At 41.8% G+C, this 1,003,434-nt stretch overlaps 2 protein-coding genes, 1 non-coding gene and 1 pseudogene across 4 annotated transcripts in view; 1 reads left to right on the top strand and 3 right to left on the bottom strand.

Annotated features, from left to right (window-relative positions):
• Positions 1 to 28,465: 28,465 nt before the first annotated feature.
• LOC126272910 (GTP-binding protein REM 1-like) lies at positions 28,466 to 778,666 on the top strand. Its single transcript, XM_049976175.1, has 5 exons — positions 28,466 to 28,649; positions 124,320 to 124,522; positions 523,048 to 523,139; positions 581,163 to 581,355; positions 772,875 to 778,666. The coding sequence occupies exons 2-5, from the start codon at positions 124,435 to 124,437 to the stop codon at positions 773,111 to 773,113; spliced, it is 612 nt and encodes a 203-aa protein (XP_049832132.1). The 5' UTR covers positions 28,466 to 28,649; positions 124,320 to 124,434; the 3' UTR covers positions 773,114 to 778,666.
• LOC126274407 (5S ribosomal RNA) lies at positions 380,922 to 381,039 on the bottom strand (annotated as a pseudogene).
• Positions 778,667 to 823,467: 44,801 nt separating the features above from the next.
• Positions 823,468 to 1,003,434, bottom strand: part of LOC126272588 (meckelin) — a 221,861-nt gene continuing 41,894 nt past the window's right edge. Inside the window, exons 6-16 of one of the 2 annotated variants that reach the window (XM_049975513.1) lie at positions 982,222 to 982,367; positions 952,015 to 952,177; positions 947,312 to 947,596; positions 912,447 to 912,689; positions 902,446 to 902,586; positions 898,209 to 898,342; positions 887,533 to 887,713; positions 856,098 to 856,226; positions 855,847 to 855,949; positions 823,854 to 823,996; positions 823,493 to 823,717 (exon numbers count right to left, since the gene is read on the bottom strand). In XM_049975513.1, the coding sequence (XP_049831470.1) occupies positions 823,637 to 823,717; positions 823,854 to 823,996; positions 855,847 to 855,949; positions 856,098 to 856,226; positions 887,533 to 887,713; positions 898,209 to 898,342; positions 902,446 to 902,586; positions 912,447 to 912,689; positions 947,312 to 947,596; positions 952,015 to 952,177; positions 982,222 to 982,367 (1,749 nt within the window). In that variant the 3' untranslated portion in view covers positions 823,493 to 823,636. Of the gene's footprint in view, positions 823,718 to 823,853; positions 823,997 to 855,846; positions 855,950 to 856,097; positions 856,227 to 887,532; positions 887,714 to 898,208; positions 898,343 to 902,445; positions 902,587 to 912,446; positions 912,690 to 947,311; positions 947,597 to 952,014; positions 952,178 to 982,221; positions 982,368 to 1,003,434 lie in introns of both variants that reach the window. The other variant, XM_049975514.1, reaches the window with a different exon arrangement.
• On the bottom strand, positions 826,662 to 826,736 carry Trnas-uga (transfer RNA serine (anticodon UGA)). Its single transcript has one exon. It is a non-coding gene; the product is annotated as a tRNA-Ser (tRNA).

Here is a 1,003,434-nt window from a genome sequence, read left to right as displayed (position 1 = left end):
CTTCCTTTCCCTCGACCTCGAACGCGCATATGACCGTGTGTGGCATTCCGGTCTCCTTTTCAAGCTCCAAACCTTTGCTCTTCCTCTCAACTATGTCCGTCTGGTCGCTTCCTTCCTTTCCCACCGTCCTTCCTATGTCACCATCCACAACACTGATTCCTACACCTTCTACCCCTCCGCCGGTGTGCCCCAAGGTTCCGTCCTTTCCCCTCTTCTCTACCTCCTTTACACGGCAGACATGCCTCCACCTGCACCTCCCCTACACCTTCTCCAGTACGCCGATGACACTGCCTTCCTTGCCCTCGCTCCCACCCTGCAACGCTCCCAGCACCTTCTCCAATCCTATCTTGACCGGTTCACCACTTGGTGTAACCAGTGGTTGCTCAAGGTCAATCCTTCCAAGACCCAGGCGATCATTGTAGGCAAAACCACTCGTTCCTTCCGTCTCCTTGATTTCTATCTTACTATTTATGGCCGTCCCATCACCCTCACACCTACTCTCAAGTACCTTGGTGTCACCCTCGACCGTCGCCTCTCCTGGAACCCACATCTCCGGACGATCCAAGCCAAGGCACGCTCCCGCCTCCGCCTCCTTAAGCTCCTTTCTGGCCGTACATGGGGTCTGGACCCTTCCACCATCCTCTACACCTACAAGTCCCTCATCCGTCCTATCCTTTGCTATGCTCATCCCGCCTGGATCTCTGCCCCTCCTACCTTCTACAAGTCCATTCAGATCCTAGAACGCCATGCGCTCCGCCTCGCCTATCGCATCCGTCTCCCTTCCCCCACGCGGATCCTCTATGACCTGATTCCCTTCCCGCACCTCCTCCTTTTCCTCGAACGGTTACGGATCCTCTACACCTCCCGCAAGCTTGATCCTCCACACCCTCTTGTCTCTCCCATCCTCTCCCACCCCAACCCGCTGCCGCGCCTGCATTCCTATATCCCACCTGCTCTCCATCTTTACACCCTCCACACCCTCTCCCTCGGTGGCTTCCGTCAACTCCCCCTCCCTGATGATGCCCTCCTCCCCTCCATCTACCCCTCCTACCAACTTTGAGCCTTACCTTCCCTCTCCTCTCCTTTTCCTGTGGGCACCCTCTCTCCCTTCTCTCCCTCCCTCCCCTCCCCTTTCTCCTTGGGCTTCCACTCCCCCTACCCTCCCCCTTCTCCTCCATCCCTCTCCTCCACTGGCATCTTCCCCTCCCCCTCTCTCTCCTCTTCCCCACACCTTTTCCCCTTGGCAGGCCACGACTCTGCTGTCTTCCATCAGTTACTTTCATCGTCCTACGCCGAAGACCATCGCATGTGTTTGTGCCTCGACTCTCCTGCAGTGTGTTTGTGTTTCGTCGTTTGTGCTCCGCTGGTTCACGTGTGGCCATCTGCCATCTGCGTTTGTGCACCGTGTTTCTCCGCTTTTATCCATTGTGCTACGCACGTGACCGACTCCGTTTTAACTCTGTTTTGTCTACTGTTTGTACCCCGCCGTCTTGATTGTTTTTATATCTCACTCATCTCTGTTCTGTGTATACTCTGAGGCCGAAGAGCGGCATACCTGGTCCGCTGCCGGCCTACCTGTTTGTCACAGGTATTAAAATCACAATAAAGGAAAAAAAAAAAAAAAAAAAAAATCTGAAACAGTGTTGTAATCTACTTATTAAGACGTATACTCTTACGATAAAGGAATAGCACAATAAGTCAGCATTAAAAACTGCAAATGTCTTGAGCCCGCTTAACTCGTGCCGCAAATCAGACGTTTGTAGCAGTCTCACATGTATACATTGTAGATTCTTTGTGGTGGAGGGGTTACTGATATTACTTATCCGAACATTCCTCAAAAGCTGATTCATAATTTCAGTCTCCTACACCCTCTTACTTTCCTAACTTCACACTGGAGTATAGAGCGAAGGACTGATTATAAATCACTTCGTACTCATTACACAGAACTCTCTTGGAGGTAACGACTCAATGCACTTAAAACGCACAATCGTCTGTGATGTTTACAACCTAGCTATCTGAATATTGCCCAACTAATTTTTATGGTATGGAAGTAGCTCCCATTATGCAGTGTATGCAACATGCTGCTTATATACGACCTCAACAGCGGGAAACTGTAAGAAATGAAATACCTATACCGATTCACGTGTAGTACGATTTGTTGATAGCAAATGTTCCTTTTCACGTACATACTAGCACGCTTCCCCGGGTTTATAGCTCCGGTGGGGATTTTCAAATGGCTCTAAGCACTATGGGACTTAACATCTCACGTCATCTGAACTACTTAAACCTAACTAACATAAGGACATCACACAAATCCATGCCCGGGGCAGGATTCGAACCTGCGACAGTAGCAGCAGCGCGGCACCAGACTGAAGCGCCTAGAACAGCTTGGCAACAAAGGATGGCGGTGACGACTTTAAATAAAATGTCTATATCCGAAAGAAATACTTTTAAAAATCTAGCATACCTGCCTTCAAAACTGATAGTGATGGTCTTCGCGTAAAGCGTTAGAAAACTAAGGCAGGAAACCGAATTAATTATGGAATTGAAGAAAATGTTCTTCTTGTCTTGTGAAGCATGTCACTATAATGAATTTTTGTGAAGAGATAAAATATAGTTTTGACCACTACCCCTTTCGCTACAGACTTCTTGTATTCTCATGTAATCCCTTATACTATGCGCAAAATTTGGATAAAATTACGAAATTTTCGACATTTATCCTCATTGCATTCGTCAGATGCTTTTGAAATCTCTCACATTTATTGGAGTTTGATGCATAAGTAATTCAAAATATATTATTCACAGTATTGTTTGTCTCAGATTTCCCTGAGGTATTTAAATCGATAGAATTTGTATGCTATAAAGATAGGAATGAAAGACCAAGAAAGAACTGCTCGGAAAGATGTAAGTAGGGATGCTGTCTTTCACCCCTAACGTTCCGTCTATACATTGAAGAAACAATGACACAGATTAAGGAAAGGTTCAGTAGTAGGATTCAGATTCAGGGGGGAAGTATACAATAATAAGATTCTCTGATGACACTTCTGTCCTCGGTGAAAGTGAAGACCAATAGCAGAACCTGCTGAATTGAGTGAGCACAAAGAAATAGACTGAAAGTAAACCCAAGAAACACGAAAGTCGCAGCGAATAGCGCAAATGTGATTAGTGAGAAATTTACCATCAGTACTGGGAAAAATGAAGTAGACGAAGTGAATGAATTCTGCTACCATCATCATCAACAGTAGCAGCAGCAGCAGCAGCATAGTTTCCAAGAATTAGGCCTTTTGGCCGCCTCAGAATCGTTCCTGCCATCTCTGTATGGGACGTCCAACGTTTGTCTTTTGTTTTGAGTTATATAGTACGGCAGATTTAGTTATCCAATTATTAGACATTTGTTGGACTAGGACTTTCAGTTTGTATTTTTCAATTATAGTTGTAATGGCTTCAACATTTAATTCCTATCTAATATCAATGTTTCCTTTAAAAAAAAAAAGCTGTGGAGAATCGTCGCTGACGATTCGATTCGTCACCATCAGTTATTGGAGTCTAACATTCACTACCACACACCAGCAAAGGCAACGTATTGACTTTTGCTGAGTTTAATTAACGTTTCTTTCCGTACTTCATATTTTAATTTACGTTGTGTAGTTCCATAGAATTGTCTCAATATGATCAGGTTTTGAACGACATTTTTCCACCAGACTGCGTATAAAACTTTTCTATTTCTTATTCACACTACCGGTTTCAGGCATTACCCTTTCTTAAATGTGTCTCTAGTAGCATACGTGGCTACATCGCTTTACTAGAGACGCACCTGAAAGTGGCCAGTGCCCGGAAATGGTGGTGTAAAAAAAAAAAAAAAAGAAATTATACCCAGTCTAGTAGAAAAATGTAGTTCTTCGAATTTATTGAGACTATATTGGCCCACGCATAAGAAAATGATGGCCAATTTTAGCGCTACATCATCTGACTTGAGGCTTTTGAAATTGCATCCTATATATTTAAACTCTCTTATTTTTTCAATTATTTATCTATCTATTACAATTTTTGCTCTTATCACTTTTTTTTATCTGTCGATGTTCTCATTCTGTATTTAGTAGAGTACGCAATTTGACAAAACTTATACACTGCAATTTGAACCTTTTCTTCAGATTATTCTGTTATAAGTTGATCTTCAGTAAATAACAACGTCATAAAATTAAACTTGTGGTTTAGCACATTCATCATTTGTGAATCACATCGTCGATATAAACATTGAAAATGGTGCGTGATAGTGAGCAGCCTTGTGTAACTCCGTCATTATTGTGAAGCCAGACACCATCTATGATTAATATCAGTAGCTTTTGTCTTATTACTTACAGTACGAATCCTTATTTTACTATTTTGGAATAATGGCTAAATTGTCGTAATCAGATATTTGGAAATCCCATTTTCTTTAGTGACTCTCATAGCACTTTCAGATTAACCCGTTCGAATGCCTTTTCACAATCGATAAACACATATCTTCGTTATTACTAAACTTTTCTTTCGCTGTTTCGACTGGTATGATGCTGTCTTTCATTTCTATCCTATCTTGTGCTGATCTTTTCATCTTCAAGTAACGAAAGCCTACATCTTTCGCACACTGTTTTGCAAATTCTAATGTTTGCCTGCCCCCTACAATTTTTCGCTTCCACTGTTCCTTCTAGCAACAAGTTAACTATATCGTGACTTTAAAACTGTGATTCATCTATTGTGCTGGCATGAGTAGCAACACTTGATTCTGAAGATTGATTCTGAGTAGCCTCAAGTTACGTATTGGAAACAAAAGAAACTCACAGTAGAAATAACCATGTCATTTTTCAAATCTATTGTGGGCAGACTATTTGTGAAGTCCACTGCTGTGGTAACACATACCGCTTGCTTACTGAGACCTACTTAATAGTTTGTGCGTACATTATAGAAGTTCATTAACGCAGATTAACCTCACTCTCTCCGCCTGAGTTCGCCAAAGACTAACAGAACAGTGCTCAGGCTAATATCACAAACAACGGTTTGCCCTGGCAACAAGACTGCTTTCCTCGCGAATCAAAGTGTTCCAAATACACGTCAGTGATGATTAACAATCTGAGGTGCTCAGTAGGTTTGTCTCTGTTCTTTCCGAACACACAAGCTGCACAGAAGAACGATATTTTACATTTATGGGTTATGAGTAACATTTTCTGAACTACATCCTCAAAACTATGACGTTGTTAGCGGTTTTTTTTATGAAACATTGCGTCGGTAGAGACAAAGCCCCACAATTTTCAGTTTTTCTAATATTATTTTAAATAAGAGGTAGATTTTCCCGCGATTTCAAATTGAACTCATATGATGCGTTTTTACCTGTAACCCATCCAAATTCTAGCTCTGTCTGAATGTTAATTACAGATAAATGTATAATTTAGCTAAAACAAAAATTTCGAGGTTTTTTTCCCCCATAAAATGGGGTTAAGCCCAGCAGTGTGAGTCTTTGTCCCATTTCAGACAAACATGGATAAAAATGGATGACTGCATAATGAAAACACATGAAATAACCCTTTGTAACATTGTTACCCAGTACAAAATTGAACTGAAATGTTTCGTAAATTGGAACATGCTTAAAAATACTTCTAATAAACAATACGTTCTTCTCCGCGAAAGGAGGATTAGTAAACCTAAGAGAGTTCAGTTACTGAGACATGTTATCTAGGTACCTAGTAAATAATGTGCTTTGTTAGATCCCTGACCCTTCTTTGAAGTCTCGGGTTCTTCTTCTCCTTCTTCGGATACTTCTTCGCCAAATAGTAAGTTCATATCTATGTCTCTGCTACTGTCATGATGTGTCTCTGAAGAATAATCAAGTGGGTGTTTTCTTCCTTTTTTGCACTGATGAAGTGAAGTCTACCTTATATCGTTTTGTTTCTACAGCATGTTCTTTTCTTTGTTTGGCATGTCTTTCTTAGTAGCAAGCTTTCATTTTCTGATGAATTCTCCTCCTATTCGTTCTTCATTTAGTGTCGACGTTAGAAGTTGAGATTTCAATGCTTTGCCAGAAAGTTCCCTCAAATATTTTAGAGAGCTTAATTATATAGTCAGTTGAGATATTTTTATGGAGTATGTGATGAATGTCATCTTCTGCGTGTATTGTCTTTGGAGAACTGTCATAAGATAGTTGGAGCTTCGGCGATGGTTTTCTGGTATGCGAAAGGGATTCTGCTGATAGATTAACTTCCACCAGTTAAAGAATTACGAGACAATACCATGTCAACCTTCTAAAACAACTACAGCAAAAGATAACCAAAAAAGGCTAGTTTTGGCACATAAGAACGTCTTCTTCCATCAATACAACGTGCTCTCATACATGTCGCTGCCATAGCAAAAATACATGACCTAACACACGAATTGTTGCCACACCCGCCCTACTCCCTGAGCTGGTTCCATTAGACGTCCATCTCTAGCCGGAACTCAAAATTTTCCTCAGTGGATAGAGAATCTCTTCGCACGAAGAACTGACAGACGAAGTTGACGAATATTTTCTAGGTCTGGAGGAACCTAATTTTCGAGACTGGATCAAAGGATTTGAACACTGCTGGACCAATTGCATTGATGTATATGGAGGCCACGGCGAAAACTAAAAATATTTCGCACAGGAGGGTCTTTTCTTTCTATTTCGTTCCGAGAACTTTTCAAAATACCCTCGTAAACAATATATATCATTTGATTGTAGTATCTCTGTAAGCTATCAGTAAGTGTAGAATACATGAAGATAATATGAAATGAGATTGTTCAATGTGCAACTACTAATGGTGACTAGCCTTTTACTCTGTGACCTCGAGAGTTTCTTTGATACGTTTATCACCATAATTTTGCGTGTGGCGCGGAAAACCGTTAAAATGCAAGCCTTCAAAGGAGTCACAACGTCTTCTCTGTAAGTCTTGTGCTATACAGCTGTTATGCCATTTCCAACTTTATTCTGTCTTCATTACTTTTGCGAATATTTAGCACTTAAAATATCTTCACTATAGGATACCATGATATGCAGGAGACCCACCGCCTGATTAACAGTTCAACCGGTTATAAATCCAGCTGATGATGAAGAAAAGTTCGAAAAAGGAGAACGGAAGGAGAAATAAAATGAGTGAAACAGAAACGTCTTTGTATCAGTGCTTGGTAGCCATTTATGTAACACATCTTGTTATTCTTCGTCTGCACTCGTCTGCACTGCTTATGCAGTATGCCTGTTTCGACTTCGCATTATTATCTGTCGCTTTCTTTTCCGTACTACGTCTCTTCGACCTGAGGACTTGCACTCGTTTACAACGACTGGCGTTCTCTCTTCTTCCATCCACTTGAGATGTTGTCACCATTCTTCCCTGTATTCTTCAATCTTTTCATTTAAATTATAAAATCCCAATTCTACACGGATGTCACTTTTATATGGTGAGCAGCCTTTCACAGATGCTAACTGTATGTTAATTTTACCTCTTTTTACGTCAGTCCAGGAATTCCTGCCATAATGTAGCACAGGAATCATCATTGTTTTACTTTATTTTTTTGGCTTTTATAATTTTTTAATAAAGTTTTGTTTATATTTTCCATGTAGATATTGACTTTTGTGGCATAATGTGAAGTGTTAAGAAGAGTCGGTATGAGATGAAGTGTCCCTGTCTGATACCTTGACGTATTATTATGTTGTATGTTTTAAGTGCTAGTTTATGGTTATTTTTGCGCCTTCATGTACGCTTCTGACAAGATGGGGAATTCCATATCGAGCATATATAGGAACACTGCTTGTGAAAGGTCTAGGGATACCGGAGTGGAACAAAATACGAGGGTTGGAACTCTAATAGCTCTTAGAAAACAGATATGTGTTTCAAAGTCTTACTGACCATCAAAGTAGTTACCAACATTGTGTATAGGCCATTGCCAGTAATGTAGAAGTCTTTGCAGTGCCAGTTGTGTTGACAGTTCGAAGGGCGCGGTCTATTGCCTGAGGAGTTCATAGCAGTTCTGAGGCTAATGCCGTGAAGTCTTTCCTTCAGTTTAGAAATCGAGTTGAACTCATGAGGGCTTAAGTCAGGGGAGTGCAGAAGGTGATATAGCACTTAGCAGCCCCATCAGTCAAACACATTAGTAACAGTTTGCACTGCACGTGCTTGAGCATTGTCCTGCAAAATTATGGTCTGGTCCTGCAGAATGTGTCATCACATCTAAGGCGGTCGTACGTTGTGTTCCAAAAACTAACAGCATAGAGGCAGGAGAAATGTGTTACGACCCGTGGCTCTACCCTTCATTCGATCCCTGCGAAACCCTATATTTTAGCAGGAAAATGCACGACCGCATGTTGCAGGTTCTGCACGGGCCTTTCTGGATATAGAAAATGTTCGACTGCTGCCCTGGCCAGCACATTCTCCAGATCTCTCACCAATTGGAAACGTCTGGTCAATGGTGGCCGAGCAACTGGATCGTCACAATACGCCAGTCAGTACTCCTGATGAACTGTGGTATCGTGTTGAAGCTGCACGGGCAGCTGTACCTGTACAACACCATCCAAGCTCTGTTTGACTCAATGCCCAGCCGTATCAAGGCCGTTATTACGGCCAGAGGTGGTTGTTGTGGGTACTGATTTCTCAGGATCCACCCAAATTGCGTGAAAATGTAATCACACGTCACTTCTAGTATAATATATTTGTCCGATGAATACCCGTTTATCATCTGCATTTCTTCTTGGTGTAGCAATTTTAATGGGCAGTAGTGTATAATCACCAATATCGTATGCCCTGCAACCAACAGCACTTCTGTGCCTGACGCTTTGCACGCATGTCAAGGGACTGTGACGAAATACGCGGCTCTCCTTCGCAGCTGGCCTGGGCTCTCCGCAGCAGTCGGGTTATCTGCGGCCGGCACTGCTTGGATTACGGCGGTGAGCGGGGGTGAGTGGGACGGGACGGAGCTGAACGGCCGGACGGCCACTTTGGGCCGCCGGGGGCTGCCGGGCGGACCGCGATAAGCGCAACAGCTGCAGAACAGCCGCCTCCTCCACTAGGACCGCTCTGTAGTGGCACAGCGCTGGGAATTAACCCTTCTCACTCCCTTGCGGTTTTCTTCTACAGAGGGTGGACAACAAAAATGTGGAAACATCAGAGACACACCACAATACTGTGCCTAACGCGGCCTAGGGAAACCATTGGAATTCTAAACAACTTCCAGTCGCCTCGAAACGGGTAAATACACGTCCGGTATGGTTTTCGAGGGTACACCGTGCTTCTAGTAAAATCGTGAGATGTGATGGTATGGATGATGGAGGTGGATAACGATCACACATCCTTGTACCTAAACTAGACCACAAACGCTAAATAATATACTACTGGCCATTAAAATTGCTACACCAAGAACAAACGCAGATGATAAACGGGTATTAATTGGACAAATATACTAGAACTGACATGTGACTACATTTCACGCAATTTGGGTGCATAGATCCTGAGAAATCAGTACCGAGAACAACCACCTCTGGCCGTAATAACGGCTTGGATGGTGTGTACAGGTACAGCTGCTTATGCAGCTTCAACACGATTCCAGAGTTCATCATGAGTACTGACTGGCGTATTGTGACGAGCCAGTTGTAAACAGAACCTGGATTCATCCGAAAATATGACGTTTTGCCCTTCGTGCACCCAGGTTCGTTGTTGAGTATACAATCGCAGGCGCTCCTGTCTGTGATGCAGCCTCAAGGGTAACCGCAGCCATGGTCTCCGAACTGATATTCCATGCTGCTGCAAACGTCGTCGAACTGTTGGTCCAGATGGTTGTTGTCTTACAAACCTCCTCATCTGTTGACTCAAGGATCGAGACCTTGCGGCACGATCCGTTATAGCCATACAGATAAATGCCTGTCATCTCGACTGCTAGTGATACGAGACCGTTGGGATCCAGCACGGCGTTCCGTATTACCCTCCTGAACCCACCGATTCCATGTTCTGCTAACAGTCATTGGATCTCGACCAACGCGAGTAGCAATGTCGCGTGTAGCGATACGATAAACCGCAATCGCGATAGGCTATAATCCGACCTTTAACAAAGTCGGAAATGTGACGGTACGTATTTCTCCTTCTTACACGAGGCATCACAACAACGTTTCACCAGGCAACGCCGGTCAACTGCTGTTTATGTATAAGAAATTGGTTGGAAACTTTGCTCATGTCAGCACGTTGAATGTGTCGCCACCGGCGCCAACCTTGTGTGAATGCTCTGAAAAGCTAATCATTTGCATATCACAGCATCTTCTTCCTGTCGGTTAAATTTCGCCTCTGTAGCACGTCATCTTAGTGGTGTAGCAATTTTGATGGCCAGTAGTGTATTAAGATCTGGTGAATATGATACCCAGGGGAGATGCAACAATTCAGGCTTGCGCTCCCGAAAATAGCCCTGGACGATGCAAGCTGTCTGAACAGGTGTCCTGTCGCCATGGAGCACAGTGTCACCGTTAGGCAGTAAAGATTTTACTATGGGATGGACCTGATCAGCCAAAATGGTCACTTAAGTCTCGGCGGTGGATATGACCTTAGATCGAACTGAAAACCATGGAATATCATGATATGTTTGCCTCTGCTATCGCTGAACCCTCACCGTGGTTCACTTTTGGACCTAAACTCGCCCACAAGTTGGAAACAGTGTGCAACAAGACTCATCCGACCAAACGAGTGTCTTCCATTGTTCAACAGTCCAGGTTTTATATGCTTCGGTACCACATCTTCCTATTACCGCCATTTGCATCACTAATATGTGGTTTTGGGATCCAGCTCACCCTGCAATTCCCAGCTTGCAGAGCTCCCTTGCTTTGATACTGACAGACATTGCGAGTGCGGCACTCAGTTCTGCGGAACGTCTGCAGCTGTTGTACTTTTATTCTTCGTGACAATCTTCTTCAACGAGCTTCTATCACGATCACTGAATAACCACTTTCGTCCTCAGTGTGACTTAGCGGATAATGTTTTTCCGCTTTCTCTGTATGCGATATACATATAAGCTATGGTTCCACTTGAAACACTGAACACTTCGTCTACAGGCTCTCACATATGACCAGCAACAATTTACCCACGTTCTAACTCAGTTATCTCCAGCATAATGCTGCCACAAACACACAGAACACTGATCTGATTACCACTCGCATTACCAGCGTACTGAGATGCCTTTCGTGGTCAAATATAACAGCGCAGCCAGCAGGCTTGGCCAGTATCTGCAGTTATGTTCAAGCATACGTTTCTCGCGGTGTCTCCATATTTTTGTCCAAACCCCGTATGTTCTAGGGATGACAACTACACCTACACTACTAGCCATTAAAATTGCTACACCACGAAGATGACGCACTACAGACGCGAAATTTAACCGACAGGAAGAAGATGCTGTGACATGCAAATGATTAGCTTTTCAGAGCATTCACACAAGATTGGCGCCGGTGGCGACACATACAACGTGCTGACATGAGGAAAGTTTCCAAACTGATTTCTCGTACGCAAACAGCAGTTGACTAGTGTCGGTTGACTGGTGTTGCCTGGTGAAACCTTGTTGTGATGCCTCGTGTGAGGAAGAGAAATGCGTACCATCACGCTTCAGACTTTGATAAAGGTAAGATTGTTGTCTATCGTGATTGCGGTTTATCGTATCGCGACATAGCTGCTCGCGTTGGTTGAGATCCAATGACTGTTAGCAGAATGTGGAATCGGTTGGTTCAGGAGTCTAATACGGAACGCCGTGCTGGATACCAACGGCCTCGTATCACTAGCAGTCGGGATGACAGGCATCCTATCCGCATGACTGTAACGGATCGTGTAGCCACTTCTCGGTCCCTGAGTCAACAGATGGGGACGTTTGCAAGACAACAACCATCTGGACCAACAGTTAGACGACGTTTGCAGCAGCATGGACTATCAGCTCGGAGACCATAGCTGCGGTTACCCTTGATCCTGCATCACAGACAGGAGTACCTGCGATGGTATACTCGACGACGAACCTGGATGCACGAATGGCAAAATGTTATTTTTTCGGATGAATCCAGGTTCTGTTTACAGCATCATATTGATCGCATCCGTGTTTGGCGACATCACAGTGAACACACATTTGAAGCGTGTATTCGTCATCGCCATACTCGCGTATCATCCGGCGTGATGGTATGGGGTACCATTGGTTACACGTCTCGGTCACCTCTTGTGCGCATTGACGGCACTTTGAACAGTGGACGTTACATTTGAGATATGTTACGACCCGTGGCTCTACCCTATTCGAGCCCTGCGGAACCCTACATTTCAGCAGGATAATGCACGACCGCATGTTGAAGGTCCTGTACGGGCCTTTCTGGATATAGAAAATGTTCGACTGCTGCCATGGCCAGCACATTCGCATTCTCCAGATCTCTCACTAATTGAAAACGTCTGATCAATGGTGGCGTAGTAACTGGCTCGTCACATTACGCCAGTCACTACTCTTGATGAACTGTGGTATCATGTTGAAGGTGAATGGGCAGCTTTACCTGTACACGCCATACGAGCTATGTTTGACTCAATGCCCATGCGTATCAAGGCCGTTATTACGGCCACAGGTGGTTGTTCTGGGTACTGATTTCTCAGGATCCATGCACCCAAATTGCGTGAAAATGTAATCACAAGTCAGTTCTGGTATAATATATTTGTCCAATGAATACCCGTTTATCATCTGCATTTCTTCTTGGTGTAGCAATTTTAATGGCCATTAGTATGTATTTAAATGTCTCAGAAGTGTTACATTAAACAATGTACAGTAAACCTACCTTCTCCCATAATTGTTAAAATGCACTATCTAAGTTGAAAGCGTCCTGATTCTGTTCAGCTAAACAGAATATGTAAGACGTGTAGCTTCCATGAAATGCCCTGTAAATATTCTCCAGCTTATGCAATATTTTGACCCAAGAATGAAAAATAACGCTGAATAACATCGTTTAAATTGATACATTTATAGTACAACTGAGAATATAAGGTGAGAGAGAAAAAAAATGCAACATTGCGATCACACCCTCTAATTGCCTCGCACGACCTACTAGTGTAATTGTGACGTCTCTTGTAGGCAGATCATGTGCAGTGAGAATGCAGGAACTTCGTATGTGATCCTAACGCTTGTTCACATATGAATATGAAATACAGTAGTCACGATGAATACATTCAGTACCAGCAAGCGTAGCAGTCGAGAACCGGCGTACCTAACGTCTACGCACTGTTTTAGGAATTTATAACTCGTGTGAAAGTAAATTATTCGAAAAACTATTTTTAAAGAACGGCTTTCTATCTACAAAATGGCTCAAATGGCTCCCAGCACTACGGGACTTAACATCTGAGGCCATCAGTCCCTAAGTAACCCAAGGACATCACAAACATCCATGCCCGAGGCAGGATTCGAACCTGCGAACGTAGCGGTCGCATGTGCCTATATTACATCATGTTTATAATTATTGCACCAAAATTAGAGCCTACGATATACACGTTTACTAGATAACAACAGTGAAGGCACAACAGGTAACTAGATATATACTGTCTAATAGTGTAAGAACCTTATAGGATTACATAAACCATAGGACGAAGGCAGTAGTTCACTTGCGTTAGTAACATAAAACAGTTCAGATGGTGTGGTACGTAACATTTCACTTACATGAGGTGCTACCCTAGTGCAGTATAAAACAGAATTATTAAATATAATTATTTAACATTAAAATCCATTAGTGCACGGCAGAATTCGTTGTGTTTTGTATAGCTTTGATTAAGGAATGTTTACTGCGATCGGGGATCTAAATATAGTGGAATGTACCACCGAAATCGATTCAAAACAAAATAGGACTAGTAACTAAGCCCTACAACTGAAAGTATAATTTAAATCCAAAAAGAACACCATAGGTGATATTTGGGATAGCAAAGTGTAATTCACCCAGAAGATAAATATTCTTTTCTTAAATATGCTGTGTGAACTTGAAACAATTACGGGAAATGAAAGTAACCTTCAAAGTTTATTAAATGAGCAAATAGTTCAATTTTAACTGCTTTTACGCTTCTTTGGTGAGCCATTGTGCTAGTATGTGGTTTGCTCACATCGATATCTCTTATTTTCCCATTCAAAGGGATCGCTTCTACAATAAACTGTGCCTAGTTCATATACCAAACCGATGACCCTATAGTAAACATTCAACGAAAACTTCTGTTCGGAACGCTACTTTAACCTTGCCACCACGAGAATGACTGTAAGTTACTACGCAATAAACTGACTTTTAGTAATTAACCGTAATTAACTGATATTATTGCCAAATATCTTAATTTTTACCTATCTACTGCTGCTCGCATACGTTGGTGTAACCGGCTATAAAATCAAGTTGTGTGCGACTTGTGGCTGAGTAATGTCATAATCGTTATGTCGCACAGAGAGCAATGAATGAGAAGTACTGGAAGAGTCATTGAACTTCAATTGCAGGAATTACAACTGAGGGGCGTTCAGGAACGCTATTCATTGATTCAGTTCCTGTTGAGCTGCAAAACTTGCCAGAATTAACACTCCTTTTCTACACACGTACCACCTACAAACACACACTTCTCCTGTCTCTTTATGCACCTGTAGAAGTCGGCAGGTTGCTTCAAAACGCTGAGGCATCGGAAATCAGAGCCCAGATAATTGCTGGAATGAGATAGAAATCTAATGGGGACTCGTTGGATGAATAATGGGGGCGGCGGGAGGATATGGTACAATTTCAAAACCACAGTAATAAGTATCCTTTATGGAAACAACTGGGCTTCTTGTGTGAACAAGTAGTATCTGTTACTTTTGGCGGCCTGCCACAATTTGCGATGCACTCAAGCTGACTATGCTCTAGGAATTGTGATAATCTTCTGAAGTCAAAGCTGAGCTCACATTAGGGTATCTGACAGTTCGTGCCAAAGGAGTGTCCATAGCTACGAAACGCAAGACCTCCATCGACACAATACGAAATTCGGTGGTCATTAAGTCGTTTTCATCATGAGGATGTCGAAACCTCTCAAATATTTAATGACTGTATGATCTGTCCGTGCTGAGTATCGCAGGCCAGGTAGCTCTTCTAGTCGGGTGCAAGCAATATTTCCAAGATGTGTTAAAGGAAATGGCTACATACGATGGCTTAAGGATAAGCAAAACACCTGACAACTTCTTCAGAACGACTTACTGAGTTCCGTTTGATAGAAAGTTTCACTCCAGTCCAAAAGCGGGTGCAACCTTTTGTAAGCCCTTATTTCGCCATTAGGTTATTATGGGTTGGTCTGTGAGCCACACAAAGCGACGTGAACATGGTAACTTTGCTTTCTTGATTGCACGGACCAAATAAAATGAGCTTAGTTTTATCCCACTGCTGCCTGCAGTATTCATACCACTGCGATAATCATCCTCTGACGTATTCACTTAACAATAAAGCAGTGACCCTTAACACCTGTGACTCATCAATGTTTTATGAATAGGCTTTCGAGCTTTTTTCACGCGACAGAAGTGCGACCGGAACTAAAATTCTAATGGAACCTTTGCCTTTCGCGGCCAGTGATCTTACCAGCTGAACATGCCTCATCGTCGTACTGCATCTTCATGCAACACATGTTTCCCACTCGTCTAAACTCCAGAAATACTTTCCTGCAAAAGTTTGAGGCCAAACATTCTGGGAGTATGATGACAGGAAGACGTCCTTACCGACGGCCAAAATTGTGATCCTAATCTTTCAAGCTGCAAAGGCTTCTACTTCGATAACGTACTAGTAGACATTTTTACTTACAAGGGACACCTTTGACCTCGAACGCTCGGAACCGCACGAAACCATGCTTAGACTAACACTTAATCATAAAAGTCCATGAAAAACTCCACACTTGTCTACTGAAACCATCAGACGGTGATAAGTTGTAGCTGCACTAACCAGTGTTCGATTTGTGTGAATGGTATAGCTGCATTACAATGTCTCTTGGAGTGTTCGCATGCGGGTACTATCTAAATTATGTACAGTGATATCATGAAGAGAATTAATCCTACGAATGTAGTACAAAACTGCGACGTGTTGAAAGTGGAAGTGAAATCGGGGTCGAAGATAGAGTATTCTCGAACATATTCAGAAATATAACTGGGATTGCAGAGAAATACATGTCTTAATGGACTGAGATCCGCCTCGATTGCGAAAAAACGAAAAAGAAAATTTCGTTTTCAGTAAAAACTATTCCGTTAAAAATTCCATTGAGCTAGCTACTAGTTTACGCGAGGTATCTTGTTCTGAAGAGTCTAAACTAGTATCATTTGACGTAACAAGTTTGTACACTAATGTACCGGTAGACCAGACACTGCAAATATTAGAGTGCAATTTACGTCACCATAAAAAACTGTTGGATAATGAGATCGATGAGTTGATGATGCTGCTACGGATCGTTTTGAAACACAACTACTTCACATTTAATGGGAGATTTTACTTACAACCAGCAGGTTTGGCAATGGGAAGCCCCCTAGCTGGGATTTTATCAGAAATTTTTATGAACTACTTAGAGTCCAGTTTTTTTGCCAGCGACAGAGAGATTCTTAGGAGAATAAAATTTTACAAGAGATATGTTGATGACATTTTGCTAATCATTGATGGTTCTCGAAGTGACGTAGATCGTATTTTTTCGATTTTTAATGAGCTTCACCCTAATGTCAGTTTTACAATTGAGCGAGAATCCGATACTAGGTCCTTAAATTTTCTGGACCTCACATTAACAGTAGTTGACAACCACATTGAATTTAGTATTTTTCGGAAAAACACGTTTTCCGACAATATTATACCTGCAGACTCGGCCGATCCGTACGCCCATAAGATGGCCTTTTTTCATTCTAGTGTTCATAGAGTTACAGCTATCCCTCTTGCACCAGATGCGGTAGAAACTGAACTTGTCACACTTGAGAATATTGCTATAAATAATGGCTATAGACCTCAGTTGGTAAGACAGATGTATAATAAGAAAGTAAGGGGAAAAAACATTACGTCTTCCACCCTAGGGGATGCGCTAGATGACAAACAGGTGGCAACAATATCTATCCCTTACATAGGCAATATAAGTTACAAATTGGGGCGTTTACTCAGAGCCAATAATTTCAGAATCGCCTATTCTACTAACAACAGTCTACATAGGAATTTAATTCACTCCTTGCAGAGTAAGTGCGATAAACTTTCCAAATCAGGAGTATATAAAATTACATGCGGGGATTGTCCAAAATTTTACATCGGGCAAACAGGGCGAGCTCTGGGTCTCAGATATAAAGAGCATATTCCTACGCGAAGCGGTGACGGTACTAAAGGCTCTACTTATGCGGAACATCTTGTGCAAGCGGCTCATGCGCCGAGCCCTCCAGTTAACATTGAGCTACTTCATGCTGAGGTCAAGGGCTTAAAATTAGATATCTTATAAGAAATGCAGATCTTTAAGCATCTGCAACATGATAGAGACAATATCCTCAATGACCAACTCCTACTAAGAAATAAATTTTTTTTTGATGGTTTTGCGCCGTTACTTCGTTCTTTTCACTCGTTGTTTTGATGATATGGCGAGCGCGGTTGGTCAAGCTGTTCATCTACTTTTTATCTTTTTGTTCTTTTTACGATGTAGGTGGTTTTAGCCCGGTGAACATCTCACGTTTTATCCCTATATCCTTATCTCCACGACGTCTTAGACTACGTCCCCTCAACCCCCCCCCCCTCATTTGACTAACTACTGACTTTTCATACAGCTTCTAAAAATAAAAAATAAAAATAAAAAAAATGAAAAAAAAATAATTTGTCATAATCAACAATCATGTATGTTACTCTTCCGAGATACAGTAACCCTGTGTGCTGATCTTTAGGTTTTATCTTGTATTTAGCTCGTCTCGGGTTATGTCCATTTTAATTTTGGTATACGTTGATCCACGTTTGGGAATATACGGGCTTTCTCGTATTTTTATGCGCATGCGCATTAAGTAACTTCCTATTTCTTGCGCATGTGCATAGATAGCGTGTCTAGCTGGTAAGCGAGCTACCGTTTGGTTGCCGCAGTTTGCGACGGGACACGGCCCATCGAACACATGCTGATGTGAGGTGGAGTGTACACCATTAAGTTAAGTTATTCTTTTGACTTTGTTCACATGTACTTTTATGTGTCATCTTTTTCTTTTATAAATATATAGCTATGCTGAGCTTTTAATTATTGACAAAGGTCTTTATAGACACTTTTGAGTTTATTGTTCTGAAGAAGGTGTAGTTATCTACACCGAAACCTAGGTAAACACTAGGTGTTTTTTCGCAATCGAGGCGGATCTCAGTCCATTAATATATTAAGAAACGATTGCTGACGCGCTGCAATGATGAAGGTTCTGAAATACATGTCGTTTCGATGGATAGGTATACTGATTTTGAAGGGCAGGGAAAACGTGGACATGAAAGTTGCTCTTCAAGCAGTACACGACGTTCATCTCCAGAGCATCAGGAATAGTCTAGTCAAAATAGTTGAGGCCCGGTGTATTAGAAGATACTGACGACAGCGTATTGGAGAACATTTATTAAGACTATTACAATCGTTGCTTCAATTCCTATAGCAAAGTAGTTAGGTGCTACAGTGCATTAAAAGCAAATCAAATAGCAGAAAAATTCTAAATTGTATATCTAGCAAAAGGCGAGCAGGAGGAAACAGACTGTGGCAAATCCGAACTATAAGAGAGCATGTAATATCGCAATTTCATAGAGGAAGGTCGTATGGATCTACAATTCACTATTGGCATCTGCAAATGTGAGACACTAGAAGTGTCTGAAATGGCTAGCTTGGACAATTTCAAAGGTTCGATTTCTTTTATTGGCAGGCATATTACCACATTTGTCATACGTAAGGACGTAGAATATGATAACAGCATATGTAAGAAGGTACTACAGTTTGTGGAGGATGTGGACATGTTTATGACAGAGCAGGGTGTGGAGAAACCAAAGTTATGGAACAGTGACCAGAGTCAATTCCAGTACGAAATCTCTTAATCATCAACACTCTCTCACAGAGGAGACACAACTACATCTAGTGTCTTGCAGTCTACACACAGTTCTGCCCACAGCTACACAATTGATGTGGCTTGATCAATGACAGGCAGATAAACAAAGAGGCATAAGGCACATTCGGCCCGTATTTTCAAAGAAACTTGAAACAAACCTGCCCGAAATATTCATGCGAAGGCAAGCAAAAGTGTAAAAGTACTTAAGAACACAGTCCTTGACGAACACGTAACAAGTGAAAAGAGTCTATTGCTGTGTGAGCCTTGGTCAGGTCGTACCCTTCTAGAAGCAAGCTGTTCAAACAAAAATGTCATACTGAAGATGTTGCCTCCGAAAACAACAAAATGTTGCCGACCTCTTCATGTTTACTTGGTTCGACAATATAAGCTCTATATCAGAAGGATTGCTTATTTTGTAAGACTACAATGTGGCAAACCACAAGTGAAGATACATGAGCGTTTCTGCATCATCAAAACTCACCCTGCGATTTAAAATCAGTTTTCTTCATCATGGCATACGTCTATGTTACAATGTGCTTGGCGGAAGATAGGTTATGACATTGAAATACTAATATTTGACATACCCATATCATCATTTGAAAATGTAACTAGAGTGGCTTTGATACGCTTGAATGCGAAAGTGGTTTTGGATGTGAAAACATGGCTTTGGTGAAGCGCGCACAGTATTCTCTTCCATTTTTTTCAACAATTCATCTAAATCCCGCATCTGCACTGCGATGACTATCAGGTGTGTAGGATACGTGTATTCTACCCTATTATAAATATTTTAAACAGAGAGTTTCCGGCTCTGTTAAACTAAACTCTGATGACACTTTTATTGAATTACGTATAATTTCCCTGCTGTGGTACTGGTATGGTAGAATGTAACGTAACACACACCACTTCTCCTTTATGATCGGGCGTTACTCTAAGCAGAATTTCGTGCGGTTCAGAGCGGTCAAAGGCGTCCCTTGTCAGTAACGGATGTTTTATTACATCATACTCCCTGCTGCAGAATGGAAAGTCTTAGATTTTCAACACATGAAATCTTCGCCAACTATCAAGAGACATGAAGTTTTAAGTAAAGCACAGCACGTGCTCGAGAGGAACGGGGAGAACGTTTTCATTGAATGGCTCCTGCCCGTTTTCCTCTATGTCCTATTGTTTCTTACGTCCTTCATCTAACACGGGTGTGCAATGGGGGTAGAAGTTAGGTTGAACCGCACGTTGTGGCTGTAACTGTGCGAGCCACACGCTATCGGAAGCCAATAGTTTAACCAGGAATGCACGTCACGGGAACGCTTGACGGTCCTTGCATACTTCCGTCTCGACTTTTCAGAGGACAATGTCGTTGCAATTCGGCCAGGTTGATTGAATGTGGGACTAAAAACCGATAGTCCATATCCACTTATCATGATGAAACGCTTCACTATAACGAAATCCATTCATCACAAGCATTCTTTGAGATATTCGTGCCATAGTAGCGTATGAGTTGAAGGGAAAGAAACGAACGCAACGTATCTCACATTTGCGTCACCTCTTACTTGAAGTTTGTGACTTTATAAATTTTTTGACCTGGGTTGACAGTTGACGCCCTGTTTAGGCGCCTCAACTGTCAACTCAGCGCAGGTTTTGTTGATGCTAAAATTAATATTGTTTTACAAATTCTAGGCTTTAGTGATTGAACATCTTAAAATTTTTTAGCTGTTTGCATTTTCATCTTTTGTAGCCTGATAATGTGTAACAGGCACCCCTCATTTCTGTACGTATTTGATTTTAATCACAGATCTGATGATGACAGTAGCCGAAATGACTATAAAGGAACGTATTAACTCATCCAGACGTACACACACACACACACACACACATATATATATATAATATATATGGGGGAGGGGGGGTGTATGTGTGGTGGGTGTGTTTAGTCGTCCACGAGCTTTGATAATTAGTTCTGAAACATAAAGGTTTAAGTAACACGTGAAACTGGTCCTAAAATTCAGTCAGTGGAAAAATACATGTATCTGTGATTTGAGAGTTCAAAAGGCCATCGCAATGTCCCGAGTCAGTTGACTGTACCAGACGAGGCTAAGCCTTCTCGTGTTGGCGACGCATTGGCAATAATGTGTATGCCATGTTCATATCTGTAACGTGCAGCGGCAATTGCGGTGTGGCTCTGACCACGTTTACCTTAAGGACAGAAATGCGTAGATTATCCAAATTTCCTAGTTTCTTGATGGTAACATTGGCTACAGTTCTCGTTAATAAACTGTAGCGCTTGGCACGGATTGTGTATATCACACGTCCAACCTTCATTAAGCATGAAACACTTCATAAAAGAACTGCTTTGATGCAGTGGCACTCTGAAAAATACTGCGCAATTAAATTATCACCTGATACACTCATACGATTAAACGTGCGTACTCCAGTGGGTGTGCATCGAACCCAATGCAAGAGGCAGCTAGCACGCACACGCACCGGTAGCCACTAACCATCCGACAACGGTCACTCTCTCTTTGTTCCCGAATCTAATTGTTCCACCATTCTCATTTATCGATTTATTTATTTATTTATCGTTTGGCATAGCTACCTCCTGTGCATGTATGATACATTGGACATTTAAGTCACTCCAGTTGAGGAAGTAAGACAACAAGTACATGAAGTCTTACATATATCTGTTATAAAATAGATATAAAATATACAGTAAAGGGAACAGCATAATGTGTGGTGCATTAGACTGTAAAACCACCAGTAAAAATAGACTGTGAGAGGAACAAGTAAGAACAATAAATTGTACATTAAGATGAGTAGTTGAATGAACATTAAAATCTGCAATTATCAATGGAATCTCGTTTCAGTATATCTTGCAAATTAATTATGCTTTTAGTGATTCATTAAAATTATTGTGGAAACTAGCAAATGATACATGCGTATTGTTGTTTCAGTCCGAAGACTGGTTTCATGCAACTCTTGACCCTAGCCATTCTCGTGCAAGCCTCTTCGTCTCTGTAGTCAATATCCATTTGTACCTGCTTACTACTGTCAAACCTATATTACAGTTTCCTCTCCCTACCCCCTAACTCCTCACTTACCACCGTTACCAAACTGAGAGCCTTTGATGACACTGAATGTGTCCTAATATGTTTTATCCCTGATTAGATTCAGAACATTTTCTTTAATTATCCTATCTATCCATCTGATCTTCATTTTCCTGTACCAGTACATTTTAAGGCTATTGTCTTCTTCTCTGTACTGTAAAGCGAAATATACATTGTGGTGTAGCCATCGATGGGAGTCTAAGGTGGGTTCGGGTTTTGTGGGGATAAGTTCTTAAAATACTGTAAGTAGAATTGTAAGTAGAATTTTTTAAACAGTATAATATGTCAGAGCTTCCTTTTGTAAATTTCAGACCCAAGAATGGGCTCGTTGTGTTCCGTAAATGTAAGCTATTGTGACTCAAGCAGTCCAGCACTGATCAGCTGTTTACGTGACCCTCTAGCAGTAGCCACCACAAAACACTCTCTTCTAACTGTCGTATCAGAACCCAATCCACAAGAAGCACTTCCTGCTTCCAGATTCGCTGTCTTACCTGGATGCTCGAACCCAATACTAGCGTGAGTCAATAAATAATTTTATTCTTGAGGCAGCGGCATGAGCACAGCGTGTGCGAATCTGAAATTTATTTTCCTATTCAATATACACCCCCTCTAATCTATTCGACAAGTCCATGAAAGCCGATAGCATTGAATTCCTGTGGCAGCGTTCGCATCTAACAGGTGACCTGTGGGGCTGCAAGAAGTTTATTACTTCCTTAAATTGCTGCAACCCATAGCAGCGTTGTGTCCTCTGGGGTAGCGAAACACACCTAGACTGGAAACAATATCATTGGATAAACAGGGCATCCAGGAAGCTACTTGTTTCTGATTTTTTTCTCATTTTTTGCTGAATTCCTGTGGAACACAACAGTGTATGAAATACATTCATTGTTCAAACAAGACGATTTTCACTACAACCTTCTCTACGGACAGTCCGTTGGCTCATGAAAATCATGCTGCTCTATTCGGTACACACTTACAGCACGCTACCATCTTAATCTGACCGTACAACTGCAGATGATTAAGCGTTCGCCTCAGAAGATTGTGTATCGGCAAAATACCACGTGACATGCTTCCACCTTTTAGATACGTAGGGCGCGCAATATAAAACTGTGCAGAGTGATAGAAAAAAGGAGAAAAGAGATTACACATTGACATTGCACATCGGACATACAACAAGGATCAGTAATAACATAGGAAGCGGGCGTCGCAAAGGCCATGTGGGGCTACTAAATGGCGTTGCAGTTATTTAGCCACGTGCTGCAAATGGACGCCCACGTCAGGAGATGATCAAAGTTTTGTCCAAATGCATCGATACGCGCCTAATAGCGATGCTGCATTGAACGGCGCACCCTCTCCAAGGTATCTTGTGTATCTCGAAGAGGCTCTCTGAGCACTATAGGACTTAACTTATGAGGTCATCAGTCCCCTAGAACTTAGAACTACTTAACCCTAACTAACCTAAGGACATCACACACATCTATGCTCGAGGCAGGATTCGAACCTGCGACCGTAGCGGTCGCGCGGTTCCCGACTGTAGCGCCTAGAACCGCTCGGCCACTACGGCCGGCACTATCTCGAAGACATCCTACTAACGAAACAGCCCTATTCACTAGATCCTCCTCCGCTGTAACAGTTGTTTCGTACACGAGGCTCTTCAGATACGCCCGCAGGAAAAAATCGATTGCGGACAGACTGGATGATCATGGTGACCATACGACTAGCCCACCGTGACCAATCCATCGACCGGGAAATGTTACCCTCACCTGTCTCATGAAATGCGCAAAGGCCACGTCGTACTGAAATCGAATACGATGACGAGTAGGCATGAGAATATCACGTAGCATGTCCGACAGAACCTCTCGCAGAAGTAAGAGATATGTGCGACCATCAAGTCAATCCGGAAGGATGCACGTCCCAATCACACAGTCTCAGACGATCCCAGCCCACATCCAACCGTAGTGCCCTTTCATGGCGTTTGCGATCCCCGGTTCGTACATGATTACTAATCCTTGCTGTATGCCCGATGTGCATGTCAGTTTCTAAATGGTTTTTGAATCACCCTGTAGACGATACGTGCAGTACTAAAGCAGCGACTGCACACAGACCAGAATAGCACCACGAAACGGCATCAAGAATGCGCTGATCCGCGTGGCAATGCAAAGAGCGGGCAGTGCCACATTTCCAGAGTTCAGCGCCACCTATCAACACCGATTTGACCAACCGCCCATCCCTTGTCGGCCAGATTCGGTGGTCCTCGAGAGCATCGGTACTGAGTTATAGCATGACGTTACTTAGCTTGGGTTCTGTGAATGATAATATACAGTAAATTGCTTGTATGTAGGAGGCACAAGAATCAAGAGAATTTGATATATATGTAGGCTTCTTCACCCATTGTCACAGTCAATAAAATTTTCTGGCTTTGTAACCGCATTGTCAATATGTAAAACTACCGACGTTTCGGTCACTATTGCAAGTGACCATCTTCAGGGTGTTCAGCAAACAAAACACCGTGAAGAAGGTGACTTGCAACAGTGACCGAAACGTCGGTAGTTTTACATATTGACAATGCGGTCTCAAACCTACAAAAATTTTATTGACTGACAGAATTTAAGTTTCTTTTCCTTTTAGAAATAAAGACCTCTGTTGATTAGAAAGGGATCTGTGTAGATGATTTTGTATTCCTGCCTCCTGCCATCGAACTTCTCTCCTTCCTTGTTTCTTTCAGTGCTGACTCGCACAGTAGCTGACAACAACAGGATATTCTGACATCTGCGACTTATTTATTGAGTCATCCTCGTACAATCCGATGCTACAACCAGAATGGCGTCCTCTGTTGACGACGAGCCACAGCCAGCCTCTGACGTCGTGGTGCCTCTCCACCCTCTGCAGCCCACTCACCTGCCCAAAGTCGTAAAGCGAACAACCCTTAGTGTCTCCCTGGCAGCTCCAGTTCCACAGTAACTCCGTACGCCCCACACAGTGCTGTACTCCATACCATTTTCTATCTCAGCTCCAATACTTAATGTCTTCCTACATATGCAAAAGCATTGAGAAAGCAGTAAGTCCTTCACCATCTTACAGAAAGTATGTTACATAAGGCACTGTACTGCGAGGCACTGTGGTCCAAGAACTTCAATAAATATTTTGTTAGTGCAATCCTCATAATTCTCTAAATTCCTAATCCGGCAACAATTTTTTTTTAAAAATGTATCCAAACTGCCTGACACGTTTCGCCTTTTCCCTGGAAATCAGACATATTTACAAAAGATGTTTCAAGTTAAAAAATCAGTTATTTTCAAATAATCTTAAGTATGCAAAGCTTCATTCGTGGATGTATCTATACACAAGAATCTTCGATAGGACTTTGTTAATTACTATGTTAGGAACGTAAGCTCATCCAACAAATTATTAGTCACCACCTTGAAGCAACACCTTGGTCACTGTAGATACCAGCCAGTCATGGACCCCCCGTCGCAAACTTAAGCTAACGAATTTAGATGTGCCCAAGACCATACCCTGAATGGCCGGCCGAAGTGGCCGAGCGGTTCTAGGCGCTACAGTCTGGAACCGCGCGACCGCTACGGTCGCAGGTTCGAATGCTGCCTCTGGCATGGAAGTGTGTGATGTCCTTAGGCTAGTTAGGTTTAAGTAGTTCTAAGTTCTAGGGGACTGATGACCTCAGCAGTTAAGTCCCATAGTGCTCAGAGCCATTTGAACCATACGCTGAATGAAGTTGCCCAATTTGTCCTTGTATCATTGTGCTCTGTCCAATGTGTCTGCGAGCGATGGAATATCGATTTGCAGCCACGTAACACGGTGTTGGAACATTACATGTAAGAAGATTCTAAGTAACAAGGACTAGAGACGAGAATCACGCCTTGTCAATGACAGTCGACTCCAAACCGACAGGAATTGCATCTGTCAGTGAATGTTGATCCCCGTCAAGAAGTTTCACATCGAACAACGGAAGATGAAATGTTTGCAGTAGACGTTTCGAATCGGGTACCACGCAAATGCCATTGCTCAGAGTGTCACATGAAAGGGGCAAGGACCACAGAAACTGGACAGTGAAGGACAGAAGACGTGTAAGTGGTCTGATCAGTCGTAATTTTACCGATTTTCAAATGTGGCAATAGCACGCCTTCATAATTGAGTAGTCAGCTCGACAGAGTACTATGTGAGCGGCCCGTGTTCAATTCCCTGCCGGGTCAGAGACTGGGACTGATTGTTGTATTGTCTAATTATCATTTCATCCTCATCGACACGTAAGTCACCTTAGTGGCGTCAAATAGACTTTGCACCAAACGTCCGTGCTCCCTGCAAGGTGGGGCTCCTGTCCTAGCCACATACATTATTATTATTACATATCGTGCAACGGGCGTTTATCCTGCCGTATGTATAGGGCTAAGTTCAGGCCATCTGTGTTGTTTTGCAAGTGGTCTTCTTACCACGACTTTGGCCCAATTAGTCAGATTAACGTAAACATGAACGAAGATATTTATTTGAACACTTTCATTGACCAAGTGTTGTCCTTCGCTCTACATTTTCATGGAGTAGTGCCCTGTGGACACACTAGTCATCCCTGATGACAAGAGCCTTGGAATGCAACCCATATACGTTCCTGCTCTGTTGAACATCAAGCGCCGTATCTTAACCCTAGGGATACCAACGAATTTTTCATAATCTGCGTTGTCAAGGGGGCTTCTTAATGCCCACATAAAAAAGCGTGTCCACAATTTAGAGCGATGGGCAACACTTGGTCAACGCAAGTGTTCAAATAAATATCTTGGTTCATGTTTACGTTAATCTGACTAATTGGGCCAAAATCCTGGTATGAAGACCACTTGAAAAACAACATATTTTTTGAGATGTGCTAATATGGTCCATAACATGAACTCTTACCAACATCAACAATTTTCAGTAATGTGTACCACCAAGGGAAGGGTACTTTAAGCCCACACTAAAAAAAAGTTTAAAGACGCAAATCTCGTTAATCGTGATTGACATTTTCTCACGACATAAACAGTAATTGATGTCTCAGTAAGGTCCAGAACCCGAAAATATACAATACTGATTATGTTATTCATGACTTAAATTTTCGGTTTAAGTTCGACTGAAAAATTTAAAACGTTCATGTAATCAGGTAGCAGAATGTATTGGAATCAACAAATACTTTTTCAAAATTTCAAAATTTAAGGTAACTGATTACAATATTTTTAAAAAGTAAACACAAATACGCCCGCCCCTTGGTATTGCGAGGGATAAACCACGGAAGATATCTGGGACTGCTTTGAATGGCGGATATTACTTTCTAATCAATATAGTAATATGGTAGTTCTGCTGGGAATGGCTTCAGGTGCATGTAGCATACCCGTAAAAAATTCACTGATTTTAGGCCCTTGTATGTCTAAATGTCTAAGTAGCTGGAAGGTGTACCAAACCGTTTCAGCTAAAACATTCTTGATTTTCACTCAGGTTTCCATCTCACGACTCATAGGAGCTCCCTTTCTAAATAGCCCTCGTACATTCGGGAAAAGCCGGTCGTTCTGGCCGAGCGGTTCTAGGCACTACAGTCTGGAACCGCGTGACCGCTACGGTCGCAAGTTCGAATCCTGCCTCGGGCATGGATGTGTGTGATGTCCTTAGGTTAGTTAGGTGTAGGTAGTTCTAGGTTCTAGGGGACTGATTACCACAGATGTTAAGTCCCATAGTGCTCAGAGCCATTTGAACCATTTTTTGTAGACTACATAGTAGGAAATAAGGAAAAGTGTGATCTGTTTCTCCAGTCGCACTCGGAGAAGAGACCACAACAAATGGTTCAAATGGCTCTGAGCACTATGGGACTCAACTTCTGAGGTCATTAGTCCCCTAGAACTTAGAACTAGTTAAACCTAACTAACCTAAGGACATCTCACATATCCATGCCCGAGGCAGGATTCGAACCTGCGACCGTAGCGATCTCGCGGTTCAAGACTGCAGCTCCTAGAACCGCACGGGCGGCTGACCACAATAAATTACAAAATAGTGACTACAGCAACGAGAAACTAATACTTCGTAGCGGGTATGTGCCTCCACAGTAGCGAATATGTGGACAAAATTTGACGGTTTTATTATTGTCCTCCGGTTGTCTTCCTCCTTCACCTTTTTTTCCCTATTTTCCTTATTCCGCCCTGAGAAGAAGTGAATTCTAAAAGCAGTGGCCACGTGTTCCACTGTGCAGCCGATGCTGGGGCAGCTGCGGCGGGGCGCGGCTTCCGGCAGCGGGGGCGGCGGAAGCGGCAGCGGGGGCGGGGGCGGCGGCGGCGGCGGCGGCGCGGCCGGCGAGGAGGTGGTGTACTACCGCGTGCGCAGTTTCTCCATCACGCCCAACGGCATCTTCAACCTGGGCGACTCGTTCCGGTCGCGGCGCTCGCCGTCCGTCAACTCGGTCAGCTCGACGGGCTCCAGCCAGCACAGCCCCACCGACAGCCCGGGACCCCGAGAGCGCCTGCCCAGGTCAGTATGCCCGCGTCTGCTCAGCTGCCGCTCCAACCTCGACGACGGAGTGATATCGATAGCACGAGTGTGGGATTATGGTCGTAAACTATCACTTTTTTCTTTGCATTGACCTGTGAGCTCATAATAGGTTGTGGCAACGGTTCTTGTACACTGTAACGTTAATCTTCTACTCGTACATAAAAAAAAATCCGGATAAGTGCGAGTAGAACACGCGCACCGAGGGTTCCGTACAAACTAATTTAACGGTGTTCAAATAATTTACGGGTGTGCTGCCGGGTGACGTCGTCGACCACCGCCGATATTTCGGCAGGAGCACACTCTGACATTATCAAGCCACAAATGCAAGAAGGAAGAAATGTGCAAGCGAATTTAATACCTCGGTTCACAGAGGAGAAACAAGGAAGATACCACACACAGAACAAGTAACCGCAAAGTCAACACACAACCAAAGAAAACTAAAATCAGAAATATCGATACTGACTATTAATCAACAGGTGAGGTAGCCCTAATTCTGTCCCTCTGTTTTTTGATGAGAGACAGAGACAGATTCCAAGCAGTATTTAGACAAAATCCACCATCTCTGTTTATAAGGTTACTTGATGGTTTGATTTCAACAGCTTCCTTAATGACACTATCCCAATAGCTGGACGTGCAAGCCAGAATGTCTTTGTTGTTGTATTCCATAGGATGACCGGTGTCAAGGCAATGCTCTGCAATAGCGGATTTGCTCGGCTGTTGTAAGCGTGTGTGACGCTTATGTTCAATACACCGGCCTTCCATAGTCCTGATTGTCTGACCAATATATGACAGGCCACAACTGCAAGGAATACGATAGACACCAGCCTTACGCAAACCAAGATCATCTTTCACGGACGCCAACAGGGCCTTAATCTTAGAAGGTGGTCGAAAAACACATTTCACATCATATTTCGACAAAATACGGCCAATCCTGTTGGAAATGCTTCCTGCGTAAGACAAAAAGGCCGTAGACTTAGGTGCCACTTCGTTGCTATCGTCACTCACCCGTTGAACAGTAGGCTGATAGCGCAACGCACGTTTGATCTGCCTCTCACTATAACCATTCTGACGAAAGGTGACTTCGAGATGTGATAGCTCAGCTGCCAAACTTTCAAGGTCTGAGATAACTTGGGCCCTGTGAACCAAGGTACGAAGTACACCTTTACGCTGAGCTGGATGGTGACAGCTACAGCTCGCAGATACAAGTATGTGTGAGTAGGCTTCCTGTAAACAGAATGTCCCAACGTACCATCAGTCTTCCATCTGACCAACGCATCAAGGAAGGGAAGGCATCCATTCTTTTCCACCTCCATAGTGAACTGAATATTCGTGTGGATTGAATTCAGGTGTTCCAAAAACCGGTTTAAATTCTCTCTACCATGAAGCCAAACAACAAAAGGGAAATGCCACCGTTTTGTTGAACAAGCACGATTACATTCAAAAGATGAGAGAGTTTCTGTTGCTTATGTATGGACTGCAAAAATCTACCTAGACCGGCGAGATAGCCAGATCTCTCCCAAACTAAGAAAGTTGAGCATTATGGGCAGGGCCCTTCATCCAGCTCGTGGTCTCGTGTTCGCGTTCTCGCTTCCCGAGCATAGGGTCTCGGGTTAGATTCCCGGCGGGATCAGGGATTTTCACCTGCCTCGAGATGACTGCGTCTTTGTGTTTTCCTCATCATTTCATCATCATTCATGAATGTGGCGAGTTTGGACTGAGCAAAGATTGGGAATTTATACAGGAGCTGATAATTGCGCAGTTGAGCGCCCTACAAGCCAAACATCATCATCATCCTTCCAGCTGGTTATTATGACAATCTAACGCGCCATTTGGCCAGAATATGGCACGATATCCTTCAGGAGGACATCCGAAAACTCTATCAGACAGTGCCAAGACGTATAACTGTTTGCATAAGGGTCGCAGATGGACCAGGGCGTTAAAAGCTTTCACAATTTGTGAAGCACTTTCTCTTGAACAAATGATCCATTTTTTCTGAAATTGTAATCATTTGCTTGTCTGTACATGTATATCACATCCACAGATTTCCGTAATGTTTGGAAGTTCCTTCATGTTGTGGAGTGGTTTTTTACTTACAGCATACGACTGGATATTCGTCCACCTGTTCTGAAAAGCTGGATGTGCTAGCAAGTCCTTACGTTTGCCACGATGAACTCGACAGCCAAATGTATTGCCGAAACAAATACAACGCTCTATAATCTGCGAAATTAAATAATGTATAACCAAGTAATTGTAGCACAAGCGTGCGTGATATCCAGCAACCATCTCACCATAATTCATAATGATGTCTGTTACATATGCCCAATTCACTATCGCAGGACAAAGCGTCTATGCTACGAGGTGTAATCAGCATTAGGCGTCACGACAGCATGCGAAAGGCAAGAGAACATCTCTATTTGGAAGTCACTGAGCATTGCGAACCATTTCTTCTGCAAAGTTTCTCTACTGACTGAATTCGGCCATAGATCCTAGAAATTGCTGAAGCCGTTGGCACACGGACTGCGCTTTCGAATGTCTATGCTGAGCGTGCCGAGTTCAACGTGCTGCTGTACGCTCAGAATCCATGCGACTTGTGCGTACGTTACGTGTGCCTTAATGTGGTATAAGCTATAGCAACACGCTCGAGCGACAGTTATAGACTGTATTTGGGTCGCAAATCACATTTTTCACGAAATGTACGAGCGTAAAATTCCTACGTAAGCTCTACTAAAACGCACAGTCCCTTCTTTGTCCATAGGCAATATTTGTCTGTCTGTAGTATAAATAAATAGCAAATTTCAGTATCAATGAATATGTTACGAGGTGCTATCCAAAATTTTTGGGACTGGTGCTGCCATCTGTTGAAAAACTTACCTTTGGACTAGTTGTCACCATCACCCTCGAAGTAGTCCCCATCCGTACGTACACACCGGTCCCAGCGCTTCTGCCACCGGTCAAACGTTCTCTGGAAACCCTGTTCTTTCAGGGTATTTATAACCGCCAGAGATGCCTCTTGAATCCTCTCTAGAGTGTCGAACCGGCGGCCTTTCAAGTTCAGTTTCAGTTTTGGGAATAGCGTGAAGTTGCAAGGTGCCAAATCTGGCGCTTACGTTGGGTGGGGTACATCGCCAAGTTGTGTTTTGCCAAAAAGGTCCTGGTGAGCAAGGACGTGTGACAAGGCGCGTTGTCATGATGCAGCAGCCAGTTCCCTTGACGCCAAAATTCGGGCGGTCGTCGCCACACCTTTTCACCGAGCCGTCGCAAAACGTCACAGTAGTTCGTGGAATTCACTGTTTGGTTGGGTGGGACAAATTCTTTGTGCACAATTCCCTAGGTATCAAAGAAAACGATTATCATACTCTTCACTTTGCTCTTCACCTGAGTCGCTTTTTTGGGTCATAACAGCAAGTCCAGCTTTCGTCGCCGGTGATATATAGGGCTAATATTCGTTGCTTGAGAATACGGGACGTTAAAGATGTCTAACAGCAACCGTCTTTCACCAATCATCCAGGACTGATGCAGGACTTTGTGAAGGACTTGGACTGGAACCCAGAAACTTGCCTTCCGCACTTGATGCTCACTTACAGCTATTCAGACCTGCCTCCGTACTCTCGATTGCAGTAGACACATATGACGGTGGGCCGTGAGTCGTACCTATGTAGCTCACTCTATAAAAGCTTTACCCGTAGAGGCAAGGTTATCGCTTCGACTGCCGAGCCTGCACGTAGTTTTAGTCTGTCAGGAAGCTCCCAACCTATTAGTTATTTATGGTAAGTATTACATGTACTATGCCTCGAATGAAGGTGTGCCAATAGCTCATTCGTCAAAATGTGTTTCCACAGTGAAGTCAATTCCGCGTATAAGTTCGTCATCACATATAAGCTAGAAGATCGCTCGTGATATTGACTGTATTAAAACGTTCATTTTCACAGAGACTACACATTCTAACGAAAATACGTGCTCTCTGTATGACGTAAATGTATTCTAAGTCCTTGTCAATAAATCACTGCTCACTTCGATGCAATCTCTTAAGCAGCCTTCAGAGTAATTGTACTGCTTCACAGGCAAAACACACATGCACACACTCACTCAAATCTCTTTCACAATTACCAGACAGATATGACATAATAAGTTAGAGTATCGTTTAAATATTTGTGTTTTGCATGTGACTTGTTTCTTAAATTCCAGAAAAGCAACTCGATGTCGACGTTACGATGTAACCCTTTTCAAGTAAACCAAAATCTTACGTACACACTTTAAAAACGGACACAGAATTGTTTAACTATTTGTGTTTTGCATACGACTCGTTTCTTACGTTCCAGAAAGGCAACCGGTCGTCGACGGAACATTTTTCCAATACACTGATTGCATACACTTGCATCTCCGCATGCGATTCGTTTCATAAGTTCCAGAACAGCAACAGGACGTATAGCATAAATCTGCTTGTATACACTTGCATTTCCATATTAATAAAATTCTGGCAATCAGTGTGTAAGTATCAAACATTTTTTATTCTAAAACTTTATGGCTCCTAACTGCGAGAAACTCCCTTTTGCTATTACGGTCAGTTGCTTATAAGGAGTTCCTCTATAGCGTTTTGAACATGCAACAAAGTTGGATTTTATTATTTAGTTTCGGAATATTTAACACTGTCCTAGTCTGGTTTGAACCATAAACTGCACTGAGATGCTGGAAGTTCCATATTGTCATGTTTTCGTATACACGATCTGGTGTAAATATTATGAATGTGGCTCTTCCAGAGACGTGTAATTTCTCTTTCTTACTATGATTGCCTTAACTGCTGGAAGATGTCCTTACTAGATCAGGAAGCTGACAATATAGCGATGTGTGGTTTCGTAAACTGAATAAATTAGTAAAATTTCACACACATATCCAACAATGACGCCACGATCAATTCCGGGTAACAGCATCTTTGCCTTCGTTGTTAATCTTCAAACAAGTGAACCACTTCTGTACGTCGTTTCTCTTTCTGCTTCCGTTCCACCTCGCTTAAAAACGGAAGGACTTCACACATTTACCGACAATGCACTTCCGTAAACACGTCACCATCAAAAAGCCGTCCTCCTCTTCTCCATGCAACTGTTCTGTCTTGGCCCCGCCCCTCCCCCATGTTAATTACAGAGATGATTTTTATCCTACTGGGCTATAACACTTCTTTTACATCAGTATTACGTAAGATTTACATTTAATTTACATAAAATGCAACCAAACATATTCTTTAATTATAAACCTCGTTCTACTATCCGTAAAAACAGTGAAACATGTACTACATTCAGTCAACACTAATGTCATAAGTCATAAAAGGAAAGATACTGTTCCAATTTACAAGTGGAAAACATCCCCGTCACAGTACTACTTCAGACGGGCGGAGTGGCCGAGCGGTTCTAGGCGCTTCAGTCTTCTGTAAATAACACAGTTGGACCTATCTTTGATGATGGAATACTATAATACGTAGAATGAAATTGGGGGGAGGGTGGGGGGGAGCATCAGTTTGACATCTTTGAAGCAATCATAAAATGGTGTCCGGATATTTTTTGCCACGTAGTGCAGTACGGCAGGACAGGAAAATGTGTCTGAACGAACTGTTTAGTTTTTCTTAATGTGGCAGAGCGCATCTGGAAGTATGTTTCCTTAATCTGCTGATTATATTGTGCTAACCCACGAGAGTTTACACGAATATTTTGTGTAATCAACTACCTCGTCATCTGAAGCAGTTGCTATAAATGTTTGCTGTGCAGCAGTTTGTAACTATGTAAATTTCCGCTACCGCTTTGATTTGTCACGCAGTTTATTACGCCATTTTGTGCATCGCTCCAGTAGTTCAACTTCCTCTCGCATATTGTCCCACCAGTTAAATTCATACGTTATTTTCTGGTATGCTCACGGTGTCATTTCGACGTACGCCCTTACGTTAATAGTTACTAATCCAAGGCCTGATAGCTTTTACGGTCTCCCATAGCTTTGAAAGGGAGAACAGCTGTCATTGGGACTGTAGTTCATAAACCCTTTAACATCCAATTAAACCTAAAACACTGCTTAAAAAAACAGCGAACTGATTACTAATATTCGAAAGTACTTTACAGCTTTGCGCTAACTAAGGCTCTCAATACGAATTTTGTGGAATAAATTTTCTACGTTTATCTGCCAAGTAGCAACATCGATCCGATGGAACATGTCTACTTCAGCCATGACGAAATCTTGTAAAAACTGTGAAGAATAATGACATTATATATCAGAATATCTCACCGAAATTATTCACCTAAACATGCTATAAACTAAAATCCCCCGGTCCTTTTCCCTTTCTGTATGTTCAGATTTGTCTCATGATATAACAGGGATTTAATACAGTTTTCAGTCCGTATGTTCAGATTCGTCTCAGGGTGTTACAGGGATTTAATACGGTTTACAGTAACAGACTGATTCACGAGGGAGGATTGGGTATGCAATTTATTTTTTATGGTTACGATGAACGTGTAATATGTGTTATGTTATCTGGTTCATGTCCGCAACTCAAGGTGTTGCGGTAGCGTTCTCGCTTCCCGAGCGCGGGGTCCCGGGTTCGATTCCCGTCGGGGTTAGGGATTTTCACTTGCCTTGACATTCCTTGTTGTTGTTGTATCTTCATCAGCGTCATTCATCTCTTGCCAGTAGATAGGCGGGTTCACAAGGAATATTTGTGTGGTTTAATACATATTACGAGCATGTCGTAAAGCTATAGATATTTAGAGGTATCTCTGCGAAACCAGACATTTATGAAACATCGATTAAAGACTCACGTGGATCATATGTCTGATAAACTCCAAAATACTTAATTCACAGATAGCTTGGATATTTTACTGCTTCACAATGTCCACAACGACACAGGGAATAGCATTACATCATCTGATTAAATATTGCCCACCTTAAAGCACCAGAAAAAAGTCCTAATTTTCTGATCCCCACTCTCTCTCTTCGTTATAGTACCGCTCAGATCATCAGTCTCTCGATCCAAGAGTAGTGCGCGCGGTAGCAGAGATGTCCAAATACAACGTTTTCTAATTTAGTCGGGAGATACAGAACAGTATAAGTAAGAACGCTAATAACATGAAAGACATATTTTATACAATTAATAATAAAAGAAAGAAAAAGGAGATAGGAAAGTTAGCAAGCGAGTGTCCCTGGGGGTCTACATGCGACAGTAAACGTCCAGCGCACAGTTGTTCCATCCCTGATCCATTACAGCCAAGAGCGCCCACTGTACAACAAAGTGCGACACTCAGAGCAGAATTTGGCGCTACAGAAAGGAGGAAAACCAAAGGTATTAAAACAGTGTAAAAGAGCATTTGAGATGTGGTGCTATAGACGAATGTTGAAAATTAGGTGGACTGATTAGGTAAGGAATGAGGAGGTTCTACGCAGAATCGGAGAGGAAAGGAATACGTGGAAAACACAGATAAGAAGAAGGGACAGGATGGTAGGACATCTGCTAAGACATGAGGGAATGACTTCCATGGTACTAGAGGGAGCTGTAGAGGACAAAAACTGTAGAGGAAGACAGAGATTTGAATACGTCAAGCAAATAATTGAGGACGTAGGTTGCAAGTGCTACTCTGACATGAAGAGGTTAGCACAGGAAAGGAATTCGTGGCGGGCCGCATCAAACCAGTCAGTAGACTGATGACAAAAAAAAAGTGATTATGGAGCAGCATGAACAAGTAGGTAGAGTTGGGGATCCCCCATAGCAAGCATGCAGTGGGAGATACCACATCTCAATCATCATGGCCCTGCTTCGGAGGTATCTTTTTTTGAGTCATCGGTCTTCTGAATGGTTTGGTGCTGCCCGCCACCAATTCGACTCCTGTGCCAAACTATTCATCTCAGAGTAGCACTTCCTGCCTACGTCATCAATTATTTGCTGGATGTACTCCAGTCTCTGTCTTCCTCTACGCTTTCTGCCGTCTACAGGCCCCTCTAGTACACTGGAAGTCATTTTCTGAGGTATTAATAGATATACTATTATCCTGTCCCTTTTTATCAGTTTTTCCACGTATTCCTTTTATCTCCCATTATATTCAGAGCCTTCTCATTCTTTACCTTATCAGTCCACCTAATTCTGGACTAATTCGTTTGTAACACCACGTCTCAAATGCTTCATTTGTTTTCTATTCCTTTCTTCACACAGTCTATGTTTCTCTACCATACAATGCTGTGCTCCAAACGTATATTCTCAGAAATTTCTTTCTTGAGGTCTATGCTTGAAACCAGTAGACTTATCTTGGCCACAAATGCCCTTTTCCCCAGTACTAGTCTGCTTTTTATGTCCTTCTTACTTAGTCAGTCATACGTTATTTTGTTGCCTACGTAGCAGAATTCCTTCACTTCGTCTACGTCTTGACCATCAAATCTGACGTTAAGTTTCTCGCTGTTCTCATTTCTGCTACTTCTGATTAGTTATATCTTTCTTACATTTACTCTTAATCCATATTCTGTACTCATTAGATCGTTCACTCCATTCAGCATATCATGTAATTCCGCTTCACTTTCACTTAAGATAGCAGTGTCATCAGCGAATCGTACCATTTCACATTGAATTTCAATTTCACTCCTGAACCTTTCTTTTATTTCCATCGCTGCTTCTTCGATGTACAATTTGAACAGTACGGACGAAGGGCTACATTCCTTTCTTACACCCTTTTTAATCCGAGCGCTTCGTTCTTGGTTGTCCACTCTTATTATTCCCTCTTGGCTCTTGTACAAATTACTCGTATATATTACCCGTCTCTCCCTACAGCTTGTTCCTATTTTTCTCGGACTTTCGATATCTTGCACCATTGCAAATTGTCGAACGCTCTTTCCAGGTGGACAACTTCTATGAACGTGTTTCGATTTTTCTTTAGTCTTGCTTCCATTATCTAATGCAACGTCAGAATTGGCTCTCTGGTACCCTTACCTTTCCTAAAGCCACAATAATCATCATCCAACACATTCTCAATTTTTTTTTCGATTCTTGTGTACATCATTCTTGCCAGCAACTTGGATGCATGAGCTGTGAAGCTGATTTTGCGATAATTCTCGCACCTGTCAGCTCTTGCAGTCTTCGGAATTTGTGGATGACGCTTTTCGGAACGTCAGATAGTGTGTCGCCAGACTCAAACTTTCTACACACCAACGTTGCTTCTTTCCCCAATTATTCTAGAAATTTTGTTGGAATGTTATCTGTCCTTTCTGCCTTATTTTATCTTACGGTCCCCAAAACTCTCTTAATCTCTGATTCTAGTACTGGTCCGCCCATCTCTTTTAAATCAACTCCTCCTCTCACACTACACAAATCTTCCCCCTCATAGAAGCCTTCAATATACTCTTTCCACCTGTCCGCTCGCTTCTCTACATTTAACAGTGGAGTTTCCATTGCACTCTCAATGTTACCATCCTCGCTTTTAATTTCATAGAAGGATATTTTAACTTTCCTATATGCTGAGTCAGTCCGTCCAACAATCATTTCTTTTTCGATTTCTTCAAATTTTTCATTTTGTAATTTCGTCTTAGCCTCCCTGCAGATGCTATTTATTTAATTCCTCAGTGGCTTTTACTACCGTATTCCGGAACTTTCCTGGTCATTTTTGTACTTCCTTCTTTCATAGAGGAACTGAAGTATTTCTTCTGTTACTTATTGCTTCTTTCGCAGTTACCTTCTTTGTACTTACGTTTTTCTTCCCAATATGCGTGACTGCCTTTTCAGAGATACCTCTTCAACTATACGGTCCACTGAGCTATTCCTTATTGCTGTATCTACAGCCTCATAGAACTGCAAGCGAATCTCCTGATTCCTTAGTAGCTACGTATCCGACTTCTATGCGTATTGATTCTTTCTGACTAATCTCTTAACTTGCAGTCTATTCTTCATCACTACTACATTGTGATCTGAGTCTATTTCTACTCCTGAATACGCCTTAGAGTTCCGTATCTCATTTCTTAATCTCTGTCTGACCATTATGTGTTCTAACTGAAAGTTACGTGCTCTAACTTAAATCTTCATGTATTACACGGCCTATTCCAAGTATACCTCCTCCTTTTGTGATTCTTGAACAAAGTATTCGCTGTTACCAGCTGAAATTTATTACAGAACTCAATTAGTCTTTCTCCTTTCTCATTCCTTGTTCCAAGCCTATATTCTCCTCTAACCTTACCTTCTACTCCTTCCCTACCGTTGCATTCCAGTCCCCTGTGACTTAGATTTTCATCTCCCTTTACGAATCCTACTCCCGATATACCACTTCCAGCTGCTGTTGATATTACCCAACACTCATCTGCCAGAAATCCTTGTCTTCTTTCCATTTCAATTCTCTGACCCCTACTACATTTAGATTCTGCCTTTGCATTTCCCTTTTCAGATTTCCGCGTTCAAACTTCTGACATTCCGCGCCCTGGATCGTAGAAAGTTATCCTTTCATTGGTCATTTAATCTATTTCTTATGGTCACCTCCCCCTTGGCAGTCTCCTCCCAGAGATCCGAATGTGTGCCTAATCCGGAATCTTTTGTCAATAGAGAGATAATCATGAGAATTTTCCAATTAAAGTCCAAATTTCCTGTGTATATAAGTTATGTGTCTTTAATGCAGTGATTTCCATTACCTTCTGTATCCTCTTGCCATTGATCATTGTTGATTCTTCCGCCTTTAGGGGGAGTTTCTCTCCCCAAGGACAAGAGAATGCACTGAACCTCTGCCCTCCCATCCGTCTTCTTTAACAAAGCCGTTGGCAGAATGAAGGTGACTTCTTATGGCGGTAGTCTTCGGTCGCCAGTGCTGATTATTAATCAAACTTTAAGCGGCGGGGGTTTTGAACCCGGGACTGAGGACGTTTCGATTACTAATAATAGCGCTATATACAGACAACGGTACATTAAAGCCTTATAATTAAGAGTTAGAAACAACTTTCACATAGAAAATTAAGAACCAATGCTACTATTCGTGAATCGTCCGCAAACATTAGGGGCAATGAATCCGAAGTTCACACTTAGCACAGAGGGTCAAAAGAAGGGAGCATTCCACCAAGACATGACATGAGCTCCGGTCTGTAAGGCTTTGCAACCATAGTCTGGGAATGGCTCGTTACACAAAAGAAAACAAAGGATTAACCTGGTATGACCGATGTGGAGAAGGCATAAGACTGTGGATTCATTCCGGGAGAAGCTGTAGGAAGAGCTCCATGCTGTAGTGGTCTACTCGATTGTGCGTAGTTTGTTGGATGGGGCAGATTCCGCTCCATTTCCGAGAGAGAATGTATCTCGTGTGCGCCGACAAACCCGCACCTGTGGTCTGCAAAGCGAACTGAGAGCGATGAAGTGCTCCTCTAGCCAAACGGTCGGCCATCTCATTCCCCGAGGTACCCACATGACTTGCGAGCCAGACTGTGCAGCCTGCAAGAAGGAGGCCAGCGAGGAGGTCATAAATAGCCGAGACCAAAGGGTAGCTAGGACAGTATCGGACAGTAGACTGGACACTGCTCATTCAGTCAAACAAGGCCTAGGTCAAGGGACACCGGTTTAATAAAATGCTCTGCTAACGGCTGTCATCTCTGCCGTGAACTCACTGCATGCTACGTACAGCGACTGGCTTTCCATATCAGCAGGAGATGTAAAAGCATATCGCACCTGCGCCATCCGTGTAAAAGATGATAGCAGCCTGGACCTCTCGAAAAAACTGGGCGTGAGACTTCAGAAAGTCATGACGACGACTGAGACTGGGATAAGATCGGTCCTCATTCTTCGACTGGGCGCCATCCAAGGGGAGAGTGCGCGAGAAAACATGGGGAGAGGAGTCCTGGCTGGGGAAATAGAGATCTTAGCAGAGAAAAGTGAGGCGCATTCCTACTGGTAGCCCTGTTTCCTTCACAGACAGAAAACCGCATTTCCATTTAGCGACTTAGGAAACCCACGTAAAATCTTCATTTGAATGGCAACACTGGTATTTGAATCCTGGTCCTCCCGAATGCAAATACAGTGTTTTCACAACTGCGCAGTCGCACTCGGTTTCTAAAACGTGTGTGTTAGCAAACAAATACTGTGTTGGTGCACAAGTTCGTAGAGTTTTTGTTTCCATGTTGGTATTCCGGTTGCAAACGGTTTATTTATCGATTGCCAGACTGCCATTTTTATTTTTTTTGTCGTTCGCTATTGCTGTCTGAGTTACATGTTGTCATTTTGTTATTTGAAGACAGTGAGTAGACCTGTGGAAGCTACAAAATGGAGTGCTAACTCTTCTGTTTGAGTTCAGTACAGAAGTGACAGCAGCATAAGCAGCAGAAACATTTTCGCTTTGCTTGGGGATAATGTCATTAGACAGACCACGGCAAGAAAAGGTTCTCTCGTTTTAAGAAGCATAGATTCGACATTTGTGACTCTCCACGTTGGGGAAGAACTTCGGGGTTTGACGAAAATCGTTTAAACGCACTAATTCACAACGGTCCACATCAGTGTACTCGAGAACTGCCACATACGGTGAACTGTGATCACTTCACCAACATGCGATATTTGTATGCAACGGGAAAGGTTCAATAATCAACTGTATGCATAAGATATGCTCTAAGCCAAAATCACAAAAATCAGCGGATGGCCATTTCTGCTTGCTCGTCATCAGCTGACTCGTGAACAACACCGATCATTCCTATCTTGTATCGTTACTATTGACGGTAAAAGGTGTCTTTACGATAACATAAGGAACAAAAAAGGATGGTTGAGTCCAAACAAGGCAGCAATTCCACGCACAAAGACATGCTCTGCGAGCATCCGTAAAAGATTATGTTATGCATCTGGTGGGCAGCAACGGTGTACTGTAATACGAATTGCTTCATTGAGGTGTAGCCATCACTGCTGACACTTACTGCCAACACCCGAGACGTCTTACAGATGCAATGCAAGAATGACGACTAGAAAGACAGCGTGAATTGCATCTCGTAAATAACGGGCTACGCATTCTGCTATACTGACAAAAATCACTTCATTCCGCATACACCTTATTCACCTGGTCTAGTGCCCTCAGATTTTTCATCTTTTCCACTCTCTACTCTTTCCTTCCTGGTCGAAAATGAGCAACAAACATAACTCGACGAGTTTTTTGTTTCAAACCTACGCCGGCCGCGGTGGTCTCGATGTTCTAGGCGCGCAGTCCGGATCCGTGCGACTGCTACGGTCGCAGGTTCGAATCCTGCCTTGGGCATGGATGTGTGTGATGTCCTTAGGTTAGTTAGGTTTAATTAGTTCTAAGTTCTAGGCGACTGATGACATCAGCAGTTAAGTCGCATAGTGCTCAGAGCCATTTGAACCATTTTCAAACCTACGTGATTTTTACAGTCGCAGAATCAGAAAATACCCCGGTGTTGGCAGATTGTTATAAATAGTAGAGGAGAATATTTTACTGATGACTTAAGTCTCTGTTATGAGTGTCTGTTGTGTTTATTTAACTTACAAAAACTCTTTATGAACTTGTACACCAGCCCAATACATTAGCGGTAATCTCTACAGCGCTGTTTCGGCAGTCAACTCATTTAGCTGAAAAATGTTGTCGATGATTTTTCAAATTAAATTTCCTAACGTGTTCTTCTTTTGGATAAGTGTATAAGGAATACAACCTCTTGCAAGACGAAAGTGTGCCTCATTGGCAGAGACGAACTAGCTGGTGCAGTGCTCAAGGCATTTTCAAGAGGTGCGTTGTTTTCCCCTGTTTACTTTACGCAAATATCTTGATGGTTTATACAGCGTGTCACACATAACTCTGCCACCTCATGTATTTCTGAAATGAAATAAAATGTGATGAATTCAACTGTCTGGGGATGCACTTACGACAGGAGCTCACACAATGGGATAGAGAGCACACTTCATAAAGATCGACGAATACCACTTTTAACACCCAGTGTATTTTCCTACAGAAATGAAAGCTAGAAGTATTATTTAGTGATAAGACTTGGTTCTTGTGTCCTAAATACAATTGTTAATCGCAAACTTCAAGTCTGTGCATGATATCACCACCGAAAATGCGCTCACAAATAAACATTAACGTCACGTCCGATGAACAAAAGATGTTCAAAGTGCCCACCGTTTATAGTCCATTTGTAGCGATGGTGAACAAGTGAGCGTCGTAGAGATTGTAGTGTTTCGACACATATAGCCACACATACCGAGGTAATAGGTCGTTGCATATCCTCTGGTGTCGTTAGGGATTCGCGGCACACACACTCTATCCACTGAGACCCAGAGATGTGTGACGACGTCACATTGGGGCACCGGGATGACCAACTCACAGGACTTACCTCTCCTGTCCACCAATTTGGAAACATTGCATCGATAACAACCCTATAAACACGGGTGTAGTTTGCGGGACATCCGTGCTACTGGAATTACACTGATAGAAAGGTTTCCAACCCAACGTCCTCCATTATAAAGTGTAGAGTGTCTTGGAGAAATGATGCATTTCGTCGTCCAATTAATGTTCCCTGGTAAAAATTGGGTACCAATGTTTCCGCACCAAACATTGACACTCCACTGTCACTGGAGGGCAACAGCACGAAGCCAGTGAGAATTTTGAATGGACCAGCAGAGTATGTTCAGCAGATTCGTATGACCATCATTTGTGAAAGAAACTTCGTCCGTAAATAACGTATCTGACAGGAAATCAGGACAACCCTCCAATCACTGAAATGCAAAACGACAGGCTTCAATTAGGGAGTCGAAGTCATTCCCGTACGGTTCTTAGTAAAGTAACATATGATATGTACGAGACATCGTTAGTTGCTGTGTTTGTACGTTGACACATTCTGGGTACCCAGCTGCCTGTTTCCCCGAGACATGTGCGGATGTTGGAAATGGTACGACGTGAAGGACGCCGTTGATATGGGTAGCGTTCAGCGTATATTGCTACAGCTGTGGTTGCATCTTTGTGACATTCACCGTAAATTAACATTATATCTTGCTTTCCTTATTTCTGAAGGCTGTCACATAGACGAGAGGGGCGCAGATATCACAAGCCACACCAAAACAGGGAAATTACTGTCCGAAACCTACTTGAAATACTTATTTGATACCGACATTACAGCTCTAGTAGACAGAAGGGTGCAGGTGTAAGTCGACCAAAATACCATTGCACTTGGGGGCTAGGAAGCTTCGCTTTCAGGCGGTAATTGGGGGCGATAGTATATGCACAACTGAACCGAAAGCATTGGCAGTTCCATGCATTTTTCATATTCACCATTGTACTTGTTTATTGCAACGTCACCACGTGTTTCCGATACCGGCTGTGTGCAATAATATAGTGGTTGATTAGTAGAACGTGCGTAGCACATTAGTAGTCTGTTTACAGCAGACTGCAGACTAGTGCAGGCAACCCTCGTCCTGCATATTACGGCAGACACCGCGGTGTCGTTGCCATCCTTTAAAGTCTATTACTTCAGAATGTATGAGTTGCAATCACTAATTTTACCTCTAGTTTTCCTTTCTGCAGAAAAAAGCATACATCTACCATTTAAAAAAAACTAATTTTTATTGAAAAAGGTGTTCCTTCACTTTTAGTGATCATGCAATCCTGCTCATAGCAAGAGACCCTCATACAGGTACATCCCTGGCCACTTGCATTTTATTCACATTTTGTTTCTTTTCGGAAACATATAAGGTGGCGCAATTGGATGGGACAACACCCTGTATGTAAAGAGCGTAGCGTGGGAGCGATAAATTTTCAAGCATGATCTGCTATTCAGTATTTTAAACGATCTTTACTAAAAGCTTTCAAAGCGTGTAGCGCGGACTTAACAACAGTCTGCATGAAACACTCGTACGAGCGCAATTCGGAATAGAAAACAGATGTATTGAACATCGGCTTTAATTTGGGGAAGAAATTTCTGAGAACGTAGGTATGGAAATGAATCGCGGACTGTGGGGAAACCGAAAAGCACTGAATCGAAGGGTTTGCGGTCTGGTACTATAGAAGTATGTTGAAACCTAAGTAGACTGCTAAACAAATGGGGAAGTTCTCCTCAGCATCGGCGATGACCGGAACATGCGGAGGGCATTCACGATAAGGAAGAACAGGATCGTAGGACAAGTGTTAAGATATCAAGGAATGATTTCCATGGTAGTCGATTGAGCTTTGGGTGGTAAAGACTAGAAGGGAAGGCAGAGATTGGAAGATACCCAAGAAATAGTTGAAGAAATTAAGTGTAAGTAGTACTCGAAGGTGAATATGTTGATAAATGAAAGGAATTCTTGGTGCGCCGAATCAAACCAGACAGAACACTTCTGAACCATCCCAAAAAAGTTTCATAATAATTAAGCGCAAAATTTGTGTTTACTTTTTGTGGGCTCTGAAATAAATCAACAGTATCACCAAAGTCCTACGTTGTGTGTTAAAACCGGTGGTAATGTGAAGACACAGACAGCTGCTTAGATTTCAAAATCGATTTGATCTCCAACAGTGGAGTTCATATTTGTATAGCTAGGCTTTAAACTGTTTCTGACTGAAACCAAAAAAAGTGCATTAAAGAGAGCATAGCGATTAAGTTATTACTGTAACAATCAGGCAAGCTGTAGTATAACAGGACACCTACAAGAGCTGGTTCATTCTAAGTACATTCCACACATAGAGAAAATCTGTGAAATCTGTGGCACTTCTCAACATCATTTACGAAATGTGAAGTCGTACTAGCTAACAACACCTAACATTCGATCACCAGTTCTTCAATGTTTTTTGTAATATTCAGAAACGAAGAATGTACATACTTATCTTTGCTTGACCTATTTTGTCTCATTTTTGTTAAGAGAGATCGGTCTGCCAAAATTTTCTAAATACTGATGATGTATTCTGTACGTCAGTTCGATTTACTTGTATCTCAGAGTTAGGATATCGCATCTTTAGCAGAAAGCCTCACCCAAACAATATCACAGCAGTCTCTTCGCGCAATGTTTTGCTGTTTCCCTTTGGTTAATATGTAAATAAACCACAGTTCTATATTTCTAGTTTGCGATGGCATAATGTGCGAGAAAATTATCTCAGAATGCCGTCATGTGATCATTTGTTATCAAACCATACGGCAAATATATTTTGTCAGTGAACTGTCCTGTCTCAATATAATTTGTTCCATGATTTATCGTATTACGCCTCAAAACATCGCTCACAGTCAACATCAGAATAATAAAATTTCGTATATTACTGTAAACAACTAACAGCAGCATGAATACGAAATTAAGCGTTAGTGTATTAGTTAAAATGTGTTATTCTATATCTTTCTGCGTTGATCATTAAGAATTCATTATTCGCCTATTATTCCATCGTGTTACTCTATGCTTGTTTTCGGGTGATAATTACTACATGTTTTTAATTCTTAAGTTTAGATTTCCACTCAAACCGAAAATAATTCTATTTTTCGCATCATTTAGGGTTTTTTAATATTTAGAGCAGAAACCTCGTTAGAGCATTAAATAATTGTTATATGCAGGGAACCATAGCCACATGATGGTTGCGGTTAGCATCAATGTTGACAAAGTATTTCTCTTTTGCCGCAACTTGTTTTACAGTGTACCACACCACACAAGTGTCTACGCTATGTACACAGCATACTTTGGTATTTATAGCACTGAAAACTCTAATTCCTACCTTCCACAGTAGCCACACCAAAAATATCTTTTACAGCCTTGTAGTGGAGAATAATGAGTTCCTCGACATCAGATTAGGGGATGGTGCATTAGGAGAACAAATGAAATCTTTATTATTATTTTGAGCTTTTCCTCATTACAGAGGCCTATCTCCAACATAATAATTTATTTGGAAATTACAATAGAAACAATCAACGTTCTTAAAATATATTCTCAAAATATTCCTCCACATGATTCGATCTTGTGTGTCTTCTTCCTCTGCGCCCATTCTCCTCAGTATGTGCTGTACATTTTGGAGCCAGGTTGTCATAGGTCGTCCTCTTCTTCTTCTCCTCTCCAGTTCCCACTCCAGTATCAATTTTGGTATTCTGGTTTTCTCCATTCGTCGTACATGCCCGTACCACTGTAATTTCTTCCTCTCAATTACGTCATATATTCTTTCTTTTATTTCCATTCTCCTTATTACTTCGGTGTTCTTATCTTTTCTTTTCTGGATATTCTTGCCGATTTTCTCCAAAAGTCCATCTCTAGAGCTTGTAATTTTTTAATGTGCTTCATGTTAATTGTCCAGGTCTCCGTCCCATACAGGACCACACTCTCTAATATGGATTTGTATATTATTTTTTTAGTTCTGGTCATTACATTCCTGCTCCATAAGACTGAGTTAAGCATCCCAATGACCCTCCGTCCGCTACTAATTCTTTTATTGATTTCTGACTCTCATTTTCCCTTGATTTCTAAAATGGATCCCAAATAACAGAAAGTGTTTATCTTTTTGATTTTCTTTCCTTCAATGTATAGCTCATCTGAGTCATTAGTCAAGTATTCTGTTTTTTGGTAATTATTCTTCAAACCCCAAGTTTTTTATGGTACTGCTAGTTGATTGCACATATAGTTAGCATCCTCCCCATCTTGTGCTACGACTACTTGGTCATCAGCAAATAATAAATGATGCAGGTAAACTCCATCTCTTATTTCTAATCCCATACTATTACATTTACGAGACCATGTTCTAAGGCTAATATCTATATAGATTTTAAATAATGATGGTGACATGGGACAGCCCTGGAAAAGGCCTTTGCTTGTTCTACACTTCTGAGAAAGTTTATTACCAACTTTCACTTGGCAAATGTTATCTTTATACATCTGTTGTATTATTTTAATCAAGGAAGAGTTTATGTTTGACAAATGTAGCGCTCTCCCAAGTAATTTTCTTGGAACAGTATCCTACGCTTTTTCTAGATCTATGAAAATTAATCCTATATTTTTTGATTTTTCCCTATGTTTCTCCAAAATCTGTCATAATGTGAAAATATGGTCTACACATTATCTCCCAGCCGTGAATTCACATTCTTCTTCTTCGGTTCTAAATTTTTTTTCCAGTTTGTTTTTAGTTACTTTCGCAAAAATTCTCATTAATGTGTTTGTAACACAAATTTCTCGATAGTTTGAACAAATTTTGCGATCCCCTTCCTTAAATATTGTATTAATGTAACCTAGCTTCATCTCGTTGGGTATTGAATCTCCATGTATCATTTTGGTGAAGGGCTGTGTTATCAGTTTCAAAATTTTGTCGCCACCATATTTCAGACACTCCAGATTGATATTGCCTGGCCCTGGTGATTTACCATTCTTTCCTGTTCTCAACGCCTGAAGTACTTCACTTTCTAAAATCTGGATCTCATCATCTTCATGTCCCTTATCTTACCCTGTTCCTTCTTCTAGATATTCTTCTCTGTCCTCATTTAATAATTTTTGGAAATACTCTACCCATTCCTTTTGTGTTATCAGTTGGAGACTAGTTTTGCTTTTTGTATCCTGTCGAAGCCCTTTCAATGCTGACCATGCTTCTTTCGCTCTCCCAAATCCTAATTTGCTATTCACCTGGCACATATTCTTTCCCATGCTTCATTTTTTCCATCCTTATTTTTTTCATCACTTCATTTCCTTGTATATTGATCTTGTTTTTTCTGATTTATCATTCAACCACTGAAAGAATTCATTTCGTTTTTCTCTAACGAGGACCTCTAGTTCCTCTGACCACCACTCTGCTGCACAGTCGTGGTTGCTATCTTTTTTACCAAACACCTCTGTTGCTATGATTTTCATATTAGCTTTTATATAGTCATGTGTTTCCTCTGCACTTCCTTCAAATGATTCAACCAGTTTCCTTTCCATCCTGGCCGCAAAGAGTGTTCTGATACTTTCGTCTTGTAGGCTGTCAATATTAAAAGGTAAATTTTCATCTTTCTCAGTCTGGTTCGTTTTATTTATGTTACTTGTATCACTCCTTGCATTCTTCCATGGCCAGAAAGACTTCATTTTAACTAGATAGTGGTCTGATCCACACTGGGCTCCTCTATAAGATCTGACGTCTACTGCTTTGAAACTACTTGTTTGCCTAACGATAATAATAAGAACGAAGTTCTTTGGTGTTTTGTTGCCAAGTATATTTATGAATATCCAAATGTTTGAAAAATGTGTTGGTAATTTTTAGATCAAATTGTTCACAAATTGCAATCAATCGTTCCCCATTGTCATTATATTCGTCCTCTTCATGTTTTCCTACTATTCTACAAGATTCTCTAATTCCTACCCTTCCATTCATATCTCCCGTGATAATCATTTCCTTTCTTCTTGGGATTTTTTCAATAGTCTTCCTGAGGGTGGACCAGAATGTCTCTTTTTCCTTATCTTTTGTGTCGTTCGTGGGTACATATACGTCAATAATCACAACTTCCCTAGCAAATAATGTCATTTCAACAGTTATAATACGTTGATTGATGAATGTCCAATTTGTGATTCTTTCTTTCCATGATTTCTTTATCATAATGGAGACTCCTGCTTTGGCTCTTACTGCTTTTGATACCCCATTCCAGATATGTACATAATTATCCAGTTCTTCTTCTCCTTGGCCTTTCTTCTTTGTTTCAGAGAGTACGACAACATCCATGTTGAACATGTCAAGTTCTGCAGGTAGTAAATTTATTTCAGTGGAAATACCTTGCGCATTCCAGCATCCAAACATAATTTTCCGTTTCTCATCGCCAGTTCGTCGTCCAAAGTTCCAATTTTTCTAAGGCATATTATTAGTTTTTTTACCATTTTTTTGTTTTTGTTTTTATGTGAGTGACGAGCTGGCCCACTGCACAGCCCCCAACCTGGAGGACCAGGTAATTTTTACTCAAGGTTTTCTTCCTTTAGCCTTTGATAAGCCAATATCATACTACATGGCAGCAGTTGCTAGTTTTGGTCCACCCCAGGTATTTTATTTCTCCGGTACCCACCATATCTGGTGAGCATTCCCCTATCCACCATCTGGAGAGGGCCCGATGGGAGACCAGCAGACTCCACACGGGACAAATGAAATCGCTCTTCTAAAAAGTAAATAAGATCACGTCGCGATGGCCAGATTAAGCAAAATTTTAGGCGTAGTTTGTGCTGCAGATTGCATGGGAGAAACTTTTTCTTTTAATTGAGATTTTCTTTTACACAAAGGTTTTTCTCCAACATAACAAATATCCGGAAATTATGACATCCCTCACAATAGGTCTTAATTTATCTCCGCAGCATGTTCCTCCAGATGTTTCGATCATGTATATCGTCACCTTCTTCTGCGCCAAGTCTTCTCAATATTAATCGCATATTTTGGAGCCAGATGGTCATGGGGTGTCCTATTCTCTATTCCCCTACAATTCTTATTCCAGTATCATTTTCGGGATTCTGGCTTCCTCTATTCTTCTTACATGTCCATACCATTGTAATTTCCTTCAATTCAATACGCCATATATTCTTTCTCTTACTTCAATTCTCTTTACGATTTCGTCGTTTCTTACTTTCTTTTCTAGAACCGTCCGCCCCCAGTAGCTGAGTTGTCAGCGAGACAGAATGTCAATCCTAACGGGCCGGGTTCGATCGCCGGATGGGTCGGAGATTTTCTCCGCTCAGGAACTGGGTGTTGTGTTGTCCTTATCATCATTTCATCCCCATCGACGCGCAAGTCGCCGAAGTGGCGTCAAATGGAAAGACTTGCACCCAGCGAACGGTCTACCCGACGGGAGGCCCTAGTCACACGACATTTATTTATTTATTTTTTAGAAATTCTTGATGATTTTCTCCATAAGTCCATTTCTACTGCTTGCAGTTTTTTATCTGTCATAGAGTAGTAGTCCAAGTCTCCACTCCATATACACCTATTTCGGACTTTTGTGGTCGGTTTATTACTCTACCTATGATTTTCCTCCATTTCTAAAATGGAAGGAGAAACATTTATCAGACCAAATTTTTCTTTTGGTTGGTACTACAGTCTCTAAACCTTTTGTAACGGAAAACATGGTCGACAGTAGGCTGTAATATTCTTTATTAATTGTGCAAGTTGTCGGTTTCGACGTTTATGTCATATTGAAGTAAATGTTGAGAAACATCACATGATGTCTAATGTGAACGTCTAAATCGGTCACATAAATACTTCATATAAAGTTATCAGGTACACCTTTCATATTCGGACCTCCAGTCATGTTTTGCAGCGGAACAAACAGGTATGTCGCAGTTTTTAATCTATCACCCATAAAACGCAAGTCTGGTAGCTCCCTGTCTCGATACAGAATTTTAGGTTGTTATAGCACTTTAATGACTTCCTAGATTGATGGAGAAAAATGTTTCCCCAGATAAAATATAGCGCTTAAACGTAATACCCATGTCGTGTGGGTTAGCAACCTTTCCTATATATTTAATGCTATATTAGATACAGAATTACCTCAACAGACATTTCGCATGCGGAATGATTTCACTACCGCCAATGCACAATTTACGAAGACGGGACAGAAAGTATGACTAGCACAGGAGGGTTAAGACAACCGTTTTGTTCCTCATTCCACTAGCGAGTGCAGCAAAAAAGCGAATAAGTAACAGTAAATATTACCGTAATTTACGTGCACTTTGACAATGTTGTATGCTACTGAATTACTGTAAAATAAAGACGTCATGACTTTTTTTGTAAGCATACCCAACGCCGATCGCCATTTCCTATAAGTTTCACTGATTTGTTTCTCGAAATACTGTAGGGAAGCAGCCTAATTACGCCATATAAAATTCACAGCAGTCTTTCCATTGTGTGCCAGCCAGTCCGCTGTAACTAGCTCTGACGTCATAAATGTTGCGCAATACTTTAAAAATCAAGTAAATAACCTGAAACGTTGCTAGCATGTTAGGAGTAATACTAAATCAGTATATATTGAATATCAGTGCAATAACTTTAACCATTTTCGAAATTTGGACGTTTTTCTGTAAAAATCATTGGCGTAACAGAAAAGAGCTAGAAACTTAAAAATTTATATTTAGATTCCTTTTGCATAATAATTTAGTAGAAACAGTTTCTGGATCTCATAAATTAAAATTTTAGTTGAAATTCATAATTTTCTGTTTTTGTCTTAAAAATTAAGGAAGCAAGATAGATTAAGTAGGTGAATAAATAAAGCTAGGGTGTTTAAATTTAAGTAGAACGGAGATCCGCTATAATCATAAAGATGTGAGAAGTTTCAACTAAATAACTATAAAACTATAGCGATAGCGTATCTCCAAAGGGCAAGTTCAGAGCTCGTCTACTGCGTGTATTGCAATGAAATTAATTCTCTCGCCCAAGTTATTGGACTTAGCCACGTCAGACTTTTATTATGATTACTTACCTGTGTGCTGATTGCACATTTATATTGAGAGCTTTATTGGCCATCAGCAAAGGAAGCAATGATTTATTTGATAATTTAAAGTGGTGCATTACTAGCCCAGCGGGTAGTCGGGACAGCGAATTTAATCAGGCGTTCCCTTAGCCGTCCGCAACGCAGCTTTATATATCAGAACGCTGCACGGGAAAAAGCCCCAGTTCTCTCCAGACGCTGATCAGCGCACCACCTGTGCCGGGAGTCGCGTCGCGTCGGTATCATTGCTATAAACAGCCTCAGATGCCGTAATAAGTTACTCGGGACACGCGTAACCATGAAATCGTTTTCGAGTGAAGTGTTAATTCTGGGATGACTTCGATGATCTATTTCAGTTCGCGTATGTCGTATTTTCACGTGCCGCCGTGGGACAGACATTCTACCATTATTTAGCGTGGCGTTTGATGAACATTATGATCAAATTATAGCGAGCATTCACTTAAACATTTAATTTCAACAGTTATAGTTGCATTAGCGCATTATACTCTTAACTACTCTCGTAGTTCAATTGTGTGGATTCTTTTTGGTCTGTGACTTTCAGAATATAAACATATTAAGCAGTTAATCGTTTTTGATTATGAATCTCAGACAATCTCCTAATTCCTCAGAGCTATAAGCTGTAACTATAACAGTATTTCTCAGATGAGTTGGGCATTAGGAATTCTAACTACAGGCTTCACGTTTTGCTAATCACTTTCTGGTTGCCAATATTGTAGTTAGAGAGCCAGTGTTGAGAACAGCAAAACGCAGCATTAAATAAATCATAGGAACATTTCATTAACAATTATTTCCACTCGCCGCCCCACATATGGTGCGTCGTCGGGAAAGACATAACATTCATTTATTTCTAACAATAAATTCCACCCGCCGCCCCACAATACCCCCACGTCTCCATTCTAAGAATATACAAACATATGATTTTAAATGTTAATCAAGTAGCACAGTGTGCCATTTTAACAAATCAAACGAAGAACACATCTAAAACAAGTAGCACTGCACGATAATTTAGCTAAGCATAAAACTATAATACGCACATAAACGCTCGCTGGCTGGTAGTAATACACTCGTATACAACAATATGATGCTTATGTACAGTACATGTATCGTGTAAAATAACATTTGTTTACACTAAGCTCCTACAACAGCTAGATTCTTCTCGGAAAAGTGTTCCTGGATGTTGAACGGTAGCGTTCCTTTAATGGTAGTTAATAAGGCAATACCTCAACCTGACGTGCTGGTACATGTTGAGATTCCTGATGACAGGGCTCTGACACCATATATATTAATATCTTCGTTCTTAGATTTACTTTCATGGTGACAGTTAGGCAGTTACATTTCATCTAAATTATGTGGAACGAGTTAGTTTACAGGATATGTGTCAGATTAGTGCTAATATTAATGGAAACAGTATTCTTTCAGCACTTTTCATGCAGCTACACTTAAAAAAGTTTTTTTTTTCAAAAAAGGAAAAAAAGAAGTTTCCAGGCACAAGTGGTTTTAATTTAGATTTAAAACTTGCTTTGCTGCCTCTCAAGACATTTATGTTATTGAGCGAAAACGATCAAAAGTTTTTGTTGCTGCATATTGAACTCCTTTCTGTGCAACTGTTAACTTTAATAAGGTAGTAAAGGTCATTTTTCCCTCTAGTGTTGTAGGTACGCATGTCCCTGTACTTTTTAAATTGTTATTAATAATTTATGAATAATTTCATTAGCATGTCTCGTGATGGAGCAGTTAAAATAGCCATCTCGATAAAGAGATACAAAAATGACACCTGTGAATGAACACCATATCTTTTATTCTTATTGATCGCTTTTTTGCAGTCAGTCCCTTCTTTCTAAGTGTTGAGTTACCCAAAAAATTATGCCACAAGACACCCAAAAATTCGTTTTTCTGAGAACCACTTTATAATTCTTTGGCAATTTTGATATACTATCTCTTCTGTTGCTTTCTTTCTAATGGCTTATGTATAATACTAGTGCATCTGCAAAAATTATCGCTTCTGTTTTTCGAATATTAAGTGTAAGTTTAGTCACATATCTTGGGAATATGGGTGCAGCCAAAATTTAACCCTAGGGACTCGCTTTGTGATTTCTCTCTGGCCACTAAAATTTTCTCATCTTACGATATTGATTGAATTTTTCAGCACAACCTCTTGCATTCTGTTTGTTGCGTACGATTTAAACCAGCTGTGCATAAAGCCATCATTTTTATAAAACTTTAATTTTTCTGAGAGTAACATGACCTACACAATCAAACACCTTAGAAAGATCACAAAAACACAAATTGGCGACACTTTATTATTTAAGGCTTGTGCTATTTGAAGAGTTAATAGGAATCCAATCTGTAATATAGTCAGTAAATTGTTTCCATTTAAGTGTGAGACTACTATTGAATACTTGGCTTTTTCGAATATTTTGGAAAAACATATCACTAAGGAAAATAGACAATAAGTGAATCTGTTTGTCTTATCACTTTTCATTTGAAGAGGTTTAGCGATTGCATATTTTAACCTGCTTGGAAATATTCCCTGTGACAGTAACTTGTTGGATATATCTTTAAGGACATTACTTATTGAACTGGAACAACTTTCCAGAATTCTGTTTGAATCCTATCAACATATGAGCTTTTTTTATAAAAAAGTTTTGTAATTCCATTAATTTCCTACTTCTAGTTAGTTAAAGTTTTGTGGAGTGACATTTTAATACATTCTCTTGCCTCTTCAAGTGGACCATTTAATACCATTCTTGCTGCTATCTTTAGAAAGTTATAGTTAAAAGTACTCACAACTTGTGAATTATTGGTCACAACAGTTTTATCTAGTTTAATTGTTGAGGTATCTTCTACATTGCTTGAGTGCCCTGTTTCTGTTTGACGTTATCCTCTACGGTTTCAATCTTATTATCTGAATTATTTATTTCTGTTCGGACATGTGTACTTAAAGACATCTAATGACTTTCCTTGAAATATTTCGGTATTTTAAGGAGGTAACAGCAAGTAGTTTGTGCTGTTTTATAGAATATTTTTTCACAACTATAAAGTAATTGTGTTTTAAAGTAGCAACTTATGTGATAAATACTTGAACAAATACGCAGCAGATACCAAATGGCGAATATAAACGGTATTCATGAATTATACCAATAATGTTGGTTCCTGTGTAGACTATTACGTTTTCACTGCCTCCATATACTGCATCAAATCCTTATGTATTCTCCCTTTCCTCACCAGCTTGTGACGTATCCGTTCTGTAAAAAGGTGGTTGGGATTTCCATTTGATTTGTTTCAGTTCTCGGAAGAATAATTCGTTCACTGTGTTGCTCATGACAAGTCACACTGTTATCTATCTGTCAATTTATAATAATGACAGTAAAGTTCACTTTATTCTGTTGATATAACCACCTAATCCTCTGATGAGATGTCTCCCTGCTACTGCTCTTCACCAGTCAAGTTTAATATCAGTCCGCCCATTTTTCTCTTCAGAGTTTCAGTTACAAGTTGAGGCTGAACCTTGGAACGTACCACACTCTTACTTGTCGATCGTTGACCTCACCTCACCTGATTGTGATATCTCTTGGGCATTTTACACGTTATACGCTGACGATATTGGCGTAGCAAAAGTACTCTGTTTGCAACTCCTCTCGAATGTTTGCCATTTGTATAACATATTATTTACCAAACTTTTAATATTTTTTTTATAAAAATGGAATATACCCCTAAATATTATTAGCAGCTTGAATAAACTCGTTTAGACACTTGCAAGGAAACTATTGCGTAATCTGTGGGAATAATCGGCATCTAAGCAACTGCTTGCTGATGATTTCAACGAACAGAAATATAATTGCTGAAGAGGGATAAAATGCTACACGATGGAACTGTAATAAGTGTCCATCAACTGCGGCTTGTTTCTCGAAGTTGTCATAACGAAATACTTGTAATCTGCTACAGAAAAGTACTCAGTTATTTGCTTTCGTTTCTGTTATGCTGCATGACAGGCTACTTATTAGACGGGAATGAATTTTAAATGCATAAGCGTACCATCGACTGGATGCTGGAGTCAGCACCTGCATCGCCACCCGTTGATACTACACCACGTGCTATTTGTGTTGCAGCCTGGTACATCAGGATCGCTTGTGTTATTGATTTGTAAATGTAATCATGTGATGTGCTCCATATTAAATGTTGCAACAATAAATTTGGAGTTAATTGAAAACCTCTATCAGTGTGTACTACTTTTTTCCGGCAGTATGTATAAGGGTCGATAAAAAGTTTCAGATTGAGGACCTTGCTGCAGCGTATATGCAACACAGCACCTCTACGATGCGCATATATAGGCACTAACGTGTTGGCAAGCGATTACTGTCGTCTTCGAACCAAACTTTTTGATCAGCCCTTATGTAAGTCATTTTGTGAATACTGCTGTTTGTGGTTTATTTCTTCTACCACTTAAGCACAAAAAGACTGGTTTACCTAGCACTGAAGCAGAATGCGTAAACTACTTACACTCTTAGCAATGCGATACCTTTAAGTTACTTTATTACAAAACCCTCATAAGTAGAACCGTCCACTGTTGCCGGGTGGTTCTAAGCGCTTCTGTCCGGAACCGCGCTGCTGCTACGGTCGCAGGTTAGAATCCTGCCCGGGCATTGATGTGTGATGTCCATAGGTTAGTTAGTTTAAGTATTTCTAAGTCTAGGGGACTGATGATCTCAGATGTTACGTCTCATAGTGCTTAGAGCCATTTGAACCTTATGAGCAGAGCTTAATGTTTCACATTCATTTCATTGGCAGCAAATTATCAAGATAGTACCAAGTGCAATAACCAAAAAAGATCAGTATAAAGCGGTAGCATTTTTGCTGTTTACTGTTGTTTGAACTGCTACGTAACAGAAAAACTCCATTTAGTGTCCTTTTTGTTAGTGCTAGGTTTTCTATTTCATTACAGTCTTATCCTGCCAATTCATTTCTGCAATTTTAAAAAATGGTTCAAATGGCTCTGAGCACTATGGGACTTAACATCTGAGGTCATCAGTCCCCTAGACTTAGAACTACTTAAACCTAACTAACCTAAGGACACGACACACATCCATGCCCGAGGCAGGATTCGAACCTACGACCGTCGCAGTCGTGTGGATCCGGACTGAAGTGCCTAGAATCGCTCGGCCAAAGCGACCGGCTGCAATTTTAACAAATATTACTGGCGAAGCAGCTGTAGGAAGAGAGATAATACCACTTATTATCACAAAGCTCTTGTATTGGCTACGTCATCAGTGTATTAGCGTTTGCCATTTTCCAGTTCAAGATCTTTTTACATTTTACACTACAACCACATCGGGTGAAGAGTGTCGTCATCTTTAACTCGCACAGCAGTTGTATTTCATTAGAAGATAGTGCTAGTATCATAAAAGGAACTTCTGTGGTCTCCTTAATCGTATTTATTAATTTCAGCTACAAGGACAGTTATGAAATATTACACACATTAACTTACTTCGAGCTTAAAACGAATTTTAATGATGCGGATACATGTCCCAGGCTAATAATATTGCTGTCAGCCTCTTTCAGCATGTTTCATTTCGATTTTCAACGGAAGCACGATGTTTATAAAATTATGCGGTAGACTCTGTTACCTGGACCTATCTCTACATCACTACTGCGCAGTCCACGTTACAGCGTAGCGCGTCGCAGAGAATATTGTAGCACTGCTAGTCATGTCCTTTCCTATTCCACTCGAAAACAGAACGAGAGTAAAACGACTGCCTGTTCGCTTCGATACGAGCCCTGCCTTCTCGTATCCTTCATGGTCCTTATGCGCAGTGTACGTTGTAGAGAACAGAGTCGTTCTGCAGGCAGCCTCAAATGCCGGTTCTATAATTTTTCTCAATAGTGGCCTTCGAAAAAAACGTCCCCCTCTCTCCACGAATTCCCATTTGAGTTCCCCAAGCACCTGCGTAATACTTGCGTGTTGTTCGAAACACCAGAAACGAATCTAACAACTCAACCCTGAATTGTTTTAATGTCTTCCTTTTATCCGACCTGGTACGGATGCCGAACACTCGAGCAGTCCTCAATAATAGGCCACACTGGCGTTCTATATGCGGTCTCCTTTCCAAATGAGCCACACGTTCCTAGAATTCTCCCAATAAACCGAAGTCGACCGCTCGTCTTTCCTACCGCACTCCTCACCTGCTCGTCACTTTTCATATTGCTACACTCAGATATTCAATTGGCATGAATGAGTCAAGCAGCACACATCTAATGCTATATCTCTGTGATAGGGGTTTGTTTTTCCTACCCGTCCGCATTAACTTCCATTTTTCTACATTTAGAGCTAGCTACCACTCATCAGACGAACTAGTAATTTTGTCTAAGTCACCCTGTATCCACCTGCAGGCACCATGTTCAATATAAATATCGTTACCAAATTCCCTATTAAGGGCAAATATGTCTCGTATTTGTATTTTTACAACAAAGATCACATGTTTCAAAAAAAGTGTGTCTTAAACTCATCGTATCATCCACAAACGTAACCAAGTTTATTCACCATCCATTATTTTCCTTTTCTTTTGTTGTTTTTCCATGATCTCTATAGCAGTTTATGTTAACAGCTTGCTTGAAAAATGGAAATAGGCCGTAGGATGTCAGTGAATTTAAAGGGTGCTAAAATTAAATCGCACCGATAAGAACATATTTTATAAAACCTTATGCAATTTCTTGTTCATAAAATCCCAAAGGTACACTATGTGATCAAAAGTATCCGGACTCCTGACTGAAAATGACTTACGAGTTCGTGACGCCCTCCATCGGCAATGCTGGAATTCAATATGGTGTTGGCCCATCCTTAACCTTGATGACAGCTTCCATTCTCGCAGCCATACGATCAATCAGGGGCTGGAAGGCTTCTTGGGGAACGGCAGCCCATTCTTCACGAAGTGCTGCACTGAGGAGAGGTATCGATGTCGGACAGTGAGGCCTGGCATGAAGTCAGCGTTCTAAAACATCCCAAAGTTGTTGTATAGGATTCAGGTCAGGACTCTGTGCAGGGATGTTATTGTCGTGTAACCACTCCTCCAAAGGACATGTACTATGAATAGGTGCTAGATCGTGTTGAAAGATGCAATCGCCGTCCCCGAATTGCTCTTCGACAGTGGGAAGTAAGAAGGTGCTTAAAACATCAATGTAGACTTGTACTGTGATAGTGCCACGCAAAACAACAAGCAGTGGAAGGCCCCTCAATGAAAAACACGACCACACCGCAACACCACCGCCTCCGAATTTTACTGTTGGCACTACACACGCTGGCAGATGACGTTCACCGGGCATCGCCATACTCACATCCTGCCATCGCATCGCCACATTGTGTACCGTGATTCGTCACTCCACACAACGTTTTTCCATTGTTCAATCGTCGCTCCTTACACCACGCGAGGCGTCGTTTTGCATTTACCGGCGTGATGTGTGGCTTACGAACAGCCGCTCGACCATGAAATCCACGTTTTCTCACCTCCCGCCTAACTATCATAGTACTTGCAGAGGATCCTGATGCAGTTTGAAATTCCTGTGTGGTGGTCTGGATAGATGTCTGCTTATTACACATTACGACCCTCTTCAACTGTCGGCGGTCTGTGTCAGTCAACAGACGAGATCGGCCTGTACGCTTTTGTGTTCTACGTGTCCCTTCACGTTTGCACTTCACTATCACATCGGAAACAGTGGACCTATGGATGTTTAGGAGTGTGGAAATTCGCGTACAGATGTATGACACAAGGGACACCCAACCACCTTACCACATTCGAAGTCCGTGAGTTCCGTGGAGCGCCCCATTCTGATTTCTCACGATATCTAACGACTACTGAGGTCGCTGAGATGGTGTACCGGGCAGTAGGGGGCATCACAATGCACGTGATGTGGAAAATGTATGTTTTGGGGGGTGTTCGGATACTTCATATGCAGCAGGTTGTGCAGGTGTTGCAACTAACGAGCTACCACAATGTTATGGACCCGTAATACCGATACGTTTTCTGACTTCAAACCGAATTGCAGTCCGCGTTAGGAACACGAAGCCGTTTCGCCTGGGCAGTTCATTCCACCTGTGCACACCGCGAGTTCCTATCCGGCCAGTAATGCGATGCGGTGTGGGCGGCGACTGCACAAAGCCCGTAATCCGGTTATCGGCCGTGATAGTCATTATCCTAACTTTTAGGTCAATTCCAGCGTCGGCATTTCGTCACGCAAACTCAATTACGAAAGCTATTAATTGACCGCCCGGGACAGACGTCATTTCATTTTGGAATATCAGCACGTTAATTTCAAATTTCGGTCCGAGCGATGTACTTAAGCGCGTGTTAACTATTTAAGCGCGTGTTAACTGTTTACGTGCCTTTTCGAGCCTCACGGTTGCATAGGTGATATTTTAATTCGAGATCGCATCTGCAAACTCTTACATTGCAAAGTTTTCTCCTACAGATAATCGGATTCTCTGTTTGATTCAGTCAACTAAAATATTATTTGCATTTCCCTGTGCACCAGTAAATTGGAAAATCCTGCTCACTTCTCAGCTATCGTTTGTAGGTCATGCAACAGAACTATACTTACTTCGCTACGTAAGTTGACCGGATCCAGCGGCATTCATTTATCAAGCCCACTGAATAGTTTTACTTCTTAGACATTTATTATTATTATTTAATTGTTTGTAATTTTTGCAGCAATGAAAAGAGGAATAGTGTTGCTATTTTCTTCGGTGAAGCAGTTTTGGAAGAACGTATGTTTTCAAACAATAGATAGTTATTTTTCCATATTTTCACGAGAAAACACCCTCTATGTTGATTTTAAAATCTTTAGTAGTTTTCTTGACAAATACAATAGTTATTCTACATATATCAATGACTATTTGGAGAAATGAAGTATTTTATTCGATAGGAAAAATGGTTCAAATGGCTCTGAGCACTATCGGACTTAACATCTATGGTCATCATTCCCATAGAACTTAGAACTACTTAAACCTAACTAACCTAAGGACATCACACAACACCCCAACGAGGCAGACAAAAATCGCTGACCCTGCCGGGAATCGAACCCGGGAACCCGGGCGTGGGAAGCGAGAACGCTACCGAATAGATTGGAAACACCAAAGAAATTAATAGTTTGACCTTAACTTCTAGTCAACGACGAATTCATTAAAAGACGAAGCATAAGCACAGATATGATAAGGACTTGGAAGAAATATGATTGTATCCTTTTCATAGGAACCACACATATGTAAAGTTTTAGTAATTTACAGAACCCTCGAGCAACCTATACATGGATTTTCGAACTGTCAGTGCTGGTAGCGATTTATACTAAATTTCGCACTCTGTATTTATGCACAATACGTAAAATTTCATCAATTGATAATTTTCCTGGTGTCACAATTTTAATGTCCAATAATGAAGAAAGTTAACTGCTTAAAGAAATGTAGATACAAACATAAGCAAAAACCTACAGAGCTAAAATCACACAGATGACAGATTATCCTACAAAGGGTGTAGGCAAGAAACTAATGATGCGAAATGAATCTCACCCACTCACAAAATAGTTTAACAGCTTTCACAGTTTACAGCTTTCAACAGTATCTTTAGCTCATAGCAGTTGTTTAAAGGGACAACTGCCAGGAGAAACGCATGTACAAAATATATTCGTACTCAGCGAAACGGGTTAACGCAACACGCTGACGCTTAAGCTAGCCCAACTGAGCCTATATCCTGTTCGCAATCCCATTCATCCCACATCTCCCCAGTCGTTCATCTGATAAACTTTGGATGCGCTATTCAACTCCCTTGTCATACAGTCCCGGTGTGGATGGAATTCGGTACTGCCTGTCGCCCCGACCCACCTGAAACTGTAGGCAATTCCTGACTCTTCGGATCAGAATACGTCCTCCTAATACTCAGTTGCAGTAAGCGCAACGTCTTTTGTACGAGGGTGATCGCAAAAGTTAGGTCCAGATTTTTTTGGAGTATAAAGAAACATTTATTTACAATGAACTGTGAATTGTTTGAAGATTGATAATTATTATATTTTTGCTATTTCGATCGAAGAGTTTTTGTGAACACTGTAGCAGTTTTCGTATGTCCATCTCATACCAGCCCGTCTCCACAAGAAGCGTCACATCTCGTCTTTTACCTCGTCGTCGTCGTCTTCCAACCAAGTGTTCTTTGAACTTGGGAGACAAGAAGTAATCTCTAGGCGCTAAGTCCGGACTATAGGGTGGATGGGTGATGTCCCATCCGAACTGTTGCAGAAGATACACTGTTTGACAGTGAATGTAGAGGTGGGCATTTTAGTGGAGAAGGCTTATTGCCTTGCTCAACATTCCTCTTCTACGGTTCTCACTGGCCCATCTCGGTTTTTAATGTCTGACAATCCTGTCCCGATTTAGTTTGTCCCAGGATCCTTGAAATCGGTCAACATCCCTGTTCGATTCCATAACACAGTTGCCAGGATTTTACGAAAAGAATGTATTCTTTTGAATTTTTGCGGCTTGGGTGAATCGGAATGCCACCACTCACGTGATTCTTGCTTGATCTCAGACGTGAAGCGTAAAGCCCAGGTTTCATGATCCGTGACTACTGAATCCAAACGATTGTCCTTTTCATCTGCATATCGTCGAAGAGATTGGTGGGAAGTTTCAGCGCGTTAACGTTTGTGCTCTTTCGTCAGAATTTTTGGGACCGTATTGCGCACTTTTTGGAAATTTGTGGTACGTTCTATGGGACCAAACTGCTAAGGTCATCGGTCCCCAGGCTTACATACAACTTAATACAACTTAAACAAACTTACGCTAAGGACAAGACACACAACCATGCCCGAGGGAGGACACGAACCTTCGACGGGGGTTGCGCACTTTAGTCAAAGTGAATGGTGCTTCCAGAAACCTCAGGAACTATATTACAGATCTCATCGAGGGTGATCCGCATCTCTTGAAGCATGATTTCGTCAGACTTTGCGATTGTCTCTTCGGGAATGGACGGTCTCCCGCTTATTTTCCCGTCATGCATTTCAGTACGACCACCTACAAACTCTCTGCACCACTTACCGACATTTTCGACATCCATGCAAGATCCTCCATGCACTTCCGTCGGCGGTCGATGAATGTCATTTGGTTTAAAGCCTTCTGCAGTCAAAAACCGAATAACTGCTAGAACTTCGCATCTGATGGTAGTGACTGACGGGAGCTCCATCACAACTGCTTGCCAAGCCAAGAGTGAAATCTCCAGTGGATGTGTGATGGTTTCTGTAGAGAGTGGATGGTGCAAGGAAAAAAATGCCCTTTAGCCACGCAGTTTACCTGCGACCCCAGCGCTTTGGAGGCCTTACTTTTGGGATTACCCTCGTACAATGAGGTAAGCAAATATTACCTTGCCTATAAAATTCTCTCTTGTTTCTACTGAGCCTTTAAGCACCAAACCTTTCTTGCAACTAAACGAGAAGAAATTCATAAGTCTGATCTCTGGCAGTCGCGCTCTATCCATGAAACACGACCACCTCAACCAACATAGAACGTAATTGCTGTTTAGACGCTCACGTATATACTTATCAAAGTAGGATGCTGCACATATGACTATGAACTTGCTGTGTATATACAGCGCAATTCATAAGTATCTCCGGGATTCCAGTAAAGAAAGCAAATTACAGGGCATACAGAGAAATGATGCACGGTAGAACATCTCCCCACGTTTCGAATAGTAGTACGCGCCTTGATGTAGTTGCAGTGTATACCACTAGGGAGCAGCCATGTCAGAACATATAAAAATCGTGCATTCCGTACTGCCGTAACAAATTCCTTCGCACTCACAGATAAGCAACCGAACGAACATATTTCAAAAGCAGAGTGCTGACCTTGCACACACACACACACACACACACACACACAAACACACACACACACACACACTAACGCGAGGCGTACAAATTTGTTACATACAAATGTGTGCACATATTGAGAGCCTGTTAGTTAAAGCTTGGAGATACGTTCTACCCATTGATATCTGTCTAGTAGCCGTCTCAAACAGAGCTAGGTGGCGAAGTGGTTAGCACAATGGACTCGCATTCTGGAGGACGCCGGTTCAAACCCGCGTCCGGTCATCCTGATTTAGGTTTTCCGTGATTTCCCTAAATTGCTTCAGGCAAATGCCGAGGTGGTTCCTTTGAAAGAGCTCGACCGACTTCCTTCTCCATTCTTCCTTAATCCGATGGGACCGATGACCTCGTTGTTTGGTCCCTTCCCCCAACCAACCAACGAGCCACTTCAGAAAGTCCAGATTGAATTACTCTGCACACAGCAATGAAGTTGACATGTTAAGCACTGTTTAGAACAAGCTGTAGAGCACAGGCTACCAAAGTCACATATTCTGGCCTGTTTAAATATCACAGTACGAATCTTGAACAGAAACCCTTATCAAAATCTGAAACCTTGCCAATGCCCGTACTGATTGAGCTATGTAGGTACGACACAAAGTCCACCTCAACCCATTAACTCTGCCAAAATTTGGGAGGTTGACAGATGACAATCCTATACTTGGTTAGTCACACTGAACAAAATTGGTAAACAGCTACTTTAATGTTCAACTATATTTGTCTATCATGAAGAATTAGGCTCGTTGCACAACCAAACTAACATTTTTAATACACTGCTCTACAAAACTTAAGGATGCTCTAGGTGAAGTAACATAACATATTAGGTAGTCGGTAAAAATGATTGATAATGCGGGAGCATGTTGCCAAAGGTTTCCCTTTCGTGCACAGAAAACTGGACGTCATATGGCGTGAAGTGGGTGCCTATGGCGCCAAATTGGGTTGGCCCTGCGACATGAGGCAGTTCAACGAATGGAAAAGGAGTGTGTGTCAATCAGCGAGTAGTTACGGTGCACTGAGTTCATTACAACGTGACACAGAGACGTCATTTAGATGACTTCACATACAGAAGAATAATCGGCAACCGAGAGTAAAGGTGAAGTGTGACAGGTGTAGCCCAGGAGTTTGACATTCTTTACACGATTGTTTCATCTGTAAGAGGAGCGTTCCGAACCGCAGGAGTTGGTCGGCAACGAATAGCTATAGCAGCAGATGAACACTGCATTGTACAACAGGGAATAAGGGACCCATGTCGAAAAGAGTGTGCCATTTCAACCGCATTTAAAAAGATTGCAAAGCACTCAATCTCTCACTGCACAGCGGCATGTTCTCTTTGTCAGACGACCAGTCCGTTGAGTTTTTGTACGTCTATCCTCATTATCGGAGGTCTACGGGACAGCAACCGTTGTTTTAGAAAATGAAACACCAACAGCCGTCCTTAAGATGTCATTTATTGCATGGCTACCAGTTTCGGTGCTTCAGTCCACCATCTATAGGCTTTAGCTGATTCCAAGACTATTAACACCATCCTTATACAAGATATATCAGAGGCCAACATCTATAACTGGTTTTTGCAGGTTACCTGTTACCGCAATGTTGGAGAGAAATATTGCGCTTTCAGGTAAACTGCGAAAAGCACTGTATACGGATGGTACTAACCCTCTCGGCATCCGTTAAGGCCTGGTGATAGCGCACTGAAGTACCGAAACTGGTAGCCATACAATAAATGACATCATAAGGGTGGCTGTAGGTGTTTCATTTTCTCACATCAGTACGTTGTCTTCCGTTTGTACGTGCAGATCGGCAGCAACATTTGCGACGTTGCCAAAAGCATAGGGACTGCATCGGCGAGGAGTAAGGTCGCGTGCCCTTCTCGGATGAGAGCAGATTCCGTCTGAGCAGTGGCTCTGGACGTACCCGAGAAACATTATCGAGTATGACCTCGTTAGTGGTCCAGGTGTTAGGTGTGCGGAGGCATAATGTGGCATGGGCGTACTGACCGCGAGATCACTGAATGCAGTACATTCACCGGCTAAAGTTATTGCCACGTTGTACTCCTTTCCCAAGTGCATTTTCTCAACGGTACATTTGGCCCTAACTTGGTTTTTATAGATGAAAAAGTGCGACTGCAATAAACAGCGCAATTGGAGGAGCTCTTGTAATGAGAGAATTTAAGGAAAATGGACTGGCCTGCCTTTTCCTCTGTCTTCAATTCCGTTGTGAACGTGTGCCATGCATTGGGGAGAGGTAATGTAGCTCGTCCACAAGCACCAATTGTCATGCGCGCTGGTGGAGGAATGTAAAACCTCTCGACATGCTGTGACCTGTTGTGACCGCGACCGGAACGGTAGCGCGGCGGGGCCAAACAGAGAGCGGCCGGCGAACAAACAAACGAACGGAAAAGACGTACACAAAACAACGACAGACGATAGAGGGAGACCTTACGACGACAACAAGCAACAAGCAACGGAGTGACAGAGACAACCAAACGAATCCAAGGCGTCCACTAGTAATGAAAACAAAGAACGATAAACAAGCTGTCTGTTGTCGGGGCGATGTGTCGAGACTCATGCAACGATTAGACTCGCTGGCTGATTTTTTTTTTTCTTTATTGAGTTTCGATTCCCCCCGGAAGCAGCTTAGTACGCCGCTCTTCAGCCTACAGACTTTGTTTTAAAATGATGAAAAGAATAAATAATAAAAACAGGCGTTAAAATCGGAGACTGAAATAGTAACAAGGCGAAAAAATCGAAGAACTTAAAACATAGAACAAAGGGATGATGATGCTAATAAAATACATACAAAGCAGACAGGTAAAATAACAGACAGACAATTAAAAAACACGACGACAGCATTGTTTCTGTTCGCAGCACTAGAAAGACGAACATTACTGAACATGCACTGGAACACAGCACTAAAAAGTTGGCAGATTTGATGCACCACAGCCGAGAGCAGGTGGGGGGAAACTGCACAGATGATGGGAAAATAAAAAAGGGGTGGAAGGAGAGGAAAAGCGAAGAGGGGGGGGGGGGGGGTGAAATGAGCCGATGGAGGATGAGGACCCACGAGAGGGTTGGGGGGTGCTGGGCAGACGTGACATGGAGTGGGGAAGGCAGAGGAGGGGAATACAAAAGGACTCAGGGAGGGGGGGAGGAGAAAGGCGGTAGGGAGAGGTATGGCGGGGAGAAAACAGGATGGAAGGGGGGGGGGGGCAGAGGGAGCCCAGGGAAAGGACAGAGGAAAGGAGAGGGGGTGAGGATCAGAGTTGATAGAAGGTATAGGTGGAGGGAGTGAGGGCATCACCTGGGAGAGGGGAGTTGATGGAAGCCACCTTGGGAAAGGACATGAAGGGTGTAGAGATGGAGGGTAGGGGGGGGGGGGGGGACCCAATAGTGAAGGCATGTCAGGGCAATGGGGACGGGAGAGGAGATGAGCAAGCAGGGGGTGAGGGGGATCAAGATGGCGGAAGGTGTAGAGTATTCGGATATGTTCGAGGAATAGGAGCAGATGGGGGAAAGGAATGAGGTCATAGAGGACGGGGGGCGTATACAGAAGGCGGAGCGGAGTGCTGGCTGAGCGAGAGGCCGGCTCTTAAATACTCTATCGGGGGCGCCGCTACATGTTCCACTGTGGCACCCTCACACTAAATGCGAGCCAGGACGCACGCACCGCCACAGCTTACGGCGCGATGGTGTAGAGACCTCTAGGGGACTTCAACGTCCATGACGTCTGGCAGGGATTCGAATTCCGCGGCGCGCGGTAGCTGAGCAGAGGAACTGCTTTGCAACCTTGTGGCTAGCATGGAAGCACGTTGCAGATCGGGAACTGCCGCCCGCGGTGATACGAACCCTATTAAGAACCACGGACCGCATTTTGTAAAGTCCAGAGGACCATCGTAAATAGCGGCGATTTTAGGGTAATTACTGTCTTTGAATAAAAGTCATTTCTGTTCGTTTCATTGTCTTATAGTTACCTTCTATAATATGCCATGGGAGTTCTTTCCATATATGGGCTAGGTTTCATCAAGCTATGTTACCTGGCAGTGTACAACATGCGAAAAATAGTTTCGTCCTAGGGTTGGGCACACCAGTGTACGGCTACAAACACAATAAAGTTCACACAATGGCTTAAACAACTTCCCTCCCATTCGTTAATTGACGGTAGTGGTGAAAGGAAGGGCATCGGACCACAAAATTTAAAATATAATAAAATAAAATAAATTTGCCGGATCATGAAATCATTGACAACCTTAGGACGGGATACACTATAGGAAGAAGAGTGTTACAAAGTTAAATGAAAAAAAGTGCTTTCATTAACCAGGAAACTAAAAGTCGCGTGACAAGCTCCTTGGGATAAGTCTGAGGCGGATCTTTGTGTTCGTTAGTAGTCGCTTCGTACGCCTCTGTGATCAGTGTATATTCCACATCCTGAATACTTTGCCTGACTGTGCCCCCAAGGACCGTAAATGACAAAGCAAGGTCAGTGAATAATTAGATATTGGTTTTACTTTCTTTACGTCAAGAAAGGATTTTTACGTGGTGTGGGTGTTTTTGCTGTGTGTGTGTGTGTGTGTGTGTGTGTGTGTGTGTGTGTGTGTGTGTGTGAAGCCTGTGTTCGGCGACTATACAGTCCTAGATTTAGGTCGTACCGCTTACAATGGTACGCACCTGTGGCACCATATCCAGTAAATTGAGAGATGCTGTGCACCGTAATTTCCTCACAATTTATCTCCTCGATCTACCGTTACCAGACTCCGTTGCAGGTACTGGGGCATCGCGGCATTCTCATTTCGCAAGAGACTTCTTTGGCGTGCAGCGCCGTCGTATATCACGCTTTCCCGATACCGCCATATTTCTGCTGTCCTCCCTCATTGCGCGCTAACGCCAACAAATGGCTCTCCTACTGGAAGACCGAGCTCCTGTGCGATGTATGGCGCCGCAAGTAGGGTTGCTGTCATATCGAGTTTTTATTAAAAGATAAAACATCTGGAACCGGTCTTTACCTGCCGGAAAACTGTTGCCTGATACTGTATTTCTACAGCATTTTCACGTTGCCTGCATAAGCGAATAAAAGAAAATGAAGAAACAAAAATGGAAGATACGTTTGTTATTTACAGAACAATACAATCCTGATTATGTAGAATACGTACAAGTGAGCCTATTTAAACAGAGGTAACAGTATTTAGAATTAAGAAAAAATTTCGAAATGTTGCTCAACTTCATTCAGTAATTCGTAAGAGCAATCTGTCGAAGTTTTCAAGAACTATGGAAGCTACAGGTTTCAAAATCCTGCCTGAAAAAAAAGGGGGAGGGAATGCACCAGAAGACATGGTTGGATGTCAGGAATGAAGAAAAATCACAACATCAAACAATAATTAATATGGACTAATGAAATTTTTGGAATACATTTGTCTAGATAACATATTTAACTGATTAACATTGCAAGATCACAGGTTAATGAAAGCGTGAGATAAGTCGTTGCAAATGTGAAATGCTGGTTCTCTAATAACCGGTGTAACTGCAAGAATGTTGAAGCATGCAAATGGGCATGCATTGCACTGTACAGGTGTCGTATGTCAGTCTCTGGGATGGAGCTCCCTACCTGTTGCGCTTAATCCGTCAAAAGAAACGGTTGTGGATGACGCTGCAGTTGTCTTCAAATGATATATCACGTGTGCTCGATTGGAGAGAGATCTGGTGATCGAGCAGACCAAGACAGCATGTCGACAGTCTCTACAGTATGTTGGGTTTCAATAGTGGAGTGTGGGAAAGCGTTATCCTGTTGGAAAACACGTCCTGAAATATGACAGCACAACAGGTTGAATCACCCGATTGACATACAAATTTGCAGCCAGGTTGCGTGGGTTAACCACGACAGTGCTTCTGCTGTCATACGAAACCGCATGCAAGACGATATCTCTAGGCGTAGCTCCAGTGTGTCTAGCACACAGCCATCACTGGCACCAATACAGGGCGTGGTACCTCACATCGCTCCTGTATATCGGGAGAATCACTCATGCGTGCACAGTGACAGATGGTCTGAAGCGGGTTCAGTAGAGTATGAAGTTCTAATTTTCATCTGCTAGAAGACAGTAGTAGATAGGACTAAGCAGAAAGAACTACAATGTAGTTAAGAATTTTGACCCTCAGAGTCCAGTAGTGCACAGCGAACTTCAAGAATTGTGAATTGTTGTGTGAAGGCTTTTTTCTTTATCTATCTTTGTACACTTTTGTGTATGCTTGTAGTAATGTGAATGATGCGTGAATTTGGTCTAAAGTTAATATGTAGATCATTGTTCAACTCATGAACGCTGTACGAACTAGTGTGGGAAAGTTTTAAGACAATGTGAATGCAGACAACGGGGAATGTTGTGTCATATGTTAAGTAAGTTGATGATAAAAGAAAAGCTAATTCGACTGTGAATGAAAATAGTTAAGAACGGAAAGTATAAACAAAATATCAGAATGTTAAATATTGTGGCCGTGTGGTTCTAGGCGCTGCAGTGTGGAACCGCGCGACCACTACGGTCACAGGTTCGAATCCTGCCTCGGGCATGGATGTGTGTGATGTCCTTAGGTTAGTTTGGTTTAACTAGTTCTAAGTTCTAGGGGACTAATGACCTCAGAAGTTGAGTCCTATAGTGCTCAGAGCCATTTGAACCATTTGTTAAATATTTATTTCGGGAAAAAATACAGTTCGAAAGTGTGTTATTTGTCGATTGGCTAGCGCGGACTAACGCAGGAGGATAATGTTTTTCTATGGGCCTTAAAGAAAACTGGCCAATCAGAACGGAGTATTCGTCGCGCGTAGTTTCTCTTGGAGGTATAGAATGCTTTCAGCAGTCTAAGTGGTCGGAGACCAGCCATCCTATGTTACGGTCGTTTGCAGGATGAGCTCCAAAGGAAGTATAATTTGACGCTTTTAGTTGTGCTACATGTTTCAAAAGAGTTTTAAAGTGAAGTCATATTTATTCCTGTGTGTATTTTAGGAAGTATGGATTTTTCAAGCAATTTTGTGTATGAGAAAGACAATCATTCCGCGTGGCATATTGAGCAGATCGGTGACTAAAAACTTGAGTACATTAGACACCGATAAACTTAATACTAAGGTGTGAATTTTCATTTAAGAACAATCCGTGCTTCATAGCTGTTCAGATTTCGGGAAATAAGTTACCATAAACTTGCTAACGTGAATGAAAGGGTTTGTGCATTACTGTGTTAAGATGTGCTAATCTTAACACAGTCATGCACAAACCCTTTCATTCACGTTAGCAAGTTTATGGTAACTTATTTCCCGTGAACGTATACATCTCAAGGTTCAGAATATACCGAAGTTTTCCCAGTATTTCCAACTTTCATTCAAAATTAAGACCTTTTCTCGATTCTTAGAACAGTTACGTTGCATACAGCCTGGTGCGAGTTGCAGTATGATACTTTTCTGTTCGGCTTTCCTACCGGCGATCTGCTGCAACGAGTTAACAGGTAGGTGCAGGTAATGATGGACAAGCATAACTGCGCCGCCGCAGGCTTTCATAAAAAAAACACAGCAGACCTCCAATCGTCCCTCCAATGAGCTCTCATTTGACGTCACTGAAGTCGCAAATGGTGGTGGTTTAGGGTCAGTGGAATGTACACTACAGGGCTGTCCCTAAAGTAACCGATTTGTAAAAGTTCGTTGTGTCACTGTGGGGTCATTTTCCGCTCAACTCGCTGCAGCAGATGCAGTAGCATAAGCCGAACACGATGGTCTTCTCTTTATACAGTGGCATGTGGCTGTCCAGAGTGCGGTCTTCCTGTGCCGTACATTCTCGTGTCCATCGCTGCCAGCAATGATGTACAGTGGCTACATCCCTGCCAAGTCTTTCTGCGGTATCGCAGACGGAGCATCTAGCTTCTCGTGACCCTATTACATGACTTATTACAAGTTTTTTGAGGTGTTGGTGATGGCGTCTTTGCCTTTAGGTATTCTTGACAAACACCAACTCACCACGTACAATCTCAGAGGTCACTTACCCTCACGACCGTTACAGCGTGAAGATAAAGCGAACCGGATTTACACCCTCCCATTACTCCACTGGCGTGAAATTTGAATAGATATCATCTTTCATATGTAGAAACACGCCTACCACCTTCCGCTGACATCGCGATTTCTATTTCGTCAGCGTATACACACCATCGGTTGGTATGCAAATGTTTAGCGTTTCGGAGCTGTGTGACAGAACGGCGTAATAGTGCATTAGTGATGTTTGTGCTTAATATTGTTACCAGGTGTGGTAGGGTAATAAGGGGCATGTACAGAGACAGATATTGACTGAACACTGTGAAGAATCCGTATATGCCATATACTCTTGTGAGACAACAATATCAGGATCCTCACTGTCGATCCATATATGCCCAGCTGATCGAATCGTGCAGTACCCAGATTTATTGCGCATTTGGATGTGATAGTGGCCTGGTGTTGGACAACCTGCGAATGTGATGACAGGTATATGGTCATCAAGGTTCTTGTCGACCACATTTGACGACCACATGGGATAAACGCCGTATTGTGCACCAAACATCGTAACCCCGACGCATCTACCATCCGAAAACAAGTCATGTAGTCCTAGCAACATTCTGTGTTATACTGGACCATAGATCGGAGAATAGAAGCAGCTGGACAATGGAATTATCGCCCAGTCCGTAGGCTGCCATTAAAACTACAGCCCACGTGACTGCATTTTGGAGCAGCGCTGTTGAATGGCGTCCCACTGCATTCAGCGATGCATCATTGTCCTGCTCTAGCCAAGATTACCATTGTCGGCGACTATGGCGGAGGACTCGCGAAAGGTATTCTTTTAATGTTTCGTTGAGGCGCAGCCTGGTGCAAAGTTGTGTGGAGCCATCGGCTATGACCTCAGGTCTCGGCTGACAGTGAGGGCTCATCGGTAAGTCACCGACATCCTGCACCCTCATAAGACACTTGCGTGGTGCCATTTTTAAATAGGACAGTTCTGCACCTCGCGCTTGTCTCCAAGAGCTGTCTCCTGTGGCCATCAACATCAGATCTGCCCAAGTTCAACATTTGTGGGTCATCTCGCGACAGGAGAGAATTGAATGGCCAGAAAATTGAATGGCCCTTTACAGGCTTCTCTAGCCAACTAGTGCATTCACCCAGACAACACCACACTGATAAATGGTTTCATACAGCCAGATCTGTACATATAGGAAGCAATGATGGAAATAAAAGAAAGGTTCGGGAGTGAAATTAAAATTCAAGGTGAATGGTTGTCAATGATACCATTCTCTGATAACATTGCTGTCCTGAGTGAATGTGAAGAAGAATTAAATGATCTGTTGAATGGAATGAAAAGTCTAATCAGTACACAGTATGAGAGTAAAACCCAGAAAGACGAAGGTAATGAGAAGTGGTAGAACGAGAACAGCGAGAAACTTAACATGGTCACAAAGTAGGCGAAGTTAAGGAATTCTGCTACGTATGCAGTGATGGAGAGAGCAAGAAGGGCATCAAAAGCAGGCTAGAAATGGCAGAAAGGGCATTCCTGGCCAAAGGAAGCCTACTAATATCAAATATCGGCTTTAATTGGAGGAAGAAATTTCTGAGAGTGCAGCATTGTACGGTAGTGAAACATGGATTGCGGGAAAACCGGAACAGAAGAAAATCGAAGCATTTGAGATGTGTTATTACAGACGAATGTAGAAAATTAGATGGACTGAAAGGTAAGGAATGAGGAGGTTCTGCTCAGAATCAGCGAGGAAAGGAATATGTGGGAAACACTGATAAAGAGAAGGGACAGGATGAAATGACATTTGTTAAGACATGAGGGAATGTCTTTCATGGTACTAGAGGGAGCTGTAGAGGACAAAAACTATAGAGCAAGACAGAGACTGGAATACATCCAACAAATAATTGAGGACGTAGGTTGGAAGCGCTACTCTGAGATGAAGAGGTTAGCTCAGGAGAGGAATTCTTGGCGGGCTGCATCAAACCGGTCAGAAGGCTGATGACAAAACAAAAAAATTATCAGATTTCCTTTAACTCTTAAGGCATATTCTATGCTCATTAGACTGTTCATTCCACTCAACAAATCCTGTAATTCTTCTTCGCATTTGCTGAGGATAGCAATGTGGCCTACATATTGCATTAAAACTTAATTCGCTTTGTTCATCTACGAGATTCGTACCGTCGTATGCAACGGCGCTCAGGGTAGTGTCGTGTGCCTTGACTTCAGTAGAGACAGATCCGCTCTGTCCTTTCGTCAACAGTGTACTACCTTACTGAGTGCTGGACCAAGTTTGTGACTGGATTCATGTGTTCCTAGCAAACAAAACTCAACTTGTTCGCAGCGGGGCGAAATCGACAAATGCAAAAGCAGATTCATGAGTATAGGATGTCACGTGTGAATGACGTGATGGATGACGTCTGAAGCTCCATGAAGCTGTTCGCGGACGGTGCTGTTCTCTGTAGGAAGGCTGTACCGCCAAACTACTATAGCGAAGTGCAGGATGATCTATCGCCGCGAGGTATTAGCCGAGGGGTCTACGGCGCTGCAGTCATGGACTGTGTTGATAGTCCCGGCTGAGGTTCGAGTCCTCCATCGGGCAAGGGTGTGTGTGTGTGTGTGTGTGTTTGTTTGTCCTTAGTATAATTTAGGTTAAGTAGTGTGTAAGCTTAGGGACTGATCACCTTAGCAGTTAAGTCCCATAAGATCTCACACACATTTGAACATTTTTTGGATGATCTGTAGATAACGACAGTTTGAGGATATCGTTAAAGTAAATAAATGTAACTTATTGCTCATAAATGGAAAAGAGGTCCATAACTTCTCGATTACACTATTGGTGACAAATCACGGGAAACAGTAACAACTGTCAAAGACCTAAGGATAGATGTCCGGAGCGATCCAAAGCAGAGTTACCTCATAGAGATGGTTGCAGGAAAAGCGCATTAAGGAAATGCAGCTCATTCAGTAACGAATTGATATACAACATATTCTTATCTGTTATTAGTCAGGAAGCTTTACCACGTAAGATTAATGAGAGAGACGGAGTAAATGCAGCTAAGAGCTGCAAGTTTCTTCCCGCGTTCGTTTCGTAAGTTTGTGACCGTTACGTAGATGCTCAACAAACGGACGTTAAAGAGGAGGCGTCACCAATCACGGAGATGTTAACCATTAATGTTCTCAGAACGTTCGTTCCAAGAAGAGTCCCACATGCTTCTCTAGAGCAGAAAATCGGAGAAATTAGAGTTCATATGGAGATTGAAGATAATGGTCCTCTTCCACCGCTAAAGATCTCTGACCGTTGAACGTGCCACTACACAAGTTGCCAAATGGTCGCCAAAAAACAGAGCGTGTGTAACCTCCAAACGTATAAAGTCAATGACTCGGAACTCATTAAATATCTGTTCCATAACGAGATAGACAAAATCATTGTGCACCGAATATGCAGCACGGCAAAATTGATGGCTGTATCAAACTGTGTGGAAAACAGCCAGCATACTGGAATACCACATACGTGCTCTCGTTTTTGGTTTGGTGGTAAGTTCCTGCGGGACCAAATTGCTGAGGACATCGACCCCTAGGCTTACACACTACTTAAACTGACTTACGCTAAGGACAACACAGACATCCATGCCCGAGGGAGGACTCAAACCTCCTATGGCGGGAGCCGAGCGAACCGTGGCAGGCCGCCTATGACAGTGCGGCTACCCCGCGCGGCGTTCTCTTGATCCAGTCAGTTGCCCACTTGTTCATCTTGGTGGTAATCGTCATCACCATTGTACAACCGTTCAAGAAAAATCAATTGCTGTAGATGTTCTGATTATATGGTTTTATGCGTTCGTTTAGGCTGAATAGACTGGTGGCTAATTGCCTACTATAGAGTGCACACCGTATCACAAAAATATCTAATTGAAGTTTTTTCACCCTCTTATTCTCACACATAGAAAACATTCCGAAAACTATTTAAATTAAGCGTGCACATCATTCGACATCGTCTTTTCATTTTCTTATACATTATGCCTTCGAAAATATTATTTCTTGCACTAATTATACGTAATCGGCACTATTATCTTAATGTAAAAATTTTCTTAGCTGTATCTAACCAGTGTAAGAGATGTAAGCTGCTGTTTCACAGGATGAATATTCTTGAGGATTATTAGATGATGCTGTGTTCTTACGTGCATCCAATTACTTCTAAAGTAATTAATTGATATGATTACGTGTTTTATGCTTCTTAGGATAGGATCTTACAATTACGTCCTTCATATGGTATCATTCCTATATATATATATACATACTATATGGTACTTTGTTACTAACGCTCCTTCCATTATACAGTATTACTAAAATTGCAGAATTTTTTAAATTAAGTCTTTGATCTCCAATAACTTTTACTTCAACTATCACACAAACCAGATGAGTAAGGCAAATTATTCGTGTGCGTTCCAAACTCCCTTTAAAATGATTTATACGCTTTTTCAATAGCTGAAGTGGACAGTTGAGTTTCTATGTTATTGTCAGTTACCCTAACGTCGTTTTGTCAAGCCTTTCCCGCCACATCTAGCTGGCACACACATTATGGAATAGTAGTTTCCGTTATGACGATATTCCCGATTTGTTGCTCTAATTACTGCCTTAACTCTCAAAGCATAATTTCAAAGGTCGACTTAGAAATTTTCCATAGTACTTTTCACATCAAGCTTCTCAAAAACGTGCCTAAACGAACGACATACTTTCGCTAGGTTTTATTGTCTACTTCAGAACATTGAACAGTAGAATGGAGGACATACTTTTCAATTCAGTAAAAACACATGTTTTAACCACGGGAACTAATACCACTTAACGCATTTGGCCTATGAGTTACAAGAAATGTTCAAACATGCTCGCCTTCCGCGCAAGAGGAAGAAAATTTTCTTAAACTGGAAAGTATTTTAAACCTAAATTCACAATAATAAAGTATTTTTGTTCGGGAGGTGACAAGCTGTTCTTTTCGTTCGAATCAAGGCTAGAAAATTATTTTAATAAGCACAAGAGCCAAAAGAGGAAAAGATATAACAAACCAGTATCTATGTTAGAATCTTAGAATCCTTCTTGAGAAAATATTCTTCCCAGGATTCCTTAAGATCTTCAAGCCTATGAGAGATGACAACAATAGTACCGAAGAGTAACCATTAACTCACTGCAATGCAAGGACGGGAAACAGAATAACATTATTAAAATACGGTTGTTGATCTTCAACGATGAAAGCCTTAAGCGTAGATAAGAATAAAAAGGATAAATCAATGGTGCAAAATTTTTTACCTTCGACGTGACATAAATGATTATGTCTCGTGATTATACACCTCAATCCAAACGTAAAGGATTAATTGTACGCGTGAAGGTGAAAAATTATTTCTTGAAACATGCCTCAATTAATAGTATAAAGACAAAGTGGCTATTAGGAGTTTCTACACATTGATAATCCTCAAATTACTATGGAAAAACATTGGCGTTAATCCCACAAACTGACTTATTACTTATCGTTTTTTTATGTAATTTATGAAGTTACGGAATCTCTGTTAGTCATATGTTTGATAAAACTAATTTTGGGCTGTCATAGGATACGTAAAGTGGTAAATGTTTTCGTAATACTTGTAATGAAAGCGCCAAAACTGTGTTCTTCTTCCGTAAAGCATTCGCTGTCGATTACACAGTAGCGATCCAACCCCGCTACCGTAAAAAAAAGAGATGAAGCCAATGTTGGTGACAGGTGCGACGTGCACGTTTTATCGTTACATGTTACGCAGAGGCAGTCGGTACTCCATCTACTTAGTCTGACAGAGGCGCGTGCGGTACGTGTTTCGCTTATCACGTGTTTGATGTTGCGTGCGCAGCGCTCCGAAATTCTACCATGTCGGCGTGTTTTAAATGCAAATGGAACATGCCTGTCTGTAGGATACCCATCTCGTTCCACGACACGTTGTCGCGTGCAGAGACAGATTTTCTTCCTCTTTTTTGCTTCTGCGGCGCGCTGACGTGAATATTACAGGCACAGCGAGTGCCCACGTGCCTCCTGCGCTGTGCTGTCTACATCCACAGAGGTACTCGGTTGAAGGTAGCGACCCTGAAAAAGGAGCTTACACTGGCGGAGAACGCGTGCGTCTAGCGCTGCGCCGGACATTTACTTAGAACCACTAATTGTTGGTCTCTTGCGTACAGCTTTTGATACTGAGAATACCGTGCGACAATATGTATGATATGCTAATTAGTTTATGGGGCTTCATTATCCGAAATAAGAGTACAAAAAGAGAGAAGGGATATTATGATTTAGCGTTCCGCCGATGACGAGGACGGTAGAGATGGCGGAATGGATAAGGATACGGCAAGAAATCGGTCATTGCAATTGTAAGAAAGTAATTTCACATCTCCTTTAAACAGCGTAGAGAAACAACGCAAAAACTAGGTCTTAAAGTCCAGATAGGACGTGCAAACTTGTTTAATCTGAAGAACTAGTAGGTCGCTGTTTTCTCTCGGTGTATGTAGATGGAACTACAATGAAAAACCCAGGATAGGATGAAGCAATATTATGAGAAGGAAAGTTCCTACTCACCATATAGCGGAGATGCTGAGTCACAGATAGGCACAACAAAAAGAGTTTCACAATTGAAGCTTTCGGCCATTGGCCTTCGTCAACAATAGGAACACACACACACACACACACACACACACACACACACACACACACACACACACACACAAACGCAAGTCACACACACGGCTGCAGTCTCAGGCAACTGAAACCACACATTGTGTGTGTGCAGTCGTGTGTATGAGTTGCTTTTGAGTGAGTGTGTGTGTGTGTGCGCGCGCGCGTATGTGTGTCTATTCTTGACGAAGGCCAAGGCTCAAAAATGGCTCTGAGTACTATGCGACTTAACTTCCGAGGTCATCAGTCACCTAGAACCTAGAACTAATTAAACCTAACTAACCTAAGGAGATCACACAAATCCATGCCCGCGGCAGGATTCGAATCTGGGAGCGTAGCGCCTAGAACCGCACAGCCACTCCGGCCAGCGAAGGCCACGGGCCGAAAGCTTTAATTGTGAAAGTCTTTTTGTTGTGCCCAACTGCGACTCGTCATCTCCGCTATATGGTGAGCAGCAACTTTCCTTCTCGTAATATCGCAAAATTGAGCCACAGATTTATCTAGCATAATATCATAAAACAACTCCAGAAAGAAAACATTGAGCCTTTCAGTAGTAAAAATCATCTTCCAATTACAATTTCCTTGACATCTGTCGAGGTTACGATAAGAACTCGATAAACAATGCGTGCGATGTTGAAATTCCAGGGAACTTTATTGGCTCCGTAAACATTTTGCATGTAAGCATTGACTGTCTTGTCGCACACAGAGAATAATGATGTTGAGGCCCCATACTCCGAGGAGCGTAGGGGACGATTCAGCAGACCCTCACCGCCGACTAGACAAGGTCCTAGCGGAGCTGTTTTGCCATTGCCTTCCTCCGACCGTAATTGGGATGAATAATGATGATGAAGACGACATAACAACACCCAGTCATCTCGAGGCAGGAAAATATCCCTGACCACGCTGAGAATCGAACCCGAGACCCCGTGCGCAGGAAGCGAGAACGCTACCGCAAGACCACAAGCTGCGGACACAGGGAGCAACGTCTTAAATATTATGACGAATACTTTTGAAATACACTCTAAGGGAACAAATACACGCGCCACGAAGGACGTATCCGAATGGGACGGAAATCGGTAGGCGTGCTGTAAGTGCATAGACAAACAAATGATTACTATTTCAGAAAAATTGTATGATTTGTTCAAGAGAAAGAGCCTCACAAGCGTTGATCCACCCCTGACCCTTAGGCAAGCGGTTAAGCAGCTTGGCACTGATTGACATAATTGCTTCTGCGGAATATCGTGCCAAATTCTGTCCGACTGGTGTGTTAGTTCATCAAAATCCCGAGCTGTTTGAAGGGCTCTATCCATAATGCTGCAAACTTTCTCGATAGAGGAGAGATCCGGCGATCCTGCTGGCCTAGATACTGTTTGCAAAGGACGAAGACAAATAGTAGATACTTTCGGCGTTTGCGGGCGAGCATTATCTCCCTGAAACTTAAGCCCGAGAAGGGTTGGCATGGAGGGCAACAAAACGTGGCGTAGCACATCCTTGACATACTGCTGTGCAGTGAAGGCACCGCCAGTGACAAATCAGAGGGGTCTTGTTATGAAATGAAGTGGCACGCAGACCCTCACTCTCGGTTTTCAGGCTGTACTGCGGTGAATATCAGGTTGGTATGCTGAGCACCGGTGACCACGAAGACGTGTCTAGGAGACACACCGACCAGCGCTGGGACATCAACCAGATTGTTGTCTGCCTGCCATACGGCCCGACAACCTGGAGTGATGGTGTGGGGTGTCATTTCAGTTTACAGCAGGAACCCTCTGATTGTCATCCGCTGCTTCCACAAAGCACAGTGACACTTCGACGATATTCTACGCCCCATTTCGTTGCCCTTCATGGCTATATATTGGGCTTATAGTTTCAACAGCATAATGCGCGCCTGCACACGGTGAGTGTTTCTACCACTTGGCTTCATGCTTGCCGAACATTACCTTGGCTACCAAATCGCCGGATCACTTCCCAATTGAGAACGTCTGGACCATTATGGGCAGGGCCATCCAACTACACTCATGCTCGTAAATTAAAGATAATTGCAGGATGTGGTGGCACACAACGTGGCACTATACAAAACTGGCGCAAATAGCATAAGCACAGAGCAAACACACACTACACAGATCTGTAAGTCCACGGTATTGATGATAAGTTGAGAAAACCGTCCCGAAACACATGTGCTACTAAACGCCACTGTTTCCTGCGCATGTACCCCGACATTAATATGGGATATGATTACCATGCACACGTACACAGGCCGCACAACGGGTTAGCATACTCTGGATCAGGTGCTCGAGCAGCTGCCGGGGTATAGCCTCCCATTCTTGCCCCAGTGCCTGTCGGAGCCCCTGAAGTGTCGTAGGGGTTTGAAGACGTGCAGCGATACGTCGACCGAGAACTGCCCAAACGTGCTCGATAGGGTTTAGGTCTGGAGAACAGGTTCGAATCCTGCCTCGGGCATGGATGTGTGTGATGTCCTTACGTTATTTAGGTTTAAGTAGTTCTAAGTTCTAGGGGACTGATAACCTCATAAGTTAAGTCCCATAGTGCTCAGAGCCATTTGAAAAATCTGGAGAACAGCAGGCCACTCCATCCACCTGATATCTTCTGTTTCAAGGTACTACCCAACAATGGCAGCTCGGTGGGGCCGTGCGTTATCATCCATCAGTAGGAAGGTGGGACCCACTGCACCCCTGAAGAGGTGGACATAGTGGTGTACGTGCACCAATCATAATCCCACCCCACACCATCAAACCACTACCTCCATACAGATCCCTTTCAAGGACATTGAGGGGTTGGTATCTGGTTCACGCCAGAGGAAAACCCGGTGAGAATCACTGTTCAGTCTATACCTCGACTCGTCCGTGAACATAACCTGGGACCACTGTTCCAATGACCACGTACTGTGTTCTTGACACCAGGCTTTACGGGCTCTCCTATGACCAGGGGTCAGTGGAATGCATCTTGCAGGTCTCCGAGCAAATAAATTATCTCTGTTCAGTCCTCTGTAGACTGTGTGTCTGGAGACAACTGTTCCAGTGGCTGTGGTAAGGTTCAGAGCAAGGCTACCTGCAGTACTCCGTGGCCGTCTGCGGGCATTGATGCCGAGATATCGGTCGTCTTGTGGTGTTGTACACTGTGGACGTCCCGTACTGTACGCCTGGACACGTTTTCTGTCTACTGGAATCGTTGCCATAATCTTGAGATCATACTTTGTGGCACCCAGAGGGCCCGTGCTACGACCAGCTATGTTTGACCAGCCTCCAGTCGCCCTAGTATTCTACCCCTCATAACGTCATCAATATGTGTTCTTTAAGCCATTTTCAACACACAGTCACCATTAGCACGTCTGAAAACGTCTGCACACTTACTCGCTGCACCGTACTCTGACATGCACTAACACACATCTGTGCATGTGGACTGCTGCCAGCGCCACCTCGCGACGACCGCAGATCAAATGCACCGCATTGTCATATCGCCATGTAATTTAAACCCGCAAACCGCCCACCAGAGCGTTGTTTCACTATGTATCAGCATTATCCTTAATTTATGAGCAGGAGTGTATTATGCAGTTCAGGATTTTTAGAATCTAAGGCACCAATTGGACATAATTTGGCACGAAATCCCTCAGGGGGACGTTCAAGAAATCCATCAACCAATGCTAAGCCGAATAACTGCTTGCATAAGGGCAAGAGGTGGACCAAACCGTCGTTATTGACGTGTTAAATTTGTGTTGTTTCTTCTACTGAATAAATCAGTCAGTTTTTTCTGAAATTGTGATCATCTGTTTGTCTGTACATGTACATCACATTTATCGGTTTGCATCCCATTAGGATTATTCCTTCGCCATGTATTAGTGTAATAAAAAGTTACTTACTTCTTTTCATCTGACTCGTTTTCATTTGACTGCCCCTTACATATGGCGCACTTCATATTTTACAAAAACATTAAACGTTTTTTTTCCAGTGAGTAAAAGAAAAATGGTTCATGGGCTACTTTCGTCCATCTTCTATTAGTGTGACGTTCTATAATTAGGTCCAGACAGTGACAAACCTAACCAACCCTCTGGGTATTTACCAACGCAACAGTGTATAGCCGCATTAACTATTCCTACACTGATTGTCAGGTGTATCAGTGTTAAGACTTTTTCATAGTCACAATCCCAAACATTTATTTCCAAACATAACATTTCTATACCAACGACTTCCACGAGGTACCCGGCTCCTATATTTTAAAATACGAAAGGGCTTCAACAGGTAAGCTACACAGTATTATGGCAGACCAAGTAACGCTTACTGAATGCGGTACTACGTGTCAAAGTAACACGGATACATCACTATTTTTACCTATAGTCATCAACGCTCCGCAAATAACGGTCGGAATTTTTAGTATTTTATCCATTCTCAGCAATTGTAGTCGTATAAAACGAAATAATAAGCAACCAGTTAAATAAAAGGAATTTAATTTCTTTGCCGGATCCGGACACTTATTGACCTTCTTCAGAATTACACCTATCGTATCGTTTGCGAGTGTCAAGAGTACGATGCCTACAGCAAAATGCCATGGTGATAGTGGAAATTTGTGGTAAGTTCCTATGGGACCAAACTACTGAGGTCCTCGGTCCCTAGGCTTACTCACTTCTTAATCTAACTTAAGCTAACTTACGCTAAGGACAACTCTGACACCCATGCTAATGGCGGACCCGAACTTCCGAAGAGGGGAGCTACACGAACAGTGGAAAGGGGCCTTAGACCGCACAGCTACCCCGCGGGGCTAAAATGCCATGTGATATGGTTCATAGCGTCAGTACAGAATTTGTAGAAAGAAGCGAAACAACAAGTGCAGACATCATCCCATTTGGCATGATGGTATTTTGCTGTATGCATCTTGTTGCTGACATTCCCAAATAATACGACAGGAGTAACCTTCTGAAGAAGGACACTAAGTGCCCGAAACCGGCAAAGAAATTCAGTTTCTTTTATGCTTTCTGGTTGCTTATTATTTCGTTATATAACGGTTGGAGTGTTCTATTAATCGTTAATGATTCGACGATAGATACCTGCACTGACACTATTTCACTGCACCCTGGCAGGCAAGAAAGGGATAATCTTCCTCAGGTGCGACTGCTTCACTAAGGCGCACGGAAAATGTCAAGTGAAACTCGGAAACTCTGATGATAGAGTTTTCACTTCGAAATACGCACAGGATACATAAACTGTAATACAAACAGGTGACGCATTTTCTTTTATAATGTTACTCTCTTTGTTATTGACTATCTGCATTTAAAATTTGTCCCCTGAACTATATGAACATTTAAAAAAACTTCAAACCCTTGTGCATATCTCTCTCCCTGTTGTCAATTACTTTATGATCTGTTTCCTTAATGGAGAAAATGTAATGTCTGCCCAATATTTATTTTCAATAATTCCTATTCTCCGACTTTCGTTTTTCCTTCTCCCGAATTGTAGAAAGACATTTCAGGATAGTTTTGTTTACTTCGACATTTTCTATGATGTTCCTTTACTCGTTTGCAAGAAACTCTCGCGTTCTCTGTAATAGTTTCCTTGTTCCACTTTAATCATCTACTCTGTTGCCTTCTTCACAACTTTTACATCTCTTTTCTTTGCCTAAGTATTTTTATTAAACATTTACCTCTTTTGTCTACGAATAATATTTATTCGTCTACGATGCTGAGCATGCTATATGCATCGCTTCCTATTATGCCTAAACTCTAGCTAAAATACACTCCTGGAAATGGAAAAAAGAACACATTGACACCGGTGTGTCAGACCCACCATATTTGCTCCGGACACTGCGAGAGGGCTGTACAAGCAATGATCACAAGCACGGCCCAGCGGACACACCAGGAACCGCGGTGTTGGCCGTCGAATGGCGCTAGCTGCGCAGCATTTGTGCACCGCCGCCGTCAGTGTCAGCCAGTTTGCCGTGGCATACGGAGCTCCATCGCAGTCTTTAACACTGGTAGCATGCCACGACAGCGTGGACGTGAACCGTATGTGCAGTTGACGGACTTTGAGCGAGGGCGTATAATGGGCATGCGGGAGGCCGGGTGGACGTACCGCCGAATTGCTCAACACGTGGGGCGTGAGGTCACCACAGTACAAGAATGTTGTCGCCAGTGGTCGGCGGAAGGTGCACGTGCCCGTCGACCTGGGTCCGGACCGCAGCGACGCACGGATGCACGTCAAGACCGTAGGATCCTACGCAGTGCCGTAGGGGACCGCACCGCCACTTCCCAGCAAATTAGGGACACTGTTGCTCCTGGGGTATCGGCGAGGACCATTCGCAACCGTCTCCATGAAGCTGGGCTACGGTCCCGCACACCGTTAGGCCGTCTTCCGCTCACGCCCCAACATCGTGCAGCCCGCCTCCAGAGGTGTCGTGACAGGCGTGAATGGAGGGACGAATGGAGACCTGTCGTCTTCAGCGATGAGAGTCGCTTCTGCCTTGGTGCCAATGATGGTCGTATGCGTGTTTGGCGCCGTGCAGGTGAGCGCCACAATCAGGACTACATACGACCGAGGCACACAGGGCCAACACCCAGCATCATGGTGTGGGGAGCGATCTCCTACACTGGCCGTGCACCTCTGGTGATCGTCGAGGGGACACTGAATAGTGCACGGTATATCCAAACCGTCATCGAACCCATCGTTCTACCATTCCTAGACCGGCAAGGGAACTTGCTGTTCCAACAGGAAAATGCACGTCCGCATGTATCCCGTGCCACCCAACGTGCTCTAGATGGTGTAAGTCAACTACCCTGGCCAGCAAGATCTCCGGATCTGTCCCCCATTGAGCATGTTTCGGACTGGATGAAGCGTCGTCTCACGCGATCTGCACGTCCAGCACGAACGCTGGTCCAACTGAGACGACAGGTGGAAATGGCATGGCAAGCCGTTCCACAGGACTACATCTAGCATCTCTACGATCGTCTCCATGGGAGAATAGCAGCCTGCATTGCTGCGAAAGGTGGATATACACTGTACTAGTGCCGACATTGTGCATGCTCTGTTGCCTGTGTCTATGTGCCTGTGGTTCTGTCAGTGTGATCATGTGATGTATCTGACCCCAGGAATGTGTCAATAAAGTTTCCCCTTCCTGGGACAATGAATTCACGGTGTTCTTATTTCAATTTCCAGGAGTGTATATATAATCGCCGGCCGGTGTGGGCGAGCGGTTCTAGGCGCTTCAGTCTAGAACCGCGCTTCCACCACAGTCGCATATTCGAATCCTGCCTCGTTCATAGATGTGTGTGATGTCCTAATGTTAATTAGGTTTAAGTAGTTCTAAGTTCTAGGGGTCTGATGACCTCAGATGTTAAGCCCCATAGTGGTCAGAGCCATTTGAACCATATATAATCGTAATTTTCAGCATCAGAACCTTGCATTTACGATGAAAGTGAAATATTAAATAGATATCAAGGAAATCTCTACAGAATCGCAGCAGCTCCTCAGTTGACGTAGTAAAAAACTACTAATTGTTGTGAGGATATAGACGTCCGCCTGTAGCTGTCACAGGAAACAGCCCAAAGAAACCTGAGCGCCGTACCCACTTATTCCCACGTTTCATAAACTAAAAGAACACTTGGTGACATTTACATATGATTATTTTTAGCCGCTTCTTCAGAAAAGTTTTGGACATATTCTTCTCTGTGGGAAATATAGTTTAATATCATGTCTAAAGCATTGGTGTTGCAATATAAGCACTAACTCAAACGCATGACAACGTAGAAACGATTTCCCTTCCCCTGTTGAAAGAATGATTGCAATGTTTATGTGGACGAATAACTGCATCAGTATGATCGAACAGCATTTCGAGCTCTACCGCACGCAAGAAAGAGGCCAGCTGTGAAGCAATTACGCTTCTTTCTCAGTAGAAACATGGTTTCACACCTTTCGATGTACAGTAACGCCAATGTCAAGAAATCTAATGTTTCATGTGAAAGATTCAACGTAAGGGAGAAACGTATACCAGTTTTAAATCGTGTGGGAAATACGAGACACAAATAGTTAAACACAGAACGGAGATTTACTTGAAAAGGCGTGAGAAATCGCCTAAAATCCTCACCCGGGTTTCTTAGTCTACCACATCAACGATTAGGTGACAAATAAAATTCCTCGGGCTGTAATTAGATGAGCATCATTTGACTATACCATTATCGTTTTCGTGACTTCTAGCCTCGTCATAGGTAACTGAGGTTAGAAGCGTAGAAATCTAGCATGGTATAATAAAATACGTAGCATTTAATTGTAGCACCAGTCACTTTACTTTTTTCCCAATTAATCATACGGCTACGTTCCCCGTAGTCCGATCAACAACGGAAAGTTTAAATACAGTATAACGATCATGAATTCGGCACCTGGATTCGGCCTTGGTAATATTCACCACTCTGCTTCGCAAATTAGCATGTTGCGCATTAAGCCATGGACAGATGCTTTTCATTCACCTATGGCTCATCTGTTATGATTGAATCAATGGACCATCAACAGAGGCTTCCTACAGCTTTTTGTGTATTCGTTTTATCGTGCTGAATCTGAACGTATTGTCGTCACAAATTCAAATGTTTTCTATATTTGAAGAGCAGGCGCTAAACCAGAGGGATGCATAGTTATTAAGGATTTAGTAACATTGCTCTTGGATGATAACAGTGCAGTGTAATTTTGGCATTCACGGTATGAAATGTGAACTCATGTTAATGTTACATTCCTTTTTAGACTCATGTTCTGAAATTCTCTCGTCTATGCTTTGAAACATTTTAGAGAGGTGTTTCAGAGAGAGAGAGAGAGAGAGAGAGAGAGAGCAGACTTTTAACTGAAAGTTTCTTCACTACACATTCCACTGTTATCCTCTCGTTAACGAGGCGTTCAGTTAGTTGAATAATATTAATTCTTAGCAGTGGTAGTGGCTTCCTATTTTTGAGTTACTGAATAAACCTACGCACCAGTTTTGGACTTGAACGCGGTTCGCCCTTCTAACGTGACAGTTTTTGCAATGTCCCAGAATGCATTTGGCTTTGCTGGCCCGCTAATGTTCCAGACGCTTTTAGCCGCCCACGTCATTCCGAATGGAGTTCGCTGCCGCAGAAATCCGACGTGAGTAGCCTGCTTATTCCCCCACGGAAATCTAAGGGGTAGGTTTTATACGCAGTCGCGTCTTCAGTCGAAATATGTTCTGGCGAAATCTCAGTTGGCGAATTTGCTGGCATGGAACCTTTCAACTGCAGTTTAGCAGTATTACGAACTTGCTTGATTGCATTGACAACCAATGCTTGATGTAATGCGCAGCCCCTGGTTCAATAGTGTTCTTTTTGGATTTCCGTACCTCATTCAAAGAAATAAGTAGGAAGTACAGGGAAGCTAAGATGAAATGCTTGCAGGAAAAGTGTGAAGAAATCGAGAATGTAATGATTGTCGGGAGGACTGACTCGGCATACAGGAAAGTCAAAACAACCTTCGGTAACATTAAAAGCAAAGTGATAACATTCAGAGTTGCAGCTTGCTCTTGAGGGGCAAAAAGAAAAAGAATTGTTATAATTTTTTTATGTCGAAAAAGTGAATATTTTGGTGAGCTACGTGGCAACAGAATCAGGGATTGATTACACTATTATAATAACATACGTTGAGCATTAAATACCTGAATAAGAGAAACATTATCATTTCTGTGCATTTTTATACTTGCGATGTAGTCATACCCGGAACAACACTAAGGGACCAGAAGATTTATAGACTTTAAAAGCAATGCAACACTACACAATTAAAAGAAAGTGGTTCAGAAATAATATAGGGAAACGATTATGTTCCTTCTGCCTCATGCTGCTTTCGGCCCATCAGCGTGATCGTAATTTCTGGTGATGAACTAACACAAAATAATTATCAATTAAGTAAATGAGAAGATGGAAATCATCAAGGTTAATTTACTAAAATAAGCACACTTATCTTTAACACACTTTTTTTAATGCTACGTACCTTTTCATATTAAATTACAATAGATGACCATTGTGGTTAAATACTTTATGTATAAAGTATAACAGTCAAAATGTCCTCTTGATGCTGTCTGTTCGTAATCAGTTACAAGAAACCACATGTTTTCTGATTGGAAAAATAATAATTAGCATATCCACTCAATATTTTCACATGAAATATAAGATACCGTTGTGGAACGTAGCAAGTCCGCGTCCGCCTTTCATGGAATACAAAAAGTAAAATGTGATTCGCCAATTGCCTCATTTGTCCTGAAACAACAGAATTCTTTTATATATCATTAATCGACAAATGTACATAGAGATTTACAGGCACCGCGCAAGAACGCCAAAGATAAAGAATAATAGATTCTATCGCTGCTATGCGATGGTTCATTTCTTTTAGTTTACAATTGTTCGATACCTTTAGGCCATCAGGCGTGTACTATTGAGCGTATATTAATGTTTGCTGGGCGAAAATCCACTGAGAGAGCGGGTAGGTGAAAAGAGTACAATGAAGGCCTCAATGATGGGGAGGAGACGGATTTGTCTAACGTGATAGAAGATGAAACACGAGTCGATTTAAAAGAGATAGGAGATCCAGTATTAGAGTCAGAATTTAAGAGAGTTTTGGAGGACTTAAGATTCAACAAGGCAGCAGGGATAGATATCATCCCATCAGAATTTCTAAAATCATTAGGGGAAGTGGCAACAAAACGACTATTCACGTTGGTGTGTACAATGTATGAGTCTGGCGACATACTATCTGACTTTCGAAAACATATCATCCACACAATTCCGAATACTGCAAGATCCGGCATTTGCGAGAATTTTCGTACAACCACCTCAACAGCTCATGCATCCAAGTTGATGACGAGAATTATATACAGAACAATGGAACAAGAAAATTGAGGATGTGTTAGATGACGATAGCCTTGGCTTTAGAAAAGGTAAAGGTACCAGAGAGGCAATTCTGACCTTGCGGCTGATGATGGAAGCAACTCTAAAGAAAAATCAAGACACGTTCTTAGGATTTGTCTACCTGGAAAAAGCATTCGACAGTGTGAAATGGTACAAGATTTTCGAAATTCTGAGAAAAATAGGAGTGAGCTATAGGGAGAGATGGGCCATATATAATTTGTACAAGAACCAAAATGGAGTAATAAGAGTGGATGAACAAGAACGATGTGCTCGGATAAAAAGGAGTTAAGACAGGGATATCGTCTTCCATTCCTACTGTTCAGTCTGTACATCGAAGAAGCGTTGATGTAAATAAAAGAAAGGTTCAGGAGTGGAATATAATTCAAGGTGAAAGGTTATCAGCGATAATAATCGCTGATGACATTGCTATCCTGAGAGAAATTGAAGAAGAATTACGTGATCTGCTGAATGGAATGAACAATGTAATGAGTACAGAATAAGGACTGTGAGTAAATCGAGGAAACGCGAAAGTAATGTGGAATGGTGCAAATGAGCACACAGAGAGACTTAAAATCAGGATTGACGGACACGAAGTAGACAAAGTTAAGGCATTCTCATCAGGTTATCTTCCATTGGGAAAGTTTGTGCACTCGGCGACTGTGACATATAAATATTAAGGAATTCTGCTATCTAGGCAGCAAAATAACCAGAGACGGACAGAGCAAGCAGGACATCAAAGGAGACTAGCACTGGCAAAAAGGGCATTCCTGGCCAAGAGAAGACTGCTAGTATCAAACATAGGTCTTGTTTTGAAAAAGAGATTTCTGACTATGTACGTTTGGAACACACCATTGTATGGCAGTGAAAGATGAAATGTGAGAAAACCGGAACAGAGGGTACTATAGACGAATGTTGAAAATTAGGTGAACTTATAAGGTGAGGAGTGAGGAGGTTCTGTGTATAAGCCTAGAGGAAAGGAATATGTAGAAAGTACTGACAAGGAGATGGGACAGGGTGATAGGACATCTGTTAAGACTTCAGGGAATAACCTGCATAGTACTAGAGAGAGCTATAGAGAGTAAAAACTGTAGAGGAAGGTAGAGATTGGAATACATCCAGCAAATAATTGAGGACGTAAGTTGCAAGTGCTACTCTGGGATGAATAGGTTGGCATTGGAGAGGAATTCGTGGCGGACCACATCAAACTACTCAGAACAATGAGGACTCATACAAAAAAAAGGCATTCTGTAAAAACAGAATCTCTATAGAATTACATTGTTGTCCATCACTCTGTGTATTTGTCTGTCCGATTGTTAAAACACTTTTTCTCAGGAACGGGTAGACACATCATGTTGATATGTATCTCCTATACTGAGATCTACGGTCCTATTGCAGTGTAAGAAATTGAAGTTTCTATGTCTACACAACTAAAAGATACGTCCGTTTATGATCTAAGCCTGTAGGGTACTTCCCTTGACCTAGTATACAGAAATTTGGCCAGAAGCAAAATTTCACAGTATAAGTAAAGGAAAACATCCGATAAATCGTTAATTCATATGATGCGAAAAATATTTCTTTTGTCCCTTTTTATCTGTCATCAAGCTTGAAATTAAAACTATAAGATTTTCACGCAAATGGATAATCCATCTGAACTGTCTTCTGAAGCCCAGAGTGTTCATAGGATGTTCTATAGAAATTTGAATCTGGCCCTGTATAGCAGATAATATTAGGTGCAGATCATAACAAATTAATTATAAATGCTGCTGTCACGTAACTAGATTGCGTGAACTAATAAAAGTGAAAGTTTGGGATCTATTGTATAAAGACAAAACAGCAGTTCCCTTTTTCATTCTAAATATAATTTAATCACGGTGCTTTCAGGAGTCAAGTGATAAACAGCAATCATGTTCAGTTACTTTCAGCACTCAATAACAAAATATTTATCTCTTAGACACATTGAATTGGCAATTATTAAGTTGTTATCTCTTCTAATGAAAATGTTATCCTAGGCAAGAATGATCAAAAATCTACATCGATTAAATTTACTTCTGCGATATCGTAACTGGTCAATGCACTAAGTTGGTGGAGAATGAATTAATCTTTTAAACCAATGGAAAAACTCTCATGTACTCAATGTGAGGGTAGGTTAGTAGCCTAGCTTTTGATATTTAAATGGTTAGAGTGTACACAGGTTGGAGTGAGCAAAATCTCGACTCAACATTTACTGTGGCCTAATGTGCGATGGTACTTTACCAACCAGGATTTGCAACGGAGTTGTCTCTGTGCTGGATCTGAAACGCTAAATCCCTACTCTGGCATTGACTGAATTCACTCAGTCTCAACTTTCTTTCGTTCTGTAGAACATTAATGTTTCCCTAGTCGAAATAACGGCTGTTGCACACTCGCTAAGGATTGGAGTGATGTGCACAATTTTATTGCCCACAAAATTCCCCAACGACTAATTAACTACCTCTTTGCTATCTGTTGCCACGATATGTCAAGCATATCATCCACACTTCGCAAATGCAAAACTCTCAACGCCGTCGCTGTTTTCCACACACTTGTGCAGTCCGCCACAATACAAGAGAGATCTAGAAGTTTTTCGTTCTCAAAATGATTTTATACAATGGAGATCTCCCCACCATGTCGCGTTTGTGTCACCCAGTATGGCTTCGGCCAACTGCCCTCTCTTTAGAGGTGAATTTTTATTTTTCTTGCCGGGTCATTGCTAGCCCTGTTAAAGATGTACAGCCACTTACCCTTGGTCCCAGCCATATTTACATTAAAAGTAATAGTGTATTGTTCCAGCCTTATCCCCTTCTGTTCTGAAGCTCGCTGTTCTTTTGTTAAGTGGCGTTTTCCAATGCCATTAACCACCTGCTGGGTTCGTTTCCAAAATGCGTTTCACTTTAACTTATTTATGCATGCCCCTTTCCTTTACTTGGTAAATATTGTTTTGTTAGTTTTCGGTACATGGTATTACTGAAATTGCTTTTTGTTGATGATATAGTTTTCTGAGGATCTCATACTGTATCGTACTGTTGTTATTGACTGAGCTTATGTAAGATCCGTAAAATCCGGATGTCTCACAAAACAATCAGTAGTTCTGCATTTGGGCTGATTGGTAAAAGTCAAACACCAGGCAAGGAATGACTTTATTGCTCATATGATATGTCATTTATCAATGACTAAATATTCAGAGGCGGTTGCTCAATGTAGATATGGCGTTTCAAGTATGTGAAACAGCACTATGGCTTCTGCTTTTTTTCTGTTTCCTGTTTTCCAGAGTTCACGCTTCACAAGCATAGTTTCAATAGGTCTTCTTGCTTCTGTATGAGAATGCTAGTTCTTAAATAAATTACACTTTTTTCTAAAAGGTTGTTGAGTCACTGTAATTCTTTTAACATTCAATATACTTATAATGCCATAGCTATACTTATGTATGCTCCTATACTGTATGATCTAAAGTATCCGGACACCTCACTGAAAGTGACTTACAAGTTCATGGAAGCCTCCATCGGTAATGCTGGAATTCAATATGGTGTTGGCCCAGCCTTATCCTTGACTGCATCTTTCACTCTTGCAGGCATACGTTCAGTCAGGTGCTGGAAGGTTTCTTGGGGAATGGAACCCCTCTATTCATGGAGTGCTGCACTGAGGAGAGGTATCGATGTCAGTGAGGCATGACATGAAGTCAGTGTCCCAAAACAAACCAAAGGTGTGCTATAGGATTTAGGTCAGGACTCTGCGCAGGAATGTTATTGTCGTGTAACCACTCCGCCAAAGGACATGTATTATGAACAGGTGCTAGATCGTGTTGAAAGTTTCATCCGCCGTCCCCGAATTGCTCTTCAATAATGGGAAGCAAGAAGGTGCTTAAAACATGATCGTAGGCCCATGCTGTGATAGTGCCACACAAAACAAGGGGTGCAATCCCCTCCATGAAAAACACGAACATACCATTACCCCACCACCTCCGAATTTTGCTATTGGCACTACAGCCGCTGGCAGATGACATTCACCAGGCATTTGCTACACCCACAACCTGCCTTCGGATCGCCACTTTGTGTACCATGATTTGTCACTCCACACAACGTTTTTCCACTATTCAATAGTCCAATGTTTACGCTCCTTACACCAAGCGAGGCATCGTTTGGCATTTACCGGCGTGATTTGTGGCTTACGAGCAGCCACTTGACCATGAAATCCCAGTTTTCCCTCCTCCTCCCTAACTGTCATAGTACTTGCAGTGGATCCTGACACATTTTGGAATTCCTGTGTGATGGTCTGGATAGATGTCTGCCTATTACACATTACAATTCTTCAACTGTCGGCAGTGTCTCTGTCAACAGACGAGGTTGGCCTGTACGCTTTTGTGCTTTACGTGTCCCTTCACGTTTCCACTTAATTATTACATCGGAAACAGTGGACCTAGGGATGTTTAGCAGGTGGAAATCTTGCCTACAGACGTATGACACAAGTGACACCCAATCACCTGACCACGATCGAAGTCTGTGAGTTCTGTGGAGCGCCCCATTCTGCTCTCTCATGATGTCTAATGACTTTGATACGGAGTACCTGGCAGAAGGTGGCAGCACAATGCACCTAATATGAAAAACGTATATTTTTGGGGTTTGTCTGGATACTTTTAATCACTTTGTGTGTATGGAATATTTTGAGGACAGCGACTGCATTGTATATTTAGGTAATAATTTGTACTGATTCACTCACTTCTTTAGTAATATTTAAATACCACAACACTCTTCCGGCATTATCAGGTGAATTCCAGCTACATGTACATTTCCTTAACCTGAAGTGAGATTAATTTCAATCGCTGTGTGTGTCAGTGAGATTAAGTCTCGAATAAATTCAGTTTCGTTGGCAATTTAGTTGTGTGGCACTCTGAAGACTCTTTGTAATGGCGTAAACACCTGCATGTGAAAGTTCTAAGCTGTAATGTGTTTGCCTCGGTGTTGTGTTTTCCACAAAACTAAATTTTCCCAAGCGGAGGAGTCCGGGTTCCATTCCCAGCTGAGTGTTAGATTTTGTCTGCTCAGGGACTGACGTCTGTTGTCCTAACGTTGGTAATATCGTAATTGACGCTATATTATTGAGATTCCTGAATGGACACGACCTGAAAAGAAACGATTGAAAAAAAAAAGGAAAAAAGATTTTGTTGGGACACACAACCTCTCTGGCACACACATCATAAGAAACAAATCATCCTACACATAAATGTAATATACATGCAATTGGGATGCATCTGATGACGGCAGCATACTGCATAAAACGTGTTATACTGACTAAATATTAGAGAAAGGTGAAAAAATTGACTGAAGCACTTTAAATATTTCACAAAGTCACTGTTATTATACTTCTCAGGAAGCGAAATTTACTTACTTGCATTTGCACTGCATTTTCATTACTGATACTTGTCCTTACTTCTCTGTTTGATTTATGTGTCAGCATTATTTTGGTCTTATTTTGTTTCCTTTCAGTTTGTGATTGGCCAAGGCATCATCCACAAACAGTAATTCACTAATTTGAAATTGCTTAAGCACTTAAAAGAAAGTTTTAGAGAAATAGCGTAAGACGCGATTCCTTAACTGTAATGTAGAATAGTTAGAATTTGATGTAGCTTATTTTCATTGTCATATTTCTCCTTTTTCCTTTGAAGGAGGAATATAGATCCTGGTAGGAATGAAAGAGCAATAGTAGAAAATTTTTCTTTTACACAATTGTTCAATAAATACAATTTAGGGAATTTGTGTGGAGGGTCGTTTTGGTCTTTTTGGACATTAAAAGCTTTTAAAAATTTAGCTTCATACAACTACCGATGTCCCAAATTAAACAGAACAGGAGGTCCTAATCTGGGTGCATTGATATAATGGACTAACTGTGAGAAACGAATACTTAGTTTTTTATTGACATAAATAGATTACACCTTTTACAGAAATAATTTTCACTCTGCAGGAGTCTATACTGAATTGAAACATCCTGACAGACTTAAACTATGTGCCACAGTGCGACTCGAACCTAGGCACTTTACCTTTTGTCTGGAAGCGTACCCCGAGTGAGTTATTGAAGAACGATTTACGACGTTTCCTCACAGCTATACTTATACCGTCCACTGTTCACAGAAGCTGAAGTAGTATTTGCAGTGTCTGTGTTATTCGGAGTACTATCCATGTACTGTTGCATACTAAACTTACAACACAGGCACTGTAAATACTATTTAATGCCAGACAAGACCGTTACAATAGTAATGAAAACCTGTTCTTGTAAGGGAATCAGGGCAAATCTGCGTGCGCAGGACATAGACAAACAGTGATACATGGAAGTTAGCATCGGTCCTGGAGGGTGATCGGATAGCCGAAGAGGCAAGGAGCCAGGCCTCGGAATTCGACCACTGCACACTCTAGCCATCCCCCCCCCCCCCCCCCCCCCTCGCCCTCCTGTCCATTCCAAACAAACAGGCGGTCAAGGCATTAGACTACCAGACTGCTGAAGCTGTGTTTGATTCTTGGCGTTCGTGATTTTTTTTTTTTTCGTACGATTTTTTTATCGGTGTACTGAAAAAATGTGGCAAGTTCGCTTTCGAGTGCAGATTCGGTACAAATTTTCATTGCCACCGATGAAGCGTAATTGTACTCGCAACTGTGAATACCCGTTTTTCATTTTACAGTTCTCTTTCATACCTCGAGTGATCATCGGTAGCGGAGGAACCAACCAACGTATGACAGACATTGCCGGAGTGACTAAGAGACGATTTTCGAAGTGGTACATTCGACGAACAGCCAAATCATAGCTGTACAGGGTGACAGAATAACGGGAATGTTTGAAATGAGTAGTGGCAGCCGTGGGCGGGTGGCGGCATTGCGGGTTCAGTAACAGTGTAGAGTACAGTACCGCCGTTGCTATCGATCGTTGTATCGACCCTAATTTCGTACAGACTTTTGTTTGTTTGATTAGAACGGCTCAGTGTCGGTCAGACCGTCAGCGACATCGCACCGATAGTTCCTGCTACTAATAAGACGAGTACACCGATCGCTTATTACATATCTTTACGAGCTAACAGGAGCGAGTTATTTTCAGTTATCTGTGTAGTTACTAGTTTATTTTTGTGATTTTTTGCGTGTCCGAGTGCTTACTATGCACAACCTTTTCTTGCATAACAGTGTAGTGTACAGTACCGCCGATAGTATCGACCGTTGTATCAACCCTCATATCGTACAGGCTTTTGCTTGTTTGGTTAGAACGGCCCAGTGTCAGTTAGACTGTCCGCGACAGAGGCCTTCGATTTCCCACTACTAATGAGGCAAGTACACCGTTCGCTTGTTGCATATTTTTACAAGCTTAAAACAGGAGCAACTGCAGTAATGGATAGGAACTGTGATTGTTGTGTACAGATGCGAGCTGAGTTGGCGACCCCTCGCTCACAGCTCCAGGCTGCGTTGGCTTCTGTCACACAGCGTGAGCCTGCTGCCAAGGGGCGTCACTGTGGGGGATTGAATGTGGGGATGTGAGGGACATCCAGCACGCCCCTAGTTTCCTCTGATCGGTCCACTGCTGTTACTGCCCCATGTACCACCTGCACTGAGCTCACCTATGGACAAGTGGGAGATCATTGCAAAGTCTGGCAGCCAGTGAAATACTTTCTGAGGGGCTGATCGTAGGCCTCCCCAGTTCATTTCACGAACAGGTTTCGGTCGTTATCTGTGAGTGACGATGTCTCTGAGCCGGATGCAGTAGTCCACCCTGTTGCAGAGGAAACCTCTCGGCTTGCAAGGTCTGGGCATTGACAGAGGTGGGTTCGCTGATAGTTTGGAGCTCCAAAGGTAGGCTCATAATGGGGCCCCTTAGAGACATGACTGCCAAGGAGGGTAAGGAAGCCAATGTGCAATCCGTGTGCATTCCAGGGGGATTCATTCCGGATGTGGAAAGGGTGCTTCCAGGTGCCATTAAAAGTACAGAGTGCAGCCAACTGCAGGTGGTGGCTCATGTCGGTACCAATGATGTGTGTCACTTTGGATTGGAGCAGATTCTGTCTGGTTTCGGGCGGCTTGCGGAAATGGTAAGGACTGCCAGTCTTGCTTCCGAGATTAAGGCAGAGCTCACCATCTGCAGCATCGTCGATAAAATCGACTGTGGTCCTTAGGTGCAGAGTGGAGGGTCTGAATCAGAGGCTCAGGCGGTTCTGTGACCGTGTAGTCTGTAGGTTCCTTGACTTGCGCTATCGCGTGGTGAATTTCCGGGTTCTGCTTAATAGGTCAGGAGTCCACTATACACAGGAGGCGGCTACACGGGTAGCGGAGGCTGTGCAGAAGGGACTGGGTGGTTATTTCGGTTAGAGGGTCACAGAGAACCTCGCAAGGGACGTCCGTCTAAAAGTGGGCAGGTAAAACACAGTAAGGTGTGGGGAAACTATTGGTATTGTAGTTGTAAATTATTGTAGCTGTGTTGGGAAAGAACCAGAGCTCCAAGCCCTAATAGAAAGCGCTGAAGCTCAAATAGTTGTAGGTACAGAGAGCTGGCTAAAGCCGGAAATAAGTTCAGCCGAAATTTTTTCAAATGCTTTAACAGTGTTCAGAAAGGATAGATTAAACACAGTTGGTGGTGGAGTATTTATTGCTGTCAGAGGTAGTTTGCTTTGTAGCGAAATTGAAGTAGATAGTTCGTGTGAAATAGTATGGGTAAAGGTTATACCTGACAATCGGACTAAACTATTAAATGGGTCGTTTTACCGAACCCCCCAACTCAGAAGATGTAGTTGCTGAACAGTTCAAAGGAAGCTTGTGTCTCATTTCATATAATTACCTCGCGCATATAATTACAGTCGGTGGTGACTTCAATCTAACCTCGATATGCTGGAAAAACTATGCATTTAAAGCCAGCGGCAGGCATAAAACGTCATCTGAAATTGTACTAAATGCTTTCTCAGAAAATTATTTTGAGCAATTACTTCATGAGCCTAGTCGAAGCGTAAATGGTTGCGAAAGCATACTTGACCTCTTAGCAACAAATAATCCTGGACAAAGAGTGAGTATTGTGACGAATACAGGGATTAGCGTCCACAAAGCAGTTGCTGCTAGGCTGAATACCGTAACACTTAAAACCATCAAAAAGAAACGAAAAGTATATCCATTTAAAAAAAGCTGATAAGAATGCTCTTAACGCCTTTTTAAGAGACGGTCTTCACTCCTTCCCATCTGATCATGTAAGTGTAGAAAAGTTGAGGAATATTTTCAAAGAAATCGTATCGACAGCAATTGAGAGGTATATACCACATAAATCTATAAGTCATGGTACTGATCCCCCATGGTACACGAAACGGGTCAGATAGTTGCAGAAGCAACGAAAAATTCATGTCAAATTTAAAAGAACGCAAAATCCCCAAGATTGGTAAAGTTTTACAAAAGTTCTAAATATAGTTCGCACTTCAATGCGAGATGCTTTTAATAACTTCAACGAAATTCTGTCTAGAAATCTGGCAGAAAACCCAAAGAGATTCTGGTCATACATAAAGCACAGCAGTTTCAAGACGCAACAATACCTTCACTGCGCGATAACAACGGTGAAGTCACTGATGACAGTGTCACTAAAGCAGAGTTATTAAACACGGGTTTCCGAAACTCCTTCATCACAGAAGACGAAGTAAATATTCGGAATTCCAGTCAATAACAACTGCCAAGAAGAAAAACACAGAAGTACATATCCTCGGTGTAACGAAGCAGTTTAAATCACTTTTATTTATGTATTTATTTATTTATTTATTGTTCCGTGGGACCACATTAAGGAGAAGTCTCCATGGTCATGGAACGACTCAATACATGAAATTATAACACGATTGTAGAAACAGATAAAATGAAATATAAGAAACATATTCAGTCGTAGATTGTACAAAAAGATAAAATGAAATATAAGAAACATATTCAAGTTAGTTTAAATAAAGAAAATCAAGAATGTAACACTGGAATGTGCTTAATTTTTTAGCTCTTCCAGGAGCTCCTCGACAGAATAGAAGGAGTGAGCCATGAGGAAACTCTTTAGTTTAGACTTAAAAGTGTTTGGGCTACTGCTAAGATTTTTGAGTTCTTGTGGTAGCTTATTAAAATGGATGCAGCAGAATACTGCACTCCTTTCTGTACAAGAGTCAAGGAAGTGCATTCCACATGCAGATTTGATTTCTGCCTAGTATTAACTGAGTGAAAGCTGCTAACTCTTGGGAATAAGCTAATATTACTAACAACAAACGACATTAAAAAATATATATACTGTGAGGGCAATGTCAAAATTCCCAGACTATTGAATAGGGGTCGACAAGAGGTTTTCGAACTTACACCACACATAGCTCGAACAGCCCGTTTATGAGCCAAAAATACCCTTTATGAATCAGAAGAATTACCCCAAAAAAGAATACTATATGACATAAGCGTATGAAAATATGCAATGTAGACTACTTTTCGTGTTGAAATGTCACTTATTTGAGATACTGTTCTAATGGTAAATAAAGCGGCATTTAGTTTCTGAACAAGATCCTGAACATGGGGTTTCCACAACAGCTTACCATCTATCCGAACGCCTAGGAACTTGAACTGTTCCGTCTCGCTTATAATATGCCTATTCTGTCTGCTTAAAATATCAGTTCTTGTTGAATTGTGAGTTAGAAACTGTAAAAACTGAGTCTTACTGTGATTTAGCATCAAATTATTTTCCACAAGCCATGAACTTATTTCATGAACTACATTATTTGATAATGTTTCAATATTACATGCAAGATCCTTCACTACCAAGCTGGTGTCATCAGCAAACAGAAATATTTTTGAATCGCCTGTAATACTGGAAGGCATATCATTTATATAAATAAGAAACAGCAGTGGCCCCAGCACCGACCCTTTGGGAACACCCAACTTAACAGTGCCCCATTGTGACTGAACAACACTATCACTCTCAATATTGCGGAGAATAACCTTCTGCTTTCTGTTCTTAAAGTAAGAGGCGAACCAATTGTAAGCTACTCCCCTTACTCCATAATGGTCCAACTTCTGCAGTAATATTTTGTGGTCAACACAGTCAAAAGCCTTCGTTAGATCAAAGAAAACACCTAACGTTCGCAACCTTTTATTTAATCCATCCAAAACCTCACAGAGAAAAGAGAATATAGCATTTTCAGTTGTTAAGTCATTTCTAAAACCAAACTGTACATTTGAGAGCAAATTATGTGAATTTAAATGCTCCAGTAACCTTGTACATACAACCTTCTCGATAACTTTAGCAAACACCGATGGCATAGAAATAGGTCTATAATTGTCAGTATTATCCATGTCTCCCTTTTTATAAAGTGGCTTCACTACCGAGTACTTTAATCGGTCAGGAAACCGACCACTCCTAAAGGAAAAGTTACAGATATGGCTAAGTACTGGGCTAACATACATAGAACGATATTTCAGTATTCTGCTAGATACCCCGTCATATCCATGTGAGTTCGTGGTCCTTAGTGATTTAATTATTAACTCCCCCTTGTCAGTATCATGGAGGAGCATTTCAGGTAACAGTCTCGGAACACTTTCCTCTACGAGCGCTATATGATTCCCTGTTGGGACTAGGTTTCTATTTAGTTCACCTGTTGTATTCAGAAAGTGATTATTAAATACTGTATATATATGCGACTTATCAGTAACACTGACATTCCCACTACGCACTGATTCTATATCCTCTACCTGTCTCTGCAGACCAGCCACTTCCTTTACGACTGACCTTATGGTTTTAATTTTATCCTGAGACTTAGCTATTGTGTCTGCATACCACATACTTTTTGCCTTCCTAATAACTTTTTTAAGCACCTTACAATACCGTTTGTAATGGGCTGCTGCATTTAGATTGTGACTGTTTCTAACGTTTTGATATAATTGCCACTTTGTTCTACAAGATATTCTTATCCCTTTAGTCAGCCACCCAGGCTGCCTGTTTGTGCTAGTATCCTGTTTTGAACGTTCTAACGGAAAGCAACTTTCAAAGAGCATGAGAAAAGCCTTGAGAAAAGCATTATATTTATCGTCTACTGTATCAGCGCTATAAACATCTTGCCTCATCCTTGATGAGGTTTACAAATAATGCGGTTTACAAACTTAATAAAGGCAAGGCCTCCGGTCCAGATTGTATACCAGTCAGGTTCCTCTCAGAGTCCTGATAAAATAGCTCCATAGTCAGCAGTTATATACAACCACTAGCTCACAGAAAGATACCTCCCTAAAATCTGGAAAATTGCTCATGTCACACCAATACCCAAAAAGGGAAGCAGGAGTAATCCGCTGTATTACAGGCCTATATCACTAACGTCCGTTTTGGAACATATACTGTATTCGGCATTATGAAGTACCTCGAAGAAAACGATTTATTGACACATAGCACGGATTCAGAAAATATCATTATTGTGAAGCACAACTAACTCTTTATACTCATTAATTAATTGTGATATCGACAGGGGATGTCAAATTGATTCCATATTTTTTGATTTCCAGGAGGCTTTCGACACCGTTCCTGACAAGCGTCTTCTAACCAAACTGCTTGCCTACGGAGTATCGCCTCAGTTGTGCGACTGGATTCGTGATTCCCTGTCAGAAAAGTCACAGTTCGTAGTAACAGACGGAGAGTCATCGAATAAACAGAAGTAATATCCGGCATTCCCCAAGGAAGTGTTATAGGCTCTTTATTGTTCCTGATCTATGTTAACGACATAGCAGACAATCTGAATAGCCGTCTTAGATTGTTTGCAGATGGTGCTGTCATTTACCGTCTTGTAAAGTCATCAGATGATCAAAACGACTTGCAAAATGATTTAGGTAAGATATCTGTGTGGTGCGAAAAGTGGTAACTGACCCTGAATAAAGAAAAGTGTGACGTTATTCACATGAGTACTAAAAGAAATCGGCTAAATTATTACTCGATGAGTCACACAAATCTGAAGGATCTAAATTCAGCTAAATACTTAGGGTTTACAATTACATATAACATAAATTGGAACGATCATATAGATAATATTGTGGGTAGAGCAATCCAAAGACTGCGATTCATTTGCAGAACACTTAGAAGGTGCAACAGGTCTACTAAAGAGACTGCTTACACTACACTTGTCCGCCCTATTCTGGAGTATTGCTGTGCGTTGTGGGATCTCCATCAGGTGGGACTGACGGATGACATCGAAAAAGTACAAAGAAGGGCAGCTCATTTTGTATTATCGCGAAATAGGGAAGATAGTGTCACAGACATGACACGTGCATTGGAGTGGTAATCATTAAAACAAAGGAGTTTTTCGTTGTGACGGGATCTTCTCATGAAATTCCAATCACCAGTTTTCTCCTCCGTTTGCGAAACCATTCTGTTGCCACCCACGTACAAAGGGGGGAAAGGATCATCCCGATAAAATAAGAGAAATCACGGACCGCACAGAAAAATTTAATTGCTCGTTTTTCCCGCGTGCCGTTAGAGAGTGGAACGGTACAGAGACAGCTTGAAGGTGGTTCATTGAACCCTCTGTCAGGCACTTTATTGTGAATAGCAGAGTAATCACGTAAATGTAGATGATTATAATTTAGGACGTCATGATGCCATTCCGTCGAAATACGTGATAAAATGTTGGATTCACAACATTGAAGAGACTGGATCTGCCCTCAGGAAGAAACCAACAGGACGACCAAGAGCGTGCGTTCTCCAGCGAACATTGATGTTGTACGCGAGTCTGTCTTACGGAACCCACGTCGTTCAGTTCGTAAGCAAGCAGCAGTGGTTGGAATGTCCTGGGAGGGTGTTCGCAGAATTCTTCATCTTGATTTTAAATTTCATCCGTACAAACTACAGATGGTGCAAGAATTGAAGAACAACGATTACTGGTTTCGAATAGGATTCTATCAACGAATGATAACGAAAATAAACAATGGCGATGAATTTCTAAACAAGTTGTGGATGTCAGATTAGGCACATTTTCATCTCAGAGGTTATGTGAATAAACAGAACTACCGTTAGGGGGCAAACACAAATCCTAATAACGTTCATGAGCGCCCTTTACACGCTAGTAAAGTGACAGTATGGTGTGGTGTTACATCACATCGGGCCGTATTTTTTTTGCAACTGAACAGAGAAACACAATAAATGTCAATCCCGATCGTTACCTGGAGATGCTACGAACATTCGTTACACCTGCATTGAACAACTTTCCAAACGTTCAAGGAGCCTGATTTCAACAGGACAGGGTGACATCACACACTGCACAGCAATCAATGGTATATGTGCGAGACTGTTTGGCAATCGTGTGATCTCACGATTCGGTAACATTCCATGGCCCCCTAGATCGCCAGATTTATCCGTTTGTGATTTCTACTTGTGGGCTGTCTCGAGAGCAAAGTCTACAAGTGTCAACCAAGAACCCAGGATGAGCCGGCCTGGGTGACCGAACGGTTCTAGGCGCTTCAGTCTGGAACCGCGTGACCGCTAAGGTTGCAGGTTCGAATGGTGCCTCGGGCGTGGATGTGTGTGATATCCTTAGGTTAGTTAGGTTTAAGTAGTTCTAAGTTCTAGGGGGCTGATGATCTCAGTTGTTCAGTCCCACAGTGCTCAGACCCATTTGAACCCTGGATGAGTTAAAACAGAGAATTCAATTCATAGTATCCCAGTTGAGATGTTGCAGCGGTCAATGAGGAATGTCAACAGCACGTTTCACGGATGTATTCGTACAGGAGGACGCCATCGAAAGGAAGTAATTTTTTAAAAAAATGATAAATGCCATCAATGTTTCGTAAATGGCTTAGGTGTGAGATTTCTATTACTACGAATGCTATTTCTTTCCTGTATCACTTCTAGTTTTATTGGATTGTGGAAATGTTCCCGTTTTTCTGTGTCTCCTTGTACAACGAAATACCATGTTGTTGTGTACATAGTTCCGCGTAGTCAGCACGTACACAACGTTCCCACTAGAGCGCACCCCGCTAAGCACAACAGTGCAGGCGCAGCACTCGTCTGTCTCCGAACTACGAGATGGCGCTGCCATAGAGACGGACCAAATTCTGCTTCCGCCAATCCGCGAATTAATATGTGACGCAACCAATGAGATTGCTGCTAACGTAAATCCTTTTCTCCTCGCGGATCACATGATACATCAACGCGCGAGGTATTATAACGAGTCTACAGACCTCCAATTAGTCAGTCCGCATTTGTCTGCACCAGTCTGTACCATTCTGCCTTAGTCTGTACCAGTCTGTAGGAGTTCTACATTTGTCTGTACCAGTCTATAGTCAAGTTTCAGTCTGCGCCTAATGAGATTACCATATTCCTGTACATAGCTATGAAGATAAATGTATAGACACTTTTGTCAAGTATCAGAGATATATATGTGAGAATAAGATTAACTTACCAAGACCAAAGGAACTTCAGATTGTCAATTGTAAATAGCATTCAGAACCAAGTTAAGTCATTTTTATGCTTGTTATTATTTTAATAAATGTGTGTGAAAATTAATGAAGTTCTGTTTCAAGTTGGTCACCGTCAATCTGCTACTCTAAGCGTGCAAGTGGCATTTCTATCGTCTGACCTAACGGCAGAATATAAACATGGCACGATAAGACCACGAGACATATTGCTGACACTCGCCTAATTCATTAGAGCGACAAGTCAAACAATCTGATGGTGTGTGTACCGAAGGTCTTACAGTACGCACATCACACGTCATGTCATGGACCTGTTACTGCGAAAAATGTGTCACAGGGGAGGGGAGTATGTACAGAAGGAGGAACACCAAGAATTGTGCTCGCAGCTTGGCTTTTTCGCGGTGGTAATGACAAGTTTGTGGCTCCCCTTCGAAGTTCATGGGCCTTGACCCTCCGTATAATTTTGACGCCACGTCAGCTGCCGCTATATATAAGATATCCTTACCAAAGTGCACTACACACCGATGAGTTGGCAGAGCAGAGAGCAGGAGCGCGGCGGGTAGACTCGGGAAGCCCTCGAAGTTTATTTTAGAGCCGTGTGTTTGCAGCGGCGGCCACTGCCCCTCCAAACGGCTGCGCATCTCTTCTCGGCCGCGCCGGACTCTCCTTCGAGTAAACAGAGCGCGGTGGCGGTAGTGGCTCGGCAGTCGCTGCGGCTGCGGCTGGCACTCGATGGAAAGCAGCTGACCCCGCGATGGACCGGCCACAGGTCTCCCCCCCACTTTGTTTGCTGCCGCGTCCGGGAATAGAAGCAGCGGGTGGCGGTTTGCCACACTGCGTTCGGCGGTACGAAGCAACTTCGTAGACGGGGTTACGTACTCGTGTTGTTCGTGACATCGGGTGGCGGATCACGTATGGCGCAGAGCCGCCTCTAAACGTAACCTTGTCCCTTTTCTTCACTCGCCGACCGGTGTGGTCGAGCAGTTCTAGGCGCTTCAGTCTGAAACCACGCGACCGCTACGGTCGCAGGTTCGAATCCTGACTCAGTTATGGATGTGTGTGATGTCATTAGATTAGTTAGGTTTAAATAGTTCTAAGTTTTAGGGGACTGATGACCTCCGATGTTAAGTCCCATAGTGCTCAGACGCATTTGAACCATTTTTTCTCTTCATTGCAGTTCTCTTCATGGACGTTAGAAAATATATCGGCTCAACCACTTGTTTATAGTGTAAAATACAAATATTGATGCGTTTCGGAAGTCAGGCTTCCATCATCAGAGTAATAAAAAGTAAAAGAACCTGTTAAAACTCGCTAAAATGGAACATGCATCAGGCACAATAAAATTTATAATAAAATTAAAACATCGTGGCTACTTTCCTTGTTGCAGCTATGTTTTCCAAGGTGCATCTCCACATAGTCGTCAAAATATAAAAAACTCTAAAATCGTGTCGCCTATGGTCTTCAACATCTAACAACATGGCTCTCTCCTCTATCGTCTTAGACCGCCCGTGTGTCTTCGTTGATACCACACACCACGTAGCCAAACACGACACTGAAACGCAAGTGAGCTCACGCGCAAGTAAACAAGGAAGTCACAGAGATGTCCATACAAACAGATAACGTATACATGTTCCTAGGACCTCATGAAATGATGGTATCCTGCCTATTGATAGAAATATAGTTACTAAAAGAAACCAGTGAAATGTTTGAAAAAGTTATTTGTATCACCAGTTAGCTGTTCAATCAGTGTGTTCTGATTATCCACGCTATGTATCGTAATTTCCAGCTGTTCTAGTAGATCCAGTTTTTTGCCTTTGTCCTGTCTATGTAAAATAACGAGATCCTGATCTATTCCCAACAAAGGGTGTCCCTTTTCCGAAATATGCGTGGCTACAGCTGACTTTTCGAAATTATGAAGCCGAAAAGCATCGCTATGTTCTTTGTAACGTACTTTAAAGGACCTACCAGTTTGGCCCACATAGCTTGCCTTGCACGTGTTACACTGAATTTTATATTTATCGCTTTCCTGCTGTAAATTATTTCTTAGTTTAAACCGCACCGTATTATTGGTCTGAAACGCGGTACCAACTCTAAAAGGTTTGAAAATGTTAGCCACTATTTTGCGAAATTTCACTGAAGCACCCAGAATCGGAGCCACAATTAAAATTGGGTGATTATGACCGGCCCCTCAATTTTGTGTCAGAATGGAGGAAGCACTTGGGGATGAATATTTCGCCTCCAAGTTGATATTCAGCAACGAACCAACCTTCCATTTATCTGGAGAGATTAATCGTCAAAGCGAGTGTGGGGCACTGAACATCCACATGAAATTGTTACGCGTGAACGAAATTCACCGGAGTTAAGTTTTTCCTATGCAGTGTCACCGACAAAGACGTATGTGCCGTTTCGGAGGAGGAAGCGGATGAAGACATTAGTGTTTCACGTCCCGTCGACAACGAGATCATCAGAGACTGAGCACAAGCTCAGGTTATGGAAGGGTGGAGAAGGAATACGAACGTGCCCTTTAGAAGGAACCATCCCGGCATTTAACTTAAGCGAGTAAGGGAAATCACGGGAAACATAAATATGGCCGGACGCGGGTTTGAACCGTCGCCCTCGCGAATTCGAGTTCAGTGTGCTACGCACTAGGTATACAGCTTCATGTAGTTCCGATAGGTGTTGCAACTATAAGTAGCTATCAAATTGACGTCTGTAATGGAGGTTCGTTGCAAACAGAGAGCTGTCATTGAGTTTCTTTTGGGGAAAACTGGAGCAGAATGTCTATCGAGACCTGGCAGTGAACAAAAGCGTGGTGAGTAGCTGTGCGAGACGAAATTAGAGGTCATTAGGTTCATTACAGACATTCGTTCTTCTCACGCGTCATTTGTGAATGGAACATGGAAGGGGGCAAAACTGTGTTACTAAAAAAAAAATACCCCCAACCATAGACGGGACCGTGGCTTGTAGGGTGTAGATGTAGAGATGTTGGTCGGTCTCGGCTCGAGACTTTGATCGGCCCGCTACCTCACGACTTCTGTCCGTAATAGCTCTACAGGTCTTAGCATTGCAATTTGTTCTCGCCATTGCAAATTAAGAGGAGTAGTCATATATTTATAACTGTCGCATCGGAAAAATAAAGTTATGTTATTAACGTTTTGTATGTTCTAAAGTACATTCCTGCAGACCTCTTACACATTAGAATCCTGTCTCCAGAGTACCGCCGCACTCCGCTAGAGGAGAACAAAGGAAGGGAGATAAAAGGCGCAGCTGGTTAATAAAGTGGAGGTGGTATGCGCCATTTTGTTACCCAGACTTTCCGATGGCTGTAATTTATTTTCACTGTGGGAATTAGAATTCACTCGTAAGTATTTCATTTCGTTCAATAATTAGTTAGTTCCATAACTGAAGATGTAGCGTCTCAGCGAAACGTGGCCACTTGTAATTATCACCAAGAAAGTCTCCGCCTTGATTACTTCTGCTGAGAATATTGTTTGCCCATCCCTGATTACAAAAGCTTTCTTATACAGATGTTTATTTTAAATCATATTCAGTTAGCATATGGCAGTGAATACAACATTCTCCGTTATCTTTTAGTTCAGTGAAGTTACCATAATCCAAGACCTTCTTTGTGGGCAGTGTTCAAACGCAATGGCGTATTCTCTAATTCGCTCACTGGGCGGGTTCTTTTGTCACATAATCTGTCTGAACAATTTCAGATCACTCTCTGTCTAAAACAAAGCACCAACGCTATTTTATCTAAATTCTGCTTCGTTTACGTGAAATGCCAGCAGATAATAAGATACAGGTTCGATGGAGCACTTTTTAAACTCACCAGGTTAAATATAAGACATCAGACTCTCGTAAGATTAACGGAATCATGACGCTGCATCACCTAGTCTCATACCAAAAGTTCTTTCAATGGTATATTTTTGCATATGATCACCAGTAATAAACAAAAAACAGAAGACGTTGTATATCTTCCAACAAGAACAGGCAACAACATACTCATTTAACATACAGCATGTGGTGCGGCGGGTGGAAATATTTGTTATTAAAATGTTCCTATGATTGATTTAATGCTGTTGTTTGCCGTTCTCAACACTGGCTCTCTAACTACAATATTGGCAACCAGAAAGTGATTAGCGGAACGTGAAGTCTGTAATTAGAATTACTAGTGCCCACTTCAACTGAGAAATACACTTATAGCTACAGTTTATAGCTCTGAGGAATTAGGAGATTGTCTGGGATTCATAATCAAAAACGATTCTTTCAAAAATGTTCACTATATTCTGAAAGTCACAGACCAAAAAGAATCCACACAACCCAACTACCAGAGAAGTTCAGAGTCTAATGCGCTGATGCAACTATAACTGTACAAATTAAATGTTTAAGTGATTGCTCGCCATAATTTGATGATAATGTTCATCAAACGCCACGCTAAATAATGGTAGAATGTCTGTCCCGCGGCGGCACGTGAAAATACGACATACGCGAACTGAAGATAGATCATTAAAGTCATCCCAGAATTAACACTTCACTCGAAAATGATTTCATGGCTACGCGTATCCCGAGTAACTTATTACGGCGTCCGAGGCTGTTAATAGCAATGATACCGACGCGACGCGACTCCCGCCACAGGTGATGCGCTGAGCAGCGTCTGGAGAGAACGCGCAGCGTTCTTATATACACTCCTGGAAATGGAAAAAAGAACACATTGACACCGGTGTGTCAGACCCACCATACTTGCTCCAGACACTGCGAGAGGGCTGTACAAGCAATGATCACACGCACGGCACAGCGGACACTCCAGGAACCGCGGTGTTGGCCGTCGAATGGCGCTAGCTGCGCAGCATTTGTGCACCGCCGCCGTCAGTGTCAGCCAGTTTGCCGTGGCATACGGAGCTCCATCGCAGTCTTTAACACTGGTAGCATGCCGCGACAGCGTGGACGTGAACCGTATGTGCAGTTGACGGACTTTGAGCGAGGGCGTATAGTGGGCATGCGGGAGGCCGGGTGGACGTACCGCCGAATTGCTCAACACGTGGGGCGTGAGGTCACCACAGTACAAGAATGTTGTCGCCAGTGGTCGGCGGAAGGTGCACGTGCCCGTCGACCTGGGACCGGACCGCAGCGACGCACGGATGCACGCCAAGACCGTAGGATCCTACGCAGTGCCGTAGGGGACCGCACCGCCACTTCCCAGCAAATTAGGGACACTGTTGCTCCTGGGGTATCGGCGAGGACCATTCGCAACCGTCTCCATGAAGCTGGGCTACGGTCCCGCACACCGTTAGGCCGTCTTCCGCTCACGCCCCAACATCGTGCAGCCCGCCTCCTGTGGTGTCGCGACAGGCGTGAATGGAGGGACGAATGGAGACGTGTCGTCTTCAGCGATCAGAGTCGCTTTTGCCTTGGTGCCAATGATGGTCGTATGCGTGTTTGGCGCCGTGCAGATGAGATGAGCGCCACAATCAGGACTGCATACGACTGAGGCACACAGGGCCAACACCCGGTATCATGGTGTGGGGAGCGATCTCCTACACTGGCCGTACACCTCTGGTGATCGTCGAGGGGACACTGAATAGTGCATGGTACATCCAAACCGTCATCGAACCCATCGTTCTACCATTCCTAGACGGGCAAGGGAACTTGCTGTTCCAACAGGACAATGCACGTCCGCATGTATCCCGTGCCACCCAACGTGCTCTAGAAGGTGTAAGTCAACTACCCTGGCCAGCAAGATCTCCGGATCTGTCCCCCATTGCGCATGTTTGGGACTGGATGAAGCGTCGTCTCACGCGGTCTGCACGTCCAGCACGAACGCTGGTCCAACTGAGGTGCCAGGTGGAAATGGCATGGCAAGCCGTTCCACAGGACTACATCCAGCATCTCTACGATAGTCTCCATGGGAGAATAGCAGCCTGCATTGCTGCGAAAGGTGGACATACACTGTACTAGTGCCGACATTGTGCATGCTCTGTTGCCTGTGTCTATGTGCCTGTTGTTCTGTCAGTGTGATCATGTGATGTATCTGACACCAGGAATGTGTCAATAAAGTTTCCCCTTCCTGGGACAATGAATTCACGGTGTTCTTATTTCAATTTTCAGGAGTGTATAAAGCCGCGGTGCGGACGGCTAAGGGAACGCCTGATCAATTCGGCTCTGCCGACTAGCCGCTGGGTTAATAATGGACCACTTTAAGTTATTGAATAAATCATTACTTCCTTTCCTTATGGCCAATGAAGCTCTCGATTTAAATGTGCAATCAGCACACAGGTAAGCAACCATAATAAAAGTCTGACGTGGCTAAGTCCAATAATTTGGGCGATAGTATTAATTTAATTACACTACACGCAGTAAACGAGCTCTGAACTTGCCCTTTGGAGATACGCTATCACTATAGTTTTATAGTTATTCAGTTGAAACTTCTCACATCTTTATGAATATAGCGGATCTCCCTTCCACTTAAATTTAAACTTCCTAGCCTTATTTATTCGCCTACTTAATCTATCTTGCTTCCTTAATTTTTAAGACAAAAACCAGAAAATCATGAATTTCAACTAAAATTTTAATTTATGAGATCCAGAATACTGTTTCTACTAAATTATTATGCAAAAGGAATCTAAATATAAATTTTTAAGTTTCTAGCTCTTTTCTGTTGCGCCAATGATTTTTACAGAAAAACGTCCAAATCTCGAAAATGGTTAAAGCTATTGAACTGATATTCAACACATACTGATTTTGTATTACTCCTGACATGCTAGAAACGTTTTGGGTTATTTACTTGATTTTTAAAGTATTGCGCAACATTTATGACGTCAGAGCTTGTTACAGTGGACTGGCTGGCACACAATGGAAAGACTGCTGTGAATTTTATACGGCGTGAGTAGGCTGCTTACCTACAAGCACTTCAACAAGTACAACATTCTCCTATCCATGGAGTATCTTATTTAAGAACAGTACCTTCTCCTATCTCGATAAATATGAAGTTTGGGATGTAATGAATAAATATTACGTTAAATTGAAAGTCAGTTTAAAGCTATCATGTTAAAATTACTATATACGAGAACAGTTTACTTTCGTTCCTGTCCGGCAATTTATTCTGCGAACATTTACCTCTTCTTTAATTTTCTTTAGAGCACTGTAGATTGTCGAGCGTCAACATGCACTCATATTGCTGCTTTTACATGCTAAATACATTAGAAGCCGCAGTAATAATTACTCACATTACATTTCCACAAAATAACAGCTGAGCTGAAGGAGTGTCAATCTGCTACGAATAATAACTATAATTAATCTCTGATAATGTCCGCGCCTTCGTGGAGAAGAAGCCTATTGCTTGATTAGAGAGTTAAGTAATGTACATCGCCAACTTGCTTAGAGTCGCAGACGGATGTCGTAATGAAATTATTTTTCATACATTTGAGTTTTTAAAATACCAGATGTTGTGACTTACAAAAATTATATAAAAAACAGGTCGTTCATCTCATACAGTCTTTGGAAGACTGTTTGTGAGAAAAATAACCTCATTGTAGAAAAAACTAATGTACTAAGCACACATTCTAAGGGCTCTCAAGTCAGTTGTTTGCCGTGTGTTCAGAGATTTTCCAACTCGCCGGCTGCTGCTGGCACCAATGTAACCAGCTGCCTGTAGCCCACTCTCTTCCAGGTCTGGTGTTCTGGAAAACGTCATGCCGCCAGATCAGCATTAGTAGACTCCTGTTTATGTAGTATCCTGGTTGACACAGTCACGTTGTTTAAATATCTGGGCGTAACGTTGCGAAGCGATATGAAATGGAACGAGCATATGAGGATTGTGGTAGGGAAGGCGAATGGCCACTTCGATTTATTGAGAAAATTTTAGAAAAGTGTGATTCATCTGTTAAGGAGACATCACATAGGACGCTTGTGCTCGAATGCCTGGGATCCGAAACAGATCGGGTTAAAGGAAGACATCGAAGCAATTTTACGGGGGTTCGATCAGAATGCAAATGTCACCGATACGCTTCGGGACCTCCGGTGGGAATCCCTGCAGGGAAGAAGAAATTCGTTTCGAATAATGCTACTGAAAAAGTTTAGAGAACCTGTATTTGAAGCTGACTGCAGAACTATTCTACCATGGAAGTATAAGGGTTTTTGCAGGTGATTATATAAAAATGCGAATGTACTGTGATGCGGGTGCCGACACGGCGATTTAAACATTCATAATTTAACTCTCAGATTATAAATAACTGCTTAAATGAATAATATTCACCTGCTGGCACGAACTATGCCGATGCTAAATCAGTTGCTAACGCCAAGATCACTTGATAATTACATCAAATTATTGCAAAAAAAAACTTTTAGTTTGGGAAAACCTGCATATAAAACACATAAAAAATGAATAAATAAGCAAAGAAAATTTTTTTAAGTAAAATTAATAGAATACATTTAAAGAAAAATAATTAACCATTTTACAAAAAATAAAAATTTTAAGAAAACATAGAAAAAATAATGAAGGAGAAGTAAAGAAGAGTAACACAGGCCTACCACGAACACAAGTTCTATATCTTTTATGTGTAAAGATACATACGGAACTTGTCTTCAAGCAAATCGGCCAACTCTTCATCAGTAAACCTATCCTCACTGCTGTGTACCTTTGTTAACATAGAATTAACACTGCTGGAAATGCGAACTCGAGACAGATCCGAGTAGTGCTGAACATAAGCTGACGAAACTAACGGGGATTGTCAACAGGCCAATAGTGCATGTTCCTGTGGTTTACCTGGCCATGACTGGTTCAAAATGGTTCAAATTGCTCTGAGCATTATGGGACCTAATTTCTGAGGTCATCAGTCCCCTAGAACCTAGAAATACTTAAACCTAACTAACCTAAGGACATCACACACATCCATGCCCAAGGCAGAATTCGAACCCGCGATACCCTTTGATGAATTTTTGTGAAGGCGTACACGGCGACCAATTTTGCGAGCTTAAGCGGAAGCTATGCCCAGTGCCACTGCAATAGAATCACCTATTGTTGTTCTCATTTCCAAGCACATTTACAAGGCGTCTTCGCGTCCTCCCATCCGAAAGAATACCAAGCGACTTCAGCATATAGTTTAGAATCAGACTTTTGTGGTGGTGGTAGTTGTTGGGATGTTTAAGGGGGACTAAATCAGAATTTTGTATTAGGACAATTATAACAGAACACAGACGGTTTTAAATAATATAACTTTATTCATTCAAAGTTGTCACAAATGAGTAGAATGGCGGATGATAGCTTTGCGTACGCGAAAGGATGTAAAAGTCAGTCTGATTTGCAATATTTTGCTTGATATACGGCAGTAACTAAGTCTTATTGGGGTGTACACCTTGGCCGCTTTTTCCAACGAATGGCGTGGCCACTTTTCCAAATCTGACGTCATGTCGGCATTAGCGATCCACAGAAGGAAGTATCAAACAGAAATAAATAGCAAGGAACTACTTTTGCATGCCAGAAGACTTGGTTTAAACATTGATAGTGCATAAATTATTACAATTATTAGTCTTCGTAGAAGTTAGATAACAAGAATAACATAAGTGCCTTACTTCAGACCACTAAAAAATATTTTACTAAACAATAACAGTACAAGCTCCCTTTGTCAATCCAACTAACGACAATGGTGATTTATATTAGAACTCATCTGACCACTCCTCGACAAGCAGCAGCACAGTTCAGATAGAAATGATATCGAGTGGCCACTTTTCCCGTCTTAACCACTTTACCACACCTTCGGCTACTATCAGACTATTAATTGGTAAACTACATAAATTAGTGCGTTATATTAATTAATGACAGTAACTGCAATATAAGACTCGATCTCAGATGTTTCATAAATGCTTTGAATGTCATTTTTCTTTTATTCATTGCATTGTACTATAATAACCTTAATTTGATTTCATATCACTTGCTTCAAACATGTACCACATTTTAGAGACGACCGTCTGTAAAACAAGCGTTCACGAATTCATGTTACTTCCGTTTGACATTTATACCATACCATCGGTACGAAATAACTCCCATATAGAGTGTAAAAATGCAGAGATTGGAATATCCAATATGTAAGTGAGAAGGTTGGCTGCAAGAGCTGTTCTGAGATAAAGACTTTGGCACAGGAGAGGAGTTCGTGATGGATCATATCAAACCAGGCAGAAGACAGATAACCAAAGAAAGTTTTGTCAGTTACTTTTTTCACCTCAGTTTAAATTATTTATCCATTCGATTAACCCGAAAACATGCGTACATAAACTGCTAAAAAAACGATATGTGACATCTTCAACAATCTGAGTCGTTTAAGTAATACTACATCCGCATTCTCAGTGCAGTTCAGTAGAACTCGCTATAGCCTGTACCGAACTGATCTACGCGGCATAAGAACACTGTTTATTCTGGCAACATACCTCTAAGTGTCACTTTATGATTGGAAAGTGTACGCATTGTGACCGGATTGCAAGAAGGGCTCTCAGTTGTCCGTCGAATCGGCGTAGACAACAGTGACATTAATCTAACACTAGGCAGCTATCTTGAGACTAAAAAAAGAGATTTTCCTTTTAGTAGTCTCCGCCGTAAACTACGCTAAACGATTATCACTTCCTATAAATTGTGGCTTGTTTAACAACAGCGAAGACAATGTTACACAACTGCGCACTGCCTTTCTGGAGATCACTGGGAAAGCTTTGTCCACACAATCGGTTCACAATCGTCTCCGCAGTCCAGGCATCCAGTATGGACAACAGGACTTGGGTCAATGGCATCTGACTCTTTTCGCCGATGAGTACAGGACTTGCCTGGTGATTTATGGACGGAGAGTGGAGGCGGCCACGTGAGAAGAATGCGCCTCACAGACAAGCCGTTCGACTGGTTAAGAAGCACGTGGATCGGTCATGTTTTGTGCCGTTTTTATATACGTATGACTGACGGCTCACATCGCTATACAGAGGAATTTAATCGATGTGCTGTACTGAACCAGAATCCTCCATCCTGTTGTCTAGTCGTACAGTCAGCATTTTGGCGATAAGTTCGCCTTTCGAGACAAGAATGCACGACCCCACAGTGGTTACATTTCGAACACCTTCCTTCGGCAAGGAGGAATCAACCGAACTCAATGGCTTACGGTATCTGCTAACACGCACGGACCAGATGAAACTTGCAGTTCATCATTGCAGCAACTCTTCACACACACTGAATAATCTCGAGGGAGCCGCCTTAAAAATCTTGAGCATCAGCACATCGACCACCTTGTAATACAGCATACCAAGGGTAATTCTATCACGTTACACTGTACGGCTTGGGTGAAAACGGTACGGCAACGGTACTGCAACAGCAGAATGTAATGATATCCACATTCGATCAGGCTACATTTTAGCTATTCTTTTCTTTGTATTGCGGAGTAAAGATTCTTCTTATTATACATTTCACTATCTTAACCGTAGAAGCTTGGGTGAAGAATAATAAAACTTACGAACTTCACCATGAGTTGATTTATTCCTCGCACTACACATTTCTAAATGTATCTTTCATCATGGGAATAATTCAAATATTTTATATAAACACACTTGAAGATGGAATGCAGATTCTGAAATGTATTGTGAGACGAATAAATCAAATCGATGACAAAGGCCAAACATTTTACTGCGGTTCAATTTTTTTAGCTTTGTAAGTTTATTCTTTCATATTTTATTCTCCTCGAATCCAAGCTCAGTGCGTTCTCAGATGTGCAACTGGCGCAAAAGTATTGCCATACTGCGATGCATAGCCACTACCGTACCATTAACTAGAGGACAGAACGGAATTTAGATTATCATCTACACTGATTTCCGAGCTTTGTTGTCGTTACTTACACTACTATGCAATGATAGATAGCGCAGAAAACTGTATGTCCATAAGTCCTCATGGTATATTTAGCAATGAGCCCCCGTTCGAGGGTGCCTACGCTCTAAATTCTCAAGCTAGTTTATTTGTGATATTGCTAAGCTTATATTAATATGCTGCCTACAATATTAACGCTCGACTACTATACAGTACTATATGAACCAGAATAATATTTACGGAAATAACGTAGCCATCATTAACGTCTGTACTATTCAACAACTCACATTTCAGTACAAAAAGAAAAATTAAAAGACAGTGAACAAAGAAAAGAAAGGACATATGGACCCCTAGCGAACCTACTGGGCTTCACTTGCGCTGTGAGAACATACGAGACAGGAAGATGAACCACACTTAAATCGAATACGAGTGTCGAATTAACGATTTATTTATTTTGTATTTTTTCCTTCTCAGTGGCAATTTTTTTACGGCAATGCTAGTTTCGATCACGCCCCTGTCCTTTTATAAGCAATGAATCATCTGCATTTTTCGCTTCTGTGCAAGTGCGATGTGCTGAAAGCATCACTTGTGTACGCTACTATATACTTTCACACATATTAGCAGTACTCGCCACTGCTCCACCCATCACCATTTTGTGCGCTAATAGATCCTCTACGGAGCGTGTTTTATGTTGTACCAGTTAAACTGTGTCTTAAATCCTGCAGTGGGGATTCTCAGTAACTGCCCAGCATTAGTTTGATGTTACAGGTAGCTGAAAGCTTATCAGAAGGTTGTTACTGACGTTGTTTCAGTCTTCAGTGCAAATACTTTTTAAATGAATCTCTCCACTCCAGTATGCCCTGTTCCTGCCTCTCCATCTTTGACTATTCTGCAGCCTGAACCCACTTGAACCTGATTATTGCAGTCAAACGTATACCAATTTCTTCGTCACACCCCGTATCTCCACATTTCCCTCTATTACTGTTGTCTACTCCTTTACACCTTAGGATAGCTCCTTGGAACCGATCTCAACTTTTAGTAAAGTGTCATCATAAACTGCATCTCTATCTCTCCCCATCCCCATTTCGTATCTCTTCATCAGTTACTCGAATTAGTCATCTTCAGCACACTCCCGTAGAACCACTTCTCGAAAGCATCTGTTCCCTTCTTATATGTAGCGTCTAACGTCTACGTTTCACTTCCTTACAGTGACATATTCCACATTTTCTAATATTTAAATTTATATTCGATGGTAACAGTTTCCTCTTTTCCAGAAACGCTTTTTTAGCTATTGCCAGTCTGTAATTTGTAGCCTGTCTGTTTCTACCATCGTCAGTTAGTTAGTTGCCCAAACAGAAAATGCCCAAACAGAAAACTTCAGATATCTACTTGGTTTGCTATACTGTTTCCTGACAGTGCAGGTTAAATAACATTTGGGATACGTTACAAATCTGTCTTATTCCCTGCTCAACTACTGCTTCCTTTTCGTGTTCTTCAACACTTCTAACTGCAGTATGATTTCTGTACAAACTGTAGATAAACGTTCGGTTTTTTATTTTATCGCTGCTGCCTTCAGTTTCTCAAACGCATTCTCTAAATCTGAAAATTCCGTTTATGTAGGGTTGCCATGCTAAAACATTTCTTTAAAAAATATATGAGGAAGGGAAAACAGATAATGGAGTGACATGACTTTCTTTGTCCCATGAAGACAAAACTACGGCCAACATCATTTCCTCATTTCCTTTTGCACAAAATAATTACCAGCCTTACGCCTGTTATATTCAACTATACTGACGGAAAAAACTGCAACACCAAGAAGGAGCTGTGCGGCATAGACGAAAGTTGGTAGGCGTGTTCCGCGCCAGTCGCATAAGAGTGGTTTGCTTTAAATACAAGCTGTAATGGACGTGAGCGTTAGTAACTATTGAAAATGGATGTAGTGAGTTGATGTTAATCAAGAAAGCCTCTAAGAGAACAAGGATGACATTATCAACACCTCACATAGTTGGAATGAGGCAGTATAAAAGAGCTACGAGAAGCTGAATGTTTCTTCTGCGATATAACAGAAAGATTTGGCAGAAATGTAAGCACTGTACATTTGTTGGCAGCTGTGGCCACGGGAATGAACGGTCTCAAGAACACCCAACTCCGGATGGCCACGGGGCACTACCAAGAGGGAAGACCATCGTGTCCGAAGTATGGCTGCAACGTATCGTATTGCATCTGCAGAAGCGGTTCGAGCAGCAATTGGTACGACACTGACACAACGAACTGTTACAAATCGGTTATTTCAAAGACAGCTCCGAACCAAAAGTCTTGTAGCGTGCATTCCACTGACCCGAAATCACCTCCCTTCGCAACTTCAGTGATGTCAAGCGAGGGCTCCTTGAAGGGCAGCGTGAAGGTCTGTTGTGCTTCCTGATGAAAGCGGTTCTGCGTCGGTGACAGTGATGGCCGTGTTGAGGGCGTGCAACAAGCCTGTCTGCATGCTAGACGCACTGGACCTACACCTGGAGTTGTGGTCTCGGCTGCGATTTTGTATGACAGCACGAGCACTCTCGTGATTATCCCACGCACTCTGGCTGCAAATGTGTATGTCGATCTGTGGCTATACCTGTTGTACTGGCATTCCTGAAAAGCATGGGGTGTTTTCTAGAGGATAAAGCTCGTCCACATATGGCAGTTGTAACCCAACGTGCTCTACAGAGTGTCGTTACTTTGTTCTGCTCAATCTCCAGATCTCTCTCAAATCAAGCACGTATTAGATATCATTCAACAATAGCTCCAGCGTCATCCACAACCAGCATTAACCGTCCCTGTACTTCTGTCAGTGTAAACTAAAAAGCGCAAACATTATGACGACTGACCACTACGACGCTGGATGCATCGTGGTGACGTTACGGCTACGTGACCGGTGTAAAAGTATGGTTCAAATGGCTCTGAGCACTATGGGACTTAACATCTGAGGTCATCAGTCCCCTAGAACTTAGAACTATTTAAACCTAACTAACCTAAGGACATCACACACATCCATGCCCGAGGCAGGATTCGAACCTGCGACCGTAGCGGTCGCACGGTTACAGACTGTAGCACCTAGAACTGCTCGGCTACTCCTGCCGGCTATAAAAGTATGTAAGCAGAGCAGTCACTTAGGGGTAATCACCCTAGCGAAAACATGGGCTGCAAATGGGGAATTACATTGACACAAGAGACCTTGACTAACGGCATATTATTATTATGCAGAGCCTGTGAACGAGTATCTCGAATCTGCTACTATTGTCAGCATCTAGGGAAAATGGTAAAAGGACAGTGAAACTACCACTAGGTGCTGAATGGCTGGACGTCCACGGGTCTTCACAGAACGTGGGTTTCGGAGGCATGTCTGCTCTATAAAGTAGGGTAAATGGTGAGATGTGGCATCTCTGTCGAAAAAGCAGAATCCTGGTGCACGGAGAAGTGTTTCGGAGCACACCGTTTACATTGTTACACGTGAAGCTTCGCAGCAGTCCAGCCCTACGTGTTCACATGTTGACAAAACGACATCGTCAATTACGATTTCAGTGGGCACGGGAGCATCGGGGTTCGGCCGTCGATCATTGGAAGCGTGTCGGTTCTTCGGGTGAATCACATTTTTGCTATACTAAGTCGATGGTCGTCTCCACAAACGCCCTCATCGAGGTGAACGGCGGTTCGAAACTTGTAGCGCGCCACGGACACAAGCTGCTGAGAGCAGTATTATGCTATGGGAGACATTCTCCTGCGCTTTCTATGGTTGTAGTTGAAGACACGCTGACACCGGCGATCCACCTGCATCCCCTTATGATTGATGTCTTCACCGACAGCAATGCCGTCTTTCAGCAATATAATTGTCCGTGCCTCGGAGCCCGAACCGTGTTACAATGGTTTGAGGAGCATCATACTGAACTCGTGTTGATGTCCCGCTCACTAAAATCTCCTGATGTGAACCCTATGGGACACATAGGGGTCACTATCGGCGCCATTACCGCGTACACAAATCAGCGTTCCGTTATTTAAGCAAATTACATGATCTGTGCGTAGATATATAACACAATACACCCCCACAAACCTATTTAGAAACTGTCGCATCTCTGATACCCAGGATCAGTGATGTATTTCGTTTCAAAGACGGACAAACAAGCTGTTAAGCAGACTTCATTTTGGCTCAACAATGTATATATGAATGCTAGATCAGAAAATTCAAGTTTTAAAAAAGAAACTGTGTTCGTTGTATGAAAGTATTTGATGGGAAGTGTACAATAATCATTTTCAGATTTGAATGTTCTCCATTGATGATTGGTAAAAAAAAATTACTAACATTCATGATAAACGGGCTAGTCTCTCTTTCATGTTGTACTCGGGTAATGTTAACTACCGCAAATTTTTCTTTTCAATGTACACGAAAAACGACTTGTCACATGTAATTACCACCTTTACTCCTGCTATCTTTAACTCTATCTGTATGCCAGACCAAAAAATCTATGTTTACAATCCATCTTTCACAACATAAATGATTTATCGTTAGTTTCGATGATATACAGGGTGTAACAAACGGGTATGGTCAAACTTTCACGAGACATTCCATAACCGTGGAGGAAGAAAATATGTTAAATCGACATGGGTTCGGAAACACTTTCGTCCCATACTGGAGCTCATTTTCTACAACTCTTCAATACATTAAACGTAGGAAACACACAGGGAAAGAACATATTATCACGGAATGATACACTTTCCTAAATGAAATTTCCAAAATGCCCTCCGTTAGCAAGTGTACATGCATCAACCCACCGTCACAATGAATCTCTGCTGCTCTGAAGTATACCTGGAGAATTTTGTATAGTTTCACAGCCTACCACAACACGGGGATGAGAATTCTCTGTTTCTTATACCGGCATTTTGTATGCAATTGCTTTCAAATTTCTCCACAAATAAAAATCTATTGCGTTTAGTCCCACAAGTCGAGGAGCCTAAGGACTGGTCTGCCTCTACCTATACATTTGCCACGGAAACTATCATTTAGAAACCTACGAACATTAGCACTGAAATGAGGAGGAGGTCCATCGTAAACGAACGGCATTTTTGACGCACTCGTGGAGAGACATCATCTAGCAGGACAAATAGAATATCCTATAGGAAAGCACAGCAAGTTTCTTCGTTGTACCTCCATGGGAGAATATAAGGCTTTAAGAAACACCAACAATTCCCGTCCAAATGTTGAGAGAAAGCCTTTGTTGATGACTGCAGAAGTTCTTGAGGTTTCCCGACAGTTCATAATAAAGCAGAGGAATGGAACAAAAATTAAACGTTGTGGGACTCAACTAGCGATTTCTCCCTTATCACCAAAATTTTTTCTCATTCCGACATTCTTCGAATTATTCAGGACAATTATTTTATCCTGTTTGTTGAGTATGATTCAAACCTGTTGTGTTTCCCGTGATTCATTGATTATAAAGAGAAGTAGAAAATGAGCTCTAACATGAAAATACAGCCTCATTGGAGTCACGTCCATAAAATACATTTTTCTCCTTTAGGTGAATCTGTGTGTTAATCATTAGTCATCGGTCAAAACCCAATGGTAAAAGTCGTGATAAGCAACTTCAGTTCTTCCTTTATGTACTGCCTTTGCTAACGCTAAATATAGGAAATTGTTCTTCGCAAGTCGCATGAAGAAAGGGCAGCAAACGTCAAATTCCGGAGTTAAGATTCTAAGTAGCATTCGAGAACCCGTTTGAGTCATATCTTAGTACCACTAGCAGTATACGAGGAAGGGAATGTCTGGAAGATAACATAGTGACATAACATTCTGTGCCCAGTACGGATAGTTTCTTCTGTACTCTGGCAGTGTACACTACTGGCCATTAAAATTGCTACACCAAGAAGAAATGCAGATGATAAACAGATATTCATTGGACAAACATATTATACTAGAACTGACATGGGATTACATTTTCACGCAATTTAGGTGCATAGATCCTGAGAAATCATTCCCCAGAACAACAACCTCTGGCCGTAATAACGGCCTTGATACGCCTGGGCATTGAGTCAAACATAGCTTGGATGGCGTGTACAGGTACAGCTGCCCATGCAACTTCAACACGATACAACAGTTCATCAAAAGTAGTGACTGGCGTATTGTGACGAGCCAGTTGCTCGGCCACCATTGACAAGACGTTTTCAGTAGGTGAGAGATCAGGAGAATGTCTTGGCCAGGAGAGCAGTCGGACATTTTCTGTATCCAGAAAGGCCCGTCCAGGACATGCAACATGCGGTCGTGCGTTATCCTGCTAAAATGTAGGGTTTCGCAGGGATCGAATGAATGGTAGAGCCACGGGTCGTAACACATCTGAAATGTGGTGTCCACTGTTCAAAGTGCCCTCAATGCGAACAAGAGGTGGTTTAAATGGCTCTGAGCACTATGGGACTTAACATCTATGGTCATCAGTCCCCTAGAACTTAGAACTACTTAAACCTAACTAACCTAAGGACATCACACAACACCCAGTCATCACGAGGCAGAGAAAACCCCTACCCCGCCAGGAATCGAACCCAGGAGCCTGGGCGCGGGAAGCGAGAACGCTGCCGCACGACCACGAGCTGCGGACGAACAAGATGTGACCGAGACGTGTAAGCAATGGCATCCCATACCATCACGCCGGGTGATACGCCAGTATGGCGATGACGAATACACACTTCCAATGTGCGTTCACCGCGATGTCGCCAAACACGGATGCAACCAGCATGGTGCTGTAAACAGAACCTGGATTCATCTGAGAAAATGACATTTTGCCATTCGTGCACCCAGGTTCGTCATTGAGTATACCATCGCAGGCGCTCCTGTCTGTGACGCATCGTCAAGGGTAACCGCAGCCATGGTCTCCGAGCTGATAGTCCATGCTGATGCAAACGTCGTCGAACTGTTAGTGCAGATGGTGGTTGTCTTGCAAACGTCCCCATGTGTTGACTCAGGGATCGAGACGTGGATGAACGATCCGTTACAGTCATGCGGACAAGATGTCTGTCGTCTCGACTGCTAGTGATACGAGGCCGTTGGGATCCAGGACAGCGTTCCATATTACCCTCCTGAACCTACCGATTCAATATTCTGCTAACAGTCATTGGATCTCGAACAACGTGAGGAGCAATGTCGCAATACGATAAAACGCAATCGCGATAGGCTACAATCCGACCTTTATCAAAGTCGGAAACGTGGTGGTACGCATTTCTCCTCCATGCGCGAAGCATCACAACAACGTTGCACCAGGCAACGCCGATTAACTGCTGTTTGTGTATGAGAAATCGGTTGGAAACTTACCTCATGTCAGCACGTTGTAGGCGTCGCCACCGTCGCCAGCCTTGTGTGAATGCTGTGTAGAGCTAGTCATTTGCACATCATAGCATCTTCTTCCCGTCGGTTAAATTTCGCGTCTGTAGCATGTCAACTTCGTGGTGTAGCAATTTCAATGGCCAGTAGTGTAATTACCGTAGACTGGCCACAAAGCCGGTAATCACGTCGGATGCAGCGCTTAGCCCGCGCTGACCTTTGCGGGCCTTCCGTGTCCGCAGCTCGGCGTCGCAGGGCCAGCCGCAGCAGGCGTCGTCTGCGGGGGCGTCGGGCCTGTCGCTGGCGCAGGGCGGCGCCGGAGACGCGGCCGCCGACATCCCGCGCTTCAAGGTCGCCATGCTGGGCGCGTCCGGAGTCGGCAAAACGGCGCTCACCTGCCAGTTCACCACCTCGGAGTACATCTGCGCCTACGACACCTCGCTCGGTGAGTACCCCACTAACGAAACTTACGTGCCGGCGATTACGTACCGTCACGAACGGTGAAGCGGAGAACGAGTAACGCTTCCAACAACCCTACCACAACAAAGGTCAAATTTTAATAATGATTGTGGTGTTGCTCACGCTGCTAGTACTGCTTTTTCGGACAACAACAAAGTTATTATGTGGCTGGTGTCATTAGAGCACAGTTAATAAAGTCATTTCATGTATAATGAATAAACTAGGCACTCATCTTTTCGAGTTTCCCAGGCCGGTCTTGTTGTAAAATCATGGCTCAATCGTCAAAAATCTAGGTGGTGATGATTCCAAGCTCGGATGCAAAGAGGCATAGATTTTATTCTGCTATTTTCAAAAGTTTTGTAGATGCGCTTCACAAACCATTCTTGAAGATTAAATCTCTCAAAGCTAACACAATGGTGATGTAAAAAAATAATCAGTACTCCGAATTTAAGTTACACTACTTTTTTATTACTTTTGCTGCAATATCACGTAACACACAAAACATCACTTCACAATAAAAAACATACTTGAACATATCTCCCTCACTGTTAAAGTTCACATTTTATAAGCTGACTACAATATGCGTCTTTCCAACATGACGTCCAAGACTTGACGTTCTCAAGATCCGACTCTCTAACTACTAATCGCTCGCGCACAAAAATCAGAGTTTCAAGTACGTCAAAGAGCATAGTTACAAAAGAAAGAAAACACACAAGAATAATATCATTGCAATATAAACATATCGATGAATCAAAGTACCTCTACATTAATGAAATCAAATCTGAATGTTGTCTCAGAAATATGTTAACTACTTTACAGAAGCACAGTAGAATATTGCTGGTATCGAGAGGTTGAGTTGAGGTGCCGTAATGGTTACGTAATTCAAGTACCATTACACGTTGCAACGGGATTCATCAAGAGGAGAAGAAATGGTTTCACGTCGTAGTTTGCAACCAAACTTAGCGCACTCCACAGGGGTCCTCTTTTAAGAGTAGGCTCACAACTTCTACGATCCCGCACCACAAAAATATTTTTAAAAAAGTAACTGAATTTTCCGTTTCTTCTTGACAGAACCCGGTAATGAAATAGGGATTTTCAAGAAGAATATACGTATTCCATAGTATCATATTGTTAAAACTATCGATCGCTGCGCCACGGCCCGGTAATTGGAGGAACTAATACATTGCCTCGGTTATATTCAATGCCGCCAGATGTCGGTTGTCTTCTGTTTGATTATTTATCGTCGTGTGTTTCAAAATGACTAATACGCAGCAGAAATCATTTTTTCTTCTCGGATTTGCGAAGTATACTTCCGTGATTACAGGGAAAAGACGTTTCAAGTTGAGATATCAAACTTATTCTTAGATGGTATCGACAATTTGTAGACACAGGAAGGGAAAGAGCCTCGATCGCCCACGTGTTTACGACTAAAATGTCGAACGAATTCAAGTTGGTCGGTTATCAAGTCTTTGATGTTACAGCGGTTACAGACTCTACGCCATGACGACAAACGCAAACGTCTGGCGTTTTCTGGCGAGCTACAGAATGCTATTGACATTGATAAAACTTTCGTACAATGCATCATATATAATGTGAATCTAAACAGACACAATGTTCGAATTTGGGGCCTAAATAACTCACGTGCACACACTAAAAGTTTAAGAGATTCATCCAAAATCAATTTGTCTTACACTTTATCCCACTCATCTCCTTACGGCCTATTCTTCTTTGACAGAAACACGGTTAAAGATGAGCATTACTTTTCTATGTAACAAAACTGGTTGTTTCCGAGGCTGAACGAGGACATGTTTCAGAAAGACGGGCACCTCCTCTCTATGGTCGCCAAGTGCCTAATATCTTAACGAAACTATCTAGCCGTTGGATTGGTCGTCAAGCTTCCACTGTCTTAACACTTCTCATCTGGCCTTCACGTTCTCCACGTTTGATGCCGTGTGACTTCTTCCTGTGGAGTTTAATCAAGGAAAATGTTTATGCACTACCTCAGAACATAGAAGAAGTGAATAACTGGGTCCGCACTGCTTTAACACCATTGACGATGGACATGCTTACCGGAGTATGGGAGGACTTCGCGTACCGATGTGATATTGTTCGTGTAGCTGATGGAAGACACAATAAACATCTGTAATCTAACATTCGTAAATGTGTCCCTGTTACATAGATGTATACCCTACAGTTTAATAAATATATGTGTTCAAAATACGTGTATTCTTTCTGAAACATCCTATATTAAATAGGAAACACATAGTAATAATCTGTAAAATTGTTTTTATTTCTTCACGAACAGATTTTTGGCTTCTTAGGCCATCTTAAGGTGACAACTGAATGCTGCAAACAGAGATAAAATGACATGCTACTTACACAGACATTATTTATACAGAATATAACAAAAATGATAATATGAAGAGTGTCTAAACAGGAAAGCACTTGTTTTATTCTTCTTTTTTCATACAGAAATACTTACATTAACCAAAAAAAATGCGGTAAGTGTGAGTAGGACTCGCGCATCCTGTGTTCCTCACCAACTTTTGATGAGCGAATTTGGGAGTATCAAAATATGCAACATAAGTGGCAGTACGTTTTGAATGCAGTCACTTAGAAGGTTCAATGTTTTACAGCATCAAGGGACCATAGACCTTAGTAGTTGACATAAATTCAACTCGATACGACTACCCGTTACTGAGGAAAAGCAATCTTAACAGACGGACAGACAGAGAGACAAAAAGACAGACACACGGAAGAACGGGCAAGAAAGTGATCCTCTAAGGGTTATGTTTTTACGAACTGACGTACGGAAACCTGAAAGAAAATAAACTTTCCTATGTGGAGAAACGTTTAACAACTGATGAAAACAATAAAGTTGAATTTTCAATTTCAATCTAGTCTTTCTAACAAATTTAATTTAACAGAGGGAAAACTCGAAACTGAGTTTAATCACTTATCACTAAGCTGGCATACAGTAATATATATTTGTTGATTTTCAGTATATGCAAAAGGGATATATTTCTGCTTCATATTCGACACATGTAACTGTTTTTCTGCTAAAAGATGATCGGCAAAAGTTGAATTTAGCTTCCTTAATCTATAATTTCCCTCGCGTTCAGATAATCTAATTACGACAGCTCTGCCTGACTGCTTTCTCACAGCACTTCAGTGTGATTTTATACAGTCCACTCGGTGTCAGGGTTTTCATTTAGTTTTTATTGTTGAATAAAAACATGCAGGTCTGTAGTTGCTACACTTCAACTTTTCTGCGAGGTTGTCTGGAATTTTTCCCGTGTTTGGGATAAAGCAGAAGTGTCTGGACACTACTGATTGCTTTCTGTTGACCACGCATTTTCATGCTCGTTGTGTATTACCAGTCACGGCACAGCTGTAATGGAAGCGATATATCTGAATTATTTTCCTCATCAGCTGTTAACTGTATCCTCACATAAATATTTTGTTTCTCTTTTAGTTAATGCAGTTATTTCTGAATAAAATGAAGAAAAATGTAATGCTTTCTACGTAAACACACTACATATCGTAACGTTTGTTATCTTCTGTGTAAATAACGTCGGTGTAAGTCACATGTCATTTTATCTGGGTTTATGAAGTTGAGTTGTTACCTGAAGACGGCTGAAGAATCCGAAAGCTAGTCCATCACGCAATAAATACAATTTGGCACAACTTTAACAAGTGTTTCCTATTTGATATTAATAAAAATGTGTTGGTTTCAGTACTGGAGTGCCAGCCTTTCTCTAATTGCATTTGTGCCTTGAAAATGACAGATTGTGGATCAGTCGAAACATTGGCAATTGCCGAAGACGTCATCTGGCTGTATGCCCACAAGGTGTTTCAATGTTTTACGTGCCGTGGGGAGCTCTAGCTAAACACTGTTTATCTCTGCTGGGAGGTAATATATCGTTGCTTGCAGAAGATGGATACCCTTCACAGTACTGGACTGAGACTGCAATGTGCACTTTCGTTTTATTGTGCAATCGAGACCACGATGTTATTCCAATATTTGCGGAAGTCGTACGTCATATTAATGCTCCCGCAACGTGCCGGTATAGCTCTTGTTGATGAGAGGAGCCATTATATTCACCAACGTTGATTTTGTTCCAAAGGGATTATGTCTGCATCATTTAATGACTACTTTGAAAATTTCTGAATTTTCTTGGGACTGGCTGGAATACGCGTCTTGATGGCGGTCTGACGTTCTGTGATCAGTCCCACGGAGAAAGCTTTATCCGTGCTACGAGAAGGTTTAAACATCGCACTGATGTCAAAGCATTTACCAGTTGTTTATTTTATAGGTTCAGCAGGTTGTTTTTAAATTATCTCCTGATAATCCGAAGATGTAAGGAGAGATGCACGTCGTGTGTTGATGGGGCACGTTCACCCTAGATTAATATACCAGCAGCTGAGAGAGCTGCTTTCCGTTCACTGAGGGTATATCCTGATATAGTTACCTTATCCGGAGACAAGTGCAATGCTACAGTTGTATTGGACAAAAAAGATTATATTCAAGAGATGCACTGTACGCTATCTGATCCAGCGTATCGCAGGTTCAGTGCTGATACGACAAAATGAAGGAAAGCCACTGAAGAAAAGTTTCTCGTCGCCAAAGACCATCAAGAATCTTTTATTGTGCAGTCTCTCCTAGATTATATGGTCTTCCAAAGTTCCAGAAGGAACACTGGTGCTCCAATACGTAGGGTAGCAAAACACCAAACAAATCTGTTGAGCGCACTTGTAGGTGCATCACATTAAGAACTCAGAGGTCCTCTTGCGCCGATTATCGGGATTACATCTGAATGACTCATACAGTTAAGCCACTATGATATAGTATATCTCTTCATTCGTGTTCCTCTGAGTCTTTATGGTTAGTTGAAGTTGCGTCTGGTGTCGAATCATCGATCCTATTTCGACATTTTTTTTCACTGGCTAGTAATATTAACAGACAGATGGAATATCTATGGTGATAGCTTTGACATTGTTTCCCATGTTAATGAATGATTTCGAGGAACTACCCTGCAGTCATCGGTACTGAAACGTAGTTGTATTTTTTTTCCAGACATGTAGCCGATATTTTTGTCAGGCTTCTTGGACGTGAGAATTAGAACGACTCCTTAGAACATGTGAATTCAGCCCACCTGAATCTTCGCTTTACAATGATGGAAAAGAATAGCTGCCTCCCTTTCCTTGATATGTTGATCAAAAGAAAGGTCGATAGTGTATTGGAACAAGCCATTTAAAGGAAGCCAACTCACACTGATTTGTACCTCAGGCTGTTAGTTGTCACCATCTGGCTGAACGTGAAAAGGTACCTCCTACTTTGGTTCAAAGGGTCCACGTGACCTCAGACCCTGAAAGTTTCTCTGCTGCATTACCCCACTCACTTCGAAGTCGCCATTCTCCGTAATGGTTACAGCGAAAGGCATATCAGATCGGCGTTGCGAAATCGGCCAACAGTCAAGCGTGTGGGTGACGAAAACAATGAGGTAGCTTACGAAAGTAGCTTTCCAAGAGAATTGGTTGTATTCTTCGGAAACATGATGCGAAATGTGTTTCCGATCACCATCAAAGAGTAGAGCTAAAGCGGGTGTCTTACGTATCCCTTGCTGCTGTTCCATGTCGTACATTGCTCAGACCATCAGTACTGTGGACTGGTTTATTCATCTTAAGAGTCGCACACGCTTACGGCAGCCGAGCGAATCTGCTATTACAGAACACAGCGCGCTTGTTTGTATGTGTGTGTGTGTGTGTGTGTGTGTGTGTGTGTGTGTGTGTGTGTGTGTGTGTGCATGCGTGCGTAAGTGCTTGCGCGCAAGCGGGCGTGTTGTTGGTGGGTGTGTTTGTGGGTTAGAGTGCCTCAAAGCGGGGTTATCAGCACCCATACAAAAATTAGTCGAAACATTTGCGGTTACACGTAGAAAATGTAAGAATCAATCTGATACAAATTACACTCTCTCTCTCAGAATCTCATGCATTGCCACCATTTTCACACTAGCTCACATCCTGGAAGATATAGTTAAAAATTGACATATGCTGTAAAACTGTAATTAAAACACAAGTAAGACAAGAGGAAAACTAAAATAGATTCTCGGCAATGTGTGGTTGGCTGTTCATTTACAAAAAATGTTGATGAGCCAGCCACCCCAATAGCACATTAAAAACGTTCGCCCTAAAATTTTAGGGAACAAGCCAGACATTTCGCAAAATCTTAAAATACTAACAAATTCGCGTCATTTTCAGTTAAAATAGAAGGCAAATCGGTCGGAATGTGAGCTGCTGCCCTCTTGTCAGAATAAAAGAAATACTACTAAATGTGACGCACCGTGATCTGATCTGTATGCCGCAAGCACAACACACTCAAGCGTCCTCTCATTGGAGAAAGAAGTCATTAGTTAGAAGGCTGCGTCCTTTGCGACGACGAGTGAGGACGTCCTTCTGTGGCAGCGAGGAGGTACCACATGGAGGAGTTGTGGACTTTACCAGACGGAGTTTTTATTGTCTGTTACTTGCAGGCACTCCGCTTGCCATTTACGCATTGCTATGTAGCTCAGCAACGGGGTGATAGCATGCAGGGGGGTGGCACACTGAACGAATTGATGATCATGACATGCCTCCTTTGCTACTACATCCGCTGTAGCGTTGGCACCGGTCACCTTTTGGATGGCGATGGCGTGCTGAAAAGTGATGCATCAGAATTTTATATTCAGTCCTGAGCTGACATAGATCGTGGGATAACGGTATCCAAAAATACAGATGGAGGTAGCGTAGCGTACACAAGGTATAAAAGGGCAGTGGATTGATGGAGCTGTCATTTGTAGTGAGGTGATTCACATTTCCAGCGTGGTTATGGCCACAGGAAGAGAATTAACAGACTTTGAATGCGGAGTGTTAGTTGTAGCTAGCTGCATTGGACATTTCATTTTGAGAATCGTTCCTCATTTCAGTATTCCAAGATCCCAACTGCCAAGAGTTTGCTGAGAGTACCAGATCTCAGGGATTACCTGTCACCACGGACAACACAGTGGCCGGCAGCCTTCCTCCTTAACGATCCAGAGCAGCGGCGTTTGCGTAGAGTTATTTTTGCTAACTGACAAGCACAACGCGAAATAACCGCAGAAATTAATGTGGGACGTACTTCAAACTTATCTGATAGAACAGTGCTACGAAATTTGGTGTTAACGGGCTGTGGTAGCAGACGACCAAGCAGCACGACATCGCCTGCAGCGTCTCTCCTGCTCTCTTGGGCTCGTGACCATATAGGTTAGATCCTGGACAACTAGAAAACCGTGCGCTGGTCAGATGAGTACCTTTTCAGTTGGTAAGAGCTGATGGTAAGTTTCGAGTGTGGCGTAGATCACACGTGGATCATGTATGGGACATAAGTGAGAAGTCCGTTTGCCTACAAAATCTTGCACTGGCAACCATTTCTCATTTATGGAAGGCTATAGAGGCAGCATGTTCAAAGTTTATAGCTCGTGGCCGTTTGTTCTTTTGCATTTTGTTACAATTGAGTGGTGTCTTATTTTTCACTGAGTTACTACCCGCCGGTCGGGGTGGCCGAGCGGTTCTAGGCGCTACAGTCTGGAACCGCACGACCGCTACGGTCGCAGGTTCGAATCCTGCCTCGGGCATGGATGTGTGTGTCCTTAGGTTGGTTAGGTTTAAGTAGTTCTAAGTTCTAGGGGACTGACGACCTCAGAAGTTAAGTCCCATAGTGCTGAGAGCCATTTGAACCACTTTTGTGTTACTACCCTAACGAGTTGCTGACTTGCCTCCGTCAGTGGCAGCAGCAGCGGTTATTGGTACTAGTATTTCTGTACCATCTTTGGTGTGACCGCTCTGTTTCCGTGTGGTGGTGTGTGTGGCAGTAGGTCGGCTGGGACAGAGCAACGAGGAAGTGTCCGTGGCGCGATGTCAGGCCGGGACTACTAGCAGCGTGCACGTGCAGTCGAATTGTGAGGTGTTAGCTGCGAGAGCCACAAAGTTCGTTGCTCACTGAACCTGGACACTGAAGTTGAGTTGTCAGTTAACCTGTTACGAAACCTCGACTTCTGTGACATCTCTTCGTTCATTGCCAGTTATTACTTCCTGGGTCGTTCCGACTAGCAGCAAAGTATGGTGTTTTGCAGTCGGCGAAATTTTGCAGCTATCTTCCTATATTGTCTTTAACTATTAAATGGGTTGTTACTTAGCCGGCCGGGGTGGCCTTGCGGTTCTAGGCGCTACAGTCTGAACCGCGCGATCGCTACGGTCGCAGGTTCGAATGCTGCCTCGGGCATGGATGTTTGTGATGTCCTTAGGTTAGTTAGATTTAATTAGTCCTGAGTGCTAGGGGACTGATTACCCCAGAAGTTAAGTCCCATAGTGCTCAGAGCCATTTGAACCATATGGTTGTTACTTACCAGTGAAGTGTACCATCGGTATTTTCTGCCTTGTGGCCGTTAACATCCCAGTTACCTGCCCTGGTCGTTAGCGTAGTTTTCTGGCAGTGTGTTTTTCCTCACCATGTTGATGCTGTCCGACACGGCGTGTAGTTCGACAGCCTTTCAGTTGTTTGTTCATATTTTCTTCGGAGTGGTTATTGTGCCTTGGTTGTTTTTAGACGCCATCTTTGAAAATATAGTGCTGCTGGTATCTTTGTCCTCAGCTGATACTTCTCGTTGTCGTGCCATTGGTCGGGTGGAAGGGAATTGATTAGGTTGTTGGTTGGTACTGCAGCCTTCCCTGGGTCGGGTTGCCATCCGATTATTTAACTTTACTCTTTGCTGCCTGTGTCACCTCACCTTACATTAGAGCAACCTCCTCAGGCCGACTCTTTGAACAGTTCTGAGCATCACTGTTGTGTTGGTTTTAGATTGTGATTTTCATTTTAGTCTGAAGTACTGTTCAAGGCCTTCAGCCGTCTATTTATTTAGTTTCTTTTTTAATTTTAAAATAAGGCCTTCAGACGACTTAACTTAAAATTTAAAGTGTGATTTGTTTAAAAACTAAATTTTTAAAGTTTGTCCCATCAGAAATTCTTCGTCGTCCAGGCCTAAACCCTGAGTTGTTGAGTGTGTAGCTTTCAGCCGGGCTTTTATGTGAAATACTTTTTAAGTAAGGCCTTCAACCAGGTGTATTCTTTAAAGCAATTTTTCATAACTTGTGTTCAGACCTTCAGCCTTTCTTGTTCTTCGTGTGGGTTTGGGCCTTCAGTCCAGGAGGTATCGTAAGTTTTCTTAACTAAGCCTTCAGCCATATGGTTTTATGTAGGTCCTTTTAAGGCCATGTGCAATTAAGTGATGCTTAGGAAAATAAAAGTTTGTGTGTTTTGTGCAACTGACAGTAACTGATTATGGCCCCCTCCACAACTATAACCTGATCCACTCTATCCTGCGAAACCAGATTTCAGTAAAATTCGCCACGACTTACTGAGTCCATGCCATGTCGAACCGCTGTACCACGCCGAGTAAAAGGACATCCGACACGGTATTAGGAGGTATCGCAGGACCTTTTTTCACCTCATTGTATCAATCGATCGACTACCCTGCTTCCCTGACGCAGATTGAAACCCCCTGCCACTAGAGGGCTCCGGACTGTAGTTTCTAAAATAGTGGTGTGTAGCGCAACTATGTCGATATATCGATGCATGAGAAACAGCGTACTGTAATCGAGTTTCTAACAACAGAAAAGGCGCAGAAAGTTGAATTCTAAGTAGAAATAAATATGTGTCCAGTGATGTTTGTATCGACATTAGTAATGTGCGGCGTTGAATTGTTGATCCTCGTAATGAAGGGAACGGTAGTGATAACCTCATCGTGTGTGACAGCGCTCAGAGTTGACGACCACAAACAGCAACTTTCGAGACTCATCGGAATCGAGTTGGTGAACTCATTAAAGAATATCATCGGATAATACATACACAGCTCTGAGGTAAGTGTGTCATATCACGAGAGCATGTACATGCCAGTGTTGTAGCACTGCGGTACGGAAAACTGTGTTCACGGTGGGTGCATCGAATACTCATTCCTGATATTAAACAGGCAAGACTGGAAATCTGTCAACTGTTCTTTCTGTTGTGGTTTGAGCGTAAGGGTGATGGGTTCCTTAAAATCATTGCGACAGTTGATGAAGTTGGGTTCGGAATTATTACTGTTATTATTTTCTGTCATAGTGGTGAGTTACTTATTAGTTTCAATTAACAAAATACATGTATGTGAAACAGTAAACCGAAAAACAAAATAAGACGTAAAACAAATATAAGTAAAATAAATAACTAGAATAGTAACGACTGTTTAGGTATTTTAATTAGGTATGTCGAAAATACACAATGTGTACAGCTTATTTTCCAAAAACTGTTTTTCAGAAACCAGCTGGGTACTGCACTGGGATGTATTTAACGAAAGTGGCTTGGAAGCTTCTTTAATTTATGTTGTAACAAAATTTTTAATTTTTAAATAATTAATGGTGATGGGGTATTTTTAGAAATTTCAAATTATTACAAAGTTGATTATACAGCTTTCAGAAATGTTAATTACATAATTACTTTTACATGAAAAAATCATTTGTATATCATTGTTTCAATGATATTCCCTCCAAATCTAACACGGCAAATGGCAGATTACCTTTTCGAATGTGTCTTGCCATTAAAAGAGAAATTGGGCACAAATAAAGAAATACAAATAACACATCTCCACACACTGGCAAATTTCATAAATGTCGTTTATTGGCAGTTTGGAATGTTCCCTTGTAAGCGACAGGATGAACATTTTATACAGATTACCTCCATTGTAGGAACCGTTTTTCTTAGCACATACACATATACACACCTTTCTGTCACAGTTCAAATGAGTAACACATTTGCTAAATTGTAAGACAACAATAAAAAAATGAAATAACAGCACCTCATGTAATGCTTTTTCTTCTTCCATATGTAAATTGCTTATTAACTGTTTACTGTATTATTCTTATTATATCTGCTTTATATTTCACTTAGATGAGTAATTTACAGTTTATCATTGATCATATCTCCTGATATCTTAGAGAGAGTAGTCCATTAGGGATGACTTGTCGACAGAACCCAACTTTAGGTAGTCCTGAAATTTGAATTGTCCTTTGTACAGCGTTTGACACTTCTTATTCCTTTTATGCAGAAGATATGATTAAGGATGATTCCTAATTAGCACCTCACATACATATCTGTTTCTATGATTAGCTTTATTAACCAGGGATATCAGTGCCAGTCTTTTTTTTTTTAACATCAGTCTTTTAACTGGTTTGATGCAGCCCGCCACGAATTACACTCCTGTGCCCACCTCTTCATCTCAGAGCATCACTTGCAACCTACATCCTTAATTATTTGCTGGATGTATTCCAGTCTCTGTCTTCCTCTACAGTTTTTGCCCCCTACAGCTCCCTCTAGTTCCACGGAAATTATTCCCTAATGTCTTGACATGTCGCATCATCCTTTAGCTTCCCCTTCTCCGTGTTTCTCACATATTCCTTTCTTCTCAGCTTAAGCGCAGTACCTCCTCACACCTCATCTTATAAGCCCACCTAATTTTCAACATTCGTCTGTAGCACCGCATCTTAAATGTTTCGATTCTCTTGTGTTTCACGACCATTCAGTGCTGTGCTTCAAACGTACATTCTCAGAAATTTCTTTCTCAAATTAAAGCCTGTTTGATACTAGTAGACTTCTGACGACCAACATTCCCATTCTTCAAGTTAAAATTTTCTGTAACACCTTTTGGTTCCTGAATGTATGAATAAGGAACAATGGGCAGAGAGCAAAACATATCATTTGGAATAAATGCACCAAAAAACAACTAATACCGGTTTGTTTGTGACTAATCAGTTATTCTAAAATCTAGTCAGTTATACTAATAGTGAACGTCACACACTTGTAACTGGCAGTTTCAGACCGACATACGTAATTTTCTATAGTCTCATGCTCTCTGAATACTAACCATTTCTCCTAGACAAAATTTTGTATTAAATTTGATGTAATTCAATTTTGTGCTGGGAGTTGTTATCCTAGAGGCTACGGTTTTCACATTATTCAAGAAACCCTAAGAAAGTGGTCTTCAAATGATCCCCCACCCCCACACCTTGTCAGGATGTTTAGTACGTTGTTCATGGCAGCCTCTCCTACGACATTGTTGTTGTTGTTGTTGTGGTCTTCAGTCCAGAGACTGGTTTGATGCAGCTCTCCATGCTAGTCTATCCTGTGCAAGTTTCTTCATCTCAACCTACTGCAACCTACATCCTTCTGAATCTGCTTTGTGTATTCATCTCTTGGTCTCCCTCTACGATTTATACCCTCCACGCTGCCCTCCAATGCTAAATTTGTGATCCCTCAGAACAAGTCCTACCAACCGGTCCCTTCTTCTCGTCAAGTTGTGCCACAAACTCCTCCCCAGTTCTATTCAATACCTCCTCATTAGTTATGTGACCTACCTATCCAATCTTCAGCATTCTTCTGTAGCACCACATTTCGAAAGCTTCTATTCTCTTCCTGTCAAAAACTATCGTCCACATTTCACTTCCATACATGGCTACACTCCATACAAATACTTTCAGAAACGACTTCTTGACATTTAATCCTATACTCGATGTTAACAAATTTCTCTTCTTCAGAAACGCTTTCCTTGCCATTGCCAGTCTACATTTTATATCTTCTCTACTTCGACCATTATCAGTTATTTTGCTCCCTAAATAGCAAAACTCCTTTACTACTTTAACTGTCTAAATTCCTAATCTAATTCCCTCAGCATCGCCCGACTTAATTCGACTACATTCAAGTATCCTCGTTTTGCTTTTGTTGATGTTCATCTTAAACCTCCTTTCAAGACACTGTCCATTTCGTTCAACTGCTCTTCCAAGATTTTTGTTGTCTCTGACAGAATTACAATGTCAGCGGCGAACCTCAAAGTTTTTATTTCTTCTCCATGGGTTTTAATACCTACTCCGAATTTTTCTTTTGTTTCCTTTACTGCTTGCTCAATACACAGATTGAATAACATTGGGGAGAGGCTACAACCCTGTTTCACTCCCTTCCCAACCACTGCTTCCCTTTCATGCCCCTCGACTCTTACAACTGCCATCTGGTTTCTGTACAAATTGTAAATAGCTTTTCGCTCTCTGTATTTTACCCCTGCCACCTTCAGAATTTGAAACAGAGTATTCCAGTCAACATTGTCAAAAGCTTCCTCTAAGTCTACAAATGCCAGAAATGTAGGTTTGCCTTTCCTTAATCTTACTTCTAAGATAAGTCGTAAGATGAGTATTGCCTCACTTGTTCCAATATTTCTACGGAATCCAAACTGATCTTCCACGAGGTCGGCTTCTATCAGTTTTTTCATACGTCTGTAAAGAATTCGCGTTAGTATTTTGCAGCTGTGACTTATTAAACCGATAATTCGGTAATTTTCACATCTGTCAACACCTGCTTTCTTTGGGATTGGAATTGTTATATTCTTATTGAAGTCTGAAGGTACTTCGCCTGTCTCATACATCTTGCTCACCATATGGTAGAGTTTTGCCAGGACTGGCTCTCCCAAGGCTGTCAGTAGTTATAATGAAATGTTGTCTACTCCCGGGGCCGTGTTTCGGCTCAGGTTTTCAGTGCTCTGTCAAAATCTTCACGCAATATCGTATCTCCCATTTCATCTTCATCTACATTCTCTTCCATTTCTATAATATTGTCCTCAAGGACATCGGCCTTGTATAGATCCTCTATATACTCCTTCCACCATTCTGCTTTCCCTTCTTTGGTTAGGACTGGGTTTCCATCTGAGCTCTTGATATTCATACAAGTGGATCTCTTTCCTCCAAAGTCTATTTAATTTTCCTGTAGGCAGTATCTATCTTACCCCTAGTGAGATAAGCCTCTGCATCCTTACATTTGTCTCCCTGCTTAGCCATTTTGTACTTCCTGCCGATCTCATTTTTGAGACGTTTGTATTCCCTTTTGCCTGCTTCATTTACTGCGTTTTTATGTTTCCTCCTTTCATCAATGGAATTCAATATTTCTTCTGTTACCCAAGGATTTCTACTAGCCCTCGTCTTTTTACCTACTAGATCCTCTGAGGCCTTCACTACTTCATCCATTATAGCTACCCATTCTTCTTCTACTGTACTTCTTTCCCCCACTGCTGTCAATTGTTCACTTATGCTCTCCCTGAAACTCTGCACAACCTCTGGTGTAGTCAGTTTATCCAAGTCCCATCTCCTTAAATTCTCACCTTTTTGCAGTTTCTTCAGTTTTAATCTGCAGTTCATAACCAATAGATTGTGGTCAGAGTCCACATTTGGCCCTGGAAATGTCTTACAATTTAAAACCTAGTTCCAAAATCTCTGTCTTACCATTATATAATCTGATACCTTTTAGTATCTCCGGGATTCTTCCATCTATACAACCTTCTTTTATGATTCTTGAACCAAGTGTTATCTATGATTAAGTTATGCTCTGTGCAAAATTCTAACAGACGGCTTCCTCTTTCATTACTTACCCCCAATGCATATTCACCTACTATGTTTCCTTCTCTCCCTTTTCCTACACTCGAATTCCAGTCACCCATGACTGAAATTTTTGTCTGCCTTCACTATCTGAATAATTTCTTTTATCTCATCATACATTTCTTCAATTTTTTCTTAGCCACAATAATGCGTTCACTATGCTCTTTGTAGTAGCTTACCCGCACTGCAATTTTTTTTATTCATTATCAAACCTACTCCTGCATTACCCCTATTTGATTTTGTATTTATAACCCTGTATTCACTGGACCAAAGGTCTTGTTCCTCCTGCCACCAAACTTCACTAATTCCAACTATATCTAACTTTGACTTATCCATTTCCCTTTTTAAATTTGCTAACCTACCTGCTCGATTAAGGGATCTGACATTCCACGCTCCGATCCGTAGAACGCCAGTTTTCTTTCTCCTGATAACAACGTCCTCTTGAGTAGCCACTGCCCGCAGATCCGAATGGGGGTCTATTTTACCTTCGGAATATTTTACCCAAGAGGACGCCATCATCATTTAACCACACAGTAAAGCTGCATTACACGAATAAAATTAGCGACTACACCAATTATTTACCATATTTGACAACTTCCGTTCTTCAACGATTGGGCTATTACATCACCAGCCTGTTAATATATTTCTTAAAATATTTTCACAAACTTCCTTGCCTAGTACAACATGGTTCGGGGTTAAAATCTTCCTTTTGTTGTCACTTCCGTACAGCTGAGGACCAATACTTGGCAAAAAATTATCTTTCAAATTTGTCATATGAATACCCATACTAGCAGCTTCAGTCATCCACAGGACCGCATCTCCATGGAGGTATTCATGCACTAAACCAATTTTTTCACAACTTACCATGAGAATGGTAGTTTACCACAAAAAGACGTTATGACTACATCTGAATGAATAGTTTTTTCTAGGCGTGCCGAGGCAAAATTCACCATAGCCCATATGTTATACATTCCTACACTTGGTATACGATAATGTTATTAATCTGAGAGTGGTTCTGAATGTTCGACAGTGGTTCAGGATTCAATACAGATACCGAACTGTGTGTTGCTGACAGATGTACTCTAGCTTATTCTTTGTTTTCGGCTATTTTTCTTTCAATTGTTCGAATTTCCTCACTGACATAAATTCACCGCAGCGAAAACCCTTTTCAAATTTATTTTTAAGCTGTTGGAGTTCTTCTCAATTTGATTCACAGAGTTTCCATGTCCAGTGAAAAATTCATTAAGAAGTATAGTAAGTCTGCCTGGAACCTACTCCCTATTGTATCTGTTATATGCATGTCTTTTCTAGATGACCAGATTCCGAATTTCTCTGAAATACTTTTGCCCTGACTATCAAATTGTTCATAAATGATTTTTTCCTGTTTTTCAGTGATGTTATTAACTGGCTCAGATAGCTGTCGAATTGTTTCTGACAATTTAACTAGCACTTCGTTCATTCCTAACATTTTATCCTTCAATTTCTTTACGGCATCAGGAAACTTGTGTTAGCTGATTTAATTTCATTGATTTCAGATAATATGACTACTAGAATGGGCGCTAATGTGTCTGACTTTTCGCAATTTTTTTACTGTTAGGTCTTTCTTGCAGCACAATGGCTCTTGCTTATTTGTAATTTCTTTCATCATTTCAGTTTCAATTGCTCGCCCGAGTAATCTAGTCATGTGGATGTTTCCTGGGATAATACTGGAATAGCTCTGTTCAATTATCTACCTACGTGGTAAATTGACCTGCTTTAGGAGTAGATACAACGTCACTGTTATCAAAATGTTCCATCTTGGTCGGGTTAGCAATCGTCTCCATAACACAATTAATTTGAGAAAAAGTGAAAAAGGAAGTTCTAAATCCCTATTGTCACTATTAAATTAATCATTTCAATCACTTTTCTATAATTTAATCCTTTGATAATACTGTCAGTATTACGGTAATAATCTGTGCAAGGAAAACAATCCAGCAGAACCTATCCATCTTGTTCACATCGCGCATATAAATGCCCACGTTGAATCTACAAAATTGTCTAATTATTTTTATAAACTAAGAAAGAAATTTTAGCATAATTTACAAGTTGAATTTCGAATTATTTTTGAAACAGTAACTTGAAATAAAGCAGAAAACAAGGGAATAAATAAGATTAATTTTTTCCAACTTGCGTGAAACCCCAATGGCGTGAACCGTTACCTCTCAGCGCAAACGTTGCAGTTTACAATTATAATGCAAGGATATACTTTGTAATCTATATTATTTTCCACAATTAACATCTCCACACAACGAGTATTTAGCATGAAGCAGGAAAACCAACAATTAAAATTACAACAATGGCTGTTAATAAAAATTATTACCTTATTTGCTTTACAGTTCTGTCACATTTGAACCAGTCTGATACAGTCACAGACACTCAAAATAACGACTGAGAATAAAAATAATATAATTTTTATTTCTGATTAGTTAACCTATGCTTCGTTGTTGGACTTGGATCTTTGTATATAGATTCTATTTAAATAAGAAGGTATCATTTAAAAAAGAAATAGACTTCGAAATACGTATTAATTTCTAGGTTGAATAGAATTATAGCACGAAAGTAGTATTGGGTTAAGTCTTCAGAATTATTTACTAAATTAAGACATACGACATACGTACATTACTTACCTTCGGCCGTCTAGTATATCCAAGACGATACTGAGTGCAAAAATTATGCCGAATAATAGTTTAATTTTTTCGCTAAAGCCGCGAGAAAGAAGAAGGTTAACCTCGATTTTATAATCCGAGCACATAACTCTCTGGAATCCACCCACCTCTGAGATTTTTGTTGCACAAAATACCAATAAACATTTGCGAGCTCCCGCACTGGATAAATGAGGTTTACAAGAATCCCTTTGATTGAATTAATGTCCTTAATTGGTTCGTTCCCTTTCGATACTTTTCCCTACCAAAATGCTCTGCCATTTTTTCTGTGTTCCAATTCCACTGTACGCGATGTTCGTTATTTGAAAGGGACACACCACGCCTACAAAGAGGTACTTTAATTATCGGGGCTGTCATTTATTATTTATGCAAATTGTTTCAAAGTGTCACACTAAATTAGCTATGAATAAAGAAGGTAATGAAACTTTAAACGTCGTTAATGAGGCGAAAAAGCCAATAACAAATTCGGTAACGGCCCATTACTGGAATGCTAATAGCATGGCAGGGGACTCTGCAGGCGGGGGTTCATTTTCTGACACATCTCCCATGTTGACATACATTAGCAAAGATATTCACCGAAAAGTTGTTAGGCGAATTTCCTATATTCATAACAAAGTTTTCGTGGTTCTCTTCTTCCTTAATCCTCCAGTTACGTCCAGTAATCAAAAGTGATAGCATTTTTTGGTGTCAGTCCTCAGACTGTAAAGTGTATGCCTAAGAGGTACTTAAATGGTCTAAACAGGGATCCTGCTCACGTATTCCGTAACCATATCACATGGAAATAGTAAAAGACCTCGTGTACACACACAGAAGAGCTGTGTATAGTGGTCACAAACTTATCTGGCTGACTTGCTGGGGAGGGGGATATGTTACTCGATATTTATTATTCGACAGTAATTTGGGGAAAGCCAATACGTAAACCCTTTTTGTTATTTTCAGCGGGTACGAAAGTGAATGTGAATGCTAACTGAATGGATCTACCAGAAATTTTGATTAAGCGCGTGTAGATCTAACGAAAATGTTTCTACATATTCCCATATAAATATAACCACATCTTCTGTAGAATTTTTAATTGTATTTTATTCAACAAATCTGCTATGTGTATGGGTAGACACATGTCGTAGCTTTCTTTGTATATTCAACGGCCTGTTTCGTTTATTAATAAACTACCTCTTTTCATCAAGGTTGACGAAGATTAATTCTATGAACTTACAGGATCTCGTGACATCGTTATTCTGATATGAATAATCTTAATAGTGGGTAGCAATGACCCAACACATGTAAACGGAGCACAAGAATTAGTTTGCCAGGAAAAAAATCTGACGACCACCTAATGTAGCCCGCGCAGTGAAGAAGAGCTAAATTTTATGTGGGGAACTGTTTTTCAGACCACAAAATTAACAGAATGTTCGATGACTGAAGCCAAGAGTTATTCACGCTTCAGGCTTATAAAAAGGTGTAAAAGTAAGAGGTGAAAAGTAAATCATTCTTAAAATCCTGAAAATAAATTAAAACAATACGAAGTAACAGTAAAGGTAGTTTTAATAACATTTATCACCTGTTATATTAACATTGGTTCTCATCCGTCACAACCGGTTTGAAACGGTAACAGATCAGCGTCAAATACTTTCTACAGTCGTTTTATCATCTGTAAAGGTGAAAATCTGCACTTTCTTGTTGACGTGAGGCTTACATCTGATCGTAATTTTAGGTAATGGAAAAGCAGATTGTGGAATGGAGCTAAACTGTTTTTTACCAAAGGCAAAATAAAGTATGTCTGAAATAGTAACGAAATTCTTTCCATTCTGACAGGAAACCATGTGAAGACGACACAGCTTTCAGTTGTTGTTGTTGTTGTGGTCTTCAATCCTGAGACTGGTTTGTTGCAGCTCTCCACGCTACCCTATCCTGTGCAAGCTTCTTCATATCCCAGTAACTATTGCAGCCTACATCCTTCTGAATCTGCTACGTGTATTCATCTATTGGTCTCCCTCTACGATTTTGACCCTCCACGCTGCCCTTCAATACTAAATTGGTGATCCCTTGATGCCTCAGAACATGTCCTACCAACCGATCCCTTCTTCTAGTCAAGTTGTGCCACAAATTTCTCTTCTCCCCAATCCTATTCAATACCTCCTCATTAGTTATGTGATCTACCCATCTAATCTTCAGCATTCTTCTGTAGCACCACATTTCGAAAGGTTCTATTCTCTTCTTGCCCTAAACTATTTATCGTCCATGTTTCACTTCCATACATGGCTACACTCCATACAAATACTTTCAGAAACGACTTCCTGACACTTAAATGTATACTCTATGTCAACAAATTTATCTTCTTCAGAAACGCTTTCCTTCCCATTGCCAGTCTACATTTTATATCTTCTCTACTTCGACCATTATCAGTTATTTTGCTCCCCAAATAGCAAAACTCCTTTACTACTTTAACTGTCTCATTTCCTAATCTAATTCCCTCAGCATCACCCGACTTAATTCGACTACATTCCATGATCCTCGTTTTGCTTTTTTTGATGTTCATCTTATATCCTCCTTTCAAGACACTATCCATTCCGTTCAACTGCTCTTCCAAATCCTTCGGTGTCTCTGACAGAATTACAATGTCATCCGTGAACCTCAAAGTTTTTGTTTCTTCTCCATGGATTTTAATACCTACTTCAAATTTTTCTTTTGTTTCCTTCACTGCTTGCTCAATATCCAGATTGAATAACATGGGGGAGAAGCTACAACTCTGTCTCACTCCCTTCCCAAGCGCTGCTTCCCTTTCATGTCCCTCGACTCTTATAACTGCCATCTGGTTTCTGTACAAATTGTAAGTAGCCTTTGGCTCCCCGTATTTTACCCCTGCTACTTTGAGAATTTGAAAGAGAGTATTCCAGTCAACACTGTCAAAAGCTTTCTCTATGTCTACAAATGCTAGAAACGAAGGTTTGCCTTTCCTTAATCTAGCTTCCAAGATAAGTCGTAGGGTCAGTATTGCCTCACGTGTTCCAATATTTCTACGGAAATAATTTCACTAAAGACTCAAATAATACACTGTCGATCTTGAAAAATTAGCAATGTGGATAGACAAGCACCGGGGCAGCTTAACAGCGTTTCGAGGAAATAACAGGGCTCCCGGCGTTCCACTGTTCTGTGACGAGCAACGCAAAGAGCGGGGTACTGTTTGACAAAGAGCTTCTTCAAAAGGAGCTGCGATATTTTCCCCTAACCCGCGCGGGAGAAGCAGCTGGCGCGGAATAACGTCTGGCCGTATTTTCGGTGCCTCACGGTATCGGATTATTATAGGATCTTCAAAATAAAAACTGACATCAAACCCTGGCGCTCCTAAAGACCCCTTATCGGCTTTCAAAAGCAATATAAGTGAAAAAAGAAGCTACTTCCTTTCTCTGTGTCCTGCATAAAAGCAGCAGTGAAGCTGTTTACTACAGCCATTGCCGGCTACCCATCTTGACGCCGCACGGTCAGCACTACGTTTATACGTCAGGACAACGCGCCTGGTGAAGTGGTAATAAATTATATACAGATACCTTTATCCTGAATCAGTCTATCTATTACTGAAAACCGTATCAAAACCCTACAACATTTCTTGAGATTAGCCTTCACAGACAAAAACATGGTAGCAAACTGTAAGCTACACGGTCCAGTCACATTAATGTCACTACCGCCCATGTTCGACGTCAATGTCCAATAACCACTAACAGGTGGCAGGTGGTAGTAGTGGCAATGGAGTATATATAAAGCGTGTCTGGGGGATGCGGGATACAGTGCAGTCTTTTTCCTAATGCAGAAACATAGCGACCTATCCAACGTCCAAGTGGTCCAAGAGAGCATGGTCATTGGCTTTCGGGAGAAACGTGGAAGAATTTACGAAACCGCTAAGTTTGTAAACCTGTCGCGTGACGCCATGATTAAAATATATCGAGCATGGCAAAATAGCACTATCTAAAACCTACGCCGTAGACGACAGGGGTGAATTTCGGCTGCGGAGATGTATGTGGACAAACTGAAGTGCAACTGCCAAGTAACGGACCGCCCATATGAAATAAAGGGGCTACCAACAGTGTCTCCTCAAGACTGTTCATCGAACGTTGATGCGTACGGGGCTCCGCAGCATCCTTGCTGACCGCTGTTCATTGGCGCCGCGGGCTGGAATGTGCACGCCAATAGCGCAAGTAGACTTCCACTTAGTGGAGACAGGTGGGCTTTTCATATTAATCGCATTTCATGCTCCATCGGTCGTATAACGTCCGAAATCAAACACTCTTCAACAATGTTCAGAAGGGTTCCGGCCGGAGGATGGAGCGTCATGGTCTGGAGAATGTTTTCAAGACATTCCATAGCTGAATTAGTCATTCTGGAAGGCACAGTGTACCAATACAAGTGTGTTTCTATCCTTCGGGACAATGCCCGCCTCTACAAACAGTTTTTTTTTTCTCGGAATCCAACAGCAGGACAATGCAACATGGCACATAGCTCACAGTGTACGTGGGTGGTTCGAAGAGCACCACGTTGAGTTCACCATACTCCCCACGCCACCGAACTCCCCAATCAAGAATCTGTGGGACCACCTCGAACGGGCTCATCGTAACATGGATACTGAACGGACGACGTTAGCGCAAATAACCACCACATTGTCGTCGATATGACTCCATGTCCCTGACAGTACCTTCCAGAACATCATTAACTCACTTCCTGCACCTCGGTCAGCGGTCAATGTATCAAAAGGTTATTATTCAGGCTTTTTACTGCTTTTCAGATTAATCTGATTAAACAGCGTATAGCATGTAGAGTACTGAAGATATTTATAATGGTTAACTTTCACTGTTCTCTCAAGCGGCAATGATTGGTTAGATTATTCCAGCGCATATACTCAATGGTTTTTCGTCAACATTCATTTGAAAATTATTTATGATTGTGTATTTACGTGAAGATAAACGTGTGTGTCTGCATTATATAGTACATGTCATCTTATTTTTTTCTGAGTATGTATTATCCAAATTTTTTTATTACCCGGATGAGATAAGGTCCCATCTGACTTGGATAAACAAGTTTCCACTGTATCCATAGTAGAAGCAGTGAAAGCATGTTAAAAAAGCGGCAAAGAAGTCCAATAAGAAAAGGCTTTATGACAAGTTCCTGGGCAAAAAGTAGACGAACGTACCAACAGGCGGCCGACCGCTAGTGTTAACAACAAAGGATTAAAAGTATCCGGACACTTGCCTGAAAATGACGTACAAGCTCGTAGCGCCCTCCATCGGTAATGCTGGAATTCAATATGGTGTTGGCCCACCCTTAGCCTTGATGACAGCTTCCACTCTCGCAGGAAATTTTCTTGGGGAATGACAACCCATTCTTCACGGAGTGCTGCACTGAGGGGAGATATCGATGTCGGTCAGTGAGGCCTGACACGAAGTCGGCGTCCCAAAATATCCCCAAGGTGTGCTATAGGATTCACGTCAGGACTCTGTGCAGGCCAGTCCATTACAGGAATGTTATCGTCGTGTAATCATGCCGCCAAACGCCGGGCATTATGAACAGGCGCTCGATTGCGTTGAAAGATGCAATTGGCATCCCCGAATTCCTCTTCAACAGTGGGAAGCGAGAAGGTGCTTAAAACCTCAAAACAACAAGGGGTGTAAGCCCCTCCATGAAACACTCGACCACACTATAATACCACCGCCTCTGAATTTTACTGTTGGCACTACACATGCTGCCAGATGACGTTCATCCGGCATTCGCGATACCCACAACCTGCCATCGGATCGCCACATTGTGTACCGCGATTCGTCACTCCACACAACGTTTTTCCACAGTTGAATCGTCCAATGTTTACGCCCCTTATACCAGGCGAGGTGTCGATTGGTATTTACAGGCGTGATGTGTGGCTTATGAGCAGCCGCTCGACCATGAAATCCCAGTTTTCTCTCATCCCGCCTAACTGTCATAGCAATTGTAGTGGATCCTGACGCGGCTTAGAATTCCTGTGTGATGGTCTGGATAGATGACTGCCTATTACACATTACGACCCTCTTCAGCTGTCGGCGGTCTGTTCTAAAATGTTCAAATGTGTATGAAATCTTATGGGACTCAACTGCTAAGGTCATCAGTCCCTAGCTTACACACTACTTAACCTAAATTATCCTAAGGACAAACACACACACCCATGACCGCGGGAGGACTCGAACCTCCGCCGGGACCAGCCGCACAGTCCATGACTGCAGCGCCCTAGACCGCTCGGCTAATCCTGCGCGGCTGTCGGCGTTCTCTGTCAGTCAACAGACGAGGTTGGCCTGTACGCTTTTGTGCTGTACGTGTCCCTTCACGTTTCTACTTCACTATCACATCGGAAATAGTGGAACTAGGGATGTTTAACAGTGTGGAAATCTTGCGTAAAGACGTATGACACAAGTGACATCCAATCACCTGACCACATTCGAAGTCTGTGAGTTCTGCGGAGCGCCACATTCTGCTCTCTCATAATGTCTAATGACTACTGAGGTTGCTGATACGGAGTATCTGGCAGTAGGTGGCAGCACCATGCACCTAATATGAAAAACGAATGTTTTTGGGGGGTCCGGATACTTTTGATCACATAGTGATAGTATAAATATTCAACAACGTGTAAGTTGTGATTCCCCTGCAGTGCGTGCGGCGCCTATCTGGCGTGCCTGATACCTCAATTGGTACGCCCAACCGGCACTGTATGTATACAGAATGCTTGCTGTTCTAGAGATGTTATGAAGCCAATGGAAAATATGTAGCTTTCTGTCAGTTCTACATCTCAACAATAAAGCCAGATGGGGAAGTACTCGAGGACTGTTTTGGTATAGGTTTCGATATTGGTGGATGTATGAAAGCACAAAATGTGTGCATTTGGACTTCGGAAATCCAGATTAGTTGCTGGAATCCCCTTTGCACGCAAAAGAATTGATGATTCTGTGTAATGTTACATAAACGTTTCGTTGTCACACTGTTTCGTGGCACAGTGAACAATGAACGCCACATGCATGTGATACAATAATTTGTGCACCCTATATCTTATATACTAGCAACAGCAGACAAACTTTTAATAACACAATGCGACGGTTCATGTGCGTAAAAATGACCTAATGTTCTTGAATATGTGTTCTCAAGTACAAATCACTTAATTTATTCTCACCTGGCTAGTTTTGGGAATACTTTGAGGACACTGCTTACATAAGCCAGCCTGTCGAACTGCAGAAAGGTCTTTAACCATACGTTGTTGCAGTTGCTCAACAAACGTTACAACATGCATCCGAAAACTCTGGATGGGGGTAGTTCAGTTTTAGTGAATCTTCTTATGCTTATAACCCCACTCTGCACAATGGGAAAAGACATTTCCCGATCTTTACCTCCTTTACTGCTCATATCTCCACAGCTACGCTGAGGAATATCTTACGTGCTGCTACTAACATTAAATACAACACGTGGGAAATGGCAAGCGAAGTATCAGCGAGAATTTCCTGAGGCGAAGGAAATGGATATCATAAGCATCCTAATGAAACTCAATAAGTAAAAACTGAACCTTTGTAGAATCACTTTGTTGTCCGTCTGTCTGTCCTACTGTTAAAACCCCTTTTCCTCAGGAATAGGTAGAAGTATAAAGTTGAAATTTATCATTCTCATGATGGTGTAAAGAATTTGAGTTTCTAAGTCAATGTAATCAAAGGATACGGCCATTTACGGGACATATTTTGCGTATTGAGAACTCTCTCATCGAAACCCACATATGAACTACCTATTATTCTTTTTTTAGTTTAACTAACACATTTAACAGAATTTTTGTTTTATGTGGAGAATGGGAGCTCAATCTGAAGGTGGTAATGTGTAAATTAGGACTTCTTAGTGGAGAAAAGTAATACTGTAATGGTTGAATGTGCTATTAACGTTGCGCTGCTTAATACAGTCACATCGAAGAAATACTGAGGCGTATCATTCCAATGCGATTTGAAAGGGAGTGCGCACGTATGTTTTCTTTGAGGTTGTTGACGTTGGTTTAGTGGGGACTTATAGTGTAGGTCAGCTTTAAAGGAGACCACAAAGACCCATTCTTGGGTATTGGTTGAGTATTTGGGTGTCCCCACCTGGTCGGATCAAAGGAGAATATCAAAGCAGTTCAAAGGAGCGTTGCTACGACTCAAATGGGAATTCCTGGTGGGAAGAACACTTCTTTTTGTTGTTCTGACCAGATGAACTCACAGTCATTCGGTCACAAGTGTAGTTTTCTTGAGTGCTCTGGGAGGTGGTTCATTTTTAACGACTACATTTGAAATATTAGTTTACTTTATTACTTGAATGAATAAAAAGATTTACTTAATATGAGACAGTTCTTTGCCACAGGAGATCGTTGAATATTTACAACTGTCAATGACTATAAAAGCATTATTTGCTGCATGCAGACACAAACTGTTCTCTTGAGCTACAGCGATCGGCATTTACAACAGCACAAGTTCACCTGAAACTTTATCTACTCGTTGGTCCTGGTTGATGATGCTGATTGCTGTAGCTGAGGTTCCGAAATGGTGTGAGTTCTTGCATGCTCGACTCCATATTGACATCAGAATGGGGGCGCAGACTCCATATAGACCTCAGAATGGGGAAGCAGCTATGCTAAGAGCGGAGGCCTGGTCTTCAGGAGCACCTCCGATTCGTCGTTGCGGTTTACAGCGAGCCCTCGCTAATGTCTGATGTGGCGCCGCAATATCTGGACGATACCGTACTTTCCATGAAACATTATTGTGACAGTTTAGAGAACCGGTTTTTGCGACGGGCTACAGAACGATTCTGCTGGCACCAAAGTACATCTCAGATAGGGACCACAAATGCAAAAGAAATCAAGGTTCGTATGGCAGCGTATAAACAGTCATTTTTCCACGTTCCATTTCCGTGTTGAATAGGAAAGGCAATTACTATAGTGTACAAGGTACCCTCCGACATGCACCGTATGTTGGCTTGCGTAGTGTTTGTGTTGTGTGTGTGTGTGTGTGTGTGTGTGTGTGTGTGTGTGTGTAAATGCAGGTATACACAATCACATCTAATCGGACCTCAGAAATCATGTTAGAATGCGGATAGGAAGCACGAAAGATGGAGAGAGACTAGCACCATCAAATATACCAAACTATAGGACACACTGGTCCCAAGCACATTTAATTATAAACCTGGGCCGGCCGGAGTAGCCGAGCGGTTCTAGGCGCTACAGTCTGGAACCGCGCGACCGCTACAGTCGCTGGATCGAATCCTGACTCGGGCGTGGATGTGTGTGACGTCCTTAGGTTAGTTAGGTTTAAGTAGTTCTACGTTCTAGGGGACTGATGACCTTAGAAATTACGTTCCATAGTACTCAGAGCCGTTTGAACCATTTTATAAACCTGAAAACAAGTGGAAATTACACAACCACCATGAAATGCAAATTGTTACAAGTGTAATTCAACAAAATCTATGTGAAGTTATATGTTGAAGAGGAAAAGTAGAGTATATCTGTTCACATTACCCAACTACTCAGCGACCAGCCGCAAATACTGTACGGAATTAGACGGGCACTGGTCTGCCCATCGCTCAGCGTTGTCGCAAGTTAACTGCACAACAATTAAAAGCCTAGAAGCCACAGCGACTCGGAAACGATTCTCTTACAATAACGTGGGCCCTGTTCTGTTTCGCTGAAAATTATGACGTCACATCGCTTTATAATCCAGACAAAGAGAATCCTTTCCCAAAGCACGCACCGCTGGTGTCAGCCAGTAACATCATTATCAATACTGCCGCTAGTGACTGTTCTAAGCAAAAGCCAGAGGGAGCGAACTATCATAAGTAAGCGACAGAGTCTTGGAAAGACTGAAGGTAACGAATTGTAAATCCCCGTTGTCGTCTGACTGAACATGCACGAAGCACATTTATTACAGACAAAATGTTCGCTGACATTCACAGCGACACTAGGTTTTCTTTTGTATGGGTTATGCCCCTCAGAGGCACCAGGGAGTAGACATACTGCGGAATACTTATGCCTTGTGTGTCGCCTATCATCGAGTCATCTGCTGTGTGTGAAAGCTGTAGACATCCATTCCTAGGGTTTCCATGTTGAAAATTTCTCTATCAATGTACTTGGGCTGTTGTATGCAGCACCTCTGGCTAGTAGACACTGCTAGATCGGTTAAATCTCTTCTTGCCATGGAGTAATAAAGGACGCCGAGTGTCTCCAGGATGCGCCAGCTAACATTTTGTCTCCAGCAAAAGTAATTATATATTTTGTGTTCATGTGTACGTGTGTCATAATCAGTTGACTGTCTCACAACACACGCTCCAATTGCTCTGATTCCTCGCAACTGATAGTACTGCTTCAGTACGCTTTGTATGCTGACACTGTTTCGGTTCCCACTCTTTGAATAATTTGTATACGCGGCAAGATATTATACTAGAGAGGAGCGAAACCTTCGGGGGACCAATCTTTGTTCTTCTCTTCGCATGTAACTGCCAATGAGAAGTCTCTGGGCTAGCCCGATTTAGCGTGTCAAACAACACGCACGGGGTTGCCACCATGTCATTTTTTATGGTGCTGTCCAGATAACATCGTAATAAGCAAAAACTGCCAGACACTAACACTGTCGAAAGGGCAACAATTCATTGACTCAGCCGCCAAGACAAAGTTGTGAGGCTGCATTCTTACGCTCGGGAATACAACCCGATAGAAAATTTATGTCGCTAGTATAACGTAACATCCAGCGTTCCGAAAGGCAGTGTCATAGGCCCTCTGTTGTTCCTGATTTACGTAAATGATCTAGGTGATAATCTGAGCAGCCGCCTTAAATTGTTTGCAGATGACGCTGTAAAGTACCGTCTAGTAAAATCATCAGACGATCAATTCCAGTTACAAAATGATCTATAGAGAATTTCTGTATGGTGCGAATAGTGGCAACTGGCAGTAAACAAAGTGCGAGGTCATCCAAATGGGTACTAAAAGAAACCCAATAAATTTTGGGTATACCATAAATTGCAAAAATCTAAGGGCTGTCAATTCGACTAAATACCTAGGAATTACGATTACGAGCACCTGAAATTGGGAAGACCAAATACATAATATGTGGGGAAGGCGAAACAAAGTCTGCGCTTTGTTGGCAGAACACTTAGAAGGTGCGACAAACCCACTAAAGATACAGCCTACATTTCACTTGTCCGTCCTATGCTGGAATATTGCTGCGCGGTGTGGGGTCTTTACTAGGTACGATTGACGGAGGACATCGTAGAAGTGTAAAGAAGGGCAGCTCGTTTCGTGTTATTGCGCAATAGGAGTGAGAGTGTCACTGATATGATACGAGAGTTGGGGTGGCAGTCACTGAAACAGAGGCGGTTTTCTTTGCGGCGAGATCTATTTACGAAATTTGAATCACAAACTTTCTCTTCCGAAAGCGAAAATACTTTGTTGACAGCCACCTACGTAGGGAGAAATGATCATAATAATAAAATAAGAGAAATCACAGCTCGAATGAAAAGATTTAGGTATTCCTTTCTGCCATGCGCCGTTCGGGAGTGGAATGGTATTGAAATAGTATGAAAATGGTTCGATGAATCCTATGCCAGGCACTTAAGTGTGAATTGCAGAATAACCATGTATATGTAGAAACTGCACATTCAGAATGAGACACGTGGAGAATTTCGTTGAGGAAGCCAATAATTATGCCGCGCGAGGTAGCCGCGTGGTCTAGAGCGCCTTGTCACAGTACGCTCCCCCCCCCCCCCCCCCCCCCCCCCCCACCCGGAGGAGTTTCGAGTGCTCCCTCGGGCATGGGTGTCTGTGTGTGTTGTCCTTAGTTTAAGTTAGATTAAGTAGTGTGTAACTCTAGGGATCGATGACTTCAGCAGTTTGGACCCATGAGACCTTACTACAAATTTCCAGTTTTTCACTAATTACTGTGTAATAATGGGTCAAGTACGTACACCACACTGAAAGTAACTAATTGACTTTCTGAAACTGGCATCCGAGAAAATTTCGTTGAAAGCATTTCCATTGCTTTAAATGGGAGCGTTGCTTACCATTGGTGTAAGTCACAATAATTACAAGATACGCTGTGTTGTGCAACCTAGTTCGATAGTTTACTCACATTGACGAGGTCACCGCGGCAAATGTGCCGCGCTTGAGGCGCCATGTCAGTTTGAGGCGCCGTGTCCCGTGGCCTCTCCCGCCGGAGGGTCTAATCCTCTCTCGGGCATGGGTGTGTGTGTGTGTTGTTCTTAGCGTAAGTTAGTTCAAGTTAGTTTAAGTGGTGTGTAAGTCTAGGGAACGATGTCCTCAGCAGTTTGATCCCTTAGGAATTCACATACACAACGCGGCAAGTGTCTTAACCAAATTTTCAAGAAACTTGGAACAGCAGAAGAAGGGTAAAAATGAACGAATAGGTCTTTGGGCTTATCAGCCGATACTCGATCGTTTCTGAGAAAACGACGGTCAAAGTCTTCGAGGTACTTAACGCTTTTCAGCGGGGACTTCTTTCATTCGAAATGGTGGCGGAGTGGCAAGCGTCGCGGCTGCACACTTTCGCGCCCCGTCTTCGAGACCCGTTTTTCATTCATCTACGCATGTCCCAAGAAGATTATTCCACGAATGTCTCACAATGCACGTTGAAATAACGTTGTCCGCATTTGTCCACTTATTATGTCTGGCAAATCAATTAAAAGCAACAATAACCGAATTAGACAAACGTTTTACGCTTCGGTGATATTCTTGTAAGATACACTCCTGGAAATTGAAATAAGAACACCTTGAATTCGTTGTCCCAGGAAGGGGATACTTTATTGACACATTCCTGGGGTCAGATACATCACATGATCACACTGACAGAACCACAGGTACATAGACACAGGCAACAGAGCATGCACAATGTCGGCACTAGTACAGTGTATATCCACCTTTCGCAGCAATGCAGGCTGCTATTCTCCCATGGAGACGATCGTACAGATGCTGGATGTAGTCCTGTGGAACGGCTTGCCATGCCACTTCCACCTGGCGCCTCAGCTGGACCAGCGTTCGTGCTGGACGTGCAGACCGCGTGAGACGACGCTTCATCCAGTCCCAAACATGCTCAATGGGGGACAGATCCGGAGATCTTGCTGGCCAGGGTAGTTGACTTACACCTTCTAGAGCACGTTGGGTGGCACGGGATACATGCGGACGTGCATTGTCCTGTTGGAACAGCAAGTTCCCTTGCCGGTCTAGGAATGGTAGAACGATGGGTTCGATGACGGTTTGGATGTACCGTGCACTATTCAGTGTCCCCTCGACGATCACCAGAGGTGTACGGCCAGTGTAGGAGATCGCTCCCCACACCATGATGCCGGGTGTTGGCCCTGTGTGCCTCGGTCGTATGCAGTCCTGATTGTGGCGCTCACCTGCACGGCGCCAAACACGCATACGACCATCATTGGCACCAAGGCAGAAGCGACTCTCATCGCTGAAGACGACACGTCTCCATTCGTCCCTCCATTCACGCCTGTGGCGACACCACTGGAGGCGGGCTGCACGATGTTGGGGCGTGGGCGGAAGACGGCCTAACGGTGTGCGGGACCGTAGCCCAGCTTCATGGAGATGGTTGCGAATGGTCCACGCCTCTACCCCAGGAGCAACAGTGTCCCTAATTTGCTGGGAAGTGGCGGTGCGGTCCCTTACGGCACTGCGTAGGATCCTACGGTCTTGGCGTGCATCCGTGCGTCGCTGCGGTCCGGTCCCAGGTCGACGGGCACGTGCACCTTCCGCCGACCACTGGCGACAACATCGATGTACTGTGGAGACCTCACGCCCCACGTGTTGAGCAATTCGGCGGTACGTCCACCCGGCCTCCCGCATGCCCATTATACGCCCTCGCTCAAAGTCCGTCAGCTGCACATACGGTTCACGTCCACGCTGTCGCGGCATGCTACCAGTGTTAAAGACTGCGATGGAGCCACGGCAAACTGGCTGACACTGACGGCGGCGGTGCACAAATGCTGCGCAGCTAGCGCCATTCGACGGCCAACACCGCGTTTCCTGGTGTGTCCGCTGTGCCGTGCGTGTGATCATTGCTTGTACAGCCCTCTCGCAGTGTCCGGAGCAAGTATGATGGGTCTGACACACCGGTGTCAATGCGTTCTTTTTTCCATTTCCAGGAGTGTATAATCAACTGCAAGCGCCAGTTTTTGGAGAAATTGTTCCTTATTCGTTGTTTGCCATACGTGAAATCTTCAGCAAAGTTAACGACGTTTCTTTTCTAAGTAGGATCCGTACGAAGAATAGTCACGATGGCAAACATGCCTTCGCGCGATGCTCATGGCGTTCGGAATTTCTATGTTTAAAATGTTTCTACCGTCGGTATCATCGAAAGGAATGCATCAAATCTTCCTAAAGAATAAATATAGGAATAAAATATAAGAATTGATATGAGGATGAAATACAATAATGTGAGAATTTAAGAAGATTGTAAACCTGAAAACTTCACACACAAGTTGTAAGTTTTCAGTCAGTTAACGTCCTTATATCTTCTAGGGTAGAAATATGAGAATCATAAATAAATAAAAACAATGATCGGGATTCGAACACGGGGCGCGAATGTGAGAGGCCGCGACGCTATCCACCGTGCCGCGTTTCGGAGGAATCTAAATTGCGTTGTTTTCTTAGAAACGGTTGAGAATCAACGAATAAAGCGAGAAAAATGTTCGCTTATTTTGACTTCTCTTCCAATGAGCGAAGCTTCTGGGAAATCAGGTTATGGTATTTGCGTGTTCTTCTCGTCAACGAAACTGCTGAACGAGTTGAGAATCGAGTGGTGTACGACCAAATGCTCACGACAGTCAGATATGCTGCAAGCGCATACAAAGAATAAATTTGTGGTACATGAAATACAGCGTTCAGATTTTCTAACAAAGACCATCAAGAGTGTGTCCCGAAAAGAGGAAAAATGTTGCTGGAAATGAAAGCGGCTGCCTGAAAATCGTCATATCAAACAGCATAAAGCGTTGGGGCCTATAGAATAACTGCTTTTATAAATAAACCGTGAATGTCGAAGTTGAATTCCAGGAGCTTGATTTGAGACCTGCTTGCTTCAGGAAACACGGCTCGGCGCCTGTCAATGGGTCTTGCTAGCCGTCAATTTCAAACAGCTTCCCCTGATGGAAAATTCGTCACAGAAGCAAAGAAAAACATGCGACCGACCTATTGAATTTTATATGTCATTGTCAGCATCACTTCGTTTTGCTTATATAATGTGGTAGTGATAACGTTTCAGTCTGTGATGAACAATTTGATGAAACTATGGCTACTAATGACATTGCCTGAATTTTCATTTTGTGTTTTTCGTTTTTCCTTTCGCTTAATATTTCTGGACAATAAATGGTAGTTCTTCTTTTCGATTAGGTTGTCATCTTTTATTTAACCTCATTTCCCTCCCAAAATCATATTGTTAAGACAGTTTTGATAGATTTATTTTAAAAGCATTCAACAATATATTTACTGGCGTGTCCTAATTTACTCACAACATTTGTACTTATAAGCTGCAAACTTAAAAAATTGCTCTCCTTAGAAAGTTGAATTTTTGATAGAACACTTACCAGCCAACCCGCCCAAATTGCGACACGGATAGTAAGTTTATGGATGCAGTTTGTACTTTAGACAAGAACAATTAAACCACGATAAATTGCATAAAATGTTATTTTTCTTGTTCTTTGTTCCCCCAAAGTTGTAAACACTGTTCTCCGATCACTTTCTTGTCTCCTTCCCTGTCCTCTCTTCAGACAAAAAATTATGATTAGCTTTTCAGAGCATTCACACAAGGTTGCCGCCGGTGGCGACAACTACAACGTGGCGACATGAGGATAGTTTCCAACCAATTTCTCATACACAAACAGTAGTTGACCGGCGTTGCCTGGTGAAACGCTGTTGTGATGCCTCGTGTAAGAAGGAGAATTGCGTACCATCACGTTTCCGACTTTGATAAAGGTCGGATTGTAGCCTATCGCGATTGCGGTTTATTGTATCGAGACATTGCTGCTCGCGTTGGTCGAGATCCAATGACTGTTAGCAGAATATTGAATCAGTGGGTTAGAGAGGGTAATATGGAACGCCGTGCTGGATTGCAACGGCCTCGTATCACTGGCAATCGATATGAAGACATCTTATCCGCATGGGTCTAAAGGATCGTGTAGCCACGTCTCGATCCCTGTGTCAACAGATGGGGACGTTTGCAAGGTAACAACCATCTGCATGAACAGTTCGACGATGTTTGTAGCAGCATGGACTATCAGCTCTGAGACCATGGCTGCGGTTACCCATGACGCTGCAACACAGGCAGGAGCGCCTGCGATGGTGTACTCAACCACGAACCTGGGTGCACGAATGGCAAAACGTCATTTTTTAGGATGAATCCAGGTTCTGTTTACAGCACCATGATGGTCTTATTCGTGTTTGGCGACATCGCGGTGGACACACATTGAAAGTGTGTATTCGTCATCGCCATACTGGCATATCACCCGGCGTGATGGTATGGGGTGCCATTGGTTACACCTCTCGGTCACCTCTTGTTCGCATTGTCGGCACTTTGAACAGTGGACGTTACATTTTAGATGTGGTGCGACCCGTGGCTCTACCCTTCATTCGATCCTTGCGAAACCCTAAATTTCAGCAGGATAATGCACGACCGCATGTTGCAGGTCAAGTACGGGTCTTTCTGGATACAGAAAATGTTCGACTGCTGCCCTGGCCAGCACATTCTCCAGTCTCTCACCAATTGAAGACGTCTGCTCAATTCTGGCCGAGCAACTGGCTCGTCACAATACGCCAGTCACTACTCTTGATGAACTGTGGTATCGTGTTGAAGCTGTATGGGCAGCTATACCTGTACACGCCATCCAAGCTCTGTGCGAATCAATGCCCAGGGTTATCAATGCCGTTATTACGGCCAGAGGTGGTTGTTCTGGGTACTGATTTCTGAGGATCTATGCACCCAAATTACGTGAAAATTTAATCACATGTCAGTTCTAGTACAATATATTTTCCAATGAATACCCATTTATCATCTGCATTTCTTCTTGGTGTAGCAATTTTAATGGCCAGTAGTGTAGTTTCGTAATGTAGGAAATTAGTGTATTTTGCAATATCCTACTCAATTGTGGTGCTATTGCTGCTACTTCGCTACACTACTTTCAAACAATGTCTTGACTTAGGCCCCTGATTTCGCTGTTATTATCCGTTTCTGGCTATAATACCTTACTGTAATGTGATATCTGCCGATTTCAGTTATCATGTCAATTTCAAGTAAGCGTGTTATAGTGCGTTGTGTACACATGCCCCACAGAGCACTGTTCGATGCCCCAGTTCGTCGGACTCGGCTCAACACACGTGGGGCAACGGACCACATGCTCACGGCTTCTGACGACTGAAGAGAGCAGGGAGAACATGAATAGCGAAAGGGAGCGGAAGAGGTGGATGGGTTATCTATTATACTTACCTCGCCAGACACCAGTTTCCTTGCTCCGGATTCTGTTCTCGACCATAATTAACACTACAATGGCAAAATAGTCGTACCCATTCTGGCACCAATCCGAAAATCGTTAAATTTTAGCCCATATCCTGATGCTCACGCTAAAGATAAACAGTACTGAATGTTGCGTGACATGATCTATTGTGACCACAGATGCCCCACCCATCGCCTTGTTACCTGCACGCTACTCGAGCCGCCACATACCTGAGCACCGTAGTATTATCGATACACGGCACGACTCACTGACAACATTGCAAAGACCAAGCTAAGGATGGGCCTGTTGAGCTTAGAGTGCAGCGCACAGCGCTAGTGAAAAGCCTGGTACAACAAATTGGAGGTGACATAAAGGCTTGATACTTGAGAGAGCAAAACAAGTAACCAAGGATCTTAAGATTTAAGAGAAAGCACGTCCAACGACTTTCTGTCTGTGGGATCTACCCTGTGTGATCCAATCGCCAAATAAGAAACGAAGAGAAATTATAAATTCGAGAAAAATACTGTTTCTGTTGTTTCTGTTCCTATACTGACTTCCTACCAGAATTACTTTGATTCTAAAGCGACACATTCAGTCAGAACTTTGTGTATAAGCCGTCTTTGGCATGTGAGGGGTTGAGCTGAAACGTTACCTTCGTGTGGGGCATTACATTAACCCAGCAGCAGAGGATGGCTGTAACTTGCGAGCAACATCTAGAGGTAGAGGGTGTCCCATATATCATGATCACCCCAAATAACATTTTTTCCAAAAAAATATATATAAAAATTAATCAAGGAAATGTTGTTTAGCTTCTAGGGTGAGACTGACCAGCATGATTGCACACATCAGTTTGTTAACTGTTTTTTCTCTACTTCGAAAATTCTTCCAAAAACACATAATTTACTAACTGTTGTTTCCCGCAAGGTCCACTAAGTGGACGACGCCTGTCAGTATAGACTATTTTGCGTCCATGTGTCCGCAAATGTACACCTGATCTGCTGCGCTGGGAAAAATAACCATTAATTGCTTGCACTTGCCACATTTACATGGAGGTACTAGCCGACCTGAAAATGCACTACACCTAATAGCTTCAACTATGTCTCCAAATGAATACAAATGAGATGTTCAGTACACTGATCTCAGTTACCAATAAAAATATTTGCACAGCCTGTATTACAGAGTCTGCAACGGACGTATAAAATTTAAACTGTAATGAACAGTCTTAACAGACTGTGGCGTAAGAATGTGTTCCTTGTGGGGTAAATCTACGCATTATCATCGAATCGCGGAAAACATATATGCTGTTAGTTTCTTCCCCTTTGTATCATTTCAGTGCTTGCCATTCATTGTAGATGTCTGTGAGCTGTAGATATGGAGAGTTCTAGGTTTAACAGTGGATTACACAATACATACTTTTACCCACATACAACATGTAACATTGCACTGTACTACGCGAGTACAGCTTTTATTTCCAAATGGGAGCGCTGTGTGAGAATTTGAAAGCGTCAACGTATCACAAAATTGGAATTACATCGTAGTACAAGCTCATCATTGCCTGCACTACTGCTTATCTCTGAACTACGTTCATCTGTTCCTACAAAATTGTGAAGCAGTTAGTTCCAAGACGACAGTCGAACTACGGCGACAAAGGAAGAGGCACAGAAGATGTTTCGCGTCCTGCACAGAAGTCAGCTGCGTCATTATTAGAGCTGAGATAAAGGCGTTGCGAAGTCTTACCAAACACACCACGTCCTTGCACAACCAGATTACATCCTGAGTTTCTCTGTGTGTTCTCCTCCTTGGTCTTTAATTAGAAGACGTACACGGTGGGAATGAGAGTTGACTCCGCGTGCCCAGCAGAATGGCAGAGTGGCCACAGGGCACGCTGTCGAGAGCTTTGGCGGCTTCTCGAAGGCCTCTTCGTTCCGCAATATCTGCGGACTGGCCGGCCGTTCCAGCAAGTCTGAGTGGCGAGCGCGAACCCGTCAAAGAAGTTGGCCGCCCGGCGAGGCTCGAGTGCCCGATACGCCACCCTCCCCCCCCCCCCTCCCCTCGCACCACACCCTTCGCTATACTCCTACGTCCAACTTCCTCCAAAGCCATCACCCATCCCCTGCGGCACACGGCAGTTCCCGATACAAGGGCTGCACCAAATTACATCCCAATCTCCCCGTACCGTCTGTGCTGGAAGTCCGAATGACTTTGCACTTGTCTTACGTTCTGAAACTTAGAAAACGTAACATGACGCTCTAAGGTCACGATCGCTCTGTACCCATACTTGTTAGAATTCAAAATTAGCTAAGATTTAGAAAGGTGTCTTGGTAGTCGCCTTCTATCAGAGTACGAATGTGGCTCCCAGAGGCTGGAAAAAAATACCTTAACGACCTAAGAAACTTCGAGCGTAGTTACGGTCATCGGTGTAGTAGTTAGAACATCAGCTGTGTTTAGGCATGGCGAAATCAATACAGGAGTTGGAAAAAAAATATGGAAACACAGCCAGAAATTCTTACTTGAATATAAAGCCAGATGCTAGCCAAACCTGCAGGTTGCGGCGTTGAATTCGACCACGAACGGCACATGTGCAGTGCCATCAATAAGTTCGCAAGCATTAGTTGTGATCAGAGCAGCGTTCTGTTTAGTTGTGGGTGCATTATGTCGAAGCTAAGTGAATTGGAACGTGGGTAAATTTCTGGTGCTTGTATGGTTGGTGCTCCGAAACCAAGATAGCCGAAGTGTTTGGTGTTTCAAGAGGCTCCGTATCGATGATTTATACCGCATACAGGGTAAGCGGAATTAGAGCATCAACCAATAATGCCATACGTGGACAAAAATGTGTGATCGGCCATTGCGGCCGAGCGGTTCTAGGCGCTTCAGTCTGGAACCACGCGGCTCCTACGGTCGCAAGTTCGAAACCTGGTTCGGGCAGGGATGTGTGTGATGTCCTTAGGTTAGTTAGGTTTACGTAGTTCTACGTCTAGGGGACTGATTACCTCAGATGTTAAGTCCCACAGTGCTTAGAGCCATTTGAACCATTTGAAAATGTGTGTTGAGTAATCGCAACAGGCGGTCATTGAAGAGGATTGTGACGAAAAATAAGAGGACGACAACTGAAAAGGTTACTGCCGAACTGAATATCGCACTCGCGAACCCTGTCAGCATAAAACAACACGAAGGGAGCGCCATAAGTAGCAAATTGTAAAGCTAGCTGGAATTCCAAAACCACTCATCAATGATTCATTCGTTCGTAACAAGAAAACGTGGTGCCGAAGCAATAAAACCCTGGACTATGGAGCAATGAAAGAAAGGGGGGGGGGGGTATTCGGAGGCAGCCAGTGCTATTTCAATTAACAGAGATGCTGCTGTGTTATTAGGTGAATTTCGCTGTTTTTGCGTCAGTATTATATTAATCGAAAGGTAAGATAGATGGTCAGCTAACAATTCATATAACTTTCGCTCAAAAGTACGTACGAGTGAAGAACGCTTATGTGTCGGAATATCATAACTACCCGTGTTGTGTGTATAAATATAACTATTGCTTCTTGTATTATAAGACTGTAAATTTTCTCTCTGTTTTGATTTTATCTTTTTCTTTGAGTAAATAAACACGGCAAGAATATGGTTTTAACACTGCCACAGTTTGGCAAAGTAGGATTGCTAGATTTTTATGTACATAAAGTAATTAGTCTAATAGCTTTTTCTCCAGCTACATAATATGGCGAAAACACGCTACAACACATATTCTACAAAATAATGCCCCATGGTACATAAAATAGTCTAAATATCTTATCATTTCTATTTTTATTCATTTTATAATTATCACAAAATGTTATGCCTAACAACATAACACGACTACGGTTGTCAAAGCGAAATTTACCATTTAAACTAGACAATCTTTCATACATTTTATTCTCTTTACATAAAATTTTTTGTGCATAAAATGTTACACATGATTAATATTGATCATCATCATAATATTCGGAAAACATGTCTATTTGCAACGGATTTCTGTGCTTGGAGAATTTCTCGTCCCTCGAATGCCAAGCTTTTAAAATATGAATCCAAATTAATTTTACACACATCAAAAAAAGTTTGTGTCACCTCGGCTCCGAGAGTTCCGGAACCTGTACAGAATATTGAAATAGAGATCAACATAAACATCATTTCCGTCCTTTCTATTGCTCATGAAAATCACACATTGCATGTGTGATCTTCAGAGATGGTGGTCCATATTGTTGTACACACCGGTACCGCTAGTAATCAGTAGCACGTTCTATTGCCTTGATGCATGCCTGTATTCGTCGTGGCACACTGTCCACAAGTGCATCACGCCACTGTTGGTCCAGATTGTCCTACTCCTCAACGGCGATTCGGCGTAGATGCCTCAGAGTGGTTGGTGGGTCACGTCGTCCATAAACAGACCTTTTCAATCAATTCCAGGTATGTTCGATAGGGTTCATGTCTGGAGAACATGCTGCCCACACTAGTCGAGCGATGTCGTTATCCTGAAGGAGGTCGTTCACAAGATATGCAAGACAGGGGCGCGAATAGTCGTCCATGAAGACGAATGCCAATATGCCAATATCCTGCCGATTGCACTATCGGTCGGACGATGGCATTCACATATCGTATAACCGTTACGGCGCCTTCCATGACCACCAGCGGTGTACGTCGGCCCCACATAATGCCACCCCAAAACAGCAGGGAAGCTCCACCTTGCTGCACTCGCTGGATAGTGTGTCTACGTCGTACAGACTGACTGGGTTGCCTCCAAACACGTCTCCGACGATTGTCTGGTTGAAGGCATATGCGACACATATCGTTGAAGAGAACGCGATGCCAATCCTGAGCGGTCCATTCGGCGTGTTGTTGGGTCCATCTGTACCGCTCTGTATGGTGTCGTGATTGCAAAAATGGACCTCGCATTGGACGTCGGGAGTGAAGTTGCGTATCATGCAGTATGAGTCGTAACACAACGTCCAGTGGCTGCACAAAAAGCATTATTCAACATGGTGGCGTTGCTGTCAGGGTTCCTCCGAACCATACTCCGTAGGTAGCGGTCATCCACTGCAGTAGAAGCTCTTGGGTGGCCTGAGCGAGGCATGTCATCAGCAGTTCCTGTCGCTCTGTATCTCCTCCATGTCCGAACAACATCGCTTCGGTTCATTCCGAGACGCCTGGATACTTCCCTTGTTGAGAGGCCTTCCAGGCACAAAGTAACAATGCGGATGCGATCGAACGGCGGTATTGACCGTCTAGGCAACTACAGACAACACGGGCTGTGAACATCCTTCCTGGTGGAAAGACTGGAACTGATAGTCTGTTGGACCCCTTCCGTCGAATACTTGCTGCCCATGCATGGTTGTTTACATCTTTGGGCGTGTTTAGTGACATCTCATTGTAAGGTAAACAAGCTTCGTGACCTATAGAAAGAGGAAACTACCAATTTGGAACAGTTAAGAACTCCACCGGGAGGTTCAAAATTCAAGTCTTCACACAAAAAAGAAAACATAAGTAATCTGCTGACTTGGTAATTTACTAAAATTCTCACATAATTTGTCGCACTGCACTTAAATGTAATTATTACAAAACTATTAAATTATAGTTATAAAATTTAACAAATATAAATTGAGTCTCATATTACTACTAAATACAGAAAAGACATGAAAATTTTCTTAAAATACATGCTATCTGTTGTAATAGATTACTGTAATTTTCATGACGCGAAGATTCACTCTTGCAGCAGAACATGTAATAAATCAATAAAATATAAGCAACCTGAGAAAAACTTTGTTTTTAACCTTCGCCGACGTTTAAGGCGGATTGTATGGTCTAATGTATTGTCTACTGCTACATGAAATATCTTTAACGTATGTGGATACACAGATTCGCCGACTTTTATTGCTCAGAAAACGAAAATGTAGAACACTTTACCAGTACAGTTAATCAACTTTGCTAAATCCAAGAATTCAGGTATCATAAATCGAAAACACTGGCTGTGAAAACTTACAGCGTTCTCAGTAAACACTTTTATGAGGAGACAATGTCGAGAAAAGGCAAACATTATTATTTTGTTCTTCCACATGCCTGTGATGTACCTCAACAACACCGGAACTTCTTAGGGTGTAGAAACTTCATTTCGGCTGCTGTTCGGTGGATCTACGATAATACAGAATTCTGTTCAGCTCTAGGGATACACAGATCGTACGTGACGTGATTTGCCTCCTATGATGAACTATTAGCGTAACTGCACAATTATCGGGACAATACACGTTGTTGTGGTAGTCGACAAGAGATCGACGGTTATCGTATTCTGTGATAATCACTAACACAACCTGAAGTTCAAGAGGCTACAAAGTTATAAGATAACATTACAGTTTTCAGAAAGAGATCATATAGATATTAAAAGGTTAAGAGCATTTTATCTGTTGCATAGATACGTGACAAAAATAACTTCTGATGTGACGTGAGAGCAGCGTAGGTCGCATTAACTACGTCCGTTTATGGCGTCTCCGGTATACAGTGGTCCCGAGAATAAAAAATTACATGCCTACGACATCTATGAGCCAGAATTTGAAATGGCTCAAAAATAATATGAAACTTTGAATTGTAAATGAAAAATAGCGTGAATGTCAGTAACTAAAACGATCGGATGCGAGCTGAAGTAATTGAAATATTTAATAGTAGGGGGTGGCTTGCACTTTCAAACCTTTCCCAGACTCTTTCCCCTAGCCAATCCAGTTCCAGAAGTGTAACATATTTTCTTATTCCGTTTTCACATTTTGCACTCTTTTTTCTAGAATTACGAAAATTACTCTGGATGATTGTGATTTTTCCGACTGTGAAAACATGTTCAAAGGTATAATATGGTAGCGTACCTAAGGAAAAAAATTATATTGACTTTTAAAAGTGTTGAAAACGAGAAAATCTGTCCAAGCCTATATTCAGTCGTCGATTTGTTACATTATTACTCTCCTAGACACCAATAACCCGTAAGTGAAACCAAATTAAGAGAAAGTGTTATCTAGAATGAGCTACAAGTTAAATGCATTTTTAAAGTGAAGCTATTGGAAACTAACACAAAAATGCGTTTAGAAGACAGGTAAAATTGTTAAGAATCAATAAAACTCAGTTAATTTGTAAATATCATACGCCCTATGGTAAAATACCTTCTATATCAAGGTACAGGACGGTGCGGGATTTGACAAAGCGTGGCTTAACCCTCAATACTTTATGTAGGTGTTGTGTACATAGTTCAGGTAGTCAGCGCGTACACAACTTTCCCATTAGAGCGCGCCCCGCTAAGCACAACAGCGCAGGCGCAGCGCTCGTCTGTCGCCCCACTATGAGATGGTGCTGCCATAGAGACCGACCAAATTCTGCTTCCGTGTATTAATATGTAACGCAGCCAATGAGATTGCTGCTAACGTAGAACCTTTTCCCCTCACGGATCACACTTGCGCAGTGATACATGAACGCGCGAGGTATTATAACGAGTGTAGAGACCTCCGATTAATCAGTCTGCATTTGTCTGCACCAGTCTGTACCAGTCTGCATTAGTCTGTACCAGTCTGTACGAGTTGTACATTTATCTGTACCAGTCTATAGTCAAGTTTCAGTCTGCGCCTAATAAGATTACCATATTCCTGTACATAGCATGAAGATAAATGTATAGACACTTTTGTCAAGTATCAGAGATACATGTGAGAATAATATTAACATACCAATACTAAATGAACTTCAGATTGTCAATTGTAAATAGAATCCAGAACCAAGTTAAGTAATTTTATATGCTTGTTATTATTTTAATAACTGTGTGTGAAAATTAATCAAGTTCTGTTTAAAGTTGGTCACCGTCAATCTGCTACTCTAAGTGTGCAAGTGGCATTTCTATCGTCTGACGTAACGGCACAAGATAAACACGCCACGATAAGAGCACGAGACATATTGATGACACTCGCCTACTTCGTTAGAGCGACAGGTCAAATAATCTGATGGTGTGTGTCCTGAATTTCTTACAGTACGCACACCACAGCAGCTTACCTGAAAATTCTCGTTACAAACTTCTAGGAGGTGTTGAGGGAACTGAGTAGACAATATTTTGAATCGGAACCCTTCTCCGGAAACGTACCATTTCCGTGCTAGGTCGGTATACACTGGGTAATCACTGTGGGAAAGGTTTGCGTTGGATCGGCTGATGTCATTTCGCATCTATCCTGCCTCTGAACTGTTTCGAACCTCATTCACGTGTTTCGGTGTTAGAGCAACATCGTTGAGTACACGTTTGTAGCATACACTGACGTGATTCTTCTGTATAATGAAGCTCACGATAATGGAAGAGCTGTTCCTCTCTTTTATCAAGATCGTTATCCATAACGTCCGACTCCCTGCATACACTTTCCTCCACAATTACGCTACATCTTCTAGAAAGGGGTATATTCGTGATCAGCAGGAGTGACCATGGTGTCCTAAGGAGAGGCCGCACACCCGAAATGGAAGAGGTCGTACTGCATCACGTTGAGGGGAACCCGTCTACGAGTAGACGAGCAACTGCTCATGCAATGGAATTCCTTCCAGCTTGGTAGTCGAACCTTACCTGTAGTGGATCAGAATGCTAGCCTTCCTTTGATAAGGATAAAAACGGTTTAAGTTTAAACAACTAACTGGTAAAGTTTCATTTTGTTTCCTGTGTTATTAATGAGGGTAATTCTAAAACAAGTAATGTAATGAGTCACGCCTAATAAATTGCTTGTGAAAGCGGTCGCGTTACCAACATTTCTTTAGATGGCTGTAGCACGGAAACGGTATGTTTCAAGACATTGATTCCAATTCAATATATTATCTACCCAGGCCCCCCTCCAAATCGTAGACGTTTATAAGGCACATTGTATAGTGTAATCTAGCTGGCATAAAAATCTATAACTCAAGTACTATATTCAAAAGAGCTTAAACAAATTGTACAACGCCCAAATGCGTAGAACTCGAAATAATTAGGAACTAACGATATAAAGTGGTGTAAGTGCTTCTGGGGGCGTCTGGTGGGTATACCTTCATGTGATTTTAAAATCAGTCACTATACTGAAGTACCAACCAGTAAGCGTCATTTCTTTCGAGGCACACTATCCTCTAGGTACAACACAGTCCCATAAGTTAATTTATTTAAGGTCTTTTATCTGTAAGTATTCTTGTTTGTAGACCTTGATTATACGTAAATATCTTTTACTTTGATGTTAGTATATAGACACTGTATAAATTGGTTAACAATACGGCACTTCTTAAGGCTGGTAGCCACCTGATTTTAGATTTTTGTTGCTGAAGTGACAATGTGTATGTCGATTTACGGAGGAGTGATAAGTCGTAAAGTGTGTTCGCGAAGTAACGAACAATTCAGATAAATTTGCGCGAAAATTCACGAGTGATGTTAAACTATTCAGATAAGTTTGCGCGAAAATTCACGAGTGATGTTAAACTATGTAGACGATTAAAATGTTGTTTGCATCTGGAATCCTGTCGCAGAAAAATGATTGGTCTGTGCCGACTATTTTTAATCGCTTACGGTGTGCATAAGGTGCCTGGTTCTGTGTTACATGATGAGACATGCGAACAGTTCGTTGGAAGAAAGTTCTTATTTACTGTAAATTGCGAACAGCGGCCAGGAGCATATAAAGGAATAGGCAGTCTATGTCCTTCCAGGCCTAAAAGTTCTTTAATTGTGTAAACAATGGTGAACGTTTTAGGATTCACGGAGAACAATGTTGATTGTACTTCTCGGAAAAACAAAATTCCAAACTGTAGACCTGTGAGCTCACATAGATATGATAAAATCATTTCTCTAGAAAGCACTTTTCAGTTCCACTAAAGCCACTTAAAGTAGAGAAAACATCGTTCTGCTCGGAGAAAATGAAATGTTTTGCGGCGGGCTTCGATATATACTGGCAGATATTTCATTGACTGCAAGTGAACAGAGTATTTTGATAACCTGCCATTATAGCAGCAGTAACCGACCTAACAACTGCACCAGACACTTGTAATCTTACATAGGCGTTGCCGACCGTAGCACCGTATTCTGCCTGTTTACATATCTCCGTATTTAGATACTTATGCCTCAACCAGTTTCTTCGTCGCATCAGTGTATAACGTTGGCACAATGTTCTGGCACCTGGATAGATAGAGGTTTGGTGGAAATGTAATTATCCATTAAAGGTATGTGAGTAGTAGTGTGTAGCAACGTTGTAGAGTGACTTAAGTCATGTAAATAATTTGTATACCAGTCAAAATACACCTTTTCATTAGACATTGCCGTGATATCTTATGACTTCGGTCGAAATAAACGTTTTTGACTTAATTCCGTAAGTAATTCATTAGTGTCGGGAAAATTCAGTTTCCTCATTGGAAACATTATTTTCTAAGTTGTTGCGAAGGACATCTGCAACGAAGACGAAAATACGAGAGACTACCACCCATGGCAAACTCTCTGTTTAGTGGAGGTCTTCTCAATTAAAAGTAAAATAATTATAGCGAAATATAAGCCTTAACATTTTGACGATCTCAGAATGTATCTTAAACTTTATGATTAAGATGGCCTTTTATTGGCACAAGAAATTTTCTTCCAAAAGGTTATCAAGGTATTAGAGTCTATAATGTCTATACATCTGATTAGGTGACCCGTTCCACCCGTTAGGTGGCTTCGACTTTTAACTAGAAGCATCTGGTCTCGTCTGCAGAGCTCTGTGTTCTGTTTCCGGAGTGATGGGAACGTGCAAACTGATCGCAGAACAGCCCTCTGGTGGATTGCCCGGAAATTGGTAGCGCCTCGCATTACTAATTTCAGACGTAGCTTCAGTGCTGCTCCTCAATCTCCAGGGGACTCCAATATAACGGCATCGACAGCTTCCGTTTCTGCTGTGGGCGCAGCTAGCCATTCAAATGTACCGACTGCAAGTTAGATGAAGCTCCGGTTTTTCACTGTGGCGTCTAACACAGCTGATGGCAGAAAATCTCAAACTCTGAAATAAATTTAACTCTGTCAACTGCATAGTTTTAGCTCTCTGCCTCTGTCCAACAGTTGCTGCTCTCAGCTAAATTGTTTACTCAAACATTTGGTACTCATTTAGCTACATTTTCTTCATAATTCATTCACACTACTTAGCCTATTGATTGGAATGAGTCACATTGACAGGAAATAAAGTAATATTTACCCAAGGCTGCATGCTGCCAATTATCAGGCGGATATGGTTTATTTAAAATTCGAGCTGGATAAAACATATTTCTCAGCCCATTCATAAAATGGTGCTTTTATAAACATCGATTTCGTTCAAGTTTTCTGTTTTCTTAACTGCTGCTAGGAAAATGTTGGACGTTGATACTGAATTCGTACTACGTACCAACAACTTTCTTGACAGAAGATGACATTGACTGGCCTCTTCATACTTATTTGTATTACTTTACCATTTAAAATCCTGAAGTCTACCGTATTTTCTCCTGCTTCCATCAGCTTCAGTACAATTAGAGGTCCATAACTCCAATCGTCTATAATAGTTTGCCTAAAATTTACGTTACCTGCAACATTTCAAATGTCTCTCTTTCATTGACACGGTTGATATGAGATGCCTGTACAGCAGAATGTTTTACTAATTGTATGATGTATCGTCTCCATTTATGTTCTCCAGCAAGCTGTTCTTTCATTTTTAGTATCTTTCTCGTTTTCATTAAACTAATTTAGATGTACAACAAACTAAAGCAATTGTGTTAGAAGTTTGCTTATTTGCGAATAGAAGGGCTATGTCTTTTCTTAATTTCAGAACTGATATTGATCTCTCTTAAAATGTGGTTTCTGGCACCTATTATTAAAAAGCAGATAGCGGAGCAATTAAGTAGTGATCCACTCTTCTTAACTTGAACTTTCTTCCTATTTAAGATTATTTTTATAGATACGAAAATTATTCATATGTCTCTGTACTTCGCTTACAAAGTTTCTTGAAAAGTACAAACTTCTTATTCCACTTAACTCTGTTTTCACCAGAATCTTATGTGAGGTTTCGGTTTTGGAGCATGTCTTAGGACGTAAAAAACCAAATTCTGGTTCCCAACAGAATGAGGAACCACACCAAATGATAATGAAAGTTAATTAAAACCAAGGATACTGTCGTGCAACAGAACACGTCTTATTTAAACGAATATTACTCCTAATAGGGGTGGTCCATATAACCATGAAACAAATGGGTGCCACACCAGTCACATATACATATTAACGAGAGGAGGGAACTTCTAGCTATGAATGGAAACAAAACGAATAAATTTACGAATTTTGAAAATGAAAGTTACCCACTGATATGCAACATAAATATCGTGCCAGAACGACGCGAACATCCGGCTGGATTCCTGAATATCCAAGATGTCAACATAAATACAGCCTTGCACAGGGGGCAGGGAGGATAAAACACAGTTACGTTAATAACTCTCAAACCGACAAGTGATTGCGTAAATTGTTGATTAAGTGTAGAAAGTACACGGAAAGGTAGGAGCGAACACAATTAAACTGCCAAAAAATGTGCGTTGAGAGCAACAAGCTGGATGCTTATCTAAGGTCGCGTACTCGCCTCCTGACAGGAGCCAGTTAAATTCTTCTCTAAACTGCTTCAGTGGATGCGACGATATGTCATGTAATAAATTGGACAATGCGTACATAAACAGGATAGCGGCAGCAGCGACTAGAAGATGTGATTTCAGTCCTCCTGTAGTACTTAGTGCTTAAATACAGACATCTTTTGAGCGGCATGAAGTGTCCTACAACATGACATGATTTTTAGAAGAGCAAATGAAAGCCTTCGCACGCAAACACAGTGCAAAAGCGTGGGCTCTGCCGAAAAAGACAGCGTGAGCCAATCAGGAAGCTGTACTCTGATGCTTAAACTGGACGTTACTCCAAGGCCTCGTAACGAACATTCATACGCTCCGAGAGAATCACACCTACCTAGATATTTCTCATCTGAGTAAAAAGGCCCCTGCGAAGAATTCGATGTTTCCTTTGATAGAGGAATGTGTTCTCCGCATCCCTTCTGTAGAGCAGGAAGATGAGAACTCCAGACTTGCTACCTGACGACGGACATCTGCCTAAAGTGCTACAGTTTTATAGCAGCAGCTACCACTTAACATAGACTCTTGCCTCTCACATCCATCTTGTCAGTTTTCCAATTTCGGAGCCACCACTAACTACATAACAAAGGCAGTAGTGAAACGAGAAACGTTCACTTGAAAGGTAATCTAGATTTGGAACACAGAGCAGTGTACTGGACGACTACTTGGTCAAGGGAATTTGCATATAAACCTCCGAAATATGTTGGTGGTCAGTTTCAGCGGAAAATGGCCAAATTATATCACTCCTCGTAGATACTAGGAACCATGAAATTATGGCCAGCTGCTTAATATATGTTGGTCCACATTTAGAAGGTAATACAAGAGCGATTCGTCAGGTCAGATTGACTAGTTGTTGACATGTTTCTGGAAGTTTTTCCTGTATCTGCTGTAGCGAAGACAAAACGCGAACGATGTTCCTCTATCTGTTTATATTGGGAAAAACCATGAAACACAAACATCGCCGATGCCGACAAAGTAGTCGAAAAATGGTTCAAATGGCTCTAAGCACTATGGGACTTAACATCTGAGGTCATCAGTCCCCTAGACTTAGAACCACTTAAACCTAACTAACCTAATGACATCACACACATCCATTCCCGAGGCAGGATTCGAACCTGCGACCGTAGCAACAGCACGGTTCGAGACTGAAGCCAGACTGAAGACTGAGTAAACCAGAAGTGATTTCTGGCGTTCCCCAAGGTAGTGTTATGGGCCCTTTGCTGTTCCTTATCTATATAAACGATTTGGGAGGCAATTTGAAAAGCCGTCTTCGGTTGTTTGCTGTCGTTTATCGATAATAAAGTAATCAGAAGATCAAAATAAACTGCAAAACGATTTAGAAAAGATATCTCAATGGTGCGAAAAGTGGCAGTTGACCTTAAATAAAGAAAAGTGTGAGGTCATCCACATGAGTGCTAAAGGAACGCGCCTTAAACTTCGATTACACGATAAATCAGTCTAATCTAAAAGCCGTAAATTCAACTAAATACCTAGGTATTACAATTACGAACAATTTAAATTCGAAGGAACACATAGAAAATGTTTTGGGGAAGGCTAACCAAAGACTGCATTTCATTGGCAGGACACTTAGAAAAGTAACAGACCTACTAATGAGACTGCCTACACTACGCTTGTCCGTCCTCTTTTAGAATACTGTTGCGCGGTGTGGGATCCTTACCAAATAGGGCTAACTGAGTACATCGAAAAAGTTCAAAGAAAGGCAACCGTTTTGTATTATCGCGAAATATGGGAGAGAGTGTCACAGAAATAATACAGGATTTGGACATCATTAAAAGAAAGGCGTTTTTCGTTGCGATGGAATCTTCTCACGAAATTCCAATCACCAGCTATCTCCCCCGATTGCGAAAATATTTTGTTGACCCCGTCTTACATAGGGAGGAACGATCACAAAGACAAAATGCAAATTAGAACTCGTACGGCAAGATACAGGTGTTCATTCTTTCCGCGCGTTATACGACGTTGGAATAATAGAGTATTGTGAAGGTGGTTCGATGAACCTTCAGCCAGGCACTTAAATGTGATTTGCAGAGTATCCTAGTAGATGTAGATGCAGAAGCGCCTAGAACGGTTCGGTCATGGTGACCGGCAAAAGTAGTCGAAACAGAACAATTTAAGTAAGAAACAAAGTGTGGGTTCCACTTCCCGTCTTATAACGGACGATTAACGAAATAAAATGTTTTCCTCACAATTCTCTCGCTCGAGAATGTCCACCACAGAAAAGACTGGAACAAAACTACTAAAGAATGGTCGGCGCAGCATTACCACAAAGCTGTCCAGGGAGACCAGACCACTGTTGCATGACACTCTTAAGTCACAGTACGAAGCTACCAATCCTGGCGATACAGGATTATCATCAGACAAAGCGCTTGGATGTTGCGGCGGCAGAGCCCTACAAGTCCGCAAGGCGGGTCGAACTGCCTTCTGGATGGCGGTGCACCGCCTTATAAAGCTGGTTGGCGGATGGATCTTCTGGGACTATTATCGATCGCGTGAATGGCGTAGAAAAATAATCCGCAACTTCTGACGCTGCTGTGCTCGGATAGCGGGCCTTGGCGGCAGTTGGATGAGACACGAGACTGTGGTTTCGTTTGCGGCGGCGGTCGGTCGTATCGTAAACATCTATTTTGGTTTCAGTCACTTCGATGAAGACATCCCGCAACTCTGTTCTGTGATGCGGGTTGCTGGCGATGCAGGGGACGGGGTGGACTTTGCAGTGTGTGGGCCCGTGTGGTCCTTAGATGTCATGCTGCCCATCCTCAGTTATTGCCACAGTGTCCCAAGGGATGAAGGTAGACCTCAGTAACGTCCCCGTCGTCCATAACTGTCACGGTGCCCTCAATTAATGCTACAGTGTCCCACAGAAGCCCAAGTGAATGTCAATCTTAGCATTATACTGGCCCCAGCAGCCTACGACCGTGGTGCTGTAAACATTTCGAGGAGCCGTTCGCCTGGATGACGGCGTATCTGTATACGAACAGCAACCTACTGTAACAAGAAACGTGAATCATCCTACTATGTGACGATGTTCACGATTCATTCAAACAGCCGATATCGTGTTAACATGTGGGTATCGTATGTAGCGGAGCCCCATTCGAAACAATGTACACTGAAGTGTTCTCCGGAATATTCGTACCTACAACAGTATCTGCCACACATTGCCACCTGTCCTGCTTTAGAGCGCGAGAACCCTCCGATCGCAACTTTCCGTCACGACGCGTGGACGTCTATCTGTCGCCTACTCGTGGTTGGATCGTCTTTCAGGCACTTGCCATAGATGCTCACAACAGTATCACACGAAACTCCGACCATCTTCGCCGTTTCCGTGATGCTTGTTCCCAGGCATGAAGTCATAATACTCTACCATTTGCCAAAGACATCAATAGATTTCTCCATTTTTGTATGTTTTTCTTACTGTAGCCGCAACGCCATCAGGTGTATTCATTCTCGCCGTAATCAGTGGCCATAGTGCCTTGGTTCATCTGTATTAGTAGCATTCTCTGGTAAATGCCTAGAATGTATGATAGTTTCTTTCTATAAATAATTCTCAATTACAATTTCTCCGGAGCTAATACGATCACATACCAGTTCGTCTCCCTCTCCATTTGACATACGTTAGGCAGCAATTTTAGAGCATTAGATGTCGGAGACAATGACTGACTGTGTTTTGTGAATGATCCTCTTCTGGAAGTGTGATAACATGTCAAATGTCTTGTTACCTACAATTTAAAAGTCACCATATAATATTAATCATTATGCCGTCTTCCCCTGATTTTACTAACTGTAAAGGACCTTCTTCGACTCCTGTGAGTTCAGTGCTTTTTCAGACTTCAACAGTAGTACTCCATCATCTAATCGACATCAAAACCATCTTCTTTTAATATTCTCCATGACAGCGATTCCAACCACACAGACGTTTCATACGTAATAAAATGGAACGCATACAGCAGTCCTTACGATGATATATATACTGCAGGGCCGCCAGTTTCCGTGGTTCAGTTCACCGTCTTCAGGCCTGTATGCATAAACAGTAATGGTAGCATCATTATCTTACCAACCGTACGAGTCAAAGACACACTGAAAACAGAAAAAGAATCGAAGTCAGTACTGTATAAGTGAATGTACAGTAATCATTTGATATAACCAACTGATACATCCTTTGCCACATACCTAAATAATACCATGACGAATTTCCTCTCTATATATTGTTCATACACCCATTAAAAAAAGTTTTGCATCATCTCAGTTCCCAGAAATCCTGAAGATAGACGTGACTGTGGATATTGTATCACAGACACAGTATCGTTGACTGTTCAGAGATGTCTTTAAACCCGCCAAAAGATGTAAACAACCGTGCATGGGCAGCGCCTGTTAGACAGAAGGGGTCCGACAGCTGATGAGTTCCAGTCATTCCACCAGGATGTTGTAAGTAGGCTCATCCCACGTAGGTTTTCACGGCCGGCGTCTTCATCAGTAAACACTTCCGGGCTAAATTGCCGTGGTCGATCTGTAGAACTTCTTCTCCCTGACGTTTCGTTCTCAACTACGGAGAACATCTTCCGAGGTGAGTTCTCCGTAGTTGAGAACGAAACGTCAGGGAGAAGAAGTTCTACAGATCGACCACGGCAATTTAGCCCGGAAGTGTTTTCTGATGTAAGTAGGCTGTTTAGGTTTTTTTATTGGTGACGCCACGTAGCGCTCTGTAGGAAAATCACTGGCTGTGCTGTGTGCAGTCTATGGCTGGTTTGCATTGTTGTCTGCCATTGTAGTGTTGGGCAGCGGCAGATGGATGTGAACAGCGCGTAGCGTTGCGCAGTTGGAGGTGAGCCGCCAGCAGTGGTGTATGTGGGGAGGGAGATGGCGGAGTTTTGAAATTTGTAAGAATGGAAGTCATGAACTGCTATATATATATTATGACTATTAAGGTAAATGCATTGTTTGTTCTCTATTAAAATCTATCATTTGCTAACTGTGCCTATCAGTAGTTAGTGCCTTCCGTAGTTTGAATCTTTATTTAGCTGGCAGTAGTGGCGCTCGCTGTATTGCAGTAGTTCGAGTAACGAAGATTTTTGGTGAGGTAAGTGATTTGTGAAAGGTATAGGTTAATGTTAGTAAGGGCCATTCTTTTGTAGGGATTTTTGAAAGTCAGATTGCGTTGCGCTAAACATATTGTGTGTCAGTTTAAGCACAGTCTTGTATAATTTTTCTAAGGGGACGTTTCATATGTCAACCCTTAGCATAGGATATCTCACTGGAATCTTCTGATTTTTTCTTGTAGTTTGTGTAATTAGTGTAGCTTTTGTTTATTGCTAGCGCGTAATCATAGAGAGAATTTCCTTTGTAGTTGCAGTCTTTCATTGTTGTATAGTAAAACAGTTGTGGCATGCATGTAGTTTTGCACGAAGTATTTCGCAGCTGCGAATGCAATTAACTAGATATTATTTTCAGTGCTATGTTAATGTGTTGTCTTATTTTTTGCTCTTAAAATTGTGTTTTTCTGTGTTGTCGTGTGAAGTACTGTGACAATAATGACCTGTGAAAAACGTAACACTAGGCTCCAAAGTAAACTGAGAAATAATAGTGACGACGAGCGTAGCTTACCAGCACCACTATGTAATGAATTAATAGAAATTCAAAGTAGTAATTTGGTAACTATGCATAGGGAAATGGAGCGGGCGTCAAATAATGGTGTAGACAGTGAAACAGGTAGTGAACAGGGAAGCTTTATCGATCGATCGGTCGGCAACAGCACGCCTCAGGAATCGGGAATGACAAAGCACAATCTTGCAAATACTGCAGATTCAGGTTTTGCGTCCTCACCGTTTTCTCAAATAAGTCAAGACACATTTTCTGTTTTTCAAACTGTGAATATTGCCGGTTCAAATGCATTGCCGAATAGCACTGAGGAACATGTTTCAGACACCAGTGCATTGTTATTAAAGTTAATGCAACAAATGGGACAAAAGCTTCAAAAGTTAGACACAATGGAACAAAATCTTCAAAAGTTAGACACAATGGAACAAAAGCTTCAAAAGTTAGACTCAGTGGAACATACGCTTGAACAAACACATGAAGGTTTAACTACTGAGTTGCATAAAATCGAATCGAAACGTCAAAAAGTCTGTAATGACGTAAAAACACAAATTTGTGAGCATTTCCAACCTATTTTTCGCGCCATGAAAATGCGTTACAGAATCACGAAGCAGCCAAGAAAGAACTGCAAACTATTGTTCATGAAAATCATGAGACCTTGCAAGCTATAATTGACTCAGTTGCATCTACCGATTCGGTTACGCAACTTGCAAAAACTCAAGAAAACTTAAAGGACACAGTAGATACTCTGAAAATTGTTTCAGAAAGACACATGGAGGAAATTAGTTCATTATCAGAGAAAGTAGTTGAACTTTCCGATCGCCTAAATAATTTATCTACGAAGGTAGGTGATAATCTAAATGACACAAAACCGGTAGTCTTTAATGACATAGAAGAGTGCGAACAAATTAGGAAATTCAAACAAAATCTGAATCAAATTAATACGCAACCCCAAAGAGAAATCAGGGAAGTACAAGATCAGCTGACACAGGTAATACAAGAATTACGTATTTCAGAGGACACTCGCGATCCAATACGGGAAGAGGGACATAGAAATACGGAACAGCCACAAAATAATAACACAGGGCACTTCGGAGATTATGAAATAAATTGACAAGGTACACCGAATTTTGAGATGGAACCACCGAAACGACGTAACAATGACCGACATGCGACTCGCCGAGTTGATGATTTTGACTATAAGCTGTTCATTACTACACGTAAATTCAAAATATTTAAGAATTCTGGCAACGACATTCATCCACAAGCGTGGCTTCATCAATTCTCTCATTGTTTGCCCCCCAACTGGTCATTAGAGCACCGATTATAATTTATGTGTGGCTACTTGGAGAACGAACCAGCTGTAAGAATGCAATCGGTCATTCACGATTGTCACAGTGAAGGAGAATTTTATCATGCCTTCCTCTCAGCGTATTGATCTCAAGCTACACAAGACCGAGTAAAACATAGCATCATAATGATGAAACATTGCGAACAATCTGAATTTTCCAGTCCTATGAAATATTTTGAAGACATGTTGCACAAGAATCAGTATCTTTCAAACTCATACAGCCCCTCAGAACTCATCCGCATGTGCTTAATCAAATTGCCTGAACATTTACGACACATTATTTTGGTAGGACGTTGCAAAGACGACACTGAAGCTTTTCAGCGACTGTTACAAGAACTGGAAATTGACACTGACAATCGCGGAACGCGAAAACAGAAGCACAACAATTACAGGTCATATCCATCACAATTCCGTGATGAAAGAAATAATAACTGGACACGAAAAGGCTATTCTCACAACACAAATCGTAACCAAAACAGACACCACCCGTATGACACCCGTTGGCAGAATAATAGTTACAGAGAAAGATCGCATTTCCGTAGTAATGAATATAACAGAGACAAACATAGAAACAGACAATATAGCAACCAGAACTATTATTATCAAGGGAGACAGAATAACGTCAGACGCAACGGTCCACCATACAGTTACGATTCAGGGAGAAATTCTCCACCGCGTGACCGACAAGAAAGAAACTATGGAATCTACCAACATGACGACAGATATGATCGTAACGACAGACCAGAATTGCATCAGAACTGGCGGGATTCAAACGGGGCAGGGCCCTCTCGGCTATGTGAATTTGTAGAAGTTAGGTCTCCTAATCCCAATAACGACGCACGCCAACAAAGAGGCAGACAATGACTCGCACCGCAGGCAGCCACGCGCGCCGGCTGACTCAGAGAAAAATAACATAGACGCTAACCTTGAGAAAAATTTTAGCATTCTTTACCAACGTATACGATATGATAATTCCGTTGAAGCTCGAGCTTTGCATAGTAGGAAGAGTAAAGGTTTACACCACATTTCACATGTAAAACGGTTTCTTGAATGATAATCTGCTTTTTAACTTAGTCTTTCCTATAAAATTTTTCACTTCACGTTACTAGTATGCTTTGCCAGACTAAGAAATTGTTAACATGCAACAATGTTTGAAGTTACACATCCAGTCAAGAACCAAGAGAACTTATTTAAACAGAAATTACATATGCATTGCTATAGTGAACAGAGGACACAGTATTACTGTGTGTGTACATTCTTGCTTGATAGTTGCACGAGTACTAACGACTATAAGGCTTACATACTTAGGACATATACTTGTACTGTTAATGAGATTTTAATGCAACATTTTGGTTTTAAAGTACTTTCTGTGAGATACCAGATGACACAATGGTTAGTTTATGTGACAACCACACGATTTTATCACGACGCTAATAATGAGTGACGATTTACAATGTTGCTTTTACGGTATATCTCTTTTATATCTGCACAGTCTCTCTGAATAATTCTGGAATGTAAAACACGTTTTAGTAGTAACTTTTGTGGTATAGCTACAATGAGACAGCCTTTTCCGTAGCACAACAATACGTTACATTACAGTACTTTCTTGATCACGGTAAGGTACATAATAACTACGATATCTATACGCAAAGCATTTCACTTTCGTTTATGATGAGGTAAGTACATTGACTTCAGCAGAACTTTGCTTACAGAGGACGATAACTACGACACTTCCACAGAGTTATCTTGCAGTAAGACGCACATTTAGCGCTACAGGACACGCATTTGAGTGATTAATTTTGTACTTAAACTATTTATTTTTCAAGATTTCTGAATTACAAAGGTTTTCCGTGATACATTTCATTCCATTGCTGTAATCTGTAACACCTGAGGGTATAATTACATGAATCCTCAGGGCGGTACACGCTTACTTTGTGTATCACGTGTTTGGCAAGCACAAGGAGCCTCACCTAATATGGTAATTGCTTATACAATTTTACACATCGGTCCCATATTTCTCTAACACAGAATTACACAGCTATCTGATTATTTAACAGGGAAACAATTTTTTTTTTGCTACGTCAGTGACAGATGTTTGCGCAATAACACAGTTGGATAACGTCACACTTATGAAATTGTGTTTTGTCTGTACTTTGTGAAATGTTCACATTTTTTTCGGAACCATTGTGATGCTATGAGAGCTTTGAATGATGTATTTGGTATGGGATCATGATTGTTAAAGTACGTTTGAGGTAGATGACACTATTGAAATGAGCAGGGAATTTTTTTTTAGGTTTTTAAATTACTGCATAAAGCTACTACGTTTTTGAGATTTGACTGATGTGTTATGATGTTATTTTTACGACGACGATGTGTATTATGCAGCTGAGGTATGTTTATGATCAATAAGCTGATGCTATATGAGGAATTTGATTATGCTACTTATTTGTTATGATGAAATATTGAAGAAGTGTCGACGAATAAGGTAAGGAATAATGAGTAGTGGTTAGGGACTCTGATTTGTGAAAAAGGTTGTTGGAAACCAAGAATCGTACTTTAAGAGTTATGAAATGTATGTAAATGCGTGAATGTGTTACAATGCCGACGAAAATTTTTGGACACTGTTATATCAATAGGATTTTGTTTCTACAGATATGTAACGCAAATTCTTGACCTGTGAAATTTTTATATGAGACTGTCGCTGTAGCGGAAACTGCTGTCGTAAATATTTCGGTAAGACAGTTAAGTGACCACCTGCACGTAATGCATCGTGGGCACCCAGCTGCACGACAGCCACCTGACAAAAGAAAGCCATTAGGTGAAAAAAGAGAGGCCATTATCCTCGCTATTGACATTCCTTTGTAGAAAGCATCGCAAAAACGACACTCTCATTACTTGGAAAGATATTTTCTTACATCTGCACACCTGATAATGACAAGCGTCTTTCTACCGAGTTGGGAGAATTTGTACTAACTTATGAAATGTCACATGACTATTGAATGATATTTTTAAGCTTTGCCTTTCATAGTTGCTTATTTCATTTGATATCTGGATTACAGCTGTGTTGCAGCATTGGTTTCATTAAATAAAATTAAATGCATTTGCTAATGTGAACACTTTCCGTTAACAGATCTATTAAATAATCATTTTATGATCAACGTTCTTCGAAAAAGGAGCACTTGGAAAGGAAAGAACAATAAGAAGGGATTAATAACAGTTACTGCATACTTTATTTTCTTTTCAACTACTTGGTAATATCTTTTGTAGAATTAGTTTTGTGATGCACCACTTTAATGACATAGATATTAATATGTGAATAGACATTTCCCTTTTCCGCATTGTTGTCTTTACTGTAATATTTTTTCTGCTTGACCTATGTTATGTTTAGATATAAGTTATTGCATTTCCTGCTGCTGTTTGCCAGGCATAGTGTTACTGAATTTGACTTTGTATTACTCTGTTAAGCTAGTTTTACTACTAATTTATTTTTCTTGTTGCTGCACATTGGCTCATATTAATTGTAATGTTGCATTGCTTGGTAATTTAGATTTACTGTAGCTTGCTTTGACAATTTCCATTTTTTCATTGCTGATGTACGAGGGTCGGTCAAAAAGTAATGCCTCCCATTTTTTTTCTACTTAAAAAAATTAAGTTAAGTGAAAAATTTGAATTTGGCGCCATTCCTCAAACCTTCTTCTGCAATCCACTGCAGTTATAACTTTCTGTGTCAACAGGTGGCAGCACAGCAGAAGTTTGTAAGATGGCCGACATCGATGTTCGTTTGAGACAGCGTTGTGTGATTGAATTCTTGAATGCAGAAGGTGAAACGCCCATACGCATTCATGAAAGACTGAAGAAGGTGTATGGTGTTGTGACAGTGGATGTCAGCACTGTTAGACGATGGGTTCGTCGTTGTAAGGAAGCTGAAGGGCAAACACCGTTGACTGACGAAAAGCGGAGCGGCAGGCCGGTGAGTGCAGTGACTCCACACAACATTCAGCAAGTTGATGAAATCATTCGTGGTGACCGTCGGGTGACTGCAGATGAAGTGTGTCGCATTATTTCTCTTAGTAAAGGCAGTGTGATCACGATTATTAAACAATTGGGGTACTCAAAAGTTTGTGCATGGTGGGTTCCAAGAATGTTAACCGATCAGAATAAAGAGGCAAGGAAAACAATAGCCTCCCAACACTTGCAGCGCTTCCGTTTGGAGGGAGATGAGTTTCTGAAAAAAATTGTGACCGGGGACGAAACATGGGTGCATTTTTTTGAACCCGAATCAAAGAGGCAGTCAATGGAGTGGCGTCACACAAGCTCGCCGAGGAAGAAAAAATTCAAAATTGTGCGATCGGCAGGGAAAGTTATGGCAACAGTTTTCTGTGATACAGAGGGTGTGATTCTGGTCGATTTTTTGGAGCAGGGATGCACAATAAATTCTGTTCAATACGTCACAACCCTCAAAAAACTTAAAGCACGTCTTCAGCGAGTTCGCCCAACAAAATCAATGGCAGATGTTCTTCTTTTGCATGACAATGCAAGACCACACACCAGTCGTCACACCTCTGACGAGATTGTCAAAATTGGATGGAAAGTCTTGCCTCATCCCCCATACAGCCCTGACCTGGCACCATCAGACTTCCATCTGTTTGGGCCACTAAAAGAAGCTCATCGTGGGATTCATTTTGAAGATGAGGAGGCCGTCAAAACATCCGTGCGTCAATGGCTTAGGAAGCAGAGCTGTGATTTTTACCGTGCTGGGATACATGCCCTTGTTCAAAGATGGACCAAAACTGTAGAGATGGGCGGAGATTACATTGAAAAATGACAAAATGATCCTCAATGTTGTGGTTTTCAACCTATGTATTTGCATTTAAATTTCCTGACAATTAAACGTAGAAAAAAAAATAGGAGGCATTTTGACTGACCCTCGTATTAATTGTTTTGTGCTGCTGCATTGCCTCGTCCCTTAGTCTAGCATCTGAGCTCAGTAGATTTAAGTTAGCTTAAGAAGGGGTAAACTATATGAGAGAACGAGTTGTGATGAATTGGAAGAAATGCATTGAGAAGTTATACGAATAATGTACAGAAAGCAGGTATAGGTAGGATTTTCTTGGAAATAAATGATGAGGTAAGATACTGGAAAATAAATAATGAGGTAAGAAATATGTGAACATATAAATACAGAAAGCATGCTTGGATATGATTTTTTATGGCTGGAGCAGATGTTGAAATAAGAGGGACGATCTATGGAATGAAGTTTTGGTTTGGACTGCAGTACCAAATGTTACCCTGAAAACAAACCCTGTCCTTTCCTTTTGTGTTATCCCACTATGTGCTTGTGTACCATTGTGTATTTATTTTCTTCCTGTCTCTGTGTACTGTTTCATAGAATTTTTTCTCTCGTAATACTAAGCTACATTCACTATGATGAGGAATACTGTTATCCTCAAATATAATTTGCATTAATAACATGTTATTTACTTTATAAAGATGTTTACACATTATTTATTCTGTTTTGTTCTAATGCTCATGTTTGAAGTTGATGTTTCAAAAATTATTCTGATCTTTATGTATGTACTTATGTCATAATTTTTGTAACACTGATATGCATTTTTATTTCTATTCTTTTGTACAGCCTGTTTTACTACAAATGTTATCTGTACTATTATGTTCATTCATGATATATTTTTGTACCTTTGTTATTGTATTCTCATGTTATAAAATTGTTATTGACACAAGTTCATCAAATTAAGTAACTTGTAAGTTACATTTCACTGCACACGTTTCTGTTGGTGATAGTATTGGACAATATGTGAGAAGTAGGGACTGTTAGTGTTTGGACGTTTGTTAATAAGTCAGCAAGGGACTGGATGACAGCATTGCTGGTCCTAAGGACGTTTAAAAAATTCTTATGTGAGTGCACAAGTGGTGGTTATGGACTTGCTATATTCTCTGCAAGACCCTACAATGGTGCTTGTGCACCTGCACAGTCGCAACAGATGGCTGCTGGCCATCTCTACAAGGACTGCAGTGGGTCTGCAACTCTAGTGGCCCACCAATACCATAATCTCTACTAGGACTACAGTGGGTCTGCTCTGTGATGACCAACCTTCCAATATTCTTCAAAACTTCGACTGACTCTGCTGTGGGTTTGCTCTGTTGTGGCCCATTACCTGTCAGCATGTCTTTCCATTAGAAGGACAACACTACTTCTTCAAGACTGCATGGATATCAACTACTTCCGTGTGCATTTTCTTTTACTGCTCAGACATTGAGCAAATACACTGCTATTTTACTGTGATGAACGATCAGGACTGTCTTTATGGACTGTGAGAAAATTTTAGCTTTTGACCAACATTGTATCGATAAGTGTGTGCATTTCATTTCTTTGTTATTGTAATTATGAAAAAAATTTTCATATCTCTATTAGCCACTGCCCAAAACAATTTGTAAAACTTTTTGTGGGGAGCATGGGGGCTATGTAAGTAGGCTGTTTAGGTTTTTTTATTGGTAACGCCACGTAGCGCTCTGTAGGAAAATCACTGGCTGTGCTGTGTGCAGTCTGTGGCTGGTTTGCATTGTTGTCTGCCATTGAAGAGTTGGACAGCGGCAGATGGATGTGAACAGCGCGTAGCGTTGCGCAGTTGGAGGTGAGCCGCCAGCAGTGGTGGATGTGGGGAGAGAGATGGCGGAGTTTTGAAATTTGTAAGAATGGATGTCATGAACTGCTATATATATTATGACTATTAAGGTAAATGCATTGTTTGTTCTCTATTAAAATCTTTCAATTGCTAACTGTGCCTATCAGTAGTTAGTGCCTTCCGTAGTTTGAATCTTTTATTTAGCTGTCAGTAGTGGCGCTCGCTGTATTGCAGTAGTTCGAGTAACGAAGATTTTTGGTGAGGTAAGTGATTTGTGAAAGGTATAGGTTAATGTTAGTCAGGGCCATTCTTTCATAGGGATTTTTGAAAGTCAGATTGCGTTGCGCTAAACATATTGTGTGTCAGTTTAAGCACAGTCTTGTATAATTTTTCTAAGGGGACGTTTCAAAGTATCTGGTGTCCCATATCACTCCAACGGGACAGGCCCCACACCTTTACAGAGCCTCCACCAGCTTGAACAATCTCCTGCTGACATTCATGGCCCATGGATTCATAAGGTTGTCTCCATAGCCGTAGACGTCCACCCGCTAGATATAATTTGAAACGAGATTCGTCAGAGCAGGCAACAAGTTTCCAATCATCAACAGTCCAACGTCGGTGTTGATGGGCTCAGTCCAGGTGTAAAACTTTGTGTCATGTGGTCATCAAGGGTACACGAGAGGGCCTACGGCTCCGAAAGCCCATGTCGATGATGTTTCGTTGAATGGTTCGAACGCTGACACTTGTTGATGGCCTAGCACTGAAATCTGCAGCAAGTTGCAGAAGGGTTCCACTTCTGTCACGTTGAACAATTCTCTTCAGTCGTCGTTGGTCCCATTATTGCAAGATCTGTTTCCAGCTGCAGCGATGTCGAAGATTTGAAGTTGTAGGGCATGCTGACATTCACGGTACACTTGTAAAATTATTGTACAGGAAACTGCCCAAGTCTACCTCGGAGATGCTGTGTCCCATCTCTCGTGCGACGAATATAACACCATGTTTAAACTCACTTAAATCTTGGTAACAGCAATAACCGATCTAACAAATGCTCCATATACTTGTTGTCTTATATAGGCGTTACCGACTACAGCGCCGTATTCTGCCTGTTTACCTATCTCTGTTTTTGAATACTCACACCTATACCAGTTTCTCTGGCGCTTCGCGCGCATCTCGTGGTCGTGCGGTAGCGTTCTCGCTTCCCGCGCCCGGGTTCCCGAGTTCGATTCCCGGCGGGGTCAGGGATTTTCTCTGCCTCGTGATGGCTGGGTGTTGTGTGTTGTCCTTAGGTTAGTTAGGTTTAACTAGTTCTAAGTTCTAGCTGACTGATGACCATAGATGTTAAGTCACATAGTACTCAGAGCCATTTGAATCATCTGGCGCTTCAGTGTAGCTCGTGTAGTCAATGTGAAGATAATTTCAGTCAACCAATGAAAACGAGATCTTACAGTTTACTTCTAGTGCTAAAACTGATTTTTTTGTTTTGTTTTGAGTGTGCTTGTAGAGGTTAACTTAATTGCCATGAACAAAGCGAGGGTGGTTAATAGTTCTGCAACTGGTTGTTGACTGCATTTTTCTCTGTTACATTGCACATCACAAAGATATTTTTAGGTTAGGACATTAGTTTAAATTCAGGGCTACAAAACCCGACGTCTGCGGCTGTCCAGTCATTGATCAGTTAACATCATGGCGACAGAGCATCTCGGGTTCCCGTTGTACATCACAGCGGCCGCTGCGAAGTAACAGCATTTGTGAAGTGATCTTCCGTCTTTGTGTCTCGCCTACAAATGAGCTCTATGGCCGCAGGTTCAAATCCTGCCTCGGGCATGGATGTGTGTGATGTCATTAAGTTGGTTAGGTTTAAGTAGTTCTGAGTCTAGGGGACTGATGACTTCAGATGTTAAGTCCCCTGAACCAGCTGCAGCTGCAACCGATGTACCAACACTACAGTGTACCGATGAACCAGATAGCATGGCTGGCCCCGACGGAAGTTCGAGTCCTCCCTCGGGCATGGGTGTGTGGATTTGTCCTTAGGATAATTTAGGTTAAGTTGTGTGTAATTTTAGGGACTGATGACCTTAGCAGTTAGTCCCATAAGATTTCACACACATTTGAACATTTTTTGAACAGATAGCAACCATGCATGGAAAGGAGACAAAGATTTACAATCCCGTAAGAGCTGCATCACGAAGAGCATCCAACTATCCACTATCACAAACATTACCAAACGCGGAAAATAGATAGGTTAACCCCATGAAACACAATAAAAGATTAGGAAGAAGAAAATGTTGATCATCGAACATTCCTATTCTGAATGGCACAGCTGTTCCTGCCGTACCTCAAGGGCAGAAAAGACCAGCTTGCTCCCTTCAATACATATCGATCACTTTGCTTGACTTATGCGTGGATCAGAGTAACAGTCAGTTCTCCTATCAGGGTCTGCCACCACAGAAATTAACAATATATTCGGTGGTAATTACCACTCATGCCAGTCACTCTTTTCAATAGTCTTACTACCTTAAAAGAGTGCGCTGTTCGCTTTGGAGTGGTGATAACTGGTTTCAGGTGCTGGGATGACCATCCACCGCTGACGGAAGTCACCACGGAAGTGGTGTCTATGTACCAGTCGATTGTGTGGAATTTGTGCAGTAGGGTAGACCGATATGGACACGTGACAGAATGGCAGGAAGGAGTTATCGTGAAAGTTCCTGGATAGAGCTGTAAAATTACTGCAAGCTACCGTAGATTACCATAAGTAAGCGTAGACCACGATAGTTTTCCTAGTAACTTTGGGCAGTTAAGCTCATACCTATGCTACCTGCACGTCGGATGTGTTGCATACCTATCAGCCCTTATAACGATCCCTTTCTTTACGTGTGCAATCAGTGTCCTACTAGATTCCCCTAAAAACCGGAAGCGGGGAACTGTTTCGAAAGTGACTCCTCCTACCTGACACTTAAGAATAAACAGTATTTATAACGAAATTTAAATTGTCAATGTTTAGTTCCCGTTATATTCGAATACTTGATTATTGAATCCTAATATACTACCAATTCTATCTTTTATATCTATGTGTAATTTTATATCATTTTCAATAACAACTCTATTTAAAATTTCATTTTCTTTAACGTGAGTATTTGGATTTTTTTACAGTCAATTTTTGAATTTCTGTTGTTTCTCCATCAACATAAAGTTTATTATTATTCAGAGTAATATTTCAAGTTTCTGAAGATGTTCCTGAAATTACCCCATTTGAATTAATTGACATAAATTTTAATTTGACTGAAAATGATCAGAATGTTTAACAAAATTTCCATCAAAGAGCAACTAATATTTTTGCTTCATTTAAACTAAATGCTGTATTTGGAAGACCACATTACCATGTAGATATTCTTATTTTCGATCTTATTCAAGATTTAGAAATTACTATAACTGATGAAAATGATAATTGTATTTACTTTATGGTGCTTATGTGACAGTAATTTTAGTCACGAACTAAATCACAGACTAATGTGAGCTATTTGCTGATGCAAAAGTCTGCTTTTGCTGATGCTAATAAATTTTTTTCTGTAATAAATCATGGACAATATCGAGAGTTATCAGTTTTACTCATTCTCTGCCAATTAGAAAACAAAAAATAATTTAAATGCACCCAACAAGGCTATAGAAATTGAGATAAATATTGGAGATGGATGGCTTCATCCAAATCATGCAGAATTATACATGAACTTTAGAATTCTGATAGGTAATCCAGTTGGATCAGAATGAGATAATCCAAGATATGATGGAAAATCCAATAAAAAATTTAGTGATGATTATGTGGCAAAACTAATTTTGTAAGTATTAACAAAAGATATACTATTTTATCTAGAATCGAACATCCTTTCATTTCATCAATAGCTGTGTCATTTTTGACTTGATCTGTTACTGATAAAACAGGATTGGAAGGACACATTCTTAATAATGCAAAAACAAATATTAAGAAAATGAATTACTTTATCTGTTACCAATACTTGATGCACTTTTTGAAGATTAAAAAGAAATAATGTGGGAACGAGATTCAACAATAATTTTTACTAGGTCTTCGTGTTGTGCAGATACAATTCTTACATAGTCTGAGTATAATGATGCTGGAAATAAAATTAAAGATACACTTTCTAACGAAGGTAAAATTGTCATAGAATCGATGAAAATTCGTGTATAAATTGTTAAATATGAACCTAATTGCAAGTTAGAACAATGAAAAATATTCTGAAAAATCCAGAAATTTCATTATCTTTTTATGACTACAAGCAGTAGGAGCTGCAGAATTGAGTGACAAGAAAAATTTCGAACTAGAAATCACAAATTATTATAACCATATTTCGTATTCGTTACATTTCAGACAAATCGTAAAAATAATCAGTTATTTGATGCTGTATTATTCGACCACATTAATCTACAGAATTTTTACTTGAAAAAAGAAAGAAACAAAATTTCCCCACAGTAATATTAATCCTCCAAATAATTTTCTCAAAGAACATGATGCATTTCTAAATTTTAAACGAGTTACACTACTTAAATCAGACACTGGTATAACGCCATATAATTTCATAGCGAACTATCCTCCCTTTGATATTAACATGACTCATAGAAAGAATGTTGTAACTTCATAGAAAACGAATATGAAACTCTGTGCAACTAATAATGTCTTGCAGTCATTGTAGCATATGTAGTTGTGTATGGAAAGAAAAATTTAATTTATGATGCACAGCACATGGAAAAATGTTAGCTACATCATTGAATAAAAAATTAGAAAAAGTTAAAGAAATCTTTACAGCTTGTTTACATTTGCATGATATTTAAATGGACAATACCAAACAGACAAAGCAGAGTGCTAACTGTCTAGAGAAAAAGAATGTTAATGAATTATGCAGAGATGAATATTGCAAAGAAGGATTTTGTTGGATTTCTGTAGAATGTTTATTGAGATATCAGAAAATTAAAATTACATGTGATGTGGTCAAACTGTAAATAGGTCTTACCTTAAAAACATATACAGTCGGTCAACAGTTTGTAAAAATCTTATGACTGCTCAAGAAGAAAGAATTAGAAAGGAATAGATTTCCTACAGTCACCTTAAGACATTTTATTTCTTTTCTTACAGTCACCTTTTGTAAGAATAAAGAATTATTTTTGGAAATTAGTGAACATGAAATGAAAAAATATTCATTATTATTAATGTTTTTAAGTGAGTTAGACCTGAAGAGTAGAGAATAGTAGATGGCTTCAGCACCTTCCAGGTAAGTTTTCATTTTCCCCTGAAAAGAACAAGTGAAACGAATGATTTATAGTATAAAATGAAAAGTGAGCTAGAAGCTACTGAATCCATCTACTGAGAGCGGGGCACACATCACGAGCTATGCTTATCCGAACCGGCAGACATGGGAAAGCAAATGATGATACTACACATACAGTAACTCAATTAGTCACCATTACTCATCTTAACAAAATAACTGATATGCTGACACAGCCGCAGATGACACCAAGTATTTTTATATCGTAAAACAGAATGATTTTCAGAATGTGAAAATCCTTTTTGAACTGATACTTACAAACTGCGAGTAGAGTGATTTTCCTATGCGACATGTAACACAGTGGCTAATAGAGAACTTATTACTGAGGGATCTTGTGGACGCATTCTCTCTCTAAGTGGCTACGAGTGTTACTCGCTGTATTATTGAATTTATATGTTTGGCTCTGTTTAATATATACTAACATATTTTATGTGTTTAGTTAATAAATGTTTTGTTTTGACATTCTGCACTTTAATAACCAATATTATTGAATTTATATGTTTGGCTCTGTTTAATATTTACTAACATATTTTATGTGTTTAGTTAATGAATGTTTTGTTTTGTCATTCTGCACTTTAATAACCAAGACTCACCCTGCTTTAACCTGAGCAACAACTTGGTTTTTCGAATGTTTTTGCCACTGCTTATATGCAGTCCAAGGACAACATTATATTAATACATCACATAGCCATTGTAATATTCATTATTCCACATCGTTAATGTGTTACAACACACACACACTTGTTTTAACTATATACGAAGGACAATCATGCAATACCACTACCAACGTCACTTATCATGGCAGTTACTTGCTTTTTAAAACAGAACACTTGGTTTGTTGTGTACATATGACTGGATACAACTTATCTCAAGAAATACAGGTAAAGATGGTATATTGTACTGCTTCTTCTGTGAATAGTACCCGATAAACCCAGAAGTATCTCTGGGACAAGTGACATTGCACTCACACACAACTGATAGAAGACGTTATCAGGTAATCGTGTTTCCATGTATTTTGAAGACATGTTTGTGATCGTTTATATGTATTACAAAGAGTTGGTTACCCTCAATCCATTAATCTTTTACAATTTTATAATATGTGCACTACGGTCCATGTACTGCAAAATCGACAGCATTTATGGTATAATCATCATAAACGTTTTACCACAGACATATCGTTTAATGTTGAAGTAGGAGCCTACATTCATAATGGACCGTGTACTCGAGTACCATTCTGGGCGATAAATATTTTTGAAGTTCAGCTCATGGTGTAGAACATGATGTCAATCATCGATGTGCTTTTATAAAGAATTTCAGCTTTATTTGCAATTTCCGTGGCAGCACGTCCATGCCCAACCGAGGGCGCTCTGGACGCGGTCAGTTTGTCTGTACGTGTTCTTTGAACATTGAATTTCTCTGTCGAATAACCATTTCTGCTCTCATTATGAATAACGTTCTGTTACTTACATTAATGCCAACGTATATGAAGAATTTATAGCCTGTACTTTCGCCGATGGAAAATTGCTTTGTCTAACGAGAAACTCATTAACTTTTCCAACCGACCTGCACGAATCCCCTAACTTTTTTTTTCTTGCACAATTACTTTTTTCCGTTAGTCCTCGTTTCCACTCGGTAATTATTTTTTACGTCACTCTTTTGTCCCGTGATTAGAATGATTGACCCTATCCCCTCCGCATTTCCTTTTTTTCGCAATTGAAGCTGTGTAATCGACCATTCGCAATGCGCCTGCGCCCGCGCCGTTTTGTACGACCTTAGCGAGCTCTACCATTTTGCGGCGGTAATTTGATCCAGCCGGCAAATTGAACACCACCCCGTCCCTTCCTCCCGGCTCGCAGGCTAACTGAAAGCTACGCTCGAGCTGCGCCGCCGCTACAGATAACAAGCCCGGCGCTGGTGAGGGGCGCAGGGAAGTCTGGGCGACGTGGGCACTTGTTGCCAACTTGGTAATTAACTGCCGCAATCTGCGCGCTGCGCGGACTCTGTGCGCCGCCATCCCTCCACGGCGTGGCTGCTCCTCCTGGGTGCTCGAGTCCCAGACGAGCGCGTGCGGAGAAAGGACGCTTTCAGCAGCACGTTTCGCTCCGTTCGTTAAGCCTCATCTCAGAATAGCTGCTTCGGGGATGATCTGCGAACATCTCGTCCTGCGCTTGCTGGCAGAGCAGCAAAAACTGCCAGCAGGGGTAGAGTCAACTTCAGCGCTGTGTCTGACAATCCACTGGTAGCAAAGGAACCCTGCGATTTTCTTCATACAGCTTCTATTCTGCCCAAGTTATGCCTATATATAAAGAAGGTGTGAAAATGGTAAGGGAATAAGTGGTATGAATAAAGGATGTGACGGTACGTCACATAAATATTGACATATTTATCGGTTGTAAACCGCTGTTGAAGTATTTTGTGAATATAATTAGTGTAAAAGAACTAACAGTGGCACAACTGTTGACTGCCAAACTTGTGGGCTCATGCAGATGGGCAGTACGGATGGTGTAAAATGCAACACAAACCGTAGCCATCGTGTTGAGCTCCATCTCTTATTTGTAGTCGATTCCATTTACGTTAAAGCACCTACATTGCCATCTAATGGTACAAAGTTTCGTTAACTCTTTTTTGTTCTAGGACGTTTTCCCCTGCGTCGATAATATACTCTTCAAATCAGGCATAATTGTGAGCAGTGGTTCTATTTCTACAGCTTTTGAAACTGGAACTTTATTTATGGACACACTATACATTCCAGTGCTGTAATTAGGTTACTTGGGTATCCTCTTTGTGTCATAATTTCCTATAAAGCTTTTTCGTAGTCAATAAAAGCTATATGAGTTTTAGTTACATTCTCTTCCTTTTTCTGTTACCTACTCAGCTGTGGAAGTGGCATCTGTTCGGATGGTTCTTCTCTAGAACCGTTTTGTTCTTGTAGTAATAAAACGCCTGCGACAGCTCATGTCCTTTGTTTCTTGCAAAGATTTAATCTCCATGTGACGGTACGCCACATAAATATTGACATTTTTATCGGTTGTAAACCGCAGTATAAGTATTTTATGAACATAATTAGTGTAAAAGATATAGTTAGTGTTCTTGAAACAACTGATATGCAGCGATAATTTAAGAGTAGCATCTTCATTTAATGTCAATGAAAATAAAAAAGGATCGAAAGAGACGTGACTGTACGGCCGAGGAGGAAGGACGTATTTTATGGGACACACACTGTTTTGTGTCGCTATACGGAAGGCAGCCATTGAGCGGCTACACATATTTTATGTAAGTTATTCGTATTTATTGGTAAATAAAATTGTTATTATTATCACAAAATGAAATTCTTTGTAATAGTTGTCACCTCAAATGCTCGCAGTAGCTAATTATTTGAAAAAGCATTTTTTAGTAATTTGCGCTGCGAGAAGATCATCTTCCGATGCAGCCTCTGGTCGGCCATTACGAGCCGAAGTATTAATTTATTTTTCAGAGTGTTAACAGTAAATGTAAATGCGAGAGATTTCGTTGTAAGAACCTTTACAAATTGCAACAGATAATTAATGTACGTTAAAGTTCCTTTTTCTAAATTACACAGATTCCATGAGTTCAGTAAGTTTCATCTTGGCCGCTCTACGGCAACAATCGAAATTCTCTCGAGGCTTGCTTTGAAATAAAGAAACAGAAATTAACAAAATTACATTCAATTCAGTTTACGGCAACTATATTTTAGTCACCAAGTTCAAAATCTTAAGTTGATTCATGAATAACAGCTGCACTTCAAGAACCCGTTTCATATTTCAAATGGTTCTGAGCGCTATGGGACTCAACTGCTGTGGTTATCAGTTCCCTAGAACTTAGAACTACTTAAACCTAACTAACCTAAGGACATCACACATATCCATGCCCGAGGCAGGATTCGAACCTGCGACCGTAGCAGTCGCACGGTTCCGGACTGCGCGCCTAGAACCGCGAGACCACCGCGGCCGGCGTTTCATATTTACTTATGCACCTAAGTAAAAGTGATTAGTAAGGATAATATCCCTGAGAGAAAGAGTCATCTTCAAACAAAGGAAAAATTCATGCTTATAAATTAAAAACATAAATATATAAAATATATATGTAATTTTTTTGTATATGACGTAACAAGTGGCACAGACGTCACAAATGGCGCCCAACGTGGGGCCCGAAATTTTATGTACCAATATTAAGTAGACAGAAATTGACTGAGATATTGTTGTCCTTCTAGAAAACTATATTTAAAAGAAATTTTTTTATGTATATAATTATATGAATGTGAAATTAATGCCATATATGTAATCTATTTCCATGTACCACAAAATACAAAACAGTGTGTGTCCCATAAAATACGTCCTTCCTCCTCGGCCGTACAATCGCGTCTCTTTCGATCCTTTTTTATTTTCATAGACATTAAATAAAGATGCTACTCTTAATTTATCGCAGCATATTAGTTGTTTCAAGAACACTGACTATATCTTTTACACTAATTATGTTCATAAAATACTTATACTGCGGTTTACAACCGATAAAAATGTCCATATTTATGTGGCGTACCGTCAAATGGAGATTAAATCGTTGCAAGAAACAAAGGATATTAGCCGTCACAGGCGTTTTATTACTACAAGAACAAAACGGTTTTAGGGAGGAACCATCCGAACAGATGCCACTTCCACAGCCGAGTAGGTAACAGAAAAAGGAAGAGAATGTAACTAAAACTCATATAGCTTTTATTGACTACGAAAAAGCTTTATAGGAAATTATGACACAAAGAGGATACCCAAGTAACCTAATTAAAGCACTGGAATGTATAGAGTGTCCATAAAAAAGTTCCAGTTTCAAAGACTGTAGAAATTGAACCAGTGCTACAATGATGCCTGATTTGAAGAGTATATTATCGACGCAGGGGAAAACGTCCTGGAACAAAAAAGAAGTTAACGAAACTTTGTACCATTAGATGGCAATGTAGGTGCTTTAACGTAAATTGAATCAGCTACAAATAAGAGATGGACCTCAGTACGATGGCTACGGTTTGTGTTGCATTTTACACCATCCGTACTGCCCATCTGCATGAGCCCACAAGTTTGGCAGTCAACAGTTGTGCCACTGTTAGTTCGGCAAGCCCATCCACTATGACAACATTGTACCACATCGGATGGGAAAAGAGGGCTTTTAATTGTCCTGAGGTCAAAACCCGCATAAAAAGCAAAATAACACCCTTTTTAATTTACTGGAGCCAAAAAATCATAAAGAGCAAAATTACAACGTTTTTTAATTGTCCAGGAACCAAACTCAGCATAAAAAGAAAATTTACATCAGTTTTTAATTTTTCTCGTGCCAAAAAACACATAAAATCAAAATGTGCAGCGGTTTTTAACTGTCCTGTTCGATATGCTGACCACTGTTTTCTCCCACAATTTGAACTCGAGAAGCAGATTTCTCCACAAGAAATCTTTCTTGGCGCTCGCGTTCAAAATGTGTTGCGGGATGCGTGGCTTCAGTTTAGATCTGACGAGGACTGTCGGCGGGCGGGGTGCACTCGGTCCAGTTGAGGAGCTACTGGACTGAAAAGTAGCGGCTATCGTCACGAAAACTGACAACGGCCGGGAGAGCGGTCTGCTGAACACACGCTGCTGCGTTTCCGCATCCAGTGACTCCTATCCGCTGAATCAGCTTAGGATGACACGGCTGTTGGTCAGTACCTTTGAGCCATCCGAGGCCTCTTCAGACAGAATGATTACATAATTTCCATTCTTGTGTACTGATGTAATCTGTGCAACTTTCCGTGTACAGAGCGTGCCTAGTCAGAATAGCCAACGCGTGGGCGTCTTTAATTTTGGTTCAAAGAGAAGATTAACATTCTCTTGAATCATAAGAATTTTTTCAGTCTGTGTGACTACTAAGTCAAGCACCCGTCTTCAGTTCCTGGTGCAATCACGGATCAGCCTCATGATGCTAACTAGTTAATGGATCGGTCAGAATAGCTCAGTAACTTCGAAGGTGGACTTTCATTGGATGTCCCGCATTAAAGATCCCTTAGGTCGGCTGCTGGTGATGTGACTGTGAAGTGGAAATGCGAAGGAACTGTGGTCGCTCCTTCGCTTCCACAACTAAACCAAGACAGGGACCAACGATCATTGCGGGGAGTGGTGATAAAATTCTCATGGAATCAGCAGAATGAATCACTCGTGAGTTGCAAGTGCTACCAGCAGTCCAGCTAGCACAATAACTGATCATAGGGAGTTAAAAAGAATGGAGGGCAACGGTTGAGCAGTTCCTCACACATCACACATTTCTGCAGTCAATGCAAAGCGACGCTTGAGGCGGCGAAGAGTGACTTCAGTGGACAGGGGTTGAGTGAACGCCATATCCCGAGACAACCCAAAGAAAGTGTTTGAGTTTTGCGAATGCATGGACAACGCGACGAGTACGTGCTATCATGTGTAGGGCGGACAGTGAAGTACAGAGGAGGTGGTACCTTGATGTGGGGGTGTTTCCTTGACTAGAATGTGGTCCTCTTATTGCGCTCAAGAGAGAGGGAGAAAATACGGATAGAGAGAAGGGGTAGGAAGAGATGGACGGTAGAGGTGGGAATAGGAGAAACAGGAAGAGGGTAGGAGGAAATGGATGGAGATGGGAAATTGATAGAGAGAGAGGAAAAGGAGGCAACAGAGAGTAAATGTGGGGAGAAGATATGTACAGAGAGGGACGGGGGGGCAAGAGGAGATGAATTATACGAGGGTCGTTCAATAAGTAACGCCCCACATTTTTTTCCTCCGAACTTATTTATTGTTAAGAGTCAGAATTTGGTGACAATATACATCAACATACCTCGCCCATGTCCTATTTTTCTGCGTAGTGTCCATCACGTTCTACGGCTGTACGCCAACGTTGTGGAAGAGCGTGTATTCCTTGCTGGTTACAGACCATCTGCTGTAGGCGTAGCCACGTTTTCACTGCATAACTGACACTCTCGTCATCTTCAAAGTGTTTATCCGTAGATAAGTTTTAAGTGGCCCAAAGAGATGGAAGTTCGAGGGTGTCAGTTCCGGACTGTATGGTGGACGAGGTACTGATGTCAAACCCATTTTGGCGATGTGTTCCCAGGTTCTCAGACTTGTATATGGGCGTGCATTATCATATTGGCGCAAGATTTCTGCTGGATTCTTGTCGATCGACCACGTTGGAAACGATTCTTGGGTTTATTCAGAATCTTCACGTATGCCACTGGATTGACGGTTGACCCTCTTGTCATCACATCCACGAGAATGGCTCTTTCACAATCCCAGAAGACTGTCACCATGACTTTTCCGCAATCAAGGTTTGTCTTGAATTTCGTCTTTTGTGGTGAATGAGGATGATGCCACTCCATGGACTGCCGTTTTGTTTCCAGCACAAAGTGGTGAACCCAGCTTTCGCCCCAGTAACGATCCGTGGCAGAAATGCCCTGCTCTCAAAACGTTGCAACAATTCAGATCAAATGGCCTTGCTTTGAATCTTATGGTCCGTTATGAGCATTCGTGAAACCCACTGTGAGCACCTCTTTGGATATCCGAGAGCCTCGATGACTGCAGACGCACTTATGCTGCAGGGCCAATAGTCGTGTTGAGATGCGCCGGGGCGCACGGTTAATGGCATCCGCATGATTCTGCACGTCTGGCGCAGTGGCTGTGACAGGACGTCCCGAGCGTGGCTGATCATGGAGCTCTGTTTCTGCGTTTCCTGAGGCTGCAACTTTCTATACCCATCGCCCAACTGTACTCCTATCAACCGCAGCAACGCCATACGCTGCACACAAACGTTTATTTATGTTCACCACGGTTTCTTTTTCTGTACGCAAGGATTCAATAATAACATGTTTGTAACGTGAGTCGTATGAAGACGCCATTTTGACGCTGTACTATGTCTCTGCCATCCGCCAGAGCGGTTCGAAACCTCACCGGCACACAGAACGAACATCAAATTTGACAAGTAACAAGGGGCGTTACTTATTGAACGACCCTCGTACAAGGCTAGAATAACACAATACCCAAATAACACCTGTTTTCTCAGCTAGTTAATGATAAACAAATAATACAATACCAGCACCGAGTGCTTTCTACTGCGAATGTCAGAGAAATGTGCTCATGTAGTGCTAATTTTCGGAATACGAATACTGTGTACGTGTGTGTGCGTGCGCATGCGCGAGGGCGCGCATACGCACGTTATGTGTGTCTGCGTGTGTGGGTCTGTGTGTGTGTGTGTGTGTGTGTGTGTGTGTGTGTGTGTGTGTGTGTGTGTGTTGAACTATAGTGTTTAACAGTGTCATTATTAACGACCATCCTGAAAAGCCGGAGACGAGAGTGCATAATTTAGCGTGAAATAGTAATTCCCTTATGTTTATAATCACTCTCTACCTTGTTCATACACATTACCTACTCACTCAAACCCAATACCAATACCACCAAATGTTCAACTTTATCAATGATAAAAAGTGATATTAAATTTCTGAAAGAATAAAGCTGAAAAATCAGTAAAAGTTTGCTGTCTCATCAGATGATGACGAAAACATGCATCAAAACCTTTTCCCTAATTGTCTTTGGAGAAAAGATGTTACAAAAATTTTATCGTGTGAATAGAGGGCATATCAAAACTGGTAATCTAGCCCTTGCTCTCTTATCTGAACATAAAATGCATTCACTAAATTCTGACTTATTGGAATCTTTATGATACAATGTACACACATTGTAGGGTCCTTGAGCCAGAGCAGAAAGTCATGTGTCATCGGACTGTGCCTGATCCGATGGGGAGTTAGTAGTACTTCTTTACCCCTCAGAGCCAGACGGAATTACATTACGACCGAGTACTACAGCTTACTATCGTTCTTCGTCCAACTGCCGCATGAGCACGCACCTAAACATCGGCAAAGTACTTTTTACATGTCTGGGTGAGATAACACACCATTGCAGTAAAGCAAGTACCCAGTCTAGCAGATTACTGTTGTGTCAGAACCAAATTGCAGGTCTATGTCTCCTTCTTCATCCTGTTGCTTTGCATTTCATGCTGAGGGGAATGTGCCTGAGATCGGCTGCAATTGCGGAAGTCCTCAATGAGTTGGCTGGCAGTGCGTCCCGCGTTGCAGCTTATGCTACGGGAATGTGTCGGCCTCAAAGCTGCCGGACGCAGTGAAACGGGCGGCCGCAGCAGATAACGTCCAATCCGCAGCGCTGTTTTATTGGTCAGCGCTCACTCGCGCCCTCGCTTTGGTGCTGCGCTCGCCGAATGTCGCCCGTTTGGACGCCCATAGCATAGTAGCCTCTCTGGCGCATGCCACAAAGAGAGGCTTATCAGGCGTACTGCGAAACAGAAGCACTCTGCGTTCCCACCATGGCAATGGAGATGGAAGACAAATATTTTTCACTGACGGGATTTACAAACGAAGCTATGACGGGCATTGTTCCAATGATTGTCATCAACATACTGACAGAGTGTTTTCATTCAATGAAGGGACACCATTAGAGATGACTTTCCTTTAGTCCTCAAGCAGGCACATTTGCAAAATCACATCTACAGCTTTTAAAAAAGCCCTTGTCCCCTTTACGTCTGTGGTGAGGACAATAAACAACTCATTGAAGAACATCGTGGGCTTACTTCACTAATTGTGTTTGACTGGAGGGACATGGCAAGAGAAGTAGTTTTTTGTCTTAATTTATCTGTAAACACGATTCATCACCATTTGTCCAAAAACAAGTCATTTGAGATAAATTGGGAATATGTATTTATGAGTCATATATGCTATATGCTATCTACGCTCTCTCATCTAACTAACCTTTACGAAAAGATTAATATGAATACAATACTGCTGAATGAGGCACGTTTCTGTCGTTAAAGGAAGAACTCACGCACGCAGCTATTTTAAAAATAAATTACTGCCGAGTCAAAGCCGGCATTCGAGTTCTAACAAATGATTGTGATTAGAAATTAAAGTCTTACTAATACCCACAAATAAATTCTTGAATCAACAGAGGACTGAATCTAATGCCATAGGTTTGTAAACTTCACGCTCAAATTGTGGAAGTACAAGGTCAGACTTCACTCCAACTATATGCTCATAAAAAGTTTTAAATGTCAATTATCTGAACAATAACTCTCTACAGAATGAGGTCTAAAGTGAAATGTGGGTAGGTCCAAGTTCTAAATAATCACGTTTATATTTCACTCCTACACACACCAGCAAAAAACAAGCGCTCAAAGTATGCTAAGTGTCCAGTGTTATAAACAGAGAGGTTTTCAGTCAATATATTTTGACACAGCCTGACCAAAACATTTTCCTTAGGACAATATTGATAATATTCAGCCTCTATTAAAGCAGTGGAAACTGGAGACTAAAGATGCTGATGCAATGCTCCCAAATAATGAAGCTCTTTCATACAATATGCAGGTCATACACGTTACATGAATATAATCATAGTATCATATACCAACAAGGGAGTTCCCTTTGGAGGAACTTCTTATAAGTATTAAGAATATTGTTTTATGTAGTACACTAAAGTTATGCCCAAGCCTGAAATTGTTCATACTCTTGATTGTAGAGTAGAAGGAAGAATGATAATAGTTTAATCTCTGAACTTTGAGAGATCCTCCACTTGTTGTTACACATGATAAAAAAACATTACTTGTAATGCAGCCTAGAACTGAAATTGTGGCGAAAATGAAACAGACCTAAAATGTACTAAGCGGAAATAGCTCAAAGTAAACAATGTTCGAAAGGACGTTTGTAATGTATAAAAAGTTTTTTCTACAGTTACGAACCTGACGTACATAATTTTCGATGAAAGAGGAAACCAACTACTACAGAAAGGTTTAAAATAAAACATAGACTTCCCTTAAATCAAACAATATTAAGAAGGTAGTCCTTGAGGTTCGGTTCGCAACTAAAACCGTTAAGTTACAATAAGAAATAGTATGACACAGTTTAGAAATAATAAAATACTGAAAAATGTAAGCGTTAATATGACACAGAAATGAAATAATTATTAAATAGATTGATTATAGAGATTGACAAGGCAGTAATTATATTTTAGTGGTTATCTGTGAAGGTGACTAGGTATCTGACAGCTTAGTACTTTGACGAAAATGAATTTTCCGAAATGATTGCAAAAATTCATTCTATTACTGTACAGTCAGTAATATTAATTGTCCATCTCATAAACTAAAAGGTTAATATTTGTGTACAATTTTTTGAATTAAAACAAATTATGAGACCAATATGTAATATTACCACTCAATATTGTTATGTGACTGCTTATTCCCAAACTGTCCCGTAACCTGCTGACACGTCCGCGAAACCCACTGGTCAGAACAGGTGATTAGGATTGTGGAAAACGGCCAAATAAGGTTGGATTCAGTTTCACCTTAAAATTGAAATTTATTGTAATTTACGAGGGTCGGTCAAAAAGTAATGCCTCCCATTTTTTTTTCTACTTAAAAAAATTAAGTTAAGTGAAAAATTTGAATTTGGCGCCATTCCTCAAACCTTCTTCTGCAATCCACTGCAGTAGTAACTTTCTGTGTCAACAGGTGGCAGCACAGCAGAAGTTTGTAAGATGGCCGACATCGATGTTCGTTTGAGACAGCGTTGTGTGATTGAATTCTTGAATGCAGAAGGTGAAACGCCCATACGCATTCATGAAAGACTGAAGAAGGTGTATGGTGTTGTGACAGTGGATGTCAGCACTGTTAGACAATGGGTTCGTCGTTGTAAGGAAGCTGAAGGGCAAACACCGTTGACTAACGAAAAGCGGAGCGGCAGGCCGGTGAGTGCAGTGACTCCACACAACATTCAACAAGTTGATGACATCATTCGTGGTGACCGTCGGGTGACTGCAGATGAAGTGTGTCGCATTATTTCTCTTAGTAAAGGCAGTGTGATCACGATTATTAAACAATTGGGGTACTCAAAAGTTTGTGCACGGTGGGTTCCAAGAATGTTAACCGATCAGAATAAAGAGGCAAGGAAAACAATAGCCTCCCAACACTTGCAGCGCTTCCGTTAGGAGGGAGATGAGTTTCTGAAAAAAATTGTGACCGGGGACGAAACATGGGTGCATTTTTTTGAACCCGAATCAAAGAGGCAGTCAATGGAGTGGCGTCACACAAGCTCGCCGAGGAAGAAAAAATTCAAAACTGTGCGATCGGCAGGGAAAGTTATGGCAACAGTTTTCTGGGATACAGAGGGTGTGATTCTGGTTGATTTTTTGGAGCAGGGATGCACAATAAATTCTGTTCAATACGTCACAACCCTCAAAAAACTTAAAGCACGTCTTCAGCGAGTTCGCCCAACAAAATCAATGGCAGATGTTCTTCTTTTGCATGACAATGCAAGACCACACACCAGTCGTCACACCTCTGACGAGATTGTCAAAATTGGATGGGAAGTTTTGCCTCATATTGGCAACATCAGACTTCCATCTGTTCGGGCCACTAAAAGAAGCTCATCGTGGGATTCATTTTGAAGATGAGGAGGCCGTCAAAACATACGTACGTCAATGGCTTAGGAAGCAGAGCTGTGATTTTTACCGTGCTGGGATACATGCCCTTGTTCAAAGATGGACCAAAACTGTAGAGATGGGCGGAGATTACATTGAAAAATGACAAAGTGATCCTCAATGTTGTGGTTTTCAACCTATGTAATTGCATTTAAATTTCCTGACAGTTAAACGCAGAAAAAAAAATAGGAGGCATTACTTTTTGACTGACCCTCGTAATAACACATGAAACTCCAAATCCTTCACGGACGGAGGCCTCCAAACAAGAAATCATTAAAAAGTCAACAAGGTAATTTCAAGTGACTACAGACGCGCAATTAGACTTACAAATAAAATAATTAGTATATAAACGAGACGCAATACCAACAGCTGAAGGCCCACAATAAATGCTTAAAGGGTAACCTTAAGCATAAGGCTTTAAGTGGCTGAAAGCCCACGGTTGATTTTCCAAAATTCAAAAATACCATAAACCTTTAAGGGAGAAGGCCGCAGTATTTAAGCTTGAAAGGTAATTTTAAGAATAAGGGTACAAGCGGCTGAAGACCCACAATTAATTTTTCAAAATTAGAAAGAAAATTATAACCATAAGTCTTAAGTTTTAGGTGGCTGAAACACACTCAAAGAAAAGGCAGAACAATGACAATACCCATTCCGCAAATATCCACTTGCCGGAATTCAAACTTACTTATACGATGCTGAAGGCCTTTAATTTACATAAAATGCAGTAAAACCAAGAATTTTTTAAATCATTTACTGTGATAGATTATAAACAGATAATTAAACACCGGTGAGAAAGACAATATAGACAATGGCACTCAGAAACCTCCAGGGGTCGGTCTGCCCTCGTTCACTTAGCTGAGACAGGTAGTGAGCCCAACTACACTTGATCCGTCGGTAACCCAACCAAGGGACAACCACGGACCGACCGACAAAACGACTTGCATGGCACCAATCGGTACATGAGAACTCAAACACAAAATGTTACGAACGTGATTGTTGTTGTTGTTGTGGTCTTCAGTCCTGAGACTGGTTTTATGCAGCTCCCCATGCTACCCTCTCCTGTGCAACCTCCTTCATCTCCCAGAACTTACTGCAACCTACATCCTTCTGAATCTTCTTTGTGTACTCATCTCTTGGTCTCCATCTACGATTTTTACCCTCCACGCTGCCCTGCAATGCTAAATTTGTGATCCCTTGATGCCTCAGAAGATGTCCTACTAACCGGTCCCTTCTTTTTGTCAAGTTGTGCCACACTCTCCTCTTCTCACCAATTCTATTCAATACTTCATCATTAGTTATGTGACCTACCCATCTAATCTTCAGCACTCTTCTGTATCACCACATTTCGAAAGCTTCTATTCTCTACTTGTCCAAACTATGTATCGTCCATGTTTCACTTCCGTATATGGCAACACTCCATACAAACACTTTCAGAAACGACTTCACGACACTTAAATGTATAGTAGATGTTAACAAATTTCTCTTTTTCAGAAACGCTTTCCTTGCCATTGCCAGTCTATATTTTATATCCTCTCTACTTCGACCAACATAATTTATTTTGCTCCCCAAATAGCAAAACTCCGTTACTACTTTAAATGTCTCTTTTCCTAATCTAATTCCCTCAGCATCACTCGACTTAATTCGACTACATTCCAGTATCCTCGTTTCGATTTTGTTGATGTTCATCTTATATCCTCCTTTCAAGACACTGTCCATTCCCTTCAACTGCTCTTCCAAGTCCTTTGCTGTCTCCTGGTAGAATTACAATGTCATCGGCGAACATCAAAATTTTCATTTCTTCTCCATGGATTTTAATACCTACTCCGAATTTTTCTTTTGTTTCCTTTACTGCTTGCTCAATATACAGATTGAATAACATCGGGGAGAGGCTACAACCGTGTCTCACTCCCTTCTTAACCACTGTTTCCCTTTTATGCCCCTCGAATCTTATAACTGCCATGTGGTTTCTGTACAAATTGTAAATAGCCTTTCGCTCCCTGTATTTTACTCCTGCCACCTTTAGAATTTGAAAGAGAGTATTTCAGTCAACATTGTCAAAAGCTTTCTCTAAGTCTACAAATGCTAGAAACGTAGGTTTGCTTTCCTTAATCTTTCTTCTAAGATAAGTGGTAAGGTCAGCATTGCCTCACGTGTTCCAATATTTCTACGGAATCCAAACTGATCTTCCCCGAGGTCAGCTTCTACCAGTTTTTCCATTCGTCTGTAAAGAATTCGCGTTAGTATTTGCAGCTGTGACTTATTGTTCCGATAGTTCGGTAATTTTCACATCTGTCAACACCTGCTTTCATTGCGATTGGAATTATTATATTCTTCTTGAAGCCTGAGGATATTTCGCCTGTCTCATACATCTTTCTCACCAGATGGTAGAGTTTTGTCAGGACTGGCTCTCCCAGGGCCGTCAGTAGTTCCAATGGAATGTTGTCTACTCCGGGGGCCTTGTTTCGACTCAGGTCTTTCAGTTCTCTGTTAGACTCTTCACGCAGTATCGTATCTCCCATTTCATCTTCATCCTCTTCCATTTCCATAATATTGTCCTCAAGTACATCGCCCTTGTATAGACTCTCTATATACTCCTTCCACCTTTCTGCTTTCCCTTCTTTGTTTAGAACTGGGTTTCCAGTGATTATCCCCAATGAAATATGTATTAAGCTTTCAAAACTACAGAACATGTTGGACAGTGACGACAGCTGAGGAAAGGACGTTGCCTGAAATTACGTTAATGGCCAGGGCAGGTAACCGAAACACAAACCCTCCAAGGCAGAAAATACTGCTGGTGCACTTGAATTGTAGTCAACAAATATAGTTAGTTCGACCGCATGACGGCTAAAATTAAGGAATACGAACACTCGGTGTTGCTCACAGGAAAACCTCTCCAACAGCGAACCACCGAAGCGAACCACACAACATAAATGGTCGTGGCTTGGGTACTTAAAACACCGCTCAACTTTGACGTCCTGGATCGGTGAGCCACGAAACTCGTGGCGATCGGACAGCTCCACACACACTCTCCGACACTGCGCAGGGACCACCAGCGGGCCCAGCCGACTGCACCGCGTGGAGATAACTTCCCTCGTCCGCAGCAATCGACCGACTCCTCTCAGAATACCGACAACAGTGGAAATAACGCCAACTACACATACAACCTGACAAACACTTGAACGAAAATCTAAACGATACCCAGCAGTAACTAAGCATGCACGAAGACAAATAGGGAGTCTATGCACACATACAGAGTCGACTCACGAACGATGGGCGAGCCAAAACGTGTCGTCCGGTTGGACAACCGACCGACAATCCACCAAGATCATGACTCGGCTCAAGTGATTCGTGGCGGCAGTGGTCGGGCGATGCATGTCGACGCAGACCTCAGTGCTCCTCCAACCCGACTGCACTAGTGCCGCGCTTCAACTCCCGACTGGCAGGTCCGGACTGCGCTCCAGACGCGTTGCAACTGACTGCAGACCCGAACTCGCGCCCCGAACTGGCTTATGACAGACAATGACGGGGAAGCAGTCAAGCAAAGACACTACGAGAGGTGATATATCGACACGAGCTGCTAACGCCGCTCATGGTCAGGCAAAGCAGCAACTCAGTGACCGTAGTAATTTAAATTAACGTTAAAAACAGGGTGTAGAATAGATGGTGGGAACACGAGCCACGCACGGCTCACATGCTTTATAGTTAATTTAGTACGCAGATACTACTCTCATGTTCAAAATCAGATCACCTTGAAAGACTAGAGACTGGACGTTCATTTTCACGGGACATGTTCATTAGTATGATTTGCAGAAATAATTAGCATTTCAGTCACGCAGTTCTACATGTGCCCCGTTGCCTAATAGACACAGGGTACACCATGCACCCTGATAACTTGTTCCATGCATGATGACACTGAGGCGTATTAGGTGCTAAAGACATCCTGTGGTATAGCGATCCATGCTGCATTCACATGGTTTCAAAGTTCATCTGTGATGGTTGGCATTGGTTCAGAGTGCTGCACTTGTCTTTTCACAATATCCCACAAATTTTCTATTTGAGACAAGTTTGGTGATATAGCGGGGCAGGGCAAAAGACTGACATGCCGTGACACCTAGAAGGTATGTGACTGTGCAGCAACATGTGATCATACATTGTCTTGCTGAAAAATGACATCTGAGGTGTTGCGCAGAAAGGGTATGGCAAAGGGTTGCAGGACGTCATTCAGGTAGGTCACAGTGTCCTGGACATGCGCCAGCTGTGGTTTATGGTTATACCCCGTAGCACCCCACACTATAATTCCTTGAGCTGGCGATGTATATCTTGTGTGAATGCACTCTCTATGAAGTCACCCCCACTGTATGCTCCGAACCAAAACGCAGCCATCATTTTCAAACAAACGGTATCTTGATTCGCCCGAAAACATTACCTGATGCCATTCCTGCCTCAGTGACATCTTTCCATACACCACTGCCATCTGGCACGTTTCCACACATACGTTAAACGTAATTGGAGAAGTAGACGACGCGAACGTCTGCATGTATGTTCAAGTCATACTAATCCTTTATCTTCGTTTTACGACGACAACAATAACTTGAGGCACATTTTACCGGTAGGTTGTGTTGCACCACGATGTCGATCGATGTTGACCTTGAACCCAATATGGTTCAAATTCCATAATAAACGGCGACGGACTGTCACCCATGATAGTGTACGATGCGTTACACTGTTCCTCTGTTGCTCCAGGGTCAAGGAAGACGCAGTGTGTCCTGCAATGATATATGGATTAGGTATCCTTGGGGGGAAAGGGGGAGGGGGTTGTTTGTGTGGTGCGACCTGACCAATCTCGCCATATACTACGGCCTTTCATGAATCATTCTGCACACACCCGTTGCACCGCCGAAACAGTTTATCCCACACGAGTAGCAGTTTTCCATATGGATCACATACTCTTACGCCAAAAAAGCGCCATCTTTCAAACATTCTGGATGGACGATACGGTTCACGCATACGAAACGAAGCATCCTGCCCGTCTGCTCAAGTCACACTGATCCATTGTCTTCGGTTTACGACGACAACGAGAACCTAAGGCATATTTTACCGGTAGGTTGTGTTGCACCACAATGTCGATGTTTACCTTGAACCCACGGGCCGATATGGTTCAAATGCTAATCATTTCTGCGGAACATAACAATATGAATTCCAACATTCAAGGCCTCAGGCCACGATTGGCCTACCGGGACCATCCGACCGCCGTGTCATCCTCAGTGGACGATGCGGATAGGAAGGGCGTGGGGTCAGCACACCGCTCTCCCAGTCATTATGATGATATTCTTTATCGAAGCTGCTACTATTCGGCCGAGTAGCACATGGTGGCCTGGATAGTCACCCGTCCAAGTGCCGACCACGCCTAATAGCACTTAACTTCGGTGATCTTACGGGAACCGGTGTATCCACTGCGGCAAAGCCGTTGCCCTAGTCATTCAAGGCTTTCTGTTTTTTCTTAACATGAGTGTAATAGTCGGTCAAGTCAAATCTGTAACACTGCATGAGATCTGCAAGGAATATTCACTATTGCCAAGGTCTGCATTATAATTGTATATACCTCCTTTCCTCTCAATACAGTGTGGGGGTCTTGTAATAACAACAGCCTCGGGGTTCTAGCTGGCTTGCAAAAGAGAAGTTTCACTTAGGAGAACGAATAGTCATAAAATTATCTCCTGAAAGTCATTCTACATACAGCTGCAGAGCAGAGGAGAACCGTCTGCCACCGCAGTCCTGCAGCAGCTTAGAATGAGGATGGGCGTTGTGCCATAAAATTGGATTGTGCAAGTACCGAAAGGAATCCTTTTGAGCAGAGATAAGAACCTGAAAGACAGAGGACATGAAGCCACATACTGTGGGAGCAGGCATTAAGCCTAGTGGGGGCAGCTGCTCTATTTCTTCAGATTTTGTAAGGAGTTGTCTGGTTGGTTCATAATAACTATTTTGTCACCAGAGAAATTCCTCATGCATGTGAACAAGAACGTCTTTAGGTTCTTTGATCATGACTGAAAATCTGTCATGTAACGGGAGAGATCTTCTGCCTTCTTCCCCGTGTCAGGTGAAGAACTTACCTTATTAGTTATCCACGAGAAAATCCGAAAGAGTAAGAAATTGTTAAGTTTGTGTATTAAATTATCGTTGACCAGAACTCACAAGGTATGCTGCAGTTAGCTGACGAGATTACAGTGCTGGCGCAATCAGCTACATTTAATAGAAAAAAGTTAAAATATGTTTGCTTCAGGTAGACTGAAGAGAACACATTTCTCCTTAGACAGCTACAGAAGATAAGTGCTTTAGGACGATGCAGAGAGATGCTAGATGCTGTGAGAGGCCTCCAACTTAGAGCAGAAAAAGATGAGGCTGAGCTGAACTTCGGATTTTAAGCCACTGTTGCAGACACCTGTTCTCGTATAGCTTATGAGGGTTAAGTTTGGATCGTCATTACAGCCGCTGAGACAAGGCAAATGTAAAGTTAGTTATTTTTATTATGATTTTGTTTGTCAGATTTAATTTTCACAGCCAGCTAGTTGCACCCATCATGTGCTTAGGGGAGAGTATTGGTGGTCTTCATGCTTTTAAATCACTAACCATTTTCGCAATCATTGGTTGCATTTACAACTCAATTTTTCTTGTTTTTTTTATGTATTCACCCACCTATGTCAGCTTGTTAAATATTTGCATTCTTGATTCAGTGGATAAATCTTTTTAGATGCCTTTCGCAGAAAACGTGGCTGTACAGTGACCAGTCGCTTCCTTTTGTAGTTTGATGGCTGCCCATGTGACGTACGATACCAATACTCTCATGCGTAGTTGAGCCACTGCTATAAATTTTCATTTAATAAACCATTATCCTTTGGACAACCTTGTTTCCTTTAAATTCTCATGATCTTATGGGGAGCTTCCCATCTTTGTAGATCACAGGAGATAGTAACTGTAGCATGTTAAAGGAATGCTAAACAGCTCGCCGGCAACCCCAGAGTTTGTTGCCACTATATGAAAAATACCTTTACCCATATAAGCCAGTGAGAGCGACTATGAATACTAATGAAAGCCAACCTACTTATTCGTTTGATAACAATATATAGCAACAGAAATTGATTGCCATGGAATTTACCTAATATTAACAATACATTATATTTTATTAAACTGCAGTATATGTAACGTGAAGTTCTGTATATGTCTAGAAAATATTATACAGGGTGGTCCATTGATCTTGAGCAGGCGAAATATCTCACGAAATAAGAGTCAAACGAAAAAACTACAAAGAACGAAACTTGTCTAGCTTGAAGGGGGAAACCAGAGGACGCCATGGTTGGGCCGCTAGATGGTGCTGCCATAGGTCAAACGGATATCAACTGCGTGTTTTTTAGATAGGAGGCCCCATTATTTTATTTCATATTCGTTTAGTACGTAAAGAAATATGAATGTTTTAGTTGGACTACTTTTTTCGCTTTGTGATAGATGCCACTGTAATAGTCACAAACATATGGTTCACGATTTTAGACGAACAGTTGGAAACAGGTAGATTTTTTAAATTAAAATACAGATCGGAGGTGCGTCTGAACATTTTATTTCGGTTGTTCCAACGTGATACATGTACCTTTGTGAACTTATCATTTCTGAGAACGCATGCTGAAAACACCACATTAATGCAAAAAATGCTCAAAATGATGTCCATCGACCTCAATGCATTTGGCAATATGTGGAACGACATTCCTCTGAACAGCGAGTAGTTCGCCTTCCGTAATGTTCGCACATGCATTGACAATACGCTGATGCATGTTGTCAGGCGTTGTCGGTGGTTCACGATAGCAAATATCCTTCAACTTTCCCCACAGAAAGAAATCCGGGGACGTCAGATCCGGTGAACGCGCGGGCCATGATATGGTGCTTCGACGACCAATCCACCTGTCATGAAATATGTTATTCAATACCGCTTCATCCGCACGCGCGGTATGTGCCGGACATCCATCATGTTGGAAGTACATCGCCAGTCTGTCATGCAGTGAAACATCTTGCAGTAACATCGGTAGAACATTACGTAGGAAATCAGCATACACTGCACCATTTACATTGCCATCGATGAAATGTGGGCTAATTATCCTTCCTCCCATAATGCCGCACCGTACATTTACCCCTCCAAGGTCGCTGATGTTCCACTTGTCGCAGCCATCGTGGATTTTCCGTTGCCCAATAGTGCATATTACGTCGGTTTACGTTACCGCTGTTGGTGAATGACGCTTCGTCGCTAAATATAAGGCGTGGAAAAAATCTGTCATCGTCCCGAAATTTCTCTTGTTCCCCGCAGCAGAAATGTACACGACGTTAAAAGTCGTCGCCATGCAATTCCTGGTACATAGAAATATGGTACGGGTGCAATCGATGTTGATGTAGCATTCTCAGCACCGACGTTTTTGAGATTCCCGATTCTCACGCTATTTGTCTGCTACTGATGTGCGGATTAGCCACAACAGAAGCTAAAACACCTACTTGGGCGTCATCATTTGTTGCAGGTCGTGGTTCACGTTTCACATGTGGCTGAACACTTTCTGTTTCCTTAAATAACGTAACTATCCGGCGAACGGTCCGGACACTTGTATGATGTCGTCCAGGATACCGAGCAGCATACATAGCACACGCCCGTTGGGAATTTTGATTACAATAGCCGTACATCAACACAATATCGACCTTTTCCGCAATTGGTAAACAGTTGCATGGGCAACAGTCTGGATGATTGACTGACCTGACCTTGTAACAAGAACCAAAACGGCCTTGCTGTGCTGGTACTGCGAACGGCTGAAACCAAGGGGAAACTACGGCCGTAATCTTTCCCGAGGGCATGCAGCTTTACTGTATGGTTAAATGATGATGGCGTACTCTTGGGTAAAATATTCCGGAGGTAACATAGTCCCCCATTCGGATCTCCGGGCGGGGACTACTCAAGAGGATGTCGTTGTCAGGAGAAAGAAAACTGGCGTTCTACGGATCGGAGCGTGGAATGTCAGATCCCTTAATCGGAAAGGTAGGTTAGAAAATTTAAAAAGGGAAATGGATAGGTTAAAGTTAGATATAGTGGGAATTAGTGAAGTTCGGTGGCAGGAGGAACAAGACTTCTGGTCAGGTGACTACAGGGTTCTAAACACAAAATCAAATAGGGGTAATGCAGGAGTAGCTTTAATAATGAATAGGAAAATAGGAATGCGGGTAAGCTACTACAAACAGCGTAGTGAACGCATTATTGTGGCAAAGATAGATACGAAGCCCACACGTACTACAGTAGTACAAGTTTATATGCCAACTAGCTCTGCAGATAACGAAGAAATTAAAGAAATGTATGATCAAATAAAAGAAATTATTCAGATAGTGAAGGGAGATGAGAATTTAATAGTCATGGGTGACTGGAATTCGGTGGTAGGGAAAGGGAGAGAAGGAAACGTAGTAGGCGAATATGGACTGGGGCAAAGAAATGAAAGAGGAAGCCGCCTGGAAGAATTTTGCACAAAGCACAACTTAATCATAGGCCACACTTGGTTCAAGAATCATGAAAGAAGGCTGTATACATGGAAGTAACCTGGAGATACTAAAAGGTATCAGATAGATTATATAATGGTAAGACAGATATTTTGGAACCAGGTTTTAAATTGTAAGACATTTCCAGGGGCAGATGTGGACTCTGACCACAATCTATTGGTTATGACCTGTAGATTAAAACTGAAGAAACTGCAAAAAGGTGGGAATTTAAGGAGATGGGACCTGGATAAACTGACTAAACCAGAGGTTGTACAGAGTTTCAGGGAGAGCATAAGGGAGCAATTGACAGGAATGGGGGAAAGAAATACAGTAGAAGAAGAATGGGTAGCTTTGAAGGATGAAGTAGTGAAGGCAGCAGAGGATCTAGTAGGTAAAAAGATTAGGGCTAGTAGAACTCCTTGGGTAACAGTAGAAATATTGAATTCCATTGATGAAAGGAAAAAAACATAGAAACGCAGTAAATGAAGCAGGCAAAAGGGAATACAAACGTCTCAAAAATGAGATAGATAGGCAGTACAAAATGGCTAAGCAGGGAGACAAATGGAAGGATGTAGAGGCTTATCTCACTAGGAGTAAGATAGATAGGAAAATTAAAGAGACTTTTGGAGATAAGAGAACTATTTGTATGGACATCAAGAGCTCAGATGGAAACCCAGTTCTAAGCAAAGAAGATAAAGCAGAAAGGTGGAAGGAGTATATAGAGGGTCTATACAAGGGCGATGTACTTGAGGACAATATTATGGAATTGGAAGAGGATGTAGATGAAGATGAAATGGGAGATACGATACTGCGTGTAGAGTTTGACTGAGCACTGAAAAACCTGAGTCGAAACAAGGCCCCGGGAGTAGACAACATTCCATTGGAACTACTGACGGCCTCGGGAGAGCCAGTCCTTACAAAACTCTACCATCTGGTGAGCAAGATGTATGAGACAGGCGAAATACCCTCAGGCTTCAAGAAGAATATAATAATTCCAATGCCAAAGCAAGCAGGTGTTGACAGATGTGAAAATTAACGAACTATCAGTTTAATAAGTCACAGCTGCAAAATACTAACACGAATTCTTTACAGACGAATGGAAAAACTAGTAGAAGCCGACCTCGGGGAAGATCAGTTTGGATTGCGTAGAAATGTTGGAACACGTGAGGCAATACTGACCCTACGACTTATCTTAGAAGAAAGATTAAGGAAAGGCAAACCTACGTTTCTAGCATTTGTAGACTTAGAGAAAGCTTTTGACAATGTTGACTGGAATATTCTCCTTCAAATTCTGAAGGTGGCAGGGGTAAAATACAGGGAGCGAAAGGCTATTTACAATTTGTACAGAAACCAGATGGCAGTTATGGGAGTCGAGGGGCATGAAAGGGAAGCAGTGGTTGGGTAGGGAGTGAGACAGGGTTGTAGCCTCTCCCCGATGTTATTCAATCTGTATATTGAGCAAGCAGTAAAGGAAACAAAAGAAAAACTTGGAATAGGTATTAAAATCCATGGAGAAGAAATAAAAACTTTGAGGTTCGCCAAAGACATCGTAATTCTGTCAGAGACAGCAAAGGACTTGGAAGAGCACTTGAACGGAATGGATAGCGTCTTGAAAGGAGGATATAAAATGAACATCAACAAAATCAAAACGAGGATAATGGAATGTAGTCGAATTAAGTCGGGTGATGCTGAAGGAATTAGATTAGGAACTGAGACACTTAAAGTAGTAAAGGAGTTTTGCTATTTGGGGAGCAAAATAACTGATGATGGTCGAAGTAGAGAGGATATAAAATATAGACTGGCAATGGCAAGGAAAGCGTTTCTGAAAAAGAGAAATTTGTTAACATCTACTATAGATTTAAGTGTCGTGAAGTCGTTTCTGAAAGTGCTTGTATGGAGTGTTGTCATATACGGAAGTGAAACATGGACGACAAATAGTTTGGACAAGCAGAGAGTAGAAGCTTTCGAAATGTGGTGATACAGAAGAGTGCTGAAGATTAGATGGGTAGGTCACATAACTAATGATGAAGTATTGAATAGGATTGGGGAGAAGAGAAGTTTGTGGCACAACTTGACCAGAAGAAGGGATCGGTTGGTAGGACATGTTCTGAGGCATCAAGGGATCACCAATTTAGTATTGGAGGGCACCGTGGAGGGTAAAAATCGTAGAGGGAGACCAAGAGATGAATACAGTAAGCAGATTCAGAAGGACGTAGGTTGCAGTAGGTACTGGGAGATGAAGAAGCTTGCACAGGATAGAGTAGCATGGGGAGCTGCATCAAACCAGTCTCAGGACTGAAAACCACAACAACAACAACAACAACTATCAATGTATATTAAAGAACATATTATGTCATCATCATCGTCATCATTATCATCATTTAAGACGGATTATGCCTTTCAGCGTTCAGTCTGGAACATAGTCCCCCTTATAAAATTCCTCCATGATCCCCTATTCAGTGCTAACATTGGTGCCTCTTCTGATTTTAAGCCTATTACTTCAAAATCATTCTTAACCGAATCCAGATACCTTCTCCTTGTTCTGCCCCGACTCCTCCTACCCTCTAATGCTGAACCCATGAGTCTCTTGGATAATCTTGCTTCTCCGATGCGTGTAACATGACCCCACCATCTAAGCCTGTTCGCCATGACTGCTACATCTATAGGGTTCATTCCCAGTTTAGTCTTTGATTTCCTCATTGTGGACACCCTCTTGCCATTGTTCCCATCTACCAGTACCTGCAATCATCCCTAGCTACTTTCATATCCGTAACCTCAACCTTGTTGATAAGGTAACCTGAATCCACACAGCTTTCGCTTTCATACAACAAAGTTGGTCGAAAGATTGAACGTTGCACAGATAATTTAGTCTTGGTACTGACTTCCTTCTTGCAGAAGAGAGTAGATCGTAGCTGAGCGATCACTGCATTAGCTTTGCTACACCTCGCTTCCAGTTCTTTCACGATGTTGCCATCCTGTGAGAATATGCATCCTAAGTACTTGAAAGCGTCCTCCTGTTCTAACTTTGTTCCTCCTATTTGGCACTCAATCCGTTTATATCTCTTTCCCACTGACATTACTTTCGTTTTGGAGATGCTAAACTTCATACCATAGTCCTTACATTTCTGATCTAGCTCTGAAATATTACTTTGCAAACCTTCAATCGAATCTGCCATCAAAACTAAGTCATCCACATATGCAAAACTGCTTATTTTGTGTTGACATATCTTAATCTCACCCAGCCAGTCTATTGTTTTCAGCATATGATCCATAAACAATATGAACAACAGTGGAGACAGGCTGCAGCCTTGTCTTACCCCTGAAACTACTCTGAACCATGAACTCAATTTACCGTCAACTGTAACTGCTGCCTGACTATCCATGTAAAGACCTTCAATTGCTTGCAAAAGTTTGCCTCCTATTCCATAATCTCGTAGAACAGACAATAACTTCCTCCTATGAACCCGGTCATACGCCTTTTCTAGACCTATAAAGCATAGATACAATTCCCCGTTATTTGCCGTAAGCTAAATATGTGATCCTGATCTTGTCTGTTTCCATGTTTAAAGGTTGGTGTGATTACTGCTTTCTTCCACTCTGATGGAACCTGTCCCGACTCCCAGGCCATTTCAATTATCCTGTGTAGCCATTTAAGTCCTGACATTCCACTGTATTTCATGAGTTCCGACTTAATTTCATCCACCCCAGCTGCTTTATTGCACTACAATCTACTGACCATTTTCTCCACTTCCTCAAATGTGATCCTATTTCCATCATCATTCCTATCCCATTGTACCTCGAAATCTGAAACATTACTGGTCGTATTTTCACCTACATTGAGCAACTCTTCAAAATATTCCCTCCATCTGCCCAAGGAATCCACAGGATTCACCAGCAGTTTTCCTGACCTGTCCAAAATACTTGTCATTTCCTTCTTACCTCCCTTTCGAAGATTGCTTATTACACTCCAGAATGGTTTTCCAGCAGCTTGACCCAAAGCCTCCAACCTGTTTCCAAAGTCTTCCCAAGACTTCTACTTGGATGCTGCAATTATCTGCTTGGCTTTGTTTCTTGCTTCAACATAACTTTCTCTGTCTACCTGGGTTCTAGTATGTAGCCATTTTTGATACGCCTTCTTTTTCCTTTTACAGGCTGCCTTGACTGTGTCATTCCACCAAGTTGTTTGCTTCATCCTACCTTTACACACTACTGCTCCAAGACATTTTTTAGCCTCTTCTAGTACTGTGTCCCTGTACCATACCCATTCCTTTTCCAATGACTGTAATTGACTACATTCAACTACCTGGTACATTTCTGAGATCATTATTATGTACTTGTGCCTGATTTCATCATCCTGAAGTTTCTCCACTCTTATCCTCCTACATATGGACCCGACCTCCTGGACTTTCGGCCACACAATCCCAATTTCACTGCATATTAAATAATTATCAATGTCATCAAAGAATCCCCTTAATACACTTGTGTCCCTCACAGCCTTCCTGAATTCCTGATCTGTAATTATATAGTCAACGACAGATCTGGTTCCCCTGTCTTCCCAATTATACCGGTGAATGTTCTTATGTTTAAAAAAGGAGACATTTTCAAATCTATCCACATCAGTCGTTCGTTAACATACCTTATTGCAACTACGCTGGGTTCCATTTCTTTCCTGATATAAAGCCCTACACCCCATTGTGTTATTCCTGCTTAGACTCCTGACATGTAGACCTTGTATTCTCCCACTTCCTCTTCTTTCTCACCCCTTACCCGCATGTCACTAACAGCTAAAACGTCCAGCCCCATCTTACTTGCAGCCTCTGCCAGCTCTACCTTCTTCCCAGAGTATCCCCAGTTGATATTAATAGTTCCCCATCTCATTACCATTTGTTTGCCAAGTCGAATCTTAGGAGTCCCTGGTTTGCCAGTTAGAGGTGGGACTCTGTCACCTCCAAAGGTCCGAGGCATTTTGCTCTGATTGTTGCCAGCATCATATTTAAAGTACCAGGGAAACAGGCTGCTAGCCTTACTTGCCCCGAGTCCCATTGAGTTTTACCCCTAACGGTTGAGTGACTAACTGGTGGATTTGGTAGTTCAGCAAAAAGGTGACCACGACTCAGAATATGTCCGAGATGCCCAGCCTTATTCCAAAGTAACTGGTATCCCGACTGTAGGGACCACTTACTTGGCCACTCATACATTGCCCTTGGTTCATGAACTAGGACATGACTACAGGAACCCACACGATGAACCACACGTATTATGTAGATAACATTATTTTACTTTACAAGGGGAATCAGACAAAAAGATAATCTCCATCAGACATTGAAATTCGCTGTTCAACTTAAGATAATAACTGCTTTAATTTCAGTTAAAAATGTCTAAAATGAAGGCAGGCACACATCGTGTCCAGCTCATGAGTTTAGAGGGCGGGTCTGGGAAGTTGACAATGATTACGTAGAGATTACGTAGAGACATTAACACATGCACATGTATTGTCCCTCTGGAACAGATCATCTCCTTAACGCTAAACATGTGCATGAGTATTGTCCCTTGCAGACAGATCATTACTTTATCGTTGAAGGAGTGGCTACAAGGACTGGATAATGCTCAGCCGACTGGTGTGGCCAAGCGGTTCTAGGTGCTACAGTTTGGAATCGCGTGACCGCTACGGTCGCAGGTTCGAATCCTGCCTCCGGCAAGGATGTGTGTTATGTCCTTAGGTTAGTTAGGTTTAAGTATTTCTAAGTTATAAGGGACAGATGACCACAGCAGTTAAGTCCCATAGTGCTCAGAGCCATTTGAACCATTTGATAATGCTCAAACGTATCATGCACTGTTCAGGATTCCGTCAAGAAACACGCTAAATGTAAATATTACTGTAGTTCGATGAACCCTCTTCGAGGCACTTAAATGTGATTTGCAGAGTATCCATGTCGTGAGTCCTGGAATCAGCCCGGTCTATTACTGTTCAGATCACTGAGAGTAGCTACATTAATACCTTTCCATTGTTTTTACCACAATGGAAACTAATAACTTGATCATACTACTGATGTTACTGAATACTGTGTGGTTTCCCATAACACTTTTATGTCAATGAACAATTGTTTTTTTATTTATTTTAGGGATGACAACCCCTTGAGGTCAAGACTGCACTTGATAGCTTCTCTATAGGGGGATTACTAGTACGACTAACAATCTAGTCATCTTCAAATCATAACACATTAGTGTTGGTGCCATTACGAATTCAGACTTCGTTGAAGTCTTCCTTAAAATGACAACATCCACACATGACATTGTCAAAAACTGTTTTGAATCCTTTCTCACCATTGTAATTAAACGATAGTCATAAAACAAAGCAGTTGTGCCGTTAAGAGTTAATAACTAGCACAATCAGTATTTACATAATCTAATAATAGTGAATTAAAAGTAAATAAAAAGTTTCCAACCGCGTCAAGTAATTAAAATTGCACTCCTTGGCCACTGCCGAGTGGTAAGAGTGCCAATGGGCTGCTGCTGCGCCCCTTACACACACCAGCTGCCGGCTGTGACGTCACTGGTTTCCGCGGCATCGCCGTATACGGGCAATGTTGACTCGGCGTGAGATGCGCTCGCTTCAACCGCACTGTCGCTGGTTCAGGTGGTTCAAATGGCTCTGAGCACTATGGGACCTAATGTCTGAGGTCATCAGTCCCCTACAACTTAGAACTACCTAAACCTAACTAATCTAAGGACATCACACACATCCATTCCCGAGGCAGGATTCGAACCTGCGACGGTAGAAGTCGCGCTGTTCCAGACTGAAGCACCTAGAACTCCTCGGCCACGGCGACTGTCGCTGAATCCCATGCCGTGCTGAGCTGCAGGTCACAGTCTTTCATTGGTGATTTTTATTTTAATGCCGTCTTTAATTACACAGTACCAAAAGGCGTCTGTCCGAGTAACGACGGATATTTAGTAAAATTTTATCCGTTATCCGTTTTCTAAAGCATGCTCAACTGTAACAGATTTCTCGGAGTACCATAGGCGATAAAACCCCTCATGCACCTTCCTGCGTTGTTCCACAGTGCGTACTGTTTGTCCGACATAAGACATTCGCAGCCCGCATCCCGTGGTCGTGAGGTAGCGTTCTCGCTTCCCACCCCCGGGTTACCGGGTTCGATTCCAGGCGGGGTCAAGGATTTTCTCTGCCTCGTGATGTCCTTAGGTTAGTTAGGTTTAAGTAGTTCTAAGTTCTAGGGGACTGATGACCATAGATGTTAAGTCCCATAGTGCTCAGAGCCATTTGAACCATTTGAACCACATTCGCAAGGCAACTTGTAGACACTATATGTTCTGAAACCTGCTGAGTCTCTAAGGCCAGATTCTCAATCAAATGAGTAAAAAATAGGCAAATTTTGGAAACTTTTTTAGACAGTGAAAATACTTATAAAGGACCTGTTTGTAGATAATGATTGATCGTACTTTCAACTTTATTTTCTATTTTTGATACAAAAATGCTAAATGACGCCCGTAATTATCTATTGATAAAGGGCTTGCGTCTTTGAAGTAAGTGGTCTATGTGCAGAGTAACTCCTCAGGCGTTATATGAATTAAAAAATATATGAATATGAAAATGGTATACCTTCTTTCGGACATGTCTTGCAGCTCTTGAAACATGAAATCAGACCTTTAGCTGCTTACAGGCGTTAATAAACATGACCGACAACAGTCGAAAATGTGCGAAACGACCGGGACTTGAGCCCGGGATCTCCTGCTTACATGGAAGACGCTCTATCGTTCTTTTTTTGTTTGATCTCCTTTCGTTCTATGTTGTTAGTTGAATTTGTTCGGGGGCGACGTCCGATAACACCCGCTCAGGTTCTTCGTTGACCCATTCATTCAGGTTTTTTTTTTTTTAATTACAGAAGTAGCTAATCATCTGTCCGAACACGCTGAGCTAGCGTGCCGGCATCCTTCTGAGCCACCGAGGACACAGAGGATACCTGCCGAGCCCCATAAGAGTTCGGGCAATGTGAGTACATCTACACTGAAGAAGATCATTGGCCGGTAAACCTTACCTATATGAAGATGGTATCTGTTCTTTCGGACATGTCCGAAAAACAGAAAGGTAGAGCGTCTGCCATGTAAGCAGGAGATCCCAGGTTCGAGTCCCGGTCGGGTACACACATTTTCAACCGTCTTCGTTGATACGCCTGTAATCAGTTACCGGTCTGATTTCATTGTAATTTCATTCTTCGAGAGGTATAAGATCACCAATGATATCTTTTCGACTCGGTAGATTGACTGCCGCGAGTAATGAGCATAGTGGGCAGCGACGCTAAAATGCAGTTTGTGTTCAGTAAGTTGGGAATCTGAGTCTTACGGGGAGCCTGCCAGAGATGTTGTTGTTGTGGTCTTCAGTTGTGAGACTGGTTTGATGCAGCTTTCCCTGCTACTCTATCCTGTGCAAGCTTCTTCATCTCCCAGTACCTACTGCAACCTAAATCCTTCTGTATCCGTTTAGTGTATTCATCTCTTGGTCTCCCTCTACGATTTTAACCCTCCACACTGCCCTCAAATACTAAATTGGTGATCCCTTGATGCCTCAGAACATGTCCTACCAACCGATCCCTTCTTCTAATCAAATTGTGACACAAACTTCTTTTCCCAGATCCTATTCAATACCTCACCTCCTATTTATTTATGTGATTTACCCATCTAATCTTCAGCATTCTTCTGTAGCACCACACTTCGAAAGCTTTTATTCTCTTCTTGTCCGAACTATTTATCGTCCACGTTTAACTTCCATACATGGCTACACTCCGCACAAATACTTTCAGACACGACTTCCTGAGACTTAAATCTATACTTAATGTTAACATATTTCTATTCTACAAAATCGCTTTCCTTCCCATTGCCAGTCTACATTTTATATCCTCTCTACTTCGACCATCATCAGCTATTTTGCTCCCCAAATAGCAAAATTACTTTACTACTTTAAGTGTCTCATTTCCTAATCTAATTCCCTCAGCATCACCCGACTTAATTCTACTACAGAGAGAAGCCCTGCAGTCTCACTATCCTCTGTGTCCTCGGTGGCTCAGAAGTGTAGAGCGTCTGCTATTTAAGCAGGGGATCTTGGGTTCGCGTCCCGGTCGGGTCACAGATTTTCAACTGTCTCCATTGATATGTATCAACGCCTGTAAGCAGCTAAAGGTCTGAATAAAAAATGGCTAACGTTATTCAATACTACGTTAAATTAATGGGACCTATGGCTGACCACTATGAAATAACCTTAAATTTTACCATATGGTGCTAACTCGCACTCTGAGTTCGATTTTTGAGGGTTTATTTATCTCTTTAAGCCTTACACAAAATAGGTAATATTAACAAGTTTCATATCTTACGGGTGTAAGCTCCCAAGAAAAGAGTTTACTTTTCGCGGGTCAAACGTAGAACTTGTACCGCTTTTATTTTATGCTGCACGCAGTTTTGACAAATCGTTTCTCGAGGAAAACCTATACAAAGTTTAGGGAAAACTTTTGTATGTATTATTAGTTGAATTGGCATACGAACTACACGTTGTTATCTATTGTTTATGTCGCTGAATACAAATCTGAAGTTAGATTTTCATAATTCAAAATGGCTAATCCAATATGGGGGACAAAAAATTATTTTTCACAAATTTTGAACAAAATTTGACCAAAAAAAGTGTTTTCGTTTACTCTACAATTCCAGCACCGTATATCAATCGTTCCACTAACTCTTATTGTTACTAGAGAGAAATTCCCTCGTTCTTTATGGCGAGGAAAGCCGACCGGGCTGAGCTGGATGTGCTGCGTTCAGCAGCCTGCACATGTCGTGTGTCAGCTTTTTCAGCTAATATGTTCGCATACAGACTGCAATACAAATCATTTTGTAAATGTGTGTCACGGCTCGACACGTTTTCTACCTGAGGCTGGAATCTCCGGTTGAGAGTGTTCCATGGCGGCCGTGACACTGCTTCGAACAATGGGCTGTAGAAACTTTTGTAGGGCACGGATTAAAAACCCTTTTCGTCCCAACATTCTAGACACATATACCTTTCAAACAATCCAATAAATATCGAATTGTCCACCATTTCGAATGAGAACTTGGCCTGGTTGTCCAATAGTTGACGGATTTTCGTCGGAGGTGTGAAAATAGATTTCATCTTGTGTACTTTCAGCTGGAAGTTTATCTTTCCCGACACGGAGCCACACGGCAAGAAGGCAAGTTTCTTTTCCTGCTCGTCGTCGGTGAATGCTACCTGAAATCTCTTGACTTATTTGATGGGCGCTATGGCGGTTGTCCCTGAAGACCTTGCAAGGGTGGCTCGGCTCATGGGGAATGTTATCAGCCTCGGATATCATTCTTGCACGATGCGCCAATTTTTGTAAAACAGTGCGCTTCTGTGCCGGATGATGATGGCAGTTGGCGTAAAAGTACAGATCGGTGTTGGTGGGTTTTGTATACACGCTGTGGCCAAGGTATCCACTTCGTTTGCGGCGGACGAGAGCGCCGAGGAAGGGCGATGCGTCGTCAGGTGGCTTGCGGAGTATGGATGTAGATGTAGATCCATGGTAAACTGGATGTTACTATTAATGCCGTCGAAGTGCTTCAAAAACTTATCAAGTTCGTCACGTCCGTGGGACCAAATGACTGACGTGTCCTCAACATAGACTTTAATAGCGCCGTGTCCAGTGCAATATCCCAAAATTCTCCATAAACAGGTTTCCAACAGCTGGAGTTACCGGACTACCCATTGCAAGGCCGTTCGTCTGGTCGTAATACTGGCCGTTGTACGGAAAATAAGACGACGTGACATTGTGCCTAAATAGCTCTCCACTTCACTTACAAAGAATTGGGCTACTAGCTCCAAACATTCTTTGACATGCACATTCGCAAATAGCCCCAATGTCACCCTCACTAAGCCAAAGACGGTTACGTCGGTTAACAAAATCTGCTGAATTTTCAATATGATGTTCGCAACGTCATACTTGCGGAGCGAGAGATTGCCCAAGTACTTCGCCAGCTTGTATACCGGTGAACCAGTGGTGGATACGATGAGGCGTAATGCCGTCATGTCCTTGTGGGTCTTCGGTAGAGCATAAGCAGCAGGTGGTCTTGGTTCCTGTGGGGAAAGACTTGCACACATTGCCTTCAGAAGTGCTTCAGAAGGACAGATGTCTTTCTTATAATACCCGATATTGGATCGCATGGGAAATTCCGATAAATATCTTCTTCCAGTAGAGAGCAGATCTCCGTATTCCATTATTACCGCTGCACTCTCCTCGTCAGCAGGAAGGAACACAATGCTCTCATCACTGTGTAGTGCTCGCAGGCCATTGTTCTCAGACCCGGTCGTCATAGATGGTGATAACTTGGTTTTGCAACAATACGGATCGTTTCACGCCATATTTGACCATCTGTTTCACTTGGGAGCTTTCGGAATGCCTGTTTGACTCCACTTATTGTATCTGCGATGGTAATGTCCCGCGGAGAATGTGCTTACTTAAGTCCTTTCTTAAGCGTCGACATTGCACCCGTGTCTCTATCTCGCGCCGTCAGGTTGATGACGCTGCGACCTGAGAATCTGTTTTCCGCAACCTGCTGTTGCGAAAGGCGCCTGAACTTTCCTTTCTGCCTCCCTGTAGTTCATTTCTGTGATGAAGTTTGTTGGAAAACCGAAGCCGCATCGACCCATTCCCAGTCCAAGGTTGTGCGTGTCCTTGATAGTTCAAGATGTAAAGCTATAAAATCACGTCCATTCGAATACACCCTTAATAGAAACGGTGGCCTGCATCTCGGCATGGTGTGGCTTCCAGCGACTGCGGGGTTGAAGTGGGCGCATCGAACGCCGAGTCAACATTTGCCCATAAACGGCGATGCTGCAGGTACTAGTGACGTCACAGCCGGCACCTAGTGTATATAAGGGGCGTACGAGCAGCCCACTGGCAGACATACCACTTGACAATGGCGAAGGTGTGCTTGGCCGAAAGCTCGTGTCATTTTAACTACTTGACGCAGTTGGAAACCCGGGAACTTTTTAATTAATGTTACCGCCGCGATACTCTGCAGTCTTACATCTAATCACTATATATATGTTGCTGTAAACTGGTTACATATACATTACTAACTAAAACTAACGTTTGGGATAAAGGATAGAGGCAAGTCTGACTGAGACAAGAAAACCAAAATTTAATGATATCAAATTAGAAAAGCGTAAGAGGCAGTCTAATGAATACGAGAGAGATGGGAAAAAGTAAGTAAACTGTCTATTATTTCAAAACAAGTCGCCATAGTTGTAAACACCTTCATCCCATTGTGGTCAAGGCCTTTGTGAAAAAATATCTGCTTTTGCCTACGGAATCGTGATTGTATTCTGGCATGCACCTGTCTGAAGCAAAGTAACGGTCACTAATGTCTTTCTTCAGGACTCCAAAAATATGGATATAGCTTGTGGAGTGATTAGGACTGTACTGAGGACGTATAAGGTGTTCTCAGAGAAACTTACGCAGCAGGTAATCTAAACTGCATCATTCTGCTGAATGTTGTTTCGAATGTACTGCAGAAGTTTCGCTGGACAGCCCTTACACATCCTCCGCGCAATCCCGATCTCTCTCCATGCGATTTCTATGTTTTTGAAACCCTGAAGAAACACATTCCTGGCCGTCGATTTGCCTCCGGCGAAGAACTGCACGCCTGGGCACAATCATGCTTCCATAGACAACCGATAATGTTTTTCCTGAACTTACTGACTCTTGTCTCACAGTACGATAAATGTATTAACAGTTATGGCGATTGCTGTTGAAACAGTAAACAGTTTACATACTTTTTCCTAACTGTCTCGTTTTCCATTAACTGTCCATTATGTACACCTGCATCTAGATGATTTCTCTGAAATTCGTAATTAAATGCCTGGCAGAGGATTCACAGAACCACATTCAAGCTATTTGATTACAACAGAAAAGTATACGAGGGAGGGGGTGGGGTGGGGGTTGGGGTTGGCCCCCTGTGGTTTTCCGGCGCTCCTCGAGAAACGTGTAAAACGTGTCAGCTGCCTAGGGTTCTCTAAGTTCCCATGGAGACATGGTAAAGTTCACTGCTCGCGAAGACTTTGTGGCTTTCACTTCTCATGCAGGTTTGCTGGACTGAAGAAGCAGTGTAGTGCATCGACTAGGTAACTGGCAGCGGTTTTCAAATTCGTTTCTGTCTCTTAAATGTGAGACAGATTTATGTTTGACAATAGTGAGAGTTTTGTGAACAGAGTTACTATGAGACATGTGTCAAAGACAGCAGCGTACTGCACCTAGTGACATTTGCAGTGCTATACAGATGTCTTCCTAAAGATGTTAGTAACGTGAATCTAATAAACTTTGTAACGATGTGTTTTAGCGGAGTCCTCGCATTTCTGGCAATCCCACCTAAACGCATATTTTAACGGAACTTCCATACTTTTAGTTGATTTCCTCTCTTTGACAGTTCAGTACAGTTAGCAACCTGGATTTGAGATGTACTTAGGCTTTTCTCATAGTGCCGATTCAGAGGCAGCCGATTCATATCCCGATGCTGGAATAATGGAAGACATTTTCAACATGCTTTACCCCATCGTGCACGACGAACATGGCATCGCACTACACTACACACACACAAACACACACACACACACACACACACACACACACACACACACACACACACACATTCCAGGGTCCTGTTCAATCCAAATCATAACATTTTGAAAAGTTGTCTTTCCAGCTCTCTTCCAAGCGCTTCGTACAAATGTGGTATTTCCCAATCGTCCAGCTTCACCATTGGTTCGCTCCCTTCATTTACATTGCCACAATAGAGACTCGTCAGTCCGCTGCAAGTGTCTTTTCTTTGCTCCGACGGAGACTGGAAGCGGGTTAGCTCACAGTACGTGGCACACCTACAGTTGAATCAGACACAGCGTTACAGCACGGCTAACGGCAGCAGTGTGCGGCCAGCAGCGTGTGAGGGATGGGCTCACAAATCAGCCGCCCTGATGTACTGCCTCCTACACAAGACGAATTAACCCACTCGCACTTCGTTTGCGGCAGGAACACCAGATCGCTCTCTCCTAGACGATGTTCCCCTGTTACCTAATCCATATCTACAGGCAGTATACATAGAAGTAAAAAACACCTGTAGTGTTCCCTAAAAATATTCAGATAAACATCGTCTCACTGAGATGAAACAACAATGAAATGTCAGAGGAGACAAAAAATGGCTCAAATGGCTCTGACCATTATGGGACTCAACATCTGAGGTCATCAGTCCCCTAGAACTTAGAACTACTTAAACCTAACTAACCTAAGGGCATCACACACATCCATGCCAAAGGCAGGATTCGAACCTGCTACCGTAGCGGTCACGCGGTTCCAGACTGAAGGGCCTAGAACCGCTCGGCCACATCGGCCGGCTATCAGAGGAGACAGTCAACATTGATTACAGATAAGCAGTACAGAAGAACGATGTTAAGTAAAGGGTTTCCGACGTAACTCTGTTATTAGCTTTTCATTCTTAATCTCTCTCTAACTCTCTCCCTCTCTCTCTCTCTCTCTCTCTACCTATCTATCTCGCTGGCTCGCTCGCTGTTTTTCTCTCTGTCTATAATCGCACACACACACACACACACACACACACACACTCAAAGCATGCTCGAGCTCACGCACAACTAACGCACGCATAGGTCACGGATGCAGCCTGGTTAAAACATTAGTTCATAACTGGTATAGTAAAATAAATAAGTAATAGCAGCAACAGTTGGTCACTGTCGTCTAAGCTTAGCGTCTTTGGCTATTTATTAAAAGTGTCCTGGGTCTCAGGCTCAGACCAAGTCAGAGATTCGAAGCACCGTCTTCCATTGCGGTGGAAAACTGCTCGAAAAGGAGAATGGATTAGCAACGATCTACTGCACAAGGGTGCCGATGACAGTTAAAACTGTTGCACTGAAGGCACATAATTCGCGTCGACAGTGCATTTCGCCTGTACTTGAAAAAATGTCGCTATGATCTCTTCATTGGCCAAAGATTCTCGATTGGTCACCCATTCTGATCTCCAGGAGGGTCTGCTGAGGGGCAGCTGACAGCTTATCGTGAGGATAAGACTAAATACGCAACGAACGCGTGGTATATGACGCAGTGTCTTGACAAGTAATAATAAATCGCGCGTCCCGGGTTCGAACCTATTTTCAGTTTTGAATAAAAATCATCAGCACTGGCAGCGGAAGACTTCCGGCATAAGGAGTCATCCTTTCTCTTGAAACGTCCTTCTTTGAGATGGCCGAGGCGAAGACAGACACTCAGAGATATCACCTCCCCTTGGGATGACAACCTGCCTGTAAAAGGCGGAAGAGCCGGAAATGGTCAACGACATGAGAATGCAGAAAACAATGGATATTACTGCATTAAAGAAACAGTGTGTATCCACACGGCTTGTGGCCCGTAATTGAAAATTATCATGATCACTACTCCTCCATTCGGATCATACTATAAAAGAAGATTAACCTATATGTTAACAGAGAGAGCTGTAGTGGACAAAGAGTGTAGGGAAGAAATTGAAATCCATCCAGCAAATAACTGAATCTGTAGGGTGCAAGTGCTACGCAAGAGGTTAGTGCATCACATGAATTCGTGACGCGCCATATCAAACCAGTCAGAAGATAGATGACTCAAAAAAAGCCAACGGAATGGAAACATTCTACTAATTGCAGCACGGAATGTCAGAAATACTGGAAAGCAAGAACATCTGAAAAGGGAAATGCATACGCTCAGTCTACAGTAGATTTATTACGGATCACTGAACTGAAATGGAAATGGTTCAAATGGCTCTGAGCGCTATGGGAATTAACATCTGAGGTCATCAGTCCCCTAGAACTTAGAACTAATTAAACTTAACTAACCTAAGGACACCACACACAACTACTTAAACATAACTAACCTAACGACATCACACACATCCATGCCCGGGCAGGATTCGAACCTGCGACCGTAGCGGTCGCTCGATTCCAGACTGAAGCCCCTAGAACCACTCGGCCACACCGGCCGGCAACTGAGATGAAGAGAAGAATCTATGTTCAGATGTATATAGGGCAATATCAACAGTAACAGAAAATGGTGTAACAAGAGTAGGACACATCCTGAATAAGACAGTAGAGAAGATAGTGAATCACTGTGAACAGTTCGTTAGTACGATTATTCTCAGCAGAATCGGCAGTAAATCAACAGCAGCTACAATAGTTAAGATATATTTCGCCACGTCACAACGAGAAGGTGACAAAGTAAAGTGTATGAGGACACTACATGGGAAACAGCGTGGAAGGGGAGGTGAAGATCTAATATTTGTGAGGAACTAAGACGTTATGGTAATGAAGGAAACACAAGGCATTCAGAATTATGATTAAAATTGAGGATAAATAGATGGTAATTTAAAGATTTGCTAATGACATTGTTGTCTTCTGTGAAGGTGAAGATGAATTACAAGATCTGTCGAACGAAATGATCAGCCTAATGAGTACTGAATATGGACTGAGAGTAGACGGTAAAGAGACCAATGTAATGAGAAGTAGCACAAAGGAGAATAGCGATAAACTGAAAGTCTCCTGCCTCGGAAGCAATATAACCAATGATGGACGAAACAAGGAGGACATAAAAAGCTGACCAGCCTGGCAAGAACGACACTGCTGGCCAGAGGATCTCTACGGCTATCAAACTTAGCCCTTCATTTGAGGAAGAACTTCCTGAGGATGTAAGTTTCGAAGTGAAACATGGACTGTAGGATAACCAGAACAAAAGAGAAGCGAAGCATTTGAGATTCTGTAAATATACTTAGAAGGAGGCAACACGTTTCCACTGTCAACATTGTAGGGCCTGTACATCACAAATTCGACAATTATGGTATGAAAACCATTTCACAATAAGTAGCTTGATATTTTAATATTTTGAGAATTAAAAGCAAACTTTATCCAGTTGTCTTCGTTAATTCTGTTTGCTTCATACTCTATGTGTTAGATTAAAATTGCATAATAATCCTTATGCAAATAACCAATCAGAAAGTACTAAATTTTTCCGTGTTTGGTGTTTCACGGTGACATTTGCTTACTTGCGACTGTACTATTTCGTCAGATTTCTGATATTCTGTCGAACAGAGAAACCTACGACAGTTGAAGTCAGTGCCGCACTTATTTTACCCTGAGAACTGATCTGAGTCAAGAACGGAACGTCTTCGGATCGCAGCGGCAACAGAGCAACCAGTCATTTTCTGGTACTGTGTACAACATACTTCAGTCATTTTGAGTGACGTTGTGAGCGGCACCTGACTGTCTGTTCTTTATACACTATGATGCCCAGCATATGAATGAAACCACATATCAGCGTAAAAGAAAGTGCAGCGTTAGACTGCAGCGAAAGACACTTCCTTTATATTCATTTGCCAATAAGGAGTGTACACTTTCCGTCTGTTCGTGTTTCGTACATTCAGGTCCGATAGACCAATTTTACGGTCTCTTAGTCTTACGATCACACAGTTGGAATCATACAGCCATTTTTTGTGGAAATAGATTGTGCCTTTCGAAGCAAGACCTATTTAAGAACCACCAAGGGCTACTTACGAAATAACCCTGTATTCACTACTAATTTGGATAAAATGCTCATCGTCAAGTAACATAAAATTATTCACATGCGGCTGCAATGTAATATATATTTCTTAGTGTTGCGTCCAAAAATAAATGAAATAAGCATTTTGTGCCGCTGAAACTCCCGTCAGCAGTAAAATTCATCAACACAGTCAACAGTAAAAATGCGTTAGTGTAGCTACACAATTTTAGTACACTGTCTATAATCAGGTTGCACTTTGCACAGACTTGTACACAATTACACCGCTGTTTGTTCTCTCTCAACGACGACAGTCATTTGTTTTGATAAATAACGGCATTTATAGACATAATACTATTGATTCATATCGGCTCTGTGTCTAATTACGTACTTGCACTTTAACGGAAATCTACTGGGTCGGTGACAATTATATCTGATGTTCGGTTTGGTCAGTTTTCATTAGATATAAGTGGCCTCTATCTGTTGTCTCAAGTGTCCCAGACATCCCAGGCTATTCCACATCACAAAGCCTTTCGACACATTACTGGCTTGATAGATTTCAAAACCGCTGATACATCTCGATCAGACCCTCAATTGTCTTCACAGACTTATTCTGACAGAAAATAAGCCTTGTTTCTCTACTTACGTCACACAGAACTCGTCGTGGTTCTAATACCGCAACAGTTACATAGGGCGAACCTGTTCTCCATCGACAAAGTTAAGAAGGTTTTTGATATTTCGTAGTGTCTGGTAGTTCGGTATAGAATAGCAGTAAAATTACGATTTCTTCGGTTTGTTACACAAATTACCTACATTTCTGTGAACAAGACTGTAATATGCAAAGACCAAAACATACAATACAGAATACATTGCATTCACTATACTCATACACAAGATGTATATCGGCCAATTCTTCATCTCTAAACATGTCCATATCCCTGTTAAAAACACCTAACATAGAAAGAAGCAAACCAGAGACAGAACTGCGCAGTGTGAACGTTGCTTTGCAAACGAAACGCACAGCCCCTAACGTCGAAATATGCTGTTTTGTGCATACATGTTCCGTGCAACACAGATACGAAAATAAATCGGGATAACGATCCAAACAAAGTGAAATACTCTGTAACGAGCCATCGGAGAGCACGGGTCCCTAAAACAAAATACAATATGTGCTGTGAACAGCTTCAGGAATTTTATCGGTGGAAGTTCGTGTTCATCCTGTGTACACACACACACATTTCCAACATTGAACAATGTTACTTATATGTATAACAAATTTCATATAAACTTCGGTGATATAAGCTAAGCAGAAATTCTCGTAGCAATTGCAATTTCTCATTAGGGAGTCACAAATCCTGTCTGAAGTGCTCATATGGGGAACCACGACATTACTGATTCCTCCTCCGAAACCGCAAAAAAATACATCAGGGCATACCCAATAACGTGACTCTGTTTCTGCTAAGCTGTATCGACAGCCCACTGCTCCTCATGGATTGTCTGTCTTAGCCCTTTCTTCCGTGTTCGACAGTTGCCTTAATTTGTGATACCTCTCTGCAAAGCCTCATTTTAGATTTGAATGTCTGACACCCTAGTCCTTCACAGCTAGAGTAAACCGACCTGATAAGTGACGTGATTTACACATGCTCCATGTTTTCGTCGCTTTGGTTCAAATGTCTCTAAACACTATGGGACTTAACATCTGAGGTCATCACTCCCCTAGACTTAGAACTGCTTGAACCTAACTAACCTAAGGACATCACACACATCCAGACCCGAGACAGGATTCGAACCTGCGACCGTAGCAGCACCGCGGTTCCGGACTGAAGCTCCTAGAACCGCTCGGCCACACCGTTTGGCTTTCGTCACTTTCTTAATCTTTGAGACCTTTTCAAGCATCTGTCATCATTCTACAACTGCAGTGCAAGGTTGGTAGTAAAACGATTATTAATATTATTATTACTTTTTTACGCCATAACTCGCCTTCTATCACAATACCCTGTAAACAGTAAATAATCAGTAAGGATGTTTGTTACATACAGGATGAGACTGAGGTAGGATAGTCCATCTCATATACGGAGTATGTCCAGAACGAATACATGTGTCGAGACACGTTTTCCGCTTAGCTAAAGAGGACAATTTTACAAATGTTTCAAGGTACGCAAGTAATTTTTAACGTTTTTAGCTGCCGAATTTTATACCATCTCTCTTAATGGAATTATACACTTTTTATGGTTTCGTAAAGAGACAGAACAACAAAACACGCGTCGAACTTCATCTTGTAACAAGTTACAGTCGCCAACCGCCATCCCGCCGTCTCCAGAATCTCGACTTCAGAATGTGTCACTGCATCATTTACTAAGTGTTGCGATTAAAATGATCAACATCCACAACCTTTTATTTATTGAGTGCCATTATTTAATTGTTGATGGAGTAACTTTCAGTGTTTAGACCTAATTCGTGAATTCTTCTTGCTTCCTCTCTCCCCACAAAATTTTGCTTTGATAAGAGAATCTTCATTTCTTCTACGTTTCTATATAGATGTTATTCTTGTTGCTTCTCATTACTTCGATTTTTTTATCATTAATACGAACTCTGCCCTTATTAACACACGCCTTACATTCAGTAGATTTCCTACGTCTTTATCATTTTGAGGAGACAAGAAGAAAACAAGCATGAACCACAAGGTTGCTGTCTTCCCTCTTTGTAATTTTATCCATTGTCAAATTTCATTTTACTCCTCCATCGTCTCCGCATAACATAGTACGAATGAAACATGTGACAGAAACTGGTGCACCGTGAATCCAGCGTACAACATACCTCAAATGCCGCGAAATCCACTACATGCTTGCAAATACAAATAATTAGCACTTCAGTTCCAACATACAAAGTAACGCCATCTATTTTCTGCATATAAAGAAAAAAATGGTTCAAATGGCTCTGCGCACTATGGGACTTAACTGTTGTGGTCATCAGTCCCCTAGAACTTAGAACTACTTAAACCTAACTAATCTAAGGACATCACACACATCCATGCCCGAGGCAGGATTCGAACATGCGACCGTAGCGGTCGCGCTGTTCCAGACTGTAGCGCCTAGAATCGCTCGGCCACTCTGGCCGGCTATAAAGAAAGATTGCACAACACGCTTCTCAGTTAGAAATCGCATTTGATTGTTGGTTGTGCGTAAGAAGATCGTGGTGTGCTTCATGTAAGAATAAGGAAAGTCTGCCAATACGTCTCGTAACTAGACAGTGACCGAAGTGTGGCCTATCGAAAGTGCAGTTTGTCGTTCCACGATATTTCTGTCAATGTAGATCGGAATACCACATCTGTCACACGAATATGAAATACTAGCTGGGTATTTATTTATTCTAACCTCCTATTAATCCATCCCCTGCTTTCCCCTCTCTCTATCTATCTCACATCCCCTGTTTTCCCCTCTCTCTATCTATCTCCACCTTCACCTACACTCTGTCTGTCTCCCCCATTCCCTCTCCCTGCTCATCTCTATCACCACCCCTCCCCATCTGTTCATCTCCTCCTCACCCCACTATCTAGCAATCCGTTCCTCTCCCCTTTGTCCATCTGCTCCTTTTCCCTTCTGTCCATCTCACCATCTCCCATGTAATTCCATCTCCTCCTCCTATTCCTTCTCCTCTCTCTGTCCATCTGCTAATCTTTCTTTTCTTTGTCCACTTCTCCCTCTCCCCTCTCTGTCCATTTTCTCCTTCCCAAATTCCGTCTACGTCTTCCCCCTATCAGTGCTTCTTTCCTCCTTCCCCCTCATTGTCCATCTCCTCGTCCCCCATTTCTCTCAACGTTATCACACTGGTGGTTATTAGCCATACAGTATTTTTTTCCAGTTTGTAACAACAGCAGACACAGGAGCGGCACCAAGCAGCCTATTCGTACGAATCTAAGTTCTGCCTACAGCATCACGTTGGACAGGTTTGGCGACACCAACGAGGACAAAAGCCATCAGACTGTATTTGCCCATCGTCACACGGGCAAAGCACCTGGTACGATGGTAAGAGGTACCTTTGGAACACAATCACCTCTAGTTGGCATAGCCAGATATTTGGATGACAGGCATTAAATTTTGAGGTGTTAAGGCCGTCGCCTTGGAACAAGATAAACGCAAGACTGCATGTTGCTCCCTGTAATGAAATGAAATGTGCCACTGTTGGCCGGCAGACCCCCGTCTTGAGGAGTTCGGCCGCCGGGTGAAAGGCTTATTGCAGGTGACGCCACACTGGGTGACTTGCACTCTGGAGATGACAACACAACACTCAGTCCACGGGCAGAGAAAATCTCCAACCCGACCGGGAATGGAATTCGGGACCGCTGCATGGTAGGCAAACAGGTAACCACTCAGCCAAGCAGGCGCACATCCTCTTTAATAAAACGATATCTAACGGGACATTTTTCCCAGCTAGTGAAATATGCGATGCCACCTAAGGTCTGGCCATATTTGGCCCTTTTTTTCGTTTCTGAAGTACATTATCCATTACTGTGGATGTTCACAAACATTTCTAACAATCTTACCGTAAATTTTTCCTTAAATACATATATTTTATTTACATATTATCACTTTATGCTGAGATGCACTTTCTAGACTGGTTTATAGAAATTCAACAGCAAATTATATTTAAACAAAACTTTATTATTTACGAATACTCTTAGGGGACTATTTCAAATCCAGATTAAACTGATATCCCCATTTGTAATTTTATGTTTCTTATATCGATATGCAGTCGATGTAGTAATATAACCGGAAGTTTCCAGTTGCATTATCTGCAAATGTTTCAACTTTTAATAATTTTACTTATGCCTTGGCCATCCCTTTTTTTTCTACTACCTTACGCGTATCGACTTCCCTCGTTTTCAGTCAGTATTATGTCAGTCATATAAAATGATTAGACACATTGTAGCACGTCAATGTTGTCGATCACGAGTGCATTTGTCTCATGATCGAGAATGTTAACGTGACATAATGTATCTAATGATTTTATATGACTGACATTACACTGACTTTGAAAATGACGGAAGTAGAAATGCATAAGGTTGTTGAAAAATAAACGTATGGTCAAGGCATAAGTTATTAAAAGTACATCCAAATGGTCACGTCGTCTCAATGCATTTTTATGCAGACTGCAAATGTTTTGACCTTTGTTGTAGCTCTTATTGCTAAAAATTATTGCATAAATACACGTCTTCAAGAAACGTTCAATAAACTAAATTTGATTGGTAATCCAACACGAAATTAACACTGACATAGTGTTCAGTTATCAGTAGTTCTAGAAGCTTTAGGAAAAAACAGCTTGTCTTATTTTTTGCAGACACTAACTGTGTCAGACTATTTTTGATGTGGATTAAGTCAACACCTATAAATCTCTCTGCAATATCTTCGGCATATACACAATTAAAATAGTTCTATGTTTCATGTGTTGAGATTTTCATGTGGACAGTGTGAAACTTGGTGGAATGATAAATAAACCACATTTTCTTGCAGAATAACTATAAACTCTATGCCGTGTCATTTAATATCATGGACCTCAAATATTGCGCAACATTTTATCGCCTCTGCACACTGACGCCGGCTTAAAAAGCTGAGTGTAATTTTTACAGTTGTTTGATGTCACCTTTCTTGCACCTGAATATACATTGCTTGGTAACCAGTGGACGTTTTCATGCAATGTCAACATCAACTACAAACACAAGGGAGGTACGTAATACCTCTGGCTTCACTCATTTCTATATCGAAGTGTCGACTGTTGCCGTGGACTCAATGGTCTTGGGATCCCTCCCATTGGAAACGTTTGATGTTAGCATGCAAAAATCTAGTGTTATTTACGAACTGTGTCAATATAAAATAAAATGCACGTATCTGCCAATCAAGCTCATTCCGACGCAATGCTGGGCCATGTTAGAGTCGTTGTTTCTGCCGTAAATAGCAGCTCTGTGTGCACGGTGCCAGCTATGAACCTACATGTGTATTGTCGAATTAATGTCCGATGCGAGGTGGACTTTCTGTCAGTCGGACAGTTCCTCATTTATTCAGCTACGTAATTTAAAGTTCGCGCAATGGATGTAGGGAAATGAGTCCTCGTAAATGAATAAACGGGTGCCTGTCTTGCAAAATCACCAAGTCACAAGGGGCAGCGATTATCTACCTGCAGAATAGTAAAGAAAGAGAGCCTAGTAATGCCCCGTTATTTATTTACACCATACAGTCACTCACATGAGGTACTTTCCGGAGCACCCCAAGGCAGTGTGTTAGAACCGTCAGCGTTTATAGTACACACTGGTGAGCCAAAACATTATAACCACCCACTTAAAACTTGTTTGTCCGTCATTGGAACGAAATACATCACTTGTTCTACGTATCACCGGATCCGACATTTTGTTGGTAGGTTTTGGAGTTATGTGGTTTAGATGTCTACACGCAGATCATTTAATCCTCGTAAATAATAGGCCACTGATTTGCGTACGCATTGATGGCACCCGATAGGGACCCAGATGGGTTCCACAGGATTTAAATCAGGCGAACGTGGTCACCGAGACTTCAACGTGAGTTCACTATTTTTCTGGCTCCGAGACACGGACATATCGTTGAAAGACGACATCGACGTCGTGGAAGACATCAAGCAAGAAAGTGCAACAGAGGTCTACTAAAGAGACTGCTTACACCACACCTGTCCGCCCTTTCCTGGAGTATTGCTGAGCAATATGGGATCCGCATCAGGTGGGACTAACGGATGACATCAAAAAAGATCGAAGAACGGCTGCTCGTTTTGTATTATCGTGAAATAGGGGAGATAGTACCACAGACATGATACGTGAATTGAAGCGGCAATCATTAAAACAAAGGCGCCGTTCGAGAGTGGAAGGTAGAGAGACAGCTTGAAGGTGTTTCACTGAACCCTCTGCCAGTGACTTTATTGTGAATAGCATCACGTAGACGTAAATTTTCGCAGCTGTTAGCGTGTCTTGATTACTACCACAGGTCCCATGCAAACGCAGCAGAATGCCTCCCATAGGATAATACTGCTCGCATCAACCTGTGTCTGTGGCGCGTTGCGAATTTCGAGTCGCCGTTCACCTCGATGAAGGCGAATAACTTACATAAAATATGTGTAGCCGCTCAATGGCTGTCTTCCGTATAGCGACACAAAACAGTGTGCGTCCCATAAAATACGTCCTTCCTCCTCGGCCATACAGTCACGTCTCTTTCGATCATTTTTTATTTTCATTGATATTAAATAAAGATGCTACTCTTAAATTATCGCTGCATATCAGTTGTTTCAAGAACACTAACTATATCTTTTACACTAATTATGTTCATAAAATACTTATACTGCGGTTTACAACCGATAAAAATGTCAATATTTATGTGGCGTACCGTCACATGGAGATTAAATCTTTGCAAGAAACAAAGGATATGAGCTGTCGCAGGCGTTTTATTACTACAAGAACAAAACGGTTTAGGGAGGAACCATCCGAACAGATGCCACTTCCACAGCCGAGTAGGTAACAGAAAAAGGTAGAGAATGTAACGTTAAAACTCATATAGCTTTTATTGACTACGAAAAAGCTTTATAGGAAATTATGACACAAAGAGGATACCTAAGTAACCTAATTAAAGCACTGGAATGTATAGAGTGTCCATAAAACAGTTCCAGTTTCAAAGGCTGTAGAAATAGATCCAGTGCTACAACGATGCCTGATTTGAAGAGTATATTATCGACGCAGGGGAAAACGTCCTGGAACAAAAAAGAAGTTAACGAAACTTTGTACCATTAGATGGCAATGTAGGTGCTTTAACGTAAATGGAATCAGCTACAAATAATAGATGGACCTCAATACGATGGCTACGGTTTGTGTTGCATTTTACACCATCCGTACTGCCCATCTGCATGAGCCCACAAGTTTGGCAGTCAATAGTTGTGCCACTGTTAGTTCGGTAAGCGCATCCACTATGACAACATCGTACCACATCGGATGGGAAAAGACGGCTTTTAATTGTCCTGAGGTCAAAACCCGCATAAAAAGCAAAATAACACCTTTTTTAATTTACTGGACCAAAAAAATCATAAAGAGCAAAATTACAACGTTTTTTAATTGTCCAGGAACCAAACTCAGCATAAAAAGAAAATTTACATCAGTTTTTAATTGTTCTCGTGCCAAAAAACACATAAAATCAAAATGTGCAGCGGTTTTTAACTGTCCTGTTCGATATGCTGTCCACTGTTTTCTCCCACAATTTGAACTCGACAAACAGATTTCTCCACAAGAAATCATTCTTGGCGCTCGCGTTCAAAATGTGTTGCGGGATGCGTGGCTTCAGTTTAGATCTGACGAGGACTGTCGGCGGGCGGGATGCACTCGGACCAGTTGAGGAGCTACTGGACTGAAAAGTAGCGGCTATCGTCACGAAAACTGACAACGGCCGGGAGAGCGGTCTGGTGACCACACGCTCCTGCGTTTCCGCATCCAGTGACTCCTATCCGCTGAATCAGCTTAGGATGACACGGCTGTTAGTCAGTACCTTTTAGCCATCCGAGGCCTCTTCAGACAGAATGATTACATAATTTCCATTCTTGTGTACTGATGTAATCTGTGCAACTTTCCGTGTACAGAGTGTGCCTAGTCAGAATAGCCAACGCGTGGGCGTCTTTAATTTTGGTTCAAAGAGAAGATTAACATTCTCTTGAATCATAAGAATTTTTTCAGTCTGTGTGACTACTAAGTCAAGCACCCGTCTTCAGTTCCTGGTGCAATCACGGATCAGCCTCATGATGCTAACTAGCTAATGGATCGGTCAGAATAGCTCAGTAACTTCGAAGGTGGACTTTTATTGGATGTCCCGCATTAAAGATCCCTTAGGTCGGCTGCTGGTGATGTGACTGTGAAGTGGAAATGCGAAGGAACTGTGGTCGCTCCTTCGCTTCCACAACTAAACCAAGATAGGGACCAACGATCATTGCGGGGAGTGGTTATAAAATTCTCATGGAATCAGCAGAATGAATCACTCGTGAGTTGCAAGTGCTACCAGCAGTCCAGCTAGCACAATAACTGATCATAGGGAGTTAAAAAGAATGGAGGGCAACGGTTGAGCAGTTCCTCACACATCACACATTTCTGCAGTCAATGCAAAGCGACGCTTGAGGCGGCGAAGAGTGACTTCAGTGGACAGGGGTTGAGTGAACGCCATATCCCGAGACAACCCAAAGAAAGTGTTTGAGTTTTGCGAATGCATGGACAACGCGACGAGTACTTGCTATCATGTGTAGGGCGGACAGTGAAGTACAGAGGAGGTGGTACCTTGATGTGGGGGTGTTTCCTTGACTAGAATGTGGTCCTCTTATTGCGCTCAAGAGAGAGGGAGAAAATACGGATAGAGAGAAGGGGTAGGAAGAGATGGACGGTAGAGGTGGAAGTAGGAGAAACAGGAAGAGCGTAGGAGGAAATGGATGGAGATGGGAAATTGATAGAGAGAGAGGAAAAGGAGGCAACAGAGAGTAAATGTGAGGAGAGGATATGTACAGAGAGGGGGGGGGGGGGGGCAAGAGGAGATGAATAATACGAGGGTCGTTCAATAAGTAACACCTCACATTTTTTTCCTCCGAACTTATTTATTGTTAAGAGTCAGAATTTGGTGACAATATACATCAACATACCTCGCCCATGTCCTATTTTTCTATGTAGTGTCCATCACGTTCTACGGCTGTACGCCAACGTTGTAGAAGAGCGTGTATTCCTTGCTGGTTACAGACCATCTGCTGTAGGCGTAGCCACGTTTTCACTGCATAACTGACACTCTCGTCATCTTCAAAGTGTTTATCCGTAGATAATTTTTAAGTGGCCCAAAGAGATGGAAGTCCGAGGGTGTCAGTTCCGGACTGTATGGTGGACGAGGTACTGATGTCAAACCCATTTTGGCGATGTGTTCCCAGGTTCTCAGACTTGTATATGGGCGTGCATTATCATATTGGCGCAAGATTTCTGCTGGATTCTTGTCGATCGACCACGTTGGAAACGATTCTTGGGTTTATTCAGAATCTTCACGTATGCCACTGGATTGACGGTTGACCCTCTTGGCATCACATCCACGAGAATGGCGCTTTCACAATCCCAGAAGACTGTCACCATGACTTTTCCGCAATCAAGGGTTGTCTCGAATTTCGTCTTTTGTGATGAATGAGGATGATGCCACTCCATGGACTGCCGTTTTGTTTCCAGCACAAAGTGGTGAACCCAGCTTTCGCCCCAGTAACGATCCGTGGCAGAAAGGCCCTGGTCTCAAAACGTTCCAACAATTCAGATCAAATGGCCTTTCTTTGAATCTTATGGTCCGTTATGAGCATTCGTGAAACCCACTGTGAGCACCTCTTTGGGTATCCGAGAGCCTCGATGACTGCAGACGCACTTATGCTGACCGCCAACTGCAGGGCCAATAGTCGCGCTGAGATGCGACGGGGGGCACGGTTAATGGCATCCGCATGATTCTGCACGTCTGGCGCAGTGGCTGTGGCACTACGTCCCGAGCGTGGCTGAGCATGGAGCTCTGTTTCTGCATTTCCTGAGGCTGCAACTTTCTATACCCGTCGCCCAACTGTACTCCTATCAACCGCAGCAACGCCATACGCTGCACACAAACGTTTATTTATGTTCACCACTGTTTCTTTTTCTGCACACAAGAATTCAATAATAACATGTTTGTAACGTGAGTCGTATGTAGACGCCATTTTGACGCTGTACTATGTCTCTGCCATCCGCCACAGTGGTTCGAAACTTCACCGGCACACAGAACGAACATCAAATTTGACAAGGACATTTGTCTATGTATATTAATGGTCTTTGAAAAAAAAACTGAGTAGCTCGTCTGGTTGCACTTGCTGTGATAGAAGCAGTGAAATCTGAACTTGATAATTTGCAGGACCTAGGAGTAATCACTCCAGTCACGTCAAGCAAAGACCAATGGTAGTTATGACTGTTTGCAATATGTGGTGATTTTAAGGCCACCAAAAATGCTTGATGGCATTGATAGAAAAAAAAAAAGATGTGGGGCATTACTTATTGAACGACCCTCGTACAAGGCTAGAATAACACAACACCCAACTAACACCTGTTTTCTCAGCTAGTTAATGATAAACAAATAAGAAATACAATACCAGCACCGAGTGCTTTCTACTGCGAATGTCAGAGGAATGTGCTCATGTAGTGCTAAGTTTCGGAATACGAATACTGTGTACGTGTGTGTGCGTGCGCATGCGCGAGGGCGCGCATACGCACGTTATGTGTGTCTGCGTGTGTGTGTCTGCGTGTGTGAGTGTGTGTGTGTGTGTGTGTGTGTGTGTGTGTGTGTATGTGTGTGTGTGTGCATCGATCTAGAGTGTTTAACAGTGTCATTATTAACGACCATCCTGAAAAGCCTGAGACGAGAGTGCATAGTTTAGCGTGAAATAGTAATTCCCTTATGTTTATGATCACTCTCTACCTTGTTCATACACATTACCTACTCACTCAAACCCAAAACCAATACCACCAAATGTTCAACTTTATCAATGATAAAAAGTGATATTAAATTTCTGAAAGAATAAAGCTGAAAAATCAGTAAAAGTTTGCTGTCTCATCAGATGATGACGAAAACATGCATCAAAACCTTTTCCCTAACTGTCTTTGGAGAAAAGATGTTACAAAAATTTTATCGTGTGAATAGAGGGCATATCAAAACTGGTAATCTAGCCCTTGCCCTCTAATCTGAACATAAAATGCATTCACTAAATTCTGACTTATTGGAATCTCTATGATACAATGTACACACATTGTAGGGTCCTTGAGCCAGAGCAGAAAGTCATGTGTCATCGGACTGTGCCTGATCCGATGGGGAGTTAGTAGTACTTCTTTACCCCTCAGAGCCAGACGGAATTACATTGCGACCGAGTACTACAGCTTACTGACTATCGTTCTTCGTCCAACTGCCGCATGAGCACGCACCTAAACATCGGCAAAGTACTTTTCACATGTCTGGGTGAGATAACACACCATTGCAGCAAAGCAAGTACCCAGTCTAGCAGATTACTGTTGTGTCAGAACCAAATTGCAGGTCTATGTCTCCTTCTTCATCCTGTTGCTTTGCATTTCATGCTGAGGGGAATGTGCCTGAGATCGGCTGCAATTGCGGGAGTCCTCAATGAGTTGACTGGCAGTGCGTCCCGCGTTGCAGCTTATGCTACGGGAATGTGTCGGCCTCAAAGCTGCCGGACGCAGTGAAACGGGCGGCCGCAGCAGATAACGTCCAATCCGCAGCGCTGTTTTATTGGTCAGCGCTCACTCGCGCCCTCGCATTGGTGCTGCGCTCGCCGAATGTCGCCCGTTTGGACGCCCATAGCGTAGTAGCCTCTCTGGCGGATGCCACAAAGAGAGGCTTATCAGGCGTACTGCGAAACAGAAGCACTCTGCGTTCGCACCATGGCAATGGAGATGGAAGACAAATATTTTTCACTGACGGGATTTACAAACGAAGCTATGACGGAAATTGTTCCAACGATTGTCATCAACATACTGACAGAGTGTTTTCATTCAATGAAAGGACGTCATTAGAGATGACTTTCCTATAGTCCTCACACAGGCACATTTGCAAAATCACATCTACAGCTTTTAAAAAAGCCCTTGTCCCCTTTACGTCAGTGGTGAGGACAATAAACAACTCATTGAAGAACATCGTGGGCTTACTTCACTAATTGTGTCTGACTGGAGGGACATGGCAAGAGAAGTAGTTTTTTGTCTTAATTTATCTGTAAACACGATTCATCACCATTTGTCCAAAAACAAATCATTTGAGATAAATTTGGAATATGTATTTATGAGTCATATATGCTATATGCTATCTACGCTCTTTCATCTAACTAACCTTTACGAAAAGATTAATATGAATACAATACTGCTGAATGAGGCACATTTCTGCCGTTAAAGGAAGAACTCACGCACGCAGCTATTTTAAAAATAAATTACTGCCGAGTCAAAGCCGGCATTCGAGTTATAACAAATGATTGTGGTTAGAAATTAAAGTCTTACTAATACCCACAAATAAATTCTTGAATCAACAGAGGACTGAATCTAATGCCATAGGTTTGTAAACTTCACGCTCAAATTGTGGAAGTACAAGGTCAGACTTCACTCCAACTATATGCTCATAAAAAGTTTTAAATTTCGATTATCTGAACAATAACTCTCTACAGAATGAGGTCTAAAGTGCAATGTGGGTAGGTCCAAGTTCTAAATAATCACGTTTATATTTCACTCCTACACACTCCAGCAAAAAATAAGCGCTCAAAGTATGCTAAGTGTCCAGTGCTATAAACAAAGAGGTTTTCAGTCAATATATTTTGATACAGCCTGACCAAAACATTTTCCTTAGGACAACATTGATAATATTCAGCCTGTATTAAAGCAGTGGAAACTGGAGACTAAAGATGCTGATGCAATGCTCCCACATAATGAAGCTCTTTCATACAATATGCAGGTCATACACGTTACATGAATATAATCATAGTATCATATACCAACAAGGGAGTTCCCTTTGGAGGAAGTTCTTATAAGTATTAAGAATATTGTTTTATGTATTACACTAAAGTTATGCAAGCCTGAAATCGTTCATATTCTTGATTGTAGAGTAGAAGGAAGAATGATAATAGTTTAATCTCTGAACTTTGAGAGATCCTCCACTTGTTGTTACACATGATAAAAAAACATTACTTGTAATGCAGCCTAGAACTGAAATTGTGGCAAAAATGAAACATACCTAAAATGTACTAAGCGGAAATAGCTCAAAGTAAACAATGTTCGAAAGGACGTTTATAATGTATAAAAAGTTTTTTCTACGGTTACGAACCTGACGTACATAATTTTCGATGAAAGAGAAAACCAACTACTACAGAAAGGTTTAAATTAAAACAAAGACTTCCCTTAAATCAAACAGTATTAAGAAGGTAGTCTTTGAGGTTCGGTTTGCAACTAAAGCCGTTAAGTTACAATAATTACTATGACACAGTTTAGAAATAATAAAATACTGAAAAATGTAAGCGTTAATGTGACACAGAAATGAAATAATTATTAAATAGATTGATTATAGAGATTGACAAGGCAGAAATTATATTTTAGTGGTTATTTGTGAAGGTGACTAGGTTTCTGACAGCTTAGTACTTTGACGAAAATGAATTTTCCGAAATGATTGCAAAAATTCATTCTATTACTGTACAGTCAGTAATATTAATTGTTCCATCTCATAAACTAAAAGGTTAATATTTGTGTACAATTTTTTGAATTAAAACAAATTATGAGACCAATATGTAATATTACCACTCAATATTGTTATGTGACTGCTTATTCCCAAACTGTCCCGTAACCTGCTGACACGTCCGCGAAACCCACTGGTCAGAACAGGTGATTAGGATTGTGGAAAACGGCCAAATAAGGTTGGATTCAGTTTCACCTGAAAATTGGAATTTATTGTAATTTAATAACACATGAAACTCCAAATCCTTCACGGACGGAGGCCTCCAAACAAGAAATCATTAAAAAGTCAACAAGGTAATTTCAAGTGACTACAGACGCGCAATTAGACTTACAAATAAAATAATGAGTATATAAACGAGACGCAATACCAACAGCTGAAGGCCCACAATAAATGTTTGAGATTTTAAAATAAATTACCATAACCTTTCAAAGGCAGAAGGCCCCAATGTTTTTGCTTAAAGGGTAACCTTAAGCATAAGGCTTTAAGTGGCTGAAAGCCCACGGTTGATTTTCCAAAATTCAAAAATACCATAAAACTTTAAGAGAGAAGGCCGCAGTATTTAAGCTTGAAAGGTAATTTTAAGAATAAGAGTACAAGCGGCTGAAGACCCACAATTAATTTTTCAAAATTAAAAAAAAAATTATAACCATAAGTCTTAAGTTTTAGGTGGCTGAAACACACTCAAAGAAAAGGCAGAACAATGACAATACCCATTCAGCAAATATCCACTTGCCGGAATTCAAACTTACTTATACGATGCTGAAGGCCTTTAATTTACATAAAATGCAGTAAAACCAAGAATTTTTTAAATCATTTACTGTGATAGATTATAAACAGACAATTACACACCGGTGAGAAAGACAATAAAGACAATGGCACTCAGAAACCTCCAGGGGTCGGTCTGCCCTCGTTCACTTAGCTGAGACAGGTAGTGAGCCCAACTACACTTGATCCGTCGGTAACCCAACCAAGGGACAACCACGGACCGACCGACAAAACGACTTGCATGGCACCAATCGGTACATGAGAACTCAAACACAAAATGTTACGAACGTGATTGTTGTTGTTGTTGTGGTCTTCAGTCCTGAGACTGGTTTTATGCAGCTCCCCATGCTACCCTCTCCTGTGCAAGCTTCTTCATCTCCCAGAACTTACTGCAACCTACATCCTTCTGAATCTTCTTTGTGTATTCATCTCTTGGTCTCCCTCTACGATTTTTACCCTCCACGCTGCCCTCCAATGCTAAATTTGTGATCCCTTGATGACTCAGAAGATGTCCTACTAACCGGTCCCTTCTTTTTGTCAAGTTGTGCCACACTCTCCTCTTCTCACCAATTCTATTCAATACTTCATCATTAGTTATGTGACCTACCCATCTAATCTTCAGCACTCTTCTGTATCACCACATTTCGAAAGCTTCTATTCTCTGCTTGTCCAAACTATTTATCGTCCATGTTTCACTTCCGTATATGGCAACACTCCATACAAACACTTTCAGAAACGACTTCACGACACTTAAATCTATAGTAGATGTTAACAAATTTCTCTTTTTCAGAAACGCTTTCCTTGCCATTGCCAGTCTAAATTTTATATCCTCTCTACTTCGACCAACATAATTTATTTTGCTCCCCAAATAGCAAAACTCCGTTACTACTTTAAATGTCTCATTTCCTAATCTAATTCCTTCAGCATCACTCGAATTAATTCGACTACATTCCATTATCCTCGTTTTGATTTTGTTGATGTTCATCTTATATCCTCCTTTCAAGACACTGTCCATTCCCTTCAACTGCTCATCCAAGTCCTTTGCTGTCTCCTGGTAGAATTACAATGTCATCGGCGAACATCAAAATTTTCATTTCTTCTCCATGGATTTTAATACCTACTCCGAATTTTTCTTTTGTTTCCTTTACTGCTTGCTCAATATACAGATTGAATAACATCGGGGAGAGGCCACAACCGTGTCTCACTCCCTTCCCAACCACTGTTTCCCTTTTATGCCCCTCGAATCTTATAACTGCCATGTGGTTTCTGTACAAATTGTAAATAGCCTTTCGCTCCCTGTATTTTACTCCTGCCACCTTTAGAATTTGAAAGAGAGTATTCCAGTCAACATTGTCAAAAGCTTTCTCTAAGTCTACAAATGCTAGAAACATAGGTTTGCTTTCGTTAATCTTTCTTCTAAGATAAATCGTAAGGTCAGCATTGCCTCACGTGTTCCAATATTTCTACGGAATCCAAACTGATCTTCCCCGAGGTCAGCTTCTACCAGTTTTTCCATTCGTCTGTAAAGAATTCGCGTTAGTATTTTGCAGCTGTGACTTATTGTTCTGATAGTTCGGTAATTTTCACATCTGTGAAGACCTGCTTTCATTGGGATTGGAATTATTATATTCTTCTTGAAGCCTGAGGGTATTTCGCCTGTCTCATACATCTTTCTCACCAGATGGTAGAGTTTTGTCAGGACTGGCTCTCCCAGGGCCGTCAGTAGTTCCAATGGAATGTTGTCTACTCCCGGGGCCTTGTTTCGACTCAGGTTTTTCAGTGCTCTGTTAGACTCTTCACGCAGTATCGTATCTCCCATTTCATCTTCATCCTCTTCCATTTCCATAATATTGTCCTCAAGTACATCGCCCTTGTATAGACTCTATATACTCCTTCCACCTTTCTGCTTTCCCTTCTTTGTTTAGAACTGGGTTTCCAGTGATTATCCCCAATGAAATATGTATTAAGCTGTCAAAACTACAGAACATGTTGGACAGTGACGACAGGTGAGGAAAGGACGTTGCCTGAAATTACGTTAATGGCCAGAGCAGGTATCCGAAACACAAACCCTCCAAGGCAGAAAATACTGCTGGTGCACTTGAATTGTAGTCAACAAATATAGTTAGTTCCACCGCATGGCGGCTAAAATTAAGCAATACAAACACTCGGTGTTGCTCACAGGAAAACCTCCCCAACAGTGAACCACCGAAGCGAACCACACAACATAAATGGTCGTGGCTTGGGTACTTAAAACACCGCTCAACTTTGACGTCCTGGATCGGTGAGCCACGAAACTCGTGGCGATCGGACAGCTCCACACACACTCTCCGACACTGCGCAGGGACCACCAGCGGGCCCAGCCGACTGCACCGCGTGGAGATAACTTCCCTCGTCCGCAGCAATCGACCGACTCCTCTCAGAATACCGACAACAGTGGAAATAACGCCAACTACACATACAACCTGACAAACACTTGAACGAAAATCTAAACGATACCCAGCAGTAACTAAGCATGCACGAAGACAAATAGGGAGTCTATGCACACATACACAGTCGACTCACGAACGATGGGCGAGCCAAAACGTGTCGTCCGGTTGGACAACCGACCGACAATCCACCAAGACCATGACTCGGCTCAAGTGATTCGTGGCGGCAATGGTCGGGCGATGCATGTCGACGCAGACCTCAGTGCTCCTCCAACCCGACTGCACTAGTGCCGCGCTTCAACTCCCGACTGGCAGGTCCGGACTGCGTTCCAGACGCGTTCCAACTGACTGCAGACCCGAACTCGCGCCCCGAACTGGCTTATGACAGACAATGACGGGGAAGCAGTCAAGCAAAGACACTACGAGAGGTGATATATCGATACGCGCTGCTAACACAGCTCATTCCTGCCTCAGTGACATCGTTCCATACACCACTGCCAGATGGCACGTTTCCACACATACGTTAAACGTTATTGGAGAAGTAGACGACGCGAACGTCTGCATGTCTGCTCAAGTCACACTGATCCATTATCTTCGGTTTACGACGACAAAAATAACCCGAGGCACATTTTACTGGTAGGTTGTGTTGCACCACGATGTCGATCGATGTTGACCTTGAACCCAATATGGTTCAAATTCCATAATAAACGGCGACGGACTGTCACCCATGATAGTGTACGATGCTTTACACTGTTCCTCTGTTGCTCCAGGGTCAAGGAAGACGCAGTGTGTCCTGCAATGATATATGGATTAGGTATCGATATCCTTGGGGGGAAAGGGGAAGGGGGTTGTATGTGTGGTGCGACCTGACCAATCTCGCCATGTACTACGGCCTTTCATGAATCATTCTGCACACACCCATTGCACTGCCGAAACACTTCATCCCACACGAGTAGCAGTTTTCCAAATGGATGACATACTCTTACGCCAAAAAAGCGCCATCTTTCAAACATTCTGGTTGGACGATACGGTTCACGCATACGAAACGAAGCATCCTGCCTGTCTGCTCAAGTCACACTGATCCATTGTCTTCGGTTTACGACGACAACGAGAACCTAAGGCACATTTTACCGGTAGGTTGTGTTGCACCAGAATGTCGATGTTGACCTTGAACCCGCGGGCCGATATGGTTCAAATGCTAATCATTTCTGCAGAACATAACAATATGAATTCCAACATCTATTCATTCAAGACCTCAGGCCACGATTGGCCTACCGGGTCCATCCGACCGCCGTGTCATCCTCAGTGGACGATGCGGATAGGAAGGGCGTGGGGTCAGCACACCGCTCTCCCAGTCATTATGATGATATTCTTTATCGAAACTGCTACTATTCGGCCGAGTAGCACATGGTGGCCTGGATAGTCACCCGTCCAAGTGCCGACCACGCCTAATAGCACTTAACTTCGGTGATCTCACGGGAACCGGTGTATCCACTGCGGCAAAGCCGTAGCCCTAGTCATTCAAGGCTTTCTGTTTTTTCTTAACATGGGTGTAATAGTCGGTCAAGTCAAACCTGTAACACTGCATGAGATCTGCAACGAGTATTCACTATTGCCAAGGTCTGCATTATAATTATATATACCTCCTTTCCTCTTGATACAGTGTGGGGGTCTTGTAATAACAACAGCCTCGGGGTTTTAGCTGGCTTGCAAAAGCGAAGTTTCATTTAAGAGAACGAATAGTCATAAAATTATCTCCTGAAAGTCATTCTACATAAAGCTACAGAGCAGAGGAGAACCGTCTGCCACCCCAGTCCCGCAGCAGCTTAGAGTGAGGATGGGCGTTGTGCCATAAAATTGGATTGTGCAAGTACCGAAAGGAATCCTTTTCAGCAGAGATAAGAACCTGACAGACAGAGGACATGAAGCCACATACTTTGGGAGCAGGCATGAAGTCCAGTGGGGGCAGCTGCTGTGTTTCTTCAGATTTTGTACGGAGTTGTCTGGTTGGTTCATAATAACTAGTTTGTCACCAGAGCAATTCCTCATGCATGTGAAGAAGAACGTCTTTAGGTTGTTTGATCATGACTGAAAATCTGTCATGTAATGGGAGAGATCTTCTGCCTTCTTCCCCGTGTCAGGTGAAGAACTTACCTTATTAGTTAACCACGAGAAAATCCGAAAGAGTAGGAAATTGTTAAGCTTGTATATTAAATTATCGTTGACCAGAACTCACAAAGTATGCTGCAGTTAGCTGACGAGATTCCAGTGCTGGCGCAATCAGCTACATTTAATACAGAAAAGTTAGAATATATTTGCTTCTGGGATACTGAAGAGAACACATTTCTCCTTAGACAGCTACAGAAGGTAAGTGCTTTAGGACGATGCAGAGAGATGTTAGATGCTGTGAGAGGTCTCCAACTTAGAGCAGAAAAGGATGAGGCTGAGCTGAACTTCGGATTTTAAGCCACTGTGGCAGACACCTGTTCTCATATAGCTTATGAGGGTTAAGTATGGGTCGTCATTACAGACGCTGAGACAAGGCAAATGCAAAGTCAGTTATTTTTATTATGATTTAGTTTGACAGAATTAATTTTCACAGCCAGCTAGCTGCACCAATCATGTGCTTAGGGGAGAGTATTGGTGGTCTTCATGCTTTTAAATCACTAACCATTTTCGCAATCATTGGTTGCATTTGCAGCTCAGTTTTTATTGTTTTTTATGTATTCACCCACCTATGTCAGCTTGTTAAATATTTGCATTCTTGATTCAGTGGATAAATCTTTTTAGATGCCTTTCGCAGAAAACGTGGCTGTACAGTGACCAGTCGCTTCCTTTTGTAGTTTGATAGATGCCCATGTGACGTACGATACCCATACTCTCATGCGTAATTGAGCCACTGCTAGAAATTTTCATTTAATAAATCATTATCCATTATTTTCTTTAAATTCTCATGATCTTATGGGGAGCTTCCCATCTTTGTAGATCACCGGAGATAGTATCTGTAGCATGTTAAGGGTATGCTAAGCAACTCAGCCGGCAACCCCAGAGTTTGTTGCCACTATGGCGTCCTTATATGAAAAATACCTTTACCCATATAAGCCAGTGAGAGCTACTATGAATAATAATGAAATCCAACCTACTTATTCGTTTGATAACAATATATAGCAACAGAAATTGATTGCCACGGAATTTACCTAATGTTAACCGTACATTATATTTTATTAAACTACAGTATATGTAACGTGAAGTTCTGCTATATGTCTAGAAAATAATATACAGGGTGGTCCATTGATCTCACGAAATAAGAGTCAAACGAAAAAACTACAAAGAACGAAACTTGTCTAGCTTGAAGGGGGAAACCAGAGGACGCCATGGCTGGCCCGCTAGATGGTGCTGCCATAGATCAAACGGATATCAACTGCGTGTTTTTTAAATATGAAACTCCACTATTTTATTACATATTCGTTTAGTAAGTAAAGAAATATGAATGTTTTAGTTGGACTACTTTTTTCTCTTTGTGATAGATGCCGCTATAATAGTCACAAACATATGGCTCACGATTTTAGACGAACAGTTGGTAACAGGTATGTTTTTTTTAAATTAAAATACAGAACGGAGGTACGTATGAACATTTTATTTCGGTTGTTCCATCGTGATACATGTACCTTTGTGAACTTATCATTTCTGAGAACGCATGCTGTAAACACCACATTAATGCAATAAATGCTCAAAATGATGTCTGTCGACCTCAATGCATTTGGCTATATGTGGAACGACATTCCTCTCAACAGCGAGTAGTTCGCCTTCCGTAATGTTCGCACATACATTGACAATACGCTAACGCATGTTGTCAGGGGTTGTCGGTGGATCACGATAGCAAATATCCTTCAACTTTCCCCACAGAAAGAAATCCGGGGACGTCAGATCCGGTGAACGTGCGGGCCATGGTATGGTGCTTCGACGACCAATCCACCTGTCATGAAGTATGTTATTCAATACCGCTTGAACCGCACGCGAGCTATGTGCCGGACATCCATCATGTTGGAAGTTCATCGCCATTCTGTCATGCAGTGAAACATCTTGCAGTAACATCGGTAGAACATTACGTAGGAAATAAGCATACATTGCACCATTTACATTGTCATCGACGAAATGGGGGCCAATTATCCTTCCTCCCATAGTGCCGCACTGTATATTAACCCGCCAAGGTCGCTGATGTTCCACTTGTGGCAGCCATCGTGGATTTTCCGTTGCCCAATAGTGCATATTATTCCGGTTTACGTTACCGCTGTTGGTGAATGACGCTTCGTCGCTAAATAGAAGGCGTGGAAAAAAATCTGTCATCGTCCCGAAATCTCTCTTGTGCCCCGCAGCAGAAATGTACACGACGTTAAAAGTCGTCGCGATGCAATTCCTGGTACATAGAAATATGGTACGGGTGCAGTCGATGTTGATGTGGCATTCTCAGCACCGACGTTTTTTAGATTCCCGATTCTCGTGCTATTTGTCTGCTACTTATGTGCGGATTAGCCGCAACAGCAGCTAAAACACCTTCTTGGGTGTTGCAGGTCGTGGTTGACGTTTCACATATGTCTGAACACTTCCTGTTTCCTTAAATAACATAACTACCCGGCGTACGGTCAGGACACTTGTATGATGTCGTCCAGGATACCGAGCAGCATATATAGCACACGCCCTTTGGGCATATTGATCACAAAAGCCATACATCAACACGATATCTACCTTTTCCGCAATTGGTAAACGGTCCATTTTAACACGGGTAATGTATCACGAAGCAAATACCGTCCGCACTGACGGAATGTTACCTGATACCACGTAGTTATACGTTTGTGATTATTGCAGCGCCATCTATCACAAAGTGAAAAAAGTGGTGCAACTAAAACATTCACATTTCTTTACGTACTACACAAATACGTTATAAAAATGGGGGTTCCTATTTTTTTAAAACGCAGTTGATATCCATTTGACCTATGGCAGCTCCATCTAGCGGGCCAACCATAGTGCCATCTGGTTTCTCCCTTCAAGCTAGACGAGTTTCGACCCTTGTAGTTTTCTCGTTTGATGCTTATTTGGACCGGTCACTATCAATGGACCACTCTGTATATTACTGAACATATTATGTCATCATCATCATCATCATTTAAGACTATGCCTTTCAGCGTTCAGTCTGAAGCATAGTCCCCCTTATAAAATTCCTCCATGATCCCCTATTCATTGCAAACATTGGTGCCTCTCCTGATGTTAAGCCTATTACTTCAAAATCATTCTTAACCGAATCCAGATACCTTCTCCTTGTTCTGCCCCGACTTCTCCTACCCTCTACTGCTGAACCCATGAGTCTCTTGGGTAACCTTGCTTCTCCCATGACCCCACCATCTAAGTCTGTTCGCCCCGACTGCTACATCTATAGAGTTCATTCCCAGTTTTTCTTTGATTTCCTCATTGTGGGCACCCTCCTGCCATTGTTCCCATCGACTAGTACCTGCAATCATCCTAGCTACTTTCATATCGGTAACCTCAACCTTGTTCATAAGGTAACCTGAATCCACCCAGCTTTCCCTCCCATACAACAAAGATTGGTCCAAAGATTGAACGGTGCACAGATAACTTAGTCTTGGTACTGACTTCCTTCTTGCAGCAGAGAGCAGATTGTAGCTGAGCGCTCACTGCATTACCTTTGCTACACCTCGCTTCCAGTTCTTTTACTATGTTGCCATCCTGTGAGAATATGCATCCTAAGTACTTGAAACCGCCCACCTGTTCTAACTTTGTTCCTCCTATTTGGCACTCAAACCGTTTATATTTCTTTCCCACTGACATTACTTTCGTTTTGGAGATGCTAACCTTCGCACCATAGTCCTTACATTTCTGATCTAGCTCTGAAATATTACTTTGCAAACTTTCAATCGAATCTGCCATCACAACTGAGTCATCTGCATATGCAAGACTGCTTAGTGTTCACATATCTTAATCTCACCAGCCAGTCTATTGTTTTCAACATATGATCCATAAATAATATGAACAACAGTGGAGACAGGTTGAGCCTTGTCTTACCCCTGAAACTACTCTGAACCATGAACTCAATTTACCGTCAACTCTAACTGCTGCCTGACTATCCATGTAAATACCTTTAATTGCTTGCAAAAGTTTGCCTCCTATTCCATAATTTCGTAAAACAGACAATAACTTCCTCCTAGGAACCCGGTCATATGCCTTTTCTAGATCTATAAAGCATAGATACAATTCCCTGTTACACTCATAACACTTCTCCGTTATTTGCCATAAGCTTAAGATCTGGTCCTGACAACCTCTAAGAGGCCTAAACCCACACTGATTTTCATCCAATTGGTCTTCAACTAATACTCGCACTTTCCTTTCAACAATACCTGAGAAGATTTTACCCACAACGCTGATTAAAGAGATACCTCTGTAATTGTTACAATCTTTTCTGTTTCCATGTTTAACGGTTGGTGTGATTACTGCTTTCTTCCAGTCTAAGGGAACCTGTACCGACTCCCAGGCCATTTCGATTACCCTGTAAAGCCATTTAAGACCTGACATTCCACTGTATTTGATGAGTTCCGATTTAATTTCATCCACCCCCCTGCTTTATTTCACTGCAATCTACTGGCCAATTTCTCCATTTCCTCAAATGTGATCCTATTTCCATCATCATTCCTATCCCATTCTACCTCGAAATCTGAAACATCACTAATCGTATTTTCACCTACATTGAACAACTCTTCAAAATATTCCCTCCATCTGCCCAAGGAATCCACAGGATTTACCAGCAGTTTTCCTGACCTGTCCAAAATACTTGTCATTTCCTTCTTACCTCCCTTTCGAAGATTGCTAAATACACTCCAGAATGGTTTTCCAGCAGCTTGACCCTAAGTCTCCAACCTGTTTCCAAAGTCTTCCCTAGACTTCTTCTTGGATGCTGCAATTATCTGTTTGGCTTTGTTTCTTTCTTCAACATAACTTTCTCTACCTGAGTTCTAGTATGTAGCCATTTTTGATACGCCTTCTTTTTTTCCTTTTACAGGCTGCCTTGACTGTGTCATTCCACCAAGCTGTTTGCTTCATCCTACCTTTACAGACTACTGTTCCAAGACATTCTTTAGACACTTCTAGTACTGTGTCCCTGTACCTTGTCCATTCCTTTTCCAATGACTGTAATTGACTACATTCAACTACCTTTCTGAGATCATTGTTACGTACTTGTGCCTGATTTCCTTATCCTGAAGTTTCTCCACCCTTATCCTCCTACATATGGACCCGACCTCCTGCACTTTCGGCCTCACAATCTCAATTTCACTGCAGCTTAAATAATGATCAGTGTCATCAAAGAATCCCCTGAATACACGTGTGTCCCTCACAGCTTTCCCGATTCCTGATCTATTATTATATAGTCAATGACAGATCTTGTTCCCCTGCCTTCCCAAGTATACCGGTGAATGTTCTTATGTTTACAAAATGAGTTTGTGATTACTAAGCCCATACTGGCACAGAAATCCAAGAGTTGTTTCCCGTTCCTGTTGGCCTCCATATCCTCTCCAAATTTACCCATAACCTTTTCATACTCTTCTGTTCGATTTCCAATCCTGGCATTAAAATCACCCATGGGCAGAACACTGTCCATGTATTTACTATAATAACTACATCACAGAGTGCCTCATGAAAACTATCCATCTTTTCTTGATCTGTCCCTTCACAATGCGAATATACTGACACAATCCTAATTTTGTTGTTAGACACTGCCAAATCTATCCACATCAGTCGTTCGTTAACATACCTGATTGCAACTACGCTGGGTTCCATTTCTTTCCTGATGTAAAGCCCTACACGCCATTGTGTTATTCCTGCTTTTACTATTAACAGGTAGACCTTGTATTCTCCCAGTTCCTCTTCTTTCTCACCCCTAACCCAAATGTCACTAACAGCTAAAACGTCCAGCCCCATCTTACTTGCAGCCTCTGCCAGCTCTACCTTCTTCCCAGAGTAGCCCCCATTGATATTAATAGCTCCCCATCTCATTACCATTTGTTTGCTAAGTCGTATTTTAGGAGTCCCTGGTTTGTCAGTTAGAGGTGGGACTCTGTCACCTCCAAAGGTCCGAGGCATCTTGCTCTGATTGTTGCCAGCATCATATTTAAAGTACCAGGGAATCAGGTTGCTAGCCTTACTTGCCCCGAGTCCCATTGAGTTTCACCCCTAACGGTTGTGTGACTAACCGGTGTATTTGGTAGTCTTTGCCGTTTCAGCAAAAAGGTGACCACAACTTAGAATATGTCCGAGATGCCCAGCCTTATTCCAAAGTAACTGGTATCCCGACTGTCGGACCACTTACTTGGCCACTCATACGTTGCCCTTGGTTCATGAACTAGGACATGACTACAGGAACCCACACCATGAACCACACGTATTATGTAGATAACATTATTTTACTTTACAAGGGGAATCAGACAAAAGGATAATCTCCATCAGACATTGAAATTCGCTGTTCAACTTAAGATAATAACTGCTTTAATTTCAGTTAAAAATGTCTAAAATGAAGGCAGGCACACATCGTGTCCAGCTCATGCGTTTAGAGGGCGGGTCTGGGAAGTTGACAATGATTACGTAGAGATTACGTAGAGACATTAACACATGCACATGTATTGTCCCTCTGGAACAGATCATCTCCTTAACGCTAAACATGTGCATGAGTATTGTCCCTCGCAGACAATCATTACTTTATCGTTGAAGGAGTGGCGACAAGGACTGGATAATGCTGAGCCGGCCGGAGTGGCCAAGCGGTTCTAGGCGCTACAGTTTGGAATCGCGTGACCGCTACGGTCGCAGGTTCGAATCCTGCCTCCGGCAAAGATGTGTGTTATGTCCTTAGGTTAGTTAGGTTTAAGTATTTCTAAGTTCTAGGGGGCAGATGACCACAGCAGTTAAGTCCCATAGTGCTCAGAGCCATTTGAACCATTTGATAATGCTCAAACGTATCATGCACTGTTCAGGATTCCGTCAAGAAACACGCTAAATGTAAATATTACTGTAGTTCGATGAACCCTCTTCGAGGCACTTAAATGTGATTTGCAGAGTATCCATGTCGTGAGTCCTGGAATCAGCCCGGTCTATTACTGTTCAGATCACTGAGAGTAGCTACATTAATACCTTTCCATTGTATTTACCACAACGGAAACTCATAACTTGATCATACTCCTGATGTTACTGAATAATGTGTGGTTTCCCGTAACACTTTTATGTCAATGAACAATCGTTTTCTTTATTTATTTCAGGGATTAAAACCCCTTGAGGTCAAGACTGCACTTGATAGCTTCTGTATAGGGGGATTACAAGTACGACTAACAATCTAGTCATCTTCAAATCATAAAACATAGATCATTAGTGTTGGTGCCATTACGACTTCAGACTTCGTTGAAGTCTTCCTTAAAATGACAACATCCACACATGACATTGTCAAAAACTGTTTTGGATCGTTCGTGACCATTGTAATTAAACTATAGTCATAAAACAAAGCCGTTGTGCCGTTAAGAGTTAATAACTAGCACAATCAGTATTTACATAATCTAATAACAGTGAATTAAAAGTGAATAAAAAGTTTCCAACCGCGTCAAGTAATTAAAATTACACGCCTTGGCCATTGCCGGGTGGTAAGAGTGCCAGTGGGCTGCTGCTACGCCCCTTACACACACAAGCTGCCGGCTGTGACGCCACTGGTTTCCGCGGCATCGCCGTATACGGGCAATGTTGACTCGGCGTTAGATGCGCTCGCTTCAACCGCACTGTCGCTGGTTCAGATGGTTCAAATGGCTCTGAGCACTATGGGACTTAATGTCTGAGGTCATCAGTCCCCTACAACTTAGAACTACCTAAACCTAACTAATCTAAGGACATCACACACATCCATGCCCGAGGCAGGATTCGAACCTGCGACCGTAGCAGTCGCGCTGTTCCAGACTGAAGCGTCTAGAACTCCTCGGCCACGGCGACTGTCGCGGGATCCCATGCCGTGCTGAGCTGCAGGTCACAGTCTTTTATTGGTGATTTTTATTTTAATGCCGTCTTTAATTACACAATACCAGAACGCGTCTGTCCGAGTAACGACAGATATTTAGTAAAATTTTATCCGTTATCCGTTTTCTAAAGCATGCTCAACTGTAACAGATTTCTTGGAGTAGCATAGGCGATAAAACCCCTCATGCACCTTCCTGCGTTGTTCCACAGTGCGTACTGTTTGTCCGACATAAGCCTGGCCACATTCGCAGCCCGCATCTCGTGGTCGTGAGGTAGCGTTCTCGCTTCCCACGCCCGGGTTCCCGGGTTCGATTCCAGGCGGGGTCAAGGATTTTCTCTGCCTCGTGATGGCTGGGTGTTGTGTGATGTCCTTAGGTTAGTTAGGTTTAAGTAGTTCTAAGTTCTAGGGGACTGATGACCATAGATGTTAAGTCCCATAGTGCTCAGAGCCATTTGAACCATTTGAACCACATTCGCAAGGCAACTTGTAGACACTATATGTTCTGAAACCTGCTGAGTCTCTAAGGCCAGATTCTCAATCAAATGAGTAAAAAATAGGCAAATTTTGGAAACTTTTTTAGACAGTGAAAATACTTATAAAGGACCTGTTTGTAGATGATGATTGATCGTACTTTCAACTTTATTTTCTATTTCTGATACAAAAATGCTAAATGACGCCCGTAATTATCTATTGATAAAGGGCTTGCGTCTTTGAAGTAAGTGGTCTGTGTGCAGAGTAACTCCTCAGGCGTTATATGAATTAAAAAATATATGAATATGAAAATGGTATACCTTCTTTCGGACATGTCTTGCAGCTCTTGAAACATGAAATCAGACCTTTAGCTGCTTACAGGCGTTAATAAACATGACCGGCAACAGTCGAAAATGTGCGAAACGACCGGAACTTGAGCCCGGGATCTCCTGCTTACATGGAAGACGCTCTATCGTTCTTTTTTTGTTTGATCTCCTTTCGTTCTATGTTGTTAGTTGAATTTGTTCGGGGGCGACGTCCGATAACACCCGCTCAGGTTCTTCGTTGACCCATTCATTCAGGTTTTTTTTTTAATTACAGAAAGCAGCTAATCATCTGTCCGAACACGCTGAGCTAGCGTGCCGGCATCCTTCTGAGCCACCGAGGACACAGAGGATACCTGCCGAGCCCCATAAGAGTTCGGGCAATGTGAGTACATCTACACTGAAGAAGATCATTGGCCGGTAAACCTTACCTATATGAAGATTGTATCTGTTCTTTCGGACATGTCCGAAAAACAGAAAGGTAGAGCGTCTGCCATGTAAGCAGGAGATCCCAGGTTCGAGTCCCGGTCGGGTACACACATTTTCAACCGTCTTCGTTGATACGTATCAACGCCTGTAATCAGTTACCGGTCTGATTTCATTGTAATTTCATTCTTCGAGAGGTATAAGATCACCAATGATATCTGTTCTTTTCGACTCGGTAGATTGACTGCCGCGAGTAATGAGCATAGTGGGCAGCGACGCTAAAATGCAGTTTGTGTTCAGTAAGTTGGGAATCTGAGTCTTACGGGGAGCCTGCCAGAGATGTTGTTGTTGTGGTCTTCAGTTGTGAGACTGGTTTGATGCAGCTTTCCCTGCTACTCTATCCTGTGCAAGCTTCTTCATCTCCCAGTACCTACTGCAACCTAACTCTTTCTGTATCCGTTTAGTGTATTCATCTCTTGGTCTCCCTCTACGATTTTAACCCTCCACACTGCCCTCAAATACTAAATTGGTGATCCCTTGATGCCTCAGAACATGTCCTACCAACCGATCCCTTCTTCTAATCAAATTGTGACACAAACTTCTTTTCCCAGATCCTATTCAATACCTCACCTCCTATTTATTTATGTGATTTACCCATCTAATCTTCAGCATTCTTCTGTAGCACCACACTTCGAAAGCTTTTATTCTCTTCTTGTCCGAACTATTTATCGTCCACGTTTAACTTCCATACATGGCTACACTCCGCACAAATACTTTCAGAAACGACTTCCTGAGACTTAAATCTATACTTAATGTTAACATATTTCTATTCTACAAAATCGCTTTCCTTCCCATTGCCAGTCTACATTTTATATCCTCTCTACTTCGACCATCATCAGCTATTTTGCTCCCCAAATAGCAAAATTCCTTTACTACTTTAAGTGTCTCATTTCCTAATCTAATTCCCTCAGCATCACCCGACTTAATTCTACTACAGAGAGAAGCCCTGCAGTCTCACTATCCTCTGTGTCCTCGGTGGCTCAGAAGTGTAGAGCGTCTGCTATTTAAGCAGGGGATCTTGGGTTCGCGTCCCGGTCGGGTCACAGATTTTCAACTGTCTCCATTGATATGTATCAACGCCTGTAAGCAGCTAAAGGTCTGAATAAAAAATGGCTAACGTTATTCAATACTACGTTAAATTAATGGGACCTATGGCTGACCACTATGAAATAACCTTAAATTTTACCATATGGTGCTAACTCGCACTCTGAGTTCGATTTTTGAGGGTTTATTTATCTCTTTAAGCCTTACACAAAATAGGTAATATTAACAAGTTTCATATCTTACGGGTGTAAGCTCCCAAGAAAAGAGTTTACTTTTCGCGGGTCAAACGTAGAACTTGTACCGCTTTTATTTTATGCTGCACGCAGTTTTGACAAATCGTTTCTCGAGGAAAACCTATACAAAGTTTAGGGAAAACTTTTGTATGTATTATTAGTTGAATTGGCATACGAACTACACGTTGTTATCTATTGTTTATGTCGCTGAATACAAATCTGAAGTTAGATTTTCATAATTCAAAATGGCTAATCCAATATGGGGGACAAAAAATTATTTTTCACAAATTTTGAACAAAATTTGACCAAAAAAAGTGTTTTCGTTTACTCTACAATTCCAGCACCGTATATCAATCGTTCCACTAACTCTTATTGTTACTAGAGAGAAATTCCCTCGTTCTTTATGGCGAGGAAAGCCGACCGGGCTGAGCTGGATGTGCTGCGTTCAGCAGCCTGCACATGTCGTGTGTCAGCTTTTTTAGCTAATATGTTCGCATACAGACTGCAATACAAATCATTTTGTAAATGTCTGTCACGGCTCGACACGTTTTCTACCTGAGGCTGGAATCTCCGGTTGAGAGTGTTCCATGGCGGCCGTGACACTGCTTCTAACAATGGGCTGTAGAAACTTTTGTAGGGCACGGATTAAAAACCCTTTTCGTCCCAACATTCTAGACACATATACCTTTCAAACAATCCAATAAATATCGAATTGTCCACCATTTCGAATGAGAACTTGGCCTGGTTGTCCAATAGTTGACGGATTTTCGTCGGAGGTGTGAAAATAGATTTCATCTTGTGTACTTTCAGCTGGAAGTTTATCTTTCCCAACACGGAGCCACACGGCAAGAAGGCAAGTTTCTTTTCCTGCTCGTCGTCGGGGAATGCTACCTGAAATCTCTTGACTTATTTGATGGGCGCTATGGCGGTTGTCCCTGAAGACCTTGCAAGGGTGGCTCGGCTCATGGGGAATGTTATCAGCCTCGGATATCATTCTTGCACGATGCGCCAATTTTTGTAAAACAGTGCGCTTCTGTGCCGGATGATGATGGCAGTTGGCGTAAAAGTACAGATCGGTGTTGGTGGGTTTTGTATAGACGCTGTGGCCAAGGTATCCACTTCGTTTGCGGCGGACGAGAGCGCCGAGGAAGGGCGATGCGTCGTCAGGTGGCTTGCGGAGTATGGATGTAGATGTAGATCCATGGTAAACTGGATGTTACTATTAATGCCGTCGAAGTGCTTCAAAAACTTATCAAGTTCGTCACGTCCGTGGGACCAAATGACTGACGTTTCCTCAACGTAGACTTTAATAGCGCCGTGTCCAGTGCAATATCCCAAAATTCTCCATAAACAGGTTTCCAACAGCTGGAGTTACCTGACTACCCATTGCAAGGCCGTTCGTCTGGTCGTAATACTGGCCGTTGTACGGAAAATAAGACGACGTGACATTGTGCCTAAATAGCTCTCCACTTCACTTACAAAGAATTGGGCTACTAGCTCCAAACATTCTTTGACATGCACATTCGCAAATAGCCCCAATGTCACCCTCACTAAGCCAAAGACGGTTACATCGGTTAACAAAATCTGCTGAATTTTCAATATGATGTTCGCAACGTCATACTTGCGGAGCGAGAGATTGCCCAAGTACTTCGCCAGCTTGTATACCGGTGAACCAGTGGTGGATACGATGAGGCGTAATGCCGTCATGTCCTTGTGGGTCTTCGGTAGAGCATAAGCAGCAGGTGGTCTTGGTTCCTGTGGGGAAAGACTTGCACACATTGCCTTCAGAAGTGCTTCAGAAGGACAGATGTCTTTCTTATAATACCCGATATTGGATCGCATGGGAAATTCCGATAAATATCTTCTTCCAGTAGAGAGCAGATCTCCGTATTCCATTATTACCGCTGCACTCTCCTCGTCAGCAGGAAGGAACACAATGCTCTCATCACTGTGTAGTGCTCGCAGGCCATTGTTCTCAGACCCGGTCGTCATAGATGGTGATAACTTGGTTTTGCAACAATACGGATCGTTTCACGCCATATTTGACCATCTGTTTCACTTGGGAGCTTTCGGAATGCCTGTTTGACTCCACTTATTGTATCTGAGATGGTAATGTCCCGCGGAGAATGTGCTTACTTAAGTCCTTACTTAAGCGTCGACATTGCACCCGTGTCTCTATCTCGCGCCGTCAGGTTGATGACGCTGCGACCTGAGAATCTGTTTTCCGCAACCTGCTGTTGCGAAAGGCGCCTGAACTTTCCTTTCTGCCTCCCTGTAGTTCATTTCTGTGATGAAGTTTGTTGGAAAACCGAAGCCGCATCGACCCATTCCCAGTCCAAGGTTGTGCGTGTCCTTGATAGTTCAAGATGTAAGGCTATAAAATCACGTCCATTCGAATACACCCTTAATAGAAACGGTGGCCTGCATCTCGGCGTGGTGTGGCTTCCAGCGACTGCGGGGTTGAAGTGGGCGCATCGAACGCCGAGTCAACATTTGCCCATAAACGGCGATGCTGCAGGTACTAGTGACGTCACAGCCGGCACCTAGTGTTATAAGGGGCGTACGAGCAGCCCACTGGCAGACATACCACTTGACAATGGCGAAGGTGTGCTTGGCCGAAAGCTCGTGTCATTTTAACTACTTGACGCAGTTGGAAACCCGGGAACTTTTTAATTAATGTTACCGCCGCGATACTCTGCATTCTTACATCTAATCACTATATATATGTTGCTGTAAACTGGTTACATATACATTACTAACTAAAACTAACGTTTGGGATAAAGGATAGAGGCAAGTCTGACTGAGACAAGAAAACCAAAATTTAATGATATCAAATTAGAAAAGCGTAAGAGGCAGTCTAATGAATACGAGAGAGATGGGAAAAAGTAAGTAAACTGTCTATTATTTCAAAACAAGTCGCCATAGTTGTAAACACCTTCATCCCATTGTGGTCAAGGCCTTTGTGAAAAAATATCTGCTTTTGCCTACGGAATCGTGATTGTATTCTGGCATGCACCTGTCTGAAGCAAAGCAACGGTCACTAATGTCTTTCTTCAGGACTCCAAAAATATGGATATAGCTTGTGGAGTGATTAGGACTGTACTGAGGACGTATAAGGTCTTCTCAGAGAAACTTACGCAGCAGGTAATCTAAACTGCATCATTCTGCTGAATGTTGTTTCGAATGTACTGCAGAAGTTTCGCTGGACAGCCCTTACACATCCTCCGCGCAATCCCGATCTCTCTCCATGCGATTTCTATGTTTTTGAAACCCTGAAGAAACACATTCCTGGCCGTCAATTTGCCTCCGGCGAAGAACTGCACGCCTGGGCACAATCATGCTTCCATAGACAACCGATAATGTTTTCCTGAAGGTACTGACTCTTGTCTCACAGTGCGATAAATGTATTAACAGTTATGGCGATTGCTGTTGAAATAATAAACAGTTTACATACTTTTTCCTAACTGTCTCGTTTTCCATTAACTGTCCATTATGTACACCTGCATCTAGATGATTTCTCTGAAATTCACAATTAAATGCCTGGCAGAGGATTCACAGAACCACATTCAAGCTATTTGATTACAACAGAAAAGTATACGAGGGAGGTGGGTGGGGTGGGGGTTGGGATTGACCCCCTGTGGTTTTCCGGCGCTCATCGAGAAACGTGTAAAACGTGTCAGCTGCCTAGGGTTCTCTAAGTTCCCATGGGGACATGGTAAAGTCCACTGCTCGCGAAGACTTTGTGGCTTTCACTTCTCATGCAGGTTTGCTGGACTGAAGAAGCAGTGTAGTGCATCGACTAGGTAACTGGCAGCGGTTTTCAAATTCGGTTCTGTCTCTTAAATGTGAGACAGATTTATGTTTGACAATAGTGAGAGTTTTGTGAACAGAGTTACTATGAGACATGTGTCAAAGACAGCAGCGTACTGCACCTAGTGACATTTGCAGTGCTATACAGATGTCTTCCTAAAGATGTTAGTAACGTGAATCTAATAAACTTTGTAACGATGTGTTTTAGCGGAGTCCTCGCATTTCTGGCAATCCCACCTAAACGCATATTTTAACGGAACTTCCATACTTTTAGTTGATTTCCTCTCTTTGACAGTTCAGTACAGTTAGCAACCTGGATTTGAGATGTACTTAGGCTTTTCTCATAGTGCCGATTCAGAGGCAGCCGATTCATATCCCGATGCTGGAATAATGGAAGACATTTTCAACATGCTTTACCCCATCGTGCACGACGAACATGGCATCGCACTACACTACACACACACAAACACACAAACACACACACACACACACACACACACACACACACACACACACACACATTCCAGGGTCCTGTTCAATCCAAATCATAACATTTTGAAAAGTTGTCTTTCCAGCTCTCTTCCAAGCGCTTCGTACAAATGTGGTATTTCCCAATCGTCCAGCTTCAACATTGGTTCGCTCCCTTCATTTACATTGCCACAATAGAGACTCGTCAGTCCGCTGCAAGTGTCTTTTCTTTGCTCCGACGGAGACTGGAAGCGGGTTAGCTCACAGTACGTGGCACACCTACAGTTGAATCAGACACAGCGTTACAGCACGGCTAACGGCAGCAGTGTGCGGCCAGCAGCGTGTGAGGGATGGGCTCACAAATCAGCCGCCCTGATGTACTGCCTCCTGCCCACTCGCACTTCGTTTGCGGCAGGAACACCAGATCGCTCTCTCCTAGACGATGTTCCCCTGTTACCTAATCCATATCTACAGGCAGTATACATAGAAGTAAAAAACACCTGTAGTGTTCCCTAAAAATATTCAGATAAACATCGTCTCACTGAGATGAAACAACAATGAAATGTCAGAGGAGACAAAAAATGGCTCAAATGGCTCTGACCATTATGGGACTCAACATCTGAGGTCATCAGTCCCCTAGAACTTAGAACTACTTAAACCTAACTAACCTAAGGGCATCACACACATCCATGCCAAAGGCAGGATTCGAACCTGCTACCGTAGCGGTCACGCGGTTCCAGACTGAAGGGCCTAGAACCGCTCGGCCACATCGGCCGGCTATCAGAGGAGACAGTCAACATTGATTACAGATAAGCAGTACAGAAGAACGATGTTAAGTAAAGGGTTTCCGACGTAACTCTGTTATTAGATTTTCATTCTTAATCTCTCTCTAACTCTCTCCCTCTCTCTCTCTCTCTCTCTCTACCTATCTATCTCGCTGGCTCGCTCGCTGTTTTTCTCTCTGTCTATAATCGCGCACACACACACACACACACACACTCAAAGCATGCTCGAGCTCACGCACAACTAACGCACGCATAGGTCACGGATGCAGCCTGGTTAAAACATTAGTTCATAACTGGTATAGTAAAATAAATAAGTAATAGCAGCAACAGTTGGTCACTGTCGTCTTAGCTTAGCGTCTTTGGCTATTTATTAAAAGTGTCCTGGGTCTCAGGCTCAGACCAAGTCAGAGATTCGAAGCACCGTCTTCCATTGCGGTGGAAAACTGCTCGAAAAGGAGAATGGATTAGCAACGATCTACTGCACAAGGGTGCCGATGACAGTTAAAACTGTTGCACTGAAGGCACATAATTCGCGTCGACAGTGCATTTCGCCCTGTACTTGAAAAAATGTCGCTATGATCTCTTCATTGGCCAAAGATTCTCGATTGGTCACCCATTCTGATCTCCAGGAGGGTCTGCTGAGGGGCAGCTGACAGCTTATCGTGAGGATAAGACTAAATACGCAACGAACGCGTGGTATAGGACGCAGCGTCTTGACAAGTAATAATAAATCGCGGGTCCCGGGTTCGAACCTATTTTCAGTTTTGAATAAAAATCATCAGCACTGGCAGCGGAAGACTTCCGGCATAAGGAATCATCCTTTCTCTTGAAACGTCCTTCTTTGAGATGGCCGAGGAGAAGACAGACACTCAGAGATATCACCTCCCCTTGGGATGACAACCTGCCTGTAAAAGGCGGAAGAGCCGGAAATGGTCAACGACATGAGAATGCAGAAAACAATGGATATTACTGCATTAAAGAAACAGTGTGTATCCACACGGCTTGTGGCCCGTAATTGAAAATTATCATGATGACTACTCCTCCATTCGGATCATACTATAAAAGAAGATTAACCTATATGTTAACAGAGAGAGCTGTAGTGGACAAAGAGTGTAGGGAAGAAATTGAAATCCATCCAGCAGATAACTGAATCTGTGGGGTGCAAGTGCTACGCAAGAGGTTAGTGCATCACATGAATTCGTGACGCGCCATATCAAACCAGTCAGAAGATTGATGACTCAAAAAAAGCCAACGGAATGGAAACATTCTACTAATTGCAGCACGGAATGTCAGAAATACTGGAAAGCAAGAACATCTGAAAAGGGAAATGCAAACGCTCAGTCTACAGTAGATTTATTACGGATCACTGAACTGAAATGGAAATGGTTCAAATGGCGCTGAGCGCTATGGGACTTAACATCTGAGGTCATCAGTCCCCTAGAACTTAGAACTAATTAAACTTAACTAACCTAAGGACATCACACACAACTACTTAAACATAACTAACCTAACGACATCACACACATCCATGCCCGGGCAGGATTCGAACCTGCGACCGTAGCGGTCTCTCTATTTCAGACTGAAGCCCCTAGAACCGCTCGGCCACACTGGCCGGCAACTGAGATGAAGAGAAGAATCTATGTTCAGATGTATATAGGGCAATATCAACAGTAACAGAAAATGGTGTAACAAGAGTAGGACACATCCTGAATAAGACAGTAGAGAAGATAATGAATCACTGTGAACAGTTCGTTAGTACGATTATTCTCAGCAGAATCGGCAGTAAATCAACAGCAGCTACATTAGTTAAGATATATTTCGCCACGTCACAACGAGAAGGTGACAAAGTAAAGTGTATGAGGACACTACATGGGAAACAGCGTGGAAGGGGAGGTGAAGATCTAATATTTGTGAGGAACTAAGACGTTATGGTAATGAAGGAAACACAAGGCATTCAGAAGTATGATTAAAATTGAGGATAAATAGATGGTAATTTAAAGATTTGCTAATGACATTGTTGTCTTCTGTGAAGGTGAAGATGAATTACAAGATCTGTCGAACGAAATGATCACCCTAATGAGTACTGAATATGGACTGAGAGTAGACGGTAAAGAGACCAATGTAATGAGAAGTATCACAAAGGAGAATAGCGATAAACTGAAAGTCTCCTGCCTCGGAAGCAATATAACCAATGATGGACGAAACAAGGAGGACATAAAAAGCTGACCAGCCTGGCAAGAACGACACTGCTGACCAGAGGATCTCTACGGCTATCAAACATAGCCCTTCATTTGAGGAAGAACTTCCTGAGGATGTAAGTTTCGAAGTGAAACATGGACTGTAGGATAACCAGAACAAAAGAGAATCGAAGCATTTGAGATTCTGTAAATACACTCCTGGAAATTGAAATAAGAACACCGTGAATTCATTGTCCCAGGAAGGGGAAACTTTATTGACACATTCCTGGGGTCAGATACATCACATGATCACACTGACAGAACCACAGGCACATAGACACAGGCAACAGAGCATGCACAATGTCGGCACTAGTACAGTGTATATCCACCTTTCGCAGCAATGCAGGCTGCTATTCTCCCATGGAGACGATCGTAGAGATGCTGGATGTAGTCCTGTGGAACGGCTTGCCATGTCATTTCCACCTGGCGCCTCAGTTGGACCAGCGTTTGTACTGGACGTGCAGACCCCGTGAGACGACGCTTCATCCAGTCCCAAACATGCTCAATGGGGGACAGATCCGGAGATCTTGCTGGCCAGGGTAGTTGACTTACACCTTCTAGAGCACGTTGGGTGGCACGGGATACATGCGGACGTGCATTGTCCTGTTGAAACAGCAAGTTCCCTTGCCGGTCTAGGAATGGTAGAACGATGGGTTCGATGACGGTTTGGATGTACCGTGCACTGTTCAGTGTCCCCTCGACGATCACCAGAGGTGTATGGCCAGTGTAGGAGATCGCTCCCCACACCATGATGCCGGGTGTTGGCTCTGTGTGCCTCGGTCGTATGCAGTCTGATTGTGGCGCTCACCTGCACGGCGCCAATCACGCATACGACCATCATTGGCACCAAGGCAGAAGCGACTCTCATCGCTGAAGGCGACACGTCTCCATTCGTCCCTCCATTCACGCCTGTCGCGACACCACTGGCGGCGGGCCGCACGATGTTGGGGCGTGAGCGGAAGACGGCCTAACGGTGTGCGGGACCGTAGCCCAGCTTCATGCAGACGGTTGCGAATGGTCCTCGCCGATACCCCAGGAGCAACAGTGTCCCTAATTTGCTGGGAAGTGGCGGTGCGGTCCCCTACGGCACTGCGTAGGATCCTACGGTCTTGGCGTGCATCCGTGCGTCGCTGCAGCCTGGTCCCAGGTCGACGGGCACGTGCACCTTCCGCCGACCACTGGCGACAACATCGATGTACTGTGGAGACCTCACGCCCCACGTGTTGAGCAATTCGGCGGTACGTCCACCCAGCCTCCCGCATGCCCACTATACGCCCTCGCTTAAAGTCCGTCACCTGCGTATACGGTTCACGTCCACGCTGTCGCGGCATGCTACCAGTGTTAAAGACTGCGATGGAGCTCCGTATGCCACGGCAAACTGGCTGACACTGACGGCGGCGGTGCACAAATGCTGCGCAGCTAGCGCCATTCGACGGCCAACACCGCGGTTCCTGGTGTGTCCGCTGTGCCGTGCGTGTGATCATTGCTTGTACAGCCCTCTCGCAGTGTCCGGAGCAAGTATGATGGGTCTGACACACCGGTGTCAATGTTTTCTTTTTTCCATTTCCAGGAGTGTATACTTAGAAGGAGGCAACACGTTTCCACTGTCAACATTGTAGGGCCTGTACATCACAAATTCGACAATTATGGTATGAAAACCATTTCACAATAAGTAGCTTGATATTTTAATATTTTGAGAATTAAAAGCAAACTTTATCCAGTTGTCTTCGTTAATTCTGTTTGCTTCATACTCTATGTGTTAGATTAAAATTGCATAATAATCCTTATGCAAATAACCAATCAGAAAGTACTACATTTTTCCGTGTTTGGTGTTTCACGGTGACATTTGCTTACTTGCGACTGTACTATTTCGTCAAATTTCTGATATTCTGTCGAACAGAGAAACCTACGACAGTTGAAGTCAGTGCCGCACTTATTTTACCCTGAGAACTGATCTGAGTCAAGAACGGAACGTCTTCGGATCGCAGCGGCAACAGAGCAACCAGTCATTTTCTGGTACTGTGTACAGCATACTTCAGTCATTTTGAGTGACGTTGTGAGCGGCACCTAACTGTCCGTTCTTTATACACTATGATGCCCAGCATATGAATGAAACCACATATCAGCGTAAAAGAAAGTGCAGCGATAGACTGCAGCGAAAGACACTTCCTTTTTATTCATTTGCCAATAAGGAGTGTACACTTTCCGTCTGTTCGTGTTTCGTACATTCAGGTCCGATAGACCTATTTTACGGTCTCTTAGTCTTACGATCACACAGTTGGAATCATACAGCCATTTTTTGTGGAAATAGATTGTGCCTTTCGAAGCAAGACCTATTTAAGAACCACCAAGGGCTACTTACGAAATAACCCTGTATTCACTACTAATTTGGATAAAATGCTCATCGTCAAGTAACATAAAATTATTCACATGCGGCTGCAATGTAATATATATTTCTTAGTGTTGCGTCCAAAAATAAATGAAATAAGCATTTTGTGCCGCTGAAACTCCCGTCAGCAGTAAAATTCATCAACACAGTCAACAGTAAAAATGCGTTAGTGTAGCTACACAATTTCAGTACACTGTCTATAATCAGGTTGCACTTTGCACAGACTTGTACACAATTACACCGCTGTTTGTTCTCTCTCAACGACGACAGTCATTTGTTTTGATAAATAACGGCATTTATAGACATAATACTATTGATTCATATCGGCTCTGTGTCTAATTACGTACTTGCACTTTAACGGAAATCTACTGGGTCGGTGACAATTATATCTGATGTTCGGTTTGGTCAGTTTTCATTAGATATAAGTGGCCTCTATCTGTTGTCTCAAGTGTCCCAGACATCCCAGGCTGTTCCACATCACAAAGCCTTTCGACACATTACTGGCTTGATAGATTTCAAAACCGCTGATACATCTCGATCAGACCCTCAATTGTCTTCACAGACTTATTCTGACAGAAAATAAGCCTTGTTTCTCTACTTACGTCACACAGAACTCGTCGTGGTTCTAATACCGCAACAGTTACATAGGGCGAACCTGTTCTCCATCGACAAAGTTAAGAAGGTTTTTGATATTTCGTAGTGACTGGTAGTTCGGTATAGAATAGCAGTAAAATTACGATTTCTTCGGTTTGTTACACAAATTACCTACATTTCTGTGAACAAGACTGTAATATGCAAAGACCAAAACATACAATACAGAATAGATTGCATTCACTATACTCATACACAAGATGTATATCGGCCAATTCTTCATCTGTAAACATGTCCATATCCATGTTAAAAACACCTAACATAGAAAGAAGCAAACCAGAGACAGAACTGCGCAGTGTGAACGTTGCTTTGCAAACGAAACGCACAGCCCCTAACGTCGAAATATGCTGTCTTGTGCATACATGTTCCGTGCAACACAGATACGAAAATAAATGGGGATAACGATCCAAACGCAGTGAAATACTCTGTAACGAGCCATAGGAGAGCACGGGTCCCAAAAACAAAATACTCACAATATGTGCTGTAAACAGATTCAGGAATTTTATCGGTGGAAGTTCGTGTTCATCCTGTGTACACACACACACATTTCCAACATTGAACAATGTTACTTATATGTATAACAAATTTCATATAAACTTTGGTGATATAAGCTAAGCAGAGATTCTCGTAGCAATTGCAATTTCTCCTTAGGGAGTCACAAATCCTGTCTGAAGCGCTCATATGGGGAACCACGACATTACTGATTCCTCCTCCGAAACCGCAAAAAAATACATCAGGGCATACCCAATAACGTGACCCTGTTTCTGCTAAGCTGTATCGACAGCCCACTGCTCCTCATGGATTGTCTGTCTTAGCCCTTTCTTCCGTGTTCGACAGTTGCCTTAATTTGTGATACCTCTCTGCAAAGCCTCATTTCAGATTTGAATGTCTGACACCCTAGTCCTTCACAGCTAGAGTAAACCGACCTGATAAGTGACGTGATTTACACATGCTCCATGTTTTCGTCGCTTTGGTTCAAATGTCGCTAAACACTATGGGACTTAACATCTGAGGTCATCACTCCCCTAGACTTAGAACTGCTTGAACCTAACTAACCTAAGGACATCACACACATCCAGACCCGAGGCAGGATTCGAACCTGCGACCGTAGCAGCACCGCGGTTCCGGACTGAAGCTCCTAGAACCGCTCGGCCACAGCGGTTGGCTTTCGTCACTTTCTTAATCTTTGAGACCTTTTCAAGCATCTGTCATCATTCTACAACTGCAGTGCAAGGTTAGTAGTAAAACGATTATTAATATTATTATTACTTTTTTACGCCATAACTCGCCTTCTATCACAATACCCTGTAAACAGTAAATAATCAGTAAGGATGTTTGTTACATACAGGATGAGACTGAGGTAGGATAGTCCATCTCATATACGGAGTATGTCCAGAACGAATACATGTGTCGAGACACGTTTTCCGCTTAGCTAAAGAGGACAATTTTACAAATGTTTCAAGGTACGCAAGTAATTTTTAACGTTTTTGCTGCCGAATTTTATACCACCTCTCTTAATGGAATTATACACTTTTTATGGTTTCGTAAAGAGACAGAACAACAAAACACGCGTCGAACTTCATCTTGTAACAAGTTACAGTCGCCAACCGCCATCCCGCCGTCTCCAGAATCTCGACTTCAGAATGTGTCACTGCATCATTTACTAAGTGTTGCGATTAAAATGATCCACATCCACAAGCTTTTATTTATTGAGTGCCATTATTTAATTGTTGATGGAGTAACTTTCAGTGTTTAGACCTAATTCTTGAATTCTTCTTGCTTCCTCTCTCCCCACAAAATTTTGCTTTGTAAGAGAATCTTCATTTCTTCTACGTTTCTATATAGATGTTATTCTTGTTGCTTCTCATTACTTCGATTTTTTTTTATCATTAATACGAACTCTGCCCTTATTAACACACGCCTTACTTTCAGTAGATTTCCTACGTCTTTATCATTTTGAGGAGACAAGAAGAAAACAAGCATGAACCACAAGGTTGCTGTCTTCCCTCTTTGTAATTTTATCCATTGTCAAATTTCATTTTACTCCTCCATCGTCTCCGCATAACATAGTACGAATGAAACATGTGACAGAAACTGGTGCACCGTGAATCCAGCGTACAACATACCTCTAATGCCGCGAAATGCACTACATGCTTGCAAATACAAATAATTAGCACTTCAGTTCCAACACACAAAGTAGAAGTAACGCCATCTATTTTCTGCATATAAAGAAAAAAATGGTTCAAATGGCTCTGCGCACTATGGGACTTAACTGTTGTGGTCATCAGTCCCCTAGAACTTAGAACTACTTAAACCTAACTAATCTAAGGACATCACACACATCCATGCCCGAGGCAGGATTCGAACATGCGACCGTAGCGGTCGCGCTGTTCCAGACTGTAGCGCCTAGAATCGCTCGCCCACTCTGGCCGGCTATAAAGAAAGATTACACAACACGCTTCTCAGTTACAAATCGCATTTGATTGTTGGTTGTGCGTGAGAAGATCGTGGTGTGCTTCATGTAAGAATAAGGAAAGTCTGCCAATACGTCTCGTAACTAGACAGTGACCGAAGTGTGGCCTATCGAAAGTGCGGTTTGTCGTTCCACGATATTTCTGTCAATGTAGATCGGAATACCACATCTGTCACACGAATATGAAATACTAGCTGGGTATTTATTTATTCTAACCTCCTATTAATCCATCCCCTGCTTTCCCCTCTCTCTATCTCACATCCCCTGTTTTCCCCTCTCTCTATCTATCTCCACCTTCACCTACACTCTGTCTGTCTCCCCCATTCCCTCTCCCTGCTCATCTCTATCACCACCCCTCCCCATCTGTTCATCTCCTCCTCACCCCACTATCTAGCAATCCGTTCCTCTCCCCTTTGTCCATCTGCTCCTTTTCCCTTCTGTCCATCTCACCATCTCCCATGTAATTCCATCTCCTCCTCCTATTCCTTCTCCTCTCTCTGTCCATCTGCTAATCTTTCTTTTCTTTGTCCACTTCTCCCTCTCCCCTCTCTGTCCATTTTCTCCTTCCCAAATTCCGTCTACGTCTTCCCCCTATCAGTGCTTCTTTCCTCCTTTCCCCTCATTGTCCATCTCCTCGTCCTCCATTTCTCTCAACGTTATCACACTGGTGGTTATTAGCCATACAGTATTTTTTTTCCAGTTTGTAACAACAGCAGACACAGGAGCGGCACCAAGCAGCCTATTCGTACGAATCTAAGTTCTGCCTACAGCATCACGTTGGACAGGTTTGGCGACACCAACGAGGACAAAAGCCATCAGACTGTATTTGCCCATCGTCACACGGGCAAAGCACCTGGTACGATGGTAAGAGGTACCTTTGGAACACAATCACCTCTAGTTGGCATAGCCAGATATTTGGATGACAGGCATTAAATTTTGAGGTGTTAAGGCCGTCGCCTTGGAACAAGATAAACTCAAGACTGCATGTTGCTCCCTGTAATGAAATGAAATGTGGCATTGTTGGCCGGCAGACCCCCGTCTTGAGGAGTTCGGCCGCCGGGTGAAAGGCTTATTGCAGGTGACGCCACACTGGGTGACTTGCACTCTGGAGATGACAACACAACACTCAGGCCACGGGCAGAGAAAATCTCCAACCCGACCGGGAATGGAATTCGGGACCGCTGCATGGTAGGCAAACAGGTAACCACTCAGCCAAGCAGGCGGACATCCTCTTTAATAAAACGATATCTAACGGGACATTTTTCCCAGCTAGTGAAATATGCGATGCCACCTAAGGTCTGGCCATATTTGGCCCTTTTTTCGTTTCTCAAGTACATTATCCATTACTGTGGATGTTCACAAACATTTCTAACAATCTTACCGTAAATTTTTCCTTAAATACATATATTTTATTTACATATTATCACTTTATGCTGAGATGTACTTTCTAGACTCTTTTATAGAAATTCAACAGCAAATTATATTTAAACAAAACTTTATTATTTACGAATACTCTTAGCAGACTATTTCAAATCCAGATAAAACTGATATCCCCATTTGTAATTTTATGTTTCTTATATCGATATGCAGTCGATATAGTAATATAACCGGAAGTTTCCAGTTGCATTATCTGCAAATTTTTTAACTTTTAATAATTTTGCTTATGCCTTGGCCATCCCTTTTTTTTTTCTACGACCTTACGCGTACCGACTTCCCTCGTTTTCAGTCAGTATTATGTCAGTCATATAAAATGATTAGACACATTGTAGCACGTCAATGTTGTCGATCACGAGTGTATTTGTCTCATGATCGAGAATGTTAACGTGACATAATGTATCTAATGATTTTATATGACTGACATAACACTGACTTTGAAAATGACGGAAGTAGAAATGCATAAGGTTGCTGAAAAATAAAAGTATGGTCAAGGCATAAGTTATTAAAAGTACATCCAAATGGTCACGTCGTCTCAATGCATTTTTATGCAGACTGCAAATGTTTTGACCTTTGTTGTAGCTCTTATTGCTAAAAATTATTGCATAAATACACGTCTTCAAGAAACGTTCAATAAACTAAATTTGATTGGTAATCCAACACGAAATTAACACTGACATAGTGTTGAGTTATCAGTAGTTCTAGAAGCTTTAGGAAAAAACAGCTTGTCTTATTTTTTGCAGACACTAACTGTGTCAGACTATTTTTGATGTGGATTAAGTCAACACCTATAAATCTCTCTGCAATATCTTCGGCATATACACAATTAAAATAGTTCTATGTTTCATGTGTTGAGATTTTCATGTGGGCAGTGTGAAACTTGGTGGAATGATAAATAAACCACATTTTCTTGCAGAATAACTATAAACTCTATGCCGTGTCATTTAATATCATGGACCTCAAATATTGCGCAACATTTCATCGCCTCTGCACACTGACGCCGGCTTAAAAAGCTGAGTGTCATTTTTACAGTTGTTTGATTTCACCTTTCTTGCACCTGAATATACGTTGCTTGGTAACCAGTGGACGTTTTCATGCAATGTCAACATCAACTACAAACACAAGGGAGGTACGTAATACCATGCTGGCTTCACTCATTTCTATATCGAAGTGTCGACTGTTGCCGTGGACTCAATGGTCTTGGGATCCCTCCCATTGGAAACGTTTGATGTTAGCATGCAAAAATCTAGTGTTATTTACGAACTGTGTCAATATAAAATGCACGTATCTGCCAATCAAGCTCATTCCGACGCAATGCTGGGCCATGTTAGAGTCGTTGTTTCTGCCGTAAATAGCTGCTTTGTGTGCACGGTGCCAGCCATGAACCTACATGTGTATTGTCGAATTAATGTCCGATGCGAGGTGGACTTTCTGTCAGTCGGACAGTTCCTCATTTATTCAGCTACGTAATTTAAAGTTCGCGCAATGGATGTAGGGACATGAGTCCTCGTAAATGAATAAACGGGTGCCTGTCTTGCAAAATCACCAAGTCACAAGGGGCAGCGATAATCTACCTGCAGAATAGTAAAGAAAGAGAGCCCAGTAATGACCCGTTATTTATTTACACCCTACAGTCACTCACATGAGGTACTTTCCGGAGCACCCCAAGGCAGTGTGTTAAAACCGTCAGCGTTTATAGTACACACTGGTGAGCCAAAACATTATAACCACCCACTTAAAACTTGTTTGTCCGTCATTGGAACGAAAGACATCACTGATTCTACGTATCACCGGATCTGACATTTTGTTGGTAGGTTTTGGAGTTATGTGGTGTTAGATGTCTACACGCAGATCATTTAATCCTCGTAAATAATAGGCCACTGATTTGCGTACGCATTGATGGCACCCGATAGGGACCCAGATGGGTTCCACAGGATTTAAATCAGGCGAACGTGGTCACCGAGACTTCAACGTGAGTTCACTATAATGCTCTTCAAACCACTGCAGCACGGTTCTGGCTCCGAGACACGGACATATCGTTGAAAGACGACATCGACGTCGTGGAAGACATCAAGCAAGAAAGTGCAACAGAGGTCTACTAAAGAGACTGCTTACACCACACCTGTCCGCCATTTCCTGGAGTATTGCTGAGCAATATGGGATCCGCATCAGGTGGGACTAACGGATGACATCGAAAAAGATCGAAGAACGGCTGCTCGTTTTGTATTATCGTGAAATAGGGGAGATAGTACCACAGACATGATACGTGAATTGAAGCGGCAATCATTAAAACAAAGGCGCCGTTCGAGAGTGGAAGGTAGAGAGACAGCTTGAAGGTGTTTCACTGAACCCTCTGCCAGTGACTTTATTGTGAATAGCATCACGTAGACGTAAATTCTCGCAGCTGTTAGCGTGTCTTGATTACTACCACAGGTCCCATGCAAGCGCAGCAGAATGCCTCCCATAGGATAATACTGCTCACATCAACCTGTGTCCGTGGCGCGTTGCGAATTTCGAGTCGCCGTTCACCTCGATGAAGGCGTTCTTAAAGAAGAAAAAAGGAAAAATGTGATTCACCCAAAGAGCCGACACGTTTCTATCACTCTATGGTCGAATCCCGATGTTTCAGTGCCCACTGATGACGTCATTGTGTCGAGGTGGCCTGGTGCGGAGCTCGATGCTCAACAGCGTACGATGAACGGTGCGCTCCGGAACACTTGTGTGTGCATCAGCGTTGTGGTCATTCGGCAGAGATGCCACAGAGCACGACCTCTCATACTTTACAGAGCGGACAAGCTTTCAAAACCCTCTTTCTGTGAAGAGTCGTGGACGTCCAGCCATTTATCGGCCAGTGATAATTTCACTGTCCTTCTACCTCTCATGACAGTAGCACGTGAACGTTCGACAAGCTTCGCCGTTTTCGAGACGTTCGCGGGCTCTACGTAATAATAATTTGCCCTTAGTCAGAGTCGCTTGTCTGTCTGTATATCGCCATTTTCAGCCCATATCTTCGCTAGGGTGATCCTCCGTCCGTGTCTGCTCAGTTTACACACTTCTGTTTCCACGTCACGTGCCCGCAAAGCCGCCAGATGGCGTCCAAAATTGCGGTGGACAGTGGTCGTAATGGTTGATCCAGTACAAAGCTTCGTAAGTTCTTTATGACTGTTGTTGTATGATGCAGCTGTCTGTAGTAAAGTAGCAACCACAGAACGCAGTATCCTTTCAGAGAATGACCTACGGAGCACTGATGACTGGTGGAAGCTCTGGCTGCTGACCCTGAACGTCAATAAATGTAACCTGTTTCACATAGGTGTGGAACAAAATTCACTGCTGTACTAGCACTCTACTGATGACCGTAAGATATTTAGGAGTAACTATTGAGAACAACCTTAAGCAGAAGACCACATCAAATAGGAGGAAAATCAGATGTTACACTGCGATTCATAGGAAGAACCTGTGTAAGTAACCCACGAAAGGAGTGGCTTACAAGGAGGTTGTTCAACCTCGTAACAATACTCAACCGATTCTTGTGTATTGTTCATCAATCACGGACTCTTACGAGGTAGTACTGATAGATGAAATAGAAAAGGTTCAAGGAAGAGCGGCACGATTCGCCACTGGATCTCTTGGTCGGAACGAGAGCGTTATTGAGATGTTCAACAAATTCTAAACGCAGGCGCTACAGATAGCCGTTGTGAATTACGGAGAGTGCTTTCCGTGAAGAGCCGAGCAACATATTACTTCCTCCCACATATATCTCGTGAAATGACTATGACGAGAAAATTCTGGAAGCTGGAGCTAATACAGAGAATTACCTACAATCTTATTTCCCATGCACCTTTCGAGAGGACATGAAAATGTAGATGAGATTTATATTTAGATGAGAAACTTTACATGGGGTAAATACGTATCCGAAAGCCATCAGTATACATGGAGGCATTACGTTACGCTGATTATACATTAGCGGGACGTGGGCCAGAATCGAAAGGAGACAAAAAATATTATCTCCAGGAATTGCGTTTGAATCTGCGTTAACTGACTACTTAAATGGTTGCATGGGACATCCTGTGATAGGGGTTACTAAGCAGGCATAATGTTAGCCATTTGACACTGCAATGAGCAATTTCGCACAAACATTCAAACAACCAAAAACATTACGAAAATCTTTCAAACGGCACTAAGCAAATCAAACGGCGATGCGCGATCGAACTAAATCGTCCCCACTTTCATTTGAAACCAAATATCGAAGCTAATCTGCGCTTACTGATTATCTGAGCTGCGTACAGCGTCCGAGTTGAAGCGTCTGGCTCTCCATTGTTCGGTGGTGCAGCATCTACGTCTCTCCCGTTCGAGCGTAGACTGGCGTGCCCGAATTTCTGCCAGGCCCGCCGTAGTGTGCCGAAGAACTTTGCATAGCCAGCTGGCGTCCCCGTGAAAGAAAATGCGTGCCTAACTCCAACATCCGCACATCTAATAATGTGTCTAGTTGTCTGTCTATCGAACCAGACCAAATTCTCCTTCCGAAATCCCTCCTCGTCGCCTATGTCCCAGAGAAATACCTGCCAAAAATACCTTCTGCCAATGAAGGCGCATAATTCATTGTCCCCAATGAGACCAGAGAAAATCCCGACCGCGTTTTCCCTCCTTAAGACAATTGCCAAACAGGCGGCGTGACATGACACAGCGGGCAAAAATCACGCATTCCGTAACAAACACGTACAGCGTCATCATGTAGCCTGAGTGATTGCGTGTGCGGGGCACTGTCCTTCCCAAAGTCGCTCTGTTGAGAAATTCTCGAGCGTGACTGACACAAGCGGGTGTCAGCCATTTATCGGCCAAGTACGGGGCCTCTCAGTCACCACCTAATCAATAAGTGTGGAGATTTCCTCTTTCTAAAGTCACTTTTGTCTCCAAACTCTTGCCTGTACAAAGGCCAGACTCTGCGTCACCGTGTCCCCATAGCGTGGATGGCGACGGCAACTCGTGGCCTCCGAGGGACTTCGAAATTAACATACTAAATATCACCTCGTTATATTGTGCAAGCTTTTACTACTTAACTGAGATTAATGTTTCCCCTGCATTGGATTGTACAGAAGAGAGTGGAATGCGAATGCTAGATAGATAGTAAGCTGTCGTGGAAAGCCCACGTTCAGGATCTTGTTCAAAGGCTTAATACTGCTGGTCCTGGCGGAGGTTCGAGTCCTCCCTTGAGCATGTGTGTGTGTTTGTCCTTAAGATAATGTAGATTAAGTAGTGTGTAAGCTTAGGGACTGATGACCTTAGCAGCTAAGTCCCATAAGATTTCACACACATTTGAACTTTTTTTTTCATTTTACTTAATCTGCCATTTTCACTATTCGAACGGTATCAAAAGTGAGTGATAATTCGAGACATAAATTAGTCTACTTTGCTTCTTTTCATTCACTTATGTCGAATGGTATTATGTTTTGGGGTAACTCTTCCCATTCTAGAAGGATATTTTTGGCTCAGAAACGGGCGGTTCTGTTCACGAGTCTGGGTGTTTTAACATTGGCCTCTCAATATGTATATTCCTTATTGTCGTTTTTTGTTACCAATATTTATTTCCAAGAATAAGCAGCTTTCAGTCGGTTAATACTCGCGAGAAATCAAACCTCCATTTGGATCGGACTTCCTTAACTCTTGTGCAAAAAGGTGTGCCGTATACTGCTGCATCCATTTTCAATAAGCTGCCATTCGAAATTTAAAATCTTAGCAGTAATCCACGCGCTTCTAAATCGAAACTGAGGAGTTTCCTTTTGGGTCACTGCTTCTATTCTGTCGAGGAGTTCCTTGAAAAATTAAGCTGATTCTTATTGTATTGCTGATAGCGTTTACCTAAACTTATGGACTGACTTTTTTTTCAGGTTCATGAACATTTATTTTTATCTGTGATTACTTTTATGTTGTAAGTTCATGTACTGACACGTTCCATGACCATGGAGATTTGCTCCTCAATTTTGTCCTACGGAACTTGACGTGTAAATAAATAAATAAATAAACTTGCTTGCTATTACTTATTTCTGTGATAACTGGTATAAAGTCGTTCACCCACGCGCATCAGTAGCTGCAGGGTCAGCGCAACAGATTACTCACCGAAGGGGCCTGGGTTCAATTCCCGGTTCGGTTGGATATTTTTTTTCCGCTCAGGGACTGTGTGTTGTGTTGTCCTTAACATATTATCGTCGTAAATGACTAAACAAATCGTCTCCAAGACAATGCCGAATCATTTTTCCAGCAGTCGATGGTTGAACGGACACGGTCCGAAACCAGTAAACTGAAATAAAAGCTTGGCCTCCGACTGCATTACTGGTGGAATTAATCTTAAGTGATGGCCAAACCTGAACGACATGATACGAGTCAGTCAGAAGACGACGAAATAATGTCATGTGCACTAAATGCCATGCCCTATACGCATCTTAAATCACCAAATTTAATGAAATATTCTTCGTACCATACTCTACAAATAAAATAAGGGAAATTTTGTTACTTTCTATAATTATTGGTGTTACATTTCTGTTAAGCATGTTATGTCTCTCTCGGTTTCCATGTTTCTTATTTCTCAAGCAGAAGTAAGTGAGGAAGATAGAGTGCTATAGTGGCATGTATCCTGTACTACCTCATTATGTGTGGCCACAAAGAGATTTTGTAACGATGAATCTCCCTACAAGCTCTCATAGGGAGCTCTACACTGTGTACGAAGCGCGAGCATACATGGCTGGCGCCCAGGTAGTTTCGTACCGAACGTATCCGCACACATGCCGCATCTGCCTGCAAACTTTTCCTGTATTAACGCCTCCTCCCCCTCCCTCCCCCTTTTCAGCCAGACAACAGGAACAATCACAACCACTTGTTGTTGTAGTTGTGGCCTTCAGTCCTGAGACTGGTTTGATGCAGCTCTCCATGCTACTCTATCCTGTGAAAGCTCCTTCATCTCCCAGTACCTACTGCAACCTACATCCGTCTGAATCTGTTTAATGTATTCATCTCTTGGTCTCCCTCTACGATTTTTACCCTCCACGCTGCCCTCCAGTACTAAATTGGTGATCCATTGATGCCTCAGAACATGTCCTACCAACCGATCCCTTCTTCTTGTCAAGTTGTGCCACAAACGTCTCTTCTCCCCAATCCTATTCAATACCTCCTCATTAGTTATATGATCTACCCATCTAATCTTCAGCATTCTTCGGTAGCACCTCATTTCGAAAGCTTCTATTCTCTTCTTGTCCAAACTATTTATCGTCCATGTTTCACTTCCATACATGGCTACACTCCATACAAATACTTTCAGATACGACTTCCTGACACTTAAATCAATACTCGATGTTAACAAATTTCTCTTCTTCAGAAATGCTTTCCTTGCCATTGGCAGCCTACATTTTATATCCTCTTTACTTCGACCATGATCAGTTATTTTGCTCGCCAAATAGCAAAACTCGTTTACTACTTTAAATGTCTTATTTCCTAATCTAATTCCCTCAGCATCACCCGACTTAATTCGACTACATTCCATTATCCTCCTTTCCTTTTGTTGATGTTCATCTTATATTCTCCTTTCAATACTCTTGACATTTTCGTAATTTTAATAGAATCATGAATTACAGAAATATGAACCAAACACAGGTAAATGTTGTACTGCATCTGTGAGAGTTTCGCAAAACAAATAGAGATAATAAATCTACTTCTTCATATAAATTCCAGAATCCACCGTATGTGCTTGGTGGAGGTTACCTTATACCACTTCTAATCATTACCTATCGTGTTCCACTCGTAAATACTTCCATACGAGTGCTGATTTATCATGCCTTAGCGCACCTAATGCAAGGTAAACGTTGCTGGCAGTAAGATCGTTCTGCAACCTGTCACAGAAGCCAGTTTCCAAATCTTTTTCGACATTTTTTCGCGAACAGAGCGTCTCCTCTTCTCTACGGACCATTTCCATAACATTCGGATGTTGACTGAACTGACCAGTAACAAATCTCGCCACACGCCTCTCAATTGCTTCGATGTCTTCCTATAATCTGACCTGATACGGACACCAAACATTCAAAAACTGGTAATAAAAATGTTCTGTACGCTGTCTCTTTTATAGATCAATGAAGTACAGCACTTAGAACTGATAGCACGTTTACCATAAGATCAACGTACAGTCCGAAGAGAACTGACATCCTGATCAGAACGTGCAGCTATTTACACAACCATCGAATATTCCAGTATGGTGATATTTATGCTAGCAACAAATATCCAGAACACACGAGCATTAAAAGCATATGTCAATAACCCTCCAGAATTGATAAATACGAAATACGCACTATTTTTTGGTTGAAGAGTTGTAGAACACTGTGGAAGTTTATTCTATAACCTTCCTGAATTTGTACTAGAACTATCCATATCCCAAAATCTCTAACGTCGAAATTCCGTCTCAGCATTCTCGTCATACAATGCCTGATCTTGAGAAGATGTTAGCGCCTCCTTAATAAGACTGAAACGTCTTTCTTGCTCTTCATTACAGGAATGTTAGAGACCTATCTAAGTAAAGACCTATCTAAGTACAGAAGACGTTTATGAATCGCCGATAGTACGACAACATTCTAAGAAAACTTTTTACATAACTAATGTCGCGCGGAGTCGGAAAATCTGTGACCGCTCTGTTTCCTCTGGATTTGAACGGACTCCATCATCATTCACTAGTTGTCCCACAATTTTTATTTCTTAGCCGATGAAGAGGCACTTTTTAGGATTCAGGCAGAAACCTGCAGCTTGAAAATACTTCAATACGGCTGTGAGGCAGCTTAGTTGTTCTTAAAGCCTTTGAAAAAATGATAAATCCATCTAGCCAGCAAACATACCATTTAAGATGTCAAAGCCGGTTCTCCATCATACGATTGAAGGTTATATAGTCCAAATGGTACACTGTTGAACTCACAGAGGCTAACAGGATTAAAGAAGACTGTCTTTCTACATGTCGATAATGTCTCTTCTTTCACGGAATCTTGTGTGTAATCAGTGTGAGGCAATAGATAGACATCTTCCTTCGTGATTTAGTTCAGTCATTGTACTCGATACAGGAAAGCCATGTGCCATCCCTCTTCGCAAGGACCACAAGAGAATCCCATGGACTCTCTAAAGGTACAATGATGTGCAATATTGGAGCATCTTTTCCAGTTCTTACAGGATTATCCGTCGTTCAGCCAAGCACTGGCTGTTGGATAAACCCCAGTGTTGATAATTTGTTTTAACTTGGGTCTCTTGGTCTTTCTTCTCTCCAGTCAGGATCTGAAAGCATCCAAAAATTGTTGTATAATGGCTATCCCTTCCAAATGTTTGTTACTCAGTCAGGCCAGATCCTATAGGCAGTCCAGTAGTAGCTACGTCCCCTGAAAAGTCTGCAGTGGTTGCGGAGAAAAATTCTTTCTTGACGCACTAAACTGTCTTTCCTGGACTGCCTCTACACACGGATCTTTAGTGTTCACTATTAATGATCTAAAATTCCCCGACAATCTTTATAATCGTCACTATAGATTTCTTATACGAGCCTGAATAGCAGTTGAAAAAAAATTCACAGTTTAACTGGACATCTCGACTAATGACTGGAACTCTCCTTATTTATGATGATTTTATAGCAACTCCTTCAATGTCAAACAAATGACGACTGCAGTCTTTGCACTTGGAAGACCTTCGTCAATCTGGAGTTCTGATTTTCAACAATATTTCACTGCTTGTGATGCTTGTAAAACGTCCCATACGAGAATAATATTAGGACTATTGTGTAGTGTGTTGAAATGTAGGGTGCTGCATTCTGTCATTGATAGAAATTCTTGAAATACATGTCCATTTCGGCTGGACGTATTATCCATTTGCGAACTTCAGTACAAGTACTTTCGTATCATGGTACTTAGTCTTCTTAACCTGACGATGGTAATCAAACAACGTCGTAGAAAAGGAGGCTCGTAAGTCAGCTGCACACAGACAGGCGTGCTACCTATGATGAAATCAATGTGATTTCCTGAAATTTTGGTGATGTTCTTGGAGAATTTTCATCTGTAGTGGCTTCACCTTCATAAATGGTCGCCTCGCTAAGTTTTCTTTAATACAGTGGCTAGGCGATTGGCTGGTACTTCTGTACGGCGATGGAGAATGGCTAAGGCGTGTTGGGGAACAATTTCACCACGGGTTTCGTCCCGTAGGCCGACTATAATTGTCTGGAGCCGACTGGTGTGACTGTTGTAATGGTTGTGGTCTTGCGACATAGTTGTTATTGAACACTCGTTTTCTCTCTCTGCATTGCAGGGCCCCTACAGTGAAAATACACCAGAGTATCGGTCTCTGTCCACGAAATGCATGTTGTTCTTGGGGAGTTATATTTAACTAATGAGCAGTACTATGTCGAGGCCTTGTGTCTATTCAGTCAGCAACCAACAGCACAGATGGGCTATGTGGACATAGGCCTCGCAGGGGACCTCTTCATACGACAAATCCGGGGTGACCGTGCTCTACTGGGGCCACTAAGTGGCAACCGAAACGCCCCAGGGGTCGCTTTCCCCTTTCCCCACAGACTTTTTCTACTCAATAGGTAAAGTGACCAAAAGTAATATCTGCAGTTTCCTGGCACCTGTGCAGTATGTAGGCCCGTGCGTGGTCTGTGATCGAGCAGTTTGTTCCTGGCCAGACACTGATTGTGAAAGCATTCCTAAAATCAGGTTTTCACTTTGAAGCCGTCGCTATGACGACGACGCCATCCATATCCACCTTCGCCTCCAGGACCTGCCAGCTATGGACCTACACTATCCATCGACTGTACACCAAAGAGACGTGCCCTCTGATGCTGAGAACAGCAACTAGACTTCGTAACACCTGCAGTTTGTTTTTCATCAGCTACATGCCAGATTTAAACTTCATGTAGATCTTTGGGACTTTTGCTCGTCCTCTCAAACATTCAATTTTTGCGCGTCCCTTCCAGAGTTTGATTGTGGCACACTTAGTGTATTGACATTGAATTTGGGGACTTTCAGTTTACTCCGACGTTTTCAGGCCTTCGCCTTCAGATATTAGTGTTGCTCTTTCAGTATTCAAGAACTGACTTGTTTTCAGTTTTTGTGTTACAAATTAACTCTCGTCGAAGAAGATTATACGTGTTACAATAAACTTCATGTTAATTATATATCTGTGTATTTTACCTGTCCCACTTTGAGCGGACATACTAAGTTGGTTGCACCAACGTTGATCAGATACTGGGTTGCTGTTTTATAGTTTCGGGTTGGCTTAGTGCATTCTTCATGGCGCGATCGGCTACTGCCAGAAATTGGTGCCAAAGCTCGATATACTTCTTCGAGGCTCCCTATTACCTAGAGACATTCATGGCTGATACCTTTTGTTTACTCAGTCCGACATCTAGGGTTGTCATACACTATTGTATCTCTTCCCTTACTATCTGATATATGAGACAGGAAAGCTCTTTGTGGTCTTCAACAGCTGCCATGGGAACTACTTTCGTCAGTTGGTCGTACCTCTTTCGTCCAGCTCTTTTTTTTCTGAAATTCCTCAATTCACTGGCACCGCTTGATGAATTCTTTGCTGCGCGGGATTATCCGAGCGGTCTAATTCGCTGCAGTCATGGACTGTGCGGCTGGTCCCGGCGGAGGTCCGAGTCCTCCCTCGGGCATGGGTGTCTGTGTTTCTCCTTAGGATAATTTAGGTTAAGTAGTGTGTAAGATTAGGGACTGATGACCTTAGCAGTTAAGTCCCGTAAGATTTCACACACATTTGAACATTTGATGAATTCCTTTGTCATTGTGACTCTCTTTACCGGAAGTGCGTGGAGCATATATTTAGCGACTGTGATATTTTTTCAGCTTCTCTAAAATTCGGATTTATAATGTGGCATAGAGTGAAAACATTCTCTATACATGACTGTGTCGTTTCCACTTGAGGTTGTGTCCTGTTCTTCAATAGTTCTTCCACTAGGCTTGCTTGCTACTGATTAGTGCCTAATTTCTTCTTAAATTTAATTGTTCTTGTACCACTTTGGGCTGCGTCATCCAAGTAAAACTATACATTAGCTAAACAGACCGTGTCATACCACGTGTTGTATCTGACGATTTGGTACAATCCTTTATCCAGATCCCGACCAGCGTCTCCGGAAAACACTGACGGATGCATCTGACTTACTACTTTTTCGGAGTTCATCTGTCTCCTGAACATACGGATCTTAGGAACGATGAACCGCATGTATCCAGTCACGGTGATGTAGATGTTTAGAAGTACCTGGCATCTACACCAAAGAATGTCATGTTGAAGCCACAGTCCAGTCCAAACCCGAAGGATGAACTACAGCACTTACAGCTGAAACAAAGCCAGAATAGAAGAGACATTCTGATCAAAGAGTGCAACTATTCGTACAAAAGTGAAATATTCCATAATGCTGGTATTTCTACCAATATCGAAAATTAGAGAATACACAAACATAATATGTCTCAAGATCATTCCAGGATTGTTAACCACTCAATAACAAAAATTACTGGTCGGCGGGTTTGAACAGGCGACCCACAGCATGGGCGCCAGTAACGCTAACCTCTACACTACTTTCAATGCACTCCCAGTCGTAACTTCATAAAAAATTTACAATACATTGTACCATCTGGGGCATGATTTATAGTGGACTTACAAGTTAGCAAATATCACGCAATCAAGTCTCTTGGCGACCCATATTTACGGCTTGTATATTCATATACTTTTACATGTGACAGTTTCCGCTATTAATAATGATACACGCTGTGTAATACGTCACAATTTACGTCAAAGCACTTATCATTATCATTCTAACAATTTTCATTATCACGGTCTCTTGGTTTCTCTCTCTCTCTCTCTCTCTCTCTCTCTCTCTCTCTTTCTCTCTCTCATTGTCTCTCTGCCTTTCTAAATTATCTTTAATTTTATTCCTTAAATATACAGTGTACTCTTTGGCACATTTCTAAATGTATCTCTGGAAGTTAAGGGAAAATATAATGAAATCTTAAGAAATTCTGGCCTCGTTATTACTGGTGTAGGGAAGTAAGCTGCCGCCGCATTCACGCCTGAGGAAAAATGCGGGAGAGGAAGGAATTGCCAAGATTTATAGCCGGGGCCTGTTGTGCCCAGCGCGGGAACGTCAGCTCCACAGCCTCCGCCGTACTCGTAACGGCACTTTGGAAACAATTAAAGTTCCCTTGCCACGGTGCGTACAAACTTGTGTAGGAATGACGGGGATGTAAAGACGGCGGAGCCGTTTTTCTTTTCTTTTTTTTTTATTAAAGGTGAAAACAGCGCAAGAGCAGAACATTTTATGGCACTAGCCAAGGCGGGCTTCGCATAACACTGCACATGTTTTGCATTTTATGCCCATTTTATGATCGTGGATGGAAAATTGTACACGCTTGGCTAACCCCTTTGTCCGTTTCGACGCCGCCGCCTCTGCCAGCTGTACTAGGCAACAACGCATAGGCCGTGTTCCACAACTGATGACGGGTAAGCGGCTGCCTATTTCTGTAATTTAATGTGAAAGACGACACACTGGTTGCGTTTAACGTGCACAGCAGACAACACACGTGGCCTCGTTTCACTCCTGCCATATCACGCTCTGAACAATTTTGACACAGAGAAACTTATTTCCGAATTGGAAAATAGTCCAGCCGTCTGGACTATAAAGGTGAACGAACACAGTGACAGAATTTTGAAATATAAGTAGTAGACATATATGGGGGAAAAGAACTGTCACAAGAGGGAGAAAAGCCGGGTAAGGTGACTGGCCTTTTTTTTTTATATCATCATAACATTTTTGACATGGACTGGAACGTGGTGTAAAAAATGTTAAGTGAATCGATCTTGCCATTTACAAAGTAATCTACTAATACATTTTTGCTGTGAATAACTGATAAGTCTCCTCTCTGAGCTTTTCCTTTTTCTATATCGTCCAAGTCTTCTATTGGAGTGTGTAAAATATGCTCAAAATTAACACCTCGTCTTTCACGTGTAAAATTGTGAATTAGACAACAAGCTGTTTTTTACCGAATTTATGTTAACATTTAGAGGTCGATGCAATATCCACCAATTATTATCCAAAATACCAAAAGGGGATTCACTGTATCTAAGTGCTCTGCCTAACAAAAACTTAAATAGTCTTTTGTTTTTAATTAAATTTTCTGTAAGTTCTGATAAGCTTAATGCCTCGCCAGCAATAAAACACGAAATTTTGCCTCGAATACCTTTTATTTCCTCAACGTCAGGAATTCCTAAATTTGCTTCCTCCAGTTGTTTTGTATCAGAACGAATCTTCGAAAACCGACTACTAACTATATTTTCAATATGCCAAAACATTAACATTTATGAATTTATAATTGCTAAATAGTCTCATCTTGATCTACACACATCAACAAAAGGTTTCGCATCACCTCGGTTCCGAGAGTTCCGGAACCTGTATAGAAAATTGGAATACAGATCAACATAAACATCATTTCCGCCCTTTTTATAGCTCATGAAAACCAGACATTTCATGTTGTACTACCACACAGAGAGACCGTCAGAGGTGGTGGTCCAGATTGCTGTACACGCAGGTACGTCTGGCACGTCCTCTTCCATTGACGCAAGCCTGTGTTCGTCGTGGCACTGTTGTTCCTGATTGTCCCACTCCTCAACAGCGATTTGGCGTAGATTCCTCAGAGTGGTTGGTGGGTCACGTCGTCCATACACAGCCCTATTCAATCTATCCCAAACACGTTCGATAGGCTTCATTTCTGGAGAACACGTTGGCAAATCTAGTCGAGCAATGTCTGCATCCTGAAGGAAGTCATTCACAAGATGTGCACGATGGGCATGAAGACGCATGCCTCGCCAATATGCTGCCGATGTGGTTGAGCTATCGGTCGGAGGATCGTGCAGCCGTTACGGCCCCCTCCCTGACCAACGCCGGCGTACGACGGCCCCACATATTGCCACCCCAAAACAGTAGGGAACCTCCACCTTGCTGCACTCGCTGGATAGTGTGTCTAAGTCGTTCAGGCTGTCGGAGTGCGTTCAAACACGTCACCGACGATTGTCTGGTTGAAGAATTATGTGACACTCATCGGTGAAGAGAATATGATGCAAATCCTGAGCGATCCATTCGGCATGTTGTTGTGCCAATGTGTACCGCGCTGCATGGTGTCGTGGTTGCAATGATGGACCTCGCCATGGACGTCGGGAGTGAAGTTGCGCATCATGCAGTGCAGGTGCCTCGAAAAAATATTCTACTTACATTTATGTGACACTCGTTGTGAACATGCTGTCAGAAGTTTAAAAAAAAAGCTGAAAGACACACGAATTAACTCTGAAGAATAAAAGTTGTCCAACACTCCGAGACTTAGTTTTACAATTTTTGCGTAATGATGCTATTATTTTGTTTGCACCATTTTATGAAAACCTTAACACTAATACTAAATGACAAGTATCAACGTGAGATAGATTTTAAGAAGGGAGGTAGAACTTCTACAGGACTAGTCATAAGTGCGTCTGCGGTTTCAGAAGACAGCTGCGTCAAAACTACAAGAAAAATTGCACCTTAAAATGTATAGATCACCTCTCTAAGTTTCGCTTCATAGCAAGCGCCGAGGAGTAGCTGTACAATGAGACAATCGTGTCAGCACACTTAGATAAATCGTCTGCTGTGTATTGTCCCATCGAATTAGTTCGCAGCTGTACATAGGCAACCCAATGAGCAGATTTCCAAAACGTGCTTGTGCCGCGCTTTCGCAGGTAATTCGTGTCATCGACTCGAATAATGACATTTACTGCGTCACAAATGGTGCCCGTACTGAGCACCTGTCACGCGAGGTGAAAACGTGGAGACACGCTCTGTCCACTGATGTGTGTTTAATTTCAGGAAGTCTTTTACAGTTTTAAAGCAGCTGTCTTCTGAAACTCCTGAGTGACTAACGAATAACCCTGTAGATGGCCGTGCAGGACGGCATTATTGCCTATGGACTAGGTGCACCATTTTAATAACTCTGGGAAAGCAGGCACAGAGTCTCCGAAATACGGAAAGCTCAGTTCTCTGCAACTACCACACAATTAATATAGATTTACATGTTCTTTTGGTATAAAGCAACAGGTCACGATCTTATTCTAACAGTTCTGATGTAGACATTTTACGCTTCCTTTGCATGCACACTACCCAGACACAGGATTTGTTCAAATGGTTAAAATGGCTCTGAGCACTATGGGACTTAACATCTGAGGTCATCAAGCCCCTAGAACTTAGAACTACGTAAACCTAACTAACGTTAAGACATCACACTCTTCCATGCCCGACGCAGGATTCGAACCTACGACCGTAGCGGTCGCACAAGATTTGTTTATAACTTTACTTTGTATATACTCTAAGTGTACTGTTGCCTGTATGAATATGCTTAACTTTGCATTTGTGTCTTGTTTATGTGTACTCGTGTAGTCATGGTAGTTTATGTAAGTCGTGTTGTCCGTTTTTGTTCATTGTTGATCAGTTGTTCTAACAACTGGTCGTTTTCGTCTTCTGTGTCAGCAGTGTTCTCTCTTGTTGCGTCTTCACTAGTTCGCTCTGGAATTGCTGGATGTTGACATGTCTGCATTATCTTCCAGGTATGTGTTCTTTGTATAGGGTTCTGGGCAGTATTTATTTCCTTATGTTTTCTAGTTTCCCATAGGAACTGTCCTATGTCTGTTTGTGTCACATGCTGCTACCTTGCGTGGTCCAGGATGTGACAAAGAAAGAGTGTGTCTTCTGGAGACCCATTTTCTGGGCATAAGCATCCAGTTCCCGGCCCAGTTTCGTAGGGCGCAGATGCGATTGTGTATAGCATTACTCTCAATATTTCAAGATACCACGTCTCCGTGTGAGTCAAGAAAGATATTATTTCTTTCAGCTTATAACTAGCGGAACTGCCGTGAGGGCAAAATTAGAGAAATTCGGGTGGACACCGAACAGTACAGACATTATTTTCACTCACACATTAGCCACGAGTGGAGTAGGAAATAAGGAATATGAGTAGTACGCCACCTTTCAGCGTCCACCACTGAGCAGAGTCCTGAGTTCACATGTCACTACAAATGTCAGTGAAGCAAATTAAACTCTTATGATTGCGGCATTCATGTCTCTCGAATGTGAAAACATACTGAAGTAAATTCAGTATTATTAGCCATAAGCAACTGAAAAACGAGCAGGATAAGAAACACAATGCCATGAACTTTACGGTAGGTAGATCTTTACTTTTCTTCAGAAATTTGTCTCGAAAATTTTGGGCGCTCATATGACAAATAACAGTACCTTAGAAGCATTTCATTCATTTCTTCCAGCCTTATTCGTGTTTCATTTTAATTGGTAACTCAATCTGAAATGATTTGGTGGAGCAGTTGAGGTAGCAGACTTACGTTCTGGAAGAGCGAGGTTGAAATACTCATCCGGAGGTGTGGACTTACTTTCCCTGTGGTTTCCCCAAAACACTTGATGTGAATGCTGTGATGCAGCCTACGAAAAAACCTCAAGCGCTTATCTATTACACAGTGGTCTAATCCAAGATTGTATATGTCTCCTAAAGACCTTAGTTCAGGAGAATAATCCTCCACTTAAAATAAATTTTAAAAAATTGAAATTATTTGCCTAAAAGCAATAAACAAAATAAATAAGAGAAGCAGCCGACACATCTTTGAACACCTAGGCCTTGAAATGAACATTTGACACTTAATTTACTTAGCTAACAATAGCTGCTCGTGGAATACTTCAATTTTCCCTCAAATAACCAGTCAAGTTTTTCTCAATTATCCTGACTGCTTTCAAGCATTTCAACCTTTTTTCCTCCGAAACTAGACCGCAGCTGGTGATTTGATGTCCCCATTTCTCCATTTCCCACTCTTCTCTTGGCTATGAAAATTCGAATAAAAATCCGCTCTGTAATTTCTAGATAGTCTTGTTTCCGTTACTCTCAAACATTTGACTAAAAAAAAGCCAAAAAGGAACTTTGGCGTGGGATAATTTCGTTGTTCAGAATATTGTTAAAATGTCGATATTATGTACTGTAAAGACATAAACTCAGTTCACAGACACTGTGTTATGGAAAAAACAAGAAAGGTGGCTCCGTTGTAAGACACTGGGCTCGCATCCCGGAGGTCGGCACTTCAGACCGCCATCTGACCGCCAATATCTCGGTTTTCCGCAGTTTCCTTAAAATGCTTAGGTGAAATACCGGGACGGTATTTCCTTCGCTATACTTCTCCATTAAGAGATTTTCGTTGAACTCTAAAGACAGCGACGGGACATTGAACCGTATTATTCCTTCATTTTCCTCAAATTAGGTAAAATCACTTAGCGTAAAACTCCCCAACCATGTGACAGGCTTCCAGCTATGTGGCACTCACAATTTTTGACATGCAGAGCTCTCTGGTGGCTGTGATGGCCAAGATAAACTTTCGGGAAAAAATGCAGAAGGTTCCGGCAGCTGTCTGGAAGAGTTAGAACGGATTCCGCATGGTGTAGACGTTTCAATATCGAGTGCGAGTCGTTCGTATGTTAACGTGATTAATGTAATCTCTTCTGACTTCACTGTATCCATTGTGGTCTCAGTAATATCAGATACTATATGCGACCTTTGGCAATTTGAAATGTTTTTTTCATTCGGGTTTTTCTGCCCGTTTATATGCAAAATTAAAAATTAAGTACCCAAAAATGTGACATTAGTTTTTTTTTTTAAGTCTACGACATTTAAGTGACGTATTTTCAAGTTCATTGTTACAGAAATGGCCTCTGGTGTGGTAGAAGAGAAGTTGGTATTCGGTCGTATAAAAATTATTGCCCCTAATTCCTGGAAGAGATTAGATGAAGTGAATAACCAAAGGATCATAGCTCTTCATGCTAATAAAAGATATGTAATATACAGAAGTGTGATTTATAACAGGATGAAAAAGAAAAATGAAAATTTGAGCTTAGACGCCGTGGTAGACAAACAGTACTATTAGAGCTAGAAGAGAATGCAATGTATGCCCAACAACAGAGGTCGTTCCAGATGCCTTCATTCCGCACCTGCATTAGCGCATTTTCTTGTGCAATTCCCTTTCTTTTGTGTGTGTTTTCTCCTATTCTCACAAGAACCATTTAATTTATTTTTGAGATTTCTATCCAAAACTTTGTTACTTGAAGTGTTGTGGGCTAAAGCTGACAATTTGTAGATGGTACAATGTGTAGATTCCAATAAAGGCACTGCTACAACAAAGTGACACGTTCACTATAGATGAGTTTTCTGTGTAAAATGAGGAGTGTCACACAGTTGGGCAACTTGCGCTGCTAACATTGTGACTCACAAAATAAATTCCCAATCCTTTCCTATAAGAGATTTATTTTGAAAAGACGGAATTCGAAAGAAGAGATGTGTAGCTATGTTGATTAGAATACTCAACCTTGCACGTGAAATATTAAGAAAGTTATGTTTTAAAAACTGAAAAAATGTCACAAAGTTAACGGATTGCTACACGTAAAAATTACAGGTAACAACTTGCACAAACAATATAACTAAACGCTATCCCTCGTGAATTAAGTATAGTAAATGGTATACAACCATTATTATTACGAATAGGCTACACATTAACATGTCCGAGATTCATGGCAAATTAATCGTATCTTGATAGCCGAGTACGCAATACCAGTGATGAAAATAATGAATAACGTGTAATATCACCTCGCGTTTCTAATACTTCCGAGTATTAACTAATTAACTCGCTAACTCAGTGTAAGCCAACACAATCAATATTTTCCGTGTGTGTGAAGTGTAACTACACTGAATGGTCTCTAGAATAATGTGTTCGGGTTGTGAACTGTGTCACTAACGCGATCGGAAGTAAGGAGAGAGGATTAGGTTCCCATTAATGGCGTGGTCAGAACGGTTCGTTCACAAGTTCTGATCAGCCAAAGATGAGGCATAAAAAGTTATTAATTAGCAGCCACGAACACAGACTGACTTCCATCAGAGAAAAATCTCCCAAATGGACAGCTATAAATTATAAAGTAAGGCAGTGGAAATCAGTTCAAAGGCATGACTAATTTGAAGGAAGATTACCATTGCCGATTCGAATGATTGTGCACAGTATATATGCAGTAGTATCACATCCAGTACAAGAACAAATGCACTCAAATGTCAGTGGTACGGTATATAACACAATATCAACTACTCAAATGACAGAGGATGAAACTCGGTATAAAGGCATTCGGCTCTGTGCGGTGTTAATCTGTACATACGTGCCTTTTGCAGATAGGAAAGTCATGATTAGTGACAGTGCGTGTTATGTACATAAACCACAATTGTAATAACGGCGCATGGAAAAGTTATGTTGTGACGGAAAAGCAAAAATCGGTGCGAATTACGAAACAGTACTCTTAATCTTCAGATTGCCAAGAAGTTGAACTGTTCAAATAGACTGACATAATTTCATTAAACTGGTCCCACGACATGAACAGACCCGAATATGGACAGAGTAAAAAATAATTTGAAGCTTTTAAAATGTTACTTTTTCGCAAAGAAAAACCCACAAACAGTTATTCTTCTCAATTTGTTGCCGATTTACAGTTGTCAAAAGTGTACTTGCAAAGGGTGTTTATCGCATTGGAAGGCAAGTTGAGGTCGTATGTGAGATGAAAAGAGGAATACCAGAAGAGTGGTCGACAATTTCATTGCAAGAACTACAGACCCTAACAAAATCAATTTCGAAGAGAGATTTGCTGTAATTAAGAACAGACTTGGGACAAAGTACTGGCAATGCAAGAACACAATAGGACAGTGATGCCTTTATACCAACTTCCGTCCAGGAAATGCAGATGCTTTATTTTGTTACTTGTGTTACGCAACAAACAATGTGATTCCGTCATGACTGTTCATATGTTAAGTAATTACTACTTCCTCAAAAGATTCGGTACGTGTATGATTCAGACATGGTACAATTAGTTTCGTGGGAACCGTGCCTATATACTGATTTCCGCTACTGTGTAAACGGAACTGAGGTAGCAAGATTTGTTATAAGCCAAAACCCTTCTAATTTGGAAAATACAGCGCGTAATCTATAGATTAGTTCCGTTAGCATCATTGTTATGGGAGTAGGTCATCTGATTTCTACCATTCCACTGCCAGTCTCAACTCCTTCACTCTTTCTAAAACCTTGTTATTCTTCATCATTTTCATAAGCTTTCCTCTGGTTGTTTCAGATTCATACGAGAAACAGAATACTTTAAAGTTGATTCCACCCTAAGTACACTGCAGTTCATGGTAAGACATCTAAGAAACTTTGAAAGCAACATCTTGCTCTCATGCGTTTTGACTGTTTACTGTTTACCCTGAGAATACGCTGCCAGTAGATTAGTGGCCGCAGTGAGACGTGAAACACGGAAAATGGTCGTTTTCCCCACCGTTGAAACATTTTGTGGAATGGCTGCAGGTTATTACTAAAGTCGTCTTGTGTCAGGCGCTTACCAGAACGCTTTTGAAAGAAAGTTGTTGAGCATGTATTCTAAGTCGAAATTTTTCCTAGAGATATTGCCTCTTACTTTTTTATACCTATCATCGACAGCGATGACACTAGAGAGAGACCACAAGGTAAGACTTGGTGTTTAAAGTCAGTTTGCAGTTCGTTTTGGGAACAATAAACTAATTTCGTACAGCACTCCTGGTAAAGGTGGTATGCCGTCATGTTTTGAAGTGGCAAATGCGTACACGTGCGAGGCTTGCTGCGTAGTGTGATGTTAACAGACTTTACACCAACATCTCTCATCTCTTGCCCACTAAAATAAAGGAGATGTCAATTTTCTTCCACAACCTGCATTGCAACTGAACATCTCCTGACCGAAGGCAACAGCACTCGGTATAAACAACTAAAACGCTCACCATCATGAATTCTCTGTTGCAGGTTATCTGTCTAACGGCTTCCAGGGGCAAAAAATTTGATTTTCAGTGTATCATCTAATTATCGATCTAATTTAACAATAAATACTTCCACGATCTGTTCATTAAGAGGTAAAAATCTTACATTAAAAGTTCAACACAAGCCATGTACGAAAATTACAAACTGTGAATATGTCTTGAGGAAGCGTAACTCAAGGCGCGCAAATTACCCAGAGTATACAGAATGAGATTTTCACTCTGCAGCGGAGTGTGCGCTGATATGAAACTTCCTGGCAGATTAAAACTGTGTGCCGGGCCGAGACTCTAACTCTGGCCTTTGCCTTTCACGGGCAAGTGCTCTAACAACTGAGCTACCCAAGTACGTCTCACGCCCCGTCCTCACAGCTTTACTCCTGCCAGTACCTCGTCTCCTACCTTCTAAACTTTACAGAAGCTTTCCTGCGAACCTTGCAGAGCTAGCACTCCTCAAAGAAAGGATATTGCGGAGACATGGCTTAACATGGCTTAGCCACAGCCTGGGGGATGTTTCCAGAATGAGATTTTCACTCTGCAGCGGAGTGTGCGCTGATATGAAACTTCGCGGGCAAGGCAAAGGTCCCGAGTTCGAGTCTCGGCCCGGCATACAGTTTTAATCTGCCAGGAAGTTTCATACCCAGAGTATAGTATATTTATCCAGTAACTGAGAATGAGAACACTTAGTTTGGTTTTGTCTTTTTCGTTAATTTAAGGGTGGATAACCCAAGACTAATAAAACCAATATAATTATGGCATTTCATCCTCAGTCATAAATGTTTTACAAGCTTAACGTGAAATATTTAAAATAGTAATCGACTTTTGAAGCTGTTTCATAGGTAGTTCGAATCTTGACAGGAGTTATTGGTAACTTATTAACGTCGTTCATGGTCAGTCATTTGGCTCTATTGTACGTTTCAACTTAGAGATTTGCATCAAAAATGCTATGGACAGGCAAATTTAATAAACGAACAATAAATAAATTTAGTTTGTTATCTAGACGGAGAGTATATTTTAATACCGATTAATAGTTTGGAGTACCGATATAAACCAGGAGTTCCCAAATGGTGTTATGTGTACCACTGTTGGTATGAGTACCAATAATGGTACGCAAGAACATTTCAAGGAGTATGCGTCCAAGTGAATAAAACACCAACATAAGTACAGTTACTCTCTTACTTTATTTTATTTTTAAAGTAAAATGATAGGGAGGAAACTGACTGATAAAATTAGCATATGTAAAATGCTAAAGGAAATGGATATACCGCAGAATATTTGTTTCGGACTTCAAGCAGGACACGGGATGGTCGGATTGTACCCTGCCGACCTCTCCCTTCACTAGTCGTCGTTGCCTTGGCCGGGAATGATATTGTTTTTAATGTTTCTCAAGGACAAAAAAAATGCTATGAAGAATTTTTTTCCCTGATGATCAGTGTTCATCGACATTGGCCTATTTAGCTAACATCTTTGAGAGGTTTCACAATTTGGAAACGAGCTTGTAAGGACTAGACGCAGCAACGTTCTTAGCAGATAATAAAATATCCTCTTTGAAAAGAAAGCTGATTTTTTAGATAATTAGATTGAACATTAATTTTTTGGAATTCCATACTCCACTTTTGTTCCATATTCTACATCATTTTTGGAGGACAGTGAACTAGCCCCATGGAAGATCTACTTTCAGATGTTATAAAATATTTAGAGGCCCTTCAAAAAAAGTTTTGAAAAGCACTTTCCCAAATATTCCACAAAATATGACTCGAAAAGAAATCCAATTTCAGGATCAGTATCGGGAGAAGTACTCACGAAAGAAACTTCCACCGACATGGCTAGCGACTCTTCAGTGGGAAATATTTTCAAAATGAAAACTCTGCTGTATTTTTTTAAGGGAGAAAAATAATAAAATTCTCTTTTCAAACAAGCATTCCGATTTTTGGTGACGTTTGTTACTACTTACATACGTGAAAGTGGGTTTTCTGAGATGTTGCATGTTAAAAATAAATTTAGAAACAGATTTAGTGTTGAAGAGCGCATGAGAGTTACGTTGGGCTCAATCAAGTCAGATTTTCAAGCTCTGATTAAAGATAAACAGCGGCATGCTCCCAACGGTAACATGGAGATGTTCTTTCATCAGAATCTAAATTTGAAAACTGACTAGATACTGATTTTGAAGACCGACTTCCTCTAAATTTTTTTGCTTTTTTGGACTCCAGTTTACTATACTTCCTGTTCAGTTTATATCTCTCTTGCTCAACTGCTTTATATTTTTTGTGATGTAAAAATTTAATAAATATTTTAAATATCATTCCTCTGTTACTCATTGAAGTTTTGTATGACAGCCGTCTTCATGCAATTTCATATTATTTGCTAAAATAAGTACCGAATATGAACATGAGCGACACTTTAAAAAAGTGCTTCCACGAAACATTATTACTTGTGTGTCTCACATTTTTACCACAAACAGTAGTTGATCAACACAATATGCTCAATATGCATTGAGCAAGATGGCGAAAATTATTCCGCCTGCACCGTCCTCTCCATTGTGGCAGTCGTTACTCAGCTCCCGCAAACCTGTTCCCCACCTCAGAGCCCGTTAAAAGATATAAAGCTACAGCGGTAGGCCAAAGTTTCTAAAAATGTGGAGCCGTAAGCAGTTACAAAAATGCGTGGAATCACTCGCATAGATTGTAGTTTAGAACGAAGAGTCAGCACTTACTAGCACGGAAGGAGTCGGCGTTGGCTATTCTAGCAGGCTACTTGAGAAATTATTCATGGAAGTGGGAAGTGGCTTCAGATCTTGTGAACCGCTTCCATTTTTGAATGCCAGTCAATCCACTCAGCGTTGTTTATGTGGAAAAATTTATTGCAGCTCCTCGTTCTCTAACACCCCTCTCATCCCCCTCCCCCCCAATCCCAACGCTTCTCTTTGATTCGAAGTGAAATCTTCTTCAAAGCAATCCACTATGAAATCTCGCTTTAGCAACATGCTACCATCTCATAAACAGTATTCAGCACTTCATCTTTAACGGAAAAACAAATCTGCGTATCAGCAACCCTTTTTTCTTCAGAGCCGAGAATAACTAATATCCAGGTCACTTTGTGTACACTGGGAACTTCTGTGTCGATGTTACTCTTCTGAGTCCTACAATAAGAAGCATCACATCAAGAACGCCTATTTGAAAACATGGTTGAAATTAGCACGAACTAAGTGCGACGTAGAAATCACGACAAAACTCCAAATTTTATACAATATCCTTTCGTGTGCTCCACGTCTGTATACCACTTCTCGTTCCAAGTGCAGGGCGTTTGGCAACTGATTCCACCTGCAACTCTCTCATAGTTGTATGAAATGATCGCCACTCTTCAAAAAACAGAAGAAAGGCAGAAAGAAAACAACAGAAAAAAGTGGCGTCCTCGATTCATGCTTGAGTTTACAATTAGACCACTCGTTATTATTAACAATGTTCTCAATTTTTTATAATGGACAACTAACGTATATCTACAAATGTCACAGAATAATAGAAGCAATGCACCGAAAACTTTTCATGGAATAATGGCTCTAAAGGCTTTCGTAATATTATAAGATAATTTCAAACGGCTGCACCACAATGGCATTGAAGAAAATGATCGGTCCTTAATCCAAGATAGTAAATATTTATTAAGTATAGGAGAAAAAGTTACAGAGTTTGTAAAAGAGTGTTGATATGATGCTTACGTGCTGCTCAATACTGCAATTTTCTCCCACTCACAAGAAAATCTTCAGATTTTCTTCTGCTGTTTTGCATGGCACATATGTTGACGCCAAAATTACGACCACTTCAACGAAGCTACCTTACGAGCAATTGAAGACCAAGCAGTAGACACTAAGTACGTATCACACACAAAAATACTTAGGCTACTGTGGCAGCGCCAGCTTCATTAAAAATCCTTCGGCGCCATCATAAAATATTAAAATCCTAAAATACTCACGTATCCGACGTTTTGGCCGTGTTGCACCGGTCAAAATGTTGTATATTTTACTATCTAACAAGATGATGCGGTACTACTCGTAAAGGATTTTAGCGAGCGTGTGTCGGTTTTAATAGGAACATTTAAAATACTATATCACATATTCCGACGCTTGCTATAAAATAAGGTCAGAAATTTGCTGTGACTGTTAGTTTTTACATTTATTTATTTATGTTTACATTCATAAACATCAGTGTAAAAGGGCAAACGGAACGCAAACTGCAAACACTTCTCCGGTATGAATTCTGTTCCGCTACCACAACAACGTTGATAGTGGTCGTTCTTACCATGCTAATTATTTGGTTCCAGATGTAGCAATTTCCAGAGTAACAATAAATTACTATCGTACACTCATCTAGCAGACACGGGAGACGAGAATACATTATTACACATATATGTTGCCTTAGGACATGATTTCCTATTCAAAAATATACCAACTCGTTCCCTGCTGCAAGTCGGAATAGGATTTTCCAAACAAGATTAAAGCTTCTAGTTGCATGTACTGTACATAGACTGACAGTAGTTTGACGGCATCGGCATCTCATGTAACGAGTCTGAAAAAGAGCCCTGTCAGTAACCCTCTGCTGGCGTCAACTGCTCGGGATATATCGACCGAGGACAACTAAGGCTAAACTTGTGCTTACACGTCTCCGCTTACGTTCTTTTGCAACAGACTCTGTTTTTACTACCACCCGTTCCGCGCTCAGAGCGACTTACATGTTTATATCACAACGAACTTAAATTTCAGTAGCCATGCGTGTTAGTGGACATGTTGGAGCTATAAAAATGGAAATTGCCACACTCTAATAGGAATTTAGCTAAAATATGTAGGTTTTTGTGGAGTTTCATTGTTCAACATTTACTGCAAATGGTGCGCCAGTACGAACTAGAGTTCAGAAACTAGAGTTCAGAGTTGTAACCGAAAATATATTATTCGAGATTGACTATCCAGTGACATGGAAACGTACATGCTTGGATCAAAAAGCCTATATATGAAGCATATAGCATAGATTATTCATCTTCGAAGTTTGTAAAAGTAATCATGTGTTACCTGATATGCTTTTGTCCAAACAGGACAATACTAAAGGAACTGAATAAATTTAGTTTCAATAAAGCTACTTGTTAGTTCTATGTTCCGAAGACAATGTAAACAAATGAATACCGAAGAGGCGTTAAGGGAATACTTGCGAATATTTGAGATTCATGAACAATACAATTCTGTAGTTCATTGTCGATAAATTTATAATTTGACTTTTATCTCACTTTAAAATAACTTGCCTTACGCTGACTGCCAACAGTTGAAATAGTCATTATCTTGGGGAGGCCATGGTGTACAGCTTGTAAAAGTTATAGAGAAATCATACTAGCACACAGCTGTAGTACTCAATTATACAACCAGTTCAAGTCATAAACAATTTGCAGGCGTACCGTGAATCGCATACAGATATGTGATAACTCATAACCATTATCAAGCATTATGCTATAATACATCTCCATTCAGTTCTATAACTGTCGAACATACAGTGCCTCTGTGGCAGAGCATAAGCCAACACTTGAGTATTCGTAAAATCACAATACATATAGCAGAAATTTAAATAAAAAGTAACATCAGGAAAAAGCTGTTCTTCAAACATAAAAGACTCCACAAAGCATATCAGTTAACTCTTACTAACTCGGACCTAACTAATTCGAAATTCGCAGCAAACTGAACTTTAAAAAATGGCGCAATGAAACGCTGCCATGTTGTAGCGGATAGCATTCACACTAAGTCATTTAGTGTAAAGTACAAAACGCACCCAAACCATCCCACCTGTAATCAATAATGAATAATATACGTCCGACAGTTGACCATAGTCACGTAAGTCAAAGCCTGCTCGATCCGCTTGCTGAAGCCTAGGTGACGAGTTGCCTTAAATCCCACTTTGTGATCACTTAAAAGTGCATTAAAGTATGATAGAGTACTATACAGTAATCAAGTGTTAGGACTAAATATGTACTGCTACGTTTAGAAGATAGAGTGAAGTTGCTTGATAAAATCAAACCTGGTTCTTCTACCAAGAGTGTTATGGCGAAGTTTGGCATTGCTAAGACGACTTTTTATCAGGCTAAGAAAAATCGCAGAAACAAAACGCACTATCCAGAAAATGAAAACGGGGAACTGGACCAAAATAGAGGCCGCTGATGATGTGTACACCTACTTTAAGCCATTATCAGCATATGTAAGGGATGAACATATTGTCATGGCACAACCAAAATTGCTTGTGTTGTTAAGAGTATCGATGCGATATTGCACCTTTCTAGTGAACAACACAGGCACTGCAATATTGTGTTTATCCATCAATACCAGGCAGCTACTTTCAAATAAAATGTCCTCCCCTACATGGCAGTTACATAATGTTTGTGCGAGAACAGGTTGTGACTCAGGAATCTCAACAAATAGAAGTTTTGGTCTAACCGTGAGTCGCGCACGGACAACCAAAGTGATTAAGGCGAGCGCTCACGTAAAGCGAGAAATCCGCGTTTGAGATCCTGTCGGATACAAATTTTCACTGTCGACATTCCTTTATACAGCTGATGGTAGTTCTTATTTCCAACTGCGAATGCAGTTCATGTAAAATATGAAGTAGAAGTGCCTGTTTGGTTGCTGTAGACAATATTACTGTAGATGCAGATGGTAGCAGCAAGTAACTGGTAGATAACATACCATTCTCCAACTGAAGCGTTGAGATCAAAAAGGGGATACATCTCTCAACTGATGTTCTGAGATATACTGAAAAAATTGTGTAACTCTGAATAGCGTTATTCTCAAATCTTATAGTTAGTCCCACAGACTCGTGAGGAAGAATGCAATGTTATACCAACAATCTGTAATCATAGGATGAACGCAACTAATAGAAAATGGTAATAGAAAATGACTGACATATCCCCTTTTTGATTTAAACAACAGTCATTGCACTGAAATGTTGTATAAAGAAACAAAATACCACATCTACAAACAAAATATTATTTTTAATCATTTCCAAATGGTCATACAGATGTAACATGGGAAAGTTAATTCCACAAGTTTTACTTATTAAGCAACCCTTTTTACATTGAGAGAGATGTATGTTCATAAATTTGTCACTCTTGGTCACTGTCCCAAACTTTACTTCCAGAGTCATTGGCGTCCTCTCCACCAGTCACTTTATTAATGTTGCATTGCTTTATAAGACTATCAAAATACTCACGAAACTGCAAAGGGATCACATCAATCATGCATGCAATATCCTTTAGTTTCTCAGATTTCAGTGGAATGACGTCCATGTATGCTTTCGGCACATTATGGAAATGAGGGACTGTCCCAGCCTTAACCAGACGAAAATCATATTTCACCATTCCACTGCTGCTGGGTGAATCAGAGGCGCATTTTGACTGGTCAGTGTACTCAAATTGTTCGTAACGTGTAACAGCCCATTTTTCTGCTTTCACAGTCACAGACTTCTTAAAAAATGAATCTAGATGTTTCTGATAGTCAAGAAATGCTTCTTGTGTGCATAGTGCAAATGCATGCGTTTCCTTGCTTTTTGTGGTACTGTGAACCACTGGTGGGGAGTATACACTGTGTCCTGTTTCCTTTTCCCTAATTCCAGACTTAAGCCCCTGCCACAGGCATTGTAGGAATGCCCACGATTTGGGAACATATGGAAAACGTTGGAAAATCTAACACTATGAACTAAAGTGCACCAAAATTGAACCATTGTGCGATTCCTATTCTGTCCTGTACAGCCATCTGCCACACTAGAGGCCACATGTTTAGTTATGAAATCCATAAGGAGAGAAACCACTCCATTAGGACCCTTCTTAGCAGTTATTTCATCAAACATATAAATGAAAGCTTTGTTATCAGAAAATCTATGAATACCAAATATAAATACCCATGGCTGCTGCAAATAGAACATATCAGTTATGGGTATGTGTTGAACAGGCACGTTCTGCATGAAATCTAATGTGATCATTCCTGATTTTCCCACCTCTTCTCCTTGTACAAGTTTTTCACAACGTGACCTTGACCTTCTTTTGTTTAATCACATTCCTCTTCCACAATTCTGGGCGTCTTTTCTTCCTTCTTTGGACTCGTCTGACGGTTCCATCACCGAAGCCGTTTTGAAATCTCACAGTTGATTACTGCAAACCGTTACTGGGCTGCCCCCAGGCCTCACGTTCTTTCGTGCAATTAGAGACTTGTCTCTGTCACAAGTTCTCTTTCTGCACGAAACGTATTTTGAATACTGGGTTGGACAGGGAAAAAATACTGAGCAAGTCTCATTTTAGAATCGTGTGAAAATACCAACTACAGTAATAACTCATATACCCCAAAACTGATGACAAGTAAGTCCCGTTTCTGATCTCAACGCCTCAATTAATGTAGCCTACAAATTCCCATTTCAGTGTAGACTTCAGTTTTGAATGCATACACTAATGTTTACGTGCAGAAGCGTATAAATACAGCCAATCTGATGTAGCCTTTGAATATTTATTGCAACTGTAATTGGTTTACTCACATTGTACAGTACTGTAATATACTTACCTTACTTTCTTTTAAAATAAGTATACTGTGCAGTGATTTACGAAATATCAGTTTTTATTTAACCACTACATACAAAGTGTACAATAATACGTAATTATTGTTTCATATACTGTATCGTAACTATTGTAGGAAACATTTCTGTAACTAACACTTTCAGTAATTCACTATTAAGCATTCGTGTGCCATTAGTTGGAAGCAAAGTCCTGAAGCTGGTGGCATAAATCAGTTTCACAACTATCAATAGTAACAGGTAAATACCGCCCTGGCGACGCAGTAACCATCTCGCCGCCATTGCAGTTAAGCGCAGGACTCCATCGCAGGCGGGTGGAAGTTACCGTTATTAAATCACAACCCAGCAATTGTCACTGTGAAACTTCGGGTACTACATTTCAAGTCAGTCCTTGAATGTGTTGTTGTCCCTTCGAGGCTAAATGGGTTACTTACTTGCTTGCGCCAGACTCCGTCTAACTATTACGTAGTTCCCGTTGCCTAACATAATTTTAGCTGCTAAGCAAGCCCGATGCAGACGCGCAAAGCCATTAAACTCTTCAACGAGCATGTAAATGAAGTTGGGGCACTTCTGCGAACCGCCGCCAGCAGAGCGCTGCATGCAATAGGAAGGCATATCGACGACATGCAGTCTTGGCTACGGCGCATCCAATTCCGAGGTCCCATTTAATGGCGATGTTCGGCGATATCGAGGTTGCATGGCGGCACTTTCGTTCAAGATACTGCCTCTTGTAGGAACTTGAAGGGTCTCACAGTCTTCTAAAACGAGCGTCATTTCTACTACAATACTCTTCTGGGAAGTTCGAAACATTCTCACTGGTGGGAAGAACACTACAGTCGCCACGAAAAATACAAGTTCTGTACCCAGAATTTACTAATTATAATACATTCCACTTTTACTGCACTCTGATACTCCATGCATACTTTATGGAGACTAGGGCTTCAAGTCACACCTGCAATGATTTCCTCTTCTTCAGTGCTGGTAATTGCTGTGACTGTTGAACAGTGAAATGTCTCACAGAAAGTATAAAAAGAATTAAAACCAAAGTGAATACGAACTATGTTAATGACCTAGTGAACAGAATCGTTCCGCGATATATCACAAAGCTAACCTCATAATCGACATATCTCCCTCACAGAATTTTTAAACATTTTTTTTATTGTTACTTCATTCCTCTCGTCACTTGCGGAAATGGGCTATCGGCATTGACGATTACATCGCTCATCAAAGGAACAATTTTAATACAAAAATATTTAAAAAAGTTGAAAAACACTTGATTATTTTTATCAAATCAAAACAGACATGAAGTAGAATGCTTTTTTTTCCAGGGGAGGAACCTTTGGTAGGAAGCCGTTCGGAGACACCGTTCTTTCCAGCACCTTCAGGTGGCATTTACAGCCAAATCAGTCGCCACTGTGTAGTGGAGTGGAAGTGTAATGTTGCAGCTGGACTATTACATTACTGTGAACTTCACTGGGCAGGAGATTAAGCAATGAACATTTCGTTCACTAACAGTATCTTCGAATACAATTTCAATTTCTTTACTACGATGGCGTACTGAAAAATAATGTCTCCTAATTTCTTATTTTGTTCTCAATATCAGTTACGGTATTACACATCATGCCTGTAATTCAGTCGATTTTCCCATTTCGCTGACGCTAGTCCCTGCCCAGTTCGAGTTCGATAGCGATGAAGCGATGCACAAGAAGAGATGAGGTTGTGGTTCCGTCAACAAACATTCTACACAGTGGTGGTATCAACAAATTGGTTTGCCATGGGGAGAAATGTATTCATCGCCAGGGTGACTATGTTGAGAAATAAATACGAAGACATGAAGAATAAAGACGAAGAAAATAAAGGTTGCTTTATTTAAAAAAATTTCAGAGTTTTCACATAGAAAATTCGAAGGCATTACTTTTCAGCACAGCCTTGTACATTTTCATGTCACGGCCAAATCAGTTCCCCGCAGTGTTGTACAATTTTTGTTGAAAGACGTTTTATGTACATTACGAACTGATTATGTCTACACACTGCCTGACAAAAAGAAGCGCAGCACCCGAAGACATGATCATGTCATAGTAACTTGGTGCATGCGCACACCATCAGTGGTTATGTAAATGATTAGAGTTGCAATTCTTTGCAACAGGTAGAAAGGCCAACAGAGTTTATTAGTGTTGTTGTGTTTAGTGTCGTCACCAGACCTAGTAGGCTATACAAGGGGCGTTAACAGCGTCAGGTAATGAGTCATCACTGCGAAAGACAGGGCCTTGTCATATACTTGTGCGAGATACCCTTATCAGTACCAGACAGAGTTTGAAAACGGCCTCTTTGAAGGTCTCCATTTTCTCAGTGATAGAATCGTCCAACATGCACCGTTTGTAGCATTCAGACATGACGGTTGTGATATCGTCCAGAGGTCGCTGTGACACACTAAAATCGGCAACACATATTGATCAGGGATGTTAGCGAGGGCTCACTGCAATCCGCATCGATGTGTGAGAAGCGCTTCTGAAGACCGTGCCACGCCCCCAGCACTGCCGCGCCCATGTACTGACGTGAACATACAACTGAGCTTGAGAGAGCTCTGTCCCCCACCCCAAACCCAGTTCTAGATCTCAGCTACGGCAGTCAACATCATTGAGTAGGACAGTGACAGAGTTTCTGATGAAATGTCATTTTATAAATGTTGCATTTTGTACTGCAAGACAACAGTGTGTTAACCTGCGCATCAAATGATGCTTTCTTAGTCAATGAAGAAATCCTGTGACAAAGGAATGTGTCAAAGTTAACTAATAAGTGAACTAATAATCCATTGGTTCTAATTTGATGAATCTTCTCCCAGAGCGATCAAAGAGCCCACAGTTATGTGTAAACAAAATAAGTTTCACCTGTTCACACCAACAGTTGTTCAATGCTGGATTGCATGTGAACTTAAGGGTAAGCATAATCTTCCTCAAGGTTCCAGCTGACCATGCCTGAGCAAACACACCATAATCCCCAGGCATCTTTGCCTGGCACTGGAGAACAAGTATTGGAATCACTGAAACGTTCTGAGTCGATCCACTACAGTAATACTGGACTAGCATCAACTGGGCAAAGGAACTACCATCCAACAGGCAATGCTCGTTCATGCATGACACGTGTGTCTATGAAATGTCTATGCGATGTTGAGGTACCCCTGTGGCCAGCTGAATCCTCAGATCTGTATCTGATAGACAGGTGTGGGATCAGCTCAGACAACTGCAGTAAGCAGGATATCAAGGACCAGTCACAACAGTTATAAGACTAGCTTATCTTGAGACTGGTTACAATGGCTTTATACAACGCTGTATCAAACCCAGAGGTGGAACGTCATAGTTCTAAATGGGCTCATACTGACACGTGCTTTTAAACGTTTGATTCAAAATTCTGATCACTGAAATAACATCATATATCCTCTCAACCACTGAGATATTACTTCATTGTCTCAAACATTTCTGGGTGCTTCAATTTCTTTGTTAGACAAATAGATTCTAAGGCTAAAGAAAAGCTACGAAGCAAGAAGCAGTTGCCTGAATGGGACGGAAATAGCTGGGTGTGATGTACATGTACAGACACAGAAATGATTGCAATTTCAGAAAATTTTGATGATTTGTTCATGAGAAACAGCTTCACAAATTGAGCAAGTCAATGACTTTTTGCTCCATCTTTCGCCCTTATACAAGCACTTATTTGGCTAGGCATCGATTGATACTCGTTGCATCTCCTCCTGAAGAATATCGTGCCAAATTATGTGCGATTGGGGGCATTAGATCGCCAAAATCACCAGCTGACTTGAGAGCCCTGCCCATATTGCTTCAAACTTTCTCAAGTGGCGAGAAATCTGTCGACATTTCTGGTGAAGGTAGGGCTTGGCAACTATGAATAGAGCAGTAGAAACGTTTTCGCTGATCAGTGGGGCTTAGCTCGAGGCAGGACTCGTCAGTGAAGACAGCAGAGTCAGTGCTGTAGTCTTGGCTGGAGACGCCCCATAACACAGGCGAGAGGTTGTGGGCGCTACAGTCTGGAATCGCGTGACCGCTACGGTCGCAGGTTCGAATCCTACCTCGGGCATGGATGTTTGTGATGTCCTTAGGTTAGTTAGGTTTAAATAGTTCTAAGTTCTAGGGGCTGATGACCCCGGAAGTTAAGTCCCATAGTGCTCAGAGCCATTTGAACCATTTGCACCCACACAAGAGTGAGATAGCAAGCTGAACGTGCTTGCAATTCAGCCCGATAAACAGGAGTGACGGTCTGGCATGCAATTTCTATTCGTAGCAGGGCTCCTTTGTTTGTCTTCCGCAGTGCCCGTTCAGCACAGAAGTAGTCGACGATATTATACGCCCCATTTTGTTTTCCTCCACAAAAAGTAATCATGGACTTACAATCCAGTAAAATAATGCTCGCCCGCAGACGAGGAAAGTTTCTACTGCTTCTTCGTGCTTGCCACATCCTACTCTGAAAACATGGTCGCAAGATCTCTCCCCAGTTGAGATCATACGTAGCATTATGAACCGGGCTCTCCAGCCAGATCCCGATTTTAACGATCTAATGCACGAGTTGGACAGAATTTGGCACGATATCCCTTAGGAAGACATCCTACGATTCTATTAATCAATGCCAAACAGAATAACTGTTTGTACACTACTGGCCATTAAAATTGCTATACCGCGAAGATGACGTGCTACAGACGCGAAATTTAACCGACAGGAAGAAGATGCCGTGATAAGCAAATGACTAGCTTTTCAGAGCATTCACGCAAGGGTGGCGCCGGTGGCGACACCTACAACGTGCTGACATGACGAAAGTTTCCAACCGCTTTCTTATGCACAAACAGTTGGCCGGTGTTACGTGGTGAAACGTTGTCGTGATGCTTCGTGTAAGGAGGAGAAATGCGTACCATCACGTTTCCAACTTTGATAAAAGACGGATTGTAGCTTATCGCGATTGCGGTTTAGCGTATCGCGACATTACTGCTCGCGTTGGTCGAGATCCAATGACTGTTAGCAGAATATGGAATCGGTGGGTTCAGGAGGGTAATACGGAACGCCGTGCTGGATCCCAACGACCTCGTATCACAGGCAGTCGAGATGATAGGTATCTTATCCGCATGGCTGTAACGGACCGTGCAGCCACTTCTCGACTCCTGAGATAACAGAAGGGGACGTTTGCAAGACAACAACCATCTGCACGAACAGTTTGACAACGTCTGCAGCAGCATGGACTATCATCTCGGAGACCATGTCTGCGGTTACCCTTGACGCTGCATTACAAACAGGAGCGCCTGCGATGGTGTACTCAACGACGAACGTGGGTGCACGAATGGCAAAACGTCATTTTTTTGGATGAAACCAGGTTCTGTTTCCAGCAACATGATGGTCGCATCCGTGTTTGGCGACATCTCGGTGAACGCACGTTGGAGACGTGTATTCGTCATCGCCATACTGGCGTATCAACCGGCGTGATGGTATGAGGTGCCATTGCTTACACGTCTCGGTCACCTCTTGTTCACCTTGACGGCACTTTGAACAGTGGACGTTACATTTCAGATGTGTTGCGACCTTTGGCTCTACCTTTCATTCGATCCCCGCGAAACCCTACATTTCAGCAGGATAATGCACGACCGCATGTTGCAGGTATTGAAAGGGCCTTTCTGGAGACAGAAAATGTTCGACTGCTGCCCTGGCCAGCACATTCTCCAGATCTCTCACCAACTGAAAAGGTCTGATCAATGGTGGCCGAGCAGCTGGCTCGTCACAATACGCCAGTCACTACTCTTGTGAAGTGTTGAAGTTGCATGGGCAGCTGTACCTGTACACGCCATGCAAGCTGTGTTTGACTCAATGCCGCTATTACGGCCAGAGGTGGTTGTTCTGGGTACTGATTTCTCAGGATCTTTGCACCCAAATTGCGTGAAAATGTAATCACATGTTAGTGCTAGTATAACATATTTGTCCAATGAATACACTTTTATCGTCTGCGTTTCTTCTTGGTGTAGCAATTTTAATGGCCAGTAGTGTATAAGGACCAGAAGTGTGGCTTGTTGCTGCACTGTGAGGTAGTAGAGCATACGCTCGTGTGAAGAATCGTGTAATGACGGAAGAAGCCTTCGTCCTTGTGATCCGGGCGCTGCGTCACCTGCGGCCTTGAGAAGCCGGCGCGCGGCCCTATCTTGGCTGTCCCGCCACGCCACGCCCGTTACGCCACGGATCCGTCGGTCACGCCGCCGCCTGTGTCTTCCATCCGCACGGCGCGGATGCGTCGCGTAAAACGCAGCAGCCCCCGTCCTGCCCAGGGGCTTTTACGAGCGCGTCCCTCCCGCCGTTAAATACGGCGACACTAAAACCTCACACCCGCTCCCGGGATTTCATTTACTGAATACTACGCTCCGGGACGGACGGCGATTTACATCCCACTGTGACATTAACAACCGGATGCGCGCCACTGCCGATTGACGGCGGCTGGATCGCCATAGCCTGGCACCCCGTTATCTGCAGCGAAATGTGTACACAGGATAGTAAAAGAACGAAATCGATACGGCAAGTTCTAACAATACCACCACTTGCAAAGTAGGTTAGAAATCAGATTAATAATGTTGCTCACGCTTTATCGAGCAACAACAAAGTTATTGACTGTGGATGGTATCGTCAGAATGGAAATAATGAAGTCGCTGTAAAAAAGTCATTAATTTTGGCACTTATCTTGTATGGATTCCCACGTAGATTTCGTCGATGTTGTTATGGCTCATCTTGTTGAATCAAGGGTGATTCCACTTTGAGTGCTAGAAGATCCAGATCTGTATTTTAGCAATATTTGAAGGCCTAACAAATGCGTTTTTCAGGAAATTCTTAATTATCAGACAATCCCAGATCAGAACAATGGTATGGTAAAAATAATTTTTGACTTGGTGCTCACGTTATATATACGAAGATGGTATCTGTTCTTTCGGACATGTCCGAAAGAACAAATACCATCTTAGAATATACACTCCTGGAAATGGAAAAAAGAACACATTGACACCGGTGTGTCAGACCCACCATACTTGCTCCGGACACTGCGAGAGGGCTGTACAAGCAATGATCACACGCACGGCACAGCGGACACACCAGGAAACGCGGTGTTGGCCGTCGAATGGCGCTAGCTGCGCAGCATTTGTGCACCGCCGCCGTCAGTGTCAGCCAGTTTGCCGTGGCATACGGAGCTCCATCGCAGTCTTTAACAGTGGTAGCATGCCGCGACAGCGTGGACGTGAACCGTATGTGCAGTTGAGGGACTTTGAGCAAGGGCGTATACTGGGCATGCGGGAGGCCGGGTGGACGTACCGCCGAATTGCTCAACACGTGGGGCGTGAGGTCTCCACAGTACATCGATGTTGTCGCCAGTGGTCGGCGGAAGGTGCACGTGCCCGTCGACCTGGGACCGGACCGCAGCGACGCACGGATGCACGCCAAGACCGTAGGATCCTACGCAGTGCCGTAGGGGACCGCACGGCCACTTCCCAGCAAATTAGGGACACTGTTGCTCCTGGGGTATCGGCGAGGACCATTCGCAACCGTCTCCATGAAGCTGGGCTACGGTCCCGCACACCGTTAGGCCGTCTTCTGCTCACGCCCCAACATCGTGCAGCCCGCCTCCAGTGGTGTCGCGACAGGCGTGAATGGAGCGACGAATGGAGACATGTCGTCTTCAGCGATGAGAGTCGCTTCTGCCTTGGTGCCAATGATGGTCGTATGCGTGTTTGGCGCCGTGCAGGTGAGCGCCACAATCAGGACTGCATACGACCGAGGCACACAGGGCCAACATCCGGCATCATGGTGTGGGGAGCGATCTCCTACACTGGCCGTACACCTCTGGTGATCGTCGAGGGGACACTGAATAGTGCACGGTACATCCAAACCGTCATCGAACCCATCGTTCTACCATTCCTAGACCGGCAAGGGAACTTGCTGTTCCAACAGGACAATGCACGTCCGCATGTATCCCGTGCCACCCAACGTGCTCTGGAAGGTGTAAGTTAACTACCCTGGCCAGCAAGATCTCCGGATCTGTCCCCCATTGAGCATGTTTGGGACTGGATGAAGCGTCGTCTCACGCGGTCTGCACGTCCAGCACGAACGCTGGTCCAACTGAGGCGCCAGGTGGAAATGGCATGGCAAGCCGTTCCACAGGACTACATCCAGCATCTCTACGATCGTCTCCATGGGAGAATAGCAGCCTGCATTGCTGCGAAAGGTGGATATACACTGTACTAGTGCCGACATTGTGCATGCCCTGTTGCCTGTGTCTATGTGCCTGTGGTTCTGTCAGTGTGATCATGTGATGTATTTGACCCCAGGAATGTGTCAATAAAGTTTCCCCTTTCTGGGACAATGAATTCACGGTGTTCTTATTTCAATTTCCAGGAGTGTATATAGTTAAGGCTCACCGGCCACTTCACCATCTTCTACTGTGCGAATGCACAAACAGTGCCCAATCTCTTACGGGAATCGGCAACTCGCCGCGAGTAATGAGTATAATGGGCGGGGGCACTACGAATGTAGTGCGGGACAATACGTTCAGAATGTGGGTTTCGGGGGGGGGGGGGGGGGGGGGGAAGCGTGCCAAGGATAAATCCCTGCAGTCACGCTATCCTCTGTGTTCTTGGTGGCGCAGATGGATATAGCGTGTGCCATGTAAACAGGAGATCCCGGGTTCGATTCCCGGTGGAGGCATATATTTTCATCTGTCCCCGTTGAAGTATGTCAACGCCTGTAAGCAGCTGAGGGCGTTCATTTCATTGTAATTGATGTTCACGGTAACCATATTTATTAAACGTCTTGTAAATTCAAATATACTTCTTCTTAATTGTCACATAATCAAGAAACTATTTTGTATCAATCTTCATATATTTAATTCCCACTTTAACCAAACACAAGACTAAACTGTTCTTTTACAAAGCGAAATAACAACTTCACTTTTGCAAAGTGAAACACAGACTGCTCTCGCGCCAAAACGGTTACAAGTAAGTTAAAGATTATGACAGTCTCACAGAAATGAATACACACAAAAACCATATTACTGTAATACATCGATACATCGGAGTACCTATACATTAACAAAACCAAATGTGAATATTGTCACAAAAATATGTCTGCTACTTCGCAGAAAAGTAGTACGATATTACTGGTATCGAGAACTGGGGGTGGAGTGCCGTAATGGTCACGTAAATAAAGAACCATTACAAGGTCTCGAACAGACACACAACAAACACGATTATAGGATCCGCGGTGTGACACAAACTCAGACACACACGGAGAGACTTATGTAGAAACAGTTGTGACCAGGCGAAACTACTTTCGCACGGCTACGACTTTACGTTTCTTGATTACTCGGCGCTATATTGACCTCGGCCTGAGGGCGCTGCCTTACTGAGAGGGGAGGTGTGGTGTTCAGGAGCGCCTCCCATGTGTCGTTGCGGATTGTTGTGAGCCTGCATCGTAGTATCGATTCATGCTGAAACTTCGCTGAGGCAATGTGATCTCTGTGCTATACCACATAAGCAGAAAATGACACCTACTTAACAACAACACAGATACATAGACTCAAAATATTAACAAAATAACGCCTAAAATACGTAAATAAGATAATTGTAAGAAAAGTAGACGCAGCAAGTGATAGGTAAGCTACACTTTAAATGTGATAACTACATCTAGATCTGCATGGATACTCTGCAATTCACATTTAAGTGAATGGCAGAGGATTCATCGAACTACCTTCACAATTCTCTATTATTCCAGTCTCGCATAGCGAGCGGGAAGAATGAACACCTATATCTTTCCGTACTAGCTCTGATTTCCCTTATTTTATCTTTGTGATCGTTCCTCCCTATGTAAGTCGGTGTCAACAAAATATTTTCGCATCCGGAGGAGAGAGTTGGTGATTGGAACTTCGTGAGAAGATTCCGTCGCAACGAAAAACGCCTTTCTTTTAATGATGTCCATCCCAAATCCTGTATCATTTCTGTGACACTCTCTGCCAAATTTCGCGATAATACAAAACGTGCTGCCTTTCTTTGCGCGTTTTCTTTGTACTCAGACAGTCCTATCTGGTAAGGATCCCACACCGATCAACAGTATTCTAAAAGAGGACGGACAAGCGTAGTGTAGGCAGTCTCCTTAGTAGGTCTGGTACATTTTCTAAGTGTCCTGCTCATGAAACGCAGTCTTTGGTTAGCCTTCCCCCTTACATTTTCTGTGTGTTCCTTCCAATTTAAACTGTTCGTAATTGTGATTTCTCGGTATTTAGTTGAATTTACGGCTCTTAGATTAGACTGATTTGTAGTATAACCGAACACAGTATAAAAGATAATGACTAAGGTAACAATGAGCGAATCATTACATCTAATGGAATATGCCATTCAGCGAGGCAAAGCTCCAATTTCCCTCCTATGGCTCTGGTTCAGGGAAACAGCATCATGTACACATACATCAACATAAAGAAACACATACAAGATGTACAACTAAGTCTAGACATAGAAACGCAAAAAGTGCAACTGGTGTGCCCTACACATGCACTTAACACATGTAACAAGTACTGGCAGTTCTTAGGCAGTATAAACACACACACACACACACACACACACACACACACACACACACACACACACATACACGCAAGCACACAAACACAATCACTCATTATGTACACACATCAAAAAAAAAAGTTTTGCTTCACCCTGGTTCCCAGAATTATTTTAAAGATAGTCGTTGACTGTGGATATTGTATCACAGACACAGTCCCTTTGAATGTTGGGAGATGTAACTAAACCCGTTTTTTTTTTTTTTGTCATCAGTCTACTGACTGGTTTGATGCGGCCCGCCACGAATTCCTCCCCTGTACTAACCTCTTCATCTCGGAGTAGCACTTGCAACCTACGTCCTCAATTATTTGCTTGACGTATTCCAATCTCTGTCTTACTCTACAGTTTTCGACCTCTACAGCTCCCTCTAGTACCCTGGAAGTCATTCCCTCATGTCTTAGCAGATGTCCTATCAACCTGTCCCTTCTCCTTATCAGTGTTTTCCACATATTCCTTTCCTCTCCGATTCTGCTTAGAACTTCCTCATTCCTTACCTTATCAGTCCACCTAATTTTCAACATTCGTCTATAGCACCACATCTCAAATGCTTCGATTCTCTTCTGTTCCGGTTTTCCCACAGTCCATGTTTCACTACCATACAATGCTGTACTCCAGACGTACATCCTCAGAAATTTCTTCCTCAAATTAAGGCCGGTATTTGATATTAGTAGACTTCTCTTGGCCAGAAATGCCTTTTTTTGCCATAGCGAGTCTGCTTTTGATGTCCTCCTTGCTCCGTCCGTCATTGGTTATTTTACTGCCTAGGTAGCAGAATTCCTTAACGTCATTGACTTCGTGACCATCAATCCTGATATTAAGTTTCTCATTGTTCTCATTTCTACTACTTCTCATTACCTTCGTCTTTCTCCGATTTGCTCTCAAACCATACTGTGTACTCTTTAGACTGTTCATTCCGTTCAGCAGATTATTTAATTCTTCTTCACTTTCACTCAGGATAGCACTGTCATCAGCGAATCGTATCATTGATATTCTTTCACCTTGTATTTTAATTCCACTCATGAACCTTTCTTTTATTTCCATCATTGCTTCCTCGATGTACAGATTGAAGAGTAGGGGCGAAAGGCTACAGCCTTGTCTTACTCCCTTCTTAATACGAGCACTTCGTTCTTGATCGTCCACTCTTATTATTCGCTCCTAGTTGTTGTACACATTGTATATGACCCGTCTTTCCCTATAGCTTACCCCTACTTTTTTCAGAAGATTGAAGAGCTTGCACCATTTTATATTGTCGAACGCTTTTTCCAGGTCGACAAATCCTATGAACGTGTCTTGATTTTTCTTTAGCCTTGCTTCCACTATTAGCCGTAATGTCAGAATTGCCTCTCTCGTGCCTTTACTCTTCCTAAAGCCAAACTGATCGTCACCTAGCGCATTCTCAATTTTCTTTTCCATTCTTCTGTTTATTATTCTTGTAAGCAGCTTCGATGCATGAGCTGTTAAGCTGATTGTGCGATAATTCTCGCACTTGTCAGCTCTTGCCGTCTATGGAATTGTGTGGATGATGCTTTTCCGAAAGTCAGATGGTATGTCGCCAGACTCATATATTCTACACACCAACGTGAATAGTCGTTCTGTTGCCACTTCCCTAATGATTTTAGAAATTCTGATGGCATGTTATCTATCCCTTCTGCCTTATTTGACCGTTAAGTCCTCCAAAGCTCTTTTAAATTCCCATTCTAATACTGGATCCCCTATCTCTTCTAAATCGACTCCTGTTTCTTCTTCTATCACATCAGACAAATCTTCACCCTCATAGAGGCTTTCAATGAATTCTCCCCACCTATCTGCTCTCTCCTCTGCATTTAACAGTGGAATTCCCGTTGCACTCTTAATGTTACCACCGTTGCTTTTAATATCACCAAAGGTTGTTTTGACTTCCCTGTATGCTGAATCTGTCCTTCCGACAATCATATCTTTTTCGATGTCTTCACATTTTTCCTGCAGTCATTTCGTCTTAGCTTCCCTGCACTTCCTATTTATTTCATTCCTCAGCGACTTGTATTTCTGTATTCCTGATTTTCCCAGAACATGTTTCTACTTCCTCCTTTCGTCAATCAACTGAAGTATTTCTTCTGGTACCCATGGTTTCTTCGCAGCTACCTTCTTTGTACCTATGTTTTCCTTCCCAACTTCCGTGATGGCCCTTTTTAGAGACGTCCATTCCTCTTCAACTGTGTTGCCTACTGCGCTATTCCTTACTGCTATATCTATAGCGTTAGAGAACTTCAAACGTATCTCGTCATTCCTTAGAACTTCCGTATCCCACTTCTCTGCGTATTGATTCTTCCTGGCTAATGTCTTGAACTTCAGCCTACACTTCATCACTACTATGTTGTGATCTGAGTCTATATCTGCTCCTGGGTACGCCTTACACTCCAGTATCTAATTTCGGAATCTCTGTCTGACCATGATCTAATCTAATTGAAATCTTCCCGTATCTCCCGGCCTTTTCCAAATATACCTCCTCCTCTTGTGATTCTTGAACAGGGTATTCGCTATTACTAGCTGAAACTTGTTACTGAACTCAATTAGTCTTTCTCCTCTTTCATTCCTTGTCCCAAGCCCATATTCTCCTGTAACATTTTCTTCTACTCCTTCCCCTACAACTACATTCCAGTCACCCATGACTATTAGATTTTCGTCCCCCTTTACATACTGCATTACCCTTTCAATATCCTCATACACTTTCTCTATCTGTTCATCTTCAGCTTGCGACGTCGGCATGTATACCTGAACTATCGTTGTCGGTGTTGGTCTGCTGTCGATTCTGATTAGAACAACCCGGTCACTGAACTGTTCACAGTAACACACCCTCTGCGCTACCTTCCTATTCATAACGAATCCTACACCTGTTATACCATTTTCTGCTGCTGTTGATATTACCCGATACTCATCTGGCCACAAATCCTTGTCTTCCTTCCACTTCACTTCACTGACCCCTGCTATATCTAGATTGAGCCTTTGCATTTCCCTTTTCAGATTTTCTAGTTTCCCTACCACGTTCAAGCTTATGACATTCCACTCCCCGATTCGTAGAACATTATCCTTTCGTTGGTTATTCAATCTTTTTCTCATGGTAACCTCCCCCTTGGCAGTCCCCTCCCGGAGATCCGAATGGGGGACTATTCCGGAATCTTTTGCCAATCGAGAGATCATCATGACACTTCTTCGACTACAGGCCATATGTCCTGTGGATACACGTTACGTGTCTTTAATGCAGTGGTTTCCATTGCCTTCTGCATCCTCATGTCGTTGATCATTGCCGATTCTTCCGCCTTTAGGGGCAATTTCCCACCTCTAGGACAAGAGAGTGCCCTGAACCTCTATCCGCTCCTCCGCCCTCTTTGACAATGACAAGGCCGTTGGCAGAATGAGGCTGACCTCTTATGCCGGAAGTCTAGACATAGATGTAAACAACCATTCATGAGCAGTGCCTATTAGACGGAGGGGTTCCGAAAGCCTATGAGGAAGGAGGTACACGACTCGTGTTGTCTGTAGTTCAGCCATGCTTAGACGGTCAGTACCGCCGTTCGTTCGCCTTCGCATTGTTACTTTGTGCCAGGAACTGCTCTCAACAAGGCGTCTCGGAGTGAACCAAAGCCATGTTGCTCGGACATGGAGGATATACAGAGAGATAGGAACTGTTGATGACATGCTCAGTCCACCCACGGGCTACCACTGCAGTGGATGACCACTAACTACGGATTATGGCTCGGCAGAACCCTGACAGCGACGCCAGATGTTGAATAATGCTTTTCGTGCAGCCACAGGACGTCTTGTTATGACTTAAACTGTGCGCAATAGGCTGTGTGAAGCGCAGCTTCACTGCCGACGTCCATGGCGAGGTCCGTCTTTGCAACCACGACACTATGCAGCGCGGTACAGATGGGCCCAACAACATGCCGAATGGACCACTCAGGATTGGCATCACGTTCTCTTCTCCGATGGGTGTCGCATATGCCTTCAACCAGACAGTCCTCAGAAACGTGTTTGGAGGCAACCCGGTCAGGCTGAACGCCTTGGACACACTGTCAAGCGAGTGCAGCAAGGTGGACGTTCCCTGCTGTTTTGGGGTGACATTATGTGGGGCCGACGTACGCCGCTATTAGTCAAGGAAGGTGCCGAGACAGCTGTACGATGCGTGAATGCCATCCTCCGACCGATAGTATAACCATATCTGCAGCATATTGGCGACGCATCCGTCTTCATGGTCGACAATTCGCGCCCCCATCGTGCACATCTTGTGACTGACTTCCTTTAGGATAACGACATAGCTCGACTAGAGTGGCCAGCATGTTCTCGAGACATGAACCCTATCGAACAGGCCTGGGATACATTGAAAAGGGCTGTTTATGGACGACGTGACCCACCAATCACTCTGAGGGATCTACGCCGAATCGCCGTTGAGTGGTGGGACAATCTGGACTAACAGTGCCTTGATGAACTTGTGGATAATATGCCACAACGAATACAGGCATGCATCAATGCAAGAGGACGTGATACTTGCTATTAGAGGTACCGGTGTGTACAGCAATCTGGACCACCACCTCTGAAGCTCTCGCTGTGTGGTGGTACAACATCAATGTATGGTTTTCATGAGCAATAAAAAGGGCCGAAATGATGTTTATGTTGATGTCTATTCCAATTTTCTGTACAGGTTTTTTTCACGTATCTATTTCATTTAGTAATATAACAAGACATAATTTCGCAAGTACGAATACGCTTCACATAATATATATAATTTGTTTTAACAATAAGATAAAATCTGCAAACTGTTCCGTTACTGTCTTTCTATTCCTTGCTTCTGAGTTACTAACATTTATTATTTTACACCCACCGTTTCTTTCAACTAATCTGATTTTCCTTGAACTGATAGTTATTACTATGACTTTCTGTGCTCGAAATAACTTTGCAAGTAATGTGGAAAAATGTATTAATAGACGTAAAACTTTTAAACGTATAAATATGAACAGCAAGCCTTTAAACGCACAACAAATACACCGCAGTAACAAAAATGTAGTGACGTAACTTGGAGGGACTGCAGAAGAGGTTTTCCCCTGCAGCTTTGACGCACTATAGTTAACGTGATAACGTTAATGGATAACTGCTTCACAGTTGCAATGAATACAAATAAGTGCTTCACAGTTGCAATGAACACAACCCCTCGATATACGTCAATTCTACGAGACTAATTTTTCGTTTTCTCTTATTCCGATTTATTATATCTTCGGCAAGGTGTTTATGGTTCTTTATAAATAACGAGCACTTCCCGGATTTTAGTGACCTACAAAAAGCCAAAAGTGGAAGCATTTATGACCAAAAAATATATAAATATGACTTTAAAAATAAAATATGGCTTTGCATAAGTTTGTTCAAACACAGTCTTGTTAATTTTTTTTTATACCGCGCAATACAAAATTCACTTCTGAACAAATTGTGATTAAAGTACATGCATTGGTGTCCAAAATTAAAGCAGCAAAATGAAATTTTGCGAGGTTGCGTATATTTTGCCACAAAACAGTGAAAAAGGAGATAGTAAAGTAGAAACAATGTAAATAAAACAAAGTAAACAACTGCAACTCGCATCACGTTAGAGAAAAACGTTCTTCGTTTCTTTCCAACTTAACGAATTTGCACCTACATTCCCGCAGTTGGTCAATGTGATCAGTATGGGGTGTGACCACCTCTGGCTGCAATACAGGCCTGACAACGACTGGGATTGCTGTGAATGATGTCATCAGTCTCATGTTGGGGCAGTAACGCCCATTTCTCCTGCAGAGCTGCTCGTAAGTCTTCGACACTGGTTGCTAGATGCAGACGTGATATAACCTGTCTCTCTAGTGCATCACAGACAGGCTCTATGCGATTAAAATTCGGAGAGCGAGCAGGCCACCCCCTTGTACAGGATATCTTCCACTTCCAAGAAAACACTAGCCACTCGGGCTCTACGAGGTCGAGCACTATCGTCCCTCAGTACTAAGTCTGGGACCACATCAACTCGCAACAACCGCGCATGAAGTCCAAAGATCTCGTCGTGATGCCTGACAGCAGTTAAACCTTGTCGATTCACCATGAAGAGATGTTCGAGTGCTCAACATAAACCCACCCACACCATTACGGATGTCCGCCCCCGGTAGTTGAGTGGCAGTTGGCACGGTAACTCAGTGTCTTCAGTCAGAGGGATAGCTGCCCTCTGTAATTAAAAAAACTGAGTTAATGGATCAACGACGAACTGAAACGGGTGTCTTGCGACGTCCGCCACGAGCAGATGCAACGAACGAAAACGAACAAAATGACATAAAAAAGTGGTCAGCGTGGCACACTGTCAATCCTAAGGACCCGGGTTCGATACCCGGCCGGGTAGCATATTTTCTCCGCTCGGCGACTGAGTGTTGCGCTGTCCTAATCATCATCATTTCATCCCCATCGACGCGCATGTCGCCGAAGTGGCGTCAAATCAAATGGTCTACCCGACGGGAGGCCCTAGTCGCACGACATTTACATTTATTATTAAGGATGCTCCTCGATATCGTTCTCTTTCTACAGTGTTTTTTATTCAGAAATCGTGTTCCGCCTTCCCTCCAGATGCGATTGCATCGAGAATCACTTCCAGACCAAGTTGGGAGTCATCTGTGAAAAAATTGGCCCCCACTGTTGGGTCGTCTAGCTGGCGTGTTGACGTCTCCACTCTAGACGTCCCCTACTGTGAAGACGCATCAGAGGTAAATTTACAGAAGATCTCCAACAATAAAGGCACTGCCGAAGCCCTCTGTACACAATTTGTGCCGATGCAACACTTCGAGTGGATGCTGCGAGGTGAGATGCCAGTTGCACTGCAGTACTATGGCGGTACCGTCGTGCCCTCCGGCCAAATAGCGGCCCTCTCTTTTTGATATCATACTTGGTAGGCCCTGCACTGTTTCGGTCTCAATAAACTGTCGTCATATCCGAGAAACAACAGAACGATTCACATTAAGCCTTCGGGCCACATTGCTTTGCGACTGTCCTGCTTCCATTCTTCTTATGACCATCCAACGCGGAGAGTGCTGTAGGCGTCTTCTTTGTGCCGTACTGTACCGTCTGTGACTCTATACAGCGATTGTGGAAGTGTAACTACCGGTAAACACTACCCCGTTTGATAGATGCCTGACGTCATCGTTGACGCTGTAGTCCGTTAACTGGAATATCATTTTTCTTACAGAACACCATTGTACGGACATCTGTTGACATTTTGTATGATTATATAGTGAATAAGACACAAGACGGGGAAACAGCGGTTTGTTGCTTTAATTTTGGACACCAGTGTACTTACTTTTTGCAGTGTTTGAAACGAATTTATGTTTCAAATGACTGCAAGCGTCTGAAAAAAAAAGAAAAAAAATACAGTGATAACAATAACGCCTATCCAAACAACAAAACCATGTTTTTACTACTGCTTACCACTTAATGTATTCCAAATTAGTTAACATGTCCTATCAATCTTCAGTTTCTGCAGAGTTGCTCTAGATCACGAAGTGCAGTTTCAGGTTTCTCATTCTCAAAGATCTACGTTTGTCACTCAGGATAGATTTATGCCTGGAAAGGCTCCTCTCCAAAAAAAAAATGGCTTTGAGCACTATGGGACTTAACTTCTGAGGTCATCAGTCCCCAGAACTTAGAACTACTTAAACCTAACTAACCTAACGACATCAGACACATCCATGCCCGAGAATGGATTCGAACCTGCAGCCGTAGTGGTCGCGCGGTTTCAGACTGTAGCCCCTGAACCGCTCGGCCATCCCGGCCGGCCACAACAAGTCTTACGTCAGTGAACCGAATAGTGTGTTACGGTGCTTGTCTGCCACAGTCGTCATAAATAAAACTTTGCAATGATTGTTGGTTTCTTTGTGACACTATCGCGTGAAGCATTGTCATGTGAGCAAGATTTTCATGGTTTTGTTCTTGTGTCAAAGATACGACAAATAGATGATTTTTTTTTGGTAGAAGTTCGTCGAAATAAGACCTATTATGGCAAAAGTTGGCCGGAATATGACCTATCACTAGAAAGGTGTAAATATTACTTTGCGTGCACAATTAAAATACATTTTTTTCTACATTAGAATGACTTGGTTCGTGTGTTCATTGTTGTAAGATTCATCTTAAAGTTCAGGAAAGAAATATGACTTGCCTTTAAAATCGTGCGTTCTGTACTGTACTCCATTGTTAGCAGACAGAAATGCCACGCTTCCCGACCAACAGATCGGTAGTCAATGTCGTTACTTTCCTCCTTCCCCGTGAAACTTTTGCTGACGCCTTTGCCTTTATGCTGTCGAAAGCAATGATGGACAGCATCGGTGGAAGTGCACTTCTATGTTCCAGCCCACTGTTCTGCTCAGCGTATCCGTAGTCGGCATCCACTCCCGCTCCCACCCTCTGTCTCAATCCATCACTTTATTAGCACAACTGCGTCACACCTCACACAATTCGATATCCGACCCAGTATCTACCGTGCTAAATGACGGTCACTTATCTCTCATCCAAGCAGGCAAACAAAACAGCGTATGGCCGTATTTTTGCATTAAGGAAAATCCTATTCACTGAACCGTGACGCCAGTTGCTATGTTGCTAGCAGGTCTCAAAACGGCGGCCAGTAAAAGGACCAAGTCCATAGAGGATTCCCAACAACAAACGTTATTTACCAGACATAGAAGCAACCAACACCAATAGTAGCACAGACACACAATGATATTACAACTTACTACTTGTTCAAATAATACATAAAGTCGAAAATTCAGAAAACTCTTGCAAAGTATCAAGCGTAACAGGATAAATGTTTTACCTTCAGCCAAATGGAAGTGATTTTCTTCAACTTGAAAATTATGCTTCTGTTTGCGACAAAACTTAGTTGCTAAATATAGCTTCCTTTTAAGAAAATGAAGATACTTTAGACGAGATTTTTTGACACGGGAAAAACAAGCCTGGCGGCTCTGACAGGTTCAAAAAAAAAAATTGTCCTGAGCACTGTGGGACTTAACATGAGGTCATCAGTTTCCTAGAACTTAGAACTACTTAAACCTAACTGACCTAAGGACATCACACACACCCATGCCCGAGGCAGGATTCGAACCTGCGACCGTAGCGGTCGCGCGGTTCCGGAGTTAAGCGCCTAGAAACGCTCGGCCACTCCGGCAGGCCTGACAGGGTTGGAAATCTTCTCAAAAGTTTAAAACAAAAGAAACATTATTTACAAGCAACAGTTTTAAATCAAAAAAAAATTCTTAATGGTAAAATGTATACATCAATTACAGTACTGCTCAAACATAGCAGGCTTCCGTGGTAATAGAGCCACTTGGCTATGCTGGCCACGCAGCAACGAATGAGGCTTAGGAAACATGGCCCTTTTTATACGAACTGTGAAGTTAGCCAAACCTTTCGCATGGAAGATGTTATATCAGAAATTAACGTACAGCCTTGCAAATAGTCAATAAGTGCGAAGTTTTTAAAGCACATAGCAATATTTTATAGTACCTGACACCTTTTCATTGCAACTTTAACTATCAAATGATTTAAGTAGGAGGCTTATTGAAATACTCTAGCAGTGCGCAAAGCAGTAGAGGCATAGCTTATTATAGGGTTAAGATAAAATTACTCTTTGAAAATTACAATTAAAATAGCATTGCATTGAGCTGCTTGTGCTCACAGTTGAGCAGAAGTAACCAGTGCATAATCAAGTACTGCAAGAGCGACCGTAACCAGTAATTTGACTGACTCTCAATAAAAGCTACACAAGCTGCCGTTCAATACAACATACTTCAAACAACACAGAGATTTTATCAGAGTCGCGGTTATCGAACTTGCCAGGCACTGGGCTTTAGATAAGCAGATATTACTCCAGCAAAATCTCCAGTTTACGGTACACAGGTTGAACAATTTGTCCAGCTTTCGTAAGTTGGAAGCAGTAAATTACGCATAGGTAGTACTTGTAAGCAAAATGACACCTACAGAGCGAGGACTTTCCACACACAAAACCCGACAGCACATTTGAGGTACCATAGCTCAGCGCGAAAATCCTAAAGGGCCACCCAACAGTTCATCGTACAAGAACGATTCAGGACGAGAAAAAAGCACCACAATTAACACAGCTGAAGGTGGCAGCGGCAGACTTGGCACGGTGATAGGATGTAGAGCGTTGTATTCAGGCCTCTATATGGCTACACTGTCCTCCAGACATCGCAAGGCCCCAGTTCAGCTATTAGCGTGAAGTATCGCGCCACGTCGTCCACTAATGGGCGTTGCTTCAGTATTCTGCCAAAACCAACTCTAAATCTACATCTACATCTACATGGATACTCTGCAAATCACTTTCAAGCACCTGGCGAGGGTTCATCGAACCGTCCTCACAATACTCTATTATTCCAATCTCGTATAGCGCGCGGAAAGAATGAACTCCTATATCTTTCCCTTATTTTATCGTGGTGATCGTTCCGCCCTATGTAGGTCGGTGTCAACAAAATATTTTCTCATTCGGAGGAGAAAGTTGGTAATTGGAATTTCGTGACAAGATTTCGTAGCAACGAAGAACGCCTTTCTTTTAATGATTTCCAGCCCAAATCCTGCATCATTTCTGTGACACTCTCTGCCATATTTCGCGATAATACAAAACGTGCTGCCTTTCTTTGAACTTTTTCGATGTACTCCGTCAGTCCTACCTGGTAAGGATCCCACACCGCGCAGCAGTATTCTAAAAGAGGACGGACAAGCGTAGTGGTCTGTTACATTTTCTAAGTGACCTGCCAATAAAACGCGGCCGCGGTGGTCTAGCGGTTCTAGGCCCTCAGTCCGGAACCGCGGGACTGCTAAGGTCGCAGGTTCGAATCCTGCCTCGGGCATGGATGTGTGTGATGTCCTTAGGTTAGTTAGGTTTAAGTAGTTCTAAGTTCTAGGGGACTGATGACCACAGATGTTAAGTCCCACAGTGCTCAGAGCCATTTGAACCAATAAAACGCAGCCTTTGGTTAGCCTTCGCCACAACATTTTCTATGTGTCCTTTCCAATTTAAGTTGTTCGTAATTGTAATACCTAGGTATTTAGTTGAATTTACGTCTTTTAGATTAGACTGATTTATCGTGTAACCGAAGGTTAACGAGTTCCTTTTAGCACTCATGTAGATGACATCACACTTTTCGTTTTTAAGGGTCAACTGCCACTTTTTACACCATTCAGATATTTTTGCTAAATCGTTTTGCAGTTTGTTTTGATCTTCTGATGACTTTATTAGTCGATAAACCTCAACGTCATCTGCAAACAACCGATGACGGCAGCTCAGATTGTCTCCCAAATCGTTTATATGGATATATAGACGGCCCACCGCCCACCACGGCACGACCGAACTGCAGCAGCGATGACCGACGGGGTGACTGCCCTCTCTCCACAACCAGCGTAACTTCCACCGCGTCTCGCTGCTACGCCGACCCTCTTCGAGCGCCTAAATAGGCAATCGCGGCCAATGGTCCCGCCGTAAAAGGAGGGCACAGAAATGAGCTGACACAGTAACCGCTCCAGATATAGGTTACCGTTCAGAGTGGTTATAACTCAAGTGCAGCTGATCACAGAGGTCCAATGTGGGCTGTAGTTACCGTATGTCAGGAAGACTTGGTAGATGATGTAATGCGTTAACGCGGAACCGATTTACGCTGTAAAAAATTTAGTTCTAATTTTGGCCACTAGGTGTAAATCTGAGTCTGCGAATGCAAGGAAGACGTATAGGAATTTTTCCATGTTTTATGGATTGGGAGCGGAACATGGGCAGAAAAGGTCAAATCAGTGAGAAAGGCATAATGTTGATTTAATTACTAACCGCCGCTTACACTATTTGTTCAACATGAGTACCGGAGACGTCGACGCCAGATTTGCACCTGGTGGCCAATATTTGAACTAACTTTTCCCAGCGTAAATCGATTTCGCATTAAACATTATCTATTCAGTTTCCCTGACATACCATAACTGCCGGAGGACGACGGTTCAATCCCGTCTCCGGCCATCCTGATTTAGGTTTTCCGTGATTTTTCTAAATCGTTTCAGGCAAATGCCGGGATGGTTCCTTTGAAAGGGCACGGCCGATTTCCTTCCCAATCCTTCCCTAACCCGAGCTTGCGCTCCGTCTCTAATGACCTCGTTGTCGCCACCACCACCACCACCACCATAACTGCCCACAGTGCACCTCCGTGAATACTTGCACTTTTATTATAATCATCCAGTTCGAACAGCTTTAGCGCCATGAACCGCTGTTTACACATCGATGATTGTAACTGGAATTACTTTTCCCACGTACAAAATTAAGTTGCCGCAAGGTGTTTTATTTGCACTTGGTAAAAATATCATTTGACAGCGGCGTACATGCAAACGTTAGCCTTTTGCGTGGAATTATAAGCAGAGCAATTTATGAAAAAAACAAAGATTACTGAATCCCAGTTCAGTATGAAGTTTCAATTGCTTAGCACTCGCTATCCGGTGTAAAATTTATTTCAGACTGAATGGTTCTTCCTGGGAAAAGCATTTTATTTGGAAACATAGATGAAGCAAGTACTAGAAACGGATTAAAAGCTGTAAAATGGTTCAAATGGCTCTGTGCACTATGGGATTTAACATCTGAGGTCATCAGTCCCCTAGAACTTAGAACTGCTTAAACCTAACTAACCTAAGGACATCACACACCTCCATGCCCGAGCCAGGATTTGAACCTACGACCGTAGCGGTCGCGCGGTTCCAGACTGAAGCGCCTAGAACCGCTCGGCCAGAACGGCGGGCAAAAGCTGTAAAATAATAACATCATTTGATGCATTATGTTCTCAGTTTATCGATTGCCAGTATGCTCTTAGTGCAATGTTAAAACTGTCACGTGACTGAAACATTTCATTTCCCAGGTTTCTATCTTTTTAAAAGAGCGTAAAGCAGTAATAGTGTTCGTACATTTGTTTCTTTCCCAGGCTTACCTGGAAACATCATTTTGGTTTTGCATGTCTTGTGCAGTACCGTTCTCACTGCTAAATGTGGCCTGTAACTTCCCCTTTGGCACAAGTCTCCGTCAGCATTTCTGAACGTGCTGGAGAATTATGCCTTCATTCGAAAAAGCAGTAACAGAAACGTGCAGTGCGTAAGGCAGTAGGTAGAAAAGTGCGATCCTTACTTCTTTAATCTGTGTGTCTGACCGACGCTCTGATTTCTTTTCGGCATCGTTCCCGCGGCTGTTGGTCGATAAAAGCTCCTTTGTTCAAAATGCTGCTTGCTAAGCGGAAAGCGGCAGATTGTTTTTTTCTTTCTTTGATCCACTTATTGGCAGAAACTAAACGAAACTAAATGAAATAAACTTTGTTTTCGTCTGTTAGGAAGGCTCCGTATAAAAGGAAAATATTGTCGTTTTACTGCCTTTGCGTCACAACCGATAATACCGCTGTGTGTACCTTTTTTTCCGACAGCAACCTCGGAGTGTCTCACTTGTCGTACGCCAACGCATACGCTATAAAGTATATTGTTCTATAGCTGTACATCCTTCTTGACTTAGCTGTGCCTAAAAGAACATGATCTTCAAATAGTTTTCGCAATCATTAGGACAGTACATGGACAATACGTCGATTACATCTCAGCTTCCATTTTTAAAGTCAGTACGCTACTTCATTCTCATGAGTCACTGGAAAATTTACATTTTATAGTGCGCGCTCTTCGAGGAGGCTCTATGGAAGTAATATCCTTCTTCCTGTTTCCATCATAGCCATCATCATAAGTAACATTAACACCCACATTCCACACCCACTCATCAGTCACCCATACAGAACAGTCATATCGAAGACACAATATTCACATTTTACATTGGAAGTATATCAAAGTATGTGAAAGAAGGCTGCTAAACTTTTGTTTCTTCTCTAACGATAGTGTTATAGGACTTTATTTTACTTTTTCAACATGACTAACTAAAACAAGGACAAAATGTTCTTTTAAAAATTTGTAAAGTTGTGGTAAGATCTTAAGGAACCAAACTGCTCAGGTCATCGGTCCCTAAGCTTACACACTACTTAATCTGACTTAAACTAACTTACGCTATGGACAACACACATACCTATGCCCGACGGAGGAGTCGAACCCTCGAGGGGGGGGGGGGGGGGTTCATTTAAAAGGAATGCGGAGTTTGATGGAGTAACACGGGAATAATGAACATACAGCCATGACCAACAACATCCTGATTTTGCATTATAGTGTTCTAGCATATTCAGTACGTATTATTCCCCAGTTTCTCGGCAAGAGAAATACAAAGACTGGTCCTAAGCTCCCTAATTACTTCCTTCCAAATTCTCGTTGTTCAAAGCCATCTTCATAGCCGCCGTTTCGGAAAGCAGCTTCGCTGCAGCATTTGAAAGCCCTGTAAAAGGCGTCCTTGAAGGCACTCGCCAGTGAACACAGTCCCGACAATAGCGAACAAATTCCACAACATTTTAGAACAAAATTCAACAAAAGTATTATTGAACTCGGATTTCATAAACCCTTCTTCACAGTACAAAGTACTTTTTTTTTTCTCCTATACTCCTAGACATTTCTCGCCAAACGTGCAGCATCCTGTAAAATTTATTTCATAATACATGTATTAGAGTTTTGATTTATTTGGAATATTTTAAAGATGTGTGCATCTATTCCTGTATACATGCTATGTACTTGTTGGTATAGTCAAGTATTTTCTTTCAACAGCAACAAATTTATGAAAGTTTTGTAAGTGAATCGCTAGGTTCAGTTCCATAATGATATTCTACAGACAAAATGTTTTTCTCTGACGTATTGGTGCCCTTCTTTTGCGGCTTTGTTTGTTGCATCTGTCTCCACGTGATGTGTCCTCTATATCGTCTGTTTATTTAAACAAACAATCGAAAACGACGCAACAAAATCAAAGATAGTTTACTTTCCCTTAATCATTACAGACCACCGCAATGCCTTACCTTGCAAGTTCGTTCGTTGATGAGATATTTGAGGACAAGAGCAAAAACATTTCAACGCATGTATAGGCCTAAAAAATATTGTGTAAGTAAAAAATGTGTATTGTGTATAGAGTATATGAGTATATGACAAAGACTAGAACGAACTTTGTGGACACGTTTCTTACAGCAAAAAGGATGAAAATACGTCACAAACACCTGAAACTCCTTCAAATAATATTTTACTTGATGCTGTACCAAAGAGACAACCACCTGATGAATCATCTACAAATTCTACAGAATAAGGTTCCAGTACATTTCAGTCACTGCGTTGAAAACACTGTATACTCATACCTAGACAGTTGCATAGGTGGGAGGGACTATTATCATGACTTGGGAGTTCACCATGGGCTGAGCCTTAACACATTCATCTGTAGGGGTACTTAAGAGATAATTTATGCAACAGGCATTGCGTATGTGGAGATATCATATTAGTAGTAGCTTTATTCATCCATAGATCTCTTTTTACAAGGATATAGGAAATGTCAAAATATTTACAAGCTTAGGCCAATTCAAAATAAGCTAATTCGTATACAAATGTATTTACAGACTTCTAGTTAGAGACAATCATTAGATTTGCTCCTGGTATACAATACTTTTTGTTACAGATAACTTATTAAATAATGTAATGTCACACTGTTCACTCATATCTCACTATCAGTCACTGCACATTATATACACACATTGTTTCATAACACTTCACTCACCACACACATGCACACACACACACACACACACACACAAACTGGTGATCTCTGGGCCATTTTCTGTACCACAACTACCCATTTGACATCCTGAGAAACTGAGTCAACATCCTTCCATAATGACTGAGATGTTGAGCTCAGAAACTGAAAGAGGTGTTAGGATTGTGCTATGCATAGCTTGGGGGTAAGTATTTCTAGAAAAGAAAAAAGAAGGAAAAAACGTAAAGTGAAGGTGTTATGAGGAATGATGGATGTTTTATAATCATTATTATTATTATTATTTATTTGTATAACAATTTTTCTTCACGGACAGACCTGTTTGAACATTAATTACCAACGTTATTTTTGATGTGTACAACTGACTGGTAAATGTATTCACATGGAACAGTTAAAATCTTCAGTGTTTTGAACAGTTTTCTACAATGCGCTCGAGTAGTATTTTTGGTAATTATTCTTATGGCTCTTTTCTGGAGTTTTAAAACTGTGTTCATATCTTGTGCATTTCTTCCCCCCAAATGAATGCCATAGATAAGACCTGAATGTACATATCAATAATATGTAACTAAAAGAAACTGCATGTTACAACTCATCATAGGATTCTATGTTGTTGTGGTGGTGGTCTTCAGTCCTGAGCTGGTTTGATGCAGCTCTCCATGCTACTCTATCCTGTGCAAGCTTCTTCATCTCCCAGTGTTTACTGCAACTTACATCCTTCTGAATCTGATTAGTGTATTCATCTCTTGGTCTCCCTATACGATTTTTAACCTCCACGCTGCCCTCCAATACTAAATTGGTGATCCCTTGATGCCTCAGAACATGTCCTACCAACCAATCCCTTCTTCTTCTCAAGTTGTGCCACAAACTTCTCTTCTCCCCAATTCTATTCAATACCTCCTGATTAGTTATGTGATCTACCCATCTAATCTTCAGCACTCCTCTGTAACACCACATTTCGAGAGCTTCTATTCTCTTCTTGTCCAAGCTATTTATCGTCCATGTTTCACTTCCATACAAGGTACACTCCATACAAATACTTTCAGAAACGACTTCCTGACACTTAAATCTATACTCGATGATAACAAACTTCTCTTCTTCAGAAACGCTTTGCTTGCCATTGCCAGTCTACATTTCATATCCTCTCTGCTTCAACCATCATCAGTTAGTTTGCTCCCCAAATAGCAAAACTCCTTTACTACTTTAAGTGTCTCATTCCCTAATCTAATTCCCTCAGCATCACCCGACTTGATTCGACTACATTCCATTATTCTTGTTTTCCTTTTCTTGATGTTCATCTTATATCCTCCTTTCAAGACACTGTCCATTCCATTCAACTGCTCTTCCAAGTCCTTTGCTGTCTCTGATAGAATTACAATGTCATCGGCGAACCTCAAAGTTTTTATTTCGTCTCAGTGGATTTTAATACCAACTCCGAATTTTTCTTTTGTTTCCTTTACTGCTAGCTCGATATACAGATTGAGTAACATCGGGGAGAGGCTTCAACCCTGTCTCACTCCCTTCCCAACTGCTGCTTCCCTTTCATGTCCCTCGACTCTTATAGCTGGTTTCTGTAAAAATTGTAAATAGCATTTCGCTCCCTGTATTTTACCTCTGCCACCTTTAGAATTTGAAAGAGAGTATTCCAGTCAACATTGTCAAAAACTTTCTACAAATGATATAAATGTAGGTTTGCCTTTCCTTAATCTTTCTTCTAAGATAAGTTGTAAGGTCAGTATTGCCTCACGTGTCCCAATATTTCCACGGAATCTGAACTGATCTTCCCCGAGGTCGGTTTCTACTAGTTTTTCCATTTGTCTGTAAAGAATTCGCGTTAGTGTTTTGCAGCTGTGGCTTATTAAACTGATTGTTCGGTAATTTTCACATCTGTCAACATCTGCTTTCTTTGGGATGGAATTATTATATTCTTCTTGAAGTCTGAGGGTATTTCGCCTGTCTCATACATCTTGCTCACCAGATGGTAGAGTTTTGTCAGGACTGGCTCTCCCAAGGCCGTCAGTAGTTCTAATGGAATGTTGTCTACTCCCAGGGCCTTGTTTCGACCCAGGTCTTTCAGTGCTCTGTCACACTCTTCACGCAGTATCCTATCTCCCATTTCGTCTTCATCTACATTCTCTTCTATTTCCACAATATTGTCCTCAAGTACGTCAGCCTTGTATAGACCCTCTATATACTCCTTCCACCTTTCTGCTTTCCCTTCTTTGTTTAGAACTGGGTTTCCTTCTGAGCTCTTGATATTCATACAAGTGGTTCTCTTTTCTCCAAAGGTCTATTTAATTTTCCTGTAGGCAGTATCTATCTTGCCCCTAGTGAGATAAACCTCTACATCCTTACATTTGCCCTCTGCTTAGCCATTTTGCACTTCTTGTCAATCTCATTTTTGAGACATTTATATTCCTTTTTGCCTGCTTCATTTACTGAATTTTTATAGTTTCTCCTTTCATCAATTAAATTCAATATTTCTTCTGTTACCGAAGGATTTCTACTAGCCCTCGTCTTTTTACCTACTTGATCCTCTGCTGCCTTCATTACTTCATCCCTTAGAGTTTGTCCAGGTCCCATCTCCTTAAATTCCCGCCTTTTTGCAGTTTCTTAAGTTTTAATATAAAGTTCATAACTAACAGATTGTGGTCAGAGTCCACATCTGCCCCTGGAAATGTCTTACTATTTAATACATGATTCCTAAATCTCTATCTTACCATTATATAATCTATCTGGTACCTTCTACTATTTCCAGGATTCTTCCATGTGTACAACCTTCTTTTATGATTCTTGAACCAAGTGTTAGCTATGATTAAGTTATTCTCTGTGAAAAATTCTACCAGACGGCTTCCTCTTTCGTTTCTGTCCCCCAGTCCATATTCACCCACTATGTTTCCTTCTCTCCCTTTTCCTACTCTCGAATTCCAGTCACACATGACTACTAAATTTTCGCCTCTCTTCACTACCTGAATAATTTCTTTTATCTCATCATACATTTCCTCAATTTCTTCATCATCTGCAGAGCTAGTAGGCATATAAACTTGTACTACTGTAGTAGGCGTGGGCTCCATATCTATCCTGGCCACAATAATTCGTTCACTATGCAGTTTGTTGTAGCTTACCCGCACTCCTATATTTTTATTCATTATTAAACCTACTCCTGCATTACCCCTATTTGATTTTGTATTTACAACCCTGTATTCACCTGACCATAAGCCTTGTTCCTCCTGCCACCGAACTTTACTAATTCCCACTATATCTAACTTTAACCTATCCATTTCCCTTTTTAAGTTTTCTAACCTATACCCGATTAAGGGATCTGACATTCCACGCTCCGATCCGCAGAATGCCAGTTTTCTTTCTCCTAATAACGATGTCCTCTTGAGTAGTCCCCGCCCGGAGTTCCGAATGGGGGACTATTTTACCTCCTGAATATTTTTCCCCGAGAGGAAGCCATCATCATTTAACCATACAGTAAAGCTACATGCCCTCGGGAAAAATTATGGTTGTAGTTTTCCATTGCTTTCAGCCATTCGTAGTACCAGCACAGCAAGGCTGTTTTGGTTAGTGTTACAAGGCCAGATCAATCAATCATCCAGACTGTTGCCCCTCCAACTACTGAAAAGACTGCTGCCCCTCTTCAGGAACCACACGTTTGTCTGGCCTCTCAACAGATACCCCTCCGTTGCGGTTGCACCTGCGGTACGGCCATCTGTATCGCTGAGGCACGCAAGCCTCCCCTCAACGGCAAGGTCCATGCTTCATGGGACGGTACTAAAAAATATTTTACTAAACAATAACAGTACAAGCTCCATTTTTCAACCCCACTAACGACAATGGTGATTTATATTAGAACTCATCTGACCACTTCTCGACAAGCAGCAGCACCTTGCAGAACCCTATATTAATGTATTTTGGTTCTAGTAAGTGTTTTACTAAATGTTTAGATCTGTTTGAAGTATTTCTTATCTCTATTCTTTTTTTCCTTGCTGCCTGGTATGATCGAAACCAGCAATTAGCTACCCCTCTTATTCCTAATGCTTTTAATTTATTTAATAGAATCTTCTGGTCAACTGTATGAAAGGCCTTAGAAAGATCCAAAAATATTTCTGTGACACACTCATCTTTATCAAGAGCATCAAGTAAAACTTTTGTGAATTCCATTATGGCTGATTCCATATTTTTGCCACTTTGAAAACCAAACTGTGATTTGCCTAAAAGATTGTATTTATTCAGTTAATTCATTAATTTGTCTTTCATAATTGCTTCTATTATTTTTGAGAATCGTGACAGTAGAGAAATGGGCTGGTAATTTTCTATGTCTTCTGCGTTACCTTTCTTAAGCCAAGGTACAACTCTTGCCTGTTTCAACTGCTCTGGAAATGTCCCTGATGTGAAGGATTCATTTATCATATTTGTTAAGGAGCCTTGTATAATCACTATGGATTGTTTCAGTACACACATTGGTACTTCACCTTTTCCATAACATCCCAGACTGCTTTACTTTTATTCTCTTCATTATATGTTATTTAGTCACTAAATGACTTTTTTTGCAGCAATCATCACCTTTGTATAGATCTCTTTGTTTCTGTGATAGTAATTTAAGAATTCTGGATCGCTGCAAAACTTTTTATGGAACTGAGATGTTTAAGTGTTTGGGAGGACTTCTTAATACCTGCTGTTATCCATCTGTTTTAATGAGATGATGATACAGACATGCATACTTTTGGAAATGCATTTTTAAAGTTCAGTTTAAACAGTATGGAGAATTTAGAGAATTTCATATTCACATTGGTTTCCTTATACACTTCATCCCAGTTCTGTTTTTCTAGTTCTTTTGAAAAATCTTTTATTTTCGTTCTATGCCTGATTTTACTGTTGTTATTTGACAGAGATGGTCTGAGAGTCTGGGATCTTTTACAGCTACATCAAAGTTTTCCCTGTCCATACGTGTGGCCACAAGATCAATTACTGATGCAGTCATTTATTACCTACATAAAGTTACAATACAAGACGTTAAAAACTAAATATCTGAGTGAAAGGTGGTTTAAAATGAGCCTACACTAAAATCACACACTTTGAATAGAAACTTCTAAAGATTGTTTATGTGCAGTGTGTTACACTTAAAAAAGAACGTTATTTGAAATGTCATTTATGAAAACAATGGTTTGGAGTGAAGAACATACACAAGTGATTGAATTTTGTAGGCATCATATGTTGAATTCATTCTCATTCGTAAAAAATAAACGAAAGCTTATTTTATTTTAATATTGAGCTACATGTGTAAGCTATTAGAATGAAACTGCTGTTTATGTGAATTTGATATGGACCCAGATTGACATTCTGCTATTAACTGCACTACACTGAATGATTTCCAGAAACTGACATATTACAGCAACTCATCGTTTATTTACAAACCAGCAATGATTTTAAGAAGGAATCTCGTGATATTAAAAACGAAGAGTCGCCATATTGTATAAAACGGCGCGGAAGCAGAGATGGCGGGACTAGAAATCGCAGCAGTCCTTGACATTTACATTCGTCATCAGGAGAAGCTTCCTTGTCTAGTTCTTTGGTCACTGAAAACTTGGAAAGTGTCAGAAATGAACAAAATAAACTGTAAATTCTGAGTTTATCAAGAAACTTTGGAAATTTGCGGTAAAGTCTTATGGGATCAAACTGCTGAGGTCATCGATCCATAAGTTTACACACTACTAAATCTAACTTACCCTAAGGACAACACACACGCCCATACCCGAGGGAGGACTCGAACCTCCGACGTGGAGAAGCGCGCGGACTGTGACAAGGTGCCACAGATCTCTCGGCTATCCCGCGCGGCAGCACAGCAAGAATTTATATTTGAACTATCATACAGTTTAAAGACTTGTTTACCATCTGTAGTGCAACAACATGTTTGTTAAGAAGCGTTATTGCAGGTGAAATTTTTATTAAACAGCAATTTTTCTAGCACAAACTGTTATGTAAATTATCTTGTGTCAGTGTTGTGCACGGGGAAAAATTTTATTACTGAGGGATGTGGGACTTCGATACATGTATAAATTCGTCAAACCATGTAGTATTGTGCCTTCTAAAAAGTCCCGTACAGTATCAGCAGTTGTTGCACCTTTTCATTGCGAATTTATATAAGTTTTGACATGTCCATATTGGTCAATAGTGCAACATTTACTCAAATCCAAAATTTACATGTTCATGTTATATAAATATGTGGAAGGGTGTCCGTTTGTTTGTTTGTAATTCATACAAATCTAGAGGTTTACTCCGATCTTGACAAAATTTTGCACATCTTACGCTAAAGGCAAGAGGAAGATCACTGTCTACATAAGATTATTACATATGACATATACCCTACAAGACATTTTGGTCCATATTTCACAGTTATCCGTATTATTAAAATCCCCAGTACCATACAAATGGTAAAGCTGGTCGTGAATTATTATTATCATTAGTAGTCATCATTCTTCCCACTAATTTAATGCGACCCACCAAGAATCCTCTCCTGTGCCAACCTATTCATCTCAGAGTAGCACTTGCAACCTACATCCTCAATTATTTGCTGGATGCATTCCAATCTCTGTCTTCTTGTGCAGTTTTTACCATCTACGCTCTACAGCTTTGTTTAGTACAAAAGAAGTTATTCCCTGATGCCTTAACAGTTGTCCTATCTTCCTGTCCCTTCTTCTTGTCGGTGTTTCTCATATATTCCTTTCCTTTCCGATTTTCCGCAGAACCTCCGCATTCCTGACCTTATTAGTCCATCTGATTTTCAGCATTCACATGTAGCACCACATCTCAAAAGTTTCGATTCTCTCCTGTTCCGGTTTTCCTCAGTCCATATTTTACTACCTTACCACTGCACGTTCTCAGAAAATTCTTCCTCCAATAAAGGTCAATGTGTGATACTGGTACACTTCTCTTGGATAGGAATTCCTGTTTTAATGGCGCTGGTCTGCTTTTTATGTACTCCTTGCTCGGTCTGTCGTGGGTTATTGTGGTGCCAAAACAGATAGCAGAATTCCACTAACATCATCTATGTGATCACTAATCTTGATGTTATGTTTCTCACTGTTCTCATTTCTGCTACTTGTCATCACTTACGTCTTTCTTCGATTTACTCTCAGTCAACAACCTGTACTCATTAAACTGTTCACTCCATTCATCAGGTCCTGTAATTCCTCTTCGCTTTTACTGAAGATAGCAATGTCACAGCGAATCTAACCATTGACATTCTTTCACCTCGAATTTTATTTCCGCTCTTGAAGGTTTCCTTTATTTCCATTATTCTTTCTTCGATATACAGATTGAAAAGCAGGGACAAAAGACTGCATCCCTGTCTTACAGCCTTTATAATCCGAGAATGTCGTTCGATATCTTGCACACTTATTAATTCCCTCTTGGCTCTTGTACATCTTATACAATCCACTATTTGATATCGGATTCTCTCCCTTTCCATGATGTAATCTAACCGAAATCTTCCAGTTTCTCCTGGCCATTTCGAAGTATACCTGCTCCTCTTGTGGTTCATGAACAGAGTATTCGCTGAAATTTATTGCAGAGATCAATTAGTCCTTCTTCTCTCATTCCTAGTACCAACGCCTTATTGTACCGTAATCCTTTTTTCTACTTCTTCCCCCCACAACCACATTCCAGTCCCATGTATTTATTAGGTTTTCATCAACCTTTAAGTACTGAGTTTCTCTGTTCTACCTTTCTTTTCAATACGAATTCTACTCCCGTTATACCATTTTCTGTTGCTGTTGATGTTACCCTTTACTCAACTAATCAGGAATCCTTGTCTTCTTTTCATTTTACTTCACTGGCCCCTACTGTATCTACAGTGAGCCTTATCATTTCACTTTCCAGATTTTATAGGTGCCCTACAAAGTTCAAACTTTTGATATTCCACGCCCCGACTCGTAGAACGTTATCCTTTCGTTGGTTATTCAATCTTTCTCTCGTGGCCACCTCACCTTGGCAGTCGCCTACTGGACATCCGAATGACGGACTATTCTGGAATCTTTTCTCAGTGGAGATGTTAACGTGACTGTTTTTCACATTTGTCTTGTGTATACACATTATGTGTCTTGAATCCAGTGGTTTCTATTGCCTTCTGCATCCTCAAGCCGTTGATCATCGCTGACTCTTCCACCTTTATGGGCAGGTCGTTGATATAATACCATTAAAAACCATTAGAACGCAGGCCGATCAAAATAAGGGACAGAACCCAAAATTCTCGAACTGTAATGTAAACTGTTCGAACAGTTCGAATCTTGCTGAAACACAGCCCTACTTGAAACACTGATAAATAGAAGACAACTTCTCCAGAAACACAATGAGATGCTAATCGCAACATGTAACTACAGACGTATTCATTGGTCGCATTCCGTTGACACCCAGTGACTCAAATATGTCCTATTTACAGTGACTGCAGTTTCTGATGTCGCGTGGGGTAGCTTTGCGGTCGAAGGGGGGATTTGCCACGGTTCGCGCGGCTCCCCCCGTCGGCCATTCTAGTCCTCCCTCGGGAATGAGTGTGTGTGCGTGTTGTCCTTAGCGTAAGTTAATTTAACTTAGATTAAATAGTGTGTAAGGGTAGGGACCGAAGCCTATGGACCGATGACCTCAGCAGTTTGGTCCCACAGCAATTTATTTCCACCAGCACCAGTTTCTCATACGGCTTGGATTCACAATGTGTTTCAACAAGGCACAGGGCCAATCAATTTGTGTATCAGATATTAAATATCCTGAGTAGCGCTGAGCAGTGCAGCTAGTGCATAATATTTATTAAATAAGAAATAAATGAATCAATAAACACCCAATGGAAATATCCCGTCTCAGTGGAACAATATGTTAGAAACAAGTTTTTGGTAGCAAATGTCAAGAAAAATTTTTGGGATTTGAGGTCCGCCAATTACGCAAAACTCGGTTTTTCTCAGTACCCAAACATGTTTAGGCACCACTGTGCCATCACCAGTGGGTTTTCGTTTTTATTTATTCTGCAATGTGAACATTTTTGTTACATGATTATAAAATTATGTGTATTTTTAGTTCAAACAACAGATCGTTTCTTTTTGTAAATACCTTTATTATAAGGTGTTCCTGTATTTGTTGTAGAGCTAGCTGGGGAATGCTTGGCTGGGCAACGAAATATCCATTATTGGGTACTGAGAAAAACGGTGCTTTGCATAACTGGCGGACCTCAAATCCCTAAAATTTTAACTGCAAACACGGCCAATACAAGGAGCTGCTAATCAAAAGATGGATATGTCAAGAAAAATGTTTTCTGATTTACTGAATGTCAACTTGTTTAAAAAACGTGTTTTATTTTGCAAATACGAAAAATAAGGACTGTGTCGTTCGTGAAGATGATGCTGTTAGTAATGAAGTTGCTTTTTTAGCTTTCCCCGTAGCGAAAATAGTTCTTGCCAAGTTATGACGAATCGGCATTCTTCTCTGCGATATCCGTAGATGCCCCTGGGATGGAGAATGTGGCACTTGAAAGACGGTCCTGGCGGGATCGTTCGGCGGGCAAGTAGACGTAACAGGGGCAGGTGGGGCCGCGGTCGATATGAACGCGCACGGGCTCAGGTTGGGCCTGAGACGTCCGGGCGCTGGGCTGACTGATGCGCTGTCACACTGCGGGCATCCGTCTTCGTCTCCGGCGGCTGGGCTACACCCCCAGCATTCGCCGCTGGCCGCGGGCCCGCCCACTTCCTGCCGCAGAAGCGGTGATGCCAGCCTTAACCGGCATTCAAACCGTACCCTGTCTATCATGGCATCTACCGCTGGAAAGCAAATTATTTTCATTTTTAGGTTTACTAGCAGTTTCTCAGGCGTAATCAGTGCGCTGCCGGACTCAAGATTTGATTTCTGCACCGTAACTCATCCATCTATGCCCTCGTAATTCATAATTGACATCACCACTTACGAGACCCATGCATATTTTGCTGAGGTCAATTTAGCTGCCACTGGTTTTTGTAAACCGAGTCTCGTGTTAATAGAGTGGTTGGCTGATATGTTTATAATACACATTAGTTTAGAAATAAGTCCGGAAAATGCGCTGAATTGAAAGTGATTTCTCATGAACAATGTTTAGTCCCATGAATTAACTAGTAAAATGATGCAACTGCAAAATTTATAGAAAATTGGCTAGGCAGAGAACACTTACCTTGAGCAACGATTTATAAAGTTCATAGCCAAATTAGTTGAATTTACATGAACCTGGGTAGCCCTAAAAAACTGAGGTGAAAAATTGACGGAATAGCGATACGCACAATTACAGATGGTTGTAGTATCGCGTACACGAGGTATAAAACCGTAGTACATTGGCAGAGGTATCGTTTCTACTTAGATGATTCATGTTAAAAGCTTTCCTACATTATTATGGACACACGACTGGAATTAACACACTCTTAGCACGGAATGTTAGTTGGAGCCAGAAACATGGGAATTCAATATATGGAGATCCGCAGTGTCAAGAGTGTGCCGAGAATACCAAGTTTCAGGTATTACCTCTCACCACGGAAAACGTAGTGGCCGACGGCCAAGGACAGCGGTGGGTTCGTAGAAGTGTCGAGGCTGACAGACAAGCAACACTGCTTGGAATAACCGCATAAACCAATGTGGGACGTACGACGAACGTTTCCGTTGGCACAGTGAGGCGAAATTATGCGTTAATGAGCTACGGCAGCAGACGACCGACGACATTGCCTCTGCTAACAGCATGACATATGAGTCCCGATTTCGGATGGTAAGAGCTGATGGTAGGGTTCGATTGTGGCGCAGACCCCACGAAGCCATGGACCCAAATTGTCAACTAGGCGCTATGCAAGCTGGTGGTGTCTCCGTAATGGTATGGGCTGTGTTTACATGGAAGTTTTCATTTACTGGGAATGGCTATATTCGGCTACTTGGAGAACATTTGCAGCCATTCATGTATTTCGTGTTCGCACACAACTATGGTATTTTTATGGATGACAAAGCGGAATGTCACCGAGCCACAGTTGTTCGCGATTGATTTGAAGAACATTCTGGACAGTGCGAGAAAACGATTTGCCCACTCAGATAGCCCGACATAAATCCCATCGAACATTTCTTAGATATAAGCGAGAGGTCAGTTCGTGCACGAAATCCTGCACTGGCATCACTTTTACAGTTATGGACAACTATAGAGCCTGCGTGGCTCCGTATTTCTGTAGGGGACCTCCAGCAAATTGAGTCCATGACACGCCGAGCATAAAAGGGTCCGAGGAGATATTAGGAGGTGCCTCAACACTGTTTTGGCCTCAGTATTAACATCTCACTTTTCATGAGAAGGTATAAGCAACGTGGGTTGTAGCTGCGTGATGTGAGATGGTCGTGTGGACCCAGTCTGCTAAGACAGCACACATATGCAGAAAATCAAATACACTCCTGGAAATTGAAATAAGAACACCGTGAATTCATTGTCCCAGGAAGGGGAAACTTTATTGACACATTCCTGGGGTCAGATACATCACATGATCACACTGACAGAACCACAGGCACATAGACACAGGCAACAGAGCATGCACAATGTCGGCACTAGTACAGTGTATATCCACCTTTCGCAGCAATGCAGGCTGCTATTCTCCCATGGAGACGATCGTAGAGATGCTGGATGTAGTCCTGTGGAACGGCTTGCCATGCCATTTCCACCTGGCGCCTCAGATGGACCAGCGTTCGTGCTGGACGTGCAGACCGCGTGAGACGACGCTTCATCCAGTCCCAAACATGCTCAATGGGGGACAGATCCGGAGATCTTGCTGGCCAGGGTAGTTGACTTACACCTTCTAGAGCACGTTGGGTGGCACGGGATACATGCGGACGTGCATTGTCCTGTTGGAACAGCAAGTTCCCTTGCTGGTCTAGGAATGGTAGAACGATGCGTTCGATGACGGTTTGGATGTACCGTGCACTATTCAGTGTCCTCTCGACGATCACCAGAGGTGTACGGCCAGTGTAGGAGATCGCTCCCCACACCATGATGCCGGGTGTTGGCCCTGTGTGCCTCGGTCGTATGCAGTCCTGATTGTGGCGCTCACCTGCACGGCGCCAAACACGCATACGACTATCATTGGCACCAAGGCAGAAGCGACTCTCATCGCTGAAGAAGGACACGTCTCCATTCGTCCCTCCATTCACGCCTGTCGCGACACCACTGGAGGCGGACTACACGATGTTGGGGCGTGAGCGGAAGACGGCCTAACGGTGTGCGGGACCGTAGCCCAGCTTCATGGAGACGGTTGCGAATGGTCCTCGCCGATACCCCAGGAGCAACAGTGTCCCTAATTTGCTGGGAAGTGGCGGTGCGGTCCCCTACGGCACTGCGTAGGATCCTACGGTCTTGGCGTGCATCCATGCGTCGCTGCGGTCCGGTCCCAGGTCGACGGGCACGTGCACCTTCCGCCGACCACTGGCGACAACATCGATATACTGTGGAGACCTCACGCCCCACGTGTTGAGCAATTCTGCGGTACGTCCACCCGGCGTCCCGCATGCCCACTATACGCCCTTGCTCAAAGTCCGTCAACTGCACATACGGTTCACGTCCACGCTGTCGCGGCATGCTACCAGTGTTAAAGACTGCGATGGAGCTCCGTATGCCACGGCAAACTGGCTGACACTGACGGCGGCGGTGCACAAATGCTGCGCAGCTAGCGCCATTCGACGGCCAACACTGCGGTTCCTGGTGTGTCAGCTGTGCCGTGCGTGTGATCATTGCTTATACAGCACTCTCGCAGTATGTGGAGCAAGTATGGTGGGTCTGACACACCGGTGTCAATGTGTTCTTTTTTCCATTTCCAGGAGTGTAATAGCACTCTATAAAAAATGGAGAAACTGTGACTCTGCTGTCTGGTTCAGACTCCGACACTTACTTTTTACGATGAGAGATTAGGCGTAAGAATTCGACGTATAATTTTCCTAGTGATGTACTAGAGTTCTGATATTAACGAAATATTAATTCTATAATAATTTTACATGTCTGAAGGCAACTAGTATCTCTGCATCGTAACTGCAAGTGTGTACCAACTCCTCTAAACCGAAAAGTTCTGACAAGGGAAATAGATTTAAAAATATGTATGAATGTACATCCATATAATTATCTCTAAAAGTAATTAAAGCATGGTAACACATCGAACGTCACTATTCTGAAAAGACGTGGTACACATAACATTCAATGTGTGTAAGAAAATGAAACGAAGTAAATTTTGTACAAGTCATAAAAATGAAAGAAAAACACATGTGAGGAGTGTGACAAAACCGAACGTTCTGCGCTTTGGATAGATTATTAACAAAGAGATTTACTACGCTGTACCGTAATTTACTCGCCTCAGAAACGCCTAAAGACAACGTCTCTTGGAAGACAAGCTATACAGTCATGGGATAGTCAATGCAATTCTTCTCCTTAAGCCTTCACAGACGAATCAAGAACTTCATTACGCGTGAACTACACAATCTCTGTAAACGTTTAAGAAACAAATGCCGCAAATTTGTTCATCTTGTACACAGATAATTACAAGAAATGATGAATAAGAGAAGGTTCATATGAAGCAGCCAACTGTCATTAGTCAAATTTTATTTTTTTCGCCGGCCGGTGTGGCCATGAGGTTCTAGACGCTTCAGCCTGGAACCGCGTAACCGCTACGGTCGCAGGTTCGAATCCTGCCTTGGGCATGGATGTGTGTGATGTTCTTAGGTTACTTAGGTTTAAGTAGTTCTAAGTTCTAGAGGACTGATGACCTACAAATGTTAAGTCCCATAGTGCTCAGAGCCATTTGAACCATTTTCTCGTTGTAGCGAAATGGTTGTTGTGATTCGTTAGCGCAGCCAGACGTGTAGTTATAAAGCAATATTATGTACTTTTAACCGAATGAATTGAGCGGGGCATACAAGAAGAACGTCCTCCCGGCACTTGTAAGGGATCCACGATCCCTTACAAGCGGAAGTGCCTACTCGTCTTCATCGAATTCGTCCAAATTTAGATGTGCAGGACTTGGCCAGAAATGAAAGTGACGGAAGTGGGAACTACAGAAAGCCAAGGGTTTGCAGAAAGTAGCACTTTTGCCATTTATTTAGGGTAGCTTTAGGCAGTGGTAGGCGCAGCGAAAAGAGTGCAGAACGTTAATCCGATGGTCCTTAGGTCGAGTCCGTATGTGGAAATTTGTTTTTATTTTCAATTTTCACGTTACCTACACTGCAAATAAACTGAAATATAAACAGAGTAACCCAGTGGCATGCAGAGTCAATAGTCTACGTATGCACACAAGGGACTACTGGATTTTTGAACCGAAGATGCAAAAGATGATGAGTTCAAGGCGTATAGGAACGTCATCACTAATTTGATGGATATGATGAATCCCTAAGTGAAGGAGAACAAATTTCTACTCTAAATTGAAATCGTGAGAAGCACGCAAAAATCAACAATTATTCCACGAGATTTTTCAAGATACAGTATTGCCATCATCGAGTATTTAATGTGATCCCGCCCCCCAATCGCACTGCGCTAGTGCAAGCCTGAGATGCACATTTTTATCGTCGGATAAAGAATTTGATAAAAAAAGCTTCAAAGCTGCTCTGATCTCATAGAGAGAGAAAAAGAAATCGTTCCGAAAACACTGCATCAAAATTATGCGTTACGCGTGTTTTGCTGCCAAACTCTGTAATGAAAGTCAGCCTTTTATGAATATAAAGCAAGCCTCTTTTTACCACATAAACCATGTAATTGTAAAAATGTGGCGTTTATAACATATTCAAGATGCTAAAATACATACTCCTCTTTTTAACCTTGCGTAATAAAATCCTGTCACAATTGCTCTGCTGGTTCCTTTCACTCTCAACGACATTTTAAGCGTTGTTATCAATAAAACTTGACCATTGGAGGTTATTGAGAATGTGTACAGTATTTGTCAGGATTCTCGTGTTCATAAATTATTTTGCATGTCCAGCCCATCTAATCGATTTTGCATTCACCCATCGTGAAGATCTAGCATCGATTCACGAACACAGTATTTTTTCCAACTTTGCAAATAGGATCGAAGCGATGTGCTTGCTACAGAGTATTTCTTTGAATACTGTCTCCACAAATGTGAGTGGTCACTCTTTCAGAGAAATATCGAGAAACATTAATCTGGAGACCTCTTTTCCTCATTTATTTCAATTAGCGATAAGGGTACAGTCCGGTGAAGTAATAGATGGATGGCCCAGGGGTAAAGAAACGGTCAGGTACTACCAAGTCTTCAAGGCACTGATGTTGTTTATTGTAAATACTCTTAATACAGTTATAAATTTCATATTAGCGACCCTGATAATTATTACAGACTACTACTGTTTTCAACGTAACTTGCCCTCGGTCGGACAGAACGTTTGAAATAACGAGGATTATTTACATCACCTCCCAAGGACATTCAAGCTATCCAGGCCAGGTACAGCTAAGAAAAAGCAAAGGTCCAAGAACAAGAAAAATTTGGAATTGGTTACATGTATGACAGTTACAAAAATAACAGAATGTAATACAAGCGAGTGTAAGAAACGTTGTTTCACAGACACATATTGTATTCGAAGTCAGAGTGAGAAACAGACGTAACGTAAAGACACAAACAGCGGTCACAGGCCCTGCAGACCATGCGCTGCCTCCGTTCCTTTCTATTTATATTAGATTCCTCCAGATGTCTTCAATACCCAAGGCTGCCGGATCCAACGTCAGGTCAGCCATCCAGCGTTGCCTTGGTCGTCTCATGGCGTCTGGTGTTTGGTTTCCCCTCAAGTGCTTTCTTCAACTGTCTTTCTTCTGGCATACGGCCTACATGACCCGTCCACTGACTTCTTTAGTCTACAACTCCCGTAGTATTTGGTAAGGTATAGGATTGGCAAACAGGGCAAGTGGGCTGCTGGAGTGGAATGCTGACCACATTTGAGGATACAAAAATTTTGTTTTCACCACGTTAGTTAAAACAGAGCACTGCTAACAACACAATGATTAATTAGCATTTGCAAACTGTGGTGATCTACACTGATCATTTAATTGTATAAAAGCAATGAGAACAATTCAAAAATATTTTAAAAAGAAAAACAGCCTTATGGCCCCAACCTTAAATTAATAAAAAGTACTTTCCACTAATATAACCTTAACATAACTGCTGATCTGAGCTCACTAGTTGTGAAATTAAGTCAATTATCGGGCCTTGTGAATATGAAAAGTGACAATTTGTAAAAGTTATTAGGTTTCAAAAGTACTCAAATAGCAAGATCTTATAAATGCGTGAAGTAACTATTATGGAGAACACTGGCCAATATGGTGTTATGATAGCCTGAAAGATCTATACAGCAGTCAGCACGTCTCGACGTTTGGCGTTCACATCGGCCGCGCATCTGAATTCCGTGCTCGAGAGCTCAAGTGACAACAACAGGCAGGAGGGCCTTGCCACAGCAAAAACTGCTTCTAGAACACACAAACCCAGTATTAATACACAGTTCACTAAAATACTAAAACCAACAGCGAAGCACTGGGTAGCGCCAAATGCAGAAAGAGATGTTAAACGTTATAGAGCGACAATCGCACTTACTATTAAAGCAATAGTTCATTAAACAATCTCCAATGACGTCAAATTTCACTTGAAAAATTTATAAACCACAAGGTGATAATGACCACACAATCCGCACACTATCGTAAATACCAAAGCACCGTTTGACGGCGCAAAATTGTTAGTTGTCAACAAGGAAGAAGTTGGCAATTCCAGTTTACATTATCGGCTGAAGATTTATACAGATAATGAACTTTGGCTCATAAAATTGACTACTTAACATATTAACAATAAAAAAAGGAATCGCAGAATATCGGCAACACTTGTAATTCAAGATAAATGCAACGGAACCAGGGTACAGCGCAGTTACATGGAATTGCAATACCAAGTACCCTGGACCCACGTCCAAGTGGTTTAAGAAATGACCAGCGATAATCAAAGTGGCCACACGGAGCAATCACATCCGAAAGTTCCACCACAAAATGGCTCATAATTTAAAGTTACTCCAGGAGTACGCTGTTAACATGCACGCCAGGGTAAACTACCGCGCTCTCCTCAGGATTCGAGACAGACACGACTCTTAAAGAGAGACTATGTTAACCGGTGACTGCATGGGAGAGGGTAAGGAGGGTGGAGAGATGAAGACCGGGTGGGACGTGGGAATACAGGCGCTGCAGAGGGCGGGGGTGGGAGAGGATGGGCGAGACAAGCGGGTGGGGAGGGTCGAGTTTGTGGGAGGTTCCCTCCTTGGGAGCCGTGGCCGTCCTAAATAGAGGCCGCTAGCCAACCAGGACGCCGCAAAGCGAGTAACATCGACAGAAACTATCCTGCCAAGAGCATCGCAGGAAGTCACGTCTCATTAATGTCGGTTGTTGAAGCAAAGGTAGATTCTTCTCATTCTTCCTCCTACTCCATTCTCCTTTATCAAAAGTCTTTCTCCATGTCTTCCTCACTTCTTTCTAATTTTAATAATTATCTCTTTTCTCTTTTAGCCTGCTCCAGGCTTCTCAACCGTATATGACTCCTGTTCCTATGACTGTGCTGTATATTCTCACTTTAGTATTCACTGATAGCGATTCTGAGCTGAGCGTTTCCCTGACGAATTACATGCATTGCGTATCCACTGCTATTCTTTTCTGACCATTTCTATGGTGTTATTGCTGAGAAACCAAGATTGAAAATATTGGAAGTGGCGAACTATCTTGAATCTCATGCCATCTGTCTCTAGAAATTCTTGTTACTCTTGTCGTCTTCCTAACTGCATGAACTCCTTTTTGTCTTGATTCACCCTTATCCCAAGTTTATGAGCATAGTTGTTCATTTTGTGGAACATTCCTTTCAGCTGATCGTAAATTACCATCCATCTGTATTCCACCCTATTCCTGTTGCTTATATTCCCTTATTAACTAAGATGAAACTGAACAGAACACTCGAGAGGGCATCCCCACGTCTGAGAAAGATGTAAAGGAACTAGTTTAATAAATTTTCGTCTTACCTGATATGTGCATGTTACCCATTTCTAATATAAAATACACTTAAATGATTATATACCTGTAGGAATGAAAAATTGCTCACTCAAAGTGAAAAAAATAAAGCTACTAACTGTGGTGCAAAAAGTATAAGACAGTCAGTTATTAGCATTTCAAATGGGAGAGCTTAATAGTGAACATATGTACTCTGATTGCAATGCAATGATTATGCACGTTACATTGAAACAATTTGTTTTTTGCGGGTGTTTTACGATTCATTTCGAAAATGCTTTGTTTAACATCGGATGTGTTTGCATGCAGAAAACATGTTTTAGAACAGTAAACGCTGCTTAATTAATGTTAAATTATGGAGTATAAACTTCATCCACTGCGTTAATTGAGAGAGAGAGGGAGAGGCAGAGGGGAAGAGAGAGGCAGTGGCAGAGGAAGAGAAAGAGAGAGGGATGGAGAGAGAGAGAGGGGGGGGGAGAGGGGAAGACAGAGAGACGGATAGAGGAAGAGGGAGAGGGAGAGGGAGAGAAAATAACACCCAATGCTGCCAGCTGTTATTGTTGTTACTATTACTGTTAGGACAAAAAACGATGTATCTCGGAGCGTGTGGAGGTGCAGAAAGTAACAACAGCTGAAACCAATGAACATTATTTTCTTTTCCACTCCAGCCACCTCCCACCCTAAAAAAACCAGATCGTAACAGAACAGTGGACACAGTTTATACGTCGTAATTTACAGTAGCTCATACTTTTTGATATATTACGTGTCTCTTCATGCAAACCATACTCAAAATGCATGGTAATGTATTAAATTAAAACTACAAATAACGTGACCTCTGCAGAGCAATAAACGTGACGTTTTCAGCTTGGTTTGTAAACGTGAAGCTACACATTGATTTTCTGTAGATGTCCGTAGGCTGTGTGCTTGAATATTTGAACGCACCCTTTGGACAGATGAAAATTTCGAAATTCTTGTGGCCACTTTGTAGTTCCTGTGTGTAGTGGCTAAATTAAACATGTACCATCAGCTTACTTTGTTCCGTAAGTAAACAAAAGATAAATTGGCTCTACATCTTCCAGCACTAGAAATGTAGTAGAAATACAAAAGGGTTCAGCTGTTAAGACCAGATAGCGGTGTTAGCTAGTACAAAGGAACGGGAGGGCCCATTGCCTGTGGTCCCTAAATGCTAATGAGACTGGTGTGAGAATGCTTTTCGTAATTTTCTCTATCATCGTGGGGCTTAGCAACGCTGCAGGCTTCAAGGATTGCGTCAGGCATGTAACCAGGTGCTCCTCAGCCACAGACTTTGGTGACATGGGTCCACACCTTCAACACGACTCTGGACCAGAAATCAGGCAGCCATAATATCTGCTGCACTCTGGGACTGGTGGTGGCAGTGCTGTACGTATCTGTACTCCTTGGAGAGCAGTAGAACATGGTTCAGAAACGGTGGCCTTTGAAGTGTGTTTCATCATCTAAAACAAAGAAATTAACGGGAAATATAAAAAAATGGAATCCTGGTAGCAACAACTTTCTGTTATATAACACAATGAAAAGATTATTATCTGTACAATAGGTCCAACATCTTCCTGTATGTGCATCTTCAGGTTTTGGCGGCGCAAAGACTGTTCCATTAAGTTTCGGGTGTGCAGCCGCAAGAAATCTCCTTCTTCTTCTAATATTTCGGCTGTGTAACGTTCAGCCACCTTCAGAGTGAGCCGCAAGACTGCCGCTCCAGTGCTCGCTTCGTCCCTTTATACTCGTGTACCGCGGGACTGCGCGAGTATAAAGGGCCGAAGCGAGCACTGGAGCGGCAGTCTTGCGGCTCACTCTGAAGATGGCTGAACGTTATACAGCCGAAATATTAGAAGAAGAAGGAGATTTCTTGCGCTGCACACCCGAAACTTAATGGAACATCTTCCTGTATGCTTTACCGATTATTCTTCAACATTTTGACAATGTGTTTCACATCTCCAGAGAGAAATGGCAATCAACATTATTCTGCCATGTGTAATCACATAAAACGATATCGGTAGGGACAGTTGAGTCGCCTCACTTATATTTCTATTTTCATTAGATTACATGCCAGAAAGCTGTTACTCCCATGCTTCCCATGTTGATACCTCCTTTTAATTTCGTTCATTCCAATGGTGAAACTCGGTTTATAATGATTCTAAACCATCTATGAAAGATTAAGCACTAAAAACGGAATATACATGCAGTGGCATCCAAAACACGAATGACTGTGCAGCTGATAAGACAAAGAAAGACTGGAGAAGATAGGATAAGTATGACAAAAGTAAGATATATATTGGTCCAAAACAACGATGTATCTCATGGCCGGTTCCCACTTGCATTTTTTACAGTATGATTATATTTGCTAACGAACGCCCAAAGGTCTGAGAAGGAACTTACTAGATGACATGACTGTATTCTATCTGGATACCGCTCCTGATACAGACGTAGTGTAGGTTGCATAAAACCGACTGGTAGGGGCAGTTTCATTCCGTCATTCACTGCTTGATACTTACTTCATATGAGAGTTGTTGTCCATCTCTTTTCCAGCAGTCTTTGTTCTCCACAGCCAGAACATTTCGCCCGAGGGATTAAATCGTTATCTTTGGGTGTCACGCTAGGGTAACCTCAAATAGGCATGACACATTAAATTAGCATTTTTATTGGGAACCGGAACAAATAAAGTAGAAAATGAGACTGTTATTTTTACAAAAGTTTTAGTTTGCCGTATGGTGTGTAGATCAATCTGGCATTTCACATACGTAGCGTAAAGGTTGTTTAATAATAACTGTCCCCAGCCTGTCACCCATACAACCATTATCCGGTCCTAGGATGCTTAACTTCGAGGTCGGGCGAAAATGCCGTGTCCAATGTGGCAAAACCATTGGCCTGTTTAAGATTAACCATGATTAGAAACCTGAAATACCTGACAGAGGCTTTACACGGTACTGTGAACACTCTGTTGTGAGATGATCACCGTCGTTCTGGCCACAGACGGGCCAGCCGCGTCTGACCGACCGCCATGTCATCCGTCAGCCAATGGCGTCATGTGGATGCCTTATGGAGGGGCGTGCAGTCAGTACACCACTCTCAGCTCCCGTCCTCTTACCGAGCGAGGTGGCGCAGTGGTTAGACACTGGACTCGCATTCGGGAGGACGACGGTTTAATCCCGCGTCCGGCCATCCTGATTTAGGTTTTCCGTGATTTCCCTAAATCACTCCAGGCAAATACCGGGATGATTCCTCTGAAAGGGCACGGCCGACTTCCTTCCCAATCCTTCCCTAATCATGAGACCGATGCCCACGCTGTCTGGTCTCAATCCCCAAACAACCAACCAACCATCCCGTCCTCTTATAGATGCAGCACCGGGAATCGAACCATGGTCCTCCGCACTGCACTCATCCACGCTAACCACTCATTTACAGAGCTGGATGAACATTCAGTTTAAACATCTGAAAATCAGATTTTCTTCCTTGACATACAGGTACGAACTCACGGTATCCTTCATCCACGTCTGCTAGAGTTAAGAAAGTAATAATAACAATAATAATAATGATAATAATAACAATACGTCTGCCCCATGATTTTTTTCCTTTAATACCGCTAGTCCGTTGTAGTTTGTTTTGGAATAAACAAAGCCTTCCTCAAGGCCTTGTATTCGACACTCAGTGGTTCACACAATTAGTTGGTCGTAATCAGTGTGTTATCACGGATTAATTGATCAAGACGCCTCTGAACATGACCAGAGTCATCTGGAACGTGGCTTCTCGTGTATTCACCAATACAATAACGCAGTGCCCATCACCTCAGATTACCCACTTCAACCTGTGTCGCCTCCATACATCTTTAGCAAGTGTCGGATTTCAATTGGCGTAATTTGTTCAGCAGAGAGGAACTCGATGACACATTATTTTGTACGCACATGTTCCATATATATATATATAGGGTGAGTTACCTAACGTTACCGCTGGATATATTTCGTAAACCACATCAAATATTGACGAACCGATTCCACAGACCGAACGTGAGGAGAGGGGCTAGTGTAATTGGTAAATACAAACCATAAAAAAATGCATGGAAGTATGTTTTTTAACACAAACCTACGTTTTTTAAATGGAACCACGTTAGTTTTGTTAGCACATCTGAACTTATAAACAAATACGTAATCAGTGCCGTTTATTGCATTGTAAAACGTTAATTACATCCGGAGATATTGTAGCCTAAAGTTGACGCTTGAGTACCACTCCTCCGCTGTTCGATCGCGTTTATCGGAGAACATCGAATTACGTAGGGATCCAAAGGGAACGGTGATCGACCTTAGGTACAGAAGAGACTGGAACAGAACATTACGTCCACATGCTAACACCTTTTTATTGATCTTTTTCACTGACGCACATGTACATTACCATGACGTGGAGGACGCATAAATTGGCCAGCCCGTTCTCCTGATCTTACACCTCTGGACTTCTTTCTGTGCGGTACGTTAAAGGAGAAGATGTACCGTGATGTGCCTACAACCTCAGAGGATATGAAACAACGTGTTGTGGCAGCCTGCGACGACATTACACCAGATGTACTGCGGCGTGTACGACATTCATTTCTCCAGAGATTGCAATTGCATGCAGCAAATGATGACCACCACATTGAACATCTATTGGCCTAACATGTCGGGACACACTCTATTCCACTCCCTAATTGAAAACGGAAACCACGTGTGTACGTGTACCTCACCCCTCATGGTAATGTACATGTGCATCAGCGAAAAAGACCAATAAAAAGGCGTTAGCATGTGGGCGTAATGTGCTGATCCAGTCTCTTCTGTACCTAAGGTCCATCACCGTTCCCTTTGGATCCCTACGTAATTCGGTGCTCTCCGATACACACGATCGAACAGTGGAGGAGTGGTACTCAAGCGTCAACTTTAGGTTACAATATCTCCGGATGTAATTAACATTTTACAATGCAACAAACGGCATTGATTACGTATTTGCTTATATGTTCAGATGTGTTAACAAAATTAACGGTGTTCCATTTTAAAAAACGTAGGTTTGTGTTAAAAAACATACTTCTGTGCATTTTTTTGTGGTTTGTATTTACCAATTACACTAGCCCCTCTCCTCACGTTCGGTCTGTGGTATCGGTTCGTCAGTATTTGATATGGTTTACGAAATATATCCAGCGGTTATGTTAGGTGACTCACCCTATATATATATATATCATCAGCAGTGGTCCGCTTACAAATAAATATGGCGCTCTGAAACTTACCAATGCATTAACTCTTCATACAGATCTCGAACTTGGTGTGTGTTCCATTTTCACAGCCCAGGATACTATTTCTATGACCGAAAAGTCTATGAGTGTTTCAAAGCTGCTAAATAAACAAACGTATCAATTAATATACACTTTACCTTAAATTCGCACATACATACGCGTGACAACCGTTTTAGCTCGGGCTTTCAGTATTTGGTAACGTCCTAGTAAACAGAGGGCCAATAGAGATCTTATTTAATTACGGATGACGGAAGAACAATGTGTTAAGGGACAATTTCAGTGGAATAACGAGATTTTCACATTCGCCACTGTGTTATAGCTCTGTAGCTGAATCTAGTTATTGACAGAGAGCATTAACAGCAATATGTCGCTACAGTTACAAGCATTTGCTTTGTCAGCAGCTTATCAGGGATACTCAGTCATACCAAGACTCGTAAGCCCAGGTGATTTTAGACACCGCAAAATAATCACTCTGTGAGTGATAAAAAGAGATCCAGGTTTTAACCTTATACCCTCTAAGACAAAACTAAACGAACCATCACGAAGGAATTACCCAAATGGGACGGATATTGGTCGATGTGTTGTACATGTACAAGCAAACAAATGATTATAATTTTATAAAAAGTCGATGATCTATTCAATAGAAGCAAAGTACTTACGGGCATTCAGCCAGGTTGAATTTTCGACAACTGCCGATATTTCGGCGGATGCACACTCCGCCATTTTCAAGGCTTAACTGCAACGACCAGACGAAGTGCAGAAAACACGAGAGCTCGGTTCTGCGAGTCTAACAGAAAAGATAACACACACCTAAACAAAAGCCACCAAAGATGAACGAAGTCAGAGCTATCGATAGTAAGAAACTATGGACTAGTAGTTGAGGAAACGTTAACTCTGTCCCTATGTTTTTTAACAAGTGAAAGAGCAGGATTCCAGGCCGAGTTTAAACAAAAGCCTCCATCCCTATTCACAAGGTTGCTAGCCAATTTAATTTCAACAGACTCCTTAATCACACTATCCCAATAGCCGGACGTGCATGCTAATATCTCGGTATTATTATACCACATGGGGTGACCAGTGTCCAAACAATGTTCGGCAATAGCAGATTTGCTAGGCTGCTATAGTCGCGTGTGCCGTTTATGTTCAATACACCGGTCCTCCACGGTCCTGATGGTCTGACCAATGTATGCCATGCCACAGCTACAAGGAATGCGATAAACACCTGCCTTACGTAAACCAAGATCATCCTTAACAGACCCCAAAAGCGCTTTAATCTTAGATGGAGGTCGGAAAACACATTTCACATTGTATTTCCGTAAAATACGACCTATCTTGTTTGAAGTGCTTCCTATGTAGGGCAAAATGGCAATAGATTTAGGAGTCAACTGAGAATTATCATCAGTCACCTGGCGCACAGTTGGTTGATATCGCAACGCCCGTTCAATCTGTCTTTCACTATACCCATTCTGGCGGAAGGTAGCCTCAAGATGGGCCAGCTCCGCAGGCAAAGTCTCAACGTCGGAGATGACATGTGCCCTGTGTACCAGGGTACGAAGTACCCCTTCACGTTGGGCCGGATGATGACAACTGTCCGCCTGCAGATACAAGTCAGTGTGAGTACGCTTCCTATAAACCGCATGTCCCAACGATCCATCCACCTTCCTCCTAACCAAAACGTCAAGAAAGGGAAGGCAACCATCCTCTTCCACCTCCATGGTAAAACGAATGTTGGGGTGTATCGAGTTTAGATGTTCTAAAAAGGCATTCAAATTCTCCCTGCCATGCGGCCAAACAACAAAAGTATCGTCAACGTATCTGAAAAAACAGGCAGGTTTCAATGGCGCCGACTCCAATGCACGCTCCTCGAAGTCTTCCATGAACAGATTTGCAATCACAGGAGATAACGGGCTACCCATCGCAACTCCATCTGTCTGCTCGTAATACTGGTCATTGAATAAGAAATACGTGGACGTCAACACATGTCGGAACAAATTAGTTAGTTCCAGTCCAAACTTCACTTCAATTAACCGCAACGAATCAGACAAAGGAACACGAGTAAAGAGCGAGACCACATCAAAACTTACTAACATATCAGAGTCATTCAACTGCATTCCCTCCAAACGCCGTAAGAAGTCAGCTGAGTTCTTAATATGATGTTCACAACGTCCAACTTGTGGGCTTAACATTGAAGCAAGGTGCTTAGCCACACGATATGTTGGAGTACCGATATTGCTGACTATGGGGCGGAGAGGGACCCCCTCCTTATGCAGTTTCGGAAGGCCATATAACCTGGGGGGAACAGCACTATAGGTGTTAAGACTCTTGATAGTGTCCTGTGGCAAACCACTTTTCTTCAGGAGGTTGTTGGTCTTCCTCTCAACGCTTTTCGTGGGGTCAGCATCGATCCTGCGATACGCTGAGTCAGATAATAAACAATTCATCTTTTGTACATAGTCATGTTTGTTCAAAACAACGGTGGCATTGCCCTTGTCTGCAGGTAAAATGACAATGTCCGGATCAGCTCTGAGAGAGCGTAAAGCAGCCCTCTCCGCTGATGTCACATTGCTCTTGGGTGGACGAGCCCTAGTCAAAATACGACATGTCTCCCTCCTGACATCCTCTGCATCAACAGGAGGTAGTTTGTAAACTGCCTGTTCAATCGAACTGATAAAATCCACTACCGGCAAACTCTTCGGTGTTGGTGCAAAATTTAAACCCTTCCCTAGCACGGATAACGTTGCGTCGTCAAGGGATTTCTCTGTGAGATTTATCACAGAACGTCGGGAGATAGGATCAGCCTCCGAGCCACGAAAACGTTCAAACTTAGCCAGATGCCGAGTAGTGACAGAACGATATTCACAATCAGCCTGAGTCCATGAGGCACCGTCCAACCAATCCCATGTAAATTCAGACAGTTTACTAGCCATCAATAAATGGAAACGAAACAATTCTTTGGAAACAGAGTCCAACCGTCGACGAGTAAAACGAGTCCTTTCACGGACAAGCGCCAAGCCAGCACGTTGTTTAATGCGACTGGCGGCGGGAGAATTAATATGATGTACAATTTTAGCAAAAGTTGGGACACGATTCTCAGCACGACACCTCAATAAGAACGACAAGGCACATTGCAGTCTGACACGACAGCTACGAAGTTTATCCAACTTACGTAAACACCGATACATTTCCTCCCCGTAGAGGTAAACAATGTGATACCTGAGCTTCTCCTGGCGTAAACTATGTTCAAAGTACTTACGGGCATTCAGCCAGGTTGAATTTTCGACAACGGCCGATATTTCGGCGGATGCACACTCCGCCATTTTCAAGGCTTAACTGCAACGACCAGACGAAGTGCAGAAAACACGAGAGCTCGGTTCTGCGAGTCTAACAGAAAAGATAACACACACCTAAACAAAAGCCACCAAAGATGAACGAAGTCAGAGCTATCGATAGCAAGAAACTATGGACTGGTAGTTGAGGAAACGTTAACTCTGTCCCTATGTTTTTTAACAAGTGAAAGAGCAGGGACAGAGTTAACGTTTCCTCAACTACCAGTCCATAGTTTCTTACTATCGATAGCTCTGACTTCGTTCATCTTTGGTGGCTTTTGTTTAGGTGTGTGTTATCTTTTCTGTTAGACTCGCAGAACCGAGCTCTCGTGTTTTCTGCACTTCGTCTGGTCGTTGCAGTTAAGCCTTGAAAATGGCGGAGTGTGCATCCGCCGAAATATCAGCAGTTGTCGAAAATTCAACCTGGCTGAATGCCCGTAAGTACTTTGAACATAGTTTACGCCAGGAGAAGCTCAGGTATCTCAATAGAAGCAGTTTCACAAACTGAGCAAGACAATAACATTTTGACTTATGTAAACGTCGGCGTACCGCTTTGCTGTAAGAGTGCCACAGACGGCAACCGAAGGGGTCCTTCTGTGAAAAGAAAAGGCATCTCAGACCATCACTCTCGGCTATAGGGCCGTATGGCGGGCGACAGTCAGGTATCTCACCGCTGTTTGGGGCATCTCCAGACACGTCTTCGTCCTTGAATCTGATTCACTGGAGTGGAATTGTCGTCAGTGATGAGGTCCGCTTTGAATTTAGCCCCCATGAGCGAGGCCAACATGCAGGAGTGATGATCTGGAGTGCTATTTCATTTCGTAACAGGACCCTTAGGGTTGTCATCACATTCTAACAGCACAGCGCGACGTGGACGATATTTCACGCCATCTTTAATTGGCCTTTATGGCAAGCCGTCCTGGGCTTACTTTTCATGAAGATGATATCTGCCCCCACGCGGCGACAGTTTCTGCTTCTTGTCTTCATGTTTGCAGACCCAACGATGACCATCAAGATCGCTGGACCTCAACACAATTGGGTACGTTTGGAGCATTATGGTCACGGCCCTCCAACCAGCTAGCGCTTTGATGATCTGACGCGCCAGTTGGGCAGAATTTGGCACGATATCCGTCAGAAGGACTTCAAACAAGTGTATCGATCAATGCCAAGATGAATAACTGCGTGTGTCAGTGCTGGAGATGGACCGAAGCGTTATTGACTTGCTCAATTTGTGAAGCTCTTTCTTCTAAATAATTCTAATCACTTTTCTGTCTGTACGTGCACATCACACCTATCGTTTTCCCTCTCATTCGTATAATTCCTTCGTGGTGCGCTGTGTTTTTTTTTCCCAGGGTTACAAACGTGATTCTGTGTAACAGGTAATTTATTAGTTATATATTGCTAAAATTAGAACAAAGTATTTCTATTTCTTCCGAAACGAGAGAAGATCCGAAATTAAATAATATTGTTCGTGAGATACGGAAGTATTTTCGGAATAATTTACTTAAACTCCTCCCAACTGATAATCATTAATTTTCACGAAGATACTGATGACAGATTCCATTGTATGAAGGATGACATGAGGGCTCTAAGCACTATGGGACTTAACATCTGAGGTCATCAGTCCCCTAGACTTACAACTACTTAAGCCTAACTAACCTAAGGACATCACACACATCCATGCCCGAGGCAGGATTCGAACCAGCGACCGTAGCAGCAGCGCGGTTTCGGGCTGAAGCACCTAGAACCGCTCGGTCACAGCGGCCGGCAAGGCTATCTTTCATGTGGAGATAGTTGGCAATCAAGATAAGCCAAAAAATGGCAACCTGTCTCACAACTCGCTTGTAAAAGAGTCTTTTTTTTTCAGTAACATCTCGACCATTTATCGCACAAAAGACTTTTCAGATGATCCAAAAGAAGAAATGAAAAGGTCCGGAACATCTGAAGACATTCTGTCCACCTTTGTGAGTCACGTAGCGGCTTCAGAAGTTAGTTGTTGCCGGGAAAAGTACGAATATTGAAAGGGCCGCTCTAATTGAAATGCAAAATATGCTTTATGCCAGCCGTCGTAAAGACATGAATGCACAGCCACGTTCATATCGACCTGGTTAGCTATGCCGTGCCTGGAAGGTATGAGTCAAACAGGGGTCCGTCGAAACCACAGCACTACGCGCCATGGGCAGCTGCTTCTCGGAAGCCGTAGGCGGAGGCGGCGGCTATGCCATTCTCTACGGGCAGACACGGTTCTTCTCAAGAAAGAGGGAGGCCAGATAAATATTTCAGAGACGGTCGTGAACTTTGCTGCAGTGCTTTGCCCTCTGCCAGAAGGAAGTCTCCTTCCTTTCACTCCGAGTGCTTCATTTCTTCGTTTCTTTTAGATTAGACCTATTCACAGCACCTACCGCCGAGTAAAGTCATGAGAAGATCAAAACCAATTACAAAATAATTTCAACAAGGTATCTGCATAGTTTGAAAAGTGGTAACTGATCCTGAACAACGGAAAGTTTCATGTCAGCCAAATGAATACTTCTGTTAAATTTTAGCTCTACGAAAAATCACACATATTTAAAGGTTGTCGATTCAACTAAATAGCTATGGATTACAGTTGTGGCCGGCCGCGGTGGTCTCGCGGTTCTAGGCGCTCAGTCCGGAACCGTGGGACTGCTACGGTCGCAGGTTCGAATCCTGCCTCGGGCATGGATGTGTGTGATGTCCTTAGGTTAGTTAGGTTTAAGTAGTTGTAAGTTATAGGGGACTGATGACCACAGCAGTTAAGTCCCATAGTGCTCAGAGCCACTTGAACCATTTTTGACTACAGTTACGAACAACCTGAAGTGTAACCAGCACAAAAAAATGTTGTGGGAGAAGTCCAAGCAAATACTGCGTTTTATTTACAGAATAATTAGCAGGTGCAACAAATTTACTAAGGAGAGCGCATACACTGCACTAGTATTGCTGTGTGATATCGGATCTTTACCAGATAGAACTGACGGAGGATATCGAAAAACTTCAAAGGGCAGTTCGCTTCTTATTATCACGATACAGGGAAGAGAGTGTCATGGATCGAATAAACGAGTTCGGGTAGTAATCGGAAAAACAATTATCTGCTAATGACAAACTATTTTATTGACTCCGTTCTACATAGGGGACACGATCATCATAGTAAATTAAGAGAATTAAGGTATCACACAGAAATATTTAGGTGTTCATTTCTACCACGCGCTGTTCAAGGACAAATCAATAAATAAATAATCTGAAAGTGGTTCTGTGGAATCTCTGCAAAACATTTTACAGTGAGCTGGAGGGCAGTCATGTAGACTAGTGATATAGTCAATAGCTCGTATGTATAGAATCGATTATACCACTGAAAAGCCAGTTTATTTTCGGACCCCCAGGGGCCTAAAAATGACAGATGATGCCGTGCAGAATAAGGCAGATAAATCTGTGTCTACCACGGCGTAACACTAAGTATAAGGACAGACTCTCAGCAGCTAAACAGAGAACGTCTGTCTGTTTCTCTTTTTGTATTCGAAGATTTCGAGGTTAGTATGAGTCCTATTGATAAATTGCCTGATAGTTTTTGAATGTTTCTTCGCAAATATGAAAAATAATATAAATCACGAGTATCCTATTGCAATGCGCAATGCGCAATACCATAATTTGTCTTTGACTAAGAGAAGACTGTTAAAATCGGATCGGGAGGATAATCTGGTCGATTTCACGAACTTCCTCTTGAGTGTCTCATACGAATTGTAAAGAACTGCTGCATCGCCGTGGCTGTTGGAACTCAATGTGTAAGATAGTTTGCCAATAGCTGCGGTGAAGTTTGTGCCGGAGTGCAGTGTTTTTGTCAAGTTCTGAAATTATTCTACTTCATAAAAAAGAACTGGATTCAAGTTAATACGTCTCTGATAATTCGTTTATTACTTTATTAAGTATTCGTCACACAGGAAGTTTATATACCGGAGAAGAAGAGATTACGGCGTTACCGACACGTTCGTACGCTCGGGCACGACTACCAACTTAATGACACAATTATTTTGTATTTCCTTTTAACAGTGTTAGTATAATGCGGGTGAAAAAGGTAAATATTTTTTAGTTCAGTTTGTTACAATTATTAATTTGTGTACGTTTTGTACTGCAGATGGAAAAATGTAAAAGAGAAACTTCTTTGGGGGAGGGGGGAGGGCGGGAATGGTATACAAAATACAATTAAAGTTTACCGTGAGGACAGAAGTCTGCGCCACGCAGCGAAATTATCTTGGGTGCCGCATTTCTGCCAACAAACGAAAATACAGAGTGGAAAAGATTCTCCAGGAAAGGTCAAACAACGTTTACTAAGGAGAAAGATAAAACTCTTCATTTGAAGGATCCTGAAGTTATACGCATTTAATATTTTTTTATATGCTATTCTGCAGCTACAAACTGTATAAAGTAGATTGTAACACGAGATCACCTTTTTTGTATCTATTTTATTTAATGCTAGCGGTTTCGAGCATGCCTCTTTTTCAGGCAGTAGGCAGTAGTATTGTACATACTATTTTTTAGATATGTAAAAATAGAATTTCCGATACTACTGCGTGACGCTTGAGAATGAGCCATGCTCGAAACCGGTAGAATTAAAAACAAAAGATATAAAAAAGCAGCTGTGGAGGACTATCATTACAATGATTTTTATAAGCATAATGTAAGAAGTCCTACCTTCGAGTTCACAGAATTCAACAAAACAAAGCTTCCTTTACAGGCACCTACAAAATGGCACATAAAGAATGGTTATAACGAAAACAAATTTGTCTTCGAGAAAATTAGAAAGACTTTCCCTAGCGAGATGTAGTAGTCTTAATGAAGCGTATGTGGCTGAATTCTTATCCTTGTCGAGTCTTCGAGAAAATTAGAAAGGCTTTGCCTAGCGAGATGTAGTAGTCTTAATGAAGCGTATGTGGCTGAATTCTTATCCTTGTCGAGGAATACTACGGAGGACGTTGATTCATTGAAAAAACCTAAGCTGATTTATATTCTGATGAGTCAGGTTTTCAAATGACAACAAGCACACAAGAAAAGTTTTACTGGAACAAGAATCAAACCTGTTTACGATCATATTTGTGTAGAGACAGGAATATGTCACTATCTTAACTTATGCTAGTGCTACAACAACTTTTATCCCCCTCTAGTTATACTTAAAGACAAAAAATGATTACCTGAACTTCGTGATGGTTTACAAATGGGTCCTTGGTAACAATGACAAATCTAGGTGAATTAATTGCGCATTCCTAAAAAGGCTGAAACATTTTCAATCTCTCCAGTTTCCTGAGCACAGCATCTGACTTGTGGATGGTCTTGCGTCTCTCAAAACTTTACAAGCACTCCATATTATCGGGGAAAATATTGATGACAACCAAGCAGCGTAACTCGCTGCCAGCAGCCATTAGACAGATCCTTTTGAGCCACTAAAACATACTACGACGATGTACACTCTTCACTAGTAACCCAAAAGGGGCGACGAAGATCAACAAACTACCACTTAAATTTATAGAAGCTATACGTAAATGGTTGAGGTTTGAGATGGCATTGTAAATTTATGAAACAATTTATACTGTTTGTAGTGTGTGTACTGTAAGACCTTCAGTACACACACGATCTGATTATTTGACTTGTCGCTCTAACGAAGTAGGCAAGTGTCAGCAATATGCCTCGTGGTCTTATCGTGGCGTGTTTATCTTCTGCCGTTAGGTCAGACGATAGAAATGCCACTTGCATGCTTAGAGTAGCAGATTGCCGGTGACCAACTTTAAACAGAACTTCATTAATTTTCACACACATTTATTAAAATAATAACAAGCACACAAATTACTTAACTTGGTTCTGGATGCTATTTACAATTGACAATCTGAAGTTCCTTTGGTATTGGTACGTTAATCTCATTCTCGCATAAATCTCTGATACTTGACAAAAGTGTCTATACATTTATCTTCATGGGTATGTACAGGAATATGGTAATCGTATTAGGCGCAGACTGTAACTTGACTATAGACTGGTACAGACTGCTGCAGACTAATGCAGACTGCTGCAGACTCACTAATCGGAGGTCTGTACAATCGTTATAATACCTTGCGCGTTCATGTATCACTGCGCGAGTGTGATCTGTGAGGATAAAGGTTCTACGTTAGCAGCAATCTCATTGGCTGCGTTACATGTTAATACGCAGATCGGCGGAAGCAGAATTTGGTCCGTCTCTATGGCAGCGCCATCGCGTAGTGCGGAGACAGATGAGTGCTGTACCTGCACTGTTGTGCTTAGCGGGGCGCACTCTAGTGGGAAAGTTGGGTACGCGCTGACTACGTATAACTATGTACACAACACTGTTGTAGTCACTTTTTTGTAACATTTAACTGTGCGTGTCAACCAGGCATTGACATGATAGTGTGTAGTATGTGCAAAAGTCCTTTATGTAGCCAAAGTCGAAGAACCTTACAAAAAAAGGACAAGAAACATACCTCACAGAAAATTATTCTAAATCAGCAATGACCACCCGCACAAAGGCACTGACCATCCATTCCATGAAAGCGTGAATGATCAATGAACTTCATATATTATATAAAATGCACAAAAAACACTAAATGGATTTGTATGTAGAATCAGATTTTTTCTTCATGGCACAGTACGTGGTAACAGATGGCCAAATGATAATTCAGAGGTTAAATTATAAATTTATTCAATGTCTAACGTTTATTGTGTTAAAACGTTCTCTTAATCAAATGATGACATCATTTAATATGAGACGCACACACACACACACACACACATATATATATATATATATATATATATATATATATATATATATATATATATATATATATATATATACTGGGTGGTCCATTGATCCTGACTGAGCCAAATATCTCACGAAATAAGCGTCCAACGAAAAAACTACAAACAACGAAGCTTGTCTAGCTTGAAGGGGGAAACCAGATGGCGCTATGGTTGATCCGCTAGATGGCACTGCCATAGGTCAAACGGATATGAAGTGCGTTTTTTTTTACATAGGTACCCCTATTTTTATTACATATTCGTGTAGCACGTAAAGAAAAATGAATGTTTTAGTTGCACCATTTTTTTCTTTTTATGATAGATGGCGCTGTGATAGTTACAAACATATGGCTCACAATTTCAGACGAACAGTTGGTAACAGGTAGGTTTTTTAAATTAAAATACAGGACGTAGGTACGTTTGAACTTTTTATTTCGGTTGTTCCAATGTGATACATGTACCTTTGTGAACTTATCATTTCTGAGAATGCATGATGTTACAGCGTGATTACCTGTAAATACCACATTAATGCAATAAATGCTCAAAATGATGTACGTCAACCTCAGTGCATTTGGCAATACGTGTAACGACATTCCTCTCAACAGCGAGCAGTTCACCTCTCGCCTTTCGCAATGTTCGCACATGCATTGACGATGCGCTGACGCATGTTGTCAGGCGTTGTCGGTGGATCAAGATAGCAAATATCCTTCAACTTTCTCCACAGAAAGAAATCCGGGGACGTCAGATCCGGTGAACGTGCGGCCCATGGTATGGTGCTTCGACGACCAATCCACCTGTCATGAAATATGCTATTCAGTACCGCTTCAACCGCACGCGAGCTATGTGCCGGACATCCATCATGTTGGAAGTACATCGCCATTATGTCACGCAGTGAAACATCTTGTAGTAACATTGGTAGAACATTACATAGGAAATCAGCACACATTGCGCCATTTAGATTGCCATCGATAAAATGGGGGCCAATTATTCTTCCTCCCATAATGATGCACCATACATTAACCCGTCAAGGTCGCTGATGTTCCATTTGTCGCAGCCATCGTGGATTTTCCGTTGCCCAATAGTGCATATTATGCCGGTTTACGTTACCGCTGTTAGTGAATGACACTTCGTCGCTAAATAGAACGCGTGCAAAAAATCTGTCATCGTCCCGTAATTTCTCTTGTGCCCAGTGGCAGAACTGTACACGACGTTCAAAGCCGTCGCCATGCAATTTCTGGTGCATAGAAGTATGGTACGAGTAAATTCGATGTTGATGTAGCATTCTCGACACCGACGTTTTTGAGATTCCCGATTCTCGCGTAATTTGTCTACTACTGATGTACGGATTAGCCGCGACAGCAGCTAAAACACCTACTTGGGCATCATCATTTGTTGCAGGTCGTGGTTGACGCTTCACACGTGGATGAACGGTTACTGTTTCCTTAAATAACGTAACTATCCGGCGAACGGTCCGGACACTTGGATGATGTCGTCCAGGATACCGAGCAGCATACATGGCACACGCCCGTGGGACATTTTGATCACAATAGCCATACATCAACACGATATCGACCTTTTCCGCAATTGGTAAATTGTCCATTTTAACATGGGTAATGTATCACGAAGCACTGGCGGAATGTTACGTGATACCACGTATTTACACGTTTGTGACTATTACAGCGCCGTCTATCACAAAGCGAAAAAAGTGTTCCAACTAAAACATTGATATTTCTTTACGTACTACACGAATATGTAATAAACAAAATGGGGGTATAGCGCAGTCTGGTTTCCCCCTTCAAGCTAGACGAGTTTCGTTGTATGTAGTTTTTTCGTTTGATGCTTATTTCGTGAGACATTTGGCCCGGTCACTATAAATGGACCACCCTGAAAACGGTACACCACGAAAGAATTATCTGAAGGCGACGGAAATTGATAGATGTGATGTAGATGTTGTAACATTACAGGACATATCGGGACATATTGAAGTATTCGATACTGTAGACTTTTAGGGGATGTCGATACAGATATGCAAAATGTAAAGGGAAATTTTGGTGATGTTTAAATATTGTACTGTGTCAATATTAGGACATTTTGCACAGAAAGAACAAAAATAGAATTAATGTAAATATATATTAGTGTTAGTAACCTATTTTCATTCATTTTTGTAATTATATTTCATTTTGTAAAAGAAAGACTCACTGTTTGCTGTAGCTCTGATTAATTGTATAAATTATCAGTTTTGAGCTAAATTATTTCGTATAATGTGGACGGGATACTTTTGAAAACTCACCAGCTAAAGAGGGGGTATGTGAGTGAACGTTTAATGCACACTTCTGGAACTTTCTATGGAGAGGTTCTGTATGGTGATCGCAAAAATACGAAAACTTGTGAAAACTGTTTCATAATCTAATTTCGAAAGACGATTTGTATCAAGAAATATTGCTAAAAAGATTTGTTTGCGTTTTGAAACACGATTTAAATCATTTTACATATAGATAGTTGTTCTAAATCACTCAAGAAATATCCAGAATCAAATGTCAAGATATTTCTGGAAACATCGGTACAAATCTGGTGAAGGTTATCCAGAAGCTGGTAGAAAAATGTTATAAAATCTATTTGGAAATTATGCTTGTAAGAATTTATATGTACTGATCCTTTTACTTACTTTAATCTGTACTAAAATTCTGTAATGTCTAATTTAGTTTTAAGTCGTGGTTTGCTATCGTATTGTAAACAAAACATTGTCAAAGACTCTCATTGTTTGGAAAGATATTAATACACCTAGGAGTTGTCAGTTGCCAGTTCAGTTCAGATATGCAGTGCGGTTAGCTCGGAGAGTCAGTTGTTGAGTCTGTGAAGTCTGTCAGTTCTGTTTTGTAAATAAACGTCTGTAATGATGAATTACTTGTTGTCGTCAATATGAACTCAAGACCTTTTGCACGAAGCAGACACCTCCTAATGCAACGTTTTAATTTGGTGTTGAGGAGCTGAAATGTTATAATTTGGTGCAGAAAGTCCTGGAACGTTATAATTTGGTTGAGGAAGCTGGGATGTTATAATGTAGAGACAAAGAAATGGTTATAATTTCAGAAACATTGGATGATTGATTAAAGTGAAAGAGCTGCACAAAGAATTGAACAAGTCAGTAACGCGTTGGTACTCCCCTGATCGTTATTCAAGCAGTTATTCGGCTTGGCATTGATTGACAGACTTGTTAGATGTCGTACCAAATTCTGTCGAAAGGGAGCGTTAGATCGTCAAAATCCTGACGGTGCGTGGCGGTCCCTCCCCCAATACTCCGAACGTTCTCTTCTAAGGAGAGATCCGGAGACGTTGCTGTCAAGATGGGGTTTGGTATGCACGAAGACAAGCAGTAGAAACTCTCACCGTTTGCGGAAGGGTATTAAGTCACTGAAATTACAGCCCAGGATGGCTTGCCATTCAGGGCAACAAAACGAGGCGTAGAATATCGTCGACGCATCGCAGTGCTGTAAAGAAACAGCAGATGCCAACAAAAGGGGCTCTGCTATAAAATAAAATGTTTCCCTACAGCATTGTTCTTGGTTGTCGGGTAGTGTGGAGGGTGACAATCAGGTTGGTATCCCACCACTAACCGGGACCTTTCCAGGCACGTCGTCACTGGTCAATTAATCTCAGTTCGAAGCGGAACTCGTCACTGAAGACAATTCTACTCCAGACAGTGAGATTAAAGGCTGAATTTGCCCGACACCACGGCAAACGGGCTTGTTGGTGTGCAGTAGTCAACGACAGTTGGCGCAAGGGGAATTGTGAGCTCGGCCCCCTTTCTGTGAGCCGTCTATTAATGGTCCTTGTGGCCACTGAAGCACCAGCTTAATAATGATGAATCCGGGGCTCTGAGTGCCTCTCTGACGACTGCTCGGTCCTCATGTTCTGTCGTCTCCCTATGTCGCCAGCTTCTTTCTTACCGTGTTCGCCATGGTTCACCCATTCCTGTCAACCTGTCAACATCGTCGAATAGTGGAATTGCTCCTATTCAAATGTGAAGAGGTTCGCCAGTTACTCCGACCGCCTTCTTTGAGCCCAGGCCAATTACATGTCTTCTCTGAAATCCTGACATCTGCGTATATTGTTCACGCACCTATGTGCAAGGTATAGTTACTGTCCAACTAAATGGGCGAATGAAGTTCGCGAATACTGTATGCTCTAGTATCGACATATCCCCTTTTTATTATCCTTGCCAATAGCGTTTTGAAATTGTGCTGAGCGTCACATTCATCTTATCGATCGACCGCCAAAGTTTAGACTTTTGCATTTTTGTTGATGCCTGTATGAACATTGATTTGTAACCAATTTGAATAGCTCCTCTCTCGTGAGTCTTTTTTTCTTTTTTTCTTTTTTCTTTTTTTCCTTTTTTCCTTTCCATATAGTGTATCCCTTAACACTTGAACTCACTCCATCTTCACAGTTAAGAGTCTTTGGAATGATGCATAAATCTCAATATGCAAGTGTTGTAACGTATGGCTCGTAACCCCAGCTAAAGAAATTTATTCCATAAATTCAGATTTGGAGAAGTTTTAAAGTTTGTGTGCACGAAAGCGACAACATCAGCAATTGCACCAAATGAATTTCATCCAACAGGCTTTCTTCCACTGAATAAAAATGCAGTGACTCAACATGAACTGTCGCTGACTAGTGTATGATCGAGCCAAAAGAAATACACCAAAGGAAATTGAACTTAAGCCTTTGTCACATCACGATGGTACTATAGATGACAATAATGGCTCGCCATAATCTTCCAAATCATTACACGACATTTTTTGTCTCCAAGAACGTCTACACTATAATCTTTAGGCAGAAAACTCTACCGTATTAGTTTTTACAGCCCAAGGAAACATAAACTAAATCCACAAAAGAGTGGGAAAAGGAAGGAAAATGTCTCCTCAGCCACACAGTGAGAAGAAATACCGCGTTAAGAAGAGACTACCTACAAGACAAATCATCAGAGTCAGGTTCATTAGAACCCTCCAAAGAAAGAAGTGAAGATAGTGATACTTCTTGTGAACTCTGCAATATTGAATAAGTTGTTCCAATATCAGCGAAATTTGGTGACAAGATTCAGTGTGAAAGCAAAGGCGAGGTATGGTGTAATGAAAAATGTGTTGGTGCATCTGTGTCCACGTCTACAATTCTATTCGGCAATTCACAATTAAGTACCTTGCGGAGGGTTCGTCGAACCACTTTCACACCATTTTTCTACCTTTCTACTACCGAGCAGTGCGTAGGAAAAACGAGCACTTAAACCTTTCCGAACGAGCTCCGATTTCTCTTATTTTATTAGGATGATTATTTTCACCTGTGTAGGTGGGTAGCAAAAGAACAGAATATTTTCGCATTCGGAGGGGAAAGTTGCTGTCTGAAATTTCATGAAATATCTTGCCGCAATTAAAACTACCTTTCTTGCAATGACTACCTCCCAAACTCCCGCATCATATCCCTGACGCTGCCTCCACTACTTCGTGATAATACAAAACGAGCTGCCCTTCTTTGAACTTTTTCGATGTCCTCTTTCAATCCTACCCGATAAGGATCCCATACAGCACAGCAATACTGTAGCAGAAGACAGACAATATTATTGTGGGCACTCTCTTTGAATGTATTAGTTGCAATCTTCAAATGAAACAGTCTTTGGTTCGCCTCCCCCACAACATTAGCTATGTGATCGTTCCAGTTCGCGTTGTTCGTAATTGTAATCCCTATGTATTTAGTTGAACTGACTGTCTTAAGATTTGAATGATCTGTCGTGCATCCGAAATGTAATGAACAAGATGACTGTTCATGCAAATTGTGTTGTTATTTTAATCTGGTATATACATCGTTGCACGGATCACATTTGCTGAACTAATAAATAAGTTCGTCTTACTTGAAGACGGCGAAAAGTATCATGTAGCTCATCTTCAGATTCAATTTGTAAAACCATGAACAACGTTTATGTAGTGTTATATATTAGAAATTGAAGACATAAGGACAGTTCTGCAGCATTCACAATGAAAATCTGTTGTGAAATTATGTCTTCTCTTTAGACTTTAACAAGTTTTGACCCAATTCAAATGAGGCCGTCTGATACACGACCATTTCAAAATGAGATAATATACCGAAACAGGTTGTGCAGTTAAAAATAAATATATAATACTGTTGTGAAGGGTTTTATTAAAATAGTGAGGCCTCCCATCAAAAACATATAACTGAATTTCTTAAGCAGCACTTTTCGAAACTGCTCTAGTAGCTTTATCGAAATTAACCATTCTAAGTTTAAACATCTTATTCTGGACCTCGTCTCAGTTTATACGCATTTGATGGTGTCGGATAATGTAACAGTAACGGAACAAGATAGAAACCGAAAATTCGAAAATAATTGATGCATCTATATACAGGTCCTGAGAAAAACATTGTACATTTACCATGATAACGAATTTTAATTAAATAATTCTAACCAACAGATTGTTCCTCTCTGATCACATTTTCATCAAATAAATGTAAATAGAAGTGAATATAAACTATACTACACTTCAATTAGGGTTGTTGTAATTGGAATCGACTCAAGAAAACAATGTTCGTTTCTTTAAAAATCTCATTTAAAAAACCTCCAAAAGCCAAAAAAGTAAACTATATTTAATTACGTAAATGTCATTAACATTCAGAACTTAACATAGTTAGCCTTACACAAAGTGTAAAGAGCCATCTTATTTAGTGAAGGTAACTATTTAGTGTCAGAACAATATGTGTCTATGATATTGTACTTCAAATTTTCTTACAATATAAGAAACATACCTAAATAACATTTGCATTTTTAGAAAAAACTTTATGTAGAATCGTATAGACTGTAGAGCACAATTTACTACTCTTTGGAAGCATGCAAAAATTATAGATATTCGCTAACTTCTCGGATCTTTTCTCTCCTAAATTATTTCTTAATTTTGACCAAACAAGCCTATAGGTAGAGAAGATTCCTCCAATGAAGGCAGTGTTGGCAGCGGAAGAAATTAGGCGAAAATGAAGTATTTGTAAGAATGCGTCAGCGCTTTGAATAAATTCACCATACAAATTTAACTGAACTATTTAACCGTCATTTCGAGAAAAATAAAAAATCGACAAAATCCATAAAAACACAATTTTACCCACTGGGTTGGTTTCTTTTAAAAATACCTGCGTTTTTATTAGTCCTGGCTGCAATAGAATCTTTTGACCCTCTTAAGTTTCACTTATATGTGAAAAATTGAGCTTTCCTAACTGAATGTGTGTCGTTACAAGAACAAAAATCTATATATTTCTTTTGTTAAACTCTAGTCAGTTCTCCGTTCTTTTTATCGTTATAAGATTGGGTGTAACTACTCGATCCACATTTTACCGATTTCTTTACACTGAAGACTCTTTGTACTTCGTAACCTAAATTTTCACGTAATAAAACTTGATTCTGATGTTGCATAAAACACTTTTGACTACAGCGTTAAACTGCTTGTAATAATCGGTATATATTTCCATATGAGTCGTGTTTCTTATATTTACTCTAATAGCTGTGATTGAGTGATTTAGGTTTTTTCTTTCAGTTTCTTTTCTTGAAATTTTACCTAACATTCATTGAAAGTCACGCCCATCCAGTGACGTAATAGGATTCGTGAGGGACATTTCCAAAGACTAATCCCACCAAACTTGATAGAAGAGCACTGCTGAACTTATTTTTTGTCACTTACTTCAACAAACATTTTGAAGCAAATATATACGGTACCAGTCGAAATATGAAGTCAACAGACCACGATTCAGAAGAATAGTTAAAAAAAAAGACAAAGTTCTAATCGATATTACGGAATTAAAACATCGATAAAAATGTGTCGATACGTGTCAAAATACTTTGTCTGGGCAAAATTCGATTCCAGATTTTTACTCTCCTAATGAAACACAATCATTTGATTAAATGTATGGTCTGTCTTTTTCGTACCAATTTGTGTTTTGTCATGTTTTAGCCATTGTATTCTTATGTCTACATACTTTGTTCAATATATTATTAACACGATTTTTATGTCAGCTGAACTGGCAATATTTGAGGGACTAAATATTTATTATGGTTCTAGAAAATTGTACTTCTGTTTACTAAGGAATTACATGGAAGATAATTTGAATTGGAAGATTTTTTGTAATTATTATGTATAGCTCGGTTGATACTAATAGAATAACGTCAGAAAGCGCTGTTACAAAAGAAATAGCAGGTGTCTCACGTCAGATGGCGCTGCACTTTCATTTTGAGTAATGTATGATGTCAAAATCGATGCTAGCAATTCTGCAGTGGTCAGAAACATGGTGCTGAACGTTGATAATAAACAAACGGTAGAAACTGTGTACTTACACCCCTATTGATAAGTATATCCACAGCTGTTGTGGATTTCGGTTTCTATTAATGGTGGCTCAGTTAAATGCCACAAAATAAACAGAGGTAGGGCTCATTGTATGTTGGTGTGAAAAGTGTATCGCTGAAAATTAAAATCGTAGACTTTCGCACTTTATCTGCTAATTTTTGATACCTTTATTATATTCTATATGATGTAGTTAATAATTGCGAAGTAGTATTGGTACCAACAAGAAATGCTTTTAAACATATTCCATCTGCTACTCCGCTATAGCGTAGCAGACTTAGAAAGCCACGAAAATTTGTAGTGTAACACTGCGCAAATATAGTGAGGAGCCAGAGAAACTGTACGGCCCCGTTGGGCACGCTTAAGTGTGCCGCAACGCGACGTGACATGGGCTCGACTAACGTCTGCAGTACTGCTGGAGGGAACAGACTCCATGAATCCTGCAGGAATGTTCATAAATCCGTAAGAACACCACGGGGTGCAGATCTCTTCTGAACAGCACGTTGAAAGGCATCCCAGATATCCTCAATAACGTTCATGTCTGGCTCTGGAGAGTTTGTTAGCCAGGGGAAGTGTTTAAATTCAGAAGAGTGTTCCTGGAGCCACTATGCAGCTATACTGGACTTGTGAGGTGTCGCACTGTGCTGCAGGAAATGCCCAAGTCCATCGGAATGCACAATGGACATAAATGGACTCAGGTGATCAGACAGGATGCTTACGTACGTGTCACCTGTCAGAGTCGTGTCTAGATGTCTCAGGAGATTATATCACTCAAACTGCCCACGCCCCACACCATTACAGAGCCTCCACCAGCTTAAACAGTCCCCTGCTGATATGCAGGATCCGTGGATTCAAGAGGTTGTCTCCATACCCGTACACGCCCATCCGCTCGATACAATTGGAAACGAGACTCGTCCGACTAGGCCACATCTTTCCAGTCATCAACCGTCTAATGTCAATGTTGACGGACCAAGGCGAGGCGTAAAACTTTGTGTCGTTCAGTCATCAAGGGTACACGTAAGCTCATATCGACGATGTTTCGTTGAATGGTTTGCACGCTGTCACTTATTGATGATCCAGCATTGATATCTGCAGCAATTTTCAGAAGGGTTGCACTTCTATCACGTTGAGTGATTCTCTACAGTCGCCGTTGTTCCCGTTCTTGCAGGATATTTTTCCGCCAGCAACGCTGTCGAAGATTTAATGTTTTACTAGATTCCTGATATTCACGGTAAACTCGTGAAATGGTCGTACAGGAACATACACGTTTAAACTCACTTAAATCTTGATAACCTGCCATTATAGCAGCAGTAACAACTCTAACAACTGCGCCAGACATTTGTTGTCTCATACAGGCGTTGCCGTCCACAGTGTGTATTCTGCCTGTTTACATATCTCTGTATTTGAATGGTATGCCTGTACCAGTTTTTTGGCGCTTCAGTGTATGAACCCGTTGGTCATGGCCCACGTTGAATCAGAAACGACAGCGTGACACTTCAGACTTTTAAAACTCGCTGTCCAACAATTTTTCTGAAAAAGGAAATTACCCTTATTTGAAAAGAGTAGAAACAATATTGAAATTTTCTTCCTGATAAAAAAAGGTAATTTGATTTAATTAAAGTTATCCTTCTCATTTTATTAGAACAACAATGTTTTATATATATACACTTCCACGGACAATGTCGGTGTGGAAGCAGCAATCATACTGATAGCAATGCAAGGCTTTCAGAACTAGTGCACTACCCTCCGGCTGAGTCTGCATCATCCACTGCGTTGTTCCAGATCAGAAGCGCAGTTCGCCTTTACTGGCTCGACTGCAATATACCGCTACGTTTTGTGTTCGCATGCAACAGCGCTGCGCCGTTGTGTAATCACATAACGTAACATGTAATTAATACTAAAACGCAATACAGTGTATCCTGCCCACTGCCAAATTACATTTCGTTATTCGCACGACTCAATAAGCGACTGCGGAAGTGGTCATTGATTAAAACAGAATTTTGCTGTTAGCTACGCTAAAGTCACTACTCAACTCTGTAAAACATTCGTTTGCTGACTTCACTCCATCCTTTATCTACTGCTGACAAGACTACATGACTGACGGCTTCTTTTTAGTTTCCTTGTTTACTGTTTATTGTTTTTGTAGTGCTGTCGCTCATAGAATCATTTAGACACGACTTAGATATTCACAGCTGTGACACAAAAATCCAGAGATGGAATTCCGTTTAATGACGCATTGGCTTTTACAAATCATTCCGAAAGAGGCTGGAGGGTAAAAAAAATGTCGCTGTTGTGGTCTTCAGTCTTCAGTCTCAAGACTAGTTTGATACAGCTCTCCATGCTGCTCTATCCTTTGCGAGCCTCCTCATCTCCGATAACTAGTGCAACGTATATCCTTCTGTATCTGCTTGTTGTACTCATCTCTTGGTCTCCCTCTCAATTTTTACCCCCTACACTTCCCTCCAATATTAAACTGGTGATCCCTTCACGTCTCAGAATGTGTCCTACCAACAGATCCCTACTTTTGGTCAAGTTGTGCCACAAATTTCTTGTCTCCCCAGTTCTATTCAGTAATTCCTCATTAGTTACGTGATCGACCCATCTCATCTTCAACATTCTTCTGTAGCAGCTAATTTGGAAAGCTTCTTTTCTCGTCTTGTCTAAACTGTTTATCGTCCATGTTTCATTTCCATACGGTGTTACAGTCGAGACAAATATTTCCAGAAAACAATTCCCAACACTTAAATCTGTATTAAATGATAATAAATTTCTCTTCTTCAGTTCTTGCCATTGCCGCTCTACATTTGATATCCTCTCTACATCGGAAATCATGCGGTATTTTGCTTCCCAAATAGCAAAACTCATCTACCACTTTAAGTGTCTCGCTTCCTAATCTACGTTTCCCGCCATTACCTGATTTAATTCGACTACGTTCCATTGTTCTGGATTTGCTTTTGTTGATGTTAATCTTATGTTCTCCTTCCAAGACATTCTCATTCAACAGCTTTAGTCCTTTGCTGTCTCTGACAGAATTACAATGTCGTCGACACACCTCAAAGTTTTTATTTCTTCTTCCTGGGCTTTAATTCCTACTCCAAATTTTTCTTTTATTTCGTTTACTAGCCATTCATTGTACAGATTGAAAAATATCGGGGATAGGTTACTCTAACCTAATCTAATCTGACCTAAATTAACCTAATCTAAGCCGCGCGGGATTAGTCGAGCTGTGTAAAGCGCAGCAGTCATGCACTGTGCGGCTGGTCCCGGCAGAGGTTCGAGTCTTCCCTCGGGCAGAGGTGTGTGTGTTTGTCCTTAGCATAATTTAGGATAATGCCCTTAGCAGTTAAGTCCCATAAGATTTCACACACATTTGAACATTTTAATCTAATCTAACCTTCTCAAACACTACCTCCCTTTCATGCCCCGCGACTCTTATGACTGCAATATGTTTTCTGTACAAGTTATAAATGGGCTTTTGCTCCCTGTATTTTGCCCCTGATATCTTCAGAATTTCAAAGAGAGTATTTCAGTCAGCATTGCCAAAAGCTATCTCTAACTCTACAAATGCTATAAATGAGATTTGTCTTTCCTTAACTTATCTTCTAAGATAAGCCGTAGGGTCAGTATTGCCTCTCGTGTTCCATTTCCCCAGAATCCAAACTGATCTGCTCAGAGGTTGCCTTATACCACAATTTTCCATTCTTCTTTAAGGAATTCGTGATAATATTTTGCAACCGTGATTTATTAAACGGATAATTCTGTAATTTTTAGGCGTCTCAGTAACTGCTTCCCTTGAAATTGGAATTATTACTTTCCTAGTGAAGTCGGAGGGTATTTCACCTGTCTCGTACATCTTGCACACCAGAGGTAAGAGCTTTGTCTTGGCTGGCTCTCCCAAGGTTTTCAGCAGTTCTAAAGTAATATCGTCTACTCCCGGGACTTTGTTTCAACTTTGATCTTTCAGAGCTTTGTAAAACGCTTCTCGCATGATCTCCTATCTCATCTACGCCCATTTACCTATATATTATATACAGTTTATACCCACTGGAAACGACGATATCATTTCCGTTACTGTAATTTGATCCAGATACCAGTCTTAGTCCATACAACGCTTTTTCGTGTTTCATCTGCGGCGAGAATTCACAGATGAACAGTTTCAACACAAAGAAGACTGTTTTTTATCATTAATGTTGTGCCTCCGGATATTCAGGGTGTATGGGTATATTGATGGTGTGACCATGGGTAGCTCATTATCACCTGTTGTGGCGGATCTAAAACTTTGAAGCAAATGTACTAGAATCTGCCAAGTTCAACTCGAGGTCTTCCTGTCGATACGTGAACGAAACGTTTGTGGTGTGACCACACGGAATGAAAAATTGATTCCATATGTTTTCAGACTTCCAGGAGGCTTTCCACGCCGTTCCTCACAAGCGTCTTCTAAACCAAACTTCGTGCCTATGGAATATTGCATCAGTCGTGCGACTTGATTCGTGATTTCCTGTCGGAAAGGTCACAGTTCGTAGTAATGGACGGAAAGTCATAGAGTAAAAAATATGTAATATCCAGCGTTCCCCAAGAAAGTGTTATAGGTGCTATATTTCTCCTGATCTATATTATGCCTCGGGCATGTATGTGTGTGATGTCCTTAGGTTAGTTAGGTTTAAGTAGTTCTACGTTCTAGGGGACTGATGACCACAGCTGTTAAGTCCCATAGTGCTCAGAGCCATTTGAACCATTTGATCTATATTAACGACAGAGGAGACAATCTGAGTAGCTCTCTTAGATTGTTTGCAGAGGGTGCTGTCCTTTGCCGTGTTGTAAAGTCATCAGATGACCAAAACAAATGGCAAAATGATTTAGATAAGGTATCTGTGTGGTGCGAAAAGTGGCTATTGACACTGAATACAGAAACGCTAAATTTAGATTCCGTAATAAGTCGCACAAACCTGACGGCTGCAAATTAAACTAAATACTTAGGGATTACAATTACAAATAACCTAAATTGGATCGGTGACATAGGTAATGTAGTGGGTAGAACAGACCAAAGACTTACATTCATTGGCGGAATACTTAGAAGGTGCAACACGTCTACTTACACCACGCTTGTCCGTCCTATTCTGGAGTACTGCTGTGTGCTGTCGGATCCGCATCAGGTAGGACTGACGGATGAACCGAAAAAGCTCAAAGAAGGGTAGCTCGTTTTGTATTATAGCGAAATGAGGGAGATAGTGCCACAGACATGAAAAGTGAATTGGAGTTGCGATCATTAAAACAAGGCGTTTTTCGTTGCGACGGGGTCCTCTCATGAAATTTCAATCACCAGTTTTCTCCTGCAATTGCGAAAACTTTCTGTTGGCACCCGCCTAAGTAGGGAGAAATGATCACCACGATAAAGTAAGAGAAATCAGGGCTCGCACAGAAAAAATTAGTTGCTCGTTTCCCCTGCGCGCCGTTCGAGAGTGGATTGGTAGAGAGACAGCTTGAAAGTCGTTCATTGAACACTATGCCAGGCACTTTATTGTGATTAGCAGATTAATCACGTAGATGTGCATGTAGTCGTAGAGGTAGATGTAAGTGTAACCGTCAGTCGTGTTCTGTGTTGCTGCGAGTGCATTGTTTCGGAACTAAGCGAGTTCGAACGTGGGCAAATTATTATTCGTGTGATGGGTGTCTCCGTAACCAAAGGAGCTGAAATTTTTGGTTTTTCAGGAAATGTTTATGCCGCTTACAGGGAAAGCGGTAAAACATCATCCCCTAAGTTACAACGTGGACGGAAGTGTTTGCAAAATGACGGACGGTCATTGAAGAGGACTGTGACGAAAAGTAAGAGGACGGCATCTGTAAGAGTCACTGCAGAACGGAATAACGCGCTCGCGAACTCTGTCAGCACCAAAACAACACGATGGAAGCTCCATAAGCAGGGAATTGCAGGACGAGGCGGAAATCCAAAACTGTTCATCAGTGATACAAGCGCTCTTAACAGGACAAACAATGGACCGTAGTCATAAAACCTGTACTGTGGAACAGTGGAAAAGGCCATCTGGTCGGATGTGTCTTATTTCACAGAGGTGTCAACTTCCTGCGGAGTTTATGTCCCAAGTATAAAACATGGCCGGGACTCGGAAATTATTTGGGAAGCCATATCAAGGTATTCCATGGGCCCTATAGGTACTCTGCAATGCGCAAATTTGCGAAGGTTTGTTTATCCAACCTGTCTGATCAGGCCCAACAAGTAGTATAATTTTTGTTTCGTAACGGTGACTCTGTTTCAAGACGACAGAGCCCTTGGTCACACAATTCGCGCAGCACAGATTTTGTGAGCACAAGGCTGAATTGTCGCATCCCTCCTGGCCACCAAAGTCACCGGATGTCAGTATTATTGAGCTCAATATTACTGAGCCTTTATGGTGTACTTTGGAGAGTAGGGCACATGGTCGTTATCCACCTCCATGGTTCTTACCTGAACTTCCTACTGTTTTGTAGGGAAACAATACAGGACCAGTGTTGATCCATTCCAAGACGACCTCAAGCAATTCTGAATGCCTACAAGTTTCCTATTCCGTGCCAGGCATGGTAATGTGTTGCGTTTTTAGTGTTTCCGTATTTTTATCCAACCTCTGTACGTCTCCGAAAGGCGAGTGAGTATCGCATTCGAAGCCAGTAAGGGTAGGAATATGAGCGACATACTAGGCTAAAAAACCAAGCAAATCAACTGTCTCTGAGCTCCGTCCCGCATATAATCATATATGATCGTTCAATGAAGTACGACGAGGCCAGTTTCGCAACACAAACACCATGTTTTTAGGACAGGATCATTAAGATGTTATAAAGTCTAATAAACAATTTTAAGAAGCTTGGGGTTCAGCACTCAGTTTATTAAGACCCCGCTAGCCTTTCCATCCAGCAGAGCTCGGAAATGGTAAGACAATGTGGTTTTAAAGAATATCAAAACGGTTTCTCATAAACAGAAGAGCGTCAAATGGTATAGTATACGTCGAGAGCGGTATTCACAATCAGCTACTGTGAGTAACGTTAATATTAGTACACTATGGAGTTTTTATTTTGTACAATCATAACTTCGTTCTGAACAAAACAAAAAAGTAAAAAGCACTCCGTCTTCAGGCGATGAGTGGCCTACCGGCACCATCCGACCGCCGTGTCATCCTCAGTGGAGGATGCGGATAGGAGGGGCATGGGGTCAGTACTCCGCTCTCCCGGTCGTTATGATGGTATTCTTGACCGAAGCCGCTACTATTCGGTCGAGTAGCTCCGCAATTGCCATCACGAGGCTGAGTGTACCGCGAAATATGGCAACAGCGCATAGCGGCCTGGATGGTCACCCATCCAAGTGCCGACCACGCCCGACAGAGCTTAACTTCGGTGATCTCACGGGAACCGGTGTATCCACTGCGGCATGGCCGTTGCCAAAACAAACAAGAAACCTAACCACATATTATATTAATTTACGTGTCTTGTAAGTAAAAGCACAAACTTTATTAGCATGACTCACAAAAGTTCTTTAGTACTAGGATTTAAATAAAACGCAGTCCTATTTTCACGTTACTTTAATATTCGGACACTTGCCGGAGTTAATTATTTCAAGACCAATTTATGTGGAAAATATACATTTCATTACGTTGTCGGATAGCCGTTCTGTTGTGTGTTACTTCTTCCAAACGCTGCAGCATACTGCTAACGTTTTTTTTTTTTTTTAATACTCATTACATACACCGTCCCATTCTTTTTTTAACTGATGCTTCAAAGCTTCTTTGGAAGATATTGGGGTTTTTCTAATACTTCTCTCTAGTTATCTTCACACGTTCTCAATAGGACTGAGGCCTGGTGATTGAGGTAGTGGTTGTAAGACTTTCGGGAAATTTTAGAACAAATATTCCTGCACAGTGTGAACCCTTTTATTTTGCGTCATTGTTCTGGTAAAAACTGAAGTTCTTGATATCTCCATTTTCAGCACTTTTGCGTGAACCGTTTTTAATTAAATCATATAGAAATTTTTGTCCGTAATACTATTGATGAACACTAATTCGCCCGGTCCAAATGTCAAATGTGGATACGTAGCCCCAGACAAGAACACTGTCACCTCCATGCTTTGCAGTCGGCTTAACATTTGTGGCTAAATTCTTCATTCTTCTTTAGCCGAACCATCCTTCGTCCATGCACCTCAAAAATATTAAACTTAATTTTGTCATTAAAAGTGACGTCGTCCCATCATGTTCTCCCCTTCGTAATGAACTCTTTAGCGAAGTCCAATCTCGTGTTCATTGACCTATGGTTTCGTCCTAGCCACTCTTCTACACTAGCTACTATCTTTCTATGTTCTGCGGATCGTTCTAAAATATAATTTCCTGCCAGGCCCGTTTAAAAGTTCACTTGCTAATTCTATTCACTACTAAATTCCTCTTGTCAGTCCATCCACCTTCATAGGTTGATCCTTTTGAAGTATAGAGTCTACACGGTCCTCGTTTTTGAATTGTCTGACGATATCTGCCACAGTACTCTTATTGATGTTGACGGTTCAAATGCCTCTGATCACTATGTGACTTAAAATCTGAGGTCATCAGTCTCCTAGAACTTTGAATTACGTAAAGCTAACTAACCTAAGGACAACACATATCCATGTCCGAGGCAGGATTCGAACCTGCGACCGTAGCAGTCGCGCGGTTCCGGACTGAAGCGACTAGAACCGCTTTGACATCGCGGCCTGCTTACTGATGTTGAGCAGGACATCATTTTGTCTATACGATTTCACATTATGGAAGATCAAAAGTTTTCGTATCTCAAGACTAGTAGTAGTTTTGTGCTGCGTTATACCGTCTGAACAGTCGACCACACCACAAACAGACAGTGACTACTAAGTCGAAGTATATAACTTCGCGTGAACGAGCAAAGCAAGTACGATACTGCCAGTTGTCCGAACACCAAAGTAACATGAAAATCGAAAAGAGTTCTATTTAAATCGCATTATTTAACAACTATTATAAGTTGTGTAAAAATAGTTCATGTTAATATTTACTGAACACATACCTTAATATAATACTTGATTATATTTTGTATTTTTGTTTTGTCAAGAATACAGTTGTGATGCTAAAAAATAAAACTCTTTTAGTGTCCGAATGTTAACGTTACTCACTGTATAAACAGCAGTGAGGGACCAATAGTAGTTCATATTCTGGTTGAAGTCCAGGCAGCGAGTGCTCATAACAGCAAAACTCACAGTACCTGAAGAGAAGGATTGGGTCGTTCGTCGAGATATTCTGCAAAAAATTGAAACACCAACTTGGCTGTACATCTTGATATACGCCGTTAATCAGACAATATATATTTTATAATTCACTATCAAAGATAAAAATACCCAAAAACTATTCTACCTCCTGAGCTCCAGTTTTCACAGAATACTTTACAGTTAAACTACTTTCATAATGGATATTGTGTCCATTATTAATCAAATCCCGCAATTCTTGGAGACGTTAATGGCTGTTCGTTGTATGCCGGGTTAACAACCGTTGCGTCTCCAAGTTGGAAAATTGTTAACAACAACTTGGTTATATAACCGGAACCACAACATTAATCAGTCACACCGAGAAAATCTGATCAATATTTTGTGGACCTGTGCATCGCCGCCCTACATTCCGTTTGAAATTTTGATTGCAGGAACGCGAAGCTAGTATCCACTGCGGGCAATGGACTCCTATATCAATAGAGTAAAACAAACTTAGCACCGAATACAAGGTAATGATATGCAACTTAAAGTAGAAAATGATCAAGAAGGTTAGGGAGGAGTTTAACCTCCTGCGTGAGATAAAACTGCGAAAGACACAGTAGTACCAGAAAAAAAGGGAGAGTACTGCTATCTATGATGCAAATAAGAAATGATGGCCAGACCAAGGAAGTTGACTGGCACGGGCGAAGAAATCTGTCGAGGAAAAAAGTTTAATAAGACTTTGACATGAAGAAACGTATCCAGGAGCATCTGGAACAACAGTGTACTGGAGTAAGTTCGTTAAAATCCCAAAGAAGGACTCAATGGGAATATTCTAAATCATATTTATAGAAAAATTTTAAAAATTAAGAGAGCAGTTAAAGTACGAAGTGAAGATCTGGGAAAAAATAGGCTAGGAAAGACAATTTTTTGGTTAAACACTTGTTTCTGCATCCAAGAATAGGAATACTAGAAGGAAAGTGTAGGGATGGACAAACACTGGTATATGCAACATGCTATCGAGAAAGCTGGATGTATTAGGTGATAAGATAATAAAACATTAGAATATCAGTGCAAGAATGAAAGACGACGTAGTTGAGTGTAATGCATTTAAAAAAATGTTAAAACTTTATACATGTGCGTATTATACTTGAACAGACAATTTTTTACTACAAATAACTCGAACAAGAATAAAGTGTAAAAATTCGATAACAGCTTTGTTTCATAACATTAAAACAATACAAATGTATCGTGAATTAGAGCAAATAACAACGGGATGAAAGTTTCTGATAAACCCATGAAAGACAAAACACGAATGTCGGAGTTCAATGAATCGTTGACACCGAGGTCATTAAACACTGACAATGGTCATTCGCCAGGCTGGACAACGATGGGTGCTGGAATGCAGAAGTACTTATAAAATTGCCAGATAAAACCGATACACAGTTTCACTGGAAAGGCTGGTAGGGATACGACATAACAGATTTGAACGTGATGAACGAAAAATCTGCTGACCCCTTCAAGTATATAAAAGTGTGACAAATTTAGATATATACAGAGTGAACCCGAACAAATTTTCTTACGTTGTTCAGAGATTTCTTCTATTTTAGTATAAGGTACCCGTGGTCTATGATTGCTCTTTATCTAGTAGGTGCATTTCATTTCATTTATTCACACAATTATTTTGTACTGCAACAAAAACATTTGTACAACAGGCCAAATGTCAACAGCATGTCTTATTTCGAAACAAGCATGTTCCAATTACTGACAGTACTTGATATTTACAACAGCAAAGCTCATGTTACTCTTGGCGCTCAAGTTTGCATTCAGTACCGCTCGGTTCTGTATAGGGTGTGATTTTCGAGCAGTGTTAGTGGTGTGATAAAAGTGATACGGCGCAATATGGATAGCTTTACTGATAAAGAGCAGGTCGATATGCAGCTCGTGCGTGGCTCACTATATGTACCTGGCGCGCCAAACTCCAAAGGCTTCTCCGCGGTCACTTCCGATGCGGTTCTCCTCTTGCTACCTGCAACGGCTGTTCGCTGCAGCACGGGAAGCCAAGATCTGTTTACCTTGAGGCTTTCTTCTTTCTTGTTGAAGCTGTTCTCCTCTATGTGTATTTCTGTACCTCCTCTGAACAAGCGGGTATGGTAGCTCTTCTCTACTGCAAGAACTTCCGTGTCGGTGAATTTTACTATGTGGTCGGTCTTACACAGCGTGTGCTCTTCCATGGCCGATTTCTCCTCCTGCCCCAACCTGCAATGTCGTTTATGTTCCGTGATCCTGGTGTTGATTGATCGTCGAGTCATTCCAACACAAAGTTTACCGTATGCACATGGTACGTGATACATTCCAGATATTCCAAGCGGGTCTCTTTCCTCCTTTTGCCTTCATGCCTATAATAAAATTTACCATGAAAGTAGAAAATGACAAAAACTAGCATTTCTACATGTGAAAACCTGGGACACCCTTCTATTTTTTACTTGTGTGAGCTGCTTATCGTCCACGTTCCGCCTCCGCGATAGCCTACACTTCTAATGCCTTCAGGGAAGGATTCCTAACATTTAAGTCTGTACACGGTACATAATTTTTAACCTTCAGAAATGCTTTTCTTACCACTTCCCGTCAGCGCTTTAAATCCTCTCTACTATGGCCATCATCAGTTACTTAGCTGCCCAAATAGAAATCTGTACTACTAATTTTAGTGTCTCATCTCCTTAAATAATTCACTTAGCATCACCTGATTTAATTCGATACATTCCATTACCCACGTTTTCTTTTGTTGGTGTTCGTATTATATCCTCCTTTCAAGACACTGTCCAATCCGTTCAACTTCCATTCCAGGCCCTTTGCTGTATCTGAAAAAATTAAATTGCCATCGCCAAACATCAGAGCTTTTACTTCTGCTCCCTGAATTTTAATTTCTTTTCAAAATAATCTATGGTTTTCTTTACCGCTTTTTCAGTATACAGATTGAATATTATTGGCGATAGGCTAGAACCCTGTGTCACTCCCTTCTCAACCAGTACTTCCTTTTCATGTCTTTATACTATTATCACTACCGTTTCCGTACGAATTCTAAATAACATTTCGCTTCCTGTAATTTACCTCTGCAGTCTTCAGAATTTCAAAGACACTATTCCAGCCAACATTTTCAAATGCTTTCTCAAAGCCTACAGATGCTATAAACGTCTATTTGCCTTTCTCTAACCTATCTTCTAAGATGTATGGTCAATATTTTTCGCGTTTTCCAACATTTCTCCGGGACACAAATTTATATTCTGTGAAGTCGCCTTCTACAAGCTTTCCCATTCATCTGTAAATGATTCGTGTAAGTATTTTGCAACGGTGTCTTAATATACTGATAGTTCCATAACATTAAGATCTCTCAGCACCTGCTTTCTTTGGAATTGGGATTATGATATTCTTCTTTGGGGGTATTTCGCCTGTCTCATACATCTTGTGCACTAGATGGAATATTGTTGTCATCGCTACTAAAGCTTTCAACATTTCTAGAGGAGTGTCTGTAGTCCGCTTCAGGGGTTTTGTTTTTTCTTAGTTTTTCTAGTGCTCTGTCACATTCTTCTCACAGTATCATATGTCCCATCTCATCTTCATCTACTGCCTCTTTCCTTTCTGTAATATTGCTTCATTTCCCTTGTATATATTCCTTTCACCTTTCAGTTTTCCCCTCTTTACTTACATTAGTACCGGTTTTCCATGTGTTGATATTCATGCAGCTGGTTCTCTTTGCTCCAAAGGTCTTTTTAATTTTTCTATAACTGGCATCTATATTTCTACTATTTATAGGAACTTCTTTAGTACTTTCAGGCAATCTCCTCTTTTAGACGTCTGTATTCCCTTTCACCTGCTTCATTTTAAGCATTTTTATAGTTTCTACTTTCATCAGTTAAACATCTTCTGTGATGTTCAGAGATTTCTACTAGGCATTGTGCTTTTACGTATACGATCCTCTGCTGCTTCATTATTTCATGTGTGAAAGCTACTCATTCGTCTTCTACTGTATTCCTTTTCGCTGTTACAGTCAGTCGTTGCTTGAAGCTCTCAGAATCCTCTGGTTCTTTCAACTTATCCAGGTACAACCACCTCTTTAATCTCCCACCTTTTAGCAATTTCTACAGTTTTAACGTGCAATTCATAACCAAGAAATTATGCTCAAAATCCACATCTGCCCCTAAAAATGCCGTACAGTTTTAAATCTGGTTCTGAAATCTCTGCTTCACATCACATTATATAATCAATCTGAAGGCTTCCAGCATCTCGAGGCCTGGTTATGTAATCCTTGTTTTTCCATTATATTATCAGTCTGAAACCTCGCAGTGTCTCCAGGTCTATTCCGTGTAAATAACCTTCTTTCGTGGTTCTTAAACCAGTTGTTATTGATGACTAAATTACGTTCTGTGTAAAATTCTACCAGATGAGTCGCAGACCTCATTTTCCTAATACTCTTCCAGCTCTTCCGTTTCCTACTATCGAATTTTACTTCCTCACCGCAACTTAATTTTCCTCCCTCTTATCTGAGTAATTTTCTTTATCTCTTCATCATTTGAGGAGCTAGCTGGCATATAAACGTGTACTACTGTGCCAGGATCTAGCTTCGTGTTTATCTTGGCTACGATAATACGTTAATAGCGCTATTCATAGCAGCTTACTCGCAATCCTAGTTTCTTATTCATTATTACACTTACCTGATTTTTTATTTATTGTTCTGTACTCACCTGACCGAAAGTCCTGTTCATCCTGCCGTCAAGCTTCATTAATTCTCGCTATAGCTAACTTATCCATTTCCCTTTTTTAGTTCTCTAACTTATCTTCCCGATTGCCGGCCGTGGTGGTCTCGCGGTTAAGGCGCTCAGTCCGGAACCGCGTGACTGCTGCGGTCGCAAGTTCGAATCCTGCCTCGGGCATGGATGTGTGTGATGTCCTTAGGTTAGTTAGGTTTAAGTAGTTCTAAGTTCTAGGGGACTGATGACCACAGATGTTAAGTCCCATAGTGCTCAGAGCCATTTGAACCATTTTTTTGAACCCGATTACGGGAACAAACATTCCGCGCTGCAACTCGTAGAATGCCTGTTTTGCTATTCCTGACGATGACATCCTCTAGAGTAGGCCCTGCACGGAGCTCCAAATGGAGAACTGTTTTACCTTTTTAATATTTTACCCAATCGCTCCACAAATCTTAAGTATTGTAACAGACTACACATATCTGTACAGTTGGCTGTACTAAAAACTGAGTGAGGCCTAACGCAGTAGTTAAAACATTTCATTCGTTTCGTAAATGGGTGGAGTTAAAATATTCTTGTCCACCCAGACTCATCTAGGTTTCCCATGAGTTCCTTAAAAAGCTACAGCTATATACCAGGATGTATTCTTTTAAAGTATCAGAGCTCATAAGCAAACGTTTCCAGTTCAACTGAGCTACGGCTGTGTGGTGTCTTTGACGACGTGTATGTCGACGGTAAAGCTTTTCGGTTTTTCTTTCCTGCAGATAAACCAACGCTCCATTTGAAGTGGTGTCGTTCTCAACGAAGTGTTGTGTTGCAAAACAAAAAAGAAAATGAACAGATCATTAATTATAAAACAACGGTGCATTGTGCAGAAGTAACTATTGGTTGAAAAAAAAAACATGATGTTTTTGTTCAATATAGTAATGTTTGCACCAATCTTGATGCTTCCTCCTTGTTCACTGGACAAAGTTTTGTTCGTTCATCCCGTATTTGCATAATATAATCGAAAATGTGCATACAGGTAAGCAAACTGTTGGTTTCACATCTTTCTCCTCAAATGAGAGGCACTACAAAATTACATGTGTAGTCATTTAATAAATTACATCAGTAATTCCAGCAACACGATTGCCGCTGTTCATAAACGCATGCATGAATAGCACAGTCGATTACTATTTAGTCAACGTTAAGGCAAAACAATTGTATCAGAATTTTGCTAAATATTCGTAAGTATAGGTGGCCACATAAAATAATATAAGTTAACGTAAGTTATAAAACAAATTATGGGCGTTGTATGTTTAATTGTTAAATATCAGGCGAGATATCAGATTTATTTGTTCACGACGTAACACCTATGCCTCATTCCATACGGCAAAAAATAGTGCATTATGCCACAATCTTCAGTTATGTAGAAAGTTTTAAATGCTATATATCAGACATGAAAACTTATTTTTACATAATTTAAATTTACGGACTGCTGAATCAGAAAGAGCGCCATAAAGAAATCCATGATATGGACTTCAGATATCTAAGAATAATGTGAAAACGTGCAATGCGTTTTATTTATTGATGTTTCACTCTGCGACGGAATGTGCGCTGCTTTAAAGCTTCCTGAAAGATTAAAACTGCGTACCCGAGCGGTGCTGCAAACCGGAACCTTGGGTTTTTCGGGCAACGTTCATGTCGAGCTTATTTTTTCCTTCTTTGTAAATTTTTAACCAGTAGGTCCGTTTTTAGTAAATTTCTTTAAGCCTGAAAACAAAAATGGTAAGTTAAATTGTATTTAAATTAATGCTCTTTAAGAAACTAAACTATTTTCCTCTTTGAAACTTAAAAATGCTTTATCATAACTCGAAAATTTTCTTCTTTCTATGTAAAATTCTTCCAGCTTTTTCTTTATTTTCTATGACTTCAAACCTTCCCTCTTTAAACTGAAATTCTTCCTTCTTAAAACCTGGAATTTCTTCATTCCTCGTATTCTTCTTTATTTTTATTAAGTTTGCTTACATTTTATCTTAACTGATGAGTCTTGAAAATGTTAAATTAGGTTAAAAAGGAAGCTACTCTTTGGCTTTCCTGTCTCCAACATATCGAAGACTGCCGACGGAATTTATTAAACGTCACTTTCTCTTATTGCCATAACATATATCACAGAATGAGTAAAACAAATCATCACCTACTCGACCGGGTACTTAAAACTTTTTGCATTGTAAAAGGACATCTTGACATTATCGTCAAGTACATCTTGAACATCTATTTCGTATTTAGGTGTTGTTAAGAAATTTAATTATTTACATAAAGGAATAGATCTTGTGCCAAAATTGATGAAATCACCCTTACGTAGTTTTCAAATGTTTCATCATACTTGTGCTGAAAGTTATTGCTCGTTGGGCAGAGTTGGATCGTCAGGTACAAAAAAAAAAGTTTGCTTGTCTGGGTTCGTCGTAATGAGTGAGTAGTTAACAAAGTGTCTCAGTAGCGACAACTATTAAGCTTGAGATCTAGGAATAATCGTCAACTTTATCTTAAAATGTAGGTCATTTCAGTCGAGTGTGGTGCCATTCATGACTGGAAGTTCTTTTTTCTTGTTTATTTACAGCACGTAATTCATTTCATCAGTTGATATCGATCAAGTCTTCTAAACAGGAAACAATATCTACGTCGGTACCTTCCAGAAACTCATTCACTCTCCTCTTGCAGTTCTCGTGCGGTCTGAACTGCAAAATGTGCTTACTCAGGTCTTTCACCGGTGGTCACATTAATGTCAGTGAACAGGGTAGTCCACAATGTGGGCACGCAACGGTTCCCTGAGCAGGTTTTCTTCCTTCAACGGTCGAGTAGCTGACAGTTAAACTGCAGCCGGCGTGATACCACCAATAACACCCCACAACCCAAGTGCCGCCTCCAGCTGTGTTCAATCCAACAGAGCGCTCACACGTCTTCAGTAAACCCCGTCTTTCGACTGTTCACACCGCCGCCAGCAAGTTACTCCCAAACTGCTACCTCAGCACTCCCCTATATCCCCGTCTACAGCTGCTTACGCATCCTCTTGTGGGCTGATGTCCTCTGGTAGCCAAGCGACGGATCAGAGACAGCCACAGGAAAGATGAAGTCGATACTTTGGTGCCAAGGATGTCGCGCATGCATGGCATAGTGATGCTACAGAAAAATGCAACACGTTAGGTGGGTAGATCAGAGAATTAATAAAAAGGTACTAAACTGAAATCGGGAGAAAAGAAATGAATGGCCTTATTTGACTAAAAGAAAGGATCAGATGAGATACACAGTCTCAGGCTTCACGCAGTCATCAATTCAGTAATGGAGGGAAGTGTAGGGTGGCAAAATAATTGAGGAAGACATGAGCCTGAGTACAGAAAGCATGTTGAAGTAAATTTAGGTTCCCGTAGTTATGCAAAGATGAAGAAGCTCGCACGGGGTGGACTACCGTGAAGAGCTGCATCAAATAAATCTTCGGATTTAAGAACACAAAAACTATAAACGTCTTGATTTATCACTTATATTGAGGCAAAAATTAAAAATAAAATTACTGGAGTTAAACTACAAAGGCTTCCTAAGGATGGTATATATCACAGGTTGTACCTTGCTGGCGTTCTTGTAATCTAGCAATATACCTCGTCACGGTTGTAAAAGAGTGTGTTATTGACAACTGAAGTACATAAGCACTGTGACAAAATAGATTTCATAGTCATGGTTAGCTCAGAAATTGTCATTGTTTCAGACTGGCCATGTAAGGAGTCGACATGTTGGTTTATGAATGTTATACGTTCACAGTGCTGACCTCAATTTAATTGCCACAGAAAGCATTCATTTTTCAAAGTATGCTGATGGGTAGGTAATGTGAATTGCTTTCGAAGCTGTTTCATTCATTTATTTTTCGTTATCTGTGCGTCACTTGGCCTTCCAGAAATGTAGGTCGTTTCACCTTCAGCCCTGAGGCAAAAGATTGATGTAATTAATTCCAGTGATTTCTCAGCGGCAGTTCAATAAAACAATGTAGATTCTTTCCATGTATGTTGTGATGATGATCATGTACCAAGACTTGTACGGCGCATTGATCGTAGGCAGATGTTCTGAAGACTGCTCCCAAAAGATTCTTTCTCTTGCAACAAGAACTGTTTTCATTCTTGTCTAGCACCCACCAATAACTACGCACTTTTCGCTCAAGGTTGTATCTGAAATAAGAACAAAACAAGAAAGAATAACAAATCCGTTTGAGTAATCAGTTTACTTACGGATATGTAAATTTAAAAAAAAGAACCTTGGGTTAGTAAGACACACTAGTGCACTCAGTCGGCCGGCCGGTGTGGCCGAGCGGTTCTAGGCACTTCAGTCTGGAACCGCGCAACCGTTATGGTCGCAGGTTCGAATCCTGTGTGTGATAGCCTTAACTTACTTAGGTTGAAGTAGTTCTAAGTTCTAGGGGACTGATGACCTCAGATGTCAAGTCCCATAGTACTCAGATCCATTTGAACCATTAGAAGCAATCAGTCCTCAATTAAGTGTTCAGTTTACACTAATACTTTTAAAGGTTTACTACTGTCCAGTTTCGTTGCACAAGTTGCTTATTTTGGATACGATAGTGTCTACAAAATACAGTAGCATTTTTGGCAAAATTTTCAGCAAATGAAATAAAATTTATGTAAGTTGCTTCTGACGACACTTGCATGTCAAAAATGACATCTATCACTTACATTATTAAACTAATTTTTGTATAGGAGAAACTGAAAAATCGTTGTGCATGCTATCTTTTGTACTTTGGAAAGAGCAGCTAAATACTGACAACGCCAATAATTATTAAAAGCTACAAAACTAAAAGAAATTTTCATTTTAAAATAATGGTTTTTGCGTAGGATGTAAATGTGTAGAATTAACTGTGCTCTTGTCAAAAATGAAAATCGAGCAGCATCATCTTCACCATGAAAGTCAGCATTTACACTTTAACTGAAGGTGCAGTCTGTCTTATTTTATTTGGAGAATAATTTTGGTTTAGAATACCCCATTTGTTTCCAGTTAAATTGATGTCCTGCAGAGTCACACAAAATGTTGGTGGTTCTCCAGCTGAGGAAGTATAATTGAATTTTCACCATGTGATAAAATTATGTGAGCTGTAACCGACTGAGTAACATTAGCGGAGTTGTGTACCCTGAGTCAACAATTACCATGAGATGTCGCCACCACACAGGCATAGCCACGCGATTGGGATATGTCAGCTCTGAGCAGTAGCCTCCAGATGGCGTTCCCAAACAATGGCGTCTTTCTCCTTCTGCATCACTTCCTCTGGCGCATCACGTACATACGCCGACAGTGTGGATAGACAACAGGGAATGCCGTCAACTTCGGACTACTTTGCTTCCAACTTGTACTGCGGTCATTGAAATTCATCCATCGGGGAACACCACAACACGCCGCGACTGAGGCACTCACTCAGTTCCATACCAGCATTTAGACAAAACCGATCAGTGCTTGAGTTAGATCAGACAGTACTCTGAATACTACCTAACGTCGTAGCAGGCTCCAATGCAGATAACTGCAAGCAGTAACAGCGGATCTGCAAACATTACTATAAGCGAGACTTAACAATATCATGTACTGCCAAGAGATAGCAAAGTTAGTCAGATATTGTTGTGTTAGGTTTCGGATATCAAGGTCCATGCACCTAGTTGTACCAAAGTTAAGTACCATTTTGTAACATACTTCTAATAAATATTATTTCTCATTTCTTGTTACGTTGCAACTTCTTTGTTATAGCACGCTCCATCACGGCAAGTGTAATCATAGTGTGCAATGACCACCGTTAAGGAATGGTAGCAGCGAAACAGTTTTCTGTTGCCGTGGATATTTGAAATGAATTAATACTAGCATTCAGTTACTACGTTCGCAACAAGCGGAGATGGTTACGCTGTCACTCGTTTCACAAACCGAGTATTAAAATGTTTTAACATAGCGGGAAGGAAAAAAAAAACTCTGCGTTTGAGAGCTGTTCGTCCGGCTAGCGCATAACAAATTTATTTTGTGCTGTCTGTGGTTTTGCGTTTTTGTACAAAAGAGAAACACAGCCCGCACAGCAAAAAATAAAACTAGTTTGCGATAGCAAGAGAGATAATACTGTATCATAAACGTCGAATGATTAAGCTAGTAACACAGTACGATGTGGAGCACAAGTAATTTTTTAAAAAAGGAAAGGAAAATTAATTGTTTAGCAGGCAACAACAGTGCTTCCGACTTTTTTACACGAATATTGGACTTTACTGACTGACACGTAATGTGTGATCGTTTGAAAATTTGGAATGAGTGCTTAATGAGTACCCTGTACATTCATGCAAAACGCACCATAAATTTTCACAGTGACTGAGCAGATAACTGCATAACATACTAATATTACTGACGTGGTCAAATCGTAAAGTTTCTTCCAAACTTAATATCGAGAATTACCATCATGAAAGTAATGCCGCTATTGTCTATTGAATATGGGATTCACTGTAAGATTTTCTGAAAGTTCTCCACAATAGCATTGCAATCTTTGTCAGCCGTCGGTGCATGCACTTCAACTACACTGACATGAAAAACTGTTACGTGGTTATTTTCATCGTTAAATCCGCATTGGGCAATATATATACGTTATTTTTATGTTAAGATATAACAGTTTCTGTACTGCCTCACATTTATACACTAGTTTATTACAAATAATGCACTTATGTATCCCAAAATGCAGTTAAATTGACTGATTAAAGTAAAGTACTTGAGTGTAGTTATTGCAATCAATAAAAATAAAAAGCTTTGCTCGTCTGCTGTAGGAACGAAATTACGTTTAGACATTTGGATGTGACCGGTGACCTCAAAATCTAAATAAACTGCAAAACTCCCAATCTCGGTCTCATGTTAATTTATTTGAACAGACTGTCAGATAACGACTTCATGTCCTCTGCGTCATTCCTTTGTAAAAACTGAAAAATGCTTTACAGATGAATGTGGTTCTTTATTCAAATAAATTACAAAATGATGGAGACTGCGAATTTAAACCTTTAGGAAGGTACTTTATAATTGCTTCATTTGCATAAGGATATTCTCTATTTTTAATTCTTCATTGGTCTATTTTACTGTGTTTAAGTTTTTCTTCTAAACGAAAACATTTATTGGTGGTTTTGTTGAGATTAGTTTGATTTGTGGCTAAACCAATGATAGCTAACCTTCACAAAGGTAATTAGTAACGTACATTGAAGGGTGTATCCATACAACTCACAAATTTCCTTCAAGAACCCAGATTTAGAAACATAATATGTCCATTTTTTTACTAGCGATCTTAATGTCATCTCTGTGAGTGTTCGCTGTTAATGACTTTGAGACAAATGGAACAGTGGAAGCCGAACTTTGTGTAGTTCACTTTAGTGCATCTCACCGCTAGGTGCGATCAGAGAGTAGATTTAATTTGGTGAAGGACGGCTTTTCATAGAGGAGCATTCACCCGAAAGTTTAGTCCTCTACCGGGTGAGTATTAGAAATGAGTGTAGACTATGTTTTTGTTCGCTACTCAAGTCCTGAGTGAAATACATGAAGTCAAACTGTATGTCGTTACATTATTGAATACAGATTTTAAATTTCTCACTGGGCCTATAAACAGCAGACTGAACTTTATTTTATTATACGTATATTTCACCCCGCGAAATGTTTAAAATTTTAGTCGTTTCTAAAATGCTTCACCCTTGACCCGAAAGCCAATGATCACGCCATTTGGATGTCAGATAAATAGCTCGCTTCCCGTTTTATGACAACGACTGCACTGTTTTCCGCGTCCACCCGACATGCTTTGTATACCATCCACTGCTGGTGCTGCTACCTGTCTGGAGGCTATTGCACTATCACGTCGAACAGAGGCAGTGGTCACATTAATGTAACTGTACACGATTAGGCTATTTGTCACGATGAGCAATTTTCTTCTTAACCCCGTAACGGTAAGGTTTGGGTTGGATGCGACCCCAGCGAGTCTGTTTTGTTTATAACTCCCCACTCCCTTTTCTGAGAGCGCCGTGTTTCCAGCTACCCTACCAGCCAGTCGTCCCGAGAACGCCGAAGAGGCCACGTCAGTCTGGTGAGTGGCCTGCAGCTACCCTCTCTATCCGAAACCTACATTACCCGCGATCGGGTTGGATCCGACACCACCTTACTGTTTACGTCACACTTGTTAGTTTCTTTTGTGGGGAGGATTCAACCCCACATTGATGTTTATATTACATCTAAGTTTTGTATTCTCTTCTAGTACTTACTAAAAAATGGCGCATCAACTCCTTCGAACTCCTGAAGAGATGTACAACGAGCTTCTCCGACTGGAGTCCGAGGATGGCGACAATGTCGATGCAGAAGACTGTTCAGACGCCGAGGATGATGTATTATCTAATACTGATGACGAGGATGATGTATTACCTAATACTGATGACGAGGATGATGTATTTCATTGTGCGGCAGGAGCAGTCGAGTTTGATAATTCTCAGTCAGATGTAGATGATGAGAGAAATTTTGAGCTACGTTAAGACTTAGAGACAATATGGACCAACAAACCCATCCATTCAAAATTTTCTAGGACACCAGCGTCATCCCCCTGGTTCACGTGCGGAAGCAAGGGGGGTCACTAGTGAATTGGGAATATTTTTATTATTTGTAGATTCGAAAATTATAGAATAAATTGTTTTGTACACAAGTGATGAAACAGAGAAATCTAGGCAAAAGAACAATACGGTCCACTGGTTTCATTCACCAACAGAGAGAGTTGAAATAAAAGGGTTGATGGGTTTCTCTTCATGAGTAGGGTCCTAAAAAATTCTATGCTCAGTGTAGATGAGATGTTCTCAGCAACCTATGGACCTCCGGTATTCCGTTGCACTATGTGCAAGAAAAGGTTTGCATTTCTTTTAGAAAACCTCCGCTTCGATGATAAAGCCATCAGAGAGGCCAGAAAAATCAACGACAAATTTGCGGCTTTCAGAGCAGTGTGGGACATGTTTGAATCTATCACTGAAAAAAATTATAGTCCGTCTGAATATGTCACAGCAGATGAGTACTGAGTTTTCGGGGTGCCTGTCCATTCAAAACGTATATCCCATCGAAACCCGACAAATATGGGTTGAAAATAATTTCACTATGCGACGCGAGGACATTCTATTTTTTGCGTGGCATTCCATACACTGGCAAGGATAATAGAATAAAGAGGAGACCTGGAGATTTGCCTTTACCTGCCCAGTATGTTTTGCGCCTGACGGAATCTATCAGAGGTTCTAATAGAAACATTACAGCGGACAATTGGTTCTTGTCGCTGGAGGTGACCGACGCCCTCCTCAAAAAGAAACTCGCATTTGTAGGTACATTGAGGAGGAACAAACCGTAAATACCGCCATCAATGCTGCTTTCCGCTACACTAGGCTCTTCAAAATTTATGTATCAGGACGACAAAGCTTTGGTGTCATTTACCCCAAAGAAAAAGAAAAAAGTTTTATTGATTTCGTTTATGCACTTCTCTGGAGAGAGAAATGAAAAATCAAATAAGCCTGAAACTGTGGAGTTCTACAATCTAACTAAAGGAGAGGTCCATGTATTAGATATGCTTTGCCACAGCAGAACCACAAAAAGAAAATCGAGAAGATGGCCCATGCGTAAGCTGTTTTAGACATCGGTGCTATAAATAGTTTTATCATTTACAACAGCAATAGCAAAATGGACAGCTTTTCAAATGACGCGAGAATATCATTTCTCAAAAATCTTGCGCTCTCTTTGACAAAACCTCTTTTTGGAAAAGAGTTTGAATAACACACATCTTCCCCGTGAGCTCCGTTCGTCTATCGGAAAACTTTTAGAAAAAGAACCAATCGAATTAGACAAGCCTATTCAAGCACAGTCACTAAAGAAAGTTCAAAAGATAGGAAGGGGAATGCTTTTTGTAGTAAGTGGAATCGTTCTATATGTGGGAAGCATAAAGTTATTATATGCCCAGGCTGTAAAGAAACTGAGATGTGATAAATTGTGCCAAACATGTTTTTTCAGGGCTGTATGTGATCGTTACCAGGATAACATTATACATTTATTATTTGTTCCTATTACATTATGTGCACAAAGACATTTATTATTGAGAACTTTATATTCTGAAACTGCTGACACTACAATTATTTTCTACAGTTAGTAAGAGATGTTTCTCATTTAGTTCCTATCTTTAGAATTTCTGAATCACTCAAGTTCCTAGTTGGTGACTGAAACCCTTGATTTTTACTATGTTTTCAATAATTTTATAGAGAATATTTCTATTAAGGTATTTTTTTGTAATCAAGTACTTTATATTCTTACTTATTGACTATAAAAATAAAAAACTTGTGGTTATAACACAAATTACGTGTGTTTAATTGATAATAAAACTTTTTCCCATTATTCATTTTTTATTTTTCCCCGAGATATCGATATTTTGAGGGTGGGGTCTGATCCAACCCCACCTTACCGTTTATGTCAGGAAACGTCACCTTACCGTTAGTGGGTTAACAGTGCGATCAACAGCATCCTGGTTCCTTTCGGATCTGGCTGGTATTTGTGAACATTCTTGTAGTGAGTCAAAGGCGCTCGTTGATATTTTGCTACTGGGCTGCATGGACATGGTCTGTGGCGAACGTGCATTGTAAACTGATTTTGACTCGCCACGTTACTCGCTAGCGTGTCTGGGTTGTTTCTGTACGCAAGCCCGTGGTTTCTGTGAAATCATTCTTTAAGGTACCCGTCTCACGCAAACTTCTTCATTGCTCGCCATATCCTGGCATATTATCTATTCAAAACTCGCCTGCCTTCCGTAATTCATTGGTAGCTTGGTGTTTAACGGTATCAGTGCTTGCCAAATTGGTTTAATTCATTGGCATTTTGTATTTTTTTAGGGTACTGTTTAACTCTTTCGTGGCTTGCCAAACATTTTTATGGATTACATTTAATTAGAATAGTGTTTAATTGTGATTATATGTGTTTGTTACAGGACAGTTTAGCCACTATTTAATAACTGTAATCAGACAATGGCCTTGCCGCAGCGGGAACACTGGTTCCCGTCAGGTCACGAAAGCTAAGCGCTGTCAGGCTAAGTTAGCACTTCGGTAAGTCACCGTCTGTATCTGCCGAGTGCTGTTGGCAAGGGATTGCACTCGGCGCTTGTGAGGTCAGTTGAGGAGCCACTTAACTGAGAAGTGGCGGCTCCGGCCACTAAAACTTACAACGGCCGGGAGAGCGGCGTGCTGACCACATGCTCCACCGCACCCACAGCTGGTGATGCCTAAAGCGGAGGATGACACGGCGGCCTGACAGTACCATTGGGCCTTCAAAGCCTGTTTGGACGGTGTTAGTTTTTCATTTATCGAATCAAGAGGCGTAGTTTGTTTTGCTTGGTATTGTGGCATTCACAAAATCATTTTGTAAATTTCCCATACGTCTGTGGAAAAGGTACCTATTTATGGCGAGACAGCTGGCAGGTTGATTACTTGTCTCCAACTCTTTTCCGAAATAGCAGCCTGTGTTATTTTGATTCCACCTGCATATTCTGTGGGCTATTGCAACTGTTTACCATAACCTCTGAGACTGAGCGTTTGCCTTGATTTGACTCTTTATAATTCAATGTACGTGATTTAATGCAGCTGTTTTTTCTAAACATAATCAACACAGTCTAGAGGCGGATTTAGTATGAGTTTAACCTGAAGCTCTGGTCGGTCATTGCGCTGCTAAAACTCCCTGTGTTCGTAAGCCTGATAATCTTCCTGGCCAAGAGGAGTCTATTGGTATCAAACGTGGGCCTTAATTTAAGGGACAAATATCTGAGAATGTATGTTTGGAGCACAGCATTGTATGGTAGTGAAACATGGACTGTCGAAAAACCAGAACAGAATTCAATCAAAGCATTTGAGAAGTGGTGCTACAAAAGGATATTGAAAATTAGGTGATCTGATGAGGGTCTCTTCAGAATCTAAAAGGGACAGGATGGTAGGACGGCTGTTAAGACGTCTTCTGTCCGCTCCTTCACCCTCTTTTACGAGGCCGTTGGCTAAATGAGGATGACTTCTTATCCTGGAAGCCTTCAGCCACCATTGCCGTCGATTTTCATTCAAAATTTAAACAGTGGTGGGTTTAGAACCTGGAAATGAGGATGTTTTAATTACTAATCAAAGAGTGAGTGTATTGAATGCGTGTATAGTGTAGTGTTATGCTTTTGCTGGGTGATGATGATGATGAGACAAGGGCTAGGGTGAAACTGGGTGCCGGCACACAGCCCGTTCCTCTCGTGTAGCACCAATGGGCCCTCCGAGCTTATCGCTCCCATCCGACTGAAGGATCACCATCAACAGTGTCACATGGCCTCACTTCATGGGGCTCTGCAGAAAGAGTTGGAATTTAATCCACAACATTGGCACAAAGACTAGTGACTTGCAACGGGCGGGACTCGAACCGACATACCTCTGAGCCGAGCACCACAGCACAGATGTGCCTTAGCGACCTCGGCCGAGGAGGTGGGTTATAGGACATGATAACTATACCATCAGGTTTCAATGTTTGTGTGCAAAATAACGGATCCCACTAGATAGAAAACAACTTGTACAAAACATAGCGAAAAATCTACTTTGAGAACAGCTGTTTCCACCTATTAATGTATAACATCCACAATGTCCATATTAGTTAGATCGTCAAAGTCACTGTGGCTCTTTCATCCAGAGGGCCTGAGAAAGGAAAACAGTTTATTACACTAGCTTCTCTGATTAGCGCAAAAGTGGCATGACATCCGTTACGAAGAGAAGCATACGTTTTCCTCTTGAGAGATTAGCTAGGCCAATCCAATAAAACATGAAAACAAAACTGAATAATTTATGTGAGTCAGACAGCATGTAAAATAAAAAACATGACGTGAGAGGGAGTGTACGGCAGAGAGAGACATCATTATTAATAGGAAAATGATAAATGAAATCGTAGCATTCTGAGTGCGGACGAACAGAGAAACGTGTAACCACCAGCTGTTCGCCAGCTCTGTAACAAATTGAAGACGTAACAGGTTGGTACAATATAGAAGAGTAACTTGAAATGAATTACACCTATTGTAGTCTATAGCACAAATAATACATTTTTAAAAAACAACGCTACTAATAAAACGAAGAACTCTCCCTCAGCAACTGTTACTACGTCATCATTTCAACAACATTACAATCCACTCATCATCGGTGGGATATTTAATAATAAAATTCATCCAGTAAACAGCTCTTATACTATGTCAGTATCCATTTGGAAGTCACAGCTTCGTCATCAAAGCCACGCCAAAACGTCGCTCTGTTGGCGTTAAAAGTGCATTCGTAATTTCAACTTTCAAAATTTTGGTGGACTATACACAAAAGAATATATGTCAGTTTTCCTGAAAACTTAGACCTTAGAGGATACTTCCGAATTTGTTGTTTTTCTTCGTATATTAGTTCAGAATGAACTCCCACATGTTCAGCACACACTTTTCTAAGATGACACTACGAATTTCTAAGAAACTGTCAAATTTCTACTAAATTTCAGTACTTCAAAGATACTAAAAAACCTACATATTATAGAACATAAATTAATGTTTTAAAATATTATCTACATACTCATAGAAAAATAATGCTATAGAATATTCTGGTCAGTGGTCAAAATTAAACACCAACATTAGTACCCCACCACAATTTCGCACATCGGAATTAAGAATACTTTAAACCCCTTTAAGATCCGTGCATTTGGCATCTTGATACTGTCCTTAATTGACAAAGATGTACGGTGTTTGTCCTTTCATATTCTGTCTTTTGCTTTAAAAACATATGCACGTTTGTCCCAATGTTGGTGTATAGTGCTGTTTGTAGTTCTGCTTCAGTCTCATTGTTATCACCGCCGTCGACTGTCTGGTGTTTGTGCAGACAACCTCGTAGCTGTCGCAACCACAGCTATGAGTCGTCATCTTGGGTATTAATAACAGCTTCATCTGTATTTAGTCCTTTATTACTGGATCACTACCGGTTTCGTCGCACTTAAAGCCACATCTTCATGTGAACGTAGAATTAAAACATTAGAGTGGAAAAGCTCGGAATCTTTTTACCCAACATTCGTTGCCCGTCAAAACAAAAGAAAACACCGCTAAAACACGGTATTTCATAAATTAAAAACTGACAGTATGACAGAGCACGCGTCAGCGTCCCCTGTACGCGATTCCGTATAGATCGGAGAAGCGATCACTATGGAATGATTTGTTTTGGACTCAGCCAGTATATGCCGAATTTGGCAGTTTTTAATCTATGACCTACCGTCTTTTAGCAGTGTTTTGTTTTGATTTGCTTAGTTTTGACGGACGACGAATGATGGGTAAAAATATTCCGAGCTTTTTGGCTCTAATGTTTTAATCATATGTTCACGTGAAGATTTGGCTTTTAGTGCCACGAAACCGGTATTCTCCAGTAATAAAGGAATAAATATAGCTGAAGAAGTTATTAATACCCAAGATTTCTGGAGTTTAAGTTCGCCTTTATTTCACTTTAAGAGTGTGTTTGCAAGCCAACTTCGTAATTTTGTTCTGTTGCGCTTTTTGGAAGTTACGTTTCTTTGGCACTTCATAACCATCATTAGCTATATAGTCCTTGTAATCCAAAACCAAATTAAGAAAAAGAGTAAAAAATAAATAAATTACAACAAAATTTCTCATGATAAAGCTGAAACTTCGATATATACACTGAAATAGTAAAAATGGCATAAAATTCCATTTTTTTTTACTTACTCTTGAAACGTCCCCTTACAAAAATTTATGAATTACTGTGCTAGTAAAGCCGTTACGTTATTTTATTTTCAAACAGCTGAGCAAAACTGAATGTACTCAGACATTTCTCTCTTTACTTGTTCTGATCATCACTAAACTGACACACAATATCTTTACCGCAACGCAATCTGACTTTCAATAATCCCTACAAAAGAATGGCCCTGACTAACAATAACCTATACCTTTCATGAATCACTTACTTCACAAAAATCTTCGTTACTCGAACTACTGCAATACAGCGAGTGCCAATACTGCCAGCTAAATAAAAGAGTCTAATTACTGAAGTCACTAACTACTGATAGGCATAGTTAGCAAATGAGAGATTTTGATAGAGAACAAACAATATACACTCCTGGAAATTGAAATAAGAACACCGTGAATTCATTGTCCCAGGAAGGGGAAACTTTATTGACACATTCCTGGGGTCAGATACATCACATGATCACACTGACAGAACCACAGGCACATAGACACAGGCAACAGAGCATGCACAATGTCGGCACTAGTACAGTGTATATCCACCTTTCGCAGCAATGCAGGCTGCTATTCTCCCATGGAGACGATCGTAGAGATGCTGGATGTAGTCCTGTGGAACGGCTTGCCATGCCATTTCCACCTGCCGCCTCAGTTGGACCAGCGTTCGTGCTGGACGTGCAGACCGCGTGAGACGACGCTTCATCCAGTCCCAAACATGCTCAATGGGGGACAGATCCGGAGATCTTGCTGGCCAGGGTAGTTAACTTACACCTTGTAAAGCACGTTGGGTGGCACGGGATACATGCGGACGTGCATTGTCCTGTTGGAACAGCAAGTTCCTTGCCGGTCTAGGAATGGTAGAACGATGGGTTCGATGACGGTTTGGATGTACCGTGCACTATTCAGTGTCCCCTCGACGATCACCAGAGGTGTACGGCCAGTGTAGGAGATCGCTCCCCACACCATGATGCCGGGTGTTGGCCCTGTGTGCCTCGGTCGTATGCAGTCCTGATTGTGGCGCTCACCTGCACGACGCCAAACACGCATACGACCATCATTGGCACCAAGGCAGAAGCGACTCTCATCGCTGAAGACGACACGTCTCCATTCGTCCCTCCATTCACGCCTGTCGCGACACCACTGGAGGCGGGCTGCAAGATGTTGGGGCGTGAGCTGAAGTCGGCCTAACGGTGTGCGGGACCGTAGCCCAGCTTCATGGAGACGGTTGCGAATGATCCTCGCCGATACCCCAAGAGCAACAGTGTCCCTAATTTGCTGGGAAGTGGCGGTGTGGTCCCCTACGGCACTGCGTAGGATCCTACGGTCTTGGCGTGCATCCGTGCGTCGCTGCGGTCCGGTCCCAGGTCGACGGGCACGTGCACCTTCCGCCGACCACTGGCGACAACATCGATGTACTGTGGAGACCTCACGCCCCACGTGTTGAGCAATTCGGCGGTACGTCCACCCGGCCTCCCGCATGCCCACTATACGCCCTCGCTCAAAGTCCGTCAACTGCACATACGGTTCACGTCCACGCTGTCGCGGCATGCTACCAGTGTTAAAGACTGCAATGGAGCTCCGTATACCACGGCAAACTGGCTGACACTGACGGCGGCGGTGCACAAATGCTGCGCAGCTAGCGCCATTCGGCGGCCAACACCGCGGTTCCCGGTGTGTCCGCTGTGCCGTGCGTGTGATCATTGCTTGTACAGCCCTCTCGCAGTGTCCGGAGCAAGTATGGTGGGTCTGACACACCGGTGTCAATGTGTTCTTTTTTCCATTTCCAGGAATGTATTTACCTTAATAGTGTTAAAAAGTCATTATATATGACATCGAGTCTTACAAATTTACTCTCTCTGATGGACACAGGTCCAGATCATCCGCTCTCAAAACTCCGCCATCTCTCTCCCCACATTCACCACTGTTGGCGGCTTACCTCCAACTTCGCAACGCTACGCGCTGTTTGCATCCAACTGCCCGACACTACAATAGCGAATATTACAACAATGCCAACCAGCCTCAGACTGCACACAGCACAGCCAGTGATTTTCATACAGAGCGCTACATGGCGTTACCAATACAAAAACCTACACAGCCTACTTACACACTTAATTTTTCCAATGCTAAGAAGCACGTGGGACAAAAAGTTTCCTCCAGCTATTCTCGATCAGCTGTCATATTTTCAGTTTCCTTCCACTTCATGTCCGTACATTGAATATCCGTTGGTAAAGTTCTTTACCAGGTATTACGACGTCTTCTGTATCGAACCGGGTTGCCACAATAGCACTAATATGTGGATTCTACCATCTTTCATACGTAGAACATGCCGTGCAACCCTAAGTCTTCTTTTGGCAGGCTGCGAAGTCCACTTCTTCAGCACTTCATCAGTTGAAATGTGATTGCGACAACTGATTTCATAATTCGCCTCAAACATTGTTGGTGACAAACAATAAAGCTGTGTGCTGATGTTACCAACATTGGACGGATGTTGTTATTAAGTCTTGGTATGCCAAGAACAGCCACCTTAGCTTCCGTGAAATCCCTATTTGTTTTCACGCTCAGTAGTTCATTCCACAAAAACATGAAGGCGACGCCGAAGCATCGATCACAGTGGGCCCCTTGTGACGTCAGCGTGGCTGGCTCAAGCCCTCGTCCTCCTATGTTGGCAACCACCTGCCTACAAGGTAGGACGACCGCCGCTGCCCGACACGCCGCTATGAGCGGTCCAGCTTTGCAATGCTGATGCGGCTCCCCATTGTTCCTCGTGACTTTGCTTTGGCTGCAGAACTGAATCAATCGGAACGGCAAGAACACTCTTTATTCACTGCCTTATACCAGTAAGATTCGTTGATTGACGCAAAACCTAGTCAATAAAGCTCAACAGATAAAATGTTCCCGGCGCTCCCAATTGTAGCATTACAGGCTCTCTGCTGTTCCTTACCAACACAAGCGATTTAGGAGACAATCTGAGAAGCCGTCTTAGATTGTTTGCAGATGATGTTGTCTTCAGAAGCTCAAAACAAACTGCAAAATGATTTAGAAAGAATATCTCTATAGTGCGAAAACTGGCAATTGACCCTAAATAACTAAAAGTGTGAGGTCATCCACACGAGTGCTAAAAGAAATCCGTTAAATTTCGGCCACACGAAAAATCCTTCAAATCTAAAGGTCGTAAATTCGACTAAATACCTAGGAATTACAATTACGAACAACGTATGATGGAAAGAAAACAGAAATGTTGTGGGAAAGGCGAACCAAAGACTGCGATTTATTATCAGAACACTTAAAACGTGCAACAGATCTACAAAAGGGGCTGCCTACACCACGCTTGTCCGTCCTCTTTTAGAATACTGCTGCGCGGTGTGGAATCCTTGCCAGATAGGATTAACAGAGTACGTCGAGAAAATTCAAAGAAAAGCAGCACATTTTGGATTATCGAAAAATTGGGGAGAGAGTGTCACTGATATGATACAGGATTTGGGGTGCACATCATTAAAGCAAAGATAGCTCCTTACGGCTGAATCTTCTGAAGAAATTTCATTCACCAACTTTCTCCTCCGAATGTGAAAATATTTTATTGACGCCTAACTATATAGGGGGAAATGATCATCACAATAAAATAATGGAAATCAGTGCTCGCATGGAAAGATATAGATGCTAGTTTTTCCGTGCATTGTTCGAGAATGGAATAAAAGAGGATTATTGTGAAGGTGGTTCGATGAACCCTTTGCTAGGAACTTAAGTGTGGTTGTGCTTTTCAGAGTATCCACTTATATGTAGATGTAGTATTCCTCCATAAAAGGGACTCTGGCATGGACTCATTCTGTCTGACAAGACTCCAAAATAAATCTTGTTCCAACACGACAATGCAGACCCACACAGGTCCCAGAACTCAGGAAAACATCACTAAAATACCCTTTGGCCCACTCCTGGCAGCCTCAAACTTGCATCTTTTTGTTTCACTTAGATTCCTTGCGCCATACACACTTTCAAAACTATGAGAGCATAATGCTTGTAATGAAAACATGACTTCGAGTACAGAAACAGAGGTTATACCAATAGGGAATATGCAGCGCTAGCGAATGGTGATTTGAGACTGTTTAGATAAATTGTACGTCTAAAAGAAATGTTGGCTAACACCCTTACCAAATCCGAACTGCAAATAACAAGTATTTTTTGAGAAAACGCATTGCGGAACATTATTTATTTAACAACCTCTTAGGGTAGTGTCTAAATAAAATTACATATAGATAATTTAAGCACTAACCCTGTATCACTACATCTACATTTATACTCAGCAAGCCACCCAATGGTGTGTGGCGGAGCGCAATTTACGTGCCACTGTCATTACCTCCCTTTTCTGTTCCAGTCGCGTATGGTTCGCGGGAAGAACGACTGTCTGAAAGCCTACGTGCGCGCTCGAATCTCTCTAATTTTACATTCGTGATCTCCTCGGGGTGTATAAGTAGGAGGAAGCAATATATTCGATACCTCGTCCAGAAACGCACCCTCTCGAAACCTGGCGAGCAAGCTACACCACGATGCATTGCGCCTCTCTTGCAGAGTCTGCCACTTGCGCTTGCTAAACATCTTCGTAACGCTACCACGGTTACCAAATAACCCTGTGACGAAACGCGCCGCTCTTCTTTGAATCTTCTCTATCTCCTCCGAAAACCTGATCTGGTACGGATCCCACATTGATGAGCAATAATCAAGTCTAGGTCGAACGAGTGTTTTGTAAGCCACCTCCTTTGTTGATGGACTACATTTTCTAAGGACTATCCCAATAATTCTCAATCTGTTACCCGCCTTACCAACAATTAATTTTATATGATCATTCCACTTCAAATCGTTCCGCACGCATAATCCCAGATATTTTACAGAAGTAACTGCTACCAGTGTTTGTTCCGCTATCACATAATCATACAATAAAGGATCCTTCTTTCTATGTATTCGCAATATATTACATTTGTCTATGTTAAGGGTCAGTTGCCACTCCCTGCACCAAGTGCCTATCCGCTGCAGATCTTCCTGCATTTCGCTACAATTTTCTAATGCTGCAACTTCTCTGTATACTACACCATCATCCGCGAAAAGCTACGTGGAACTTCCGACACTATCTACTAGCTCATATATATATATATATATATATATATATATATATATATATATATATATATATATATATATATATTGTGAAAAGCAGTGGTCCCATAACACTCCCCTGTGACACGTCAAAGGTTACTTTAACGCCGTCTCTCCATTGATAACAACATGCTGTGTTCTGTTTGCTAAAAACTCTTCAATCCAGCCATACAGCTGGTCTGATATTCCGTAGGCTCTTACTTTGTTTGTCAGGCGACAGTGCGGAACTGTATCGAACGTCTTCCGGAAGTCAAGGAAAATAGCATCTACCTGGGAGCCTGTATCTAATAATTTTCTGGGTCTCATGAACAAATAAAGCGAGTTGGGTCTCACACGATCGCTGTTTCCGGAATCCAAGTTGATTCCTACAGAGTAGATTCTGCGTTTCCAAAAACGACATGATACTCGAGCAAAAAACATGTTCTAAAATTTTACAACAGATCGACGTCAGAGATATAGGTCTATAGTTTTCCGCATCTGCTCGACGACCCTTCATGAAGACTGGGACTACCTGTGCTCTTTTCCAATCATTTGGAACCTTCCGTTGCTCTAGAGACTTGCGGTACTTGGCTGATATAAGGGGGACACGTTCTTTCGCGTACTCGAATTGGTATCCCGTCAGGTCCAGTGGACTTTCCTCTGTTGAGTGATTCCAGTTGCTTTTCTATTCCTTGGACACTTATTTCGATGTGACCCATTTTTTCGTTTGTGCGAGGGTTTAGAGAAGGAACTGCAGTGCGGTCTTCCTCTGTGAAACAGAGCTTAGTATTTCAGCGTTACGAGTGTCATCCTCTGTTACAATGCCATCATCATCCCGGAGTGTCTGGATATGCTGTTTCGAGCCACTTACTGATGTAACGTAAGGCCAGAACTTCCTAGGATTTTCTTTCAAGTCGGTACATAGAATTTTACTTCACGCATAGCCCTCCTTACGCTAACTTTGACATCGTTTAGGTTCTGTTTGTCTGAGAGGTTTTGGCTGCGTTTAAACTTGGAGTGAAGCTCTCTTTGCTTTCGCAGTAGTTTTCTAACTTTGTTGTTGAACCACGGGTGGTTTTTCCCGTCCCTCACAGTTTTACTCGGCACGTACCTGGTTAAAACGCATTTTACAATTGCCTTAAACTTTTTCCATAGACACTCAACATTGTCAGTGTCGGAACAGAAATATTCGTTTTGATCTGTTAGGTAGCCTGAAATCTTCCTTCTATTACTCTTGCTATACACATAAACCTTCCTCCCCTTTTTTATATTCCTATTAACTTCCATATTCATGGATGCTGCAACGGCCTTATGATCACTGTTTCCCTGTTCTGCACTTACAGAGTCGAAAAGTTCGGGTCTGTTTGTTATCAGTAGGTCCAAGATGTTATCTCCGTGAGTCGGTTCTCTGTTTAATTGCTCGAGGTAATTTTCGGATAGTGCACTCAGTATAATGTCACTCGATGCTCTGTCCCTACCACCTATCCTAAACATCTGAGTGTCCCAGTCTATATATGGTAAATTGAAATCTCCACCGAAGACTATAATATGCTGAGAAAATTTATGTGAAATGTATTCCAAATTTTCTGTCAGTTGTTCTGCCACTAATGTTGCTGAGTCGGGAGGTCGGTAAAAGGAGCCAATTACCAACCTAGCTTGGTTGTTGAGTGTAGCCTCCACCCATAATATTTCACAGGAACTATCCACTTCCACTTCACTACAGGATAAACTACTACTAACAGCGACAAACACGCCACCACCGATTGTATGCAATCTATCCTTTCTAAACGGTCTGTGCCTTTGTAAAAATTTCAGCTGAATTTATATCTGGCTTCAGCCAGCTTTCTGTACCTATAACGATTTCGGCTTCTGTGCTTTCTATCAGCGCTTGAAGTTCCGGTACTTTACCAATGCAGCTTCGACAGTTTACAATTACAATACCAATTGCTGCTTGGTCCCCGCATGTCCTGGTTTTGCCCCGCATCCGTTGAGGCTGTTTCCCTTTCTGTACTTGCCCGAGACCATATAACCTAAAAAAACCGCCCAGTCCACGCCACATAACCCCTGCTACCCGTGTAGCCTCTTGCTGCGTGTAGTGCTATCCAGCGGAACCAGAAACCCCACCACCCTATGGCGCAAGTCGAGGAATCTGCAGCCCACAAAGTCGCAAAACCGTCTCAGCCTCTGATTCAGACCCTCCACTCGGCTCTGTACCAAAGGTCCACAGTCAGTCCTGTCGACGATGCTGCAGATGGTGAGCTCTGCTTTCATCCCGCTAGCGAGACTTCACCAAATCAGATAGCCGCCGGAAGCCAGAGAGGATTTCCTCCGATCCATAGCGACATTCATCATTAGTGCCGACACGAGCGATCACTTGCAGATGGGTGCAACCTGTACCCTTCTTGCCATCCGGAAGGACATTTTACACATCTGGAATGACTACCCCCGGTATGCACACGTAGTGCACATTGGTTTTCTTCCCCTCTCTTGCTGCCATATCCCTAAGGGGCCCCATTACACGCCTGACGTTGGAGCTCCCAACTACCAGTAAGCCCACCCTCTGCGACTGCCTGGATCTTGCAGACTGAGGGGCAACCTCTGGAACAGGACCGAAGATCAGTATCAGCCGGAGACAGAACCTGAAACCGGTTCGTCAGACAAACTGGTGAGGCCTTCCGTTCATTCCTCCGGAATGTCTTTCGCCCCCTGCCACACCTAGAGACGTCCTCCCACTCTACCACAGGTGAGGGGTCAGCCTCAATGCGGGCAGTATCCCGGGCAGCCACAGTCGTAGTCCGATCGGGAGATGCGTGGGACGAGCTGGCCGTCCCCGACAAACCCCCATCCGGACCCCCACAGTGATGCCCATTGGCAACAGCCTCAAGCTGTGTGACCGAAGCCAACACTGCCTGAAGCTGGGAGCGAAGGGATTCCAACTCAGCCTGCATCCGAACACAGCAGTTGCAGTCCCTATCCATGGTAAAAACTGTTGTGCAAAGAACGTCTGATTTAAGCTACAGAGATCACAAACAAATCGACACAAAATTTAAACTGTTATTAAAATACAAGATTGCCCAGTAAATGCAGTAATGCTGGTACTTGCGCACTGCTGACACACTGCTTGACGGCGTAAGGAGACTAATCGATTTTACACTCTTCAGGTACTAAAACGCGATGCTACAACTCTCAAATACTATAATACGCCAGAAATTTATGAATTAAACAATGCAAGTACCAAAAACACGCAAAGAAATTAAGAATTAAACTATGTAACAAATGAGTGAGCTAGGAGTATACGACTTTCTGCTGGCAGCTGCTTATCCAACTGTAACATTTACTTTAATTTCTTAACCATTATCCCAACCACACAGTAAACAGTCGCATTTGGCTTTTGACAACGCCTTTCTCACATTAAGAAAAACAAAAAATAGTTTCAGAAGAGTATGTATTTAAATGACGTTCCGTGTTTTCTGGCCTTTCCGAACAACAAAATTGTTAACAAGCTAGGCACTAACGCGTCACAGGTGATTCTCCAATGTAAAATGCCTTTAAAAAGTACAGAGTACAGTGCTTTGCTTTATAAGAGTCAGCTACCTACATCTTAATTGTCTCTGGGGATGACGCACACAGTACGAAAGGCACAACAGTATGCTTTAACCCAAGGCCTACTTCGCAAAATCTGATGTCAGTCTGGATGCCAGCCATCATCTTGTCGAAAACATGCATCGAAAAATCAAAATGATTCAAATGGCTCTAAGCACTATGTTACTTAATAAATGGTTCAAATGGCTCTAAGCACTATGGGACTTAAAATCTGAGGTCATCAGTCCCCTAGACTTAGAACTACTGAAACCCAACTAACCTTAGAACGTCACACACATCTATGCCCGAGCAGGATTCGAACCTGCGACCGGAGCAGCAGCACGGTTCACGACTGAAGCTCCTAGAACCGCTCGGTCATAACGGCTGGTCCGAAAAAGCAGTATGACAAAAACTTCCCATGGTTAAAATAGTTTGTTATCTTTTCATTAATGTGAAGTAGTTTCCTGAAATTTATGAACTGCACTACAATGTTTTATCCAGGATTAGATATTCGCACAGCTTTTTTTTTTTTTTTGTTAACTTCGAAATAGCAGACCAGAGGGAACGGTTGATAGTATAGGTCTTAACGTTGAATAACTTCCCCATTTGGGTCGACATGTGCTATAGTATAATCTGCTAAACGCAGAACGGCGAAGAACATTACATGTGGCATATGACTATTATTTTCAATACGTGTTAAGACAAGAACACGATAAACGCTAATTCTGTGAAATTAATTGTGAAAACATTGTAATTATTTAGATAAAGAATAAACAATGTGCCGTAATGTCTGTGAACAGTAAATTGTGCAATAATTCTAGAGGTCTTCTTAGTAAAATGTTGAACAAGAGCGGGCATTAGATTTCTACTTCTTCTCTTGATGTAACTGAGATATACGCTTAATTAATATCAGTGCTGTTGTATACCGGTCTGTATAGTAATGGTGGTTCCAATGGCTCTGAGCACTATGGGACTCAACTGCTGTGGTCATTAGTCCCCTAGAACTTAGAACTACTTAAACCTAACTAACCTAAGGACATCACACACATCCATGCCCGAGGCAGGATTCGAACCTGCGACCGTAGCAGTCGCACGGTTCCGGACTGCGCGCCTAAAACCGCGAGACCACCGCGGCCGGCGTCTGTATAGTAAGGGGGGTGAATAATATATGTGTTAAGCATTAGTTTTGTGATTGTTTGTGTAATAACAGCACTCTCCGTGTCAAATATTTTAGTATTTGCAGATTTTACGACAGCAGCTTCGAGAAATAGCATCGCTGGGGTGCAACAATACCCCACAATTACGGGACAAATTTAATTTTCTTTAAATTGTGAGAAGGGCGAGCAGTTCTGCGGAAACTAAATTATACATTCTAACTTTCGGCATATTAATGAATGAGAGTAATATACAGTAAGTTAAAGTCAGTTTTCAGTTGCTTGATGAGTATTCCCGCAACAGGCTCTGGCCTGTACTTACGTACAAATAGAAATAAGAATTATATTCATTAACTTTATTCGAAGCTCTAAATCATTAAGAAAGCAAAAATTCCAAATTCAAAGATTTTGAACACAATTAACAGAAAGAACAATTTTTTTCATTCCTGCTGTTGCCTATACGACTCTCTACCACATACGTGCATTCACGATAACATCTAAAAGGTCATATGAAAACGTAAAATAAAAGGATAATAGTAGAGGGATGGTATGGTTACCACATCGTACTATCCCGTCTGTACAAAAAGTTTCAAGACTGAAACTTTCTGGCAGATTAAAACTGTGTGCCCGACCGAGACTCGAACTCGGGACCTTTGCCTTTCGCGGGCAAGTGCTCTACCAACTGAGCTACCGAAGCACGACTCACGTCCGGTACTCACAGCTTTACTTCTGCCAGTATCCGTCTCCTACCTTCCAAACTTTACAGAAGCTCTTCTGCGAAACTTGCAGAACTAGCACTCCTGAAAGAAAGGATACTGCGGAGACATGGCTTATATCAGCGCACACTCCGCTGCAGAGTGAAAATCTCATTCTGGAAACATCCCCCAGGCTGTGGCTAAGCCATGTCTCCGCAGTATCCTTTCTTTCAGGAGTGCTAGTTCTGCAAGTTTCGCAGAAGAGCTTCTGTAAAGTTTGGAAGGTAGGAGACGGATACTGGCAGAAGTAAAGCTGTGAGTACCGGACGTGAGTCGTGCTTCGGTAGCTCAGTTGGTAGAGCACTTGCCCGCGAAAGGCAAAGGTCCCGAGTTCGAGTCTCGGTCGGGCACACAGTTTTAATCTGCCAGGAAGTTTCATATCAGCGCACACTCCGCTGCAGAGTGAAAATCTCATTCTGGAAACATCCCCCAGGCTGTGGCTAAGCCATGTCTCCGCAGTATCCTTTCTTTCAGGAGTGCTAGTTCTGCAAGTTTCGCAGAAGAGCTTCTGTAAAGTTTGGAAGGTAGGAGACGGATACTGGCAGAAGTAAAGCTGTGAGTACCGGACGTGAGTCGTGCTTCGGTAGCTCAGTTGGTAGAGCACTTGCCCGCGAAAGGCAAAGGTCCCGAGTTCGAGTCTCGGTCGGGCACACAGTTTTAATCTGCCAGGAAGTTTCATATCAGCGCACACTCCGCTGCAGAGTGAAAATCTCATTCTGGGTTTCAAGACTGAATTAATAAGAAGAAAACTTAAGATTGAGGTTTAAACGCTTCATGTGTTCTACACAGTCTCACCCTCACTTGACTACAATGCACAGAACGTTCATACAGCCATATGAAACTGACACAGGACGGGCCTCAGAGAGATGCCACAGATGGCGACCAATTCGGGCGCGGACGTCCGAGGGATCACCGGCAAGAGAGAACACATTACAAGCAGCGCCAGGCGGGCGCGGACGGCAAAGAGAGCGCCCAGCACCCTCTGGGCATAAATACTGCACAAGATCTTCCAATACGGCAGTCTCAGGTAGCACCTGAAGAAGGCAACGAGTTACGTGGCCGAAATATTGTGCTGGAGCGACACAAACATCCTGCACAGACCCGATTATTCCACATGTCACGATCACGGCGGGAAAGCCTGAAGAGTTTTATCAGTATTACCGTTTTCACTTTGAAACTGGTAACTTTTAAATTTTCTTCCAAAAAACTGAGCAGCGAGGTGAGGGACTACTTGTTCAGTATGAATAATCCGCCTCAGGTTGGTTCAGAAGTATTCACGAGCTATTCTCTTACCCTTTGTAAGGTGATTCACAGTCGTATCCATCCTATAACTGACTAAGTCAATTCAAAGGTAGGCAGAAATCTTGAGCTGTAGCCTTTTCTAGGACGAGGCCTAGTAAAATATTTCATGTTCAAACCAACATTCGTGTCGATGACAGCTTTATTTAAGACAATCAATAAGAAAAACTCTCAGCAAAATTCATTTCAGTGATTTTAGCAGATCGAATGTGATATTCAAAATTAACATGCATGAAACACACAGTCCAATCTGGGACACTTGAATGTATGATCTCCCAATTCTAGAGTAGAGATGTAAAACAGTGTTACTATTTCCTTGAGCATATCAAAATATTAGATAATCGAACAAAGGAAACGAGTTTCTACATAGTCGTAGTAATGTTTTCCAGTGATCAAGAAATTATTTATTTTATTATAGATCGAGTCACTGTGCGAGATGCTGGGGCTAGAAGTGTATTTAACACTAAATTCTTCTAGAATCTTCATATGGAACTGTTGCTCTAAGCCCCCCTTTTCTAACTCCTACTTTTGCTGTTGCACATGGATTAAGAAGAAACGCGAACTGACTGTAATCGACCCTGCAAGTGGAGTAGAAAAGAGTTTGGCACCTGCAATAATTTAATTTGATAGACATTAATTAAATAATTAAAGTTTCAGTAATGTAGTAAGAAATGAAAGGGTTGCTCTACCGATTAACAGAATGAAAGTTCTGTCCAAAATAACAATTTGATTTATTATGACTAAACTCAAAATCATAAACAAAACACATGAAACATTTACAATACATCAAATTGGATCAAGTTGGATACTCAAATAAATGCTGTGGAGCTGAAGTTGTCCATAAACTAGATTGTAACATTTATGACGAAGTGGTATGTGGAGCCAATTCCTTGCAACTCAAAACTTAAGAGAAACACCCAGCCAACTCAACATTAATTGCAGCTACTGTAGTAAGAACTCAGACAATGAATCCCCAAGACAGAACAAAGAAAAAGAGGAACAGGCGCGCTCTGCTGAGCTTTGATTATCACCTAGGATCATCCCTAATCTGCCGGTGCTGCGGACATACCTTACCAAGCTGTCTTCTTAACTGCGAGGACACCATCTGGCGTACCGGAGGCGATGACTGGTTTCTTTGACATCCCGCCGTGGTGATGATAATGTTGCGAGTATAGCCCGAAACAAATTGTCCTGGTCTGGTTGTTCCAGACTAAAGATTTCCTATCAACACAAATTCGCCTCTGAGGGAGACGAAAAAGGCTCGCCACACAATCACTGATGGTACAGTGATTGATTTTAACAAGCAAAGTCACACAGTACCTCTGACACAGTCAAGTTTAGCCAAAACTGCCCAAGACAGACAACATAGCCCGCTTGAACACAGAACGCTCAATTGCCAACTGTACTCGGAAAGTTACATTGAAGTCGAAACTTCAGCAACTCCGCTAAACAGTTACAATCAAATAAAAATATATTAGACAGCCAACGGAAGGCAGGCTGACCAGAACAGCGAGAGCTCAGTTTTGTAACCTACTCCAACCGAAAGGCGTGAACCGACTCCCACCAGAGCACCCGTATAAAACCAAACACAGAACATTCCCGCCCCCACGACAGTGGCCATGGTTAAACGTTCCAACCAGCAACTCGAAAACCGGCGGAAAATTCCACTCTATTGCCGAAGCACTACCATTCCACCAATGGAGATTCTTGGCGCCAATTTCTGCACCGATTTTGCTACGTCACGGAACTATGTTCTGAGCAAGCCAATCGCAGTTACGATTATGCAGATAACGCGGGAATTTGCCCACCAAGACTGCCTGGGGACACAAGTCATTCCCACGCCTTGCTGGTAGCCCGCCAGAAAGTGTTTTCGCTAAGTTTCTGCGAAATAACTGAATCTCTAGCCCAGCCGCTCCTTCAGGCCCTTGCGGGCGTGTCTCCACCGCTCTTATGACAATGTCGGCGTCTGGAAAGCATTCACTCGACTCCCTCACACCCGTCGGCTTAACCCTTTCAAGATCAGCAGAGCCCACCTGTCACTGGACCACCCGGGTGACGAGAGACGCTGCGTGGGAAGTCCGCTTGTGAAGGAATAGCAGCTTTTCACTGCATGCAATTAGAGAGGAAAATCGAATTACTCAGAGTGAAATAGAAATATGAGAGGGGGCCATTTTAGATTGTAATTGGTGAGCGGTTGGCTCACTTATGAGCAAGGTAGTGAGTCAATCGCCCAAGAACAATCTTGAAAACTGACTCCACATGACACACACTATAAAAAAAAACACTGCAACTGAAAAATGTACCTCATAGAGGGAGGATTATTTATGATGTAGTCAACTTCACCTTCTTAATATGGAAATCTAACACTCACATCACACATCCATACCCAGGGAGCCCCTTCCAAACACCGATTCACACAGACATTCACGCTCTAAATATGGCCCAGGTACGTGAGCCAAATATGAAGCAGTTTATTCTTTACAATCCGAGTTGGAGTGATCCGCAATTAAATGACCAAGATGTTACAACAGTTTCCATCATTAAACTAACCTGAACTCAATCACATATGATAATATTTAAGTTAACAACCTCTTTGTGAGCTTTCAGAATCTAATTACAACCTCCAATTCATTCTGTCCCCTTGAGCAAGAATAACCTTTACAAAATGTTCCCTGAACTGATGGTCCATTCACAATAACAGTGGTGGTATCTGCTTCAGTTTATGGGGACTTCAGGCACACTGTTTGCATACACACAACAAACAAATTCAGAATACAAAAAAAAACATGGCGTAGAGAACAATACAGTAATTTGTAATTTGTGTGCCCTACTCTATCACTTACATAAGAATTACAGTGCAAATTCACAAACATATACAAGGTATAACATACATTACAAAAACAACACTAGAGAAAGAAATTTAAGAAAAAAAAAAACAAGGTTCATGGGATGTCAAGTTGTGCTTGCACATTGCATAATGTTCACGACTGTGCTGAGAATGAGGCACTAAATCACATTGTTGGAAATATTCGAAGCACTTCACAAATTCGTTAGTTTCTCTGCGGGGGTTGGTATGTTGAGTCATATGCATTGATGCACGTGGTTCCATGTCTTGAGCATCGGAGGGGGGCTTTTGGGCTGGGGCCACAGTACTGACATCACATAGGGCTAAACGTCGGCCGTTGTTGCTACGTTGTTGCAACAGCAATAGGGTGTGCTGGAGTATCTGCAGTATGCTGTTGAGATTGCAGCAAGACCCACGCATATGATCACGGCAATACGGTAGGAAGACAAAGTGATAGGCTCTTCTCACGTCGATTAATTGTCTTTGACGTCTACTAGTTGGGATACATCACTAGTCCAGGTCTCTTCCCTTCCTGGACAGTACTTTACGTTTCCCAATTTTGCAGTTCGACGAGGGATGATGGCACGTGGAGTGACTCCACAAGTGTGTGCGGTCATCCAGACAGGATCGAACTAGGAGCGACGATTGCTACAACTGCTCTCTAAGTGAGAGGAGAAGCTAGAAATGAGACAATTCATTTGTCGGAGTTTGTTGCACGATACTGCTTTGTGTATGCAGATCGGCCAATGCTAGTGAGTTGTAAAAACTCAAATAGGTGATTATATAGCGTCCCTTTCTGTCCTGAGGCACATGAGGAGCAGGTTCTGGCACCTTATGTGATCTTCGCGTACTCACGACAACGTGGTCTGCCGCAGGGAATCCCTCCAAATGGCTGCCGGAGAGCTAGCTGGGCTGTTGGGTCCTGGTCGCGTGTCAGTGTCAACGGCCAGCCACACTTTCGCTTGTGGCCCGGAGAGGGCTGTCTGTCGCCTAATCCCTCAGGTATACGGCCCGGTGACTGTCAGCTGCAGGACCGGACGCTGCCGCACCCTTCTCGTCAGGTGCCGCGCTGACGCTCCCCTTCTTGCAGATAGCCGATGACCTCTTGTTTTTTGCTCCGGCCGGCCTCTCCATTTCCACGATTCCCATCATCTGCAAAAATGTTATGCCTAACTTTTTTCCATGACCTATGTTATAATAAATTTACATAACTATACATTGATGGTCTGTCATTTCGGACACTCTTATTTTAATTTCATAGTTATCAACCTATAGCTATCATTATAACAAAATCTTTGTATATCTAATCTAGACATGGAAATAATCTATCTTGATATTTGTGTAGAGACCGATCTCACTACTGTACTTGGTGTGTGAAGCTATATTGGATGAACAACTAAATGTGCGGGCCCGCACTAATATTAATATTACTTATATAGATCGACAGTAGACATGCTCAAGACTACCATTTGCCAACGATCTACATTCTATGCAGGTTGAAGTTTTACTCTGCTATAAAGAACATGCAAATATTCTACTTTCGCTCGCCAGTCGTCCCTTCATCTCGGGTCTGTGGTTTGGTGACCTGAAAAATAGCATCCCAACAGGCGCGCGCCACAATATTGAGGATCTAGTTATTGTTACATCCTAAAGTTTAACTTATCCTAGTATATGGTACTCTCGCTCTCTCTCTTTCTCTCTTTTTACCTTATACAACACTCTTACATAATTCCTGTTACGCTGAGATGTCTCGCTGCTCGCCGCTATTGACGACAGTGATGTGAGCGCCGTACGACATGGCCTCCGAGTTCTCACTACGCCTCACTGAAACTCCAGAGACTGGGTTAGCCATGGTTATACAAGACAATAAATTTATAGTTGCAACTTCTTTTTTTCTATGTGATGCGGTTTTCGTGATCAAAGCACACTTTTCCAGAGACAATGTAATATGACCAAGCCAGGACTGGTTCCTGTTGAGGATTCCGTCGACCACCAAACACCAGCTACAAAGTATGTCACGAATCTCCAAGTATAATTCCTTGGTTATTCATCTGTGACAGTTACTAGCAGCACGCTAAATCCCCAACCAGCACATTGGCATGATAGGCTTTATGCCCGCATTTCTACCGTCTAGGGCACATTCGAGTCAAACGCTCACAGGTTCACCCCGACTTGCAAGACAACGATGCTGGCGCATCTCTGCAAAAACTATACTGCTCATATTCATCCTCGAATCACGCAATATACCACAATCTTGCAATGCACTGACGCGTGCCTGCAAGCATTGGTATGAACGTCTCAAGAACTGGTTGTGTCCGCTATGGAGAGTATCACGACATCCCAGAACGCTTCTAGGAGCGCGTTCTTGTATGCGCCCGTTTGTGCGACATCTCCTCACTCATCATTATCCCTCAACATGGGCACCAGACAGGAAAGGACAAAAAACATTGCTCATGGAAAGGTAGTGTCTCCTACTCCATCGACATTGGAAGTCACGAAGATAAACAAATGCTACGGTCGCAGGTTCGAATCCTGCCTCGGGCATGGATGTGTGTGATGTCCTTAGGTTAGTTAGGTTTAAGAAGTTCCAAGTTCTAGGGGACTAATGACCACAGCAGTTGAGTCCCATAGTGCTCAGAGCCATTTGAACCATCTTTGAACATAAACAAAACAAAAAGTTAGCAGCAGTAAATTCTTATGCGAGAAAACGCAGCGTGTTAATACTTTAACAATCTTAATCTATTAATGCAACAATTATTGTTCCCCGAAGAAAGGTTCATATGTTTGCCTATTCTACTATGTACAATATTTAAACTACTATTATTCCACGAACTTCTCTGTGTGAGAGACGTGGTGGAGTCCTAGGGACTAGCGCCAATTCCTTGTCAGACTCCCCTTCCTCTGACGTGCATTAGGATTTGCAGGTCTAATTGCAATCTCCTGGTTCTCCTGTTGTCCTTGGTTTCGCTCTCTCCAATTACGGTCGCTTTGCCGTTCGTTATTCCTCCTGTCCCAGATTCCTTGTCTAGATTGACCCTGTTCCCTGACGTTTTGGTTTCCGTGTCTCTGGTTTCCATAACCTTGAATAGCGTAACCTTGATTTCCGTAGCCCTGGTTTCCTAACTGACCAGTGCGATTATGCGATCTGTTGTCGTCTTCCCTTGCTGGCCCGTATAATTTGTTATTTTGTGCCTTCTTCCTGTCGTTTGCGTCTTGTTTGTCAAAGACTACTTCGAGTTCGCGCAATAGACTCTTGAATGCTTCTATGTCAGATCCACAGATCCACACTTCCCGACAAGTGTCTGTTGATACCTAACTGGCAATTTGGAAAAGCAAAATTTAATGATTTCTCCGTTGTTATATGGAGTATCTAAAAACTGATTCTTCTTGAGTAAATCATCAAAAAATTTGGTTGAGCTCCTATGCCCGGACACTTCCAGTTCAGGACAAAATATTATCTCCTCTTTAATCCTGTCTAGCGTTTCCTTTGGCCAGTAGGTCCGCAGGAATTCACCAACAAATTCCTGATCAGTCCGACACGGCGCTGCCACACCCCGCATCTTTTCCGCGGCTTGTCCTTCGATGTGTCCACACATGAATTCTAATTTTGCCTGGGTTGGCCTTGATGATGGTAATGAATTTGTAAACTGCATCACCCAGCTCTTCGGATGCATCGACCCTCCATTATCTTTGAAATTCTGGAATTTTAGTATCGACAGGAAGTGATTCTGATCAAAATCCTGTCCGATCCTCGAACGGGTGTTGTCACTCGTTTCCGATACTTGCACGTCTGCTGAGTGTCCTGTTCTATCATGCTGATAACTGTGATGTGCTACCTCTGTATCACTGTGGAAGTGGCACTCCGAATTCACTCTCCTAAGTGGGCTACAATTATTGGAGCTATTACTCGCTGTTTCTGCGTGTGCATTGTTAGTTCCGCACTCTGTCACTGGGCTAGAGCACGGCGGGTTCTTCCTCGGAGAAACAATTCTGTGTACTCCATAATTGGTATCCGAACGCTCAGTGTTCGTGTGCCCGTTTCGCTCTAGTTTTGCTATCCGAATCTCTACTTCTTTCATTCGTTTCGTGATGTTCGTAACCGCAATATTACTGTTGTGGTTGGCTGGAGAGCCAACCCTGTTATTAAAGGAGGCCGAAATGCACGCGCTTCAGCTCACGCAGGCTGGCGTGACGTCTGGAACATGACAAGGGAATTAGAATTGAGAAAAACGGACGTAGCTGGTAGAATACTTAACTTTAATCCATTAATGTAGAACGTCGCTCTTTATGGTACATGATTCACAATATCAATAGTACGGATACTGGCGCCTTGCTAGGTCGTAGCAAATAACGTAGCTGAAGGCTATGCTAACTATCGTCTCGGCAAATGAGAGCGTAGAAGTCAGTGAACCATCGCTAGCAAAGTCGGCTGTACAACTGGGGCGAGTGCTAGGAAATCTCTCTAGACCTGCCGTGTGGCGGCACTCGGTCTGCAATCACTGATAGTGGCGACACGCGGGTCCGACGTATACTACCGGACCGCGGCCGATTTAAAGGCTACCACCTAGCAAGTGTGGTGTCTGGCGGTGACACCACAATTACCTTGAGTTTTTAAGACCGCTAGAGATTTTGGGTGCGCTTGTGTCGCACGTCGCAAGCGCCCTGCGAGTTGAGAAGTTGCTTTTGGGATTTTTATTGCCCCTGTTGCTGCCGTTTTGGCTAGGCCTGCTGCTTTTTGTGCTACCATTGACATTTGTTTTGCTTCTCCACATTCTTTCTTTATTTCTAGTAATTCCCCACGAATTTCCCCTATATGCGACATTATTGCCTCAGTGTCCTTCTTACGCTTTTTGTCAGTTTCTTCCTTCTCCTTCTTACGCTGTTCCTCATCTTCTTCCTTCTCCTTCTTACGCTGTTTCTCATCTTTTTCCTTCTCCTTCTTACGTCGTTTCTCATCTTCTTCCTTCTCCTTCTTACGCATTTTCTCATCTTCTTCCTTCTCCTTCTTGCGTTTTTCGTCAGTTTCTTCTTTCATTGTTCGTAGGAAGCTCAGTATTGGGTTTGTGTCATCTTTTTGATCCTCGTCACACATGGGCGATGTATCTCTGGACACCTGGGCGCTAGAGCTTTACATGACCGAGCTGGCCCCTGTCTGCTCTCGTTCGTTTGATTATAAACTTCTGCTACCGTCCCGACCTGTGTGCCTGTCTCTGTTTCATCCTCTACCTCACTATCATAATCACGACCGCGACGTTGCTCTAAGATCGCGTCCAAATCACCTTCCTCATCAATGACCCTGTCGTCCTGTCCTACTAAAAATGTGCCCATCTTATCTCCGAACCTATCCCCGTCAGTAACCTGCCCCTTATCCATTATCCTATCCTCTTTTGTTTTAGCTTCGCTAGATAATAGTCATGCCTTACTTCTTGTGATCATTCATGAAAAACAATTTTAGCTAAAATGCACAATAAAAATAATTTACTCCATATATTTTTCCACATAGACAAAAAATTTCAACAACGCCTTCCAACGCTGTAATTACAGGCACGATTTGTTGTGGTACAGAAACTGCACACAAACCCGGCAAAGTGTGATGTGGTACGGACACCACATCAAAGAAACACATAAAACAATGAACAAACAAAAAAATATATACGCTGAAAACGAAAACAGTAATCATGCGCCGCTACTTAAAACTAATCAAGGAACTAAAAGAAAAAGAACTTAGGTATTAATCATTACAAAAAGTAGAGAAAAAATAATTGAATGTTCCTTCTACGAATACTGTTTGCTTATCAGTGATTCACAGGAAAGATCCGAGGCTAAGGGTCGCCATTTTATGCGAGGTGCCGGGTCTAGCAGTATATTTAACACTAAATTCTTCTCGAATTCCATCGGGTTATCCCTTTCTAGATCAGCAGAGCCCGCCTGTCACCGGACCACCACGGTGACGAGAGACGCTGCGTGGGAAGTCAGCTTGTGAAGGAATAGCAACTTTTCACCGCATGCATTTAGAGAGGAAAATCGAATTACTCAGAGAGAGATAGAAACATGAGAGGGGGATTCTGCCACCTCTCAACGGACCATGAATATTTAGTAACCAGATTATTAACTTCAGTCAACAATGACCATCTTCAGACCTGAGAAAACATAGTATCCGACACAGTTCACACAGTGACACGAATCATGTAATATACTAAGTGTACTCAGATCTCAAGGTGGTCCATGACTGGATTTATAATAAAGTGCAAAAGGAAACGTCGGCACACAGCGTAACCTGTTGGCCAGTCTAATAACAGTTTAACAACAATGCTTTTGTCTTATAGTGATGTGAGGTTGAAATCCACTACCACCTGTTATAATTTAGCCTGAGTGAATAGCAAACTATGATTCCAGTGTTAGTGCACTGAAATTATCCCCGTTTGTACGAAAATTCACCCATGAATGAACAACAACGCGAACTGACTGCAGTTAATGAAATATGAGGTAGTAAACAAACATTCACAGCGCAACGGGCTGCAAAGTAAATGGAAGATAAACTGCAAGCAAGGTTTTCAGCCAACCTGATACAGCCTCTCAGTATAAATGCCTCTCTCTTGCACAAGAGAAGCGTGATGTACAGACGTAACTGCACATAATAGACGCGCAGTCTAGGGCGCCTTGCTATGCTTCGCGAGGCTCCCTGCGGCGGAGGTTCGAGTCCCCTCTCGGAAATGGGTGTGTGTTTTGCCCTTAGCGTGAGCTTATGTTAGATCAAGTTGTGTGTAAGCCTAGGGACCGATGACCTCAGCAGTTTGGTCCAGTGGAACTTACCACAAATTTCCAGAAAATTGCACACAATGTCTTCTAAATGCTAACGATAAGAAAATGGTTCGTAGAAATATAAAGTCTCGTACCAATCATTGCTGAAGCACGTGTCTTGAAGTTCTCCGCAACTCATACTTACATTGTTTCGCTGAAGGCATTTCAAAGTATTATTAATTCTACTGAAGGCAATTCGTTTCAAATATGTAGCACTCGTCCATGGCATTATCATGAACAAAGGTAAATGGACAAATGTGTATATGAGCATAAAAGATCGTGGGATTGATAAAGACTTCGAAGGGGAAATAGTGCGTCAGAGATTTTAAATTTACTTCCGTTATTAGTCACAAAGTACACACGCAAATTCATGAACACCATACACAAGTATTTTTATATACGTAGTGTATGGTTTTACTTTACTGATGAGGTTGCGAAAAAAGTTATAGATTTTTGCATTTCTGTAAAAAGCATAGAGATAAACAAAGAAAAATTGAAAATAACGTTGGACAAGCTGCTGGCGCAAATCGCTTACCGTACTTACGTAACAATTTCATAGTTCCAAATGCGTTATTTTTTCTTGACACTTCCGCATCATCTACAGAGATTCGACAATATGAATAAGTGCAATAGAAAACGGAAAAAATATTGTTGGCTGTCATGTCTTATCGCATTACCGAAAAAACGTAAAGAAAGTGGAACTGAACTATGATACAGTGGCGAAAAAGCACAATAGAATTGTTTTTCATGTCTTTAAGACAACTTCAGTTCCTGATATCAAATTGTTAAGATATCTGTAAGTTGTGTATACAAAGTTTCACCGTGCTTCTGAAGGTGATCTACCTGCAACAGCGAAGTATTAACATTCAAAGTACGCAAACTACGCAAAGCGCTAAGCGGGCTAAAAAGCGCCTTCCTAAAATCACGGAAGCTCAGCTACAGGTGACGTTGCGGCCAGAATTTTCGTTCTATGCATCCGAACGCCCACTCCATAGTTATTTATACTCAATGGGCCAGACTGCTCTACCGAGCTTCCAAACCTTGCGCGAAGCAACCTCATTGGCTGACAAAGTTCTTCCCTCATAGTACTGCATCAAGAAATGCTTCTCTTTGCTCAGCCATAGACTTCTCTAGTAAACGAAAGCACAGACTGTTAAGGGACTTCAGTCATTAGAGCGGTTCGTAACTCGCACACTGATACACAACGTGAAAAACATTTAAAAGGGATGGTTTTCAGGATAACAGTGCTTGGAAACAAGGTGCCCAAACACAAAAGATGCTTACTAGAAAAGTACGGATGTTCTGTCACTCTTGTATATAGTACACCTCTCCCAACGTGCATCTGTTTACCTTAACCTCTGAAACAGTAATCAAATATTCAGCGCCAAAAATGCAGAGTTGTCATTATCAATACTGTAATAGTTTGCTACGTCGCTCCCTTTGTATGGGAAAACATGCGAGTACTGTACTTCTTAAAACAAAAATGCTGTTGCATGGCTGTGAGGTGGCACACCTCTGCAACAGTGGTGACTCTTGCGTCTCAGTGTTGGCAGTTGTAGGATGGCGCCTGAAGCAGTACAAGGCCGGCGGTTACGAGCCATTTGGGGGAGTTCTTCTGGAAGGCAGGACCTCGTGGTCGATAGCCGCTACGTGCCTAAATTGCCGACGCCGCCGCGTTGGAAGGGAAAATCGACTTTCTAAGGTACTCTGCCCATCTAGCGAAGTGAGCAGCCACCATAAACGCTAAACGTCCCAGATACCAATGTTGGAGTGGGAATGTACTCGTATGTACACACTTTGTACGAACACATATATGAAACGTACTCAGCGGAGCCAAATGCTACACAGAAACTACACAGAAAAACAAGGATTGTGCATTCACTCGAGGAAATGGAAATATAGACGCATGCTTGAACAGAGTGAGACAAAATGCTGAATGAGCAGACAAAATTACGCATAAGCTTTTGCCAGGATTTTAGCCTAGTATTTGATGACAGAACGGTATAAACGTAAGTAAGTGTCCAGACAGTCTGGAGTTACATCTGTGTAATTATAGGACAACTTGCAACCTTGATGAATTTGTGAAAGTTTTAAATATCAATGCTTGTTAATGTTTGTTTTAAAGTAATGAATTCTGTTTGTAAAATGACTTACCATGTAGTATAACGTAAGGATTAACACATTTGTTTGTATGAGGTGAAATACATATACGTGGGTTGGAAATCTAATAGTGGAAACTATTTATTTACAGCCTGTACAAAATAGATACGTGTTTCAAAGTCTTACTGACCTTCAAAGTAGTCACCAAAATTGTGTATAGCCCGTTGCCAGCGATGTGGAAGTCATAGGATACTCTTAGCAGCGCCAGTTGTGTTGACAGTTCAAGTGGCGCGGTCTATTGCCTGACGAATTTGTAACAGTTCTGTAGCGAATGCCGTGAAGTGTTTCCTTCACTTTAGAAATCGAGTTGAACTTACGAGGGTTTAGTTCAACGGAGCGCAGCAGGTGGTATAGCCCTTAGCTGCCCCATCACTCAAACAGCTTGCACTACACGTGCTTGAGCATTGTCCTGCAAAATGATGGTCAGGTCCTGCAGAAAGTGTCATCACTTCTGCCTCTAAGCTGGTCGTAGGTTGTGTTCCAAAAATAAACAGCATTGAGACAGAAGTGATGACACTTTCTGCAGGACCTCACCATCATTTTGCATCACAATGCTCAAGCATGTACAGTGCAAGCTGATACTGATTTGTTTGAGTGATGGAGCAGCTAAGTGCTATACGACCTATTGCACTCCGTTGACCTAAACCCTAGTGCGTTCAACTCAATTTGTAAATTAAAAGTAAGAGAGTATCCTTAGTAAGAGCTAAGAGTATCCTATGACTTCCATATCGCTGGCAACTGGTTATACACTATGCTGATGACTACTCTGAAGGTCAGTAAAACTTTGAAACACGAATCTATTTTGCACGAGCTGTAAATAAATAGTTGCCACTATTGAAGTTCCAACCCTTGTATAACACACCGAGTGAGGTGATGCAGTGGTTAGCGCAGTCGACTTGCATCCGAGAGGATGACGGTTCAAACCCGCGTCCAACCATCCTGTTTTAGGTTTTCCGTGTTTTCCCAAAAACAACTTCAGGCAAATGTCGGGATGGTTCCTTTGAAAGGGCATGGCCGAATTCTTTCCGCATCCTTCCCTAGTCCGATGAGACAGATGCCTTCACTTCCTCCAAATCAAGCAACCCACCGACCAACTTCCATAAAAACAATTTTAAGCACACAAACAACAGATATACCGGATGATCAAAAAGTCAGTATAAATTTGAAAACTGAATACATCACGGAATAATGTAGATAAAAAAGGCACAAATTGACACACATTCTTGGAATGACATGGGGTTTTATAAGTACCAAAAAAATACAAAAGCTCAAAAAATGTCCGACAGATGACGCTTCATGTCATCAGAATAGCTATAATTAGCTACAATTAGAATAACAAAGTAAGACAAAGCAAAGATGATGTTCTTTACAGGAAATGCTCAATATGTTCACATTCATTCCTCAACAATAGCTGTAGTCGAGGAATAATGTTGTGAACAGCACTGTAAAGGATGTCTGGAGTTATGGTGAGGCATTGGCGTTGGATGTTGTCTTTCAGCATCCCTAGAGATGTCAGTCGATCACGATACACTTGCAACTTCAGATAACCCCAAAGACAATAATCGCACGGACTGAGGTCTGGGGACCTGGGAGGCCGAGCATGACGAAAGTGGCGGCTGAGCACACGATCATCACCAAACGACGAGCACCTTTGGACGTTTTGTGACCTTTGTTTTTTTTTTGTTCTAATAAAACCCCATGTCATTCCAAGCATGTGTGACAATTTTTACCTCAGTATCTACATTATTCCGTGGTTTATTAAGTTTTCAAATTTATACTCACTTTTTGATCACCCGGTATAATAGTGCGGCTCCATATCTCTGGCACATACCAATATGTACGATCAACTGGGCAGTAGTTACACTTAGTAGCTATACCTTTGAAGACGTGTTGTTTGTTGTTTGATCAACCCGGGAATGACAAAGATCTGTCCGAATAATGACAACAGTTTTTGTTTATATAAGTATGCCACTCTTCAGTAGTTATTTTAAAGTGGTGACGAGTATACCCCAGCCCCATGAACCATGGACCTTGCCGTTGGTGGGGACGCTTGCGTGCTTCCACGATACAGATAGCCGTACCGTATGTGCAACCACAACGGAGGGGTATCTGTTGAGAGGCCAGACAAACGTATGGTTCCTCAAGAGGGGCAGCAGCCTCTTCAGTAGTTGCAGGGGCAACAGTCTGGATGATTGACTGATCTGCCCTTGTAACACTAACCAAAATGGCCTTGTTGTTCTGGTACTGCAAACGGCTGGAAGCAAGAGGAAACTACAGCCGTAATTTTTCCTGGGGGCATGATGCTTTACTGTATGATTAAATTATGATGGCGTCCTCTTGTGTAAAATATTCCGGAGGTAAAATAGTCTCCCATTCGGATCACCGGGCGGGGACTATTCAGGAGGACGTCGTTATCAGGAAAAAAGAAAACTGGCGTTCTACAGAGCGGAGCGTGGAATGTCAGATCCCTTAGTTAGATATAGTGGGAATTAGTGAACTTCGGTGGCAGGAGGAACAAGACTTCTGGTCATGTGAATACAGGGTTATAAATACAAAATCATATAGGGGTATTGCACGAGTAGGTTTAATAATGATTAAAAAAAATACGAGTGCTGGTAAACTATTACAAACAGCATACTGAACGTATTATTGTGGCCAAGATAAACACTAAGCCAACGAGTACTACAGTAGTACTAGTTTATATGCCAATTACCTCTTCAGATAACGAAGAAATGAAGAGTAAGATGAAATAAAGGAAATTATTCAGATAGTGAAGGCAGACGAAAATTTTATGGTCATGGGTGACTGGAATTCGGTATTAGGAAAAGGGAGAGAAGGAAACGTAGTAGATACATATGGCCTGGGGATAAGAAATGAAAGAGAAAGCCGCCTGGTTGAATCTTGATCAGAGCATAACGGAATCATAGCTAACACTTGGGTCAAGAAACATGAAAGACGGTTGTATACATGGAAGAGGCCTGGAGATTCTAGAAGATATCAGATAGATTATATAATGGTAAGACAGATATTTAGGAACCAGGTTTTAAATTGTAAGACATTTTCAGGGGAAGAAGTGGACTCTGACCACAATCTATCGGTTATGAACTGTAAATTAAAACTGAAGAAACTGCAAAAAGGTGGGAAATTAAGGAGATGGGACCTGGATAAACTGACTAAACCAGAGGTTGTACAGAGTTTCCGGTGGCTCATAAGGGAACAGTTGAGAGGAATGGGGGAAATAAATACAATAGAAGAAGAATGGATAGCTTTGAGAGATGAAGCAGTGAGGTCAGCAGAGGATTAAGCAGGTAAAACGACGAGGATTAGTAGAAATCCTCGGGTAACAGAAGAAATATTGAATTTAATTGATGAAAGGAGAAAATATAAAAATGCTGTCAATCAAGGACCCAAAAAGGAATACAAAAGTCTCAAAAATGAGATCGACAGAAAATGCAAAATGGCTAAGCAGGGATGGCTAGACGCTAAATGTAAGGATGTAGAGGCTTATCTCACTAGGGGTAAGATAGATTCTGCCTACAGGAAAATTAAAGAGACCTTTGGAGATAAGAGAACCACTTGTATGAACATCAAGAGCTTAGATAGAAGCCCAGTTCTAAGAAAAGAATGGAAAGCAGAAATGTGGAAGGAGTATAGAGAGGGTCTATACAAGGGCGATGAACTTGAGGACAATATTATGGAAATGGAAGAGGATATAGATGAAGATGAAATGGATGATATTGCGTGAAGAGTTTGACAGAGCACTGAAAGACCTGAGTCGAAACAAGGCCCCGGAGTAAACAACATTCCATTAGAATTACTGACAGCCTTGGGGGAGCCAGTCCTGACAAAACTCTACAGTCTGGTGAGTAAGATGTATGAGACAAGCAATATTCCCTCAGACTTCAAGAATATAATAATTGCAATCCCAAAGAAAGCAGTTGTTCACAGTTGTGAAAATTACCAAACTATCAGTTTTAATAAGTCACAGCTGCAAAATACTAACTCGAATTCTTTACAGACGAATGGAAAAACTGGTAGAAGCCGACCTCGGGGATAGATCAGTTTGGATTCCGTAGAAAGCTGGAACACATGAGGCAATACTGACCCCTACGACTTATCTTAGAAAATAGTTTAAGGGAAGGCAAACATACGTTTCTACAATTTGTAGACTTAGAGAAAGTTTTTGACAATGTTGAGTGGAATACTCTCTTTCAAATTCTGAAGGCGGCAGGGGTAAAATACAGGGAGTGAAAGGCTTTTTACAATTTGTACAGAAACCAGATGGCAGTTATAAGAGTCGAGTGGTATAAAAGGGAAGCACTGGCTGGGAAGAGAGTGAGACTGGGTTGTAGCCTATCCCGATGTTATTCAATTTTTATATTGAGCAAGCAGTAAAGGAAACAAAAGAAAAGTTCGTAGTAGGTATTAAAATCCATGGAGAAGAAATAAAAACTTTTAGGTTCGCCGATGACATTGTAATTCTGTCAGTGACAGCAAAGGACTTGTAAGAGCACTTGAACGGCATGGACAGTGTCTTGGAAGGAGGGTATAAGATGAATATCAACAAAAGCAAAACGAGGATAATGGAATGTTGTCGAATTACATCGGGTGATGCTGAGAGAATGAGATTAGGAAATGAGACACTTAGAGTAGTAAAGGAGTTTTGCTATTTGGGGAGAAAAATTACTGATGATGGTCGAAGTAGAGAGGATATAAAATGTAGACAGACAATGGGAAGGAAAGCGTTTCTGAAGAAGAAAAATTTGTTAACATCGAGTATTGTTTTAAATGTCAGGAAGTCGTTTCTGAAAGTATTTGTATGTAGTGTAGCCATGTATGGAAGTGAAACGTGGACGATAAATAGCTTATACAAGAAGAGAATAGACGCTTTCGAAATGTGGTGCTACAGAAGAATGCTGAAGATTACATGGATAGATCACATAACTAATGAGGAGGTGTTGAATAAACTTGGGGAGAAGAGGAGCTTGTGGCACAAGTTGACTAGAAGAAGGGATCGGTTAGTAGGACATGTTCTGAGACATCGAGGGATCACCAATTTAGTATTGGAGGGCAGCGTGGAGGGTAACAATCGTAGAGGGAGACCAAGAGATGAATACACCTAGCAGATTCAGAAGGATGTAGGTTGCAGTAGGTACTAGGAGATGAAGAAGCTTGCACATGATAGAGTAGCATGGAGAGCTGCATCAAACCAGTCTCAGGACTGAAGACCACAACAACAACGACGACGAGTATAGGACGGTTTTCTTGGCGGTGTTTCTAAGAATTTAGGAGTACACACTTCGAAATATCTAACAGCCGAAATCAGTTAATCGTCGTGTAAATAACGTTGGTTGGGCGATCGCGTCTCCATGCATATGTAGAGGTGTGTGTTCGTTTGGGAGGTGTGGGGCGGGGGTAGGGGGGGGGGGGGAGGAGTGAAATGGTTAAGATACGTCGTAGAGTCGTAGCTGTTAATTTTGTGTTCTTACGTTATGTCAACTGTTCAAATATTTATGGTGATAGTCGTATGAGTCCCTATTGCTACCACATATATGACAAATTTATTAATCAATACATAAACATTTACGATCATGAAGAATAATTTCATCACGTCCTTGGTAATACGTAGCACTGAGCTTCGCTCTAATGATAGTACCGATCCGGGAAAGACTCCAAGAGACAACAAAAGTGATGTGGACCCATCCTGATCTGCGGCAGCTTGTCCACCTCCCACAATTCACCCGACATATAGGTGCACTTCAGCTGGCAATTAATCTGTATTACGGTTGACCAGTGAGAGACGATAGCGAACTATAGAGGGTCCTATTCCAGCCCAAATAACTTCCTCGATACTTTAATGACTACACCACTTGCCAGAATTGTGACTGTTGGCTAGTGGGACGCGATTTTCGACGTAATCGTACCATGCATCAGCGTGTACATACCTGCACGGCGGTTGTCAGTCGAGTCGAATTTTTGACAGCTTCAAGCGCCAAGCTGCAGTGGTTCTGAGGCCATGCTACTTGTGCTCCCTGTTACGTGCGGGCAGCAGAGGTACAAATGTCAGGTGTTGGCGAGGAGCTAGTGCTGGATAGTGTGACTGTTCATCGGTTGTTATTGACAAACTTTGTATTGGCGGGGACCAGTCTATTCGTTGTTGCAGTTCCTGATAGTCGACGGCGACCACTGTGATCAACATTTTGTTATCCGTGACAGTTGGTTCTCACGTAGGCGATTGTACCCGGATCGATTCAGTCTTCAAGCATGGTGCTTCAGGTAATAATAACAATGGCGTGTGACGAGGGCCTCCCGTCGGGTAGACCCAGTCCCTGAGCGGAGAAAATCTCCGACCCAACCGGGAATCAAACCAGGTGTCGAACAACCACGACATGGTCGCGATCAATTCCAGAGGTACCACACGTCTTGCTAGTGGTGCAATTTCACTGATCCACATTTTATGGTCCGATACCTCCTATGCTTACAGATTACTTTTAAACTGCTGGTAGTCATTTCTTTTTTTGCAATGTAGAATCCGTTTTAGAACATTTGTAATTTTTAGAGGTTTCCAGATTCCCAAAACCAACCTATAATTACGCCTGCAACCAAGTATATTCTAATATATAGCAAAACGTAAGGTTACATGTACTGTTGAATCGCGATACCCATAAACTTATGCTTTATGCCCATAGCCAATTTAAGCAAGAGCAGTGCGTTGAGCCAGAATTTTCTTTGCAACCATGAAAACATTTCGAACGCGTTGGTTATAACTGAGGAAGGGAACTATTCTTTCTTTAATTCTGGGACAGTATTTCCATGACTAGAAATTTCGGGCGCTGATGACAGCGCAGTTGAGCGCCCCACAAACAAACCGTCATCTTCATCGGAAACGTCCCATTTGAACAATTATACATGACCATCGTTCTACCATTCCTAGACCGGCAAGGGAACTTGCTGTTCCAACAGGACAATGCACGTCCGCATGTATCCCGTGCCACCCAACGTGCTCTAGAAGGTGTAAGTCAACTACCCTGGACAGCAAGATCTCCGGATCTGTCCCCCATTGAGCATGTTTGGGACTGGATGAAGCGTCGTCTCAAGAGGTCTGCACGTCCAGCACGAATGCTGGTCCAACTGAGGCGCCAGGTGGAAATGGCATGGCAAGCCGTTCCACAGGACTACATCCAGCATCGTCTCCATGGGAGAATAGCAGCCTGCATTGCTGCGAAAGGTGGATAAACACTGTACTAGTGCCGACATTGTGCATGCTCTGTTGCCTGTGTCTATGTGCCTGTGGTTCTGCCAGTGTGATCATGTGATGTATCTGACCCCAGGAATGTGTCAATAAAGTTTCCCCTTCCTGGGACAATGAATTCACGGTGTTCTTATTTCAATTTCCAGGAGTGTATAAAATAATGAGAATAGTTTTCGAGACATTAATTTCACACACAAGCATTAAAACAGAACAGAATTAATAATGTCTATAAACATCTTTACAAAGAAAATAACATATTATTAATGCAAATTATATTTGAGGATGACAGTATACCTCATCATAGTGAATGTAGCTTAGTATTAGAAGAGAAAAAATTCTATGAAACAGTACACAGAGACAGGAAGAAAACAAATACACAAGGGTACACAAACACATAGTGGGATAACACAAAAGAAAAGGACAGGGTTTGTTTTCGGGGTAACATTTGGTACTGCGATCCAACCCAAAACTTCATTCCATAGATCGTGCCTCTTATTTCAACATTTTCTCCAGCCAAAATATCCTATCCAAGCATGCTTCCTGTATTCTGTTTACATCCTCTTTCAAAAATAGTTTCTCTCCACTGTACACTACTTTTTTGGCCAAACCATTTTCTTATAGCTTCTCAATGCTTTTCTTCCAATTCATCATAGTTAGTTTCTTATATAGTCTACCCCCTCTTAAGCTAACTTAAACCTACTGAGAACAGATGCTAAACTAAGGGACGACGCAATGCAGCAGCACAAAACAATTAACACAAACAGCAATGACAAAAAAATGCAAATTGGCAGAAAAAGGCAGCAATATAGGACTTAGCAAAGCATATGCAACATTACAACTGATATGAAGCAATGAACAGGAACAAGAAAAATAAATCAGTAGTAAAACTGGCTTAACAGAGTAATACAAAGTGAAATTCAGTAACACTATGCCTGGCAAACAGCAGCAGCACATGCAATAACTTATGTCTAAACATGACAAAGCTCAAGCAGAAAAATTATTACAGTAAAGACAACAATGCAGAAAAGGGAAATGTCTATTCACATATTAATATCTATGTCATTAAAGTGGTACACCACAAAAGCTAGTTCTACAAAAAATTACCAAGTAGTTGAAAAGAAAATTAAGTATGCAGTGACTGTTATTAATCCCTTCTTATTGTTCTATCCTTGCGAAGTGCTGCTTTTTCGAAGAACGTGGATCATAAAATGATTAATTAATAGATCTGTTGACAGAAAGTGTTCACATTAGCAAATGCATTTAATTTTATTTTATAAAACCAATGCTGCAACACAGCTGGAAACCAGATATCAAATGAAATAAGCAACTATGAAAGGCAAAGCATAAAAATACCATTCAATAGTCATGTGACATTTCATAAGTTAGTACAAATTCTCTCAACTCTCGTAGAAAGACGCTTGTCATTATCAGGTGTGCAGATGTAAGAAAGTATCTATACAAGTAATGAGCGTGTGGTTTTTGAGATGCTTTCTACAAAGGAATGTCGATAGCGAGGATAATGGCCGCTCCTTTTTTTTTTTTTTACCTAATGGCTTTCTTTTCTCAGGTGGCTGTCGTGCAGCTGGGTGCCCACGACGCATTACCGAAATATTTATGACACCAGTTTCCGCTACAGTGGCAGTCTCATATAAAAATTTCACAGGTCAAGAATTTGCATTATTCATCTGTAGAAACAAAATCCTATTGATATAACAGTGTCCAAAAAATTTTCGTCGGCATTGTAATACATTCACGCATTTACATACATTTCATAACTCTTAAAGTACGATTCTAGGTTTACAGCAACCTTTTTCACATACCAGAGTCCCTAACCACTACTCATTATTCCTTGCTTTATTACACATATACATATTCGTAGACACTTCTTCAATATTTCATCATAATAAATATGTAGCATAATCAAATTCCTCACATAGCATCAGCCTATTTATCATAAACATACTGCAACAGCGTAACACACAGTCATCGTAATAACAACATCATAACACCTCAGTCAAATTCTCAAAATCGTCGTAGCTTCCTCCAATAATTTCAAAACCTAAAAAAAATTCTCTGCTCATGTCAAAAGTGTCATCTGCCTCAAACGTACTAAAAAATCATGATCCCATACCTCATACATCATTCAAAGCTCTCATAGTATCACAATGGTTCTGAAAAAATATGAACAGTTCACACAGTACAGACAAAATACAGTTTCATAAGTGTCATGTTATCCAACTGTGTAATTGTGTAAACATGTGTCACCGATGTAGAAAAAAAATGCTTGTCTCTCAGTTAAATGATCACACAGCTGTGTAATTCTGTGTTGGAGAAATATGGTACCAATGTGTAAAGTTGTATAAGCAAATACCATATTAGCTAGGGCTCCTTGTGCTTGCCACACACATGGTACACAAAGTAAGAGTGTACCCTCCTGAGGATTAATGTAATTATACCCTCAGGTGTTACAGATTACAGCAATGGAATGAAATGTATCACAGAAAACCTTTGTATCATTGTACTTCAAATATCTTTAAAAATAAATGTTTTAAGTACAAAATTAATCATTCAAATACGTGTACTGTAGCGCTAAACTGTGCGTCTTGTTGTAAGATAATCTCTGTGGAAGTGTCGTAGTTATTGTCATCTGTAAGCAAAGTTCTGCTGAAGTCAATGTACTTCCCTTGTAATAAACGAAGTGAATTGCTTTGCGTGTAGATATCTTAGTTATTACGCTTATTGCCGTGGTGAAGAAAGTACTGTGCTGTAACTTATTATTGTGCTACATAAAAGGCTGTCTCATTGTAGCTATACCACAAAAGTTACTACTAAAACATGTTTTACTTTCCAGAATAATTCAGAAAAACTGTGCAGATATAAAACAGATAAACCGCAAAAGCAACATTGTAAATTGTCATTTATTAGTAGCGTCGTGATATAATCGTGTAGCTGTCACATATACTAACCACTGTGTCATCTGGTATCTCACAGAAAGTACTTTAAATCCAGAATGTATCTTCAAGTAAACAAAAATGTTGCATTAAAATCTCATTAGCAGTACCAGTATATGTCCTAAGTATGTAAGCCTGATAGTCGGTACGTGATCGTGCAACTAAAAAGCAAGAATGTACACACACAATAACACTGTGTCGTCTGTTCACAATAACAATGCATTCGTAATTTCTGTTTAAATAAGTTCTCTTGGTTCTTGACTGGATATTTAACTTCAAACATTGTTGCATGTTAACAGATTCTAAGTCTGGCTAAGCATACTAGAAATGTGAAGTGAAATGTTTTATGGCAAAGACAAAGTTAAAAAGCAGATTATCTTTCAATAAACGGTTTTACATGTGAAATGTGGTACAATCCTTTACTCTTCCTAGTGCTCAGAGTTAACTTGAACGCAATTATCATGCGGATGCGTCGGTAAAGAATACTGGAATTTTTCTCAAGGTTAGCATCTATGTTATTTTTCTCTGAGCCAGCCCGCGCATGCGGCTGCCTGCGATGCGAGTCATTGTCTGTCTCTTTGTTGGCGCGCGTCGTTATTGGGATTAGGAGACCTAACTTCTACAAATTCACCTTGCCGAGAGGGCCCAGCTCTGTTTGAATCCCGCCAGTTCTGATGAAATTCCGGTCGGTCGTTATGATTATATCGTCTGTCGTCATGTCGGTAGTTCCTGTAGTTTCTTTCTTGTCGGTTAAGTGGTGGAGAATTTCTCCCTGAATTATCACGGCGCGGTGGACCCTTGCGTCTGAAATTATTCCGTCTCCCTTGATAATAATTATTTTGGTTTCCATATTGGCTGTTTCTATCATTGTCTGTGTAATATTCATTACCACGGAAATGTGATCTGTAACTATTACTACTCCGCCAACGGTTGTCATACGGTTGGTGTCTGTTTTGGTCACGATTTGTGTTGTGAGAATAGCCTTGTTGTGTCCAGTTATTGTTTCTTTCATCGCGGAATTGCGACGAATGTGACCTGTAGTGATTGTTTTCCTGTTTTCGCATCCCGCGACTGTCTGTGTCAATTTCTAATTCTTGTAAGAGTCCCTGAAAAGCTTCAATGTCGTCTTTGCAACGTCCTGCCAAAATAATATGTCGTAAATGTTCAGGTAATTTGACTAAGCAAATGCGGATTACTTCTGAGGGGCTGTATGGGTTTGACAGGTACTGATTCTTGTGCAACATGTCTTCAAAATATTTCATAAGACTGGAAAATTCAGATTGTTCGAAACGTTTCATCATTATGATGCTATGTTTTACTCGGTCTTGTGTGGCTTGAGACCAATATGCTGACAGGAAGGCATGATAAAATTCTCCTTCACTGTGGCAATCGTGAATGACCGATCGCATTCTTACAGCTGGTTCATTCTCTAAGTAGCCACACATAAATTCTAATCTGTGTTCTAATGACCTGTTGGGAGGAAAAACAAGCCACGCTTGTGGATGAATGTCGTTGCCCGAATTTTTAAATGTTTTGAATTTATGTGTAGTAATGAACAGCTTATAGTCAAAATCATCATGTCGGCGAGTCACATGTCGGTCATTGTTACGTCGTTTCGGCGGTTCCATCCCAAAATTCGGTGTACCTTGCCAATTTCTTTCATAATTTCCGAAGTGCCCTGTGTTATTATTTTGTGGCTGTTCCGTATTTCTATGTCCCTCTTCCCGTATTGGAGCGCGAGTGTCCTCTGAAATACGTAATTCTCGTATTACCTGTGTCAGCTGATCTTGTACTTCCCGGATTTCTCTTGGGTGTTGCATATTAATTTGATTCTGATTTTATTTGAATTTCCTAATTTGTTCGCACTCTTCTGTGTCATTAAAGACTACCGGTTTTGTGTCATTCAGATTATCATCTACCTTCGTAGATAAATTATTTAGCTGATCCGAAAGTTCAACTACTTTCTCTGATAATGAACTAACTTCCTCCATGTGTCTTTCTGAACCAATTTTCGGAGTATCTACTGTGTTCTTTAAGTTTTCTTGAGCTTTTGCAAGTTGCGTAACCGAATTGGTAGATGCAACTGAGTCAATTTTGGCTTGCAAGGTCTCATGATTTTCATGAACAATAGTTTGCAGTTCTTTTATGGCCGATTCGTGATTCTGTAATGCATTTTCATGCTGCGAAAAAATAGATTGAAAATGCTCACAAATTTGTGTTTTTACGTCTTTACAGACTTTTTGACATTTCGATTCGATTTTATGCAACTCAGTAGTTTGTTCAAGCGTATGTTCCACTGAGTCTAACATTTGAAGCTTTTGTTCCATTAAGTCTAACTTTTGCTGTGTTTCTCTCTGATTTTGTTCCATTGTGTCTAACTTTTGAAGCTTTTGCTGTGTTTGTCTCTGATTTTTTTCCATTGTGTCTAACTTTTGAAGATTTTGTCCCATTTGTTTCTGATACTGTTCCATTTGTTGCATTAATTGCAATAATAATGTATTAGTGTCTGGAATCTGTTTCTCTATGCTTTTTGGCAGTGCATTTTCACCGGCAACATTCACATTTTGACAGGCAGAAAATGTGTCTTGACTCATTTGAGAAAACGGTGAGGACCCAAAACCTAAGTCTACAGTATTTGCAATATTGTGTTCTGTCATTTCGGATTCCTGAGGCGAGCTGTTGCCGACCGATCGATCGATAATGCTTCCCTGTTCACTACCTGTTTCATTGTCTACACCATTATTTGATGCCCGCTCCATTTCCCTATGCATAGTTACCAAATTACTACTTTGAATGTCTGTTAATTCATTACACAGTGGTGCTGGTAAGCTACGCTCGTCGTCACTCTTATTTCTCAGTTTACTTTGGAGCCTAGTGTTACGTTTTTCACAGGCCATTATTGTCACAATATTTCACACGATAACACAGAAAACCACAATTTGAAGAGCAAAAATAAGAGAACACATTAACATAGCACTAAAAATAATATCTAGTTAATTGCAAGCGCAGCTGCGAAATACTTCATGCAAAACTACAACTACATACATGCCACAACTCTTTTACTGTACAACAATGGAAGACTTCAACTACAAAGGAAATTCTCTCTACAATTACGCGCTAGCAATAAACGATAGCTACAGTAATTACACAAACCACAAGAAAAAAATCAGAAGATTCCAGTGAGGTATCCTCGGCTAAGGGTCGACATATGAAACGTCCCCTTTGAACAATTATACATGACTGTGCTTAAACTGACACACAATAATTTTAGGGCAACGCAATCTGACTTTGAAAAATCCCTACAAAGAATGGCCCTGACTAACATTAACCTTTACGTTTCACAAATCACCAACCTCACAAAAATCTTGGTTACTCCAACTACTGCAATACAGCTAGCGCCACTACTGCCAACTAAATAAAAGATTCAAAGTACTGAAGGCACTAACTATTGATAGGCATAGTTAGCAAATGAAAGATTTTGATAGAGAACAAACAATGTATTTACCTCAATAGTGTTCAAAAGTCATGATGTATATAGCAGTTCATGACATCCAGTCTTACAAATTTCAAAACTCCTCTATCTCTCTCCCCACATCCACCACTGCTGGCGGCTCACCTCCAACTGCGCAACGCTATGCGCTGTTAACATCCAGCCGCCCAACACTACAATGGCGAGTATTACAACAATGCCAACCAGCCACTGACTGCACACAGCAAACCAGTGATTTTTCATACAGAGCGCTATGTGGCGTTACCAATAAAAAACCTAAACAGCCTACTTACACATCATCATCACTATCATTATGGCCAGAAATTTCACAGCTTAGTATATAATCCTATTTTTTGTGGTAAGTGCCTATGGGACCAAACTGTTGAGGTCATCGGTCCGGAGGCTTTAACACTACTTAATCTAACTTAAACAAACTTACACTAAGCACAACATACACACCCATGCCTGAGGGAGGACTCGAACCTCCGACGGGGAGAACAGCGCGGATCGTAACAGACCGCCATAGACCAAGCGGCTACCCCGCGCGGCATATAATCCGAATTGAAAATTCTTGGGTCCCACTATAAACATTATTATCTGTGGATAAGACCATTAGGACTATGCAAAGTACTCAGAGACAAACACACTGCTTCTTTTGTTGTCATATTTCTTTCACTCTATGGCTGTGGGCTACCTTCCTCTCCTCAGACCGTGTTGTCCCGAGTTGCTTCTTCGTTTTTCCTCTTGGTCAAGTAGTCAACGTAAATTTTGGACCCGAAAATTTCGCGGTTTTCGACATCTTCTGGTGCAGTTACTGCAAATTTCAGATCAGTTTTGACCTCACCAATCCATTTAATCGCGTCCGCTTCGGCTTCACTCTTGTTGACAAAGAATTTGACTACCTGTTTTGTTAAGTCTTCCTGGGTTTATTCTTTTAATGTGTCGCGACGTGCGATTTTTGTCACTATATGTCTACTGTTTGGTTTCCTGTTTGACTCTGAGTCGTTATTGTTCGTCTACAACTTTTGCTCCTCTTTTTTTTTCAGTGTCTGTTTTCGTGTTTCGTGTTCAAAATTAGAGCTTCTGACACATGGAGACATTTTGGTTTAATTACTGTTAAGTCGATAAGCAGATTCCAACCTTCGACTTCTCGTTTTAAAATCATTTGCTTTTGTTTTCGTTCCACTTTCCTGAGTGGTCTCATCTAGAAATTTAAACTAGGACATTCTTTTTAGTTTTAACATGTTTTATCTCTCTGAATTTTGGTGCTTGTTTGTTGCACGTCACGTATTCTATATTTTCAAAAGATAGCTGGAGAACGATTTGTTCTGCAGTTTCTTTCAAAATTTCAGTCTGATTTTCGTCTGATAAAATGTCACATGTTACAGTTGTTAAATTGTCTGCATCCGCTCGCCAGACTATTGATAACTTGCCTCTACATAAAGTGACTGACTGATCAATTTTGAGGTTTGATTTCTGTTTCTGCCTTCTTGTATCACTTTCTCAAGGACCCGGCAGAAAATCATTGGAGGCACCCCATCTCCTTGTCTTTTCCCTGTTTTGATTTCGAAAGGATCTGAGATGTCCCCCATAAGATATATGTAATAAAAGTCAAAGGCTAATTTTTCAAATTTATAATATTTTCATCGCTCACTCATGACAGCTGAGCACGCTGTTGTAGAAATTTGTCCTTTTCTGCCAATGTCCCAGTAAGCTTGAATTACAAATTGAGATTATTTGGGAAAGGAATTCCAGATTCTGCAAGCGTCTAATAACAAATCAAAATCTCCCAAAAGCCTCGATCGGGACCGGGCGAATGTACACTCCTGGAAATGGAAAAAAGAACACATTGACACCGGTGTGTCAGACCCACCATACTTGCTCCGGACACTGCGAGAGGGCTGTACAAGCAATGATCACACGCACGGCACAGCGGACACACCAGGAACCGCGGTGTTGGCCGTCGAATGGCGCTAGCTGCGCAGCATTTGTGCACCGCCGCCGTCAGTGTCAGCCAGTTTGCCGTGGCATACGGAGCTCCATCGCAGTCTTTAACACTGGTAGCATGCCGCGACAGCGTGGACGTGAACCGTATGTGCAGTTGACGGACTTTGAGCGAGGGCGTATAGTGGGCATGCGGGAGGCCGGGTGGACGTACCGACGAATTGCTCAACACGTGGGGCGTGAGGTCTCCACAGTACATCAATGTTGTCGCCAGTGGTCGGCGGAAGGTGCACGTGCCCGTCGACCTGGGACCGGACCGCAGCGACGCACGGATGCACGCCAAGACCGTAGGATCCTACGCAGTGCCGTAGGGGACCGCACCGCCAGTTCCCAGCAAATTAGGGACACTGTTGCTCCTGGGGTATCGGCGAGGACCATTCGCAACCGTCTCCATGAAGCTGGGCTACGGTCCCGCACACCGTTAGGCCGTCTTCCGCTCACGCCCCAACATCGTGCAGCCCGCCTCCAGTGGTGTCGCGACAGGCGTGAATGGAGGGACGAATGGAGACGTGTCGTCTTCAGCGATGAGAGTCGCTTCTGCCTTGGTGCCAATGATAGTCGTATGCGTGTTTGGCGCCGTGCAGGTGAGCGCCACAATCAGAACTGCATACGACCGAGGCACACAGGGCCAACACCCGGCATCATGGTGTGGGGAGCGATCTCCTACACTGGCCGTACACCTCTGGTGATCGTCGAGAGGACACTGAATAGTGCACGGTACATCCAAACCGTCATCGAACCCATCGTTCTACCATTCCTAGACCGGCAAGGGAACTTGCTGTTCCAACAGGACAATGCACGTCCGCATGTATCCCGTGCCACCCAACGTGCTCTAGAAGGTGTAAGTCAACTACCCTGGCCAGCAAGATCTCCGGATCTGTCCCCCATTGAGCATGTTTGGGACTGGATGAAGCGTCGTCTCACGCAGTCTGCACGTCCACCAAGTACGCTGGTCCAACTGAGGCACCAGGTGGAAATGGCACGGCAAGCCGTTCCACAGGACTACATCCAGCATCTCTACGATCGTCTCCATGGGAGAATAGCAGCCTGCATTGCTGCGAAAGGTGGATATACACTGTACTAGTGCCGACATTGTGCATGCTCTGTTGCCTGTGTCTATGTGCGTGTGGTTCTGTCAGTGTGATCATGTGATGTATCTGACCCCAGGAATATGTCAATAAAGTTTCCCCTTCCTGGGACAATGAATTCACGGTGTTCTTATTTCAATTTCCAGGAGTGTATTTTAGTTCTCTAACGGTGCCCATTGTCCCATCCCGAAAGTCATGCGCTTACGGACAGTAGTAGTTATTGTAACTACGCCTTTCAAAGCTTCGGCGATAGCCCTTCGTAGCAGGAAAACTGTACATATACCTTCTTCCTCACTTAAATAGATTCACGAACACACACTAAGTCATCGTATTTTTGTGTGAGGTGTATTGTCCCATGAACTAAATAAAAATAGCTCCACTTGCCAGATTCCGACAAAGCTTTTGGGAGGCAATTTACAGAAGTGACAGTTCAGTCTCAAATATTTCCAGTTACGGTTTGGCCCGCTTTCAACTTCCTGGGATTTGGTTAGAAGTAAGCCAGCTCCGCAATGTACGCCTCAAACAGCCTTCCCTACTTTCGTAAGTAACCTTATTCAAACGAGTAAAGACAATAGCTGAAAATCCCTTTGCTCCACTTCTACTTGAAATGCTTCAGCCAGTCGTCCTACTCACGTACTTTCAAAATGAAACATTCTAAAGATAAACACATAAATAAGAAGAAAATTATAAAATTAAAATAATATCGAGGTGTACACGTTAAATTCGAGGTTTAGTATGACAATCCGAACGGAAGCATTATAGCCGTAGGAATAATAATAGCTTTTTCAAGGTAAATTTCCATTGCCTTTGTCGTGAGCTGACATAATTTCCGTACATGTACAGATAGGGCGATATTTCAAAACAGTTACTGCTTCGCTGGTTAATGTGAACGCAGATAGAGAGCGCGTCAAACAGCAAGCTTTACGACGACCGTAAAGATAACATCGTACTCATTGCAGAGGCCTCGTTTGCTGCTGCCGGAACAATGGAAGCCTTGGTGGCTGTACTGAGTAATGTTCTGTGATCATACTTTGCCTGCGAATATCGGCAGCCTTTATCTACCAACTAATATGCAGATTGCTGCACTAAAGCTGTGCAACGCCGCTCTCAGGCAGTTCACGAAAAGTAAATTTTATTGAAGCTTAAACTCCGTACAGTGGCTATGCTACCTCCAGATGAGTACACGGAAAAACTGTTCTTACTTCTTAATATAAAGTACCCACCAAGGTAGCCGAGAGCACCAATGCGTCGCTTCCTGGACTCGGGTAGGTGCGCCAGCCCTGATCGAATCAGCATGGCGGATTAACGAAGAGGGCGGGTATGCCGGCCAGCCTGGATGTTGCTTTTAGGCGGTTTTCCACATCCCACTAGGCAAATTCTGGGCTGGCCCCCACGCTCTGCCTCAGTTACACGACTCGCAAACATTTGAAAATGTTCGCGCTATTCCATGGGTTACACTAGATGCAGACAGCTGGGGTACACTAATTCGGTCCCGGCGTCAGGAAAGGGATCTGGCCACCGTCTCTACTAACGCTGCCAAATCAATAGTAACGCGGCCGACCCCGCGTTGAAGCGGGACAAAGGCCCCAAGAAAGAAAGAAACTCGCTACCAATATGTTTTTACTTGGTACTTTTCAATTGATACTTTCAATCATACCAATACTTAGTAGCAGGCTTCATATGGAATGGTCCTAATAATGATTTATTATATTTTTATTATTTAGCCAAAATTTCGAATACATTTCTCAGTTCCAGCTCTTTCAATAACTGAACATGCGAGAGCCAGCAGTCCAACAACGGGATAATTGAATAGAGTGTGGACGACATACTGAGTGCACGAAAACACTTGTGACACTTCTCCAACCTTGGAAACATTTCGTTCGCAGTTCATTCAATTGGAATCGCATGACCTTCCCGTTTCGTCTTATTTTTTGGTGCTGTTGTTTAAAACAGTTTCAGTCTTTAGAAAATCAGCAGACAGAATGGTGCCTACCAGAAGTGAATTATGGCATTATTTTGATAAACTATAAAATAAGGAAGTGAGCTTCAAAACATGTTTCAAGTCTTCAGGTATTGTTCTGTTAATCTGTCTCGTAATTTCATGATTCAAGTTGTAAATTTTAAAAAGTTTTAATCTGTAATGAAAATAAGAACTTTGCTTAATTTAATGCCTGTATTAATCTATTTAAAACTTACAAAATCTGCTGTCTTCTGTTAAGAACAGGAATGGAGACATTGAAACTGACAGAGGGAATCTAATCAGTTTCATAAAGATAAACATCGATGCCTCAAGGGACCAATACTTTGATGAATGTGGAACTACTGATGAGTGAAGTATCAATACATTTTGTTCAATAGCGGGTTCTTGCTTCAGGCACCTCCTTAGGCGATGAGTGTTTCGGTTACTACCAAGTAAATCATAACCGAGGTGTAACAGAATTGCCGAAATGGATACTTCGTTGCTTACTGGTGAATATTACTTAGAAAACAGTTCACTTCATTTTGTCAGTTTCACCAACACAATCAATTTCAAGTACCTAAATTCAAATTATGCATTCTGCACCTGTTGCGCAGACTACTCTGTTGCTGGTATCCATATCTTCAGATCTTATAGTAATATCTACTCATGCCTTTTATTCCTAGGTCCACTGCTAATATGTCCTAAATACATATCCATACAATCTTTTCCTATTTACCGATCTTACTAGCGGTAGCTCACCAACACGGCTGACACAATTTGCCTTTAGAAACTTATCCGTTTACGCAATTTTAAAAATCCTTCCATCGCTCCGAATTTCATGTTTTTCAGGATCTTACACCTCGGCATGCTCAAGGCCCACTATTCACTTGATCACAACTTTGTGTTCCAGATTTATTGTTTATGAAGCTCTACCTCAATTTTACATCAGTATTTTATATGAGTAGAGTTACTTTTGGCAATAAAACTTTCTTCCCTTGCGTCGGTCTGCTTCTGATGCTTCGGCAATCATGTGTAACCTTCCATACTTGGAAGCTAAATACTTTCGCTTTTCCTGTTGCGTCATTCTGTATTTTTGTGTTCTGGAGGTATTAGCCACTTACTTTCCACTGTTCATCATTTCCATCATTTATTATTCATAATCCACATTCGATGCAAATTACACTGTCCATTACGTTTAATAACTGCTTCTGTTCGCTACTTCCCACCAGAATGCTTATATCGTTTGCAAATCTCTGGCATTAGTTCCTCTCATAAACGTATTCCCATTCGAAAGTTTCCCCTTTTTGCTCATTAAGGTCGCAAGTTATACAAATCAGAGGCGATAAATTCAACCTGTGCCACACAATATTCAAACTTAATTTTTTTTATTTTCCGTTATTATTACAGCCACTTTTATTGACTAATCTCCTTTCTCGTATTATGCCATGTCATAATAGGGTCTACATATTAATTCGAGTTTTGCAGCATTAATGGTAGTGGTCAACTGAATGTTCTTCTTGATGCCATCACTTCTTCCTGGTATGGAACGTGTGTAGCCCATTTCATGCGTCCAGTTTTATCTCATATTCCTGGGTGAGGACATGTCCGACATGATTACGAATCATGTAGCTGAGTCGAGTCATGGGTACCAGCCCAGCATTCACTTGGTTGGATGTGGAAAGGTGCCTATAAAACAACGTCGTCTGACCAGCACAGGGGCCTTTGTCGTTAATACGCCGGGCGGATTCAAACGAGAGTCGGCGTCACCTCTTTTCCATGGAAGGGGCGCATTATCGTCTTTTTTTTCCTTCATTTTGTTCGTTATTGTTCTCGGCATGTGGTCTGGACGGTGGACGTTTCGTGTCACCACTTACGCTGCACTAAGCTAACGTGCTGGCTTCTTTGTTCAACTCTCCAGGTGAGTCACTTTCATCATACTGACTAAATTTCCGTAAATAAAAAGGCCACCAGGCCGGTAAATACATACCTAATAAACCTTGGCATGTCATAAATTGACATATGAGAAATACGAAGAGAACTAAGAACGGCTTACTGCATCTTGCTACCATAATGTACCTCTTTCCTCCTCTTTAAATAGACGGTTTTCCAAATACTGCACCACTCTTCATAGAGGAATCTGCTTGGCGCTGCTTTCTTTCTACAGAAGAGCTTTCTAGCAAGTTGTCGTTAGGAAGTTCCATTGAAAGCGACTCGCCTTGACGGAGTACGCTCTCTCTCAGAATTTAATTAGAGATTCGCTTCTGTTGGAAGTCAGGAGAGAAAGACCTTACGCTCGTTGTCCAACTGTAAGAGAACTCATTAGTCAACAAGAAACATCTCAAAACCGATGTAATGCTTCAATGTTGAAGGTAATCCTTAATTTAATGTGCCCGATGTTTTTATTAACTCCATGAGAATTTCTTAAAGGCCGTCGGTGTCGTGTAAATTGTCAGTACACCACGGTGAACATTAAGCTCGTAATTGCAATTAAAGAACATTCTGGAAGAAAAGAGTTACTGCTGTTACTGAGTAGTGGAAATTGTAGCTCTGGGAGAAAACTTTTTTCCTTCATTTCATACACCTGTAGGAACAGCAATCATTCTTCTGATATTGTTTTCCATATTACCGACAGTAACCTCTCAACATTTCATATGTGCTTTTTTTATGGATTCTGGTTTTCTCTCTAAGGAAAAACCGTACACTCGAAAGCAGAGAAATAGTCGTCGAAAGCTTTACACTGAATTTCTGCCAATAGCGAAACCAAGACAGCCTAGGAACAAAGAACTGTCTTTGTAGTCTATCAATATGATGATAAACTGAGTGAGGAGGGCCTCATAGTTAAAAGCTCTGAGACCGATCCAGCCAAAAACATTCAGAGTAACTACAACTCCACCAACAAACTCTCCGAGGTCGTTCGGGGACACCTGATAGGTATATCGGTGTAAGAGATCAGCGGTCTCCGGCTGCTCGTTACAGAGTACTAATGTAGTTATGATTCATTCAGTCTGTTACCGGAATCACCCTTGTTTCCGTGGAAATATCTCCATAGCAGTGGAGAGCCCTGTAATATGCAATAGCGGAAACGTACAACACAGAGTATGCAACAATCCGTCAGGCGAAATACGTACACTTTTATCACAGTGTGTTCAAATGGTTCTGTCAGTGTACAGTACAGCATGCAACAAACGCAGAACTGTTCCACTGCAGATATTGTTCAACATTTCGACCACAGTGATCACGGCAGAGTGTACAGTAACACAAGGTAGGCTGTCTTACACATTCAAGAATTCCAGGAGTGTGGCGGACTATTTCCTCGGCTGCTGTTTTCGTAGCAGCCAGGTCCATGTGGGTATCAATCAGACTCTCATGAGTAACCGAACGGAACAAGTTTGTTTCGAAAAAAGACACATAGCACATACCATTGACACGTGCACTGTTGTGCACTATTTTCAGTGCAAGAAAGATAAAAAGTTAACTAGGGCAAGAAATCAAATGAAATACAAGAACCCTGTAACGAGACGCTGGACACCGTGTCTGCTTGTGCCAAAATACTTAGCATATATTCCTGAACAACCTCTGAAAATATGTCTGTGGAGTTCTGATTCACACTGTAGATTAAATATATGTTTCAGCAAAGTGAAACGTTTTCCAACTCACAGTGGGGATGGTACAGGAATCAGTAAGGTACGATGGAGAACCAAACAGTTTTGGCTGCAGTACTGAGATTATTAAATAAATAAAAATGACGCGTTTTGGTTGATTTAGGCATCTTCAGACTGCCTGATATTAAATGATGTTAGTCACATAGAATACCGAACATACAAAACGTCCCGGTAAATAATTGCCTCCGTCAAAAGTCGCATAGCCCGATGGTGAGCAACTACACCATCAACATTTTTAAATGATGACGTATCTATTGAAATGAGCTTTCCTGTTACTTTAAATTACATGAAAGGAAAAAATGCTCCAGTTGTTGTTGTTGTGGTCTTCAGTTCTGAGACTCGTTTGATGCAGCTCTGCATGCTAATCTATCCTGTGCAAGCTTCTCTATCTCCCAGTACCTACTGCAGCCTACATCCTTCTGAATCTGCTTAGCGTATTCATCTCTTGCTCTCCCTCTACGATTTTTACCCTCCACGCTACCCTCCAGTTCTAAATTGGTGATTCCTTGATGTCTCAGAACATGTCCTACCAACCGATCCCTTCTTCTAGACAAGTTGTGCCACAAACTCCTCTTCTCTCCAATTGTATTCAATACCTCCTCATTAGTTATGTGATCTACCCATTTAATCTTCAGCATTCTTCTGTAGCAATACATATCGAAAGCTTCTATTCTCTTCTTGTCTAAACTATTTATCGTCCATGTTTCACTTCCATACATGGCCACACTCCATACAAATACTTTCAGAAACGACTTCCTGACACTTAAATGAATACTCTATGTTAACAAATTTCCCTTCTTCAGAAACGCTTTCCATGCCATTGCCAGTCTACATTTTATATCCTCTCTACTTCGACCATCATCAGTAATTTTTCTCCCCAAATAGCAAAACTTCTTTACTACTTTAAGAGTCTCATTTCCTAATCTAATTCCCGCAGCATCACCCGACTTAATTCGACTACATTCCATTATGCTCGTTCAACTGCTCTTCCAAATCCTTTGCTGTCTCTGACAGAATTACAATGTCATCGGCGAACCCAAAATTTTTATTTCTTCTCCATGGATTTTAATGCCTACACCGAACTTTTCTTTTATTTCCTTTACTGCTTGCTCAATATACAGATTGAATAGCATCGGGGAGAGGCTTCCCTTTCATGTCCCTCGACTCTTATAACTCTCATCTGGTTTCTGTACAAATTGTAAACAGCCTTTCGTTCCCTGTATTTTACCCCTGCCACCTTCAGAATTTGAAAGAGAGTATTCCAGTCAACATTGTCAAAAGCTTTCTCTAATTCTACAAATGCTAGAAACGTAGGTTTGCCTTTCCTTAATCTTTTTTCTGAGATAAGTCGTAGGGTCAGTATTCCCTCACGTGTTCCAACATTTCTACGGAATCCAAACTGATCTTCCCCGGCTTCTACCAGTTTTTCCATTCGTCTGTAAGGAATTCGCTTTAGTATTTTGCAGCTGTGACTTATTAAACTCATAGTTCGGTAATTTTCACATCTGTGAAGACCTGCGTTCTTTGGGATTGGAATTACTATATTCTTCTTGAAGTCTGAGGGAATTTCGCCTGTCTCATACATCTTGCTCACCAGACGGTAGAGTTTTGTTAGGCCTGGCTCTCCCAAGGCTGTCAGTAGTTCTAATGGAATGTTGTCTACTCCCGGGGCCTTGTTTCGATTCAGGTCTTTCAGTGCTCTGTCAAACTCTTCACGCAGTTTCATATCTCCCATTTCATCTTCATCTACAACCACTTCCATTTCCATACTCTTGTCCTCAAGTACAACGCCCTTGTGTAGACCCTCTGTATACTTCTTAAACCTTTCTGCTTTCCCTTTCCATCTGAGCTCTTGATATTCATACAAGTGGTTCTCTTTTCTCCAAAGGCCTGTTTTATTTTCCTGTGGGCAGTATTTATCTTACCCCTCGTGAGATAAGTCTCTACATCCTTTCATTTGTCCTCTAGCCATCCCTGCTTAGCTATTTTGTACTTCCTGTTGATCTCATTTTTGAAACGTTTGTATTCCTTTTTGCCTGCTTCACTTACTGCATTTTTGTACTTTCTCCTTTCCTAAATTAAATTCAGTATTTCTTCGGTTACCGAAGGATTTCTAGTAGCCCTCGTCTTTTAACCTACTTGATCTTCTGCTGCCCTCACTATTTCATCCCTAAAGCTACCCGTTCTTCTTCTACTGTATTTCTTTGCACCATTCTTGTCAATTGTTCCCTTATGCTCACCCTGAACCTCTGTACAACCTCTGGTTCTTTCAGGTTATCCAGGTCCCAATTCCTTAAATTTCCACCTTTTTGAAGTTTCTTCAGTTTTAATCTACAGATTGTGGTCCAAGTCCACATCTGCCCTGGAAATGTCTTACAATTTAAAACCTGGTTCCTAAATCTCTGTCCTACCATTATATAATCTGTCTGAAACATTCTAGCATCTCCAGGATTCTTCCATGTATAAAACCTACTTTCATGATTCTTGAACCAAGTGTTGGCTATGATTAAGTTATGCTCTGTGCAAAATTCTACCAGGCGGCTTCCTCTTTCATCTCTTAGCCCTAATCCATATTCATCTACAACGTTTCCTTCTCTTCCTTTTCCTACTGTTGAATTCCAGTCACCCATGACTATTAAATTTTCGTCTCCCTTCACTACCTGAATAATTTCTATTACTTCATCATATATTTCTTCAATTTCTTCGTCATCTGCAAAGCTAGTTGGCATATAAATTTGTACTAGTGTAGTAGGCGTAGGCTTCGTGTCTATCATGGCCACAATAATGCGTACACTATGCAGTTTGTAGTAGCTTACGCTCACGCCTATTTTTTTATTCATTATTAAACCTAATCCTTCTTTACCCCTATTTGATTTTGTATTTATAGCCCTGTATTCACAGGACCAAAAGTCTTGTTCCTCCTGCCACCGAACTTCACTAATTCCCACTATATCTAACTTTAACCTATCCATTTCCCTTTTTAAATTTTCTAACCTACCTGCCCGATTAAGGGATCTGACATTCCACGATCCGATCCGTAGAACATCAGTTTTCTTTCTCCTGATAACGACCTCCTCCTGATTAGTCCCCACCCGGAGATCCGAATGGGGGACTATTTTACCTCCGGGATATTTTACCCAAGAGGACGCCATCATCATTTAATCATACAGTAAAGCTGCATGCTCTCGGGAAAAATTACGGCTGTAGTTTCCCCTTGCCTTCAGCCGTTCGCTGTACCAGCACAGCAAGGCCGTTTTGGTTAGCGTTACAAGGCCAGATCAGTCAATCATCCAGACTGTTACCCCTGCAACTACTGAAAAGGCTGCTGCCCCTCTTCAGGAACCACACGTTTTTGTCTGGCCTCTCAACAGATACCCCTCCGTTGTGGTTGCACCTACGGTACAGCTATCTGTATCGTCGAGGCACGTAAGCCTCCCCACCAACGGCAAGGTCCATGGTTCATTGGGGAGGGGGGGGGGGGCGATGGTCCAGTTATGCGACGTTTGAAGTGCGAGAAATTCTGAAGATTCGCTTACACATTTTGTATAGTCCAACAGTGATGGGACTGATTCTCATTATAATCTGAATTGGAAGAATTCCAGGTACTGGAAGAATGTAAGTAATATCATTATTGATGTCTTTTTGGTGCACAGCGCAAGGCAGTCTCAAATTACATATTTCCAGACCTTAAATTTCCAAGATCATTGTCAAGTATTACAAATATGCATGTCGGTAGTTTCTTTTCAGTAATTCTTCATCTCGGCAAGCACCACTTTAGGCCGCAAGAAGATAATTCATCATATTCTACACTAGAAAAATGTAACCTATTATACTGATTGACAGTTACTGCTTTTATTACAAATGATTCAGACTTACTTGACATTATGCAGAATGACATCTTTAGGAGGAAGGTTACAATATTTACCAATGGGAACTATGGTACCAAGGCTCTCTAAAACTGTACTTCCTGTAATCAGATACTAAGTAACACCAAAATGTAATCAAAATATTCAACGTGAAAGCAAATACGCTCAGAAAAAACAGACCCAAAAGATTATCGAACTGGAAACACACACTTTTTGGAAGGAAGCTATTTTGACGGAATTTTATTTTTTGTGGAGTATCACTTAAACTGCTTATTTTCTTAATACATAATGACCGAAGGCGGTGCTGGAAGAAGATAGAAATGAAACAACACAGACGACGATGCAACTAAATGGTTCAAATGGATCTGAGCACTATGGGACTTAACATCTGAGGTCATCAGTCCCCTAGAACTGAGAACTACTTAAACCTAACCAAACTAAGGACATCACACACGTCCTTGCCCGCGGCAGGATTCGAACCTGCGACCGCAGCAGTCGCGCGGTTACGGACTGAAGCGCCTAGAACCGCTCGGTCACAACCGCCGGCGACAATGTAACTAGATGCAAATGGAAGGTTGATACCTCGACGGTAAAATTCAAATTTTACAGCAAAATGAAATTGTATTATTTCTCAAATACATAAGATTTCGGCCACTAAATATTCTTTTCATGCGTAATTGATATTAAAATCAAATATTTCCAAATCCAAATTGTCTGTGTTACTCATCAAATACACACAGCTTATTATTAGCTTTGCTTAAGTAAATGAAGTATATATGAGCACTACTGTTGATGTAACTTACAAATTAAAGTGTACTTCTTAACGAGAATTAACAAAGACAACAATGTTATTCCTTCATCAGAAAGTCATCTGATACCAAATTCGGTCAAATATTATAACAACCCGATGTTAAGGTACAAATTTAATCTTGCTGTTCAAAACGTTGTCATCATCTGCTGTCACACCGTAGATACTAAATGACACTTCAATGTAATAGAATAATGAACAGTAATAATACACATTTGTATAGGTGAGAATCAAGGGTTTAAATGCTTTCAGAGCCACCCAGATATTACAGAAACTCCATAGTAAATGTCAGAAAGTCTCAGAATAAGTTAACATTAAGACCAGTAGATATCAAATTAACTGTGCTAAAAGATAAATTTAATACCCCAGCAAGATGTCACTACTAATACTGAAGAAGCATATGTATTTTAGTCGACTTTCCTGTATAAAAATAAGAAACTCATAATAATTGTAAGTCAACGACGACCCGACGTTATGAATCATGAATGTCTACCGCTTTATTATGGTTTTACTCTTCGTGACGATGCCATTTATAGCCATATATTTTATTTTCCTGCTATGTTAACTTCATGAAGACACATAAATCTCAAGATAATCATAATGAGTATAACCGGTAATTGAATAAACAGATATTTGCGATCAGAGACTGGCGTGGTATTTCCAAATTTCGTAATAATTAACGTTGTTTATTACTTTCATCACAAATCTCTTTTACAAACTGTACAGTTCAGTTTAATAGAAAGTGAACCGTAAATCTGACACCTCACGTTTGTCTCGTAATGCCCATAACAGTATCGATATTGAGAGTTAAAATCATCAGTCTGAAACACTAAAAACAGCCTGTCAAAGATGTCAGAAATATCATAAAAGTATAGTAAAAATTGTGCTCGAAACAGATAGTACTCAATCACATCAAATTAAGACATTTTCTCCAACCTTCTTGTAAGTTGTAAAAAGTAATTTACATATATTTTTAATTTAATTTACTCGAACACAGAATATGCAGCATTAGAATCTTCAGCAACTTCCTCCTTTTCATTAGCACCGTTGAATCAGTAATCTTCCAGCTGCGGTATTTTGACAACCTCAGGGATAATTTGTTTCAGAATGTTGATGGCATCTTGGCAAAATTACTTTCACTAACTACCATCGTTTTACAGTCGACGTTCTCTTTAAACAATAGTTTAATAGAACAGTTTAAGGCTTCAGAAGAAGCTTCTGATTTGTAATATACATACATTTCCCTGACTTGAGTTAGCAATTACTGCTCTCACTGGATGTTGGTAAACTGGTATAAATTATTATAATTTTGTTCATTTTTGTCGCAAAAGACAGCAAGAACGTCAGTAGCTTCCTCTCGCTTTAAAAGATGTCTTCCCACTAGTTACATTTTTATCTGCAAAAATAAGCAGAAGATTCTCTGAACCCTCTAGGGTAAAAAATGAGGCTATTGGTAATAAGATCCTTAATACGCTTTGGAGCTGAAGATGATTGTGTATGTGTATGCAACAAATCTCTGATGATGCATGCGTGGGTTAGCAACAACGACATCACTAACTAGCTAGAAGTATCAGACTCGCTTTTAACCACTGTCTTTCCGTTTAACCAGCTAGTGGTGTTGTCTGCACATGAGCACTGATACAATATCCAAGCGTGTCATGTTTCACCGAGTCAACATAAATGCACATGGGCTTTTTCTCAGACAGGTCGAGAATTCTTGATACAGCAAAAGCCAGCTACTGCGTCTTCAAACTGGGAATGGAACGGATTTGAATTGTATTGCTGCTTCATTAAATAAGCATTACCATGTTCCATCTCCTGCTGATAATGGCAAACATAATACTACTATAATAATACTCATTTGAATATGTAATAAATGAGGGTTTCTTTGCTTTCAGCTATCAACTTTCAAAGTCATTCAAACATTACAGTGACCCCGTTCTAGGGTACCAACTTTATCTTGCAGTACAAAATTTCTCTTCTTCTGTTAATAACGCTAAATCATACTGTCATACTGTGGGACCTACTGTCTGTGAACTGGATATTTTCCATAAACTTTACACATCAGAATTATTTTATGAATTCTGGACAGTTTACTAGCACTTGCTGTGGTCTATCAGCTACTGCAGTGTCAATTACTGGGGAGGAGGGTGTCAGTTATTGGAGGTATCAACTACTGGGGTATGTCTTCTACTGGGAGATGTTTTCTACTGGGAATGTCCTCTACTGGGGGGAGGGGCTGTATTGATACATAGATATAAAATTTTATTTAATAACAGCATTTAGTAGGTAGCATCTAAGTCAAGCGTTAACTGTAGCTTATACGTTTAGCATAAAAACAGGGGAGCACAATCAACTATAGTTTCCAGGCAGTGCATCAACATAAATCACACAAAATTGAAATAAAAATAAAACCTTTTCCTTTAGCTGGAAAGCAATAGTGATAAATTTGCGACATTAGGCTAGATGTTTGTGGCAGCTACGAGGGCCGAAGACTGAATTCGTTGTCGTAGTTACCCACCTTTTTAGTGACTAAGCTCCTCGGAATTATATGGCATTGCCTTACTCTCAACCATAAACTTGATGTGTTGTGGAGTTCGTTCACTGCTAAATGCGTACTGTCTCATTACTGTAGACTAATCCTTATCTGTATTAGATTGGTAATCTCCATGTATGTTCAACACATCGACAGCACGTTCTGGAGAGCACAAGACTCTCTGATTTTGCTCCTCATAAGACGAGTCATCTTGAGGCCGACTCGCTAGTGGACTTTTCTCACTGGTTATCTGATTCCCTGCTGGTATGGAAAGAGCACTGTGTGCCCTTTCTCGTTGTTGACCTGCCTCTAAGGAAATATCCGTTACTGTGACCATATGTCAGCAGCTAACCTGACTCCAGCATAAAAGTTTGCGTAGTACATCTTTTGAATTTGTTACGTCGTGTTCTGCAATTGCCTGTTGCGTCCTAGCGTGCACAGATGTGTACTCGCTGCGGCACAGTGAGAGCCTGCAGCTGTACAATTTCCCCAGGGAGGTCATTTAATTAGCTTTGGCGTTCAGGGGAGGTTTTCGTTTACGAAAGGGCCAATCAGCGAACAGCTTCAGGTAGCACCGGAGCCGCTGGTCAGAAACAAGATACTCGTGCAAATTGCCCTCCTCCGCTGTCTGCAGAGAAGGCAGTCGTCAGCACTTAATGTCAGAATTTGATGTCCAGTTAACCGTTGCTATTACCGTAGGGATCAGGATGGTGTTAACACGCATTTACGAGGGCTGTAGTATTTTCGTGTGATATGACAACTAAATGGATAAATATCAGATTAGAAATCCAAAGGTCCAGTGTTAAGCTGCTACGATCTTTTTCTCCCATTTATTACAGGGTGATAGATGTGTAAAGTCATCAAGGAATAATCTCCGTTGTCATTGATGGAGCTGTAGAGCGAATACAAAGATTGGTATACCAACAAATAATTGAGGACTGAGATAAAAAATGGAAGAATATGTTGGCAAGCAACGTCAAACTGGTCATATGATCGATGATCATAAAAAGTTTCTTGTTTTAGGTCTGGCTTTGAGCTGTTGGTTGGTTGATTGATTTGGTGAGGAGACCAAACCGCGAGGTCATCGATCTCACCGGATTAGGGAAGGATGGGGAAGGAAGTCGGCCGTGCCCTTTCAAAGGAGCCATCCCGGCATTTTCCTGGAGCAATTTAGGGAAATCACGGAAAATCTAAATCAAAATTGCCGGACGCGGGACTCAACCGTCGTCCTCCCGAATGCGAGTCCAGTGTGCTACTGTGAGACGTATAGGGAAACTCAGGACAGAGCGGGTTAACGGGGTACAACAGGATTGTGCTGTTTCCTAGGCAGGAGAATGCCGCTAGTTATTGTAGTGACATGTCGGAATGAGACTCAATGGAAAGGAATGTGCAACAGCCGGTTTTACATGGTCTGAAGTTGACTTGTGTAGTGACCCGTTCTGCCCCTTCTTTTTTCTCCAAATAAATTTCAGACTATACATTTCTTTTTTCTCTCACTTTTCCACGTGGTGCGAATTTAGTTTAGAAAGACTGACAGACAGCAGTTGACTATTGAATCAATGGAAATGGCAGCAGCTTCAGCTGTTTTATCTACCGTAATGAGAGTCTTAGCAGCATCTAAGGAGTTTGGCGTTCCCAAATCACCGTTCTAAAGATACATCCGTAAAGATAAGAACAACCCCAACTGTAGAGTTAACAAATCAGATGGGAAATTTAAAAACGTATTCACTGCAGAGCAAAACTACGAACTTGTAGCACATCTAGGGCCATGGAGAGCAGAGTTTTCAGTCCAACTGTGAAATGCCTCATTCTCATATCATTAGCCTATCGACTAGCAAAAGTAGATGACTACAACACAGATTTGACAAAGAAACTTATCTAGCTGGGCAGGATTGTATTGTAAGATTTATTAATAGGCATCCTATGTTATCTACTCACAAGCCAGAAAATGTAACTTGTGCGTGAGCGATGGGATTCAATAAAGTAACAAAAATAGTAACTTGGTATTAAGCACTAAAAGTAATTTTACATTTTTCAAAATGAGATTACGATATCTTCTTACTGTTAATGATTTTTTAAATTCCATCTTTCTTTGTCTAAATTGTTCATCAAACAACTATGTATCTTACAAGGGGAGTGCCACGGTTGGTAAATGAAGTTCGGAGTGGGACAGCTCGTGTTGGCAGCACTACCCCGTAGAGTTACAATTCCCCAGCCATGCGGCCAGATGGCCAGCGGTTCACGAGAAAAACCCTCCGAAACTTTCAGTCCTACAGTATATAATACCCATGCGTCCGCTCGCTGATCCGAATGGCGCGGTGGCCAATGCAATATTGGTAAAAATTCGTCCTTCGTATTTTCAAAGTATCTATTTGCTTTTCCATATTTGAAAAAATAATACAATGACGTTAAAATTGAAAACTTTTGTTCCTTCAACATTTTCAACCAACGTATTTCCTTCAAATATTCGTTCGTATTGTATTAAGAAAATTGTGTGCATGGGAGAATAATATTCATATTGTGAAGACTATGAATAACGATATGTTTATTCGCTGGATTCCGAAAATACACAAGAACCAGAATGATATTTCTCTTAAAAACACTCGAAACAAAAGATGTTTGAACAATTTGCGCAACGAATAAATGGAGATTTTTTTTACACGTGCAGCGAGTTTTGAGGATATCTGTCGAAAAGCAGACCTCGTTAACATTTCTAAAGATGTGTCTTTCTGCGGTTAGTTTCGACGCGAACCATACGTATTGGATCATATTGTGAAAAACAGATGATAACTGATGGTGAAAGATCGAGTGAATTTTAATACAATCTTCTCGTGAATTAATCTCTCGTTTCCGTTCGACTGACGTGGTACAGTTTTGCAGGCATTTAATGAAATTTTTCACCTGTCTGTAAAACTAAACATTACAGGGCTGCACTAGTGGTGTACACTTCGGTGGAATAACTTTGAGGATACAGGTGGGTCGTCCTGGAAAACCTCGTCATACTGTTGTGGTTGTGTTTGACCTCCCCAAGAGTCGACTATGAGGAGAAACCTTTTGTTTCCAACATAGGGCTTCAAAGATGTTTTAAGAAACTCGTACGTGTTTTAGTCAGCTTTCCAGATTCTGATGACGTCATAATGACGTTCTTGTATGTTTTGGCGTATTCAACGATCGTCTTCTGGACTCGGGGTCCAAATGCACCTGTTGTCTCCTGCAGGCATACGAAAACACTCGGCAGGACACGTCCAGAAAAAGTAATAGCATATTGTGCTGTATATGAATGCGTAACTTTCTTCATATCCACTCTCTTCGCAAGTACGTTCTTCTTTCCTTCGCGGGTGAGAGTCCGGTTGAAAGTAGACTGGTACTGACATCCTGGAACCAAATGAAACAGCACGATATTTAATGTTCGAAACGATTGTAAAATTACGTGATTATATAAGAGAATTATTCAAATGGATAGTCGTTGTTTGAAATACCACTTATAGAATGTGATTTCATTTTGTGTCACATACCTGTTTGATAAGTGTTGATAGTATAGTCCTTGCCAAAGTGGGTATTAAATCTCGAGTTTGTAGCTGAAAACTTTCTGCAACAGCCAAGGTTTCTTCCAATGTCACTGTTTCCTTTCGTGATACGAATTTTCTTACTTTCCGCTGACGAATTCTGTGTCGTTGTTTAAACCTCACCACCCATCGACTAGAAGCTTTAAATTCGAAGTTTTGATATTGTGCGGCCGCTGCTAAAGCCCATTGTTGCAGATTTCGAGTGGTAACTTGCTGGTTTAAATTAGATTAGATTAATACTAGTTCCATAGATCACGAATACGATATTTTGAGTCAAATTTTACAATACATGACATAATTAAGTTAATTTAACAACATAATTTAGTCAATATGACAACTTTTTTATTTGTTTGTCTTTTTTTAATTTTTTTCATATTTTTTGTTTGTTTTTGTTCTTTTTTTCCTGAATTTATATCTAAAAATTCCTCTATGGAGTAGAAGGAGTTGTCATTCAGAAATTCTTTTAATTTCTTCTTAAATAGTTGGTTACCTGTCAGACTTTTGGTAATTGTGCCTAGCTTCGACAAAACGATCGTAAGTCCACAAATCTATCGCTCTGTATTTGTCAAATACTGGTCCAACTTTTTAATTTCGTCTTCTCATCGTGATAAATATTCCTTTGTTTTTAACGATGAGATCGTTTACTTTTCAGCGCCTGCAGATTCCACGGAGGATGTGCTTTCGCAATGCTGATGCATTGTATTTTGTATTCTAGCGGAATATACGTAGGCTCTTTGGATTTTTTTCCCTGAGGGTTCCGAAGAATCGTATATTGTAACGTCTTCGAATTCTACATCTTCACCACCTTCATTCTCGTGAAGTAACTCTTCATCAACCACGATGGTGTTTTCACTCAAGACTTCTGTGCCATCAGCATAGCTTCGTGTGGAATTGACGGCGAACCTTCTGACGCTAGTAAATCGTTTTCAACCAGCAGTGCATTGAAATGGGTAACTGCATCTTTAATCAGCAACTTCGATTTCTCGCTGTGTAGAGAATCGTCGGTAATATCTTCTACAAGTCCCTCAGAACTCGCAATGTGTTCACTTCGAAGCATTGTAACCACAAAACGTTAGCAACAGGAAAAACTTTCACACACGTGTACTCGTTCCAAGGGCGACAAAACAACTGCTAGGTTCTTCATCCTTGTTTGTAGTGCAGGGAGCGTGGATGCGCGGGTATTCCTTCGCTCTCCAAGTTTGTCGGGGGCCCTCGTTTATAGCAGTCTCATGACATTGAAGTCGATCGTGTACCTGAACTAGTCGGATAGAAGCCTTACGCTCCTGCTCGACGGATGTTATGTATAATATACATGATACAAATGAAATATTGTCAGTATACAATACGGACGAGTATTTGAAGGAAATAATTTGGTTGGAAAAGTTGAAAATGTTGAAAGAACTAATGTTTTGAATTTGAACGTCATTGTACTTTTCTTCAATAAGGAAAAGCAAATAGATACTTTGAAAATACGAAGCACTAATTGTTACCAATATTGTATCGGCCGCCGTGCTATTCGGTTCAGTGAGCGGACACATGGTTAATATATACTGTAGGACTGAAAGTTTCGGAGCGTCTTTCTCGTGAATGGCTGGCCAACTGGCCTGTTATTTTTAAGCCGATATTCCTAGTAATTTCAGTGGGCATCTCGAGTGCAATAGTATGAGAGTGTGATAGGTGACGCAGAGAATGGGTATCCATCCTCAGGACTCGCCGCTACGAGCCACATATTGTAGGCAGAGAACATCAGGCTCTCATCAAGCGGGGAACGGGACTGGGTGATCGTGGGAGTCACTGATATCGCTACAATAAAATAATACAAGCGTTTGTATTTACACATATGAAAGTTTCTAAATTTCAAAGCAACTTTTGGGAGAATTAAATAACAAGTAAAGTAAGAAATTGGAAAGAAGTATTATAGAACTACGTTTGTCACAGGATGGAATCCTGTTAACTTGGAAGGGCCTGCGGCCTGGCCAGTTACATTCCAACCAGTAAAGGCGTAATTCCAGAGGCCGATCTATCGGCTACCCACAATAAGTCTGACACGGTCCGTAATCCATAGCTATAACCGGCCAACCATAAATAATTGAGTAAGGGAAGACAAGTAGAGAAAGACGCTCCACTAAAACAAAAGAAAAAATTAACAGAGAAACTGATATATCGAACATAGACGGGTACTACTGAAAGAAACAGTATTCCCTTAAGCTAGCTGTCGTTGCGATATAGTTTCCAGACCAATGTTGAGAATCGTAGTGTTCCGTGAGATACTGATAACTGTAAGTGCACGCTCCGATTTCATACTTTTTAAAATATGGCATTAGTAGGATGTAGAGGCTTATCTCACGAGGGGTAAGATAGATACTGCTTACAGGAAAATTAAAGAGACCTTTGGAGAAAAGAGAACCACTTGTAGGAATATCAAGAGCTCAGATGGAAACCCAGTTCTAACCAAAGAAGGGAAAGCAGAAAGGTGGAAGGAGTATATAGAGGGTCTATACAAGGGCGATGTACTTGAGCAAAATATTATGGAAACGGAAGAGGTTGTAGATGAAGATGAAATGGGAGATATGATACTGCGTGAAGAGTTTGACAGAGCACTGAAAGACCTGAGTCGAAACAAGGCCCCGGGAGTAGACAACATTCCATTAGAACTACTGACAGCCTTGGGAGAGCCAGTCCTGACAAAACTCTACCATCTGGTGAGCAAGATGTATGAGACAGGCGAAATACCCTCAGACTTCAAGAAGAATATAATAATTCCAATCCCAAAGAAAGCAGGTGTTGACAGATGTGAAAAATTACCGAACTATCAGTTTAATAAGCCACGGCTGCAAATTACTAACGCGTATTCTTTACAGACGAACGGAAAAACTGGTAGAAGCCGACCTCGGCGAAGATCAGTTTGGATTCCGCAGGAATGTTGGAACACGTGAGGCAATACTGACCCTACGACTTATCTTAGAAAATAGATTAAGGAAAGGCAAACCTACATTTCTAGCATTTGTAGATTTAGAGAAAGCTTTTGACAATGTTGACTGGAATACTCTCTTTCAAATTCTAAAGGTGGCAGGCGTAAAATACAGGGAGCGAAAGGCTATTTACAGTTTGTACAGAAACCAGATGGCAGTTACAAGAGTCGAGGGGCATGAAAGGGAAGCAGCGGTTGGGAAGGGAGTGAGACAGGGTTGGATGTTATTCAGTCTCTATATTGAGCAAGTAGTAAAGGAAACAAAAGAAAAGTTCGGAGTAGGTATTAAAGACCATGGAGAAGAAATAAAAACATTCAGGTTCGCCGATGACATTGTATTCTGTCAGAGACAGCAAAGGAAGTGGAAGAGCAGTTGAACGGAATGGACAGTGTCTTGAAAGGTGGATATAAGATGAACATCAACAGGACCAAAACGAGGATAATGGAATGTAGTCGAATTAAGGCGGGTGATGCTGAGGGAATTAGATTAGGAAATAAGACGCTTAAAGTAGTAAAGGAGTTTTGCTATTTGGGGAGCAAAATAACTGATGATGGTCGAAGTAGAGAGGATATAAAATGTAGATTGGCAATGACAAGGAAAGCGTTTCTGAAGAAGAGGAATTTGTTAACATGGAGTATAGATTTAAGTGTCAGGAAGTCGTTTCTGAAAGTATTTGTATGGAGTGTAGCCATGTATGGAAGTGAAACATGGACGATAAATAGTTTGAACAAGAAGAAAATTGAAGCTTTCGAAACGTGGTGCTACAGGATAATGCTGACGATTGGATGGGTGGATCATATAACTAATGAGGAGGTATTGAATAGAGCTGGGGAGAAGAGGAGTTGGTGGCACAACTTGACAAGAAGAAGGGACCGGTTGATAGGACATGTTTTGAAGCATCGAGGGATCACAAATTCAGCATTGGAGGGCAGCGTGGAGGGTAAAAATCTTAGAGGGAGACCAAGAGATGAATACACTAAGCAGATTCAGAAGGATGTAGGTTGCAATAGGTACTGGAAGATGAAGAAACTTGCACAGGATAGGGTAGCATGGAGAGCTGCATCAAACCAGTCTCAGGACTGAAGACCACAACAACAACAACAATGTCGTAGGAGAGGCTGCCATGAACAACGTACTAAAAATCCTGACAAGGTGGAGGGGTCACTGTTGGGGTGGGGGATCGTATGAAGACCACTTTTTTAGGGTTTCTTGAATAACGTGAAAACCGTGGCATCAAACCAGTCTCAGGACTGAAGACAACAACAAAAGTTGCGATAACTTTTTGCTACGAGGTTGTGCTAAAAAGTAATGCTTCCGAAATGTTTATGCGATAACTCTTGAAGCTTATCAAATAAAACAGATGTTATTAACATTCTACATCTTCCTTCTTCACGCATTCATATTTAGTTCCCTCTGCCACCACAGGGCTCCGAATTGTAGCGTGTATCATGACGGCGTGTAACATAAGTTCTTTGGTGAGTGTGGAACAGTTCAGAAAACTAAAAGCTCATCCAGACATGGAGCACCCTCTACTTCAGCATGTCAATGCTAAACCACACACGAACGCTGCGACATCTGCAACGATCAGCTACGTTAGGTTCCCTGTCATCTTCCATTCAGTTCCAACTTGGTTCCCATCCGATTTTCATCTGCTTCCAAAACTTAAAGAACACCTTCGAAGACTTTGATATTGATGCAGAGGCGCAAGCAAAAGTGAGGTTGTGACTGAATCTGAAGTGACCGGAATTAATAAACCAGTCTCTAGTTGGGAGAAATGTATCTTTCACCAAGGCAACTACATTGACAAATAAATACGAGGACGTGAACAATAAAGGTGTAGAATTCTAAGGTATTTTATTTTATTTAAAAATCCTTAAGATTTTTTACATAAAAAACTTTCAGCACACCTACATATCATAGTTCTTAATTGTGCGACCGCCGGCCGGAGTGGCCGTGCGGTTCTGGGCGCTACAGTCTGGAGCCGAGCGACCGCTACGGTCGCAGGTTCGAATCCTGCCTCGAGCATGGATGTGTGTGATGTTCTTAGATTAGTTAGGTTTAATTAGTTCTAAGTTCTAGGCGAATGATGACCTCAGAAGTTAAGTCGCATAGTGCTCAGAGCCTTTTGAATTGTGCGTCCCATGTACTTCAGTAATTTTCGGATGCTTATCAGAGGCTATTATTTTCTGAGTTGCCTTTTCTTGAATGTTATGCTAAAGCTGTGTACTACCCAAGTTGTAAGTAAATTAGTGTTACTAAATTACTTAATAAATTACAAAGTAATTAAACAATCTGTTGTAATATTATAACTATTTAAATATTTGATTATTATTGCATTTAAAATGGTATACATTCTTGGGACGTTATGTTTTTGTCAGGGGTCGAGTGAGAGCAAGGAACTGTTTTCCTCCAGCACGGGATCTTGCAGCCGCACCTGGAGAAAGCTGCTGACTGTTGCTATAAAAGATCACATCCCACAGGATTCCTGCTTTGGCCAAGCGTTTTGGGATGTTTGCCCTGAATGTAAGGTGCCCCATAATCAAATCGAAAAAATTCTTAGTTTAAAAAATGATTATCTCGCCTTCGAAATCCGACGAAAAAAAAAATCAATGTCCCAGGACATTCTAAGTAAGCTAAATCACCACAGAACATTTGGCTTTCCGTGTGCTCCTTAGCAGAAAAAAGGAAGACCATACCTTACCTGAAGATTATGAGCAAGATACCGTTTGTATAGTTCATGCCCGACATCACTGACAATCCGTGATAATCCGAGAACATTTCTGCATAGAAATCTGTCGAGAAACATTACGTCTCATAACGAAATGAATAGATGACAAATTGTAAGTATGTGATCAAAACATCTATTAAGGACTGTTTAATCATTAACTATGGTTCAAATGGCTCTGAGCACTATGGGACTTACCGTCTGAGGTCATCAGTCCCCTAGGACTTAGAACTAATTAAACCTAACTAACCTAAGGACATCACACACATCCATGTCCGAGGCATGATTCGAACCTGCGACCGTAGCGGTCGCGCGGATCCAGACTGTAGCGCCTAGAACCGCTCGGCCACCCCGGCCGGCCATTAACTATGATGCACAAACTGGAGGTGTCGCAGAATCTTTTGTGCATTCCGAGAACGGCGTTCCCTCTGCCGTGAGCGCTTATTGGGTATGCTGCTGTGCTGCCTCTACACAGTTCGACAGAAAGTTGCTCAGGTACTTCCTCACCCCGTACCTCCATGAGACCGTGAAGACAGTACATACTGGCAACCACATTGGTGCCACGTTCCTCGACTTCCGGAAGGCATTTAATAGAGTCCAACAGATCTGTCATTTTGCCGTATAGCGGTTGATATCCAACCGACTGCGCCACTTTGCAGACTGAGGCACACCTTCCCCTTCTAAGGTCGATGCAGTGCAGTCACGTAGAACTGGACCAGGGCTATAAATTCCCGGAAAGAAGAAATCTACCAATGCGCAGTAGCACTTGATCCACAAGTTTTTGACATGTATTTACATCTAGCGCCAAAACTACGTTCTTAGCATTGCTTAGACGACAGCTCACCATCACCGAGCGAGGTGGCGCAGTGGTAGCACACTGGACTCGCATTCGGGAGGACGACGGTTCAATCCCGCGTCCGGCCATCCCGATTTAGGTTTTCTGTGATTTCCCTAAATCGCTCCAGGCAACTGTCGAGATGGTTCCTTTGAAAGGGCACGGCCGACTTCCTTCCCCATCCTTCCCTAATCCGATGAGACCGATGACCTCGCTGTTTGGTCTCTTCCCCCAAACAATACAATACAGCTCACCATCCTAGGTATCCGTTCTATTCCCTATTGTATCTCAGAATATGGGACCTTGGTGTCCATGTCAAAATATTGTTCCCTGTTGCCAAGTCCACTGGCGACAGTGTTTCCCACTTGGGTGGATGCAGTGAGGGAGAGTAGGATCCTCGATCCGACCAAGCGTCGATACATTTCTTGCTTCCAGGAATTATAGCACTGATTAAGTGCAGTTGATGGTAACGCAACTGCACTGGAAGGGCAAGGGGGGAGCCACAGTACCCCAGCAGCTTACTAGTGCCGATGCCCTGCCACCATCTGAGCTGAAAGACGAAGAGCAGCGAGATGACACCGAGGACGGGGTACAAGTGTATTTCTTCCACCAACCCAGCTTTGCCCCTTTGAGGAAGGGGGACAGGCGGTTTCCTACACTGCAATCCTTGCCACGTAGTCCACCCTTCTGTCATGGTGGCTTTTCACAACCAGGTGAGGCCCAGTGTGTCAAACACTTTCGCGGTTGTCCACAGAACTCTCCAGCGTCACGAGAACGATTGATCAGCCCGCTTGAGCAGCCAACGAGCTCGACGTGCGATATCGTCAGTGGCCTCAGACAATTATGCGAGTCAAATTTATCGATCTACACGACTTCGTAACTCGCAGCCAAGGGAGTGAGCGCAGTCTTCGTCTTCAGCAGCACTTCAGTTCTTCGCTGGCAGCAGCAGAGTTTCGTCAAGAGTGCATCAGCCCTGCTGCCCCGAGTTCGTTCTTGGCGGCAGCCTGAAGAGAGCAGCCGCCAGTGTGGAATCGGTCACTTACAGGAAACACCCGACGAGCATAGAAACTGCCGCATCACTTAGCACTGCAACGTTGGTAATGGATTTAGACACTGGACAGGTGCTTACGTTTGGAAGTGACAGTTTTAATTCCCAGCCTGGCCAGATTCGTGTGTGCCTAACCTTAACTCAGTGTCATAGTTTACCTGTGCGCTGTAATAAATAAGTGTTCGATTGCATCATATTAATTTGTATAGCAGTGTCCGAGAAACCGATTACCGCTGAGGAGACTGCCCGCACACAACGGCAATATCAAACCGCTGTACAACACATGGAGATAAGTCTTTGGGTGCAAAAGAAATTACGGGTGTAGCCCAAGGGTGTGTTCTAGCTCCATAAATTTTTACAATATACACTTTAAGAAAAAAAAATGAAGCACCACCTAGGAAATATCCAAATGGGACAGAAATCGATAGATGTGACGCGCTATCGTACCCTAAAGTATACTAAAGACCTGAATTGCGTTTCGCCTGATTTGTGTGTAGACCACATAACGTAACTGTCTTGCAGGTCCTCTAATATCTACAGTACAGTCGCATAACTACACAAAACGGATACCGCAAAGATGATTTGAGAACACTGTTATTTAAGGTAACCATTCCAGATGTAAAACGACACCACGACATTGGAAATACTAGGAAATGCATCTTCATAGAGGAATCAGTTCTTGACGCTTGCAATCTCAATTTTAATACAGTAAATATTTCAGGATTTGAGTTAACTAACTCCGTCACAAAAGTCATTCGAGCAGTGTTTAGGCAAAACTAAATATTTTTATGAACAAGATATTTTGAGACAATATGTGGACTCAAAGTTCTCTGACAGTCGAAGTATTTCCCTTTTTAAAAAGATTTTTCTCACGTTTGAAACGTCATTCTCGACGAGAGTTGCTTGGCATAAACTGGTTTTGATCTAACTAGTAAACAGCAACGTGATTAATAGCGGTAAGCGCTCTATGGACACTAACAACGTATCACCAGTAATTACTCTGTACTCGTTATTTGAGCAGTTATTTGTCCGCATGTCTGAACTTTAAACGACATGACAAACTTTTCGTTTTGGATATGAATAGAGACCAAGAACCTGTACCTATTGTAACTAAGCAAAGCGTTCGTGCCTGACCGACACTCAATCACAGCAATGTTCGTCATTGGTGACTAAGCATAAAGAGTCGTGAAATATCGAAGTCTTCACCAGTATCAGTTAGCAAATCTGAACCTGAAAATGTTTGCCCTCTGCCTGGAATCCTATCACGAACATTATCGCCCTGTTAGCTAACCAAAAAAGAATATTTAATATAATTTCAAGTGGCAAAGTTTGCACCTGTTTGCAAGAAACTTCCATGAGGTAAAGCTTTTTGACGGAGACTCGAATCCACCACGTGGTCATACTTTTAACTAAGTAAAATCAGATGTTAGATATCGAATTTTTTCAACAGCAGCGAGATATTCGAATCTCAAATGAGGACATAATTTCATTGTCTGATTGAGAATCGAACTTGACACCTGCCGTCGTCGTTTTCTGTTCCAAATTAATTGCTTACCTTTAGTGAGAGATGTGAATATTTTATTAGAAATAACAGCACCTATCGCTATTGTTGACAACACACGAAGAGACATTACAAAAAAAAAAAAAAAAAAAAATGGCTCTGAGCACTATGGGACTCAACTGCTGTGGTCATCAGTCCCCTAGAACTTAGAACTACTTAAACCTAACTAACCTAAGGACATCACACACAGCCATGCCCGAGGCAGGATTCGAACCTGCGACCGTAGCAGTCTCACGGTTCCGGACTGCGCGCGTAGAACCGCGAGACCAACGCGGCTGTCAGAGAGACATTACAATCGAGGATTATTAATCACTCGTAGTTCGGTGTGCGTATGCTAGAGCTTGAAGTGAAACTATGCGTATTTTTGAGCTGGACCAGGATTCAAACCGACATATGTGCCTTTTGTGGAGCCGTACAGTAGTTTGCAATCTCGGGGAAACAACGAAAGAAGACATCTGAATTCGAATCCCAGTCCACAACATAATTTTTCAAGGTCTCAAGTTCAAATAAAGAAAGGGCCGTGTGACATGAAATGACCATGGGCCCATTAAATAAAGTTTCTAGTGTAACGAAGCTCATTGGCGACATTTTCTGTTTGCCGTGACCTCCGCCTTTGCTGCTTCCCAACCTAAACTGTCTCTGCCCCAGATGGAAGAGGCGGATTATAATGCAGATTCTGAACTACAATGCAACCTGACGTTCTTCACTTGGCATTACTGGACGTGGATGTGATCTGTTCGTGTGAATTTAAAATATGTAACGGAAGTGGAATCGAACACATACGTCGCAACTAAGAACAATCCATGAGACCATTGAAACCCCCATTTGTTAGATTCACGATTGTGTCGTACGCTTAGCTTGCAAATTTCACGCCGAAAAAAAAAAATCAGTTACCTATTACCTGGTCACATTTCACCAGGTTTCTGATACGGAAATTATGCTAGTCTTATGGCAGAGGTGCACAAATATGCTTTTTGCCATTGTAGCCTCAATTCGAATCCAAATTGAAATTTTCACTGTTTTAAGAAGCTCTTAGATCGAGAAATACAATTACAGATTACGGAGTTACCAAATACTGCAACTATCGCTATTAACATCTTCATTCTGCTGCTGCTACACGTGTGCCTGAATGAAATGTTTAATGCTTCTTGGTCGTTTTTAGAAGCAGTTGTCCAAAAATAGGTAAATATTTTGCTCGGAGCAAATGGCTGGGGCGTTCTGCGGCAAGTGGACCATAACAGTTATGTTTTAATTCTTTCCATGACTGGGAATACTTTTCAGGCTAGTTTCCAACTATTTGTGAACTACATTAAAACTAAAATAACTGATGTTGATGTTATTTCATAACAGAAATTGCAGTGCACTACTTCATTTACTTGTGCTTTGCAACGACGCTCGTAAAATGCTGAGAGTGGTGGGGAACATTACTTTCAGCCAGATGTTAATATCTTCTGTTAAATGTCGCTTTTATTTTCTCCAGATAGCACGTTCGACGTTACCTATTTCAAGTAGTACAAGGATGAAAATATTGCAGAACATCTATTTTCGTTGCAATAAACTCATTTGACGTGGCCAAGTTCACATTTTTGTGGAATTATTCTAAATGCAGTAGCCACGCCAACCCTATAGAAATATTTTCAACATTACAAAACTGATATCTACCTCAGAGATCTTATACTCAATCACTAATTCTAACTCTGCGGAACATCAGTTTCAATAAACTGAATGAGATTTTCACTTTGTAGCGGAGTGTGTGCTGATATGAAACTTCCTGCCGGATTAAAACTGTGTGCCGGACCGAGACTCGAACTCGAGACCTTTGCCTTTCCCGGGTGGAGCGCTTGTCTGCTAAAGGCAAAGGTGCCGAGTTCGAGTCTCTGTGCGGCACACAGTTTTAATCTGCCAGGAAGTTTCACTGTTTGCTACTGCTCTTTATCATCGGAAAATACACAACGGACTTCCTGGGCTGCATAAGTATACTGCAACAGTAATTTCGTGTGCAAGCAATGTATACGAATTGCAGAATTAAGTAGTGCCATGACTTCCAGGTTTATATATTCGTGACCTAGCCCCATGTACTGACAAGTCATACTGACACAAACGGAGCGCTCGTATTGCCAGCTTCGTTAATCGTTTACTTGATTTTATAATCACTGACCTTGTAACATGAGAGGTTCATTCCGTTCCTACTTTCTTGCTGGGAGATTAGGCTTCTGGTCAGTATTTTTCTCCTTTGAGGATTCCCTTGCTATATTCCTTCTGGTGACCAGTTATGATGTCTTTGTGTTAACTTCTAAGGAGAAGTAATGCCTGAGTCCTAAGAAAAGACATATATTAGAAGAAAGTGCAGTGAATTGTGCACTACAAAACATATCCAGGCGAGAATATACCATATCTATCATTTTTTCCAACAACTACGATATATATAGCTCATAGTGTAAGAAAAGTAATTTACAAAATTTCCTCGTGTATTGATATTACGTGATAACGCATTCTGCCACTTTCACCAACAAAACTATCCTCGAGTTAGAAAAGTCATCCCTCACCCTCTTATTCTTCTGAACTTATGCCCCCAAATGTTTACCTTTGAAGCTCCTTATCGAAAAACAGGCAACAAAATTCCTCACTAGATAAAAATGCTCTTCAGATGTTGTTTTATGACATCTTTAACTCAGATCCAGTAGGTTTATACACGCATGGAATTGGTAAATTAGCTGAGAATTGTCAGACTCTTTTAGATGTCAGACTTGTGTTCAATAATATAATGGACAAAGCTATTAAAATATGCACTGCCTTAATTAAAATGAATTCAAATCACTACAATATCCTTATGATGAAAGTCTTCTTGTTTAACAAAACATAACAGGGGTGTATCTTCTTCAGCGTGAATTAGAAAGGTATTACTTATTCTGGATTTCGAAATGGTCTATGTTTACTTCCAGTCCTGTGTCACAGTGGAGTATTATGGAAATGTGGCATTTCGTAAATAAAGTAAATAAAATTCCCTTGTTTATTTTTTCGATATGGCTGCTTGTAGCTCTGGCACGAAACAGCTAAAACTGTAGCGTTCTTCAGTGAGACTGGAGCCAGGGACCAAAGCAGCTCTTACTTAAAAGAAACCACGTTACCTCATAGCTAGCGGAATAATGCAGCATTTTGCTCTTCCTTATTGCTCCAGTGGTGGCTAGGACAGATAAGCGAACAACGTAAAAGACGAGATTAGGTGTGATTTCCGCGTTTAATGACTTTCCTTGACTCAAACCCGTAAATTGATAACATTATTTCACACCTTCTATGAAAATCACTCATGTTATTTAATGGAAAGGATGCAAATGTATCAAGTGAATTTTGCCGGCTGTGTCATCCAGCAAGTAGCTCGTCGCTGACAGGGTCAGTACCTGTCAACGAGTCTCATTTGCGTTTCTGTAACTGGATTTCGGGACTAGATCATAGTCACTAATAATACTTAGATGCGCCAACTGTAACAAAATTCATTAACTGACACAATGATTAGTTTTTTTCTGTCTTAAGTCAGTCATGTTTCATATTTTAGAGCAACTCCAGTAGTTATACTGTAAATGTTATAAGTAGGCAACACCTCAGTTTTGTAATAATAGACTTGGAAAATATTTTTCTTGAGATCTATGTCAATGGCACTATCCATGAAAGAAATTCATATAAATTAAGAGACAACAACTCAGTATCAATTGCAAAACGATAGTTCTACAGAAAGACTTCGTAGGCTACGAATAAGATGAAGTTCCAAATCAAGAAAGGCTTCAATGCAAAAAAACTATAAAAAATTACAGAAAATGCAGACTCAAAATTCCGTTACAAATTAGTGAATACATGCAACGCAACTTAAGTTCCAGGAGCAGCTGTTATTAGAAAGTGGAACAAGAAACACAAAACGCTGACAGTAACGTCTAGAATAAATAATCCTTGAATAAAATTGTCATTCAGTCCATAAATACTAAAAGATAATTACGTCATCCATTCGTAATAACTAAACTTTATCAGCTACTGATGCTTTGTCAATAAGAGCGAAAAGCACCTGTGTTGAAGAGTTTTTCACGTGTCGTATGCTTAAGACAGAGAGAACCCAAAATAACATCAGGTTCACCAAGCTGAGCTTGGTGCTAAGATTCTATGCGTCAGTTGCACAGAATGTTACCAATGTAGACTCTAACTTTTTAATATTGACTACACCTGTAATTTGCTACAATGGTCATATCAGAATCATTGAGTTCTATTGGAGTGGTACAGATTTGCAGACAGTTCTAGAATTTGCTGAGATTATCCATATGCTGCTGAATCATAACGTCAGACTATCACAACATAAGATGATAGCCACAATTAATTTCTACCTGAGATAGAATTGCTCAACAGTGGGTGAATAACATCATCAGTTGTGTGTTTCTCAACAGTTATTGTGGTGCGGTATCATGTGTTGCACTTTTTGTATGAGAGTTGTTCACTTACTATTTAGGCTTTCCAAATTTCATTTGATTTTTTGGTACTCTGAAGGAGCTGTGTAGTTACATTATACTGTTGCACCGCTTATTCTGACACTGATTTGGACGTAATTATTCCACAGATTAGTAAAGAAACGAGCAGGTACCACACAAAGCAATCAACTAGAGACTTTCTTGCAGTTAAAAACTTAAAGTTTCCAACCCATGCAATGTATTACTCACAAATTGTTCACAAAATTTCATCAACATTACAAGTAAATACCTATTGAAGTGAATAAGATAATTTAGTTCCAGTCCTGGGAGTCCTAAGCTGACACTGATGGTGTTTTGTATTTAAGTGTTTTCTAAGAAAATGTAAGTGATTTGCGAACATTTGTTTTTTTTATCTGTGTAATGGGGCTTTAACAGCACCCTTCCCTTAGTCATTCTTTCGTGATGGCGCTAACATATGGCAAATATTTGTGACCCAGAATGTAGCACCTATTTAGTCAACTAACTAACGGTCAGTATATTTCAAAACAGTAGAAGCAAGCCGATTACTTAACTAACTGCAACACACAGACCCTTTACAGTAGCTTTCATTTCAGTAGCATATCAGATGGTTAACTGTTATGCAAATATCTGCGGAATTTATGTACTTACCACAAGAATGATCTCTGTGCCTGGTTGCTGCTAATGAGATAGTTGAACTACAGACAAAACGAGCCGTATACCTCCTTCCTGGTGCAATAACCGGAACTGATCGGCTGGGCGTCTAATAGGCGCTGCTCATGCATGGTTGTTTATATCTTTGGGCGGGTTTAGGATCATCTCTGAACAGTCAAAGAGACTGTGTCTGTGATACAATATCCACAGTCAACGTCTGTCATCAGGAGTTCTGGGAATCGGGGTGTTGCAAAACTTTTTTGATGTGTGTATATTAGATAGAGCAGATTTCCCTTCTAATGTTACCAGTTTTTGGATCCATTAATTGCTTGTTCTCGAGAGTAACATCTGGCAGCATATCAGGGCAGATGTTCATAGTCAGACGTCAGTGCGTAGTGTATACTAACTCGCGGAACAGGATGATGTAGGTAGAGCTTCAGAGTTGTTGGTCATAAAAAGCGAAAATGCCATCACGCCATCTTTACTTAAGTAGGCAGCGCTGGGTTAAGCGCATTAACACCAACGTCACTCAGAACAGGTGAATCTCATACGTCCATAACATTCTCTGATCGTACAGTTGCTACTGTCACTTACTCGTGACGACTACAATATAACTGCTGCAGATGATTTGCTAAGAAAAGCGAGGAGCTCCTTTCGAACGAGAAATTCAATCTGCGCTACGCCTCGAGTTCTTCCAGTTTGGTCTTAATTACCATGTATGATATTTGGAACCTAAGCTACGATTGCCATCAGTTGTCACGTTCCGAGTAATACAATTAGGAAACATGAATATAATGATAAAAGGTATACGAAAGCAGTGTCATGTTGGCTTAGAGATAACACGCTTTATGTCCAATGTACTGGTTGATATGCAATTTCGTTCACATGTTACGGCAGATATGCTGTAGTTTGGAAGTGTTTCTCTCGTTGTCTTTATTCGATCTGCATACGGCCGGAACACAAGATAGAGGGTAAATTACAAAACAACTCAGCATCACAAGCCATCTCACAACTTCTACTCTATGCATTGTAGGAGTGAGCAGAAGTATCTGTTTTGGAAATATTGAGTTATTTCAAAAGAAAGTCTCAGAAAAGTTGTCATTTATTGAATCATCACCTGAGATAAACGTTACGGAAGCAATAAACATACTGACATAACTCTGAAGATGACAGCCATATTGAACAGCAGAATGTCAATCATTTTCATGTCTTTCTTTTTGTATCTGCATCAGAAGGGATACATTTGCATTTCCTTGTAAATATTCATTTTGATTACTGTGTGGCATATTTGAAGGATTTCATGACTGTGATAGGAAACAATAGTTTTCTATTTTAAATCAAACTTTCTTCGTAAGACAGATATGGCAAGCGTAAAATTCAACTGAATTTTCTAATACATTTTTACATCTACATGACTACTCTGCAATTCACATTTAAGTGCTTGGCAGAGGGTTCATCGAACCACAATCATACTATCTCTCTACCATTCCATTCCCTAACAGCGCGCGAGAAAAACGAACACCTAAACCTTTCTGTTCGAGCTCTGATTTCTCGTATTTTATTTTGATGATCATTCCTACCTGTGTAGGTTGGGCTCAACAAAATATTTTCGCATTCGGAAGAGAAAGTTGGTGACTGAAATATCGTAAAAAGATCTCGCCGAGACGAAAAACGTCTTTGCTGTAATGACTTCCATCCCAATAGACGTATCATATCTCCCACACTTTCTCCCCTATTACGTGATAATACAAAACGAGCTGCCATTTTTTGTACCCTTTCGATGTCCTTCGTCAATCCCACCTGGTAAGGATCCCACACCGCGCAGCAATATTCTAACAGAGGACGAACGAGTGTAGTATAAGCTGTTTCTTTAGTGGACTTGTTGCATCTTCTAAGTGTCCTGCCAATGAAACGCAACCTTTGGCTAGCCTTCCCCACAATATTATCTATGTGGTCTTTCCAACTGAATTTGTTCGTAATTTTAACACCCAGGCACTTAGTTGAATTGACAGCCTTGAGAATTGTACTATTTATCGAGTAATCGAATTCCAACGGATTTCTTTTGGAACTCATGTGGATCACCTCACACTTTTCGTTAATTAGCGTCAACTGCCACCTGCCACACCATACAGCAATCTTTTCTAATTCGCTTTGCAACTGATACTGGTCTTCGGATGACCTTACTAGACGGTAAATTACAGCATCATCTGCGAACAACCTAAGAGAACGGCTCAGATTGTTACCCAGGTCATTTATATAGATCAGGAACAGCAGAGGTCCCAGGACGCTTCCCTGGGGAACACCTGATATCACTTCAGTTTTACTTGATGATTTGCCGTCTATTACTACGAACTTCGACCTTCCCGACAGGAAATCACGAATCCAGTCGCACAACTGAGACGATACCCCATAGGCCCGCAGCTTGTTTAGAAGTCGCTTGTGAGGAACGGTGTCAAAAGCTTTCCGGAAATCTAGAAATACGGAATCAACTTGAGATCACCTGTCGATAGCGGCCATTACTTCGTGCGAATAAAGAGCTAGTTGCGTTACACAAGAGCGATGTTTTCTGAAACAATGCTGGTTACGTATCAATAGATCGTTTCCTTCGAGGTGATTCATAATGTTTGAATACAGTATATGCTCCAAAACCCTACTGCAAACCGACGTCAATGATATAGGTCTGTAGTTAGATGGATTACTCCTACTACCCTTCTTAAATACTGGTGCGACCTGCGCAATTTTCCAATCTTTGGGTACGGATCTATCGGTAAGCGAGCGGTTGTATATGAGTGCTAAGTAGGGAGCTATTGTTTCAGCGTAATCTGAAAGGAACCTAATCAATACACAATCTGGACCTGAAGACTTGCCCGTATCAAGCGATTTGAGTTGCTTCGCAACCCCTAAGGTATCTACTTCTAAGAAACTGATGCTAGCAGATGTTCGTGTTTCAAATTCTGGAATATTCCATTCGTCTTCCTTGGTGAAGGAATTTCGGAAAACTGCGTTCAATAACTCCGCTTTAGCGGTACAGTCGTTGGTAACAGTACCATCGGCAATGTGCAGTGAAGGTATTGACTGCGTCTTGCCGCTTGTGTGCTTTACATACGACCAGAATTTCTTCGGATTTTCTACCAAATTTCGAGACAATGTTTCGTTGTGGAACCTATTAAAGGCATCTCGCGTTGAAGTCCGAGCCAAATTTCGCGCGTCTGTAAATTTTAGTCAATCTTCGGGATTTTGCGTTCTTCTGAACTTCGCATGCTTTTTCCGTTGCCTCTGCAACAGCGTTCGGACCTGTTTTGTGTACCACGGGGGATCCGTTCCATCTCTTATCAATTTATGAGGTATGAATCTCTCAATTGCTGTTGCCACTATATCTTTGAATTTGAGCTACATCTCGTCTACATTTGCATAGTCCGTTCGGAAGGAATGGAGATTGTCTCTTAGGAAGGCTTTTAGTGACACTTTATCCGCTTTTTTAAATAGAATTATTTTGCGTTTATTTCTGGTGGATTTGGAAGAAACATTTCAGTCACTGTGATATAATATACGGTTGAAACAGTGTCAAACCATTTTCTGCACAAGCAATTGCCTCATGAGTAAATTTTCGTCAATGTGTCGAAATTTTATGACACTTGCCCTAGCAGCTATTAAGTTCTCGCTCTCTCCCACACAAGACAACTTCAAAACAAGCAGATCTGATACAACGTAGCATAATACCTACTGTATCACTTTTGATAAGCTTGTGTTCTTCATAATTCCGTACATGGAATTCGAAGCAAGATGGACTGTCTGCATTTCCGTTAAAGATCCATTGCGCCTATTTCACTCAGTGTATCATATCTTTTTCATGGAAAAGATGTCATATCACAAACCAAACCATATCATACCATTTAAGTTCAGCGTGTACAATTGAGAGAATGGCGTAAGGGTTAAAGTGGTCAGTTTCTAGTCCACAGGTAGACAGCACGAATCCTGACTTCTGACATTTTCCCGGCGTATTTCTTCTTCTAATAATTTCCGAGTATGCAGCTGGATCTCGTCGACATTCTGCCGCGATATTTCGGCCCAGAGACGTCCGACCATCATCAGGTGAGTACACAACTTCTGAAGAGCCCAGGTGCAATCGCGGTATTTTTGCAGAATCTCGTGCATGCGAAATGTACTGGCATACTACAGCTCATCCGTCAGGTGTTGATATGCGCGGCATAGCCGAGTTGTACGTGCTGCCCTCGGTGGTGAAAGTAAAAGATCTTCTAGTCTTTGAGTATCGAATGACGCCGTCTATTCCACTGTGATTGTATAATTTTAATAACAGGATACCACTTTTTATCCAGCTGATAGCCGTTGTCACGATTTATAAGATTATCGGCAAGACGTATTTCCACTGATTCTTTGATTACAGAATCCCAAAATCCGGAAAACGGAGCTAAAATTTTTGTTCCATTGAATTCCATTGAATGTCCCAAAGAAATACAGTGCTCTGATAAGGCCGATTTTGACGGTTGCCGCTAACGGATGTATCTTTCATGTTCTGTACATCGTTCATGGACAGTTCTTGTCTGGCCAATATATGCAGTGCCACATTCACATGAAATTTTGTAGACGCCTGCTTTCTTCTGTTGTAAATCGTCTTTAGCGGATCCAACCATGGCCTGGTTCTTTGCCGGTGGACGGAATATAACCTTGATTTTATTTTTCTTCGGTAATCTGCCTAATTTCTACGACACATTCCCGGCGTATGGAAGGAACGCAATTGATTTATAGTCTTCATCAGAATCCTCAGTGCGTCTTTCTTGTTATGACAGTTGCGCATGGCCTTCCTTATTTGGCTTGAAGTGTAGCCATTCTCTTTAAAAACCTCCAAATGTCTAACTCTGCGAGGAGGTTTTCATAATCCGATATTACATGCGCTCGATGTATTAAGGTACTGAGAACACCGGCTGTTTCTGCTGGGTGATGGCAGCTTGACGCCTGGAGATACAGATCTGTGTATGTCGGTTTCCTGTACACAGAATGTCCTAATGACCCATCATTTTTACGGCGTACTAGCACGTCTAGAAATGGTAAAGTGCCTTCTTTTTCAATCTCCATCGTGAATTTGATGTTCTCATGTAATTAGTTTAAGTGATGAAGGAATCCTGTCGCTTCCGTGAATTTCAAGTCGTGGCAAGAGTTGTTGGTTTAGGATGACAAGGAAAATTATTAAGTAATCATAGTTTTAAGGAATTCTTAAGAACTGAGGATTTAGTAGGCAAACACGCTCGACTACGTCTACACCACCGATCTGGCACCAGTTTTTTTGTTCTCATTCTGGGATTTCTGCTTGGCAGTAAAATAAAATGATATCTCCTTTGTTCTTTCGTCGGTATTTGCGGCCACTCTGCATGTAAATAAAGAAAACGTAAATTAATATGATGCTTTTTCTCGACGTAAAAACACTCAATATTTTCTCTTTGATGGCTTCATTTCTTTTTGATCAATGGTCGTAAAATAATTTAAAATCAATGGTCTATTTAATGGCTTAAGAGAGTGAAATAGACGACCTAGTTTTTATGTATAACCTACTGGTCCTTTTCTCCATCTCTCGCCATACGTGTTATGTGGGACGGCGGTCAGCAGCTTTGGGAGACCAGTCCAATAGCTTAACGTCTCCGTATTTTATAAAGTTCACTGTGTGAACAGTAGAACGGTCATGTTGGAAGATTATTCTGCCTTCTGAAAGACTCCGAAAAACAAAAGGAATCTTTACGTTCTCGAGTACTTCGCAGTAGTAATGACTAGTAAAATCAGTCCAGTTGCCACACAACCCCACAACCGCTTACTGTTACCCATCCCCATACTGTTACAGCAGTTCGGCTAAACCTTTGCCTCCGATAAACATATGTGGTGTCGAATGTCACTCCACTTTTTCGATATATATCGAATTAAATATTTGATGCAGCAAAAACACCTTATCGACCGAAAATGTAACTTTCATTCAGTACGAAAGCGGTTACCTTCAGTACGCCAGTGGAAGTAAAATCTACTGCTTCAATATTTTATGAACCGCTGATACCTTCCTGTTTCGTGAATGACGACAAATGGTCGACATGCTCACACTTACCTGGCAGATGTTCCCAATTTCTGTGCTAGTCGTGAAAGAGTCTTAGTCACTGCAGCGGAGCATGCTGTTGTCTTGGCCCTCCGTGGTAGTTCGTGGACGTTAAGGGAGACAACTACCGTTGACATGATCTGCAAATGGTTCAAATGGCTCTAAGCACTATGGGACTCCTAGACTTAAAATTACTTAAACCTAACTAGCCTAAGGACATCACACACATCCATGCCCGAGGCAGGATTCGAACCTGCGACCGTAGCAGCAGCGTGGTTCCGGACTGAAGCTCCTAGAACCGCTCGGCCATAACGGCCCGCATATGATCTTCCTCCGACATCTACTTCAACTAGTGATTTTCTGTGCCTGGGGCACGGGAAATGGCGCTGATGCAGTATCCATCTTCAAGAATCGCAAGAATGCGACCTTTATCAAATTCCTTGAGTTTTTACGCCTCTCAAGCAAGGACCTACTGACAAAGCAGGAGGAAACCTAGTGCGATAAGAGGCAGAGATCGCTTTCTTGGGCGAAGAAGTTAAATTCATTCCCGATTACATGCTTTGAAAGCTACTTGTGATAAATAATCCTTCTTTTTAATGTCTCTCCGTGTGTAGTCAACAATAACGACAAATGCTGTTATTTATAGTCAGATTTGCACAACTCTCACTAACGATGAGCAAAAAACTGGGGATAGAAAACGAGGACGGTAGGTGTCGAGTTAGATTCTCGGTCAGGCAAAGAAATTGTATTCTCATTTCAGATTTGAATATCACCCTGCTGTTGCAAAATTTGATATCTAACATCTGATGTACTTAGTTAACAGTATGATCACCGGGTGGATTCGGACCCCGTCAAAAAACTTTACATCATGGAACTCTACTGTAAACAAGGTGCAAACTTCGTTACATCAAACTATATTAATTGCTTTTTGTGGTTAGTTAATAGAGAGATGCGTTTCCAGGCAGAGCACAAACATTTTCACGTTCAGATTAGCTAACTGATACTGGTGAAGACTTCGATAGGTCACGTCTCTATGCCTAGTCACCAATGATGAACGTTTCTGTGGTCTAGTCTCGGTCAGACATGATAACTTTGCTTAGTTATAATAGCTACAGGTGCTTGGTTTCTATCCAGATCCGAAACAAAATAGTTCTTCATGACGTTTGAAGTTCAGCAACGTGGACAAATAACTGCTCGGACACGAGTACAGAGAAATTACTGGTTATGCAATGTTAATTTTGAAGTATCTATAGAACTCTTGGCGCTGTTAATCGCATTGCTTTTAACTGTTGCATTCTATTTTTAGTTATGCCATACAATTCGCATAGGAATGACGTCTCACAGGTGTGGGAGAACTTTTTAAAAAAGCTAAAACACTTAGAATGTCAGAGAACTTTAAAAAGAGTCCAGATATTGTCTCAGAATATCTTGTTCATTAAAGTACGTAATTTCGCCTAAAGCTTTCTACAATACCTTATGTGATTGAATTAATTCAAATTGTAATGAGTGTGGTAGTAATTTTGAATTATCACTTATGGTAATAAAATTGAGGTTGCAAGCGTTAATAAAGCGTTCCTTGTGCTTGCAACATCGTGTGTGTTTCACGTATGGACTGATTCCACAAACACAATTCTTTTTTCTTCAAACAAGTTATCTATATTGTTACTATTATTAGTATTATTATTGTTATTATTACTATTGCTTTTGGAAGCAACTGTAGTTATAAATAAGTTGACAAGCATAACTGGTATACTGCAGCTGCTATTAATTTCACGTTCTCATATTTATCTGTCTCTAAAAATTCGTGAACACCCAGAATATACACACAGGAGCCGCCACTGTTCAAAATGATTTTACTCTTATGAAGATCTAGGATTCTCGGCAACTCATAGCATAATTCATAACAGAGAGAAATTTTTAAACGGGTGCTTTAGTTTATAGCTGTTAATTCTGAGAAAAGCCAGATAAGCACGTATGATAGCTAAATTGTTGATCAAATTTAGGTTAACTGTGATTTATATAATAGAAAATCTCCAACAAGTAGAATCAATAAACGGAACTTTGTTCCGTATATAACGTGTATAAGGGTAAAACAAAGTGACGTGCAAATTTTCATTCGAATAATACGCTAACAGTGTAAAATAGTCTGTGTACTGACATGCTGAACGCGCTGTTGGCTCCGTGACCAGCTTATGTAGCATCTGTTTCCAGCTGTACAGTAGCGGAAAAGCTGACATGTCGAAAGCCCGGTAACGGGATCGAACTAGCACGTGTTCAGCCCTTTTTTCTTCGTTAAAGCTTTCCTGCATAATTAAAGGCTCTTTTTTTATCAGTTGGGAAGAGAGGCAGACGTGTCAGGGTGACTGGTTTAATGGCGTCCCCCACCCTCGTGGCCCCACTAAACACACACACACACACACACACACACACACACACATCTGCACATGTGCGAACTTACGCATGCTGAATAATTATTCTGAGGGCTTTGTATCGTTAATCCGACGTAATTATTGCGACTGCAACGACCCAATGTTTCCCGAGTGACCTTCCAACAGCTGTTTCTCATCTCCAGCTAAGCAGTTACACGCTACTACAAAAACAAAAAACTACATAAAATGTCACTCATTCCAAAAAGAATTGTTGCTAAAATTGGGCTCGACGAAACGGAAATTGCAGCTATTCCGAAATCGAAAGACAAATTTCAATAATTCTTATCTGTGCCCTAAGTTCCACTAACTTATTAAAACAACAAGGACTGGAAATTATGAGGAAATAACTGTGTAATAAACGCTTACCATTTGCAGGTGAGATATTCAAAATGACAGACTAATTTAAATCTGCTACATAGAAAATTGATGTGCTGTATGAATTTCCTTGGGAAAGAAGGAAGTCAATAATAAACATAAAAATCTAATCCAAATATGTGAAAATAAATTGTGTGATTAAATGTCAACATCTTGGACTACATAAAGGGCGTTAACAGGAAGATCAAGCGGAACCAATATTCCACACCAACGGAGCCACATGAAGAAAATAATTTTCTATAAAGTCTATGTTGGCGCATAAGTTCGTAGCGTTTTTTGTTTCGCATGTTGGTATTCCGGTTGCTGTGGGTTTATTTATCGATAGTCATTTTTACGTGTAGTACACTGTTGCTATTTTATTTTACATATCGTTGTTTTATCATTTGAAGACAGTGAGTGGAGCCTCAGGCACTGGAAAATGGAGTCCCAGATGGAGAAATCGGAACATTTTCCACAAATACATTTGTTTGAATTTAGTAGAGGGATGACAGCAGCAGCAGAAGCCAGGAATATTTGCACCGTGTATGGGGATAAGGCCATTGGGCACGGCACGCCAAGAAAATGCTTTTCTCGTTTTTAGGAGGATCGTTTTCACCACATTAGTGACTCTCCACGTTCAGGAAGACCTTCGGGGTTTGAAGAGGATCATTTAAATGCATTAATGTACAGTGATCGACATCAGTGTACTCGATAACCGGCAGATGTGATGAACTGTGGTCTTTCCACCATCGTGCAACATTTTCGTGGAGTGGGGAAGGTCCAAAATGAGTACCGCAGAGAGTCAGAGTCACAAAAATCATCAGTGGGCATGTGTGCATCTTTGCTTGCTCGTCATCAATTGGCTCGTGAATAACAATGACCATTCCTATCCTTTGTCGTCACTGGTGACGAGAAATGGTGTTTTTATGCCAACACAAGGAAAAGAAAGGAATGGTGTGGCCAAATGAAGCAACAACTCCTCGTAGAAAGACCTGCGTACATCCACTAAACGTAGTGTTATGCATCTGGTTGAACAGGTACTGTATGGTGTATTACGAATTGCATTCTCGAGGAGTAACCTCCATTGCTGACGTTTGCTGTCAACAACTGAGACGTTCTGCAGACGCGCTTCAAGAACAAAGATCATGAAGAATGAGTGAAGTGATGCTTCTCCACGATAACGGCTGCCAGCGTTCTGCTAAATTGATAAAAAGCACTATTCAATAGTTGGATTGGCAACTCAGTCCGCAACCCAACTTATTCGCCTGATCTTGTGCCCGCTCTCTATCGCACAGCCTTCAAGGAACTTCCTTTCCGGATGAAAATGGGCTCCAAACATGGCGTCACCAGTTCTTCGCCTCAAAACCATGTGATTTCTACAGTCGTGGTATCGAAAAGTTAAATCAGCGTTGGTAGACTGTGGTAAATAGTGAAGGACAATATAGTATTGACGGCTAAAGTCTCTGTTATATGTACGTATTGTGTTTATTGTAGTAGTAGTAAAATGTCTCTGAGCACTATGGGACTTAACGTATGTGGTCATCAGTCCCCTAGAACTTAGAACTACTTAAACCTAACTAACCTAAGGACATCACACACAGCCATGCCCGAGGCAGGATTCGAACCTGCGACCGTAGTAGTAGTAGTAGTAGTAGTAGTAGGTATTATGCGTTACGGCCTCTTCCACTTTTGTTTGTCCATAGCCAGTCTTTTTATTTCTGAATATTTGTCTGCTTGGAAATTGTCCAGCATTTTATATCTGCTATGGTGTTTATTACACTTAAAAAAAAAAAAACTACGAACTTGTGCACCAACCCAACAACACTGTCATCAAACTGGTGTGTCTGAATGCCTTTATTTCAAATGGAAAATGTTTGCTTGCCAAATAAGAAGGAGAGGGATACAGCTCTTGCTCTATAAGTTAACCCACAGTGGGAATTGGGATTTACATAAAATAATCCATTCGAGATAAACTTCTAGATGAAAAAATTAACAGATGCAATGATCAAAAAATTAGCTCTTTTCTACGGTTGTAGGACAGAAATGGACATGAAACATTATTTGCACCCTTGATTTTAACTCAGGAAAATAGCTTCCTAGCAAGAAAATCTACAGAAATATATGACAAGAACTGGCCTACAATCAAAGGATGCGCACGACCAGGAGTATTTCAACAAAGTTACAGTGACTCTCGCGACTTGTCAAGATGACAAAGTGCTGCCCAGAGACGAAGGCGCTGGCGCAGGATACAAATTTAAAACCAGTCACAAGACGGATGACTGGAAAAAAAAGAATGGTGTCACGCTAACTAAACATACCCGTGGTGAAAAAACTAGCCCTTCGTTCTTACCTTTCAGTTGATCCAGCACGATAACATTCTATTCACTGACGATCAGTTTGGCTTTAGGAAACATTGTCACTAGAGAGGCGACTGATAAGGGAAGTAAGGCCGGAGAAAAATCGAGACACGCTTATAGGACTTGTTGATGACCCTGTGAGTGTCGCGTAGGGCCCAGTTTCCACTCACCAGTGGATGTTCCGCTGGTTGCCAACTTTCCAGTACGTCCGCAACACAGCCGTCGGGGATCACAACCAGCAGCTGCCACGGCTCCTGGTGGTGCTAGCTCGCCATAACGGAGCGTTGCTATCGTCGGTACTATTTCTCATCAACCAGTCACCTGGCACTACCAGGCCCTCCTGCTATTCTTCTGGCATAAGGCTTTATTGACGCCGTCCCAACACTCTCCAGGCGAGTTAGAGTTCGCAGTTTTCTATGATAAACGCCGACGGAAGCAAGCTGTTCCGCAATCAGAGTTCCATCCACAGTATTTTTCTCATGGTCACCTCCCCATTGTCAGTGCCCTTGCAGGGATCCGAATAGGATTAAGTAATTGTCAATAGCTATTAAATTCTCCAACAGCCGTGTAAGTAAGATGTTGTTTTGTTTTATTTTTACGATAACCAGTTTTGGCATTCCACTACGCCATCTTCAGGCGTATGGAACCTGAAGATGGTATAGTGGAATGCCGAAACTGGTTGTTATAAAAATAAAATAATATAACATCTTAATTACACAGCTGTTGGAGAATTTCATTGATATTGTCGTAGGCCGAACGACTTCGGCTGCTGTTGCTGATGATCTTATTCAAAATTTAAGCAGTGGTTTCGGGATTCACCGCTTCGTTCACCGAACACCACACACACTATAATCTTTAAAATACTACAGAGGCAGACATTACAAGTAAGACGTTGTGCATCGCAAAATGTCTTTCTCACAGTACTCCAAGGGCCCATGTTCGAAAATGAATCTAGGAATATATCACTTCCTCCAAAATATATCTGACGCCAGAATCACGACGGTTCTGGCTCTTACGGTTAAGAGTCATACATCATTACTCGATGGGGGACCACGATGGTTTGCTCAGACACATAATAGTAGATGATTTTCTTCCTACGCACACAATGCTGCTACATCACGAGAGGTCAGAGTTGTGTCTTATGCGTCTGTTTAGGTGACTGTAGCGGTTGTGTCTGTATTGTGTGGTGTCATGTTTGTGTTGTTTGATAATGTGAGAACGTAGAGTGATATTGTGTAATTCTGTTCGATTGGCGAATTAGACGGTGAGTTTGAAGGCCCTGCCCATAATTCTCCAAATGTTCACAACTGGGGAGAGATACGGTGCCTCAGTAGCCAAGGTGGGTTTGGCAAGCACGAACCAACCAGTAGAAACCGTCTTCGTGTGTGGACGGGTATTATCTTTCTTGCCCATTATGGATTATCATGAAGGGCAACAAAAAGAAGCGTACAATATCGACAACAACCTATATGTTGCAAAGAAGCCTCCGATGACAACCAAATGTGTCAGCTATAAAATGAAATGACACTCCACATCAACACTACTGGCTGTGGGACCGTACGGCGAGCGACAATCAGGTTAGTATCCGACCGCTGTCTGAGGTACCTGCAAACACGTCTTCGGCCTGGAATTCGTTGACAGTGGTGAGTCCCACTTTGAACTGAGCCGCAGTTACCCGCGAAGACGTGTCTGGAGTCGCTTCAAACAGCAGTGGGATAGCAACCAAGCTGGAGCCTGCCATACGGCCCGATAACTTGGGGTGATGGTGCCATTTCTTTTCATACCAGGGCCCCGTTGTTTGTCAGTCCGCGGTAGCCTTACAGCACAGCGGCACGTGGATGGTATTCTGTGCCCCATTTTGCTTTCCTTCATGGTAAACCATCCTAAGTTTACATTTCAACAAGATAGTGCCCGCACCCACAAGGCAAGTGTTTCTAGCGCTTCTCTTTATACTCTCTAAATTCTACCTTCACCATCAAGGTCGCCAGATCTCTCCCCAACTGAGAACGTTTGGAACATTATGGATAGGGCCCTTCAAACGAACTTGGTATTTTGACGATCTACAGCACCAGTTGGACAGAATTTGGCACTGTATCCCTCGGGATGACATCCAGCAAATCTGTTAATTCTAAGACGAATAATTGCTTGCATAAGGGTCAGAAGTGGGCGAATGCGTTATTGAGTTGCCCAGTTTGTAATGTCGTTTCTCTTGAATAAATATTTTTTTAAAAAAAATGTAATAATTTATTTGTCTGTACATGTACATCACAGTTTCCGTCCCATTCGGGTACTTCCATCTTGGTGCGTCGTGGCTTTTTTCCCCTTAGAGTGTAGTTCATTAGCTGCAGACCCCATAGAAAGTTTTTCTTTAATGTAAAAGGTTGTGAATTACTTGCAGCATTCTTTAATGTTTTAAACTAGAATCATTTATTCCAAAGTCAGTCAATCTTTTTCACCTATCGCCTCTTTTGTGTCTCTGTAAGTAGTAAAATTTTTTAACCCCATACAGTAATGATAATTTACAAAGTAGGAAAGTAACTTGAACTTATAAAATTTATAAAGAAGAGATGCAACAAGTTAAAGCATATAATAATAATTACTTAGCAAATAGTTTTACGAACACTTAATGAAAATATTCTTAACACCCCTGTCTCGTACCGCCCACTGTGAAAGTTGGGACGCTGCTAGTGAACGATAGGGATCATGTTGACTACCACTGATTTGTACTACAATATGTGTGTGTGTGTGTGTGTGTGTGTGTGTGTGTAAGTGAGTGACCGTGTTACCAAAATATTTCTTTCCACATAACTTATTCCAATGGAATAGGAACAAGGAGGAGGCTGGTCATAAATCTAGATCTACATCTACACCCTTCAAACTACTCTGAAGTGCTTGGCAGAAGATTCTTCCAATTGTTGCTTGATTAGGTTTTCTTACTGTTCCATTCGCGTATGTACCGCGGAAAATAATTACTGCTTAAACATCGCTGTGCGCCTGTGCTTTCATTATTCCTAAAGGAGCAATACGTACAGGGCTGTAGTACGTTACCGGATTCGTCATCAAATGTTGGTTCTTGAACCTTCGTAACTAGTCTGTCAATGATTAATTGACAATACTCAAGCGTTTCTCCAGCTTGGGTTTTTCAGCGTTTCCGCGATGTTTTCCTGTGGGTCGTACAAACCTGTAACAATTGAGCAATTGGTACTGCCTTTCTTTACATACGTTCAGTATACCATTTCAGTCCCACATACTTTGGTAATTTTATAGGATCAGTCAGAGGAGTATTTGTAACCAATCCCTCTTTAATGATTATTCTTTCCAAGTATCCTACCGATAAACGGAAGTCTAACACTTGCTTTACACAGAACTGAGCCTGTCTAATCATTCCATTTCATATCCCCAGTAATTCTTAAACCCAGGTGTTTGTATGATTTTACTGGTTCCTACTGTGACTAACGTCAGAGGATCTCAAGCTGATTGCATATTTTTAGATTTGCAGAAGGCTTTTGATCCCATTCCTTACAAGCTGCTTATCAAATTGCGTGCCCATGAAATATCGACTATATCCTGTTTTCTCGTCAGAAAAATCGCACTTCGAGGCACTAACAAGTCATCTAGCGGAACTGAAGTGTTATTTGGGGTTCCCGAGGAAGTGTTATAGATCCTCTGCTGTTCTCAGACTACTTAATTGATTTAGAGGACAATATCAGCAGCCCTCTTAGATTGTGTTCGTTTTCCGTCTAGTACGTTCAGCATACGATCAAATCGGATTGCAAAATGACTTAGAGATTTCTGCATGGTGCGATACGTGACAATTGACCCTCACTAATCAAGAGAGTGATGTTCTCCACGTAAGTACTGAAACAAATTTTGTAAAATTTCTGTTACACGATAACACAAATTGATAGACTTTCGATTCAACTAATTACCTAAGGACTACATTTATGGACAACTTAAATTGGAATCATCATACAGAAAATGCTGTAGGGAAGGCGAATCAAAGACTGCGTATTGACGGTAGAAGTTTTAGTAGTCCAACGAATCAACTAAAGAGACTGTTTGTCCATCCTCTTCTGGAGCACTTCTTCACGTTATGGAATCGTCAGCAAACAGGATTGACAGAGGACATCGAAATAGTTCAGAGAAGGGAAGTTCGTTTTGTTTTGTCACGAAATGGCTAGAGAGCGTCACGGATATGATAAGCGAGTTATAGAGCCTTTCGATGCAGCGAGATCATTTCATGAAATTTCAGTCACCAACTTTCTCCTCCGAAAGCCAAAATATTTTGTTGACTCCCACGTAAATACGGCGAAATCCTAATAAAACTGAATAAAATAAGAGAAATCGGAGATTTAGGCGTTCATTTTTTTCCACGTACAGTGGCTGAGTGTGTAGGTAGTGAAATAGTTTGAAACTGGTTGTACGCACTCTCTGTCAAACCGCAAAGCCTGAACAGTAGAGTAACAATGTAGACGTAGTTGTAGACTGATACTGTAGTCCTAGGATACTTCATATATGAATTTTGTTGAGTACACACTCTCTGATCAAATGTATCTGGGATCATATTAGTGATCATTAATACGGAATGTTTCCATGTGTCTGAATGTGTGTCGTCGGGTGACAGCCCATTCTTTGTCGATCGCCAAGCCAGGGAAGGCATAATGTTGAACGCTCCAGTCTGTAGTGATGTCGACATTTTCGTTCCAGAAGTGTTGCATTAGGGTCAGGTCGGGACTCCGGACAGGCCAGTTCGTTTCAAGAACCTTATTGTCCACATGCCACTGCCCCACAGACGCTGTTTTATGACAAGGTGCACAGTCGTGCTGATGCAAACAATCATCGTCTCCGAATTGGGTTGAAATGGGTGTGAAATCTTATGGGTCTTAACTGCTAAGGTCATCAGTTCCTAAGCTGACACACTACTTAACCTAAATTATCCTAAGGACAAACACACACACATCCATGCCCGAGGGAGGACTCGAACCTCTGCCGGGACCAGCCGCACAGTCCATGTGTGCAGTGCCTCAGACCGCTCGGCTAATCCCGCGCGGCCGTCTCCAAACTGTTAGTCTCCTGTACACAGTGCTGCAAAGTGTGTTCATGTACTTCCAAATTAAGCATTTTCTGAAGTGCAATGTGGTGACCACAACATAACCACGAAATACACCTACTACCTTAAAATCACCTCTCTACATCAATGTTGGCACTACACATGATGGCAGGTAACGTCATCCTAGCTCATTCACGGGGCTGGCAAAGGGTATTGAGTGGTTCATCGCTCCACGTCTGTCGTTCCCAGTTATCCGAAGTCCAGTGATGTCTCTCTTTACACCTACTCAAGCTTCGCTTAGCGTGACTACAGCTGCAGCTATGTGTGACTTACGAGGTGCTGCTCGACTATTGTACTTCATGTTTTAATCGCACATTGTGCTAGCTAGAGTACTGGTAACATTTTCAAAATCACGAGCGATTGCTTCCGCGGATTTTATGCGATATTTCGCAACAGACTTCCACAATACACAATACAACGTGTTAGGGCTGCCTGGTCTCTGTTTGATTGCGGTTGTTCCTTCACATTTGCACTTCACAGTCGCATCAAGAACAGTCGGCATGGACATCTTTAGAAGGACTGAAATACCCTTACAGATTTCTTGGGTGGTATCCAATGACAAGACCACGTCGACGTCAATGAGCTCTCCCGAGTTATGATCTATTCTGCTGTTACCGCTTCTCTGCTTACTACAACCTCTCCGTCTCCTTTTATCCTGGCTGGTCCGCGTCTCGTGACATGTAGTGGTCATTTCGAAGTTACACAGAGGTGTCCGTTTACCTTTGATCAGCTCGTGTGTGTCCCCTCCATCACACGCCCTGCCGTGGCTTGCGGAGTGCAGACGTCGATGTGCCGGCCGTGTGAGCTGGCTGCGCGTGGCCCGGGAAGCACGCCCTGTGTGGGTGGAGGCGTGGGCGCAGGTGTGGGAGTGTGAGTAGGCGTGGCTGGCCCCCGGCAACAGGTGGCGGCCCCGGGCTCACCACCTAACGGCCCTCATCGATTGGCTGCTGGTCGAACGCCGAGTGGCCCTGCCTGTCGTGTAGCGTACCGAAGCGCCGGCCGACGGGCACATCGGCACTGCAGCTGGAGCGGCGGGGACATTCGCTTGTAGTAGCGCCAGATGATTACAGACTATACACCACAAGGAAAGGAAATAAATACTAGGAGGAATAAACATGTAAAGATGATGTAATTCGCTGTTCGTCAAGTAAGAAAAGTAAGGTTGCGAAATGTAAGGACAGGTTCAGGCCGCCTAACTGAAAAGACTTTTGCTGTCTGTCGCGCCCACAGGCATCCTTCCTTTGTGAAGAATAAGGGCTGTATGTGGAAGTGTATCTGTTAAGTGTAGCTGGCTGTAATGGTGTGTGTATAGTTCAGCGTCATTTCCGTGTTGGAGGCGATGAGAGATGAGAGGGAGTGAAACCTGGTATCGGCACTCAGTGTACTGTCGAAAAGTGTCAAGCAGGTCACCGAGATCAACTTACCACCATACGATGGACGCATCACGATCGATTGTTATTGTACACTACTGGCCATTAAAATTGTACACCACGAAGATGACGTGCTACAGATGCGAAATTTAACCGACAGGAAGAAGATGCTGTGATATGTAAATGATTAACTTTTCAGAGCACTCACACCAAGTTGGCGCCGGTGGCGACACGTACAACGTGCTGACATGAGGAATGTTCCCAATCGATTTCTCATACACAAACAGCAGTTCATCGGCGTTGCCTGGTGAAAAGCTGTTGTGATGCCTCGTGTAAAGAGGAGAAATGCGAACCATCAGGTTTCCAACTTTGATAGAGGTCGGATTGTAGCTTATCGGGATTCCGGTTTATCGTACCGCAACACTGCTGCTTGCGTTGGTCGAGATCCAATGACTGTTAGCAGAATATGGAATCGGTGGTTTCAGGAGGGTAATACGGAACGCCGTACTGGATCCCAACGGCCTCGTATCACTATCAGTCGAGATGACAGGCATCTTATCCGTATGGCTGTAACGGATCGTGCAGCCACGTCTGTATCCCTGAGTTAACAGATGAGGACGTTTGCAAAACAACAACCATCTGCACCAACAGTTCGATGACGTTTGCAGCAGCATGGACTATCAGCTCGTAGACTATGGCTGCGGTTACCCTTGACGCTGCATCACAGACAGGAGCGCCTGTGATGGTGTACTCAACGACGAACCTGGGTGCACGAATGGCAAAACGTCATTTTTTCGGATGAATCCAGGTTCTGTTTACAGGCGATGTTTACGAGCGTGTATTAGTCATCGCCATACTGGCGTAACACCCAGCGTGATGGTATGGGGTGCCATTGGTTACACGTCTTGGTCACCTCTTGTTCGCACTGACGGCACTTTGAACAGTGGACGTTACATTTGAGATGTATTGCGACCGTGGCTCTACCCTTCATTCGATCCCTGCGAAACCCTGCATTTCAGCAGGATAATGCACGACCGCATGTTGCAGGTCCTATGCGGGCATTTCTGGATACCGAAAATGTTTGACTGCTGCCCTGGCCAGCACATTCCCCAGATCTCTTATCAATTGAAAATGTCTGGTCAAAGGTGGCCGAGCAACTGGTTCATGACAGTACGCCAGTCACTAGTCTTGATGAACTGTGGTATCGTGTTGTAGCGGCATGGGCAACTGTACCTGTACACGCCATCCAAGCTCTGTCTGACTCAGTGCCCAGGAGTACAAGGCCGTTATTACGGCCAGTGGTGGTTGTTCTGGGTACTGATTTCTCAGGATCTATGCACCCAAATTGCGTGAAAATGTAATAACATGTCAGTTTTAGTATAATATATTTGTCCAATGAATGTCCGTTTACCATCTGCATTTCTTCTTGGTGTAGCAATTTTAATGTCCAGTAGTGTATGTCCATCCTTGTGATTAAAGGTCTGAGGGACTTTAGCCGTTCCCTTATGTAAAAAAATTAAACACCTGCAGCCGTCCTTACGGTGCCATTTATTATGTGGCTACCAGTTAGGTGCATCAGTTCACCATCTTCAGGACTTAGTTGACGCTGACGTAGTTAACCCATTCCGCATCATTATGCATCTGTGGCCTACATCTCTAACTGGTTTTTGCAGGCTACCTGTGATAGCTATGTTGTCTCTCCAACCATCAACTATTAATCGAAGTTGTTAGTTGATGGTTGCACCTTCCGACTTCTATCTGTCTGGCCCAATGAAGGATGCACTTCGCGAGAAGCAGTACGTGGATGATGAAGTTTTCGATGCAGCATGACGTTGGCTCCAACCATCAACAATCAACTCAAGTAGATAACTAATGATTTGGAGAAGAACATCGCTGTCACAGATAGTCTGCGAAAACCATTACAGATGTCGGCCACTGGTGAAACGTGTATAAGGATGGAATTAACCACCTCAGCTTCAGCTAAGACCTGAAGATTGTGCGCTGAAGTACCGAAACTAGTAGCTATATCATAAATGACATCGTAAGGACGAGTGTAAGTGTTCCATTTTATTTTATACCATCAAGAGTGTCCCACGCCATGACTTCATGAGTCACTGCTGAGAGGTTTGGGACTTGGTCAACAGCGCGGGGCGTATGCGGACAGTCACCCATACAAGGACTGGCCTAAGCCAGACGGTAAGGAACATCGGTGATCTGATGGTAACCGCCGTATCCACCTCGGACGGCCGTTGACAAAAATGGTTCAAATGGCTCTAAGCACTATGGGACTTAACATCTGAGGTCATCAGTCCCCTAGACTTAGACCTAACTAATCTAAGGACATCACACACATCCATGCCCGAGGCAGGATTCGAACCTGCCACCGTAGCAGCCGCGTGGTTCCGGACTGAAGCGCCTAGAACCGCTCGACCACAGAAGCCGGCACGGCCGTTGACAGATTATTTAGTTACCGTACAAGACAGTGAAGATAAATTACAAAGGACATAACATAAACTAAATGATAAATGCAAGCTACAGTCTATCTGTAAACAGAACTAAAACCATACTGGCGTTCTTAGTTATTCAGAACGAACAAAAATTGTCGTCAATAACACACCAATAGAACAAGCAAACCATTCCAATTATTTATGATACGACATAACATATGATCAAGATACGGATACAACAAAATTAATACTCACCAGCATATACATGGCACAATAAGGAGAATACTTAACAGACGTAACTGAGATTTTGTGAAGTTATGACAGTTCCAACATCATTTTTTCTGACGGCAATTTGGTTTTATTCAGGATTCCAAAACACCATGTTATTCCCCACTCTATTCACTCCTTTGGCTACAAAATTGTATTTTTCACCAGCGGTCTAAGGCACTACAGTCATGGACTGTGCGCCTGGTCCCGGCGGAGGTTCGAGTCCTCCCTCGGGCAACGGTGTATGTGTTTGTCCTTAGGTTAATTTAGGTTAAGGTGTGTAAGCTTAGGGACTGATGACCTTAGCAGTTAAGTCCCATAAGATTTCACACATTTGAATTTATTTATTTATTTATTTTATTTTTCAGCATAATCTACGTTAGATACGACGGCCGAAAGCTACCTTACTGGGAGGGCCTGTATGCCTCCATGGAACCATGTTGCCGCTCGACGATGGATCTAATGTACTGCGCGTCAGTTACCTCCCCATCATCCACGTACTGCTTCAAGGTGCAACGTACGGACTGTTGTGTATATGAAAAAGAACAGTCCAATTAAGGTTAGCGAGGCCTTGCATTGTCGTGGAACGAAGACACTGAAGCATTTTTTCTGTTTTCTGAGGCTGGGTACGGCCGTCCGGTACGTGGGATATCGAACAGGTTTGCACGACCTCGTTGCGGTGACGACACGTGTCGCCGAACGACTCGCCGTGCTTTCGTTCACTGGCAGGTCTCCGTAAACATCCTGCAAGAACCTATGAATATCTGCGATGTTCTGGTTTTCCGCCAAAAGAATCTCAATGACAGATCTCTGCCTGAAATACACGGAAGAGCCAAAGAAACTAGTACACATACCTAATACCGTGTAGGGCCCCCACGAGTACGCAGAAGCGCCGAAACACGACATGACATGGACTCGACTAATGTCTGCAGTAATGCTGGAGTGAATTGACACCATGAATCCTGCAGAGATCTCTTCTGAAAAGCACGTTGCAAGGCACCCCAGATACGCTCAATAATGTTCTCGTCTGGGAAGTTTGATGGCCAGCGGAAATGTTTAAACTCAGAAGAGCATTCTTGGAGCGATTCTGTTGCAATTCTGGACGTGTGGGGTCGCATTCTTCTGCTGTAGTTGCCCAAGTCCATCGGGAGCACAATGGACATGGATGGATGCAGGTGATCAGACAGAATGCTTACGTACGAGTCACCCTGTCACATCTACATCTACATGATCAATCTGCTATTTACAATAAAGTTCCTAGTAGGGGGTTTAATGAACCACCTTCAAGCCATCTCTCTACCGTTGCACTCTCGAACGCCGCGAGGAAAAAACAAGTGCCTAAATTTTTCCGTGCCAGCCCTGATTTCTCTTATTTTATCGTGATGATAATTTCTCCCTATTTAGGTGGGTGCTAACAGAATTTTTTCGCAATTGGAGGAGAAAACTGGTGATTGAAGTTTTATGAGAAGATTCCGTCACAACGAAAAACGCCTTTGTTTTAATGATTGCCTTTACAATTCACGTATCATGTCTGTGGCACTATCTCCTCTATTTCGCTGTCCTTCTTTGTACTTTTCCGTTGTCCACCTTTAGTCCTACCTGATGCGGATCCCACAGCGCACAGCAGTATTCCAGATAAGGCGGACAAGCGGGGTGTAAGCAGTTTCTTCAGTAGACCTGTTGCACCTCCTAAGTGTTCTGCAAATGAATCGCAGTCTTTGGTTTGCTCTACCCACAACATAATCTATGTGATCGTTCCAATTTAGGTTATTTGTAATTGTAATCCCTAAGTATTTAGTTGAATTTACAGCCTTCAGATTTGTGTGACTTATCGCGTAATCGAAATTTAGTGGATTTCTTTTAGTACTCGTGTGAATAACTTCACACTTTTCTTTATTCAGGGTCAATTGCCATTTTTGCACCATACAGATATCTTATCTAAATCATTTTTCGATTCGTTTTGGTCATCTGATGGCTCTACAAGGCGATAAATGACAGTACATCTGCAAACAGTCTAAGACGGCCACTAAGAGTGTCCCCTACTTCGTTAATATAGATCAGGGACAATAGAGGGCCTATAACACTTCCTTCGGGAATGTCGGATATAACTTCTGTTTTATTCGATGACTTTCCGTCTATTACTACGAACTGTGACCTTTCTGACAGGAATCACGAGTCCAGTCGCACAACTGAGGCGATATTCCAAAGTCACGCAGTTTGGTTAGAAGACGCTTGTGAGGAAAGTGGTCGAAAGCCTTCTGCAAACCTAAAAATATGGAATCAGTTTGACATCCCCTGTCGATAGCACTCATTACTTCATGAGTTAAAGAAACTAGTTGTGTTTGGCATGAACGATATTTTTTGAATCTTCGAGGTACTTCATAATGTTCGAATACTATATATGTTCCAAAGCCCTACTGCAAATCGACGTTAGTGAGATGGGCCTGTAATTCAACGGATTACTCCTACTTCCGATTTTGGGTATTGGTGTGACAGTCTTTAGGTTCGGATCTTTCTGTGAGCGATCGGTTGTATACAACTGCTAAATATGGAGCTATTGGATCAGTATACTCTGAGAGGAACCTGACTTTTCTACAATCTGGACCAGAAGCCTTGCCTTTATTAAGTGATTTAAGGTGCTGCGCGTCACCGAGGATATCTGCTTCTATGTTTCACGTCTTGGCAGTTGTTCTTGATTGGAATTCAGGAATATTTCCTTCGTCTTCTTTCATGAAGGAGTTTCGGAAAACCGTGTTCAATAACTCTGCTTTAGTGGCACTGTCATCAGTGACTTCACCGTTGTTATCGCCCAGTGAAGGTATTGATTGCGTCTTGCCACTGGTGTGCTTTATTTATGACCAGAATCTCTTTGGGTTTTCTGCCAGATTTGGCGACAGAGCTTCGTTATGGAAATTATTAAAAGCACCTAGCGTTGAAGTACGCGCTATATTTCGAACTTCTGTAAAACTTTGCCAGTCTTGTGAATTTTGCGTTCTTTTAAATTTAGCTTGCTTTTTTCGCTGCTACTGCAACAGCGATCTGACCAGTTTTGTGTACTATCAGGGATCAGTAACATCACTTATTAATTTATGTGGTATACATCTCTCATTTGCTGCCTATACTGTCTCTTTGAAATCATTCCACAACTTTTCGAGCCTTACATGACCAGGTCGGAGACAGAGTAAAGACTGTCTATTAAAACACCGTTAAGAGCATTTTTATCAGCTTTCTTAAATAGATATACTTTGCTTTTCTTTATTATGGTTGTAGGTCTTACAGCATTCAGTCAAGCGGCAACTGCCTTGTTGTCGCTAAACCCTTTATTCGTCACAATACTCACTATTTGTCCAAGATTATTTGCTGATAAGAGGTCAAGTGTGCTTTCGCAACCATTTACACTTCGAGTGGGCTCATGAACTAATTGTTCAAAATCATTTTCTGAGAAATCATTCAGTACAATTTCGGATGACGTTTTATGCCTGCCGCCGGCTTTAAACGTATAATGTTTCCAGCATATCGAGGATAGATTGAAGTCACCATCGACTATAACTGTATCAGTGCTGTACCTATTTGAAATGAGACTCAGGTTTTCTTTTAATTGTTCAGCAACTATATCTTCTGAGTCTTGGGGGGGGGGGGGTCGGTAAAATGATCCCATTAATAATAGTTTAGTCCGATCGTCAAGTATAGCCTCTACCCATACTATTTCGATGGATCTATCTACTTGAGTTTCACTACAAGGCAAACTGCTTCTGACAGCAATAAATACTCCACCACCAACTGTATTTAATCTATCCTTTCTGAACACTGTTAGATCGTTTGAAAAATTTTCCGCTGAATTTATTTCCGGCTTTAGCCAGCTTTCTGTACCTGTAACTATTTGAGCTTCAGTACTTTCTATTAGGGCTTGGAGCTCTGGTTCTTACCCAACACAGCTACGACAATTTACAATACCGATCGTTTCTACAACTAACTTACTGTGTTTTACCTGATCCCTTTTAGACGGACGCTCTTTCTGTGGTTCCCTGAGACCCTCTAAAGTCGTATCTAGACGTATCAAGTGTTCCATATCACTCCAATCACAGATCAAACGCCCCACGCCATTACAGAGCCTCAACCAGCTTGAACAGTCCACTGATGTCGTGCAGGGTTCATAGATTTATGCGGTTGTCTTGGTACCCGTACACGTTCATCCGCTCGATACAATTTGGAACGAGACTCGTCCAACCAGGACACATGTTTCCAGTCATCAACAGTTCCATTTCGGTGTTGACAGGCCCAGGTGAGGCGCAAAGCTTTATGTCGTACAGTCGTCACCGGTACACGAGTGGGCCTTCAGCTCTGAAGGACCATATCGATGATGTTTCGTTGAATGATTCGCACGTTGACAGTTGTTCATGGCCCAGAATTGAAATCTGCATCAATTTGCGAAAGGTTGCAGTTCTGTCACATCGAACGATTCTCCTTGGTTGTCGTTGGTCCCGTTTGACCGGATTCCTGATATTTACACTACACTCGTGAAATGGCCGTACGGGAAAATACCCCTTCATCGCTACCTCTAAGATGTTGTGTCCTATCGCTCGTGCACCGACTGTAACACCACGATCAAAATCGCTTAAATCTTAATAGCCTACCATTCTAGCAGCTGTAAGAGATCTAACAACTGCTCCAGGCATTTGTTGTCTCATATAGGCGCTGCCGACCGCATCGCCGTATTCTGCCTGTTTACATAACTCTATATTTGAATACGCGTGCCTATACCAGTTTCTTTAGCGCTTCAGTGTACATGTCCATTAAAGACGCTTTTTTATAGGCTACGTATAGCGCCGCCACCTGTCGAAACCTCATGAAACCTCAGGGGCTGAAGCGGGAACATTTCTTAATATCCCACAACAAATTACGCATATTTTCAACGGAAATTGGTAGAGAAAAATGTGTGTTGCATTAGTTATTGAACGTCCTTCGCAAATAAGGCAGAAAGTTTGACGATAAGAAATAAAGATCTATGGAAACTACAAGCATCAGAAACGAAATTTCTAAAATCTGTAAAATGTCACAGGAGGAAGACAAAATTAAAAGTGAAGTAATAAGAGAATAATGAAGAGATGCAACCAATAACGCAAAAGGCAATCTGAAACAAAGAAAAATGGAGAGAACACGTACTTGTCATGTCTCCACAAAGACTTTGTAAAGTATGAAATGGATTATTTAGCGCTCGGCAAGAGAATTGTGGAAAAACCGAGGAATAGGTGGTGAGACCGGAACAAGCCCCGGGCCTAACGTTGGAGTGGCAGAAAGAGGAGAGGAAAAGAAGAAGAAGAAGAAGACAGCAAAATTCAAAATAAATATAGCTACTAGAAACGGATTTGACTACTTAATGCATGAGACTTATCGATAAGAATTACGAGGAAGGTAAATCTACATTTTTATCGTTGCTGAATAGCAGTGAATTCTCCTTTCGTTTGAACGTTGTCAATGGAAATCAACTTGCTAATCCATTAGGGAGCGAAAATTCAACAAATAACAGTTCTGCGTGATCTCCAGAGGAAGCTGATAGTTGAGCCGTACGTAATTTGAAGTTTACAAAAATTGAAGCAAGAATTTTACGTAAAACGTTCAAATTACGTTGCAGGTTTGCTGGAAGCCCTGGAGTAAGAAACATTCGAATACAGGGTTGAGTACAGCGTTCCAGTGTAACTATATATCGGCATGACTCTCTGAAGGTTAACGTATTATGTTCTGTGAGATTCTTTATTTACTGATATTTATAGTTTATCCGCCATAGAGTGACTAATTCCACATGTATATAAAATGAACCCTATTTCGTTACTCAGTATTTTAACAAAGATTCGCCTCTATATACTTGTACAAAAAATGGAAAACCGATGTCAGCAAAAAAAATTTAACAGTCCATTTCCCTTCATGTAACTGTTACAGTAAAATTTATGCACACATGTTTGATCACTGACTGATGACTACATTGATACAGACTCGATGTATTACATCTGTGGACAAGATGGAGCACACTCGCATGGGAATGTGGAGGTTCGCATTTCCTTTAGATCCACATCTTACAAATCGTTGGATCGGACGTGCTGTAGATGACGACCCTGTGTCCCGCTCTTGGCCACGTAGGTGTCCAGACCTGACACCAATCGGCTTTTTTGTAATACAATAATAACGATCATGTGTAGCTGAAAAGGGATTACGTGTTGCTGGAAGTCCTGGTGCAAGTCTTTCAATAGGATTCACTTCGGCTGCTGTAGTGTCTCTCCTCTACTCCAGAAATATTACCAGGGGGAGGAGGCTACCTGTTTGAACTAGAATGACGTGTCATTTCTGGCGAATTAACACTTGATTGAAAGCAAAGGCCTAGGTGAAAGGAAGACTGAAATATTCCGTGACCCAGTTCTCGGTTTCCAAGTGCGGTCTGCACCACAAGACCATTTTTATCGCTTTTTATTCCTCCCTCCCCTACGGCCTTTTCTTGTAATCTCCCATTGGCCTAGACTTCCTCGAGGAAATCTTTCCGAGATTTAAGCAGGTTTTTTGTCCATGCAACCGGAGGCTCTATTTAAAACGAAAGATTCAACACTGGGTCGTCGGCAGTACACTCGCCCCATGTGCTGCGGTAACTCCTTCAGCACAACTAGTTTAATTAAATTTAACTTTATGTAGATCCTGTATATATAACAATAAAAGTAAAAGGCCCCTCTAGAAGTTGAATGAAACGAATTTCGCTTCAACATTCTACGATTATTTAAAAATCCAGTTGAACCAGGTACGACTTTTATGGGATTACGTTGAAGACCTTGTGCCGAAAACAGTTTCGTAACCCAAAATGAACACTTCTATTGAAGTTGCTTCGATGGATCCACACATGATTAACAAAATATGGCGTGGAATGAATTATCGATTACATGTAGTCTGTGTGTGTGTGTGTGTGTGTGTGTGTGTGTGTGTGTGTGTGTGTGTGTGTGCGTGCGTGCATGTGCCTAAGAGGTTTGATACAGAACACTTACAAATTATTGAAGTTTTTTTATCTTTCTTACTCATTGTCTGCATTCTTGTCGATGTATTCTTGTACATTAAATATTTATAACAGTTGGCCATCGCCATATTGATTTCGAACTGCCCTGCGTGATTAGCTTATATTTCACCACCGCTATCTTTAGATCGCATGATTATGTAAAACTATTACGTAGGATGTTTCGCTGGGCACTTCTGCTTCCGGCACAACACCAGCGACTAGCGAGTAATCGTGCTCCTGTGCCACAGCCACTTCTTCTCCGGGAACAGCAAACGCGCTGAGCTACACTAGTGTACAGTGTGTTTGGGAACTTTACTCTCGACAAACAATAGTACCCTTGTTGACACGACAGTCTCCAGCAGGCGCCACCAGGAGCGCTAGACTCGCCCGACAGCAATGCATGCATCGACGATAGTGGCGCTGCAATCACGGCACTGTGCAACATATGCAAGACATGTGCTTACTCAACACCTCGTAGGTATTTCTCCGGCCGATGTTTATTTAAGTCGCTGCATGACCGTTAGTAGGTAGCTGACAGTCTCTCAACGGTCTATCCGTCAGGATTCTCACCATTGGCCATAATCTGGCGCCAACACTCAGCCGAGCTCAGTCCCTGAACACCGGCGCAACTACGGCCGATGATTAATAGCAGCCACAGCGAGGTGGCAGACTTCGCCTCCACCATTCCCGGCCGTTCCAGACCCAGCTTCACTGGACTCGCATTCCGCTGTGGAACCTCGACTGTGAACCTGTTGTTAGTAGTTACCGTCGACACCTGCATCACGACGGACATTGGCTTCGTCACAGTGACACAAGATCAGCAGGTTCCTTTACTCGTGTTTATCAGAATCAGTATCACACTGAACTTTGGTTCAAATGGCTCTGAGCACTATGGGACTTAACAGCTGAGGTCATCAGTCCCCTAGAACTTAAACGTGACTGGACTGTGTAAAGATTAGGAACTTGCACGGGTTCTGATAACAGCGCAGTTGACTGCCACACAAACCAATCATCATCATCATATTTTCCAGCGACTCTTTCCAACCCTTTCCTCTATTCTCTCCCCTATAACCGCATCCCAGTCGTCCATGACTATTAGATTTTCCTCTTACTCTACGTATGAATTACCCGTTCAATATCCTCATATATTTTCTCTATCTCTTCATCCCTGTCAGCGACGTTGGCATGTATACCTGAACTATTGTGGTGGGTGTTAGTATGCTGTCGATACTGATGAGGGCAACCCTGTCACTCAGCTGTCACAGTAACTTACTCTCTGGCCTACTTCCCTACTTGTGAAGAATCCAAATCTCTTTATACAATTTTCTGCTGCAGTTGATATGACCCTATACTCGTCTGACCAGAAATCCTTGTCTTCTGTCCATTTCACTTCACTGACCGCCACTCTATCTAGATTGCACCTTTGCATTTCCCGTTTCAGGTTTGCTAGCTTCCGTACCACGCTCCAACTTCCGAAATTTCAAACCCTGATTCGTGGAACGTTACTCTTCCTTTGATTGTTCAGTCTTTTTCTCTTACTCACCTCCCCCTTGGCAGTCGTCTCCCAGAGATCTGATAGGGGACTAGTCCCGATTCTTTATCAATTGAGAGATCTTCATGACATTTTTTCAATTACAGGCCAAATGTCCTGTGCATATACATTATGTGTCTTTAATGCAATGATTTACATTGCCTTCTGCATCTTCATACCGTTGGCCATTGCTGGTTCTTCCGCCTTTTAGAGTAGCTTCACACACGAGAGTTCAAGAGAGTGCCATGAAATTTAATCCGTTTCTGTACTATCTTTGCAAAGCCGTTGACAGAACGAGGGTGACTTCTTATGCTGGAAGTCTTCGGCCACCATTGCTGATGATTTCTATTCAGAGTTTAGAGAGTGGTGGGACCGAGAGCACATTATCCGTAGACCGCGGGCAAAACAAGAAATATTTCCGTGGGTCGACGGAAGAAGAGGTACTATAATCTTCAATTAAATTCGGGAATATAGAACTACAAGTCACTTAGGAATGAGACAAGCAGGAAACGCAGAGAAGCTAAGGCGAAATGGTTCAGTGAGAAACATGAAAAATCGAAAAAGAAGAGATTGTCAGAAAGAGTGACTCAGCATATAGAAAAGTCAAAACACTCTTCGATAAAATTAAAAGAAGGGCAGCATCATTGAGTGCAATGGGAATTCGACTGTTACATGCAGGCGACACCGTGGGTAGGCGGGAAGAGTACTTTGAAGGCTTCTGTGGGGGGGAGGACTTGTCTGCCAGCGTGATAGAAAAAGATGAACAACCTGCCAACAAAATGGCCGCCCACCTGTTGCCAAGGCTATTTCGACTACGCTGCAGAAGTTTCGACGGGAAGGAATCCCTCACTCATCCTCCATAAAGTACCGTTCTCTCCCCATGCGATATCCATATGTTTGGAGCCCTGAAGAATCACCTTCGTGGTCGTCGATTTGCTACGGACGAAAATTGCGCGCCTCGGTACAGTCATGGTTCCGTTGGCAATCGCAAACATATTTCAATGAAGCGTTTGATCATCTCATGTCCCCGCGATATAAATGTGTTAACAGTTATGGAGATTACCTTTGAAACAATAAACAGTTTACTTGTTTCTTTTCCACCTGTTCCTTATAGTTAGAAAAGATTACGAACAGTGTTTTTCTGTCTGTTATAAATGCAAAGATGATTTCCTGATTAGTCGAATTGGGTTATCCTTGTCTGATTACATTATCAAGACATAATCAATATTATTGATTGGCGACTCCATGGAGTGCTGTGTGCGCAACGACGATGTATGTTAAATTAAAAGGAAGGTCAGCGTTGGTCGTACTAATGATGTTTTATTAATAGCAGAATCGATTTTAGATCACATAGTGATCATCTTCGGGGCTCACACATTACAGTAGTACAAGTTTATATGCCAACTAGCTCTGCAGATGACGAAGAAATTGAAGAAATATAAGATGAAATAAAAGAAATTAATCAGATAGTGAAGGGAGACGAAAATTTAATAGTCATGGGTGACTGGAATTCGAGTGTAGGAAAAGGGAGAGAAGGAAACGTAGTAGTTGAATATGGATTAGGGCTAAGGAATGAAAGAGGAAGCCGCCTGGTAGCATTTTACACAGAGCACAACTTAGTCACAGCTAACACTTGGTTTAAGAATCATGAAAGAAGGTTGTATACATGGAAGAACCCTGGAGATACTAAAAGGTATCAGATAGATTATATACAGAGATTTAGGAACCAGGTTTTAAATTCTAAGACATTTCCAGGGGCAGATGTAGACTCTGACCACAATCTATTGGTTATGACCTGTAGATTGAAACTGAAGAAACTACAAAAAGGTGGGAATTTAAGGAGATGGGACCTGGATAAACTAACTAAACCAGAGGTTGTACAGAGTTTCAGGGAGAGCATAAGGGAACAATTGACAGGAATGGGGGAAAGAAATACAGTAGAAGAAGAATGGGTAGCTCTGAGGAATGAAGTAGTGAAGGCAGCAAAGGATAAAGTAGGTAAAAAGACGAGGGCTAGGAGAAATCCTTGGGTGACAGAAGAAATATTGGATGTAATTGATGAAAGAAGAAAATATAAAAATGCAGTAAATGAAGCAGGCAAAAAGGAATACAAACGTCTCAAAAATGAGATCGACAGGAAATGCAAAATGGCTAAGCAGGGATGGCTAGAGGACAAATGTAGGGATGTAGAGGCTTATCTCACTAGGGGTAAGATAGATACTGCCTACAGGAAAATTAAAGAGACCTTTGGAGAAAAGAGAACCACTTGTATGAACATCAAGAGATCAGATGGAAACCCAGTTCTAAGCAAAGAAGGGAAAGCAGAAAGGTGGAAGGAGTATATACAGGGTCTATACAAGGGCAATGTACTTGAGGACAATATTATGGAAATGGAAGAGGATGTAGATGAAGATGAAATGGGAGATACGATACTGCGTGAAGAATTTGACAGAGCTCTAAAAGACCTGAGTCGAAACAAGGCCCCCGGAGTAGACAACATTCCATTGGAACTACTGACGGCCTTGGGATAGCCAGTCCTGACAAAACTCTACGATCTGGTGAGCAAGTTGTATGAAACAGGCGAAATACCCTCAGACTTCAAGAGGAATATAATAATTCCAATCCCAAAGAAAGCATGTGTTGACAGATGTGAAAATTACCGAACCGTCAGTTTAATAAGCCACAGCTGCAAAATACTAACACTAATTCTTTACAGACGAATGGAAAAACTGATAGAAGCCGACCTCGGGGAAGATCAGTTTGGATTCCGTAGAAATGTTGGAACACGTGAGGCAATACTGACCTAACGACTTATCTTAGAAGAAAGATTAAGGAAAGGCAAACCTACGTTTATAGCATTTGGAGACTTAGAGAAAGCTTTTGACAATGTTGACTGGAATACTCTCTTTCAAATTCTAAAGGTGGCAGGGGTAAAATACAGGGAGCGAAAGGCTATTTACAATTTGTACAGAAACCAGATGGCAGTTATAAGAGTCGAGGGGCATGAAAGGGAGGCAGTGGTTGGGAAGGGAGTGAGACATGGTTGTAGTCTATCCCCGATGTTATTCAATCTGTATATCGAGCAAGTAGTAAAGGAAACAAAAGAAAAGTTCGGAGTAGGTATTAAAATCCATGGAGAAGAAATAAAAACTTTGAGGTTCGCCGATGACATAGTAATTCTGTCAGAGACAGCAAAGGACTTGGAAGAGCAGTTGAATTGAATGGACTGTGTCTTGAAAGGAGGATATAAGATGAACATCAACAAAAGCAAAACGAGGATAATGGAATGTAGTCAAATTAAGTCGGGTGTTGCTGAGGGAATTAGATTACGAAATGAGACACTATTTGGGGAGCAAAATAACTGATGATGGTCGAAGTAGAGAGGATATAAAATGTAGACTGGCAATGGCAAGGAAAGTGTTTCTGAAGAAGAGAAATTTGTTAACAACGAGTATTGATTTAAGTGTGAGGAAGTCATTTCTGAAAGTATTTGTATGGAGTGTAGCCATGTATGGAAGTGAAACATGGACGATAAATAGTTTGGACAAGAAGAGAATAGAAGCTTTCGAAATGTGGTGCTACAGAAGAATGCTGAAGATTAGATGGGTAGATCACGTAACTAATTAGGAAGTATTGAATAGGATTGGGGAGAAGAGAAGTTTGTGGCACAACTTGACCAGAAGAAGGGATCGGTTGGTAGGACATGTTCTGAGGCATCAAGGGATCACCAATTTAGTATTGGAGGGCAGCGTGGAGGGTAAAAATCGTAGAGGCAGACCAAGAGATGAATACACTAAGCAGATTAAGAAGGATGTAGGTTGCAGTAGGTACTGTGAGATGAAGAAGCTTGCACAGGATAGAGTAGCATGGAGAGCTGCATCAAACCAGTCTCAGGACTGAAGACCACAACAACAACAACAACAACAGGAATGAACTAATGCCTGGACAGAAGAATGTGGTGAACCGTCCTCCTATTGATCCCAAAAATGTGGATTCACCATCGCTGCACTCTGAACTGCGTCTAGTCAGAAACTTTGAGAGAGCCTTAAATAGAACTTAACTTGGATACACGTACAGAAGCTTCCAGGGTCCAGCGAAGCAAAAATAAAGGAAAGAACATTTTTAGGACCGCAGATTAACGGAAGAATAATAGTTCTTTGAATTGTTGAGTGATGTTGAAAGACTGGACACTTTCACAAGTGCCTGCAAGAACAGTTTAGGCAACGATATAGCAGGCAACTACCGCGATATAAATAAAGTCTGAGATCACGTCACCTTATGGGATGTAAAATGTCACTTAAACTTATTTGTTGAATAATAATTTCGGCTTATTTCTGTATTATTGGTGACTAAGATGGACATCTCTCAAGCGGAAACCCATTATCAGAGGAAATGGAGTACCACAATGTTTTCCAACTACTGTAGGTGTTTACTACTCAGTGACATTCATGAAATAAAGAATAGCAGGAAATGTAGAGAATACATTTTAGGTGTGATTCTTTTTTACAATTTTTTGCTATCACCTGACTTGTTTCTTCGATTGCTTATGGTAGTCTATTTGCGAGTGTCTCATTTTGTCAGATACGTATAATAGGTTGCCTTAAACAGTTAGGAAAATGATTATTACATGTAAAACAAGAACGGAAGAGAAATTCTAAAATTATATTTGAATTTATGATCCATAAACTTTGTATACTGTTCTTCCCCCGCGTCGGTATTGTCATTTGTGTAACGAGCAGTATGTTGGTAAAGTTCAGGTTGACAATAATTGCTGCACTGCAGTTACTGATGTTCCGAACACACCAACCAAGTAACTAATCACGTGTGAAAAGTGTTTCTTGAATTTTTCACGAACTCTGTACACCCAGAGTGAAATTTCGTTTTTCTTTTGCCTAAAGCATGGTGAATATCTGATGCAGGATTTTTGGTATATTGATAAGACACACAACCAGCGTCCTAATCTCGTACGTGCTATTACCTTCAAGGGGCTTCATGCCGTGGCTTTAAGCAAGCCAATCCAACAAGCAGTCCATGACCATCTTCTTACCACAACATCGTGTGCTTTATTAGGGGACAGAAGAATTATCCTGCTGGCACAGGATAAGTCCGATTTCACACTGTTTGCTGTGATAAAAATACTTTGTGGAAAACGCTTTTATGGATACTTGGGATCATTCTTTTGTCAGCGAAGTTGATAGTTCCCTCTCGCTGTGGTTCCTGGGAGAAGAGGCTTTTTGCAAATGATGCTGTTGTATAGAGATAAACAGTAACGCAATTGCAGCGAAATGCAGGAAGATCTGCAGAGGATCGCCACTTGGTGCAGGGAGTTGAAATTGACTCTCAAAATAAATAAATGCAACGTATTACGCGTAAATAGGCAGAAAGACACACTATTGCCTGATTACACGACTCCAGAATGATCACTGGAAGCGCAAGGAGCCTTACCAGCAAGCTCTCTTCCCGTGAACCATTCGCGACTACAACAACAAAAGGGGAAAGTGATAGTGCAACAAAATACCCTACGTCACACACTGAGTAATGGCTTACGTAATAAAGAAGCAGATGCAGATATAAATGTAGATATGATGCAGATGTATTAGCTTAGGTCTGACGACACTGGGGCCGGTTCTCGAAGGATAGTTCCGTGACGGTTTTGCACCTGAAGTGCAATTCTGGAACTGATTTGCTCGTACAGTAGCCTTTCGAGTGTTTTGATTCCTCATTTAATAACTTAGACCTGTCAGAGCAATTTCCTTCCCAGGCAAATCCAATTTACCATCAAGTGCCTGCGCCTATCCTAAGAACTCATTCGTTGTGGGCTGATGAATAAATACTAGATAAAGCATGGAATGCGACACTATATTTCATCACTTCGTAAGGAAGTCGCTGCAGTATAACATATACGGATCGAGCTTCTAACCACAACTCAGTTTATGCAAAGCTGTTCGGCGCCGCACAACATCTCTGGCTCCTTGCGTTGTTAGTGGCCAAAAGCACACCGTCGCTGCTTTCATGTTTTAAGTATCAAATGCATTGCTGTAACGTCAGTCTGTCACATCACTCAGAAGGCGAAAGGAAGGTGAACGCCCGAAGTATCAATTCAAGAAACTGAGTGCCTGTGGCTGCACGCCCCAAATCAATGGACCAGTTTATAGCTGGCCGGAGTTGACGAGCGATTCTAGGCACTACAGTCTGGAACAGCGCGACCGCTACGGTCGCAGGTTCGAATCCTGCCTCGGGGGTGAATGTGTGTGATGTCCTTAGGTTAGCCAGGTTTAAGTAGTTCTAAGTTCTATGGGACTGATGACCTCAGATGTTAAGTCTCATAGTGCTCAGAGACATTTGAACCATTTGAACCAGTTTATATGCAACGAAAAAAATTAAGATTTAGAAAAAATTTCATGTCTGACATACGGAATGAGTTACTAACAACTTTTTACGAGGCAATGCAAAAACAACATACTTATATTTATGGACATCCAGCAGTCTCGTTCATCGTGCTTATGTGCCATGTTAGGAAGTGGTGTGGGAGACATAAACTGGCCATGAACACTTGAGTTAAAAATTTCCGGACAATGAATGAAATAGAAGTTTTAACATGGAGAATTTCTTTGTTGTACTATCTAAAAATTTACTAAACAACAATGCAAATAAGTTTTTACAAAGTTCGATAGCATCCTAGGTGGTACCGGTTATTTTACTCCTAAGTCAGGCACGAAAAACGACAAAATGTGCCACACTGAAACAGACACAAGACACACGGTAAAGTTAGGGATGTGCACGGGTTCGAACCTCGAAGCAGGTGCAGCAGGTAAAATTGACACCGTAAGCTTTAACAATACGAGACTCTTGATTTTAGAATATATACACTAACACACGAACACTTACGCACGCACACACACACACACACACACACACACACACACACTCACTCACACACACACACACACACACACACACACACACAGCGAGGGAGACAGCGAGAGAAAGTGAGGGCGTGAGTGAATGTGTGTGTGAGTGAAAGACGAGTGAAGAGATGAAATTGGATGAAGAGGTCGAGTACGAGCGTGGGGTGGTGAGGAGGGAGGGAGGAGAGGGAAAGAGAGGGATAGAGAGAGAAGAAGAGAGGATATGAAATGAACACCTCTTGGGAAAGACCTGGGATTCATCTGCGACTTAGCGATATTATTGTTCGACGTAAGTCGAAAAGTCTTCATTTCATTCTAAGGCCCTCGGTTGAAGCATACACTATGTGATCAAAAGAACACCGACAGCCCCAAAAACATTCGTTTTTCATACTAGGCACATTGTACTGCCAGGTACTCCACAGCACCGACGATACTAGTCATTAGATGTCGTGAGAGAGCAGAATGGGGCGCTCTGTGGAACTCACGGACTTCGAACGTTGTCAGGTGACTGAGTGTCACTTGTGTCATACGTCTGTAAGCGAGATTTCCACACTTCTAAACATCCCTAGGTCCGATGTGATAATGAAGTGGAAACGTAAGAGGACACGTACAGCACACAAAAACAGTCCGACCTCGTCTGTTGACTGACAGAGACCGCCGACAGTTGAAGAGGGTCATAAAGTGTAATAGGCAGACATTTATCCAGACAATCACACAGGAATTCCAAACTGCATCAGGATCCACTGCAAGTACTATGACAGTTAGGCGGGAGGTACGAAAAGTTGGCTTTCATGGTCGAGCGGCTGCTCATAAGCCACACATCACGCCTGTAAACGCCAAACGACGCCTCGCTTGGTGTAAGGAGAGTACACATTGGACGATTGAACAGTGGAAAAACGTTGTGTGGAGTGACGAATCACGATACACAATGTGGCGATCCGATGGTAGGGTGTTTGTATGGCGAATGTCGGCGAACGTCATCTGCCAGCGTGTGTAGTACCAACAGTAAAATTCGGAGGCTGTGGTGTTATGGTCGTGTTTTTCATGGAGGGGGCTTGCACCGTTTGTTGTTTTGCGTGGCACTATCGCATCACAGACCTACATTGATGTTTTAAACACCTTTTTGTTCCCACTGTTGAAGACCAATTCGGGGATGGTGATTGCATCTTTCAACACGATCCAGCGCCTGTTCATGGCTCTGAGCACTATGGGACTTAACATATGTGGTCATCAGTCCCCTAGAACTTAGAACTACTTAAATCTAACTAACCTAAGGACATCACACACATCCATGCCCGAGGCAGGATTCGAACCTGACTGAACGCCTTAACCGCGAGACCACCGCAGCCGGCGCCTGTTCATAATGCACGGCCTCTGGCGGAGTGGTTACACGACAATAACATCTCTGTAATGGTCTGGCCTGCACAAAGTCCTGACCTGAATCCTATACAACACCTTATGGATGTTTTGGAACGCCGACTTCGTGCGAGGCCCCACCGATCGACATTGATACCACTCCTCAATGCACCGCTCGGTGAAGAATGGGTTGTCATTCCCCAAGAAAGCGTTCAGCACCTGATTGAACGTATGCCTGCCAGAGTGAAAGCTGTCATCAAGGCCAAGGGTGGGTCAACACAATACTGAATCCAGCATTAGCTATAGAGGGCGCCTCGAAGTTGTAAGTCATTTTCAGCGAGGTGTCCGGATACTTTTGATCACATAGTGTATATCTTCGGGAATGCGTGATATTTTTTAGAACCAGTCACAGTGTAAATACGATAAGCAAGAAATTTGAGAAATATCACGATGTAATTCATTATGGTAGGAAAGGGGCAAAAAAAGGAAAATGTATTGTTAGGCGAGTGTTTTGTTCGCAGAGTTAATACACTGCGAGTAATAAACACAGCTGGAGAGATCACTGCGTTCAGAAATACTTGCTGCTGCAGCGCGTGTGAAGTTGACTAGCTCTTTTGTAAGCGCAGCTGGACCGTGCCTCTGCCTTGATCAAAGCGCCGGGAAGTCGGTTGTTTACAGGCACGGCTCCTGTGACGCGTGCTTTTGAGCGACAGAGGTTAACATGTTATTACGTTGTTACGTCTGCTTGTCTACATCGTAAACACGCGCCTCTGTAAGCTCTTTCCCGATGCTTTACGAGCAACAGCCGTCACGATTGTGAAACAGGGCACTTTATTTCTGATTGCCCAGCGAATTGGAAGGGAATTAGTAGGCCTACAAGCTATATATCTGCTGCAATTCTTTTAAGTGCCTTGTGAGACACAAAAATGTGAACAAGTGCTTCATACGTTTATTTTCAAATTCTACTCAATTTCATGAAACTTACTTTCAAGGGATTGGCACGTCTAGGAAAACAAGCCATAATAACGTTCGAAGATGTTCTTTAGTCATTTTTCCACTCTTTTCCTACGCTACACACGTAAAAACGTTGGATAAAATGAGACAATACAATAACAGCGTTTAATAACACTTCTAGCCGTGATAATTCGCTGAGAAAGGGAGTCCAGACGTTTCTTCTCATATGGCGATGAAGCAACTCATTGATTCGACCCCGCAGAGATACCAAATTGTGGGAATGCTGATTGCTGTTACAAGTAGTCGCAAACATTAATAGAGAGGATGAATATTCAGTGATCTGGTGAGTCGAACGAAGAGCGACGTGGTGCCAGTGTGTTCGTCAATCAAGGATGTAAGCGCACAGCCCTGTGAAGGCGTCTGTTATCATCCCGGATCAGCGTGCAAGGCGTTGCTGCATCGTCAACCCTCTCCATCCGCACGCGGACCCCTCTGACTCAGACGTAATGTGACCAACTGTTCGCAGCTGCAAAGACTGGGGAAATAATGGGCCTGACAAATGAGTCGCGGGTGTGAGCCTTGCCAGAATTACTAAACTCTAAGACAAAATAGAACGACGCACAACGAAGGAATTACCTGAATGAGGCGAGATCGGTAGATATGATGCACATTTATAGACGAACAAATGAGTACAGTTGGAGAAAAACTGGATGATTTATTCAAGAGAAAGAGTTTCAAAAATTGAGCTAGTGAATAACGCCTTAGTCCACCTATCGCCCTTATGCAAGAAGCTATTCATCTTGGTATTGAATAACAGAGTTGTTCGATGTTATCCCGAGGGATATCGTACCAGTTTCTGTCCAATTAGCGCTTTAAATCGTCAAGATCCTGAGCTGATTGGAAGGCCTAGTCCATAGTGCTGCAAACGTTCTCTGCTGGGATGAGATCTGAGCTCGCTGGCCAAGGCAGGGTTTGGCAAGCACGAAGACATGCAGTACAAACACTCGCCATCTGAGGGCAGGCATTATCTTACTGAAATGTAGCCCCAAGATACCTTATCATGAAGGGGACTGAAACAGGGTGCAGAATATACTGTCGACTTGCCACTGTGCTGTAAGGGTGCGCGGATGACAACCAAAGAGGTTCTGCTACGAAAAGAAATGGCACCCCAGACCATCACTCTAGATTTTCGGGACGCATAACTGCGACAGTCAGGTTGGTATCCCACTGCTGTCTGAGGCGTCTCCAGACACTTCTTCGGCCTGGAGTCTAATTGGAGTTGATTGTCTTCAGTGATGAATCCTTCATGGTAAGCCATCCTGAGCTTACATTTTAGCAAAATATTGACTGCCCGCACGGAGCAAGAGCCTCTGCTTCTCTTCGTTCTTGTCAAAACGTACCTTGTGCAACAAGGAAGCCGGGACTGTCCCCGATTAAGAACCTTTGGAGCATTATGTGCAGGGTCTTCAACCAGCAAGGGATTTTGAGGATATAAAGTGCCAACTGGACAGAATTTGGTACGATATCCCTCAGGAGGACATCCAACAACTCTGTCAGTCAATACTAAGTACCAGAGGTGGATCAGTGCGTTACTAACGCTCAACTTGTCAAGCTCTTTTTCTCAAATAAACCATCCAATTTTTCTGAAAGTGTAATCATTGTCTTTACATGTACGTCATATCTACTGATTTCTATCCCATTCAGATAATTCCATCGTGGAGCGTCGGCTTTCTTTCCGTAGAGTGTATCAGAGGAATTGAGGGATTTATTTAACTACCAAAATTAATGGAAATGAGCGTTTGGCGTCATTGGCCGGGAGGCCCCTTACGGGGCAGGTCCGGCCGCCTTGGTGCAGGTCTTATTGCATTCTACTCCACATTGGGCGACCTGCGCTCCGGATGGGGATGAAATGTTGATGAAAACAACACAACACCCAGTCGCTGAGCGGAGAAAATCCCCGACCCAGCCGCGAATCGAACCCGGGCCTCAGAGGACGGCAGTCCGTCACGCTGACCACTCAGCTATCGCGGCGGACACCAAAATTAATGTGACTACGAAGGCTTTCCCGGCGTAATAATTGATAATATTCTTGTCGGGTGTGCAGCCGGATCATAACGTCTTCATGACACAACATTTCCGCGGTCCAACTGGCCGCCATCTTCAGGTGAGAGTGCTGGTGCACGATCTCTCCGGCGACATCGTGCACCAGCACTCTCACCTGAAGATGGCGGCCAGTTGGACCGCGGAAATGTTGTGTCATGAAGACGTTATGATCCGGCTGCACACCCGAGAAGAATATTTTCACCAAAATTAATGACGGATGCACTTTGACCAACCTTTATTGATATAATATTCAAGAGGAAAAACCAAAACTTGATTTGTACGAAATGTCCACTTCTCCAAGCCAGAAATTAAGAGACAAATTTTATCACAGAATCTGCACAGTATTCACTTGTAACAAACCAATACTTACTGGCAACGTCTGCAAGAAGGGCCAGGGATGCATCTGATACTAACTCGTGTTCAAACGGAAGAAATTACACTATTTGTAGATGGACATCATGACTACATCGATCTTAGAGTGCAAAAGGAAAACTGTACAAGAACCCCAAATATATGAGTCCAGAGCCATCCGCCACTCTTAACGTAATTCTGCGAAGGTGCGCTGGTGGGAGGTTTCAATCCATCGCCTCCCGCCGAGATGTGAATGGCTTGCAGTGTGCGGTAGATGAAGTCAACATCGATTCCTCCCCACCCTCCCCCTCATAAAAAAAACAACGCCTAATTGTCGCACAGTATGGGGGAGGTCTGTGCCGTGGCGCTGCTGATGGAATTGGTTGTGGCGCGAAGGCAACCAACACGCCCCCCACATTCGCCTGATGAATCACTGGCTCCGTCCATCAAAATACTGGAGGTAGGATGTCCATCCAATGCCGCAAGTGTGTGCGGTATTGCCTCTGTTGAGGGCGCCAAGGGCTGAACAGCTGGTGGCACTCGATGTCCGTGTCAGATGTAGCTGCGAACGGCGACGCCCGCGAACAGGGTCAACCTCTTATGGCAGAGTCGTCTGCGGCAGAAAGTCGGCGCACCAGTAGAGACTGTTCGAAGGCAGCAGTTTGGGTTGCAGGCAACGTTTCTGAACACGAAAATCTGCGGAAGGATCACAATAATAACGAAACCGAAGCTGGTTTTGGTGCCGTCTTTGGGCCTGATTTGCCGTGAGTGGTATAGTGAGCTTGGTCAGTCGTCTGAGTGACGACGCCAGATTACTAGTTGTGAGGCTTGTTACTAACCCAACAGAAAATTTGGTCCTTCGGCAACGTCTGAAGCTGGTGGCAAGGGTGAAGTATATGCAGCTGAGTGTGGTGGCAACGACCACGTAACGATTCTGCTGGCATAGCGTCATGAACAGACATAGAGCAAAAGGTGTTAACGATGACCAGGTATTTTCACTTGAGTGCGAAGCACAAAGTTTGGACATCTGAGCCTTGAAAGCGGGAGTGAAGCATTCGGCTTCACGGCTCGATTGAAGAGATAATGGTGCCATCCGGATAGTTGAATTCCATTTTCTTACCAAAACTGTTGAAATTCCAATGACTAAAACTGGACTACTGTCCAAAACACACTTGCCTGGGACAACAATTCTCAACAAATGACAGAACCAAGTACTTTGATGGTACTACCACTGGTTGTATGAAGCATTCGAAGACTGTTTGCTGCATGCGTCCACGATAACTGGCCACCTTGTGTTCCAGAAAGGACCAGCATAACCTATATGGATGCATTTCCAAGGACCGTCAGGTCGAGGTCAATTGGAGAATTTTTGGCGCGCCACAGCCTGTTCGTCCGCGCATGCGTGGAAGCGGACTGTCATTTGTTTTGTCTGCTTATCCAGCCCGAGCCACAAACAAGATTTGCGTGCTAGCCACTTAGTTCTAACAATTCCCTAATGTCTTCGATGTCGTAATCCCAGAAGCTTTTGCTGAAAACAGATGGGAATCAGGACTGGTGTCGGGCGGGGTAGCTGCGTGGTGTAAGGCGTCTTGTCACGGTTTGCGCGGCTGCCTCCGTCGGAGGTTCGAGTTCTCCCTCGGTCATGGATTTGTGTGTTGCCCTTAGCGTAAGTTAGTATAAGATTAAGTAGTGCGTAACCTTAGGGACCGATGACGTCAGAAGTTTGGTCCCATAAGACCTTACTACAAATTTCCAGTTTTTTTCAGGACTCGCATTTCCTTATTAGGAGAATGCAATAAAATACACCATTGTGCAGAGAAAGGTTGTTGCGTTGTGCATAGTATTCTTGCATTACTGCTCGTTATACTTCCACCAGTGTGGTAATTCTTGCAAGTAAGGCTAATATGTGTTGGCTCTGAAACTGGACTAGCGATGTTACTGGCTGCTCTCCAGAAGGTGGTCATATTATACACAAAATAAAAAATATATAAAAATATAATAATTCTGGAAAACAATGTAATTTTTTTCATTGTTACGACTACTGCCATGGTATTACAGCAACCCAGCCTCATCGCAGAGATCATTGTCGTTTCCGTAGTTTACGAGACAGCTTAACACATCAGACGTCTACTAAATGAACATAATATTGATACAGTTATTTCCAAGTTGAAAGATTGGTTATACATAGCTAGGAATGCTATGAGCCCTTCAACGGTGCTGTGATAACTCAATTTCTGAATTGTCCCTTGTACAAGAAGGTTCACTTCTTAGTGATTATAACGTACTATCACTGGTTGACGAAGACATCCTCCGATACCGCACGCGAGTATTTGTTACTCCCATTTTGTTGTTTAAGGCGCCCCGCTGAACGATCACTACATCCATCGCTCATTGTTTGACAGCCGACTTGATATCAAGCTCTTCCGGTTGTGCTCCTCTGTAGCTTACTCTTGCCTCCGTTATCGGTACTATGGGAATGGCTACTTGTACTCTGTTCTTCAAGATCGTTCTCCAAGAAGCTGTGAATTCCACGAAGGTTACAGTGCTGTCTTCTTTGTACTTTAAGTTACTGAATATGTGTACAAAAGACCATTGTAATGACACCTTCCTGAGAACAACTCTCGTTTTTGTCACTTTTACAAAAAGCAAACGAAATTTAGAAGGTGATTTCATAAGTATGAAAATTTCTATGAAATAATGAGACACTTTGTTAAGTGTTGTGACTGAAGGTAAGAGTGATTCTTGTACTGATTTTCCTTGAACTGCAATGATTATTTAAAGTAACTGCAAATGGAGTGTTTTAAATGATCAGTGTCAAACTCTCCTTAAAAATGGATAAAGACTCCCACATAATTTTAAAACACTTTTATTCAAAAGTTCTGTCTTACGTATAAATGTCCTTGTAAATAATCCTCTTATGCTTGCAGCAGAAAGTGACCTGCCTGTAAGCCATGTTTTGAACATGTGATCGGTGTTTTAGCTACAGCCGAAGCAAGAAGAAGATATGCTGTGATTTTCTAATTGTAACTGTAAAATTAGTATCAACGTTATAGATTACCTATTCAAAACATTATAATTTCTTAGTTTGTCTGCTCTCTCTTGCTTCGAAAAATTGTATATTGTAAACGCTAGTTTTCATATACAGTTTTCTTATTAAATACTTGACTTTTCGCACAAGCAACTGTACGGGTACCACACTACTGGTAGTGCAGACAGAGAAGTGTTTTCTCGACTGTGTTGAATCTGAACTCCTAATAACTGGCCATGTTTATCGTTCCTGTGGATCTGTACTCTGAATGTCACTGAAAACTATCCAGCATAGGACATTGTTCTCCTTATTTTCTTTAACGGCCATTTAAGGATAACTTTTAAACAAGTATGTGAGTTTTAAATATTCTCAAATCTTTCTTCATCAGTTAAATTTTTTTCGCTTCTTATGTTCTGTCTTAAAAAAAGATTAAAATATCAAAATATTTGACGACGGTAAAAGGAGCGCCACAACCTCTATCATAATTATGTGAGAAATCCTTATAAATAGCGGAAGGTTTCCATTTAGGCAAGGCTTGCGATGTAGTACCCAAATTATAATATCTCGCCGACCACTTCATCCATTAGATTAAGAAAGCGCCAAGGGGCTCAGCTTTTGACGAAAAGGGCGCGCGCACAAAACTTAGAAAATCAAACGCCAACAACGAGTGTCTGATGTCTAACTGGGTTATAAACAGTATGGCAACAATACCTACACTTCACAGTGCGCTCGCACACACACACACACACACACACACACACACACACATACATACACACACACGCAATTTTAGGTTCTTCACGTTAGTAGTATGGCTTAGTGCGCTCGCCAGCCTCTAGATGGCATCGTTCGCTTCGTCTGTGGCACGTATCAGCCGTGTCACACCAGCGCGGTCTTGCGCAGTAAACACGGCTGCGTCTTCTCCTATTGCACCAATGAACAACAGCGTTCGGTAATCATTTGGGCTCTGAGCACTATGGGACTTAACTTCCAAGATCATCAGTCCCCTAGAACGTAGAATTACTTAAAACTAACTAACCTAAGGACATCAAACACATCCATGCCCGAGGCAGGATTCGCGCCAGCGAGGTAATCATTTCTGTGGTCTCAAGATTTACCAGGAATCCCGAAGGAGAATTTCAGCACAATATGGGTTCAATGTTTTAAAGCGGCAAAGTATTTACCAGTTCTCTGAACAACATGCGCGAAGGAAAAGGAAAGAGCAGGGCCTCCTGTCACATCAACTGCTGATGCCGACAGTGAGCAAACCCGTGACCTGATTTTGCATAACTGACGACTGGCTGTTGAAGAGGTGGCAAGTCCAATACACATTAGGTATGGCTCTGCATATGACACCAGTAACAAGCTCAACTTTAATTAACAATAGTCAAGAGGGATCCAAAAACAAACTGGAAAGTAAAAGCGTAATCGAGTGAGAATCTATCAGCAGCTGCTGGACCGTCATGCTAATGGAGACGAATTTTTTTTTTAAGCAAATCGTCACTGGAGATGAAACATTGCCTTGAACCATGCAGCAAATGCCAGATCACGAAATGAAAATATCTTGTGCCAAAATGAAATTCAAGTGTCAGCTCTCTGGAACAAAAGTGAAGCACACGGTTTTTTTGGGACGCACGAAGGCGAATTCTGGAACAGCAACTGCAAAAGGGGTTAACAACAAAGGTGAACGTGAACATTACAGTGATATATTTTGCAACGAACTGATCGTATCAATGCGAAACAAACGCCGGTAACTAATGTCACATAGTGTTCTAATTTTACATGACAATGCGCTACTATATATCGCAGCCCATACCATACAAATTCTTCAGGATATACATTTCTAGGTGTTGAGCATCCTGCCTACAGTCCTGCTCTCCTATCTGATTTTTATTTTACTTTTTATTTACATCGAAATATGGTTTAAGAGGTCGTCGATTCACCTCCATGAATGTGTAAGGAAACAGTGTTTACGTGGTTTGGTGCTCAACCTAAAACGTTTTTCTTTCTGAAGATAATGGAAAGCTTGTGCAACGATGGACCAATTGATTCGAAAAGCAGGCTGACTGTGATGAAAAACTGCCCAGCTATGCGCAGAACGCATGCTGTGAGGATTCCATACAAATATATTTATGTATAAAGACATTTCACCCATCCCATGAGTCGAGACTCTCAACGATTTTTGCCTGTCATTGACTTTGACACTGGCAAGGTAGCGTTCCCGGGAATGTTTTAATTTTAATTTTGAAGTCGGATAACAAATGACAAAAGATATATTTTCTTCGTGTGATACAATCAAGAACTGACAATTTTCTGATTTTTACAAGCACAAATTTATACTTGATGGGTCTACCCGTTTCTGGGAAAGAGACATATTAACAGGTGGAGGAACAGAGAGATAGTCGGACAACAAATAAAAAATTAACAAAAGATTTTTTTCCTGTTACTTGTACTATGTATCCTTTCTTCCTGCCAAATGACTTGATTCTAGGCCAGCTCGAAGAAAAGGGGTCTTAACAAACAGATGTATATAGTCGGACAATAAATGACATAAAATTATGTATATATTTGTCTTTACTTTTATCGTTAAACCTTCCTTCTTGCCAAATTTCATGATTCTGGGCCAACGGAAAGAACCCTCTAGGTATTGATGAGGGAGTTTGCGACTATGTGACGTAAATGGCCACATCTTTTGAATGCATTGACTTAGAAGCTTACATTTATTACAAAGTGAAGGGACTATACTCTTTAGTATGTGATACAAATTTCAACTTCATACGTCTAACCGTTCCTGACAGAAAGGGTTCTCAATAGACGGATGGACAGGCAGACTGTCCGATAGCAAAAGACAAAAATTTTCGTATGGTACAGATACGAATTCAAAATTTTCAGATTTTTTCCCTTTTATGTCACTGTAAGACCTTGCTTCATGTCAAATTTCATGATTCTAGGTAAAAGGTACGTGCGTTATAGGTTTCCATGAGTGAGTTTGTATCAAAATATGTGACACAAATGGCCGCAACTTTTGATTGCATTGACTTAAAAGATTCCATTTTTTACACCACCAAGGAACCGCTGACCTTAGTATGTAACGCAAATTTCAATTTGATACGTCTAGCCATATCTAATAAAAAGGGTTTTTTAATAGTCGGCCACACTGACAAAAAGATAAACAGACGGACAACAAAGTGATCCTATAAGGGTTCCGTTTATACCGACTGAGGTAGGGGACACTAAAAATGACGCTATTGCAAATTTTTAACTGTTTTTGTAACATATTAGAAAAAATTGTGCAAATACTTTTCGACTTATCTTCTTAACAATAATTCTAACTCTCTGGTTCCAACCAGAGTTCGACGTAGCTTCACGCTGATTATCGGCAGATTCCAGAACTGGCTTTTGCTACTCAGTACGTAATACCCTCAATAGGGAACTCATTTGGTTCTCTCCTCACTACCATAGATTTGACGGAAATGAACCGAGAGTTCTAAAACGACCAAAAAATTTCTTCTTTGAATCTACACCACAGGAACGTACAACCCCAACTGAAAAAGGAGACTGCGTCAGTTACCGAAATATTGTCCATAAAACCATCAACTCGAACAAAAACTCAAAAATGTACCGTGTTCTGTATGTATATTGGTATAATGGTTGCCGTAGCTAATATGGAAACTTTTCTATTGGATATCGGTATGCATGCGACAGCTTGCATACCAATATCTTCCAAAACGCCGCGCATGAAAGCGGGATTCTTCCAACGCCCATACCTCGATTTCTGTTGGTGACAGAAAGGCAGAGTCGAGTATTCTGTATAGCTCTTGCACTAGATACGATTTGCATAGCCAACAGAAGGATCGCCTTAGTGTCACTATCCTACGCTACAGGGTCAAAGTGTAAACATTACTCTTCTGCTTAGGCAAACTGTGCAAAACGGTTGGTTCTTTTTGCACATGATATGATCTATGGTGGGATTTATGGGACTTATGGAGGCGACATCACTTCATGGGCGGTTCCTCGGAAAACCCCACAAAAAGCTTTGTTTTCTCGCCTCACCAGCAGGCCAAAATCCAGCCGAGAATTCCATGACGGTTATGCACAGAAAATGGCTGAAATATTTACGATATATTCGTAAGAGTCCGATCTCGAACAACCTTGAAAAGTTTCTTGATGTCTTTATCCGATTCCAAGATAAAGTTTGAACTTACCCTACCTCTACACGTAAATTCCGGTATGAGGCGAAATCTAAATAATAAATAACCGCATAAATTGCTCAAATTTTTACAGTATATTCTCTAGGAATTTATGTAGGAGCTCCATCTCCCCGTTTCCAAAAATCGTTATTCGTTATCGAGAAACACGCAAAGAACTTTTTTTTCCAAATCCCAGCCATGTATTCCGAGACGGCTAAGCACAGAAGACGGCTATAATTTATACGATGCACTCCTGAGATCCAGATCCTGAACCGTCTTGAAAATTTTCCTCATGTCTTAATCCCTTTCCGACATACAGAGGTTCAATGTTACCCTGCTAGTACAAGTGAAATGTTCACGTAAAATACGGTGTGAGGCGAAAACATAGTTTATGAAGTGACGTAGCATGGAGAAATATCCTGTAAAGTGTGTCCATCGTCATCTGAGAACCCCATGTTGTAGTACATGCAAAAGCTTTTTGGCACATGAATTCGGTCTGAGGTAGGTAAATTACCTAAATTTTGCTGACCAATATGCGTTACATGCCCTCCTGCAGCAGGGAAAGAAAAAAGCTGGTACTTCACTTTTCAGCCACAGCCTTTAAATAAACAAGAACATACTTGCATATTTTGTGCTCCGACAGGAGCATTTCTCCGCTGATAATATCCATACCCAAGAATGAGATTCATATTTTCAATCTCAGTTCACAGAGTCCGGAAAGTACAATCATTTATACTCACTGGAAGTCTGTTCCCAGTCCATTTAAACAATGTTAGGAGTCTTCTACAACATTCCAACCCAGTTGCACACTGAATTTTCAAGAGAACTTGAATTGACAGATTAATGGAAAAAAGTTCAGACTCAGTCTCTAGGTCGCTTTCCTTTACTTCAGTATGACCGGAATAAAGGAAAGAAATATAGAGGCTGAATTTGGACACTAACTTGTAAAGGAACAAAGGAATTTCAGACATTGACTGCGGACGGAAATAGATTTAAATCGATGGGGAAAGTTCGAACTCTTATAGGAATCGGTGAAATGTTGTGAGTAATGACGATAATCGGTCAGGGGCTCTACATTAATAGTGTTTTAATAAGTTGAGAATTTGGGTGTGACGGGAGGCGCGCTAGTGTAGCCCACGCAGTTGCGATGACCACCGTGACCTGATGGCTTCGGGTCAGAGCATCTGCCAAGTGAGCAGGAGCCTCGGATTTGGATCACGGTTACGCACCAATTTCAAGTTTCCCATTGATTTAAATCAATGATGGTCGCAGCTAATGTCTGTAATTCCCTTTTGTCTTAACTGATAATGGCCGCTGTATCAAAAAATTGTGTCTGAACTTTCGAATATGTCCAAAAGAACAGACTCCACATATAAATAATTTTTTCCAATTTTTTGAGCCAAGCTGAAATGTTTCATACTCGGGGTGGACTAGTATCGAAGTCACATTAGTGTTGAGCTCTTGGCGTGTGGAATGCAGTCTAATGCGTGCTTCAGATAAACAGAAATATTCTGATTTCGGGTTTATGAAAAATTAACGGCAGCCAGTATGCGTAACAAGTATACCCGGCTTCTCAGCTTGGGGAACTGCAGCTGATGACTTTTCTACTTGTTTCAGATGAGGAGTTCGGCCAGAAGACGGTGTCCGTGATGCTCGATGGACGCGAAGCCGAACTTGAAATCGTCGACCACCCAGCCTCAGAGATGTCGGTAAGAGATGTAAAGTACACAATGTCCTTAATTAAGACCCAAAAGGGGTGCCGCAGTGGTAATGCACTGCATTCTTACACGAAAAGACGGCGGGTCAGTTCTCCGGTTCACAATGCAGATTCGTAGCGTTTTGGTTCTGTATGTTGCTGTTGCGGTTGCTATGGATTTATTCAATGATTGCCATTTACTACTTGTAGCCCACCGTTGCTATTTGAGTTTACATGTTGTCTTTTTGTCACTTGGAGATAGTGAGTGGAGCAGTAGGCTCTAGAAAACGAAGTGGAAAACTTGAAACGTTTCCGACATATTCCGCTGTTTGAGTTCAACGCTGGGGTGACACCAGCGGAGGCAGCTAGGAGCATTTGCGCTGTAATTACGAGGACCTTCGGGGTTTGACAAGATCGTTTAAAGGCGTTAATCAGCAGTGATCCACACGACTGTACTCCAGAATCGGAAAATATGACGAGTTGTGATCATTCCATCATTTTGCGACATTTGGATGCAATGGCGAATGCCGACCTGGGTGGCCGAGGGGTTCTAGGCACTTCAGTCCGGAACCGCGCTGCTGCTACGGTCGCAGCTTCTAATCCTGCCTCGGGCGTGGATGTGTGTGATGTCCTTCGGTTAGTTAGGTTTAAGTAGTTCTAAGTTCTAGGCGACTGACGAACTCAGAAGTTAAGTCCCATAGTTCTCAGAGCCATTTGAACCATTTTTTGCAATGGAGAAGATTCCAAAATCGGGTTTATCGCTATCGCATGCGCTAAGCCAAATTCACAAAAATCAGCATGTGGCTCGTGAACAGCACCGACTATTCCTACTCTGTATCGTTATTGGTGACGAGGAAAAGAAAGGGGTGATTGAGCCCAAAGAAGCAATGCCCTGTACAAAGACCTGCGCGCATCCACAAATGATAACCATATGCATCTGGTGCGGTAGTGACCGTGTGGTGCACTGCGAATTGCTTCCTCGATGTGTAACAATCACTGCTGACGTCTACTGTCAAAAATTGAGACGTCTTCCAGACGCAATCCAAGAACAACGACCAGGAAGAGTGTGTGAGCTGACTCTACTCCACGATAATGCCCGCCTGCATTATGCTACACTGATAAGAAAAAGCTGTATAGGAGTTGGCACGGGAAGTCACTCTGCACCCACCTTATTCAACTGATCTTAACCTTTTCCGCCCTCTATCGAAAAAACTTCAAGGAAATTGCTTTCCGAATGAAAATGCTCTACGAACATGTCGAGTTCTTCGCCTCAAAAGCGGAATAGAGAAATTACCCCAGCGTTGGCAGACTGTTGTAAATAGTGAAGGAGAATATATTATTAATGACTAAAAACTTTCTTATATGTATCTGTTGCGTTTAAACTTTTGAAGAAACACTACGAACTTATGCACCAACCCAAAATGTTTACCTTGATTTCTCTAAAGAGTTGAAGCGAATCCCAGGATGTTATTTTAAAAGGGCAAGGTTGGTTTCGTTCACCATCCGCCCCAACCCAAGTTTTTGTTCTGTATCTAATGACGTTGTTACAGGCGGGACGATAAGTCCTAATTTCCTTCACTTGTTATTATGTAAGACACGACGAATATTCATCTGCTTGTTTCAAAAGCCACTTTCTGTACCTATGTTTGTACAGTGACCACTCAAATATTTCTGTGGCTCCTCTTGAAGTTGATTTTAACAACTTACAGCTTGCGATACGAGCACACTCACCTTTTGGTCCACTAGGGCAACAGATAACACTAACCTTCCAGCTCAGATTATTTGTTTATTTAATTAATCTGGTAAAATTAGTTACAACAGCCCCCCCCCCCCTTACATTTAAACAGTTATGTTACATTGCGTATATTATAGTAATCATGCTATACAGTATTTCGCAAATAAAAATTACAGTACTGCATATAAAAACACATAATCACTCTTTATATTTGTAAACTATAAAGAAAACAATAGTTACAGATTACAGTAAGGCAGTTTTTTAACCATGATTGCTAGCAGCAATGATGGATGAAGGGAAACAGGAAACTGGTACATCTACATCTGCGTTATGTACATACTCTGCGTTACGTACATACTTCATTACGTACATTCCTGCCATGGCGGAGGGAACCCTGAACCTGTTCCATTTGCAGACAGAGTGAAGGCAAAACGGCTCTCTATATCCCTCCGTGTGAACCCTAGTTTTCGTGGTCCTTACGTGAAATGTTTGCTAGTTTATGTAGGATCGTTCTGCAGTCAGCTTCAAATGCTAATTCTCCAAATTTTCTCAGTAGTGTTCCTCGAAAAACACGGTCGCCTTCCCTCGAGGAAACCTCATTTGAGTTCCCGTATCACTTCCGTTACACTTGCATGTAGTCCGAACCCATCGTTAACAAATCTAGCAGACCGCCTCTGAATTGCTTCGACGTCTTTCCTTTAATCCGATCTATTGCGGATCCCAAACACTCGAACGATGCTCAAGAGTAAGTTGTACTATTGTTCCATATGTGGTCTCCTTCACAGATGAACCACGCTTTCCAAATAAACCGAAGTCGGGCATTCGTGTTTCCTACTACAGTCCTCAAATGCTCGTTCCATTCCCCATCACTTTGCGATGTTACACTCAGATATTTGAACGACGTGACTGCGTCTAGGGGTACAGTACTAATGCCTTATCCTAACATTACAAGGTTGTTTTTTCCACTAATCCGCATTAAATTATATTTTCCTATATTTGGTGCCAGCTGTCATTCATCACGCCAACTAGAAACTTTGTTTAAGTCATCTCAAATCCACCTTCCAGTAAGCCGCAGCATCATCAGCAAACAACCTCAAATTGCTGCCCCCTTGTCCGCCGATCATTTGTGTATATAGATGATAACAGCGGTCCTATCACACTTCCCTGGCGCACACCTGACTATACCGTTGTCTCTGATGAGCACTCACCTAAGTGGACAACATACTACGCTGTGCTACTTAAGAAGTCTTTAACAGTCTGTAGAGGAGTACTGAGTCTAACGCTTTTGGGAAATTTAGGAATATGCAATCTACTTGTTACTCTTCATCACAGTTTTCGGTATATCTTAAGGGAAGAAAAGATGGAATGTTTCATAAAGAAAGGAAAGGAGAAAGGTAGGAGCACTGGCTTTGATATTTGAGAGAGTAAAAGCTGGTCAACTACTTTAATTGTATGAGGGTAATAGAAGAAGTGCTTAAACTTCTTCTTAAAAGTAGAAGGACCTGAAATTGTGCGAAAAGCGCAGGGTCGAAGTAGCTGTTCCACAGGCGGACAGCAACGAGAGCGAAGGATTTGCAGAAGTTCTCCACTTTTCGAGGAGAACAGCGGTTGTTTAGTACTTTAAAACTAACATAAACAGTCTCGACCGCAAGAAATCTTTATTTTTGTGGTTACCGGTATACGTCAGTTACTGACCATATTCAGACCTCATACCATGACAGTACACGGCGGTAGAAAATGGAGCGCGCCTTACGAACTGCTGAGCAGTTGACATTCGTAGGGTTCTAACGCCTACCATCACAGTATGAGGTCTGAAGATGGTCAGCAACTGACCTTAACCGGTGACAACAAAAATAAAGGTTTCCTGTGGTCGAAACTGTTTATGTTAATTTTAAAACATCTTTATTATGAATGGACATCGCTAGGATACTTGATAAGTGAGTCCTTGTTTCGCATATAATGACATGACAGGAACTTAATTTCTGTTGCGTGTCACTGGGGTGCCTGCGCACTGAGCAGTCGGTTAAGAAGCACAGCGCGTGACAGTGTCGTAATTTGTCGGGCAGCAGCCACCCTAACTGGACGTATGAAGCACTGACGTGATCATATCGACGAATGTTGCAGGCATAACGCATACAAGCGATCATGGCTAGTTCTAACCGTCTTTTATTTCACTACTCGTGACACGTTGAATTATATCTCAATAGTGGAAAAAAATAGTTTAAATGGGTCTGAGCACTATGCGACTTAACTTCTGAGGTCATCAGTCGCCTAGAACTTAGAACTAATTAAACCTAACTAACCTAAGGACATCACACACATCCACGCCCGAGGCAGGATTCGAACCTGCGACCGTAGCGGTCACTCGGTTCCAGACTGTAGCGCCTAGAACCGCACGGCCACCTAGGCCGGCTCACAACAGTGGAGATACGATAGAAAGAGTGACTGCACGAGTTCACCTTCATATCCTCTCTAAACATGTTTCGAAACTTGTTGAGGGTATCGAGGCAAGCGGAAGCCTTCCGGCACTTGGCGACAGTGTTTTCTGCCCAGCTGAGATGCTCGTCTTCAGTTACACTCACTTTCTTCGCTGCTTTCTGATGCCATACTGTATTACCGTCGACTGTAATGGGAGTAAATTGATAACAGAATTCTGCAGTTATTAATTTCTTACGGGCTACTAAGATTACTTACGACCATTTTGCATTTCCTTTAACTCTCAAGTTTTTCGTCCGAGTTACCACGAAGACAGATCTTCATTCATCTGGACAATAGAATTATTGATACCTTCAGGTCTGACACTCGGCTTGAGCTGCAGGACGTCGCCATAGAAAAGATGTTCACAGATAGACAAATCAAAGGAAATTTCATTGACATACAAGGAAAACAAATGTGGGCTTAAGACTAATGCCTGTGGCACTCTTGATGTAACATCTTTTCAAGAGAATTTTTCATTCCCATAGACAACAAATTGCTGTCTGTTTTTCAAGTAGCACTTCAGTCGGAGAAATTTAGCTGTCGTAATTTCCTGAGCAATACGCCAAAGCTGTCAGTATCAGAATCTGTGCTGAAATCTAGTACTGTTAGTGTTGTGGTGTCACGATTGCCCATTTACCTTAATTAGTGCAGTGTTTGTGCTGCGGTGTTTATGAGAGTCGGACTAATATTTGTCAAATTAGTTGAATTCGCACAAGTGTTCAGTAACTTGCCATTTAATAAATGGCAAGACAGTGCGAGTATCGTTGTATATGCCATTCCGTGACACCTACCTCGTGGTGTGACCACAACACGTTCCAAAATTTCCCATTCTTTTCCCATCGTTAGACGTTGAAATTCGTAATGGTATCCTACCGTTTTACGTTGTGGAGTGGGTGATTAATTTAAAATATTTTATCCAGCTCTGCAGGTGAGTTGTCAGTTAATTGCTCCTAGCTACTAAAGCCATGAATTACTCTGCAGTTTGCTGGCCGGGTTGGCCGAACGGTTCTAGGCCTTTCAGTTTTGAGCCGCGTGGCCGCTACAGTCTCAGGTGCGAATCCTGCCTCTTGCATGGATAAAAGTGATGTCCTTAGGTTAGTTATGTTTAAGTAGTTCTAAGTCCTAGAGGACTGATGACCTCATAAGTTAAGTCCCATAGTGCTCAGAGCCATTTGAACCATTACTCTGCAGTTTCTATATTAGTTTGGGCAGCGTTACTATCCTGTACACTCGTACGTTCTTTAATGAAGTTAATTTTTTTTGTCCAGAGCGCCTATCAAGAAATTTTTTGCGAGCAAAACTTGATCTAGAGTCTCTTTCTTGTTTCTCACATCATCTTCCTGGCCTAAGTTAACTTTTCTTCACAACTATAAACTTCTGATAAATTGAATCACTCCTGAATGTCTTGACTACAAGTCGTCTTCTAGCTACTACTTGAGAATAGTTATCAACAACACTTGCAATAGTGATACCTAACATACACTGACATATTCTTGTCTGCTCTAGGCCGTATATTCTGCGTGTACCTGCGTTGTAATTCGGCACAAGGTGTAAGCTTGATTCGGAAAGCTTGCTTCCTTGGAATTCCTGAGAACTGGTAATGAAGACTACGGGAACGTACACTACTATGCCGACGGGAACGAGGAACTCTCGTAGAAATTTTAGTGAGACAATTTTCTCTAATTGACGTTTCAGAAAGTGATAATCGCCGGCGCTTTAGAGATAATCAGAAGAAGATTGTCGTTGAAATGGAGTACCTACTGTATTTTTTGTGCAAATCTAGCGTGAGAACTGTGAGAAATCTACCGGGATACCTCCGCTTTGGTCAGAAACAATCGCAATTCTACAAGTTGCTGGAACAAACTGTGAACTTTTTTTTTCTGGTATATGTGGCGTTGAGGATGTTGTTCGGGATACATGATACGTTGGTGTCGATTAATGCCTACCACACCAGTGAGTACTGGTCGTTCTTAACTCATGTAAATTGTCACTGTCTCAACAAATATTTGTTCTCAGACATGTTTGGAGGACTCTTTCTTCTAGATTTGTCTCATAAGGACATGGTTGACTTTTCATCACAGAGAGGAACTATTTATGTAAACAGAGTGTGTGGCGTTTTCTAAGCTACAGGACAAAAAAATTAAAGTCTGGGGGATCGGTTGGTAGGGCATGTTCTGAGGCATCAAGGGATCACGAATGTAGTATTGGAGGGCAGCGTGGAGGGTAAAAATCGTAGAGGGAGACCAAGAGATGAATACACTAAACAGATTCAGAAGGATGTAGGTTGCAGTAGGTACTGGGAGATGAAGGAGCTTGCACAGTATAGAGTAATGTGGAGAGCTGAATCAAACCAGTCTCTGGACTGAAGACCACAACAACAACAACAACAAGTGAACATAAACAGTTTTTCTCCCATAGTTTACATTTGTATTGTCTGTAGTAAAACTTGAAACCTGGTACAAATTCACTTCTGTGCTTTGGAGTCCTTTTCAAGGTCTGCTCAGACATCACAGATGCAGATTCACCAGAGTCCCCATAGAAATCTAGAATTATGTGGGACACGCATGCTTGCACATCAAAGTAACTTACACATAAAGGATAACACTTCTGATTACCTTTTTTGAAAGTGTCAAACCACTCACCAAAAACCTAGTTATCCATCAACTTCTGAGTTAAATTATTGACACTATTTAGTCCCAAAACACCATTTCAGAAGCCTGATCCTTAAGTTCATTTAAGCTATGAAAATTTTAAGAAATGACAACCACGTATTCATACCATGACCTTTATTTCGTAAGCACACATTAGAATAGAAGATCGAAATAACAACAGCCATCGGCAATGTAAATAGTTAACATAGAGTAATGAAATTTCGGGAATACATTTGTCTAGGTAACGTATTTAAGTAATTAACATTGCGGGAAGACAGGTTAACGTAAGTGCGAGATACGCCATTGTAAAAGTGAAATGTTAGTACATTACTCACCGGCAGATTGTTGAATGCAAGCTTGCAAACGTATATGCATTGTGTTGTAGAGGTGCGGGATATCAGTTTGCGGGATGGAGTTCCATGTTGCTGCACTTGAGCGCTCGATACAGGAGCGGTTAATGCTGTTTGCGGCTGACGCTGGAGTTGCCGTCCGATGATGTCCCATTGCGCTCGGTAGGAAACAGATCTGGTGCCCGACTAGGCCAAGGCAACATGTCGGTACTCTGTACCGCGTGTTGAATTGAAACAGCGGTACGTGGGCGAGCGTTTTCCTTCACAAAGTGCCCCCTCGAATGCTCCTCATAAATGACAGCACAACAGGTCGAATCACCAGACCAAAATACAAATTTGCACGTGGGCTGAATGGAATAACCACGAGAGTGCTCCCGCTGTCATACAATTGCGGCACTCGCCATAATTCCAGGTATAGTCTAGTGCGTCCAGCACGCAGACAGGTTGGTTGCAGGCACTCGCCTGGCCCCCTTCTAACAAACACATAGCCCTCACTGGCACCAGGGCAGAAAAACACCTCACCACAAAAACAACAGACTTCTAACCCGTCCTCCAACCCACTGAAGTCGCTTCCTACAACCCACTGAAGTCGCTAATGACCGTGGCTTGGAGTCAGTGGAATGCAATCTACAGGGCGTCTGGTTCGGAGCTGCCCTTATAGCAACCGATTTGTAATAGTTCGTTGTATATTGTGGTGCTAACTGCAGCTCAAATTGCTGCTGGAAATGCAGTTCTATTCGATACGCCGAACACGATGCTCTTCTCACTAGGTAGTGCCACGACTTCATCCGGTGCCCGGTGTTCTTGCGACAGTACGTTCTCAGTAACACCGCTGCCAGCAATCCCCCCGTAACTTCTGCATTACCGCAGAAGGTACGTCCAGCTACTCGTGGCCCTGATAGATGACCTCGTTCAAACGGGTGAGATGTTGATAATGCCCTCTTTGTTGCCTTAAAGGTATTCTTGACTAACATCGGTTCACCATGTCTAGTCTCAAAGCTGACTGACGCTCACGTCAGCGTATATAAAGCAAACCTAACAGAGGGGGTTGTCTGGGGGAAGAGACCAAACAGCGAGGTCATCGGTCTTATCGGATTAGGGAAGGAAGTCGGCCGTGCCGTTTTAAAGGAACCATCCCAGCGTTTCCCTGGAGCGATTTAGGGAAATCACGGAAAACCTAAATCAGGATGGCAGGACGCGGGATTGAATCGTCGTCCTCCCGAATGCGAGTCCAGTGTGCTACCACTGCGCCACCTCGCTCGGTAAACCTATTAGAGCCATTCTTATACGTCTGCCATGAAATGTGAATCGACATCACCTTTCAGATGTAAAAACACGCGTAAAAACTTTCGTTAATGTTCCACAACTCCCTCTTGCTGCTGCGATTTTTTCTTTCCATCAGTGTATGAACTGCCTTCGGGCGTCTCTCAAAAATCTGTTTATCGGTATGCCTCTCCCCACACGTTTAAGGTATATGAGGTTACGAATACAAAGAATACATAACTACTTCATAGTAGAATTAAGGCCTGATGGCCAGCATTATTTCAGTTCATATTAGTTTTAGTTTAGAGGAGATTTTCGTTTCTATATTGCATATTTGACTACGAAATGAGGTGTAAAATACCTCCTCTCTCAAGAATTTTTGTGCTGATTCTAAAACTGCTTTTAGTTTTCGAGTCTGTTATATTGTCGAAGTTATGGAGAATTTAATATTATAATTAATATTTTGTTAATAGTAATTCACCTTATGTGTTTGTGTTACAGCTCTATGTATAGAACATGATATTTTGTATTCTAGCAGTAACTGAATGAACGATACTTTTGAAACAGTTTTTTAACTGAATTTTAACATGAACATCCTCTGTTAATGAGTAATACAGTTTTGGAATAAGCCAAACGAATAGATCTCTCATGAAACCTATATTCCTATTATGATATTTAGACGTTATAGATCCTCAATTGATGGTAGGAATATACGGGATCATAAACTTCAGTGGTGTCAACATTCGAAATATGGATTTCTTGCAGAAATTCTAGAATAAAACTTCAGAAGGATTGTATGGCATATGTGAAATCAGCAAGCAATCAGTAATGTTGCGCTGTTGTTGTAAACATGACTTACGTTTGAAAAAATATCATTTACCTATTATCAGTTCAGTTTAGGGTGAAAGAGTCCGTTGCTAGGGGTTGCAATCGGGCCGCGCGGGATTTGCCGAGCGGTCTTGGGAGCTGCAGTCGTGGACTGTGCGGCTGGTCCTGGCGGAGGTTCGAGTCCTCCCTCGGGCATGGGTGTGTGTGTTTGTCCTTAGGATATTTTAGGTTAAGTAGTGTGTAGCTTAGGGACTGATGACCTTAGCAGTTAAGTCACATAAGATTTCACACACATTTTTTGTTGCAAACTGTAATCGATAATGGATTATCAAATTACAACTCAATTTTTAAGCTGTAAACATTGCCTACCGGAGCACCCTATGTGAGCAAAGTAACACTTGTGGAATCGTCTCGCGAGCTTTTCTACAGTGGGCTTTGCGACCAGTGAGGGCAACGCGGTGTTCCCGACCAAAAATATTTTAGCTGTGGTTTTGTAGTAAGAACATACCTTCATATTTTCTCCAGGCTTAAGACTGGCTATGCACTTGGTACACAGGAATGTTAATTTTATTTAGTTCTTGTTTTTACCTTTTTGTATTTTATTTATACCTTTCTTCTATTAGTTTACCTTGTTAATCATTCTACTACATTACTGCAGCAAATGATTAAACTTCTGCCCTTATTTTATGAATTTTAGTTCTCACTCAATCTTTTGTATGAAAGCCAGAGATTTTGAACATTTTCTTATATCCCCCCTCCCCCTCCCCACCCCCCGCTAGTTGTTACACAGCTGATTCACCTGCCCCTACTTATCGGTTTTATGAAACCTGCAATGCCTTCAAAAACTACGCATAATACTTTTAGATTATCCTGCTCGCTACATGCACATTATTAGTCCTGCAGGAAAAATGAAAACGACCATTTTGCAAGAAAATTAATATACACTCCTGGAAATGGAAAAAGAACACATTGACACCGGTGTGTCAGACCCACCATACTTGCTCCGGACACTGCGAGAGGGCTGTACAAGCAACGATCACACGCACGGCACAGCGGACACACCAGGAACCGCGGTGTTGGCCGTCGAATGGCGCTAGCTGCGCAGCATTTGTGCACCGCCGCCGTCAGTGTCAGCCAGTTTGCCGTGGCAGACGGAGCTCCATCGCAGTGTCTAACACTGGTAGCATGCCGCGACAGCGTGGACGTGAACCGTATGTGTAGTTGACGGACTTTGAGCGAGGGCGTATAGTGCGCATGCGGGAGGCCAGGTGGACGTACCGCCGAATTGCTCAACACGTGGGGCGTGAGGTCTCCACAGTACATCGATGTTGTCGCCAGTGGTCGGCGGAAGGTGCACGTGCCCGTCGACCTGGGACCGGACCGCAGCGACGCACGGATGCACGCCAAGACCGTAGGATCCTACGCAGTTCCGTAGGGGACCGCACCGCCACTTCCCAGCAAATTAGGGACACTGTTGCTCCTGGGGTATCGGCGAGGACCATTCGCAACCGTCTCCCGCACACCGTTAGGCCGTCTTCCGCTCACGCCCCAACATCGTGCAGCCCGCCTCCAGTGGTCTCGCGACAGGCGTGAATGGAGGGACGAATGGAGACGTGTCGTCTTCAGCGATGAGAGTCGCTTCCGCCTTGGTGCCAATGATGGTCGTATGCGTGTTTGGCGCCGTGCAGGTGAGCGCCACAATCAGGACTGCATACGACCGAGGCACACAGGGCCAACACCCGGCATCATGGTGTGGGGAGCAATCTCCTACACTGGCCGTACACCTCTGGTGATCGTCGAGGGGACACTGAATAGTGCACGGTACATCCAAACCGTCATCGAACCCATCGTTCTACCATTCCTAGACCGGCAAGGGAACTTGCTGTTCCAACAGGACAATGCACGTCCGCATGTATCCCGTGCCACCCAACGTGCTCTAGAAGGTGTAAGTCAACTACCCTGGCCAGCAAGATCTCCGGATCTGTCCCCCATTGAGCATGTTTGGGACTGGATGAAGCGTCGTCTCACGCGGTCTGCACGTCCAGCACGAACGCTGGTCCAACTGAGGCGCCAGGTGGAATTGGCATGGCAAGCCGTTCCACAGGACTACATCCAGCATCTCTACGATCGTCTCCATGGGAGAATAGCAGCCTGCATTGCTGCGAAAGGTGGATATACACTGTACAAGTGCCGACATTGTGCATGCTCTGTTGCCTGTGTCTATGTGCCTGTGGTTCTGTCAGTGTGATCATGTGATGTATCTGACCCCAGGAATGTGTCAATAAAGTTTCCCCTTCCTGGGACAGTGAATTCACAGTGTTCTTATTTCAATTTCCAGGAGTGTAGTTAAATTTTGTACAGGGACACGTTTTCGCCAGAGGGCACAGTTTTCGATTTATTCAAGAAAAACCCGTCTGAAAGTTACTTTTTTACTATTTTTTTTTAATAATTCGAAAACTATGGCCTCTAACAAACATGTATCTCAGTACAAATTTTAAGTACATTAAATTTCGTATAAACAGGTCCCGTTCATGTTTTTTGTGGGATTAACAGTTTGGGTATAGTGAGCTAAGAATATGAAAACCTTGCACGTGTTATTTGAAACGTTTTTGTTGCATAAACCCCATAGGTAGGGGCGGCTGTATCACCTTGTACGTTATTGTAATGTTTTTAATCTTTTGTCAATATCTATGTATCTTTTTCTTCTTTATTGGAGCGGCAAGCTAGTGGACTATTTTTTAATTTCAAAGATAGTATTCGCTGTGTCTTCTTTCAGCTTATGCATCACCTACATCCGCGGCACCTCCACGGTCGGTAAGGCCGCTTAGCCACGTAATCGGCTGACAGGCTTGCAGCTTGTAGCAGTAGGTCAGTGAGGGGAGGTGCGCGGCCTGCGGCTGAGAGCCACTAGGGACACGCACGGCGTCTTCCCCGCTAATCGATTGTCGCCCGGGGGCACGTCCCGCCACCGACACCCGCTGTCTGCCGGCCGACAGCCGCCGCCGCTCCACCGATAATGCCCGCCGTGGCGCCTCAGGTCCGCTGCAGGCCGCGCCGTGCAGGGCAGACACCCGCCGCGCACCTCAGCACGGCTGGTGTTGTTGTGCTCTTCCCTCTGAAGACAGGTCTAATTAAGCTCTCCTCGCTATATCTAACCTGTTCGAGTCTCGTTATCTCTGCAGTCTGCTGCAACAAACTTGATGCAGAATGGACATCCTAAAAAGGGCAATCGCAGAAGCAGGATAGACAAAAATTCACTACTGGTCATTAAAATTGCTACACCAAGAAGAAATGCAGATGATAAACGGGTATTCATTGGACAAATATATTGTACTAGAACTGACATGTGATTACATTTTCACGCAGTTTGGGTGCACAGATCCTGAGAAATCAGTACCCAGAACGACCAGCTCCGGCCGTAATAACGGCCTTGATACGCCTGGACATTGAGTCAAACAGAGCTTGGATGGCGTGTACAGGTACAGCTGCCCATGCAGCTTCAACACGATACCACAGTTCATCAAGAGTAGTGACTGGCGTATTGTGAAGAGCCAGTTGCTCGGCCACCATTGACCAGACGTTTTCATTTGGTGACAGATCTGGAGAATGTGCTGGCCATGGTTACAGTCGACCATTTTCTGTATCCACAAAGGCCGTACAGGACCTGCAACATGCGGTCGTGCATTATCCTGCTGAAATGTAAGGTTTCGCAGGGATCGAATGAAGGGTAGAGCCACGGGTCGTAACACATCTGAAATGTTCAAAGTGCCGTCAATGCGAACAAGACGTCACCGAGACGTGTAACCAATGGCACCCCATACCATCACGCCAGGCGATACGCCAGTATGGCGATGACGAATACACCCTTCCAATGTGCGTTCACCCCGATGTCGCCAAACACGGATACGACCATCATGATGCGGTAAACAGAACCTGGTTTCATCCGAAAAAATAACGTTCTGCCATTCGTGCAGCCAGATCCGACGTTGAGTACATCATCGCAGGTGCTCATGTCTGTGATGCAGCGTCAAGGGTAACCGCAGCCATGGTCTCCGAGATGATAGTCCATGCTGCTGCAAACGTCGTCGAACTGTTCGTGCAGATGGTTGTTGTCTTGCAAATGTCCCCATCTATTGACTCAAGAATCGAGACGTGGCTGCACAGCCATGCGGATAAGATGTCTGTCATCTCGACTGCTAGTTCTACGAGGCCGTTGGGATCCAGCACGGCGTTGCGTATTACCCTCCTGAACCCACCGATTCCATATTCTGCTAACAGTCATTAGATATCAACCAACACGAGTAGCAATGTCGCGGTACGATAAAACGCAATCGCAATAGGCTGCAATCCGACCTTTATCAAAGTCGGAAACGTGATGGTACGTACTTCTCCTGCTTACACAAGGCATCACAACAACTTTTCACCAGGCAACGCCGATCAACTGCTGTTTGTGTACGACAAATCGGCTGGAAACTTTACTCATGTCAGCACGTTGTAGGTGTTGCCACCGGTGCCAACCTTGTGTGAAAGCTCTGAAAAGCTAATCATTTGCATATCACAGCATCTTCTTCCAGTCGGTTAAATTTCGCGTCTGTAGTAGGTCATATTCGTGGTGTAGCAATTGTAATGGCCAGTAGTGTAGGTACAATGAAAGTAACAGCAAAGAAACTTTTGTTAACAAAATGAACATTTCGAATGTTCGACGGAAGAACAAAGAACAAAACTGTTGAGGAAAATTAAAAGGAGGTTTTCTATCTTTGGCCCGAAAAAAGCATGTTCTTCGAGAATTTGGTTCTCGGGAAGTGTTATAGATTTTAATGTCAAATTTGGTCAAAATGTTAATTGATATTTCCTCTACAAACTGGAATCTTTTCGACTGGAAATGCCAATGACTAACGGCGGAAGTGCCGTCAGAATGAAACAAAATTTCGATGTAGACCTCCACGCTCGGTATGTCACAGGTCAGCCGGCTCGTCTGAAATCAAATTTGAGTTGATGTTAGCGATGTATATAAGATTCTTTAGGAGTTGTATCTCGCTTAAGTTATTTGGACCATGGGAAACAAAATGGCGGCCATTTGAGAAAATAGGGTTTTTTCCATCGATTTTTCGAATTCGTCGGCCAAGTAAAAATATTTATAGTTGATGGATCGGAATGAAAGTGATACAACTCCTAGACAATTTAGTTAGCTTCGTCGGAAACAAAGAATCTAGCCAATCGGTTCACTAGATTTGAAGTTACCATACCGCGCGATAAAAAAAAGTCATTTCCAGAAAAACAGGTTTGAAGATTTGACTTCATATAAATGCAATATTATGCAACTTACGTTCAATCTGCTATTCCGGATCCATTAACTAGTCCTTCCTCTACCTAATAGAGGGCGTTCTGCTCGATCTGGGCCATCCTGCGCTGCTCCAGAGCCGCTCGTACGGCCGATGACAAGCGGTTTTCGGCCGCTTGAATCCGATGGTCGTCCGAATGCTTGGCGAACTGCGTCGAATAGAGTCCCAGGGTGACGTCCATCGTTGTCATGGTCTTTAGAATTGCTGAATACCCTTCGTTGAAGCTGCTCACTGCCAGGAAAGTCCCTATATTCACAGTCTTCGCACCAGAATGCAAATGCTTGGGAGCTAACTTCCAAACACACGCGTTCAAACTTTCAGTTGAATTTTGTGTGTTTAGTCCCAAGCACCGGTACAATAACTCGTCCTCTGAGAGGACTTAGTAGACAGGATGAATCACTTTTTGAACTTCCCTGGAGAGCGGCTGGTCGTGTTGATATTCGTCCAGATATCCCGTAGCCCTGCAACACGCCGCTTACACCAACTAGTTTCCCCAGCCGGACAATTTCGGTGTTGTGTGTGGTCAACCGTCGAACACTTGTGGAAATACGTTGCCCAAATTGCTCCCTTCATGTGTTCCATCGAATTGGAATGCCGTCGGATAGCCAAGCCGTAGTACGTAGTAAGCGCCTTTATCACTTTATGAGTTTTAATCATGGGGAAGCTCATAGAATAATTTTTCGTTTTTAGAAAGTCGAAATTCCCGGAAAGAAACTAGTGCGTGAAAAAGTCCGATTTCAGGCAGGTGCATTATTTTGTTCAACCTCGAATAACAAATATTTCCGTTCCGTATTCGAAAAAACCGTTTCACAGGTGGATTCTAAACACTTTTATGGATCCAAAAATACAATTTTAAAAAATCAATTTTTTGAACCAAAAGATAGTAAACCTGCCCTTAATGAAAGACGAAATGGCTGCAGGAAAATTCTGAACAAATCGTAAAGGAAATGGGCGCAGGAAGACTGGTCACAGTACAAAAAAGTCAAAACAACCTTCGGTGAAATTAAAAGGAACGGCGTCAACATTAACCATGTCATGGGACCGGAAAAATCTTGTTTCCGTCCTTTCTCTGTTTTCCTTCTACCAGCAATATTTAAACCAAAGTGAGGGGCAAATAATGGAAACACTTCACTCATATCTAATGTATTTGAAACACGTGCACTATTTTAAATTTATGGCCTCCTTACAAGAACACTAAATGCTTAAACACACGGAACTTAGAATATCGCATTCGCCAGAGATGGCAGCCCTGACATATGGGGACGTACAATGCCGCTTTAAAAATCATTTTATTTCTAATGGGAAACAAACCGACACATTCCAACGGCAATGGGCGTCACATGAAAGACGTGATGAGCAGTTTGGGATGACACCAGTTACATATCACAAAAATAAAACTTCAAATATCCGCCGAACCACCAGAGAAAATGCGCCTGACCAATCTTTGTCGCTTAAAAACTAAAAGCTAAAAAACAGTAATAAAAATACACTTAAAACGTGTGACGCTCTCTTAAATACGCACTGCACTTCCACGAAAAGGTAGGTGGACCCCACTGAGAAAAATTGTTAGGGTTCCGTAATACAATAGGTAAGAACGTAACCCTTTTGGGATGACTTTGTTGTCTGTCAGTCTCTCTGTTCGACTGTTCTAAATCCTCTCTAACGAACGGGCAGAAGTATCAAGTTGAAAGTTATGTCACATACTAAGGTCTACGGTCCCTTGGCGTTGTACTGAGCATTAGCTTCTAAGCCGATGCAGTCAAAAGATACGGCCATTTACGTCATATACTTTTATACTCGCGAACCCACACATTAAAACCTATGCGGTACTTCCTCCTGGCGTAAAATCATGAAATTTGGCAAGAAGAAACGTTTTACGGTGCGGGTAAAGTGAAAAAATCAGAAAATTGTTAATTTCTAACTATATTATACGAAAAGATATTTATCTTTTCGTTTGTTATGCCGCTACAACTTGAAATTAAAACATTCGACAACAGGCAAAAATTGTCGAGATCCAGGATGCCCGGAATGGATGAACTGTCTGTACACATAATTAAGCTTGCACGGAGCACTCAGCGCTCGCGTCCTATTCGCGCCTGGTGATGTGGGGATAAGCACTGGGGACGGCTGGGTAGTATCTATGGAGATGGAGGAAGTTTTTGGGTTTCGTTATGGATGGTGGAAATCAGGGTCGAACAATAAGGAAAAAGATAGGGAAAGATAGAAGGGGGAAGGACGAGCCCTGATGCAAATTGTGATAGTGGGAAAGAGTTATAGTTCATAGGAAGGATAAATATCGAGGTGAATCTCATTGTCTGGGAAAGAGCGGTATCTGAAGTATCGCTGGGAAATGATATAGAGTGTCTGCAGTTGTAGAGTTGATGGAATGTGTTCGTGTAGGTGCGGCAGCATGCCAGTATTGAGATGTAATGGGATCCAATAGGACTGCTGGACTCCAGTTGCCGCTAGTGTAGGATGTACAGAGGTGTCAAATGTGCTTGAGGACAGGTGATAAGTTGCTGATATGGTACAGGAACCATTTGCGAGCAGGAAAAAGGTACGTAAAACGAGGCAGAGTGTATGGTGGTGAAGGAATTGGATGGACGGAAGTTCTTTGGAGATGATAGCTATGCAACATTGACGCAGGAGATGACATCGTATCAAGGTATTTTAGGGCTATAATCCGATATAATCCTCAAGTTCGTCCAGTGTTTTGTTTCGTAGTTTTCGTCCACTGTGGGCTTCCTGTTGGACTGTTAGCAGGTGGGGTTTACATTTTAATTGCTGGTACTGTGTTACTCTCAGATATTTTAGTGTGTTGTTTAGTAGAGTTGGAGCCGGCCGCGGTGGCCGAGCGCTTCTTCGCGCTTCAGTCCGAAACCGCGCGACTTTTACGGTCGCAGGTTCGAATCCTGCATCCGGAATGGATGTGTGTGGTGTCCTTAGGTTAGTTAGGTTTAAGTAGTTCAATGTTCTAGGGGGCTGATGGCCTCAGATATTAAGTCCCATAGTGCTAAGAGCTATTGGTTATTGGTTACACCAGGAAGCGAACAGGTTAACGTGGGTTTTTAGGGACCCTTCGGATTCGTGGAGTGGAGTGTAGAGGTCTAAGAAAGCGATGCCATCAGCCTACTGGAGGAATTGATGAGGGGGGAGGTGGTTTCGTCATAGCGGCAGTGTAGATGCTATAGCGTTCCAGCCCCCGTAGTTCTTGATCCAGGTGTGGTGCTTGTTAGAAAATGTGCGGTCGACTGGCAGTACAGAGTCCAGTGATTCCACTTGTGTGGTGGTCCCGCATCCCGTTGCCGCCCGCATCGTGTCGTAATAGGAGTCGATGTCTGCCGCGAGCAACCTCCCTGAATAAAATAACAGCCCGCGCATCCCACCGTGCTCCCGGCAGCCACCTGTTGGCTCGTAGTAGGCTCAGACACACGCTTCCTCGTCTCTCGCGTTCTGATACTGCATTATACATCAATGTTAACACGATACCTAGGCGGGAAGAGGAGAGGGAAGCGCACAGTTTGAATAGAACCACATTTGATTACTTCGTGAAAGACAACATACGTTAGTACAGTACAGCCAACATCTCTTATATCCAATAGGACCTCATGACCAGATAAATAACAACGTAAAAAATCTTTCTTGTAAAATTTCCAAAGTAGCCAAAATTTTAATTTACTCTTTCAATCATATTTAAGTTCTTTATGTTACATATTTATATAATACTAGTTAACATTATTATGTTAAAGACTGATTTTTAAGTGCACTTAATAAAAGGGTAAGATATTTAGATCTATGGGTGTTTCATTGAAATGGCTTTAATTCGAGACCACACTAACATTGTAAATCCCACATTCACAAAGCTAGCCGAGCCGTGCGTGGCTCGTGTTCGTGCTGTTTATGACCTGACGTCTTGTATTTGCTGTACTGCCGTCCCGCTTCTTATTCCATTTACTGTCGTCACTAAGTTGCCTGCCTGTGAGTGGCAGCAGCAGCGTTTATCTATAAGAGCACTCTTGTACTATCTTTGGAGCGATCGCTAGTATTTCCAGGTCGTCGTGTGTCGGGATTTCAGTCGGGATGAAGCAACAATGAGGTCCGGACAGCCATGACTCGCCCGAACGTTGCCGACACACATGACTTGAGTGGAGACGACCTTGGTTGGTCGTTCGGTCGGTCGTCTAACCGGACGACGTGTATCTGGTCGCCGACCTTTTCTCGGTTCTCCGTGTGTGTCGAATTGTGATTCGTCCTTGTTGTTCCGCAGTCATTGGCTTTAGTATTGTTCGAGTTGTGTGTGGAAGTGTTTACGTGGAACCGTGTGTAGCTTGTGTGGTTTTGACTGAGCAGCTATTTAAATGCTGTCTGTGTGCTGCATGTAGTCAGTCAGTTGGGATGGAGCAGCGAGGAACTCTCCTCGGCCTAAGGTCAGGTCTGGACCACTGGCAGCGTGCACGGGCTGTCGGATCGTAAGGCGCTAACTGCATGAGCGACAAAGGTCGTTTCCCACCGAACCTGAACGCCGAAGTTGAGTGATCAATTAACCTGTTATAAAACCTCAACTATTGTGACATCTCTTCGTCCATTTGTGGGTTGTTGCTCCCTTGGCCGTTCGGGCTAGCAGCAACATATCACATGTTGGAGTCAGGGAACTCTTGCAGCCGTCTTCCTATATTGTCATTAATTATTACTCCAGGGTGACTGTTACCTGCCAGTGAAGTGCACCAGCGGTATTTTCTGCCCTGTGATCGTTAACGCCCCAGTTACCAGCTCTCGTCATTAGCGTAGTTTTCCGGCAGTGTGCCTTTCCTCGTCGTGTTGATGCTGTCTGGTGCGTCGTGTAGTTCGACAGCATTTAGTTGTTTGATTCACATTTTGCTTAGAATGGTTACTGTTCCCTTGGCTGTTTTTAGACGGCAATTTCTGTTCATATCCTCGTCCAAGGCCGATATTTTCCATCGTTGTGCCGTTGGTCGGACGGAAGGGAGTTGGTTAAATTGTTGGTCGGTCCTTGGGCCGTCCCCAGTTTGGTTTGCCATCCGATTATTTAACTTCAACTCTTGGCTGCCTGTCTCACCTGACCTTACGTTTGAGCTGCCTTCTCAGGCCGAACCTTGGAACACTTCTGAGCACCACTTGTTCTGTTTGTTTTAGGTTGTGATTTTCATTTTAGTTTGTTGTGCAAGGCTTTCGGCCGTGTATTAATGTAGTTTTTTTATTTTTCATAAAAGCCTTCAGCGGTGTTAAATTAAAATTTTGAAGATTGATTTTATTTTTTAAAAAAATTCCTTAAAATTGGTTCTATCTGAAATTGTAATCCAGGCCCTAAGCCGTTAGTTGTTTTAATAAGGTTCAAATGGCTGTGAGCACTATAGGACTTAACTTCTGAGGTCATCAGTCCCCTAGGACTTAGAACCACTTAAACCTAACTAAACTAAGGACATCACACACATCCATGTCCGAGGCAGGATTGGAATCTGCGACCGTAGCGATCGCGCGGTTCCAATAAGGCCCTCAGCCGTATGTGTTCCTGAAAGGAAAGTTTTTAATAAGAAGGAAGGGGTATATTTTAAATTGTTTGCTTGACTTGTTGTTCAGGCGTTCAGCCATTGTTCCAGATTTGTTTGTGGCCTTTAGCCGTGCAATAAGTTAATAATTCTTTAATTAGGCTTTTGGCCATTCTGTTGTAAGTTTAAAAAAATTATTGGTTGGAAAAATTGTCTATTAATGTTTTTTAATTATAGTTGTCCTTCAAACGTGCAGCCGATAATTGTTTTCACCTGCATGTTTTTTTAAGGAAAAAAAATTACCTTAAATTTTTAGTTGCTTTTGATTTCTAAGCCACGCCTTCAGCCGTTCTTGTTTTCGGTGTCGTTTTTGCCTTCAGCCCAGGAACCATCTCAATTTCTTTAACTAGACCTTCAGCTGTGTTGTTTAATGGCGATCTTTTAAAGCAATGTGAAAATGGGTGGTTCTTAGAAAAATAAAGTTGTGTGTTTGATTGTGCAACTCACAGTAACTGTTTACGGCCCCATCCATAATCATAACCTTATCCTGTGCGCTCTCTGAGGACCTACCAACTAGGTTTCACCAGTGGATGTACTTGTCAAATTCTTGCAGGTTATACAGGTTTTAAAAAAATGCGTACCACTGTGCTATCTGTAGTAATGTTATTTTATTTTGCTGCCTGTTGGCAGGAACGGCAGGAAAATTATCACAAATGTATGACATTTTTAGTTTAACATTCGTTAACACATTATCTTACCAATTATGGTTTCCTGTGGTACCAGTGCTATGCATTTTTTTAACTGGTACTTGCTGTTGACCATCGCCTAAGCAAAATGGTTTACAGGGTTGCCGGTCTATGGTTTCATTTTTCGTTTGAGGTTTCTCAGTTCTATAAATAACAAACAAAAACTTTGCGTAATATTTGTTTATTTGTTATCAATGAATACACCACAGCACAAGTGATATGCATTGTATAGACATATCGTGGTATGCCAGGGTCCCCACAGTTACTGTGCAAAGTTACATTACTGCCAAGAATTATGTGGCCGTATTGGCTGATCAGATGCATCCCATGGTGTAATGTTTGTTTACCAGTGGTGATGCTATGTTCCAGGGCCCCTGTTCCCAAAGTTCCCATCGCCCAGGACTGGTTATGTAAGCATGAGGATGAATTTTCGCATCTCCCCTGGCCACCACTGTCACCAGATCTCAATATCATTGACCCCTTGTGGTCTATTTTGGAGAGAAGGCTACGTGGTCGCTATGTATCTCCATTATCGTTTCCTGAACGTGCCACAATTCTGCAGAAAAAATAGAAAAAGTGTCCGTTTCGAACACACAGGCTCTGTATCTATCTATTCCGAGACTACTGAAAGCCATTTTGAATGCCAATGGTTTTCCAACACCCTGTTAGGCGGTTTTGGTTTGGCCTTTCGATATTTTTGTCTGTCCCCTGTACTTCGCTACATCAGTGTTACCACCTTCACACTAAACAAAAGCAAAACATCCCCATCTTACTTCTACAGATGCCAAAGCGTCTACCTGCTACAGCTGTTGACATCGTGTCAAGACTCTCAGCGCAATTGTCCATCTATGGTGTCTTCTTTTATTCTATTAGTTTGTGACGTAATTCCCATGGCATCAGGCAATCTCTATGTCAGAACTGTAAAGTGCCTTATGATATCAATTTGTTATGATGGCCAATCATGTGGATAATTTAATGCATCTGAACGGCATTCGAAGTCTTGTTCGCTTGCAGATGTTGTTCACCCATTCAAGGAATGATTGATGGAAGTGCTAAAAACAAACAAACGCAAAAATCAGTAGAAAAATGCCAGATCAAACATCAAACAGAATGTTATTTCTATGTACTTCAAACGATTCAGGTTGATCAGAGGAGTATATGACTGAAACTGAATTTTGTTTAAGCAAAATATTATTAGAGTGCCCGCACGGTTGGCCGTGCGGTCTAATGCACGGCTTTCCGGGCAGGGAAGGAGCGCCTGGTCCCCGGCACGAATCTGCCTGGCGGATTTGTGTCGAGGTCCGGTGAGCCAGCCAGTCTGTGGGTGGTTTTTAGGCGGTTTTCCATCTGCCTCGGCAAATGCGGGCTGGTTCCCCTTATTCCGCCTCAGCTACACTATGTCGGCGATTGCTGGGCAAACAAGGTCTCAACGTACGCGTACACACCACTACTCTACCACGCAAACATAGGGGTTACACTCGTCTGGTGTGAGACGTTCCCTGGGGGGCCCAGCGGGGGCCGAACCGCACAATAACCCTAGGTTTGGTGTGGGGCGGCGGAGGGGTGAAGTGGACTGTGGTAGTCGTCGTGGGGTTGCGGGCCACTGCGACTGCGGCGGGGACGGAGCCTATCCGTCGTTTCTCGGTCCCCGGTTAATATAACATAACATTACTAGAGTTATTGGTGTATCTTTATCGATATCTTAATTAATAAACAGAAATTAAAACCTTGCCCTTTAAGTAAAGCTAGGTGTTTTGACCACGTGCTTCGATTGCAATACCTCACTGGCCTTTCAAAAATTATCTTATTTCCAAACGCAAGTACGTGAATTTTAAATGTTATACACTATTATAATAATTTATTACGTCCAAAATCGAGCAAAAATTACAGATTTCACACAGCTGGTTTGAACACATCTGAAGATGTGATTAATCCACTAACAGCTTCGTCAAGGTATGCAGTATTTCGAATTAACCTCAGAACATCTATTAAAATAGCGTCGCTATGATGTGTAATTCATTGACACGTTAACTGGATCTAAGATCTCTGGCCTGTTGGTAATCAGGGGACCTAAGATGTTACCTTCACGAGCCGGCTCTCTGATTAAATCGTCAAGGTAATTTTTGGATATAGCGTTTGGAACAATTTCACACGATTCCCCGTCCCTACTACCTGCCCTGTTCGTTGAATCTATAGCTGATAAGTTGAAGTCTCCATCTAATACTACATCATGGCCAAGAAATTTACACGCAACTTTCTCCAGGTTTTTATTAAGACGTTCTGCCACTACTACTGCTGTGACAGGGGTCTATAAAAGTTCCCATTTATGTTTGACCAATCTTCAACACTTATCTTCACCCAAATGATTTCGCATTCGGAATCTCTACTAAGCTCACTAGATATAATTCTATTTTCTACAGCTATAAACACATCTCTACCATCACTTCATTGCTATTGACTTCTGGTTTCAGCCATGCTTCTTCCTCTATTACGATGTGCGCAGTATTACCGTATCTACAAGATTACTTCTGGGACCTTTCCATAGACGCTCCTGCATTTATCTAATACAACACTAATGTTTTCTTACTCCGTGACAAATGCTACTCTCTTTAAGTAGAGAGGCTGATATTCTTCTCTGAAATTAGGCCGCTGTGGCCGAGCGGTTCTAGGCGCTTTAGTGCGGAACCACGCGACTGCTACGGCTGGAGATTCGAATCCTGCCTCGGGCATGGATGTGTGTGATGTCCTTAGTTAGGTTTAAGTAGTTCTACGTCTAGGGGACAGATAACGTCAGATGTTAAGTCCCATAGTGCCTGGAGCCATTTGAACCATTTTCTGAAATTATAACATATAGTACCGGACCAGCGAAGGGATTTCTCCGCCCTAAAAAACCGACATGTGCTCATCAAACTCACTCGGAAACCGAGTGGACGATTCCTGCGTCTAGTGGACACCTTACCGGTTAAGTAATGTGCTACAGTTCTCCACCCGAAAGCAGAGATCGAGAAATCCGCGCTACAGAATAGACTGAGTTTCTGGTTTATACTGTCAGCTGGGCTCCAGAGGACAGCGATCGTCTCTGGCAACGGCGCTGCAATCCGTGTGCTGGCTCTGAACATTATGGAACATAGGTCATCAGTCCCCTAGAACTTAGATCTACTTAAACCTAACTAACCTAAGGACATCACACACATCCATGCCCGAGGCAGGATTCGAACCTGCGACCGTAGCAGCAGCGCGGTTCCGAACTGAAGCGCCTAGAACCGCTCGGCCATATCGGCCGGCGAGCTGTCTTCACCAAAGCAGACAGCTGCGTGTAGAAACCGAGGATGGTCTCTAAGTCCAGGCGTCATTCGTGCAGACGTGAGCCACTATTTGCATTCGGGTGCAGCCGGTGCGCTCGAATGCAACCTGCAGTTGCGTAACCCCCCTCCTCCCCCCCCCCCCCACCCCTGCAATCCGACGGAGCGGAGTGAACGCTTGCCGTCCTTCCCAACATGTCCTCTATTTCTCTAAGCGGCTCAAACACCTGGCTAAAACTGGACCTCCGAATAACCGGCAAACCTGTTTTTACGGCGTACGGCGGAATCGGTGCGTGCCTCAGGTTCCACTTTCAACTTACGCCCAGTCATTCCTGACTCCGCCACTGTACTGTTTGTGTCGAACGGCTAGGTGGAGCGAGTTGGAGGGCCCTGCGACCTAACGGATCCTTGGCGACTCCGTAGGCACCAAAGACACCAGAGAATTTGTCTCAGGGTCCTCAACGCTACCGCACTGCAGAGCAGCGGCTTGAAGCCTGTCGATTGTGTCTAACGTAGCTTTCAACTGTTTCCAGACAGGGCTCATTTCTTCTGCATACATACATAACTGGTGCCGTCATCATCCATCTTTAATCTATGATCGTCAATACAACAAATAAAACAAAGCAAACGAAGACCTTCCAAACTGTCTCGAATGCCAACGGTACCGACCGACCGCCATGTCGTCATCAGCCCCTAGGTGTTACAGGATGCGTTCTCACACGGGCTGCAGAGTGCACCCCACTTGCCAACAGGACTCGACAGACCCAGACGGTGACCCATCCAAGCGCTAGTCAAGCCCGAAAACGCTTAACGTAGATGATCTGACGGAAAGCGATCAATACAAAACTAACTTAAGTAGTCGCTAGATGCTGTCCAAGTACTACTGCTACCATGCTTTTAGTTATCACTACAAGGTCAGTTCATGCTACACAGCTACTCGAAATATATGCAAACGCTCAGAAAAAGTTAATCGACACCAGACAACACCAGGCAATCGCATCTGTTGAAAGGCCTGATTTAGGTGGAGTTCCATTAACAGCTGATAAAATCACAACCGGTTTCGCCGCCTAAAGACGTATCATCAGGTGCAGCACCATTAAAAGATCGTAGGCATTACTGTTTTAACTAGAAGCAAAGGATATACCTATGATCTTTTAACGTTGTTGCACATTTAGACACAGAAACGAGTTGTGTTTTAATAAACAACAATTTAAACTGTGGTTAGCGGAATTCTCCCTGACATCATGCTAGTCAGCACAGTTAAATATGTTGTTATTATTCTTTGTTTCCCAGAAGTCCGTGAGACAAAGACTAAACTAATTACCGTATAGAACAGAAACTGCTGCTGCAGCTGTTGGGACCTCCAGTGAATTCCGCAGCTGCGCTTCTACTGACTATTCAAGTACTGTACATAACGGTCGCAAAATTCGAACTGAATCATGCGACACTACGGCTTTTAGCGGCGTGACGTTTCTTTAGAAAGTCAGTTTAAACAATGCAAACGCACTAAAACTACGTAAACAAAAAAAAATCAAATGTGTGTGAAATCTTATGGGACTTAACTGCTAAGGTCATCAGTCCCTAAGCTTACACATACTTAACCTAACTTATCCTAAGTACAAACACACAGGCCCACAGCTCGTAGTCGTATGGTAGCGTTCTCGCTTCCCACGCCCGGGTTCCCGAGTTCGATTCCCGGGAGGGTCAGGGATTATCTCTGCCTCGCGATGGCTGGGTGTTGTGTGATGTCCTTAGGTTAGTTAGGTTTAAGTAGTTCTAAGTTCTAGGGGACTGATGACCATAGATGTTAAGTCCCATAGTGCTCAGAGCCATTTGAACCATTTTTTTTTTTTTTTTGAACAAACAGCCACACACCCACGCCCGAGGGAGGACTCGAACCTACGTAAACACGCAGAATAGATTAGATGATACTAGACAACATACACATACTATACACATCTTTCCAGAAGCAAGTGAGAAAAAAGACTTAACCGAATTTTGTGTAGAAAAAGAAACTACTGCTGCCAGGGCGCACATTCTACTCCGTAGCTGCACTTAGCTGGGATCAGTATAATCATTCAGATGTGAAGAAAATGTTTTACGTGTTAATCTCTGTCCCTTACGTTTGCAAAGTATAAAAAATGGTGTGATTCTCACAACATGTTGATCGATAACATCGCATGGTATTCGAAGTACTGTGCTCGATGTGGACCTAAATGGAAACGTTGACACCATTGCTCCTTGTGCATGCAGTATTAAGAATGCAAATCAATTTGAACGTAAGTTATTTACCAGTTACTCCAATCATCAAAAACCGTGATTACTGCCTTGGGGCGGCCTGTGTCACACAGGTTCAGTGTGACACCCTAATGGTGGCATAATGTAGCAGCACTATAGCGGCTAGTGGCTTCAGTGCTGCTAAAATATCCATCAGCAGAAAAAACAACTAGAAAATTTAAATGACCTTAGACTCTGGTGTCCATATGGCTAATTAAACATTTCAGTATAATCAGAATTTCACGAAGCCATCCATAAGAAAACTCTGACCCAGTTACACCACAAAATTGTTAAGGACTAAACTTCAATTAAAAACACTCTTTCAAAAAATAGTAGACACCAACATTTAAATAAAACAGAGAAATCCTCAAAGTTATCACCAATACAATAAAAAGATAAATAACATTAGTTAACTAACTGCCTTCGGCCACTATAACTAGAGTTAAGAGACCAAATTATACATGCAATAAATAACACAGAAAACCGCCCTTAGAAGAGCACTGAAAGGCAAACACGAGCTATTAATAAAAGTACCAATAAACAATAAAAGAGAGCTCAATCGGTAATCTCATTAACTTCAGCCCTTCAGGAAGCCACCAAGAGCAAGTAAAGCTAGAAGCTCTCCTAGTGCGACCAAAGGCGAAGGCGAAGGCAAGTTCAATATTATTAGGGCAGCATTAAGTATGCAGTCACATACAGTATTTAATCGCTTGAATCATAAACCAACGGATGTCAAGACGAATCGAATCCATTCAAAAGTATGCTGTGTTCCAAAATATTGCAGCAGGCGAGAAACTGTGAACCAAACAAGCACCCGTGAAATATACAATATACCATCAAAAGTATTCGGACATCTGGCTTAAAACGACTTAAAAGTTCGTGGCGTCCTCCACGCTGCTGGAATTGAATATGGTGTTGGCCCACCCTTAGCGTTGATGACAGATTCCACTCTCGCAGGCATACGTTCCATCAGGTGCTGGAAGGTTTCTTGGGGAACGGCAGCCCATTCTTCACGGAGTGCTGCACTGACGAGAGGTATCGATGTCGGTCGGTGAGGCCTGGCATGAAGTTGGCGTTCCAAAACATCCCAAAGATATTCTGTAAGATTCAGGTCAGGATTCTGTGCAGGCCAGTCCATTACAGGGATGTTACTGTCGTGTAACCACTCCACCACAGGCCGTGCATTATGAACAGTGTTCGAGCGTGTTGAAATATACAATCGCCATCGTCTAATTGCTCTTCAACAGTGGGAAGTAATAAGGTGCTTAAAACATCAATGTAGGCCTGTGCTGCGTTAGTGCCACCCAAAACAACAAACGGTGAAAGCCCCCTCCATGAAAAACACGACCATAACACCACCGCCTCCGTATTTTACTGTTGGCACTTCACGCGCTGGCAGATGACGTTCACCGACATTCGCCATAGCCACATCCTGCCATCGGATCGCCACATTATCTACCGTGATTCGTTACTCCACACGACATTCTTCCATGTCGTTTGGCATTTACCGGCGTGATGTGTGGCTCATGAGCAGCTGCTCGACCATGAAATCCAAGTTTTCTCACCTCCCGTCTAAGTACTTGCAGTGGATCCTGATGCAGTTTGGAACTCCTGGGCGATGGTCTGGATAGATTTCTGACAATCACACAACTGTCGGCGGTCTCTGTCAGTCAACAGACGAGGTCGGCCTGTACGCTTTTGTGCTGCACGTGCACCTTCACGTTTCCACTTCACTATCATATCGGAAAAAGTGGACCCAGGGATGTTTAGGAGTGTGGAAATTTCATGTATGGACGTATGACCCAAGTGACACACAATCACCTGACCACGTTCGAAGTCCGTGACTTCTGCGGAGCGCCCCATTCTGCTCTCTCACGAAGTCTATTGACTACTGAGGTCGCTGATATGGAGTACTTAGCAGAAGGTGGCAGCACAATGCACCTAATAAGAAAAAGTGTGGGGTTGGGTGTGTCCGGATACTTTTGATCACGTTGTGTAGCTGCCGCTGGTAGTGTGGACCGCTGGTCGTCCTGTTTCGCCGTACCCAGCTATTCGCTTGCCCTGGTTGAATTGGTTCCTCCGCGTTCTGTCGCCTACTCGATGCGCTGCCAGAGGTGTTGCTTCACAAGAAGAAGGGAAATGTGGAGCCATAAGTCATACGAATACGGAAGAGCCGGCCGCAGTGGCCGAGTGGTTCTGGGCGCTTCAGTCCGGAACCACGAAACCACTACCGTCGCAGGTTCGAATCCTGCCTCAGGCATGGATGTGTATGACGTCATTTGGTTAGTTAGGTTTAAGTAGTTCTACGTTCTAGGGGACTGATGACCTCAGATGTTAAGTCCCACAGTGCTCAGAGCCATTTCAACCATTTGAACTACGGAAGACAAGGAAGAAACGATAAGGAGTCACCGCCACAGATCAGTTGCAAGTTTTTTTTAACAAACCTACGGGGCAAGTCACTACTAAAAAATACAAAAAAAAGATATTCGAATTAAACGAAACCTGGGCTAGAAACGGTAGTAAAGTGGCGGTACCAAAACACTACCAAGTCATTTGTAATGCTGTAAAACAAAATATAAATCTTTTTTCAAGCCTTTAAGATCGAAAGTAAATTGAAACAACACTCTACATCATCTCAGGCTGGTACAAACAAGAACAGATACGATCAGTAGAAAATGACTGTACGACCTAAAGTCATTAGAGTCAAAGGAAAACAATTTTACTGTCTATATACTCACTAGTGGCAAATAAGGAATAAACGTATCTATAGAACAACAGGCCTTACTGAAGGTTAACCACACAACGTAACAAATAATTAGTAACCACTGCACCGTAAAGCACAATAAAAAACATGGAAACGTCTCCCATAGTCACTTTATGGACTACAAGCACAAAAAAGCCGAACTCTACATCCTTACTCAGAAGGACAAACAAACTTCTCATTAGCAACCAGTCAGTAAGGCTGTCACCACATGGCATGTATCAGCAACGATCCAAATGTCCATATTTAAAAATTAAGGGCTCTAGAATCAAGGGCTTTTCACTTCAGTAAAACCAGTGTCTTAAAATAACAGACCATTTAGCTACTAACATGATCTTCACTGTTTGCTGGCAGAACTACATCGTCATCGTAACATTTCTTCGCTCCCCATTAGGCCAGCAAACCGAGCCGCCACGGCTCAATAACTATATATGTACTGTCTATTATTTACAATAAGTGGAATAGTATTCTACAAGGCAGAGCTCTTGGATTCTATTTCCTATACTCAGATTTATTTTTAAAAAGTTACAAAACTGTATTTCATGCTGTAATGGGCCACTTCCTCATGAAGGTAATTAGTTAACAGGCCCTCTCGTAATCCAGACGGAGTTTAGCCGACTGAAGCATACTCGAGAACTCGTGTCTGGCTTCTAGTAAAATCAAACACTACCCTTGATCAACAACACAGAAAATAAAAAGGATGTCGCATATACTTCAGCAGGTGAACCGTTACTAAAAATGATTGAGAGATCCGCCATAAACGGCTACGACTAACCACAGTGAGAGACAAGGTAATTACAGCCACCTTCGTGTTGATTTTCCTCTGTTGATTAAAGCACGTCAGGTGACGGCTGCATCATCAATGCTAAAGAACAGTAAGTTAACTAAAAATGAACGAGAGATGCAACACAAACGCCCACGGCTACCCTCAGTGAAAGCCAAGGCAATTACAGCAACCGTCATTTTGATTTTCCCCTGTTAATTAAAGTATGTGAAGTGAAGGTTCCATCAAATATACAACTCCGATTTTCTTTCCTAGTTTTGTTTGTGTGAGCTATTTCTCCACAAAAATCTTGTTTCCTTCCTTTCCTTGTTTTCCTTCTACTTGCAATATTTAAGCAAACATAAGGGAAAATTGATAGAGACGTTTTATATTATCTGTTTACTCATGACTGCTTTACTTGCAACTTGTGAAGCGTTTTAAAATTCTGACGTCTGTCTGAGAAGACTAAGCATGTAAACGCGCCGATAAATTCCCTATTGGGCTTCTAAACACTGAAAGCTGACTAAATGCTTTAGGCTTCAAGAGTAGTGCTCCCCGCTCAGAAAGTTCCGTAATGTTGTGTTCATTTTTCGGTGCGTAATATGTATACCGAACTGTGTACACTCCATTTGTATTCATTTAGTTCTGAATTCCACTGTAAATCTGTTTTGTTGGTTCCGGTAAAGTAAAACTTTTTTCTTTGTTTTATTATTAATATTAATTTTGTTTGAACTGCCCAGGAATAAAATTTCAGTTAACAACGACTACTTCATTTGCAGGATAAACGTTGCAGATGGTTCGTTTGTTTGACAATTAAAGCCGCGAAAATGGCGCTCATTGTCACTCTTGACGTTAAGGATACACTGACACAGACAAAATCTGACAACAAATATGCTTTAATGACTCATAGATTTTCTAGCATTCTTTGCACAATACAAGAAAATTAAATTTATTTAAATTTGAGTAAATTAGGAAGTAATATACAAATAAGTCCACCAGACTTTGCATCACCTCGTGGTGTATTACCATACCTGCTGACAGCCCAATTGCCGCAACTAAACGTCCTGAGGTATCCTGAGGACGTATAAGTCACTACGCCTTTGGATGGAGTTACTCTGAGCACTAAAATTGATCTTTGTCTTTCCAGTGCAACTGGCTGAGAAGTTTCTGTCTGTATGGGATACATTCTAGAATTTAAGAACTCTCGCAGGCAGATGATTTGTAAATCTAATCCAAATAGTTCTTTGTGCTGTGTCTCAATTTACACGTCGCTTTACAAATAAAGATGACAGTTGAAAATTTACTCTTTATCTTTTGTACTAGCAATCCATTCATCACAGATCATTTCGTTCTGTGTTTTCTGTACGGTGTAATTGTTAATTACTGTAACAAGAGTATGAGTTTTATTCTATACAAATATTAAATAAATTTAATTGTAAATTACCTCATTTAATAAATTTCCATTTTAGCTGGAGGTAAGATCGTGGTTACGAAAATATTCAAAATTGGCTCAGTCACACAAAATTCGCAACAGTGACCCACATTTCCAGAGCAATTTCTCGTAACCAAGCAAAATACACAAGAATCTTTTAAAAAAGCTGATACTTCATCAAAGAGGAAATAGTACAACAGTCTGCTTAGGCAGTCTTCGTCCTACTTTAGCATCCACACGTTGGCTTTCTTCTGCATATTATCATCGGCTAGCACACACTTCATATCGTGTATTCCTGCATGTTAAATTGGAAACGTTGATCGGCATCCATTAATGACCATGACGATGCAAGGGCCAATCTATAGAATCCAATCGTCACTTTTGACAGAAAGTCCAATCAAAGCTGTTTATGTTACAACTAGGAGAGTAAGATGATTACTTAGACACAAAGCCAAACTAGGAAAGTTACTGGACCACTTAAATGCGAAGTCCAAACTAAGAATATTAAATTATTGTTTGGACGCAAAGTCTAGCAAATCACTTGTCAATGGTGAAAGCTCCATTGTCGATCGACGGCTATCCATAACCACGGCTTGGCTGCTCGATGAACTCGGAGGTAACTCGCTGAAGAGGAGTGTAACTGGAGCAGGCTCTGCAACCGGAACTAGCTGGTTTGCAGCTGTGCTGCGTACTAAATAGCCACTGGGCGGAAGGTTACGTGTTACACTCACATAGGGGCACGTTCATAGGATTTGTCGATCTGGAAAAAGCGTTCGACAATATAAAATGGTGCAAGCTGTTCGAGATTCTGTAAAAAGTAGGGGTAAGCTATAGGGAGAGACGGGTCATATACAATATGTACAACAACCAAGAGGGAATAATAAGAGTGGACGATCAAGAACGAAGTGCTCGTATTAAGAAGGGTGTAACACAAGGCTGTAGCCTTTCGCCCCTACTCTTCAATCTGTACATGGAGGAAGCAATGATGAAAATAAAAGAAAGGTCCAGTAGTGGAATTAAAATACAAGGTGAAAGGATATCAATGATACGATTCGCTGATGACATTGCTATCCTGCGTCAAAGTGAAGAACAATTAAATGATCTGCTGAACGGAATGAACAGTCTAATGAGTACACAGTATGGTTTGAGAGTAAATCGGAGAAAGACGAAGGTAATGAGAAGTAGTAGAAATGAGAGCAGCGAGAAACTTAACATCAGGATTGCTGGTCACGAAGTCAATGAAGTTAAGGAATTCTGCTACCTAGGCAGTAAAATAACTAATGACGGACGGAGCAAGGAGGACATCAAAAGCAGACTCGCTATGGCAAAAAAGGCATTTCTGGCCAAGAGAAGTCTACTAATATCAAATACCGGCCTTCATTTGAGGAAGAAATTTCTGAGGATGTACGTCTGGAGTACAACATTGTATGGTAGTGAAACATGGACTGTGGAAAAACCGGAACAGAAGAGAATCGAAGCATTTAACATGTGGTGCTACAGACGAATGTTGAAAATTAGGTGGACTGGTAAGGTAAGGAATGAGGAGGTTATACGCAGAATCGGAGAGGAAAGGAATATGTGGAAAACACTGAGAAGGAGAAGGGACAGGATGATAGGACATCTGCTAAGACATGAGGGAATGACTTCCATGGTACTAGAGGGAGCTGTAGAGGGCAAAAACTGTAGAGGAAGACAGAGATTGGAATACGTCAAGCAAAGAATTGAGGACGTAGGCTGCAAGTGCTACTCTGAGATGAAGAGGTTAGCACAGGGGAGGAATTCGTAGCGGGCCGCATCAAACCAGTCAGTAGACTGATGACCCAAAAAAAAGGGGCACATGATCAGCATAAGAAAAATAGTGCGGCGACTTTAGCGCACCGATGGCAATATTGACGCCGCCGATCCGCGAGAAGCCATCCTCAAGCCATCCCCTAAACGTTATAATAAGTTTTAGACCCTTGTAGGTTAGGCAACCTGGCAGACCTCGATGTGATGCTGTAAGGCCTAAGCCACAGGATATAGCAGTTAGCGATTTTATTATAAACATTAGCGGAGAAACATCCGCCCCCGACAGCTGAGTGGTCAGCGAGACAGAATGTCAATTCTAAGGGCCCGGGTTCGATTACCGGCTGGGTCGGAGATTTTTTCCGCTCGGGACTGGGTGTTGTGTTGTCCTAATCATCATTATTTCATCCCCAACGACGCGCAAGTCGCCGAAGTGGCGTCAAATCGAAAGACTTGCACCCGGCGAACGATCTACCCGATGGGAGACCCTACTCACACGACATTAATTTAGCGGTTCTACCCGGCGTTGTCCATGTATTCATTTGCAACTGTGCGTCCATGTCCCTACCACGCAGCGCCTGGCCCTGTGCTTCGTGTATATGACGTCATATGTCCTGAACTAAGTGTCGTACAATGATATAATTCTGTAGGTACATTTAACGGCCTGTGTGGACACTGTCTGCAAAATGTGCTGTGAATGGAGTAGTAGCAACGAAATAACAGATTTAAATGTCATTACTTTTCGGCATTTTTTCACGCATCTCATTTTCTATGATATCATATCTCCTGAACTATGTGTCGTACAATGATATAATTTCTCAGTACATTCAGAGAAATATGTATATACTGTCTGCGGAATTTACTAAGAATTTAGTTAACAGCAAGAAAGTAACAAATTTAAAAAGTCGTGCATGATGATGCAGTGTTTCAGGCGTCTCATGTTTATGACACCACGTCTCCTGAAATATGTATCGTACAATGACATAATTTTTCGCTTAGATTCACTGATATACACTACTGGCCATTAAAATTGCTACACCACGAAGATGACATGCTACAGGCGCGAAATTTAACCGACAGGAAGAAGATGCTGTGATATGCAAATGATTAGCTTTTCAGAGCATTTACACAAGGTTGGCGCCGGTGGCGACACCTACAACGTGTTGACATGAGGAAAGTTTCCAACCGATTTCTCATACACAAACAGCAGGTGACCCGCGTTACCTGGTGAAACGTTGTGATGCCTCGTGTAATGAGGAGAAATGCGTACCATGACGTTTCCGACTTTGATAAAGGTCGGATTGTAGCCTATCGCGATTGCGGATTATCGTATCGCGACATTGCTGCTCGTGTTGGTCGAGATCCAATGACTGTTAGCAGAATATGGAATAGGTGGGTTCAGGAGGGTAATACGGAACGCCGTGCTGGATCCCAACGGCCTCGTATCACTAGCAGTCGAGATGACAGGCATATTATTCGCATGGCTGTAACGCAACCACGTCTCGATCCCTGAGTGAACGGATGGGGACGTTTGCAAGACAAAAACCAACTGCACGAACAGTTCGACGACGTTTGCTGCAGCATGGACTACCAACTCGGACGCAATAGCTGCGGTTACCCTTGACGCTGCATCACAGGCAGGAGCGCCTGCGATGGTGTACCCAAAGACGAACCTGGGTGCACGAATGGCAAAACGTCATTTTTTCGGATGAATCCAGGTTCTGTGTACATCATCATGATGGTCGCATACGTGTTTGGCGACATCGCAGTGAACGCACATTGGAAGCGTATATTCGTCATCGCCATACTGGCGTATCACCCGCGTGATAGTAAAAGGTGCCAATGGTTACACGTCTCGGTCACCTCTTGTTCGCATTGTCGGCACTTTGAACAGTGGACGTTACATTTCAGATGTGTTACGACCCGTGGCTCTACCCTTCATTCGATCGCTGTGAAGCCCTACATTTCAGCAGGATAATGCATGATCACATGCTGCAGGTCCTGTACGGGCCTTTCTGGATACAGAAAATGTTCGACTGCTGCCCTGGCCAGCACATTCTCCAGATCTCTCACCGACTGAAAACGTCTGATCAATGGTGGACGAGCAACTGACTCGTCACGTTACGGCAGTCACTACTCTTGATGAACCGTGGTATCGTGTTGAAGCTGCATGGGCAGCTGTACCTGTATACGCCATCCAGGCGTATCAAGGCCGTTATTACAGACAGAGGTGGTTTTTCTGGGTACTGATTTCTCAGGATCCATGCACCCAAATTGCGTGAAAATGTAATTACATGTCAGTTCTAGTATAATATATTTGTCCAATAAATACCCATTTATCATCTGCATTTCTTCTTGGTGTAGCAGTATTAATGGCCAGTAGTGTATGCGCTTACTGTCTGTAAAATGCGTCACGGTTAAAGTTAGTACTAAAGAAGTAATACAATATAACAGTATACCTCATGCGGTAATTTTACTACATTAATGGCGGGAAAGTAGTAAGGTGAAAACATTTTTCATCTCATCATTTGTAGGGGTTGTCAGCGGGAAGATAAGTGAAAAAGGTTTGCAACTATTCACAACTAAACGCAGACCTAAATACAGACACACACACAGACGTGCCCAATTAAAATGGCAGATGTATCAGTGCACATTGTACCGGCTGGAACAAAGTTCTTAGTGTAAAATGACGAGAGCTTATAAACTATTTTACCTGGCATAATACTACAAATGTCATTGTGGATCAAATCTGTGCTATAAGTTTTATAAAGAAAAGTGTATTGAATAATTACGTGCGGAAGCGTGCAATCGTGTGTGTGTGTGTGTGTGTGTGTGTGTGTGTGTGTGTGTGTGTGTGTGTGTCTGTGTGTATATGAACAAAAATTGTGTCTAATCCTCTAAAAAAAGTTCAAACACAGAATGGTAACGCCACAGAGCTGACGAGATACCTTGTTTTGAAATAGATAGCAACATTATTTTGAACCTTGCCTCACACATTGTTTCCGCATGCAAATCTGATATCACAGTGCAGTAAATGGACGCAAGCGATTGTCGTCTATTGTGTCGATATTCCAGACACGTCCCGCACCGTCATTCATTATGTATTGAGAGCAAAGCCGCATTGACGGGACAAAGTGAGTACCGCTACTGGATGAACAATGGTTTAATGTCAGGGACTCGTGATCCGTCACTCTTGTAGAAGCCAGGTGACATAAAATGTTAAATGAGTATCCAAAACTAAATGAGCAATTCTGTAACGCTTTAGAACCACGCTACCAGTTTCAAAACTTCCATGTCCTAAACCTTCATCTGCATCCGCTCCTAGTATATTTCACGCATTAGGCATTTGCCTATTGTAATACCCATAATTTCCACAATCCTCTTCTCTCTTTATGAGTGTCTCTTATGATTTGGAGAAGTAATCTTCGGCTATTCATCCTGTTTGTTCATTTCATTTTGTTGTGTTTTCATGGATTTTTATTTTTTTGTTTCGGAGATGTCCTTTCACTGCTCTGAGAAATCTGATTTCTGCTGCCACGATTCTACGCTGTTGTTCTTTATATGTGACCAGTCACTCAGTGTTACACATCGAAGTGAGAAAATCTTTGGTTTCATATAATTTCAATCGTGTCTCAGGTACGTGTTTTTCTTCCCACATTATCTGAGGCTTGTCCTAGTTTCTTTTCTTGTTCTTTCCTGTATCAATGTACACATATCCAAAAACGTGAATACAACTAAAAATTATAGAAAATGTATTCTACATTGCTCGGGTGACGAAGTTCAAAGGGCTGGACCATACGGATGATGTGCTGGTAGAAAAACCTGCTCACTTTCAGAATGGGTTCGAATAGGGCCTCCATGTAACCATCCCGATTGGTTACCCTAGGGCAGTGAGGAGGTTGTTTCCTGAAGAATGTCATGGTAAATGTCCTCCTCAGCTTTAGCCTTTGAGTCTGTGCTTCATGTCAAACAAAACCTGTTAGTGTGGAAACGGTGCAAGTAGTACGAGGTCATGTAATGACAGTCGGACTCATTTTGGTCGGAATTTCAAATCGAACACATGCGATTCTGCAACATACAGAGCCAGCGGCGAGGACACGCCCAAACGAGCGAATGTGGGCTGGTGCAAGGTGGCCAGAGTCAAATCAGCATCTAATCAGCGGATGATGAACGACAGTTTGGATAGTTTCAGCGAGATGAAGTAACAGTGTACACCGCACATGCTACCTTGTCACGAATTCATGGGATATTCAATGAGGGGAGGACAGAAAAGTCAGTAGATTCTTTTTTAAGTCATCAGTCCTCTAATGTGTTTGATGCGGTCCATCACAACTTCTTCTCTTGTGGCAACGTCTTCATCTCAGAGTGGCACTTTCGGCCAACGTCCTCAGTCATTTATTCATCTCCGCCATTCCAATGTAGCCATAGTATTCCTCTTTCCCTGTGCTGTGAGGGTCTCAAGTGCCTTATTCTAGAAGAACATGTACTCTCTGGCATTCTTTTAAGACGTACACACCATGATAGGCGTTTGTTTTCAGTTGTTCTCGTAATGCCATTTCTTATTTTGTCTCCTCGTGTCACCTCGCAACTTTGCTCCAAAACTCTATTATGTTTGCCTATAATTTATTCTCATTGATTCTGGAAACTTCCCACAACTCAGCATGAATGCTTGATACTATAGTTTTGTATTTCCTCCCTAATGAATTTGTAACGCACTCTTATTCCAAATAATTAGAATAGCTGATTAATTGCCACCTTTGCCCTTTCCTAATCTGTGCTTTTATTTCCTCCTCGCTTCCACTCATGTCAGAAATGATTGCCCCAAAATCTGTATATGATCGACTACACATTAGATAGATCTATCCTGACAACCAAGCATTATAATGTTACCTTAAAACCGTCTTGATTGCAATTTTTTTTATTCATATGACCGGTTTCGGTTCATTCAGAACCATCTTCAGATCTGATATTTCAATTACAGGAGTAACCCGTCCAAATCCAGTGATATTCACATGCTACGTCACATGTGACGCTGGATTTGGACGGGTTACTCCTGTAATTGAAATATCAGATCTGAAGATGGTTCTGAATGAACCGAAACCGGTCATATGAATAAAAAAATTTGCAATCAAAACGGTTTTAAAGTAACATTATAAAATCACTGATTGCTGTTATCCCATAAGACATTATGTCTGTTTAAACCAAGCATTAGCTCCTGAAATTTATTTTCGTACCCCCTTGCTAATATTCTTCTTTAAGCTATCTTAACATGTAATATTCATCCCTCCTCGGAGAAAATGATCCTCAGCGAAATTTAGTAACAACAGGGTACCATTATTTATTCCAGACCCGATTTTCTTATTTATTTTTCCAGTTTTTCGGTGCTTCGTTAAAAAAGATGGTAGGCGCTAAGCAGAATATTGGTCTCATTCGCCTGCTAACTTTAAATTTGTGTGATATTGATTTCCCAAATTTAATTGAAAAAAGTGACTTGACGCTATCTACAGGCATAATAGAGACACTGCCAAAGACATCTGTGTAAAGCTTCACCGGATTCCCATTGTAGATTCCATGTCGCGCCCGATCGAACCTTACTTTCTGAATAGCCCTCGCATGACGGGAATAGGAATCGCCATGAATATGAAAGTAGGTCAGAGTTACCTTGAACAACTCATTCACAAGGTTAAAATCGTCAGAATCGACAGCAATCCAATGCCAACAACAATGAAGCACACATGCCGACGTCACAAGTAGAAAATGGAGATATTGTAAACTATATGAGGGGCCTGAATATGTAATTCAGCATGTAAAGACAGGCGAATTTCTAATAATCATGGGTGATTGGAATCCTGTAGCAGGGAAACTAACAGAAGACAGAGCTACGACAGAATATGGGCTCGGTACTAGGAATGAGAGAGGAGAAAGACTGGGTTATGTAGTAAATTTCAGCTAGTACTAGTGAATACACTGAGCATGAATTACAAGAGGAAGATGTATACTTGGTCTTGAGATGTGGCAACATTCCAGCTGGACCATAACACGGTCAGACAGACTCTCCGAAATCAGATATTCGATTATACCGTGTACTCAGGAGCAAATACAGACTCAGATGACACTCCAGTAATGATGAAGAGTTTAAAACAGTCGTCCAGAAATTCAGTGTAGAAAGAAGTGGGGTACTGAAGTAATGAGGAATGATGCACGTTTGAATTTCTCTAAGGCTGTAGATACTGCGTTAAAGAATACCACTGTAGGTAGTTCATGTGAAGAGAGACACATATAGGTTCAAGGAAGATAACTACGAAGAAACATTGGGTGTCGTAAGATATTCTCCAACTGATTGACGAAAGAGGTAGGTACAGAAATGTAAAAAAAAAAAATGCAGCATAAGTGTCATGTGTGACTTTGTACACAACAGTAAGTGGGCTACCGAGTGGTGCTCAGCTGCCGTTGTGGGGAAGCCGGACAGGAGCAGAAATAATTAACACATAAATTATCCCCATGAGTTTAGGATTTACTTCTATTTCGCCAGATGTACAATGACCCGTTACAATATTGCAGCAAGATGTAGTGTCCAGGTAATACGATACCAACAGGGATTAGGTTTTCTGAACTAAAGCAAGGACGATGATGTTGGAGCCGAGACTGGGCATCATTTGTGTAGCATCACATAGTGAAAAGGCTTCATGCGTGAGTGGGTTTGTGGCTGCCGCTGGCCATCCTACATCGCGGGGGCAGAGGATGCTCATGGTTTGGAGCCTCTGGAGGCGAAGCTCAGCGGGCGCACACTATTGAGTCTGCCAGATTCTGCGCTACTTCTGTCGACGTTTAACAGAAATCAACAATTCGGTTGACAACGTTATGACGCGTGTGGGGTGTCATATTCGTGATGCCACAATAAGTTACTCAAGAATCAAATACATAAGAAATGTAGAGGGAATCCAAGAAGAAATGGCTGTAGGAAAAAATTTGCATAAATCGAACGAGAAATAGTTGTCGAAAAGACCAGTTCACCTTTAGTGAAATTAAACGCCGCCAACATTAGAAATACAATGAGAACTTAAAGAGGCCTACAAAATAGCGTCACCCGCCGAATGTGAGAGATTTTGCCTCATGCCATGCAGCCCACATAAGATAACTGTCATGCGTTTTCTTCTTCACGAAAATTCTAGGAGGCACGCAAACAGGGGCAATGAAGATGCTCCTGCAGTTTTTTGAGTGGAAAATGTTTGACCACCTACAATACAGCCCGTAATTGGGACACTCTGAGTTTCATCTCTGCTCACATTAACCGCTGACTTTGAAGACAATGTTTTGTCACAGACAACGAGCTGTAGACCAGCGTAGAGAATTGGTGGAAAGCACATGTGACTGCCTTCTGTGACGAGGGCACTGGAAAGTTGGTCCAATACCACGACAAATGTGTAAGTCAGAGCTGCGAATATGTACAGAAGTAGCTGCAAGTTGCAGGTGACTGTTGTAAATAAAAGCATTTTTGCTTTTCACAGTGGTTTCCATTTCGCAACCGACCGGACCTTACTTTCCGAAAAGCCTTCGCAGTCTTTTCTACTACGGTTGATATTTATATTACTCTAAAGTCGTCTAACAAGATATCCGCCGGCCTGTGTGACCGAGCGGTTCTAGGCGCTTTAGTCTGGAACCGCGCGACCTCTACGGTCACAGGTACGAATCCTGCCTGGGGCATGGATGTGTGTCATGTCCTTAGGTTAGTTAGGTTTAAGTAGTTCTAAGTTCTAGAGGACTGATGACCTCAGATGTTAAGTCCCATAGTGCTTAGAGCCATTTGAAACATTTTTGAATTCTTTCTAGCATCATGCCTATCAACAGCTGCAGTTGCCCGGAATATAAAATACTTTGTGATTATACGTCTACATAACGGCTGCGTTTTTTTGTCAAATTAGTGAACGTGTACTAAGGTTTATTGTGCAACTGTATAAATATACAATTTTTTTTTCATTTTCCCTGTAGTTTTAGCCATAGAATTCATATCAAAATGCATACTATGCATACACTCATTATAAGTCTAATACACGTGTAATACAGACGGAAGTGAGTAATCTAGTGTTGAGACTAACATAATGAAGCTGAAATCGATTTACGCCTTGGTTTACACGAAGAGGGCACTCATAGCAATAAGAAGTCTACTATTTTCAAAATTAGGTCTTAATTTGAGAAATTAATTTCTCAGAATGTACGTCTGGGAACAGAGAATTTTATTGAAATTTGTAGAAAACCGTAAAGAATAAAACTGAAGCGTGCATTAAGTGGTACTACAGAGGATGTTTAAAGCTAAGTGGAGTGATAAAGAGTGAGGAGGTTCTCCGCAGGACGATATGGAAAACACGCACTTGAAGAAGGGATAGGGTGACAGGAGAACTGATAAGACGTCATGGAGTAGTTTTCAAGGCAGCAGTTGGTGCCGCAGAGACGAATAACTGTAGCGGAAGACAGTGATTGGGGCATGGGCAACAAATAACAGGGAATGTTGAGTGTAAGTGCTACTCCGTACTGGCTGGCAAAGGAGAAATAGTCGTGGAGATCTGGATGTAATTAGTCAGGGTACTGATGACGCAAAAAAAAATTGTATTCTCATACGTAAACATGCTGTTCAAACAGATATAAAATAATGAGCACCAGCTTTTCGAAAATGTCAGACTGGAATCGGTGGTAACGAAGATGACGTGTACATCTGTTCTGTTTTGCGGTTTTTTCCGAATGAAAATTCCCTTGAGGCAGAACAACATTCACACGCAGGGACTTTACTCTCTCTCCCTTCCTAGGAATTTTTAATACAATATATACCCACAGACTTTAACTAGTTTATGACCAAGGTAGAGTTGGAAGAAAAATACACATTTTTACTGTCTTTAGGTTTCTAGGCTTTAGTTTCTGAACTCGCCGGAGTTAGTGGGCTTAAGCTTATGAACTCGCCGCAATTAATGCAATGACTTACTCATCTGAAGATGGCGAAATACTGAGTCAAGATGACATTATGTTCCGGCTGCAGATCCGATATGAATATCATGTATGAACCAGTTACTAATATGCAGCGTAACTAGCTGGTAAATGTCAAGAACAAGTCATATTTTACTGAAACGCTCTGTAATTGTAAGGGAAGCGCCAAGCACCTTCTCACTTCCAAACATCATCGAGCTGCCATGAATCGCAATTTCTTGGTGCAATGAGAATTCTGAAATGTCGCTGTATTCACCACACAGGTCTGCACTCGTCATAGTAAAAAAATGGTTCAAATGGCTGTGAGCACTATGGGACTTAACATCTATGGTCATCAGTCCCCTAGAACTTAGAACTACTTAAACCTAACTAACCTAAGGACATCACACAACAGCCAGTCATCACGAGGCAGAGAATATCCCTGACCCCACCGGGAATCGAACCCGGGAACCCGAGCGCGGGAAGCGAGAATGCTACCGCACGACCCCTCGTCATAGTAACGTAATACTAATTCGCCTTCTAAATGCAGCTGCTTACAGTAGTCAACATTCGTGAAAATACAAACCTTAATGAGAAAAAATGGAATACCCTAAACAAATTGTTCGATATTTACAACTTATTTGTAAAAATGTAATCTTTAGTTTATTAATCTTGCAGGCGTTGTTATATTTAGACTCAGAAGGTTTAGAGGAAGTTGTACGAGGAACTCAAAATGCCTTAAGATTCGAAACATTGAGAAAGTTAAATCGGGGAAGAAACAATGTGTAATGTGATAGATCTCACAGAATAGACCAAATAAATTTATATTCTGTACGAATCTTTTCTTTACAGAGTTGTTACGTGTGGACTTCGGTCTTGACCACTTCTTACAACTTTGTTGAGAATACTGAAAATGGGAAACTCCATAAAATAGCGGCTGTTTTGGCCAAGTACAAATGTAATGGCAGAAATCGCCAAGCAGCCATACATTACTTTAAAATTAATAATGAGTAGAGTATTTCACGTAACGTTTCCACTAGAACTGAAAATTGTTAGTATTTATTGACTCTTCTGTATTATAGATAATCATTTAAATGAAGATCAGTTTCGCCGGCCACATTTTCATTTAAAGACAATTCCAACAGATCACACAAAGTTTCTATTCAACTCTTCGTTCTGAATAATTCAGTCAGTAAGTTCATTCTCCAGTATCTCACAAAATAGCTATGAGCATAACAGTAGCTTTTTAGAAAAGTAGACGAAATCAAGTGAGCTGAAATTAAACTTCCTCCTCTACAAACAACTTAATTTTTACTGGTAACTACAATGATGGCTTTCGCTTATAAACAACACATCTTAGATAGTTTATTTTCGTTTTCGCATTTGTTTATTCTTAGACAAAGTTAATTTTATTTATACATTGAAACACGAGCTTATTAGATAGTAATTCCCTCTCGAGCCAATTCTTGAGAAGATGATTCACTTGGTAGCCGTTAGGAGTCTCTTGCGTCGCATACGACATGCATTTTTCTACGGAGACAAGAGAAAACGAAGTGTTAGTACTTTTTTGTAATATGTTGTGATATTGGTTGAAAGAAACAAAATAATGCTGTTAGATATTCATTCAAACACATTCTCCAACACTCGTAACATAACCGAAATGACAATTAAATGAAACATAATTAATAAACACACATATTAATGAAAAGGTTAATGAAAACGTTTATGCTCCAATATATAGCCAAAACCTGCTTACTCCATTGATACTGGAGAGAATGTAGCTTTTAATCCGTCTTGATTGCAAAATTCTTATTCATATGACCGGTTTCGGTTCCTTTAGAACCATCATCAGATCTGATATTTCGGTTACAGGAGCAATCCGTCCAAATACAGCAACTTTCACATGCAATATGTGAAAGTTGCTGTATTTGGACGGGTTACCCTTGTAACTGAAATATCAGATCTGATGATGGTTCTAAAGGAACCGAAACCGGTCATATGGATAAACATTTTGCAATCAAGACGGATTAAAAGTTACATTGTAAAATCACTGATTGCGGCTATCCTATCAGACATTATGTCTGTTTTTGCAAAAAGATACTGGAGAGGTTCATGACAAGGAAACGGATGCCATGAACGCGTGGGGCATTACCTTCGGACCCTGGAAGTTCGTCCGTATAGTGGCCGGACATGTATCATGCGCCGGGCATTAAGAAGTTACGCTCCTGATGAAAGCAGCTCCATCCCAGATTCCGTACTTCAAGGTACTTCATTCGTGATCTTGTCTCGGCGATGCTCAAAGGTCAGAAGAAACAAGAAAAGTAAACTGAAAGAGCGTCGGTAAGGTAGACGCGCCGAGACGCCGACTCACTGCTTCTAGATGCTGGTAAAGAATTCATTCGATCGACTCGCGCGACCCTTTCGCCGGTGGCGGTCCGTACACGCCGCCGCCGCAGGGCCGTGGGACATTAACGGGATGAGGGCCACGCCCTACTGTATTTGCTATACAAATACGCAGACGCGCGCCTGTGGGAGGACCGTCAAAGGGCCGTGTCGCGACGGCTGCGGCGAGCGCAGGAGGAAAAGGGCGCGGGGCGGATCAGGCCGGCGGGGCGCTGTTTGCCGAAGAGTGGAGGACCGCAGCGCAGCGAGGGTCAACTCGAGTAGACCTGCCAACTCCGACGGGAAACCACCCGCCACCGCGGCCGGCTCACCTGCAGTATCGCCGAGACCGCAACGGGAAAAGGCGGACGACCTTTTACTTCATCTCTCTGCAAGGCCTGAGGCACCCAGTCGCTTTAATTGTGGGATAAAAGGCTCGTCAACGGCCGGCCGGAGTGGCCGAGCGGTTCTAGGCGCTACACTCTGGAACCGCGCAACGGCTACGGTTGCAGGTTCGAATCCTGTCTCGGCAATGGATGTGTGTGGTGTCCTTAGGTTAGTTAGATTTAAGTAGTTCTAAGTTCTAGGGGACTGATGACCTCAGAAGTTAAGTCCCATAGTGCTCACAGCCATTTGAAGACAATAAGTTTCATTTGGTAATAAAAACAAATCGAGTGTTAGATACGGAAAAATTGTTTATTGTGGAAAACCTACAAATGCTAAGCGGCGTCTCTACATACCTCTCCCCATTTTGTAGGCCCTTTTCATAGCGTACCCCAAGTCTGTCTGCGCTTTCCTCAGAGAACGTTTCCGCCCGTATTGTCAACCGTGTCGTAACATGTTCTTTGAGCTCGTCATCGTTGTTGAATTTTTGACCACCAAGGAACGTTTTCAGGTTGAAAAACAAATGGGAGGCGCCAGAACTGTACAGAAGGTGGTCAGCCTAACTCCAGCCAAATCCTGTAAGCGGTGCTGTTATTTCGCAGTGAGAAAAGGGCATTTCCATTAATCGAAATCCGTTTTTGAGCCGGCCAGGGTGGCGGAGCGGTTCTAGGCGCTACAGTCTGGAACAGCGCAACCGCTACGGTCGCAGGTTCGAATCCTGCCTCGGGCATGGGTGTGTGTGATGTCCTTAGGTTACTTAGGTTTAAGTAGTTCTAAGTTCTAGGAGACTGATGACGTCAGAAGTTAAGTCCCATAGTGCTCAGAGCCCTTTCAGAACCGTTTTTGAGCTTAATGAGATGCTTATTCTGTTTTCATGACGTAGATTCCTAAACATCTAACATTTGCATTTGTTCTTCCAGCTAGCAGTAAAAAATTCTGTGTCTATACCAAAAGACTGCGCACGTAACTTTCCCAGGGGGTCAATGTTTGCTACATGACTCTATTCCATTGCCTCCAGTCCAACGCCTCCATTCCATTTCACTGAATGTCGGTTTCATACCAAATTCCTATCTTGCTAACAAAAACGCTATCATCTTTGTTTTAACCTGTCAATAAGCCAAATGCACTTCCGAGCTGCTGCTTTTTTCTATTTCCCTGGGAGAGCCTTAGGCACCCAATCGTGCGCACAGATTTTGAAAATTCAGTTTCTCTGTAACAATCTGATGGTTCAAATATCTCTAAGCGCTACGGGACTTAAAATCTGAGGTCATCAGTCCCCTAGACTTAGAACTACTTAAACTTAACTAACTTAAGGACATCACACACATCCATACCCGAGGCAGGATTCGAACCTGCGACCGTAGCAGCCGCGTGGTTCCGGACTGAAGACCTAGAACCGGTCGGCCACAGCGGCTGGCCTTGATTAAGAAGTGACCTTGAAATTTGCAGACAGTTCTTAATTAAACTAATGGTTTTTTTCTGTTCTAGATCAGCTGCCAGAACCAGTTCTTCATTAACCAATCTGCCGTATTCATCAGACACTCTTGACTAGATAAATGCACCGACGTGCATTGTGGCAAAAAGAGAACCTTGTACGACCGAAAGTAGTTGCTGCTATCGAGGGAGCTAGGTTACACGCTGGAACTGTACTCCTTCGTAACAGTACGGAATAGATTTAAGCGAATTACGGCAAAAATTATGGCAACACAGATTAGAAACAATTAACAATAATTTATTAAGAAAAACTATACATTGCGTAACTTGAGTGTGAAGATAATGAGTGACAATATAGTTAAATGTACATTTGCCCTTGCACTGATCAGTCTTTGATCTTTGGCCTAGCCTTGAATCCGGGGGACAACGCTAACGTAATTAGAATGTCTAGTTGGGGTCTTCTTGCTGAGATCTAAAAAGTCATGATGAACGGTGCTGACACTGTGGAACTAACAGTCGATAGACTCTCTGAGTATAGCCATTCGTTCTCTTATACCCGAGTTTAACTGATGGATATCCACCTCGGAATTATCTGGGTGACAAAAGACCGAAGCATGACACGAAAGTGTAGCGTGCACCCTCTATAGCAAGGGCGACCAATCAGTCGATCGTGATAGACCGCTCGAACGCGGCTATTAGTGCAGACGATCGTGGCAAGGCAAAAAACCATGAAAGTCTAATATACCTAATAACAACAGTTATATGTAACAATACGTAGAACACACTGCGCAACGTAATCACCAACTGCTGTGCGCATAATGTAGTATCATTTTTGAGTCGTCGTTCCGTCATGTAGCTTTCGTTGTCGGCACGCGATGGAAATAGGCGGGAAGCGAGTGGGATGCAGGTGTGGGGCTGGTGTCAAACCATCAGTTCACGACAGGTACTACCGGAGTTACATCAACGACTACCGATGTAAATCACGATTAGTCTCTGCATCGCGCCTCATACGTTATGGAAACGTGGTTTAAGGGAAATGCTGAACGAACTTCAAATGAAGAAAGAAATGCTTCTGAAGATTCATCAAATAAAGTAAGATAAAATTTTCAGTATTATTTTACTCTGTGGATCAAGCGAATTACCCATCAACTAAGTCAAACGGGGTGATTTCGGACGGTTCAGGGATCTCCTCGGAATGCGAAAATATTTTGTTAACACCGACCTAGATAGGGAGGAACGATTGCCACGATAAAATAAGGGAAATCAGAGCTCGTACGGAAAGGTATAGGTGTTCATTCTTTCCGCGCGCTGTACGAGATTAAAAAAATAATAGAGAATTGTAAAGGTGCTTCGTGAACCCTCTGCCAGGCACTTAAATGTGATTTGCAGAGTATCCATGTAGATGTAGATTTCACCATAACTCTGGATTGCATTTTTTGTTACGATAGTACTGGGAATATGTATAACTAAATCATCTCACACAGCACACAATTTTGTAAAAACCTCCGTTATCTTATAACTTTAAGCGAAAATCTTGAGAAACTTGTACAGCAATTGTCACAATGCCGTAGGCTACTGATCTAGTTGACAACTGCAGCTATAATACTTCACAACCTGCCGCAACAATAGAAAATTTCAGCTTAGTAATATTCAAAAGTCGCTAACTTTTTGCCAACATTACGAGAATAAATGTAATGTACAATAATTGGTAGGATGTCTCTACTTTTATTATCAAATGAATAATATTACTGACATTTTAAATTTATTTGTGTAGTTTCTGGAAAAATGTGCTCCAAAGGAATCAAAATCTTTATCACTTTCACCTAGAATGGCAAATGGACTACTTATTTACTATGGTGAAAGAAAACTGTTGCTGCTTAATATGGAATAAATCCTTGTCATTACCAAAAAAGGGAATTTAGAGCGACATTTTAACACAATTCATAGTAAATATCAAAGAGACTTTCCTCCTAACAGTGAAATAAGAAAGTAAATTGCAGGCACTGAAATCGCAATTAAGTCCAAAACAACATGTTTTCTAGACCTATTGAGAAAAGTAAGCTTTCAACTGAAGCTTCTTCTATAGTAAGTGGCTGAATCGTACTAAAGTGCCAACCTTTTTCCGATGGAGAATACATCAAGGGAATTTTTGAAGAAGTGTCAGATTCGTTCTTCGAGAATTTCAAAAATGACAATGGAATTAGAAAAGTAATTCATGGTTTACAGCTGTGTCGAAATTTCGTGATACGTCATATCGAAACGATGAACGGAAACATAAACGAACAGAGATATAACCCGTAGCTGTGCTTTTTGCTACAACTCGACGAGTCAACGGATATCACTAATAAATCATAATTACTTATTTTTATTTGGATGGTCTTTGAAGATTTGTCGAAGAAAGAATTGCTAAGTACGATTTCCTTAAAAGGAAAAATTCGTGGCATTGATATATTCCCGGAATTCAAAGCATATATTACTAAGATTAAGCTACGTTTGTACAAACTCGTATCATTGACGACTGATGGGCTCCTGCAATGACAGATTTTCATAATAGTTTTACTGATCTTTGTCAGAAAGACGAAGGCTTTCCAGACTTCATTAGCTATCACTACATAATTCATCAACAAGTAATGGCTAGTAAGAGACTAAACACAAAACATGTAATGGATATTTGTTTCAAGATTCCATAAATGTAAAATCTCTCCAAAGGCGGCTCTTTAAGCCGCAATCAGATGAGAAGGAACCAGATTGGGCATTGCACACTCTCGTGAGGTGGCTGAGTCGAAGCAAGTTTTTTGCAATGATTTCGAGAGCGATTGGACGATATAATAAAATTTCTTGAAGAGGGTGAGGATCATCAGCATCTTCGTGATTTATACTGACATTTATAGTACATTTCACCGGAAAACTGAGCACATTAAATCTGGAATTATAAGACAAGAATAAAACAGTAGCAGAAATGATAAGTTCTACTGGAGCCTTCCTAAGTCAAACAGCGCCTGTGATAGTTGACATCGAGAAGAAAAAAAATTCAACAATTTGTAAACATCAAGGATCGTTTGGAAATACATCCTACCTACAATTTCATTCCTGACAAGTACACGGCATAAATTAAGCCAGAGGTATCAGATTTCGAAATTCGCTTTAGTGATTTAAAAAAAAAATTGAGAAGTTAGTGGAACTCATCAGTTATCCGTTTAGTAATCTCATTTATGATAGTGTTATGTATGAAATGTCTAGAAAATTTGCACATACATTTCAAATGAACCATATGATACAGCAAAACGAAATTATTACTCTGCGTTGCGATAAATTTCTAAAATCAAGGTCACTCTTTGGTCTATATTTCTGGGAACTGGTGTCCAAAGAGAAATATACAAATCTGAATACATGTGTTGAAGAACTGCATTCGTGTTTTGATTCAACATATTTATGTGAATCAGGATTTTCCTACTTAAAACAAACAAAACGTAAGTACCGTTCTGGCTTGACTGACGCTCATACAATGGATTCTCTAAGGCGGGCAATGTCCAACTACAAACCTGGCTTTGCTATTCTAGCAGAAGTTGCTCAGACGCAGTCGTCGCACTAATATGAATAAGTAGTTAGTAAGCGTAATTTTCAATTTTATGTTTTCCCTCTTAAGAAGCTTGTTAAGTGATAGATTGCACAGGGTCAGTAAACAATAGATCATGGGTATAATCAAGTTGGCCACCACTGCTCTGTTGTGTCTGGTCTGACCATGGCTCTGCTGCGACTCGCTAGAGGCTGATTTTTCCGTGCGATGCATTCTCTGTGGATGTCGTCCCCCCGATAGCTGAATAGTCAGCGTGACGGGCTGACGTCCTAAGGCGCCCGGGTTCGATTCCCGGATGGGTCGAGGATTTTCTCCGCTCAGGGTGTTGTGTTGTCTTCATCATCATTTCATCCCCATCCGGAGCGCAGGTCGTCCAATGTGGCGTCGAATGTAATAATACCTGCACCAAGGCTGCCGGACCTGCACCGTAAGGGCCTCCCAGACAATGACGCCAAACGCTCATTTCTGTGGATGTCTTTGATTCATCTGGAGGACAGAGCACAAACATGGACGCCCACCTCGTCCGTTGTTGTGCACTTGACCAAGTCCTTAATTGAACTCTCGGATCCATTTCTTTACCACTGAACTATTCATCGCATTTTCTCCCTAAACCTCGCCAATCTGTCAATCAATGTCGACTTAATTAGTCTTCCTTACACTCAGAAAGAGAAATATAGATCGACTGTCACAACTGGTGGTACGCTCGTTCGAATTCGCCACTCTAAACAAGCACGATACAACACAAACAACGCACAGAGAATTCCCAATGGTGTCATCTCCTCTTGCTTTACAAAACTAGCATGCTTGTGACAAAAAACAGTTATAAAGTTGGCCTCGAAAGACATACAAATGGAATTTGTGTATGGCTGCGTCACTCTGGCCATGGTGGCCGCAGGATATGTAAGCTGAGCCTAGGGCCCTCACTACCAACACAAAAATTTACAAAAAAGTCTTTGTTTAAAACTGTCATGGAGAACTCATATGGTAGTAAAAAACGTGGATGTAATTATTTTGAATCGGCTTGTTGGCTCATTCTTTCAGTAGACAGCTGACTTTAAGTAAGTCAGGATTCTCCCGTACTCCCTTGCGCCAAATTCCTAGTGGAGTCCTGTCAAACGTGTAGCACTTCAGTTGGCAGAACCTCCAATACTTTTTAAAGAATGGTTAACGGAATTCTCGCAGTAAGTTTCGAGGCGACTTAGATTTCGTAGAGAGCCGATTTGTTCCGTATCTTAAGTCATCCAAAGAGGCACCCTTTGATGTTTTTACTGTCCTAATGCGATAAGGGGTTACTGCGAGAAAGGTACGAGATGTCTTAAGATCGACAGTGACTAACTAACAGGTTACTGACACGAGATGTCATAGCAATGTCAAACGACCACCCTGAGAGTTTTTACAAGAAACTCTTTCTTCGCACAGTACTGAAAGTGATACTTTAAGGCAACTAATCACTATTTTACGCAATTAATAATAAACCTTAAACTGTGAGTTATAGTCTTCTAATTGAAAAATTAAGCTGCTAAATTTGCGGGTCGGTAATCACAAAATTTCTCTAGTTTGGCCTAGAGGTCTATAGGCTCTAAATGCGACAATTCCGATTAAGAAGAATAAGGCGATATTCGGCGAATAGACTGGCCCGCCCTTTCCCCTGAATTAAATCCCATCGTCCTCGAGAGTAGAACGCAATGGGGAGATGTACTGCATCAAGTCAGCATGCACCAAAGATCCTCCAGAAGTTTTCAATCGCGCTTGTGGAGGAATCCAACGTCCTACTACAAGAACTCTGTACCGACCTAGTGGCCGGCATGAGAATACGTTGCAGAGCAAGAACTGCCATGCGTGGTGATCTCACACACCTTATTAAGAACCATATCCGCCCCCGGTAGATGAGTGGTCAGCGCAACGAACTGTCAATCCTAAGGGCCCGGGTTCGATTCCCGGCTGGATTGGAGATTTTCTCCGCTGGGGACCGGTTGCTGTGTTGTCCTAATCATCGTCATTTCATACCCATCGACGCGCAAGTCGCCGAAGTGGCGTCAAATCGAAAGACTTGCACCAGGTGAGCTTTCTACCCGACGGGAAGCCCTAGTCATACGACATTTTTTTATTTATTAAGAACCATGGCCCGGCATTTTTAATGCTCAGGGGACCATCATACATCGCGGTGACTTCAGTATAATCATTGACTTTGAAAAAAGATATCACTCTGTCCATCTCATTGAGTATTCCTTTCAGTTCCCTTTTGTCCTATAATGTAGCATTTCTTTCTAAGTACGACCCAAGTTTCATCAAACTATGTTATTTGGCAGTAACACATCTTGCGTAAGTTACTAACGTCTTTAAATTTTGCACACTCCGTTGTAACTTGTGAAATATGTAAATTTAGTTACAACCCGACATTTTCATTCTTGAAACCGTAATCCCTTCCTGATACAATTCCTGATGACATCGTACAACATCTGCTGAAATGTATCAACCTGTGCAATGTGGAATTCACCACTAGATGTCACGAGAAGCGGACCCGCCAGTACAAAAAGAGGCAGGCAGTATTGTGCACTGAATAGAAGAGAAGGAACTCCAGCAGAATCGCTTGGTCAGGAGACTCCAGTGGCTTCGAACTCTGAACACAGACAAGTCACTGGATGTCACCTGAGTAGCAGATTCATCAGGGACATTTCCATCCTTCTGAAACAAGTTATTCATCATGGTCGCCTTTCTCCAGGGTACCTTTATGACACACCTTTGTTCCTTTTAAATCAAGTCCGCTGTAAGTGACGTTATTACGAAGTGGAAACACGAAAGAACAACCAGAGCTAAACCACCAGACAGACCTCACGTACTGGCTAAAAGGGACCGTCCAGCAGTGCGGACGCTGGTTATAAGAAATACCAGGAACTTAGCGGACGAATTAGGGGTGAATTCCAAAGTGCTGGTAGCAGTCCAGTGGGCTCAATGACTTTGCACATGGAGTTAAATATAATGAGTACAATGGTCGAACATCTCCTCATAAGCCACACATATATGTAATCCATACTAAGTGATACTTGATGTGTAAAGAATAACGCCACAGGTGATGAATGACGCTAACCTGTGGCAATTCCCTGGAATGGTTTGGGTTTTTCGAATGCCTGAGGAATAGTACTTGCCAACACATATAACGGCAACAGTGACGTGTGGAGAAGGTGGAGTTAGGTATGGACGCGTTTTTCGTGATTGTATTATACAGTACAGGAACAGTTCGGAAACGATGGCTGTTTGGTCAGCAAATCAATGGAATGTGTTTGGGACGAGTTAGAACGTCGATTTCGCTTCAGGCGCTAGCGTTCAACATGGCTACCTTCTCTGGTTTCGGCTCTGAGGAAAATTGGGCAGCCATTTCTCCATAGACATACAGACTCTTCATTGACAGCGTCCCCAGCAAAGCCTTCATACAGGCGAAGGGTGGACCCACCCCATGTTAATATGGATTAGTAGTTGCCCGGATACTTCTAATGAGGTAGTATACAAATATTGAAGAAAATTATTCAGACAACGCTAATTATTTTGATTATAATATACAGATTTCATGCCCTCACAATGCGTGGCGGATGCATCACGTTCTTCCGTGACGTAATGGGTTGTTGTTGTGGTCTTCAGTCCTGAGACTGGTTTGCTGCAGCTCTCCATGCTAATCAATCCTGTGCAAGCTTCTTCATCTCCCAGTACCTACTGCAGCGTACATCCTTCTGAATCTACTTAGTGTATTCATCTCTTGGTCTCCCTCTACGATTTTTCCCCTCCACGCTGCCCTCCAGTACTAAATTGGTGATCCCTTTATGTCTCAGAACATGTCCTACCAACCGATCCCTTCTTCTAGTCAAGTTGTGCCACCAACTCCTCTTCTCACCAATTCCATTCAATACCTCCTCATTAGTTATATGATCCACCCATATAATCTTCAGCATTCTTCTGTAGCACCACATTTCGAAAGCTTCTATTCTCTTCTCGTCCACGTTTAACTTTCATACATGGCTACACTCCATACAAATACTTTCAGAAACGACTTCCTGACACTTATCTCTATACTCGATGTTAACAAATTTCTCTTCTTCAGAAGCACTTTCATTGCCATTGCAGTCTACATTTTATATCCTCTCTACTTCGACCATCATCAGTTATTTTGCTCCCCAAATAGCAAAACTCCTTTACTACTTTAAGTGTCTCATTTCCTAATCTAATTCCCTCAGCAACACCCGACTTAATTTGACTATATTCCATTATCCTCGTTTTGCTTTTGTTGATGTTCATCTTATATCCTCCTTTCAAGACACAGTCCATTCCGTTCAACTGCTCTTCCAAGTCCTTTGCTGTCTCTGACAGAATTACAATGTCATCGGTGAACCTCAAATTTTTTATTTCCTCTCCATGGATTTTAATACCTACTCCGAATTTTTCTTTTGTTTCCTTCACTGCTTGCTCAATACACAGATTGAATAACATCGGGGAGAGGCTACGACCCTGTCTCATTCCCTTCCCAACCACTGCTTCCCTTTCATGTCCCTTTACTCTTATAACTGCCATCTGGTTTCTGTACAAACTGTAAATAGCCTTTCGCTTCCTGTATTTTACTCCTACCACCTTCTGAATTTGAAATAGATAATTCCAGTCAACATTGTCAAAAGTTTTCTCTAAGTCTACAAACCCTAGAAATGTAGGTTTGCCTTTCCTTAATCTATCTTCAAAGATAATTCGTTAGATCACTATTGCCTCACGTGTTTCAATATTTCTACGGAATCCAAACTGACCTACCCCGAGGTCGGCTTCTACCAGTTTTGCCATTCGTCTGTAAAGAATTCGCCTTAGTATTTTGCAGCAGTGACTTATTAAACTGCCTCGCGGGATTAGCCAAGCGGTCTGGTGCGCTACAGTCATGGACTGTGCTGCTGGTCCCGGCGGAGGTTCGAGTCCTCCCTCGGGCATGGGTTTGTGTGTTTGTCCTTACGATAATTTAGGGCAAGTAGTGTGTAAGCTTAAGGACTGATGACCTTAGCAGTTACGTCCCATAAGATTTGACACACATTTGAACGTATTAAACTGATAGTTCGGTAATTTTCAAATCTCTCAACACGTGCTTTCTTTGGGATTGGAGTTGTTACATTCTTCTAGAAGTCTGAGGGTATTTCGCCTGTCTCATACATCTTGCTCACCAGATGGTAGGGTTTTGGCAGGACTGGCTCTCCCAAAGCTGTCAGTAGTTCTAATGGAATGTTGTCTACTCCCGAGGCCTTGTTTCGACTCAGGTCTTTGAGTGCTTTGTCAAACTCTTCACGCAGTATCATATCTCCCATTTCATCTTCATCTACAGCCTCCTCCATTTCCATAATATTGTCCTCAAGTACATCGCCCTTGTATACAACCTCTATATACTCCTTCCACATTTCGGCTTTCCCTTCTTTGCTTAGAACTGGATTTCCATCTGAGCTCTTGATATTCGTACAAGTGGTTCTCTATTCTCCAAAGGACTCTTTAATTTTCCTGTAGGCAGTATCTAACTTATCTCTAGCGAGATAAGCCTCTACATCACTACATTTGTCCTCTAGCAAAAAAAGAATTTCAAATGTGTGTGAAATGTTGTGGGACTTAACTGCTAAGGTCATCAGTCCCTAAGCTTACACACTACTTAACCCAAATTATCGTAAGAACAAATACACACACCCATGCCCGAGGGAGGACTCCAACCTCCGCTGGGACCTGCCGGACAGTGCATGATTGCAGCGGCCTTAGACCGCTCGGCAAATCCCGCGCGGCTGTCTTCTAGCCATCCCTGCTTAGCCATTTTGCACTTTCTGTCAATCTCATTTTTGAAACGTTTGTATTCCCATTTGCCTGCTTTATTTACTGCATTTTTATATTTTCTCCTTTAATCAATTAAATTAGATATTTCTTCTGTTACCCAAGGATTTCTACTAGCCCTCGTCTTTTCACCTACTTGATCCCCTGCTGCCTTCACGACTTAATCCCTCAAAGCTACCCATTCTTCTTCTACTGTATTTCTTTCCCCCATTCCTGTCGATTTTTCCCTTATTCTCTCCATGAAACTCTGCACATCCTCTGGTTTAGTCAGTTTATCCAGGTCCCATCTTCTTAATTCCCGCCTTTCTGCAGTTTATTCAGTTTTAATCTATAGTTCGTAACCAATAGATTGTGGTCAGAGTCCACATCTGCCCCTGGAAATGTCTTACAATTTAAAACCTGGTTCCTAAATCTCTGTCTTACCAATATATAATCTATCTGATACCTTCTAGTATCTCCACGCTTCTTCCATGTATACAACCTTCTTTCATGATTCTTGAACCAAGAGTTAGCTATGATTAAGTTATGCTCTGTGCAAAATTCTACCAGGTGGCTTCCTCTTTCATTTCTTTCCCCAAATCAATATTCACCTACCACGTTTCCTTCTCTCTCTTTTCCTACTATCGAATTCCAGTCACCCGTGACTATTAAATTTTCGTCTTCCTTCACTATCTGAATAATTTCTTTTATCTCATCATACATTTCATCAATGGCCAACAAAAGTTTTATGCAGAGCATTATATAATAATATCTTGTATTTATATCGAGGGAGCAATAAATTTACTTTAGTCCTTCAGGCATTTAAAGATATCTTTAGCTAAACTTTTTCTGCTATTTCGAGAGAATTCATTTCGGTAGGATACGAAGACTCCTTAAAGACTTCTAATTGATCAAGTAGGTGACGCATCTAGTAATATGAGAGGAACTATAATGCTCATTGGCCAAAATTTGTCTCGACCGTCAGAGAGGAGCGCGTTTTAGAGACAGTAGATCCACCAAGTTATCGAGAAATCTAGAACTCGTTTTCATACAGGTAGGAAGTGTCTCGAGTTTCTCTGAAAAACTTCGTGAAGTGTTCTATCACATATCTCGGTGAGAAACTGTGTGACTGGCGTATATTATAAGACAGCACAGTGTGTATCAAGCATTTCTCCAAGTATTTCGATGCTGTTGACAGACGCTTGAAACAAAATTTTTATACTCTTCAAGAGTTGAGAAATGTAATTGTTGAAGCTGTCGATTCAGTAAACCGGTACCTGTTGATTCGTTTGTCGAATGTAATGGACTACCGCTTCGATGTTTCTCGAGCAACACATGGTGTTCATGTTCAGTGCATGGTATAGTGTCTATGCGAACTTAAAACTTTGAACCTTTCTCTAAACAATGACACTCGTAATACGTTTCTGTCTTTCATAGTTTGTCTGTAATGAAAAAAACTGAGATCTGTCCTTTCTTTTTGAATCACCCTGTACAGTACAACTGTTTGTGAAATTGCTCAATGCATTCAGCTAATGATCTTAGACATGTTGATAAAAGATATAACAGGTTAACATATTAGAGGGCCCATTAGGGACTCGCTCACGACTCACAGATGACTTCTTCCAACTATTAGTCGCCTAGCACCAGAAAATTATCGTTTCACGTCTTTTAATGCAGAACCAACACCTCATCCGAGGCTGTAATTCCGCGAAACTCGAGATATTTTAGCCTCGCGTACACAGCGGCAAGTGTATGGTCAGATGGCTAACTTCCAGTTCGTACTTTCCTTTCAGTTGGTGTGCTCCTTTCGTGCTTTCCACATTTTCGGTTGGCGCGCTTTCGCCATGCTAACAGAGAGCGGCTTCCCTCCTGGTTTTCCTATTCTATCATCACAATTTTATTTACCATATACGTTAGCCAGTAAACTAAACAATATTTTACAGTTACAATACAGATATAGAAAAGTCCATATTCAATACGAGATTACAAATTAATTTAAATATTAACGAATTATGCACAACATGTAGGTAAAAATCATTTATAAACAAGTGAAAATCATAAGTGTCGGTGTTACATGTCTGTCTTGTTCTGTTAAGAACGACGGGTTCAGTTTTGTCTAGGAGGTAGTGCTGAACCGAATTAGAACCGTTGCTGAAAAAATATGAACTCTTTGTGATGAAACTCCTAATGCTTCGGCGAAGCATATGGCGTTGTCTGTGAGCCGCCTGAATGACACTTTTATAGCTATTAACGTAGTACGTCTCACTTTGCAGGTGGAGAGCTACTGCACGACGTACAACCCGGACGTGTTCGTGGTGGTATACTCGGTAGTGGACCGCAAGACGCTCAAGGCAGCCGAGGACATCCTGCTGTTCCTGTGGAAGAACGACTACGTTGCGTCGCGTGGCGTCATCCTGGTGGGAAACAAGGCAGACCTGGAGAGGCGGCGGGAGGTGCCCATGGCTGGTGAGTCACTTGCCTCCCACTAGCTTACCCTCAGATCTCGGAAAGCAGGTTGGATACTTTGCACGTTCTGGAATTGTGAAACAGTCATCGACCTCAATGCCTCTCGAGGACTGCCTATCAGGGAGATCTGATCGTCCAGGGACAAGGTAAGTTATCTATTCTGATTTGTTGGTACACTTGGTTCTTTATTTTTGTAGGCTGTGTGGGATCATGAATTTATTGCGCCTGTATGCTTACATGGTTCCTGTAACCCGATTCACTACATGTTACACTGTTGGACCAAAACATTTTGTTCACTGCTCATTACGAGTTTGAATTTCACCTGAAGGCAATGCAGGCATGGGACATGATGAGTCTTTCTATCGAGAGTGATGGCTGCAGATGTGGAAATACACTGATATAAGCGACTCTGAAAAAGGACAGATTGCTATGGCCCATTACCAGATAATGAGCAACTCAGAAACGACGAAACTCTCATGCTACTGTACCTGCCACTGCCAAATGTAGATGTCGGAGTGCAGTGGAGGAATGTAGGACGTGGATAGAAACTCTCAGGATGTCCCTATGAAAACTCGGCTGTGATCTTCAAGTGTTTTGTTATTCCCAGCTACAGCGCTGCATTCCCCTCTGTCTGCATCTCTGGGACCCATGATGCCGAGGGCGCCACTTCACTGTGTGCAAAACAACTTAGTGTGGAAGGGCTAACTGAGCGACCCGTGGAACGTACTGCGGCATGCCGACTGTGTACAGCTGCCGAGTTTTGATGACTTCAGGATGCACTGGCAGACAACTCAGTGGCCTTTGTCCCTGTTGCCTCAGTGCCACTCGTCGGGAGCGGTAGGGCGGCCCGCTGCGTGCTTCTTCCCATCGTGGGTAAGATCGTGGGCCACAACAAGTACTTGCGATCTGACAGCCAAACCTGCTGCCCTCTTCTTGAGATGCTTCCGGCGTGTGTTAGAAGCCAACGAGACTGTCCGGGGTAGCGAGCTGTCGAGTGGCCCGCCGCTGGCTGGCTACAGACACTATGTTGGCCTCAGAGGGCCGAATTAGCAACCCACCAAGGACTGGAATGCAGCGCCCTATCTGCTAACCTGCTACTGTGTGTAGCCAGTGGTGTGACATGCCCCACCGTCCAGGAGAGCTTCCACACTTGAATCCCCCTCGTTAGAAAACCGGCACCTATTTATGCATGGCTGTGGGCCTCTGTTTTGCTAATGCGCCGCTCCGAGTCACATACTCGTAACCCTTCTGCCTGTATCTTGCGCCATGCAAACTTCTGCTTTTACTCTTTTCAACGGTTCGATGACCCTGCGGCCTCCATTCTGCTCCGCAACCGCTGGTCAGCATAACTTAATGTCAACAGGCCTGCACCTGGCTGTAACTTGTGCGCTCAGAAATATTGCACCGAATCTAACTTTCCTATCTTAAATGGTGATGCTGCTACACTACTATGATGAACATCTACGAAAGTGGTTGATGGAGGACGAAAGGCGATAGGGTGTTGCAAGTGCGCAACCTGTCACACAACATGGAAGTCGAACGGTTGCTCGCTTTGTAAAGCAACATAGACGGCGTTCTTTGGTAGATCTAACAACAGTGCTGATGCAAGCACAAGCTGTACACTATGTAAACATTACTATGGACTACCTTCCTCCCTTCATGTCTTCCCTCCCAGTGATTACATCTTCCAACAGGATAGCAAGGCCATAATCGTGATACACTGCATTGAAGAACATGGTAGTGAATTCACCGTTGATGTCATGGTCAACAAATTCGTCTAACCTCAACACTGCGGAACGCATCTGGGGTGTAATCGGGTAGCAGCTCCGTGGCCAGATACCATCAGACCGAAGTTAGGGCGACTTTGTGACCTATGGCAGTAATGCTTGGTCGGGTACCACTAGCGATCCTAATAAACATAGAACGTAAAGCAACGGTTTCCCCGGTATGACATATTACGATTGAGTATATATACACTCCTGGAAATTGAAATAAGAACACCGTGAATTCATTGTCCCAGGAAGGGGAAACTTTATTGACACATTCCTGGGGTCAGATACATCACATGATCACACTGACAGAACCACAGGCACATAGACACAAGCAACAGAGCATGCACAATGTCGGCACTAGTACAGTGTATATCCACCTTTCGCAGCAATGCAGGCTGCTATTCTCCCATGGAGACGATCGTAGAGATGCTGGATGTAGTCCTCTGGAACGGCTTGCCATGCCATTTCCACCTGGTGCCTCAGTTGGACCAGCGTTCGTGCTGGACGTGCAGACCGCGTGAGACGACGCTTCATCCAGTCCCAAACATGCTCAATGGGGGACAGATCCGGAGATCTTGCTGGCCAGGGTAGTTAACTTACACCTTCTAGAGCACGTTGGGTGGCACGGGATACATGCGGACTTGCATTGTCCTGTTGGAACAGCAAGTTCCCTTGCCGGTCTAGGAATGGTAGAACGATGGGTTCGATGACGGTTTGGATGTACCGTGCACTATTCAGTGTCCCCTCGACGATCACCAGAGATGTACGGCCAGTGTAGCAGATCGCTCCCCACACCATGATGCCGGGTGTTGGCCCTGTGTGCCTCGGTCGTGTGCAGTCCTGATTGTGGCGCTCACCTGCACGGCGCCAAACACGCATACGACCATCATTGGCACCAAGGCAGAAGCGACTCTCATCGCTGAAGACGACACGTCTCCATTCGTCCCTCCATTCACGCCTGTCGCGACACCACTGGAGGCGGCGTGAGCGGAAGACGGCCTAACGGTGTGCGGGACCATAGCCCAGCTTCATGGAGACAGTTGCGAATGGTCCTCGCCGATACCCCAGGAGCAACAGTGTCCCTAATTTGCTGGGAAGTGGCGGTGCGGTCCCCTACGGCACTGCGTAGGATCCTACGGTCTTGGCGTGCATCCGTGCGTCGCTGCGGTCCGGTCCCAGGTCGACGGGCACGTGCACCTTCCGCCGACCACTGGCGACAACATCGATGTACTGTGGAGACCTCACGCCCCACGTGTTGAGCAATTCGGCGGTACGTCCACCCGGCCTCCCGCATGCCCACTATACGCCCTCGCTCAAAGTCCGTCAACTGCACATACGGTTCACGTCCACGCTGTCGCGGCATGCTACCAGTGTTAAAGACTGCGATGGAGCTCCGTATGCCACGGCAAACTGGCTGACACTGACGGCGGCGGTGCACAAATGCTGCGCAGCTAGCGCCATTCGACGGCCAACACCGCGGTTCCTGGTGTGTCCGCTGTGCCGTGCGTGTGATCATTGCTTGTACAGCCCTCTCGCAGTGTCCGGAGCAAGTATGGTGGTCTGACACACCGGTGTCAATGTGTTCTTTTTTCCATTTCCAGGAGTGTAGTTTACACAAGATATTGGTTGCAAAATACTCGTGTGACACTCTTAGAACTCTGTTCCAGTGTATGTGGCACGTACAATATAGATCTAGTAGAGGATACTTGATGTATACTAAGAAGATTAGCGCCACCGGTTACACTTTGATTTAGCCAAGGGTGAGCGTCACTGAAATGTTGGAGAACCCGATCTGGCAGACGCTTTTAGATTGACCTCAACTACGCAGCAAAAGCTTACGTGATCTAGACTTTTTTTTCATTAAATGTTTACTGTGTTGTTGATATGCAGCATGGTGAAGTTACGCGTCAAATATGGTGCAAGTGGCTCTGAGCACTATGGAACTTAACTTCTGAGGTCATCAGTCCCCTAGAACTTAGAACTACTTAAATCTAACTAACCTAAGGACCTCACACACATCCATGCCCGAGGCAGGATTCAAACGTGCGACCGTAGCGGTCTCCCGGTTCCAGGAAGTTACGCGTCTTTTGCATTTGTCGACCACAATATTATTACTCCTGGGCGTGAGGGTGCTTTGGTCAATTTATCGCGAATTTTTATCGTGATATTTCATGAGGAAACGCTGAACCACTTGATAGTCTATGCACAACTAGAGTTCAAAAACTACCTTACGTTACTGTAGACTACAACAAGTAAACGTAGACTATGGCAGTTTTCCTCGTAGATTGGATCTGTTAGGTTCGAACCCACATTACCTATACGCTGTAAGTGTTGCATACAGATCGGGCGTTACCTCATAACGATTTGCTTTCCTTTCATGTGCGATCACGGTCTTTATAGATTCCTCTAAAAACAGGAAACAGAGAATTGTCTAGATACTGAGTGGCGGTATATGAAGTTCCATGTAACCTACAGAACTTTTTCTTCTTCATTCTCCTATCTGTTACATACAAATAAACAGTATTCTTAGTAGACTAAAATTTTCAACGTTTAATTCTGGTTTTATTCGAAAATTGTTAATTTGTAACTTGAAACAGAGGTATGTTGTAGAAAAATAAAGAAAACAATACAGGTCTTTCATACAGAGCTAGAAAATGAAATTTCCCAAACAAAAAGGTGAGATAAAAAAACGGGAAAACAAAATATATCAAACATTGTTTCAGTACATCGTCGAACTAAAAATAAACTGGTTGTAACAGGAAACTCTTGCCTTTGATCATGATGAATTACGATCTGTTGTATTTGTGCATGTAAACTATACTTGCATTAAAAGTAATTGCTTCGGTTACATCAAAGCGCAGAAGTTCCGCTATCAGCTAAATTTTACTACTTATAAAATGCAATTTATATTCTGTGAGGATACAAAATAGACAATGGAGAAGCAATGAATGATATTCAGTTCTAATTGTATGCAATACAAACAACCAAACAAACAAAAAACAAAGGGAAGTCATCGGCTCCCAGTTCATCTCTCATCATTCATTTAAGTTTCTTCCCCTATCAGCTCTACCAATACTACGGAGAATCCTACCATTTACAACGTCATTTATGTAGAGTACCAAAGCTACTGAACCGTAGTTTCGACAGAGTGCAGCTCTATGCACAACTGTCCTGAAATCATTCACAGTACGATGCGTTTTCCTCAATCACCACTATACTATGAGAATCACCCTACTTGTTTACTATGAGAATCACCCCCTGTTCCCGATAACGATCGTCGGAGGCCAAGTACAATAACATCGCGGAACTAAAAGAAAGGTTCAGGAATCTGATTAAAATTCGAGGTGAAAGGATATCAAAGATACGATTCGCTGAAGACATAGCTATCCTGAGAGAAAGAGAAGAAGAATTACATGATCTACTGAATGGAATGAAAAGTCTAATGAGTACAGAATATGGATTGAGAGTAAATCGAAGAAAGACGAAAGTAATAAAAAGTAGCAAAATGGTTCAAATGGCTCTGAGCACAATGGGACTTAACATCTATAGTCATCAGTCCCCTAGAACTTAGAACTACGTCAACCTAACTAACCTAAGGACATAACACAACACCCAGCCATCACGAGGCAGAGAAAATGCCTGACCCCGCCGGGAATCGAACCCGGGAACCCGGGCGTGGGAATCGAGAACGGTACCGCACGACCACGAGATGAGGGAGAACAGAAATGAGAACAGTGAGAAACGTAATTATCAGGATTGATGGTCACGAAGTAGAGGAAGTTAAGGAATTCTACTATCTAGGCAACAAAATAACCAGTGACAGACGGAGCAAGGAGAACATCGAAAGCAGAATAGCAATGGCAAAAAGGGCATTCCTGGCCAAGAGAATTCTACTAGTATCAAATATAGGCCTTGATTTGAGAAAGAAATTTCTGAGAATGTACGTTTGGAGCACAGAACTGTATGGTAGTGAAACGTGGGCTGTGGGAAAACCGGAACATAAGAGACTCGAAGCATTTGAGATGTGGTGCTACAGGCGAATGTTGAAAGGTAACGAATAAGGAGGTTCTGCCCAGGATCGGAGAGAAAAGGAATACGTGGAAAGCACTGACAAAGAGAAGAAACAGGATGATGGGCCATCTGTTGAAACATCTATCATATTAGACGGAGCCTTAGAGGGCAAAATCTGTAGAGGAAGACAGAGATTGGAATACATCCAGCAAATAACTGAGGACGTAGGTTGCAAGATGAAGAGGTTGACGCAGGAGAGGAATCCGTGGCGGGCCGCATCAAAGCAGTCAGAAGGAAAAAAGAAGAAGAAGAAGAAGAAGAAGAAGAAGAAGAAGAAGAAACCATGATTCCAAGTCGTTGACCCCGTTCTAACTCGCCATCGATAGAGAAAATTTGAGATTTATGCTCTTGGTCATCAAGAGAAAATGTGCTGGAGACCTGGACCTACATTGCTGCTAGATTAACAAATGCGTTGCTAGTGACTTATACAGGGTGTTACAAAAAGGCACGGCCAAACTTTCAGGAACCATTCCTCACAAAAAAAGAAAGAAAATATGTTGTGTGGACATGTGTCCGGAAACGCTTACTTTACATGTTAGAGCTCATTTTATTACTTCTTTTCAAATAACATTAATCATGGAATGGAAACACACAGCAACAGAACGTACCAGCGTGACTTCAAACACTTTGTTAGAAAATGTCCTCCGTTAGCGAGGATACATACATCCACCCTCCGTCGCATGGAATCCCTGATGCGCTGATGCAGTCCTGGAGAATGGCGTATTATATCAAAGCCGTCCACAATACGAGCACGAAGACTCTCTAATTTTGATACCGGTGTTGCGTAGACAAGAGCTTTCAAATGGCCCCATAAATGAAAGTCAAATGGGTTGAGGTCAGGAGAGCGTGGAGGCCATGGAATTGGTCCGCCTCTACCAATCCATCGGTCACCGAATATGTTGTTAAGAATCGTACGAACACTTCGACTGAAATGTGCAGAAGCTCCATCGTGCATGAACCACATGTTGTGTCGTACTTGTAAAGGCACATGTTCTAGCAGCACAGGTAGAATATCCCGTATGAAATCATGATAACATGCTCCATTGAGCGTAGGTGGACGAAACTAAAATGAGCTCTAACATGGAAATTAAGCGTTTCGGACACATGTCCACATAACATCTTTTCTTTATTTGTGTCTGAGGAATGTTTCCTGAAAGTTTGGCCGTACCTTTTTGTAACACCCTGTATTCTAGTACACCTAACAATATACGTTGGTCAAATACCGAGTGGTTGTCGCGATTTAATTGTTCATCAAAAAATAAATTCGAGAAAAAGTATTTATGTTCAAAAATGGTTCAAATGGCTCTGAGCACTATGGGACTCAACTGCTGAGGTCATTAGTCCCCTAGAACTTAGAACTACTTAAACCTAACCAACCTAAGGACATCACACACATCCATGCCCGAGGCAGGATTCGAACCTGCGACCGTAGCAGTAAGTATTTATGTTCCAGTTTGCTGGCTCTCTTGCTGGTGCAACCTCTGACAGTTCTTGTGATCACGAGTGAGCATTCTGGATATTTACCTTTCCTTCATATTTAAAAGTGGCTTCACCAAACCAGATTTTCAGATTTTGATTTAGTTTCACGAGGGGGAAGATGAGTACTGTCTGGAAATTGTCTTCGGTTAATGCCTGCTGAACATGGATGTGATACGGTCGTAATCAGCTTTCACGTAGAATTCTACAGACGGTAATTCTGCTCACCCCGAAACACTTTTGTCCGGAAATATGTGGGTCAAGATTTATTGTCGTTCTAACACGTCCTCCAACTTATTTGTCACAGTAAATGGTCGGTTGCACTTGGATACTATTGCTATAGTGAAACCGTACCTCTAATCGCTGAATAACATGTCGAGGCGGCTGCAGACAATCTTGATAGTTCTCTGCATAAAATCACTCTGCTTGCAGGTAATGATGGTGAGTTCCTGCGGGAATATAAAATACCTCTTCAATATCCTTGCTGTACACAAAATGAAGGCCACCACAGAAACTTTTAACAGTGTTCCCCAAAACGCCCCTCCTTTTACATGAGGAATGGCACTAGCAGCGAGAAGATACAATTTACGGTATTTTCCGTCAACAGCTCCCACTCGCTTCGGTTGACTAGGGTGTCCTGGCATGGGGGTTTGCTGAGAAGAATTTTTTCGTGTTATCGTCGAAAAGGAGAGAAATTAAAATAAGTTAGGACAAAAAACATTGACTTTTAAGAGCTCGTTGTAACGCTGCTAGTAGGTTTTCCCACGTTCATGTCTGAAATTCTGAAGCTGACGTCGTATTCGCCATTTTCCGACGGTGAATGTGAATTCCGCTATCCTATTCTCCCTTAATAGGTTGCGTAAAACACATTACTCCCGAGAAAGAGCGGACGCACCGTTTTCGAGAAGAGTGCTGTTACAGAAGGTCTGAAGCACCATGAATATTACGCAGCATCATCTCTTGCAGTAATTAAAATTCAACGAAAAGTATCAGGAATTCAAATCCCATCCGGCCGTCTGGATATAGGGTGCCACGGACTCATTCCTGTGAAAACGAGATGGCACACTTCATACCCAGTCCTTTGAAGCACAAGGTTCTGTGCCGCCTGCAGTACTCGCGCCTTCGAAGGGGCGATAAAACCTCATTACGTGCTCTTTTTTCCCGTTCCCCTTTCTGGGAATGAAGCTATGACACTGCTCATTCGTTTTTAAAAAAGGAACTTATAACTACAAATAAGCGTGCTGCAGAAATAGTATATGGTGCTTGCCCACAGTCATCTTGTACATAGCAATTCCAGGAATGAAGTATTTTAATTACACCATCAATCATCACACATCAATCATCACACAGTCACGACACATCATGGGTAGATCACATAACTAATCAGGAGGTATTGAATAGAATTGGGGAGAAGAGAAGGTGGTGGTACAACTTGAAGAAGGGATCGGTTGGTAGGACATGTTCTGAGACATCGAGGGATCACCAATTTAGTATTGGAGGGCAGCGTAGAGGGTAAAAATCGTAGAGGGAGACCAAGAGATGAACACACTAAGCAGATTCAGAAGAATGTAGGCTGCAGTAGGTACTGGGAGATGAAGAAGCTTGCACAGTATAGAGTAGCATGGAGAGCTGCATCAAACCAGTCTCAGGACTGAAGACCACAACAACAACATCAATCGTGAAAATTTTTCTTGTGATTCATACCGTCATAATAACAAACATTACTTGAAGGTAAAACACCCTTATTATTCGTCTTTTATGCAGTTTAGCGCATCATGGGATGAATAAATTGATGTGACAAAAGTCATGGGATAGAGATATGGACATGGATGGTAGTAATAACACATTTACGGGGCACATAAGGGCAGTGCTTTGGGAGAGATGTCACTTATACTCAGGCAATTCACTTGGAAAGGTTTCCGACGTCCCGTACGACGGGAATTAAGAGACTTTGAACGCGGAATGGTAGTTGGCGCTAGATGCATGAGATGTTCCATTTCGGAAATCGTTAAGGAATCCACTATTCCCAGATCCGCAGTGTCAAGAGTGTGCCGAGAATGCCACATTTAAGGCGTTACCTCTCACCAAGAACAAACCAGTGGTCCACGGCCTTCACTTAACGACCGAGAGCAGCGGCGTTCTCGTAGAATTGTCAGAGCTAACAGACAAGCAACAATGACTGAAGTAACCGCTGAAATCAATGTGGGACGTACGATGTACGTATCCGTTAGGAGAGAGCGGCGAAATTTGGGATTAATGGGCTATGGCAGCAGGCGACCTACGCGAATGCCTTTGCTATCAGCACAACATCGCCTACACCGTCTCTTCTGTGCTTGTGGACCTACCTGTGGGACCTTAGACGACTGTAAAACCGTGTCCCTGTCAGACGAGTTCCGATTTCAGTTGCTAAGAACTGATGGTAGGTTGGAGTGAGGCGCAGAGACCACGTAGCTACGGATCCAAGTTGTTAATAATGCAATGCACAAGCTGGTGGCGGCTTCATAATTGAATGGACTGTATTTATGTGGAATGAGTCCTTTAGTCCACCTCAACCAATCATCGACTGGAAATGGTTATGTTTGGCTACTTGGAGACCATTTGCGGCCGTTCATGAATTTGATATTCTCATGACGATGCGCCATGTGATCGAGCCACAATTGTTCGCGATTGGTTTGAAGAACATTCAGAACAGTTCAGATCGTCCGATGTGAACATTAATGGGACGTCATGGAGAGGTCAGTTGGTGCATAAAATTCTGCACCTGCAACATGTTCTCAATTATGGACGGTTATAAAGGCGTCATGGCTCAATATTTCTGCAGGGGACATACCACTTCGAGCTGCTGCACTCCGCCCGGCAAAAGGTCCGACATAATATTACGAGGTCTCCCATGACTTTTGTCACCTTAGTGTAATGCAACAGTCACAACCTCTAATTACTTACCTATTGATACAAAGTGCCTGTCAGGTAACAAAATTAAATTTGAAACTAAGCTATCAGGATTCTTGCTTGGTAACTCTTTCTATTGCTTAAAAGGATTTTATTTTACTTGTTCTTCCTATAGTGCTTACTTCTGTTATTAAAACAAATAATATTTTTCCGATGAGAATTCATGTAAATGGTCATTATGCATCCGGATTTAAGAGTTGGACACTGTAATAACCTGCAAATTTACTCATTCTACTACATTCCGATAAATTGTTATAGTGATCCGACGACATGTAACTAATTAGATACTCCAGATCTCAATTATTGCCTACTTAGGTAGCTAATTTTTCTATTTTACTACACCCTCTCTTCCTCCCCTTCCTCCAACCACTGTGTGCATCAACTTTTATATTTATACATCATCAGAAGGTCGTTTTCTCTTTTCCTTTGCTAAATATCTCGATTTGTTTTTACCTACATCTGTGACAATATCCTGGAACATATATGATTCACAATACCTTAATTACGTTTCTGTTTCACCGGGTGAAAAACACTAAACTTCAAGGAAATATTCAGATTCTAGTATTCTCCTTGTTAATCTAAATAGTGGTGTTTGACATCCAAAATAAAGGTATGACATGCGTAAGCAATATGACTGACTGTTCGGTTTCCTTCTTCCCTCCACTTTTCTCCACTGTCTCCATCATGATATTCTTATGATTCCTTCCGCTATTTTCTTGTAAAGTATAAACGCTTCTGTCTAGTTCAGAAACTTCTATAGCTCTCATATTACCGAGTACCCTAAATTTTCTTCTGCTCTTCAACCTTTGCGTTTCCCTTAATTTGTTTTTATTTTCTTATTTTTTTCCCCTTGTTTTCTTGGACTGAATTATATGGCTCAATAGTTAAGGCAAGTAATGTGCATTCAGGAAAAGTGGGGTTCCAATATGTTTTCCTTGGTTTACCTAAATCGAATATGGTGAATGATAGGGTGGTTCCGTTGAAAAAGACACGACGTATTTCGTTTCCCTTTCTTGTCGAATCCGAACTTGTGCATACAGTGTCTAACAATTGCTTCAGCTATGTGACAGAAAAATCTACATGTTTCTTCTTGTATCATTCCTGGGAACTTACGAGGCCGTTTGGCGATCTGGTAATAGGAATGACAGTGCATTACACAAAGAGTTCATGTATGCATTGAAACAAGATCGACCATTTCGTTACACAAAGGCATCGTTGTCAGTTCCTACAAGCAAGGGATTGCAAACACAGGGTGATTATGATTAAACTTTCAAACCGCTGTAGAAATAACACCACTGTCCAGAATGACATCAAATTACAACGGAACATTATCGGAGAAAGGGGAAAAGGTATGGAGGAAGAAAAATATATAGTTACAAAATGTAACAATAGAATGCGCTGTAAGCATTATAATTTAATAGCGGTCGACTACAAATGACAAATGTATCATACAACAACGCCCAAAGTGTACGTTTCACGTTAAACAAACTGTACATGGGAGTACAGTTGTGATACTGTTAGTTACGTAAGCCCATCCATTACGGCTTGTTCATAGCGCATCGGATGGGAAGAATTGGTTTTTAATTGTCGCGAGGCCAAAACCCGCATAAAAAGCATGAGTCAAAATCAAATCGGATTATTAATTTCCGTGTAAGTGACGCAAAACATGTTCAGTATGTTGTCCACCGTTTTCTGCAACAAGCTGAAATCGACAAACAGCATGTTCCACATCTGATCTAAGTGTTGCCGAGGTCACGTTAAAAATGTGTTACGCAATGAGTGCCCACAATGCAGCTAATTTTCCGATCGGAACACTGAACACAACATCTTTCAGATAGCCCCACAGGCAGAATTCACACGGACTGAATTCAAGTGATCGGGACGGCCAGGCTGTAAGGAAATGGCGGCTGATAACTCTAGCATTTCCGAAATGACGCTTCAGCAGCTGCTTAATTAGATTTCCAACGTGCGGAGGTGCGCCATCCTACATAAAAATGATCCCATCCACACGTCCACGCTGTTGGAGAGCTGGAATGACGTGGTTGTGCAGAAGACATTCATAGCGCTTTCCAGGAAGTGTAAAAGTTACAGGACCGGAAGCACCTGTCTCTTCGAAAAAGCGTGGCCGTATGGTAAATTTTCAGGATGACGTGGTACTGGTTGATTTGCGTGTGGATTTTGCATTGACCATATTCGACAATTCTGTGTATTGACATATCCTGTCAGATGGAAGTGGGCTTCGTCTGTCCACAAAATCTTCCACCGCCAATCATTGTCTACTTCCATGCGAGCAAGGAATTCTAAAGCAAAGGTCTGTCTTGCTGGCAGGTCAACAGGAAGCAACTCGTGCACATGGTTAATTTTGAATGGATACAAAGAAGGATTTTTCTTAGGATTTCACGCACCGTGCTCATGGCTACTTCCAATGTTCGGGCAGTTCTCCGTGCCCCACACGTTTGCACACCACCACTCGTCTCCTCCTGCGTTGCTGTGGCCACGGCTTCCACTGACGTCGTGTCAATTCGTCTCCCCCCTCTACCAGGTTGCACACAAAAAGAGCCCGCCTTTTCGAATTTCCGAATCATTTTCTCCAGACCCACGGTAGTCGTCGGTCCAACGCCTTCTTTCAACCCCTTCAGTGTCCGGAACTTCTGCAGAGCGACGTGTGCACAGTCATCATTCTTGTAATACAGCTTTACAAGCAGAACGGGATCCTGCATTTAGACAGTCATGGCGAACGTCGCAGGCGGGAACCGAGGAAAAGCCGTGTACCCGGCGTGTTTATACCAACTTCAATGGAACGTGCGCAAAAAAAAAAAATGTTTAAATGTGTGTGAAATCTTATGGGACTTAACTGCTAAGGTCATCAGTCCGTAGCTTACACTCTACTTAACCTAAATTATCCTAAGGACAACACACACACCCAAGCCCGAGGGAGGACTCGAACCTCCGCCGAGATCAGCCGAACAGTCCATGACTGCAGCGCCCTAGACTGCTGGGCTAATATCGCGCGGCAGGGTCGTGCGCATGACAGGGTTTTTTCATTTACGTCTTCTGACACACATTTTCGTACTATTTTTTTCCTCTGCCGTGGGTTTTCCCCCTTCTCTGTTAACATTCCGTTGCAATTTGACGTCATTCTGACCAGTGGTGTTATTTCTACAGCGTTTTGAAAGTATATTCAATTATTTTTCTGGTACTGCAATTTCTCGAGAGATTTTCTATAGAATGTTACTGATATTGTCATTTATCATTTTTCTATGGTTTCTCCAGAGTCTAGAGAGATGCAGCAATTATTATTCAATTACATTTCCTACTGGCGTAGAGCTCCTCCTAGAGCGATCTAAATGGTACACAAACGTCTACAATATTTTAAGCAAGAACTTCAGTATCTCGACTTCTATGATTTAAGTAAACGACAAACCTACCCACAGTTAACTTCTGCGATAGGGCAAACAGTTGGCACAGGAACGTTAAGCACACGGATGGCGTAACGATAAACGGTGATTCTTCCAGAGTTTCACGGAAAAAGTAAAATTGACTGGTCTCTTAATTTTTTGTAAATTCTTCTGGATCAGGCTGGTTGACAGCGCAAAATGACCATCCGCATTCCAGCCAAAATTATTTACAATTTTACAATAGTAAAATGTAAAATTACACAAAGGGTGATATCCGTGCACTGTGCATGTTTTATGATTTAAAGTAAAACAATAATGAATTAAGGAAGAGTCCGCCTTTTTGCAAGTACAAAAATTATCGTTTTTCTTTAATACTAGAATATGTTTTATCACGGTTGTGGTACTGTCGGTGGGCTTCTTTCTTTTATTTTTTTGAAATACAGACACACAAGGAAAAAAGTCACAAGCTACATCATTAAGCTGCACACATGCACACGATTCTACAAAAACACTACACATATACAAACAACAGAAGCTTAGAAAACACCAATGACTTAATAGACAAAATCGAAGATATGAATATACCCAGCACACGTAAACTACTCTCATTTTACATCACATTAATTTATTTTACAAGCACATATCAACCGAAAAGACAATCAAAATCATCGAAATACATCTAAGGCAGACAAACATTACCCTGCAAATACAGACACAGGACAAAATTAAAGATTAATTCTGCATCTCATAGAAAGGACTCCCCATACGTGGTCTGATGGCTAACGTCTTTCTTAATTACCTTGAAAAAAAATCTTTGAAGTATTAATAAAACCAAAGGAATAAGAATTAATGTATTAGCACCGCAATGTTGACACCATAATTTGCTTCGTAGTTCAAGCGCATGGCCGGGTACTGCAGTTACTCAGGTATATCAGCACTAATTGTTGTGATTGGGCAGGAGAGCCAACACCTTATTGCTAAAAGAGGCCGATGCAGGCTGGCGTGAGGTCTGGAACGTGACAAGGGAATTAGAATTGAGAAAAACGGACGTAGCTGGTGGAATACTTAACTTTAATCCATTAATGACGAACGTCGCTCTTGACGATACATGGTTTACAATATCAATAGTACTGGCGCCTTGCTAGGTCGTAGCAAATAACGTAGCTGAAGGCTATGCTAACTATCGTCTCGGCAAATGAGAGCGTATTTAGTCAGTGAACCATCACTAGCAAAGTCGGCTGTATAACTGGGGCGAGTGCTAGGAAGTCTCTCTAGACCTGCCGTGTGGCGGCTCTCGGTCTACAATCACTAATAGTGGCGACACGCGGGTCCGACGTATACTACCGGACCGCGGCCGATTTAAAGGCTACCACCTAGCAAGTGTGGTGTCTGGCGGTGACACCACACTAATCACCCAGAAATACACGTCACCTTGAACCTGAAAGAGATAAAAAAAAAAAAGGAAATTTCCTAGATGTTACAACAGACAACAAAAACCACAAACATCCGTCCGTTCTAAATATACAGAAAAAATACATCAATCAGCACATTTATTCACCACTGGTCAAACCACATGACAGCTCACAAGGATTTCAGCCTCAGACTCCTTCTGCACTGATTGAACAGAATCCCAAAGGACAAAGCTACGAACGAGAACTAAACATAATCATACTGGTTTCCACAGCAAATAGATACAAGATATTGTTGACAAATTTAACCATAAAATAAAAATGTAACTGGCATCAAACACACGAACAATTTCGCAATACAACACACCATTAACAACCACACAACAGAAAACACACAAGCTGAAGAAACCGCAAACAACAAAATAACACACAGAATAGTATATATTATCGGAAAACAAGGCATGCATCTGACATATAAAATAAGCAACACACTGCAGAAAAGCTTAAAAATACCCAATACCACCACAGCTAAATTCAACAAAGCAAGTATATACCAACTAGCCTGTAAGACTGTGATTCAATACAGGTCGGACAGACACGCAGAAATTTCAGGATAACATACTCGAAATTTTTAAGAACATTGAAAACTGACAGCCCGCGTTCCACATTTGAAGACTGCCTCATTAAAAACAATCACCACCCACAATGGCTAGAAACAGACCTCCAAATCCTAAATCATAGTAATCCTCTGTATAATTTTCTTTTAACAATAGAAGCAAATTATCATATCTAAAAACCCATCACAGGCCAAACATCATAGCGAGCAAACAGTACTATGCAGCAAAATACTGTTCACCGCTCTAAACGAACTATCAGACAACATAACATAAAACACACACATAAAACCTCGCGGGGGCGTGCGAATGCACACACGCACGTACATACGCACGTTGAGAAAAACCAAAACCATCGGAACAAATTCAAAGTTTGGGACCGTCAAACAAAAACAGCAAAACAAACGACTGCCAAAAAGCTCATCATAAACGTAAATTACGCAGTGAAACGTGTGTCCTAGTCACAGCAACATAACAAGACTCAGAATTCACAAATGAGCAGCAGAAAAAGAAGTTAACGCTGTTAAAACGCGAAACATGATCCATGAATAACAAGCAACGCCAAATAGTTCTTCATACCATAGCTTCACAAAATTTTTGCCATTTACACAAATAACAAAAACACAAAACAACAAAAACTCGTTCAGCACACAAATACAAACAGCCACATCTCAGTACAAGCCAAAGGTCATAAAAGGGGCATACGCCACGATTTTTACCGGCATTCTTATTTTATAGGGTAAACTGCAAACAGAAATTAATGTCAGGCGATTTGTTTCAATTTCTCGATTCGAGAATACCGAAGGAGTGATCTGTTTTACTTTCTAAAAAGTTTCAGCATCCTAGACTGCATAAAAATTTCTTAATTTACGAAACCTGTATTGGCAGACTCTGCTGTCATCTTCAGGTCTTAAAAATCTTGTTGTTGTGAAACGTGTTCATTTTACGTTAAAGACCGAAACATTTTTGCGATCTAGGCTGTTGAATGTTTTTAGCAGACGAATTGTTCAAGATGACCTGGTTTACTAATTTTGACCTGCGACAGATTTCGGTTGACAGCCAAGCCACACACAACGTCAAATAAAAGGCAAAGTGCTTACGTAATTTAAATAACTACAGAATCCCATGTAACATATTTCCTAACCTAAACATAATCGGTATGTATCCATTACAGAAAGGTAAAGAAAAAAGGCCACTGAGGTTGCCACTACTGTAATGAAACATTTAGGTTTTAAAGCAAAACAATAACTGTGTACTTGCAAAAAGGCGGACCCAACCCTAATTCATTATTATTTTCTACAAGCATGACAACTGAGCTCAAAATTCCACTAAGGTAAAATAAAATAACTAGATGAAATTTACAGCCAAGTTCTTACCACGCTAATCAGAAACGTATGCAGATGATGATGATGATGATATTAAATATCATGATGATAAGTGATGAGGACGCTCAAGTTTATGATATAAAGGAATGACTGATTATTGTAATGGTGCCAAGAAATTAAGTTGTCCTATTGAGTGTCTCTTATTACGCCTGCAAGGTAACCCTTTACACGAAAGTTTCCAGAGATTCTTGTGGTCTGTCTATCTATTATCGACATGGAGAAAGTCAAGCCCACAGCAACTGTTTAAAAGTGACGTTTACTACTGTCCATTATTGTATAAAGGGCAGTAAGATGAAAAGCGGAGACAATGGAAAAAAAGTAAGTATACTGTTTATTATTTCAAAAGTAATCGCCTAACTGTCAACACATTAATCCCACAGTGACAAGACGGTCAATGCATTAACTATGCTGTATCCAGGCATGCACCTTTTCGTCAGAAGCAAAACGACGGCCACACGTGTGTTTCTTCAGGAGTCCAAAAATATGATAATCGCATGGGGAGAGACCGGAACAAGATGTGTAAGTGCTTCGCAGCGAAACGTCTGCAGTTACTCAACACAACCTGCAACAAAATGCCCACCCACATGTCGGCAAGTTTGTTCCGAGTACGCTCCAGAACATTCGCTGTGAAGACCTTATACCCTCCATACAGTCCTGATCTCTCACCATGAGAAGCCCTGAAGAAAGACATTGTCGATTTGTTTTCAGAAGAAGAGATGCTCGCCTGGATAAAACATAGTTAACGCATTGAGCGTCTAGTTACAGTGGGATAAATGTGTTAACATTTGCTCCATAGGCAACTGCAAACGTTTCTCCATGATGGCATTGATCGTCTTACGTCAATGTTTGAAACGCGTGTTAACAGTTATAACGGCGGTTACTTTTGAAATAATAAACAGTTTACTTACCTTTTTCCAATCTGTCTCGTTTTCATTTGATTGTCCCTTGCAGTAAAACTGATTTCGTTGTCAGAATCATATGCCCCATTGCTAGCGCACGTTATTTATAACACGTGTCTATATCTACATCTATAATCCGTTATCTACATCTATAAACCGTTATCCCTTTCCTGTTCCAGTCGCGAAGGGTGCTCGGCAAAAACGGTAATCCTCCGTGTAAGCTCCGATCTCTCTAACTTTATCTTCACAGTCGTTTCGAGAGTTATACGCAGGAGGAAGCAACACATTGATTGACTTATCTAAGAATTTTAACACTAAAATAAACAGTGATTATTAATAAAGGAAACTGATTACTTGTATGAGCTGGGGATCATTGAGGATAGAAGGAAGAAGACATGTCTAAGGAGTCGACATAAGAATGCAGTAACCTACCAGCAACATGCCCGACTATGCGTTGCCGAGCTTTTTAGAATACGCTGCAGAACTTCTACTTGGTAGCCCTTACATACCCTCCATATTGTTCCGATCTGTCTCCATGCGATTACCCTATTTTTGCTTAAGATAGACATTCGATGACGTTGATTTGCTTCGGACGAAAGGGGTACACCCCTGGGTACAGTCATGGCCCCATGGCAACTGCAAACATTTTTCCATTAAGGCACTGACCATCTCACCTTACACTGGGATACACGTATTAACAGTTCCTGGCCGATTAAAACTGTGTGCCGGACTGAGGTTTGGAAGGTAGGAGACTAGGTACTGGCAGAAGTGAAGCTGTGAGGACGGGGCGTGAGTCGTGCTTGGGTATCTCAGATGACGCCGGAACGGTAGCTCAGCGTGTTCGGTCAGAGGGTGAGCTGCCCTCTGTAAAAAAAAAAACTGAGTTAATGGATCAAAGACGAACTGAATCGGGTGTCTTGCGACGTACATCCCGAACAGATGCAACAAACTAAAAAACGAACAAAAATTAGAATTAAAAAACAATGATAGACCACTTGCCCGCGAAAGGCAAAGGTCCCAAGTTCGCACACAGTTTTAATCTGCCAGGAAGTTTCATATCAGCACACACACCGCTGCATAGTGGAGATCTCATTCTGAAAACAGTTACAGCGATTACTTTTAAAACAATAAACACTTACTTCTTCGCTTACTTACTTTTTTCCATCTGTCCGGTCTTCTTTTGTCTGCCCCTTATACTTGCTATAAACGCTCGCCACGTCGTGAAGTGACAAGTATTAGAAAAGTCAACTTGTTAGTTCGGCTTAGAACAATTATGGAGTTTAATATTTTATTAATGTTATTAATTTTTTGTTATACCAGAATGGAACTTACAGATTTTAAATTACTTCGTATTCAAGTGTTACTTTAAGAAACTTGTTAACTAAACTGATTTTAACAATGGCCTTTAATTATAAGTTACTTTAATCTTGAATTTGGAGTGAATGAATTTGTCACTGAAACCCAAGCAGAGACTGATACAATGCGTTCCAAGATACTCGTGAGTCTCATTTTCTTAAATTAATTCTGGCCACAATCATCGCTTTTACTGGTGAAACTTCCAAATGAGAAATTAGTAGCTTTAAGACAAAATTTAAAATAAATTAAATAGATGCTTGAAATTTTCATAGTTGGTGTAATCAATCACGACGCCGTTGCTTCACTGGCCCGCTAATATTGCACTTGTTAAGCTTGGACCCTTCACTGTTTCTGTTTTGCTTTCTTTTCTAAGTTCAGTACACCTTCTTCCCGTTTTCGTGCTTTATCTGTGTTCTGGTTCTGACAGGCTGCCCAATTTTCATAGTTGGTGTAATCAATCAAAACGTTTCTCACACCTGTCGAATTAAAAAGTCGGGCTCTTCTAGACATTACCATAGGATACATTGTCTACAGCTCGTCTTGGCTGAAGCAGTGCATATGAGGACGTGGCGTTAACAAGGGAAACTCCTCTGCGCACCCCCCTCAGGTTTAGTGCTATGAGGTACGAGTGGGCAGCCTGTCAGAACCAGAACACAGATAAAGCACTAAAACGGGAAGAAGGTGTACTGAACTTAGAAAAGAAAGCAAAATAGAAACAGTGAACGGTCCAAGCTTAACAAGTGCAATATTAGCGGACCAGTGAAGCAACGGCGTCGTGATTAAGTGGTGACGGTGATGGACTGCAAAGCGGACGAGCCGTGTTCAAAGCTCCCTTGTGTCTTTTTTTTAATTATATTTTTTCGCTGTTCGCTATATTCAAACTTGTGTCTGTGCCTTGGTGTAACGTCCGTTTGAACAGTGAGACGTAAGGAATAGACCTATAATGAAAATTGATTCTATTAGCTGACGAAAGGAAGTGGCTTCGAATGGGAACCACAAACCTTTGATGACAAGGTGACAAGCAACGGAATCCTCCACCGGAAAACACGTCTGGTGTATCATAGTGGCAGTAATTGTGTCTAATAATAGGACATAATTTGTACACCTGGTGAGTGAGATATGCCTCCTTGCCCGATTTAGGTGTTCATGTGAATGTGATCGCTCCCCAGGAAAAGATGAAAACGTAATAGTTTGTCACATAAGCTGCAACAAATAAACGCAACAGTTCCACAATGACCAGTATCTCTGTGCTCTGTCAACACATGTTTTTAACGTTTTTGAGGTTGCGTTTCGCTTTTGAAATGTTGACTCTTGATTCCCTTTGTTGTAACATAGTTCACATCCGTTTATTTGTAGTTTTCATTTCTGTGAAACGACTATGTGGTAACTCGCCTGCTCTCACTGTTCATCACATTTACTTACGATGCCAATTTACTCTTACCACGTGACTTACAGTCTATAGCCATGACAGCTGCCAGGATTACAGAAAGAGAACAAACTTTTCGGTACCAGAGGGACAGTTCATAAAATTGTGAAAAAAATAAAAAATAGCGAGAGGGAGTTCAGTACCCGCTTCGCAGGCGAACACCGTGACAACTTAAGCATGACGCCACAACTGTTCCCCTCTATGTTGCACTTGTTGAGCTTGAACCATTCACTGTTTGTAGTTTTATTGTTTTCCATAGTTCATCTTCTTCCTTTTTCCATGCTTGATTTGTGTTAAATTTTCGACGGGCTATTCACCTGGCTGTCTTACCTCTAAATCTGATCGGGGTGCGTTGGGGAGGTTTCTACTAAGATACTCCTGCATATTCTTCACTTGTGTAGTCCAAAGCGTTGCTGCCATTTTTCGTCGGCCTACGGTCGAATAGCAAACGATGTGATGCCCACTTTCGACAAGTTCGCCGAACAATAACACCTGTGTTGATCCCCCTACCTTTCGGCTTGCAGCGCCTCGCTTCTCCGTCCCACCGCCGCTCAGACTGGTCAGGCTTGTAAGTAGACAGTGCCCTGTATGTGAGTGATGGAGGTTGATATAATGACAAGCGAAAAGGTGATAGACGGTTATAAATTGTTTCCATAGGTGTCTCGTCGTTGGCGTTGATTGATACAACTGTACGAGGAGAACATGCAAGTCTTCATGAATATGAAGATGGTATCTGTTGTTTCAGACATGTCCGAAAGAACAGATACCATCTTCATATAGATAAGGCTTAACCGCCAATGACCTTCAGTACGGATGCACTCACATTGCCCGAACTCTTACGGTAATCGGTAGAATGACTGCCGCGAGTAATGAGTATAGTGGACAGGGACACTACAAATGTAGTGTGTGGACAGTAAGTTGTAAGTGTGGGTCTCACGGAGAGCGTGCCAGAGGTAAGTCCCAGCACTCGCACTATCCTCTGTGTCCTCGGTGGCTCAGTCGGAGGAGTCGGCTCTTAGCCGTGGCAGCGTGCGGACTGCCCCGCTCGCCGGCCCCGTGCTCCGCTGCAGGCGTTCTTTACTTCCGCGTCGTAGCTTTAAGGCTTGTGTCCGTCTATCGTGAACATGTCGAGCGCTTACCGCCGTGCGACCCTTAAAGTTTCCTTCCCAGCTGAACATGCGCGACCTAGTGCAAAAAAAAAAAAAAAAAATTGTTCAAATGGCTCTGAGCACTATGGGACTCAACTGCTGTGGTCAGTGGTCATTAGTCCCCTAGAACTTAGAACTACTTAAACCTAACTAACCTAAGGACATCACACACATCCATGCCCGAGGTAGGATTCGAGCCTGCGACCGTAGCAGTCGCACCGACCTCGTGCACATGAAGTTGAAACTTTCCTACGTGAAGGAGTTCGTTTAGATCCCACCCACGTTCCCGGAATCCATTTTTCGATCACGAGAAGTGTCGTTCATATTAAATGACAAACATCGACGTGTGTGAAGATGTTATTCGCCGCCATGCCAATGGACTTAAGTTCAAATACTCCGATGGTCACATCGGAGCTGTAACACTTGAACTAGCAGAGTACGCTCAACGCACGATTACGGTGTTTGAACTACCTTTTGAAGTATCTGCGTTACAACCATACGGTAACGTCATCGGTTACGTCGAGGAAAAATGGCAAACCTTCGCGACCTACCATGTCCTTAATGGTGTGCGTCAGGTCAAAATTGAACTGAAAAAACATATACCATCATACCTGACAATTGGCGGGGTGCGAGCCTTTGTCATGTACGACGGCCAACCCCGAACATGTGCGGGTTGTGGACAAGATGGCGACTTCAGATCCACCTGCATGCGACGCCGCCTGATCCAGACGCCGGTCAACAAGGAAGCGTCCCCAGCGGTGATCACTCAGATCCCTGTCACATATGCGAAGGTTGCCAAGGAAGGTAGAACCTCTACACAGGGTCTTACTGCTCCGTTGACGTCGTCTGATCAGGTAAATGCAACCGCTACTGAGATTCCTTCTGAGGTGCCACAGACGCCAGATCCTGACCTGCCGCATCATCGCAGCACTGTGACTGAAAATGCTACTGAGATGGACGTTGATCCGGGAGTGGTACCTACTGCTTTCCTTCAGACTGGTCCGGAACCAGACGAAAGCCACCCGCAATCAGACTCGGAACGACCTGTTCGAAAACAAGGGTCGACACGAAAGAGAAAGAAACGTAGCCGTACACCCCCTCATGAATCCATTCTACGGATGGATACGGGGGATGCAGAACCGAATATGGACGACAAACCGCTCTATTATGACTAAAAGTCTGATGCGAACGACCCCCCACAGGCGACCACTGGCAACGATCACCCCTCCTTACTGGCGCCGTCGCCCCCACAGGTCGACGTTGAGTCTATCCGCTGAGCCGAAAACTACATCTCCTCTCCACATGGATGATGTACACAGGCGGTACCCTACGGCAGTATCAGTCTCCTGGGCAGACGACGTGGAGATCGAAGGGACTGGGGTGGACGGTACTGATGATAGGGCGCCCCCATCGGTTGCGCCCTCGCCCGCAAACTCTCCACAATAGCAAGCTCTTCGGCGGACTGGCAAGATCGACGACCTCTCGTTCCTGAAGAAGCAGTCTCACCTGTGCCTGTGGGACTCCAACACCAGCATTATCGTGTCGCAACGATTAACCTCGCGACCATTCGTGCGGGCCACAAACTAGCGCTGCTCCGCGATATGATTTATGATGCGGACATTGATATTGCGCTTTTTCAGGAAGTGCATGTCGCCGATTTTTCACCACCACATGGCTTCACGGAGCATCTTTCTCCCTCTTCGGACACCAGTAGTGGTGTTGCCATCATCTTACGAGAAGGTCTTCCTGCCGAAGATGTCCTATACCTCCCCAATGGCAGAGGTATGGCCCTTACTCTCTTTGGTGTACGCATCGTCAACATTAATACGCCGTCGGGCTCCAGCTACCGTCGTGAACGCAATGCCTTCTTCGCAGATGAAGTTACACCCCTTTGTATGGGACCACACGATGACTGGGTCATGGGTGGAGACTTCAACTACACCCAGCGACCTCAGGATCAATTGCCGCGTCACTCACCATGCGCAGCTCTGGAAACAGTCGAGACGCGGCTACAATTTGTCGACACGTGGAGACATGTTCACGATGATCTTCTGGGCTTTACGTATTATACTGCGCACTCCTCTAGCCGACTGGATCGCATCTACATCTCGCGATCCCTAATTCAACACACTCGACAGACTGAAATCTGGCCTGTTGCTTTCTCAGATAATGAGGCTTACTTCTGTGACGCTGTTCTCACAAGACAGGCTGTATGGCACGGATGTGGTTTATGGAAACTGAACTCGGCACTTCTTAATTCATCTGACTGTCGACTTCTAATAGAAGACACTTGGATCACATGTAATAGACGTCGTCCCACGTATCCGTCTACCATATCCTGGTGGATCCAGTGTGCAAAACCTGCTCTTCGAAAAACTTTGATCCGGTATGGCAAAGATGTTGTCACCTGGAGGAAGAGCAGTATTGACTTTTACTACAGGATCCTACGAGAATGCTCCACGATACCAGCCTCCCCTGAGCGCCATACAAGGATGAACCATGCTAAGGCCCAAATCTCCAATCTCATGCGAAGGCATTTGGAAGGAGCGATAGTACGATCTCGTACTGCTGATCGCATGCCTCATGAACATCCATCTATGTACCATATCATCCAAGAACGCCAACATCGACGCCAAAAATTTGACAGACCAAGAAGGGCGTCGCTACGTAACCCAATCTGCAATAGGGAATGTGCTTCACGCCCACTACCAGCAGCTGTACGCCGCAATTCCACATTCCCCAGGGTTGATCGAGGAAGTCTCACAGCTCAACTTCGGTGGTATCCCGGGAGATGCGGCGACTGACTTGGTGTCAGAGGTGACTGATGATGGAGTCCGCCATGCGTTCCGGGCAGGAACCATCAATCGCTCCCCAGGACCCGACGGTCTTCCCCTCCAATCTTATCGCACCTTCCGTGATTTGTTAGAGTCCACCTTCACCTCCATCTGTCGGGAACTGATGTCTCCGGAAGTACCTGTGCCGGACGCTTTCATGGAAGGAATTATTATTCCTGTACATAAACCGCATGGTGGCAACAATATCAGTGATTATCGGCCCCTCACCCTCCTTAACAGTGATATGAAAATCTTCACTCGCCTTTTGGCGGCACAACTTAAAAACGTTGCCCGATATGTTGTGTCGCCAGACCAAGCATCTTTGGGAGGGGATAATAATATCCGAACGGCTTTATGCCGCTACAGGGATATGATCGCCGTTACCCAGGCACAACGCCTCTCTGGGGCACTTGCGTTCTTTGGACTTTAGTCAAGCGTTTGATAGGGTTGACCATTCATTCCTTACGGCCGTTCTCCACCATATGGGTTTCCCAGTCGCCGTTATCACGGTAGTGATGCGCCTTCTTCGGGATGCTTCTTCCAGGATTATGTACAATGGCAGAATCGCTCCTCCGATAAAAATAGGTTGATCCGTACGTCAAGGTTGCCCTCTATCAGAGATTTTGTACGCCTTTTCCTTGGAATCCTTGCTATGTGGACTCAGACAACGTTTGGTAGGGTTGTCCATAGATCGATACCGATTCTGTTGCACTGCCTATGCTGACGATGTAGTCATCTGTTTACGTAATGCCGACGCGGTTCGATCTGTTCTGACGTGGGTAGCAACTTATGGTGAGGCGTCGGGTAGCTCTTTAAACGTACGTAAGTCACAAGTTATGTTCATTGGCACGGGACTCTCTGTGGAGTGTGTTACACCTCTCATCACCATTGATACCATTCGCTGTTTGGGAATAGATTTTTCATCTGATCTCCGGCGTTCAGAAGCCATCAACTGCCGACGCCTCCTTTTAATGATCAGAGCAGGTCTTACGGACCATCGCCTTCGATCCCCAGATATTCTCCAACGAGCTCGATATGTCAATATATATATATATCGCATCCCGAGTTCCCCATGTAGCACAAGTTCTACCTTTCCCGCTTACTGTGGCACGTCGCATGATGGCAGCGATGGCATCTTTCGTCAGCTCTGGGCTGTTGTTCAAAGTTAACTATGCAACCCTTACTCTTCCCCGTGAACGAGGTGGAATAGGTCTGTTTCACATGCCGGATGGAGCTCGCGCCCTATTTGTAAGCTCCCAGATGACGGTATGGACACGTTGCCCAACGAGCCTCACTGGTCTCCTCCTGTCGGCATATTCGCCGGTCTCACTGTCAGCACCAGTGATGATCTCGGATGTACCAGCCCAGTTCCACTATATACGATACTTCTTTCTTGAACTCAGTTATCTACGCCTCACCTTACCAAGAGACCTTTTACACAAGACAAAGGCAATATACAATGTCCTCCAATTAGGTCGTCCACCTAACCCGATTGAACAAAAGTTCCCCCAGGTTGACTGGCATCATGTATGGCGCGCGGTTTTCGCCCGTTACCTTGACACGAATGTTCAATCTGTCTGGTACCTAACTGTCAATGGTAAGCAAATCAACCAATTTCGCCTTCATCGTATCTACCTCGCCCAATCACCTCTCTGTTCCACGTGTGGAGTGCCAGACAATGATGAACATCGGTTTGTTTTCGGACCGGCGGCGGAGGTTTGGCACTTGATTCGTCGTATTGTCGCTTTTCTAACGAGGGATATTCCGGATCGATTACTCCCCTTTCATTATTATTTCCGGAACTTGAATATTTTCCTCGGACACAGACCAGTGCTGTGAATTGGATTGACGGACATGCCATTCGCTACCTATATGGACAAACTGTAGGCTCTGTACTCGATTTTTTGACATACCTCAATGACCGTCATTATGTCGTTGTCCGTCACCCGAAATACAGACAATTTTTCTCGAACTTCCTTGGGAGTGCTTTCCACGACCCGCCTCGCAGCTGGAATGTGTTAAGCCAAGAGAGAAAGTTTCCTGTTTGAACCAATGAACATTTCTGAACAATTGAACAGAACACATCAATTTCGAGAAGACGTGACTCAACATATTACCAGCGGGGCGCAGAAGGCCTCTTATCAATTACACAACAAAACTAAACAAAAAAACATAACAACAATAAAAATAAAATTCAGAAAAAGGAAGATTTTATTTTGTTTGTAACGATAGCCCTAACTTTGATTTCCCATATTTCCCCTGGTACATAGGCAACTCTCTGGGGTAGGTTTGGTCAGGAGCCAACGCCTGAAGTGGACCAGATTTTTTTGTTATAGGATGAAAAGCGGCGGGGGCACTTGGTCTTTTCTTAATTAAAGGCTTTTCAAAAAGAACAAAAAACAAAAAGAAAAAAAGAAAAAAGTGGTAAAAAATAATAAAAAACAGAAAAAAAGAAAAAAGAAAAAAGATCGAATCTCGCACCATGCAATTTTTTTTATTATTAGTTTTTTAAAAAAGTCGGATAGAGCGTAGGACATGTAAGCAGCAGATCCCCGGTTCGAGTCCCGGTCGGTGTAGACATTTTCAACTGTCCCCTTTGATATTTATCAACGCCTGTAAGCAGCTAATGGTCTGGATTTCATTGCAATTTCATGTAAGTCTTTTGTGATATTAAATTCCTTAAATTGTACTGACGGTTCGCAAATGGACCACAATCGTGAAAAGGATGTCTCTAGTATATGAAACAGCAGAGAGTCAGTAATATTGTCAGGAGAAAGGATGAAGAAAATTTGTGTGAGCCCCACTGCAAACTTATGCGCCTCTAGATATCTAACGATGATACTGACACTCTCATAACTCACGATTTGGTTCGAATAAGGACAAATATTAATGTCAAACTTTGTTTGGCATGCCTCTCCTGCTCCCTACCAAACTGAAGATTGCTTCGTCGAAGACCTAATTCCCTCAAGCCTAACAATGAACATCTAGATGTCTTTTTGATTATTTACTTCATACTTATTTTCTTGCAGATATGGACTTTCCACCCATTACGTGGACCGACTTTAGTAGTAGTTCTGAACGGACTACTAATAACTGTGAGGCGTTCCACTCTGAACTGAGCGCTCAATTTCAATCATATTCCATCTGTTGGAGACATTAACGGTCGTTCAAACTGAGACTTGCGTTAAAATTAGAAGCGAAAATAAAACTACTCCGCAAAAAATGCGGTACAAAGAAAAGTACATAAAAGAACAAATGGAAAAGTTGTATAATTGACCCATTATCCGGCATGAATATCTTCAAAACATCTGCTACAAGTTTTTCCCACCTACATAATTTTATAACTTATGCTTGATAACTGCAGCTTTGCTTGTACTGTACTTATATTATGAGAATATCAAAAAGGCAAACATTTTTTGCCTTACCTGCTGCATGTAGGTACTCAAGTTTGTGTCAAATGGGAATGGAATTGTTATGGCACTCTAGGTAACTTACGGGAATCAACATTTGCGCTACGCAAAAAGGGGGAGGGAGGGGGGGGGGGGGGCAACTAATGAGAGTCAGTATGTCCGCTGTCGCATAAACACGGTAGCTGCTAATGGGATTCAAGACGTCTGTTCGAAAACAATTCGGCGTCAGCCTTCCGCAGTACCATGCTGTCTACCCTTGATCAGCATACTTTAAACAATATGTTGCAATATTTCCCACATCCACTAATGACGGGAAAAGTCTTGCACCCACGGCAACGATATAGTAGTGACGACCTTTATTTGCAGAAGTGCTAGTCATTACTTCTTGCTATCAATTGCCGCAAAGTTAGCAGAAATACACCATGTAGTGCAGACTTCACCGCAACACGACCTCTCACTGTCACTGCCAACAGACGCCTGTGCCCAACTCTGTCTGTGGTATACCGCCTACTGGAAAGAAGGCGTTCCCAGAACAAAAAACGCCACCCATTCTATTCGCTGTCCACCAGGACGACCTGCTGCACTGCTCTCCTCGTAGAAAAGGTGTTTCGTGAACGCAGCGACAAGGGCCACGGTTCGGCCGTCATCGGGCCTGATGGTTGCCACAACTCCAATGCACAATACTATAAATTGCTTAACTATTAATTAAATTACCTTTGGGATGAGCTCAGAAACTTACATTTCTTGTTCATTTATACGTATATTTAAGGCTAGAACAATAATTAAATACCCAATTTCAAAAATCTTATCGTTTCACAGGCTGTTGATCACACCTATATGAGCATCATTACACATTCATAAACCAATCAAATTATAGCTTTATGACACACCAAGAGCCATGTGAAATAACATTGTTCGGCTTGAGTCCTCTAAGCATTCAGCAAAGGCGGAAGGACTATTGTCACATACTGTGTGCTCTTTAAACTGGAAGCCTGGCTTCCTTCCTGTTTGATCAACATAAAACATGAGCAAATTTACCACTTACTGGCATATATGCCTGCTTCCGATTTACGTGGCGTATGTCTCAATAGGTGGGTGGAACTATTATTGCACCTTTAACTTGTTCTCACTTTTCAACTTTTAAAGCAGCGAACTAGGTACTACTAGGTACCACAGTACCTACATGAAACATGGATGATCGGATGTGCACTCCATACCGTTTCTCTCCATTAACAATCTCAACCCTTTCCTCCTGTTAAATACTCCGTTACTTGTTTAATGCTTTTCGCTTACCTTCTCTCTACCAGTCTCACCCTCCCTCTCCTCCACCCCTCTCGCCTTTGACCCCTCTCCCCATCTCAGCCACTTCTGCCCTTTCCTCCTATCCCTCTCTCCCTCTCTTCCCCTCCTCCTCTATCACTCATCCTCTCTTCCGCTCTACCGCTCCAATTCTTTACCACTTTACTTCTTTGACTCCTTCTCTCTTTCTCCCCTCCCCCTCTCCTCTTACCCCCTGTCTCACATTCTCCTCTCTCACCTCCACCATTTCTGCCTCTCTCCCATCTCTCACTCTCCCCATCCCCCTCTCCTTATCTCCTCCTGCCTTTCCCCCCTCTCTCTCCACCATCTCTCTCCCTATGGCTCTCCCCCTTCATACTCTCTCTCTCTCTCTTCCTTCTCTCTCTCTGTCTCCACCACTCTCCAAGTGGAGTTCTTGGAGCCTAACCTCCTGCAATGTATCCACATTTCCTCCTTGAGGAAGGGATTAACTGATCCGTAAGCTACCTCTGCTACCTCTGTGTGTGTGTGTGTGTGTGTGTTTTTGTGTGTGTGTGTGTGTGTGTGTATGTGTGTGTGAGTGTGTGTCTGTGTGTGTGTGTGTGTGTGTGTGTGTGTGTGTGTGTGTGTGTGTCAGCAGTACCGAAATTTTCCCCCACACAGTGAAGTGCTAGCTAGCCGTTTTGGGCTCTGCTAATGTTAGTCAAGTAAGGTATTCGCAACTGATGCTCGTTGGACCGGGCGCGTGAGCTGTAGTTATTTCCCTGCCACCCCCACCCCCACCCATCCGCTCCCACCCCCACTGATCGCTGCTGTATTATGCAGGTATTTCACAACACAGCGGCTCCCGAAAGGAGGCCAGGAATATTTTTGGGAGCTCGCACGGCTTGGTGTAGGGCGGCACACGGCCTTTGCGTCAGACGCTGGGAGGGAATTAATTTTCGCCCCGTTCCAGGCGAGGAAAGAGCGCGCCAAGTTGGCGGCGCTGATCAAAGGCGCGACCGGGGAAGCCGCACCCCGGCCGCGGGAACTAATTTGTTCCACTCGAGTGGCGTCAACCCCAGTCCAGTCCACATCCACGACGTGCTGCAACGTCAGGCATTTACAGCCGTCTGGCTTTATCTCGATACCACCGCTCACTTCTTTCAGTGTGCACGAGGTTTCTTCATAAAACTTCCGTACTGGCCCTTCCTTCCCCATCCACTACAGTGTTCTGCATACACTCTCTTATCAAAAGTACTCGGCCACTGTAAGCGTACAGATGTCGATGCTCTACTTGAAGGATTGAATCTACCCTTACGCTCTTTGCTGCAGCGCAGCGGCATCGCTGACGGCGATGACCCATTGTTCTGCAAGGGAGAGATTGGCGCCTGGAGATCTTTTGGCGGGAAGGAGTGAGTCAATCGAGCCTGAGCAAGCCTGCAGGGCAGGTCCTGGGAGCTCATGCTCCGCACATTCCTCGTAAAAATTTGAATTAGTTTTGTGATATTGCTGAATATTGTCAGTAGAGTCACGTCATGACTGCAGAGCAGATCCCGGGTAAGTAATAATTATGAAGTCGGAAACCTTTTCACATGAATCACCTGAGTACAAGTGACAGCTCCGCTACTGCTTTGCCCGTTTGTGCCTGGTGTACGAGATACTATCGCTATCTGTATACGTGTATAACGCTATCTCATGACTTTTTCCAGCTGAGTGTATGTGTGGTGCTTATTCTTTCGGACATGTCCGAAAGAAAAGACACTATACATACAAATACGTACATACACTCATGCTCATAAATTAAGGATGATTGCAGAATGTGGTGCGACACAACTTGGCACTTCACAAAACTGCCACTAATAACATAGGCACGTAGGTAACACACGCAACACAGACCTTTAAGTCCACGGTACGGGTGATAAGTTGAGAAAACCGTCCCGAAACACACGTGCTTCAAAACGCCACTGTTTCCTGCGCATGTACCCCGACATCAAAATTGGATATGATCACCACGCACACGTATACAGGCCGCACAACGGTTTGGCATACTCTGGATCAGGCGGTCGAGCAGCTGCTGAGGTATAGCCTCCCATTATTGCAACAGTGCCTGTCGGAGCTCATGAAGTGTCCTAGTGGTTTAAAGATGTGCAGCGATAAGTTGACCAAGAGCATACCAGAAGTGCTCGATGGGGTTTAAGTCTGGAGAAGAGGCAGGCCACTCCATTCACCTTATGTCTTCTGTTTAAAGGTACTCCTCCACGATGGCAGCTCGGTGGGGCCGTGCGTTATCATCCATCAGGAGAAAGGTGGGAACCATTGCACCCCTGAATAGACAGACACACTGGTGCAAAATGAGGTCCCGATACACCTGACCTGTTACAGTTCCTCTTTCAAAGACATGCAGGGGTTATGTGCACCAATCATAATCCCACCCCACACCATCAGCCGGGCGAAGTGGCCGTGCGGTTCTAGGGACTGCAGTCTGGAACCGCGAGACCGCTGCGGTCGCAGGTTCGAATCTTGCCTCGGGCATGGATGTGTGTGATGTCCTTAGGTTAGTTAGGTTTAACTAGTTCTACGTTCTAGGGGACTAATGACCTCAGAAGTTGAGTCCCATAGTGCTCAGAGCCAGCCACACCATCAAACCATGACCTCCATACAGGTCCTTTCAAGGACATTAAGGGGTTGGTATCTGGTTCCTGGTTCACGCCAGATGAAAACCCGGCGAGAATCACTGTTCAGACTATACCTGGACTCGTCCGTGAACACAACCTGTGGCCACCGTCCCAGTGACCATGTACTGTGTTGTTGACACCAGGCTTTACGGGCTCTCATGTGACCATGGGTCAGTGGAATGCACCTTTCAGGTCTCCGGGAAACAAACTATGTCTGTTCAGTCGTCTGTAGACTGTGTGTCTGGAGACAACTGTTCCAGTGGCTGCGGTAAGGTCCCGAGAAAGGCTACCTGCAGTACTCCGTGGCCGTCTGCGGGCACTGATGGTGAGATATCGTCTTCTTGTGGTGTTGTACACTGTGGATGTTCCGTACTGTAGCGCCTAGACACGTTTCCTGTCTGCTGGAATCGTTGCTATAATCTTGAGAACACACTTTGTGGCACACGGAGGGCCCTTGCTACATCCTGTTGTTTTTGACCAGCCTCCAGTCGCCCTAGTATTCTACCCCTCATAGCGTCATCAATATGTGTTCTTTGAGTCATTTTAAACTCACAGTCACCATTAGCATGTTTGAAAACGTCTGCACACTTACTCGCTGCACCGTACTCTGACATGCACGAACACACCTCTGCGTATGTGGACTGCTGCCAGTGCCAACGTGCGACGACAGCAGATCAAATGCACCGCATGGTCATACCCCGAGCTCATTTAAGCTCTCAAACCGCCCACCAGCGCGTTGTTTCACCATGTATCAGCATTATCCTTAATTTATGAGCATGAGTGTATATGCGCCCTGACGTCGAAATGATATCTAATGTATAGATGCACTCACTTGTCCGAATCCTTGCGGGACTCGGCTTGAATAACTGCGAGCAAATTGGCGATAAGGGATGCAAGATATTTCATCTATACTGCGCGGCATGTGGGAATTTGGGGTAGACGGAGGCCGAGCTTTGATGGACGAGGCGGTTAAGGCAACCATTCTTGAGATAAAGAACATTCGTGTTCGAGTCCCGGTCCGGCACAAATTTTCACATGCCGCCGTGGCATTTGATGCAATACGCCTATAAAGCTATGATATGAACATTTCTCTTTCATTCTGTTGGTAGGAAGTGACAAAGAATCGGGTAAAATGGTCGAGCGACTCCTCAGAAAACCCACACATTTCTGCAGTCAGTGATAAGCGACACATGAGGTGGAGTAAAGAGCGACACCACTGGACAGAGGGTGATTGAGAACGAGTGATCCGAGTGATGAATCACATTATACCCATCAGAAATCCGATGGAACGGCTTGGCGAATGCCTTGAGAACCTTATCTGCCATCGTAAGCGATGTTCGAAGCAGTGGGGATACGTCATGGGGAGGCGGGACGTTTTCATGGTTAGGATTAGGTCTCCTTATTGCGCCTAAGAAAACGCTAAATGCGAAAGGTTATGAACACGTTTTACAGTATCGTGTACTGAGTATCGTAGAGGAATTATTCGAAGACGATGATTGCTTACATTAGAATGACCATGCGTCTGTCATAAAGCAGCATCTATGAAACAATGTTTACTGGACAGTAAAATACCTGAAATGGACTGGCCTGTCCAGAGACCCAACCTGAATCCAATGGAACACTTTCGGGAATCGAGCGAGGTGGCGATGTGGTTAGCACACCGGACTCGCATGGGACGGTTCAAAACCGCGTCCACCCACCGTGATTTAGGTTTTCCGTGATTTCCCTAAATCGCATCAGGCGAATGCCGGGATAGTTCCTTTGAAAGGGCACGGCCGATTTCCTTCTCCATCGTTCCCTAATCCGAGCTGTGTTTCGTCTCTAAAGATCTCGTTGTCGACAGGAACTTGAACATTAATGGCCTCCTCTTCCTTCTTCTTCTTTGGGATGAGTTGAACCGTCGACTTTGCTCTATACAACAGCGTCCAACAACACTACCTTGTTTGGTTTCGTCTCTCGAGGAAGAATCGGCTGCCATTGCTCCACAGACATTCAGACACTTCATTGGAATTGTTCCACATGGAGTTCATGCCGTCATAAAGACGACGCATGCTAATATCTACCAATAGCTGTCTGGGCAGTTTTGATCAGTCAGTGTGTAATTAGAGCCTGTCCCACAAGTATTCTGTAATGTTAGATGCCAGTATTTAAGAAAACCATGAGGTCGAAATTATTCTTACATACTTTTCTTCAATTATAGATTTTGAAGCCGAACTCATATCCACCTTTTACACCTGTATGTCATAAGTCGTTATCTGTGGCAGCCATCTATGGTGAACTAGCTACACTAGTTCGAGCTGTCCTCTGCTCAGTCAGTTGTTACCGCAGTAACTTGCGTAAAGGTATGATTATACTGCAGTGCGGCACATGTGGGAGCACAAGGCACGCAGCAGTATGCGTGCGCCTGTCCGACGGCACTCCTATAAATCTAACAAAGCAACCCTTTATCAATGGCGCGTCTGTAGCAGCGCAAAGGCAGACACCAAAGCGGCGCGCGGATTGAGTGCTAGGCAGAGTGTTGCTTCCAGTCACATCAAAGAAGTGTACAGCGTACGGCTACTGCAGCGCTGTTTCCATATAGCAGCTGCCCTAAAACCGCATCTTTATATGATACTGATATCAATTAATAGTACTTCTTTTTAGAATGATTTTGAAAACGTGTCTTCATTATGATCTTTCTTTCGTGTACCATACAAATGGTGGATGACCTAATGTATCATCCTTTCTGTTTCTTAAGCTGTTCAAGGTATCTGAGCTACATTTTCAGTAAATGATACTAGGCATGGGGTTCATGATTTTGTTGTGTGGGATACTGACGCAAGTACACTACTAGCCATTAAAATTGCCACACCAATAAGAAATGCAGATGATAAAAGGGTATTCATTGGACAAATATATTATACTAGAACTGACATGTGAGTACATTTTCAACCAATTTGGGTGCATATATCCTGAAAAATCAGTACCCAGATAAACCACCTCTGACCGTAAAAACGGTCATGATACGCCTGGGCATTGACACAAACAGAGCTTGGATGGCGTGTACAGGTACAGCTGCCCATGCAGCTTCAACATGATACCACAGTTCATCAAGAGTAGTGGCTGGCGTATTGTGGCGAGCCAGTTGCTCGGCCACCATTGACCAGAAGTATTCAATTGGTGGGAGATCTGGAGAATGTGCTGGCCAGGGTAGCAGTCCAACATTTTCTGTATCCAGAAAGACACGTACAGTATCTGTAACATCCGGTCGTGCATTATCATGCTGAAATGTATGGTTTCGCAGGGATCAAATGAAGGCAAGAGCCACGGGTTGTAACACATTTTAAATGTAACGTCCGCTGTTCAAAAAGCCGACAATGCGAACAAGAGGTGACCGAGACATGTCACCAATGGCACCCCATACCATCACGCCGGTTGATACGCCAGTATGGCAATGACGAATACACGCTTCCAATGTGCGTTCACCGCGATGACGCCAAACACGGAGGCAACCATCATGATGTTGTAAACAGAACCTGTATTCATCCGAAGAAATGACGTTTTGCCATTCGTGCACCCAGGTTTGCCGTTCAGTACACCATCGCAGGCGCTCCTGTCTGTGATGCAGCGTCAAGGGTAACCGCAACCATGGTCTCCGAGCTGATAGTCCATGCTGCTGCAAACGTCGTCGAACTGTTCGTGCAGATGGTTGTTGTCTTGCAAACGTTCTCATCTGTTGACTAACGGATCGAGACGTGGCTGCACAATCCGTTACAGCCACGCTGATAAGATGGCTGTCATCTCGACTGCTAGTGATACGAGGCCGTTGGGATCCAGCACGGCGTTCCGTATTGCCTTCCTGAACCCACCGATTCCATATTGTGCTAACAGTAACTGGATCTCGACCAACGCTAGCAGCAAATGTCGCGATACGATAAACCGCAACCCGACCTTTATCAAAGTCGGAAACGTGATGGTAGGCATTTCTCCTCCTTACACGAGGCATCACAACAACGTTTCACCAGGAAACGCCGGTCACCTGCTGTTTGTGTATGAGAAATCGGTTGGACATTTTCCTCATGTCAGCACTTTGTAGGTGTCGCCACCGGCGCCAACCTTGTGTGAATGCTCTGAAAAGCTAATCATTTGACTATCACAGCATCTTCTTCATGTCGGTAAAATTTCGCGTCTTTAGCGCGTCATCTTCGTGGTGTAGCAATTTTAATGGCCAGTATTGTATGTTTTTAAGGAAAGATGCAATGGTATGAGAAAGCTATTGAAAACGTGAGTTTAGTTATACAACGCTCGTTTACGTTCATATTGAAACTCTTCGCTGTATCTGAGAAATGGTCTTAAACTGAAAGGCAAGCCGATCAGAGTTGGCTTCTGATGTGTTCTTCAGTCCAAAGACAGATATGCTGAAGGTCTCCACACTAGGTCTATCCTCTGCTAGTCCTTTAATTTCCAGTTAACTACTGCAATCCACACCCACTTGAACATACATACTGTATTCACGTCTTGGCCTCCGCCTGCAATTTTATGATCCCCTCTCACTTTCCTCCACTTCGAAACTGACTATTGATTGATCGCTCATGGTGTTTACTATCAATCGATCTCTTCTTTTAGTCGAGTTGTGCCATAATTTCCTTTTTCCTCAATTTCCAGTACCTCGTCATTAGTTATTCGCTCTACCCATATAATCCTCACCATTTCGTGTTTGAACTACTTATCGACAAGTTAAATGTCAGTGCAGGACTATACTCCAGACAAATGTTATGAGAAGAAATTTCTCAACAGTTAAATTTATTTATGTTACGGAATTACATTTTTCTGGCCACATATGAGTATGAAACTTTATCTTTGATGTAGAAGCTGAGACATTGAATTAAAATATGTGCCTCAGCTGGGACTTGAACTGAAATCTTGTTAGGCAGTTGTGCTAACCACTACACCACTATATGATTGCGTTTATCATCACTGCATGGACTACAGTACTCCAATTTTCTTCCTAACACAAGCTTCAATTCACACCTACACTCCATTTCCCGTTCTTAAATCGTATTACCAAGAATCTCCGACATTGGAATAGCATCATGACATTGTACGTAATAGGGAAATCCTGTCTATTCCTCAGGTGTAGGTGATGGTAAGGTCACTGGACTAGGATAGTGAGCAGCTATGGTCGCCACAATGTACAGTGGTATATTAATTAGCATCTCTGCCTTGTAAGTATGATTTACAGGTTCAGAACAAAAATGAAAGGTCACAGCTGTGGCACTAATTTTAATTCATTGATTCAGTCTCTATCCTTTTCGAAGAACTTAAATTTATTTTCGATGCTAACGTTTTCTTCATTTTCAGAAACACTTTCTTTTGCTTTACCAGTCTGTATTTTATATCCCATCTGCTTAGCCATCATCAATTATTTTGCTGCCTAAATAGCAAAACTAGTCTAATGCTTAAAGTGTCAGGGAGCTGGTAGGATGAGAGGTAAGACGGTGGGCCAACAAAAGAATATAAAATTTCAACAACAATTTATTATCATTAACAGCCACAAAAAATATAGTAAAGACTGATATGGAAATTCTTACTGTTCCTGAGAAAGGACCTTGCGGGGCAGAATAAATAAATATTACAGTTCTCTACGGAGTAGGTACACTAGAAAGACAGTTGGTTACTATTCTTTGAGCACAACAGAGAAATAAATTCGGAGGAGACATTTGGTGATTTAAATTCGTGAAAATATCTCGCCGCAACGAGAGAAACCTTTACATGAAATGTATTCGTAGTTGCAAATGCGAACAACCATCAGCTGTGTAAGGGAATGACGAGAGTGAAAATTTGTGCCCGACCGTGATTCGAACCTGGATTTCTTGCTTAACGCAAGCGGTTGTCTTAACCGCTTTGGCTATCAGTGCAGGTCTCATGACCCTCTGCAAATCTCCATATGTCGTCGTTCCTGCATCATAACCTGTACTCGCAAACTGCATCGGTCTTTAACAACACAGGTGCTGCAAGGTCGTATTTATCCGTCGACACCTGGCAGTGACTTTCAGTTAAAATATACTGCTCTGAATGGAAATTAGAAAATTTGTGCACGAGTAAAAGTTGTGAGGCAGGAACAACGAAATACGGAAGTCTGGATCTGGCCGTGTCATGCACGGATAGCCAAAGCGGTTACAGCGACCGCTCACATAATGCGGTAAATTATTTTACGAAGAGTTAAATGACAGCACCGCCTGCAGACAATCTGAGAGTGCTGCTCAGATTGTCTCCTAAAATGTTTTTTATAGATTGGTAACAGCAGAGGGCCTATAAAGCTTCCTTGGGGAAAGCGAGATGGAACTATGAAATGGGACCCCTCTGACAGGAAATCACGAATCCAGTCCCACAAAAAGCGATACTTCAGAGGCACGCAATCTGATTAGAAGTCGCTTGTGAGGAATGCTGCCAAAAGCACTCAGAAAGTCTAGAAATATGGAATCAATTTGAGATCCCCTGTCGCTAGCATTTACTGCTTCGTGTGAATAAAGTCCTAGTTTTGTTTCACAAGAACGGCATTTTCTGAGTCCTTACTGACTATGTGTCAATAAATTTCTTCAAGGCAACTCATAATACGTTCCAAAATCCTACTGCAAATCAACATCGGTGATCTTTCTTTCTTTCTCGGGGCCTTAGTCCCGCTTCAACGCGGGGTCGGCCGTGTTACTATTGATTTCGCAGTGTTAGTTACAGATGGTGGCCAGATGCCCTTCCTGCCACCATGCCGAACCCCCCGGGACAGAATTAGTGAACCCCAATTGTCTGCATATAATGTAAGCCATGTAACAGTGCGAACGTTTTCAAATGTCTGCGAGTCGTGTAACTGAGGCGGAACGTGGGGACCAGCTGGGTATTCACCTAGTGTAATATGGAAAACCGCCTAAAAACCATATGCAGGCTAGCTGGCATACCGGCCTTCGTCGTTAATCCGCCGGGCGGATTCGAACCGGGTCCAGTGCGCCCATCCGAGTCCAGGAAGCAGCGCATTAGCGCTCTCAGCTACCTTTGCGAGTAAATCGGCAGCGGTGATATGGGCCAGTAATTGAACGGATTATTCCTGTTTCTTTTCTTAAGTTTTGGTACGACCTGCATAACTTTCCAGTCTTACACATGGTTGAGTGTTTTTCCGTTGCTCCATTCCCATACGTAGTTTGATTCTTCTCACTTCTTCCTCTAAACCTCGTTTTGTGTAAGTTTTGTGATTGCGTATTGCCGCTGTAAAATTAGCGATCCTAATTCCTTAAGCACGGCCGATTTCCTTCCCCATCCTTCCCTAACCCGAGCTTGTGCTCCGTCTCTAATGACCTCGTTGTCGACGGGACGTTAAAAAACACTAACCTAACCTAACCTAATTCCTTAAGCTGTTTTACGTTTGTGTGTTCTAGCTGAGCCTTAGTAATTTTACTTTTCAAAAATTTTGGATATAATTGGTCAGGCTATTTGAAAACAATCTTTCTACGCTTCCCATGAGCTGGCTACTTCGCATATGCGTTGTAGCTGTGACATTAGGGATTTGCCTTTAGATGTATGCATATTTGGAGATTTGACAACCCCGACTAACTGACTGTCAAAAAATTGTAGAATGTAAAACAGCCCAACTTTTGGTTTTTGTGACTGTGCCTAATGAGTAAAGATGGTCGGTTTTGACACGGGAGATGTTACAACGAAACTTTGCTTACATAATATTATTGGATTCAAAATTTAGGTTTTATGATAATCGAGGTCACTTTTAGACCACAGATCCTGAAGACCACGTGCTGCTTCCATAAACTGCCTCCAGTTCTTTCTGTTTTATGCTCGATTCCTCCAGATGTATTCAGTCCTAAGGGCTGTCAGGTCCTTCGCCATGTCGTCCATCCAGCGCTGCCTTGGTTGTCCTATGGGGCGTCTGGTTTTTGGTTTCCATTCAAATGCCTTCGTAACCTATTTTTTTCTGGCATATGGGCTGCAAGGAATGCTTTTCCTCTTAAGCTTCTGTGTGAGGAGACAGATTCCCGCATTCTTCCTCCTCCTACATTGTCCTTCAGGATCGTTCCCCGTACCACCCTCATTACTCTTCTTTCAAATATTAATAGTTTTTCATTATCGCGTTTACTCAAGCTCCAGGTTTCTGAACCACACATGTTTGCCGGACATATCACTGTGTAATAGGTTCTTATTTTAGTGTTTGCTGATATTGATTTTAAGCTGAGTGTCTCTCTGAGAAAATTCATGTATTTCATTCCCACCGCTAGTCTTTCCTTGATATCCATTTCTGCACTGTTGTCACTAGTAAACCAAGGTCCCAAGCGTCGGACTGGTGAATTCTCCTCAACCTCATTCCGTCTATTTCAACGAGTTTATGCTGCTCTTGTGTTCAACCAAATTGCACTTGTCTTGATTCACCTTTCCGTTTGCACTACGTAAATCAATGTATGCTGTTTAGAAACTATGGGAGACAGTAATCCCTTTGCCTTGTAGATTACCTACCTGTAATCTCTAAACAGGGCAGGTAAACTGAACTACACTCTAAGACAAAAAGACTCCTACCCCTATCCGCGGCGTCTGAGGACCAGTATTCTCTGGCCATCGAAGCACAGTTAGAACGGGGACTCACTACTGAGGACAGTTCTACTCCAGGTAATGAGATTCCAGGCCGAAGACGTGCCTGGAGACGCCCCAGACTGTGTTTGGGTACCAACGTGACTATTGCCCGCCAAACGGCCCGACAGATAGAAGTGACGGTCTGGGCTACTATTCCATTTCATAGCAGGACCCCTTTGGTTGCTACCCGACGCATCCTTACAACACAGCGATACGTCGACGACATTCTGCGTCACGTTTTGTTGCTCTTAACGGAAAGCCTTCCTGGCTTTACATTTCAGCAACAGAACAACCGCCCGCACACGGCAAGAGTTTCTACTGGTTGCGTGATTGGCCAGCAAGGTCGCTGGGCTCTCCCTAATTGCTAACGTTTGAAGCATTATGGGCGGGGCCCTACAACCATTTCAGGATTTTGACAATCTAATGCGCCAGTTGGACAGAATTTTGTAGAATAATCCTCAGGAGGACCTCTAACATCCTCTATCAATCAATGCCAAGTCGAATAGCTGCTTGCGTAAGGACCTTGTAAGCAGGAGACACAGGTCCAGAACAAAACAGAACCAGCCAGTCATTGACCTGCTCAATTTGTGAAGCTCTTTCTCTGGAATAAATCACCCACTTTCCTGAAATTGTACTCATTTATTTGTGCCCACATGTACATCACATCTACCGATTTCCGTTCCATTAGGATAATTCCCTCGTGGTGCGATATTCTCGTGACACTCTCGTGGGGTCAACACTGTAATCCATTGTCCAGAGCGGTTGACGCGAATGGTGGCAATGTTCGTTCCATACACTGACATTTTTTAATCAAAAACTACATTTTTCTCTCTAATTTGTATAATTATGTCTGTTTATGGTGGTGGTGGTTAGTGTTTAACGTCCCGTCGACAACGAGGTCATTAGAGACGTAGCGCAAGCTCGGGAAGGATTGGTAAGGAAATCGGCCGTGCCCTTTCAAAGGAACCATCCCGGCATTTGCCTGAAACGATTTAGGGAAATCACGGAAAACCTAAATCAGGATGGCTGGAGACGGGATTGAACCGTCATCCTCCCGAATGCGAGTCCAGTGTGCTAACCACTGTGCCACCTCGCTCGGTATAGGTCTGTTTAGTGAGGGTCCATCCGCGGAGAGGGCGACACAGCCACTACGTCCACTCACTTTTTCCACTACACAACCTCAGACTACTTTCTGCCAATTGACCGCTGACTCATCGCTCTCGGTGGTCAGTCCTTGACAATCGATATTTGTACCTACAAGTGACCTGTGTGTGTTCTCAGTGTTAGCTCAACTGGAATGTGGATCTCTTACAACATATATTCCATTGTTTATTCTTAGTCTTAGGAATTTTCTCGTACTTTTAGCTTCTTCTACTTCTAATTGCTGGTATAATGCTTGGCTGAAGAGTAAGCGTCTATGAAGAGTTGAGAGCTTCTGGATTGACCACTGTTGTATAATGGCGTATTTTACAATTTCAGAAAAGCTATCTTTTGAAAACTGAAATCCAATTTGTAGTTCCTAAATCTGGATTTTATGATCGTCTTTTCTTTACCGTTTTCACCTTAGTATTTAAATTCTTTGACCCGAAATACTTTTTATCGCTAATTTTAAGCTCGCTCTGTGCTGTTTTATATCAGGTGTGGTTTTTTTTTTTTTTAAGAAATTTGTAGCCAGTCTTCTCTGCATGTTCCTTCAACATTTCAAGTTGTTTTTGTGCGTCAGTATTGTTTAGCCCTGTCTCATTCGCAAAGGTTAGCCAATCTAATTTTAAGTTTTTGTGTGTCCATCCTTGTGCCAGGAGTTCTGGGGGTCTACAGCCGTTCACTATTGAAATAAAGTAAAATACCTACAACCGTCCTTATATTGTAACTGTGATGTCGTCTCTCCAACTATCAGGTGTCAATTGACATTTGATGGCTGGAAAGGATTTTGTATCCCGCCTGGAAGTTGGCGCGTGGGTAGGAGTAGGAAAGGATACTACACGTCGGTACTGCAGTATTACATTTACTCTTGCAAAAAGTATACATAACTTTGCTATGAGGTGCGACGTGTCACGGCCGTCTGCTCTTCATCAAATGTGGTGAAACAGGAGTGGAGCTCGTAGAGCACAGCACTGGCAAGAGGGCGCTGTCGTCGGTGTTGGTGTCGTAGTGCCAACCTACGCCGTGGCATCGTGGCTATCGATACCACAGAGGTAGTCTGCGTAAACCAGTTGTTGGTCACTGATGCGTTATATATATGGGTCGTGATAACTTCTTCAGCATCTGCTAAGGTCTGAAGATGGTGCATTGAAGCTCCGAAATTGGTAGATGAACAGTAAATGACAATACAAGGACGGCTGCAGCTGTCTCATTTTCTTACAATCTAATTTTACGTCAACAATTTTCTCTAGGGATCAGTACAACACTAGTAGGGGTAGGCCATTCTCTTGCCATACAACTATTTTAAATTTCACATCTACATTATTTGCTCAGTTCTTTCATAAATATTACTTTCCATTTTGTCTCCGTGTTTCCTTTGTGAGGTTTGTAGTTTTTGGACCTGATCCGTCATATTTTCTTCTCGGATGGGCCAATGAAGGATCACACGCCAATTTCGATTCGTTATTGGTTGTTCTCTTCTTTACATCCAGTTCTCCTTCATCTGTTCACTATCTTTTTTCTTCCCTTCTTCTTCTGACCACTGGAAGACTAGTTTTTTTTCACTCTTCGGCCCGGGAATGCTTTCGCATTTAGTACTTTTTCCCTAGAGCCTTCTCTGTCAGCTTTCACCCTACCTTTATCTGAATCGTTTTTTACTTGATGGATCCAACTCGCTGTTGACTTCTTATCCCATAAATGTCTGAAGATATTTTTTGTGGTGTCACCGCCAGACACCACACTTGCTAGGTGGTAGCCTTTAAATCGGCCGCGGTCCGGTAGTATACGTCGGACCCGCGTGTCGCCACTATCAGTGATTGCAGACCGAGCGCCGCCACACGGCAGGTCTAGAGAGACTTCCTAGCACTCGCCCCAGTTGTACAGCCGACTTTGCTAGCGATGGTTCACTGACTTCATCGCTCTCATTTGCCGAGACGATAGTTAGCATAGCCTTCAGCTACGTTATTTGCTACGACCTAGCAAGGCGCCAGTATACGTACTATTGATATTTTGAATCATGTACCATAAAGAGAGACGTTCGTCATTAATGGATTAAAGTTAAGTATTTCACCAGCTACGTCCGTTTTTTTTTTCAATTCTAATTCCCTTATCATGTTCCAGACCTCACGCAAGCCTGCTTGAGCTAAAACGCTTGCATTTCGGCCTCATTTAGCAATACGGTTGGCTCTCCTGCCAACCACAACATTTTTACTTAATCCACTGTCTTGCATTCGATACAAATGTCCGAAAAAATACCAGTACTATTTTTATGATTAGTTATGATATGTTTTCTATGTTTCGATGAACTTCATCATTCCTACGTAATTTCCAACCTTCCATAGTTTTTGTAGGCCGAATATTTTCCCAATGACTCGCCTTTATGGTGTTTCTAATTTGTCTAAATTATAGTTTAATGTTATAAATTCGCTTGCATAAAGGCATTTTGGGTTCACTGTGAAGTAGTTCCTTTCGTAGAAGCTGATCAAGTTTCTTGCTAATGTGTATAAAGTGTCCAACAAAAGGATTCACTTCATCGGCGGTAAAAATGGGAGGGTGCTATTATTCTCATTCATAATTGAAAATGTTGCAAATACTGATTATTTTTCTGTCTGAGTAAAGTGAAGTTTATCGGCTTTACTAATTCAGGCCAAAATGCTTAATGTTGCACAACGGCGTGCCTGATGATGTATGACCGTGTATGCAGATAATGCTCACAGAAAGCAAATTACTTTGCAAAAACTTAATGGGCTTCGAATTATGATGCAGACTCAATTTTCAAAAAATAAAATAATTTACAATATGATGTTAATGACGGTCGATCGTTGCGTCATCAAGCAAATCGCTTCCAACCTAGTTTAAATCTCCAGTAATTGCTTGCGTTATATAACTAAAACGGCAAAACTTGAAGGTTGGTAAGTTTATAGAATAAAACAAAGTTTAAAGTATAATGGTCCAATTATTATTGGCAAAACTTCACTACAAGAAAAAGAAGAACGAAACAATCTAATGTCGCTTTTTTCATAGACAAAATAATTAAAACTTGGTGGAAAAAATAGTATCATACGTGGGGTTTTCCAATGTTAATTTACCAAAAGATTTTGTCTTTTTGTAAACCAGTTAAAAGAAATAGTTCTTTATCGTCAACTCAACGAAGTTGCCGTAACTTTGAAAATATTTTAACTGAAATTACGCCAGGGAAGTCCATAAGCAGGAATATAACTTTCCTGTTTTATCAAAAGACATGTTGTAACTGTTATATTGTAAAGCCTCATTTTTGCATTTTCGGACAGGCATGTTTTTCTTTTCTTTCTTTGTGTCAAAGATTTCCAGTTACCCCATATGCTCTTCCCATTTTATGCATCCTGTTCTCTACTGCAGTTATTTCCACACCATTTTCTTCGATTATCTCCTCAAGGTATTCAAATTCTTTAAGATTTTCAACCTGGCCAATATCTGTTTTCAGAAACTCCGTTGAATTTTTAATGTTTGTAAAAGAAAGTTTTTCTGTAAAACTTCTTTAGTCAGCCCTATTGGTTAGTTCTTCTGATTTAATTTGTGTTATCTATTATTATTCCTTTTTTTTATCGATCAGACTTTTTGTCAAAACTTCACATTCCATCTTTCAATATCTAAGAGTTTCTCTATAGAACCAGATACCACGCATTCAAATTAAAATTTGTTTTTGACCGCAGGTGAACTTCAGAGAGAGCAAGATAGAACTGGCACCGTAAGATACGTAACCCAACTTGCATTAATCGCCCTGGGTACGGAGAGCGTAATTTAGATTGGCTGAGCCAAGTTTATTTTGCCCACCCTGTGCAACCCTCCACCTTGACGCTGTTGTTCGCTCTTTTGGAAATTACAGGTAACCGACACGACTTTATGGCGATGACGAAGTCGAAAGATGTAAAAATGAATAATTCTGCGAAGAAACGACCCGGTACACAAAGGGAAAGGACAAGGACAAGGGCAAGGGCACCCAGCCCTTGTCCAGGTCTCCTCCCACACAGGAGGGCGGGACAATGGGAGCGCGGAAAATAGCGACTTATGAAATATTTACGCTGTGCGTTGCAGCCACGATGAGGGAAAGCGCTTCGCACAACAGACGAATTCTGCCTCTCCGCCGCAAGTCCAGTGTTTGCGTCTACAGGCCTGTGGGGAGGTGCATTATGGAAATGCGACCTTCAGAAAATTGTCGACAGAAAACTTCATACAGAACCAGTCTCGGCATTATTCATCAATTTTTCTCAGAGGGAAAATAAGATGAGCGCAGTAGGAGGTTTCCAAGCCACTTGTGGTTCAATCACCGTAAGCGACTGCAACGGTGAGCAGTAGACAGTAACTTACACGAACTTTCTATACGGCAAGTTGAAGGGTGACATTCTTTTCACGGTTCATACATCGCGTGCATCACCACGATCCCACGTTTGGTAGTATTCCTTCATTTCCCTAGGATGTTGTAGAGTAATATCAGGGCTTTCCTCACAGATATCAGCGAGATAGCTAAATTCTTTAGTAATTGGGGCATCTCGGCTGTACCTTTGCAAAGAATAAAATTTTTCCCCATCTTTTCTCCATTTCAGTCCTACGACCATGCAACCTGCGTCCTATCCAAAAGCACTTTGCATTAGAGAGGACATTTACCTGTTATCATCGGTGTAGCTTCCCTCTCGGTATATCCCAGGGAGCCATTATCTCTGCCGTACTGTAACTATCTGTGCTTCTCTCATCCCTTTCTGTTTTTCTTCCTTCCATTCCATCTGCTATTATTCCTAGTTCTTTCTGTGACCAGTCAACTTCTAGTCCCTCTTTGATTCTTTGTGTACTGTTACTATACATTTGTTATATACCATTATCCACATTCGTCAATTTTAATACAATGTCAACAAGCCTGAAATTTCTTATGTACATGGTGAACAGGTATAAGTGCAGATACTTGTATTGGTGAGTGAGGACGGTGTACTGAACAACATACATCAGCATTTATGTAATTTGTAGACACTAATAATTATAGCTGTTACATGTTGTCTGCTTTTAGTTTGAGTACTATCTAAGAGACCATGCGGCAAGAGTAAGACATTAATGTCTGGGCAGCAGCTCGGGCTTTGAAGTGTGGACGCGTGTACAGGTGTAAGCAAAACCGATAATCCACACTAACAGGTATAGTCCACTTAGTGGTGCTGTTACGCTGGCACAGAGGCCATTACGTCCTCTAGTTTGTGACGTGTTTGTGGGAAGGCTATTTGAGGCAGAGAAAAAAACGAATACACTGATTTGTCTACATATTAAGGCACCACATATAAAAATATCTGCACTTATAGTTCGTTACACCGACCATAGTAATGCTCTCCTTTTTTAGTTGCCCTCAAGTTTGCATTCAGTGCTGATCGGTTATATCTCAGATTTCGTTTTTCCGGTAGTGTTAGCTGTGCGTCACATGTGAAGGTTGCGGTGTGTGGACGGGTTACTCCTGCAACCGAAATTGCATATCTGAAGATGGTTCTAGAGGAACTGCAACCGGTCATATGAAGAAACATTTTATGCAATCAAGACGGATTATAAGTAACACAGTGAAACCAATGATTGTGGTTATCCCGTCAGGCATTATGTCTGTTTTTGCAAAGTTATTATGGTTACTGCAAAGTTTGGTAATAAACATTGTGGTGTCACCGCCAGACACCACACTTGCTGGGTGGTAGCATTTAAATCGGCCGCGGTCTGGTAGTATACGTCGGACCCGCGTGTCGCCACTATCAGTGATTGCTGACCGAGCGCCGCCACACGGCAGATCTAGTCTAGAGACACTCCTTAGCACTCGCCCCAGTTGTACAGCCGCCTTTGCTAGCGATGGTTCACTGACTACCGACGCTCTCATTTGCACAGACGACAGTTTTAGCATAGCCTTCAGCTACGTCATTTGCTACGACCTAGCAAGGCGCCATATTCAGTTACTATAATCTGAACAGATAATATTTTGAACTATGTACTGGCAAGAGCGACGTTCATCATTAATGGATTAAAGTTAAGTATCAAATCAATTACGTCCGCTTTCTGAATTCTAATTCCTTGTCATGTTCCAGACCTCACGTCAGTATAGTTCTTCCCTCCTCACGCCAGCCTGCGTGAGCTAAAACGCGTGCATTTCGGCCTCCTCTCATGACATCAGTAAATTAGCCTACTATGCCTACTTTCATTCACTGCTTTCATATGGGGTAATTTCTCATTAAGAGAAAAAGTATTCAGTGTACAAAAGCATGTAATCAGAATAACAGCTGGAGTCCACGTACGATCACCTTGCAGAAATTCATTTAGGGAACTCGGAATATTCACAGTACCTTCGCGATACGTGTATTCAGTTATGAAATTTGTTATTAATAACCCATCCCAATTCAAAAATAATAGCAAACTGCATAGCTACAACGCTAGAAAAAAGGATGATTTTACTGTTTTGCCACAAAAATCTTTGGTCATTTGCCAAATAGCATTAAAAGTCTGACAGATAGTCAGCCAACATTTAAAAACAAATTAAAGGAATTTTTGGATAACAACTCCTTCTACTCAATGGATTAATTTTAATGCGTGAAGTAGTAACTGCAAAAAACAGTCTTAAAAATCTTATGTTAACCTGATATGTTCCACTTCATTATGAAATGTCGTATTCATAGTCTAAAGAACAAGTATTAATGTAATGTAAACGGAAAAATTTCGAATCAGAGTATCTGGGCGAGACGAAAACATTCCCTTGTAGGCTCCAGTTCCAGCTGAATTATATGTCGAAAGTAGGAGCAACAGTGTACTTCTCACAGCCAAAAAGTCAAGTTTAGTGAAAACAATATACATGCGGAATGTGCTATGAGGTGGGCAAATCTGACTCTCAAAGGTGAACTCGACCTGGTAGCGGGGTTTTCTTTGACAGCCGCTTGCTTCGTTCGCAAAGAGGCGGATTCGTACAGAGAAATCTTTGAGAACATGGCGCTACCGGCAGATTGAAGTATTCCTTTACTGCAGAAAGCAGAGACAAAGATTTGTTTAACGTCATTCAAAGAGTATTACTGGAGAATTATATCGGAAAAAAACAAATCTTAACAGTTTTCTTCTCCAGAGCGAGAATACAGATCCAGTTACAGCAGCGGTTTATTCGACACGACCGGTTTCAACCCAAATCAGGGTCGTTAGCAAGTGACAATAGTTAAAGGCAGCTGGCATAACAACAGAAGAAAATAAATTTGTTTTCGCTTAGAAGTGCAAAAACAAGCAAAGTGAAGCTAGAATCATATAGAATACTGAAAACCACCTTATATCCAGAGAGATAAGGAGGAAGCACACATGTCATTTTTAATTTACTTAAAGTAAAATGAGAAATAAATTTAGGATTAAAATAATTACAGTATAAAGAAGCAGTGAGCTAAACTGCATCTTTCTTACGCATCGTAATGATTTTTTCCATTCATGTAATCGCTGTTCCCAGTAACATTCAAGTCATAATTTATTAAATGAGCAGTGTATTCTAATATGTTTAAGTCAAATAGAGTGCAGGGCCGTTGCAGAAAGTAAAACACAGTTTGTAAGGAATGAAATTGCGTAGATGAGTCAACTTTTTGCTGTATAATAACATTCATAACTTATATTTGTCGAGGCACTGAGGCAATTATCTTTTTAACGGAACACAGTTTCTGACAACTCATTAGTCTTTGTATTTTGCGCACTAGCTACATCTTTCTGTCAACATTCTTGGTGCAAAGAATAACAAGTACCGTTACACTATTCCCCTTTTTTCAAGTGCAGTGGAAAAAAATACGTAATTTCATGAAAGTAATGTAGTAGCTTTACTATCTTTGTAAACAAAAAAGCTAAGAATATGAATACTACATCGAAAATATTGGCGAGTGAGTGCTACTTCATCCTGAAAACTTTATTTCCTTATCTCAAAGGCTGAAACGGTTACCACAATAAATGAGTTTAACAGCTTAGATGATTCGCCCAGTAGTTAGTCAGTACGTCTCTTTTGACTAGCCTCTTCCTCAGCGGGACTTTAAATCCTAATATTCCTAGTTCTGTTCCCTACGACATTTAAATTACAGCATTTGGCTTCACTGTCAATTGAATAGCAGATCGAATCTAGAGCATAACATAAGTAGGCCCTGTAAGATATTTTCATTATTCTCAGGGTGTTACTAGTTAATGGTAAATTATTAATTTAGAGCTAATAAAAGCCTTTTGTGACGGAACTAAATTACTCCATCAGACTATATTTTATGATATTAAAAGCTGGAGCCATACAAAGAAAACAATTTCCTTTATACAGTATCGTAATCACCTTTGTGAATTCATACACATGTCCCATCAAAGGTGCGGTGTTAAACTGCCTTAAGGAGGTGGTGCCTGTCACAAAGGTAACTGGCTTAGACCTCATCACTTTCCAGAGGATTCGGGACAGCGACCTAGAACTCTAACGCAGTGACAACTTTTTGTGAAAAGGTAAAGCTGTCTTCACCCCGAAGGTTGGTTTCATCTTTCTAGTAGTGGGGACCTGGTATGGTGAGGGATAAGGTGGTAGATAAATCAGTTACTATCAATTAGCCATCTTGAGCTTACTGCAGTTTAATTAAAGACAACTACAGCAGACGCATTTCGCTTTTTTTATAAATCATCTTCCACAGTTATTATGCGACCGCTATGGTCGCAGGTTCGGATCCTGCCTCGGGCATGGATGTGTGTGAAGTCCTTAGGTTCGTTAGGTTTAAGTAGTTCTAAGTTCTAGGGGACTGATAACCTCAGATGTTAAGTCCCACAGTGCTCAGAGCCATCTGAATTATTTGTACTTCTTTTGTTGTTTTAGGTTAAAAACAGCGTTTTGTTTATAAATTTGGCGTGCAAGTTACTGACGCTGTTTGTTTACATATTCTGCTTCTTCACTCCTTGCTAGCAGTGGCTGACATCGAAAGACTTCGATTCACATATGCACTTGGCAGTTTCCGCCATTCGACAGAATTCCTTGCGCTTTATTATTGACACTTCATTTTTGTAAACTACACTGAAATTAAATGTGTTCCTCACCCTGTACAGTAACAGTGTCTATGTCCGTTTGTTTTCGTTCAAGTTATGATGGTGCTACTTTGTGTGTGTGTGTGTGAGAGAGAGAGAGAGACAAAGAGAGAGAGATGGGGGGGGGGGGGCAGAGAGAGAGAATGTGTTAGTGTAAATTAGTGAAACTTGTTTTGTATGTTAGGTAGAGATGTGAGAGGGGATGGGGGGGGGGGGGCTGGGGATGGGCCTGAATGCTGATTATAGGACGGAATATGGGAGAAGATAGTAGTGATAAATGGGGCCTGTGGTTATATGTGTATATTTAATGCTATATTAGGTGATCAATCAGTTTAAAGAGTGTGTGATTTGCCAAGTTGCTGTGATCATTTATCTTCTTTTCGATTATGATTATTTGAAAGTGATAGTTTTCTTGTAAGGTGAGGAGGCATTTTTGTTGTTGTTTATCCTTGTGATTTCCATATCTGTGTCTCAGGTGGTAGTTTTATGTTGGTGTTGGTGTAAGTGTTCTGCGAAAGTTGAGTAAATTGTACTATACTTCATTGTTCTTACGTGTTCTTTGTATGTGGTGTCGAACGTCCTCCTGGTTTGACCTACGTATCTTCCATCACATGTATTGAATTTTAATTGGTGTATTCCTTTTGTCTGATGTAGATCAGTTTTTCCTATTGTTTTTGGGAAGTATTTCTGAATTGAGTTGTTGGTTTGATAGGCTAGTTTCATGCCTCGTTTTTTGAAAATATTGGATATTCTGTGTGTTTGTATTTGTGGCTGTATATCATGGTGTACCATGTTTCATTTTCTGTTTTTTCACACTTTGTATTGTTCCTGTTCTTGTATTTTGCATGTTTGTTTGTCTGTGATTTTGTCCTCGTGTTGATGACAGCTGGGTGTTTATTCTTTTCTGTTTCTTGATTTTCTTGTTCAGCTTTGTTACTGAGTTCTCTTTGTATTCATTTTTTGCCGCTATTTGTATTATGATATTCTTTCCTTTTTTGTAACTGTCTGCATCGAATGATACTGTATTTAGTCTGTGGATCAAGTATCTAAGTGCTGCCTGCTTTTAAGCACAGTGGTGTTGTGATCGGTCATGTGTAAATGTCTATGTTGTTGTCGGTTTTCAGTGTATGTGAAATGTATGTTCGTTGTTTTGTAACTTTGTGGTGATGCATAAGAAATTTAACTGTCTATTTTGCTCTTTCTCTGTTTCAATGCAATTTATGTCTGTGTGTAGCTGGTCGATTTCATTGATTGGTTCATCTATCAGGTACAAGATATCATCCATATATCTAATTTTATTTGACACCTTTTTGTTAATTATAAAATTACCTCCAGAGACGCAGACATGGAAATCATAAGGATAAAAAACAACAACAAAAAACACCTCACTTAGAAGAAAACTACGACTTTCGAAAAAGAATAACTGAAAATAAGATAAATGATCTGACCAACTTGGCAAATCACACACTCTTTAAGTTGACTGACAACTTAAAATAACATTTATAGACAAATGTGCCACAGGCTCCATTTAGGACTACCATCTCCTCTCGGATTCCGTCCCATAATCACCATCCACGCCCGTCCCCCAACACCAGAAAAATAAATAAATAAATCGAATCCCCCTCCCTTATCTCCTCTGACAACTCTATTTAACGTGCAAAACAGTTTCACTAATTCTTTCTCTTTCTCTTTCTCTTTCTCTCTCTCTCTCTCTCTCTCTCTCTCTTTCTCTCTCTCTCTCTCTCTCTTTCTCTCTCTCTCTCTCTCTCTCCACACACGCACACACACACACACACACACACACACACACACACACACACACACACTCACACAAAGTAGTAGTTTCGCAGGTGGGCAACACTCAAAACGTGGACGAAAACGAACGAAGAGACATGAACACTGTTACTGTGCAGAGTAAAAAACACATATAACTTCGGTTCAGTTTACAGATGTGAAGTGTAAATAATACAGCGCAAGAAGTACTGTAGGAAAAACTGCCAAGTGCATATGTCAGTCGAAGTCTTTCGATGCCAGCCGCTGCTAGCAAGGAGGGAAGAAGAGAAATACGAAAAGAAACACCCTAAGTAACTTGCACACCAACTTCATAAACAAAACGTTGTTTTAACCTAAAACAACCAAAAATGTAAGAGTGTTTGTATCCAATTTTCATAATAACCACGGAAGATGCTTTATAAATAAAAGCGAAACGCGTCTGGTATAATTCTCTTTAATTAAATCGCAGTAAGCTCAAGTCGGATAACAAATAGTAATCGATTTTAACAGCTACTGCGGAAGTTGGATATGCAAAATGTATTAAAATACATGAAATTTCAACAACAATTTGTTAACATTAAGTGTCATCAAATAAACCAATAGTAAACGCTTAATGCGGAAGCTCTTAAGGTTCAAGAGAAAACTCGTTGGTAAATGATATTACAACCACCAAGAAAGTAATTCAGATAGATAGTTGTCTACTGTTCTTTTAGGGCAAATACATGCTTAATAATAATTCTAACGCCTCACGGAAGTATTAAAAACATAAAACTCCAAAATTTTTGATATGATGAAGGCCTTCTTGCAAATGAACAAATAATAATTACAGGGAAAAAAATTCCCAACGACAGACTAAGTATAATTCGCCTACAACGACCAGTTACAGGTTGAAGAATGAAAACCACCTCACTGTGGTACTAACAAAAATTTGGTTTATTTTCTTTAACAAAATGGAACAGCCATCAATGGGCATGCACAATTAGCCTTATAACAATCTCCTTAAAGCAATAATATGCCAAACTGGATTAGTAAATACATGACGCTGGGGGGAACTTGCAACCAAGATGTTTAATGAAAATGCCTTTTGTCATCTAATCAATAAATTAGCTAAAATCTTGCAGCCACAAGGAAAATTATTAAAATCTAATCAAATTCTTGATGCTCTGTTAAAATAAAATTAACAATTAACGCCGTTGAACAGCCAGAAACATTAAATACAAAATCATTAAATTAACCTCCTCCACAGCAGACAGAAGGGGAGCAGAGAGGGGAGGGGGTAGAACAATAGATAACAGAAAATTGTGGCGATACCACAAAGGGTCGAGATAATCCAGAATTTGGCTCATGTGTTTAAAATCTGTAACAGAAACTCACAAATTTAACTAGCCTCAATAAAAGGAGACAGATACCTTTATTAGCCACTGCATTCAGAAATTATGTGAAGTTAGTCCTTTGTTTCGAATTAAATGGCAGTTGAGGCCTCCAATAGCAGGCACAAAAGGTTATACAGCTTGTCTCCTTTTAGGACTTTCACCGTGTAATTGTAAAAATGATAATATTAACTGAATATTCCGTCAGTTCTTGGTAGGAAAACATTATAATAAATCAAAAGCACTAGTTTGCTTCTGTTCTACAGTACATCTACATCTACATTTATACTCCGCAAGCCACCCAACAGTGTGTGGCGGAGGGCACTTTACGTGCCACTGTCATTACCTCCCTTTTCTGTTCCAGTCGCGTATGGTTCGCGGGAAGAATGACTGTCTGAAAGCCTCCCTGAGCGGTCGAAGTTCTCTAATTTTACATTCGCGATCTCCTCGGGATGTATAAGTAGGGGGAAGCAATACCTCATCCAGAAACGCACCCTCTCGAAACCTGGCGCCTCTCTTGCACAGTCTGCCGCTTGAGTTTGCTAAACATCTCCGTAACGCTATCACGGTTACCAAATAACCCTGTGACGAAACGCGCCGCTCTTCTGTATCTCCTTCGTCAACCCGATCTGGTACGGATCCCACACTGATGAGCAATACTCAAGTATAGGTCGAACGAGTGTTTTGTAAGCCACTTCCTTTGTTGATGGACTACATTTTCTAAGGACTCTCCCAATGAATCTCAACCTGGTGCCCGCCTTACCAACAATTAATTTTATATGATCATTCCACTTCAAATCGTTCCGCACGCATACTCCTAGATATTTTACAGACGTAACTGCTACCAGTGGTTGTTCTATCATATAATCATACAATAAAGGATCCTTCTTTCTATGTATTCGCAGTACATTATATTTGTCTATGTTAAGGGTCCCCCCCCCCCCCCCCACCATGAACCATGGACCTTGTCGTTGGTGGGGAGGATTGCGTGCCTCAGCGATACAGGTAGCCGTACCGTAGGTACAACAACAACGGAGGGGTATCTGTTGAGAGGCCAGACAAACGTGTGGTTCCTGAAGGGGGGCAGCAGCCTTTTCAGTAGGTTGCAGGGGCAACAGTCTGGATAATTGACTAATCTGGCCTTGTAACAATAACCAAAACGGCCTTGCTGTGCTGGTACTGCGAACGGTTGAAAGCAAAAGGAAACTACAGCCGTAATTTTTCCCGAGGGCATGCAGCTTTACTGTATGATTAAATGATGATGGCTTCCTCTTGGGTAAAATATTTCGGAGGTAAAATAGTCCCCCATTCGGATCCCCGAGCGAGGATTACTCAAGAGGATGCCGTTATCAGGAGAAAGAAAACTGGCGTTCTACAAATCGGAGCGTGGAATGTCAGATCGCTTAATCGGGAAGGTAGGTTAGAAAATTTAAAAAGGGAAATGGATAGGTTAAAGTTAGATATAGTGGGAATTAGTGAAGTTCGGTGGCAGGAGGAACAAGACTTTGGGTCAGGTGACTACAGGGTTATAAACATAAAAATCAAATAGGGGTAATGGAGGAGTAGGTTTAATAAGGAATAGGAAAATAGGAATGCGGGTAAGCTACTACAAACAGCATAGTGAACGCATTATTGTGGCCAAGATAGATACGAAGCCCACACCTACTACAGTAGTACAAGTTTATATGCCAACTAGCTCTGCAGATGACGAAGAAATTGAAGAAATGTATGATCAAATAAAAGAAATTATTCAGATAGAGAAGGGAGACGAAAATTTGATAGTCATTGGTGTAGGAAAAGGGAGAGAAGTAAACGTACTAGGTGAATATGGATTGGGGCTAAGAAATGAAAAAGGAAGCCGCCTGGTAGAATTTTGCACAGAGCACAACTTAATCATAGCTAACACTTGGTTTCAGAATCATGAAAGGAGGTTGTATACATGGAAGAACCCTGGAGATACTAAAAGGTATCAGATAGATTATATAACGGTAAGACAGTTACCCGTGGCCTAGGGGTAGCGTATTTGATTCATAATCAAAACGTCTTCGGTCCCGGATTCGATCCTCGCCACTGCCTAAATTTCGATAAATAATCAGCATTGGCGGCATAAGACTTCCGGCATAAGAAGTCAGCCTCATTCTGCCAACGGCCTTGTCAAAGAAAGCGGAGGAGCGGATAGAGGTTCAGGGCACTCTCTTGTCCTAGGGGTGGGAAATTGCCCCTAAAGGCGGAAGAATCAGCAATGATCAACGACATGAGGATGCAGAAGGCAATGGAAACCACTGCATTAAAGACACGTAATGTGTATCTACGGGACATGTGTAGTTGAAGTGTCATGATGATCTCTCCATTGGCAAAAGATTCCGGAATAGTCCCCCATTCGGATCACCGGGAGGGGACTGCCAAGGGGGAGGTTACCATGAGAAAAAGATTGAATAATCAACGAAAGGATAATGTTATACGAGTCGGGGCGTGGAATGTCAGAAGCTTGAACGTGGTAGGGAAACTAGAAAATCTGGAAAGGGAAATGCAAAGGCCCAATCTAGATATAGTAGGGGTCAGTGAAGTGAAGTGGAAGGGAGAAGGATTTCTGGTCAGATGACTATCGGGTAGTATCAACAGCAGCAGAAAATGGTACAACAGGTGTAGGATTCGTTATGAATAGGAAGGTAGGGCAGAGGGTGTGTTACTGTGAACAGTTCAGTGACCGGGTTGTTCTAATCAGAATCGACAGCAGACCAACACCGACAACGATAGTTCAGGTATACATGCCGACGTCGCAAGCTGAAGATAAACAGATAGAGAAAGTGTATGAGGATATTGAAAGGGTAATGCAGTATGTACAGGGGGACGAAAATCTAATAGTCATGGGCGACTGGAATGCAGTTGTAGGGGAAGGAGTAGAAGAAAAGGTTGCAGGGGAATATGGGCTTGGGACAAGGAATGAAAGAGGAGAAAGACTAATTGAGTTCTGTAACAAGTTTCAGCTAGTAATAGCGAATACCCTGTTCAAGAATCACAAGAGGAGGAGGTATACTTGGAAAAGGCCGGGAGATACGGGAAGATTTCAATCAGATTACATCATGGTCAGACAGAGATTCCGAAATCAGATACTGGATTGTAAGGCGTACCCAGGAGCAGATATAGACTCAGATCACAATATATAGTAGTGATGAAGAGTAGGCTGAAGTCAGGAAGAATCAATACGCAAAGAAGTGGGATACGGAAGTTCTAAGGAATGACGAGATACGTTTGAAGTTCTCTAACTCTATAGATAAAGCAATAAGGAATAGCGCAGTAGGCAGCACAGTTGAAGAGGAATGGACATCTCTAAAAAGGGCCATCATAGGAGTTGGGAAGTAAAACATAGGTACAAAGAAGGTAGCTGCGAAGAAACTATGGGTAACAGAAGAAATACTTCAGTTGATTGATGAAAGGAGGAAGTACAAACATGTTCCGGGAAAATCAGGAATACAGAAATACAAGTTGATGAGGAATGAAATAAATAGGAAGCGCAGCGAAGCTAAGACGAAATGGCTGCAGGAAAAATGTGAAGACATCGAAAAAGATATGATTGTCGGAAGGACAGACTCAGCATACAGGAAAGTCAAAACAACCTTTGGTGACATTAAAAGAAACGGTGGTAACATTAAGAGTGCAACGAGAATTCCACTCTTAAATACAGAGGAGAAAGCAGATACGTGTAAAGAATTCATTGAAAGCCTCTATGAGGGTGAAGATTTGTCTGATGTGATAGGAGAAGAAACAGGAGTCGATTTAGAAGAGGTTGGGGATCCAGTATTAGAATCGGAATTTAAAAGTGCTTTGGAGGACTTACGGTCAAATAAGGCAGAAGGGATGGATAACATTCCATCAGAATTTCTAAAATCATTAGGGGAAGTGGCAACAAAACGACTATTCACGTTGGTGTGTAGAATATGAGTCTGGCGACATACCATCTGACTTTCGGAAAAGCATCATCCACACAATGCCGAAGACGGCAAGAGCTGACAAGTGCGAGAATTATCGCACAATCAGCTTAACAGCTCATGCATCTTAGCTGCTTACAAGAATAATATACAGAAGAATGGAAAAGAAAATTGAGAATGCGCTAGGTGACAATCAGTTTGGCTTTACGAAAAGTAAAGGCATGACAGAGGCAATTCTGACGTTACGGCTAATAATGGAAGCAAGGCTAAAGAAAAATCATGACACGTTCACAAGATTTGTCGACCTGAAAAAGCGTTCGACAATATAAAATGGTGCAAGCTGTTCGAGATTCTGAAAAAAGTAAGGGTAAGCTATAGGGATAGACGGGTCATATACAATATGTACAACAACCAAGAGGGAATAATAAGAGTGGACGATCAAGAACGAAATGCTCGTATTAAGAAGGGTGTTAGACAAGGCTGTAGTCTTTCGCCCCTACTCTTCAATATGTACATCGAGGAAGCAATTATGGAAATAAAAGGAAGGTTCAGGAGTGGAATCAAAATACAAGGTGAAAGGATATCAATGATACGATTCGCTGATGACATTGCTATCCTGAGTGAAAGTGAAGAAGAATTAAATGATCTGCTGAACGGAATGAACAGTCTAATGAGTACACAGTGTGGTTTGAGAGTAAATCGGAGAAAGACTAAGGTAATGAGAAGTAGTAGAAATGAGAACAGCGACCAACTTAACATCAGGATTGATGGTCACGAAGTCAATGAAGTTAAGGAATTCTGATACCAAGGCAGTAAAATAACCAATGACGGACGGAGCAAGGAGGACATCAAAAGCAGACTCGCTATGCCAAAAAAGGCATTCCTGGCCAAGAGAAATCTACTAATATCAAATACGGGCCTTAGTTTGAGGAAGAAATTTCTGAGAATGTACGTCTGGAGTACAGCATTGTATGGTAGTGAAACATGGACTGTGGGAAAACCGGAACAGAAGAGAATCGAAGCATTTGAGATGTGGTGCTATAGACGAATGTTAAAAATTAGGTGGTCTGATAAGGTAAGGAATGAGGTGGTTCTACGCAGAATCGGAGAGGAAAGCAATATGTGGAAAACACTGAGAAGGAGAAGGGACAGGATGATAGGACATCTGCTAAGACATGAGGGAATGACATCCAGGGTACTAGCTGTAGAGGGCAAAATCTGTAGAGGAAGACAGAGATTGGAATACGTCAAGCAAATAATTGACGTAGGTTGAAAGTGCTACTGTGAGATGAAGAGGTTAGCACAGGAAAAGAATTCGTGGCGGGCCGCATCAAACCAGTCAGTAGACTGACGACGAAAAAAAAAGAAAGGACATAGATTTAGGAGTCAGGTTTTAAATTGCAAGACATTTCCAGGGGCAGATGTGGACTCTGACCACAATCTATTGGTTATGAACTGTATATTAAAACTGAAGAAACAGCAATAAGGTGGTAATTTAAGGAGATGGGACCTGGATAAACTAAAAGAACCAGAGGTTGTACGGAGTTTCAAGGAGAGCATAAGGGAGCAATTGATAGGAATGGGGGAAATAAATACAATAGAAGAAGAATGGGTATCTTTGAGGGATGAAGTAGTGAAGGCAGCAGAGGATCAAGTAGGTAAAAAGACGAGGGCTAGTAGAAATCTTTGGATAACAGAAGAAATATTGAATTTAATTGATGAAACGAGAAAATATAAAAATGTAGTGAATGAAGCAGGCAAAAAGGAATACAAACGCCTCAAAAATGAGATCGACAGGAAGTGCAAAATGGCTAAGCAGGGATGGCTAGAGGACAAATGTAAGGATGTAGAGGCTTATCTCACTAGGGGTAAGATACAGTAGATACTGCGTACAGGAAAATTAAAGAGACCTTTGGAGAAAAGAGAACCACTTGTATGAATATCAAGAGCTCAGATGGAAACCCAGTTCTAAGCAAAGAAGGGAAAGCAGAAAGGTGGAAGGAGTATATAGAGGGTCTATACAAGGGCGATGTACTTCAGGACAATATTATGGAAATGGAAGGGGATGTAGATGAAGATGAAATGGGAGATACGATACTGCGTGAAGAGTTTGACAGAGCACTGACAGACCTGAGTCGAAACAAGGCCCCCGGAGTAGACAACATTCCATTGGAACTACTGACGGCCTTGGGAGAGTCAGTCCTGAGGAAACTGTACCATCTGGTTCAAATGGCTCTGAGCACTATGGGACTCAACTGCTGTGGTCATCAGTCCCCTAGAACTTAGAACTACTTAAACCTAACTAACCTAAGGACATCACACACATCCATGCCCGAGGCAGGATTCGAACCTGCGACCGTAGCAGTCGCACGGTTCCGGACTGCGCGCCTAGAACCGCGAGACCACCGCGGCCGGCGTACCATCTGGTGAGCAAGATGTATGAAACAGGCGAAATACCCTCAGACTTCAAGAAGAATATAATAATTCCAATCCCAAATAAAGCAGGTGTTGACAGATGTGAAAATTACCGAACTATCAGTCTAATAAGTCACAACTGCAAAATACTAACTCGAATTCTTTACAGACGAATGGAAAAACTAATAGAAGCCGACCTCGGGGAAGGTCAGTTTGGATTCCGTAGAAATACTGGAACACGTGAGGCAATACTGACCTTACGACTTATCATAGAAGAAAAATTAAGGAAAGGCAAACCTACGTTTCTAGCATTTGTAGACTTAGAGAAAGCTTTTGACAATGTTGACTGCAATAATCTCTTTCAAATTCTGAAGGTGGCAGGGGTAAAACACAGGGAGCGAAAGGCTACTTACAATTTGTACAGAAACCAGATTGCAGTTATAACAGTCGAGGGACATGAAAGGGAAGCAGTGGTTGGGAAGGGAGTAAGACAGGGTTGCAGCCTCTCCCCGATGATATTCAATCTGTATATAGAGCAAGCTGTAAAGGAAACAAAAGAAAAATTCGGAGTAAGTATTAAAATCCATGGAGAAGAAATAAAAACTTTGAGGTTCGCCGATGACATTGTAATTCTGTCAGAGACAGCAAAGGACTTGGAAGAGCAGTTGAACGGAATGGACAGTGTCTTGAAAGGAGGATATAAGATGAACATCAACAAAATCAAAATGAGGATAAAGGAATGTAGTCGAATTAAGTCGAGTGATGCTGAGGGAATTAGATTAGGAAATGAGACACTTAAAGTAGTAAAGGAGTTTTGCTATTTGGGGAGCAAAATAACTGATGATGGTCGAAGTAGAGAGGATATAAAATGTAGACTGGCAATGGCAAGGAAAGCGTTTCTGAAGAAGAGAAATTTGTTAACATGGAGTATAGATTAAAGTGTCAGGAAGTCATTTCTGAAAGTATTTGTATGGAGTGTAGCCATGTATGGAAGTGAAACACGGACGATAAATAGTTTGGACAAGACGAGAATAGAAGCTTTCGAAACGTGGTGCTACAGAAGAATGCTGAAGATTAGATGGGTAGATCGCATAACTAATGAGGAAGTATTGAATAGGATTGGGGAGAAGAGAAGTTTGTGGCACAACTTGACTTTAGTATTGGAGGGCAGCGTGGAGGGTAAAAATCCTAGAGGGAGACCAAGAGATGAATGCACTAAGCAGATTCAGAAGGATGTAGGTTGCAGTAGGTACTGGGAGATGAAGAAGCTTGCACAGGATAGAGTAGCATGGAGAGCTGCATCAAACCAGTCTCAGGACTGAAGACAACAACAACAACATATTAAGGGTCAGTTGCCACTCCCTGCACCCAGTGCCTATCCGCTGCAGATCATCCTGCATTTCGCTACAATTTTCTAATGCTGCAACTTCTCTGTATACTACAGCATCATCCGCGAAAAGCCGCATGGAACTTCCGAAACTATCTACTAGGTCATTTATATATATTGTGAAAAGCAAGGGTCCCATAACACTCCCCTGTGGCACGCCAGAGGTTACGTTAACATCTGTGAACATCTCTCCATTGATAACAACATGCTGTGTTCTGTTTGCTAAAAACTCTTCAATTCAGCCACACAGCTGGTCTGATATTCCGTAGGCTCTTACTTTGTTTATCAGGCGACAGTGCGCAACTGTATCGAACGCCTTCCGGAAGTCGAGGAAAATAGCATCTACCTGGGAGCCTGTATCTAATATTTTCTGGGTCTCATGAACAAATAAAGCGAGTTGGGTCTCACACGATAGCTGTTTCCGGAATCCATGTTGATTCCTACAAAGTAAATTCTGGGTTTCCAAAAACGACATGAGACGCGAGCAAAAAAACATGTTCCAAAATTCTACACAGATCGACGTCAGAGATATAGGCCTATATTTTTGCGCATCTGCTCGACGACCCTTCTTGAAGACTGGGACTACTTGTGCTCTTTTCCAATCATTTGGAACCTTCCGTTCCTCTAGACACTTGCGGTACACGGCTGTTAGAAGGGGAGCAAGTTCTTTCGCGTACTCTGTGTAGAATCGAATTGGTATCCCGTCAGGTCCAGTGGACTTTCCTCTGTTAAGTGATTCCAGTTGCTTTTCAATTCCTTGGACAGTACTGTAGAACGAAATCAAAATAGTGCTTTTCATTTATTATAATGATAATAACAATAATCATCACCATCCTATGCTCCTTTGCAACAAATGAAATTGCGATAAAAATGCTCCTACCAACACAGGCACAGAAACACACAAATAAACCCTACAGCGTGACAAGGGCATAACATGCTAACCAACAAGGAAGTTTTAAACAAATCTCTTGAGTGCACAGCTCCTCTGGTGCAATTAACAAGAAAATTCAGCAAATAACACACACACGCAGAAGTTTTCTACGCGTGTGAAAAACGCACTCTCCCCCTGTTGTAGACAAGGCACAGAAAACACACTTGAAAGGTGAAAGGTAACCAGGATTACAAGGGTTCAGGACACCTGTTTAACTAATTCAAATCGCGGCCGACTACGAAATCAGATGCTTTCCGTACAGATTCCAAGAGTTCTCAGGTTAAAAGCAATTTCTGGCCGGGTTCCCGTGCATCGCGTGGTTGAGTGGCTAGTGGCTCGAATTCAGATAGGTGTCTCAGCACCAACAGTCCTCGGACCAGACTCCTGATTCTGCCCCAATGATCATCCCGCTGAGAAGGTAAACATGCCCGCATCAGCAGGAATCCCAGACATCAGACTGTACCTCCAGTAAGCCAACTGCCCTAACGTCAAGCCGTGCATGTCCATATATCGCCCCTCGGCGTCACATCGCTGTCCCTACTTCGGAAGCACGTACGCCCGTTACCCAACAACGGAGCAAAGATATTTCTGCAGAGCGGCAGCAACTGATATCGCATGTTCGTGGATCAGATATGGTTCAGGCATGGCTCAAAAATCACAGTCTGTGGTCCTGTTGCCTTTCTCCTGCCACTGAACAAGTTACCCAACCAGTTACTTTTGGTCTATAAATTATCGTGGACTCTGAATAACAGTGCAGCTTGATACCAACAAACCAGTGCCACATGTGAAAGAAACGGTGAGTATTAATCGTAGGATCGACTGGAAATCGAATTACAAGACTTTGGATTTATAGTTGACATTTATTTACTTTTTTTTCTTTTAGTATTCGAGAGCCTTCATTGCTACGACAGAGCCCCAACGCAGACAGCTTGGTTTTTATCCACCAAACTATCGGAAACTACTCAATCACTCGTTTGCTTTCCAAGGGAAATGAGCGGTTTCCAGCAAACTAAGATACGCCGCAGAGACCTTGCTAAATCATCTACAGCGGTGAATCGCCCATCGTGGTGACAGAAATCTCCCCAATATGTCCCACCGTGACATGGAGTAATTCGCTGATGCTGTCATTTCATGTGTCGGGCCTCATTTGGGAATCACTACAATCCGTGTTCTATATTAGGCCCTTGGCAGGCCTAATATCTATTATCCATTTACTGTCGAAGGACTATCTAATCACTTGCATCTAAAGTACCTTTTACGCGAATTACTTTCTTGTTTCAAACGACTGCTACTTGAATCTACGCCAGCGTCCCTGGCGAATAATTCCTCTACAAAGACTCTCCAGTCACGAGTGGTCGTTTATTTGTACATACCGATGCCAAAATTACGTGTATTGTTAGGTCTATCCGGAGTGCAGTTTGGAACCAGAATAGTCGAAGTGAGATTATTACAAGAAGTCTAAATAAACACTACGTAAAACAATTAAAGGGCCACTTTTTCGAAATCCCATAATTGTCTACCAATGAGACGCAGAAGTTTGACGTTTGGATCCAAGGTGCCTACAATTTCTTTTGTAATGGTGCAAACACGTGGTGCTCTGCGACGTCTCCCTGTGGCAACGCTACTTCAAAAAACAATTTGTCGACGCATGCGAAAAAAAGGCCAGAGCTCAGAACTTCTTGTGAGGTGGTTTAATGGTATCAAATTGGCACCAAATTTCACCACAATTTTGCCCAGTGCCGCAGCGAACGTGTCACACGATGGGAAGGTTGACACATGTCCCTCTTACTCACATTTCACCGCTTCTTTTGACGCCTCTGCAATGGAGGTCACAACCATGACGCCTATCCTTTAAATCACTCGATTTTCTTATGGGTGCCCGAGGAAAACAATTCAGACACACCGGAAAACAATTCAGACACCGACTCTCAAAACGACACCAATCGGTCTCAGGGAATGGCACAATGAGCGTCAATGAAACCACCCCTTTCCTTGAGGCGTTGATGCCCTCACATCTCGCTGTCGAAAACGACAGTTCATAGTGCGATGAGCAGCAAGATGACGTTCTTGACATCCATTGACACTGCTAATACTGCCCCCCCCCCCCCCCCGACACCCTCCCCCCCCCACCCCGACTCGCCCCCGCCCCCCCCCCCCCCCAACGATTCAACCTTACTCTAAGGACAAAGCGGGCGTTCAACCCCGACTGAACGCGATCGCATACCTTTGGAAAGCAGCGTAACTGCGACTTTTGCTCTGGTATACAGAGTGGGACTACTAGAGACCGTTCAAAACCATTCGAAGGAATCTGAACGTGATAAGAAGCAGCTTTTTCAATCCTCCTCTTTGCCGCCCGCCTGTGGTGTGATCATCAGATAGTGTGAAATTGACACACGCTTGAAATAAAGAACAAGGGGTACCTGTAAGACCCCACCAGTTCAGCAACACTGGGTGCCACTCGCACACCTTTGTTGAGACCTTTAGAAGTGTTCCTATAAAGAGAGAGTTTTTCACTGATTATTAGGCGCTGGATGATGGACAACCCTTTCGACATCCCTTACATTCCTCATATGGCCAGCAAATGTTAGTTTAGCGACATAGCACCACTCAGTTCAGGGATGTCAAAATGATTGCCGTCACATCCAGTATTAATTGATTGTCTGCCTCTATAAATGTTTTTTGTAGTGGCCAACCAAAGTGTGCAGATGGCAACGAGGGTGTTACCGAACAGCCGCGGTCTCAGGCACCATGTCACGGATGGCGCGGCCCATCTGGCTGAAGATTCGAGTCCTGTCTCGGGCAAGGGTGTAGGTGTTGTCCTAAGCATAAGGTAGTTTAAGTAAATTTAAATAGTGTGTTAGTCTAGGGACCGATGACCTCAGCAATTTGGTCCCTTAGGAATTCACACACATTTTAACATTTTCAACATTTTGTTACTGAACTGGTGGGACTTAGAGGTACCATTTGGCGTTTATTTTACGCATGTGGCAATGTCGCACCCCCTCGTGATCACGCCACAGGAGGGCGCGAAACAGGCGGGGTGAAAAACATAAACAGGCTTAGCTATTTCGGATCACGTTCAGATTTCGTCGATAGGTTTTGAACCGTCTTTGGTGGCTCTATCCTCAGCTACCCATAAGAAAACAGCATGATTTTAAATCTGGGGTGTGCTGATCTCCATAGCACAGGCGTGAAAAGAAGGGGTGAAATGCGGGTAAGTGCGTGTTTGACGACATTCCCATCGTGTGACAAGTCCACTATGGCGCTAGGCAAAATTATAAAGAAATTTGGTGCCCATGTGACGTCACTAACCGACGTTGCGCATCAGCTTCAGGGCTCCGGCCTTTCTTTTCGCAGTGTTGACACCTTGCTGTTAGAATCATCGTTGAGCCCGAGGGTGAAATACCAGGGCGCCACGCTTTTGCGCCGTTACAGAGAAAGGTTGTAGGTACCTTTGAGTGAAATTTAAAACTTCTGCATCGCAATGGTAGAATATTATCGGATTTTTAAAAAGTGACACTTTAATTGTGTCCTGCATAATTAAGAAACTGGCAATGGTAGGCCTACAGAGCTTATTAATGACCGAAGTAGAATTCAAGATGATGTTCTTTGACAAAGGTCGTACGGTAAATTCTTCACACTGATGAGAAGTGAAAGAATAGCAAAAGTGTAGATTAAACATCTCAAAAAAATATTTGCAAAATAAAATAAATGCACAGAAGCACATAAAAAGTAGAATGCAATAAATTGCACCTTCTTACCTTATCGTTTCTCTTGTTACCCAAAATAATTCTCCATCAATCAGATTTTCACACTCTGGAAACAATTTTCCTAAATTTTTTATCTATTTACGTTCTTATTTATATATAGTGTAGACTTCATTTGTTCAGATATTGTAATACTTCTTTTCTCTCACATACTTGATATTTTTTGTGTGAATAGTTGATAGAAAAAACAAGTATCCTGGAATCCTTGCACCGAGTAACTTAAGCAAAACAGACAGTGAACTGAAGATTAAGAGGGCCTGAAAGAGCAAAATTCATTACTAGTGTAGTATAAGACATTGATCCGGATTCCCCGCCCATCCCGAATACTGATATCGAGCTTCAGACGACGGCTTGCTTCTGCAAACGGCGCCGCAGCTTCTGCGGGATATCACAAGAGTCCCCTACGCCGACGCAAGAGTATCTGTAAATACCACAGCCCCCCACTTGTACGGCGGTTCTTACTATTCTGTAACGCCTTAAATATGCCCCACTGATAGCACAATGATATACTTTGCCGGTGCTCATGTTTTTCGATTCAGATCACTCCTGGACTTCGCTTCTGGCTAGCTGTTCGCTTCATGAACACCGTCACAGACCACGGGATCCGCCTGTTTTTACACCGGTCTCTGCGTTAACGCCAGTGTGAGTGATCACAAACATTGTTCTACTTAAGCCGAGTAGGACAGAAGCTAATTTCCGATGCTAGCAGTCGATACTGCCGCCTTTTCATACATGCACAGTCATCAGTACTCAGGATTTTAGAACTCTACACTCGGCATAATCAGTTGATCATTGACATCACCGACCCATTTGCATCGCAGCTGGTGCTTGATTTACTCCCTGGTATGCAACGTGCACCCACCACAAATAGTGAATACTGATTATAAAGTCGTTCTAATAAAAGAGGCTCAAAGGCAACACGTGTGTACCAGCAGGTAAAGAGGCAGTAAATGTAATGTCCTCGATGATGACTCTTCAAAAGTGGTGAGAGGATCAAACCATCACCAGCAGTAAATACACTGAAGAGAAGAAATCGCACCACCAAAAAATAAATAGTGTATAGTAATGAAATTTCTGGAATACATTTGTCTACATAATAAAAATGGTTAAAATGGCTCTGAACACCATCACTATGGACTTAACATCTGACGTCATCAGTCTCCTAGACATAGAACTACATAAACCTAACTAACCTAAGGACATCACACACATCCATGCCCCAGGCAGGATTCAAACCTGTGACCGTAGCAGCAGCACGGTTCCGGACGGAAGCGTCTAGAACCTCTCAGCCACAGCGGCCGGCTGTCTACATAACATATTTAAGTTATTCACCTTGCAAGATCATGGGTTAATGTAAGCGCGAGATAAGCCATAGTAAATGTGAAATTCTGGTACATTAACAAACGATGTAACTGTCAGAATGTTGAATGCAACCATGCGAACCTACATGCATCGTGTCGTAAGGAGCTGATTATCAGTTTGTGGAATGGAGTTCCGAGCCTGTTGCACTTGGTCGGTCAATATAGGGACCGTTAATACTGGTTGGGGATGACACTAGAGTTGTAGTCCGGTAATGTTCCATGTGTCCTCGATTGGAGACAGAGCTTGTGATCGAGCAGGCCAACGCAATATGTCAACTCTCTGAAGAGTATGTTGGGTTACAAAAGCGGTAAGTGGGCGAGCGTTATCGTGTTGGAAAACACCTCTAAGAATGCTGTTCACGCCGGAAACTGTGGCCTAGCGGTTCTAGGCGCTTCGGTCCGGAACCGCGCTGCTGCCACGGTCGCAGGTTCGAATCCTGCCTCGGGAATGGGTGTGTGTGATGTGCTTAGGTTAGCATTAGTTATATTTAAGTAGTTCTAAGTCTGGGGGACTGATGACCTTAGATGTTAAGTCGCATAATACTTAGAGCCATTTGATTGAATGCTGTTAACGAATGGCAACACAGCAGGAAGAAACACTGGATTAAAAAACAGATTTGCAGTCAGCGCGCGTGGGATAACCACGAGGGTGTTCCTGCAGTCATACTTAATCGCACCCCAGACCATAACTCCAGGTGTAGGTCCAGTGTGCCTAGCACGCAGACAGGTTGTTTGCAAGTCCTCAACTGGACTCCTCCTAAATAACCCGCGGCCACCACTGGCAGCGAGGCAGAAAGAGTATTCACCAGAAAACTCAACAAACCTCAACAGTGCCCTCCAATGAACTCTCGCTTGACGCTACTGAATTCTCAAATGGCGGTGGTTTGGGGTCGGTGGAATGCACGCTGCAGGGCGTCTGTCTCGAAGCTGCCTGTAAAGTATCCGAATTGTAACAGTTCGTTGTGTCACTGTGGTACAAAGTGCTGCTCAGACTGCTGCTGCAGATGACTGACCAACTGACATCACGTAATAATTCTTCTTGCTTAGTTATTTCTTATTTTTTCAGTGCTCGTTCATCTTCTCCCCATGTTATCTTCCCATTCTTCTGTCAATGTTGTTCGCTATTTCTTATTTCTTATTTTGAAAGGCTTTTAAGTTTAGTATTTCATTCTTAAAAACGCTTCTGTCTGTTACTTCCGATTCTTTGATACTGTTTTTTTTTGTAGTTCTTTCTTGTTCTTATTTCTCATTTCTGTCATCCATGCGATTTTCGATTTCTTTCTCCAGAAATGGGAAATATCTCTTTCGTTAGCCTACTCGCATTCATTCGTTACTGTGTAACGAAGAATTATCTTCGCTTTGTCATTACTTCTGATATTTCCCTGTACTCGTATTTTCGTAGATCTCGTAAATTCTCAGTTCGGAACTACTTGTAGTCGGTATTAAGTTATTAGCTCAATAATCCGTCATTCATATATCTCTGCTCTGTCCAGCTTTAGTTCAGCGGTAAGCGCTCATATACCTATCAACAAACTGTTGTTACCTTTGTGACACAGTTTTGTTTTTCTAGATATTCTTTTCTTGTTGTAGATATTTTGACAGATCATTTATTCTATCCATTTCATTAACTCTTACATCTATTGCAGGTTTTTATAGTCCATTCTATTGGATTGTTATTCCAAAATATTTAAATTTACTGGCTCTGAGCACTATGGGACTTAACATCTTTGGTCATCAGTCCCCGAGAACTTAGAACTAATTAAACCTAACTAACCTAAGGACATCACACACATCCATGCCCGAGGCAGGATTCGGACCTGCTACAGTAGCGGTGGCGCGATTCCGGACTAAGCGCCTGAACCGCTAGACCACCGCGGCCAGCTTAAATTTACTAACGCACTTTATTTTAACCCTTTGTATTTCTATGTACTTTGATGCAATTTTTCGTATTTGTCGTGTCCACCCCCGCTACTGAGTGGTCAACGGGACTGAGTGCCATGTCGAGGACCCCGGTTCGATTCCCGGTACTGCCGGAATGTTTTCTTGCTTGGAGGACTGGCACGGGGTACATTCAGCCTCGTGATACAAACTGAGGAGTTAGTCACCCAATTAGTAGCGATTCCAGTGTCAAGAAACCTGAAGGCGGCCAGGAGACCGGTGTGCTTGCTGACCTCATACTCCTCCATACTGCAACCAATGATGCCATTGTCTGAGGATGACATGGCGGTCGGTCGGGCCCATTGGCCCGTCTAGGTCCAGAACGCGGAACTTCGTAGTCGTTGTCGTTTATATTTGTCAGGAATTTTGTTTTTTCAAATGAAATTTTGAGACCAGTGTTGTTCGCTACTTCTCACAGAAGGTTTGAGTAAACTGCTTCTATCAGATTTTCTGAAAGTATTGCAAGATCGCCTGCAAAAGCCAGGCAGTTTGTCTTAATTCAATTTGCTATCATTTGCAGAATTATTAGTTCAGTTCTGTGATTCTTTTCGTTGCAGATTCTAGATTCTTACAACTTTTTCTAAAACGGAGTTAAACAGTAAACGTAAAAAAAAAAGAAATGAAATGTGGTGTGGCTAGAGCCTCTCGTCAGACAGACTGGTCGCCTGTTGCAAGCCTTTCTAGTTGACGCCACTTCGGCGACTTGGGCGTCGAAACAGTAAAAGTGATAAGCAATTTACTTGTCTAACACCAGTTTTTACATCAAACGGCCGTGATATTTCTCCCATAAATTTCAGCATCTGTAGCTCGTGGAAGCGATTGTAATAGCAAGCTACATTTTGGGGAGAGGGGTAGACGACCATACCCCTCCCTCCCCTTCACTTGCCCACCCCTACCCCCCTACCCCACCTCTGCGCATCCCTACGCCAAGAATATATCTCTGGATACCTGCGCTTGCACGGTATTTACATTGCGCTGCAGTGCAGTAGAGACCGGCCCGTTGTGTGGGAGGTGTTTGCAGCTGTGGGACGCAGTAGCGTGACCCTTAGACGGCGGCCTTGCGCCGGCAGCGGCACGGAGGTGCGTCCAGTTGGCTGGCTGGCGCACTGCGCCCGAGCGGGCCGCGTTTGACGCTCCACTAATTCTGTTAATCGCGACTGTAATCACCCCAGTCTGCCGGCGCGGCGCGCGCTACGGATCGCGGAACTAATCGAGTCACGTCGATAGTAATTAGTGCACTACCACTTAGCGGCTATCTGCAGGGCCTGCGGCATTTATCGGACGGGGAGGCCTCCACAGTGGCCAGGCAAGTGGGCCAGACAACTGGCTCTGCCCGCGGCTCTCAGCTACCGCCGCTATCTCTTTCCTTTATCGTTTCGTGCTGCCTGTCCTAAATGGCCTAATAATGCTGTATGACTGGAGCAAGTCTTTCGGTTTAAACGCCACTTCGGCGACTTGCGTGTCCCTGAGCCAACGGCACCCGGTATACTCAGACGGTCATCCAGCCAGGTAATCGTGCGACCCGACGTTTTAGTACCAGTGGTTTCTGCTGTAAACCATCATCCCATTAATATTTTTAAAGTACCAGTGCCCTTCACCTGATACGACCGACCTGTCGCAAGACGGAGAGATCTAGTGGTACACTGTCCAACGTATATTTTAGGTTCGTACTTAAGTTAGCAGCGCCTTTACATAAGTTTAATAAACACAACACATACACGTAACAAAGACTTTAGTAGGAAATAGTACAAAAAAATGGTTCAAATGGCTCTGAGAACTATGGGACTCAACTGCTGTGGTCATTAGTTCCCTAGAACTTAGAACTACTTAAACCTAACTAACCTAAGGACATCACACACATCCATGCCCGAGGCAGGATTTGAACCTGCGTCCGTAGCAGTCGCACAGTTCCGGACTGCGCGGATGTCATGTGACGTCCGAAACGACCAAACACAGCGATCAACAACGAACAAAAGAAAAAAAAGGTAGCGTCTTTCATTCATAATCAAAACGTCTTCGGTCCGGCGTTCGAATCCCGCTGCTGCTTAAATTTTGATTAATAATCAGCACTGGCGGTCGAACACTTCCAACATAAGAAGTCACCCTCATTCTGCATACGGCATCGTCGAAGAGGGAGGAGGGGCGTACAGAGTTTCAGGGCACTCTTTTGTCTTAGGGGTGGGAAACTGCCCCAGAAGGTGGATGAATCAACAAAGATCAACGGCATGAGGATTCAGAAGGCAATGGAAACCACTGCATTAAATACACGTGTCGTTTATCCACTGGACATGATGAATGTAATAGAAGTGACATGATGATCTCTCCTTTACAAAAAAATCCGGAATAGTTCCCCCATTCGGATCTCCGGGAGGAGAGTGTCAAGGGAGAGGTTACCATGAGAAAAAGATTGAATAATCAACGAAATAAAAGTATTCTAAGAGTAGGAAAAGTGGAAAATCTGAAACGGGAAATGCGAAAGATCAATCTAGATATAGTAGAGGTCAGTGAAGTGAAGTGGAAAGAAGACAGGGATTTCTGGTCAGATGAGTATAGAGTAATATCAACAGCAGCAGAAAATGGTATTATGGGAATAGGATTCGTTATGAATAGGAAGATAGGGTTAGTTGGTTGTTTTGGGGAAAGAGACCAAACTAAGAGGTCATCGGTCTCAACGGGTTAGGGAAGGACGGTGAAGGAATTCGGCAGTGCCCTTTCAAAGGAACCATCCCAGAATTTGTCTGCAGCGATGTAGGGAAATCACGGAAAACCTAAATCAGGATGGCCGGACGCGGGATTTTACCTTCGTCCTCAGAGTGCGAGAGGAAGATACGGCAGAAAGTGTGTTACTGTGAACAGTTCAGTGATATGCTTATTCTTATCAGAATCGACAGCAAACCAACGCCGACAACGATAGTTCAGGTATACATGACGACATCGCAAGCTGAAGATGAAGAGATAGAGAAAGTGTATCAGGATATTGAAAGGGTAATACAGTTTGTAGCCGGATATGAAAATCTAATAGTCATGAGGGACTGGAATGCATTTGTAGGGGAAGGAGTAGAAGAAAAGGTTGCAGGATAAAATGGGCTTAGGACAAGGAGTGAGAGAGGAGAAATATTAACTGAGTTATGTAATAAACTTCAGCTAGTGACAGAAAATACTCTGTTCAGGAACCACAAGAGGGGGAAGTATACTTGGAAAAGGACGGGTGATACGGGAAGATTTCAGTTAGATTACATCATGGTTAGACAGAGATTTCGAAATCAGATACTGGATTGTAAGGCGTACCAAGTAGCACATAGAGACTCAGATCACAATACAGTAGTTATGAAGAGTAGGTTGAAGTTTAAGGCATTAGGCAGGAAGAATCAGTACGTAAAGAGATGGGGCACGGAAGTACTAAGAAATGACGAGATACGCTTGAAGTTCTCTAAGGCTCTAGATACAGCAATAAGGAATAGCTAAGTAGGCAGCACAGTTGAAGACGAAAGAACATCCTTAAAAAGGGCGATAACAGAAGTTGGGAAGGAAAAACATAGGTATAAATAAGGTAACTTTGAAGAAACCATAGGTAACAGAAGAAATACTTAAACTGATCGATGAAAGAAGGAAGTACAAAAATGTTCCGGGTGACTTTGAAACACAGAAATACAAGTCGCTGAGGAATGAAATAAATAGGAATTGCAGGGAAGCTAAGGCGAAATGGCTGCATGAAAAATGTGAAACAATCGGAAAAGAAATAATTGTCGGTAGGACTGATTGAGCATAGGTCGCGCGGGATTAGCCGAGCGGTCTGGGTCGCTGCAGTCATGGACTGTGCGGCTGGTCCCGGCGGAGGTTAGTCTTCCCTCGGGCATGGGTGTGAGTGTTTGTCCTTAGGATAATTTAGGTTAAGTAGTGTGTAAGCTTAGGGACTGATGACCTTAGCAGTTAAGACCCATAAGGTTCACAAAGGTTTGAACATTTTTGATTTAGCATACAGAAAAGTCAACACAACCTTCGGTGACATTAAAAGCAAGGGTGATAACTTGAAGAGTGCAGTGAGAATCTCAATGTTAAATGCAGAGGAGAGAGCGGATAGGTGGAAACAATACATTGAAAGCCTCTATGTGGAGGAAGATTTGTCTGCTGTGATAGAAGAAACAGGAGTCGATTTAGAATAGGTAGGGGACCCGGTATAGGAATCAGAATTTAAAAGAGCTTTGGAGGACTTAAGATTAAATAAGGCAGCACGACAAACGTATCCACCAACCTAATATCTGAGTTGTATCTGCTATGTGGAACATGTCCGAACTGAGCGCGAATGCTCCTTGATGTTTGTTTAGGTGTTGATGCACTAATATCGCCGAAGTCCTAAGGGGAATAGTAATTTGCGAGTAGGGGCTTAATGGACGAGAGGCGGCGCATTGCAGCGTGCTATTAGTTGGAAATTTGAGTCTATCATGGTCCGTTTACGGATAACCGAAGCGGTTAACGCAGACGCTCGTGAGAAGCAGTAAATCCGAGCTCGAGTTTCGGTCCGGCACAAATTCTCAGCTTTCGCCGCTGCGTTGCCAGAATGCCCTGTACGGCTTGAAGTCACGAATTCCCGCCCATCCCTTCCTTTCCCCATTCTCTATTTTATTTAAACACGAATGTAGTCCATTATAGCACTCATTTACAGCGTTCAAAGCAAGAGTCATTGCCAAGATTGTGCTACGTGGTTGTAGCAGACTGTGACATTTATTTTTTTTTCATATATAGTGATCACAATGAGGAGATCACTGACGATGAAAATAAGTATATCTTAAGTTATTGTAAGGTAAATTTGAGTTTATACTACTGCTAAGATGAGTGGTTTCTAAACGACACAACGGAAGTAGTACGTACTTTCCATAAAAAATCTATTAAAATTAAGGCCCATTTTTCTTGTGATTTAGGCTCAATGAGTTCATGAAAATTTTGAGGTGTCATTTTGTCTAGGAAAATTTCGAAATTGCTTTCGAATATTTCATATGGTAGGTAGTAAAAGCTGTACGCCCCAGTGGTTCCAAAGTGAAAACACAAATTTTCTCAAAGCGTTGTTTACTTTCTGACAATTTCTTCTTGTATTCGTTGCTTACTATGATAATAAAGGTTAATTTTGTGGAAAATTTTAAAATTATACTTGAAAGTGAACCATCACCATAAGGAAAATATTGTTTTCCTCTGAAATCTATGGCCGGCCGCGGTGGTCTCGCGGTTCTAGGCGCGCAGTCCGGAACCGTGCGACTGCTACGGTCGCAGGTTCGAATCCTGCCTCGGGCATGGATGTGTGTGATGTCCTTAGGTTAGTTAGGTTTAAGTAGTTTTAAGTTCTAGGGGACTAATGACCGCAGCAGTTGAGTCCCATAGTGCTCAGAGCCATTTGAACCATTTTTTGAAATCTATGCTGATAACCTCGCTACTGACAGCCTGTAAGGTCGAGTTTTCTCTGGTATCACGTCATAAATAAGCTTATGGAACATACCTGACATGGTTCTTTTCTAACTACTCATGGCCCATATCCTACGCACCTACCGCGTGTCTCAATTTTGTGCGGTAGCTAACTGCCAATGCGGCGAACATGGATCTCCTGAACACATCTTGTTGTACTGAGAGAGATACTCACACGTACGCCGAAACATAACAGGAATCACAACATAAACACTACAACGCACAATCAGGGACTCGCAGAAATGGATACAACTAAGTGAACGATGCATCTCCACGACAGAACACCTCATCTATAAACAAAGGAGACGTTCAGACATCGTAGCAGACGTTAAAGAGACAACTGGGTTAGTTCCGACGAGGACTCCAGTACAATGGACTCCTCCAACACCGACACGGAGCACATAACACACGAAGAATAACATGTAGTTCCCAGGTATAGCGTTAAACACAGATCAAACCAGAGAGACATGTTATCATATAATCGTGACCGGTTATTGGACAAGGCGCCACGTTAAACCCGTGACTATAATGGTACAGATTTTTAGCAGACACCGTAAGTTAGAATAAGACAACACACAGCATACGTCAATGGTAATCCCTTGTCACATAACACACAAACACCATGGAAAACCTAGAATTAAGTACACCAGCATCTCAACATACCTTAGTAAAATGGGAGGATAAAAATTCTACCTTAAGTTCGCTAAAATTCCTTTATTGATTAATAGTTGTAGCTAATTCACGAGCCATAGTCAGATCAATAAAAATTACTTAATTGAGCGTATATCTGCCACCATGGCGCGCGCGCGCGCGTGTGTGTGTGTGTGTGTGTGTGTGTGTGTGTGTGTGTGTGTGAATTGCAGTTTCAGTATGATTAGGTGTGGGTTTTTTCTCTCTCTCTCTCTCTCACACGCACACGCACACGCACACCATTCCAGGTATCACAAAACACATTCAATAGCTGGTAATAACAGTGATAACAAAGGAACGAAAACACAACATGTAGACCAACATCCACGAAATCTATAGTTAGAACGTTAAATTGTTGTTCCTTCATAGAGAAGCAAAAAGTGGCAAAAAGTTTCAGACTTCACAGTACTAGGAACTGGATACTCGTTTTGATGTACTGTTTTGGTTGCTGTTGCCAACTGTTGAATGTTATTGCCAATTAACGAATGGTATAGCCAGATACTGAATGTGTTTTTTGTGATACCTGGAATCTTTGTGCTTGTGTGTGTGCTTGTGTGTGTGCTTGTGTGTGTGCTTGTGTGTGTGTGCTTGTGTGTGTGTGCTTGTGTGTGTGTGCTTGTGTGTGTGTGCTTGTGTGTGTGTGCTTGTGTGTGTGTGCTTGTGTGTGTGTGCTTGTGTGTGTGTGCGTGTGTGTGTGTGCTTGTGTGTGTGTGTGCTTGTGTGTGTGTGTGCTTGTGTGTGTGTGTGCTTGTGTGTGTGTGTGTGCTTGTGTGTGTGTGTGCTTGTGTGTGTGTGTGCTTGTGTGTGTGTGTGCTTGTGTGTGTGTGTGCTTGTGTGTGTGTGCTTGTGTGTGTGCGCTTGTGTGTGTGTGCGCTTGTGTGTGTGTGCGCTTGTGTGTGTGTGCGCTTGTGTGTGTGTGCGCTTGTGTGTGTGTGCGCTTGTGTGTGTGTGCGCTTGTGTGTGTGTGCGCTTGTGTGTGTGTGTGCTTGTGTGTGTGTGCTTGTGTGTGTGTGCTTGTGTGTGTGTGTGAGAGAGAGAGAGAAAACCCCACACCTAATCATACCGATACATACAGTATAAGGTCCTAAATGTAAACTAAGTAATATAGACAGAAACATGTACATATTTCAGGCCAATGAAGGTGCCTTGGAAACAATAATGCCGAAACGAGTACGCCACAAAAATTGTGTTTCGTTCAGTTATAATCAGACAACTCTAAAATAAAAACTATCACCATCCCGTAATATCAAACGTAACTGAGGACAACAGGACTACAAAAGTTGAACATGTGTTGTCTGGGTTAATGAAGACACGAGACTGCATGGATAACCGAAAAACACGGATAGTGTGAAATTCCCCCATTTTGACCAGTACCTGCTATTTACTGTTTTTGAAAAATATGCTACCTGTCAAAATTGAAAGCGCTGCTCACGGAATCTACTAACTTATTTACAACATAATACTTAAATCACGCTGTATTTCTTCTCACTTGCTAGAGTGCACAGTCGAGGAGTAATCGACCAATCGACCAATTTTTTCTGTCACCGTCTTCCAGGCAATGAGTCTCAATTTCCCGTCAGAACATCAGTGTAGTCAAAATAATTTTGTTCTGCATATTCCAGCAACAGATCAAGGTGTGCATGAAACAGATTGCTTGATCACCCGATCTTCGCTCTCTTAGTCTACCAAACACACCTTCACTTAGTTGGTCAAATCCCGGTCTATAGGTATCCCTTATTAATCACTCACAGCCGTTTTCACCATCCATTTCTTCACTAGCGTAAATTTGTATTCTAAATGAAAATATTTTAGTAAAGGAAGGAATCTGAAAAGAATATGGTCCGTAGTAATGCACCAAAAATGTCACAACATCGGATTTCAAAACCGTCATTCGAACAGCCCTCGATGTGTGCTTCTCACTGACCATCAAATGTAATAAAAATGAAATTAATGAAATTTTGATTCAAATGGCCCCACGTCATAGAAGTCGGAAAATAATAATGCAGAGACTCATTTACATTTTGTACAGTTATGCTCAACCCATCGATACAAAAAATTCAGGACTGAATTTACTAGGCAAACAATTACATAGTAGTTTGACATGTAACTGAGTTGATTAATCACTTTGCCACAATCTGCATACTCCAGTAACAGATCAATGTATTTCATTGTCTCGGTGTGCATGAACATAACCTATGTTATGTTCAAATGTGGCGTGGTGGTGCGATGCGAGAAACCTCTGTCCAATCTCTCGCGGTTTCGCGCGGCCATTGGTTGACAGCTGGCAGCTTTCAGTTCCATGCGCCGTGAATTTGGAGAGGGTACTCAGACCAGCTTAACCCCTTCTTCATTTCGCACTTCCTGCCCAATCGCTCTCCCCGAAAAACACAAGCCAATGGCTGACAGGTGTTATTGTCCCCGCAAAATGGAGTGAACATTGCGCATTTCCAAAACGCTCACAGCACCTATTGTCTGGAGTAATTACACCAAAGAGGCAGTGTTAACATTGTTCTGGAATTTAGGTCATAGGAGAGGAACCCAATTTAATATGTAAAGTTTCAAGCTTAAGGATACCAGTAAGACCATATGAAACAGGATGGAAAATAAGGATGTCATAAAGTAACAATAGACATCGAAATGAAAGCAGGAATCGTACTCAAAATCAGAAATCACAGTAGAAAATAGCCCGTAATGTTTCCAGAAGGCAAAATCAGTGTGTTTTATGTGTAAATGAAGGTGAATTGTTTAGAATAACACGTACGTCTCCTGAAAGCACCTCTTATGACTCTTGAGTCACTTTCGAATGAACTCTCATAGGTGTCTGAATCCTCCGATTGACTTAATAAGCTTCCCATTGTTTTCATGTCAAAGAGCCTCCAACGATGCTCTGGGCTGTCCCTGTTCAGCAGTTAATTTTCTTCCACTCTGCCCATCACAGCAGCGAAGTTCCCATCTTCTCGTCTTTGTCTTTGGGTAACAACCCCTGCCAGCCTTCATGCAGGGACCCAATATTGCTTTGAAAAGTCCCCAGGTGGTTGCTCCCACGTCGTTTCTCGTTGCGGCACCTGCCACCGTTGGCTGCAAGTTCCCTGGCAATGTACATGACGGATCTCCTTGAGAAAACCACTGAGAATGCCTGCTGGCGTTTCTCAGTATTACTGAGCCTTTGCGAAGGCTGCAGTTTAACAAAAAGCCTGTTTGTTTTCAAAGAGAACTCCTTTAATCCTCCGGTCCCCTCAGGAGCTCAGAACTTAGAACTCAGGGGGAACTCTCAACTGTGAGACAGTCTGGACATCGGACACACCTTTCAGAACGAGACACTTCAGCTATTCCGCATCTGACTGGCTTCTGAAATTGCCTGTAGTGCAGCCTGTTTGTCCTCAGCATTGGGCTATGGAGTTTTACAATTTTTGTTATAACAGCAAAGGAATAGTTGATTATGGAGTTTTTATTTTTATATTCGGGGTGTTTCAAAAAGAATATAGGCACTACGAAATACTTTGTTGTTAATACTATAGACTGCTGCGCCAGAGCTCTGTTTTTCTAGGAACGAACACAGTGTCTAGTTTATATTCATTGCCGCTAGATGCCGACTGTCTTCTGTTTGCTTGATTATCGTCGCATGTTGCAAAATGGCTACGCCGCAGCAGAAATCATTTTGTGTTCTCAAGTTTGCGAAGCGTAATTCCGTGATTGCAGTGCAAATACGTTTCAGACTGAGGTATCAAACCGATGCTCCGAATAGGTGGAACACTCGAAGATAGAATCGACAGTTTGGAGACTCAGGATATGTATGTAAGATAAAGAGTTCAGGCCGCTCTCGTGTTTTCGACGAGAACTTCGCACGAATCAAAACCGCTTCCCAACTTAGCCCTACAAAGTTAAATCGTTGTACAATTCGGCAGTTGCAACTGTCTGCCGTATTTTGAGACGTCGATTGATGTTTTCTTTTGTGTCAGCAGTCTTCTCACTGATTTGATGCGGCCTGCTACGAATTTCTCTCCTGTGCTAACCTCTTCATCTCAGATTAGCATTTGCCACCTACCTTCTAAATTACTTGCTATATGTAGTCCAATCTCTGTCTTCGTCTACAGTTTTTGCCCCTTACAGCTCCCTAAAGTACCATGGAAGTTATTCCCTCATGTCTTATCAAACGTCCTATGATCCAGTCCCTTCTCCTTGTCAGTGTTTGCCACTTATTCTTTTCTTTCCTGATTCTGAGCAGAACCTTCTCATTCCTTATCAGTCCACCTAATTTTCAACATTTATCTGTAGCACCACATCTCAAATGCTTCAATTCTCTTCTGTTGTGATTTTCCCACAGTCCATGTTTCACTACCATACAGTGCTGTGCTCCAAACGTACTCTCTCAGAAATTTCTTCTTCAAATACAATGTGTTTAATACTAGTAGACTCCCCTTGGTCAGGAATGCCATTTTGTCAGTGCTAGTCCGCTTTTGATGTCCTCTTGCTCCGTCCGACATTGGTTATATTGCTGTCTAGGTATGGCTCAAATGGCTCTGAGCATTATGAGACTTAACTTCTGAGGTCATCAGTCCCATAGAACGTAGACCTACTTAAACCTAACTAACCTAAGGACATCACACACATTCATGCCCGAGGCAGGATTCGAACCTGCGACCATAGCGGCCGCGCGGTTTCAGACTGTAGCGCCTAGAACCGCTCGGCTACCCTAGCCGGCCTGCCTAGGTAGCAGACTCCTTAATTTCATCTACTCTGCGACCATTTATCCTGATGTAAAGTTTCTCGCTGTTCTCATTTCTACTACTTCTCAATACTTTCGTTTTTCGTTGATTTACTCTTAATCTGTATTACATAATCATTAGAGTGTTAATTCCATTCAGCAGATCATGTAATTCTTCTTCACTTTCACTCAGTGTAGCAATGCCATCAGTGAATCGTATCATTGATATTATTTCAACTTCAATTCTATTTCCACTCCTGAACCTTTCTTTTATTTACCTCATTCCTCTTCGATGTACAGATCGAACGGTAGGGGTGAAAGACTACGCCCTTTTTAATCCGAGCGTTCTTGGTCGTCCACTCTTCTTATTTCCTCTTGGCTCTTGTACACATTGTATATCACCCATCTCTCACTATAGCTTACCCATATTTTTCTCAAAATTTCGAATATCTTGCACCATTTTATATAATCGGGCTCTTTTTCCAGGTCGTCAAATCGTATGAAAGTGTCTTGATTTTTCTTTAGTCTTGCCTCCATTGTCAACAGCAACGTTAGAATTGCCGCTTCGGTGCCTTTGCCTTTCCTAAAGCCAAACTGATGGTCGTCTAACACATACTCTATTTTCTTTTCCATTCTTCTGCTTATTATTCTTGTCAGTAACTTTTACGCATGAGCTGTTAAGCTGACTGTGCGATAATTCTCCCACTCGTCATCTCTTGCAGTCTTCGGAATTGTGTGGATGATATTTTTCCGAAAGTCAGATTGTATGCCGCCAGACACATATACTCTACACACCAATGTGAGTAGTAGCTTTGTTGCCAATGACTTCAGAAATTCTGATTGAGTATTATCTATCCCTTCTGCCTTATTTAATCCTCCAAAGCACTCTTAAAGTCTGATTCCAATACTGGATCCTCTATTTCTTCTAAATCGACTCCTATTTCTACTCCTATCACATCAGACAAATCACTCCCATCATAAAGATCTTCAATGTACTCTTTCCGCCTATCCGATCTTTCCTCTGCATTTAATAGTAGATTTCCCGTTGCACTCTTAATGTTACCACCCTTGATTTTAATTTCACCGATGGCTGTTTTGACTTCCCTGTATGCTGAGTCATTCCTTCCGATAATCATTTCTTTTTCGACGTCTTCACATTAGTTATGAAGCAGTAAAAGTTACAGCTGTTACAGGCTCTACGTCATGACGACAAAAACAAAGGTGTAGCATTTTCAGTTGAGCTTCAGTACGCTATTGACAATTATGACAGTTTTGCACAACGCCTAGTGTCCAGCGATGAAGCAACTTTCCACCTTAGTGGGGAAGTAAAGAAACACAATGTTTAAGCCTTTAGAACCCACATGCAAACACTGAACATGTACGACACACACGCACACACGCACACACGCACACACACAACAGTCAATATGTATTGTTCGGTATCACACTCATTTGTTTGCAGTCCAGTCTTCTTTAATGGAAACATGTTTAACGGCAGCAGAACCTTGCTATGTTACGAAACTGGTTGTCTCAGAGGCTGAACGAGGACAACTCCATTCTTCTGTTAGACGAGACACACTCTCACTGGAGTCATCAAGTGCGCGAATATCTGAATGAAGCTCTAACGAGCCGCTGGATTGGTCATCAAACCGCCAGCGACTTAGCACTTCTCAGCTGCCCTCCATGGTCACCAGATTTGATGCTTTGTGAGGTTTTCCTTCGGGGGTTCATTAAGGACAACGTTTATGTATCTACACTACACAAAACATAAGAGTTGAAGAACCATATCTGTATTGCCATAACATGAGTGACGATGGACACAATTACCCGAGTATGGGAAACATTCCGATATCGTTGTGATATTGTTCGCTTCGCTGCTGGAGGACATATTGAATATCTTTAATCTAAACATGAGAGATTCGTAAATACGTGCCCCAAGTTTCAAAGTTGTATGTCTTACAGTTTAATAAATATATTCATTCGAAATATGTATATTCTTTATGAAACAGGCTTTATAATGACAAGGCTGCAAACTTTTTATATTTTTTAATTTACCCGTTCGGTATGGAATACACGGCGATTATCTGCGGTCCTGCAGGAGATACATAAAAATAAAGCACAATATCTATATAATTACACGTACTTTGCACTTTACTGTTCAGTAGTTACTTATATTGTACGTATTTACAAGCCTTCATAGAATTTTTTCAGCTGTTTTATTATTTTTACATATGTTCTACAGCATCCTCATATGATTATAAATGAGGAAGATCATCCATTCAAAAATCGACGACACATTTTGTTTCAAAGCTCCCAAAGGAGTCAAAGATAACGCTTCTTGTGTATTTTTTCTTTGATTTTGGTAATGTGTACTATCTTAATATTACTTTCGCTCATTGCTAAAAGAAACGTATAAAGTATTGTTAATATAAAAGTAAAACGTGGAAATGCTAACAGCTTTAAGTCTGTTATGCCTCGTTTAAAATGGTTGCTTCTTCATTGGACGAGGTTATTTGTTAAATTTTCGATAAAATGTTTAATCTTTAGGTCGGTTTGTTTGTTAAGAATACCACTCGGGTCTCATATCACGTGAGTAAAAATTTCTAGTTCTTCCAGAATGTTTAGATATTCGTCGTTTATAAATACATTCGAACTCTCGTAACATACAGCATATAGCATTCATTATGTAATACTTTATATAGCTTTAGGAGGACTGCTGGTAATAAGCACGTGCTTGTATACTGGTCCAGTAAATTAAAAAGTATAAAAATATCTCAAAAATGCAGACTTCTAATTATATATACAAATAAAAATTTCTTTTATCAACTATATTCAGGGCGCAAGACTCCTTGAATACAGACCTTTAATAAAATTACACTTAATCTTTGGTTTATCTTTTTTTTTAAAAAAATCGCAGAACGATGCATGGATATTCTGCAAGCCTAATAATCCACAACTGAATGATCAATAGTTTGCTGCACTTATGATACCTGCAGAATACGATTTTATATTGTGTAAATTACGACGTCGTCAAAGATTTGAGAGTTTCTTCCTACTTAAGTTCTTAATAGCACGCCACATGAACTTCTCAAATTTGCGACCAAATCCTTTCCAAACACTATATTTCTCTGACTTGAAGTTTCTTGGAAATTATGTGAAACGATGTACTAAAGTTAGGTGTAAATAAATAATAATAATAATAATTATTATTATTATTATATCTATTTTACATACAGAAACGTTTATCCTTGCCATTGCCAGTCTACATTTTATATCCTCTCTACTTCGACCATCATCAGTTATTTTTCTCCACAAATAGCAAAACTCCTTTACTACTTTAAGTGTCTCATTTCCTAATCTAATTCCCTCGGCATCACCAGACTTAATATGAGTACATTCCATTATCCTCCTTTTGCTTTTGTTAAAGTTCATCTTATATCCTCCTTTCAAGACATGGTCCATTCCGTTCAACTGCTCATCCAAGTCCTTTGCTGTCTCTGACAGAATTACAATGTCATCGGCGAACCTCAAAGTTTTATTTCTTCTCCATGGATTTTAATACCTACTCCGAATTTTTCTTTTCTTTCCTTTACTGATTGCTCAATATATAGATTGAATAACATCGGGGAGAGACTACACCCTGTCTCACTCCCTTCCCAAACCCTGCTTCCCTTTCATGCCCCTCGACTCATATCTGCCATCTGCTTTCTGTACAAATTGTAAATAGCCTTTCGCTCCCTGTATTTTACCCCTGCCACCTTCAGAATTTGAAAGAGAGTATTCAAGTCAACATTGTCAAAAGCTTTCTCTAGGTCTACAAATACTAGGAACGTAGGTTTTGCATTTCCTTAACCTTTCTTCTACGGTGAGTCGTAAGGTCAGTATTGCCTCACGTGTTCCAATATTTCTAGGGAATCCAAACTGATCTTCCCCGAGATCGGCTTCTACCAGTTTTTCCATTCGTCTGTATAGAATTCGCCTCAGTATTTTGCAGCTGTGACTTATTAAACTGATAGTTCGGTAATTTTCGCATCTGTTAACACCTGCGTTCTTTGGGATTGAAATTATTACATTATTCTTGAAGTCTGAGGGTATTTCGCCGGTCTCATACATCTTGCTCGCCAGATGGTTGAGTTTTGTCAGGACTGGCTCTCCCAAGGCTGTCAGTAGTTCTAATGGAATGTTGTCTACTTCTGGGGCCTTGTTTCGACTCAGGTCTGTCAGTGCTCTGTCAAACACTTCATACAGTATCATATCTCCCATTTCATCTTCATCTACATCGTCTTCCATTTCCGTAATATTTTCCTCTACCCCTACTGAGATAAGCCTCTACATCCTTACATTTGTCCTCTAGCCATCCCTGCTTAGCCATTTTGCACTTCCTGTCGATCTCATTTTTGCGACGTTTGTATTCCTTTTTACCTGCTTCATTTATTGCATTCTAATATTTTCTCCTTTCATCAATTAAATTCAATACATCTTCTGTTACCCAAGGATTTCTACAAGCCCTTGTCTTTTTACATACTTGATCCTCTGCTGACTTTACTACTTCATCCCTCAAAGCTACCCATTCTTCTTCTACTGTATTTATTTCCCCCATTTCTGTCACTTTTTCCATTATACTCTCCCTGAAACTCTGTACAACCTCTGGTTCTTTCAGTTTATCCAGGTCACATCTCCTTGAATTCCCACCTTTTTGTAGTTTCTTCAGTTTTAATGTACAGTTCATAAACAATAGATTGTGGTCAGAGTCCACATTTGCCCCTGGAAATGTCTTACAATTTAAAACCTGGTTCCTAAATCTCTGTCTTACCATTATATAATCTATCTGAAACTTGTCAGTATCTCCAGGCTTCTTCCATGTATACAAACTTCTTTTATGATTCTTGAACCAGGTGTTAGCAATGATTAAGTTATGCTCTGTGCAAAATTCTAACAAACGGATTCCTCTCATTTCTTCCCCCTAATCCATAATCACCTGCTTCATTTCCTTCTCTTCCTTCTACCGAATTCCAGTCATCCATGACTATTAAATTTTTGGTCTCCCTTCACTATTTGAATAATTTCTTTTATCTCCTCGTACACTTCTTCAATTTCTTCGTCATCTACAGAGCTAGTTGGCATATAAACTTGTACTACTGTAGTAGGCATGGGCTTCGTGTCTATCTTGGCCACAGTAATGTGTTCACTATGCTTACCCGACTCCTATTTATTTTTTATAGTTGTTATAAAGTCATATGCACATGAACTGTAGGCGTGACAGCAAGTCCTGTTTGGAGAGGAGTGGAGGGGGGGAACCTAGAGATGCGCCTAATACACACTACCACGTTCGCACAAAACAAGTGCGCTGATATGCTCTGCCGGTCGCGTGTGTGATGATACATGGAGCGGTGCTGGGCGTGTGCGGGCCTTTATCGAATTGAGTGACGCGGGTAGGCCGCCCTTGTGTGCCGTCGCACGTGTGCAAACAGCCGCCGGTGGCGTCACATTGTCACCGGCGCTCCTCGCAGTTTATTCCGTCCAGTGTGGCCGCTACACGATACACTGCACTAGGGCATTCTCCTGCTACTCCTGTGTAAACGCCCGCCGGTTCTGCTACAAGTAATGGGCCGGGCGTGACTATTCGGTACACATTTTCCTCTTTCTGGTCCTAAGATCTTTTTGCTTTATTTGGCTTCTGCGACACGGTGGACGTCTCGTAAACAGTGGAGTTCATATCTTGCGTTGCTCTGTCGTAATTTTATGGGAGCAAATATGTGTCACACCTACACTACACAGGGTTCTGGAAATAGGCCACTTTGGGAAAAGAAATTTTAATGAAAAATAATGGTACGAAGCATATGGATATAAATCTATATCTACATCCAATGTGAAGTGCATGGCAGAGGATATACTCAACTGCACTATACAAAGTGAGCCATCTAAGCTCTTCACATGCACTCTAATACAAAAAACCGACGCACCACGAGGAGATGTGAAGATAACGCAGTCAGCGGCCAAGGTCCTCGACCGCACAGCTCATTGCCATTGATTACGTAACATATGCTTACACACAGAGAGGTCAAGCATTAGGTTACTGGTTGATGGTAAGACTACGAATTAAAACAGTTTTCTGACAGATCAACGTAATTTAGCTACAAAACTGTTGCATAGTTGAGCCCCTGGTTCGCCATGTACGCGAGCTATATACTACTGCCTACAGTACAGTAACCAATAAATTTGCGGGTTCCCGGATTCGATTCCCGGCGGGGTCAGGGATTTTCTCTGCCTCGTGATGACTGGGTGTTGTGTGATGTCCTTAGGTTAGTTAGGTTTAAGTAGTTCTAAGTTCTAGGGGACTGATGACCATAGATGTTAAGTCCCATAGTGCTCAGAGCCATTTGAACCATTTTTTTGAACCAATAAATTTGGGTTTCTCTGACGTCATCCAGTTTGCATATAAGTCTGTCAGTCGGCAACATGCCATAATTCGCAAGCATCGTGTTTATCGCTGGCGTCCTACGATTTAGAAAACAGTTGTAGACGTTGAGACTGAGTACAATATGAAAGTGCTGAAAAAATACTTGGGTTGTCCAGAAAGTAAGTTTCGATCGGTCGCTAAATGGAAACCACAGTGAAAATCAGAAACATTTTATTTGCAATAGTTAGATACACTTTCCAGATACTTCTCTACATAATCGCCGCTCCGACAGACATTTGTCGGAGCGTTATACCAAATTTCCAGCACCATCGTCATAGAAGTCAGCCGCCTGTGCTTTCTGACGATTCTCTACACTCATCTAGTATTGTCTTCGTATCCAGCGTTTTACGTGAACAGAGATGATATTCAATATGAGCCAATTACGGCTGTGTAGTGGGTGATCGAACACTTCCCATCGAGCGTATTCATTGCCCCTGCAGAGTGCGGCTGAAGAATGCCGTGAAAAAGCAAGTGCGTGGCAGTTGTGTTATGTGGGTTGTATTCAGTAAAGCGAAGCCTCTCAGCACGCCCTCCTACTTGGTGGAAGACATCATTGTTCTAGGTACCTTTACTCGCTCACAGTGTGCTCACAACTGAAAAGAGCATCCTGATGCTATCGACGGTCATACTAGAGACACCACCTAAAACATCTGTGCAAAGCTTCATTGGATTTTCACTGTGGTGTCCATTTCGCAGCTGATCGGATCTTACGTTCTGGACAACCCTGGTAATCTGATGCGAATAGACAGAATTGACGTACATGTACAGACAAACAAATGATTACAATTTCAGAAGAATTTGACCATTTATTCAAGAGAACAGCTTCACAAATTGAGCAATTCAACAACGCGTTAATCCATCTGTGGCCCTTATGGTGGCTGTTATTCTCCTGGGCATTGATTGATAAGGTTTTGGAGGTCCTCTGAAGGGATATTGTGCTATATTCTGACCAAATGGCCCAGCCCACAGTACTCCAAACATTTCCAGTTTTGTAGAGAGGTACAGCGACTCAGCTGACCAGGCAGAGTTTGAGAAACACGAAGACAGAATGCTCGTATGCGGGCGGGCATTATCGCGCCGAAGTGTAAGCCCAGGAAAACAGAAGAGGGCGTAGAATATCGTCGACGTAGCGCTGTATGGTAAGACAGCCGCGGATTCCCGAAATCCGGCATCTAAGTCGCTAGGTAACTAGCGGTCAACAGTGGCAAATGGTGCAACAAGAGGTTGACTGGCAGTGGTAACGTAATGCTGTTTTCATCCAAATGAAATGTCTAAATGATGTATAGTCTCTTTTCATATCTATATTCATTACAGAGATCTAGGCACAACTGCGCCTTTTTAAACACAATTGTAGCAACAGCTCCTGATAGTATCACAGGTCTAAAAGAGACGAATACAATGTCTAAGTTATAAATGCAGGTGGTGAGCAAAAATATAAACAAACCAAACCACGACACACTACTGTGCCTAATAAGGTGGAGAAATCTCTTTCGCATTCAAAACGGCTTCCACCCCTATCAGAATGGGTAAATACGGGTCTTTACGGTTTCCAGGAAAATATTAAACTATTCTTCCTGCAAGGTAATGGCAAGTTGAGATAACGATCATGGAAGTAGCTAGCAATCACGCACCCTTCTCTCGAAAGCAGACTACAAAGGCCCCATAATATTGAAATCTGGTAATTGCGGTGGCAGAGGAGATGCCACAATTCATCCTCGTGCTCACAAAACCAGGTGTAGTCGATGCGAGCTATGTGAACAGGTGCACTGTCGTCTTGGAACATATCAGTGGCCCTGGTGAACGCACATTATATGGACCATATCAGCCAAAATAGTCACATAATCCCGGACAGTAATTCGACCTTGTAGATTAACCATGGAAACCATGGAGCCTACGGAATACCAGTATGTGGATGCCCATCATGTTTCACGTAAACTCTGCCAGAAATTGGAAACACTGTAAAGCAATACACATCCGACCAAATGACTTCTTTCCAATGTTCCATAGTGCAGGCTTTATCGCTTCAGCACTAAATTTTCCCGTTACGTGCATTTTGGAGTTCCAGATGCCCCTGCAACTCCCTTCTTACTGAGCTCCCTTCGGTTGTTCTGGTGCTGACAGAGTTCACCAGTTCGACATTCAGTTCTGCAGCAAATTTTGTAGCTTCAACCTTTTCCTCTTCAATGACCGTCCGTCTCTATAACTGAATGCACACTTTCGTTTGCTTTGTGATTAAGCGAATGATGTTTTCCCGCATTCCCTGGATGCTGTATAAATCGACGATCAGTGTCTCTTGAAAAAATTAAACAATTCACCTATCTTGATTACGGAAGCACCTGCCATACGAACCCCAACAATTTTCTCACGTTCGGATTGACTTACCTCCGACAAAATGCACCCACAACTACACAGGACATTGTTCTGACCACGGCTGACACTTGCAACGTATTGAGGGCACTGCACAGGTGCCGTTCGAGGTTAATTGCAAGAGCGCAACTTGCAGGCTCGGCTAGCGTTTGCAGTTATGTTCAAGCACCCATTCATCGCGGTGTTTCCATATTTTTGCCCAACGGCTGTATTGCAGCTACTCAGAAAGAAGTAATCGGATTTGCAAAGGTGAAACGGCATTGAATTCCTCTTTTTCAGGACTACAATTCTAGCATCATAACTTATTATACCTCGATTTTTCAAAGCGAAATAGATACCGATAACTATGTAATACATCTGCGAAAAGAAACTATAAGTTGTTTAGTGAAAACTATCTTACAATTCATCTGACTGAAAAAAGAAGTGGCCACCTGCATAGCTCAGTAGTCAGCGTAGATGGCTGCCATGCGGAGAATCCGCGTTTGATTCCCAGAACTATTAAGAATTTTTCCTGGACTGGTAGACTGGAACGGGGTGCGCTCAGTTTCCTGATGCCAACTGAGGAGCTACTTGAATGAGGAATAGCGGCTCCATGGTGTAGAAAGTCGGCAAAACGACCACGAGAGTAGTGTGCTGACCACATGCCCCTCCATACCGCACCAGCATTAGGCCGCAAGGTTGAGGATGGCACGACGACCGGTCCACACACGTTTGCAAATGGTTCAAATAGCTCTGAGCACTATGGGACTTAACTTCTGAGATCATCAGTCCCCTAGAATTTAGAACTACTTAAACCTAACTAACATAAGGACATCATAAACATCCATGCCCAAGGCAGGATTCGAACCTGCGACCGACCGTAGTAGATATACGTTTGGACTTCAATCGCTGACTGAGGAGCTCCAAAACAGAATTAAGACATCTTAAACGGTTCCTGTATTACTGAAGGTTGACATGTACGGGTCGTCTTGGTAGAACAGCTCACACCAGTCGTATTAGGTTTAGGTGTGCCGAGATGGACGGAGGAACTGTGATAGTGCAACAAATTAGTGACACACACAGGTACACTTCACTGCACTGCGATACTTAATTTAAATTGTACAGCAATTCGTGGTATGTGCTTCCGGACAGATACAACTAAGCAGTGGGCAGTCAAACCGTGTGGTGCCGAATACAATGTCAACAAGATTGTGTTCGTCCCGGGTGCCATATTGGCAATCACTAATCACTATAGTAAACACTTGTCCCTATGAGAGGCTATAGGTGATTTTACTTGCAAATAAGTCTCGCAGGCTGATCACTACGAACTGCAACCCTAGGAACCCCGTGCTAGAACTGTCGTACGCCAACGCAGAACATGACCGCCTGTGGCGGCCGCTAATCACCGCGCGGAAGTCCACCTCATTGGCGGCGGCGTGGAAATCGCTCACTGGGCCGCGCTTGTGGTTGGCGGCGAACTTCAAAGCGCCGACCGTGGCGCCAATCGGGAACTGTCTCAGCACGCCAGCTCCGTTGCGTCCATTGGCGAGAACACAGCAAAGGTGAACAGCTGAATCACCCCGTAAATTAAGGTCCTCTCCCTATCTAATCGGAAACTGATCACGGAAAGAAGAACTGCTAAAACACCTCTGTACGGGTCGTGATTGACTTGATCTTGCCTTCGTGGTTTCTACGTGGGAAGCACGTAGCACGTAGCACGTTTTGGTATATCCCTAGATTTCTTACTTAATACTGCCTCTTGAAACTTTTTAAGTCGCCTTTCAGGGATACGGGGCGTCTTTCAGCGTCTGCCACTACATGTTCGTCAGAATTTTTGTAACTGTCTGTTAATTAAAAAATATTTATAGCAGTTCGTGCCTTCTGTTGTAAAAATGCAATATCAATTTCACTCCTCCTTGTAATTTAATTACTGCCTAGCCTGCAAGTTGCTGTCTTGTAATTAACCACGAATGGCACCTGTACAAAGCAGTTCGTTTCAAGTATCAGCCATCGTCAGAACAATGTTCTGTGTACTTTAGAGTGCTATAGAGGCAGAATCACACGGTGAAATAGGTGCGGCTATGTATTTATACATAATATTATATATAGTATAATAATACCAATCCCAAAGAAATCAGGGGTTGACAGATGTGAAAATTACAGAACTATCAGTTTAATAAGCCTCTGCTGCAAAATACTAACACGAATTCTTTACAGACGAATGGAAAAACTGGTCGAAGCCCACTTCTGGGAAGATCAGTTTGGATTCCGTAGAAATGTTGGAACACGTGACTCAATACTGACCCTACGACTTATCTTAAAAGCTAGATTAAGGAAAGGCATGCCAACGTTTCTAGTATTTGTAGACATAGAGAAAGCTTTTGACAATACTGACTGGAATACTCTCAAATTCTGAAGGTGGCAGAGGTAAAAGACAGGGAGCGAAAGGCTACTTACAATTTGTACAGAAACCAGATGGCAGTTACAACAGTCGAGGGACATGAAAGGGAAGCAGTGATTGGGAAGGGAGTGGGACAGGGTTCTAGCCTCTCCCTGGTGTTATTCAATCTGTATATTGAGCAAGCAGTGAAGGAAACAAAAGAAAAGTTCGGAGTAGGTATAAAGATCCATGGAGAAGAAATAAAAACTTTGAGTTTTGCCGATGACATTGTAATTCTGTCAGAGACAGCAAAGGTCTTGGAAGAGCAGTTGAACGGAATGGATAGTGTCTTGAAAGGAGCATACATCAACAAAAGCAAAACGAGGATAATGGAATGTAGTTGAATTAAACCGGGTATTGCTGAGGGTATTAGATTAGGAAATGAGACGCTTAAAGTAGTAAATGAGTTTTGCTATTTGGGGAGCAAAATAACTGATGATGGTCGAAGTAGAGATGATATACAGCGTAGACTGGCAACGGCAAGGAAAGCGTTTCTGAAGAAGAGAAATTTGTTAACATCGAGTATACATTTCAGTGTCAGTAAATCGTTTCTGAAAGTATTTGTATGGAGTGTAGCCATGTATGGAAGTGAAATGTAGACGATAAATAACTTGGACAAGAAGAGAATAGCAGCTTTCGAAATGTGGTACTACAGAAGAATGCTGAAGATTAGATGGGTATATCACATAACTAATGAGGAAGTATTGAATAGGATTGGGGAGAAGAGAGATTTGTGGCACAACTTGACTAGAAGAAGGAATCGGTTGGTAGGACATGTTCTGAGGCATCAAGGGATCACCAATGTAGTATTGGAGGGCAGCGTGGAGGGTAAAAATCGTAGAGGGAGACCAAGAGATGAATACACTAAGCAGTGGGAGATGAAGAAGCTTGCACAGGATAGAGTAGCATGGAGAGCTGCATCAAACCAGTCTCAGTACTGAAGACCACAACAACAAAAACATCTGAAAATGTTTCGGTTATTAGGGTTTTACAAGTGCGTAAATAGATTATAGACTAAAGGAGGGGTGGAGTGATCAAGGGTAGAGATACAGGATGCAATCGGTTCGGACGAATTGAAGCAGCTCTCTGGAAACTCCTTTAGAAACCAAAGGAATATAGAATGTGCTGTCATCTCATACTCCTTCCGCTCTCCACAGTCCCCTACCCATCTTTCCGTATCGGAACTGAACTGAGTACCACTCGGGTGGCCATGTTGGGCGATAGTTTGCCAGTTGGGCTACTAATAATAGAATTTTGAGTAATTTTCAGAAAATGTAGCCATCTCCATGTTGGCGACCCAGGTAAATCCAAGAGTATTTTTACGCACTGTTTTTTGTTTGATGTTACTTGTAGTTATGTTTCTCTCTCCGCTGCCTTGTGAAATACGAAATTTTGCAACCCCAAAGGTCTACCAGTTTCCAAATAACGGCGCCAGTGCTAACATAAAACCGTTATAGGTAGGTAATTAAGCTACTACAGTAAAGGGTATATTTTTATGTTAGCGTAACGTTAGTGGAGGAACCAGAATTGATTATCCTCTTCTTTCTTCGACATCTGCATCTATACTCTGTAAACCACCGCGAGCTGCGTGGCAGAGGGTACGTCCCATGGTTACTAGGGTTTCTTCCAGTTCCACCCACGTAGGGAGCGCATGAAGGAGGACCGTTTGGTTGCAATAATTATTCTAATCTTATCCTCACGATCGCTATGTGAGCGATACATAGGGGGTTGTAGTATATTCATTGAGTAATTATTTAAAGCTGGTTCTTTAAACTTCGTTAACAGACGTTCTTGGGATAGTTTACGTCTATCTTCAACAATCTTCCAGTCAATTTCCTTCAGTATCTCTGGGACACACTCCCACGGATTAAACAAACCTGTGACCATTCGTGCTGCCCTTCTCTGTATAGGTTCAATATTCCCCGTCATTACCATATGGTATCGGTCCCACGCACTTGAGCAGTATTCTAGAACCGGTCGCACAAGTGATTTGTAAGCAATCTTTTTTGTAGATTGACTGCACTTCCCCAGTAGTCTACCAATAAACCGAAGTCTACCACCTGCTTTACATCCACGACTGAACCTATGTGATCATTCCATTTCATATACCTACAAAGTGCTACTCCCAAGTATTTATATGGGTTGGCCGATTCCAGCAGTGATTCATGGATATTATTGTCATTGGATACTGAGCTTTTTCGTTTTGTGAAGTGCAAAAATTGACACTTCTGCACATTTAAAGCACGTTGCCAATCTCAGCACTACTTTGAAATCTTATCAAGATCTGGCTGAATTTTTATGCAGGTTCTTTCAGACAGTACATCATAGATAACATCTGCAAAAGTCTGAGGCTACTATTAGTATTGTCTGCAAGGTCATTTATGTACAAAATGAACAGAAAGTGTCCCATTACACTTTCCTGGGACACACCTGAAGTTACTACTACATCTGACCATGACTCTCCATCCAAGGTAACATGTTCCCAATTACCAAAAAGTTCTCAGTCCAGTCCCAAATACGCTTGACACTCCATACGATAGTAGTTTTGACAACAAGAGTAGGTGTGGTACTGAGTCAAATGGTTCTCTGAAATCAAGAAATACTCCTTCTAGCTGACTGCCTTGATCCAAAGCTTTCAGTACATCATGTAAGTACGTCATGTAAGTAAACAAAGTGAGAGTTGGGTTTCACATGATGCACGTTTTTGAAATCCATGCTGCTTGGCACTGAGGTGGTCATTCTATTTCAGATATCTTATTGTGTTTGAGCTCAGCATACGTTCTAAGATTCTACCACAAATCTATGTCAAGGATATGGGATGGTAGTTTTGTGGATCACTTCTACTACCCTTCTTGCAGACGGGTGTGGCCTGTGCCTTCCATCAAGAACTGGGCATAGCTTTTTGATCGAGGGATCTACGATAGATTATAGTTAGAAGAGCGGCTAATTCAGCAGCAAGTTCACTATAGAATCTGGCAGGGATTCTACCGGGCCCTGGAGCAAGGTTCAATTTTAACGATTTCAGCTGTTTCTAAACACCTCTGACACCAATACTTATTTCATTCATCTTTTTGGTGGTACGAGGATTAAAGTGGGGTAGTTCTCCTGGGTTTTCCGTTGTAAAGGAACATTTGAAATCCGAATACATCATTTCAGATTTTTCTTCGCTACCCTCAATTTCAGTGCTTGCCTCAGTCACTAGTGACTTGACACCAACTTTGGTGCCACTAACAGCCTTTACATATGACCAGAATTTCTTTCGGTTCTGTGAAAAGTCACCTGACAATATTCTGTACGGTAGTCACTGAAGCCATCACGCATTGCTTTCTTGATAGCCAAATGCGTTTCATTCAGCCTGTCTCTGTCTATAGCCCTACACTCTGTTTCTTCAAAAGTTTCTTTGCAGTGTCTGTCTATAGCCCCACACTGTGTTTCTTCAAAAGTTTCTTTACAGTGGCTATGTAACACTGAGCTACCATACTATTATGAAATGTTCTACTGGATACATATCTATCCAGTGCATGGTCAACTATTCTTTTAAACTTGAGCCATAGTTCCTCTATATGCTCTTCTTCCAAATTTACCTGTAATTAGAAACCATCACAACAGCACACAGAACAAAAGTAACAAGCAATAAATTCGGCTACAAGTAAGAACTGAACTGATCAGCAAAACAACTGAGATCAAGTAAGGCCAACTATGCGCGGTAGTTGGTCTTGACTAAGTATGGATGGACGAAAGTTGATAGTGCTATCGATATATCGGTAATTAAAGTCTATCGATGGCCTTGTTGGATATCGACAGTGCATATCTCTTTTCCGTCGTATGTTGAAAATTAAAACATCTTTCAATTTCACTACATGCCAACTAGGTCACGTGTAATTTCAGTTAGGTGATAGGGTCCAGTGATAGGGTCCAGACCCCTCACCCTTTTTGCTTACGTCCTTGATACTCGTACTACCTCCTACCGCATATGTCTCGTGAAGTGAGAACTACAAGAAAGCCAGGGATTTTAGAGCTAATATGGGAGCTTATGGACAGCCGTTCTTCTCCCTAAAGCATTCCCGAAAGGAACAGGGAAGGGGGAAAATAGTATAGGTAGCAGAAGTACTCTACGCCATACATCGTAAGGGAGCTTGTGGAGCAGATGTAGATGTAGTCTCAGCAGGTTCATTTTTTACGAGCGTGACATGCAATCTAGTTCATCGATATCAAAAGTGCTTAATTAGTGGTGGTGACTATGCTGAAAAATGACAGCACAGCATCTAATCAAAAGTACCCGGACGTCTACCAGTGGAAAGCAGTCTGGGGTGTGTCCACCCTTAGATTTTATGTTGAGTTAAACTCTGTTGGGGACAGTCTCAGTGACATGTCTGAATGTTTGTGCAGGAAAGGCAGACCATTACTCCTAAAGAGCCGGACCCAGAGAAGGTAGTGGTTTTGGGCCCTGCGGTTCTGAGTGAATACGACAATCTATCTCATCGAGAAGATGTTCCACTGGATTCAGGCCGGCACTCTGGGCAGGCCAGTCCACTTCAGGAATGTTAGTAACCAAAAACCATTGCTCCACAGATCCTGCTTTGTGACGGTGTGCGTTGTTTTGCTAATACAGTCATCGCCTCCGAACTGTTTTCGTAAGTGCAGTAAGCAGCCCACATCCTAACCATTGAAATCTGCCCCCCCCCCCCCCCCCCTGCCATAATATCACATCCTCGACAATTCACGGCGGTACTACACACAATGTCAGGTAGTACTTTGGACATTTGCCAAACGCAAACCTTCCGTCGATGTGGCGTGATTGATCACTCTAAATCACTCGCTTCCAGTCGTCCAGTGTCCAGTGCCGTCGCTCTTCACACCATCTCGAGCGTCGCTTACTTTTAACTTTACAAATCTGTGGCTTGTGAGGAGCTCCTCGAACCACTGTACCCCATTCATTTTAACTACCTAGTACAGTCATTGTGCTAACTGGACTGCTAGTTGGACTTTGACACTGGCGAACGATAGCTTCCCCGGTTTTCATGTGTTTTTTTACAACCGCCTTCTACAGAGCTCGCCTACCCCTGTCAGCAAATAAGGTCTGTCTGGTCTTGGCTTAGCTGTGGTTGCTCCTTCGCGTTTCTGCTTTACAATTACATCAACAGTCGCCTTGGGTAGTTTAAGAAGGTTTGAAATACTTCTGGCGGATCTGTCACTCAAGTGACATCCAATGACTAGTTCACCTTTGAAGTAACTGAGCTCTCTGACCGACCCATTCTGCTGCTACTAGTTGGCTGCTGACAATTGTAACACCTACAGCGCCTTTCGGTGTTGAAAAAACAAAAATAGCTCCCAAATTAGCTCTCATGTCCTTAAAATATCAATTCACAAAATGACCCAAGTCCCTCCACAAGTAGTAATTACGAAAAATAAATAAAAAACAAATAGAAGGAAATATCTAATATAGGAAGCAAAAGAAAAGAAATTGAAAATTTAATTACAAATTTTAGAAACGTGGGAAGGGGGAAAACAGCAGAAAATATTAAAATATTAGTTATTCCAATACGAAAGAAAATCAGTATTATAGTCATAGAACGTAGGTCTGGGACACCAAAGATAGTGTTTATTAAAGTATAAATAGCCATACGATGCAATTACGATACTCCAGTCTCTAGTCTGTTCTAGTTCGGAAGTTATTTAGGACGTAGGCCTGCAGCTTTAGAGAACAACAATTGGGACTTTATTAAACGGGGATCAAGAATAGATCGTGACGAAATTGTTTTTGAGGATTGTCAATTCAAGACTTTAATTTGGACATTTATCAGATTAGATAGACGGGAAGGTGAATAGTAATCTCTTTGGCTTTAATGTCAATTCGTGTGAATATTTAAACGCTTTTTTCTCTCAGAGATGGGAAGATTATACGTGTAGTGACCCACGTTTAACATTGAATTTTAAAAGTAATCAAACTGATTCTTAGCCGGGACAATATTCAATAAAAGTAAAACCCTTCAATGACAGTCAATGTGTAAAAAATAAAATCAAACTTTCACCTGTTGGAGAAGAAGCGAAAACAGAAAAGGGGCTGCTACACAATACAGCACCCTCTCCCCCCCCCCCCCTCATTTTATTGTGTAGGGTCCGGCCCTCGTCACATCTAGTAGTGAACTCCGTTTTACATATCGGGGTCCAAATACTTTCGATCCGGTGTTTTTGCTGTATATTGCTCTATTTAAGGGTGTTATTATGCTTTCTGAACATGTTACAGATTCCAAGAAAATAAACGACCCTCATATTCCTTCAGGGTAAGTAACACGTGTTCGGTCGAAATAAAGGATTTGGCAACACAATATGAAGCAAAAGCCGAGAGCAAAGTCAACAATCCCGCTCTGTGACGAGGCAAGAACTGTTGCTGACTCTGCGACGAAACTGGAATGTTTGCTATCCTGAGGGTAATGGAACAGATGAGACGACGTCGTGGCATGAAATTCCTCTTCTGTTCAGACTCCCAAGCGCCCTTGCTCCTATTGATCAGATGTACATCGTCGATCGGATGCAGCGAGAAGAGCTGGACGCTCTCATTCTCTTGCGAAGACAGGAAATGGAAATAATTTTCTGCTGCGTTGGAGAGCACTTTGGGATTGGGGAAATGAACTCGCTGATGCTGCTGCCAAACCGGCTTGCTCCCTTCCAACCCCTGGTCGCTGTTCCGTGCCCCTGCAGGCTGCTGTCACATACATGACCCAGAATAACATGGGTTGGTGGGAAGCTCAGTGGCTGAAAGTGAGGAATAATAAGCTGCGTTAAGTGAAACCCTTATGGGTAGCAGAGTATTTTTTTAATATGACTGGATTCTGCTGGCTTTGTCTGACTAATTGTTGGTCTTTCATTATTCTCACCGTATCATGGTTTTGTTTTCAAATCTTGTGTGTGGGTGCCACTTAGTTTTCTAATTTTTTGTAGTTTTTTAAAAGATATTCATCACACTCGTCTGTACTTAGTTCGCGCAGGGGCTCTGATGATGTCACAGCTTAGCGTACAAACGTACAAATTATAATGATCAAGAAAGCGAGCAGCTGGCCTGCTGGTGAAGACTGGGTGGCGCCACGGGACGTCAGTGCCCGCCCGGCCGCCTGAGCGGCGTACCCTGTACGGCGGCCGCCGTCCACCGCCGCCTCCCGCGGGAAATTGTAGGGGAGGCTCGCGTGTCCTGGTCCGCCTCCCATGGCCGCAGTGACGTCTTCCGTAGCCGCTCCCTGCTTCTTCCCGGTCCCTCAAGCACCGTCACGTACACATCTTCGAAACCGCTGGCGTCCCACCGTAGCTACAGTGCCTGACAAAAACAATGTCGCATCCAGAAGGAGAGGAGGAACAGAGGGTGTGCGATGTTATTTTATTAATTACAAAATCGAGTGAAACTTATAAAGAAATTGGCAGTAGTACGCGTATCGCTCGCCCCCGCCCCCCTCCCCTCGTATGCATGCATGCACACATTCGTTTGCGAAAGCTGTCTTAAAGCCATAGTAGCCTCCCCTGAAGCAAGCTTCCCACAACTGAGACTGGACCCAGATGTCATGTATACAGAGCTGGTGTCGCCCATGTTTCATCAGGGACAGGTCTGGAGATCTTGCTAGCCGCACGAATACCTCAACATCATCCAGATAATGGTGTAGGCTGAAGCAGTTAATTAAAATCTGCACCAGCGCTGGGATTTGAACCCAGATCGGCTGCGTAAGAGGCAGATACGCTATCTGTTGCGCCACATTGGCACTGCAGCTAGCACAGCTGCAGGACTGCCATAGTACGTCTCCCTCCCCAACTCAAATCCCAAATCACACTTCAGACCGATGGTGCTCTCCTTCTGAACTCACGTCAGTATTGCTGAGGATCTCCAATACTGGAACAGCACCTTAGTAACGAGTGTAATTTGGTTAATCCTGTGTGACCTCAGGTGAATGTGAAATGTTAATCGTATACAGATGACTTTCATGAGAAATATTGAGTCTCACCATTACCTGCAATAAATGCAGGCTAAAGCAATGAACTAAAATTCGCATCAGCACTCAAATTTTAACCCTGTTCTCCTGCTTCCACACAGTTGCATTACCTCCTTTTTTAACCCTTGTACACACTGGCACTCCATCTAAACCCAGCTTTTAAAAACTCGTTTACGATAGACGACTGCAGCACCATTCCCCCTTTCAATTGTCGAACAAACGGAAGGATGGCTGACATAGTGTTTAGTGTATCTGGGATTGTAAAACAGTTAAGATCCTTAGACGCCAGAAAGCCATCTGGCCCAGACGGTATCCCCGTAAGATTTTATGTTGAGTATGCTACAAATATAGCACCATTCTTATCCGTCATCTATCAGAGATCATTGGAACGGCGGAAAGTTCCACGGGACTGGAAGAAGGCCCAGGTCATAGCAATTTATAAAAAGGGTAGAAAATCGGATGCATATAATTATCGGCCAATTTCACTGACATCAATTTGTTGTAGAATGCTGGAACATATTTTGTGCTCAGACATAATGACCTTTCTAGACTATGAGAAGCTCATCTGCAGAAACCAGCACGGTTTTAGGAAACAGCGGTCATGCGAGACACAGCTGGCCCTGTTTGTGCATGATATACAAAGGCTCTAGATACCGGCTCCCAGGTTGATGCCACATTTCTCGACTTTCAAAAGGCGTTCGATTTAGTTCCGCACTGTCGCTTGCTACAAAAAGTGCGCGCTTACGGTCTATCCAATGACATATGCAGTTAGATAGAAAGTTTTCTAACAGACAGGGAGCAGGATGTCGTCCTGAACGGGGTAACTTCAACAGAAACAAAGTTTACGTAAACGATATGGTTGATGGTATTGACAACGGCCTTAGTCTGTCTGCCGATGATGCTGTAGTCTACAGGAAAGGAGTATCACACGAAAATTGTGAACAAATCAAAGAGGATTTGCGGGAAATAAATGCGTGGTGTAATGACTGGCAGTTATCTCTCAATATTAGTAAGTGTAACCTATTGTGTATAACAAGGCGAAAATCCCCATTAATGTATGAGTACAAAATAAATGATCAGTCTTTGGAAGCGGTAACATCAGTCAAGTATCTGGGTGTGACTATTCGAAATGATCTCTAATGGAATGATCAGATTACGCAAGTAACGGGTAAGGCGAACTTTAGATTGCGGTTTATTGGTAGAATCCCGAAGCGATGCAGTCCTTCAACAAAGGAAATAGCTTACAATACGATAGTACGTCCAGTCTTAGAGTATTGTTCGTCTGTATGGGACCCTTACCAGCAGGGTCTGATTCAAGGGATTATGAAGGTCCAAAGAAGAGCGGCAAGATTTGTGACTGGTACATTTAGCCATCGCGAGAGCGTGACAAATCTCATAGAAAGTTTGTAGTGGGACACACTTGCAGATAGACGACGCGCTAAACAGAACGGGCTGCTCACTAAATTCTGAAATCCAATTTTCACCGAGGATGTAGAGCATCATCATTCAAAGATAAGGGAAATAAGAGCTCGCATTAAGGCCTTCAGACAGTCGTTTTTTCCTCGCGCGATCCGCGCGCCTACCGTAGTACGTCTGCCTCCTCGATACAAATCTCAATTCACGCCTCAGCCCATTGCTGTATGAGATTAATATATCACCTATGCCTTAGGTACAAGTAGGATTAATTACTCCATTTCGCTCATTGTTAAGGTGCTATTACAAAATCGGTAAGCTTCGACAATACTGACGCGAGTTTGGAAGGAGAATAGCAATTGTTATATGTATTGGGGAGGGAGACCTACTGGGGTAGTACGTGCAGCTCTGCTGGCAGCTAGAATGCCAGTGTTGCACAATGGATAACGCACCTGCCTAGTAAGCAGAAGGCCTAGGTTCGAATACCAGTGCTAGTACAAACTTTAATTCATTGCTTCAGCCTACATCATTATCATAGATGAAAGTGAGAGTCAATATGTCTGAGGAATGTCATCTGTATATGATTAACGTACACTCCTGGAAATTGAAATAAGAACACCGTGAATTCATTGTCCCAGGAAGGGGAAACTTTGACACATTCCTGGGGTCAGATACACATTGACAGAACCACAGGCACATAGACACAGGCAACAGAGCATGCACAATGTCGGTACTAGTACAGTGTATATCCACCTTTCGCAGCAATGCAGGCTGCTATTCTCCCATGGAGACGATCGTAGAGATGCTGAATGTAGTCCTGTGGAACGGCTTGCCATGCCATTTCCACCTGGCGCCTCAGTTGGAACAGCGTTCGTGCTGGACGTGCAGACCGCGTGAGACGACGCTTCATCCAGTCCCAAACATGCTCAATGGGGGACAGATCCGGAGATCTTGCTGGCCAGGGTAGTTGACTTACACCTTCTAGAGCACGTTGGGTGGCACAGGATACATGCGGACGTGCATTGTCCTGTTGGAACAGCAAGTTCCCTTGCCGCTCTAGGAATGGTAGAACGATGGGTTCGATGACGGTTTGGATGTACCGTGAACTATTCAGTGTCCCCTCGACGATCACCAGAGGTGTACGGCCAGTGTAGGAGATCGCTCCCCACACCATGATGCCGGGTGTTGGCCCTGTGTGCCTCGGTCGTATGCAGTCCTGATTGTGGCGCTCACCTGCACGGCGCCAAACACGCATACGACCATCATTGGCACCAAGGCAGAAGCGACTCTCATCGCTGAAGACGACACGTCTCCATTCGTCCCTCCATTCACGCCTGTCGCGACACCACTGGAGGCGGGCTGCACGATGTTGGGGCGTGAGCGGAAGACGGCCTAACGGTGTGCGGGACCGTAGCCCAGCTTCATGGAGACGGTTGCGAATGGTCCTCGCCGATACCCCATGAGCAACAGTGTCCCTAATTTGCTGGGAAGTGGCGGTGCGGTCCCCTACGGCACTGCGTAGGATCCTACGGTCTTGGCGTGCATCCGTGCGTCGCTGCGGTCCGGTCCCAGGTCGACGGGCACGTGCACCTTCCGCCGACCACTGGCGACAACATCGATGTATTGTGGAGACCTCACGCCCCACGTGTTGAGCAATTCGGCGGTACGTCCACCCGGCCTCCCGCATGCCCACTATACGCCCTCGCTCAAAGTCCGTCAACTGCACATACGGTTCACGTCCACGCTGTCGCGGCATGCTACCAGTGTTAAAGACTGCGATGGAGCTCCGTATGCCACGGCAAACTGGCTGACACTGACGGCGGCGGTGCACAAATGCTGCGCAGCTAGCGCCATTCGACGGCCAACACCGTGGTTCCTGGTGTGTCCGCTGTGCCGTGCGTGTGATCATTGCTTGTACAGCCCTCTCGCAGTGTCCGGAGCAAGTATGGTGGGTCTGAAACACCGGTGTCAATGTGTTCTTTTTTCCATTTCCTGGAGTGTATCATGCACATAGTTCAGAGTATGGACGACCAATCTCCTGTTTTAAAGTGGCACCGCGATTCTGTCTCATTACAGGTTACATACGAGAATGCAGGAGGTCCGTGACATACCATTGTGCCGTCAGAATTCCCTCAGTCATTATCGACCATGACCTGAAGTCACAATCTGTGTCGTGCAAACATGCCGCCATTTGACCATCGGACAGACTCCCGTACTGACGACATAGTGATCAGCACCCGTAGCGTAGAAAGACTACTGAAAGATTTGAAAGCAATAAAATCACCAGGTCCTGATGGAGCCCAGTTCGGTTTTTCAAACAGTATTCTACGGTACTGGCCTCTTACCTAGCTTGAATATATCGTGAATCTCTCGCCCAGCAAAAAGCCCCAAGCGACTGGAAAAAGAACAGGTGAATCCGGGTTATATGAAAGGTAAAAGAACGGACGCCCAAAATTACAGACCAATATTCTTAACTTCGGTTGGCTGCAGACTCCTTGAACATATACTCAGTTCGAATGTAATAAATTTTCTTGAGACTGAGAAGCATATGTCCACGAATCAGCATGGTTTTAGAATGCATCGCTAGTGTTAAACTCGGTTTGCCCTTTTCTCATATGATATACTGCAAACTATGGATAAAGGGCAACAGGCAAATTCCATACTTCAGGATTTCTGGAAATCATTTGACACGGTGTCCCATTGCAGGTTGTTAATAAGGTACGACTATATGGAATAAGTTCACAGATACAAGAGTGGCTCAAAGACTTTTTAAGTAATAAAACACAGTATGTTGTCCTCGATGGTGAATATCTTCAGAGACAAGGGTATCGTCAGGAGAGCCCTAGAAAATGTGATAGCACCGCTGTTGTTCTCTGTATTCATAAATGATTTGCTAGACAGGTTGGGCAGCAATCTACACTCCTGGAAATGGAAAAAAGAACACATTGACACCGGTCACTGCGAGAGGGCTGTACAAGCAATGATCACACGCACGGCACAGCGGACACACCAGGAACCGCGGTGTTGGCCGTCGAATGGCGCTAGCTGCGCAGCATTTGTGCACCGCCGCCGTCTGTGTCAGCCAGTTTGCCGTGGCATACGGAACTCCATCGCAGTCTTTAACACTGGTAGCATTCCGCGACAGCGTGGACGTGAACCGTATGTGCAGTTGACGGACTTTGAGCGAGGGCGTATAGTGGGCATGCGGGAGGCCGGGTGGACGTACCGCCGTATTGCTCAACACGTGGGGCGTGAGGTCTCCACAGTACATCGATGTTGTCGCCAGTGGTCGGCGAAAGGTGCACGTGCCCGTCGACCTGGGACCGAACCGCAGCGACGCACCCATGCACGCCAAGACCGTAGGATCCTACGCAGTGCCGTAGGGGACCGCACCGCCACTTCCCAGCAAATTAGGGACACTGTTGCTCCTGGGGTATCGGCGAGGACCATTTGCAACCGTCTCCATGAAGCTGGGCTACGGTCCCGCACACCGTTAGGCCGTCTTCCGCTCACGCCCCAACATCGTGCAGCCCGCCTCCAGTGGTGTCGCGACAGGCGTGAATGGAGGGACGAATGGAGACGTGTCGTCTTCAGCGATGAGAGTCGCTTCTGCCTTGGTGCCAATGATGGTCGTATGCGTGTTTGGCGCCGTGTTGGTGAGCGCCACAATCAGGACTGCATACGACCGAGGCACACAGGGCCAACACCCGGCATCATGGTGTGGGGAGCGATCTCCTACACTGGCCGTACACCTCTGGTGATCGTCGAGGGGACACTGAATAGTTCACGGTACATCCAAACCGTCATCGAACCCATCGTTCTACCATTCCTAGAGCGGCAAGGGAACTTGCTGTTCCAACAGGACAATGCACGCCCGCATGTATTCTGTGCCACCCAACGTGCTCTAGAAGGTGTAAGTCAACTACCCTGGCCAGCAAGATCTCCGGATCTGTCCCCCATTGAGCATGTTTGGGACTGGATGAAGCGTCGTCTCACGCGGTCTGCACGTCCAGCACGAACGCTGGTCCAACTGAGGCGCCAGGTGGAAATGGCATGGCAAGCCGTCCCACAGGACTACATCCAGCATCTCTACGATCGTCTCCATGGGAGAATAGCAGCCTGCATTGCTGCGAAAGGTGGATATACACTGTACTAGTACCGACATTGTGCATGCTCTGTTGCCTGTGTCTATGTGTCTGTGGTTCTGTCAATGTGTATCTGACCCCAGGAATGTGTCAATAAAGTTTCCCCTTCCTGGGACAATGAATTCACGGTGTTCTTATTTCAATTTCCAGGAGTGTATGTTTGCAGATGATACTGTGGTGTACGGTAATGTTCCGAAGTTGAGTGACTGTAGGAAGATACAAGACAATACAGACAAAATTTCTAGTTGGTGTGCCCCATGGGGTAGCCGCCCGGTCTATTGCGTCTTGTCATGGTTCGCATGGCTCCTCCCGTCGGAGGTTCGAGTCCTCCCTCGGGCATGGATGTGTGTGTCGTCCTCAGCGTAAGTCAGTTTAAGTTAGCTGAAGTAGTATTTAAGCTTAGGGACCGATGACCTCAGCAGCTTGGTCCCATAAGACCATACTTCAAATTTCCTATTTTTTTCCAGTTGGTGTGACGAATGGCAGTTAGCGCTAAACGTAGAAAAATGTAAGTTAATGAGGTTGAGTAGCAAGAACAAACCTGTGATGCTCAGTTACATTATTACTGCTTAATACATCGTTTAAATAACTGGGCGTAACACTGCAAAACGACATCTACATCTATATCCATACTCCGCAAGCCACCTGACGGTGTGTGGCGGAGGGTACCCTGAGTACCTCTATCGGTTCTCCCTTCTATTCTAGTCTCGTATTGTTCGTGGAAAGAAGGATTGTCGGTATGCTTCTGTGGGGGTTCTAATCTCTCTGATTTTATCCCCATAGTCTCTTTGCGAGATATACGTAGGAGGTAGCAATATACTGCTTGACTCTTCGGTGAAGGTATGTTCTCGAAACTTTAAAGCCCATACCGAGCTACTGAGCGTCTCTCCTGAAGATTCTTCCACTGGAGTTCATCATCTCCGTAACGCTTTCGCGATTACTAAATGATCCTGTAACGAAGTGCGCTGCTCTCCGTTGGATCTTTTCTATCTCCTCTATCAACCCTATCTCGTACCGATCCCACACTGCTGAGCAGTATTCAAGCAGTGGGCGAACAAGCGTACTGTAACCTACTTGCTTTGTTTTCGGATTGAATTTCCTTAGGATTCTTCCAATGAATCTCCGTCTGGCATCTGCTTTACCAACGATCAACTTTATATGATCATTCCATTTTAAATCACTCCTAATGCGTACTCCTAGGTAATTTATGGAATTAACTGCTTCCAGTTGCTGACCTATTTTGTAGCTAAATGATATGGGATCTATCTTTCTATGTATTCGCAGCACATTACACTTGTCTACATTGAGATTCAATTGCTATTCCCTGCACCCATGCGTCAATTCGCTGCAGATCCTCCTGCATTTCAGTACAATTTTCCATTGTTGCAACCTCTCGATACACCCTAGCATCATCTGCAAAAAGCCTCAGTGAACTTCCGATGTCCTCCACGAGGTCATTTATGTATATTGTGAACAGCAACGGTCCTATGACACTCCCCTGCGGCACACCTGAAGTCACTCTTACTTCGGAAGACTTCTCTCCATTGAGAATAACATGCTGCGTTCTGTTATCCAGGAACTCTTTAATCCAATCACACAATTGGTCTGATAGTCCATATGGTCTTACTTTGTTCATTAAACGACTGTGGGGAACTGTATCGAACGCCTTGCAGAAGTCAAGAAACACGGCATCTACCTGTGAACCCGTGTCTATGGCCCTCTGAGTCTCGTGGATGAATAGCGCGAGCTGGGTTTCACACGACCGTCTTTATCGAAACCCATGCTGATTCCTACAGAGTAGATTTCTAGTCTCCAGAAAAGTCATTATACTCGAACATAATACGTGTTCCAAAATTCTACAACTGATCGACGTTAGAGATATAGGTCTATAGTTCTGCACATCTGTTCGACGTCCCTTCTTGAAAACGGGGATGCCCTCTGCCCTTTTCCAATCCTTTGGAACGCTACGCTCTTCTAGAGACCTACGATACACCGCTGCAAGAAGGGGGGGCAAGTTCCTTCGCGTACTCTGTGTAAAATCGAACTGGTATCCCATCAGGTCCAGCGGCCTTTCCTCTTTTGAGCGATTTTAATTGTTTGTCTATCCCTCTGTCGTCTCTTTCGATATCTACCATTTGCAGTGCATCGAGCGTGTGAGAACTGTGGTAGGGAAAGAGAATGGTCGCCTCCGGTTTATTGGAAGGATTTTAGGAAAGAGTGGTTCACCAGTAAACGAGACCGCATATAAAACGCTGGTGCGACTTGTTATTGAGCACTGCTCGAGTGTTTGGGATATGTACTAGGTAGATTTGAAGGAAGACACGGAAACAATTCAGAGGCAGGCTGCTAGCTTTGTTAACAGTAGGTTCGAAGAACGCGTAAGTGTTACGGAGAAGCTTTGGGAACTCAAATGGTAAGTTATGGAGGGAATGCGATGTTCTTTTCGAGAAACGCTGTTCAGAAAATTTAGACAATTGGCTTTTGGAGCTGACTGTTAAACAATTCTGCTGCAACCAACAAACATTCAGCGTAAGGACCTCGAGGATGCGATTCGAGAAATTACAGCTCGTATGGAGGCATATACGAGGGTTGTACCAAAAGTAAGGTTCCCATATTTTTTTTACAAATAAAAAACATTGCATATTGTTATTAATTTATACATCGCTGGAAAGCTTACACTTTTATCTATTTTTCAACATAGTCTCCATTTTTTCGGCACACTTTTGAAGACTTTGGTCCAGCTTTGTATTCCTAAGTCGAAGAAGTCTCCCGCCAATCCGTTGAGGAAGCATGTGACCTATGCTCAGACTTCATCGTAGTTCTTGAAGCGTTTGCCACCTAAGTGTTCCTTTAGCTTAGGGAAGAGGTGACAATCGTTGGGGGCTAAGTCCAGACTGTGCGAGAGATGAAGCGTAACAGTCCACCCAAATTTATTCGAAAGCTCCTGTTTGATGAGCGATGTGGGTCGAGCGTTGATGTGAAGAAGCACTACTCCCTCCTTCAGTCGTCCGCTCCGGAGATTCTGGATTGATCGCCAGAGTTTGATCAATGTTTCACAGTATCTGTCTGAGTTTATTGTCGTCCCAGGGTGCATTAATTCGATGAGGAGATTCCAAAACACAGTCGCCATAACCTTTCCTGCCGGCAGCGTTTGTTTGAATTTCTTTGGTGGCAGTGAACCAGAGTGACGCTACTGACGAGTCTAATCTTTTGTTTCGGGGGTGTAATGAAACACCCACGTTTCATCTCCCATGACGACAGAGTCTGACAACTTCTCCTTTCTACCTCCCCCCCCCCTCCCCCCACTGTGGAAGAAACTTGCGAGCACAGTCGAGGCGTTGCTGCTTGTATCCGCCAGTCAGCATCCGGGGGACCCAGCGAGCTCAAACCTTGCAATAATCCAACGTTTCTGTTAAAGTTCTTTCAATTGCGCCGTGGGAGGCGTGAGGAATACGTTCAACAAGTTCACGGACAGTGACCCTCCGATCTTTGAGCAGATCACTGTTGATCTTCTGGACAATCGCATCGGAAACCGGCGGTCTTCGACTTCGTTCTTTATCGTGGACTCCCGTGCGACATTCAGCAATAGCCCTGCACCATTTCTCGACGTGCTGCACGGACGTGCACTCTTCACCGTAACCCTCAGTCACTGCCGATGAATCTCCACGGGCGCTAACTTCCTTCCACGGAGAAACCAGATTACTGCTCGAACTTCGCACTTGGCGGGAGCGGCGATGTACACTGCCATCTCTGACGGCTGCGAAGCCAACATTACGCGATGTAGCGAATCGCAGGGGAGAACTCGAGAATGGGGAAACCACTGCACACGGCACTGTTGTCGGATTTAGCCTAGCATCTTCCCTCGAGGCTCTAGCTCATTGGTAACCTTACTTTTGGTACAACCCTCGTAGATAGACGTTTGCGATGCGAACAGGAAAGGAAATGACTACTAGTGGCACAGGGTACTCCCCGCCAAACACTGTACGCTGGATTGAGGAGATGTAGACGTAACGAAGATGTAGTCCCCACACGAGGAGTAGCACTGATGTCCGTCTCCTGTACGCGTACATTGGAAGACTGCGACCTCTCACCAGGTCTCCGCCATAATCGCTCAGGATGAGCATCTGGAGTAGTGCACAATCATTCACTGCTGAACACAATGCGATAATATTCACCAACGGTCTATGCTTACCAGCCATGACACCACTCCAAAGGCAGTCGTTTGTGTCGCGGTGTCAATGACATCCGACGCGTGGGGCGGTAATTCCCTTGTCCGGCTGCTATTGGTCTCTGACCAGTGACGCGGGATGACAGAATTTAAAGGGCAGTCTATTACTTGTTTTCGGATGACAACTGCAGATGTAAAGCAGTTACGATGTGCACAACATGGCGATCTCCCTTCTGGTGATCTGACACGGTCCACCGGACCTGGAGGATGCGGTTGCCTGTTCTCACGTCACCATGTTGTCACATAAGAATGTCCCTCAGATCTGGATTTTGCACGATTCGACCAGCCGGCAAAATGAATACTCAAAATGAGGCCCCTTTAAAACTCTGTCATACGCTGATAACAATGTCTCACTCGATAAAGCGGCGTCTCCGTATCCTTCGCCCTGGTCACTCAACGTGCGAAGCTGTTCACGTCCGTTATATGCCCTACTAGGCCTGTTAACAACACTACACAGGGAAACAGTTACGCACTCCGGGGTGGTCGTTCTACCTGTGGCAAGAGAATCGTTTGAATTCCTGCTGTTGGTGTGTACATGTAAGAAGTTACATTGACGTGCCACCGCGTCTTCTGGATACTTCACTTTTTCCTGTCAGGCAGTGTACAAATTCGCGCTTTCAAGATGATTTCGTATTTCTAGATTTACAGAAGGCTCCTGATAATGTTCCTGAAAACTAGCTTCGAGTGTCGTCTGAGTTGTGCGTTCGCATTCATGATTTCGTGTCAAAAAGTCACAGTTCGCAGTAACTGACAGGATCTCATCTAGTGAAGCAGAAGTAATATTTGATTTCGCCAAAGAGGTGTTATAGGCTCTATTCTGTTCTTAACAAATATAAACAATTTAGGAGACACTCTGAACTACTCTCTTACATGGTTTACAAATAATGCTGTGTTTTACAGTCTAGTAAAGCAACAGTAGATCAAAACGAATTGCAAAATGTTTTAGACAAGATATCTGTATGATGCAAAAAAGTGACAACTGACCCTAAACAATAGAAAGTGTGAAGTTCTCCACACGATTTCTAAAAAAGATCCGTTAATTTTCCGTTACACAACAAAACTACGTAATTTTAAAGGTTGTCGACTCAACTAGTGATTGGAATTACCAACAACTTATATCTGAAATGTCCCATAGGTAATGTTGTGCAGAGGGCGAACCTAAGACTACATTTCATTCGCAAAACACTCAGAAGATACAACAAATTTACGAAACACACTGTCCACACTACGCGTATCTGCTCTCTTTGCGTTCCCGGGTTCGATTCCCGGAGGGGTCAGGGATTTTCTCTGCCTCGTGATGGCTGGGTATTGTGTGTTGTCCTTAGGTTAGTTAGGTTTAAGTAGTTCTAGGAGACTGATGACCATAGATGTTAAGTCCCATTGTGCTCAGAGCCATTATTTTTATTTTATTTATTTATTTATTTATTTTGCTCTCTTTGGTAGCAAATTGTCCGTCCTCTTCTGGCGTATCGCCGCGCGGTATAGGATCCTTACCAGACACAAATGACGGATCTAAAAAGTTCAAAGAAGGGCGGCTCGTTCTCTGTCAACACGAAATAGCGGGGGAAAATCAAGGATACCGTACGTAGAAAGGAGAAACAATAATTGAAATTCGTTTTTCCAAGAAATTTCAATCACCGACTTACCCTCCAAAAAAAAATATTTCGCCGTCACCCACCTACATAGAGGGTAGTGATGATCGTAAGAAAAGAAATTAGAGCTCTAACGGAGACATTTAGGTGTTCATTTTTTCCATATGCCATTCGAGAGTGGATCCGTTGAGAAATACTGTAGAATAAAGTCAGTTCTATGAACGCTCGGGCAATCACTTCAGTCTGAATGCAGAGTAGTCATATAGATTTAGATGTAGCCGTAAGAAAAATGCACACACAACCTTTCGGGATGAGTTCCTCACATCAGACAAAAAAAAGTTATCGAAACATTGCCTTCGAGCATACTGATGCCTCAAATGTCAAAACTCTCAACGACCGTCTCACCCAAGACTGTAAAAATCCTCCCACTTGATATCAGTGCAAAACAATGTCCGATCTCAGTATCTACTCCTGTGTAACAACCTACTCAAATAACACGCCTCCTTCCATCAAACATAAAGTAACAGTCCCCATCCGCTCTAACAAAAGATCACTACATCGTAACGGTATGCCATAACAAACGGCACTCAAAAACACTCAAGCTCATAGCATCTGAGTAGCAGCTAATTCCAATTCAGTAACGCTGTTACACGCGAAATTTCAGTTAATAGTTTCTCCACGACGAGATGAAGCAGTTAGTTCCCAGATAGCACTCAGTTATATCACTCAGCATTTTTTTACGAGACCATTCGAGACACGAAAGCTCACTAAAAACACCATCCGAGACACACAGGCCTCACTCAGAGGAAATATCTTTCCTGAGGCAGTAATAGTATACGGTGCTGTAAAGGAATAACTGATCTTGGTCAGATCCTTTCTCTGCACAGGGACGTTTTTCGGTTTCGTTCTACAGAAATCTATTTTATGTCCATTAGTACTCATAGACTGTTTGATTCGTATTAATTACACAATCGAAGTCTAAATTAGGATAAGTACATTCGTCCCTATGTGGAATTCTTCCGTAGCTGAAAATACTTCGTCCATCGTTCCGAACTGCTGTTGAAATATTTGGAATTGTAACTACAGCCCACAATCAAAATACACTTATAAAGAAAGTTTGCGAAAATGACTATTTTTGAATAATTTTGCATGACATGTACACTGAGGTGAATAAGTCATGGAATAGCGATACACACTTCCACAGATGGTGGTAGTATTGCGTGCACAAGCTATTAAAGGGCGTTGCATTGGCGGAGCTGTTATAAGTACTCACGTGATTCAAATGGTTCAAATGGCTCTGAGCACAATGGGACTTAACATCTGAGGTCATCAGTCCCCTAGAACTTAGAACTAGTTAAACCTAACTAACCTAAGGACATCACAAACATCCATGCCCTAGACAGGATTTGAATCTGCTACCGCAGCGGTCGCGCGGTTCCAGACTGAAGCGCCTCACGCGATTCGTGTGAAAAGATTTCCGACGTAATTATGGCCGCACGACCGCAAATAACAGATTTTGAACGCAGAGTGGTAGTTGGAGCTAGACGAATGGGACATTCCATATCGAAATCGTTACGGAATTGAATATTCCGAGACCCACAGTTCAAGAGCGTGCCGAGAATACAACATTTCAGGCATTAACTCTCATCGCGGACAACGCAGTGATCGACGGCGTTCACTTAGCGACCAAGAACAGCGCTGTTTGCGATAATTTTCAAGTACTAACAGACAAACAACACTGCTTGAAATAACAGCAGAAACTAATGTGGGACGAACGTATATGTTTGGATAGCAGGGTGCAATTTGTCGTTAATGGGCTATGGCAGCAGACGACCGACACGAGTGCCTTCGCTAACAGCATGGCGTCGTCTGCAGAGCTTCTCCTGGGCTCGTGACGACATCGGTTGGACCCTAGACGGCTGAAAGTCTGTGGTCTGGTCAGTTGAGTCCCGGTCTCAGTTGGTAAGGCTGATGGTAGGGTACGAGTACGGTGCAGACCCCACGAAGCCATGGAACCGAGTTGTCAACAAAGCACTGTGGAAGCTCATGGAGGCTCTATCATGGTGTGGGCATTTATGTGGAATGGGTTGTATCCTCTGGTCCGGCTAAACTGAGCATGGACTGGAAATGGCTACTTTCTGCTACTTGGGGACCATTTGCAGCCATTCATGGCCTTCATGTTCCCAAAAAACCATGTCACCGGGCCACAGTTGTTTGAAGAACATTCTGGACAACTGAAGCCAATTATTTGGACACTCAGATCGCCCGGTATCAATTCAATCTAACACTTATGAGATCTGATCGAGAGCTCAGTTCGTGCACAAAATCCAGCACCGGTAACACTTTAGCAATTTTGAGAATTATACAGGGTGTCACAAAAAGGTACGGCCAAACTTTCAGGAAACATTCCTCACACACAAAGAAAGAAAATATGTTATGTGGACATGTGTCCAGAAACGCTTACTTTCCATGTTAGAGCTCATTTTATTACTCCTTTTCAAATCACATTAATAATGGAATGGAAACACACAGCAACTGAACGTACCAGCGTGACTTCAAACACTTTGTTACAGGAAATATTCAAAATGTCCTCCGTTAGTGAGGATACATGCATCCACCCTCCGTCGCATGGAATCCCTGATGCGCTGATGCAGACATGGAGAATGGCGTATTGTATCACAGCCGTCCACAATAGGAGCACGAAGAGTCTCTACATTTGGTACCGAGATTGCGTAGACAAGAGCTTTCAAATGCCCCCATAAATGAAAGTCAAGAGGGTTGAGGTCAGGAGAGCGTGGAGGCCATGGAATTGGTCCGCCTCTACGAATCCATCGGTCACCGAATCTGTTGTTGAGAAGCGTACGAACACTTCGACTTAAATGTGCAGGAGCTCTATCGTGCATGAACCACATGTTGTGTCGTACTTGTAAAGGCACATGTTCTAGCAGCACAGGTAGAGTATCCCATATGAAATCATGATAACGTGCTTCATTGAGCGTATGTGGACGAAACTAAAATGAGCTCTAACATGGAAATTAAGCGTTTCCGGCCACATGTCCCCATAACATGTTTTCTTTATTTGTGTGTGAGGAATGTTTCCTGAAAGTTTGGCCTTACCTTTTTGTAACACCCAGTATAGACAGAATGTCTAATTAGTTCTGTAGGGGATTCCCCGACTTTCTGGGTCCATCATACGTCCAGTTGTTGTTCTATGCCTGGCTAAACGAGGTGCGACATGATATTAGGAGGAATCCCATGACATTTCTCACCTCCGTGGACTCTCTAATCATACGATGTTCAATAGAGTTCTGGAATCTCGCGACCGCTACGGTCGTAGGTTCGAATCCTGTCGCGGGAATAGATGTGTGTAATGTCTTTAGGTTAGTTAGGTTTAAGTTGTTCTAAGTTCTAGGGGTCTGATGACCTCAGAAGTTAAGTCCCATAGTGCTCATAGCCACTTCAAATGGTTCAAATGGCTCTGAGCACTATGGGACTTAACTTCTGAAGTCATCAGACCCCTAGAACTTAGAACTACTTAAACCTAACTAACCTAAGGACATCACACAACACCCAGCCATCACGAGACAGAGAAAATCCCTGACCCCGCCGGGAATCGAACCCGGGAACCGTGCGTGGGAAGCGAGAACGCTACCGCACGACCACGAGATGCGGGCTCAGAGCCACTTGAACCATTTTTTTTCAGTGAAGTTGAAAAAAAGAAAATAGTGCGTGGGCAGCATCTGTAGCCGTACAGCCAGAATAGTAGCCGTAAACATACACTATGTCATCAAAAGTATCCGGACATCTGGCTGAAAATGACTTACAAAATTCAAAATGTTCAAATGTGTGTGAAATGTTATGGGACTTAACTGCTAAAGTCATCAGTCCCTAAGCTTACACACTACTTAACCTAAATTATCCTAAGGACAAACACACACACCCATGCCCGAGGGAGGACTCGAACCTCCGCCGGGACCAACCGCACAGTCCATGACTGCACCGCCTGAGACCGCTCGGCTAATCCCGCGTGGCAATGACTTGCAGGATGGTTGTACCCTCCATAGGTAATGCTGGAATTCAATTTGGTGTTGGCCCACCCTTAGCTTCCACTCTCGCAGGCATACGTTCAGTCAGGTGCTGGAAGGTTTCCTGGGGAATGGCAGCCCAGTCTTCACGAAGTGCTGTACTGAGGAAGGGTATCGATGTCGGTCGGTGAGGACTGGCACGAAGTCGGCGTTCCAAAACATCCCAGAGATGTTCTATAGGATTCAAGTCAGGTCTCTGTGCAGGTAAGTCCACTACAGGGATGTTATTGTCGTGTAACCACTCCGACACAGGCTGTGCATGATGAACAGGTGCTCGATCGTGTTGAAAGATGCATTCGCAATCACCGAATTGCTCGTCAACAGTGGGAAGGAAGAAGGTGCTTAAACATCCGTGGTCGGATGGCAATGCACCTGGTTGCACAGGCTGGCATAAAGTCGGTTTTCGGGTTGCTGCTTCGATGTACAAAACTGGTGCACAGTCTGTCGAACTCTGTTCGGCAGCAGCGGAATTCCAGTGATCTCAGCGAGCTCTCTCGTGGGAAAGCGCCATGGAATGCTTTATTCTGCACATTTTGGCGTAGCGCAGTATGCTTGTTGGCGGCCCTGCCTCGTACCACGGCTGCATCTTCAAGCACTTATTCGATTTGTGCCACATAATTTTCTGCGGCGTCTGCCTAGACGTGCCGTGATGCGGACGGCATGCGGAACACCTCCCCGTAGTTCAATGTAAACCCAGTTCATGCCTACAAAACGCATGCAACTTTCCCATTAGAGTCGTTGCAGAATCAATGTATTCTATTTGTGATACCTACTTCTCAGTTAAGGTGGATAAAAACCATTTCTCAGCATCTATAAACATTGCTAAAATCAAATAAAGTAAAACTTGGTATTGAATCACAGTTCTTCAACACTAAAAGAATTTTTTAAAATACACTATACCCTCATGTGTTATAGGTACAATTTTAAAATTTAATACAATTTTATTAATTCTATAACTGAAAGTAGCGCTGAAATTTCTGATTTGTATTCCTGTGGTTGATCTACCTTTTACAACAGAAATTCACATTGTCTCACTAGCTCGGAAAACAATGAATATATTTGTGAATCGTCATTAGAGCCGACCTCAAACATACATTCTCTGTAAGTCTGTTGCTGTCCTTTACAGTAGCACTGAGCGAGTGAAGTATCTAGAAAAATACTTGATGAAATCAAATTATAATCACTTTCACGAAGATTTGCATTGGATTTTATAAAACATTATGATGTGTTATTGCACAGTCTCTTCCAGCAACACATCGTGCTTTGTACTGGCTACTACACTCCCTTCCCCACACACCTTGCAAAGTACCGTTTGTGAAACAAGTGCGCTGTGTTTCACACGAATAGTGTTTCCTGGATCTCCAGTGATTCCTCGAAACAAAATTCTTGCTACTGAGCAAATATGAGCTGCTCCCCAATATTTCATAAACGACTCAAGATTCTCAAACAAGAACTTTGAGAAGTGATGTTAGGAACATGCACGATCTTTTTTCCCTTTATGATTAATACCTGTAACTTTTTAAGACAGTCGAGATGTTTTAAAAGAGTACTTTGGTAAACAATCTTTAATGTTTGCAGAATATGTTTCCTCTAAAAATATATGGTAAATGTTCATCAATCACAACATACCAAAATGACAGTTATAAACAACCGCACAATATAACAGATGTTGAAAAATGATTGTGATAACTGGTAACCCAAACAAAAAGGTTAGCCTACTCCAACATCTCTGAACTGTAGCACTCAAGTTTCTGTTGTCAACAGTGCTCTTCACAAATGTCATGATGTGTGCCATTAGTCTATATTAAGACTCCCTGTTCCATAGAATTTTGAAAGTAGCATCAAGTCTTCTGTTATGTTTCATCATGCTAACGTATTTTGTGTTGTAATGAATGGAAAATTCTGTGGAAGTCTGAATACACCAAAATCACCGGTTTCCTTCTGTCTGTAATTCTTGGGATTAAATAGCAACGAATGGTTCCTCAGAAACGCTGATTGCGTTTTTATAAGTTTTTGACTCTGAAGCCGCAGTTATAATGTACGCTAGTGAAGTGTCGCTTGGACCGGAGTAGCCCCTTCGAATGCCGTTAGCGACAGAAGCTTTCATTATCAGTAGTTACCACCAGAGAAGGAGATAAGTGTGAATAAATGTCTTGATTACAAGATCTGGCGCTAGTGTGCTGTGTGCTTTCAATAGCTTCTGAAATAAGATTGCAAGATGATCGGCGCGTCCGATGAGGACGTGTCTTTTTGTCAGCACCACACTTGAGGCATCGGGTTCACATTGTCGCATCCTTTCACTCCGTTTTTTTCTTTTTTCCTTTTCTTACTTCTCCCCACATGGGTGGGGGCTGGGATGTGCTCTTCGGTCTAAAGGTTTTACAAAATATGAATGAAGACATTTCAAGTAATATATATGGAACCAATGTTTAATAACAATGTTTAAAAAAGGGCTTTTAAAATTAAATTAAATTAAAAGTCTGAAAGAAAAGAAAAGATAGACATTAAAAAGGTCGGTGACGTTCATTAGAAAAAAGCACTGAACTGTCACTAAAATGTTGGACTTGGGGGAAAAAAAGTTGTGTGGAGAATAAAATATTGGGCATTCCGTAGGCGGAATGGTTGTGGGTGTAAATTCATAAGCAGTCGTGAGGAGACTTTGAAGCGAGGATAACCGGTATGGTAGATATTGGTAGGACGGAAAGGAAGGATGAATTTGGTGGGTGGGCAACCCTGTGATATCAGGAGAGGAAGGGATGGTATGAAACGTAGTAGAGAAGAGAGGTGGGAGTCCTGATGTGGTATGGAATATGTGGAGACAGCTATATCTGGTAGAAGGGATAAATATTGGAGCGGATTTCATTGCCTGGGGGAGGAAACCAGTTGAAATTCCGCTGGGATAGGATATGCAGTGTGTATAGGTGTACAGATGTTGGGATGTGTTGTGAGAGTACAGCAACATACTATGGTATCAGAGGCGAAAAAATGTTTTTGGAATCTACTTTTCGGTTAGTGTAGGAGACGCAGAGCTGTTTGATGTGGATGAGGAGCGGTGGGAACCTTGCTAGATGGTAGAGGATTCATGTGGGTGAAGATAAACAGATGCAGACAGCGAGGCGAAGTGCATAGCGTTCAAGGATTTGGAGGGACTTATAGAACTTTAGTGGGGCAGATATCTATGAAGCATTTGCATTGGATAGGATGGGTCGGATCAAGGTTTCGCAGGTGCTGATGATAGTGGAGGGGTTGAGTCCCCAAATTCACCCAGTCAGTAGTTTTATTCTATTGTGGATTGTCTGTTGGATGGTTGGTAGGTGAGGATTCCATGTCAATTATTAGTCGAGGGCTAGTACAAGATATTTTAGTGTGTTAATTTACTGTATAGGACGGTCGTAAATAGTAGGGTAAAAGTCATTGAAAGGGAAGGTGTGGATAATTCTTGCTACAATTATTCCCTGAATTTCGGATTGGTTGTCTCCATTGTGGTTGTCTCCAAGGTGACAGGGGTGATAACAGCGACGTCCGGGACGATGGGGTGACGATGACTGCAGTAGACGAAGATGGCGGCGGTGAGATGACTATGACTGTAGTCCACAACGCGAGGTGCAGTGAAATGTAACTGAGTCTGGCAATCGAAGGTAAACAGACGGGAGAATTCTGGACATAAACCAGTAAATATACACATGCACAAACGAATGAAGACACACACAGTAGACATTGTATATGACACATATTGGGATAATATATGTGAGGCGTAGGAGTGTTCTCCTGTCATCTACGCAAACTCGGGAGTGATGAGAGCGCAATCTATTGATCTAACACCAGGGTGTGCCATAGTCAATCTAGTCAAATAGCTGCAGGGAATGAGGGACTCCAGCCCTCAATTGTGTTTTCATTCCATAGTCATAAAATCCGTACATATTATAAATTAAGTGCCCATGACCATGCATTCCTGTCTGCATGTTTGGCTAATCTCAAGGACAACTGTACGGATTTTGCTATGGTTTTCTGTAATACATTGACTGATTGACGAGGAAGATTTGTGTACACAGGGCGTTACAAAAAGGTATGACCAAACTTTCAGGAAACATTCCTCACACACAAAGAAAGAAAATATGTTATGTGGACATGTGTCCAGAAACGCTTACTTTCCATGTTAGAGCTCATTTTATTACTTCTCTTCAAATCACATTAATCATGGAATGGAAACACACAGCAACAGAACGTACCAGCGTGACTTCAAACACTTTGTTACAGGAAATGTTCAAAATCTCCTCTGTTAGCGAGGATACATGCATCCAACCTCCGTCGCATGGAATCCCTGATGCGCTGATGCAGACCTGGAGAATGGCGTATTGTATCACAGCCGTCCACAATAGGAGCACGAAGAGTCTCTACATTTGGTACCGAGATTGCGTAGACAAGAGCTTTCAAATGCCCCCATAAATGAAAGTCAAGAGGGTTGAGGTCAGGAGAGCGTGGAGGCCATGGAATTGGTCCGCCTCTACGAATCCATCGGTCACCGAATCTGTTGTTGAGAAGCGTACGAACACTTCGACTTAAATGTGCAGGAGCTCTATCGTGCATGAACCACATGTTGTGTCGTACTTGTAAAGGCACATGTTCAGGAAGCACAGGTAAGTATCCCGTATGAAATCATGATAACGTGCTCCATTGAGCATAGGTGGACGAAACTAAAATGAGCTCTAACATGGAAATTAAGCGTTTCGGGCCACATGTCCCCATAACATGTTTTCTTTATTTTTGTGTGAGGAATGTTTCCCGAAAGTTTGGCCGTACCTTTTTGTAACACCCTGTATAATGTATTCTTTATAGTAACGATGAGTATGTGGTATATTATTGTTATCTGTCTCATATTTGATTGGCATTTGAAGTGATATCTTGTGGCAGTGATGCTGGTCAGCTAGAAACTAGGCAATATCTGGCAGGAAAACCAGTAAAATAACGGCATCCGCAAATCCAATGAGCAAAGAAGCCTGTCCAGAATCTATGCATATAAATTAAACCCTTTCCCCCCTCCCAAACTTTTCTGTCTGTACGTATAGCCTACCACAGCGAGTATTGTAGGAATTTTGATACAGTCTTCACTAGTTGATTCACGAGTAAAATCCGTGTATCTCTATACATATTTTAAATTAAAGCCTGCGGTCCCGTTTTTTTGTCTGTATGTGAAGGCTAATCTCAGGAATTACTGTAGGGGATTTTATACGGTTTTCACTAATATATTGAATCACAAGGAAGGTTTGTCTGTATCACCACACATTATAAACAAGCCGTCTGACCGTTCATACTTAGCACTACCTATGCAAAGCCGAGATGGGTCGCTAGTAAGAATACAAATAAAACACGGAACTGCACAAGCATTTATAGCAGTCACTCGCATGACAAAATGAAAACCACACGTCTTCGTCATGGCCCTAATATCAACTGCTAGTGGGTAGTGTTTCAATGTGAAACAACGTGTTTATAGATCGTGGTGTAGAGCTTGGTCGTTTGCCAAGGAATGGATCTGTTAATTAAAGTGAACAGAAGGAATGAGGAACAACCATCTTCTCACACAACAGCAAATTTTAATTGGTGGTAAGACTTTGACAAAGAAGTGGACAAAAAATCAAAGCCTATGTCTGCCATCTAAATTGATAAGATATTTTTGCAATGAGACATGGTGATCCTCTGTTGTGGTGGGAACAAAGAGTACTTGCTTACTAATATACATAGGGACTTCAGAAAGTAAGTTGCACATGCTGTCCGACGCTAAGACCATAACACAATAATAGTGGCGCACTGTCAAAAGAGCACATGTTCCAGATATCTTGCAGACAAAGTTCTGCTGCGTTATGGGTAATAGGTGGATCACGGTGTGTAAAATAAATCTCTCGGCAGTTGGAAACGTACTCCAAAGTTGATATATTTTTGATACGTTGCATTTATTTAATTTTGTACAAAATAATTAAGTACTGACTTAATGAAGTAAGTCTTAGAAACCAGGAACAACTGTAAAGTAAGTATCAGTAACTAAGCAAAATGTTTAAGACATTGCAAAAGAATACTGTTGTAATAATACAAAATTATTTAATAGTAGATAAACCTAAACAAAATGTAAATCAATTTAAAAAAATATTTCTGGTGCTGTTTTGTTTCTAAAGCGCGTATGACTGTAACATTTATGTTTATCCAGTCAAGATACCTCCGAGTAAGTACAAAAGTGTGTGCACGTGGTCCATTAGCCGAGATATCAAAGATTATGCAAACACGTGCCGTTTAGAATCAGTTTCCAGAGCGAGTGCACACCGGCTCTCCACTCTGCCGCTTGCTCCAGCTGACTCACCCCGCTCTTGCACACTTCACTGTATTACTCAATTACTAATACCAAAAATCAGTTAAACATATCCCAAAATTTCTTTTGATAAGTACTTAATATTAACTACCATCAAGCGCATCGCTGTAAAATGTTAACTGCATCCACTAGATTTAAAAAAAGGAAGTTATGTCGGTGTCAGAAAGTCGTAAAAAATTTGTTTGAATTCGTGAAAAAACTGTCAGCAGTTCCTTCCTTTAAAAGTTAAATTTCATTTTAAAAACTTGACAGCTTGTTAAAAAAAGGAGCCCCAACAAAAGTGAAAATTTTTCGAAATCATTATTTGATCCTTACAGTTACTAAAATCTTATAAAGCATTTAATAGCACGGAAGCACAACCCTTTGAGAAGGAAATACGCGTAAAACCATTACTGTAGGACCATCCGCTGACAAGAGCTAGCCAGCTATCCAGAATTAATACTTTTCAATTTTTCAAACAAGTTCTTTTCAATATACTTCCAGAAAATAAGTATGGGAACGTGACTGTTAAAGAGTTATAGACAATCCTATTTTAACTGTATTTCTGGTGGACTTCGTAGCATATGAAAGCAGTCGATACGTAAGGAAAGCAATCGATAGATCTTTCTCTAAGTCCTTTAACTTTCTCATTTAACATATTTTGAATGGAGCACGAGCTTTTTACTTAAGAAAAACCGTTTTTTGCAACTGTGTGGATTTTTTTTTTCTTTGCCACATTCGAGGTCTTGGATTGACTTTCATGAAAGACAATCTATTCAAAATTTAATTTCCTATTCACTCATATCTTTTTGTCTTCATGTAATGATTTTTGAAAAGTTAACATTAGGCCGTCACAGGATGCTAGGACTAACGACGCTGTAGTCGGTGACAGGCTGCGACTGCTCGGAACGACGGCGAAACGACTCGTGATCATGCAGCAGGTAGAGTCCTCGGAGGCTATAGTTGTGCTGACTTCTTGGCTGCTCATGGATATAACTGGTGTCTAGGCAAGTAACTCGGCGGGTACACACACTGCGGGATCTCAGTTGGACCAGCGTTCGTGCTGGACGTGCAGACCACGTGAGACGACGCTTCATCCAGTCCCAAACAAGCTCAATGGGGGACAGATCCGGAGATCTTGCTGGCCAGGGTAGTTGACTTACACCTTCTAGAGCACGTTGGGTGGCACGGGATTCATGCGGACGTGCAATGTCCTGTTGGAACAGCAAGTTCCCTTGCCGGTCTAGGAATGGTAGAACGATGGGTTCGATGACGGTTTGGATGTACCGTGCACTATTCAGTGTCCCCTCGACGATCACCAGAGGTGTACGGCCAGTGTAGGAGATCGCTCCCCACACCATGATGCCGGGTGTTGGCCCTGTGTGCCTCGGTCGTATGCAGTCCTGATTGTGGCGCTCACCTGCACGGCGCCAAACACGCATACGACCATCATTGGCACCAAGGCAGAAGCGACTCTCATCGCTGAAGACGACACGTCTGCATTCGTCCCTCCATTCACGCCTGTCGCGACACCACTGGAGGCGGGCTGCACGATGTTGGGGCGTGAGCGGAAGACGGCCTAACGGTGTGCGGGACCGTAGCCCAGCTTCATGGAGACGGTTGCGAATGGTCCTCGCCGATACCCCAGGAGCAACAGTGTCCCTAATTTGCTGGGAAGTGGCGGTGCGGTCCCCTACGGCACTGCGTAGGATCCTACGGTCTTGGCGTGCATCCGTGCGTCGCTGCGGCCCGGTCCCAGGTCGACGGGCACGTGCACCTTCCGCCGACCACTGGCGACAACATCGATGTATTGTGGAGACCTCACGCCCCACGTGTTGAGCAATTCGGCGGTACGTCCACCCGGCCTCCCGCATGCTCACTATACGCCCTCGCTCAAAGTCCGTCAACTGCACATACGGTTCACGTCCACGCTGTCGCGGCATGCTACCAGTGTTAAAGACTGCGATGGAGCTCCGTATGCCACGGCAAACTGGCTGACACTGACGGCGGCGGTGCACAAATGCTGCGCAGCTAGCGCCATTCGACGGCCAACACCGCGGTTCCTGGTGTGTCCGCTGTGCCGTGCGTGTGATCATTGCTTGTACAGCCCTCTCGCAGTGTCCGGAGCAAGTATGGTGGGTCTGACACACCGGTGTCAATGTGTTCTTTTTTCCATTTCCAGGAGTGTAGTTCCGTGATTGTGATGCCGCTTGGAGTGAAAGAGGCGCCACTGTATTATGAGGAGCTTTCCGTAAGTCTACCGATACATATGCTCGCTGTTATTGACAGTGGGTGTATCACTCGACAAAATGAAGAGCTAATCTCGTCACGTTGGCGGCACTGTTGTGCTTAACCCCAAGAAGTAGGTATGAGAAAGTAATACTGTCGCATACCCCAGAATTCATAGTAATGGGCTGGTGGTTTACGCCACCCGTCACCGCGTTTACAGGTGACAATTTTCTGAAGACGAAAATCTTATTTTGAAATCCAAATGTCATGTTCGCTCCGTGTTTACATATTATTTGTTTCCGTAACTAGATCAGGTATCGGTTTCAGTGTGTCTCTTGTCTAACAAGAACAGATTATGTAAATGTGCTGTTACGATTTAGTTTACTCGGTTAAGTAATACTGTCAAAACCTTCGTAGTTTTTTATTTAATAATTTTTCAAAAAGAGATGCTTAAAAATCTTATCCGTGAGAGAGTTTTCTGTTATTTGCGCCAGATCACGAGCAATAAGGAAAATAATTGCGACGGCATCACCGGTTTGACATCATTGTTATCGAACATTTGGGCAACTTACAATGGCTATAAATGTACCAAATGATAAAGAAATTGCGAGTAACCAACAAAAAGAATTTGCGTAATTCTCTAGGCACAAGAGTGTGTCGCTTAAAACCAACAGTGTTGTCCTGAATAGTGGTGTAAAGCAGAAGCGTAAAACACAAACCTGACCGTAAGAGGTTGTGGTTTGAATCGCTTCAGGTGTGTTGAATTTTTTTTTTTATCAATATTCACCAAAATGACTCGATTCATAACGTAATTAATTGTATTTATTTCATTCTCACTTCTTTGCTGCGTCATTTACTCATCGTATTGGCTTTTATTTGTACAGCACTGTATCAGTATTCGAAAACCCGATCCCGAAAATCAGCCTGCTAAGAAGGATAATACTACTGTCGCTGATTAGTTTTGTTTTGTTAAATTAGAAAATATTTCAGCATTTGTATACTTGTTGCACAAATGGTTCAAATGGCTCTGAGCACTATGGGACTTAACATTTGAAGTCATCAGTCCCCTTGAACTTAGAACTACTTAAACCTAACTAACCTAAGGACATCACACACATCCACGCCCGAGGCAGGATTCGAACCTGCGACCGTAGCGGTCGCGCGATTCTGGACTGAAGCGCCTAGAACCGCTCGGCCACCGCGGCCGGCATATCTTTTTTCGTAAAAGAAAGATGAACGCTATTCTCCTCAAATAAATAAAGAAAATATTTCATGGCCCCTTTCTAAAGGACAGTCCGATGTTTTGGTGTCTGAGTCATACATGACAAATTGAACACTTAATGATCAGTCCACGACAACGCCTTCATGCACAATAATTACGGACTGACCGGCACTTTCACTCGATAATATTTCTCGCACAGTGTCACTTTACGGTCTATGAATCCATGTTTCATATAAGTAAACGACTGGCCGCTCTGATTTTGATGGTTCATTCTCCCGTAATACATCCTTTTTGCAACAATGTCCTCTCGGTTGCACACAACACGTTAGTTTAGCACCTTTTAAAACTAAATCCCGTAGACTGAACAATTTTTCTATGAGATTCCATGCTAGATATGAAGTTCATTTCTGTGCGACAAAAGCTGTGCAGTGCTCCCAAAGCTAATATTTCTTTATATTGTTCGAAATAGCGATTTAGAATCAAAGAACCCAGTGATGGGGGCGATATTAGTCGCTGAAACTAGCTTCGAAATAAATAAATGAATTATAAAAGTGTTTTGCAAAAAGGCGGACCGACAATTCCATATGGTTGCTTTTGTTTGCAAAAACGGATCAACGGAAGAGTCTCAAGAACTTCGCTCCTCCCTCTTTGGTGAAGGAACATGAATTCCACCCTCTCCGGCTTCGTGGCTCTCCTTCCGTAATTTTCGAACCATCTACTCTACCGGCACGATAAATCCCTTCTCCTTCTCATCGCCAACAAATTTAGTCACGTTATACGGAAGCCGTCGCGCCAGCCAGAGAAGACATTTTACGCACTCACTGTCCAAGTTTGCACAACGCGATGAACGTAAATCGGAGAGTGGCTCTACCTAGTCTCTTGAGCACGCTAGTTTCTATTATTGCCACCTTACCTTTTTGCGTTGCCAGGTATTAGAGAGAGTCGCTGGCAGACTGAATGTGTTGCGGTACAGCCGAAGTTACAAGGAGTACCCCACCAGGACACCACAGACAACGCACCGCTTCACTCAATCTTCGGGTTTGAGCGAGTTTATTTATATACTTTTTCGGTTACACAAGGACCATGACGAGTGCTGCCAACATTTTATAAACAAGTGACGTGTCTTATTTAGAAGGGAGGAGAATAAAAACTACACTATATTTCCTAAAAGAAAATTTTCAAACTTCATGTTTTTTTGTCTTTTTTTACTTTCATACGAATGTTTCGTACGTCTGTCATTAAATATGAACTTTCTGTCGGTTTTGAAAGGTCAATAGCTAGAGTTACTTTATAAATTTATGTTTAAATAAATGGACAATTAAAGAATGAGTTTTTTATTTTAATTTGTTGAAAGAAATGTAGACAGCCGAACACTCTTCCAACTCATCTATCGCTGGGAAAATATGTCGTACTGAAGTGTAAATCTATAGAGAACTAAAAAAAAATTTCATGGGCACATTGTGTTCATGAAAGCTTTATGATCTCCTCTCGTATCTGACATTTTTCAGGCAGCACCCAAAGGCCGCTACAACAACCAAGACTCGGACAATACGGAGTCGGCTATCTAACCGCTGTGGCCAGCGGCAGCTGCATGAGGTGCCGGCAGCACCAGTTAATGAATTACGCGTTTAAATGGCATTTCGTAATGCGTGCAAGTGAACTGGTGCATTGTCGTGGCAAAATCCTAGCAAACGGAATCTCAGACCAATTGTTCGTAGCGAACAGAACACAGCACATTGTCATCAACAGGGAGACATTTTCAGACGTAATAGTAACTTCAGGCATAAAATACGTCACATTGACGTATTTCAGGCATAAACCAAGCATGCTTAACTGGATCATTACTTTTCACAATTTCTATACTATTGCCACCTAGAATAACTCAGAAAGTATGATAGTGGCTGAAAAGTTTGTGGGAAAAATGTTGCATGAAACAATGGGAGCCATAATATGACGTTGGTTTTTTGTTGCTAGATGTGTTCAAGTCAGAGTTTTGAAGGTCAACTTTGTTTTTGAAATGGGATGCTATAGTTTGGTATTTTATGATAGCGGTTATATATACGAAACCAATGATGTGTAACAGTAAGATCTTTGAAGGGCAACTAAGGTCAAGAAGGTGGGATGAACGTCCATTTACAGAAGTGATGACGATTGGTATCAATACAGTGCTGCAATCTTCTTATCAGTGAAAATAGTAAATATTTGGCTAATACGGTGTATCCATCTAACGTGCCATTTAACATGAAAACACCATTGGACGGTTTCGTAATACAACACTAATAGGAACGGTAATACTTATATCGTCGAATCAAGCGAGTGTGAATGGTACATTCCTTCGAAGAACATGTCGATATGCAGCTCATTCACTGAGAATGCCAACGAAATTCAGTGAGGACTGGAGACTTATACGCTGAAAGATATCCTCAACCTACTCACCCTACACGTCATACATTTAAATTTGTGTATGGTAAACTGAGAACAACTGGATCTTTAACGCATCGTAAACATATCCGGCAAAGAAAAGTTGCTAACGATGAAACGGAAATTGGTACTCTTGCCATTGTGGTTCAAGATCCTTGTGTTAGTTCATGTCAAATCGCAAGGGAATCTAGCTTGAGCCAGAGTAGTGTTGTTCGTGCTCTGCATTGCCATAAATATCGTCCTTGCTATATCAGTCTCCACCAAGAATTAACTGGTACGGATTATATGCTTCGCACTGAATTCTGCCGATGAGCTCAACTTCAGTTTCAGAGGGATGATACAGTTATTAACTTGCTTTTCTTTACTGACAAGGTTACATTAGCAAACCATGGAAATGTTAATTTGCATAACATGCATTATTGGGCAACTGAAAATCCATGTTGGCTGCGGCAAGTCGCACACCGAAAACCGTGGTCGGTGAACGTATGGTGTGGGATTCTGGAGGACAACATTATAGGCCCCTATTTCATCGAAGTAAATCTTAATAGTAGGAAGTACACCACATTCGTGCAAGAGACATTAGGTCTGTTATTGGAAGAAATACCTTTAGGAACAAGGAACATAAAGTGGTATAAACACGATGGGTGTCCAGCACATTTCTTGCTGATCGCTGGAAATGACTTGCAGAGACAATTCCCAAATCGTTAGATTGGACGCGGAGTAGATGTGTCGTGGCCGGCTCTTTCGCCAGACTTGACGTCTTTGGACTTTTTCTTGTGGAGATTCGTAAAAGTCATTATTTATAAAGACGTTCCAACTACACCTGAAGAAATGCGTGAGGTAATCCGACCAAATGACTTTCTTCCCTTGTTCAATAGTCCAGGTTTTATGGCATCGGCACCGCATTCTCCCGTTAAGGGCATTTTTATCACTGATCACTGGTTTTGGAAATCTAGCTCGCCCTGCAATTCCTTGCTTATGGAGCACCCTTCATGTTATTTTGGTGCTGACAGGCTTCGCGATTGGGTCATTCAATTCTGCAGTGGGTTATGGAACGGTTGTCCTCTTATTTGTCATATTAACCCTCTTCAATGACCGTGTGACACGACCTCTCAACATACCATTTCGTTCGCGTTATGACGTAGCTGATAATGTTCTTCCGCATTCCATATGCCATATAAATCGTCGAAAAGGCACCTCTCGAAACACCAAAAATTCACTTACCTCGGTTACAAAAGCACGCTACGAGCACCCCATACGGGCGCCATCATTTTCTCCACGTTCGAATTCACTTAGCTGTGGTGTAATGCTCTCACAACTTGCTAGAATACTGTTCTGACCACTACTGACCCTCTAGGATTATTGAGGACATTGCACAGGTGCCGTTCGTGATCAAATACAACAGCGCAACCTGCATAACTGGCTAACTTCTGCGTTTGTGTTCAAGCATGCATTTCTCGCGTGTTTTCATATTTTTGTTCAACCCCTGCACGTCCGAGTTGGAGAGCGAAGAAACTGTAGACCGTCCACTGTACCTGCGACGCCCAGCATAGTCCAAGACGGCAGCCACGCTTCGCATGCCGCTGCTTCCTGGAATCGCTGACTGATAGATCGACGGTGAGCTCAGATAACACCGCTCCATCAAGCGACGAGACCTTCCGCTCCTCTGCCAGACTCTTCTAAGCAACTCCCCCATCTTGCCCCTTGTGAAAAACAAACAGCCTCTGGCAATGGAATAACATGTATCTCCAACAGAATTTAAAATGAAAGAATCCTTCTGTGGAAGTCAGGAATAACTACGGGGACCTGCTAAATGGAATGAGCAGACTACTGAGTTGGATTATAGACTGAGATTAAACCAAAGAAAGACGATATTAATGGGCACAGCAGAAATGAGATTAGCGGCTAATTAAACATCAAAACTGGGTACCACCATGTCTCCACACGCAAATGAAAATCTCTTGATCGGTGTTGGTGATCTAGTCTCTGCGCATATTCGCTATATGTTTGTCGTAATTCTGTCAATGTTCTCCGAGTAACAGAAGCATACTCGTTAGAACAGCCATTAGTGTACAAATCACATAAATACATGAAAGACCAACACTCAGTAATTTGACAGTTTAGTGTCAGAACGCCTACAAGTAAGAGCACTAAGAGGAGTTTTTTCCCCTTGCTTCGGCTGAGCTGGCGTGGCACTTTAGCACGTACAGCTTTTTGATGATACCATCGAATCGGCCAAAAATTCATAAAAAGAGAGATAGGTCAGCGTAAGCTCGGTTTTCGGAAGGATGTGGAACAAAATCGGTCGTACCCTTTTAAAGGCACCATCCCAACATTTGGCTCGTTTTAGGGGAATCATGGAAAATCTGAATCTGGATGACTGGGCAGGAATTTGAACCACTGTTCCCCCGAATATGCTGTACTTGCGAGGTTGTCGTTAGAAATGTACATACCGCTATTTTTCTGAAATCCACTAACTGTGAGTCCATTCGCTGCGATGGTAGCGCTCAGTCGTGGGCTCGTACAGATGTGGCAGATGCGGAATTGTAATGGTGATACTTCGGGAAATCCCTACTTGGCTTAAAGAGCACACAGTTTAAATTCTTAATGGATGCCATTTATGATTCCTATGGTTTTAATCACTTAATACGCAGCACAATATACTACTAGCTATGTATACCATTCTGCAATTGTGGGCTGATGACTAATTACTTCTAACGCACTTACTTGACTGGCCTGCGACTATGCAATCATAAACACTCTTTTTAACGACAGTTCTCAACAGATGAAAAGAGCCACTACCGATACGACTGCCTACAGTGGCTCTCGCTTCCAGACTGCTTTTCTACTGCAATAATTAACATAACTGGCGAGGGCTGCCATAGATACGACTGTACACTGTGTCAGCCACTATCCGACAGTCCGCAGCTCGTGGTCGTGCGGTAGCGTTCTCGCTTCCCGCGCCCGGGTTCGATTCCCGGTGGGGTTAGGGATTTTCTCTGTCTGGTGATGACAGGGTGTTGTGTGGTGTCCTTAGGTTAGTTAGGTTTAAGTAGTTCTAAGTTCTAGGGGACTGATGACCATGGCTGTTAAGTCCCATAGTGCTCAGAGCCATTTGAATTGAACTATCCGATTGACGATACCATCCCTGACCTTTGAGTTCTTGTTGACACAAGAAAGCTTCTGCGTCGCTTCTTTCAGCCAGTCCGAACGACAGAAATTTTGTGTTACTGTATATAGTGGCGGCTTGCTCAGCCAATAGCATGCTTCTGACGTGGGTGACGCCGTGTTACCAGGACACGTCGCGCTGTAAATTCCACGTCTTTCCGACGATATATTGACCTTCTATGCAGGCAGTAGCCTTTGCACAGTGCTGCACAATCTTATGGAGTCTTAGATACCTGTTATATCTGATAAATGTTATTCCCCATCATGCTGAAAGAACATATTTGTTCTTCTAGCCAAAGGAACTCCCCTAACAGTACTGGAAGCTTTTTTCCAAGAAATTCTAGATAGTGTGACCCCTTGAGATGATGAGTTAACACAACAGGCACTGTAAATAATCTGTCATACCACACCACATACTTACAAAGAAGCGTTCTTGAAAACGTGTCTCTTTCGCAAAGACACGTTATTTTCCGTCGGACCACCGATATGGGTTACGAGTTTTATTGATACCGTCACGAGAGAAAGTGACTTCACCAGAAAACAGTATTAATGGCGTTACTCGGTAATTTGTAATTAGCCAACGACAAATTCCGATAGTCTATCTTCATCTCCTTCTCATATGCTGAATCCGCTATAAAAGATAAGAAAAGATGCCACGCATACGTAATGTCCGCCACATTTTTGTATGTGCAACAACGACATGTGTAGAAATTCTGCACGTGCTTGTTGAAATACTACTTTCTACCAGCTGAATAACTTGTTTTACCCTCTTCGAGTTTAGTTAGGTTATCGTCTACCGTATGCACTGCAAGCAGCAGCAGCAGCAGCAGAGTTTCCATTACAAAACTCGTACGCAAATACCATGAAGACATAGTCAGCATCTGCAAATACGTGCTGCGTATTTAACGAAATAGTGGAGTTGGCGAACAAATCAGAATCACAGCGGCTGGTCCCGGCGGAGGTTCGAGGCCTCCCTCGGGCATGGGTGTGTGTGTTTGTCCTTAGGATACTTTAGGTTAAGTAGTGTGTAAGCTTAGGGACTGATGACTTTAGCAGTTAAGTCCCACAAGATTTCACACACATTTAATAAAGAAGCGACTTCTATTCAAATTATGTAAACTGATGGTGGAGGGAGTGGAGAGAAAGGAAACGAAAGAGATTGCTAACTTCAGCTGCATTGAGACTTTATGCGGAATAATCGGCAATGAGTAAAAATGTGGGTCGGCCGGTGTTCGAACCCGGGATCTCCTCCTTACTTTTTTTTATCTCATTATTGTTCGTTTTAATTCGTTGCATCTGTTAGGGGGCGGACGTTGTAAGACACCCCTTGTTTTTAAGTCCGTCTTCGATCCATTACCTCTTTTTTTTTAATTACAGAAGGCAGCTAACCCTCAGAACGAACACGCTGAGCTATCGTGCCGGCGAATACTAGGCTGTTAACCACTACGCCACAGGGACTCAGTATTCATCGCAACTGCGCGGCCAATCTTGCCACACCTCGCAACCCACATTCCCACGAAGCGCCACTTATACGCACTCCCTGTCCATATCCTCCATGTTCGCTGCTTTGAGATTACTGGAGGAGGTCGAAAGTAACGGTGCAACCGCACTGAAGGAGGTGGTTTTCTTCGCCCGTCGAGGTGTATCATTTAAATTAATGCGTGTTCTCTGCTCTTTCGGACATGAGCGAACATGCTGCGGATTCCGCGTGGTGTCTGTTCTTACGAACATGTCAGCAGCATGTCCTCTGTTCTTCCTAATCTATATAAAAGATTTTGGAGACAATCTGAGCTACACTCTTACTTTGATTGCAGATGACGCTGTCATTTACCGTCTAGCAAAGTCACCAGAAGATCAAAAACAATAGCAAAATGATTTAGACAAGATATCTGTATGATACGACAACTGGAATTGACTCTAAATGTTGAAAAACGTGAAGCCATCCACATGAATACGAAAAGGAATGCGCTAAATTTCTGTCACACGATAAATCACACACATCTAAAGACTGTAGATTCGACCCAATACTTAGGGATTATAATTACTACGAATAACTTACACGGGAACGATAGCGTAGATAATTTTGTGGGGAAAAACGAACCAGCGACCGTGATTTACGCGTATAACAGAATATTCGACTTATTTACTAAAGATACTGCCGGCACTACGCTTGTCCGTCCTCTTCTGGACTATTGCTGCATGGTGCGAAATCCGCATCAGATAGCACTGTCGGAAGACATCGAAAAATTTCAAAGAAATGTAGCTCATTTTGTATTATCGCGAAACTGGGGAGAGATTGTCACGGACATGCTACCCAAACTGAAGTGGCAATCATTAAAACAAAGGCGTTTTAGTTGTGGGGGAATCTTTTCAAGAAATTTCAGTCACCAACATCCTGCTTCGAATGCGGAAATATTTATTGGCGTCCATCTGCATTGGGAGAAACGATCTTTGTACTAAAATAAGAGAAATCAAAACTTGTGCGGAAATACTGCTGTGTTCATTTTTGCCACGCGCTGGCACATTTAATTGTGAACCGCAGTGTAGTCATGTAGATGTACATGCGAGTGCAGGTAAATGATCAAGAAATGTGTCAATTTTCGCCGATCCATGTTCCAGGGAGTGTGAGGTGACATTCCAGACGACTAGGAAATGGAGCCTACTTGAAATGACGTACACACCCTTGTAGAGAAAGGACTCTCATCCAATAATGCTGGAAGCTCGTTTTCTTGGTAAGACCCTGTGCGACGATGTGGCAACACAACGAGCCCTCAGTGGATTCTCTCACGCTGGCCGGCATGGCCGAGAGGTTCTCCGCGCCACCGCTACGGTCGCATGTTCGAATCCTGCCTCGGGCATGCGTGTGTGTGATGTCCTTAGGTTGGTTAGGTTTAAGTAGTTCTAAGTTCTAGGGGACTGATGACCTCAGAAGTTAAGTCCCATAGTGCTCAGAGCCATTTGAACCATTTTTCATTATCTCACACGCCGTACCACACGTCAAAACGAAAGCGTTCTTGAAAATATCTCTCCTCCACAAAGGCAACTGGGTGAGACAAAGTGCTACTGACGCCACATGAGTGAAAGCGGCTTCATCAGTAACCAGTAGCAATGGAATTATTCGGCAATTTGCAATTAACCAATGGCAAAATTGCAGTCGTAAACCCCCATCTCCTTCTCGAAGGTGTTCAAGTCACTGTAAATGATAAAACAGAAGTATCACGTATGTAGTGTCCGTCTTATTCTTATATGTGCAACAACGATACATGCAGAAATTATGCGATTGAAGACCTATTTTCTGTCGGCTGAATAATATCCTCTACTTCATCCATACTTTCCTCGTTTGTAATTTCAGACGAAATATGGTTGCTGGGCACTGCATCAGTCTGGCTCAATTTAATGAAAACACTGCTAAACGCTCTGAGATACGGTACTCTGCGGTTAGGTCATCAGCTACCGTATTTTCTACTAGAAGCAGCAGAGTTTCCATTACAAAACCCGTACACAAATATCATATCGGCATACTCAGCGTTTATAAACCCGTACACAAATATCATATCGGCATACTCAGCGTTTATAAATGCGTGTGGTACTCTTAAACTGATATGACCAAAGGAAACTGTTGTTGTCTCGCCATAAGAGTGGAATCTTTGATTTCTCTGGGAAAAAGCTCATCAAACTAGAACACGTGAAATATTAGCTCACTTTATTACATAAATGAATAAAAGATTAGTTTAATTTTGACGCAGTTCTTTTCTACAGACTTGCATGACAATTTACGTCTGTCATTGACTATGAAAGCATCATTTGATACACAGACTAACAAACTGTTCTCTTGCATTAAATATTGCAACATTTACTAAAGTACACCTCATCGGAAACTTTAAATCACTCATTAGTCCTACTGGACGATTTTGTCTGCTTCTGATGAGGTCACAAACTGGGGCAGAGTACTTTCGTGCTCCGGTCTACATTGACCTCCGATGTGCTGAGAGTGGTGTTCGGAACGCCATGCATTTGTCGTTGCGGATAACCACGAGACCTCGCTGACGTCTGCGGTACCGATGTGTATTCTCGACTTCGGAGTGGCACCGCGATCTCTGGACGATAGATACCACATAAACGATACAGCAGAACTACACAACAAATCACAACTACATTTGAAAAATTCAACTACTTGAGCTCAAATAGAACTTCGCATTTTGACCTACGAAACAAAAATGACAATCGATAAATAAACCCCTAGCAGCTGAGCTAGAAACACACAAAATGAAAACTTATCTCTGTAACCACCTTACGACAAGAAAAAGGAATAAAAGTGGGATAGTGTTAATACTTTCATCCTTCTTTATCTCCTCTGCTTTACTGCAGATGACGTGTCACTGAGCACATTTGTACTGTGCATGCAGTACACGTGAGGTGCCTAGTTGTTTCCACTGCCCTGTGTGGAATACATAAGTTCTTGTTCACTTCAGTAACCAGCTATCTTCATGATGATGATGTCCCCAGTGCAGAAAACAGCACGCAGGTCGTGGATTCTTTTTCTTGAGGCTGGAATTAATTTCCCAAGGAACTGCTGCTACGAATAAACTATAACTCATTTGGGATGCCACTCGCGTTTTTATTGATATAGACACGAGAAACTATTCTTGATCACAACGTATTGAACATATCTTTCCACAGTCATAATTCTAACTAAAATAACATGAAATACATCCTGCCACAGACAACATGTCTGTCTACTGGAATCGTCAGAACTGGAGAATAAAATTACATGAGTCAAATATTATTATTACAGACATGTCTGTACCTATCGACGGTCGGAACTGTAGTACATAAAATTGCATGAAACAGATACTGCTATAACAGACAACGTGTCTGTCTACTGGAACGGTCAGAACTGGAGAGCCGGACTGCCCGAGACACTTCGTGCGCCAAGCCAGCAAGGCGTGACCCCAACGCCACCGAAGTGCATCGGCAGTAAAATCGTCAGTCTTTTGTTTTAGTAATACTTTATTTTAATAATTTTTGAATGACTGATTGATAGTTGGCTGTTGAGAGATGTTTATTGTAAAAAATGAAGTAATTTGGATCACAGGTTTAATTAATAATAGCAACTAAAGTTTAACGATTTGGCGCCCTACCGCCGAACAAAGCAGCCAATCACAGAGCACCAGCATCATCATGCTGGCGGTCTTTCTCACGGGAATGGTACCGAATCTAACATCTGTCACCGGTACCTCATCCCACATTGCGTCATCTCTATGCGTCTTGCATCTCCACTGACCTGGGAATAGGTTCCTGGAGCCTAATATGATGGCTGAATAAGCCAGATACATTACCACCTGTATCCCGTTAACCAATAAAAATGGGCACGCCTTAAGTGGAATGTTTTATTTGTATTAGGAGATACTACCACTTCCTAAAATATTTGCTGATCCTCCTGAAACATAGCAAGTGATTGTAACAGAAAGTACTCTCACGTGTGTGATGCAGAGAGTTTGCGCAGTATACATCCGTACGTCAAATACATCTGACGCTTCTTTCAGTCGTCTTTCTAAGTTCTCCGTTTCATAAGAATCTAAACATGTTCGTAATAGCGCAGTACATTCTACCGAAAACTTGAAAGGTGTCTTGCGTCACGAGGAAAGAACAGACTGAATTGTCTCCTGCTACAGTCGTATTACTTACAATATTAGATGATCTTACAACTTGGAATTTAAAGTGACTTAGTTAACTGCTTGTGAATGGTGACGTCCTTCCTCTTCCCACCACATAAATAATTAATGTATCGCACGTAACGACATACAGAGTGTAAAACAAATTACCATTGAAACGACGTATACCTAGGTGTGAAAAAGATTCTTACTTATAGTTATGCCGGAATAGAACTCGAACCATAATTATTTAGTTTTGCGAACAGTTGTTTTAACGACTGAGCTATCCAGACTCGCCCCCCTCCCCTCTCCCATATCTCTTCCACACACTCAAGAGCTACACAGTCTGTCAGTATATTTGTCTTACTTTTCCTTCAAGCACCTTACCAATTACCTTGTTCGACTGGCACATCCAGCAAAAAGGATAACTGAATGAAAGCGTTTGGCTGTCAGGAGAGGAACGCATGAAGACTTCAATGACTACCGAAGCAAAATAATGTCCTATTATGTCTCATAAAACTGAAATAAATTCTGGTCGTATACAAAGTTAGTGTCCAATCACTCACGATAGAGACAGGAACTGACATTGTAGGTACAGAACACAAACAGAAATCTTCAACGCCTACACGATATTAGACAGGTGGTGTACCAGTTTCTTTGGCTCTGCAGTGTATATAATGTATCTGCAACACATCAAAAGATAATTAAAGTGAAGAGCCGCACCACATCACTCGGAATGACGGTAGAATCGGAAAGATGGTACACTAAGGCACACTTTTTGCTGCGAACTATTTTCATATTCCTGAGATGAAGAACGTGTTTGAATTGAAATATCACCATAACTATGACCAGCAACAAAATGATGGACACTTCGCCATGAAGCTGATATCATACAGAAATCAATTTTTTTACTGGATATATTGTGTAAAATCGTTTGAGAAAGAGTGCAGGACGTGTGCCTCGATTCTGTCAGTGCAGTACTTCACTAATCCCGGCCCGCTCTGCGAGACATCACACCGAGCACGCTGGGGCTTTCTGTTTAGTTGGTGGTGATGGGACCCGTCCAGATGGGATAGGCAGGAGCTGCTTAACGTGTACAAAAGAGAGCAGCACGAATGGTGACAGGTGTATCTGACTTGCGGGAAGGTCTCACAGGGATATTGAAACAACCGAACTGGCAGGCTCTTGAACATAGATGTAAACTATCCCGTGAAGTCTACTCACAAACTTTCAGGATCCGACTTCGAATGGTGACTCTAGGAATACACAATAACCCCCTACGTATCACTCCCTAAGGGAGCGGGAGGGAAAGATCAGACTAATTACAGCATGCACATAGGCATTTAAATAATCATTCTCCCCCACTTCATGCATGAATGGAACGGGGAAACGCCCTAATAAATGGTACAATGGGACTTTCCCTTTGCCACGCACAGTAGGGTGTAGATGTCGATGTTTTGCCACAGCCTAGCGATCGTCCCCAGAATAAGTATTCAGGTCTGCAGTAACACGGAGCGTTCAAGGATCCACGATAATTCGTTATGATGGCTGACGAGTCAGTATGTTACATATAGTAAATCTTTGAAATGCATATTTGGCTTCACAGACGCCTATCTAGCCTGTGATTTCGATGAATGAAACTAAATTTTACATTTTTAACAGCAGAACGATACTTTATTTTCTATTTACTCATTTTATCATTAGAAAAAGAAAAACGTCTTGGTTGAGACATAAACTGCGTAGGAATTGTCTGCAACAAAAAGTTATAGGAGAGGAAATGAGAGAAAGAGAATTAGAGTGATGTGCGATATTAGAAACGGACGGATATACAAACAGACGAAGGAAGATGCTCAGAATAGGACACTTTGGAGCGCCTCCAGCTAAGCCCAGTCATAAGACAGATATACTAAAGAAGAGGAAGAGCGTTGTTTACAACTTCACAATGCTTACACTGTGTCCTGTAGTTGTAAAATCTGTCAGTTTATACCACATTTTCTTTTAGTGACTGACAAAAAATAGCACGTAATGTTCTTTTATCGGGCACGTCCGCAATGGTTTCAGTTGTCATTCCGAGTACAAAGAATTACTCCAAAAGCACGAAAATAACCGGCCACAAGCCATTTCATAAGCGGCATTTTTGACGTTCAATTAACATTCTACTTTAATATTTATGGACTGTAAATGAATAGCTTGATTTTGCCCTTGATTGGAACTGATATACGAGGAAAATTAATTCACTAATTAATAGCTCTGTTTTGAAATGCGGTCACTGAGGAATGCTAAAGCCATTTATTAAAACACGGGGAAAATAATTATTGTTTTGAAACTTCCTGGCAGATTAAAACTGTGTGCCCGACCGAGACTCGAACTCGGGACCTTTGCCTTTTGCGGGCAAGTGCTCTACCATATGAGCTACCGTAGCACGACTCACGCCCCGTACTCTCAGCTTTACTTCTGCCAGTATCTCGTCTCCCACCTTCCAAACTTGTACTTCGGTAGCTCAGATGGTAGAGCACTTGCCCGTGAAAGGCAAAGACCCAGAGTTCGAGTCTCGGTCGGGCACACAGTTTTAATCTGCCAGGAAGTTTCATATCAGCGCACACTCCGCTGCAGAGTGAAAATCTCATTCTGGAATTATTGTTTTATTGTTCAGCCATGTAGTGTTTGATGCCCTATAATATCCATGCTGATAACTGAAAGGTGAGTTCGGACAAGACTGATTTACAAATGAATGACTCCTCCAGAGGAGGAGTGTGTGTGTGTGTGTGTGTGTGTGTGTGTGTGTGTGTGTGTGTGTGCGCGCGCGCGCGTGTGCGTGTGTATGTATCTCCTCCTCCCCCTCCCTCTCCCTCCCTCCCCTCCCCTCCCCTCTCTCTCTCTCTCTCTCTCTCTCTCTCTCTCTCTCTCTGTCTCTCTTATACACACGCACAGAAAGAAGGCAAATAATATTTATTTTCACTCCTATAATTTCGGCCATGTGGCCATTATCAGTTGGTGTACAACTGTTGTATCATAAGACATATACATACTCAGTGTCCTTACTGTTTATGATTTGCAGTATAACGCTTTATAATAGCCACAAGGCCAAAACTACATTAGATCAAATACACAACATTTACGATTGGGGCGAACATTATGTCATTTACGCAAGAGAACAAATGTGCACGAGCATTCTGGCTTGGAATATCTCATTCCACAGAAAATTTAAGTTTACGGCCTCATGAACGGATGCACATAGCAATAGTTTTTGACAAGACCATTGCTGTACAAAACAATAGGAGGTAGTCATATAATACAAACAACTTGGCAGTGGTACTGTATGGACACAAAAACATCTACTATAAGTTTGACCGATACTGAAGAATTTTGAAGCAACTCTTATCGAAAATTGCAGTTTACATTGAAACTTAGACCAGCCATGTGCCCATGTGTGTTTTCCTATGTTATAGAACCAGTTTTTACGTATTTAGATTAATTTTATAGGTGGTACAAAATTCGAACTACATTCATCGATTAAACTACAATTTATAAATATAAAGTGCAAAAATCAGCCGTCCTTTTTTTATATTTTATTACGCAAATCTAGATTTCGACTAGTAGTTAGCCTTTCTCAATGCACTATTTTCTAGTCTCAGTACATGTAAGTCCCTGTTGTGACTGACGCCCGAACAACAGGGAGTTACTTGCATTGAGAATAGAAAATAGTGCATTGAGAATGACTAGCTACAAGCCGAAATCTGAATTTGCGTAATAAAATCTAGAAAAGGACGACTGATTGCTGCACACTATAATTTAGAAGTCACATAACATTCGCTGAGTGAACCCACTTTCCGAATGGAAGGTAACCTGATAAACTACAATTTATTTCAATAGTGCCAATAATCAAGCCATGTCTCTTTTAAAAAGTTATACTCACAATTTAGATACCGAAAAATTGAAGTCCACTGTGCCTGAAAAATGTGACACAACAACCAACAATCGCTGCTTAACATAAAAGTTTTACCAGCAATAGCAACATGTAAACCACGTGTATTATTTAAAGACTGTACAGTAATTAAATTATGACAGTAGTGTCACTTGTGATTCTTGTTCGAAGTCTTCTATGTTTTCAGAAATAACATGATTTCATTTTGCTGTAAGGTTTGAATTTTCATTTGTGATTAGAGATCTGTAATTACGATTGTATATTACGACAGGCAACATAAATTTGTGTGTGTGTGTGTGTGTGTGTGTGTGTGTGTGTGTGTGTGTGTGTGTGTTTGATCAAATGAGACGAACAGTTTTAGCTCCGTTTGGTAAATATTGTAGCCTTCGTCGATAGTCTATTTCGCATTTAACTTCCATTACGCCCAGTTCAAATGCAGATTAAAGCAATATTAGTCTGTTAATATCATCGGCTGTATTTTCTGACGTAACGTATGATGCATTATCTTCGTTTCCCCTAAAATGGTGCTTAATTAGGTGAAGCATTACTGAAAGACTTGTAAAAACAATAGATGACGGCAGTTTCTGCTATAGAACCAACAATAACTTATCCTCTGTTGAAATGTCAACACCTTTTACGCATTTTAGACCTGTAGGTACCACAGTAACACTTGACAAGTACAACAGGAAAATTTGTATGTAGAAATAATAAATTTCAAGGTCCATTGTGCCTAACATCAACTACATGCCAAAAACGTATGATTTTAGGGTGTTATTTTTATCCACATGTGTTTTATAGCTATTTACGCATAAAAATAATACTCCAGCAGCAGCAGGGGAGGTGGGTAAGGGGATTTGGTATGTCCTGTTACGTGGTGGTGATGATAATGATATCACTGATAATGTTGTTGATGTCATGAGATCAAGGTCAAAGATCACAGATAACGTCATCACCACCTGACATGAAGGCAACCCAAAACTCAAAAATCATTTTAATACAGAATCGGCATAGCGTTCCTGCTGTAATAGACTGTCTCAACATTTTCCTGTCCACGAGGCTTTGCTTGAAGACTGTTTTATGGCACCAACACATCAATGGAAATGGAAATGCAGAGGAACAGATATAGATACATACACTGCATACGCTGCAATTTGCGGACAATCAAGTCGTGATTGCAAACTAAAAAGATGGTCTAGGACATATAATACAATAACTACAAGAAGATTATAAACAATGGAGATTAGAACTTAACGCCCAGGAAACATCTTCCAGTGGGAGAATACAAATTTAGCAACCAGCTCGATACAGAGGAAATTGCAGTTTGCAGTAGTCACACATATTTAGGGATAGAATCTGATACCAAAGGTAAAGATTGCAGGATAGAAGAGAGACGTCTTGTTTGGAGTAGCGTAATCGGGAAGGTATGGCAGTTATAAGTTTCTTGTTGCATGGACCAGAGACATAGAACGCTACAGAGAGTAAGAAGAGTTAATGGGAGGCCACCAATATTATTGTGCTCTGACGATCATTGGGAATATCCAGAAAATAGAAAATACGTAACGAAGAGATTCGACTGGGAATGAGGTATAAGGGTCATTAACAACTGATATCGAACGGAAACAATTAATACGATATGATCATGTCCAACAGATGAATGAATCCAAGTTATCTAAGAAGAGTGCGCTGTGGATACCACTGAACCGCAGAAAAACGGAAGGCTGAGGGAAACTTGAAGAGAGTGAATTATGAAAGCAAAGACATCAAAAAATTAATATAATATCGAAGGGACGATAGAGAATCATGGGCATTTGACAACGCAGATATTAGTATTTCCCGAAGAAATTGAAATTTATCCTCACAATTGAGGCTTTCCATATGACATTCTAAATGACCAGAGTTGCTCAACAAAATGTTTCTGAGAAACTTCCATAATGTTCTTACACAAACACAATCCACGTAGTCCTGAAAAAAATACTAATAACAAATAAAAGACCACATATTTCTGTTGTATTCAACATGAACCCATGCAGTGTATAATGTAAGCCTGCATCATGTAAATCAGTTCTTCTATCTTCATTCACTTTCTTCATTCTAAATATCACTCCAATAGGTCAGATTTATTAACTGTGGGTAAAATACATAATACTGACCCTTTTAAATAAATTGTATTATTTTTGTAATATTGAACATAATTTGGTTAGCAAGTAATTATTGCATTTAGTAAATAACCATGCATACATTCCGTGCTAAGCATTTTCAATATTCAGTCACACAGAAGCATAAACTAAAAATATTTAATGTATACACCCGACAGATTTCAGCAGTTCTTTAGATCCTGTTGCAATGTATAACTTTGACCGTAAACATAATTTTCCGATGTAAACAAACATCTCAGTTGGCAGCAGCATGGGGGATATTGCGCTGTTTTCTTGCACCACACTTAAAAACAGTGTTTGTGCCACTGTTATAAGTCCAGAAAAAAGGATCAAAGACAAGCAGAATAGAAAGTAAATGCGAGTATACTTTGTAGTGTAAATGTTCAACTTGTGAAACGTGCTCATAGTAGATAAATAAAATTGTTATTTTGCACAGGGCAGCTGCAGAATCCAAACTGCAGTCGATGTTTTTAACAACATGCTAACTTAAGATTTAAATATGTAATATACCACTCGAAGTTGGGTGAAATCCCGAAACGAATATTGGCATGAATAAAAATACAAAAAAAGTGGCTGGTTGCTCTATTTTCGATTTTTATCGTGGACGTAGTGGTGCTGACTTTAGGCCAGCTACCTTCCTTCGACTTACACGCAGTAACTGCGCTTACGTTGTAAACTCAGTGCTCGCATCTATAAGACACGGTATTATCATAGGCATGGTTTGCGTATTAAATTCCAAAAAGTTTCTAGTAATATTTTGGAAGACCATCCGCCGGCTGTAGTGGCCGAGCGCTTCTAGGCACTACAATCTGGAACCGCGCGACCGCTACGGTCGCAGGTTCGAATCCTGCCTCGGGCATGAATGTGTGTGATGTCCTTAGGTTAGTTAGGTTTAAGTAGTCCTAAGTTCTAGGGGACTGATGACCACAGAAGTTAAGTCCCATAGTTCTCAGAGCCATTTTTGAAAACCATATGACCATTTGATCAGTCCTTAAATCTAGCCTGAGTACTCTATGAAAGCTGAAAATCTCCCAAAGGCATTTCCCTACTCAGCTTGGGGAAATCCACTGCTCCTCAGCGTATGCTACGAATAGATATTCTTATCACTGGGAACGACTCCATGTCATGCCTTTTCACATCTCTCGCCCAGAAAGCCAATCAATTGCCCGCCGCGGCTCAGTGGTTAAGAAATCATGACCACGCTAGGCGCCATACTTAAGGCACGTAAGATAACTTAGTAACTGAAACTATGAGACCAACAATTTACCTCTGTGTGGTGCTACAAAAGAATGCTTAAGGTTATTTTGTATTGGCAGACTGAATAACTAATTAAGAGGTGTTTTATCGAATTGGGGAGAAAAGAGAGGAAAAGAAGGAATCAGTTGCCTGCTTAAGCAGACACCCAAGGCACATACTTTTGTGAACCCAAAATATAACTGTATTGATTAGGTTACCTGTACTTTTCGTTCCATAGATAAATAATGAAGAGATCCTCAATAATGTGGAACACGTCAGAAAAGAAGAATCCGTAATATTTAAAAAGCTTAAATATCTGATAATGTGAGTTACAAACACTGCAAGTGAAATGTTCTTCCTGGATGTGGAATAAATCAAAAAGTATTAAATATACACAGGTGTACAAATCTTAAGAACGAAAGTAGCTTATGCATGATGTACCGTTTCCAAGTATCATAACTTGATAAAACTTGGACCATACACAGAAAGAACTGCTACTGTATATAACAGTAGTTGAAAGAATACGCGACAGAATGAACAGACATTACACTTTTATTCAGAGACGATAATTACATTGAAGTCACCGCGTTTCATGAATGTTCCCTGGGCATTACAAAAGTTACCTTATGTAGTATACTGCAGCAGATCTTTCCATCTATGGCTTACATTTCATGGAGCTATGTCACTTTGCGGTGACACATTGTGCGGAAGTAACTCTCGTCCTTAAGTTTTGCATACGAATGTATATTCATTTAAAAGGCAATAACGGACTTGTCACAAACATGGAAATGTACAATTCGCTGAGGTGCATAGGTCAATTCTTGGGCCATTGTAGCCACACATTATCAAAGAGAAAAATCTGTCTAAAGACTCACTTACTTTGAACACATTAGTCTTCTGCAATGAAGATGTACGGAAGCCAGATTACACGTAACACTCACAAGATTCTGTATTATCAATAATATATACATATCAGTCGGTTCTACTAAGAAAGTCGACAATGGAGTAGGAGGAGCTGGTCACCAATAAGTACTTTATGCAGGTTTTGAACTAGACTTTATTAACAGCTAATCTTTTTATGGCTATCGGTAAGTTATTGAAAATCATTGAATACGATTTTCCTGAGTGAAAAGTTGCCATAAAATATTCCTCCAAAGCATAATAGATAACTGAAACACGCAAAATATGTTGAGAGTCTGATTTCCATGTCATATTCGCAATAATGCTTCTGAAAGTAGTAGCTGACTCTGAAAGTTTCAGTAGTTTTCTCGACATTAGCGAAAGGAGTGGCTGTGTACAACGACATAATAAATATAGCTCAGCGGAGAGGGTGCGGGGCAGGGGGAAGAGGACAGCAGGCTATAACTCTTGAAGAGGCTTCTCATAGTGAAAGACTGGAAAAGCAGTAACAACAACGAACTTGTTTCAGCTGGAGAGATGGACTCGAAAATTTTCACGGACGGTAACAGAAACGTTATTTAGTGTCTGACAAAGAGCCAGATAACTCTCCTCGAGCATTCTTATGTTATGACACTTTCCGTCTTCTTGTTATTTCTTAACCACAGGTGTATTTCAAACTTTTCTACGTTCTTCTCGTCTTTTACACTGCTTCCGTAAGCTGAAATTTTAATGTTCCACACTTACATTTAGTTAGGAGAAAGTGGTCTGCCTTACGCCTTAATTAACTTCACATTTACCTGCAGTTGTAAAAAAGAAAATAATACATAAATAAAAGAGTACTAACAAGACTGAGAGCTAGTGCGCCCAAGACTCCAGAACGAAGCTACCACAAAGCCTGGTTGCTAGCAGCTATTAGGCAATTCACTTCTTTGTTCACTTCTGCAAGAAGTGATTGTGGTTCGGATTATGCTCTGATAGGCAGTTTTTAATTGTCCCGAGGGATCGTAGCAGTGAGGTATTTTAATTACAGTTACAGAATACATACAACTCTTAATCAGAACTGTTTCTAATAACCCATTATAGTCGAAAGTGATTCACAATTACAAATCTATAAGATTTAAAACACCGGCATTTATCTACCCTGACAATGGCTTTATTTCCAAATATGTGATCCATACAGGCGTAGAATTTCTGACAGTTATCGAAGTAAACATTAATAACAAATTCACAATCTTCCACTGTGGCTACTTGCCGATTCCATGGACAATTTTGTATATAGAACCATGAAGCCATCACAGACCAAAAAAGTTAAACACTTACTGCTACTGCTACAGTCTTCAGTCCAGACTGATTTGCTGCAGATATCTGTACTGGTCTATCCTGTGCAAGTACCTTCGTATCTACAGAGCTGCTGCAACCTACTTCCATTTAAACCCGATCATTGTAATCAAGCCTGAGTCTCCCTCTATCACAATTACACCCTAAGGCCGTCACTTCCCTTATTCCTTGATGCCTCAGGATGTCTCCTGTCAACTAGTTCCCATCTTTTTCTGAAGTTGTTCCATTTTTTCCCCATCGCAATTCAGTAGAAAGTGAGGTAGCAAACAGGCCTTGCTGTCACGAGGATGATAATTCAAATCTGCGACTGGCCATCCAGATTTTGGGTTTCTGTGATTCCCCTAAATCATTCCAGGTAAATTGTGGGCCGAGCGGTTCTAGGCGCTAGTCTGGAACCGCGCGACCGCTATGGTCGCAGGTTCGAATCCTGCCTCGGTCATGGATGTTTGTGATGTCCTTAGGTTAGTTAGGTTTAAGTAGTTCTAAGTTCTAGGGAACTGATGACCTCAGAAGTTAAGTCGCATAGTCCTCAGAGCCATTTGAACCTTTTTTTTTTTTTCCTTTTGCTGCTCTTATACTCGGGAAATCAAATCCACTGGAATCTGAACGATGTTTGGATCCAACCTCAGTCTCGTGCTTTGTCTTCTATTTACCAAATCAAGGACTGCGCTCAGCGGAACAAGTTCCACTCCGGTGACTGGTGACTGGTGTGACAATAATCAATGTCTCATTCTAGTACTGATATTCCCGGTATGAATTTACATGCTGCAATAATGTATCCAGAGACACTCGTCCCTCCTGCTGGTTCAGAAGCATGTTTACAAAGTGCATTAGCTCCACCCCTAGAGTTTGATTTAAGCTGGTTAGATTTGCAGCAGGTAGCACTTCCATGGGCTTCTCTGGCTGCGAAATATTCAGAAATGTTACCCCTGAAATTATGGCTGGCAGACGGAAAGTAGGCTCCATTATCTCGCACGCTGTTACATTTAATGAAAAACCACTCCCGTTTAATTCTAGCTTGTTAGCTGCCTTAAGCTTCTCCTCTAGAAACAGGTAGCTACTATTTTCATCTTCTCGAAGGTGAGTACAACCACCGCGTCTCGACATGCTGAAAGTACAATTCCGCGTCGACCTCTCCTTTATTGCATTCTCTTTTCTTCTTTTGTCCCATTAGCAATTTCACTGCGCAGGAATTCTGCCCCTTTCTTATCACCATATTCGGACAGATTGTGATTTCCCCTTTGTGACTTTTTTGTAACTTTGCTTCTTCCATTTCTACATATCTTCCCTTGTCTTTTGCAATTAACAGCAGTCGCTGCGTTTTTACTCTTACAGATTTCTTCAGTATACCCCATTTGACAGATACGCATGAACATGCAGCACTCGTAATGTACTTGTTTCTCTGTACTGGTATAGAAACGTAAATGTAAGCTTTCGCTCCATCAGTTCTCACCGATATTGTGGCTAACTTGAAATAAAAAGGTAAGTTTTTGTGTTCGGGTTATAAAACCAGCCTCAACTCCGGTGGCAGTTCCTTCTGTAGTTTCCTTACCCTCTCTAAATACTGTTCTGGCGAACAGCACTCCCCTTTCCAGGTGCTGGTTCTGTAAAGCTTTCACACCGACGAAAATCAGTAGTCCCACAATGAACCGCATCAAAAAAAAACTATTGTATCTTTCCCTTCGGCGTGTACGAAGCTGCTAGCACCACCCCCTAACCAATCTTATATTGTGGCATTCTTGCCGTACTGCCCACTGCTCTTGCTGTTTCTCCAGTGTTCGTGTATTTACCCTCTGTATTCTATTCCAAATTTCCCTAATAACTCTGGCAAATTCATTAACAGACTCTCCAGTCTTCCCTTCCTTGGCTTCCAATATGCCGAACGGTGATGGCACTTTATGACCATATATTACTTCATATGGCGACTATCCTGTATTCGTATACTGCTTCAGGCTGTATGCAGAGACGACGTACTTCAAACAGACAACATAGCATTCGACCATCTTCCCGATTATCCCATGCACTCTTTCAGTTCTTCCATTGGCTTGTGGGTGGAGAGAACTCGTCCTTAACATCTTCACATTCAGTAACATGTACACTCCTGGAAATTGAAATACGAACACCGTGAATTCATTGTCCCAGGAAGGGGAAACTTTATTGACACATTCCTGGGGTCAGATACATCACATGATCACACTGACAGAACCACAGACACATAGACACAGGCAACAGAGCATGCACAATGTCGGCACTAGTACAGAGTATATCCACCTTTCGCAGCAATGCAGGCTGCTATTCTCCCATGGAGACGATCGTAGAGATGCTGGATGTAGTCCTGTGGAAAGGCTTGCCATGCCATTTCCACCTGGCGCCTCAGTTGGACCAGCGTTCGTGCTGGACGTGCAGACCGCGTGAGACGACGCTTCATCCAGTCCCAAACATGCTCAATGGGGGACAGATCCGGAGATCTTGCTGGCCAGGGTAGTTGACTTACACCTTCTAGAGCACGTTGGGTGGCACGGGATTCATGCGGACGTGCATTGTCCTGTTGGAACAGCAAGTTCCCTTGCCGGTCTAGGAATGGTAGAACGATGGGTTCGATGACGGTTTGGATGTACGGTGCACTATTCAGTGTCCCCTCGACGATCACCAGAGGTGTATGGCCAATGTAGGAGATCGCTCCCCACACCATGATGCTCGGTGTTGGCCCTGTGTGCCTCGGTCGTATGCAGTCCTGATTGTGGCGCTCACCTGCACGGCGCCAAACACGCATACGACCATCATTGGCACCAAGGCAGAAGCGTTTCTCATAGCTGAAGACAACACGTCTCCATTCGTCCCTCCATTCACGCCTGTCGCGACACCACTGGAGGCGGGCTGCACGATGTTGGGGAGTGAGCGGAACACGGCCTAACGGTGTGCGGGACCGTAGCCCAGCTTCATGGAGACGGTTGCAAATGGTCCTCGCCGATACCCCAGGAGCAACAGTGTCCCTAATTTGTTGGGAAGTGGCGGTGCGGTCCCCTACGGCACTGCGTAGGATCCTACGGTCTTGGCGTGCATCCGTGCGTCGCTGCGGTCCGGTCCCAGGTCGACAGGCACGTGCACCTTCCGCCGACCACTGGCGACAACATCGATGTATTGTGGAGACCTCACGCCCCACGTGTTGAGCAATTCGGCAGTACGTCCACCCAGCCTCCCGCATGCCCACTATACGCCCTCGCTCAAAGTCCGTCAACTGCACATACGGTTCATGTCCACGCTGTCGCGGCATGCTACCAGTGTTAAAGACTGCGATGGAGCTCCGTATGCCACGGCAAACTGGCTGACACTGACGGCGGCGGTGCACAAATGCTGCGCAGCTAGCGCCATTCGACGGCCAACACCGCGGTTCCTGGTGTGTCCGCTGTGCCGTGCGTGTGATCATTGCTTGTACAGCCCTCTCGCAGTGTCCGGAGCAAGTATGATGGGTCTGACACACCGGTGTCAATGTGTTCTTTTTTCCATTTCCAGGAGTATACAATTCCTTGAATAGACCTGACATGTAGTTGGTTCCTCGGCCTGTTGTTACTTTTTCAGGTACTCCAATCTTCAATATCCAATTATTGACAAGTGCTTGTTCCACTGTTGGTGCCTGCTGATTTAACATTGCGACCATTTCTGCGTCTCGTGAAAAAGATCTATGAACAAATATACTTATTCCCTGCAGGTGTTTTATTGAATGGGCCTAAAAATTAACCCCCATGACTTCGAATGGTGTTAATGCTTCTGGTAATCTCTGCAATGGTACTCTTGTTCGACACAAATCTGCTCTCTATGTACACTGTAGGCAATTCCGTACATACTGGTTTACCTCTGCCAACCTATTTCTCCAAGAATACCTTTCCTCTACTCTTCTATTGGTATATCAGCAACCTCCATGAAGCGCTAATATGCGGTTATGAGCTTCTTGAGCACTCTATTCCTTAGCTTCACTTGTACCACTACCCGCAGTCCTAACTTGTTTTCTTTGCATAGCAACCCATACTGCATACATAACTGTGACCACAGTTTTGAACATGGCTGTCTTTCAGTAACTGTACATGAGTTTCGACGGAGAAATAAGACGGCCAGCCAGTTGCAAATCATTTTTTAATACATTGACCTAGGTGTTGACACCTCTAAGAATGTCATTAGAATGAAATCTTAACAACCGTAAAGTTACATTGCGAGAGCACAGTATCAAAGTTTCGAGCAGTCATGCACAAGTCAAAAATTAAAAATTATTTTTAATTTTATTTCTTAGTTTTTAACTTGTGCATGTCTGCTCTAAGGTTTGACTTCTACCTTCTCACAATGTATCTTCATGGTTATTAAAATTTTATTCTGATGACGACATCCTTAGAGGTTTGAGTTTGTTATTTCTCCGTTGAAAACTGTGACTGCTTAAAATACTGCTTACATTCGTCATTTGCTTTTTGTGCAGCCTGCCGTTCCTTATGCTCATTACCACCAATATGTAATACTGCTACTTTCATACTTAAGCCAACCTCGTTTCCGTGTTTCTTCCCAGGTTTATTCGTAACTTCGAATCAAATTCACTTAGACTTACTGCCCATCACGTCAACCTACTGAAAGGATCATTTAATACCAACAACTATTTTAATGCCACATGATCTGTTTTTACTCTAAACAGTACAGTAGACATTTGAAATATGTGATTCCATAAATAAGGGTTGACATCTCTTTCTCCGTTGTGGAATAATTTCTTTCTGCAGAATTTAATTTCCTTGATGCATAAGCTACCGGATGTTCTACGCCTTCTGCCTCCTGTGACAGCACACATCCAAGTGCATAGTTTTATGGCGCGCATAATAAACAAGTTCTCTATTAAAATTCGGAAATGTCAATATCGGACTTGACGTTAAACTTCCTTCAGCTCCTCAAAAGCGTGCTGGCACTCTTCTGGCCACACAAATTTAGCACCCTTTCTTAACAACTGTGTCAACGGTCTGGCAGTTCCGCAAAACCTTTTATCAGCCGGCAAGTAATGGTTCCCTATTCCCAGGAGCAACTGCAACTCCTGTACAGATTCTGGTACGGAAATTCACATACAGCTCTACTTAATCTTGGGTCTGTCTTATGATAAGACCTGGATATGCTACCTCTTCCATAAAAAAAAATTACACTTTTCTGTACTCAGTGTTAATTTCGCTGCTTTTAATCTTAGGAACACTTCCCTTAAACGCTGCATATGCTGTTCCACATCATTCCCATAGACAATTGTGTCATCATAATACACTAAGCATTGCCGTGGTTTCAAACCTCTGAGTACTCCAACCAACAATCTCCGAAATGTCGCAGGTGCAATTTTTAATCCAAAAAGGCATTCTTCTCAATTGGCAGTGCACCAAGGGTACCGAAAACACTGTTTTGCGTCTGTCCTGCAGTGCAACATCTATCTGGTTAACCGCTCTTCAAATCCATTGTTGAAAAATTTGACATTGCCCTAAATGATCCATCGTTCCTGTGATGCTTGACAAAGGATAGGCATCCGTTATAGTTGTCGAATTTAGGTGTCGGTATTCACAACAAAACGTATAGTTTGTGTTCCATCCACAGATTTTTTGGCAGGACGGCTACACCTGATCCCCATGGACTGTTAATTTCTTCAATTATTCGCTCTATCAGCTGTTGATTGATAAATTTCTCCATAATTGGCTGATAGTACCTAGGAAGTCCGTGTGGTTTGCAGTAAACTGGTGATCCATTTCCTGTTGGTGTGAGGTGCTGTGTAATATGCATAGCTGGTAATGACCCTTCTGCAAAAAATTAATCCTTACATTGTAAAGAATTCGCGTTAGTATTTTGCAGCTGTGACTTATTAAACTGATAGTTCGGTAATTTTCACATCTGTCAACACCTGCTTTCTTTGGGATTGGAATTATTACATTCTTCTTGAAGTCTGAGGGAATTTTGCCTATCTCATACATCTTGCTCACCAGATGGCAGAGTTTTGTCAGGACTGGCTCTCCCAAGGCTGTCAGTATTACAATAGTAATTTTCCCATCCGTTTCCTATAGGTTCCCTCTAGGTGCTTGCCTTCTTCTTTTAATGCAAATTCAATGCCGTCCGTGGCTGACACCTTTGTGTCCCAATTCTTATTCCTCCAGGATACACACATTAGTGATTAACAACTCTTTAATGCCATGTCCTCTGTGGTAAAATTATCTATAGAAACAGGTACCATCTTGTCACCTGTCATTTCTTCTATACGTACAGTACCTCTTTTAACTAAGTAACTCGCCTGATCTAATACTTCATTCTCTTCTAACGGTTCCACCATACACAAAATTCCCACTGGCAAGCTAGATTCAGAATTGACCCAAAGTTCGTTCCCAGTACCCATTGGTACACAATTGTGAGAATCGTCATAGTGTGGTCGTGCACAGTTTAATCGGTTGGTTTTTCATGACAGATTCCCCTCCCGCGACATCACTACACTGCCAATAGCTTCACCTGACTGACACATTTCGCTATCAAGTTCCACCCTATGTTCCCAAAGATCGGTTGTGGCACAATGCCGATATAAGAAATCTAATCCCAGAATCATGTCGTAGCCCTCACGTTTGGCACAAGCTCTACACATTGTTTAAAAAGGCAAAAGTCTATGTCCATCGTTCCTAATAGCGTGACACTTTTATTCCCCACTTCACGCAGTCTGTACCATGGTGGGTGCCATTGCTTACTTTTCGCTAGATCACTACTGGCGACCGACCTCGTGTCCAATAATAACCTACAACCCTTTTTCCCACTATTTCTCATATCATACAGTCCACCTGTGCGTATGTTTTTGTAGCAGCCAATCTTACTGGAAAGGACCGTAGGTGGACCTGGGATTCCCATTGGTGTTTAACACCTTATTCCTTTCCGGTCCTTTACTCCTAAAACCATTACTTCCTCTTACTTTATTCTCATCATTCTAAGGCTGGCGATATTGCCTCCCTACATGCTCCATTCGTCCACACCTGAAACATTTTATACTAGCTGCAAGCACTGTTCGCTTACACTGTTACAGTCGACAAATCAGTCTCCTCTCACTCTATAGCTAACTGCACGCCTGTGTGCAAATCCGTCTGACCACCTGTCCGCACACACATTGGCATTTCCACATGCAATCCTCTTAAACAAAGATGGATCACCGTCTGCTCACCTTCTTACAAAATAATTTCATTGACTGCAGCATCCTGTCCTAATTCAAAAATACATCTATTAATTTTCCTCATCCTATCTGCAAATTATTCCATAGTTTCCGAATTTTTCTTAGTTATTACTCCTAATTGTTCCCTATAGTGCCTGACACTATTTTATTTCTTATATCTCTGAATCAATTCTTGATTAAATTCTTCGAATATAGTGGCTCCCTTAAGAGCTTCTTTACATAAGTTGTTTTCGCTTCCGCTGTTAATCTCAGTTTTGCAACACTCAATAATTCCTTACCAGACTAGCCTTCCATCTAATCCAAATTTCCAAGGTTTCCTCCAAAGGCCTGCGGGTACTCGATTGCCTCACCAGAAAAAGAGGCAATTAAACTTGCAACTGACAAATCTGCACCCTATTGTGACGGTCGCGATTCTACAAACCTACGCATTTCTGTATTATCAGCTGTTAATTGTGCTACCTTTTCTAATAATATGCTTTCTGCTTCTGGTTCTAACACACATTCCGCCTCTGGTTTTGTCGACGCTTTGTCTTTGACATACTCATTTTGAGAACTAACATTCACGAGACAAGAAAGCAAAACACATTATTGTATTGTACTGTATGTTAACGGGGGACCTAGAAACGACGGAGAGGCTCCGTCCCCGCCGCAGCCGCAGTGGTCCACAACCCCACGACGACTACCGCAGTCCACCCCTCCACCGCCCCACATCGGACCCAGGGTTATTGTGCGGTTCGGCCCCCGGTGGACCCCCCAGGGAACGTCTCACACCAGATGAGTGTAACCCCTATGCTTGCGTGGTAGAGTAATGGTGGTGTACGCGTACATGGAGAACTCATGTTGCGCAGCAATCGCCGACATAATGTAACTGAGGCGGAATAAGGGGAACCAGCCCACATTCGCCGAGGCAGATAGAAAACAGCCTAAAAACCATCCACAGACTGGCCGGTTCACCGGACCTCGACACAAATTCGTGCCGGGGACCAGGCGCTCCTTCCCGCCCGGAAATCCGTGCTGTTTTTTTTAGTCTCATTTCGTGCGCTTTTGTTCGTTGCATCTGCTCGGGGCGGACGTCGTAAGACATCCGTTTAAGTTCGTTGTTGATGGATTAGCTCAGTTTTTTTTATTACAGAGAGCAGCTAACTCTCTGACCGAACACGCTGAGCTACCGTGCCGGCAGTGCGTTAGCCCGCATGGCCAACCGGGCGGGCGAAAACTCATTAACTTCATTCTTACATCTAATCACGAACCATCTCGAGTCCCAGCATTGCATAACCATATGCTCCCAACAATTATATTTATAACATTTTACTGGAACTGATTTCGCATGTGGTGCTGAGTGACCCTCAAGGTAACCCTGTGCACATCTGACAGGCCCTAACCGATTGTGACTTCCATTACCTCTAAAGCTAGACGAATCCACTGGTTCTCTACTTGCAATAAAATCTACTTTACAATATGCACGACCATCAGACTTCTTCTCCATGATCAAAAATAATTGTTTTTTTTTTTTTCATTTACTGTGCCTTAGGCTGTAGGGTCCATAGTTGTGGTCTCGCGGACGCGTTCTCGCTTTCCGAGCACGGGGTCCCGGGTTCGATTACAATGACTGGGTGTTTGTGTTGTCCTCATCATTTCATCATCATTGACGAAAGTGGCGAGACTGGACTGAGCATAGGTTGTGAATTTGTACAGGCGCTGATAACCGCGCAGTTGAGCGACCCACAAACCAAACATCATGATCATCGTCATCATCATTATAATAGTCTGTAGGTTCAGGCTTTGCTCTAAGAAGGCGACATCAGTGTTCTGACACCAATGTTAAATGACGCTGGGATTGTCACCCATGGAGAGCGGAATGAGACGTCAGGAAGACAGAAAATTTGTTCAATTAATTTCTTTATTCCGGCCCTCGGCCACAGTAGATAAGGAACAGCTAGAAGGAGGCGTCCAGTTTCTTTTCTTGTGAAAAAATAGACGTCAGGCATTCCTGACAGCGCAAAGATCGGGGCTGAGGGTGGCATCACTCGAATGCCACTGTCAGCGACGTCTCCCGCGGCGACCATGATGACAACGAAGGTTGTTAACTTCCTCCGGTGAGAATTCAGCACCCTCGTGGCTCAGGGCAGGCTGCCCTGTCTCGTGGCCTTACAGCGGACCCCATACTCCATTCTAGGATGTCACTCTGGGTGTCACTGGTTCGTGGTGTAGGCTATGATACAGAGACCAGAATGATTTAGCACACAAGTGGCTGAGTACTTGTATGCTCCAGATTATGTCGTTTAGAGCTTAAGGCAAGTACTGTAAACACTCCCGTGGTGGCAAGTGAGGGAAGGCTTTTGTCCTCCCGCTAGCGTATTGTAGCGTCAGCTGTTGCTATTCCACATCCAGCAGGCTCCACTTCGCAATGCCAGTCGGCCATGTTTCGCTTTGCAACGCATAACATTCTCGCTCACCTGCGAATGGCTTTGTTGCAACTCACTTACACTCTGACGTATTTTTTTTGAAAGAATACGGTCGATACGCTACACATAGTTGTCTAAGTTTGTTTCCGTTAATCTCCATCCTGTTGTTCACATTATCTCTAATCTGAATCTTTTCATCGTATTAACCATGCATTTCCCAAATACTGTTTGCTCATTGCAAGCACCAAGAAATTGGCCGTTGAGTTCATAAAGTACACTTCTTATCGCAAAATACTAGGCATTACAGGAAGGGTTCTATGTCTTATCATTAATTCAGGACTTATCAAATGTCTTTGGCAGTTGAGAGAATTATAAACATATGTCTGCTCACTAAAAACTTATCTTGCGAACGAACAGAAGTCTCGCTCCGCGCAGATCGGTTACGACCATGAAGACCTTTCGAAAATCGGCCACACCTTAATCAACTGCTTCCAGAATCATGTAACTAAGGTGAAAGGTAAGATTTGCCTGGAAGAATCCTGCAGATTTTGAATGTCATTCCCTCGCTTGGTCACTTCTTAGATTTTGTGATCACAATTTATAAAATGTATTTCACTAAAAGATGCAAAACTGTGCTACATTTGTTGTCCCAGTCTGTTGAGGTGGTAAAGTTTACATCACGTTATACAATGAAGCGCCAAAGAAACGTGTAGGCATGCGTATTCCAATACAGAGTTATGTGAACAGGCACAATACGTCGCCGCGGCCAGCAACGGATATATAAGACACCAAGTGTCTGGAAGTTCTTAGATCGGTTACTGCTGCTACAATCGCAGTTTATCAAGATTTAAGTGACTTTGAACATGGTGTTATACTCGGCACACGTGCGATGGGATACAGCAGCTCCGAGGAAGCGATGAAGTTAGGATTTTCCCGTACGACCATTTCACGAGTGTACCCTGAATATCAGGAATCCGGTGAAACCTCAAATCTCCGACATCACTAGTGCCGGAAAAAGATTATGCAAGAACTGGGCCAACGACGACTGAAGAGAATCGTCAACGTGACAGGCGTGCAACCCTTCCGCGAATTGCTCCAGATTTCAATTCTGGGCCATCAACAAATGTCAGCATGCAAACCATTCAACGAAACATCAGCGATATGGGCTTTCGGAGTCGAAGGCCCTCTCGTGTATCCTTGATGACTGCACGACACAAAGCTTTACGCCTCGCCTGGGTCGCTCAACACTGACATTGGACTGTTGATGACTGGAAACATGTTGCTTGATCGGACGAGTCTCTTTTCAAATTACAACGTGCGGATGGACGTTTAAGGTTATGGACACAACCTCATGAATCCATGGACCCTTCATGTCAGCAGGGGACTTTTCACGCTGGTGGAGGCTCTGTAGTGGTGTGGGGCGTCTGCATTTGGAGTGATATGGGACCTCGATATGTCTAAATACGACTCTGATACTCGAAACGTACGTAAGCAACCTGTTATGATCACCTGCATCCATACATGTCCATTGTATATTCCGACGGACTTGGACAATTCCAGCAGGACAATGCGACACCCCACACGTCCACAATTGCTACAGAGTGTCCCCAGGAGCACCCTTCTGAGTTTAAACACATCTACTTGCCGCCAAACTCCCAGACATGAACATTATTGAGCATATCTGGGATGCCTTGCAACGTGCTGTTCACAGGAGATTTCCAGCTCCTTGTACTCTTACGGAGTTATGAATAGCCCTGCACTATTCATGTTGTCAGTTCCCTTCATTACCACTTCAGCCATTAGTCGAGTCCATGCCACGTCATGTTGGGATAAATTCTGCGTGCTCACAGGGGCCCTATATGATGTTAGACAGTTGTACCAGTTTCTTTGGCTCTTCAGTGCATTTAAGTGAGAATAATGAAAAAACTGTTCTCTTCAGTGTCAAACATTTTTCATTCTCCTTTGTTTTTTTTCCAAAAACTTTCATTGCACAAACCATTAACAAATCATCATATTACTGCATATTAACCCTGACTCCAACAAACATTGCAAACTCGACGAGAATACTGTTGCTGCTGGTAAACACCATGGCGACAGAGGACACATCATCTGAGCTAGAGCCTCGCCAAATCCCTTGGACTGGAGTGGACTTGTGATGCATGCCTCCGCTATAAGCGGGCAGGGTATTCTCGTGGAAGTTCTATTGAACGGCTTGTGGCTACATTATTCAGCTTCCATACTCTAGGAGCTGCTGGGGGTCCTGCAACTACTGCTGCTGACATTTTATCTTCTCTAAATGCTGAACACAAATATGTTACAGACCATTACTTTCCTAACACATCGCTCTCTTCACCATAAGTATCGGTCAAGTTTTTTTTTATATTTACGATTCGCTTTCTCATTTTATATAAACGTGTTTTGTCCTCAAATTTGGTGGATGCGTTGTGGGTGCACATAAGAATGACACGTGTTTGTCTGAACTTGGACTTCGCTGTGAGCAAAGCAGTTTACTGCTTGTTTAATAGCTGCCACCCACTGTATGCATTAATTTTTGTGGTGAATTTTAAAAGCGTGTTAGCTAGATGTTCTGTAGCACAAGTTCTCAGCAGAGAACGAGTATACATCTGTGATTTTGAATTTCTTTCCATGAGAAATGAGGTAAAATAGTGCTTTAACACATACGTCGACCATGGCATATGCGACACGATATTACATAGGACAATTTTGAATTTCCCGCTGTTTGTCATTGTGGTCAAGTGGGTTCTTGGGTTCTAAACTTGATGCTGTGTGTGTTCTGAGCAGGTAGTGCAGAGAATGGCTTGGAGGAAAAGGACGGGGACAAATACGCATGTTCCACCATCTTGGATACTGAATTTCCCATGATTATTGACTTAGCACCTGTAGGATCTGCGATATTAAATTTGGGACTCGGTACCCATGGTCTACAGCTGTTCAAGGACGGATGACGCGCCGCAGTAGTGGCGGTCGGTGCTGGCCTGGTCCTCCAGAGGTGGCACAGTGGAGGTTCAAATGGCTCTGAGCACTATGGGACTTAACATCTGAGGTCATCACTCCCCTAGAACTTAGAACAACTTAAACCGATCTAACCTAGGACAATACACACATCCATGCCCGAGGCAGGATTCGAACCTGCGACCGTAGCGGTCGCGTGGTTCAAGACTGGAGCGCCTAGAGCCGCTCGGCCACACCGGCCGGCCGCACAGTGGAGGCAAAGCGGCCAGAGATCTTGCGAGCGCACTGTGGAAGGGATCTCTTGCTTTTTGTTTAAATCAAGTTGCCCAAGACAAAAGTAAATGGGCAAACATATATAATCAGTTTTGTGATGTTACATTTCTGTTTAGTCAAGATTTGTGGAATGGATGTGTTGATGACTTCGTTACGATTTATGTTCTTGTATCTGTGTGTTTCTGTCTTCTACCATGAGCCTAAATGGCCAATATATGTGCAATAAATGATGATGATGATGATGATGATGATGATAATGAAAGATGCATTGTTCCCATCCTGTCCTACTGCGAATGCTTAAACAGCACACTTAGCGTAACTGGGGTGGGGGAGATAGCTTAAACACGTAAGTTGTGTGGAATTTCAGACGTAGGATAGAGGATTTTTTAATTTTTTACCATCTTACACTTAGGATAGGATTCTAAACTTAGAACACAAGAAATCTAGAAACCATGCACGCTGGATTCTGTGCTCAGCAGGGTCCGTGCGAACTTCGCTCATTGATTGCATTCATATTGACAAGGCGAGTAGGGCACGACTAGGACTTCAACACATGTAAACAGGAAGATGCAACTCTCAGCTGCTTTCAAGAAAACCGAGTTTGAAAATTTTATAAGTGCTTTTATACTTTGTAGAATCGCTGATATTCAAGGAACCCACAGCAGAGCGAGTAAACACTTACTTTCCTAAGAGCGAAGTCTCTGGATCGAACCCACGTAATTCTAACAACAATTTCATTATGATTGTGCAAATTATCGATAGCTAATGATGCGTCTGTTATTTACATAATATTTATCTTGAAAAAAATCGGCAATTTTTCTTAAGGACACTGGAAATTAAGAAAAGATAACACGAAAATTTTCAAATCAGTATGATGATTTTATTTATATTATTGTATCTACATTTGTGAGACGTTTTATATACTGCACTACTGACCATTAAAATTGCTACACCACGAAGATAACGTGCTACAGACGAGAAATTTAACCGACAGGAAAAAGATGCTGTGATATGCAAATGATTACCTTTTCAGAGCATTCACACTGGCGCCGGTGGCGACACCTACAACGTGCTGACATGAGGAAAGTTCCCAACCGATTTCTCATACACAAACAGCAGTTGACCGGCGTTGCCGGGTGAAACGTTGTTGTGATGCCTTGTGTAAGGAGCAGAAATGCGTACCATCACGTTCCGACTTTGATAAAGGTCGGATTGTAGCCTATCGCTATTGCGGTTTATCGTATCGCGACATTGCTCCTCGCGTTGGTCGAGATCCAATGACTGTTAGCAGAACATGGAATCGGTAGGTTCAAGAGGGTAATACGGAACACCGTGCTGGATCCCAACGGTCTCGTATCACTAGCAGTCGAGATGACAGGCATCTTATCCGCATGGCTGCAACGGATCGTGAAGCCACGTCTCGATCCCTGAGCCAACAGATGGGGGCGCTTGCAAGACAACAACCATCTGCACGAACAGTTCGACGACGTTTGCAGCAGCATGGACTATCAGCTCGGAGACCATGGCTGCGGTTACCCTTGACGCTGCTTCACAGACAGGATCGCCTGCGATGGTGTACTCAACGACGAACCTGAGTGCACGAATGGCAAAACGTCATTTTTTCGTATGAATCCAGGTTTTGTTTACAGCATCATGATGGTCGCATTCGTGTTTGACGACATCGCGGTGATCGCACAATGGAAGCGTGTATTCGTCATCGCCATACTGGCGTATTACCCAGCGTGATGGTATGGGGAGCCATTTGTTACACGTCTCGGTCACCTCTTGTTCGCATTGACGGCACTTTGAACAGTGGACGTTACATTTCAGATGTGTTATAACCCGTGGCTCTACCCTTCATTCGATCCCTGCTAAACCCTACATTTCAGCAGGATGACGCACGACCGCATGTTGCAGGTCCTGTACGGGTCTTTCTGGATACAGAAAATGTTGGACTGCTGCCCTGGCCAGCACATTCTCCAGATCCCTCACCAATTGAAAACGTCTGGTCAATGGTGGCCAAGCAACTGGCTCGTCACAATACGCCAGTCACTACTATTGATGAACTGTGGTATCGTGTTGAAGCTGCATGGGCAGTTGTACCTGTACACGCCATCCAAGCTCTATTTGACTCAATGCCCAGGCGTATCGAGGCCGTTATTAGAGCCAGAGGTGGTTGTTCTGGGTACTGATTTCTCAGGATCTATGCACCCAAATTACGTGAAAATGTAATCACATGTCAGTTCTAGTATAAAATATTTGTCTAATGAATACTCGTTTATCATCTGCATTTCTTCTTGGTGTAGCAATTTTAATGGTCAGTAGTGTATAACCTGTGAAGCAATGCACCAATCGGGATGACACTGATCGTAGAAACACGAAAAACAGGAACTGTGGTACATAGCACATTCAAGTTATACTGGATTTTTCTTGCGCATGGTTTTTTCAAAGTGCCTTTTGCAAAACAAACATGATTTACATCCATAAACGGTTCTCGGTCGTCGTACAGTTTCGCAGCGTACCACGCACATCAAAGCATATCAGCGAAAACTGGTGCAGACAGCTCACAAAAAATTAGTACCAGCAGCGGGACTCTATCGAGCAACCTCACGCTACTGAAACTAAGAGATTACCCTTTTTTAAAAAGTATTGTTAGGTTCGTTTGGTCTGGGCGGACGTCACATGACATCCGTTCAAGTCGATCGTCGTTTCTTTTATTCAGTTTTTTATTACAAAGGACAATCGGCTCTCTGGCCGAACACGCTGAGCTACCGCGCCGGGGTTATGCCCTCCACTGCTATCTCCTTGCATATTAGCGATCCTACGAAGTATTTAAGCAAGCTCAAAATTTTCAAACTCTATTTTCTCGAAAATGATTGAGAGTTACTTCTTCCTGCTTACATATGTTTAAGTCCTAGTCGTGCCCTACACACCATGCCAACAAGAATCAGATCGGTGAGGGGCAGTTGGTACAGTCGCCTTGTTAGCACAAATGACATTTCAACCATGCAGGCTGTGCACCATGTTGCTCTTCTGCCTACATGACAGTAATATTTATCTCAGAAGTATGTTGTTCAATATTCTCATGTTTACGATTCATGACTGTGCTTTGCAAAATGGTTCAAATGGCTCCAAGCACTGTGGGACTTAACATCTGAGGTCATCAGTACCCCTTAGACTCAGTACTACTTAAACGTAACTAACCTAAGGACATCACACAGATGCATGCCCGAGGCAGGATTCGAACCTGCCACTGTAACAGCAGCGCGGTTCCGGACTGAAGCGCCCAGAACAGCTCGGTCACAGCGGCCGGTTGTGCTTTGCAGATAAATGGTCAGCTGCTCCTGGCAGCTGTAAATCCACAGATATCCAGACTCCTCATTGCAAGTGCCGCCTGGTGCTCTGCAGACCATATAGGTACACTTTGAGCTCTGTGACACGTTGCATTGTTCTGCTGGTACATGCCATTGTGCTGAAGAAAAACAAACCGCATTTAGGGGTGGACATGGTCCCCCAATATGGATTCATACTTGTGCTAATCCGTTGGGCCTTCCAGAATGACGAGATTACCCACCTAATGCCATCTGGCCTGGACTGCCCCACTAACTGTTGCAGCGTGTTTGCTTTCAGATGTTTCACGCCGTAGTACACGCCAAAGGTCATCCGTCCGATAGAGCATAAAACGTGGTTCATCTGTGAAGGCTGTCTGTAGCCACTCAGTGGACTTCGAGTTGCGCTGTTGGCGTACAAATTCCAGCCTTTCTCGTCTGTGATCAGCAGTCAGCATGGGTGCATGAGCCAAGTACCTGCTACAGAGGCCCATGCGCGGCAACGTTCACTGAACGGTTGTTGAGGAGCCACTGTTGATAGCCCATTAGTTTATCTGGGCGATCAGTTGTTGAACAGTTTCACGTCTGTTTGCCGGTACACATCTCTACAGCCGTCGTTTACCCTTGTCATATATGGCGACCGTGCACCATAGTGTCCATGGTGCCAATATTGAATATCGCCATTTTGCATGCATGCTATACTTTAACCACGACAGCACGTGGCACGAGAATGACTTCACTGTTTAGCACGCCCCCCTCCCCCAACCCCTTCCCGCCCCCCTTCGCCCCCCCCCCCCCCCTCACAAACACACACCCGCTTTTTATACACTCCACTGTTAAGTGCTGCCCGTGCTGGCTGTGAGTTGTCACTGCACGTTGTCGAACGTAAGCGGTGGTCAGATTAGTGTAACTGGACCGTTACTAAGTAACTCTTCCACAGTATATTAATGGCACACAAAGGACGGAATGCACTTGAATGACAAGCAGTTCTACGTATACGGTAAAAGCACATTATCTTTTCTGAACTTACGCTGCGTGTGTATTTATTGTCCTTGTTGTTCATGACATTCCAAAGGTTTCACTGGCTGCCGATTACTTCCAAGACCATGAGTTCCAATTCGGAAATTTTATTTCCAATCCTCTATTAGCTCCTTTGGTGTGCAACCTTTCGAATCGCCCCGTATATGAGTATCCAGCCATGAAATATTTTTCGGTTGTAAGCTGCAACATCAGATTTAATAGTTTCCAGATAGTAAGCGCAGCCTGCCAATAGAGCACCAGCGGTATGGCTTCCGACCTGACCTGCCACCCAGTTAATTGCCGTCCTGGGGAATACCGCTTTCCGATAATGGTTCACGCAGGCATGAGATACACTCGCCGTAGCGAAGAACTCGTCGTATGTCGCCACGGAAAACGCGCTCTGCAAGCCTTCACGGGCGATGTGTCGTCTGCTTGCCTACCACAGAAACCTTACTGTAAGCAGCCACAGCGCAGCATTCGACTTCTGCAACCGCGTTTATTTGTAACAATTTATATAATACGCGTTAGTAAGAGCATAAGGAACACTATTGCTAGTCTAAAGTCAGCTACACCACTCAAAGTTGGACTCCCGAAAGACATTTGATTCAGCACTTATTATCATATGGAGCAGCAAATGAAATTTGTGCTTGGATATAGTACCAGTTGTACGAACGTGGGATAAAGTCAGCAATAGCTATTGCGAGAATAGGCTTACTACGGGAGGGTGCATTGTAGGACGCCATTTTATCCGCGATTGACTATTCCTGGAATAGCACTCCCGTTTGAGTTTGGTTTGACAATGCAAATCAAATCTGCGGAGCATTTTTGCAGGTGAAAGTTAAGATTTGCATTTAATTTCGTTGTTGTCTGAGGAAATACCAATCATTAAAGGGAGGAAGCGCTGTAACAAATATGTCCGAAAAGCCACACGCAGAAAAGCGTCGTGGTTTCTTAGTTCTCGATTCCTATTTGAGCTAGGAAAATGGGGTAAACTGTTTTTGGTTTAGTGTGGACCAGCAGCCATTCGTATAACCAATCGAACATCTGTCTCACTGTAGCTACGTTATACGAGACGCAATGTTTTAAGGACGAACCAGAGTTGGCGCCCAGACAAATTCTGCGAATTGATTAATTCCTTTCGCAAATATTTTAATTGGACTGAAATTAACGCTCAGTTAATTGCACCATTTGCGTGTGTACCGTTCGGATTTTTCGTGCAAAAGCATGCAAAGAAACACGTTTTTGGGAGGTTTTTGAAACGCACTACTTCTATGCTTTAAACTTGTACGAACAGATTCAAACTTTGCATGAAGGTAGATAGATGGATACAGTGAAAAAGAATTTTTTTCTCCGATAATCTTCATCCGTTGTCGAGATACAATGGTTTAAAGTCCAGCTAAATGTAGAACGTAATATTCGTTCTTAAGTGCATTGAATGCGCAGAAACGGTTTAAACTGAATCAAATAACTAAAAAAGGCATTCTTGTGATAAAACTGAAAACACGTTTTCAAAAATCTAGCTTCTTTCGGATTTTATGTGCAAAACACACGCTTTTGGTGTGTTTCTTTACGTGTGCCCCTTCTATGTTTCAAACTTGTGCGGATACGTTCAAATTTTGTAAGTGGGTAGACAAATACATGTAATTAATTGTCGTCCTGTTGTTTTGTGAAAGCTTTCTCCATTGCATAGCATGGTTCCAAAGAAAATGAAAACAACCTTTACTGGTTCAGTCGTCGCCCAAGTCAACAAAAATCTACATTGGCTGTCAGACAATGGTGGTGTCATGTCAAAATTACGGCAGAAACCTGAATGAAAAATACTTCTATTACAACACAAAAAAGGCTAAAATGTCATGGGCAGAATTCAAACCATGAAATACCAGTGGAAGATCCTCCTATTGGAACACAAAAATGCCATTATTTTCCCGTTTATTGAAACGACTCTTAACAAACAGTGTGGTACCAGCTGCCTGATTCTACCGTTCTCAGCACCATCAAAAATTTTCCAATAAATTTCGCATTTCAACATAGTCACACTTCCCGTCAAAAATTTTCCAATAAATTTCGCATTTCAAAATAGTCACATTTTTTTAATGTGCAACTTTCCTCAACTCCCATTAGCTCCACTAGTATTGGGACAAGGCTTGTATGAGGCCACTGTGCGTTGTTGCCAGATGTTTCCAAGATGGCGACGATGACGTCATCCAAGGTGGCAGTGTGTAGACTTGGAAACAGTGAATGACGTCATCCAAGGTGGCACGGTGACTTAATTCAAGATGGTGGATTTTGGCGAGAAAGTGCCACGTCCCCATCCACCAGAAAAAAGCCAGGAAGTCAAAATTCCAACAGGATAACGCATCACGCCACGATTATCTCTACTAAACAAAGAAAATCGCGGGAAGCTCGCTAACTTGGGCGACCTCCACTAACCTAAGTCACCCGACCACCACTTCCTCCTGTGAACTGGCACCAAGTTTAAATTTTTGAGGTAAACGAAGTTCACTTTGGTTTTCGTTATCAACCTTAGAAAATTGCAGGTAAGAAAACACACTTGTACTAATCTCAGTCACTCGACCACCACCTCCCCCAGGAAAATGGCAGGAAGTTCAAATTCCAGCAGGATAATGCATCACACCTCGGTGACGTGAAAGAAAGGACACTTGTACTAACCACAGACCACTCGACCACTACCGCTTCCTAAGGATTCATGGGGAAAGTACTGGGACATAAGTCTTTATTTAATCATTTTCATGCAGTACGACCATCCAATGTGTTCACCACGAGTTACACACAACTGCTTAGTACACAGCGCCACCACCAGAGGGCAATCTCATCTGTGACATAATCCAAGATGGCGGCATACACTGTGTTCAACAAGAGCTCCAGACTCCAACTGACTTAGTACGCATTACCAGCACCAGAGGGCACTGTCTTCTGTGACGTCATCTGATGACGCAACTACCATTATTCAAGATGGTGGCATACATTGTGTTCACCATGAGGCCTAGCACACATTGACACCACCAGAGAGCACTACTGTGACTTGGAATGAATTTTAGCGAATTCCACATCCACCTAGACTTGGAAGGAAATAGTTAAATTCTACCTACGATCCTCATCAGACTGCCATGTCCCCTTACCAACCTATGTTGTCGGACTAACATACACTAACATGCACTAACGTGTACTTACGTGTACTTAAGTGCACTAACGTACAGTAACACGCACTAATGTGTGCTAATGTGCACAGTGCATGAATCATCCAAAATGGTGGGGGGAAATGGCGGGTAAACGACTCTGCCTATGATGGACATAATTTTTTATTTTGCAGGCAGTGACTCCACCACGAGATCTAGACTCCAACTGAGTGCAGATTACTGCCACCAGAGGATACTGTCATCCTTCCTGTGACCTAATCCCAGATGGTGGTCTGTAGGGGGGTGGGGGGGGATGGCGTGAAAATGACTCAGGCTGCACTGGGTTGCTGGGGAGAGTAAGGTGGGAGTGCATTCTATTTATTTTGGAACATTTTGTTTAGGGATGGAGTATATTTATCACACTGACACAAAACACTCGCCCTTATGTGCTTGAGGTCACAATACACAGTCTGCGGACTTGCAAACAACTCCTAATTTTCCGAAATAATTTCAGTACAGACCTGTAAACTACTCCTAAATAATGCAACACAATGATGTGTAGACACGCTCAGTGCTTGTAAACTGTCCATTCCCAGCTGCCCTTCTAACTCACTCGTTCATCCCAACTCACTGTCATTATCTCTTTGTGTGTCTCTTGTCAGTGTCCCCTGTGTCACAGCCGCATTCCCCTTTGTTCTGTCCTCCTACTACAGTCTCCCTCCTGTTCTCTCTTACTTCTGGCATCTCATGCCTTCCTTTCTACTACTGCTGTCTGTTCTTATTGCCACACAGAGTGGCTGCACTGTTAGAAGCACCATGACATGGATTGCGCAGACCCTCCTGCCGGAGGTTCAAGTCCTCCCTGGGCATGGGTGTGTGTGTTGTTCTTTGCATAAGTTAGTTTATGTAGTGTGTAAGTCTAGGGATCGATGACCTCAGCGGTTTGGTCCCCTAGGAATTCACACACATTTGAACACTTTTTTTTCTTCCCATTTTCAATATCTCTCTCCCTTCCTCTTCCTCACTGTCATTGTCAAATCGTCTGTCTCACATCATTACCACTGTCTATCACCTACTTTCACTTTCTCTTTATTCCCCCCCCCCCCCCTCGGCCAGCACTGTTTCCTTCATTCTTTTCCTAGCACTATTCTGTCACTGTCAACTATGCTCCCATACTACTGTGTCCTTCTCTTTCTCTCACACTGCCACTGTCTCCTTTGCTCTTTCTATAAGAAAACCACTGTCTGCTATCTTCAACTAATTATTACTTTACTGTCTCTTTGCCACTGCAACTGTCTTCTTCTCTTCCAGCATAAAAATGTGCAAATACGTTGTTGTTGTTGTTGTTGTGGTCTTCAGTCCTGAGACTGGTTTTATGCAGCTCTCCATGCTACTCTATCCTGTGCAAGCTTCTTCATCTCCCAGTACCTACTGCAACCTACATCCTTCTGAATCTGCTTAGTGTATTCATCTCTTGGTCTCCCTCTATGATTTTTACCCTCCACGCTGCCCTCCAATATTAAATTGGTGATCCCTTGATGCCTCAGAACATGTCCTACCAACCGATCCCTTCTTCTTGTCAAGCTGTGCCACAAACTTCTCTTTGCAAAAACAGACATAATGTCTTATGTGACAACAGCAATCAGTGATTTTATAATGTTACTTAAAAACCCGTCTTGATTGCAAATTTTTAGATGTGACGTAGCATGTGAAAACTGCTGGATTTGGACGGGTTACTCCCGTAACTGAAATATCAGATCTGAAGATGGCTCTGAATGAACCGAAACCGGTCATATGAATAAAAAAAAAAAAATTGCAATCAAGACGGGTTTTTAAGTAACACAAACTTCTCCTCTCCCCAATCCTATTCAATACTTCCTCATTAGTTATGTGATCTACCCACCTAATCTTCAGCATTCTTCTGTAGCACCACATTTCAAAAGCTTCTATTCTCTTCTTGTCCAAACGATTTATCGTCCATGTTTCACTTCCTTACATGGCTACACTCCATACAAATACTTTCAGAAAAGACTTCCTGACACTTAAATCTATTCTCGATGTTAATAAATTTCTCTTCTTCAGAAACGCTTTCCTTGCCATTGCCAGTCTACATTTTATATCCTCTGTACTTCGACCATCATCAGTTATTTTGCTCCCCAAATAGCAAAACTCCTTTACTACTTTAAGTGTCTCATTTCCTAATCTAATTCCCTCAGCATCACCCGACTTAATTTGACTACATTCCATTATCCTCGCTTTGCTTTTGTTAATGTTCATCTTGTATACTCCTCTCAAGACACTGTCCATTCCAGTCCCTTGCTGTTTCTGACAGAATGACAATGTCATCGGCAAACCTCAAAGTTTTTATTTCTTCTCCATGGATTTTGATACCTACTCTGAATTTTTCTTTTGTTTCCTTTACTGCTTGCTCCATATACAGATTGAATAACATCGGGGAGAGGCTACAACCCTGTCTTACTCCCTTCCCAACCACTGCTTCCCTTTCATGTCCCTCCACTCTTATAACTGCCATCTGGTTTCTGTACAAATTGTAAATAGCCTTTCGCTCCCTGCATTTTACCCCTGTCACCTTTAGAATTTGAAAGAGAGTATTCCAGTCAACATTGTCAAAAGCTTTCTCTAAGTCTACAAATGCTAGAAACGTAGGTTTGCTTTTCCTTAATCTTTCTTCTAAGATAAATCGTAAGGTCAGTATTGCCTCACATGTTCCAGTATTTCTACGGAATCCAAACTGATCTTCCTCGAGGTCGGCTTCTACTAGTTTTTCCATTCATCTGTAAAGAATTTGTGTTAGTATTTTGCAGCTACGGCTTATTAAACTGATTGTTCGGTAATTTTCACATCTGTCTACACATATTGCTTTCCTTGGGATTGTAATTATTATATTCTTCTTGAAGTCTGAGGGTATTTCGCCTGTCTCATACATCTTACTCACCATTGAAAATACGTTTGCAAGCCAAAATCTTTGAGAAAATTTTGAAAAGTGCCCAACCCTTCTTGTCAGGCTGCCCAGTGGGCAACAGTCAGATGGTATCCCACCACTGCCAGTACAGTCTCCAGATGTCTTCGCTGGTTATCAGGGCTCGACTGGAAGCGGGACTCTACACTGAAGAAAACTGTTCTTCACTTAGTGAGACGCCAGGCTGAAGACATGTCTGGAGACACCCTGTACAGAGGTAGGATACTAACCTGACAATCGCCTGCCATGTGGCCCAACAACCACGAGTGGTAGTATGGGATGCCATTTCTTTTCATAGCAGGGTGGGTTTGCTTATAATCCATAGCATCCTTACAACACAAGGATACATCGACAATAATTTACGTCCCATTTTGTTGCCCTTAATGGGAAGCCCATCCCGGGCTTTCATTTCAGCAACATAATTCCTTCCAGCAAACGGCCACGGTTTCTACTGCTTGTTTTCGTACTTGTCAAACCCTACCTTGACTGGCAAGCTCGCCAGATCTCTCAACAACTGAGAACGATAGGAGCATTATGGACAGGGCCCTCCAACTAGTTCAGAATTCTGATGATCTAACGCTCCAATTGGACATAATTTGGCATGATATCCATGAGTAGGACATTCAGCAACTCTCTTCATCAATGCCAAACTGAATAAGTGTTTTCATACGAGCAAGAGATGGATCAACATCTTATTGATTTGCTGAGTTTGTGAAGTTCTTCCTCTTGAATAAATCATCCATTTATTCTTGAACTGTAATCACTTGTTGGCCTGTACATGTACATCTCATCTACTGATTTCTGTCAGATTTGGATACTTCCTTCCTTGTGTGTCATTTTCTTTCTTTCTGTTAGGATGTATTTGAAGCTCTTTCAGCATAATGGATGCGTGCAGTTAATTCACTAAATAAAACTACAAAATACTGTTCTCTTCCTTCTCAGATGAAGCAATGACACGAAATATTGTTGTAAATTCTGAGTTGATGTATTCTTTGAAATAATTAGGTCAGTCTCATTTTCTTATCTCTTTCCATTCTGATGAATGATGCAACAAAATACAACAATTCCTGTCTGATTCTATAACCATTTCTAACTATTCCTCAGACTCATTTTCAAGACGATCTCTCTAATTGGCGAGGGGAGGTCATGCAGTTCGGATCACTTTGTACACTTTTAGTAGTCCATTAGGACAACATAATGAGCAAATAGTAAGGTGTACTTCTTAGGTGACTTCAAGGGAATCACAAGAGAAGTTCTCCACATCAATGATGTACCAGTGCATTGCGACCATGAGCACAAGATGGAGGCGGGCATGTGGTTAGCTCGGAAATCAGTGGATAGAGTCACACTTATGCTTTTTTTAAATTGTATTTTTTTTTCAACACTAGTCATATCATTTCATACATATTACATTTGAAAGGTAATGTGATGCAAAGACATGTGTACATGCTTGAATGTTTACTGAATTGCAATGTTATTTGGTTGTTTAATAATTTTTATTTTTCACAGCAAATACAGGGTGTATCAAAAAGAATCATCTGATTCAAACAAAATCGTAACTATTATGTTATTTGAGATATGTGCTTGAACAACGCACTGTTGGAAAGAGCAAAAAAATTTTGGAAATTTGTGGTAAGTTCTGTGTGACCAAACTGCTGAGGTCATCAGTCCCTAGCCTTACACACTACCTACTCTAACTTAAACTAACTTATACTAAGGACAACACACACACCCATTCCCGAGGGAGGTCTCGAACATCCGACGGAGGGAGCCGTGCGAATCGTGGCAAGACGCCTAGACCGCGCTGCTGAAATGAGCAAACTCTTGAGATTTACATGGTTCCCGCTTGGTACAACAGTGTGCGCCCAGTTCAGTTCTAGTAAAAATAGTGTCGAGACAATCAAAATTGTTTTATATTCTACGTTTTGAACTAGTGCGGGTCAGTAATAACTGTTCAGCATGATTTTTGTAAGAGGTATGCTGTGGATCTTCCTACAGCAAAGAGCGTTAGGCCATGGAATAAACAATTCTGAGAAACAGGTCGTCTGTGTAAAGGTAAATTGCTGTGGGTGACAGTTTTCTTCCACACTTATTGTTTGGTGACGAGGCAACATTCCATTTAAATGGAAGGGTGAACTGTCATAATGTGAGAATATGGGGTACGTAACAACCACATGAGAGGGACTCCAAAATTGAATGTGTTTTGTGCAGAGTCACGGGAAAATTTGAATACGGCATTGACATATGCCATACATCTCAAGGGGGCATATTAAACCAATATGAAAAGGTACGAAAAAACTTTTTGAGTTTCCCGTTCATCAAGAAACAAAATTCATTGTATATGTTTATTAGTTTCAGAAATATAGACGTGCAAAATCTGATGATTATTTTTGACTCACCCTGTATTACAACTGTCAACAAGTAAACAACCAAACACATAAAGTATTCCTGAAAATGTATGTTTGTCTTAATTTCAGAAATCTATTATACCTGTAATCGGGTAAGGAACTGAGAACTGCATTGCATCTGGATGCTTCAATCTGTAGACACACATTTCAAGGACAAGGGACAGGTTTGGGAAGCACAAGTCAAACACCAATAACCACTGATAATAAAGTAATTCATAATATGTCAGACTAATTGCCGGATGTGCTTTCAACATTACAAGTCCAGAATGACATTTTTCATACAGACACGGAACTCATGAATTTAAACGGCCTCTACTGCATCAAAAGAATGGAATTTTCCTGAATGTACACGGAATCTTCAGCGTTTCAAAGTAAAAATGAAGATCGTTGACATTTTGAAAAACTTTTCTTCCTTCCTACAAGTTGGATGCAAACAATTCACAATGCAACATTTTCGTAAATATCGATGCAGAATATTGACGATGTATGATTGAATGTTGTGTAATAGCAGTGCTGATGGTACTGTTACTGACGACTGTGCCACTATAGCGGAGTTATTGAACGCAGTTTTCCGAAATTCCTTCACCAGGGAAGACGAATGGAATATTCCAGAATTTGAAACACGGACAGCTGCTAGCATGAGTTTCTTAGAAGTAAATACCTTAGGGGTTGTGAAGCAACTCAAATCGCTTGATATGGGCAAGTCTTCAGGTCCAGATTGTATACCGATTAGGTTCATTTCAGATTACACTGATACAAATCTCCCTACTTAGCAATCATATACAACCGCTCGCTCACCGATAGATCTGTACCTACAGACTGGAAAATGGCGCAGGTTGCACCAGTGTTTAAGAAGGGTAGTAGGAGTAATCCATCGAACTACAGACCTATATCATTGCGTTGGTTTGCAGTAGGGTTTTGGAGCATATACTGTATTAAAACATTATGAATCACCTCTAAGGGGATGATATATTGATATGTAATCAGCATGGTTTCAGAAAACATCGTTCTTGTGCAACACAGCTAGCTCTTTATTCACACGAAGTAATGGCCGCTATCAATAGGGCATCTCAAGTTGATTCCGTACTTCTAGATTTCCGGAAAGCTTTTGACACTGTTCCTCACAAGCGGCTTCTAATCAAGCTGCGGGCCTATGGGGTATCGTCTCAGTTGTGCGACTGGATTCATGATTTCCTGTCAGGAAGGTCGCAGTTCGTAGTAATAGACGGGAAATCATCGAGTAAAACTAAAGTGATATCAGGTGTTCCCCAGGGAAGCGTCCTGGGACCTCTGCTGTTCCTGATCTATATAAATGACCTGGGTGACAATCTGAGGAGTTCTCTTAGGTTGTTTGCAGATGATGCTGTAATTTACTGTCTAGTAAGGTCATATGAGGACCAGCATCAGTTGCAAAGCGATTTAGAAAAGATTGCTGTGTGGTGTGGCAGGTGGCAGTTGATGCTAAATAACGAAAAGTGTGAGGTGATCCACATGAGTTCCAAAAGAAATCCGTTGGAATTCGATTACTCGATAAATAGTACAATTCTCAAGACTGTCAATTCAACTAAGTACCTGGGTGTTAAAATTATGAACGACTTCAATTGGAAAGATCACATAGATAATATTGTGGGGAAGGCAAGCCAAAGGTTGCGTTTCATTGTCAGGACACTTAGAAGATGCAACAAGTCCACTAAAGAGACAGCTTACACTACACTCGTTCGTCCTCTGTTAGAATATTGTTGAGCGGTGTGGGATCCTTACCAGGTGGGATTGACGGAGGACATCAAATGGGCGCTGTTTGGGAGTGGAATGGTAGAGAGATAGTATGATTGTGGATCGATGAACCCTCTGCCAAGCACTTAAATGTGAATTGTAGAGTAATCAAGTAGATGCAGATGAAAAGTGTCTTCACGAGAAGCAAATTCCTGTTCGTTGTCAATCAAATATGAGCAAGTCTGAAGGTGCGTGATAAAGATTTAACTTGCCTACAGAAGTAAAAGTCGCATAATATTTGTTGTAATAATAAAAAAATTAGTGAACAACTAAAACATTGGAAATTCAATGAAAGTTCATTCAGATACATGTATTGGCTGGTTTGGGGCATAAAGGGCCCATCATTCCCTTTTCCCTCAAGCAAACAAGGCCTAATAGAAACAATTCCCAAAAGGAGTCGGGGAAAGGAAAAGTACAGAAAACTAATGCCGAACCACATGGAAAGAGAAAACAAAAGAAGCTAACTAAAAGGGTAAAGTGTACACTAAAAGGAAAAGTAGCAGAAGGTATTAAAACTGGCTGAGGCTGGCTGATCACAAGAATGAAAAAGAATGAGCCAGTAACTCTGCAACACACCAAAGTCTCCAGCCTAAAAGAGAAGGCAACATGAACAAACATAGAGAGGAGAACAACACCAAGGCAAAGAAATACCAAAGAAAGATTGAGCAAGAGTTAAAATGGAGGGGGAGTGGAGGCCTGGGTGAGAACGCCAAATGCACAACCTTAGATTGTGTGATAAAAACCCCCCTTATGAATAAAACAAAAAAACAGCAGCTATTAAGGCACTGTCGCCAAACACCGGAGGCAAGGTGCTGGGAAGGTTAAAAGTCCACTGCAGAGTGGCTATAATTGGATAGTCCAACAAGACAAAGGTGACAGTCATGTAGGAGCCACAGTGGCACTGAGGTGGGTCCTCGTGCGGGGGAGATGACCATGCGTTAGCCAAGTGTGGCCAATGCAGAGCTAGCAAAGAACAATGGAGTACCTGGCAGTGGCTTGCATGGGTGACCACCACACATTTGTGTCTCCTTGATAACACATAGTTTAATTGGTGTGCTGAGGGTATGCTATTCAGTATTCCAGATCGCGAAAACTTTGTGGCAAAGATCAGTCTCCAGCAGGCCAGTCTCCAGAATTAGTTTACTGGTAGCCTGTTTGGACAGACAGTAAGCAAGTTCATTACCCGAGCTACCAACATGTCCTGAGGCCCAAATGAAGGTCACTGAACGACCACTGTTGCAAAGGGCATAAAGAGACTCCTGGATAATCAATACCAAAGGATGGTGAGGGAAGCACTTGTTGAGAGCTTTTAGGCTGCAGATAACAAAGGACTGCCTGGTGCAGAAGTGGATATGCTCAAGAGTGCAATAGATGGCTACTATCTCTGCAGTGAAAACATTGCAGCCAGCCTGAAAGGAGAGCTGTTCAGTATGTCCAATGTGAGCGTAAGCGAAACTAACAAGATCGTCGACCATTGATCCATCAAAGTAGACTATTTCTGAGCCCTGAAACTCGCCAAGAATAGAGAAAAATTTCCAACAGAGGGCCTTAGGTGGAATTGAGGCTTTTGGGCCTTGTGATAGGTCCAGATGATGCTGTGGCTGAGGCATGGACCATGGAGGTGTACATAAGTGGATCTACACGAAAGGTGGTAGAGGGAAAGTGTCGAGTTCAGTAAGAAGTGACCGGAAATGGACTGCAAGGTAATGCCCCATTCTGGGCCGCCATTTTGGAAGATGGATCGCTCTGTTAGGAAAAAGGAGACAGTAATTGGGCTGGTGGAGGCACACTATTAATGTGGGTGGTATAATTTGCGAGCACTAGTTTCCGCCGTAGCCACAATGGTGGGACACCAGCTTCCACAAAGAGGCTGTTCAATGGGCTTGTTCAGAAAGCTCCCATCGCAAACCAGACACTACAGTGGTGGATGGGTCTAGCAGCTGCAATGCTAAGGGCAATGCTGAACCATACACCAAGCTCCCATAATCAATACAGGACTGCACGAGGGCTTTTTGCAGTTGCAGCCATGTATGGCAGTCAGCACAGGGCTTTTTGCAGTTGCAGCCGTGTATGGCAGTCAGCACCCCAGCTGGTGTGGATCAGTCATTGAATAATATTAAGATGTCGCCAGCACTTTTACTCAAGCTGGGAAGATGGGGAAGCCAAGTTATCACCCATCTGCTATATCATTTATGTATATACAAAGCAACAGTAGTCCTTTCACACTTCTCTGGGGCACTCCTGACAATACCCTTGTCTCTTATGAGCGCTCATCATTGAGAACAACTTACTGGGTTCTATTACTTAAGAAATCTTTGAGCCACTCACGTATCTGCGAAGTTATTCCATATGCTTGTATCTTCATTAACAGCCTGCAGTGAGGCACCATGTCAAATGCTTCCTGGAAATCTAGAAATTTGGTATCCACCTGTTGTCCTTCATCCATAGTTCGATATATATCATGTGAGGAAGGGGCAAGCTGAGTTTCCCACAAATGATGCTTTCTAAAGCCAGGCCGATTTGTGGTCATAAACTTCTCTGCCTCAAGAATGTTAATTACATTCAAACTGAGAATATGTTCAAGGATTCTGCAGGAAACTGAAGTTAGGGATATTGGTCCATAATTCTGTGGGTCTGTTTTTTTACCCTTCTTATACATAGCAGTCACCTGTACTTTTTTCCAGTCGCTTGGGACTTAGTTCTGGGCACGAGATTCATGATAAATTTAGTCTAGGTAATCTAGGTAAGGGGCCAACGCCATAAAGTACTCTTTTTTAAAAGCAAATTGGGATTCCATCTGGATCTAGTGACTTGTTTGCTTTCAAAACTTTCAGTTGTTTCTCTACACCCGGGGTGCTTATTATTATGTTGTCCATAGAGGAGCCTGTCTGATGGTTAGGTCACAAAATGTTTGTACGATTCTTCTGTGTGAATTATTTCTTGAACATGAAATTTAAAATTTAAACATATCCACAAATCATTAAGTCTCAGCAGATAGTGCTGTGTATTGTGCAGTCCTATGGTACAATATCTTGCACTATATATTGAGATAGCATTGTATTTTTAAACCTCTGCAGTCTCCTTCAATATACTGCACAAACTGTCATTACTACTCTCAGGTGCTCAATATTATTGCAAAATGTTTAGTGCTGTGCAAGAAATATTAAGTGTGAGAGGGCCCCTTTACAATGTTACAATTTTGGGAGTCATTGAGGGTGGCATCAATCTGAAACTGAGAACATCCGACACAAATGTTCTGAACAGTACCAACTTTTAATGATCAGTTTTGGGAGCTGGCAGCCAATTAGTCTATTAATAGGGGTGCACAAGATATTAAATTATATAAGTTACCAATTAATAAGAAGATCAGTAGATATGTGGCCCCACATTGACAGTATTGGGTTCTTGAGTAAAAATGTTTGCCAACCACTGGTTCAGATAATTGAGCATAATAGTGCAACTGGAGACAGTGGCCCATCAAAAATAACCTAGCCAGAAATTTCTACAAGAGTTCTTAAAGTCATTGTCACATGTGTGACAGCACACTTGTCCATTTCTAATACAGCAAAACTCACTCAAAATGGAATCCCATGGGCCTAAAACAATTTTCCAAATTTGTCAAGTTTCCAGATTACACAAAACTCACTAGACTACATAAAATTTGTCAGGTATCATAAAGAAAAATATAAGTTTATGAACATACTTATGTAGTATGTGCACTCCTGAACAATACATGTTCGTTTGCCATATATTGTACAACAGGACACTAGACTATTATAGTAACTGATAAATAATGCGGCATTTCTCTATTTTTACACCAACTTTAAATTCATTTATTGTTGTATCTAACACACATTATTCCTAAAATAGAAAGAACCTTCCACATGGGAAAAATATATTAAAAACAAAGATTCCAAGACTTACCAAGCAGGAAAGCGCCGGCAGACAGGCACATGAACAAAACACACAAACACACACACAGAATTACGAGCTTTCGCAACTGGCAGTTGCTTCGTCAGGAAAGAGGGAAGGAGAGGGAAAAATGAAAGGATATGGGTTTTAAGGGAGAGGGTAAGGAGTCATTCCAATCCCGGGAGCGGAAAGACTTCCCTTAGGGGAAAAAAGGACAGGTGTACACTCGCACACACATACACACACATATATCCATCCGCACATACACAGACACCTGTGTCTGTGTATGTGCGGATGGATATATGTGTGTGTATGTGTGTGCGAGTGTACACCTGTCCTTTTTTCCCCTAAGGGAAGTCTTTCCGCTCCCGGGATTGGAATGACTCCTTACCCTCTCCCTTAAAACCCATATCCTTTCATTTTTCCCTTTCCTTCCCTCTTTCCTGACGAAGCAACTGCCAGTTGCGAAAGCTCGTAATTCTGTGTGTGTGTTTGTGTGTTTTGTTCATGTGCCTGTCTGCCGGCGCTTTCCTGCTTGGTAAGTCTTGGAATCTTTGTTTTTAACACATTATTCCTAAATTTATTTGCTTTACATTTCACTTTTTTGCTACATATCACGGAGGTAAATCTGTATGAATTTCCTTTACAAAATTGTTTTTGCTATGCAGTGTTTTGCACTATACTATAGTTCCAAGAGAATGGGAGAATTTGTGTGTACTTTAAATTGCATTAGATCAAATACACATACAATAGCTTCTTCGAGAAATTAATTTTTCTAGGGTCATAAGTTTGCTCCTTTTTTTCATCCTGACCATTTTCTGTGTTGTGGATTCCTCTTAAATTTGTTGCTGACATAAAAGTGGAGTGAGTTGACAAAAAGTTATAACTTTGAATGCTGTCATCTGCACTACATGAAATGTTTCGCATTTTAATTAATTAAGCAATTTCTGCTGCATTTCCTTAAGCTTCAATGGCCACAAATGTGTCTTGTTCTTGAGCTCCAAGCCCCACTTTGCTGAAGCACTTGGTAACACTTTAGGACTTCATTTCCCTTCCTGCCAAGCCAAGCCAGTTTACTGCACCCAGGACAGAAACAGACTGTGCAAGAGCAATGCACTTTCTGCTTCTTCAACACAAAGAATACGAGATTGCATTTACAATCACAAATAATGGGACTTGAATGTGTACATAACCACTTGGCCCATTGATTGTGTTGTGAACCAAGCAAGTTTCACATTTGATAACTCGACTTTCAGGTGGCACGTTGCTTTGTCTGTGAAAAGGAAAACTTGGCAATTTTCTGTTTTCATTTTGGCATTAAAGATCCCAGCCAATCTTCTGTAAGACCATACGCCATCCATGCCTTTTTATCACTTCACCATTTGACTAAAAGATTACTGCAGTCTAATGTTTTCAAAACAATGCAGTTTTGTCATCTTTCCAATCACCACTGGCTTCCCCTTTTCATGTAATGTTTCCAACAGCAGTACAGTGAGTTCAAGATGAAACAGACCCATTTTATTGGCTCTGAACGCGTTTTTTAGGTCACAATCCAAAATTAGGACATACAGTATTGTTTTCTGTTCTGTTCTTAGACTTTCCTGTACATCCTTAGATTACCCGCATAGTTCGTTCCACATAATGTTGTACCTAGCTCTGAAACTGTCCAGCCTTGTGTATGCCAAAACCCCACATTTCCAAGCTCTTTGGTGCACTATGCAGCATGGGTTCAGACAGAGGTAAGTTACTTACCTAAGCACTTACAAACCATTCCCACATTATTTCATTAATTTCTTCATTTCCTGTCTTCTTTGCCTTTCTTTTCATTTGCCTATTCCTAATCACCCATTCATCTAGAATCTTATTCTTGTTTCTTAAAGTATCATAAATTTGTGTTTTACCACATTTGAAATGCAACATTATTTCGTGGAGAGTTGGCCTTTCTCACTCACCTCGATTACCTTAGTGTTTTCATTAAGTGTAAATGTTAGAGACACATAATTTTTGTTCAGCATAATTTTATCACTTAAAGTGCTACTAGTCAACTGAAGTGGACAGAAAATAATGCAGTTAGTGCATTTCTTTTGAATGCTTGACCTTTCCAGATAAAACCATTGTTTATCAGAAAAATACTCACCTCTTTCAGTGCGCACATTATAGCAGTGTCCACAGCTGGACTACAGTGCTCCAGTGTGCAGGCCCCTGAATGAGTAATAATGGAAAACCAGAAACCCCCACCAAACATAGTGCTCACAAATTTCCTTTAATGTACTGACACTATGCATTAACTTGTTTGTTGTCATACAGAGCGGTGCTGTTTGATGTCCACAACCACAACACATATCCTCTTTTCTTGGTTTGGCACCACTTAGAAGCATTGTCGGGGATATGTAGTCTTTGAGTTAAAAGTAATATTCTTGTAGAGTTGTAAAAACTTTCTGCATTACACAATGAATTATTAATAAATTTGCATTTTGTTTCCACTTTATGCACATTCCACTTTATAAAAAAAATTGCATGTGAAAGTGTATTGAATGTGTCGGGACTGGAATACTTCTACGGTTTGGGCAGATTGCTGACATATACATGTTCCACATTGATCAAGTTTTACTGTACCTTCCTTGTGACAGATTTGTCATCAGTTGACAGAAGGAACTGGAAGGGGAGGGGGGGGGGAGGGAATTAGAAATCCTCACATCTGCAGTACAGAATGCTCTCCAACAGAAACAGAAGGATAAGAAGAACAAGGAAAACTGAACAGAAGACAGAAAAAAATGAACTTCTAGAACAGAAAAAAGTCCTCATTCTACAGAAGGTAAATTGCTCACAGCTTCTCAGTAGGAAAAAAAAAACTTTGTACAAGAGGTGAAAGTGATTGTGGTGATGACTGGAAGCCAAAGAATTTTTTATGTTCATCTACATTTTCATCTAATTCTTACAGTTGGGTTTATCATCCGTTTTTCTTATGTTGTTTATGAAGAATAATGCTTTAATTTTCTCCTTACTGAGAACCACCCTACTGATTTCATTCAAGTGAATTGCAGCTGAAATTCTTAGTTTTTAGTTCAATTGCTTATAATTGTGTAATTTGCAAAAAGTATCATTTCACCTTCATTGTTTAAAGATATCTGTAAATCTTTCACAAGTACCAGGAAAAGCAGAGACCCTAGTAAGCTGCCCTGTCATAGAATTCTGATAGATACTGCCTTTGTTTGCATCATCTTTTCATTGCTTGTTTTCTTCTTAGTGATCTACATCTATACACATACTCTGCAAGGGTACATTGTACTGTTACTAGTTATTGATTCTTCTGAGGGAGAGAGCTTCATCAACTGGAACCATAGTGAACAAAGACACTATATCAAAACTGACAAGGATGTCATTCGGACCGACAGTAATTTCCCTCAGTTTCTCGATGAAGTGTAGAGAGTTTTTAATATGACTCTCAGTTTTGCCTATGCAAGGTTGTAACAAAGCCTACATGGGATGATTCGACGCCTCTAGGGGGAGGAAATGTCAGCTAGGGTACGACGACTGGAGAACCTATGCAAGAAGAAAGGTCAACAACTTTGCTCACTCACTTTTCTGCTACACTGTTGTGATACCGGTATAGTTCCCAAGTTTTTAAAAGTGAGAAGAATGTTTCATTCGGCACAAGCTAACCGTATTTATTCTCTTATGGAACTGGCATTACTACGTGAGCGGATACATCAGACACGATGAGGGCTGGCGGTATGTGATAGTCAACTGCTAAATCTTCATTTACTTATTAGCAATACTATGCAGTTTTGTCATTGGAACAAAGTGGACAGTTTAACATTTAGATCTATGGAGATCAGTGCAGAAGTGTCTTCCAATAGGCAGAAGGAGAAGTTTGATCATCTACAAGAGGGTCGACAGGAAACATCAATTCCAAACAATTCCCAAACGGTTATTAATTTATCGGAAAAAGAATTGTCAAAGGAAGAACTTTCCGTTCTGTCTAAAGGAGGGAATTTTGCAATCGCTCCATCCAAGGTTCCTATGGAGGACATTATTGCTAATATAGAGGCAGGAATTCGTCAGTTACCATCATATTCTGCTGATGAAATTAGGATGGAAACCTCCAGGATATTACGTAAAGCTAAGCCACCCAGCAGCAATCTATCTCAAGGGGAAAGGAAGGCATTGCGGGAGATCAATGTAGATAAGAATGTTATTATAGTTGCCGCTGACAAGGGAAATGTTACTGTTTTAATGAATACTGAGGATTATCACAACAAGATCAGTGATCTCCTAGAACCCAGCACATACAAGAAGTTGAAAAAGGATCCCACAACGAATGTGCTGAATGCCACCAATCGTCTGATAAAACAGTCTTCCATTCCTACAGAAGTTAAAAAGTATCTTTGTAAAACGGAGGCTTATCCTCCGAGATTATATGGATTACCAAAGATACATAAGCCTGATGTTCCTTTGAGAGCGATAGTCAGCGCAATTGGAGCTCCTACCCAAGAACTAGCCAGACACCTTGCCTCTTTGTTACCTCACATAGGCAAAACTGAGAGTCATATTAAAAACTCTCTACACTTCATTGAGAAACTGGGGGAAATTACTGTCGGTCCGAATGACATCCTTGTCAGTTTTGATATAGTGTCTTTGTTCACTATGGTTACAGTTGATGAAGCTCTCTCTCATATAGCCGATACGTTCCCTACTGATATAGTGGCCTTTTTCCAACACTGTCTATCCTCGACCTATTTTCAGTACAATGGTGAATTTTATGAACAGATTGATGGGGTAGCCATGGGAAGCCCCCTAAGCCCCGCAATTGCAAATTTATTCATGGAATATTTTGAACATCAAGCACTGCAGTCAGCCACAAAAAGCCCCTCGAAGTGGTATCGGTATGTGGATGATACCTTTGTAATATGGAGTCATGGGGAAGAGGACTTGAATGATTTCCTGGTGCACTTTAATAGCATCAACCCAAAGATCAAATTTACCATGGAAAAAGAGAATAATGGGCAACTTAACTTTTTGGATGTATCAGTTATCAAACGGCCGGATGGGACCTTAGGCCACAAGGTCTACAGGAAAGGTACACATACTGATCGTTACCTCCATAAGAACTCAAACCAGCACCCTAGGCAAAAGAGGGGGGGTCATAAAAACACTAGTGGATAGGGCCATTAATATTTGTGAACCAGGTTACTTACAAGAAGAACTAAATCATTTACGAATGGCTTTTGTGAAAAATGGCTATATGAAAAATGAGATTAACCGAGCACTTCACCCAAGTAGAAAAATGCCTAAAAATAGGAGACAGCAACAACCATCAGCTGGAAAAGTATTTCTTCCCTTCATCCATAACATCACGGATCGCATTGGGAAAGTACTAGCCAAGTTTCAGGTGGAGACTATTTTCAGACCTACTACGAAAATTAGTGAATGCCTAAGATCAACAAAAGATGCTTGTCACCTCCTAGCCACCCCAGGGGTATATAAAATTCCGTGTAGTTGCAGCAGGGTTTACATAGGAACTACAAAAAGAAGCATCAATACACGTTTGACGGAGCACAAAAGAAACTGTCGCTTTGGACATATCGACAAATCGGCAGTAGCGGAACATGTTTTTAAGGGTGGAGATCACGAAATAAAATTCGGTGAGACAAGCGTGCTAGTGAGGACGGCGCATTATTATACATGTATGTATAGAGAGGCAATTGAAATCCACAAACATCAATACAATTTTAATCGTAAAGAAGAAGGATTAAAATTGGACAAAATATGGCGGTCGACGTTGCATCAATCACGTGACAATCGATTGCCTGCAATCAAGAAAACAGATGATAGCCAGATATAGCTACACATCGACACCACGTGACGTGCGGTGGAGCCCTCTACGATCTCCATATAAGCGGCGGTCCCAGCTCCTAGCAGCCAGTCGTTGACTCACCTTGGAAGATGTTCTCCGTAGTTGAGAACGAAACGTCAGGGAGAAGAACTTCTACAGACCGACCACGGCAATTTAGCCCGGAAGTGTTTACTGATGAAAACACAGCATGTTGTTCTCAATGGAGAGACATCTACAGACATTAAAGTAACCTCTGGTGCACCACAGGGGAGTGTTATGGGACCATTGTTTTTCGCAATATAGTGTCGGAAGTTCCATGCAGATGATGCTGAAGTATACAGAGAAGTTGCAACATTAGAAAATTGCAGCAAAATGCAGGAAGATCTGCAGTGGATAGGCACTTGGTGCAGGGAGTGGCAACTCACCCTTAACATAGACAAATGTAATGTATTGCGAATACATAGAAAGAAGCATCCTTTGTTGTATGATTATATGATAGCGGAACAAACACTGGTAGCAGTTACTTCTGTAAAATATCTGGGAGTGTGCATGTGGAATGATTTGAAGTGGAATGATTTGAAGTGGAATGATTTGAAGTGGAATGATCATATAAAATTAATTGTTGGTAAGGCGGGTACCAGGTTGAGATTCATTGAGAGAGTCCTTAGAAAATGTCGTCCATCCACAAAGGAGGTGGCTTACATAACACTCGTTCGACCTATACTTGAGTATTGCTCATCAGTGTGGGATCCATACCAGGTCGGGTTGACGAAGGAGATAGAGAAGATCCAAAGAAGAGCGTCACGTTTCATCACAGGGTTATTTGGTAAGCATGATAGCCTTACGGAGATTTTTAGCAAACTAAAGTGGCAGACTCTGCAAGAGAGTTGCTCTGCATCGCGGTGTAGGTTTCGATAGGGTGTGTTTCTGGATGAGGTATCGAATATATTGCTTCCCCCTACTTATACTTCCCGAAGAGATCACAAATGTAAAATTAGAGAGATTCGAGCGCACATGGAGGCTTTCCAGCAGTCGTTCTCCCCACGAACCATACGCGACTGGAACAGGAAAGGGAAGTAATGACAGTGGCACGTAAAGTGCCCTCCACCACACACCGCTGGGTGGCTTGTGGAGTATAAATGTACATGTAGATGTAGAACAAGACACAGAACAACTGATGTGGGCACTACAATGATATGAACATAGAGAGAGTCAGTCAGCACTGCTCCACACATGTATAAGCATGAGTTGCCAACAGACAGCATGGCAGAGACCGTGCCACATGCAGGCATCCCATAGCTGGCCTCCACCGGCCAGTCCACGCTGATACAGTTGGTGGCCGATTCAAGGTCACACATGAGGTGATACCACATTCAGTGCATTTACACTCACATGCATTAGAAGAAGGATACAGCACACCTCTCCTTCATGTGAAGCAGGTGCCCAGGTGATGGAGGAGACACCCAACAATAGCTAAATCCATCTGATTCGGAGTGGTGGCAGCTTGTGCTGACACAGGGGGTGGGACAAGGTGCGGGCAGGCACCAAAGCATAGGGCCAGAATGCATGGGGATGCAGGCACGCCCGAAGGCAATGAGTCCACTGGAGACCAATGGCAGCATCAGAAAGTAGGGTGCTATCACCATCTTTGTTTGTCAGCAGGCAGGTCTCAGTGCAGAGGAGACAGGGCTGGACCCACTGGAAACAATGGCTGAGGTGAAGATGGTAAGGGGCCCAGTGTAGGTGACCTGACAAGAACAGCAGGCATTGCCAATGGATCCAAGGATGGAGATGGACAGGTGCCCACCAGAAAGCTGGAATCCCAAGTTGCCGCACATGGAGGAGGTAGCCAATGGGACAGAGGCTGCTCCACACCAGGCAAAGATAGGCTCAAGGCAGAGGGCAGTGGGGTGGGCTGCAGTGGCAGGGTCACACCTGTGAGCTAGTAGCTTCTGGTGGCAAATGGGAGTACAACTGGTAAAACTTGTACACCACCAGCCTGTTAGTGATATGGACATCACAATGATGGTGTCTCCAGAGTTGGACAAGAGTGGCCAGTATCCACTTGCACCAGCAACCAAACCCTTGTGCCTACACTAGTGATTACAGTGTGAAGAGCCAGATGAACTGAACCACAGCAGGTGTGGCACAGGCTGCAGAAGGTGGAGGAACATTTGTGGCTGCCAGCAATCAAACAACTCAGCTTGGCTCTGCTCTCCCATAGGCATGAAGCAATAGATGCTCAGTAAATGAAGAAGGGTATTGTCTAGTGAAAAATCCACAACAACTCTTTCATTTGGGACTTGAACATATGCACTAGTCCTTCTGCCTTGGCATTTGATAGAGGATGGAATGGCAGAGCTGTAACATGTTAAATGCCGTTATAGGTACATATCAATTGGAAGTTGTGAGAAACTATCCAGGACCCATTATCTGAAACTAAGGTAGAAAGCAACCACTCAATAGAATAAACCACAAAGACATCCAAATTGTAGCCGCAGCTGACATCCAAGCAAACTGAAGAATGTAAGGGAACTAGGAAAAGGCATCCACAACCAGGAGCCAATAGGAATTTAAGAAGGGACACATGGATGCCGGGGAACAGGCCAGGGAGACAGGGACATCCTGGGAGCTGCCTGTTGTCAGGCACACTGCTCACAAGCTGCGACAAAACATACAATTTTGCCATCAATTCCTGGCTAAAAAACATGTCTGCTAGCTAACAGTTCAGTGTGCAGAACTCCCCAATGGCCCTGTTGGAGAAGGAGTAGAACCTCACACCGTGGCATGGTGGGAATGACTACTCTGGGAGAGAGGTCTTCAACTGACAACAGTAAAACACTGTGAGAAACAGAGAGGTGACACCACAGGGAAAAATAGTTGTGCAGAGGGTCCAAAGGCCGTCCAAGAAGTTTATCTGGCTAGCCCTTTTGAACAAACCAAACCACCTGCCAGAGAATGGGTCAGTCGCAACAGCAGGTCATAAATGCGAAACCCTCAACCATGGCCTGTGGTTTAATATCAAGACAGAAGCAAAGCAATTCTGCATGATCAAAGTCAGGATCAGGACCCACAGGAAAATGAGACAAGACATCTGCATTGGCATGTTTAGACGTAGGTCAAAAATGGATTTCATAATTGTAGTGAGGTGAGAACAGCACCCATTCTCAGGCAGGCAAGGAAGTGTGAGAGTTAAACAAGGAAACCATGGGTTTATGGTCAGTAATAAGGTGGAAGTTGAAGCTACAAAAAAAACATGAAATTTCTGGAGAGCATACAACATGGTAAGAGACTCTTTTTCCACCTGAGAATAATGCTGCTGCGCCAAAGTGGGAGATTTACAAGTGAAAGCAACAGGGCTTTCAGAGCCATTGGTATAGAGGTGCATTTGGAATGCATTGAAGCCATAGTGTGAAGCATCAATTGCCAAAACTATGTGCTGGTCCAGAGAGTATGAAGCTAAACAAGGGGCTGAGAGTATTTGGGATTTCAACACTTGAAGAGCACCTTTAAAATCTGGGCTCCAGCAAAACGGTACATTCTTGTGCAATAAGGCATGCAACATGTGGGTCAATGTGGCTACCCTACCTAGGAAGGCCTGAAGCTCCTTCATGCATAAATGTAACAGTGGAGATGTGGTCTGGCAGATGCCACAAACCCTGAATAAACAATAGAAGATAGAAGGTAGAAAAAATTGAGATTTTTTGAGGTTACACTGAAAGCCTGCCAACTGTAAGACATAAAACAAAGTGTACAAATTTTTCAAGTGATCAGCCATGGAGGAGCCAATGACAACAATGTCATCCAAATAATTAATGAAACCAGGTACATGCATAGCTAGTTGCTCTAAAAATCATTAGAAAATAGCAGAAGCTCTAGCCACACCTAAAGGAAGGCACAAATCTTGATAGAGACCAACAGGATTATTCAAAACCAGTACCTGCCAAGACTAAGCATCCACATGAACCTGCAGATACACCTCAGACTGCCACCTGATATTTTCGCCAACAGCTCCTCCTGGTGTGGGAGAGTATATTTATTGACTGCACATTGACAGTAGTACTGAAGTCATCACAGAGGTGAACTTTCCCCAACGGCCTCCAAACTACAACCAATGGAGATGACCATTCACAAGCCATAACAGGTTGCACCACCCCTACAGATTGAAGTCTGTACAATTCTGCTTTCACTTGACCTTTCAGGGTGACAGGAATTGGACAAAAATGAGGCTGAGCCTTTGATTTCAAAGAAATATGAGCAGAAAAATTCATAGCACACCCTATACATTCCAAATATTCCTCTCACAGTGTTTCCAATTGAAAATACAGCACCTGATCGGACAAAAAGTGAACGGCATCAGGGACAAAAAAATCCAAATGTTTGAAATGCAACCATCCTGAACAGGATCTCAAAACTGGCATCAGCAACCATCAAAAATGTAATGGAGTGAACCACTGACTTGTAAGACGCAGATGCTGTAAATTGTCCCAACAATATGATGTTCTGTTAGTCATAACTGACCAGCTTCTGCCTGCCCAGTGTCAAAGGCAGTGGGCCTAAACTCACATAGGTTTGAGAATTCAGTAGCACCACTGCAGCGCCTATGTCAACCAGTAGCCAGAGCACTTGGAGAAAAACACTTAACTCGATAAACAATTTGGGAGAACTCACAAACATTGGAGTCACACAATTTACACCCATTCTCATATCCTGAGCAACCCTTCAGCAAATGACACATGGAGAGGATATGACCTTTCATCTGGCAAGCATTACAAGTAGCCCAGTGCTTAGGGCATGCTGAACGTTTGTGTGGGACAAAACATAAAGGACAAGACAGAAACAGAGAATGCTTTCGCTGACATGGTCACAGCTGCTTGGGCTAGCCTACTGTAGCTTGTTGGGCTGGCCTTGGTCTGTTTGACATAGGGCCCACATGTTTACGGCTGTTGCTGCCACTTCCTCATGTAAGCCATCTGTCTTCATAATGTGCACATCCTGTGACACTACCACCACATCACTCCACATTTCAATTTGATCACTGGCTGCCTGAGAAACTTCAAAAGATTGGGCTATTTGTAAATGTTCTGCCAACAGGGGGTTCTCACAGAACAAAGGCTTCTGGTGCTCTTCCTTGTCCAGAGCTAAAAATATAATTGTGTTGTGTACAACAGAGTGTGCATAAGAGTCATTATGGGCATCAGTAATGAACTGACACTTTTGGCTAAACTCGTGAAGTTTGGCTACCCAGGCCCAATATGACTGGTGCGGTTTCTTGTGGCATTGGTAGAATTCAACTCATGCTGCAATGTCATGCTTTTGTTTGTAATGGTAGTTGGACAATAAACTGCACATACAATCAAAAGTAACAGCTGCTGGTTCTTGTAAAGGGGAAAGCTGACTCTGTAATTCATACATTTTAGATGAAACCCACAAGAGGAAGATGGCTTTGCACTAATTCCAGTCTGCCAAACCGAAAGCCAATAAATGCTCTCTGAGTATTTTTTTGTGAGTATCCCAAATGGTCATGGGTTTGTCCTCTTGCTGGATGCTCTGGACAATGCATGAATGTGAATTGTTTACCTGCTGGTGATCACAATGTATCCAAGGCAACCCACAAGCTTGGTGGTAGCACGCCAGCCTTCCACTTTTGGGGTGAACCCGCCGGGATCCTGACACAGCAATGGTAGTTTCATGATAAGACGTACTGGGAACAACCTGTCAACAGCTGTTATTTCACACACAGAAAGTCTTTTACAAATTGTGTAGCGAGGACATTGTTCACTCAAAGAAGGTCCTCAAACTGGTGACCCTCTTATGCGACAGATGCTCGGGTCCATGTCCTACAAGCACCTCTGCCAATTACCCAGCCATCTAAGAGTTCATTTAAATATCCGCACACAGCATGACTGTTATGTGCAGTTACCCCATCATGCTGCAAACACTTGTAGCAATATGTCCAGCAGAACATCTTCCAGCAGATTGGGTAGAGTTTCTTGCAAAAATTGAAGGTAATTTGCACACAGTTAGTCGAGGAGGTAGACAAACTGGCTCAATCAGATGGTCCTCCACAATGCCTGCCCAAATGTTGAGCGAAAATTGTTACTTGTGTCCATGGATGTATGTGACGTAAGGATTTCCCCTTGCTCAGTAATGGAAGATTTGAGTGTTGTAAAAGTCACCCCAATGGAAGGTGTACTCATTGGTAAACAACACAATGGTGGGGAAGTCAGGATCTCATGTAAAAGCCACAGAAACCACCGGCAAAAACCTAGCCTGTGTTCATAGCCCGCTAAAGGATTTAGGTCTTGGATAGGGTGGAAACTAAATGAATGCTGGCCATCAACCCTCAAAACCTCCCAAACTAACCAATGAGTGATCCCCATGTCATGTCCAGCCACTGAAGTATTTGTCATAGGTGCTTCCACATAGCACTTGAGAACAGTCTCTTCAAATTCAGCATCCCATTGTGTTTGAGGTCTTCCAGCATCACCATATCTCGCTAATGAGCCTGTTTTGCCAAGTTGACGGTGAATTGCTGTAACTGCTTGTGGGTGTGGGTGGCGTCTTGCTGTGTACCATTCCTCATACAATTGTCGAGTTTCATGCGCGTTACTGTTGGTTAGTCCAAAACAAAAACCTTATCTCATTGTTCTTCAAACAAATACTCTGCTGCCATGCTTACTGTATTACTAAATCGCAGGTGATGTGTGTGTACTCCAAAGTGAAGCTTACATGTGAATGCCTCCTATGTGAGGTAGAGACAAACAGCAAGACCTATTCAACATGTGTGCTTATCACGTTGGGGCAGTGACAGGGTGAGGGATGTTGGTATGTGTGAACTGACAACCATAATGCTGCCCTTCAATGCAGGGAAATCCTTTGGCCAATCGGAGTGCATGGCGCAAAGTCTCTGTAGTTTAAAAATGCTGCATTGTCGACCTACACAACATTAGTAATTTTGGTTCCTACTGGCATCAACTATCCCGAATTAAAATTTTTTGCCAATTTTTCTCCACCCTGTATATATATGTGTGTTCACATTCATAAATACTAGGAGCAGGAGACAGTAGTTCACATAAAACACACTAACCTTAATCTTTCAAAGATTCATTCCAAACAAAATAAGATTCCATAAATAGAGATATATGGGCATAGCTGTGTTATTCATTCCTAAGGGAAGAAATAGTTGCATTTGTGAAGTCTTCTGCTTCTCAGAGATGCACCGTCCCATGTAACAAACTCAACTATTGCAGCTAACAAACACTTCACAAATCCAGACACTTACACCCAGGCTGCTAATGATCTGTCCTTTATCCAGCACTAATAAATCTTTTCACCTTTCCATCAGACACTACTAATTCCTACTGGCTGATTCATTTATCAACTAACAAAGTACTCTGGTCTACCTGATGATTAGTGTAGCTGGTTAAATTTGCATTGGTATGTGCCATAATTAATTAATCACCCATTGCATATGCATATAACATTTTATCTAAAGCAAATGAATGATAACTTGAACATCAGAGCTGAAGAAACAATTGTTTGCTTTGAAGTAGTGATTTCTTTAATTTCCTTTGGGTTGAAATTAAAATAAGATATTTGCTTACTATTGTAGGTAAGCACTAATATACAGTGGCAGCAGTGATTGAATGTAATAGCAGAAGCATAATAATTGGTATTAATGCCTACTTATAGTCCCTGCAGTACAGATAGTACTTGGGCAGATGGTTTTTATTTTTTTTTAACAACATGCATATTCAGATCACATATACAGTATTATGATGATTTTCTGTCAGTACATTATAATGATGTTCTGTCTAAAATTGTTTAGTTCCTTTCATTTTCTTCTTTCTGATCTTTCATTTTAAGCTTACATCATGTTCCATTTTTATGTTATTTGTACATGACATTGTTTTCACCAATTTTTGTGTTAGGCTTACATTTGCAACATAATATTCTTTTATTTACAGCAAGTGACCAGTAGTTATTAATGTGTGTTGTTATACTATAAATGTAACTGTCTTTGGTTTTACATGTCATTTGTATATCAGTGTGGAAAATAATTATGACATTTATACAAAATCAAAGATGACTTGTCAAATAAGCAAAGTGCTGTTGAAAATTATGCAGAAGCTAAATGAAGCATATAACTTTTATGATATGTCAACTCTGTGTATGAGTAACTGTATTGCTACAGTTCACATTTTTAGACAAAAAGAATGCTAATCAATGTGCGTAATCAAAGGAATTATTATTAGAATTTGCAGTCTTTACCTATTTTTCAATTTTGTATTATTGGAAACTGAGTTCAAACACTGTAATACTTACATATTATATGCTCTAGCAAATATGATTTGTTATTTTCCAACTCCTCACATTCACTGCCACTCACACTGTTTTGTAATTACAGTGGGTCGGAAACTGGCCAACAGCTGTGGCTGCAAGTTCATTGAGACATCAAGCGGACTGGATCATAATGTTGATGAGCTGCTCGTGGGTATCTTGGCCCAGGTTCAGTTGAACCCACATCGTGACCGCCACAAGCTGCGCAAGGACAAGAAGCTGCGTTCCAGTGGCCGTCGCTTGCTCAGACACCTGTTGGGCATTCGTCGGCAAGCCAGATCATGTGAAAATCTGCTGGTACTATAGTTCCAATGACAATGATGCTCACATCTGTGGTGTCATATAGTCAATTGCAAATTTCATGAAGTCTTGTTTTGATTTTGTAGCAATTTCATAATGCAATGTTGGGCAACATACACCAGGAAACATGTGAACACCACCAAAAACAAAATGGCATCATTGAGGATATGTGGTTCTCTCACATATGAAACTGATAAAGAATGAAAGCACATTACTCAATGAAAAATATATTATTAACATCAATAGAGTTTGGAAATGAATAGTTTAGCCAGCATTATCAGATGTCTCATCATTTCAGTGTCTGTTAATTCACAGGACCTATATGTAACATAATTCTTATTATTTTCCATCTGCCATGAAAAGAATGCATGCAAATCGGCCCACCTTACACTGAAATAAGATTACACAATGACATATACGATCTTTCGACAATAGTATTGGATGATACACTTTACACAGCAGGTCCTAGAATTTTTTTCTGTGCCCTGCTTAAGATTTTAATGGCATTCAGTAATCTGTACAATGGATATAAGAAGTATATGAGACATAGACCTGTAATGAAATGTGGTCCGTCCACAATACGGGTCCATTATATTACAGTAGCATGATGTACATGATAAAAAGGAACGCACACACAAAACTATTTTAATAGGAAACCTGGCTTAAATTCAATACAGAAATAAGCTATTTGATAAGCCACTTATTTCTTACGTAAAACATGTTAAAAATATTTCATGCAAATAGAAATAGAAAAAGATTTTACTTACTAGGAAATAAGATATCAACAAAAACTACAGGTTAAACAAACATTATCTTGCTGTATTAAGGACTCCTTCATACCACAGGAGATAGAAAAGAATCAGATGAAATGACACTAAAAGTGCGTATAAGGAACCATCCAGGCCCAGAGGATACAGCACGACATAATGAGAGAGACTCTATAGTGAAATATTACCAACCAGTGGGATCTTCAAGTCTCATGAGATATTGCAGAAAGGATCAGAAACCTAAGAGAGTAGTGAAGAACAGACTGAAAATAGAAGCATTGGCAGAAAGCATGTACAGGGACAGGGGAAATGGGAGAAGGGGAAAGTGGGAGAGGGAGCATAAAACTTAAAACTTAATAGCAACAGAGGAAAATAGAAGGAATCAGAGCAAAAGACACATCTAGAGAAATAAAAGATAGCAAAAGATAGCAAATGAAATAAATGAAATCCAAAAAAATGTAAATTCATTTCAAAAGTTTATTGCACAAAAGAATAGTCTGTTATTACATATTGGGATCTATGCCTATAAACAAAAGAGTTTTTTATGCTATTTGTCACATGACCACAAAGAAATTTTATACATACCATAAAAATGATGTCATTTCCGTTTGTCTTTCTTTTACTAAAAAATTCAAAATTTTAGTTCTTTTTTTAATATTATTTTGTCACTCACAGTCTTCATTTTCTTTAGAGATAATGGTTTTGAATCTGTAACAGCAATGAACATGCTACTCCGCCAAATAAACTTTGTAATAAAACCCACTTAACCAACAGATTTCAATGCTGAACTTGTCTTTATCCAACTATAAAAAAATGTTAGCAAAAAGCTATAATTCATCTAACATCTGGAGAAAAGTTTACATACTAAAATAACGCAGGGCTCAGAAACAGAAGTGTTTATCTCATATTAAATTTCCAGTTATCAGAGAAACTAAGATATTTTATATTTGAGTACCTGTACAAAATTTGACTGTTGTTTCCATTTGCTTAAACAGTTGATGTAATAAAGATAGTATTATGGTGATTTTATTATTTAGACATTTGACCCAAGTGATTGGCAGCAAACTAACCAATCAGTTGTGATGCCTCGTTTGAAGGCCAGAATTAATGACAAAGGGACCAGATGAGCTGATCAACAGCTCCTACTTTAAATGTTGTGTTGCAAGTCAGAGATGGACCACAGACTTTGCTTGTTTCTTGACTTTCTAATTCTTCTTTGAAAGAAATACTACGAGTAAGCGCTACCTTAAATAAAAATTTAACACAGTTGCCTCATACAATCATTCATTAATGGACAGTTCCCAATATTCATGATAAAAATATTTTCGATAACATTTCTTGATGAGAATTTATCTGAATTTCTATATTCATGGGGAATGATTACTGGAGTGTATTCAATAGCCTATCACAATATTTTACATACATTCTGAAATATTTATGTTTCATCATGACTTTCACTTGTCACATAAAAACACATTTACATTTTTCAATACCTTACTGATTGATTAAGGGACCAGAAAAAAAACCCACTGTAAACAACATATAGTCACACAACTCTGTGCAACTTTAATATACAAAATTATCCTTTCAAATGTCATTGGTGAGAATGTTTTTATGACAGAGCAGAAATCGTAAATCTGCCATGCATATGATCTGAGAATTATGTGCTAAGTTGACCCAAATATCCTACAAAACTAACTGTGTGGTAAAGGTGCCCGCAAAAGTTTTGTTGCAGCAGTGCCTATATGGGAACGGGATCATCAAATATAGTAAGCCTCCTGACTTTTTTCTACTTCAGAAGCCATTGCTCAGCATTCATAGTGTTGGTCTAAATAAAAATAGCTAGATCATTGAAGGAACCACTTGAATTTCTTTGTTCTTTTCATAAGTGGAAATAACATAAAAATGCCATTTAAAGAACATGAATATATTCTATGTTATGATAAAAAGTTACACTAATATAAAAACTGACAACTTAAATGAAAATTATGCCTTTGGAAATTAAAATAACATGTCAAACAGATACAGGCCATTTCTGAATCAAATTTTCACATTGACGAACACACCTTCACATTGAGTATCATCAGTATAAGGTAATATTTCACACCTGTATTTATGATGGAAACAATTGTAGATTGCCTGGTCAATTAATTCACAGTTTCATCAACAAGAAAATGATTGTAATAAAATTATGTTTGCTATTTCCATTACCAGAAACAGAACTATCAAAATTTCTTTAGTTTCATTAATGCAAAAACTGAAGCAGTAAGACACAATATACATTTTCCAATTTTATAGCATGAAGACAATGACTCTCCATTTACCAGAATTATGTAAATGACTATACGTGTTACATTCATTATGGGTATGTTGATAATTTCCAAGAATATTATTCAGAAAATGTGCATCACTGCAATTTAGTTTGAGTCTCAAATCTTTACTATTAATCATTTTTGTTTGAGTAATAATAGAAAATTCTCAGAATTTATGGCATACTGGATATGTCACTTATAAAAATATTTTATTTATTTTCATGGGACATTGACACCCAACACCATGACCAGATATGAAAAACCTCAGTAATTAGTGTTCCCACTGTATGTTTGATATGATGTGTCATTTCCTGCTGAAGGTGGGAGGATTTGTTACAAAACACTGTCTCTACCTCAAATATTAAACTGATTGTGACAGTATATTACATGGTACCTTATAATTAAGTATATAGTCACTCTAGTGTAGTAACACAGTATGTATAGTTTAACTGATATTACTTTCTCAATCTCTACCAAACATTAAAAATCAAATCAATATGTACATAAAATATTAATGTAACTAATTTTAAAGAAAGAAAATCCACAGTTATTTAATGAACATTTGCAATGGCTTCTCCTAATACTGTTGAATTTTTTTTTTCTAATTTCTAGAATGCCACACAAGTTTAATACTTGTGTATTCCCTTTCATCTCGAGCTGCACTCTATAATTGACAACTAAAGTCCAATACGGAAAAATGTTGCATCATAAAAATCTTCACAGACAGAAAATACCATTATATACAACATAAATATTAGAGTACCATCCTCATACCCTGCTGCTACCCAAAATCTAAAGTCAGAAAATGTGTCAGTGATTAAACAAATGTGTGCAACAATAAAACATGTTAAAAACATAAACAGACAAACAACATTAAAACACCTTGTAATAAACTCTTTCAACAACTGTTCAGCATAAAGTACACAAAAAAAGGAGAATGATAATGCGCATAAACTCAGTCAGAGCTGAAAAACTGGCATACACATTCTAACACATATGTATCAATGTGAGAGACTGTGGAAGAAAAAGAGAGATGGAGAAAAATATTTTCCATCATTTTTAGAAAATCTTAACTCTGAAATATGCTGAAAATAATTTGTAACTTGACGCAAAGCAGTCGTTTATTTTTATCTGGAATCAGAAGCCTAACAATGAAATGTATTTCATGTATTGATTACAGCAATTATTGCTAAAAGTGCTTAACAACAGCATGTACTACAGTAGTAGAAGATTACAGCAAATTTTAAATGCTTGTATAACTGTTTAAATTCTCATTTCACTAAGTACTACTGTAGTGGTTTCATCGTATTTACAACTCATTCGATGTAAGTTTTCACTTTTCATTTAGTATACACCAGTTAAAATAATAAATGAATAATGTGCTTGGTGACAGAATTCCTCATGTTGCATTCCACATTCTTTTCTGTAAGTTCTATACTTAATTATTTAGTAATGAATGTAAATTTTTGAGTAATTATTCAGTATGGTTTTTCAGATATTAATGCCTGAAATGTTTCATTCACTTTAGTAATGTTACAAGACATTTTTATGATATGTATATGTCACTTCAATGTCATGCTGCTGTGTTTGCTCCTTGCTCACTGATCTGAATGACCCACAAACAGCTTCTTTTGTAATTTATACATTGACATTGTTAACAACGTACATTGTATCTGGGACAGCTTGTTCCACTGGAACTTCACTTGATGCTGATAGGCTGTGTGTATATTATTACTGAATATATGACCAAATGTAAACAATAATTGTTATACATGATATGAGAGAAAGAAAAACAGATAAAACTTACTATAAACATTATTTACATGCAATCTATTGTCTTGCTATGTATTACACATCAAAATGAAATATGTTTAATGTTACTCATAATATTATAATTCTATTTACTGTTACATGATGTGTAAGTACAGTCATAATTTTGGTGACATAGTTGGGGACATTACTGTATGAAGTATGTATGTAGATGCATATATTTACAAAATGTAACAGATTATTTGACATATATTTAATGGCAAACAATGAGACACATTATCATGGACGATTCAGATTACAAATGAAATATCCATTAAATGGAATGCAGTTTACTCCTCTTCACAAGTAACACTAATAATATTAAAGTTATGAAGAGGTAAGAAATCTAATACATAAATTTAAGTCAATATTGATAGTTTTTAAAAAAAAGACTGTGTTTAACATATGAAGATTTGTCTTCTTGATAGTTAGATTTCATACAACCAATATTTTTTATTTTGACTTTACTGTGGAAGTGTGTAACAGATTCCTTCCTAGTGTAAATGTACTTGTCTATACGAAACATATTTACAATGTGAACATTTCAGTTCTGAAAAATCTTGAGGCCAGTGTAAACACTTTTCTTTCATTAAACCACAAGCTTTAAAAATGAGATGGAAGATTTATATGTGTGTGTATTACAGAGTTTTAATATAAGTGTACACAGTGAATTTGATAGTTGTTTCTCTTTCTTTTGAATTTTGCTAAATATTTTTATTTAATATTAACAACTCTCATTTATTTATACATTCACAGTTGGGGAAGCTATAAAGTGTCACTGCCTACAGAACTGCATCAATGCCAAAATGCTGTGGAAACATGCAGTTATTTTATGCAGATAGTAATTACCTTCTGATACATCATTCACAATACAGTTATGCAGCCTATTATATCACTGCTGCCCATGGGCTACAAATCTATTTACAGTCTCGGAAAGAAATTCACAAGAAAGCTCTGTTATCTGTAATGAGTCTTACATAGACACTTCACAAATTCTGAAGGGAAGCTCTGCAGGTCAGGTATCTGCATTATGTGAAAACATATTATTTAAATTCTGATAAGCTGTCAGCACAGAAGATTCTAAGAACACACTGATCAGTGTCCCACCATCCTCTACATATCTAGCAACTGAAGAACACAGTTACAAAATTACAGAGTATACAGTATGTGTACATGAAGCTACTTTATCTGTTGTTAGATTTATAGTTATTTCTTTATTGCTCCCCTGAAACATTTTTGTGTACAGTAAAAATATTGCGGCATACAAAATAGACACAAAGCTATACAGGAAAAGAACAATCTGATGTAAATGTTGATGGCATGGCATGCCCTGATGACAATTTACATATTCATCAGGTTAAAAAGTTTCGATGTACAGTAAGTAATCAAAATTCAACAATCAAACAGCATGAGTGACAATGGGATAGATATAGTTTGTATTTCAGCATAAGACAATATTGAGTGGCTTCTAAATGAAGATATAGATAGAGACCACAAATTTGTAAATCAAGATATTTTTGAGAAAAGGCTTCCCAAAATCAGTAACAAAGTAATCCCAAAATTAAAAACTGGACATCTGACTGAACAACATAAGAAAAATTATGGTAAGGATCCAGTAGCTGCTATCAAAATAAGAACTAAAATCAATACATACAGGATGAAACACCTGAAAACATGTGTAATAAATTCAGCAGATAAAGTACGTGGGTGATAGAGCAATATACAAAAACCAAAAGAGACAGTTTGATGAAATAAGAATTTTAAAAATGCTGTCGAGAACAGGAGCTTTGTCACAAGAGTCACATATTAAAAAACAATACACAGGGGACCCAAGTAACTCAAGACAAAGTGTATGTTTACAGGTAGAAAAAAAGTACATGCCATGCAGTTGAGTGCAGCTGTAAGGCAGAAATGTAGAAAAAAGCTCACTACATAAATAACTGAAGATAGATATAAAAAATTTTTACACAATATAATTAAGAACAGAAGAAGTTATGATGAGTAATCTCAATTGGTAGACCTCCCAAACTAATATTACAAGTTTCAAAGACACATTGACACGCTGTGGAAGTGTATAGATGATGAGACTCTTTCCACTGGAGGACTACATATTTCTTTAGTGTAAATACAGATTGTTTCACATGCTTTGAAATGGTGATAACCCTTAACCCATGAGGTGACTTTCCTCTAGTGTATACTACAAGGTGTAGTCTCTGAGGTCCTTATGTTTAATGAAGATTTGGGGCAAAAATCATTTGAAAATTTTAATTGAAGTTTTACAAAATTTGATTTTACAAACCCTCAGTTCACGTCAAGTTGGATATTTTGAATTTGTCTCTTCTTGTGAGGAGTAACTAGCTGCTATGCAAATTTCTTCATAAAGTTCAGCTGCCTTAGAAGTTTATTATTGGGATAGATATTGTTCAGCACATATGAACTGCCACAACTAACAAGTACAATTCTACAACATATTGCCATGGGTCACCAACAGGTTTTCCTTCCTGAACTATAGGTAAACACTTTTCATCAAGGCAGTCTGCCCTCTATTATAAAACTGAATAACCTCTGGCTTCTATGTTTTCTCATTTGTGTCCAGCACATGGTGCATAATGGATAGCTGCACATCAGCTCTGTTTATCTCTGGAATGTGTGAAAGTAATGTCATTTTTCGGAACCCAAATTAATTTGAGTCTACAGGAAATATTCTGTTAGGCTGTAATTCCTTAGACATTTGCTTAAGTAGGAAGTGAACAGTTCTTATCATCTGCTCTGAGAACCCACCCACAAGAAAACTTGCATGTGTAAATATAGCCCTTCAAAAAATAGTATGTTTTGGAGTCAACTAGGCTCTGAATTTTTATTTCACATCTGCAAAATTTCTCATGCATGTATATCACGAACCTACACCTCCCTCTGAAGGGCACAGCATTTCATTGGTAGTAACACATAGACCAGTAGTGTAAGCTGTCTGGCAATTTTCTTCAAATTTTGCAAAAATGTCAGCTGTAGCTGTTGCTGGTTCAGCTGTCATTCATTCAACTCTGTCTCGACAATCATCATAGCAAAGGTTCTAAAGGACATCAATTCTCTCGAGGCTCATGACACAGTGAAAAAAGTAGTCTTTACACAAAACAATTATTTTCTTTTTCATTTACTACTACATATCTAAAAATTCATCTGTTGAGTAGAAGTTGTCATTCAGAGATTCTTTTAATTTGTTTATAAATGATGACTGGCTCTCTGCCAGACTTTTAATGCTATTTGGCAAATGACCAAAGATTTTTGTGGTGGCGTAATTCACCCCCTTTCGGTGCCAAAGTCAGATTTAACCCAGAATAGTGAACATCATCCTTTCTTCTGGTGTTGTAGCTATGCACTTCACTGTTATTTTTGAATTGGGATGGATTATTAATAACAAATTTCATAAGTGAAAATATGTATTGTGAAGGTACTGTGAATGTCCCGAGTTCCTTAAATAAATGTCTGCAAGGTGATCTTGGGTGGGCTCCAGCTATTATTCTGATTTCACACTTTTGTGCAATGAATACTTTTTCTCTTAATGATGAATTATTCCAAAATATGATGCCATATGAAAGCAGTGAATGAAAATAGGCATAGTAGGCTAATTTACTGATACGTTTATCACCAAAATTTGCAATAACCCTAATAGCATAAGTAGCTGAACCTAACCGTTTCAGCACATCATCGATGTGTTTCTTCCAAATCATTTTCTCACCAATGTACACACCCAGAAATTTTGAATATTCTGTCTTAGTGACAGACTTCTGTTCATAATTTATATTTATCAATGGTATTATGCCATTTACTGTACAGAATTGTATATACTGTGTTTTCTCAAAATTTAATGAGAGTCCATTTGCAGAAAACCACTTAATAATTTTCTGAAACACATTATTTACAATTTCCTCAGCTGATTCTTGTTTCTTGGGTATGATTACTACATTTGTATCACTGGCAAAAAGAATTATGAGGCGTGTTTTTTTATGTAAAGTCCGTTTTGTTGTAGACACTAGTTGTTCGCATGCATACCACAATGAGTGCATATGTTGTGTACCGGCATGCCTCAGGAACAACTATGCTTAGTTTCAGCTCTGTAGCTAACCTCCATTGTTCTGTTCTGTGCTTTCAAAATGTTTAAGACTATCAACTCGCCCGCCAAGTGTGAGGCTCACTCAGTGGTACAGTTTCTGTCACCAAGGAACCTGTCTGCTGCAGAAATTCATTGACAGATTTGCGAAGTGTACGATGATACTGTTATGACTGAAAGAAAAGTGCATAATTGGGTACGAGAATTCAAAGATGGCCATGACAACGTCCATGATGAGGATCGCTCTGCTCGCCCTTCTTTGATTACAGATGATTTGGTGGCTAAAGCTGAAGCAAGGATTTGTGAGAACAGGCACTTCACAATAACAGGTCTCTCAAATGAATTTCCTGATGTGTCTAGATCAGTGCTTTACAACATTGTTTCTGAACACCTAAAGTTTAGGAAATTGTGCTCCTGTTGGGTCCCGGAACTCCTAACAGAGGACCAAAAAAACAAAAAAATTGAGTGTGCAATGAAGTTCTTGACTCATTATCATGCAGAAGGGGACGGCTTCTTGAGTTAGATCGTAACTGTAGACAAAATATGGGTTTCGGCCATCACACCCGAATCAAAGCAACAAAGCATGGAATGGAGACATACACACTTGCCTGTAAAGGTGAAGGCGAAACAAACTCTATACCAGTGTAAAATCATGGTGTTGGTGTCTTTGGATAGGCATGGTGTTTTGTTGGTTGACTTCATGCAACAAGGAACCACTATCAATGCAGAAGCATACTGTCTAACCCTCAAAAATCTACGCAGAGTGCTTCAAAACAAAAGATGCGGCATGCTGACGAAGGGAATTGTCCTTCTCCATGACAATGCAAGACCTCACACTGCACGTCAGACCCGCGATTTACTGGACAGTTTTGACTGGGAAGTTTTAGACCACCCACCCACAGTCCTGATCTTGCACTGAGCGATTACCATCTGTTCCATCACCTCAAGCAACACCTCAGTGGCAACCATTACAATGATGACGACGATGTGAAAACGGCAGTGCACTCTTGACTATCGGTGCAGGCAGCAAGGTTTTATGAAGAGGGTATTTTTAAATTGTTTAAGAGGTATGATACTTGTTTGAACAAACTTGGCAACTATGTCAAAAATAGAGTGAAGTATGTACTTTCTGAAAAAAATTTTACTTTTTTGAAATACCTTTCATTGTGTACTTTCGTTGTGTACCTATGTTCAAACAGACCTTATTTAAAAAATGCGCCTTGTAGCTTTGCATCTTCATGAATATAGGCAAGTCATTAACATATATTAAGAACAATAAGGGACTCAAGACTGGACCCTGTGGAATACCATTCTTGATACCTCCCCAGTTAGAGGACTCTGCTGATTTTTGCAGACTATCTGTACAATTAATTTCAGCTTTCTGCATTCTTCCAGTTAACTATGAATTAAATCGCTATGGAGAAGAATATCCTAATTCACAAAATCAAAAGCCTTTGAGAGATCATTGTGTGATGTTCAGTTATTCAGTGCATTTAATATTTGATCAGTGAAATCATATATAGCATTTTCTGTTGAAAAACCTTTCTGAAAACCAAATTAAGATTTTGTTAGTACTCCATTTTTACAAATATGTGATGCTACTCTTGAATACATTACTTTTTCAAGAATTTTGGATATAGCTGTCAGAAGTGAGATTGGACAGTAGTTGTTAGCATCAGATTTACACCTATTTTTTGGAGTGGTTTAACAAGAGCATATTTCAATATGTCTAGAAAAATGCCCTCTTTCAGTGAGCTACTATGTATGTGGCCGAGAATCCTACATATCTATTGGGAGCAACCTTTTAGTACTCTGTTGGAAATGCCATCAATTCCATATGAGATTTTACTTTTGAGTGAATTTATTATTTTCCTAATTTCAGTAGGACAGGTGGGTTGAATTTCAATTTTATCAAATTGCATATGTATTGCCTCTTCCATACATTGCCTTGCATTTTATAATGAATAGCTGGATCCTATTTTCTCTACAACACTTAAAAATTATTATTAAAAATGTTTTCTACTTCTAACTGCTTGTTAACAAACTTTTCATTGAGTTTGATGTAAATAAAATAGAAAGAAACTTCCACATGGGAAAAATATATTAAAAACAAAGATTACAAGACTTACCAAGCAGGAAAGCGCCGGTAGACAGGCACAATAAAATAACACACAAACACACACACACAAAATTTCGAGCTTTCGCAACCGGCGGCTGCTTCGTCAGGAAAGAGGGAAGGAAAAGGAAAGAGGAAAGGATGTGGGTTTTAAGGGAGAGGGTAAGGAGTCATTCCAATCCCGGGAGGGGCAAGACTTACCTTAGGGGGAAAAAAGGATAGGTATATACTCGCGCACGCGCGCACACACACACACACACACACACACACACACACACACACACACACACACACAAGAGGTTATGAAGGTTAGGTGGACGGTGGAAAGACACTCTTGGTTCATCCCTATGAAATCCCCAAACCACCTTCCCTATCCTCTGGCTCCTACCCTTGTAACCACCCCTGGTGTAAAACCTGTCCTATGCACACTCCCACCACCACCTACTCCAGTCCTGTAACCCAGAAGGTGTACACGATCAAAGGCAGAGCCACGTGTGAAAGCACCCACGTGATTTACCAACTGACCTGCCTACACTGTGACGTTTTCTATGTGGGAATGACCAGCAACAAACTGTCCATTCACATGAATGGACACAGGCAGACAGTGTTTGTTGGTAATGAGGATCACCCTGTGGCTAAACATGCCTTGGTGCAAGGCCAGCACATCTTGGCACAGTGTTACACCGTCCGGGTTATCTGGATACTTCCCACCAACACCAGCCTATACGAACTCCGGAGATGGGAACTTGCCCTTCAATATATCCTCTCTTCTCGTTATCCACCAGGCCTCAATCTCCGCTAATTTCAAGTTGCCGCCACTCATACCTCACCTGTCATTCAACATCATCTTTGCCTCCACACTTCCGCCTTGACTGACATCTCTGCCCAAACTCTTTGCCTTTAAATATGTCTGTTTGTGTCTGTGTATGTATGGATGGATATGTGTGTGTGTGTGTGTGTGTGTGTGTGTGTGTGTGTGTGTGTGTGTGTGTGTGTGTGTGTGTGTGTGCGCGCGCGAGTATATACCTATCCTTTTTTCCCCCTAAGATAAGTCTTTCCCCTCCCGGGATTGGAATGACTCCTTACCATCTCCCTTAAAACCCACATCCTTTCATCTTTCCTTTTCCTTCCCTCTTTCATGACGAAGCAGCCGCCAGTTACGAAAGCTCGAAATTTTGTGTGTGTGTGTTTGTGTGTTATTTTACTGTGCCTGTCTACCGGCGCTTTCCTGCTTGGTAAGTCTTGGAATCTTTGTTTCTAATATATTTTTTCATGTAGTTTGATAGAAATACACTCTTCCCTTGCTCTTGGTTTTCATGTTTCCTTTTTAGAATATTCCAAATTGTTTTAATTTTACTATCAGATGTGCTGATCTCAAAGATAATACACCTACTTCTAAACTTTTCAATAACTTTTCTTAAGTAGCTTTTGTAATGTTTCACTGTTTCTGGATCATTACTCCTCCTAACTATAGGATACATTTCCCTTTTCTGTTTACAAGATATTTTTATCCTTTTAGTACACCAAGGCTTGTTATATGGTTTCTTACAATTATATTTCACTGTTTTCAAATATACCCACAAAGGTATCATGAAATAGGTTAAATTTTAAATTAGCATCAGGTTCCCTGTGCCCCTCATCCAGCCTAACTGTTGCAAGCTTTCACTAAAATTTTCAGTTGTTAAATAGTTAATTGAATGCAGTATTTTGATGGGCTGTTTTGCATTACTGTAGGGAGCTATGCCATATACTGTAACTAGCTGTGCATCATAATCAGACAGACGGTTCTTAACAGGAAATGTTTTTATTTGATTAAATTTATCTTGGTCTATAAAAACATTATCTGTGTGTGCTGCTTTCCTGACCCACCAGAACTGGAAAATCAATAACTGACATAAAATTGAAAGAACCAAGTAATATTTCTAGGTCAAGCATTCTATCAGACTCTTTCAGAAAATCTACATTGAAATCCCCACAAACAATAATTTGCTTCCATCTATCTGACAGATAGCACAACAAAGAATCTAAGTTTTTCAAAAATAGCTGAAAATTTTCCAATGAGGACCTGTAAACAGCTACAATTATAAATGTACCATCATTTAGTTTAAGCTCACACACACATGCTTCTATATGTCACTCTACACAAAAAATTTTAGTTTCCAAATTTTTCACACTATGACAGATTTTTTCATACATAGGCTGTTCGATAAAGAAAGATCATAATTTTTTAATGGTCATAATTTCTTGCACAAAAATTTAATCTTATGATATTCTATCAGCTTAATGTTCAACAAACACGCCATAGTAGTTTCATTGTTAGGACTCCTGGTTCCCACCTGTGAGAGGCAGGCAAGGTCAGACATGTTCAGTAGCGCCAACTGTTGCAATGGAGATAACACATGAGGAACACTATGCGACTTTGAAATTCTGGTTTCGTCTCAACAAATCTTTAGTTGAGACCTATCCAATGTTACATGAGGCTTATGGAGAGTCTATTCTTTCCCCAAAGGTGGCTTAAAATGTTTAAAGAGTGGAGACAATCAATTTCAAATGAAGGTGGGCCCGGTGCTCCAGTTATTGCTCTTACGGAAGAAAACATCAAAACTGAGGCTGTCATTTTCTGATTCAGATTCTTTATTGGTCATTCAGCATTATTACATGCAATAGACTTCATCAGTTCACTTAACCTATTAATTTTACAAAATAAATTTTACATATTTAAGTTGATATAGGACATTTCTAAAAATTCTTCTAATGACTAGAATGGATTAGTTAATAAGAAGTTATGAAAATTTTCTTTAAATAATTTGTTACGCTTTATTGACCCATTTTTAGACAATTTGTTATATACTTTAATTGCCATATGACTATTGTTAGTTTTAGCTAATCTATTTTGAGGCAACAGCAGAGAAGTAAAGGTTCTTGTATAGTAGTCATGCCTTTCATTTGTTACACTTAAATTAGGTAGTTCGCAAGTATGTAGTTAACCCTGTCAAGAATATATAAATTAATAACTGTTAAAATTCTATATTTAATGAACAATGGTTTACAATGTTTTCTATTATCTACCTTAGCCATTACTCTAATTGCTTTCTTCTGGATCACCATTATTTCATTTATTTTTCTGCTGTTTCCCCAGAGTATTAACCCATACCTTAAAACAGATTGAAAAAAGGCAAAGTACGGTGTCCTTACGTACTCAAATGTCACACAACACATCAGTCTCTTCAACAAATATATAACTCCAGACAACCTAACCATGTTAGACTGTTGTCAAGTACGATACGTAAAAACTTTGCCTTTTGTTTTTCTATTTTTGTAGTCTTTGATAGAGTGAACCACAAATTCTGGGTCTTTTCCTCATTTAATACCAGACCATTGGCATTTAACCATGATGTTGCGTTTTCTTTTGCTAATTTCATATCACTTACAAGGTTGTCAAGTACATGGTTTACAGATAGAAAACTTGTGTCATCTGCATACATATATGTCTTTACATCTATATTTCCTGGTAAGTCATTTATGCGTACAAGGAAAAGAAGTGGTCCCAATTTAGATCCCTGTTGCACTCTGTGTTGAACCTCGAGTATGTTTGACAGATGACTTCCTGAACTCACCACCTGTTTGCTTTTATTGAGGTGTGATTTGATGAGTTTTAAACTTTTATCGCATATTCCATAGTACTCAAATTTAGAGAGCAAAATTGAGTGGTCAACACAGTCAAAAGCTTTTCTCAGATCACATAAGGTTACCTGTGTGTGCGCATGGTCCTCAAATGCTGCTAGAATGTCTCTGACTAAGAGCTCTATGGCATTTGAGAGAGGATCGACGAATTACCTTAAGATCACTTTCTGAAATACTGAACATTTCATTGGATGCCACCCACATGTTGGTGACAGAAAAAATACATATGACAAATGTTTGTGCGCGATAGTTTCCAAGACTGTTGATTCCTGAACAAAAGGACATTCTCATGCAGGTCTGCATGGAGTTAAAGTTGATGTTAGAGGAAGATCCAGACTTTCTTTCAAATGTGATCACTGCTGATGAAAGTTGGCTACATCATTTTGATCCTGAGAGCAAACAGCAGAGCTCAGTGTGAAAATCTCCTCCATCACCAACCTTCAAAAAAGCAAAAAGTGGTTGCTTCTGCTGGGAAAGTTATGGTCACCTCATTCTTTGATATTCATGGAATAGTTTATCAGCATGTTGCACCTACACAATCAGTAACTGGACAATACTACAGGGATGTCCTGAAAACATTAAAAGTCCATATCAGGCACAAAATATCACATTTATGTGAAGCAGGATGGAAGCTGTACCACGATGATGCGCAGCTGCATATTGCCAATGTTGTTGCTGAATATCTTGCAAAAATCAACATGAAGTGCATCCCTCACCCTCCCTATAGTCCAGATTTAGCCCCATGTGACTTTTTTCTATTTCCTAACATGAAGGAACGCCTTCATAGGAGGCATTATCAATCATCAGAAGCAGTGGTGGGGTGGAGGCAGCGGAAGTGATTTTGTAGGGCCACTCAAAAAATGGTTTCCAGCATATATTTGAAGACTGGCAGAAGTGCTGGGGCAACTGCATCACATTCATGGGAGACTACTTTGAGAAGGACCATCAAAATTATGAGGATGAGTATAGTTACATTGAAATATTTTTTTATTGAAAAGCCCTCGAATATGGAACTCCTCTTCTCTATAGTGTCTCTACCTGCATGTGCTGAAAGCTTATATACACCTACATTTACCATTTCCATACCTACGACTATATGATGTTCAGAAAGACATAGTACATCTATTCCTCCTTCAGTTTCTCAATCTTGTAATCAAACAAGAAGCTCATCTATTTAGTTTTTTAATTCCCTGATATTTTGATGCAGTATACTAACATTAATTTTCACTGTGCTTTTATGAGAATCTTGTGATATTTTGTGAATTTTGTGATATCGATTTCACCTCTTTCCATCACTGGCGGTGGGGTATGTCTACTGCGCTAGAGGGCGGTTACGGCACCTTCTCGCGCACGCGTTGTGGGTCTTCTGCGGCCTATATAGAGGCCGCCGCTTACGCTGGGATGTCAGTTCTGGCGAGATCGTGCACCAGCACTCTCACCTGAAGATGGCGGCCAGTTGGACCGCGGAAATATTGTGTCTTCAAGACGTTACGATCCGGCTGCATACCCGAGAAGAATATTATCAATTATTACGCCGGGAAAGCCTTCGTAGTGGAGGTGTTACTGGTGGTTGGCAGGTTTGATGTGGATGGAGGTACTTATACAGCCATCTTCGTGGTGGAGATCAACATTGAGGAACGTGGCTTGTTGGGTTAAGGATGACCAGGTGAAGTGAATGGAGGAGAGAATGTTGCGGTTCTGGAGGAATATGGAAAGGATATCCTGACCCTCACTCCAGATTACAAAGGTATCATCAATGAATATGAGCAAGGTGAGTGGTTTGGGATTCTGGATGGTTAGCATGGAGGAGAAATGTGTTGGCACACAATGGAGCTGAGGGGACAGGGGGAAGCACCCGTAATTGTAGGGGCAGCATCTTTGACCACTAATCAAAATGTCCCATGTTCGAACCTCACCCTCACCATTGCTTAAATTTTAAAATAAACTCATCTCCAATGGTGGCCCAATGGCCTTTTCAAAGAGGGTGGAGGAATGGACAGAGGTTCTCTTGCCCTTGGGGTGGTAAACTGCTCCTAAAAGGCGGAAGAATCAGCAATGACCAACGGCATGAGGATGCAGAAGTCAATGGAACCACTGCATTACAAACATATAATGTATATCCACAGCACATGTGGCTTGTAATTGGAAAAGTTTCATGATGATATCTCCATTGGCAAAAGATTCTGGACTGGTCCCCTACACAGATATGCAGGAGGGGACTGCCAAGACCAAGAGGGAAGTGACCATGAGAAACAGATTGGATAACTAATGAAAGGGTAGCATTCTACAAGTCAGGGTATGAAATGTCAGATGTTTGAACGTAGTAGGGAAGCTAGAAAATCTGAAAAGGAAATACTAAGGCTCAATCTAGATATAATGGAAATCAGTGAAGTGAAATGGAAAGAAGACAAGAATTTTGGGTCAGAGAAGTGTAGGTTATTATCAACAACGACATATAATGGTATAACAGGTATAGGATTCATTATGAATAGGAAGGTATGCCAAAGACAGAGTTAGTTACTGTCAAAAGTTTGAGGATAGTGTTGTTCTTATCAACATCAACAGCAAACTAACACTGACAACAATCATTCAAGTACACATGCTGATACTGCAAGCAAGAGATAGAGAAAGTATATGAGGATACTGAAAGGATGACTTAGTAACTTAGTAAATAAAGGTAACTGAAAGTCTAATAGTCATTGGAGACTACAACACGATTGTAGGGGAAGGATTAGTAGGAAGAGTTTTGAGACAATATGGGTTTATTAGTAGGAATGAGAGAGTAGAAAGGCTAATTGAATTCTACAATAAATTTCAGCTAGTAACAATGAATACTCTGTTCAAAAATCATATGTCCTTCAGAATGAGAGTCCAGTGTGCTAACAGCTGTGACACCTTGCTCGGTCATAGTGAAGAGGAAACCTATAAAATGGCACTCATGAACTCACTTCCACATCACTTGCATTGACCACACAATCAGTCTACCTCACATGCCTTAAGACAATGGAGAAAGATTAAAGGTGCTATACCTGGGATTAAAACAGGAGCTAAAAAGGAAGGCACAGTGAAATGTGACTGGCTGATCACTTAGAAAAAAACATGGGTGAGCCAGGCACCTTGTTAACACATTGAAAATATCTCCATAAAATTGTCAGAAACATATTGGACAAATTACAAAACTTTAAAGCTCTAATCAAATTCATTTGAACATTACTTAAAATAGAGGGGAGATCTGTTGGCAAACCTGCTGGTTGGAAAATAAAACACAGTCTAATAAAATGTGGTGTGTTGTGGTTGGCAGGAGAGCCAACACCCTGTTACTAGAGGAGGCCGAAAGGCACGCGATTTAGCCCATGCAAGCTGGCATGAGGTCTGGAACAGGACAAGGAAATTAGAATTTAGAAAAACGGACGTAGCTGGTGGAATACTTAACTTTAATCCATTAATGACAAATGTCGGTCTTGACATTACATGATTCACAGTATCAATAGTAATTGATAATGGCGCCTTGCTAGGTCGTAGCAAATGACGTAGCTGAAGGCTATGCTAACCATTGTCTCGGCAAATGAGAGTGTAGAAGTCAGTGCACCATCGCTAGCAAAGTCGGCTGTACAACTGGGGTGAGTGCTAGGAAGACTCTCTAGACCTGTCGTGTGGCGGCGCTCTGTCTGCAATCACTGATAGTGGCGACACGTGGGTCCGATGTATACTACCGGACCGCGGCCGATTTAAAGGCTACCACCTAGCAAGTGTGGTGTCTGGCGGTGACACCACATGGTGCACAGTAAGCTGTATGACACAAGCATCACAAATTGGAGGGTCCTCTCGCCAGAACAAGAAGCCATGCATCAGAGGGCTGTGGCCTATGTGCAGACAAGTAAGAAGGACCTCGTCCTGTCAAATGGCTGGATGAAGGTAAACCATGGCCACATTGTGGGCTTTACTAGACAGAACTTGCTGTCTGTCCCTCCCAGACACTCGTCCTCCCATTGACGCAAGACTCCATATCTCAACAGTGAGGCGATAGCATCCAGGGGGATGGCACACTGAACTAACTGAGCATCGTGACACACCACCTTGGCTGCAATCCAATATGTGAATGCAGAGTGGGAAGTGGTCACTAGAATGAAGGTTATCAATGACTTCCCACAGAACAAAGTCTATGAGGGCTGGAGAGCGGACAGAGAGGTCAATGGCTGAGAATGACCCAGTGGCAGCACAGAAATGGGTGGGAGTACCTGGGTTGAGTATGCACAGCTCCTGAGATGTCATGTGGCGGTCGAAAACCTGACCCTGAAGACAAGTACAGGCTGATCCCCACAAACATGACGAGCTTTAAAGTCTCCCAGTAGGAGAAATGGTCTGGGGTGTTGTTCCACAAGATCTGTGAGAACCACAGAGTCTATTGCATCAGACGGAGGTAAATAAAGTGAGCAAGCAGAGATCCTCTGACACACATGAATTTCAGCTTCAACTGCTTGCAGTTCAGTAGCCAGGGGGAGAGCTGAGCAGTGGTATATGTTATTGGTAAACACAGTGACACCTTCCTTGGCCTTTCCCCAGTCAAGTCATCCATGTGATAGAGCATGTAGCCTCATAGTAAAGGGATACCAGATGCTTAAAAATGTATTTCCTCCAAGGACATGCACATGGAGCATTCCCGTGCAAGGAGTTTCAGTTTCTCCACATGTATCCTGCAGCCATTCATGTTCCGCCATTGGATGGGAGCTGTCTATCACAGGGGTAGCACTTTTATACCGACTTTCTGCTGGGGAAGGGAGCCTGCACTGGATGGAGGCTCAGTTTTGGGGCAAGATGATCACCTCAACTGAACATCAAGAGCCATCACTTCTGAAGAAGATTCGAGAGAGGCTTCTGGGGAGGTAGGCATTGACATCGTGTGACTATTGACTGTGTACTTTCCTCTACCCCCCCCCCCCCCCTTTTCCCCAGTGGGTAATTCTTCGCCTTCGACTTTGATTTTTGGTCTGAGGTGGCTTTGGAGCCACAACCACAGAAATGATGGTGGCATTGCTGGACAATGAACCAGATTGCTAGACAGTGGACCAGACTTAATCTTTGGAGAGGCAGGGAGTTCCACAATGTCAGCAACCATGGACTCTTCTGAAGTTCTTGGGAGAAGGACAGGCTTCAAAATGACTGCAGCTACACAAGAGCACTGACAAACACAGGTACTAGTGCTGACTCTAGCAACCTCCATTTGTGTGGCACCATTGGCTATCTGTACATGTTGTTTAAGAACTGAAGTAAAGGAGGTTCGCAGCACGGCTTTATACATCTTTTTGGTTTCACCATATGCGATGTGCTTCATAATCTTAAGCTATTGTATTCTCCGTTTTTCAAGATAAATCCTGCATCTCAAATATACTTGGAGAAGGCTGGAAGATAACAGCACAATTCCAGTTGGATTACATCATGTCAGGCAGAGAGTCAAAAATCACATACTGGATTAAAGGTGTACCCAGCAACAAATACGAACTCGAATCACAATTTAGTATAATGAAGAGTCGGCTGAAGTTTAAGAGACTAGTTAAGAAAATCAATGTGCAAAGAAGTGAGGTATGGCAGTACTAAGGAATGAAGAAGTATGCTTGAAGTTCTATTAGGCTATAGACACATTGATAATGATAAGTTCAGTACGCAGTTCAGTTGGACAAGAATGGTATTTCTAAAAAGGACAACCACGTAGATTGGAAAGAATAACATATGTACAAGGAAAGTAAATGTGAAGAACATGGATAGCAGAAGGAATACCTTAGTTGATCAACAAAAGAAAGAAGTGCAAACATTTACTGGAGAATTCAGGAATATAGAAATACAAGCCACTTAGGAATGAAATATACATGAAGTGCAGAGAAGTTAAGGCGAAAACTCTTCATGAAAAATATTGTTAGAAGGACTGGTGCAGCATACAGAAAAGTCAAAACAATTTCAGTGAAATTAAAAGCAAGGGTGGTAACATTAAGAGAGCAATAGAAATTCCAATGTTAAATCCAGAGGAGAGAGCAAATAGGTGGAAAGAGTACACTGAAGCCCTCAGGGTCAAATAAGGCAGAAGTCACAGATAACATTCCATCAGAATTTCTAGGGGAAGTGGCAATAAAATGAATATTCATGCTGGTGTGTAGAAGGTTTGAGACTGGTGAAATACCATCAGATATTTGGAAATCATCATCCACACAATTCTGAAGATAGCAAGAAATGACAAGTGCAAAAATTATCACACGATCAGGTTATCAGCTCATGACTCCAACAGCTGACAATAACAATACACAGAAGAACAGAAAAGAAAATTGAGAAACTGTTAGATTATGATCAGATTGGCTTTACAACAGGTACAGACACCAGAGAGGCAGTTCTGATATTGCAGTTGATAATGAAAACAAGAGTGAAGAAAACTCAACACACATTCATATGATTTGGTGGGAAAAAGCATTTAACAATGTAAAATTTTCCAAGATGTTTGAAATTCTGAGAAAAATAGTGGTAAACTATAGGAAAAGATGGATAATATACAATATGTACAACTAAGGGGGAACAAGAAGACTGGAAGACCAAAACAAAGTGCTCAGATTAAAAAATGGTGTAAGACAGGGTACGTAGTCTTTTGCCCTTGTCTTTCACCTCTACTGTTCAATCTACACATCAAAGAAGCAATGACAGAAATAAAATAAGGTTCAAGAATGTGGTTAAAATTCCACATGGTAGTGGCATTGCAGTGGACCAGATTGCTGGACAGTGGATCAGACATAATCTTTGGGGAGGCAGGGAGTTCCACAATGTCAGCAAAGTGATAACATTTGTTGATGACATTACTATCCTGAGTGAACGTGAAGAAGAATTACAAGATCTATTGAATAGAATGAACAGTCTAACAAGTAAAGAATATGAATTGAGAGTACATTGACAAATTACAAAAGTTATAAGTAGCAGAAACAAGATTAATGAGAAACATAATATCGAAACTGGGGATCACCAAGCAGCCAAGTTTAACATGTAGACACATTCAGAATACCAGGTAGAAGGACTGGTGGCACTCATAAACACGTTCGAGCACACAGGGACAGGTACAAAGGTGCACAAGTTAATGCATCCAGAGTACCAGGTAGAAGGACTGGTGGGGCACGTAAACACGTTCAGAGCACGCAGGGACAGGTACAAAGGCACGCATGTTAACATGTCCAGAGCAGTTAAAGGGTTAAGGAACTCTGGGCAGAACAACAACCCATGAGGGATGAAACAAGGAGGACATAAAAAAGCACTAGTAAATAGGGCTTTCCTGGCCAAGAGACGTCTACTAGTATCAAACATAGGTCTTAATGTGAGGAAGGAATTTCTAAGAATGTACATTTGGTGCACTGTGATGAAACATGGACTAAGGGAAAACCGGACCAGAAGATAATTGAAGCAACTGAGATGTTGTACTATAGAAGAATGTAAAAATTAGGTGGACTGATAAGATACGGAATGATTATGTTCTCTGCAGAATCAGCATGGAAAGGATTACCACACAGGACCCAAGCAACTGAATCACATTCACTGTCAGGGTTTCAACTATCTCTCACCATACCATGAAGTGAGGAATATTCTATCCATTATCCTTCACATCCCTCCCATTGGGATATTATGCCACCCACCAAACCCACAATATTCTTGTCTATCCCTACTCCACACCCCCTCCCATCCCCTTGCCTCATATCAATGCAATAGACCTGGTTACAAGATCTGTCCCATACAACCTCCCACCACCACAAGCACCTACTCCAGTCAGGTCACAGGCATCATCTATCCCATCAAAGGTAGGGCTACCTGTGAAAGCAGTCATCTGATCTACATACTCAGCTGCAATCACCATGCTGCTTTTTACGTGGACACGACAACCAACAACCTGTCAGTTCACATGAATGGCCACCGACAAACTGTGACAAAGAGATAGCTAGACCACCCAGTTGTTGAACGTGCTGCCCAATACAATGTTCTCCACTTCAAAGACTGCTTCAGAGCCTGTCCCATTTGGATCCTTCCTATCAATACTAGCTTTTATGAATTGTATAGGTGGGTACTTTCCCTGTGATATATTCTATGTTCCCATAACCCCTTTGCTAGTCCCTCTCTTACATCTATGGATCCCCTTCCGAGTTGCCACTCCAGCACTACATAGCCTTCTACTTCACCAACATGCCCACTGGTCTTTTCCCCCTCCTCTACTACTTCCTTTCTTCACTCCCCTTCCTTCTCCCTCCGACCCCCCCCCCCCCCCCCCTCAAACCTCCCGACTGTGCCTAGCAGCCTTACCCTGTCCCCACCATATCCTACCACAAGCAGCAATACATCTCCCCCATCCCTACCCTGCTATCCTTCCCCATCCCCATTCCAGCCTCTACCTTACCCCCATCCCCCACAGATTGCATCTACCATGAGGTACAATCACTGCATGCAGTCCAGCCTCAGTGGCCAGAGACAGTGGTCATCTGTGTGTGAGTTGTGCTAGTGAGAATGTGTGTGTTTTCTCTTTTACAAGAAATCCTTTTGACCAAAATCTCAAATGTAGAGCAGTCTTTTTGTTGTGCCTGTCTGCACCACAGCGTTTCCTCTGCATGGTGAGTAGCAATCTACTCTTTTCATAATACTGTCATTATTCCATCCTGGGTTTTCCATTTTTTGCCAGTGTTGGGTTTAATTTAAAGAGGAGGGGAGGGGGGGGGGGGGGGGTGGGTTGCAGAAGCATCTTGCCAGAATTGACCTGGGAGAGAGGATTCAAAAATTGTTACATGGTTTGAGAGACCACACCTCAAGATCTGAAAAATCGGTATAGATATGTTCAGAGCATTCAAAGGGGCTGGTCAGCAACTGCTATACAGAATGTTCAAGTATGTAAGGAAAATCTACAAGGGCATTCTGATAACTAATACTTCTGAATTTTTATGGGAAAACTTTTGAATCATTTTAAATAAAACAAATGTTATTAACAATCTACATCTTTATTCTTCATGTCTATAAATTTGCAGCCCTCTACTGTTAGAGTGCTGTGAACTGTAGTGTGTAACATAGTTGTGCGTAATGTAACTATGTAGGTGCAAGAGAAACAGCATGCTATAATTTAGTTTTGAATTTGAAGAGTTCATCCACACACTGAGCACCCCCCCCCCCCCCCCCCTTCAGCATGACAATGCCAGGCCACATGAGTGTTGCCACATCTACAATAATATGACACCTCGGTTTCACTGTCATCAATCATCCTCCACAATATCCTGACTTGGTCCCTTCTGATTTTTACCATTTCCAAAGCATAAAGAACACCTTTGAGGACTTTACTTTCATAGTGATGAAGCAGTGTAGGTAGAGTTGAGGTTGTAACTCCATCAACAACATCAAACTTTCTATAGTGATAGTATCAACAAACTGGTCTCTCATAGGGAGAAACAGGTTCATCACCAGGGTGATTATGTTGAGAAATACATATGTAGACATGAAGAACAAGGATGTAGTATGTGAATAACATTTGTTTTATTTAAAAAGCTTTCAGAGTTTTCACATAAAAAAACTCAGAGGCATTGCTTTTCAGCATACCCTCTTAATAATCACTGATTGGAAACAGACAGTCATCATACCACAATGACAGTGAGAAATTTATCAATTACAGAGGTGTAAACACAGTGAATCTTCCACTCTGCAAACTTCACAGCTTTTCCTCATACTTTGCAAGACTAGTACTTCTTTAAGAAAGCATATCACAGCAGAGTGTAAGATTAATTCTGGAAACAATCCAACAAACTGTTTCTACATTACTTCTCCTTGCTTTCCTTTCTCTCAGGAGGCCTGGTCACATAATGTATGCCTGTGAACTTCTTTAAAGTTTGGAAAGTAGAAGAGAGGTATGGCACAATTATAGCTATGAAAATTGGTCATGAGTACTGCATGGATAATTCAATCAATAATAGCTTTGCCCATCAAAGGCAAGGATTTTCTTTTTTTGAAAACCTGGCATGGAATAGTTTTATTCTGCTAGAGTTTAATTACTTTTCTTTCTCATGCCCTAAAAATCTATAAATTAATATTTTAAGATGGAATAATAAATCTGTTGAAGCTGTATTTGAGGAAGAACAAAGCTCAACAACTGACTTTTTTCCACATGAATGCTCTGGGATAAGCACAGAGAGGAAAACTAACTAGTTACAGCTGTCTTTCTGAACACCACAAAAGCTTACGGCCATATGCCACGTAAGTATACACGAGGATGTTTAAGGCATAAGAAATCACCTGAGAGCAACACTATGGAGTAAAAGACTTATGGGGTGATACCAAGAACTATGTAAAGAGCTAAAAGAGGAAGTTAGATTGGTTCAAAATTAAGAGCTGAGTCCAGCAAGGAAGTTGACAGTCTACATTCACACTTATCATCATAATGGATGAAGGTTTAAAAGCAGCCAAAAGACAAGAAACAAAGCACAATGACTTCAACTTCACTAATTACTTAATGGGATGATGTGTGATTTTGACTGAAACATTGCTGGGAAAAGACCATGAGTGAGGACTCATTGTTTTCAAAGATCTCAAAAGTAGAGATGCCAGCTGATGTAAAAAATATGGAATGGAGAAAGCATAAGAGAGTATTGTAGTGATTCGAGAATTTCTGTGTAAATTCTAGAACCACTCAGCCTTCTACCATCTTGGACACGTGATATTCTGGATATGAGTGTGGGATGGTAGAATCCTACCTACTGTGCGTCACATGTTTGTGTGTGCAGGTTTAAAATCAGTCATGGGGAGAAAGTAGATGCGGCGGTTGGACAGCACCGCCAAGTACCTGTCGGGCAATCTGTAGATGTTTTAGTGAGTGTGTAAGGAAGAACCATGGAGTTTACATTCAGTTCTATGCTTATTGTGTCATTGACTATTGTTATTCGATGGAGAAGAAGTCAAGAGGGTTTCAAGCAGCTGGCTATTCAGTAAAGAAGAGTGAGTGCAAATTCCAAATAAGTCATCTCGTAAAGAAGTGGAAGGTGGTTTGGGAGACTAAGCCGATATAGCCCAGATCCACACTCACACTTTAAATCATCAGAACGTTAGAGTATGCTGACAAAAAATTGCACCTAGTACTCTGGAGCAGAAAAATTATGATAACAAAGATGATGTGCTATTTATTCGAACTTACATTTAACACAATCTCTTAATATCAATGTAAAAGATTCCCACTAAATACTTACAGTGATTTGGTTGTGGCTTATCTCAGAACCTCGGCAGAAAGAGGAAATATTAAAGGCAGTGTTTTATGTTATTTGGATAAGTAGCCTAAAATTCTTTTCTGTACAGTGATTACAGGTATTTTTAAACATTAGTAGATGACATTCAGCTATGTTACTTTTAACAAAATTAATCATCTCAATTAACATAATGACAATGGCCAGTCAAGATGTAAAATGAGTTACTTACAAAAGATAGTTCAGCAGATATCTGTTTGTTCTACCTTCCTCTAACAGATCTTTTTGTTTCAAATGGAAATCTCAAAATGTGATTCTTATGGTGTTCATTATTAGTTTATTTCTGCAATCTCAATTGCCTAATTGATATTTTCCTTCATTTGAAGTGGAGTGAATGATCTGTTAAGGAGAGCATTTTTACTTCTGCTAATACCACATACACTGGTATCAGCATTAATGTAAAATAGCAGCTGTCTTGCACTGAACAATGGGAAACAACTGTGAGAAATAAACCTGAGAATACAAGCAGCAATTAACAAGTGATTATACATATTAGTGGTGTCTGTTTTGTCAGACATGCCTGACAGACCAGATACTACTTACATATGTAATTCCTTGGACATGATGGCTGTTTGATGAAAAAGCTTCAGTGCAGATGTGCAACCACATCCAAACTCCTACAGAAATTAGAAATCTGCAAGTAGAGGGTTAATGGCAAGGGGTTGTTCGAGTGTGGCGAGAGAGAAGTTTGGAATTTGGGTCTGACGGAAAGTGGGTCCAAATGGCCTTGGCAGTTAAGCCAACCATTCTAGAGAAGCAGAACATTCTGATTCACATTCCAGTCTGGCACAAATTTTCAACTTTCGCTATTGCATTGCCACAATGCCCTGTGGGGCTGAAAGTCATTATTTCCTTCCTATCTCTTTCCTGTCCATTTTCCTTTCCATTTCTTTCACCTCAATTATTCATGAACATAAGCCTGAAAAGGCATAGTTCCCACACTGAAGGCATTTGTTTACACCCTGCAGCACCTAACCGACACAGAAGTGGCCTATTAGGCTCCAGAGTATCATGATAAAGGGGCCACAGCACCCATTGCAGCACCAGAGGCAATATTCACAGCAGGGGAGGTAGATGTTCAGTTAGAAGTGAAGATGTATCTTATCTGTCTTCACAACAGAAGAAAGAGCAGATGTGATCTAATAAACAGCACCCCTGCCTTTGTGGGGACCAGTACTACAGTGGTAGGAATGACGGTGTGTCACTGGAAAGTTCTGCATAATTTGCTGTAGCCCTGAAAACCTTCAAGCCAAAGTTATGATTGTGACAAGGCTCAAAGAAACATGCCCCACTTGGCAGATCCTGGAAGTGATGAGTAGGTGATGCTATAAAACACACAGAACAGCATGAGGTTGAAGATAACTACATGGAACTAACAGAGTCAGATTGTGAGACTGGATTATGATCTTCAAGACTGATAAAACCCATTAAAAAGGTAAGATTACTGATATCGTGCTATTTAGAGGCACCATATACTAAAAGAAAGTATTAAAAATCAATAGACTCAGGTGTATCTTTTCAATGGTTAAAACGTATCAAGTGCCTATCTCAGCTGTTTTCCAGTCCACTTGCAGTCTTCAGCATTTTGAACACTGTAGATATTCCACAAGGGATATATTCTAACTCAGCGTTGCATCAAGAACATAAATACATATTCTAACTCAGCGTTGCATCAAGAACATAAATACATGATAAAGTGAACATCCAGATTGATACACCTCTATAGTTACATTATTTATATGCTGCTGCTATTGTGATGGCGGTGGTGGTCGTTAGCCACGACTGATTTAATGTGGCTTTCTCCATGCTAGTTAATCCTGTGTAAGCCTCTTCAACTCTGAATAACTGCAGCAACCTAAATCCATTTGGATCTGGTTACTGTAGTCATGTCTTGGTCACACTCAATTATTTGTTACTCTCCCTCCCCACTTACATTCACCAATAAACTAATAATTTCTTGTGCTTCAGGATGTGACCTACTAATTCCTTCTTTTAGTCGAGTTGTACCAAAAATTTGTTTCTCCCAATCTGAATCAAGTACCTCAACATTATAGTTATCTAATCTTTGAGATTCTTCTGTAGCAACACATTTCAAAAGCTTCAATTCTCCTCTTGTTTGAACTATTTATCACCCATGTTTCACTTCAGAAAAGGCTTCCAAATACATAAGTTTATATTGAATGCTGACACATTTCTCTTTTTCAGAAATGCTTTTCTTGCTATTACCAGTCTGCACTTTATATTCTCCCTACTTTGTCCATCATCAGTAATTTTGCTGCTCAAATAGCAACATTTATCTACCAGACTATTTCCATGACTGTTAAGTTATTATGGACAAATAAACAATTTATTTATTATTTACTAACTTTAGTGTCTCATTCCCTACTTTAATTTGGTCAGCACTGTCTGATTTAGTTCAACAACATTCCATTATTTTTGTTCTACTTTTACTAATATTCATCTTATGACTCTTTGCAAGACACTACACATTCAATTCAGGTGATCTTCGAATTCCTTTTCTATCTCTCACAGAATTAAAGTGTCATAAGTAACATCAAGGTTCATATTTCTTCTCCCCTCATGAATTTGTCCTTGGTTTCCCTTACCGTTTGCTCAATTTGCAGATTCAATGTATCAGAAATAGCCTTAACCCTGTCTCATTTCCCTCTTGACTACTGCTTCCTTCAGTTCTTGTAACTATGGAGTGGTTTATGTAGCAGTTGTGGATAAGCTTTTGTTACCTGGACATTTTGCCTGTTACTTTTAGAATTTCAAAGAGTGTGTTCCAGTCAACAGTATCAAAAATGTTCTCTAAATCTGCAAGTGCTATAAACATACATTTCCCTTTCTTTAGTGTATCTTCTATGATGAGTCATGGAGTGAGTATTGCCTCGCATGTTCCTGCATTTCTCAAAACTCAAACCGATTTTCCCTGATATTGGTTTCTACAAGTTGTTGCATTCTTCCATAAATAATTCATGCCAGTATTCTGAAACTAACATTCACTCCTGTCAGCAACTGCCTTTTTCAAAATTTGACTTATTACATTGCTTTTGAAGTCTGAGAGTATTTTGCCTGTATCATACACACCAGGTGGAACAGTTCTGTCATGTTTGGCTCTCCCATATATCTCGATAATCCTGGAGGAAAGTTGTCTACTCCAGATGCCTTGTGTAATGCTCCTGCTTTGTATATATTTACAAAAATATTACAGAAAAATGATATTAATTCTAAATTGCAGTTCTCTCAATTAATTACATGAGTTTCCTTGCAATATCTTATGAGAAGCAGAAAACACAATGTGAGTTCTTATGTGCTTAGCATGAACAGATTGATGCTGCCAATGATTGTCAATTGTGACAGTATTTCACTCTGTTTCACACTAAGAGTCCTAGATTTTCCATTTTCAAATTATATACATGATCTGGAACGTTTTTTATATTTTTTGACATAAATTTCAATATCCATGTTACACAAATTCTCCTTTTATTGATAGTTTTCACTTCCAACAACTGTCCACTTATAACTCACTACTGCACTCCATAACAACTACTGACATTCCATTGAATTCTCTCTGCTTTGGCTTAATACTGGCCCTTATGTACTTTCACAACAATAGTAAGTCTTTTTATATTGTTACAATTGTGATGTTTCATACTTTACAATAGAAACAATTTGTTCAAATCAATTAAAATGTTACAACATATTCAGCAGGAATGAATCCCAAATTTTAAGTAAAATCAAAGAATGGACACTCCAGTTTGGAATATCAATAATGTACGGAAAAGATAGACGGCGGCTTACCATAAAGATGACATGTTAAGTTGCAGACAGGCACAATTAAAAGCCACTTACACATAAGCTTTTGGCCACAGCCTTCATCAGAAAAAGAAAGGGAAACACACGCATGTTCATTCACACAAGTAAGCACCTGATCACCATCTCCGTCAGCTCGGGCCAGAATGTGACTATCATGTGGAATGGAAGCACTAATCTGTAGGCGGCAGGGAAGGGGAAGGGATATCAGTGTGTGGTCATGGGGAGAGAAGTGTGCTTTGTAGTGGATTGTGCAGGGATTAGAATGTCAACAGGCGCAGCATCGGGAGGCTGGGAGATGGGGGGGGGGGAGGGGGGGGGGGGGGGAGTGGACACCTTTTGTAACATTTTGTCCCCACACCCTCCACCCAACAGTTTCCACCCCATCTGTCCTATCACCTCCTCCCTAGTCTTATCTCCCACCTTCTTTGTGTGCTGCCCTCTGTCAATGCACCCGTCCAATTTCCCTGCTCTGCTCCTTTTTTGCTCCATTCTCCCTCACTCTCCCTCCCTACCTCCCTGCTCCACAGCCTCCCAACACTGTGCTTTTGGCAGTCTAATCCCTGCACATTACACTAGGCAGCACTCTTCTCCCCCACCCCCTGCCCCCCATAAACCACTTACTTTCTAAAATAAGGTACTTTAACAGTTATATAAAAACATGTAAGTTTTCATTAAAAATAAATTACCATTCTGATTACTTATGATACTGTTAACTTCAATCTTAAATCTTATTGTTATATACAAATATAGTTGCTCCAATGTGTCTTGAAATTTAGTTGTGTTTTTTTGTATGTTAATCATATTGTTCCCTCATCTTATGAAATTCTAAATATTTTGTTCTGTAGGTCAATTATTATTCCCAGTATATGCTAAAAACCTTGAAATTATCACAAATACATGTTCATGGAACCAAGTTACAATATATCAGGATGTGTACGAAACAGTCGTATTATGTACTTTTACACTTGCTTCACCTTAGGTCTCTTAACTCTCTGTCTAATTTTTCACGTGATTTATATCTTCCATCTCAACTTCATCTACTTCCTCTTTCCTTTCTATAGTATTGTCATCAAATACACTTCCTTTGTATCGCCCTTCCACATATTCCTTTCAACTTTCAGTTATTACTTTTTTGCTTGGTACTGGTTTGCCACCTGAGATCTACATATTAATACTACAGGGTTTTTTTGTCTACAAAGGTCATTTTAATTTTCCTACTGGTGGCATTATCTTTACCACAGTCATGCACACTTCTACAGCCTTGCATTTCTCATTTAGCCATTCCTGCTTTGCCACTTTGCACTTACTGTAAATCCCATACTTAAACACCTGAATTCCCTTCTGCGTGCTTCATTTGACGCATTTTTATATTTTCTTCTTTCAGCAGCTGAATTTCATACCTCATTTGTCATCAGTGGATTTCTATTTGTCCTCATCCTTTTTTCCCTTTCATCCAATGCTGCCTTCTTATTTCATTTCTAAACGCTACACTATATTTCCCACTTTGAGATGCTTGATATGATACAATAAGTCATGGGAAAACAGGAACAAGGGTTTATTGTGACGACAGCAGAGAGATTTAATAACAAAAGAAAACTCTTCTCACTAAAAAAGTAATATAACTTCTCAGACAATAACAGGCACATGCCTGGAACACACAGTGAACAAACATAGTGGGATGTGAAGACGACGAGCTTGAGTGTTCGGCATAGTTGGCTGACATCTCGGGATGTCACTGGAAAGTCGTAGGTCTTGCTGTGGTGGCTTCCAACTAGGTTCTGGCTTATGGGCTGCTAAGAGCTGGAGCATGGCTTCCAACTAGGCTCTGACTGATGGGGTGCTAAGAGCTGGAGCACGTTTTGGCCCAGAGTTCCAGACAAATGAACTGCCAACATGTTGATTTGCACTGCCCTATATAGCTGGGGTATGAAGAAATTCATGCTGATCCATTTCTGCAGACATGACATGATGGAGCAAATAAGTCCCTGGCATGGAGGACCTCTGGTGCCATTTGTCCTGCCATCTGTCATCGTTGTTGTGATTGACATAGTCTGGGAAAGCAATGCATTGTACATACACAATCCCTTGATGCTTTATTGTCTGAGGGTTTGCCAACCCCTTACGATGAATGGTGGGTACATGGCAAGCTAACTACTTGTCTACTATTGTATTGCTGTCCTGTGTTTCAGTCAATATTTATCTAACATTCCCTCTCAATCACTTGTAAACTACTAGTCACATCCAGGAGGAGAGCCAACACCGTGTTACTAGAGGAGACCGAAAGGCACCCTTTTTAGCTCACGCAGTCTGGCGTGAGGTCTGCAACAGGACAAGGAAATTAGACTTTAGATAAACGGATATAGCTGGTGGAATACTTAACTTTAATCCATTAATGATGAATGTCGCTCTTGACGGTACATGATTTACAACATCAATAGTAACTGCTAATGGCACCTTGCTAGGTCGTAGCAAATAATGTAGCTGAAGGCTACGCTAACTATCGTCTCAGCAAATGAGAACGTATTTAGTCAGTGAACCATTGCTAGCAAAGTCGGCTGTACAACTGGGGCGAGTGCTAGGAAGTCTCTCTAGACCTGCCGTGTGGCGGCGCTCAGTTTGCAATCACTGATAGTGGCGACACGCGGGTCCGACGTATACTACCGGACCACGGCCGATTTAAAGGCTACCACCTAGCAAGTGTGGTGTCTGGCGGTGACACCACACAGTTTACTTAACTTCCTATCCTTCTGCAATTTCTTCAGTTTTAATCCAGAGTGCTTAACCAAAAAATTATGGTCCAAGTCCACATCTGCCCCTGGAAATCTTTTGCAGTTTAAAACCTGGTTTTAAAATCTCCGCCTTGCTATTATATGACATATCTAAAACCTTCTCTTGTACGTGTACAACCACCACTTTCACAAATAAAACTTCAGATTATCCACTTTTTTCAAAACTACTTTCAAACAACCAATGCAAGGAAAGCACTAACAAGGACAACGAGAATAACTAACAAGGGTTCATAGAAATGTGGTAGGAATAGTAGGAGAGAGGTGAGGAACTCAGACAGAAGAGACCCAGCTGCAGGTCACTTGCGAGGCTTGGAATACAGAGGCTGTGACAGCAACATGTGACTGAGAATGAAGAAAGTGAAAGAGAACACAAGAAAAAGCAGCAACCAAGACAAATAGCAAACAGTGCTTTCCAGCTCATTGTTTTAATGTGGCTTGAAAATGATACACTAGATTGAGGAAATCATTAGGATCAAAATTGTAAGATATTTGTTTCTGCTTAATTTAATAATGATTGATGTTACTTGAGAAATGCATTTTCAGGTTATGAATGAACAATCAGAAAAACTTCTTTTTAAATGTATCAGGAAAAAGTTGAGGTGGAATAGTTGAATTTTGTAACAAGTATTCCAAAAAAATACAAAGGAGCAAATTTTCTATACTTCTACAGAACTTTAAACTCGGGTCCCTTTTGATCACTGTATGGGTGGACTACACAGACAATTTTCACATTGCTCAGCAAGTGGGCTACACTCTCATGTACGACCTTCTGGCAATGCTAAACAATGAAAACTATCCTGCTGTTACAGTCCTTGACATTCCAAGGACTAAATAGGAAGTTAAAGTGTTTTGGGGGATTACAAAATGAGGAGTGCCAAATTTCAGTGTTGAGTCTGCTGCTGCTTCCTATTCACACAAATAACTTTCCATTGAGATTAAGACAGCGATCAAAAACTGTAATTTTTGTCAATGACCCTATTTTAAGCATACCAGAACCCAAATACAATCATAGTACAATCTGATCAGATAGCATCTCAGTAGACCTACAACTAGTTCGAAGCAAACAGCATAAGTCTTGATCTCACAAAGATTTATGTTACAAAACTACAAGGAGAAAGGAAGGTTGGCAGGTACTTACTCTCAAGAGGTGACATTCAAAGTACTGCCAACTGACCCATAAAAAAGAAAACATCCTAGCTTCTTGAACTGTTCTTTCCTTTCTTGGGGAGGAAAGAAGAACAGGCTGGTGAATGTTAGAATGGAGTGTCAGTCATTCAGATCCCAGGCTGATAGGGGCCAATCTGTTGTGAGATTGGAGGACACATCTAGCAAAAGAGTCTTCAAAAATGTTGAAATTGTTACACACACTTCCCCAATAGATATACTAATCGCTACTATTCATTGCTAACAATAAAAATCAGATTCACCTAAACTAAGTTACATAATCACAATAAAAGACAGTTGGTATGCCCTTATGATGAGAGCAAAATGAAGGGGTGCTCCATCCATTTGGAACACAACAGTGTCAACAATACTGTCTTGCTGAAGCTGTGGCTTCAGGAATTACTCCAGCATACCAAGGGGAATGTTTCCTATGATTGCCTTTTCTGCAAAACTGAAGGGTCCATAAACTGTAGTCTTCATGAAGACATTCGACTGTGGTGTACCTTTTTGCAATTAAATGGTAGTATGAGGTGACCCTTTATCCCTGTGGGCTTGTTTTGTTTGTTAACATTTTCACAGGTGGGAATGTGGCCTCATCTGTAAACAAAATGTGATGTATGAGGTGTCCATTGTGGCAAGGTATGTAATCTCTATGTTCTAATTTGTGAAGCAACTGACTTTTGTACACTTTTTTCTTTAGCATAATGTGTAAAACTTTCAAAAGCATTGATTTTGACACAACTAACACCTTGCTTAAATGACAACTTGGTGCATTTTGACTTACTTCAGTTGCTTCTCTAATTCACTGTAGTCTGTTATTGTGCAGGAGATATTCCAGAATATGATTAATCAGCATTTTTTCCAGTTCTTTGAAAGTTACTGAGAAATAAGTGGGTGTCTGGATGCTGGTGCTGACCTGTGAAATTTCTGAGTGAAATCTTGTTGCAACTCCAGAGAAGGTAAACTGCACAAACATGTAGTAACAATAGCCACATGTTCTTGTTATAAACATTCCTCTCAATTATTTGTGGGGAAAAACAGGCCCTTGTACAGAAATGGATAATAATTATGCAATACATAAATGTTTCCATTATTTATGAAAATGGATTGAGACTTTGTGAGTATCCTGTACATTCATTCAATAATGCCATTGTCTAATTTTGTTGTATTTTCATTTGCTAAATAACTGTTGTGATGACCAGAGTTCAGGTTCTAATCTGTGAGACATAAAGTTTTATTACATCATACACATTCATTCAATGATCAGGCTAACAAGTGAGAACTTTCATTTTACAATAATTACTGTCAGGTTCAAGTATTTTTGTGCTTATTGACAAATTCAACCATACTATTGTCAATCTAGGCACAATGAGCAAAGAAACTGACCACAAAAATTATAATTGATATTTTGCAGGAATGGCTGCTAACATTTTTTTTTTTTTCAAATTTTCCTTTAATTTGTAAGGTTTATCAGTTTCTTACTTTGTACCTGGAGGGAGTTTCCTGAAAATCTATGGACTACAATACAAACCCCATTCTGACTATGATAACAAAGCAAAGATTCACCGACAGATGAACAGCCAGAGTTTCAGCAAGACTGTCACCTTCACATTCACCTGGTTTGACATCCTCAGATACTTTCACTTGAGGATACATACAGTCATGGGTATACAAACCAAAGGTAAAAGATCTCCAAGATCTAAGAGTTTGAATCGGGAAGCAGTGTCTGTTATTTCACAAGACATGCTTCAGAAAGTATTTATGTCTGCTCTTCAATGACTGAAGTATTACTTCAAAATTGACTGAGGCCAAGATGATGTGCAATGAAAATGTGTAAATAGATTGACAATGTACATAGATGTGTATTAACCAAAATACATTCAATGTTTCATAGAATGGATTGAGACTTTATGACCACCCTACAAATGTTTATACCACCCTATAAATATTATTAAAGTTAAGGAAGGAAAAATTCTGCACACCATGGCAAGATGATGACATTACGATTTAATCATTCTGAACAGTGTGGAGTGAGTAGTGGGGTCAAAGTGCCCACTGGAAAACTGTTGACAGTTAAGAATGTCTTCTGACTTTTAATACATGATGTAGTGAGGCAACCATGCCTCTCTCTATTGTCCCTAGCCAGTGCTGATGTATGGGTGGTGGATTCTGCCCTGGCCACCGAACCGGCTCTGGCACCTCACATGGCTGACGACAAGCCCGTGGAATGCCAGCAACCTTTAGAGACCTTGACCATTGACATCAACAGCATGCTACTTCCCTCAACATCTTGGAAGGCCGAAGGTCCCTCACCCATTCACATCAACGTGACAGCGCATAAAGATGGCTGTGCATGTGGTACAACACACTTCCTCTGGCATGAGTCACACAACAGATTGGCAGGCTGCAGCACCAAGTCCCATGATGGAATTAGTGCTGGCAGCAATCACAACCTGGTCTCAAACCAATGGCTGCTGCTGGCAATGCCCAGTCATCTCGTTGTCTGGTATAGCTCTGGCATCATGGTAGTGCTGCTGGTTTCCGGTAATGGGGAGTGATCCCTGCCTCACAATCTAGACTTATGTGTATCCCTCTTGTGCATGTTTGTTTCACTAAAATCCAGCACCTAGTGACACAAGAGACCTGCCCTGGTGTGGTAACGCAGACCCACTCACTACATGGGTACTACTGTGCTGCTGTGCTTGGTTATCCTGCCTTCGCAATCCATTTCCATGTCTTTGTATTGTGACCCAACCGTTGCCACACTGGTGGTTACCAGCTTGCAGCCATTAACGCCACATATATTTGTTTGTAGGTGTCAAGTGGGGATATTCAGCTGCCAAATAATTGTTAAAATCCACAATGAAACCTTCAGTTGTCATTTATTTTGCACAATTCACTACTAGTTTCGGTCAATTACCATTATCAAGCATAGCTGGGATAAAAGGCAGTCAAGTTATGCCATAATTTGAACAAAAGTAATTTTCTTTTTTAAGCCCACCATAGTACGTAACAAATTTCTCACAATAATAATCATTAATGATAATTTTCGTTAAGAAGCAAGCCCACATTGACAGCTGGTAACACAGTTATTATTGTGAGAAATTTTTTACATACTATTGTGGTCTTAAAATAGCAAATTACTTTTGTTCAAATTATGGTATAACTTTCCTGCCATTTATGCCACTTAAGCATGATAATGGCCACTGACTGGAACTAGTAATGAACTGTGTAAAATCAATGACAGCTGAAGGTTTCACCATGAATTTTAACAGTTAACACGACTGTGCACAATAGCTTCCGCTCTACTTCTCATTTCTTTTTCTGAAGACTTACAATTTTTACTCAAAGACTAGGTAGCAGCACTCCAGTGTCCCCATCCATGGATGAGCCCCTGTCTCATAGCCCAGTTCTCTATTCCAATTTCTTCTACTCCTTAATATACAAAACAAATACATTATACTAAATCAGTTACTCTTAACTACTATGCAAATTACTATATTAATCTCTAACTCCACAAATCTACCAGTCATCCCTCACTTAGCGGATCCAGTATACAGGAACTTGAATTTCCCTTGGGTCCAGTTCTCATTCAACTCATCATTTCAAATACATAACAGCTAAGTAGAGCAAAATCAGAGTCACCACGATGCTAGGAACTGCAACACTCAAGGTCGCAGTCACCTGACTTCCTTCATCCACTTTTCCAGTGCTGCTATCATACAACTTAACAAATAGTCCAGGCACAGTTCCCAGGTGTCGTTAAGGAAGATAAAGTTTTGTTTGAACAACATCTATAGAGGTTCATCTGGCCGCTGTGGCTATGTAACATTCAACAGAGCAACTCCCATCATAGTAGGTGGTAAATGAAAAGTGGCTCCCTTAATTTTACATATAGTCCCATTGATTAATAGTCTAATATCTCACAAGCCACTCTCTGAAAGTATAGTTCCAGTTTCATTATCTCCAACTGGCAAGATCATCCATCCATTTTACCCCTGAAGAGTTGTGTGATGCATGCACTCCCGCTCGTCACATCTCACAAGTTGGCAGTATGGAGACTCCCCGCTCTAAAATCACTGGAGCTCATCCTCGGTCATCACCATGTGTCAGTCCTGGGATGTGATAATAGTAGCATCCTTTCCCTTCTCACTTGCATAAATCTCCCAACTGTTGTGAACTTCACTGGATAAGTGTGTAATACCTAAACACCGCATGCTTGTCAGGCTATGGTACCTTCACTGATACATACGAGGGTCAGTCAAAAAGTAATGCCTCCTATTTTTTTTTCTACGTTTAATTGTCAGGAAATTTAAATGCAATTACATAGGTTGAAAACCACAACATTGAGGATCATTTTGTCATTTTTCAATGTAATCTCCGCCCATCTCTACAGTTTTGGTCCATCTTTGAACAAGGGCATATATCCCAGCACGGTAAAAATCACAGCTCTGCTTCCTAAGCCATTGACGCACGGATGTTTTGACGGCCTCCTCATCTTCAAAATGAATCCCACGATGAGCTTCTTTTAGTGGCCCGAAAAGATGGAAGTCTGATGGTGCCAGGTCAGGGCTGTATGGGGGATGAGGCAAAACTTCCCATCCAATTTTGACAATCTCGTCAGAGGTGTGACGACTGGTGTGTGGTCTTGCATTGTCATGCAAAAGAAGAACATCTGCCATTGATTTTGTTGGGCGAACTCGCTGAAGACGTGCTTTAAGTTTTTTGAGGGTTGTGACGTATTGAACAGAATTTATTGTGCATCCCTGCTCCAAAAAATCAACCAGAATCACACCCTCTGTATCCCAGAAAACTGTTGCCATAACTTTCCCTGCCGATCGCACAGTTTTGAATTTTTTCTTCCTCGGCGAGCTTGTGTGACGCCACTCCATTGACTGCCTCTTTGATTCAGGTTCAAAAAAATGCACCCATGTTTCGTCCCCGGTCACAATTTTTTTCAGAAACTCATCTCCCTCCAAACGGAAGCGCTGCAAGTGTTGGGAGGCTATTGTTTTCCTTGCCTCTTTATTCTTATCGGTTAACATTCTTGGAACCCACCATGCACAAACTTTTGAGTACCCCAATTGTTTAATAATCGTGATCACACTGCCTTTACTAAGAGAAATAATGCGACACACTTCATCTGCAGTCACCCGACGGTCACCACGAATGATGTCATCAACTTGCTGAATGTTGTGTGGAGTCACTGCACTCACCGGCCTGCCGCTCCGCTTTTAGTCAGTCAACGGTGTTTGCCCTTCAGCTTCCTTACAACGACGAACCCATCGTCTAACAGTGCTGACATCAACTGTCACAACACCATACACCTTCTTCAGTCTTTCATGAATGTGTATGGGCGTTTCACCTTCTGCATTCAAGAATTCAATCACACAATGCTGTCTCAAACGAACATCGATGTCGGCCATCTTACAAACTTCTGCTGTGCTGCCACCTGTTGACACAGAAAGTTACTACTGCAGTGGATTGCAGAAGAAGGTTTGAGGAATGGCGCCAAATTCAAATTTTTCACTTAATTTTTTTAAGTAGAAAAAAATGGGAGGCATTACTTTTTGACCGACCCTCGTACAATGTGCACTATCAGTCACTACGCCCGCCATAGCACCATGGTACTGGGATGGCAAGTTCTGGCTGTGTGGCTCCACTACATTTCTGATGACAATTCTCCTTGCAGCTTCCTTAACACATTCAGATACTGCTCAGGCAACAGCAAGATGGAACTTTACTGTCAATGTCGCACTTGTTGGACAGCTTCCTGAGTATTTGTTAATTCCACTTGTGTCCCAAATATGATCCCCTTGTGGTTGCAATAGCCTTGTCATCATCAGTCTTGAATCTAGTACTTGCATCTGTCTTTGTACAACGTCTGAATCCCAGTTCAGATTGCTAGCTAAAGCCCTGCTATAAACCATGACTTCCTTAGTCAGCTGTCAAAGCATGCATGTGTTGTTTAACATGCCACTCTCAAAGTTCACAATCTGTATGCCATGTCACACTATAGTTACTTCATTTGTCTCCACTAACCCTCTTGTGGATTCTGCCATTTTGTTCAATTGGCTTGTGTTAATTGTGTCTGCTGTCCTGAATATGTTTCCAGTATTCTGCCCCAGCCTCTATCCACCTCCTCTTCACTCTCCTTGATTCATATGGCACCACTCCGATAACCTCCTGCATGTGCTCCTTTAGTTGTGCATATTACCTGAGCAATTTCCTGTGCTCCTCTCAGACCTCTCTCAGTTTCCAACTACTAACTATTAACTGTTGTAGCCATGAAAACAACTATTTCAGTCTCCTAATTTCACTCCACAACTTGTGATTGGATAACATGACATGTGGTTGCCTGTAAAACAAAACTCCACCATCCAAGCAATGACCTTACAGTGCCCCAGCTCCGACCCACATCACAGAGATCAGCATTGCCAAAACTAACATGCTCCTTTTCCAAACTTCTGGCACGTAGAAACTTGAGGACAGGGATCAATATCACCTCCCTTCCCGTCCCCACAGAAATCCACTGTCACTGAACAGCACATCTTAACAGAGAAATAATAAAATCCTGGCTTCTGGTGTCAGCCCACTAAGATGAAGCTAGCAGAATATTCGAAGTGTAGCATGCTGGTGGCCTGGTGCCATGATGCTTATCCATGTATTATGTACAAAATTACAGCTATCCTCCCCCCTTGTGGAAAGGGTGCCGACATTGTGGTGACTGTAAAAACATTAATGTACTCTGCTGTGGGTGCTGCAGCTGAGGATGGCAGTGGCAGAAAGAAATACTGGGCTGGAACTGTTGAGTGGGGGTGGAAGTGGCATGACCATGGATGCATGTGGCAGACGCTTCCCAATTACAAGGGCATAGATAGCATCTCGACATCTAGTCCCTTAACATGGCACAACAGTGCCAGTGGTGAAGGCAAAAGCTGCACATTCAGGGATGCCGGAGGAGTCAGTTTTGAAGGACCTGAAGGCACCGGCCCAGACAGTGGCAGAATTGCCAGTGGCAGTGAAGAATAGTGGGAAGGCCTAGTATCAGGCACCAGGAAGTTGAACCCTGCAGTAGATGAAAGAGACAGTGGCATCCACAAGGAGGGTGGGTCTGCCCCTGCAGCAGGGACCCCCTGCAAGGCTGGGACAGGTACTGTGGGGGGGGGGGGGGGGAGGCAGAGGTGGGAACAGAAGTGGTGGTGGTGGTGGTGGTGGTGGTGGTGGTGGCCCTGCAGCCCTCTCTGTTGCTTGAGGATTAAGCTGGTTGTCATGGTGTCCCACCAATCCATCACTGGTGCACACCATACAGAAGCAGCAGCCTCGCCATATGTGGGCCATGGCTGGAATCCATTTCAGTCGGCAGCCGAATCCCAGGGCCCAGATCACAGAACCAGGAGCATACAGTGACAAGGGCCATACCAATGGGCATTAGTGGGGCAGTATGAGCAGGTGCAGAAGGGTGCATAGCTGGCAACCATGGACCATCTTTGTCAGACTCTGATCCCCTCACCAGTGTAAACCTGTAGGAGCTCAAGAAGTGCATCAAAATGTTGTCTGTGGAAGCGTCCACAACATACTTCTTCATTTGTATCTTGAATGTGTGGATGACACATTGGGGATGAAAGGATGAGAACTCACGTGGTGAATGCCTTGATTGGTACTCTAATCATACCAAAGCCTGGGACACAAACTGTGCACCATTATATGTCACAAGAGTATAAGGTAATCCTTCAATAGAAAAAAAATTGGAGAGGCCCTGAAGACTGCAGCTGACGAAGGACCAGCACATACTGTATGGAAACTCAGACAAAGCATCGACAACCAAAAACCAGTACAAATTTAGCAAGGGTCCCCCAAAATCAACATGGATGCTGCAGTGTGGGCCATGGACAGAGTGTCCCCTGCTATGCCACCTGTTGGGTAGCACATTGAGAGTGGGCCACAACCAGATGTGCAATGTCACCATCCATGGTGGGTCAAAACATGTGCTGATGGGCCAACAATACCTTATGTGAGGCCCCCCAATGTCCCTGATGCAGGAGCCAAAGCACAACTTGTCATAGGGTGGTTGCAATCACAACCATTGTCAACAGTTCAGCAGTAGCTAAGAGAACAATACTATTAAATACCAAAAGGCAGTGATGGAGAAAATATAGTTGCACAAAGGATGAGAAGCCATGCCTGGGGGCCTGTCCAGCCAACAATGCAGAATGAGGTGATCAACTTCATGCACAACCAGAGTGGCAGCAACAGCCACAGCTATCTGGGAGATCACATTAGGAAATCCTTACACTGTATGTTGCACCTCAACATCTAAGTGAAAACAAACATGTTCATCCTGATCAAAATTAGGACCCAGCCCTATCAGAAGCCAGGACAGCACATCAGCATTGGCATGCTGCTCGGTAGGTCTAAAATTTATTTCATAGTTGTGGCTAGACAGAAAGAAGGCCCAAGAATTAAACAACATAACCAAGGGTTTATGGTCAGTAATGAAGCAGAACGCAGACCCATTTAAAATGCATGAAATTTTTTGAGGGTGCAGACAATAGCAAGTGCTTCCGTTTCAATTTTAGAATAGCACTACTGAATGGAGTTGAGTGTTTTTGATGCATAAGCTATTGGAGAGGTTAGAACCTACCCTCATAATGATATGTGAGAATGGCCCTGAGTTCATCTGAGAGGCTTCCATATCCTGAACCAGGTGGTGGCTAGGATGGAAAGTAGCCAAACAAGGAGCAGGATGTAATTTAGATTTCAAAAGCATGAACACCTCTCACAGGCTACCTTGTACTGAAAATGAATTTTCTTGTGGAGCAACTCATGGAGGGGATGGGCCAATGCAGCAGCACCCACAGCAAATTTGTGATGTTAAGCAATGTTGCCCAAATATGATTGGAGATTGTTTAACATTCTTAATGTAAGGCAAAGGTGTGATCACACTGACATGATGGCTTAAATGGCTTAACACCACTGCAGAAATTTCAAACACCAAATACACAATGGATAGCATAAAAAATGTGAGTTACCCAAGACACATTTCAATCCTGCTGTATATAAGACAGCAAACAAAGTGGATAAGTTATGTAAATGCTCTTCCCTGGATGCACTCATAATGATGATGTCACTGAGATAGTTGATGCATCTCAGAACAGATATCATCAATGGCATTGAGCACACCAAATGGGAGGTGCTGATACTTGTAAGTTACAAAGGGCATGTTAATCATAAGAAGCTGTTTAGAATGCTCGTTCAACAGAACCTGTAAATAAGCTTCAGATAAATCAGTTTTGGATAAAAACTGGCTTCTGGTACTTTTAGCGAATAACTCATCCAGGCAGGGCAATGCAGATGTCAGCATTAAATGAATCTTTAAGGTCACTGCAGAGGCAAAGCTGACCACTCAGTTCTTAAACAATCAAGATAGGGGCAGACCACTCACTCAATGTACCACGCTATATGACCCCCAACAATGTCAGCCTGTCCGATTGTGATTTCACTTGATCACATGAAGCCTTTGGAATAGAGCATGCACGGAAAAAGTGCAGCCATGCTGTAGGTTTCTGGGTAATGTGGGTCTCAAAATTAGTGACACAACTTAACCCATCTAAGAAAGACATGAGAACACAGAGAACACAGAGAATCTAACTGCTAGTAGCAAATCTGGTCAGAATTGAGATACACCATATCCAAAATTGAAAAATGAAAAGTATCCAAAACACCCAGACCGAACAAATCTGCAGTGCCAGAATAAGCAACTACCAAAAAAGTCAAGGAACAAACCACAGGTTTATCCACAGTGGGATCCACATATTACCTCAAAATTTGAATATTCTGCTTTTTGTAACCCACCAAATGTCAAGTAACTGGAGACAATGTTGGAGATTGCAAATCCTCATAAGTTTGTGAGTTCAGTAAAGTCATGACCACATGCTACCTTGTAGTCTGAGGATTTTGTCCATTACTCATACTTCAATAAACAGTCTGTTAAGACTTGTAAGCACTGGAGACACGCAATTAAAATCAATGCCCACTTCTGCAGCAGGAAGTTGAGAAGAGCAGACAGACAATATATGGCCTTTTTTCCTAGGATTGTAGCAAGTCGTCCAGCATGGAGGGCTCACAGCCCTGTCATGTTGCACAAAACAGTATTGGCAAGATGGGAGCACAGAGCACTGTCACTGCTGTAGTTGTTATTTGGCACATTGCTGTCCAGGGCAGTGTGAAAGCCATCTTTGTACAGCTACCACATTGTCCTTCCCCCAAGAACTTACTGACACCTGACAACCATGAACAAGAACCACCATTGTGGTTTCACATTAACCCTCAATCTGATCACCAGCAAAAGAAATATCTCGAAAGATTGAGAAGCATTCAATATCTCAGCCAAAGATGAATTCTTGCATTACAGTACGCACTGATGCACCTCCTTCTCAGAAGCTAACCAACTGATGACATCACAGACTATAGAATCAGCAAAAGAATCATGATGAGCATCAGTAACAAACTGACATTTGTGACTGAGGTTGTGGAGTTCAGCCCCCCAAGCCCAGTAGTACTGGTGGGACTGTTTATGTCAACAACAGCACTCTACACGTGCTGCAACAACATGCATGCACTTCAGGTGATAATTTGACAACAGATTACACATTTTGGCAAACGAAAGCAATGCAAGTTCCTTGAGCAGGGCTAACAGGAACAACATCTGATAAATCAGAGGAGAAATCCAAAAAAGGAACGTGGCCTTACACATGTTTGCATCAGTGACACCAAATGCAAGGAAGTGTTAAAGAAGCCATTTCTCATAACCCTCCCAGTCTTCAGCCAAATCATCATAAGGGGGAAAGGGTGGCAGATACACTGATGGCATAGAAACCTCCATAGTCAATGTAGCCAACAAGTTTATGATAGCAAACCGTAAGAGCATGCTGCTGCTCAAGGTGAGACTGGAGCATTGCCTCCATGGACTGAAGAACTGAAGGAACAATCAAAAAGACTGAGCACATAAAAATGAAGACCACTTTCATTGACAATTGTATCACACTGTAAGACACACACATCATCACGGCCACAATGAATCAAACGTTTTTCCTTCTTCCACATTTAAGCAAAGAACAGTTGAGAACTTAGCCACAAACACAGAAACACTCCATGTATTGTTGCAAGCAGCTGCTAACAATAATAATTTGAGAGTGAGTGCCAACTGCCAATCCATATAAAGAGAAGGGCCGTGGAAAATGTCTTGGCAGATGCCACGCTATGTGCACAAGTCATGTGGACTATCGCACACAGCCTCTGGTAGCTAGCCCACATGTATGCCGTTGGCAGCCTGGTGCCATGGTGGGCATCCAAGTATCACATACAGGGTTATAGCAGATATCAGATTTTGGAGATGAAAATATAAGAATTATATCTTACTTTTCTTATTTTTCTTCAGTGATGACTTTGTGGCATCATACTTTAACTCAACTCGACACTGCCTAAGAAAATACTTTTTGTACAGAAGCATGTAGGTACTATGGATAATATGTGTTGTTCACACCAAAACTGCTAGTAGAAAGCTTTATAAACAATTCACAGTACATTTACTCTCCTATGAAGTTCATTGTCAGCTATCGACCAATCACATCTCGCTCCTCCTTAATATGGCTCAGATGAAATACTCATTTCATCATTTTTTTCTTCCTGAGTTTGCAATACTAAAAAGTAACAAATGTTGTTTTTATGTTATCCAGTATGAGTGAATCCTTGAAATGACCTTGGCCATGTATCTGCACAAACTCACTAGGTGGCTGAGCTGTGCTTCGCAACGCACTGTTCTTGGCATGTTAGTTACAGTGACACAACAGATGCTGATTGTGAGCAAAGACTGAACATTAAGTTCTGCGTTAAGCTTGGAAAAACCCCTAGTGAACCATGGACAATGATGAAGCAAGCATATGTAGGCGAGGCACTTTCAAGGAGTCATGTTTTTGAGTGACACAAAAGGCTTTGTGAAGGCGGAGATTCGATGCAAAACAATCCGAGAGCAGGTCACCCATCTACATCACATACTGATGCAAACATGGAGCATGTAAGGCATGTAACTGTGTGTGCAGTCTCAGAAGAACTTAATTTGAATGATGATGTGTGTTACAAAATTTTACGCGAAGATTTAGGGAAATAGAGACTTAATGCAAAACTCACTCCCACACACTAACAGTTGAACAGCAAGAGGAAAGACAAAGAATTTCTACTGAACTACTGGACAGAGGCAGACATGGTCCCACATTTCTGTCAAAAATTATTGCTGTGAATGAAAATTGGTGCTACCAGTGTGACCCTCACACTAAGCATCCAAGTGCTCAACAGCAGAGTCCTGGATCACCGGCCTCGAAAAATGTCAACTGACAACTTTCGAGAACAAAGACCACATTCTTTGATAGTAAAGGATTAGTTCACCTTGAATATGTTCCTCCAGATCATACACTGAAACAAACTCTTTAGATCAAAGTCTTGAAATGTTTGTGAGAAGCCATTCGTTTTCGTCACCCTAATTTGTGGAATTCTCAGAAATGGTTCTTACTGCATTACAATGCAAGATCTCATTTTGCTTCATCTGTTACTGAGTATCTGGTCAGTCATTTCGTTATTGCCATCCCCCATTTGCCATATTCACCTGACCTCTCGCCTTGTGATTTTTTCTTGTTTCCATGAGTGAAAAGGTGACTGAAAGGAAAGCTACATCAAGATATCACAGACATCCAACAGGCCATGACAAATGATATTATAAGCAACACAGTTGAAAATTTCCCTGCTTGCTTCAAATACCTCCAGAAACATTGGCAACTGTGTATAGATGGCCAAAAGGACTATTTCAATAGGAGCTAGAATCATTACTTGGTAAACAACGTGTCTTGGAACTATTCTGATGAAGGTATTATTCAGCCATAAAAACCTTTGATCAATTACACAGTGGTCTAGAGAACTTAACTGATAATAAATTTAACTTCAAATGCAAAATGAAATCATATTCGCTTTACTACTCCATTGGAGAATTTCTGAATGTCTAATAAGGAGAAACTTTTTCAGGAGGTTTTCAAACTTATCTTTGTTGTATGTCAGACATTTCATAACAGAGGATAAGTGATCAAAAATTTTGGTGGCAGCACTGTGCAACTCTTCTTGTGCTAAAGACAACCTCAGGGAGGAACAATGAATGTTATATTTTCTTCTGGTATTATAATTATGTACTCCAATGTTCCTTTTGAACTTCAGTGTATTACGAGGTGTGGCTATAAAGTAATGGTACTGATACTGTCACAGAGTAAGTACATACACCCCAAAGATAAACAACCAACAGCTGTGAAGCATAAAGCCGTCTCAATTGAATGTGGCATCTATAGTGTCTGTAGACACTGTAGTGTGGCTGTTGCCTTCATTACTGTAGGAGTTGTTGTTTTCTTTTGCCGAAAAAATGATAAGTTTAATAATAGAGCAATGAGTTCTAGTGAAGTTTCACATGAAACTTGGAAAAACTGATAGTGAAACCTATTTCCTAGTAAAAAAAAAAAAACTCTATGGCAAAGGCTGTTTATCATGTAAGTAAGTTTCTGAGTGGTTCAAGCATGTCATTGATGATCAAGAAGATGATAAAGATGACTCATGGTCAGCATGCCCTTCAACAGCAAAAACAAATGAAAATCTCAAAGAACTATGTCACTGGATTCAATCTGACTGCTGGTTGAATATTCAGTCGATTGCTGAAACAGTGGGAATTGACAAAGAATGCATAAGGTAAATTTCATATAACTGATTTAATATGAGAAAAGTGTGCATGACACTGGTGCCAAAAATGCTACCCACACATCCACACTGTTGAAGGGTTGGTGTACAAAAGACTCTCATAGTGTTTACCAGTGCAAAAATAAATAAATAAATAAAAAGAAGGCCTCACAATAAATAATGCTGTCAACATGTGCCATACAGTTACCTTTGCAAAATGAGGAAGAAGCGGTACAGATTGATGTGCAAGCAGACTTTCTGTTGCCCATATTCTGTAGTTCTATGTATTGACATGTCCTTGGAGATGGAAATGGGCTTTGTCTGTCCACAGAATGTTCCAGGGTCATTCACTGTCCACCTTCAAAATATGATCAAGAAATTCTACAGCAAACAATGGTTAGGTTAGGTTAGGTTAGTGTTGTTTAACATCCCATCGACAACGAGGTCATTAGAGATGGAGCGCAAGCTTGGGTTAGGAAAGGATGGGGAAGGAAATCGGTCGCGCCCTTTCAAAGGAACCATCCCGGCATTTGCCTGAAACGATTTAGGGAAATCACGGAAAACCTAAAACTGGAAGGCTGGAGACGGGATTGAACCGTCGTCGTCCTGAATGGAGTCCAGTGTGCTAACCACTGCACCACCTCGCTCGGTGCTAACAATGGTCTTACTGACATGTCAGTATGAAGCAACTCCTGAACACAGGTAATGTTATATGGATAACAGAGCAGGATGTTTTGTAGCATTTTATGCATCATGCTCACAAATAAATCTAGAGTTCAGTCAATTCCCCTGCACTGCATGCTTGGACGTCATTGGTCTACCCCGCCTGCAATGCTGTGAACGTATCTACTAATGCCAAATCAATTGTTTTCCTCCCACGGCCACATTGCACTTCAAAAGTAGCAATCCTGTTGGATTTCACAGTCATTTTCTCCAGACCCCTAGCAGACATTGGACCAATGCCTTTTTTTATACCATGTGGTGTCCGGAACTTCAACAGAGCTCACTTTACCAGCAGCATGCAATCCCACATTGAAACAGTCATACCGAGCATCTCAGACACAAACTGAAGAACAACCGTATTCTCCCATGCTTCCATTTTCCATATTCTGCCGCTTACACCACCATCTAGTGGTAAAATTTTCATTTTTACATCTTTTTCCTCCATAACATCTCCCCCTTCTTCAATAATACATAGTATCCTGAATCTATAACCCTAGGGTTATAGGGTGCTCAGATAGGCATAAAATGCCTATCTTTTCAGAGGTCTCTAGATTTTCTAAATGGACACACAGCTCTTCTACTTTATTAACCAGTCCTCTAATATTCAACATTCACACTTAGCGACATTGTGACATAGTTTAAACACTTAAAATTAGAAGTAAGTTGCATATCAGACATTACACTACATGAATTGCCATTACTTACGAGCAACAAAAGTTTGGCAGGTAGGTCACTGTTTCAGATGTAAGATGTTACACAAAAAGTTAATTATTTCTGCTTAAAACAAGAACTCAGCACTCACTCAATTGTAGTATGTGTTAATTAACTTCTTCATAATAAAAATGTGACTTTCAGTCACTAGTTATCATGAATAACTCCCATAGAAGACACTATTAAAATCCTAGTGATCAACTGCTGAAGCATTTTCAATACAGTGCCAGAGTTTGAAGCAGTTCCAATAAACAGTAGAGCTCACCTAATACTACACCCAAAAAACTGTCTAAAACCCCAGACTTTTGGGCTAAATATGTCTGTTAAAAGGACAGGCTAATTGGAAATGGGTGTAGTTTATTTGTCACAGTAGACAAGAAATTCAAATCCACTAGGATATAAATTGTAGCTGAATACCAACTGATGGACAACCTCAGCTTTCTAGTGTATGTGTTCTGCCATCATATCGATATCAATGAAGCAGATTTTAATTACCCAACAATCAACTGGAATAATCACAGTTTTGCGAGTGTTGAGTTCGACAAGACAAACTGTGAAACAATACTAATTGCTTTCTCTGAGATTTGCTTAGAACAGATGATTTACAAGCCCACTCAGAAATATATTGAATCTAACAGCAACAAACAGATCAGACTTCTTTGAGGGTGCCCATACTGAAACTGCTATCAGTAACCATGAGGCAGTTGCAGCAACAATGATTATCAAAGTGCAAATGGTGACTGATACAATTAGAGAGATTTAAATGATCTGTAAAGTAGAAAAAAAGAGACATTAATGTCATATCTCAAGGAGGAACTTGAAACATTTAGCTCTAGCTACAACAATGTTGAGAATGTTATATTTTTAACTGAAAAAGAGTACTGTAATTGTAGAATTGACATGTTCCACATTGTAGCACAAGATCTCGATTATGATCCATAGAACATGCAAAAAAAGCAACTAAAGGAAATGATAAAGAGAAGCAGAGGGGGAGAGATTTAGAATAATGAAAAAAACCACAGCTGAAATTTGATTTTTTCACTAACATAGGAGCATGTGTTGTTAAACACAAAAAAGCATTATAGAACTGAACTACAACTTTTAGTTTGTATTCCACAGTGTTATGGTTACGAAGCATCAATACCACACACACACACACACACACACACACACACACACACACACACACACACACACAGAGAGAGAGAGAGAGAGAGAGAGAGAGAGAGAGAGAGAGAGAGAGAGAGAGAGAGAGAGAGGTGGGGGGGTTGTTTGTACTAATGCTACAATAAAGTCAATATTAACTGTATTTAAACTAAGGTTATCTTCTTACTAAACACAAAAAGGAATACAAAGATACTAAGTTCCATTCTTTACAAGAGTAAATGTGGGCATCCTTCCTTAAATATTATACAAGTAATACTGAAATACAGATATTAAATACACGTTTTCTGCATCACACACCAGACATTGTCTATTCAGATAAGAAACCTATCATCTATCAATGTTTTCCTTGTTAAATTCCTTCTTCCTCCAATAGTTCTGATTATAATTACTACCTGTAAGAAAAGAAGAAGAGTGAGATAAATGCTGTGCTTAAATGAAATGCTAGAAGCAAATTCAATTATTATTTCTTAAAAGCTAATTAAAACAATACTCCAACCTGGAGCTTCCATTGTTTGAACAGATAATTACCTGTACAATACAAATAGTAATAACTGCAGACAGCAGAAAATCTTGGCATAATAAATCCATGGAGGAGAATATTATGAGTTCAAACCCTGCCAATGTGAATTCATACCCACTGAATAACAGTCTGTCAAATGAATGTCCATTATCTGAAATAAGAGAGACTTTTTCACACACACACACTGAGCTTGACCTCCCTTAAAAATTAATTAGACTAATAAAATAACAATTCATTTGCAGCTAGCTAATGAAGATTACAGATACACATGCAAAAGCTCATAAAATCGCATTAGCTTCCAAAAGTTACCATAAATCTCTGAGTTGTTACATGTACTTATATCTATCTGCATTTCATAAGCCAGCTGTATGTGAGTGGTTACCATTTCTCACTTTTTCCATCCAGGAATTGACATCATAATAATATTAAGTAAGAGAGAGAAAAAATTATGATAATATAAATTCCAAGATGGAAAGAGAAATAAAGAATTAAAGCATACAGGAACTGTCCCAGTTGGATGTGAGCAGTGGCTTGTGAATATGCACACTTTAGCAGTCATAAAATTACACTAACATACAACTTTTTTCTAGCATTAGAACAAAGATTTGCTTTGTTGCACATACACAAGACACCCATATAACATCTGTACAACAAAAGTAGTACCACAGTGTGCAGCTCAACGGTGCTTTTTATGTTTGCATCTTTTGGATTTCATTTTGTCTGTGTGTGTGTGTGTGTATGTGTGTGTGTGTGTGTGAGAGAGAGAGAGAGAGAGAGAGAGAGAGCATGGCCTGGTCACATGGTGCATTGTCATCCATAAAAATTCCATTGTTGTTTGGGAACATGACATGCATGAATGGCTGTAAATGGCCTCCAAGTAGCTAGGACCCAGTCCATTCCATGCAAACAATTTACACACCATTATGGAGCCACCACCAGCTTGCCCAGTGCCCTGTGACAACTTGGGTCCATGGCTTCATGGGGCCTATGACACATTTAACCCTACCATCAGCTCAAAAAGGAAATCAGGACTCTTCTGAACAGGCCACAGTTTTCAACTCATCTTCAGCCCAACTGATATGGTCGTATACCCAGGAGAGTTGTTTAAAACAATGTACTGGTACAAAATGGGATACACTACAACAAAAACAATTTTCAGTGTATTAGGATTAGTAATGCAAAATATTGCAGGCCAAAAGGTTCTCTTGTTGTTAGCAAAGCCACTCATGTTGGTTGTTTGCTGCCATATCCCATTAACTTTGCATTTCACCACACTGTTCTAACGGATAGATTCATTGTACATCCCACATTGATTTCTGTGGTTATTTCATGCAGTGTTACTTCTTTGATAGCGTTGACAACCCTACATAAACTTTGCTGTTCTGTCATTAAGTGAAACTGTCAGCCACTGCAATGTCCATGGTGAGAGACAATACCTGAAGTGTGGTATTCTCAGCACACTCTTGATACTTTGGATCACGGAATATTTAATTTCCTAACAGTTTCCACACCAGAATGTCCCATGTGTCTAACTCTAACTACTATACCACATTCAAAGTCTGTTAATTACCATTGTGTGGCACAATCACATCAGAAACCTTTTCACTTGAATCACCTGAGTACAAATGACAGCTACATCAATGTAGTGCCCTTTTATAACTTGTGCACATGATACTAGCCCCATCTGTATATATCACTATGACTTTTCATCTCACTGTGTGTAATTTGTATTTGTATTTATATTTGGAGGATCCTTTTCCAAAATTCTAGAAGCTTTCAAGGAATAGAGAAGAAGAAACACAGAGTTCTGGTGAGCTTCCCAATGAATTTTACCAATGTTTTTGGCACACCATCAGAGCATCACTACTGTGGTTGGCAAATGACATGTAGCTTGTTGACTAAATACCCAAGAAACAGAAAGAGGGGATTATAATTGTATTACCCAAACAGAAAAATGTTAAAAAAATAGAGCAAACAAGGCCTATTACACTGCTCAAGGCTGACTTCAAAATGATAATATAAGTGGTCAAACTGAGAATAGAATCCATTTTTGGCAAAAGTATTGGGGTGCATCAGCACTATGCCATACTTGGGTGAAGCATTATAACTGCAGCATGTACTCTCTGAGGTGTCATCAGCATAGTTGCAGAAAGTAAAATCGAAGGTGGTTTACTATTCACTGACTCCAAAAAAGCTTACGATAATGTCAGTCATTAATTCCCACATCAGATACTCCAAATAATGGATCATGAAGATCATTTTATGAACTACTCATGAATGCTAGCTCCAAGATCTTAGTTGGTGGACACTTGAGTAAAAGTCTATCTATTGATCAATCTATGAGGTGAGGACATCTGGTGTCAGTGGTGGTATATGATATTGCTGTTGAAATTTTATTGGTTAATACAGTGTCACAGATACAAGGTCTAATGCTCCACCACATCAAGAGTTTTGCAGAATGCAGATGACATCTGTGTAGCTGTCTCATTGCCTGGATACCTCACAAAGTTGGTGTTAATTCTCAGAGACTTCACAACAATGACAGGCCCCTATAAAATACAAAGATGATGACCCACAACTGGAAAGAAGTACTAAATAAATTAAGTGCTCTTTTGAAAACTCATTATGACTGGGAACTAAACTGACTTCAGAAAGTTAAGATGATAGACATATCAATGGCAAATAAACTTTGGTACATGGGGCAGATATAACCTATATATAACCTATCACAGATCTGCAGGCCAACAACATCCAATAAGTCTTCTGCTGGTTTTTTTATCAAGAGTCAAAGAAACTTCCTGGCAGATTAAAACTGTGTGCCGGACCGAGACTCGAACTCGGGACCTTTGCCTTTCACGGGCAAGTGCTCTACCAACTGAGCTACCCAAGCATGACTCAAGCCCCATCCTCACAGCTTTACTTCTGCCAGTATCTTGTCTCCTACCTTCCAAACTTTACAGAAGCTCTCCCGCGAACCTTGCAGAACTAGCACTCCTGAAAGAAAGGATATTGTGGAGACATGGCTGTGTGGACGGGGCATGAGTCGTGCTTGGGTAGCTCAGTTGGTAGAGCACTTGCCTATGAAAGGCAAAGGTCCCGAGTCCGAGTCTCGGTCCGGCACACAGTTTTAATCTGCGAGAAAGGTTCATATCAGCAACACTCTGCTGCGGAGTGAAAATCGCATTTGAGAGTCAAAGAGTTTAAAATATAATTCAACACACTGACACTACTGTTTTCAAAGGAAGGCCTTAATCTTACGAGTGCAGGACATATCTGCCAGAAACTTGTAATTAATCTTATAAATAAAGAAGCAGGAAAGCAAAATTCAAGCCTAATTGAAAGTCTAGTACTCAAACACAACCTGCAAAGTATCATACCACTGATAAAGATAGCTGAAATTAACATTACCAGCACATCACACACAATTACCTTGAATCTCTTATACAAACAGCAAAGTGGGCAACTAAAATTACTTAGCAAAAAAACATTTACAGTGTACTGATATCAACAGCCCACTGTGAATTGATGGAAAATATCCTCAATCGAAATGGATCATCATCTCGAGAAATGTACAAAATGCTCACGTCATCATCAATGATAAATTCCTGACCAGGAAAAACCTCCACAAAATATATTATACATGAAAATGTTGAAGAATGAAATTTTCATTCTGCAGAAGAGTGTGCATTGATATGAAAATTCCTGTGTGCCAGATCGAGACTCAAAGTTACGACCTTTGCCTTTCATGGGCAATGGCTCTACTGACTGAGCCACCCAAGCATGACTCACAACCAGTTCCCACAGCTTTACTTCCACCAGTATCTCAGTTTCCACCTTCCAGACTTCATAGAAATTCTCCTGCAAAACCTTGCAGGACTAGCACTGCTGAAAGAAAGGAAGAAGGAAATCTGGAAGGTAGGAGATGACGTACTGGTGGGAGTAATGCTGTGAAGAGAGGGTCATTTATTTATTTATTCTCCATGGACAAATGCAAGGATTTGTTTTGGATAGTGTACATATTGATCATCTCCCCTTATAACATTGTGGGAAACAATTATATAAAATAGGTCTAACAGATAAATAATTATGTTGCTATTTTTTTATGTTATTTTATTCTTTTTTGTGCATGTCAATACTATTTATACAAATGAAAGTATTCTACTCCTCTAAGAGGAATTCCTTAATACTATAAAAACACTTATTGCTGAGGAACTCCTTCAAGGCAATTTCAAGGCACCTTCCACTTAAACTTTTTAATTTTTTTGGAAGGTTGTTATAAAATCTGATTCCCATGTAATATGGGCTCTTGTCTGCACTTTTTGCATTATTTCTTTCCAGGTGATAATCATCATCTCTCCTAGTATTGAACATGTGCACTTCTCTATTTCGATGATTGTACTGCTTGTATTTTAGCATCATCTGAACAGTTTTAAAAATATATAGTGACGGGAGTATTAGTAGTTTCTTAATTTTAAAAATTGCTTTGCAAGACTGATTATACCTAAGCTTACACATGATCTTAACTGCCTTTTTTGAAGAATGAATACCCTATTTACTTACCTGGCAGCAGCACATCCCTATACTTCACTTCCATATGTGAGGTATGGATACACAAAAGCATAGTAGATTATACTCATTTGCTCGTATATAAGAAATTGTGACATTTTCCACATTGCATAAACTGATTTGCTAAGTTTTTGGCATAAGAAATCAATATGATGCTCCCAAAAGAGATGCTGATCTAACATTACGCCAAGGAAGGAAGTTTCATTTCTGAACCATCATCAGACACAACACGCCATTGCATTTCATCTTGTTTGTGGTGTATCTGAAATTCCATTAGATTTATTTTATTGATGTTTAAGCTTAAGTGATTGTTTTGAAGTAGTTCTACAATCCAAATAAGACATCAGAACAATTTTGGGCCAAATCATTCTTGTTGGTTCCCCAGTTAACAACGGTTGTGTCATCCGCATAATTAAATACCTTCCTGTTATGTTCTGTGGGCAAATCATTAACATAAAGTATGAACAATAAAGGACCCAAAACTGACCCTTGGGGGCACACCATACTTTACTATAGGTGGACTGGAGCTGTACTTCTTAATAACATTGTCCACTTCGTGTGTGACTTGTGTGATACGATATCTGTCTTGTAGGTATGAGTGTATGAGACTTTTGGCTATTCCTCTAATACCAAAAGTTTCCAGTTTCTCAATTAGCAGCTGATGAGATACTGTGTCAAACGCACACGATAAATCTAGGAACAAACATGCCATGCTTTCTTTTTCATCTAATTTCATAAGTATCATATGTACTACATCACATATGACAGATGATGTTGAATAGCCTTTCCTAAAACCATGTTGGGTTTCTCATAGCACTTTTTCTTTGACAAGAAAGTTTTCTAATTGAAGTGAAATAATCTTTTCTAATACTTTGCTTAGGATTGGAATTAAGCTAATGGGTCGGTAGTTTTCAACTTTGTCAATACTACCTTTTTTTTTGTGCAATGGCATGACTATGGTAAATTTTAATTCAGATGGAAACACACCTTTATTCAAGCTTTTCAATGAAGAGGTGGACCAGAATAGGTATGAGTGAATGTTTGCATTGTTTTAATATAATAGAGGAGATTTCATCCCATCCCGTAAAGAATTTGTTTTGCATTTTATTATTCCCTCCACTTCAGTTGTATCTGCTTCATACATAAACATTGATTTTTGTACCTGGTAAGGAGTTCTGTAGTTATCAGTGTCAGAGGTCACACACATGTTACCTGAATTTATAGTCATTAGATGGATATTGTTGACACTAGGCTTTGGTTTCCTGCTGATTCTCTCATTTACTAGGCTTTGGTTTCCTGCTGATTCTCTCATTTACACTGTTCCATACTGATCTGCTTATGTTATTTGAGATAGCAATTTTTTGCTGTATAGTTTCATTTGTGTATACATTCAGTGCTTGTTTATAGGCTTTTCAACATGTTAGGTAGTTGTCTCTAGTTGATGTGTCCTAGAACTCTTTATATATTTTCCAAGTAATAAACATTTTCTTCTTCAGCTGTTTTACTTCTGAAGGAAGTCTTATGCAGTTTTGAGTATATTTCTATTTGAAAGTACCTGGACATGTTACAGTGAAATAGGCAAAGAAAGTGTTATAAAAGTTATTCCATTTGTCTGCAACATTTTCTGCACAATATATATCATTCCATGTCTCGGACTGCAGTGCAGACTGCAACTTCTCTAAACATTTTTCATTTGTAAATCTTATTTCAATCATCTAATTTGTACTTCGTCAATCGTACATATTCAGTATTTCCATTGTCTGGCAATGATGATTAGAGAGATGAAGGTTTATTACGTCAACTCTGCTGTTATATAAGTTGTTGTAAAAGTGATCTATACAGCTAGAGGAGTCTTTAGTTAGTCTGGTTGGCACATTAACCCTGTCTGACAAATTATAGCTACATAAATATCATTTACTTTCTCATAATCTTTAGTATACTTTAAGGAATCTATACTAAAATCACCAGCTATAATAATACCTATGTTCTTATACTTATTACATACAATTTGTATCATTTTTCCATGTCTTGTAAGATATTGTCCACAATACTACTAGGAGATCTGTACAGGGTTGCGTTGCGTCGTTTGGGGAAGGAGGCCAGACAGCGAGGTAATCGGTCTCATCGGATTAGGGAAGGATGCGAGTCCAGTGTCTAACCACTGCGCCACTTCGCTCAGTAGATCTTTAACAATAAGGGGCACTTTGATTACCAACAACTTTATTGTTGAAATTTAAAATGTCATTTCCACACTAAGTTATGTGATAAAGTCCAGTTTTGTGACACGTAGATGGTCTTTACAATATATGACAACTCCCCCACTTTTATGTTCTGTTAGACAGAAATTAATACTCAGAGTATAGTTGTCGAATTTATTCATTGTAATTAAAGTATTAGACAGTCCATGTTCTATAAGAATAACTACATCTGCATTTTCCTCACTTAGTGCTTGCTGTAACAGTATGCACTTTTTGCTTAGGTATTGAATGTTTTGATGTAACACTTTGACACCTGTTTTGTTTTTTGTTTCTTCAGGACGTTCCTCCCGAAAAACTGCCTTTTCACAACTTTGTGATGTCTTAGGTGCAGAAGTGTGGACATTTTTCTGTTTAAATAGTTTACTACCCCCATCAGGATATATTAGTTTCTCTCGCTTATGATTTTGCAAATATCCATATACATTTTACTTAATGCTGCAGAGTCTAGTCTGTTCAAATGAAAACCATCCCTCCCTAGATATTTGTCGTTTAAAAATTTATTAGGATCGATGAATACTGCTCCAAGTCTGTTGCACTGCTCTCTCACACCACTGTTTATTTTGAAAATGTACTTTTCACTTACCGACCTCCTATTTACAATGCCACTAATTATTATTTTTGAGGATGGATAAGCACTTTTCGCTGAACGAATCAGGTTTCTGGCATCGTTGATAAGTTCTTCTTCACTGCTATTTCAAATAGGATTCGTCCCAACAAGGATGCAAATGCCTTTGTGATGCCTGGCTTCCACTCCATTGGTTCCCACATCCTGTTTTGCTGTCAAAATGTTTGTAATATGTTTACTGAGTTCGTAAGTTCTAGTTCCTGGATGAACATCGATTTCGTAGTCTGGTACTACTATATTTTTTAACAGTGAGTCGCCTATTATAAGATATTTTTTAGGTTGTATGTTTTCACTACATTTTTTTATCGCTTCAGTATCAACCTTGTTTTTCTTTTTACTATAATTTACTGTTTTCCATTTGTACTTCGAGACTGATTTCCCAACTAGTGCTTCATTTGTTGTCTTCTCGTCAGAAACACAGCCTACTATTTGTTTATTGTCGCAAACACACGGGTTTGGTTCTTGTTTTTTGCAGACACATGACTTTGATTCGGTTACTAGATTGGTACATATTTCCTTTAGAGCTGACACTTCTTTACTAAGTGTTTCAATGTTGCTCTGCAGTAGTTTTATAATTTCATCTTTTGAATTCACTGCACTTCATAATTCTGCCATCATGACTCCTGCTTGAGTAGCTCGGTTGGTAGAGTGCTTGCCCGTGGAAGGCAAAAATCTTGAGTTCAAGACTCAGTCTGGAACACAGTTATAATCTGCCAAGAAGTTTCATATCAGTGCACAACCTGCTGCGGAGTGAAAATTTCATTCTGGCAACAAGTCCCAGGCTGTGCCTAAGCCATGTCTCCGCAATATCCATTCTTGCAGGAGTGCTGGTCTCGCAAGTTTTGCAGGAGAACTTCTGTGAAGTTTGGAAGCTAGGAGATGAGGTACTGGTGGAAGTAAAGCTGTAAGGACGGGCTGTGAGTAATACCTGGGTAGCTCAATCAGTAAGAGTCCTTGCTCCCCAAAGGCAAAGGTCCCGATTTCAAGTGTTGGTCTGGTACACAGTTTTCATCTGCCAGGAATTTTTATGTTGATACATTAACTGACAGATTTACTTGTGATCATGCATGTTATTCGTGGAATTTCCTCCATCAGAAATTGGCAGTGATTGACTGGACAACAACTGCAAATGCAGATACAACACAACTGATATGACATTAAAGACACAGATACCCAACAACAAATAACAATGCCGTAATCTGGATGCTTGCACGTACTTCATCATATATAACACATCAACATGCAACAGCATACTGTGACTATTTATTATATACTAGCTGCAGTGCCTGGTGTTGTTTTGGATGTTTAATATCTGCCGCACAAAGAGACTGGGCTGTGCCTTGTTGATACTCATAGCTTAATTTTTCATTAATTTTCTTCGTTCTTTGATTTGAATGAAGAAATCTGAAGTAAAGCAGTCAGGTACTTTTCAAGATGTTTGGTAACAATATTCTCCTTTATGTAAAAAATGTATACCCTATGTCTGCCCAAATGTTCATTGAGGGATCATTTAGAAATTTGAACTAAATCAGCTTTATTACATACACATATGCTAAGGAAAATAAGGTGAAACTTCTTGATGTGTCAAATAGTGAAACCATTTTTTGTGTCCTACTTGATGCAAATATGTCTCCATTATGTTAATAAATTGTGAAGTTCCTATTAATAAATTACTTCCGAAAAAAAGAAAAAGAAAACAGAATCTGCAAATGCACTGCCATCACAGCTAAAGCTTAAGCCAATAGTTTCAACTGACTGATTACTCTAGCCCCTAAATCCCTGGATTTGAAGAATAGAGCAGTTTTCACATAAAACCCTATAAGCCATAGCCCAACCAATAATAACCATGGAGGAGGAATTTCATGTCTGTATGGGTAAATCAAGTTTAAAACATTCAAAAATACTATAGTTATTCTCAGATAATGTTACAAAAGTATCAAAAATATTAACAGTCTCCAATAAAGAAGCTAGGCCACTGCCTCACAAATGCTCAAAATAGATTATCAGTGACCAAAATTTCAAGTTGGAATTTAAGCCAAATTCTCAAATCTGTAACAACATATTGCTGATATAGCATGTATAAGTAATATACTAGTACGCGTAAGTAAAAAGAACTTCATTATGTGTATTTCGAACAGGAGTCCTACACGCATCTACAATTGTTGTGGTCTTCAGTCCGTAGACTGGTTTCATCCAATTCTCCATGCTAGTCCATCCTGTACAAGCCTCTTCATCTCCAAAGAACTACTGCAACCTACATCATTCTGAATATACTTACTGTAGTTAAGCTTCGGGCTCCTTCTACAATCTGCCCACTATCAAAGTCACAACTATTTGATGCCTCGGGATGTGTCCTAGTGACCATTTCTTATTTTAAATCAAGATGAGCCATAAATTTGTTTTTTTCCCCAATTAGGTTCAGTACTCTGTCATTAGTTATTTAGTCTACCCATTAAATTTTTAGCATTGTTTTGTAGCACCATATTTCAAAAGCTTCTGTTTTCTATAATATGCCCATTTCTTCAGTTATATCACACGAAACATTCATCAAGTATGCCAATTAAACCGTTTTATTTGCAATACATAAAATAAACTCATAGATATGGGATGAACACAATAACTAATTTCTGAAGAATAAAAATAAAAACTTTCTTGATTGAGTGAATATCCAGTAACCAGAGGTCCAAAAAGTAACACAGGTTGATTCCCTTTAAAGCATGTAGGAATAAATTCTGTAATACTGGCACTAAGTTCAGCACTTCCCAAGCTTAGGAGAGGGTAACAAAATAGAATACCAAGTTCTCTCCATTTGTCAGTCTCCTGTTGGGTCAGTCCCACTTTACAGTGACATCTAACAGTAAAAGAGTTGATTGCGGCATCGCATCATCCAGGTGAGGTCTCCCAAATGCAGCTGGTTGCATTGAAACTGTTGGTTTCCACCATAGCGCAGGCCTAAATATTATAGAATGTTTTGATTGTAGCAATGTGGATCAGATCATTCAAACTGAAAGTAAATCAGCACATCCTACTGTACTCTGCACCACACCATCATGTCTGCCAGTTCCACAATGCAGCCCGGCATCCACAGCATGTGACAACCTCACAGCTGACTACATTTGTACACCTGAAGATGAGAATATAATTTTCCTGAAACCGTTCATGGGAATAATAAAACAGGCTCTCAACTGAAGTGGATATTTTCAGCCTCAACATGCACCTCAATTGCAGATGTTTAGTAAACAAAATCCTATGCACTCACTGGAGCTTTCAAAGGTGTAGTATCAAGCACTGGAAATAACATAAAAAATTTAATTCTTGATGAACTACATGAATAGTGAAAGCATATTCCAGCTAGAACGTGAAGGTATGGGGCGAAATGAATAATTATCAGCAATTTTAAGAACTAGTGTAACACTTGCCATAGCAAAAATCAATTCAAATATAAACATTATTACTGAATTAACATAGTTACCATAAGAGAGAGGAAATATTAAAGACACTAGTAAAAATGAAATGCCCCAAAATTTGGTATGTAAATCAGCAAAATAGATTTTATTACCTGCCCTTGCATGACACTTCTTATGAACTGTATAGTAAAGACACTCTAATACACAAACTAGAAGTGTTTGAAAAGCTTTTGAGCAGATAGAGTGAGTGAACGAAAACTAGAAGAGATGGTCACAGAGGAAACACAAACAAGAGGTGTGGATGAGGCACAGAACTGGGAACTCTGAGTAAGATCTACAGTATGAAGAAAGCCATTTCAAAAATAGAAGATGATAGCCTACATAAGTAAATGCAGTCAAGCACAGAGCCAGACAGTGGACTGCTAGGTTTTGACATGAAGAATAGTGAGTGACAGGACAGAGAGAAACAATTCCAATTGCTGTCCACTCTGGAAGATAAGCAACAAGACTACATCAAATATGACCAATCGAGAAGGAGAAATAAGATGAGAAACAGAACAATTGAGAAAGAAGAAGGAGTAACATCTGGACAGTTTCTTATAAAAATCAAAGACATACTTCACAAATCATGGTGAGAGGCAGAAGAACAGAAGAAGCATAGTGAAAAAGCAACCAAGAGCCTGGGAGAGAGTGGGGACTGCGGTAGGGGGGCTGGAGAAAAACTAAACTGAGAAGTGCATGAAAGGCTGCAACATGTGACTCTGCAGGTTTATGTTGGACTGAAAAATTGCTCAATGAGGTTGAGAGTGACATATTGTTGGTTGGTTGGTTGGTGATGGCTGTAACACAGAAGAGAAAATTAAAAACATCCAGTTGAGGGAACTATCTATCTCTGTGAACATTGGGGCCCAATAGTGCCAGCTGAGATACTTGACATGGCCCATGAGCTTCGTTTCATTGTTTATCAGGGTGTATATGCAGACAATGAAAAAAAATTCCCAGATTTTTCACAGATTTCCCGGTTAAAAATACATTTTCTCCTGGGTGAAAATACACTCTTTCAGTGTTAAGTGGCAGTATACTTTCCCTCGGAACTGTAAAAGTTCTAAATCCTTTGAATGGCTATGGTTTTATACGCTGGCATAGAATTTCTCAGCGCTATAGAAAACAAAACTCAGGAAGGGGGAGAAACAGGTTTGGGAAAGATCTTTGATGTGTAACCACAAGTACACTGCATATTTTCATATTACCAAAGTATAAATGCGAATTCCACCAAACACCGCATGTTACTTTCCGAAGCATTGAAATCGAGGTTGCGATGTGCTTTTGTAAGCCACTCACAGCTCATGTCACGTGATCTCGCCACCTGATGACAGTGGATATTCAGAGCATAGGACACATTATGCAGTCAGCCAACAGGAACATCTCTGTTAAGTGGCATGAACACACAAATAGGAAAAGTTAATAATATACACAGTGTTGCTACAAGAAAAGCAAAGTTTTCACGTATAACATTAGTCTCTAAGATTTGTGGGGATGTAGAACCACTGGCTCACCCCGGAATAATATCACTACCCTATGGCACTGAAAACAACCGTATCTTTTCCAGATCAGTTCTCTGAAGTACATGCTCTATGCTACAGGCATTGTGTATAGGTTGCGAGAATAAAAGTACTCATAGTAAGTGACAGGAGAGCGAGTTATTATCTATCGGCATAATTACCATGCCCGCTCTCCACTGCCTATATATTAAGAAGCTCTAAGAGAAGCTAAGCTTTCACATGTAATGTTGATCTCTTTTGCACACGTTACACTTTAAGATACATCACACAAATGAAATCTTCTGCACTCGAAATACTTCTAAATAGCTTGTCCTCAAAGAATTGATTTTTAATGAGAGTCAAATGCTCTGTGATTCAAGAAATCAGTTTCAGCAGTTGTCAGAGAGTGCCATATAAAAGGTATTACCGTTCTTGCGCAGTTATGATGACGTAGGATGCCTGTATGTTCATAGGTGTAAGACATTTAAAGATCCTGCATTGTGTCATAACAGAAACAAGACCAGGGCTAGATGTCTTCTGAATAGATATTTTATTGAAGAGTGATAGATTCATAAATCTTTTATATCTGCACACATCTGTACATGCAAATCTACCACTAGCAACTGTTGGCAGAAATAAAACAACAAAGATACATACTATTTTTACTATTTGATATTAGATGAGGAATAAATTAATATTTCATTTCTCTGTTCATGAACTGCATCTCTTCCTCACTCCTGTACCTTCTAAAGAACCACACAGTGTGCAAGGAAGGCATAACAGACAGAACTGGAGCATCAGGCAACACAGGAAAAATTAGAACTAGCAATTAACTGCCTTTCTTCCAATGAACTCCTATGTAATCCTGATAAGACAAGGGAACTAATTCTGGGTTTGGCTACAGCTGTAGAAAGTAAATCAGTAAAACTGTTATGCATTCACACTGATTCAAAATTAAACTGGGGGAACGTATTAGCCATGTCTGCAAGAGAATTGCAAGAGTAAGCTGCCTTAAGTGGATGCTGACAGGTGCAGTCCCTGGTGAGTACCTGAAAGTTGCATATTTTGCCTGTTTCAACCACACATTTCCTACAACATGCTGCTACATCAATGAAATTCTGGAATTTAAAAATAAAGTAATCAGAATAATCAGCAAAGTTACACACAAGGAACACTGCTGTCCCCTCTTTATCAAGTTCCAGATATCAACTGTTGTTTCTGAGCAAGGTGGTACAGATTTTGGCACATTAGACTCACATTCTGGAGGACGACGGTTCAAACCCATCTCCAACCATTCAGATTTAGGTTTTCTGTGACTTCCCTAAAATCTCTTCAGGCAAATGCCGGGATGTTTCCTTTGAAAGGGCACAGCCGATTTCCTCCCCTATCCTTCCCTAATCCGAGCTTGTGCTCCATCTCTAATGACCTTGTTGAGGGGACATTAAACACTAATCTCCTCCTCCTCCTCCTCCTCCACAATTGTTGTTAATCTATACATATACATAGCACTGCTTTATGAAGCAATATAAATGAGTTCGACACTAGAGGGACTATACACCCTTACAATACCAGAGCCAAACTGAACCTTTATATACCGAGACACAGACTCACAAAGACTGCAGACTCAGACAAAATAATATCCTTAAATTTTTTTTTAATACACTTGCAATATCCACACGGACACTGCTCTATAATATTTTCAAAGTTAAGTTGTATGACTGGTTACCCAAACACCCACTTTACAAGACAGCCAAACTACTTGAAATAAACATGCTTGACATTAGTACTTAAGGATATTTTTATGAGATACGGAACTAAATTGTAAAAACTTCAGTGCAAAAATTATTCTTCATAGTATATTTCATGCGCGAACCTATTCCACTGAAAGTAGTCAATGGTGGATAAAATGAATAAACGCTCTTCCCTGTAGCACACCTGAAGTTACTTCTAGACCTGTCAATAACTCTCCATCCAAGATATTTTGAACTATGCATTGTGGTTAATTCATCTGACGATATACATTTGCAATCCATTTGGTTTGCATACAGGAGACATGTCAAAAATTTATAATACAGTTACAATGATTTTTTACACTAATAAGTAATAGCACTAAAATAAGGAATAACGCTATAAGGATATTTCTCGGAATATGTAACACATTGTATCCAGCTCAAATTTCCAGTGCCTCATATAGCTTTCTTTTAAGTGGACCTAAATTCATCTGTATTAACTTGTTCCCTTTTAATTTTCATTCCCATGTATTGAGGTCTCTGGGCATAAAGTTTGAGGTGGTGAGTAGAGAGCATAATATTTTGTTTCTAGTATCATGTGAATGAACAAAATGGTTTCCCTCAAATAACTCATGCCTGGTGTCCAAAAAGATAATAATATTTGCATTGCAAATGCAAAGCTGCTCAGTTTGTTTGATAGATATTCAATGTGTGCCTGACAGCTCCAATTTTTATCTACATTTAAACCTAAGAACTTGACCGAGTCAACGTCTTCTCTATCCTGGTTGTTGTGAACGATTTTAATCTGCTCACATTCTGTCAGTTTGGTTTTGAATTGCATCACATGAGTCTTAAATATGTTTAGATTGAACCCATTCAGCTGCAACCAAGTTTCTAAGGTACAGAGGGTACTGATCACAGATTTGGGATTTTTTTCTGTGTCCTGGTTTACAACTAAGACAGAAGTATCATCTGCGAACAGAACTGCTGAGGAGCTGATATTTGATGGTAAGTCATTAACATAGAAGAGAAATAGGACTGGGGCTAATATGGAGCCTTGGGGAACACCCTGTGATTTTTTTTTCCTAGTCACAAAAATAATTGGCACCATTTAAAGAGATGCTAATTCTCTGCTTTCTGTTTGAGAAGTAATATTTAAATCCTTGTAGAGCACTGCCACTAATGCTATACCTTTCAAGTTTGTAAATAAGCAATGCATGGATTATAGAATCAAATGCCTTTGTGAGCTCACAGAAAATTCCTGCCACCTTATTTCTCTTGTCTAGTGATGTACTCATTGCTTCAATGAAACTCTTCACTGTATCTATGGTGCTTATCCCCTGCTGAAAACCAAACTCATTGTTTAGACTAATGGAATATTTGGCAATGAAATTTTGGATTTGGGCAACAGCAAGTTTTTCAAATATTTTGGATATGACTGGGAGAATTGAGATAGGATGATAATTTGCCATAATTTCTCTTGATCCCTTCTTGAAGAGTGGTTTGACTTCAGCATATTTCAGTAACTCTGGGAAACAGCCGTCATCAAAACACTGACTCATTATTTGAGGTAGTGGGTTTGCAATTTTATTGTCCACCACTTTAATAACTTTGGTCTTTTTTTTATGAGTTTTCATTTAGGCCAAAGGGATTTACTCTGCTGTGATAATTTGTTACATCTACATCAGACTTTGCTACATTTATAAATAATTCATAACATTACTCTGATATTTGAGATGGACTTACAATAGTATTTCGTTTAATGTCGATTTTTGAAATTTCTTGGTTACAGGCTTTAATACTTACATTTAATGACTGACCACACCGCCTATGTCTTATTTTTATGGGTTAAAATTAGCCTCTTATTTGCCAATTGTTTTGCTGCCTTGATGGCTCTTTTAAATATGGATATATAGAGTCTGACATAAACAATGAAATCAATATCTTTATTATATTTTAATTCTCTGTGCAGTTACCTTTTCCTTACACTGGAACTTTTTTTGCCCTGGGTAATCCACTTTAATTTATTCATCATTTTATTGCAGCAGAGTCTAGGTGGAAATGTTTAATTAAAGACACCTAACAAGCTTATTTTGGAATGTCTCAAAGTTTTCACCACTCAAGTTACAATGACCAAAAAGCCATTTTTTTCTCTTTTAGCTTATTACTAAATATTAGTAAGTTTCTTTGCTTAAGTTCCTTCTCATAAGGGTTCTGAATGTGAAATGCTCCTGTTTGTCTAAGCAGCTTAATGAACGATGCACAATGACCTGAAATACCCAGAGCTACACAAAATTCATAGACGTACTTACTTAGAACACAGTCAATACAGATTACTAACTGGCCATTGTCTCTGGTATGTGATATCAATGTTAAAATCAGAAGCTATTACATTTTTCTTCTTCTTTTTCTCTACAAAGGTCTTCTAGCCTAATTTGAAGTTAAGATAAGAATAGCTCTGTTGTTGACCTCCCTGGGAGACTGTGTATTGAAATAATTATAACATTTGCTAGTGCATCCACTATTTCTACAAAACAATTTCTGGTCTCATAATTCATTTCACTATGTAGAAGCATACATGAGCCTCCATGTGACTGGTTTCTTCTGCAAAAGATACTTGCTAACCTGAAGTTCCTTATTTTGTTTAAAATTTTAATTGTGTCCTCAGAAAACGAATGCTCATTTAAACAACCAACTCTACCATTTGCACTTTCTGACAGTATAATTTCTATTTTGGAGATTTTATTGTTTGAAGCATCAGTGTTTAAACCATTTATATTCCAATGAATAACATATCTACTTTAACTATTCCCAGAATGAGATTTTCACTCTGCACCGGAGAGTGCACTGATATGAAAGTTCCTGGCAGATTTGAGTCTCGGTCCAGCACACAGTTTTATTCTGCCATGAAGTTTCATATCAGCACACACTACATCCACACTCCACAAGCCACCTGACTGTGTGTGGTGGAGAGTACCCTGAGTACCTCTATCGGTTCTCCCTTCTATTCCAGTCTTGTATTGTTCATGGAAAGAAGGATTGTCGGTATGCCTCTTTGTGGGCTCTAATCTCTCTTATTTTATCCTCATGGTCTCTTCACGAGATATACATAGGAGGGAGCAATATACTGCTCGACTCCTCGGTGAAGGTATGTTCTCGAAACATCAACAAAAGCCCGTACCGAGCTACTCAGCGACTCTCCTGCAGAGTCTTCCACTGGAGTTTATCTATCAACTCCGCAATGCTTTCGTGATTTCTAAATGATCCTCTAATGAAGCGCGCTGCTCTCCGTTGGATCTTCTCTATCTCTTCTATCAACCCTATCTGGTACGGATACCACACTGCTGAGCAGTGTTCAAGCAGCGGGTGAACAAGCATACTGTAACCTACTCCCTTTGTTTTTGGATTGCATTTCCTTGGGATTCTTCCAATGAATCTCAGTCTGGCATCTGCTTTACCGACGATCAACTTTATATGATCATTCTATTTTAAATTACTCCTAATGCGTACTCCCAGATAATTTATGGCATTAACTCCTTCCAGTTGCTGACCTGCTATATTGTGGCTAAATGATAAGGGATCTTTCTTTCTATGTATTTGCAGCACATTACACTTGTCTACACTGAGATTCAATTGGCGTTCCCTGCACCATGCGTCAAATTGCTGCAGATCCTCCTGCATTTCAGTACAATTTTCCATTGTTACAACCTCTCAATATACCACAGCATCATCCGCAAAAAGCCTCCGTGAACTTTTGATGTCATCCACCAGGTCATTTATGTATATTGTGAATAGCAACGGTCCTATGACACTCCCTTGCGGCACACCTGAATCACTCTTACTTCGGATGACTTCTCTCCATTGAGAATGACATGCTGCGTTCTGTTATCTAGGAACTCTTCAATCCAATCACACAATTGGCCTGATAGTCCATATGCTCTAACTTTGTTCATTAAACAACTGTGGGGAACTGTATCGAACGCCTTGCAGAAGTCAAGAAACACGGCCTCTACCTGTGAACCCGTGTCTATGGCCCTCTGAGTCTCGTGGATGAATAGCGCGAGCTGGGTTTCACACGACTGTCTTTTTTGAAACCCATGCTGATTCCTACAGAGTAGATTTCTAGTCTCCAGAAAAGTCATTACACTCGAACACAATATGTGTTCCAAAATTCTACAACTGATCGACGTTCGAGATATAGGTCTATAGTTCTGCACATCTGTTCGACGTCCCTTCTTGAAAACGGGTATGACCTGTGCCCTTTTCCAATCCTTTGGAACGCTACGCTCTTCTAGTGACCTACAGTACACCGCTGCGAGAAGGGGGGCAAGTTCCTTCGCGTACTCTGTGTAAAATCGAACTGGTATCCCATCAGGTCCAGCGGCCTTTCCTCTTTTGAGCGATTTTAATTGTTTCTCTATCCCCGTGTCATCTATTTCGATATCTACCATTTTGCCATCTGTGAGACAATCTAGAGAAGGAACTACAGTGCAGTCTTCCTCTGTCAAACACCTTTGGAAAAAGACATTTAGTATTTCGGCCTTTAGTCTGTCATTCTCTGTTTCAGTACCATTTTGGTCACAGTGTGTCTGGACATTTTGTTTTGATCCACCTACCGCTTTGACATAAGACCACTGCAGTGTGAAAATCTCATTCTGGAAACATCCCCCAGGCTGTGGCTAAGCCATGTCTCCGCAATATCCTTTTTTTCAGGAGTGCTAGTTCTGCAAGGTTCGCAGGAAAGCTTCTGTAAAGTTTGGCAGAAGTACAGCTGTGAGGACGGGGCATGAGTCGTGCTTGGTTAGCTTAGATGGTAGAGCACTTGCCCGCGAAAGGCAAAGGTCCCGAGTTCGTTCTCGGTGCGGCACACTTTCACTATTGCTTACGGGCTTCAGCACATTTCTAGCCAGATAATAGTTTGGTTTTGTCTTTCTTAATGCTACACAAGTTTTTTCACCCTATTTACTACTTCTCAGTATCCCTTGTATTTTATGATCTGGCAAGTATCTATGAACATCTTAATTAATATTTTTGAGCCCAAAATGTTCAGACGTAGACCATCTTTGGCAAGACATGTTGCACTTAGAAATTTGTTGGGATCAATGAAACTGAATCCTACTTTATTGCACTGCTTTTTAATCTTGCCGTTTATCCTCTGCACATAGCTGTCACTCACCAGTCTCCTGCACATAATGCCACAGATTTTTATTCTGGAATTCGTGTAGAGGCTTCTGGCCATTCGAATAAGGTTCCTGGTGTGGTTTACAATTTCTCCTTCACTGTTGTTTCAAAGGGAATTTGTTCCCACATGGATAAAAACACCTTTTGGATTTATGTTACCCTTGTCTGCTGCACTCTCGCTTGAGTTTAAGACATTGTTTAGAAGTTTATGCAACTGATATGTCTCCATTCATGGTCAAACATAGATTTTGGAATTTGGAACAACTATGTTTTTCAACAATGAGTAACCTAAAATAAAGAATTCACTTTCTATGTCCTCACCACCAAGAAATCATCAATCTAGTCACAAATTTCACTTAATACGTCATATGTTCATACTTTTGAGAATATGTGTATGTGTGGTGCTGAGTCAAATGCCTTTCAGAAGTCAAGAAACACAGCATCTACCAGACTGTCTTGATCCATAGCTTTCAGGATATCATGTGAGAAAAGCAGGAGTTTGGTTTCACATGACTGATGTTTTCGGAATCCATACTGGCTGGCTCAAAGGGGGTCATTCTGACCAGGATACCTCAGAATACATTTGGATGTTACGGATATTGGATGGTAGTTTTGTGTATCACTTCTTCTGCCCTATTTGTAAAGACATATGACCCGTGCGTTTTCCATCCACTGGGCACAGTTTTTTGTTCCAGCGATCTTCAGTATATTATGGTTAAAAGAGGGGCTCACTCAGCCACAAACTTGCTACAGAATCTGATACAGTTCCATCAGGCCCTGGAGCTTTGTTTAATTTCAACAATTTTACTGGTTCTGAACAAATGTGTTATAGCGAATTGAATTGGGGAAAAAAAGAAATTTCAACACAACTGGATTAAAAGAAAGGATGGGTTGATAGAACACATCCCGAGGCATCAATGAATAGTTAATTTTGTACTGGAGGGATTTGTTGGCAGTAAAAATTGTAGAGGGAAACCAAAGCTTCGTTACAGTAAGCAGTTTCAAGTGGATGTGAGTTGCAGTAGTTAGTTTCACGTCCCATGGATTATTTTCCAGAATAATCATAATGTTGTGGAACAATTCATTTTACATGTACATCACGAATTATTTTTTAAACACAGCAACATGTTGAACATTTATAATTTTTTTTAATATACAGATGTGAGTTAGTAATCCTACCCACCACCTTTGACACATTTCAATAATAGAAATTTTTCTATGGAACAGAAGGAGTTCTCAAAGAGAAAATTTTTCAGTTTGTTTTCAAATTTTACTTTGCTGTCTGTCAGTCACTTTATATCACATGGTAAAAGAGATAAACAGATGCAGGGTTGAATACTCCTTTTGTGAAGCAATAGGCAGAAAGCCCAACACCTTAAAGAGATATCTAAAAGATAATCATCAGTAAACACCACACACTATTCTTGCAACACATTTTGAGCAATGGAGACTTCCTTTCTTAAAGATGAATTTCCCCCGAAAATTATTCCGTATGACATTACTGAAAGATAATATGCAAAATATATCAACTTACTCAATTTGCAATGGTTCTAAGTGCAAATGTGGCTGAACTAAGTTGTTTAGAAGTTCCAAAATGTATGGGAGGGATTTGTTGGCAGTAAAAATTGTAGAGGGAAACCAAAGCTTCGTTACAGTAAGCAGTTTCACGTGGATGTGAGTTGCAGTAGTTAGTTTCACGTCCCATGGATTATTTTCCAGAATAATCATAATGTTGTGGAACAATTCATTTTACATGTACATCACGAATTATTTTTTAAACACAGCAACATGTTGAACATTTATAATTTTTTTTAATATACAGATGTGAGTTAGTAATCCTACCCACCACCTTTGACACATTTCAATAATAGAAATTTTTCTATGGAACAGAAGGAGTTCTCAAAGAGAAAATTTTTCAGTTTGTTTTCAAATTTTACTTTGCTGTCTGTCAGTCACTTTATATCACATGGTAAAAGAGATAAACAGATGCAGGGTTGAATACTCCTTTTGTGAAGCAATAGGCAGAAAGCCCAACACCTTAAAGAGATATCTAAAAGATAATCACCAGTAAACACCACACACTATTCTTGCAACACATTTTGAGCAATGGAGAATTCCTTTCTTAAAGATGAATTTCCCCCAAAAATTATTCCGTATGACATTACTGAAAGATAATATGCAAAATATATCAACTTACTCAATTTGCAATGGTTCTAAGTGCAAATGTGGCTGAACTAAGTTGTTTAGAAGTTCCAAAATGTATTTTTTCCTGTTTAAATTCTCATCAATATGGACATGTAACAATTCTGAAGTTTCTGCCCTACTTATTGTTTCCTCTTTGTGTGTTACACTTATCATTGGAGAACTGATTAAGTTGTGTCTTTTTTAAATTGAGGAAGTCAATAATACTTTTAAGGACACTGTCTACCATTTCTCCCATTTCTGTATGTATGCTTGAATTGATTACACACTGGCATCATCTGCAAAATGATGTCAGCAGTGAAAATAGGTCAGTTGTTATTGACATCTCACCTGTTGCCTTCCTTAAATAGGGGTTTGAAAATGGCATATTTTGATCTCTCTGGAAAAATGCCTTGAGTCACTCGCATGGCAGCTGAAACCAAACTGCGAGCAACAGTAACAGAGCATGACGGGAGTGGCAACTGGTTGGGGGTAAGGAGGAGGCTGGGGTGGGGAGGTATAGCAGGGTAGGGGCGGGGCAGTGAAGTGCACCTGGGGAGTGTGCAAGGACAAGGACAAGGACAAGGAGTAGCTTGATGCAGTCAGGAGGTTAGACAGAGGGCAGATGGGAGGTTATACAGAGGGCAGGGGTGAGGTAGGGGTGGGGGGGGGGGGGGGGGGGCAGGAAAGGAGAGAAGTGAAAAGACTGGGTGTGTTAGTGGAATGAGGGCTGTGTAGGGCTGAAATGGGAACAAAGAAGGGGCTGGAAGGGTGAGAAAAATGACTCAATGAAAATGGAAAATGAGTCATTTTTCTCATCCATCCAGCCCATTCCCTGTTCCTATTCCACCAACGCACCCAATCTTTTTACTTCTCTCCTTTCCTTCTCTTCTTTCTGCTACCCCCCCCCCCCCCCCCCCCCTGCCATCCGTCTAACCTAGCTGCCCTACCCTCTCTCCACCTTGTCCTTGCACACTCCCCAGCTGCACTTTACTGTCCCCCCACCCCTACCCTGCTATCCTCCTTCTCCTCCTTACCCCCACCCATTTGCCACACTCATCATGTACTGCTGTTGCTGCTCGCAGTGTGACTTCAGGTGCCAGAGGCTGCAATTTTGTGTGTGTGTGTGTGTGTGTGTGTGTGTGTGTGTGTGTGTGTGTGTGTGTGTGTGTGTCATTTATTTTTCACAAAGGTCTTATTGGCCGAAAGCTTATACTGTGACAGTCTTTTTTGTTGCGTGTAGCATCTCCACTATATGGTGGGGAGCATAATATTGTTATACTCCATCTTGGGTTTTCATATACAATCGGACATATTATATGGGAACAAGCCTTTGGTACACTATTGGAAACACCATTAAAATGATATGAGCTTTTATTGTTGAGAGAATATGTAATTTTTTTAATTATTGATTATTGAATTTTATGAGACGCTTTTTCAACAAACTTCTGTGATTTTTCTCTTGAACTGTTTGCCTCTATACTTCCTACATATTTGAGAAATAATTCTCAAATATATTTGTTAACTGTGACTCATTATTTACAGCCCTTCCATTCGCTTCAATAGTGAAGTTATACAGCTCTGTGACTGGTTGTCTCATCTCTTGTTTCACTATAGATTAAGGCTGTTGTCGAAATTACTGATTTCTGACATTATACAGTCACCCAGAGCCCTGGGCACGGGAGAGTTAATGAACAGTAAGTCTCCCTTGATTCAGGGCTCTGGATGAATTTTCCAAACTCTATCCCTGTTCGTAAACCTCATCAGTCCTTTTCTTTCACCCCTCTTCCTTTCCCTCCAATCCTCCAGCCAGAAGAAGGAGCCACTGGCTGACGGTTTGCAAACTGCTCTACTTTTTATATACATGTTCTCGCACCACCACACAGTGAGAATATTTTTTTTTTTTTATCTATCCGTAACATTATATCTTCAAAAGTTGATTATTTTCACTGATAGATAGCATAGTAAAGAATACCTATATACAGTTCAAAATTTCACAGTGGGAAGCCATAAACAGTTACAATGAAAAGTTAACTACTTTTCAGTATTGATTCACCAGCACATGATGATCATGACAAAATCTACTTGATATTTTTGAATTTGTGTTCTGGCTTAATACAAGTAACATTGTGGTGCTCATATAGGCACAGAACATCTATCTTGTAAGAGCTCTCTGAACTTTCCAAACAGACAAGAAGCTCTACCACCTTACTTTTCTGTGCATTCTTAAGTATTTTGCAGGAGTCTTCTGTTATTTGGACTTCTTTCAGAACAGGGTGCCCGAATTCTGATTCTAACATTAATAAAAAAATCTCTCTGACACCAGTAACAACAAGGATTTCCCTTGATGTGATAGTGGGCCCCCCTGAGTAAGAAGCACAGCTAACTTATCTTTCCTTCTCCTATTCACATGTAGGCTGTGTCTAGTGTGTCTCCATCTCTCAGCTGTAGCAACAGCCACTCACTCATATGAGATTTAATTTCAGCCAGCAGCGACCAGACAAACCCAGTGTTAAGTTAAAACTGACACTTTAGAACAAACCTCACATTTGTGTGTGTAGTTGATATTACCATGTCATCCAGGTCACCCCTAATACTACACTTCCTGTCCTTAGCCAGCCTGCTCCCTGCTCCATCTACTACAATAACCTGATCCTCTTTGCCAAAATCTTTGCACAAACTCCCTACATGTGTTGTCATCTATCTAAGGCTAGCACTTGGCCTCACAATAGTAGTGACTTGGTACACTGCTCCTCATTTGGGCTGCACCATCTGGCCTACAACCCTCCCATGGCTACTACCTAGCAGCAAGACTCTTTTCTTGCTACCCTCTTTTGGTAGAAGCCTGCTGTCTATTGCTGTGACCTACAGCTGGATGAGGCTCTTCCCCTTCTGCTCCAGGTATCAAGCCAAATTTATTCAATACTGCAAACTCAAATGCAAATGAATAAGTTGATGAGCTGTTCCCATTTTGCCCATTGCTTGTTACCTTTACGCAGTTCCTACAATCATTTTCCCTCTTCAACTTATTGGGTTCAAATCTTGTATGTTCTTATTCAGCCTGAAGGGCAAAAATTTTTGCCTCCTTTTCAGTGGTTCTCCTGTCTTTCTTGCAGAGCGCACGGTTCTAAGGGAGAGCTTTAAGTTCTCGATACACTTCCCCACTACAGTCAACCAAGTGGAATTATAGCCCACATTCTACACGTACCACTTGCTCTTTGACTACCCAATGGCAACATCAGCACTTATCACACATTGCAACACAAATTACATGCTTAAAAATAGAATTAAATCACTTAATATTATAAAAAGGATAGATTGCTACTCACCATATAGTGCAGATATTGAGTCACAGACAGGCACAACAAAAACACTGCTAAGTAAGCTTTCGGCCAAAAGGCCTGCTTCTTGATTTTCTATTGTTCAATTAAATCACTTAAGACACTATGAATTTTCGTTATTTATGAGCCACAAAAATTAGTCCTACAGGTTACAGCTTCATGTATACAATATTACGGAAAATAGTTAATTAATTCTCCTTACAACAAGTTATGCACAAACGAAGAAATGGAGAGCTGTATCAAATCAGTCTTCAGACAGAAGACCACAATAATAACAACACAAGAAGCAGGGAACATATTGTTTCATTCCTAGCATACATATCTTCATCTTACACCAAAAGTGTAATTGTTATGCATACACCTTAATCCATGATGTTTTACAACATATTCCATATAAGGAAACACAGCAGTAAGTAACAAGGCTATCAGACCCATTTTTAAACCAAACGAGCATTTGCTATGGCACAAGCTACTGATCAGCAGCTGCAAGAGGATAGGGTTGTTTCGGAAGTGAACCATATCCCACAGTTTCATGCATACACTTCCTAGCTAGACAATTGAGAACAAAAAGGGTGCTGTGCATCATATCCACAACCAGCACCATGCAACAAGCAAATAGTACAACTTTGTCCAATCCCATAGTATCAGCTAAAATAGTATACCCTACCCCCTCACCACACACTCTCCAACACCTAACTCTATGTTATGAAATTCCATCTAATTACTGATCATAAACATGTAAGTAGTTATTTTTGCCTTGGGTGTGTATCACAGTGCCTAAAGTGTTGGATCCTTTTTCTTTAGTGCATACACCCAACAGATTCATAAGAAATAAATTTCATAACACGCTATTTTCACAGTTATTGGTGGATCCTGACCAGGACTTCAACAAAGATGGTACAGTATACTTCTAACTATATAAGGATATTAGTTAATTGATAGCGCATTTCCAAAAATGGAACAATCACAAAATTCACAGAGTGTGCTCCTCTGCTCACATGGTAAATTCCCAGTGACCCTGTAATATGAATTCTCTTGCACAAAACATGTCCTACAAATGGCAAAAGGGAACTGATGATAAATGTCAAAGCAGACTAACAGTGAATGACCATTCTCCTGTCCAGATGACTGCAGGTTTGCTACCACTTTTGCATAAAGGGCACACAGTGATAACATGCACAAAAAACAGTAGCTCACTTACATGTGTACTGTCCAGAAAAATGGTACACACTTGTCAAGTATGTGTGGAAAATCATGTACCACCACAATCAGTGGTTACTCAATGACATGGAATCATGGAAATGACTCCATATTGTTGGAAAAAGTTAATTATTTCCACTTACAACGAGTTATTCAGAGATGAAGAAATGAAGAGTTGCAGCAAACCAGCCTTCAGACAGAAGACCACATCAATCATTCCTATACTAAATTTACCTAGTTTTTATGCATTATCAAACAATCCCTATGTCATGAATTCGAATACAACAGCACAAGCTGCTGCAAAAGCCTTTCCATTTTTTCCCTAACAGGAGAAAACAGTCCTCAAATCAAAGCAGTTCAAGAAATTCTGCTACCTAAAAAGAGTAGCTCACATATCATCAGTCTCATTCAATCCACAAAGATACAGAGGAGCTGAATACCTTGTTCCGACTTTCAAATAACAAATTCAGAGATTTTAGCTGAAACATCACCTACTGAATTGACTTTCACCCTTTTCCTAAGCATGTAGTGGATCATAACACCCAAAGGGAAGATTCTAGTGAAAGTCACTAGCAATCCCAAAAAAATCACCCTGAAATCAACATCACATCCTACCGTTCAATTCTGCCATAGCAGTGTACACCAGGGCCTTCAGGACGCACCTGTGATGGACATCAGACACAGCAGTGGCCACTCATGGTGTCCAATGTATTCAGTTTTGCATGCAACAGAGCTGACTTTCTTCCAGTCTGCATCACCATATTGGGAGGGACTTGCGGCCTCTGTTAGGCTCACACCACTGCAACAGGTTCCACTGATTAGGTTTCCCACCATCATTGAAGACAATATAGAGCTACCACTTATGCCAAATGGCCAGAAAACCAAGTCACCCCCAAACACATTGTCACCTCTGAAGGCTTGGCAAAACAGATGCTGCCACTAAGCCACACGTCAGTCCAGATGGTAGCTTGGTAGAGTCTAGATCTCAGAAGCATCTCAGTGCTTTGAGCCCTGTGTGTTAACATCTCTCTCTCTCTCTCTCTCTCTCTCTCTCTCTCTCTCTCTCTCTCTCCTCTTTTGTTTTTTTTAAAAAAAAGAAAGGTGGGGAGAGGGGAATGTATATGACTGGATAGCGATAGAAGAGGCAGAGCAAAGAAAATTCTAATCAATGAACAAAAGATGGCACAGCCCTTCAGTTGGACTTCATTAGTGGATGCTCATAATAATCTTATTGTGCTTTCTATTTATGACTGTTTACAATACCAATCGAATGCCTACCAACACTGATGATTCCAGAGCACTCTTGCCAGCACTTTGGAACTTTAACAGTTATTGCATTTGTGTCTTGTGCTGCAAATGGAGTGTGTTCCATAAATAACTGGTTACACAGTTACAAAAGATAAAGCCAGTAAATGTTACAACAAAATCAAATAATTTGGGAGATGGCTAAAGTTGCTAGTGAAGTTAGGCAGAAGGAGTACGTTCTGCAGTGTGAAGACAGATAAGTAATAACGAGAAACGTGTTGATGCTGCTGAAAGGGCAACAGAAGAAGAGGATATTAAGACAAAAATATTGTTAGAATCCCAGAGGTTTATGCAAATGCAAAAGCAAATAGATTCTGTAACACTATGGTAGAACCATTACTAATCAACTGAGGAGGAAATATATTAGTAACAAATCACAGTGAATCAGTTGAAGTGGAAGACAATGTGTGTCTATGAAAACTCCTGAAGGAATGCATCTCAATCAGTATACAGAACTCATGAATATTTATCATGTGCTACATTACTATGAAGTTGAAGTTATAAGATGGAATATGCAGAAACACAAAGTGCTGATAAGTTACAAACTGCGTGAGAAATCATGTCTTGAACAAGATAAATAGCACAAGCAAACTGAAATATAAGTTTCACTGCTGAATGAACATGAGAATGATAGAACTGAATTTATGGAATCCTAAAACTTGGAGAATAGATATTTAAACTATTTGCTACCAGAAGGAAGTGCATCACCAGTTCTTATAAGAAAAACCCCTGGAAAAGAACAGTAAAATTTTCTACAACATGCTATGCACAACTCTGGAACAGTAATAAAACTAATGAATCCAGTGGGTCAAAGCACAAAGTAAGGACAGATCAGTGAAAAAGAGATTATGAAAATGGGGTCTGCGCAAATTGCATGACACAGACTCATCAAGAAAATCTCAGTAGCAAAGAAGGACAAAGAGAACGTGGTATAAAATGAAACATGGGCACAATTACACACGTAACCATGACAATAAACAATGAAACAATAATTTCACATGCAGTAAACATCAGGTATCACTGACATCCCAAAATCATATCAACCACGCAAAGAACATACAAATGCAAAAAAGAAACACTGTGAGAAAAAAAATGACAGGGGAGAAGAAGACTATGAGGAAGACAAGGGAAACAGAGTGAAGATGAGTGTAAATAATGTACAAAGGTTGAAACTTTAATAGTGGCAATTATTTATTTATGACTTATAAAAAACAGATACATGTTTCAAGTTTTACTGTCCTTCTGAGTAGCCACCAGCACTGTGTGTATAGCCTGTTGATAGAAATGTGGACGTTGTAAGATGTCCTTAGCAGTGCTCGTCATGTTGATAATTTGAGTGGAGTGGTCTATTTCCCAACAAATCTCTGTAACAATTCTGAAGCAATAACAATGAAGTGCTTCCTTCATCTTATGGATAAAACTTAAGTCAAAGGGGTTAATTCCAGGGAGTGTAGTGGGTGGTACAGCACTTACCAGACCCACTGATTGAACAAACCACTCACAACTTGTGCAATATGCATCCGAGCATTGTCCAGCAAAATGATGAGCAGGTCCTGCAGAAAGTGTTGCCACTTCTTTCTTTAAGCTGGTTGCAGGCTGTGTTCCAAAAATGAACTGCTTAGAGAGAGAACCGGCAACACTTTCTGCAGGACCTGCCCAACATTTTGCAGGACAATGCTCAGGTGTATATGGTACAGGATGTAACTGATTTGCTCAGTCAATGGGACTGGGAAGTGCTGTACCACCCAGCGGAGTCCCTGCACTTAAGCCCTTGTGACTTCAAATTCATTACTACGATTAAGGGAGCACTTCATGGCATTCGCTTCAAAATTGTTACAGAGATTCATAGGCCAATAGACCGCTCCACTCAAACTATCAATACAACTGGGACTGCTGAGGGTATCCTACAACTTCCACATCCCTGGAAATGAGTTATACACAATGATAGTGACTACTTTGAAGAAGAGTAAAACATTGAAACATGTGTCCATTTTGTACAAGTTGTAAACAAATAGTTGGCACTACTAAAGTTACAACCCTCATGCATAGTAGATAGCAAAAACCATCGTATAGATGTCTGTCTGGGCATCATCCTGGTAGAGGTGATATGCCACTATCTTCTTCTGACCTCTGAACAGACATACCCAGCAACTTGCAGGTGAATCTAAAATTTAACACGGACTCCAAACCATGGCGCAACCCACCATTTTTCTCATCAACAAATGTTAACATAGGTGCAAGAATTGATAAGTGGCAGATAAAACTCCTAGGACTGAACCAATATTGAACCAAAGCTCTTTAAATACATATCTACATCTGCAGTCCACCATATGGCATGCGACAGAAGGTACCTCGTACTACTACCAGTCATTTCCTTTCCTGTTCCAGTTACAAATAGGATGAGGGAAAAATAACTAACTATATGTCTATGTTGGAGCCCTAATTCCTTGTGTCTTATATTTGTGGTCCTTATACATAATGTATGTTGGAGGCAACAGAACGTTCCTGCAGTCATCTTCAAATGCTGGTTCACTAATTTTTTTTCTCAATAGAGTTCCTCAAAAAGGAAGTTACCTTCCCTTCAGGGATTCTCATTTGAGTTGCTAAAGCATCTCTGTAATACTGGTGTGTTGTCTGAACCTAGTGGTAACAAACATAGCAGCTCACCTCTGAATTACTTCGATGTGTTCCTTTAACAGAGCCCGGGATTGTCATTTGAGTTGCTAAAGCATCTCTGTAATACTGGTGTGTTGTCTGAACCTAGTGGTAACAAACATAGCAGCTCACCTCTGAATTACTTCGATGTGTTCCTTTAACAGAGCCCGGTATGGGTCGCAAACACTCAAGCTGTACTCAAGAATAGGTTGAACTGGCATTCTATATATGGTCTCCTTTACAGATGAACCACTCTTCCCTAGAATTCTCCCAATAATCAGAAGTCAACCATTTGCCCTTCCTACTACAATCCTAACATTCTCGTTCCAGTTCATATTGCTTTGCAATGTTATGCCAAGATATTTAAATGATGTGACCGTGTCAAGCAGGACACTAATAATGCTGTATCTGAACATTATGGATATGTTTTTCCTACTCATCTGCGCTAACGTACATTTTTACACATTTAGAGCTAGCTGCCTTTCATCACGTTAACTAGAAATTTTGTCTAAGTCATCTTGTATCCTCCTACAGTCACTCATCAATGACACTTTACCATACACTACAGCATCATCAGCAAAAAACACTGATTGCTGCCCACCCTGACCACCAAACCATTTATAGAGAATAACAAGTCCTACCACACTTCCCTGGGGCACTTCTGACAATACCCTTTCTCTGATGAACATTCGCTGCCGAGGACACATATTGGGTTCTATAACTAAAGAAGTCTTTGTGTCACTCACATGTCTTTGATCTTATGCCCTATGATTGTACCGCCTTTAACAGCCTGAAATGGGGCACAGCGTGAAACACTTTCTGGAAATGTGGAAGTGTGGAATCTGCCTGTTGCCTTTCATCCACAATCTGAAGTATATCATGTCAGGATAGGACATCCTGAGTTTTCCATGAGTAATGTGTTCTAAAACCATGCTGATTCGTGGACATAAGATTCTCATTCTCAAGAATATTTACTGTATTTGAACTGACAACACATTCAAGAATTCTGTAGCAAACCAATGTTACGGATACTGGTATGTAATTTTGCCTGTCTGTTCTTTCGCTCTTCTTATACACAGGAGTCACCTGAGCTTTTTACCAGTTGCTTGGGACATTGTGAGGGCGAGAGATTCATGACAAATGTAAGCTAAGTAGTCTCTGAAAAACTTAATTGGGATTCCATCCAGACCTGGTGACTTATTTGTACTCAACTCATTCAGTTGTTTCTCCTGTGACAGGGATCCTTATTACTGTCGTCCATATGGGAGTCTGTTTGATAGTCAAACAACGGTGTGTTTGTACGATTCTCCTGTGTGAACAATTTCTTGAACATGAAACTTAAAACTTTGGCTGTAGTTTTGCTACCTTCAAATGCTACAGCAGACTGTTCAACAAGTGACTGGCTGGAAGCCTTAGACCAACTTAGTGATTTTACATAGAAACAGAATTTCCTCCCGTTCTCTGTCAGATATTTTGCTAAGGTATGACCATGGTGGTAGTTGTGTTTTGTGCATAGATCTTTTCCAGGTTGCACAAATCTCTAATAACCTTTGCCTGTCATCATTTGTAAGTTCTGTTTTTAACTGAGAGTGCAACAGCCTCTGCTTCCTCAACAGTTTCTGAATCTCATTACTGAATCGTGGTGGATCTTTTTCACACTCAATCCACTTACTAGGCACAGTACACAGTCAGCTACTTTACAATGAGTCAAAGCAGATAATAGTGACTGTATTTATGAATTTTAACTGTGTGTGGTGATGCTAGACAATGTGTTTTGTTTTCTTAAGGGCTGGAATATCTTTCAGTGGACACTTTCCAATGACTAGGGAGTATTTCTTTACCATTTCCTGTGGTTGTATTGTGCAGAAATGTGCAAACCTGCAGCCTTCTCATGTAAGATAAATAATGAGCAACTTAAGGTAACTTCACCACAGAGGTAAAAACTGGTGAAATATTTCTTGGATTTCAACTCATAACAACAAGGACATCATATTTATCAAGAAAAGTTTACCAGTATACAGAACTCCTTTGTCAGAATTCTCTGCAAATTCTATGTCCAGCAGGGCCTCCACAAACAATTTGTCTCTGATTTCATAGTCTAAGTCTTTCAAAGCCTGTAACAAGAACCATATAAAATTAATAACGAAACTCAAAATAAGAAGCCAATGAATTTGCAGTGAGAACATAGCTAAAACATGATGAATTTAAAAAAAAAATTAAAAAGCAGTTTGTATTTTTAAAGACCACTACTGTAAAACTTACATGATCTAAAAATGCTGATAAAAATTTGTTCAGATTTTGATAAGCTTGTAGAATTCTTTCAGTGTTTCCAATTGGCATTTTTGTCCGAAGACCAGCAGCAGCAGATAACCGTTTGTTGGGTTGTATTACCTTTAAAAAACATTTACAAATACATATGAATGCAATAATCTGATAACACAAAAAAACTGATGTTGCAGCTGTCTCAGCTATTTAAGCAAAATAAAAATCAGGATTATTTTTAACTGAAACAAGCCTGGAATCTGGGATACGATTTTTTCATGCTGACTTTTTTGAATAAAATTCAAAATTTCACTAATAGCTCTATTCTGTGAACTCTGAACATCCTGTCCAATTTTAGGTTATTTTATTTATGTTCTCCAACTGTACCCTTGTCAGCATTTTTCACAATCTGCTTGCCTTGGCATAATGTTACACATTACTTGCTTATTTCGTTAAGACTTTAAGTTTTGAGGGACAACTGCAGCTGCAAGTAGACATCTTGAATCATAACACCTTGGCTGCTTTTGTAATTTAACAACTCGTTTCATAGCAGCTGAGTGATTATTATTCAAGATGTCTACTTCTGGCTGTCAATGTCCATCATACAAGATAGTGTGTAATAAATTACTTAGAAAGGCAAAAAGGTCATTTTGCAGGCTTTTGTATCTCAGCAAAGCACAAACTAAAATTAAGATGTGTTATGACAGAGCCACGACATTTAACAGTGCCGCCACGACAGTACGCGCAAACGGCGATAGAGGCGCTCCGCAACTCGGCTGAGCGCGGGAGCACCACCTAGCTATGAACAGTGCCGGCCGCATGTTACGGCACGACAGTCGAATAAGAGATACTGAGTTGTTATCATGTAACCAGCTATTGTTTCTAAGCGAGTGTGTTTGAATATCCACGCAATTATTGGTGATTAAAGGTTATAACACTTTTGGCGACGAGGTCGGATATTTTCACTGTGTTGTGGATTTGTGTGTTCGTGACGGGGCAGACATGGAATAGCTTATGCAAGCGCTCATTGAACAACAAACACAGCTGACGGCTGCTATTCAGGCACAACAAACACAGCTGACGGCTGCTATTCAGGCGTTGTTGACGTCGCTTACTCATCGTCTGTCTTCCTCCTCTCCGCCTCCATTCCCTCCTTACGAAGAGGCCACTGAAGACTGGGAGGATTATGAGAACCATTTGCGGCAACACTTCTTGGCTTTCGGCGTTGTCGACGCTCCTATGTGTAAGTCGTTATTTCTATCTTGGATTTCCCCATGGATCTATCAGCTACTATTTCAGTTAGCCCCTCTGCGGGAACCTGCCTCTCTGTCCTTCCAAGAAATGTGTGATTTATTGTCTAACTATTACCGAAAAAACACCCACGTCGTTGCTGCCTGCGTGGCGTTCTACCAGTGTCGTAAACAGCCCCATCAATCTTACTGGGCTTGGGCGGCAGAACTACACGGTCCGAGTAGGAAATGTCAGTTTGTCATGAACATTCATCATGAGTCTTATGCTGATTCAATGGTTAGGGATGCTATTCTACGGCATGCTCCTGATAAAGAAGTTCGGCAACGTGCCCTACAATGCCAAACCCTTTGTTGTCGGAAGTTCTAAGCATCGCTCAATCCTTTGAATTGTCTCACGCTGCTGGCACGCAAATAGACGTGTGGTGTGATGTAGACGCTGTACAGTCAACTTTCGAAATGGACAATTTGCCTGTTTCCCAGGAGAACGAAGATGTGGCGGTGGTTCACTCGCGTAAACAACGTCACGTTGGGCCGCAACGCTTGCAGCGAAAACAGCAACCACAGAAACAGGTTCGTTCCGCGCTTCCTTCTTGTCCACGTTGTTTCGTACAGCATGACAGGGCCACGTGTCCAAAACGTTGGGCCATGTGTAATTCATGCATGAAAAAAGGCCACATTGATTCTGTGTGTGTATGTCCCCTAAAGTTCCTGTCGACGAGGACGAGGCATCGGACATGGATGTTAACTGTATGCTTTCTCAAACAAATAAGTTGTTTGTTACTGTTCATGTTCTGGATAAAGACATTCGCATGCAAGTGGACACTGGCTCTGCAGTAACTCTCATTAATTCTCACACGTATTTGGAGTTGTGCTCCCCTCCCTTGTCTCCAGTTACGCGACATCTGAGAACTTATAATAAACAGAAAATTCCTAACATTGGCCAGTTTGATGCTTCCACTGCCTACAAGTCTGTTGTTAGGCCCCTCACGTTTTATGTGGTGGATCATGCGTGCACTGAAAACCTGTTCGGTTATGATGCTTTCCAGTTGTTCGGGTTCTCCATTGATGATGATGTGCACCTCATATCTGAGGATATTCCATATCAACAGCTGGATGGGTTGTATTCTGAATTTTCGTCCGTGTTCTCTGCTGGTCTGGGTCGTGCCAAGGATTTTGAAGCCCACATTACTCTTAAACCTACAGCTCGCCCTAAGTTTTTCCGGGCACGCCCTATTCCGGTGGCGTTGCGTGCACCTGTCAAAGCTGAGATAGACAGGTTAACATCTTCAGGGATTCTCCTTCCTGTTACCTCCAGCGAATGGGCATCACCAATCGTGGTGGTTCCTAAACCAAACGGGAGTCTGCAATTGTGTGGTGATTTTAAAGCCACTGTCAACACTCAGAGCCTCATTGACACTTATCCTCTTCCTCATCCTGAAGAGTTATTTACCAAGCTTGCTGGGGGCCAGTTCTTATCCAAACTTGACTTATTGGAGGCGTACCACCAGTTGCCGTTGGATGCTTCTTCCAAGGAATTTCTCGTCATCAACACTCCTTGTGCTCCTTGTGGGTTGTATCAGTACCAGCGGTTACCATTTGGCGTTGCTAGCACACCAGCCATTTTTCAGCGGTTTTTGGAACAGCTCACAGCTTCCGTTCCCAGCAGCAAAAACTATCTGGATTACATTGTCACGGGGGCCTCCACTGAGAAGCACCTTCGCAATTTGCGTTCACTGTTTCGGGTTTTGCATTCGGCTGGGTTGAGGTGCAATCTGGACAAGTTCTTTCAACCCTCCATTGTGTATCTTAGTTTCCACTTGTCCCTTGAGGGTATACATCCTCTACATCAGCACGTTGCGGCCATTAACGCTCTACCCCGGCCATCTACGGTCAAAGAACTTCAGGCATTTCTAGGCAAGATTGCTTATTATCACAAATTCATTCCATCCATGGCAGCGGTAGCTCCTCCTCTGCATCAGCTGTTATGCAAAAACGTCCCTTTCTGTTGGTCCGACGAGTGGGAGCAGGCTTTTGTCCGCCTGAAGGTTCATTTGCAGTTGGCGCCTTGTCTTGCCACATTCCGTCCGGGTCAGCACTTGGTTCTGGTGACTGACACATCACAGTATGGCCTAGGGGCTGTTCTCGCCCATCGGTATGAGGATGGGTCGGAACGACCCATCGCCTATGCTTCCAAAACCCTCAACGATGCACAATGCCGTTACTCTCAAATCAAAAAGGAGGCGCTCGCTATCATTTCTGCTCTAAAGAAGTTCATGTTTTTTTGTATGGTTCTAAGTTTCACCTCATCACCAACCACAAGCCGCTGCTCTCTCTGTTGAGCCCATCGGTGTCGCTTCTGGATAAGGCAGCTCACCGCCTGCAACGTTGGGCCTTATACTTGTCTCATTTTCACTATGAGATTCACTATCGCCCCACGGCCCAGCACGCCAACACAGACGCAATGTCGCGATTGCCGATGGGCCCCGCCCCGGTTTTCGATTGTGATGAACTACTCTGTTTCCACATTGATAAGGAAGAACGTCGTGCAGTCGAGGGTTTTCCACTTACAGGTTCGCAGGTTGCGTTGGCTACTACGCGGGACGCGGTCCTGCGTCAGTTGATTGGTTTTGTTTAATGGGGTTGGCCGGACAGGACTGAGGGCCGGGCATCGGATCCCCTTCGCAACTACCATGCCTTGCACCTTTGTCTGTCTGTTCGTGATGGTGTTGTTCTTCTGGCCACAGATGGCGCATCTCCACGGGCCATGGTGCCAGCCTCTCTTCGCAAAGATGCTCTCAAACTGTTGCATGAAGGCCATTGGGGTATTTCTCGGACAGTCCTTGGCCCGCAGGCACGTTTATTGGCCCGGTATTGATTCGGACATCGCCAACATGGTTGCTGCATGTGGTCAGTGTGCTCTACAACTGGCTGCACCTCATACGATGCCCTCTCCGTGGCCTGATCCGGCGCAGCCATGGGAATGGGTACACGCTGACTTTGCCGGCCCCTTCCTCAGTATTTATTGGCTACTGTTGATTGACACCTTCTCAAAGTTTTCGTTTGTTGTTTGATGTCTGTCACCCACCACTGCGGCGACGACACTGGCTTTGTCCAAAATCTTTGCGCTAGAAGGTCTTCCATCCACGATCGTCACGGACAAAGGCCCTCAGTTCTCTTAGCAGGCCTTCCGTGATTTTTGTACTGGACAAGGGATTCATCATGTTACAGCACCGCCCTTCCATCCGCAATCGAATTGGGAGGTTGAGCGCCTTGTCCGCACTTTCAAAAGTTAGATGTAAAAATTCCTTAGTGATTTTTCCACAGATGACGCTCTGCTGCAATTTCTGAGTTCTTATCGCTTCACGCCTCTGGGTGATCGCAGCGCTGCTGAACTCTTGCATGGCCGCCAACCGTGCACCCTACTGCACCTGCTTCACCCTGTCAGGCCTTGTGCTGTGTCCCCTAGTGCGGGAAAATACTGGGTGGGTGCCGATGTGTGGGCACGAGGGTATGGATCTCGCCCTAAATGGATTTCAGGGGTGGTCAAGGTTGTTCACAGCTGCCGGCTTTGTGAAATACATACGGATGATGGCATGGTTGTTCGCCATTATGGCCAGATGCGCCCACGAGTGGTGGCCACGCCGGTGCCACTGCCCCTTCCTTCGCCTCCACTAGCCTGAGAAGCCAGTCCTGTCGCTGCTGCCTCTCTACCCAATGCGTTGATGCAGCCGACGTCGCTACCGCTTCCGAGTACACCTGAATCGGCCCCAGTCACGATGCCGCCTTCTCCGGGACCCATCTCACTGGAGCACACCCCCAGGTCCACGTCATCTATGGATGCTGCTCTGGAGCTTTCGCCCATCATCTCGTCCAGGAGGCACATTCCACGCATAAAATTCCGTCCTGGACATTTTCAACCATACTCTCGTGTCTCTCCGCGGGATCTTCTCGGAGCCTCACAAGAGGCCATCAATGTCTCCGCACTGTCCATGTCTCCAAGGAAGTGAGTGTTTTCTTTTTTTTTTTCGATGGGGGAAAAATGTTGTGATAGTACCACAACATTTAACAGTGCCGCCATGACAGTATGTGCAAACAGCGATAGTGGCGCTCCGCAACTCGGCTGAGCGCGGGAGCGCCACCTAGCTACAAACGGTGCCGGCCGCATGTCACGGCACGACAGTCGAATAAGAGATACTGAGCTGTTATCATGTAACCAGCTATTGTTTCTAAGCGAGTGTGTTTGAATATCCACACAATTATTCGTGATTAAAGGTTATAACAAGATTAATCTGATGTGGCTTCTATGTTACAAAACAAAGCTTGAGATTTTATTGTGAATTGATGTGGCAAGAAAACTGAGAATATTTTACATACAAAACCAGTTGTTAAATAAAGTATTTCCAAGTGCAGCAAAAGGTTTATAATTCAAGATGACTTTTAGCTTCATTAATTTCCTATCAAAAGCAACATGAAATCCAAAAAATAATTGTACTTAATTACAGCAATCAACATCTACACTCACATTGATTAAGGCTACTTTAACAGCTAAAACACTTTTGCAACTGTGTTCCACCACTGTCACTGACTAATCCATTGCTAGCAGTAGTGAAACAAATAAAAGAAACAATTTATTAAATTTTATAATAAGTCACAAGCAATAAGAAATTTTCAACCAAAGCTTAATATTTTTATTATTCTGCTAGTGTCATTTCCTTGTTCGCCATGTCACATTGCAGTTGTTTAAAAAATTCAACATTCATTGTGTTTCTTCAACCTGGGTGGATATACAACTTTCATTTCCATTTAACTAAATTGTCTTTGGATCTCATCACTTCAGTTCTGAGTTAGTTACGACAACACTGATGTCCTGGAGTTATTTCTACAGCAGTTTACATCCAGTCATTCATGTTTCCCAGATTTTCTTTCCATTGGCCCATATAAGCATTCTCTGGTGTTTGTACAAGCTCTTTGGTGTTCTTCACAAAACTCACCCTTAATCTGAGTCATGAACTGCACTACATATACCTGTGCAGGGAATGGTTAAAGCTTTTTGGGGCAAAGTTTTTCTTGATGGGTTTAAGACCATCAGTGATAATTCTGCAAGTGCTGTTTAGTGCAATATCAACCTTATTTGAATGGACTGACTGAACCCACATAGGAAGGAATATTCAGCTGCAGAGTAGCGCAGCTCAAAAGATGAAGTGCACACGATCGTTGGGTTTGCTGCCCATGAGGATTTGAACAGCTTACAAAGCAAGTTATAGTGCATTTGGAATTGCACTATCAAAATATCGCAATGATTATTGGAGGTGCTGCACTTAGCCTCGTGATGCCAATTGAGGAACTACTCAACCGAATAGTAGCGGCTTCAGTCAAGAATACCATCATAACAACTGGGAGAGCAGTGTGCTGACCCCATGCCTCTCCTATCCGCATCCTCCTCTGAGGATGACACGGCGGTCGGATGGTCCCAGTAGGCCACTCGTGGCCTGAAGAGGGAGTTCTTTATTGGAGGTCCGATACCTATCAAGTATAGATTCATTTAAGGTCCTGCATACCTTCTAGCTTCTTTATTTCACAGGTGGACTGCATCAATTTGTGGCTTTGATTTATTGGAGGTAGGGACCTTCAGTGGCATCCTTCTTCAAACCATAGCCATCCTCTCCCCTTCTTCTTCTTCTTCTTCTTCTTCTTCTAGTGTCATCACAGCTGCAGCACTTTTGCTTGATTGAAAAACAAAGTTCCTTGCTCATATGTAAAGTCCATGTCAAGTTTCCAAGCCAAGATCTTCTTTTTCCTCATCCTTTTCTACCAGGTACCTTTCCCTGAAGAATGTTCCGCAGCCCTTTATACATGTTTCCATTTGTCATTACATGCCCATTAGAGGATAACAGCTTCAGGATATGTTGGAACAAAGAATAACCCTGTCAGTTCAGGTGACAGCTGTGTACTGCAATACTGCCTAGAGAAAAAGCACTGTTAGTATGGGGTTGGAGAGTTCAGCCGGCTGTAGTACTCTCAATGACAATAACATGATGAGCACAAGAAAAACTGAGCAGCCAGTTTTTCTGTCTGTGATGTGGTGAAGTTGCAAAGTGTTTAGTATGTAACAAAGAAGTATGGAGTATTAAAGGATTTTATAACATCATTATTTCAGTGTATCACACAAATGAATACGATAAATATCAGGAAGAAGTACATGACACAGTAATGTCAGAATTAAAGGAATATATGATGTGGAGGACTATCAAAATACTGAAGTGTCGGTCAGGCTGTGGTACAGAATAACTTTTCATGGCTGTTTACTGAAAGAGACTTTGCAAAAGAAGTGATTGTGATGGTCAATGAAGAAATTTGTCCATATTTGATAGAAGACTTTAAAAGAATAAGTTTGCCTCTAAAATTATTATGCAACATATTTAGGACATGCTTGCAGATGTCCCATAGGAACTAGGTGATACAGCACATAAGGTTGTACATTATTCCTTAGCTGTCAATGATAGTGATGATGTATCAGATACTGTGTAATTATAAGGGGCAGTCAAATGAAAGCCAAACTCCACCATAATACACAGTTCACTCAACAAGTGGCTCCACTGTTGTTACGTTTTGATACTCTCACCACTGGGGTGGGGGAACAGCATAATGCCACATCACAGGTGCACGACATTGTTGGGTTATGACCTTGATAGCTGACAGACTGGTCCACTGTGTTCGTCCAGCTGTTAACAAGGAGGAAAGCAAGTAAGAGCACAGAGCTGTGGTTCATTTTATGGTAGCTGAGGGCGCTGTAGTGCACATAATTCATTGTCGCATGTCCACTATGTACGGTGGACGCTGCCTGTCCCTGACATGTGTGTACAAGTGGCTGAGGAGATTCCAGTAAGGGCATACATCACAGCGAGACAATCCGTGCTGAGGACATACCCATCAAGCAATTACCCCTGATGGGATGGGGCAGGTTGAAGGCTTTATCCAGGGCGACCGATGAATCACTGAAGATGAAATTGATGTTTAAGTCAGAAATAGTCATCGCTCCCTGCATGCCATCATCAAAGACCAGTTGCATTACCACAAAATTTGCATGGAGTAAGTGTCACATCACCTTACAGAGAGACAAAACATGAGCAAAATGGCATCAAGTCTGAGTCATCCACTGCAGTACTAGGAGGAAGAGCATGCATTTCTGTCCCTTGGTGCCACAATTTTCATCCCGAGGCACATGGCAAAGCCAAAATTGCAAACATCACAAGTCTCCCCCCCCACCAAAGAAATCCAAAGCTGTAACAACATGATCCAGAAAGATCACGATGACCTTCTCCTTCGACTACAGGGGTCCTCTGCCCATTGAGTTCCTCTAGTGTGGAACCACAATTAACGCACAGCACTATGAAGACACTTCGCAGAAACAGCAGCATACCATAGAGTCAAAATGCCCAGGAATATTGTCAACAGACTCATATTGTCGTGCAGTAGCACCCACCCTCACACTGCTAGTTGAATGAGGGCTATGCTTCAGCATTTTGGTTGGGAAACACTGCAACATCCTCTTTACAGCCCGGATCTTTCACTGTGAGATTTTCACTTCTTTGGCAACCTGAAGAAAGACGTGCATGGACATTGGTTTGAGTCGAATGAGAAAGTGCAACAGTGGGTGCGGTCGTGGCTCCATCAGTGGCCAATTGCTTTCTATGAGACAGAAAATGATCATCTTGTCTCCCAGTATGATAAATGTCATAATGTCTGTGGTGGTTACTTTTGAAAGCAACCATTCCATCATCTTGTTGTAGCAGGTGTTCAGTTTTCATGTGACAGCCCCTCACTGCCATTTTCCTTAGGGGCATCAGTGACAATCTGAACGCTATAGAGGAATTTTTGGATTTAACTCCCCTGAAGGGCACCACCACACAGCGGGACTTTACAAAGGTGTTGAAACAGCTGTTGAAAACGCTGGCCAGAGTTGGAATATGCTTTTTTCTGTCCAACAGACAGGGCTCCATCTATGTTATTGGTAGTAATTTTGTCTGTCCTTGGTACTCCTGTACAGCCACATCTCAAATGCCTCAATGCATTTGCCAAGTCATCTCTGCCAAAGTCTAGATCTCATCTCCATAGAAATGAATGGAAAATGGAAAATATGTACCAATGTAGAAATTTTAATTTTGTTTCAGTTGAGATGTGATGGCTCTTGAATCATTAGTCATTTAACAAAATGCTGTGCTGGCTTCCTCAAAACAGTCTTTAATTTCTTGCAAGTTATGCCATTGGTTGTTAGTGTTACTACCCTGATATGGATATTTATTTACTTGACAAGAAATTTACCATTAGTATTGAGATGACAGTTTGTTATTTCTTGCTGATGACGATTAATTCTGCTTTATGCTGATTTCCAGGCCATAATGCTCACTACTTTCAGCGATCTGGGATACGAGGTGTTGAAGACTATTTAAGCCACCAGCAAATATTTTAGTATCATCAACGTAGCAAATATTCTTAAGCTTTTCTCCATTCTAGAAATTTTCCTCTTCATGATGAAATGAAATAGAAATTCTGACATCCGCTGCAATCAGGCAGTGAAATAAATTCAATAGCAACAAGTAAAAATTTGTACCAGATCGAGGTTTGAACCTAGATTTTTCACTTTACGCAAGCAGTTACCTTAACCACTTCATCTATCTGAGCATGCTTCCTGTCCAACCCAAATTCGCAACTTGTTGTATGCTACTTACATATTGCCCCCTATCCATGATTCTCATTGCTCACAGACACACACTGATTCCCACAAGAGTTTAAAAGAGAGGGTGCATCTACGTGAAAATGACCTCTAATGGCCGTCAAGGCATATATGTATTGTGTTAGTTATTTCAGATAAGTCCAGCACAAATTTTCACTTGTCACCAATGAATTCATTTCAATGTCCGAATGCAACCGATGTCAGAATTTCTGTTTCATTTCATCATGTATGTATACAGCTGTAGGATCAAGAATAGTGTCTTCTTTCAGAAATGTCCAAAAGAAAAACCACATTAACCTAAATTCCTTCTTTGATATTTTCAAATATTGGTCCTCTAGATGAGTTCTCTCATCTGAAACTGGACTGTGCAGGTACAAGTTATGGTTCTATCAATAGCTCAAGATGAGTCAGGATAACACATTCAAAGGCTCTGTGGAGATTATATGGGAGTAATTGGCCTACAGGTCTTAAAATTGTCTCTTCTGGATTTTTAATAGTGCAATTTGACATTGCCTGATACAATTTCTGAATAATGTAAAAACTTTTGACTTCATCCAAAAATTTTTATCTGGCCCATATGTCATTTATCCCAGTGGTTCTGCCACATCTACAGCTGCTCACTGCTTCCTCAGTTCAGTATTTTTTCCTGCCATAAATGACTATGGGTACTTTTTAATGGTCTTTCTTTTTTCACTCTTTCTGTTCAGAACAAGCTGGAGAGCAGTTTTGTCTGTAGTGATATTTGAAATGTTCCTACTTTTCGGTGGGTCATTATTTAAGTTCTTGAGTAAATGCTAAGCTTTTTGACTGCTGTATCAATGGCATCTTCATTGACTACACCTGGCGCATTCCTTACAGCTACACTATAGACGGCACTTTTAAACATCCCACCAGCATGCCGCTGGATGAGCTCACTCTTCCATTTCTCACTGCCTCCGAGGGAGGGGCACCATGCATACATGCTAACAGAGGGTGCAAAATTCACATGCGACTCCAATTGGCCGATACATCTTTCTAAGCAGCCACACTCAGAGCTTCATCCAGAGACTCAATGAATCCACACCCTTATCAACCTTAGTTCAGAAGAATGCAGGGAGGACAATACATAGACATAGCATGACACACTAAACTTTATTACATGTCAGTGTTATGTCAGGATTCAAGACTTTTGTTTCTACAGAAGAATGCAGCGAGGACAATACATTGACACAGCACGACACTATTAAACTTTACTATGTGTCAATGTTTTATCAGGAGTCAAGACTATTTGTTTCTATCAAGAACATTACTGTCACTATATATAACTCAGCACCACAGAAAGTCCTACAGCTCAGTCAACTGCGTACCATGCTGGGAGACAGAGATGTGCATACATCTGTGTGTGTGTGTGTGTGTGTGTGTGTGTGTGTGCGCGCACGCACTTTTTCCTACAAGACTGAAAAAGGAAATGTATTTTGAAAGCTAGCAAAGCTCTGTACCTTTTATTAGTGTACCTATCGACGATGCAGCGCTTCTGTCTTTCAGTAAGCTGTCTCCTTGACTCCTAAATAATTTGTACTTCTCAAACAGAACTTTCCATACATTGTTATGTATATCTCAGCTATTAAATGTACATATTGTAAATAAAATATTAATGCGTTACCTTTTTGTAGGTATCTGATTTTATGTATTGGCCCTTTAAAATACTGATACATCAGTCACTTTTCCTAGTTTACTATAAGTGGATTGATAAAAAGATCTAAGCACCAAGGAGCAGCAGAAGAAAATACACATAAAAGTTAAGGAAATGTGCAATCTTTCAGAACCATTGGCTCATTCTTCTGGCAGAAGGGTTGGAGGGAAAGGAAGAGGGATGAAGGAATAAGACTTGTGAAGTTTAAGAAATGGAGAGGGTTATCGAAAAGTTGGCCAGAACTCCAGAGCAAGAGAGAGACTTACAAGATAGGAGCGGAAGAAAAGACTGGTTGTTGGGACTGCCTCATGGTGGGCACAACATGTGGTCAAACAAAGTGTGCATCACATCATGAGAATAGGCATGTCCACGCACAAGCTACAAGTTGATGGCCAGGAACAACATAGTCAAAATCAGTGTGCAGTAAAATAGCTAACAACTGCAAGGTCATCATCAATAAGTCCACTGTAGAGCAAGTATAATACATCAGGAGTTAAGACAAGTGAAGCCAAGCTAGTCCACAGTAATCCTTACATCTGCTGCTGTTGCTCACCCACATCACCAGCTGTGAGCGGACGTATCGCTCCATACCATGTCAAGCGACCTACCAGTCATCTGTGTATATCGCTACATCTGACAGGATTACAAGTGTAAAAAGCTCAATATAATCTGTATTGGTACTGCCACTGCTTATAGTTTCAGTCTCTTGTCTGACAAAAATGGAACTTCAGTAGTACTCACGCAGTTCTCCACAAATGAGCTTTATTCCTGTGATTGTGAGTCACTTATCAGATAGTTCCTATCCATCTTCTCTACTCGCAGTATATTACATATTTCAGTAGCAAATATTCATGCTCATTACTTAGCTCTGGATGACAAAAGTTCCTCATTATTTATTGACATAATCATTATAGCTGGTTTTACGAAAGACTGTTCTGGTGATGCATTACTCTTGTGTTAGAGTTTTAGCTAGTGAAATAATCACTATCCAAGAGTCACCATACAAAGATTTTCTCTAAGGCCTGGTTTATTTGTGATCACTACTTGTTCTTAAAATGGCCCAGCAATGTAGCTATGCAGCCCAGTAGGTTTGTAACAATTATCATTTTACCATGTTACTTCATTTGTTAATTTTTCTTTAGTGTAGAGGAATATGAGGTTTCAAAATTCTAGCATCAAGCACTGTCCATTTATTTCAAATGAAACACAATATATATATTTCACATCAAAATTTTTAACCAAACAGAGATCCAACTCAACTTTACTTTGGACTGTTTGAAATAGTACAAAATTTCAAAAGCATAAGAACAAAGTAGTTTAAAACTTATTATTGATTCTTGACATAGCCTGGATGGAGGAAAAGTGATCTAATAGTTATATAAAAAGTTACAAAACATTAATAAAATCTTTAATAGTCAAGATTACAAGTGAAAAACATGAAATGATGGCTAGTTTCAGCTGATTATACAGCCGTCTTCAAATTGACTGTTAAAACATGTAGTATTTGCTCATGTGAGATCTGTCTCTTACATGATTGTCCACTGTGATGCTGACTTCTTTGTATGTTAGCATCATTTTACAGGCACACACTGCATGATTTTATATTGGTCTGCAGGTAGTGAAATGCAATATAGATGGTTTTTGGTATAGTATCAATGTTACATTTCCTGAGTGCAATCTTTAACCTTCCGACATTTGATGTCAGTAGATCTACTTAGTAAAATTTCTCTTTATCACCATTCTTGACGTTTGCTGAGGTGGCCCTGCTACTCAGTCCCACTACCCGTGTTAAAGCAGTTTTCGAGAGAGCATCAATTGTCCTCCAAGCTACTTGAATGACAAACAATTGAACAAATGACAAACAATTGAACTTTAAACCTTCTGTATTAACACTTTCTGTAGCAAAAACACTGTATATCAATATACAACCTTGGGTACAATGCAGGTTGACAGGTCTGTTTAAAACTTACATGGCGTGGATAAGATCAAGACAAGAAGTATTCTCTACACAAGCCAGTTCGACAGTCATTTTTCATTTAGTTCATTGCAGCGATGGCCTTCTCTTTAGTCTCCTTGTCTTCTAAACACCTTCAAACAAGGACGCCAAGGAAATAACTGCCCCACACAGTAGGTGAAAATGCCCACTTGCCGTCCTGTCTTGTAAATGTGATTGGTTCAAGACATTCTCCCATCTTCACATATTGTAAAAATGTCTTCCACAGTGGGGTGTCCCAACAGTTACTTACTACAGAACATCACAAACATCTTTCACTGTTGTGGAAGGCTGGAAGTCGGGAATGTCATTTCACAAAAATGTTACACACACTTCAGTGGCTCTATAATTAGCTGAAACTAGTCATCATTTAATGTTATTCACTTGTGACTCTGACTATTAAAAGATTTTATTTAAAAAATGTTAAGTTTTATCAAAAACTGTTATATTCAAATAACCTGATTCTTATCCTCAAAAGGCTTTCATTAATATAATAATGATCAAGTTTCTATACAAATGTAAGGGCTCAATTTATCCGCCAAATACAGTAAGCATTTATCTCTCAATTCTCATGTGAAAATTTTCCATTTTATGTATTATGACTGATACTGCAGTCACCAAACAAACTTTCACTACACTCAGCTGAAATACTTGTGACAGATTAAAACTTTCAAAAAGGTACTGACTTAATTCACTCTCTCTGTAAGAGAGAGCTTTTAGGGATATTTATTCCTCTGACCTAAACCCACCATTAGTATTCAACACTTCTCTCACCAAAGTTTTTCTGCAACATCCAAGAGGCCAGAACAGTGGCATCCGGAATAAAAGGTAGATATTTTTAGTATTTGAGCCCTACTCACTAATATAAAATGGTCTCATAAACTGATAAAACGGCTAGAAGAGTGATGTGCTGACCACATGCCTCTCCATATCCGCATTCAGTGATGCCTGTGGGCTGAGGATGACACAGTGACCGTGTAGTGCCTCGAGAATTCTGTGGTAAATTCCAGAGACCCTCATATGCCCTCCGTCTCAAACACGCGTTATTTTAGAGATGAGTGTGGTAAAGTAGAACTGTGTCTACTGCACCACAATTACATGTGTGCAGGACAGACGTGTATCAGACGGATGATCAGCATGGGCAGGTAGTCACAGAGCCTGCCTAAGAAGTTACACGTCCAGCACAAGGAGTAACCGAGACGGTGCGATGTCATACATTATTGTGTGAACATTTGAATGTTGTTGAGAGAAGAGAAGAGACAATTGCTTATTCATTCTCTTACTTCCATAAGCTCGGGACAGTTGTCTTGTTAAACTGGAGATAATTTTGAAACTGTATTTATTGGAAAAGTAATTAATTGTTTCTGATGTTAAGAAGACATATGGGAACTTACTAAACATCAATATTCATATGTCAAAGGATGGAGAGAATCTCAGTGTGTATAGTTGCTTTGTCCACTTGAAGTGTACAATAGCTGTTGCTTAATTGATCAATTAACTATTAAAGTAAATCGTCATGGTAAAACCACCAGAACGTGGGACCAAAGTGAACAGAACACAAAAAAGGGGATTTTTTTTTTTAAGAAGATTGAGATGAGAAAAAGTTGAGAGTTGCCATAGCAACATATAATAATGAGACAAAAAAATTGGTCTGCAAGATTCAATTAAGAAGATTTCGTTGTGTGTGTGTGTGTGTGTGTGTGTGTGTGTGTGTGTGTGTGTGCGTGTGTGTGTGGAGGGGGGGGGGGGGGTAGCAGTCCTCACACACGCAGTAACCAGCCGACGCCGACGCAGTAACCAGCCGATGCTGATGCCCTAACCAGCCGATGCCGACGCATTTGCCGTAACCTGCCATTGTTGCTGGTTACTGCTTGAGTTGCTGACTTCGCACCCGCCGATGGTGAAATGCAACCAACACTTGCTGCCAGCACCCATGCGGTCTACCGGTGCCGTTTCTACACCTCACCGATGCAGCCTACAAACCTATGCCAGGTGATCTCAAGATTATAACTACTTGAATGTAAACTAGAGTGGTCATTATTCAGAGAGGTGATTTTTTTAATGATCACAATACCAAAAAAATTTGGACTATGGCGAAGGAACAACATTTTCTTACGGAAACTGTAGAACCAGCCATGGTGATGACAGTGACGGGACTGCAGTAGCTAATTTAATTAAAAGACTACGTCTTCAGTTAAATACCAAATTAGATGCTCAGAATGCTTTGGTACATGAAAAAATAGATGGGCAAAGTGTAGCCGCCATTGCTCAAATGGACTCTTTAAGAAATGAAATAAGTACTACTCTAAGTGAAAAGTTAGAAGCACAGAGTGTAACTTCAACTGCTCAAATTTGCTCATTGAGGAACGAAATAAGTGATCAAAATGTTTCTTTAAATGAAAAACTAGAAGCACAGAGTGAAGCTTTTGAAAAACTAGAAACACACAGTGAAGCTTTAAATTCTAAATCTGAGGTGTTAAATGATAAAGTGTAAAAATTACATGTACATTAAAGAATGAATTAAGTAATGCTTTAACTGTAATGAGAATTGTTATAGTCAACACAGTGAAATAGAGATTACATACCTTAAAAGATATCATTGAAAGACAAGACAAACTGATCCCTATTGTCCAATCACACTTTGCAGGGGTCAACAGTCATCTAGATGTGGTAGAGAGAAATTTTAATGAAAAGCTAGCAACCTCAGACACCATAAATATAAGCGGTCTGGAGGAACAGGTAGAGGAATTAATCGACCGGAAAGTTGCCGAAAGGGTAAACACAGACAACGTTCCACCACATTTAACATCAGAACATGATGACACTAAAAAGGCATAGACGATTTGTGGAAGAAATTTAAACTTATCCAGAATAAGGCAGAGAAAGGGGTAGGTTCACAGAATGTAGTGTTGACTAGTAAAGTGGTAATTGTTTTGTTGAGTGGAGACTTCCACACAAAATGTAATGAGAAGTGCTGCTCTGCACTTGCTCAAGTGAGGTTAAGAGCAGATCCATGGGATTCAGATGGAGTCACAATATTCCCCAGGGACATTAACATTCTGTGTTAACAGGCGGAGTGACGAACGTCGGATCCCGAGTTGGGTTTGGTGTAACTTCTAAATTAGTTTTCCTACATTGAATTCTCTTCAAGTCTTATACTATCCTGTATTCTGTTCTCATCCTCTTATACTGTCATATAGTTTAGTACTTTCAGCATACTCGTCTTGACGTGGCAGACAAGCAAGAGTTGCAGCTAATCACTGTTACCAAGATCATACTGCTTCTTGTGGAGGTAGCAGTTAAGTGATCTTGTCATTATAAGCAGTCTTACTTCTTTTTTAAGGGCGCTAGGATCCCCAGTTATATAATCACCTTGATGGATTTGTTGTTGTATCGAGTCAAGACTGAAGCATCTGATAATGCCTCGCAATATGTAAGTCAAATGCATGCTCTGCTCTAGTCTCGAGGTAAAAGTGAATTGGCAGCTTGCTCCACTCTACTCTCGATGTAAAAGTGGATTGGCAGCATGCTCCACACTAGTCTAGATGTAAAAGTGAGCTGACAGCATGCTCCGCTCTAGTCATCACGGATCTCAAATCCACATATAGTTAGGTCATAATTTTGCCTAACCAACCAGTGCATAGTTAGATGTGATTCGGGCCCAAACTATTGGAGGGTACGATGTAATATAAATAATTACATATTTATATCTAAAAATAAAGATGATGTGACTTACCAAACGAAAGCGCTGGCAGGTTGATAGACACACAAACATACACACAAAATTTTGTGTGTATGTTTGTGTTTGTTTGTGTGTCTATCAACCTGCCAGCACTTTCGTTTGGTAAGTCACATCATCTTTGTTTTCAGATATATTTTTCCCACATAGAATGTTTCCCTCTATTATATTTAATTATATATTTAAATAAAATAGAAAGAAACTTCCACATGGGAAAAATATATTAAAAACAAAGATTCCAAGACTTACCAAGCGGCAAAGTGCCAGTAGACAGGCACAATAAATAAAACACACACACAGAATTTCTAGCTTTCGCAACCGACGGTTGCTTCTTCAGGACGCTTCCTGAAGAAGCAACCGTTGATTGCAAAAGCTAGAAATTCTGTGTGTGTGTTTGTGTGTTTTATTTATTGTGCCTGTCTATCGGCGCTTTCCCGCTTGGTAAGTCTTGGAATCTTTGTTTTTAATATAATTATATATTTATGACTACTTGATACACAATTTCTGCTTATCGTGATATGTTGATATGTTACATAATTTCTACTTATGATGATGTGATACGTAGTTTCTGCTCATGATGATAAGATTTCTACTTATGATTCCTACTTATGATGATATGATACATAGTTTCTACTTATGATAATATGATACATAGTTTCTACTTACGATGATATGATACATAGTTTTCTACTTAATATGGAATAATTTATACCTTTTGTGAAATGTGATATGACTGGGGAGGGTTTATATAGATTTTGAAAAGGGTGGGTAGGGTAGGTCCACAAGGTTAACACTACACACACACCACACTTTTCACACAATCCTCGCATACAAGTGTGACTGTTTCTTCACCATTTGCTGTTCCACAGGAGTTGCTAAGATCTTCCTTCGGGACTTCAAAGGTGAAGGTGAGAATGTCTGTTCTGCAAGAGACGTCTAACATCATACGTCCTCCGGCTTCCCACTCAAGTACCGGCGAAGTGGGGATCCTGACGAAGTGCGGTGGGAAGGTTTTCCTGTCTTTGGGGCTATCTTCTTTCTCTTCTTCGATCTTAGCAACCATTTCTACTTTTTCCTTTCTTACTTCTCTTTTGAGTACCTATCTATCTCTCCCTCTGTCCATATGCATACACTTCTATCGCTGAAGTCCTTCTCAATCTCCGTGGTTTTCTATAACCTTCAACTTATTTTCCATAAGCTGGCCGAAGAGTCATGCTACACGACTACCCATATGCAAACACACAATGAAACACAAAGACACAAACAGGAAGGGTACAGTCATGTGTTGGAGGGAGAAAAGTCTGCACTTAGTGATTGGTATGCCCACCTGGTTGTGTGAGGTGACAGTTCCACATCACATAAAGGTATGTACAGGGATATATTTATAAATGTAAGAGCTAAGAGTATTTATGGTTATGATGATGGTATTACATTAGTATGTGTACACGAGAGAAGGAGGAGCATATTGAGGTTCGTTATGCTACATCATATACTTAAGTCGACAGAATTGGTGCCAGTCTAACGACTATTCTGATGAATTGTATGATAATGGGACGTTTCACGCAGTCGGGCTTTGCAGCGTGACTCCTTACATGCCAACAATAACAAAAATGTCTGTCTCAAAATTTCGCCTGGCGAGTACAACCGGCAGAAAAAGAACGTTAAATTGGCAATCTGGCAACACTGTAACCACATGTTCTACTGTGCAGTTGGTGCAATCTGTAAAGTTTTGGGTTAGCATGCAGGAGATCGAGGGTTTGATCCTGGGTTGAGGCACTTTCTTTTTTTTCTCCTAATTTGATTCTGACATTTTATTCTGTAATATACACCATTTCATAGGTCATGCATATCCTAAATTTACAAAATTTTGTTATGATGAACATAACAAATGTGTAGTTAGACAAATAAGAAATAGACATTTGAAATAAATGACCTGTCATAGGACACAATAACTACAAAACAATATCAGTTTCAAAATGCTAAAGATGACAGCACATTACAATAACACAACATCTACTTGTCATTTATACTACATGTAATATGAGTGCTCAGGCGTCACACATTAGCAACCAGTGACAATAACAATGTCCATATTAATGATAGCATGACCTTCACAACAGAATACGTTGTCCTCAGAACAGATGCTCAAAGCGACCTCCCTCCATGTCCAAACACTGTGCACCTTGCCGGATCATACAGCTCTGATCCCTTCACATCAAAGGTGCATCCGCAGTAACCAGAGCAGTTCTTCTTCAAATTCTTCCACATTCGTCGGCGGAGTAGAGTATGTGTGCTCCACCAAGGAAGAAATACAAGGGATTTAGATCAGGTGAAAGTGGTGGCCAAACAACTGGATCTTCATGTCAGAGCCATTTCCCTGGAAATGTTCTGCCCAAATACTGTCACACAATAATTCCAGAGTGTGGAGGTGCACCATCGCATTAGAACCATATCCTCTGCTTAACATGTGGTGGAAAATCTTCCAGCGCATCAGGCAGGTAGTTTGAGAGAAATGCATGATACCTTTGTGCAGTCAACAGGTCAGGCAACATGTAGGGCTCAACCACCTGTCGACCAATATTCCGGCCCAGACGTTGATACCAATGTGAACTCGATATCCACGGTCAAGGGTGATATGTGGGTTAACCTCACACCAATGGTGGGCATTGTGCATATTGAAGACACCCTGAGTCAATGATGGTTCATCTGACCAACAGTGTTCACAAAGTCATCGTTGGCTTCCAGTTGCTGTTGGAATCAAGCAATGTGCAGGATGCATGTGTTGCGTGAAAGCATAATGATAGGGGTGCAGCCCATGCTCATGCAGCATGTTAATGACTGTGCTTTGCAAGAAATGCAGCTGCCTTGCTATGCTACGAGTACTTCGTTGAGGTTCTATGTGTATGACCTCCAGAATAGCTTCCTCCGCAACTGGGATTTAGGAAGTCCATGAATGACATCTGTCACACGAGGGTGGTAGGAGATAACCTGACTCCTGAAGGCACAGCTCCAGATGACAAATCACATTTTTTTCTGGATGGTTTCGACGAGGATATCTAGCAGCATATTCACGAGCAGCAACAGGAGCCTGGTTATCAGGTGCACCAAGGATTGGAAGCATATCCACATATACATTGTTTTTCTATGCCATATGTCTGCCACACTCATTTAGAGGTTTACAATGAGAAAATTCAATACATGTACACATGTACATTGAAGTGTGTCACGGGCATGTTACTCCGCTCGCAATTAGTCTCTGTCTGGTGGACAGCGCATGCAGTATAAACACACTGTCAGTGTGCATTGAGATACATACTAAACAGCATGCAGTTACCAGACAAAATGATGAAAGGCATAATTAGTGGGACCATGGTGATAATACATACAAATAACAATCGAGTTTGGACATTATTCGCAAAGCACGTTCTAATCCTACTGGTAACGTAACGTCCTAAAGAAATGTAATGGACCTGAACAAGGCAAGAATAATAGTTGGTACTAATCTATGGAGGGTTATAAACACAAAGTCAAATATCGGGTAATGCAAGAGTAGGTTTAATAATGAATAAAAAAAATAGGAGAGCGGGTAAGCTACTACAAACAGCATAATGAATGCATTATTGTGGCCAAGATAGACACGAAGCCCATGCCTACTACAGTAGTACAAGTTTATATGCCAACTAGCTCTGCAGATGACGAAGAAATTGATGAAATGTATGATGAGATAAAAGAAATTATTCAGGTAGTGAAGGGAGACGAAAATTTAATAGTCATGGGTGACTGGTATTTGAGAGTAGGAGTAGGGAGAGAAGGAAACAAAGTATGTGAATATGGATTCGGGCTAAGAAATGAAAGAGGAAGCCGCCTGGTAGAATTTTGCACAGAGCATAACTTAATCATAGCTAACACTTGGTTCAAGAATCATAGAAGAAGGCTGTATACATGGAAGAACCCTGGAGGTACTAGAAGGTATCAGATAGATTATATAATGGTAAGACAGAGATTTAGGAACCAGGTTTTAAATTGTAAAACATTTCCAGGGGCAGATGTGGACTCTGACCACAATCTATTGGTTATGAAATATAGATTAAAACTGAAGAAACTGCAAAAAGGTGGGAATTTAAGGACATGGGATCTGGATAAGCTGAAAGAACCAGAGGTTGTACAGAGTTTCAAGGAGAGCATAAGGGAACAATTGACAAGAATGGGAGAAACAAACACAGTAGAAGAAGAGTGGGTAGCTCTGAGGGATGAAGTAGTGCAGGCAGCAGAGGATAAAGTAGGTAAAAAGATGAGGGCTGCTAGAAATCCTTGGGTAACAGAAGAAATATTGAATTTAATTGATGAAAGGAGAAATTATAAAAATTCAATAAATGAAGCAGGCAAAAAGGAATACAAACGTCTCAAAAATGAGATCGACAGGAAGTGCAAAATGGCTAAGCAGGGATTGCTAGAGGACAAATGTAAGGATGTAGAAGCTTATCTCACTAGGGGTAAGATAGATACTGCCTACAGGAAAATTAAAGAGACCTTTGGAGAGAAGAGAACCACGTGTATGAATATCAAGAGCTCAGATGGAAACCCAGTACTAAGCAAAGAAGGGAAAGCAGAAAGGTGGAAGGAGTACATAGAGGGTCTATACAAGGGTGATGTTCTTGTGGACAATATTATGGAAATGGAAGAGGATGTAGATGAAGATGAAATGGGAGATATGATACTGCGTGAAGAGTTTCACAGAGCACTGAAAGATGTTATGCCGAAACAAGGCCCCGGGAGTAGACAACATTCCATTACTACTGACAACCTTGGGAGAGCTAGCCCCAACAAAATTCTACCAACTAGTGAGCAAGATGTAGGCCCATGAGACAGGCAAAATACCCTCAGACTTCAAGAAGAATATAATAATTCCAATCCCAAAGAAAGCAGGTGTTGACAGATGTGAAAATTACCAAACTATCAGTTTAATAAGCCATCACTGCAAAATACTAACACAAATTCTTTACAGACGAATGGAAAACTGGTAGAAGCCGACCTCGGGGAAGATCAGTTTGGATTCTGTAGAAATGTTGGAATACTTGAGGCAATACTGACCCTACGACTTATCTTAGAAAATAGATTAAGGAAAGGCAAACCTACATTTCTAACATTTGTAGACTTAGAGAAAGTTTTTGACCATATTGGGTGTGTAATGGATCTGGGAGGTGTGTTATTTTCTACCGGATTTGTCAATACCAAATCTAATGAGGGAGGTTGTAAATGTTTTCTTATATTTTTGTCAGAATATTTTTTTTGTGAATTGTAATTTGTCTTATTTTATGCTAATCTGCTTATATGTTCAAGAGTGACAGCATATTGATTAATATTAGTACATGTGACGAAGAATAGCAAAGAGACTGGTTACAAGTGGAAGCTTGTGTGTTGTGCAAAATGTCTTTGACGCTGGAGTTGTCTTTGACCGTAGGTAGTCGGCAGTGAACTCTCGGTGTGTGTGACAGTGGAACAATGTGCAGGTCGCCGTTATGATAATTTGCAAGTGAGCAGGAGAAATGAAATATGTTACTATTTTTTTATATAAACAACAAGAAGGAACCACATTCGAAGAAATGGTATTTGAAGCACCAAAATTGAGGCAAACGCATTGAACCAGGTCATTTCTGCAGCTGACGAAACAGCATTGTGGAATCATACTTTCACTAGACGACTGAAGCCAACACAAAAAGACAAATATCATCTTATAAACATTTCACGGAATAGTGAGTACTGTCATGAAATATGCTAAATTCAAGTATATAAAAATAGTGAGCATATTTCAACTGGAATACTCTCTTTCAAATTCTAAAGGTGGCAGGGGTAAAATACAAGGAGTGAAAGGCTATTTACAATTTGTATAGAAACCAGATGACAATTATAAGAGTCAAGGGGCTTGAAAGGAAAGCATTGGTTGGAAAGCGAGTGAGACAGGGTTGTAGCCTCTCCCCAATGTTATTTAATCTGTATACTGAGCAAGGAATAAAGGAAACAAAAGAAAAATTCAGAGTAGGTATTAAAATCCATGGAGAAGAAATAAAAACTTTGAGGTTCACCGAGGACATGGTAATTCTGTCAGAGACAGTAAAGGACTTGGAAGAGCAGTTGAACGGAATGGATAGTGTCTTGAAAGGAGGATATAAGATGAACATCAACAAAAGCAAAATGAGGATAATGGAATGTAGTCAAATTAAGTTGGGTGATGCTGAGAGAATTAGATTAGGAAATGAGACACTTAAAGTAGTAAAGGAGTTTTGCTATTTAGGGAACAAAATAACTGATGATGGTTGAAGTAGAGAGGATATAAAATGTAGACTGGCAATGGCAAGAAAAGCGTTTCTGAATAGAGAAATTTGTTAACATCGAGTATAGATTTAAGTGTCAGGAAGTCATTTCTGAAAGTATTTGTATGGAGTGTAGCCATGTACGGAAGTGAAACATGGACAATAAATAGTTTGGACAAGAAGAGAATAGAAGCTTTCCTAATGTGGTGCTACAGAAGAATGCTGGGTAGATCACATAACTAATGAGGATGTATTGAATAGAATTGGGGAGAAGAGGAGTTTGTGGCACAACTTGACTAGAAGAAGGGACCGGTTGGTAGGACATGTTCTGAGGCAGAAAGAGATCACAAATTTAGCATTGTAGGGCAGCGTGGAGGGTAAAAATCGTAGAGGGAGGCCAAAAGTTGAATACACTAAGCAGATTCAGAAGGATGTAGGTTGCGGTAAGTACTGGGAGATGAATAAGCTTCCACAGGATAGAGTAGCATGGAGAGCTGCATCAAACCAGTCTCAGGACTGAAGTCCACAACAACAACAACTAATCTATGGGACCATTGGAGGGAAGGTGCAAAGGAAACAGGTTTCGGGTCTAGTAGATGAAGTGGTACTAATAAATTCACGCCCACGATGTGGAAAGGGCTTCTTACAAAGCTGACCAATCTTCCATTTCTACGATTGTAGTATGTAAGTGCAAATGTTTTCTAGAGGACCCGCTGCAATCGCTGTTGACGCCAGATACCATACCACCTGGACTACATTTAGAAAATAAAAAATGTGTGCCTCAACCCAGGATCAATCCCCCGACCTCCAGCATGCTAACCCAAAACTTTACACACTGCACCAACTGCACAGTACAACCAATATGTACTGAAAGAGGTAGTCACCATACATGTGGTTACAGTGTTGCCAGATTGTCACCCTTTAACATCCAGATGAAATTTTGAGAGAGACTTTTTTTTATCGCTGGCATGCGAGGTGTTGCGCTGCGAAGCCTGAGTGCACGAATTTCCCTTCACCCTGTATGTATGTATGTATGTATATTTTAAATAATATTTCCAAGTGTGGTGTCTATTGGGAACATAGGACTGGAAGAGTAATGGAGGACTCTGAAGGGTTAAAGAAAGTATTGAGAAGTGAGTGTACGGAGAGAGAGGTATTCGAATCTAGGGTACATAAAGGTGTATGCTAGGGCAATGGACTATGAAGCCTACTCAGGAAGGAGGAGGAGGGCGCACCCAGCATTGACTGGATGGAAAAGGGCAGGTAGGCAGACCCAAGAAAGGCTGACCTATACTGTGCGGGCAGGGGCACCAAGAAGGGGATTGACCTGTACAATAGTACATGAAGAATTTGTTTAAAGGGGCGTACCTACCAAAACGGAAGGAGGAAGTGCTTTCATGGTATCAACCCATATGTGAGGTATAGGTACAGTGCCTAAAGGAAAAGGGCAGTATCGTGACAAAAGTAACACATTTGTGGAGATTATTCTGGTAAGTTTAAATTCTCGTTTCCACTCACATTGTTATGTTTGTGTGAAGTTACAGGTATTCAAAAGAACACCTTTATTTACCCACAGATCCTCTAGATTGTAAAAAGTATTGAATAAATCCATACTTAGAAAAAGTAGCACACGAAGTAAGGGCAAACAACAGCATACACTTGGGTAATGCACACTTGGAATTTACGAATGGAAAGGGAACAGAAAGATTCTTGTCCTTACAAAGTTTACATTGATCAAAAGGTCCACAATTATAATGGTATTAACATGGAAAAGGAAAGAGAGCTATATATGAAGTGACATATGGCTAGAAAAATGTTATATAAATTGATGGAAAAGTAAAGTAATTTTATATGAATACAGTATTAATGTATATAATGAACATTTATAAAATATCGTGTGTTCGAGCTAAGGGGAGGGATATGCAGCGCCTCAAGTATTTCGGGGTAAATTCTAGAGACCCTCGTATGTCCACCGCCTCAAACATGCATTATTTTAGAGAGGAGTGTGGTAAAGTAGAACTGTGTCTACTGCACCACAATTGTGTGTGTGCAGGACAGACATGTATCAGACAGGTGATCGGTGCGCGCAGGTAGTCGTCGAGCCTGCCTAAGAAGTTACATGTCCAGCACAAGGAGTAACTGAGACGGTGTGACGTCTACATTATTGTGCGAACATTTGAATGTTGTTGAAAAAAAGAAAAGAGACAATTACTTATTCATTCTTTCTCTTACTTTCATAAGGTCCAGACAGTTGTCTTGTTAAACTTGGAGAGATTTGTAGACTTTATTTATGGAAAAGTGAATGACATAGTTTCTGATGGACCGGAAGGTGTCGAGCTTACGAAAAATGTTTTGGTTGTATGAAAACTGATATGTGTGATGAAAATACAGTGAGATTGAGTTCAAAGTATTCTCAAGTGGACAGAGTTATTTTAAAAGTATAGAAAATTCCTCCAAAGTAGCATCTTATCTTCGGAGAAGAAGTTGTGCAGAACATTGCAGCTGGCTATTCTGAAAAGAAGATCGGCGAAGCAATGCCAAGCAAGGTCGATAGCCAAGGGGAAGTATGAGTATTGCACACTAGTACCACACTGCCACCCTTAATCACCGGAAACTGCCAGAACCAGTTGGTACCGTTGGGCCTTCATGGCCTGTTCAAGCAGCATTTAGTTTAGTTCATTAATATAAAAATCTAATTTATTAACTACTGTGTCAGCGTGCTCAGGAAATATTTCAAAAATTGCTTCATCTAGATAACAAAAGAGAATACATTTTACTTTGTGTCCCAATGGTGTATGGAAGGAAAGTGCACTTGGAACCCCATATTAGGAGGGGCAAAAAAGTGAGCTTAATGAATAGCAAGTAACACTGTTTATTGAAATCAAACAATCGAAACTCCAGGTTGGAACAACATCAACAATATACGGAAAAGATAACGTGCTACTCACTGTAAGCTGCAGACAGACATAATGGAAAGACACTTACACATCAGCTTTCGGCCAAAACCTTCTTGAAAAAAGGAAACAAATACTCATTCATCCAGACAAGCAAGCTCACCTCACACACAAGTGACCGTCATCTCTGGCAGTTTCAACTGGAACATTGCTCCAAGTGAAATTGACTGTTATTTCCCTTGGGCACTGATGACCGCCCAGCAAAACCAAACATCATCATCATCATCATCACTGATATTTCCCTAATTTCCAGAGAAGTTTTAGCATTTTTCCCTCACAAATTTTGACAGGGTGTATACAGGGACAAGGAAAAAATATTCCTGGATTTTTCCCGGATTTCCTGGTTGAAAATACACTTTCTCCTGGGTGAACATACACTTTTCCCGTGTTAAGTGATAGTATAGTTTTCCTCGGCATTGTAAAACTTATCAGTCCTTTGAATGTTTATGGTTTTATATGCCGACGTAGAATTTTCCAGCACTTCGGGAAACGAAACTAAGGGGGAACAAAACACGTTTTGGAAAGATCTTCGATGTGCTGCAACATGTACGCTGCATATTTTCGTGTTATGAAGGTATAAATTCAAATTCCACCATACACTGCATGTCACTTTCCAAAGCATTGAAATCAAAATTGCGACGTGCTTTTGTACGCCAGTCATAGCTCATGTTACATGATCTCGCCAGCCGAAGACAGCATAGGACACGTGATGTAGTCAGCCGCGAAAACACATATAGGAAAAGTTAATGGTTTAAATTAATATACATAGTGTTGCTACAAGAAAAACACAGCTTTCACATATCATTGTCATCTCGTAGATTAATAAGCTGCAAGAGATGCTAAGCTTCCACATATAATGTTGATCGCTTTTGCGTGTGTTACTCTTTCAGATATATCACACAAATGTGCCAGCAAAAATTTTAATAACGACATAAATTTCTGATCTTTTGGGCTTGAAATTCTTCTAGATGGTTGTCCTCAAAGAGTTAATTTTTAATTGAGGGTCAAATGCTGTGTGAATTCAAAAATTCATCTTACATTCTCGCACATTGTTGATCTTGTGTAAAAGTAAATTTACTTTGAAAGTAACGCTTTTCAAACAACCATTCGTAATATTTTCTCGTGACCTGTTAGAAACTGATTCGTTTCAGCAGTTGCCAGAGAGCACCAGGTAACAGGCGCCACTGCTCATGCGCAGCTACGATGACGCAGGAAGATGGTATGTTCGTACGTGTAGAATATTAAAAGATTTTGCACTATGTAACAAAAGAAACAAGACATCAGAGGATACTTGAAGAGTATCGGAATTTCGTGAACCATACTAAATGCATAATTCGGCTTAAAGTTCACATTCGTATGTCCAGATTCGGATGTAAATTTTCTTGAGTAGCAGTACTGACTGTCACGTCACGCTCATCGGAGGTAATTTGTTGTTAGGAAGTATTGCTTAGTCTTCCTAGAGCCTCTGACACACTTTGCTGTTGGCAGACGCTTGTATGAGCACTATGTTTTGCTGTTGTATATGGCGCATTTCCTTGACGACTTAAGTATTATTTTCGTTTTTTTTTTCCCCCTTCTCGTGCATGTTTTGTTGCTGCAGTATTATTCCACAGAAGCGGGATAGAGTAATATCCTTTGTTGGAGTATTGATTCTTACCAGTCAAAATCACAAAAATTTAACTGAAAACTAAAACAAAATAGACTCCTGGAATTCTAAAAAATTCCCGGGTTTTTCCCGGTTTTCTCCCGGATGAAAAAATTCCCAGGTTTTTCCAGGATCTCCCGGGTCGTAGACACCCTGTTTGAGATCTCAAGAGTAAGTTAAAACGTAAGTTGACAATCTGTCTTCGCAGCTACAGTACAAGAAACAATAGTGCAAACAAAGAAATAAAAATAAAAAATATATACTTGCAAGCAGATGGTGTTTCCCGTGTGAGCAAAAGTCTTAAATACTAACATAAACACCTTTTGTAATGAACTGTTTTTAGATGAAGAAAGCAAGCCAAATGGTATATGTGTTTCATTAAGACCACTGACATTATTTTATTTCAATAAAACAAAACACATTTGGTGACAAAAATATGCATTTCCATGGAGTCGCAAGACAGATTTAAAATACTTTCACTGATTTGATAAATAACCTCAGAAATATGTAAGCCTCTTGAAAGAACTGTATATGGTGGGTAAGAATTGTATAAGCTGACACTGTAGATGATTGCCAATAAAATGTTGATTCTACTATGTTCATTATTGTCAGTTATTGCCCACTGTGTTAAATCTATTATTTTACAGATGTTTTGTGATTTTTCTTTCAGGGAAATATAAGAGTACATAGTTTAAAAAACGCCAGCAACTGATACAATTTTCTTCATCTTATCATCCATACTTTGTAAAGTATAAACCACTTTTGAAGTGCCAAAATGTACTAGAACAAATAAAAATGTCTATAAAATGGTACACTATACAACATACTTGAAGTGAGGCAATCACAATTCCTGAAATCAATCGCCCATGGCCTCTGGCCTGCTGGGGAGCACCACAGTCCTGGGTCCATGATAAAAATCTGCCACATTACACCACATGCCAAAAGACCCAGCCTGCTGGCAGATCGGTGAGACTAGATCTGACAGGCAAGGCCTGCACATTAGTGGGAACTGAATGGCTTCAGATCAGCACACCCAATCCATTACAAATACCTGCAGAAGTGACCTGCAGCTTTGCCCCGTCATGGAAATCCACTCATGTGGCCAGATATTCACGAGCCACAGGCAACATGTTGATGAAATGAGACCACGGTAATCAATGCATGCAACAGATAACTTGTGCAAATAGTCTGAGAATCAATAATACTAAGGATTGGTAGCAATTCATCATAAAGATGACTTCTGAGCCACAGACAGGCACTTAGAAAAGAAAATCACACACTCACAACTAAATTTTGAGTGACAGCTTTGGTCAGAAAATGAGAGGATACACACATTTACTCAAGCATTCACACAAGCACTTACACGCAACTCATGCACACATAACCACTGTCTCTGGTCATTGTATCTACAGTCTCTGAGAATCATACCCAAACAAATCGCTCCTCATGCCTTCCTGCCTCTTGGTGGCAGCTGCTAGAGTAGAGGCAAGAAATGGTGGTAGCACTGACTGCAAGCTGAGGGGGGGGGGGGGGGGGGGGTGATATGAAGGAGAAATGAGGTAGTGATGAAAAAGTAGAGAAGCAGCACACATACTCAGCTGCACCCAGCCAGTGATGATGCATGACACCTCAGTAAACAAACCATTTCATCTACTGAGACAAAAATGAGATTTTTCCAGTGATTTTTTCCCAAATTTTCCTTTTGTTTCCCTGACATATTTGAAATTCCCTGATATATCCCAATTTCCAGAACCTGTGGCAACCTGGCACTATCTAAGAAAATAGGAAGAAGTCACTACAATTGCATCCACATGTATTGCAAGAAATTGTTAAGATTTGTGTCCAGCAGATTTTGGCCCTCTCATGTATTGACAAAGGGCCCTCTCACGTATCGACAGAGAGGTCAAGAAGCCCAATGTTGCGAGGAACATGTGCACCTATCTAGAGAAAATGACAAGTGGAGAACTTTTGACATTCATCTAACAAATTTTCAATAAACAGTATAAGGAAAATAGATAATGCACTTTGGTTCAAGCTGCCAGAAATGGCAGTCAAGTGTGTGGGAAGGTGCTTGCTTCTGTGAATAAATATGTGTGTGCTTTCTTTTCTGGAGCATGTTTTGGTGAAAAGCTAATGTGTAAATGTCTTTTCATTGTGCCTGTTTGCAATTCAACATGTCATCTTTATGGTGAGTAGCAATATATCTTTTCCTTATACAGCTTATCAAAAATCAGGTGGGTGACTGGCAGAAGTTTTACACTTGTCATTTTCTCTATACAGGTGGAGCAGACATTGCTTGTAAAGCTGAGCTCCTTGTTCGAGACTGACTCACTTCTCCATTAGTAAGTAGAAGGGCTAAAATACAATGGACTTAAATCTTAAAAATTTCTTGCAATACCTGTTGATGTAACTGTACAGTCACTTCTACCTCTTTTTTTTTTTAGATAAAGATACCATCATATGACGGGTGTTTCCAGGAGGAGGACAAGGTGATTTTTTAAGTGGAGTGTGTCCTAATAAGCCAAAATGTATACTTTTACAACCAAGTTATCTGCCAAATCATACCTTGTTGGGGAAGGTGTGTCACATTGAAGAGTGGATATGCAGAAAGAAGGCTAACATAGTCGTCAAGTTTCTCAGTCACAGTTAGCTTTTTTCAAAGTGATAGTAAAAATTTTATGACTACCACATGTAATTTGTGTCAACTTTGTTTATAATGTATAACATGAAGGCAAGAAATAAAAATTGGTACAGCAGTCATCAAAATGAATATGGAAAAATGCCCAATAATCTGTTGTGAATCCCATCACATGAATTAACTCCACCCTCTATATATAATTCCCAAAATCTTAAACAGGTAAAGTACCAGGAACGGGAAAAAAAAGGTAAGGAAAACCCTTAAAGCAATGACAGTCTCAATACTTAATCTATTTTCTTCCACATTACAAATTAATTGCTAAAAGTTATTCAAAAATTGATTAATGATGACAGGTATGCTGGACAATAGTCTTTAGCAACATGTGAATCTTTTATAGATGACAGGAAGTGCAACATAAATTAGTGCTTTATGTGCAAATTCTTTACACACAGTGTGTGGATCAGTGTGGAAGTCAAGTAAGAAACCTTCTCCCACTTACAGGTGACACAGTAGACATTACTTTGTTGTAATATGCTCTTAGCTGAGGAGGTACAGTCATTTGAAAAGTTTGTTGGTCTGTTCCTGGTAGCAACCCTCGACGGCTACAGAGATCCTCCTCTTCCCGTTGCAGATGGTTAATCATACAATACATATCTGTATCAGCAAATCCATGTGGTGACCTGTAAGTTGGTACGCAACCAAAAGCAAGGTATATAGTAACTGCTCACTTCAATTTTCTCATCCATAAATAGCTGACAAATGTGTCTGAGAAGTTTGTACTCTTTATTGTGTTGTAAACAGAACTATGTCACTGGTTAGTAGATGGAATATCTAATAATTATAAGCCGAAGTGTGTTTTCTAATTAGATGGAACGCAAAACAGTGTGAAGTCCATATACTGCACAGAAATTACATTGATAAATCACTGCTGCTTGGGAAAAAGTTGGCACAATTTGATTACAAAATAAATTATTTTATGTTGTTAAATAATTTTAATTTTTGATGCTTCTTAAAATTACATTTGACACAAAAAACACTGCCTCTGAATAAGTGGTATAATACATATGATTTAGTAAATGTGCAACTAGCAATACAAAAACTGGTTGTAGCTGAAATTTGAACTGCCAACTGTGATACAGAAGAAACCAAACACATTAGAGGGTGCATCTTACTACTCACAAAATTAAAGAACACTTTTAAACATGAAATTGAAAAAAAAAAATAAATACCTTCTTAATACACATTATCAGGACATATTCTCAAAAGATACACAAATAAACTGTGCCACATCATTCCCAGAATTACAGGCCTAGAAAACACAGCTGATGTCATAAGATGAAGTTAAGTACACAATGACAGCAAGGAACAACTTAATGTAGCAATGTTTAGCATAACGTCTTCGTACCTTAGTGCAAGAAGCAACTGTGTGACAAAAGATTTTGGTTCAAATCTCACACACCACACAACTGTTTGTGATGATTTGTTTAATGTGTAAAAATCATGAAACTAATAGAATGCACAGTTCTTTTTCTTAAGAAGATATTTCCTGCCCTCAAACGCCATATCATACAGTTCTTTCTACCTCTATCATCAACCTCTGCGCCCGCGAGCGCACGCGCGCCCACGCACGCACACACACACACACACACACACACACACACACACACACAAAAAAACCACAACCACAACCTGTCCAACTACAAAGTGCTGGCAAACCGGGGATGGCAGTTTTGCAAGTAGAAGGCGTGAGAGATTGTGTCCAGTGGAATAGTGTGGGGAGCAAGGGAGCAGGAGAAAGGGTTCAGGAATGGTGGCTGACTTCTTGAAGGGTGGCAGCATGCAAGAGGGATATAAATGTATAAGAATGGGAGAGTTAATACTTGTAGGTTTGTAAATAATGGATGGCATGGTTGTTTCTGATGTATAGTGCACATATTCCAAGTGATTTCTTTCTGTATATTTAGTATCTACACTATGTTACTTCAGTTTCTCCAAACACAATACTATATCTAATAAAAGATTGAAAGTAATTTCTACACACTGGTTTTTGTGTCAGTGTCAGTAATGGTTGATAATATTTGCTTTGCAAATGCAAAACTGCCCAGTTTGTTGTTATCAGTATTCAATGTGTGCCTGCCAACTCAAATTTTTATCTTAATTTAATCCTAAGGATTTAACTGAGTCAATTTCTTCTCTGTCTTGGTTGTTGTGAATAAACTGGACTGTTTTGGTTTTGAATTGCATCAAGTGACTCCAAATATAGTAATCACATGCTAGGGCAATTGTCCTGTAAGCAATCTCTTTTGAAGATTGGTTCATTTTGAGGACATCAGAAAACACATTCAAAGTCTGTCACCTTCTCCACCTAAAACTGAGCCTATGTCATTATTCCAATTCATGTCCCCACAAATTCTTCCTACCAGGTATTTGCATGAATTGACTGATACAAATTGTGACTCATAGAATTGTAGTTGTAGGATATGACAAATTTGCATTTTGTGAAGTGCACAATTTTAAATTTCTGAGCATTTAAAGCAAGTTGCCACTCTTTGAACCACTTTAAAATCTTATCAAGGTCAGACTGAATCTTTGTGCAGCTTTTCCAGATATTGCTTCATTATGGATAAGTGCATCATCTCACAAAGTTGGAGGTTACTACTAAAATTCAATGCCAGATCATTAATGTACAATATGAACAGAAAGGTACCCAACATACTGCCACGAGGTATGCCTGATGTTACTTCTGTATCTGACTCTCCATCAAAGATAACATGCTGCAATTTCCCTATCCAGAACTCCTCAAGACAATCAGATATTTCATTTGAAACCCCGTCCAATTACAGTATTAATCTCCACCAACCCTGATTACTCTTGTCCATATTAATTTGCTATTGGATTCATTTGGGTCCTCACTAGATGCAATGTTTCTGTCTATTACTGTAAACTGACCTCCCACAGGTTCTAATCAACTCCTGTGGTACACATTCTATGTGTCATTACAGTTTCCCTATTCTCCGCTTTTGATTTCAATAACTTTCAACTGCAAGACAGCCGTATAAGAAAGATGTGAGTTCTGGGACTTTGCTATGAACACCCCAGCAGTTAACAACTAACATTTTAAGCTTTTCGTTCTGCACATCTGATATCCATTCTTTTGCAATATTACTCTACCCAATTCTGGTATATCTACTGGGAGGTCTTGAAGATTCCACAAAACTAAGAAAATAACCATATGCATTACAGTCATACTCTGTCACTCAAGTGATCATTTCTGTTGTATACTGCATTTATTCAAGGTAACTTTACAAGTCACCACTGTGTTCCATAATGTTGTGTACCCTGAGAAACCTACAGATGAACTCTACTCTGGTCCAGACCAAAGAATCTTGATAAATTATTGAGATAATGATGTAAATCGACAACTGTGTCAACCTCAAAAATGAACTAGCTGTTTTCAGTACCAGTCCTCAGAAGGAACCAAGAACTGTCTCAAACCCAGGTGACAGACATCTTTGGTGCCAATATGAGTATGATTTGCAGTTGACTGCATTCAAGGATCCCCCACTTCTCCCCCAGCCACTGCTGTGTGGCAGTTTTGTGCCATACAAGGGTTCTCTATTGTCCACATCTGAAACAGATTTAACCCGTCAGTACACACAGGTGGTCTGTCAGACCAAGGAGAATATTTTCACATTAATGCAATGTCTGAAGGTTGTTTCCAAGAAGCTATCTTCTCAGTACCTTTAAGTGAGTGTAATAGGAGTCGTTTGGTATGGTGTATCTGGTATTTCAACAATAACACTTCCAGTTAGCTCACAACAAAGAGGTCAAGGGTCTCACAGGCCAGCCGCATGCACTGGTGTCAGTTTATTGTTAGCTCCGCCAAGGTTATTCACACGCGCGCATATTTGCTGTATCTGCTTAGTTTAATGGTACAACAGATTTTTTCGTGTTTGTACCTTATTTTAGTGTGTTTTAAGTGTTGTAACTGCATCATGGCTTATTCTTACGAGGCATAGGAGGAGAGAATTAGGAACTTGATTGAAGAAGTAATGGCTGAAAGTGACGTTGGTGATTCTGAAGACGGAGAAACCGACTTTGAAGAAATCCAGGACCCAGAGTGGAAAAGTGATTCCGGCACTGAACAAAAAACGTGGAGTGACGAATCAGAAGATAGTGATTGTGGTGCTGACAGGATGTGTTTGTCGGTAAAGACGGAACAGTATGGAACTCACGTGCTCCGCCAAAGAACTCCCACACAAGTTGTCATAACATCATAACTCATTTAACAGGTGTGAAAGGTGCTGCAAAAAGTGCTACAATTCCTCTACAGTGCTGGGAACTGTTTTTTGATGGAAACATTATACACATACTCGTTGACTGCACTAACAGGTACATTCAAAGTATCCATGGAAACTTTTCAAGGGAAAGAGATGCACAACAAACTAATAAAGCTGAAATAAAGGCCTTATTGGGATTATTGTACTACACTGGTGTAATGCATGCCCATCGACTATTCTACAGGATTTGTGGTGAACAGATGGCACAGGAGTTGAAATATTTCATCTCACAATATATTTCATCTCCTTCGATGCCTCAGATTCGATGACAAAGAAACGAAAATGGAAAGGGAGAAAACAGATCACATGGTGGTGATAAGACAGGTGTTCAGTCTAATTGTTGAAAACTTTCAGAAGGCTTATGCACTTTCTGAATAAGTGACAGTTGATGAAAAACTAGAAGCATTCCATGGAAGATGCAGATTCTGACAGTGCATGGCAAATAATCCAAACAAATGTGGAGTAAAGATTTTTGCAGCAGTGGATGCCAGAATTTTTTACACATTCAACATGGAGGTGTATGTTGAGCAACAGCCTGAAGGCAGACAGGACAACAGACCAGTTGAACTTGTTCAGAGACTTTGACAACCTATACAGGCCACAACATAACTTGCAACAATTATTTTACAAGTTACAAACATGCAAACACATTGATTAAGGATTATACAACCATTGTTGGTACCCTGAGGAAGAACAAGAGACAAGTCCCAAGGGGATTTATTAACACTAAAAACTGACAAGAAAAGTCATCTATGTTTGGGTTACAGAAAAATTGCACCTTAGTCTCTTATGTGCCGAAACGAAATAGAGCAGTATTACTACTGTCAACGCTGCACCACAATGGAAATATTGACGAAAATACAGGGAATGATTAAAAAAAAAACAGAAATTATCACTTTCTACAACCTTACTAATGATGGAGTTGACGTTGTAGAGAGAATGAGTGCAACATATTGTAGCTAGAAACACAAGAAGATGGCCAATGGTTGTTTTTTTATAGCATCATGAACACAGCTGCGATAAATGCTGCTATTATTTTCAACTCAAACGAGAAAGAACAACTGAGAAGAAGAGAATTTTTGAGGCAGCTCTCTTTTGCGCTTCTGCATGTTCATCTTCAGCAAAGAGTATGTCAAAAATATTGCCAAGGAAGATAACTGAGAGAATTGGAGAGCTTTGCAGTGTGAAAATTTCTGAAGTGGAATCAACTGCGACTTCACGAGGACGGTGTGTGGACTGCAAAAAAAAAGATATATTTGTAAGAACTGCAAGAAATACATTTGCCTTGAACATTCTGTTACTGTGTGCCAAGACTGTATCGACAAACTATCTGATTGAATACACGCATTATTTTGATAACAGCTAAATTTTATGTATCTCTATTTGTGTAAATATTTTTGACCAAAATATTAAATTTATCCCTTAAAAGTATTTACTAAACTAATTTTTAATGATATTATTTTATTTAATAACGGTTCCCTCCATAATATACATCTAAATGCAAATTCAGAAAGATAGAAACTGCAAAGGTCTGTGAGAGCAGCTGCATGTACTGCCGTCCTGTTTCCAGGTGCGTGCACCGCCGGGTTAATATCTTATTATGCTTATATCAGTTTTGAGGCAGACACCATAGTGGTGTCTGAGTTGGAGGTATCTGAGCTGGAGCCTTTGGATTACATACACACAAGGCACCAGCACCAAGTAAACCAAGCATGCTGTCTAGCAAGTAGGTCTTAGCCAAGTACGGACTCGGGCAAGTGGTTTTAAAGTCCCATGTAGCTTGCCAAGCCATCACTTGCTCTCTGTACATGAGTCCTTCAATCACATACCATTGCAATTCTAGTATAACAACTTGGCATTTTCATTTTGGATTACACTCACAGACTTCTGTCTTGGTACTAGGGAATTGTTTCTGGTTTTTGGGTATCTTACCAGTCATCTACTTGCTCGCTGGAGGTCTTCCAGCTGTGGTACTTTGTGCCTGATGGTTTCACTACTTCAGCATGTGACTTCAACAAGTTTTTTTCTCTTTGCAAGTCACCAGATGCAAGTGTTTCTATTGTGACTGACAGATAAGTAGAAGGCAGATGGGTTAACAACAGAAGACAGCCCTGCCACACAGACACTGGCATAATTCATAGCAGCAATTTTGAAGTCAGTTGATAGTTGCCAATGCTGCTTCCAGCTGTTTATAAGCAGCAAACAACTCCTTTATCACAATCTCGCAATGACAACAATCACTAGTCACATTGATTCACGAACCTAGCTCATACAAAGACACAGAAGACCAATTAAGTCCCAAACTAGGCTGTATTTATGTCAAAACTGAACCAATTGCAATTAAAGATAAAACTGGGAATATAATCTTTCTCTTCTAGTAGATTAAATTATGTCTTGTGCTAAGACAGTGTCCTACTCTAGCAGAGTTACCCACTTGGCTTAGGGGTGTATAATGATGATGTTCATTGCAACAGTCTTGCATCATGTGATGTCTACCCAATATACAACATCTTTATATGCCTTTTTTCCTAAGACTGAGATTGAGATTGTTTCTGAGAGAACCCACAAATGTTACACATGGGGTTGAAAGACATATTTAATGCTGTGTCTACTAAGGTTACTTCCAGATCTTGAAGAAATTACTACTGAAGTATGGCAAGAATATTGTGATAATGGAGTCCTCTGTTTCTTCATTTTGTTCCCTGGACTGGAGTAACTTTGATGAAAATCATGCTGAATTTGTTTCTTTGAATAAATGTTCTGTCGTAAAAATCTCCTCAGATGTAGAAGTTCACCCAATGCACTATCAGGATTGGGAACAATATGTGCTCTCCAAACCAGCATGTGCAATGGACCATCACAAAGTTGCAGGGGGTGAAAACTTGGAGGCTGAATAGGTTGGTGGTACATGTTATGCCCTAGTATTCCACTAGCTTTCCTTTCTACCAAAATGTAGAGGAAGGGAAGAGCCACATCCTTTTCTACCTCCATCACAAACTGAATATTTGGATGGAGTGAATTCAATTGTTGAATGTTTTCCAAAAAACTAGATGATACACTCTTTTTCAGGATGAAAAAAAAAACACCTTGACTGACTAGAGACAGGACATTAATATTCACAGGAGACATACATTAGTATGTTCTGCAGAAATCATTAACATTTGAACCATATAGGCCAGCATGTTCAAAGTCAACATCAATCTACATCTACATCTACATCTACATCTACATCCATACTCCGCAAGCCACCTGACGGTGTGTGGCGGAGGGTGAATGAGATGTCAATCTTCTCAAGGGGTGGTCTGAGTAGTGCAGTCTGACTCATCTCTTCATGTTCTTTGGCCTCCTGTGAACTATTCTGCGCAACACCATCTACCGGTAAAATGTGCTTGCAGCTCTTGTTGTCACTATAAACCAAAGGTAGAGGATCAGTGTGACTTGAGCAGACATGTTGGTGCCTCGCAAGCATATGCACGAACTGTACCATCAACTCAGTTAGTTTGAAAGAAGGTGCATTATTGGCATGAGAGAATGTGATGCATCCATCCAGGAAATTGCTGCTTGTGTGGGACAAAGTGTTTCATCAGAGCAATGGATGTTCGCAGAATAGTTCACAGGAGGCCAAAGAACATGAAGAGATGGGTCAGATTGCACCACTCAGATCGCCCATTGAGAAGATTGACATCTCATTCAAATGGCATTGCAGGATAGATCTGTTTCCTCCTCAGCTCTGGCACAACAGTGAAACAGTGTAAAACATACACTATCAGGGCTGACAGTCCATCATTCTTTATTAGAGCACAGGTTACGTGCATGTTGTCCACTTCTCCACCTTCCTTTGATGAATGTGCAGAAATGTGCTAGATGTCAATGGTGTGCAAAATGATGTCACTGGGAACAGGAATAACATCAGATATCGTTTTCAGATGAATCCAGGTTCTATTTGTTTCAAAATGATGGCTGCATTTTGATTAGCCACAGACATGTTTCAAAATGATGGCTGCATTTTAATTAGCCACAGACATGAGGGACTGCTTCGCACAAGATACAATGTCAACTCAAGGCCTTATGGTGAGGGGTGCTATTGGGTACAATCACAAATCACAGTTGGTGAATGTCCAGAGCACTGCAATAAACATGAACTACATGAATGACAGTCTGTGACCTGTAGCCATACCCTTTCTGCACAACACCCCAGATGCCATTTCTGCAGGGCAAGTAATTCTGGTAGGAGCTAGATAACAGGGTGGGATGCTGCAATTGAAGTTAAGCATGATATATTCAGCAGCATGTTGTGTCACTGTGTGGTCAAATGAATCAATAAATAGTCAGCAGAATGTAGTTTTGTGTGTGTGTGTGTGTGTGTGAGAGAGAGAGAGAGAGAGAGAGGGGGGGGGGGGGAGGCAGGAAGATAGTTGGTTGGTTACATGTTCTGTAGATCATTTGAATGATCCTTTTATTGAAATAATGGGGAATTAGTCAATTTACATGATACATATCTATCATTAATGAAAACATTACTTTTTAGACCTACTCAGGCCATTACATTTAAAAACTAGTTTTTTTTAAAGGTTACCAATTTCTAAATAGAAATTTGTAAATGGTATACAAGGAGTTGTCCAAGAAAAATGATTTTAGGTTAGATTTACAACTTGCTTTGTTACCTGTTACACATTTTATGACATTGGGCAAATGATCAAACATTTTTGTTGCTGCATATTGATCTCCTTTCTGAACCACTCATAACTTTAATAATGGATAATAATGGTAATTTTTCCTTCTAGTGTTGTAGGTATGGATATCATGGTCCTTCTCAAATTGTGATGGATTATTTACAATGCATTTCATTACTGAATATATGCAATGAGTTGGTGCAGTTAAAAAACCTAACTCCTTGAAGAGAGATCAACATGATGATCACAAGTGAATACCACAGATTACTATTACTGCTCGCTTTTGTGCAATTAGTACTTTCTAAGTGATCAGTTAATCCTGAAAATTATTCCTTTAGGTGACAGTGAGGGGAAATGTGCAAAATATAACAGGAGGTTGATTTGTTTGTTTCCATGACTAGGAACCACACAAAGATCAGATGCAGCTGAACTGAATTGATTGGGAAGCGCAGTAATGTGCTGAAACTGTGTATATCAGGACTTTACCTAAACACAGTTTTAGGTCTTAGTTTTAGTTAGTTTCATGTGCCATGTGTATAAATATGGACATCACCAACCAAATGTCCTCAATCAATGCCATCTGACAAAACATCCACATTGTAGTCTCCACAAACAATGACTTCTCATTTAAATCTGAATACAATTATTAAAATGATATCTAATGTAATAGATAGATAAAAAAATCTACTCTCCGATGACAGCAGGGGAACACACACACAAAGGGATTCAGCTTTTAAAAGCTTTTGGAGCCAGTGGCGGCTTCTTATTCTGGCAGAAAATTTGAAGGGGAAGGAGAAAAGTCCTCCACAACCATCCGGTAAATCTCCCCTGACCTGGGATTCTGGGTGACTTTTCTTAACAGTACCCATTTTCCTAAACCACTCCAGTCCTTTTCCTTCACCCCTCTTCTTTCCCCTTCAACTCTTCTACCAGAAGAAGGAGCCACTGGCTCCGAAAGCATGTAAAAGTTAAATCCTTTTGTGTGTGTGTTCCCCTTCCACTGCTTGGTGAGTAGATGTTTTATTTATTCATTTACATTATTCTATCAATAATTGATAATTTCTGTTGTTATCTAATATAATAGGATAGATAAAAAATCTACTCACCAAGCGCCCACAGGGGTACATTTATTGAAAGGCATAGAACTTTGACAGCTTTCGGAGTCAGTGGCTCCTTTGTCTGGCAGAAGAGGTGAGGTTTAGGAAATGTGGAGAGTTCAAAAAGTTGCCTAGAGCCCTGAGCCAGGATAGATTGACCAGACGAGATGAAAAGGAAAGACTGATTGTTGGGAACTGCACTGGAAGAGGTTTGAAAACCTGAGAGATAAAAGTGGGAGACAGGGCAATATAAAATACAGAAATTACTGTCAAAACATCATGCACAATTTAATAAGAGCAGAAAGTTAAGCACGTTGTATGTGTTAATGCTCTTAGCTTATTGCTCTTTTTAACTTATGCATGATGTTTTGGCAGTAATCTTTGCATTGCGCACCCTTTCTTCTGCCTTTCAGCTCTCACATTTTCTAATCTTATCCAGTGCAGTCCCCAGCAATCAGACTTTCCTTCCTCTCTATCCAGAAGGTCTCCCCTGACACAGGGCTCTCAGCGACTTTTCCAACCGCTCCTGCTGCCACTTGATGAGTAGATTTTTTTTATGTATCCGATCACACCCCACTTTCAAAAATTGATTATTTTCATTAAAATGGTATTTGGCAGTTTAAGATATTTGCTACTGTCAGTATTTTTTAGCATCTACATTTCTTGGTCCATTTCCATATTACAGCATTTAATAACCAGTAAAGCCTGTGAATCAACTGCATTTTTGTATATGTAGCCACCTGTCTTTCTCTATTTTGCTTCAAATGTGTTTAAAGATTTTTTGAGGCACAAATTAGGATAGTGTTTGAAATCCGGACAGATTCCTTTAATACAATAATTGTAATCAGTTTGTTCATTTTACTTTGAATCCCCACACTGAACATTTCAATTGCTAAAAAACAGTAGAAAATGAAGGTAGATGGACAATGACTTTGGAATTTTGGTCTCATCTGTATCGACCCAGCAAATTCTCATCAAGACATATTTTCCAGATGTGTATACTACCTGTGACCCACAATTTACACAATAATATTACTTCAGATGATAATGACAATATAATACTACCTTCCATGCACATAGAAGCCATAATTCTCTGAAGCAAGAATGAAGACACTTATGTTAGCCATAGAACAGAGATCCACAAATTCTTGTATTGCATTCTTGATGTATCTTTCATAGATTGTTGTGGCAAATAACCACTGTAAAAAAGGGTTAATATTTGTTAATCAATCACAAAAATATTCCAAATTATATTATCACATAAAATATTTCCATTTAATATACAAAATGTAAATGCCAGTGACATCATATTATAATTGCAGGTCACAAAAGACAGAATGGTAATGAAAGTTCTACTGTGTCTGACTCTCTTCAAATATTGCAACAGATGCATTTTAGCTGTTGTTGTTATTGTTATTAATATTATTTACACACAGTGTAGGGGTGTCACACAGTGTCATTATGAAACCAAATACCTGGTGCAACACCACTGTCAACCACTGTGATGCTGCTACCCACAGGGTGCTTGTAATCAAGGACACCCCCTGCAAGACCTTGGCAGAATTTGACTTATAAGCCAGCACAGGACGGATCTAAGACAGGTGTAACATGATCTGCGGAGTGATAGTGAATGCGTTTTCAGATTGACTAAGGTGTTTACCATGCGGACTCAGGTTGTCATAGCCAGAGCTTTGGTACGGCATAAACCATAATTTCCTTTAGAATTCAGTCTTAACGTAGAATGCATTGTTTCGTAGGAGCAACCTATATATGTCACGCGTTCTTGACAGTGTGTGTACATCATCTTTCACAAATGTGGCAACAACTTATGACCCATGTCACATGCAAGTCAGACCTTGAACATTTCTGTAATTATGAAGTGTTTGGATTTTCAACCATGAAACACAACTACTAACACAAACCCCACATATCAGGAGTTAATGACAGCTATATTACAGGTGCAGTGTAAGCTCAACAAATGCACAGAAATTACTCCCACACCACCTGCATTTACAGATTTTCCATCATTTAATAAACAACGTGAAGAGTGGGATGCTTCTGATAATTGCAGTTATAGTTCTTTGGCTTGTCTCGTTTCTAACTCAGAAAGCCAAAAGTCCATGTTCTTGTCATGAAATCCTAAGTTGTGTCACCTAATATAGAAAATGGTCTCATTAACTAATCTGGAAGATCTTGAGTTGTCTACAATATTTGCTTTATCACAGAAACATTTTTTGACAAGAAAAATATGTTACTGCAACAAGGTTAGAATTTTGGCAATGAAAACAGGGCCTGAACCAATATATGCAGAGTGGACCACCAATCTACATGAATTAAGTAAGAATTGCAGTTTCAAATATTTGTACAGGCACAAGCCTTGCAAAACTAATCTACTTTCTTAAGTTAGGAGCACAAGCTAAAGTGAAAACTTACCATATGCTGACCATGGATGAAATCTTTGCAAAATTCAACCATGGCACTTTATTTGACATAATTGGCCTCCTAGATGCATATTTTCTAATCCCCTTGAATGCAGTTTCAAAAGATTACCTAGTACTACATATCAACAACATTATTAAAAGAATAGATGGCTACTCACCTCCTGTCACAGACAGGAAGAAACTGTAATACACTTCAGTTTTCAGCCAAAAGGCCTCCTAAAGAACAAAATACACATTTACACAAGCATGCATGACCACTGTCTCTGTCTGCTGAGCTTGGACTAAAATATGGCATATGGCCCTACCGTTATAACTGATTACCTTTCAGAATCTCTTTAGCCACTGCCAAATACTAACATTTCATGGATCAATTATTACAAGGTATTCCCACCTATGGCACAGCCCTGACAATATTTTGATCACAGGTACAGCTCAACAGGATCACCTACAACACTTCAAGCCTTTGTTCCGAAGACCAGCAAGTGTTCTTTCATGAAAGCTTTCTTGACATATTTATAGATTAAACTCTTGGCAAATGAACTGTGACCAATGGATTATGTGGTGTCTATTGATAAATGTGGCACCTCATGAATAAAATATACATACAAGTGTTTCTGGGTAAGATCAACCATTATGTTTGATTCACTGCAAACCTAACAGAATCCTCCCATCCACTGAACCAATTACGATGCCAGGGCACAGGTTTCAAATGATCACCATGCTGTCAACAAGCTTTCCACGTTTTAAAAGATTGCATTAAGTGGGGACCATGTTCAACAACATGCAGCTCTTGTTTGCCTCTGATAGTAGTAACAAACTGCTACATTCCCCACAGTATTGGTACACTCCTGTCCCTTAAATAGGCAGACTGCACTGACTGTCCTAGTGTGTATTCTTCAAGACCTTATTTGCACCTCAGCAATGCTATTGTTCAATGGTGTGGAGGACTCTTGCTATCATCTATGCACTTCAGAAGTTTAAAAATTCCTTTATGAACATAAATTATGTCTTGTCATGTGTCATCACACATTGCTCATCATCATTCGCCCTAAGCACTGCTTACCAGATTGAACCATCCATTGCCTCCAGTGCTGGATGCTGTTCTTGTTTAACTTCCAATATTATATCCACTATCAAGCAGCAACATTACACATAAATGATAATGTGCTGTCCTGATGCCTCATAGGACCTGACCCATGTTTGACCAATCTGAACTGATGTGTTTCCAACTTAATTCAGATCTGGATGACTTCTCTTAACATCATGCAACGTAACTGCTGCCACCAGTAAGAACCTCATATCGCATTGCATCACTTAATTTGTGCAACATGGGTGACTAGACCCTGCTCCCAGGCCTGAAGTTCATCTCTATGGACCACTGCGGCATGTACTACACTACACTAAAACTATGAGGTTTGATTTGGGTCTCGGATGAGGAGCACACCCACATCCTGATTCCTTCCTCTTGTCAGTCATAAGTGTTGCACTTCCTGCACATTGCCCATTCGAGCATGATCCAGATGAAAAGTTTGCTGGGGCAACATATATTCTGGCCAGATACTGACTCTGACATGTGGGCCTGGTCCACCAATGTTCTGCCACTCACACCCATCAAGTTGCACCTCCCCAGCTACTCCTGGACCAGCACTGTGGGGCAGATTTTGCTGGTCTTTTCCGGGCTTCATGTGATTAGTCATAATTAATCCCTTTTCTGACTTCCCTTCCACATGACTCAATTTACTACTGAAGCTACTATCAAGGACTCGAAAAAAATTATTGCCCTTGAAGGCAATCCAAGCAATTTAGTTTCTGTTAACAGAATGGCATTTACCTCCAATGACTTTGAATGGTTATGTACCTGTTATGGGATTGAACCCCTGTGCACTACACCTTTTCGCATGCTTCAATAGGACCTAACATCCTCTGCAGTTTGCTAGCAACTTACAGGGCCACACTGTCCACGGGCTGCATTCTAGTGGAGTGGCTGCATGACTGGCATGACCTTCTTGGATATGCTGCAACCACTGTCAGTGCACACCACAACCGAGGCCTCCCTCTTCCAGGTGGGCACCCAGGTGTAAGGCTCTCAAGTCTCGCACCATTCAACATGGGTCCATGGGATGACCTCTGTGCACTGCAAGTCATGATGTATATTGTGGCTCCTATCCATGCACTTCTGTGATGCCATTGAAATTAACTTTGCCTACGCAAATTCTGGTCAGCAACCACCTATTCCTCTGAGCTTGGTGGACCAACCAGTTCCATGGTGTCTCATGCATCTACCACCAACCCTCCCCTCCTGTCTCGGCATTCCTTAGCAACACCCATGGACACTGACCCATCGCCTTTCCCAGTTCTTCCAGATGATGCATTCTCCCCCACCCGTTGCTACTTGGGGCAGATGGGCTGTAGTAATGCCACCCAACATCAGTACGGGAACCAAATACCTGATGCACGATTACAACAAACACTTTGGTGCCACTAACCAGATGATGCCAGAATCCAGAGTACACACTGGCACAGGCCTGGTTTGAGTCAGTTGCAATGGGACTTGTGGAGTGAGCAGCAAGTGTGCTAATGGCTTTGCTACAGTGTTTATACAGTAGACTCTGTGATAATCAGAATTTGAATGGGGTGGCCCATATTTCACTTTGGAATTGGGATATAAGATAGTGTCCTCTGTTTCTGAGGTGGGCCCTGTATATATCTCTTCTGATGAATAAACCAAGAGGAGAGCCTCCAGTAGTAATGTGTGTAGATCACCTTTTACGAAACACAAGATAATTAGCAGTTCTTTGTTGTATCAGTATTTCTACATCTTATTTCTTACAGTTTCATCATCATCAAATAATATTACATACCTGCAACACATAAATCACCAAGTAGACTGTCACTCCTATAGCAAATCGAAACATAACACATGGTGGATTTCCCATTGTCGATTCTAATATGCTTGAATGCAAGTTTGGGTTACTCAGAGCCCAGTTCTCCAGACCAATTACCTGCTTAGAAAAATAAATGAACTAATAGGAACCACTTAAACATAAACAAAAAACAATTTTTCCTAAGTAAGTTGACAGTTATAGTATTTTTAGTTTACTAATATAGTCTAGCCACATTTTTCACGATGGTAGCACAATGTGGCCTTCGACACCCACATATGATGCAAATTCACAGACACCAGTGATGATTATTATACCAAGAAGCACATTTGGATCACTCAGAGCCCCATTCTCCAAGACCAATTACCTGCATAGAAAAATAGATAAACTGTTGAGGATCATTGCACATAAAGAATAAAAACATAATTTTCCATTAAAAAAAGGTCAGTATCTTCAGGTTAGAAAGATACTATTGCCATATTTTTCAAGATGTTAGCATAACGTGATCCTTAATGCAATGTGTGATACAAATTCAAGAACATTTTTGAAAATTATTACTCAAAAAGAGACTGGGAAGATTGAATAAAAGCTTGAATAATATGCTGAACAGTGTACTGGCAGTAAATCGCTCGATTTTCTGAGAGATTCAACAGGCCTCTCTCTTGTGTGACAAAACAGATCAGAATTTCACCAGGCTCAGTTGTTGAAGAGTTGTTAAACTAAGTACAAAAGTGAAAGCGAGCACCACAGTGCTTTGCCCGCATGTGACCAATCTTTAATGAGGCCAAACGACTGGTCTGTGGGAAATTTGTTCTAACAGATTTGCTTTTGCTTGCTTTCACCATGCTGGACAACAACAAGTAGCAACTTGGAATGATTTAACAAAACTGTAACAAAGTCAGAGTTGCACAGATGGTTGTCTTTAATAACTGATGACTAGTTTTGGACATTTTCAGTCCATTTTCTATCAAATCATCCACGTCATACAACAACTCTGAATTACATGTGAATGCTGGTCCCAAAGCATTTGCACACGTGTTTGCGCATGTGTGTCTGCATATGGGATTGGGGGGAGATGCTGAATGCATGTGGGATTGGGGGGGATGCTGATTGTAGATTGCAGCACAGCACAGTCGCACATGCGCGCCTACAGCCTACAGATACACACAAATAATGTGGCCAGCATTCAACATAATAGATGTTATTGTACAACTTAAGTGGCTGATTTGAAAGAAAATGGACTAAAAAGGTCTGAAGTTAGTCATCCGCGCATGCGCGCGCGCGCACACACACACACACACACACACACACACACACACACACACACACACACAGAGAGAGAGAGAGAGAGAGAGAGAGAGAGAGAGAGAGAGAGAGAGAGAGAGAGAGAACTCACTGTGAAGCAGTCTTTAAAATGATGAATGCTTCACAGCTGTGCCATCTGGATCCTTCCCACCAACACCATCTTTTCTGAATGGCACAGGTAGGAGCTCTCCCTGCAATATATCCTATGTTGGACTACACAGCTCTCTGTTCAACTAATGTACCCACAGTCTTTTTACTTCTCTCCTTTTCCACTGCCCCCCCCCCTTCCCTGCCCTCCATCTAACCCACTGACTGCATCTAGCTGCCACACCCTTTCTCCACCTCGCCCTCGTATGCTCCCACAAGCAGCATTTCACTGTACCCCAACCCTACCCTGCTATCCAACTCCTCACCCCAACCTTCTCCTAACCCCCACCACACAGAGTGCTTCTCCCATCAGCTGCTCACAGTCTGGCCTCAGCAGATAGAGACAGTGGTCAAATGTGTTGACAGTATTTCTGTTGTGCCTATCTGCGACCCAACATCTCCCTTGTACAGTGAGTGAGTAGCAATCTATCCTTTTCAAAATATCATCAGTCCTTTTAATCTCATACTTTTATTCTTTATTCATAATATTTCTAAAGAAGATAATTCTGAACTACACTCCTGGAAATGGAAAAAAGAACACATTGACACCGGTGTGTCAGACCCACCATACTTGCTCCGGACACTGCGAGAGGGCTGTACAAGCAATGATCACACGCACGGCACAGCGGACACACCAAGAATCGCGGTGTTGGCTGCCGAATGGCGCTAGGTGCGCAGCATTTGTGCACCGCCGCCGTCAGTGTCAGCCAGTTTGCCGTGGCATACGGAGCTCCATCGCAGTCTTTAACACTGGTAGCATGCCGCGACAGTGTGGACGTGAACCGTATGTGCAGTTGACGGACTTTGAGCGAGGGCGTATAGTGGGCATGCGGGAGGCCGGGTGGACGTACCGCCGAATTGCTCAACACGTGGGGCGTGAGGTCTCCATCGATGTTGTCGACAGTGGTCGGCGGAAGGTGCACGTGCCCGTCGACCTGGGACCGGACCGCAGCGACACACGGATGCACGCCAAGACCGTAGGATCCTACGCAGTGCCGTAGGGGACCGCACCGCCACTTCCCAACAAATTAGGGACACTGTTGCTCCTGGGGTATCGGCGAGGACCATTCGCAACCGTCTCCATGAAGCTGGGCTACGGTCCCGCACACCGTTAGGCCGTCTTCCGCTCACGCCCCAACATCGTGCAACCCGCCTCCAGTGGTCTCGCGACAGGCGTGAATGGAGGGACGAATGGAGACGTGTCGTCTTCAGCGATGAGAATCGCTTCTGCCTTGGTGCCAATGATGGTCGTATGCGTGTTTGGCGCCGTGCAGGTGAGCGCCACAATCAGGACTGCATACGACCAAGGCACACAGGGCCAACACCCGGCATCATGGTGTGGGGAGCGATCTCCTACACTGGCTGTACACCTCTGGTGATCGTCGAGGGGACACTAAATAGTGCACGGTTCATCCAAACCGTTATCGAACCCATCGTCCTACCATTCCTAGACTGGCAAGGGAACTTGCTGATCCAACAGGACAATGCACATCCGCATGTATCCCGTGCCACCCAACGTGCTCTAGAAGGTGTAAGTCAACTACCCTGCCCAGCAAGATCTCCGGATCTGTCCCCCATTGAGCATGTTTGGGACTGGATGAAGCGTCGTCTCACGCGGTCTGCACGTCCAGCACGAACGCTGGACCAACTGAGGCACCAGGTGGAAATGGCATGGCAAGCCGTTCCACAGGACTACATCCAGCATCTCTACGATCGTCTCCATGGGAGACTAGCAGCCTGCATTGCTGCGAAAGGTGGATATAGACTGTACTAGTGCCGACATTGTGCATGCTCTGTTGCCTGTGTCTATGTGCCTGTGGTTCTGTCAGTGTGATCATGTGATGTGTCTGACCCCAGGAATGTGTCAATAAAGTTTCCCATTCCTGGGACAATGAATTCACGGTGTTCTTATTTCAATTTCCAGGAGTGTATGAAAGTGCAGGGTGGAATAACACCAATATGGAAAGGGCAGATTGCTACTCACCACATACAGGTGGTGAGTCACAGACAGACACAGAAGAAAAGATTGCTAGGAATATTTTAGCTTTTGGACAAGTACTACTTCAGAAGTACAAAATTCACACACATTCAAACAACAACAACAACAACAACACACACACACACACACACACACACACACACACACACACACTGCCTCCAGGCCATAAGGCCGAACTGCAACTGCGGCTGATGCGAGCAGCAACCTAGCTATGGTAGGTATTGGGGGTAAGGAAGGACGGAAGAAGGAAGATCAGAGATTAATGCTTTCACTAGAGACAGAACACATGCTCAGATTATGAAAGCATATGGAAGGAAATCAGGCTTCTCCTTTTCAAAGGATCATCCCAACACTTGCCTTGAACTATTAAGGGAAGTAATGCAAAACCTAAATCTGAATGGCCAGACGGAAATATGAACTGACTTACTCCTAAATGTGAGAGTAGTAATTTAACAACTGTGCTACCTCACTCGTTGGTAACGAAGAGGCCTGGGGTGGACAAGAGGTGCAGCATCTAGAGGCCTGTGTTGGGTCTTGGGTGTTGGGTGGGGAGAATGGGAAGGAGGAAAGGGAGAGGAGGGTCATAGAGAAGAGGAAAAGACCCCCCAAATACCACCACCACCACCACCACCACCACCACCACCACCACCACCATAGTCCTCAGATACTGCACCTTGCAGCCCTAACCCATTCCCACCCATCTCTGCAAGCCCACGAAGGAGAACTAGATCTTCCCCTCACACCTACGCTTGCTATCCCTCCACCCCACACCTTACACTCACTTCCTACCTTATACATATTGCTGCTCAGGTCTTATGTGCCTTAATTCCTAAAAGCACTTGCTGTGTGTGTGTGTGTGTGTGTGTGTGTGTGTGTGTGTGTGTGTATGTGTGTGTGTTTTTAGTTTTCTACTTACGGAGAAGGACTTTGTTTCTCTAAAAGCTGAAATATTTCCAACAATCAATCTTTTCCATATCGTTGTTATTCCATAACTGGATTTTGGGTGTATGATGTACCAAAATCTACAATTCATTCTAAAAGAAAAATTACAATAGTATGGGACCTATTAACACATTCACTCACTCCTGGATCTGAAGTAAAATGTAATTTAAAAAATGTGATGAATTGAGGGAGTAAAAGTTAGGAAACAGAAATCCAACAGAAATGAAGCACAATCAATTTAAGAGAATAAATTAATAATGACTGAAGTAGATAGCACCAAATAAATGTCATGTAAGATGACAATAGAAGTTATTGGGAAAAAAGCAGAAAATTTTGTGTTTCCTGACAGTCATGTACTGTAGACAAAGTGAAATCTTTTTAAAACACGAAGGAGAAAAGTGTGAAGACAAATTTTAATGCTTAAAGAATCGAATTAATACCACCATGAAAATTGAAGACATTGAATTACCTTCAGCAACGGGTGTCATTGATGAATGATAACTGAAGTCAATTTTTATGAAGCATGATTTTCAAGCAGTTGAAGGATTAAACAAAAAGTAACACTTGGTTGAAGATAAATGGTCATCAAGTCAACAAATGAGACATGATTTTGTCCAATGGAAATAGGATAAATATAGAGGAAGTACATCTTGCATTTGTAGCGCAGCATTGGGAAGCGAAGCTGTCAGCATTGCACAACAATACAACATATATCTGTTGGCATACAGAAAAGGGAAGAAGGAATCTAGCATACTTCTGTTGTAATTGTCTCTTGATTGACATGACATGCTTATGGCACACTTTCCCAAAGGTGGGCTGTGAAACTAAGACCTGCCATAACATCAAAACGGGTTTTAGCCTATACTCTCCTATACAGAGAACTACTTTTGGACTGAGTATTTCCTAACCTGGTTTATTCAGAATCACCTGTTTCATGTGGGGTTACTGTCATGTTGAGTGGATCTGTTGCCTATATTAATTGGGTCCATGGCTAATTCTCCAGAGAACAAGACCTACATTGTCTACAATATTATGTCAGAATCGGCAGACAGCTCGGCAACATAAAAGAAGCCACTGCAAATCTCACTTTGTTCAATATCGGAGACCGCATTGTTCTAATGATATAGGTCTTGTGATGGGTATGTTTGTTCCATTACTACCTTAGATGACTTCAAGTGAAGTAAAAAAGAGGCCAGAGCTGAAAAACCACTATGACTGTAGAATTTACCAAACATGGATATCAATTTATGTTACTGCTCATTTGCTCAGTGAGGTGTTAGGGTTCTACAACACTGTTGAGTTTAGTTTTGTTATTTTCATATAATTGTGATCTCTAACAATGATGTACAATGAGTCTGCATTACAACTATAGAACACTTTCTCAATGATGGGGTGACCATTTAAACAATTTTCATGATCTAGTTTTCAAACTGTGACACATTATTGACATTAAACTTCATAAGGGAGTAAACGTGCAGAGGTTGTTTTCAGTATGCCCAACTGTTTAATGAGGTGCCTATGTGAGGTTCTAGAAAGCATGCTACATATTATTCTAATTACACACTTTTGTGCAACAAACACTAGTTTTGTCAGTGACACGTTACCCCAGAATATGGTGTGATAAACATTAGTGGATGGAATTAAGAAAATTTCGTTAACTGTTTGACATACATTATCCATAACATAACCATTGCAATGCTTAGACGTCTAAGATGTGTAACACATGTCTTTCTGTTTGGGTTCTTACCAATATAAACAGCTAAGAATTTAGTATGTTTTGTTCTGTTTATTGATTTAGCTTCACACATTATTTCTGAAGGTGATTTAAGGATTTGTCCAATACCAAATTGCATGCATTCCAGTTTATCTAAGTTAAGTGACAATCCATTTGCATACCATCAGTTCCTAATGTCGAACAAAATATTATTTTCCCTCTCAACTGTCAAAGTTACTCCATTAGGTTTAATTACAATTCTTGCATCGTAAGTAATGAGAACTATTTTTGCATCTTGGAATTTTGTGGGAAGATAATTTGTATATAATGATAACAAGACAGGACTTACTGATCCATGTAGTATACATGTAGTTATTATTTCCCATTCTGAAGATGCTGTTGTGTATAATCCTTGAGTCTCTTAATGCAACACTCACATACTTTCAATCGCACAGGGTGAAAACTAAGTTACCAGTAGGAACTCTGATACCACATTATTTGAAATTCTCTAGGAGAATACTGATTGTTAATTGCTAAGTAGAATGTTCTGTAGTGATAGCCTATTGAAATCCAAACTGAAATTAACTATGTATATTAATTTATGGCTCTCGCATATCTAATTTTTTTCTAGTACCTTCATGGAGGAGGTATGCAATGAGACTGACTAGTAAGCAATGTACAGGATGATTACAATTAAAGTTCAACTTTCAAACCACTGAAGAAATAACACCATTGGTCAGAATGACGTCAAACTGCAATGGAATATTATCAAAGAAGGGGGAAAACATATGGCTGAAGAAAAATAAATAGTTACAAAATGTAGCAATAGATGGCGCTCTAAGCATCATAATTTAATAGTGGTAGACTACAAGTGACAAATGAATCACACCACCACCTAAGGTGTGTGTTTGACATCAAACAAACTGGTGCATGGGTGTACAGGTGTGATACTGTTAATTACGTAAGCCTATCCATATCATGTTGGATGGGAAAAATCAGTTTTTATTTGTCCTGAGGCCAAAAACTGCATAAAAAGCATTAATTACATCAGTATTTAATTGTCCTGAGGCCAAAAACCGCATAAAAAGCATCAATCCCAATCAAATTGGATTATTAATTTCCAAGTGACAGGTGCAAAACATGTTCAATATGCTGTCCACCATTTTCTGCAACAAGTTGAAATCGAGAAACAGCATGTTCTACAACTGACTGAAGTGTTTCCAGTGTCACGTTCAGAATGTGTTGCACAATGCGTGCCTTCAATGCAGCTAAGTTTGCAATTGGAACACTGAACGCAACATCTTTCAGATAGCCCTACAGCCAAAAGTCATATGGATTAAGATCAGGTGATGGGGACAGCCAGGTTGTAGGGAAATGGTGGCTGATAATTCTAGCATTTTCAAAATGGTGCTTCTGGAGCTGCTTAACTGGACTTGCAATGTGCGGAAGTGCCCCATCTTTCATAAAAATGATCCCATCCACAAATCCAAGCTGTTGGAGAGCTGGAATGACGTGATTGCACAAAAGACACTCATAGTGCTTACCAGTGACAGTACAGGTAACAGGACCAGAAGCACCTGTCTCTTTGAAAACATAGGGCCCTATGATAAAAGATGCCATAAACCCACACCACAAGGTGACCTTTTCAGGATGAAGTGGTACTGGTTGATTTGCTTGTGGATTTTCCGTTCCCCACATTCAACAATTCTGTGTATTGATGAATCATGTCAGAAGGAAGTGGGCTTCGTCTGTCCATAAAATCTTCCACAGCCAGTCATTGTCCACTTCCATGTGAGCAAGAAATTCTAAAGCAAAGGTCTCTCTTGTTGGCAGGTCAACAGGAAGCAACTCATGCACATGGGTAATTTTGAATGGATAGCAAAGAAGGATGTTTCTTAGGATTTTACGCACCATGGTCATGGGTACGTCCAATGTTCAGGCAATTTATGTTGAATCAATTTGCTTCCTCCCTCTACCAGGTTGCATACCAAAGAACCCGTCTTTTCGAATTTCCGAATCATTTTCTCCAGACCCTTGGCAGTCATAGGACCAATGCCTTTTTTCAAACCCTTCAGTGTCTGGAACTTTTCCAGAGTGACATGTGCAGTCATCATTCTTGTAGTACAGTTTTACAAGCAGAGCGCAATTCTGCCTTGAGACAGTCATGGCAAGTGTTGCAGATGAAAAAGGAAGGAAAGCCATGTACCTGGCGTGTTTATACCAACTTCAGTGGGTTGTGCGCATGGCAAGTGTTTTCATTTACATATTCTGACACATACAGTGCCATCTATTGATCAATTTTCATACTTTTTTTTATTCTGCCATACGTTTTTCCCCTTCTCCGATAATATTCTGTTGCAATTTGACATCATTCTAACCAGTGGTGTTATTTATACAGCAGTCTGAAAATTTAACTTTAATTATAACCACCCTCTACATAATAGCTGTAAGTGTCATTTGCCCATACTTGCCGCTATAATTACACAACGTATACCCACAGCCCCATACAGTTATATGGTATGATAGCCCTTCAGTCCCCATCTATGAAGAAGGTGTGGGTGTGGAACTGCAGAGGTTGGGTTCAAAAATATTGGTGTCAAAAGAGGACACTGTGCCAATGGACTTGTTATAGAAAGTCAGTGAAGTAGGTGAGAATCAAGTGCTGAAGTGGCTGTCACTGACCAGAGTGTTCCTGAATGTTCTGGACTGAATGTTCTGGATTGAATGTTCTAGAATGTTGTAAATAGTTGGTTAATGTTGTAGAATGTTCCAAAATTTTATAGAACCTTCCAGAAGGTTTGAGAATGTTCCACAATTTTCCAGGATGTTCAAGAAAATCCTATAATATTCCAGAATGTTCTTGAAAGCTCCATTATCCTTTTATGGTGGGGATAATTTCACTTCATGGCTATATATATGCATCAGTATATTTTTGAAAATTGATTAGACTCCTCTAATTATTAGTATCCTTCTTTCTACCTTTCTTATAACAGGGCAGTGACAAGAGTTTAAAAAAAAAAAAGGTTCAGAGTGGATGAAAAGACAAAGGCAGCAACTAGGTACAAAATATTGGGTTTAGAAGTGGTGCAGGTCAGTTCGTCATGATGTGCAAGTTATAAGAGTAATAAAAAGCCATTCCAAGTAGAATGAAGAGACCAAGGGCTGATTTCATAACATCACAGCAGAAAATCGTACACATTGCATATCACCTTCTTCTTTTTTTTAAATATGAATTAGTGGTCCTCAAGTGATTATGATGGCTGAGGGAATCTGCCTTAATTTCTCCCACAGCATAGGGTAGAAAACTGGATGGAAGATTACTGAGGCCATATTTGGTGACTGTACCTCCTGAATGATGACAGACATTAAATGAAAGCCTGTTCAACTTTCTGTCTATAAACTTTGATGTTAATGAATATTACTGTGAGAAAATGTATCTATTTTACAGGAACTGTTTTCCAACTTCTATCAGCTGTTCAAGACTATCTGTAAGAAATGACACGTTTTGGTAATATTGAAATAAAATATGTTTCTGGGACCCAAATCATTCTCGAATTTCTGAGAAAGTCAGTAGTATGTACAAAACATATATTTTATGTTATGAAGTCATAACAACATTACAGCAATGAGTAGCTGGAAAAATTCATCAACACTGGTATCTTCTTAATTTTTTTGTCCCAGTAAACAAAATGGAATTTCCTTAAAACTATTATCACATTTTTCACGTGGCACAAAATCAAGTGCTACTTGATTCTGATATCCTATTGTTTTGTGTTTTAAATCATATGAATGTATACAAATATTGGAATTACTCTGAAATGTAGAAACAGTTTTAAATAGTAAATTCACTTCAGATTAACATTAGTCACAGACCTTGAGAAAAAGTAATGTTACTGACAGCTGAAAAACCAGACTTGTCTTTCTCTTTGTCTGTATCTCATTCCATTCATTTGCAATGAAGTAAGTCCTCCACACACTAACTGGCTGCTCTGAATTTTCTGCATCAGACTTTTTGTTTCTGTGCCATACAGTACTTCTGGCTCTTGGACGCTCCCAGTCAATCAAGAAAATATCCACTGTTATCTGTTTTCCAATTAAATGGGTTATTTCAGCAACCTTAAACCAAAGCCAAAATAACATTTTTAATTATAAAGTTCTAATAAAATTACATAATTTATAAACAAAAACCATTTGAATTCTATTCACTTCATTCTTTCTGTTACATGTATATAGGCTAAAAAAACCTAAAAAATAGATAAATACTATAAAAATCAAACCTAAATTTCTACCAGTGCATTTAAATCAAGAGCATAAAGAAAGCAGTTAATTTGAACACATACTCTGTGAGCAAGGAAAGATATACGAGATGTATGATTAAATGAAACTCAGAAGGGGAACAGACCTGTCCTATTTAGCTTTTAGAACAGAATTACTAAAATATGGAGGAACCTAATGAAACGCTATAATCTACATCTACATCCATACTCCGCAAGCCACCTGACGGTGTGTGGGGTGTGTACCCTGAGTACCTCTATCGGTTCTCCCTTCTATTCCAGTCTCGTATTGTTCGTGGAAAGAAGGATTGTCGGTATGATTCTGTGTGGTCTCTAATCTCTCTCATTTTATCCTCATGGTCTCTTCGCGAGATATATGTAGGAGGGAGCAATATACTGCTTGACTCCTAGGTGAAGGTATTTTCTCGAAACTTTAACAAAAACCCGTACCGAGCTACTGAGCGTCTCTCCTGCAGAGTCTTCCACTGGACCCCATCCATCATCCCCGCAACGCCCCCGCGACCACCAAACAATCCTGCAACGAAGCGCGCTGCTCTCCGCTGGATCCTCTCCATCTCCTCTATCAACCCCATCTGGCACAGATCCCACACTGCCCAGCAGCACCCAAGCAGTGGGCGAACAAGCGCACTGCAACCCACCTCCCCTGCCCTCGGATTGCACCTCCCCAGGACTCCTCCAACGCATGTCAGTCCGGCACCTGCCTGACAGACGATCAACTCTACATGATCACCCTATTCCAAATCACTCCCAATGCGCACTCCCACACAACTCACGGAACCAACCGCTTCCGGCCGCTGACCAGCCACCCTGCAGTCAAGTGATAAGGGGTCTGTCCCCCTATGCACCTGCAGAACACCACACTTGTCCACACTGAGACTCAACCACCACTCCCCGCACCATGCGCCAATCCGCTGCAGACACTCCTGCATTTCAGCACAATCCTCCATTGCCACAACCACCCGATACACCACAGCATCATCCGCAAAAAGCCTCAGTGAACCTCCGATGTCATCCACCAGGCCACCCACGCATACTGTGAACAGCAACGCCCCCCCCCCCCCCCCCCCCCCCCCCGCGGCACACCCGAAATCACTCCCACTTCGGAAGACCTCTCTCCATCCAGAATGACACGCTGCGCCCCGCCATCCAGGAACTCCTCAATCCAATCACACAACTGGTCCGACAGTCCACATGCTCCTACTTCCCTCACCAAACGACTGCGGGGAACTGCATCGAACGCCGAATGATAATTTATTTGGTATAAACTTGTTTCTGTGGACAGGAAAAAAATTGGTTTATTTTATGGCCAATTTCAGTGTTCTTTCGGTCTGACCCTGTTTCACATTTAAATTTTTAAGTTTTTACTGGCACCTTTCAACAAAAGGTGGAAATTAAATTTATGAATTCTTTATAAATTAAAGGATTTTCATAGAAATAAACACCATTAAGTGTACAAATGCTTCATTACTTAATTTTTAGATAAAGTCTACAAAATAATCATTTTAACAGCTCTTAACGTTACATATTTTTTAAAATCTACGAAACCATACATTCTCATCAGTAACTCAGATTTTTTGCTAAATGCAGGGTGCGGTAGCATTCATAGAGTAATTTGACTTTTGTTGTACAATGACGTACTGCAGCAAAGTGCGCCAGCTGTAACTGTCATCAGTGAACACTACCTAAAAATGCTGCAAGATCTCATTCTTCCCCAATTAGGTATGGCCGATGAGGATGTGGTACAATTATGGTTTCAACAAGATGGAGCAACCTCACATACAGCCAGAATTTGCATGGAATTCTTGCGACAGACATTTCCCGGTAGAGTAATTTCCCATTTTGGTGATATTTGCTGGCCACTTCACTCACCCGACGTTTCATGTACAGACTTTTTCCTTTGAGGCTACCTGCAGCAAGAAGTGTTCCAAATACATTGTGCCACCATTCCTGAAATGAAGGATTGCATCAGAACTGCCATCGGCAATGCCCCAGGGAATATGTTAAGCTGAATTATGGAATGCTTCCAACATCGCCTACATGAATGTGTTGGGCAGAGGAGGCATCATTTGACAGGAGACATATTCAAAAAGTAATCCACGCAATGGACAATGACTTACACATTAGTAAATGGCATACCATTAACTATTAACTATTAATAAGAGGTAATAAATAAATTACAGTTACTGCCTGATGGTGTGTTTTTAATATACTACTATGAACACTGCCGCAACCTGTATAAATGAGATAAGTCTTTTTCAAATACAAAATGAATACTAAACTTTTGACATTATGTGTTCTTGTCTATTCTTGTGAAGATTCTCTTCTAAATTCTCTGATTCTCTTACACAAAGTGCTTGGCAGTTGAGACATTTCTTGTCGGGCACTCAAGTGTTCACTGACGAACATATGGCATAGTGTTTTTATAAAATTACGATGGTTCTGGTTTTTATTGTTACTTGATCACTTAACAATAGTAGCATTTATGCTGGCCATATTCAGTATTGCTTATAAGACAGTCTGAGGCCATTTTTTTTTAGGCTGGGGCTTACACTGACAGCTCATCTGCAATGTCAACTCACCCTTTCGTACAATTATAAAACATTCTTATCTCTGGTTCTTTTTATTTCCTGTTGATCCATCAATTTCAGCGCTGTGGTGAAGAATAGACATGAGCAAAACAACTTTTTTTTTCTTTGGTATATGAGAAACAAGTGTAATTTCTTTTTGGAAACCGAACTTTGATTAGTAGATTTCTCTATCACGAGTCATGCAAAATTCAGGAGGGATTTGCCTCTAGTCCTTACACACTTTTGCCACAGAAGTTAGCTTGTATTTTTTCACCAGATATTACACTAATTCATAGCTCATAAACCAGTTATCAAAAGTCACATTACGGTTGTTGAAATGGTTTGCAACAACTGCTTCACCACATCAAGTGGTTTATTACTCAGTGAAAACGATCCCTCTAGCTGCTTCCCAGCAAATATTTCGAGGTTGAAGGTATAGAAATTCTTTGTATCAATCGAGGCAAATATATTTATGCCATATTTGGCCGGTTTTGATGGAATACATTGTCTAAATTTGCATCTGCCTCTGAATGCAAGCAGCATTTCATATATGGTTGTATATGCTCCTAGTACATAGGCTTTCTCGCAGTTTTCAATGAATATTTCAAATATCTGACATATTGGTGTTAAGTTGCCCACCTGTTTTCTTTCTTCGCATGTGGATTTATCGTCAAAATGGAGACTACTTTGAATAAAATGAAAATGTCGTCGTGTCATAGTCAGTCGAAATATTTCCACGCCTGTTCCGTCTGAAGTCCAAAGGTCAAAGGTGTTCTGCCTCCCAGATTGGTAAAATCCAGCAATGTACAAGTCTACATAAGTCTTCAGCTCGCTCATAGTCATTTCCTTCATAAAAAAGTGGTTTGCAACTACTTCATAAGCTGCTTTCCTTTCTGCAATTTGCAAGTTTGTGTATTTCACGATAATACAAAGCACATTTTCACTGCAAAACAGACTCCAGCACTCAATCTCTGTCTTTGCTAATCTTGCCATTAAACTCATGTCAGGTACCTGCCTGATGATATTTTCAGAACAGGTCCAAACTTGTTGTTGAGGTGGATTTTTGCAGCACCTGGATCCATCTTTACCAAAATAAAATGAACTGTGTACCTGATTTTCCAATCAATCAACTAATTCTGGTAACACAGCTCATTGTGAGAAGTATTTTCATCCCATTTAGTAGTATATTATCTTCTTTGTCACTGCCTTCACTTGCATCTTGCTCAATACCACTACTGCCACTGCGACCACTTACACAAACTTCATTTTCACTGCCATCTGTTGTAAAGTCGTTTTTACTGACTGATAATTCCACCTAGTAATGACGTATATGCTCAGCCTTTCTTTCTTTATTGTCCATTTTAACTAAAATACCAAAAAATATCAAACATTCACGGAAAAAGATAAACTGAAAAAGGCACAGAATTACTACTTTGTGGTTGTGCAAGGGTCAAAAATACCTTCTTATCATTTGCGCTCATTTATCTCATTTTGTGGATAGCAGCCAACTGAGTTCATTCACACACTGAGGGGATTTCAACAATTACAAGTACTGAGAACTTTGAAAATGCTCAACTGCGCAACAAAGAACTGGCAACAGAACAAAATGAGCACAGACAAATTGACCCTACCACATCCTCGCTGGGTTAAAAAAGAAAATATTTATATTACTCCCAATAAATCTAATTAGCTAAAAAAAGATTCACACAATTATAGCATTTGACCATTAAGGCCTTTGTCAGCAGTAGACGCACATACACACACATTATTTTTAATGCCTACCAAAATCTATAAGACCATTCCAGAACTGTTCACCTGCTGTATCTATCTCCTTTCTTATACCCATTACTTCTTCTGTTCCCCAAGGTGCTGTATCTATCTCCTTTCTTATACCCATTACTTCTTCTGTTCCCCAAGAATCACCATATTTATGCTTCCTAAAAATCCAAGATCATACTCATACTGGATGGCAATTGCAGCTGGCTATTGCACTCCCACTGTATTTTCTCTTCAGCTGATTATCAACTTCAGCACATCTGCAGCCAAAATTCCTACATGAAACACACCAATTATATCCCTTACTGGCTCTCTATAGACTCTTACTCATTACCACCAGTAGCCCTGTCATATCCTAACAGAGGATAGAGGGAAGATAGGGGATTTGAGGTCAGAGTGCAATTTTCAAGTGGTGAGGAGCAAATGCTGAAAGACAAATTCGTAGTGAAGGCAGGTTGATGTCTTGGATCAGTGCCAAACACTGTCACGGGGCATCTATGAGAGGTGCAGATTTGGGGACTTGACAGGATGCTTGCAGCAGAAGATTCATAGATCCATGGTTCTGAATAACACTGTTTATTAGTGATCAGAGTAACTACTACAGTGGAGGCGAATTCTGAACATCAGAAAAATCAAAAGAGGCAACAGGTTGCACAACAGAATTCAGTGTCTGAACCAGTGAGGGCAAACACAAGTAGCAAAGACTACCAGCATGTTAAGTATAAACTTGAGAGCAGTATAAACTTAAGAGCAGCACTCCAAGTGAGAAAAACAGACATGTCAGGGCTCACCGAGACTGTCCACGAGTGACACAGAGTCAGCACCCCAAGAATCTGACAGAAATCCCTCTGGATACTAAAACATAGATTTTTAAAGAATTGTGGTGGCATATTATTTCACCCTTCCTACAATTGACCCTCTAATCTATTGGCACTTTACAAGCTTTAGCCAATCTGACAAGTCACTCTGCACCTCCTGGGCTCCTCTGGCCAAACACATTTAGATTACTCCCCTTCACCCACTTGATAGGTAGGGGTGCTCCTGGATGTTACATTAATCAACTTCAAGTTCAGCAGAAATAGACTTCAGCTGAAAGCTGAACATCACTGGCACTCCTATTATGGCCAGCAACAACAGTGTTTTACATCACTTGGACCCTTTCTCTGTCCTTTTGTGAGTGAGGACTACTGTAGTAACACTCCAACCTAAATAAACTCATTGACATTGCATTTCTCAGGAGTAATTATCAAGCTTAATGCCTGCGCAAAGATGTGCCTTTTCGTGGACAACTTCTATGTGACGCCTTACAATAGCGTCTAGGCAATGGGTGGAGTTACCAGTTAATTCTCTGTAGCAAAACTTTTCCCATGGGACAATTGCCCAGAGCTTCTGCAATTTGCAGGGCTCTAGTGTTGCTACTTTGCTTTGGTAACCCAAACACTGCCACTTTTGCCTGCTCTCTGCATTGTGTGGACTCAAAAAACGAAATTATAAAATTACTACAAAAGGACATTGAGGCATTAAAAAATAAAATGTTTACTATAAAGAATGAAAGTGATAGATTAATACGAGAGAGGCAGTCCTGTGACTGTGAAACAGAAATACAACAAGTTCAAAAAACAAAATTATAAAGTAGTTACAAAAGAACACTAAGGCATTAAAAGCTGAAATATTAACTACAAGGAAAGAAAATGACAGATTAATGCAAGAAAAGCAGTCCTGTGTTTGTGGAATCCTCCAAACAGAATTTAGTGAAACAGAATCCCGCATTTGTGAAAACGTTAGCCAAACACGAAACAAAACTTTAAAAATACACATGTGTGAAACATGATTGAAAACATACAGAAGTGATCAACTTAATACTGATAAACAAATTTAAATGGAAAACAGTGACCTACAAACATGAAAGTATCATAGCAAAGCCAAATAAAAATAGTGAATTTCTTGTTATTGGTGACTTCTTACTGATAAATGTTACAGTTCCAGGTTGTGAACTGTCTCAGAATCTGATTGCAACAGATCAGTGGACATTTGCAAATATCCTAAGTACTTAACGAAGTGGAAATGGAAAAAAGGCCAAATATAAAGGTGTTTTAATCCATGTTGGGACAAATTCCTTTAGGAACAGCAGTGAGGAAGAAATAATCAATGAAACTCAAAACTTGATTTGCACAACCGAAACTGTTTTTAAAAGATCAAGAATTGTTGTTAGTGGAATCTTTCACAAAAGGTCAGTATATGATATGTATATAAACAAAATAAACAGTGAAATTAGGGAACAAGTTGACAAGCTGGGTGCAATTTCCATTAACTCAAATAAATTTCTAAGCAATAAGTGTCTAGGAAAGAATGGGCTACACTTGAGTAGATTAGGTTCACTGACTTTCAGCAAAATGCTTGCAGACATCTGCAGAAACATTAAAAGCAAGGGAAACTGATAATTTCCAGGGGTTGGGAGGGGGGGAGGGGGGGGGGGGGAGGGGGGGGGGGACAAATTAAAAGTGATGTTCGAAAATAGGAACTTTACTTATAATGGAAGTTATTATGCTCTTAAAATCACAAACAAATCCAAAAACTCCGTCCTGATGCATATGAATATAAACAGTTTAACAGCAGAATGTTCAAATCTCAGTTATTCTAAAATTGATGAACAGCAAGTTATACTTTCAGAGCCTGTAAACATAAAGGTAGTATGCTTAAATGAACACTGGCTCACAAAATACTGCATTGAGCTTTTAAATAAAGTTAAATATTTTAAACTTGCCAGCAGTTTTGTAGAAACAATATGTATCATGGAGGCTCCTGTACCCTACTTGAAGCGTCAATGAACTACAAAGTGAAAGAATATTTCAGCTGCCTAAACGAAGAATGTATTTTTGAAAGTAGTTGTGTAGAGCTACATGATTTGAATACTCTGATAATATCAATTTGCAGAATTCCTGGCAGGTCTGTCACTAAACTTATCTTAAGACAAATTTCACTCTCTTTTAGAAAAGCTTTAAGAAAGAAAGAAAGAAAAAGATTGTGATTGCAGCAGACTTAAATTTAAACACATTATTTGAATCCAGTGACACTGTAAAGTTTCGTGATTTAGTCCAGAAATCTGGATTTAAGTTAAACTTTACTACGTGCGCTAGAGAGAACTTCCAATCAACGACCTTATAGACAATATTCTTACAAATTACCAGTTTGATGACACAAGGAAGTTTTTCAAAATTTTCAGATTGTTTTTAGGTGTGTTCAAAGAAACATTTCCCCCAAAATCTTATGAAAAGACAGTAAACAGTACACTGAATTTATTGTATCAGGAATAAGAGTTTCTAGTGTCAGAAAAAGACAGCTGCATAATGAGTTTAAAGTAAATAGAAAGACTTTTTAATTTACATTAAGCATTACAAGACTATCTTTAAGAAAGCTACAGTGGTAGCAAATAAAACTGGCAAACACTATTTTCATAACCAAAAAAAAAAAAAAAAGCTAAAACAAAAGCATTCTGGTCTGTTGCGAAATAAGAGTTGGAGTAAATGTTAAAAGTCAAGAAGTTCGACAGATTAAGATTAATAATGATATTATTGTAAACACTGTTCAAATGTCAAATTGCTTCAATGATTTCTTTGTAAATGTAACAAAATCTGATGTAGATATAAGACCCCATCACACTACAACACGAATTTCAGGCACATAGATGAAAAACAAAATACTTATTCTAAAATAATTCAATACAATCACTCAGAAGGCTCTCAAAGTAACAATATTATCATTAAAAAATATACATTCAGTTGGATGGGATGGAATACCTTCCGTGGCAATAAAAACAGAATGTCATATTATTCCACACCCATTTACTGTTGTTATAAATAAGTCCTTTCGAACAATGGTGAATCCCAAATGTCCTAAAATATACGGAGATAAAGTAACTATTCAAAAAGTTATCACCAGAAAATATGGGATACTATCGTCCTTCTCAGTATTTTCTACAGTAGCTGAAAAACTTGTGGCAAAACAATTAGAAAATTTTCTTACAGGAAATGACATTATTTCTAAAAATCAGTTTGGTTTTCAAAGAGCAAAAAGCACAATAAATGCCATCAGAGAATTTGCGGAAAACATAAGCACCTCATTGGACAAGGGTAAAAATGTTCCAGGGATATTAAGAGGTCTAAAAAAAAAACCTTTGATTCAGTGAACCACTCTAACTACTTTACAAAATTAAGAGCTGTGACATCAAGGATACTGGATTACAGTGGTTCAATTCTTATGTGATAGAAATGAAATAAACAGCTATTTTAATGTCGAATTCAGTTAATTATTACTCCAAATGGAAAACAATTTCCCAAGGAGTCCCACAGGTTTCAATACTGGGTCCTTACCTGCTCTTGTAGTATGTCAATGATTTACCATTAAATATTGATGCTCATTCAGTCTTGTTAGCAGATGACACATCAGTCCCAATAGAAGAGACACCATTGAAAAACTTCCATACAGTGTACAAAATGTTCTGGGAAAACTTGAATCCTGATCCCATAAAAATGCACTAAAACGGAATGTCACAAATATCCACAAAATGCAGGTTGTCTCTAAATCATCAGCAATTTGGTTTGCAAAAACAGCTCATAATTATCACTTGATGACAGAAGAAAGCCATGTGAAACTCTTGGGCCTAAACCTTGACAAAAATCTTAATTGGAAGACACATATAGGCTTCTTGACAAATTAATTCAATACCCTAGCTTTTGCTATGTTCATTTAATCTGGTGCTACTTACATGGACATAAGAAAGATTGTCTATCATAGTTATTTTGAATTAGTTATTCAGTATGTGATAATTTTCTGGGGAAATTCTACAAACAGCACAAGACCGTTAATTCTTCAAAAGAAAATAATTAGAAACATGTATGCTGCCCATAAAAACGAGTCATTTAGTCTATTATCTATGAAATTAAAAATACTAACCATTCTTCATTCAATTTTTTGAAATTTTGACTTTTTGTGTACAAAAATCAATGTAAACTTGAAAAGTACCACTTTAACAATATCTATGGTACTCGTCACAAAGACAGCTTCAAACTTCCCTTGCATTACTTAAAGTTTTATGCTCAGACACCCCTGTACATGGGGCTACAAATATATAACAGCCCACAAGGTAAAAACATATTAAACATGGATATTACCCCTTTGAAAAGATTACTCCATAACATTTTAGTAGAAAAATGTTACTATACCACTGAAGAATTCGAGGATAACTGTTCTACAGTTCTACTGTTCACTTAAGGCTTGATGTGTTTCCTGAACAGCAGATCTAATGATCTGCGCACCAGTTGTAATGGGACTAATAAATCACAATTCATATTTGTCCTGATTTCCTGTCTTGAAGTGCCCTTGATGGCTCCCAACAACATTAAGTATAGCAACATGTATGTCATTATGAAATCAATTTATGACAGCCCTAACTGTTACATTATTAAACCCATGTTCTTGTCCACCCCAAATTTCATCCATGATTATGACCAGTATCAATCACTAACTTTCTCGAGTTTCTACCGATGTCAAATATATTGCCTCACTCCTATTACAGATGCATGACTATAACTCACCTACAAGTAATTCTTCTCAGAAAGTGAAATCTACAAACCCAGGTCATGCATAGTGCACTGCACACTCCTTTGGAGAGTTCTCAGCACCCTTTGCAGTGCTAATGCCTGCTCAGCTCTGACTAGTGCCTGGGTATTGCAGTACTAGTTAGGCAGTGCCAAATCAGGCATCCAACACTGCTAAGCATTTCCTGCCAGAGGATGAGGGTAGACAGCTGCACAGACAGCCACCTTGTAGGCATGTGGCCATAATCTCTCTAAAATGGCTGCAGGGCAAATGGTTTCATTACATGAGATTCTACTGACACTCATGTGAGTAATTCTGCTAAGCTGCAGAAAGAGCTTGGTTTCTCCAAAGTGAAAAGTTGTCTGAACTTAACAGATGATGCTTCTTTGATGGAAATTTGACTGAAAAATGAAATGGGCCACCTGCTGTTTAATTGAATAGATCATCAATTGAATTCATATGTAGAGTTTGAATTTGATCTTAATGAAAATCAAAGAAAATATTAGTCATCCTCAAGTGCCTCAAGTTAAGAAGTTGCTGTTGCATTCTTCATCTGCTAGTCTGTAACAGTATTGTATTACGAACAATCAAAAATCAAGTCCATAGATTTCCATAGGTTGTGTTTCATTTGCAACTTCTATTTGCCCTTAACACACTTAACACAGAATACAATTTTCTACACTTTCCATTATTAAATCCCTGCTTTCTTTAACTGATTCAAATTCAAACGTCACCACCATGTCTGTGAAAGCAGAATCATTCCATCAGCACACTGAACATTGATTCAGGGCCTTGTTGTCAAACTGTTCCACTCTGTAATGGAAAATCTGAAACAAGTATCCAAAACAAAAGGCATTTCATCTCTCCCAAAAGTGGTGTTCCATCACCCACTCAATACATGCTGGTGCATATGGTTGGTATACCAGCTCTTCTTCCCTTGTCATATCCACAAAAAAGACCCAGCTGCAGTACCTGTCATAAGCACACAACTAGAACTTTTTACTCCACCCTATTATGAGAAGTTGTAATCATATAAGACGAAAGAAAGGGCTTGTTTTCTTTACTCATTTTATTGTTCTCAAAACTGTTTTATCACTTGAGATTTAAAAGTATAATGACATAACATGTAAACACGTGAAGTTGTTGGTCATCAAAAAATTTCCTTCATATAATCTTGCAGTTTGTGGTGGTATTAGTCTCAAGATTATTAAAAACTGATATTGTTAAATTTAATAGTTTGAAGATTAACCTGTAGTTTGCAGATTCACTGTTTTGCATTGAACTTTTATTCTAAAGACAAACATGGAGACACTTTTCTTAGCAGTAAGTGTTACCAACATTGCTTGATACTGGTACTTAATAATACAAGGTACCCATAATTAAAGTTACAGTTTCAAAATTTTATAGAAAGTGAACCACTGCTCAAAATGAAATCAAATTTGAACATCATATTATTAACACACAGGAAAACATCATGGGGAAAAAAAAAAAAAAAAAAAAATATTACATGCCACTGTAAGTGCTTAACGTAAATGCAGTCGGCTACTAATGACAGGAAACACAATACGATGGCTATGGTTTGAGTTGCACATTGTACCATCCATATTGTTCAATGTGCATGACTGCACAAGTTCAGCAGTTAACAGTTGTGGCACTGTTAGTTAGATAAGCCCAACCACCACAGCGAGGTCATACAACATCAGGCTGGAAAAATAAGTTTCAACTGTCTTGAGGCCAAAACTGCAAAAAAAGTAAAATGACATTGGTTTTTAATTTTCCTGGAGCCAAAAATTGCTCAAAAAGCAAAATGACATCAGTTTCTAATAGTAGTTAGACTCGCGTGCAAGACATGTCCAATATGCTGCCACATGCTGAAATACATAAACAGAATGTTCCAAAACAGGTTGGTTTATCTTGGGAGTCACATTCAGAATGCTTTGCCCAACATGTGCCTTCGATTCAGCTATAATCATAAATGGAGCACGGAACTCATCATCTTGCAGATAACCCCACAGCCAGAAATCACATGGATTAAGATCAGGCAATCTGGATGGTCAGGCTGTAGGGAAATCACAGCTGATAATTCTAGCATTTCTGAAACGCCTCTACAGCAGCTGCTTCACCGGCTGTGTAATGAGTAGAGGTGTGCCAGCTTGTACAAAAATGACCCTATCTACACATCCATGCTGCTGAGGGAGTTGGAATGTTGGTGGGCAAAACACTTTCATGGTGTTTACCAGTGATGTTACAGGTAGCAGGACCAACAGAACTCATTTCCTCAAAGGAACATGGGCCTACAATAAATGATGCTGTCAACCTGCCCTACAAACCCTATCAGACATCAGACCAAAGCCTTTTTTCGTACCCTTGAGTGTCCGGAATTTCGTCAGGATTACTGACATAGAGTCACCGTTCTTGTGAAAGAGCTTTACTAGCAGTGCATGATCTTTAATGAAGACAGTCATGTTGGGTGTCTTAGATGCAAACTGAGGAACAGTTGTGTGCATATAACATGCTGTTCAAATTTGATGTCATTCTGAGCAGTGGTTCTCTTTTTACAGCATTTTGAAACTGGAGATTTAATTATGGAGACTCTGTATATGAAGACATTTATACCTGTAAAACTTCTCCATATTTAATTAAAAGAGAAAGAAACAAACCACATATCCCAACATTAAAGGCCCATTTTGTAACATAAATGACAGTCTTGGTTTTGACAGGGCCTTCATCAATACAATAAAACTTTGTTTATACGTTTTTCAACAGACTACAGAAAGAAAAGCATATGTGTGAAAAACGTAGAAATGAAATATAGCACCATACTATCAAATTAATTGTTAAACACAAATGAAAAAACCAATAAATAAAAATTTACATTCTACAAAACATTATGTACCATACTTAACAAAGATAAAAAGTAAAAGTAAAAGCTCTACACAGAAGAAAAGAGTTCACAATTTATTTTTTCTTTTTTTTTTGGGAGAGGGGGGGGGGGGGGACACACAGAAATAGTGTATACTGTTCCCTTGAAACGGGATAACTTTGTCATTATTTCATCAGAAACATTGTAGCGCATCACAAATTGTTAAATTATTTCTAACGCATTTACTGCATCATTAAACATCGTGGAGGAATGCTGAGGCTCTTCTGTATCATTCTCATAGTAAATTTATTCCTCATCCAGGTCCTGCAATGCACACTGAACTATCACAGAGATAGTCATGGGTTCTGTAGTGACGAGGTTTTCATCAACATTCACATAATCCTAAAATGATGCCTGCTCTTCAAGTCGATTCCATTCTTCATCATTAGGTGAAATATCATCAGTATGATCATTTCCACCATGATCATGGACTTCATTTCCAAATCTGGCTCTTCAGAAACAGTTCAAAATGGTAGCGTCTGAAACTCTGTGCAATGCAGCTGCAATGTAGTGCATTGGGCATCAGAAGGTTAGGTGGATGGCGGAAAGACACTCTTGGTGGAGATGAGATCCATCCTTCATGAAATCCTCCCCACTGCACCTAACCTTCGTAACCTCTTAGTTCATCCCTATGAAATCCCCAAACCACCTTCCCTACCCTCTGGCTCCTATCCTTGTAACCACCCCCAGTGTAAAACCTGTCCTATGCACCTTCCCACCATCACCTACTCCAGTCCTGTAACCCGGAAGGTGTACACGATCAAAGGCAGAGCCACGTGTGAAAGCACCCACGTGATTTACCAACTGACCTGCCTACACTGTGAAGCTTTCTATGTGGGAATGACCAGCAACAAACTGTCCATTCGCATGAATGGACACAGGCAGACAGAGTTTGTTGGTAATGAGGATCACCCTGTGGCTAAACATGCCTTGGTGCACGGCCAGCACATCTTGGCACAGTGTTACACCATCCGAGTTATCTGGATGCTTCCCACTAACACCAACCTGTCAGAACTCCGGAGATGGGAACTTGCCCTTCAGTATATCCTCTCTTCTCGATATCCGCCAGGCCTCAGCGTCCGCTAATTTCAAGTTGCCGCCGCTCATACCTCACCTGTCTTTCAACAACTTCTTTGCCTCTGTACTTCCGCCTCGACCGACATCTCTGCCCGAACTCTTTGCCTTTACAAATGTCTGCTTGTGTCTGTGTATGTGCGAGTGTACACCTGTCCTTTTTTCCCCCTAAGGTAAGTCTTTCTGCTCCCGGGATTGGAATGACTCCTTACCCTCTCCCTTAAAACCCACATCCTTTTGTCTTTCCCTCTCCTTCCCTCTTTCCTGAAGAAGCAACCGTTGGTTGCGAAAGCTAGAATTTTGTGAATATGTTTGTGTTTGTTTGTGTGTGTATCGACCTGCCAGCGCCTTTGTCTGGTAAGTCACATCATCTTTGTTTTTATATATATTTTCCCCAGTGGAATGTTTCCCTCTATTACTGGTTTGATGCAGCTCTCCTTGCTACTCTATCCAGTACAAGTTTCTTCATCTCCCAGTACTTACTGCAACCTATATCCTTCTGAATCTGCTTAGTGTATTCATCTCTTGGTCTCCCTCTATGATTTTTACCCTCCACGCTGCATTCCAATGCTAAATTTGTGATCCCTTGATGCCTCAGAACATGTCCTACCAACCAGTCCATTCTTCTTGTCAAGTTGTGCCACAAACTCCTCTTCTCCCCAATTCTGTATAAGTGAGAAAAATGTATAAACAATGTTTTACTCCATATCTTCTAGTTGATCTTAAGTTGAGATGTGATAAATATCTGAACCATTCTTCTGCCATTTTTATCTTTTTATTTTGTCTGATGGTGGAGTTTAGGATGTTGAGGGAGTCTAACTGGTGCCTCATTACCAACTGTAGCGATTGAAACTTCCTTTAGCTTTCTCATTCCTCCAGTTTTGTAGCACCAATTGAAAATCTGTGGATGAGAGAAATGCTAGGAAATGTTTATTCCAAAAGCTCGGTGCTTGCTTAAGTCCTTACAAAATTCATATTAATTTGAAAACTCTCTCTGTGTCATCACTGAACTGTTCTGGCAGTTGCATATCCATTACTTCTCCTAGTCCTTCATATAAGTAAATTGCAGACACATTAAACTGTATAAGATGCATATCCTCAACTGCAGCAACACTTGACATTGAACAAATTATGCTCAGCTTAGCTACTGGATTGAAAGTTTCATTGTAGTCTACACCATAGCCACGAGGATAAGTCTTGCTTTATATTTCTTCTTGACCCTTCCATCTGCATCATTCTTTACATGAAGAATCCACTTACATGTTACAGTTTTAGCTCCTTTTAGAAGATTTAAACACCACATCTTATTCTCTTATAGTGACTTCATTTCCTTAACCTGCCTAAAGTGAAAACTTTGTGTACTATTGATCATTTATCCATATGCCTCTGGATTTCCTGTTTTGCCATTAATTATCTGTTCAGTGAACATTACAAAATCATGAAGATTTCATTAATTCTGAACAATTTTGCAGTTGTTGGTAAGGTGGGATAAATATTCCTCTTCTCTGTAATGAGCATTGTTCTATTCAATCTTCAAGTCATTATCTCTTCTTTGTCCAAGACTGTCTCACCTTTAACGTCTTGAGTTGCATATTTTCCCTGATTATTTTGTTCAACATCCTGTAATGACAATTTCACTTGTTCTTCACAATTTCCAAGCCTTTCATGGAAGATTACATCTGTCCTGAGAGTTATTTTGTTTTATTCCTTCAGCCAAACTCCGTAATGGTCATCTTCATCATATCCCACGAGATATGCCATTTTCTGTGTCCTTTGAACTGAGATGTGGGCACAGCATGTAGAACCTATGATACATAAATGTTTTTATTCTTAGCTTTCCAGCCAACCAGAATTCAAAAAGACTAATTCCTTCAGCAGACAATTTTTCAATTTGATTTAGAACATAAACTGATGCTCCAACCAATTCTGGACACATGGTTTCTTTACTTGAGTACCTGAAAGTTCTTGACATTTCAACTGCTGTTTACATTTTACTTTCACTTCCAACATTCTGTTGCAGTATGTAGGGTGTTGTTAGCCTCTGAGTAATATCTGCTACATGTGTATGTCCTGAACTTCCTTACCACCAATTTCTCCACTCTTATTAGCTCTTTGACTGGATGACCAAATGTCTTTGAACACTGAAGAAACTATTTCAACACATTCTTATCTTCAGATTTTTCCTTGAATACAACCATATACGGGAGGCATTTGAAACGTCCATGCAAAACTAAATAATTCTTACGTGTTTGGGGTAAACCTTTTTTTATTTTTCGACGCAGTCTCCTTTTAGACTTATACCCTTCGTCCAACGCTGTTCTAATTTGTTGATCCCTTCCGAATAATAGGAATTGTTCAGGTCTGCAAAATAGCTATTAGTTGCTGCACTCACCTCCTTGTTTGAATAACATCTTTGTCCCATCAGCCATTTATTCAAATTGGGGAACAAATAGTAGTCCGAGGTTAGCCAAGTCTGTAGAATAGGAGGGATGTGAAACGAGCTGGAATCCCACTTCCAAAAATTTTGCAACCACAACTGCTGAGGTGTGTGCTGGTGCATTGTCATGATGGAAAAGGTCTTTTTTGTGGTCAAACCTCCAGCATCTTGCTTGCAGCTTGGTTTTCAAATGCTCCAATAAACATGAATAATATGCACCTGTAATAGTTTTACACTTTTCCAGGTAGTCGAGGATTATCCCTTGCGAATCCCAGAAGACAGTCGCCTTAACCTTTCCGGCCGAAGGAATGGTCTTTGCCTTTTTTGGTGCAGACTCTCCCTTAGTAACCCACTGTTTAGACTGTTGTTTGGTCTCAGCAGTATAGTAATGTGTCCATGTTTGATCCACAGTGACAAAACAATGTTTAAAGTCCTGCGGATTCTTCCTGACAGTTGCAAATCATCCTTGCAACGCTTCACACGATTGCGTTTTTGGTTAAGATTGAGCGGAACCCATCTTGTGGATAGCTTTCTCATGTCCAAATGTTTATGCAAAATAATATGCATCCATTCGATCGAGATGCCCACAGCACTAGCAATCTCACACACCTTAACTCTTCTGTCGTCTATCACCATATCATGGATTTTATCAGTGATTTCTGGAGTCATAACCTCCATAGGGTGCCCAGAATGTTCAGCATCACTTGTGCCCGTATAGCCACTGTGAAAATTTTGAAACCACTTATAAACTGTTCTAATCAATGGTGAAGAGTCACCGTAATGTTTATCAAGCTTCTCTTTAGTCTCCTCAGGCGTTTTTCCTTTCATAAAGTAATGTTTAATCACCACATGAAAGTCTTTTTAGTCCATGATTTGACAATCACTCGACTTCCTTGATTCACACGAACGCCAAACACAAAGACACACACCAATATGGCTGAAACTTGGTGTGTGTTCTTTCTAAAGATGCTACTAACTAAACATGACCTCCATATGCACCTGTGGTGCCATCTCTCGGACTTTGCACCGACTTTTCAAACAACCCTCGTAATTGATTTTTGAGAAGATCCATTAAATGGTCCACAGACATTTGCTGACATCAGTTCATCTAGGTCACTCTCTTCTTTCCCTGAGCAAATGGTAAACAATCTGCTTTATCACAGATGCATTTCTCACATAATTTCTTTTTCAAGTGAACACTTGTGCCCAATTTCTTTCAAACATTTCTTTGATGTGGTACTTATTCTGATGTCCCTATCTTTACAGCTGCATCATGAAGTCTCTTCAATGGTGTTTACTTCAAATTGGGCAAAGTGGGTTCAATGTCTGTCTTGTGCAATGTTCCCGAGGGCTCCCAGGTTACATGCAACACTGTTGTATCTCCAATTTTCAGCCAACATTCTGTCCTCCAATTAAAGATAATAACTAAGTATTTACGTTTCTCACTGTAATTAACACTTCTTTTGGTGGTGCCTTTTAAAAGGTAACAGTCCAATTAAAACTAATAAAAACGTATAAATTTTAACCATAAACAGTAGTTTCTGAAATAGAGGTGTATGGAAATATGTACTAGTGGGAAAGTTATGAATGAAATAATTATGGAATCTTAATTACACTAATGTGTAGAAGTCTGTTAATTGGTAGGAACATTTTGTATGATATGAATCTTCTGTAATTAGTAAATATAACAAGTGTATTGTTAACATTTAACACTTAAGTGTTTATACACTATATAAATAGTATATAGACTAGAATTTACTCGTGTTTAATATATAAGAATCTAGGTAATCTTCAAAATGTGACATTTGTTTTAGGATGAGAGTTTTAATTGTTAACTAATGAAATAATAATTTTAAACAATGCCAAGGATTGTTTGGGATTGTTAAGAAATTATAAATAATGACTGCCATGTTGGCATAGGGAATCAGTCTGGTTTTGGATTTTAGACAGAAAGCATGTAGCTTGTTGTTCATGATTTATTTCATTATTGTAACTATATTACAATTTATTTCAGATTTGTCAAGATGCTTTTAATTAATTTGAGATTATAATAAATGTTCAGTGGAAACAAAAAACAGGATTAATTATTTAAAAAATTAACTTTATAGATTTTTTTCAGTTGCTGTTTCAGGACTTACGCTGCGTCATATTGTCAGATACGATGAGTAAAAGAACCCCTAAGAATGTTATACTTTACAACACCGTCAAATTTTAGAAAGTCTGTAGAATAATCTGAACATTTGGTTACATGCCTTGTAGCTCCATTATCAACTTACCATGTTGCTGTATCTGCTTCACCTCGACAGGTCTCTTCACAGACAAACATCAGCACAGTAATAGCAGCTTCAGACTATCATTACTTCTGTTTGATGATGTAGGAAAAATTCTGGTAGAATGTAAATAATTTAGGAGTAACGGAGACCATTCACAACCACTGAATCATTGACAGCCACTCAGAAAAAGAATGAAGACCTGATAGCTTTTGGAATAGCCTTTTTTTTTAACTAGAGTACATGTACTCTCTCTCTCTCTCTCTCTCTCTCTCTCTCTCTCTCTCTCTCTCTCTCTCTCTCTCTCACACACACACACACACACACACACGCACACACATGCCTGTACACAGCACTGGCTGGTTGTACAATGCTAGTGCTGCATTTCGGCACGGGCACTAGGATCGCGTAGGTGTTGTGTCAGGTGGAACAGGTAGAGGGGTAGAGAGGTGGGAGGGAGGGATAGGGTTGGGAGTAAGGGGCTAGGGGATCAATGGGATGCAGTTGGTTTGCCAGCTAGGAATGTAGGAGGGAAGGATCGCAAGTGCATGGGTTAGTCATGTAATGCATGGGTTGTCTAGGCCGGAGGGGAGTATGCGCACTGAAGGTGACATGGAGATGTGAAATGGGAGGAGGAGGGTGGGGTACAGGGCAGCGGAAAGTTAAATCGTTGGGTGTAGGGTGTGGGGGAGCGAGTTAACTGTTATTGAGGCCTGGACAGTTACAGAAGCAAAGGATGTGTTGCAAGGATAATACCCTTCTGCATATATCAGAGGAATGGTGGTGGAGAGAAGAATCTGTATGGTATATGCTCAGTTTCATGTTTTGCAGCTGCCACCTCTTTCGCATCAAAAAGTACATTTCATACAGCCTGGCCACCCATGGAAGACATACTACTACAAGAATTCCCTTGCCCAGTATGCTGAAGGTCTTACAGAGGCTTTCACAGAAAGGCATAACCCCACAAACCTGGTCCACAAACAGATTCCCTTTGCCTTATCCTCACGTATCCCCCAAGCCTTCCACCACCCTCAAGAAACAGCTACAGAGAAATGCCTCTTTGTCACCCAATATCACTCTAGACTGGAAAAACTGAACCTTATTCTTCATCTGATATTTGATTATTTATCAACATGTCCTGAAATGTGGGACACCCTACCAAAGATTCTTCTCAACCCTCCTACAGGCGTGTTCATTCCCAACCCAACATCCACAACATCCTAGTCCTACGCCACTACCATTCCCAATCCCTAGCCACAGGGATTATATTCCTGTGGAAGACCAAGCTGCAAGACATGGCCATTCACTCACCTAGCACTTCCTACTCCAGTCCTGTTCACAGGCTTATCCTACCTCATCAGAGGTCAGGTCACCTGTGAAAAGCAGCCATGTCATATACCAACTCTGTAGCACAGTTTGTTATGTCAATATGACTACCAACCAGTTGGCCACCAGGGTGAATGGCCACTGCCAAGCTGTTGCCATGAACAAAGTTGACCACCCAGTGGCCCAACATGCAGTTGAGCATAACATGTTAAATTTCAATGGCTTCTTCACGGCTCAGGCCATCTGAATTTTTCCCTCCACCAGCACCTTCTCTGAATTACACTAATGGGAGTTATCCTTGCAACACATCCTTCACATTCATAATAGTTCTTGCCTCATCTCCGGTAATCCACTGTTCCACATCCACCACCCAACAGTTTACCCTTCATCCGTCCAGAATCCACTTCCCAATTCACGTCCACACCTCACTTTTAACATGCACCACTCTCTGCTGGCTTCAGCAACTGTGCATCACATGCATAGTCCACGTAGCTGCCACCCCTCCCTCCCTCTTTCCTAGCCAGAAAATCAGCTACCTACCTCTAAGCCACTAGCCAGACCACCTCCAGCACCTCCCATTGCCTCCTCTCTCTCTCTCCCTCTCTCTCTATCCACCCCATCTGACACAACTCCCAACACCACTTTAGTCCACTTGCCAAAATGCAACACTAGCTTTGTATGTCCAATTATCAGTATGTAAGAGCACAGGCAAGTGTACGCATGCTCATGTATGCATGTTTGTATGTTTTCTGTCTGTATTTGTACTCTAGCTTGAAAGAGGATTACTCCAAAAGCTAGGAAGCTTTCTTTCTTTTCATGTGTACCTATCAATGACTCAGTGCTCTGCTTTTTGGTGAGTGGTCTCCTTTACTACTAAAGTAATTACTTCTGTTTGGACTTTTTCTTGGTTTTCTATCACAAATCCAATTTTTGGTATCCAACTAAAGCAGAAAAATTCTGTACAAATTTTAAGCAACTGACCCTTGGATGTGGCAACAAATTGTTGCTTTAAGGTATCTTATGTTTCACTGTCTGTTTCCTTTCCTATTATCTTCCAACACACTTCATAACTAATTGCACTTGTTACCATTCATTTTGCATAAAAATCAAACTGTTCCTTGTACTTTTTGATCTGTATTTCTATAGCATCTTCTTCCAGTGGCTAGGGCTTCACTGATTTCTTGTAAATGAGATCCAACACATCTTCACTGTAATCTAGCAAGCCTCTTATTTTCCCTTTCCAGGTGCCAATCACCTTTTTCAATGTCTGTAAAAATTTATTGCAGTATTCAATATGTGTTGAAATGTTACTTTATGAATATAAAATCTTTTAACCTAAAACTCAGCTGTTGGTATTTCTAACCTCAAAACTGTAATCCATACTCAGCTGATGACACTTTAACCTCATCTTCTTACGGTGTTTGGGGCCATAAACTGTTAAATTCTATAGTTTGCAGATTAGCTTGTAGATTGCATATTAAATGCTTTGTACCGAAGTTTTATTCTTCATCTTACATTGTTCTCAAAACAGTTGAATAAAATGTGTGGAGATGCTTTCTTAGCCATGAGTACTAGCAACCTTGCTTGATAATTAAGTACAAAGACACTTATAATTGTGACAAACATTGCATCTAGTGGAAAAAAACAGCGACAGCTTTTCGAGTTGATTTACAAATTTATTCACAGTAACTATGTTTCATTATCTTTTCCCCTAACATTGGTTTCTGCTGATAATGGAGAATCTTTGGATCAATTTTCATACCAGTTACACCTGTAACATGTCATAGTATTTCTGTTATCTTGCACTGTTACAGTTATACTCTCATGCAACACTCAAGCACAAAAGCTGTAACAGCAATATAAAAGAAAGTGTAACAGGCAAAAAGAAAACAACATACTTCTGCCTCTCACAAGAGTTATACAAAAAGAACTTCAGAAAGTTAATACTGTAACAAGCAGCAACTGACTTTCGTATTTATAGGCATTTTGTTTTATGTCAGTTCTAGATATGAACATATAAACCGCAAACAATGCTGAGTTCATAACGAGCAGAACACAGGCGAATTGCCAATAATCCTTACCAGAATATCCAAGTGCCACAGTCAGTTGGTTTCCAAATTGCTGCTAGTTGGGATCTGGAAGAGCTCAAGCAGTGTAATATTCAAGAGTGGCCGCAGCTGCTCACCTAGCCTCGCACAGCTATTGACTGAGCCCATGAGACCCTGTGATCACAACTCTAGTGGCACCTGAGTAATGATAAATGTAATGCTTCTAACCCACTAACAATCTCGGCTGCAGTTGGGAATAGTAAGTCCCTATCCCCTGAAACTGGCACATAGGGTCAAAAATTTCCCTGTCTATGCTGGTACTGGCAGGAATGGGCATGTGGAGAGGTAGCATTCCCGTACAGCAAATCAAGACCCATAGGCTCAAGCCCAACCAAGTCAGGAGGCCCAGTTAAGGACTGCAGAGTTGTTGAAGACAGCAGCCCACCTGTGGCAGTAGACTACTCCAGTCCCACCAGGTGAGGAAAGGTTGGGACAGTGGGGGCAGTTCCATCTTCATGGATTCCCAAACCATGATCCCACACACTGGTGAGTAGGGCCAAATGTTGTACCTAGGTACAGGAGGCAAGGAGACAGGGCGAGAGAACCAGCTGGTAGCAACCTTGATGCCTAGTCTAGAGCTCAGAGGTGGAGGTAAGGATGGTTGGTGTGACACATCCTTGGATGATGTGTCAGCAAGGCCTTTCACACCGGGGTTTTGAATGTGCAGATGACCACTGAGCCTCCATGTTGCATGCAGGGTGAAAATGGGCAGTCAATGCTATTACAGCAGCACAAGGCCATGATCTGAGTCAATATAAACTGGGGCCGGTTATCTGATACTAGGGTGCAAGGTGCCCCCTCAATTATGAAAATCCTCTCCAGGGAACAGATAACAGTGGGATGGTAACAGACGGCATGCGTACCACATACAGGATGTCGAAGAGGGAATCCATCACCAGCAGCCACATAGCTCCAGGAAATGGTACAGAAAAATAGAAGTGGACCCTCTCTTAAGGGTGGTCAGAAAGGTGTGATGGTGAAACATGTGCTGGGGATGCATAATGGAAGGAGCAGGCAAGGTAGGAGCCACATGTGCATTCAATGCTGGTATCAATGGCAGGCCAGTAGATGCACCACTTGGCCAAAGTCTTCATCATCACTCAGTGTCACACGTGAAGGAGTGGGAGGATGTGGGACCTGAGCTGTCAGAGTCCTCCATGGCCAATATTGAGAGACCCTGCATAGCATCAACCTGATAGCAAAGTGCAAATTAATTGCAAATTGCTGGGTCAGCCTGGTGGGAAATACACTGTGGCCACCCTTGCTGAACCATCAACAAAATCTTCCTCCGTACTCGGTCAGAGGACAATGTCGAGGATACCTCATGCACCGTCAGTGTTATTTCTTCCAGGGTTGTTTGCAGGTAACGATCCAGGAGAAAACAGTTTCCTGACAATCAAATTCTGTATTAGGGCCACGAGGGAGGCAGAACAGGGCATCTGTGCTGGTATGTTGGTTGGTGGGGTGAAACTGTATTTCATAGTGGTACCCACTTAAGAACGATGACCATCATTGCAGATGCTGTGCCATCTTGTCCAGGACCTTAGAAAAATGCCCGAACAAAGAAATCAAGGATTTGTGATCAGCCAACAGGTGGAATTTGCTGCCATACAAACACACACAAAATTTCTTGATCCCATAAATAATCACCAAAGACTCTGCCTCAATCTGGGAACAGATGATCTGTGAAGAATTTAATGTTTTAGAGCTGAAGGTATTTGGGCACTCAGAACTGCCTGGTAATTTGTGGGACAAAATCACTACAGTACTCTACTGGAACATGTCTGTTGCCAGAACCTATGGCAGTCCTGATGTCTATGGCATAAGATATGGTGCCATCTCGAGATTGTTCTTAACGTGCTGAAAAGCCTGTTGACAGGTGTCTGACCACACAAATCTGATGCCCTGACACCCTTAGCTGACTGAGAGTGTGTTCAATCAGTGCCACTTGTGGAATTAACTTAGCACAGAATGTAATTTTACCTATAAATGATTGTAAATGTTCAATGTTACTAAAGGCCAGCACGTTTATGTAATGTCGAGATGGTCGCACATGGCTGTGATATCTTTGTGACTATGAATGTGCCCCAGGTATCTGATTTAGAGGGCAAAGAAAACTCTACTTTTACGGTTGACAGCATAAACCATTTTCTGGAGCCATTTAAAAAGATATAAAAGATTCTTGTGATGCTTCGAATGTGTAGATCCTTAATGATAATATCATCCAAAGAATTAACACAGCACAGAATAACTTGAATCAGTTGTTATGAATACTTTTCGAAAATGACAGGTGCACTTACAATCTGAAACGACAAGTGATTCTACCTGTGTAAGTCTAGTGGCAAATATTTAAAGCTAGTGCCTAATGTGAGGTGTCATCAAGCAGGAGGTTTTCTTTTCTTTTCTTTTCTTTTCTTTTCTCCTACATCAGCACATGAAATTAGAACAGAAAAGTAATAATAGATAAAATAAAATGTTTACAAATTCTAAAAAGATGAGAAGCTATAAGTTTTAAAAACACAGTCAACAATGTTAACACAGAGATTGTTAACTTTTCAAGGAACTCCTCGACAGAATAGGAGTAGTGACCCATGAGGAAACTCTTCAATCTGGACTTGAAAGCACACACATTACTGCTAAGAGTTTTGAATTTTTGTGGCAGCTTATTGAAAATGGATTCAGCAGAATACTAGGCACCTTTCTGCATGAGTGTCAAGGTGGTGCGGTGTATATCTAGACTGGACTTCTGCTAATTCCTGTGAACAAGCTGGTACTGTTAACAGGAAAATTAAAGAATATATACATTGAGAAGCCAACATCAGAATAACCAGATTAGTGAACAGGGATTTACAAGAGATTGGAAGTAACCATCCTTTAAATCTGTCTTCGAATAACAGTGGCCCCCACCTTGTGTGGTCAGGAACTCATCTGAGAAAAGCGATGGATATAGACTGGTGGGACACTGGGAATTAACATAGGCTTTAAAATCACCACAAACACATAAAGACCCAGCTGATCATTTAATGACCACCGTGGGCATCAGACATTGACTGGTGGAAATCAGGGAAATAATGACTTGGCACCACCTGAGCAGCCTTATGAACTGCAAATGGAAGCAGGCGAACTCGGAAAAATCTAGGCACTGTAGAAAGCTTCAGAGAAATTTGAGCTGTGTAGTTACAAGCACACCTGAATTCCTTACACATAGTGCATATGGCATCAAGATCAGAAAAAGCGACTGTGTCTGACACTAAATTGAATTGATGCCCTACTTTGCATCCAAGATGCAAATGTTAGTAGCTATGGGAAAGCACGCAACTAAGAAAGTTAGTATGTGTTCATTGTTTTTGTACTTATCTACCAGCAACAATTCTCCAAGGAGAGGAATGTACCTGTGGCAGTAAGACAGAATCCGAAGCCAGCCTCATCACAGCAGAGGCAAACTGATCGGCTCAGACACATACATGCGGATTAAAGACAGTGCCAGTTTCCAGCCGGTACTCCATAGACAGCTCAAACAATGTCAGCTCCAAAGTAGCCTTTCACAGTGGCATGGAAATTGCCTGCTCTGCAGCCTACAATTGTGTGGACCTCAGTATTGTCATGTTCAGGATGAACACGGAGATAGCGTGTCACTTGTTCACACATAACAGTGACGTGACTATACTTGCCACAGGCCCAGCAGTCTGCTGCAGGATGAGAAGAACTAGAGTTTTTTCAACATGCAGGTCATTTGTCAAAACACTGAGGAAGGGGGATGTTTTTGACTTTCCTGATCAACATTAAAAAAGGTCATCCAGTGCTGAGAACAGAATGATTGACATTCTTACATCCCTCGCAAGACTCCAACACTTCAGACATCTGTGATCTCAGGGGAGGCTTAAAGGCAGAATTAGAGGATGATGAGTCAGAATCATCAGTTAACCACTCCTTGCGATGGTGGCTAACAACTTCAGAAATGGGAATTTCATTTGTAAAAAAATGCTGAGCTTCTGAAGCAACCACAGAGTATTTAATATTTTTAAGCCCTCCACCAAGGTTAGAATTGGATTTGGCCACAGCTTTAGTTGTGACCCCCCTTTCAGGTGCAAAACACAGAGTCACATATTAAATCAATGATTCCATAAATGAAACTTTATAGTTCTGGCACATGAAACTGCATTTGGGTGTCAGATCTTCAAAGTCAGCAGCCCATGCTGCATGCAACTGTCTATGTTGTTTATGACACTGAGTAAATTGGAGCCTACCTCCAAAAAGGTATGTCTGCTGACCAGAGTACTTAGTTAACAAAGCACATAGATCACTGAAAGACAATTCACTAGAGTTCGAGACTGACTGCAATTTCTGCACCATTTCATATAAACAACTGCTAAAAGAAAAAACATTCAGTCAAAAATGGTGGGACAGACTTGTGAGCTTTCCAGAGACTTACTGAAGGCAGTGATTGAGGGAGTATAGCTGCTGTGGTATCGATAGTTACGAAGCCACGGCGTAGGTGGAAGTTCTTAGGTTAGCACTACAATACCGACACCGACGACAGCGCCCTCTAGCTGTCACTGTGCAGATCTATGAGCTCCGCTCCAGATTCAGCCCAGTTGATGCCAAGCAGATGATCTGGCAACATTGTTTCTATTTCATAGTGGGCAAACCACTACTTGTAACTTTGTAACTGGATGTACGGCTTCGCACCTACATGCTCACCTCAGTGCAAAGTTATGTATTCAACTTCTTGCTAAAGTAAAGGTGATTTTAATTCAAACTAGTACCAAGAGTTCTACCCCACCTTCTCTTCCTAGTTTCCTACATTCAGCCTACCCTTCAGTTCTCAGGAGCAGACACACACACCGCCTTCCAGGTGGGATACGAAAGACGGCTATAAGGATCATTTTTTTTCCTCTTACCTATATTTTTTGCTCAGTACTGCTTTAGCTTTTTTGTGACATTCTCATGTGACTGAGTGACTGTATCTAAGTGCTCCCACCTTTCGCTATAAGACTTTCATTTGTGTAAACCATGGCTTCGCCACAGGAACAAGTTTCGCTGTCCGATCTTGTACGTTTTCAGGCTCAGCAAATGACGCAGCTGCTTGCTGCCATAAATGGACTGGTCACAATACAAACTGCAGCTACTATGGCACCTCTGATGCCACCACCTGTAACGACGCTGTCGCCGACAGCACCGTCATTTTGTCCCTTCAACCCTGATGAAAGCTGGCCAGAATACATCACCCAGCTCAAGGAACACTTCGCAGCATACAACATACCAGATATAGAGCGGCTTGCCTTTTTCATTGCCAATGCGGGTGTTGTGTTATACCATGTACTCATCAAGTTGTTTCCCACCACCCGCCCAGAAACTGAATCTTATGACGAAGTGATTGATGCTTTTAACTCCCACTTCCGTGACAGTGTAAATGTGGTAGCTGCACACGACAAATTCTTTCGTCTCCGGCGTGGCCCTACTCAGTCGAATAAATCTTGGTTAGTGGACCTTCAGGGACTAACTTCTGATTGTGACTTTAATTGCTCGTGTGGACACTCATATGCGGATATAATGATTGGAGATGCTATTGCACAGAATGTGGTGGATCACCGCATCCGCGAGCAAATCCTAAAATTTAAAAACCCGTCTTTGCAGGAAGTAGTGGACTTGCTGGACAGACAAGATACATTAGGCATGGCTACTTCAGCGTTCAACGTGACCCCAGGTGTGTGTACTGTTAGCACGGCACAACAAGAGCCCTCCCACCCGGCCCCAGCATGGCACGTGCCGCCGCACCACTCACGCGCAAGTAAATAAGTTTCAAACCAGGCACCCACTAAGAAACTGAAATAATGTTCAAACTGTTTTCGTGCCCACCCAAGGGACAGTTGCCCATCCCGTCAAGCACAGTGTTATTTCTGTAATAAGAAAGGACATGTGCAGGCTGTGTGCAGTAAGAGAAACTCTAATTCACAACCTGTCTCTCATTCGCGTGACTCGTGTGGGCGTCACCTCAACAGAAACTGCCATGATCATGATTCACATCAGCCTTTGGACGTTAATGCCATTTATTCAAAGCCTTCTGCTTCACATGCTTCTACAGCGCATCGTGTGAATCAAGTTTTGCCAGACACTTCCTCTAGCATTCAGCACAATGCGAGGAAACTTTTTGTGACTTTGTACATTTGTGGATGTTCTGTTCACATGCAGCTGGACACTGGTGCATCAGTTTCTTTACAGAACTTGCTTGGTTTGCCCTCACTTCATCGTTCACGTGTGTAGTTTACTAGCCACGTATAGTGCAATGACCTGTACAGTGTCTTTCCATGTGCTCTGCTCTAGTGATTCTATGAACATTTTTGGCATGGACGCATTTGAAATTTTTGGCCTCACAATTCAGGACAATGTACTTTACATCAACGCTAGTGACCATGCAGATAGCATTGCCGCACTGTGCAATGATTTTGCTGAACTCTTTTTCTGATGGCCTTGGTTGTGCCACAGACTTTGCAGTGCATGTTGTAGTTAAAGACAATGCCATGCCTATTTTCCAGTGCACATGCCCGGTAGCGCACACACTGCGTGACGCCACAGCTGCTGAACTTACGCATTTGCAAGACAGTGGTGTCATTAAACCTGTTTCTGCTTCGGCGTGGGCTTTGCCTACAGTGTGTGTGAAGAAACCAAACGGTTGTCTCTGTATTTGTGCTGACTTTAAGTCTACAGTAAATCCCCAGACAGTGGTAGTTACCATTCCCTTACCGCATCCTGAAGACATTTTTGATAAGTTGGTGTGTGAAAATTCGTTTCCACGATTGACTTGCGGGACTCGTACTTTCAGATTCTGCTCGATGAACAGTCACAGTGCTATTTTGTGATCACCACCGACCTTGGATTGTTCAAGTTTTGCCACGTTCCGTTCAGTTGTGCTTTGGCTGCTGCTATTTTTAAATCTTACTAGCAGCAGTTGTGTGCCACTGTCCCTGGTTGTTCCAACTATCTGGATAATATAGTCATATCAGGTCGCACCCCTGATAAACATTTGCAGAATTTACGTGCCTTATTTACTGTACTTTTGCAGGCAGTACTAAAGTGTAGCAGAGACAAGTGCAAATTTTTTCACACTGAGATTCAGTATTTAGGACATATGATTAAAGGACAGGGTATCCACCCCTCACCGTCACATCTCAGTGTGATTAGATACTTGCCAGCACCCCGGAACTTGAAAGAACTTCAGTCTGTGTTGGTCAAAATTACATATTATATTCGTTTTATACCAAATGCAGCACAGATTGCAGAGCCTTTTTAATCGCCTTTGGCGTAAGAACGTCCCTTTTGCCTGGTCTTTGGAATATGACACTGCTTTCCACAAGCTCAAATCTACTTTGTTGAGTGATTGCTGTTTGATTCCTTTCGGTCCCTCCAAACCAGTTGTTTTGGCTGTTGATGCATCTTCTCACAGCATTGGAGCAGTTATCTCGCACTGCATTAATTCTGTCGATCGCCTGATCGCTTTTGCGTCTAAGTTGCTCAATTCTGCCCAGCAAAACTATTCTCACATCGAGACAGAAGCTTTAGCTATTGTCTATGGAGTGACTGAGTTTCATGACTTTTTGTATGGTCACAAGTTCTATTTGGTCACCAACCATATGCCTTTGACGTCGTTGCTTCATCTGCCAAAGTCAGTTCCGGCCCGTACTGCACAAAAGTTGCAACGATGGTCTCTGTTTTTGTCTAACAACAATTATGAAATCTTGTTACGGCCTACAGCCCAGCATGGCAATGCTGATGCTTTGTCTCGTCTGCCTATCGGTCCTGACGAAGTGTTTAGTGTTTGATTCTTCCTAACTGTCCTGCATGTTTATTGATTCGCAAGATAGGGAATTAGCTGATGGTTTTCCAGTGGATTTTCGTTGCATTGCTGCTGCAACAGCCGCCAATGTTTCTTTGCAGATTCTTTTGCACTGTATTCATACTCAATGGCCTCCATATGCTATGCAGATTTGAGATCCTCTTGTACAGCGTTACTTCACGCAACGTCGCAACTTGCCTGTACACCATGGTGTTATCTTGTTACGAACTGACAATGATCAGTCTCGTGTGTTGGAACCTCGTTCGTTGCAGTCAGAAATACTCAGACTGCTGCACACCGCTCATTGGAGTATTGTGCAAACGAAGCAGTTAGCACGTGGTCACTGCACTTGGGTAGGCATTGATAAACATATTGAGAATTTACTTGCTAACTGGCGCTCTTGTGCGGAGCATCAATCTGCTCCCCGCCAGCACTTCTTTCAGTGCCTGACTCCTACTGCACCTTGGCAGCACGTTCATATTGATTTTGTGGGTCCTTTCTGGGATACCCGCTCGTTGATAGTTATTGATGCATACAGCAATTTTCCTTTTGTTGTACCTATGTCTTTTGCCACATCTGCCAGTACTATTCGGACTTTGACATATATTTTTTGCATTGAGGACCTTCCTGAAGTTATTGTCTCTGACAATGGCTCCCAATTCGTGTACTCGGAGTTTGAAGCGTTCTGAGCTGCTAATGGCATTCATCATCTGCCCTCAGCCACATTCCACCCTCAGTCGAACGGCGAGGCTGAACGCTTTGTGCATATGTCTAAGTCGCAGATGGGCAAGTTGTGTGTTACGCACTCTCACGAGCGGGCACTCTGGACTTTCCTTGCTTCATATCGCTCCCAGCCATGCGGCACCCATTCCCCAGCGGAATTGCTACATGGCTGCGCCCATCTGTGGCTCCTGCAGATATTGCACCCCCCGCCGAGTGCTCCCCGTGCTTTGCCTCGTTCTGGCTCAGCGCTGCATGATTTGGTGTTCTATCGCATTTTCTCTGGCAGGCAGCACTGGGAGCAGCACTGAGGCTGCCGTCACACCGCCACCACCGTTGCCCATGGTGGTCGTTGCTCCGCCTCCTCATCCGAGCATACCCAGTGGCGGTGCGCGGCCAGGGCATGTTTTCCACGGAACGTTTTCCTTGCCCCTCGCGAGCAATTTGGGGTTGCGGGCGGACAGCGCGCCCCAGCAGTTCCACTGTCCGCCCCCTCAGCTGCGCCGCCCCTGGGTCTCTCCGCCCGCCGTCGGAAGCCAGACTCAATGACGGTGTGTCATTTCAGGGGGGGAGGGATTTGGTATCGATAGCTACAATGCTACGGCGTAGGTGCAAGTTCTTAGGTTACCACCACGATACCGACACCGACGACAGCGCCCTCTAGCCAGCGCTGTGCAGATCTATGAGCTCCGCTCCAGATTCAGCCCAGTTGATGCCAAGCAGACGATCTGGCAACATTGTTTCTATTTCATAGTGGGTGAACCACTACTTGTAACTTTGTAACTGGATGTGCAGCTTCGCACCTACGTGCTCACCTCAGTGCAAAGTTATGTATTTATCATCTTGCTAAAGTAAAGGTGATTTTAATTCACACTGCAGTACCGGGAGTTCTACCTCACCTGCTCCTCCTAGCTTCCTACATTCGGCGTACTCTTCAGTTTTCAGTAGCAGAGCCACGCGCTGCCTTCCAGGCAGGGCACAAAAGCTGTGACCACAAACTTGCAGGATTATTGCTGCTGTTGAGTCAAGAGCTGCAGAAGTGCAGCCTGCTGCAGTTTTTCTTGTAGCTGGAAACAAGAACTTTGGGTCCATAACACGTTGCCATAAACTCAATGGGGTAAGAACACATCACCACTTTCACATCTGCTCTGGATATGTATGGGTAAACTTTAAACGAAGCCAAGCTTGTCATGAGTGCAAAACAGAAGAAAAGCAAACATAATGATAACCAGAATATCAAGTTCACAGCAAGATTGGTTTCAATACAGCAGCTACACACGATTCTAAAGAGTTCATACATCATACTATTAAAGGCTGGCCCATGGCTACTCAAGTACCTCTGTGCTGCTAATGGCTGCACCCAAGTGACCCGGCGATCGTAACTCCAGTGGCACCTGATTAATGCTAACTGTAATGCCTTCAATCTGCTATTGATCTCATCCACTAGTGGGAATATTAAAGTCAGGCTTCTCAAAAATGACAAGAACAAGTGTGACAACATTTTATTGTTATTGGGTTTTTCATTATTCAGTGAACAGCACTGTAAAACTTGCAATCTTCTGGTGCAAGCACGGAACGTCATCAAAGACGGAATGTAACAACATGGAGGAGCTCTTGAGTGGCACACTTTCACATTCAAAATGAGTTAAATGTTATAAGCTATCAGAAAAAGTCCTTCTTCAGATGGGGAAAAACACATACACACGTTTATACATGCCCAACTCACTCACATGTGACCACCACTGTCTCTAGCTGCTAAATGTGACTGCAGAGAGCAGCAACCTCAGTTGTTGGGTAGTGAGGGTACAGAAAAGTATGTGGTGGTGCGAAGGTGGAATCATACAGTAAGGGATAAAATATCAAACAAATAAACAGGCATTAGACCATGACTTAATGATCATAAAACAAAAGTTCATAATTGTGATTATTTATAAATTCAACTCTCTCAACTCTCAGTTCTTATTTACTGATTCTCTAGTTGATTTATTTTGCTCTCGTTTAGCATTACCTAATAAACAGCTGTCAGTGAACTGACATTCAGAAACGTCTTCCTATGTTGTTAACTCCATTTCCGTTTTAATATGACTTGATTACGCATTTCTTCTCTGGCACACATAGGGATCTTTCCTTGGATATGAATTCAAATGGACCATTAGCCTCCCCACTTAAAATTGCACTCCTTACCTGGTTCCTCCTCTTCATTTTAAAACTTTATGGAAAGAAATGTATAGTTCTGGATCTGACGATATATTGTGTTTTTATAGTTATTTCTATGGGACATGGCACAATTTCCACTATGCTTAATAACTGCAGCAGTTAAACACTGAGGTGACAAAAGTCATGGGATACCACGCAATATGTGTTGGACCTCTTTTTCCCAAAGTAGTGCATCAACTCGATGCAGCATGGACTCAACAAGGCATTGGAAGTCCCCTGCAGAAATATTGAGCTATGCTGCCTCTATAGCTATTGGAGACTGCGAAAGTGTTGCTGGTGCAGGATTTTGTGAACAAATTGATGTATCGATTATGTCCAGTAAATGTTCAATTGGACTCGTGTCGGACAATCTAGGTGGCCAAATCATTCACTCAAATAGTCCAGAATGTTCTTCAAACCAATTGCAAACAACTATGGCCCAGTGATATGATGCAATATCATTGATAAAAATTCTTTCGTTATTTGGGAACCTGAAGTGGATGCATGGCTGCAAATAGTCTCCAAATAGCCAAACATAACATTTCCAATCAATGATAAATTCAGTGGAACCAGAGAACCCAGTCCACTCCATGTAAACACAACCCACAGCATTATGGAGCCACTAACAGCTCGGACAGTGCCTTGTTGTAACTTAGGTCCAAGCTTTGTGGTACATGTGCCATACATGATCCCTAACGTCAGCTCTTACCAACTGAAATTGGAACTCATCTGATCAGCTCATGGTTTTTACAGTCATCTAGGGTCCAACTGATATGGTCACAAGCACAGGAGAGGCACTGCACGCGATGTCGTGCTGATGACAAAGGCATTTGTGTTGGTCATCTGCTGCCACAGCCCATTAACGCCAAACTTTGGTGCTGTCCTAGCAGATACATTTGACATACGTCCCACATTTATTTCATGCAGGGTTGCTTCTCTGTTACCACTGACAACTCTACGCAAACACCTCTGATCTCTGTCATTAAGTGAAAGCTGCTGGCCACTGCACTATCCATGGTGAGAGGTAATGCCTGAAATTTGGTGTTCTCAGCATGCCCACAACACTGCGGATCTTGGAATACTGAATTCACTAATGATTTCCAAAATGGAATGCTGCGTGCATCTAGCTTCAACTACAATTCCACAAACAATGTCTGTTAAATTCCACCGTGTGGCCAAAATTACATTCGAAACCTTTACACGTGAATCACCTGAGTATAAACAACAGCTCCACCAGTGCACTGCCCTTCTATACCTTGTGTATGTGATACTGCCACCATCTGTATATGTGCATATTGCTACCCGTAACTGTTTTCACCTTAGTATAAGTACAAGTGCAAGAAACCTGTGCACAGCCATCCAGCACGCATTTTCATAGTGGGCACAAAACTTAACCCATCCAAAAATCAAGCAATCGTAGTCACTCACAAAGAGACTTATAACCATGCAATTTAGAGAATCTCTTCCATAGTCCCCCTAAATGGCCTCAGTGTTTCTACCATTGTTAACACTGAAGGAGGTTGGTTTTTTATTTCATTTTTTGGAGTTATACTAAATGTCAAACAATGGCTTTAACATTGTTATTAATGGTGTACATAATTACATTTCACATACCTTCAGCACCAGGGAACTGATCATATAATTTTTAATAAGATCTTCATGAGCTGGAGCTGGCAACAGAACTTGAATAACACTCTGTCCCTTGTAAAATACAAATGTATACACGCTAGCAGAAGCAGCAACTAAGAAAAACACATTTGCTAAATTCCCACAGGAAAAAAGAGCAAGCTGCACCAGAGAGAGGAGGTCAATACCCACACGTCCTGATCTGCGAGAATAACTCCAAGTCTCTATACCTGACCAAACTATGGCTAGTGCTGACAAAATACCAACTGCAACCTGGAATGACAAAACAAATCTAATATTAAATGAAGTACTTCAAATAACAATAATGAAAGAACAAACACAATACAATGCAACAGCTTATATACAAAACATATTGTCAAAGAAATTGATTCAGACACAGAATCATCTTTTCTGCTGGAAGCTATCTATGGTAATACAAATCCACAGTTTAGAAATAATCATTGACTGTATGCACTAAATGTTATGATCTTTCAAAAATTAACCTTTCCCATTAGCAGCCATTCTTCAGATTCTAATTAGTGTACTAGGTATTACCATTTTACAAATTAATTATTTTCAAGCAGTAATAGCTTTACACTTTGACGTTTTTGGCAAGAATACGCATTTTCTCACACATGAACATTACAATTCATGTTATATCTTAGTTTCATTGCAAAATGGACAAAAATCTAAGCTTGTCAAAACAAATCAAAGTGTACATTTACAGCTGTGATAATATTTAGTTACTAACCATCACATTTCTGATGCTGCAGGAATTTGTTTGTGCACTCAGTAACAGAACAAAGTACCACAATACAAAAGAAACAAAACTTTCTACATTACTATAGAACTTTTTCATACAACATACTAGAACACATATTTTTACAACCTCCAATTGTGCCTATATGTTATGACATGTTTCATCAATATCAATTTACTCAATGGCAGTGGATCAGGAGTTTATCACAGACATGTTATTTTTCTCTGTTGCAACTATAAAATGTGAAGGTCTCAAACAGTCTTACAAAAAATAATTGGCAGAACGTTCTGAGCACAAACAGACACAAACAGAGATGTATGTGGGCTCAAACGGACCCTATTCTGTAGGCAACTATTAAAAATTGAACATATTAGGTAAGTACACAAAACTGCAGCACCAGTCTCAAATTTTTTTGCATCAAGTTTCAGAGATGACTTTTACAGCAGAGTGCAAGAACATATCAGTGATAACTGCTCATATTCTGCCACTGAGTCAATCAATTTTGATTTTGTGGCAGAAGAAGGATATAGTTCAAGACTGAAAAATCGTTATTATCTAACAAATCTTGATACACAGTTCCTTAGTACTGTGAGAAAACTTGTTTCTTTCATGTCAAAGTAGTATACACATACTGGCCACAACATCTTGGTAGACGATTGTTACAGTGTCTGTATGGTTATGAGATACGTTTTTTCATATGGCTTATCAAGGCAATGACAGCACGGTACATGTGTATCTAGCTGCTGAAGCCAGAGCAGTGATAGCTTTGCAAAGCTTTTTCTGCCTTAATTTGTCTAACAAGCCTTCATCATGCATTGACATTACAGATGATGTATCATTACACCACTCTTGTCTCCTGCTAGCCTGTGCTTCCCACCTGTTGGTGTTGATGCCAAAGCCAAATCAATGAAAATTGGTATTTCACTTCTTGGGGATGAAAGTTTCTAAGGAAATATGTCCAAAAGATGCAAAAGGCATTATTAACAAAAACTTTGGACTCCAGCTACCAGAATCGCTTTTTTGTCAGAAATACATTCAGAAAACATTACACTTATATGGCTTTAATTAGTGTGAACTGCTTAGAAGGTGTCACAGTTTGCAAGCAACATAAAAATTCCATTAAATAATAATTAAAAAATCTATGCATGCCTACAGTCTACACAAGAGAAGCAGTGGATGCTAAGCTAGTTATATGATAAAAAAGTAAAGCAATCATAAAGCCGAAGATTGTTTTGAATGCCACAGTGCTTTATTAGACATGGTCTGGTTGGTGGTGGTATGCCATTGCCTTGCTCCAACTTTTGAACTGACTTACCCAGTCAGTTATAGGGTGCCTGCAGTATAATGTATAATGACGCAACTCAGTATTTTTCACATAAACAAATATTGCCAGAGGTGAAAGAAATGATAAGTTAAAGATAAAAATCTTAGGACTGAACAGGGACTGAAACCAAGACCTTTGGGTTTTAGTTTGTCACTTAGTGGTACATTAGTGGTGGTAAATATTTATTGTATAGTATCTACTGTGTTACTCATTGTACATATTCATTACATTTGTGGTATGACATCATTGTTGTAAATGTGAGTTAATACAAGCGGCAAATCATGGAATTGACATGTACAATGTGGTGAAATGATAAGTAGCTGTGGCCAATTCAATGGTGGCACTAACTGCTTGCACTAGGAATTCCTTAGAATAGGTTGTGCAAAGAAGTATCACATTATCTACTAGGGTTGCTGTTACATGGCAGGCAATGTCATCTCAATACTATCATTCCCCTGATATAAAGGTAGCTCTACTGCCTCATTGCACTGCATTTGTAAACAGAAAAGAGACCGAAAAATTTAGAAGTGTAGTTAATGAGTTCCTCCCCTCAGCATGCACATAATTTGTGACCAGGGGTTTCCTACAGTTGCCTCATCCCAGTCCGCTTTCCCCATTTATATTTAACCCTCAAAGTGGGCGCACAGATTTTCATAACATGAGTGGATGTACAAAGATCTGAAGAATGGCTGTCTTTATGTTATCAAGATAAACATGTATGAGCAAAATCACAGTTTAATCTTAGTAATTTAACCAACAAGAAAATAAGCTTACATTATGCAATCTAAATCACTATTTAACCAAGCAATAATAAAATAAATTTTCATTGTATCACTTTGTTACCATGTACAAGTTTTACCCCATGGTAATGATCCACTTGGAGCATAAAACAGCACAATTGCATCAGTTCCCAGTGAAATACTAATTCGATTAATAATTATCTCACAGACAACAGCATCATTGTAGGATTGTGCTGCTAGCTCGGAATCTGGGGCATTTTTTTTGCACAGACTAAATTTTTTCTCACCTAGCTCACTATTTCTTTTATATTACTGCTGCACACTTGGACATATGACAACACAGCTTATCACTATGTTAGCTACAGCAATAATGAAGGAATATGTACAGGCTCACAATTGAAAAACAACAATGGAATAGAACAGAACAATGTTACTTGAGATTGGCACACTTAATACATAGGCACATCCACTCAAGGGTTAAAAATTCACTTTTGAAGTCAACTGAACACTGTAACATATGGTGAAATACTATTTAATAGGCCTCTTTCACATCTACATGCATGTGATTACTCTGTTACTCCAATAAAGTGCCTAGCAGAGGTTCAAGGCACCACCTTCAAGTTGTCTCTCTACCGTTCCACTCTCGAATGGTGCGCAGGAAAAAGGAGCAATTAAATTTTTCTGTGCGAGTCCTGATTTATTTTATCGTGATGATCATTTCTCCGTATGCAGGTGGGTGCCAACAGAATGTTTTCACAATTGGAGAAGAAAACTGGTGATTGAAATTTCATAAGAAGATCTCACCGCAATGGAAAACGCCTTTGTTTTAATGACTGCCACTCAAACTCACTTATCATGTCTGTGGCACAATGTCCTCTATTTCATGATAATAAAAAATGAGCAGCTCTTCTTTGAACTTTTTCGATGTCATTCGTGAGTCCCACCTGAGGTGGATTCCACACCGCACAGCAATACTCCAGAATAGGGCGGACAAGCGTGGTTTAAGCAATCTCTTTAGCAGACCTGTTGCACCTTCTAAGTGTTCTCCCAATGAATTTCAGTCTTTTTTGCTCTACCCATGACATTATCTATGTGGTCATTCCAATTTAGGTTATTTGTAATTGTAATCCCCAAGAATTTAGTTGAATTTATAGCCTTCAGATTTGTGTGAATTATTGCATAATCAAAATTTATCAGATTTCTTTTAGTACTCACGTGAATAACTTCACACTTTTCTTTATTCAGGATCAATCGCCACTTTTTGCACCATACAGATATCTTACCTAAATCATTTTACAAATTGTTTTGATCATCTGATGACTTTACAAGAAGGTAAATCACAGCATCATCTGCAAACAATCTAAGACGGCTACTAAGATTTTCTCCTATATTGTTAATATATGTCAGAAACAACAGAGGGCCTATAACACTTCCTTAGGGAAAGCTTGATATCACTTCTGTTTTACTTGATGACTTTCCATATATTACTACTAACTGTGACCTTTCTGACAGGAAATCCCGAATCCAGTCACACAACGGAGGCGATATCCCATAGGCATGCGATTTGGTTAGAAGACGCTTGTGAGGAACGGTGTCGAAAGCCTTCAGGAAATCTAAAAATTTGGAATCAATCTGACATCCTCTGTCAATACCACTCATTACTTCACTAATATAAAGAGATAGTTTTGTTTCAAGAGAATGATATTTTCTGAATCCATGCTGACTATGTGTCAATAAATCATTTTCTTTGAGATAAGGCTAGTAAATATCTCCCTTTATCCTTATTGATACTGAATGTAATAAGAACATTTCTGTATAAGTTACTTGTACAATCAAATTTTACACACAATAAGATATCCACATTTACCTCCACACTATGTGCAAACCTATTATCCATTTCATATTCAATCATGAAGGATACAGACACTTTGATATCTTTTTTTATCTCCTCTTCCGTTATTTCCCCATAGTCAATTACAAGCAAAGGAGGATATATGCGGCCTCCTCCTTCAGAACCCTGCAGCTTCACTCTGAAAAAAAGAGAAATTCATATTAGACCCAGTTTTAATGACAGGATTTGATTTCTAGTCTCATCTAAATCCTTTCTTTACGGAAGACAATAATTTTCCAAGAGTAAATATGGTTTTTATTTTTTCCTCTTCCTTGTGATAGGCCATGGCATTTCCGCTTAAAAGGAAAGAGAAAGTTAATGCAGATCTACAGCAAATATATGAACTTTACTACTACCTTACAGCAGGAAGAGGCAGATAAAAGTTGAACTGCGAGAGAACACAAAGAGGAATAAAGAATGAACACAAAAATATTGATAAGTGAAAGAACAAAGAATGGAATGGCAAAACGTAAACTACGTTCTACAAGGCTACTAACTTAAACTCTCTTCATCTTGTAAATAAAACAGTTTACTATGTCATCATTTGTTTCTTCTGTCACTACATGTTTCGATGGTTCACATTATCAATTTCAGATGGAGAATTGTATTGTTACATTTCTGGCATTAGTGTAGAGCACAGACATCTTTTCAAGCAGCAGATAAAGTGCAAAGAAGGTTATGTTTTGTCTTCTGAAGGTAAGTAGAATCAAACAGATGCTACACACTGCTAGTCATTGCATGTGCTCTTCATTGTGTATTATTATTTTTACAGTGTTATTGAAACTAGCTTTTACACACACACACACACACACACACACACACACACACACACACACACACACACACACACACACACACACATTATGAGTCCCATACATACAAAATTTGATTGAAATTGCTCCAGACATTCTCAGCCTCCCCCTCTACCCATGGGAGGTAGGTAGTTCTAATCCTCTCAGAAACCTTTGCAGGCAAGCATATGACTCACCAAAGTTCCATTGCAATCAGACGAATGTTACAGGAATGCATGGGAGACAAACAAACAAAAATTCAAGTCCAGGTTGAAACATCAACAATATTATGAAAAGGATAGCTCGCTACTCACCATACAGATGACACATTGTGTCACAGACAGGCACAAGGAGAAGACTGTTATGCAATGAGCTTTCAACCAAAGCCTTCTTCAGATAAAGAGACATGCGCACACTCAAACAAGCAGGCACACCTCACGCACGCATGACTGTTATCTCCAGCTGCTGTGGTCAGGATCCCTGAATGGTATTTTTACCACAGTGGCCGAAGATAGTGCCATGTGTGCATGAGGTGTGCCTCTCAGAGTGACTATGTACACTTTCCTTTTCTGATGAAGCCATTGGTCAAAAGCTCAATGTGTAACAATCACTTTGTTGCACCTGCCTGCAACTCACTGTGTCATCTTTATGGTGAGTTGCGCTCTATCCTTTCTATAGTACAGCTTAAAAACACCAATGAATCAAAAAAATTATGACCACCTGCTTAACAGCTTTGTTTGTCGTCTTTGGAAAGGAATACATCACTGATTCTGCATCTCAGGCATCCGACAGTTGTTAGGAGGTTTTTGGAAGTATATCACATTAGATATCTATGCACAGGTCATATAATTCACATAAATAACACGCCACTGATTTGCGTATGTGGTGATGATACCCGATAGTGACCTAGGTGGGCTCCACAGGCTTTACATCAGGTGAATTTGGTAGTGAAGACATCAAAATAACTTCACTATAAAGCTCCTTAAAACAATGTAACACGATTCTGGCCCTGAGACACAGACAACTATACTGCTGAAAGATGGCATCACCATCAGGGAAGCCTGAAGGAATGCAGGTGGTTCACTCCTGTCAGCATATCCTCTATTATTACCACAGGTCTGATGCAAGTGCAGGAGAATGTCTCCCATGGCATAATACTGTTCCCACCAGCCTGTACCTGTGGCATGCTGCACATTTCACACTGCCATTCACCTTGATGATGGCTTTTATGGAGTCAACTACTGACCTAGTGTAGCACAACCATGATTCACCCGAAGAGCCAACACATTTCCATTTATCGACATTCAAAGCCTGATTGTCCCATGCCCACTGCAATCGTACATGAAGGGGTGGTCTGCTGTTCAGCTCCATGCTCAACAACGTAGGAGGACCACTGTGCTTCAAAACATTTGTGCATTGACTGGCAAGGTGCTCTTTTGGCAGAGTACCACAGGTCCCCATCTATCCTACTTTACCTAGCAGACAAGTCTCTGATCACCACATTTTGTGAAGAGTTGTGGAAGTCCAACTATTTAACGCCTAATGGTGGTTTCACTGTCCTTCTACCACTCCGCTGATGCTCCCGACAGCAGCACGTGAGCACTCGACAAGCTTTGCCATTTTCAAGACATTCGTTCACAAACTCTGTGTATTAGTAATTTTTCTTTGGCGAAAGTTGCTTTTCTTAATAGATATACACATTTGCAGCCCATATCTTTGCTAGGGTGATCCCCCATACGTGTCTGCTGCACTTACATACTTTTGTTACCGTGTCACACTCCCACAACACCACCAAGTGGCAACCAGTGTTGCGGTGGGTAGTGGTCATAATGTTGTGGCTGATCAGTGAGTACTTAACGAATAAGTAATGAGTGCAAGCCACGCAAAGCACAGTATGCAGTGTGCGGAGCATGGCCAAGTGTAAAGACCCAAACTGGCAGTCATGTGAGTTGGATCTATATTCCAGACCCAAACTGGCAGTCGTGTGAGTTGCATCTATATTCCGAATTTTTCAGAGTAAATTAATTAAGACTTGGAGTTAATGATTTCATGTTGTTCTTTTGATATTTACTTATGTTGTCTACATAGAATACTCATATTTAAACTTCATACTTTATCATTTTTAAATGTTTTCTGTTTTTTATTTTATTTACTTAGCAGCCCCCCAACATGATAATGCTTGGATCAAAATGTTATCTTTAAGGGGATATACATATTATTTTTTACATTTTTGTTGGGATTTTTAAAAAATTTTAATTAAGTTTTATTTCATGGGTTTTAAACTTGATATTTTACTAAAAGAAACATTATGACCCACATCCTATCTCTACAAACACACAAATACCTACTGGCACAAAATACAAAATTGTAATGTGAGATTTTTTCAGTTATGCTGTTTACATGTTTCTTTTCTTTAATCACACATATATATTCATTGACTATGTTTTAGTATATATTTAGCTAATTTAGATAACACAAGCAATATGCAATGGCAATAGGAAGGAAGGAAGATTGTGTTTAATGTGCCATCGACTTTGAGGTTAGAGAAGGAGCACAAGCTTGGATGGTGTCCTGGATGGGGAAGAATATCAGCTGTGTCCTTTCAAAGGACCCTTCCCAGCATTTGCCTCAAGTGGTTTAGGGAAATCGCAGAAAACCTAAATCTGGATGATTGAACTTCAATTTGAACCATCATCCTCCCAAATGCAAGTGCAGTGTGCGAACCACTGTGGCAGTGCAATAATGGTAAATCAGATCGGAGTACAGTGGATAGCCATTGTGCTCTCTTGCAATAGGCTGCTTAACCTATTGGGGCAAAAACATTTGATTTAATACTGAATTGTAGACCTCAAAAAGAACTACAAAAAGTCTGTGAGAACATATGTTTATCTTTTACAGTTGAGTCACTATCTCTCTTTTTCTGCTTTGTAGGTGCTGAAACAGACGACTTCAAGAAACAAAAAATCATCACTGTTGGTCAAGTGTAAAAGATAAACATATATTCTCATGGACTTTTATTTAGATGTTTTTGAGCTCTACGATATGGTACTATGTAACTTTATATAGCTATTACATATTACATAGCGTATATCAAGAAAGTGTACTGGCGGAGAACATTTTTACATAATTTAGCTCATGAAATGTAAATGAATAAACAGATGTTCATGGAACACAGCCAAGAACCATCCCAATTAAACCAGCTTTCACGTGAAATAAATTGCATTTAAATCAGACCTTACATTTGGGAGCCATAATGCCACAGATGGTACACAGATACATGCACTACACTTAAAACACCCCTTAATAGTTCCTTTGTTGATTAGGAGAGACAGATAAGCTGGGGATGGTTGAAAAGGGAGGCTAGGTCACTCAGAACCCAGGATGACATTGATATATATCTTCTGAGAGCTGAGCCGAGACATCAAGCCATATATATTAGTAACTCTCTCAAAGAATATAAAAAGGTAATGATCACAAACTCAATAATTATCAATTCCATGTATGCACTCACTTATAGCAACTACTGTATATAATTCACAGTTAGTGGATTGTCCAATGCTATTTAAAGTTAAATAAGGGCACAAAAATTCAGTCGTTATAGCATGAAAAGAAAATCCCTGTGGTTTATTGGGAGGTCGTTCCAAGGCGTGGCAGGCAGCGAAAGACAGCCCCAGAGGTTGAGCCAGATGCAGAGAATGTGCTTCCTGCTGCCGTTGGATAAGCAGCTGCCAGCAGCAAGTCGTATACTCCTAGCTCACTTATTTGTTACATAGCTTAATTCTTAATTTCTTTGCGTGTTTTTGGGTACTTGCATTGTTTAATTCATAAATTTCAGGCATATTATAGTATTTCAGAATTGTAGCATCGCACTTTAGTACCTGAATAGTGTAAATTCGCGTAGTCGTTTGTCTTCTGTTTTTGTTTTGAATGGCCAGTGTCGGTTGGTCACAGCCAGTGTGCTTCCTGCCGCCGTTGGATAAGAAACTGCCAGCAGCAAGTCGTATACTCCTAGCTCACTTATTTCTTACATAGTTTCGTATAGGAGGTGTAATTTTGAGTTTTAGTTACAGAAATCCAAAATTCAGTCAGATTGTAGCGCAGCCGTTAGGCATTTGTACACGTTAGTTCATACATTCTTTGTGTGTTTGCCAGATGGCACGGACTCGTGTTTCAGTAACTGTTGTTCAACAGCGATTAGAATGGACAGGGACTGTGATTGCTGTGTTCGGATGAGGGCTGAGTTGGCATCCCTTCGCTCACAGCTGCAGGCGGCGCTAACTTCAGTCGTGCAGCTTGAGGCTGTTGCCAATGGGCACCACTGTGGGAAGCCGGACTTGGGTATCACGGGGATGTCAACCTCGTCCCGTCTGTCCCCAGATCGGTCTGCAGCTGTGGTTGCCCCAGTTGCTGCCCACAGTGGGGCTGAGCCCTAACCTGTGGTTGATTGGGAGGTCGTTCCATGGCGTGGCAGGCAGCGAAAGACGTCCCCGGAGGCAGATCAGAAAGCCTCCCCGGTGCGTCTGACAAACAGGTTTGAGATGCTGTCTCTGGCTGAGCCAGATGCAGCAGCCTGCTCTGTTTCAGAGGATGATTCTCAGCCTTCAAGGTCCAGGCAATCGCAGAGGGTGGGCTTATTGGTAGTTGGGAGCTACAATGTCAGGCACATAATGGGGCCCCTTAGGGATATGGCGGCTAAGGAGGGGAAGAAATCCAGTGTGCACTCTGTGTGCATTCCGGGTGGAGTCATTCCTGATGTGGAAAGGGTCCTTCCAGATGCCATGAAGAGCGCAGGGTGCAGCCAGCTGCAGGTGGTGGCACATGTCGGCACTAATGACGTGTGTCGCTTTGGATCTGAGGAAATTCTCTCTGGATTCCAGCAGCTAACTGATTAGGTGAAGGCTGCTGGTCTTGCTTACGAGATGAAGATGGAGCTCACCATCTGCAGCATCATTGACAGAAGCGACTGCTGACCTTTGGTGCAGAGCCAGGTGGAGGGTCTGAATCAGAGGCTCAGACGGTCTTGTGACCGTGTTGGCTGCAGATTCCTTGACTTGCGCCATAGGGTGGTGGGGTTTCTGGTTCCGCCGAATAGGTCAGGAGTTCACTACACTCAGCTGGTGGCTACACGGGTAGCGGAGGCTGTGTGGTGTGGACTGGGCGGTTTTTTAGGTTAGAAGGCCTCGGGAAAGTACGGGGTGGGCTGCAATCTCAAAGGATGCATGGCAAATACAGGACGTGCTTGGATCAAGGAATAGTCGGAATTGTAGTTGTAAATTGTTGTAGTTGTGTTGGGTAAGTCCCTGAGTTTCAAGCACTAATAGAAAGCACAGAAGCTGAAATTGTTATAGGTACAGAAAGCTGGCTAAAGCCTGAAATAAGTTATGCGGAAATTTTTACAAAGTCTCAGACGGTGTTCAGCAAAGATACATTAGGCAGAATTGGTGGTGAAGTGCTTGTGTCTGTCAGTAGTGGTTTATCTTGTAGTGAAGTCGAAGTAGATACTCCGTGCGAATTGGTATGGGTGGAGGTTATACTTAACAGCCGAACTGAGTTGTTAATTGGCTCCTACTACCGACCCCCAGACTCCGATGATATAGTTGCTGAACAGTTCAGAGAAAATTTGAGTCTCGTAACAAATAAATACCCCACTCATACGGTTATAGTTGGTGGGGACTTCAACTTTCCCTCGTTATGTTGGCAAAAATATTTGTTCAAAACCGGTGGTAGGCAGAAAACATCTTCCGAGACTGTCCTGAATACTTTCTCCGAAAATTATTCCGAGCAGTTACTCCACGAACCCACGCGAATTGTAAATGGTTGAAAAAACACACTTGGCCTCTTAGCCACAAACAATCCAGAGCTAATAGAGAGCATCATGACTGATATAGGTATTAGTGATCACAAGGTCGTTATAGTTAGGCTCAATACCGTTTCTTCCAAACGCACCAGAAACAAACGCAAAATAAGGTTATTTAAAAAAAGTAGATAAAGTGTCACTAGAAGCCTTCCTAAGAGACAATCTCCATTCCTTCCGAACTGACTATGCAAATGTAAACGAGATGTGGCTCAAATTCAAAGATATAGTAGCAACAGCAATTGAGAGAGTCATACCTCATAAATTGGTAAGAGATGGAACTGATCCGCCATGGTACACAAAACAGGTTCGAACGCTGTTGCACAGGCAACGGAAAAAGCATGCAAAGTTCAGAAGAACGCGAAATCTCGAAGATTGGCTAAAATTTACAGACGCGCAAAATTTGGCACGGACTTCAATGCGAGATGCCTTTAATAGGTTCCTCAACGAAACATTGTCTCGAAACTTGGTAGAAAATCCGAAGAAATTCTGGTCATATGTAAAGTACACAAGCGGCGAGACACAGTCAATACCGTCGCTGCGCAGTGCCAATGGTACTGTTACTGACGACTGTGCCGCTAAAGCGGAGTTATTGAACGCAGTTTTTCGAAATTCCTTCACCAGGGAAGACAAATGGAATATTCCAGAATCTGAAACACGAACAGCTGCTAGCGTGAGTTTTTTTAGAAGTAGATACCTTAGGGGTTGCGAAGCAACTCAAATCGCTTGATATGGCCAAGTCTTCAGGTCCAGATTGTATACTGATTAGGTTCCTTTCAGATTACGCTGATACAATAGCTCCCTTACTTAGCAATCATATACAACCGCTCGCTCACCGATAGATCTGTACCTGCAGATTGGATAATTGCGCAGGTCACGCCAGTGTTTAAGAAGGGTAGTAGGAGTAATCCATTGAACTACAGACCTATATCATTATGTTGGTTTGCAGTAGGGTTTTGGAGCATATACTGTATTAAAACACTATGAATCACCTCAAAGGGAATGATCTATTGGTACGTAATCAGCATGGTTTCAGAAAACATCGTTCTTGTGCAACACAGCTAGCTCTTTATTCGCACAAAGTGATGGCCGCTATCGACAGGGGATCTCAAGTTGATTCCGTATTTCTAGATTTACGGAAAGCTTTTGACACCGTTCCTCACAAGCGACTTCTAATCAAGCTGCGGGCCTATGGGGTATCATCTCAGTTGTGCGACTGGATTCGCGATTTCCTGTCAAGAAGGTTGCAGTTCATAGTAATAGACGGCAAATCATAGAGTAAAACTGAAAAATATCAGGTGTTCCCCAGGGAAGTGTCCTGGGACCTCTGCTGTTCCTGACCTATATAAATGTCCTGGGTGACAATCTGAGCAGTTCTCTTAGGTTGTTCACAGATGATGCTGTAAATACCATCTAGTAAGATCATCCAAAGACCAGTATCAGTTGTAAAACGATTTAGAAAAGATTGCTCTATGGTGTGGCAGGTGGCAGTTGACGCTAAATGACGAAAAGTGTGAGGTGATCCACATGAGTTCCAAAAGAAATCCATTGGAATTTGATTACTCGATAAATAGTACAATTCTCAAGGCTGTCAATTCAACTAAGTACCTGGGTGTAAAAATTACGAACAACTTCAGTTGGAAAGTCCACATAGATAATATTGTGGGGAGGCGAGCCAAAGGTTGCGTTTCATTGGCAGGACACTTAGAAGATGCAATAAGTCCACTAAAGAGACAGCTTACACTACACTCGTTTGTCCTCTGTTAGAAAATTGCTGCGCGGTTTGGGATCCTTACCAGGTGGGATCGACGGAGGACATCGAAAGGGTGGAAAAAAGGGCAGCTCGTTTTGTATTATCACATAATAGGGGAGAGAGTGTGGCAGATATGATACGCAAGTTGGGATGGAAGTCATTAAAGCAAAGATATTTTTCGTCGCGGCGAGATCTATTTACGAAATTTCAGTCACCAACTTTCTCTTCCGAATGCGAAAATATTTTGTTGAGCCCAACCTACATATGTAGGAATAATCATCAAAATAAAATAAGAGAAATTAGAGCTCGAACAGAAAGGTTTAGGTGTTCGTTTTTCCCGCATGCTGTTCGGGAGTGGAATGGGAGGGAGATAGTATGATTGTGGTTCGATGAACCCTCTGCCAAGCACTTAAATGTGAATTGCAGAGTAATCATGTTGTGTAGATGTAGATGGAATATCCTGTGTGCCTTCTTGAGTTAAGAAATCGGAGTGATGTGTGTTGGGTGTGCTATTAAGAGCCATGTATATAGGGCCTTGAAAATGTAGATCTATTTCTGGTGAAATTTGCATTTATTTTTGGTGAAATTAGCATCTGTTTCTGGAAAAAATTAGAATCTATTTTCTTATTGTAAATGATTAGATGTATGAGGGTCACTCCAAAAGAAATGCACACTATTTTTTTTTAATCCATCTTTTATTCTACATGTTTGAAAGTTTTACAGTGTGTAGATACATCCTTTAGAACAATATTTTCATTTCTCCACATAATTTCCATCCCTCTCAACTGCCTTACGCCATCTTGGAACCAGTGCCTGAATACACGCATGGTAAAATTCTGGACCAATCTGTTGGAGCCACTGTTTGGCAGCGTGCACAAGGGAGTCATTATCGTCAAACCCTGTTTCACGAAGAGAGCCTTTCAGTTTCCCAAAGAGATGATAGTCACGTGGAGCCAGGTCAGGGCTGTAAGGTGGGTGTTTCAGTGTTGTCCATCCAAGTTTTGTGATCACTCCCATGGTTTTTTGACTGACATGTGGCCGTGCATTGTCGTGAAACAGCAAAACATCCTGCTATTGCCTATGTGGTCGAACATGACTTAGTCGAGCTTGAAGTTTATGGTGGTTCCACTTGGCATGTCTGGAGTGTATGCAGAACGAGGCCTGCCGCTGCGAGGACAATCCTCAATATTGCCGTGCCCGCTTTCATCACGTAATCTGCTTGCCCACCAACTGAACTGTGATCGACAGCAGCACTCCATACACCTTTTCCAACCTCTTGTGAGTGTTTCTCACTGTCCCATTTTCACACCATAGGAATTTTATGACAGCACGTTGCTTCTGACAACGTCAAGTGTGGCAGCCATCTTGAAGACATGCTGTGATGGCGCCACTCACATGAACAGGTTGAACTAAGTTTGAAAACAAGTGGGAAGGATGTATCTACCACCATAAAACTTTCACACATGCAGAATGAAAACTGTATTTTTACAAAAATAGTGTGCATTTCTTTTGGAGTGACCCTCGTACATATTTAAAATATATAAAAGGCTCAGCTGTTAAGTGATTCAGTTGCTGATGCTCTAGAGGAAACATCTTACTTAGGTACACCGGGTTTTCTTGGCTATAGTGGCGCATTCAGATTCATAAGAATAACAAATCGCCTTTTCAACATAATGAATTCAAGAAGCAAGATCCAAAACAGTTGGAAGAAATCTATAAATGCTGGAGACTAAGAAGCAGTGAACAACTTCATCACTGAAGTGAGTCAATACCTGCTTACTCTAAAACTGAAAGCCACTGGTGAGCTAGTCATTAAAACAGAAGAACTGGGTTTGTTGGATTCTTCGTTTGTATCACAAGTTTATGTCATCTGTATGATACATGAATACAAAGTGAGGGTTGTACACCTGTGTTTAAATTTTTGCTGATGCACAAATGTTTGCATGGCCATTTGGAAATTATGTTTGGTATAATAGGGTTCTGTGGAGGTTGGAATAATAATCCAACTGGCAGGCACTTCATGTCAGCTTATAAAAAAGTCCTGGTAAAACATGAGCTGAGAGAATCTCAGAAAGAGAACTGTACTAGACTTGAACATTTGCTAATCCTTACTGTTGCAAGCACCTTCACATCTGTGGAGTGTATCAATTTAACAACAAATAGTAAATGTCTGCTTTCAGCCAAGAGTGATCATATTGTTACCCATAACCATGGCTACATCCTGAGCAGTGACAGTCAGTCTGATCTATCTGTTTGTGTTGCTGTATACCTAGCTGATTTTGTACTCAAATATTTGGAGCATAAAGTTAAGTGTGAAACCTGTGTCACTGCTCTTTGTGGTGCATCTCCCTGATACAGAGAAAGAGCCTTGGTGCTCTTATTATAGCTGCAGATGATGTAGCTGAAGTCGGTATAAGTGCAGCATAAGTTTTCCATTATAGCAATAAGGGTGGCAAATGTAGTTGTCTGAAAAATACTACTGATTTCATGGTAAAAGAAGTTTTGGGTGTGTGCATAAACAAGCCATTATTCCTGAACTTGAGTGCTCATGTGAAAGACCAACTGCCTCTGGACAATCATCTGGATTTACTTCTAATAGCCATTGCTAAAAGATTCTTACAATTGAGAATAGCCCATGGGACAAAAATGCAAAATGATTTTGCCCACAAGGACAAAATTAGATGTAAATACACCAAACTAATTATTTTTCAAGGTGAGTAACACACATTATTAGAAGACTAATTGGGTTGTAAATGCTTGCATTGTTACTAAGTTGCTGCTTGGTCAGGACTGTCAGGAAAGAGAGGTACTTCAGTTAAAATGTCACTTTTTAAATCAAACTGATACATTATTCTAGAAATAAGTTCATTTCATTGAGTCCTTTAGGTATGTTAGTGCAGCATGGGAACTATATTCAACATTCCTAGAACATAAGTTAATTTATGTAAAAGTAAAGCTTTGTAGATTTATTCTCCTTCTGTTTGTCTGCTACTTTCTTCGACCACCTCCTCCTTCCTCCTTCCAACTTTCCTGTCTCTTCCTCTCCAGTCCCCCCTCCCCTTACTGCGAATTTCATACATAAAATGACACACATTCCTTGTTATGTCATGTTCATCATTTTAATTAGCTACAGTTTTGGCATGTGTAGTGAAGGACAACAAGAAAATGATGCATGATTAGCACCTTTATTTTAAAATTTTTAATGCCACTAGACTGAATAAATACAACTGACATACTGTAGGAAGTTGTGTGATGCACGTGGCTTAACATCATTCAATATTTCTCACTGTATAATATTAATTTCAGTCAGTCGTTCATGCAGATTTTCAGAGCCACTTGTTGCTTATATTAAAATTTGTCAATACAACATCATTTCTTTCAGACTGTTACAGTTCTGAAATACACCAAGAAGTGTAATTTATGTGCACCATCTATGTGTCCTGTATACAATTTTTTCTGTGTGCTATCTTATTTTAATCGTTTGCGTATCATAGTTTCTAATGTGGGATTTGGGGAGTAGCCCATCATTAGAGTTAGTGAGTGTGGGGAACTGACTGCAAACCACACTTGGGCTGGGAGTGTACCAGCCCACACTTGTTAGTGCACCACACAAGGTAGCAAGATGTTCATTACACTGCACACACAGGTCTGGAGTTATTTTCATGGTAATTTCCAATGTTGTCAGGAAAAGCAACTAAATGTCATGAATACACACAGGACTGTCCTTAATAACTAAAATTTCATTACTGGCTGGTTGGCCTATTTCATCTAAGAGTTTCTCCAATGCCCACATACTATGAAACTGTACCAAAAACACCCTCTTTTGAAAAATTTTATTCACTTAAACAGATTGTATGTGATGCTACATAACTGAACCTCAGTAGAAACTCACCATTACAGTACAGCAATGATGATTCATTTATTTCTTCAAACTTTCTTTATTCCCTTTCCTGTCTCACATTTTTTTGCCTTTGCTCTCTGCTATTGGTGGAACATTTCTTCATACTCTTGCCAAGTAGTTTGTACTTATGAGGACAATCCTTTCTCTTTGTGATCTCATGTATTTAATCTTCTCCTATTGATGGAGTTATTATCAAGTGCACTTCCAGTCAATTTAAAGAAAAAAAGCTTGTTTACTTTGCTTTTGGCCCTATTTTTCCCCCATTGCTGCATTTTATTCAATTTATTGAACTGCAGTTGTATCTCATTGTATTGCCACTGACATTTGGATTAACTTATATCGCTTTTTGTTGTCAATAATGGAAATGGTTAGAATTCACATTAAACTGCAAATCTTATACTTGGCTAAAGCAGTCTACTCAACCAACAAGCTATCTGTCCGCATGAATGGAGACTGGCAAACTGTGGCCAAGAAACATGAGGACCACTCTGTTGCTGAGCATGCTGCCAAACATGATATCCTTCATTTCAATGACTACTTCACAGCCTTTGCCACACGGATACTCCCCACCAACACCAGCTTTTCTGAATTGCACAGGTGGGAACTTTCCCTGCAATATATCCTACTTTCTCCTCATCCACCTGGCCTCAACCTTCGTTAGTCATTGTCTTTTCCCATCCAGCCCCTTCTCTGTTCTCTTTCCAGCACTACACAGCCCTCATTCCACCATCGTTTGCAGTCTTTTCCCTTCTCTCCTTTTCCGCTACCCCCCACCCCCGTTTTTATCCAATCCACCTCTTCTCTGCCCTCTGTCCAACCTCCTGACTGCACATAGCTGCTCTACCATCTCTCCACCTCGTCCCTGCATGCTCCCTAGCAGCACATCACTATCACCACCCCTACCTTACAATCCCTTCCCCTCCCTGCTCCAGCCTCCTCCTCACCCCCACCCAGTTGCCATTCGTGTCATGCACTAGTGCTGCTGCTTACAATCCCTTCCCCTCCCTGCTCCAGCCTCCTCCTCACCCCCACCCAGTTGCCATTCGCGTCATGCACTAGTGCTGCTGCTTGCTGAGACTGCATCCATCTGTGTGTGAGTTGTGTTTTCTTGAGTGTGTATGCGTGTGTCTGTCATCTATTTTTGACGAAGGCCTTACTGTCCGAAAGCTTTTTTTTGTGACAGTCTTTTATTGTGCCTATCTGCAATTCAGTATCTCTGCTATATGGTAAGTAGCAACTTTCCTTTTCGTAATAGAGTGAGACCTTCACTTGATTTCATATAGTAATGCACTGTTTTGGCAGTCCAATTTGCTGTTTCACTGTCAAAGAGCACATTCAAAATGTACACTGGTTTTGGCATAGATCATGTGATATCATTTTTCAAAACTGCACAAGTTCTATGGACTGCATTTCAGTATTTAGATGACTGAACAGCATAATAGTCACTGCCAGAAAACTGTCACATGTTATGAAGAGTCAACAGCTTGGCACATCTATGTTCTTCTCATTCCGTTCACTTAAATTGTGGATATTACTATTTTTGTCGAATGCATCTTGATTTCTCTTCACATACATGAGACAGTTGAAGACATATTGTCATCACTCCTAGACGTAGGAAGATGGGTTTGCAGTAGTCCAGTTTTATCACGTGCTTCAGTTTTCTCAAAAAGTGGATGATCGCAACACTCTACAACACATGTGCTGGTATTGTCTCTGCAAGTTTCAGAAAGTCCAAGTATATGCCAGCAGACACAGTACACATCCTATACATATCCCATCGCAAAGCTGGTAAGATCTTACTGTTTTTAATTATTTCATTTTTTTAATTCCCTCAATTTTCTCTTTATGAACTGTGTCATTTCTTATAGCAGCTGCAGGGTTTGTATTCAGATCGGGGATTCCACCTTAGTGTTTTTACACAATGCCACTAAAATAATTGTGAAAATTATGTGGACTACAAAAGCTTATGGGAAAGGTGGGTTTCTGTCTGTGTTCACTGATCAGATCCCACATTGCCTTGCACAGGCCGTGAGCTAAAAGAAACTTTAACTGCTCTTCTTTTTGGCTTCTTATACATCTTTACGATAAAATCTTTTAGTCTGTAAATATTTGCTAGCCAACATTTCCTTTGCCCTGGGATCTGTTACTGTTGTGAAATCAACATGCAATGGCAGTAAAATACATCTTAATTTTTTCAGTTCACCAGTAAACCATGTTTCTTCATTTGCTATGTTTGGAAATGAATAGATTGAAGGATGAGAAGGAAAAATAATAGGGTAATATCGACTGGGTGAAAGGAATGAAAGAGGAGCTCACCTGGTACAATTTTGCACAGAACGGAATTTAATCATCATTAACTTGTGGTTTAAGAATGATAAAAAGGTTGTGTACACGGAAGAGACACAGAAACACCGAGAGGTTTCAGACTGATTAGATAACGGTAAGATAAGAGATTTTGGAATCGAATTTCAAACTGTAAAACATTTCCAGGGGCAGATGCGGATTCTGACTGCAATTTATTTGTTATGAACTGTAGATTACAACTAAACTTATATAAAAACCAGAAAGCGGTATAAGAGTTAAAAGGCATGAAAGGAAAGCAGTAGTTGTCTTATCATATCCCTTTTTTGACCTTAAAGTATTCCTTGTTGTTCTCCTGTATCAACTATTGTTTTAATCCTGCCCTTAGATTTAGGATTTGCAGATGCAACGGAATACTGACTACACCTACATTTTGTTTGGTGCTTTATAGTTCACTTATGTATGACAAACTCATGATAAGTTTGTATTCTGGAATATGCAAATTTAACAAACGAATTAGATATTATTTAGAATTATCTGAAAGTTTTATGAAGGTGGAAAAAAGAGCTGTGAAGAAAATGTGTGTTTTTCATTTTAGTGGGAATGCTTAATTGTACCTTATGTCACACAATTCTCATACAATGTGTTTCTGGACTACAAAGCACCATTTCACTGCCGTCATTGTGAAACTCTGTTTTTGTAGTGATATGGTTTGAAAGTTCATATAATGTGAACAGATACAGCTAATGGACTAAAAATAATCAGCTGTTTCAGCATAACAAATGAAATTTTGCATCAACTAATTGTTACCATTATGATTATGAGTATTCCACCACAAAGGTATTTTGTATCCAGGTACATACCGGTAATCAGATATGCATGTCAAGTCAGTGGCTGTAAGTAGAGAGAGCAAGTTTAACATTTTTCATAAAAATTTGTCAGGTTCTTCTGACTAAAAAGCACTATTTCAGTGCTGACATTCTGAATGTCATTTATTTTGGTAGTGAAATGATTGGAAAAATCCAGGTACAGTGAGCTACTACTGCCATAATGTATGCCATCCTTAAAGACTGCAATTTCACATCAAAAAATTAAGTTTCTTCTTTCTGATTATGTGGGTTTTTTGACAAAAGTATGTTGTATCTAAGTACATACGTGACTAAGTACAGATGTGACTGTCGGTTCAGTGGCTTTAAGTACAGAGAGCAAGTTTAAGCTACTACTGCCATGACGAAGGCCATGCGTAAAGAATGAAATTTTGCATCAAAGAATTAAGGTGCCAACTTTCTGATTATGTGGCTTTCTCGATGAAAGTATTTTGTATCCAAGTACGGCAAGTATCATACAGGGTTTTTATGGAGAAAAGCTTGTTCTGATCAACTTAAGATGGTGAACTACTGTGGCCCCTGGTCCCAGCCAATTCCTATACTCAGCATAGGTAGCACCATCTCCCTTTATTTTAACCTCCTTGGTTAGCATAGGCATATGTCAGTTAAGTTCTGGGAACTCCTTGAGAAGTTCTACGTATGGCAATTTGCCTGTGATACAAAAGTACAGTAGTACCAGTGACACAATGTAATCATCCATGGCGGGTTTAACTGGTAGTAGTGTCAAGGAGACAGTGATGTCGGAGGTCTGGTAAAAGTCTATAAAACAACAAGAAATTGGCCCTGAGAATGGGGTGTTCCACATCTGCCACTATGAACTATCACTCAGACTTACACCACAGACCTAGATCGAGGTACAATGTCACCAAACCGTAAGTTTGAACTGAAGATCCACTGGTGACAAAAAGGTGGCAGTTATCACGGTTGCAGTGTGGCAGACAAGTAGCTGGATACACCAGTATCTCTGCTCCCGTCTATGAAAAACTGCTGCTTTGTGTATCGCTCTTCGACAAATAAGTGACAGCTGCTTTTGGGAGCACCATCATCACTGATTCCCCACTGCATTTCCCATCTCATATAGGCAGTTGAATTTTTGTGCGTCCAAACAAAACTTCTTATGGTACCATCAGATTTTGGCTGCTGATGTTGATCGACTTTATCCCCTCGCTGAGCGATGGCACTGTGTAGACGAGGGTGTGACATTTGCGAAGCAGTGACTTGTGCCACAAGATCGACAATTTGAGTGTTGTGTTGTTGTTGTTGTGGTCTTCAGTCCTGAGACTGGTTTGATGCAGCTCTCCATGCTACTCTATCCTGTGCAAGCTTCTTCATCTCCCAGTACCTACTGCAACCTACATCCTTCTGAATCTGCTTAGTGTACTCATCTCTCGGTCTCCCTCTACGATTTTTACCCTCCACACTGCCCTCCAATGCTAAATTTGTGATCCCTTGATGCCTCAAAACATGTCCTACCAACCGATCCCTTCTTCTAGTCAAGTTGTGCCACAAACTTCTCTTCTCCCCAATCCTATTCAATACCTCCTCATTAGTTACGTGATCTATCCACCTTATCTTCAGTATTCTTCTGTAGCACCACATTTCGAAAGCTTCTATTCTCTTCTTGTCCAAACTAGTTATCGTCCATGTTTCACTTCCATACATGGCTACACTCCAAACAAATATTTTCAGAAATGACTTCCTGACACTTAAATCTATATTCGATGTTAACAAATTTCTCTTCTTCAGAAACGCTTTCCTTGCCATTGCCAGTCTACATTTTATATCCTCTCTACTTCGACCGTCATCAGTTATTTTACTTCCTAAATAGCAAAACTCCTTTACTACTTTAAGTGTCTCATTTCCTAATCTAATTCCCTCAGCATCACCCGATTTAATTGGACTACATTCCATTATCCTCGTTTTGCTTTTGTTGATGTTCATCTTATATCCTCCTTTCAAGACACTGTCCATTCCGTTCAACTGCTCTTCCAAGTCCTTTGCCGTCTCTGACAGAATTACGATGTCATCGGCGAACCTCAAAGTTTTTATTTCTTCTCCATTGACTTTAATACCTACTCCAAATTTTTCTTTTGTTTCCTTTACTGCTTGCTCAATATACAGATTCAATAACATCGGGGAGAGGCTACAACCCTGTCTCACTCCTTTCCCAACCACTGCTTCCCTTTCATGCTCCTCGACTCTTATGACTGCCATCTGGTTTCAGTACAAATTGTAAATAGCCTTTCGCTCCCTGTATTTTACCCCTGCCACCTTTAGAATTTGAAAAAGAGTATTCCAGTCAACATTGTCAAAAGCTTTCTTTAAGTCTACAAATGCTAGAAACGTAGGTTTCCCTTTTCTTAATCTTTCTTCTAAGATAAGTCGTAAGGTCAGTATTGCCTCACGTGTTCCAACATTTCGACGGAATCCAAACTGATCCTCCCCGAGGTCCGCATCTACCAGTTTTTCCATTCGTCTGTAAAGAATTCGCGTTAGTATTTTGCAGCTGTGACTTATTAAACTTATTGTTCGGTAATTTTCACATCTGTCAGCACCTGCTTTCTTTGGGATTGGAATTATTATATTCTTCTTGAAGTCTGAGGGTATTTCGCCAGTCTCATACATCTTGCTCACCAGCTCGTAGAGTTTTGTCATGACTGGCTCTCCCAAGGCCGTCAGTAGTTCTAATGGAATGTTGTCTACTCCGGGGGCCTTGTTTCGACTCAGGTCTTTCAGTGCTCTGTCAAACTCTTCACGCAGTATCGTATCACCCATTTCGTCTTCATCTACATCCTCTTCCATTTCCATAATATTGTCCTCAAGTACATCACCCTTGTATAAACCTTCTATATACTCCTTCCACCTTTCTGCCTTCCCTTCTTTGCTTAGAACTGGGTTGCCATCTGAGCTCTTGATATTCATACACGTGGTTCTCTTCTCTCCAAAGGTCTCTTTAATTTTCCTGTAGGCAGTATCTATCTTACCCCTAGTGAGATAAGCCTCTACATCCTTACATTTGTCCTCTAGCCATCCCTGTTTAGCCATTTTGCACTTCCTGTCGATCTCATTTTTGAGACGTTTGTATTCCTTTTTGCCTGCTTCATTTACTGCATTTTTATATTTTCTCCTTTCATCAATTAAATTCAATATTTCTTCTGTTACCCAAGGATTTCTAGCAGCCCTCGTCTTTTTACCTACTTTATCCTCTGCTGCCTTCACTACTTCATCCCTCAGAGCTACCCATTCTTCTTCTACTGTATTTCTTTCCCCTATTCCTGTCAATTGTTCCCTTATGCTCTCCCTGAAACTCTGTACAACCTCTGGTTCTTTCAGTTTATCCAGGTCCCATCTCCTTAATTTCCCACATTTTTGCAGTTTCTTCAGTTTTAATCTACAGGTCATAACCAATAGATTGTGGTCAGAGTCCACATCTGCCCCTGGAAATGTCTTACAACTTAAAACCTGGTTCCTAAATCTCTGTCTTACCATTATATAATCTATCTGATACCTTTTAGTATCTCCAGGGTTCTTCCACGTATACAACCTTCTTTCATGATTCTTAAACCAAGTGTTACCTATGACTAAGTTGTGCTCTGTACAAAATTCTACTAGGCGGCTTCCTCTTTCATTTCTTAGCCCCAATCCATATTCACCTACTATGTTTCCTTCTCTCCCTTTTCCTACACTCGAATTCCAGTCACCCATTACTATTAAATTTTCGTCTCCCTTCACTATCTGAATAATTTCTTTTATTTCATCGTACATTTCTTCAATTTCTTCGTCATCTGCAGAGCTAGTTGGCATATAAACTTGTACTACTGTAGTAGGTGTGGGCTTCGTATCTATCTTGGCCACAATAATGCGTTCACTATGCTGTTTGTAGTAGCTTACCCGCATTCCTATTTTCCTATTCATTATTAAACCTACTCCTGCATTACCCCTATTTGATTTTGTGTTTATAGCCCTGTAATCACCTGACCAGAAGTCTTGTTCCTCCTGCCACCGAACTTCACTAATTCCCACTATATCTAACTTTAACCTATCCATTTCCCTTTTTAAATTTTCTAACCTACCTGCCCGATTAAGGGATCTGACATTCCACGCTCCGATCCGTAGAACGCCAGTTTTCTTTCTCCTGATAACGACATCCTCCTGAGTAGTCCCCGCCCGGAGATCCGAATGGGGGACTATTTTACCTCCGGAATATTTTACCCAAGAGGATGCCATCATCATTTAATCATACAGTAAAGCTGCATGTCCTCGGGAAAAATTACGGCTGTAGTTTCCCCTTGCTTTCAGCCGTTCGCAGTACCAGCACAGCAAGGCCGTTTTGGTTAATGTTGCAAGGCCAGATCAGTCAATCATCCAGACTGTTGCCCCTGCAACTACTGAAAAGGCTGCTGCCCCTCTTCAGGAACCACACGTTTGTCTGGCCTCTCAACAGATACCCCTCCGTTGTGGTTGCACCTACGGTACGGCCATCTGTATCGCTGAGGCACGCAAGCCTCCCTGAGTGCATCTAAATCATCAGCACACAACATTAATATTTTCTGTGCATCAGGTGATGGGCATGACTGCCAGAGTTAAATAGTATATCATTGTTTACGGCACTGTCCATGAGAGCCTGCAGGTCACAAAGCAACTGCGAGGGTATGCGGTCTCCCGACTCCTCTGTGTGCAGCTATTTCTCAAGCCTTTTCGAGTCAGATTGTGACAGGTGGGTGATTAGATCATTCTCCATCATTACATACTGATCAGCATTCGCCAGTGCAGCCAGAATGTGTTGCACCTATGTAGCCATGTTCCCATTCAGTACTGCAATGATGTCGCAATACTTAGTTCCACTGTCGCCTGTGCCAACATAAACCGATCTCCTGACTGTCGGAACTCTACAATAGGGTTTTGTACCAGAGTAGGGGGGATTTAATTAAGACTCTGCTGATTATTGTGCCTACAGGTGGCTCGATCTTAGGTACTGCGTCCATCAGGGGAATAATATAATGGGACCTGTAAGAGACATGCAACATGATGTGGCTGGCACAGCTGTTTCACCCATGTCAGGTGGTCAAAATGACGCAGCACAATTGCTTCTCATCACGTCAGGGTCACCAACAATGTTGCATATTTGCGTTATACTACACCAGTAGTACTGATAAAGCAACATACCCGAATAACATACAACATTTATTATTAAAGGCTAAGGAATAACTAACGACCACGAAGCCCAAAGAGTAAACATAAATACTTTGAACACTGTGTGCTGTCACTACAAACATCACTACAATGCCTGATCACATTGCAGTTAAAGCAGCTGGAAGGCTTCTTATAAATTTCAAGAACCAGTATTAAGTGAGGAATCTAGGAACATACAGCAACAGAAACTACATACCACACCTGTAGATGCTGCAAGGAAGAAGAGTTCACTATTTACAGTATGCAGAGAGACATTTGAGCATAATTCTTCCTGCATTCCACCAGAAGAACCCCTAATATGTGGTACATTGAGAAATAACCTCTGCCATGCACTACACAATGATTTATACAGTATGGATATGTATGTAGATAAATTGCTTCTGAAAATAGTGTTATTTATGGACACAATGTTATCATTTATTTTTGATTCTGTTCTATAAGTTTTTATATAAACTACTGCCTTTTACTTCACAGGCAGCAGTCTGGAGTATTGTTCAAGGACATTTACAAATTTAATTGTGCACATAAATTCCAAACTGCAGATACAGCTGCAGCAATATTACCTTGCATCTGTTGATTGTTCATCCTTATTGAAGATACTATCAGTATTGGGTGGATGAAAAAATTGTTGGAGGCTGCACTACTTTGAATGCTTTCATTGCTATCCTTCAGCAAACATTTTCCAACCTTTACTATGAACTGATTGACAGATTGAGTGAATGGAGCAAACTTACTGGCATGATGCTGCAGACTCATGTGGCACTGCTCTGCACTCACTGTATTTCTCATCATTATTTATAGGTGCAATCAAAAGTCAAATAATTCTACATATTCATCTATATCTATGTCTATACTCTGCAAATCACTGTGAGGTGCATGATACAGGGTATGCCCTATAGTACCAGTTATTACGGTTTCTTCCCATTCCATTCATGCATGGAGCACAGGTTCGCTTGAATGCTTCTGTGATTTTAATCTGGTCCTTGCAATCCCTATATGAGTGATATGTATGGGGCTGTAGCACATTCCCAGAATCATCATTTAATGCTTGTTCTTTAAACTTTGTTAGTACACTTCCTTGGGATAGTTTACATCTATCTTCAAGAGGCTTCCAGTTCAGTGACTTCAGCATCTCTGTAACACTCTCCCATGGGTCAAACAAACTTGTGACCATTCGTGCTGCCCTTCTCTGTGTATGTTCAATAATCCTATCTGGTACACGTCCCATGCACTTGAGCAATGAGTTGCACAAGTAATTTGTAAGCTATCTAATTTGTACACTGATTGCACTTCCCCAGTATTCTACTAATAAACCCAAGTCTACCACCTGCTTTACACACAATGGACCTATGGGATCGTTCCATTTCATATCCGTAAAAAGTGTTACACCAAGGTATTTGTATGATTTGTCCAATCCCAATGGTGACTTACTGGTATTATAGTCAGCAGGTATTATATTTTTTTCATTTTCTGAAGTGTACAATTTTACATTTCTGAACATTTAAAGAAAGTTGCCAATTTTTGCATGACTTTGAAATAAGATCTGACTGAATATTTCTTCAGACAATGGAAACTCCAGGTAGAAATATTAAAAATGTAGGAAAAAGACAGATTGCTACTTACTGTATAGAAGACAGGTTAAGTTGCAGAGAGGCACAATTAAAAGACATTTACATAGATTTCAGCCACAGCCTTCATCAGTAGAGAGAGGCGCACTCACACACACACACCATTCACACATACATGCAAGCGCACATCATGCACCCAATTGCCAATTCCAGCATTTCGGGCCAGAATGCAACGTAACGCAAGCAGCAATCTGGAGGAGGCGAGGAGGAAGAAGAAGAAGAAGAAGAAGAAGAAGGGGAAGGGGAAGGGGGAGGGGGAGGGGGAGGGGGAGGGGGAGGGGGAGGGGGAAGGGGAAGACGGAAGGGGTGGGGGAGGGGAGGAGAGTAAGAGGGGGAGGGGGTGGGGAGGGGAAGGAGAAGGGGAGGGGGAGGGGGAGGGGAGGGGGAGGGGGAAGGGATAGCAGTGTAAGGGTAAGTAGGGAGACGAACCCTACCTGATGAAGTGTGCAGCGTCTAGAATGTCAACAGGGTAATGTCAGGAGGTTGTCAGACAGGAAGATGGAGAAAAAAAAAGCAAAAAGAGAGAGGGGTGGGAAAGACAGGTGGATGCGCTGGCAGAGGGCTGCAAATAAACAGGCTGTGTGATGAGAATGGGGAGGAGATGTACGACAGAGGGGTGGAAACTATTCAGTGGAGGGTGTGGAGACAGTATGGTACCATAGGTTAAGGCCAGGATCATTATGGGAGTGGAGAGTATGTTGTAAGGAAAGCTGCCATCAGCACCGTTCAGAAAGGCTGAGGTTGGAGGAAAGGATCCAGATGGCTCGGATAGTGAAGCGGCCATTGAAATCAACCGTGTTATGCTCAGCTGTATGTTGTGCTTCAGGGTCATCTACTTTACTCTTGGCCACAGTTTGGTGGTGGTCTTTCATCCTGGTGGATAGCTGGTGGGTATCATACCAATATAAAAAGCTGTGTGATGATTGCAGCAGAGCTGGTAAATGATGTGACCGCTTTCACAAATGGCCTAGCCTCTGATGGGGTAGGATAGACCTGTAACAGGACTGGAATAGGAAATGTTGGGTGGGTGAGTTGGGTACCCCCAGTGAAAGAATTTTGGCCCTCACTGACCAACACCTCCAACCAATTGCCCAAAATCTAGCCTCCCACATCAAAGACACCGACCACTTCATTCATCGACTCTCCACCATTGCCTCCTAGGCCCCTACTTGTCACTGTTGACGTCACCTCCCTACACATCAACATTTCTGATGCCCATGGTCTTACTGCTGCTGTTGAACAATACCTGCCAAACTGGGACCAAGAGCAAAGAAGACAGCCCTGTGGCACAGTATACAGCTGAACATAACACAGTTGGTTTTAATGGCTGCTTCATTACCCGAGCCATCTGGATCCTTCTTTACACCACCAGCTTTTCTGAACTGCGCAGGTGGGAGTTATCCTTACAACATATTCTCCACTCCCGTAATGATCCCGATCTCAACCTATGGTAACATACTGTCCCTACATCCTCCAGCCAACAGTTTCCACCCACTGTGTCCTACATTTCCTCCCCATTATCACCTCCCACCCTGTTTATTTGCAGATCTCTGCCAACGCATCTGCCCATCTTCCCTGGCACTGTCCCACAACCTCCTGTTGCTGCACCTGTTGGCATTCTAGTCACTACACACTCCACTAGACACTGTTTCTCTCTCTCTCTCTCTCTCTCTCTCTCTCTCTCTCTCTCTCTCTCTCTCTCCCCCCCCCCCCCCCCCCCCCCCCCCACACACACACACACACACACTCGTACACTACTATCCCTTCCCCATCCCTGATCCCTGTCCCCTACAGAATTGCTGCTTGCATCCCATTTGATAGTTGCATTCTTGCCTAAAATGCTGGAGTTGGCAGACATGTGTGCATGGTGTGTGTGTGTGTGTGTGTGTACTTCATTACAGATAACTTTATCATCTGCAAAAAGTCTGAAGTTACTACGAATATTGTCCAACAAGGTCACTAATAAACAACATGAACAGCAAGGGTCCCAACACACTTCCCTGGGGCACACCCAAACTTATTTCTACATCGGACAATGACTCTCCATCCAAGATAACATGCTGCATCCTCCCTACCAAGAAGTCCTCAATCTAATCACAAATTTCTCTTGACACCCCACATGATCAAACTTTTGACAATAAGGGTTGGCCTGGTACTGTGTCAAGTGCTTTTCAGAAATCAAGAAATACTGCATCTATCTGATTGCCTTGATCCAAAGTTTCCCGTGTGTCTGGATAGAAAAGTGTGAAAATCAAGAAATACTGCATCTATCTGATTGCCTTGATCCAAAGTTTCCCATGTGTCTGGATAGAAAAGTGTGAGTCGTGTTTCACATGATCAATGTTTTCAGAATCTATGCTGGTCGGCATGTAGGTGGTCATTCTTTTCAAGATAGCTCATTATGTGTGAGCTCAGCATATGTTCTAAGATTCTACAACAAATCGCTGTCAAGGATATTTTATGATAGTTTTGTGGATTACTTCTACTGCACTTCTTGTAGACAGATGTGCCTGTGCCCTTTTGCAAGAACTGAGAACAATTTTTTTTGTTCAAGGGATCTATGGTAGATTTTAGTTAGAAGAGGGGCTAACTCAGCTACAAATTCAGTACAGAATCTGACAGGAATTCCACCGGTACTTGGAGCTTTTTTAAGTTTTAACACTTTCAGCTGTTTCTCAATACCACTGACACTAATACTTTTTCATACATCTTCTAAGTGACAGAAGGATCAATTTAGGGAAATTCTCCTGGGTTTTCCTTTGTACAGGAACATTTGAAAATGGAGTTAAACACTTCAGCTATTGCTTTGCTAACCTCAATTTCAGATCGTGTCTCATTCACTAGGGGCTGAACATTAACTATGCTGCCACTAACAACTTTTACAAATAACCACATTTTCTTCACCTTCTGTGAAAGATCACTTGACAATATTGTGCTACAGTGATTATTGAAGGTTTCATACATTACTCTCTTGAGAACCAAACATGTTTCATTCAGCATCTATCTATAGCCCTATGCTTTGTTTTACACCTATTATGCAGTAATATCTGTTTCTTTGGAAGTTTCTTTGCAGTGACTTTATATCATGGAGGTTCCCTCCCATTACAAACTATTCTACTAAGTATGTATCTATCCAGAGCATGATCAACTATACTTTTCACATTAAGCCAGTGTTCCTCTACATGCTCTTGACCTGTGTTGAAAGTTTCAAGTTCCTCACTGAGATATGACCATAATGATTTTTTATCTTGTTTCATGAATATGTATACCTCCCTGCCTGTTTTAGTCGTCCTTTGTACTTTGGTAATCATAGCTGCAACAACCACATCGTGGTCACTGATACCAGTGTCATTGGAGACATCCTTAACAAGGTCAGTTCCATTTGTTACCATTAGATCTAATATATTTCCAACATGAGTGGGGTTCTGAACTATCTGTTCTAGGTAGCTCACAGAAAATGCATTTAGTAATGCTTCCCAGGATGTCTTATCATGCACACCACTAACAAAATTGTAATTTCCCCAATTGATTGTTGGATAATTAAAGTCACCACCAATGATTACAATACGATTGAGAAACTTACAGACAAGTGAACTGAGGATTTCTGTACAGCTGCAACACTATACATGTTTTAAAGTATAAGACTCTGTATTAAGATGAAAAAACACAGCTTTTATATGTTCAACCAACTCGGTAACACAGAGGGTAGGATGAAAGTAAATGTTTCTTTTGATTTGCCTTAATTCTCACCATCATGGTCCACATATTTTTAAAAAAAGTTATTTTCCATACTCTCTGCAACTATGAAATAGACATTAATATAATTTCTCTCTGCGAATTTCAGTAACTTGTGCAAACTGTAAATGTCTTACTCAGAAGAGTTTCATTTCAGACTCCTCTTCCAGCTTTTATACTTTTCAGTATACACCAAAGAGCCTTTTCAAGTGGCGAACAGTGATATTTTATCATATGACCCCCCCTTATGGCTCTTTACTGTCCGAATGACATTTTAAGCCAGTTCCACTATTCTTTTTTACAATTTGCTGTCCAAAATGTGTGACAGTAAACAGCAGATTTGGAGTAAATAATATGATGACTTTCATCTCAAATAGAAATATGTGTGTTTAAATTTAACTGTGTCTTCTTTCATGAGTGCAAAATAGTTTTCCTGGCAGCTGCATGCATTATCTTTGCAAAACACTTGCTACTTTTGGAGGAGTCATGAGAGGAAAATAAAGCTACTGAAGTGTTAACCAAGAAAATCTCACACAATAAATGAGGTCTAGCTCTAGCCGGATGTGTTGTCACCCTAGGTGTGAAATGATTACATACAATATCTCTATTAGATGGCCATACTGTACAATGAATTCTCTTACTTGCATGAGTCATCTCACCCAGTGATTCCCATTGTACTTTTTTATGCCCAAACTCTCATGATCCCACACAGAAGCACAGAGAGTGCTGCTTGTAACATAAACACACTAATCACACTACTGCTTCAGCATCCGCTCCATTCATAGACACAAGACAGAGCTTTTTTTTCTTTTGTTACTGTTTTTCTATTGTGTGTGTGTGTGTGTGTGTGTGTGTGTGTGTGTGTGTGTGTGTGCACGCGCACGCATGCTCGTGCTCGTGCTCATGCACATGCACATGCACATGCACATGCACTCCCCCGCCCGCCCACACCATGGGCTTTTCCTGACATTTTTCAGCATACAATGTGGAGAGCACCATACAGTTTTATACATGAAAACATTGAACTTCATAATAGTTATGCCCTGAATACAATTTTTAGTATATTAATCATTGTATATGTAGACAGAGTGCAGGCAACGTGCAGGAGAGTAGCTAAAAGACAGTGTGTAATGGCGGAAGGCTGCCCATAATACATACTATTGACTGCAAGTGTCCCCAATGCTATGGGTGGACCCTTAGGGATTGTTGGTTAAAAACAGTCTTGGTTGCAGTTTTAGTTTTTTATTTTTCAACGACACATTTCGCCTTATTTAGGCATCTTCAGGTTATCTACATCGAAAACAGAGAACAAATACATCTATCTAAGAATCGTGATCGTGTTGTGCACACTTGGATATCCTATAAGAATGTATAAACAAATCAACTATTGAAAGAGCAAATACCTTAATTTGGTATTTCTTAGAAGAATCCTTTAGTCAGTGTAGCCAAAGGGCATCGTCAAATATATCAGGCCAACATCACCTTCGTTAAACTCAGTAAAAAAAAAAGAAATATAAAATAATAAAATCATTACCTTTTGTTCTCTATTTTCAGTGTAGATTACCTGAAGATGCCTAAATAAGGTGAAATGCATCATAAAAAACTACAATTGCAACCAAGACTGTTTTTAACCAACACTGTTAAGCACTGGTTTGCTGTTGCCACCTATGGATTGGAAGAATTCCTTAGGGATTATTATTATTATTATTATTATTATTATGGCAATGATTATATAGTCAAACTATGGAAAATATTACTGATGCTATTTCTGGTTATACATTAAGGTTTGCATATGTTGTCTTAAATTTAATTATGTACAGACATTAAAAAGTAAATTACACACATTATCCCACCCTAGGACCATTGCACAATAAGACGGATGCAGTGTGAAAAGAGAGTTCCCATTCTAGGTTACCTGCAGACAAAATTTGACTGTGGTATGAGTAACAAACAGGTGCATCACAGGGAGAAACTGAAATGTGTTGGCAACTGGAAACAAACTCCAAAGTTGAGGCAGGTGAGACAGCATGATTCTTATGGGCAAAACATAAAGACTAAGAGGTGTGGAAAAATAAGCAAAGGTGTCATTCTCCTGCAGGATAATGCAACACCCCACATGGTGTCCACTACACAAGCTCTGCCTCAACAATTTTGATGGGAGGTCTGGAAGAATCCACCACGGAGTCCAGAATTTGCAACATATAATTTTGTTCTTTTCAGCAAGGTTAAAGAAAATTGGGGAGGGGGGAGACATTTTCCAGCAATGAGGATGTTCACACAGTGGTTCTTGAATGGTTCCATGACTAAGGAGTGGATTTCTATTGTCATGGAATTGGACAACTGGTAGAACATTCTGATCACTGTCCACAGACACAGGGTCACTGTCAAAAAGTAGTGTCATGTACATGTGTCTCTTTGAGGTGTGCTGCAATGCTCAATAACTGTTACTTGGCCTGCTGTAATGAAGTGTAACTTATGTTTTGAAGTCACCTCATGTGTTGCTAGAACTCATACTTTGTACATAGTTTTCCATAAAGTATCCTTTAAGATCATTTTTGAAGAGATTACTGTCTTTCACTTAATTTACTGAACAACAAGGAGCACTCATTATCAATTTGAGTTTCATTACTTTATACAGTGGTTCCCTTTTCTTCACATTGTTTGATCACATGTGTGCTTATTGAGAAACTATGTATAACTATCTTTCACTAACATAATAGCTTCACACTTACGGGGGCCATGGCCCTTTACATAAAGATAAAGATAGTTTTGCCTCACACAGTTCGAGGTTGGCTCGATATCAATAGTTGGGCACCCTGAGTGCCAGAGAGATACAGCATTGTTAGTAAGTGGAGTGCAGGCAGCGTGCAGGGGAGATGCTAAAAGAGCTCTAACGAAGCAGGACAGGTTGCCCATAATACATAGTGTTGACTATGAGTGTCCCCAGTGCCATGGGTGGACCCTCAGCAATTTACCGATCATGACAAAAGAGTAAATTTTGAAGTGTTTTATTAAGAATCTATGCTGTACCACGATTATGCATTTCGTATCAATCATGTCAGCTGCCTACAGTTGGAGAGAGGACTGTTGTGTGTTTGTGCTAATTAATGTTATAACATCTGAAGATATCAAAGAGTGACCTGTGATGAGCATAGCCCATGAAATTGTAAGGCAAAGGGAGTAACTGTCTCATATTTGTCTAAAATCAAGAATATAGGACTTAATTAGAGCTGAACACCATAACGATTATTGTTACAATAGAATCTTACTGAGTGGGTTAATGCATTATTCAACAGATGAAGCATTGATACAAAACAATTCCTACAGCAGAATTAGTCAATCAGCCCCTTATTCTTACAACATAGTCAGTGTAACTCATTCATTAGACTGCTATTCAAGATGAACAGTATTCAATGAATTGGGAGTGTTTAAAAACAAGCACACCAACACACACACACACACACACACACACACACACACACACACACACACACACAGGGAGAACACCAATCGTAATTGAGATTTTACACAGAACTTCATGTAACTCCACTAAGGTAGTATAGTAACACAGCTCAGTGTTATTTCTGAAGTGTTAAATCAAGTTTGAGCATTTCCCCATAAAGGAACTGAAAATAACAAATGCAGGAACGTGTGTCCATAGTATGCTGTCACCACAGCATTTCTCTTCAGCAAATGGACTACCTTGAGTAACAGGAAAATTGGTTTTCTTCTTTCACTGTTATCAATACAATCTCCAACTCTCTCCACATGCTCACAGAGAGAAAAAAAATCTGTATTAAACCCTTATGATTTTAAATTGTTTGTTTCTTTAATAGACTCATTAATTGTTGAAATAGTTGTATTATGAAGTTTCCACCACTCAGTTCAAAGCCCCTAGATATGTAATTTTAGACTAGTTATTGAAAGTATCACACTCAATATTGAAATAAGAAAAATCACACAGTATGATGCTAACTAAAAATGTTGATAAAACCATGGACATAAGCTTTCCATTACAACAACATGAGAAGGACTTCTGCATTGAAACACGAATGGGTGGAAAAATGTAATTAAATCAATAAGGTGAATATGTAGGTTTCAGTTGAATGACATATTATGATTTTATTATGAACAACATACCTTAATTTACAGAACTTCACATATCTTATCACCGATGGTACCTCACTGAACAGCTGGGACTTCTCTTGTACATTTATACCTATGCCACTTATTTTATCAATAAGATAAAATCGTCGTACTAGCAGCCACTGAGAACTATCTGCAGCCTGTAATTTAAATGACTAACTTTGATATTAATTCTTGACTGATAAAGTATAAGAAAAGAGATAAAGTATAGGAAGAAATCAGCAGCAAAATCTTTTTTTTAGTCGGTGCAAGAAGAATTATGGTAGTCATATCTTATTAAAACAATAAGTAAGCCTTGTTATTTAAATAATCACTTTCTATTTCTTACTTATATAGTAAAAAGTCATACAAAAAGAAATATACTTCATCAACTTTTTAAAAGAAGGAGTAGAGAATGTACAAGAGACCACTGCCCAATACTTCTGTTACACGCTACTCCCATTATACTTTTTTATTTATTTATTCATTTACACATCTAGATACACAGGATCAAATTGAGGAGCAAATCTCTAAGGTCATGGAATGTGTCACTACATGAAATTACAACATAAAATTAATAACAGATAAAATACAATGTTCCTGAACCCAAAAAAGTCAAACATAAGTTTAAGTAAACACAGCCAACAATATTTTCTAGAAGCCACGAACTTTTGTCATGAACTGCACTATTTGAAACAGAGCCAATGTTGGACACAACACCCTTTATTACCAGTGAACAGAAATATTTTAGAATCACCGAGCATAACATTGATACAAATAAGGATCCCTGGGCACCCCCTATTTGACCGTACCCCACTCAGACCCCACATCACAGCCATTCTTAATACTGTGAATAATGACTTTTTGCTGTCTGTTTTTAAAGCAAGAGGTGAACCAATTGCGAGCTACTCCCTGTATTCCAAATGGTCCAACTTCTGGAGCAATATTTTGTGATCAACATAATTAAACGCCTTAGTTAAATCAAAAAATATGCCTAGCAATTAAAACCTTTTATTCAATCCATGCAGTACCTCACAGGGAAATGAGAATATAGCATTTTCAGTTGTCAAACGACTTCTAAAGCCAAACTGTACATTTGATACCAAATTATGTGATATAAAAGTACCAATTATCCTTACATATACAGCCTTTTCAATAACTTTAGCAAACACTGATGGCATAGAAATAGGTCTAAAATTGCCTACATTATCCCTTTCTCCCTTTTTATAAATCAGCTGTATTACTGAGTCCTTTAATCATTCAGGAAACTAACCATTCTTAAAAGAAAAACTACAAATATGGCTAAGTACAGGGCCAACATGTGCAACACAGTGCTTTAATATTCTGCTAGACACCCCATTATATCCATGAGAGTCATTAGTATTCAGTGATTTAATTATTGACTCAATCTCCCCCCTTGTCAATAACACTGAGGACTATTTTAGACAACAATCTCAGAAAGGCATTTTCCAAGAGAGTTATATGATTCCCCGTATAAACTAAGTTTTATTTAATTCACCAGCAATGCTCAGAAAATGACTGTTAAATACTGTACATATATCTGACTTATCAGTAACAGAAACATTTTTACTACAAACTGACGTTATATCGTCGACCTTGTGCTGCTGACCAGACATTTCCTTCACAACTGACCATATGGTTTTAATTTTATCCTGTGACATAGCTATTCTATTTGTGTACCACATACTCTTTGCCTTCCTAATAACATTTTAAGCACCTATTTGAAACACTGTTTGTAATGAGCTACTGTCACTTTGATTGTGACTACTTCAAACATTTTGATATAATTCCCGCTTTGTTCTACATTATATCCTTATCCCACTAGTCAGCCACCCAGGCTGCATTTTGCTGCTAGTACCCCATTTAGAATGTTCTGATGGAAAGCAACTCTAAAAGAGTTTGGGAAACGTGTTAAGGAAAGCATTATATTTATCCTCTATTTTATTGGCACTATAAACATCCTGCCACTCTTGTTCCTTAACAAGGTATTAAAAAAAGTCTGTTGCCACTGGATTAGCTTTCCTAAATAGTTTGTAACTATGTGTGACATTTATTTGAGTGCCAAAGCCTAGGAGTGTTAAAATTTGTGCATCATGGCCTGAAAGTGCATTCACTCTTTTACTAACAGAATGCCCATCTAGTAATGAAGAATGAATAAAAATATTGTCTATGGCTGTGCTAGTGATCCCCTGCACCCTGGATGGATAAAACACAATCTACATCAGATCATATGAGTTTAGAAGATCTACCAACATCCTTTTGTGCATGCAGTACAAGAGGGAGAACAGAAACAGTTTCCAAAATGCATATAGTCAGGTTTTGTTGTTACCTATTTTTCAGTCAACATCTGAAGATAATTTTTTGCAAATGTTATAGATGTTGGGTTCATAGGATCTTCAGCAACCCCATCAGTGTCTGGAGTCCAATGCAACATGCCACCAGTGCACCAACTGCTGGCCATGTGACGTGACCCTGAGGTCAATAGCGCAACATCATTGAGCAGCAATATCGCCAAGTCTCACTCATATAAGTGACATTATTGTACACAATGCTAAGTAAATTGTGCATTGCTTTTCATACCCTGTATGATTTGGATGATGTTCTATAGACTTGTATGGTTTGCACAGCTTACAAACTCTGGCTTTGGACTTTGTTTTGCATGAGCATGCCTTCCGTAAGTAGGTAGGTAGGTAGGTAGGTAGGTAGGTAGGTAGGTTGGTTGGTTGGTTGGTTGATATGGGAGAGTGGGTGGGGAAGGAAGTCGGCCATACCCTTTCAAAGGAACCATCCCATAATTGCCTGAAGCAATTTAGGGGAATCACAGAAAACCTAAATCAGGATGGCCGGATGCGGGTTTGAACCATTGTACTCCTGAATGCATGCCCAGTGTGTGTCACCTCGCTCAGTGCCCTTAGGTAGTATTTCTTTCAGACAAAAAGGATTCAGTGCAATCTGGACAATCTGTCTCCCCACTTGAGGGAGCTGCATATTCATCTGTATTTAATGAAATAAATCAGTTTGAAGCCACACCGTAAAAGTGGCATTGAGAAACCACTAAGGATCCTGCAAATCTACTGTTCTTTAAACAACAAGAGAAATGCCACTACCAGCATTTGTAACATGAAAAAGAAAATAAGAAACAATAGAAGCAACAATTGGCATTTTATTGCAACAACACCAACAATAAAATAAGAGAACTTGTGGAGACAATGCATAGCAGCAAACCAAGAACTGCCCTCAAGTTTACCTCTATTGAATGAAACAGTAGAGGCATGAGAAATCTATTTGCAGCAGCTTCAGCAACACTTCCATGCTCTTCATGTAACATATGCTGAGATTTAGAGGTCACTTTCCCTCTCTTGGTCGTCCCCAGCTATCCTATTCCTGTTGCATAAGATTAACTTTCTGGACAAATAAAGCTCAATTGCCTTCTTATATATGTGCAGTATGTTCTCTGTACATTATGAGGGCAAAACTCACTTCATCATGACTATCTCTGAATTTAATTGGCAGCAGAAACCAACAGCACAATTAAATCAAATCCTGATCACTAATCTACAAGGCCTCATTCACTGTTGTAAATTTCTTTGTTCTTATCAAAAAATCTTGAGAGGCCTTCCTGTGTATAGGTTATGCCTCAGGCAAAGGACATTCTCAATCTTTTCAACGGATTGCATACAAAAGGAGTGCGGTTCAAATAGACATTAAACATAGTGACCGGACCCATCATTGGTCATGTATGTGGAAGGCAATATGTTGGTCATTCTGATCTATGCACCTCAACTTGACACTGGTACCATATTTTCCCATAAGAATTTAGTTGGAGTAGGACATACTACTGCATGCACACCCAACAAAACACTGTAGACTGCACAGGTAAATAACACTCAGGCTGAAAATCAGGCATTGGCTATAATTTATGTGACTAATGAAGCTCTCATATTTTTGTATGACACAAAATCCTCATAAAGCCCATTTTTTGGTCAACAAATCCTCGTGATTCAACTGTTCTCTCTCTCTCTCTCTCTCTCTCTCTCTCTCTCTCTCTCTCTTCCATATCATCTGCTACGGCTAATATCTCTACAAGAAATTTCATATGTGATGTAGATGTTATTGTAAAAATGAATATATTATGTACAGATGTGCTAGGATGGACAAGAGTGTGGGCATCCAATAAAGATCTAATGAGAAAATGACGTTTTAGAGATAAACATGAAAAAGCATATTTCTGGTAGGAGAGACTCAGGGCGCACACCAGAAACGGCATGCCAGCCACTGACCGTTGTGGCAGCTGTCATGGATCAAGTGAGGTGGACTGAGGTCCAAAAGGTGTGAAAGGAGCTAAAAGAACGAGAAAAGTCTTGCAAGTCTGAAAACAAAGTCCAGAGAGGGTGACCACCTGCTGTTCCTTACTCTCGCCACGTCTCTGGAGATAGCACGTGATTCTGTTCCCACACTTTCTAGTGGTTGCCTACAAACGACATACGGAGAAACAAATCCTCTCAGAAACTTCTATTGGAATGAACCATCCTTTTCTGAAATATGGGGAGGCTTGGCACGCAAGCCACGTGAAAAGAGTGCTAGTTATCAACAGGAAAACCTTCAATGAGAAAAAATTATAAATTATCAATAAGTTCTTCCTATAATCTCCCTGAATGGATGGTGGCTTGCATAACCCTCCCCTCATCCACGGAAGTGGTGTCTATAATTTTTACAGTTTTGTCACACAATTTCTCAGAAAGGCAGGCTGCCCTGATAGGACACTTACAACTATAGGAGGCTTGTGTTACAAATATTTGTCCTTATTGTTGTCAGAAGGAATGTATTCATTTCTCCAGTTTTTAAAAGGGGTTTGCCACTTAATGTACTACAGCAAGATGTCAAATACAGAGTGGTTATAACCTTCACTACATGAGCCAGTGTAGACGGAAACCTTCACGTTATTAATCACCTTATCATCAGTTTATATAGTAACATCTGAATACAATACATTCTTTTGTTTGTGTTTGTGTGTGTGTGTGTGTGTGTGTGTGTGTGTTTGGATCTTATGGGCACTAAACAGCGAGGTCATCAGCAGCTTTACACTTATCAAAGTGAATGAATGTGGAGATAAACTCTATAATTATTGCTCACTCCTGCACGTGAAATGACCACACACTCACTCTATCTCACATGCACCAAAACAAATTAGAAAGAGGGAAAGTAGCTATGCTTGAATTCAAAACACAGAGAAAACCAAACATAGAAGATCTAAAAGACAAGCACAGCAAAATGTGACTGGCCGACCACTTACGAAAGACTTTGGTGAGCTAGTCACTCTGTTGACAAATTACGAACATCTCACTAAAATCTCGTTAAAAATTATGGAAAATTCACAAAACTATAAAACTCAAATGAAATTCGTCTGAACATTACTTAAAATTGAGGGCAGATCCTTCGGTAAATACGCCGTGGCGCACTGGTCAGAAAATAAAACACTGTTCACTAAAATGTGGCATACAGTTATCTGTACACAACAAGCACCACACATTGGAGGGTCCTCTCATAGCAGGTAAGAAGCCACGCGTCATAGGGCTGTGGCCTATGTGAAGACGAGTATGGAGAACCTCATCCCTTCTATGTAGCTGGAAGAAAGTATGCTACAGCCGAATTGTGGGCTTTACTACATGACCTTATTGTCAGTCACATCCAGCCATTTGTCTTACTATCAAAACATAACATTTTACCTCAATAATGAGATCACAGAATTCAGAAGAATGGCACACTGAAAGAACTGAGGGTCTGACATGCCTCCTTGGGTACTAGATTTGCACTTCCATTCCCTGCAATACCATGTGCCCTGGTATTCAGAAGAAAGGCATCTCCTTTCCCAATCATTGTAGTTGGAGGAGGGCAACCTGGATGCTCTGTATGATTCTGTCTCCTGGGTACTTATGTTGGTTGGTTGGTTTAAAAGATGGATGGAAGGGACCAAACTGCGAGGTCATCGGTCCCTTGTTCCCAGTAAAATAATTACACAAGGGAAAGAAGAGAAGAAAGGAGACATACAGCACAATAACAGGAGAAAGGAAGAACCAGAAGAACGACAGAAGGACAACCAAAACTACTATGGACAAAACAGGAACAGAAACCCACAGAAAGAAGCAAGAAACAGGTACAAGGGGTAAAAACAAGAGAGCAGATGATGGTGGCTGGCCGACCACGAGAATAAAAAGGAAAAGCCAGCAACTCTGCGACACATTAAAACATCCACCCTGAAAGCATTAGAGTGGAAAATACAAAGGGACAAATGACATGCTCTAAAACTTATATAGAATGATAAAACCCACCATCAAGAATAAAATGTAAAACTAAATTAGCCGATGTGGCATTGTCAGCTAAAATTAATAGCAAAGAGTACGGTAATTGAAGAGCCCGTCGCAGGGCAGCCAAAGAAAAGCAGCGCATCAAGACATGGCCCACAGTCAGCCAGGTGCCGCACCGACATTGAGGTGGGTCATCATGGCACAGGAGGTAGCCATGTGTCACCCAAGTGTGGATGTTATAACCTTTAATCACCAATAATTGTGTGGATATTCAAACACGCTTACTTAGAAACAATAGCTGGTTACATGATAACAACTCAGTATCTCTTCTTCGACTGCCGTGCCGTTACATGCGGCCGGCACCATTCGTAGCTAGGTGGCACTCCTGCGCTCAGCCGAGTTGCGAAGCGCCTCTATCGCCGTTAGCGCATACTGTCATGGCGGCACTGTTAAATGTCATGGCACAGTCACAACACTTTTCCCCCCTTCAAAAAAAAAAACACTCACTTTCTTGGAGACATGGACAGTGCGGAGACATCCATGGCCTCTTGTGAGGCTCCGAGAAGATCCCGCGGAGAGACACGAGAGTGCGGTCGAAAATGTCCAGGACGGAAGCTCGTGCGTGGAATGTGCCTCCTGGACGAGATTATGGGTGAAAACTCCGGAGCAGCATCCATAGGTGTCGTGGACCTGGGGGCGTGCTCCAGCGAGATGGGGTCCCAGAGAAGGCGGCGTTGCGACTGGGGCCGGTTCTGGCGTACTCGGAAGTGGTAGCGACGTCGGCTGCATCAACACGTACGGTAGATCAGTAGCGACAGGACGGGCTTCTTGGGCTGGTGGAGGCGAAGGAAGGGGCGGTGGCACCGGCGTGGCCACCACTTGTGGGCACATCTGGTCGTAATGGTGAACAACCATGAGGTCGTCCGTACGTATTTCACAAAGCCAGCAGCCGCGAAGAGCCTCGACCACCCCTGGAATCCATTTAGGGCGAGATCCATACCCTCATGCCCACACGTCGGCACCCACCGAGTATTTTCCCGCACTAGGGGACACAGCACAAGGCCTGACAGGGTGAAGCAGGTGCAGTAGAGTGTGCGGTAGGCGGCCATGCAAGAGTTCAGCAGGGCTGCGATCACCCAGAGGCGAGAAGCAATAAGAACTCAGAAATTGCAGCAGAGCGTCATCTGTGGAAAAATCACTAAGGAAGTTTTTTATCTGGCTTTTGAAATTACGGACAAGGCGCTCGACCTCCCCATTCGATTGCGGATGGAAGGGCGGTGCTGTAACACGATGAATCCCTTGTCCAGTACAAAAATTGCGGAAGGCCTGCGAAGAGAACTGAGGGCCATTGTCCGTATCGATCGTGGATGGAAGACCTTCTAGCGCAAAGATTTTGGACAAAGCCAGCGTCGTCGCCGCAGTGGTGGGCAACGGACATCAAACAACAAATGGAAACTTCGAGAAGGCATCAATCAACAGTAGCCAATAAGTACTGTGGAAGGGGCTGGCAAAGTCTGCATGTACCCATTCCCATGGCTGCATCGAATCAGGCCACAGAGAGGAAATTGTACGAGGTGCAGCCAGTTGTTGAGCACACTGACCACACGCAGCAACCATGTGGGTGATGTCCGAATCAATACCGGGCCAATAAACGTGCCTGCGGGCCAGGGACTTAGTCCGAGAAATACGCCAATGGCCTTCATGCAACAGTTTGAGAAAATCTTTGCGAAGAGACCCGTGGAGATGCGCCATCCGTGGCCAGAAGAACAACACCATAACAAACAGACAGATGAAGGCACAAGACATGGTTGTCGCGAAGGGGATCCGATGCCCGGCCCTTGGTCCTGTCTGGCCAACCCCGTTGAACAAAACCGATCACCTGACGCAGGACCGGGTCCCGCGCAGTAGCTGACACGACCTGCGAACCTGTAAGTGGAAAACCCTCGACCGCACGACGTTCTTCCTCATCAATGTGGAAACAGAGTAGTTCATCACGATCAAAAACAGGGTCGGGGCCCATCGGCAATCGCGACAATGCGTCAGCGTTGGCGTTGCTGGGCCGTGGGGTGATAGTGAATCTCATAGTGAAAACGAGACAAGTGTAAGGCCCAACGTAGCAGGCGGTGAGCTGCCTTATCTGGAACAACGCCGATGGGCTAAACATAGAGACCAGCTGCTTGTGGTCGGTGATGAGATGAAACTTAGAACCATACAAAAAAATGCTGAACTTCTTTAGAACATAAATGATAGTGTGCGCCTCCTTTTCGATTTGAGAGTAACGCCGTTGCGCATCGTTGAGGGTCTTGGAAGCATAGGGGATGGGTGGTTCCGACCCATCCTCATACCGATGGGCGAGAACAGCCCCTAGGCCATACTGTGATATGTCAGTCGCCAGAACCAAATGCTGACCCGGACGGAATGTGGCAAGACAAGGCGCCAACTGCAAATGAGCCTTCAGGCGGACAAAAGCCTGCTCCCACTCGTCGGACCAACAGAAAGGGACGTTTTTGCATAACAGCTGATGCAGAGGAGGAGCTACCGCTGCCGTGGATGGAATGAATTTGTGATAATAAGCAATCTTGCCTAGAAACGCCTGAAGTTCTTTGACCTTAGACGGCTGGGGTAGAGCGTTAATGGCCGCAACGTGCTGACGTAGAGGACGTATACCCTCACGGGACAAGTGGAAACCAAGATACACAATGAAGGGTTGGAAGAACTGTGACTTGTCCAGATTGCACCTCAACCCAGCCGAATGCAAAACCCAAAACAGTGAACGCAAATTGCGAAGGTGCTCCTCAGTGGAGGCCCCCGTGACAATAATGTCATCTAGATAGTTTACGCAGCCGGGAATGGAAGCCGTGAGCTGTTCCAAAAACCCCTGAAAAATGGCCGGCACGCTAGCAACGCCAAATGGTAACCACTGGTACTGATACAACCCACAAGGAGTGTTGATGACGTGAAATTCCTTGGAAGAAGCATCCAATGGCAACTGATGGTACGCCTCCGATAAGTCAAGTTTGGAAAAGAACTGGCCCCCAGCGAGCTTTGTAAATAACTCCTCAGGACAGAGCAGAGGATAAGTATCAATGAGGCTCCGAGCGTTGACAGTGGCTTTAAAATCACCACACAATCGCAGACTCCCGTTTGGTTTAGAAACCACCACGATTGGCGATGCCCATTCGCTGGAGGTAACAGGAAGGAGAATCCCTGAAGCTGTTAACCTGTCTATCTCAGCATTGACAGGTGCACGCAACGCCACCGGAATAGGGCTTGCCCGAAAAAACTTAGAGCGAGCTGTAGGTTTAAGAGTAATGTGGGCTTCAAAATCCTTGGCACGACACAGACCAGCAGAGAACACGGACGAAAATTCAGAACACAATCCATCCAGCTGTTGATACAGAATATCCTTAGATATGAGGTACACATCATCATCAATGGAGAACCCAAACAACTGGAAAGCTTCATAACCGAACAGGTTTCCAGTGCACGCACGATCCACCACATAAAACATGAGGGGCCTAACAACAGACTTGTAGGCAATGGAAGCATCAAACTGACCAATGATAGGAATTTTCTGTTTATTATAAGTTCGCAGATTTCGGGTAACTAGAGACAAGGGAGGGGAGCCCAACTCCAAATACATGCGAGAATTAATGAGAGTTACTGCAGAGCCAGTGTCCACTTGCATACGGATGTCTTTATCCAGAACACGAACAGTAACAAACAACTTATTTGTTTGAGAAAGCACACAGTGAACATCCATGTCCGATGCCTCGTCCTCGTCGACAGGAACTTTAGGGGACTGACACACAGAAGCAATGTGGCCTCTTTTCCTACATGTATTACACATGGCCCAACAATTTGGACACGCGGCCCAGTCATGCTGTACGAAACAACGTGGACAAGAAGGAAGTGCGGAACGAACCTGCTTCTGTGGTTGCTGTTTTCACTGCGAGCGTTGCGGCCCTAACGCGACATTGTTTACGCGAGTGAACTGCCGCCACATCTTCGTTCTCCTGTGAAACAGGCAAATTGTCCGTGTCAAAAGTTGATGTACTGCGCCTACATGACACCATGCGTCTATTTGCGCGCCAGCAGCGTGAGACACTTCAAAGGATTGAGCAATGCTTAGAACTTCCGACAACAACGGGTTTAGCAGTTGTAGGGCACGTTGCCGAACTTTTTATCAGGAGCAAGCTGTAGAATAGCATCCCTAACCATTGAATCAGCATAATACTCATGATGAGTGTCTGTGACAAACTGAAATTTCCTACTCAGACCGTGTAGTTCCGCCGCCCAAGCCCGGTAAGATTGATGGGGCTGTTTACGACACCGGTAGAGCGCAACGCGGGCGGCAACGACTTGGGTGTTTTTTCAGTAACAGTTAGACAATAAGTCACACATTTCTTGGAAGGACAGAGAGGCAGGTTCCCACAGAGGGGCTAACTGAGATAGTAGCTGATAGATCCGTGGGGAAATCCAAGATAGAAATAACGACTTACACATAGGAGAGTCGACAATGCCGAAAGCCAAGAAGTGTTACCGCAAACGCTTCTTATAATCCTCCCAGTCTTCAGCGGCCTCGTCGTAAGGAGGGAATGGAGATGGAGAAGAGGAAGACAGACGATGAGTAAGCGACATCGACAACACCTGAATAGCAGCTGTCAGCTGAGTTTGTTGTGTCTGAATAGCAGCCGTCAGCTGTGTTTGTTGTTCAATGCATAAGCTGTTCCATGTCTGCCCCGTCACGAACACACAAATCCACAACGCAGTGAAAATATCCGACCTCGTCGCCAAAAAGTGTTATAACCTTTAATCACCAATAATTGTGTGGATATTCAAACACACTCACTTACAAACAATAGGTGGTTACATGATAACAACTCAGTATCTCTTCTTCAACTGCTGTGCCATGACATACGGACGCCGCCGTTCATAGCTAGGTGGTGCTCCCGCGCTAAGCCGAGTTGCAGAGCGCCTCTATCGCCATTTGCGCGTACTGTCGTGGCGGCACAAATGTCGTGGTACTGTCACAACAGTGGACAATGCGGAGCTGGCAGAGAACCACAGAGTTCCTGTGAGAGGCCTGCATGGAGGACTGCCACGCATTCGTAATTTCCTTAATGGCACCAGTTTGTTGTGCGTGCTGAGGTTATGCCATTTCGTCTCCCTGTTGCAGAGAAGTCCATCTCAATAAGCAGTTTCTGCGTAGCCTGTTTGGCCAGCCTGTCGGCAAGTTTGTTGTCTGGGATTCCGATGTGACCTGGGGTCCAGACATACACCACTGAATGACCAGACTGTTCCAGGGCACAGATGGACTCCTCGATGGTTGCTACCAAAGGATGATGAGGGTAGCACGGGTCGATAGCTTGTAGACTGCTCAAGGAGTCAGTATGCAGAAGAAACAACTCCCCAGGGCACAAACGAATGTGCTCAAGAGCACGAGATACAGCCACCAGTTCAGCAGTGAAAACACTGCAGCCATCGGGCAAGGAATGCTGTTCAATATGTCCTCCAAGGACATACGTAAAACTGACGTGACCAATAGCCATCAAGCTGTCAGTGTAAACCACTTTGTGGCCTCAGTACATTTCAAGAATCAAGAAGAACTGGAAGTGGAGAGCCACGGGGTTAACTGAGTCCTTAGGGCCATGTGAAAGGTCCAGGAGAAGCCGCGGTCTAGGTGTACTCCATGGACATGAACATGAACGGACCTCAAATATATATGGTAAAAGCAAGGACTCCAGTTTGGAAAGAAGGGATCAGACATGAACTGTAATTGGAAGCCCTGTCCTGGGTCACCGATGTGGGAGATGAACTGCCATGGGTGGGAAAAAGAGACTGTGATTTGGATGTGCAGGAGAACTATGAATGTGTGCAATGTAACTGGCCAGCAGTTGTGCACGCCTAACCTGCAATGGAGGGACTCTGGCCTCCACAATGATGCTGGTCACCAGACTCGCCCTAAAAGCTCCTGTCGCTAGGTGGACACCACAGTGGTGCACTGGGTTGAGTAAACACGATGCTGAGGGCACCACAGAACCACAAACCAGACTCCAATAGTCAAGGCAGGATCAAACAAGGGCTCTGTAGAGCTGCAGCAGTGTAGAGCGATCTGCACCCCAGTTGATGTTGCTCAGGCAGTGGAAGGCATTGAGGTGCTGCCAGTACTTTCACTTAAGCTGACAAAAGTGAGGAAGCCAAGTCAAACAGGCATCAAAAACCAGTCCTAAGAATCAATATGTCTCTACTACAGTGAGTGGATCGTCATTAAGGTAAAGTTCTGGTTCTGGATGAATGGTACAACACCGACAAAAGTGCATAACACACGACTTTGCGGTCAAAAACTGGAAACTGTGGGTTAGAGCCCATGACTGCGCCTTGTGGATGTCTTCCTGCAGGCACCACTCAGCAATACCAGTACTGGTGGAGCAGTATGAAACGTATAAGTCGTCTGCATACAGAGAAGGTGAGACGGACAGCCCTACAGCTGCTGCTAGACCATTAATGGCCACTAAAAATAGAGACACTCAATACAGAGCCCTGCAGGAACCCCATTTTCCTGGGGGAACTATGAGAGGCACCAACTTGCACATGGAAAGTACGTAGCGACAGGAAGTTTTAGATAAAAATCAGCAGCGGGCACCGGAGACCCCACATACAATGTGGCAAGGATATGATGTCGCCAGGACGTGTTGTATGCTTTACATAAGACGTAAAAGATGATAACCAGTTATTGGCATCTGGAAAAGGCTGTACGGATGGCAGACTCGAGGGACACAGGATTATCAGTGGTAGAGTGACCCTGGCAGAAGCCGCTCTCACATGGAACCAGTAGGCCACAGAACTCCAGGACCCAACCCAAGCGCCGATACACCACGCGTTCCAGCAGCGTACAAAGAACATTAGTGAGGCTGATGGGCCGATAGCTATCCACATCAAGCGGGTTTTTACCAGATTTGAGCACCAGAATGGTGGTGCTCTCCCGCCACTGCGATGGAAAGATGCCATCGCACCAGATCCAGTTGAAGATGATGAGGAGATGTCGCTTGTAATCAGATGAGAGATGTTTAATCATCTGACTGTGGATCCGATACGGTCTAGGAGCTGTGTCGGGGCATTGTGCAAGAGCACTGAGGAACTCCTTCTCTGTAAATGGGTTCACTGCGGAGTGTAGTGAATGAGAGGACTTTCCCTTCCAGCTGCCATTTGAATGTGAAACTCTGGGGGTAATTCTCTGATGCAGAGGCTCGAGCAAAGTGCTCAGCAATTATGTTTGCATTGGTAGATAACATGCCATTTGTGTTAAGGCTGGGAACACCTGTAGGGGTCGTTTGAGCTTTGTCCAGACTTGGGAAGGTGACGTACGGCACCAAATGGTCGAGATATATCTACCTAACACTCCTGCTCACGTCATTTGAAGTTGGTGAACACGGGCATTTAAAGGCTATGAGGTGCTCCAGGGAAGTGTGCTGCTTATACCACGGTAGAGCTCACCAACACTGCTTAATTGCTTCAGCGGCTTGAGGCAACCACCAAGGGACTGCCTTAAGCCTTGGGCACCCTGAAGAGCAAGGGATTGTGTTTCCTGCCACATAAACTATTGTTGTGTTGTAGTCACTTGCTCAACCATCAAATGGATGTTATCATACAGGGGAAATACAATTGCGACAGCAGAGGTGAAAGTTTCCCAGTCTGCCTGGTTTAAAGCCCATCTGAGCAGGCGTCTGTGAGCCTGATGCCAGGGCAGTGCAGGAAGATGAGGAAGTGGTGACTACCACACAGGTTGTCATGTGCTCTCCAGTGGATAGATGGGAGAAGTCCTGGATTGCAGATTGATAAATCAATGTCCGAGTAACTACCATGAGCCACACTGAAATGTGTGGTGGCCCCGATATTTAAGAGGCAGAGGTTGAACTGAGATAGTAAAGTTTCGATATCTCTGCCTCAGCTAGTAAGCACAGTGCCACCCTACAAGGGGTTATGGGCGTTAAAATCTCCCAAAAGTAGGAAGGGTTTAGGGAGTTGAGCAATCAGTGAGCCAATGCGTTTGGGGGTACTGCACCATCTGGAGGAAGATATATCTTGCAGACAGTTATTTCCCGCATTGTCCTTATCCTGACAGCAACAGTTTCAAGAGGGGTTTGAAGGGGCACCATTTCACTACAGACTGAATTTAGGACATAAACGCAAACTCCACCTGACACTCGATTATAGTCATTACGGACCCTATAGTATCCCTTTTAGCCACAGAGGGCTGGGGTTCGCATTTCCATGAACCAGGTTTGCTGGAGGGCAATGCAGAAAGCAGTGTAAAGCTTTTTGTTGCTGTAGCTCAGCCCAGCAGTGTAAAAAAACCGCTGCAATTACACTGGAGAATGACATCATCATGAGACTAGGAAGGCATGGAACATTCAGTGAGGCAATTTACAGCTCAGGGTCACCTGCTGCCACCAACATTTTGGGTGTGCAGCCTATATCCGTTGTGTCTGAGGGTCCGAGGAGATCTAGGTCCCCAGCGGATGCCAGAATCTCGATGCCATCCGCAGACGCAGAGCTTGTAGGTAGCGGTGGTGTGGGTGCCACCACAATTCCCTTGGCCTTGGGAACCTTCTTTTTGGATTTCTCTCGCTGCTCCTTGGATTTCCCTGGCTGGGAGGACTTCACTGATTCTGTCTCCGGGAATGAGGATGAGCGTGAAGCCCTACGACCAGTTGGTTTTGGGCTCTTCAGCCACTGGTGGGTGTCATCTTTCCCACTAGCAGAAACCTGGGAAGGGAGTGACCCTAGGGACTCCTTCCTAGTAAGAGGAGCCTAAGAATACTTACGCTTCTCCGGCTCAGGAGTGGGGACTGATATCCCAGATTGTTGGGGGAGGGGGGGTGTTGCACCCAAAATAGGTGGTGTGGGAGCAACAGGGAGGGAAGTGACCCCGACTGTCAAGGGGGCAGGTGTAGTCTTCTGGTGCTGAAAGGCAACAGGAATGCAAGGAACTTTAGGTCAGTCGGTCCAGGGTCTTATATTCCATGATTTTCCTCTTTTTCTGTAAAATCCTGCAATCTGGTGAGCAAGATCAATGATGCTCTTCTTGACCTTTTTGGGCAACACGTCACCCTTGAAGGCCAAGATGAAGGCACTGGTGGCAACCTGATTATCCCTCAGATGCTGATGGACGTGCCAGATGACCTCATCGCTCTAAACTGGTGCACAGCTCGTCGTCAGACTGCAAAAGGTCTGTGAGGAATATAATACTCTGGACCATATTTAAGCTCTTATGGGGCATGATGGTAACAGAAACATCCCCCAACTTGACACAAGCAAGTAATGCCCATGACTGGGCAGAGGATGCCGTTTTTATTGAGACTCACCCAGCGCGCATTTTGGACAAGCCCTCCACCTCCCCAAACTTGTCCTCCAAATGCTCCACAAAAATCTGAGACTTCATGGAAATGAAAAATTCCCCATCAGCTCTCGAACATACAAGGTACTGGGGTGAATAAAATCCACTGCCATCCTTAGCCTGGAATTCCTCCCATGGTGTGGCCAGGGAGGGGGACGATTTGGGGTCATATTTCTTAGCTTTGAAGTTAGACTTTGCCCGCTTATAGACTGCTGGCAACAGACCACCAGCAAGAGATGATGTACTATGCTTCATTGCGTGTCATCCACCCTGATGCCACCCACTACGACCAGGGGCCCTCCCCACGGGTGCCACCCAGTCTCAGCAAGGGCCACCTGGCAGGATGGCCATTGCTGGGAGTCTGGATGCCCCAGGGAGATGGATATGAGGTGCTAAGAAGTTCACGGTCATCGTCGGCACAGAAAGCGACACTGCATAGTGCATGGTGGAAAATGCTCCCAGGAAGGTGTCCTCGCCCAAGAGATGGAGAATGAGCAGGACTACAAAGCGACAATAAGAAAGTGGGCTAAAGATCTCAATGCACAATGGACACGATGCACCATGTAAGGCGCCCTTCCCCAATTGGCTCGCTCTTCGTGAAAATTTAGAAAGATGGAGTTCAAACCCGACAGGGGACCATCACATAAAGGCCAAAACATGTGAGACTTCTTTCAGTTGCCTCTTACAACAGGCAGGAATACATCGGGCCTACTCTAACCCGTGGAACGATGTTGCAGACTGTGAAGGGCGCTCAGAGAATCTGAGTGCACAAGAAATTTAGCACTAAAAGAATGTCTCATCTGCTCCAATGGATTTGCGGTTGTACTTGCTCTACAGAGAGTGACTCTAGCATACACTGCATGCGGATCCCAAATGGCACTGTGGCTCGTGGTCGGTTGGAGCAAAGGAATTCCAGAGATGGACGGGCAAAAGTACGGTATGTGGGATAAGTCGGAGCTGAGACGAACTTACATGCCTGATGCACCATGAGAAGCTGCCAACAGATGGCGAGTGGCAATTTCCAGCCTCAGAACAGAGACTGGGTATAGGACTGGTTCGATAAGCATGTAGGCCAGCTGAATCCCCGAATGGTGGACAGTGGCAATGATTTTCAAGTAAGAAGGCCTCACTGACCCATCACTGTTCACATATACTGCAGCCGCGAGTGCATGAGTGCTATAAAATGTGTCTGCTTCCCAAGACCTGTGGCTAAGGCACTTGATGATGTTCAGTGCCTGCAGGGTTCTGGCTTTCAGTTCTCTCAGGTTGGATAACCATGACAATTTGCATTCAAAAATGGGGCCCAGAAACCTCACTTAGTCTCTAAAATGTAGGATGGTGTCCCTCATATGGAAGACAGTAAATTAAAAATACGATGAGAATGATTAAAATGAACACACACACACACACACACACACACACACACACACACAAACAAACAAACACAAACATATACATTTATCTGCAGAAAACATGATACTGTTCATGACAATGGCAAAGAGGGTAACACTTAAAACACTGTCCTGAGAAACACCATTCTCCTTCTCAAAATGATTTGACAGGAGTCACCAACTTGGGTCCTCAAAAACTGCTGCGACAAAAAAGTCCATATGAAGATGGGAGGTGGCCGTGAATGCCGCATTGATGCAGTTGTGGTAGAATACAGTGTCTCCAAGTAGCATCGTACGCCTTACAGAACCAAAGAAAATATCAATACAGTGATGTATACGTAGGAAGGCCTGCTGAAAAGCCGGCTCTAGCAGGGTCAGAGTGTCAACAGTGGACTGAAATACCTGGAATCCACACTGAGAGAGGCTAAGGAGTTGCCTGGTCTCTAGCAACAAGACCAGACAATGGTTAACCATTTGCTCCAGGGTCTTTTCTACACAGCTCTTTAAGGCAATACAACTATTGGGCCATGTGCAGTCCTTTCTTGGTTTGAGGAGAGGTATCAACTGTGCCACTCTCCATGAGATGGGGAAGTTACCTGTCTGACACATAAGATTAAAAGATGCAGGGAGGATTTCCTTTGACATTGCTGGCAAATGATGAAGCATGCAGTACCAGATTTGTTCATGACCGGGTGCAGTTTCATGAGTCTCAGACAGAGCCGATTCCAGCACACACATGGAGAAAGGGTAGTTATAAGCTTCTGTTCTCTTCTTGTCTGAACTACTTCTTGTCCATGTTTCACTTCTGTACTAGGCTACACTATGGAAACTGCTTTCAGATATTAACAAATTTCTCTTCTTCAAATACATATTTCTTGCCATTCCCATTCTACATTTCATATCCTCTGTACTTTGGCCACAAAAATTATTTTATTGCCAAAATAGCAAAGTTCATCCACTACTTTTAGAGCCTCATTTCCTAATCTAATTTCCTCAGAATTCCCTGATTTAATTCTACTATGTTTCATCATCTTTTGTTTTGCTTTTGCAAATGTTCATATTACATCCTCCTTTCAAGACACTGTCCATTCTGTTCGACTGCACTTCAAAGCCCTGTGCTGATTCTGACAGAATTACAATGACAACAGCAAACCTCAAAAGTTCTTTTTCTTCTCCCTGAACCTTAATTTCCTTTCCAAATTTTTCTTTGGTTTTCTCTAGTGCTTGCTCAATGTACAGACTGAATAACATCTCATGTCCTCAACCACTCCTTCCCTTCCATACCCTTTGACACTCGTAACTGCCATCTGCTTTCTGTACAAACTGCATATAAACTTTCACTCATTGTATTTTACCCCTGTTACTTTCAGAATCTCAAAGAAAATATTCCAGCCAATGCTGTCAAAAGCTTTCTCCAAGTCCATGAATGCTATAACTGTAGGTCTGCCCTTCTTTAGCCTATCTTCTAAGATAAGTAATTGTCAATATTGCCTCATGTTTCAACATTTCTTCAGAACCCAACCTGATCTTTTCTGAGGTTGGCTTCTACCAGTTTTTCCATTCTTCAGTAAATAATTTGTCAGTATTTTGCAACCATGACTTATTAAACTGATCGCCTGGTAATATTCACATTTTTCAGCACCAGCTTTCTTTGTCATTGGAATTATTACATTCTTGGAGAAATCTGAGGGTATTTCCTCTATCTCATATACCTGGCATGCCAACTGGCCTAGTTTTGTCATGACTGTCTCTCCCAAGGATATCAGCAGTTCTGAGGGAATTTCATCTACTCTAAGCACCTTGTTTCCACTTAGATCTTTCAGTGCTCTTTTCAATTCTTCTTGCAGTTTTATGCCTTCCTCTCATCTTCAGCTAAGTCCTCTTCCATTTCTGTAACATTGACTTGGAGTTCATCTCCATTGTATAGCCCCTCTTCCACCTTTCAGCTTTCATTTCTCTGTTTAGTAATCATTTTCCATCTGAGCTCTCATATATAGCTGCTTCTATTTTCTCCAAGGGCCTCATTGATTTTCCTGTGTGGTATTTATCTTTCACCTAACTATATATGCTTCTATAGACAAGACGGTGATGAGTGAATTACATACGTTAGTTTGGTTTGCAAGTTTATATGCATTTTGGAGGCGTTATTAAGCAGCTATGTCGTTCTACGTGTCACAAGAATTGTATGTTGAGTGCCCAGTGACATACTGGTGTCTGATTCTGAAAATCTGTAGCCTATAACTGCACTTGAAGTGAATAGCCTCAGAGCAATGCGCAGAACTGCCAAAGGCCAGTGTGGAGTTTTGCCGACAATGGGAACCACGGCTGCACTGCCTGACATATCCGACATTGCCACACTCTTGAAGGCTGAGGTGAGTGTCGCACTCCAGTCACAAAACGCACTTGGGCTCATTGTAGAGACTATTACTGATGGTGTCACTGCAGCAGTGACAATAAAGATGAATGTGATCAGATCCATGCTGTAAACAAAGTTTTAGAAGAAACTGAGGATATGACACAATTGCTCAAACAGAAGCTGATCAAGAAATCAGACAAACATGAATAACACTATAGATGCAATAATATCCAACTGTTTGTGATTCCTGACACAACAGAGAGAATAGCAAATGAACTAGTGATCACTGTTGCCTGATAGAAGCTAGGTCTGCAGGTGACACTGAATGGCATAGACAGAAGTCATAGAATGCATTGTAAAACACCAGTATCTTCAAAACTGAGACCCATAATGGTGAAGTTTGTGTCATACAGAAAAAGATCTGAAATCTTCAGAGCAAAGAAGAAATTCAAAAAGTCAAGTCTGACAACAGGCAAGGATCTCACTTCTGAAAGACTGAAGATTTTGAACATTGAAATCTAGATATTTGGGTTACAATCCGTGTCAATAAACAATGGCAGGATAATGGTGAAGATTGAAAATGGGAAAAGATCAGTCTGCAATGCAGATGAACTTGAATACCTGTGCTTTAGGAGCTGAAAACATGCCAACTCTTGCTGTCCCTAGTTTGTGTGTTTATCTTTGTGTCTTTATTTTGTAAAGAACAATTCATTTTTTTAATACTTTCCTCTTCCCCCATGAACCATGGACCTTGCCGTTGGTGGCTGCCTCTGCGATACAGAAAGCCATACCACAGGTGCAACCACAATGTAACACCAACCAAAACAGCCTTGAGTGCTGGTGCTGTGAACAGCTGCAGCTGACAGCAAGAGGACATTACAACCATAATTTTTCCAAGGGGCATGCAGCTCTACTTTATGTTTATATGATCCTCCTGGGTACAATATTCCAGACGTAAAATAATTGCCCATTTGGATTTCCGGCCTGGGGCTACTCAGGGGGATGTTCTCATCAGGTGAAACAAAACTGGCATTCTATGAATTGGAGCATGGAATGTTAGATCCCTTAGTCATGCAAGTAGGTTAGAAAATTTAATAAGGGAAATAGCTAGGTTGAAGTTAGATATAGTGGGAATTAGTGATGTTTGGCGGTAGGAGGAATAGGACTTCTGGTCAAGTGAATGCAGGGCTATAAATAGAAAATCAAATAGATGTAGAGCAGGAGTAGGTTCAGTAATGAATAAGAAAACAGGACTGCAGGTAAGTTACTATAAACAACACAGTGAACGCACTGTTGTAGCCACGGTGGACAAGAAGCCAACATTGTGGAGTTTCCCTTCTGTTTGTGTGTTGCAGATAGCCACAACAAAAGACTGTCACAAATAAAGCTTAGAACCCCTCCCCCCCCCCCCCCCCTCACACACTCACACTCACACTCACTCTCTCTCTCACACACACACACACACACACACACACACACAAATGCAAATGCAACTCACTCACACATGACTGCAGCCTCAGGCAACTGAGGCCTTACTGAAAGCTTTATCTGTGACAGTCTTTTTGTTGTACCTATCTACGACACTACATGGTGAGTTACAAATTTCCATTTTATAATATATTACATTCCATCCTGGATTTTCCATTGTCTGAAAATAGATTTAAGTGTTAGAAAGTCTTTTCTGAAAGTATATGTACGGAGTGTAGCCATGTATGGAAGTGAAACATGGATGGTAAACAGTTTAGACAAAAAGAA

The sequence above is a fragment of the Schistocerca gregaria genome, chromosome 5, assembly GCF_023897955.1.
Source record: "Schistocerca gregaria isolate iqSchGreg1 chromosome 5, iqSchGreg1.2, whole genome shotgun sequence".
NCBI classification, from domain to species: domain Eukaryota; kingdom Metazoa; phylum Arthropoda; class Insecta; order Orthoptera; family Acrididae; genus Schistocerca; species Schistocerca gregaria.
Note: the sequence above shows the minus strand (reverse complement) of the source record. Positions and strands in the feature narration are given on the sequence as shown.

Excerpts from the sequence above, each read along its gene's own strand:
- LOC126272910 (XM_049976175.1), top strand. The coding sequence starts at position 124,435 with ATGCTGGGCGCGTCCGGAGTCGGCAAAACGGCGCTCACCTGCCAGTTC. Across the intron at positions 523,140-581,162 it reads ACCCAGCCTCAGAGATGTCG|GTGGAGAGCTACTGCACGAC; the intron begins GTAAGAGATGTA and ends CTCACTTTGCAG. Across the intron at positions 581,356-772,874 it reads GCGGGAGGTGCCCATGGCTG|TGGGTCGGAAACTGGCCAAC; the intron begins GTGAGTCACTTG and ends TTGTAATTACAG.